This window comes from Canis lupus, chromosome 23 (genome assembly GCF_011100685.1).
Source record: "Canis lupus familiaris isolate Mischka breed German Shepherd chromosome 23, alternate assembly UU_Cfam_GSD_1.0, whole genome shotgun sequence".
Lineage (NCBI taxonomy): Eukaryota > Metazoa > Chordata > Mammalia > Carnivora > Canidae > Canis > Canis lupus.
Window position 1 is genome coordinate 10,755,923 of NC_049244.1, and position 1,115,439 is coordinate 11,871,361.

At 41.2% G+C, this 1,115,439-nt stretch overlaps 6 protein-coding genes, 7 long non-coding RNA genes, 1 other non-coding gene and 3 pseudogenes across 42 annotated transcripts; 8 read left to right on the forward strand and 9 right to left on the reverse strand.

The window, feature by feature from the left end:
• The first annotated feature begins 3,946 nt into the window (after nt 1–3,946).
• On the forward strand, nt 3,947–6,777 carry LOC106557639. The gene is made up of 3 exons (XR_005376694.1): nt 3,947–4,040; nt 4,727–4,806; nt 5,070–6,777. It is a non-coding gene; the product is annotated as an uncharacterized LOC106557639 (long non-coding RNA).
• A 27,673-nt stretch (nt 6,778–34,450) lies between these two features.
• CTNNB1 (catenin beta 1) lies at nt 34,451–47,650 on the forward strand. The gene is given in 14 exon segments (NM_001137652.1): nt 34,451–34,505; nt 34,937–35,164; nt 35,367–35,620; nt 35,745–35,983; nt 36,072–36,273; nt 37,416–37,560; nt 40,381–40,484; nt 40,563–40,901; nt 41,159–41,317; nt 42,850–42,969; nt 43,586–43,736; nt 43,824–43,945; nt 45,272–45,332; nt 46,367–47,650. Coding segments are annotated over 14 exon segments (2,346 nt in total). The 5' UTR covers nt 34,451–34,492; the 3' UTR covers nt 46,576–47,650.
• A 5,462-nt stretch (nt 47,651–53,112) lies between these two features.
• On the reverse strand, nt 53,113–656,432 carry ULK4 (unc-51 like kinase 4). Of its 4 annotated transcripts, none has more exons than XM_038570533.1 (38): nt 656,330–656,432; nt 651,540–651,733; nt 646,183–646,282; nt 643,608–643,747; nt 640,767–640,929; nt 638,267–638,368; nt 637,404–637,487; nt 635,697–635,772; nt 632,710–632,802; nt 629,968–630,083; nt 629,744–629,813; nt 627,938–628,034; nt 623,079–623,183; nt 619,533–619,593; nt 618,015–618,193; nt 617,636–617,682; nt 596,643–596,721; nt 568,472–568,540; nt 538,439–538,546; nt 532,216–532,299; nt 516,568–516,729; nt 497,171–497,353; nt 466,558–466,685; nt 422,646–422,779; nt 420,920–421,041; nt 420,488–420,544; nt 412,398–412,449; nt 412,201–412,295; nt 393,614–393,665; nt 393,370–393,514; nt 381,195–381,287; nt 347,252–347,300; nt 293,964–294,069; nt 233,018–233,184; nt 225,929–226,027; nt 174,396–174,581; nt 55,728–55,813; nt 53,113–53,292 (listed from the first exon to the last, which is right to left on the reverse strand). In XM_038570533.1, the coding sequence occupies exons 2-38, from the start codon at nt 651,675–651,677 to the stop codon at nt 53,229–53,231; spliced, it is 3,891 nt and encodes a 1,296-aa protein (XP_038426461.1). In that variant the 5' UTR covers nt 651,678–651,733; nt 656,330–656,432; the 3' UTR covers nt 53,113–53,228. The 4 variants fall into 4 exon arrangements, with proteins under 4 accessions (XP_038426461.1, XP_038426460.1, XP_038426462.1 ...); XM_038570532.1 differs by having other exon boundaries at nt 618,015–618,196; XM_038570534.1 differs by lacking the exon at nt 568,472–568,540 and having other exon boundaries at nt 618,015–618,196.
• Nucleotides 69,375–69,840, forward strand: LOC102155750 (28S ribosomal protein S16, mitochondrial-like). The gene has a single exon (XM_038570536.1). The coding sequence runs from the start codon at nt 69,375–69,377 to the stop codon at nt 69,780–69,782; it is 408 nt and encodes a 135-aa protein (XP_038426464.1). The 3' UTR covers nt 69,783–69,840.
• Nucleotides 115,266–141,969, forward strand: LOC111091882. 3 transcript variants are annotated; one of them, XR_005376878.1, is made up of 4 exons: nt 115,266–115,720; nt 116,678–116,772; nt 139,323–139,556; nt 141,531–141,969. It is a non-coding gene; the product is annotated as an uncharacterized LOC111091882 (long non-coding RNA). The 3 variants fall into 3 exon arrangements; XR_005376879.1 differs by lacking the exon at nt 139,323–139,556; XR_005376880.1 differs by lacking the exons at nt 139,323–139,556; nt 141,531–141,969 and adding an exon at nt 130,516–130,737.
• On the reverse strand, nt 432,335–433,004 carry LOC608078 (annotated as a pseudogene).
• Nucleotides 656,433–700,928: 44,496 nt separating the features above from the next.
• On the forward strand, nt 700,929–863,283 carry TRAK1 (trafficking kinesin protein 1). Of its 13 annotated transcripts, XM_038570543.1 has the most exons (17): nt 700,929–701,123; nt 742,482–742,778; nt 774,939–775,133; nt 818,156–818,232; nt 825,853–825,969; nt 828,164–828,264; nt 829,093–829,201; nt 831,353–831,431; nt 832,383–832,513; nt 833,236–833,310; nt 833,951–834,088; nt 837,723–837,799; nt 839,220–839,456; nt 840,648–840,964; nt 847,456–847,803; nt 857,414–857,516; nt 860,413–863,283. In XM_038570543.1, the coding sequence occupies exons 4-17, from the start codon at nt 818,182–818,184 to the stop codon at nt 861,209–861,211; spliced, it is 2,682 nt and encodes an 893-aa protein (XP_038426471.1). In that variant the 5' UTR covers nt 700,929–701,123; nt 742,482–742,778; nt 774,939–775,133; nt 818,156–818,181; the 3' UTR covers nt 861,212–863,283. The 13 variants fall into 13 exon arrangements, with proteins under 13 accessions (XP_038426471.1, XP_038426465.1, XP_038426466.1 ...); XM_038570537.1 differs by lacking the exons at nt 700,929–701,123; nt 742,482–742,778 and adding an exon at nt 746,069–746,285; XM_038570538.1 differs by lacking the exons at nt 700,929–701,123; nt 742,482–742,778 and adding an exon at nt 746,070–746,285 and having other exon boundaries at nt 847,456–847,674.
• A 141-nt stretch (nt 863,284–863,424) lies between these two features.
• LOC111091883 lies at nt 863,425–867,220 on the forward strand (annotated as a pseudogene).
• Nucleotides 867,221–894,570: 27,350 nt separating this feature from the next.
• On the reverse strand, nt 894,571–900,338 carry CCK (cholecystokinin). The gene is made up of 3 exons (XM_038570550.1): nt 900,206–900,338; nt 898,911–899,123; nt 894,571–894,981 (listed from the first exon to the last, which is right to left on the reverse strand). The coding sequence occupies exons 2-3, from the start codon at nt 899,119–899,121 to the stop codon at nt 894,848–894,850; spliced, it is 345 nt and encodes a 114-aa protein (XP_038426478.1). The 5' UTR covers nt 899,122–899,123; nt 900,206–900,338; the 3' UTR covers nt 894,571–894,847.
• A 32,116-nt stretch (nt 900,339–932,454) lies between these two features.
• On the forward strand, nt 932,455–946,224 carry LOC100688039. The gene is made up of 3 exons (XR_005376695.1): nt 932,455–932,847; nt 933,346–933,409; nt 945,272–946,224. It is a non-coding gene; the product is annotated as an uncharacterized LOC100688039 (long non-coding RNA).
• TRNAK-CUU lies at nt 941,728–941,800 on the reverse strand. The gene has a single exon. It is a non-coding gene; the product is annotated as a tRNA-Lys (tRNA).
• A 5,963-nt stretch (nt 946,225–952,187) lies between the features above and the next one.
• On the forward strand, nt 952,188–953,143 carry LOC111089989 (annotated as a pseudogene).
• A 24,180-nt stretch (nt 953,144–977,323) lies between these two features.
• Nucleotides 977,324–1,004,033, reverse strand: LOC102156522. 3 transcript variants are annotated; one of them, XR_005376881.1, is made up of 5 exons: nt 1,003,902–1,004,033; nt 994,978–995,125; nt 994,612–994,675; nt 984,886–985,000; nt 977,324–977,974 (listed from the first exon to the last, which is right to left on the reverse strand). It is a non-coding gene; the product is annotated as an uncharacterized LOC102156522 (long non-coding RNA). The 3 variants fall into 3 exon arrangements; XR_005376882.1 differs by lacking the exon at nt 1,003,902–1,004,033 and adding an exon at nt 1,000,421–1,000,740; XR_005376883.1 differs by lacking the exon at nt 994,612–994,675.
• Nucleotides 1,004,034–1,007,182: 3,149 nt separating this feature from the next.
• LYZL4 (lysozyme like 4) lies at nt 1,007,183–1,024,830 on the reverse strand. 6 transcript variants are annotated; one of them, XM_038570553.1, is made up of 6 exons: nt 1,022,686–1,023,684; nt 1,021,160–1,021,361; nt 1,020,897–1,021,046; nt 1,014,399–1,014,477; nt 1,012,366–1,012,430; nt 1,007,183–1,007,437 (listed from the first exon to the last, which is right to left on the reverse strand). In XM_038570553.1, the coding sequence occupies exons 1-5, from the start codon at nt 1,022,764–1,022,766 to the stop codon at nt 1,012,412–1,012,414; spliced, it is 531 nt and encodes a 176-aa protein (XP_038426481.1). In that variant the 5' UTR covers nt 1,022,767–1,023,684; the 3' UTR covers nt 1,007,183–1,007,437; nt 1,012,366–1,012,411. The 6 variants fall into 6 exon arrangements, with proteins under 6 accessions (XP_038426481.1, XP_038426482.1, XP_038426480.1 ...); XM_038570554.1 differs by lacking the exons at nt 1,012,366–1,012,430; nt 1,022,686–1,023,684 and adding an exon at nt 1,024,779–1,024,830; XM_038570552.1 differs by lacking the exons at nt 1,012,366–1,012,430; nt 1,022,686–1,023,684 and adding an exon at nt 1,024,779–1,024,802 and having other exon boundaries at nt 1,021,160–1,021,409.
• A 28,552-nt stretch (nt 1,024,831–1,053,382) lies between these two features.
• LOC119865352 lies at nt 1,053,383–1,068,549 on the reverse strand. Of its 4 annotated transcripts, XR_005376886.1 has the most exons (6): nt 1,068,180–1,068,549; nt 1,065,304–1,066,395; nt 1,064,901–1,065,130; nt 1,064,476–1,064,627; nt 1,064,048–1,064,128; nt 1,053,383–1,053,677 (listed from the first exon to the last, which is right to left on the reverse strand). It is a non-coding gene; the product is annotated as an uncharacterized LOC119865352 (long non-coding RNA). The 4 variants fall into 4 exon arrangements; XR_005376885.1 differs by having other exon boundaries at nt 1,064,048–1,064,627; XR_005376884.1 differs by lacking the exon at nt 1,053,383–1,053,677 and having other exon boundaries at nt 1,063,619–1,064,627; nt 1,065,304–1,065,416; nt 1,065,609–1,066,395.
• Nucleotides 1,068,550–1,074,402: 5,853 nt separating this feature from the next.
• On the reverse strand, nt 1,074,403–1,075,697 carry LOC119865353. The gene is made up of 3 exons (XR_005376888.1): nt 1,075,620–1,075,697; nt 1,074,573–1,074,684; nt 1,074,403–1,074,450 (listed from the first exon to the last, which is right to left on the reverse strand). It is a non-coding gene; the product is annotated as an uncharacterized LOC119865353 (long non-coding RNA).
• Nucleotides 1,075,698–1,102,586: 26,889 nt separating this feature from the next.
• Nucleotides 1,102,587–1,111,738, reverse strand: LOC119865299. 2 transcript variants are annotated; one of them, XR_005376697.1, is made up of 4 exons: nt 1,111,647–1,111,738; nt 1,109,508–1,109,685; nt 1,108,883–1,109,084; nt 1,102,587–1,104,366 (listed from the first exon to the last, which is right to left on the reverse strand). It is a non-coding gene; the product is annotated as an uncharacterized LOC119865299 (long non-coding RNA). The 2 variants fall into 2 exon arrangements; XR_005376696.1 differs by lacking the exon at nt 1,108,883–1,109,084.
• Between the last annotated feature and the right edge of the window lie 3,701 nt (nt 1,111,739–1,115,439).

Sequence of the window (1,115,439 nt, forward strand, 5' to 3'; positions counted from 1 at the left end):
TATAGGTGAAAAGGTGAAGTTCACTGGGTTGTCAAAGGCAAGGCTTCAAATTTGGCAGAAGCTCAACAAATGGAAGCCACCATTTGGACTCCTGGGACTGCCACCACAGAGCAGACGCCAAGACTCAGATTAGAGAGCCTCTCCAGGTCACATGGCTAGGGCACAGCAGAGTAGGAATCGCGTCTCCTCTTTTCCTTACCACGAAGGTTTTCTCACCACCAAGTTAAGCAAGAGCTTCAAAAATCCATTTGGGTACTAAGAATTGTCTGTGCACTGAAAAATGAGTCTTTCCCATATGTTTGTGATTAGTATTCAAATTCATGTCGATTCCACTGGGATTAATAAAACATAAATTCGTTTAAAAGCATTACTGACTTTATAGGAGGTTTTTATCACTATGTGGATTCTCAATCTACACTAAAAGTACAACTATTACCTGAGCTTTCTCAGAATCTTTTGACATTGAAAAGGCACCCTCATCCTCTTTATTGAAAAGGTTAACACCTTCCCTAAAGAAGGGAAAGACGTGGGAGACCCCACACACAAAAGAGTTAAATATTCAGAGAAAACGGTGATACAAGAGACTCCATCAACCAGTATATATTCTAGGTACATTTGCTAGAAACGTGAATGGCAGTTTTTACCAGAGGGTTTATTTAAAGTCAGTTAATAGAAAAGATCAATGTGTAATTTCCTAAAGGATTCTGCAATAATCAGCAGCTATAATAAATAAAGCTCTGAGTTTAGTTTTAAAAAATGAAGCACACCCATTCAAATTGGGTGAAATAATGCTTTAAATAAGCAGATTATGTGAAAGATTTCGGAATTTTAATAAGCGGTCCTGAGTGGAGTGAATAAAACCCAGAAAGTGCACATGAGGATTCATTGGGATGAAAAAATAAAATACTGCAATTCCTTTATTTACTTTTTATCTAAAAAAAAAAAAAAGCCAAGCATCACTAATATTTCATGTATGCACTGATAGCAGTACATGTGTATAATTTAAATAAATAGACATCTGAAGGTGCATATTCAGAATTGTTTTACAAAGAAGATTGCTCAATGCAAAATCTTTAGAAATTTTTGTTTTAGAAGACAACCAGCTCAGGATCAACATTAGTAAATGGATCCTAATGATCAGTTAGTGATTGGTAAAAACAAGCCAAAAATGGAATCATCTTAGATATATTAATTAGCTTGTGTAACAAACCACCCCAAAATGAGTTGGCTTTCAACAACATTTTTTTTTCTTTTCTTTCTTTCTTTCTTTCCTTTTTTTTTTTTTTTTTTTTCTGAGAACCTGCACAGTGTCACTAATCCTGACAATCTAATAATACAGGTTCCGAAAACTAAGTCATATGAGACAGGGCTGAGAGACCAGGGATGGTTTACGCTATGAAAAGAGAACACGAATGGGAAAGAGAAATACATGTTAGACATTTACTATCTTGATTTCTTACAGCTTATATTTGAATACAATTTATAGTGGGAGGAAAAATATTTTGAATGGACAATCAGTTGAAGCCACAAAAATAAAAGCAGTTTTTTTCTTTTCCCTAATTGATTTCAAAATCACAATTTTATAGAACGATATGATTTCAGAGAGTTACATTTGTGTGGAATGACACAGTCAGCTGACATAAAATTACTGGAAAACCCTGGAGGAGATGTATATATTGCATACTTGTCAACTTTTCTCATTTTTACCAAGGAATTTCTTTCTTCTCATTTTAAAAGAAAACCAGGAGTCTTTGTTTCTTTTTCTTTCCCTCCACCAACTCAAATTCTCTAATTGTAAATTCAAAATATGAGCAGATGTGAAGATGGCTTTGGTATAAACAAAAGAAAGATGGAGTAAAATGCATGCCCGTCACTGCATGAGAAATGGTAGGACAAATGTACGGCACCTCCGCATCAGAATGATAGTGACAAGTACCTCTTGTCCACCCAAAAGAAATATGAGAAATAAAATCCTATTTTAAAGAAAACTTGTGCACATGCAGTGTCCCTTCTAGGGATAGTTGGAATAGTGTTCTGTTTGAATAATCTTATATTGTCTCCCAGAACTAAAATTTCTGCAAAGTCAAATCAAAATACTATAGAACTCTGTCCATTATTTAAGAAATTAATTGAATTTATTCCAAGATTTAGAATTGAAATGTAAGATCATCCAATAAAATAGATTCCAATAACCAAGAGCCTTGAATACTTAGACCATGATAAAAATATATAGTTTCTTGCTTTTAACAGACAACAAACCAAGGCTGCAATGAAAACAAAATGTCATCTCTTTCAGTGGCATTCCTGGAAGAAAAGTCAGAAATGACTAGGTCCTTACTCCAAAAGAGCATTTTTTAGTCAGGAAGTTAAAAAAGTTTCAATCTGTATGTTCCTCCACCTTCCTAGGCCCAAAGGTATTTTTTTGCTGAGTGGTGCAAAACAGAAAACGGACATTTGCTTCTGGCATTGTGACCTTCCCCAGGTCCCTGTCCGAGCTGCTTTGACGCAGTGTATTTCTGGCACATACTTGTGATATAACCAGCAACCATTATCCATAAATGCTCAACTTGACAGCAAGTGAGAGTAAAAAAAAAAAAAAAAAAAAAGAATTCTCTTCTGCATCAATGAAGAGTGCCACACCACAAACACATTTCTTTTATAGGATAGATGATTTTTTTAAAAATTAATTCAGATGGACAACTGCTCAACACTGTTATTTTTCATTTAGCTGTACACATGAATCTACCTAATTTTTGTTATAAAACCAATCGAGCTCTTAAATTATACTTGTGATATAACCAGCAACCATTATCCATAAATGCTCAACTTGACAGCAAGTGAGAGTAAAAAAAAAAAAAAAAAGAATTCTCTTCTGCATCAATGAAGAGTGCCACACCACAAACACATTTCTTTTATAGGATAGATGATTTTTTTAAAAATTAATTCAGATGGACAACTGCTCAACACTGTTATTTTTCATTTAGCTGTACACATGAATCTACCTAATTTTTGTTATAAAACCAATCGAGCTCTTAAATTATACTTGTGATATAACCAGCAACCATTATCCATAAATGCTCAACTTGACAGCAAGTGAGAGTAAAAAAAAAAAAAAAAAAGAATTCTCTTCTGCATCAATGAAGAGTGCCACACCACAAACACATTTCTTTTATAGGATAGATGATTTTTTTAAAAATTAATTCAGATGGACAACTGCTCAACACTGTTATTTTTCATTTAGCTGTACACATGAATCTACCTAATTTTTGTTATAAAACCAATCGAGCTCTTAAATTTTATAAACTATCTCTAATTTTTTTTAAAAGAAATCTGTAGCTGGTCCATACGTTTTCCAACTAAGACTTAGGACAAAACCTCCACATGCTTAAAAATGCCATCCCCTCCACCTCTGTACATACGCATAACGCCCGATCCAACTCCACACTTATCCACTGATGACTAAACCATTTGAGATGGCTTGATGGGGGCCAAGGGGGAAAAGGGCTGGGGAGGATTTTATTTTTTTTACAATAGGCATGCATATATTTACCGAACAAGACATTTTGCTCCGTATTTTGCTTTAGTGTGTGGGGGGAATCATAATTGTATTTAGACTTTATATGGCATGGGTTACTCAGTTCACAGCAGAGGCACCTGCAGCAAATTAATTTGTTGTAGCACATTAATTATCTCATAGCTTCTATTTAGGCTGCAGCTGTTGCTATTATGTTAATAATATTTTTTATCACCACTGTATACAACAGGTTATGGAAATAATAGAAATATCTCTCTTTTGGGGGGCTTCCCCCCCTGTCGTTTCCATTTTTCTATGTCAGAAGGGAAGACTGAAAGAAATTTAGGCAAATTAAGCCCCAAAGCGCACTATAATTTTCTATTTCTGAACCGATTTGTAAGAGAATGGGTCACTGAAATTAGCAAAGAATCACCCCACACAAAGATGGCGCGTGCAGAATTTGTGAAAGCGAAAAAGAAGACGAAGGAGAAGCAAAAGAGGGACGGAACACTGCAATGCTGGGGTGGTGAGTGTTTGGATGGGGGCGGGGAAAATGCTGCAGTTTTCATGAAATAATAAGGTGGGGGAAAAGAGGCATACAAAGAGTAGGTTTTTCATTGTTTGTAAAATATAAACACAGATGAATTCTGTCTTTGGTTTGTTCATGCTTTTCACTCTGCACAGCAGGGATGTTCTTAAGAAGTTGCCCTCTGCGAAATTTCACTAAATGGGAACCGTGGACCCTGCATGATGGGATTATAATCACACCAGCCACTCCTTTTACATAATTTTTTGTTTAAGATCCAGTAAGACTCCCTGTTTTTAATATATATAAAGCAATAGACACGTATATGTCGATAAACTGAGAGTTTGCGTCCCCATAGCCCAGTGCAGGCTAAAACAAAAAACACCGGTGATATCACATCTACAAATCTCAATGGATTCAAAAACAATATGAAAATTTTTAGCTGACAAGAACATGTCTGCTGCCTGCAGTCCCTGCAATAGCTCACCATGTTGCCTACTAACCGAAAGATCAAAAATTATCGATTTCATGGCGCTGCGTGCTCTGGAAAGAAAGGCTACTTTAAAATTTGCATTGTTTAAGAAATGAGTTAAAAGAAAAGAATCATTTTTTTCCGAACGCTCTGGAATGTGAAAATGGCTTGTTTTAATCTTATCCATGATTTACTATAATTCTATTATTTTTAGCAGCTGGAGTCCAGAAATGATTTTTTTCGATGAATTTAGGATTTTGCCGCAGTATACATCTGCAGTCCCAGAATCCTCCGGTAAGTTAATCCTTCTTGCGATGGGAAACGCCTTTAACCTTCTTGTGAATGAGATATCTGCAACCATTTTGAAATTTTTAATAGAGGGGTGTGGGGGGTGGGTGGGTGGGTGGGGGGGTGTGTATGTCTCCAAAGCGTGATTTCCTTGCAATGCAGCGGTATTTATCTTATTTCTTAGAAACACTGAGAAACATATACCTTTGTGCTCTTTAAATATCATGGATGATGTCTCCATTGCTTTTCCTTCACACTTTCTATGGTAGCCATTAAATGTGCTTCCTTAGTATGGCAAGGACTGTTGTGTCAAACCAAGGAAGGCCTCGAGGACATGCAACTCCAAGCAGGAAGCGTGTTCCTGGCATAACTGAAGCCGCCATGATCACAGCTACCACTGCTGCTGCCACGGCCACCACCATGGCCATCGCCTCCCACCACCTTCACCGCCCCTCCCTCGCTCTGCAGTGCACACCCGATGCAAGCTTTCCACAGTGGCTCTCCGCCCGAATTTGCCCAGTGGGTTCCTAGATTACTTCTGTGTGCGAGAATAGCCAACCATGTAGTCTGACAAGAGGTATTTACAACTACTTAGCCTGTTCAGCTGGAAAGAAATCAAAAGATAACACTGAATCCTGAGATGATGTATTGCAAATCAAAAGTCCCAATCCATAAATAGCCACTTGATGAGCTGCTAAATGAAAAGCTGATCTGATTATTGTCCAGTGTTCTCACGTTGTCAGGAAGAAATATTTTTAACAGAACTTCTTAGGGAAATTGGGACTTACTATTCATAAATGCATGGAATATTATTTAGTCTTACCTTTCTGCTGGGAGAGGTTTCTTCCCAAGGAGATTCGGATATAGAGTCCAGAGGAGACCACACCCTCGTTTCACAGCTTATTTTCTACTGTCTCTGTTTACGTTTAAGTTGGATTGATTAACAGCCACAATTATACATTAATTTAAGGGACCTAATCAAAAGAAGCCAGTCACTCACTCCCCTCTCTCTAAAGGAAGCTCATTGTCTTAGTGCTCAATAAATGTTTAATTAGTGGATTTGATAGTTAACTATCCAAAAAGTGAATGGGCCTCCTTTCCAGTGCTGACTTGACTAATGTTTCTGTTGGAAGCGCACAATCTGAGCATTTTTTCTGTGCCTAAAGGTGATTCAAAAGTGTATGTTTTAGTGAAGGGGCGCTTTTACATTTCAGGTTCCATGTAGTCACTGCTTGATACGCCAATGGTCTAATATCATGACAAGTAATACTTCCTCTGTTAAACCAGCTGGAGACACTTTGGGTTTCTAGGCACAGAGCCTGAAATTTAGAACCATTTGTCTTCTGCATTTTTGTTGTTGTTGTTGTTGCTGTTGTTTAATGCAGTCTTTTGCATTAAAATGGATTAATTTATGTCAAACCCCAATGATCAGCTCTAGAAGAAAAAGGTGTAAAAAGATAACCAAGTGTTTTTATGAAACATATTGCCCAAGGTCAATTTTGAAAAAAGCAATTTGACAAAAACCACTTATTTCACCAGCTCATCAGGTATTTTGATGCTTCTGTTTCTCCTTGGCTTAATGTTAGCATTTGTCTTCATTTCACAGAAGTTATTCATGTCATATCTTCGGTGAGACAATTGGGACAATTTCTGTTGTTTGAGAGAAGCAAATAAAAATTCTGAGCAATCTGTTACATTCAACAAATTTTTCTAAATGCTAGTTACCCACTAATTCTTCAGTACACTTCAATTTGATGGGAAAGACAGCTTACTGTATTGTTGCAAATTTTACATTTCCTTTAATAACATTGTGTTTGCTTACAGCATTAGCAGGGATTTAAAAATCTTAATTCCAAATTTAGATCAAGATATCTAAGTGATAGAAAACGCTTCAATTATCTCGGCATCCGAATAAAGAAAAATACAAACATACAAGAGTTTATCCCTTAGATGCTCGAATGGTGCAAATGTGTCTTAACCAGTTTTAAGAGAGTGCAAAGAAACAAAAGCAAAAACACCACAGAAACTGAATATAGAAAAAGGAGACATCCATAAAAAAATTCTTCAACTATTGATTAATCAGTCATCTGATTTTAAATGTCTGACTCTAGTCAAATCAACTGCATATTCCTTAATACTATATGTGAGGATTAAAATTGGGGGGATCAGTGCCTGGAAATGCTATTTACAATTCGAGTTTATACGAGAAACACCGCTTTGACGAAATAACTTTTTCTGTATAATGTGTTTGGATTCCGACTAGCAGAGCTCATCGCCACTGGCTTATTTAATGCTACAGAATTACTAGCAAAGAGACAAATGAGGAAGTAATTCCAGACAATGGATCTCACCAAAAATCATCTCAGTGCGTGTACTTTTTGCACTAGTGTGGTCATAGCAGTTAAGCGTTACCAGTGTATGTAGTAAAATATCTTTAACACGGGGGAAGAAACTATTTATTTAAATTATTTAAAGAACATGTTGGCCCTGAAACGTTAGCTTGCCTAAAACTACATATGCTACTCCAGGGGTGAATAAGTAGGTTTTCTGCTCTTACCTATGTATAGAGACCTATTGTTTGCACGCATTAATTACAGGGATAAAAGCCTCCAGACAACTTTCACTGTTGCTTTTTGCACTCTCCATTGCTTTGGAGGAAAAATAAGCATCAACAATAGACAAAGTGGATCGATCATAATTGTTTCAGCTTTAATCAATGCCAATCTTGCTGGATGACAATCGGGACCTTTCCAAGGGAAATGAGGACTCAACTTCGGCCTATTAAGACGAATTAGGAAGTGTTTTTGAGGAGTCGAAAATTAGTCAAAAATAAAAAAAATCACAAGCTGCCTAATTGATGACTCCTTCCATAAACAACATCATCGATGTCTCAAAAGTATCACCTTCGAAATGCATTTCCTCCAAAGAAACATCCGCACGAATAAATCTATTGCTGGTAGCACCGTGGAGCCAGATAAAAATGGAATCTGTAAGAATTAAGCTAACTGACGGGGCTCTGGAGCGCATCCGTCCCCGCCAGTCGTGGGCTCCGGTGCGACTTGTTGAGCGGCGGACGGGGCGCCCGTTCCCCGGAGAGTCCACGGCCTCGGGGAGGGGGGCGCGGGCGGCCCGGCCCCGGGCTCACTTCCCGCCGGGGCGCGGGGTCCACGGCCCGGACCCTGGGGGGCCGCGCGGCGGCGCACGGCTCGGGGAGCGCGAGGCCCAGGCCGCCCGAGCCGCGCTCCCCCGCCCCCGAGCGCCAGCGCCGAGAGGCCGCCTCCCGCGGGCAGCGGGCAGCGGGCAGCGGGCAGCGGGCAGCGGGCAGCGCGAGGCAAGCGGGCGTCCGCCCCCACGGCCCCCGGCGCCCTCGCCCGCCGTCCCGCGGAGCCGCGCCGCCGGGCGACCTCGCGCGTGTCCCGCCCGTCCCGCGGGGAGCGCCGGGGGGGCGGCCGGGGAGCGGCGGGGAGCGGCCGGGGAGCGCGCGGGCGCCCCGCCTCGGCCCCGGGCGGCGGGACGGCGGCGAGCGCGGGGCGGCGCGGGGCGGGGCGGCGCGGGGCGGGGCGGGGCGGCGCGGGGCGGGGCGGCGCGGGGACTACTTTCGGCCGCTCTCGGCGCCCCGCCCCTTGTCCTCGCGCGGCGGAACGCTCCGCGCTGCGCCGGCGGCGGCAGGATACAGCGGCCCCTGCGCGACTTATAAGAGCTCCTTGTGCGGCGCCATTTTAAGCCTCTCGGTCTGTGGCAGCCGCGCCGGCCCGGCCCTGGGAGCGCAGCGCAGGGGGAGGCGGAGACGGAGGAAGGTCCGCGGCGCAGCTCCAGCCCCCGCCGAGCCGCCACCGCAGGCCGAGGACGGTCGGACGCCAGCGGCGGGAGGAGCCCGTCCCCCTGAGGTGCTTGGGCGCCCCTTCCTTTCCCTTCCCTTCCCTTCGCTTCGCTTCGCTTCGCTTCCGCGGCTGCTCCCGCTGCCTCTTCCGAGCCAAACTTCGTCGCGGGCGCGCGGTCCCGGCGGCGGCGGGGAGCCGGGCCCTGCGCGGCGCGGAGGCCCGGGGTGGGCGGCGGGGGCCGCGGGGGCCGCGGGCTGGGGGCGCCGGGGAGGCGGCGGGGGCGGGCCGCGCCCGGGGGGCGGGGGGCGGCGGGCGGCGGGCGGCGCGGCGGGCGGGCGGCGGCCGGGCCCGGGTTCCGGTCGCGCGGCTCTTCGGGGCCCCGGGGGCGCCGCCGCGGGGAGGGGGCGACGCGAGGGCGCGTCCGGGAGCTGGAGGGCCGGCGGGGGCGGGCGCGGGCGCGGGGCGGCTGTGGCTTCCGTCCGGGGGCTCGGGCCGCGGCCGAGTTTGGGGGAGGGACCCTGCGCCTCGGGATGCTCCGGGCCGGGGCGAGGGGCGGGGGCGGGGGCGGGGGCGGGGTGGGGGCGCGGGTCGGGGGCTCCGCCTTCCCGGCCGCCGCGGGGAGTTGGGGTCCGGGCGCCGGGCCTGGGACGCCGCCCGGGTCCCGTCTGCCGGCTCGGTAGGGCCAGTGGACTTGCTGCTCGGATTCCTTCGTCTCGATCTTAAAGGGGCGAAGGAAGGGAATTCTTGAGAGGATTGTTACTGTTTTCCTATCCCCTGCCTCCGTGAGTTTGGCGCTGGTGCCTGTTTAGATCCAGGCAACTTTAAACCTTAGAGGAACCAAACTACTAGCGCAGACGGCGCGATGCGTCAGTGAGGCTTGCACACACAGACCCGTGCCCTGCGCGTGTGTTTTCTCGTTCCGCGCCAGGTGAGTGAAAGCGGCGGGCCACGCACCCCGGGTCGCTGGGGTTCCTGGCGGTGGGCGTGAGACCCTGGTAAGAACGGGCGGGGGCCGGGGCGCCTGGCTTACTGGCTCTTGCCAAGGGAAGGGCGGGATTCGGCTTCGGAGTGCCTCGGGATCTCGTTGGTAGAAAACGATTGATTCAAATACTTTTATGGCAGCTAAACATGATTTTTAGGGCACTATTCTTTCCAGCAGGGTGAGTTCCACCCCCCACCCCCACCCCCGCTGCGAAATCGACCACATAGAATTCAAGTGTTGCAACTTCTTTGAGTGTTTTGTTTCGGGGGAGAGGATTTTGAACCGAGACTTAGGAACTTCTCAAAAAGCCTGCTCCTGGATCCGCGAAACTTAAAAAGCTTCGGCAGTTGGGTGTAGTTGTTTCCTTGGTTTTCTGTTCCCTTTTGGAGGGAGCATTGTCTCCATACTTTCTATCTTCCAGACATCTGTGGCCTCCCCCCCCCCCCCCCCCCCCGAGTTTGTGAGTCGTGAATGAAGAGAGACTGGCCTGCTGGTATGCAGAGGTCGGCAAAAGGAAATCGAGGAGTGGTTTTAATGAAATGAGAGCTTTGTGTCATGAATAGTGGTGGCTTAGACTAGACATCAACTTGAAGAGACGGCTATCCTTTGATAAAGTCTAGGCTAATGTTTTTCAGATCGCTGAAGTTATGAAGTATTTTGTGTGGAATTTAGGAAGCTCTTGCATTATTGTCAGTTGGTGAACATGGAGTACCCTTAGGTATCTTCGTGTTACCTCGTCTTCGCGCTACAAGAGTAGAGTAGCTTGAAATGTACAAAACGCTGCCGTTAGGTATCTGCTTAAATTAGTGACATAAATTTCTATTTTGGAGGCTTTGTTTTGGGTCCAAACCAGGGCTGCTGCAGTGTTTATTTTACTTTAACATTTAAACCCACACAATCTCTAGATTTAAGACAAAGAGTACCATTAAGGTTTACTTGAGAATATCGTTTCTCAAAATTTGCTTAATTTGCACCCAGTATTCATTACTTTGACCCAGTCTTTGTTCCGAAGGCCATGTACAAGGCCAAGGCCCTAAAGTGATTGCAACAGTAACTTGAAAAACTTGCAGAAGACTGTTCTATAGGATTAAAGGAATGCTGAAACTATTCAAGTCTGAAGTCCTTGAAGGGGAAATAAAATGCACTAGGAAGTTTAGTATAGCATGCAACTTAGAGCCCTCCCTTGTGTGGAGTACTAAGCTTGCAACTCTTTCAGAGGCTGGAAGTCATTTTAAATAGCTTTCAGAGAAAGCTAAGCTTTAAAAATAAGGTGTTAATAAAGTAAAACATTCACTGGTCGTCAAGTGTCAAGAAGTATTGTAGTTTTCCTTCTTTTGAACTAATTGTTAATCTTCGTCTTTTGCTAAGATGATTATGTAGAATGCATGTATACTCCAAATATTAAAACTTACCTAGCTGAATTGAGCTTCCTTCTGCTACTAGTTATGACTTGAATAAAAATTGTTCATATAAATAAAGTTTTGTGTGCCTGTTTTAATAGGTACTTGCCTCCCCAAATAGGAAGGGAAGACGTGAAGTAGGCAGATTTCTCAAAGGGTATTTGAAGATGTAGCACTTAAGGAAACTGTGTAGATATCCTTTTGTATTGTTGGGAGGGTAGGAAGAGGAGCATAACTATCGTTGATCTAGCTAGGGATGTGGATCACTCAAAAGTTTGAATATCTTTTTTATGGTTACAAGTAGCAGTGAAATTACAATCGCCAAAAATGGACTAAGTATATTTAGTCAAATGAAACTTTTGTGTTATTGAAATGAAAGAACATAATCTGTCCAGTTATAACATGAATTTGTTAACCTTTCATGGTTTACTAGTTGTTGATAATCAATAATTGCAGACAGGTAGGTGGTAGCTTTTGAGCTTGGTTGGAAGTATGCTTAACTGCTAACCCAGCTTGAATGATTTTTGTGTAGGACAAACTTCTAATAAAGCCTTAAAATTCTTGTGTAGTGCTACATACTGACTTGTGACATCGTTTATGAAAACATTAGTTGTATTAACTTTGTTTTGTTACAGTAGCTCTCTTGCTGGGAATTGTTGGGGATATATCTTGTGTTGAAATAGGCTCGACTAAAAACATTTTTATACCGTAAAAGTAAGTAGTAAACATAGCCTAGGAACTGCTTCTGATTATTCCAGAGCATGTAGCTGTTGCCTCCTGTACCCTTATATAGAGGATACTGATTTGCAGAATCCGTTCTCATTATTTAACAGACCATCGTTTATGTAATACTGTTCTAATTGTGTGATAGAGAACTAGGCTAAAATAAGTATATACTTAGGTTCCATGAAGGGAAAATACATGATTTGTGTTGCTTGAAATGAGCAGGAACTAACTCATATAGTTTTTCATCATTTAAACTCAGGAGAAAGTTCTTTATTTCCTCTGTTTACTTAAGAATGCTGCTTCTGTTTTTGGGTTTCATGCGAGACAGCTTGACTTGAGTTTGAAACCTAGATCCATCTGCGGAGGTCTGAACAAAAAGTATGCATAAAGTCTACTTTCTCTAAAGAAAAAGATGCTCTTAACAGAGAAAGTCACATTAGGAACCCCTTTTTAGAGTTCAACTGCCTTTGTGAATTTGTTAGTTGTGGGCACCTCTTCTTTTAAGAGTCATTACCCACCCCTAGAGTCTCCTTCAAATCTGAGGCAGCAGCTGAGTGAGAGTAGTGTTAGGGCATGTTTTCATTGCATGCTTTGGTCATGTTGAGTGCCCTCCAGTGGATATAATGTAATGCTTGTGATTCCCCCCCCCCCCATCAAGTTTGTGTGGAATATATTTTTGAATAGTTCTGATGAGAAAGCATCAATCAAAAAACCTCTTGAATTCTAGAGTGACTTATCTATATCAATACTGGTAATTAAAAGATTGGCTTGAGAAAATGTCATCTCAACCAATATTTGTAGGAGAAAGATCAAAGTTAAATTAGGGATTACATTTAGTGTAGGCCACTTTAAGTAGGTTGAATATATCATGGTGATAAAATTAAAAACTCACTATAATAATTTGGCGGTAAAAGATCATGTGTTTTGTCATCTTAAAGAATTACAGAAACTAAAATACTCAGAAAAAATTGTCAATTTGTCTAAAATCAGTTACACAGTAAAACATGAATAAGTGCTCAACTCAGTTATATTATCAAGGAATATTTCTGTTAAGAAATAGAAACCAAACTAGCTCAGTGTATGTCAACTCTAGACTATAATGCCCTAGTTATACTATAGGCTCTTATTGTCTAAGGTTGTGGGTCGGGATGTACTATGCCAGTATTTTGCCCTTTAAATTTTTCAGTGAAAACCTTTCTCCCTATTCCTGTATTAAAATTCTTATGTTTCTATTAATATTATTTTATAAATATCCTTGTTTCAAACTGGATTCTGATCCAGTTTGAAATTGAAAGTCAGATATTAATTTTATGGAAAATCAGTTTAGAAAAACTTTAAAATGTTGCCTGTTTGAAGTGAAATCGAAAACTTGACTGTGGAGAAGTAATATGACATCACGTGCTCCATTTGCCTTTGAAATTTAATTTTTTGAAAACATTGATGATTTTTTACTATTCAAGAAATACATTATTATGAGTTTTTTTTTAACACAGCAAGAATGCCTTGTTTTATGTAAATTATTGAAAATAGATTGTGTTTTTTCATAAAGGATCATTTTTGGAATTAATGTTCAAGTTGCTTCTTAGTATTTGCATCATTTATTGTTTCTTAAGGTCGAATAGCTGCTGTTCCAGTTTTCCAAGACTTTCATGAGATAATGGATGTAGAAGTTCTTTTAAAAAGTTTGTACATACAGCTTACTTAAAGATTCTATTAGGAACTAAATTTATCTCTTGAAATTGGCTGCTTGTCTTCATTACTATAATATACAACATTTTGACATTCAAATAGGTGACTAAAGTAAGATTGCTTTCATAAAGCCATAAAGGATTGGTTTTCTATTCTAGTGGGAATGGCTACTCATGTTTCTAGGATCAGACCATATAGGGTAACTGAGACGTTGTGGAATACAATAAATTGGAGAGTGTAAGTCCAGTCTAAGTAGCCAGTCTTCAGTTCCAGCTTGTGTGTGTGGACTATAGTTCATGTTGCCACATCATCTGTGTTGTTGTTGTTGTTGTTGCAGAATAATGTGCATCCTTTGATTTGCACATGTTGGTGAGTGAAATTCATGTTTTAAGACACTATTAAGCACAAATTAAATATACCTACTGCCAGTTTGTAACATCTTCAGTAGTCCCATTTAGAGTAAGTTCCTTATGGTAATGATTCTACTAAATGACTGAGGATAATACAAATCTGTGGATTCATATAACAGGAAATAAGACTATTAAACTATTAGGGCCATGTTTAGGTCCTTGGAAAATGCCTTCTATCATTAGGAACTTAAAAGCACTTTTGTATTAACTCGTTCGTGAAATCTGGGAAACTCACTTGAATTTAGGAATTATAGTTTTGGTCAAGGAAAAGGAGAACTAACAACTCGATCTTCTTAATTATAGTTTTTTAAAGTGCATTTTTAAAAGAGATACCAAAACTTTAATCTGTGACGATATTAAAAATGCTGGACATATTCTAGCTACGTGTACGTAGTCCTGTCAGCCTGAAGTTTTATTGATGTCTTTAAATCATGTCCTGGTTTTTATCTGAAGTCTACACTTTTAACATAAACTATTATCAGACCAAATCCAAAACTTCAGAGCAAAGTTTAGATAATGAAAGGTTAATTGAATGTAAGCTTTACTTAAATTAATGCATACTACTACTCAGAATACGTTTATGCAGGCAGTTCAATAGATTTTGGTTAAATCTTTTGTTGCTAAGATGAAGTTTTTCATTTCCAGAATTAGAAAAGTTGAGTGTTTAGTCTGCAAACTATGTCTTTAAATCAAACTGTGTCTGGGCTGAAAATGCAGTGCATAGGGAAAATGCAGTATCTGAAAATAATGCTACAGTTGTATATGTATATGATACGGTATAGAATACAAACAAAACTGATCAGTGGAGTTTTCACAGAGCAGCTATCTCAGGGATGCTTACTCCTTGGCCTCTCCCACTATTCCTATATAACTTTACTGTAAAATTTCTCTTGTAATATTCTAGAAATTTCCTACCTCTTTAACTTGTTGAAAAGGCTACCCCCTCTGCCTCCAAAGCAGTTTGAATAGTGTGAACAGCTGGATAATGCTGGGGTGAAAATGCTTCATAGCTCTTCCCATTTTCTCCCCTATTTCTTTCTGTCCATTTCTTCATTAATGTTCCCACAGTTTTGTTTTCATAATTCACACATTGCTGTACTGATAGTTTCCTTTTAACTGATTTGTAACAGGTTTAATAATTATTTTAAAAATGGGGGGGGGAGATATTTTTAAAAATGCCTGTAAAGCTGCTTTTATTAAAAGGATTTTAGGATAGCTGAAATAGCTGTGATGTATGTGTGCATACATACATACATTTTATTGTACGTTTTTCATGTAAAAGTGTGAGAAGTTAGATTTATTGCAGAATTTCATGGGAATGCAGTTTGAAGATGATCTTAAATGATTGTAGTAATTTGCTACACTGAGGGGTAGTTGTTACAAGCTTTTTTTTTTTTTTTTTTTTTTTTTTTTAAGAATAATTAAGTGGTTTGGGGGATAAGGATGTAGGGAGTGAGTCTGTCTTTGAGTTTTCCCAGATACCAGATGAATGCCATATGTGTAAAACAGGAACAAGGGCGTCTTGGAAACATTTTTCTATCTAACTGGAGATTCCCAAGTTGTATTCCATTCCGCTATGTAGAAAGTGTTGGCTTAGACAGTTAAATTCTCTTCTGAGCTGCTGAAAGATTGCAGCAGTGTCAGACATTACTTCAATCTACTTAATAGTTGAGTTAGATGCAAGAGAAGACATTAAATGTTACAGGAAACCTAGTATGTGTGAACATAGAACTCTTTGGATAGGTTAGTAAGTTTAGTCTCTATTCTGGCAACTCTAGTTATTTTTTTATATAGAAGATATTCTGTTGGAAAAGCCACATGAGACTGTGAAATTAAGTTTATATTGTTTTTCTAATTATGAATATTTCTGTGATCCATTCATGTAGTAAAACTGTTATTCTGTATCTGATAGTTGTCCTGTATGTCATTATTTCCTACCTTAATTCTGCTGTCATTTTTCCTGGGTCCTGAATCAGTGCCAATCTGATTCTATTTCCCATTGAATAAGAAGTGAGGGGTTAGAAAGTTTAAGAGATTAAAAGTCTTGGAATATCTGAAGATTGGGGGTCAGTTGTGAGGCAGAGTAATGATAGTTAAATTGGTATTCCAAAAGTGGAAGCTGGGAAATATGAAAATTTGATTTTTTTTTTTTTTTTAAGAATACTTACTAATTATGCTTGAAGACTACCCTGGCTTTATGCTGAAGGGCCTCGGGTTTCTCCCTCTGCCTTATACCCCAGATCATATTACATTTCTCTAGAAAGCTCTAAGACAGGAAGACTATTTAACCTTCTCCACTCTATGTGAGTCCCATCTCGCCCATCTGAAGCTAAGCAGGAACTCCTTCACCACTCTGTCAATCTGCATCAAGTGTCCATCTTTAAAAAGGAGGAAATAGTATATCTTGGTTAGAGGCCAGTCCTGACCCATGCCTTTTCAAGGATTTTGTTCTTTTAGTTATACCTGACTTTTCTGTGTTAGCCTTGTCCCTCCAGATTCTAATCCCATTGCTTTTTTGGTCTCCCATCTGCCACCTTTTATCATTCTCCTGAAATTCACTCAGTGTGCCTTCTATAACTCCTAGTCATCAGCAAACCCCTTTTATTTTCAGCATATTTTGGGAATGTTCCCTTCTCTTTTTTACTCCCACTGTAACCTGGCTTCTCCCCTGAGCTTACAGCTCTCCCAGTACCTTTTTTACACACCTTTTACTACTAAACCAAGAGGTAGAGAAAGTGTTTTTATTTCTCATTGTCACGTCTTAACCATTATTTTCCAGAACTCCAAACTTTGACTCTCATGCCATCAAATTATACTACTCACTACCACTCTTTATTTCAGTCATCTACCAACTTCCTAGGGAAGTGTTGGGATGTTTGAGAAGAAGAAAAAGTGAGGGTCCTCTCTCTCCTTCCTTGAACACTTTATTAGCTTGGCTCACTGTCGTCTTTATTTCTGTCATAATTCTTGGTGATATCAGTGTTCATGTAGAGCAGTGATACTCAAAATGTCATCTGGTCTGAACTGTTTGTTACTAGTATGGATTATGATAAGGGGTTTGTGCCAGAATATAAATCACCTGTCACCAAATTCACTAGTTGAGTGCAGTTGACTTTTTTCGTAGCAAGTCTTTTTTTTTTTTTTTTTTTTTCCCCACAAAGGAAACAGTGTGTTGATTTATAATCTGGCACAAGCTGCTTATGGTGTCCTGGTCTGGCTTGATAAAAAAGATGCTTCCAATATTCTGGCCTATTTATTAGTTCCTTGGTTTCTTCTCCAGTGATCTTATTTTTCACTCTAAATCGTGTCCACATGTTGCCGTTGTCAGGTCTTAGAATACCTTGCCTCCCCAATCTCATTTCAAGTGTCCTGCTGTCTTATTCCTCTGGTAAATACTTTGAATTCTAACAGTCCTTCGGCTCCACCAGAACCTATAATCTATCCAAGCTTTTCCGTATCCTTCACCCTCACTTATATCTAGCTGAAATTTCATGTTGAATCATAATCACTTACTTGTACATACTCTCAACAACTTCATCCCTTTCTGGCTTCATGCCCAATGGTCTCTGTTCTGTTAGTTCACCCTCTTTTATGACTGTATTTCTTTTTTTCTCAAACATCCCAGTACCTCCTCCCCTGTTCTCACTCATCTAATGCCCTTGTTTTCTATTTCACTAAGCATATTGAATAATTGAAAGGATTCCTGCATGTTCCCATATCTGTGACTGTTCCCTTTACTTTCTCTGTCACTGTGGATGAACTGTAGTGTTTATCTCATTTTAAAACATTTTTCTTCCTGTCTCCCTATTCACACACCACCTACACAAAATACCTTGAAAAAATTTGCTTATATACACTTTTCTTTTGAACTGCTACCAGCAACCATTATTAAAGAATTTTAGTCCTCATTTCATTTATTCTATGAGTAACATTTGGCATAGTTGCTTGAAACACTTTTTCTTTGGCTTCTAGGCCACCGTGTCTGCTAGCAGGTTTTTTTTGTACTTCATTGTCAGTTCCTTCTTAGTCTCCTTTACTTTTTCTGTTCTCTCTCCGACCTCTTTGTTTATGTGGCTAAGAGTTTGTTTTAGGACCACCTTAAAAAAAAAAAAAAAAAAACCTAGTTTCACAGCTTTAAACAGATAACATTATTTTGCTGATAACTTACAAATTTATATCCCTAGAATGGGTTTCTCCCCTGAACTCTAATGCTAATACCTAACTATTTTGAAAAAAATTAGGGGTGTCTAAGAGACATCACAAACTTAACGTATCTAAAACTGAGTTCCCAGTTTCCCCTAAGGCTGCTTCTCTTAGTTCCTAAATGCAACGGATTCTTTCTGGTTACTCAAGCTTCTAACCTGATTGTCCTTGACTCACACAGTATAACTAAACCCTGTCTGCAAATCTTGTGTGTTCTCCCTTTGAAAATATCCCAAACCTCATCATTTCTTACCATAGCCATGCCATTGTAATCATTTGCCTGGATTACTGCACATGCTTTCTCACAGGTCTCCCTGCTTACACCTTTGTTCCTCTAAAATGTAGAGGAACACAGTAGCCAGAGTAATCCTTTTAAAGCAATAGATCATGTAACTTTTCTGTCCAGAAACCTCCAGGTGCTTACCATCTCATTTAGGAAAGGCACAAGCCCCTCTTTTCAGCACTATCACCTACTACTTCCCCCCTCCTCTTCTGTGCTTAGTTTTTTCCTCCAACTGGTCAAGCTTGGTTCCCTTCGTCACCTCTTTCAGGCTTTTTCTTGCCGTCCTGTCTGAAATTATAGTCCTTCCCTAACTTCCTATCTCCTTTCTTGCTTTATGTTTCTTCTTATCTTTTATCACTCTGTAACATAATAGATAACACATTTTATTTTTGTTTTCTTTTTTCTTAGCCTACCAGAATGTAAGCTCCAGAAAGACGGATTTTTGTCTGTGCCCTTGACTGTTCCTTCCCAATGCCTAAAGTCATACTACATAGTAGTTACTTGGTAAATGAGTGCTGAGTGAATCATTACCTCATTTGGATATTCCAGACCTTTGCAGAGATGGTTCCTTCTTGTCATTTATGGCTCATGTTCAGATATCACTTCCACATTAGGTCTTTCTGTTCACTCGTTTTCATTTCATCATATTCTTTTATTTGGTTTGTGGCATTTAATTATACTCTGAAGTAACATTGTTTGTTCTTTCTTCCTCTCCTGGTCTTGTCTTAATTTTGTGTCCCTGGTACCCAGAAGAGTGTCTGGAAGTTACAGGTGTTCAATAAAGGTTTGTTGGCTGGGGGAATGTTCTAGAATTGGACACCCTTTATTTTCCTCCAGCTAATGCCCCATTTATTTCACTGCTCCATTTCACAGTGTGTCCCTATGGATTTGTCTCCACTTTTCATCTCCCATTCTAGTTCATGTTCTGCTATCGTTATTCCAGTAAATATGCTCCATAGAGCTCCCTATTGGACCTGCGTGTTGACCCAACTATGTGAATGCTTTTTAGCTTTAGTCTTGCTGGACTGCTTAGCATTTGGTATCTTTTTTTTAATTTATTTTTTCGTTTTTCCTTCTATGACAGCACTCACCAGTTGAATTTTCTGTGGTGGTTGTCCAGTATGTGGCTATTGAGCATTTGAAATATGGTAATCTGAAGAAACTACATTTTTTTTAATAAAATAAGATGTAAATGTAAATAACCACATGTGACAAGTAGGTAACGTATTGGACAGTGGAGTTCTAGAAATATTCCTCCTTCTCTTCCCCTTTAGCGATAAACTCAGTATCACAACCTAATTGTGCAACCCAAGATGATGATTCTTTTTTTTTTTTTTTAAGATTTTATTTATTTATTCTTGAGAGACACACAGAGAGACAGAGGCAGAGACATAGGCAGAGGGAGAAGCAGGCTCCATGCAGGGAGCCTGATGTGGGACTCGATCCTAGGACTCCAGGATCACACCCTGAGCTTAAGGCAGACACTCAACCACTGAGCCACCCAGGCATCCCCAAGATTCTTCTTTAATGCCTCTTATACTACTTTAATTTCTCTCATTTATTATAACCAGCCTATTGTAATCTATCTTTAGATAGAGTACTAGTACTCTATCTAGTACTAGTACTAGGGACATACTTTAGAGTATGTCTTCAGTGTAGGTATTTTTTGTGCTTTGTGTGACTACCCTAAGCCACCACCATCTATCACCTGGACTATTTGTTATAGTTTCTTTATAGGTTTCCTTTCTTTATTTCTTGTCCCCTTTCAGTTTTTTCCATTATAACCAAAATCAGTTTTTAAAAACTCAGTGGATCTTGGGGCATCTGGGTGGCTCAGTCAATTAAGCATTCACATACACACTTGGTTTCAGCTCAGGTGATGATCTCAGGGTCCTGGGATTGAGACCTACCTCAAGCTCTGAGATCAGCAGGAGTCTGCTTGAGATTCTTTCCCCATCCTCCCCTTTTTCTCCTTCCCGTGCACGTGCTCACTCTCTCAAGTAAAATAAAATCTTTAAAAACTCCATGGGATTTTCTTATTTACCAGCTTGCAACCTTTCATGGACTTTCAGTAGCACTTAGGGGAAAAAAATGAATTCCTTATGAAAGGCAAGAGAGCCCTACATGATTTGGCTATTTTCAGCCTCATCTCATTGTACCCACTTTTCCACTATAATTAAACACACTGGTTTCAAGGTTTTGTTCTTAAAAGTGATCAGGTCTTCATGATTCTGGGCTTCTTCACATGTTATTTCTTGTTTCTGGAATGTTCTGCTCTATTCCTTACATGCTGTGTTTTACATCCTTTTTCAGGTCTCTGCTTTTGAAGGTTACCGTCAAGAAGCCTTTGGCCACTCTTAAGTAGGAACCTTCCACTTTCCTCGTGTCATTCTACTCCCTTCTCCCACTTGTTGCTTAGTTATACACCTATAGCTCTTTGCAGTTGTTTATTCAGTTATTATCTGTCTCCCTATCAAGGATTCAAGGACCATGTGTGTTTTAATTGCCCCTGTCTACCCAGAATCTATTACACCTCCTTGCTTGTAGCATTTGCATAAACATTTGTTGAATAAATGAAATTTATACATATATTATATTTATGCCCTTGATATTATAATGTTCTTGAACTGTTGAGAAAATGAAGGAATTGTTGGGAAACTTGTGGAACAGAAAATTCGTGATTAACATCACGAGTTGGCAAATCAAGAAAACAAGATAATATACCAGTGAGGCATTCTGTATACCTCCAGGTTATGACTCATACTGGTGTATTTTTGGACTAAAAATAGAACAGAGATTTAGATCTATTCCTTGAAATTTTTTTTTTTTTTTTGTATTGAGATAATAAAAGTAGTCACATTTTGGAAGTAAAAGCTTTCTAGCTCACTCTACTTTCTGTAATTTGCTACTCTTTCTAAATATGAGAGCCTCATGATTATGAAACCTGTTACTATGGTAAGGCTGTCACAGGCAGCAAAACTGTTCTTTGTTTGAGAGAGTGACATAAACTTCATGTGCATGGTGGGGTATAGAAGATTGCTAAAGATGAAGTAAGAATCAGGGTTCCTGGGTGGCTGTCAGTTAAACATACAACTCTTGATTTTAGCTCAGGTCATGATCCTCAGGGTCCTGAGATTGATCGAGCCTTATGGGGGGCTCTGGTGCTTAGCCTAGAATATGCTTGAGATTCTCTCTCTCCCTTACCCTCTGCCTCTCCCCTGCTTGTGCACTCGCTTCCACTCTTTCTCAATAAATAAAATCTTTTTAAAAAAGCAGATTACAGTAAGAATCTGTGTTGTCTTAATGATGAGGTGTTTATTTTTATTTTTTTATTTTTTTGATGAGGTGTTTCTTAAGGAGCTCATCGAGTGGTTACTCTGTGAAGTCACATTCGTTTTATACTTAAGTTGAGTTGCTGACTAATATATACATAAGAGTTAGATCATATGCTTCTTCTGCAGTGGTAGCCCTTTGCAGTGTGAGCAACATGTATGGCATTTTTAACAGATTTAAAAATGCAATGCCAGAGTCCTGTCCCAGCTCTCCTGGGTTAGAGAACCATGGGGATGGCTCAGAGTCCTCTCTATTTTTTAAATTTCCAGGTTGAAACCTTTGGAAGGATCTGGTAGCCAGTTTAAAAGGTCCTTCAAACAAACTTGGAGGTCTTCATAGAAAAAAAAAAAAATTAAGAGCCATACATATATTGAAGCCAAATTCTGGTTTAGTCCGTGCTGGTTTTAATAGCCTGAGATGTTTTTCCCAAATAAATGGTCTTGATGTGGTGTTCATATGTCATTTGTACCAGTTTAGTTTTTCATATAACCTGTTTCTGAAGATACAGGCAGAGGCAGTATATGACCTCAGTAACCTATTCACTTACTTAAAACCACTTTCTGTTACTTGTCTTCACGTTAGGTTTAACATAGTTAATTAAAATATAAACTCATTTTTTATTCTCAGTGAAAATATGTAATAAATAGATGAGAATGGGCAGCTACTGTCTTCCACCTGTTTTTGTATGGCCTGAGAACTAAGAATAATTTTTATGTTTTTTAAGGGCTGATTAAAAAGTCAAAAGAAGGACAAGATCTTATGACATGTGAAACTACATGACATTGCAAATTTGCAGTTCCATGAGTAAAGTTTTATTGGAATACAGCCATGCTTGTTACTGTGCATATTGTCTGTGACTGTTTTCACACTGTAATAGTTGAGTAGTTGCAACAAAGATCTTTTTTAAAAAAACATTCTTATTGTTGAGGTATAGTTGACATATAGTGTTGTGTTTCATGTGTACAACATAGTGATTTGACAGTTCTGTACATTACTGCTCATGATGATAAGCCTAATCACTGTTTGACACCATACAACACTATGACAATATTATCAACTGTGTTTCCAATGCTATACTTTTCATCTCTGGGTTGTATTTATTTTATAACTGAGAAAAAAATACAAATATATAACTGGGAATTTGTTACTTAATCCCCTTCAACTATTTCACCCATCCCCCACTCCTTCCCTCTCTCTGGCAACCACTAGTTCCCCTTATTTATGAGTGTTTGTTTTTTTGTTCATTTGTTTTTTAGATTCCACATAAAAGTGAAATCATACGGTATTTTTCTTTGTCTGAATTAGTTCACTTGGCATACTTCCTGCAAGGTGCATCCATGTCGTTAGGAATGGCAAGATTCCTTTTTTTTTTTTTTTTTTAATGGCTGAGTTAATATTCGATTGTGTTTGTGTATATACCACATCTTTATCCATTCACCTGTGGATGGACATTTAGGTTGCTCCCACATCTTGACTATTGTAAATAATGCTGCAGTGAACATGGGGTGCATGTATCTTTTCCAAGTAGTGTTTTTGTTTTCCTTGAATACCTATCTGGTTGTAGAGTTACTGGATCATATGATATTTCTATTTGTAATTATTTGAGGAATCTTCTATACTGTTTTCCACAGTGGTTGCACCAATTTCCACTGCCACCAACAGTGAACAAGGGTTTCCTTTTCTCTATATTCTTGCCAGCACTTATTGTTTGTCTTTTTGATATTAGCCATTCTGGTTTGTGTGAGGTGATACATTGTGGTTTTGATTTGCATTTCCCTGATGATTAATGATGTTGAGCATCTTTTCATGTGTCTGTTGGCTATCTGTAGGTCTTCTTTGGAAAAATATTTGTTCAGGTCCTCTGTCTAGCTTTTAATTAGACGTTTGGGGGCTTTTTTAGTCTTGAGTTGTGTAAGTTCTTTGTATATTTTGGATACTAAGCCTTTATTGGATGTATCATTTGCAAAACATTTTCTACCATTTAGTAGGTTGCCTTTTCATTTTGTTGGTGGTTTCCTTTGCTGCCCAAAGCTTTTTATTTTGGTGTAGTCCAGTTTTATGGTCTACAAAGCCTATAATAATTACTATCTGGCCCTTTACAGAAAAAGTTTGCTGACCTGTTTCAGATAAGATACACTTTTCATAAATTCATGTTCCTAAAGGTATTTACGAAGTGTCATAGGTTATACATAATTGTTGGCTATAGCCTTATATTACATTTCATTTTTCCTAAGCTTAGTTTTTAAACATTTTCTTATGGGCACATTCAGTCCATCAAATATTTAAAAACTTACTATGTGCTAAGCACTTGTTAGATACAATGAGAAACTAAAGATACAGCCCTAGCCCTCACAGAGTTCACACATTGAACTTTTTTTTTAAGGCCTGTGTGCTGTATGGTGGGAAACTTATAACAAGTGAAAAAGAGGAAGGTTATTGCTAAGGAATATAAAGCAATGCATTAATTACGTCTAGAAGTCAGTGAGTCCCTGCCATTAATTCTGTCTATAACCTGAACCTAGAGATTAACATCTAGAAATAAATTCTTTCTTGAAAGAAACTCCTATCTCCTTGGCATAATATACTCATGTTTGAAAATTTTTCATTTTTTTATCAGCAGTAGTGCTATCTAGCTAGGCACAGAGTCAAAGTATGAAGCATATAATGATTCACATCTTAGATGTATTTCTTTTTCTTGTAATCTCTATTGGAAGAATGTATTTTTTCCTAACCTTTCTCTTGCATTGATCTGCAACATTGTGAAATACTGAGCTGTTTATTAGTTATACTCTGAAATTAACTGCTGCTAGTCAGGCTTTTAATCTGATAATTTGGCAAATGATGTAGACATTATAAGGTTTCTAGGAAGATTCAGTGAGGTAACATTAGATTCAGAACTAAAATTATTAAGCATTTAAATATGATACAATATTAAATATGTCAAGGGCAGAATTAGATGTTTACCAGATACTACAAGGCAATATCCTAAAATTATGTTGTAAAATATATTTAAAATAAGTCCGTCAAATCTGTCATTACATTGTGATGCTTAGAATAGTGCCATTTTGATAGAAAAAGAACTGAATGAAAATCTGTATTAAATTACTGAAAATAGGAAAATTATTGATAAAATTAAATTTCATTTGTCAAAATATTTTGAAATGCAGTAAGTTTGATTTAAGTTTTTTGGTTTTGTTGTTGTTTTGCCTTTACTAATGGTTGCCTGAGAAGGTTCTACATTTCTTTAGCAGAAAGTCTTTTTTATAGGCCACTTACCTTTTATGCTTAAAAACATTTCCTTAATGCTATCACTGGTTAACACATAATGGGGCTAAATGATAAGTTTTCTTGGGCAGGCATCATTTCTAATACTAATGTTTTCTTTATATAAATTTAATTCTGGGAGTATATTCAAAGATATCTTAAAATTTGCAAATGCTGTGCATATTAAATATGTGTTGATTTTTTTCCCTATGTATCTTTTTTTCATTCTTTCTAATGGCTACATAGTTATCCACTACCCCTTCTCACTTGGATGATGTACAATTTCTAGTGGCTTCCTGATTGGCTTCCCTGCTTTTCTTTTGGTCTCTCGTCATCTTTTTTTTTTCTTTTTAAAGGATTTTCATTTACTTATTTTAGAAAGAAAATGAGAGCAGGGGGAAGGGCAAAAGGTGAGGGAGAGAGAGAATCTCAAGCAGACTCTGCTAAGTGCAGAGCCTGATGCAGGGCTTGATCTCAATACCCTGATAACATGACCTGAGCTGACACCAAGAGTCAGGTACTTAACTGACTGAGCCACCCAGGTCCCCTACCATCTTTTTAACATACAGACACTAGAGTGAACTGTAAAAGGCCTAAATCACAGTACATTCACCTCCAGTGGCTTCCTAGTGCACTTTGGATTTCATTCAACATCCTTATTGATCTGGTCTTTTCCTCGTTTCATAGTTCCCTCACTTCTCATTATGCTGGTGATCTGTAGTACCTTTCCCAAAGTTCATACCTTTCTTTACACATTTTCTCTGCATGAAGTGTTCTTCCCCTTCTTTAGTTGGCTGGCTGCAACTCCTCTTCTGCTCAAATGTTCCTCCATCATACCTCACTCTTACCTAGAGTTGCCCTTCTCCTCAACCAGTCACTGTTCTCACCTTCTTTATTTCCTTCACAACGGTTCTCTTTAAGTTTTGTTTTTATTGCTTAAATTTCTAATAATGCAAGCTTTACTAGATGTATGAGCTTGATTCTGTGACTCTTCGTCACTGTTATTGCAATGCCAGTAACATGAAAGGTGTTAAATTTGTTCAGTTATTAAAATATATTTCATTTAATGGATAAATTATTTTTATTTATTCCCTTGTTGATGAGCATTTGGGTAATTTCCAGCAATTTCTATGAATGCTTCACTGTGTAGACCTCTTGGCATGCTTCTGTGAATATTCCTGCAGATTACATTTATATTTTAAAAATGCGGGCAGCCCAGGTGGCTCAGAGGTTTAGCGCCTGCCTTTGGCCCTGGGGCATGATCCTGGAGACCCAGGGTCAAGTCCCACGTCAAGCTCCCTGCATGGAGTCTGCTTCTGCCTCTGCCTGTGTCTCTGCCTCTCTCTTTCTCTCTCTCTCTCTCTCTATCTCTCATGAATAAATAAATAAAATCTTTTTTAAAAATTAAAAACTTAAAAAATATATAAAAATGGAATTTCAGAGTGAGAGGGTGTTTATATATAATGGGTAGTGCCAACTTCCAAAAAGTTTCTGCCAGTTTAACTACAGTTAACTCTTGAATAATGTGGGAATTAGGGACATCAGACCCCATGCAGTCCAAAGTCTCTGTATAACTTTGATTCCTCCAAAGCTTAGCTTGCTAATAGCCTACTGTTTATAGAAACAAACAAACAAACAAAAGCCTTACCAATAATATAAACAGATGATTAAAAGTTTGTTGTATGTATTATATATTGTATTCTTACCATAAAGTAAGCTACGGGAAAGAAAATGTGAAGAAAATCCTAAGAGGAAACACATTTATTACAGTACTGTACTATTAAAAAAATCCATGTATACAAGAAACAAATGTTGGCAAGGATGTGGAGAAAAAGGAACCCCCTTGCGCTGTTGGTGGAAATGCAAACTGGTATAGCCACTGTGGAAAGCAGTATGGAGTTTCCTCAAAAAATTAAAAATAGAACTACCATATGATCTAGTAATTCCAGTACTGGGTATTTACCCAAAGAATACAGAAATACAAATTTGAGAAGATATATGCACCCCTATGTTTATAGCAGCATTATTTACAATAGCCAAACAATGGAAGCAGACCAAGTGTCCATTGATAGATACTGGATAAAGATGTAGTTTATATATATAATGGAATATTATTGAGCCCTAAAAAGAATGAAATCTTGCCATCTGCAACAACATGGAGAGAGCTAAAGAGCATAATGCTAGGTGAAATAAGTCAGAGAACGATATACCATATGATCTCACTCATGTGGAATTTGAAAAAACAAATGAGCAAAGGGAAAAAAAAGACAAACCAAGGAACACTCTTAACCATAGAAAACAAACTGATCGTTATCAGAGTGGGGGGTGGGGATGGGTGAAATTGGAGGTGAGGGTTAAAGAGTACATGCATCAAGATTAAAAAAAAAAAAATCATATGTAAGTGGACCATGCAGTTCCAATCCTTGTTGTTCAAGGGTCAACTGTATATTCTTAGCAGTGGGTATTAATCTTTTCAATCTTTGCCAGTTGGATAAGCAAAAAAATTAGTTTCAATTATATGTGTATATTTATTGCTTATTTTCTATTTTTCCTTTGAAACGATGGTTCCTGCTCTTCCTCTGATTTTTATTTTCTTAATAATTTTCCTTAGTTTTTTGTATACTACTAATGTCTTTAATCATATTCACCTGTCTTGTGATCAGCATGTCATTTTTTAAATGACTTTGTATGCAGTGGGTTTTTTGCGTAGAATTTAAACATTTTATGTACACAAATGATCCTTCTGGTTTCAGAGTTTCAAGTCATGCTTATATTTGGCTTCTTACCATTGTTTATTTCTGTATATACTGCCCTTGCTTATATATCTTGTTTTATCTCATTGCTTTATTTCCTACATGTAAATATTTGATGAATGTAGGTTTAATTTTAATATAGTGAAATAAAAATAGATGAAAACAGGATAAAAGAAATTTTTTTAGAAGATAAGCCCACCTAATACATAATCCTGCCTCCCATTACTTGAAGTATTACCCCTTTCATTTATTAAATTACCATATTATATCTTGGTGTTTGATCACAGTACTCTCTTAGCCATTCATATCCCAAATACACAGATCTTTAATTGCTGTGGCTGTTGATTTATAATGTATTTTAGTATCTGATAGTTATTTCAGTCTTTTTTTTTTATTATTATCTTTATACTTCAATTCCAAATGAACTTAAGAATCATTCATTTTCACTGCTGAAGAAATCTGAGAATTTGGGGGGGGGATGCATTAAATTTGTAAACTAAGTAAGAGAAAACCAACAGTGTCTTTGTATAATACAAAAGTTTACCTCTTGTGTGTACTTTGTTTTTATAGTTGCTTTTATGAATGAGATCTTTTTGCGATTAATGTTTTTCTAATCTCTTTGTATATAGGAATTTGTGTATAATGGCCCCTTTTATTAAAAACTTAGCCTAACCATTTTCTGTGCAGCCTTATCACACTGTAACTTAAAATGAGTGTAAAAGGGGTCTCTAGAGTCTTAACAAAGAACGTCCTCAAGTTTAAAAGTATTTAGCTAATCATCGTTTTTGTGAACTGGAGAAAAATAGGATTTTCAGTAATGGGAACAGACCCTCCTGCAGAGCTTATAGTTTTTAGCCTTCTAAAATAGACTTGTAGCCTGTTTAAGCTTTTGTGACTGCTGCCTCTGTAAGGAAACAGGAATATTTATTTTATTCTCATCTTTGAGACTTGAGTTTGTAAGGTTTATTAGCTAGTTTAACAAAAGTATACATGAAATACTTGTGTCTTTTTTTGGACAGTTAATTGAAAAGATTAAAGTACAAAGATTTTCTTATTTTAAAATCATATTTGGAGTTTATCTCAAATGCCAGTAAGAGCTATTTCCCTATTTTATTTTCAATCAGTTATTTTTGCTATGCAGAATATGTTAAATGTTACATTTAACAAACAGCCATGTAATCATGGTGACTCAGATTAAGAGACCTATGTAATTTTGCTGTATTTATTTGATTAAAAAAAAAATGCTGAAAAGTTGAAGCCATCTTTAATACCCTTCCTTCCTGATTTCCTTTGCATCCAGGTATTAAAGAGCTAGGATGTCACCTTTGTACTTTTACTGCATAAACAGTATTAAACATTTTGTTTCTTTAACTTAGCTGACATAAAATTATATTTGGTTAACTATAAAAATGTGGGTGTAGGTAAAGGCTATTTCTTATGTACTTTGAAATAACTGTTTTAAAATATCTTTTTGGTTGCCTATATTAATATGGGCTGGAGAAAAACTATCTGCTTTTTGTAGTAGTGATTTGTTCTTAGAGTGGATAAAGTGAAAGTGTGTTTTAAATCATTTTCTTTTTTTCTAAAGGATCAAGACTATTTTAGGATTGTTACTCATCAAAGATGCTGTGTGAAGCTCCTCATTGGTGAGATTGAGGATATATGAGAAGTGCAAAAGAAATTACCATAGTTGAATTATTTTAAATAGTAAAGTCATATTATCAGACACAGGAGGCCTAAATATGCTATCAATGATTATTCAAGGAGTTTCTTACATACAAGGTATACATGTACTCTATAAAAATATAAAAGAATTGCATTAAGAATGTGGCAAGTTAGAAAGGCTACATGTTGGCAAATAAAAAAATTAAGCATTTAACTTCAGAATTTAGAACTTTCTAGGTGGGGTGGGGTGTACATTAGATGGTTGGATGTGGCTATTACAGACTATCCTGAGGTAATGGTTGATGCTGCTCACATCTTGGTAGGCTGGCCACTCATACAGGGCCTTCTGTGAAAATTGCCTGCTTATGCTCTATCAGTATTATGGAGCTATATATCAAATGCCTTGTAAGTTCTTTAACTTTTAACCCAGTAGTTGGAGCAATCCTAATGTGGAAGAGAAGTGCAAGAAACAAAGAGAACCATTTATATGGAAACATGTTTGTTCAGCATTGTTTGAATAGCAAACTAAATGGGGGAGGACAAACTTAAATATTCAAGAAAATGGGAGATAAGGTTAAATTACAGTACAGATACATTATACAGTGCAGATGAAAATATTTTAAGGGTCTAAAATACTAGGAGTTTCCTATGTTTATATTGAAAGTATACCTAATAGTAAGTTTAGTAAAATACTGAATTTACCAGAATGTCATTAACCGTGAGTATCATTATTATGGGAATGACAAAAACATTACTTTATGCTAAGTGTATATATTACTTTATAGGTAGGGTAGAGAATAGAGAAGACAATAAAATGAAGAAAAGAGATCATTTGAGAAATGTCTTAATTTTTCCTAGTCACAGGCAGTTCATATTTTTTCTCATAGCCATTTTTACACCTATGTATTTAAAGCTACTACAAAGGGCATTAATGTTAGGACTTTTGGAGGAGCAAAAGTGGCATTAGAACTTTGTTTTTTATTGGCCGGTGTAGGAGGACTCCTCTCTGAATACACAAAGACATAGCTGAGGAGTAAAAGTAGGAAGGAAATTAGAGTTGAGTTGTGATTTAGAATTGTTAGTGATGAATGAAAAGTGCCCAAACAAGAAGATTTGAGATTATACATTTTTTAACAGGCAAGGTTTTAGTAGTGACAGTTAATAAAAATGTGTATGTATGTGCTTTTAGATTTACAAAGCAAGTTTTACTTAGAACTGTTTTTAATCCCTGAGGATTTTTCATAAATTTATCATGCTCCTGAATAGAGTTGTGCTTTCTTACTTGAAAACAGTTAGTGATTGGCTTTGGTTCTTCTAGTGCAGGATATTGGAAAGTGAATTGTTGGTATGAACTGCCAGTATAAAACTGTGACTTTATAATAGATCTGCTTTATTATTTTTTTTAAAGATTTATTTATTTGTGAGAGACCTACAGAGAGAGAGAGAGAGGCAGAGAACATAAGTAGGCTCCCCTCAAGGAACCCGATATGGGACTCGATCCCGGATTCTGGATCCTGGGATCATGCCCTGTGCCAAAGGCAGACACTCAACCACTGAGCCACCCAGGCATCGCTGCTTTATTTTTACATAGCAAAGTCACTCCTAGTTAGTAATACTTGAATTTTGTGACATATAAGGTAATATAATTTGTCCTAATGGAAACTGGAGAAGTAAACTTTAGTGTAAAACATGTATCATGTCAAGAATTCTCACGTAGACTGACAGAAGGCTGTTTCAAGTACACTAGGTGAAGTAGAGGCTCCAGTTCACTCCTTGTGAAATTGAGTAGCAGCTAGTAAGGCTAGTCTTTTATAAAAGTGGTGTTTGCAAGAAACACCATCCTTTTTGTAGCCACGTAATGAATTAATTATGTAATTAATTATAATTATTCTGTAGGAGGGCACAAATATTACATATTATTAATGGTCATTAAGGTGATGTGAGTGTTCATTAGATAATTGTGTCTACTTTCCTGCATATTTGAAATTTTTCCTAATGAAAAAGAAAAACCTAGAATGCTTAAGTAGTCATGTTAGAAAAGCTGAAGGAAAAATTACTCATAAGTAATACTTTGAATAAAGGTATGGATCAGGTTGAACTTTTCACCTAAGTAGAAATTATTATTATATATAGAGGATATATATTTTTTCTATCCCATATCTTGTTAAACCTTTATAGATTTTTAAATAAAAAAAATAATTTTGAGGTAACTGGAAAGAATACATGTTTAAATAACAAAAAGAAAAAGGAAGGATGTATGTATCCATTACCTCACTAAATTGGATAAATGGGCAATCCTGATCACCCTCTTTCTTTGTAAAAGCACCACTTGGTGGGGATAAAGCTGGCAAGACCCAGAGGATTCTAATGTAGTTTGTACTTAGTGATCACTTGTATCTAGGAACATTTAGTACATCATGATTCGTTAGCATCTTCCCCCCCTTTATCTTAAGCTGGTATGTAATGGACTTCTCCCCATTTTTGTTTCCCCTAATTCTTTCTGAAATGCCTATTAGGTGGAGCTTAGATCCCCTAGATCAATCATCTTGTTTCTTTTTATATTGAGCATCTTTCTCCTTTATGCTCTAGGAGTTTTTTTTCCTCAACTTTGGTTATCTAGTGAACTTTTATTATCTCCAGTCTTTTTGAGGGTAATTGGAACGAATGTGTTTCCTTCCCCACCCTTACTCCTATTTTAAAGTTCTGTGTTACTCTGGAGTCAGTTTTTCTGTTGGTTTTTCTTGAACTTTTTCCTTTGATTTTGAAGGTTTTCCTGATGTATTTGGTAAGCCTTGGTTAATTGGGAGCTCTAGGAATGGGCCCCTGATGATTGGGAGGGTGTGGTGGAGAGGAGCCAGCCCTTGAGGTGAAAGTGCTGTCCATAGGAAGAATGAAGAAGGCTTTCTTTTTGGGCAAGATTCTGGCCTACTTCTCTTTGGACAGTATATTCAATTTCTAAAGAAATTTCTAAAGTGAATAGTTCTCATATTTTTGGTAAGTTGGATTTGTCTGCAGAATAATGTGGGAGTGAGTTGGTATATACTGTTAATTATGTAGATCCCCATTTTCCTTCCTGCTTATTTCTATTTCTCAACCCGTTGGAATGACACTTGGCTTCCCTCACTACATAGAATTGTAGTGAAGAGCAAGAATAATTTTTATGTATGCTCCATAAATTTTAAAGTACTATAAAAATAATAGTATTTACAAGACCCCAACATATAAATTGATATCGTAAGTTTGTAATAGGAACTTGCTTTTTTTTTTCCATTGAATCATTATAAATTATGGTCAAAATATATAGGTCAGTCCCCATAAACAGATTTTACCCAGTAACATGGTTAAATGTCTTGTATTTACATCAACAAGGAAACAATACTATAATTTTTTTTTTCCTTAAAACCATATTCACTTGAATCTTGAACAATGTAGCAGTTAGGGGCACAACCCCTGCACAGTCTGAAATCTGCGTGTAACTTTTTACTTGCCAAAAACTTAACTGATAGCTGACTGTTGACCAGAAGCCTTACCAATAACATAAACAGTTGAGTAATGCATATTTTGTATGTATATCATAGTGACTGGTTTCTGAGCCCGGTGGCATTAGCCAAAGGAGGAGCCCAAGATAGAACATATTTTTTTTAAGTCGCCTTTCCGGGAAATATACCTGGGAGCTGGAGTGGAGCTCTCAGTTTCCAGAGAGGTGGAAAAATAAAAGCTAAAATGCAGCTTCAGTGAGTAGAGAACATGGGTATTTCTTAAAGTGTGGTCTGTAGAAATCTTCATTAAAAATTTAGGTTTCTATGCCCCACTCTAGTCCTGTTGAATCAAAACGTTAAACACGTAATCCCACTTGGTATCTTAAAAGATTCTTATTGACAGGAATCACCTTTATTATTTTCTGACCTTCATTTTGTCATGTAAAAAAAGATCATCAGTTGTGTTTCTACTGTGGACACTAAACAATTGTATCCATAACTCTTGTTATCTTTACATATCAAGTGACCTTTGTGGCTATAAAAATCTAGTACTGCAAGAGCAATTTTAGGAATAATTAACACATGCTTCCTTTACATAGAGCACATAGGACTTCAGAGTGTAGTTTCCAACTTCTTTAAACATTTAAACTCCTTTTTACATGGATAGAGTACTCACTTCATGCTTAAATATTTTAGTCCATATCTTTACATATTGGTAAACCAATATGTTAAGTTGTAGTGTAAGATGAACTTGTTTACGGGAATACTTTGTGATAAAGGAAATGTTATTATTAGGAATATCTGGTGGTTGTGAGCCTTTACAAGACCCACAGTTCTAATTTGCAAGTAGTTTCCCATGTGATTCAGTGTTTTCCTATTACACAGTGAGGCCAAAATGTAAACATAGATGCTAGGATTTACATATATATAAATTATGTATTTATATATATAGTACTTTTGTAATATATATATATTTTTTGTAATGATCAAAACAGCATTCTGGTCGGTAATAGTTGTATTTATAATACATCCATACTATAAATTTGAACTAGACAGATTTTACTAAAAGGGTGATTATTGTGTTGCAGATTTACATTTGAAAAGTAATTTTAGTTAGTAACAGATCTCAAACCCAGTGTTCTGATCCAGTCAGCAAAACCTACTTTGTATTTTAGATGTCTTTGTATTCTATCAGGAAAGAAAAACCATTAGTGAAAATCTAGTTTTTTTTTAAAGTCCATGTCCAGTCTCACCAGAAAGATCTCTGAATTTTTCAGTGAAAGAAGTTAAAAAGAGAGGGGAGAGGTATTTTGGGAATTCGAGGAGTTATTTCCTACCTTGGCTTTCACTATAAATTTTCTTCCTCCTCAACAATAATTAAGCTTTCTGACATCCTGAATAACTGTAATTTGTATTTCTACCTAAAAAGAGGTGTTTACTAAAAGAGGTTCAGCAGTGGTGGAGCTGTGGGGAGTGTATTAAGGAGACCATGGAGTCTGGCTTTCACTCTCACATGGTAAAGGGGGATTTGGGGGCTTTTTGTGGATATAATCCATGATGTTTAGCAGGTCATCCTAGTGACTTAAAAGTACTAAAAACTAATTTTAAATCCTAATGACTTGATTAACTCTTTTAGGGTACCTGAAGCACACCATACAACGGTTTTGAAAATCCTGTGTGGGGAATGGCTACCCAAGGTTTGTATCAAAAGTCTTTAGTTACTGAATCGGGGCTCTGCTTCATTGCCATTAACCCAGTCTGGCTCAGATCCCCCTGCTTTACTCTCTCCCTGCTTACTTGTCAGGCTACCTTTTGCTCCATTTTCTGCTCACTCCTCCTAATGGCTTGGTGAAATAGCAAACAAGCCACCAGCAGGAATCTAGTCTGGATGACTGCTTCTGGAGCCTGGATGCAGTACCATTCTTCCACTAATTCAGTGAGTAACTGTTAGGTGGTCCCTTAAGAGTATAGATATTTCATCACTGAGCTAATCCTGGCTATCGTTGTTTATTCTTGGCTGACTTTCAGATTTGACTATTTCTAACAATATTTCAATGGGTCATCACAGATATTTTAATGAATATAACATCTCCATGGTGGTAATGCTAATATTGTTTGATTTTTATAGCTGATTTGATGGAGCTGGACATGGCCATGGAGCCAGACAGAAAAGCAGCTGTTAGTCACTGGCAGCAACAGTCTTACCTGGATTCTGGAATCCATTCTGGTGCCACTACCACAGCTCCTTCTCTCAGTGGTAAAGGCAATCCCGAGGAAGAAGATGTGGATACCACCCAAGTCCTGTATGAGTGGGAACAGGGCTTTTCTCAATCCTTCACTCAAGAACAAGTAGCTGGTAAGTATTTTATTGCCTTAATAAAAGTTAGAAGGCAATTTTAAGAATGATTCTTTAAAAAGTTAGTATGTAATAGCTTAAATAAAATGGTGTGGTAAAGAAAACATGGAGTGATTGTAATGTTACCTTTACCACTTAGGGTAGCACAAATTCAGGTGAATGCTGAATTATGGACAGTGAGTGTTGAATTTATTTTTTCCAGATATTGATGGTCAGTATGCAATGACTCGAGCTCAGAGGGTGCGGGCTGCTATGTTCCCTGAGACATTAGATGAAGGCATGCAGATCCCATCTACACAGTTCGATGCTGCTCATCCTACTAATGTCCAGCGTTTGGCTGAACCATCACAGATGCTGAAACATGCAGTTGTAAATTTGATTAACTATCAAGATGATGCAGAACTTGCCACACGTGCAATCCCTGAACTGACAAAACTGCTAAATGATGAGGACCAGGTAAGTAAGGACATGGCTAGCTTTTAATCTGCTTTAAAGGAAACTCTCAAGGAGCCTCAGAATGTTTATCCGGTATCAGTATTTGAAAATCATAATTCTGTCTCTTAATTCCTATACATTATAGGTGGTGGTTAATAAGGCTGCAGTTATGGTCCATCAGCTTTCTAAAAAGGAAGCTTCCAGACACGCCATCATGCGTTCTCCTCAGATGGTGTCTGCTATTGTACGCACCATGCAGAATACAAATGATGTGGAAACAGCTCGCTGTACTGCTGGGACCTTGCACAATCTTTCTCATCATCGTGAGGGCTTGCTGGCCATCTTTAAGTCTGGGGGCATTCCTGCCCTGGTGAAGATGCTTGGGTAAGAAAACATGGTTAGGATGCTTGAAGCTAAGGAGGAGAAGGGTGCCATCACAGCCTTTCTGATGAGGCTTTTTTTTTCTTCCCAGTTCACCAGTGGATTCTGTATTATTTTATGCCATTACAACTCTCCACAACCTTTTATTACATCAAGAAGGAGCTAAAATGGCAGTGCGTTTAGCTGGTGGACTGCAGAAAATGGTTGCCTTGCTCAACAAAACAAATGTTAAATTCTTGGCTATTACAACAGACTGCCTTCAGATTTTAGCTTACGGGAATCAAGAAAGCAAGGTAAAAGAATTTTTCTGAGTATGGCTCATGGAGCATTGGGGAATCCAGTGTCATGTCCTTCTGTGGACTCTTGCACATTCTTTGTATGCCTCACCCTTTGTGTGTATCCTAGAAAAAAAGCTGGACATCTCTTTTTCTTTAAATATTTGTTTATATAAGGCTAGGTGATAAGGATATAGTGGGCATACTTAGAGCTTTCATACTTAGGTGGAAGATAGGCACTAATTAGAGATAATAACCTAATTACTATTTAATTCATGTATCTGGAAGAAGTAGAGGGGCTGTGATAGCATATACGTGAACCACACCCTGCTTGGAAGGTTTAGAGAGACCAGTGGAAGGAAGTGATAGTGGAGTTCAGTTCACAAGGATGAGGAAAGACTGACTAGGTGAAGGTGAGAGAGAGGAATTGACACCTTTGAAAGTCCTACTGAGAGAGGAGAGGGATGAATTTACAGAGTAAAGAAGAGGAAAGGTTTGAGATGAGAGTATTGAGATTAGCAGGGAAGGTCCTTCAGGGCCTTGTAGAATATGTTTTTAAAAAGTAATGGAAAGCAGTTCAGTATCAGCAGAGGCATGAAGTGAGGAGATTTGTTTTTAGAAAATCAGGATAGTTTGGAAGTAGGGGTCTGCAGGAAAGTAAAGGGCAAGAATGAGTAATTATTTTATGATACTTCATTTTAAGTAGGTGAATAATGATTAGGAAAAGCCAAGAGCCAAATCATTAGGAGTTCTAAGCACCTGTTCTGGCTCAAATTTTCAAGAAATCTGCTTTGATATACCATTGATATATGGACAGTACTGTTGCATACCAACATGGTTTCTGTTTCTTTTGTTCTGATCAGTGTGAGAGGAAGAATATTGGGGAAAAGTTGAGATATTCTTGGGAGTACTGGGATGCCTGAATTTGAGTGGAATGGTGTAAGAGGGGCTAAACGTGGTCCCAGTATGGGAATCTGGGGTAATGGGGTTCAGGGATATATTTAGGTCAATGGCAAGCTGGCTGAAATTCTTGTATGATAAAAATGGGTTGGTAATGTGGCTTTTCTTGGGCATATGGTGAATGTTCCAAGTAGTGTGGCTTTTCTTGGGCATATGGTGAATATTCCAAGACTAACAATATTATATACACATCTTTTTAGCTGATCATTCTGGCTAGTGGTGGACCTCAAGCTTTAGTAAATATAATGAGGACCTACACTTACGAGAAACTCCTGTGGACCACAAGCAGAGTATTGAAGGTGCTGTCTGTCTGCTCTAGTAATAAACCAGCTATTGTAGAAGCAGGTAAGTATTCTGAGTGTCATGTGTATAGCATATTATAGTTCTAATTAGATTACTTGTCTTAGGAAAAGGGTAATACAACTTGACCTTAATGGGCTGAAACTGAATAGAACCAGTTTGCAGCCAAGATCACATTCAAAATATATGTGCTACTTGACACCTTGCATTGGTGCTGTTTAAGCCTCATTTAGATAGAGTTCTTGTTAGCCATCAAAAATGATGGCTGATTACTTGGCACTCTATGTTATGTGCGTGTTAGTAGCAGAGGAAAGGAATAGGTGGACCAACCAGGGCCTTTTGTTTTTTTATCATAAAGATAGTTACTCTTTAGCTACCTAGCATCAGTTCTTTCTTAACCCACTTAATAGTATTTACCTGGACTCTGAAACCAAGTTTCATATCAAAATTGGAAGAGGAGAAATATGAAAGCATTTATTAGAAGAAAATACTGGGAATAAAGTGTAGGGTTGGTAACACCTATTTTTCTCACTTGTCTAGAGTAATTTGAGAATTTGTGGGAGAGAGGGGCATTATGATTACCCAGGATAGCAGCTGGCACTGAGACAGACAGGTGTGGCTGCATTCATATTCAATAAGGGGATGAAATTCTGCCAGCTATTCCAGAAATACGAGGAGTGCTTGCAGAAAAATGCAGAGTTTTGGATTTAATTGGAATCCTTGGAGTGAAGTGATAACGTCAGTAGATAGCTGGAAATGTGTATGGGACTGGGGACCTAGGTGTCTCCATTTTAAGAAGTTAGCTAGGTTATTCTGCTGTTCATTTGTGTGTTCTGAAGATATTCAGCACCTGTGTTTCAAGCACTGGAATAAGCACGTGGTCTGCATTGGCTAACCAAGCAGATAGGGCCCCTGCATTTATTCTTCCATTCTGTGAGAGTGACAAAAATATGTAAAAGATGGGGGCATTACAACCAAGAATGAATTCTGTAGGGGAGAAAGGAACAGCAAATATGGATACAGAATTAACAGGGAGGGAGGAAGGAGGGAGCTTCCCTGAGAAAGGGATGTACAGTGGGATTGCTGGATGAGAAAACACTTGTTAGTTATATGAGAAGTGGGGATTAGATGCCTTCCAGGCAGAGAAAAACATGTGCTGTGTCCTAAAGGTAAGAAAGAGCCTGTTGATCTCTAAGTGCTAAAGAGGAAGAGTGTGTAACTAGAATTTAATGAGTAATGAGTGAGTAGCCCAGAATGAGGTTGATGGGCTAGGCAAGGACCATATTTGCAGGACTTTCTAGGCCTGTAAGATGTTCATTCCTGCCGTATTTCAGCTTTAGAACCACAGATGTAGAATATTTAGTTCAGTTTGTAGTGTCAGGTGGGATCCAAATTCTAAAGGGTTCCTTAATGTTACGCTAAAGAATGTGGCCTTTGTTTTATAGAAGATGAGAAGTTACTAAATGGAACTACCAGGATAGGTTGGTTAATATTTGGAACAAGGTAATTTAAGATGTGAAAATATTCAGAGTGACTATAAAATGCAGGGGAAGACTAGGCTAGAAATTTGGGAGTTGACCTGTCAGTGTAGGTGGAAAGGGGGTGTGTGCCCCAGAGGCATCTGCACAGGACTCTTATCTTAACCTTAGGCCTGCTGAATCACTGTGTGTTTTCAAAGTCTATGGGCTATTCTGATAAGCAGTTTGGGGTTGAGATCATCCACCCTGTTAGAGTGAATAGTAAAGGGAGGGAATGAAATCTGTGAGGGGAAAGAAGGTTGAGGGGAATCTAGTCATTTAACGAATGTTGAGCATTAGCCTTATGCAGGTCCCTGTGTTAGTAGCTGGAGGTGCTATGAGGAAGGAACCAGATAGGGATGATCCTTGTCTTGTAGAAGAGGTGACTTAATTTTAAAACAGACTGAAAAGGGGTACTTGACTGGCTCAGTTGGTAGAGCATGTGACTCTTCATCTCCAGGTTCATGAGTTCAAGCCCCACGTTGTCTGTGGAGCCTACTTAAGATTAAAATAATAATAAGATAAAAAATAAAACAGACCTGAAAAGATGAACAGGGAGACAAGGAAAGTATCTCACTACATTCAGAAGTGATTTCGTAGGAGAGAGATGGGTGAAGTTAACCCATTATGTGGGGAATTAAGCTTCCATTTAGACTTCTCAATCAATATAAAGGTCTTTTCTTAGGGTCCTAAACCTTCCTGACATGTGTTTTAGAGTCAGCATCTTTCATGTAATCCTTGGTAATAAGTGTTCCCATGCCTTGTTGAGTTGGTCTTACATAGTTTCCTCAGGTCTTTGCTGCTTTGCTCAGATGTCACTGAGGTGCCCTCATTACACTACTTGAAATTGTAGCCCCCACCCTCTTGTGTTGTTTTTTTTTCCATAGCACTTAACATCATCTGGCATACTATGGAGTTTCAGTTTATTAACTGTATTTGTTTATTGTCTGCCTCCAGCTAGACTGTGAGCTCCACGAGAGTAGGGACCTTAGAATATTTTGCCCATTGGTACAGCTCCAACTCAAAACAGGGCCTGGTATTGGTCAGTATTTTTGGGATGATTGAATGGATGAAAGGAAATAATACGAATATTACCTAAGGAGGACAGTGGAGATAACAGAGGCTTTTTCCACATAGGGAGGAACAGTACTCGATAAGTTGTCACTAGTTGAGGTGAATTAGAAAAGAAAGGGAAACTGAGCAACAGCCTAACAAATGAAATAAAGGACTTAGATGGAGGGGGTAAACTTTGGCAGTAACAAGGGACATTCTCTAAGACTAGAGAAGACAGTGCTGATAGGACTTGCCAGCTAACGGCCATCACCTTAGATCTTTTTTCATATCTTAGGTGGAATGCAGGCTTTAGGGCTTCACCTGACAGATCCAAGTCAACGTCTTGTTCAGAATTGTCTTTGGACTCTAAGGAATCTATCAGATGCTGCAACTAAACAGGTAAATTTTGAGTATGCCAGTGCCTTGGTGATAGAATTAAGATGAATATGTACTGAGCATTTGTTTTTATGTCCATAGGAAGGGATGGAAGGTCTTCTTGGGACTCTTGTTCAGCTTCTGGGCTCAGATGATATAAATGTGGTCACGTGTGCAGCTGGAATTCTTTCTAATCTCACTTGCAATAATTATAAGAACAAGATGATGGTCTGCCAAGTGGGTGGTATAGAGGCTCTTGTGCGTACTGTCCTTCGTGCTGGTGACAGGGAGGACATTACTGAGCCTGCCATCTGTGCTCTTCGTCATCTGACCAGCCGACACCAGGAAGCAGAGATGGCCCAGAATGCTGTTCGCCTTCACTATGGACTGCCAGTTGTGGTTAAACTCCTGCACCCACCATCCCATTGGCCTCTAATAAAGGTAAACTGTCAATCAAAAATAGGTTGCAGAATTGAAAATGATCCACCTCTAGCTATTGGATGGCTGTCTAGGCATAAGGGATTAGCAAGTACGAATCCTATTCCTTAGTAAATAGGAAGTATGGCTGGGGTGGGGTTCTGAAGTATTTTCAAAGTCTGTGCTACTTTTAGGTGATACCAGTAGTGTGGTGGGAATTTTAAGCTAAGAAGATGATTTTGTTGAGTTACATGCCCATCCTTTATTCTCCTTATCTACAGGCTACTGTTGGATTGATTCGAAATCTTGCCCTTTGTCCAGCAAATCATGCACCTCTGCGTGAGCAGGGTGCCATTCCACGACTAGTTCAGTTGCTGGTTCGTGCCCATCAGGATACCCAGCGCCGTACATCTATGGGTGGAACACAGCAGCAGTTTGTGGTAGGTAAATCTGAATAGTGACACCTGGCTATTTAAGAGGAATGCATAAATTCATAGGATCCTGAATTCTTTGGTCATTGGTTCCCTCCATCTTCCTGCCTGCAGGGCTGTTTGCTAATGATTTAAAAAAAAAAAAAACTGACTTGTTTCTGTAGCTGCAGAAAAGATAAAGGAATAATGTGGCTCTTAGTGATGTTGATTTTGACCTCTCCATTAAGTCATCAGTCTTACAAAGAAAGCATGGGTGTTACGTACTGCTGTGGGGTTAGGCACTTCATACAGTGTTTTCATCTAATCCATACAGAGGTTCACCTTCTTAGGAAGTAGCAGAACCATAATTTGAATCCAAGTCCATCTGATTTCAGAGCCCTTATTCCCCATTAGAACACGAATTTTGCCTGTAAGTATGTAACACACTTTTTTACTATGTCTTCCAGAAATGGTTTAAACCATTTTCACAGACCTAAGGATACTAATAAATTTCGAGAATAAGTAGCATTTCTGGAATCTTTACCCAGATTGATAATCTCAGCCTAAAGTTTTGATGTCAGCTTTGCAGTCTTTAAAAAGCGTCGTTACAAGTATCTAAAGAGAAATTTATTCCTTAGAATTTATTTTTGAAGATTCAGGTCTTCAAAGAGTTTTCTCTTATTTAATTAGGTTACTTTAGAAAACAGGAGCCTACCAGAACAGATTTTGGCCATCTCCTATTGCTAGTTATGTGTATGCCCTCATCATAGGGCTTTGCCTTTCTCTATTTGTTCCTTTTGGTATTGGCCTGTCTCCAGGAGGTGGCTTACAAGAATGCAAAAGATACCTTTTATTTTCAGTGTTTTGTCTAGGAAGAAAGGAGTATTTGTGTCTTTATAAAAATCAAGTTTTGTGTCTTTATGAAAATCAAAAAGCCACTAGAAGCAGAATCATAACCTTTTTTAAAACTCAGGAACAGGGAAAACGGATAGTACCTACATTTTGCAAAAACTAACTTCCTTCTCTCATGTAGACTACCCGTCAGATAGTTTTGGAGGTTGTGAGGAGTGGGTCTTCCACTTGACAGCTCAATAGAATTTTAGCGGTTGGTGATAAAACTTTCCTTGGCTTGCACCCAATACACATAGATACACAAAAATAGAGGGAACATATGGAAGAAAAGCATTTGTCAGTCTGTGCATTAATTTCCCATCCTTGTGTATCTTATATATATTCCTTTTACCTAAAGTGGTTGGTGTCTTGACTGTAAGAAAGTTATATTTGGGATTCTGAGTATTTCAAAGCTGTATTTCCTGTGTTCAGTATGGGTGTGGGGGAGGGGTGCAGCTTGAAATCAGTGCCATCATGAGGCCCCCCCCATGTCCATAATGTTCAGTCATGGAATCCTCTTTCATTCCTAACCCATTTGCAAATTCTGAGGGAATCTTGGGTGTATAATGTGAATAACTAGTCTAGGTAATGTTACTCCAAAAGAAAACCTTTTCATTTATTGACTTTAGAGAAGAGAATACCCTATTTGTTAACCATGTTTCTTTTGGTAGGAGGGGGTCCGTATGGAAGAAATTGTTGAAGGTTGTACTGGAGCCCTTCATATCCTAGCTCGGGATGTTCACAACCGAATCGTAATCAGAGGACTAAATACCATTCCATTGTTTGTGCAGGTATGTTGATTTCATGTGAAGTGTTCTAGATTTTATGAGTCTATAAATAAAATTTCAGGATTTTAATGAAAAGCAAAATTTCAGAAAATTGGGGACCAAGGTAAGGGCAGTTTTTCATCTATCTCCATTTATAATGACAACACTCTGCTCATATGCCCCCTGCCAATGAATGACAAATGGAATCTCTGTAGTGTTTGCTCTTTTTGTTGAGTACATTTAATTTTATGAAAAGTCCCTTTGTTTTTTGGGGCAGTAGGAGAAGCATTGGGACTAGAGCCTGAAGAAGGAGGATACGTCATAGTCTGTTTTTTGGGGTACTGAGTTTTGGAGCTCGGAGAGCTGATACGGGTTGCCAGAGACAGGCCTCCAGCCACTTCCTGTTTTGCCAAATCCAAGCTCAACTAAAACTGAAGAAAGGGTTTGTAGCCAAAAATAGTCTAGAAAAGCTGTGTTCAAGAGCATCAAATACCTGAGAACATAAAGTTCGAGAACATGATTTAATGCAAATACTATAAATGCCTTGTTTTCTCTGAATTGGGAATGTTTGCACCATAATGGGGTGCTTGCTGTTTCTTCCTTAGATTTAATTAGGTTTTGTTTGTGTTTTTCTCCTTAGCTGCTTTATTCTCCCATTGAAAATATCCAAAGAGTAGCTGCAGGGGTCCTCTGTGAACTTGCTCAGGACAAGGAGGCTGCAGAAGCCATTGAAGCGGAGGGAGCCACAGCTCCTCTGACAGAGTTACTTCACTCTAGGAACGAAGGTGTAGGTAAGTAGAAGAGCCAGAACCTTTAGCTCATATATACAGGAAAGCCTCAGCTTTTCCTCAGGGGCTTTTTTTCCTGTCCTCTCCCAGCAACATATGCAGCTGCTGTTTTGTTCCGAATGTCTGAGGACAAGCCACAGGATTACAAGAAACGGCTTTCGGTTGAGCTGACCAGTTCTCTCTTCAGAACGGAGCCAATGGCTTGGAATGAGGTAGGCCATATGGACATGTTTATTTGGTAGCGTGTGGTTTCCCCTCCAAATGCTCGCACACATTTATTTGCATTGTGTCCCTGGCTTGAATATCTGTCCTTTCTGCTACTTTAGCAGCCGCTGTGAGAAAGAACCACAGCTTTATTTAAAAAAAAAAAAAAAATTATTCATGAGAGACACAGAGAGCAAGAGAGAAAGAGAGAGAGGCAGAGACACAGGCAAAGGGAGAAGCAGGCTCCATGCAGGGATCCCAACGGAGGGCTCGATCCTGGGTCTCCAGGATCACGCCCTGGGCTGAAGGCAGGGCTAAACTGCTGGGCCACCGGGGCTGCCCAGAACCACAGCTTTAAACAGACTATTCAGAATAAATAATGCTGCTTAACATTAGAATTTGTGAGGGACATGGGTGGAAAAAATATCAGCTTAAAGCTTCTCTTTCTAAAGAGATGCTTTTCCAAAAGGGAAATATGTTTCCTTTTAAGGAAAGAGGCACTCTATTCTGTTAGCTGGAGGTCAATTTATTGATGTGGTCTCTTTAAATTTTCAGTTTTTCATCTACTTTTCTATTTGAAATTCTGTGAATTTGTCCTCAGTACAGAATTGTTCTTGATGGACACCTAGGTGGCTCAGTAGTTGAGCATCTGCCTTCAGCTCAGGGCATGATCCTAGGGTCCTGGTATCAAGTCCTGCATCAGGCTTCTCGCAGGGAGCCTACTTCTCCCTCTGCCTATGTCTCTGCCTCTCTCTCTGTGTCTCTCATGAATAAATATTAAAAAGAATTGTTCTTTAAACATTAGAACCACGCTGAAAGTTCATTCAGTTATGCTACATAGTCATACAGTGGATTATATGAATGGAAAGAGATCCTGTAGATTGTTAGGTGAAAAGAAAAGCAGATTGTCAAACAGTGAGTAATGTGTTAATTGGGTTTTTAATGGGCAGTGTTAACATGTTCCAGCTTGGGCTGTGTACTTCCCCAAACCTGTTCCTCTCCCAGTCTTCCCATCTAGTTGCTCAGGCTTAAAGTCTTCTTTCATAGAACATATCCTGTTTGTCAGCAACTCCTGTTGGAGAGAGACACCTTGCCTGTTTTGTTGACTATTACATTTGTTGAAAGAAATTAGTGAATATTTTTAATACTGTGTATAATGACAAAACATGTTGCTCTGGGTATCAGGAGTTAATCTTTGAGGGGTGGAGTTTGAAGTATTTCTGTGAGTTCTTTGTTCCCTCTATAATCTGAAAATAAGTTTTCAGAATGTTAGAGAGTATACTTGAGAATTTTCATTTTTGTTTTGTTTCCTTACCTTGTACCTGTTTATCTAGACTGCTGATCTTGGACTTGATATTGGTGCCCAGGGAGAACCCCTTGGATATCGCCAGGATGGTATGTGTCTCAGATTTCTTGATTAATTCCAGGTCAAGCCCAAGCTCCCAAAGCTTTATCAGAAGAGCTGGTTTGCTCATCTGGGAAACCAGTGTTGGCAGGAGAGTAGTGGCAGCAGTTAAAGGCACGTCTGAAATTCCAGAGTCAGCAGCAGTAGCTCTTGTGGAGCCTAGGGAATTCTGGGCCGCACACTGAGCTGGCAGCAGGATCACACCAACAAATACGAGTCATGACTACGGGGCTTCTGCAGCTTAGGATATTACAAGTTGCTTTTGTGTTCCCTTTTTTGGTCAGATATGCTGTAATATCTGTGCCTGCCGCCCACCCAGGAAGTGAGAGGATGGGAAACTCAGGCCCAGGCTCAGATCTGGGTTGGGTCTACACAGTTCTATTATCAGGGTGTTAGAAAAGCTCATTCAACTCTGGGTAATAGAGATGGAGCAGGGGGTAGACCGTGAACAAATGCAACTATTCCCCTTATGTTTATAATCTCATGTGGGTTTTCCTACTGCATCTCATAGAGCTGTCTTATGTGACAGATACATAAATGTCAACCCTTAATGTAAAGGTTTCATTGGAAACAGCAGCTTGAATTTTCTCAGTACTTTTCTGTCACTGGACTTTGTAACAGATAGATTACATCTGTCAGACCGCCTTGCTTTTTCTTTCATCTCTTGCCCATGACTTGTTGATCCCTGAGCATCATACACACAGTAGACTGCTTGCTGCCCTTCCTCAGGGATTTTGTTTCTCTACCTAAGCAAACACAGAATGTTCAGTGGTAAAATGGATGGTGTGGTTAGAACCTACAGATCTGCCTCTGATGGAAACAGACTTTGTATAGCCTCGTGGGTGGCCTGGCACTGAGTAATGACTTGGTTGAAGAAGGCTAGAAAGGCCTGCTTTCTGAGACAAGTTCACTGCCGTTGAGGTTACACTGCCGTTGAGGTTACACCTCAGTGGTAACTTTATATGTCTTTCTCTTCTTTCCCTCTGTCCTTTGACCCTTTTTGTTGCCACCCCGACTCTTCTAGATCCCAGCTATCGTTCTTTTCACTCTGGTGGATATGGCCAGGATGCCTTGGGTATGGACCCCATGATGGAGCATGAGATGGGTGGCCACCACCCTGGTGCTGACTATCCAGTTGATGGGCTGCCAGATCTGGGGCATGCCCAGGACCTCATGGATGGGCTGCCTCCAGGCGACAGCAATCAGCTGGCCTGGTTTGATACTGACCTGTAAATCATCCTTTAGGTAAGAAGTTAAAAAAAGCCAGTTTGGGTAAAATACTTTTACTCTGCCTACAGAACTTGAGAGAGACTTGGTTGGTAGGGTGGGAGTGGTTTAGGCCTATTTGTAAATCTGCCACCAAAACAGATACGTACTTTGAAAGGAGATGTCTTAGAACATTTGAATGTTCTCAGATTTCTGGTTGTTAAGTGGTCATGTGTGGAAGTTATTAACTTTAATGTTTTTTGCCACAGCTTTTGCAACTTAATACTCAAATGAGTAACATTTGCTGTTTTAAACATTAATAGCAGCCTTTCTCTCTTTATACAGCTGTATTGTCTGAACTTGCATTGTGATTGGCCTGTAGAGTTGCTGAGAGGGCTCGAGGGGTGGGCTGGTATCTCAGAAAGTGCCTGACACACTAACCAAGCTGAGTTTCCTATGGGAACAATTGAAGTAAACTTTTTGTTCTGGTCCTTTTTGGTCGAGGAGTAACAATACAAATGGATTTTGGGAGTGACTCAAGAAGTGAAGAATGCACAAGAATGGATCACAGGATATGGAATTTATCAAACTCTAGCCTTGCTTGTTAAATTTTTTTTTTAAATATCTGTAATGGTACTGACTTTGCTTGCTTTGAAGTAGCTCTTTAATTTTTTTGCAGTAACTGTTAGTTTTTTAAGTCTCTCGTAGTGTTAAGTTATAGTGAATACTGCTACAGCAATTTCTAATTTTTAAGAATTGAGTAATGGTGTAGAACACTAATTCATAATCACTCTAATTGTAATCTGAATAAAGTGTAACATTGTGTAGCCTTTTTGTATAAAATAGACAAATAGAAATGGTCCAATTAGTTTCCTTTTTAATATGCTTAAAATAAGCAGGTGGATCTATTTCATGTTTTTGATCAAAAACTTTATTTGGGATATGTATGGGTAGGGTAAATCAGTAAGAGGTGTTATTTGGAACCTTGTTTTGGACAGTTTACCATTTGCCTTTTATCCCAAAGTTGTTGTAACCTGCTGTGATACGATGCTTCAAGAGAAAATGCGGTTATAAAAATGGTTCAGAATTAAACTTTTAATTCATTCGATTGTGTCACCTTTTTCTCCTTTTCATTAAATGGTTTGTGAGGATACTTCAATCCTGAGGAAAACACACAGAGTGAAAAAGTTGAAGTTGTAATGAGAGAGAGCCCCTTACCTCTAGATGGGATTGTTTGCCAACTTTAACAGTGGGCCCTGGGTTAAATTGCACCAGAAACCTCAATTCAGAGGCATGTAATGTGGTCTTTGGGCTACGTAGAACCCAGCTGAAAGCCAGATAGGCTTCCCCCACTTCAGACACCATCAGAAGGTACCTTTCCATTAAGGTAATAATGAAGAATTATAACTACCTGGATTTGGATTTCAAGCACCTTCACATAAATGTGACTTATTTGGAGAGGGGAATTCCTTCAGCTCCACTTTGAACTGAAAACTAAGATGGTTTAAGTGATGTTTATCTTGAACGTAATCAGACCAGAATGAGCCTTCTTCTACCTGTCTGCCAGGTAATCCTGTCATCCTGGTGCTAGATCTGACAAGCTTAGTTCATCCCTAAGGACAGAGTCAGTAGACCTGTTGTGACTTGTGTTTTGGTCTTTAGAAAGTGACACTGTTTTGTGCTTAGGGGGAGCAGTTTGAGTTATCAGGCATTACTATTTGATTAAGATCATGACTATTAGATAAACATGTTCACTTTCTTTTGGTTGAAGTTCTATGAAAGCACCTGTGGTCTAAAGTGTAATTGGGATTGGAGACGAGAGCCTGTACCTGGTGAAGTGGTTGGTTTTAGGTTCCTTCCAGTGCATGACAGAACCATGCCAGCATAACCAGAAGCTTCACTTCATATAAGGTACCCCAGCATGGCGTTTCACTTAAAGAACTTCAAAAATCAGAAAACATTTTCAGAGCTTTGCCTAAATTCTTTATAGTTTTGAAGTTCCACTTAAGAATGTAAAGTTCATTAGAAACTACAAATACCCACCATTTGCTTCAACGTGGATGGAACTGGAGGGTATTATGCTGAGTGAAGTAAGTCAATCAGAGAAGGACAAACATTGTATGTTCTCATTCATTTGGGGAATATAAATAACAGTGAAAGGGAATATAAGGGAAGGGAGAAGAAATGTGTGGGAAATATCAGAAAAGGAGACAGAACATAAAGACTCCTAACTCTGGGAAATGAACTCTAGGGGTGGTGGAAGGGGAGGAGGGTGGGGGTGAATGGGTGACGGACACTGAGGGGGGCACTTGACGGGATGAACACTGTTATTCTGTATGTTGGTAAATTGAACACCAATAAAAAATTTATTTAAAAAAAAAAAAAGAATGTAAAGTTCAGGGTAGCCCCGGTGGCGCAGCAGTTTGGCACCGCTTGCAGCCTGGGGTGTGATCCTGGTGACCCAGGATCGAGTCCCACATCGGGCTCCCTGCATGGAGCCTGCTTCTCCCTCTGTCTGTGTCTCTGCGTCTATGAATAAATAAATAAAATCTTAAAAAAAAAAAAAAAGTAAAGTTCATCTGATTCAACAAGGTGATTCTGCAAGTATTCCATAATACAAAGGCCAAGACATTTGGGAAAAAGGAGAGGGCAAGGCTTGCTCTACCAGTGGTCACTGCCTAACTAGGAGTGTAGAGGTAGTTAACATTGGTTGGTACAGAGGCAAATATGGAATAAGGGGAGAATGGAAGATGTGAACATAGTACTTTAGAGGTCGTACTGGAGGTCAGTGCGAAAGGGGCTTTTTAGTAAAGGATGGAAAAATTGGTGACCGTTTGGAAAAAATGCAGGGAAAAAAAAACTCCATATAAAGACAAGTAGGATCAGTATTAATGATTTTTCTTTTGCCTCAAACTCCATTATTGTGGCTTGGGAGATTACTGCATGACTGCCCAGGTGTCCAATAATTGCTATGTTCATACAAGAGAATGGCTGTCCTGCAGTAGAGAACTACAGCTTCACACAGCAGTGTGTGGATCCTGCAAACATACTGACCAAAAGCAAGTCATAAATGCATGCTGTAGGACTTCGTTGATTAAATTAAAGGACAAACTAGAGGACATCACCCATGGATGGTAAAAACAAAAGCAAGCTACTACAGAAATCAGAGTAGTGGTTACCTGAGGACAGGGGGCACCTGACAATTGATCCCATTGCAGTGTCCACCACTTAGCTGAAGAAAGAAGCTCTTCTGTGTTGGAACAGATGTTCTAGACTTGAGGCTTCAATCTGGTTATTTGAATCCTTGATGGTGAAAGATCTTAAGATAAAAATGCTTTTTAATTTTTGTTTTGATTTCTGTAATAAAAACAGGTCTGAATCATGCTGTTTGGTTTATAAAGTGCTGAGAGTGCCCTGTTGATGGCCATTGTTCTGTCCTCTTAGAATTTAAGACGGCCTTACCTTGAGTGAATTCCCCCACCAGCTGCAATTGCAGAGTTGAGAGGCAAGGCCAAGAGGATCATGCTGCTTGTTCCTCCTCTGTGGGCAGGCTGAGGGGGGGGGGGTTCCTTTGCCCTCCCCACCCCAAAAAGTAAGCTAGGGGCAAGTGACAGGCCACCTCTCTCACCTGTACGGAAGGGACTGAGATGGTCACTTCAGGACTTCATACTTCCCTGGTCCTCCTTCGAGGCTGTGACATCTTCTGTATTCCTTCCTCAGCCCCATTGAAGTATGAGGTTTTCAGGGCCTCCTGAACTTTGGGTGGTCTTGTCCTTGCCCCACATCCCTCCCAGTTCCTTCCTGGAGCTCCTATCTCAGCTCCTGCATATAGCCATAGATTCTGCCACTATTTTTTTCTGTCACGGGAGTGGGGGGGGGAGTGGGGGGGGGCGGGGGGAGAAAAGCGGATCTTCAAGCCGAGATAGGAGAGACCCAGTTCCTCTCTCCTTGGCCAAGAGCTTTAGTAGCCCCCAGAGTTTCCCCTTCCTGAGCTGTGTCACAGGGATAAACCTGTCTGTGGTCACAGAACTGACCTGAGAATCTCGTGAGGTCATCTGAAAAGCCTTGGGGTACTGTGGGAACCAGGAAGAGCTAGATGAAAACAACGGTAAGAGCAAATTCTGTCGCTGCGACCTACAAAACCATAGCCTTAGTTGCCCTGATGATTGTTCCCTCCTCTCAGGACACCTGTGGCCGCAGTGTGGCTCTTCAGAGGGACAGACCCCTCCTCTGGGCACCTGCTCTCAGGCTGTAAGGATGGGAGGTCTTGAAGCTTTGGACCTGCTGTTAATGGGAAAGAGAGTTCTGTGCGGCCATTTGCCTGGTCTCCTCCCTAATTTACCCTCTGGCGTCCTACCTCTGCAACATGTGACATCATGTCTGGAGAGGCTTGACCCGTGGTTGTAGCCAGTTAAAGAGCAAATAGCTGAACCATGAAGGTAGGGGGAATGAGGGCCAGTGGGTGTCGTTCTGGGCCCCTTGCCACTGCCAGAATTCCAAGAGCTCTAATGGGCCGGGAGCCCAGGGCCAGCTTTCTCTTAGAACTGGAGCCAGCCTGGGAAGCCAAATGTGAGGGTCTGGGCCTCACATGGGGAGGCCGAGAGGAAGGGTTAGGCCACCTCCTGCTCACCCAGCCAAGCCTGTTCATGTGTCCTGTGCCTGAGCTCAGTGGGACCATGGGTGCTGCTTTCCACGTGGCACGTTTATGAGAATAATCAAAAGGATCTAACTCCAGGATGCCAACCTCCCATCAGTCTGAAGCTTGGCATGGGCTTGCCTCAGAGCCCCGGCACCGTGGGCTGTGCACTCCAGGCCTGCTTGCCCTTTGCCCACTCAGATACATCTTTCCTGAAAAAGGCAATGTAGCGGGACTTAAGGCCAAGAATGGTCCACTCAACAAAACCATTCTGGAATGTTAATACTTTCTCGTTTTCCCTCAAATAGCAAAGACTCTTTCCTGCTCAGCTAAAAAAAGGTAAAGAAGAATCTTCAGTGCTCTGAAATACCTTCTGGGAAGACCAGGCATGGAATTCCAGAGCAGTTCACCCAAGAACTGAAGGACGGGAGAGAACAGATTTATTTCCTACGAAAATAGGGAGACGTGTGCCTGTCCCTGGACCCAGCAGGCAAGGTAACTGGAACCAAGGGCCAGGCCTCTTGCTGCTCAGCCCCCCACCCCGCCAGGAGTTCAAGCAAAATCAGTGGGGCCAGGGGCCACATGGGTACACAGCCTGAGGTGGGGCACATCCCCCAACAGGACTTGGCCTGGAGCCTCCTCACCACTGGCAGTGAGTAGGCTGGGAGAGGTGGAAGGAGACTGCCTGCTTCCGGCTGGGCCACTCTTGCTACCTAACTGCTCACAGCTCAAGCTCTGGCTACCCCACTGAGGGGCACACACAGGTTATGGAGTTGGGGTCCTTCAGTTCAACCAGACTCTGTGGCCTTGGGCAAGCGGTCTGCCTCCTCTGAGCCTGTTTTCTCTCGGGAATCAAAGCTAAGGCGACCTGCTTTGTAGGTTGTGGTGACGAGTAAATAAGGTAACAGACATATGTTCTTGATGGAGTTGGGCATAGAGCTGCTGTTTTCATGACTAAGCCACATGGAAGCTGGCAAACTACCCAGATCACTGGGGCTGTTGGTGACAGTGTGACCAGCTTCTCGTGATGCAATTAGACAAGGCTACCTGTGTGCCCACTTGTGCTTCTCTGCGCTGGGGACAGTGTCTGGTAGTGGGGCAAATCCCCTCTTTCTAAAAGGCACAGAGCATGGGAGCTGGGAGGGGGTGGCAGCTATTGATCTAGTCTAGACTTGCCCTTTCACTTTACAGATGGGACATGGGCCCCAGAGAGGCTGAGGAAGGGCCTGGACTTGCTCATGTGGTCCAAGCTGCCCAGGATGCAGTCCAGATTCAAGAGTAAGCCTTCCTCAGTACCACATTCCCAGCAACTTTCTGCAACGTCCACCAAATATTTTCATGTAGGAGGTTTAAGGGCATGTGAGGGAACATAGGAAGAAACTGGAAAGGTTCTAAGGATTTAAGGGGGTAAACAGTAGGACTTGGCATCAAAGTAGAAGCCCCCCGCCCCCCGCCCTTTAGATGGGCAGACCTTCCCAGAGGCCAGGGTTCCTCAAGCATTTTGCATCCTTTAGGCAAACTGCACCATTTGCCTGTTGGTGGAGCCTTGCCCAGCCCTCCCCAGAATTCTTAGAATCGGTTTGTCCCTGAAATGAAGAAAAACCAGAGAGGTAGAAGTGAGAGGAAGATGAGGCTAAAACCAGTTTCCAAAAGCTTGCTCTGGAGCTGCGGCTAGTTGAACATTCATGCTTACTCCTGTCTATTAAATCTCTGGAGGGGAGAGCTGCTCACATGCCACAGGCTGAGGACTGTGGCTTCTCATCTACGTGATTAGCAGACAGGCTTTCTACCTAGCACACACAGGGAAAGAACATTCTCAGAACAGCCAGCAGACCCATGGTTCCCAGATGCATCCTGCAGAATGAAGCATCCACTCTATTCTGAGTGGGTTTCCTAGGGCCCAGAGTTAGAACACCTCGGCCAGAAGGTTCTGGGTTTAGCTGACTTTATTAGGTCCAGATAGAGCTACAGTGGTGACGTATGTGGTGACCCCGTGTAGCCGAGGGCTTACTGCAGAGCAGGCTTGTGCTAAGTGCCTTCTTGCCTAGTGTCCAACAGCTTGCAGGATTTCCAGGGCCAGGGAAGCCACCACACTGTCAGCAGACGAACTGTGAGAAAAACCAAAATAGAAACACCTTAGCCATCTCCAGGGCAAAATGCTCCCTGTTTCAAAGAGGCTGGACTTTTTGTACCTGAGTATCTGATGGACCGGCTACTTCGTAAAACTGCCCCTTCGTCATCTTGAGGTGCAGAAACAGGATACTCAGGCTCTGGGACCTCAGTCGGCCCACAGTCCCAGGGGGGCTCAGAGCTGGCCATGCTGGCACCCCTAAACTAGGCCTGAGCTCCTGGGCCCCAATCATCAGAGCCACTTTGGCCAGGTACGCTGATGCTGAGCTCTACGGGCGAGTCAGACGGCAGCCTGACGTGCTGAGCCCAGGTCCTGCAACAGGCCTGCCCAGAGCCGGCCTGCGGCTGACTTGGGTGTCCGGGCCATGATGCCAGGCCTGCGTCAGCTGGTGGCTCTCCCTGCTCCATACTGCCACTTCCTGGCCAGTGAGCCGGAAGGCTTTGGGTTTCTTACTCTTACAGGTGTGGATGCCCAAATAAGAGCTTAAAATGGAAAATTTGTTACTGGAACAAATTGAGACACATTTAAACCTGTGCCTTAACAACTGTTAGCAAGGAAAAGAGGGACATATAGCACTGCCCTGAAGTATAAAATTAGCTCATGGCACACTTGACTACACAGAAACAGGGCTGTTGCCAAATAACCCGGGGTGGGGGTGCTGCGTAAGAGGCGGGTCGCAGTGGACAGGGCTGTGGTTGAGAGACGGTGCCGTGCATTCCTGCTCTGCACATCAGAGGGCCCAAGGGCTGGCAAGAGTGTGTTTGAACTCAGCCGGATCCCAGATGCGTCAAAGCTAAGCTGGTGGAGTCCTGCTGCCCACCTGCAACAGGGCAGCCCAGAGGCCCCAGCGGCAGGAGGGTACGCCGACCCCTGGCAGAGCCACATTGGAGCAGAGGTCTTCAGACCTCTGAATAAAGCCCAAACAAGACCACTTCATAGCAGCACCCTCCCCAGCCCAGGTCTGCCCGGCGTAGGCCTTTCACCGCTGGGGTGCTGAGCGGGGCTGCAGGAGAGGCTACCAGCGTTGTGGAGCCCGAGCCATGTTTTGACACATTTGGTCCCAGTCTGGGTCCAGCTCCGTTAGGTGCCGGCTTCGGCCTAAGGCAGATGGAGGCCCCTGCTGGATGAGGGCTCCCGCAAAGCCAGGCACTGCAGAGGAAGGGGTTTGGGTGCTCTACGCTCAACTCCTGTCTGCTGGGGGCTCTCCCGTGCCCTCTCTGTCACACCTGCTCAGAGGGGCTTCACGCACAAGTCCAGTCCCTGGGGACAGATGGTGCATGCTCCTCACAGCAGTGCAGCCGGAGGCCCGCGGCCCAGCCTAGGGAGTCACTGTCCACGCCTTAAACCACGGGGACCAGCAGGGCGAGGAGGGCCCGTCCCCTGCGACAGCCGGCCTGTTCTTCCCCATGCACCTCACAGAAAACACAGAGAGCCTACCTCTCTGGCTTACGCTTGAGAGGCACTGGGTTAGTCTAATGGCACCCCTTCTCCACAGACTTCCAGCAACGCCCCAGCTACATATTTTTCTTCAGATGAACACTGAACCCAAAACACCAGGTTGCAGAACTTAGAGAACCCTGTGGTTCTGAAAACAAACCACCAGGAAACGCTAGCACCCATTCCATGTCTTGTGCACCCAGTGAAGGCCGGGAACCCCTTACGAGGTGGGTCCTTCTTCTCCCCAGGACCGGGAGAGCAGCTGAAGCTTGGGGGGGCTGTGGCCCCCACAGGCTCCCTCAGCTTGGGACAATGGCCCGACTGCAGGCCGGCTCTGGCACTGTCACACACAGCCCCTGTACAGCACAGCACCATCTGACCAAAAGGGTGGCAACCTTCTTACTCCCAGATGATTTTTCTTTGGTCATTTGGCATTAACAGTTCAGATAAGAGTATAACAATGTGTAAGCCCTACCCCCCATCTGTCACCACCTCTCAAGCTCAGAGCGTGTGTGTGGCGGGGGGGAGGGTGTTGTGGGATGACCCTTCCCTGTGGCCCTAATTTCACCGAGCATCAGCATCACTGTGGGGATGCCCACCTAGCAGTTCGTACCTTTACAGCGTGTGACACAAGCCTGGGTGACTGGGCAGCCCAGACTGTGGAGCTCACTTCCCTACATTGCACATATGGAGCACAGAGCAGAGAACTAGGAGGCTGACTAACCGCACAGTGTCAGCTTCTGGGGACACACAGTCTGTTTTGCAGCTTCCAAGTTTTCCCTGCAGACGTGGCCAGAGAAGACAGCCCGGTGCTGTAGAGCATGCTGAGCTGTCCATCCGGGGCGCAGCCCTGCCCAAACCCCCGCGATAGGGTGGTGATGAGGCTGTGCGTGTGCAGGGTGGCCTTCTTTATGAGAAATGCTTGAGTGTTTGCTGAGCCCAGTAGGCTGCACTGCCCCTCCTGAGCCTACTTACCCTCCAGCCGGGGCAAGCCACTCCAGAGCCCGCAGGAGGCTGCCTGCATCCTTGAGACTCTCCAGGTGCTTCTCATTGGATGTGACCTGCAAGGGAGGGAGAAGAAAGTGGTTGGATGGCCTATCCCTGACTCAGGTCCCATTGGAAGGGTACCCCGAGTCTCAGGCTACCGTGGCATTAGGGGGAATATCCCAAGACCCATCCCTCCAGGGCACTGCTGACCATTAGAGGCAGACAGTATGGCTCCTGGGGAGTGAGCATGAGTTCAGGGTGGGGTGCCTCTGGTGGGTCCCTGAGGAGGATTTGCGTCCTGAAAGCTTGAACTTCTGAGTTAGAACAAATGATGGTGAATGAACTTATTCAGTTGTTAGAGCCAGGACTCCTTTGGGCCCTGAGGCCAATGCAACCTCATATGGACAAAAGAATCACAGTTCTGGATGTGTGGAGACCTGGGGGGCCTGAGGAAAGAAACACTGATAACCAAACCCCTTCCAGAGTACCCTGGGAGTGGGCCCTTGCTCTTTGTCACAGTCCTGGGAGGAACAGGAACAACATGAGAATCTCTGACTCTGTAGCGCCTATGAGCTGAATCATATACTCTCAGGGCTGGAAAGGCCTGAATGGGAGAGGATCCAATCCCGGCTTCTGGAGACCTCCTCATAAACCCCTCCATAAAAGTCCATGTCTGTGAGGCAAGGAGAGAAGGCCTTAAGAATGAACTTTGATCCTAGTATTATACTTGTTCCTCTTTTTCTTTTTTTAAAATTTCATTTATTTATTCATGAGAGACACAGAACGAGGCAGAGACATAGGCAGAGGGAGAAGCAGGCTCCCTACAGGGAGCCCGAAGCAGAACTCGATCCCAGGACCCTGAGATCACGCCCTGAGCCAAAGGCGCACAACCATTGAGCCACCCAGGTGTCCCAGACTTGCTCCTCTTAATTCAATCTTTGTGTCCTATTTTTGTCTTCATTATTAAAAAAATACTTTATAATAAACATTTTCATGGCACTTTACCTTTCAGAAGGCACTGCAGCCTCCTGTCAATTGCCTCATCTATTCTTTTTATTTATTCACCTTGCAAGGTAAGCATGTAGCATGCTTTATAGATGATAAGGTAATGGCGGCTTGGCAAGATTAAGGAGCCACAAGAGAGGTACATGTGGAGCCTGATCCTAACCCCACATGAAGCTGGAACCAGACTGGCCTCAGCTGCCGCCCCACCATTCAAGTGTTCTCTGTCTTTCCATTTGATCATAGTGGCCAGGGTTGGATTATCATCTCCCAGGTTCTCAAGAATAGGGCGAACATTTCTTAATCACTTGTGGTGATAGGATGGTCATGGGGGGTAAAAAGACCTTAGTGCAGACTCTAAATTACATGTGAGTGAATTTGCACCTCCACTGAGATCCTATCCTACCTTCTGAGTGTGCCAGCGACCAGCTGCCAGCTCAACTGCATCAGGTGTGATTTCTGCAAAGATTTGCATCTTAAAAGAGCTGCATGTAAATTTGTTCTGAAATTACACCCAACTTGATGAGTTCAAAGGCTGCTATTTGAAAACGTCAGCTGTAGTTCAATTATGTCTGAAGTAAGCACAAATGTACACTACAGTGGTCTTCAGAGAGGATTCCTACCTGATTTTTCTCAAAACTGTTCCACATCCAGCTTGGTTGAGCTATGTCCAGAATCACTGCCCTTAGCAGCCCTATCATGGGATTGTGTGTAGAGGCTGTGCTCCGAGGCAATTACCCCACAACTTGCAAAGAAATAACAAGACTACATTTGCTCACAAGGCAAGTTAGAAGGTGCAAATAGAAAACTACAGTGAGAATGAGGTGATCAAAGGAAGAGATCAAAACAGCATCATGTGCAGCTGATGTCTGTAGCCATAAATGAAGCCAAAAGAAGTCATTGAAAACTATGTGCTTTGGCCACTTAACTCTATTTTATTTTTATTTTTTAAAATGACTTATTTAGAGAAAGAGCGAAAGTGTGTGTGAGTAGGAAGAAGGGCAAAAGGAGAGAATCTCCGGCAGACTCCCCACTGAGTGAGAACTCCTCATGGGGTTCCATCTCAATGACCCTGAGATCACCACCTGAACCAACACTAAGAGTCAGATCCCCAACCAAGCCACCGAGGCTCCCCTTAACAGAACTCAATTGAAACATCAGTTATTGTATATAAGTTGCTGTATATAAAGATGAGTTAATTAGAAAATAAATATTTTAATATCAATCAAAGATTTCAGTTCTGGGTAAGACAGAGAAAACACATGCTACCCTTTCCCTCTAAATGCAGTTATAAAACCTGAACAGAATGCACAGCACAGCTATTTAAGAATACTGAAAAGTGAACAGCAACAGGCAGACTGGGGAAAGGCACCAGATTCAAAGCACCAGTAAATTGGTGGTGAATGCAGAATAGCTTGGCTTGAAGTCAGCACTGTGGGGCAGAAGAGAGAGCTCCAGGAGAAACCAGGCTTGAGAAATGGGAAAGGAAACTCCCAAAAGCTCACAGAGAGGAGATAATATCTTCTAGGTAACCCCCCACCCCACCCTTTTTCTCAGTTTTCTTGTCCCAGGCCCCAGGCAATTCTGTGGTGGCAGCAGCGACAGCAGCCAGCACAGGAGCCCAGCCTAAAACTACCCCCCCCCCCACCTGCTCTGTTGTCACCAATGTTTGGCCCAGACATGGCAGTTGTGGAAGTGAGCAGTTTATGGCCAGACAGAAAATGGGAGATGCAAGAAACCAGGAAAACACTGGGGAGATAACAGATCAGAAGAGCTTGAGAAACTGCATAAAATTGTTTATAAATTCCTAGGCTCACCCTCAACCTGTGTATGCATGGAACTGATCCAAATGGCATACCAAAAACTTAGCGAACTGAGCTAATAAACCTCTGTCCACATCCCCGACTGACACCTAGAAGATGGACACACAAGATAGACCCAAATAGCATTGCAAATGCTTAGAAACTGACAGGACATTGAAATTACTATTCCAACCTGCATCCTGATCATAACCAACATAATTACTTGTTCAAATAAAAGTATCAATATTCTTGTGGGGTTTCAATTAGGCACAGTGTCTCATAATATAATATTTAAAGTAACCAAGATAAAATCCAACATTGCTCAGCATAGATCATAAATGACAATAAACAACAAGATGACACAGATGTTGGAATTATCTGACAAAGACTTTAAAGTCTTGTAAAAATAGTAAAACAAGCAATCACTAATGCTCTTGAAACAAGTATTAAAATGTAATGTAACACTCTTAAAACAAGTATTAGAGGAGAGGGGTATTAAAATAGAATCAAGAGACGCCTGGGTAGCTCAGCGGTTGAGTGTCTGCCTTTGGCTCAAAGTGTGATACTGGAGTCCTGGGATCGAGTCCCATATCAGGTTCCCTGCATGGAGCCTGCTTCTCCCACTGCCTATGCCTCTGCCTCTCTCTCTCTCTCTCTCTCTCTCTGTGTGTTTCTCATGAATAAATAAATAAATAAAATCTTTAAAAAATAAATAGAATAGAATAGAATCAAGTATTAGAATAGGATGTGAAAAATTAGAAGTTATAAAGGAGGACCAATGAAAATTTAGAACTAAAAATATAACCCCCAAATTTTAAAAACCATGGCAAATGGATTCATTAGTATAATGGAAAGAAGAAGTGAACTTGAAGATAGATCAATAGAAATGATCCAATCTGAGCAACCAAAGATAAAGTCTGAAAACACAAATAGAGCCTCAGGGACCTGTAGGACAATAACAAAAGGTCTGTATCACTGGAGTTCCAGAATGAGAGGGCAGAGCATGAATGGATAAAAAGTATTGAAAAATCATAATTAAAACTATTCCAAGTGTGATGAAAGATATAAATCTATAGATTCAAAAATGTGAGAGAGACTCAAACAAGATAAACCCAAAGAATCCATATCCAAATACATCATAATCAAATTTGCTCAGGACAAAAAAGAATTGTGGATGCAGGCAAAAAAAAAAAAAAAAAAAAAAAAAAAGACAATACAAGTTATGTATAGGGGAACACTGATTTGAATTATTGTGATTTTCTTATCACATTGAGGCCAGAAGAGAGTGACACACTTTTAAAGTGCTAAAAGAAGTATCAAACTAGCATTTTATTCTAGCAAAAATTTAATTCAGGTATTTAGGCGAAATAAAGACATTCTCAGATGAAGGAAAACCAATAGAAGCAGAATTTCCCTAAAAGAATTACTAAAGGAAACTCTTCAGGAGCACCTGGATGAGTCAGTTGGAAGAGCATGCAACTCTTGATCTCAGAATCATGAGTTTGAGCCCCACATTGGGGTAGAGATTACTTAAAAATACAAAATAAACTTAAAAAAAAAAAAAAACTCTTGATAAAGAAAGGAAATAACACCAGAAGGAAACCTGGACTATTAGGAATGAAGGAAGAGCAACAGAAATGGTAAATATCTGGGTAAACATAACATACTATTCCCTTTCTTTAAAATACATTTGATGGTAGAAAAGCAAACATATAATACTGTCTGATGGGGTTTTAAACACATGTAGATAAAAGAGAACTGGAACTGGGGGAAGGGCAGAGGAACTTATAAGGTGGTAAGGTTTCTATATTGTAACTGAAATTGTAAAATACCGATTATAAGTAGACTGTGAAAAGCAAAGTCTTTTATCTTTTTTAAGATCTTATTTGAGAGAAAGAGAGAGAGAAAGAGAGCAAGCACACAAGCACTGAAGAGGAGGGGCATAGGGAGAGGGAGAATCAGACTCCTTCTTGAGCAGGGAGCCTGACATGCAGCTCAATCCCAGGGCCCCGGGATCATGACCTGAGCAGAAGGCAGACAACCAACTGCCTGAGCCACCCAAGTGCTCCAAAAGTAAAGTCTTTTATAATCCCAATAGGAATCCCTAAAAAAAAAAAAAAAAAAAAAAAAAAAACTTAGATAGTAAAAATTACTATAGACAACCTGTACTCGTAAAAAATGTTAAATAAGTCAGGAGAGATACAAGCAAGAAAATGAAAACAAAGAGGATAAACCTAAATAAAAAGGTAGACTATATCCTAACACAAGAATTACATTAAATGTAAATGATCCAAATTCAGCAAATTAAACAGATTTTTCAACATGACAAAAAAATTGACCCAACTATATACTGTCTACAAGAATCTTAATTCAAATAGAGTAAGACAGGTTGGTTAAAAGTAAAAGGATGAAAACATGTATACCATACAAACATGAATCTAAAGAAAGCTCGAGTGGCTACATTAATATCAGGCAAAGAAGACTTCAGAACAAAAAATTTGCCAAGGACAAATAGGGACATACATTTTAATAAAAAGATTTTGTTATTGAGAAGATATAACAGTAAACGTACACTCTTAGCAATAGAAATTAAAAATACACAAAGCAAAAACTGATACAACTGAAAGGAAAAACAGATAAATCTACAACTGCAGCTGGAGGCTTCAAACTACTCTCACAGTAATAGGATGAGCGGAAAAAAATAATCAGCAAGGATACAGAAGAGTTGAATCACATCGTCAGCTAACTGGATCTCAATGGCTTTTGCAGAGCACTAAACCCATCAGTAATAGAATACACATTTTTTTCCCAAGAACCCAGGAACGTTCACCAACATATACAATATCCTGGATCATAAAACAACTCAACTAATATAAAAGGACTGAAGCCATATAAATTATATTTTTTAATCATAAACTAGAAATCAATAAAGATGATAGGAATATCCCAAATCCCGTGGAAATTCATCAACTTACTCCTAAATAATTGAAAGATCATTTTCCCAAGGAAATCAGAAAATATTTTATTAAGCTTTATTTATATTTTTATTTAATAAAATTTAATAAAGCATTTTAACTTAGTAAAAAATGATATATCAAAATCTGTGGGATGCTGCTAAAGCAGCACTATAATTATGTGGGATACTTTTCAATCTCTCAGCAATATGCAAACAATCAGAAGGGATGCAGAAGTTTTATACTACAAGATGAACAAACCTGACCTAATTAACACATAAAGAAAAATTCATCTAACAACTTCAGCATATATATTCTTTTCAAAGGTACATGGGAAGTTTTCAAAATATAGCACATGCTGGGTTATAAAGCAAGTTTTGACAAATTTCAAAGGTATTAATCCAGCAAAATGGGTCAGGATCTATATGCTAAAAATTATATAGAATGCTGATGAAAGAAAAAATCCCTAAATAAATGGATATACTATGTTCATGAATTGGAAGACTCAATATAGTACAGTTATTAATTCCCCAAAATACAGGTTTAATGCATTTCCTATCAGATTCCCAGAAAGTTTTTTTTCTTTTTTAAGAGAGAGAGCATGCAAGTGGGGTGAGGGGGGAAAGGGAAAGGGAGAAAGAGAATCCTAAGCAGACTCCATTCTAAGTGTGGAGCCTGATGTAGATCTTGATCCCAGAACCCTGAGGTCATGATCTGAGCTGAAATCAAGATGCTTAACCAACTGAGCCACCCAGGTACCCCTCCCAGGATTTTATGTAGATATAGAATAGCTGATTCTGAATTTGTATGGAAAGGCAAAGGAACAAGAATAACTAAAATAATTTTGAAAAAAGCAGAATAAAGTTGGAGGAACCACACTACAAAATTTTAAGATTTACTATATAGCTACAGTAACCATGATGGCATGGTATTGGCAGAGAGACAGACATACAGATCAGTCGCATAGAATTGGTAGCCCAGAAATAGGCCCACACAAATACTATCAACATTTTGACAAATGCACAAAGGTAACTGAATGGGGGAAAGACAGCCTTTTGAACAAATAGTGCTACAACAAAGGGTGCCTATATGCAAAAACATGAACTTACCCACATATCTTATACCTTAAACAAAATATTATTCAAAATGAATCATGGATCTGAATGCATAAAATCTAAATCTATAAAACTTCTAGAAGAAAATATAGAAGAGAATCTATGTGACCTTAGCTTTGTTGATGAGTTTTTAGATACATAACAAAAGCACAGTCCCTGAAAAAAAAATTGAAAAATTGGATTTTACCAATATTAAAAACTTTGCTCTTTGTAAAATATTGATAAGAGTAAGATAAGCACAGACTGAGAGAAAATATTGGCAAATCACATACCTGATAAAGGACTTTTACCCACAATGTAAAAAGAACTCTTAAAATTCAACAGGAGAACAAACCATCTGACTATTCAAATGGGCAGAAAATCTACATAGACACTTCACCAAAGAAAGTATGGGTGGCAAGTGAGCACATGAAAAGGTACTCAATGCCATTTGTCATTAGAGAAATACCAATTTAAACTGCAATGCAATTCCACTACATACCTATTTGAATGGCTAACATTCAGAAAACAAACAAAAGCCTGCCGGGAAGCAGAGTAGCAGAAACTCTCATTGCTTGCTAAGCTGGACTGCAAAATGGTACAGCACTTTGTAAGACATTTTGGCACTTTCTTATAAAATTAAACATGGTCTTATCATGTGGCCCAGCAATTGCACTCTTAGGTATTCACCCAAGTACACTGAAAACTTAGGTCTGCACAAAAGTCTGTATCTAGCAGCTTCAGTCACTAAAAAGTGAAAGGAACCAAGATGTCCTTCAACAGGTAAATGAAAAAAACAGTGGAGACACCTTTCATGCATTACTTGGGATATAGGTCTGATTGGGATTTTAGAATGACAAATCAGTAAAGTCTGGATGATTCTCAAGAAGATAAGAGTTTAGTTTACCTTGCTAAGTTATTTTGTCCTGTGATACCGATTTCTTATTTATTTATTTATTTATTTATTTATTTATTTATTTATTTATTTATTCATTCATTCATTCATTCATTCATTCATTCATTCATTCATGAGAGACCCAGAAAGAGAGAAAAAAAAAGAGAGAGAGAGAGGCAGAAACACAGGCAGAGGGAGAAGCAGACTCCATGCAGGGAGCCTGACGTGGGACTCGATCCTGGGTCTCCAGGATCAGGCCCTGGGCGGAAGGCAGCGCTAAACTGCTGAGCCACGTGGGCTGCCCATGATACCGATTTCTTATAATTAGTCAAACTAAAAATATTAGGATTTCCAGTGACTTTGAAATGACCCTGAGGAGAGAATTACTCTGTTCTCCCAGAGTTGGGGCTCCTCTCTAGCCACTGAAGGTTATAAATTAAGATGGGGGAGCACTTGGGTGGCTCAGTGGTTGAACATCTGCCTTTGGCTCAGGTCATGATCCCAGGGTCCTGGAATGGAGTCCCACATCAGGGACTCCCTGTGGGGAGTCTGCTTCTCCCTCTGCCTATGTCTCTGCCTCTCTCATGAATAAATAAATAAAATCTTTAAAAATAAATTAATTAATTAAGATGGGAACCAACCTAATTTTAGAAACATCCCACTGTATCTACCAACCACATAGTGTGGCCTAGAACCTTCTATTTTCTCGGTACTTAAACTTTTTTGAAAACCAAATTGTGGGTCTGCTCCAAGGCCATCCTACCTATCCCTTTTGTGCTATGGAAATAAGAGAATGTTTGGTGCACACTGGGACCCACAGAAGAAGGTCAATGAAGTAGAAGTGACACTTGTCCACTGTGATATTGAATTTCTGGTTCAGCAACTATTGGAGAACTTCTCATGACTGTGATTAGAGTAGTCAAGAAAGAGAATTGCAGGGACTCTTTAAGAAAATAAATAATGTAAGAGTGGACTGGCAAAAAGTATGAACATCATACTTCTTCCTGCAATTACTATTTTCATTACTAGCTCTCAGTTAATTCCCATAAGCCAAGAGAAACAAACTCAATTTGGTTTTCCAATAATGTTCTATAGCAGAGGGTCCTGGACCTCTAAGGGTCCATGAGTGGATTTCATTATTTCAAAACGTCCATTTCCTGTGAAAAGAGTCATGCCTGCCTCACATTCCTCCTCATTATAATAAAAATATATCAAATTTATCAGGTGTGGTTGTCATTATCTCGCCCTGAGACATCTGTCTCGTAGCTGTGTGGCTAAAATCAATCAAAATGGAAACATGAATTATACTAAATACATGCAGTTCCTTTGGTAGACAGGATCACTAAAAACATGGGGTGTTCAAGAAAAAGATCAGATAAAAAGTTGGGAATTGGAGCTTAGAACCAAGATCATCTTAGAAAGATTGTTCCTCCAGTGCTATTTAATTGAGGATATATTAAAAACAGATTGTATACTTTGGGCAAATATACAACTTATTCAACCTGCTACTGTGGCTTGAATATGGTGCATGTCAACCAGCATTCATGCATCACTGGGTAAAACCAAAACACTGGGATCCCTGGGTGGCGCAGCAGTTAGGCACGATCCTGGAGACCTGGGATCGAATCCCACATCGGGCTCCCGGTGCATGGAGCCTGCTTCTCCCTCTGTCTGTCTCTGCCTCTCTCTCTCTCTCTCTCTCTCTCTCTCTCTGTGGACTATCATAAATAAATAAAAAAATTTAAAAAAATGTTTAAAAAAAAAAAAAAAAACCAAAACACTGCAAGGAGAGGCAGGTGTCCTGCAGAATCAATCTTCAAATTCTCTGCCTGGCTCACAAATTGTAAGGTAGTGACTTTATATGCACACCCTACAGGACAGTTGGGGTTGGCTCCTTTCTGGATTTCACTTTCCCAAAGGCAAACTCACAAAAAAATCATCTTCTATCCCCTGCAATGGCAGGACATTGAAGTTGGTGAGCTCCTTCAGTTAGCAGGTGAGGCTGTGACAACAGGGAGGACAGTGGCTTATCCAGGTCATGGTGGCCACTGAGGGACAAAGCCAGGACTGGTGCCTACACTCCTTATCTAAGGACCATAAAAAAGGTGTGAATAAGAATGTATTTTAATTTTCTATCTGTGGTATAACATGAATTCATCCTCATAAATATGACTCACAGCATTGTCCTTATGAAGCTCATAAAACGTTCCAGTGTGAGTTTCTCTGTTTAGAAATGGTTTGGGGAATGGAGAGATACATGGCTCCAACCAAGTCAGGCCTGGGCAGCCTGTGGGGTTTGTTTATGAGTGTGTAATAACATCTGCCTGTGTTTTCAGTGATCCTGAATGTGTGTGGCAAAATTAAGCCTAGGTCGCTTCAGCTTTCTAACCAGAGAGGCCTCCAGACAGGTCCAGGCAACACTGAGACTACAAAAATCCAGGAGATGAAACAGGCAACAGGGAGCCAGCCCAGGTGTTCCCTGGTGCTTGTTATTACAGACACACGCTTCACACAGCGGAGGTTTGTTTTAATTCCATGGCCCTCAGATCTCACAAATACAAGTAAAAACAGGCAGGTAACTATGACAACTCTACTTCAGAGAGTTTAAATTAAAAAAAAATAAAACCCATCCACCGGGCCCCTTTATTTTGTTCTCTTAACATATACTCTGCCTTCTCTCAGCTGAGGTTTTTAGGTGACTTCAAAGCCATTTTACCAAACGCATATCGAAACATGTCATCTATCCCCTTGCCATGAGATGCCAGGATGGAATCTGGGGAAGAACCTCTGGAAGGTGAGATGGGATTCGGAAGTTCCTCCCCCACCCTCTGCCTGGTGTTGCAGTGCTCACTGTGGGCCTCTCCAGAAATTTCTTGAGCTGTTGCCAGGGTCCTACCTCCCACACTGACATCAAAGCAAGGCAATATTAACATACACTGCTCTGCATCCAGGCCAGTATGCTTGCTCATCATGCCTTCGAGGATGCTGAGCACATGTGGGGTAAAATGGAGCAATTCTCATACAGCTTTCAATGGCCTCAGGGCATCCATGCCTTCCCTGGAGTCCATTTAAAAACTATGTTCTTGGGCAGCCTGGGTGGCTCAGTGGTTTAGCACCTGCCTTCGGCCCAGAGCCTGATCCTGGAGACCTGGGATCGAGTCCCACGTTGGGCTCCCTGCATGGAGCCTGCTTCTTCCCTCTGCCTGTGTCTCTGCCTCTCTCTCTCTCTCTCTCTCTCTCTCTCTCTCATATGAATCAATAAATAAAATGTTAAGAAAAGAAACCTTTATGTTCTTCAACAAAAGTAAGTGAGGCCCCTTCCGACCAGGACTAGTAAGCAGGAGGATGACTGGAAAGAAATCTAGAGGTATCCCTGATTGCTGTCAGTGGATCTGCTGATTGGTCACTAAGCAGTGAGGGGTTCCAGCTAGAACCTACACTAGGTTCTAGGGAAGAGAAGGGAAGAGACAGGGAATAGACAGGGCTTGCAGAGGAGCTAGGCCCCATTGCAAAGCCTTGCTCACCTAGATTTGGCCCAGATTCCCACGAACTCAGGCTCTCTGGAGGGAGCCAGAGATCTTACACTAAGCCTGAATGGTACTAGGGCATGCATAGCACCATCTCTGTGTCCACACTGACCACTATGGAGGGATTCTTCTACGCTCTACAAACAGCACAGCTTAGCTTTCATTTGCAGTTGAACAGCATTGAGGTCCAGAGAAATGGTGGTAGCTGGAATATATTGATTCCTCAAGTTGAAGAAGGCTGGGGCAGAAGAGGAAGAAACTGGCTACCACCTCTTGTTCAAGAGCACCCATGAGTTTCTGTGTTGAGTTCTCAATAAGAATTGGGCGGCAGGGGAGTGTGCACAGAGCATTAGCAGGTGTGCAATGCTAAGGCTAACAGGCAAGGCTAACAAATCCTAGGTTTCAGGTAGGAACTGTTGGGATCCACCTTTGTAAGACTAATTGAGCTATAAGGCCTAGGAGTAATAAGGCCTTGGAATTTGGGTCAAGAAAGGAAATGAACACTTTGACAACCTTGAAAAATAAATACTAGAATGCTCACTTCCCAGAAGAAATGGAGGCTAACAAGGCTTCTGTGCTTTGCCAAAGTTTGCAGGCCGGCAAGCACTGGCACTGAGATAGGACCCAGTCTCCCCAACTTTAAGACCCCTCCCTGTTCTAAGAGATCATTACATTCTCACATCAGCTGCTGCACCCCCTGTACAGCTGGGGTTGGCTGGTGAGCTGATAAATACTCTCCTTGGTCAGATGCTGGCTCTGGCTCTGTATCCTCTGTGCCACTGTGCACCCTGCCCCTTGCAAATCATATGGTACCCTTTGCTCCCCACCATTGCTGTCGACTCCCATCATTTCCACTGGGAAGCAGGGACCACAGGACTTCTCTTCTAGACAGAACTTGGTTTTCCAGGTGCTGACCGAAGAACTCTGTGGGTCATCATATGTACTGTCTGCTGAACGGTTCCTGATATGGGGACCACAACTCATTTGGTGATATCCTTCAGCATCTGGCTACCAGAAGGCTTTGTGCATCCCTCTTTGCATCCATGGGTGGAGGATTGTCCTTGCTAATGATGGGAAGTGAGTTATAAGTTTTCTGGGCTGCCATTGTGGACTATTATTTGTTGTTCTCCTCACAATGACCCTATGAGGAAGGTCTTCTATGATCCCATGTTAAGATGGGCTGAGGTTACTGGTTAGTAGTGGAGCTGAGATGGAGATCAGATATGGCTGACTGCATTGCTCCTCTTGCCCTAAATCATCATGCTGCCCTCTGCCTCCCCTATTCAGGGTCTGGATGTAGGAACACTGGATACAGAGCCAGAGCCAGCATCTGACCAAGGAAGGTAGGACCAGGGCCTCTAGAGCTAGGGTCAATGTGGTGAACGCTCTCCTCTCAATGGATATTTCCAGATTTGGAAAAGCACCCAGCAAAGGAGGATGAGAGGTAGGCAAACAGGTGAATTATCAAATTGTATGGACTTTAGTGAGAACACACCAGTGTGGGAGGATTTTCTTCTTTCTCTTGACCTTTCTTTCCTCCTCTCGGGGTCCTTATGCTCTCCAGTCTAGCCTGACACCTTCATTCTCCTCTCCTGCCCAAACTCCTGCCTGCACCTGTGGGCACCTGCTAAATCCAGGGGACATGGAAATAATATGCTGAGGATTTGAATGTTTTTCCTTTTCATCCCATAAGACACGATTATTTTCTAGAAGACAATTATCTCTATCTACCTCCCTCATTTTAGGCCAGCCAATTCTCTCACCTCTCTATGGGGCAGTCAAAATGCCCTTATTGCTTAAAACTGTACATAATTATATCAGTTTCTGGCCATTAAGTCTAGTAGCTTAAAGTGTTGAATATAATATAGCTGGTTTGGGAAATCTTTTAGGCCTAATCCAACTCACTAGCTACAACATCCAGGTCCAAAATATGTGAGGAAAAAGCAGTTTTAATTGGCAAAGAATTATAATTGTGGACCTTGTGTGGATATAAGGATAGACTAGAGGATGGCCCAGAAAAAGCTCTAGTGAAATACAGGATCAGTACATGCTATTTTCCCCAGAGGACCTCATCCAAGTGCTTAGAAAGGCTAATATGAGAGAATGTATTTCCAAGGCAGTGGTGTTAGGATGTCAACCACAGGAGGCTGGAATCATTTCCTCACAAGAGAAAACACTCAAGGTAGCAATCATCAGGTGATTTGGAAAGTGTGAGAACTTGGGTCACAGGAAGTGAGGAACTATGTAAGTAGATAGAATTTGAACTTGACCCAAGAAAGTTCCAGCTCATCCTTAGGAAACTATATGATCATACTGAGGTATCTATATACTGAGGTATCTATATAATCCGCTGGCTGCACCATGGTCCAGCTCACTCCTGTCCTGCACAAGGCCTACCATGGGGGCCACTTAACCATCCGCCTTGCCCTGAGTGGCTGTACCAACCGGCCTTTCTACCGCTTTGTGGCTGCTCACAACAAGTGGCCCCGGGATGGCCATTTCGTGGAGCAGCTGGGCTCCTATAATCCACTGCCCAACAGTCACGGGGAGAAAATCATTGCTCTCAACCTAGAGTGGATCCGGCATTGGATTGGCTGTGGGGCCCATCTCTCTAAGCCTGTGGCAAGGCTTCTGGGTCTTTCTGGCTTTTTCCCTCTGCATCCCATGATGATCACAAATGCTGAGAGGCTGCGAAGGAAACGGGCACGTGAAGTCCTCTTAGCATCTCAGAAAACAGATACAGAGGCTACAGAAACAAAAACAAGCTGACTTCAGTGAGCAGAGAACATTGGGAGAAAGGTCAAAGCCCTCTTAAAACACCTGTGCAGAGCTCTTAGTTGTATTAGATCTGGAGGTCAAAAAAAAAAAAAAAAAAAAAAAAAGGATCCCTCATTTGTGGTATGGAGTGTGTGTGTAAGGGTGGGGCTTTGAGGTGGGAAAGAAGCAGATAGAAGTGGCTTAATTATTTTAAGATTTTATTTATTTATTCATGACACACACACACACACACACACACACACACACACAGAGAAGCAGAGACATAGGCAGAGGGAGAAGCAGGCTCCATGCAGGGATCCCGGGACTCCGAGATCATGCCCTGAGCCGAAGGCAGATGCTCAACTGCTGAGCCACCCAGGCATCCCAGAAGTGGCTTAATTAAAGCACCCGTTTCCAGCTCTTTCTCTGAACCTTCCAGTGGATAGGGAGACAAAGTAGAGCGATGTCGATGTCAGGGCAACAAGTCTAAATAAGCCCCCACAACTTCTTTCTTTCCTCAATTTCTCACTCCACCAAATAAGGACACTGTCAGCTATGTGTCCTATGTGCTGTGATGCTATGATTCAGCCATTATACATAAGGACAATTAGGAAAATGCTTTCAATGTAAAGTAAAAAACACAAAACAAATATATACGGCGAACACGACTGCAATTATATAAAATGGGTATAGCCTAAGTTTGAAGTCTGTGGTGTTATAAGAGAATTACACATCCTCATTCCCAAGGCCCTCAGTTTAGTTAGAAGCGGGCAGAAATAAACCACAAGCGTACCCGAGATGACACATGAAAAGCTCTTCTGGCAACTATAAAAGGTCCTACACGCATTAGTATGATTCTGTACTCAAGATGATTGAACACCTACTATGAGCCAGACCCTATTTGGAGTTCAATACTCAAGATGTATTGAACACCTACTATGTGCCAGACCCTATTTGGAGTCTGGGGATCTAGTGGTGTCAAGTCAGAGCTATGGCTGTGAGAAGCAATGAGAAAGTAAACAGAGTAATTTAAGATAGCAGTAGGTACCATGAAGAAACTAGAGCAGGAGGAAAGGAGGAAGTGTGTGTGGTTGGGGGGGACGGTCTCCCTGAGAACAGAATGGTGAGAGCGCGAGCCATGAGAACAGTGCAGGGACCTGTATTCTGCAAAGGCAAGAGCAGCAGCCACACAGGCCTTGAGGTGGGAATGATGCTCTGGATACTGGGGGCAGCAGAAGCAGGGAGACAGCTGGGAGAGACTGTGCAAATGGTCCAGGGGGCGGCCACAGGGACCACATCCAAGAGCTCACCTGCCAGTCCTGGATCCCCAACCATGCTGACTTGACCCCTCCTGTTTTTCCTCCCACTGAGCCTTCAATTAAGCAAAGACGAGACGCTGCCTGGACCTTTGTCCTCAGTGGCAGAGACAGAACCTTCCCTGGTAAAGGTGTGAGGCAGCAGGGAACTAGGGGGGGTGAGTGTGCCAAATGAGCCAACCCCTTATTGTAGGTCAAGTGTATACACAGTCCCTTTTGGGGAGGACAAAGTCTACATCCTAGACTTTGTGATGTGGAAACAGAACCCTTAAGGTTTCTATCAGGACTCTTCAAAGAGGAGGAAAAGCTGGACATAGAGACCTTACATTTGAAATGGGTGACATGATCCCATACTCATTCTCAGAGTGGAAGGGAGATAAACTCATCCACAATTACTAATAATCTTTTAAACAGACTTATTAGATGAGAGTTTTGGCTTTTGGTGACTACTTTATGATAAATGGTGAAACTATTAGCTAAATTAGTGAAGTCTTCAATCTCCTCCTGAAACACATGACTGAGGAAAAAGTTGGTTATGGCAGGCCATGAATTCTGCTTGTAGTAACATGCTCCATGAACAGAAACACCTTTGCTGCTGTGAAGTCACTGCATTTGCCAGTACAGGGAGGAGATGACATGGGACTGGGGCCTAGTCACTTGTCCCCACTGGCTCCAGGGAGGCCATGACAAAGGACTACAAGGCATCAAGTTGGGATTTGTTAGGTTTGGACAGAGGGCCCCAGGGACTGAGGGACATGAGAGGTTGAGGCAGCAGGATCTAGAGACTGAGCTAACACCCCAGGATCCTCAGTGTGGGCTGGGCTCTGGGTCTCCAGTCAGGAAGGCAAGTGAAGGAAGACTTTTGGCCTGGTGGGCAGACCCACAGCCAGCAGCAGTGTGGAAGCAGGTTTTCCCGGGACTCAGAGGCAGGTGGCTTCCATGAGGCTCACCATCACCTCAGCAGCTCCCTCAGCATGTGTCAGGACAAGGCCAGACACCAGCAAGCAGAGCTGGTGGGCATGCCTAAGGCAAGGGTTGACTCATTTCTTCTTCTGCCTTGCACTGTCCTCTAAACTTTACCTTGTACTTCTGGGATTCTCGAACAATTGGGGGCTGCTGAAATTTCCTTCAAATTGATAAAACTGGGAAGAAAAATTAAAGCACATTTGGTTTACATGATTAAAGCCATAAGGCACCAATTAGTCAAAATATAGGCCAGATATTGGCTGCCGGACAGCTGAAAATTCCCATGGTGGCTCAGTTAGTTTTGTTAAAAGACTTAATCAAATACCAAGAGATTCCATTTGGAAGCATTTTAATAATGACCATTTTGAGAAAATGAGCAGCCCTTGTGAGCATCTTGTCCTCCCCTCCCTTGGGCAGACCACAGCATGAGGACATTCTTTGTGAGGCCTTGAGAAAGCCTGGCTCCAGAGAAAGAGGGGAGTTGTGACATCCCTGGATTTCACCTCAGAGAGGCAGGTCAGCTATCAGCTGACCCTGGAGCATCCATTATGTAGTAGCTAGCTGGTGACAAGGCGCTAGCTGTGTGTGTGGTGAAGGTGGGTGGGCCTGGGAAACTCCCAGGAGAAGCCTGTTCTACTTTGGGGGTGAACCTGGTGACCAACGCAGTGCTGAGCAAAATTGGTATCCACAGAAAACAACTTCCCAGACAATGATCAAACTGGCTTTGGGATAAAATTAATTGTAGCAAAGTCTCAGAGACTAGGACAACATCAAGGAGCCTAGGTCTTCCTCTGTAAAAGGCTCTGGCAGGCTGAGTTGACCAACCTCTACAGGCCTCTATCCCTCATCATTGTGGGGAACTCATAGGGCTCGGGATGGGGAAGCATGGCTGTTGCTGGTGACTGGACAGGGTTCAGGGTCCTAGAATCAAGGGAGTTGTGGCTACTCTATGGCAATCACTCTTCCCCTTGGGCCACCCAGGGCACTTTAATAGAGATGCCGGAGCTTTGGTCAAGGGAATCTCTAATTGGTGGGTCAGAGCCTCTAGAAAAGCCTTGGGTTTGCTTCAGACTCTGCTCACACATCTTAGTAGGCCAGAGTGGGACACTAAGAGGCCTTGCAGAGTTGAGGGCCCAGAGCTCTGAAACTGACAGGGACTCCAGCTCAAGCTAGGCCAGGTACCATGGGGGAATGCTCAGGAATAGGTGGTTTGGCCATCAACAGGCTAGATCATTGTTTTCCCACATTGTCCTTAATGGCTCACAGGACAAGGTCAAGACTCTTGGAAGTCTAAGAGTATTATCCAAGATGAAAAGCTTTCCATTCTTTCAGATGAGGTGGGACATATACAACTTACATGTGCTTCATGAGGCCCAGGTCAAATGCAGAAGTATCCCTAGGAGGTATTCGCTGAACAAGGCAGGGAGAGAGATTGAGAAAAGGATTTCTGTCCCTAGAGGGGACAGGGCACTCTTCTACTCCTCCTTCTAACTGCAGTGCTGCAATACCCTTCCCCCAAAAGCTTCATCTTACCCCTAGTCCCTCAAAACCACTCTGCTCAGAACTGACTTAAAGCAAAGGCAATGCTAACAGGAGGGCAGGGATGCCTCACATCTTTTAAGTAGAGAATGTGGTCCTGTGTGTGTGTGTGTTTGTGTGTGTATGTATATAAATGTGCTGGGAGGGGATGTTTTAAGGCTCTAAAACACTTTCCTTAGATAGACTCATTTGCCTTGAAATGATGAACACAACGGACAGCAAAAAGGTAGAAATCCTACATACTTTAACGTGGTGACCTCTGCAGGACTTTTAGGTCCTTAATGTGGCAAGAGCCATAGTGAGAAGGCCTTCCCCTGCATTACCCCAACCAACCTCAAAGTGAGGGGGTCCTGCTGCTATTCTCATTTCCCAAATGAGGAAACTGCCATCTCAAGAGGCAAAGTGGCTAACCAAGGTCTTCTTGATTCAGGACCCCTGGTCTCAAGGGTGAGAATGGGGTGGCTACAAATGTCCAACCAAGAGAGGGTCTGGGAGCCAAGACAAATCAAGTGGCACTGAGAGAAAAAGGGGCCAAGTCAGGAGTGTGAGGCGTGATGTCTACAAGATCCAGATGGCCTGGGAAATAGTCATCCAGCTGTGATTACAGGTGGTCTGCTGGCTTCATAACACAGTCCATTGTTCCACAGCTGTGTTTCTCAGGTAGGGGTGGTTTGTCCCCCAGAGGACATTTGGCCATGTCTGGAGACATTTTTGGTTGTCACCACTAGGGGTAAGGGGACATGCTACTGGCGTCTGGTAGGTAGAGGCCAGGGATGCTGCTATACATCCAAGATGCCCAGGACAGCTCCAAAATAGAGAATTATCTGACTCCAATGTTAATAGTGCTGAGGTTGACAATCCCTGGGTTAGCCACCAGATCCTTGCTCAGGCAAGTTATGTTGTAGTCTTCTCATGGTATATTAGGACATCTGGGGAAATTCAGGAGGCTGGCTCCCCCTGCCCTATTTTTCTGTGTGAAGTTAAGTCATGACTAGCCTTTGATGCACAATACCCTTCCTTCTGGGGTCTGTGGGTCTGTGACGATCATGCGATGTATCCCACCTTAGGACAAACTTGTGCTGTAAGGGCCTTCTGAGCTTCCCAAGGCCAAGAAGTCCTGTGGAGCATCCTTAAAGGCCCCCACACTCAACTATCCCTGCATGTGGCTCCAGAAAATAAAGCTTTCACACACGGATGCTGCAGAGCCAGCAGAGGAGCAGCATTTGCAATGCAGCTCTCAGGCCAGCCCCTCCTCTGCTCTGTGGACCAAAGTGCTTACCAGTTACACAGACTCAATCAACCTAGGGGAGATATTTTATATCCAGACCAAACTGGCACTCAACTGTCACTGACTAGTTCCTTTTTTCCACATGACCCAATTGAGTGAAAATTTAAAGCAAGCTTTATTACAGTCTTCTGAAATTAGTTCCACAAGAGTTTTAGAACAGATCGGGATTCTGGGAAAATTAAAGTGTGATAAGCATGACACCCTTATTTTGTATTTAGAGTACAATTACTCAATCATCATTCCAAGATATCCCTTGGCAATGGATAATTTCATCTTCCTCCATTAGCTTCACTAATAATTTCAATGTACATCCATGAAAAGAATAAAGGCCACAGACTGGAAATATTACATATCAGCTGACATGTCCTTTTATAGAAAATCCTAGAAACAAATATTGGGCCTAGGATAGGTAAGTAAGTTCTAGGAATTGATGGTTCTGTGCAAATGCACAGTATTCCAGCATATGAATGAGGTGGTTTCAGGAGACAGTAGTGTATTCCAAAAGCTCCCTTAATTGGGGATATTATGAGGCTACCATCCATTTCACCCCACAACAAAATGCCACCATGATTCAGTTGCTACTTTGATGAGATGCTCTAGTTCATGACACTGAAACAAGAGTTAAGATTATAGGAATTCTGGGACTATTTTAAAGAAATGCAACTTTATGAAAAACAAATTCTTATGCAGATTATCACTTAATGGACCTTCATAGGATTCCTTTAAACAGTACAATCTCCATGAGTCTTTAAGTTACTCAAATGATAAAACATTTGGTTTTACAGTTTCCTATAAAATTAAATTACTTAATAAAAGAGAAGTGTACAATAAAGTACTTGAACATTACTATAGTTGAAAGGGTTCTGGGGAAAGTCCTTGACTCTTTGGTGGCTCATGTTTTTTCCACCCTCAATACTTTGTGTGACTCAACCTTCAGTGTGAAGGTACAATGAAAGTACTATTTATTAGTATGAACTGTTATGTGTGAAAATTACAGACTGTTTTCTGTATTAGTTGGAATATATATGTATATTCTAATGTATATATTAGAAAAAAGCACATGTACATGCATCACATAAGCAGCCCAGGATAATGACAGACAAGACTGTTATCTTAGGTTGGAGACCAAGAGATAGATCACTCAGAGAAAAGATGATCTGTAATATACAGTAAAAACTACCTGCTCAAATAGGGGGCCCAAAGTTCAGAGAAAAGAGGAGGATGGACACATTCAGATTGGGTGGCTACAAATGCCCAACCAAGAGAGGGTCTGGGAGTCAAGACTAGACATCCAGGTAAGGTACTCACTCCACCCAGCTGAGGGTCCATGACCTTGAAGCAAGCCCCTGACTGACCCCATGTCCATACTGCCTACTCCTCTACGCAGGAAACTCAAAGAATCACTCTGTACTGTCATAGGGTCTCAGTCTCAGAGTTAGGAAGTACAAAGATCTTAAAGCCTTTCCCTTCCTCTAGATCTCTTTTTCAGATTTTGTTGTTTTCCCTGAGTGTATGGAGATGGGAGGAATCAACACTCGTCCAAAGTTCAACCTCAGCCTTTCATGCTTGGATCCAAGGTGGCCATGAGACCTTGAACTAGTCCTACTAATAATGTGTACTAAATGCTTAACTGCAGGCCAGGTACTGTTCTAGGCACGCAGAGATGAATTAGCTCTTTTGAGCTCCTGAGCGTTATACCCTGTTAATGTTCCCATTTCATATATGAAGAGACTGTGGCACAGAAAGGTTACATTTTGAAGGAAGCTATTAAAAAGCAACACTGAAATTCAAATCCATAAAATGATGAAATCTGAGAATAAAGTGCATTTTTTTGTATTAAAACAAGTGGCAAAAACTATTACAACAACTTCTTCTATAAACATGATATCTTTCTAAATTATTTCTTTTTAACCATCTATATCACATGTAGTTTTTACCTAGTTGATGCAGGGCTTCTAAAATTGTGCTTTTCACATTTTTCTATGTTCTTGTTCTATTTCCTTCTCACATTCATTTTTTCTTCATGGATTAATAATTTTAATAGCCTTATTTAGGCTTAATTGACATGAAAAACTACAAAGAAATTATACAATCTGCTAAATTGTATGTATACATACAATTGTATACATACATGAAACCAACACCATACTCCAGAACGTGAATATATCCACCATCCTCAAAGTGTCCTCTATTTGTAATCTCTCCCTTCTCTCTGCTCCCATTTCCATGTCCAGGCAACCACTGATCTGCCTTCTGTCTTATATACTATTTTGCATTTCATAAAATTTTATGTAGATGGAATCAGTATATATTGCCTAGCTACCTTCACTCAATATATCTACGTTGAGACTCATCCATGTTGTAGAATGTATCAATAATTCATTCCTTTTTATAGCTGAGTGGTACTCCATTGTATGGATGGATATACAAGGTTGTTTATCTGATCACTTACTGATTGACTTTGGATTGTTTCCAGCTTTGGGCTATTACAAGTGGAGTTACTATGAACCCACATATTCTGCTGGTGAGAATGTCATTACCACTTCTAATGACCTTCATTCCTTTGTGTAGGTACAGATTTCAATCTGGTACTCTCTTCCTTCCAACTGAAGGGCTTCTTGTAGTGCAGGTCTGTCTGCTGGTAATGAATTCTTTCAGCTTTTCTATTTCTGAAAGTGTCTTTTTTTTTTCTTTTTCTTTTTGCCTTCGGTTTTGAAAGATATTTTTTGCTGGATATAGAATTCTAAGTTGGCAGTTTTTCCATTCACTATTTCAAAGGTGTACCCTCATTGTCTTCTCTCTTGCACTGTTTCCAAAGAGAAATGGGCTGTTATCTTCATCTCTGTTCCTCTGGGTGTTTCTTTTTCCTCTGACTACCTGATTTTTTCTTTATCACTGGGTTTGAGCAATTTGATTGTAATGTACCTTTACTTTTCTTCATGTTTCTTGTGTTTGGGGTTCACTGAACATATTGGATCTGTGGGATTATAGCTTTCATCAAATCTAGAAAAATTCCAACTACTATTTCTTTGAATAAGTTTTCCTGCCCTTCCCCTACCTCTTTTTTCAGGGACTCCAATGACACATATGTTAGGCTACTTGAATTTACCCAAAAGCTCACTGTGCTCTTTATCTTCTTATTATTTTTTCTGTGTCCCATTTTGGATAGTGTCCATAACTATGTGTTCAAACTTAGTACCTTTTTTCTACAACATCTAATCTGTCGATTTCTATCCATGTATGTTTCATCTCTAAGAGTTCTATTTTAGATCTTCTTAAAAAGAAGCACTTATTTATGTCTCTGCTTAAGTTTTTAAGTTGCAGAATACAGTTATAATAACTTTTAACATCCTTGTCTGCTAATTCTAACATCTGTGTCAGTTCCGGATTTTTGATGGATTGTATTTTTCTGCTTCATTGTATACCTTGTAATCTTTGATGCCAGATATTATGCAATTTACCCTGTTGCTTGATATTTTTGTATTTTCATAAATATTCTTTGTTTTTGTTTATGGATGCAGCTGAATTACTGGAAATATTTTGATGCTTTTGAGTCTTGCTTTTTTTGATTTGTTAGGAAGTCAGGAGCACTTCTCAATTTGGGGCTAATTATCCCCTGCTACTGGGGATTCTATTCTTTACTGTATATTCTATCCTATGCCTCATGAATCTTGAGGTTTTCCAGGTAGGCTGGTGGGAAAGCTATTCCTGGCTCTCTATGAGCACTGGGCTCTGTTCCTGTTAATCCCTTTGGATAGATCTTTCACTGGCCTCACACATAGGCACTGATTATTACTCTGTGGACTATTCAAGAGGGACCAGCTTTAGGTCTCTGAGGTTCCTCTGTATGCAGACCTCTCCTCTCTAGTGCAGTGTCCTGTGATCTCTAGCTGCTCTGGTCTCCCTGGACTCTCAGCTCTGTGTCCAGGAGATCAAGAGATCTTGCCTCTAGCTCAGTTTCCCCACCATATACTGTGGCCTGCAAACTCTTGAGCTGAAGCAGTAATAGACATCATCTCTCAGGGACCACTATCTTTATCTTTTATGGCCTGTCTTAAAAACCATTGTTTGTTTGTTTATTTATTTCAGTTTGGTGGTTGTTTTTGTTTCAGGCTGGAGGGTAAATCTGTGCCCTCTTACTCCATCCTGCCCTGAAGCAGAAGTCCTCATGTATTAATTTGTAATGCTTTCATGTTCAAAATTTTTCTAACCATTTCTCTATTGGTGGGTACCTGAAATGTTTCTAGCTTTTCCTTTTTTGGGCACATGCATTAGTTTGTAGTATATTTTAAGATCAGACAGCCACACGGACAGCCAATGATGCATTGATATTCAGTCACAGTGGTGATATTTTTCCTCAGAAGGCATAAATTGCATTAAGAAAAATAAAAGACCTTGTGCTGACTCATGGGTTTAAAGATGGGTGGTAACCACAGAATCTCAAATTCTTATTTGTAAGAATATTTGGGCACAGAAATAGCCAAATTAATTATAGGCCTTGGCCCAGAATACACAACTATAACCATATCAATCCAGAATACAAATTCTGCCAGGCTCCATTCACTGTAGTTCATTTAGGTTTCTGAAACCTCAATAGGCAGTGCGGTCTATTACATCCCAAAGAGATGTGCTACAATCTGTTGGGTCTCTTTGTGTCCTAAATCTCATGACCTCATGTGTCTAGGACTTCTATCTATGTGGTGGCAGGAAAGGTAAAGGGTGAAGGGAAAAGATGCCGCCATCTTAGCTACCCAATCTGGCAACCCAGATGCAGTAGCTGGTCCACTGACCAGTTGTATGTGAGAACACCTGAGATGTGTGTGTCCTGCACTATTCACCACACTGGCTCAGAGGCCGACAGTCCAGTGGGACCACAGTAGAGCGAGCCAGGTATTCCCACAGCCTTCATGGAAAAGATGTGGGTGATTGTGTACAGCCTGCAGTGCTTAGGGAATGCCCTAGAAGATGTCACTCATTTATTACTTCCTATAAAGAATCATATGACAGCAATGAGAACAAGCAGAGCTACATATATGTGATTTGCTATGTGGGCTTTGGGGATCATGAGGTTGGTAATCCCGTTACAGAAGAGACCTGGGAAGTTCTTCTCTTTACCTCCTGCCCAGTTAGAAACAATTTGCTAATTGCAAAGGACAGTTTAACAGCACTTTGTTAGGGGTTACAATAAAGCATTGGTATGGGTTTTGCTTTTGAAAGTATTTGTCTTATTTGACCTGATATTTAGGTGATTTTGAAGCAAACCATTAAGTACATAGAAACAAAACATTAGATCAAAAGATCAAACTTAAAAAGAATGCCTACAAGATCAAAGCCTCTTGTTCATCCTCTCTTGCTCCAGGAGTGTCTAGCAGAGGGAGAAAACATTTCTTTTGAGAAATATTCTTTTCAAAGAAAGATGAGAATCTGACTTTAAGAGAATGGCCGAAGGGTGGAGAGATGATAAAGGGTGGGGAAAAATCAGTAATGGCATTCAGAGCAAACCTCTCAGCTACTAGTCCCGACAAGCTGGTGCATCCATTAGAAGTTTGAACACTCAGGAGAGAACAACTCAGCTGCTGGTGAACTTGCTCAGAACCCTTCCTACCATCTGCAGGGTCCAGAGTGATGCCATGTGTCCATTAAAATGCGTCCATACACATTTTAATGTGCCCTAAGACTGAACATTTTGGACGGTCCCTTGCTGCTCTGCACCATCCCAGTCAAAGCCCCAGCCCTTGTACCCTTCTTTTGGCTGAGTGGGGAGGTCAGAGGATAACAACAGATGACAGAAAAAGAATCAAGGCTCAGAACAGACTCACTAAGAGGCAACCCTCAGAGTCAAGAGCTCTTTGTCTTTGTTCCTTCTTTTCACAGTTGAGGACACAAGTGTGATTACATAAAATCACGGTCTGTGTGGAAACCAACATGAACAGAACCAAGAGGTAACCCATAAACTGGGAAAACAGTGGGGACATGGATCACAGAAGGGCTCCTTTCCCTGGCAAAGAGCTACAAATCAATAGGTATAAGATCAACTAAAAACAAAACAAAACAAAAAAAAACAAAACCTAAAGGGCAAAACAAGAGCCCACAAGAAAAGAAACTCAGATGGTTTTGGACAGCAAATTGCACTAAATCCTGCTTGCAGTAAGGAAAAAACAAATTACAACCACAGCAAAATATCATTTCCACCTACTGCCTGGCAGAGATGAAGCAGCCAAGGAGGGAGTGGGAAAGATGTCCGTAGAGAAAGCTGCCACTTGTGTCAGCTGTGTGTCAGGAAGGAGAGGGGACATGCAGGCCTTTCTAATAGACGGATAAAGCACGTGTGGACTGGTAGACGGGAAAGCACTGGCTGCCTTCAGAGAGGAGAATTTGATGGCTGGAGAAAGGTGGGGAGGGGTGATCATTCCCTCTCCATTCTCTTTATTTTTTTTTAAGATTTTATTTATTTATTCATGAGAGACACTGAGAGGCAGAGACACAGGCAGAGGGAGAAGCAGGCTCCCTGTGGGGGGCCTGATGTGGGACTCAATCCTGGAATCACACCCTGAACTGAAGGCAGGCGCTCAACCACTGAGCCACCCAGGTGCCCAATAAAGAGGTCTTAAAAAAACACTCCATGATGAATGGCAAGGCCAGGGTGGGGCTGAATGTGGGGGCGATAAGGAGGGTGCACAGAGCAGAGACGAGGAAGGCCACCCAGCAGGCGTGGCTGGGGATTGAGGAATACTAAGCAAAGGGCCGGAGACTTGGTTTTCTAACAAGCACGAGGGTAGAAAGTTGTTCCTGTTTAACTTGGTGGAAGGAAGGAAAATCAGACCAAGCAGCAGAGTGGGATACAGTTTCCTGCTGGCTTAAGGACTAAAAGGATGTGAAGAGAAAAACAAGGCAGCTTCCTCTTTCTGCCCCTGGGATATGGGTTTCGGCTGTGAGTGGAATATGATGCTTATCTTTATATTGACTTTTCTTGGTCCAAAATTCAGAAACAAAAGCAGAGCAAATGGGGGCCCTGTGGGGTGAAATCTAGTTGTGTAATTTCGCTCCGCAAAGGACAGGACGTGGAGCCGTGGCCAAGGGAGGACACATTATAGCTTCTTTCTCCTTTCACCCCTGAGACACTGAAACTCTCTAAGGGTTTGAGCCTTCTTCAAATGCCTCTGGCTAGAGATTTGAGTCCGTGGAAGCAGTGTTCTTCTCTCAACCAAATCCCCACAGTTAAGAGCCTCAAACCCACCTAGGATGACAACATTCGCCAGAGTCCAAATATAGGAAATAGAGTCATTCTGCAAAGTACTGCACTGAGGTTGACATCATGTTTGTTCATAACACTTAGTCCAGTAAATCTTACTATTGGCCAGGGATGTACATTTGAAGACAGGGTCTACACAGCTGGTTTTCTTAAACTAGAGTTGAAACTTTTTTGGATTGTGATCCCATGTGCTTGGGTATAAATACAAGGTGATTGGGTTAAATGTCTTCAGAGTTACTTCCAGATCTTTTTGAGTCTAAGATGGGTGTGAGCAGACCCAAAGGGAACATAGTGACTTCTTTGATGAAGAGAATTATCCAAAAATTCAGTTTGCTTCTAACTTATCCTTTGTATATAGTTTTGTGGGGAAACTAAACTTCCAGTAATTTCACAAACAAACAAAAGATGAAATATAGTATGTAGTGGACATCTCTGTGGCCACAGAAATCCCATCTCCCACTTTTTGCTTCTTATCTGAATCCCAATTTTGTTCGGGTATGCGCTTCTCCTCATGGCTTGCCTCAGGGAAGTTGAGCCCACCGCAGCCCCAGAGGTTATTTCTAATGAATCTGAGCCAATCCTGGTAAACAGAATTCCAGCCAAGGCACTGATCCTAAGTTGGTCAAGGAGACTTTAGGGGAAATCTGCTGGGAGCTTCTTGAGAAGTCTTCCTCTCCAAGACCTAGGTAGGACCTGGAGCACCTTGTTGGGTCTATCTTGCTGTGATGTCTGGAACTGCCGCCAATGGCCTGCTCCAGTCCAAGAAAACAGCTCATGTAAGGAGGAAGGCAATTCAAAAATAAGAAGCAGGCAAAGTCCTGGGACCCCCTGTACCTCTGGATTCCTTCTATGAGATGTACCATGCTTACACCAGTTTGGCTCAGAGTTTTTATAATTTGCTGATGACAAAAGTGATAATACATGACCTAAGAATGCTTCAAGGGACCTTATTATACCCCAGTGGATAAGCAAACACCTGCCAAACCCAACATGGACCTGCCTGGTGGTGGTGTTTACTCAGAGAACAAACCCTCCTGGAGGTAATTCTTTGAATGGCCAGTTTCCAACCTAGTCTTGAAATGTGACGGTCAAAGATGGTGAACCTTTGGGTCCTTCTTTGTTCACATTCACAACAGAGCAGGTACTCCCGCCAGCTGTCAGGGATGTATAGCAGCAAGCACACTGTGGTGGGGAGGGAGCTCCACTGAGGGTAGTGCCTCCACTGTTGGGGGTGCCTCTGAAGCATCTGGGCAACTCCTGGGGCTTTCCAGCTTTTTCTATCATAGCTGCATCTCCCATACATTTAAAACTTTTTAGTTAACCTATTTAAGTTGTTCTATTCTGGCTGTTGTTATGGAAATCATATACCATGTACTTAAAATGTTCCTAATTTTGGAATATCACACCATCATCTGAGTGCACCAACCATTTTAAAATCATGGCTATGACTGAGCTTATGGTTCCAGGTATGGGAGGGAGAAGACTGCATGAAAATGACTGAAATATATGATTAAATCCCCATGGATGACTCTATCCTCTGAATTCTTAATTATATTTTACAGGCACCTGGACCCAACACCTCCTTAAAATAATTGTAAATACCGTCACAAAACTCCCTCAGATTTTTAAAAAAGTTTTAATTTCTTTATTCATGAGACACACACACACACACACACACACACACAGAGGCAGAGACATAGGCAGAGGGAGAGGGAGAGGGAGAAGCAGGCTCCCTGAGGGGAGTCTGATACGGTACTTGATCCCAGGACCCAGGGATCATGACCTGAGCCAAAGGGAGATGCTCAACCACTGAGCCACCCAGGTGCCCCCCCCTCAGAAATTTAGCATTACTGAGGACACCCACAAAATACAAGGTGAGTGGAATATGATTTTGCTGTCTGGACCCAAACATTTTATGCTGACAAAGGGCCAAAGCTGAGGGGAACTTTTGCAGGATGAAAGCCTGAGCAGGATCCTCTGACATCCCACAGAATCTCAGGCTGATGGTGGCTGCAGAGTCCAAGGTCGACATAGCAGGAGGAATCCCAGGGCATATTCACCCCGCCTCTCCTCATTGTACGGAGGAACCAAAGGCTCAGGGCTAGAGGGTGGAAGCTCAAAGGAGGGAGCGAGTCAGTCTAGCTGGAGACTGGACGTGCCCCTCATCTTCTCCATTAGAGCAACCTTACTTCAGTATAAGATCTGGTAAGGGCAGCCTGGGTGGCTCAGTGGTTTAGTGCTGCCTTCAACCCAGGGCATGATCCTGGAAGACCTGGGATCGAGTCCCACGTCGGGCTCCCTGCATGGAGCCTGCTTCTCCCTCTGCCTGTGTCTCTGCCTTTCTCTGTCTCTCATGAATAAATAAAATCTTAAAAAAAAAAAAAAGAAGATCTGGTAAGGTCTCTGCCCTATGACATCACAGGGAGGATGATGATGGCAACATCAATGATGATGAAGACAGCTAAGTTCACTGACGATTTACTGTTTGCCATCACTTTGCATGGATTCACTCATTTAATATACAACAGCTGGACAAGGAAGATACTGTTACTACCTCCATTTAACAGAGAAATTACGGCAGAAGTTAAGTGCCTTTCACTCAACTGGAGAGTGGAATAGCTGGGATTTGAACCCTCCCAGTCTGGCCTCAAAGGCTCTGCTATTACTCTTTAGGTTACACTGCTTCCCTTCTAGGCATTTGTCATCTTCGACTGGCTTCCACTCCTCAGTGAGCTCTTTTTAGCGCTGTGGTCTTCTCATTGACTCATGGGCTTGCACTGGGGAGGGGTTCAAGGAGACCCAAGTAATTGGACTGAGCTGTGTTCCTAAGGTGCTTACAAGGTATGTTCCAGGTGCTGCCCCAAATTGTCTGGACTCCTCTAAGTCATGAATTCCCTGTGGACAAGGGCTATGGCACATGTATCCTGACTACTATCTCTTGATACTCAGGACCACTGCTACCCTTCTAAGCTCTTGCCTCTACACAGGAGCCCTGGAAACTACAATTCCCAGACTCTTTTGCCAGCAGGTGCCACATTAGATTTTGCTGGTGAGATCAATCACCTGAACTTGGGAAGGTAGGCAAAGAGAAGTCAATATTCACTGGAGGCCCCGCAGACAGTCACTGAAGGATTTGCAGATGGCAGATATAAGGTAGGCTTCGTGGCAGAGGTAATGTTTCCTCTGTATCCTGAAGGATTAGACCTAATTTGCAGAGTGGAGAGGAAGGAGAATGACTCCCCGTAGAGAAGATGGTGTGAACCAAGGCAGGAAGGTGTGAAGAGCATAATGAGTCCAGGGTCCCAGTATGGGAGCGGTATCAGTGTCACTGGTGGTTTGCCATGGAGGATGCTGAAAGGCAGGTGGAGAGAATGTACAGGGCCAGTTGTAATGGGTTTTCTGGGTCATGCTAACGAGCTTATATTTTATTCTGTCAGTAGAGGAAATCGTGAGAGATTTTTTTTTTGGAAAGGAAGTGATCAGACTTGTTTTATAATGATAATGTGACTTTGAGAAAATATGGACAGTGACAGTGATGTGAGAAGTCCCCCACTTTCATCCAAACACACTGAAATGTCGAGAAGCACACAATCCAAATGCCAAGGAAACACATAGCTCAGTCAGAAAGAAAGGGATCCCTAGAGAGTAGTGGAAAGCAGGGCAGGAAGCCAAAGCCTCTGGGGAACTTGACCAGGGTAGCCATTACAGGGACAGGCTGTAGCATCAGCCTGCTGCATGCTGGAGGCCACAGGCTCCAGACTTGCCAAACCAGAGCTGAGCTTCCCAGCTGAGGCTGGGAGTCAAGAAGATCTGTCTGGCTTGTGCTGCAGGTATGGGGAACTGTCCACCAGCTGAGGACCATGTGAAGAGGCTGCTGGCTGTTAGTCACTTATGGAAAACGAATTATTCGTGAGACATCAGAGGCCTTTGGTGAGGGGTGACATTTGTGCTAAGCCCTAAAGTATAGAGGGAGTAGCCACACAAGGAGCCCGAGGAAGGGTGGAGCACAGTGAGCAGAGGCAACTCCAGGCCTAATGTCTAGATAGCAAGGGGCCTGGACACAGGGTGCTCTGTCCCTGTGGCTGGAAGTTGATGAGGGGAGCAGAGGCCTGTGACATTTCAGACCTCTGCAAACAGAGCCCCGGGTGCTGTGATGTGCCACCCCAGGGCCAGGAATGTGCTCCCTCCTTTTAAGAGTCCATCCATCCTTCAGGAACCTCATGTCTCCTGAAGTTTCTCTCCCTCTCATGCCTCTACGAGGGCCTGCTGTGCTGCCTGCTGGCCTGGTCATTGCTTATTCACTGTTTCGTTTCCCTGTATAGGAGCTTTGTGATCCTGGATTCCTTCTGGAACCCTAACTTCTGCCTCTCTGTAATCACTGATGCCTGGTGCCTGCAGGGGGCGGGGTAGAGAGGGGGAAGGTTCTTTCTACTATAAACACTTTGAAAACAGAGCAGAGGGAGTGCCTGGCTTTTTGATTTTGAGACTGTTGCCATACAGTCCGAAGGCCACGTGAACGCTTTCAGCATATCACAGTGGCAAAGAAGGAGACAAAAGGATGCTGACAATGAACCCTGTTTGAAGGATGGGCAGACCTTTCTTCCTTGAAACACAGACCTAATCTGAGGGGTCTTGACCCTTAATACACATCAGAATCATGTCTACAGCTTTGAAACACAGAGATTTCTAGGCCCCTCTAGACCCAGCAAGTCAGAATCCTCAGGGGCTCTGGGCAAGCTCTCTTTAAAGTTCCATAGGTTGGGGCGCCAGGGTGGCTCAGTTGATTGTCTGCCTTTAGCTCAGGTCATGATCTCAGGGTCCTAGGATCGAGCCCCACATCAGGCTCCCTGCTCAGCAGGGGGTCTGCTGCTCCCTCCGCTCTTTCTCACTCTCAAATAAATAAATAAATAAATAAATAAAATCTTCTAAAATGTTTCAAAAAAATAAAGTTCCATAGGTTAAGAGCCAATGAAATCAACTGAAACCAAAGAAAACCTCATACTATTAACGGATTTGATTTCTGTTCTTTCCAATGGGCCACAGTGATGCTTTCCAAAGCAAACTGCCTTAGCCAACGTAGCCGCCCTCGCGGTGAGAGGCTGAGGATGGCGAGGCTGTCAGTAGTCTTTTGATGGGCTGATGCACTCTCGTGTTGCAGACGGGCATGCGCATCAGCTCAGTGTCCCAGGCGGGAAAGGAAATGAAGGATGGCCTCCTGCGTGCCGATGTCATACCCACACTTTTCGGACCTATAGGTCAAAGGCCTAACACAAATCAACACGTCCACGGTCAACAGCTGACTAGGCCTCACTTTGCCTTAGGAGTTTACAGTAGATGAAAAGCTGCCTATCTCCACCGAAGAGACTGCATCTATCATTTGACTCTGCCAATGAACGGAAGAATCAGACGCCCAAGTAATACCATATACCACATATGGCAACTGACATTCAGTTTAAAATGCACTAGAAGGACAGTAATAATTGCTTACAAGGTTAAGACACAAACTTATACCAGAAAACTACCAAAACACTCCTACAAACTGGCGTTTGGGCTCTCTGATGGATAAGTTATTTGAGGTTTTCTGTCAATAAGGAGAGATAGCATTGGGACTCATGGGCAAAAGTACTGGCTTATCCTAAGAGTTTAAGGCTCACTATTCAATCCCATATTGGTCAGTCCCCAAAGTGATGTGTAACTTTAACACTATGCCATAATTATCCCTGTGTGCTCATGGTATTTTTCCGTCTTTAAAATAAACAAATAAGTTAACCAGAATTAGTGCTGTTTAAAAATATTTAGATCTTCCTAGTCTAATTTTTCTCCTTTAAATCAAAAAGGAAACAAGATTTTAATCTAAAAATAAAAATTAGAATCCCAGGGGTGCCTGAGTGGTACAGCCGGTTAAGCATCTGACTCAGTTTTGGCTTAGGTCATGATCTCAGGGTCATGGGATTGCACCCTACGCTGGGCTCCATGCTCAGCATGGAGTCAGCTTGAGATTCTCTCTCCCTCTTACCCTCCTACTCATGCACTCTCTCAAATAAATAAATAAGTCTTAAAAGAAAAAGAAACAAGGGTCCCAGCTACCATAATTACACCAGCTGTTATTGAAGATTAACTCACTTGAGAGTTATGTTCTCTTTCTCTAAACTGTGTATCAGAAGAGGGGTAACCCTGGACAGGCTGTAAACTTTCCTGCATATAGAGGATCCTGGAATCAGGGTCAAATAGAAGAAATATTCAAAATACTTAAGAATTGACATAGCATGGGACTGAACAACCAGAATGGACACCATGGCCAATCTCACGTGGTACACACTGGAATGTTCAGGATAGATCTCAGCCTGGGATAAAACAGCAGGTTTGGAATACCCAAACTCTGGAAAATCACTGACTCTAAAGAACCTCAACAATTCAGTAAAAATGGCTGCCAATTATTCTCCTCCAATATAGTCACAGCTTTGATGATATAGCCATGCAACTCCTCCCATCAAGAGGTGGGCTCTATTTCCCACAGCTGATCTTGTGACTTGCTTTGGCCAACAGGATGTGATGAAAGTAATGCATCAGTTCCAAGCCTAGGACTCAATGCACACTTCCATTTACCCTTTTGGACTTCTGTCTAGGAGAACAAGCCCTCGCCTAGCCTGCTGGAGAATGAGAAGCTATATGGGATGAACTGGCCCAGCCAAGACCCCATATATGTGAGACAGCCCAGCAGACTTGCACAGCTACCTACTTGACTGGTAGCTGACCAACAATGAATGCGATAGCCCAGTCAAGACCAGTAAAAGAATGGCCAGCATTCCAAACTAAATGGCCGACCTGCAAAATTGTGAGACATTAAAGTGGCTCTTGTTTTAAGTTCACAAGTTTCAGGGTGATTGGTTAATGTAGCAATATTTAGTGAGTATAACTGGAGGTCTCCTAGAAATTTGGATGGGGAGACACTTGTGTTCTGTGATCCTCTGCTCAAGAGGAGTAATTTGTAAACCCAGTGAACAGATTATTTTTGTGTTGCTTTACTTCCAACCATAATAGCCCATATATTTTCCACATTGCAAATTGTAATTTCTATTACAATAATTACTAATGACCATAAAATATTCCACTGAGAGAGTAAAATATAATTTCCCTGATCATGCTCATGTTGGTGGATTTTTAGATTCACTACAATTTCTGAACTATAAATAATTTCCCACATCTACCATTGCCCATGTTTCTGGTGATTTCTTTAGGATAAACTCTTAGGCACAGAATTACTGAGTCAAGATCATTAATTATATATGGCTCCAGAAACACGCCAGCCGATACTTTCCATAGGGGCTGCATGTTTCCTGACACCAGCAGGGAACGGCCACTGGTTTCATCACACATTGCCAGTGCTGGATTTATTTTGGGGAGGTACAAATTTAGTGGATGAAAAATTGAAAAAGAGCTTTGGTCACATTTCTTTGACTGGATGAAAGCCTGGGGCAACCATAGAGCTGTCTGATTTATATACCACTGGATAAATGAAGTTGGCATAAAATTTTGAAGATGTAGAAAACTCAGGAAGAGGTAAATGTGACTCAGATATTTATTTCTGGAACATTTACAGCAGCTCTAAATTGTGAAAACTGGAGGGTATTTATCTGCTTTTCTAAAAAGAGTTTTCAAAGGAGGAACCCTCATTTCTACAGAGACAGTATTTGTGTACAACTTTCCTCTAAATGTGTGTCTACAATGGGTATTATTTAACACAATTATATTGAGGAGATAATAATGATAAATTGACAATGAATAAACCCTATGGGATCTCAGTTTTCATTGATCTCTGTATTAAAATTATTCTTTGGTTGCAGAACACTTCCCAAATAATACGAATAGGCCTGGGAGAAGCTTTGTCTTAATCAAGGCCTAACAATATACAAATACTGCCCCATGCCAGTCTGATGAGGCTCCAGTACACTTCCACAGCCCACCCAGGTAGTCATGAGAAGCACCACGTAGGTTCCAGCTAGGGGTGGGGGGAACACCCTCCCAGGCATGATACAGGTGATGTGTGGCTAATAGCAGTTAAAGCACTGACATTTATAAAAGAGAGTTAATTTTCTCTTTGCAGGAGACAAGTTCTAGCTTGAAATGTTATGCCCCATTTCTCACATTCTGGTAGGTTTGCATAGCAAACAAACAGGTGGGGTTATAATGCTCTAGAAACTGGGCCTAATGTTCAGCATATCATATCCATGCAGAAACAAGGAGATTCCACAAGCTTCTGAGCCCTTGTGCAAGCCTAGCCAAGACCAGGTCAACCCCAAGACTGGAAGAAAAAGTCAGATTATGCCAGGGGCATAATCTCGTACGTCTAGTAGGCATCTCAAATTCAACATGTCCTAAAGTGAACGGAACTGAGCATCAATCTTGTCCTCAAAAATCAACTCTTCCTGCAGTCATTCTTTTTTTAATTAACATTTTTAAAAGTTTTTTATTTATTCATTTGAGAGAGAGAAAGAGAGCAAGTGAGAGCACAAGCAGGAGAAGTGCAGAGGGAGAGGGAGAAGAGGATTTGCTGAGCAGAGAGCCCCACTCAGGGCTCCATCCCAGGACCCTGGGATCATGACCTGAGCTGAAGACAGATGCCTAACTGACTGAGCCACCCAGGTGCCCCTCCTGTAGTCATTCTTGATTCCCTTTCCTATTTTGTGCCCATATCCAAACTGTCAGGAAATCTGTCAGGTCTCTCTCCACAGTGGATCTAAAATGTGACCCCTTCTCACCACCCAAACTGCTACCACCCTGGGCCAAGCCACAGTTATCTCTGTCCCTGGTATTGCAGTAAGTAACCTGTCCTTGATCTTCTGCTGGTCTCCTCCCCCCACCCCCGCCCCCCATTCTCTCCACACTGGTGGCCTTGCTGCTGCTCCTTGAATCTGCCATGCCTGGCTGTCATTAGGTTAGGCACATTCCTATCTCAGGGCCTTTGCACCTACTGTTTCCTCTGCCTGCAATGTTCTTGTCCTAAACTCTCCTACAGTACTCACTCCCCCACCTCTTTCAAGTCTTTACACAAATGTCACCTCTCAATTGCTACCACAACCCTTCATGCCTTGCCTGCCCATACCTTTGTGAATTTCCCCCTAGGACTTGTTACTTTCTGATATCCTCTATCATTCCCTCATTTACTGTCTACTTCCCTCCATAAGAATGTAAAGTCCACAAGAGGGATTTATGTCTGTTTTGCTTCACTGACACATCCCCAGATCTTGGAACAAAGTCTGGTCCATAGCAGGTAAGCATTTGTCGAATTGACTTTTTCCTTCCTCTTAATTTTAGACCCAGAATCAGAGATAAGAAAGAGCACAATTATGAAACCCCCCAACTCCAAAAAAGGTCACATTAATTTGGAGCCATAACAAATAAGACATTATTATTACTCACTAATAATATTGTTACTAAATTTCTGCAAACCAGTGCTTCCTTCACCAGGGCTGGCATTCCTGCCTCAGTTATGCTATAGATAAGCTAGAAGCACCAGGACACTTTAAACAAATAACCAAACATCAGTCCCAAGGAAGGTTCATGAGCTCAGATCCTGCAATACAGACTGAACAATTTCTGGACCCAATAAAATTAAATCTTTTATCACAGCCCCCCAAACTTGTGACCATTTCACAGGTTTTGGGGACTTTTTTCTGATCTAGAATAATCAGGACCCGAAGTCCTGGTGGGGAGGAAGCCGAATCCAGATTGAGAAGGATGATCATAATAGGGGGTCTAGTAGGATAGAATCCCTCAAGCTCAGGGACTTGTTCAAGATAGTGCAGCCACACGGATAGATCAGATCCAGAAAGGGTCAAAGGGCGCTGTTGTATTTCAGTCCAGAATGAAAAGGTGTGATTTCTGAGTCATTTTTTGCCCGGGGATCATCCACACTGCTTGCCGCTTTCATTAGTCAAGCCTGAGCACTGAGTGAGATGGGGAGAAATCAGTACCCTGCAGGGATGGTGCCATTCATGCAAAAAATATTATACTAACTACATTTTTTTCTCTCTTAACCAGCTGGCATTTTATTTCATGTTTAAATGAAATGCTATTCAATCTTTTAAGATGAGGGGAAATGTGCATTTCAACATAACAATGTTGAATACAATGGACTGAGGCTTCCCAGGCCTCAAGATAACTTCTAATTAGCTCTAAGTTACATGCCAGGAATGGATATAACATGTGAGCACTAACTTATTTAATGGTATACAGCCAGCTGAAAAAGATTTCAACTAATCTTCATTTATTTAACTTTTCATTAATTAACAACTTAAACACTGGGTAGAACGGCTGGTTGATCACAGTTTTCTACAGAAACAGGCTATGTTTACAGTATGGCAAAGGAATGCATCTGAGTAAAAACATTTAAGTATCTATTAATATAAATGAAGAGATATGACAGGACATAAACACGAAATAAAAATTTGGTTGGCACTGAATGCTCAGTATCAGATATGTCATCATTAACAAATTTCACAATCCAAATATCTGTAAAGTATCAAAATACTTGTTTGTGAAAAATTAGTTTGAATCCCTGATGGATGTAACACCATTTGGGAAGAGGAACTCTATTTCTAAGAGTTATTTGATGTTGATCATTATAGTAAAACTCAGTTTAAGGTTTTAAAACCATCTTCGCTTCATGATTAATACAATATTTTTATGATATTAATAAATTTAACAGCTTCTATTTACGAAGGTCACTGAATCCCAGGCCTAACTGGTGATGAATGGTCATGCTGAGGATGTCAGAGTCAGAGCAAGAGCATGGGAAAATGAGAATCATTTGAAGCACTTGGGTGAAGAAAGTGGGCATTTCATACCTCACAGGAAACTACTTTTATATATCTAAGCACTGTAAAGAATGTGTGGCTAGTGGAGACTTGCACAGACATAGTTAAAGAATCGCAACTATCAGTTTTAAATGTGTTTAACTTTCAGAGATAAATGGAGTTTTCTTCAATTTATTATTGAGTGGAAACAAAATAAGATCTGAATTAAGACTTATTAAAATTGTTTAAGCAAGTCAGTAAATCGAGCTTTTCATATGTCTGGGGTCCAGAAGGAGAGAGGACGTGGATGACAGTAGACGCTAACACCACCGTCTTGGCTCTCACACATCTGGTGGCCTTTTGAAGGAAGAATAAAAAGGTGGAAGGCTGATGAGAACAAAGCCATGAAAGATTATTTTTTGGATGCTCAAGTCAATGATCAAATGAAGTATTTTTGTGGAAACGCAGCATGTTGTAAGAAGCCATTTCTTTTAACTATTTTCAAAGTTCTTGAAATATTTAGAATATTGCCCAGTTGCAGCCCTGTTTATTTACTTCCAATTACTCTCCCAAAAGTTCAGATTTCAAGTTGCAAAATGGTCCTTATTTAAAGTGAACAGATCATTTTAAAATGAAGGGAAATGATAAAAAGCTCTGATTCTAAATAAGAAATTCACAATGAATGTCTGTTGAGGAAGTACAGGGAATCACAAACATTTCAAGTGATCTAATGTTAGCAGAGCAGTTATCTTTGATTCCATATCTATCAAATTTAGATAAATATGTTTGGTTAAATATTTAAAAAATCAAAATAATTTATTCCCTAATTTGATATAGAAAATTTCATAATATTCAAGAATAAGTGAATTTTTTCTTAATATGAAAATATTACAACAGCCTGCAGCCAAAGACTGGAAGACAGAATTGTGTATTTACGTCAGAACAAAATCAATATCATATTCAAAATTCATAAAACATCAAACATTCAAATACAAATGAACAAATATTATAATTATTATTTAGACATAATGATTTTAAAAAATTACAGCACTGCTTCTGATAATAATTACTTGGTATTGTCTTCTTCCCAGGGTTTGGGAGAAAAGACTTCATTCTTCTTGAGGAGCATTTAAAGAGCTTCCAGTTCAGGAGCCTACACCGATATTTGACTCTGCTTAAATCAAGATGATCATTGAAGGTGTCATAGCAAGAAGTAACTCTAGGGAGGCTATTAACAATTTAGCATTTGTAGTTCATGCTGAAATGTTAATTTCACTTTCCAAAGAAAACGAGAGAAGAGGTATATTCATTAAAATTAAGATCTTGTGACTGCAGGAGTGTGCTACCACATTTCTATTTGAGCACATTCAGAGTAACAACGCAAATGTCTCTGCAGAGCCAGAGAGGTTAGTGAGGTCTCAGCTTGATTGACTTCTCCCGAATTTACTTCTTCACACAGTAAAATGCAGACGACTGACTTCTGATTATTCAACAAATGGAAGGGAATCTGGATACATGTCTAGCAGTGTTCTCTGAGATAAGGGGTTCTCTGGGCCAGGTAATATGATCTTTTAGAGCCCAGCTGTAAGTCTGTCTTCTGCATTGTTGTTTTCTTCTGACCTGCTTGAGTCTGTAACTCAGGGTCATCTTGGGTAGCAAGCCCTGCAGATATACCTGTGCTCTGAGGTAAGCCACATTGGGAAGGGCAGCAGCCTGTAGAAGTGCCCAGGATTAAATCGGGGAGATACATGGTAGAGTGTGCAGTGAGAGGGGACAACCAAGTGGTGTTCAAAGATCTCCTGGAAAAGGAATAGAGAGCCTTTAGCCATGCCAAGTGACTGTTACCACTGGTATATGGATACTAAAGGAAGGGACACATTAGAAGGTTTGGAAAGTTGCAGGAGTGAAGGTACTCAGTATCACGTGTAAGATAGTGAGCCATCTCAGACATTTCCTTCTTCAAGAGAACATGAATTTGTTGGCGCAGTAGAATCAGAAACTTAACGTAGATAAATATAACACTTGGGATCATGGTTTTTAGTAGCAAGCTGCAGAGATCAGCCCTGGCTGCTCTAAGCAGAGAAAGCTACTGGGGGCTCACAATTTTGGGGGGAGCTGAAAAATTTGAGGCTAAGCTTCCAGGGACAAAGCTCACACCAATCACCACCTCTGATACAAGGTATTCCAGCTTGCAGCAGGGCCAGTTCTGATTGGAAAGGCCATCATAAGACAGTCATGACTGGCAGCAGTCCTGTTTTTGCTCTGAAGTGCCAGGAAGTCAATCTGGCAAAGTGAGATCCCATCACTTCTCCAGATAGCAAACTCACCATCCCTTGCTTATGTCACTAGCTCCTACGTCAAACTTTGCAATGAGGGGGTCTGACACAAATGGCTGAAATCACTTGTCTGTGGCTCAGTTGCAAGGGAGCCAGGAATAGCAAGTACATAGTATTATCATTAGAGATGGTCTTTGTTTCCTGCCAAGAATTATAAGGTCGGAAACATTCCCTTTTTATGGAGATGGGTACACACACTGAGCCACCAAAATGATGGTCAGGCCTGGAGGGGGAAGATTTATACCTGGAGAAAGGAAATTCCAGCCCTTTGTAAAGCTGAGTGTTTTCTCCCTTTTAAATAAATACATATCAATATTGATAAAGATGCATCGTGAGAAACTTCCATCCCTACAATAGAACATTAAGACCTGGATAGACTAGAAATTCTCACATTATAAAAGCCACATGTGCTGATAAAATATTCTCTTAAACATACAGCTGAGCTAGCAAGGAAATAAGGTAAATCCCCATCAGGAAAACATGAGGAAGAAATTAAAACATGTGGCTGTGTTTGCTGGTGTGGCTGCCTTGGAACATGCTTATTTTGGTACCCCACAACTTGAATTTCCAGTTCCTTTCTCAAATTTATCCAAGGTCTCAATTTCTGTCCTTATGTGCTGTGGAAACTCAATCTATATATTAATCTCATTGTGAACTAGTACCAGAATAAATTCTTGGACTGGCACCAATCTGTGGTTCACACTTTGAGAAGCACTGCTTCTAGATTTTGTTAAATCAATTATACCTGCTAACTTTTCAAAGATCATTGCTAAATAAAAGGGAAAGAACATATATCTTTCAAACCAGTAGAACAGGAAAAAAGGTATGTATTTATTTACATTACAATCAGTTTATTAGAAGCCAGGAAAAAACAGAAGGGGAATAAATCAGAAATACACAAAACAATAGAAAAAAAACTAACTCCATATAGGATCACAATAAGTGCAAATGGAATAAACAGACCAGTTAAAAGACAGAGATTGTCAGATCAGATAAAAACAACAAAATCTAACTTGATGCTATTTATATGACACTTACCTAAGGCATAAAAGAGGGAGTATGGCTTGGGGTAAAAAGATGGAAAATGAAATAACAAGTGTGACAGTTAATTTTATGTTTCAACTTGGCTAAGCCATGGTACCCAGATATTTTGCCAAACACTATTTTAGATGTTTCTGTGAAAGCATTTTTTTAAAGATTATTTATTTATTTATTCATAGAGACACACACGGGGGCGGAGGCAGAGACACAGGCAGAGGGAGAAGCAGGCACCATGCAGGGAGCCTACGTGGGACTCGATCCAGGGTCTCCAGGATCATACCCTAGGCTGCAGGCAGCGCTAAACCGCTGCGCCACCTGGGGCTGCCCAGCATTTTTTTTTTTTTTTTTGAGAAGATTAACTTTTAACTGGTAGGCTTTAAATAAAGTAGGTTACCTCCATATTGCGGTGGGCCTCGTCCAATCAGATGAAGGCTTCAATAGAAAAAGGCTGATACCACCCACACCTCTCACTACCCCTGACCCAAGAAGATGGGAATTCTGCCAGCAGAGTGCCTTTGGATTTGGATTTGAACTGCAATGCTACCCTGGGTCTCTGGCCTGCTGGCCTACTCTGTAGATTTGGGGCTCACCAAGCCTTCACAATTATGTGAGACAATTCCTTAAAGTAAATCTCTTTATCTATATACATATATATGGAAATCTAGTATAACTCTCCCCATCCACACACTGTTAGTTCTGTTTCTCTGGAGAACCCGGACTAATACAAGCAAAAGAAAGGTAAAACAGATCTAACAGATCTTAAGGCAAAAAGCATTATTTATAAATGAAGATGAAGGCCCAAACACAGTGTTAAGAGAAGAATTCTCTATGAAGCTGCCAGGAAACTAACAATTCCTATGTTGTATACATATAAATACCACAATCCTAAAATATATGAAGTAGAAATGAACAAATTATAAGGAAATACTGAAATTCAATAATCATAGTGAGAGATGTGTCACATCCCTCATTGATTGGTCTATCAAGTGGCCCAAAACATCAGGGAGATCTTAGAGATAGGAATGTAACACAACTAGTAAAATCAACATAATGGCTATACATGGAATCCTGTACTGTAAAACTAAAATATACATTTTTTTTCAAACCTGAAAAAGTGCAAAAAACCAAACACATTATTAGGCTACAAATAGTTTCAATAGCTAAGAACTGACATCATATAGATGGCATTTTCTGACCTATAATGCAATTAAAATAGAAAAAAAGTAAGTTTTTAAAAACCTCATGAATTTTGAATATTTATTTATTTATTTGTATTTTTTTATGGGAGTTCTATTTGCCAACATATAGTATAACACCCAGTGCTCATCCCGTCAAGTGCCCCCCTAATTTTGAATATTTAAAACATACTGCTAATGCCACAAGAGAGAACAAATGAAGCACAAAGGGACACAGAACCTATTTAGAACTAAGAAAAGAATAAAAGGGCTACATATTGAAATTTCTACTTTTTAATTAAAGGTCTACTGCAAGGACAAAGTCGTAAGTGCTTTTATTAGAAAATAAGAGAAATTTTAAAGTTATAATGGAAGAGAATGACCATAATACAGGTGAGAAGTGGTTACATTTAGGAGGGGTCTGAGCAGAATGTCGGAGGGGAGGGACTGGCAATTGTGCATCCTAAACTATATCACAGTCACTCATCTGGTCTGCATTATAATTATTCTTTAAATCATGCAAATATGTTTACCCTTCTGTATGAAAGATATTTTACAATAAAAGAGAACAATTGAGAAAACTGAGTTAAAAGTGTAACTGAGAAAGTTATGCAAAGAATAGCAAAATACCAGAATCCAGCTCCATGCTCTTTGTAAGAGCCACTTCTAAAAAAGCAAAAGGATATATAGGAAGGTTGAAAGTAAATATGTGGAAAAAGACCAACCAGGGGAGTAATGCTTAAAGAAACTGGGCATAACCATATTAATCTAAACAAAAAAAATAGACCTTAATATAAAAACCATAAACAGGGACAGAGAAAGTTACTACAAAATATTAAAAGTTTCAAATCATCAGTATGACACAACAATTCTAAACTCCAATATATCTAGTAAAATAGTGTCAAAATATAGGAAGCAAAAACTGATAGAACTCTAGGGAGAAATCACAAATTTACCACCTGGCTGATAATCAGGCATATAGAAAATTTAAGTAGATATGGAATATTTGAACAAGATAATTAACAACCTCAGTGTAATGGAAAAAGAGAGAGAGAGAGAGCTTTACACCTAACAACTGAAGGATGTATATTCTTCTAATGCACACATGGAACATTCATAAAAAAAGATAATATATCAGGCCATAAAGCAAGTCTCAAAAAATCTGAAGAACCAGAATCTACAGAGATCATGTTTCTTGACCATACACCATTCCATCAGAAGTTAATCACAAAAAAACAATTCACAGGTTTGGGAATCTAAAACCACACTTAGAAATAACTTATGACAAAAAAAAAAGAAATAACTTATGCTTCAAAGATGGGATGATGAAATGGTTTTTAAAAGTTAGGTCTGAGATGTAATAAAAAACACTATATGTCAAAACTTGTGGAACGCAGCACAAGTGGACCAAGGAGAGATATTTGTAGCCCTAAATGCTTATATCAGAAAGGAAGAAAGGCTAAAAACTCATGAGCTTATTATGCAAATTAATTAGAAAAAAAAAGAAAAGCAGAATAAATCTAAGGTAACTAGAACTTGCTACAGGAACAAAGATGAACGAAAGAGAAATGAGTGCGCACAATATAATCAACAAAGTCAAGAGATGGTTGTTAAAGACCAAGAGAGTAGATGAACCTCTAGCAAGGTTGCTCAGGAAGAGAGAGGACACAAAACACTATTAGGAATGAAAAGACGGGCATCAACACAGATGCAGCAAAGATGAAAAGTATTAGGGCACTTAGCGGCTATGTGTCCCATGGGCAAATTATTTAACCTCTACAATGCTTTGGTTTCATCATCTGTAAATTAGGGTTATCTAACGTGCCAGTTTCATCTAATTGTCGGGAAAATTAAACTGGTTAATGGATGTAATATGCCTAGATGAATCCTTGGCAATAAAAGTGAAAAGTAATACATCTAGTGCTCACTAAATGTTGGTTGTTGCTGCTATTGTTGGTGTGTAATTATTTGTTCGTTTCCCCTTAGCTAGTTGGATTATTTTATTAGCATTTTATAAGATCAGCTTTTGGTTTTGCATTACTTCCTATTTCATTAATTTCTACTCTTATATCTAGCATTTTCTTCCTTCTGATTTCTCCCGGTTTAATCTGTTACTCTTTTACAGGCTTCTTTGGTTGAATAATCAACACATTTCTTTTCAACGTTCTAGAGGCAGAGACACAGGCAGAGGGAGAAGCAGGCTCCATGCACCGGGAGCCCGACGTGGGATTCGATCCCGGGTCTCCAGGATCGCGCCCTGGGCCAAAGGCAGGCGCCAAACCGCTGCGCCACCCAGGGATCCCCGTTTCTTGTTTTTAACACTAAAAATGTCCCTCTAGCCAAAGTTCTGATGTGCTGCCTAAGTCAAGCTATTTAATTTTATTACTTCAATTCTATAGTGGTTTTAAAGCCCAGGGGTTCTCTGACAATCCTCCTATCAAAAGATGAAGTGTAATTTCCTGCTTCCCTCAGCCTACTGACTTGACCTGGAGCAGACATAAGTGATACGGAGTGACTTCTGAAGGTGGGTTATAAAAGGCAATGCAGTTTCCACAAGGTTCTCTAGAGATGGTCATCCTTAGAAGTAGCCACCATGTTCTGGGGAAGCCCAGGCTACGTGAAGAGGCCGTGTAAAGAGATAACAGACTTAAGAGTAAGCCTTCAGATGATTCTAGCCCCCAGCCTTTGGGATGTGCCAGCTGATGCCCCATCGTGCAGAGGAGCAGAGACAAGTTGGCTTTACTGAGTCCAAGCCAAACTACAGATCTGTCAGCAGATAAAATTTTTTTAGGCCAGTAAGTTTCAGTGTGGTTTGTTTTATGGAAATAGATGACCAGAATAGTTCTAAATATTTTCAGTTTGAACATCATCAAATTCTCTTAAAGCCATTATTATTCAAGAGTAGGTAATATGCCACAGTTCCCCATGCCCCAAAATGGTAGTGGTGGTAATGGTAATGGTGATGGGATAGCTTATTAATCATTTCTAATCTAATTTGACTGTGGTTAGAGATGTGGTCTGAGTATATAATTTATTTTAAATTGGTTAAGAAACTTTGAGATAACTTCTAAATTTCCATGTGTCTTTGTAAAGAATACATCTTTGTTCAGTGCAGGCTTTCATTATATATGTATATGTGTGCATATGTAGATACACACATGCATACATGAAAACACTTATCTAATAGACATTATATATGGGTCTCCCATAGGTAAGTGGTTTTCAAATGTTTTATTCTCAGAACCCTTTACCTTTAAAGGAAATGAAAACCCTGAAGATCATCTGTTCATGCGGGGACTATTTATCAATATTTATTGTATTAGAAATAAAAAATGAGACATTTAAAAATATTTATAAATTCATTTTAAAATAACAAAACTATTCATATCAGCAAATGTTTTTAATATTTAAAAAATATTTTTCCTAAGAAAGAAAATTTCAGAGCAAGAGTGTAATTATTTTACATTTTTGCAAATTCTTTAATGTCTGATATATTAAAAGACAACTGGATTCACAAATTTGTTTCTGCATTCAATCTGCTGGGACATATTGTTCTGAATGAAATATACAAAGAAAACTCAGCCGCACACAGATATGTAACTGGGAAGTGGAGAAGTATCATATTCTTTTCAGATGATTGTGAATATTCTTCTTCGATGCTACACCAGAAGTCGACAAGTGAAGTTTCTTAAGGATAATTGTGATGTGGACTGGAAACCAGATCAGTAAACTTCCCAAGCCCTTTTTACATGAAAATCCGTTGGTTTATCTTGCACTTGGAGTAGGTCATTAACCATACAAAATTCTGTAATCTCCTGTGTTTTGTCATCTCAAAAATACTCATCTACTGAATTGTAGGGATCTGCCGAAAATGTTGATATATTTTGTGATAGAATATAAAAAAAAAAAATCACATTAATTATTATCACCACTGATCTCACCAGAAAAGTCTTTACCTATTGGAACACTGTCAAACTCTCAGTGGTGACTATTATGTATCCCTAAAATTCTAATTTTTGCTTGAAAACTCTATTTTATGGCAAGAACTGCTGTTAGTTGTTTTCCCTGAAGTGACAGACTTCATTTTATGAGAAAAATACTTGCTAACTGCTTCAATCTAACCATTATTTGTTAGTAGTTGTTCTTTTGAGTAAAAATGGTGTTACGGGATTCTGGAATGGCAATGTGAGGAGCTCCACAGACCCACATCCCAGTAAAACAAGCAAAATTAGTAGAAAACTTTTTAAAATGGTGTCTAAAATTGTCTGAATGGCATACAGCAAATGAAGAAATACTTATTCAAGAAAAATCTACTAACACACACAATGATAACAGTGAAAGTCTATGGCAGGTCAACCACAATCCTCTCCATTCCCTTCCAGCTCAGCATGATGAAAACTCCATTGTAAACTGGTGTAGCAAAGAATACAGGGCTCCCATTCCTGCCAATTCCAAGTTAGGGCCTATGATACACCTCCAAGAGGGGCAAGACACCAACATTTTTCATCCTGCCCAACTATGTGTTGAAGAGGCTAAATTCTGGGTAAGTACAGCTGAGAAACTGGAAGCTCCCTTCCTTCACCCAGTTCCCATACAGACAGCAGATGTTCTCTGTCAGGTGTGGCACACTGAGAATGCTGGTGCCCTGGTTGCCCTCACCCCAGGAAGTTCATAGGGCAGAGGTTCCATGCTGAAAGAGATAAGCTGACATGGCCAGAGGTTGCCACCTCTATCCTATCCCTGCTCATAAAGCAGAGGTGTCACTCTGAGAGAAATTGGCCACTGTGCCCTCCCCCAGCTCCAGAGTTGTGGCTCAGAGATTTTGTACAAGGAAGAGGCAGGCCATAAGAACAAAGAACTCCAAAGCTGTCCCCAAAGGAATTGACTTTATTGGAACAGAGTGTGATGAAATTCGAGCCCAAGGATGTTCTAAAAACAAAGAAGCTTTTGGTGGTAAGCAAGTAAGGGAAGGCTAGTAGCTTCATCATAGTAGCAGGCTAAGTTGCAGGCCAGCTTCTTATCAGAGAGAACCATGAAAGGAGCCCAAAAGAGAACCCTCCTGGGGTCAGAACAAAAGTTGAGGACTGGTCTCAAAAAATTCCCCTGCAAAGGGGTCCACATTTATTTGGACCAGAATGCAGAGCAATTTTTACCCTACAGCATTCTCATAAACAATTACAGCAATCAGTAATTAATAGAAGTTTACAGCTAGATGTGATACCAAAGAGGCAGACAGCTTAACAGAGAGATCAGGGAAAGACATAGACAGCCTAGTAAAACCATGATCATCCCAGGGTGACTGTGCAAATGCCCAAGGCAGAACTCTTGAGAAGGCTTCACAAGAGGCTCTATACTGTGGGGAGGGTGGAAAAAAATAGACTCTACTACAGTAATATTGTTAGTCATGGAACAAATTAATGAACAAATAATAATAACAAACTCTGGGGGAAGGGGAACCAGTAACCAGAACTGCTACAATATATTATCTAAAATATCTGGTTTCCAACAAGAAATTAGGACTATACAAAGAAACAGAAAAATATGATCCATACAGTAAAAAAAAAAACAGGAAACAACTGCGATAGACCCAGATGTTGGATTTAACAGACATGAACTTCAAAGCAGTATCAGAAATATCCTCAAAGACCTCATGGAAATCATGTATAAAGAAGTAAAGTGTGATGACAATGTTCATCAAATACAGAATATTGATAAAGAGAAAAATTTTTAAATATGAATTCTGATTTTGAAAAGTACAATAAATGAAATAAGCTCACTAGAGACTCCCAACAGATTTGAATAGGCAGAAAAAAAGAATCAGCAAAGTTAAGATATATCAGTAGAGATTATGCAATCCAAAGCACAGAGAGAAAGCAATGATGAAGAAAAATGAAGGGAGTCTTAAGAAATGAGACACCATGAAATGTACAGTACATGTACAATGGGAGTATCAGGAGAGGAGAGACAGGGGCGGAAAAAATATTCAAAGAAATAATGGCTGAAAATTTTACAAATCTGATGAGAAGCAATCTGCACATCCAAGAAGCTCTCCAACTTGACAATAATAAAGTAGAAATCTCTGAAATTGAAGCTGAGCTTACTTCTCACTTCAATTGTGGGTCATCATCTCACCAACTATCCAGGCAAAATCTAGTGGTCCTCTGTATTATCTTGTTCCCTCACACACTACATCCAACACAAGAGCTAGTCCTGAAGGCACTACCTTGAAAGTACACTTCAAATCCCTTTATAGCAGTGCATCATCATCACCTGTATCTGTACTTAATTAATGCAGGAATCTCTTAACTAGTACTCTGCTTTAACTCCTGCCCACCCCAATCCTTTATTCCCACAGCAGCACCTGCACCAAACTAACACTTATTCTGGTACCCAGTCATCTCTCCTACACCATCCCCTCTCACCTACTGCATTCTGGCCTCACTGTCCTATCTTTTCCTTAAGCAAGTCAAATTCACTTACCATAGGTTTACCTGGTGTTCTATAGGCCTAGAATATTCTCTTCTACATGACCAGCTCCTATTCAGCACTCAGGTCTTGGCTACCAGGGAGGCCTCCCTGACGAACCCTTCCCTAGTCTTTCTCAACTAATAAATGGGCTAAATACTGAATAAACATCTCTCAAAGAAATGGCCAACAAGCACATGAAGAGATGTACAATATCGTCAACCATCAGGGAAATACAAATCAAAACCACAAGACACCACTTCCTACCCACTAGGATGACTTTTACTGAAAAGACAACATAGCAAGTGATGATAATGTTAAGGATGTGGACAAATCAGAGCTCTCATACACCACTGGTGAGAATATAAAATGATGCAGCCACTTTGGAAGAGACTCTAGGAATTCCTCAAATGATTAAACATAGATTTACCATATGGACCAGCAATTCCATACCCAAGTGAAACAAAGGTCTATACTAAAACTTGTACATGAGGGGCACCTGGGTGGCTGAGTAGTTGAGCATCTGCCTTTGGCTCAGGTCATGATCCTGGGGTCCTGGGATCAAGTCCCATATCGGGCTCCCTGTGGGGAACCTGCTTCTCCCTCCGCCCATGTCTCTGCCCCTCTGTGTCTCTCATGAATAAATAAAATCTTAAAAAAAATAAAACTTATACGTGAACTTTTATAGCAGTATTATTCATATTAGCAAAAGGTAGAGAAAACCCAAATGACCATCAACAGATGAATGGATACAATGGATATAATATAATGTAATTATTTGGCAGAAAAAAAGGAATGAAATACTGACACGTGCTATAATATAGATGAACTCTGAAAGCACAAAACTCAGTGAAAAAAGTCAGACACAAAAGGCCACACCACATAGTGTGTGATTCCATCTATATGAAAGGCCCAGAGAAGACAAAACTTTATAGAGAGAAAAGTTGGTGATTGCCAGAAGCTAGAGAAAGAGGGCAAATGGGAAGTGTTTGCTAATGGGTATTAGGTTGCTTCGGGGGTGATAAAACTGCAGAGATGGATGCACAATTGTGGATATACAATCCAACATTGATTTGCATACTTTAAATGAGCTATATGAATTATATCTCAACAAAGCTGTTATAAAAAAACAAAAACTAGTATGTGGTGCCCCCTTCCCTCATGTGTGAAGCTCCATGAAGGCAGGAACATTTCCATTTACCATGTATGTCAGCATCTACAATAGCATCTTGCATGTAATAGGCATTCAAATCTTAAGTGAGTTAACATCTTGGAATATGTTTTGCATTTTTTTAAAGATTTAATTTATTTATTCATGAGAGAGAATAAACAGAGAGAGAGGCAGAGACATACGCAGAGGGAGAAGCAGGCTCCCCAAGGGGAGCCCAATGCAGGACTCAATCCCAGGACTTGGGGATCACAAACTGAGCCAAAGGTGTAGACACTCAACCACTGAGCCACCCAGGCACCCCTATCTTTTGCAGTTAGCCCATACATTTCTCTATGCAATTTTCTGCTTCCTCCCTCTCTCCCTTCCCTCCTTTCCTTCCTTCCTTTTTTCCTTTGAGAGCGAGAGCACATGAGCAGAGAGGAAGGAGCAGAGGGAGAGGGAAAGAATCTTAAGCAGATTCCTGCTGAGCACAGAACCTGACTCAAGGCTCCATCCCACAACCCTGACATCATGACCTGAGTCAAAATCAAGAGTCTGAGGCTTACCTGACTGAGCCTCCCAGGCTCCCCAACTATTGTGCAATTTTCTAAGTTAATATTGTAACATTTTCTGAAAACGTTAGTACTCTCATTAAACATTTTAATGCTTGAATGATTGAATATTTTAATGTAATAGATAGTCACACGTCTATTTTCCTAGCAAATCAAATTCATTTCTTCTGATTTGGAAACATTACCACTTTACTTTTTAAGTTTTCACCCCGCACAGCTGACTATTTATAAAGGTAAATATCCAACATTAGGATTTGAGAAGTTTCTATGATGGAAGAAAAGATAACCCAGTTCAGCTCCAGCCTGCTGGTCCCTCCCCCACCCCCACACGCATTTACCAAATTACAAATATTTTTTTGTTGGTCAAATATATATTCCATCAATTTTATTATAGTGGGAACCTCACCATAAATGGCTGATGCTGAACAGAATTGGAATTCTGATGGAGAAATTTACCAGAATATTCTAGAATGTTCTGATTTATTCCACAGTGCTACCTAAACCACAAACCAGGGCCTCTGGCACCCTCTAGAATAATTTTCTGTGGTTATAGACAGGAAAGATTTACTCTCTGGTCCTCAGGTTGGGAAAGTTGCTGCCAAACTCCTTTCCTTTGATATCTGTTTACTGTTAACTCACAAATGCTGCAGGGAATCAAGCAACACCCCCCCCTCCTATTGATGCAGTTTTATTGACCCTTTAGCTAATGGGTGTATCCGATACCATTGTCCCAGGGATTAATGTACAATATTAATGAGTCTAAAGGAAAAAATTGTTCTCAACTCTTTATCGTACCTCTTGAGAAAATCCTAATGGAGGCAAATATAAAGAAAACATGACAGAAAAAAAAAATCCCTTTGTTTCCATTCTTCCATTTCATGACTGGTAAATGGCAATGAATAATAATAGGTGGAATTTTCTCTGGCACAGAGAATTGAGAAGATATTTTTAAAAATTTGGGTCTCAAAATTGCACTTTGTAGAAGTGTGATACTCTAAGAAGTCCACGTGGGTTTGAACTGTGTTGTTAGGCTAGTTTTAAAAAATGGCTATTTTATATTTGAATAAAAATTGATATTTGAGTTTGGTTTTAAATTCAGTAAGTTGGCATATTATTGTATTTAGTTTCTAGTTCAAAACTTTAATTTCTTAAATGCAAACATAATAGTACTGAAAGGCAGAGAGCTGGAAAGAAACACTACAAACAAATCTTTTGTTTTGGAGTGTAGCTACCACTATCCTAAAACATTTTATTCAGAGTCTTCTATATAATAAGGGTACTATGCAGCGTGCTGGTAGGAAGAAAAGTCCTGGGCTTGTAATGTGTCCTGAGGGAAATCCTGCTGCACAGGGTCAGCCAGCCACCTGAGTCACCTCAGAGTGACAGCAGCAGGCAATCAGCAGGGTATTCTGTGAGGTGAGAGAAATCTAGAACTACAGTTTGGATACCATGTATCCAGTGATTGTTTATAAAGAAAATGGGCAGCATTTGGGTGAAGTGCTCTTAATCAGTGATTAACCTTCTACCATAACTGGTAAAAGAAGACAGATCCATTTAAAAAATTTACTCCCAGAAAATGTTAATTTTGTTCTAAACAAAACTCTGGAGGAATCCGTACCACTGACTAGGATGGCGGAGTCTAAGGAGTAAAGGACTGGGTCTGAAAAGGTATCATTAGCTGTAGCAGGTCTATGAAAATGAGTTTAGATATGTCTTACATCCTTTAATGAAATGGGGTCCTTCTTTCACTTAAATGGAATAGTAAAGCTAGTACAAGATGGCCCTGGAGACAATCTGAAATGGCTGTGTGAACACTCAGGCAGCCCTGGAAATGGATGTGCAGGCTGTTTCTCCCACACATCTGTGGGCATCTCCTCTGGGGGGTGGAGGGGGTGCTGTGGGCAGGTGCATATGAGTGCTCATGACTGCAACTTTCCTCGCCAACCAGGTGGTTTCCACCATAAGAGCTGCAGGCCACCTTATTTCCACTGAGATCTCAATGGGTCAAAAGACTTAAAAGTACTTTTCATGTCGTAGGTGCATGGTTATTGTAACTCATCAGAATGAGCAAGGTGTTTAACGGTTGTCAGTTCTGGGAGAGGCCAGATCAAAATGGATTGAGAACCTGCAAGGCTGTGGCTCTCTCAAAAGCTAGGTTCTAGTAAAGAAGAAGAAATATTTGCACATATTGTTTTATTAGACTAAATCCTGGAACATGGTTAAAGCAAGCACATCTCCAATCTGCTACAGCAAATGCCATCATATCACCATATTTGTTTCTTAAACATCTAACACTATTGGGTGTTTACCATATGCCTGACACTTTCTAAACCCTTTGTATGATCATGCCATGCAAGCCTCCTAAGAACTACACGAAATAAGCTTTGCTATTTTGTCCAATTAATAGATCTGGAAACTGAAGTCAGAGAGGTTAAATAACTCCCTTAAAATCACTGAATTAGGAACTGGAAGAGCTGGAGTCCCTGAATAATAAACATAGAGCCCAAGCTTTTATGTATTCATTCCACAGTGATTTCTTTGTCTAGATAGATACAAAAGTTTCTCATAACTTAATATGACTCAGATGTGATAGACATATGCTATATTTTGAGTGTTTATGGTTTGAGACAAATATAAGCTTGCACTTTCTTTAAATTACTGTATACACAGCACATGACTGGAGAATCTGCTACCTCCAGCTCTGCTGCTTACTGCTTATGTGGCTTAAAGGAAATTTCAGTGGTTTTGAGTCTCTGTCCCCCCAACTATAAAAGCACAGATTTCTTGGGGGGATTAAAGATAATATATGTAAAGCATCCATCTCATTGTGAGCACTTGACAAAAAGCAGCGGTTATTATTAGGAGATAATCTAGGGGAAAGTCCTGTGTAAACCATGCCATATGAATCAGAAGGTATCGCTATTACCACCCTGGTAACGATGATGAACGTGTTAATACAAGTCAACTGTTGGAATCAAAGCACATTCTATAAGAACAAGAGAGTGACTAGGTCCCCCGGAACCTCATATACATAAATATAAATTCCTCCAGGGTTGCTGGGACTGAGGGAACCATGCATGAATTTTGCCCAGTCTCAACAACCCAGGCTGGGAGCTGAGCACAGTTGCTCAGTGCCTTTTCCTGTCCTGGAAAAGAATCCTTCTCAAGGGGGAATATGCTCCTGAATTGATCCTGAGAGGCCCAGCCTTGAAAGACGCCATGTCGGCTGCACTCTGGAGCAAGTTTTGCATTCAGCAATTTAATGCAATTATATCTTACTGCCATTTTTTTAAAGCCTGGAAACTGTTCATGGATCTTAATTGCCAGGTCTTTCTGGTTCTTACTTTTTTCCCTTTATAATGCAGCAAAGTGGGACTCTGGGAAGGTGCTTTCTCCCAAGATCTCACATTTCCATTACTACTTCAGGGGGCACCTTTAAAAGAAGAGGAGAGGTGTTAATTAGGGTGGTTATGGCCTCTAAAAAACCATTCCTGGTCTCCAGTGCCCTTTAGAAAGTCAGCATTAGTGTGAAACGGGCTAGGGGTATAAAATATTCAACAACTCTTGGGGATAGAAGCCTTACTTCCTCATACCCAGTGCCACCCCCACTCCAATGACTACAGCGCCCAGAGGCTGGACTGGGGTTGCAGGTAAAATTTCCATTCCATTCCCTTTGCTCAAAGTCTCTCTCTTTTTTTTTTTTTTTAAAGATTTTATTTATTCATTTATGAGAGACACACAGAGAGGTAGAGACACAGGCAGTGAGAGAAGCAGGCTCCCTGTGGGGAACCCAATGTGGGACTCAATCCCAGGACCCCAGGATCATGCCCTGAGCTGAAGGCAGACAGACATTCAACCACTGAGCCACCCAGGTGTCCTTAGTCTCTTATTTGGATTGTTGTGGACAGTGTTTTTTTTTCAAGTGATGCACCTACCCTAACTGGACTATAAGGTAGTTTCCCTCAAGCTAGAGACCATCTGCTTCAGAATCATCTCGAACTGGATAAAAAGCCTATTCCAGAGCCCCACTCCAGGCCTAATGAACTAGGACCTTTGGCAGGGATCAAGAATCTGCGTTTCTACAAAGCTCCTAGGTAATTCCCATAAACACTGAAGTTTGAGAACCACTGGTAAAAGAAATGATGGATGCTGACTTACTTCTGGCCAAATTATCCAATGCTCAGCATGTATTGCTTGCTAGGCTACATCGCAAATATATTAAATCTATATTCAAGATTTGTACTTGACTCAAAATTAAAACTAAAGAAACTGAAATAAATGTGTGCCAAAGATTTACAGGATGACATTTCGAAAATGAAGTGAAAGGGACACATTGTAGGTTATCTTTATGACTGGGAATTAGGGAAAGGCTTCTTAAGCAAAGCTCACAATGTACAAACCAAAGACAAGTTGATAATTTTCTGGTCAGTGAAGGACACGACAGTCAACAAACACGACAGCATGGAGGTTATATTTTCCATCTTTAGATCTGCATATAAATATCTAGAATATATCAGCAATATCCGCATATCAGCCAGGAATACCAACAGAAGCATGGGCAAAGGATATGAACAGGAATTTCACAAAAGCACCAATTTGCAGAGAAATGCAAAATGAATTTACAGTGAAATACTACCTTGCACACATTAGAATGGATAGAAGTGCCTGGCAAACAGTAAGGCAGGTAATAATGAATGTTGACAAGGATGTATAAGAGTCAAGAATGCTCATGGACCACTGTGGGGGCTTAGCCCGCTGCAGCTGCCCTGTCAAACAATCTGTCAGGACTTACTGAAAGAAAAGATGCCCCAGTATGGTCCAGCAAGTCCATCCCCAGCTCTCTATTCTGGATGCAAAGAAGAGCTGGAGTCCCTGAATAATAAATGTAGAACCCAAACTTTTATATATTCATTCCACAGTGATTTCTTTGTCTAGATAGATACAAAAGTTTCTCACAACTTAATATGACTCAGAAGTGATAGACGTATGCTATATTTTGTTCACTACATGAACATAAAGTAACATGAATGGGGTTTTTGAGTATAGTGTTAGGTAAAAACTGTAAAACAAAACAAAAGAAGGAACATGATCCCTTGAATAAGAACAGTATCACTTGTGTAAATTAAACATACATGCATACAAATATAAAAGAGCTCTCTGCAAGTGGATACTGAGGCAGAAGAAAACAAAATAGCTTATGGCTGAATTACAACAACATAACAGTGGGCATGGTACATCGAGGGAAAGAAACTTTAAATTCAGATATAAGGCAAAGAATGAACATTTTTCTTAACTAGGAGTTAACAGTATCTGCTAAATACAGTAGTGGTCTCATTGCTGTATTTACAGGAAGTTAATTTGTCAGCAAGCCAGGAGCCCACATCCAGGAATCCTGCACCCAAGCATGTGACCTGGCCTACTCCACAGGGGGCATGGCTGGTAGTAAGGATGCCTACAAGATCCCGAGTGTGCCCCTCCCCCAGTCCAATCCCACTTGCAGATGGTGAAAAAGGCAGATCCACCAGGATGTTCCTGGGGGGATAGGTATCAAGTCAAGAAAAACTAACAAGCAAAATTACTGCAGTTCAAGAGCCCCAGGAACAGAAAGACCTGAAGATTAAAAACAAAAATAGAAAAAAAAAAAAGTAGATTTGAAACATTTCCTCTTTCTTATGGGTGGTGGAGGTTAGCTACCTCCCAGCATTCCTATGTGTTAGGGTAGTGGAGCTTGCACCTGGTTATCTTGCACTGTTCCATGATTCAGCAACAATTTGGTTGTGTTGCTTTGAGGAATTCTGACTGTGGCTACAGGTCTGGCTCAGCAGGAAGCCAGGCCAGCCTTAGCTCACGTACTGAGATGGCAGCTACTTAAACTGAGGCTGAAGCATTAAGAAGGTAGCCCTTTCTCTGCTTTTCCATTCAGTAAGCTGGTTCTGAGAATCTCTGGTGTGCTAGGCCTGGGTTAGGGACAGAGCAGGGACACAGGAAGATACAGGCCTGGCCCCTGGGGAGGAGACATCAAGCTCTTGTCACTATACCACCTATTATTCCATAGTCATTAACCAATTCTCTGCTGAATAAGAAAGCTACACTGAGCGAGGGGACTGCTAAACATCTGTTTCATTTAGAAGATCCTTTATTAAATTCAGTGCATTTATTAAGTGTCTACAAAGGCATGTAGCAGAGATAACAACCCTGACTTAATGCAGCAGGGAGAGTAGATGGGAAAAGTTTAATAGGAACTCAAGAATATAGAAAACAGGCTCAGGTGCAGCTACTATGTACAGAGGATTAAGTGCCCATTTGGGGGGTGACAGCTCTGTGTGCAGGCAGCATGCAAAGGGTTAACTTAGACACAGGGAAACAGGGTTTGGACAAGTGGAAAGAACAATGAGGGAAGATGAAAGCAAAGGCAAAGGCTAGAGGTGGAGGGCATCCTCTCTCTCTGGGACTAACCTGCCATCATTTTTCTCTTCTATTTCATTAAAGGCCATATAAGGGCATTTCCCTCTTTCACCTTGTACACTGTGATCATAGGAGGGTTTCCTTTGCTTTTCTTGATTCTCAGCGTCTTGTGACTAACTATACACATTTCACTCTTGCATGGAGGAAGCACTGTACTAAAATATTAGACTGGAAAAAAAATTAGCAACACAAGAGAAAAATGATCAAACAAGGTAATTGCCTAGCCAAATGAGATGACTGCACTAGGAGGGAACCATCAGGCTTGTTACATACAGTGGGAGACTGCCCCTCATGCCCCTCATGTCTGTGCAGTGCAACCTACAGTTTTCTGATGGTTTAGGTGATAACACTTTTCATTTAAGTCCATCTTGACACTATTGACTCAGTCCTTAGTGACCGTTAGATGAGTATAATGGCAATATTCTCCTAAGAATCACCAAGGTAATGCCCTCTTTTCTAAAAGTGACAGTTTCACTTTAGTTGCTCAGAAAAATTAGGACATCCGAAAGAAGCCCAGGAGGTAGGAGTGTCCTGGGGACTTTGAAGAATTACAATGAAGTACAAGTTAACAGACTAGGGACTGACACAACTTTTCAAAAAAAAAAAATATATATATATTTTAAAAGATTTTATTTATTTATTTATTCATGAGAGACACAGGCAGAGGGAGAAGCAGGCTCCATGCAGGGAGCCTGACATGGGACTCGATCCCCAGACTCCAGGATAACGCCCTGGGCCAAAGGCAGGCACTAAACCACTGAGCCACGCAGGGATCCCCTCAAAAAATATTTATATTTAAGTATAAGCTATTCATTGGCTTTTTTTTTAAAAAAAGATTTATTTATTTTATTATTTTAAAAGATTTTATTTATCTATTCATGAGAAACACGGAGAAGCAGAGACATAGGCATAGGGAGAAGCAGACTCCCTCCAGAGAACCTGATATGGGACTTGATCCCAGGACTCCAGGATCACAACTTGAGCCAAAGGCAGATGCTCAACCACTGAGCCACCCAGGCGTCCCTATTTATTTATTTTAGAGAGAGAGTACATGCATGCATGGGAGGAGGAGAAGAAGGAGAAGATCCAAAGCAGACTCCCCTCTGAGCATGGAGCCCGACATGGAGCTCAATCCCACAACCCATGAGATCATGACCTGAGCTGAAACCAAGAGCCAGATGATTAAGTGACTGAGCCACCCAGGTACCCCTCCCTATTCACTGGTTTCTTAGACGAAAGATGAGTTAAACTCTAATCAAATACAAAAAAGAAATCAGATTTTATGTTATTACATAAAGCAAATACTTTCAATTCAAATACTTAGACATTCAGTAAATTCTAGAATTTATGTTGTCTTGGTTGAAAATGGTTTTGAGAGACATAGAAATTGCATGTAAGAAGCCTCTGGAACTGAAAAACTGTTTTTAATAAAAGAATGGATTTTATAACACATGTGTATGTATATGTGTGTATATATATATATGTATGGAAAATACATATTGTAAATGTATATACAAAATTCTGTAAATACTGACACATATGTATATATGAATATGTCTGCATAGATGTATGCATTTATATATATAAATGCATACATAAAATAAAGCCAGGCCTTTATCATACAGTATACACAATGACTGGATTCCTGTATCCGCCACTGGTCATTAGTGGGGGCAATTTGCTTCAGCACAGCTTGGGCTCCCCAAGGACAGACTGCTCTGATCTGTTCTCCCATTCTCTCTGCAGACAGCAAATCCATAGCATTCTGATCACGAGAAGAAGTATCATTACATTTCACAAATCGATATGGACAACTCTTCAAATTCGATTCTTGACTACAAGTCTGCAGCTAATTCCTGCAAGAATTTCATTATTAACTGAAGTGCAATTTAGAATCTGTGATTGAAACGCCTGCTTGCTACAATCCCCAATTCTCCTCTTCAATTAGATTACTCTACATTTGTTGGAAAATGTATTAACTGCAAGTTAAAGAAAGTGATATTTACATGCTTGTATACACATAGGGCGATTCATATGGTAGAATAGTATTACATACTACCTCCTCTGTTTAAAAAGGGTAAAAATAAATATATTAGGTCAATGGTAGACTTAAGGCAAATGAAGCTTAGAGTCAACAGGACACAGGTTGGAGAGTTTTGGAAATAAGAGAAAAAGCTCACACAAAATGCGTATTTTGGGGCTTGTATGTAAAGTCTGCTTTATAGATGCTCTGAGCTGTTTTTAATGAAGTTTCTTTTTTCTCTCCCTAAGTCACATGACCCTGATTGGTGGGAATGGACAGTTTAGCTATTTCAAGGTCCTTTAGAAATGGTTCTCTTTGATAATGTCTGGGGCTTTGGCGGTACACAGTGGATACACTGGCCAGACTAACAATCTGAGGGATCACCAACTCAGAAGGCAGATCCCCCTCTCACCCCATTGAGAGCAGGATCTGTAGAACATGGTGGCAAATGTTTTATGTAAGGACTCTGAATTGAATGCAGTGTCTTGATCAAGCAGTTTAGGAGTAACTACTGACCTGACTACCTGACCACAGTGAGGTCAGTGTTTGGTAACATTGCATTTATATGTTAGGATCTCCATCTTGGTGTTTCCAAGTTCTTGATAAGTACTTTGGGCTGAGTTATTTTGTTTATTTTTTGGTGAAATGAGATTTTTTTTAAAGGGTTTGGAAATAAACTGCTGGTTTTTGGGGGGGGCGGGCAGGGAGAAAACAGAACATCTAGCACTCTCTCCATTTACCTTCGCATCTTAAGCAATGTTCTGGAAGAAGGTATTTTGATAGACAAAGTCCATAGAACGCTTTGTTCTGAAGCAAACTGCACCAAATCTCTCATCTATTTAATTTAGCTCATTATATCATGTGTATTTTTTAGTCAGACCAAAAAATTGCCTCAATGGCCACTGATAACCTGCTTTTCCTTTAGACCTTTTTCTCACATTTCTTTATAGTGTCTCATTTGCTTTGACACTGGCATCAGGTCACTGGCTGCCTATTTTCTCTGTACCGTCTGGAACCCACACCAGTCCAGCACTCACTCAGAGAAGCTGCTTCAGAATTCCTGATTATTAACATAATTAACACCTTCTCATTCTAGAACAGGCCACTAGTCACCTTTCAAGTGAAGCAATTATGGAAATAAGACATCCAGATGCGTAGTAATTTCATAATAACTACACACCCATGTAGTGCCAGAGAAGGCCTCAAGGTTTCAAACCCGCTTAAGTATGCAGTGATGCCAATTAGGGCGATAACTTGTATTTATGTGGCGCCATCCTGCCCCACCAGCCTAAACTAGTGCATCAAGGCATACAATTAACAGTCACATATAAGGAGTGACAATATTGGGAACACCAAGGATCTTTTCAGAAGGGAATACGGGCAGAAGAAACCTTAAGGGCACATGGCTTTTCTCTTCCCATGGAACAAGCTCTCCCAGTGAGTCACAGCTGACCGGGAGGGCAGAATGAAGCTCTGGCGTCTTCCTTCCTCAAGTCTTCTAGAAAGAGGGGTGACACTGACAGAGATGAAGACTTGGCATATCTGAGCCTGGGGCTGGGAAGGATGGTGGGTATGCCAGATGTTAGCACCCACAGGAGTCTGGATAGTTCAGGGTGGTCATCCTAGGATAATATAACTGAACAGGATAAATGTGCAATTTAGCAGCAAAAGACGAAGAACCTACTTGTGAATACCGCAGGGAGATAAGGCTTTGCAGCAGCAGGTGTGAAAAGATGGTGTTTGCACACTGCGTCCACAGCGCCATATGGTTTCCATAGACAGTGATGTGATCATCAGTGCCACTGACCAAAGACCTGAGTTAGGATGGGCAAGAGAGCTGGCCAGCTCCGTCCTCTACTGCCAGCCCACAGACAGAGCACACTCACTTCTGGCCAATGTGGTTTCAGACAAAAGAGACCAGAAAGCTGGAGGGTCTCGAAACCCGGAGCATAGCAAGAGATGTGGGACACTGAGAGAGCAGAGATCTGACTGCGATAAACAGATGTATCTGGGTTGGCCTTATTTTATTGTCAGAGAGCAAAATTAGATTCATCTAATTTTGGAAACTGCAGGGAAGAAGTTCCATAGAAGGCATACACATTTGCTTAGACATAAACTGGACAATCTGTTATAGTTGTTGGGGTGGAGGAACTGGTGCCCTAAGCACAGAGGTGAGGGGAGGCTGCCTCTGAGACTCAGCCAAGGAAAGCAAGTCCCACAAAGTGGCAAATATGCGGGTGACAACAATGACAAAACCATGGCCACGTTCCTACATGGGGTCAGACATGTGATCCTCCTCAGTTGCCTGTTCCTTTATTTCATTGCCTAAGAAAATTTTTTTAATTAGCATGGAATAAAATGGACTTTTCCGTATATAGTTCTATGGTTTCTGGCATGAAAATTGCATTTACCACTGCCACAATCACGATCCAGAACGGTTCCATTGCCAGAAACAATCTCCCTCTGCTGCCTCCATTCCCAAACCCTGGTAACCACTGATCTCTTCTCTTTCTCTGTCCCTAGAGTGATGGTGTTTTGAGAGTGTCAGATAAATGGAATCCTATTCTTGACACTGGCTTCTTTGATTCAGCACAACGTCTCTGAAATCCAACCAAGTTGTATGTATCAACAGTCCCAATTCTTAAATAGAGGGTAATGAGGGACCTCAAATGGCTACTTTGGCTACTTTAAAATCTCTGTTTTTTTCAGATGTTCTAAAATTCTTGGCTCTACCTGGGGAGCAGTGAATCTAGTTTAAGGAAATTATAGTATCTGGTGGCTCTCATGGATCTTTTTCTTTCCACTGGTGCTTATTTTAAAGAAAATCTAAATTCTAAAAAAAGCCCCAAAGCCCACATCACTATAAAAAACTTAAATGCTATGGATGAATACACATAAGTATGAATAAGAAAATGAAATTTTGCCTCTACAACTTACACTTTTATCGGGACACACTATTAATGGTTTGATGCCTATTCCTATGGACTCATTTCTAACCTTATCTAGTCATAGATAGTCAATATTTATAAAAATGAAATCTTATTATAAATACACCTGTGCAACCAAATGCCATATGCATCTTTTTCTATCAATACATATAGTTGCACCATATTATTTTTAAGAACAGGATAGTTTTCTATCATATAGATGGGCCAACATTTACATAATAGGTCCCTATGGATGAACATTTAGATATTTCCAAGTTTTCATTAAGACAATATAGCAATAAACACCTTTATTTATATATCTGTTAGGATTTTAAACCATTTGAATAAAAAATAAATCTCTTCCCAAAAAAAGGGGTATTTGTTGGAAAAGCATATTAGATTTGACAAATGGTATTGCACTGGGGACTAAAAATATAGAAACATACAGGATTATTAAAATATAAGTGCCAGAATTCAAGTTCCCTAATTTGTGTGAGCATGAAGATGTTTCAGATTAATATCACATTAATTGGCCTTAACTCCACAAGACCAGTGTTTCCTCTCTGGACAGTTAAATGCCCTGAGGCTAAGAGCTGTTTCCTGCCACAGATTTTGCAATCCTGCTGTCACTGAGCTTTCTGGACTTGGTGCACTAGAGTCAATGTCAGAGATTAGAACTGGCCAGCACAAGGACTGTGTCTCTAATCCCTAGCATGCCTATTTCCCCCTTGTTCCATTCAATCAACTTCTGCCAGCTTATCTCTCTCCCCAAGTGTCTTGATTTTGCTTTTGCAAGGAAATGGACCCCATAGTGACTACTTTTTACAAGTCTTACAAATTATCTGGCAATCAGAGCACATTTGGTCATCTCCCAAGGCTGGCCACTGCTCACGTACTATCCCCACTCCTCAGGCAATGCTTACCTTGGCAGTTCTTATAGGCAAAACCAGTCAGGTTGGGTCTAACTATTCTCCTACTGTTCTACAAACTCATCCAGGAATGAGGCTGCAGGGACCCGAGTTGTAAGTGGAAAAGCAATGATGCTACAAGAAGCAGGTGCATCATCAAGGTGAAGAGTGCAGAGTGAGAGGCTCAGAGCCAAACCATGGACTAAGAGGTCTGTTGACCCCTAAGTCATCTAAATGTTCCAAAGAATCTTCTGCCTCCAGCACTTTGTGGCTTAAAGTACTTCGATGCCCACAATTTCACTGCGGAGTAGTTCCAGGCAACAGAGCTAACTAAGCCTGGAAGCAGTCCAGCCATGGCCATGGAAGGAGTCTGAGGTTCTGGGCTTTTGCTAAGCCCTGCTGCTAATGCTCACAGTGGCTACAGAGACTAGAAAGAAAAGAGGCAAGGGTGCAACAGGAAGCCAGGAGGAGAGGCCCAACTCTGCCCATCTCTGGGGGCAAGGGTGGTCCCCAAGATCTGGAGCTTAGCATTTGGCATGGTAGTTTCCCAAAGATGAAAGGGTTTGCTCATGTAACAAAAACACACGCGCGCGCACACACACACACACACACACACACGCATAAATCCCTCTCATAAAAATACAGAAGCAGCCTCAGGTCCCTGCTCTCTGGCTTTCATTTAACTTTCTAATGAACTCTTTCAGTCACAGCAGCCATTTGGGTAAAAGAAGGGAGTTGCCTTCAGACAAACTTAGGTATGGGTTAGCTCTATGGGTCAGGCCTGCAACCATTCATTAGGGTAAGAGATCTCGTTTATCCTGACTGAGTCAGGCAGGACTGTCTCCTTGGGGCCAACAGTTGAGGAAATGGCACAGCAGTGATACACGTAAGGGACTCGTCAAGAGAGCAGAACAATTGGGCAAATCAATTCAAACTGGGCATGTGCTCCTGGGTTCTTGACAGCTAATCTGCTCCAATTACCTAAAGAAAATGGAGTGTTCTTGGGCTAATAATGTGTGCAATTATAGAATAAAACCTGTTTAACATTCATTCCTTGCTCTTATCTTAAAAAAAAAAAAAAAAAAGGAAAAACACGAAGAAAAATGTGTACCTAAGATTATTCTTAATGCTTTTTGTTTCCTGTCCACACTCCCAATCCCAGGGTAACAAAAATGTCACAGTGTCCTTTAGGATTCCTCCTTTTCTATATTTACCTATACGTTTTCTTAACTATTTTATAAACTCAAAGGAAAAATAAACTTTTTCTCTGCAATCCACCTTCCTCTTCATTCCCAACCAGGCCAGATTTGTAGACTCTTGAAAGTTGTTGGAGATAGATTTCTTAGTACTTTGTTTTCTCCATTTGGAATTTAATGAGAGTTCCCCAGTAACTCCACTGATCTCTGACTGACTGTTAATAACCTCAGATTATTCCTTATAATCTGCCTTTAAAAAGCAAGTGATAAATATTCATTAATATGGAACAAGTAGACATATTACTAGAAGAAAATACACCAAAATTATAACAAATTTATCTGGGAGTATGGTATAATTTTTCTTTCCTCTTAAATGTCTTTCCAAATTTTCTATAAGCTAAAACAAATAGTCTTTAAAAATAAAATACAATGTGAAAATGTACCTGTCCTAGAAGTACAAGATCATAATTAAGTGAAATAAGATCTCGGGATTTGGGGTCTTAGAATCTCCTGGTTGTTTCCTTAGTAGCTGCTAGAAATCTGAGCATGACCACTGTATGGCCTGTGGGCCAGTTCCTCCAGAAAGCAGAAATTCTCCAGCCAATAGGAAACAAATAAAACATAAACCAACAGACTACATTTCCCTTTCAAAGATGATCTGTCCTAAAGGAATCCATTATAAAGCAAATCTGGGGGCCTTATCACCATTTGTGAATTCCAATCAAACATTCACATGATTTCAAGAAAATTCTGGAAAACAGTCAAGCCCGAGCAAGAATCAACTTGATTTCATCATGATCAATGACACTAGTGGTACAAAAGGACAATATTTAGAGCTTCCCATCTTCCCAGTGACAAGTCTTAGTTGGAAGCTAGAAATCTTGGCTGCTCAATAGACTACGACTAAGCTTGCACCTTTGCTGCTTGGATGGCCAGATGGTGTGGCAGGAAAAATCGTTTAAGATCCTTTCTTTAGCAAGGTTGGCATCAACCTTTAAACCAACTTTAATCAATCTTTAAATATACTTTCTAGTCATCTCATGTGGAATTTCTGAAACCATTTTCTTTTCAAGCAAAGCATTGTGTGTTGAGATCCACAGGGCAGGATGATAACACACTTCTGAATAACTTGTGCATGGCCATGCCTAATCCAGACAACGCAAGAAAGAATCTTTCCGGAAGGTTCCATCTTAGACTGTATCAATCAGAATAAACTGTGAGGACATCATCCAGAAAGATATGTTTCAGATCAATGCACTGAACAGAATCATGCAGACAAGTATAACCTGGATCATTTCAAACTGCAAACTGACTGCCAGTGGGATCTACAGAAGTTAATGTTATAAGAGCAAAACCCAACAATGTACATGGCCTCAACATACATGCATTCACAGACAGGAATCAGTTTACAGTTGCTGCTCATTTCTGTCTATGACTGTGAGACTTTCCACATCCTTTTCAATGGAGATGTGCCCCCCCCCCCCAAAAAAACAAAACAAAACAAAAAAAAAACAAAAATTAGTGCAGAGAACTTAGATACCCAATCAGAAATGGGGGCTCTATGCCGGGCCTGTGCTTGAGGAAAGAGGTGAAATCAGTAGATGTCTCCACCCGCCTTAGCCTACATTCCTTTTTCTTTGTCTTGGTGTCCAGCACTTTTTTTTAAATTCAGAAATCTTTCCTACCTTACCTAGGGTAATGAAGGAGATTGCCATCTTATGATAACCTTCATTTTTGTCTAAAACAAAATGGTTCCCTTTTGTCATCCATGCAGGAGCTATTTCACTTTCCATTGTTTGCTGCACAGGACAGAGAGGGCTGGGATGCTGGCTATTTAGGACAGGTATAGCGTAAAATACACCATGAATGCCAAGTTACTAAAGCTTCCAGGCCTGGCTTTCCTATTTTAGTGGACGGGGACTATTTATTGTAAGATCATAAGATCTTGAAAGGAGAATATAAGTTCACAGGACAGGACAACTAAGGAAAACCCCACATGCATTGGCAAAACTGAGAGTAGGGGAAGGTCACTGTTGCAAAATTGCTTCTTCCCCTCTCCTCCTTTATTAGAAATGTGTTGCTATGGTGATGGGAAGAGGGCGGAACATGGGAGGTCTGTGAAAGGTATTGCAAATTGGAGAAGGCTTAACTTACAGAAACCTTCGCTAAAATTATTTTTGTGAATAGGGTTGAGAGGCTGCCTCATCTACTCTCAGGTGGAGGCCTGTTGAGTATGTTGAGGTCCTATTGGCCACCTGGTTCTTTGTTTCCCCCTGTCATGTTGGGGGGATCCCAAGCTCTGGCTAACACAGAAGATATCTCACCTATTCTGGGTTCCTTCGAGCTCTACATTTCTGGACCTCTGCAATTACTTTGGGGGATTTTTTTACAGTTTATTTTTCTGAGTAGGGTATGAAAATATACACATATAAACAAATGTATAGAGACACCTGGTTTACCCATCTTTAGAGGTTCCGTGCTTGTCCATAAATGCATGGTATGGTGAGCTGTGGGCAGCGACACGGATTCAGCTCTGCAGATGCTTCTCTGGGCCCTCTTCTGTTGCCACCCCTCCACTTCCACACATGTTCCAAAGGGGTGGCAGGAAGTCCCTTTGTGTGGTCACATACCATTTAAACAAAGAACCAGTTCTGGGTCTTTGAAGTTTACTGCCTAAGGATAGATATCTGAGATGAATGTATTAAAAACGAGAATGGATTTGAAGACTTATGGAAAAGAATTAACTACAAATCATAAAAAAAAAAGAGTTTCACGTCTAATTAATTTTTGTTTTCATTCATCCTTTGAAGGAGTAGAAATAAAGAAGATTCAGACAGAGCAGGGAGGAAAAACTGAACAGGGCTCTGGAATGTCATAGCTAGAGGGGAAAGGGCCAATCAAAATGATGGCTCATTTCCTTGGGACCAAGAATTTAAGGCAGGATGAAAATTTCTAATACTGAAGGTGACAGAGAAAAAGGGCAATATAGGGAAATTGATACTGATAGGAAACTGCTGGTTATACAAACATGAGAAACAAAACTTGGACAGTTGTCACATGATTTTTAAAAGGTATTTTTAACAATGGCACCCAATTCCTTCTTCATAATAGTATTCCTTGCAAGACAAGTAGAGTGGATAATTAAATCATGAAACAGCACTATTACACATGCTCATTAAGCGTGCAGTTGTAAGTTAGCTTAATTTGAGTTAGGACCTAAGGCTCAGGCCTTTAATGCTGGCTAACTTCATGGTAAGATGATCTGAGGGTAAAGCAGCAGATTTCATGACCTAGGACTTAAAAACTGGTGACAAAAGTAATCAGCAACTTTGAATATTTATCTATCTCTATTGTCACTTATTTAATGAATCCCTAACAAGTTTGGTAAGAAAATCTTCATCTTTGTATCATCAAGTTTAATGAGATTGGAAATTATTAAAATATGGCTTGATGGTAGCTGATAGTTTCTTGGGAACACACTAAAAATTCAAGAGATGGTAAGACAAAATGAAAGACTTTTTCCCTCTTGCAAAAAAAGTTACAACCACTAATGCCACAAGATTTAAGAAAATTATGGCCTGTGATGAGTATAAGCAAAGAATGCTAGTGTAATGCTAGCCTACGCTACAGAAATTGGTCCTTGCAAAACAGGTGTGTCCTGGAAGCATAAGATTTAAGGGAGTTGGATGTCAGAAGAGTGAGGACCGAAAGAAAAGATGTAGTGGTCTTTGAACCTCACTGACCTTCTCATCTCACATTATTTCTTATCTTAGATATTTAAGAGTTGTCTAGCCCAAGGCTTTTGGGGAATATGTAATCAATCAATGGAAAGGAACATATCAACATGAGGTCACTCAAATAAAAAATGCTCCAAATTGCTTATAAAGAAATACTTAACTTGAGAACAGGAAAAACTGCAAACTTCTTTGAGGACAAGGCTTCTTTAAGAACAAGAGAGGGGGAGAGAGAGAAAGAGAGGGAGAAATGCAGAGGGAGGGCAGGCAGAAGGAAGCAGCTCTGTCAGCTGAATGCAGATACAGTCTCTGCCACCCAGCACAGGAGCACAGCTTCCACCCAGATTTTCTCAGCTCGTTGGAGGGTAAGTGGGGGAATCAGGGCTCCCTCAGTTCACCAGTCCCAGCCTCGGGCACTCCCAGCAGGATCCCAGTACTATTACCTGGAAAACCTCCACACTAATGAAGTTGCCTCTGGAGGAAAACACTTTCTGTACCAGAGAGAACAGCCAGCAAAGGCTCTCAGAAAATAGCATGCACTAAAGGTGCCCCCATATGAAGTTTCAAGCCTGTAAGGAAATGCAACAGGAAATTATGGTGGTAGAACTTCAAACCCCTCTGAAACTTCCTCCAGTGTTACTGGGATCAGTTTCTTCTCACCAGGTTTCAAGGATAGGGAGTCAACACTCTAGAGGTTTAAGGAGAGGACTTGATGGTACAGGCAGGCGTGGGGCTGGCTCAAAGGTGCGGGAGAAATTTCACCCCAATCCATGTCCACTCTTCTTTACAAACATCCACGGTCTGTCCCTCCTGTGACTACGTCACTAAAGCCCTCAGGTGGGTCTCTAGCACTGGCAGTTACAGAGCCTGGCATCGACTGGCACCCAGCAGGACTGGGCTCTGGGTGGCCAGCCACCCCTGCGTCACCTGCAGCATGTGGGATGCCCTGCACAGGAAGCCATGGGGTTGCAACCCCACCGTCACTTGCTCGGGGAGGGGGGGGGGCGGTGTGGAGGAGTCTGGTCCTCTGCTTCCTCATCCAGGAGACAGGGGAAGGGGCTGCACTGTGGCTACAAACCACCTTGCTGAGGCCGCGGACGATATTAACTCCATATGACAAGTGCTCTACAGCTCATGCTTATCAAATATCATCTTGTTGGACCATCAAACAATCTTTCTACCCAGGCCTTAGTCCTGTTTCTAGACGGGTAAACTGAGGCTCAGAGAGAATACGTGTACATAATGAGTCAACTGCCAATCCACTTCTTCTTACTCAAAATCCTGATAAGGCTCCAGCTTTACATGTCTGGCCTGTAAAGTGCTACCATATAGTATGTATTTTTATGCATATTTAAGAGTAGGCAATTTTGGGGGCACCTGGGTAGCTCAGATGGTTAAGCCTTTGGCTCAGGTCATGATCTCAGGGTCCTGGGATAGAGTCGTGGGTAGGGCTCCTGGCTCAGCAGGGAGACTGCTTCTCCTCCCACTTGCTCTCTCTCTCTCTCTCTCTCTCTCGCTCACTCTCTCACTCTCTCTCACACACACACTCTCTCAAATTAATGAATATAATCTTAAAAAAATTTGGTAAAATAAAATTGACATTATTCTCACAGACTCTTTGCATGGGCTGGGGGGCAGGTAGGGACAAGTTCAGGCATAGGAGCCACTGTCATCACCCCCGTCACTACTGTAGTCAAGGGCCTGTGTGGAGGAGGGAGTTCCCCAATTCCCCTGTTCTGCTGGGTGGGGTGAGGGAAGGGCAGGCACCCGAGGGGCATGTTGCCACCAAACACTCTCTGCTAGAAGAGGACAAAGCACATGCAAACATACACACATGCATGCATGTGTGCACAAGCGCAAACTCGTACACACATACACATAGTATCTTGAGGCCCTGTGGCCCAGAGTTCATCAGCATCACTACCAAATGAAACTGCTCACCGCTTTATAGTTTACAATGCTCTTTGCATGATGTGCTGAGGCGCTGCCAGCCTCATTTCCTAAGGTGGGATTTTCAAAGCCACTTTGCAGCCAAACCAGCCTCAAACACAGACAGTAAGTGCAAACACAGTTCCTCTTGCCCTGCATGAACCAGAGGCTCAGCCCTCTGGGTCTGCCATCTAAATAGGAATCCCAGTCTCAGGCAGCTCTGGATGTGGTGGCCCTTGAAGCTCTGAGATGAGGGGACATAGAGACCCACGGGGAGAATGTGTGAGTCTTTCTGTCTAGCCTCGTCCCTGGAAACCAGAGGGAAAGATGATGAGAGCTAATCAAGTTCTCAGAGCCCCACACCTTTTCTTCTCTCAAAGGCAGAGAGCTTTCTCAAATGGAACAAAGCAATTTCTTTGCCAAGAGAGCTTTTATGTTCACCTTCAAAATAGCATTTCTGCTTTGCACAAAGCCAAAAAGAGAACACCTTCCTTGAAAGAAGGTAAATAAGAAGAAAGTATCGAGGGCTCCAATTTTTCTCCAATAGGATCTGAGTGCTTCAGTATAAGGGTGCCTGGTACTTGGGATTTGCCCCCTGCTCCCCAACAGTGACACAGGTATGGGGAGGCTGCTGCAGATACAGCAGGAAGTTCCTGCTGGATGCTGTCTCTGCTGCTCAGAGGTCCAGCCCCAAAGGTCTCAGCATGACAAGGGGGCATTCCCTGCAGCATGCCCAGGAAATTCCCAGGTACCAAGAAAAAAACCAAAACTTAATTCCTGGCTTATGTGGGGTCCTTACTAGCTGGCCTTGCCCATGAATAGTTCTCAAGTGGAACACTTTTCTGCACTGGGCTTGCTACAGACTCCCTCCTCTGCTGACCTTCTGTATAAAACCCTGAAGACTGCTATAAAAATACCAATGTGATCGGATAGAACAAAAACCATTATGCAACAAATCCCAGTTGCCTGGACATAATGTACCAGGAAGCTCTCAAGTGACCAAGGGGAACTCCAGGGAAGAGACACCATGTGCTTTGGAGAAAGAGCCATGCATGAGGTAGGGGTGCCAGCTGTGGGCAGGAACCTGGGGTAAGCTTCTGGTGGATACAGCCAACACTCTGCCCATCCCCTCTGGTCTGTGTGTGTCCATCCACAGTCCTGGCCCCGAGGCTCCCGTCAGAAGTCTGCCCTTGACCTACATCTGCTCTACCCATACTCCCAGGGAGCAGCAAGTGCCTCAGGATGACTCTTGCACCTGAGTGACATGGAGTGCATATATGGAGCCCAGTCCCCTGGTCTCAGGGGCCATCCAGTGGCCCTTGTGGAATCAGGGTGAAACCACCCACCATGGGACTCTGCCTGAGATCCCAAGCTTGTTTGCCTTTCTTTCCTTCTATGTCTCATGCTTCCACCTTCCTCACAGGTTTCTCCCGAGAGCACTTCCTTAATAAACTAACTGAACCCAAATCCTCACCTGCGAGTCGATTTCTGAAGGACCCACCCTAAGACAGGTTCTGACTGGAAGGGACCTGGGAATGGGGCTCCTCTTAGGAGGCGGGAGCACAACAGTCTATATCTACTCTTCAATTTTCGTGTTGGGCCTCCAAAGAACAAAGGTGGGAACTATACTTTAGAATCTAGAATTCTCCTTGCAGCTAGAGGAAAACAGTCCTTTCTGACATACAACTTTGCTTACCAGTGTATTTAATCAAATTCATGGCTAAGGACTCATCTAGTGCCACTGCCTAACACATGTGGGCAGTAGGGCTTGTAATGGCTGCTGGTTTTCTCAACAGTGATTAGTGGTATTTGCATAAATTTGCAGAAGCACTTATCACAAAGAAATAAAGTATCCACCTAAGCAGTGCATGAAAATCAGCATAATATTAACCAAAAGAGGAAAGTAGAAAGGAAAATGTCACCAGAAATTTTAACTTATCCATCTTCATTCTTCCCCTTTAACACTGTTTTGCTGCTGCTTATATCACATTTGCATAATTAAATTGCTGGGAGTCTGTGTTTTAATTTGGATGGAAAGTATATATTACTTCTACTGTGTAAAAATTATTTGATGTTTTATTGAGTTTTTGATGCTCAGTCTTCAAATTACTAAAGAGAGAAAAATAGGTTGAGTGTTTCCATCCTCCACTCCACCCTACCTGACCACGAGGTGTGCAGATGTTGTGAGATGGTTACAGGTAGAGAAGTAAGGCCAAATAATTGCGAACAGATACAGGCTTCAGAGAGGCAGTGGAGTGTGGGGGACACATCCAGGCCAGTCTGTCCATGTCGCAGGGTCTTGCCACCAGTTTGCTGATGATGTCAGGTAGGAGTCATTTCTCTCCTTTTCGTTCATTCAAGAACCATCTATTGATGTCTACTCTGGGCCAATGAGGGAAACCGTCTAATATGGTAGTAATGAGCCATGTATGGCCATTTAAATGTAAATCTAAATTTAAATAAAGTTAAAATTCAGTTCCTCAGTTCCACCAGACACATCTGATGTGCTCAGCAGCCACCTACGACAATGGCTACTAGGCTGGATAGTACTAATCTACAACATTCCAATTGTAGAAAGTTCTACAGGACAGTGTTGAACTAGATGATCTCTAAGGGTATCTCCATCTCTAATGTGCTACAATTAAAGTGATGTAACAAGAAGCCTGAGTTCATACTTGAAACCACCTGCGGCACAAAGCTGAAGCCTCTGCCATTTTATAGGTGTTTGCTGGGAGGCTTTCATGGAACTGGGTGGGGATGAGTGGCAAACATGGGAGACAAAGGGGCAGGTTTCTCCTCTGGAAGGCAATCAGAGCCTCCCAGGAGGAGACAGGCATGAGTACAGACAGTTTACTGAGTGGGAGCTAAGGATGGTTCCTCAGCTGAGTATAGGACCAACCTCCTCCAATTTCCAAATGGAAGCCTGTCTGTTATACCAGCCCACTGCTGGGAATATCCCAGGCCAGCATTATAACTGCTGTTGCATCTAGATCATGTTCTCCAACATGTGAGCTCTTCATTCTCGTACCAATCCTGTGGTTATACCATCAAGGTGTTGACATAGGCAGGGTTATGTTTCAGTATAAGCAACAAGACAGAAATAGGATGACTGATATGGGATTTACCTTATGTGGCCAGGCCTGGTGATGATATGAGAGTTTATGTTATTGTTCAGCAAATATTCACTTGGGTTTGGCCATGTGACTTGATTTGGCTTCATGGGGTAGAGATGCTTCCCATCTCCTTGATTTTGGGCCTGAGCATGTGACCTGATTTAGCCAATGGGGGGTGTTAGTGGACATGACACAGGCAGAAGCCTATAATGTACTCACATGATTTAGATTTCTGTGCTTCTGCCGCTTGCCTGAAAGGACCCAGCTCTGACTAGTCCACGGCCTTGAGGAACACAGCAGAGCTGGATCCAACTTGTGGGCCGGGCCAAAGCCTGGATCAGCAGAACTCAAGTGACCCACAACATATGATCCAGAAAGAAATGCTTATTGGTGCGATGCTGTGGAGCTCTGGGTAGTTTGTTACATTACTGTGCATTATTGTGGCAATAGCTGATGGTGCGAGAGGGGAGGGATAGGCCGAGTTCAGGGAAAGGACATGGTGTGAAGCTGTGATTTTATTTAGTGACTAATCTCTTTTGAGGAGCTAGCCTGGCAACACCACATCAAGCATGATGAAGACAGACCAGGTGGGTTCTGACCACCACCGTTCCACCTGTGAGAGCTTCCCTTACTACAGAAACATGCCCAGACCAGAACAGCAACTCAAAAAGAGAAGCATGGATGTTGCAACCAGCTCTATCATTATATCATAACTGATTTCATGGAAGACATATGTGCCCAAGCAATCGTCACCAAGCACATAATTTGCCTCTACTGTCAATTTTTTTAGGCCCTATAATTCTGAGGGAAAGGGGAAATTCTGAAAATAACCTCATCCCTCAAGATCTTCATTTTCTCTCTTCTCTCCCACTTATGTTATCATCAGAGAGGTTTAGGCAGAAAACCACCAGCTTGTAGCAGGGTCTGGTACAGGAGGACAGACCCACAGAGATACATGAGCTACTCTCCTCACCCCACCTCACTCTTTGGCCTGCTTACAGTGTAGTGGACAAGACCTCTCATGTCTGTGCCTTGGCCTCTGGGCTACTCTTCCTGAGAATCGGTGGTAGGGCGTTGACTAGTCCCTGTGGTGAGGCTAGAAAAAAGAAGGACTAGACCAATGAAGGGCTGGGGGCCACAGTCAAGAAACCAGGACTACTGACTGATGGCAGTCCTGCAGGCTCCATGAGAGGAAGCACTGCTAAGCATCCCCACATTTTACTTCCCTGTAAAGGATGATGCTTGTCTCTCAGAAGATCAACACAAATAACTAGATGAATTGTAACAATGTACTTGAGAGTTGGCTCATTTTGTTTTGGAAATGAAATGGAACCTGAAGCATCTGTAGAACTATCTCTAATATCAGAACATTCCCTGAACTATTTATAAACAAATTTTGCTATAGTAAAAGCCAGGCAAGCATGGAATTTTTAGCTGAGGTGTTAAATTAGGTGATGTTAGGAGAAAAAAAATACTTTCAATGTGGTTTGTGCTGAGATGTGGGGGAAGGAGAATAAACTGCCATCATGGATTAGTGAGTTTCCTTCCTGCCGTTGAAGTGCTAGGTCAACGGTGAGTACAGAAGTATATGGGGAGCGTGCATTAATGAGCTGAGGGTTCAGAAGCAAACTTCCCTACCTGACTTCTTGTGCACGGGGCCAGGTTACAACACGCAGCCATATCAGAAGTGCACAGCCACAGCCACTTCACATCCAAGGGCAAGAGAGCAGATGGGACAGGAAGAGGCCTGCCCACAAAGCTGACCTACTGTGCTACAATCTAATGCTTTCATGTTGCATCCCTATAGAGCGTGACGTTTCTACTAGATCTCCCTCATCTATGTTGCAGTTAAAGCTGATTTAGGGGCTCCTAATAATTAGGATTGTTGCTACTGTCATTAGACCTAAAGTCATATAAGAAATATGCAAGCAACTCCTGCCTAGTAAAGAGCCAAATGGACAAAAAAGCAAACCTCCAACAGGCTGTAGTCTTGTTTTATTTTTTATTTTTTTATTTTTTATTTTTTTAAAGATTTTATTTATTTATTCATGATAGTCACAGAGAGAGAGAGGCAGAGACACAGGCAGAGGGAGAAGCAGGCTCCATGCACCGGGAGCCTGACGTGGGATTCGATCCCGGGTCTCCAGGATCATGCCCTGGGCCAAAGGCAGGCGCCAAACCGCTGCGCCACCCAGGGATCCCCTGTAGTCTTGTTTTAATTTGAACCCTCACCAGTTCCTATGGTCATATAAATTGTACAGAACAATGAATAACCCTCTGCCGCCATGGAAGCTTCTCCCACAGCCTCATGCTCAATAGCTTTTTTCTTTCCCACCCCGGCCGGGGAGGAGATTACCCAGGACAAGATAAGAGTGAGGACCCGCAGCAGAGCTGGTATGCTTATCTCTGTGCTTTTACACAGTTCACAGGAAGAACAGCTACTGCCTTGGACAGCACTTGGGGCACCTTATATTAGCCTTTTATTTTTAAACACTTTAAAGAAGATCACATCTGTTAATGCCTAGGTTTGATAAGCTTTTCTTTATTTGCCCAGAGCGTTCTCCTAGCAGCATCACACCAACAGTAGAAGCTGGGCCAGCTCTGGGTAGAAGGTACACCCTCTGGCCTCAAGCAGCTCATCAGAACCACGCTAAAGCTGGGAGCCCCTCCATGTGCAAGCAAGAGATAGTATCTGCAGGAATCAGGAGGTGGTGGCCCCTTGTGCTTTCCCATGAATTAGGGCAGGTAAGCCCAGAGAGCCTCAGTGTCCCTATATAAAGCTTGATCCAGCCCCCCAGGGCTTGCTTCCCCCCTGGAAGCAAGGAGGGTCCTGTGGACACCTGGGGCCATACCAAGGTTGGCAACCTTGGTGGCCAATCTTCCATCCAGGGCAATTTCATTGCCTGACCTCCAGGGCCCACTATCCTGAGATCCACAGCAAGGTCTCACTCATACTCAGAAGCCATCCTGCGGGGACAGGACACTTGGTGTGCACCAATGCTTTCTCATACTGCATCTTTAATAATTTAGTACAAGTCTCTCTTTCCCACTAGGCTTTGAGCTCCTGTGGCCGAGGGAATTTTTATATAAATTTTACTTCCTGTGCCTGGCTCAATCGCATGCAGGATTTCAATTCTTTCTCCTCCTTCTTCCTGCCTCTGTCTTTCCCCTTGTCCTGTCTTCCCTTCTTCTGGATGGTTGAATGTCCTCTATGTCTGTTTCATGCACTCTGTTAACAGCTAGTGGGGTGTGAACAAGACAGTTGCCCAAAAACCATGCGGTCTGCATGCAGGAGCCAAACATGACAATGACATGAAATGTTACAATGGGGTAAGGACAGGATGTTACCTCCCTATAGTCAGAACTGTAAGTGGAGACCTGCAGAGACAGCAGTGATGTGCTGGGGCAAGAAGGGAGGACAGGGGGTAGGGCTGGGAGGGAAAAATGTTCCAGGTGGAGGGGATAACTCAAAGACAAGCCAAAGTATGGCCAAGGAGGAGAGCTGATGGTGGCCAGAGTGGCTGCAGTGATAGTACAGGGAGGGAGGATGGAGAGGCAGTGGGAACTTGCCGATGGGCTTAAGCTGAGCAGTATGATGCTTCCCCCAGGTGCTCAATAAACATTTCCTGAGGACATGGCATATACTTTCACTGGGATGCACTTTCCTGCCACTTATATGGCCCACTGTTCTTGGGTGGACACATCATGACTGTCAGGACTTCATTTTATTTGTCTCTTGAGAGTTCCTAGCGTCTTCTTGCTCATGTCTCACAGGGAACACTAGGCTTCCTTTTCAAAGAGCATGTGCTCTATTTCTCACATACTGAGGTCCTTGGTACCCTTTCTCTGCACAAGGTGAGCGCAGTGAACATCGGCTCAGTGTTCCTATCGGAGGCCTGGATGTGGGGCCCAGCGGGGGCAAGAGGCAAGTCCACAGGAGGAGTGAGGGAAGACAGGAGGGAGGCTAGTGGGGCAATGAGAAGAGTCCTGCTATTTAATTTTTGTATGCTTAGTTTAATATTTTCAGGCTTTTGGCTGTTCATTTTCATTATTGATGACTTTCTTTAATAAATTACAAAATGAATAAGAAGTACTTTTGTGTGTGTTTGCTGTAGAAAAGAAATCTAAAGTAAAATAATTGAAAAAGATGACAGCAAGTAGGGCTACTACATCCTTGAGTTCTCTTGTTCTAAAATAATTCATTTAAAAAATCATTTTCCAAGTAGTTTTAAGTATACTACATTGAACATGACAAAAGAATGCAAGTCAGTCATCTGGATTTGAGGGCTCTGTCGCATATAGACTCACTGCTTTTTCTGATGAGCTTCCAACTTTTCTAATGGCTTAAAAATAACCTATAATACATGAGTCATTACTCAGGATTTATCTTCAAAGGACTCCAATTACAGAATTCAGTCACTAGAATCCCCCCTTTTAAACATAGGAACAAGTATTCAGGGAAAAAAAATCACAGAATCCACAAGTAAGGATTTATACTTTTTTTTTTTTTTTCCTGAACAGAACAGGCACTAAATACAAGTGCCATCATTGCAGTTCTGAGTTCAAAGGCACAGTACATCGGCTTTAAAGTTCATCCCAGGGACACCTGGATGGCTCAGTGGTTGAGCATCTGCCTTCAGCTCAGGGCGTGATCCCGGAGTTACAGGTTCGAGTCCCACATCGGGCTCCCTGCAGGGGAGCCTGCTTCTCCCTCTGCCTGTGTCTCTGCCTCTTTCTGTCTCTCATGAATAAATAAATAAAATCTTAAAAAAAAAAAAAGTTCATCCCAATAGGAAACTCATTCCAAAGTCTCACACGTGCTAACTAGTCTTGCCATGTATATAACTGCTTTCAAGCCTTTAGTATGTCTCTTCGTTTTTTGGGTGAATCATAAAATAAAAAATTCTCATTTTGAATATTTCCAGTATAGACTTCCAGTATAGACTTTTTAGACTTCATCTAAAAAATAGGTGAAGCCTGACAGCTCAAAACACTGCAGGGAATAAGATGGGTACTTTCCCTGGCTCTGAAAAATCAAGAGATGGCCATGCTCCTTCCAGACCAGTCTCTGATTGATCTTGCCAACTCCATTTCTTCCTCCTCCTTTCTTATATGCATTTAACACTCCGTCTGAGACTTCCTTTCCTTCTCTATATATGGCTCTCCCTTTCCTGCTTCCATATTCTTTCTCATGCCATTCCACATCTCTGGAATGTTCTTCCCTCCACCTCTGTATATCCGAATCCTACACATGTATTGAACTCATCTCACATGTAACCTAAGAAACCTGCCCTAGTATCTGCAGAAAAAAGGAGCCTCTCATCCCAATGGAATCATTGAATTGCATACTGCTGGCATGTGCCATCTAGTCTAGGCTCATCGAGGGCAAGGTAAATCCAAGGTGACCCCAGGGCATGGCTTGATTTACAACAGCCATCAGTACCTGCTCCCTACATGAGCAGTAAGGTATTGGCAAGCTATAAGCAGGAAGGTTTGTTGATTTAGTAAAATTTAAAGTAAATGGATGGAGGCACCAATCTTAACCACTAGACCACATACATGTACCCCTATGTTATTTCAGCATTATTTATAATAGCCAAATTATGGAAACATCCAAGTGTTCACTTCCATTAATAAATGAATAAAGAAGAGGTGGTTAAATATATGTACAATGCAATACTATTCAACCATAAAAAAGAATGAGATTTTGCCATTTGCAACAACATGGATGGATCCAGAAAGTATAATGCCAAGCAAAATAAGCAAAAGAGAAAGACAAATACTACATTGTTAGAGAAAGACAAACACTACAGGATTTCACTCATATGTGGAATTTAAGAAAGAAAACAAATGATCCAAGGAAAAAAAAAAGAGAGAAACAAACCAATAAACAGACTCTTATCTACATGGAACTGCTGGTTACCAGAGGGGAGATGGGTGGACAATGTATCATTGAATTATACTTCTGAAATTAATATTATTGTGAATATAAGCTAAACGAATTAAAATAAAAACTTAATTTTTAAAAAAGTAAATTCATGGAGAAAAGGCAGAAAAGAATAAAAGTCTCGGATATGAATGAAGTTTTGGTACAGCAGTAGTGTTCACAATCCAACATTTCTAGGGCCCAAAACAAGGTGCCCTAGAGACTAAGGCAAAAGCTACCACTTTGGTTTGTCAGCCAAATGCCAGGGGATTTGTACAAGTGCCTTATTTACTACACTGTTTTATTTCTCAAAATAATTCTAGAATGAATGTATTAGGATCCCTGTTTTACAGAGGAGGAATGGGGAGTCAGAGAGGCTAAGTGAGCTCAGATAGGCCCAAACTGCTAAAATTCCTTCTGCCTCTATGTCCCACTCCCTATGCTGCCCCAAGAACACTATACTCTAAGAGAAAGAAATATAGCAGCACATAAACTACAAGCCCCAGGAACACAAAGGCAAATGTAACTGTGAGACTCTTCTGAGCATGGGTACTTTTACAGCAGGAAAAAATCAAAAGAGGTCAATAGAGGTCCCTCACATCTGCATCATATTTCTTAGTGTCCACACTCATGAATTTACTCACCTATTAGATTCAACATGCAATATAATGCATCATATTTCTTAGTGTCCACACTCATGAATTTACTCACCTATTAGATTCAACATCATCTGAATCAGTAGGTATGAACAAATAGGGTTTGGCTGAGCCTTGCCAGAGTGCAGTAGAACCCTATGTCCTCAGCTTTTGGAAGACCCCAGAGATGCGAACACTTTCTGCAAGCCTACCTGGAACCGAAAGACCTGAGGAAGTGAAGCGCCTCATAAAGCTGTGACCAAAGTGGGTTCACACTTCCCCACATCAGTCTCTATGACACGGGTCTCTATGGCATAGAGATGGAGTGGTGGAAGTCTTCAGTCAAGGCTGCAGTCTAGCACACCTGGTAGACCAGAGGGTCTCCAAGGCTAAGGCCAGACTAATGGTCACAGGAGATGGAAGGCTGAACTCCTCCTGAGTCCATATACCCCTGCATCCAACATATCATTTATGGAGCTTATTTTTCCCACAACAACAAAAGTACCCATCCTTCCTCCCTCCATATCTAATGTAACTCTTAGAAGGCAATCACAGACCCTTGCCATCTGACTAGGAGCAAAAAAAGAAAAGCACCTGCTGAACGATATTTACTCAGAAACTGGAGATCTCTGGGATGATCCTAAGGAAGCCTGATTATCTTGGTTGGTTGCTGAGAGCTTGTCTCCAAGTCCATTCCACACAGGATGGACTTGAGCCAACCTCCTCTGCCTCCACCTCCTGCATCTGGCCCATTCACTAGCACCCAGCACATCACGGGCATGTGATTGAGAGGGACATGGAGGTGTAGTTGTCAGAGCAGCAGTAATATGATTGCTAGTAGTAGTAGTAAGCAGCAGCAGTAGCTTCTAAAGTCCTACCCTTCCTGTAGAACTGGACTCTGGGAGGAGCCAAGTCAGACTTCAGAGGGCAAAACTGGAATCTTTGCTACCCTACTCTGTTTATCAAATATGAGCATAAAACTAATGACCTCATGGAGCTCTGGGAACACATATAAGGCAGAGAAGTTTCTCCCTGGAGGTGTCTCACTATGGAATGTGGGGCCCAAGGTTCCTTTTTGTCATTTTCAATGCCATAGCATAATTTTTCTTCATGTGTTTTTTTTTTCCTCTGTAAAGTGAAGGAAATATCACCATGGCACCACTGTCAAGGCCACACATATCTTTGTGAAAAATAAGATGGAGATTATTTTGTCCATCTTGCCATTATTAATATGGGCATAAATTCCTTTGATATTTCATGGGTATATTTCCAGGCACATGGTAGACATTTTAAAATTTAACACTACATTATGATAAATGTGATTTGTGAAAGTCATTTCTTTACAAACACAGATCTTTTTCCATATTTTAGGCAAACCTACTATCCATCATCTTTAGCATTCCCATATTTAACCTGAGAAGATAATAAAAGTGTAGATTGAAAGAATCATTTTGTACTATTCTAACTCAGCTATCTCTGTCTCCCTTCCAGGGAAGCAACATGTTCTCCATCTTTTGTTTTTGATTCTATTTTTCTTGTTTTTTATTCCAAGGCCCGGGCCTTTTTAAGAATGAAAGTTATAGATCCCTTCTCCAGAAAAATGTGATGAGCAGAAACAAAGTTTTCATAGAACTAATTATATTTCACTGGAAGTTTATTTCCTTAATATAAACACAATGTAGAAATAATCTTTACAAAGAATTATGTAGCTTTCACTATCTTTTTTATGTGCTTATTGAACATATAAACCCCACAAGTGATCCTGCTTAAGAACAAACTTCAATTTGAAGGCTCGCTGTTATTTAGCTTGAGTAAGAAACTGAAATTATGGTATTGGTGCAGGATAGCCAGGTGGGCGTGTGGGGCGGGGAAGGGGAGTGTTTTAACAGTATAACTAAAGCTAAGCCTGCATCAAGTAACACCAGAATCATCCTGTATTCTTTGTGATGAATTCATCATTTACTCTTCACTATGTCTTTCAAGAAGTGTCTGAGTTTGGCAAGATTCCCCTCACTGGAACTGCCTCGGTCATCATTGAAAAGATCCAGAAATCCAAATTTCCATTTTAAAGTCTGAGCAGGAAAAGCCCCCAAAGGTGTTGGCTGCTGTTTCCAGATGTGTGCAGATTGCCTATTGCAGAGAAATGAATGAGGCTTGGTCCTTTTGGAGACCTTGCCACCAGGCCTTTTCCTCCAGCACTGGGCCATTCGTTTGCAGGACACCTGCCTGCAGGCTCCTCTTCCAGAATGGAAGTTCAGTCAAAAGAGCACACGACTTCTCAGGAGCACCAGGAATAGGAGCTGTAGGACCTGGTAATGAAAGATTCTCCTCATTCATATGGCCAAAATTAAGTGTTCCATGGTCAACTTCTACTTTTCAGCTGTTTTCAGGTGTATTCCTTTTCAGTTCACACCAGAGTGCTCTGGACTCATGACAAGTCAAGCCACCTGAGTTATTCTCTGGAAAGCCCATAAACTCTGGGCACTAGATGAGAACTTTACACTCTGTATCACAGCTTGACCAAACCCTTTAGAAGCTGGTGAGTCAAGGCCTTGGCTCCCCTAAAAGACAAGTTAGCACAACAGGAAATACTTCCGTGGGATTGTTGGTGGAAGGTCTGGTGCTAGGGTGTGTGGAGGCAGAGACTTATGCCCTTTCTTCTTCACAAAAAGAGTCAAACTAGGAGCTGAAACAATACACATCTGATGGACAAAAGCTGTGGCCTGGTTTCTGGAAATACACCAAGAATTGCATCCAGTTTCCGCTAATGAAAAGTGGCATAATTGCCAATTCCTCCAGGATGTATTTAGAAATAATTAGAAATTAGAAACTCCAGGCATTCTAGAGTAGTGTCTGATAGGCAGTGCTTCATTCTTTCTCTTCTCATGGATGCCCCCCATCCCCCCCAGGTCCTCCCTCTGCCCCCAACATTGCTATAAGAGCCTTACTGGCTACTTAGACATAAAGCTTTCCCTTGGAGACAAACCCAAGCTTCTGTCTTTTCAAATACAGCCATCTTCCCTACCACATGTGAATCTCCACAACAGAGGGATAGGTGTGTTGTGTGTTGTGTCCACTGTGACTACCAGGGTCACCCCCATTCACTGGGTAGAAGAACTGACCTTCCCTCCTTTCTGAGTCACCTTCTAGGGCATACATTCTCAACAGGGCGATATTGATCCAAAAGAGGTGAAAATTGGCTCTTGGTAGGGGCAGGACTAAATCTTAGATATTACAGTGATTTATGGCTCTCCCAGGGACCACCAGATAGACAGAAGGGCAGAATGTCTGCAGTATTAAAATTTAATAGCAAGAGGCAATTAGAAAAAAGTGTCTCAAAAGGTTCCCTTGGATGCATGATGATGATGATGATGATGATGATGATGATGATGATAATGATGAAAGACTGACAAATACCACTCCAGTGTATTTGAAGAATGGGGTTGGTGTGTCTCTGGACTGTCATGTTCTCTGGCTGTGGTCTTGTGCTCTTTACTAGGCTGTAGGCATCTCTGCAAGGCTCCGGTTACCACCTGGATTCAGGGACCCCTGACTCCCTCCCCCATCCATGCTCCAACTATCACTGTAGCCACCGAGGAATGGTGAGGGTCACAGCACACACTGTTCTTCCTTCCTTTCTCCCTCAAGGCATCACTGACTTGATTAGTATTTATAATAGTATTCACTGAGAGTTTCAGAAGGAATTTGCCATTTTAAAAAGAAGGCTAAAACTCTGTATATTAAGTTTTGGTGTTCCCCTGAGGTCTTCACTAGTCCTGCCACTGGGGTCCCCATTTTTAGCCACTGCTTTCCCTGGCCCCTTCATATTTTGGGGACCCCGCTCTTTTAGGTATAAGCACATTTTTCCCATGCTCTGGTCCCAGGTTTAGGACACTTTGACCACCAAGAAGCAGCCAAAAATAGTTAACAATCATAACAGAGCCCTTTTGATTTGGCCAGGAGAGCAGCTTAGCTGCTCTTAACCTACCCTACTCCTTTAGACTAGGTTCCCAGGCTCATCTCTGCAGAGCCCAAAGTCCAAGCAGGAGGTTGGTGGTCGTGGAGGAAGGCAAATGACTCAAGGGATCTAACCTAAGGTGCTGATTAAGAGGGAAATGTGTGTGCCTTTGAGGTCAGACAAGGGCAGCTCAAAAGAAAGTAGGGCATATCCATTTTCAAATCTCAAGCAAACTAGACCTGCAGCACCTTCTACCCACTGGGTGTCAAAATGGTGCCCATGGAACTTGGAATCTGCCTCTTGCCCTGCTTTCTCATACTTTTAACTCTGCTGGACTTGCTTTCAATGTCAGCAGTAGATGGTAACCTTCCTCTTTAGGCTTGGGAATCAAAGAAACAACTTGACTCTAGCCTCTTCCAGGGATACTGCCTCCTGCTTACTCTGTGAAATTTGAAGCTTGGTGTTCATTGCTCCTGGGTCTCCCCCTCTTAGAACCCTCTCTGGACATCAAGTTCCCATTGGTTAGAACAAGCAGGGTTTGGCTCCACTAAGCAATGACCTACCTCGCTGAGTATAAACCAGATAATGTTCACTCAAAGGGCTGGGGAAACAGGCACAAATTTGTACTGATGTATTTGATGAGCAATCTGTTATATACTGGACATGAAATCAATAATAACTAAAGCAAAACAAGGAAAGACTGTGTTACAATTTTCCAACTTATTTCCACGGGTTAACCTACTACATTAGCCAGAATGATGCTAGATGAAATAACAGTCCCCAACCACTCCCATCACCCAAATCTCAGGGGCCTAGAAGTTTACTTTTGTCTCCTCTAACAGATGGTTCAACACAAGCTTCAAAAGGCGCCTGCTACCTGGTACCTCAGAGACACATGCTCCTTCCACCTTCTGGCTCCAACTGTCCCATGGGTGGGTCTCAGAGCCCTCTGTATCCAGCTGGCAAATGGGCAAAGAGAGGAAAAGGCAGCTTTGCCTCCTAAGGAAACTCAACCCAGAATCTCACATATATGTGTTCCCACAAGCAGCTAGAATCTGAATGCAAGGGATGCTGGGGTATGTAATCCCGTTGTGGGCACCATGCTGGGTGCATCATTGGCCACTCTGTGGTCCCTTCTTCTCCCATCAGTCCACAGTGCCTGAGGAGAGGCTGTGCTAGAATCATGATCTCATAGGGAGGGCCTTATGAGACAACGAGGACCAATTTCCTTTTACCAAAAGGCGTGACTAGGCAGGGGCCTCTTATTTCCCAAGGATTACTGGCTGCCATTTTCATAAATTGCATCCATTACAAATCAAGCTTCTCTGGCTATCTCTGAAATCTGTTTTCAGAGATTTCAATGGAGAATAAGTTTTAATGGTTTCATTTTCTCCTATCTCATTTATGGAGCACATTTGCAGGTAATTCTCATTTTTGTTAAAGTTTTTGATTTTACCTCCTAAATTACAAACACTGGGTGGTAACATGCTTCTTGCTCATTAGGACAGGGAGCTCTCTGAGGTCAAGACCATATAGTAAGTACTCTTTATTGTACTTTCTGCTTCTAAGTTAGGAAGCAGGCAAAAGCTTGACAGAGGCCAGCTTATACAAGGCTCCTGGAATCTCAGGAAATGAGGACCCCACTCTGAGGCAGATCTGCCAGCCCAACAAAGAAACTGTTTACTAGAGTATAACTTAATTTCTAAATCTGTTTTCATGACAGGCACATATAATTGTAGATAAGAACTACTGTGCGGGCCTTTCCAGGTAAACACTTGCCCTCTGTTATACTGTGGAAATCCAGAATAGCTAGCTGACCTCACTTTTACCTTGTGGATCTCCTTTCCCCAGTGATCTGGGTCACTGACTTTCCCTTCCCCCAATACATGTATCAAAGCATTGATGTGTTCCTATTATGTTCATCATTTTTGAAGGAGTTGCTCTCAGCTCGCCACCACATTGGAAAGCAGCTAGAAAACTCTTACTTGCCAATGAACTGACTGTGCTGATGGCAAAAACAACTTTCCAAGAGTGCCTACCTATTAAGGAGAGCCTGTTCCCCCAAAAGAGATCTCTGGTGGTAGAATTTTAGGAACAGATGATGACTTTCAGGGAAGACAGAGATACTTTGAGGTGGAAAGCATTCCTAGTCCTCTTCAATCACCCTGAGAAATGGCAGCTTTTGGTTTACCCACATCTAAGACTTGCCCTGAGAAGAGGGATCCAATCCTGGGTTGAATCCCAACCTCCAAACTGCGTGCCCTTGGGCTCAGCAAAAGCTTCACAGAACCTAACTTCTGCTTACAGCTCATTACTGCACCCATCCTGGACTTAGTGATGTTTTTTAGTGTCATCGTCTCTATGGATACATTTTTAATGCAGATTTGGGGGTAGAAAGTCTTCAGGGCAGTATTCATAATCAATCAGCACTTCCTTATTGTAAGAGAGCTGATTGTCAAGATTGTTGTTTGGGAAAAATATTGTAGAAGATCTCAAATCAAACTGTATAATCAGCACTTGTGTTTTATGCAAATTAAAGACATATTCTTACACTGCATCACAGGAGCTAATCATCCCAGCACCATCACTCAGAGAAAGCATCTGCCACCCGAAATTTAGAACAATAATTCACAGTCCATGGAACAGTGCATCACCACAGATTAGACTTGTTATAAATTTATAATGATTTCACATAAAAACATTACATTTTAATAGTTTCAAGAAATGACAGGGTAGGGCTGGTATAAATGTTTAACTAGCACTGTCTCATATTCACACTTTGTTTATTTCATTACTGGGTATGCTAAAATGAAACAGCCAGCTTAAAAATGTCATCAAATTCAAAACAGAAAACTTCTGAACAGACACTCTATGCAAACCAGATTGCTAGCCCCAAGGATATCCCACAGCATCTTTTAGATAAACACCTGGGTATTTCATTTAACTATCAAGCCATTTTCCCTTACGCATAAATTGTTTATCACTCTAACCTTGGTGAGATGAAAAATAGGTCATGACCTTCATAATTGAATTTGTGTTCATATTTGCAGGCCACCACAGAGGGGCCCTGTCCCCTTATGTTCCCTGTGCCCAACTGCTCATTGGCTCTACTGTGACTTCCCATATTTTTCTATAAAGGAAAGAGGATCACTCAAAGAACATCAGGTCCTATGAATATGAGATTGAGATGTGACAGTCATCGGGATGTGTCAGACACACAGACAAGGCCCGGAGCTGCCTGGCAGGAATATATTTGATTTGTTATCGTCAGATGTATATTGTCTAGTGTCCTGTCTCTTGCTCATCTCTCTTTTCTCTGAATTGTCAGTGATTCTGACTATTCTTTTCTGATGTGATCATTCCTACAGCTCTAGGGATGTGGCAGCATTATAAATCATAACATCAGCAACTATATCCTTTATGTCTCCACTATTTATTAATTGTAGACCAAGCAGATTTAAAACTCCATGCCATACAAGCCGGTGCAAAAGGGTGGTCGTGAGACGGTAGGTTTCATAGGATTCCTTTCTCTGGGATTTTTAATTTTTTAAATAATTTCCGTAACACTTAAATTGTTATGACTAAAAGTCACATGTTACCTATACAATCAGAAACTAAAAATAAAGATTTAATTTTGTTAGCTAAGGAGGAAAAATGTTTCTCTGGTCTAGGTGGTCCATAAGGAAGACAGGATTGGTGTGGAAGGCGAGGTGAAACCAGGCAAAAGCCCATTAGAGCCGAGAGCCTGGTGAGCAGGTGCAAGTGGCAGGTTCAGGTCGCGGGTAGGAGCCAAGGCTGAGGGAGCAGGAGCTAAAGGAAGGGGTGAGGACAGCTGGGAAATGAGGTGCAAGGCAGAATGAGGCCTGGCAGTTCAGGTAGCAGGTGGAAAATGCTCCCTCCTCATTCCTGGAGAAGTGGAATGCTGATGGATGAAACAAGAAGGCTCAGGTGCAGGCTTTAAGCAGAGCCTGCAGGGTGAGAAGGGACAGGAACACCAAAAGGTGTGATCATGAGTAGCAAGCAGGGATTTGGGGTACAAGTGACCAACAGAATCTAAGCCTCTTCTATTTCTCAGGCATCTTCGGCAACCATGGGGAAGTGCTGGGACCCTATGGCATATCAATTGTTTTACGTGGTGATTAAAGGAAATGGTGACCCTAAAAGCCTGGTATATGTGAGAACATTTGGGTGAAGCTCTGATCCTTATAGTAACCTACAGGGCAGATGCTAAAATCGCTAGTTTATTGATAAGAAAAGAACGTTTCAGGAAGTACCTTGGCCAAGGTTTCCCAGTGTAGAGCAGAGACTTAGACCTACACCTGAAATTGAAACCTTCCTCCTTGTGAATGCTATCTTGGAAGGAAGAAGTAGCAGCTCCACTCAGTAGTTTGCATCCACCTCTGAGAATGTGTCAGTGCAATGTGGGGCACACCCCACTCCCCCAAGTGCCAGAGCACTGAGCTCGGAGGAAGGCCGAGCTCCAGGCTGTGTGAGAGCCAGTGAGATGAAACTACAGACTGTATTTGGTCTGCCTCCCTCAATGTCAGCTCCTCTGAGTGGAACACCAAGATCCCATAGCTACATAAGCAGGGTGGAGAGTTCCCCGGGGCTAGAGACTGGCCTGCCCAACGCCCAGCGTGCAGCGTAGCACAGGGTAGGGCTCAGCACATTTGGTGAATGCAGACATGAAATGGAAGTGGCTCTGGAATTGGTCTGCTGCCTGCCCATCCAACACTTCACCTACTCTCCCTGAGGTGGTCTCCCCCACAGGAGACGAGGAGTTGATGAATGCCACTTAGTTCAGGCTACTGCAGCAGGTGTCGTAACAGATCTAGATTTTGATCTGAGAAGGAGAGCCATGATCTCACTTTGGGCTTAAAGGGGTTATTATTCCGGCTGCTGTGTTGAGAACAGGCTGTGAGGGAGGGTGGGGGTTGGAAAGTCTAAGGTACAACAGCCAGCCAAGTGACGGTAAGGAGCAGGCCGGATGCCATCAGGCTCAAGTTCAGGGGCTTGAGGGAGTAAACACGGAGGTGACTGGAGAGGCAAGGGACTGGCTGAGCCACCTGAGGAGTGAATGTAGATGGAGCAGGACAACATGCTATCCCAGAAACCCAGAGAGGAGAGTTTCTCGAAGGGTAGAGCTACCATGTGGCACAGGCCACGTGAAAGGCAGGTGGCGGGCTGATGGGTCACCAGCTGCCACAGTGAGGGCTGCCTGAGGGAGGGGTGGGGGTGAAAGCCTCACAAGCTGGATCCTAAGGGGTTTTACAGGGGCAGGGGTGGGGGGTGGCAGGAAATGCAGAATTGAGGCAGGGATGTGGGGCAGGAGAAGTTGTTTTCTCCTTTCTAAAGGCAACTGGAGGGTATTATGCTGAGTGAAATAAGTCAATCGGAGAAGGACAAACATTATATGGTCTCATTCATTTGGGGAATATAAAAAATAGTGAAAGGGAATAAAGGGGAAAGGAGAAAAAATGAGTGGGAAATATCAGTGAGGGTCACAGAACATGAGAGACACCTAACTCTGGGACAAGGGGTGGTAGAAAGGGAGGTGGGCGGTGGGTGGGAGTGACTGGGTGACGGGCACTGAGGGGGGCACTTGGCGGGATGAGCACTGGGTGTTATGCTATATGTTGGCAAATTGAACTCCAGGGAGGGAAGAAAGAAAAAGGAAAAGGAAAAGGAAAAGGAAAAGGAAAAGGAAAAGGAAAAGGAAAAGGAAAAAAAAGAAAGAAAGGAAAGGAAAGGAAGGAAGGAAAGGAAAGAAAGGAAAGGAAGGAAAGGAGGAAAAAAGGAAGGAAGGAGGACGGAAGAAGGAAGAAGGAAGGAAGGAGAAGAAGAAGGAAGAAAGACAGACAAGAAAAAAAGAAAAAGAAGAGAAGAAAGAGAAAGAAGAAATAAGGAAAGAAGGAAAGGAAAGAAGGAAAGAAAGGAAAGAAAGGAAGAAAAGGAAGAAAGGAAAGGAAAAGAAATAAAGAGAAAAAAGAAAAAAAGAAAAAAAAAAAAAAGAAAAGAAAAGAAAAAGAAAAAGATAAAGAAAGAAAGAAAAAGAAAAGAAAAGAAAGAAGAAAGAATGAAAGAGATGCAGGTGATGTAACAGCTTACTGTGCTCGATGGGAAGGACCCAGCTAAGGGACTGTGACAATGCGGGAGGGATGTCAGAGAAACATCCTGGAGCAAGAGGGAAGAGAGGGCCGGGGGCAGAAGGGGAGGCCAGGAGGGGAGCGGCATGGATGCCGGGAGGTGGCCACGTTGGGGCAGGAGTTGGAGGCAGTTCTCTCCCGAATGCCTCTATTTCTCAGCGAAATATGAAGAAAAAGTCATCATCCAACAGAGAAGATGGGGGGGGGGGGGGGGGATAACGGGTTTGGAGAGTTTTCAAAAGATTTGAACTAGAAAACAGGAGACTTAGATTTGATCGAGAGAAAACTGATTGGATGACATAAAATTCGGGGAAAAAAATAAGCTGATTTATCAAAAGTGCTCATTTATTATCCTGCTGTTTGCCAAGGGCTCTTGACACAAACTCCTCTCTTCCAGGGGTCCAGGACTGACACGGATCATTCCCTGAGGGGGGCAGACGACCGAATCCACCAGAATGTGGTGCACATCCTCCGTATAACTGCTTATAAGCTCAAAGCTATACTGCTGAAAATACATCATTATTTGGGGATTATTTTACATCACAACATTACTAGAAGTTTTCATATCCTAGCGTGACTCACTAAGACTTTTTTCAAAGGAGCATCTTAGTGGGTGCTGGGGGCAAGAGTGTTTTAATTTGTTCCCCGTACATTTCTGTGAATGTGTAATATTAATCATGATGATAAAATGCAGCACCTTACTTGAATTTTGATATAATGGAGGTGTATTAAGTGCAAGTTTCTGCCATAAATCTTTGAAGATAGATGCTAATGCTTTGGTGTTGTTTCTAAGGAAGGTGGCTCTATTTTTAGTGGCTCTTTTTGATTTTATGTTATTATGAAGTTGGAACTTCAGCCATACTAATAAAATAGCAACAACAAACTAATCGAAAAAGGCTATGCTTGAAATTTTAGCTGTTCATATCACATGGGTCACTGTGTACTTAGAAAGGAGCTCAGGGGCGCCTGGGTGGCTCAGTCGGTTAAACATTTGACTCTTGATTTCGGCTCAGATCATGGTTTCACGGTCGTGGGATCGAGCCTCGTGTCAGGCTCTGAGCTGAGTGGAGTCTGTCTCAGATTCTTCCTCCCTTCCATCCAACCGATCCAATCCTGGGTTGAATCCCAACCTCCAAACTGCGTGCCCTTGGGCTCAGCAAAAGCTTCACAGAACCTAACTTCTGCTTACAGCTCATTACTGCACCCATCCTGGACTTAGTGATGTTTTTTAGTGTCATCGTCTCTATGGATACATTTTTAATGCAGATTTGGGGGTAGAAAGTCTTCAGGGCAGTATTCATAATCAATCAGCACTTCCTTATTGTAAGAGAGCTGATTGTCAAGATTGTTGTTTGGGAAAAATATTGTAGAAGATCTCAAATCAAACTGTATAATCAGCACTTGTGTTTTATGCAAATTAAAGACATATTCTTACACTGCATCACAGGAGCTAATCATCCCAGCACCATCACTCAGAGAAAGCATCTGCCACCCGAAATTTAGAACAATAATTCACAGTCCATGGACAGTGCATCACCACAGATTAGACTTGTTATAAATTTATAATGATTTCATATAAACAACATACATTTTAATAGTTTCAAGAAATGACAGGGTAGGGCTGGTATAATGTTTAACTAGCATTGTCTCCTATTCACACTTGTTTCTTCATTACTGGGTATGCTAAAATGAAACAGCTAGCTTAAAAATGTCATCAAATTCAAAACAGAAAAACTTTGAACAGACACTCTATGCAAACAGATTGCTAGCCCCAAGGATATCCCTACAGCATCTTTTAGATAAACACCTGGGTATTTCATTTAACTATCAAGCCATTTTCCCTTACGCGTAAATTGTTTATCACTCTAACCTTGTTGAGATGAAAATAGGTCATGACCTTCATAATTGAATTTGTGTTCATATTTGCAGGCCACCACAGAGGGGCCCTGTCCCTTATGTTCCCTGTGCCCAACTGCTCATTGGCTCTACTGTGACTTCCCATATTTTTCTATAAAGGAAAGAGGATCACTCAAAGAACATCAGGTCCTATGAATATGAGATTGAGATGTGACAGTCATCGGGATGTGTCAGACACACAGACAAGGCCCGGAGCTGCCTGGCAGGAATATATTTGATTTGTTATCGTCAGATGTATATTGTCTAGTGTCCTGTCTCTTGCTCATCTCTCTTTTCTCTGAATTGTCAGTGATTCTGACTATTCTTTTCTGATGTGATCATTCCTACAGGCTCTAGGGATGTGGCAGCATTATAAATCATAACATCAGCAACTATATCCTTTATGTCTCCACTATTTATTAATTGTAGACCAAGCAGATTTAAAACTCCATGCCATACAAGCCGGTGCAAAAGGGTGGTCGTGAGACGGTAGGTTTCATAGGATTCCTTTCTCTGGGATTTTTAATTTTTTAAATAATTTCCGTAACACTTAAATCGTTATGACTAAAAGTCACATGTTACCTATACAATCAGAAACTAAAAATAAAGATTTAATTTTGTTAGCTAAGGAGGAAAATGTTTCTCTGGTCTAGGTGGTCCATAAGGAAGACAGGGATTGGTGTGGAAGGCGAGGTGAAACCAGGCAAAGCCCATTAGAGCCGAGAGCCTGGTGAGCAGGTGCACAGTGGCAGGTTCAGATCGCAGGTAGGAGCCAAGGCTGAGGGAGCAGGAGCTAAAGGAAGGGTGAGGACAGCTGGGAAATTGAGGTGCAAGGCAGAATGAGGCCTGGCAGTTCAGGTAGCAGGTGGAAAATGCTCCCTCCTCATTCCTGGAGAAGTGGAATGCTGATGGATGAAACAAGAAGGCTCAGGTGAAGGCTTTAAGCAGAGCCTGCAGGGTGAGAAGGGACAGAACACCAAAGGTGTGATCATGAGTAGCAAGCAGGGATTTGGGGTACAAGTGACCAACAGAATCTAAGCCTCTTCTATTTCTCAGGCATCTTCGGCAACCATGGGAAGTGCTGGGACCCTATGGCATATCAATTGTTTTACGTGGTGATTAAAGGAAATGGTGACCCTAAAAGCCTAGTATATTGAGAACATTTGGGTGAGCTCTGATCCTTATAGTAACCTACAGGGCAGATCTAAAATCGCTAGTTTATTAGATAAGAAAAGAACGGTTCAGGAAGTACCTTGGCCAAGGTTTCCCAGTGTAGAGCAGAGACTTAGACCTACACCTGAAATTGAAACCTTCCTCCTTGTGAATGCTATCTTGGAAGGAAGAAGTAGCAGCTCCACTCAGTAGTTTGCATCCACCTCTGAGAATGTGTCAGTGCAATGTGGGGCACACCCCACTCCCCCAAGTGCCAGAGCACTGAGCTCGGAGGAAGGCCGAGCTCCAGGCTGTGTGAGAGCCAGTGAGATGAAACTACAGACTGTATTTGGTCTGCCTCCCTCAATGTCAGCTCCTCTGAGTGGAACACCAAGATCCCATAGCTACATAAGCAGGGTGGAGAGTTCCCCGGGGCTAGAGACTGGCCTGCCCAACGCCCAGTGTGCAGCGTGGCACAGGGTAGGGCTCAGCACATTTGGTGAATGCAGACATGAAATGGAAGTGGCTCTGGAATTGGTCTGCTGCCTGCCCATCCAACACTTCACCTACTCTCCCTGAGGTGGTCTCCCCCACAGGAGACGAGGAGTTGATGAATGCCACTTAGTTCAGGCTACTGCAGCAGGTGTCGTAACAGATCTAGATTTTGATCTGAGAAGGAGAGCCATGATCTCACTTTGGGCTTAAAGGGGTTATTATTCCGGCTGCTGTGTTGAGAACAGGCTGTGAGGGAGGGTGGGGGTTGGAAAGTCTAAGGTACAACAGCCAGCCAAGTGACGGTAAGAAGCAGGCCGGATGCCATCAGGCTCAAGTTCAGGGGCTTGAGGGAGTAAACACGGAGGTGACTGGAGAGGCAAGGGACTGGCTGAGCCACCTGAGGAGTGAATGTAGATGGAGCAGGACAACATGCTATCCCAGAAACCCAGAGAGGAGAGTTTCTCGAAGGGTAGAGCTACCATGTGGCACAGGCCACGTGAAAGGCAGGTGGCGGGCTGATGGGTCACCAGCTGCCACAGTGAGGGCTGCCTGAGGGAGGGGTGGGGGTGAAAGCCTCACAAGCTGGATCCTAAGGGGTTTTACAGGGGCAGGGTGGGGGGTGGCAGGAAATGCAGAATTGAGGCAGGGATGTGGGGCAGGAGAAGTTGTTTTCTCCTTTCTAAAGGCAACTGGAGGGTATTATGCTGAGTGAAATAAGTCAATCGGAGAAGGACAAACATTATATGGTCTCATTCATTTGGGGAATATAAAAAATAGTGAAAGGGAATAAAGGGGAAAGGAGAAAAAATGAGTGGGAAATATCAGTGAGGGTCACAGAACATGAGAGACACCTAACTCTGGGACAAGGGGTGGTAGAAAGGGAGGTGGGCGGTGGGTGGGAGTGACTGGGTGACGGGCACTGAGGGGGGGCACTTGGCGGGATGAGCACTGGGTGTTATGCTATATGTTGGCAAATTGAACTCCAGGGAGGGAAGAAAGAAAAAAAAGGAAAGGAAAAGGAAAAAGGAAAGGAAAAGGAAAAGAAAAGGAAAGGAAAGGAAGGAAAGGAAGGAAAAGAAAAGGAAGGAAGAACGAACAGGAAAGCATGACGGAAGGAAATGAGGAAGTCACTGAAAAGGAAGAAGGCCCTGGAAGTTCCATTCCGTAACTTACTTACCGAACTCCTTCCTCCTTCCTCCCTCCTCCTCTCATAACTAACGCACCTCACTTCCCTATCCTTCCATAATTACCTCCCTAATTCACAATTTATACTTCCCTTCAAAACTTCATTCCTAATCCACGCATCTAAAAATCCACCACCCACCCACCTCCTACCCCTCCCCTACCCCGATCCCCCTCCATCCCACACCCTCACTCACTCACAAAATCCCACCGAAATACAAAACAAAACCCAAATAAAAAAAAGCAAATCAAACAAAAAAAAAGAAAGAAAAGAGGCAGGTGATGTAACAGCTTACTGTGCTCGGATGGGAAGGACCCAGCTAAGGGGACTGTGACAATGCGGGAGGGATGTCAGAGAAACATCCTGGAGCAAGAGGGAAGAGAGGGCCGGGGGCAGAAGGGGAGGCCAGGAGGGGAGCGGCATGGATGCCGGGAGGTGGCCACGTTGGGGCAGGAGTTGGAGGCAGTTCTCTCCCGAAGGCCTCTATTTCTCAGCGAAATATGAAGAAAAAGTCATCAGCCAACAGAGAAGATGGGGGGGGGGGGGGGATAACGGGTTTGGAGAGTTTTCAAAAGATTTGAACTAGAAAACAGGAGACTTAGATTTGATCGAGAGAAAACTGATTGGATGACATAAAATTCGGGGAAAAAAATAAGCTGATTTATCAAAAGTGCTCATTTATTATCCTGCTGTTTGCCAAGGGCTCTTGAACACAAACTCCTCTCTTCCAGGGGTCAGGACTGACACGGATCATTCCCTGAGGGGGCAGACGACCGAATCCACCAGAACGTGGTGCACATCCTCCGTATAACTGCTTATAAGCTCAAAAGCTATACTGCTGAAAATACATCATTATTTGGGGATTATTTTACATCACAACATTACTAGAAGTTTTCATATCCTAGCGTGACTCACTAAGACTTTTTTCAAAGGAGCATCTTAGTGGGTGCTGGGGGCAAGAGTGTTTTAATTTGTTCCCCGTACATTTCTGTGAATGTGTAATATTAATCATGATGATAAAATGCAGCACCTTACTTGAATTTTGATATAATGGAGGTGTATTAAGTGCAAGTTTCTGCCATAAAATCTTTGAAGATAGATGCTAATGCTTTGGTGTTGTTTCTAAGGAAGGTGGCTCTATTTTTAGTGGCTCTTTTTTGATTTTATGTTATTATGAAGTTGGAACTTCAGCCATACTAATAAAATAGCAACAACAAACTAATCGAAAAAGGCTATGCTTGAAATTTTAGCTGTTCATATCACATGGGTCACTGTGTACTTAGAAAGGAGCTCAGGGGCGCCTGGGTGGCTCAGTCGGTTAAACATTTGACTCTTGATTTCGGCTCAGATCATGGTTTCACGGTCGTGGGATCGAGCCTCGTGTCAGGCTCTGAGCTGAGTGAAGTCTGTCTCAGATTCTTCCTCCCTCCGTCTCGGCCCCTCCCCACTCAAACACACACATTCTCTCTCTCAAAATCTTTTTTTTAAGAAAGGGGTTCAAAACAGTCCAGCAAAGACCAATTTTTATTTAGAAGAGTTTTGCTGATAAGCATGTTTTACTGTAGCCTAGTTCCTAAGGCACCATTGATTAGATACCTCAATTATCCAGAATAACCCACTTCTCAGCCCTAGCAGAGGGTTAACACTAAGAAAGATGGTTGGAACTAGTAAATTCATTTCAGGTATGACCTGAAAACTGGCATAGACGTGTGGAATTGAAGAACATGAAAAATGCCACCATTGAGAGTACTGTTGACATGTATACTGAAAGTTCCCAGGAAAGATGGCACCAAATTATTTGGGGATTTTTTTTTTTTTTGAGAAAATACAACTTTAAGGGAAAAGCTAGAATTTATAATTGAATTAGAGATTGATACATTCAGGTTACTGAAAGCAGAGATCAGTTAGGAACATTCAAATTAGAAACATATTTATAAAAGTAGGCCCTGGACGATTTTGCCAATTTTTTTTCCAATTTTTTAAAAAATTGTGATAAAATAAACCTAACATAAAATTTACCATCTTAACCATTTTAGGTGCATAATTTCCTCCTTATTTGGGGTAAATATGATATGACGTACACTATTCAAGATGATGATAATGGTTAAAGATGGTAAGGTAAATTATGTGGGTTCAAATCCCAGATCTACCACTTACTCATTTGGCCTCCTATGCCTCAGTGTCCTCAACTGGGGAAAATGGAGATATTAATATGTGCTCCCCTAGGGCTGTTCTTATATTGTCCAGGTCGATGACGCAGCTTGGTGGACAGCCCAGAGAGAGCACTTGACACATGTTGACTTTTACATCATTATTAAGAAGGGGGTCAAAACAGTAACTTTGAGGAAAACTATTTCCCAATCTTTAGTGTCATCTGATGAACAGCTGGCAAGAGTAACTGGAATTCCCTGCACTTAGCAGCAGAGAATATTCCACGTTCATGACAGCTCAGAAGATCCAGGCACCCTACCCTGGATGCGGTGTTCCTGGAAAGTTTTTGTGTAGTGACATAGTTTCCAGTGTCATTTGCTGCAGCCATGGCACTGACGTGCAGTCTGGCTACCCACCAGCTTTTGGGGTGGTAAAGGAGGCAGTAAGCCTGTGCACCTCTACACTGTGGACTCTGAAAACCATGCTGCCCATCCTCAGAATGCCTCAGGGCCACTGGTGAGACTCAAACCATAGACTCCAGCTCTCAGGGGCCAACCAATTAAGCCTAACAAGGCACAAGGAGCTCTTTTGCTGGGGGGGGGGGGGGCACAGAGAGATGCCCACAGTAATTGGCAACAGCCCTCTGGTTCCCCAGGGCCTATGGATTCTGTGTTGGCAGCAGGGAAGGGCCGAGGAAGGGTCAAGACCTTGAGGGAGGCCAGATGGGATCACCTGGCTTCATGCATAAGTCATGAGCAGCTCTGCTGATGGCTCTGAGCTCTCCTGAGCGAGGCCCAGCACGGCCGATCCCTGATTTGGGGAAAGCAGGCCACAGAGGCCTCCTCTGTGCCAGAGGATTGCTGCTTCGCCACGTCTGACTGGGACAGCAATAAAACTGACTTCCAAGCTCCAAGGCAAGCAATAAAACTATATGCATTACGCAGTGTGCATTCCAGTTGAGCCGTCACCGATGCCCTGGGCAGAAGGTGCCTATCACAGACAGGAAGAATATGTGTTCTCAAACAGCAGTGGTGTTGACTGAGAAAATCAGTGTGCTGGAAGTCTACAGCCTGGTAGGGACAGACACCTGGGTCCTGAGTATTTGTGAAGACACTTGCCATTTCCAAAGTCTACACCTGTACATGCGTATGTATGCCTTTATTGATGGCTTTGTGCTGTGATAAACTGTGTGCTGCACTATTCTCTCCTATAATCCTAACGTAAATGCTCCCTCTGGTAAATTGTACTCAGATTTGAGATGTCAAATGACTTGTCCAAGGACACACAGCAGGTAAGGGACAGAGAAGTCTGAACCATGTGTCCTCTCTCAATCCAGTCACTGGTGATGACTACAAGGGCTCACTCAGTAACTCCCCTCCCCATTCCCACTTCATGGCCTCTGCCCTCAAACTGATCGATCAGCAACAACACTGGCTCCCTGCCCTCTGCCAGACCGAGAGCTGTGCCTTTTGTCCACATTACTGCATTATTAATGCATTTGTAGGTGGATATTATCATTTTAGCAGATAGGAAAACTCTCGTACTTTCTGCTAGCCTGTTTCACGGGATTTTGTAATCAATATTCTCTCCCTGGTATTTCTCTTCTAGTGCTGTTGAAAGTCTTTCCCCTTGTGAATTCTTTACTAGTTAAACTAGCTTTAGAAACAGAAACCATAAACAGTTATGTCAGCTTTGAATGTTATGATCATGTTCAAATATAAGAAAAATTAAAATAAGAAATAAAGGGGTGCCTGGGTGGCTCAGTCGGTTAAGTGTCTGCCTTCAGGCCAGGTCATGATCTCAGGGTCCTGCGATTGAGCCCCACATTGGGCTCCCTGCTCAACAGAGGAGTCAACTTCTCCCTCTCCCTCTGCCCCTGCTCATGTGCACTCTCTCTCTCTCATTCATTCTCTCAATTTTTTTTAAATAAATAAAAACATTACCAAAAGTAGATGTTAGCAGGTCTTCTAAAAAAAAGTGGACACACACAGATTAGAGTCCCAATCCTCTTCCTTGAAAACATAGCTGAAAGTATAAGCAGCTGGCTTAAGAGAGACTGGATTCTGAAAAGAGAATCTCTTAGACCCAGATCTTTTTTTATCACCTCAGTAACCATCCACTCTGGATTTTCAGGAGCAGACCCTAGAGTAGTGTTTTTCTTTTCTTCTTTTTTTTAGAGTAGTATTTTTCAGAGTGTACACATGAATCTCCTGAGGGGACCATGCTGACATGCTAATTCTGATTCAGCAGACACGGGGTGGGACTTGAGACTCTGCATTCAAATGTGTTTCCAAGTAATAAAGCTGCTGTAGATCTAGGACCATGTTTTGAATGGCAAGGGGCTGGAGGTCCTGTGGACCCCATCACACCATCAAACTAGCCCTGAGACAGTATTATTTCAGCCTGTTCACTACACTCTGGATTCAGAATCCAGAAGTGCTTTTCATTGGTAATCTCAGTATCTGGTCTGCAAATAGTTGTTTTTACTGGGGCACGCCCTGGGTGAGAGCTGCTTTATGTCCCAGTAAACAGTAACACTGGCCTCATTTAAAGGAAAGAAAAAAGGAATAAATAAAATTTGACTGGATTTTTTTGGGTGTTGAGTTTGATTAAGTTCTTTACAGGTTTTTGATACTAGCCCTTTATGTACACTTGCAAATATCTTCTCCCACTCTGTAGCTTGCCTTTTAATTTTGTTGACTGTTTCCTTTGCTGTGTGTAAGCTCTGAAACTAATAATACACTATGTTAATGAAACTGAATTTCAATTAAAAAATTTTTTGACAATATACAGCACTAGCCCTCATGACCTTGAGCTCTGAACCTATGAAAGTTGAATGAAACCAATTCAAAATAGCCTCAAATAAACAGCAGACATTTTTCATGCCCTAATGTTTTTACAATTATTGAGTGAAAAATGTATTTGGGAAAGAAGACAACTAGGCATTCTGAAGCCTAGAAATTAATATAATATAGGAATAAAAATGATGATGGGGATGTTGATGATAACAAGAGGTACCATTTCTGAGCAGTTATGTTCCATGCATATGCTAAGCATGTTGCTTACATGCTCAATCCTCACAACAATGTTATGGTAGAAATATTATTATTTCTATTTTTCATATTAGAAAACAGAGATCAGTGAAAACAGATTACTTGGCCAATTATTTACCAAATAATAGTGAGACTTGAATCCAAGGCTTCCCAAACCCCCAAGCCTCTTCACCACTATGCTGAATGAGCTCTTTCATTGGGAATGCAGAACAAGCATCTTGTCAAAGTTCAGACTTCACCCACCTCAATGTAACACTACATCCTAAAGCTGTATCAAATAAACTAAAGACTTTTTAAAAATAAACAGGACAATTGATATTCTTGATTAAAGACATAGATCAAATTGGTTTAAATAAAATATTCCATATTGCAAAGAAACCATTTGGATAGATTCACTGTTTCCCTCAACAAAGGGTTATCAGTTAATCACACATCTGAAAGGTTGCCCAGTTTAGATCTGCTAATCCAGAAAAGACAGACAGTCACAGTGGCACCATTGCAAAGGCCAGAGATGCTCTCAGAGCAAATAGCAAGCAGCATTTGGGTATTTAAGGCACCCCATGTAGAGAGTCCTTGGGATCAGAAAAGAAATCCTGGTCAAATGGCTTTATGGCTTCCCTATGAGTTCAATTCCATTCTTGAAATCCTCTTAAGACTTGATGAATCACCAAACTCTACCTTGAACCTAATAATACACTACATGTCAACTAACTTTAATTTAAATTAAAAACAAAGAAAATACAGATTAAAATACATCTTATATCTTTTTAAATGGCTATCCTTAAAGACAAGAGACATGGTGATGGATGTTAACCAGACTTATTGTGATGATCATTTCACAATATATACATATATCCAATTAAATTGTACATCTGAAATTAATGTTACATATCAATTATATCTCAATTAAGAAAATTAAAAATGATATGAGATGAGAAAAAAATATGTACTTCAATGGAAACCCAAGGAACCTGGGATAATTACTTTGCTGGTGGTTCCCATTAGCTCAGCATCAAAGAGGGTGACTGTTTATTTAGATTAAATACAATGGAAAGGGGATGGAATGGTCTTTTATTTGTATTTATAGTTTTGGAAATATATAGTAATTCCCTAGAAAATATGTACTTCCAAGAGTAGTAACATCTTATATTTTACACAATCAGCATCCAGTTCAATAGATTCTATAAATGAAATGCCCTAAACACATATCTTTAAAAAACACACCTGACATACATAGAGACATATACAAACACACACATACCATTGTGTATATGTACAGCTCCACAGGAGAACAATTTGCAAAAAGATACACAGTAAGTATACAAATACACTTAAACATATAGCCTATCAGCAAATTGCTCTCCTGTGGAGGATGTGGGGTAAACGTCTACATACCACAGTCAAGTATTTGCTGTTCCCTTTGCCAAGAGGGTAATTAATTTAGGCAGATTACCAGACCTGTAGTGCTAATAGACTGCCCATGAAAGGCTGTTGGATTTTCTGGATCCATCTGCCATAGTTCCTAACATTTCTCTCATTCTGAGTTCAGAAAGAACTCTTCGAGTTGGTTTTATAAATAATTCAGTTGGCTTTTGTCAGAGTGTATTCTGTTACTCAATCTCTCCACTGGGTTTTAAAATTTGAAAGCCATGTTTTGTTTATGAATGCGATAATCTTTCAAGTCTTTATGAGGATACTAATTAGAATTTTTTTTTTTAAGTCTTGTTTCTTATTTTGTTGTTGTTGTTTATCATTTTTTAACCACTGGCTTTTCTGGTTCACCTGTGGCCATTCTTTAGCTACAGACTTTCCTCAAGTGTCCAGTAATTGATTCTTCTTTGTCTATTCATATTCATAAATGAGATCTATATGAGTACTGGTAGCCTGATGAGCCACCTTAGGAATTTATAAGATCTCACTTTGGATTCCTTAGGGAATCTCCCTTAAGCAGAGGCTGCTGAGAGCAGTGGGCAGCCTTGCCCTGGGAGAAATGAAGGAGAAATGAGTCAATTTAAATTTAGAGGAGGAATAGGATCTGAAGGTTGAGCATCCACTTTGGTGGAGGGCAGTGGCTTTGGGGGGCCGGGGCAGCCCAGCACAGGATTCAGTTACCCTTGTACCTACCCCAGGGCATCTTGGAGAAGTTCCTGTGCTAAACAGGTCCAAGGATGGGGCCAGGGCCCAGTCTCTGCTCTCCCTCTGAGCCCCTGCTGCCCCTGAGCCTGGGATTCATCCGAAGTTTCTTAATAAACCTGCTTATTTGCCTGTGGTGAACTGAGGTCCCCTAAATTCTGAATACCCTTTTTGTTAAACTAATTGGTGTCTTCTAGAAGTTTCCCAAATTAGACATCTAGTACTGATTGTTTTCCCTGTTTTCAGTGAGACTATACACTTTGCTTATTTTAATTTTTTTACATTTGTTTACTTTTAAACATATACTGATCATTTTGATGGAATTTGTGGAGGTAGTCAAAGTAAAAACATGAATTTGTTACCACCGTGATTTAAAATCTCAAATCATTTAGAAATGTGTCAATATGTGTGGTTTTAATTTTTAAATATTTTATTTAAATTCAATTTGCCAACATATAGTATGACACCCAGTGCTCATTTCATCATGTGCCCTCCTCAGTGCTCCTTCCGCAACCCTGTTTCCCAGAGTTCAGAGTCTCTCATGGTTTGTCTTCCTCTTTAATTTTTCCCCACTCAGTTTCCCTCCTTTCCCTTATGGTCCCTGTCTATAGGTAGTTTTTATGCATATGTATATATGCATACACATATATAGGCTGCGTGTGTCCAGAATAAAACTAAACATTAGCCACGGTAATTGTACAGATTACAAATTTAAGGATGATTTTCTTCTTTTTACTCATATATTTCTCAAGTTTTCTACCATGGCTATATATTTCCTCCCCCCTTTTTTTTAGATGCTGTAAGTTTTTCTTTATAACAAATTCACATAATATAAAATTCATCATTTTGAAAGTGTATAATTCAGTGGTTTTCATTAAATTCACCAAGGTGTGAAACCATCATCATAACTGGTTTGGATCATGTTCATCACCCCCCGAAACCCCATATGTGTTAGCAGTCACTCTCATCCCCTCCCTTTTGAGTCCTGGCAACCACTAATGCTTCTGTCTCTGTAGGTTTGTCTATTCTAGGGCTTCACATAAATGGAATTATACAGTATGTGGCATTTTGTGTCTGACTTCTTTCACTTTCACTTAGCACTAATGCTCTCAAGGTTCATCCTTGTTGTAGCACATATCAGTACTTTGCTCCCTTTCATGGCTGGATAATAGTCCACCGTATGGATATACCACATTTTATTTTGTCCATTCATCAGGTGACAGACATTTGAGTTGTTATCTTTCCAAAGATAGTCAAGAATTCAAACGTTCCCCCATAAAACATATGGTTTTCCTATACTCTTAAAACCTGCCTGGTACCTGCAAATACCTGGACAGAATAAGCAGACATTCTTGCATTAACTGGTAGTCAACGAATAAGCCAAATCTTCTTTTCAACATGGTGATGGTATCCACATATGTTGATTTCTATGGTATTTACAATCATTATTTCAGAACAGTAGATCTTCCTTCCAAGAATGTCATCTTAGAATCTATCTCATTCTGTCACATACAGCATTCAGAAAGCAGTACTTGTGCACTGATTTAAAACCTGCTCGGACTGTGAGGAGAGAAAAAAAATCTATTTTGCTGCCCACTCATAGAGTGCAACCTTTAGAAAGAGATTATTTCCCTTACATTCTCATCAGGGACTGGCAAAGAAAAGTATATCATGTTATTACAGAGCCTGGAAATGTAATGACTTCCAGGTTGCTAAGCAACACTGCAATGTTAAAGGCCCCAGTATCTGTGATCTCTAGAGACACTCTCAAATTTCATTAAAACCTACTCATAACCATTACACAAAAAGTCCATGTGGAGTTTATAAACAGGCTTCGTTTCTTGACATAATAATGAAGGAACAACAATAACAACAAAGCGAGTGGCATCAAAACTTTTGTGATACTTAAAGCTAAATATTTTGGAGTCCCAACTAATGAAATCTATCAAGTTCCTAGGAAGATTTCATAGAAAGCAAGCACTACCTGTTTATAGTAAATAAAAGTACTTAATATCTTGAAAAAATACACTGTGTAGAACTTTTGAGACTTTCTTTGAAGAAAGGATAAATACATCCTAAGTATAAATCCAGAGGGGAAGCAAGGATGATTTGAAATGAGAATTCCAACCATTATCTGCTTCAAGGAAGGTCGTGAGAGTGGCAATAGGAAAAAGCAAAAAATGTCACAGGTTAATTCTTAGGAACACCTTCAAAACATTCCCTCTAGCAATGGCATTGGAAAAGCTAATCTCTAAAACAGAAAGTTATGGCAGGTCTCAATAACGATCACATGGGTACCCCTGGAATGCTGGTGTAGGATGTTGACTAAACACCCTAAGATGCTAATGAGACTTAATCTTTCCATACTGCATGTGTAGGCCACCTAACCTCCTCAACTATCTCCTGAGGTTCTAAGGAAAAAGAGTGGAAGAAGACTGTGCAGTTTGCTCAGCGTTACTCATCAACCCTGAATCAAAATATTACAATATAAGTAAATGTCTACAGACATAGATCAGGAGGGTCACTTATTATCATGGTTGACTTTAAAGGCAAATTCTTAAATGCAAACTATGCCTGCATGTGGGATCATCAAATTTATTAAGTTAAAAGAGTCGTTACAGGATGGCAGAGGGTTCTTATTACCCAAATATTTATTTTCAAAACCCAAGTCTCCATGAACTCTGACTGAGCTGGGAAGCACATGTCTTTGGGGGCATATATAAGCTGATAAACTGATGGGTGGTTTGCTGTCAGGCGCTCACACACAAAAGTGCCCAGCTGGGCTTAAGCAAAATGTTTTTCACTAGTTAGCGTATTTGTGATACACAAATCAATTGCAACATGAAATTCAAATCTTGCAAAACATACAGGATTTCATTACCCAAAACCTTTGAAGAGTGAAGATCTAGGAGATATCTTGGATGATCACCAGCTGAAGAAGGGACAAATATCTTCAGGTGTGAAGATAGGACAGACACTTCAAAAGGGAATGTTAATTTGAATAGCAATGGAAAATTCATGAAGACTTTAAATAGTCTGGCAAATGAATGAGACCATATAATGTTTGTCCTTCTCCGATTGACTTATTTCACTCAGCATAATACCCTCCAGTTCCATCCACGTCGAAGCAAATGGAGGGTATTTGTCATTTCTAATGGCTGAGGAATATTCCAGTGTATACATAGACCACATCTTCTTGATCCATTCATCTTTCGATGGACACCGAGGCTCCTTCCACAGTTTGGCTATTGTGGACATTGCTGCTAGAAACATCGGGGTGCAGGTGTCCCGGCGTTTCACTGCATCTGTATCTTTGGGGTATTAAATCTCCAGCAGTGCAATTGCTGGGTCATAGGGCAGGTCTATTTTTAACTCTCTGAGGAACCTCCACACAGTTTTCCAGAGTGGCTGCACCAGTTCACATTCCCACCAACAGTGCAAGAGGGTTCCCCTTTCTCCACATCCTCTCCAACATTTGTGGTTTCCTGCCTTGTTAATTTTCCCCATTCTCACTGGTGTGAGGTGGTATCTCATATGATCTCATTCATTTAGGGAATATAAAAAGTAGTGAAAGGGAATAGGGAGGGAAGGAGAAAAAATGAGTGGGAATATCAGAAAGGGAGACAGAACATGAGAGACTCCTAACTCTGTGAAAGGAACAAGGGGTGGTGGAAAGGGAAGTGGGCAGGGGGGTAGGGATGACTGGGTGACGGGCACTGAGGGGGGGACTTGATGGGATGAGCACTGGGTGTTATTCTATATGTTGGCATATTGAACACCAATAAAAAATAAATTTATAAAAATAAATAAATAAATAAATAAATAAATAAATATATATAAAAAATAAATAAATAGTCTGGCAAAAAAAACATTCTAAGATGGTGCTAAGAAGGTTAAATGCACAGGCTATCATTCAATTGTGGTAATGTGAAAGACGACACACAAAAAAGTCTAGAATCACTGGTCGAGTTCCATGTGATGGAGTGGAAGGGCCAGGCTACAGGCTGCCTTGGCAGGCTCAGAGCAAGACCCGCCCTCTGCTGTCTCTCATGGGAACATGATCACTCTGGGTGGGGTCACCTCTGCCCTGGCTGAAGTCAGGAGTCCCTGAATTCTGCAGGCTCTCCCTCATGCCTCACCCATCCTGTCTGCCCAGAACAGTTGGGACCAATCTCCTCAGGCACTTCATCCTAGTTTACACTGGTCATTATGCAAAGCCAGGTCTCCCTCTTCCCATGGATTGTCATTCCCAAAAGGCTCTGTACAGACCTTTCTTGGGCTCCCTGTTTATCCCTCTTGAACTTTGTGCACTGTGCCCTTTGAATAGTCACCAGCAAAATCTCTTGTATCTTCAATCTCTTCCCAGAATTTTCCCTTCACTTTGTTGCTCTAATTGAAAGTGGGCTGTTCCCTCAGAATGCTGCCTCTCCTACAGGTACTCACACTTGTTGAACCACTGGACCTGGAGGTGGCTCCTTGGTGCTAACTGATGCTTGCTGACAATTCTCTGTCCCTCCTCCATTCCCCCTTCCTCAGCTTTAAATCTAATATCCCAGAGATTGCCATCTGCTACTCTTCCCTGTTGCAAATATAGGATCACTTGGTCTACAGCTCACTTCCCTTGTCTTCAACACTGTTCTTATCACAGTGCTTGGCAATATCAACATCCACAGAGAGGATTCTTCTACCATCGCTCAGTTCTTTGGCTTTTCATCCAATGATCCTGGATTCCTTCACAATTCAGACACTCACTCCTATGGTTTTACCCTAGACCTGGTCATTATCATTAACTGCAGCCCTCCAGAATCCATATGCAAGCATCTCATATTCTGATCACCACCTCCTATCATTCCTCCCTCCAGCCCAGACCTCTCCTACTTGGAATTCCAGACCTACGAATCCAAGAGCCAACCAGACACTCCCACTTGGTTGTCTGACTGGCAGCTCATATATAACATATCCCAAATTGAGCTCCTGACTCCCCCTGCTCCCCAGACCAGCTCCCCCTGAGTTCTGGCCATCTAGGATTTGGCTTAGACCAAAATTGGAATCATCTTTGACTATTCTTTTTGTCTTGACCTATATCCAATCTGTTGGCAAACACTATTGGTTCTCCTTTCAAGATCTGTCCAAAATGTAACCACTGCAAGCCATGATCAGGAATGTCCTGGACTGCAGTAACCTCCTGGCATCTCTTAGCACCGATCCTCTTCAATGAATTAGTAACCAGGTCAATCTTAGGCTCCTGCTCAAAACTCTCAGGATAAAGGCCAATCTTTACAAGGGCTTACAGGGCTGCAAGGACTTCCTCCCTCCACCTCACCCTTTCTACATTATCTCCCTTGCATCCTACATGTCTACTCTTCACTCAGATATCATCCTAGTAAGACCTTCCCTGGCCATGTTATCTCAAGTTGCAAATGTCCCACTCTACTTATTTCTTTCCTGCTGTATTTTTCCTCTTAGTGCTTTTACTGCCTAAAATATAACATAGTCATATTTATATCTACCCAGTTATCATTTCATTCTCGCAGAAAGCTTCAGTAGAACAGAGATTTTTGTCTGTGTTGTTCACTACTGCATCCTCAGCCTTTAGAACCTGTCTGCCACAGAGTAGGCACTACTTGCTGAGTGGCTACTCTTAGTGAAGACCTTTTCTGCATAGTGTCACAAAATACTAAGTAGTAACTCGTTATAAGAATGCCTTTAGGGGCACCTGGATGGCTCAGTAGGTTGGGTGTGTACCTTCAGCTTGAGTTGTAATCCCAGGGTCTTGGGATCAGGCTCCACATCGGGCTTTCTGCTCAGAGGGCAGCCTGCTTCTCCCTCTCCCTCTGCTGCTCCCCCTGCTTGTGCTCTTTCATCTCTCTCTCTCTCTAATATTTTTTAAAAGGAGAATGCCTTTATAATTTGTTAAAAGACAAAATCAACTCACTTTAATAAATTTCAGAATTTTTTTTTTTTAGATCAAGTCCCAAAATATATCCTAACATTATTTACCACAATTGTTAGGTGGCTAGTTTATGTGAATTCACACCAAGTGGTTATTTTTCAGTATCACTGTTCTGGAACAAAAAGGAACTCCTATGTTACAAAACCATATGCCTAAATTTGGTCAAGCACTTCTGTTGATCAATTACTTATCACCACCACTCACAAGAAGAGGTCATATTATACTTTTAAATTCAAGTTATCTAAAAACTACAATTTAAAATATTCACTCAGGAGCAACTAGGTGGCTCAGTTGACCTTGATTTCAGCTCAGGTCATGATCTCAGGGTTGTGATATTAAGCCCTGTCTTGGGCTCTGTGCTGTGCATGGAACCTCCTTAAGATTCTCTCTTTCTCCCTCTTTATCCCTTCCTCCTTCTCTCCAAAATAAATAAATAAAATCAAATAAAATATATTAAAATAAATACTCTCTCAGATATTTAAATATCAATTGAAAATCATTTATTTTATCTTTAGCTTTTTCCATGATTATTTAAAAACTGAAAATCTGAAACCAAATTTTCGTTCCTCATTACATACAGTGTATCTACTTGAAAACAATCTTTTTAAGGAAAGAAACATTCTTAGGAACATAATATAGATATTAACTATTGTTTCCTTCAACTGGTGGAATTCACTTAAAATTAATGTAGATTATATAAAAGGAAATTATATGTAAGATAATTTTTAAAATAAAAATATTAGAAATATTTAATGTAGGTGTTCACATGGGAAAGATGCTTAGAACAGTTTTCTTTGCTGTTCACATCCACAAGGAAGTATTTTTCAAACACGTTCATCCTAATACTTACATACTTTGAATGCTCATTATTTTGACATGGTTTTATTAAAAGCATGTCATTAAGGAAATCCCACATAACCAAGAGAGTCTGTGGTGTTCTGAATAACAACTGCTGCACAGTGGGGCTGATGATGGTCAGAATGATCACTAAAAATCAGGAAAACTTCAGAATTAGGCATAATTACTATAATTTGAACCAGATAATAAGTCCCTATAAATGGGAATATTCAAGGTTTGAATTAATAAAGGATCCTTCCGAGTAAGCTGCTTCTTTTTTGTTTCTTTTTCCTTATTTTTTTTTTCCTCCCTGGTTGTTAGGATGTTACAGAACATAAAACAATTCCAAGGACTCTTAGCTTCTTATTTACAATGTACACTGGGTGCATTCTCAGGGAATTAATATTGTGGAAGACAGTAGCATCTCTGGCAGGTCTTTCCTCTTTCTGAGAGATGTTCTACCTATTGCCAAGGAGGGCAGGTTGGTCCTTTCCACACTTCAAAAGTTCCCTCTCTCATGCTTACAAATAACCTATTTCTTTTGCTCCATGAACATCATCCCATTTATATAGTTTTTACCCTTTGGTTTAAAAAATTGTGAGAAATACAGATATTCACACAGTGCCAAAGTATCTCTCCAAGGATTGCTTTACAATTGCAACAGGAAACATATCCGCAAGATGGAGAGATATGGCACACAGGCCCTTGAATAAGCAATCAAACTGAGCTCACAGGTGGGGCAGCCGGCATCATATGCTTCCTATGGGATACAACATGAGGGATCATTGCCAGTGAGATATTCTAACCAAAAATGTCAAAAAGAAACAATCATACATTCTAAAATATTGAACATTCTACCAGTCAACTGACTCAGGCTCTTTAAAACGTCAATTTCCTAGGGGAAAAAAACAAAAAGTAAAAAACTCTTCTAGATTAAAAGAGACGAAGGGAAGGCTGACTGGCTCACTGGAAGAGAATGAGACTCTTGATCGTGGGGTTGTATTATTTGAGCCCCACATTAGGGGTAGGGGGTACTTAGAGAAAGAGAGAGAGAATGAAAGAGAAAAAGAAAGCAACAATTAAATTCAGTATGTGAGCCTTGACTAGAATATGGTTCTTTTTAAAGATTTATTTATTTGAGAGAGAGAGAGGGAGGGGCAGAGGAAGAGAAAGAATCCTCAAGCAGACTCCCTGTTGAAGTTGGAGCCCAACATGGGGCTTGATCTCATGACCCTGAGATCATGACCTGAGCTGAAATCAAGAGTCAGACATTCAACTTACTGAGCCACACCAGTGCTCCAACTATCAAATGGTTCTTTAAAAAAAAAAAAAAAAAAAAAAAAAAAAAAAAAAAAGAGCTACGAAAGACATTTCTTTACAACTAGGAAAATCAAATGTGAACTGGAGATTACCAATATTATGAAACTATTATTTTCTTAGGTGTGATAATGTTGTAGTTAGGGGCCAAATGTCATGATGCTTCAACATTCACATAATTCAGAAAACACAGACACATAGAAATAGAGAATACAGTAAAATGGTAACAATTCTTGATAACACTGGTGTCCTTTCTACTGTTCTTTCAACTTTTCTGTGGTTTTGAAACTTTTGTGATAACAAGGTGGGTAAAAGTATCACAAATGGCAATCTCTTTAGAGAAAGTAGAGAAAATTTTTTTTCCCCAGAAGAATTTGAGGAAGTGGGCAGGGAAGATGAACCTCTTGAGGAAAAGTCAAAACAGAAAGACAATTTTGCTGCCCGGGGGACACAAACAGATTGTGCGAGAGGCAGGAAGGTGACCAGCCTCGTCCCAAGGAGCCTCCACGTGGGAAGGAAAGGAGGGAGCAGGTGCATGTAGGGGGAAGATGAAGGAAATGTGAGGGAGGATGAGACATGTTCAAAGTGTATTTCAAGGAAGCTTTCTGTTACATGCACATCCTGAAGAAATCTCTGGCAAAGAGCTGCATGCTCCCTCAGGCTCTTGAGAGGGACAATTGTTTCTCAGCAAGATAGAAGTCTCCATCCCGAGAGGGATTGGCTATCAAGCACTCTATGCCACTGGCCGTTTGCTTTCTGAGTCTGTCTTGCTCCAAAGCTCAGGAATACTTCCTCGGGGAGTTAAGTACAAATTCTAGGCAAGATACTGCTTTTTCTCTGTTGGAAAGAGACAATTCAGTCATTCCGAGTTCCTAATTATCTTGCGACCCTATGGCAATCACTGGTGGAGGAGAATGCTTGTCCAGCCTAACTACAAATGGATGTGTATGCATTCAGGGAAAGATCCCCCTTGCAAACCTATAAAAGCATCCCTCAGATTTTCAGAAGAATTTTCTAAGTGGCCAGATTTCACAAAAATTTATTACATTTACTTTTTACTCATTTACACAGTGTTTCTCTTAGAAATTTCATTGGCTTCACAATCTTCCTTTTTTTTTCCCTTCAAGAAAATAAAACAAAAAATAATAATAAAAGAATAAAGCAAGAACAGAAGGTCTTACTGCAAAAAAAATAAGCTAGGAGGGAGATAGGAATCATTTTTCCTTTTTGTTATACCTCAAGAAACATTTCTTTACCTTTCTAATAGAAATGAGGTCCTTTCTGATCCTAAATCTATAGCTCATCCTAAAACAAAGGATGGCTGCAGAATTTCTAGTTTCCTCATGTGGTGTCCTCAAAGCTTTAAAGACTCGGTGTGAAGAAGTGCTGTCACACTGATTTTTAGCAACAGAGCAGCTCTCTTCCCATGCTGGAATGAAAGGACCAGGGGACATACATGAGAATTTGGAAGGAAAATGATTGTAAGCACAGGGAGATTTTCTGAAAGCCATAGGGTAAAGGGGCTCCAAAAGATAGATACCTGTAGTAATCTTTAATACTAACCCTCTTCAGAGAGCAATCCCGAATTGTACTCCTGCCACCTCTGCTGCACCAAGTAGACAGGTGGGCAGCTGACAGGTGTTAGACACATCAAGCATTTCACAATCACCCTCCCACAGAGCACTTCTCTGCTTTCATAAAGTAGTCAATAGTCTATGTCTAAGCCAGTTTTACAGAACAAGTCTGTGGCGGTTTATGTGTAGTCGATATTTTGAGTGTCGAAATAAGCTAGTTTTAATTAAGTGACGAGTAGCTAATCTATAATCATTACCCTGGGAAAACTGCCACTGATATCAAGTTTAAGGGATAGGTAAACATGGGAGCACCTTGCAAGGTTCTATCGCATTTTTAAAGCTAGAACACAAAGTATAATTATAAAACCTCCCAACTTTCTGGTAAATTACAATAGATAATTAAATTCTTAGGTTTATTCAACATTTTCTGGAGGTTCTAAATACAGACTAAATAAGGAAGGGCACCCTAGGGGCAGAACATATCCCAACTCCATTAGCACAAATTAAACATTCTGTATCTTGAATCAGTTATTGAAAATTGTGACTTTAGAAAGCAATTGTCACAAGCTTGGGACTATAACAGATATTTCAAGAATACAGGCCTTTTGTGTGACACACTGGGGGGAATCTGTTGTGTTATGCTCAAAGATAGCTATCTGATGACCGTGGTTTACCTGTTACTGATGTGCTATTATCTGGCCTTGTAAACTATGGGGCCACATGTATTTTGATGTTACCCTCTCTGGATGAAACCAGCAAGCTCAATTGGCTTAGGGAAAGAAAGTTACCCCCCTATCAGGATGTAAAAAGACTCTTCTTTTTGAGAAGTGCTCCTGGAGGGAGTGTACATTTGGGTGAGTATCCTTTGAGGAAGATCTTCAGGAGCCTGTCTTTTCCTTCTTAACTCCTTACAATCAGGAGGCTCCACCTATCAGGCTTCCTCCATCCAATTACTGACACCAGGTAATAAATCTGGAATGGTCCCTGCTTCTCTATCATATCTGGTTCCTTTAGTCCGGTGAGGTGAGGTGAGCCTGCGAAGCTGGCCTCCTGAAAGCCACAGGAAATCTTTACTTACTTTCTTTTATCTTTCAAGTTCCTGTCCTGTACACATCTGCCTATCCAGTCTCATCCACTCCTCAGAAGCTTGGCAGGGATATTGTGGAGGAGACTGTGGGCTAACTAAATGCCTTATGACATCCCTCTCAGTGTGACCTATGCATCTGTAAGACACTAAAATGAGCTTATAATACACACGGTGAACAGCAAAAATGAACAACTGCCAATGATGAAAGCAGAGATTTTATAGGCATTTCTTACTCAGCTCATTGGATACCTATTAAATACCCATTCCCTGCCAACTACTATGAGAAAGCTTTATTTCCTAGAACAGACAATTGGAATTCAATTAGATGCTGCCACTGCCCTTTTGGTTCAGAGGCCAGAATTTCCTAATTCTAGACAAATAGTGTCCAAACTCTAAGTGCTACTAAAATTGCTACTGGAACTGTCTGGTCTTTCCTGACCATTTTCTTTCTTTCTCTTTTTTTGTGATATATTTTGTTTAAATTCAATTTGCCAACATATTGTATAACAGCACTCATCTCATCATGTGCCCTCCTTAATGCCCATCACCCAGTGACCTTATCCCCGCCCCCCCCACTCTTCCCCTTCCGCAACCCTCTGTTTCCCAGAGTTAGGAATCTCTCATAGTTTGTCTTCCTCTCTAATTTCTCACCAACTTCCCTATTTTCCCTTTTAGTCCCTTTTACTACTTCTTGTATTCCACATGTGAGTGAAATCATATGATAATTGTCTTTCTCCAATTGACTTATTTCACTCAGCATATTACCCTCCAGCTCCATCGATATTGAGTAAATGGTAGGTATTCATCTTTTCTGATGGCTGAATAATATTCCACTGTATGTATGTGTGTGTATATATATACCACCTTCTTTATCCATTCATCTGTCAAAGGACATAGTGGCTCCTTCCACAGTTTGGCCATTATGGACACTGCTGCTATGAACATTGGGGTACAGGTATCCTGACATTTCATTACATCTGTATCTTTGGAGTAAACAACCAGCAATGCAATTGCTAGGTCATAAGGTAGCTCTATTTTTAACTTCTTGAGGAACCGCCATACTCTTTTCCAGAGTGGTGCACCAGCTTACATTCCCACCAACAGTGCGGAAGGGTTCCCCTTTCTCCACATTCTCACCAACATCTGTTGTTTCCTGCCTTGTTAATTTTCTCCATTCTCACTGGTGTGAGGTGGTATTCCCATTGTGGTTTTGATTTGTATTTCTCTGATGGCAAGTGATGCGGAGCATTTTCTCATGTACTTCTTGGCCATGTGTAGGTCTTTGGAGAAATGTTTGTTCATGTCTTCTACTCATTTCATGACTGGATTGTTTGTTTCTTGGGTGTGTTGAGTTTGATAAGTTCTTTATAGATTTTGGATACTATCCCTTTATCTGATATGTCATTTGCAAGTATCTTCTTCCATTCTGTAGGTGTCTTTTAGTTTTGTTGACTGTTTCCTTTGCTGTGCAGAAACTTTTTATCTTAAGTCCCAAAAGTTCATTTTTGCTTTTGTTTCCCTTGCCTTCATAGATGTGGCCTGCCAGAAGTTGCTGTGTCCTGGCCCTTTTCTTGTGTCTCCCATTCTAGCTCCCTAAATTTCAGACCGTTTGCTCAGGATGTGTTTCCTCCTTCCAACCTGTGGACGACCTTGCCAACTTCATCCCTAAAGGGATTGTTCCTGTGGAACTTCATTGGTCCCTCCACTGTAGCACTGATTGCACTGTTTTGTAATGACACTGGGCATTTTTCTACTTCTCTAGTAAAAGGCCCTGGAGAACAGGGAACAGGAAGATCATATTTTACTATCTTAGTATCCTTGGTGCCATGATTGCACATAGGAATAATTCTACTAAATGTTTTTACATGAATGAAAGAATATATCTCCCAAGTGCTTTCTAGATCAAAATTTGATCAAAGTCAGCTTGATGAATGAATGCCTACCCAGTCCATGTCAGTAATGGGCAGAGCAGCTGCAAGGCAGCCAGCTGCTTGGAAAGAGCACAAGAAAGGGGCAATCTAACTTGGACTGATACCAGCTCTACCATCTCCTACTTAGTGGCCTTGGGGACATTACTTGACTTCTTTGAATTTTAGTTTTGAACCTGTAAAATGGGAATGATCCCTGGGACTGACCTCTAGAGTTGCCATTAAACAAGACAATGTACCAAAAGTCCTTAACACAGGGACTAGCACAGAGTTATAAACATCTGCTAACTACTTTTTTGGGGCCAGACACTGTAACAAGATGAAGATACAGTGGTGAAGGAGACTACATCACTGCCCTGGTAATATGCAGATGAGAACCGGAAGTAAGCCAACAGTTAGAAAAATGGCTGCCACAGAGATAAGGACAGGAAGCAGTGGGATAGACAGGACGAAGGATTAAATTGGTCTCAGAGTAGGTGCTGGCCTTATACGATTCTGAATTATCTGCTGCCATTTATCTCTGAATGTACTGAACTCAGTTTAAAGTATGAATAGGGGCAGCCCTGGTGGCGCAGCGGTTTAGTGCCGCCTGCAGCCCGGGGTTTGATCCTGGGGACCCTGGATCAAGTCCCATATCAGGCTCCCTGCATGGAGCCTGCTTCTCCCTCTGCCTGTGCCTCTGCCTCTCTCTCTCTTTCTCTCTCTCTCTGTCTCTAAGAATAAATAAAGAATTTATATTTAAAAAAAAAAATAAAGTATGAATAGAACTGAGTTTCAGGATAGGCAAGTTCCAGGCCTCAGCTGAGTTGAATGGGCCCCAGAATCTCCAACCGTGTTTTACACAACTTGAACCCACTGCTGATTGACCCAGAGTAATTTAGAAAGCTTAAGATTTTAAAACAGATATCATAGATGGCTGGCCTGCAAAAATGATGGGCATTCCTGCATAGCTAAATCAGAGACATCAGGGTGATGGTGACTGGAAGGGCTTTTCTCTATGAGACAGTAAAACTGGGTATATAAGTCTTGGACTGTCCAGGCTGTTTTTCTTGTTAAGCAGTCATCATAATTTCAACATGGAACATTTTTTAATCTTGCTTTCTAAATGAAAAGCAAGAAAACTCCAGGAAGAGGCTTCATGGTTCCTTGGAGAAATGGCTAACTCCAGGGCTACTGCAGAAAACAGGTAGAAAACGAACCTGGAATATCATGTTAAGATGGAAAGTGCTCAATAGCCCAGAAATAAACCCACACCTACATGTTCAGTTAATCTACAACAAAGGAGGCAAGAATACATGATGAGGAAAAGTCAGTCTCTTCAATAAAGAGTGCTGGGAACACTGGACAGCTACATGCATAAGAATGAAACTGGACCACTTTCTTATACCACACACAGGAATAAATTCAAAATGGATTAAAGACCTAAATGTGAGACCTAAAGTCATAAAAATCCTAGAAGAGAACACAGGCAATAGTGTCTCTGGCATCATTTCTCTAGATATATCTCCTGAGGCAAGGGAAGCAAAAGCAAAGATAAACTATTAGGATTGCATCAAACTAAAAAGCTTTTGCACAGGAAGCCATCAACAAAACAAAAAGGCAATCTATTAAATGAAAGATATTTGCATATTATACATTCAATAAGAGGTTAATACCCCAGGGCACCTGGGTGGCTCAGTGGTTGACCATCTGCCTTTGGCTTACGTAGTGATCCCAGAGTCCTGCAATGGAGTCCCACATCAGGCTCTCTACAGAGAGCCTGCTTCTCCCTCTGCCTATGTCTCTGCCTCTCTGTGTCTCTCATTAATAAATAAATAAAATCTTTAACTCAACATAAAAAAATTTTTTTTAATGAGCAAAGGACTCAAACTTCCAAAGAAGTCATAAAGATGGCCAACAGGTACATGAAAAGATGCTTAACATCACTCATCATCAGGGAAATCCAAGTCAAAACCACAATGAGATGTTATCTCACGCCTGTCACAATGGCTAAAATCATAAAGACAAAACATAACAAGTTTTGGTGAGGAGGTAGAGAAAAGGGAACCCTTGTGCACTATTGGTGTGGACATCAATTGGTGCAGCCACTGTGGAAAACAATATAGAAGTCCCTTAAAAAAATCAGAAATACCATATGACCCAGTAATTCCACTGATGGGTATTTAACCAAAGAAAACAAAAACACTAATTTGAAAAGATGTGGCACCCCTATGTTTATTGTAGCATCGTTTATATCCAAGATATGGAACCAAGCTAAGTGTTCACTGATAGATGAATGGACAAAGATGTGGAGGTATATATGTATGTGTCTGTACATATGTGTTTTGTGTATATACACTATATATACACAATGAAATATATATATATGCAGTATTATACAAATTTATATACTCTACCATAGAAAGAACAAAATCTTCGCCTTTTGCAACAGCATGGATGGACCTAGAGAGTACTATGTTAAGCAAAATAAATCAGACAGAGAAAAAAAATACCACATGATTTTAGTTATATGTGGAAGCTACAACACACAACACACAAAAACAGAAACAGACTCAAATATAGAGAACAAACTGGTGGTTGCTAGGGGGAAGCAGGGCAGGGTATGGGTGAAATAGGTGAAGTGGATTAAGAGGTACAAACTTCCATTTATAAAATAAATACATCTTAGGGATGAAAAGCACAGCACAGGGGATATAGCTAATAATATTGTAATAGCTTTGTAAGGTGACAGATAACTACACTCTGTGATGAACGCTGTGTAATGTATAGAAAGAACTGTTGAATCATCACTATGTTGTACACTTGAAACTAATATTAACATTGTCCATCTATACATCAATTAAAAAAAGAGTACACATGTAATTACAAAAAAAAAAAAAAGACAGAAGTGCTTAAAAAAAATGATGGAGGCCTGTCAAAAGCACCACAGATATCCAGAACAGGTTCCCACTGGCCATATAATAGAGAGCAGTGGGTTACAAGACAATGAAGAAAGGAAAATTCATTGAATCTATCATGATAATAATAAAAAGACAAAAAAATTAAATAGAGAAGAAAACATAGAAACAACCCAAATGTCCATCAACAGATGGAAAGATGTTGATATGTGATATAACACATAATACATATCATATGTGTTCCACATACATACAGTGGAATATTACTCAGCCTTAAATAGGGGGAAAATTCTGGCACATGCTACAACATGGATGAATCTCAGATATTACATGAAGTGAAAAAAGCCAGACCTAAGAGGGCAAATATTGTATGTTTCTACTTATATGAGTGACTAAGGGTAGACAAATTTATAAAGACAGAAAAATTTTTAAGATTTTATTTATTTATTTGAGAAAGAAATAGAGAGCATGAGCAGGGTGAGCAGCAGAAGGAGTAGCAGACTCCCCTGCTGAGCAGGAAGCCTGATGTGGGGCTTGATCCCCAGACTCTAAAGTCATGACCTGAGCCTGAAGGCAGATGCTTAACCTACTGAGCCACATAGGCTCCCCTACAGACAGAAATTAGAATGCATACAATACCGTTGAACTGTATAATTAAAACTAGTTAAGATTGTAAATTTTAATGTGTATGTTTTATATATATATATATGCTATATGTATGTTATGTTATATGTTATGTATTGGTTGTATATTACATATTATATACTTAGTTATATACTTAATTAATATGATATTAATATATAGTATATATAACATCTATATAGCTCAATTAAATGAAAAGGGATAAGCAGCATCAGAAATGACTTCTGTGTTCACATATATAGGTCAAAGTTACTTGGATTCCACTTTTCTTTCACAAACAGAATCTAACTGGCCCTTTATGTGATGTGTCAGAACCTGTAAAGAAATCGTTTCAAGGTAAATCTCTATCTCCCTTCTAATCTGTCATCCATAATCTGCCCTGTAGATTTAGCTTTTCATGCCCTACAGCTGTCTATCAAATTGGCACAAAAGTAGTCTTGAATATAAGTCTCTGGAGCATCCCCAGCCTCCACTGCCAATGGGACCCCTCAAGGTATCTGAATCTAGAGATAAACACAGACTAACGAGCCAGAATACGATGCAGAGCAACCGAGCCTCCACTTCTTCATAAATTTCAACAACAGCTACTATGTATAATGGGCTCCCAAACCAGCAGAGTAATATTTACAGTAAAAAGAAAAGGAGTCAGTTTTCAAAAGTACTTTCAAATAAATGTCAGCTCTATATATTTATAAAATTTGAAACAAAACAAATGGGAGTTGGAAATGATGGAAGCTAGAAAACCTCCATCCTACAACCACTACAATATTAAATATAATGACTGCCATTGAATAATCCCAATGATAAAAATTCACATCACCAGCGAAGGCGCAAATTAGACACCATGAGTCTCTGGATGGGATGGAGTGAGAAAGACCGTTTCCCTTCTGGAGTTTTCCTAAATCTAGTCGTCAGAAGACAACACACAGACCCAAACTGAATGACAGCCTACAAAATGCCCAGCTATATTCTTCAAAAACATCATGCAAGATAAAGAAAGACAGTAGGACTATTCCAGATTAAAGACATGTCTAACAACATATGTGATCCTGGATTGGATACCAGAGGGGAAAATAAAAAGGCTATGAAAGACACCATTGGGCCACCTGTCAGAATGGGAATATGGATAGTACATCAGTAAAAGAACTGTATCAGTGTTAGATTTCTTGATTTTGATTACTGTGGTTAAAAGGACATCCATTTTGTTTGAAAATGTACCTTTGATGCCTTAGGGGGTGAGAAGGCGCAATGTCTCTAACTTATTCTCAGAAAAAGTCTCTAATTTTATTTCAGAAAAAAATTATGCTCATAAACAAACAGGCAGAACGTGATAAACGTTATCAAGAGGTGACCGCAGAGAAAGGTAACCAGGGATTCTTTTACTGAAATCAGGTGGAAGAAAATCAGTCCTCTCTTCCATCAGCTGCCACTGAAGCCACCCACCCTGACCCTAGCTCCTGTGTAGACTCACCATTCTTCTGAGAATCTTCAACAGAAGCTTCTGCTCTTTTGGGTCCTCCTTAGATGTTAGTAAATCAGCGAAGTTCTCTGCATTTTCAGGAGACAGACTGTCTGGGTTTTCCCCTCCATACAGCTGAACCAGTATGGACAAACACTTGGACGACACTTCAAAAATTTCAGGATCCTCACTTGGAAGCTGCAAATGAACAGAAAGGACTACTTAAATTCATTGAGGACTGTGTTGGTATTCCTCAAGAAACACAGAAAAATTTGGCTCAATGGAGAGAATGTCAGTCCAAGTGAGTGTAAAGATTGAGTAATTCAGAATTTTTTTCAATCTCTTTCAAAATGCATACAAGAACTCAAGGCAATGGGGCACCTGGGTGGCTCAATGGCTGAGCATCTGCCTTTGGCTCAGGTCATGATCCTGGGGTCCTGGGATTGAGCCTCATATCGGGTTCCCTGCTCAGTGGGGAGTCTGCTCCCCACCCCCCCCCACTGCCTATGTCTCTGCCTCTCTGTCTCTCATGAACAAATAAATAAAATCTAAAAAAAAAAAAAAAAAAAAACAGTCAAGGTTAATGGCACAAAATGAGGAGAAAGTTCCTCAGTCTTTTTTTTAAGATTTTATTTATTTATTCATGAGAGACACAGAGAGAGAGAGGCAGAGAGAGAAGCAGGCTTCATGGAGGGAGCCTGATGTGGGACTTGATCCGGGGACTCGAAGGTCACGCCCTGGGCCAAAGGCAGGCACTAAACCGCTGAGCCACCCAGGGATCCCCCTCAGTCCTTTCTTGAATCTAAGTAAAGAAAAGCCTGTAACAAGCAGAGGACCAGCATGTATTTTATATGCTTTCCTAATAGGTGAGTACATTCACAAGAATATGTGTGTGTGTGTGTGTGTGTGTGTGTGTGTGTGTGTGAGAGAGAGAGAGAGAGAGAGAGAGAGAGTTTGGAGGAATGGAGAGTTTGAGCTTCCAGGAGCACAGCCTATCCATTCTTGCTTACTCTCGACTTGTTTGGGAAAAATCTACTTCCTCGAAGATATAAAGGAACATTCTGAACTTGTCCATGTTCAAATTATTGCCTAAACAGGTGGGACAGAAAACACTGTTTCTGTTATGTATTACAAGGTATAATATGAATGATAATCATACTATAAAGCATTTTCACCTTTTCATTTTTAAAGTTTTATTTTATTTGGAAGAGCATGAGATGTAATTCCCGTGCCATACACTTCACTCGTTTAACAGGTACAATTCAGGGATTTTTCATATATTCAGAGTTGTACAGCCACCACCACAATCAATTTTAGAATTTTCATTACCCAAAACATGAAATCATACAAAATATGATCCCTTCTGACTGGGATCTTTTATTTAGCATGATGTTTTCAGGACTCATCCCTGCTATAGCACATAACAGTATTTCATTTCTATTTTTATTGTCTAAGAAGACCCTGTTGCATGGACAGGCCACATTTTGTTTATCCATTCATCAGTTGATGGACATTTGAGTTGTTTTCACTTCCTGGCTATTATGAACAATACTGTTATGAATATTTCTAAGTTTTTGTGCAGATGTAGGTTATCATTTCTCTTGGGTGTATAGAAATGATTGCTGGGTCATATGATAACATATGATACCTCTATGTTTAACCTTTTGAGGAACTATCAGACTGTTTTCCAAAGCTGCCAGTAGCATCAGCAATGTAGGAGGATTCCAGTTTCTCCACATTCTCACCAACACTTACTGTTATCTGTATGTTTAATTACAGCCATCCTGGTAGATACAGAGTGGTAACTCACTGTGGTTTTCATTTATACTTCCATGATGACTGATGATGTGGTGCATCTTTTTATGTGCTTACTGGACATTTGTACATCTTCTTTGGAGAAATGTCCATTCAGATCCTTTGCCCACTTTTAAAATGGGCCATCTGCCACTTGATGATTGAGACTAAGTGTCCTTATGTATTTTAAAAACAAGTTCCTCAGCAGATTTTCAAAAATGTTTTCTAATCTGTGGGTTGTCTTTTCACTCTCTTGATAGTATCCTTTGAAGTACAAAACATTTTATTTTGATGGATCCAAATGTATCTACTTTTTTATTGTTTGTGATTTTGGTATCATACCTAAGAAACCATTACCTCCTCCAATGTCCTGAGATTTAGGCATCTAAGAGTTTTTATACTTTCAGCTCTTATGTTTATTTTTTCTTCTAAGAATGTTTTGGCTTTTACACTTAGGTCTTTGATCCATTTTGAGTTAATTTTGAATGTGTTAGCAGGGGTCCAACTTCATTCTTTTGCATGTGACTTAATCTTTTATTTTGAGATATCTGTGGGTTCGGATGTAGTTTTAAGAAACAGTACAGAGAGATCTCATACATATTCCATCCATTTTCCCCAATGGAAACATCTATAACTAAAGTACAATAGCACAACCAGGAAATTAACTTTGATATAATCCTTTGACCTTATTCAGATTTTACTGCTTTATTTGTGTTTGTATCTATGTATGTATATATATATGTATATATATATATATGTATTTAGTTCTACGCAATTTTATCACACAAGTAGATTTGGTAATACCCACTATCTTAAGATAAGGAACAGTTCTAGCATAAAGATTCTTTTCATAGCAAAGGCCAACTCTCTCCCTTCTCCAATTCTAATCCCTGGCAACCACTAACCTGTTCGTCATTTTGTCATTTCAAGTAAGTTACATAAATGAAAGCACACACAGTTTCTTCACTCAACATAATTTCTTTGAGATTCATCCAAGTTTTTGTGAGTATCAACAGTTCATTTCTTTTTATTACAGAGTTGTATCCCATGGTATAGATGTACCACATTTTAACTACTTGCTCCTCAAAGGAAATTTGAATTATTTCCAATTTGGAGCTATCCCAAGTAAAACTACTAAGAGAACATTTGTGTAAGTTTTTACGTGAACATAAACTTTCATTTCTCATTGACATAAATGCCCAAGAGTACATTACTGGGTTGAATGGGAGGCTCGTGTTTAGTTTTTTAAGAAGCTAGCAGATTGCTTTCTAGAATGGCTATACTATTTTACTATTTTATATTCCTAGAAGCAATGTATAAGAGATGCAATTTCTTAGCATCCTTACCAGCATTTGGTGTTATTGGTATTTTTTATTTTAGCCTCTCTAGTAGGCAGGTGGTGATAACTCATTGTGGTTTTAATTTGCATTTCTCTAATGGTAACTGATAGTGAATATCTTTTCATCTGTTCATGTCTTTTGTCCTTTGCTAACTAGATTGTTTGTGGCTTTATTTTTAATATTTCAAAGTTCTTTTAATATTCTAGATATGACTTCTTTTTCAGATATGTGGCTTGCAAACTTTTTCTCACAGTTCGTAGCTTGTCTTTCCATCCACTGTATTCTCTTGCAGAAATAAAATTTTAATTTTGATTAGGTCCAATTTGTGGTTTTATTTCAGAGGGATTGTGCAAGTCTAAAAACTCTGTCTAGCCTTTGGTCCTGAAGATTTTCTATTTTTTTTCCTAAAAGTTTTAAAATTCACATTTAAATAAATTAATTTTGTATCACATATGAGGTTTAGGTAGAGGTTCTTCTATTTATTTATTTTTGCCACCAAATGTACAATTGCTCCAGCATCATTTTTAAAAATTTGTTTCTCCACTGAATTATTTTCACAACTTCATTAAAAAATCAGCTGGGCATGTTTGTGCGAGTCTGTTTCTGAGTTCTCTATTCCATTCCATTGATCTTGGTGTCTCTCTCTCCACCAATAATGCACTGTCTTGTTACTGTAGCTATGAAATAAGTGTTAATACCAAGTAGAGTGTGTCCTCCAACTTCATCTTTTTCAGATTATTTTAGCTATTCTAAGGTCTATTATTTTTCTACATAAATTTTAGAATAAGCTTGTCTATTTATTAAAATTTTTTATTGGAATTTTAGTAGGGATTGCCTTAAAACTGTCAATGGAACTGGGGAAAATTGACATTTTTAGTCTGTTGAGTCTTCTAATGCAGGAACATACACTGTCTCTCCATTTAGGTATGTCTTCTTTCATTTCTTTCCTCACAATTTTGCATTCTCAAGGATATATATAGGTCCTACATACATTGTGTTATATTTATATATTAGTACTTAATTTTCTTCGCAAATTACAAATGATGATTTTAGTATTTGTTTCCACATGTTCAATGTTGGTATAGTAATACAACTGATTTTCGTTTGGTGATCTTAAATCCCAGTCTTGCTGAACTCATGTATTGATGCTAAGAGTGTTTTTGTAGAACCCTTTGAGTTTTTTACATAGACAATTTTGTCACATGCAAACAGGGATAGTTTTAGCTCTTCCTTTCCAAACAGGATGCCTTTTATTTCTTTTCTTGCCTTAATGCACTGACTAGAACTTCCAGTAGTATAGTGAATAAAAATAGGGGGAGCTGACTGACACCCTTGCTTTGTTCTCAATCATATAGAAAAGAGGATTTAGTCTTTCACCATTAAGTATGATATTAGCTGTAGGTTTAGCATAGATGCCCTTTATTAGGTTGAGGAAGCTCCCCCTCTACTTCTAGTCTGATGAGAACTTTGATCATGGGTGCTGGATTTTGTCAAACACCTTTTCTGTAATAATATGGTCATGTGTATTTCTTTCACTTGTTTATATGGTAGAATACATTTATTTTTGAACGTTGAATAAGCTTTGCAAATGTAATAAATCTTGCTTGGTCATTGTGTTTTTATATATTGGTGCATCTAATTTGCTAATATTTTGTTGAAAATGTATCTAAGTTTGGGATCCCTGGGTGGCGCAGCGGTTTAGCGCCTGCCTTTGGCCCAGGGCGCGATCCTGGAGACCCGGGATTGAATCCCATGTCGGGCTCCCGGTGCATGGAGCCTGCTTCTCCCTCTGCCTCTCTCTCTCTCTCTCTCTCTCTCTGTGACTATCATAAATAAATTAAAAATTAAAAAAAAAAAAAAGAAAATGTATCTAAGTTTATAAGAGATATTGTAGGTTTAGGTTATGTGTTGTTTTTTTGTAGAGTTCTTTTTAAATATGCAAATATAAAAATTTATTTTAAGTGGCGAACGCTTATTACAAAAATTAGCAAATATCTGGGCCTTTTCCTTTTCAGTTTCTCAGTTTTATAGATGAAGTGATAGAAGGGAGTGACCTCGGTCCTTTCCCATGGCCTCACCTGGAGCGGTCGAGTCTATCAGCTCTCTACCCGTAGAGTTTTTTGTTTTTGTTTTGTTTTGTGTAGCTTAGCATGAGGGTAGTAGTATCTTCATAAAACTCTCCTTAAAACCGGCATTGAAAACTCTTCACATGTTTGGTAGATAGAATTCTCCACTGAAATCATCTCAGTCAGGAGAGTTCTTTTCAGAAACTTTTAGATTATAAATTCAATTTCTTTAATGATGATAGGACTATTAATGATGATAGGTGCTTATCTTAGCTGAGTTTTGGTACTTTTTTTTAAGATTTTACTTATTAATAAATAAATACACACAGAGAGAGAGAGAGAGTGAGAGTGAGAGAGAGAGAGAGAGAGAGAGAGAGAGGCAGAGACACAGGCAGAGGGTGAAGCAGGCTCCATGCAGGAAGCCGGACGTGGGACTTGATCCCAGGACCCTAGGACCACAACCTGAGCTGAAGGCAGCGCTAAACCGCTGAGCCACCCGGGCTGCCCAGTTTTGGTATTTTTTTAAAGAATTTGTCCATTTCTTCTAGTTACAGAATTTATGAGCATAAAATTATTCAGACTATTCTGCTATTATCCTTTTAATGATTGTAGATCTATATTGACATTTCCCGCTTCATTCCTTATATTAGTAATTTTGTATTTTTATCTTTGTCAATTTGCTAGAGATTTTTCAGTTTCGTTGCGTATCAGGCTTTTGTTTCATTGATTCTTCTGTATTGTTTTCCCGTTTTCAATTTCACTAATTTCTGGTCTTATCCTTATAATTTCCTTCATTTTGCTTGCATTGGGTTCATCATGCCTTTTTCTAGTTTCTGGAGGTGGAAACTTAGATTATTGATTTAAGATCTTTCTACTTTTCTAATGTAAGATTTTGTTACTATAAATTTTCCTCAGTAGTACTTCAGCTGCATTCTACATAGGTTTTTAAAGATTACTTATTTTGGAGAGAGCGAGCGAGCATGAACAGGGGAAGGGGGGGAACGGTAAGGGAGAGAACCTTCAAACAGACTCCCTGCAGAGCATGGAGCCCAACATGGGGCTCAATCCCAGGACCCTGAGATCATGACCTGAGCCAAAATCAAGAGTTAGTTGCTTAACTAACTGAGCTGCCCAGGCGCCCCTGCATTCTACATATTTTGATGTTTTCTTTTTCATTTAATTTTATGCGTTTAAAAAATTTCCCTCATGACATTCTTTTTGCCCCATGAATTATTTAAAGGGTATTTTCTTTTTAAATGTTAGAAATTTTTCTATGGTCTTTACTGACTTCTAGTATGGTTTCATTATGGTGAGAGAACCCTTTCCATAATACTTTATTTTACATTTGTTAAGGTTTATTTTATGGCCCAGGATGTGTGAATGTCCCATGGATACTTGAAAAAAATATCTATTCTGTTGTTATTGGATAGGGTATTCCATATATGTCAATACATCCTGTTAATTTTGTTGTTCAATTTTTCTATATTCTTTTAATAATAAATTTTTTATTGGTGTTCAATTTGCCAACATAGAGAATAACACCCAGTGCTCATCCCATCAAGTGCCCCCCTCAGTGCCCACAACCCAGTCACCCCCACCCCCCCGCCCTCCTCCCCTTCCACCACCCCGAATTCGTTTCCCAGAGTTAGGAGTCTTCATGTTCTGTCTCCCTTTCTGATATTTCCTACCTATTTCTTCTCCCTTCCCTTCTATTCCCTTTCACTATTATTTATTTCCCCAAATGAATGAGACCATATTATGTTTGTCTTTCTCCGATTGACTCATTTCCATCGAAAGATGAATGGATAAAGAAGATGTGGTTTATGTATACAATGGAATATTACTCAGCCATTAGAAATGGCAAATACCCACCATTTGCTTTGATGTGGATGGAACTGGAGGGTAATTTTTCTATATTCTTGATGATTTTCTGTCTAATTGCTCGAGAGTAGAGTTTTGAAATCCATTATAACTGTGTATCTGTCTATCCTTTTTGCACTACCATTTTTTCCTTCATATACTTTGAGGTCTTGTTTGGCATACCTACATTTGGAATGATTGTCACCTCAATGGCATTGCCCTTTTTTATCATTATCCAATACCCCCATCTCTAGTAATTTTTCTTGCTCAGAAGTCTACTTTATCTGATATTAACACAGACAGTTCTGCTTTTCTGAAGTTAATATTTGCATCGTACATACTTTTCAACCTTTTACTTTCAAGCTGCCCATATTATACTTGAAGTGAGTTTTTTACAGACAGCATATTGTTGGATCATGTTTTATTACCCATTGTAGCTAACTTTGTCTTTCAATTGGTGCTTTTAGACCATTTACATTTAAGGTAAATATTAAGATGCTAGGGTTTAAGTGCAATATGTAAGTTTATTCCTCATCTCCTGTATATTTCCTCTGTTTCTTGTTATTCTGTCCCCCTGCCTCTTTTCTTTTTAAACATTCCTGTGGGCTACTTGAACATTCATTTTATGGGAGTAAGAGAACTTTAATTCTCAGTAGTAGTTTCCTAGGATACCATAACAACGTACCACAAACAGGTGGCACAAACAACAGAAATTTGCTGTCTGACAGTTCTGGAAGCTAGAAGTCTGAAACCAAAGGGCAAGGCCACACTTCCTCTGACACCCATAGCAGATTCCACCCTTGCTTCTTGCTACCTTCTGGCAATCATTGGCATTCCTTCACTTGTAGCTGCATAATTCCAATCTTTGCCTCTGTCAACATGTGACATTCTTCCTGTGTGTCTGTCTTCACATGGTTGTCTTCTTATAAAGACACCCGTCATAATGGATTAGGGACGTACTGTCCTCGACAATGACCTCATCCTAATTACATCGGAAACAACACTATTTCCAAATCAGGTAAAATTCTGAGGTACCAGGAGTTAGGATTTCAACATATTGTTTTGGTGGTGACACAATTCAACCCATAACACTTCCTACCAACTTTATTCCTTTTGTGCTCAGCTGCTTATTTACCTTGGTTTTTCTGCTTCTTGCACTTATGCTCTCCCAAATGTCTAGCTGTCTTTGGCTTTTCTATTTTATGAATGAAAGATAGGGCAAATTTTTATAGGCAGCTGGTATGGATTTTGTTTTCATTTGTATAAATCTCTTTCTTCAGCTGGCTTCCTCTATGTTTTTCAGTTTCCTCAAATTCTACAATGCTTATTCCTAGGTCCTGACCCTATAGTAGAAATCACATCAGAGAGATAGGTCATCCTTTTTACAGTGCAGTTCTTGACTGATTATGCTGGAAAAAAGCAGAGCAAAATGGATAAGGGGTGGCATCTGATTGGTCTGCTTGTTCTAAATGTTAATCTTCAATTAGCCTGGGAAATGCCTCAGGGCCTTTATCAGTTTTTTCACCTCACTCTCAGTTTATAGATCTTCTGCATCTGTTCCTACCTTCTGGTTAGTTTTCTCCTATGTGCGTTTTGGGTAATAGGTTTCTTAACTATTTTGCTTCAGTCCCATCTGCTTTCTATCATCTAGTAATTGCACAAAATTTCTTTTCCATTAACAGCTTCCCTTTCCGTTCTCCCTAAAATTTAAGATATATTTAATCTTCTATTTTTATAGATTGTCAGTACTTGGAGAGGTAGGCAAAGGTATTCTGGCTTCTATTTCAATCTACTTTAATATTTCTTCATTTTTGAGTTAATTTTATTTCATTGTTCAAATAATTGGAAACTTTATCATAAGCAACATTTTCAAAGTGGCTTATTTCTTGGAGAATTGTAAATCCCATAGTGTTTGTGGGGTATTTTTGGTGCCCCTCACCCAAAAAAAGGACTGTGAAAGGTATAAAAATCCCCCCAATCTTCTCTGGAATAACAGGGGAAGTATATAGCCAATTGCCTACAATAACAAACCAGCAGACAAAAACACAGAAAAATGGTTTTTAAGACACTGGATATTAGGCAAAGCAGGACAATGATGCCTAAAGGATGGAAAGCAAGTGAGGTGAGTTCTACTCTTGTAGCACATTCCTTAAATTAAAGAGACATTATAAATTAAAAGTTTCAGAAATCCAAAGCAGCTAGAGCTCACGGGACAAAGTATCAGAGAAAAGACAGAAGGGCAAGGCTCACTCAAAAAGAAAGATAACCTGGATAGCAATTTATCCATCAGATAAAATCAATTTATAGTTAAGGACCTTCCTATAAAGAAAACTCCAGGCCCAAAGGGCTCTACTGGTCAATCCTACCAAACATTCAAGGAAGAAGTAATACCAGTTCTACACAAACTCTTTCAGAAAGTGAAAAGACAACACTTTCATATTCATTTTATATGGCCAGTATTACCATGATACCAAAACCAAAGACATTCCAAGAAAGAAAACCACAGACCCATAGCCCTCATGAATATGGACAAAAAAATTTTCAACAAAATGTTAGACTGTACCCAGCAACATATTAAAAAGGATTATAGGAATGCCTGTCTGGCTCAGTTGGTAGAACACGTGACTCTTGATCTTGGAATCCTAAGTTTGAGCCTTACATTGGGTGTAGAGTTTACTTAAAATAAATAAATAAAAGATTTGGGTATGTAATTACACCTCAATAAAACTGCATGTATATATATAATATATAAAAACTCTGACAATTCAATAACAAAAAGACAAAATCCAATTTCTAAAAGGGCAAAGAAAATAGACATTTTTCAAAAAAAGGGTAGAGAAATCATCAATAAATACAAGATCCTCCACACTACTAGTCATCAGGGAAATACAAATTAAAAAAATAATTAAAAACACAGAAAAACCAAGAAGGTGAAAGACCTATACACTACAAACTACAAGACATTGATGAAAGAAGCTGAAGATGACACAAAGGAATGGAAAGATATTTCATGCTCATGGATTAGAAGAATATTCTTAAAATCTCCATACCACACAAAACAGTCTACAGATTCAATGCAATCCCTATTAAAATACCAATTGTGTTTTTCACAGAACTAGAATGATTCTAAAATTTGTACCGCATCATAAAAGGCTCAGACAAAGGAGTCTTGAAAAAGAACAAAACTGGTGGCATCATGCTTCTTGATTTCAAAACTACAGTAATCAGAACAGTATGGTACTAGCACAGAAGCAGATACATAAATCAATGGAACAGGATAGAGAGCTCAGAAATAAATCTATGCTTATATAGTCAATTAATTCATGACAAAGGAGTCAGGAGTACTCAATGGGAAAAAAGGTCTAATAAACGGTGTGGGAAAACTGGACAGTTATATGCAAAAGAATGAAAGTGAACCACTTTGTTACACCATACACAAAACAAAATTAAAATGGATTAAAGCCCTAACTATGGACCTGAGACCATAAAACTCTAATTAAAAGAAAGCTCTTGGACATCAGCCTTAGCACTATTTTCTGGATGTGTATCCCCAGGCAAGGGAAACAAAAACAAAACCAAACAAAAACAAAACCAAAGGACTACATCAAACTAAAAAGCTCTGCAACAGCAAAGGAAACCATCAACAAAACAAAAAGGCAACCTACTGAATGTACAAATGGTATGTTTGGTAAAGGGTTAATACCTAAACTATATGAAGAACATATACAACTTAGCACTAAAAAACAAAACAAAACAAAACAAAACAAAAACCAACAATACAATTGGGAAGTAGGCAGAGAGACATTTTTTCAAAGAAGACCTATAGATGGCCAAAGAACACCTTAAAAGATGCTCAACATCATCACAGAATGCAAATCAAGACCAAAATGCGATATCACCTCACACCAGGCAGCTAGTATCAAACAGGTAAGAAATAAGTTTTGGTGAGGATATGGAGACAAGGAAACTCTTGTGCACGTGGTGGGAATATAAATTAGTACAGGCACTACGGAAAACATTATTGACGTTCCTCAAAAAATTAAAAATAGAAATACCATACAATCTAGTAATTTCACTCCAGGGTATTTATCTGGAAAAAAACAAAAACACTAATTTGAAAGGATATATGTTCACTGCAGCATTATTTACAATTGCCAAGACATGGAAGCAATCTAAATGTCAATCAATGGATGAATGGAAAAAGAAGATGTGGGATATTAGTCAGCCATAAAAATGAATTAAGTCTTGCTGTTTGGTATAACATGGACCTAGAGGGTATTATGTTAAGTGAAATAAGTCAAACAGAGAAAGACAAATGCCATATGATTTCCAAAACACAAATGAACAAATAAACAAAACAGAGCAACAAAAAAGAAACAGTCGTAAATTCAGAGAACAAACTGGTGGTTGCCAGAGGGAAAAGAGGTAGGAGGCTAGGTGAAACAGGTAAAGGGCATTAAGAAGTACAAACTTCCAGTTATAAAATAAGTCCTGACAGGGATGAAAAACGCAGCATAGAGAATATAGTCATTAACGCTGGTAATAACTTTGGTGACAAATGTTAACTACTGCTACTGTGGTATCTCATAATGTATATAATTGTTGAATCACTAGGTTGTATACCTGAAACTAATATAATACATCAGTATTGAGTATACTGTGCATCAAGTATACTTCAATTAAAAATAATAAAATATAAAAAAAAATAAAAATAATAAAATAAGAAAAAAGTAAACTACTAAATATCTCTTATGAACACGGATACAGTCAGTCTATAACATCATATTAATAAGTAAAAAAGAAAAGCCATATGATCATCTCAATAGAAAGAGTATTTATCAATATTCAACATCTACCTTTTTAATTTTTTTATTTTTTTACTTTTTTTAAAAGGTTTTATTTATTTATTCATGATAGACATAGAGAGAGAGAGAGAGAGAGAGAGGCAGAGACACAGGCAGAAGGAGAAGCAGGCTCCATGCCAGGAGCCCGACGCCAGACTTGATCCCGGGACTCCAGGATCATGCCCTGGGCCAAAGGCAGGCGCCAAACTGCTGAGCCACCCAGGGATCCCCTAACATCTACCTTTTTTTAAAAAAATATTTTTAGTTTATTTATTCATGAGAGACACACAGAGAGAGCAGAGACATAGACAGAGGGAGAAGCAGGCTCCTCATAGGGAACCTGATGAGGGACTCGATCCCTGGGCTGGAATCTCACCCTGAGTTGAAGGCAGATGCTCAACCACTGAGCCACCCAGGTGTCCCTCAACATCTATTTCTAACAAAAACTCAGCAAATGAAGATAGAAGGAAACTTCCTCAACCTGATAAAAGGCATGCTTCACCCTGAGATCAAAGACAGGATGTCTGTTCTCACCACTTCCATTCAACATCAAATGGGAGTCTCTGCCCAGAGAAGTCAGGCCCAAAAAAGGGGCATCCAGATTGGAAAGGAGGACACAACTGCTTATTTGCAGAAGACATGATCCTTTCTGTAGAAAATCCAATGGAATTTACAAATAAACTCTACTTTTATACCCATAAATGAGTATAACAAAGTTACAGTATTCAAGAGCAACATACAAAATCAACTGTATTTTTATATGTAAGGAACAATTGAAATTGGATCTAAACAATACTATGTATAATAACACCTAAAAAAATTGAAAAAAGCTTAGATGAGACAAAGGATGAAAGACCTGTATAATGAAATACACAAAATATTGGTAAGAGAAATTAGAAGGGACCAAAATAAAGGGAGGGATATACCTTTTTCTTAGGTCAGATGGTTCAATTTTCTTAAAATGACATTCTCTCCAAATTAGCCTACAGAGTCCATGCAATTGCATTCACAATCCTAGTAGTTTTTTGGTTTTTGTTTGTTTGTTTTGGTAGAAACTGATAAGTTGATTCTAAGTTTCATGTGGAAATGGAAAGAACATAGGATAGCCAAAACAAATTTGAAAAAGAACAAAAGTTGAAAGACTAACATTATTGGCTTTTAAGACTTATCATAAAGGTGCTCAAACAATATGACAAAACACAAACTTCAGTCTGTACCTTTTACCTTATACCTTATAAGGTATATCCGATACCTTGAAATTAACTCAAAATTGTTGATAACACAGGTGAATTCTAGTGCTAAGACAGCCCAGAATCACTGGGGAACATCCATACTCAATCAAAGAAACTAAGTCCTCAGGAATTGCTGAAACTCATTTCATTCTTAAAAAAAAAAAAAAAAAAAAAGTGGCGGATAGACCAAAATATAAGACTTAAAGCTATAAAACTTAGAACACTGGGAGAAATCTTGAATTTGGATATGACTGCAAAAGCATAATTTACGAAAGGAAAAAAGGTAAAATGAACTTCATCTAAATTTAAAAATTCTCTTTAAAATACACTGTCTAGTTCATAAAATGCTTAATAAGTTAGATATTACCACCACTTACCCCATCAAACAGTGTCCCCCTCTTTAAAGAGACCCATGAAGAAGCCTCAAAGAGTAGAAAATATTTCCTGATCCCAAGGAACTGTCTCCCCGCCAACCTGTCCCACTTTCTGGGCAAAGTACATCTCCTAAATGGTTGTATTTCCATTTCTGTGTGGGGACCAAGATTCTCAAAGCCAAAACCATGACTCAACTTTAGCAATTATGTTAGACTTCATACCTGTATAGAAACTTCACCCTATCTCATCTTCGTTATTTATGTTTTCTACTTTATTTAGAATTGCCAGACTTTAAAAAAAAAATGAACACCCAATTTAGTTACAATTTAAGATAAACAAGGAGTCTTTTCTTAGTGTAACTATGTCCATTTGGCATCTTGTATTTTACTGTCAACACTAAATTTACTGCAAACATTCTTATCGGCCAACTCAAACGCTAATGGAAGAGATAAATACGTATATACACACACATAACTTAGAAATATCTCAAAGTAAACTTATACTTGAATTCTTAAAACTATTTTAAAACAATTAAAAATCACAGTTGTGTGTCCCTTTATTCAACTTACACAATACAATAATGCATTTGAAAGTTGTTCTCATTTTAGATTTTATTTTAAAAGTACTTCCTGGTGGTAGCACTTTGTCAAAAATACGCAGGAATATTTATTTTCAGAGATGAGAACAAATTAACCAAGAAAGAAAGAAAAATCCCTTATAATGCAGTATTTTTTATTTTTATGCTGTTTAAAAGCACCTTGAGAACAGATTCGGTCTTATTGTTAGGATCTCTTTAACAAGATTTCACATTTGACCATCCATCCCTGTTCTTCTTCATTTTAATATATTACTCCTGCCCAAATTCAGCTAAAGAGGCAGCAGAAAATATCATTAAGCTGATAAATGGTGGTAATTCCAGATAACACAGCCCAAGGAAGCACTATTGTCCACAGACTTGACATTGCCCCTTGCCCTTGAGAAGGATATTTTTTAGTCTCATTGACCCCTGGGCAAATTATATTCCTAAAGGTGAACATTTAAAGGAAAGAAAACCTGCCACTACCATTATTGATTTAGTTGTAAGTCTATATATCATAGACCAGAGTGCTAGAGTAAAAAAAAGAAAAGAAAAAAAAATCCCCAAACAAGTTGAAAGTCATAGGTTGATCAAATTGGCCTTGACTCAGGGTTCCTCTAACTGTCCTGCCCAACTCTTGTAGCAAAACTTTACATTTTTCTTGTAACTACAGAATAGGGAAATAGAGCTCTTTTCAAAACTCAACGCATAATACCCTCCAGTTCCATCCACGTTGTAACATTTAAAATAAAACTGAAGGCATTCAGTTAGGAGGGATTTAAATGATTCTACTGAAGCAGCAAAGCTGCAGAAACAGCAGAGGGATTTAAGTGGATTTCACTGACATGGGATCAGAGAAAGATGCTCGAGAAAGCCACTTGAGAAGTAACCAAATGTTCCCTCATGTTTCCACTTGTGCTTCTTACAATCTGTTTTTCACCCAAAAGCCACAGTGGTTGTTTAATCAGATCGTATCACTCTTCTTAGAACCTCCAGTGACTTCTCCCTGCATTTAGAATACAGTCTAAACGCCTGGCGGTGATCCACAAGATCCTGAGCAATGAGACAGTATGACTGCAGTGAATGTGCCAGAAGCTAGGCAATGCAGAGAGGAGAGCGAGAGGACATGGAGCCTACAGAACATCAGTTAGGTCCTCATGCACTGCCAGAACCACCACTGGCTGGCAGAGAGATTCTTAGGGAGATATTATAGGCAGTAGATATTATATTGGGTGGTAGCCGATCCTCCCACCATGGGTGTGGATTTGGGGAAGCTCTGCCTTAGGGAGGCCTCATTGTCAGTTCTACCACCACCCTTCCTCAGAAAATTCAGGAATGCTTTATCCTGTGGTCCCGTTTGGTTACTTCTCAGCTTCGATTGCTCTAGGGGAAAGTCCGGGCACCAATTTGGAAGGCATATACTATACTACTTGGTCTTCTGCATGTGAAAGTTGGAGAAGAGCATATGAGAAATCATCTGGAGCTGTTCATAGAGCCTGTGGAAAATGCCCCGGTTCTACATCATCCCCTGAGGCCAGAGGTGCTGTGGAGTTTCAGTGAGAAGGCCAACACCTGCCACCATGCTGGCACCTTCGTGGGATTTTTTTAGGCCAGAGGCTTCCTCTGCCCTAGTTTAACCCTGCTACAGGTTTCCTTTTGTCCTTCAGAAATATGTTGATCTTACTACTGATTCCTGTTTCCCTTTCTCTGCATCATTATAAGTTACTTCTTTTCGAATTCTTGCACTTTTCTTTTAAAGGCATCCTGTGAGAGATAGGAGATGAGTGTGCCAGAGAGAACAGTGGAAAGAGGCTATCCTGTCGGAAGATTTTCATGGCAAATCTCACATTTATCCTATAGGATCATTTTGATGAACTAAAAAAGTGTGGATGGAATTAGGATAAAAATTAAATTTGAATATGAATTTGGGAAGAATCTATATTTTTTAAGTCTTACTGCCAGGTACCCAGCGTGTCTCTCCATTGATTTAGGTCATATATCATGTCTTTCAAAAGGTTCTACAGTTACCATGTAATTTTCTTTTCTTTTTTTTTTTAAAAGACTTTATGTATTTATTCATGAGAGACAAAGAGAAAAGAGACACAGGCAGAGGGAGAAGCAGTCTCCCTGCGGGGAGCCCGATGTGGGACTCGATCCCAGGACCCTGGGATCACGACCTGAACTAAAGGCAGATACTCAACCACTGAGCCAACCAGGTACCCCCTGAATTTTCTTGTTACATTTATTTTCAGCCTTTTCTATGGGATGGTTTTAGTCACTTCTGTAAAAGCCCCCCCACCCCATTTCTATTCCTATGAGACAAATGTCAGCAAAAAGAAAAGCTTTTGGTTTTTGGGTGTTACATTATAATCGACCAACTTACTAAACTTTGCTTTTTAGTTCCAACAAATTTTTTACCTCAATCTTTTTTTAGGTATAAAAATTGTATCAACTTCAGTAATGATCATTTCTAGATTTAATATTTCTCTTATCTCACAGGATTATCTATAAGTCCCCATCTCCTTGCCAATCACTGTTGATTATTAGTGGTAGAGAAAGGTATTCCTCTTTTAAAAATTGTAATGAAAATGCCTTCAGTTTTATTTAAAATGTTTACAACGTGGATGGAACTGGAGGGTATTATGCTGAGTGAAGTAAGTCAATCGGAGAAGGACAAACATTATATGTTCTCATTCATTTGGGGAATATAAATAATAGTGAAAGGGAATAGAAGGGAAGGGAGAAGAAATGTGTGGGAAATATCAGAAAGGGAGACAGAACATAAAGACTCCTAACTCTGGGAAACGAAATAGGGGTGGTGGAAGGGGAGGAGGGCGGGGGGGTGGGGTGAATGGGTGATGGGCACTGAGGGGGGCACTTGATGGGATGAGCACTGGGTGTTATTCTGTATGTTGGTAGATTGAACACCAATAAAAAATAAATTTATTAAAAATAAAAATAAATAAAATGTTTACTATTAATTTATAGGAAGTAACTTTCAATGTGTACAGAAGATTCACTGTCTTAAATAGTTTTAAAAAATGAAGAATGGCTAGTTGAACTTCCTAGCATTGATTATGACTATGTTTTTAATCTCCTTCAACTGCCTAAAATATTAAATTATGCTTTTCTAGTGCTTGAACTTTCTAGAATTCCTGTATCATATGCTAGTTGGTTATATTGGTTCATTAATATATTGTTAGATTTGACTAATTTTTAAAGATTTTCTTAGCTATATCCATAAGTAAAAGTGATCTGCAATTGTTCTTATTTTAAAGTAGATTATGGCATTAAACTCATTATAGCTTTAGGAAAATGAACCAGAAAGCTTTCCATATTTTTCTATACTCTGAGTTAAACAGCACAGGAATGATGTGTTCCTTGAAAATTTAGAACTCACATGTATAACTACCTAGACCTCTAATCTTTTAATGATAATCTTACAGATGCAAAATATCACATTACTACAATCCAGTTGTCTGGTGGGTTTTTTTTTTTCATATTTTAAGCTTTTCTTTTGATAAGTAGTGGAACTCTAGTATTTACCCTTCTAAAAGAGAAAAATGTTCTTTCCCTGCAGCTACAGAAGAGCAGATTATATTCTGTTCATAAAATAGTCCTTGAAAAGATAATTTCTAATAAAGAAGTCTTGTAAAACAGAAAGGGTGATTGTGCCCTATGAAATCAATGTTTAACTTTTAAAACATAAATAACTCTGATTGGTTATTCTACCTAGTAATGTTTGCTTTGATGATAATACTTATATTGACAACCTTTAATTTCTACATGGTAAATACATACTTGTAAGATTTCTTTTTGGATTGGCATATCCCGCTTTTCCACCTGCTTGTGGTATAAACAAATTAGACTTTGTGGATTCCTATTAAACAATGAGATTAAGAGATTTACATCACCAGTGATCAAATTTTTACCACTTTTGAAGCTTGATATTTTTATCTATTCTGATGCCAATTTTGATAATTTATAATTTGCTATATAATCTACTTCTTTGTATTTCCAAAGTTAATGCCTTGCTGTGATACATATTTCAAATGTGAGTGCCTGTGTGTCCTTTTTCTAAATGCTACAGTCACAGAATATGAAACATTACTTTTACCTGTAAATGGACAAAGCAATTTTAGAAAGACTCGGAAGATGTGGTGCTGGTAACAATGTAGGAAAACAAGTACATTTCTACATCTTTAATTAGCATATAGACTGCTAAAATCTTTTGGAAAGTTATATGGTAATGAATATTTATTGAAATTTGAAAGCACCTTTTAACCTAGCCATCTTACTTCTGGGTCTTATCTAATTAATGGAAATGTAGAAGTACCAAAAACCATATAAAGATGTGTATTGTATCATGTTTATAATAGAAAATAAATGGAAACAACTTGAATGGCCATCCATCAGGAGATGTTTGAATTGAATAAATATTAGTACATTTATACTATGAAATACCATGCAGCTGTTAAAAAGAATAAGATTGATGTGTAAATATTGACTTGAAAGATGCCCATAATATGGAGATAAGTAAAAAGTTACAAAATATCTGTATATATACTATGGCTCTATTTTGTTAGGAAGGAGACCTAAAACAAAACAACAAAAAAAATCAATGATACAAGTGCATGTGACTGCAAGCAAAGTGAAAAGAACTGCAAGAACACATGCCTAATGTACCCAGTGGTTACAGTAAGGGACAGTTTAGTTCTACTTTAGGGGGTGACTTTAGTTTTACTTTAACCATTTCTATACTGTTTGAACTGTTATAATGTGCTTAACGCCGCCTTGTTTAACTCAAAAATCTGAAACAGTGTTAACTATACACACAGATACATAAATACAAACATCTGGCATAAATCTGTCTTCCTTTCCCTAAAATTTAAAAGAGGGTAAATATCCTGGGTGCCCTCTGTCATGACCCTCAGGTACTGACACGAGGCAAATGAAAGATTTATTATAACCAACAATAATGCCTGGAGAAAATGTGAAAGGCTAAACCAATCTTTAACAGCTCCACTAACAGACTAGCACTTCATATGACCATCAATTAATGAACAAAGCAATTTGCAAATACTACTTTTTGGCTATAAGATTCAAAAACGTATTACAGATTATATAGTTTATAAATCTGTTAAAACTACTGTATACTGGGGACACTTAGTCTGTTAAATGTCTGACTCTTGATTTTGGCTCAGGTCATGATCTCATGGGTCATGGAATCGAGCCCCATGTCAGGCTCCCTGCTTGGCGGGGAGTCTGCGGGAGATTCTTTCCCTCTGCCCTTCCTCCCACTTGAGTACTCTCTCTTTCTCTTTCCCTCTTTCTAAAATAAATAAATCTTTTAATGGGCAAAAGACATGAACAGAAATCTCACAAAGGAAGACATAGACATGGCCAACACGCACATGAGAAAATGCTCTGCATCATTTGCCATCAGGGAAATACAAATCAAAACCACAATGAGATACCACCTCACCCCAGTGAGAATGGGGAAAATTAACAAGCCAGGAAACAAAATGTTGGAGAGGATGCGGAGAAAGGGGAACCCTCTTACACTGTTGGTGGGAATGTGAACTGGTGCAGCCACTCTGGAAAACTTCGTGGAGGTTCCTCAAAGAGTTAAAAATAGACCTGCCCTATGACCCAGCAATTGCACTGCTGGGGATTTACCCCAAAGATACAGATGCAGTGAAACGCCGGGACACCTGCACCCGGATGTTTCTAGCAGCAATGTCCACAATAGCCAAACTGTGGAAGGAGCCTCGGTGTCCATCGAAAGATGAATGGATCAAGAAGATGTGGTTTATGTATACAATGGAATATTCCTCAGCCATTAGAAACGACAAATACCCACCATTTGCTTCGATGTGGATGGAACTGGAGGGTATTATGCTGAGTGAAATAAGTCAATCAGAGAAGGACAAACATTATATGGTCTCATTCATTTGGGGAATATAAAAAATAATGAAAGGGAATAAAGGGGAAAGGAGAGAAAATGAGTGGGAAATATCAGAGAGGGAGACAGAACATGAGGGACTCCTAACTCTGGGAAACGAACAAGGGGTGGTGGAAGGGGAGGTGGGCGGGGGGTGGGGGTGACTGGGTGGCGGGCACTGAGGGGGGCACTTGATGGGATGAGCACTGGGTTTTATGCTATATGTTGGCAAATTGAACTCCAATAAAAAAATTAAATTTAATTTAATTTAAAAAATAAAAATAAAAATATTACTGTGTACTGAATGCAGGATATTAAAAAATACCTGAAGTCCTCTTCATATTAAAACCATTCCTTTCTAAAGAGCTCCTCTGGAAATATAGGTTTGAGCTAGAGAATGTACCCCCAAAGGAAAAAGAGAGTAAAAGATAATACATTTATCCATAAAAAGGGTTTTTATTCTATTAAAAGAATGGATATTTTAGAATAAAACTGTAAGGCTAATAACATTCCAAAAAAAAAAAAAAAAACACTTCTTAACAGTAAAATCTTATCTAACGAGGCAATTTTTACAACTGGAGGAAGAAAATTTTCTAAAATCAGTTACACATAGTTATGGTTTTATTATCTAGATAGACATTTATTATGAATTCCATAAGGTAAAGTCTCAGCTCTATAAACTAATGGTTCATTTATTCAAAGAGACTGATCCAGAATTAAAATTAAATTGAGACTGTCTAAAGTTTTACACTTTAGGACTCTGTTGCCCTCAAAACACCTTTACTGGGATCTCTGCCCCCATGTACCTTCGTGATCAGCTAGGCACTGCCGAAGACTTGATCACTGGAGCTGAAGTGGCAGTTTTCCCACCAATAGAGCTGTTAGGGCAGCTAATTTTAGAGCTACAATGAAATTGCTGGAAATACCCCCGGGTACATTATTTCAGCACATTAATGAGGCTGTTCACAAAGAGAGTTTATTACAATGAGATAGATGTTTATTAGATCAGTAATATGATTACAGAACATGCTGTATGGTAAAGGCCTCTGGGAGCCATAGGCAGGATAATTTTGCAGGCATTAAACAAAACAAAAAAGCCAAACATCATTATCAAAACTGCTAACTTCACTGTATCCCGGTTATGGATAAATACCCGCACTATTAAATATCCACATAATTTTCTTGCTTCAAGTATGATGCATAGACAGACTTTCTGAGTTTAAACAAAATCAAAGACTTTTGGTGGGGGGTAGAAAAAATAAAACAAATCCCACTCGGAGTGTTTGCTGCTCATTTTAAATATGGCCCACTTCTAAAGACACCCAGGAATTGTATTTCAAGGCTGTAGCCATAATGGGTTTTTCACTGCATGTTATTGTACTACTGAGTAATAAAGATAACACCAGCATCTATAATGATACAACAAAGATAAAAACAAACACGGGGGGTAGGGGGGAATTTACTATGTGCCAAGTACTTTGCTCGGAGTTCCTGAAGCATTGGTTGTCCTCCCAACAATCCTATGAGGTATTAATACTTTCTCTTTTTTTTTTTTTTTTTTTTTGTTTGATGTAGAAATGGATACTTACTAACTTCCCCATGGTCATTCTTCTGGTAACCGATAAAGCCAACTTAACCACAGGTAAGTAAGTGGATGTTCAGAGATGACCCAAATGAATCATGGAAATGCCACCATGTCTTGCCAAACAGGCTCACACGGAATGTCAAATCAATTAGTTAACATTCTTTGGTTTTCCCTTTGTAAAGATGCAGTCATTTCTCTTTTTGTTGCTATTTCCTGTAAATGCACAGCTCCAAAAATGCTATCAGGCTATTAACCCTACTGACAACAAAGCAACAGCAGTTTCTACAGTTCAAAAACCCAGCACACATTTTAGGAGGCCAAGATATTTAAGGACCAGGTTGACAAAGTAAAATGCAATTAGTATGACTTTGAAGTAGGTCAAGGTTTCTTTAGAGAGATAGATACATAGATACATAATATATAGATATTAGATAATATATCTATATTATTTATCTATATACACATAAAATGCATGGCAAATTACTCATTATCCATCAAGGAGTTTTTTTTTTTCAATTAATTTATTCTCTTAAGGGGGAATGTGAGTGGACAGAGGAAAGGGAGAGAGAATCTTTAGCAGACTCTATGCTGAGTGCAAAGCCCAATGCAAGATCAATCCCACAACTCTGAGACCACCACGTGAGCCGAAATCAAGAGTCAGACACTTAACTGACTACACCAACCAGGTGCCTCAATCAATGGAGTTTTCAACAGTTTTCTTCGACAATCCCAAAAGAAACAGCATAATTGAGTCTGACTGTTTCTCTCTGATGAACCAGTAAAGAAGTTTTTCCATGGGGGAAACCAATCCTGAAAATACTACTTTCCCTAGAGGATCACATTATAGTGCAAAGAATAAACATAACCACTTATATTAAAGAAATGGTATTTTTATAAAATAAAAATAGTAGTAGCAGGTGCTACTCCCACTTATCTAATAATTCTCTGACAGAAGATACATAGAATCAATGAAACAAAATCTTAATAGTATTCGATGTCTGAACTCTTTTACAAATATGACACCACATAGATGTCCACCTTACTCCTTATAACACAATAATCCTGAATAAATCAAATATCTAAATGTCAAACAAAGCATAGAAACACTAAAAGAAAATATGGCAAATATATTTATATAACCTTGGAATAGGAAGACCTTCAAAACATGACAGGAAACTCAAAGGCATGAAGGAAAACACTAAAAAAATTCACTACTAACAGGAAACCATCTTTATGGCTAAAATACCAATAAAAACTAAAAATACAAAGAGAAAATGAAAACATATTTGTTATAACAAAAGAAACTTAATATACAAAGAACTTTAAAAAACCAATAGGAAAAGGTAAACTAAGTAGAAATAAATGGACCAAGATTACACTAAAGGGATTTCTAGAAAAAAGACCCACAATGAAGTGAATACAAAACATCAAAGACCTACAATGTTTCATATGTCAGAAAGGCAAAATGTTACAAAAAAGTCAGTATCAGCAGGGCTGTGGGGGAAGGAGCAGTTTCTATTTTACTGAGAATGAAAATTGGTACTCTACCTTTTGAGGACAATTTGGCAATATATATCAAAATTAAAAATTTATAACTCTTTCACTTAGCATATTAAACAATTCTCCAGGGACACAGCCAATAGGGGTTATGTAGATATGCAGGAAGAGATTTATTATGAAGGACTGGCTCACATAATTATGGAGGCTGAGAAGTTCCACAACCTTCCACCTGTGAGCTGCAGGCCAAGAAAAGCTGGTGGTCTAGTTCTCATCTAAACCTAAAGGCCAGAAAGCAAAGGTGATGGGTGGAGCTTGGGGGCATGGTATAAACCTACTTTGAGTCCGAAGATCCAGAAACCAGGAGCTCTGCTGTATGAGGGCAGAAGAATTTGATGTCCCGTCTTAAGCACAGAGCAAATTCACCCTTCCTTTGCTTTTCTGTCCTATGTAGACCTCAAGGGATTAGATGAGGCCCGCTCAAGCTGGTGAGGACAATCTGCCTTACTGAGCCTACCATGAAATGCCAATTACTTCCAGAAACACCCTCAGAGACACACCTAAAGATAATGTACCATGCATATTCACTAAACACTCAGAAGGGAACTATTCTGCTCATACATCAGGATGACTGACTCACTTTCATTTGCCCTTTTCCGAATCATTTATGTGAGGCCCCGGCATGAAAATATCTCACTTTATTATTATTTTATATTCTTTTATATTTGCTCAGTATTAATGCTCAAAGTGTTTCCAACTAATTATTAAACAATAACTATTACACAAAAAAAGGAGTTTAGTTCTTCAATATTCAATTTATTTTACTCTCAGTGATAAATTAAGAGAAACTGATTACTGGGTTAAACATTGAATTTTCTGTATTTGCAGTGTTTCTGCATGATGGATTTTGTAATTATCTTGGTCTCCACATTCCAAACAGCTTTGAGGTCTCATTTACATGAAATGTGAGTTTCCTATTTTTTGCCTCAAGTCTATCTTTAATTATGTACTAAGCCATAATTACAAAATAAGTTATGAGTTGAAAATTTTACCCTTCAATTCACACTGACAAAAAGAAAGATAGGAACAGCTTAGCCACACAATGTATACTTAAATTTACTTCTCTGTAAAATGAGTGGTTGTCTGCTATATTTGAAAATGTGCAGACCAACAAGGCCTGTCAGTGATGGTGGCATGATTACAGCAAATGAACTCCATGTGCCACGTTTTCAAAGATGTCACACTAAAGTTCTTGAAGATGGCTTACTCCCAAGGACAGACTTGGGACAAGTTAGGACAGTAACCTAACTACTGAAGACCACAGGGAATCCAGTCAAAGTGAAAATAAAAATACCTATTAGAAGATACATACATATGTTTATAACGCTAAAGAATGGTAAACTGGTTTCTTTTTTTTTTAAGAATGATAAACTGATTATTAATGAGTATGCTAATGAGGTCAAATTGATTGAGGTTGATGTTTCCCAATTATTTCATCATATCATGAAGGCATGGCCCAAAATAAGTCAAAAATTGTTAAATAAAATTCTATATGAGAATAAATTATAACTTTGATCTAAATATGAGTACAATTACTTTCTGGCCCAAGGGATACTTCGTTTTTATTTTATTACTGAGTACAATTGATACAAATGTTATTATTAGTTTCAGGTGTACAACACTGAACTTCTCTATATATTATGCTATGCTCACCCCAAGTTTATCTTCCATCTATCACATCTCAATGCTATTATAATATCACATAAAATATATGTCTAAGATTTCCTATCCTGGGGCTTTTATTCCCATGATTATTCATTCCATAACTGGTAACCTGTATCTACCACTCCTTTTCACCCATTTTGCCCATCCTCCCACCCCCTTCACCCTAGCAACCATCAGTTTGTTCTCTGTATTTATAGGTCTCATTCTGCTTTTTATTTATTCATTTACTTAATTTCTTAGATTTCACATTTGAGTGAAATCATATATTTGTCTTTGTCAGCCTGATTTATTTCATCTAGCATAATACACTCTAGGTCCATCCATGTCCATGTTGTCATAAATGGTAACATCTCTCATTCTTTTTTATGGCTGAATAATATTCGTATGTGCGTGTCCCATTTATTGATGGGATATTTAGGGTGCTTCCATATTTTGGCTAATGTAAATAATGCTGCAATAAACACAGGGATGAATATATCTTTCTGAATTAGTGTTTTCATTTTCTTTGGGTAATTACTCAGCAGTGTAATTACTGGATCATATAGTATTTCTATTTTTAACTTTTTGAGGCATCTCCATACAGTTTTCCATAGTGGCTACGCCACTTTACATTCCCACCAGCAGTGCACGAGGGGTCTTTTCTCTCCACATTCTTGTCATTACTTGTTATTTCTTGCCTTTTTTACTTCAGCCATTCTGACAGGTATGGGGTGATATCTCATTGTGGTTTTGATTTGCATTTCCCTGATAATTAGTGATATTGAGTATCTTTTCATGTATCTGTTGGCCATTTGTATGTCTTTGGAAAAAATTTCTATTCAGGTCCTTTCCCCATTTTCTGTTCACATCTTTTTGTGGTGCTTAGTTGTATAAGCTCTTAATATATTTTGGAAATTAATCCTCATTAGATAAATCATTTCAAATACCTTCTCTCATTCAGTAGGTTGCCTTTTTGTATTGTTGACAGTTTCCTTTTATGCAAACGCTTTTTATTTTGATGTATTCCCAGTAGTTTATTTTTGCCTTTGTTCCCTTGTCTTAGGAGACATTTAGAGAAATGTTGCTATGGCCAATATCAGAGAAATTATTGTCTTTGTTCTCTTCTAGGATTTTATAGCTTCAGGTCTCATATTTAGATCTTTAATCTATTTTGAGTTTATTTTTATGTATGGTGTCAGAAAGTGGTAAGTTTCATTCTTTTACATATAGCTATCTAGTTTTCCCAACACCATTTATTGAAGGGACTATCTTTTCCTTGTATATTCTTGCCTACTTTGCCATAGGTTAATTAACCATATACTCATGGGTTTGTTTCTGGGCTCTCTATTCTGTTCGATAGATTTTTGTGCCAGTACCATACTGCTTTGATTATTATAGCTTGTAGTATATCGTGAAATCTGGAATTGTGATAATTTCAGCTTTGTTCTGCTTTCTCAAGATCGCTTTGGCTCTTCAGGGTTTTTTGTGGTTCCATACAAATTTCAGTATCATTTGTTCTAGTTCTATGAAAAATGCTACTGGTGATTTGATAGGGATTGCATTGAATCTGTAGATTGCTTTGGGTAGTATGGACATTTTAACATCAATTCTTCCAGTCCATGAGCATGAAGTTTCTTTCTTCTTGTTTGTGTCATCATCAATTTCTTTCATCAGTCTTTCATAGTTTTCAGAGTACAGGTCTTTCATGACCTTAGTTAAGTTTATTCCTAGGTATTTTATTCTTTTTGATATAATTATAAATGGAATTGTTTCCTTAATCTCTCTCTGCTACTTCATAATTAGTGTATAAAAATGCTACCTAGTTCTGGGTATTAATTTTGTATTGTGCAAATTTATTGAATTCAATGATTACTTCTAATAGATTTTTCTTTTTTTTTTTTTTTTGGTGGAGTCTTTAGGTTTTTTTCATGTCGTCTGCAAACAGTGACAGCTTAACTTCTTCCTTACCAAATGGATGCCTCTAATTTTTTTATTTTCTGATTACTGTTGCTAGGACTTCCAAAGGGATACTGTAAGAATAGGAAAATGTAATGTTGCAGGTAACCAATATTTTTTTAAGAATGTTTCTGGTTTTTTTTTTTAAAAACACTATACCATTTATTTATAAATTATCATTATCTCAAGTGAATTTTAAAATGATATGCCTTCAAGAGGCCCACAGAGTTCTTCTTATCTAACCATTATCTTGGTGGTAGGAAATGGTCATTATAATTCCCAATCTTTCAAAAGAACTGGATGAAAATGCTACCTTTACACATTGTGTCAATTGTTTTCACTAGGTCACTGGATAACGACATGGTAGGGGCTATCTGCCTCAAACAGTCTGCCTGAGAAGAGAGACCAAGCAGCTATGGTCTTTCGACAGTAATTAAAGAGCAGACCCAGGGGCTGCTATTGGTGATGTCCTCTGTAGCAAAGGGACACAATCCAGCTCCTTTAGGAAAGTCATCAAACATTAATTACAAATCACAATGACCACAAGTAATATAGATCCAAAATCTCATCTGCTTTTTTCTAAAAGAAATTACTAATCTGATCATTTCATGGATATAGCACAGATCCCAAGACAAGGAATTTACTGAGTCTGAAAGTAGAACATTTTTATGTTCTATAAAGTTCTACTTTAAGTAGAACTTAAAGTTTTATGCTAAGTCATATCTAGTACTTAGATAAAAATATACATAAAATATATATCATAGCACTACAGAGTGTATTTACTGCCACTTTTAGTTCTGTTCTTAGTTTTCACTCAACAGAGCTGTATGTTGACCTTTACTGGCAGAACTAGAGTGAATTCTGTTGATAGCAGCTACTGTGAGATTTGCAGAACTGGTAAATATTTATGAAGTTTTCTTACTGTGCTGGCCACTGGCAAGAGGCTGGAAAGGATGTGTGCTCCTGAATCATCCAAGAAGCTTCAAGTTGCCTATCAAATTTGAGTCTGGGATTTCCAATCCTATATTTAGGAACAAACTCACTGTTTACTAAAAATGGTAAGGTATATTAGGAAAAATGCTCAAGATTCTGAAGCTAAAATACACTCCAGATATTTCTCTCCATCTGATGGAGAGAATGTCAGGTATCTTTAGAAGGGAAAGAGTTGGCAGTAAGCTAGCAGTAAGCTGCCTTGCTTGATTTCCATGTCTTACATATTATACTCTGGGCAGAGCAAAAAGCACCCTTGGTCCTCACTAATGCAGTGAACAGATGCCTCTGTGGCTTCCTTCTGGCCACTCTTGGAGTGGAAAAAGGTTTCTGAGGCTGAGGTTGAATGTCAATTGTCCTGTGCCCTCTTAAAGCATCCCTGCCCTACCTCAATGAACTTTCAAGCCTTTCTGTTTTATCACCTACACCCCAAATGAAAATGGAAAAAATCTGGATGCCATCGCTGATTTGCCAGAAATGTGCACATACTGGTTTGTTAACTTTCCCAAGGAGGCAATCCAAACCTACCACTTTGATTTCTTACTCTAATTAAGGGAATTTCAAGCAGTATCAAGCAGATGGAATGACTTCTTGAAGGGATGTGAGAGAGAGATTCTGTTTATTTTTTCAAGCTCTTTTGGTCCTTTTAGAGTACCTGAGAGTTAGGTTCTGGAGGAAGAGAAGGCCACGGGGAAAAGTGACAGAAAATCATGTACAGACATGACATGAGGTTTGAGACTAGGGAATGGGAGGGTAGGGTGACAATGCCACAATGTCAGGGGACATCTTAAGAGTCAGGATCACTATTTTACTTTTTCCACGGTCAAAATACCTACTGTGTATACAGAGTTCATGTTTATTATAACAACAACAACAAGGAGGGGGAAGGAGACAACACAGAAAGGCATTTTTTAAAAAGCAAAAAACATTGACAAATATCCTGTTAAACCCTTAGTATAAATAATCCCACCATCATTTCCCTTTGTGCACTTCATATAAACATATATTGAGAATAACATAAGTCAGCTCATAATATAATTTTGTTTTGGCATTTAGTATATCTTATTCATGCAACCCACAATTATTTATTAAGAGCTTGCAGTGGCTTAGCACTTTGAAAAGTGCCAGGGATAAAGCTGAGAACTAAACAGATATGTGGCTGCCAGTCAAGACAGTGTGTGACTTCAAAATTTGCACCACTATCTCCACCATAATGAAAATAAGAAAAAAATTAAAGATATAGATTAATATCTCTATGGACCAGAAACAGAACAAACACAAAGAAGTCTGAGACTCAAAAGTACTGAGAAGCAGCAACCAGGAGATGGAATTTCCAATGTAAGTGAGATCACCATCCCATGTAGATCAAGGACAAAAGCCAGATCCAGAGTATGAAACAGGGGTTAGGGTTCCCTGTCCACAAAAGGAAGCTGAAGCTGCTGCTCTAGCTTTCAGGCTCTAGCTAATAAAGACGTTTCCTCTATTGTCGAAAACAGCAGCAACTGAACCTGAGCTAAGTACCCTGCAGGCTCAGTGCCTGCATCTATGATAAACTCCAGTTTCACCATGAGATGGAAATTTCGGCTTCATATCTCTTTCTGGATTGAGGGACCCAGGGAAGAGTTGAGATAACTGCAGTACCACTAGACAGAGAGGAGTTGGTGCAAAAAAGAAACAACAGCACCACAAAACACAAATAACTCTCACTCTTGAAAAGCCTGAGTAGGAAGGAAGCCTGAAATGGAAAAAGAGAACTGCCAAACACAACAACTACCAGGTGTATTAACTCAGAGTGAAATGAAAATAATTGAGGAAAATAATAAAGAAGTAGTAGAGGAATGACTTCCTATTTTTTAACAATTTTCTTGATGCATACTTGGCATACAATAAACCAAACATAATTAAAGTGTACAGCAATCAAGATACTGAACATATTTATCCACAACCTTCAAAATCATCTTTTCACCAATATCTGACCAAATTTTGATTACAGTAGCTTCACAGTAAAGACTTACTATGAAATCATTAGTGTTAACCCTCCAAATTTTTTCTTTTTCAATGTTGTTTTGGCTATACAAATGTCCTTTGTACTTCATGTAAACTTTAGAACCAGTCAATCCATTTCTACAAAAAAGGCAGGTGGGAATTTGATTGAAACTGCATTGAGTTTACACATCAATTTGGGGAAAACTGGTATCCTAACAATATTTAGTCTGCCACTTGTGAACAAGGTATATCTCCATTATTTATAAATTCTTTTATTTCTCTAAGCAATTTTTTTGGTTTTCAATCTTTTGTCAGATTTATTCCTATAAGTATTTCATATATTTCTGCTACTGTAAATAGCATTATTTATTTCAATTTCCAAACATTTATTGTCAGAAATAAAATAGATTTATGTATATTGATCTTGTTTCCTGCAACACTGCTAAATTCTATTATTTCTAGTAGCTATTTTTTAGATTTCATTGGATTTTTTTTGACAAAGATAATCAAGATATCTGGGAATAGAGACAGTTTTACTTTATCCTTTCCAATCAAAATAATTTTTTATTTCTTTTCTTGTCTGATTGCACTGGCCAGAACAACAGTACAATGGCAAGTGGAAACAGTAAAAGTAGGTATCTCTGTGTTCCTGACCTTAGAGAGAAAGCATTAAATCTTTCAACCATCAAGTATGATATTAAATGTTGGTTCTTTATAGATGTCTCTGCATCTATTAACATGATTATATGGTTTTTCTTCTTAGTTTGCAAATGAAGTATACTAGTATGTTTCTAGCCAATCTTTGCATTACTAGGATAAATCCCAGTTGATGATGATGCATTATCATTTAATGTATTTGCTGGATTCAAACTTAAAATTTTACTTAGAATTTTTACATGTTCATGAGGGATACTGATTGGTAATTTTTCTTTTCTTGTAATGTCTTTGTATGAATTTTGGTATTGGGGAAATGCTAGTTTCAGAATGGGAAATAGTATCCCATTTTCAGTTTTCAGGGAAAGTTCACTTAAATTTGGTATTTCTCAGAATGTTTATTTGAATTTACTACTGAAGCTATCCAAGTCTGGAGTCCTCTTTATGGAAATATTTTTCTAAAAGTTCAATTTTGTTAATAGCTATAGAACTATTCAGGTTTTCTTCTTTACTTCTTTCTCTTCTCTTCCTTCCTTTCTTCCTCCCTCCCTCCGTTTCTTCCTTGCTAGATTTCTGAGCTTTGAGAGTTTGGCTCTCTCAAGGAATTTGTCCATTTCATCTAAGTTGCTGAAGTTAGCATAAAGCAGTTTCTAATATTCCCTTATTTTCCTTTTATTATTTGTAAAATCTGTGGTGATATTTCTCCACATTTCTCTCATTCCTGATATGGGCAATTTGTGTCTTCTTTCATTTCTCCCTATCATTCTGGCAATGGGTTTAGTAATTTTGTTGATCTTCTCAAAGAAGTGGAATTTAGTTTCACTTATTTTTTTCTTTTTTTTATAATAAATTTATTTTTTATTGGTGTTCAATTTGCCAACATACAGAATAACACCCAGTGCTCATCCTGTCAAGTGCCCCCCTCAGTTTCCGTTACCCCTTCACCCCCACCACCCGCCCTCCTCCCCTTCCACCACCCCTAGTTCATTTCCCAGAGTTAGGAGTCTTTATGTTCTGTCTCCCTTTCTGATATTTCCCACACATTTCTTCTCCCTTCCCTTCTATTCCCTTTCACTATTATTTATATTCCCCACATGAATGAGAACATATGTTTGTCCTTCTCCGATTGACTCATTTGACTCAGCATAATACCCTCCAGTTCCATCCACGTCGAAGCAAATGGTGGGTATTTGTCATTTCTAATGGCTGAGTAATATTCCATTATATACATAAACCACATCTTCTTTATCCATTCATCTTTCGATGGACACCGAGGCTCCTTCCACAGTGGACGCTATTGTGGACATTGCTGCTATAAACATCGGGGTGCAGGTGTCCCAGTGTTTTATTGCATCTGTATCTTTGGGGTAAATCCCCAACAGTGCAATTGCTGGGTCGTAGGGCAGGTCTATTTTTAACTCTTTGAGGAACCTCCACACAGTTTTCCAGAGTGGCTGCACCAGTTCACATTCCCACCAACAAACAGTGTAAGAGGGTTCCCTTTTCTCCACATCCTCTCCAACATTTGTGGTTTCCTCTCTTGTTAATGTTCCCCATTCTCACTGGTGTGAGGTGGTATCTCATTGTGGTTTTGATTTGTATTTCCCTGATGGCAAGTGATGCAGAGCATTTTCTCATATGCATGTTGGCCATGTCTATGTCTTCCTCTGTGAGATTTCTCTTCATGTCTTTTGCCCATTTCGTGATTGTATTGTTTCTTTGGTGTTGAGTTTAATAAGTTCTTTATAGATCTTGGAAACTAGCCCTTTATCTGATAGGTCATTTGCAAATATCTTCTCCCATTCTGTAGGCTGTCTTGTAGTTTTGTTGACTGTATCCTTTGCTGTACAAAAGCTTCTTATCTTGATGAAGTCCCAATAGTTCATTTTTTTTCTACCATTTTCCTGTTTCCTATTTCATTGATTCCTACTTTGATCATAATTATTTCCTTTCTTCTGTTTATTTTGGGTTTCATTTGTTCTTTTTCTAGTATCTTAAGGTAGAAGCTGAGCTCACTGATTTGAAACCCTTCTTATTTTCTAACATAAATGTTATGGTTATAAACTTCCCTCCCCTTAAATGCCATTTTAACAGGATCCAAATTCTGACAGAGTGTTTTTATTTTCATTTAGCGAAATGAAAATACTTTCTAATTTAATTTTTTATTTTTAATTTGATCTATGATTATTTAGAACTATGTTGTTCCAAATATTTTTAAATATTTCAAGTATCTCTTATTGATTTCTAATTTAATTCCATTATGATGGGAGAAAATATTTTATATGAGTTGAACAATTTTTAATTTATTGAGCCTTCCTTTGTGGCTCAGAATATAATCTATCTTCCTAAAATGTTCAACCTGCACCTAAAAGAATTTGGTTTTTTCTTTGGCTGGGTGTTCTATGAATGTCAATCAGGTCACACTAAATGATAGTATTACTTAAGTATACCATTTTCTTGATTTTATTTCAGTTTCTTCTATCAATTATCAAGAGAGAATATTGAAATCTCTGGTGAAAACTGGATTTATCTTTCCATCCTTGCACTTCTAACACTTTTTTTGTTTTGTTTAGTTTATTTAGGACTATTATGTCTACTTGATTAAGTGATCACTTTATCATTAGAAAAATGACCTTCTTTATTCCAAAGTAATAATCTTTGATCTGAAATTCATCTCGTTTATTATTAAAATGGGCATTTCAGTCTACTCTTGACTAGTATTAGCTTGGCACATTTTCTTCCATTCATTTTCTTTGAACCTACTTATGTCTTTATATGTACAGTTAAGTTTCTTGTAGACAGTATATACTTGGGTCTTGTTTTTTTTACCCAGTATGACAATTTCTGCCTTTTAAATGAGGTGTTGAGACTGCTTACATTTTATGTGATTGTTGATACTATTAGGTTTAAGTCTATCTTCTTGTCATTTGTTTTCTATTTGTTCCAGAAGTTTTTGTCTCTTTTCTCTCTTTTTCTGTCTTCTTTTCAAGATTTTATATATTTGAGAGAGAGAGAGAGAGAGACAGAAAGAGAGAGGGATCATGAGCAGGGGGCAAGGGTAGAGGGAGAAGCAGACTTCCCATTGAGCAGGGAGTCTGATGCAGGACTCGATCCCAGAACCCTGGGATCAAGAGCTGAGCTGAAGGTAGACGCTTAACCAATAGCCACCCAGGCACCCTTCTTCTGTCTTTTTAATTAACTGTTGTTTATTATTGCATTCATCTCCTTGGTTATTAGTTATGCCTATTTGTTTTGTGCAGTTGATGCTTTAGGGTTTAACAGTATCATCTTTAATATAATACCATCTACCCTCAAGTGATCTTATTTCATGCTAGTATAGGAATCTTAGTATACTTTCACTTCCTCATTTCCAGATTTTGCATTTTACATAAACACATGCTTTTATAAACCTCACAATACACGTAGCTATTACTGTAGTTTAAATGGTCAATTATCATTTAGACAGATGCTAGAAACTGAATTTAATCTTGTTAAGTGTAGGACACCTGGGTTGGCTCAGTGGTTGAGTGGCTGCCTTCAGGTCAGGGAATGATCCCAGAGTCCTGAGATTAAGTCCCACATCGGGCTCCCTGCATGGAGCCTGCTTCTCCCTCTGCCTACCTATGTCTCTGTGCCACACCCCCTCTGTGTCTCTCATGAATAAATAAATAAAATCTTTAAAAAAAAATCTTGTTGAGTGCTTGATATACATATATTCCTAAAAATAGTCACAAGGTATTTTTTTCCTGGGAGGCAGTTAATTGGAAACAGTTTCATCCTTTCAGATCTTTTATGATGTGTTAGGTGGGTCTGGAGCAGTCCTTAGTCTAGCACTAATTATTCCCCACTACTGAGACAAGATCTTCCTTTCCAATGCTCTGTGAATTAAGAATTTTTTCCAGTCTGCCTGGTGGGAAAAAGAACTATTTTTGGCCTTATGTGAATAATTGACTCTATTCTCCAATCCTCATGGGCTGTTTGTTCCTGGCCGTGGGTTGTTTCCTCATATACATGTACTCTGCTGAATAACTGAGCGAAACCCTCTGCAGTTCTCTGAGATTCTCTCCCTATGCAACTTTCTGCCCTGGGCACTCTGGTCATCTTGTTCTGTTCCTCCTCTCAACTTCATCTCAACCTGGTCTTCAGTCTAAAACAAAAATCTCATAGCATACTCTTGTTTAAAACTGTTCCAAAATGCACTATTACTACCATAGAATGAAACTACAACTATGTTGGATGATTGACATTAGAAGAAATGATGCCTTAGTTTCCTGTAGATTCTTCAGTATAACCCAAGAGCTCACTCACTGTGACAAAAAAAAGCTATAAGAGTTGAGACAGGGAAGTGGCCAATCTACAGAAAAAGGTTTACAACTGGGAAACAATAAGCAGGCCATACAAGGCAGGTTTAGAAGTGACCATTGGGAGCTAGTGCCCAGGTGCTATAGACATTGAATTTCAAGTGCCACAATCTTGGGAAACAAGATAATCTTCAAGAATTCTATAGGGGAAAATCAATCCAGGGAGAAGGACTAAGACTTTTGTACTAAAGGAGTAGATGGCATATGGGGGCCAGATTTCTTCCTTTCTTAAAGTGCTTAATTTTTAATTTTGATATAATTTTGGACCTACATGAGTTACAAGTAGTAAAAATGAACTCACTTTACTGCCCTAAATAGTAACATCTTATTATGCCATAGTATAGTTACAACAAACAAGAATTTAATATTGAGACATTACTATTAACTAATTTATAGACCTTTGACAAGTTTTGTCAGTTATTCCACTAATGTCCTTTTCTAGTCCAGGATCCAATATGGGATTCAGATAGGATTTAGCTATCATGTCTCCTCAGGTTCTGACAATTTGTGATAATCCATCAAGTTTTTCTTGGATGTTAATGACCTAGACACTTTCGAAGAATACTGACCAGTTAGTATGTAGGATACCTTGATTTGACTGATGTTTCCAAATGATTAATTTTGGTAAATGCATTTTTGCCAGGAATATCAGGAAGTGATATTGTACACCTTTCAGTGCATTATACCAGTAGGTATAGGATGGATATCAATTAGCTTATTACTTGCAGTATTAACTTTGTACACTTGGTTAGGGTGGTAACTATCAGTTTTCTGAACTGTAAAAAAGAAAAAAAAATAAAATTTTTCTTTTACTTGGTATTTTGTGGAGAGGTAATTTGAGGTTTTATTTATTTCTCATTATACCTTTACTCATTAATTTTAGCATCCATTGATAGTGCCATATTTCATTTGACTTAGAAAAGCAAAGTGACACTGGTTATTTAATTAAGACTTACCCTTAGTGAAAAGGCTTACATATGTTTTTCACTATCTGTCTCTGACAATTTTTCAAAGTACACGTCTTGTCATTACATTGGAACACCCTGAGTTCCGATTCCACCATTACCATCAGAGCCCCAAACTTCCAACTTACGCCTATGAGTATGTCCTCTGTCTGGGGTGTACAACCCCATAGTCCTTCACCCACCCCCATACTATATCTGCTCGGTACATTGTCATCCATTCTTCAAACAAAATTCAAAAAGCCCTGGAGGATTTGGGGAAGAGGAAGAAGCATGGGGAACCTATCTTTCCACCTGGACAACAATTGCAGGGGCAGAATCTGCCTGGTGGAACTTCCTAGGAATTGTGGAACCTACTGAAGGCTTACAACTTCTAGGAGAAGATTTAACAGTAAACAGGTTAATTTTGGTCAATTTCTGCTCTTAGGACAGTAGTAGTTGCCCATTCCCTACCCCAAGCCCCATGACAGGCAGCTATTCCTGTGTTTGGGGGGCAGCTTACACAAAGCTTACAGGAACTAAGATAGACCAAAAAGACTCAGTCCTCCAAATATCAGGAATAAGTTCTTTAGGTACTGATTGCTGCTTCTGATTACAGGTGCAGACAAAAAGGCAGCCAGCCACTCTTCTTGCACCTCATTGTTGAAAGTCACACCCCCTCTGGATACAGTGACTTGCAGATTTAAAGAGACATCATCCTTTCCCCTCACCCTACTATTTTTCCTCTTTGGGGAACCAGATGTTGAAAAGCAGTAACATATACTAGGAAAATTAAAAAGTAACCACATGTAACCACCACATGCCCAGGGAAAGGCACACACTTAGAAAAGACCTGGAAAGACCTTACATTTGGCAGACTGGTCCTCAGCACAAAGACAATCTACAGCAATCAAAAACATAAATTAACCAAACAACAAGAAAAAAATTAGCAAACCCTAGGGATAGTGGGAAAATCTTATTTGCAGAGTTACCACTATTAGATTCAAATGTCCAGTTTTCAACCTTTTTTTTTTTTTTTTTTTTTTTTTTTTTTTTTTACTATCAAGGCATACAAAGAAACAGGTAATCAGGTAATTGTGGCCCATTCAAAAGAGATAAGTACATCAACAGAAACTGTTCCTGAAAAAAACCTAACAGTAAATGTAATAGACAAAAACTTTAAAGCAACTATCCTATGCTTTAGGATAGGATATGCTCTAACGTACTAAAAAAAGCTGTGTAGAAAGTCAAGAGAACACTGTACAAACACAATGGAAATGCAAATAAAAATAAAAACCTAAAAAGAAATTATGGAGATTAAAAAGTAAAATAAATGAACTGGAAAAGTACACTAGAGAGATTCAAAGGCATACTTGAGCATGAGGAAAGAATCAGTGAGCATTAAGACAGGAAAATTAAAATTATTGATTCCAGGGAACAGAAAGAAATAGATTGAAGAAAACTGAACAGAGCCTAAGAGATGTGTAGGACACCATCAAGTGGGCCAACATATACATTTTGAAGGTTTGAGAAAGAGGAGAGGGAGGGAGGGAGAGAGGGAGAGAGAGAGAGGCAGGCAGATATAATATTTGGAGAAAGATTGGTTAAAAACTTCCCAAATTTGATGAAAGACCTGAATATAAACATCCAAGAAGTTCAATCAGCTCCAAGTAAAATCAACTAAAAAAACCCAAAAAAAACAAAACAAAAAAAATCCTACCCATATGAAGACACACAAAACTCAAAATTTCAAAGGCCAAAGACAAAGAGAATCTTGAAAGCAACAAAAGAGAAGTGTCCTAAGTCTCAATAGGTTTTAAATGATAGATATCACACAAAATATCTTGCCCAACAAGATGAATTTAGAAATCAGTGAAAATACAAAAATTAAGTCATTCACAAATTTATAGAAATTAAACAACACATTCTTAAACAACCAACAGAGCAAAGAAATCATAAGGGAAGGTAGAAAATACTTACAGATGACGGAAAATGAAAACACAATACACCAAAATTTATGAGACATGGCAAAAGCAATGCTAAAAGGGAAATTTATAGCTATAAATGCTTATATCAAAAAATAAGAAAGGCCTCAAACCAATGGTCTAAATCTACAACTCAAGGAACTGGGGGGGAAAGAAAAAGAAAAAAAAAAAAACTAAATCCAAAGCTAAAAGAAGGAAATTAAAAAACAAAACATTAGAATAAAGATAAATAAAACAGAATAGAAAAACAGAGAAAAATCAATGAAACCAACCAAAACTTGGTTCTTTGAAAAGATCAACAAAATGGATAAACCTTGGGGATCCCTGGGTGGCTCAGCGGTTTAGCACCTGCCTTTGGCCCGGGGCGCAATCCTGGAGTCCCGGGATCGAGTCCCACATCAGGCTCCGGCATGGAGCCTGCTTCTCCCTCTGCCTGTGTCTCTGCCTCTCTCTCTCTCTCTCTCTATCATGAATAAATAAATAAAATATTTTAAAAAATGGATAAACCTTGAACTAGATAGAGAGAAAAGAAGAGATGATTCAAATTACTAAAACCAAAAATACAAATGAGAATATTATGGCCAATTCTATAGAATTAAAAAGGATTATAAGAGAGTACTTGAACAACTGTAAGCCAACAAATTGGATACTCTAAATGAAATGGGTAAATCCCTAGGAATATAAAACCTACCAAGACTAAATCACAAAGAAATAGAAAATATGAATATACCTATAATTAGTAGAGAGTTTAACTCAGTAATCAAAAATCTCCTGACAAAGAAAAGCCCTGGTCCTGTGGCTGCACTGGTGAATTCTATCAAACATTGAAAAACATCTAGTTCTAATCCTTTTTTCAAACTTTTCCCCAAAATGGTAGAAAATATTTCCCAACTTGTTCTGAGAGGCCAGGATTATCCTGATACTAAAGCCAGACAAAGACAGTATAAGAAAACTATAGATCAGTATCACTGAAAAACACTGATGCAAAAATCCTCTTAAAAATGCTAGCAAACCTAATTCAGCAGCATATTAAAAGTACAATACACCATGAGCAAGTGGGATTTGTTCCTGGGATGCAAGATACAAAAATTCCATTAATATAATACATACAAAATTTGACCAATATAATATACTACAATACTACTGAAAGCAATACACAGAGTCAGTGCAATCCCTATCAAAATCCCAATTATGTTTTTTCAAGAAATAGAAAACCCCATCTAAAAATTAATATGGAATTTCAAATGACTGTAAGTAGCCAAAACAATTTTGTAAAACAACAACAAAACTGGGGGACTCAGACTTCTTGATTTTAAAGCTTACTATAAAACTACAGTAATTAAGTCACTGTGGTCCTGGCATAAAAACTGACATACAAACAGAATAGAGAGCACAGAAGTAAACTCTCCCATATATATGGTCAAATTAATTTTCACAAGGGTGCCAAGGACATCCCATGGAAAAAAGGACAGTTTTCCAACAAATGGTGCTGAGAAAACTGATATCCACTTTCAAATGAATGAAGTTGGAACTAACATATACAAAAATTAGATCAAAATGGATTAAAGATCTAAATATAAGACCTAAAGCTATAAAATTCTTAGAAGAAATACTGGATTAAAGCTTCATAACACTGGATTTGGCACCAATTTCTTGAATATGACACCAAAGGCATAAGCAACAAATGAAAAATTTGCACAGGCACATTGGGCCATGAAAATTTTGTACATCAAAAGATATTATTGACACAATTTTAAAAAAAGCAACCCACAGAATGGGAGAAAATGTTTTCAAATAACATATTTAAAATGGGTCAATATCCAGAAAATATACAGAGTTTTTAAAATTCAACAACAAAAAAACCAGATTCTAAAAATGGGCAAAAAATATTTAAATCAATTAATAACCAAAGTGAAGAAATACTTAGATAATAATACACTTATACTTGGTGACTTCAATCTAGCTCTTTCTACCCTCGATAGGTCTTCTAAGCACAACATCTCCAAAGAAACGAGAGCTTTAAATGATACACTGGACCAGATGGATTTCACAGATATCTACAGAACTTTACATCCAAACTCAACCGAATACACATTCTTCTCAAGTGCACATGGAACTTTCTCCAGAATAGACCACATACTGAGTCACAAATCGGGTCTGAACCAATACCAAAAGATTGGGATCATCCCCTGCATATTCTCAGACCATAATGCCTTGAAATTAGAACTAAATCACAACAAGAAGTTTGGAAGGACCTCAAACACGTGGAGGTTAAGGACCATCCTGCTAAAAGATGAAAGGGTCAACCAGGAAATTAAGGAGGGGGCACTGAGGGGGGCACTTGACGGGATGAGCACTGGGTGTTATTCTGTATGTTGGTAAATTGAACACCAATAAAAAATGAATTCATTATAAAAAAATTAAAAAATTAAAAAAAATTAAAAAATAAAAATGGGCAAAAAACTTGGATACTTCTACAAAGAAGATATGCAAGTGACAATCTACACATGAAAAGATGTTCAATGTTACTAATAATTAGGGAAATGCAAATCACAACCATAATGAGATATCACCTCACATCCATTAGGATGCCTACTATCAACAAAATGGAAAACAACAAGTTATTGGTTTGGATATAAAGAAATTTGAACCCTTGCACACTGTTGATGGCAATGTAAAATAGAATGGCTACCGTGGGAAACAGAAGAGTGGTTCTTCAAAAAATTAAAAACAATTATCAGAGGATCTAGCAATTCCATTTCTGGGTATACATTCAAAAGAACTGAAAGCAGGGTCTCAAAAAGATACACCTATGTCCGTAGCAGCATTATCCACAACAACTAAAAGTTAGAAGGAACCCAACTGATCATTGACAGAGGAATGGATAAGCAAAACATGGTACATAGATACAGCAGAGTATTATTTAGCCTTAAAAAGCACAGAAATTCTGATACAAGCTACAACATGGATGAACCTTGAGGATGTCATGCTAAGTGAAATAAGCCAGCCACAAAACAACAAATACTGTGCTACTCCATTTATATGAAGAACTTATGGTAGTCAAAATCCTAGAGACACGAAGTAGAATGGTGGTTGCCAGGGGTTGGGGTGAAAGGGAATGGATATAGAGTTGCAGTTTCACAAGATGAAAAAATTTATGGAAATGAACAGGGGTGATGGTTGTACAACATTATGAATATATTTAATAACAGTGAACTGTATAAAAAGTGGTTCACATGGTAAATTTTACATATATTTTACCACAATAAAAAAAAATTGGAAAAAAATCCATCCAGCCCTTCCTCCTTGGCCCAACTCATGTAGTTAGTTGTTCCCGCCACAGGGCCTGATGGCACCTACAATCCTATCACAGGATCTGCTATATTTTATTGGGTGATGGATTTGCTAGTTTGCAGCTGTTCCTTGACCTTATGCATGATGCTTATGAAGATCTATTGGAGATCCTGTCTGTTTTCTGAGGAGTATACTCTGGATCTCTGTAATTCAAGAATTTGTTGTCAGGAGGCTGCAGGTTTACCGCTGAAATTGCTGCTAGACATTTCAGTGAAAGAAAAGTTGTCCAGAGGACATGATGGGAGATGAATAGTGGAGGGAGATGTGGCAGTGGGATTTTCAAAAAGTCTAACGTAGAATAGCTGTTGGCTGCCAGAAAAGGGATGTCACTCATTCACTAGAGGGTAGAAGGAAGCTGGGAAAGGACAGAGAAGGTAGAAATTTAGTATTATAAATTTTTTTTTGCTGAGGAAAATGGGATTATAAAAGGTAGAAATGAGGACTTAAAACCTTTTACGATTATGAAAGTAATAAATGTTCAATTTATAAAATCTGAAATACACAGATGGGTGTTCCAAAAACAGAAATCACATGTACTTCTACCACGGCAGGCACTGTGGAATACGCCTGTCCTATCTACCCCTCTGCAGTTGCAGGCAATCATAAAAATGACCGTGCAAACTTTAACCATGCAAAATGATCCTAATGAATGGGGAAATTACAACTATTCCATGACCTTTAAAACTTTTCATTTCTCAATATCAATTACAAATGTACACTGATATGCAGGAGAATAAACAATAAACCTAGTATTTATTGCTATAACCCAAAACACTAGAAACATTGAGAATTAAGATCATTTTTTATCTTGTTTTGTTGTTTTCTTAACAAGAGTAGTTTGGGGTACCTGGGTGGCTCAGTCAGTTGAGTGTCTGATGCTTGGTTTCGGGCTCTACAACAGACATGGAGCCTGCTTGGGATTCTCTCTCTCCCTCACACTCTGCCCCTCCTGCTAACTGCCCACCCGCCCCCGGCTATCTGAAAAAATTAAAAATTAAAAAAAAGAGAGAGTAGTTTGAATAGTACTTGCTGCTTTTTCCTCATGTAATTCACTACACAGAGAGTGTATCGTTCCTATGCCTTTGGGAAACTGTCTTATTCCTTTCTAACTCTGGCTCGACTCCCAACATTTTATCCTTTTGTGCTTTCACTGTTGGAATATATCTCCCAGAATTCATTTTTTAAAAGATTTTATTTATTTATTCATGAGACAGACACACACACACACACACACACACACACACACAGAGGCAGAGACACAGGCAGAGGGAGAAGCAGGCTCCATGCCAGGAGCCTGATGTGGGACTCGATCCCGGGACTCCAGGATCACACCCTGAGCCAAAGGCAGACGCTCAACTGCTGAGCCACCCAGGTGTCCCTCCCAGAATTCCTTTAATGTAAAGGGTTTTTTGTTTTTGTTTATGCTTTGTTTGTTTTGTTTTGATTTGGTTGTGAGTTTTTTGTTTTTTTTATTTTTGCCTGCATTGCTTCCTCTGAGACTTCATTCTTTTCTTCAAAACCACATTCCTTATTTATAAAGGTGATCTCACTTCCACTAAATTCCTCCAGCTGCATATCTAGAACCTCTTCAGTGGCATCATTGTCAACATTCCTAAACTCTGCTGCTTCTTCTGCAACTCCATTTACATTAGATTCAAATTTCCCTTCCAACATTAATGCTTTGAGCTTCTTTGTTGCCCTTCTGTCTTTGCTGCACAATTCGCTCTTTTGATTATCAGTTTTTGTAAAATGCTACGTGGATTTATTACTAGAAGACAAGGAAGAAACATAACCACATGCTTTGCTGTCTGTGGATGAACTAAATCATAAATACAAAGTGAATTATAAAAATAATGCTAATTTAAAGTATATATACATTTTGGATACATATAAATTTTTGATGATATATACTTTGAACTTTTTATTACATTTCAAATTAGCATCATTCTATAATCAATATATATTCTGATATTTTATTTAGCCTTATATTACAAATATTTTCCCATGCTGTTAAATATGTTTGGGAAATAGGATATTTAATGGCATAGAGACTTCTACCCTAAGAATGGAAATTAATTTCCCATTGAGCAATATATAAATTATTACCAAAGTGTTTGCTACTGTGAGAGTTTAATGGTGTGAGAATATGTTTACAGAAGTCATTCAGTACTTCTCTGATTATTTCCTATGCATAAATTTTCTAGAAGTAGAATGGCTACACTAAAGGATGTAAATAATTTGAAGGCCTTTGATACAGACCTATATATTTTTTTATTTACCTCTTTTTTTTTAAGATTTTATTTACTTATGAGAGACAGAGAAAGGCAGAGACATAGGCAGAGGGAGACCCAGGCTTCCTGTGGGGAGCCTGATGTGGGACTTGATCCCAGGACCCCAGGATCATGACCTGAGCCAAAGGCAGGCACTCAACCACAGTCACTCAGGTGTCCCTATTTACCTCTTTTTGTCCCCAAAGTCAGCTTCCAACTGTGAAGATTGTGTTACATTTTTAAAAATTAATTTTCTGTTATTCATAGCATGCTTCAATGTGTTCAGCAAAATTAACATTGGACATTTGCACTTTTGTTGTTGTAAATGGCCCACTCAAGTCCTTTACCCACTTTTCTCTTGGGTTCCTCTGTCCAATTCTAGGTGATTTATATGATCTCTTTCTATAAGTCATCTCTTTATAGACACTGCCTCAAAAATGAACAAGTATGGAACCCCAAAAATCACAGGCTATTATTTGCCTTCCTGCCTTTTGTTACATCAGTGAAATGCATAAATATAAATTCACACCACAATTCTGATGTGTTTTTAGCTGGTTCTAATAACTTTTAGAGCTGGTTATGAATCCATTTACTAACACTCACTTACCTCAGTGATGCACATAAATTCAACCATTAATTATAAATCTTTTTTAAATCAAAGCAAGTGTACTGGGAACAGAGAATAAAGTACACCTCAAAATTCTTTATTTAACTAGACTTTGATTTTGGCATGACCCATGTTTCATAGTTTCATATTCAGTTCTCTGTCCCTCAAACTCCTACTTCCTCATTTTCTTCTATTGATCTGTACTGTTACCCTGGTCTTGTTTTGTGAAACAAGTGACATGCTTTCATATTAAAGCATTACTATTTAAAAGAAGTCCCGTAAAGGGGGCAATAAGAATATGGGAGTTTGGGTAATCATGGGTGAGAAGGATTTTCTAGAGGAGCTGCTTTCTGGCACCAGTCATACTCCATCACGTAAGTGAACACTTGCCTATTCAACTTTGCACTAGCAGATCTGGAGAACAACCAAATGCTATTTAAAAACCTATCATGGGACACTTGGGTGGCTCAGTCAGTTAAATGACTGACTCTTGATTTCAGCTCAGGTCATGATCTCAGGGTCCTGGGATCAAGCCCCGAGTCAGGCTCCACACTTACTGGGGAGTCTGCTTGAGGATTCTCTCTCCCTCACTCTCTGACCCTCCCCTGCTCTCTCTCTCTAAAATGAATAAATTAATTTAAAAAAACCATATTGCTATATTGCAAACACTTCAAGATAAAGGTATAAAAAGTAATGGCAGAAAACACACCTGCAGTTTTGGGAGTCTTTCCCACAGCTACCCAAGTCTAAACACTGAACATCAGGATCCTGAGGGGTCTCCTGTTAGAGAAAGTAATGATGCTGTGGCTTATATTTTGATGGCTCAAAAGCTTTTATGCTCACCACTGCTGTGGGGAATTCTAGGGCTGGGTTTTTATATTTTGCAGTTAGTACAAGTATAGCAATTTCCAGAAACAGAAGTCCTTGAGCAATGCTACCTGCCCTTTTGTATCCTTTCCTGTCAATCTGAGGCACAATATGGGTTATTTCAGGAATATAGGCTGCCCAGTGAAGGTCAGGACAACTCCTGCCAAGAAGAGGTCAACCTCTAGAGAGAAATCCAGATGATGTAATTTTTAAGCAAACGAGCTGGTAAGCCATATCATTTCCACTCCCTAGGAGGTGCTGGCTTAGCCAGGGCAGGACAACAAGGGTACAGACAAACTCACTGGATAAATTTGTACATGAACCTATGCCCTACCAGATGCAGTCTATTCTTGGTTATACTAAAGAAAGGTAGAAAACATACTGCATTTGTTAGCAATTAGCTCCTTTTCTTATGCAAATATTAATCAAATCATGAAAGTAAAGCTGAAAAGAAGGGACATCTAAGCCAAGAGCTGAAAGCTGAGGAAGAGTCAGACAAGTAGAAGGAGAAGGAATATGTTCTAGACAGAGGCATGGGAAATCAAAGTACATTTAAAGAACTGAAAGAAGCTGGGATGCCTGGAGGCTCAGTGGGTGAGCATCTGCCTTTGGTTCAGGGCGTGATCCTGGGGTCCTGGGATCGAGCCTCACATCGAGCCTGCTTCTCCCTCTGTCTGTGTCTCTGCCCCTCTCTCTGTGTCTCTCATGAATAAATTAATAAAATCTTTAAAAAAAAAAAAAGGCGTGATCCTGGGGTCCTGGGATCGAGCCTCACATCGAGCCTGCTTCTCCCTCTGTCTGTGTCTCTGCCCCTCTCTCTGTGTCTCTCATGAATAAATTAATAAAATCTTTAAAAAAAAAAAAGAACTGAAGGAAGCGAGGATATAGAACACAGATTAGGGCAAAGAGAAACAAGAGATGAAGCTAGAAACTAAGTGTCAAATCATACATGTTTATAGAACCTATTAGAAGTTAAAATTTATCCATGAAGAGTGGGGGATCATTGAAAGGTTTTAAGCCAATGAGTGACAAGTCTTGCATTTTAGAGAAAGCATGCTGCTTCCACTGTGAAGACGACAGTGGGCAGGGCAAGAACGGGCATCCCAAGGAGAAGGCCCCCAAGGCCCTGCAAGCACAAGACAGTGGTGGCCTTTATGACACTGCCCATGGGAGTGAAGAGAAATGACAGTTGTGATGTGATGAGCTTCAGTGGCTTGACTGAATAGGGCAGGATGGCAAAGGAAGAGAGGCCAAGATGATGCCTGCAGTCTTGGCTGGGCAACTGAGGGGAAGTGCATTTCATTCACTGACACAGGACACAAGAGGAGAAACAGTTTTAAGGAGGTGATTATGGGTTTGTTTTTACCCTGTTACGTCTTGAGATGCTTATGGTGCATCCAGTGTAAACTCCCAGCAGGCAGGTGGGCAGTGGTTAATTGGAGAGAGGGATATCCCTATTAAACAGGGCACTAACTCCTTGGAGCAGTTGCTTAGTAAAGAACTATCGAGACGCCCAACTTCTTGGGTTTGACTTGCAAATGGACTACTCAGTACCTCTGGCCTCCATCACCATAAACCATAATCACTATAAACTATCACCTAGATTTCAGGCCACTGATGATGAGGGCAACATGCAAGAGAAGGAACAGACAAGTCCAAGCCCATTACTATTTAAAGAGAAAAATCTACTTGGTTATTTCTTGAGAGAAAGAAATTAGAAAATAAAAAAAAAAGAAACCTCCCCCCGCCCCCATACTTAGTAGGGTACAAGTTTTAAAATTGCACAGTGATGTCAGAAACACGAATTGGTAAGTATCATGTTGATACAGACTAAAATGTTGCTACTGGCAGAATCCTTAACTGCTTTGGAGATGGCTCAGGTCCCTACTCATCTAGCACAGGAAGGAGCTCACATCCTGATGCTCGGTGAGGGCTGCCATCCGGACCCGACTGCAGAGAGCCATGATCTCAATGGCCAAGAAGCCATGGTTAATGTGAAACATATAGACCAGGCTACATACTGCATCTCAGACATACAATAAAGAAAAGTTTTCAAAAATAGTGATCTCCTTTAACTTTGAAAATGCCTACCAAAAAAAAAAAAAAAAAAAGAAAAAGAAAAAAAAAAGAAAATGCCTACTTTTAACTGAGGGAAAAGGAGGCTGTAGCATAATTCCTTAGAGCAATCAGTTATCTAGTTATAAAACTTGTAGGATGTACAGCCTAGCTTCTCGTTTCCTCTTCTTAAATACAATATTTAATTCAAACAATTACTTTGCTTTATTTTTTTTTCAGGAGACATGGTCAATCGGTTATACCTTTTATTAGCCAGATCTTATACTATGTTCCAGTTGAGGGTTCCAAGATCCCCCTGAAAATGTGAATTGTGCACAGACCTTGGCATATAAGAAAGTGTCCACATTTTTCTGGGAAGAGGGTCTAGAATCCTCAGATTACTAAAGCAGGTGACATTCAAAACAGACTAAGAATCACTATGGCTATGTTCTAGTATGATTCTACTACAGCATATAGTAAAAATATAGAGCATAAATTAGGGGTTGACAGATTTTCTTTTCTCTTAAGGATATGTTTACTTTTGTAGGACCATTATCTGGAAAGAACCTCAAAAGGTAACAAGTTCATCCACCTGCCTTTAGGCGAAATACCTCCAAAATTATCCAAGTCAGATGAAAACTGAAAGTCTGTTTATTTCTCCCTATGGGAAAGTAATTCCAGCACCTCATTCTGTAACCTATTACATTTTTTAACAACCACTATAAAATTTATCTTTGGTCTATATGTGCTCTAGTTTAGGTCCTAAATTGCCTTATTACTATTTTTCTTCACTTTATACACAGCGATAAATGTGTGTTAATCTTTTCCAGAGAAGATAGATGGCAATGTTCTTGTCACAAGCCATTTTTAAAACCAATGATTCTGGTGATCAATGTGTATATACACAACACAGCTCACACAAGTTAGGCAGACGTCTGGCCATATACTAGAATGTAAGTGTGATCAAGTTACTGGTAACAAGAGTTCACTGTCTCAAAGAGCTAGGGGGAAATCTCACAGATGACACAGGGCAGGAAGAAGAGACTCTCCTGCTGTTTTGGTCAGTCAGAAGTGTGAATGTGAAGCATCTGGTGAAGATCCAACTTAACCACCGGCCCAGAAAGTGTGGTCCGTCAACAGCCCTCAGCCCTAGACTGACGTGTGATTATAGTTCCCTTGCCCTCCCCAAGGGAAACTGTGCACTCCAGCCTGCCATGTACGCTGGTAACCTGACTCCCTACTCCAAAGCCTAGCTTTGCTTCCTGTGGTCCTCTTTACATGAATACTGGGCCTCCCACCAACAGTGGCACCCTGTCCCAATATTGCCTAGGATTCATTTGCACCCTGAAGGGTTGTTTCCTGCTTTCCCCGGGCAGTGGACCCACTCTTGCCCCACGGCAACCCAGGAAACTTGTCCACTGTCCTGCGGGTTGCAGTCATGACTTCTCCAATAAGATCTGACCCAGAGCGTCAGTGTAGGGGTGCTCCAGATCAAGTCTGCCCTCCGTTGAGTACTCTTGTTCAGCTTTCGGGCACCTTACAGAGTTCTTCCTAAATCTTAGGGTTACTCTTCTTTTTCATCGTTAATAATGTTTTATATTAAAATTCTCCTATTAAAAAAAAATTCTCCTATTTAAATCACTGTGTGGTTTCTGCCTTCTGATTGGGCCCAGACTGAAATAATCACAATGAAAACTTATTCTTTGATTACACTCATGGGTAGTACTTGCTAACAGTGCATCTTCTATTGTTCTTAGTTTTCTTTCTAGTTTAACTGTATTGTGGTTAAAGAATGTGGTCTGTACAATCCCTACTTACCGGAATTTATTGATATCCTTTTAGCTACTGCATGGCCAACTTTTCATTTTTTTATTTTTTTATTTTTTATTATTATTTTTTTATGGCCAACTTTTTAAAGATGTTTCTGGAAAACTGAAAAGAAGGTACTGTTTCTGTTTTCAGGGTACAGAGATGGATCTGTTTCTCTTAGCTCAATCTTATTAAAATATTTATACCCTTTATACAGGGGTCAGCAAACTTTTTCTGTGAGGAGCCAAATAGTAAATAATATAGACTTGTGAACTATAAGGTCTGTGTTGTAACTCAACTCTTATCAAGGAGCAAAAGTAACCACAGACAATATGTAAACAAATGCTCTGTGTGGCTGTATTCAATAAAACTTTACTTACAAAAATAGGCAGTGCAGGGGCGGAGGGCACCTGAGTGTTCCTGGGAGCCAGCCCTGTATCCATCAGGCTCTCTGCTTAGCATGGAACCTGCTTGTCCCTCTCCCAACCTCCTCTGCTCCTCCCTGTGCATGCGCACGCATTCTCTCTCTCCCCCTCTCTCTGTTATTTTAAATAACAAAATCTTAAAAAAAAAAAAAAAACAAAACAGTCAGACAAATGCAGAATCCACTCTAGGTAAAACTTCAAGGACACTCTTTTTCACACATATATTATAGACCAGGTTTTGGTGTTTACTACATTCTCAGATTTGCTTTCTTTAAATAGGTCAGTTTATTCCAATTAGATTTATTATCAAACTTCTCTTTGATCTTAATTGTATTCTTATTCTATATTTTCTTTCTAAATATTTTTAATAGTAAGTGTAAGGTTTAATGTACAAAAAAAGCTTTTAACAGAACCAAGAGAAGGATTCTACAATGATAAGGAATAAAATTCACAGGAGGATAAAACTGTGAACCTTTTTGTGTCAAATATTAGAGCATGGAACTATATAAACAAAAGGACCAAAAACACACAGGATGAAATTCAAAAAACTCAGCAGTATTGAGAGGTTTAACTCCTCTTTCTCATTGCTTCACAGACCAAGTAGATAAAAATAATGATGCAGAGCAAGGGTTGATAAACTGTGGCCTGTGGGCTAACTCTGGCCCACTACCTATTTGTCAATTTTTAAAATTTTTATATTTTATTATTTTTTCAAAGGATTATTTATTTGAGAGAGAGACTGAGAGAGAGACAGAGAGAGAGAGAGAGAGAGCATATGCTTGGAGGGGCAGAGGGAGAGGTAGAGAGAATATCTCCAGCAGATTCCCTGCAGAGCGCAGAGCCTAATGCAGGGCTGATCCCACAACTTGGAGATCAGGACTTGAGCTGAAATCAAGAGTCAGAAGCTCAACAGACTGAGCCACACAGGTGCCTCTTCATCTGTCTTTCTCAAGATATATCTTCTTCATTTGTCTTTTTAAATATTTTTCTCTATAAAGATAATTACTATCCAATGTTTCATATATTGTATCAGTTTATATATATATATATGCATATATATTTTTTTAATTTCATGTCATTTTGAGTCTCTTATATAAGAGAGTCTAGTTTGTGTTAGTCTTTCTTCTGTTCATTGGAGCCTCATCTGTTTTCTGCCCTTAGCCTTTCTGGGTTCAGCCTCCACACTCTGAACTAGAGCGCCCATGTTCTATTTTCCATGTAGTTTCATTCAAAAGATATTTTACACCAAATATCCTTCCACTCTGGGGCTTGGGGATGTTCCCTCAGGTTGCAGGATGTTCCCTCACTTCATTGTGAACTCACTGCCACTTTTTTTGTGGGTGCTCTACTCTGCATATGCCATTATTTAAAATAACCCAGAATTGATGGATTTTTTTCCTCTCTTTTTCTCCTTACCCCATTGAACCAAACCTTTATTTGCTAAATACAATTAAGTCGAAGGAATTATTCATCCAAACTGCATTTGCCTTACTTTGAAAGCCACAGAGCAGAAAAAGACAAATCCTAGTAGCTTTGACAGAACTGAGGAACTGTCTCTGTCAAGACTGAAAGCTACCAGACCTGAGTTCCCAGGGGGTTATAGGGACTCTCAGCCCTTGGATCCCCGAATCTGGAGAGGTTTTCAGGAGTCTTCATGGAATTTCAACAACCTGCCCTCTGACTGGCTGCTCTGTAGGAGTCATGAGTCTAGGGACTGGGTCCTCTTCAAGTTTGGGTCAAATTGTTTAGTTGGTCCAAATTCCAAGTTTCTGCTAAGCTCTTTCCATATATTTGGTGGTCTTGTGTCATCCTATTTACTATCTCTGTAGAGATTTAGGGGAGTATGTCCTAGGTCGACGTGCATGCTTCTGCATTCCTCAGGAGTCCTATATGCCAAGTTCAACTCTAAAAATATCTTTGTGAGAGAGAACTGGTCTCCATAATGATTTCTTCTTCCTTCTTGGAATTCATTTCTTAAATTTTCTACCACCCATTAAGATGGATTTGAGAATCTGCCTTAAATGCCTGCCTATTGAAACGAGTGATAAGCCATCTAGTTTTAAAATAAAGTAGAAATTTAGGGATGCCTCTAGTGGCTTAGTGGTTGAGTGTCTGCCTTTGGCTAAAGTTGTGATTCCCAGGTCCTGGGATCAAATTTTGCATTCGGCTCCCCACAGGGAGCCTGCTTCTCCCTCCACCTAGGTCTCTGCCTTTCTCATGAATAAATAAATAAAATCTTTTTAAAAAATAAAATAAAATAAAATAAAATAAAATAAAATAAAATAAAATAAAATAAAATAACGTAGAAATTTAGTATTTCTGGGTCAAATAATCTTCTGAAATTTCTTTTGGTTCTAGCTTGGAAAGAACTAAAGTGGCAGAGAAATTCAAGGCATCATGAAATTCAAGTAAAATGACTTTCACCTCAGCAATGTTCTGAAGGATGCACAGACAGGTGAGCTCTTACCAGAGGAATGAGCAGGCTGATGAGGTCTGTCAGAGGTTTGCTCAGCAGCAGCAGGTCCTCCGCAGCCTGAGTGTCCCCTCCTGAACCAGACTTCTGGGCCTTGAGCAGGGAGAAGAAAAGGGAGGGGTGTTGGAGATTAGTCAGTTTGGCCATAGGAGACAGATCCACTCAGTGTAGGAGAGGAAGGGGGCTGAGGAAGCAATGCCCTGTGGCCCCCTGAGGAGAAGCCAGCCTTGTTGTAACAGGACACAAAGAGCACACCCAGTGCCACTGCCACCAGCACGGGCTACACAGGCAGACCTGGGCAGTCCACAGCAATACCAACACTGTCCCTGAAAGAACAATGTTGGTGTTCATGTACTATGGAGGGGACTCTATCTTTCCAACCATGCTGAGATGAGGTGCTGTCACCCCCATCTTTCAGGTGAGAAAACTGAAGTTCAGAGAAGTTAAATAATTTGTCAAAGGCCCTACAGACAATGAGACACAAAGCCAGACTCCAAATCCCAGATGTTCATTTCTCGGGGGCATTTTTATGCACACTATCTAATGCATACCATCATCGTATAGTTCTGCTAGGCTTGCCTTCTCTGTATGCATGTGCATGCTTGAATAGCATCTAGAATATTAGAACCAGTACACGGGGAGGCCCCAGACACAGGTTGACATTGCTTAGGAAGGATGGGCTTAAATTGCATTGGAAAGAGGAAATGAGGAGTGAGTGGCTCTACTCATAAGTGTGTCTTCTTCCAGGAGTTTTATGAGGTGGTCTAGTCTCTGCTTTGAGGGGTGAATAATTTTATATTGAAAAAAAGGCACAGACTATTGTGTTTGCTCCAGTATATACACATTTCATTCACACACTTTCTGTTTCTAATTTTACTCAGAAGAAACCGAACTACTTGTATGTAATGATCTCTGCCAGAGCCTTCAGAGCAGGCTGCAGACTGCCTGTCTTGGATTATTAGCCTGGACTCCAGGACCCTTCTCATGAAGGCCCAGCTCCTTCTGGACAAAATTTGAGCTGCTTGCTTTCTCTGGCTCAGAGGGACTCGATTAAAAAAGCATACACCTGCCTTTTAACAACCTGCACCTCTCTATAGCCAAGGGGAACCACAATAATCTTAGCACGGAGCTTCCCTCTCCGCTCCCCACCCCCACTTCTGGCCTTCCCAACTGACTTTACCAGAAAGTAGGATTTCCTTGCAGAAAACAAATGTGAAATCCCAACCCAGAGGTCTGAACCCTTCTGACCCTTGGCTGTTGATCCCGCCTTCTGGAGCACAGTGGGAGATAGAATCCTGGCCTTTTCACATTAACACATCATCCTTTAGAGCAAACGGATTCTCTCTTGGGAAAGATCAGACAGTCTTGCAAACAAGCACCTAGGCTGGGGGTGGGGGGGGCATGATGGCACTGCTTCCTTCCTAAACATGTGGAAGCAAGCAGATGGTGCCACAAGAACAAGTGGACCCTTTGGGACTCTTCCCATCAGGACATCCAGTGTCCTCCATATCCTCTAAATCTACATAGTCATTTCTTATTGTTCCCAAGAAACATCCAGACTCTCCCCACCAAGATTCAGGTAACACCTCCTTGCAAAGCTGCCAAGGGTTCTGGAAAGAGCATGCTGCCTCTCCACACAACAGAGAAGTTCACACCAGAAATGCAAGAGAAACTTCTCTCCTTACAAAAATATGGGACTGCAGTGGATGCTTTGTGCATGGAGGGATCCCGGCAGGGGCTCCCACAGTAAGAAAAATGGAAGCTGAGCAACAATTTCAGAGGCCTAGGCCCCCCTCCCCTCTCTATCTCAGGTCCCTAATGTCACACTCCCTAGAGGCAACCTCTTGGTACCCAGATCTATGGCCCACTGTGTGCATTTTGTAAAGGGCTCTCTCCACAGCAAGGAAGTTCTCTTTCTGCTATGATATAGCTATTGTCCTCTCCATTCAGGTCCTCTGCCCTTGCCTCTGGTCCACGACTCACTTGCCTCTGTCATGGCCATAGGGTAACTTGCCCCACTCCCAGCCATCCAGTGTTCTTGACCCATATAGTTATAGTCTAAGCAAGAGAAGATGGTAGACTGCACTGGAGCCTAAGCAACAGGGTTTGAGAGAAATGACTGGACTTACTAGATATTTAAGGTAAAATCTATATTAGTGGTAACAGATTAGATGTAGAATATGAAAAAGAAAAATTTTAATGATGACTCCCAGGTTTCTAGTATGCACAGCAGGAGGAAGGTGGCTGACCTTATGGGCAGCAGAATGTTTTGGGGAGGCAAATGCTGAATTTAGTTTTGGACATGTTGAATTTGAGATGACAACGGGGTGTTCTATTTAGCGATCCTTTTGAGAAAGCTGCTGGATCTCTAAGGAAGAATTTCATGGGAGGACTCTGGGTGGAAATATAAACTTAATATTCTTAAACAGATAAAATCTGGGAATGTCAACTTATGAGCCATTTTTATTATTAAATGGCAATATGTCATTACTCAAAATGAGATAAAGGAGTATAGCATTAAAAGATAAAAATAAACAAATGGCCAGGGGAAATATAATTCTATTCTATCTAACTGCTACATGAATCTAGTGACAGGTAGTAGGTACTCAAGAGAGTTGTTAAATGAAACACGGAGGTGGGCATCTGGGTGGCTCAGTTGGCGAAGCACCTGCCTTCGGCTCAGGTCATGATTTCAGGGTGCTGGGATCGAGACACCCACATCAGGTTTCCCACTTAGCGGGGAGTCTGATTTTTCCTCTCCCTCTGCCCCTCCCCCTTACTTTCTCTCTGTCAAGTAAAGAAGTAAAATCTCTTTAAAAAAAAAAAAAAAAAAAAAAAGGATCCCTGGGTGGCGCAGTGGTTTAGCGCCTGCCTTTGACCCAGGGCGCGATCCTGGAGACCCGGGATCGAATCCCACGTCGGGCTCCCGGTGCATGGAGCCTGCTTCTCCCTCTGCCTATGTGTCTGCCTCTCTCTCTCTCCCTGTGACTATCATAAATAAATAAATAAATAAATAAATAAATAATAATAATTAATTAATTAAAAAAAAAGAAACACAGAGATAAGGCAGTTGTAGAGAACAGGAAAGAGTCAGTTCCTCAGGTAGCTGCTCTCTGACATCCCTAGCAGTTTAAGTACAAAATGGACAAGCTGCAATGGTGGGGCCCAGGCCAGTTCAGCACTCACCGTGCTCCCCAATTATCATCACATGTGTACTCACAATGCACAGATGACATGATTTGGCCCCTACTCTGTAGGGTCTTGTGGTCTGCTCAAAAGGATAGCATGCTTACCAATGACTGGGCTGAAGGCAGAGTGTGAAAAGTGACATAGAGGTGGACCCAGTTGGAGTGGGTGAGGGGAAGTAAGAGAGGGTGACATGTGACTTTGTCATTTTGATGGTGGGAAGGAGGTCTACGGGGGAATAGTGTGGAGGGCGGTGTTTCAGGGGCTGGGGACAGTAGGAAGAAAGGCACAGGGAGTGAGATACGAAGAGCCAAATGTTTGGTGTGGGTGTGGACAGCGCAGAGGCCTGGCAGACCATGCTGGAAGGTACCCTAGGGCTGGATCATACAAGGCCTTGACAATCTCACCAACAAGTATGAAGAGCCCATCTCAGATAATGAGATGTCGTTGAGGTTTGCCAAGGAAGGGAGAGGCATGGTGAGGATTACAGGCAATGGCAGAAAAACCTCCCTTGCATTCAGCAACCAGGCAGAGGGTAGCTCATGGGCAAGAGCAACAAGGGGAACATGACAGAGGAGTCCAAATGGATAATTTCCAGAGCTATGGAAAACAGACTACAGCCCTCACTAATGATAGTCTTTAAGTGTGTGCAAGTCAAAGGAGGACTCATGGCCACATTCCAGGCTTTGAGCAACACCACCAGCACGTCTGCAGCACCAGCATAGAAATAGTCCATGTTCTAGGACTATCATTTCACAAATGATAGTCAAGGCTTCCCCAACCCCCAAAACTCGGCTAGGTTCTCTTCCCATGTTTACCCTGCAGCATTCTGTAACTCACAGTAGCTGCTGCTCAGAGATGTAATGGGATGATGATTTCCTTGCCATTTGTGTAGTGACGGTCTTCCCTCTGAAACTGCAAGCCCCCTGAGTGCTAACAGCCTTCCTTTCCAGATCCCTGCTGAATTCTCAGAACCTAGCCCTGTCCTGGGTGAATAAGTACAAAAACAAACCATAAATCACTAGTTCATAAGCCTGTCAAGAGTCAGTTTAGTCTCTGAACTATTTAGAACTATGGCCTGAGCAGCCTCCCACATGCCAGGACACAGACATGAGGAAGTAGTGGTCCACAGGAAGCCTTCTGGAAGCAGGAATGTGAAGTGTTCTTGCTGTTAATGATGCAGCAGTCATTTCCTGCTTCCCTTCCCTGAGCCCGGCATATACAAGACACCACCTATATACATATATTCACATATATTTTCTTCTCTCATTTAAGTCATACAATGACCCTATAGGGCATTTCTTATCATTTCTACTCTGTACATGAGGAAATCAACATTAGGCAGGTGAACTTGCCCAGGGTCATACAGGTGGAAGGTGGTGTGGATAGGATGTGCATCCAAGGCATTTTCACTTGCAAGGCCCATAGCATACCAGTGAGTCTGGAGCATGTACTGGTATATCCACTTCCATATCTCCCCCATACAACCCCCAGGAGGTTAAACCAGGGCTGACTTTGAATAACAAGGCATGTTGGCGCCAGGGACTAAATTTCCGATAGAGAGTCTAACAGTGCCTTCCCATGGTCCCCACCTTCCAAGAATACATTCTTACATCGTATCACTCTCCTTCCTGAAAAAGAAAATCTAAGCACTTATCATTTTAAACACTGGCAACCCTCAATTCTTCTACTTTACAGTAGTTCCTGTTAGAAGTAGATCACATTTTGAATGCAGAAGAATCCCCAGGGTGGAGCATGTTTATAAATGGAAGAGGTGACTTTGGGTTTGGAAAGTACTTCTAGCTCCGTGTTCTAGGAGGATGTGTTTTTGATACACATGCCATTTCTTTTTCCAGCTCTTTCCCCTGATTCAATTTCAAAGACTCTGTCAGGCTGACACCAGTATATGAAGATCAAAGTCATAGTCAAGGCCAAAAGCAATATGTGACAGGTATTACGGGTTAAGATTTAGAAAGATGTTAGCAGTAAAACATACAGTGGTGTGGAAGAAATGAAAAAGTAAGACATAGTGATCTACCAGTATACTAGAAAATTTTAAAAAAACAGAATAAGAAAATATTTTGTATTAAGGAGTTTTAAAGATCCTTGAATCTCTCTTTAATCACTTGTAATAAAAGGATTTCTATTGTTCTGGAATTTTTAAAACTTCTGAACCCTTTTATCTACAATCTACAAAACATAATCTTTTACAGATTGATATCATCAAAGCATCTTGCAAGAGTACCTATCGACTGCACCTTGAAGAATTACCTAAAACCACTGTCAAGGCTGAAATAAGAAACAACATTCTCTGAAAAAAACACTAGAAAAAAAGAGGAAAAGAGAAGAGAAATCCGTGACTCAGGATTACAGAAGTACTTAACAGTGCTCTGTTCATTTGCAATGACTATAGATGAGCAAATAAAAAGAACCGGGTTGTTTGAAGGCCACTTCCACCTACCAGCTTTACAAGTTTGGGTTAAACACTAACTATAATGTTTACTGAGGGGATCTTGGAATTATTTATTAAACCATACTAGACAAAGCTAAACACTTAACTGGCTCAACTTGGGATAAAAGATACCATTTATCAGAATGATGAATACTACAGACTAAACCAGAGTCTGGGGAATCATTCTTGGCTCTGCTACTATGACTCCTGGCAAAGTATCAAAACAGCTTGGTTTCAACTTGAGCTTCTGCATCTAGTCAAGCCAGGATACTACCATTTGATGTATATCTCTTGCAATTTTACCAGGATTTTAAATATAGCAATGAACTCAGTTTGGCTGTGTGCTTTCACATAATCTAAGTACCAGCAGACTCATTTAGTTAAATGAAATACATATGTGTGGGCACCTAATACTCAACAAAAAAAAAGTACTCAAACCAACATTCCCTTCCTTTCTTACAGCGTGACACAAAGTAAATCCAGGTTATAGTTTGGGGCAAATTGACTTTTTCAATGATCATACTGATTATACTTCTTAGTCCTCAAAAACCGTCTTGCAATTCCATGTTACTGGTCATAAAAGGAAGTGAGAGAATTTGTGTGTTGTACATGTATGTCTATGTGTGTACCTGTGCGTATAAAAACACGTGTATGTGTGTGTGCATGTTTGCCTAAAATCTTAATCCATTGTCCATAGCAAGTTAATGCATCCTATTGAGTGTAGGCTGGAGTGCCATCCCAACACTGGAAAGATGGCACACTGCTGGGCTGGTCCAAGGGTGCCTGTAGGCAAACGGTCTCCATCAGGAGACTTCCCCAACTGGGGCCTGGCTAGTCTTTCCTTTGTCCTTTCTTGCTTTCCTTTCAGATTGTGTGATCACTGGGAGGGCGCCTAGGTGGCTCAGTCAATTAAAAGTTTGGCTGTTGGGCAGCCTGGGTGGCTCAGTGGTTTAGTGCCACCTTCAGCCCAGGGCATGATCTTGGAGACCTGGGATCAAGTCCCATGTCAGGCTCCCTGCATGGAGCCTGCTTCTACCTCTGCCTGTGTCTCTGTCTCTGACTCTCTCTGTCTCTGTGTCTCTCATGAATAAATAAGTAAAATCTTTAAAAAAAAAAATTCTACTTCTTAAAAAAAAAAAAAGTTTGGCTGTTGATCTTAGCTCAGGTCCTGACCTCAGGGTTCTGAGTTCAAGTGCTGCATTGCGTGGAGCCTACTTTAAAAAAAAAAAAAAAAGTTTACAGATTGTGTGATCACATTATGTGTCCTTGACATTGGTCACCCCAATGACATTAGTTGGTCACGCCCAAGATGGCTTATCTGGTAGTCTCTACAGAATCATATGTTCTTCAAAAATAAAGACAGATTAGAGGAAGATCAGAGGAGAGAGAGAAGGGGAAGTGTGACATGGTGTAGGGGTATTCAAGGCACAGCAGAGACCCTGTACCTGTAGAGCCAGCCGGACAACACTGGATGTATAGGTCAGCATCCCGTGCAGAATATCAAGCAGGGAGAAGAGCAGCGCAGCCGCTGTCTCATTGTTGTTCTTATTGTCCACATCCAAGCACAGTGTGGCAGTTTCAGTGAACAGGTCACAGACGTGACGGACCAGTCCTAAGGGTAAAAAAGAAGGGTACAACATGCTTCATAAATTCACAAAATAATGTGTCTCAGAAACCTAATGGGGCAGGCATATGCGTTCTACGTTGTGTAAACTCAAAGCAGTCCTTCAACTGCACTCATAGCCCCAGGCATGGTTTTTAAAAAGGCAGGTTTCCAGGTCTCACTCCCAGAGTCTGCTCAGGAGCCTGAGATGTGTTAAATAAGCTCCCCAAGTGATTCGATGTGAGGGTTCCCCAAATTACACATTGAGAAACACAATCCTACGTGAACAGGCTTCACAAAAAGAGAGTGCTCCCGGGCACCAGAAGGAAACATGTTGCATAGGAACATCCTGTCCCCAGGTTCTCTGAAGGTACAGTTCTTCATGATGTGGATCAGGCTTTACAGGAGAACCCAGGGAACCCAAGGATCTACAAGTTATTGGGTCACTCCAAGAGGATAAAGCAATGAAGTGTATTTTTTTCCACATGCATTCCAAAAAAAAAAAAAAAACTGAAATGAAGATCAACTATGATTTTAAGAAATTTGACATTTGGAAATTTCTAGGTTCTATCATTTTGTCTCTGAAAACCTCATACTAAGTTAATAGTGCAGGTGGTCTTCAACTTTTAGTTTGATGTAGTGTATCCCAAAAAAATGCATTTTCACAAGTAGGGGCATTGTTGCTTCCACTGGAATTGACATTTTTATTGATATTATTATGTAGCATTACTCTTTGAATTCACAAAAATGATTTAGATGTAAATGTGGTGAAAATACAACACACAGTGTTATAAACCAAAAATGGTGAACAGGACCTTTGGCATCAGTAGATCATCTGAATGTTCTAGAAAATTAAATCTTCAAAAATAACTATTTTACACAGCAGATAGTGGGGGGAAGCATGGTGAGGAGCTATACTGTAAGGTGGACTTTACTGGTCCTGCAATCCATTTGTCCCTAGTTTTCAGATGATCAATTGGATGAAAACTCTGCCAAGTACATCCATCCAAGCTTTGGTATCTCTTCCAAACAAGGCCATTGTCATTTCCAGGAAAGCAATTTAGTTCTCCTAGACAAATGCAGAGTAATTCTTAGATTTAAAAAGTAATTAATTTTGTCACTGAAGGCAGAAAGAAACCAAAATTATAGAGGCCTCATTCAACATTGCACTCCTTGTGACAAGGGCTGGTACAAGTCACAAAGCTGAGGATAAATATATTTGAAGAGAAGGTAGAATTAACTATTGGCAAAATTTCTTTATTAATGACAAAGTTTTGAGGTTTTTTTTTTTTTTTAAGATTATTTATTTGACAGAGAGAGAGAGAGCATAAGCAGAGAGAGCAGCAGAGGGAGAGGGAGAAGCAGACTCCTGCTGAGCAGGGAGCCTGACATGAGGCTCGATCCCAGGACCCTGGGATCATGACCTGAGCCGAAGGCAGATGCTTAACACACTGAGCCAGCCAGGCTCCCCTCGATGACAAGGTTTGCTTGCACATATCATCAATGACACACAGTATAGAAAAGCAATTATTATGACATGCACATGACACCAGAAGGCATTCTCCTCTGAGGTAGGCAGCATCACTCACTCGCGTGCCATGAATCGGCACACTGGTATTCATGAGCTGCAGGTAGGGCAAAAGGGCTAAAAACACAGTGTTTGGTAAATACATGTTGCAGGAAGTTTTCCTTTGAGGGTTTATGATTACTTTGTGACACATCATGTAGATGGTCAAAGGTGCAGAGGGTGAGTACTGGGGAAGTGTAGCTATGTGAACAGCAGAGAAGGATGTGGCTTTTCCGAAGGAGAGGTGGACACCTGGACATCCAGCTACCTGCTGCTTGATTCAGACTAAACAGCTGGTGAGCAACAGTGAGCCATCTTCCTAATCTTCATGCAGGCTTCAAGGAAAGAGTGCAAACAATGACTGCAATCGAACCCCCACTGGGATGGAAAGTCTTTCCGGTCTGCTATGTGGAACAGCAGGCAACAATTGCCAAGCTCTGACTTTACACACTCAAGTCACCAGCTGTCAGGGAAGGTGCTCATAGGAGATTAGAAATGAAGCATGACATGAAGTATTTCTCCACAGCAGTGATAATGCCAGCAAGCTCATTAGTATGATGTCAAGTGGTCTATTCTCAGCCATATATTCAGTGCTCTTTATGGCCAGAACTTTCACTTCAGGGTCAAAATACATGTTTTTCTCATTTAAACTTTTTATTATGGAGACGAAGAAAGACACATGATGGTTTTGTAAAAGGAATCCCCATCACTTTCCTCAATAATTATCAATAGTTTTGCTCATCTTAGTTTAATCTATCTCCACTTTTTTCCTTATGATTTTAAAGCAAATACCAGACATAATCTTATTTTTTCCTGTAAATACTTCTGTATAGTCAACAGATAAAGATTCTTTTTTAAAAAAACATTATTACGACTTAATAAAATGAAATTTATTTACTATGGGTGATACCCAGCCTATGTTCAAAACTCAACTGTCTCAAAATTGTCTTTTTTAGGATTAGTTTGCTGAAATCAGGATACAAACCAGGTCCACACATTTCATTTGGTTGCAGACCTTAAGTCTCCTTTAATGTCTAACAGTCTTTCCACTGCCTGCAATTTTCATGCCATTTATTTTTGGAGAAGTTAGATCATTTTTTCCTGTAGATATTCTTGTGGTTCCTCCATCCCTGTATTTCCTGTAAAATGGTAATTGTAGTGACCAGAGACTCCATTTAATTCTGGCTCAATTATTTTGGCAATAAGACTTGGGGCTGGGTCTCTGCATGTCCTGTTGCATCATATCTGGAAGGATACACTGTCTAGTTGTTCCACACTTAACAATGTTAAAATTGATCAAGTTCAGGAGTTGTTAACCTAACCCATTCATTGTAAAGTTTCCCATCAAATGTTACCTACTAATGACCACTGTCTAGTCCCATCATTTCATTAGACAACGGTTATATAGTAAGTTTCTAATTCAATCATTCCTTCTGTATTTTCTCAGCTGGTTTTCTTCTATAAAGAATCTTCTTGGGGTGCCTCAGTGGCTCAGTCCATTAAGCATCTACCGTTGGCTCAGGTCATGATCCTGGGGTCCTAGCATGAGCCTACATCACATGGGGGGGGGGGGGAATCCCTGCTCAGCAGGGAATCTGCTTCTCCCTTTCCCTCTGCCCCACCCCCAGCTCCTGAGCTCTTAAATTCACTGGTGCACCCTCTCTCTTTCAGAGAAAGAAAGAATCTTCTTTTATCAATGGTTTGGGATCATAAAATATGGTTTGTAAAGGAAAGACAAGATATATGTTTGATAAACGTTTCTTTGTTATCATTTACCAGTTTTCAGAACCATGATTTTGGAGTATTAGCAATTACCAAATGTGACAAATGGGGGAGTGAATGGGGAAGCGAGAAAATACCAAAAAGTTACTAAATTAGTTCATTTTGTAACATCATTGTGAATACAGTGGATTTTTAAAGAATGCATTTTATGGATTTCAATGGATTCAATCTTTTTTTTAAATGTTCAACTTATTTCCATCTTTGGCTATTAACAGCCCCTTGAAAATGTCCTAGCCTTTGCTATAATATGTCCCAATTTCATCTCAAGAATTCCTGCCTCAAAGATATTAAATAAAATGAATTAAAAAGCTTTATGGAAAAAAAAAAAAAGCTTTATGAAGAGTTTAAAAAATAAAAAAATCCTGTCTCAGACTGGGCATTAGCTACTTCTCCAAAAATCCTGGTTTGTTTTAAGAAGAAACTGTATTTAGAAACCATAGTCTGAGGACCAGGGATGCTCATTGCTACAATGTCATTGATTCAGTAGATAGAGATAAGAAGTATACATCCAAAAAAAAAAAAAAAAAGAAGTATACATCCATAAAAGAAAAACAATGACTTCATACAAATACTTCCAGTTTCAGAGTCCAGAAATGGGCCCACACTTATATGGGTCACACAAATTTCAACAAGTGAATTCTTTACAAAAACATTCTTTTCAAAAAAAGGGGGTGGAAAAACTGAGTATCCATATGGGGAGAAGGATTCTTGACTACTACATCATATGATTTGCAAAATTAATTTCACATGAATCACAGATCTGCACACAAGAATTAAAACTGTAAAGGTTCTAGAATAAGATATAAGAAAAGATATTTGTAACTAGGAGGCAGGCAAAATTTCTAAGGTCTCAAAAAGTATGGATCATTTAAAAATGAATAAGTTAAACTTCATCACAAAATTATTTACAACATATATATCTAATAAAGAACTTATATCCAGAATACAGTTATATAATTCAATAATAAAAAGATAATCAATTTTAAAGATGGGTAAAAGACTTAAACAGTTTGCTAAAGATGTTGGTCATTAAGCACATACAAAATGTTTAATATCATTAGTCACAAACAAAATGCAAATTAAAATCACAAGATACCACTACACATAAACAGGAATAATTAATAATGAAAAAAGCTGACAACACCAAATGTTGGTAAGGATATGGAGTGACCTATACTCATCCATTGCTGATAAGAAATAGTTGCAGTTTTTCTTAATTTAAATAAACAGCATATTACCTAGCAATTCCACTCCTAGGTTTTTACCCAAGTGAAAACCTATATCCACTGAAAGACTCATTAGACCTTTGTTCAAAATAGCCCCAAACTAGAGTATAGCCTAAGTGTCAATAGGAGAATGGGTGAACACATTAAGATATATTCATACAATGGAATACTAGTCAACAGTAAAAAGAAATGAGCCACTGAATCCCACAAGGACATGGATGAATCTCAAAAAGGATGTTGAGAGATAGACACTACAAACAGGTATATAAACACAATGGTATGAATACATTTACATAAGGTTCTGAAAAAAAACCTTTTTTTTTTTTTTTCCCCAGAAAAAAACCCTGAGATCAGAACAGTAGTTGGCTCTAGGGAAGGGGCAAGATAGAACCTTCTAAGGTGATGGAAATCTTGCATACTCTGACACAGCAGTCTGTGTGGGATGACAGCATTTACTGAGCATTGCTCTATGTCTGGCAATGGGCCTCTACTTGGCTTTTTACATTTTTTAAAAAATTTTTTAAAGATTTATTTATTTATTTATTCATGAGAGAGACACAGAGAGAGAGAGAGAGAGAGGCAGAGACACAGGCAGAGGGAGAAGCAGGCTCCACGCAGGGAGCCCAACTTGGGACTTGATACTGGGACTCCAGGACCGCTCCCTGGGCCAAAGGCAGGCACTAAACCTCTGAGCCATTCAGGGATCCCCAAGCTTTTTACATTTAATACCTTACCTGAATTCTATAACAGATCTGTTAGGCAGATGCTAATATCTCCATTTTATATAAGTGAAAAAAACAAAAACAAAAACAAAAAAACTCCAGAACAGGTACTCAAATAACAAATTCAAGGTCAAGGTTATTCAAATAACAAATTCAAGTGAACTGTTCTTGTTAAGTACAAGTTACAGAAGTGATTTGAATCCATGTATAACTCCAGAGTCCATATACTTTTGTCCATATACTTAGACTCTTAGACCAACCAGTGGGGAACTGAGACCAAAAGACCAATGAGTAGGCTACTGTGATCATGCCTGTAACCAAGTGGTGGTGGGGAGCAAGGAGAAAGGCAGACACATCACTAAAGAAGTGTGATTTGTTATTTGGTGGCAACAGTGGAATGGAGCCAGAAAGGGTAAGGAATAGGAGAACTGTGTCAGCACTGGAAGACATGGGGAGTGAGTTTTCTAGGCACTGTAAATTAGCTTTTAAGACATGATGAGTCTGTGATAACATCTGAAAGCCAATGCCCAGAGGCAGCTGGAGATTAAAAACTAGAAACTGGATGGTAGTCGAGACTGGAAAAACAGAAACTGAAGACAACCAGAGAGAGTGGAAGAGTTCCCGGAGGACAGTCAAGGCAGACAAGCAAGATGAGCAGCACTGAGCAAATCCCAGACAGGGGCAGGGTTTATAGAGGAAAGGAAGGAAAAGGTGCTCATAGTGAAATCATCCTGATAGTATCATCATCATGTCATAGAGAAAAAGGAATGATGAGAATTTAAAAAGAAAAAAACTGTCAAGGCTGTTTAATTGCCACAGTTCATAACCCTGAAGAAAGTTCACTGACTGGGTCATTTCCAGGCAATTGATGCCAGTCTTTGGTAATCCTTTGGCCTGAAGTCAAACTTCAAGTTACTGGATCTTTCTTGGTGCACTTTCCTCATAAACCCTGTACGCTTTGACATGTTTGCTTCCACACTGCGCCCAGAATTTCCCCAAGAGGGAGTTAGGGAATACTGCTTCTTGGAAGGAAGGACTTGAATCTGCATTCACATAGGCTGACAACATAAAGCTACCCACATTCACTATGGAAAAAAGTGAGGGACCACTGCTTCTCCCCTCATCTTACCCCAGGGGACTCAAGGATGGGATTGTGAATATTGGCAAAGCTCTGTGAATAACCTGAAACACAACACATTCTACTAAAGTGAAGGAATAAATCTAAGGAGGCAAATGGAGGGAAAGGAAGTTAACATTCCCCTATTTGTTCTTTTATTCTCCACAGAGAAGTGTTAGTCAAGAGAAAGATACCCTCACCTCCGAGAGAGAGAGAGAGAGATAGATAGATAGAGAGAGAGAGAGAGAGAGAGTCAAGTTCAAGGACATTGCCAGGGCTGTATTCTTCACAGTGAAAATTCCCCCCAAGGATTCAACTGTCAGTGGGCATGAGTGTATGCCTCTTTCCACTCTACTCTTCCACTGAAAATACTGGTATACAGCATAGTCAGAGGCCTCCATCCCTGGAAAAGGCATGGGCATTCCTTTCATTGTTTGGGTTTTCTTTTTTTTTCCTCTCTCCCTTCTCTCATCCAGAGCCAGTCTGAGATTTAGTAGTTACCTGTGGCTTAAGTCAGCTCTGTTCCAGAGCCTGGGCAAATGTACAGCCCTTGCTGTGTCTCCTGCCTCTGTTGGCACAAGCTGGTACACGTCTGTGTGAAGCAAATAGGGAGGTTCTCCTGCTTGAGTGTTAAGATGCAAGACTGATATTTCAATACTAAGGCAAATACAAAGGGAAAGACACAGCCTACTTTGTTTCTAGTAGGGGGACCTAATATAGGAAGTAAGGCTAAACACAGCCTTTTATGGAGACCAGCACAATAAAGAAGATTTCTGTGCCTTGCTTGCCTATGAGCTCCCTCAGAGATGCTGTACAAAGGCATCTGAAATGGTGCCTTAGCATTTCCCAGTCCTCTGGTCAAATGCCACCATAAGAACTTAATACTCCATCCTAACACTTCCAAAAGAAATCAGAATTCATTAAGCCACAGAACCCAAGAATTACTTTGCATTAATTACACCCAACTCATCAAAAATAAAATCCAAGAATTATTTTGTATTAATTATAAGCAAATCTCTAAAGGAGTCATCCCCATGAGTTATTTTCAAGTGTTTAATGTTCTGGGAATATTAATGTGCATGAGCTATTCCCAGCTCCTCCGGTCATTGTGTCCTGATTATATTATTACTTCTTCAAAATCTGTTAGAGAGTTAACATGAGAGCACACTTTGAAACTCCAAGCTTTTGAAAGCAATTTCTATTTCTATCATTAATGATTCAAACACAACATTCTAAATCCAAACATAACCTCCCCAAACTGAGGCTTCCTTGTGGATAATTTTATATTTGCATCATAAAACATGTGGCCACTTCCCCTTTAGTGAACTGGTTCACTAAAGTCACCCTGAACAGACAATCTGGAAGAGGAGTATAAAAGATAAAAGTATCTGTGAAATTTGATGTGGGAAACTCATTCTTTCCCAAACTGATCACTGCCATACCCCAAATGCAGAATCACAGCAAATCAGTTGAGTTAAAAGTCTACTTTTAAACAGAAAAAACATGCAGGGTGAACGTGGTAATGCCCATCTTGGACACACTGGCAGGGTAAATGGAGTCGTCTGTGAATTGTAGGGTTGGGAGCATCCAAGCATACAAAACCTGTTCTGGCTGAAGCAGCCACCCACACCCATAAAGACATGACCCCAAATGACCCCGTTTCTCAGGCTCAACACTTATGAACCATCTGAGTGTGGGTTTTTGCCTCTGTTATTCCAGTCCCTTCCTAAGAGACCCTATGTGTCCACATTGTGCCCCGGTCTCCATTCCCCTGTGCATTTGTGGCCCCAATTCTGCATGCCCTCCACCTTGGGGCTTTGGCTTCACCCTATATTTCAAGCCTTCACCCTCACACCCTGCCCAGGCATCAGGGCCAGACTCCCAAACTGGCCAGCTTTCCTCAGTCAGAGAGGGATGCTGAACAAGTTTCACTTGATGCATAGGACATACCAATTCATGAAATGAAGTAACCCGCCAAACCCAAAAACTGACAGTATTTCATGGTCAGAGGCTGGCATTTCTCAAATATGCCAGAGGCTAATGTTTTATTTTTATTTTTTTAAAGATTTTATTTATTTATTCATGACAGACACAGAGAGAGAGAGGCAGAGACACAGGCAGAGGGAGGAGCAGGCTCCATGCAGGGAGCCCTGATGTGGGACTCGGGACTCGATCTGGGGACTCCAGGATCACACCCCGGGCTGAAGGCAGGTGCTAAACCGCTGGGCCACTGGGGCTGCCCGAGGCTAATGTTTTAATTAAAAATCTCTCCCTGATGGCAAGTGATGCAGAGCATTTTCTCATGTGCATGTTGGCCATGTCTATGTCTTCCTCTGTGAGATTTCTGTTCATGTCTTTTGCCCATTTCATGATTGGATTGTTTGTTTCTTTGGTGTTGAGTTTGATAAGTTCTTTATAGATCTTGGAAACTAGCCCTTTATCTGATATGTCATTTGCAAATATCTTCTCCCATTCTGTAGGTTGTCTTTGAGTTTTGTTGACTGTATCCTTTGCTGTGCAAAAGCTTCTTATCTTGACGAAGTCCCAATAGTTCATTTTTGCTTTTGTTTCTTTTGCCTTCGTGGATGTATCTTGCAAGAAGTTACTATGGCCGAGTTCAAAAAGGGTGTTGCCTGTGTTCTTCTCTAGGATTTTGATGGAATCTTCACTTGCCATCAGGGAAATACAAATCAAAACCACAATGAGATACCACCTCACCCCAGTGAGAATGGGGAAAATTAACAAGGCAGGAAACCACAAATGTTGGAGAGGATGCGGAGAAAAGGGAACCCTCATACACTGTTGGTGGGAATGTGAACTGGGGCAGCCACTCTGGAAAACTGTGTGGAGGTTCCTCAAACAGTTAAAAATAGACCTGCCCTACGACCCAGCAATTGCACTGTTGGGGATTTACCCCAAAGATACAAATGCAATGAAACGCCGGGACACCTGCACCCCGATGTTTCTAGCAGCAATGGCCACGATAGCCAAACTGTGGAAGGAGCCTCGGTGTCCAACGAAAGATGAATGGATAAAGAAGATGTGGTTTATGTATACAATGGAATATTACTCAGCTATTAGAAATGACAAATACCAACCATTTGCTTCAACGTGGATGGAACTGGAGGGTATTATGCTGAGTGAAGTAAGCCAGTCGGAGAAGGACAAACATTATATGGTCTCATTCATTTGGGGAATATAAAAAATAGTGAAAGGGAATATAAGGGAAGGGGGAAGAAATGTGTGGGAAATATCAGAAAGGGAGACAGAACATAAAGACTCCTAACTCTGGGAAACGAACTAGGGGTGGTGGAAGGGGAGGAGGGCGGGGGGTGGGGGTGAATGGGTGACAGGCACTGAGGGGGGCACTTGACGGGATGAGCACTGGGTGTTATTCTGTATGTTGGTAAATTGAACACCAATAAAAAATAAATTAAAAAAAAAAATCTCTCCCTGCCCCCATCAAGTCCCACGTCCAGCTCCCAGCCTGCTTCTCCCTCTGCCTGTGTCTCTGCCTCTCCCTGTGTCTCTCTGAATAAATAAATAAAATCTTAAAAAAAAAAATCTCCCTGCCCCCAAAACCTGAAAGGACACTCTATATGAGAGTATCTTTAAAACAATCTTGCCCTAGCTCCCCTGAACCCACAGTGTTCCCTGGACCCCCAAGATTCAAACAGAATGGGTCTAGCACTTAACTCCACAGAGGAGAACACCATATTGAATTATTCCAAGTATATGATTTATTCTGGTCACCTATCCCAGGAGACCATAATGCCCTTTTCTGTTTGAGGCAGAGAATCACTGCATTTTAGCAACGTGGAAACCTACTTCTATATCCCCTGCTCTATGCATACTTGGGAGGTAAAAGTTTTGGATAGAAAAGCTCAATTACAAAATCACTGAAAAGAGAAGTTTAACACTTGAAGGATTTATGCACTGAAGATAAAGTAGCTTAGAACTAATTTGCACAAACATAACCAGAGCCATTTTTGAAAGGGAGAACACAAAAAAGTAGAAGTGGATGCTAATTTCATATCCAATACTTAAGATCCAATGCTGTTTATGACTAGTTCAAAAGTAAATTTTATTAACTTTCCAATTTCTACCAGGAAATCGAAGGTATAACAAACGATTGATCATATATGTACAATGCTCAGGAAAGTGCTGGAAGAGAGTAGGGTGGAAGAGCAGGGAAGGAAACATTCTCAGGAAGAAGTATGACCCCTCTCAGCAGCAATACACTCCGGGATCTGCCCCAAAAGTGTGGAAAGCTTTGTCCAATGGAATTTTGACTTCAGTGTAGCACTTGCTGAAGTATGAAGAGGCTTTTATGAGCTGGGCCCTGAGCTAGAGCATATCCTCTGGAGTTTGACATACCACATCTTCCCTCCTTCCTTTTTTCCTTCTCTGTGGTCTATCTGAGATAATAGGTAAACATTCAAGAAAGAACACGCATCATTCCTTCAATCCCGAGTTCATTTGCAATATGCTGAGCATTTGCAATGTAAATTTTATAGTGCTCAATAAGGAAGGAATGAGAAAAAACCTCAAGAAATGGGCCCTTCCCTTCAGGGCCCATGGGAAGATAGCCATGTGTGAAACAGATAATGGAATAAAATGACAGCTTGGTGCTATCAGGCAGTGGGAGTGATGATCCAATTCACACTTGTCATTTTGTCTTATACTCTGTAAAAATGCAATTAATTATTTGTATGTAAAAAGTATGACACAGACAATACAAATATCCCTGACATCCTATTTCCTCAAAACCCATCATACATAAGGGTTTGCTATAGAGGGCATACGAAACACATGCAAATACAAACATACATATATGCGTGGAATGTAGTCTATAGCTTGCTATTTTTCACTGAAGAATGTATCAGAAACTTCTATATCTTACCACAGTATACATATATAGTGTTAACTTGTTCTTTTAAGGAACTGTTCTCTCAAGGGAACTGTCCCTTTTTAAGATGAAATTCCATGATACAGCTAACAATCCCAAGAAGGAGGGGTAAAGTTCAGGCACCCCTTGGTTATTGTGTAACATTCTCTCTACACAAAGTGACTGTCCCCAGCCACAACCAGCTGTTTCATTCCAGAAATGGGGGCAGCAAAGGCAAGTTCCTCTCTAAGGAAAACACTGAAACATTTGAAACAGGGAGTGGCAGTGGCAATGCCTCATTTCAAGGACCAATGAGCAAGAACACTAGGCTGTAGTGAGGGTGGAAAGGAAAATGATGAGAGAGGAAGAGAAACTTGGGGAGACCCAGAGGCTCTGAATGTCATATTTGGGCCCTTGGTTCCAGCTGTCTCTGGGGGCCAGGAATTAATCTTGGGCTGAGTTCCATCAGACATGCTCTCACTGGTAAGACTTTTTTTTTTTTTTTAACATAGCTAATCTGAATTTCTGATACACATAGGTAAAAGTCCTAACCAGCTCAAGGAACTGTGAGTTCTAATTGTGTTTTTAAATCTTCTTTTTGTGTGGCAGAGTATCAGTCTCCCAGGTGTCAAATTTCAAGTTCCTTATGTTCAAAAGCACCATGCTTTCTTGACTCCATGCATTATCCACTTCCCTCACCTTCCCTTTCTTTCCATCTTTTTTTTTTTTCCAGAGTCAAGGTCTTCCTGCAGTTCCAGGTCACCTTCTTATCCCCAGAGGCAACTAGTTTCACTCTTTTACCTACTTAATCATTTCCCTGCATTTCTCTAGATAATACACACTTGTATTTTTTGAGTTGTAGGCATTATCTGTTGACTTCCTCCTATGCAGGGAGGACAGTGTAGCTCTTTCCCCATGCCCTACCTCACATGTAAACAGCTCCCACTCCTTATCCCTCCACTATAGGCATCTCTACCAATCAGATTGACAGTAATTACATTGTTATGACTGTATAAACACTATTCCCAATTAAGTCCCATGGAAAACTATGATTATTTTTTCTTTCCTGGGCAACTTCATGTTTTCTCTAGAGTTAATAACTTTGAAGACTTGACTCATTTTAATGGTGCTTTGGGAGTGTGGTAGGATGAATAATGCCCCCTCCCCAAAGATCCATATCCCAATTCCTAGAAACTGTGACTGTCACTTTATATGGCAAAGGGAACTTCGCAAATGTGATGTGGTTAAGGATCTTGAGATAGATTACCCTGGATGATCCAAAGGGGTCCAATGTAATCACAAGAGTTCCTTTTGGAGTGAAGCAGGAGGTCAGAGTGAACAGGGGATGTAAACACAGAAGTATGAGGCTGGAGTGACACCGGGCCGAGAGGCAAAGGACTCGGGCAGCAGTTTTGGGTTTCCAAGGCAAGGAAACAGAGAAGCCTCCAGAAGGAAAGAGGCCTGCCAACATCTGGACTTTAGACTCCTGACCCCCAGAACTGTACCAGAATACACTTGGGTATTGTTATAAGCCGCTAAACTTGTGGCTTTGTTACGACATAAATAAGAAGCCAAATACAGGGCAGCCCGGGTGGCTCAGTAGTTTAGCGCCACCTTCAGCCCGGGGTGTGATCCTGGAGACCCGGGATGGAGTCCCCAGTCGGGCTACCTGTATGGAGCCTGCTCCTCCCTCTGCCTGTGTCTCTGCCCCTCTCTCTCTCTGTCTCTCATGAACAAATAAATAAAATCTTTAGGAAAAAAAAAAAAAAGAAGAAGAAGAAGAAGCCAAATACAAGCAGGAAGTAGAAGTAATTCCCTGCGTGGAGCCTCCATCCTGACCCAGAAGGCCTTAGCCACTTCCTGATGCTGAGATGCACTTTCGAGTCCACCTCAGCTGAGGGACCAAGAACTTAGAAAACCCCAGTCGGATGATATGGGAGACGCTCTGTATTCACTACCTTGTTCTATGGGAAAAATCTATGCAGTGGCTCATTTTGGGTTGGCCAAAAATAGGGAAGGAAACTATATCATTCAAATTATAGCACAGGAAACTCCTTGGACCAGGAGCCACATGTCTCAGCACTATCAGAACCTAACAGGATGACTGTGGTCAACTCACTTCATTCTCCTGAGCCTTAATTCCCTTGTTAGAAAATAAAAGAAGGAGCACTCTGTGGTATTGGAGGTTTCTCTTAGCTCTAATGTTTGACAAGTCAGAATGTGGCAAATGAATATAATATTCATTTACTCTAAACCTATTAAAACTCCACAGGGAAAACACTTTCCACATACTATCAATAAAGATACAAGATAACAATCTGGTACTATTTATAAATCAATACTCTAGAGCTAAAAATGAGATATTAGAATAAGCCATGCAGAGAAACTGTGATGATAGTAAACACCTATATTGCTCTTACCATGTGCCTAGTACTATTTTAACTGCTTTAACAGATATCTAACCAAAAGTTCCTTTGACTCCATTTTACAGAAGATGAAACTGAAGTTTGGAAAGGATGAGTAACTTTGCCACAGCCATCTGGCTCCAGTCTATGTTATTACTCACTCTGCAAGACTGCATTTTTGTAACTGAAATGACTGCAGATGGAAAAGGAGGAAAAGAAGGACTATCTGTGAAGTTTATTTTGTGAATACAAAACAAAATACAGGGGCACCTGGGTGACACAGTAGGTTGAACATCTGGTTCTTGGTTTTGGCTCAGGTTGTGATTCCCGAATCTTGAGATGGAGGCCCACATTGGCTCCTGCATCAGCGGAGAGTCTGCTTAAGACTCTCTCCCCCTCTTCCTCTACCCCTCCTCCATGCATGCAGGAGCACGTGCACACATACACACACTCCCTCTCTCAATAAGTAAATAAATAAATCTTGTTAAAAATACAAAAAAATGGGCAGCCCAGGTGGCTCAGCGGCTTGGCGCCGCCTTCAGCCCAGGGCCTGATCCTGGAGACCTGGGATCGAGTCCGACGTCGGGCTCCCAACATGGAGCCTGCTTCTCCCTCTGCCTGTGTCTCTGCCTTTCTCTCTCTTTCCCTGTGTCTCTCATGAATGAATAAATAAAATCTTTTAAAAAATACAAAAAAAAACCCCAACAGGTTTTAAAAAGATGTAATTAGGAACAAATAAGGCTAAGAAAGGAAGGGGGAGGGCAGCACATACCAAGTGGAATCTGTCACACCACTAGAGAAATATAAAGGGCTAAAAAATAAGTAAACAAGTAGAAGGGACAGAAAATTGCCACACTGTGCCTTGAAAATAGATCTGCTTTGTTAAAAGTCTTATTTTGCAAAAGTTATTTTAGCATTTGTACACAGCAGGTCTGTTATCCCATGACAATCTTCTACTTCAGTTACATCTTTCTGCATTAGTTAATTAACAGGTGCCACTCACACAGTGAGCCCATCAAGCTGCTGCTGCAGGAGACATGGAGCAATATTAGATATTCAACACCAGTGCTGTCAAGTAAATGACAACAATCAGCAGGGAATGCATTTCATTTTCAGTCTTCTGGTGGAAAAAATAAATATTAGTTAGGAAGAATTTGATATGTACTTTCTACATATCAAGTTTCTGAAAAAAATTTGAAGTCATATTGGAAATCAATTCAAGCTATAAAGGAACTTATAAATGCTCACTTAAATACGAATCTAAAAAATGAAGCCTGCAGAAATAACCATAGAGGAAAATAAATGAAGAAACATGGTTTAAAAAGCTGAAGAGCATTAAAAAAAAAAAAAAAAAACAAACAGAAGAGCATAACACTCATTCTTTACCTCCTTGCACTTGACTTTCTGATGGCTCTTATCACATCTAATCTTTCAGAAATGCTGCCATCTTTTTTTGGCTTATAGGATGCTCTACTCTTCTAGGTTTCCTCCCCGCCCATTCCTTCTCAGTTTCCTGGAGCACTTTTCTCCAAAACCCCACAATCAAGTGTACTTATCTGATAAATGTCTGTGTTCCCTACTAGACCATAAATCCTACAAGACCAGAAAACGTATCTGTTTGGGTTATTCCTATCTTATCTAAGCCTAGCACAGACTGTGGCTCATAGCAGGTTCTTGAGAAACGTGTGTTGAGTAGCTAACATTACATGACCAAAGAAGGGCTCATTCTAGAAATTCACAGCTGATTAATCATTAGAAAACCCACTATGGGAAATCATACTTAACAGTATATGGAAATAAACAAAGATCACCCAAAGGAGAACAAGTGGAGGCTATTCAAAGCTTGCTATAGCAAGGGAGTCAGCTACTACCACTTGCATTTGGCAGAGACTCAAAGGCAGGCAGAGGAGTCGGAAAGTTTTATAGTAAAAAGGCAGGAAGGCTTTGGGTATGCACTGATTCAAGGTTGTTGGTATGGGAAAGCTGGAAGCAGGTTGACTAGAAGTAGGGCATGTTATACTATTGGTTTAGGGAGCAGATTTGGCTTCCTGGGCTAGGTGCTACAGAGACTGGGTGTTAGTCATATATGAACTGGCCAATGGCCATTTCCATAAAGCCTCTCAGTAGTGGAGGCATACCCACTAAGGCCAGGAACTGGAAAAGGATGCTCACTCCCAATCTTCATTCAAAATTCTGTTGGCTAATTTAGCCAAGGCAATGATATTTAACTACTCTGATAGTTAATAGGCTTCTCTACAAGCCTACTGAGGGAGGGGATCAATGAGATTTGAAATCATTAAAAAAATGAAGCAGAACTATACATATTGACATATACATATGTTTATCACATCAAATATGGTAAACTAAGAAGAAATACACATAGAATAACAGCATTTAGAAAAGGCATTTTAAGAGTCATTTATTGAACATGTCCTATTTCTTAAGCACTGTGCTGTTTTACAGACATGATCTCATCCAATCTGCCATGGCCTCCTAAATTATCCTCACTACCCTGCAGATGAGAAAGTTGGGACCTTCCAGAGAAATGGAAGTGAGGCACAGCTCCAGACCCAGATTCTTCCTCATTACCTAGTACTGCTTGGTAAGCCTTGTACATGAGGAGAACCCAGCTCATCAACCCAGGTAAGGTCACTTTTAAACTTTATACCTTTCTGCATTAATGAAATGTTTACATTGAATACATGTTGTTTTTATATTCAGAAAAGTTACAGCTATTGCACATCTCTAAAAATTAAAAAGAATGAATGATAGAATACTTTTTAAAAAATATTTCATGTATTTATTCATGAGAGACACAGAGAGAGGCAGAGACATAGGCAGAGGGAGAAGCAGGCTCCTCATAGGGAGCCTGATGTGGGACTCGATCCCTGGATACTGGGATCATGCCCTGAGCCAAAGGTAGATGCTCAACTGCTGAGTCACCCAGGTGTCCCAAATGATAGAGTACTTTAGACACTTGTAGACCTGTGACTAAAAGCTACTGTTCAGAGTTCAGACTGAGCCTCTGAAACACCATGGACTCATTCTGATAATTTTGTGAGGACTTGTTCCACCTTGAAGGGAATCTAAAGAGTCTTAGCCATGAGAAGCTTGATACCAAGGAAAGAAATACTACCCAGTGTCTTGTAGGACATCCAAGTGCTGGCTTTGCCTGTTTAGATGGCTTCGGTGCACAGGGGCATAATGTGAAAATCAAGGATAGAGAAAATGGAGCTGAAAAAATGATACACTCTCATCATCCTTCCTGGAAGTCTCTGAGCAAAAGCAGTCTCATCCATAAGCTCCAACCTGGTCCCTCTGCCTTCTACAAAACTTCCACCCCCTGCCTCCCTGTCTGAGTCACTCACCTCATGTAAGTCTCCCTCATATCTCCCTTCATCTGTCTTTTTCAACTAAGCCAATTTCTCAGTTCCAAAGGAAAACTTCAACTGGCCTTGCTGCCCCTTGAAAATACCATCCTATCCATTTTTCTTTTACTGACAATGTAGACAAATCTGCTTCCTTTCTATTTTTTTCTGCTAGTAAAGCCACTATTAGATTTTTCAAAAAGTACTTTACCATAAGCACTTCATCTCTTCTCAACACTTATTTCTCACTGCTATCCTGGGTTCTCTATTGCTCATCACCAGCTGGTTTGTCACAGAATACTTCACTGGACAATGGGATGGTAACAGGATCTTTCTGAAGACCAGAGCATCTGGAGGGCCCCTGGTGTTATGCTTTCATTCTCTAGCTTGGCCCAGAGCTTCACAATCAGTGGGTGAATCTCCTCTGATAATACAACCAAATCCTACTAACAACTTGATGAGGCAAAGAGCAACACCATCTCCCTTCCCAGCACCATCCTTTCCTCTCATCTGACTTGGGTAGAAGGGGACAGACATTTTCCCTCCTAACCTTCATCTCCCCTGAGACTATCTGCAAAGTTCTTTCCAGCATAAGAAATGTACTTGTGGTGTTTTCAACCTAACAGCACTAACAATACCCTGAGAGCCAGTAAACACAAGTTCTATTGTGGCTTACTTACTTAACTGATGCTACTCCAGAAAGACAATCTCTCAGATGTCACCTTCCACCAATCTTGGCTAGCAAAATTCTAATTGCTGGATTCTAATTATAAGGCCTAAAACACAGGGTGTTAATACACAGGTTATGACCATGATTATCCTCACATATGAATTCTTTCACTTTTCCAACTTATTAATCCAATTTGGAGGACACGAATCCCGAATCCCAAATCGACATCTTCAGGAAGAGGTAAAAGGCATAATGAGTTTTTCCTGTCCATGAAATCTGAAACTTTTTTGGCAATGCCAACTCTTCCCTCTCAACACAAATGCCTGACACTGAGTCCAAGTTGCGCCCCTTTTCCCACACCTCTGTATGCTGCATCAGCTCCTTTTCCATTCCAGGTTTAACTTGTAGGTATCACCACATACCTACAATTACTGTTTTCACCTCCTGAAGATCTGCTCCCAATCTCCATCGCCATCCTGCCAGCAGCGTGGCCTAATCTTGCTCAACATCAATGCTGGAATGTCCCCATACCACTGAGAGAACCTGAGTATTGACCAAGCCATCCCTTATCTGGCCAAGCATTCAAGGCCCTCCACACTTTGGTTCCAGCCAAGCCTGCCAACACAGACTCACTTTTCCAGTCAAGATGTACATTCCCTGTCCTCTGTGATCTTGTCCTTCACTCCTGCCTCTGTGTTCTGCTCCCATTGCTCTTTCTGGCTAAGGTAGCCTCTCTTCCCCATCCTGCCTCCAGCCTCCACCTCACTTGGCACACTTTCACTCACCACTTTCTCCTTTGAAAGCTTGTTTACTCCATCCATTTTGCAATACTATCCTGTATTGTTACTTATCCTTTCACATAAAATGCTTCTCCCTAACTAGACCACAAGCTCCTCAAGAAAGGAAATATAACGGAAATGAAAAAATGTATTTTAGAAATATTGAGTACACAATATTTGAATTGCACAAGGTGCTTTTTGTGAGTTCTACAGTGTCAATCATTGTTTCAAATATAGATGATATTCAGCAAATATTTTTTAAATGAACAAATAAATGACTAATTCAGACCACTGCCGCTTGAGCGTATGAATATATCTTGTGCATCATTCTACCCAGAGCCCATCTCAGTGGACTCAAGTAAATCTGCGTAAATGACAGTGAGAAAAGCAGACAGAGGAAGGGGACAATGTTTAGGTGAAGGTTATGAATATCACAGGTTAGACTTTGTTGTAAAAGGAAAAATATTCAGTGTAAGAGTAATAGTTGCTTAGAAGGTAGAAGTGTCATTTATAACAACAAAAGATGAGATACTTAAGAATAAATGTACCAAGAACTCTCTAAGATCCACATGAAGAAAACAATATTACCAAAGGATAAAGAATCAGACAAACAGAGACACCTGGGTGGCTCAGTGGTTGAGCATCTGCCTTTGGCCCAGGGCATGATCCTGGAGTCCTGGGATCAAATCCTGCATTGGGTTCCTTGCATGGAGCCTGCTTCTCCCTCTGCCTATGTCTCTGCCCCTCTCTCTCTCTCTCTCTCTCTCTCTTTCTTTTTCTCATGAATAAATAAAATCTTTAAAAAAGGAAATCAAATGGAGAGTCATACCATATTTTTGACTAGAAAAACTCAAAATCATAGACATGTTGATTCTTCCTAAAGTAATCTATGAATTAAAAGTAATTGCAAAAACATTAGGAGTCAACATGTTTTTTTGAAACTAGACAAGCTAATTACAAAATTATTGTGGAAAAAATCAAAAGGTAAAATAGCAAGGAAACTCTTAAGATAGGTAAAGTAGTTAGAAACAGGAACTATCCCAACCGAATGTCTAACTACATAATAAAACCATGAAAATTAAGAGTTTGGCACTGACATGGGAATAAATAAAAATCAAAGAGAAAAATGAAAAGTCTAAAAATCTGCACAAAAACATACAGCTATTTAATACAATGGCATTGCAGATTGATGGTGAAAAGATGGAACATTCATTTAACGGTATTACTGAGGAGCCATCAAATAATAAATCTTACTTTCAAGACTTAAAACCAAATAAGATCCAGGTAGATCAATGATTTAATAATCAAAACTGAATTCATAAAAGTAACAGAAAAAAATTAAGGATAGTTTAGAGTTAAGAAAGCATTCCTAATAGAATACAAAACCCAGAAGCTATAGAAGATTAAATACTACTTACTAAAACTCTGATTTCTGTAGCAAAATACAACATTATTAAAATGAAATATCAAATAACTAAGTGGTAAATATATGCATAACATATCACAGGAGTCAACTTTCACTTACCTGTAAAGAACACCAAGAAACTGATAAGAAAACACTAGAAACACAGGAGAAAAGTGGTCAAAGAAAATGAACAGAGGAATATTTCCAAGGGAAGGAAATACAAATGGCTCTTACATAAAAGAAGAAATGCTCATAATAAGTAAACTTCAAAATAAAAAGAAACCGGGATGCCTGGGTGGCTCAACAGTTGAGTGTCTGCCTTCAGCTCAGGACATGATCCCTGTCCTGGGATCAAGTCCCGCATCAGAATCCCTGCAGGGAGCCTGCTTCTCTCTCTGCCTATGTCTCTGCCTCTCTCTGTGTGTCTCATGAATGAATAAATAAAATGTTTTTTAAAAATTAAAAAATAAAGAGAGACTAAGAGAGGACTGTGATATCTAGCCATGACAGTATACATGGTATCAAACTCATCCTTCTATATAAATAAGATTAAACCTAGACAAAACATATGACATAACCCTTTTTCAGATGTTAGATAACAAACAGTACAGGACTCTGTTTCCTGAGAGAGGAGATGCATGAAATAAGCCCTATAATCACCCTGGTATTTTTTCTGTCTTTCCTGGCATTTCTCATATTGAGGTACTTTCCAGATGAAGGCATGGGGTTGTAGGACTCAGAGCAAAGCAGCCTCGCTTTGCTGCACAGCAGGAGACTAGAGATAGGGTTTGCTGAAACAGCTGGAGTTTACCAGGTAAACTAATGCAGAGTGTGCAGCTGCTCAAAAAAGCAGTTTTTTAGAAATCTGCATAGTGGTACCCTAAAGTCCTGGGTCACATGCCAAGATGTCAGTTGGATGAGATTCCAGGTAGTGTGATAGACAACAGCTCCCTAGAAGATGTGGGTTAAAGGGAGAGCCTGAAATTGCACAGAGCTGGGAGACAAGGAGTTCTGGCAATCCAGAGAGAATAAATTATGCTAAATACTCTGAGTAATGAACTGAGACCTCAAAAAAGCCACATCTTATTAAAAAAACCCCATGGGAACAAAAATTAAAAACAAGGCTTGAAAGAGTCAAGCTGAACTACCAGTAAGTTAAATGACAGCTAGAAAAGAACTCAATATTCTCTAAAGACATCAAAATTCAGACTCCTTATTGTGCCGGAAGAACTGCTACCATGCAATAAAAAATTATTATACATCGCAAAAAATCAGAGAATGAGAAAATGTAACCCATAACCAAGAAAAAAAAAATACATTAAATGGAGACATCAAGATGACCCAGGTTTTTAAAGCAGCTTATTAAAACATATTGAAAGATATAGAAGAAAATATGGTCATAATGAATTAAAAGATCAGAACTCCTTAAGAAATGAAAACAATAAAGAAAATGGAAATTCAAAAACTAGAAAGCATACTATCTAAAATGAAGTTTTCACTGGTTGGCATCAAGAGAAAACGAGAGATGGCAAAAAAAAAAGTGTCTGTAACATAAAAGATATATGCAAATTATCCCATCTGAAGAAAAGAGGAAAAGTGTAAATTTTATAGAATAGAGACCCTAACAAATCCAAATAGACTATTATATATACACACATATGCAGTATATACATAATAACTGGAGTTCTAGAGGAAAAAGAGAAGTAATGGGGGAAAAGAAATATTTGGAAAAATAATAGCTCATGGTCAGCCAAATTTGATAAAACAAAACAAATCATAAACTTGCAAATTCAAGGAGCTCAACAAACTACAAGCAGGAAAATTATAAACAAAACCATACCAAGATAAGTTAATAGTCAAATTAAAGAAAATCAGGGATGCCTGTGGGACTCAGTGGTTGAGCATTTGCCTTTGGCTCAGGTCATGATCCCAGGGTTCTGGGATCGAGGTCCACACTGGGCTCCCTGAGAGTAGCCTGCTTCTCCCTCTGCCTGTGTCTCTGACTTCTTTCTGTGTTCTCATGAATAAATAAATAAAATCCTTTTTAAAATTTTCAAGAAAATCAAATATATATCAGAAGTAAAAAGGGACATTTCCTAATGATGTAAGGGTGACAATCATAAATGTAAGAACACTTAATAACAGAGTTTCAAAATACATAAGACAAAAACTAATACAACTAATAAAAAATAGATCTAGTCATCACTGGAATTTTAAATACTTCTCTCTCAATGATAGAACCACTGAAAAAGAAATCAGTATATAGAAAATTAGATAAAAAAATAAAATCTGAATAGCTCTCACAATTGCCTTGAGTTCAACAAATTTTACAGACTATACAGATATACAGACTATATCTATATCCAACAACTATTACAGAATACACATTTTTTTTGCCAGTACACATGAAACCTTCAAAGACAGACCAAATGCCAGGCCAAAATAGCAAGCCTCAAAAATTCCAAAAAACTGAAATCATACAAAGTGTGTTCTTTCAAAATAATTAGAAAGAAATTAGAAATAAGTAACAATAAAGTATCTAGAAAGCCCCCAAATGTATGAAAAGTAAATATACTTCTAAAACACAATCAAGTTAAAAAAGAAATCACAAGGAAAATTAGAAAATAAGTCAAAATGGGTGATAATGAAAATACAACAGGGCTCAGCTGAAGATCTATAGTTCTAGATGTTAGAAATGAAGAAAGCTTTAAAATCAATTCTCTAATTCCTCACCCTAGGAATCTAGGGGGGAAATCCTCTCCCTTCAGGTAGGCCCAAAGTAAATAGAAGGAACTAATAAAGATAAAAGGAGAAATCAATGAAACAAAATAGACAAATATTACAGCTTCTTTTAAAAATTAATAAATTGATAAAAGTGAAGAATAAGAAAAGCACAAATTAAAAATACAATAGAATACTATTTTGTAATAAAAGGAAATGAAATATCAATACATTCTACAACATGGGCATACCTCATAAATGCCATCAAAGTTTAAAAAGCCAGATACAAAAGATGATATATTGAATGATCCCATTTATATGAAAAGACCATAAAAGACAAATATAAGAAATCAAAAGCTGAAATGGGAAATCTGATCCAGCAAAAAATCTGCCCTAAATCTCATGTCTCTGTATTATTTTCTGTCTTATCAAGTTTGCTGACAAATTAAATATCATGCTCAATTAAAATGGACCCTAAGTGCTTCCCCTGGATCCACTTTATTCATTCAATCAGTCATTCTCTTGCCAATACTTTTATTGAGGTAGGAACTCAATTCTTACAGGTAAAGAGCAATTGAACATTGGTTTTCAAAGTTATTTTTATTGATGAAAACTCTTTTGCTCAAATGTATCATGAAGATCCCCAATATGCAAGATGATGAGAGTAGGGGTGCTCTGTTGAAATGAAGAAAAGGTATGTTGCTTGTGATCTACCTTTGAACAACTTCTCTCAACCATCCACTTTCCCCTTTTTTTGGAGGTCTAGACAATCAAGAGTTGACTACATTCAAAAGAAAAATCCAAATTAAATATTTGCAAAACTTCTGAAGCACCAAAATGGAATCCTAGCATTCCTTGGCAAAGTGGCAACTTTTTTTCTGAACTGTAGGGTGCTGAAGGCAGGACACCTTGGGCAAATTTTTATTGACTGGCATAAAATGCATGGGTAGGCTCCCAGCTGGGTATAATCTACCACAAAATGCAAAGGGTGGGAGTTAAGTTTTCACTTCTACACAAAGTAGTTAAACTGGAGGATTTTTCAGTTGTTCAATTTCACTTTTGGACTTTTGCTATGTGGCAAAAAAAAAGTTTTTAACATATTAAAATTTTAATTACCGTATTAATTCTGCAAAAGCTTGCCAGCTTTACAAAAATGATGATGATAAAATAATACCTGCTCAGCACAGTGAGGCAAATGACAAGGTTGTCTGTGGCCGGGGACTCCCTGCCTAGAAAGCCCACCATGCCCGTCCTGCCCACCTGTCCTCATGATGTATCTAGCCTATATAACCTACACACAATGTACCACATACCATGGCCCAGAGTCTCCTGCAAGCTTTTTTCCCTTGTCTCTGCCAAGAAGATTCCTCATAAGGATTTAGTACTTCATAAGAGCTCCTCGGCCAAAGGTTCACTGGACATTCTGTTCTTGCCTAAACCTGCTGCATAGTCCCTATTTGTCCCTGTAATAAGTGTTAAATTCGGAAATTTGTTCTAATTTTACACTTTAAGCTTTCAACTATTTTGCTAAAACATCTATTAATTCTTCTGTTCCATTCCTGCTTTCATTTGAACTCCGAGTTGAATATTTGATCCACTTATCTTCACTTTTCTTATTTAGAATAAAAAGAATTCAAACCTACTTAATCCAAGAGTTTAACTGAAAATACAGAAAGCATAACATATAGATTCTCTGAGCCTTTTTCTAAATAATCTGTAATTGTAGTTCTGATTTTTCATTAAATATTTTGATAGAATCAAAAGAACATATAAATAAATTATGAAGCATAATAAAATGAACACCCATAAATGTTATACTCAACATGAAAATTAAAATATCACCAATTCCATTTAATCTGTCTGGATAATCCTCCCTAGATACATCCACTGTTCTACATTTTATGTGTTTTATTCCCTTGCTTTTGCTTCCACAGTCTTATTATATGTATGTATCCCTAAATATATTGTTTGATCTTGGGTTTTATAAAATTGGTTATTATACTACATATGGAAACATGTGGAATTGTGCAGCTTGTATTGTTTTCTCAATGGTTTGTGCATTTGGCTTTGATACATTCATCTCATGGCTAGAAAATATCCTAGTGTAGAATTTCACCATATATATATATACTATATATATCTGTTCTTCTACTGATGTTTACTGGGGTTGTTTCCATGCTGAGTATTTTTGTATATTTCCCTTGATCAACATACACAAAAATTTCCCTAAGATTTGTAGAAAAGGAATTGCTCAAAGGATATACAGATGTTCAACTTCACAAGGTAGTGTGTCTACCATCCACAGTGGAGTTATAAATGCACACCTCCATAAACAGTGTTCACTTAAATCCATAACTTCACCAGAGATCCAGAGCCAATCTAATAGTATAAGATGGTATCTCATTGAGAACTTAATTTGTATCTCCCTATTATTAAAAAGGCTTTTTTCTATTGATTATTTCATATTTATTTATCACTTACATCTTCTATAAATGCCCATTTACTACTACTTCTTAATTTTCTATTGGGTTGTCTTTGTCAGTTCTTCCTGAATACAGGGAGCTCTTCATGACCCAGGAAGTTAATGCTAGGTCAGTTACATATGTCAAAAATAGCTTCTCTTGACTTATGCCTCATCTTTTTACTTTTAGATGGTATCTTATGATAAACAGATTTTTAAAAATTTAAAGTACTCAGGATCCCAGGGTAGCTCAGCAGTTTGGTGCCTGCCTTCGGCCCAAGGTGTGATCCTGGAGTCCCGGGATAGAGTCCCACATCGGGCTCCCTGCATGGAGCCTGCTTCTCCCTCTGCCTGTGTCTCTGCTTCTCTCTCTCTCTCTTCTCTCTCTCTCTGTCTCTCACGAATAAATAAATAATATCTTTAAAAAAATTTAAAGTACTCAAATAAGTCAGCCTTTTTTATGATTAGCGTTTAAAAAATCTTTAAATATCTTAAGATCATAAAGGCATTCTCCTACATTTTCTTCCAAAAATTTTACAGGATAGTCTTCCACATTTAAATATATAAAACTCCTGGACTTGGTTTTCATGAATGGTATCAAGCAGGGGTCTAATTTCTGTTTTGTCCTCATACTGAGAGATAATCATTCTTGGAGCATTTACTGAATACTCCATCACTTCTCCAGAGATCTGGATAGCCCCTTCCATCATGGAATAAAGGTAGGGCTCTATTTCTGAGTAATCTTTTAATCCCTTTGGTTTTTTTGACCATATTGTAACTCTCACAAGAAGTCACATTACTGCAACAAAACTATCTCAGGGAGATGGACATTTCTTAAGGTCTAATTAATGTCCCAAAGGGCCATCAGTGGATGTCTCCTGCTTCTGGTACAGGGAGCACAGAGGCAAATAACAAAGCCAACAAGAGATCAAAACTTGGTTGTTAAATCAAATATGCATAAAACATTCCAAGGATTATCTATAAAAATAATTGTGACATCAGCTCCTCTTTATAATATGAGCATGCTGTGATCCAAGGCTGACCTAGGAAACAGAGAAGAGGGCTTGGTTTTAGAGGTTTCAGGTCATGGTTGTCAGCTCAAGTCCTGTAGGGCATCCTCCCTTCCTCCAGACTTCTTCAGTGACAAGGAATCACATGAGAAGAGCTCTCAAGGTCCTGTCCATTCTTTTTTTTTTTTTTTTTTTTTGAGAGAGAACTAGAGACAAAGTATGAGCAGAGGGGGAGAGGCAGTGAGAGGGGGAGACATAGACAGACCCCCTGCTGAGCAGGGAGCCTGATGCAGGGCTTGATCACAGGATTCTGGGATCATTCCCTAAGCGGAAGGCAAACACTTAAGTGACTGAGCCACCCAGGCGACCCAAGGTCCCGTCCATTCTAACATTCTCAAAAATAGTTACTGCTAATGCCATAGGATACCTAAATTCTTTACTAATCAGTTATGTAGTTTAGAGTGTTGAAAAATATTAAAAACACTGAGTTCTGAGCTGGCTGCAAAATTATCCTAAATAATGATGTATATCTTTCAGTTTAACTTAAAATATAACATATATGTAATTTGTATGCATGCTTTATACATCATGTGGGGTTTTTTTTGGGGGGGGGATCGTTTAAAAAAAGAAGAAACCTGATGATTAAAAGCTAATATTTTACTGTTCTAAAACGTCAAAAAAGAAAATAAAAAAAACACACTCTGTCCTTCTGAAAAAAAAAAAAAATCTGAATCTTACTCAGGATGCCAATAGATTTTTATAGTCAGCAAGGACCAAAAACAACAACAAAAGCTTTTGCACAGGGAAAGAAACCATCAATAAAAAGGAAAGGCAATCTATTGAATGGGAGAAGATATTTGCAAATGACATATCTGATAAAGAGTTAATATCCAAAATATGTAAGAACTCCTGCACCAAAAACCCCAAACAATTCAATTAAAACAGAGACACAGGACCTGTACAGACATTTTTCCAAAGAAGACCTACAGATAGCCTACATGAAGAGATGCTCAACATCACTAACCATCAGGAAAATGCAAGTCAATACCACAAAGATATATCACTTCACACCAATCAGAATGGCTAGTATCAAAAAAACACAAGAAAAACAAGCATTAGTGAGGACATAGAGAAAAAGGAACCCCTACACCATTTGTGGAAATGTAAATCGATGCAGCCATCATGGAAAACAGTACAGAGGTTTTTCAAAAATTAAAAATAGAAAAATTTAAAAATTAAAAATAGAAAAAATTAAAAGTAGAAATATACTATAATCCAATAATTCCATTACTGAGAATAAAAGCACTAATTCAAAAAGACACATGTGCCCCTATGTTTACTGCAGCATTATTTACAATAGCCAAGATAGGGAAGCAACTTGAGTGTTCATTGATACCTGGATGCATAAAGAGGATGCACATATATACACACACAATGAAATATTATTTGGCCATTAAAAGGAAGGAAATCTTGCCATTTGGGACAAGATGGATAGACCTAGAGGGTATAATGCTAAGTAAAGTAGATCACAGAGAAAGACAAATACCATATGATTTCACTTATACATAAAATCTACAAAACAAACAAAAAAACAGAAGACTCGACTACAGAGATCTGGTGGTTGCCAAAGGGGATGGGGGTGGAAGGATGGGTGAAATAGGTAGAGGGGATTAAGAGGTACAAACTTCTAGTTATAAAATAAATAAGTCAGGGGGACGAAAAGTAAAACATAGGGAATACAATCAGTAACACTGTTAACTTCATATGGTGACAGATGGTGACATTTATCTTGTTGGGCACGTCATAATGGATATAATCATTGAATGTCTAAGTTGTACACCTGAAGCTAATATTGTATGCTACTGCTCTTCAATTGAAAATAAATTTTAAAAATGTTATCACTGATACCACTACCACCACCAAAAAAGCAAGGCCATGTAAAGAGAAGCTAGAACTAGAAACACTGACTTCTAGTACTTCAACATTCAAAACTAGTCATTGGAATCAGTGCTTTAATTTCAGCCATAGTAAAGGCCATTTTGGTTGCGTCCAAAGATATAAAACCAAAGCAAAGAGAAAACAACAAAAACACTCCATGAAAAATTTTACGATTGTTATTTGGGGTGCTTTTTTTTTAAACTGGAAGTATAAAAAAAATAAATAAATAAACTGGAAGTATAATTGGCAGTGTTATATTAGTTTCAGGTGTACAGTATAGGATTCAACAATTCTGTACATCACTCTGTGTTCATCATCGTAAGCGTACTCTTCATCCTCATCTATTTCACCTATCCTACCATTCACCTCCCCTTTGGAAACCACCAGCTTGTTCTCTGTATGTTTAGTCTGTGTTTTTGTCTCTTTTGTTTTGCTTCTTAAATTCCAACACTAAAAACAAAACAAACAAAAAACAAAAACAACCTGATTGGTGACTTGATTTTTTTTAATTTTTTAAAAATTTTTTATTTATTTATGATAGGCACACAGTGAGAGAGAGAGAGAGGCAGAGACACAGGCAGAGAGAGAAGCAGGCTCCATGCACCGGGAGCCCGACGTGGGATTCGATTCCGGGTCTCCAGGGTCGCGCCCTGGGCCAAAGGCAGGCGCTAAACCGCTGCACCACCCAGGGATCCCTGGTGACTTGATTTTTAATTAAGACTAGGGTATATTCAGTTGGTCAGGTAGAAAATGTGTCCCTCGCACCTGCCCCCCACCCCCACCCCCGCCACACACACACACACACTGGTATGACTCTTCCTTCACATCTCTGCTCAAATGCCATCTTAAAAGACAGGCTTTCTTCAGTCATCCTGTGCACAACCCCCATGTCCAATGTTCTACCCCCTTGTGGGTCACATCATGATCTAACATATATTTGACACACAGATTGCATTCTGGGGGAGAGAAACCATAAAGGATCACTATCAAGACCAAAAGCCTTTGTTTTATCCACTAACCAGTGCCTAGAATAGTGGCTGGAATCCGTTCTCATCAAATATTTTAAAAAATGAATATGTGAATGACTAAATGGATGGAAATAAAAGCCACTTCCGTTATTTGGGACTATAAAAGGGCTCAGGGCTTCAGACTGATGTATGCAAATATGGAAATATAGAGCATAACTTTGAATTTCATTTTCCATCAATGTCTGATTACCTACTGATTAAATCTGACAACCTCCAAAGGGAGAAAAATCATTATTAGATCCCAACCTATCGTCTATAACAACCTAAATGTAACTAATGATACATTTTATTATACATAATAGCTTTTAGAGGGAAAAATATATGGCCATACTGTCACCATAAAATTTTTCAAGGAACTTTGCTCTATATTTGAACACAGCCATATAAATGTATAAAAAAGTATAGTTATACTTGACTTATAAATGTAAACTGTAAACATATTTAAAGTTGTTTGTAAATACATCATTTTGAATCCAATCATGAATTGTAATTTAAAATTCACTGAGCTGTTGCTTTCTATCACACATATATTATGTGTATACACACACAGAAACAGACACAGTGTCCCTTCAAGGGAAGAAAACGAGCATTTTTCTCAATGACATCTAGGTGCCATATTAAATTTTCAATATAACTAACTAACAAAGACATTATCCCTATCTTCCAGATGAAAAAGTAGTCCACCCATGTACTGGCTGGGTGCAGGAAGGTCACACAGCTATCACATAGTAGTCAAATGACAATCCAATCTAACTGACCTGAATCTAAGGCACCCATTTACCCCATGTTAAGCCACTATCTGTATATATAAAGAGTACTTGACTCTTTTAAGGAACCTTTTCACTGATGTGTAGTGGATATATAAGAGAGTATAAATATCCTAAGCACACAGATAAATTTTCCTCAAACTCAACACATGTAAAACAGCCCACAGCTAAAGACAGAGAACATTACCAGTGCCTAGATTCCTCTTGTACCTCCTGCACACATTACCGCCCTCCCCCAAAATCATAACTACCCTGACTTCTAAAATTAAGAATTAGCTGCTGGTTTTGTATTTTGTACAATTAGAATCACATGTTATGTTCATGAGATCCACCTATATGACACTAACAGTGCAGTATTGCTATGTGGCACTATATTTGTGACTACAGCACATTGTATAGAAATATTCTCATGTTGATGGGTTTTTGAACAGTCTCTAGCATTTTGTTATTACAAACATTATGCTATCAACATCCTTGTACATATTTCCCAATGTTTTGTAGGTTTGAGTGCGTAAGTTTTGTCCCTTAGATTTATTCCTAAGTATTTGATTTTTAGGATACTAGTATATATGGAATCATCCTTCAATTTTTTTATTGTTAACAGAAACTTGGGTTTTTTTTAATATCAATCTCATATTAAGTGATATTTTATAGTGACCTTATAACTGGTGACCTTGATAAATTTGCATATTAATTCAGTAGTGCATTGATTCTTTTGAATTTTCAAGGTTCACATTCATGTCATCTGAAAATAATGGTACTTTTATTTCTTTCTAATTCTTATGCATCTTTTTTTTTTTTCTGGTACCTATTGCACTGGATAGGACCTCCAATACAGGTTTAAAAGTAGTAATGGTAGACATGTTTGATTTTTTTCAATCTCAGGGAAAAATTATCATTATTTTGATATTCTGATATTCAATATGACCTTTGCTTTGGGTTGTTTTTTTTTTTTTTTGAGATATTCTATATCAAATGAAGGTAATTCCCTTCTAATCTTAGTAAGCCAATAGTTTTAAAATCATAAATAGGTGTTATATTTGTTAAATGTATTTTCTGCAGTGTTATTCTTTTAATTAGCTATGTAGCAAGAAACCAAACTAGAAATACCTGTCTCACATAACCAGTACATACATTAATGCAATCATCTTAAAATTAGATTACAGAGCACATTAACATTTTTAATCAATACTATAGTTCCTTCATCCTACACTGCTGGCCCCAACATTCATTTACGTGGAGGGAGGAATCCAGAAGAGAATCTCAGGCCTCCAGAGCACAGAAGCAGAAGCCAAAGAGAAGTTACTTGGGCTGCTATATACATCTACCCACTCATTTTATGGCCCTGGAGATGATTATTCCAGCAATACAAACAAGCTGAGAGCATGGTTAGATGGGTTTCTTAATTGTGGATAGAGTACGTACTGTAGGGAAGAGAGTGGAAGCTGACAATGATTCATTCACAACTTTCTTTTCCATGTTTTAAGGCAAGAAGCAAGAGAATAGCAGAAATCCTGGGTTATAGTCACATTTTTCTCTTGCTACTGCTTTTTCTTCTTCTCTTTTGGAATTGTCTTTTACAATTTTTCTTTACCTTTCCACCAATTTTTCATCACCTCCTGTTAATTTTTTCTCTCAGATCTCTTTTCTTGCTTTCCAACAAGAAAAGCAAGTCCTTCATTAATGAACCCTTCTCCTGTTCTCTAGCACTGAAGCAAGTATTTTCTTATTTTTAATTAGAAGTCTCCAAAGTGATATATCCATTGGAGTGTGTTAAAAAAAAAAAAAAAACTTAGGACTTGTTATAATTATTTTTTTCACTGGATGTATTCTTCTTCTGCACAAAGCTAGGGGTACTTGAGTATCCAGACAAGAGGCTGGGGACAGGAAGTCCCAGGGAGGCAGAGTGGGCACTGAGTTTTGTAAAATTTCACCACACTGGGACATCATAACAGTTCACGTACCTCTGGTTCCATGGATGTATCAACTGTACTATGTCACTTTGAATTAATTTAAAAATTAACAAAATAAAAAGTAGACAAGTGCTTTATAATGATCCCTGCAACAACAAAAAAGTGAAATTGAAGGTAATACTAATACACAGGCACACAAAGATCCAGAGTGATTTTGCTCCCTACAGTTTTCCTCCACCACATCATGATGTTAAAAACAATGACAAGGTAATTGGATCTGAAAAGAAGCTTTAAAAACGACAACTACTACTGTTACAATGAACTTGCTACGTATTTTGTATTGATACTTTAGCTAGAAATATGAATCTGTCAAAATTAACAAGAAAATGTAAAACTAAGCACCCAAATAGAAAATAAATCTCAAAAAAAAAGAGAAAAGAAATCTCTGTATTTCATGTGATTCTAATACCATTCAACGTTTTATGAAACGTAATGATAAATATACAGAAGCCCTTATGAGGATTCACACTGTACAATAAGTCAGAGAAAGCACAAACCATAAGGACACTTTTCTTCTCATGGTAAAAACGGCTAAAATAACATCCAACTGAAAAAACAGAACCTAACATTTAATCTTTATCTATGAATATCGTTGGCAATATCTTTAAAATATTGATGAAAACTTGAAGCAGCAAGTATTAGAACAAATTCTGAATTATGAGAGGGTGGATCACAGTAAGTTATTTCAGATTTATTTCAGTCATAGTCTTAGGAGATTCTGCTCCTACCAAAAAATAGTCAAATAATTATTTTTGCTATGAGTCACTAAAGAAAAAAATGAGCTGGAAATGATATATTCTTGACAGTCAATAATTTATTTACTAGAGATGTTTTTATTAAAACCTGTGTAAGTAAAGTCACAGAATATGTGCTTTGATATCAATTTTTTATAAAATTATTCTTAGGATAAGGTTGGAAAGACAACTTTAAGTGAAATTTGTTTCTCGCCTCATTCACTGACAAACTGCTGCAGTAGGGTTACTGATTAGCACAAATATACAATGTGTTAGAGGAAAAATAACAAAAATAAATATCCATACATATGACTATATGCATATAAATAATTTATGGAATATGAACTTTGTCCAAGACAACATTCTGACTTCTTTACATTCATTCTCAGGTAACATCTGCAACAGTCCTCTATGCTGGATATTATAATTAAACCTACTGTCACAGGTGAGGCCACTGGACCCAAGGTCATAGTGGCTGTCAGTTGTATAGCCAGAGCTGGAACCCAGGCAACCCAGCTGAAGAGTGCCTGATCCAAACACTAGGCCACTGATGTGGTTAGTTTTAGAAAAACAAGATCTTTACAACATTTTGTAATAAGATGCAGAATGATCAGAAAAACACATGGATTCATTGATTATCTCATGGCTAAGATGCTACAAAAGTTGTTAAGCTTGAAGATGATTTATGCAGTTTTTTTTTTTTTTTCTTTACAAAAAAGTACTTGCTGAGATTCTTTGATAACAAAGAAGTTTTAGGTATGCTATCCAGGAGGTATTTACACACATATGCACACTTCATTCTTTAACACACTCTTCACCCATTCCTCGAAGGTGAAGAAGTTTAAACATTGAGTGAAAACGTTAACTACTAATAGAGAGCATTAAAAAAAAAAAGATATTTGATAAAGTGTCCAGCATCATCTGAATTGGGTGGCTAAAAGCACTGTAGGAAGATAGTTCCCTAAAAATCTCAAGTCTATTCCATAAGGAAAATCAGAGAGAGAAAAAAACCTTTAAACATATAGTGCAGGAGGTGTTTTTGTGTGTGTGTGTGTTTTTTAAGAGCCACGGCCATTATATCATACCATATACAAAAATTAATTTGAGATGTTTCATAGATCTACATATGAAAGGTAAATGATAAAGCTTTAAGAAAAAAGCACAGGAGAATATCTTTGTGACTTTGGCTAAATTTCTTACACAAGGTACAATAAAACATTAACTGTTAAAAGTTTAGATATCATTAAATTAGTGACATCTACTCATTAAATTTGCCATTGAGGAGTATAAAGCCCACTACAGAATTGAAGACAGTATTTGCAATATACAAAGGAATCTCATCTAAAATACATAAAGAATCCTATAAATTAGACACCAAAAAAGCCAATGTTAGAAATAAGTGAAAGATATGTATGTGTTCTCTAAAGCACACTTTAGAAAAGTGTTTGGCAAAATCTACTGAAGACTAATCTACATCCTTCCTTAAGACTCAGGAATTCCAAAAAAAAAAAAAAAAAAAAAAAAAGACTCAGGAATTCCTACTTGTAAGCGTATGTGTATATGTGTGTGTGCACGCGCATGTATGTAGCCAAAATAAATGAGGGGATATGGCCACAAAAACGTGTACAAGAATATTAACAGCAGCTTTATTCATAATAACCATAAAGTGAAAACAAGCCAAATGCTCATCAATAGGAAAAGAGAAGGATGCCTGGGTGGCTCAGTGGTTGAACGTCTACCTTTGGCTCAGGGTATGATCTGGTGTCTTGGGATCGAGTCCTGCATCAGACCTACCATGGGGAGCCTGCTTCTCCCTCTATGTCTTTGCCTCTATCTGTGTGTCTTTCATGAATAAATAAATAAAATCTTTTAAAAAAATAGGAAAAGAGAAACTGCAATATAGTCATACAATGGGTTACTATATAGCAATTTCTTAAATTAAAAACACTTATAAAAAGGAATAAAGTGAATGACTTTAACAAGAATTATGCTATGAAAGTAGCCAGACCCAAAAGTGGATATATTTTGTATTTCTTTGATATGAGGTTCAAGAGCAGACAAACTAATCAATAGTTCTAGAAATCAGAATACTAATTAGCTCTGGGTGAAAGGTGGACTGAAAATGAATTTGAAGGAACTTTCTGCTGTAGTAAAGATGTTCTTAACTCTGGATCTAGATGTTGGTTTCACATATGTTTTACATATGTTCATCCATATGTAAAAATTCATTAAACTGTATGCTTAAAATTAGCCTACTTTATTACTGCCCGTTAAAGCTCGATAAGAAGTAAATAAAATATGACCAAAAAAATTTGAAGCTATTTTCATACCCATTTAAATGTTTTCCAAGTAAATCACAGTAGGTCTTGAATCTATATAAGAATGCAAAATGTTTCAATTAGTTTGTTAGAATAGGCAATGTTCTGGAAAAATGATATTTTGCTAAATAAATAATTAACAAATCTTTGCATAAACGGTTTATGGTCTTGAAAAGAGGTCTCATTTAGGAAGCAGAGTCAATAGTGCACATTCTCCATGCAGCTCTATGCACTGTTATGAGGCTCATTTTTCAGCTATACCCACCATTAAAACCAAGTATCAAAATTACTAAATCAGAAGAAAATAGAGAGGTCACAGAGTAGGAATAAATATTTACAAAACACATATCTGAGAAAGGACCTGTAGCCAAAATATACAAAGAATCTTTAAAGCTCAACAATAAGAAAATAAACAATCCAATTAAAAACCGGGCAAAAGGGATCCCTGGGTGGCGCAGCGGTTTAGCGCCTGCCTTTGGCCCAGGGCGCGATCCTGGAGACCCGGGATCGAGTCCCATATCGGGCTCCCGGTGCATGGAGCCTGCTTCTCCCTCTCCCTCTGCCTGTGTCTCTGCCTCTCTCTCTGTGTGTGTGACTATCATAAATAAATAAAAATTAAAAAAAAAAACTAAAAAAAATAAAAACCGGGCAAAAGATCTGAACACATACTTCATCAAAGAAGATACACAAAAAAAATAAGATACACAGATGGGCAGCCCCGGTGGCTCAGTGGTTTAGCGCTGCCTTTGGCCCAGGGTGTGATCCTGGAGACCCGGGATCGCGTCCCACATCAGGTTCCCAGCATGGAGCCTGCTTCTCCCTCTGCCTGTGTCTCTGCCTCTCTCTCTCTCATGAATAAATAAGTAAAATCTTAAAAAAAGATACATAGATGGCAAATAAGCCTATGAAAAGATGGCCCACATCACATGGTGTTAGGGAATTGTGAATTAAATGAGATAACCACCATGAAATCTACTAGAATGGTGAGAATTCAAAATGCTGACACCAAATGCTTAGTGAGGATGTGGAGCAACAAGAACTGTTGTTCTCAACTGGTGAGAATGCAAAATGGCACAGTCACTTTGGAAGACAGTTTTGCACTTTCTTATAAAACTACACATAGGCTTACCATACAATCCATTGTGCCCTTTGGTATTTACTCACATGAGCTGAAAAAACTTTATTCATAATTGACAAAACTTAGAAATAACCAAGATGTCTTTCAAGTGGATACACAAACTGTGATAATCCAATGGAATATATATGGTAAATACAATGGAATATTATTCAGCAATAAAAAGAAATGAGCTATTAAGCCACAAAAAGACATGGAGAAATGTCTTAAATGTGTATTGTGGGTGAAAGCAGCCAGGACAAAAAAGCTACATACTGTAAGATTCCAAATATATGACATCTGGGAAGGTAAGACTACAGAGACATTAAAAAGATCAGGGGTTTGGAGTGCGATGAAGGATGAATACACGGAACACAAGAGGTTTTAGGGCACTGGAACCATTCTATATGATCTTGCAATGGTGGATACAAGACAATGTGCATCTGGCAAAACCCATAGAATTAATTATACAATACAAAAGGTGAACCCTAAAGTAAACTATGAATTCTATATAATAATAATAATAATGTATCAATACTGGTTCACCAATTATAACAAATATTAACATTAGTGTGTTACAAGAGAGCAATCTGTGGGGAGTGGGGCGGAGGAAGGGGGAGAGACAGGAGGCCTCTCTATATTTTCTGTTGAATTTCTCTGTAAGCCTAAAACTGTTTTTAAAAAAGGTTTATTTATTTGAGGAGAGAGAGCATGTGCAAGAGCATGAGTGGGAGGAGCAGAGGGAGAGGGAGAGAGAATCTCAAGCAGACTCTGCACTGAGCATGGAGCCCAATGTGGGGCTTGATCTCAGGACTCAGATCATGACCTGAGCTGAAATCAAGAGCCAGATGCTTAACCACTTGGGACACCTAGGCACACCGAAGATTTATTTATTTGAGGGGGGAGAGGGAGAGGAAGAAAAGGAGAGATGGTCTCAAGCTGACTCTGTGTTGAGTGCAGAGCCTGATGTGGGGCTGGATCTCGTAACCCTGAGATCACCACCTGAGCTGAAACCAAGAGTCCGACACTTAACCAACTGCACCACACAGGTGCCCCCTAAGACTGCTCTTCTAAAAAAAAATTTTTTTTAAGTCTACTAATTTAGAAAAAATAAACTAAACCAAATCTGCAAACTGCTCTCTAATAAAATGCTAAATCATATTTTCAAAAACGATGAAGCGTATCTGATTAAAAACTAAAGTATTTCACACATTAAAATAAATAAAATTAGTTTAAAAAAAAAAAAACCTTATTTCATTTGTGTATCATCATAAAGGGAGCCAAAGAGCCCCTGCCTTCCCCCATCTCCACAAGGACACACAAAACACTGCTATAGATCCAGACTCTGCTTTAGGGAGGAGAGAGAGATAGATTTTGAAGAGACTATAAATAGACTTGCAATCAGGCTATTTTCAACCAGAAAAGAATTAGACAAGAATTAGACTCATTTAACTGGAAAGTTCATGTTTGGGAGAAAAGTTTAAGATTGTTTTTTTGGTTTTTTTTTTTTTTTTTTTGGTTCTTCTTTTTTTTCATTTGGACTTTGCTATGCAGTTGAGATGCAGCTTGTGAGAGGTTTTCATCTGTACATACGTACATTTCTGCCCCTCAACAATATATGAGTCTACATCATAAGCAACATATATCAGACATATCACCTTTAAAGTAACATAACCCACAAGGTCAAAACCGGGTTTCTATTTCCATGCTGGTATTCTGATAGCACCTCGGTGGGCTCTCCAGATTTGGGTGGCTGGTTTTCCTTAAAGAGACAGCCACCTTGCCAGACTCAGAGGCAAACCCCATTGACAGTGTTCAATGCTAGATGGCTGCGTCTTTGAAAGATGAATGCCATTTGGGATTCTACTTCTTACGACTGCTGCTGTTGCTCTTATTATTATAGGAACTGTTCTCTCCTCATCTGATGGCCTCACAAGCACATACCAAATGCAATTATCTTTAATTAATATAATTTTTCAAGTTCATTTGTTCCTTCATTCAATCAAATATTTAGAACAAAAATGACAAGCTTGATGTTGTACCAGAAAAAAATCCGGATAAGCATCCTTTTATCCAATATCAAACACCTGATTAGGGTCTTAGTAAAACCCTCTGGATTGGCCATTCTGTCAAGACATGATTCGGAGGACTGAACACTGAATGGTCATGTCACCAATCTGTTTAGTGCTTCAATTTCATAAGATAGACTTGTGCCCAAACAATTATCCTTTCTTTTTTCTTTGTCAGAATGCCAGAGTGAATGCCATTTCTAGCTGTAGAGTGCAGCTGGTGGAAGCCCAAGATAAAGGAATGCATGTCTTTATTCCCTAGGCAGAGATGCCTTTTCTAAACACTGGCCATGTCTCAAACAGAAAGAAAATGCAAGCCACTGGCCACCAGGGACATCGAGAAGATGCTACACCGTGTCTACAAAGGAGGGACCTCAAGTCATCAGTAATTCTTGCCTCAAAGACAGAGGGCACTGTTCCAGTCCATTTCTCACAGCAAACAGAACTAAAGCAAAATCTTGGTTCCAAATGAGAGGCAGAAAGTGCTGAACAGTTGGTAGTAAGCACTTTGTATCAAATACTTGGTGTTCTGGAAACAGAGGTGAGCCAGCCATTGCTCAAGGCATAGGGGGTAAAGGGAGCTAAGGTTTAGAACCTCTGCATCTTGGGGTCATCCCAGCTGCTTTCCCACTGTGGGCGTCCCATCCTCAAGTTTCTGCACCTTGTTGGCCTTGCTTCCCTCATTTGCACAACAAGGGGTTCAAATAAGTGACTTTTAGGAATATCCCAACTCTAGACAATGGGATTCGAAAAAGGGTTACTGAATGAAATGGAAGGAAACAAAATCCAAATCAGACAACTGTGTCCAACCGGAAAGGAGATCTTTTGGGCATGGGGCAGTGAAAGATAGGTGTTAGGAAGGAGGTGAGGACAAACTATGATGCTTAGACAGATTCCTTTGTGGTACAAGTTGTTAAGAGAATGGGAGATAGCCATTTATAGCTAATATCCAAGAGATACCCCAGAAAAAGACTGGATTAAGTCCAAAGTTTGGTGCTTATATATACGGAAGATCACTTTATTGTTTGCCAATCACCCCTTTATATTATCTGTAGGTGGAAAAAGATGATACCTTACATTTTATCAAAAATGTTAATGTTACATCATTGCTCTCTGGGGACTCATTTTTTTAAGCGTGTAAAATTCTACCTGCTTTTACAATAAGATGCATATACTGATGTTTGAAATCTAAGTCATCTCTTGACATTTGACTAAAAGTCAAAGCAGTGGACCACAGGACAAATAGAACACTTCACCCATGAAGGTTGACTATTAGCTTCGTTTCATGGTCTGTAAATGAGTTATTAAACTCCTCTATAAAGTTTTATTACTGTTCTAATCCCATTAATAACTGTCCTCGGTTTAAATGGCCTACTGTTTGCTGAATATGCCAGCGAAGTGCTGCAGTAATTGCTGCCTGACATTAGATTTTTCTCCCTCTAAAACTAAAGATATAAGAGAGCAGGCGTTAGAGACACCACGCAACACTGATTATGTCCTTTAAAGGAAAAAAGGAAAGAGCCAGATGTTAGCGGTCTCTCTTTGTATGGGGATAACCTGCTTGATTCCACATTTCTGTCTTTAGTTTCTGAGCATTTGCAGCCTAGACAGAAGGAAATAAAAGTGAATGTGTGTTTCAGCACATTGTGAAACCACTTAGGGAGAAAACAATTTACATCTTAATAGCTTCCTTTCATTACATTAACTCCTCCTCTGCTTTTCATCTTGGAGACTGCAGGAATGTTTGCAAACATTGGCAAGGATAGGAAAGAATCACAGACTCTTCAGAGTGGTGAGGAAGCTCTAGAGGCCGTAAGCCAGCTTCCCACTAGTGTTGGAATCGCTTCTCTGGCTCATCTCCCTTCCAGACATGTGGCAATCACTTTGCCCAGAAGCTGACCTCTCCACACTGGTCTTCAAATCACTGGAAAGATCTTTCTTATGTTGAACAGGAAGTGGGTACCCTGGAACCTTCACTAGGGCTCGAGGTCCTGCCTTTTGGAGCGACTCACAGCATAAACCCCTCACGAAAAAAAATAAAATAAAATAAAATAAAGTAAAATAAATAAAATAAAATAAATAAAATAAATAAAATAAAATAATAATAAATAAATAAATAAATAAATAAATAAATAAATAAATAAACCCCCTCACGTTTCATGGCAGAGGTGGACACCTATCTGAACACAGCGCTGGGAGCTCATCAGGCCTACAAGCCAACATCCCAGCATCTTCTGTCACTCTTTAGGATGAACGGCTTCCAATCATTCCACTCCAGAAAAAACTGCCTCACCATCATGGGTGCCTTAAGCCAAGCAGCCTCCAGTTTCATCTGCAATGTTTCTTTAGTGTTTCATCCAGAAGTAAACTCAACATTCTTCCTCACACCAGGAGACATCAAGAAGCCCCAAGGCTGAGATATCAAGTGTGACCCTACTGAAACGCAGTGGGGTAGGGATTTGGAGTTCAAAGTACATATGACCATGTAGGGGAGATATGGATAGGAGTAAATTCATAACTGCCGTCATGAGAAACTAACACAAGAAACATTTTATTCATTTTGAACATTTCACACACTTATAATTAGTAAAATAATAACTTGAATTATTTCTTTTTACTTGGTTGATGTGTGGTAAGAAATTTTCAGGATCTTTTGATCCTACAGTTTCAAGAAGTTGCTTCTAAACTAGATTTACTGTCTTGCAAAATACATGTATATGAAAAATATATGTTGAAACTTGGTCTCTTGTGTCCAAAGTAGCTGGCTGGCCACAAAATATTCACGGCTGTCTTTCCAAACTGGGCAATCATCACTGGGAAGTGACTGTTCGGTCTTGTACCCCACTGCCTGAACTCTCTGAAATCTATCATGGCTGTGACACTGGCTCTCACCCATGGAATGTGAGCAAGGGTATGTGTGTTCCTTCCAGTTAGGATTCTTTCTCAGTTATGGTAAAATACGTATAACATAAAATCTACCTTTATCTCACAGTGTACAACTGAGTGACATTAAATACTTTTACAATGTCATGTGACCATTGTCACTGTATCCAGACCACTTATATCATCCCCAAAAGATTTTGTATCCATTAAACAGTAACCCCCCATCCCCTTCTTCCTAGGCCTTGGTAACTGCTATTCTTTCTGACTCCATGAATTTGTCTATTTTAGGTACCACATATAAAGTGGAGTCACACTGTTATTTGTCCTCTTGTGCTGGCTTCTTTCATTTAGGGTGTTGTTTACAAAGTTCATCCATGTTGTAGTATATATCAGAATTTTATTTCTTTTTATCACTGAATATTATATTGTATGTATATTTTGTTAGGTACTCCGTATTTTGTTATCTATTCATCTGTTGATGAGCACATGGGTAGTTTCTGCCCTTTGGCTATTGTGAGTAATACTGCAACTAACATTTGTGTTTAAGTATCTCTTTGAGTACTTGTTTTCAATTCTTCTGGGCATACACCTCAGAGGTGGATTGCTAGGTCATATGGTAATTCCATGTGTTTAACTTTGTGAGGAATCACCATACTGTTTTCCACAGCAGCTGCACCATTTTACATTGCCATCAATGTAAGTATTCCCATTTCTCCATATCCTTATCAACATTTCCCTCTTAAAAAAAAAAAAAAAACAAAACTAATTGTCATCCTAATAGGTGTGAAGTAGTATCTTATTATGGCTTTGATTTGCAGTTCCCTAATAACAAATAATATTGTGCATCTTTTCATGTGCTTAGTGGCTATTTCCATGGCTTCTTTTGAAAAATGTCTATTCACGTCCTTTGCCCATTTTTGAATTAGGTCGTTTGTGTTTTTGTTGTTGAGTTGTAGGCATTCTTTATGTATTCTGGAAATTAATCCCTTATCAGATAAATGATTTGCAAGTGTTTTCACTTCTAAGCTGGGATTCTTAAGAAGGTGTGCCTTCTTCACTGTTTTACTCTTCTGTCTGCTGGATAACGAAAGACGCTAAGTCTCAGGGGAATAATAGAGCTATGAAATGGAAGGAGATGGACACCACATGGAAGAAAGCCACCCACTACCAGAAAGGCCACATATTCTACTATTTATACAACTGAGGAACTTCCTTTGTATTAATCTACTAAAATTTTGGTTCCTTTTCCCCAACCCAACACAGTCCTTTTACCAAATGTTCACAGTCCTCCTGATTGTATGATCTAGGAGTTCATGATTTCCATCCCCTAGATCACATGGCCATTAATGCCTCTTAAATATGGTCTCAGGCATTCCTTGATCAACCCTCCTTTTTTTAAAATTAGCACAAACTAACAGCATCATCATTTTGTTGAGACAGACTTATCTGGAGTTCTGAAATCTATTACTCTTTTTGTAAATGACATACTTTCCATCCTATGAACTTAGCACCCCTATTTCTCTGTAACTTTTTAAGAACAATGACTGAATATAAACTTGCAGTTATAAGATGAGTAAGGTGTGGGGATCTAATGCACAGCATGGTGATTATGGTTAACAATCCTGTATTGTATACTTGAAAATTGCTAAAAGAATAGAACTTATATGTTCTCACCACGAAAAAAGGTAATCATTGATATAACTGCATTATATGTATACTAAATTCAAACATTTATACATCTTAGATATTACACACTGTTATATGTTAATTATCTCAGAAAGAAAAGAAAGAATTCACAAATAAATAATTACAAAAAATAAAAATGGCTTGGAGCTATTTTTCAGTATACTGCATTATAACCTATTTGAAATGATAAAGCTTAACTTATTTTAAATGGCTGACACTGTCTTGGAATCAAATAATTTATCTTGGGCTTCACGTCTCTCATTCCAATGATCTGCTTATATGGTCCCATGTGAGGAACACTTAGCTATTTTTAGTGCTTACTTTTAAATACTTAAGCTAATTTTATTAATTATACATGAAAGTTTTACATATATTATCATTTAATCCTCCAAACATACAAAATAGGTACCATTATCCTAAAGAGATTAAAACCCAAAGTATCTCACAGATTAAGTCACAGACTCATGATTCTAACTCAGCTATTTCAATTGCCATATCATGTGACCCTCTTTTACTTGCATGCTAACTTCTCAAATTCTTCCCTAAATAATAGGTTTGCCTTTTTTTTTTTTTTTTTTTTTTTAAGTGTTTCAAAAAATCTCTCAGGAGAGCTTTGAAATATTGAGAGGAGGCAACTCTGGGAAATGAACAAGGGGCGGTAGAAAAGGAGGTGGGCGGGGGGTGGGGGTGACTGGGTGACGGGCACTGAGGGGGGCACTTGATGGGATGAGCACTGGGTGTTATTCTATATGTTGGCAAATTGAACACCAATAAAAAATTTAAAAAAAAATATTGAGAGGAGGCCTATAGATTCACACCTTCTATTATACGCCCCTCCCTCCTCTTTAACATATTTTTAATTTCATTCAATCAAAAAACTTGTTAAATGTCTTTTTTCCTTTTACTGAAGAAAACTTTTTGGATAAATGATAATATGGCTTTGATATTTCTGGGTGTTTCTGGCATTACGAAGCCTAAGTGAGAGCTGGTAAAGATATTCCTGGGAAGGAGAGTAATGGTGCACAGGCCCTTCTAATTCAAAGAAACCTGAAAAGAGAGATAAGTGGACAGTTGCATCTAACACCTAGTCCATATTTTAAAATCAAATACAATAAAAGATGAAAAACGAGATCACTGCTCAAAATTGCTCTGCTAAATCCAAGATTATGGTCTCAGCTTCTGCCAGTGATTTTCAGTGTGCTCCAGAAAGGATCTGCCCTTAGGAGATCAGCAAGCAGGATCCCAAAAGTGAGGAATTAGATAAGAACTGAAGAAAAAAATCAGTCAGCAGCTCAAATTGTATTCAATTTGGCGGCCTTAAAAGAATCCAGCACACAATGCCTCATGTAAACATATGTGGAGGGGAGAAAGATACAAGGTACATCACTACAGATGAGGTCAACAGATGGAAAACACAGGGTCAGGGCATTCTGTGGCTGAACTCATGAGCAAAGTCTCAAAGCCCTTACTCCAGAAATGGAATATGAGCACTATACTAGGTGGTCCACTTTCATTCAGTCAGTGCATATTTACTTAGCAACTCCCATGCATCATGAACTGTGGAGGGGAAGTCAGTCGTGCATGGCAAAGGCAGGTTCTGGGCTTCATGGGGATTTCTTTCTAGCAGATGACAGGGACATTAAGCAATTAACTGCTACTTCCTATTTTAATTAAAGCTGTAGAAAGCACAACAGTCTCCCTGAGGGAATATCAGGGAAGGATTCTTTGAGAAAATGGTATTTGAACAGAGATCTGAAGGCAATAAGGAGGGAAGAAGGATGTGGAATGGCACATGGGAAGGTGGAAGGTGTGGGGTAGAAAGAAGCATGATACACAACAGAAATTGAGATGGGGTGAAGGAAGCCAAAACACAGGCAGCAGATGGAAAAGTGGCTGGAGATGAAGTAGATGGAAGAGGAGCTCTATGCTATGTTAATGATTCCATTCTTGTTCCTACAAACAGCATAAAGTTAATGTAGGGAGCAATATAAGATCTGCCCTTGAAATGATCATTCTGCCTGTTGCTATATGAAAAACAGACCTGATATCCTTAGGAGTCAGGAACACAATTAAAACATTTGAAATTTAAAAAAAAAATTTTTTTAAGATTTTATGTATTTGAGACAGAGAGAGAGCGAGAACAAGAAAACACACACATGAGCAGGGAGCAGAGGGACAGAGGAAGAGGGAAATGCATGCTCCCCACTGCAGTAAGCCAGATGTGGGACTCCATCCCGGGACCCAGGGACCACAACCTGAGCCAAAGGTGGACGGTTAACTGACTGAGCCCCCCAGGGGCACATGAAATTTTAAAATTCAGAGCAAAAGAATTCCTGAATTTCAAAATAGACAACCCGAATAGACATTGTACCAAAGAACAGTCACTAAGCCCAAGAAAGAATGCTCAACATCATTAGCCATGAGGGATATTCATGTCAAAAATTATGAGAGCTATCACTTCACACCATTAGGATGGTCATATAAAAAAGACACAAATAATCTCTTCTTTGTTCTTGATGGCTAATCCTACCAACCAGAATAGGTCACTCTGCATCATTTTTTCTAAGATATGACATGCCTTTTTAATCTGCACACTTACTTATTTATGAAGCATTTTCTATAGTTTTAAAGTATTTATCTGTTCAATTTGCCCAGGTCTCTCTCTCTCTCTCTCTCTCTCTTTTTAGAGCACCAATCATCCTTATTATGTTCTATCTCCTTTGCCCATGATATTGACCACTTCCTCTACTTGTATTTTTAAATCGCCGGTTTCTTTTGTGTCCTTATGAAGACTTCCTGCTACCTGATACTTTCCGTTGTGTTGACTCGGTTTTTTGCAGCTCCTGGTGTGGCTTTCATGTCTGTTGACAGGTCATTTCCAGTGTAACAGGCTAAAGTTCCCTTCTTCCATTTCTTCCCAAGCTCTCCCAGTTTGCTGTTCATCTCTTTCTCTGTTCCACGTCTCCCCCTGAGCTCCTGCATCTCTCCTTGAGGTCCTTCTTCTAGAGTGAGTCTATTACATCCCTCAGACTTAGAAAATGTGTGTCCTTTCTTTACCTTTCACATAAGTTCCCTTCCTCCAGGTTTTATGAATGGTTCCTTCCTGAAGGTTACTCAGCTTTGAAAAATAACAGGTACCTGCTGAAGAAATATGGACAGGGCCAGGGCCAGGGCCATGGCCAGTGTGGTGGGCAGCGTGAGTGGAGTCAGTCTGCAGCCTCCATATACATCTCTTCAACATTCAAGAGACCAGTGTGGCCATGGCTAAGTCAATCTGGACAAAGCTCTTGCCAACATCCCACCTTGCCACGTTTTTTGAGGTCACTGCCTTCAGCTGGAAGGCAAGTTCAGAGATGACAGAAATGGTACATGAGTGTGGTCTCCCCTGCAGCCCCCTCCACTTCCCCTGGGTGCCCTAATGCCCCTGTGGTTGGGAACAGTTATCTTTTTAGGGACATCACCACCTGGCTGACTTGTATCTTGTCACGCCAGTCACAGACTCATTAGATGTATCATTCAGGGCTGTGGCACATATTTGAGGAAAATATACACCTTGTTTAAAGTCTAAATGAGGTGTATACTGCTCATTTTTGTACAGAATTCATGTTATTTGGCAGGTATGCCTCAAAGGTTTTGGCTGGAAGTTTTGCAGGGTTTTTTTCTTTCCCACTGAAGATGCAGTTGGGCTTCTGTTTTATGTGGACTTGGGGATGTAGAAACAAAATTAAGTGTTTTTTTTCCCCTGTTACATTATCCAGAAACATTCAGAAGTTCCTTAAAAAAAAAAAAAAATCGAATCTGCAATTCATCTAGCAAGTAGTTTTTTACCAAGCATAGCACTAAAATGTAGTAATAATAATAGCTATTATTTGTTGGAACTCTATTATTTGTCAAGTGCTTTACATACATGATCTCATTTAAATCTTCCCAACCCTGCAAAGAAGATTTAAGCTCTACTTTATCAACGAGAAAACCAATTTCATGGCCCCACTGGGAGGACAGAATAGGATGATGGAATTTCAGATCTCTAGATTTTTCATTTCATGGAAGAAAAGCTCAAATAATGTACTCCCTCTGAGAGTTGGACATATAAATAACATGGTAAGACAGGGGACTGGCCACAGCTCATAGGCAGACATGCCCTCAAGAAGCAAAGACTTGACAGTCCAAGCTTGAGTTTGCCTAATAACTCCTATGTCCTGAAACCACTCTCCAAAATCCTGCCTTCCACAGGTCAGTGTTTTTTATTGTTTTCTGTTAGAACCTCAATCTAACTGCATACATGAATTTATCATTGGAAATTTACAGATACAGACATTTATATATAAGAATTTCATTTTATAGCTTTCTGGCCAGGGAGTATTTTGTTAACTAAGGCATCTCTCCTGAGGGGTTTCAAAAGTCTCTTATAATTCATTCACCTGCAGAATGCCTAGATAAATATGACTGCCACCTTACAAGTAGGCAACCAAGGAAATGGGGTAAAGGGGAGAATACTGGATTTTCCTCTGATTCATTAAGTACAGTAAGCTATTGGTTAGTATGAGTGGCAAAGCAAGAAAAGATAAACTTTGTCACAATATAAGCTGAAAGAGAACCTTGTGACTTACCTCAGAATTCCACTAAAGGAAAATACTGTCCGATACAGATCAAGCTCAGTTAAAGATTTCCCAGATACTTAGTTTTTTTTTTTTCCTTTTATAAGGTTTTATTTATTTTAGAGAGAGAATGAGCATGACAGCAAGTGGGAAGAGGAGCAGAGGGAGGACAAGCAGACTCCACACTGAACACAGAGCCTGACTCGGGGCTTGATCCCATGACTCTGAAAACCATGGCCTGTGCTGAAATCAAGAGTCAGAGACTAAGCCACCCATGCACCCCTCCAGATACTTACTTTTATCTCATCCCCACACACATCTTTGAAAACTGAGGCTGCAGTGTGTTCTAGTCCAAGGAAAAGATATATCCTAAGATTTAAGCTGGGATCTTTGTTGTCTCCAAGTTTTATTACAAGTCTACCTTTATCCAAATATTAGCTTAACAGAAAAGGGTTGTCAAAGCATCTTTGAAAAAGAAAAGCCCGTTTAGCATCCACCTTATAGCTCACGTAAGTTTGGTACCATTATCCTAATGAATAATTTCATGTCAATTTGAGCAGTGCCCATTCTATGTCCAGTTAAACTTCAACTTTTTTTGAAAGCACTCTTTACACTGCTACAATACCATTTTGCACATTTAAGATGAGGGTAATTTCTAACAGAGAAAAGCTACTGAATTAAATGTATTCTTCATATAGGCATTTACTTTAGATTTATGTAGAAATGTTTAAAAACTCTTTGAGGCAAATAAGGGCAATCTGTTAATGCAAAAGGTTTAGTGATATCAAGATAGTAAGAAGTTAGAAAAATTCAAATATGTAATGAAAGTGTTATTTATTTATTTATATTTATATATTTTTTACTGGAGTTCGATTTGCTAACATATAGCATAACACCCAGCGCTCATCCATCCTGTCAAGTGCCCCCCTCAGTGCCCATCACCCAGTCACCCCAACCCCCCACCCACCTCCCTTTCCACCACCCCTTGTTTGTTTCCCAGAGTTAGGAGTCTCTCACGTTCTGTCACTCTCACTGATAAAAGTGTTAAACATATACACGTTTTTGGATAACAATACTTTAAACTAGATTATTTGTGTTTTTTTAAACATTAACATTTACATATTAAGTGAAAGACGTCAAACACAAAGACCACATATATAGGATTCCATTTATAGAAATGTCCGGATAAGTAAATCCATAGAGATAGAAAATAGATCAGTGGTTTCTGGGGACTGGAGAAGAAGTAAATGGGAATAACTGGAAGGGGAACATGGAGTTTGTTTTGGGGTTTTTTTGAAGTCATGACAACATTCTAGAATTAGACAGTGGATATAGTTGTATAAACTTGTGACCATACTAAAACCACTGAAATAGGAATTTTAAAATGTTGAACTTTGTGGTATATGAATTTGATTTCAATTTTTAAAACTATAAACAACTAAAATTTCACTAAATACATTAAAGTATTTTTTAGAACCATCTTGAGAAACTTTAACACATCAATCCTTAAAATCTAAGTTTTTCCTCCCACATCATGGAATCCCTAAGCATAAGTGCACAGAAACTGCTGTTAGGTACAACAGGGCATTTAGAAAGCTGGGGGTTCAGAAAACTGAGGTGGAATGCTTGGGCCACTAAGGAAATTAGGCCTCAGCAGTCAGGGAGTCACACTGGGCCCTTTGTTTCCTGAAAGACTAGCATGGCCATTAATGCTTGACGGACCAGCTGGACTGCATCCAGAACTAACCAGAACTGTAGAAGACCCCAGTATCATCAGGTCCATTAGAGTTGATGCTACTTAGGCAATCTGTTCATGTTAAGGCACAGCTTAGCCTGGAGTGAGCTCCAGCCAACCTACGGACACAAGAGTCAAAATAACAGGATTTTTGTTTTAATTTGCTGATTTATGGGGTGGTTTGTAATCTGACAACAGCCAGTAGAACCTGAAAATAAACACCATCTAAAATAAATTGGTATAACTGAATAAATTCTCAATAACGGATGAAGTAAAATGAATGTCAAAATCAAGGAACACCATGCATTTTGAGAGATACGTTAAGAAGGGCTACTATAAATAGCTACACAGGGTAGTAAAGAAATAAATAGGGCTCAACAGCTGTGAAAAAAAATCATAATGTATTTCTGGCATCTTAAACAGTGAGATATTATAAAACAAATTGTGATATCACCATCATCTAAACTGTACCTGCACACTTAATTTGGCCAAGTATGGTATTCCCCCTGCAGGGAACTGAAATAATCAATGTTGTCTGAGTAGCTCTGAAAGGGGAAACTAGAATCAACTAGGGTAGAAATTACAGAGAAGCCAGTTTCAGCTCAATATAAAGAAAATCTTCCTAACAATTAGAATTTTTCAAAGGTGGAGTGTGCTGCTTTGTACAAAAAAAAAAAGGGCTCTCTAATGCCAGAGCCACTCACACAGTAATCTCTCAAGGTGACAGCCAATAAGAGATTCCAGCCCCAGATAGGAGCTAAGTCACTGCAGGATTTTTTCTAAACTGGATCATCATCAGCCTCACCTAAAACACTGGGCTGATCTTTACAAGTTAGCTGAGGGAGGCAGGTAGGTAGGTAGTCTACCAACCAATTACTTAATTCTCCATTAAAACTGAACTGCAGGGGTGCCTGGATGGTTCAGTGGGTGAAGCCTCTGACTTTGGCTCAGGTCATGATCCCGGAACCCCATCAGGTTCCCTGCTCAGTGGGAGTCTGCTTCTCCTTCTCCCTCTGCTCCTTCCCCACCCCCTATATTCCCATGCTTGCTTGCTCATGCACTCTCCCTCTTTCTCTGAAATAAATAATCTTAAAAAAAAAAAACCATACAACACTGAACATCAGTCTAGTCACAAGTTTCCAATTGATTTTATAGCTTTCAATGGCTTTAGACAAAAATAACGGCCCTATGCAACCCAAACAGACCAACCAGTTCTGCTGACTTTTCCTGCTGCTCTTTGCTAGTGTTCCCTGTACTACAGCCATGTCCACCTCCCTGCCATTCTTCTGACAGGCCAACCACATACCCGCTTTGGTTCTGCACTTGCTTGTTCAGTTGCCCACCAACACCCAGTCACCTGCAGGACTCACTTCTTCACTTCTTTCACGTTTTTACTTTATCATCTTCAAAGCAAGGCCATCTTTGGCTACCCAAAGTAGAGTTTCTATCCCACACTGATCCAGGCATTTCCCATCCCTTTCCTCCTTTTATTTTTCCCTCAGTACTCCTCACCATGTAACATCTAATGTTATCTAACATAAACCTCTTCATTTATTTGCTGTTTATCTTCTCGACTGGAACATGAGTTTCAGGAAGGCAGAGATATTTATCAGTTTTATTCATTGCTGTGTTCCTTGCACTAGAACAATCCCTGGCATGCATGTATCTGTTGAAAAACTGAAAGAACTAGATGGGGAGGGGGTATCAAATTATCTGCTTTTGTAAATAAATTTTTATTGAAACACCCTATTCATTTCTTTATGCACGGTCTATGGTTGTTTTGGAGCTCTAAGAGTGGAAGTGAGTAGCTGCCACAGAGGCTGTGGCCACAAAGCCAAAATAGATACCATCCAGCTCTTTTCTAGAATAGTCTGCCGACCCCTAGTGCACTGGTTGTGGTGCTGTATGAAGTTGTGGTTCTAAATGTCTAGGTAACTGAAATAGATTTGAGATGGCCCTATGTTCTTTGCAGCTCCTGGAACCTCCCTTCTAAACCAGCCTGACTTAGTGATTTCCCTCAACCTACAGCATGTGATGGAGGGGGCATGAGATCTCTGAGGGGCTTTGCAGCTTCCATGCAGGCTCTTCCTGAATGTGGCTGCCTTGTTAGGAAGCCTGAGGGAGCCCTCCTCGAGGATCCAGGCATACAATTGAGCCCAGCCCAGGCTGCCAACCCACGGGGTGGGGAGAAAATAAATGACTTATTATAAGTGACTTAGTTCTGGGGTGGTTTATTATCTAGCAAAGGCTAACTGACTATAAAATTTATTAATTATCATTTTTAGATTAAACCCTTAGGACAGATGTCTACTTTTCTTCATATACCTTCATACTATTATAAGGGCAGCAGGCTCTTCCTTAACATACTAATTTATATCCAATTTTCTGTTATTTCTTTTTTTTTTGTTATTTCTTTTTTGTTATTTCTTAATAACTAAATTTTATAGATGTTGACTTATAAAGATTTAAGAGTAGTTTTGAGAAACTTTGGGTTAGTTATTGTATAACAGAGGTTGGCAAACCATGGCCAGTGGGATGGCCACCTAATTTTGGAAATAAAATTTTATCGAAACTAGGTCGTGTCCACTCATTTATGGATTTCAAAGGCTGATTTCCTGCTATATTAACAGTACTGAGTAGTAATGACAAAGACTATGGGGCCTATAGGAAATGTTTGCCAACCTCTACTGTACATTATTTTGAATCTTAGTCATAAAAGTAGAAGAATATAAGACAGCTATCAAGTACACCTTCAAAGCCCAAACAACTCTCAGTGATTTTCTGGTTTCTTAAGTAAACACCAATCCAGGGAGTCTTATAATAAACCTAGTAAGAAATGAATATTTTGATTTCTGACACACCATAAACCAATGGAGACAAACATAATTTCTTTAAATGCTTCTTTCAAGGTGCTACAGTTTTTTGGCTGCTGCAGTCTGTCATGTAAATACATCTTTCTGACAGCTCTGCTGGTAAAACTGAGCTGGAATTAATATCCATTATTGAAAGGTCACTGCACAGGGATAAGCTAGCAGCCAGTTTTAAAATGTTAATAACTCTGATATTTTTCAAATGTAAACAAAAGGTCTTACTTTATTTTGTAATTCTCTCCCCTAAATGGTTCATTTACAAATGAAAATGTTTAAGCAAAAAAACCCTGAATTACACAATGCAGTTGCATGCTGGTGATATGTAGTGGCTCTACTTACCAGAGTTTGTGTGCTTTGTGGCATGGCTACCAAGTAGCAGACACTGTACCGCTACATACTTATTTGAATCTAAGATGCCACTGATCAGAAGAAACAACCTTTTATTATATACCACTAAGAAAAAAAAAATGCTGCCAACTGCATCATGGCACACACTTTATCACTTAGAACCCCATCCTACACTCAGTGTAAGTGCTCTGAGACTTCTGATGTGGAGTTTCTCACAGATTACCTTTATATGGATATAAAAAGGAATATATAAGTAAAACTGATTGGTTAAGTTCTTCTAAAAAGTTCTTCCCCTTTGGAGGAGGACTCTTGTCATTTTTCAACTCAGAACCATGGATGTCCATTTTGTTCCACACGCTCTGTACCATCAGAGCACGGATACAAGAGAGCATAGCCGGAGCATGCCCACACAGCACTCTTACCATTGTAAGTGCACAGTCTGAGGATGAAACTCAGCTGACACTGGCCTAATACAGTGCTAATATGAGGCACTTGAAAGCAAGAATAATTATTTCTTCTTCTACCTTATATGGAGATGATTTTTAAGGATCAATGTTGGAAACATCTCTGTTTGGAAGAGGGAATTTAATTCTGTGTGAATTGTAATAAATATGTAAACCAGTAACTGAGCCAGAACTGATCTGAAATAAAGATTACCAACACTAAATTCAAAGCAACCACGTACATTCAAAGCTGTATGGTGGCAGGTTGCCAATGACTCTTCATGTGGCCACACTCCAGTGAATCTTAATACACTCTGGGTTTGCAAACATGCATCGGGTCTTCACCCAGCCCTGGAAAAATCAACCCACACATTGAGTAGCCAAGCAGTTTGGAAAGCAGCAGAGCAATGATAGAAAATCAGACCTGGTGCTCCTCTCCAGAGACTGGAAGCAGACTCTTCTGCAGGCCACAGGAGCTCCTTCCTACCCCTCCTTTCTATCCTCTGCTAGCAGGGGCCGGCAAGGAGTTCCCAAAGTCTGTACTCTGGGAATTCCACTACCCTTCCTCATCCTGCCATCTTTGCTACCTGACACCTCTCCTCAGACTTACGACTGTGTGGACTCACCAGGCCCACTATCTATTTCTACTTCAGCTGCCACAAACAGCTTATGATCCCAAATCATTCATCCACGATCTCCTGCCATCAAGACAGAAAGACAATTTGGCACATCATCTTTCAAAGGCAACAGCCTACCCATTCTCAACCCCCAAACCCCTTCCACAGTGACCTTTGGAACACAGACTCATCAGCAAAATCTCTCAAATTGTCCACCCCTTTCTATCTGGGTGGTGTCACCTTATTACATACTGCTGCTTCTAGACCAAAGATTGGCAAACATTTTTCTTAAATGGCACTATGGTAAATATTTCAGGCTTTAGGGGCCACGCAGTCTGTATCTCAACTATAGACACTGTCATTATATAACAAAACCAGCCAAAGATGCATGTAAATGAATGGACATGTCTATGTTCCAACAAAACTTTATTTGTAAAAGCAAACTGCCAGCCAGCAGGCTATAGTCCACTAAATCTCAGATCAACAGTCTCTACCACCTGCTTCCTCTCTCCCAACACCCTCAGACCACTAAATCACTTCCACTTATTCCCTGAGCACAATATTAACACAAACATTACTAATATTATTACCATTAACTAACGCTACTCTTGCCATAATTATTTTTGTGATTTCAGTTCACTCCACAAATCCTGGAATGGGGCCAGATACCATGAGAACTGAAGCTTATATGGTTGGGGGTGAGGACAGACTACAAGAGGGAAAAATATATATATAAATGTAAAATTTCCCCTCTGTGAAAGAGGGCCTTGACACATAAGCTTCATTAGCTTCCTGGTAAATCTGTCTGTGCTTCTTCAGGTGCTCCGGCTCTAACAGCCCATTAAACACAAAATCTCTGTAGCCATCGGGGTCACCTCATAAACAATCCTTCTATGCCTGATCTCTCATTTCCCTAAGTTCCTGTCCTCTAGCATTTTGTCCTTCATCCCACCTCAGCCATGTATTTCCATGCATTCACGAACCCGTAGCTGCAACCTCTCTAATCTCAATTTCAGACGTCTTGACTCCTTACCCACTCTCTCGGCCAGCCAATAGGGCTACTAAGAATCCTACAAGCACTACTTCACAGTATCCTAATGCTCAGTCCAAGTTAGAATGCTTTGAAGGGGTTCATGGGTGGGTTTTAAAAAAAAAACATTTTATTTATTTATTCATGAGAGACATACAGAGAGAGGCAGAGACATTGTCAGAGGGAGAAGCAGGCTTCCTGCGGTGAGCCTGATGCAGGACTCGATTCCAGGTCAGGATCCTGACCTGAGCCAAAGGCAGATGTTCAACCATTGAGCCACCCAGGTGCCCCCTGGGTGGGCTTTTTGTTTAATGGAATAAATGCCAGTAAGATTTACAGGAAACCAAGTGATATCACCAAGGTGGTGATACAGATTGTTCCTGACTTTGCTCCTCTCAAAACAAGTCACAGCTACTCAGGAACCAGACACCATTGAGAGAATTCTAGAACACAGAGGTGATGCTGAAGCATACCCCTGTATGGAAGACACTGAGACAGACCACATTAGAAGGATAAGAGAAGCAGCTATGTGTTGGCCACATTGTCCCTCCCCCAGGTCACCAGTCAGCCATAAGGAAAGTCCCTCTGAGCCATCAATTCCTCCAGCAGGGAAAAGGGAACCCACAGGGATGGCCAGCAACCCCCCAACATTGTGGGTGGCTATGCAGGAGCCCCGAATCTCATCTTGCACCACAGGGATCACAAGGGGAATCTGTGGGGCTCAAAGGCTGGATGTCTAACAGTGAAGTGGGGAGGGGCTAATGACATCCAGCACAGGGATCTTGGCAGACTGGACTTATACCTGGGGAGCCCAAGTCATAATCTCAATGAATAGCTTTCTCATCTGTAGATTCACGTTGGGGGTACACTGTGACAAGAGGACTCAGTGCAGGGTGCAGATCTATCTGATTTGGATCTTTGAACCAGTTTTGCCTCCCTAGTGCCCAGTTTGCCACACCCAAGCAAGAAGCTGAATCACTGCCTGGGCTGCTATGCAGAGTGAATTCCAACATAATCTGACCAGAAGGGCTGGGGAAAACTGGAAGCAGTGTGGCCCAGTAGCACTTGAGCCAATAGGCAGGTGAGCAGGAAGAGCTGATCACCCCCAGAGGAATGCCAGAACTGGGTATGGAGCATCCCTGTACTACACACAACAGGGGGATTCAGGCATGGGAGTGGCGACACAGCTCCACCCACCGTGAGAGTTATCATCTGGCCCCATCTGACCAGAAGAGCTAGTGACAAATCCCAGAAGCTGTGCAACCTGACGGCACTTGAGCCAAGAGATGGGCAAGCAGAGCCAAAAGTTTGCAGAGCAAATCCAGTGGCTCTGTTCAGTCAGAGAAGTCAGACTGTAAGTTGGCTTCACTTAAGACAACAAAAAGCTTTACCAGCTTTAGAGCTGCTTCTCCTACTGTGCCCACCCAAGAAATCTAATTCAGAGCCCTGCTGATTGCTGAATATAGCCTTCAGCCAATCTGACCAGGGAACCTAACCAGAGCATGCAGGAAATTATATGGCCCATTCAATAACCCAATATACAACAAAGAGCACAGGTTATGGTTTCTCCCATCTGTAGAGCCAAACTGGAAGCCTCATCTGACCACGGAGTTCAGTATACACTGTGACCTAATTCACATTCTCAAATGAGTTAGACAGATGCTCTGTGCCATCCTGCTGCCCTCCCAGGACAGGGAAGCTAATTCATAGCTCCAATCTACTACTGAATAAAGTAACCCAGTCTTAACCATCTAGTAAACCTAATCAGAGAACCCAAGCAACCATGGAGCTCATCCCACTGCCTCAACTCAGGTAGGGAACGGAGCCAGCAGTCCTATCCAACTATTCAAGCACATCTCCATCACTGTCCTCAGGGGACAAATAGCTGCCTTACCACAAAATAGACCAAAATAGCCCATTCTACCTGCTCAAGGTAGACACACTCAGAAACCCAGCAGACACACTCAGAAACCCAAACTGAGCTAACTGGTGAAGAATCATCTCTGCCAAAGCAAAGCTGTAAACTTGAGGGTCTTGATTACTCAAATGTGTGGATATCAACCAAAAAAAATCAGAATCATGAAAAGTCAGGTAAATAGCACACAACCAAAGTAAACTAATAAAGTTCTAACCGCTGCCCCAACCCCCACCCCGCCAAAATGGAGATCTACATACTGGTAAAGAATTCAGAATAATCCTTTTAAGGAAGCTTAGTGAACTACAAGAAAACACAGGCATGTAAATGAATCAGGAAAACAAAGTATGAACAAAACAAGAAGTTGAACAAGGAAATAGCAGCCATCAAAAACCAATAAAACAGAAATCCTAGAGTTGAAATATACAATAACCAAACTGATGAATTCAATAGTTTCCAAAGTAGACCCAGCAATACAGAAGAACAAACCAGTGACATGGAGTGTAGGACAAGGTAATTACACAGTCACAGAAGCAAAAAGAAAAAGAGACAGAAGAGTGAAAAAGTCTACATGAAATATGGGGGACACTATGAAAAGAAACAATATTCACATTATGGAGGTTCCAGAATAAGAAGAGAAAGGAATAGGAAGTATATTTAAAGCAACAATGGCTGAAAATGTCCAGAAAAACGGGGAGAAAAATGGATATCTACACGCATGAGACCCATAGGACACCAAATCATTTGAACTTGAACAATTACAGAGACACAGTCTAATAGTCAAAAGTCAAACACAAAGAAATAAAGAACAGTAAAAGAAGGAAGTTACATACAAGGGCACCCCCACAAGACTACTGACGAATTTATAAGCAGAAACATTTAAGCAAGGAGAGAATGGGATAGCATATTTAAAATATTCAAAGAGAATAGCTGTCAATCAAGAATTCTACATCCAAAAAATCTGTCTTTCAGAAACAAAGGAAGAATAAACTTTTCTCAAAAAAAAAAAAAAAAAGGAGATCATTACCGTCAGAACCGCCTTACAAGAAATACTAAAGGAATTGCAAACGAAGAAATAAAACTATCTCTATCTGTAAATGACATTATTTTATATATGGAAACTCTAAAGACTTAACCGAAAAACTGTCAGATTTAATCAGTAAATTCAGTAAAATTGTAGGAAACAAAATTTAAAAATCAGTAGCATTTCTATATATTAACAATGAATTTTCTGAAAAAGAAAGAAGTCAATCCCAATTCCAATAGCATCAAAAGCAACAAAACGCTTAGGAATAAATTTAAGTAAGGAAGTGAAAGATCTCTACTCTGACAAGTGCAAGATATTAATAAAAGAAGTTGAAGAAGAAAGGAAGAAATGGAAAGGTATCCTATCTTCATGGATTGGCAGAATTAATAGTGTTAAAATGTCAAAACTATCAAAAGCCATCTATATATTCAATGCAATCCCTATCAAGATGCCAATGACATTTTTTTTTTACAGAAGTAGAAAAAACACTCCTAAAATCTACATGGACCCATAAAAGAACCTGAATACCCAAAGAAATCCTGAGAAAGAAGAATAAAGCAGGAGGCATCACAGTTCCTGATTTCAATCATGAATATAAATCTGTTGTCATCAAAACACTATGATACTAACAAAAATAACCCAGACAAATAGATCAATGGAAAAGAATGAGGGGCTCAGAAATAAATCCAAGCACATATAGTCAATTAATATTTGACAAGAAAGCTAAAAATACTTGAGAGATAGAATGAAACTGGACCAATATTTTATACCTCTCATGAAAATTAATTCAAAATGGATTAGATATTTAAATTTAAGACTTGAAGTCAAGAAAATCCTACAAGAAAATATAGGAGTAAAGCTTCTTGACATGAGTCTTGGTTATGACTTTTTTTATGTGATACCTAAAGCATAGGCAACAAAACCAAAAATAAACAAGTGGGATTACATCAAACTAAAAAACTATATAGCAAAAGAACCCATCAAGAAAGTGAAAAGGCATATGAAATGAGAGAAAATTTTTTCAAACCATACATCTGATAAGAGGCTAATATCCAAAATATAAAAAGAAACCATACAACTCAATAGCAAAAAAAGTAACCCAATAAAAAAATGAGTAAAGGACCTGAATACACATGTCTCCAAAGAAGGTACAGAAAAGGTCAAAAGGTTAGTGAAAAGATGCTCATTAGAAAAATGAAAATTAAAACCACAATGAGATACCATCTTAATGCTTATTAGAATGGCCACCTTCAATAAAGACAAGGAATAACAAATGCTGGCATGGATGAGAAAAAGGACCCTGGTACACTGTTGGTGAGAAAGTAAATTGGTGCAGTCACTATGGAAGATAGGATGAAGGATCCTCAAGACATTAAAAATGGACCTACCATATAATTCAGCAATTCTATTTCTGGGAATATTTCCAAAGGAAATGAAAATACTAAATGAAAAAGATAGCTGTACCCTCATGTTCATTGCAGCATTATTTACAATTACTTAAAGGTGGAGGTTGGGGGGAGGATAGTCAAAAGGTACAAGCCCCCCCCCCCCGTAAGTACTAGGGATGTAATATACAACCTGATGACTATAGCTAATGCTGCTGTACGATATATAGGAAAATTGTTAAGAGTAAATGCTAAGAGTTTGTGTTATAAGGAAAAAAATTTGCATTTCTTCTTTCTTTTCTTTTTATCCTATCCGTAGAAGATGGATGTTAGCTGAACTTATCATGGTAATCATTTCTCAATATATGCAAAAAAAGACCAGCATGCCATATGCCTTAAACTTATACAGTGATGTTATGCCAATTATTTCTCAATAAAACTGGAAAAAATGCTTATAAGAAACTAACAAAGATTTTGCTAGACTTATATTGTAAGAAGCACCACTGATGTATACTAAAAAGAACAGGGGTAATTGCTTTTAGAATGAAAAGAGGTTGTAGGACCCCAAACATCTACAGATAGGAATCAGGCTTAGAATCTTACTCAGCTACAAATATCTTTTTTTTTATTTTATTTATTTATATACGATAGAGCGAGAGAGAGAGAGAGGCAGAGACACAGGCAGAGGGAGAAGCAGGCTCCATGCCAGGAGCCCGATGTGGGACTCGATCCCAGGACCCCAGGATCACGCCCTGGGCCAAAGGCAGGCGCTTAAACCACTGAGCCACCCAGGCTGCCCAAATATGAGCCATTCTTATAGAAAAAGAACCAGAATCCAGAATTTAGAGGCAAGAACCATAGAGAAGCATTTGCAGGGAGAACTACTCTCAAAGCAAGGGATTTTTTTTTCCCGCTGTGGAACAAACATGACTCAGGAAATGTGTCTGCCCAAAATTTGAACTGTCATGCATCAGTGACAGCTATGTACTTTTGGTTTTTCCATTTAAATGAGAGTTCCTATGATGGTCCTTCTTTCCATGTCTCCTCATTGTAGTCTAGAAATGTGGCATAGAAGACAACTTGCATCCTCAGTTCACAGGTCTTTGAGTTTGAGAGGACCAAAATTAAAGGAGCTACACCAGACAAAAATTTCCCCAACAGGTCTCATGTATATCTAGACTTAATTTAGATGACAACATCCTTGCTATGAAGTCTAGAAGAAACCAAAATGTCCTTCGACTGGGGGATGGATTAAAAACAAAACAAAACGAAACAAAAACCTGTGGTATACCCAGACAAATAGAGTATTATTCAGTGCTGGAAAGAAATGTGCTAACAAGACATGAAAAGACATGCGGGAACCAGAAATGCATATAGCTAAGTGAAAGCCACCAGTCTTAAAAAGCTACATACTGTAGTATTCTGACTATGCCATTCTGGAAAAGACAAAACTATAGAGAATAAAAAGACAATTAAAAGGAGAGGCCATAAATGGGGGCAAGGGTTACATGGGAAATCTGTCTCTCCCTCTCAATGTGGTTTTAAAACTAAAACTGGTCTGGGACTCCTGGGTGGCTCAGTGGTTGAGCATCGTCTCCCTTTGGCTCAGGGTGTGATTCCAGGTCTGGGGATCGAGTCCTGCATTAGGCTCCCTGTGAGGAGCCTGCTTCTCCCTCTATCTATGTCTCTGCCTCTCTCTCTCTGTATCTCTCACGAATAAATAACTAAAATCTTTTTTTAAAAAATTAGAAAAAACTGGTCTAAAAAAATAAAGTCTTTAAAATTCTTAATTTTAATGTTATAGGTATGCATAAGATGCAACATAATGCCATCTTCAACTCCTCCAATCTCATTTTCCAAGATGCCTTGGACTAACTATATATGTTTTTATTCTGATTGATAGCAATAAGCCTAACTACCATGCTTATACTTCTTGGTTTCTCATCTATAACATTCCTACAGGAGGAAGGAAACTTTGAGCCCTAAAGGAAAATAAATGAACTTAGAGAAACTACCACAATCTCACCACATTTCCTATTTTTTCTGATAACATTAATATTATTTATAGATTCTCAAATATCTACTTTGTCAACTTTGAATAGCACTTCCCGAGTCCCTGCTATGTATGATGAGGAAAATAACAAATAGGCAAAAATCAAGACTCAAAATGAATTCTAAGAAGCATGTACCTTGTTCATAAAGCAGCTTCATATTTGAATCTTTGCAGGCAACCAGATTGTTGAGCAATGCAATCACACTTTGCATGGTGTTACCCAGGATGTTCTCCTGATGCTCCTGCAATAGATCACAATTTTCATCATAACTATACAGAATTGCAATTACATCATGATAGAGACAAATGATCAAGTGACCTCCATCCCTTCATTCTTTGCACAAGGTTAAATGATTATCATTCTGCGCTCTAATGAAGCAGATCCTCCTGCGGTAAGGCACTCCCCATCAGTGAGTTAAGTCAGCTGGGAGGCAGCACGAATCATTCAGAGCACCAGTACTACTGCATGCAGTCCCTACCTACAAGCTAAGTGACAACCACACAGCCCTCTGTGCTTTAGATGGGTGACAGAAGAGTCAGAGTGACTAGAATCAACTAGGTAGAGCTTAGGAGACCACACCTGAAAGTAACTGAGGTTACAAAATAAAGCTACCAGGTCACAGAGTGATGACATGCATCAGAGTGACCAGGGGACCCTTGATGGACACATGGTTTCCAAAGCTTACAGAGACACCAACTTTGCATCTAGCTCTGAAGCTGCTCTGCCACCAAATGTGTGCCTCCCAGTAATGACAGTCACTTGATGTTACTGGTCTCACCATCTAGGTCTGCTTGATATTAAAGGGGTTTGCTTTTCAAATACTGGTGCCTAAAAATTTCTACATTTCTTTAGAAACACACACTTAAGAGTAGATGTTAATGTCTGAATGGTCCACTGACACCAGTTTAAGAAGATGAATATGGAAGCAATGGTCTGCCATCAATTTCATCTAATTATTCATATAGTTGGCTGGAAGGAAAGGGTGATTAATAAGCACAAGATGACACAACATGTTACTCATGATAAAGTAACTAATGATACATAGGAAACCTATTCTAGTCAAGAAAAGAGAAGCTAATAAATCTTTGGGGTTTTTTTTCCTCACTTTTTTTTGGTCCCATTCGATAAAATAACACTTATGTTCCTTTTTCAAAGACTAGCCTGTCAGCAAATATAGGTCAGTTTCATTGGCGAGAAATCCATTGTTCCTCCGATATACACATTTCTTACAATTAAATGCACCTTTTCTATGATGTTCGTGGTAATATTTTTGCCTCCTTGTGAAGCCAATGCTTCAGTTTTCCCTTATACTCATAGGGTGGGTACCACTTGTTGGTATAGGCATTTTCTTTAGTATGAAAGATAACTATCCAAATCCTCACTACCCCTGAACACTATGAACCCAGGACTGTACCCTGGCCAACCAGGTTCCTGGACTCCAGAGTCCCTGCAAAATAAAGGCCTCTGCCAGCCCCACAATTCAGTTTGCAGAGGGGCATAAAGCCAAGGTGTGCTCTGATAATTAAAATGAACTATATTCATTGACGGTCTCTAGGATAAGATATTTGATGCAAGAAATAAAAAAGAGACCAATAATCCTATAGCCAGACTGGGAGAAATGGTTTCTTTTCTTTTCTAGCCATTATCAAAAACATTATTGTTTTTTGTTGTTGGTTTTTCAAACCATTCATACACTATGGCCTTTTTTAAAATATTTTTTTCTTTATTTATTTATGATAGTCACACACAGAGAGAGAGAGAGGCAGAGACACAGGCAGAGGGAGAAGCAGGCTCCATGCACCGGGAGCCCGACGTGGGATTCGATCCCGGGTCTCCAGGATCGCGCCCTGGGCCAAAGGCAGGCGCCAAACCACTGCGCCACCCAGGGATCCCCACTATGGCCTTTAATATAAAGTGAAGGCTTTGTAAAGAGTAGAGAATTCTATTTAGGTACTCTTCTCTCTTGTATATAAATATGCTTCCTCCATAGTGCTGGGGAGAAGGAGTCCCTGCTCCTGCTCCAGAGGATGCTGTAGTTCTCAGCGGTGGGGAGGTGGGGGGGGGGGGGGGAGCTAACATAGCTACTACTGTGGCCCATGTCATCATTTCTCCCAGGAAGAATGAAATACATGCAAAGAGTGGTTGAGAAGGTATAGAAATGAGTTAAACACACTTCCATTAACTTCTATCAAATTGAGTTATTTCATTTCTCTTAGCAACTTTAATAAGATTTGTTCTTGCTGTTCACAACCCTATTAGCCTATAGGGGTAAATGATGCATTGGAAAACACCACAGTAACTGAAAGTCAGAGTAAAGGATTATAGGAAGGGAGAAAACAGGGGGGTACATATGTGGGGCCATGGTTGTTCTCAGGCACTCTGCAAGCGGTGTAAAGACAAAAGGGAAACTCAAATTTGGTTCAAAGATGCTAGGTCAGAGTCAGAGGGGAGGGATGATCCTGATTAAACACTGGATTCCCCATTAGATGCTCCTCTAGGGCAGCCCTTCTGCCCAGAAAGCTAGGACTGAGTTCCAGAGTAAAAAGATGGTAATAGAAGGCTGGATAAAGTCCTGATGTCTTTTTTTTTTTTTTTAATCCTCATGGCTTATGAATAAAAGGAGTCCACACCACTGGCGTCTCAATGCATGCAAGTAAAGCAGTGCAAGCAGAGAAAGAAGTGGCTGAGGACTTGCAACAGGACCTTTGGCACAGAGTCAGGGGGCCTAGGCACCAGCAGCCTCTGTGCTGATCTTGGCCCTTGAGGGTAAAGCAGCCATGTGGGCCCAAGGCGAGTGACAAGGCAGTGCTGACAATTTGTAGATCGGCACTCTGTGCCATGGCCTGTATCCCAGGCACGTAACCTGCAATGCATCTCATTTAATCCTCAGGGAGACACTGAAGTGGCTACAGTTCTCCTTTATCTACAGATAAGGATATTGAGGTTAGCGAGGTGAAGTGTCACTTGCCAATAATCACCCGACACTTCGACAGTGAAGCTGAGACTGTCCGTGGGATGGCAGAAGCCATGCACCTAATCACCCTACAGCACTGCCTGGTGACCACAGTGATGGGCTACAAGGGAGGAGAGACAGTATCAGAGCCACCAGCGCATCCCAGGTAAACCCATACCACCTGAAGACCCACAGGGTGAGGTGGGGGGAATCTAAAGGGGCCCAGGTTAGGGGGTAGAAAGAAGCAGAGAAATACTGAGCTGGGGCTGCTATGGTAGCACCGCCCTCTCTGGGCCACCACCACTGGCATCTCCCAGCTTTGTGAGAGCCCTCCATATATACCACAATGTTGTAAGACCTACAACCCACAAAGGAAGATGGAAGTGGTAGGCAACTATAAGAAAGAAAAGAATATTACTCCAAAGGCTGGAAATATGTAACTTAAGCTCCCGACCACAGCCCCATTGCTCAGACACCAGCATTAGCCCTGGCAGATGGGTAAGAAAGGCAGCTGAGCTCATCAGAGAAGGCATCACTGATGGTGCACAAAGCCACAAAAGGCAATCCCACTGCATTTTAGGATTATGACGAAAGTATTTAACTCCTTTATACATAACCCATCAATAAGCACGGCTGACCTAATTTGTGTGCCTAATGCCATCATGTATGGACATTTAATAAACAGAGCACTTGAGAGTTCTAATAAAACGTAGCGTTTGCCAGTAGAGATAATTAGAATTGAAGCAGCAAAATTCTAGTGTTTGGCAACATAGATGAAACAACTTCATTAAAATGTACAGCTTCAGCAAATGAAAGGCAGGGGAGCACTGGACCCTGAAGAATCAGCCTTCTCGAAACTAATTGCTTCAGTTCTTAAAGAGGACAGCTCTGAACTGCCAAGGGCAAGGCAAGGAAACACTACTGAAGAATGATCAGCCTTCCCAAAGCGGTCTCATTGTAAACAAAGCATTATACTTTATTCTAATATCTGAGGACGGAAGTGGCACTAGAAGACTTCAGATGGCCAGACTCAACAGATTGGCAGGGGTCTCAAGAGTCAAGGCAGGAAACACCTTTAGCAATTGAAAGTAATGATGAACCACAGTCACACTCTCTTGCCCTTGGTGTGGGGTCAGAATTCCAAAGACAGCAAATTAAAAGACAATCACTGGTCCCCTGGGAGGTTAGAATCCAAGGGGAGGCTGAAAAGCAGAAGCACATTCCAGTGTTATGCACGTGAAATTTATAATCTCTTGGGAAGAAACACGGGCCTATCCTATTCAACACACAGTGAGATCACATTTCAGGGAAAAAAGTGTTTGCACGTTGTACTACAGGATGCTGGTGTACTGTGCACGTGCTCACAGGGTGCAAAGATGCTGCTCCAGGACAGAGTGGGGTGTCCACTCACTTTCCTTTTTATACCTTCTCCCATACAGCTAGATCCCAAGACATCTGGAGCCCATAAAAGACGCTTCGGAGCATTTAGATGAAATAAATGTATTGGAGAAGAGGACACTTTTTCATATTATTGATTTTTTTTCACAGGGCTGTACCACACACAGCTCAAACTCAACAGCATCTAAACTGAACTCATCCTGTCCTTCCCTGTCACACATCCCTCTTTGGTTTCCGATCTCAATGAGGGCTCTACCATCTGTCGACCAAGCAGCCATAAATCCTAGAATCACCTGGAGCTACCGCCTCTCTCCCGCCTCCCACACCCCATCAGCGATAAATGCCCCTTGATTCTCCCCCACCCCCCTCTTTAAGCTCTCCTCTGCCAAAGATAGGGTGCTTGGCATCTTTGGCTGGGACTGCCACAAGCTCCCAGTAGAGTCTCTGCTTCTCACTTCCTGTGCTCCACTGCTAACCAGGCTCTTATTTCTCAAGTGGTAGGACTCATCCCCATTCCTAGGGCCTAAACCTGGGGCCTGCAGGCCCGAGGAGCATACTAGAGTCCACTGTAGCCCAAGGGGGAGAGTCATGGCCTCCCACCATCCAGTTTGTCCAGAGCCTGGGGGATTCAAAGGCTGGAAGGGTGGGGAGGCCACCAGAACCAGGGGATGGCATTAGTGAGGGGCCTGTAACTCCAGTGCTCTCAATCCCAGAGAAGAATCGTGGATTCTGGATCATGGATTTTCGAAATATCCTCGTGACTTATTGAGCCAAATTCTGACTCCTGGAGGTAAGAAACAGGAAAGAGAACAAGCTGGAAGGAGCACAAATTTAAAATCAATTTCTCTCATTTCCCTCATAAATATATATATACACGGGATTTCCTGGGTCCTGGGGAGCAAGGCCAGGATTTGGGCATCCGAAGGGGGAATGCTTGGGGTATGAAGTTGGTACTGCAGTCACTACCACTGGGCATTTGCTCTAGCAGTTGTGAAAGAGCCAAATAGCCCCTCTGCCCTGCAGTCAGGGCTGCTGGGGCCTTAGCAGGCTCTCTGGAGGCTGAGGGAGAACCTCAAGCATGCTCTTCCCCATCCGTAGCCAAAGACGTGGGACTCTGGCCCTAAAAGCCTGGAGGTATTGAGTTAAGTCCCTTCTTTTATTTGGGTCATCATATTTCTGATTAAAGATAAGAGAGAAAAGAATTTAAATTTTTTAATTTGACTGACAGATTATTATAGAGGCCCTCTAGCAGCAGCAAATACAAGTTCCTATTAGCAATACATTCCAGCTGGCACAGAAGGGAGGCTGTGGGACCAAATGGTACCACTTGCCAATCAGTATACTGAGCTCAGCTTGAGAATTCCAGTCCTCACTCAACCCCAGTGGCAGAGTGCTGTGGATACCCTCCTGGCAGGTTAACTGTGATCACTTGGCTTGCTCAGCCCTCCTGCTCTTTCACATTATTTAAAAGCTTCTAGAGGAAACTTCTATCCTCTGGGCTCCTGTTAAGACTCTACGCCTCAAGGCAGGGACACTGGGTCAGAGCCAATGCTGCTCAAGCAGGAGAGCCCGGGCAATGGGGATGGAGGGAAGCAGCAGGGACCCGTGTCCCCAGGGGGAGACTGTGCCCGTCATTTGCCCGCCGGGGGTGTTGACAGGCCCAACTGCCCCACAATGCCCCAACTGAGCTAACCCAGGCCCGAAGTGGGGGGGGGGGGGGGATAAGAAAATACAAGCATGCCTCCAGACACACAACTCCTTCCGCCCCCTGTCACATCCCTAGCACTGACAAAATAATAGATAATTGTAAAATGTTACAAAAATAAAGCCTTGACAAACCAATTTTCACTCTTAAAAAAATTCAGGCTAGATGTTGTTTGCTGAAGCCAGGAGCTGTGGGGATGGCTGCCCTTCTTGTTGGAAAGTGCCATCGTCACCTTCCTGTGCCTGACTTCATCACAGCCTACTGCATGACTGGTGGCTCATCCAGTCCTTGCCTAACACCGAGCCCTTGGAGGGCAGGACTGAGATTTTTAATCATGTCCCCAGTGCTAGGTGCAGTGCCTGGTAGGTGGAGGCCTCTGGTAAATTAACGGGAAAACAAACTGGCTCAGAGTTGCTCAGGGGAATACAGCTGGGGAAGGGACAGGTAGCTCATGGGATTCTCCGTCAGGGAATTAACTTGTCACTGAATAGAAATTGCCTTCAATTAAATAATTGATAAATATTTCTTGAGCAACAAAAATCATCTTCCTCAAGAAGTTTAATAGGTACATACTTACTTTTGAATATTTGCAATAAATGATAAATTCAGACCTTCCTACTTTAAATAAAATACATAAAATCTCTCCCATGTGAAATAGTTGTCAAGAACTCATGAAGCACTTGCATCAGCATGGAAAATACATACTCCAAAAATTCTGAAAGGTGTTGACACAATTTTTATAAGATTTTTTTATTTATTGAGAGATAAAGAGCACGAGATGAGAGAGGAGCAGAGGGAGAAGCAGACTCCCTGCTGAGCAGGGAGCCCGATGCAGGGCTAAATCCCAGAACCCCGAGACCATGACCTGAGCAAAAGGCAAGATGCCTAATTGACTGAGCCACCGAGGTGCCCTGATGCTGACACAATTTTAATGGCACTCCTCCATTAAAAATGACTGCTCACGAATATAAAGAAGTGTCCCATCTTAAAGAAAGAAAATATTACATAGGGTGAATGATAATATCAATACATTCAATTATCACAAGACAGTTTTCAATTAACAGCTGTCTTCTGCAATGGCAGTTTGCAATGTGCCCACACTGGGAGTTTACCAAGTATTAGTAATCACGACTCCTGTCTCAAAGGAGTACCAGCAAAGTCTGCAGGAGAAAGACAGTGGTGATTGGCAAGTTTATTTGAACCCAGGTGTTCAGTGCACATAAACAGCGTAGTAAAGCAGAAAGGAAACCAGCCTGAGGAAAGTAAGAACCCTTGGCCTGCCTCAAACCAGTAGGCTAAGCTAAGTGAAGCAAGAATCATACTAACAGACTTTGGAAGAATCTTAGAGAACTTTCGAGTTCAATCTCTTGATTTTAAAGGTAAGGAAATTGAGGCCCCATTAGAGAATATGAGGAGTAGACCAGGACTTCAACTCAGAAGTGCCTCTTCCTTCCCCATCACCTAACTTTGTCCTCACAGTTCTAAAAATCACATCAGGGAATGCAGAGTCAAGTAGGCAACTTTAAAAACTGATTTTTATTTTTTACTTTTTTACTTATATATATATATATATGTGTGTGTGTGTATGTGTGTGTGTGTGTGTATACAGCATGACATATATATACGGTTGCAAACTGGTTGCAAACACTGGAGTAATAATATAGGCACTGTTCCCAGGAGCTATGGATTCAGTTGCCTTTAACATCTCTCTGCTAGTGGTAGGTGGGCTATTTCTGAGGACATAGGAATGCCTCAACATAATACCTACTGACCTCCCACACTCCAAAAGCACACAATGTCTGGATCACACTGGATATTTCAACTAGCTTTTGTTGCACAGGGCTGTCTCTAAGGTGGCAATGAAGGCCTAGCCATCTCACTACCTGAGTTGAAATTTTAAAGGAACACCGTTTTCCAATAAATTATTCTGAGCAGGTAACAAATCAGACGTCAGGGAACTGCAAATACATACATTGGATATTTACAAACCAGCAGCATAAGGCAGCCTAGACCTTTGTCACTCACCCTGGAATTTGGTACACTTGGTATTTTATGTATGATCACAGTTCTGTTCTCAATCTCTATAACCGAGGGCAATCAGCTTTCCTTTTCTTAGACTCTACTTAGATAACAACAATCATATTTGTATAATATTTGTATAATCATTTGGAATATTCAATACACTCATTTTTGGCCACACAATGATAGAAAGTATACCATCTTGGGGAATAAATTGGTCGTAATGGGATAAAAATCACCTGAGAAATTTTTCATCTCCTAGATAATAAAAAAATTTCAGCAAAGACCCAAAATATTAACTGGAATTGAAGATACTCTAATACAAGCATAAACTGAGTACAAGTATAAAAGTATTAATATGGGTCATGCTGGACAATTATGGGCAGGGTAAAGGGGTCTTGTATTGGAAAAAGGTTTGGAAGAAGGGATCAAAAAAACAGATACTGAGCAGACAGCAGGGCATGTGCTGGGAACACAAGAAAAATAAGGAGATTCCAAAGGAGTCAGAAGATTGGCCAGCATGACCAAGGAAGAACGTAGCCATTTACATTTTTGGAACCTAGAAGGGGGCTACTGAGAGCTTAAATTAATTTCTTAGACCAAGCCAGTCTGGGCATCTCATAAGGACCTTGAGATATCAGCCGAAACCAGATACCCTTCTTCGACATCTGTTCTGGGACAAACCTCTATGGGGGTCTTGGCTGTATGCTGGACAACCAAGATTCATCTATGGAGTGTCCATTTGTTCATACTCACTGCCTCTGGATCAAAGCAACAGTCCCACCAGTCCCTGGGAAGTCCCTTAAGTTCAGGAATGAGGGAGAAGGGAGGAAGAGACAGGGAAGGGTATGGGACTTTCATATTTTTAATTCTTGTATCTCAATAAATGAGCTTTAGCCTCAAGAAATTACATATCAAGATAGCTTCAATAAGTTTTCTTCAAGCAGGTCAAAGAGAAGATCAGAAATTAGAATGAGTGCTAAATAGGGAAGGACAAAGGATAGAAGGGAGAGAGACTGGGGAGGATGGGAAGGAAGAAAGGAGGGACTACTGGATTTCCTCAAGAAAGAAAAATGAGCCCAGAAAGGATAAGCTCAGGGTGCCAGCCCAAGTCTCCAGATGCTAAAACACAAAGTCTCTGCATCACAGGGCAGCTGGTCACCTCAAATAGGAACTAAAGGTCAGCCAAGTGACCCAGTATGTATCTGGCCACTGGGTGCCTCCAAATAAATGCTGACCAACATGTCAATGGGAGATGCACAAAGACAACAACTCAGGGCCCTGCCTATCAGCACTGCCTAGTATCAGCCCCCAGGTAATTCATGCCATTCTCAACAGACAGGGAGGAGAGGAACAAAGGATTCAGTTTCATGCCAAGCCCTTCAAGCTATTTCTCAATTCATGGATCACATGTGTTAGGATTGTTTTCTTGCTGCCACACTCTCACCTAGCCCCCCCCCGCCAACAGTCCCCATGAGTATATGGAATAATAGTGTCACAGCCCCTCCTGGGTGTGAATTTTGATTAGCTGCAAATGAAAAGATGTGCAGTCCCCTTGCACAGACCAGCTGACATGGGATTCTCCATTCTGTTGACTTGCGTGACAAAATGGATGGGCATGTCAAGTTTGTTTGTGTGGGGTGCACAGAGAGGGGGAGCTGATCTTTAGGGCAGCTTCCCTGAGCTGTCCCTGGGTTTCTGAGACATGCATATGCCACTCAAGAAGGACTGGAGTCTATTCATCACCAATCTTATTGGCTAATCTTAGAATTTCATCTCTCAGGGCACAAGTGGCACATTAAACAACCAAACCAAACACACACGTGCACATACACAAAAACATACCTTGAAAACTGTTAGGGAAAGTCATCATAAAGATGTGACTGCCAGTTGACTCCAGGCAACTGGAGGCTCCTCACCAACTCCCCGTCCTTGGAATGTGGGTTCTGCTGGCCTACCCAGCTCCCAGAGGTTGCTTCAGAGACATAGCCTCGAGATAGTGATGTGGTGTTGAGAACACCTGCACGGTATAGATGACTGAACCCAGTTAAGGCCTCTATTTATAAACTTTTAATGTTTGGCAGACAGGTGCAGAGATCCACTGCCTTGCTGCCATCCAAGATAAGCCACGTATGTAAGTTCCCTTTGCTTATTAAATTGCCACCTTCCACCCTGGAGTGACCTGCCTGTTTCTTTAATCTCTCTCTGCCCTTCTAGTACCAGCGTTGGTTTCATGGTTGTAGAGAGTTGTAGACAGTTGTGAACCAAAAGCAGAAGAAATAATCACTACAGCTTCAATTCTGAAATACTTCACGTCACTATGCTCTGAAGTTCAACACAATGTAGGCTCTGCTCCATCAGAACAACTCCAACTGCAATGACTTTGAGCCAAGTCATCGTCACCAGGTCCAAGGGCAGGGCAAGAGGCAAAACCTCAGACAGTTGGAAATGTCATTTAAAGCCACACAGAGGATAGGGAGCCCTTCCCTGCCAGCAACTGAGCAAGACAGAGCACCCAACTCATTATTTTGCACAAGCTGCCACATCCAGATGCAGGGTTGAGAGTTCTAGCAGGGTCACGCAGAAGGGCAAGCCCTTCCCCTGACACCTGCAGAAGTGGGCAACCAGTGAGAAGTCCCCTGCTGGAGTTTCAGGCTGACCTCCAAGGTCCTCCTCTCTTTTAACATCCTTCCATGCTAAACCCAATGCTGTGTCTTCCGGCAATGGAGAGAAGACAATGGAGTAAGCACTGCTGAGAGTTGTTTATAATGCAACCAGGAGGATATTGAGGAGGTGGGGCTCATGCACATCTTGTCTCAAATTCTCAGATTCTTTTTCTCTAAACTCAGCTAAAAGTCAAAGAATCTACTTAGTTTATAATGGACATAAATGGATTTTCTGTCTAACATTAGCCCTAGCAACCAATCACATGTAGATTAATGTAACTGTAGATAATCAGCATCAATCACCTTTTCTTCAATATAACTTATGTAAATCCTCTCTTTCCACTTTACTTTTTTTTAAAAAAAAGATTTTATATATTTATTTGAAAGAGAGAGAGAGATAGGGTGCAAGCAGGGAGAGGAGCAGAAGGACTAGCCCATGAGCAGGGAGCACATGAGCAGGGAGCCTGAGATGGGGCTCAATCCCAGGACCCTGAGATCATGACCTGAGCCAAAATCAGGAGTCAGCCACTTATCAGACTGAGCCACCCAAGCACCTCCTCTGTTTCCATTTTTTTTTAAGATTTTATTTATTTATTTATTTATGAGACGTAGAGAGAGAGGGGGAGAGAGAAAGAGAGAGAGAGAGAGAGAGGCAGAGACACAGGCAGAGGGAGAAGCAGGCTCCCGACATGGGACTCAATCCTGGGTCTCCAGGATCCCACCCTAGGCCAAAGGCCAGCGCCAAAATGCTGAGACACCCAGGGATCCCTGTTTCCACTTTAAAAACTCTAACCTCCTTTGTCTCTCCACAGCACATTTTTTATTTCAATCAAACCTCTGTCTCCTGGATTGTAATCCCAAAAACTCCCAATTAAAGCACATATTTTATTTTGCAGCTCGCAAGTTTTGTCTCTGACGCTTTTTAAATGAATATTTCAAAGTGAGGTTAAATAATATCAAATCTCTATGCTTTCTTATAGTCAAACAGAACAGTTCTGCAGTCTCAAATATTTGCTTGTGGATTGTAGCAAAGATCACTCAAATATGAGTTTTAGCACAAGACAGGTATCCCCTATCCCCATCTTTTCAACAAGCACCTAATCAACCTAAGAACAAAAGGTTGTTGGGTGAAACAATGTCCTCAGAATCCTGCCTTTCCTCAGCCCCTAGAAGAATCCTAAATACTACATGCCACCTGAGTTACCATGAAGTCCAACTTCATCACATAAGTATTGTGAGAGGGAAGCAGAAAAGAAGGCTTAGGAATTATTATCCTCTTAATCACAGGATTTTACAATACAGAAAACAGAACTGCCTCAGACGGAATGAATGTAAGCTCTCATTTTTTTAAAGTAGTTTGAATGTGAATTTGCATAAGTTTTAAAACACAAATACATACATGTATATATACATATATATGAATATATATATACACACACACACACACAAACAGACCTGAAAACCTTTATAAATATGTGAACAATCTGACTATTCATTATGTTGAGTAGTTTGCCCAGTTGATATCCTTTTGTGTTACAGAAAATAGTATATACTACTTTGAAGGTAAAAAAAATGAATGATCACTGCACACAATTGAATGTCATTCCTTCGATATTCCTAGTCATTCCTTGAATATCAATTCCTGGTCTACTAAAGACCAGCCCATGTCAGGCCCACCCTAGATCATGATGACATGCCCCAACCCACACCAGACACCTTCCTTTGGGAAGCTGATCATCCAGCGGGAAGGCAAGGAAATAGAATGGGCTGAGGGGAGCATGGTGTGCTGACTATGCTTACATACAGGGGGCGTGAGACCCTGGCAAGCTAAGAAGACCAGAAAAGGTTTTAGGGAGATGGGAATGGAGCTGGGCAGGAACAACCAGCAGGCTTGGAAAGGTCTAGGACTTGAGGAAGGGCACCAACCATGGGACTTGGGAACCTGAGGTTGACAGAAATGGTACATTCCAAAGGCACCCTGAAGCTGACTACTCTGAACAGCTGTCTAAGACTTTTGGAATCCATACTAAATCTCAGCTAATAATAAGTGCCTGGGAGAGTAATTTCTTTTGGATTCAGTGGAGTTAAAAACAACCTAGATATACTTCAATTAAGAAAAAAATCTAAAGGGGTGCCTGGGTGGCTCAGTGGGTTAAACATCTGCCTTTGGCTCAGGTCATGATCTCAGGGTTCTGGGATGAAGCCTCATGTCCTATTCCCTACTCAGCAGGGAGCCTGCTTCTTCCTCTCCCTCTGCCACTTTCTTATTCTCAAATAAATAAATAAATAAAATTTTTAAAAAATCCCTAAAAGCTGGAAGTACATTGTCACTATAACTCACAGGAATAAATCAGTTACATCACCTCTGCACAGAGTGGGCAGGAGTGGCTCTGTGTCATTTTTTAGGTCAGCTCCCCAGGGCCCACTCCCTGCTAGCTTCTCTCAGCTCCTCACCTTATCCATGGCCAGTCTTCATCACCTGACCTCAGTGTGTCATCTTCTGCTTGTACTCGCCCCTATTGGATGGAATTCAGACAGAACCTAAAGTAACCAAAGTCCACCTCTGGATGGAAAGACCAACACTCTGTCTTTTTAGTAATACCAAACAGAAGCTGCACTACTTTCTAGGGACTTTTCCGATATATGGATTCTTACCTATCCCTACCTATGAAGTTGTACAGTCTGTAAAAAGCTAATACTGTTTCTGATTGTGTTACTATCTACAAATAGGATTTAGCTGTGGATATGCTTGAGGGCCAATTATCTCACCCTTGTAGGGGCTGGTTCTGGGTGATGACTGAAAGCCAGATTGGGTATGTACAGAGGGATGAGTATATACTTGGAGCCAAAGGAATTATAACTTATAAATAAATAAATTATAAATTTATTAGGAATTCTTAAAAATCCTCAGAGCTTCTGCACTTCAGAGACCCTTATCGGTAAGTCTTAGTTTTGTTTTCAACTCTAGAATCAAACTTCTTTTGTATGAAAGCTCTTAGATAATGATACTTATAAGTTTAAAGAGATCAGGTTAGGAAGAGAATGTAAGATACTTTGGATGTAAGACAGTGATATCAAATAGCAAAAATGAAAGAACAGTATATTATTAGCTGTTTTTGTTTTTTAATGGAACTCACAGGCTTCTGTGTGCTCCCCACAAATGCCTCAAAGTTGCCATGTGGATGAAAACCTAAATGAAGTCTCAGAAAAGATAATGGAGCTTTAATGATGGAAATAGTAAGAAAATTAAATCTCATCATGTTCCATTAAGCATGCTCTTAGCTCCCATTTTTACTAAATTATTTTAGTATGATTTTGCCTCTGTCTATTGAAATAACCTTTTATGGCAATTTGATTTGCAAGCATAAATAAGTCTCATTTATTTTTCACTATGAAACCCTGTGGGATTAATAAGAAGAGATGGATCATCAAAAATCCTAGCCATTCTGCAATCAGGAAGTAGCCATTCAGAGAGATGGATACTTTGTCTAATATTTTATATTTATATCCATGAGGAAAGCATTACACTATAATTAGGGTCTCATTCAACGACAACGTTTCACCTGCTAGAGGGACCATCTTCAACAGCCTTGGCTTCCATACCAGCCTTGAAAGGGAGCCAGAGTCATCCCCACTTCCTGTGCTGGAGGGTCATCTCACCTCCTCAAAACTTAATCCTCAAGCTCATCTTCCTCCATCCACTCTTTAATGGACTTTTATCATGTTTGGAGTGCTTTGTTACTATTGGCCAGAACTGCTGGAGTGTTTGCTTCCAGAAGGATGCCCCAGGACAGCCACCTAGATATGAGTCCTAAAGCACAGAATGGTGAATTGTAAGTCATCAGGCACTTGGTCCAGGGACGGGCAAACATGGAACACAGCAAAGGATAACAGGAGTGGCTCTTTAATTCTAGGCTCGGCAAAGAACAGAACCACCTGTCAGAATATGCAGGTGGGGTTTTAAATTTTTCCAAAGCACACTTACTTCCAAAAAGTATAACGATGAATAAGGTATGAAGTATAACTGGGAATCACAATTTGTGAATTAGAGGGGTCTCTAGGCCAAATCTTGATGACTTCTATCAAGAATTAGAGGATTTAGGAGGGAAAATTCACATTCAGCAGGAATGATAACTATGTAAGGAAAGGCTGGGAGACCCATCACACCAACTCATGACCAGGCATAAGTCCACACCTACTTTCTATTCTAATTCTATTGTATTGACTGTCTGCTATTGTAATTCTATATTAAGGACTGAAGAACACAAAACGCAATAAAGAATGAACTTATGAAACAAATTCCAACTATAGACCATTAAACTAAGCAAGGATATAATTATTGACATGTCTACACCCAGTAATATGACAACCCTCCAATTTGGAGAAGCAAAGAGAAATACACAAAGACATACTAATAATGGGACACTATATTCACTTCCCTCAATTTAAGGAAAATTAATTAAGATTAAGGAAAAAAATCAGTAGGATATATCTTATACATACAGGATACAAATATATATATATATGCCAAATTCTGAACCCTATAGACAGTTTTCAAATGCACAGAAAATTCATGAAATGTACCATAGCATATACAGACATCAAATTTCCCCCAAAATAGAAATCTACTCATTGTACCAATACTATAAATTTTAAAACCAGACAAGTTTTTATTAACTGCACTTTTAAAATTCTTGAGGGAAATACAGATCAAGATTGAAAACCTTTAAGAAAATAAATATAATGAAAACATTAGAATTCAGGAGGTACTGCTAAAGCAGCTTATAAGATGAAAACATATAGCATTAGATATAACAATAAAAATACTAAAATAAAGGAAGTATTCAATTTTTAAGTTCTAGAAAAAAATGAAGTTAGTGAAAGCAAGCAACAGGATGAAATTTAGAAAGATAAAAGCAAAATTTAATCAATCTGGAGAATTCTGCTTCTATTAGGATATGTTAGGTTACAAAGTACTTAATTCAATTTGTTACTTGTTTCATGGTTGTTTTCATAATTCTTCTTTGTTCTTCTTCTTGCTCTCTTCCCTTGTGGCTTTATGACTTTCCTGAGTATCATGCTTAGATTCTTCTCTTTCTTTTGTGTGGTTACCAATAGGTTCGTATATAACATCTTATATACATAACACTATATTAAGTTAATGGATGCTTAAGTTTAAATCTATTCTAAAAGCACTGACTTTTTGCTCCCACTCTCCATTTTATATATACGGTGTGATACTTTACATCCTTTTATTCTTTGAATCCCTTGACTGATTTTTGTAGATATAATTGATTTTACTGTTTTTGTGCTTTAACCACCATAGTGGTTTTATAAGTAATCAATCTACAACTTTTATTATATGTTTGCATTTATCTGTGGAATTCCTCCCTCCCACAATTTTTTTTTTACCCCTAATTATGGCCTTTCTTTCCACTTAAAGAATTTCCATTAACATTTCTTATAAGGTTGGTTTAGTGGTGATGAACTTCTTTAACTTTTGTTTGTCTAGGAAACTCTCTCTCCTTCTATTCTGTACCTTGCCAGGTAGGGTATTCTTCTTCACAGGTTTCTTCTTTCAGTACTCTAAATATAGCATGCCACTCCCTTCTGGCCTGCAAAGGTTCCACTGAAGAATAAGCTGATACCTTTATGGGGTTTCTCTTGTATGGAACGGTTTTCTTTTCTCTTCCTACTTTTAAAATGTCTTTTAACACTATTTTTGGCACTTTAATTATTATGTGATTTGTTGTGGACTTCCTTGAGCTGACTTTGCAGGGGGATCTCTGTGCCTCCTGGATCTAGATGTCTCTTTCCTTCACCAGATAGAGAAGTTTTCAGCTATTATTTCCTCAAATGAATTTTCTGCCTCCATCTGTCTCTTTTCTGTTTCTGAGATCCTTATAGTGTAAAAGTTAATTCTTGATATCATGGGCTTCTCATTTTTAGTTTTCTTTTATCTTTGTCTGTTCACTTTGGTTACTTTCCATTGCTGTCTTCCAGCTCACAGATCTGTTCTTCTGTAACCTCTATTCTACTACCGATTTTATCTAGTGTTTTTTTGTATGTTTGTTTGTTTTTCGTTTGTTTTTTTGGTTACTGACTTCCTTGTCTCTGACTGGTTCTTTTTAATATTTTCTATCTCTTTGTTGAAAGTCTTACTGAGAATCCTCCACTCTTTTCTCCAATGCAGTGACTATCTTTACGACCAAAACTTTGAATTCTCTGTCAGTCATATTGCTTATTTCATTTCAGGCTTTTGCTGTGGTTTTGCCCTCTTCTTTCATTTGGAACATACTCCTCTGTCCCCTCCTTTTGTCTAGCTCTCTGTGTTTGTTACTACATTTTGGGAAGGTCAACTGGTCTCCTCATCCTGAAAGTAGTATCCTTATAAAAAAGCAGCCCTGTGGTGCTCCAGAGCAGAATGCCCTCTGGTGAAACAGGCATTCTTGGGGTTTCTTCTTATGTGGACTGTGTATACCCTGCTGTTGTGGCTGAGCCATGTTTGCCTTCAGTACAATTGGCTGTAATGACTCACTTTCCCTGCTATGGGTACATTAAGCAAAGTTTCATCCCTGTGCTATCAAGGGGACTGTCTGGGGCTGCCACAGACTTAAAGTTGGGTGATGTAAGCACTCAGATCAAATGCTGGCCCCTAGTCCATCTGCTGGGGCTACAGTCACACAACATTGCAGGCTGCTCTCCCTATACTAACCTAAGAGGCTTTCGTGGGTTAATTAATCTATGACAAAGGAGGCAAGAATGTACAATGGGGAAAAGACAGTCTCTTCAACAAATGGTGCTGGCAAAAGCGGACAGTTAAATGCAAAAGAATCAAACTGGGCCACTTTCTTAAACAATACACAAAAACAGACTAAAAATGAATTAAACTTAAATGTGAGACATGACCATAAAACTCTTAGAAGAAAACATAAGCAGTAATTGCTTTGACAATGTTGCCTTAGCAACATTTTTCTAGATATGTCTCCTGAGGCAAGAGAAATAAAAGTGGAAATAAACTATTCGGACTGCATCAAAATAAAAAGCCTTGCATAGCAAAGAAAACCATCAAGAAAACAGGAAGGCAACCTATTGAATAGGAGAAGACATTTGCAAATGATATATCCAATAAGGATAATGTCCAAAACATTAAAAACTTATACAACACCAAAAAATTCATTTAAAAAATAGGCAGAAGGGGCAGACTGGGTGGCTCAGTAGTTTAGCGCCACCTTCAGCCCAGGGCATGATCCTGGAGACCCGGGATCGAGTCCCACGTTGGGCTCCCCGCATGTAGCCTGCTTCTCCCCCTGCCTGTGTCTCTGCCTCTGTGTGTCTCTCATGAATGAATAAATAAAATCTTAAAAAAAAAAATGGGCAGAAGACCTCAACATCACTCATCAGGGAAATTCAAATCAAAACCACAATGAGGTATCACCTCACGCCTGTCAGAATGGCTAGAATCAAAAAGACAAGGAAGAGCAAGTGTTGAAAAAGATGCAGAGAAATAGGAACCGTTGTGCATTGGTGGTAAGAATGTAAATTGGTGCAGCCACTGTAGAAAACAGTATGAAGTTACCTCACAAAATTAAAAACAGAAATATCATATGATCGAGTAATTCCACTACTGGGTATTTACCCAAGGAAAAAAATTTCAAAAAGATATATGCAACCCCATGTTTACTGCAGCATTACTTACAATAGCCAAGACACAAAAGCAACCAAGTGTCCATCCATAGATGAATGGATAAAGAAAATGTGATGTATATATACAATAGAATGTTACTCAGCCATATAAAGACTGAAATCTTGCCAGGTACCAGGCACATGCCCCTAACCTGAACACTAAACATAGCCTAGTTCTAACCCCTAACCCTCACCCTCTGGGGAGGTCTCTGAACTGTAGGATGCCAGGCATAAGCTTTAACTCCAACCCTGAACCTAGGTCTGAGAAAGCAGGTTCCTGAACATAAAATAAGAAGATCTGAGAAACAGTTTAGTTATTCTGGAGGAGACCCAAACATTTAAGAGTTGGTAATATATCTGAAAATGGGTCTGAAGGTAGAGATTAAAAACAGAAGGAATAATTGAATATCTATTTAAAGAATATTTAGAGCCCCAAGTCCTTCCTTGCTTCAACTCAGTAGATGGCTACATCTATTTTCACCCCAGCAGAAGACTGGAGTTTTATTCTCTGGAGAGGTCTCTGAACTGCAGGATGCCAGGCACATATCTTAACATGGACTCTAACCCTAGCTCTAGGCCTAAGTCTAACTCTAACCCTAGATCTGAGAAAAAGGAAAAAGATGTAATATACACACAAACACACACATACAGAAATAACATTCACCCTTGGGGAAAAAATGAAATTTTGCCATTTGCAATGATATGGATGGAACTAGAGAGTACTATGCTAAGTGAAATAAGTCAGTCAGAGAAAGACAAATACCATATGATTTTACTTATGTGGAATTTAAGAAACAAAACAAAGGAACAAAGAGAGAGAAGAAAATAAAGAAACAGACTCTTAACTATAGAGAACTGCTGGGTATCAGTGGGGCGGCAGGGTGGGGAGGATGGGTGAAGTAGGTGATGGGGAAGGAGGAGTGCACTTGTGATGAGCACTGGGTGTTGTGTGGAAGTGTTGAATCACTATATTATACACCTGAGACTAATACTGCACTCTTAACTAACTGGGATTTGAATAAAAACTTTTTTTTAAAAAAGCACACTTATCTTGATAAGCACTGAGTAATGTATAAAATTGTTGAATCATTCTATTGTACACCTGAAACTAATATAACACTGTATGTTAATTGTACTTCAATTTAAAAAGTATATTTAAAAAAGAAAGAAGAGATGGCTAGTCAGGAAAAGGACTCCAATACAAGTACTCAAATAGTTCTCCCTTAAGGTATTTGTCAGATTCTGAAAGTACATGAGGCATTAAGTTCGAGAATGAGGCTGGGACATTCTGAAATATAGAGTTGAATCCCATGGTCTTGCAGGGCTGAGGGGACACAGAACTATCAGGTGTTAATAAAAAGTCCAGGAAAGCCAAATCAAAAGAAGAGGACTATACCAGAGTTAAAACCAAATCATGATAAAATAGCCCTGACCCAGCTTACTTTCTAATTGTATTAAGATGGTCAGTCTCTATCCCTAAATGATCAAGGAAAAAAAGGCAGGGGTGGTGGCACATGGGTGGCTCACTCAGTTAAATGTCCACCTCTTGATTTCAGCTCAGGTCATGATCTCAGAGTTGTTAGAGTGAGCCCTACATCAGGCTCCGCACACCGAGCCTGCTTAAGATTCTCTCTTCTCTCCCTCTGTGCCTCTCTCCCACCTCCGCTTTCTCTCTCCAAGAAAAAAAAAAGGTGGGGCTGCTCTCTGATAGAAGATATACAATCAGTAATCTCTACTGTTTTTGCATAATATACAATGAAAAATTGCTAGACATGAAAAGAGGCAAGAAAATTTGACCAATATTAAGAGGGAAAAAATGCTAGAGTTATCAAAAAAAGATTTTAAAATAATTATGAAAAATAAATAAATAAAAAAATAAAAAAATAAAATAAAATAATTATGAATAATGAAGAAAATAGTGAGAAAATAGATGAAATAATGGATAAATTCAACAGAACACTGTAATCTATTTTAAAAAATATCAAACAGGCATTCTAGGACTGAACAATTAAATATCTATATTAACAATACAATGGATAGGCTTGAAAAGTAATTTACATACAACACTTGCTTTTGTGTTCTGGAAGACAGGTTAAGAAAGTAAAAACTAAGCAGAAGGGGAAAGAAATGATGGAAAATAAGACTATAAGAAACATGTAGGACACAAAAGATTTAACAGGTGTAATTTGAGCCCAGAATGAAGAGGGAATGAGCAAGAATGAAGGAATGAAGCAGAAGAAATATTTAAAGAGGTAATAGCCATGTACTTTCTGCAACTAATTAAAAAATATTTCTAATTAACAAAAAATCTTAACCCACAGATTCAAGAAGCTCAGTTAATTCAAAATAGATTTAAAAAAACACAGAACAGAATAGTAAAACTGTAGAAAACAAAAAACCAAGTGAAAAATCTTAAAAACAAAATGTCAATTTCACAATAAAAAGTTACCCAATGATATTCTTTCTATCCCCCCGTTTATTTTGGTTTTCAATGACTAGAATTTAATATAATATAACGGATGCTTCCATCCCTCTCAGAAGTGAGACCATTATAGTCAAAGGATCATCCAAGCCAGTAAGTATGGCCTGTGATCAGTAAGAACTCTTATAAGAAACAATGGGTTTGCCTTTATATTCAAATACTTAATATTAAAAAAAAGTATATATTCTCTTAAATTTAAACATATTAAATTAGCTATAATTAGCAAAACCTAGGGATTAGAGAATAAAAATCTAAAGAATTAATTTCCTATTTCAGATTGTCAATGTGTCACCTGTAGAACAGGATTCGGGGGTGGGGGGCAGAGACAGACAACTGCATTGAATTTACTTTTATTTTCTCTAGATTATCATAACCAATGTCATCATTGCAAAATATTTTACAAGAAGGGAAGAGGAAGGGAAGGGGGAAAGCAAGAGGAAAGGAAAGAGCAGACAGTGGGTTTGTGTTGTTGGGCTTTTTCCAAGTAGTCCAAAATCACTTGGCTCTAAGGATGAAAAGTGAAAACAAATCCTCTGAAATTCCCTGGTGCCTCTCTTGATTCATCTCAGTAGTGCTTCAATGGCAATGAAGGAAGACACTAGAAATTCAGCATCTTCTTCTCCCTAACAGAAACTGGCACAGGTAAGGGGAGGGATTTCAAAGCCTCCTCTTATTTAAGTTAAAATTATTATTACTTGTTAAATATACAAGCCTGACAGAGAGGATACAAATGAAAACTAAAAACAGAATGTAGACATCAACACATTATCCTCCTTTCTAAGTTTATAAATATGCACTTACTGAGCATCTACTCTGTCCCAGCACTGTGCTCCTGTCCACCCCACATTCTCACACACCCAGTGACTGGATGTGCAGTGGCTTGCAGGGTTGCATCATCATGGTGGGAAACATTCTCATAACCATTGAGTCTGTACATCATCCCTTATAATAAATCAAATATTTATGGAACTGAAACACACCTTAATAGAAAAGATCCAGGTCTTTACTTTTCTAGAAGTAGGATTTGGGTAAAAATATATAGAAGTACTGAACCACTTGAAGAAGAGTAAGGAGGAAAAGATGAAATTAAAAACAATTTTTAAAGATGTGGGACTTTCTCTAGAACAGAGGTTAAATGGAGCAGACAATGAAGCTTGGAAAGAGATTTAAACATGTATAGGTCTTCACATCATGTTAAAAATGGGGACAGATAGGCTATTTACAAAACAGTGCAGAGAGGAGTACTTAACAAGAGCAGAGGCAGTAGACTGGAGTAGTTCAAGGTACCAACTCTGGATCAAGACAGTACCAACTCTTACCAGCCTGACCTCAGCAAGTTACTAACCTCCCTGTGCCTCTGCATCCTTCAGCTGTAAAATGGGGGAGGGGAGGAGGAGAAAAACTTCATAAGGTCACTATGGGGATTACAAGTTAGTGTGTATAAAGCAGCAACTGGTATATACTAAACGCCCTAAGCTTATTTTAAATAAAGTAAATATTAGAGAAAACCAAACTTAGATCTTTATGTCAAAGTACAATTTACAGCAAATTTTAAGTAGATTTGAAAGTTCAATGTCAAAAAATAAAACCACAATCATGAGAGAGAGAAAGAGAGATGCTTTTCAAATCAGGAGGAGGAAAAGCATGTTAAAGATTAATATCAAAGACCAAATCTACAAAGCATGTAGATAAGGAGTTCAAAATTAATAAAAATGTCTTTGTCTCAAATCACCATAAATGCAACTAAAAATCAAATGACAAACTAAGAAAATATGGGAGTCATATACAATAAGTTTAGTGTAATATGTAAAGAGTTCTATAAATCACTAAGAACGGGCCGCCCGGGTGGCTTAGGGGGTTAGCACTGCCTTCAGCCCAGGGTCTGATCCTGGAGATCCCGGATCGAGTCCCACATCGGGCTCCCTGCATAGAGCCTGCTTCTTCCTCTGCCTGTGTGTCTGCCTCTCTCTCTCTCTCTCTCTCTCTCTCTCTCTCTCTCTCTCTCCCTGTGTCTCTCATGAATAAATAAATAAAATCTTTAAAAATATATATATAAATCACTAAGAAAATGGCAAACATGTATACAGAAAAATGGCCATAAATAGGCAATTGACAGAAGAGTAAATAAAATTTCTAGTAAATGTCTTCACTGAAAACTTTATTGGTATTCAGAGAATTGCAAATGAAAATTATGAGATCTGCCTATAAAATATAGATTTATATAGCAAAGATTTATAAATGCATGTGTATGCATTTATTACTATTGGCATGAATCTAGAAAATAGATGATTTTATAAACTGTTCTAAGGGATATAAATTGATATACCTCTTTTGGAAATTCTACCTTTACAAATTTCTCCTGAAGATTAAGAATATGTATAAAGACAGAAATTTATGAATATTTTAATCAATAGTCACCTATAAAAATAAAATTCATTCAAAGCACTCATAAGTATTTATTAAATGCTATGTTGAGATAAGTTTTGTGAATCTAGCAGTTAAGTAGATATAGTTCATCCCTCACAAAGTTTTCAAATTAGGAGAAATGAGAAGAGAATGGAAAAGAGCTAAGTGCCCAATGATTGCTTAAAAGCAATGAAATAGAATTATGCTTATTAAAAAGTAAAAGAGATGTGTGATAAATGCAAATTAGAAAACTGTATTAATACTTAGAATAGGAGCATATGCAAGATTGGAAGGCAACACACCTGTTAATATGACTATCCCTTGCTAGTTGGGAAAAGTTGATTTTTATTTCCTTCTTTCATATTTCAGCATCTAAATTTTTTAATGAAAATTTTGAAACCAGAAACATGTATGTATTTGAGAAGGAAATGGCTCAAGAGATATTTATTCATTCATTCATTATTTAATCAACACTACAGATAGGCCACTTCCATATGCCACATTCCAGGTATCGCTCTACCTTCATGGAGCTAAAATCATAGTGAGCAGAGACATGAAGTAGACAAATAAGCAGGAAAAACATCAAAAAGTGTTAAGGGCCACATTAAAAAATAAACCTGGGTGTTCTGATAGCAAGTAAGTAAGTACTTTAGCTAGAATGGGAGCAGAGGGAGGCCTCCCGAAGGAATTAAGATTGAGATTTTAAATTAAATGACAAGGAAAACCAGTCATACCAAGGTGAGGAGTGGGCATTCTAGGCAAATGAAACTGTGAAGATCCAAAGTGGAATCCAGTTTGACAAGCTGGAGCAACAGGAACGGCTAGGGTGCCCAGAGTACATGGGTGAAGGGGCCTGTGGTAGGAGATGGGGAAAGAGAGGTCCAGGGGGCGGATGATGGGGACCACTGGAAGTCCATGTAAAGAGGTTTCGTTTTATTTTTCAACAGGATGTCAAGACAAGGAAGGTTTTTCAACTGGAGAGTGGGAATCAAACACATAAAGCATGCGTGGACTGCCATCAGGGATTCCCAGCTGAGACTGAATCTGTTAATTTAAAGAGAAACTAGTTGGTATAATGGCATGTTTTTCTCCAGGAGATTTTAATTGATCAGATGCTAGTGAAGAAGAGGAAGACAGCTGGGCTTAATGAAAGCTGGAGGTCTGACAGGTAAGGGACAGGTGACAGGGTGAGGGCATATGGGAGCTTTCAAGGGCTGGCGGTGGATAGATTATGGAGCCAAGGAAAGGCAGGGATGACATAAAGAGGCTGGCAGACTGACTGAGGGTGGCTGGATCAGTGATCTGGACAACTCCTTTGAAGAACTTCTGAGAGAACTACTATGGGTGTGGTGTGCTAGAAGAGGAGGGCAGTCAGAGAGGCGGCTGCTCAAAGATGGACTGCGAAGGCAATGTACTTATGAGAGTGACAATGTCAGAAATGTGTCCACAGGGAGGACAGGTTGTGCAGGTGATGGAAAAGAATAACAGAAAACGGGTGAAAACAGTCCTCAACATAAAGACTGCAGTCACCCAGAATGAGGACAGCAGTAGTCATAGAAAGGAGGAGAATGTGCCAGACTCCAGAGCGACACAGATGCTACCAATATTCTGGGCCAGGAAATTCCTTCATGTGGTGGCCATCCTATTTATTAGTACATCTCTAACCTCTGCCTTCCAGGCCAAAATAGCATCCTCCTCTGAGTCTGTTACAGTTCCCTTGGGTTGAGAACAGGCTGGCCCTGCAGACTCCTCATGCAGCAGTCAAGGTAAAGTCCACTCAGGACCGTGATCTCATGCAGCATGGAGATAACTGAGAAGGCAAATCCCACCCAGAATGGATACTCAGATATTCTGCTGTCTTCCCACTCCACGGTGGGGCATAATGTAATGGTCTCAGGGCAAGTCCCACGTGCCATTCACATGGCAACCCAAAAGCTACCTCTTACATGTTCTCTTGACACAGGGCCATCCCAAAGGATTCTTGGGGAAACGGAACTGGCTCCAAAGAACTTTTCCCTATGTAGACCAAGGAAGATACACAGAGGCTTTTCTTTTTTAGGCTCAAAACTTGTATGGATTTGCACTCATCAGGACATGGTGAATTGTGCATTTATCTTTTATATCTTAAAGAAAATGTGGCTTTCCCTTCCCCTTCCCTCATAGCACACTCCAGGCTGAATGTTCTAGGCAGATTGTCTAACATCTTGCACAATCAAGACCCTGGTAACACCAAACAATGAATTCAGTGTAGGACTACTTTGTATTATTGTCTGGGCTCACTCCCCACAGAGGAACAGAGTATTGAGGGTATTCATGGGAAAGGGACAGGTTTCTGGGCAGGTCCTAAAGAGGCAGTAACTCCCACATTCAGAGAGGTAATCTCTGATTACCATCCTGAGCCAACGGAGTTACCAATGGACAAATTTTTTTAAAGGCCAGAAAGAGATATACTCCTCAAAATACAAACTTAGAGATTTGGGTGGGAACCAGCTCTGCATAGCAGATGAGCTCCAAGGTAAATGTACAATTCATCACAAAGCACATGGAAAAAAAGTGAAAAACAAAACTCCTAAGTGCAGCAACTGCACTGCGTTCTCTTAACATGGGCTCCCTGCTCAGCGGGGAGTCTGCTTCTCTCTCTCCCTCTACTTGCCACTTCCCTACCCCCACTCATGTTTCCTCTCTCTATTTCTCTCTCTCCCTCTCTCTCTCATAAACAAATAAAATCTTAAAAAATTTCATTTCTAAGCATGCTTTTCACTACTGGCAGTCCCTGACTTCCCAAAGGGCTCAAGCTAATAAACCTCAAGAGTTTTAAGGCACCTTAGAGATGAGTGGACCCACTGAACATCACAAGAATTTCCTATATGCAAAACTGACCAATGCAGAGACATCCAAGTTGGAGCCAACCAGTCCCTCACTCCCCCAGAGCAGGCTCCATTGCAAGCAAGAGTGGAAGCACCTGACCTTGCTCCAGTCTGCCATTCCTGCCATCTATCTAAACAGCTTTACAACACACATATCTTCTAACCCCCTAAAATATTAATTGCTAAAATATGGCTCAACTGGAGCTATGGAAAACTATAAAACATTTTATAGTGAAATAAAAATAAAAATCCAGTGCTTCAACAGACACAGAGCATCTCAGGAGACCAGACAGAGAGAGAGAGACATATGTGAGCAATCTCCCAGAGCACATGAGTAATATATTTCAAAGGAAAACCTGTCATGGAGAGCAAAATGAATTATTTTTATAATGAGACATAGAAATTGCCATAGTTATTTGGCACAGCAGGAATTATTCACATGTGAATCATTGGGGGCAGCATCAGAATAAAAAAAGAACATTATTTCTGCTTTGACCAATACAGATCAAGAAATATTAACGTGAATTTTAATCTAAAAAAAAACAGCCATATATGTGGGTATGTTTATCACCCATCAAATACACAAGCACAAAAAGACCCAAGCAGAATTTCATAGTTAATTTCATTTGCTGCTTCTACAAAGACTGCTCTGTATTGTTCTCATGATTGCATCCCTGGTAGACTTATTATAAAATATAGTTAAGTGGTTTTCTGTTAAGATCCCATTATTGCTGTAACAAATTACCACAAACTTAGTGGCTTAAAACAACAGAAATTTATTACCTTATAGTCCTGGAGGTCAGAAGTCTGAGATGGATCTCATTGAACTAAAAACCAAGATGTTGGTAAGGCTGCATTCCTTTCTGGAGGCCAGCCTTTTCCAGCTTATAGAGCCTCATGGCATGCTTTGGCCTGTGGCCCCTTTGCAGTGCCAAAGCTAGCAATGGCCAGATTAGTCTCCTGCATTTCATTCCACCACTTTGAGAGCTCCTTGTGCCTCCTCCTTCCACATTTAGAGGTACTTGTGATTACACTAGGTCCCCTGAATAATCCAGGATAATCTCCCTAAGGTCAGTTGATTAACAACCTTAATTCCATCTGCAACCTTAATTTCCCGCTTGCAAAACAACTTAAAATTCACAGGTTTCAGGGATTAACACAGGGACATCTTAGTAGGTGGAGGCAATATTCTGCTTACCACAGGTGGAAACTCTAAAAAACATTCCTAACTATAGCAGAGAATCTACATAAATGCAGAAAAAAGATTACTCATTAAAGGTATTTTTTAAAATGGCAACATTGTGAATAATAACTACTGGTTAATATCTACAAAAATAAGAAATCTCTATTTGTTAGCACTGCTTTACTGACATATTCTAAAATGTACTTTTCACATAAATGGTTCCCTGCAGATCTTCCTCAATTAAATGTAATCAGTCATGTCAAATCCTTGCTTAATGTCCTTCCAAGACTCATCAGAGGACACAGGGTGGAGAACCCTTTGGCAGGGACAAAGGTCTTCACAGTATGGGCCCAATGCACCTGACACCAACCACTGCTCCCCCTTAGGCCTCACTCATTCAATGCAGGCCTTTACTGAGCACCTGCCATGTGCCATTGCCTGATGGAGGTGCAGGGATAGAATAGTAACCAAATCTAACCCAACTCCTGCTGTCTGAAGTCAGGCATTCAGTGATAGACTTTAATCAACTAATCACACAAAGCAAACATAAAACTGCAACAATGACAAGTGCTGTAGAGAAGTCTGGAGTGCTGTGAGCACCTGGGACAAGCATCTCACCTGGTCCAAAGAGCCCCCATGATCCTCAGGAGGCGGCTCAAGAGGCACTGTTGGAAGTTACCCTTGCCAGGAGAGCAGCAGTCATGTGGGTAAAGGAAGGTGGGGGTGGGGGGGAATGCACCCTTGGAGGAAGGGGATAGAGCAAGCACACACTTCTGCTGGTGCACAACACACTCCATCAGGCAAACTGCAGCACTTCCTGCTCACAAGTGTGCCCCACTTGTGGAAGGTGCTCTAGTCACCCCAAGCCAGAGAGCTGGCCTGCTGTTACCTGTTATAACTTACATGATAATGAACCTGCTGATTTCTGTTGGCCCCCATAGTAAACCATGAGCTCTCTGAGACCAAGCCCCCCAGCAGTGCCTGATGGGACTGATCGAATGAATAACAGTGACCATCACAAGTCACACACCAACTTCTACATCATAACACTTCCCATGTCTCTCCTTGATGCTCTCACGAAACAGACATAACTCTGGTTAGCACCCATTATTTCTCACAAGGACAATCGGTAAGTGCAGAGAGCACTGAAATCAAGAGATAAGGAAGTGAACAAAATATTCTAATGAAAGGAGAAAGGAATGATTAATGATGTTTTTAAAGGGAATTAATATAATGGATAAAATCAGTAGAGTTGGTAAAACAGCTAGTGACTTAAGGAGGAAAAAATCATGAAACACTAGCTATCAAAATATAGACAAAATGGAAAAAGTCACAAATACACCAAATTAGGAAGATGATCCAGTAAATAACCATATATGCTAAAGAAATAGTTATAAAACTCCTCTCAAAAAATGATGGATTTGGATGATACTTTAGAATTATTCACATTTCCAGAATAAAGGAAAAAAAAATGTTAAGAGGAACTAGGGAAGCAGTTGTTAAAGTCATCAAATACTAATAAAAAAAAATACATGAAGAGACAGATCTCCCATACAGCAAAATTACAAATAATTTATGTAGATACTGTGCCCTCGAAAAGATGGAACTGAATTCTGTGTCCTTTGAGTGTCAGATGAGCTTTATCTGACCTGCTTCCAAAGAGTAAAACATGGAAGTGGGGGGCGGGGGAGTAACATCACACAGGAGAAAGCTGATAAACCTCAGCCACACTCAGTGACAGAGCATGTTGACTGCCTGAACCCTTCATGTGATGTGATTCAAAAACACTTCACCTCTGTGGTATTCCTACCCCAAACCCATGACTGTCTTATCCTGAGGAAAACAAAAAACAAAACTGGGCACATTCAGATTATGAGACATTTTTCAAAATGCCAGGGCTACTCAAAACCACCAAGGCCATCAAAAAGAAAGGAAGTCTGAGGAGGAGATTAAGGAGACTCAGTGTATTGTACTGGGTGATGCTGAGAAAAGAAAAAGGAACCATGAACATCTAGGGAACTCTGAGTCATGTGTAGGATTGCTAACTGTGACAAATGTAGCATGGTAAGATAAGAACTTGCAAGGGGGTAAGTACAAGGAACTCTCTGTTCTACCTTCACAGCATTTCTGTAAATCTGAAACTACACTAAGACAAAAAGGTTTTATTTTTAAAGTGGTCAGTGAGCTAGAATCTCCTTAAAAAGAACCATACCAGGGAGGAGCTAAGATGGAGGAGGAATAGGAGGAGGGCCCTAGCTTGCCTTGTCCCTCTAATACAGGTAGGTAAGTATCAGATCATTCTGAATATCCAAGAAATCGATCTGACACCTGACAGAACAAGATGCACAACTAGACAGAGAGGAGGTCACATCATATAAGGTAGGAGGTAGGAGGTGCGGAGCTTAATTTGGGGGAGAAACGGATCACAGATGCTGCATGGGGGGGCGGGGGGGAGCCTTGATCAGAGAGAGAGGGAACAGAAAGAGGAATGCAAGGAAAACACTTTCGCAAAGCCACTGACTGGGAAAACAAGAGGGGCTGATTTTTTAGAGTTTTTACCACCACTGGGGCTCAAAGACCAGTTTTAGAGTTCTACAGCATGGCCAACATGGAGCCTGGTGGGCAGAGCAGTGCTCCTGTGGAGAAAGGACAGATACCTGGGAGCAGATCTGAGGATCCCCCTGGGAAGGAGGCACACTGGGAGAGATGGTCTCCCCTTCTCAGAAATATCTGGGAGAGGTGGCATTGCCTCTCCTGGGACAAGAAAGCCAGTAGGCACCATCTCCTTCCTTTGCCCTACAGAACAGGTGCAGAGACACCTGCTGAGGGCAGCTACCCTGGACACTAGCTCTTTGCTGCACTTTACTCCAAACTCCATGCCCTTGTACTTGGGCATGACCCACATTCTGGAACAAACCTGCATCAGTCCTGACACAGTGACACCCTCCTCCAGAGGACCAGTGTGGGTCCACTCCAGCCAGGGCCCTAAATTTTATGTAGGTTTAAGACTCAGCTGACTTGCCTGGGATAGAACACAGGTATACCATGCTCCAGGCATGCAGACTGCCCAGACACTGACAAGGCAAAAGCAGGGATCTGAGGGATGCCTAAGACAAATTAGGGGAGATTATCTGTTCTTCTGGGAGGGCTTCCTGGACAGCAGTGGGTGTGAACTCCCCTCTCTAAGGAGTAGGGTAAGGGGCTGCTGCCATTTCTCTCCCCTGCCCCTCAGCATAAACTCAATTCAGTAAGCAGCACAGCACCAACAGTGGCAGCCTAAACTGCTTGCAACAAGCCCTGCTACCCTGCACTCTGTAGGTGCTGCTTTTCTGGGAAAGTATGCCAGAGAACCAGAACAGCAGGCCCCTCCCCCAGAAGACCAGCACAAAACCATCCCCACCTCTCCACATGTACCATGCCTACTGACCATAGAGGTCTACAAAGCTTCAGCTATAGGAGAAATAGCATCAGATCTGTTTTAACAAGCAGTCCAAAGTACACCTAGTTCAAACTCCTCACACTGTGGTCAGGTTCCAAATACTCCCCACAGCAGGCAAGGAGAAACTCTGCAGAGGACTGACCTGAGGGAAAGAGCAGTCAAAAGATAGCAGCAGAGTATACACACAGCATATACCAGAAACACTTCCTGAAGAGCCAGGCCCTGAACAGTGTAGAGCTCTTCTTCATAAAGCCATTACTCTTAAGAAGAGGAAATGTAACAGGCTTTCCTAATACAGAGAAAAGGCAGAGACCTAGATAAAATGCCAAGATGGAAGAATCTATCCCAAAAGAAAGAAGAAGAAAAGGTCATGGTGAGGGATCTAATTGAAACAGATATGACTAATATGCCTAGTCCAGAATTGAAAGCAACAATCATAAGGACACTAGCTGGACTTGAGAAAAGCATAGAAGACACCAGGGAGATGTTTATTGCAGAGACAAAAATTCTAAACTAGTGGGGCTGAAAAAAATGCTACAAAATGCAATACCAACTTGATAATAGTGACCACACAATGGAAGAAGCAGAGAAACAAATAAGTGATATAGAAGATAAAATTACGGAAAATAATGAAGCTGAAAATAAGAAGGAAGAAAAATATTGGATCACAAATACAGACTTAGGGAACTCAGTGACTCCATAAAGCTCAATAACATTCATATCATAGGAGTCCCAGAGGAAGAAGAGAGTGGAAAAAGAGGCAGAACGTTTATTCGAGGAAATTACAGCTGAAAGTTGCCCTAATCTGGGGAAGAAAACAGACATCCAAATCCAGAGGGCACAGAGAACTCTCATCAAAATGAACACAAGCAGGCCAACACCAAGACATATCATAATTAAATTTGCAAAATATAGAGAAAAAGAAAAAATCCTAATAGCAGCAAGGCAAAAGAAGCTCCTAACTTATGAGGGAAGACAAATAAGGCTAGCAGCAGATCTCTCCATTGAAACTTGGCAGGCCAGAAGACAGTGGCAAGATATATTCAATGGGCTGAATGGGAAAAATATGCAGCCAAGAATACTCAATCCAGCAAGACTGTCATTCAGAATAAAAGGAGAGATAAAGAGTTTCCCAGTCGACCAAAAACTAAAGGAGTTCATGACCACTAAACAAGCCCTGCAAGAAATGTCATGGGGGGCAAGGGGGCACCTGGGTTGTTCAGTGGTTCAGCATCTGTCTGCCTTTGACTCAAGTCATGATCCTGGGATCCTGGGATCGAGTCCTGCATGATGCAGTCTTTCATGAATAAATAAATAAAATCTTTAAAAAATGTATTAAAGGGGATTCTTTGAGAAAGAAAGACCAAAAGTAACAAAGGCTAGAAAAGAAGAGAAAGTCTCCAGAAACAATGACAGTGCAAGTAATAAAATGGCACTAAATTCATACCTTATCAATAATCACTCTGAATGTAAATGGACTAAGTGCTCCAATCAAAAGTCATAGGGTGTGAGAATGGATAAAAAAGCAAGATCCATCTATATGTTGCATACAAGACACTCATTTTAGAAATAAAGACAACTGCAGATTGAAAATGAGGGGATAGAGAAATATTTATCATGCTAATAAACATCAAAAGAAAGCTGGAGTAGCAATACTTCTATCAGACAAACCAGATTTTAAACCAAAGACTGTAACAAGAGATAAAGTAGGGCACTATATCACAATATAAGGATTTATCCAACAAGAAGATATAATAATAATAATAATAAATATTTATGCCCTCAATTTGGGAGCACATGAATATATAAAACAATAACAAACATAAAGGAATTCATTGATAATAATACAGTAATAGAGAGGAATTGAACACCCTAGATACAATAACACACCAGAAAATGAACAACAAACAATGGCTTTGAGTGACATGCTGGAGTAGACGGACTTAACAGGTATATTCAGAACATTTCATCCTAGAGCAGCAGAATACATATTCTTTTTGAATGTACACGGGATTCTCCAGAAGAGATCACACACTAGGTCACAAATCAGGTCTCAATGAGTACAAAAAGATTGAGAACATACCAGGCATAGTTTCAGATCACAATGCCGTGAAACATGAAGTCAACCACAAGAAAAAATTTGGAAATATCATAAATACATAGAGGTTAAACAACCTCCTACTAAAGAATACATGGCTCAAGCAAAAAATTAAAGGAGAAATAAAAAATACATGGAAACCAAAGAAAATGAAAACACAATAGTACAAAATCTTTGGGATGCAGAAAAGCAGCGATAAGAGGTAAGTATATAGCAATACAGGCCTACCTCAAGAAACAAGAAAAATCTCAAATAAACAACCTAACCTTACACCTAAAGGAGCTAGAAAAAGAACAACAAATTAAGCCTAAAGTCAGTAGAAGAAAGAATATAATAAAGATTTGAGCAGAAATAAATGATCTAGAAAGAAACAAAAACAGTAGGACAGATCAATGAAAACAGAAGCAGGTTCTTTGAAAAAATTAATAAAACTGATAAACCCCTAGCCAGACACACCCAAAAGAGAAGAGAAAGGACCTGAATAAATAAAATCATGAATGACAGAAGAGAGATCACAACCAACACCACAAAAATACAATTACAGGAGAATATTATGAAAAATTATATGCCAGCAAATTGGGCAAGCTGAAAAAAATGGATAAATTCTTAGAAACATAAAAACTACCAAAATTGAAACAGGAAGAAATAAAAAACTTAGACAGACTGATAAACAGCAAAGAAGCTGAATCAGTAATCAAAAATCTCCCAACAAAAATCTACGGCCAGATGGCTTCCCAGGGGAATTCTACCAATCAATTCAAGAAGAGTTAATACCTATTCTTCTCAAACTGTTCCAAAAAACAGAAATGGAAGGAAAACCTCCAAACTCATTCTATGAGGTCAGCATTACTTTGATTCCAAAACCAAAGATCCCACTAATAAAAAGAAGCACAGGCCAATATCCCTGATGAACATGGATACAAAGGTTCTCAGCAAAATACTAGCAAATCAAATCAAATCAAACAGTACACTAAAAGAATCATACAAATGGGATTTATTCCTGGGCTGCAAGGATGGTTCAATATTCACAAATCAATCAATGTGATACACCAGACTTAATAATAAAAAAAAAAAAAAAAAAAAGGAGGGCACCTGGGCGGCTCAGGTCATGATCCCAGGGTCCTGGGATTAAGTCCCACATAAGGCTCCCCTCAGGGAGCCTGCTTCTCTCTCTGCCTATATCTCTGCCTCTCTCTGTGTCTCTCATGAATAAATAAAATATTTAAAAAAAATAAAAAGAAAGGATAAGAACTATATGATCCTCTCAATAAATACAGAGAAAGCATTTGACAAAGTATAGCATCCATTCGTGATAAAAACCCTCAATAAAGTAGGGACAGAGGGAACATACCTCACAAAGGCCATATACAAAAGACCCACAGCTAATATCATCTTCAATGGGGAGAAACTGAGAGCTTTTCCCTCTACTGTCATGAAAAAGACAGATATCCACTTTTACCATTGCTATTTAACACAGTACTGGAAGTCAAAGCCACAGCAATCAGACAAGAAGAAGAAATGAAAGGCATCCAAATCAGGAAGGAAGAAGTCAAACTCACTATTCGCAGAATGCATGATACTCTGTAGAAAACCCAGAGACGCCACCAAAAAGCAGGAAAGAATATCCTGTGGAAAAAGACAGTTTCTTCAACAAATGGTGTTGGGAGAATTGGACAGTGACATGCAGAAGAATGAATCTAGACCACTTTCTTACATCATACACAAAAAATAAATTCAAAAGGGATGAAAGACCTAAATGTGAGATAGGAACCCATCAAAGTCCTAGAGGAGAACACAGGCAGCAACCTCTTTGACATTAGCCATAGCAACTTCTTCCTAGATACATCTCCAGAGGCAAGGGAAACAAAAGCAAAAGTGAACTATTAGAACTTCATCAAGATAAAAAGCTTCTTCTGCACAGCAAAGGAAACAATCAACAAACTAAAATGCAGCCTTTGGAATGACAGAAGATTTCTGTAAATATCATACCTGATAAAGGGTTAGTTAGTATCCAAAACCTCTAAAGAATTTATCAAACTCAATACCCAAAAAACAAATAATCCAGTTGAGAAATGGGCAGAAGACATGAACAGACATTTCTCCAAAGAAGACATACAAATGGCTAACAGACACAGGCAAAGATGCTCAACATCACCCATTATCAGGGAAATACAAATCAAAACCATGATGAGATATTATTTCAGACCTATGAGAATGGCTAAAATTAACAACACAGGAAACAAGAGATGTTGGTGAGGATGTGGAGAAAGGGCAGCTCTCTTACACTGTTGATGGAAATGCAAACGCCATTCTGGAGAACAGTACTACTAGGTATTTACTCAAAAGATACAAAAATAGTGATTTGAAGGGACATAGGAACCCTGATATTTAATTTTTTTTATTTTTAATTTTTTTGTCTTTTATTTTTTTTTATTGGAGTTCAATTTGACAACATACAGCATAACACCCAGTGCTCATCCCATCAAGTGCCCCCCTCAGTGCCCGTCACACACTCACCCCCACCCACCGCCCACCTCCCTTTCCACTACCCCTTGTTCGTATCCCAGAGTTAGGAGTCTCTCATGTTCTGTCTCCCTCTCTGGTATTTCCTACTCATTTTCTCTCCTTTCCCCTTTATTCCTTTTCACTATTTTTTATATTCCCCAAATGAATGAGACCATATAATGTTTGTCCTTCTCCAATTGACTTATTTCACTCAGCATAATACCCTCCAGTTCCATCCACGTTGAAGCAAATGGAGGGTATTTGTCGTTTCTAATGGCTGAGGAATATTCCATTGTATACATAAACCACATCTTCTTTATCCACTCATCTTTCGATGGACACCGAGACTCCTTCCACAGTTTGGCTATTGTGGACATTGCTGCTAGAAACATCAGGGTGCAGGTGTCCCAGCATTTCACTGCATCTGTATCTTTGGGGTAAATCCCCAACAGTGCAATTACTGGGTCGTAGGGCAGGTCTATTTTTAACTCTTTGAGGAACCTCCACACAGTTTTCCAGAGTGGCTGCACCAGTTCACATTCCCACCAACAGTGCAAGAGGGAACCCTGATCTTTAGAGCAGCATTATCAACACAAGCCAAATTACAGAAACAGCCCAAGTGTCCATCAACAGATGAATGGATAAAAAAGATGTGGGGGGTGTGTGTGTGTGTAATGGAATGCTACTCAGCCATAAAAAAAGAATGAAATCTTGCCATTTGCAATGATGTGGATGGAACTAGAGTGTATATGCTAACTGAAATCAATCAGTCAGAGAAAGACACACACCATATGATTTCACTGGAATGTGAAATTTAAGAAACAAAACAGATGAACAGGGAGGAAGAGATGGTAAATCATAAAACAGACTCTTAAATATAGATAAACAACTGAGGGTTGCTGGAGGGGAGGGGAGATAGAGGAAGGCTAAATGGGTGATAAGTATTAAGGAGGGCACTTGTTGTGATGAGCACTGGGTGCTATATGTAAGTGATGAATCACTACACTATTCTATTCCTGAAACTAATATTCTATTCCTGAAACTAATATTTTACACTATATGTTAACTAAAAAGAATTTAAATAAACTTGGGGGGAAAAAAGAATCATGACCAGACAACTTCAGAGGTGAATTCTATAAACAAATTTTATGAATGAGAAAAAATTTCTATGCTTTATTCAAACTAGTAAAAGACAGTGACACTATTAGATCATTATAACTTATAGCTATGCATATAAATTATGTATGATACCAAGAGTAAAACCACTAACAAAAGTATTCAAAGAGATAATCTCAAAAGCACTATAGACAAAGCAAAATGGAATTCTTAAAAAAAAGTCCAATTAGTCCACAGGACAGCAGAAAAAAAGAAAACAGAGAAACAAAAAAAAAAAAGGAAAAAACAAAAGGCAAACTTATGAACACATGAATAGTTATATGAAATATTAAACATATAAACACATCACTGAAAAGACAGACTTGTAGAGTGGATGAGGGGGAGGACCCAACTATATGCAATCTACAAGTAACTTATTTAAGATATAAAGATAAAGGTTGGTTGAATCTTAAAAGGATGGAAAAAGATATGCATGCAAAAATCTATCAAAAGAAAGCAGGTGTGGCTGTACTGATACTAGGAAAAAAGACTTCAGGGGAAAGAAAATTAGAAGGAACATTGAGAGATATCACATAATAATAAACAATAAATAAATAATGATAAAATTACATGATGCAAACCACCAAGAAGTCGTGAACATCCCATATATGCATGAATGAAACAACACAGCTGTGAAACACCAAAGCACTACCAACTGTGAGATAAGAAAAGAGAAATGACAAAGCTACAACTACAGTTGAAGGCTTCCACACCTCTGCAGTTGACAGTATAACTGGAGAGAAAATCAGTAAGGTTATAGGAGAACTTAACACCATCAGCCAACAAGATTTCATCACGTTTATACAATACACTCCACGGAGTAAGAGCAGAATACACATTCCTTTCAGAGGTCCACAGAACCTAAGCCAAGAGAAACCCCATCCCGAGATGTAAAACAAACCTCACCAAATGCACATCAACTGAGTTATGCAAACACAGTGTGGCAATGAAGGTCTTCTGGTTTTGATACTGTACTATAGTTATATAAGACATAACCACTGCAGGAAACCAGGTGACATGCATGGGACCTCTTGGTATTTCCTTGCAAAACTATAAATATTTCAAAATATAAAGGTAAAAAAATCAGTAGTGGACTTGAAATAAAAACTAGAGATTAATTTTATTTATAAATACTTGTACAAAAATCCTAAAATGTTGTCTGCATATAAAACCCAGAAGTACATTGAGAATAATAATGCACTATACCCTTACCTAGTTAAATAGATTTTTTTGTGTGGCTACCTAACACCTAAGGCTATTTTGTGGCAGATGCTAGATGAGGCTAGAGACTTCTGATGAGGTATGGCTTCTTATTCTCACAGCACTATTTCAGATGAGGAAGAGAACAAAGGTCTCTCTGAAATCTGCAGGATGGAATGCACTCTGCCATGCAAAGAGATGGGAGAAGAATATTCTGGGGAGAGACTAGTAAAAGCAAAGGTCCTGTGGTAAGAGAAAGTAGCCCTATGCATAGCCTATTCAGTAAACTGAGGGGTCAATATGGTGAAAGCAAAGTCAGGAAGGGAAAGAGAAGAAATGAAGTGGATGCAGTAGCCATAGCACATCCCATAGGGTTCTGAAGGAGTTTGATTTTATGACACACATACTGGGAAGTCACTAAGAATAGAAGTACACTGCTGACTGTCCTTACATAAGACATCATCAAGCGACATAAAGTATATTTCTGGATCACTTGAGAGTAGTTAATTCTGATACAGAAAAAAAAAAGAAGAAGAAAATGGGATGTGTGTGACATGTACAGGTAGAGAATATATGTGCTGAACACGAATGGAAATGGATGAGAGCACCAAAGGATTCAGGATTCATTAAACATGCATGAGATATCAGACCCTAAATATTCATGATACACTAAATATAAAACTAAATACAAAACCATATTTGGAAGCACCAAATATTCACTATAACCTGCAGTTTTAGTTAAGCCACACACTGGTGACATCTATTCAAGTCCTGTGTGTTCTTTGCTGAAAAACACAAATAAGAGACATAAAATCCAGCTTTGACTGTAAGTTTGTCAAAACTACAGCCAGGGACAACTGCACACATCTCAGTGTCCCTCTTCTACAGCAAATACATACTGTTGGTCTGAGATATTTTCTGTTGATGGGCCGTCTTTCTCACATTTCAACTCTGAGGAGGCTGATGCAACAGACAGGTGTGAGATATGAATACACTCTTACCTGGGACTTGGGTATATATTTCATCTTGCTTGTACTCTACTTAAAGTATGTTAATTTACCTTAGCCCTTGCTCTCACTGTGTGCTTAACTGACGCAGCAAATTGTGTGATGTGAATTTTTCTATTTGCCCTGTGATCTTTTATGTCCAATAAACTCTTGGCTGCTTTGTTTACTAGTACATTCGGAGGTGACCATTATATAAATTACACAAAGTGGGTTACACAAAGATGTGTACTGAAAACCCTACAGCAATCACTAAAAGGAAAATATTCAATTGATCCAAAAGATGGCTACAAAAGACAGAAATAAGAAAGAAGGAACAATAGAAAACTAGTAATATTATAGATTTAAATATATTACCATTGCTAATTACACTTATGAAAATGTTCTAAACGTCTCAAACGGAAAACTAATATTATAAGATTGAATAAAAAGGCAAGCCCTAAGTACATCTTCCTTCAAGAAAACACCTCTTTAAATATAAAGGCATAGATACGTTAGAAGTTAAGGGATAGAAAAGCACACCTGCCTTACTAATAACACTGATCATGGAAAGCTACAGTGATGATGGTAACCTCAGAAAAAGTAGATCTCAGGATAAATAACCTTACCAAGAAGAAAGAGCGGCATCTCCTAATGATAGAGTTCTATTCCTCAGTATCACAAATAATTTAAATTTTATTTTTACATAGAATAACAGAGCTTCAAAACAGAAAACAAAACTGATATAACTAAAAGCAAAATAGCCAAAGCCACAAGACACTCTCTTACCTTTCTCTCAATAAGTAACAGACCAGTAGCCAGAAAAATGAGTAAAGATGTAAGACTGAACAACACTAACAACTAACTTGACCTGACATTCATAGAACACTCCAGTCAACAGCAGCAGAATATACAATCTTTACAAGTATGCAGGGACCATTTACCAAAATAGACCATATACTGGGCCATAAAACAAGTCTAAAGAAATTATATAGCATGCAAATCATACAATGTATATTTTCTAGCTACAATCAAATTAAATTGAAATCATTAAAAAATATATTTAGTAAGTCCCAAATACTGCAGTTATATAAGACACTTCTAAATAATCCATGAATCAAAAAAGACATCACAAAGGAAATTAGAAATTACAGAGAACTAAATGAAAATGGAAACAAAACATCAAAATTTGTGGAACGGAACTACAGCAGTGCTTAGAGGGAAATTTATAGTATCAAATGATTATATTACAAAAACAGACAAGACATAAACCAACAACTTCAGCTTCTACCTTAAAAAATGAGAGTAAGAGCAAGAAATGAAATCCAAAGGAGAGAGAAGGATATAAGAGCAGAAATTAATGAAATAGGGGGAAAAAAAGAAAAATCAATAAAACCAAAGCTAGTTCTCAAAGCAGAAAAAATTAAGTAAAACTCGAGTGGATCAAGAAAATAAAACCTCAATTTCTCATTGCTGTTCAAATAAGCAACATCGGAAATGACGGGGCACCACTACAGATTCTTAAGACACTAAAGGGTTATGGGAATATCATAAACAACTTCATGCCAATAAATCTGACAATGTAAATGAAATATACAAATTTCCTTAAAGATATCAAGAAGAAATAAACTGAATAACATAGTGAAAATCAACTTACACTTTGAACCCATGCTATAAAGATAATTCTAGACCTAAATTGTTTCACTGGTGATTAGTAAAAATTTAAGCAGAAAATAGCACCAATTCTATTAAAAAAAAAAAAAGAATCTATTCCAAAAAACTAAAGAGAACAGAAGACGTTTCAACACATTCCTTGAGTCCAACATTTCTCTGCTATAAAAATCAGAAAAAGATTAAGAGAAAATAAAATTTCAGAGCACTATCCTTCATAGACATAGTCACAAAACTTCATAACATTTTTGCTAAATAAAAAGCCAACATTATATAAAAGAAATTAATAGAGCATAGTCACATGTAGTTTAGATCTAGGTGGCAAGTTTGGTTTAATATAAACATCAATAAATTTACTATATTAAAATAATTTTTTAAAGAACTATATGATCATTTCAACAGATGCAGAAAAAAAAACCCATCACAGTAAAATCTCAGCATATTAGGAATGAAAGAGAACTTCTCAGCCTATGAAAGGACTCTATGAAAAACATACCACACACTTCAGACATAATCCTTTCTCCCTAGGATTTGGAAAGAGCCTAGGATATCTGCTTTTACCACTCTGTACAATACTGCACTGGAGGTCCTAGCCAGTGCAAAAAGGGAAAGAAAACAAAAGGCATACAGATTGTAAAAGGAAAAATAATAGTTCTATTTATAAATGTCATGATCATTTATGTAGAAAATTCAAAAGATTCTATCATAAAGCTATTAGAAATAAAAAGTAAGTTTGGTTAGGTGGCAGGATACAAGGTCATTATGCAAAAATCAATTGTATTTTTATTTTATATTTATTTATTTTTAAATATTTTATTTATTTATTCATGAGAGACAGAGAGAGAGGCAGAGACATAGGCAGAGGGAGAAGCAGGCTCCATGCAGGGAGCCCAATGTAGGACTCAATCTGGAACCTCAGGATCATGCCCTAGGCTGAAGGCAGACACTTTATCCGTGAGCCACCCAGGTGTCCCTCAATTGTATTTTTAAATGCTAGCAATAAATAACCAGAAACAGAAGTTAAAGAATGCCACTTACAAGAGCATCAAAAATATTAAATACCTAGAATTAAATTTGAGAAAGGTTGTGTATTACCTTTCTATACAATGAAAACTACAAAACATTGCTGACAGATACCACAGAATACCCAAATAATAGAAACATACCATGTTCATGGATCAAAAGACACAGAGTTATAAAGATGTCAGTTCTCCCTCAAATCATGTACGGAGTCGATAAATCAACAGGCATTTTGGGAGAGAAATTGAAAAGCTGATACTAAAATCTATGGAAATGCAGAAGACTACACATGTAAAATAATGGAGAAGGGAAAGTCCAGAGATAGAGTCACACATAAATGATCAATTAATTTTTGACCAAAGGTATCAAAGTAATTCAACAGAGAAAAGATAATTTTTTTTCAGCAAATGGTGCTGGAACAATTGGATACCCTCAAGAAAGAAAATAAACCCAAATCTCACTTCACACCATATACTCAACTATATTTCAGATCTCAGTGTAAGAGCTAAAACTATCAGAGAGGGAGGCAAACCATCAGAGACTCTCTTAACTCTAGGGAACAAACTGAGGGTTGCTGGAGAAGTGGTGGGTGGGAGGTTGAGGTAACTGTGTGATGGGCTTTAAGGAAGGCGCTTGATATGATGAGCACTGCGTGGTATATGCAACTGATAAATCACTAAATTCAACCCTGAAATTAATAATACACTATATGTTTACTAAATGAATTTAAAAACAAAAAAAAAAACAAAGTAAAAGAAAGCACATGATCAAATTTTATGAACTTGGTTTTGGCAAGTATTTGTTAAGTAGGATACAAAGAAGTATCTAGTATTAAAAATAAAACTACTTGAACTTCATCAAAATTGAAAACTTTCAGTCTTCAGAAACTTTAAGTATTCAGAACACTACCATGAAAATAAAAAAACAAAACACACTGCCATAAAAATACTCAGAATATACAGCTGACAAAGTACTTGTAGGTAGATATAAAAAAGAACTCTTACAACTCAGTAACAAGAAAACAAACAATAAAAACAAAGGGCAGAAGATTTGAATACATACATATACAGATGGAAAATAAGCCCAACAAAAGTAATAATCAGGGGAATACAAATTAAGCCACACTGATATGCTACTACAAATCCATTAGAACGTCTAAAACAAAAAAAGATTAATCATACCAAGTGTTAATGAAAATGTGGAATAACCACAACTCTCATCTCCTTAGCAATGGGAATTTAAAAGAGTAAGCCATGTTCCAAAATGGCTTTGCAGTTTCTTAAAAGGTTAAACATTACCTATTCTATATGCCACCCACTCCATTCCTAGGCATTTACAGTGTTTCCACACAAAAACTTATAGACCAATATTCATAGCATTATTCATAATAGTCCCAAAGTGGAAACAACCCAAATGTCCATCTACAGATGAATGGATCGCTAAACTGCAGTATATCCATGCAATGGATAAAGAGTTTCCACGCAATGTGAAGAGTTCAAATGGTACAGAAATGTCTAACATAGAATGTTATCTTCCATAATATCACACCACACAGCTTACTGCATATTCTTATTCTTTGCAATGGAACAATACTCAGCAACAAAAACAAATGAACTACTGATATGTACTACATCACTAATGAATTCAAAATAAGTTTGCCCAGTGAAAGAAGGAGTCCATTAAAAAAAAAAAAGTTCATATCTTATTACTCATCTATATAAAATTCTATATGCAAAACTATCATGTGAAAGCTAATTTAGAGGGGCTGAAAGCCAATTAATAGTTGCCTGGGACAAGAAAGGCATCTAGAGAGATGGATTACAAATAAGAATGGAAATTTTAGGGGGATGTTGGAAATGTTCATTATCCTAATCACACATACATATGTAAAAACCCATCAAATTATGCATTCTAAATACATACAGCATATTGTATGCCCATAGACAGTAAACAATAAGTGGAGATCCAGTGAGTGAATGAGAAATATATTTCAAGTCACCATAATGACAATTACAACAGCAAACAGTGTCGGAACAACTCAGTGATAGAGAAAAGGAGGTGTGGGGAAGAGAAAAGCTGGATTTGAACTCATTCCATACAACAAAGTTATCGTAGGGCAAAGATTTAAAATGTAATCATGACACTATAAATGGACAGAATACAAGATTAATATCATATAAACTTGTTGAGGAGAAGTCCTTGCCCAAGCATGCTGAAAAACATAGAAGCTTTAAATAAAAAATAAAATAAAATATAAAAGAGGGGTGCCTGGGTGGCTTAGCTGGTAAAGTGCCTGCCTTTAGCTCTGGTAGTAATTCCTGGGTCTATCCCCCTCCATGGAGCTCCCCGCTCAGTGAGGAGTCGGCTTCTCCCTCTGTCCCTCCCCCTGCTTGTGCTAGCCTGGGCTCTCTGCCTTTCTCTTTCTCTCTCTCAAATAAATAAATAAATAAAATCTTTTTTAAAAAGATGTATTTGACAGATATCAAAAAGCAAACTGGTCGAAAAAACAACTGACAAGTGAATGATACCCATTGTAAGTATGGCACAGTTGGTACTATTTTATACTACTGCTATGTGAGAAATTTTATATTAACACTTTTGAGAGTAATATAAAATACAAAAGATGCATATACTTTGGCACACTAATTCAACTGTTAAAAATTTAGAGAAACTCACAGAGATACAAAGATATGGCAAAGATATTCTTCTGTTGGTGTTGCTCATATTAGCAAAAAAGGTAAAGGGAAAAAAACTTTAAGTATTCATCAGTGAAGATTGGCTAAATAAATGGTGTTAATAATGAAATATTATATGGCCATGAGAGACTAAATAATACATATGTGCACATGCACACGCGCGCGCACACACACACACACACACACACAGGTGTTGTGGACACTATACAGTAAGGCAGATACAAAATAGAATATTTATTATGGTTCTGTTTTATACTTTAAAAAGATACAGATATAATACATGGGTGGAAGATAAGAATATGAATTAAGCTGTGCAGTGCAATGTGATACTATAGAAGATCTTTACATTCTATGTTAGACATTTTTTTTTAAGATTTTATTTTTATTATTTAACAAAGTAAGCAAGTACACAAGAAGGGGGAGTGACAGGCAGAGGGAGGAGAGAAAAGCGGATTCCTTGCAGAGCAAAAAGCCCAACTCAAGGCTCTATCCCAGGACCCAGAGATCATGACCTGAACAGAAGGCAGATGCTTAACTGACTGATTCATCCAGAGGCCCCCATGTTAGACATTTTTGTACCATTTGAACTCTTTACAAGTAGGCACTGATTTTGTTACCAGAGATAAATAAATCTAAAAATCCTATGTAATAATTTGCCCTTACTGGCTTCTTCTCACAGTCTTTCTCCAATTTGGTACCTTTAATAAATCCAAAATGCAATTTCACTTGCTAGTGCTATTTAAAAAGCTTTCCTTTCCCCATAAATCTGTAAACTGCTTCAGTCCATCAGCTTTCCTAGCTCAGTCTGAAAATCCTTTGCAGCTCTGGGTAAGCATATAAATTCTGCTTTTTCTTGCTCATCCAAGAAAACAAACACAAAAGAGCATCAAAAGCAAATGCTAATAGATATTTGTGGCTTTAATTGAAACTAGTAACTTTTTGCTGACATTTCTACTTTCTTAAAAAGTGAGTATTCTCAATAGTTTTGTTCATGAATAAACTTTATCGAATCCTACATTACCAAAGAAGTTTAAGAAAAAGTAACATTCAGTGGTTACATATGAAGAATGGGTAATCACTGATTTTACACTAGGTCCTTCCAGTGAGTCTTTGTATTTACCACGAGTCATTCTACTCTGTTCCCATCTATCAAAGGGGCCGAAACACAAAAGTTTTGGAGTCATGAGACTGGCAATGCCTGATGACCACAATGGGCATTTTATTTTTTAACACAGCCTGAAGCCAAAGGTGGTCAATGGCCAATGAATGGACATCCCCAGACACTCCAGAGTAAGGAAACCAGTAAAATCAAATGGTATCAACCAGCCATGAACAAAATTCAGGGGAGCTATGACCAAATTACCTTTCATGGGTACATCACTTGGCCCATCTTACTACTTCATCGTCCCCCCACCATCAAGGAGACAAAGATCGGCTGGTGACTGCAGTCTAGGGAAGAAGGATCTAAATATAACAGCCATGCCTTACCTCTCTCACTTGTTCATGAACAAATCAATACATACTGAGAGGCAAAAATCAGGAGGGAAATGTGCTCGGCACAAATAAGGTTATACACAGCAGGGTTTCTTCCCTAAGTGGAATTCACAATGTCACTGAGGATACAAGATGTAGCAAATCACCTAGTACAGCACCATCCAAAAGAAAAAGATTGCAAACCACATGTTTTAAATGTTCTGGAAGCTGCAATAAATGAAAAGATAAAATTAATTTAATGATACTTCACTTAGCCTGATGTAGCCAAAATTATTATTGTTTTTTAAATTTTTATTTATTTATGATAGTCACACAGAGAGAGAGAGAGAGAGGCAGAGACACAGGCAGAGGGAGAAGCAGGCTCCATGCGCCGGGAGCCCGACGTGGGATTCGATCCCGGATCTCCAGGATCGCGCCCCGGGCCAAAGGCAGGCGCCAAACCGCTGCGCCACCCAGGGATCCCGAAAATTATTATTTTAACATATAATCAATACAAGAAAATTAATCACCCACTTAACACTTTTTTTTTTTTTTGAAATCTGGTATTTGACACTTAGAACACAACTCAATTCAATGCTCTGCGTGGCTACTGGTTACCACACTGAGAAGTACAGTGTGCCCTAGTTTACCCTCTGTTTGCAAGTCTAATTCCATAACCAATTAGGAGTAAAAACCAAAAACTCTAAAAGCTACACCCTTGTGAAGTATATATCACTTGTCTGTTTCTATGCTTTTTAACTAGACCGTCTCCTCAGAGAGAAGGGAGAAGGAATACTGTTTCCTCAAAGTGAAGCCCAGGGCCTAGGGCAGAACTAACTAGAAAGAAGAATGATGATAAAACTCAGGATTCCACCGGCTCAGGAGAGGCCATATGTAACACATTCCCAATATGTACCCTTGTAACTGGCCAGAGATATCTTAAGCTCTACTTTAGCATTTTTTGCAGTGGACCTAATATGTGGTTTTTATCTTAATAAAGTCCATCTTCCTTGAAACCAGTTGGGCTAATTATGCAGAAACTAGTTATGCTTTATGCCACGTTTGCTGATACAAGTTTATTTTGTTTAGCTTCGACCCATTTATTCGGCTAACCAGGTAACAGGATACTGAGCAGATCAGTCATTTGTTCAGTAGCTATACGGGCAACTTCATTCAATCTGGCATCAATAGATTACGCTCCATCCCTAGAGAGCTGTTTTACAAATACAAATTGATGACATAAGCTACCAAGAACAGATCTATGCATATCTATTTCCTCCCCCTCACATACACACACACAAAACCCACCTCAAAGCACATATTCTAATGACAGTATGTGAGTAGTGTGTAAAGTCATCTTTATACAACAGCAGTTGGGTTATACAGCTCCATTCTGCGAACTACAGAAATCCTGAATAGGTATTCACATAGATTAAAGAAACAGATTTCTCTTATATCAAGTACTCTGTATAACTTTGAAAGGCTCTTCCTAAGTCAAGCATTTTGAAATTTTAATGGAATCTTGTTTTCTACTTTAGAAATTCACACCCATGTGCACAGCAGAATTATATTAATGGCATATTGGACACAAGTGTGCAGATTCTTAATCTTATAAAGAACTTGTCTTTTTCACATACCTAAAAGAACCAATTCACATCAGATGGGTTGCAACTAGAAAAGAGCAAAGTAATTTTAAAAGCCTGATGAATGCTCAGGACTGAAAACATTCCTTAAATGTAATGTGGCTGCCAGTCTGTACTATGTTGGTGTCTCCATGATTAAATCCTTCAGGCTCCGAGGGTCCATAAAGAGACTCTTTTCTAAAGATACCATTGACTTGAAAGATTTACTCAAGCCTGCTTCGGCTGCTATCCTCAAGATTGTTAAAACAATATAATTGTCAAACTAGTGTATTGCTAATCCCATTTTTATTGTTAACATTTGCCATCCAAATTGCTCTTTAATTGTTTGTTTTGGAACAGACACATAAAATATCATGACAGCAATATTTTGGCACATATTGGAAAATCTGCCATGAATAAAGATTATTTTCCAATAAAATACAGTTTGCCTATATTACTTGGTATCAAAATGATTTACTGAAGTAGGCCAAAGCATAAACCACTAAAATAAAATGAAGAGAGATTAGAGTTATAGCAAAATCCAAAGGCTGATTCATCCAAATTCATACTTAAGACACATTTAAAAGCAACTTCTACACTTTGGAAAGTGGCAAAGGGGGAAGAAGAATGCCTTCTATCCTGCTCCACAGGCAACTCTGCACTCCCAACCAAGCCACTGGGTCCTTCTGATGGTTCCCATTCTTGGGAACCTGCATTTGTAACACAGATTCAGACTGCCTCAGCATGCTAGACCTGAAGACTGTGCAGAGGAATCCATTCAGCTTAACCCAGCACACACTGCCTGAGCCTCCAGACTCCACCCAACACATTTGCCTTGCAAGGTGAAGGAAAAGGCAGTGCCCTCAACCAAGTGGGCCCTGCCAGGGAAGCTGCTGTGACAGTTCCTTTTTTATAAGCAATCAGCTAACCTGGCTTTCCTCATCACTTGGCCTGCCAAGAGCTGGGACACTTGCCACTCGGTCTCAGGATTAAAACCATTCTGCTTGCTTCTGGCCTGAATGTGGTGTTAGAACTCCTGGGCCCTTGGATCAAACCTCTGAGACCAGCCCTGTGTTTTATGTCCCTCGCCCTATGGCTGATTTCAAAAGCCTCACTGATGGAGATTTCCAGAGAACTCACAGAATCCAGCCCTCAACCAGTCTCAAGTTTTCAATATAATCCCAGGACCCTAAGCCTGATTCTCTATGAGTCCCAACGTCTGGCTGAGCAGCCTAACCTCCTCAGTACACACAGCCCCTGAGCTAGAGGCTCAAAAAGATTTTTAAGTGGAAGATACTATCTGATTTTGAAAAGCATCAATTATTCACAAAGCCAAACAAATATGAAACCACCACAATATAAAGCCTGTAGGATCCATGCCCAAACTATGCTCCAGCCTCACTCCCTGCAATTCTCCATGGTCTCTGGTCCAGGCACATCTAAGAACTCACCATCCCCCATGCTGGAATGCCCATTCTCCTCATGGCAATTCTCTCAAGGCCACATTCAAAGGTTACTTCTTTTGGGAGACTCCTTTCCTTGCAGTGAGCAGGGGCTCCCTCCCACTCCTGGAGTCCACAGCATTCTCAACCTCCTTCTCTGAAGCTCCCACACCACTCCTGTCCAATTATGTGCTTGTACATCGCTCTTCCTGCATGATGAATCCAGGGGGCCAGTTAGCTATCCAGACAGGAGGGAGCACTGTGCCTTCTGAAGAGGCGGTTATGACTAGAGATTTTTTTTTTATATATAATAAAAACTACTTTCAGTTGGTTATGTCTTTAACAAGTTGTTCTGTTTTTTAATTTTTAGTATAGTTGACACACAGTGTTAGTTTCAGGTGTACAACACAGTGATTTGACCAATCTATACATTATCCTCTGCTCTTCACCATACAATGACAATGCAATGCCACGGACTATATTCCTTATGCTGTCGGTGCCTTTTATTCTCATTACTTTTTCATTCCATAATTGGAAGCCCATACCACCCACATCCCTTTACCCATTTTGCCCATCCTCCTCAACCCTGGCAACTATCAGTTTGTCTTCTGTATTTATAGATCTGATTTGGCTTTTTGTCTATTTGTTTTCTAGATTCCACAAAGAAGTGAAATCATGTGATCTTTGTCTTTCTCTAACTTATCTCACTTAACATAATATTGTCTAGACCCCACCCATGTTGTTGCAAATGGCAAGATCTTATCCTTTCTATAGTTAATATTCCTGTGTGTGTGTGTTTATATATGTTCATCATCCATTCATCTATCACTAGGGTTGCTTCCATATCCTGGCTACTGTATAACGCTTGGATAAACGTAGGGATGCATGTATCTTTTCAAAGTGTTTTCTTTTTCTTTGGGTAAATTCCAATTAGTGGAATTACTGGATCATATGGTATTTCTATTGTTAATTTTTTGAGGAATCTCTATACTGTTTTCCACAGTGGCTGCATCAATTTACATTTCTACCGAGTGCATGAAGGTTCTGTTTTCTCCACATCCTTGCCAACACTTGTTATTTCTTTTCATTCTCGCTGTTCTGACAGGTGTGAGGTGGTATTTCATTGTGGTTTTCACTCGCATTTCCCTGATTATTAATGATGTTGAGCATCTTTTCACGTGTCTGTTGGCCATCTGTATGTCTTCTGTGGAGAAATGTCTGCTCAGGTCTTCTCCTCATTTTTTTAATTGGATTGTTTGGGTTTTTGGTGTTGAGTTGTATGGGTTCTTTACATATTTTGAGTATTAACCGCTTACCAGATATATGTTTTCAGATGTACTCTCCCTTTCAGTAGCTTTGTCTTTCTGTTTTGTTGGTGGTTTCTTTTGCTGTGCAAAGCTTTTTATTTTGGTACAGTCCCAGTAGTTTATTTTTGCTTTTGTTTCACTTGCCTGATAAGACATATCTAGAAAAATGTTGCTATGGCTGATGTCAAAGAAATTAGTGCCTGTGTTCTAAGACTTTTGTGGTTTCAAGTCTCACAGGTCTTGATTCCATTTTATTTTTGTGTATGGTGTGAGAAAGTAGTCCAGTTTCATTCTTTTGCATGTAGCTGTCCAGTTCTCCCAACGCCATTCACTGAAGAGATTGTTTCTTTCCCACTGTATGTTCTTGCCTCCTTTGTCATAGATTGACCATAAGAGTATCCTTATAGGAAGCTCTATAAGGGCTTCCTATTCTGTTCCATCAGTACTGTCTGTCTATTCTTAGGTCAGTACCATACTGTTCTAATCACTATAGCTCTGTACAGTATCTTGACCAGTTTGATCCATACTTAAAGTTCTTTGCTCTACATGCTTAAGGTTTGCACATGGTTATTTTTATATAAATAGGATATCAAATTCACAGTTCTGCTTCTTACAGCTTCACTTCCCTCCAGGCCTACAGAAAAGACAGAAGCTGCCTGCAATTCCTACCCATCAGATGAGAAACATTTACTTTCTTACTGCAAAACATGTAAGAAAGAATGCACTGCTGGTAAGAGAACATTCTTTGAGGAACTCTAGAAAAGGAGGAAGTTATAAAGCCCATATCAGGCTTTAAGTACATCAAAAGAAGCTGGAAAACAGTTATGGGCTAAGAGGAGAGAAAAAAAGTCATCAGGAGATCACAATGGACCACCAGCTTTTGCTTTTTTTAATGGGTGGCTAGAAAACAAGCAGTAGCCAATATGCAGGACCCCGAACAATCTTTTCATTATGTCTTTTCTGATCAAACTGCTGCCAAGAAGCTGCTACATGTATGTAGATACCACATAGGGCCTTGAGCATAGGAACCAAACCTAACTGAAGTATATACTGTATTTCCCTGAAACTAGGAATCCTTCAGTTCTAAGATGCATCATTATTTTATTAAGCCCTAAGAAAGAAAAATGCTGCCAATTAAACTATGACATGATTTCTTGTTACTCAGAAAGTTCATTTTATTTTTATTGAAAGAGCCCTTTTAGACATATTCAGACATATATTTTTATAATGCATCACTCTTGGGTATTTATAAAAAGAAAAAGAAAAGTGAAATGAATCAGTTAAGGCAATGACAAGCAGGTCACCTGGCTGAAAGCAATTGTAAAATGCCAGTGATTTGAAAAGTACATCCCAGTTTCAGAAATGGTAAAATCTGAAAAAAAAAAAAAAAAAGTGCATCACAGAATTACTAAAATGCTGTTTCATGCCTTGCTCAGTGACAAAAATTTAGAAAGGACAAGGTAATTGTTCACAGGATAACAGATTCAATTGATTAAAAAATGTATTTATACAGAGGGGAAAGTTGAGATTATTCAACTCAAGAAAGACAAAAGAAGAAAAGGGATTTAATAATGTTCTTCAAGGACACCAAAGATTTGTTCCCAAAAGCAGTGATTTCCAACTGTTTTATTAACTTTTTTTTTTTTTTTTGCAGCAGGACCTTTTTAAAAAAAATTTTATCCTACAAGAAACTTGAGTGTCGAGCTGTTCTGGTTAGAGGGCAAGTATCATCCCAGTCATGCCTGGGAGGTCATAGGGCTCAGGACTGGCTGAGATCCTCACCTGGAGAGTAGTTGTCACCTCTACCCACTCTCTCTGACAGCTCCAACACATGACAAAGGTCTATATCATGGCATTAACCAATTAAATTAAACATTTACCATGGTTTGTAAAATATGAAGGTAGTCATTATACAAAGATTAATGAAGCACAGAGGAATCTTGGTAACCCTCAAGAAGGAATTTCCTATATGCAGATTTGAGACTCCAAGGTGATTGCCAAAGGTAGGATGAGAATTTTTCATCAGTTATAAAAGGAGCTGTACTGACCTGAATAGGTTAAAAACACCCCGACACAGCAAGGGGCCCCCTCTTAAGGCCTGTTCTAGCTCAAGTGCTCTCCATGTCTTCAGCACTGGTCTCTACAAATGCAAGCCTGATGTGGCTGGGTTTGGCCAGCTTTCACTCTTGCCCCATGCCCAACCAATCCCAAACCAGGCAGTTTACTGTACCCACTGTCCTCTAAAACAAATGCAATGTCACAAGTCACATATACCCTATGAAAACGGGGAGACACACAGGCCACTTGGCAAAGCTGAAAATCCCTATCAGATAGCTCTCCAACTCCATGTGTCTTCCTCTCATTTTCTCTATTTCTTCTTCTGATACTGCTCATAAAATTCCCTTACTATTTGAAGCAATTCAATCCAGGCTCAAACCTTGCACATTTCACCAGCACAGCAGCTCTGTGTCATCTTGTTGTCACCAGAGCATGCCTTGGGAATACCACCCACCCCCACCCCTGCATCCATCCAAACCATATAGCTCTGCAAACCCAACCCACACTCCTGGAAGGAAAAGATTCACCTGCACCATTTAGCCATATCAACACACAAGCAACCTGTAGATTAATAATATTTCAGGATGATTAAGTAAAGCTAATTTTCCATGGGTACAATTATCAGACTAGGGTTACTGCTCCACTGAAGACCAACGTAGGTTAGGCCAATCTGGCTGGGGAAGTGTCCCCTCCTCTGTCCCTTGTGCTCTAAGTTAGCTATATACAGAAAGCTTTTAGTGAAGGGAAATAGCTGACCCAGGTACAAGAGAACAGTTCTTCAGCTAAGGGCACTCTGTTGCTTTAAATACCAACTTAATTTCTAGCCTACTTCTCAAACCTGCCTTTGCTATAAGCAGGGATTCATCAGAAGGGAGAAAAGTCAACTCTGCAATCCCATTTTACCCTCTATACATAGGAACCATAGAAGAAAGGTTTTCTTTAACAGACGGTTTTCAATTGCATAGCATTCTATACATAGGGGAAAAAATGATGTATGGAAGTTAAGCTCTTCTACATTCTAAAGAACATAACTTTCTGACCATAAGCACAAAACTGCTGATGTGACCCAGTGACTACCAAGTCAGAGGGCTTCATCAGAAAATTCATACTGAAGTGCAGCAGTCATCCTTCTGCCCTTCTGCACAAACCAACCTCAGATAAAGAGTTTGTGAAAAGAGGGCAGGCCATTAAACAGTGTTTCTATACAATTTCAGAGCTGGATGAGAGCTCAGATAGAGAAACAGGGACCTGATAAGGTGAAGTAAGATGATAAAGGGCACAGAATCCTTCTGGATAGAGTTAGGGTTAGAACCCAACCCCACAACATGGTCAAAACCTTAAAGTTTTTTAAGTGTCACTTGAATTCCAGATACACATTTCCCTTCTTACCAGAATTACTTCAAAAATGAGTGGGATCAGTTTGCTCTCTTCCACAAGTCTGTTAAAAAGAAATAAAAAGATAACCACACATTAGATAACTCTTTAAACTACCCTGATCAAGGAGCACCGCAGCCCCATGTTTTATTACTTAAATTCTGTGAACTAAAAACCAGATGATTAAATACTCATTTTTAATACACTGAACTACATCTATTAAATACAAGAAATATGGGGCTCTTTCAAGTGACTATTAGCTTAGCCTTACTGATCTGTAGCAAGTATAATCTTAAGTAGATTGACATTTATAAATGTAAAAATTAATTAAAATTCACAATTATTATAAAGACTATGAGACTAGACAATGCCAGCTGAAATCATGTGACCAGCCTTCACTGCACAGTTAAATTAGAAGCGTGCCACACTGTAATCTCTCATATATGCCTCATTAGCTATCTTCTCAGTATTAATGAATGAATGTAAAATGATTTCTAATCTTTTATATTTTTTAAAAAACAGTAGACCCCAATCACCCAATAGACTTTGGGAACTTTCTCTCATCCACATTAGTTATGAATTATTATTTATTGTGACAGAAGATTGTTTTCATCCAACTTAAGAGAAAATAGCCTCAACAATTCTTACTAAAAACAATACTTCAGTCCCTAGATATCCTTTCAGTCCAGGGCAGTAAACCTTTTTCTGTAAAGGGTCAGATGGCAAAGATTTTAGGCTTTCCTGGGCTACACAGTCTCTACAGCAACCACTTAACTCTGTCACTACCTTGTAAAAGCAGGCATAAATAATACATAATTGAAAAGCATGGCAGTGGTTCTAATAAAATTTTATTTACAAAATCAAGGATGTGCTATATCTGACCCATAAGTTATAATTTGCTGATTCCTGGTCTGTTTTAAAAATAAATCAGATTCCTTCATTTTATTAGCATTTACTTTGTATGATAAACAATAGCACTTAAGCATGCTGCCTTCATTGCGGGTATGTACAGTTTGTCTATTTCACAGAAAATGCCAGATGGATAGGAAGGGAATTTGTCATCGGGCCTCTCTAGAGCTTGTTTGTCTATGATAATACACTGATAAAAGAAAAGCCTATGAGACTTGCCAAAAATAGATCACAGTGTTAATAAATATGTGTTAAGAGAAAGTGAGGTATGGCAAGAAGTCTCAAAGACTGCAGGGAGTGCTTAGAAAGCCCCTCAGTATCTAGCAGAAATAAATATGATTATTTCTGTAGTTCCAATATATTAGGGGATAAGGTTTTGACTACAAATATTAAATTTATTTACAGTCTCTCACTTTCCTGGGCAACTTGAAGGTTCAAATGAGAGGCTGAAGCTCCTTACACCACAGGCCTAGGGCAGGACCAGAAAAGTACAGACTAAAAACATAGTACAAGCTCAGGCCAGCACATTCCCAGTCATCTTCCTCAGCTCCCAAGATGTTGACCATCTCTTTCCCTAAATTGGCTCTCTAAAATTTTACGATATATACTCTTACTAGGTCCGGACGGAAATGACATCTGAGAGTTGCCCTAGTTCTTGGCACCCCAGCCAAGAAAGTTCCCAGGACATGGGCTCCACTTCTTCTCCCATGGTACCTAGAAATGAGAGCTGCTTCTTCTACACTCTCCCTCAACATTCAGATCCAGAAGCACCCACTCACAACACCAGCACCCTCGTGACAGTATTTTTAAATAAACTCTACTGCTAGGACATGACTGTAGAAACTTCTATAATTCATTCTTATGAATTACAACTAATCCTTATCCAGGGCTTCTGCATGATGAGCAGGCTGGCTTGGACTACCTCTTCAGGCCCCTTCAACTCTCAGCTCTAGCATGCCAGGCTTCACAATTTTCTAAAACTGTGAATGTCCTTTGACAGGACATAATTCAGAACTACATCTGGTAAATGAAAAGGGAACTCGAGCTAAGTAAAAGCAATTTCAGTTAAAAAAAAAAACAGCATTTCTATGACATTTTCAATGATTCATAAACTAAGTGCAAATTCAAAAACCAAACAAACCAACCTCTAAAGCAAGTATGGTACAAGGACAACTGCAAATGTTTACAATGAGTTAAGGCAGTGTTTTTTCAGACTGGGAAATGACCAATAAGTGCACAATGACATGAATTCACTGGGTATTGACTAGCATTTTCTTAATTAAAATAATGAAATAGAGAATATCCAAAACTGTCCTGTCACACGCAGTATGGTTCCACGACATTTTTGTTTTGGTTTTAGGTTTATAGATTCATACTGGGTGCTGATATAAAATGCATTTTTCTTACATGGGTCAAAGATATCTGAAATCCCCAATTTTAGATTGCTTTGGAGACAATATTTGCCTTCAATATGCTCTTAAACTTTGATTTTTAAAAATCTCTCTCCTTCTTTTAACCACCTCCTCTCATACCACAGTTGGCCCAATTAGTGGCTCGGGTTTCCGATGATCAAACCCTTGATGTGCTCTGAGTAACAGAACAATCTTCTCAGAGCTCTCTTCCTTTGATTTGTACTCTGGAGAGCAGCCCCAGTGCTCAGGCCTCTGTAGAGCAGGGAGGACAAGGCTTACCTCCAAAGAAAGCTGATGTGGCTGAGTCTCAGGGAATTATTCAGGCAGTAAGTCTTAAATTATTGGAGTAGACTTTTGCAAAAGACTATCTTATTTTTGGGCTCTCTTCAGTGGCTGGCCACCATGATTTTAAATCACCAGCATCATTTTACTACATCAGCCTGTTATACCCTACACTCTAAAATAATATAAAATGTCTACGTGTTTATGGACAGCCTGAGGACAAGAAGTAAAAAGATTTATCTGGATTTTTCTGGATTTTTTTTTTTAAACCAAAACCAACAAGAGACCTTTCTGAAATTATCCCTCAACTTCAAAGGACTATGAAGATATTAACTACATCACAGTATACTATTCTTTGTTAGCCATCTAAGCACACTGTTTTTAAGTAATTCCAGATGGAAACTGAAATACCCTGCACTCCCCAACATAGGACCACTTGACATTTGGCAGGAGGGGGTCTTGATTTTTTCTTTCCTTTAATGATACAATTTAATAATCGATTGTATGCTGCTAAGGAGTCTTCCTTACAAAATTTTGATTCATAAGATTCACTGGGATTTTATATATCTGTGGTTTATATTATTAACAAAAAGGGTGTTGTTTGAATTAGAATTGAATACACTTAGAAATGTCTTTAGGAGACATTATTGGCATTCTAACTCCCTCCTGTGCCTAAAGTAATCGTTGCTCTCAGTGTTGGGAAACTTCTTTTTTAAGATTTTTTAAACAATTATTTATTTGAAAGAGAGAACAAGTACCAGTGAGTAGAACGGGGTCGGAGACAAGGAGCAGAGGGAGAGGGAGAAGCGGGCTCCCCACTGAGCAGGAAGCAGGACAAGGAGTTCTGGTCCCAGGATCCCCGGATAATAACCTGAGCTGAAGGCAGATGCTTAGCCGACTGAGCCACCCAAGTGCCCCAGTGTTGGGAAACTTTCTAAAAGTTTTATTTACTGATGCTTCATAATTCAGTCTAAATATAAAGTATATCTAGTGACAGATACAAATAACTAGATGCAATTTAGGTAGGAAAAGTAGGAACAGGGAGATTCCTCTGTTTCTGTTCAGAAGTGAGTTGGGCTTCATTTCAAACCACTGTTAACATTTTTTAAACTTTCCTTTGAAACATAAAGACTATCTTGAGTTGAACCAAGAATAAGAATTAAAAATAACTAAATAAAATGCTACCATACTGCTATTTATTCAGGGAAAAGAGGAGCCAGGAGGAGGTACAGGGAGGGAAAGGAAAGTCTCTGCCTGCCTTGGGCTCAGGTTTGGAAGACAAGGAAAGCAGCCCCAACAGTGATTAAATGGGTCTAAGGAGACACCAGGTTTGGTCATGGCACTGCAGTGTCAGGTTTGCTTGCCTGCTTCTGGTTTTTACCTGCCCATGTAGCAAGCAAGCACCAGAAACCAAGATCCTCCATCTCCACAGTCAGCCCTATCCATTGGGGACACTGTTCATCCCTCCAAAGGGCTTCTCCATCTACTGTCCCTGCATTTCAACAATTCATGTTGTCATATAAATCTTACTTAGCCCTGGAGATTTTTTTTCCTGAAATCTATCTCAGCACTCAAACTATTACTAACCCTATTAAGTATTTGCCATGGGCTAATCTTATAAACTCAAAATCCATACCTTCAAACTTGGGAGTCAAATAGCTTAAGAGACTCTGAAGACTGTACAAACAGAAGTAAGTTCTAGCAGAGATAACAGGTGATAAGGGAACCAATCCGGAGAAAAACCAACAAGCCTAGACCAGGAAGAAGAGGTGTTCACAAGCGTTGAAAGAATTGGCCCTATACTGAGAGGGTGAGCAGGGGGAATGGCACAGCCTGAGAAGTAAAAGGATGACGTGAAAGATGGAGCAGAATGATGTAACCTTGGACGCCATACCAAGAAGTCTAGGTTTTACCCACAGGTTACAGGGATCTGATGAAAGATTTTAAGCAGAGAATGACACAGTAGGATTTACTGTTCAAGCTCCAATCAGACAGTAATGTGTAAAATGAGCAGGGGAAGGAGTACAGTCCAGAACATTCCTACTCAAAGGATGGTCTGCAGACCAGAACCAGCCTGCACACTCTCACAGGTCTGTGACAAGACAACTACCCAAACTGGAAAGATTGTTTCTGTCTGTTGGGTCTGATGATAAGAAATTTGAACTTTGCAGCAGTTTAAAACATGACTCCACCAAAATATGATGAAACATGGGATATTTGCATATAGCTGCAAAATAGTTCCCCACAAAGAAATTTACAGTGGAGAAACATGGCAGACACCATCTTAACCAAGGGAGCATGTTTCACATCACCAGAAATAAGACAATGACATCACACACACCCTGATATCATGCACTGAGGAGGACACACCATTGCTTTGGAGGTACTTTTGCCAAAACTACAAACCTCAATCTAATCATGAAAAAAAAAAACCACCAAACTCAAATTGAGCGGCATCTTACAAAGTAACTACCCAGTGCACTTCAACAGTGTTAATGCTATAAAAGGCAAGGGAAGAATGAGGAGCTGTCCCTAACTCAGAGGGATTCCTATTAGGTAAGAAGACTAAATGCAGTGTAGAACCCTAGATCAGACCCCAGACTAGAGAAAAGACATTAGTGGGAAAACTGACAAAATCAGAATAAGATCTGCAGCTTAGTTAATATTATTGTATCAATGTTAATTTCTTGGTTTTGATAACAAGTTGTTAACATTCGTGGAAGCAGGGTGAAAGGCATATGGAAATTCTTTGTACTACCTTTATAACTTTTCTGTAGGGATAAAATTATTTCAATATTGAAAGTTTTGGTTTTTGTTTGTTTTGGGGCTTTTTGTTTGGTTTGGTTTGGTTTTGCTTTATGGCTCCCAAATTCTTTGACTCCCCTCTCTGAGTTGTGGGATCTGTGTCATCTCTCCGTGAGGCTGGGCAGGTTTGTAATGGTTTTGACCAACAGTGTAGTGCAAAAGTGACACTGTATGACTTCTGCTTATATTCTGAGTATCTTCTTCAGATTTGACTTTTATAATATTTTATAAAAATATGTTTCCTGGTTATCTTTTGTGGCATAACAAACTATTCTAAACTTAGTGTCATAAAGCAATGACTACTTTATGATGCTAGTGAATTATTTGGGTCATGGATTTGGACAGGGCATGCTGAGGATGACCTGTCCTCATTTGCTGATGGCAGCTGTGAAGATACAAAGGTTGGCGTTGGCTAGAACAGTAGGGGGGCTGGAGGCATCTGCAGACTTTTTTATTTATTTAAATTCAACTAGCCAACATATAATACATCATTAGTTTCAGATGTGGAGTTCAGTAATTCATCAGTTGATCTGTAGGTTTCTTTGCTCACATGTCATATGGGGTGACTCAGAAAAGGCTCAATTAATTCTGCCCAGAGACCACCTGCTGCCACCCTCTCCAAATGGCCTGGCCTCTCAAGCATAGCAGCTGGGTGCCAAGAGGGAGCATTCCTAGACAACCAGGTGGAAACTGCCTGGGCTTTTCACCCTCAGCCTTGGGACACACAGTATCACTTCCACTGCATTCTAAATGGCTAACAAGCCAGTCTTTAAGGTCAGCTCAGCCTGGAGTGGAGGAGAAACAGTCATCTCCTGATGGGGAAGTAGACAAAGAGCATGAAGGATGGGAGATTTTTTTGTAATCATTTTTTGTAAGACTCAATCTGCCACAGCACTGGTCCACAGCACAATGAAATTTTAAAAACTGTTTCTTCTCCACAGTTAGTGTAAGTTAGTTTAGAACCAGAGAGACTGGTTAACAGTTAATAGTAACAGTTAATAGGCTACTACAGCAATCCAAAGGAGTCATAACTCAGGCCTCATATTTGTTTTCTATTGCTGAATAACAAATTAGCACAAACTCAGTGTTGTGAAGTGATACCCATTCCTTCATTAATTCAAAGTCCTGTTGGTCAGAAATCTAGCTCTGCATGGCTGGGTTACCTGCTCAGAGGACCATAAATCTGGAACTAAGGTGTCAGTGATGCCAACTTCCTCTTTGGAGGCTGGGTGACAATGGGATATGTTTTTAATCACATTCTTTTGTTGACAGAATGCAGTTCCTTGCAGCTGTAGGACTGTGGGCTGTCTTTCCTTGTTGGCTACCAGCCATGGGTCCCTCTCAGACCCTACAGGCTGCTCACATTCCTTGGTAAATGGATTCTTCCATCTGTAAAGCCAGCAAGCGGACTCTCCTTCATGTAAAATCCTTGAGCTTCAAATCTCTTTGACACCCCAGTCTCTGACCTCTAGGCCACTCCTAATCACTCCTATGATTAGTAAGCTCATCTGGATGATCTTCATATTTTAAGGTCCATTAGTTTGGGACCTTAATTACATCTGAAATGTTCCTTCACAGCAGCACTAAATTACTGCTCCACTGAGTAACACCTTCTGGGAATCTGGAAGGCCACCTGGAAATTCCATCCATTCCACTCGCCTCATCTTTTTTTTTTTTTTAAAGATTTTATTCATTTATTCATGAGAGACACACAGAGGCAGAGACACAGGCAGAGAGTTGAGGGACTCGATCTCAGGATCCTGGGATCATGACCTGAACCAAAGACAGATGCTCAACCACAAAGCCACCCAGGCATCCTCTTACCTCCTTTTTAAAGGAATAATTCATATTGAGTTCTTTGAATAAGCTGTTTCTGGTCAACTTATCTAGAAACCCTAAATAGATGCTGGACTTTTTAAAACTTCAACAATGCTGGTTAGGAGTTTAAGAGTTACTATTTGTTTATAACTGAGGACTAGACTACAAACAAAGCTTTTTCATTTCTTATGACTTACATAATTTGCCAGCCTAGTGGACCAACAGCAATCATTTTAAATTAAAAAAAAAAAAAAGATGTTAGACCATCTTTAACATCAAGCTGAATTTCAAATTATTGGTCCAGTGAATCAGCTTCAAAAAGAAATGGTTTTATAATGTGTAGCTATGGCATGATATTATGTCTAGCCTGAAAGCAGGAATATTTGTAATGTTTCTCCTTGAAATGTTTGCCCTTGCCTGCAATGCTTGCTAATCCTCTTGCACAGAATTGCAGAAGTCTTACCAAGGGTACACATCTAAGGAGGTATTTTTCACAAGAAAGGGGCAGGGTTGAAATTTTAGCATCTCTGGCCAAAACATTTTTAGATCTGGTCATTTACAAAGACCCAAAGAGTCCTTCGTAGGGACAAGCATTATACCTCTTCCTTGAAGAAGTTTATACCCCAGTGGGCAAAAAACATCTACAACATAAAAATAACTTAATTCAACTTATAAAGCTGACTGCTTCTTTTGCTGAGAAAGTCTCAAAATTAAGTTAAAATACAAAGCTATTCCAGAATGTACCTCCCACATGCAGAACCTCCCATTGCCTCAAAGAGCATGAAAAAGATAGGAATTTCAGTAAGAAACTGTGGTTAAGCACAAAGCAAATATTTTCCAATAGAAAGGAGATTTATATACATTTAAAACTGTACATTATATCAACCACTGTGCCAAATGCTTTTCATCCATTACCTCAGTGGATACACAATATAAGCCTGTGATGCCCCACATCTGTTGAACAAGGCCCCAGCCTACCTCCACCACAGAAAGTACAGAAGGTGAGATGGAAGAGCTGTGCCCCAAAGGACCTCCACACGGTATGTGGACCCCATGTGCAAAAATCTCCCTGCCTCCCTCTAACTCCAGGTGCTACCAGTGCCCGAAGGTCACAGTTTGTCCAGGGCCTTACACTAACTGTCCCCACACAGGCAACAACATTCTTGTTCACCAGCCCAGGGCTTTGGTTCCTTTGTCCCCACATCCTTTCTGCTCTGCCTGGGTCCTGGGCCCTGACCCTTTGTCTTTCTGAAGACTGTGGCTCTGCAGCTGGTTCCTTTTCTCTAATAATCCTTTGAATCCTTGGTACTCTTCCCAAGACATGATTGTCTGGTCACATAGCTCTAGATCTGCACTCCAGATAAGAAGCATGTGGCTTCTTGCACCAGAGCAGGGAGGGGACTAATCGAAAAAACCACTATCAGTAAGATAAGTGAGATAAAGGACTGGCAAGGGCACAAACCAGAGACAAGTCCCTAAGGGGACCACCAGATTTCACATGTGGCCAGCATCTCTTTTCTGCTACAGATGTGAGCCTAGCACTATAAAAAAGAAAAAAAAAATTGTATAAAAGTCCTTAAATTCTTTTCAATTTAATGAACCTACCTATTTTCCATGGTCCTTTTTTGTCCTGTTACTTAATGAAATGTAAGAGGTTTTTTTTGGAATCTACTTAAAGTCAGGTTAAGATCTGTCTCTCTTTTCTTTCACACACTCATTAATGTACTGAGTATCCATTAGGTGCCATGCATTAAGCTAAGTTAGAGTTATATCAGGTATTATAAATGCTAGGAGAGATGTCTATAAAGGGTATAGAAGGGGTGCGCCTGGCTGGCTCAGTCAGTAAAGCAAGCGACTCTTGATCAGGAGTTGTAAGTTCCAGCCCCACGATGGGTGTAGAGATTACCTAAAATCTTTTAAAAAAAAAAGTACAGGAGTGACAACAGAAATACAACTGACCCTTGAGTAACACATGGGGTAGGGGCGCTGACTCCCTGCAGTTAAAAAAAAAAAATCCATGTGTAACTTCTGACTCCCCCAAAACTTAACTACTAATAGCCTACAGTTGATCTGAAGCCTTACCAATAACATAAACAGCCCATTAGCACATACTTTGTATATTATATGATTATACACTACATTCTTACAATAAAGTAAGCTAGAGAAAAAAATGTTAAGGAGATCATAAGGATGGAAAAATACATTTACAGTACTGTACTGTGTTTATAGGAAACAATCCACCTGAGTAGGCCTACACAGTTCAAACCCATGTTGTTCAGGGGTCAGCTATAGTCTTTTCTGCCTAAGAAGCCTAACAAAGGCTTCTAAGTGAATCAACAATGACAACAGTACACACAGTTACCATGTGGAACTTGGTTCCCACAGGTGTACATGTGGTAACTCACTGGATCCTAACAACAACAACAACAAAAAATCCTAAGAGTCAGGTAATATGATGATGATGATGAATTTTTTCACATGAGAAACTGAGATACGAGGAAGTAAATTGGTCAAGTGACAAGGAGGTAGGCAGAGATATTGACCGGGGCGGCTTAGATCACACCCCACAGTACAGGTACTTCTTGAGTTGAACCCTAAAGGAGGAGTAGGTTATTGACAGGCAGAGAATAGATGCAGGGAGAGGAGGAGGACAGGTAGGGATGAATTATGCCCTGAGCAAAGAGAACAGCATAACAAAGAGCTCATTATAGGAAGTGAAAAGCAAGTGAACAGGCACATTTGTTGCAGTAGTAGAAGGAGTGAAGAGAAGAGAATTAAAAATCAGGCTGGAGGAATAAACCAGAGCAGATCACAAAAGATCTTGTCAGCCATGCTGAGGAGCTTAAAACTTATCCCCTGGATGTGGGTTGGTCAACTCCAGCCTGCAAGCCAAATCTTGCTGGTCACCATCATTTCTATGGCCCAAAACATACACATGGTTGTTACATTTCTAAATGCTTGCAGAAAAAAATCAAAAGAATGTTTCATGACATTTGAAACTGCATGAATTTCAATTTTCAGTGTTCATAAAGTTTTCTTAAAACACAGCCATGCTCATTCATTTATATATTATCTCAGGCTGCTTTTACAATGCAACACTAGGGCTGAGTAGTTGCCACATGGCCCATGTGGCCGGCAATGCCTAAAATATTTACTATCTGGCCTTTTAGAGAAAGTTTGCCAAGCCCTACTCTGGGTGACTAGCTGCTACTATGAGCCTGATTAGGCAAAATTAGGTCATTTCCAGTTTTATATTTTTACAATGGTTATTCAGGTTACAGTGAGGAGGATGGACTGGAAACAAAAAGGACTGGGAACAGGAAGATCAGTTAGCTGATAATGACTACTCTCAAAATAAGAAGAGATAAGCACCAAAGCAGGTGTAAATTGGAAAAGAAAAATAAGAGAGATCAATGAGGTTGTATCAATAGGATTTCAAAATCTACTGGATGCAGGAGAGAAAGAGGATACAAGAAATACAGAATGACTCCAGGTGCTTGATCTGTCCTACCTGGGGCCACCACGATGACCACCACCGGAACAATTCCCATCACAACAAGCAATCTCATGGAAACTACTACACATCACACACTGGGTATAATCAGCACCTTACCTCTCACCCAATCCTTACCATGATGTAGGAATGAGTCACCTCGTTCTATAGAGACGGAAACTAAGATTGAACCTTATCCAAGTAACATAGCTAATTAATTTCTGAGTTCATAATGTTAACTGCTCTAAGGCACTATAATATATAGAGGGTAAACTTGCTTTGGATTAGAAAATGAATTAAGTTCTGAAAAATGAGCGACAAGTAGAAGTAGACTGAGGGTAGAAACCCAAAGCACACCAACATTTAGAGGGTTGACAGGAAAAAAAAAAAAAAAAAACACCCAGTGGTGTCAATGTTCACAGAATGCAGGAAGCAAAGATGTCAGTGAATGGAATGGAAGAAAATTAGAAAGAACACCTTAACACCCTACTCAACCTCCTGGATGTTTTGACCTTAGGTTCAGTTCCACTTTCTATAAGTTATACTTGTATTACACTGAGTAACTCTCCAAGCTTATTTCAGGAGTTATTTCTAAGATCAATATGTGATACTATGGTACTAACAAACAATATAGAATGATGATTAACTTGAAGCCACTGAACTGCAGGCTACCTCGCAGACTCTCAAAACCACCAAGATGAGTGATGGATTATCATTAATGCTAATGTTTGATAAGAACCACTAGCCCAAATGAGTAGGTGTGTTTTTAACAAATAAGAGTTTTTTCCTGATTATAGAAAATAATTATTAGAAATCACACTAAAAATAGGCAAGATCTGAATAGATATTTTTCCAAAAAAAAACATACAGATGGTCAACAGGTACATGAAAAGATGCTCAACATCATTAATCATTATGGAAACATAAATCAAAACCACAATGAGTTATCACTTCATACCTGTTCGAATGACTTATCGAAAAGACTAGAAATAACAAACGTTGGTGAATATGTAGAAGAAAAGAGCACCCTTGTGCCCTGTTGATCAGAATATAAATTAATGCAGCCATTGTGGAAAACAATATGGAGGTTCCTTGAAAATTAAAAACAGGACTATCATACGATCCAACAATTCCACTTATAGGTATTTATCCAAAGAAAACAAAAACATTAATTTGAAAAGGCATAGGCACCCTCATGTTCACTGCAGTATTCTTTATTATAGCCAAGATACAGAAAGAAGCCCAAGCATCCATCGATGAGTGGATGGAGAAAGAAGATGTGGTGTATGTACACATACACATACACATACACACACACAGAGTGATATATTATGCAGCCATTTAAAAAAAAAAACTAAAAACCTTGCCATTTCTGACAATACGGATGGACCCTGAGGGCATTATGGTAAGTGCAGTAAGTCAGATAAAGACAATTACTATATGATCTCCCTTATATGTAGAATCTAAACAAAACAAATAAACAACCCAAACAAAATCCAGCTCACATATACAAAGGAAAGACTTATAGTTACTAGAAGCTAGGTCTGAGTGGGTATGGAAGAAATGTGTGAACTGTTTTGATTTTTTTCTTATAGTTTAAATAAATTGAATATAAATAAACAAATGAAAAAAGAACAAGGCAGGCAGATATACTCTACCAGATACCAAAGTTTATTATAAAACTGCAATATAACAGAGTATGGTATTACTTTATAACCTCTGACAAATCAAATTAGATGGAGAGAAAAAATCTTATTTTGTAATACCTATTTATATAAAATATGGAAATACAGAAGCATGAAATATAGCATATTGCCTTTGGGAAAAGTAGAAAAACTGTACAAAGAAAATATCACAATCCCAGGGCTGTAACAAAATCATTAATAATTGATTTTGTTAATCAAAATCAGCTGGGTGGCTCAGCTGGTTAAGTATCTGCCCTCGGCTCAGGCCATGTTCCCAAGGTCCTGGGATTGAGCCCGATGTTGGGAGGGAGAGGAGTCTGCTTCTCCCTCTCCCCCTGTCTCTAACCTTGCTCGTTCTGTCTCTAATAAATAAAATCTTTAAAAAAAAATCAGGAAATTCTGAAGTATTATTTACTTGTCTTCTATTTATATAAGGCATAGGATCCACCTCATCTGGAAAATAACAGCTACCATTTCTTGTGCATGTTACTCTAACCCTTGCACAGCCACATCTCATTTAATGTCTAATGACACTTATAGAAGAAGACACTGAAGCACAGGCTAGTAAAGCAATTTTCTCACAACCACTCACAAGCCAGTAATGATTCTGGAATTAGAACTGGAATCTGCCTAATTTAAACTATATTACATCAGAATAGAGGGTGGGAGAAAACAGTCAACTCATACCATATATACTGGGGCTTATTAAAAATATTTTCCTGGGCAGCCCAGGTGGCTCAGCGGTTTAGCGCCACCTTCAGCCCAGGGCGTGATCCCAGAGACCCCGGATCTAGTTCCACGTCAGGCTCCCTGCATTGAGCCTGCTTCTCCCTCTGCCTGTGTCTCTGCCTCTCTCTGTCTCTCTCATGAACAAATAAATAAAATATTTAAAAAAATAAAAATAAAAATATTTTCCCATGCCATTAAATACTCATTTAAAATATGAGTTCTTGTACCTTCATAGTTTTCTAACCTATAAGGTAGCTAACCCTCTATTGAGGGATCCTTGTTTTCCACTTTTTACTATTACTCACTAGGAAAAAAAAACATAGTAGTTAAGGGATCACTTCAAAGGAGTTCTAATCCTCACTCAATTGTCCTAGCTCTGTGCTCCTGGGTGAGCACAAGCTTATTTTCTTTGTATGTAATACCACCGCCTACTTCATTTTGTGAGGTTGAAGAGTAAGTAAGATTGTGCGCATGAAGCATACAACACTGTCTGGAACATATTAAGCTCTCTTTGAAGACAGATACTACCTATCTTTACTTTCATTGTGATTGCTGTTTTTTATTAGAGAGAGAGAAAGAGAAAGTGTGAGAGGGAGTGAGGGGGTGGGGCAGAGGGAGAAGGAAAGAGAATCTGAAGCAGGTTCCATTCCCAGTGTGGAGCCTGACATGGGGCTTGACATGGGGTTCAACATAGGGCTCGATCCCAGGACCCTGAGACCATGACCTGAGCTGAAACCTGGAGTCAGATGCTTAACTGAGCGAGCCACCCCAGGGCCCCAGCTTTTATTGCTGTCTTAAATAATGTATTAATGGACATTCTCATATACAAATATTTGTGCATATCTTTTACTATTCTCTTAAGAAATATTCCTAGAAGTTGAATCAAAGGACATTTAAAGTTTAACACATATTGACACCTTGCATGTCGCAAAAGATGTGCTAATTTATAAAACTAAGTTTCACTAGCTTCTCAACAAGGTGCTGTTAAAAAAAAAAAACTGCCAATTTGACATTTTTATTATCTTAATGGAATTTTCTTGATTACTAATTTAGGGTTACTCTCTTTCATATTTATTGTTAGGAAGGCCCTTTTCATACCCTTTGTCCATTTTCCCTTTGGACTATCCTACTTTAGAATTTCAAAATAACTAATGAAGTCTGTCTCTAAAAGCTGACGGTTTTGTTTACTTTGTAACAGTTGAATTTATAACTGCAAGTAGACAGAAGACACACACACACACACAAAATAGTACATTTTGAGGGTATGAAGTGTCTCAGAGGCATTTACCTCAATGAAGACCCATGGTTAGTCTCCTTCACTGCCTGGGGTTTTTTTCCAATGTTATACTCTATGGCAAGGAATCCTAAGTGATAACACATGTTCAAGATGGTAATAAAACTGTGCCAGGAAAGTCACAGAACATTTGAAACTCAGACCACTGTTTAGTCTGGCAGCTCTCATGCTCTTTAATTATATCACAGAGGCCCCGTCTGTACAGCAGACAGCAGACACTGTAATATATTCTGACCAATAACTGTTATCACACAAAATCAGAAGACTTGATAAGGAGGAGGATATGGTGTTGAGACATGAGAAATAAATTGGGAGTCTGTATTTTATGCTTCATGTTACATTCCATTCCTTTGGGCTTCACTTTGTTCTATGGAGTTGACAGTGACAGGTCTACACAATATGCTCACAGACAATGCATGGCTTTATCAAAAGTAGATAAACAACAACAAAAATGAGTCTGTAGCAAAAGTACTGTACTATTTCTGAAATGGTAAATTTTCTTGGTAAATCACCAAAAGAGAGTACAAATATTAAAAAAGAACTCTGATGCTAAAATCGGCCAAATGGTACCAAAGGATCTATTCTTTCAGACTTTAGAAGGTACAATGATCATACCATTTTCTAGCTGTAAAAACCAAAGAAATAAAGGCTTATAAATTAACTGTATGAATCAAAAAGAGACCCAATAACCATATAAACACAAAATGTAAGGGCACCATAGAAATGCTTTATAGAAAGACAACGGTATCATCCCTCTTTGCCACTGTTCTCAATGCTGCACATTTTAACACCATTGGAAGCAAAATAAATTTGTTTTACAAGTACAAAATAACCAAAAGGCATTAACTGATGAGTCAAAAATCAAAGAAGCCAATAAGGAAAGCTGGAAACTCCCACCAAGTAAAGATAAATATATATATTTATCTTTATATCTATATATCTTTATATATAGATTGGTTCAACTGTCATCTCTACACATTCCTTAATGAGCCTATAAAATAAAGATGTTAGCCTGATATTGAAAAGACAAGTAATTTAAAGACTATTCCTTTTAAATCCTGAAGATAACGATGCCGATGGTGGCTGGAGAAAAGGAAACCTGTTGATAATGGGAGAAAATAAAGTCGATTGCTTTGATGCCACACCAAAGTGTACATGAAAACCAAGTATTGCACTGAAGGTAACAATGCTTAGATGGCTAATGGCCTTGAGAGCTTGTGAAGGTTGGCTTTTCCCAATGCCACCATAACAGCCATCTACTCATGGGCACTGCCACTCCCACCCTGCACCATCACTTCTACTGGCACACAGACCATCTTGAGCTTTCACCTCTTCACTAAATTAGCTGGGAAAGTTCACTGTTCACTAACAAACACAACAATGTCTGCACAAACCCCACAGAAAGGTTCCTCTATACAACTCAAGTCATTTCTCAGTAATTCCTACACAATTGAAGAGCCTGCCACTGAACACTTAACTTAAGCCCAACACTTAACTGCTCAGGTGTATGATCTAGCACTGGAATTTACATCACATCCTGACAACCCAGGTTAGACCTCCTGCAGTCAAGTAACCATGGTACTTGAGCACTATGATCTTTGCAATGCTTCCATGTTGCCTTGACAATGGCCAGAGTTTGCAGAACAGTCGCTGGCTCTGTCTGGAGGTCCAGCAAGCCTAGGGCCGTTGACAGCGAGGAAATGAGAAGATGATTAGGGATGTGTGGGCTGTAGTGCACTGCCCACTTGTCCAGGGCTCCACCAAGTTTCACTAGTAAACACCTGAAGAATCACAGCCCCAAAGTATGGCCCTAAAGGTGTTAAGTCTGTGCAAATAATGAGTGGGTGATAAGATATGACCAAGGGCATGGCACACCTGAGATTTAACCCACATTCTAGGTATATATGTAGCAAGGAACTTGGATGACACTCACTTTAAGCAGGAGTTCAAAGAGAATGTGTAGGAATGCTCGGAAAACCTATACAATCCTCAACTCATAAAAACCACTACCCCTAAAACCTAGAATGCCCAGGCTAAGCCCTACCTCTCTAAGAAGGGTTCTAGACGGAGACCCCCAAAAAGGTGAGTCCCTCTGTTTTATCTGAAAGGGTTAAAAATAACAGTAATTAGGAAGTAATTAGGTACACAGTAATAATAATAATAATAATAACAGTAATCCTGAACATACTTTAATGGTTTATTATGAAAAATGTAATACTTTTTTCCACAGGGAAAATAATTATTACTTATTTTTAAAGGCAAGTATAAAAAGAGGACCTCATAAAAATAATGATCACCACAATCACCACCACTTTTCAGTGACCAAAATACCATTTTTACTATGTGTCTTATAATAGGAAACAATGGATAATAACAAATGATAACAGTCCCAAACAGAAATGCATAAACAAGTCTTTCATACAGTGTTAGTATTGTTTTCATAAATATTCTACAAATGGGAATCTATGATCTAGTTTCCAATTATCTAAATAGAAATGCAATACCTTGACCTCACAATTCATTGACTTCATTGCTTCCAAACACTTTTCTTATCCCATCCTCACGCATCCAGTTTCTACAGTTTTAGGGCCCTAATGGCAACTTTCACTTCAAAAGTCTCACTTACAAGCTTCCCAAAGGCACAACACCACTTCCTAACATCCCAGCTCAATGATCTTTCCACGCATGCAGGGGTTCCAACACTTCTCCATTAGGGAACACTGCAGGGGACAGGATGTCAGTCTACCAGGGGACACCTCCTGGGAGACAGGATGTCAGTCTAGCAAGCCACTTCTTACCCTCTTGCTTCATTGGTTTTAGCCTTCCTCCAAGATTAAGTTGGGCAACTTTTCTAATAAAGGATCAGAAAGTAAATACTTTTGGCTTTGCAAGCCATATGATCTCTTTCAAAACTACTCAGCTGTGCCACTGTAATGCAAAAGCAACTACAGACAATAAGCAAATCCATGTGGTTGTGCTCTGATAATATTATCTTTACAAAAGCAGGTGGGCTGGATTCGGCCCATAAACTGTAGTTAATCAACCTCTGTACTAGATCATTCTTATCAACATAGAAATGTCTCTAAACTATTGCTCATTCTAAAAAGAAACAAGAAATGCCCTATCTCCTCCCAGCTCCCCATTTTCAGCTCTCCTTTAGAGCCAAACTTTCTCCAGAATTACTGAGGCACCACCTCATAATTCCCTCCTCAATGAACTATACCAAGCTTTTGCCCCACATGCCAGTGAAAATAACCCCTAAGGAAGTTACTCCTACTGCCACAATAATGTTTACTTCTCCATCCTCATCTTACAGACACTCACAGGAGCATCAAACATTGTGAGTATTCCCTTCCTCTGGGAGTCCCTGAAAATCAGAGGCTTGCTGCTTTATTTCTGACGCAAGCATTCAGGCAGCCAGTCAACTCTACTATTTTCCCAGGGAAGCCCTGAGCACCGGCTCAAAAATAGCTGGCCTCAACCTCACACTCCCCATTCTCAAATGCTGCTTTCTGTTCTTTGCACCACTAACTAAAATTAAGTTTTTTTTCAATCAATTTCCTTGTTTATTGTCTATGATCCCCATGAAATCATAATCTTCATGAAAACCAGGGAAATGTCTGTTCTATCTCAGTGAACACAACTATTTGTGGGGTGATGCAAGGAATGAATGAAGAATATTAATTTTTCTTGCAGGTAGAAAACTATCAAAACTGACTCTCTTCTGAAGGTCCATAATCCTATGACAGAAATAAACTGCAAAACTTCAAGAGCTTCTGTGGAGAACCAAAAAGAAGCAAATGAATTTTCCTGTGGGCAAGTAAGGAAATACTTCAGGGGAAAATGTTAGGTATCATTTTGTTAAAGGTGGTGATATCCCTGAACATCTATTTAGACACAGAAGGAAGGAACTGTGAATTATTGTTGATTGTAGCCCCCAAAATACCAAGGGCCACTCTGACTAAACAACTAAATGCTGGCTTCTGACATGACATGCAGTGAGTGGCTCAAACCTGGGCACCATGTGGCTAGAGACATTACCATGTCGGACTTTTAGCCAGCCACTGCCTGTTACACCATAAACTATCATTGAGCCCACAGGAGTCAAAAGAGAAAAACTGAAATGACCAAGCATATAGGCAATGAGAAAGTTCGAAGATTAATTTGGGTTTTTTGTTTTGTTTTGTAAGATTTTATTTATTTGATGGGGGGGGGGAGCAGAAGGAGAAGGAGAAGCAGACTCCCCACTGAGCAGGCAGCCAGATGCAGGGCTCAATCCTAGGACCCTGGCAGACACTTAGCCAATTGAGCCACCCAGGAGCCCCAAAGATTATTTCTTTTTTTTTTTTATTGGAGTTCAATTTGCCAACATATAGCATAACACTCAGTGCTCATCCCATCAAGTGCCCCCCTCAGTGCCCGTCACAGTCACCCCCACCCCCCATCCACCTCCCTTTCCACCACCCCTTGTTCGTTTCCGAGAGTTAAGAGTCTCTCATGTTCTGTCTCCCTATTTCCCACTCACTTTTTCTCCTTTCCCCTTGATTCCCTTTCACTATTTTTTATATTCCCCAAATGAATGAGACCATATAATGTTTGTCCTTCTCCGATTGACTTATTTGACTCAGCATAATACCCTCCAGTTCCATCCACGTCAAAGCAAATGGTGGGTATTTGTCGTTTCTAATGGCTGAGGAATATTCCATTGTATACATAGACCACATCTTCTTTAGCCATTAATCTTTCGATGGACACCGAGGCTCCTTCCACAGTTTGGCTATTGTGGACATTGCTGTTTAAACATCGGGGTGCAGGTGTCCTGGCGTTTCACTGCATCTGTATCTTTGGAGTAAATCCCCAGCAGTGCAATTGCTGGGTCGTAGGGCAGGTCTATTTTTAACTCTTTGAGGAAACTCCACGAAGTTTTCCAGAGTGGCTGCACCAGTTCACATCCCCACCAACAGTTCAAGAGGGTTCCCTTTTCTCCACATCCTCTCCAACATTTGTGGTTTCCTGCCTTGTTAATTTTCCCCATTCGCACTGTTGTGAGGTGGTATCTCATTGTGGTTTTGATTTGTATTTCCCTGATGGCAAGTGATGCGGAGCATTTTCTCATTGGCTTCTTGGCCATGTCTATGTCTTCCTCTCTGAAATTTCTGTTTATGCCTTTGCTCATTTCATGATTGGATTGTTTGTTTCTTTGCTGTTGACTTTAATAAGTTCTTTATAGATTTTGGATATTAGTCTTTTATCTGATACATCATTTGCAAATATCTTCTCCCATTCTGTAGGTTTTCTTTCAGTTTTATTGACTTTTTCTTTTGCTTTGTAAAAGCTTCTTATCTTGATGAAGTCCCAATAGTTCATTTTTGCTTTTGTTTCTCTTGCCTTCATGGATGTATCTTGCAAGAAGTTGCTGTGGCCAAGTTCAAAAAGGATGTTGCTGGAGTTCTCCTCTAGGATTTTGATGGAATCTTGTCTCACATTTAGATCTTTCATCCATTTTGAGTTTATCTTTGTGTATGGTGTAAGAGAATGGTCCAGTTTCATTCTTCTGCATGCTGTCCAATTTTCCCAGCACCATTTATTGAAGAGACTGTCTTTTCTCCAGTGGAGAGTCTTTCCTCCTTTGTCGAGTATTAGTTGACCATAAAGTTGAGGGTCCGGTCCACTTCTGGATTCTCTATTCTGTTCCATTTGATCTATGTGTCTGTTTTTGTGCCAGTACCACACTGTCTTGATGACCACAGCTTTGTAGTACAACCTGAAACCTGGCATTGTGATGCCCCCAGATATGGTTTTCTTTTTTAATATTCCCCTGGCTATTCAGGGTCTTTTCTGATTCCATACAAATCTTAAAATAATTTGTTCTAACTCTCTGAAGAAAGTCGATGGTATTTTGATAGGGATTGCATTAAACGTGTACATTGCCCTGGGTAACATTGACATTTTCACAATATTAATTCTGCCAATCCATGAGCATGGAATATTTTTCCATCTCTTTGTGTCTTCCTCAATTTCTTTCAGAAGTATTATGTAGTTTTTCGGGTATAGATCCTTTATCTCTTTGGTGAGGTTTATTCCTAGGTATCTTATGCTTTTGGGTGCAATTGTCAATGGGATTGACTCCTTAATTTCTCTTTCTTCAGTCACATTTTTAGTGTATAGAAATGCCACTGACTTTTGGGCAGTGATTTTGTATCCTGCCACACTGCCAAATTGCTGTATGAGTTCCAGCAATCTTGGGGTGGAGTCTTTTGGGTTTTCTATGTACAGTATCATGTCATCTGCGAAGAGGGAGAGTTTGACTTCCTCTTTGCCAATTTGAATACCTTTTATTTCTTTTTGTTGCCTGATTGCTGAGGCTAGGACTTCCAGTACTATGTTGAATAGCAGTGGTGAGAGTGGACATCCCTGTCTTGTTCCTGATCTTAGGGGAAAGGCTCCCAGTGCTTCCCCACGGAGAATGATATTTGCTGTGAGCTTTCCATAGATGGTTTTTAAGATGCTGAGGAATGTTCCCTCTATCCCTACACTCTGAAGAGTTTTGATCAGGAATGGATGCTGTATTTTGTCAAATGCTTTCTCTGCATCTATTGAGAGGATCATATGGTTCTTGTTTTTGCTTTTGCTGATATGATCAATCACATTGATTGCTTTACGAGTGTTGAAGCAACCCTGCATCCCAGGGATAAATCCCACTTGGTCATGATGAATAATCTTCTTAATGTGTTGTTGGATCCTATTGGCTAGTATCTTGTTGAGAATTTTTGCATCCATGTTCATCAGGGATATTGGTCTATAATTCTCCTTTTTGGTGGGGTCTTTGTCTGGTTTTGGAATTAAGGTGATGCTGGCCTCATAGAACGAGTTTGGAAGTACTCCATCTCTTTCTATCTTTTGGAACAGCTTTAGTAGAATAGGTATGGTTTCTTCTTAATCGTTTGATAGAATTCCCCTGGGAAGCCAGCTGGCCCTGGGATTTTGTGTCTTGAGAGGTTTTTGATGACTGTTTCAATTTCCTCCCTGGTTATTGGCCTGTTCAGGTTTTCTATTTCTTCCTGTTCCAGTTTTGGTAGTTTGTGGTTTTCCAGAAATGCGTCCATTTCTTCTAGGTTGCCTAATTTATTGGCGTATAGCTGCTCATAGTATGTTTTTAAAATTGTTTGTATTTCCTTGGTGTTGGTGGTGATCTCTCCTTTCTCTTTCATGATTTTATTGAGTCTTTTCTCTCTTCTTTTTAATAAGGCTGGCTAATGGTTTATCTATCTTATTAATTCTTTCAAAGAACAAACTCCTGGTTTTGTTATCTGTTCCACAGTTCTTCTGGTCTCGATTTCATTGAGTTCTGCTCGAATCTTTATTAACTCTCTTCTTCTGCTGGGTGTAGGATCTATTTGCTGTTTCTTCTCCAGCTCCTTGAGGTGCAAGGTTAACTTTTGTATTTGAGTTCTTTCCAGTTTTTGGATGGATGCTTGTATTGTGATGTATTTCCCCCTCCGGACTGCCTTTGCTGTATCCCAAAGATTTTTAATGGTTATATCTACATTCTCATTAGTTTCCATGAATCTTTTTAATTCTTCCTTAATTTCCTGGTTGACCCTTTCATCTTTTAGCAGGATGGTCCTTAACCTCCACGTGCTTGAAATCCTTCCAAATTTCTTCTTGTAATTTAGTTCTTATTTCAAAGCATTATGGTCTGAAAATATGCAGCCGAGGATCCCAATCTTTTGGTATCGGTTAAGACCTGATTTGTGACCCAGTATGTGGTCTATTATGGAGAAAGTTCCATGTGCACTTGAGAATAATGTGTATTCAGTTGCATTTGGATGTAAAGTACTGTAAATATCTGTGAAATCCATCTGGTCCAGGGTATCACTTAAAGCTCTTGTTTCTTTGGAGATGTTGTGCTTAGAATACCTGTCAATTGTAGAAAGTGCTGCATTCAAGTCACCAAGTATAAGTGTATTATTATCTAAGTATGTCTTAACTTTGGTTATTAATTGATTGGTAAACTTGACAGCTCCCACATTCGGGGCATAAATATTGAGGATTGTTAGGTCTTCTTGTTGGATAGATCCTTTAAGTATGATATAGTGTCCCTCTTCATCTCTCACTACAGTCTTCGGGATAAACTTTAGTTTATCTGATATAAGGATCGCTACTCCTGCTTTCTTTTGAGGACCATTTGAATGGTAAATGGTTCTCTGACCTTTTATTTTCAGGTTGTAGATGTCCTTATGTCTAAAATGAGTCTCTTTAGACAGCAAATAGATGGGTCTTGCTTTTTTATCTAGTCTGAAACCCTGCGCCTTTTGATGAGGTCATTAAGCCCATTCACGTTCAGAGTTACTATTGAAAGATATGAATTTAGTGTCATCATGACACCTATTCAGTCCCTGTTTTTGTGGATTGTTCCCTTGGACTTCGTCTTTCTATTACAGAATCCCCCTTAGTATTTCTTGCAGAGCTGGCTTGGTGGTCACATATTCTTTCCGTTTTTGCCTACCTTGGAAGCTCTTTATCTCTCCTTCTATTCTGAATGAGAGCCTTGCTGGATAATGTATTATTGGCTTCATGTTCTTCTCATTTAGGACCCTAAATATATCCTCCCAACCCTTTCTAGCCTGCCAGGTCTCTGTGGAGAGGTCTGCTGTTAATCTATTATTTCTCCCCATAAAAGTTAGAGATTTCTTGTTTCTTACTGCTTTAAGGATCTTCTCTTTATCTTTGGAATTTGCAAGTTTCACTATTAAATGTCGAAGTGTTGAACAGTTTTTATTGATTTTAGCGGGGAACCTCTCTATCTCCTGGATCTGAATGCCTGTTTCCCTTCCCATGTTAGGGAAGTTCTCAGCTATGATTTGTTCAAATACATATTCTGGACCTCTGTCCCTTTCGGCGCCCTCAGGAACCCCAATTAAATGTAGATTTTTCCTTCTGAGGCTGTCATTTATTTCCCTTAACCTCTCCTCATGATCTTTTGTTTTTCTCTTTTTTCCTCAGTTTCCTTCCTTGCCATCAACTTGTCTTCTGTGTCACCTGCTCTTTTTTCTACCTCATTAACCCTCATTGTTAGGACCTCTAGTTTGGATTGCATCTCATTTAATTGATTTTTTAATTTCTGCCTGATTAGATCTAAATTCTAGAGTCATGAAGTCTCTTGAATCCTTTATGCTTTTTTCTAGAGCCACCAGTAGCTTTATAATTGTGCTTCTGATTTGGCTTTCTGACATTGAATTGTACTCCAAATTTTGTAACTCTGTGGGAGAGAGGTCTGTTTCTGATTCTTTCTTTTGAGGTGAGTTTTTCCTTCTAGTCATTTTGCTCAGTGAAGAGTGGCCAAAAACAAGTTGTACTTGATAGCAGCGCAAACTCTTCTCACTGTTGCATTGCAGCTGTTCTCTCTTAAATCTCAGGCTGAATTCGTTGGTTTTCAGGATGATTTGAAAGTTATCTAGGTAATTTGATGAGGACAGGTGACTCTGGGACCCTACTCCTCCGCCATCTTGCCCCCTCCCCCCCAAAGATTATTTCTGATGAGAGAGCCAAACTATCTCAATGGACCCAGCTGAAGACCATATGGTAAGGATAGGCAATGAAATGTTTATCAGCTCACCATGAACTTAGGGAAAAGCTCTGTGATAGTAACAAGATAATAGAAGAAAATAAGCAGAAATATATACATCTACCAGTAGCAGGCAAAAAACCTGTTAAGAGTTTTTCCTTTCTGAAAACACAATGTCGAAACAGATTTCAATTGCTGTTGATTTTCCTCACACGTCATTAAGGAAAAGAGAATGCCCTGAATCAGTTCCTAAGGTTTTAGGCTCATACCCTTCTGTAACTCTATCAGTATCAGAATGCAGGGGTGGAATGAGAAAATTAATTTAATACTTACTCCATGAGTGCTTATGTAAACACCTACATTTGCGACATAGGAGATACAGCGATGAATTATAGCATGATTAACATAATAAAGAGTGATTTCAACTCCGTTGATGTGCTTAAAGTCATCAGCACAGGAGTGTCCCAAACCTAGGAGGATAAGAGAAGGAAGAGGTTCCACTGAACCAGGAACCAGGATCATATTATTAACCAGAATGGTGCCAGGAGCTGCCACATTGATAAAAATCAAAGAAAGATGGTGCCAGCACCTAGTGATGATTGCGAAGGGAAACAACAGAGAATTATGCATTTGCTGTTAATAGATCCACACGACAATAAAGATGACTGTGTTAAGGTACTGGACCACTCTTACAATAAATGTGATGCAATGAAACTTAAAAAAAAATAAGACTCCAAAGTCCACTGTGATATTCACTTGGGTTTGTTTTTAAAAGTGGCTCTGCTGCATAGTACAAAGAACAATGGACCAGGAAGTCTGATCCAAAATCTGATCTTCTTCAAATTGACTTGAACTTTGGAGTACACAAATTCCCTCTGGGGCCTCGTTTCCTCATGTATAAAACGAAGACCTGAGCCCAGGGTATTAATCATGTCCTTTTTATTCTGTATTTTTGTTTTTTTCACATCTTGAGGTCTTGCCAATTCTGGAAGGAATGCCCTTCCCAGGGCTGACTAATTCTCAAGAGACAGCAAACAACTCTTCTTGAAGCTCTCCTTTCTTATGCAGATCAACCAATCCAGAGCCATAACCCCAATGGCCTCCTTGGCCACTCCCGGTCAAGCTGATGTTCCCCAAGGCCAGGTACTGAACCAGAGCTGGCCCCTATTCACCCTGGGGCCAGGTACCAAGTGACCAGAGATAGCCCCTACACTCCCACAATCCAGTGAAATTACTCAAACTAGTCAAGCCTACACTTGCTCCCTGCCTCCTTCATTCGTAAACTACAATAAGGGCTCTTGTCTACACTTTGCTGTCACTTCCCCTGCCTCTTGACTAATCCTATTGCTTCTTCACAGGGCTGCCTTTGGTGCAGTACACACCTCCTCTTTGGATCTGTGAGTATAACAAGCTATCTTTCCCAGGGCAGTTTTCTCCTGTTTCTCCAGTTTTCTCCAACAGACCTAAGGACATCTTGCAAAATACCAAAAGCTTTACTGAATTCCCTCTCAGATTGAGTAGGCCTCTGCCATACACAATCAGGAAAGCACTATTTGCAAAGGTATACAATAAACTCTAAGTGCTTTCCTTAAATGTTAATGTCACACCAAAAAAGTAAACTGAAACCATCCACTCTGACCTAGAAATGGCCTTCGATTGATTGTGAGGCGCTATTCTATTAACAGTTTTCAAAGACAGTTACCAACCACTGGAGGTTCAAGAAAAAGAATTTTCCTGAAAAAAGTAAAATGCTGTGCTAAGAGCAAAACAATGCTTATAACTGTTAAAGGGACCATCTCAGTGGAAGTACACAAAATATCCCAGCAAGGTTGATCATTAGGGTAATTTTCATTTAATTTCCAAATTCTTCTCAACTAATATTTAAGGACCAACAATATGCGTGTTACGCAAGTGTGCAGCACTCTAATCCCAAATTGAGGTGGAGAGAAAGGAAAATAAAGTTTTTGGTTTAAGGAGCTGATGAAAGGAGGAAACTCAAAATTGCCCAGTATTTTCAATCTTTTATATTTGCTCTATCCCCTGAAATGACTATACTTCTGTAAGAAGTGCAGAGATGTACCCAATTTCAACAAGTGGCTAGGAGCACTGGGGAATGGGCTATGTCCACGAAGGAGGAAAGATAAGGTAAAAATAGACACTCAAAGGCTCGGTGCCTATTGCAAAACCCCTGGGTTTTATGCTGCGAGTGCTAGTAAAGAATAAATGGGAAAGCCACAGAGGAGTGACCCTAGAATGGAAATGGGAGCTGCCAAGACTCAGATTGACTTGCTTCTCATGATGATGCTTTTTGATATCCATAGGCAACTTGAGAAGCAGCCAATTATTTCTGGAGAAATCAACTCATTCTCATTTTAACAATAAAGTGTTACTGATTACATAGTTATCTTACTCACAGATTTCATCAGAGGAAATATTTAGCTGGGTAAATTCAGCTAACTGAGAAGAGCCAAAACACCTAACTGGCTTATTTTAACTACAGGGAAACCTCTCAAACCTCTCTGATATTTCTCATAATTGGGGTTTTTAGTTTTATCAAACTATAAAATTTAAGTTAAAATATATCAGATATGGCAAAAAAATATATTTATTTAATTTATTAATATAAATTAGGGGCATCTTGGTGGCTCAGTCAGTTAAATGTCTGCCTTCTGCTCAGGTCATGATCCTGGAGTCCTGGGATTGAGCCCCAGGCCCTGAATCCTGAATTGAGCTCCCTGCTCAGCGGGGAGCCTGCTTCTTCCTCTCCTCTGTCCCTCCCCTCTGCCCTACTAGTGCACTCTCTCTCTCTTCATATAAATGAAATCTAAAAAACAAAAAAAGAGGAATATAAATCAAAAGGCATGCAATTTGTTTCTGTTATTAAAATTTTTTCCCCCAATTCTTCGTAGGGCATTGGAGCTCTGGTTTTGATCAGCGTCATGAAACATTTCTTTCTACTCTCAAGGAGGATACCTTCTCTAGGAGTACTTCTTTTACTAGTTCTTCCATTAATCATATGAAAAGGAGAAAGGGGAAGGGGGAGGAGGAAGAAGGGGAATACTTGCATAGCATTTTCTGTGGACTGGATGCTAATATTAACCCTATTTTCCAGATGAGGGAACTTAGGTACAAACAGGTTAAGAAACTTGGCCAAAATCATACAACTATTTGAGTTAAATTCCCTTAGGGTCTCCTATAACCTTAGGGTCCCTTATTTCTGTATCATTCAGTAGTTGCTGATTGGATGGATGGATGGATGGATGAATAAGTGAACCAAAAACCAATGAGGGAAGTCAGCTGAAGCATGGTGACTATAAAGGCAGGAGTATTTTTCACTGAAAGCTATAGCATGGATTCACCATGAATTTCATTTAAGAGATCACTAAAATTTTATTCTTCTAAAGGCATTTCTGTGAATCTTGTCATAAAACAAACAGCTCTAACATTTTTTGAGCAAACTAAAATGGTAATTCTTAGATACACAATAGAAACCACCTTTTGCAATTCGAGATAAGAGGTAAATTTTGTTCCAAAAGAGCTCAAGAAGTTAAAATTCAATTTGTTTGTTAAGGAAGATTTGCTGAAAGCTAATTAGCTCTTAATGAAAACAAGCTTCTGGTTACTACTGTTCTCCCTAAGAGCAACGGTTTGGTGCAACCTACTGTAAAATTGAGAGAGAAAAGGGCAGAGCTCAGAGGAATTAACACATCCCTTCTGATAGTAAAATTGGAACAACATGGGAAACAATTTACCTTTCTGTTATAAACCCAAGAAACTAGATTTACCAGGGCAGTGGTGCTTTAAAAAAAAAAAAAAAAAAAAAAAAAAAATCCTGGTCAGATACAATGCAGATTTGATCATGCTCTTGTCCCTTATTTGAAGGAACAATAAATTCTCAATTGTACTCTAAGTTTTTGAAGACTTCTTTACCACTAAGAATCCTACAAAATAAGAAAAAACAATGAAACAATGTTGCACTTGGCATAGAATGATTTAATGTTCCAGTGGTTATCATTTGGTACTCTAAACTCTTAATGCAGATGACCCTAGAACAACACTGGTTTGAACTGCTTGGGTCTACTTATACAAGGATTTTTAAAAAAATAAATATAGTACAATACTATAAATGTCATCTCTTCTCCTTACAACCTTCTTAACATTTTCTTTTCTCTAGCTTACTTTATGTATGTATATAATACATATAACATACAAAATATGTGTTGATCGAAAATTTATGTTATCAATAAGACCTCCAGTCAATACTAGGCTTCTAGTACTTAAGTTTTAGGGGAGTCAAAAGTTATGCAGAGTTTTGACCATGCCTCTAACTCCTACATTGTTAAGGGTCAATTATATATGCAAGCTACACTGACTATATTTCAAAGAACATGATGCAGATGAAGCTAAGAAGTTAGATTTATAATAAATGATTTATTTTATATTACTAGAAATCTGTATATGAAAATTAAGGCATTCTACTCTTGATATACACTTAAGATCAGCATTTTGCCTAAAAGTCACTGCTACCAGGTGACGGGACAACCTCCTAGGTTAATGAGTTACCATTCTAAGACACAGGTCAAAGTAAAGTATAGGTAACACTCTTCTTAGGGCTAGAGCTAACTTTGTTTTAGTTACAGTAAGCAACTAAATATAATACATTCACAAAAACTGACATGTTAGACCATAGAATCAAATAAAAATTAGCAAAAACAAAAATATTATCTAATCACAAAGCAATAAAACTAGAAATTAGTAACAAAGAGGCAATATTCACCTACACAATGGCAAATTTCAAACACAGATACACATTAATGTGGTAAAGGTTTGGCACAAATAGATATTCTCATACACTGCTGGTGGAGAATAAGCTGGCACAACCTAGATTGGGGGCATTGAACAACATTTTTCAAAATACAAATGTTAGACTAGTAGTTCCCAAGCTTGTCTGCATACTGTAATTACTTGGAGAGGGTTAACATTACTATGCCTGTGTCTAGCCCTGGAGATTTTTATTAAGTTTGCCTGGGATGTGGCCAGTCTTTAGATTTTTTTAAAGGATTCCCCTGATGACACTAATGTACAGATAAATTTGGAAATCACTGGTTTATGTACCCTTTGATTAAGTAATTCTACTTTTCATTACTTATTCTACACATATATATTCACACATGCAATGAATGGCCTATGTCATTAATCATAGCTTTGTTTTATGATATCAGAAGTTTAGAAAAACATAAATGTTCACCAAAATGGAACTTGTTAAATAAATATGGAGTATTTATAAAATGCAATTCTTATGTATCTGTTAAAAAGAAGTACAGATGGTATGTGAATTATATCCCAATAAGCTGTTGTATGTATTTTTAAAAAGAAGTGCAGAATGGTGCATTCAGCATACTACCAACTCTATGAAAAACCACACACACACACACAGGTAAGAGTGGCTTTCACCTTGAGTGAAAATATGCCTTTCTCTGTATACTCTTTCAAATACTGAAATCTGTAATATGTTATTCATTAACTCCTAAAAAATATTTTTTTCTTTTTTTTTAAGATTTATTTGAGAGGGAGCATGCAAGTCAGCACACATGCATGTAGGGGAAGGGGAAGAATAGAGACAATCTTCTCACTCTCATAACCCTGAGATCATGACCTGAGCTGAAACCAAGAGTCACACTTAGCCAACTGAGCTACCCAGGCACCTCTTAAAAAATAAATTTTAAAAGTTAAAATGAAATATAAAATCAATCTGGTCATATCCTTCTCCAAGCAAACAGAATCTATATAAGCAAACAGAATCTGTATAAGCTAACATTCAAAGGGGCATGAGAGAACATTTTGGTGTGATGAAAATTCTCTATCTTGATAGAGGTGGTGGTTGCACAATTATACACACTTCTCAAAACTCAGAAAACTGTATACCTAAAATGAATAAGTTGTAGCCTATGTAAATTATTCCTCAATAAACCTGACTTTAAAAAAAAATTTTTAAAGCTTATATGACAACCAAACAATGCCAGTAGGAATGCAAATTGGTACAATGAATCTGGAAAATTCCTCAGCAATATCTACTCAATCTGGGCAAGCACAAGCTCTATGAGCTAGTACTTCTACTCCAGCATCGGTGCCCAAAAAAGACGTGTACAGATTCACCAAGGAACATTCAAAGGAAAACTTATTGCCAAACCATTCAAGACAGCAAAAAAATAGGAAAGTTGTTTAAAGTAAAATGGATTAGCAGACTATGGTTTATTTGCTCAATGGAAAGCCAAGTAGGAAGTGATTCAGTTTGAGGAGTGGCACTGCCAAGACCAAGGAACTGTTGGCAAAGAGCGTGAGCAGAAAAAAATACAAATGCCCCAACAATAAAATGAGTTAGTTAACCTCACTCATGATAAGAGAAATGTGAATTAAAATTACTCTGAAATAATCTATTTCATCATGCTGGAAAAATTCCAAAGTTTAATGACAAATTCTGATGGGAAAGCTGCAGGAAAACAGGCATCCTCAAACATGTCTCTTGGAGACGCAAGATGGTAAAATCCCTATGTTGGAAAATTTGGCCATATCTAAAAAAAAGTTTTCAAATGCATTCATCCTTTGTTTTTTTTTGTTTTGTTTTGTTTTGCTTTATTTATGATAGTCACACACACACAGAGAGAGAGAGAGAGGCAGAGACACAGGCAGAGGGAGAAGCAGGCTCCATGCACCGGGAGCCCGACGTAGGATTTGATCCTGGGTCTCCAGGATCGTGCCCTGGGCCAAAGGCAGGCGCCAAACCGCTGCGCCACCCAGGGATCCTCTGCATTTATCCTTTGAAACCTAAATCCATTTTTAGGAATTCATCCCATAAGATGTACAAGCATACATACAAGATGATACAGAAGATTATTCATTGTTTGCAATATCACAAGATTAGAACTCAAGTCTATCCACTGGACACTAATTAGATAAATTATAGTATATCCATACAATGGAAGATTCTGTAACTGTAAAACATAAGCTCTCTATATATTGCTACAGAAGCAAATGTTGGGGTTAAGTGAGAAAAACAAGGGTCAGGAAAACATACATAATATGCTACTTGGGCATAAAAGGGAGAACTGGAAAAAGTACATATTCACATTAGCTTATAGTAGGGCACTACATAAACAAAGGTAGTTAGCCATTTGTGATCATGGGGAAGTGAAGGAAAAATAGAATGGATAGAGGGAGGAATAAGACTTCTCAGTATCTATCTTTTGATATATCTGTATCTGTTTATCTATCTATCTATCTATATTTTTTCCTCCAAGGAAATCTATTGCCAATTCCAAAATGTTACACTGTTTTTTAAACTCCAGCTAGAGAAATAAATACAAACTCTGAGGTCTAATTACATATAACTTTTCCGTCTTCATCCCTCCTCCAAGGCGTGTGAGTAGACTTTGCAAGCTACTCATAGGTTGCTACAGCCTCTGGGCCTAGGACTTTCCCATTTAAAGTATGGGGTGGGGAGAGGTTGGGGAGACAGCAGTAGGCTTTTAATGCTTTGTTCTTGATCCCTGGAGCCTCTGTCAAGACTGTTTGCCTCTTTCATAGGAAAAGAAAACAAAGAGAACAGAAGAATGAATCCAGAAAGAGACCTTACATACAGCAGAGGTGCTTTTTAAATGGGTGCTGGAGAGTCAAAAGTAGTTTTAATTAACAAAATTATTTGGATATCTTTGCACTCAAATTTATCTTGCCCATTCAAACTGTTACACTGTATTATATAATTCAAAAATTATTTTTCTCATTTTAAAAACTATTCGCCTAAGTAGAAATCTTTGCATATATATATATATGGAGTTTTTCTCTACAAGAGATACTTTGAAGAAGAACTGAAGATTGAAGGTTGTGCACCTTTTAAAATTAAATATAGTAAATAAATATTAAAAGGTTCAACGTTATCAGTAGATAGTAAATGCAAAATGAAATCTCATTTTGGCAAAGATATTGCCAAAGGTATGAATAAATACTTATATAAAAAAATCTCCCAATAATTTTGACAAATAAAAAGACAAATTTCAGAAAAATATAGTGATACTATACGATTTTTTAAAAAATCAACAGCCAGAAAGCAAAGCCATTTATTTCTGTATATGCATATTGAATTTAAACAGCCAGAAAAGATTCAGAAGAGACACACACCAAAGCAACAGCAAGTATTACCCCTGGGACAGAGACCTGTGTATGGCAGTGTGGGAGGGAAATGAGGAAGCCTGGAGGACCACTTGATTTTACTGCTGGATTGTAATACACATACAATATATTCAGATGTGACTTGTCACACTAAAGCAAGGAAAAACATTTTTAAAAATTAGTTCATTGAAGGGCGCCTGGGTGGCTCAGTCAGTTAAGCGTCTGCCTTCAGTTCAGGTCATGATCCAGGGATCCTGCTTAACGGGGAACCTGCTTCTCCTCCTGCCCCTCCCCGTGCTCATGTTTTCCCTCTTTCTCTAATAAATAAAATATTTATAAAAAAATTAGTTTATTGAATTCTGCGTGTTAACATTAAAAAAGAATAAAGTGTCTCCCAAGTGTATTCATTTTTAAAATAAAAAGACTGTATATATAGGTCATCAATTTCACTAGGTTCTTCCCCTCAGTATGAGGCAATTCAGATGAATTTCATAGAGTTGGCAAGAAGAAGAAAGAGCCTAGAAAACATGAACATGACTGATCAAGAGTCAACATTAAAAAAGTAAATGCAATCTACCCAATCTAATGAGAGGATATCATCAGTATACAGTATTGGCATCTGGTATCAAAATTCCAGGAAAGAAGTAATTGTATGACTTTATATTTGACTTCTAATACAGATACATTCTTTAGAATGAAATATCTTCTGTAGGAAGAGAGAACAGTGCCATTGAGTGATGAGTGCAGAAAGCTCATTGGTCAAACTTTTAAAAGGCTAGAGAGACACAGGATTTAGAACTAGGAAGGGTAAATGGTCCCCAATTTCTTTTGCAACATGGCACAGAGAGTACAGGGTAGCATTTATATGTCACTCTCTAGAAATAAGTGAGGCCACTCACAGCAGAAGGCAATAGGCCTGGAATCTACAGCAGCCTCAGCACTACAGATGCCCCAAAGCCCAAGAGCACCTTGGCACCCCTGTACCTCAGTCATGGCATACCTCTGTGCCCTGGCCCAGCTAAATTCAGAGAGTATCTACAAACAGACTTTCCTGCTCCCTAGTAATACTGCTGGTGGCTCATCATTATGCAAGACCTTCTGTGGCAGAGCAGATGAAAAAACAAGGGGTTTGGGGCTGTGTGACTTAGTTCTTTCCTAAAGACCAACCACAGAAGTGCATTACACCTGCAGATGGTATCTGAACCCAAAGGTTCTCAGACATCACCTAACAACTAAAACTAGCTTTCTCCTAGGGCCTCCTCTTTGCCCCATCTGTAGACCTGGGGCTCTCTCTCTGACAAACTATCCTGCACCTGCCTGAAAGCAATTGCCAGCATCCTAGGAACTAGTTCTAAGATATTTGGGATCATCACACATAGTAACTTCAATAGAGGCCAAAGCTCTCCTCTGCTAAATGAAACTATGTCAACTTAACAAAATGGTAGAAAATAAGTCTATAGACATTACACAGATTTAATAAACTGCTCAGTACAATAGGAAGCACTAATTGACATTTCTTAAAGTACGTGTGTGAGGGTTTTTTTTTTCCTCTTTAAAGACTTTACCATTCTGAAGCAATCATGAGTCTCACAGTACAAAAAGTCCAGTAAGAGATACAAATAGAGACCCAAAATTGCATCAACATGAGATCGCACAAGTCACCAACCTTGACAAATGAACTGCTTCGGTAACTCAAACCTTGGTCTCCCAGGATCTCATCATCTTTAACATTTTTAGAATATATGAAACTCATTTTATAGATGAAAGACAAGAAAAAGAAACCTGGAGTTACACTACCTGGTAAAAGTTGGGTTGTGTTCAGTCATGGCAACTAGCAGCTTCAGAGCATATGCTGGTACTGGGTCAGGCTCCGTGAGGATGTGCTCATACCTGCAAGGATAAAGTGATTTTAAAAAATAACAGGTTTGTCACTGAACCTTTCCTCCAAACAGCAGAAGAAATATGCCATATGGTCAAACATAAAGACACTGAAATAAATGTATAAGGTACAGGACCCACACAGGATGCTTCATGTCCTGAAACTTCAAAGAGCTTCACCCGACAATGGCAGTGAGGACACTGACCTGCCTCACAGAGGTCTGTTTTGGGGAAGATTCAATAAGACAATCCAGGAAAAGATGGGTATTGGGCTGCACGCATAGTAAGAGACCAATTAAAATTAGGCATTTGTGGCAGGGTCCCCAAGAGCACCCTCAAGTTCAGAGAGGTGCTCATGGTGGAGACTCAGGAGAGCTACCCCACCAGATACAGATGAATCATGAAGGAGGAGGGGTGGACAGGCTTCCTTAGGCTCTCTTCCACCCGAGCAAGGTCAGACAGAGCACAATCTTCTCCAGCAATGAAAATGCAGTGCATGCATGGGGTGTTTCTGCCTATGAGAGACTCAAGTGATCATGGTTTTTACTGGGGCTGGACACACCAGCAACCTCTAACAGGAATCAAAACCCCTCCCAGGAAGAAAGCAGGCATTCAGCATCAACCCTGCTGTCTACACAACAGCCCAGGTAGCCTGACCTCCCTTTAGCAGTTAAACGGAGTCTGGAAACACTCTGGGCACCAAGTTCTAAGATGCCAGCCTGCCAAGGGCCAGCTGATAGCCCAGGAAGCAGTCCTTTCTAAGGAGAGCAGTCTCAGGCCTGCTCCATGAACTCTTCTCTGCACAGTATTATTCTAATTAAAACTTAAAAATCTGAAACGAAAATCACTGGGGCCCCTGGGGGCTCAATTGGTTAAGCATCTGCCTTTGGCTCAGGTCAGCCGGCACCCGGCTCCCTGTTCCACAGGGAACCTGCTTCTTCCTCGCCCTCTGCCTCTCCCCCTGCTTGTGTGCTCGTGCTCACTCTCTCGCTCTCTCTCTCTCTAATAAATAAATAAAATCCTTTTTTTAAAAAAGAAAATTCCCAGAAAGAATAAAAATAAATAAATAAAAGTTCTTTATTATTAAAACTTTCCACAACACAGTTCAGACTGCACCCCCCATGTGATCTGTGAGGCAGACTATGTTGTAACCTGTTCAGGTTCAGCTATCCAGTACACAGCACCATGGAGGTGCTCAGGAAACAACTGTCAGGCAAAGGAATGAACAAACAGAGAAATGGACACACAAGCAGATAAACGAATTTGAGTTTATGACTCAACTCTAGAACAATCACCAACTAAAAAGGGAGTAAAATATCCCCCCAAACCCAAAATGTATATTTAAAAATCCATGACATGAAGCGGATGCTTTTCATCTTGAGAATAGGGCCCCAGGCTCTTACTCAGAGCCTACTTACTCCCATTTTGGAAATCATTCTATAACAAGCTTAATTATGCAGCCTCTAATCCCACAGCCATTAAAAAGGAGCCAAGTAAAGGGAGGAGAGGGACTATGACAGAAAGAGTGGGACTTGAAGGCATAAGAAAAAAAAAAAGAAGCAAACCCAAGAACTCCAAACAGAGAGAAGCCTGGGGAGCATTTAACAGAGCAGCAGCAGCTGTTCATACCTCAATGGGACCACAGGGCCCATTACACACCATAATGCTCAAAATGGGGGTAGTGAGTCAAGAAAATGTTAAATTGGGTAGAGTGCTCTGTTTAAGAAGGCAGGAAGCACCATATTTTACAAAGGTTTCTCATAAAACATTTTTAAATTTTAGCAATTAAGAGTTTTGCCTACTTATGACAAAGATAAAAGTCAAAATACCCATCATTCATATACAAGATCATAAATGTTAATGAGTCAAAGAGAATGTCATGTTAAAAAATACAATACAACCTAAGCCTAATTTTAGGAATGAAAAAAAATCAAATTTAGGAAAACAATACATTTTACCTTATGAATAAAAAAAACAAGGAAACAACTTTAAAGGTAATAAAAATGTAGTCATAAAATTTTAACATCCAGTTTGAACTCTTTTTAAAAAATGAGCAACTCAGCATATCAGACAGATATCATTATTCCTTTCTATAAGAGTCTTGTAAAATAAAAAGCTCTCATATCCTAAGTTTGGGGCACCCAAGGCGATTTAGTGGTTTGCTAGAAAGACTCACAGAAAAGCTGTTACACTAACAATTAAGATTTGTTACAGTGAAAATCAGCATATATGAAAGGCACATAGGGCAGAGTCCAGGCAGGACTCGGAGCAAGCTGTCATTTGTCCTTTCCCAGCGGAGGTATGTGGACAGAGCTTACCCTCCAAGCAACACTGTGGACAACACAGGTAAATACTGCCAGCCAGGGAAGCTCCCTGGAGCACCGGTGTCCAGAGTTTCATTATGGGTAAGGCACATGGGCAGGAAGGGTCTATGTGGAGCCTCCAGCCCCTCCGGAAGTCAAGCTGATATGTCATGGCCCAAGGCCCCCACCAAAATTCACATTGTTAGCATAAAGTATCTAGCATGGCTCAAGGCCCCATGTATACAGACTCTCTTAACAGGCAGGATATTCCAAAGGCTCAGAAGTTATCTCCCAGAAAAAGGTTAAGGGCCAGTCTCTTTGTAACAATGTAGGGCTTAAACATCCCGCACTTGCTAAGTTAACTCTTCATGACACACATCCTGAAGAGGGAAACTGAGGCACTTCTGAGTTTAAAGGGAGGCATTGAGTTGGATAGGAGAAAGATGCACTCTTCTGCTGCCTACCAGTATTCAGAAACTATCAGCCAGAGACTTTCTATTCAAGTGAGGATGGGAGGCTTCCAACAAGTCACACATACACACACACTCTAGATGCTGGGCACCCCTTGTCTCCATTCCCAGACTTAGCTAAATCACAGAGGAAAGGACCCCAAACCTACATGAATTTTAAACAGCTTCAAAAAAAAAAAAAAAGAATTTTAAACAGCTTCCTATGTAATCTGTACTTTTCTTGTGTCAAGAACAAGAAAAAATATGGACAACTGGTTAGGAATGTAATAGACAATCTCAATAAGACTGAGAAAATACAAAATATTTTAACATAGAATTAACAGGAATGTGTATAACCTACATTTAAAAAGAACACATGGATGAAAGCTTAACTGCCTAAAATTCAAATGTTGTGGGATGAGATTCATCCGACCTTGAAATGAGATGTAAAGATGAAGCCCGTACCAGCCTGTGCATGAGGATTTTCCCAAAGAATATTATGTTTTTCTCCCCCTTGAAAAAAAGGGTAAGATTCATAATAGATATGTTTAGAATACTAATATTGAATATATTGAATATACTTCCATTTCATCAAAGATAGGTTTGTAATGGTCAGCGAGAACTAGCCAGAAGAATGCTGTGATTTATTAAGCTTGTCTTCTGAACAGAGATAAAGCAGCTGAGCTGATACTAATTGGATCTCACACTCTTTTGAATGTGACTTGGCAGGAAAAAAAACAGTGATAAGTCTAGACTCCTGAAAAGGTTTGGAAGGAGAGTGACCAGAGGAAGAACTGGTCCATTCTGATGGACAGAGGCTGGAGAGGAACATTCCAAGTGCCCTGAGCCAGGATACAGACTGAGATCGTGGACAACATAACCCGCCCCCCACCACTCTTGTCCTTCTAGAATCCTCCCACATAAGGAGTCTTTTCCAGGTCCCAAACAGCTAGAACCCAGGCAGGAAAAACCATTCGTAGTCAATCAATCCACATCTATCCCAAATGAGAGAAAACTTCTAAAAACCACACATTCAGGAATCGAAGGGATGGTCTCCTCCCTATCTTGCTAAGCGCCTAGTGAAACTGGTGCCCAGTTAGGTAAACTAGCAGGAAGTGGAAACAGGCTATCAAAATAACTCTGCGTTACTGGGAGAAGCTACTCTGGGGAAGTGAGCAAAGAACTGGCCAAGTGGAAAGAAGTATCTATTCTGCTGGGGGAAAGGAGAGGCCCATATCTTGAAGAGGTCCACTCTGTTTGGAGTTAGCCACAAATGCACATTTCTACATCGCAATGGAGTGTGCTCTGAGAATTTGGGTCGGGGGGAGGGAGAGAAGGATTCTAGAACTCCCAAGGAACTTGAGAGGGAAGTATAATGAGGAAGATCCCTAAATGAAAAGCTAAATGAAAAGCTGAATTACTTTACAAAATCACAATAAGTATTAAGTGTTGTGGGATCAGGAATATACATATAAATTAAAAAAACAGAAAAGTGATACACATTGGACAAGAAAGAGTGATCTGTACTTAAAGGTACTAATTTAGATAGACACTCAAATCATAAAATGATCAAATAAAAGGAACAAAGTAAAACATTATGATGCTTCTGCTATATAAAAACATTTGTGATTTAAATTTATATGCAAAATAAAATTATCTAAGGAAAAGATAAAGTCAAAATACTCTGTCTATCCTGATTTCCATCAGAGAATGCCAAGTTCATGTCTATTTTAACATAGGCTATTTGTGGTTAAGGGGTACAAAGATGCAATAAAGAATCATCTGGATGTCCTCTAAGCCACCAACATATAAGCCAGGTAGTCAAACTCATGACTTTTACTGGATATTATTTCAAAGCCAGATAAACATCTCTATGGTGTATTGCCACTAATGGAATTCACTTACAAATTCCAATTTCTAAGAGAAAATACAATTCTAATTTGTCAAAAACATAGCCATCTCTGAGATTCTAAAAAACAAAGCCTTAATAATTTATGAAGTCATTATGGCCCTGATGATTGCACAGGTCACAAGAGAATTATAAAGAAGAAAGGCAATGCTCATTTTCCCCAGGAGAGAAATGCCAAATGCCATATTGTCATAAAAACACTGTAAGCACATTTATATCAGCATGATCTCTTTTCAAAACACACAAGGCTAAAAGAAAATATGAAAACTAAAATACATGTTGGCAAAGTAATTCCAGCCTAGCAAAGGCAAATTCCTATAGAGATTTTCTCCATGGCTTACGACCTCCCGTAAAGCCTTTCTGGACTATCCTACCTGTATCAACCCCTTCCATGTCCCTCTTACTACCATTCTCTAACCCCTGACACTGTTTTACGTTTTATAATTAACTGAATCCACCTTACATATTTATCTGCTTACTGCTTTGTCTCACCCACTAGAATGTAATTGCACTGAGGGGCAGGGATCCAGTCTTGCTCACCATATAATCCTCAGTGCCTGGCACATGGAGATCACTCAATATATATTTGTTGAAAGAAAGAAGGAACAAATGAAGGAAAGAGGGAAGGCAGGAGGGCTTTAAACTTTGTAGGCATAGTCATACAATCTAGTATAAATGACATCATTTACTTTTGTATGAATATTAAAATTTCCTCTTTCCCAAGAAAGCAATGGTGTCTTTCCCAAGTGAAGGATCTAGTTCCCACTTATGGTTAAATACGGAAAGAGAAATGCCCTCACTTTATGAAACAAGTCTCCAAAAAAAAACATTCAGTCAGGAGAAGACTACTTTCGAGACTACGAGTTCATTGATAATGACTTTGATATTTAACTTTTGAGAGGTGCCAATTTTAATTGATGTAATCACTCTGGACTTAAGTTCCAGTAAACATTGCCTCGTCTGTATGAACCTTTCAAAGAAAATTTTGTCTCTCTGCTGAAGGAAATCATAGCAATTTCCTGAGTATATATGGTTATCTTCCAGAAAAAAACTTTTTCCCATGAATCATCCAGATAACTTGGTTATATTAGTGGTATTGCAACTACCTTAGGGAAGAGAAGCTGAAGGAGGCAAGGAGAGGAGAAGTGAGAACATGTGCACCAAGTGCCACAGAGCCAAGATTTCATTATAAGTATATACTAATCCCAAGAAGCAGACTGCGAAGTGCCAACACCACCAAATTGAGCATGCAGAGTTTTCTCAAGCTGGTATCAGAAGAGGAACTCAAAAAGGTTGCAAGCATGAGGGAGGTCTGATATAAAGATGGAGGGACCCGTGAAAAGATATGTAGGCACCTAATGGGATGTAGGGTGGCACAGAAACAGGAACTTTGGACCTACAATTATGTACTGGGGTGAATAATGGCCCCAAGTGATATATATGTCCAAGTCCTAACCCCCAAGACCTGTGAATGGGACCTTATTTTGAAGAGGCTTTATAGATGTGGATAATTTAGGGTAGGTCTTAAACATAACGACAGATGTCCTTACAGGCAAATTCGAGGCAGACACAGGAGAGAAGGCCATGTGAAGACAGAGATTGGGGTGGACACTGCTATAAACCCAAGAATGCAGGCAGTCATCAGAAGCCAGAAGAGAGGCATGGTTTTTCCCTCAGAGCCTCCCAAAGGAACCAACACTGCCAAGACTTTGAACTTCTGACCTCCTGAACTGTCAAAGAATAAATTTCTGTTGTTTTAAGCCAGTCGGTGTGTGGTAATTCAGCCTTACTGATGCAGACTACAAGAAACTAATGCAGACTACAAGAAACTGATTCTGCCAATAACATGACTGAGCCTAGAAGCAGCTTCCTCCCATAGTCTTCAAGCAAGGACTCAGACCAGCAGACACCTGACCTCAGTGGCATGAGATCCTGAATAGAGAACCCAGTCACACTGTGTCAGACTTCCAACCTACATAGCTAAGCACATGTTGATTTAAGCCACTAAGTGTGTGATAATTCATTATGCATCAATATGCATCTAATGGAACAGTTAAGAGTTTAATATTCTTATAATTATTATATTTGTTAATACTCATAATGCAAAGTTACATAAAAGTTTTGATGGTGAGCATCTTTTCTTGTTCCTGATCTTAACAGAAAAGCCCTTGAGTAGTATTTCAAAACTGTGATCAGAAGAGTTCTGGGAGATGTTACTAGGATAAGCCATAGGAAATAGTGTCTCAACATCATAAAATGTTGAGAAACACTGAGCTTCAGAAAGTTAAATGGGTGAATTGTGGAATTCAAAAGCCAAGGGATAGTAAACACACAGAACATTTCAGAAAGAACATGTGTTCTGTGGCAGGTTTATGAACATTACACAGGCACACTGTTGAAGGAAGTTGGCTTCAATATTTAATTTATACTTAACTAAACCTTTCTATTTACAGGACTTACAGACTTCTTCAGTTAAAAAATAGTAATTTCTGAAATATTTGGCTCTACCAGACAGCCTTATGTTCCATAAGGGCTGTGCCTATCTTGGTCATTATTATATCCCCAGAAACTAAAACTATGTGGATATAGTAAGATGTACTCAATTAGGATCAGTGAACAAATAAGCTGGTTAAGAGAAAAAAACAAAAAAATAAATAAAATTTAAATTTAAATTTAAAAAAAGGAGAAAAAACATTCTCTCCCCAGCTCACTTCACGTAACTATCACATGCAGGTATCCCCTGGAAATAACTTGGCCTGTTTACTGTTCACTAGTCTGCCCCTTCCACACCTTTGCTTACCCCATTCTTGCCTAGAAGATCTACTCCTTTTCTATGCAACCCTACCTACATTTCAAAGTCTAACTGAAATACCACCTATCAACGGTGTAATAATTCTCCACATAGAAAAGGCACTAAACAAATACTTACAACTAAAGTTCATCTCTTCAGAAAGCAAAGCATGTATACTGTGAAGAGGTGACAATTCTTTTACATTAATTTATTAATTTATATAGAAAGCAATCCATCCATGATATTTATGATAGATGAGGTTATGGTTAATTTTAAGTGCTAACTTAACAGGGCCACAGGGGCAGAGACAGCGACACTTGATCAAACATTATTCTAGGTCTGGATGAGGGTAACATTTGAGTCAGTAGACTAAGTAAACCAGATTGCCCTTCCGAAGGTGGGTGGGCTCATCCAAGCCGTTCAAGACCTGAGTAAAACAAAAAGGCCAAGTGAAAGTGAATTTCTCTGTCCTACTGCCTTGAGCTGGGGCACTGTTCGTTGGCTGGCTTCAGGCTGGAAATACCAGCTCTTCTTGAGTCTCCAGCCTGTCAGTTTTCAGACTGCTCTGTACTCTATCAGCTGTCCTGATTCTCAGGCCTCTAGTCTCAAACCAGAACTACCCCATCGGCACTCCTGGGTCTCCAGCTTGCTGACCATCCATCTCAGGACTTCTCAACCTCCATAGTCATGTGAGCAAATTTCCTTATTGTAAATCTCCTTCTCTCTATATATAACCCTATTGGTTCTTTTTTTTTTTTTTAAGATTTTATTTATTTATTCATGAGAGACACAGAGAGAGAGGCAGAAACATAGTGAGAAGCAGACTCCCTGCAGGGAGCCTGATGTGGGATTTGATCCCAGGACCCCAGGATCATGCCCTGAGCCAAAGGCAGACACTCAACCTCTGAGCCACCCAGGTGTCCCCATCTTATTGGTTCTATTTCTCTGAGACCCATAACTAATATTTAGTAAGATATTTACTCTTACAACTGAGTTTTCATTCATATCTCTAGCAGTTCTGATAAGCACCTGGAACACAGGTATTACATGGTATTTAACAAGATTAAATTACTATCCTCCCTGAAAATTTCATTAAAGCTTTTAGAAAAGACATCCACTCTTTCCCTAGGATCAACACCCAGGAGCTATTTAACCACCAAATAAAAAGAGCCTCTCTGAGAACAATGCCACATAGCTGCAGGCAAAGCAGAGATGGTGAGAAAGACACAACAAACACACAGGACTGTACGCATCACTCACACCCCTGAATCCAGCTATATTTAATGCCAGCAGAGCTCATAATGTGAGCACATAATTATTTTCCAGATTAGTTTTGAGTGTTACCACTTGGAAATAAAATAGTTTTAACTAATACAACACTTTTGAGTGAAAACTGAGAAGCCTACTATATATATGTGCATGAAAAGCCTAACCTCTCAGCTTTAGCCAAAGTCTTGCTTAAAGTCAAAGAAAGATTAAAACTTTAACAAAATTAAAAGTATGGATGTTAATATGCATATTTGCCAAACTAAAGCCAATGTCATGTCACTCTTATAAACTGCAGAAACTTCACAATTCTTTTATTAAAGTACAACTGACATACAATATTTTCTTAGTTTCAGGAATACATCATGGAGATTCGGTATTTTTATACATTACAAAATGATCCCTGTGATGTCTAATTATTACTACCTGTCACCACAGAGTTATTACAATATCACTGCTGGCATTCTGTAAACTGTACATGACATCCCTATAACTCATTTATTTTATAACTGCAAGTTTGTATTTCTTAACTCCCTTCACCTATTTTGTCTGCCCACCCCACCCCCCTTTGGGTAACCAACAGTTTATTTCCTGTATCTACCAGCCTGTTTTTGTTTCATTTGTTTAATTGTTTGGGTATTTTTTTAAGATTTCACATATAAGTGAAACCATATGGTATTTGTCTTTCTCTGTCTGCCATATTTCACTTAGCATAATATCCTCTAGGCCCATTCATATTGTCCAAACGGCAAGATTTCTCATAATTCTTAAACCATATATTTACCTACTCAGAGAAGAACATGAATTTTTTATGATTAACATTTCTAAACTTATAATCACCAAGAGTTATCACCAAAGACTAAACTCCTTGCCAAGATTTCTAGTTTTCTAGAGTCAAAGTTAAATGAATGCATTAGGTAGATTTCATTTTTAAGTTTTATGAACATTTACTGAGCCCTTACTATATATACCAGGTAGGCACAATCAGCAATATCTATTTTAACAGCCACTTCATACCTCCAATGTACTATTACTACTACTTTTGTACAATTACAATCTTCCTTTTAAAGGTTAATAGAAAATAATGTACCTAAAAATAATAGTAGCAGTGTTACTACTATGAAGAGTGTGCCATGCCCTATGCACTATACTATTTTACAAGTGGTATCCCATTTAATTGCCCACAAGTATCTTCTGAATTATATACTATTGTCCCCATTCTACAGATTGGAAAACATATACTTCTATTTTTCAACTGCATGTGGTTTCATTTGTATTTTCCTCTGTAATTCCTCATCACTGGAAAAGGTAAAGATATATATTACAGGGACTACATATTATTTATTCCATCTCAAATAAGTAAAACAAAAGCACTGGATTATAGATTTAACATTTTTCATTTTGCAAACTCCTCCAAAAGTGGGCAAACTTCAGATAATAAGAAATTTTATTTCAAATTTGCATAGGTGTTACCAGTGATTAGTAAACTGTAAAGTCCTGTTAAAGGAAATCCTGTCCCTACCATGGGGGCACCTCTCAGGTCCTGAGAAATGCTTCCCTACAAGCTGTTAGCAGATATCCAATGTACATCTCAAAAATTACATTTTCACAAAAAAAAGAAAATCTATTTTTAGGCATTTTCTTATCAGAAAGATGCATATAATTACATATAGTTTAGAAGTGTAAGATGGCTCTGAAAGCATGAATTAATCTCAGAGAGAAGGTTCTAATCTTATATTTACCCATATTAGTACAAACATACACACTCAGAGATAATAAATGGAACCAAAAATACATTTACTGATAGTTTCTCACTGAGAAAGCTCCACATAACAAAGTTTTAAATTTTGTTCCATAGAGATAACCACTTTCTTGCTTTGGGTATCAGAAGTATTCTTATAGTATATATTCGTTATCAGGAGTCTCCCTGAAACCAACTGCAGCAGTGTAGACATGAAAAGAAACAAGGGTCTGGCTCTATAAACTGAGCCATCACAGATCAAGTTCCAAGTGCTAATCAGTCAAGACAAGTCCCCTCTGCCAGGAGGAGGGCTGATACACACTGGCCACACACTTCATAAAATGAACCTTCTTAAACCGACGATGAGCGCTTTGGAACATAATAAGATCTGGTTGTTACATATTGTGGAAATTAATTTTTTTTTTTTAAAGAGAACCAGTGATCTGGAGAAGTTGAACAAACTGAGGGGAGCATTTGGCGAAACTGTCACTCCTAAAACCTGCAGCCCAGGCCCTGAAGGAAGCCATGATCAGGCAGGCACCAGTGCAATGCAATCCAGCATTTGTAAAATTTCCTTTAATAGTGATATCTGGCATACGTTTTTCAACTTTAATTCCATTAAAGTTTTTGAGTTCCATTCCAGACCACCAGGGTAAAGCAAATGTGGCAATAAGAACAGGTCAAATGAACTTTTTGGTTTTCCAGCTCATATATAAAAGTTAATTTGCACTATACTGTATACTCTATTAAGTGTACAACAGCATTAGGTCTAAAAAAATGCACATACGTTGATTTTAAAAAAATTTTATTACTAAAAAACTAAAGTTTGAAACGTTGTGGAGAATTACCAAAATGTAACCTAAAGACGTGAAGTGAGCAAATACTATTGGATAAATGGTACCAATAGACTTGCTCGATGGAGGGTTGCCACAGACCTTCTGAAGCACAATAAAGCAAAGCATAATAAAACAAGGTAGCCCTGTACTTTTGTTTGATAAGACTCATAGTGAGGTAGAAAAAAATTCAATGTGCTTCAATTATGTCATTTTAGAGTTTCATGCATTTAGACTGGGTCCTCTCAGTCATCACCCTACTAAATGTTTGGTATGTGCATAGTGGAGTCAAGGAAAAATATGATCCCATTGTATTAATTAATAGTCATTATTATGTGGTGTTCTAGCACCACCACCAACTCTCCCCGCCCCACCAAAATATCCTGTTTATAAATAAGCTTTTTTTCCATTCCAAGAGTTTGGGGTGAAGGAAGATTTCTTTCCATCTCTATTATTTCAGAGTAGAACTAGGAAACATCCCAATTCCATGTTCCAGTAGTCTTGTAATGTTGACCCTGAATAATAAACTTTACCTCTCTGGCCACAAACCCCTTTAAATCTGCATAGCCTCAGAGTCATGTGCCTTTGGGAAAACAGGTAAGGCTCTAAATGGATTCTCCTGGGTTCTATGCAGTGTAGGCACTGCTGCTTCTGTTTCTGGACCTCTTTTACAGTGAGTACATAAGCATATGTACAAAAAAATAAGGACATCGAGCCTCCAATTCCATCATTAGACCTAGTTTGAAGGAAGCATCCTGAACATCCTACACTTCTCTGCATGAATGCAGCACATGGGACTTACTGGGGAAGTAAGACATCTCTAATGAGAGCCAGCAGACTGCTGTCAAAGTTGACATTCGCTTCCTTCTTGCCATCCCCAACCTCCTGGTTCACGAGTAAAGATGTGGTCTCTGAGAGCAACCGCAAGCTGAAGAGCCTCCACTCCACTTGAAAGAAAAAAAAAAATGCTAAGAATGTGAGTACGTGGAGACAGAATGAAGACAGAAGTGTACCCAAGGCATTCTTGTTGACATGGTCACACTTACCATTTTGGCTCTGAACCAAGGAGACCAAGGGTGGCAGGATGTAGTCAACAACCTTAAAGAAAAGATGTAAAAGACCTGGTTCAAATCTTTCTGATCACAACACTGGTATTAACTACTATCTGTGCTTTTTGCACTGACAGAATCACTAATCAAAAGAGGGGGGAGAATCAATAGCTGAATTTATCCTGGATTTAAGTTCTGCATGACATTTAATAAACCACCAAGCTCATTTAACTCTGAAAAAGTCCTCAGGTCAAAATGACAGTATGATCATCAAAACAGTAATTCATCAAACCTTCATAATTTATAAAGGAACTTTAGTATATAACACAAAATCTGGTTGGCATGGGTTGACATTAAACCACCAAATTAATATATATAAGCTGGTGATCATTACTCTAGTTTAAACTACATAATCAAAATATTGGGGGAAAAGGAGACACTCAATCCTCACGCTTTATTAAATACATCAAAGAGCCATGACAAATTAATCTTGGGTGCTAAAGAGATTCAAAGATGTAAATCTACTACACAAACTACTTCTAGGATTTCCTCACTCAGAGCACAATCATATATGGTTTGAAATCTACTCTAAAATAACCAATTTATTCCCCTGGATGAAAATAAACAATAAAAAAAGGACAAATTGTTTCCACAGTCTGATTTGGAAACCTACTCCCCCATTTAACGTTTGGTGACAATAAACAAAATTCGTGTTGTTTACATTTGAATTTATTCCTGATCCTGAAATATGTACATGTACTTGTTCTCTCTACACTGATAAAAGGGCAGGAGAAACGGATCACAGCCCAACAATACCATCTTGCGGTCTAAACCAATGAAAGGAAGCCCTCCACAGGTAAAGATCTCCACAACATGGATAATAGCCCATCAATGTCAACCTATTCTAGCTCCACCTTATATAATAAGCTTATGTATAATATTGTATCTAGATATTTATGCAAGAACCCTAAGAACTAGAGATGTTTTGTTTACCCTCTTCCATTAAGTGATGTCACATCACTCAAAGCATAGACATCATGCTGCACTAAGGAATCTGGACAGTTCTAAACTTGCAGTTATATCAAAAGCAAAAACCATGCCAAGGAAAGAAATGTATCCTACTATTAACACCTATTAACATGATCAACACCTATCTTAAAGATTTTGGATAAGTAGGACTGATATGTGATCTAAGTTTCCAATTCAAGTTTGAAAAACTGTTAAGCATGGCCAAAAAGCAAGATCATCAGAGAGAAGATGAAGAGACAAAAATCATCAGTATTCCTATAAGCCTACATTGACCAATTAAATAACAGAAATAAGATACGATCTACAACTACAATAAAATTCTAAGGAATCTATGATATTATGACTTTTACAGGAAAAAATGCAGAAAACATTTACAGGTATGATCATCGATAGACTTCTGAAAAAAAGCTTCAGAGTTGTCACAATCATCTTTAAAGCAAGAAAAATGCCAAACAAACAAAATCAACAACTCTTCTCAGACACCTCAGAGAACTGAGGTCATGGAACAAACAATTGTCCTACAAACCAAAGAGCCAGGCAAATACAGAGAATCATAGCTTAGTAGGCACATAAATCGTCACGGGAGCCAGCAACTGGTACAAGAACTGCAAAAGTCACTGAGAAATTGTCAGAGCCTGAACCCAGTCTTAGTGGATCTTCCACACACCCAGGAGTTTACTTTCCAGAATCCTCACTAGATGCTCAGGGTAAAGATCAGAGGCGAACCTCTCACGATTCCAGCAGAAGGAAGAAAAAATTAACCATTGTGAAACATGCTCAGAGCATTCTTTTCTCCTTAACTAAGGCCTGGACACAGGGGTCATTATTTTACCAGAACCTAACTGACACGGGAAGGACAGACCCAACTCTGGCATCCTCTAAGCCTTCCTCTCTCCCCTGTGGAGGGAAACAATTGAGAAGGACTTGTCGAGGTCAAATGCACAGGCTCACAGAAAGAATTCTGTAGGACTGTGGGACACTTCCTCTCCCGCCACAGCTTACCATGACATTGACATGGCTCCTGTATGATAACACAGATGACAACTGAGAGTTGCAAGACACGGGCTTTATGTCAGAAGGAGTTATTAGAGAAACCCAAAACAATAGAAGAGATGAAAACAAGGACTCTGGAGGGAATTGCAGCCTCTGAAACCACAGGTTCAGCAAACCATGAACACGATGTGGCTTCAAGCTTCACACACGTAAAACCTCACACTAATGATTCATTTATCAGTTCATTTTACCTGATAGATCATATGGAAGTGAAATATTCAAAGTGTTGAGAGAGAAAAACACCAGCTTAGAATTCTGAGTGAAACTATCCCTCAAAAGTAAAGGAAGAAATAAAGATTTTCTCATGAACAAAAACAGAAGACAAAGTCTGCCAGGAGACCTGCCTTGCAAGAGATGTTTTAAAAAGGTCTTCAGAGAGGGGGACTTGGCCAGCTCAGTCAGAGGAACATGTGACTCTTGATCTTGGGATTGTCAGTTCAAGCCCCACATTGGATATAGAGATTACTTGAAAATAAAAAAAAATTTTATGGCAGTTCTTCAGAGAAGAAAAATGATATTAGGGCAGAAACTCATTTTTCCTTATCAGAGAAGGAATAAATGAAGGTAACACATAGTCATTGATGAGAAGACTCCGAGAGGTCACCTCTCCTCAAATTAACCCATAATTCTAATGTATATTCCAAGGAGGTTTTCATAAACTCTTCATATCGATTCCACAATGTATTTGGAAAGTAGTGATACTGTTATAGAAACAGAAAGATGGATGTAAATCAAAAGGGACACACTAGTGGGTGAACAAGGCTTAACTTTGAATAAATTTTTCTCTTCCTCATTTTTGAAGCTGCTCCCTCCCCTCACTTGTTTTTTTTGTAGAATCCTTGGTTCCAGGAACTCAGTATCAATATTGACATTGAGCTGACCCCTGACATCTCACTGATGTCACTTCAATATATACTTAACAAGATTCAGATGGCCATACCAGTGTTAGTCATGAGAACACCTTAAAGACATGATGGAGACAGCCAGCAGGACATGTACCAGATTCCTATCAAAACCATTCAGACCCTGTATCTTCCTATAAAACCCCTCAGTCTCATACTCTGGGTAGGCTTACAGTCTTGGAGCCATTAGCTTGCTACAGCCTCCCGTGCCTGGCAAAGTAATAAAGTGTCTCCCATCTTTATACCCTAATGCTGTCATTCTGTTACATTTTGGCTCTAGAGCACAGAGGTTAGTTTTCAACAATGGGAAAAAAAAAAAAAAAAACAAGAATAAAGAATTTTCAACAAATTGTGGGCAGGAATGATTTACTCTCCCAAGTTTCCAGGTTTATCGTAACAGATGGAAATAAAGTGGTACAAGCATAGGGTTAGATAAAGAGATTTAAGGAATGCAACAGAGAGCCTAGAAATAGACACATATGGGAACTCAGCAAGAGGCATATAAGAGCATTATCAACATAAACAAAAACATATAGTGCAAAAACATATAGACTATTCATTTAAAGTTATAGGTATAATTAGCTATCTGTTTGGTAAAAAAAAATACCACCAGAGAACACTTAAAAAAAAAAAAAAAAGATTAGGGATCCCTGGGTGGCGCAGCGGTTTGGCGCCTGCCTTTGGCCCAGGGCGCGATCCTGGAGACCCGGGATCGAATCCCACGTCGGGCTCCCGGTGCATGGAGCCTGCTTCTCCCTCTGCCTGTGTCTCTGCCTCTCTCTCTCTCTCTCTCTCTGTGACTATCATAAATAAATAAAAATAAAAAAAAAGATTACAGGAGGATTAAATATCTACCAGTTTAAAAAAAATGGCTTTTAAAGGAAAATATGATAGCATAGTTTTGTAATATAAAGTAGGAAAGGGCTTCTTAAATAACATTTAAAAAGTGCAATCGAAAATTTAAAAAACATTTGTATCAGATGAGTCCCCATAAACAAAATGAGAAGAAAAGCCACTGACTTCAAAGAAGTTCTACAATCTCCATATTTGACAATGGATTAATATGCTGAATAAAAGAAATCAATGGAAAAAGACAACTCTCAAAACTGGATAAAAGATAGGAACAAGTAGTTCCCCAAAGAGAATACACAAATAGCCAACAAACAAACATGTGAAAACTACTCAAACCCACTAATCGTCAGAGAAATGAAAATGCGTGTCAATGAGATACATATACCCAGTTAAGAAATCATATTAATATCAAGAACTTGCAAAACTAGGGGAAAATAGGTACTCGCATACCACAATAAATCAGTAAACCAATATAACTTGGATAAAGAATTTCACAACAACCAAAGCTGAAGATGAACACACCCTGCAACCCAGCAATTCCATGTCTATGTGACATGTTCAAAGATACTCATTGAAGATCTGACTTCAAGAGTTCAAAAGTGGAATGTGTAAATTTCTTATCATTGTATTTCATGAAAGCAATCAACTTGTAAAAAGATCTGACAGCATGACACTCTGTAGCCTGAAACAATATAGCCTTAAATACATATTAAATGTAAATTTCAGTATTAAAAATATATTTCATGGGGCACCTGGGTGACTCAGTGGTTGAGTGTCTGCCTTTGGCTCAGATTGTGATCCCGGGGTCGCATCAGACTCCCCAGAGGGAGCCTGCTTCTCCCTCTGCCTGTGTCTCTGCCTCTCTCTCTGTGTCTCTCATGAATAAATAATATCTTAAAAAAATAAAAATATATTTCATCAGTTTTAAAAGAAGAAATCTAGTTCATTATAAAATCATTTAATTTTTTAATTAACAGTTTTCCTTTGAATGACTGAAGGCCAATTATTGTTGTATCTCAGGATGATACAAATTCAATCCTTCCAACTGAGAATGATCCTTTAGAAGTAAACAGGTACAAGATAGTAATGGAGAAATAAAATGCTTGCTACAATATGTAAATGAAGACTACAAGACAATTCAGAAGATTATTCGACTATTCACCTTTAATTCATATTTTTGCTGAACAATGACTGTTGATTACATTATCAAATGAAAACTACCCATAAAAACACAGAGTGAAAAATAGAAATAAAATTACACTGAAAATGTCTGGATGCTTAGCAATTCAAGCAAGGCAAGGGAGATAAAAACTGAAAAACAATTTCATCCATTTTAATTATATTCTATTCAATAACTACATAAATCAAAATAATATATGGTTTTCAGGGAAAGATCGCTGGTTTTAAAATCCTAACAAGGAAAAAGACCACATATCTTTGGGAAAAATGTTCGCTTAGAATTAAACATACAATGATTTGAGCAAAAAAGAACAGATGAAAATTAAAGTTTTAAAATGTTAGTTATTTGGGAGTGTAGAGCAAAGAAACAGTTCTTGGAGTAGAATTTTAGCAGAAAATTCAAAGAAAATTTAACAAAAGAAATTTAAGAAAGTGAAACATTTCAATATATTCCCATACAAATCAGAAGGCTTAATAAATCTACTTTCAAAAAATGCAAGAAAAAAATTTGTATAACTGATACATCTCAACATTTACACAAATATTAAGTGTAAGTAGACCTACAGAAGACCTACATATATACATACACACACACACACACAAATGATTTTGATGAGCTCGCAGTAGGTAGGTATGGGGATTTTACCACCACCATCAAAATTTAATAGCAACTAAGGGATAGAAGGGAAATGGACACAAATGTGAAATAATTAACATTATATAAATTGGAATGTGTGGGTGAGCCAGAGTTTCCTGGCAGAGAGGGAGATGTATTTTATTGTTGTCACTGTCCTTGACGTAACTAGCTGCTAAGAGTTAAAGTCCTTGAGATTCATCTATAGAAGGACTTAGGCCTTTTTTTTTCCTATTTTTTGAGATATTTAGAGTAATTTACTCTGAATTTATTTTGAAAACATCCAGATGAACCTTAAAACAATTACCTGGATATATAAACTACAAGATACCAGTCAGAGAGGAGAAAGTAACTCTACACTGAGAGAGCAGATTGGCTCATGATGACAAACTCAGCAAAATTCTAGCCTCTGGCCCCAAATCCCTGGAAATCATACAGTCACTCACACACAGAGGCAGAGAGGGTGCTCAAGGTGAGGCAGCAGATCATGGGGCATGCGGGGCAGGGGGGAAAGAAGCACAGGATTGATGATTACCTAAGGCCCAGCATCAGGGCAAATTTGTTCTTTTTTTAAAAAAGTATCTTGATATCTGTATTTAAGGACAAATGATTTCTTCTATATCCCTATGCAGTTTATTTTGCCTTATGCATTTAAAAACATGTTTCCGAGAATGAGTTTATGGAATTCATCAGAATGCCAAAGGCTTCCAATGTACAAAACGTAGCAACAAATCATGGTCTGTTGCCAAGAGTACCATCTCATTGGGCTCACTGGATTCTTGTACCCTTCCAAGGGTGGGCTACTTGCCCGATATTTCCAGTCAATCCAGAGAGCTTTAAAAATGGACTCATTTCACCAAAGAAAATAATCCTTCTAACAAAAGCATCAAGATGAAGACACTTCACAGGTGTGAACTTCTGATTAGAGTCTTTCAAATGCTAACCAACCATCTCTTGAGGATGTATTCCTGATAGCATACAAACTAACCTTTCCGAGGGCAGACATTAAAACCGACTGGTGCATGTATTTTATACCTCTGTGATTAAGTATTTTCAAGTAAATTACACTAAGTATCTCAAATAATATGGAGAGAAACCTTAAAATGACTCATGAAATTATTTCACACTTCTCTCCCTTCGCATACCAGATTCTATCTGCCTCTAAACCCCACGGCTCACCCAGGAGCCCAATCAGGAGTTAATTCCCACCTGTCTTCAAGATTTAATTCAAGAATAAAATCATCCCTAAAAATCATCACCAGATCCTGTCAGACTGAGTAGGGCTCCTGGCTACACCCCATGCAAACCACCAATACAGCACTTTTCAAACCATGCATGGTCCAATCTTTATTACATTGGTTTCTTCCTCCCAACCAGTACTGAACCTATTCAGAGCAGGGGCTTATTCCAGCTCACTAGTGTATTTTCAGTGCTTTGTGAGGTTTTTTGAGTTTTTTTAAAAGATCTTATGTATCTGAGAGAAAGACTGCAGAGCAAGAGTATGCACGAGGAGAGGCTGGGGGAGGGTGGTTAGGAGCAGAGGGAGCAGGAGAACCAGGCTGTCTACTGAGCAGGTAGCCAGATCCCAGGACCCCAGGACCAATGACGTGAGCCAAAGGCAGATGTTTAACTGACTGAGCCACCCAGGCACCCCTCAGTGCTTTGTTCTAAAGAAGTGGTTTACAAAAGGTACTTATAAAATACGTGAGTAATAAATACATAAATCAAAGACCCAAAATTTTGGGGGGTCTACTCATTATATCACTGCTATAACTCTATTCATCTTATTAATATGAATAGGGTGTAAGAAAAGTTTTGAGGGATCCCTGAGTGGCTCAGTGGTTTGGCGCCTGCCTTCGGCCCAGGGCATGATCCTGGAGTCCAGGATCTAGTCCCACATCGGGCTCCTTGCATGGAGGCTGCTTCTCCCTCTGCTTTCTCTCTGTGTGTGTCTCTCATGAATAAACGAATAAAATATTAAAAAAAAAAAAGTTTTGAAACCTAAAAGGTATTTGTTCTACACAATGGCAATTTATCTTAAAAAAAAAAAAGAAAAGAAAGAAAGACTGACCTAATTTGCTTTTGTATCCTAGTTGTCAGCTGAGGTCACCCCAAACTTCCAGTTCTAAATAAAATTCTCTGGCCTGCACACTATAAGAAATCTCGAGTCCTCTCCCAGATTTCTGGGAAGGCGCAGTGGTTTATTTACTTTCCCCATGGTTCATTGGTGACTCTGCGTTTTTATATACTCTAGGATTTTATTATCTTCTCACCTTCTATTGCTGTTTGCTTCAGAACTGATTATACAAATGAACGGTGGTCCAACTGTCTATGACAGTTAGGACTCTGTCCCCTAGCCTCTACAGGAAGCAAGCAGGGAAGCCAAATCCCACCTGCTGCCAGCAGCTCAGGATGGTCAGGGTTTGGTGGCTGACTGCCAGCTTCATTCTTTTTTGTACCCTGCCCCTTCCAACTCAAGACCAGCCACCAAATGACAATTATGCTCCCCTAACCAATCCCATAGGAGGCCCTGTTTCTCATTAGTCTGTCTGCAGCTCCCCTATGGCAACAAAAATAGGCTTTAGGTCTTCCCCCTTTTTTATTTTAACACTGAAGATTTTACACCCTCTGCCTGCCTTTGAGTCTCTGCCAAATGCAAGGCAATGGTGCTGACTTCTTGCTACAGCAGGCTCCAAATCAACAGCTTCTGCCTGTTGTCGTCATTCAGGTGGTCTTCCCTGATCTCCAACTTTCTCAAGGTACCATATGAACACCGAGACAGAAAGTAGTCCCTTTTAAAGGACGGAATTTAAAATCTCACAAGTTGTCAATACGTACACCAGACTTCACTGAGGGTTTGCAGTGATGCAGATTGTTTAACAGCAACAGCAACAGCAACAATTTGCAATTAAACATTAAACATCTGGTTTTTAGTTGTGTTTGAATCACCTGCACCTTTTTTCCCCCCATCAACCTCCCCATACAAGCTCTGGGGCTCCTGCCCTATTGCCTGCCTCTTCTAGGCCCCCCCCCCCTTTGTTCCTGCCTTCTTTCCTCTTTGTTTTTCCTCTCACCTGCCCCCACCCAATGCCTGTTCATTATTTACACAAATTTTACTTATCCTTCCTACCCCTCTGCCCATGGCCGCTTTGTGCATCCAGGCTTCAAGGCCACACCTAGAACCCTACTTACAAAGGAAGCATAAGTCCAGTACAGATCCATCTATGGCCTAATGGTTATAAAAAGGCCAGGAAGATGTTTCGAGGAAACAGGTTTTCTCTGTCTCCCAGCAGACCATACTGCCTGACACACAAAGAGGATGTCCTCCTCCACATAATCTGAGACCCACACCCCTCCCAGAGATCTGTCCATTCTCTCTTCCAAATACACTTTTAAACAGCGTTCATTATTTTCTTCCTTAACACCCACGAATTTTTTACTAAGTTTTTAATTTTAATTCCAGTGTTGTTAACATACAGTGTCATATTAGTTTCAGGTGTACGAAATGATGATTCAACAATTCTATACATAACACCCCTTGATTTTTATCTAAACTTGGGGCTGGTTGCCATAGACCCAGAGAGATTCAAATCCTGTATCATACTGACACAAAGAATGATTGCTGATTAATCATGTTACAGAATGCTTCTTGATTTTAAAATCATAAATGGGGAGTGCACTCTGACTCAGGATAGAACTCAATCTGTGTTTCATGACAACCCAATCCAAATGGAAACAATGAAGTAGTAATAAAGAAAAAAAAAAGGCAAAAACCTAAAAACCCCCTTTATCAAATCACTTTTATTTTTTTTAAAGATTTTATTTATTTATTCATGAAAGAGAGAGAGAGAGAGAGAGAGACAAGCAGAGGAAGAAGCAGGCTCCATACAGGGAGCCCGATGTGGGACTCGATCCCGAGTCTCCAGGATCATGCCCTGGGCCGAAGGCAGGTGCTAAACCGCTGAGCCACCCAGGGATTCCCATCAAATTACTTTTAAGTCACAATGAGGAAACCATGACAATATCCAACATTGCATATGACAAAGACAGTGTTCTACACCTTTGATTTTTTTTTTAAAGATTTTATTTATTTACTCATGAGAGAGAGAGAAAGGCAGAGACACAGGCAGAGGGAGAAGCAGGCTCTGTGCAGGGAACCCGATGTGAGACTTGATCCCAGTACTCCACCCAAGCATCCCTATACACCTTTGACTAGCATGGCTTTGCTCACTGGTACTAGGTCTCCCTATTAAAAACAAGAAACTGGGATGCCTGGGTGGCTTAGTGGCTGAGTGTCTGCCTTTAGCTCAGGGCATGATCCTGAGGTCGAGTCCCACATCAGGCTCCCTAGAGTGAGCCTGCTTCTCCCTCTGCCTCTGTCTCTGCCTCTCTCTGTGCATCTCTTTTTTTTTTCTCTGTGCATCTCTCATGAATAAATAAAATTTTAAATAAGTAAATAAATAACAAGAAACTGAACCATCAGAGACAATACATAGTGAGTACCTTTTGCTGCTGTGAAGTTAGATGGTTTGTTCATCAGTGCTTTCCTCTTCTAGAATCTTCCACAAAATGTATAAACAACATAGACACCATTTAAGTAAATACCATTGCAACTCTAATCAATCTCCCCTGCACTAATGATTTCTATCATAAAATTGCATCATTCATTACTTATTTTAGTTGTGAGGATAATATACCTGTGTATAGAGCAATCCAAGGAATTTTAATATTTAATTGATGCTTGCAGCATTGTTTTCTTCAACAAAGAAATTAATCCGTGGTAAAAATCATTTAAGGACATGTCCAGAAAAAAAAAAAAAAAAAAAGAGTTGTAGTTCACCTTTTTAAAAAAATGCACATTCCAAAGTCTAGGGACTTTTTATTTCTTTGCTCAAAAACTGGACCCCCCCACTCAAAAACTAAGTGTGCATATGTATGTATATTGCTTGTTGCTAATGAACCTCAATGTCCCAAAAGAAATGAAAGTCTTTGACTTAGAAATGCTGATAGCTCTGGGACACATAAGCTAGACAAGCACAAAGGCATTCGAAATATGTAAATAACACTCACATGGCTAAACCTTACTTTTGTTTGTTCTTAAAGCCACTGATGCCTGAGATGATACTTCATCATTTAACAGACTGATTTTCCATTTTAAGAAATGAAGAACATTAAGTTCAATAGTTTTAAATAATCATGTAACCATATTCAGATTTTTTTCTCTTCACAAAGAAAGAAAGCAACAATCTAACCTGTGGAAAGTATATTTCTGAAATAATCATCTATGATGAAAGTATGCTTTATACTGTTATTTCTGTAGAGGGGTGGTTTTCCTATTTTTTATTTTATAGATGAAAGTATATCATTTGAAAAGTGAAGTCTACTATTCTAGGCACTCAATTAAAATTCTTATCCTACATTTGAAAATTAATCACCACTTCCTTCATTGCAGCAGGCCTTGGAAAATCTAGTACATCTGACAGCACAATAATTAACATGTTCACACCAACTGCCAGTCCCCTTTCCTCCACACAAAGTAATATTGGACATACAGGGAAAACATGCCAAAGACATGAATTCCACCTCTGCTAATGGCAGAGTGGGTCATGCACAGCACCCTTTTTGAGGAGAACGACTAAGAAAACTAGACACAACTTGCTTAAATCCTCTTTACAACATTAAATACCTAAAAAGATGGTAAAGAATTCCCAAGGCATAAGATATTGGCAAAATTTCAGAAGACTGGCACCTGCCATTGGCAGTTACTGGGACTGGGAGACACAGGCACTACTGTGTACTTCGTACACTACTGAGGGGAAGGCAAAATAGTGAGCCCTATGCATTTACCCTTTGATCCTACAACCACCACTCTGGAAATGGGCCCTGAAGATACGCCTCTAGTCATAGGAAACCATATATGCACGAGGTTATTTGTTTAGAACTGAAAAATATTAGCTACTACCTAAACATCCCAACACAGGAGATGGGTTGAATAACTTATGACCCACATACACACAGTGAAGCACTATGCTACTTCAATGAAGAAACAGGAAGAGCTCTATGAACTGAAATGGAGTAATTTCTAACATCCATTATGAAACGAAAAAGTGCAAAAAATATAGTATGTTACCTTTTGTACAGGAAAGAGCGGAAATAAGATATCTGTCCTCTTCACAAAACAGAAACACTGAATGAGAAACCAGAAAACAATGAAGCCAGCTACCTGTAAGCATAGGGAAGGTATGATGGAGCCATGAGGTGAGTGGAGGGAATATCCACCCAGGGGAAGAAAGTGACACTGCTCTGAACAGATCTTTTTCTAGAGCTTAGGCTTTTGGAAATGCTATTAACGCTATTATCTTACACATACTCAAAAAAATAAAGCCAAAAAAATGATAGGAAGGGGTAAAGAAAACCTATAATTAAAAGCAGATTGAAAACAAATCAACTGCATTGCAGGTGAGTATTAGAACTACTCTAAAAGGGGAGGAAGGGAACCAATCCAAGTACCTTATGCACATAGCACAGAGTACACAGCCCCAGTCATGCCTGGCTGACAACTGGGAGGCAGAGGAGAGGGAGGAATTCCCTCCCTGATTCCTTGACTTCATTAGGTTTGTTTTTGTATTGGCGAGGGTAAAGCCATTCTGTAACAATTTTAGATGCACTATACAATTAAGCAAATGAGGGAATATGATGCTGTTGGAGGCCAGAATTTTTACAGAGGAAGAAGGGACACACAAATATGAAATGGGGGAAGGCAAGAAAGAATCATGTGGACATGGACTGGATTTGAAAGTATTAATGTGAACTCATGATTTCAAAATATGGATATGTGTGTGTGTCCATACAAGCATATGCAAGCATGCATATGAGTGTGTCGTTCATATGTGTATATATATGTATCCATTTCCTAGCTCTGTTTTATGTAGACATTTCCCAAAAGCTAAGACATCCTAGGAAGGAGGATCACACATAGGGCCCTAACCAACTAATGTCATTTTCCATGAAAAGGAATCAGGGTTCCTCAGAGAATTGACGTGGAAATGACTAGCTCAGAGCAGGGAAGCTAAGAGCTGAGGCAAGAATATCTTGCTATGTCAGAAAGTTAAAAAAAAAAAAAAATTAACTCAAAAAAATGATGGGGAATGGCACAGGCACGTAGGAGCCAACTTGAAAGGCTTTACACTGACCAAGTCTGGTATAACATGAGCACCAAAATAATTTCTGTAATGAAGTCATTGATAAAAACAGGAATTTGTGGTACACAGAATGATGGTAGACAGAAAAATGCCCACCATCCTTATCCCTGAAACCTGATCATTTCTAATCTTACACAGCAAAGTGGTTTTGTAGATGTGATTAAGTCAAGGATCTTGAGATGTTTATCCTGGATTAGACAGATGGGCTGAATATAATAAAAAGATTTCCTTAAGAGGGAGAAAGGAGGGTAAGAATCAGAGAAGGAGATGTGTCGACAAAAGCAGAGGTCAGGGGGGCTGCTGGGTAGCTCAGTTGGCTAAGCATTCGACTCTTGATTTCAGCTCAGGTCATGATCTCAGGATTGTGAGATCAAGCCCCGTGTTGCAGTCCATGCTGGGCATAGAGCCTACTTAAGATTCTCTCTAGAAAAAAGAAAAAAAAAAAAAAAAAGCAGAAGTCAGAGAGAGAGAATACTTGAAGATGCTAGCTACACTGCCACCTTTGAAGATGTAAGAAGGGGCCATAAGCCAAGGAATACAGGCAGCCCCTAGAAGCTGGAAAAGGCAAAGAAAAAGAATATTTCCCTTACAGCTTCCAAAAGGAACACAGGTATGCTGATACCTTGATTTTACTCCCAAAGACCCATTTTGTACTTCTGACCTCCAAAACTCCAACATAATAAATTTGTGTTGTTTTAAGTCACTGAAGTTTTGATAATTTGTTACAGAAGCAATAAGAAACTAATACAGAATATAAGTCCATACCAGTGACTGATTAAGAGATATGCTAATTCATATCAGTTACTTTGCAAAAAAAAAAAAAAGGCTTATATTTACCAAGATCTAAACACTTTTTAACTTATTTTTGAAAAATACTTTTATATTATGCAACCTTTTTATTCAATATAACATACATATATAAAGGTATACTAATTCTAGGCATATGTCTCAGTTAACTTTCACAAGATGGACAGACTCATGTAACTAGCACCCAGATCAAAAAAAGACTTTGTAATAACATTGCAGAGCTCCCTTATAGCTCCCCCTTCCAGTTACTACCTGCCCCAGGAATAACCACTATCCTAACTTGTAATAGATGAAACAACCCTGTTTTTAAATTTAATGCAACTGTATTATGATATTTTGTATTTGCCATCTTTGTCTCAGAATTAACTTTGTGAGATTTATCCATTTTCTTAAGCATACTTATAAATCATATTCTTTGCTTCATAGCATTCCATCATATGACTAGTCCATAAATTGTTTACCCATTAGACTGTTGATGATGGACATTTGAATAGTTTCCTGTTTGGAGTTATAACCAGCCTTCTATGTGTATTTCAGAGAACATACATTCACATTTCCATTGAATGTATAATTTAGAGGTGAAATTGCTGACTCATGGTATATACTACATTCGGCTTCAATAGCCACCACCAGTTTTCCAAAGTATTTGTATTTGTATTTGAACTTACATTCCCACTAGAAGTTTTTGAGAGTTCCACACCTTACATCCTCACCAACTCTTAATTCAAAAATCTGGTTTAATTAAAGATAAATTATTCAATATTTATTAGCCTCCAGGCTTTAGCCTAAAAATTTACAAAAGGGCAGGACTCCATTTAAAAAAGTGATGCCCATTTAGTTTAGATTTTTAAAGAAACTGAAATATATTTTAGCAACTTATGTATATTATTGCCAGAACTTTCTAATAATCACTTTTATTTTTCCCTTTGCTATTAGTAAATTTTTTTGAAACCCCCATGAATGGGAACAAATTCTTTATACAATCAAATCATTGTATATTTTTTACTGCTCTGTAGGCCACACTGTTGATTTCCAACTCCAAAGAACCAAATGGTCTAAACTCCGGAAAGAATCGGAGTTTAGCAATTGTGCTCATCAAGAATTAAATGCATGTAATCACTTCCATATAATAAAGTATTGATCAGCAGCCTTGAACACAGTTTGTGCTAACATTTCAAACAATGTAATGCTCCTTGGAGTGCTGGATCTTCAATTTCATGTATTCCAGTCATGCTCAGGAAGTGGTAATTAGAAGATTTCCCATGGGTTATAGCATTAAAAAATATTTTTTATGAAGACCATGAATTGCAGTGGTGCCTTTCCTATCATAATATGGGCTGTAGCTATTATGATGACATTTCATGTTTAGTAAATAGACTAATTAAATGTCTGCATACATATAAGCACAGATACTTAAAAATATTGGATCTTAACAAATTATCCATGGGGTTATTGTTCAGTAGGATAAAATATCAATAAGCAACAATGGAGCAAGTAAGAGCTCAATGAAAAATTGAGAAATCACTGCTGAGAAAGTGACCATAACAACAGTTTCTGGTAATAGTGAGTATGGTTATTTGAATTAACCCTCTCACTGAAAACAGTGCAAAATGTCAGATAAAATATAAAAGAACAAAATCTTAAAAGTATTTAAGATCTGAAAAAGACAGTGGGGGAACTTTCAGACCAATTTCTTGAATGAAAGCCTTAACTACAGAGTGGAGTAGAACACATGAGTGCATACCTGATTGTGCCCTGGAGGCGCCTACCAATAAGACAAGCACAAGCTCCAGTGAGGCCACGAGGGCCAGAGAGAGAGATGTGAGTCCAGGACTCCCCAGCAGATGCAGTTTTGTATAGTCTCTTACCCTGGGCTGGGAACTGAGGATTACACTCTCAGAGTAAAGGAGCAATCAGATCTAGTCACCAACCCCTCCACATACATTAATACTCCTGGGAACTGCTGAGGAGGCTCCCCTGGAAAGTTATGATCTCAGACCTATCATCTGTATTTTATTTAAAGGTCTGTATTTTACTTAAAGAAAAGAGAACTTCTTTTAAGTTCAGCTTGTAAAGAGTTAATATGGATAATGTAATTTTAGGATAAGCAGTAAAAGAACAAGGAGTACCTAAATGCCAATCTTCTGCAGAGAAAAAATTAATGAAAAAAATGTAAGTCATTAGGAAGAAAGATAAATTAGATGTGGGAAAAGAGAAAATATATATGACAAAGTCTGAAAGAATACGGTAAAATGATAGCCAATATACTAACAATTACAGTAAATGTAAATGGAGTACATGCTCCAGTGAAAGTTAAGTATGGGTCAGATAAGATTTTTTTAAATACTATATGATATTTACATGACACAGATCTAAAACATAAGGATAGAGAGATGTTGGAAGGAAAAAAATGAAAGAGATACATCAGCAAATATTAAACAAAAGATAGTATGTGTGATTATACTAAATGAGACAAAAGAGGCCTTAAGGTAAAAAGCATTACTAGAAATAAAGGTCACTTCACAATGAAACAAAGATCAGTTTCATAAAATGATATAACTTTAAATTTTCATGCACCTAATAACATGGCATCAAAATACATAAAACAAAAACTGAATTATATAGGGCGATATAAATTCATAATTGCCTTAAAGGAGATTTATACATACTTAGTAAGTTATAGAAAAATGACACAGAAGTCAAAATCAAAATCACAGAAACAGCTGGACAAGCATTTCATTTAAAATATTCTCGGGATCCCTGGGTGCCGCAGCGGTTTAGCGCCTGCCTTTGGCCCAGGGCGCGATCCTGGAGACCCAGGATCGAGTCCCACGTCGGGCTCCCGGTGCATGGAGCCTGCTTCTCCCTCTGTCTGTGTCTCTGCCTCTCTCTCTCTCTCCCTGTGTGACTATCATAAATAAATTTAAAAATTTTTAAAAAAAATTCTCAAACAGCCAATAAATGTTTGAAAAATGACTTAGTCACATTAGTAGTCTTGATCCTACCATTTAAAACTATGGTGAAATATCATTATATATTCATTCATTATAAAGCTTGAAATAATAGGAGTTGAGAAGGATGTGGGAATCAGATACTGCACTGCTGGTATAAATATAAACTAGTACCACCTCTTTGGAAAACACTATGGCATTTTCTAGACAAAATGAGTTTATAAATATTCTATAACCACTAATTCCATTCCTATGTATGTATCCTAGAAATATTGCATGTTTATGTGGTGCAAAATATATTCACAAGAATCTCCAGAGCAATATTTTGTAAATGCCAAAAACCAGAAAGAGCCTAATGTCTATCCAGAAAATATAAGTAAATTGTGGTATCTGCATATACTCAACATTAGGATACAATACACTAATGAAAAATTAAACCATAGAGATACTTACAACACAAACCATAGAGATACTTACAACACGGATGTCCTACAGACACTGAGCAAAACAAGTCACAAATGAACACATAGAGTACAGATACAAAGTACAAAAGCAGGCAAAACCAATCTATATTGTTTAGGAATGCATAGACAGGCCTACCAAGGAATGCATAGGAATGATTACGATGAAAGTCAGGATAGTGGCCCCTCTCCCAGGAGGAAAGGAATCATGATTGAGGGGAATTCAAAGCTACACTCATGGTTTTTTAACTGAGTGGCAATTTCTTGAGCACTGGCTTTGCAACTATTTGTTAAACTATACAAGTTCTAAGGCACTTTTAAAGGGGGGGAGGAGGAGGAGGAGAAGAAAATATCCATAAAAAATTGGTAGAAAGTTTCTAACCCTAAAAAATAATTATTCTCTCTCTCTTGAAACATGTGTCCTCAGAATCCCCAGATGCCATGTAAGAAGTCAGGCCACCCTGAAGTCACTCTGCTGGAGAGACCACATAGAGGATGGAGAGAGGTGCCTGAAGAGTCCCAGCTGGAGGCAGATATGTGAGTGAATGAGTCTTCAGATGATTCCAGCCCCAGGCACCACTGACTAAAGTACTTGAAAGATCCCAAGTTCAAACTGCCTTGTTGAGTTCAGTCAACCCCTAGAACCATTAGAGAAAATAGAAAGTGATAACTAGGGGACTCATCTTACCTGGCTTCTTTTCTTGAGGCTTTCTGTGGCTGAGAATGAAATCACATAGCCTCTCCTCCCTCCTCTAAAGTCAGCACTCAGCTCGCCTAAGGATAGCTTTAAGGCAGAGGTCCTGAATGAAATGCATGCAGTTTCACTGCCCAGAAGACACGTGCCAATGTGTAAAGACCTTCCTGTTTGTCACGGGGCAAGGTAGGAGTGGGTGCTACCCATATCTAGTGGGTAGAGGCCAGGAATACAGCTAAACATCTTACAATGCCCAGGACAGCCAACACAAAAAGGAATGGTCTGTCCCCTAAACGCCCATAGTGCAAACACTGAGAAACACCGTTCTAAGAGTTTATGCAGTTGGTTGGGTACAACAAATAACCAGGAAAGAAGCAGCAAGCTGGGCTAAGTTTGGGCCAGAAGGGAAAAAGAATAACAAGCATAGGAAATCCCAAAAGGGTGCCTGGGTGGCTCAGTCAGTTAAGTGTCTGCCTTCAGCTCAGGTCATGATCCCAGGGTCCTAGAATCGAGTTCCACCATCAGGCTCCCTGCCCTGCAGGGAATCTGCTTCTCCCTCTCCCTCTGCCATTACCCCTACTTGTATTCGCTCTCTCACTGTCAAATAAATAAATAAAATCTTTTTTAAAAGGAAATCCCAAAGAACTCAACAGGGAGAGAAGACACTTATGTTCATTTTGGGGGGCGGGGGGCCAGCTTTTCTGAATGGTTATTTCATGTGAGGAACACATATGAACCAAATATATGCAAACTAGTCTCTTTACTTATAGAATTACTGAATAAACAAAAAAAATCTTTCTCACAAGCTGCCAGAACTGACCGTAGAGCAATAGTCTTTCAACAAAATAGGATACTGTATTATTGCTTCAAAAGCCGACAACGTGATCTTGATAAATTCTTCTGATGCCATCAGTCCTAGGAATACAGTTAATTATTATAGGTGTTTATTTTCATGTGCAAAATCACCATATCAAAGTACCTCAAACAAAGACGTAAAATGTCCCATGATTTACTCACCTATGGCTCCATCTATGTTAGTTTCTCCTGAGTCTACAGATTTAATATGACTCTGTAAAAAATAAAAAGTATTAAGTGAAGATTTCAAAATAAGTCTGAAAGAAAATATGTTTTCCCCAAAACTGTACCTATCATTCTTACTGAAATAATTCCCGAAAGGTATTAAATACTACGTACATATTATAAACACTATAATCATGGTCTTAAAATATGATATGAAATAATATATATCTTATAAACCATAGTCATTTTTTAAACATAGAGATCACTATCCATGAGATTTAATACTGGAATAAATTCAATAGCAATGAAAGCACAGAAAGGTCACTCTATAAAAGTGAAGATAATCCAATTAATACATAACCATGTCCAATGTGCTACACTTACTCACTCCTTGGAAGTTAGTACGGATGCACCTAATCAGGTGAAACAGTCCTCTCAAAGGAAGGTTGGGCCTTATCTGCCCTGAGTGTACACTGCATCCGAATGCAGCAAAGCAAGGCCTGCCTTCAAAGTTCACCACTGTTATTAGTCCCTCTTCTATATGTCCTACCATTAACCCCAACACCAACACCAACGCCATGCCTCCATGCAAGATGACTCCCAACACTGTTTTAGAAGCAGGCCTGAGCAGCACAGCTATGAGCTCCCTGGGTGAATTTCCCAGTCTGAAGCTGAATGCACCACACAGAAGAGGTATTCTGTGAACATGAGCTGAATGAAACAATAATAATAAGCAGCATGGCCATGTTAGTGATGTATGGAAGCACAATACTGAGTTCTGGCTCCTGGCTTACAAAATAATACGTATATAATATTTTATATATAACAAGCAGCAATTAAAATGTAAGATTACTCTGGTATATAAAAAAAAAGTGAGCAATTAATCTAGAGGGAAAATGAGTCTACTATGACCCAATGGTTCTTCTCAAAATACTTGATAAATATAAATGACTATATATCACATATATAGTGAACATCTGTTTAGGCTTTTGTGCTATAAAGAATAAAGAAAATCCTTAAATCCATATTTGACTTAAGAACTAAGACATTCCAGGGGCACCTGGGTGGCTTAGTCAGTTGAGCATCCAACTCTTGATCTCAGTTTAGGTCTTGATCCTGAGTTCAAGCCCCATGCTGGGCTCCATGCTGGGCATGGAGCCTACTTAAAAAAAAAAAAGAAAGAAAGAAAGAACTAAGACAGTCCCATTTTTTTTGCATGAGTTTCCTCCACCCCATGTCATTTATTTGGAGATAACTACTGTCATGAATTTATCATTTCCTTGACATTTTTTAATAGTTTTACTAGATATACATATGTCCCTAAATAGTATACTGTTTGTGTATTTTTGGTCTTCACTGAAATGGTATCAAACTGTATACAGTTTATACAAACAGGACAGTATATAGCCATTAAAATGTGGAAAAAAAGAAAATTGTAGAGTTATGGGAAAATACTTAGTCAAAGTTAAATAGAAAAATATTGGGGTGCCTGGGTGGCTCAGTCAGTTAAGCATTGACTCTTGGTTTTGGCTTACGTTGTGATCTCAGGGTCATCTAGCCTCATGTGAAGCTCCGTGCTCAGCAGTGCGTCTACTTCCCCTCTTCCTGAACCCCTCCCCCTGCTTGCTGTCTCTCTCTCCCTAATAAAATCTTTAAATGTTAAATAGAAAAAACACAGAATACATATATATACATATGTATATACACATACAGCTCAATCTCAACTACATGCATCAGCATAAGTTTTTTTTTTTTTTTTTTTTTTTTTTTTTTTAGGTTTTAGATAACTTTTTTTTTTTTTTTTCTTTTTTTTTTTTTTTTTTTTTATTTTATTTTATTTTATTTTTTTTTTTATTGGTGTTCAATTTTCTAACATACAGAATAACACCCAGTGCCCGTCACCCGTTCACTCCCACCCCCCGCCCTCCTCCCCTTCTACCACCCCTAGTTCGTTTCCCAGAGTTAGCAGTCTTTATGTTCTGTCTCCCTTTCTGATATTTCCCACACATTTCTTCTCCCTTCCCTTATTTTCCCTTTCACTATTATTTATATTCCCCAAATGAATGAGAACATATAATGTTTGTCCTTCTCCGACTGGCTTACTTCACTCAGCATAATACCCTCCAGTTCCATCCACGTTGAAGCAAATGGTGGGTATTTGTCATTTCTAATAGCTGAGTAATATTCCATTGTATACATAAACCACATCTTCTTTATCCATTCATCTTTCGTTGGACACCGAGGCTCCTTCCACAGTTTGGCTATCGTGGCCATTGCATCAGCATAAGTTTTATACGTATGTATATATATGTTACAAACACAGTTTTCTACACACACAATGCACATATGCAAATTGAAAACACTATGTAAACAACAATAGGTTAACACATGGTTGTTTCTGAGAGTAGAGGAGTTATGGATGATTTTTTCTTCATATCTAATTTTCTACATTTTCTTTAATAAGCATATTTTCATAACTTAAATAAGTACAAGTTTAAGAGAAAATCTCAAAGACATACATTCTTTGAAAGCTGAACATACAAGACTCTTTAAATCGTTTTTTTCAGTCTATGATTACTAAAAAAGAAAAAATGTAATAAATAATAATTTTTTAAAAAGGCAACATAAGCCTGTCATAATTTGGTTGATATAATTTCACAAAATTCCAAAATGGGCACATAACTTTTACTGAGTAAATATATGGATTTGATGTTGAGTAAAATATTCAGAGAAAGATGTCTTTTGACTTAAATAAGTCTACTTAAAGATCTATGGATTACTAAGCAAAGAAAGAAGGTACAGTTTTTATACTACCATCTTTCCTGTGTATATATTTTTAAATATAGATATTACACAAACATAGATGAGGACAAAAATTTTGGAGGAAGACATCACAGGAAACCACCAGCAGAGGTTTTCTTTAGGAAGACAGAATGCTGGCCTGGGAGGTGGGCTTTTGCACCATTTGCACTGTTGGAATTTTCTAGCCATATATGTGTATTAATTTTTTCCTTTTTTAATGTCAAGAAGGGTTCTCTATATAGTGAAATTATGGACTTCTTTTAACTTATTTTCCTCCTTATACTTTCTGTTTAATTAAAAAAAATCCCTACTGAATGTTTCATTGATTTACAAATTTTAATATCTTTTGATACATTTCTTCTTCTACTAAGCATGAAGGCATATAAATTAGGAAAAGAAGCCAGATGCACCAGTGTGCAGAGAGAGGTCTCGCTTGAGATGAGCAATCATGAATTTAAAGTGAGACCAGTTATAAAAAAAAAAACAAAGTGAGACCAGTTATTTCATTGAGTTTTTGTCTCTCCATATTCAGCCACTCAAAGCAAGAAGTAGGGAATTATATTGCACCAGAATTAGGGTTTGCCAGAGGAGGACACCAAAGGAGGGAAGCAAAGGGAGTTACAGGTTTGTGTCAAGCAAGAATGTCAGCTGAATAGGGACTCGAGGCTGAGTGAAGAGAAAAGTGAAGTCACTGGCCCTCAGGAGGGCAGGATGGTGATCAGAAAGTGCTAAGACCAGTTTCAGTCTCAGAGGAATCTATGGGGAGCAGAGGGGAAGTAAGGTGAAAATCGGGGATGGTGGCCAAACTGTGGCACTGGAAATGTCTTAGGTGCAGGCAGCTGAGAGAGGGTTACAAGCTCCTGAGGAAAGAGGTGGTGGAGAGGGTAAGAGGCTGAGATGCTGGAAGCATGGTCCGTAGTGAAATCTGGTTTTCCGAGAACGTGGACAGACGCAGCATGGAGACACTAACAATGAGATCAATGCTGGAAAATTCTGAGGAATGAGGGGCAATGATCCAGGAATCTGTGTGAGCACAGCAGAGGAGTAACACAGGCTATCTTCTGAGGGTGCAAGCTTCAACACTGGAAATTTTAGCAGAGAAGCTGAAAGGATGGCCACCTGCTCCACAGCCAGGCTTCCTGGGTAGAGGAGTGTGAGGCAGAAAATGGTCCTATCTAGAGGGAGAGGCTGTGCCATGAGTGCAGGCCAGGGCTCTGCAATATCATTCAATACTACAGAGAAGTCCGGAATGAGCTCCTACAGCAAACTATGTATATGAATTAATTTGCTGTTCCTAAAAGGAAGGGGGAGCTCATAGCAGGAATACCTGTATGGCAGTAAACAAGTACATAGCATCATATTTTTTAAAATGTAAGAGTGCACTCTCTTTGCTGTAACTACTGCAACTGAAGTCAATACCTATCCACAAACCAACATTCGCTGAAAACAAAAATCTGCATAAGGCAGGAAATACATCCCTTGTAAAATAATTATCTCAATGCCCAGGATAAGTAAACATTTATGAAGTAATGGAGATTATGATTACATTTTTGTATACAAACCTATCAGAATAATTTTATCATTTCTTGCCTTTGAAAATGAAAATCGTTGAGGTCTTTTTTTGTAGAAAACTATATAGCCATTGCACTGCCATTAATGCACTTTAATAAACTAAATGAGGCCAGGGCTTAAGGAAAAAAAAAAAAAAAACACAACAAAATCCTCTTCCTCAGCTCATTAATCAAGAGCATTTTCAAAAGGACATAAGAAACACAGTGAACATTAGGTTGTTCCACATCACGAGTTCCCGAGCGTATTTCCTTAATGTCACTGCTTCCTATTTCCCAGCCCAGTTCAACAGAGGCCCCAGAGAACTATGGTATTTACCGCAGGATTTCCCCATAGTGCTTCCCCAGAGGCTCACACTATCCCTAGATCCTTTTTTTTTTTTTAACTGGAGAGAAAGAGGCAAGTATGATGACACAGTGCTTCTGTTAATAAGAAGGAAAAATAGCTATTATCAGCTATGTAATCCTCTTTTGCCTAGACCCTTTGAAAGCTTCATAATGGTTTAAAGGTGCCCTGCTAAATCATTTCCAAATACTTGCTTCTTTAAAATATAAGACGACCAAAATTTTGTTTTAGGTAGTTAAAAAATATGTTTACAAAATGTTAATTCTGATACTCCTGTGTCCATATGTAAGAAGTATCCTGAAGTTTTCTACCAAAAATATAAAAGATGTCTATGGGTCAAAACTGGCAAACAATTGCCTAGTGCCAGCCTGAAAAGCAAAGCCAACAGGAAGTGCAATTCCACCGCTCCCTCCAGCCTGGCCTCTTTGGGACTCTTCTAATGAGCAGCCATCACACCAGCCCACCTATGGTCTCCGTACCTGTTCAAGGCAGGCCAGCAGTTCCCGGACAGCCACTGTAGAGGAAGCCCAAAAAGTTCTGGGCAACAACTTGCTGCCACTGTACACAACTATTAAAGATGAGCCACGGGCAGCCCTGAGTGACTCGGCGGTTTAGGGCCACCTTTGGCCCAGGGTGTGACCCTGGGGTCCCAGGATTGAGTCCCTTGTCGGGCTCCCTGCATGGAGCCTGCTCCTCCCTCTGCCTGTGTCTCTGCTTCTCTCTCTCTCTTTCTCTTTCTTTCTCTCTCTCTCTCTCTCTCTCTCTCAGGAATAAATAAATAAAATGTTTTTTAAAAATAAAATAAAAAAAAATAAAGATGAGCCACACTTGAATACCTCAAATTAAGGCAAATTAAGCTACTCTACCAGATACATTTTGAAAAATGTTGAAAATAATATTTATCTCCAGATAGAACAATAAGGCTTTCAAAACACAGTGCTGGGGCGCCTGGATGACTCAGCAGTTGAGTGTCTGCCTCTGACTCAGGTCATGATCCCAGAATCCTGGGATTGAGTCCTACATTGAGCTCCCCATAGGGAGCCTGCTTCTCCCTCTGCCTGTGTCTCTGCCCCTCTGTGTGTGTCTCTCATGAATAAATAAAAAGTAAATCTTAAAAAAAAAAAAAAAAAAAGCCCACAGTGGTAAATACATACACAAGAATGATCTGGCCTCTCAGGCCACCAGGATAGAAGGTGCCCTGTGCTCTGGACAGTTTCACGAAGCCATTGTTTAGACTGCTCTATAGAACACATAGACCTGTGCAGCCCCCTTCTCTCCTCACAAAAAGCCAAAACAAAACAAACCCTCTCAAATAAGGTCAGGAAACTTTTGCCTAAGCAAAATTTAAAAAGATTATTTCAAAGCACAAAACTCAAGAGGCTTTAATATGCCAATCTGCACTGTGAATTTCTAAGAAGCAGTAGACTGTTGGATGAGTTGACTTTGCCTGGTGGCATCAGTAGGGCACTGTGACTTCCATGATACCTTTGGCATCTTCTGGATAGATTACGAATCAATTCACAGAAGTACAACCAACTCAACAGTTGATAATAAATGCACAAGAAGTCTGGAGATAACTAAATCCAGGTTCCTCATTTTAGTCAATACCTCTTTCCTTTTACTAGTTTTTCATCAAAGCCTTCAACACTGAGTAAAAGAACAATGCACACATAGCTAAGGCCAAATAACAGATGTGATGAGAAAAATAATGAAAAAATTCTGGGACTGGCCATGATCCAAACTAGGAAAATAGCCTGAAAAAAGCCAAAAGATATTTTCCATTTTATTTGCCTAAATTCCATCTACCTGAGTGACATTATCAAGGAAAAAAACTGTTAGAGATTTTTTAATATACTAATTATCTTTCAATCAGGCAAGTTATTTTCCACTCCCTAAAAGGGCTTATTAAGGAGACCCTACAGACTACCTCTCCACTCACAAAGAGTTTGCCCAATGAGTGAAGATGAGGAGATTCCCCCTTAATGTGGCCTCCTCCCTCGTCCAGAGCATTGCATTAGATGGAGCAGATGTGTTCTCCCTAAAATACAAACATATAATTCCTGAAGGTCCATAAAGACTTCTGGTTGTAGACACTTGCTGGTTCCTTGAAAACCTAAAGTGTACTCAGTTAATGTAGGAAGAGGAAAGTACGCCACAGAAGAAAAAAATAAAAGAACAAGCAAGGACAATTATCCACATCCCAAAAAAACAAACACTGTGCCAAAAGATTCCAAGATGGCCACTAGGGCAAAATTACCATTTCCAGGCAACAATAATTTAGTGCAGTGGATTAATTACAGTCATGCCAAGATGATACCTATATTGGACTTAAAAACAGATTAAAAAGCAAATTAAATAAGGTAGTAAGTGAAATTCTACTAATTGCAAATCCATGAATGCACAATAATGAAATTATGTACTTTGCAGACCTTGGAATTCAAGGCACTTAGGATGATAAAGATTTGGTATGAGATACAAAAGGACCCTAACTGCATTGTCTGAACACATTTCTTAAAAAATCAGTGACCTCCACTCAACATTTGTACTTCAAAAATTCATATTTTACTCTATGATGAATCTTCTAGAACACTACATTCTCACTTGTGGAGGACAATCATTTTTTTTGTATTCCACATTTACAACAACATGGAGATGTTGACTTCATCTTAACTAGAAACCTCTATGGCGTTTTGAAAATCTCAGTTAAGTGTTATTAATATCAAGGTAAGACTGGAGATATCGTATGACAGATGTCTTAACTCCCTCTCTGTGTAGCACCCTATTTTATCAATGATATATAGTGCAACTATTCCAGACAAGGAAAAAAATAATACAATTCATGAGCCACAAAGAGATTATTTTTTGCAAGCAAAAATGAAGTGAAAGATAGGATAATGATTTGTTTTTCATTGCTACTCATCTCATCAAAATTAAAGAAAAAGTTAAATTAAGCTTAACTGAGAGAAATGCCATGAAAATGCCACGAAAAGAGACACTACGTATAACTGGACAACATAAGCCAAAGTAAATAATGATGATAATATATTCCCAGCATTCCATTCTCAACAGGTTTATGATTTTAAATTTTTTCATAACGTTTAGTACCAAAACCTATGAGAGTGTTTTCTATGGACTTATTTACCCTACTTGGGCAGTATCTGAACAAAATACATTATCAGGAGAGAATGTATTTTTTCTCCAAATGTCAAATTTTATTACAGTCAACAGATAAAAATATAAAAAGGTCACATCCCTAGAGACAAATAAATACCACAAGGATTTTAAAATTACTTCATTCTGACACCAAATTCCACAAACAGCAGAGACAGCCACATTTTTATTAAGAACGTGAAAAATTCAGTGTTACTCACAAGGAGAGTTCCATAACTGAAAAGGAATTCTTCTGTTACAACTTGAGGTCGAAATACCTGTGTGATGAGAGTTTCCATAGATTAAATCCTGAAAGCCAGGTATAAGAAAACAAAATGAAAATGTTTTATCTGAGAGGGATCCCTGGGTGGCTCAGCGGTTTAGTCCCTGCCTTCAGCCCAGGGCATGACCCTGGAGTCCCGGGATCAAGTCCCGCATCAGGCTCCCTACATGGAGCCTGCTTCTCCCTCTGCCTGTGTCTCTGCCTCTCTCTCTCTCTCTCTCTCTCTCTTTCTCATGAATAAATAAATAAATCTTTAAAAGAAAAAAAAATAAAGAGAAAGAAAATGTTTTGTCTGAGTTGATGTCTCTTAGATTCAGTGTACCAAAAAGGTAGTCACATTTATATGTTTTTCTTCCTAATAAGACAGTACCTGAGAAGTTACGAGATGAAGCACTATAGTCATCAGAGGTAGATACATCTTCAGCTGTTTTGCTTGGACCGTCGAAGGGTGTTTACGACCAGAAACATTGGCCAAGGCATTAAGAATGTCACCTGCAAAGCAGATCCCAGAGCATATGTGAAGATTACAGACCACAAATACTTAGGGACCACCAGTCACTGCCTGAACACTTATGGGACTGCTGTGGTAATTACTCTCCAAATGAAAGAAGTGGGTAGGGGCTGTGTTATTTTATTCACAGAAAGATTATAATAGAAAACTGTGGCCTCTGAGAACACAATGAATACAAGCTGGATCCTCCATCTAGCAATGGAGTATCTAGCAATTTTAAATCAATTTGATAGTAATGGTTTTAGATATTATTCTTCCTTTTCCTTTTTTGTCTTTTCCAAATTTTAACCACGAGCACTTCTCATTTCTATAAACAGAAAAAAGTTATTTAAAAAATTATAAGTGAGGGGTGTCTTGGTGGCTCAGTTGGTTAAGCATCCGACTCTGAAATCTCAGCACAGATCTTGATCTCAGGATCATGAGTTTAAGTCCCACATTGGACTATAGTTCCAGTCTACTTTAAAAAATAATTATAAGTGAACAGATTACAGATTGCAATTTTTAATAATAGAATAGGATGATAGCAAAACAAAGATCAATTCCCAAAACTTCCCACTGGATGATAAGTCCAATCATAAATAAAACTTGTGATGTAGACATCTGAATCTTAGCATCACATCCTAAAACAGGATGAGTCTGGCACAAAGAAACTCAACTACCATTTGACCAGACTGTAGCCTTCAATTCAAAGTTTTATAAAAGGTTACAATTAAAAGAAAAGAAAAAAAAAAGCTCTATTTTCAATCATTAACACACACACACACACACACACACACAAAAAACTCTCAAAATATTAGTAAGGAGGAAAAAGATACTGTCAATCAGCCATGAAGATATTTTCATTATCCAGATTTATACTCTAAATTTCTGAGTCTAAAGATATTTTACCACAAGAGCTTGGACCAAATTTAACATTTTTAACATTTCTGGTATATAGCTACATCTGCTGGAAAAGCATGGAATGGGATTTAAACAAAATGTATGCATTCCTTAGATTATTTTAATTTCTCCAAATAACAATGAAAACAAGAGATTATCTGGAATAAATGTCTTTTGTAAATCATTATTAGAAATTTTATTTAAATTTTTTCAAACCAAAGCAATGTGTAAACTTTGAATTGAATATAAAAATTCTTTAATATTTAAACTCTAATGCCTATGGCATTTTTAAACTCTTTTAACGGTAAATAAGTGTGTGGCTGTAACCCGAAGGAAAAATTTTTTTCTTCAGAATAGGCAGAGAGAAATCTTGAGAAAAGTTACCCAAAATAAGAAGCATCAGTCCAATTCCAAGCTCTTAGAGTGCCTTCCTTGTGTTTATTTTCCAAAATTGCCAGTTCACCACAGATAACACCTCAGGGTAACCTTTAGCCTGCTTGTTGCCTGAGTCATGCCACCGATGCAAAATAATTGCAAAAACAGATAAAGCAAATCTTGATATCTTAAAACTACACAATCAAGGAAAGGTGTCACTATGCTCACCTGTGATAAGCAAGAAGCAAGAAAAAAAAAAAGAGGCAAAACCTAAAAGCCCATGCACAGAAAGGCAAGCAGCAAGGGGCCTAAGGATGAGCCTCTGATTTACCCAGGATCCGTGGCAGTTCCTGCACGATGTGACGGATGAGAAGGTCCAGGCATCTGGACAGGTATTCATTGCTGCTTTGCTGCTCCTTGCCTGGAGTGGTCTTTCTGCTGTCTCTCTCGATGTACATCACCAGTCTACATACAGGAAAGTGCAAAAGATTACCTCTCATGATAAAACAGTTGATAGCATCTGTCTGAAAATGCCGCCAAGGCAAGTGTTTCCAGGGGGCACAGTCCCAATCATGCTGACATTTGGAATTGTTGCGATTTGTCAGGCACAATCTATTTCTGCCTTAGAAAAATCTAAACGTTTATGCAGTAAGAAAATAAGGCAACTTTGGATGTATCTGCCAGTGTATTACAAAATAATGCCCTGATTTCATTTAGCCTTGGCCCGTGAAAAGAAACCACATTCTTCAGATGACAGATGAAAGGCAGAAAAAGGCATCTGGGCAGAAGAGTGCTCTTCAAGTTTCAAAGATTCAAAGTAGAACCACAAGTTGTCTGCACTTCTGTTGGTCATCAGTACTAAACTTCCTTGGAACCTCAGGCAAGTCACATGAATTCCAGTTCCTTCGGTAAATTGTATACGTAAATCCAAAGAAAAAGTTTCATTTCAATACTGAGCGATACAGAGAGCACACACTATATCGAAACATCTGGATTTCACATGTCCCTTTGTCTCCTAGTTTTATGATCTCTGACATTTAACAAACATGACTTCTTCAACCCACTGGCATTCAGTAAATCAATCTCTGACCAACTGTGCCTAGCCCACACCCTGGGAACATATTGGACCATCACCCTAGACACTGAGGGTGTGCCCAAAAACTTTTAGGTTCACATTTCATCTGCTTTACTGGATCCACCAGGTACCTTCCCAAATGCCCACTGACTTCAATTCTCAAAAGGGCAGTGATTTCACTGATTTCATCACATAAAAGTCCCTTAATATCTCCCATGTCATCATCCTTCTTCCCATTCCCAGCTTCATTGGCCTCACTCATACCACACAACTCCTACTTCTCAGGATTTCCAACCAACTCCTACTCTCAACTGGAAAGAGGTGGTTTTGCACACAACACACACAAATATATATATATATATATATATATATATATATATACACACACACACACACACATACACACAAAGAATACTGAAATCATAATGCTTAGCATTCATGTGGCTCTCTTCGTAGATCTGGTCATGCATTTTGCTATTTTTACTCACTATTACTTGGAGCTCTACTAGTGAACACACATGGCCAATACCAAATCAAGTTTAGGTTTCCACCAGCCAGTTAATATCTTCTGTTCAAGTCCTTGATTTCCATCCTAGCCACACTTTAACAAATACAAGGCACTAATCAAAATGCAGGGAAAATACTCATGAATCAATGTAGCAGAAATGTATCAATGCTACTTAAAGAATTCACAGCACAAAACTTCTTGATGGTAAGTAAACCACAGAAATGAGACCCCGTGACTTCATGATAAGTAGAATCTAAGAGCTTCAGGAGATGTGCTACAATGTCTGGGAGCAGCCTGCTCAGCCAGTCAGCCTGGAGCTCCCAGGAACAGGCAACACACAATCACTGTGGCTGGGAGCTTCCAAGACAAGAGTAGCAACTCCAAGAACTTCTTAATTACTTGGCACTGTTCCCTCAGCCCAATCCAAGGAGTGAGACCTGAAAATACCAAGGATGGGGAAACTCATCTTCCTTTTCTGCCAGCAAGAGGGGTTGCCTGACATCTCTCTGCCCAGCCTTACCATCTGTCCAACAGCTTTTCCGAAGTGAAAGATTATGGCGTCTTCTCCAAGATGAGTATTTCAAACATACCCTCTAATCATAATCTCTCTTGATCCTACTTGCACATTCTTCCACTGTGACCATTCCTCAACTTCAGGGAAACTTCTAAATGAATCCATGACATTTTCTTCCAATCCATCAGCTTCCTCTTTTCTTCACTTACTTCCAACTTCGACTATATCCCATCATCTATCATTTCATTACTCTTTTGTCCTCTTTCCTTTGCAGCCACCTAGCCAAATGAACTCTGGATCAATCCAATGATCTGCTTTCTGGATGCCTGAGAGAAGGCTACTGAAGCTAAACTCTACGATAAATGTGTGGCACCACTACTGAATGGCACAGAGCAGTATCAGCAATCTGACTACATTTCATTGGTCAATATATTCTCAGTCTATTTTCAAATTTTTCTTTTCTTCAAATCCGCAAGTGTTCACTCTCTCATGAGACTCTAAGCGAGTGATTTTACCTCCTATTGTACAAAGAAAATAGAAAGCATCATGAAGGAACTCTCCTTCCTAATTCTCAATAAGTGCGCCTACTGTGCATTCCATCATAACCACATTTCCTCCCATTCCAACAATGGCCCTATCTCTTCTTCCCCCTAGGCTTTAGATTTCATTCTCTCTCACCCTCTCAGAACCTTAAAACTGCCAATTACTCATTTTCCCTTTTATATATTTACTCTCTCTCATTTAACAAAATACTTTTCATGTTCTTCTAGCAACTTCCTCATTGCCTCTCTAGACCCCTTCTTATCAAACCTCTAAAGAGAAATCTCTACCTAACACTTCCATAGCTCCTTCTACTTATTATTCAACCCACCCAAGTCTGACTCAAAAGGGCGCTACTCATCACTTGCTTAAAGGTCACTGACAACCTCCATGAGATCAAATCCAGGGAACACCTGTCAACAACATTCAACACTGTTGTCACTCTTCCTGTTCCTCCATATATCATGACACCATACTTTCCTAGTTTTCTTCTCTAACTTCTTTAGTTGGTCCTTCTCTATGTCTTTGGTTGACCCATGCTCCTAAATGCTCAAGTTTATCAAGACTCAGTTCTATGGGACCCTGGGTGGCTCAGTGGTCAAGCATCTGCCTTTGCTTCAGGTCATGATCCTGGGGTCCTGGGATTGAGTCCCACATCAGGCTCCCCGTAGGGAGCCTGCTTCTCCCTCTGCCTATGTCTATGCCTCTTTCTCTCTCTAATGAATAAATAAAATCTAAAAAACAAACAAACAAAAAAAAAGATTCAATTCTAGATCCACTGCTCTTTTCTTAGTACCATTTGACCCAGGTAATCTCATCCCCACCAATGATTTGATCTTCCAATTACATATCTGCAGCCTAAACCTGATCTCTAAGCTACAGACTTATATAGCCCACTGCTGATTTGACTTTTGCTCTTGTCTCAAAGGCATTTCAAAATCTACATATCCCAGATAAACATGATGATCATCCCAACAAACCTGGTTGTCTTTCAGAACATAATGTCCCATTATGTAAGGCATCACTCTCTACCTTATCAAACAAACCAGAAACCTAAGAGTCATCCTTATTACCTCCCTTCCTCTTACTTCCCACACCAAGTCAATCATTAAATGCTCCCTTACACTATTCCACTCCCAGTCATGTGCAAGCTTCCATACTGCCTTCTCCTGGGCATCTATAGTAGCCTCTGAGCTACCATATATCCTTCTAACCCTTATACACCCTACATCTATGTGGATCTTGCCCATCAAGTTGCTCCTGCATGTAAAGCCTTTCAATGGAATCCCACTGTCCTTAACACGGGTGTTCTTACAACTCTCTATCATGATCTTCAAGACCTGTAAGGTCTGGCCCCCGACTACATCTCCAGGTTTGGCTTACTTTCTTCCCCTCCAGTTACACTGGTCTTCTTCCAGCCCCTCTCCCCTTCCCCAGCAACAAGGTATTGCCTCTCTGCCTCCAGGGCCCTTCTATTCTCTCCTTGCCAGTGAACTCCTACACATACTTCATTATTCACTGCAATGATGTTTCCCTTAAATTAAATCTCTCAACAATATAGTCTCAGAACACAGAATACATGAAGGCTCTTACTCAAGTACAATTTTATAATGTATTTTTGATTATCTGATAATGTTTATCATCCCAGAAAATTCAAAAATACCTTAGGGCAAGAACTATATCTGATTTTGCTCACCACATCTTTCTACTTCTAGGCACAGTTCCTGATATGAAATCAGTGCCCCATAAGTATTAAGCTGACTAGACACATATTGCTGTTGAAAGTACTCTAAGACTTTACCTAGTTCTCTGAAGCAATTCTTTGGTCTTTATTTTTCTCAAGATCTTTTTCTTAATTCTACTGTTTGATGTGTTTGACATTTATATTGCTGGCTTACATAAGAAGTAGGAAATGAATATTTTTAAGAAGAGCTTTTTCTCAGGAAGAGATACCATAAGTAAAATCAAAAGACAAAGGAAGGAAAAATATTCTCCCATTTGATTCATCAAAGGATGAATGGATAAAGAAGATGTGGTATACAAATACAATAGAACATTATGAAGCATAAGAAGGAAATCCTGACATCTGAGACAACATGGATGGATTTTGAGGGTACTGTGCTAAGTGAAATAAGCCAGACAGAGAAAGAAAATACTGCATGGTAACACTTTTATGTGGAATCTAAAAAAACAAAAACAAAAAAAAAGTCACACTCATAGAAACTGAGAGTAAAAATGTAGTTGCCAGATGCTGGAGGTGGGGGGAAATAAGGAGAGGTAGGTAAGAGGGTACCTTTCCTCATACCTTTCTCATAGAGCTTTCCTCTATGAGAGCAATAAGGAGGGGGAAATAAGGAGGGGTAGGTAAGAGGGTACCTTTCCTCATACCTTTCTCATAGAGCTTTCCTCTATGAGAGCAATAAGGTCAGGGGATCTAATGTAAAACACGGTGACTATAGTTGAGAACACTATCTTGTATAACTGAAATTTACTAAGAGAGTAGAACTTAAATGCTCTCAAAAAAAAAAAAAACGGCAAATCTGTGAGGTGGTGAATGTGTTAATTAGCTAGATGAGGGAGTCCTTTCACAATGTATCAAATTACCACAATCTATACTTTAAATATCATATAATTTTATATGTCATTTATACCTCAATAAAGCTGAATTTCTTTTAAAAAGATAAATTAGGGGAAAATATTTCTAATTCATATCACAAAAGGCTATTTTACACATACATACACACAGATATATATATCTATATACAGATATATATCTATATCCCTATATGTATGTATGTATGTGTATGTGTGTGTGTGTGTGTGTGTGTGTATATATATATATATATATATATATATATATGCCTCCCAGGTATCAATTAGAATAAAAAGTAGCCAAGAGAAAAAAAATGAAGGATAGGAAAAGGTAGTACACAGAGAAAATAATATAAATATCCCAAGCAAAGAGATGTTACACTTTGCCTATAATAAGAGAAATGTACAGTTGGCCCTTGAACAAGGTAGGGGTGCCCCTGGCATAGTTGAAAATCCACATAAAATTTTTGATCCCCTCACCTGAAAAAACTAAATTACTAATATTGGAACCACAATAAATCACTCTTTACTGTGATATGCAATTTACCTCAGAGGTGAACTGCTGCTCAAACACGGAAGACTAGTGTCACATGACATTAAGCAGATACTCTCAACACCTCAACTCACTGCAACTGCAAAAGGAAGTAGCCACAAAATTCTTACAGTAATACAGTATGTGCTACAGTTAATTTTATGTCACTATGATTTAATACTGCATCATTACATTTGTTTCTCTCAACTACAAATGGCACCCTGTATAATCTGTATACTAAGTTTTGATAAATTTTAATATTTTTAAAAATATTTATCTACTTATTTTAGAGAGCGAGCGAGCGCACACATGAGTGGGAGGAAGGGCAGAGGGCAGGAGAAAAGGGGAAGCAGACTCCCTGCTGAGCACACAGCTCTAAGAGGAGCTCAATCCTAGGACCAAGATCACAACTTGAACCAAAACCTGGAGTTGGATACTTAACCAACGAAGCCACCAAGTGCCCCAAATTTTTCTACTTTTTATGATAGATTTATATGTATTTTATGGCAGTAAATAATAAAACAGACTAGTATCTACATATATTTTATACATTCATGACATACTCAATTTTTTTCAATATTCCTATGCTATGTGCTTCATCTGTTTTTTCAAGTTGTCACAAATCTCCAAAAAAATTTCCAGTCTTATTGAAAAAAATCTTCATATAAGTGGACTCATACAGTTCAAACTCATGTTGGTCAAGGGTCAACTGTATATTAAAATAACTCTTTTTTTGCCCTCAAATGGCCAAATGCAGAAAGTTTGATAGCAAAGACTACCATCAAGACTTGAGAACACTAACACCCTAGTACTACTACTGGTGGAAGTATAACGACACAAATCCCATAGAGAGCAGATTGGTAGTACCTTCAAAATTAAAAATCTAGCAAATCTACCTCTAGGAAGAAATTATTACATATATACTTGTATACATGTGACACACTTATATTTTCCTGCCTTTAATAGGAAGATACTGAGGAGGAAGATGCCAAACAAAAGAGGGCTGATTGAATAAAATATGGTCCATCATTATACTGTAACTATCAAAAAAGCCAAGGAAGCTCTCTATATACTACAGGGAAAGAACTACATATAAGATACATTCATTGTTGAGTAAAACAAGCAAAGTTCAAAACAGTGTTTTTTTGCGTGTGAAAAGAGAAAAATAAGATCTATCATCACATTTGCTTGGATAGAAACTACTCTGGAAGGAAACATAAGCCATAAGCAACTAATAATAATGCTTAATTTTGCATGATGGTGCTCTGGGGCTATGGAACATGAGGTGGAATGTATCTCTCACTTTTGATTTTTTTTTTTTTTTTTTTGGTTTTTGAACCATGGACACAAGTTATCTACTCAAAACATGAAGTAATATCATTATCCTACAGAGTCCATTTTTTTAAGTCACAGGAATAAAAAGCACAGCATGGGGAACATAGCCACTGATGCCATAAAAGTGTTGTATGGCAACGGATGGGAGCTACACTTGTGATGAGCACAGGATAATGTACAGAGCTACTGAATCACTATGTCGTTTACCTGAAACTAATGTAACATTGTTTGCCAACTATACTCAGAAAAAAAAAAAAAAAAAAAAAAGACAGACAGACAGAAAAGTTGTTTAGGTAATGTAATTCTCAATACACAAGATACTCTACCAAATGATAAATAATGCTAAGTACAGGCAAAGAGACTACTCCTCTTGGTAAGATCTATAGAGATATGCTTTCTCATAGTGCCAAGCATCAAGATAACTTTTAAAAAAGTAGTAGACCAACAATAGTACCACAGCAGTACCCCAAAAGTTTATTATAGTCCCTGGCCCATTATGATTTCTAGATTTTTTTTCTCCTTTCCTTCAGGAGGGTTATTTCATCTAACAATATTAAGATGGAGGTATCACCCAAACCTGTATATATTTCCCTGCAGCACTATCTAAAACTGTGATCCTCAACAAATTTATTAAACTCTTAAAAGCTTCAGTTCTTTAATTATAAATAAGATAATACTGCCTGTGTTGTAAGAGACTGCTGTGAGGATTCAATGAGCTAGTAGCCTGGAGTAGGACACACAGTCAATTCTCAAGAAATGGTAGCCAGTACTACTAATTATTGTTATTACTAATATTAATAATTATTACTACCCCTACCACCAAACTCAAAAAACTGCTTTCTTGAGTGCATGGGTCTTAAGAGAAGGAACCCAGAGGGCAAATTACTACTCATCCTACTCCCTTACTCACAAATCATCATGTTAGAAAATCTTGCCTCTAGCTTCCTCTGCATTTGGAACCCTGCCTCAAGTGATTACAATAAGAGAGAGTGTACTGTCTTTCTGTAGAAGATGTGGAAATACAGGTCATTAAAACTTTACTACTCCTTTTGATCTAAGAAAAAATGTAAACATTTTCTGTAAGGAATAAAATAGCTATCAGGTCCGTTTTGTTTTAAATGAACATACAGAACGTACTGCTATTTATTTACCCACTCTTTTACTAAAAGACATTATGGCTGCTGTCAGCTTTTTTTCTTACAGACCATTCTGCTGTGAACACTGCTGCATCTATCTCCTGGAGTACAGGGGCAAGAGTAGCTGAGGTATGTATATAGGAACAGAAGCATGAAAGTTCCACATCACTGCACTGCCCCACTGCTTCCCAAAGTGGCTGTCCTAATGTACTCCCAACAGCCAGGTAGGAGTTGCCTCTGAGTTACAAGCTCATCGATATCTACTGGTGACAGATTTCACCTTTACCGATCTATATCTTGTGGTTTTCATTTGAATTTTCATCCTAATTAACACAGTAAGCATATTTTTGTATTTCTTTATTCATACTTCCTCTTTTGTGAAATACCTGTTCAGGTGTTTTGCTCATTTTCCCACTGAGTTTTCAATCTTTTGTTACTGACTTAGAGGCATTATTTATATGGTTTAGATTTACCCTCTTCCCCTTCTTTTTTCTTCTTTTTCTTTCTTCTCCTTCTTTTGGTCTTTCCCACTGGAGTCTTCAATTCATTGGAAACTGATTTATCATATGGATTGGGAAGGAATCCAAATCCATTACTCTTTCAGGTAGATAACCACTTGCCTGGTACTAACTAAAAAGGCACTTCTAAAACTAAGTGTGAAAGAGGAAGAGTAAAATAACAAATATGTGGCAAAATATGATTCAAAAGCAACTGATCCCTAAATTACCTCCCCTACCCAATGAATCTAGGTGACTGTCACTGAACTTGTACCCAGGCACTTACTGAAATCTGGAGGTTTATTCTCCAGAGAAAGTAAAACAGGATATTTCTAGACTGGGAGAAAGTAGACCAAAGCAACAAGACCACTGCCTAAGTGCAAACGGAGAGACTAAATGAGTTCCCACTAGGGCTTCCAGCCCCCTTCCACAAACAGGCTCCTAGGATTCTGTCAGCCAGGTCCCTGCTTTCCAGCTGACGACTAGAATGTTCTTTATGCTCTTTAGCAAAACTAGCCCAAAACAAACATATCAGAAATATTAATGCTGAAGTTTCACATTTAAAAATGCCTACACAGATGATCTTAGTGTGACACTCAAAGTCAAGAAAATTTGTCCATGCACTGAGAACTTCTAAAACAGGCTGTCATTCCTTCAACTCTTAACTATGACCAAACACTGCCACTTATCTGCAGGTATGATTTTGCTTGACATTATATATTTGCTGATATTCATCTGTATGTACTCTTTTTCATTGTTGTATAGTATTCCAGTATATGGACCTACCACAATTTATTCATTGCCTGATGGATGTTGGAGCTGTTTTAATTTATGAATAGTGCTAAGAATATCTTATGCTGGCACATGTAAGCATTTCTATTGTATCTACACCTGTAAGCAAAATTGCTGGATCACAAAGCATTCCTAGATTCAGTTCAGTAGACACAGCTGATGATCAGTTTTCCCAAAGTGATTATTAGGAAAATTTACACTCCAAGAGGCAAATATAAGAATTATAGTTTCTCTACATTTTTGTCAAAATCTGCATGATCAGGCTCTATAATTAGAGCCATTCTGGTGGGTATCCACTGATATGTCATCACAATCCAACTGAATTTTCCTGATGACTAACAGGTTATGCATCTTTTTGTGTGTTAAACGGCCACTTGGAAATGACTTTTGTAAACTTCCTGTTTAAGTCTTGTGTTCATTTTAATTAAATTAATTTTTAATTTTATTATTTTAATTAATTAATTTTTAACGGTAGGACTAGGATCTATTAAACTGTGTCTTAGTAAAGGTGCTGGGGCTTGCCCATGGTGGTCTTGATGTATAAAGCCCAGACATTTTGCCAATTCTTCTTGAGCAATGATACTAGGAAATTGACAGCTAAGTGGATGTTGTACATGAGCTCATCATCTATCATCTTCACGTGGCCAACAGCCACTGCCAGACATAGCACCTTCTTCATCTGGAATTTGATGGTGGACTTCACTTCATCCACTTTGGCCACCATGTTCTCACTGTGGGTAAGCAAGGAAGAGAACTTGCCAGATTTATTCAGGCCTGGACCTAGGATTTGTGGGATCTGCTTGATCAGAGATTCTGAAGCCAAAAAGGCAACATACTTCCTTGGCCAACTTCTTGACTAGTTTTTTTTTTTTTTTTTTTTTATTCTTGTTGAGTTTCTTCAGCACCTCAATGTCCATGTGGGGAACATCCACTGCCTTGGCCTCATCACAGTGCTGCTGCTCCCCCAAAACACACATGGAGAACTTAGGGCAGGGGGTGGACTTAAGCCTCACGGTGCCTGAGAAGCGTTTGTCCTTCTGAGGGTCATAGTTCTTCAGGCTGATCTGCAGCTCCACCATCTCCAGAAACTTCCGGCACTTGCACTGGTTCCCGGGCAGGACCTCCCGCACTGCCTTGTACAGGGTGTCGTGGGAGACTTCGCTGCTCATGGTAGCTCACACCACAGTAACCGGAAAAGAGAGCCCTTTTTTTAAAAAGATTTTTTTATTATTATTTGAGACAGACAGAAAACAAGCAGGGAGGACGATCAGAGGGAGAGGGAGAAGCAGGCTCCCCGCTGAGCAGGGAGTGTGATGTGGGGCTCCATCCCAGGTGGAGATCACTACCCCAGCCAAAGGCAGACACTTAACTGAGCTACCCAGGTACCCTCTGTGTTCATTTTCCTATTGGGTAATCCTCTTTCAGTTCTTTAGATATTGTAATTAAGAGCCCATTGTTAATATCTTCTCCCATTCTGTAGGTTGTCTTTTAGTTTTGTTGACTGTATCCTTTGCTGTGCAAAAGCTTATCTTGATGAAGTCCCAATAGTTCATTTTTGCTTTTGTTTCTTTTGCATTCGTGGATGTATCTTGCAAGAAGTTACTGTGGCCGAGTTCAAAAAGGGTGTTGCCTGTGTTCTTCTCTAGGATTTTGATGGACTCTTGTCTCACATTTAGATCTTTCATCCATTTTGAGTTTATCTTCGTGTATGGTGAAAGAGAGTGGTCTAGTTTCATTCTTCTGCATGTGGATGTCCAATTTTCCCAGCACCATTTATTGAAGAGACTGTCTTTCTTCCAATGGATAGTCTTTCCTCCTTTATCGAATATTAGTTGACCATAAAGTTCAGGGTCCACTTCTGGGTTCTCTATTCTGTTCCATTGATCTATGTGTCTGTTTTTGTGCCAGTACCACACTGTCTTGATGAGCACAGCTTTGTAGTACAACCGGAAATCTGGCATTGTGATGCCCCCAGATATGGTTTTCTTTTTTAAAATTCCCCTGGCTATTCGGGGTCTTTTCTGATTCCACACAAATCTTAAAATAATTTGTTCTAACTCTCTGAAGAAAGTCCATGGTATTTTGATAGGGATTGCATTAAACGTGTATATTGCCCTGGTTAACATTGACATTTTCACAATATTAATTCTGCCAATCCATGAGCATGGAATATTTTTCCATCTCTTTGTGTCTTCCTCAATTTCTTTCAGAAGTATTCTATAGTTTTGAAGGTATAGATCCTTTACATCTTTGGTTAGGTTTATTCCTAGGTATCTTATGCTTTTGGGTGCAATTGTAAATGGGATTGACTCCTTAATTTCTCTTTCTTCAGTCTCATTGTTAGCAAATGACGTATCAGATAAAGGGCTAGTTTCCAAGATCTATAAAGAACTTATTAAACTCAACACCAAAGAAACAAATAATCCAATCATGAAATGGGCAAAAGACATGAAGAGAAATCTCACAGAGGAAGACAAACACATGGCCAACACGCACATGAGAAAATGCTCCGCATCACTGGCCATCAGGGAAATATAAATCAAAACCACAATGAGATACCACCTCACACCAGTGAGAAAGGGGAAAATTAACAAGGCAGGAAACCACAAATGTTGGAGAGGATGCGGAGAAAAGGGAACTCTCTTACACTGTTGGTGGGAATGTGAACTGGTGCAGCCACTCTGGAAAACTGTGTGGAGGTTCCTCAAACAGTTAAAAATAGACCTGCCCTACGACCCAGCAATTGCACTGCTGGGGATTTACCCCAAAGATTCAGATGCAATGAAACACCGGGACACCTGCACCCCGATGTTTATAGCAGCAATGGCCACGATAGCCAAACTGTGGAAGGAGCCTCAGTGTCCATCGAAAGATGAGTGGATAAAGAAGATGTGGTTTATGTATACAATGGAATATTACTCAGCTATTAGAAATGACAAATACCCACCATTTGCTTCAACATGGATGGAACTGGAGGGTATTATGCCGAGTGAAGTCAGTCGGAGAAGGACAAACATTATATGTTCTCATTCATGTGGGGAATATAAACAATAGTGAAAGGGAATATAAGGGAAGGGAGAAGAAATGTGTGGGAAATATCAGAAAGGGAGACAGAACGTAAAGACTGCTAACTCTGGGAAACGAACTAGGGGTGGTAGAAGGGGAGGAGGGTGGGGGGTGGGAGTGAATGGGTGACGGGCACTGGGGGTTATTCTGTATGTTGGTAAATTGAACACCAATAAAAAATAAATTTAAAAAAAGTAAAAAAAAAAAAAAAGAGCCCATTGTTGATTATATGTATGACAAATACCTCCTTGTACCCTATGTCTTATCTTGTTATTCTCTTAATGATGTCTTTTGATGAACAGAAGTTCCTAATTTTAAGGTAATTTAATCTACCAGTGTTTTCCTTCCTGATAGTGCTTTTGTGTCCTATTAAAAAAAAAAATCTTGGTCTACTCCAAGGTCATGAAGATATTTGCTATCTATTGGAAGCTTTATTGTTTAAGTAACATTTTTATATTATACATGCAATCTACCAGAATTGACATTTTTGTACAGTGTAACTTAATACACTCTCTATAAACTGATATCCAAAATAATCCAGCACCATCTATGTAAAAACCATCTCCCACTGCCTTCCCCCTATCTCTTCTGTTCTTCTCCATGTTTTCTATCCTATCTCTCTATCCTGATCCCCCTTCACTTCAGCAGATTAATTCTCTCTTCAGCTGTGCCTAATCCACTGAGCTCCTACTTTCAGTTATTTTATTTTTCAGTTCTGGAATCTCCATTTTTATTCACTGTTATCTTGTGGTTTTTGTTTTTTGTTTTTGTCATATTATCTTATCTCCTCATAGGCCTGATTACTTTCTATTGAGAGTTAGATTCTATACATGAAAACTGGAAGAATATTTTGAGGCCTAGGATTAGACTTCACCAGACAGGATTTAAGCTTGCATCTGGAAGGCAGCTGGTGTATCAATGAGCCTGGATCACCTGAAACCACTCAGAGATTGAGATGATTCAAAAGTGGGCTTCTTTCCTTGTTCCAGGAAATCCTTTATATAAATAACAAGCAGTCCAGAGACAGAAAACAGAGAAGGTATAAATGTTTATCTACTGGAAATCAGGAGAGCAAAAAGAAATCCTGCCAAAATTCACAGAGTATCAAAAAAGCAAATTAACTCTTGTCTGTAAGCAACTGATTTTTCCTCAGCATTTAAATTCTGTTACAAAATGTAATTATGTTTTACCTATCATAGCTTGAAAAATCTCTTTTTATAAGGCAAAAACTACTCAAATAGTTTCTCAACACTAGCACAGACTTTTAACACATAAGAAAATATCCATTCCCTCTGCTGGGAGAAATAAAAAACTGATGGGATCCATAACAATATCAAACTAACTCTAAAATGACACTCCATTTCTTTGTGCTCTCCCCAGCGCCTTCCCATTACAGGATGTGTTTACACAGGCTATAGTAGGATAGACTGACTTTACTGACAATGGAACATTAGCTCCTAAAAGAATTCACATTCTATGAAGAAAATAAAATGTGGGAACATTTGAGTGTAGTGTCCATAAACACTTTACAGTTGCTCTACAACAAAACTGTAAATGGTATTTCTTAGGCATTCTACAAAGAGATCAAGTTTAAAGGATCAACACTCTGAACTATAATCCAAGTAAACCACAAATAAGTAAGATCCACTTCTCTTCCCCTCCCCCACTACCTTTAATAGAATTATTTCTGCCCAGGACATGTCTGCTTCCCAATCTACTGCCTGCCCCCCATTTCCTTCTATTTACCACTATGATTCATTCCCAGTAATGTGACCACAATTTTACTTCCATCTCCCAAGGAATCTTTATGCTCATTCCACACACACTTCCACCTTTATGCTTCCCTCATCTGCCTCATGCTGTACCACTAGGCTTCTATAGCTAAACTTGACATGCCCTAAATTCATTCATATCTCCTGTACTTACATCAGTGCAGTACCTTCAGTAAAATGAGCTCAATGAGTACAAGGATAATGATATTCATTTATTCATTCAATTTATTCACATTCATTACAGTGTCCACTACGTGCTCAGCATTTTTCTAGATGGTGAGGATATGGATCGTGGAATATACATTTGAGTGGGAAGAAGACAATTAACAAATAAATAACTACAAGATACTTTACAAGGTGATAAGTCCTAAAAGAAAGTTAAAGAAGAGTAAAACAATTAGTTCCTTGCCAGAGAAGGCGTCTCTGACAGGATGACATTTAAGCAGAGAGCAGAAGGAGTGAAGAAATGAGCAACATGGAGGCCAGCACAAAATGTTCCAGGCCGTTGGGAAGGCACATGCAACATCCCAAAAGCAAGCATGTGCTTAGTGTGTTCTGATGTGGCTGGAGCACAGCGAAAGAAAAGATCAGAGAGGACAGACTCTAGATCTTGTGAGACATTAGAGGCCATGGTAAGAAACTTGAATTTCACTCTCAATGAGAAGGAATGGCATTATCTGATTGTGGGTTAAAGACAGCGCTCTGGATACTGTGGGAAGGACAGATTACTCAAATGTAAAGAAGAAATACCAGTTAAGAGGCAACTGTAATTGCTCAAATGAGAAATTGTGTTGGCTTTTATGGGGATGGTAGTGTATAAATGGTGTCAATTGATGAGATTCTAGGTATTTTAAGGTACAAATAATTAGACTTGCTATTGCTTAGATGCAAGATGTGAAAGAGAGAAGCCAGGAATAACTCCATGTAACTAAACAACTGGGAATAACTCTATGTAATTAAACAACTGAGAATAGCAGAGCTGCCACTTATTGAGAGGGGTAGAGACTAATGGAATTGCAAGTCTGGACAAGTGTAGATATCAACAAAAACATATGTTACTCAGAGATTTGGGATGGAATAACTAGATAATACTACTGAGCGTGTTGAGTGTTATTGAGATGGTAGAGTCTGGGAGTGGAGATGGAGTTGGAAAGCAGGTCTGGTTGGTACATATTAACTTGAAGATTCCTCTTAGGCATGCCACTGAACATTGAACACTTGGCGATCGTATAAGCCGGGAGTGGGAAGAGGTCATTTAAGGTGCCTACCTGCAGATAAAAGGTTTTGAAGCCACTGGATTGGATGATCACCTCAGGACAATAATGAGAGGGAAACAAGGAGGGCCAGGAATGAAGCAGAGTGGGGAGAATCAGCTAAGAGAGCCTGAGGTGGAAAGAAAACAAGGATTGTCTGTTAAGTTCATACTGTGAGCTCCATAACTACAAAGGTAAATTCTAAGTCCAGGTGGCAAGTTGAACCCAAGTATTTTACTTCCCATGTTTTCATCTTCCCACAGGAAGTCCACTGTAGCCCTAAAAACAGGAAACTGTATCACCATTCACAGCCAGAGCCTTGAAAGAATTTCCTAAAGATGATGGTGCAGGTACAAGTGCAGCAAGGGAAGGCCCAAGTGCCCAGAATAGAAAACCTGCCTGGGGAAGTGGGGAAAACCCCAGTAGTACACTAAACTCTAAATGGCAGGGGAAAAAGACATAGAGGCTGACAAGGGGAAGTAAGTTTCTCAACCCTATGAATGACTCTTAAAGGAACTGCATACCAGCCAACTTTGCACAAAGGCCATGCTAACTAAAAGGAGAAGGAACACAGAGTTTTGTAAAAAGGAAGGAAACATTTATCTTTGTCTTTCCATCAAGGTAAGTGTACTCTTTAACCTGCTCACCTGTTTCCCACATCTCCCCACCTCCCTCCCCTCTAGCAACCAGCAGTTTGTTCTCTATAGTTAGGAGTCTGGTTTCTTGGTTTGTCTTTTTTAATTTGCTCCTTTGTTGTTCTTAAATTCCATGAGTGAAATCATATGGTATTTGTCTTTCACTGGCTGACTTGACTCAGCATTATACTTTCTAGCATCATCTACACTGTAGCAAATGGTGATACTTCATTCTTTTTATGGCTGAATAATATTCCAGTGTGTGTGTACACCACATCATCTTTATCCATCATCAGTCGACGGACACTTGGGCTGCTTCCACAGTTTGGCTATTATAAATAATGGTACAATAAATACGGGGGTGCATGCATCCATATCAGTGTTTTTGCATTTTTTGGGTAAATAGCCAGTAGTGTGATTATTCGATTGTAGGGTAATTCTATTTTTAATTTTTTGAGGAACCTCCATACCATTTCCCACAGTGGCTATACTGTGGTTGCATCCCCACCAACAGTGCACAAAGTTTTCTTTTTCTGCACATTCTCAATAACACCTGTTGTTTATTGTGCTCTTGATTTTAGCCATTCTGACAGACAGGAGTGAAGTGACAGTTCATTGTAGTATTTGTTCACTGTAGTTTTGATTGCATTTCCCTAATGATGGGCAATGGTGAGCATCTTTTCACGTGACTATTGCTCATTTGGATATCTTCTTTGGAGAAATGTCTGTTCATGTCTTTCATCCACTTTTTAATTGGATTATTTGTTTTGGGGGTATTGTTTTGAGCTGTATTAGTTCTTTTTATATCTTGGATACTGTTTATCAGCTATGTCCTATGAACAATTCTTAAAGGAACCACATACCAGCAAACCTGGTACAAGGGCCATGCTAACTAAAAGGAGAAGGAGCACAAGATTGTGGGAAGGAAATTTTTTAAAGCAAAGGAATGACTCGATGAAAAGTGGCATATTAAAGACTATTAATCTGGTAGTGGCAGGAAGGATGAGAAAGGGAGTAAACCAGACAGGCAATTAGATGTGACATGTGTACGAGTGGAAGATAAACAGAAAGGAACTCAAGAAGAACAGACTGCCTGGAAATGGTGCAAATAGGAGACAAGATTCCCATAATCTATTCCTGAGAGAATGGCACCTACACACTGTGGGAAGGTGATTAGATAGGTTTTAAAAATGGAGAAGACACACACCTTGTTTTAATTTAATCCATGCCCTTCCTTGAAGATGCCTGCACTCCCTGACCATCTTTAGAACCTCCCAGCCCTGGGACATCTCCACTCCCTTCAAGTTCTGCTGAATTCACTGTGCCCATCAAAAGCATTGCTCCATTGTCTGTTTCTACTGTGGATCTTCCCACACTACTGCCATATGTTGCAAACTGGGGATATCCATCTCATTCAGATTCATCCTAGACAACTTCACAATTGGTTCCTTGCTGCAGCTGTATAGTATTTCCAGAGAACCAAAACACTTTACGTTGCTTCACTACACACTAAGCCCATTTTTTACCTATATACTGTACATTCTTGAACTCATAATTGGTATGTTCCCCCATACAGCAAAAATTTGTATTTTAAATAGGAGATGCATTTTTCTCCCATCTCCTTGTCTGAACACTCAGCAAAGCATCCAATTTAAAACTTCTGTTCATAATTAAAGCTACTGTCTCTCAGTTTAGGGTAGCCAGGTAATAAATGGTGTTTTGGCCCAAATTCAAATTGCATTCACCAAACATATCTACAAACCTAATCAGTGATTATTTCTTCAGTTCCTAAATTTATAACTGGGACAAACTCAGCAACTAGCAGAATCCATTCACTGGCTATCTGATCTGTGCTGTGAGTGCTATTATGATCAGAAGGGATACATGGCAGTGTCTGGCATGTCCTCTAACAAGATAGTAAGCCATACCAGCAGAAAACCAAACCACAGAAATTATACCAATAGCAAAAAACTGAAAGGTGCAGAGGTGATAAAATCTATTATGTCCCCATTTAAACTTCCTAGTGGGCCAGTGCAGAATCTTAGAAAATGACTATGATAGATCTTGAATGACTCAAGGTTATCCAAAATATGAACCGGCTGTGACTCCAGCTGCAGCTGGGATTTAAGATTTAGTATCCGTCCTGGAACAAATCAACACAGCCCTGGAATTGTAGTTGCTACTGCCCTGACAAAGGCTCTTTTCTGTTATCAGTGTGGAAGAACCACCAGCATGCATCTGCTTTTACTTATCAGAGTAAACAGTAAATGTTCACTGCCTTGCCTTTGAGTTATGCCATTAAACAGTTTGCAAAGACCTAGATCATCTTGATGTCTACCCAACACCACACTTGTATGCTACTTTGTGGACATGAAGCTGATTGGACCTGAGGAACAGTTAGCAGCAGGTACTTCTGTTGGCTTAGTAAGACATATGAGAGATGGCTAAATCCCATAAAAAATCCATGGGCCTAATAGTCCTCAGTAAAGTTTCTGGGGCTCACTGGTCTAGAGCATGTTGGGGAATCCCTCCAAGTCAAAAACAAGTTATTGCGTCTTCTACGGACTATGACCAAAAGAGTGGGCTTTTGTGAACTTAGAAAGCAAAATATACCATCTTTGAATGTGTTCTTCATAACTAATTTTCTGAGCAATCTATTTAAAAACTTGCTAGTTTTGAGCAGGGTTGGTGTGAATAAGGGCTGTGCTGCACTTCCAACCTGCAGTGTGAGCTACTCTGCCACTCAGGCCTCATGACCTAACACAGCAAGTGATACTCTGAGTGTCTGTGGTACACAGTGGTGATAGAGGGAGCCCCAGGGAAGCACCAACAATATGCATGGATTACAACACACATATTTAGGGATTCTATGGTCTGAAGGGTTGTATACAACCAAAATACACATGTTGGAATCCTAACACCCAATGTGATGGTGTTAGAAAGTGACTAGGTCATCTTTGGGAGGTGATTAGGTCATGAAGGTAGAGCCCTCATGAATGGAATTCCCTTATAAAAGATCCCAAAGAGGTCCTTAGTTCCTTCCTCCATGTGAGGATACAAAGTCTGTGACTGGAAGCCTCATCCAACCATGCTGGCACCCTGCTGTCACACTTCTAGCCTCCACAACCATGTTTCTGTTGTTAATAAGCTACCCAGACTTTGGTATCTTGTTATAGCAACCCAAACAGACTAAGGAGTTTTAGAGCAAAGCCACATGCTCACCTGCAGATTACTATTCTTTTGAGAAACAGCTCCTGATAGAGAATGAATGCATGACTACTGACACCAAATTATCACGTCATCTGAGTTACCTTTCACTACCTGTATCATTAACCTGAAACACCAAGCCACTAGGTTGGGCATGCAGAGCAGTAATCAAGTAGATTGATCAGTATAAGAGACTGAGCTGGAACGGGATCAGAATGTACTAGTAAGCTGCATAATTAGGTAGCTGAGATTCCTCTGACACACACTCTTCTGATTCCCGCCTTACCCCTGCTTCTTAATCTTGATTAAGAATTATCTATGACCAACTGACAGAAGAGAAAAAGCATTGAGCCACTCAATGGTTTGGTACAACATGCTGGCACCAAACTGAAGTACACTGCTGCAGTTTATAAACCGAATTGCAGGAGTTCCTAAAAAGGAAATCCTCCCCAGTTGGTAGAGCTTCAAATACATTTTGTTGTATTACATTTTTAAATTGAGATATAGCTACAAGTACAGATGCACACTGATTCATAGGCACTGGCTAACAGCTTAGGAGGATAGTCAGGGACTTAGAACAAGATATAAAGACTGATTAACAAGTGCTGAGAAAGGGGTATGTGGGGAGATGTCTCTGAATAGGCATAACACATGAAGACATCTCTGTACCATGTAGATGCCTTCAATGGGCATCCATGTCAGAAGAGGCTCTCAATAATCAGGTAGACAAGATAACTTGTTCTGCAAATGTCATTCATGACTCTCCAGCCACCCCAGGACTCGCTCATGCAAGGCCCACATGCAAAATGGCCAAGATGGCAACAGTGGAGGCTATGCATGGGCTCAGCAAAAGAAATGCTCCTCATCAACCATGACCTGGATATTGCCACTCCGGCCAACAAGAGAAGCCAATGCTGAGCCACCAGATTGGCCCCATTTCCTGGGGAGACCAACCAGTCATCTAGCAACAAGTAGGTTTATGGCAGAGGCAGTGAACTCTCCTTAATGGAATAGTTACATATCCTGGATACAGATTTGCTTTCTCTGCCCATAAGTGTCTGCCAGTGGCACCAAGCATGAATTTAAGAAATGCCTTATTTACCATACTGATAATCAATATAATACTACATCTGACCTGGGAACTTATTAAGAGCAAAAGAAGTGTGGTAATGTGTTCAAGTTTAATTCACTCATCTCAGCAAGCACCCCTCTAGCCAGGAGCCCCTGGCTTGGCTAAAAGGAGGAACGGCCTACTGGCAACTCATCATGGTGCAGCTGGGAAATAATGCAATAAAAAATTATGTTCTGGGGGTGCCTGGGTGGCTCAGTTGGTTAAGCGTCTGCCTTTAGCTCAGGTCGTGATCCCAGAGTCCCAGGATCAAGACCTGCATCAGGCTCCCTGCTCAGTGGCAAGTCTGCTTCTCCCTCTGCTCCTCACCCAGCTTGTGCTATCTCAAATAAATAAAATCTTTACCAAAAAAAAAAGAAAAAAAGAGTGAATGAATGAAGAAAAGAAAGAAAGAAAGAAAGAAAGAAAGAAAGAAAGAAAGAAAGAAAGAAAGAAAGAAAGAAAGAAAAAGAAAAACAAGCTAGCCTGTGTCCTGTCTTACAGCATTTCACAGGATTTCTTACTTCTCATCTCTATGACCCTGAGGCTCTGCTAGATTGGTTCCAAAGAAGGAAAGTTCCCACCAGAGGACACAACAATCCATTTTAGGTAATAAAGAGGGTTACTCTATTGGTTAAAAGTGAGTGGTCATGATTACATTGTAGACAGGGGCAACTAGAACCAGGGGATTCTGTAAAGAGCCTCTAGGCAATTCCATAATAACTAAAGTTAATGAAAATCTCAGCAAGCAAGAAAAGGTAGGCTCACTGAGGATTCATATCTTTCAGGTAGTTGACATGGTCAGAAAAGTACAAACCTGTGATGCAAGCTTATTTATAACAGTGTAACTACTGATTCAAAGGGATTCCTGACACACATTTTAAATGCCCTCAAAAAGGTAGCTTCAACAACTGGTTAAAAGTTGTCCTTTAATCTGTACTTTCAATATAAGACAGTGGTGTATTCTTTCCCTTAATATGACATTATGATAGGTAGAAATAGTGTTTGGTTATCATTTTAATTTGTATTTCTTTGATTCCTTGAGGCCAACTATCTGTATCTTTATGAATCTCTTTACAGTATATGGGTTAACTCTTTGTTATATATGATGCTGCATTTAAGATTTAAAAATTTATAAATAAAATTTTGTGCTAACAAAATCTGTAATTTGGGGAGTATATAAAAGTTTCTAATCTATATATAGTCAAACCATCAGTATTTCCTTTTATGGTTTCTTTCATTGCTTTTCTACTCAGAAGTTATTTTTGTCCATATTTAAACATATTTTCTTCCAGCTGTTTATAGTTCCTTTTTGGTATATAATTCTTTAATCCATCTGGAATTGGCTTTTGTATGGGGTGAGCAAAGAAAATTTTTCCCACACAGTTAACCAATTATACAGAATAAATGTTTCTTTAAAAAAAAAAAAAAAAAGCCTTCAAGATCAAAGTAGACTTTTTCTTCATTTTACTAATTACCATATTAATAGTAAGCTCTGAGGAAAGGGGAGGGGAAAAAAAGAAAACCTTGAAGAAAATATGATCCATCAGGAGCCACTGAAATTTCAGGCTCACAGAGCAAATCTATACAATGAGCTTACAAGACTCTTCATCCTCTGAAAGGGTTATCATTTCTAGAGACACATAAGACCCTATTTTATCACCTGTCATATTCAATATAAGTATGAAACCATTTGGAGAAATAGGTGAACAGTTTGGGGCCATCATATAATTTTCATCTGATCCTGACAGCTCATTTCACTGCCTGTCATGCTAGATAGATTTGAAAGCTGACATCATAGAAAATGTGCTGATATTTAATCCATAAAAGGCCAATGGTGATGACAGTAAGCAGGAAAAAATATCTACATAATGTAGCAAAGGTTATCATGGGCTATTTCTTTTTTGTATATTTTTTTATTGGAGTTCGATTTGCCAACATATAGTATGACACCCAGTGCTCATCCCATCAAGTGCCCCCCTTATCATGGGTTCTTGATGTGAGGTTTCCAGTTCTCAGATGGGCAGCATCTTGGTTAGTTCAGAATTCTAGCTGCTAGTGGAGTTCCAGGCGACAGGTAAGGAAGGAAGAACAATTTTGCATATAAACTCATCTCTAAGAATTTTAATACCTAACCTTTTGCATACGTTTATATTTAACCTTGCATTTTATAGACACCCTAATAGAATACCTAGGCTGCAAAGCACAAAGCAATAAATACCAACTATTTTCCATACTTTGGCTGTGTTTCTGGGAGTAACACATTCATAAACTTAATTTACAAAGTTGAAACAAAATTTGAGCTTTGACTACCTTAAAGATTCCCTTAATCCTTCAAAATCACCTGGAGCCTATTGCTAACATTTTTTTTTCTTCCTTAGATTTTAATTACAGGACTGAAACATTCTTACTATAATAAGGTTAAAATAAAAATGAATAAAAATAAGAAACAATTTCCTGAATAAAAATAACAATCTCCCTATCCCACACCCTTCCCCCTGATATAACCCACTTGGTATTATACTTCACTGGTTTTTCTTAAAACAAATTTTTATACAAATAGAAGACTTTTTGCCATTTTTATGTTTTATAAAAATAACTTCATTATATGTGGTTCTGCCCTTTCATTTTGCCACTTATCTATATATAATAAACATACCTCTGAGTTAATGAAATGAATCACTTACTTATATTATAGCTTTACCATCATTTCAATATCAATGGAGAGTAACTGTATTTCCAGACATTAACCACTAGAAACAATGCTACATTGGCACCCGCAGGCATACATCCTGAATAATTCATACTTCTATTTCTAACACCAAATGCAGGCCTGTTAGAACCAAAGTGATCTGTATTGTTAACAGTCATAGATGTTTTTAAATTACTTTCCAAAAAGTTGCACCAATTTGTATTTCCATGAGCAGTACTTAAAAGTGACTTCGGATTTCCAATTATGCCAAGATGGAGTTATGCCCCATCCCTCCCAGATCTTCCCTCTTATAACTAAAAATTCCTGGACATAATATAAAGAACAAGCATAAGATGACTTTAAAATATGCGAGTTGCCTAAAGAATAAAGAACTTGATGAACAATACAGCCGTGAGTCTCTTCAGTTTCCTTATTGCTGCTCACATATTCAGAAAAGGATGCTATAGAAGATTTCAAACCAGAACTATCCAGAAAAAGAAAAGGCCTGCTTCCTTTACCCAAAGCACCAGTAGAAAGATGGTGGCCTAAGGGCCAATTTGGTGGGGGTTTTGGGGGTTTGTTTTTTTTTGTTTGTTTGTTTGTTTGCTTATTTTTTAGAATACCTGCCCTACTTTGGCAAAACACCAACAGAAAACTGCATACAGCCCTCTCTCCCTCCTCTACAGTTTCAGTGGAGCCAGGTAGTGGACCACCCCAAGCAGCAGGTGGTCCACTCTGATTCCCCAACTGAGAGGTGTGAACAAGGCCAACAGGGAGCTAATCTTCCATCCTCTGCCTGGTAGGAGCAGACAGCAATGATCTGATCCTACCACCCAGTGCCCCACCCTGGGAATAGCATCCTTGAGATGAGCAGGCAACTGATCCTCCACCCCCTGCTCAACCAAAGCAAGCCACTCTCCAATTTCCCAGAGGATGGCATCAGCATATCTCAGCAGGAAGGTATTCTTCTCTTCCCCAACCAGCAGAAGCAGGATGCAATCTGATTCCCCCATTAGTTAGTGTCAGTGGGGTCCAATGATGAGCTGAGTGTCCATTTCTTAATAAGCAACAAGACTTAATAATAGAGTAAGGTGAAGACACAGAATCTAAGATAAATAGGCAAAATGTCCAAGACACAATCAAAAATCATTAATGGCAGTAAGAACCAGGAATAACACAACTGGAATCAAAAAGACAATCAATAGATCTAATACCAATATGAATCAGATGCCAGAATGACCTCATAAGAATTTTAAAAGTCATAATAAAAATGATTCAAATTCTCTTAAAACCAATGAAAGAACTGAAAATTTCAGGGAAAATAAAAGCTATAAAAGAAAATGTAAAATACAGAACTGAAAAATATAATAAGCAATATAAAAAACTCACTGGATGGGCTCAATAATAGAATGCACGAGAGAGAGAACATAATCAGGGAATTACAAACAGATTAATTATATTTACAAAATCTGAAAAACTGATTTTAAAAAATACTTAAAAAAAAAAAAAAGCAGCAGGGCTCCTAGATGGTTCAGCCAGTTAAGCACCCAACTCTTGACTTCAACTCACATCATGATCTCAGGGTTGTGAGATTGAGCCCCATGATGGATGTGGGTGGAGCCTGCCTAAGACTCTCCCTCTCCTCCTCATCTACCCCCACAAAAGAAAAAAAAAAAAAAAAAAGGCAGAGTCTCATGACTTGTAGAAGAATTACAAAATACTTTACACGAGGATACCTCATTTTATTGAGCTTGCAGATATTGCATTTTTCCAAATTGAAGTTTTGTGGCAAGTCTGCATAGGTCAAGTCTATCAGTACCATTTTTTCAACTGCATTTGCTCACTGATGTCTCTGTCACATTTGGGTAATTCTCATAATATTTAAACTTTTTCATATTCTTTATTATATTTGAATTCCCACAATCTCATGATAAAACTTTAGTGAATGAGGAGTTGCTTTTATGAAAGCAAACAAAGCAATTTCTTTTTTAAGATTTTATTTATTTATTAATGAGAGACACAAAGAGAGGCAGAGACATAGGCAGAGGGAGGGAGCCTGATGTAGGACTCAGTCCCAGGACCCCAGGATCACAACATGAGCCAAAGGCAGATGCTCAACCACTGAGCCACCCATGGGCCCAAACAAAGCAATTTCTTGAGATGGAAATCTATTTCTGGTAAAGATGCTATGAAGATTGTTGAAATGACAACAAAGCATTTAGAATATTACATAAACTTAGCTGATACAACAGGATTTGAGAAAACTGACTCCAATTTTGAAAGAAGTTCTACTTCGTTAAAATGCTATCAAACAAAATTACATACTACAGAGAAATCATTCATGAAAGGAAAAGTCAATCATTGAGGCAAACTTCATTGTTGGATTACTTTAGGAAATTGGTATAGCCACTGCACCCTTCAGCAACTACCACCCTGACCAGTCAGTGGCCATCAATATCAAGGTAAGACCCTCCATGAACAAAAAGGTTACAGCTTGCTGAAAGCTCAGATGATGGTTAGCATTTTTTTTTTTGCAATAAGGTATTTTAAAATTAAGATATGTACATTGGGTTTTTTTTTCTCACAGTAATGCTATTTCACATTTTATAGACTTTTAACTTAAGACTTAAAAGTTTAAACATAACTTTTATATGCACTGGGAAATAAAAAATTAATTTGACTCACTTGATTCTAATATTGTATATATTTGCTTTATTATGAGTGGTCTGGAACTGAATGTGCAATATCTCTAAGGTCACCTATATTTGTATTCTCAGAGGAAAGAAAGAATGGAACTGAACAAGTATTTGAAGGAATAAGGCTTAGAAAATTCCCACATTTAGTAGAAGAAATATACCTACAGATTTAAGGAGCTGAACAAACTCAAAACAGAAGACACTCAAAGAAATTCACAAAGATAAATTATAATTAAACTTCTAAATCCTAAAAGACAAAGAAATTATCTTTAAAACAACCAGAGAGAACTGGCCCATTACCTATAAAGAATACCAATTATAATAACAGATATTTTCATATGAAACTATGAAGATCTGAATGAAGTGTAATATTTTGGGGGTGACTTTAAAAAATTCATCCACCAAAGTTTTAACTGCAGAGAAATATGCTTTAGGAATGCAAGAGAAATAAAGATTGCTCAGAAAAAGATAAAGTAATAGTTCCTTTATAACAAACCTATCATTAAACAATGGGCTAAGAAAGTTCTCTAAACATAAAGGAAACTATAATATCAATCTAAGAATATCAAAAAAAGTAAAGAAGAACATCAGAATGAGTAAGTCCAGGAGTATACATAATAGTCTAGCCTATATTAAAGGCAGAGTGGCTTTACTGACACAATGAAGTAGATGTCACAGAAAATAAAACTATCAGAGACAAAGAGGAACTTAAATAACGATAAAAGCATCTATCTACCAGGAAGACATAATAACCCTAAGTATGTATGCACTAAACAATGGAGTCTCCAAATACATGTAGTAAAAATTGTTAGAGCTGAAAAGAGAAATAGACATATCCACAATTATAATGCAGACTTCATAATTCCATTTTCAGTATTGCTAGAAATAAAAACTTTAAGTACAAAATATCTAAAAAACACAACAAAATAAGAGAATCTAACAGACAGAAAGAACACTCCACCCAACGAGTAGCAGAATTCATAACCGTTTTAAGCACCCATGGAACATTCACTAAAATGCATAACTTACTAAATTATAAAATAAACCTCAAATTTTTAAGAACTGGAATCATTCAGACTATTTTCTCTGACCATAACAAAATCCAACTAGAAATCAATAACAAAATAACAACAGAAAATCTCTCAGCATGTGAAAATTAAACAACACATTTCTAAATAATCCATGGATCAAAGAGGAAGTTTTAAAGGAAGTAAAGATGCAGAGAACTGAATCAAAGAAATTTTTAAGAACAACATAAAGTATGTACAAAAGCAGCAAAAGTATTGCTGTAAAGGAGACTTATAAAACTCGATCTACATGAGAACTTTTATAGAGAAAGGTCTCAAATCAATAATCTTAGTCTCTACTTTAAGAAATGAAAAAAATAAAAGAGCAAAATAGGACCAAAACAATAAGCAGGAAAGAAAGAAATGATAAGAATCAGAGAAGTAATGACATTGAAAACAGAAAAATAATAAAGAAAACGAATGAAACAAAAAGCTAGTTACTTTTACAATAATTTCTACTACAACAGATCAAAAACAGGGCACAAATTACCAGTATCAGGAATGAAAAAGGGATATTATTACAGATCCTTCAGCAGTTAAAAAATAATGCCAGAAAAAAAACTTTATTTTCATTAATTCAACAACCTAGAAGAAATGGGCCAATTCTTTAAACACCATAAATTACCAAAACCCAACTAAGACAAAATTAATAATCTGAATGTTCCTGCAATAATTTAAAAAAAATGGATTTGGGTAAAATGCTCCAAAAATATTTAAAATGAATCTTCAGGCCTAGATGAATCCATTGGAGCAGTCTACTAAACATTTAAAGGAAACTTAACACCAATTTTATACAATCTCTTCCAGAAAATAGAGGAGGAAGGAACATATCCAACCCTCCCTTTATGAGGCCAGTATTAAATGAAAGAAAGAGAGAGGGGCAGCACCGGTGGCCCAGTGGTTTAGCGCCGTCTTCAGCCCAGGGTGTGATCCTAGAGACCTGAGATCGAGTTCCACGTCAGGCTCCCTCCATGGAGCCTGTTTCTCCCTCTGCCTGTGTCTCTGCCTCCTCCCTCTCCATCTCCCTCTCTTTCTCATGAATAAATAAATAAATTGTTTTAAAAGGGGGGGGGGACCAAGAGATGCCCCCTGGCCCACACACACACTGTCCACCCAGGAAGAGGGCAGATTTATTTTCTGATCAGGATAATGAAGATACTGTCTCCTTCTGAGGGTAAAAGTTGGGCAGGTCTGCAGCACCCCATAAAATAGGGGCTTCCTGGGCAGCCCCGGTAGAGCAGTGGTTGGCGTCGCCTGTGGCCCAGGGGTGATCCTGGAGACCCTGGATCGAGTCCCACGTCGGGCTCCCTGCATGGAGCCAGCTTCTCTCTCTGCCTCTCTCTCTCTCTCTCTGTATAAATAAATAAAATTAAAAAAAAAATGGGGGCTTCCAAATCCTGGAGCTCCTTGGCAAAGATACAAACCACCTCCTGGTTCACACAGCATCCACCTGGTCCTGCTTGCACATTGTTCCCTCCAGCATGGAACCTGGGAGTCAAGAGGGAACCAATTCAAATATAATCCTCACGCTGACCACTGTGCCTTGGTTAATCAAGTCCTGTCTCTGACCCAGGAGTCTATGTCTTCTGCCTGCATCTATGAAAACCAGCAGGTTTACATATTAGCTTACAAGTAGGATGAAACCTTTCAGTTCTTAAAAACTATTTATTGCTAAGTAGTTATTGTAAAATAAGGAGTCCCTTGTATAAATATGCCACAATTTATTTATCCATTTACATTTAGACATTTCTGCTCTTTGAAAGGCACTCTTAAAAGATTAAACAGGCAAGTCACTGATGGAGAAACAATACTTGCAAATCACAATCTGATAAATAAATTCTATCATAAATATATATTTTAAAAATAAGAAAATAACCCATTTTATAATAGAAGATATGCATAGATGGATCAACAAAGAAGATATAGAAATGGCAAACAGGTACATGAAAAGGTGCTCTAAATCATAAGTCACTAGGGAAATGCAAATAAAAACCCCAGTGAGATAGAACTACACACCCAGTTGAATGGGTAATGTTAAAAAAAAAAAAAAACTAACCAATTATAAGGAATTGTTGGCAAGGATGCAGAAAAACTGGAATTTTCAAACACTGTGGGGAAAATGTAAAACGGTGCAATTACTTTGGAAAATAGCTTGTCTATTTCTTAAAAACATAAGACCAACTGGGACACCTGGGTGACTCAGTGGTTGAGCATCTGCCTTTGGCTCAGATCATGATCCTGGGGTCCTGGGATTGAGTCCCTCAGAAGGCTCCCTGCAGGGAGGATGCCTCTCCCTCTGCCTATGTCTCTGCCTCTCTCTTTCTCTCCCTCCCTCCCCCTCTCTCTAATGAATAAAAATAAAATATATTTTAAAAATCATAAGACCCAGCAATTTCACTTTTAGAAAGTTACTCGAAATGTTAAAAAGTATATCCAAAGATTTATCCAAAAATGTTCATTTTTTAAGTTAATTCATTTACGAGTTAAAGGATTACAAAATAAAGATTTCCAAAATGATAGAATTAGGATAGAATTAAAAATTCTATCATTTCTCCTATATTGATTAGCTATGAAACTTTTATAAGGAAAAACTTTGCCAAATCAACTATTTGGTTATTCTGAATGACTGTCTGTTAAATGCTAGGTAAATACTGATTTTGGCCCCCTGACTGAACAATTTTCAGGATAATGGTCACCCATCCTAATAAAGGTTATTTATTATAATCATGACCTCAGGAGGAGGGGCAGGATGGCGGAAGAGTAGGGTCCCCAAGTCACCTATCCCCACCAAATTACCTAGATGACCTTCAAATCATCCTGAAAATCTACGAATGCCGGCCTGAGATTTAAAGAGAGACCAGCTGGAATGCTGCAGTGAGAAGAGTTCGAGCTTCTATCAAGGTGGGAAGACGGGGAAAAAAGAAATAAAGAAACAAAAGGCCTCCAAGGGGGAGGGGCCCCGCGAGGAGCCGGGCTGAGGCCGGGGCGAGTGTCCCCAGGACAGGAGAGCCCCGTCCCGGAGGAGCAGGAGCTGCACTGACCTTCCCGGGCGGAAAGGGGCTCGCAGGGAGGTGGAGCAGGACCCGGGAGGGCGGGGATGCCCTCGGGCTCCCAGGGACACTAACAGACACTTGAGCCCCGGGAGAGTGCGCCGAGCTCCCTAAGGGCTGCAGCGCGCACGGCGGGACCCGGAGCAGCTGGGGGGGGCTCGGGGGCGGCTCAGCGGAGGGGGCTGCGGGGCGGGAGCAGCTGGGGGGGCTCGGGGGCGGCTCCGCAGAGGGGGCTGCGGGGCGGGAGCAGCTTGGGGGGCTCGGGGGCGGCTCCGCAGAGGGGGCTGCGGGGCGGGAGCGAATCCAACAGCACAGGCCCCAGAGCACAGGGACGCCGGGGACACAGCCCAGGACCCGGCCTCCCCCGGGACAGGCAGAGGCCGGGAGGGCCCAGGGCAGCGAGGACGCTCCTGCCCCGAGCTGAGCAGATCAGCGGCCCCGCCCGGAGCCTCCAGGCCCTGCAGACGGAGAGCTCCGTGATTACTGCGGGAGCTGACTCCAGGGCTGCAGAGCTGGCCCCGCCACTGCTGTTGTTCCTCCTGGGGCCTCACGGGGTAAACAGCCCCCACTGAGCCCTGCACCAGGCAGCGGGCAGAGCAGCTCCCCCAAGTGCTAACACCTGAAAATCAGCACAACAGGCCCCTCCCCCAGAAGACCAGCTAGACGGACCAGTTCCAGGGAAGTCAAGGGACTTAACGTATACAGAATCAGAAGATACTCCTCCGTGGTTTTTTTTTTTTTTCTTTTTGATTTCTGATTGCTTCCCCCACCCTTTTTATTTTTCACCTTTCTTTTTCTTTCTTTTTCTTCTCTTTTTTCCTTTTTTTTTCTTCCTTTTTTTTTTTTTCTTTTTCTCTTTTCTTTCCTTCTCTCTCTCTTTCAACTTTTCCCAATACAACTTGTTTTTGGCCACTCTGCACTGAGCAAAATGACTAGAAGGAAAACCTCACCTCAAAAGAAAGAATCAGAAACGGTCCTCTCTCCCACAGACTTACAAAATCTGGATTACAATTCAATGTCAGAAAGCCAATTCAGAAGCACTATTATAAAGCTACTGGTGGCTCTAGAAAAAAGCATAAAGGACTCAAGAGACTTCATGACTGCAGAATTTAGATCTAATCAAGCAGAAATCAAAACTCAATTGAATGACATGCAATCCAAACTAGAAGTCCTAACAACGAGGGTTAACGAGGTGGAGGAACGAGTGAGTGACATAGAAGACAAGTTGATGGCAAAGAGGGAAACTGAGGAAAAAGACACAAACAATTAAAAGACCATGAAGATAGATTAAGGGAAATAAACGACAGCCTGAGGAAGAAAAACCTACTTTTTTTTTTTTTAATTTTTATTTATTTATGATAGTCACAGAGAGAGAGAGAGAGGCAGAGACACAGGCACAGGGAGAAGCAGGCTCCATGCACCGGGAGCCTGATGTGGGATTCGATCCCGGGTCTCCAGGATCGCACCCTGGGCCAAAGGCAGGCGCCAAACCGCTGCGCCACCCAGGGATCCCGAAAAACCTACGTTTAATTGGGGTTCCCGAGGGTGCCGAAAGGGACAGAGGGCCAGAATATGTATTTGAACAAATCATAGCTGAAAACTTTCCTAATCTGGGAAGGGAAACAGGCATTCAGATCCAGGAAATAGAGAGATCCCCCCCTAAAATCAATAAAAACTGTTCAACACCTCAACATTTAATAGTTAAGCTTGCAAATTCCAAAGATAAAGAGAAGATCCTTAAAGCAGCAAGACACAAGAAATCCCTGACTTTTATGGGGAGGAGTATTAGGGTAACAGCAGACCTCTCCACAGAGACCTGGCAGGCCAGAAAGGGCTGGCAGGATATATTCAGGGTCCTAAATGAGAAGAACATGCAACCAAGAATACTTTATCCAGCAAGGCTCTCATTCAAAATGGAAGGAGAGGTAAAGAGCTTCCAAGACAGGCAGGAACTGAAAGAATATGTGACCTCCAAACCAGCTCTGCAAGAAATTTTAACGGGGACTCTTAAAATTCCCCTTTAAGAAGAAGTCCAGTGGAACAATCCACAAAAACAAGGACTGAATAGATATCATGATGACACTAAACTCATATCTCTCAATAGTAACTCTGAACGTGAACGGGCTTAATGACCCCATCAAAAGGCTCAGGGTTTCACAGATTGGATAAAAAAGCAGGACCCATCTATCTGCTGTCTACAAGAGACTCATTTTACACAGAAGGACACCCACAGCCTGAAAATAAAAGGTTGGAGAACCATTTACCATTCGAATGGTCCCCAAAAGAAAGCAGGGGTAGCCATCCTTATATCAGATAAACTAAAATTTACCCCGAAGACTGTAGTGAGAGATGAAGAGGGACACTATCTCATACTTAAAGGATCTATCCAACAAGAGGACTTAACAATCCTCTATATATATGCCCCGAATGTGGGAGCTGCCAAATATATCAATTAACTAATAACCAAAGTGAAGAAATACTTAGATAATAATACACTTATACTTGGTGACTTCAATCTAGCGCTTTCTACACTCGATAGGTCTTCTAAGCACAACGTCTCCAAAGAAAAGAGAGCTTTAAACGATACACTGGACCAGATGGATTTCACAGATATCTACAGAACTTTACATCCAAACTCAACTGAATATACATTCTTCTCAAGTGCACATGGAACTTTCTCCAGAATAGACCACATACTGGGTCACAAATCAGGTCTGAACCGATACCAAAAGATCGGGATCATCCCCTGCATATTCTCAGACCATAATGCCTTGAAATTAGAACTAAATCACAAGAAGTTTGGAAGGACCTCAAACACATGGAGGTGAAGGACCATCCTGCTAAAAGATGAAAGGGTCAACCAGGAAATTAAGGAGGAATTAAAAAGATTCATGGAAACTAAGGAGAATTAAGATACAACCCTTCAAAATCTTTGGAATGCAGCAAAAGCAGTCCTAAGGGGGAAATAGATTGCAATACAAGCATCCATCCAAAAACTGGAAAGAACTCAAATACAAAAGCTAACCTTACACATAAAGGAGCAAGAGAAAAAACAGCAAATAGATCCTACATCCAGGAGAAGAAGAGAGTTAATATAGATTCGAGAAGAACTCAACGAAATTGAGACCAGAAGAACTGTGGAACAGATCAACAGAACCAGGAGTTGGTTCTTTGAAAGAATTAATAAGATAGATAAACCATTAGCCAGCCTTATTAAAAAGAAGAGAGAGAAGACTCAAATTAATAAAATCATGAATGAGAAAGGAGAGATCACTACCAACACCAAGGAAATACACACGATTTTAAAAACATATTATGAACAGCTATACGCCAATAAATTAGGCAATCTAGGAGAAATGGGACGCATTCCTAGAAAGCCACAAACTACCAAAACCGGAACAGGAAGAAATAGAAAACCTGAGGAAATTGAAGCAGTCATCAAAAACCTCCCAAGACACAAAGCCAGGGCCAGATGGCTTCCCAGGGGAATTCTATCAAACGTTTAAAGAAGAAATCATACCTATTCTCCTAAAGCTGTTTGGAAAGATAGAAGGAGATGGAGTACTTCCAAATTCGTTCTATGAGGCCAGCATCACCTTAATTCCAAAACCAGACAAAGACCCCCCCAAAAAGGAGAATTATAGACCAATATCCCTGATGAACATGGATGCAAAAATTCTCAACAAGATACTAGCCAATAGGATCCAACAATACATTAAGAAAATTATTCACCATGACCAAGTAGGATTTATCCCCGGGACACAAGGCTGGTTCAACACTCGTAAAACAATCAATGTGATTCATCATATCAGCAAGAACCAAGAACCATATGATCCTCTGATTAGATGCAGAGAAAGCATTTGACAAAATACAGCATCCATTTCTGATCAAAACTCTTCAGAGTGTAGGGATAGAGGGAACATTCCTCGACATCTTAAAAGCCATCTACAAAAAGCCCACAGCAAATATCATTCTCAATGGGGAAGCACTGGGAGCCTTTCCCCTAAGATCAGGAACAAGACAGGGATGTCCACTCTCACCACTGCTATTCAACATAGTACTGGAAGTCCTAGCCTCAGCAATCAGACAACAAAAAGACATTAAAGGCATTCAAATTGGCAAAGAAGAAGTCAAACTCTCCCTCTTCGCCTATGATATGATACTCTACATAGAAAACCCAAAAGCCTCCACCCCATGATTGCTAGAACTCATACAGCAAATTGGTAGCGTGGCAGGATACAAAATCAATGCCCAGAAGTCAGTGGCATTTCTATACACTAACAATATGACTGAAGAAAGAGAAATTAAGGAGTCAATCCCATTTACAATTGCACCCAAAAGCATAAGATACCTAGGAATAAACCTCACCAAAGAGGTAAAGGATCTATACCCTAAAAACTATAGAATACTTCTGAAAGAAATTGAGGAAGACACAAAGAGATGGAAAAATATTCCATGCTCATGGATTGGCAGAATTAATATTGTGAAAATGTCAATGTTACCCAGGGCAATTTACACGTTTAATGCAATCCCTATCAAAATACCATGGACTTTCTTCAGAGAGTTAGAACAAATTATTTTAAGATTTGTGTGGAATCAGAAAAGATCCCGAATAGCCAGGGGAATTTTAAAAAAGAAAACCATATCTGGGGGCATCACAATGCCAGATTTCAGGTTGTACTACAAAGCTGTGGTCATCAAGACAGTGTGATACTGGCACAAAACAGACACATAGATCAATGGAACAGAATAGAGAACCCAGAAGTGGACCCTGAACTTTATGGTCAACTAATATTCGACAAAGGAGGAAAGACTATCCACTGGAAGAAAGACAGTCTCTTCAATAAATGGTGCTGGGATAATTGGACATCCACATGCAGAAGAATGAAACTAGACCACTCTCTTGCACCATACACAAAAATAAACTCAAAATGGATGAAAGATCTAAATGTGAGACAAGATTCCATCAAAATCCTAGAGGAGAACACAGGCAACACCCTTTTTGAACTCGGCCACAGTAACTTCTTGCAAGATACATCCACGAATGCAAAAGAAACAAAAGCAAAAATGAACTATTGGGACTTCATCAAGATAAGAAGCTTTTGCACAGCAAAGGATACAGTCAACAAAACTCAAAGACAACCTACAGAATGGGAGAAGATATTTGCAAATGACGTATCAGACAAAGGGCTAGTTTCCAAGATCTATAAAGAACTTCTTAAACTCAACACCAAAGAAACAAACAATCCAATCATGAAATGGGCAAAAGACATGAACAGAAATCTCACAGAGGAAGACATAGACATGGCCAACATGCATATGAGAAAATGTTCTGCATCACTTGCCATCAGGGAAATACAAATCAAAACCACAATGAGATACCACCTCACACCAGTGAGAAAGGGGAAAATTAACAAGGCAGGAAACCACAAATGTTGGAGAGGATGCGGAGAAAAGGGAACCCTCTTACACTGTTGGTGGGAATGTGAACTGGTGCAGCCACTCTGGAAAACTGTGTGGAGGTTCCTCAAAGAGTTAAAAATAGGCCTGTCCTACAACCCAGCAATTACACTGTTGGGGATTTACCCCAAAGATACAGATGCAATGAAACGCCGGGACACCTGCACCCCGATGTTTCTAGCAGCAATGGCCACAATAGCCAAACTGTGGAAGGAGCCTGGGTTTCCATCGAAAGATGAATGGATAAAGAAGCTGTGGTCTATGTATACAATGGAATATTCCTCAGCCATTAGAAACGACAAATACCCACCATTTGCTTCAACGTGGATAGAACTGGAGGGTACTATGCTGAGTGAAGTAAGTCAATCGGAGAAGGACAAACATTATATGGTCTCATTCATTTGGGGAATATAAAAAATAATGAAAGGGAATCAAGGGGAAAGGAGAGAAAATGAGTGGGAAATATCAGAGAGGGAGACAGAACATAAAGACTCCTAACTCTGGGAAACGAACTAGGGGTGGTAGAAGGGGAGTAGGGTGGGGGTGAGGGTGAATGAGTGACGGGCACTGAGGGGGGCACTTGACGGGATGAGCACTGGTGTTATTCTGTATGTTGGTAAATTGAACACCAATAAAAAATAAATTTATAAAAAAAAAATCATGACCTCAAAAAATTTTTTACATTAGTATTTTAATATATTGCAATGATTATTCTTTTTAATGCTCAAAATGCCATATTGGCCCAAGAGAATGTCGTTCAAGTTGGATCTTATGTTCTTTTGACATGACCTCAAGCAGTTTTTAATAATTTTCTTGCTTTCAGGAATGACATGTCCTGGGCTCTATTTTGCTTATCTCCTGCATGAATGTAAAGCTGTGCCAAATACAGAGGCCATTTGCAAAAAAGGCTTGGTTCCTTCTAGTGGAAAACAGCATTTTAGGGATTAAAATTTGTGATGGATTTTTAGTAGATATAAAACTATAAAATAAGTAATTTCTTTCAAAAGAGACTAAATCAGTGACATCTGGGTGGCTCAGTGGTTGAGCATCCACCTTTGGCTCAGGTTGTGATCCTAGGCTTCCTGGGTCCCCTTAGGGAGCCCTTATCCCTCTCCCTCTGCCAATGTCTCCGCCTCTCTCTCTCTGTCTTTCATGAATAAAGTCTTAATAAGAGAGAGAAAGATAGAGAAAGAGAGAGAGAGAGAGAGAGACTAAATCAAATAAACAAAACAAAAATTTTAAAAAACTAAATCATGAGTTCATCCTGATAATTTTGATTTAAATTAAGGATGATAGGATTTTACTTTTTATTTCATAATTGTATGTTTTCTTTTATGATGAAAATCTTGGTTCCTGTTACAACTGGCATAATTATTAGCTTTCTCTTCCTGTACATGTATGTATATGCAGTAGTTTCAAGCCAGCAATATAATTATTAACACCAACAACAAGAACAAAATACAGCTGAAAGTTTCATAATGGGGTTTTGTGGTCCCTAAAATATATACCAATGGAAATACACTACCAAGTATTTTGATTTAAAAACACGTTTACATCTCTTCTCTGGGGAATTATACCGTAAAGTTATTTTTCCATTTTTACACACTAATTTCTTTTTATCATTTTTATTTTTATTCATGTACATTTACATGGTTTTTAAGTCTAATTCATAGGGATGCCTGGGTGGCTCAGTAGTTAAGCATCTACCTTTGGCCCAGGGCGTGATCCTGGAGTCCTAGAACCAAGTCCCACATGGGGCTCCCTGTATGGGGCCTGCTTCTCTCTCTGCCCATGTCTCTGCCTCTCATGAATAAATAAATACAATCTTTAAAATCAATCATCAAAGTCATAAACCAATTATATTCAGAGAAGAGCTTTCATCCCTACCCTTTCTCCCTATTCTCTTCCTCTATAAATTGTCATTTTTTCTTAATTTTTCATTTATCTTTCCATTCTCTTTTTGAAAATATTAGTAAATACATGTATCTTTTCTGTTCTCACCCCCTTTCTTATAAGTACTGTTCTGCACCTTGCTTATTTTCGGGATAATAATATATCTTGGGGACCACTCCATGGTTGTGCGTGTATCTAGTTCCTCCTGGTCCCTTTTCCATAGCTGCCAAGTCCTCCGTTATGGGAATTGTTGTTGGCAGAATCCTAAAGATGTGCCTCTCCCAAGATTCCCACCCCTCTGGCATCAGACACTAATGTAGATACTAGGGTGGAGAGAATTTGAAGAAGTAATTAAAATCCCAATTCAATTAAGCTAAAAATACAGATTATCTCTATGCATCTAACCCAATCAGGTGAAACCAGTAAAAGCAGAGTTTTTTATGGCTGGTGGCAGAAGAGGGAGGTCAGAGACATTGAGGAGGATGGAAGGGATTCAAGGAATAAGTAGCCTTCCTGCTGGCATCCAGGGGGGAAAGGAGACAGCTCTGCTGTGAACTGCTGATAGAGAGAAAGGTCGGTCTCTAGAAGCTTAGTGCGATCCCCAGCCAAAAGCCATGAAGGAGACAGGGACTTCAGTCCTACTGCTGCAAGGAAATAAATTCCACCAACAATTAGTGAGCTTGGAAGAGGACCCTGAGCCTCGGATGAAGATTGCAGCAGCAGCCAACACCTTCCCTTCAAGCTTGTGAGACATGAGCAGAGAGTCTCACTACCCAGAGCCCTGACTCTTGACCCAGGGAAACTACTGGATTAATTATGTGCATTGTCTCAAACCATGGAGTTTGCAGTAATTTGTTACAGCATAAATAGAAAACGGAAGGAAGGAAGGAAGGAAGGAAGGAAGGAAGGAAGGAAGGAAGGAAGGAAGGAAGGGAGGGAGGGAGGGAGGGAGGGAGGGGGGAGGATGGAGGAGTTCTTTGATGGCTTGGAAGGAAGGAAGGACCCTTCCCTGCCGTCAGCCCTTCCTTCTCCCTCCTTCCCTTCCTTCACCGAAAGAAAGAAAGAAAACTAACACAAGGTTGCCCACAGTTCTCTAGCCAATCTCCTGCTTCTGCATATTTGCATTGTTTATAATCTTCTGCCGTAACAAGCAATGCTTAGTGGATATGTCACTTCACTTCTTTGCTAATAACAGATCTTTGCACGTTCTATCCTAGAAGTGAGATGGCTGGGCAAAAGGTGAAAACATGTAATTTTTCTAAATATTGTCAAATTCCTCTTCAGAGTAGCTACTATACTTTATATTCCCACCAGCAACGTATGACAAGGCCAGTTTCCCCATGTCCTCACCAAGAGAATATGTTTTCAGACCCTGCCCATGCACTGAGCCAGAAATGCTATCTCTGCTGGTTTCCCTTATAATAAGTAGTGAAGTGCATTCCTCTTACAAGGAAGCTTTCACATCTACTCATAGGTTTAAAGGTCCTCCTCATTCCCCTCTCCATGAAGTGTCTGTTCATAATCTTATTCTGTTTCTGCCACATCCCTTTTATCTGTTGACGAGTTTTGGCTTCTACATCCCATGTTAGAGGCTTCCCTTAAATATCTGGTGATTCTTGAGGCCCATTTATATTTTTAAATGATGCACTGAAGGGAGGTGTGTGTACAGGAGTAGGCCACTCCAAGAATGTCCGGCAAGGTGTCACTAGCTGCAGAAGGGGACATCCAAATGGCAGCCCCTATGGTACTTTTATTGGGTTTTGGTCAGCTTCCCAGAGATGAATCTCCAAATTCTGGCCAACAGTACATAGCCAGGCTGCTAACAATCTGCAAGTGCAGTAGGATAGGGGGTGGAAGTCCTCACCCTTCAGAGTATGTAGACTTGCGTACAAACCTCAGATTTCTCACAAGGCACCTCATCTCCCTCTTATCTATATGTGGAAATACCCAAATTGGCAGCGTTTCCAGTTCACACGATCCAGAATGCATTTTCAAGTCTCCCACTATGGCAGAAGAGGTGGAGTCTCCTGACTATTTGTGTTGGAGGAGGAAGGTGGGAATCAACTCTTCATGCAGGTTCCCTATCAATCCTGTCTTGAGTCTCCCCTCCTCACTACCGCCATCAAAGGTAGCAGGCACCCCTAAATTCCCAACCTTTCCAGAATTCTGTCACACAGTCATCAGGTCTCCTCACAGCTTTCCCCTTGCAGACAAAAAGGGATGTCAGCAATCTCCATTCTGCTAAATGAGCAAGCATTTACCCACCAGCTTTCCAGCTTCCAAAATACAAAGATGAGGTGACAGCGCTCATCAGCTTTAGCCATCTTTCCCTTTGCCTTTATAGTTTTGTGACTTTCTCACTCCTTTACTCACAGGTCTGTACAGGATCACAAGAGGACATGTCCAAGCAGAAGACAATTGCTAACATTTCTTCATTTAGAAATCTTCCATCAGTTCCTTTCCTCCCCCTGGCATTCGGGGCATGTGAGGGGTCCTAGAACCATACTCCATCTTTCCTATTGTTTTCACATGGACTGTCCAGGTCTCTGCCATAAGTTCTGTGTGGTAGGTGTGAACTTTCATACTGCCTTTCAAAGCACTAACACCATCCTCAGCAGAGGCCATGCTCTTTTTCTTCCTCTGCTGAATTTCAAAATACTTCCTCTCCATAGTTTCCATTACTTCTTAAAATTCTGTCCATCCCATCTGTTCTGCCCCAGTAAGAGCTGCCTGTTCTTCTTTCTCCTCCTCCATCCAGTACCATGTCTCTTTCAATGGACTATGACAAATCTGCTTACTCATGACTTTACCTACTCAGTACTGGACCAGGACAGGTTGTGGCAAAGAAGCAGGTGGTGAGACAGAGCTGTTCTCTTCAAGTGCAAAGAAATGAGGTCATCTGCCTGCAGCTTCACTGACCAGGGGCAGACTGCCCCCCTTTCAGTCTTGCTCCTGACCTCCTGGAAACAGGCATGCTGGCCCCATCAACCACATCCAGAAAGCATCTGCATCTAAGATCCTGCAGAAGTCCCAAGGTCTGCTATTCACCAAGGTTTGGAGGATAGCAAGTCAACTCTGCCACACAGCATGGGGAGAGTGGAGCCTGTCCTTACTTCTCCAGCAAGGCTAGGCCTCATCTTCCAGGCTCCTACTCTACATGCATTCTACTCACTGTATTGCTCCAGAGAGATACCACAGTAGAAGTTAGAGCCAGGGTATGCTTTCAGGCCACCATTTTCCCACCACTGCTAAAGTTTCTAAATATTCGTTCAGACACACAGATATCACAGCAATTTCCTAGGAGGACCAAAGATTTTATATCCAAGCTTTGATGGTCTGAATGGTTTAGTTCTTTCCCGTTTCTGCAGTTGGAGTTAAGAGGGGTATTTGAGACAGGATGATCAGAGTGGCTCTCAGAAGAAGAGACCCTTAAACTGACCAGAAACCTGAATGACCTGAGGAAGCCAGCCATGAAAACACCTGGGAGGATGAGCATTACAGGTACAAGGAACAGTACTTGGGAAAGGCTCTGAAGTGAGTCTAGTAGGCTTACTGTGTTCAAAAAGCAATAAGAAAAACTATGTGGATGGAATGGAGTGAAAGTCAAGAGTCATAGAAGACAGGCTAAAAGTGGGCAGAAGCTAGGTGAAGTAAGGAAGAGGAGGCCATGGTAAAGAGGAAGCCTATCATTTCAACATGACAGGATGTTTTAGAAGAGTCTGAGTGGGGAAGAAACAAAAGCTGATCGACACTGTGTAAGAGATTCTCTAGTTGCTACATGGAGACCAAACTATGAGTCCAAGAAATGATGTAAAAACATCTGTTGAGAAAACTATATTATTTGTCCTGGTGAAAATAATGGTAGATACACAGAGTAGAGGCAGCAAAGCGAATGGAGAGAAGCCTTTACAAACAGACAAGAACAACTTCTGCTTCCATTTCTAATAGACTAATGGACAGGATACATGCTCCCATTTGAAACAACTGTAAAATATATCATCAAGACAGTATGGCACTGGCATAAAAACAGACACACAGATCAATGGAACAGCATAGAGAATCCAGAAACGGACCCTCAAAACTCTATGGTCAATTATTCTTCAACAAAGCAGGAGAGAATATCCAATAGGAAAAGACAGTCTCTTAAACACATGGTGTTAGGAAAATTGGACAGCCACATGTAAAAGAGCAGAACTGGACTGCTTTCTTACACCATATGCAAAAATAAACTCAAACTGAACAAAAGACCTAAATGGGAGACAGGAACCCTCAAAATCCTAAAGGAGAACACAGGCAACAACCTCTTTGAACTCAGCCACAGCAACTTCTTGCTAGACACATCTCCCAAGGCAAGGGAAACAAAAGTAAAAAATGAATTCTTGAGACTTCATCAGGGTAAAAAGCTTTTGCACACCAAAGGACACAGTGTAATATTGAAGTTTTTAAATTTCAATTTTAAAACTAAAAAACAACCTATGGAATGGGAAAAGATATTTGCAAATGTCTTATCAGATAATGGTCTAGTATCCAAAATCTATAAAGAACTTACCAAACTCAACACCCAGAAAGCAAACAATCCAATTAAGAAATGGGCAGAAGGCATGAACAGACGTTTCTCCAAAGAAGACCTACACATGGCCAACAGACACATGAAAAAATGCTCAACATCCCTCAGCATCAGGGAAATACAAATAAAAATGACATAGAGATACACCTCATACCTGTCAAATGGCTAAAATGAACAACTCAGAAAACAACAGATGTTGACAAGGATGTGGAGAAAGGGAACACTCTTATGCTGTTGGTGGAAATGTAAGCTGGTATAGCCAGTCTGGAAGACAATGTGGAGGTTCCTCAGAAAGTTAAAAATAGAGCTACCCTATGACCCAGCAATTTCTCTACTGGGCATTTACCCCAAAGTTATAGATGTAGTGATTCAAAGGTACACATGTACCCCAATGTTCATAGCAGCAACATCCACAAGAGCCAAACTATGGCAAGAGCCCAGATGTCCATCAACAGATGAATGGATAAAGAAAACATGGTGTCTATATACAATGGAATATTACTCAACCATCAAAAAAGAATGAAATCTTGCCATTTGCAACAATGTGGGTGGAACTAGAGGGCATTATGCTAAGTGAAATAAGTCAGAGACACAAATATCATATGATTTCACTTATATGTAGAATTTAAGAAACAAAACACATGAACATAGGGGAAGGGAAGGAAAAATGAAGTAAGAAGAAAACAGAGATGGAGACAAATCATCAGAGACTCTTAAATCTGGGAAACAAACTGAAGGTTGCTAGAGGGGAGGGTGGGAGAGGGGGGATGAATTAGCTGATGGGCACTACGGAGAGCACTTTAAGTAATGAGCACTGGGTGTTGTATGCAACTGATAAAACACTAAATTTTACCCCTGAAACTAATAACACACTATATGTTAACTAAATAGAATTTAAATAAAAAGCTAAAAAAACACAACTACAAAATACATGAAACATCAGTTTTCAAGACACTGGATATAAAACAAAGCTCGACAATGATCCCTAAGATGTGAAAAGAAAGAAGGCTCTGTAGGAGCTTCTATATACCCTTCACTTAGTTCTGATTAGCCTGTGACATAACGACATGCTAAAAGGCAAAAATCAAGGAAGAATCTAATAGAATCCCACAAATGCCTTCCAAGTAATGAATATGTTCAACTAAGATCACACGCTCATGAACTAATATTGGTATATGACAGTACCTATCTATAAGAAAAGACATTTTCAAAGATCAGATACACAAAATTAAGCTAGGAATCAGCACTGACATAGACATTTACAACTGATTTGATGAGGATGACACAAATTTTGACCCCTATTTAAGCAAAATGTTATCTCTCCCTCAGAAAAAAAAAATTCTGTTCTTCTCATTTTCAGACCTGTATTACCAAAAAAAAAAAAAAAAGTCCTCATTTATTAGTATATTTTTACTATGGTCATTTTAAAACTCTGTATGTTTGTTTTCTCTCTTTATAGAAGCACATTCATCAATAAAAAAATTGTGGAAATTTGTTTTTTTCTTGGTTACACATGTATAAACAGCCACATTTTGCCTCTTAACCCATAAATCCTAAAATATTCACTCTCTATTTACAGGAAAAAGTCTTCCAATCTGTAATCTAGATAATCTCAGCAATTCTAGGGTCTCCTCAGTATTCTTCAATAAGTAAAAAACTAGATCAAGAGACAGTCAACCATATACTCAAGGCTCCTCTGGGTTGTAATTTCACATGGACCAGACAGTCCAGATGTTAATCAAAAGCACCAGAGCATGAAGAGAATCTGTGGTGTGTCAGACAGCTTCTCCTTTTAGAGAAGGTAGGTGGAACCCACGGAGAGTGAAACCTTCCCAACCTACAACCAGTCCAGAAACTTCTCCCTGCTTCTTCCTCTACACTTCACTAGACTGTTCTGCTGGGCTTCTAGCTGCTCATTCCAGAATCTTACAAAAGTGAAAACTATGGCCAAACCACCAGTCAAGAATGCCTCCCAAATGCCTCCCAAAGAATGCAAACCAGAACTTTAATACCCTGCCTTGGACTGTCATCAGATCTAGGGACCTCTGGCTATTTCCCACTACCCTGCTTCAGCTCCAGAAGTCTTCTCCGGGTCCTCAGTACTTCTCAGCTGAGGTTTTATGTGGAAAATTAAACCCTTAGAAAAGTCTAGGGGAAAAAATTTCAATGTTAGGTACACAGAAGCCAAGAAATACTACTAATAAAACAGGTTCCAAACTGATGTTATTGATGAAATCATATCAGAGAAAATCATACCTTGCTTGGCAGCTGAGCAGCAACATCTCGTGGTTATGAATCAAAATATATAAAAGAACCAGGAAGGCTTTTGCTCTAATGGAAGTTGAGGGGCTGTCAAGTAAACGGATAATTGTAGAGACAAAATCCTGTAAGATATGAAAATATATTTTGAGAAAACATGAAATGAATAGAGCAGTCAACTATCAGGGTTAGTCGTGTATAATAACTACACAGGTAGCAAAAAAAATAATAATACCAGATACTGTCTTTGCATTCTTAATTTGTGCCAGACTCTATACTAAAATTTAGTATGTATTATCTCACTTAAACCTGAAAACTAGCTGTAACAAGTGGACAATATTATCTCACTTTTTTAAAAGATTTTATTCATCCATTTGAGAGAAAGAGCACATGAACGGGGGCAGGGGTGGGTATAGAGGGAGAAGGAGAAGCAGACTTCTTGCTGAGCAGGGAACCTGATGAAGAGCTTGATCCCAGAACCCCAGGATTACAACCTGAGCCGAAGGCAGATGTTTAATCAGCTGAGCCACACAGGAGCCCCAATATTATTACTATTTTGAAAAGTTAACCAATTCAAAAAGTTGGACTGAAATCAAGGTCAGTGGAACAACAAAGCCTGCTTCTTAACCACTCAACAACCTAACCCACTAACAACCTATTGTCACAATTAAAATGTGACAATAAATAACTGGAACTGGAAGTAACAACTGCATGTACACATGAACCTCTGCACAAACCTGTGTATTATACAGAAAACACGTCTCTAGTTTACACATCTAAGGTCTACTGATATAAGAATACTCAATATGACTTAAAAGAAAAACCTATATTTCTATAACGTTCTTTAACTAGAGGCATAATACAACACAGAGGAATGCATAATAAGATTAGCATTATGTTCCCTTCTAACAGACTGGACATTGTTTCAGGTGCCTATTGATATGCAAAAAGGAAATGCAACACATACACATACACACACAGAGTCAATGAATGTAAGCAGGCAGGAATAGACAACTGTATTGTTAGCAAGATAGCTACAGAGAGCAAGAGTAGAAGTTCTCAACAGTCCTTAAGAGAAGCAAGCACCGAAGAGTGACACAGTTATGTTCAAGGCAAATGTAAGCAGTTCAAATTTTTGGCCACGTCACAGTCCTTTTACACTGGGTGCTAAGTTGCCAAACAGGAAGAATTTACATCATCAGGCATATGCTTTTTATTAAGGATGGAGATATATCTATATACATCCATTTATGCAGGAGTCTCATCTAGTTCCTGGAACTAAATTATCAAGCTAATTCATCACCTGGATTTTAAAAAATGAATCAACACTACAGGATCTTTGAGTAATAGATCTGTTTCCACCTTTCCAGTACGTAGACAGTAGAAACCCATTTCTCCACAATCAATTCCCATTCTAATTTATACCCTGGACCCAAGGACCATGATGATTACAAATCTGTTTCCCACACTAACACCAACCACCACACATACAAAGATGTAATTACAAAACCACTCAAAGATCCGCTAGCCTTAGACTGAGAAACTTTTCTGATTACAGAAAACTAAAAAGTCATGATAACCGACTGCAATTCAAGATCTGGCAACTTTGTGTCACATAAAAGAACATTACCAGGACAATTGCAAAACCTGAATAAGGTCTGTAGAGTAATTACTAATGTTAAATAAATGTTAGCTTTTTAAACCCATGGCTTTTTTCGGGAATATTCAGTGAAGTAATTATAAGTAAAGGGGCATATAAAAAAAAAAAAAAGTAAAGGGGCATCAGGTCTGCAAACTCTTCTCAAATTGGACACACACACACCATAAAAGAAAGACACTATAAATCAACCATGGTAAAATGCAACATTTGCTAAATGTGAGTGAAGGGGTATATTGCAAGCCTTTCAACTGCATGTCCAACACTCAACTCAGAACCTACCCTATATATATATGATACTCACCCTCTGAGGATCATCAGTTTAAGACCAAACTTAAAAAACCTGAGCACCTTCCTCGACTCCTCCCTCCTCCCATGTCCAATTGATCCCCAATTACTGTGAAAGTAATATCCCACTAATGTTGCCTTATATTTAAAAGCACCATTATATTTTTCCCAGAATTACTATAACATGTTTTAGCTCACTTTGCTTTCTTCTATCTATCCCACAAGTCATAGCCACAGTGATCTTCTCCAACAGCAAAGAAGATTATGTTATTCACCTACCAAATATTCTCAGTAGTTGCTGCAACCCCTGAAATGAACCCTTATCATGACTTACAAGACCCTTCATGATCTGGCTATTTATTATCTTTCCAAAATCACTTATCATACCACCACTCCTCTATATAGCCCCCAACACTCACCCTGAAAAAATAAACCAAGAAAATAGAAAATACTGAACGCAGGAAAGAGATAAAGGGAATCATGTTCCAGATGATAGCTATAACCAAGTACAGAGAGAGCCTAACCATAATGGAGTTGGTCAGAAGACTCCAGCAGAGAACTCTTTTATGAGAAAAAAATGAACAGAATACCTGATGCATTGGAATACAATCTAAAAACAGACAGTAATGTAATTAAAGTCTGCTGAATTTTGAGCTAACCAAAATTGAGTCCAACAATACATAAAAAGTATTTTAAAAAGATCACCATCAAGTAGAGTTTATTGCAGAAATCCAAGACTGGTTCAATATTGACCAATGTAATTCAGCAGATTAAATAAAAAAAACACATGATCATATTAATAGATAATGAAAAAGCATTTGACAAAATCCAACATCCATTCATGATTAAAACCCACCAAAGGATAGAAGGGAACTTCCAACTATAAAAGACTATCTAGAGAAAAATTGCAGCTAACATCATACTATAGGGAAACATTTGATGCTTCCCCAGTAAGACTGGGAATTAAACAAGCATGTCCATTCCCAGGACTCATAATTCAGTATTTGACCGAAAGTCATTGCCATGGTTGAGGAAGAAAAATAAGAAAAAAATCATTCATACTGTAATAGAAGAAATATTCTCAGAGGTTATGATTATCTATGTAGAAAATCCTAAGGAAGCTACAAAAAGGCTTCTACATCTTACAAATAAGTTTAGCAAGATCTGGTGTATTTCTATACACCCACAAGGAACAATTTTAGAAAACAAATTTTTTTTTAAGTATCACTTTTCAATAACTCTAACAACAACAACAAAAGAAATACAGGTATAAACCTAATAAAATTTGTGGATAATCAGCAAACTGAAAACTATACAACAATTATAAAAGAAAAAACATTAAAGACATAAATAAATGGAGGCATTTCATGTTCATCTATTAAAAAACTCAAGATAGTTAATATGCCAATTTTCCCCTAAACTGACCTACAGATTTAATGCAATTCCAATCAAAAAAATCTCAGCAGGATTTTTTTGTAGATATAAACAAGCTGATCATAAAATTTATATGGAAAGACAAAGGAACTCATGAGCAAAACAGTTTGAGGGGGAGGAATGATAGAATCACGCAATTATTTTAACACATTTAAAAAACCTACAGTGATCAAAACAATGTGGTATTGACAAAATGACAGATACAAAGACCAAGGAAAGAGAATTCAGAAAGAGTCAATTAGTTTAGGACAAAGCTGTAAAGGCGGGGGGTGGGGAGGTAGAACCTGGTTGAGCATCTGCCTTTGGCTCATGTCATGATCCCAGGGTCCTGGGATCGAATCCCATATCAGGCTCCCTGCAGGGAGTCTGCTTCTCCCTCTGCCTGTATCTCTGCCTCTCTCTGTGTGTCTCTTATGAATAAGTAAATAAAATCTTTTAAAACAAAATAGTTGCAAAGGGAACTTAGGATAAAGTACAGTCTTTTCCATAAGTAGTGCTGTAATGACTGGATGTCCACAAATAAAAAAATTTTTTTTACTTCATTCCATACTATGCACCATATACAAAAATTACAATCATACAAATGAATCATACAACTGAATAGAAAATGTCAAACTATAAAGTTCTTAAAAGAAAACAGAACAGAAAATCTTCATGACCTTAGGTTAGAAAAAGTTTTAGATATAACACCAAAGCACAATTAATAAAAGAAATGACTGGTGAACTGAACTTCATGAATATTAAAATTATCCTCTATAGAAGACAATGTAAGAAAAGACAAGCCAGATAGTAGCATAAAATATTTGTAACTGGAATACACAAAGAATTCTTAAAACTCAATGTTAAGAAAAAATATTTTTAATAGACAAAATATTTAAACCAATATTTCACCAAAGAACACATACAGAGATTTACATAAACACGAGAGGATGCTCAATGTCACAATCATTACAATAATGCAAATTAAAATCACAAGGAGACACTGCGCAATTATTAGAATGACTAACTGAAAAATGACTAGCGTGTGGAACTAGAATTCTATATACATTGCTGGTAGAAAATGGTACAGTTACTCTTGAAAATAGCTTGGCAGTTTAATAAAAAATTGTTAAACACACACCTAATCATATATAATGCAGATATTGCACTTTAAAATTTTTTTATTTATTTATTCATGAAAAACAGAGAGAGAGAGAGAGAGAGGCAGAGACACAGGCAAAGGGAGAAGCAGGATCCATGCAGGAAGCCCGATGTAGGACTCAATCCCAGTACTCCAGGATCACACCCTGAGCCAGAAGGCAGACACTTAACTGCTGAGCCACCCAGGCATCCCTATTGCACTTGCACTTCTAAGTATTTATTCTAGCGAAACAAAAATATATGTTCACAGAAAAACTTACACATGAAAGTTGACAGCAACATTTTTCATAACAGTCAAGAAATGGAAATGACCCATATGTCCTTGAATGGGTACATGGGTATATACACCATGGTATATCTACATAATGGAATAGTACTCAGTATTAAAAAGGAAAAACGAGGGATCCCTGGGTGGCGCAGCGGTTTGGCGCCTGCCTTTGGCCCAGGGCGCGATCCTGGAGACCCGGGATCGAATCCCACATCGGGCATCCCGGTGCATGGAGCCTGCTTATCCCTCTGCCTGTGTCTCTGCCTCTCTCTCTCTCTCTATCATAAATAAGTGAAAATTGAAAAAAAAGACTAAAAAAAAATAAAATAAAATAAAAAGGAAAAACGAGACAAAATCAGAGAGGAAGACAAACCATAAAAGACTCTTAATCATAGGAAATAAACTGAGAATTGCTGAAGGGAACGGGGTTGAGAGATGGGATAACTGGATGATGGGCAATGAGGAGGATACATGATGTAATGAGCACTAGGTGTTATATAAGACTGATGAGGGGATCCCTGGGTGGCGCAGCGGTTTAGCGCCTGCCTTTGGCCCAGGGCACAATCCTGGAGACTCGGGATCGAATCCCACGTCAGGCTCCCAGGATGGAGCCTGCTTCTCCCTCTGCTTGTGTCTCTGCTTCTCTCTATCATAAATAAATAAATAAATCTTTAAAATAAAAAAAAAAGACTGATGAATCAGTGACCCCTACCTCTGAAGCTAATAATACATTATATTTTAATTGAATTTAAATTTTAAAAAAAGATCATGAAGGGACGCCTGGGTGGCTCAGTGGTTGAACATCTGCCTTCAGCTCAGGTCATGATCCTGGGGTCCTGGGATTGAGTTCCCCAGTCAGGCTCCCCACAGGGAGCCTGCTTCTCCCTCTGCCTAGGTCTCTGCCTCTCTCTGTGTGTCTCTCATGAATAAATAAAATCTTTAAGAAATAAAATTAAAAATAAAATTTCAAAAGATAATGATAATGCCCATCACATCAAAAGCTTAAACAAACAAACGACCTGATAATCACAACATGGATGAATTTCAACAGCATTAAGTAAAAAAAGACCTCTCAAAAACTACATACGATATAGTTCTATGTACATAACATTTTAGAAAAGGTAAAGCTTTGGGGCAGAGAAGACATCAGTAATTGCCAGGGAATGGGGTGGGAGGTGGTTTGCATAAAAATGGAGTATCACAAAGTTATTTTTTCAGATGCTACAGCTGTTCTGTATCCTTCTTGTGGTGGTAGTGAAAGGGTCTATGCATGTGTTAATTCACAGAAGTACTCCAAAATGTAAATTGCATTGTATATAAATGTTAGAAATGATAAAAAGTGAGAGACAGAGAGACAGAGACAGAGAGAGAGAGAGATATCAGGCAAATAAAAATAGCAGAAAATGTGTTTGTGTTCCTATTACACAAAGAATTGGATAATGACTCTTCCCAATACACAAGGCAGAATTTAGGCCAAAAAGAATAAGAGGAGGAATACTTTTTAATGCTAAAGGCCACCATTCGAAACAAACACTTGACAGTAATGAATAATGAATGCTATGCCTTAAATAACATAACCACTCTTACAAAGTGGTAACTATAGAAGATGTAAGAAGCAACAGAGTTTATCACACGACTCTCTGCCCAAGACTGTCAAGAGAGCAAAAATAAGTGAGAATATAAAAGACTTAATGACGTAAACAACAGATTAGATGTTATGGGTATATATCCAACTTTACACTTAGCTAACAGAAAATGTACCTTTTCCTTAAACATAAAATGCTTCTTTAAACTGACCATATAAAAAGTCAGATTATTTTAAACCATAAAATACACTGTTTCTAGATTTCACCTCTCCCCCACCAACCTCCCCTCTGACAACCACCAGTTTGTTTTCTATATTTAAGAATATTTGTATCTCTGGCCAACAAGCACATGAGAAAATGCTCTGCATCACTTGCCATCAGGGAAACACAAATCAAAACCACAATGAGATACCACCTCACACCAATGAGAATGGGGCAAATTAACAAGGCAGGAAACCACAAATGTTGGAGAGGATGTGGAGAAAGGGGAACCCTCTTGCACTTTTGGTGGGAATGTGAACTGGTGCAGCCACTCTGGAAAACTGTGTGGAAGTTCCTCAAAGAGTTAAAAATAGACCTGCCCTACGACCCAGCAATTGTACTGCTGGGGATTTACCCCAAAGATACAGATGCAATGAAACGCCGGGACACCTGCACCCCGATGTTTCTAGCAGCAATGTCCACAATAGCCAAACTGTGGAAGGAGCCTCGGTGTCCATCGAAAGATGAATGGATAAAGAAGATGTGGTCTATGTATACAATGGAATATTCCTCAGCCATTAGAAATGACAAATACCCACCATTTGCTTCGACGTGGATGGAACTGGAGGGTATTATGCTGAGTGAAACAAGTCAATCGGAGAAGGACAAATATTGTATGGTCTCATTCATTTGGGGAATGTAAATAATAGTGAAAGGGAATAAAGGGGAAAGGAAAAAAAAAATGAGTCGGGAAATATCAGAAAGGGAGACAGAACATGGAAGACTCCTAACTCTGGGAAACGAACTAGAGGTGGTGGAAGGGGAGGAGGGCAGGGGGGGTGGGGGTGACTGGTTGGTGGGCACTGAGGGGGGCTCTTGACAAGCACTGGGTGTTATTCTGTATGTTGGCAAATTGAACACCAAAAAAAAATTATTAAGAAAAAAGAATATTTGTGTCTGTTTCTTCATTTGTTTCTTTTCTTAAATTCCACATATGAGTGAAATCAGATGGTATTTGTCTTTCTCTGACTTATTTCACTCTAAAATCCATCCATGTTGTTACAAATGGCAAGATCTCATTCCTTTTTTATGGCTGAGTAATATTTCTGTGTGTGTGACATCATCTTTATCCATTCATCTATCAATGGATACTTGGGGTGCTCCCATATCTTAGCTGTAGTAAAAAATGCTTCAATAAACAAAGATGCATTATCATTTGAATTAGTATTTTCATTTTCTTTGGGTAAATATCCAGGTGTGAAATTATGAGATGTTAATTTTATATTTAACTTTTTGAGGAATCTCTTTACTGTTTTCCACAGTGGCTGCTCCAGTTTACATCCTCACCAACAGTGCACAAGGATTCCTTTTTCTTCACATCCCCACCAACATTTGTTATCTAGTCTTTTCTATTCTAGTCATTATGACAGGCAAATGGTGATATCTCATCGTGGTTTTGATTTCCATTTCCCTGATGATGAGTAATGAGCCATCTTTTCATGGGACTGTTAGCCATCTGTAGGTATTCCTTGAAAAAATGTCTTTTTTAGGTCCTCTGCCATTTTTAATTAGATTTGGAGGTTTGGGTGTTGAGTTACATAAGTTCTTTATATATTTTTTTATATTATCCCCTTACTGACTACAACATTTGCAAATATCTTCCATTATTCAGTAAGTTGCCTTTTTGTTTTGTTGATGGTATCTTTTGCCGTGAAAAAGCTTCTTATTTTGGTGTAATCCCAATAATTTACTTTGCTTTTGTTTCCCTTGTTTGAAGAGACAGATCTTAAAAGCATGTTTCTATGGCCAATATCATAAAAATTACTGTTTTCTTTTAGGACTCTTATGGTTTCAGATCTCACAGATTCTTAATCCATTTTGAGTTTATTTTTGTGTATGGTGTAAGAAAGTGCTCCAGTTTTCCCAGCACCATTTGTTAGAGACTCTCTTTCCCCATTGTATATTCTTGCCTCTGCTGTCATAGATTGACCATGAAAGCACAAGTTTATTTCTGGACTCTTTATTCTGTTCCATTGATCTGTGTGCTTATTTTTGTGTCAGTACCACACTGGTTGGATTACTACAGCTTTGTAGTATATCTTGAAATCTGGGATTGCGATACCACCATTTTTGTTCTTCTTTTTCAAGATTGCCTTGGGCTTTTGGGGGTCTTCTGTAATTCCATACAAATTTTAGGATTATTTGTTCTAGTTCTGTGAAAAGTGTGTTGGTATTTTTATATGGATTGCAATAAATCTGTGCATTACTTTGGGTAATATGGGCATTTTTATTATTTTTTAATAAATTTATTTTTTATTGGTGTTCAATTTGCTAACATACAAAATAACACCCAGTGCTCATCCCATCAAGTGCCCCCCTCAGTGCCCGTCACCCATTCACCCCCACCCCTCGCCCTCCTCCCCTTCTACCACCCCTAGTTCGTTTCCCAGAGTTAGGAGTCTTTATGTTCTGTCTCCCTTTCTGATATTTCCCACACATTTCTTCCCCCTTCCCTTCTATTCCCTTTCACTATTATTTATATTCCCCAAATGAATGAGAACATATAATGTTTGTCCTTCTCCGATTGACTTACTTCACTCAGCATAATACCCTCCATTTCCATCCACGTTGAAGCAAATGGTGGGTATTTGTCGTTTCTAATGGCTGAGGAATATTCCAGTGTATACATAGACCACATCTTCTTGATCCATTCATCTTTCGATGGACACCGAGGCTCCTTCATTTTTAAAATATTAATTCTTCTAATTCATGAGCATGGAATATCTTTCTTTCCATTTCTTTGTGTTTTAAGTGAAAGTCTTTTACCTCTTTAGGTAAGTTTCTTCTAGGTATTTTATGATTTTGAGTGCACCTGAAAATGGGATTTTTCTTAATTTCTCTGCTACTTTATTATTAGCATATTTTGTATCCAGTGACCTTACTGAGTTCATTTACTAGTTCTAGTAGTTTCTTAGTAGAACCCTGAGGTTTTCTATATATAGTACCATGTCATCTACAATAGTGAAAGTTTTACTTCTTACTTACTGATTTGTATGTCTTTTACTTCTTTTGCTTGTCTGATTGCTATGGCTAGGATTTCCAGTACTATGCTGAATATAAGTGGTGAGAGTGACATCCTGTCTTGTTCCTGATCTTAGAGGAAAAGGTCTTGGCTTCTCACCATTGAGTATGATGTTAGCCATGGGTTTTTCATATATACCTCAGGGCTTTTATATTGAGCTGTTTCTTCTAAATCTATTCTGTTGAAGGTTTTTAATCATGAATGAATGTCATGCTCTGTCAAGGGCTTTTTCTGTGTCTATTAGATGAGCATATGGTTTTATCCTTTTTCTTGTTAATGTGATGTATCATGTTGATTGATTTGTGAATAATAAACCATCCTTGCATCCCTGGAATAAATCCCATTTGTTTGTGGGGAATGATTTTTTTATTGTATTGTTAGATTCAGTTGCTAATATTTTGTTGAGATTTTTACATCTATGTTCATCAGGTATATTGGCCTGTAGTTCTTTTTTTGTAATGTTTTTATCCGGTTTTGTTTTAAGGGTAATGTTGAAACTCATAGAATGAATTTGGAAATTTCTTTTCTCTATTTTTTGGAATAGCTCAAGAAGAAAAGGTAATTTTTATTAGCATCACATGATAAAACTAGACATTAATAAAAGCACCAATAATCCAAAAGATCCTTGCACCTGGAAATTTTTAAAACACTATTTTAAAAAGCCCTGAGGTAATAGAAAAATATAAGCCAAAATTGAAAAACTTAAATATATGCTAAAAACACTATGTATCAGAACTTATGGGATGGATACATTTAGAATAGTTGTCAGAAGAAAATAACAATCAGTACATACATTTGTAAATGAAAATGAAAGAACAAAAAATATGTGAACAAAAAAAAAATAAAAATGAAGAAAATCAAAGAGAATAAAGATGCAAGCAGAGGGGTAGTGAGTTAGAAAATTGAGAAAAATGGTAAAATATAAATAAGTCAAAATGCTGGCTTTCTGAAAAACAAAATAAAGAAAAAAGGGATACAGCAAAGATACACAAAAAAAGTAAAAAAATTCCCATTGCCTGGCTTTGATGTGATGGTACAAAAGTTGTGTTATGTGCACATATTGAGTAGCAGTTCATATTTTACTGATGTATAATATTCTATGTGAACACAGAATAATATACAAATCCATTCTATTGTTAAACATTTACATTGTTTGGCGTTTGGGACTACTGGAGTAAAGCTGCTATGGGGGCAGCCCGGGTGACTCAGCGGTCATGCCCAGGAGTCCCAGGATCGAGTCCCACATCGGGCTCCCTGCGTGGAGCCTGCTCCTCCCTCTGCCTGTGTTCTCTGCCTCTCTCACTCTCTGTGTGTCTCTCATGAATAAATAAAATCTTTAAAAAAATTTTTTTAAATAATATATTTTTTTAAAAAGCTGCTATGGACATTCTCATGTGGCTTTTTGTGAACAAATAACATACGTATCTACTTCTCTTGGATATGAACCTGAGAGCAGAACAGCTAAGAACTAGGCACCTCTTTAGCTTTAAATAGAGGCTGTTAAATTATTTTCCACAGTGGTTGTACTAATTTATTCATCACTAATAAAGAAAGTTGCATTTCCATATCCTTCCCAACACTTGTTATTATTCATCTTTTCATTGTATCTAAATTTCTAACTCTGAGTTTAGAGCAAATAAAATGAACACAAATGACAATTTAGGAGAACCTTTCTAAACAGTCTAGTATTACTTTAAAGCTATCCAAAGTTTTATGAACAAGATACCACATCCCTTATTCTAACTTAAAGGAACAAGATACCACATCCCTTATTCTAACTTTAGGAACTAAAAAGGATTCATGGCAATGAACAAAGGAAATCTATATTTAGGTAGATTTAACTCCCTGACAAAGAATATAACATAAGACTTTATTATAAATAGTAAGAAATCAAGAAAATGAAAATGTGTATTAACTTAAAGAAAATACAACATTACAAGTGATGAAAACTCTTCCTAAAGACTTTTATGTATATTAAAATGCATCTCCTTATATTTTAAACATTTAATTTTTTTTTTAAAGATTTTATTTATTCATTCATGAGAGACAGAGAGAGAGAGAAACAGAGACAAAGGCAGAGGGAGAAGTAGGCTCCTTGCAGAGAGCCTGATGTGGGACTCGATCCTGGGACCCAGGGATCACACCTTGAGCTGAAGACAGACATTCAACTACTGAGCCACCCATGCATACTCATAGATTTAGCATTTATGCATTCAAATCCAAAAGCATTATGCCAAAAATCTAATTAGTGTTTTCCTTTTCTTTTCCAAGTACCTAGTAAAGGAGCTAGATAAAACTGAAAACGCCATAGTTTTCACTCTACTAGGTCATGAAAAAGCTTCAATAACTAGGTCATGACCCTTTGATAAAGAACAGTAAAAATACAAACCATTTAAGAAAAAACTTGAGAGAAATGTATGACCTACCAAAGAAAGCCAAAGCTTTTGATTGAGTAATAACAAAAATCTTGAAAAACTGGAATGGCAGCATAATATACTAACTGGGAAAGAACTTGAAATCTGGAGCCAAACAAAACTGACTACAAATGCCACATTCCTTGACATAATAACCTCTTTAGGATTCTGTTTCCTCAACTTCAAAATAAAATGGAGATGATTACACTCAATGATTGAAGGCTTTTGTCCACTTAAAAATACTAAAATAACTAAAAACACTAAATGTATTTTCCATACAATTACTAAAACATATCCTAAAGTGCTGCAAGAACTAAATTTTTGAAATGTGTATGGGAAATATAAATAAAACAATAGAAAGGGAAAAACAACCAGAGGTATATTTAAGACTTTAGCAAATAAAAGATAAAGAACAGACAATTCATTTATTGAAATTCTTACTTTTCTACTTAACATTAGAAAGACTCCAAAAGTGTCATTAAAAATTTAAATTTAAGTAAAGGGGGGAGAACAGCCTTACAATACTATACATCTGTCAAAATAAATGCATAATCTTTGGAAAAGTATGTCAAATATGTATAAATCACTTATCAATAAAAAATTCATGAACACTCCAGTTAAAAAACACATGAACTAGCAAACAACTGATAAAAGAACTCTAATCTGCCTAACAAAGAAATAAATCATCTACTCTCACTAGTAGGGAAAGAAATGCAAATTTCAGAAGAATAAGATTCCATTTTATTGCAAAGCAAACCAGCAAAGATGAAAATGGATGGCAGCTAGTGTTGGTCATGGATAAATGGATAAACCTTAAATATAGCCCATATGAAAATAAGTGTTCAACCTTTACTTCAACTGGGAGAAAAGTGAGTTATTTCTCAAAGCCCTTAAAAATGTTCTTTTTTCTGACACAACTCTTACAACTCAAAAAGTTTATCCTAACAAAGTGATGAACAAATGAGCTTTAAGTACAAGAATGTTCATTGGTGGTATTGTTTACCTGACACAATAACAAGAAACAATTGTAACATCCCCAAACAGGGGATTTCTTAAGTAAATCATAACTGTAGCAAAGACTATATCCAGTTTCATCGTCTTCTTTCATGGCAAATGCTAGCAATGCGCTCGGGCAGAGGAGGTGGTAAAAGTGGTACTACATGACTTCCAGAGCCAGGTCAGAAAAGGCAATGTGAGAGGGGGTATAGCTCTGAGGTAGAGCATTTGACTGCAGAAAAGGCCATGTGGCCTCCACATGGTTCTCTCAGGAGATGTTTGTTTGTTTTTATTTATTTTAGGGGTGGGTGGTGCAGGCAGAGTGAGAGAGGAGAAACTCAAGCAGATGCCATGTTGGGTGTAGGGTCCAACATGACACTCAACCCCATGACCCCAAGATTATAACCCAAGCTGAAATCAAGAGTTGGATGTTCAACCCATTGTGCCACCCAAGCACCTCTCTCAGAACACTCTTGGAACCCAGCCACCACACTGTGAGGAAGCCCAACCAACCTTCAGAGGCCCACATGGAAAGCAAACGAGGCTCTCAGCCCACAGCCCCAGTGGGTGCCCACTGAATGGCTAGCACCAACTTGCTGCTCATATGAATAAGCCATCTGGAAAATTTATTCTCCAACCCCACTCAATCTTTCCAGCTAACACAGCCTTGCCGGAATTACAGATTTGTGAGCAAAATGAATTACTGTCCTTGTGTAAGCCACTACGTTTTGAAGTAGTTTGTTACAGAGGAAAGATGAGTGAAATATGGCTTAAGTATATAATGAAAGATGAAACTTTCCAGGCACAAAAAAAAAATTCATACAGTAATAGCCATAATTTTAAAACAGAGAAACGTCCACAAGTAAGTGATGAGATCTATTGTATTTCTTCTTGATGTAGTAGATGCAGCCATTACTGACAATCTTGCAAAACTAAAATAATTTATGATTTTAATCGGGGGGAAAAAACTAGACAAACTATAACACCAAAAACAAAAGAAATTGTATACTAGATTTGTTTGTAACATAGTAACTCTGAGTCCCTTGAGAAGATGCAATATATTACAGACTACAGTTTTGGATCTAGGCCTAAAAACATCTTATGCCCTAAATAAATTCTCATTTAGTCATTTCTGAAAAAATGAGCAGTCTGAATGAACTGCCTACAACTAATTGCCCAGGACTTCATAATTAATCTTGAGCAACATGCAGCATACCTCTGGAACAGTATTAGTCTTACAACACTTGAGGAGGGAAGATTATAGGCTGCAGGCAAAGATTCAGTGCCAAGAATGAATAATCAAAACTACCTTTAGAGAACCAAAAATGACCTCAGGTCATTTCAGTTTGCAGTCCACTATGTATTCAGCTTTGATTTAAATTCATCTTGACATTCAGCTCAACATACCTAAATATTACATGTGGGGGGGGAAAAAAAGCAAAAGCTGTGTAGGTCTATAAACCAACCACAGCATGACGAGTTTATGTCCAACAATCAAATGGTATTCGGCAGTGATTTCGCAGTGGACAGATCTATCTAACGAAGATGAGATGACGAAATATTCAGAACATAGAAATTGGTCCAAATATATGAAGCTTCCAGAGCAAACAAAATGAAACCATCAAAATTCAGCAAAAAGATAAAACATCCCTCTAATACATCCCATAAAGACAAAAAACTATTAAATGAATAAAAATAATGATGAGGTCAAGAACTTCAAAATTATCTCCTGCAAAATCTCAAGAGAGAAAATTGATCTGCTTCAATCAACTGTCACAGGTTAAAAAAAAAAAAAAAAAAAAATCAATGAGGACAGCCTGGCCATCAATGGATAATAGCCTCAAGGAAAACAATGAGAAATCACTGACGCAATTTTCTCCTGTTTGATAGAGATGGAAATTAAAAATGTACTGATTAAATCTCAAAATTTTTTTGAATTACACTTTTCTTAAAGTTTAGCCAAGAATCTAACTAAAATGTCTCACAAAATACATTTATTAATGTAGATGGACTAAAAATATCACAATACAAACTCATGGTCTGACGGATGTGCATAAATTACCATATTTTAAATGCTTAATTAAAGGCCATTGAGTTAGTATGCCTAGTAACTCTGAGGAGAAAAAAAACCTGAGTAGGCTTAGTATTCAAATTTTTCTAAATTTACATGCACAAAATTTCTCAGTGATCTTTCTTGGTACTTCCAAATAACAGTGGTCTACAGCTTCTGGCTTATTATTAATTGCTATTGTACTACTTGGGCAAAACATGAAATCTGAAACAACAACTTCAAACTGGATTGCTAAAATAAAGATGGGCAGCGGCTATTGTCAAAATTAATAAGGCAAAAAACTTTCAGAAGGCAGTATTTCTAATCAATAACACTCAGAAGGAAGCTGTTCTTTACCAGTGAGTATGAACAAACTCACCTGTGAAATATGATATGCCTTTAAAAATTAATGTGTAAATCTTTAACCCCCAAAGTATATATAAAATCCAAAAGATGCATTACTGATTATCCAGCTAGGAAGTACATTCGAGGTCATGTACCTTAGGAAAAACATAACTGAGGCGGATGTTTGAACCTATATAGCTTAAACAAGTTGATGTGAGTTTTCGAAGCTTGATTAGCTGAAATACAGCAGAGTAGAGTTCTAGGAATTTTATATGCTTTCAATTTTCTGACAACGACACTGAATTTTTATGATAAGCTTCTTTTCTTTTTTTTTTTTAAGTCACAGCCGTGATTTATTTACAAAGCAGATGTCTAGTTTACTGTAACTTTCACATACTTACCCTTTATCCTTATATGCATTTATATACACACATAGACATGTAGTTACACATATGTGTGCATATGGATGGATGCAGACAGTCACTACAGGTTTAGAATGACATACTATTCTATCAGCCTGCATTTCATCACTTGGCCTTAGCTTATTCAAACATTGTTTGGTTGTCTGCAGTTCATTCTCTGACGGAAGCCTCAGGAAGAGCTCACAGGAACTAATCTCTTCCATGTTCATACATCTATCTGTGGTTTTTATAACAAAGACCCAATGTAACTGAATATAAAATCCTTGGTTAATATCTTTTCTTAAAAATCTTAAATACCTTTCTCCACTGAATTGTGGCACCACTATGGGAATGTCCGATGCCAGTATAATTGTCATTTCCTTATAAGTGACTTGCTGAGATATAAGGTCCTTTTGCCTAGATGCTCAAATGACTTTTCTTTCAAATGTCATCTGATTGCTATTGTAGAATGATTTTCCTAGATACACTGTGTGTCCTTTTGATTTGTCCATTTAAGTACTCTTTGTATTCAAGAAAACATGGTCTGGATTGTAGCTTTTAGTATTTTTTTCTGTTTCGATGACTTAATTTTCTTCTTTGTGTGTTAGAGTATCTTTGTATTCTATAGACCTAAGACCTTCAGTGAGATGCTTTTCATCTTTCCCTTAATTTGATTTTTTTTCACTTTTTTGTTTGTTGGATTATCTTTGTCTTCTCTAGATCTAAGACATTCAGCAAGATGCTTTTCATCTTTAATTTGTTTTTTCCACTTTTCTCTTTTCTATTCCTATTATCTTTATGACAAAAGTGTTAGTACCTATTTCCCTTTGTGTTCCTTTATAAATTGTCTTCAACTACCTTCATGACTACTTTTATTTTTGCAATCTTTGCTGAGATAATGTCACCTTTTTGTACTTTCCTATAGCCCATTTCTGTTTTCCACTCTATTTCTGATATGTGCAGTTCTTCTATAGCCTCCATTCCAAATTTCCTAGTATGTTTCAGTTTTTTAAAACGTCAAGTTTTGAAGTTTTCATATGCTTTGTGGTCATGTTTTTATTAATGATCCTCTAATGTGGTCATGTTTTTATTAATGATCCTCAGGGGAATATTATTATCATTTATTCTTATATTTTTACACTCTCTTAACACTATATTTTTCATGGATTTTTTTTACCACAAACTCTTTGCTTTGATGGTGTCTGAATTATATGGATTTTCTCATACTTTTGAGAAGGACAGTCTACTGTGGACAGTGAAGATAGGCCAGGATAACTGTTATTTTTGTGATGTGAGAGCTCTTTCCCCTGTTGTAACTGAAATGTTCACACATATGGCCTCTTGGAGCAAACTCCACAGCGCCTCCCCAGATCTGCTTTACCTGATCCTGATATCCTCCACATCTTTTCTCTGAGGGTTCTTGCCATATTTAATGTGCATTCTAGTCCTGGTCTGTCCAGCATGGAGTGCTGTCCTAGGACAGAGTTTTCCTGGGTATTTCTGAATATCTTAAAGGGCTTACATTACTCTTCCCATCCTGGTCTCCTTAGTCTTTCTATATTCAACTGCACAATAGAACCTAAGTCTCCCCAACTTTCAATGACTAATCTAAGAACTGCATGCCAGGTTTTCTATTTTGAGTGGGGAATTTTTCTATTAGAGGGTGAGTACTTGGATTCTCCAGTTTCTGGGGCTGTCAGAATTCACCTTCTCCTCTCCACAACCTCCCAAACAGCTGCTGACCCCACACCACCATTCACAATTTCACCGCACCCATTCATATTCTGGCATTTGTGGCATAATTTGAAACCTTTTTTAAGGAGATCTGAGTAGGTAGAAAATTCTGTACAACAGCAGCAGCATTCTTCCTCCCCAAATCTACCCCAATACTGTTTACCCTTGAGTTTTTCTGTTTCTACAAAATTCATAAGCAAGGGGCTATGATGTTGATTCTGTCATCTGAATATCCTGTCAGTAAGACATTATAATCTAAAATCAATCACAGAATGACAGTTTCAAATATGGAATATCTGGACAAGCCAAAAAACATATAAATATTTTTAGCTAAATACTTTAAGTCAAAAAAAACTACACACACACACACACACACACACTCTTATTAAAAATCTACTCCTTGCATCAGGTTGGCACCACTCTGAATAAGCACAAAATGACCAGCAATCTGATATATCTTTTATACCACAAAATAAAGCACTAAGGCCTTCCTAAACATCAGTACAAAACATGAACCTCAGCCAAAAGCCCAAAACATGGGCAGCCCTGGTGGGGTTTAGCACCGCCTGCAGCCCAGGTTATGATCCTGGAGACCTGGGATCGAGTCCCACATCGGGCTCCCTACATGGAGCCTGCTTCTCCCTCTGCCTGTGTCTCTCCCTGCCTCTGCCCCCCCTCCTCTCTGAATAAATAAATAATCTTTAAAAAAACAAACAAACAAGAAGGTGTACACAAAAGCTATGGCCAACTTCCCAATCTCATCAGTATACCAAAAGATCCAGTGTTAAATTCCACAAATAATCCATATAAGCAATACAACTCTTCTTTCAGAGCACTCTTTCCAATCAGAATAATTTTCCCAATGCTAGAGTACGTTGTCACTGAAAGTTGTGTAATTCATATGTGAATTTAATAGAATGATACTTCCTGAATCAAAGGCAGAGGGATATCTGGTAGGCTTTTAGATAGCAAACATTATTTTTGAAAGTTAAACTTCCTTAAAGAAATGTTTTTTTAATTAACTTCAAAATCACCTCTTAACTAAAACAGTATGCCTACAGTCATCCAAGAAGGCCTGTAAGTTGAAGAAGATGACTAATTTTGGGATGTTTAAGACAGAATAAAAAAGAATAAGAACACTTTTTCTTAAATCCAAAACAAGCAATAATTCAACTAATAACATAGCCTGTCACCAGAGAAGATACTCACTCCCCGGCTCCCATGAAGTCCTACATCACGTTCTATCTTGTCTATCATAAAGTACCACGTTACCAACCTGCCAGAATATTTCCATTAAACACAGGTGGTAATGTTCAAAGTTTGTTGACTTAATAATCCATATACTATTTTCAATAAGGTGATAGGGTTCCTAAAACCCTCTAAATTCTGAGACTGTAAACTTTAAGAACAAAAAGAAAAAAAAAAATCAAGAAATGGGCAGAAGACAGGAAACAGATGTCAGCAAGGATCCAGAGAAAGGGGAACTCCCTTACACTGTTGGTGGGAATGCAAACTGGTACAGCCACTCAGGAAAACAGTATGGAGGTTCCTCAAAAAGTTAAAAATAGTATGACCCTACAACCCAGCAATTGTACTACTAGGTATTTATCACAAGGATACAAACATAGTGATTCGAAGGGGCACATGTACCCCAACGTTTATAGCAGCAATGTCCACAAGAGCCAAACTATGGAAAGACCCCAGATGTCCATCAACAGATGAATGGATAAAGAAGAAGTTTTGTGTGTGTGTGTGTGTGCGCGCGCGCGCACACACACACACACACACACACACACACACACACAGGAATATTACTCAGCCATCAAAAAGAATGAAATCTTGCCATTTGCAATGATCTGGATGGAACTAGAGGGTATTATGCTAAGTGAAATAAATCAGTCAGAGAAAGACAAATGCCACACAATTACACTCATGTGTGGAATTTAAGAAACAAAACACATGAACATAGAGCTTCAAAGGGAAAGAAAAATAAGATAAAAACAGAGGAGGCAAACCAACCTTACTACAAAGTATGAAATTGTACTCCAAAGTGATTATATCACTTTACTTAGGAGGGTTCCACTGGTATACCTCCACCAACAATTCTTACCGTCGGACTTACATTTCTGTCAACCTGAAATGTATGAAACTGATTTTAACCTTCATTTGATTCATCAACATTCATTGTGAGCATCTTTTCCATTATTGACCATTCTAGTTTCTTCTTCTATGAAGTAACTCTTTATATCCTATGTTCATTTTGTCTTGTCTTTTCCTTTTTATACGCAGGCTATTATTTATATGCTGGATACTAAGCCTTAAGAAAACTTTCCCTACAGCAAGATCACAAAGATAGCCACTTATATTTTCTTTTAAAATTTGTTCAAGTTTCCCTTTACATATTTTAGTCTAATAATGTAAGAAAAGAGACCTAACACATGAACATCTTTCAAGAGAACAGCTGACTAAAATGTGGTGCATCCACTACAAAGTATGGTTTTTAAAAGGGAGAGGGGCATGTACAAAACCCATCTATGAACAATGAAATGATCTCTGAAATATATTACTAAAAAAAAAAAAAACTCACAAGGTGCAAAATGGCATATGCTGTCCTTTAGTCTAAAGAAGGGAGAGACTACTACAACACCCACCAGAGGTCACATTAGAGTCTATTAGATGTATCAATGCAAAAGAGGACCATAGATCACATTTTCAACCAGTTTGCTCAGGAACAGAGCTTGCTGGCAAGGCAGCCTCAGATGTTGCTCTGGCTGCAGCCTGATGACCACAGCTCAGGCATACTAAGAAAAGAGCCACACTGGGTGGGTATGGGAGTCACTCTGAATTAGAAACTTCGTACCCCACAAGCACCAATTTCTCCTGTAAAAACTTCACAGGTGACAGGTTGGTCTTAGGTTTCCAGAAACACAAAGCTGGAAAGCTAAATGAAAGTATAATTCTTAACCCTTTACCCACAGACAAATATATGGTTTATTATGTAAACCATTGGGGTGGTTGGGGAGAAGGCAGATAGATAAAATGAAGAGATAAATATAAACAGTATATCTATAAAATAAATAACACATTAATAAAAACCTTACAGAGATAAATAGAGAGGGATAAATACATAGATATAATACATGGATATAAAGATAAACAGATATAGGGAGAGAGACATAGTTGTTTACATTTGATTTTTTTTAAATAGAAGATTTAAACAGGTACTAATAAAAATGTTTGCATTCAGTGTGGAAGGAAGAAACAAGTAGAGAGGACAGATATGGAAAATAGTTTCCTCTGAATTGATTCTTTGTAAACTGCCATTAAAACCATACGAACAAAAATAAAAAATTAAAAATTAAAAAATAAATAAATAAATAAAATCATACGGACATTTTACATGATAATAAAAAAATTAAACTTTTCAAAAGCAATCCCTTCAAATCAAAAAGAAACTGATTGGGGATCCCTGGGTGGTGCAGCAGTTTGGCGCCTGCCTTTGGCCCAGGGCACGATCCTGGAGACCCGGGATTGAATCCCACGTCGGGCTCCCGGTGCATGGAGCCTGCTTCTCCCTCTGCCAGTGTCTCTGCCTCTCTCTCTCTCTCTGTGTAACTATCATAAATAAATTAAAAAAAAATTTTTTTTAAAAAGATTCAAAAAGAAACTGATACTTAAGGGTATATCATGTTGGTGACTTAAGAAGACAAAAAAAGAATTATTTGAAAAGAATTTACAACGTACTAATCTGACTATACATCTAGTTGGACATACCCTAAGCACTAAAACAATTGCGCAAAAGTCTTAGGTTGTATTCAGAAACCATAATATTAAAAAAAAAAAAAAAGAAACCATATTGTTAATCATATCACTGTTATTCTGAGACATATAAATATTATAAAACAAGTAAGAAATTAAGTTAATGTCAATAGAAAACAAGATTTTCAACTTGAGAAAAAATTACAATATAAAATAAGCTAGGCAAAATAGTGAAATTGGAAATACCAGTATGAACAGTAGATGTAATTTTTAAAATAGTTATTTCCTAGCTCAAGCTGCTGGGAATGTCTAGAAACAATAACCAACCCAGTAGCAGTAAGTACTCCTATCCTATATCACAGTCTCTAAATACCATTTCCTACTAGAGGAACTGGGGCTCTTTGGAGGGATGACTGGTTCCAGATGCAGAGCAGAGAACATGGAAGAGAAGCCTAAATAGAACGCAAGAAGGTAAAGACTGTTGGATTTCTGACAAAAAGCCCCAGGAGGCTACTTGTGGAGGCTTCCACTGGCTAAAGAAGTAACACTCTCAGTACTGAAGAAAACATCACCCACAATGGAAACATATCAGAATATTAAAATCTGTGAGTTCATAAGGGAACTAAAGTATCCTTTAAAGTCCCAATCCTAAAGAGTCTTTGGAAACTGCTAGGAAAACCAACTCATGATTCTAAAAACCAGTAAATAAGTGAATCAAGCACCTACCCTGCCTTTTATTATGTAAACCATTCCTCAGGGTAACCAGAATTGATAAGAGTTCTTTGAAAATGGAGCAATTTTGATTAAGACAGGAGGTCAGAACAATAATATTAAAATATCGGGATATTTTCACCCATAACAAAACAATGTATCTCAACAATTATCGTTAATGGCTGCTAAAACCACTACGAGGAGAGCAGATGAGGAAACTTATAACCAGTATGGTAGATTGGAACTGAAGCCACTGCTCACTCTTTGTATGGGAAAAGGCAGAGTCAAGTTATCGGTGTATGTATTCTGTTATGAAAAACACACACCACCTGGGCACCTAGGTGGCTCAGTCAATTAAGCATTTGCCTTCTGCTCAGGTCATGATCCCAGAGTCCTGGGATCGAGTCCCACATCAGGATCCCTTGCTCAGGAGGGAGTCTGCTTCTCCTCTGCCACTGCTGCTCCACCAGCTTGTGCTTTCTCATTCTGTCAAATAAATAAATAAAATCTTTAAAAGAAAAAAAAAAAAAAACACATACACCACCAATGAAACATCTTCAGGGGGGAAAAAAAACTAATTTGGATCTGATCAAACCTATAAACTTGTATGAGAAATATAGGACCAGCATTTTAAAGGACACCACACTAAGTTGTTTGCTAGATTCAATCAGCAAAACCCAAACATGGAAAGGCCCATGAACTATGACTGTTTTCCTTAACAGGTTCATTTCATTTTTTTTTAAGATATTTATTTATTTATTCATGAGAGACACAGAGAGAGAGAAAGGGCGGGGGGGGGGGGGGGGGGGGAGGGGTGGGCAGAGACCCAGGCAGAGGGAGAAGCAGGCTCCATGCAGGGAGCCTGACGTGGGACTTGCTCCTAGGTCTCCAGGATCACACACTGGGCTGAAGGCGGCGCTAAACCACTGAGCCACGGGGGCTGCCCAACAGGTTCATTTCAAAGACTAAATACATAAATATTTTTTAAAAGATAAGGGAATCTATAGATTTAAAGACAATGAAAAGACAAATCAACCTGAATTAGAAAGGGGACATACAGACCTTGATTTGATCCTGATTCAAATAATCTAGAAAATAATCATTAATAAGCCAAATGAACTCTGAATGGAACTTATTTAAAACAGAAAAACAAAACAGAGAGCTTATTAATTGGTTGGGGTTTAATAATATTATTAATATATCTATTTTAAAATATTGCTTATCTTCTATAGATATAGCTGAAATAATTACAAATGATACAATGTCTGTGTTTTACTTCAAAACAATTCAGAGGTAAGAGAAGCATGTAGACATGAAATACAAGTGAAGAGAGAGCAGAGATGAGGCAACATTAGCATGTACTGAAAATTGATGATGAGGATGATGGGTAAATGTGGCCCAATTACATTGTTCTCTCAACAATTTTTAGGTTTCAGTCTTCTTACTGAACACACCCATTCACATATACCCACACCCCCACCCACAACCTGCACACCCTGCCCACACACAAACCCCAGGAATGCACACATACCCCCACCCCACACACACCCCCACCCCCCACACACCCCCACCCTGTACACATACACAAACCCTACACATAAACACACAAACCACACACACAGCTAGCACACACACCCTGTACATATACATAAATCCTACTCCATACCCCATACATATACCTCCACAAACACAACACACACACCCCACCCATATGCACAAACCCTGAACAAACACACATATCCCCACCTCCACACACATATATGCTATACACACACACACACTCCAGTGCCCTGACTGATAACCAGGCTTTGGCCCCATCACTCTCACAGTAGCCCTTCCAATTTCCATTTCATCTTCACTGTTAGATTCTTCATCTTTGTTATTTTCCTGAAAGTCTTATCTCTTCCAGGACTATCCAGCATTTTCAAGTTTTTTTATAGCGAGAGTTTGTATCTACTCAGCCATATTGGCAAAAACAGATAGAAGAATCTGTTCTTGTTCTCACCAGATGTTCTATATTCCATAACCAATCACCTTCTACCAGTCACCCTGACATCACAAATCACATCATAAATTTCATAACTAGCATGATTTCTGACCAAAGTCAAAACTTCCAATAACCCGTAAATAACTCACTGTGGTTCAGTGAAATAAAAGACAAAGATTATGGAAAAAAAAAAAAAAGGAAGAAAAAGAATTTACCATGTGACATCTAAGTATCGTGGCTGAAATTTTCAATGATAGAGAAAAGTAAAGCGAAAGGGATGATGGATGATGGATGATAGGGCTGTAGCCATGCATTTAATACTGTCTGAAACCAAAATATTTTGGCAGATGTGAGACACATAATCTGGATGCAATGCTTCCACACTTTTTACTGGAACTGAGTCTATTTGCAAACATATATGCAATCATAGTGGTTTTTTATCTACAAACTAGGAAGGGAAAATAACTTTCTAAAAATGAACGTAACCTACCAATTTTACTTAAAACTTTTAGCTTAAAGGAATAATTCAGGATGGCCATGCAAAAGAATTTAGCAATAAGAATGCTCTCCCTGGGAAAACAATGGCAAAAATAATTCTTAGAGGGGCAATAAATAGTGAGCTGCTAGGATAAATGGTGATACTTCCATGGAAGCATTTCATAAACGGTGATGGAATGTCATTACCCTTTAAAAATAATATTGAAGAGTTATACTGGGATGCCTGGGTGGCTCAGTGGTTGAGCGTCTGCCTTTGGCTCAGGGCATGATCCTCAGTCCAGGGATCAAGTCACGCATCAGGCTCCCTGCGAGGAGCCAGCTTCTACCTCTGCCTCTCTCTGTTTCTCATGAATGAATAAATAAAATCTTAAAAAAAAAAAAAAAAAGAAGAAGAAGAAGAGTTATACTGACTTAGACACACATTCCTCACATGTCATGCAATAGAAAAATATGGATTACCAAACAATATATATATAAGTTGATCCAATTTCTACAAAAAGATTCTAACAAAATGTGTGTGGCAGCAAAGAGGTAAGAATATGGAAACACAAGTATACACATGTATATGTGTATATGTTGTGTCCATGTACAGCAAATATGAATTTGAAAGGGATATAATAACAATTTTTACAGAGATTACCTCAAGGAGGTAAACACTTTGGTCTTCTGTATTCAGTACATTCTGAATTTTCTGTACTAAACATGAAAACTCCAAAGTTCACAAAAGTTATAAATATAACCTGATAAAAATAAATTAGATGAGTATTACCTACTTTAAGTTTCTTGCTCTTATAATTAAGGGAAATTGCAATGACCTCATCCAACATCTCTCTCCTCAATAAAACAACAGGAAATACATTTACAAACTCCCAAACTAATCCAGCCCCAAGTATTAAAGATTGAATATTTGTAGGACACATTAACAGCTTGGAAGAACCACAAAAATAAAGCTAAAACAGCAACGAAAACCCAAAAAAAAAAGTATAGGACAAAGACTAGTAAATAAACTCACACCGCAGCTACATGGTTTTCTCTTACATCTGGTCACATGTTCCATAAGCCCTTTATTCACAACCACTCACGTATGTGAACTATGAAAGTTATCAATTCCCAAACTAGCAATGACACAAGGATTACATATAAAGTACCATTTCCCAGTGGTTCAAAAAGTATCCTGTTGAGTATTTGGAGAGAAGAAAATGGACAACTTGTCATTTGTTGTATGGCTCAATTCTCCAGTTACTAGAATATTGAGAACACATGATTTGTGACTCAGAGTCCCCTGACACCATGGCTGTTATCACTCACTTTTCCCATTCCAGGGTATAGAACTAACGTTTGTTTCTGGATAAAGGAATATTCCACCATTTAGCATATTTATGAGAAAGCAGATCCTTTTAAAGATGACAACACAAAATAAACAACACAGATGCACATCAGTGCTGGGTAACAGTCATCGAAGGGCACTGACATGCAAGTAGCTCCTGCAGGTGATAAGCAAACTGAGCAAATTCCTTCACTACAGCTTGAGAACATGAGCAGGATTCAGAAGGGAATAATAATGGGGATGATGTAGTTTAAGTGAAAACCTGGCTACTGTCACATAGTTCCAATGGAGACCCAGGTTAGCTGCTAACTGCAAGTGACTATGAAAACATGCAGTATGCTGCTAATAATCCCTTACTCCGTGTTTCATTATAAGAGACAGCACATGTTTAATGATTGCTGGTCAAATTTCAAGTCACTAGTACTCTCATCATCTATCTTTCTAGAGGATAGTCTAGCTGTATCCATGCAGACCTGCTATTAACAGCTGTGGTAATCTATTAGGAGTGAACACAAAGATGTATGCAACACAATGTTCACTGCATCAACCCATGGAAATCAAAAAATGAGAAGTGCTTCAGTAGTAGTGAAAGAATTAAATTATTGCAGTACCACACAATGAAAAATTGTATATTATTTTTAAATGTTCTTAGGGAATATTTAATGACAAAATATCATCAGGATGAACAATGTGTATAGCTCTACACATTGGGGCACCTGGGTGGCTCAGTTGCTTGAGCATCTGACTCTTGGTTTAGGCTTGGGTCATGGTCTGAGGTCTCAGGGTCATGGGACCTGCACTGGGTACAGAGTCTGCTTGTCCCTCTCCCTACCCCTCTGCCCTTCTTCCCCGCCTGCCCCACACACACACACATGCATATGCATGCTCTGTCTCCAAATCTTAAAAAAAGATAAACCTACACTTTTGATCTTAATTTTATAAATGTGTGCATAAAATACATAGACACACAGACAAAAGACTAAAAGGAGACAGACCCACGTGTTAATAGTCATTATTTCTGGGCAGTAAGATTATAGCTGATTCTGTATTATTCTTTAGCTTCTAATTTCTCAGAACTGAACAGTAATTTCTCTTATTTAAAAGGAATACCATGAACTTCTTTAGGGGACTGATTTTCCATTTTAAAAAGATCATGATATACAGGCCATGATTCCCCAAAAGTACACACGCAGTTCTTCTTCTGTCCAATAGGAAAGAGTAAACCTGGTATTTGTTCCTAGGTCCTCTCCTCTTCCATTCATTCTAACCTGTCAATAACCAAACACTCAGAAAAGTAACTCAACTTAGCAATAAGAAGGTTGCTAAACATGCCCCCGAAACATACATATATATTTTTTAAATGCACTTTTAAGTAAAATAAAACCTGTGAGGAAGACCACAACCCCACATGATCTAGGTCTCTCTCCCTCCACCCCATCCCAGCTTCTTCCCAATGGCTTCTTTCCTCTTGCTCACTAGGTTTAGTTCTGTGGGCCTTTTTTCTCTTTCTAGATCTTCCCAAGATCTCTCATGCCTCAGGGGAAGCTAAACTACAAAGTTCTTTCTCCAGAGATTTCACAGGGCAAACTCCTTCTTGTCATTCAGGGCTCAGATGGAATGACACCTCCTCAGAGAGGCCTTCCCTGACATTCACCCTGCCCTGCCCACCCAGATAATGATATATGGCTCTACTCCCTGCACAACTGCCTATTGCACTCTATCACATTACTGTTTTCTGTTCTTCAGAGCATCAACACTATCCAAAATTTTTCTGCATCCTCATTTGTCTGGCATGAGCATTAGCTCTAGCACTGACATCCTCACGAACTTGACAAAATTACTCAACACACTAAGTTTCATCCATGAAAACCCCAGGATGGCAAGTCACTAACTTCCCATAGTAAATGTTCAATAAATTGTAATTCTTTTTAATTAAAAAATAGAATCCTCCATTTTAAATGAGAATTCACTCTATATTATTGACCTGTCATAGAAACATTTTAAAAAATAAAGGATAAGAGAGAAGATGATGCACTGTTTCCTATTCTTCTCACTAAGCACAACTAAAAACCCTGGACATTGGATATAAACAAATATAAGACACCTCTGAAAAGTAGAGAGAAGAAGAACCAGTAGGAACCTCAGCACCTGAGCATCCACTTGGCAGTGAGCTCACTGCTTTGTTTTTTTGTTTGTTTGTTTGTTTTGCCTCAGATATCCTGGATTGAGTGTTGGATAAGATAGAAACCTAGGAACACCAATAGGAACAAAACACAAGAAAGGTCAGCTCTCTAGAGCCAAGGACCAAGAAAGGGGCAGCTCAGAGAGATTGAAAACTTTCAAACCATAGCTACTCTACTCCAACCAAACATCATGGAAAAATCATGATCCCAGCCCCATCAGCAAAGGGCAAGTAGAGAGCCTAGACTCCTAGCCTCAATAGTCAACTGTCGACACTCTCCCCATGAGAACAATACCAGAAAAAAGCAAGTGGAGAGCTGGCAATAACATCTCACCCTAGCAGTAACAGTAGCCATTCGCCCTAACTCTGGTATCAGTACAGACCACATGGAGAGCCTGGGCCACTGTCCATATATAGCAGTAATAAGACTCCTTTCCCTGTCAAGATGGCAGCAGAAAAGGCGAGCGGGAAGCCTGCACCTTGAGCACCTTCCACCAGATATGATGAGGCTCACACTCCCACTCCCACTCTTTGGTGCCAGGGGAGATAGTAAATGAGGAGCCCTCCCCACTCCCGGCGTGGGGGGGATGGGCATCAAAGGAGGCCTATGGAAAGTGTGGACTTCCACCCCAGTACAGCAGTAAACAGGGGCTCTCTGTACCCCTGGAGCGCCAACAGAAGCCCACTGGGGAACCTGAACTTCCACTCCAATATGGTAGGCACAGGTAGGCCCCCTTTCTCTGCCAGTTCCATGTCAGAGGAGGCCTACTAAAACAGATTCAAATAAAATCCAAAGCCTTAAAACACAGCATCCTAAATGTTTAATGGGCACAGGGTGTCGGTTTCGAAAGATGAAAGTGTTCTAGAGATCTGTCCCAAAACAATGTGAATAAACTTACCGCTACTAACTATAAACTTAAAAATGGTGAAGATAGTAAATTTTGTATATCTTTTCTACCATAATTTTTTTCAGCACCAATATTAATCAAAATCAAAAGATTACTTATTCAATACCTTTCAGCGTTCGATTATTATTTTAATATAGAATATACATTATAAAACAATTACAAAAATCATATTAATCAATGCATCTCATTTTACTCCCTTTGTAAAATACCATATTGGAACAAAATCTGTATCTGTTCTGAGGGTGAAAAAAAGACTCAGCCTCTCTTATCACAATTTATACCGTAAAACTATTCAAATGGTGCTTTTTCTAATACAATGTAACAATATTTAATGACTTAGAAAATTTAATAGCAAAAATTAGATACACAGACTTTTGAGGAAAAAATTTGTTTCTCTGAGGCTCAAACTTCTTGGCAGTCTAAATCAGACTAATCAGAGTAAAGGCAAGAAATGATTTACTCTCCATCTTGAGTTTGACAGATCAGGTTTACTAGGTAAATAAATTATTCATAATTACTGAAATGTTAACTTTTATTATAAAAACCAGAATTTAGTGTGTGGACCCTAACACAGAAGAACCAAGGCAAAAACTGTAAGAAAGTGGTTCCATTCTACACTTACTAGTAGCATTACCTTAACCAAGTTCTCAAAACTCCAATTTGACAGGCATCTCCCCTCTAAAATAAGGATAACTTGTCCAGTAAGTTTAAAGAACACCACACACTACATTCCCCTAGTGAAGATACATAATATGCAGGAGCATACAAAACACTGGGAAAAGCTGTACAATTAAAACTATCTCTTTCACTTTGACACATAGCTTTCCAAACATGTATATATAAACATGGTCCACTTTTTCTACCTGGCAACACCTCACCCAATACTAATACTCTAGGAAAGGGCTTCTCAAATTATAGACTTCAAACAAACCACCTAGAGATCTCATTAAAACGTAGATTGAGATTCAGCAGGCTCGAGGTGGGGCTTAAGAAGATGCATTTCCAACCCTCTCCCAGGTGATACCCATTGCTTCTCGTCTGCAGATCACTATCAGGCAACTGGAGAGGAATGTTGAGGAAGGCTACTACAGAGACTTCTTCATAGCTGTGCAAGTTTTGTAATCAGAACTGAATATTTTTAAATTCTACTATATATAAAATAAAGGAATATCCTAGGATTAGAAGGAAACTAAATTAAAAACAAGAGAAAAGGAGTTGTCAAGGTGCTTTGTGTTAGCCAAATATTAGACAAGGAAAGGGGTAAAAATGAGTCCAAGTAAGCAGAGAATATAAAGGGACCCTCCAAACAAAAGACAAAGCATATGGGGGTTGAGATGGGGGCTGAGGAGGAAGAGGCATAAGGAATATCATCATATAGAAAGGACTCATAAATCTTCCAACTTTTCATTAATGAAATGGAACATGCCAGCAAAGCCATTTACTGGATTTCTATTTTAATCACTAAAAGACTCCACAACATCTTCAGATGAATGGCCTGGGGTACAGACATTTGGCAAAGTTCAAAAAGGTCCCCTGATGAAAACTACATTCTGCAGAAATGGCATTACTTGTTTTCTCCTGCAATTGTAGTAGCTCAACAACAATTTTTAAAGTACAGTAATAGGTGAAATCTAAGTCAAACCTTTTCTTGGATTAGCCTCTGAAGATGAATCCCACAAGACAGCATTGCAGTAAACAAGGTCAACATGTACTGCTGAACTTTGCAGATGGCTGTGGCCAGGGAGTTTATTACTGAGTTCAGTCCCACCTTCTCAATAACATTCTGGAAGGCAGTAGGAGAATGACGGGTGATTCGACACAAGGCCTGCATAGACAGAAGAACAAGGTCAGACAACCCAAGGGCATTAACCATGCCTCAGAAAGATAACACATATTACTGTGTAAAGAAATAGAGGGTGCTTACCTGGCTCCTTAATTACTTATTTTGGCATAAGAAAGGTGGAAATTTTCAGCATATTTAAAAATGAAACAATCCAGCCACCAGTAAAAACTAAAGACAACAAAACTTCTGTGATAAGCATAAATATTTTAAAGCATTACCGAAAATGATAAACTAATTTATAAGTCTGTATAGAAAACTTCCCTTTAAGTAATAAAAACCATCAAGTGTCTTCTTTTTTTGGAGACACTAATAAGGACTGAATAAACAACCATAAAAATAAATATCTAACATTTACTGTTTAGCATGTGAAAAATGTTATCTCAGAGTATCTGAAGACGATCACATTTAATTCTCCCAATAACATATAAAAAAGGTATTGGTATTAACCTATTTTATAGACAATAGAGCTAAGTCATAGAATACTTAAGTTACTTGCCAAAAGGCATATACCTACTAAGTGGCAAAGCTAGAATTCAAACCAAGATAATCAGACATCTGAGCTTTTCCTAACTTGCTCACAAACTATCGGAGATAAAACATAATTAATAAAGTAATAGAATGGAACAAATGTTATAACAGAAATGAGTTCACTGAATTATGCTTGGAAAAGAAAGTAAAGCACGTCAACAACACAGGAAGATGACCTTGAGCTGGCTGACGGGAAGGTGGGAAGTGGACAGGCAGAAAAGTAAGTAAAGAAAATTCTAGCCTGGACCTAAATGTGAGACCTAGAACTATAAAAATCCTGGAAGATAACATAGGGAGTAATTTCTCTCGTATCAGACATGGCAACTGTTTTCTAGATATGTCTCCTGAAGCAAGGGGGGAAAAGCAAAAATAAACTATTGGGACCACACCAAAACAAAAAGCTTCTGCACAGAAAAGGAAACAATCAACAGAACAAAATGACCATGTACAGAATGGGAAAAGATATTTGCAAATGATAACTCTGTAAGAATTAGTATCTGAAATATATAAAAATGTTCACAACTCAACACCCCAAAAACTAAATAAACCAATTTAAAAAATGGGCTGAAGACATGAACGGACATTTCTCCAAAGAAGACATCCAGATGGCCAACAGACACATCAAAAGATGCTGAACATCACTCATCATCATGGAAATGAAAATCAAAACCACAATAAGATATCACCTCATTCCTGTAAGAATGGCTAAAGTCAAAAACAGAAGAAACAAGTGTTCATGAAGATGTAGAGAAAAATGGGCCTTCATGCACTGTTGGTAGGAATGCAAACTGGTACAGCCACTGTGGAAAAAAGTACAGAGGTTCCTCAAAAAGTTAAAAAGACAACTATCTTATAATCTAGTAATCATATTACTCAGTGTTTACTTATAATCTAGTAATCGTAACTCAGTGTTTACTCCAAAAATACAAAAACACTAATTCAAAGGAATACGTGCACCCTTATTTATTATTGTTTATTGCAGGATTATTTACCACGCCAAATTATGGAGGCAGCCCAAGTTTCCACTGACTGATGAATGGATAAAGAAGAGGTGGTGTGTGAGCGTGTATATGCGTGTTTATGTGTATATAGTGGAATATCACACACACACTGGAATATCATTCAGTCATAAAAAAAGAACAAAATCGGAGATGGGGCAAGATGGTAGAAGAGGAGGGGTCCTCAACTCACCTGGCCCCAATAACTTACCTAGATAATTTTCAAAACATCCTGAACACCTACATATTCGACCTAAGATTTAAAGAGAGAACAGCTGGAATGCTACAGGGAGAAAAGTTTTCACTTCTAACAAGGTAGGAAGGTGAAAAAAAATATATAAATAATAAAGTAGGGGAAGGGAACCTGGAGTAGCCAGGCTAAAGCGGAGCTGCGAAAGCCTCCAGGCCATGAAAGCCAAGCCCTGGAGAAGCGGGAACTTCATAAATCTGCGCAGGAGTTTTCCCTGACAGAAAAGTACTTAGCAGGGAAATCGGGCTGAACCACAGGAGGAGCAGTGAAGCCTCAAGATTCCTGGAGTCACTATACGAGGAGGGACGCCTGGGGGGAAAGCTCACCATAAAACAAGAGTCCAATATCGATAAAGGGCTGGAGCGCCGCAGCCCTCCACGGCATTTTGGAGAAGCCAGTCAGACGGGCTCCAGACAGAGTTGGCTGTGCTCGGTTCCCTTCAGGAGAGGCAGTCCCCAGGAGCACTGGTCCAGTGGAACAGGGCCCCAGATCCCAAGCGGACAAAGCCGGAGATCTTGCGTTCCCCCTGGACAGGCAGAAGCGCAGAGAGCACAGGACAGCGAAAACTCTCCTGCAACCAGGCGCCTTGCAAGCTGCGCAATCAGTGCACCTCCATCTGCCCTTGGGAACATCTAGGCCAGCGTGGACTGGGAGACTGCATTAGTTACTCACGGGAGCTCGACTCCAGAGCTGGAAATCTGGCCGCCATCATTTTTGTTTTCTTCCTTGTGTCACCTTGTGCCTGGGAGAGGCAGAGCCTCTAGGAAACGAAGGCCTCACAGCATAAACAGCTCACACACAGCCCAACACCTGGCAAGGAGCAGGACATCACCGCCAGGCACAGACACCTGACAATCAGCACAGCAGACCCCTCCCGCAGAAGAACTACTGGAAGAACATGGGAAGAACAAGTTTACTGACAAAGCAGCACTAGAAAGCTCCAAGACTGAGGAAAAATAGTATATAGAACTAGACGGTCCTTTTTTTCATTTTTCTTTCCTTTATCCATTACAACTCATTTTTATAACAGACTAAAACTTTCCAATATCTTCTCTTTTCCCACCTTAATATAAATATCCTACAATATTTTACCAGCTCTTCATTTTTAAGTTTTTCCTTTTTGACTTTCATATTCCTACAGTTACATGTTTTAGATATACTTTTCACTTCTGGATTCCCTTCAACATATTCAATTTAATTTTGGTACATATTCAAGATATGGGTATTTTTTTTTTTTCTGCCTTGTTTTGTATTACAATGCAAGAAATTAGTACTTTCTAAAACATAACAAACATAGACCCAGAATCAAGTGGAACACTGTGCTGGTTCATTCTGTGAGATTATATTCTCTCTTCCTTCCCATTCTGTCTCCCTCTTTTATCTTGTTTATGCTTTGGGGGTCAATGTTGGGGCTGTCTATAAGTGCTGCTGGTTTACATAAACTTGAGATTGAGCATCTTCTAACATACAGAAGCAAATACACTCAGAACCAAGATCACCTTTCTAGGATCCCTCAGATGATATTCTCTCTTCACTACCACTGCCTCACCCCCAAGGCATCCCCACCTTTTCTTTCTTTTTTCTTTATTTCTCTAATATTTTTTTCTTCTTCTTTGTTTTTGAGTTTTTGCTTTTTATTTTTACTACTTTGTTTTAAAATTTGATTTTGACCTTAGAGGTCAATGTTTTATTTTGTTCTGTTCATCTTTTTCTTTTATTTTCTAGTCTCTGACGTTTTCAGAGTCACCTAGGGTGTATTTTACTTAGGTCATGGTTGATATTTTTGACTCAGCCCACTCATACAACCACTCTGCACTGGACAAAAATGACCAGAAGGAAGAATTCACCACACAAGAAAGAACCAGAAACAGTACTCTCTGCCACAGAGTTACAGAATCTGGATTTCAATACAATGTCAGAAATTCAACTCAGAAGTACAATTATAAAGCTATTGGCGGCCCTGGAAAAAAGCACAAAGGACTCTAGAGGTTTCATTACTGCAGTACTGAAGTCTAATCAGGCCAAAATTAAAAATATACTAAATGAGATGCAATCCAAACTGGATGTTCTAACTGCTAGGGTTAATAAGGTAGAAAAGAGAGTGAATGACATAAAAGACAAGTTGATGGAAAGGAAGGAAGCTGAGGGAAAAAAAAGAGAAAAACAATTAACAGCCCATGAGGAAAGGCTTAGGGAAATAAATGATAGCTGGAGAAGGAAGAATATATGTCTAATTGGGATTCCAGAAAAGGCTGAGACAAAAAGAGGACCACAAAGTATGTTTGAACAAATCCTAGCTGAGAATTTCCCAAATCTGGGGAAGGAAACAGGCATTCAGATCCAAGAGAAAGAGAGGACCCCCCGAAAAATCAATAAAAACCATTCAACACCTCAACATTTAATAGTGAAACTTGCAAAATTCAAGGATAAAGAGAAAATTCTTAAAGCAGTGTGAGACAAGAGATTCTTAACTTATATGGGGAGAAATAGCAGATTAACAGCAGACCTCTTCACAGAGACCTAGCAGGCCAGAAAGGGCTGGCATAATATATACAGGGTACTAAATGAAAAGAACATGCAGCCAAGAATACTTTATCCAGCGTGGCTGTCATTCAGAATAGAAAGAGAGATAAAGAGCTTCCAGGATACGTAGAAACTGAAAGAATACGTGACCACGAAACCAGCTCTGTATTAAGGGGGCACCCTTAATAGGAAAGGGTAGGAGAGAAAGAAAGAGGGAGCCCAAAGAAACAATCCACAAAAACAGAAACTGAATAGGTAATATTATGACACTAAATTCATATCTTTCAATAGTTACTCTGAACGTGAAAGGGATAAATGATCCCATCAAAAGATGCCAGGTTATCAGACTGGATAAAAAAGCAAGACCCATCTATCCGCTGTCTACAAGGGACTCATTTTAGACCTAAGGACACCTCCAGCTGAAAATGATGGAGTGGAGAGCCATTTACCATTCAAATGGTCCTTAAAAGAGAGCTGGGATAGCAATCCTCATATCAGATAAATTACAGAGTTCATATCAAAGACTGTAGTAAGAGATGACGAGGGACACTACATCATACATAAAGGGTCTATCCAACAAGAACACCTAAGAATCATAAATATTTATCCCTCTAGGGATCCCTGAGTGGCGCAGCGGTTTAGCGCCTGCCTTTGGCCCAGGGCACGATCCTGGAGACCTGGGATCAAATCCCATGTCGGACTCCCGGTGCATGGAGCCTGCTTCTCCCTCTGCCTATTTCTCTGCCTCTCTCTCTGTGTGACTATCATAAATAAATAAAAATTAAAAATAAAAAAATTTAAAAAAAAAATTATCCCTCTAACGTAGGAACTGCCAAGTAGATCAATCAATTAATAACCAAAGTAAAGAGAAACTTAATAATACACTAATAGAAAACTTCAACATGGCACTTTCAGCAAATGACAGATCTTCTAAGCACAACATCTCCAAAGAAACAAGGGCCTTAAATGATACACTGGACCAAATAGATTTCACAGATATATACACAACTTTCCATCCAAACGTAACTGAATACACATTCTTCTCAAGTGCACATGGAACTTTCTCCAGAAGAGACCACATACTGGGTCACAAATCAGGTCTCAACCAATACCAAAAGATTGGGATTGTCCCTGCATATGTTCAGACCACAATGCTTTGAAACTAGAACTCAATCACAAGAAGAAACCTGGAAGAAACTCAAACACATGGAGGTTAAAGAGCATCCTACTAAAAGATGAATGGGTCAACCAGGAAATTAGAGAAGAATTAAAGAGATTCATGGAAACTAATGAGGATGAAGATACAACCGTTCAAAATCTTTGGGATAAAGCAAAAGCAGTCCTAAGAGGGAAACACTGCAATACAAACCACTCTCAAAAAAACTCAAATACACAAGCTAACCTCACACCTAAAGGAACTGGAGAAAGAACAGCAAGTAAAGCCTACACCAAGCAGAAGAAGAGAGATAAGATTTGAGCAGAACTCAATGAAATAGAGACTAGAAGAACTGTACAACAGATAAAACCAGGAGAGTTCACTCTTTCAAAAAATTAATAAGATAGATAAATCCCTAGCCAGCTTTATTAAAAAGAAAAAGGACTTAATAAAATCACAAATGAAAGAGGAGCAAACACAACCAATACCAAGGAAATACAAACGATTTTAAGAACATATTATGAGCAGCTATCTGCCAACAAATTAGGCAATCTAGAAGAAATGGATGCATTTCTGGAAAGCTACAAATTAACAAAAGTGGAACAGGAAGAAATGAAATACCTAAACAGGCCAATAACCAGTGACGAAATTGAGGCAGTCATCAAAAACTTCCCAAGACACAAAAGTCCAGGGCCAGATGGCTTCCCAGGGGAATTCTATCAAACGTTTAAAGAAGAAATAATACCTATTCTACTAAAACTGTTCTGAAGGATAGAAAGGGATGGAATACTTCCAAACTCGTTTTATGAGGCCAGCATCACCTTAATTCCAAAACCAGACTAAGACCCCACCAAAAGGAGACTTATACACCAATATCCCTGATGAACATGGATGCAGTAATTCTCACCAAGATACTAGTCAATAAAAAATAAATAAATAAATAAAAAAGATACTAGTCAATATCCAACAGAACATGAAGAAGTTTATTCACCATGACCAAGTGAGATTTATCCCCGGGATGCAAGTGTGGTTCAACACTCATAAAACAATCAGCATGATAGATCACATCAACAAAGAGGAAAAAAGAAGAACCATATGATCCTCTCAATAGATGCAGAGAAAGCACTTGATGAAATACAGCATCCATTCCTGATTAAAACTCTTCAAACTGTAGGGATAGAGGAACATTCCTCAATATCTTAAAAGCCATTTATGAAAAGTCCACAGCAAATATTATTCTCAATGGGGAAAAACAGAGCCTTTCCCCTAAGATCAGGAACACAATCAGGATGTCCACTCTCTCCACCGCTATTCAACATAGTACTAGAAAGTCCTAGCCTCAGCAATCAGACAACAAAAAGAAACAAAAAGCATTCAAATTGGCAAAGAAGTCAAACTCTACCTCTTTGCATATGACATGATACTGTATATAGAAAACCCAAAAGACTCCACCCCAAGTTTGCCAGAACTCATACAGCAATTCAGCAATGTGGCAGTATACAAAATCAATGTACAGAAATCAGTGGCATTTCTATGCACTAACAATGACACTGAAGAAAGAGAAGTTAGGGAATCAATCCCATTTACAATTGCTCCCAAAACCATAAGATACCTAGGAATAAACCTAACCAAACAGGTAAAGGACCTATACCCTAAAAACTACAGAAGACTTCTGAAAGAACTTGAGGAAGACACAAAGAGATGGAAAAGCATTCCATGTTCATGGATTGGAATAATAAATATTGTGAAAATATCTATGCTACCCAGAGCAATTTACACATTCAACTCAATCCCTATAAAAATACCATGGACTTTCTAACCAAGGTTGGAATAATCTTGAGATTTGTATTCAATCAGAGAAGAACTTGAATACCCAGAGGAATTTTGAAAAAGAAAACCAATGCTGGGGTCATCACAATGCCAGATTTCAAGCTGTACTACAAAGCTGTGATCATCAAGACAGTATGGTACTGGCACAAAACAGACAGATCAATAGAATAAAATAAAGAATCCAGACAACTTATGGTCAACTAATATTTGACAGAGCAGGAAAGAATATCCACTAGAAAAAGGACAGTTTCCTCAATAAATGGTGCTGGGGAAATTGGACAGCCATGTGCAGAAGAATGAATCTAGTCCATTCTCTTACACCATACACAAAGATAAACTCAAAATGGATGAAAGATCTAGTTGTGAGACAAGAATCCATCAAAATCCTAGAGGAGAACCAGGCAACACCCTTTTTGAACTTGGCCACAGTAACTTCTTGCAAGATACATCTATGAAGGCAAGGGAAACAAAAGGAAAAATGAACTACTGGGACTTAAGATAAAATGCTTCTGCACAGCAAAATAAACAGTCAAAAAAACTAAAATACAACCTACAGAATGGGAGGAGATATTTGCAAATGACATATCAGATAAAGAACTAGTATCCAAATTCTATAAAGAACTTATCAAACTCAACACCCAAGAAACAAACAATCCAATCATGAAATGGGCAAAAGACATGAACAAAAATTTCTCCAAAGACGACTTACACATGGCCAACAAGCACATGAGAAAATGCTCTGCACCACTTGCCATCAGGGAAATACAAATCAAAACCACAATGAGATACCACCTCACACCAGTGAGAATGGAGAAAATTAACAAGACAGGAAACAATAAATGTTGGAGAGAAACCCTCTTGCACTGTTGGTGGGAGTGCAAACTGGTACAGCCACTCCGGAAAACAGTGTGGAGGTTCTTCAAGAAGTTAAAAATAGAGCTACCCTATGACCCAGCATTTGCACTACTGGGTATTTACCCCAAAGATACAGATGTAATGAAACGCCAGGACACCTGCACCCCAATGTTTACAGCAGCAATGTCCACAATAGCCAAACTGCAGAAGGAGCCACAATGTCCTTCAACAGATGAATGGATAAAGGATGTGGTGTGTATATATGTATATATATACACACACACACAACGGAATATTACTCAGCCATCAGAAACGACAAGTACCCACCACTTGCCTCAACGTGGATGGAACTGGAGGGTATTATGCTGAATGAAATAAGTCTATCAGTGAAGGACAATCATTATATGGTATGGTTTCACTCATACGGGGAATATAAGAAATATTAAAGGGATTCTAAGGGAATGGAGGGTAACTGAGTGGGAAAAATTAGAGAGGGAGACAAACCATGAGAGACTCCCAACTCTGGGAAACAAAGGGTTGCAGAAGGGGAGGTGGGTGGGAGGTTGGGGTAATTGGGTGATGGGCACTGAGGAGGGCACTTGATGGATGAGCACTGGGTGTTATACTATATGTTGGCAAATTGAACTTCCAAAACAAAAAAGGAAAAAAAAACAGCCAAGATATGGGGGGTGGGGGGACGAAATCTTGCCATTTCCAACAACCTGGATCAAGTCTAAGAATATTATACTAAGTGAAATAAACCAGTCAAAGAAAAACAGTACACAATTTCACTCATATGTGAAATTTAAGTAACAAAATGAATTTTTAAAATAAAGATGAAAAAAATAGACTCAACAATAGAGAACTGATGGTTACCAGAGGGGCAGTAGGTGGGGGGGAATGAGGTGAAACAGGTGAAGGGGAGGAAGAATACACTTATAATGAGCACTGAGTAATGTATAGAATTGCTGAATCACTCTATTGTATACCTGAAACTAATAAAACATTGTATGTTAATTGAATGTATACTGGAATTTTTAAAAATTGAATTTAAAAAATCCAGCCAGAAAGCAGAGAACAAGTGTTCACACAAAGACATGAAGATGAAGAGCATGTTTTAAGAAGGGGAAGTTGATGCAATGAAAACACATTTCAGGTGTAGGAGGAAAAACAGAGAGTAGGAAATATGCTGGAGCCACAGTTGGTCTACCAAACCAGGACTTTTGAATTTTATGCCATAAGCAATGGAAAAACCTCAAAAGATTTAAAGCAAAAAAAAAAAGGGGGGGGGGGGTAGGCGGGTATGGGAGATGGTCAAATTCTGTGCATATATAAGAGACTACAAAGAAAGAAAGAGTTTTACAAAAACATTCATTATAGTTAATGTCCTATAACCTCATTCTTTCTGATTTATATTTTTAACAGATCTATAACCTTGATCAATAGTTAAACAATCAAACATAAGATGAATTGTAAGGGGCACCTCGGTGGCTCAGTTAAGCATCAGACTATTGATTTTGCATCAGGCCATGATATTGGGGTCATGAGATCGAGCCTGCTGCAGGGCTCCTGGTTCAGTACAATTCTGCTTAAAACTGTCTCTCCCTCTCCTTCTGCCCCTCCTCCCACCTCTCAGCATAAGCATGTACTCTAAAAAAAAAAAAGAAAAGAAAAGAAAAGAAAAAAGAATTGTAAGGAAAGAGGAAAGATAAAGATTTCAAAAAATATTTTCATCTTCTTAAAAATCTCAGGAAAAAAATTAAATATTTTTTTCTATCTCCAAAGATGAACTTCCTTTAAAAGTTATTCCTATCGATAAAATAAGGAAAACAAATGTTGATTGGTATAAACTCAATCTTCTACCAAAATGAACATTTAAAGTACATATATTTACTCAATGCTAAAACTTTAGTTCCAATCCTTATGAAAATGCTGATGTGACCTTATTATAACCCGAAAGGAAAAGATAATGCAACTAGTAACAATGAAAATCTAGAATGACCCTCTCAAATTGCTGTCTCCTGGGGTGGGACCAAAAGGTGAGGGGTAGAGAAAAGACAAGGAAGTCTTCACCCTTTTACATATGTCCTGTTCAAAGTTTTCAAAAAATGCACTTTTATAATAATTTTTAAATTACATTCTGATGCCATGACTATATTACACATTTTTAATTAGGTGGAAATAAATATTTAAAGAAAATTTACATTATTTTTTTTAAGATTTATTTGAGAGAGCAAGCAAGGGGAGGGAGAGGGAATATCAAGCAGACTCTGCTGAGTGTGGAGCCTAACATGGGGCCCAAACCTATAACCCTGAGATCATGATCTGAGCCAAAATCAAGAGTCAGACGCTTCACCAAATGAGCCCATCCAGGCATCCCAGGAAAATTTACATTATTAATAGTGTATATATTTGCTACCATATCCGAAATTACTGAACAAACACACTGAAAACTAAGCATTTGCAAAGCACTACATATACACCCTTCTGCCAAAACAAAGAGTCCCTTTCCTCATGGAACTGATTATCATATGGGATGTATAATCTTGTCTCAATAGTCACTGACAAATGAAAATAGGATCTCAAAGATATATCTGTACCCCCATGCTCACTGCAGCATTATTCACAATAGCCAAGATATGAAAATAACTTAAGAGTCAATCAATGGATGAATTGATAAAGAAGATGTGGTATATATGTTACACATATACATAATGGAATATTATTCAGCCACAAGAGAAAAGGAAACTCAGCTATTTGCAACAACATGGGGTAGTCGACCTTTAAGTCATTATGTTAAGTGGGATAAGACTAAGAAAGACGGATACTATATGATATCTAAGTACTTACATGTGGAATCTAAAAAAGCTAAGCTCATAGAAACAAACTAAAATGGTGGTTCCCAGAGGCTGGGGGGGATGAGGGAGGGAGATGGGTAAATGTTGGTCAAAGCATACAAACTTCCAATTTTATAGTGAATAAGTTCTAAGAATCTAATGTACAGCATGGTGATTATAGTTAATAATATTGCAGTAGATGTTTGAAAGTTGTTGAGAGAATAAATTGTAAATGTTCTCACTACAAAAAAGAAAGTTAAGTATGTGATATGATGCAGAGGTTACCTAACACTGTGGTAGTAATCATTTTGCAATATATACATGTATCAAATCAACATGTAGTACATCTTAAACTTACACAATGTTATATCAATGACATCTCAATAAAGCTAGAAAATATAACAATAATCACTGACTCTGTGTCAAACATACACCAGGGATCTCTATTCATTTAGATAGCCATAGCAGAATGAAATTACAGGAAAAAAAATATTGCTCTATTTTGAATAGAATCCTATTTCAGTCTCTCCTCTCCCTTCCATGGGAGTTACAGTTGGCTAAGTTAGACATGATGATGATGGCTTGGAAACCATGAAAGTAGGATTCTTCAAGTCTAATGCCCAAACTGTATATGTTTCAGTAGAAAAGTAGCAACTAATATCTGAAAATAAGAATATGAAAAATAAATTTACTAAAAACAAAGCTAGCTCTATTCTAGAATGTGAAAGTTTTTAAACCTCATTTATAGTGGATCTAAGAAAATTGCTGTGTATGAAGTCAAAACAGAATTATTATTTTAATCCAAAAAATTTTTTTAAAAACAGCATTTTAAACAGAGTCCCTAAAGGTCATGCTTCAATCAGAACTTTTTGAACAGGGATCCCTGGGTGGTGCAGCGGTTTAGCACCTGCCTTTGGCCTAGGGCACGATTCTGGAGACCCAGGATTGAATCCCACGTCAGGCTCCTGGTGCATGGAGCCTGCTTCTCCCTCTGCCTGTGTCTCTGCCTCTCTCTCTCTCTGTGTGTGACTATCATAAATAAATTTTAAAAATTAAAAAAAAAAAGAACTTTTTGAACAAATTAAGGGTTCTTCCAATAGTGACCTCAAGACGCGAAACACTGTCGTTGGCATTTTAACAATTGTTGGGGCAGCTCTCACAGCAAAACTGACTTTCTAACAATATAAAATCCCTACCTGATCATAATGATCGTAATAGGGATATTTCTTGATCAAAGATTTGTCCAGACTACTTCCAAATGTGTTCAAACCAATATGAGGGCAACTGGAGTGTCTCATCTTCAGAATACTGCTCAAAAGCCTAACAGACTTTCCATTTTAAAAAGCTCATGCAGAAAATAACCTTTAACCCACTTCTGGATATCAAACAGTTGAGAGCTTCATGGAGGCTCAAGAGCACATTAGTGGCTTGTATTTTCTGAACCAAAAAAAAAAAAAAAAAATCAAATCTCAAGTCAGATCTCCAGTGCACTGGTTTTGAAATATTTACTTAATAAAAAAGAGCTTGAAACTACATTTTAAAACTGGGGGGAAAAAAACCCACTTCTAGTCTAAAATTCACTTCAAAATTTGCTTCAAAAAGAACATTGTGTTACCTCCAGAAGTCCTGACGGTCTACATAACAAAAGCAATTTCTAAGAAACAGACTAAGTCAAAATGGAGGACGCATATCTATTAGAAACATGGACAGAATCACCATGGAATAATAACCTTAAAAACCATTTGTATTTTGTCCTTTGAATATTTTTTTTTCATCCTATCAAAATTACCTTGGGAGCTTTTTTAAATTATACACACTCTCATATGACTCCTGAGACATATTAAAATACATCAGAATAGGGGTTGGGGGGGGTGTGTAAAGTGGAAGTAGTAGTCAATGTTCCTTGAAAGGCTCCTCGCCAACCCCAGAGGGAACCACAATGTTGCAAAATTCTTCACTTTTTATCCCCTTCATCTCAGCCCATCAGCAATTATGTTTACTCCACTTATCTTCCTCATCGGCACCATCCTACTCAATTTAACTCTACAGGTTTCTCTGGTCCCCCACGATGGTTCATAGAGATTCCTTGTAATCCTAATAATTCTAGTAATCTTTTATTCATCCAGTATATTCCTAAATCAGGTCCACTCCTCCCAAAAACCAATCCATAAGCCATAAAGCCATCACCACATGGGAAGGAAAAATTCACTGTCTTTCACTTCATGCCATGCCAGTATTTCCAAAAGCTACAAGGACTAGGGCAATGGTTCTCCCACTTCAGCAGGTATTAGAATCAGCTGGAGGCTTATTAACATGCAGATTACTGAGCCCCTCCCCTAGAGACTCCAATTCAGCAGGTCTAAGTCAAGGGCCAACAACCGGTATGTCTAACAAATTCCCAGGTGCTGCTGATGCTGCTGGGCTGAGGACCACGCTGATACAGGGGAATCTATGGGACCAAGATATGACCAGGAAATCAATGGCAGAGACAGCACAGACCATTACAAACAAAACAAGAAGCAGCTCAGTGCCCCACTCTGAACACCACTCTTTTCCAGGAGAACTCATGCAGAACTTCATCTGGTTAACAGAGACCTGCCAAACACCTACCATGTGTGCTTAGGATGTGAACAAGACAAAGGGCTCCTACCCTCCTAGAACTGACACGAATAGGGAAAACCATGCTTATATACATTATATTAATAGAGCTGTGGTCGTTGCTATGCGCAAAAATACAAAGAGATTTGAGGAGCCAGGGGATGTCACCAGAGGAGGTAACATTTAAACTGATACCTGAAAGATGAAGACTCAGCCATGTGAAAAGAGTATCCAGGCATAGGGAACAATAAGGGGGTAAATCCTGAGGCAGGGAAGTGCTTGCAAATTCTATAAAATGTCAGAACAAAGTGTGGTTGAAATACAAAGAGTGAGACAATGAGCTTTAGGAGACATTATAAAAAAGGTAGGCAGGTGCCAAACCACCTGAGATCTTGAAGGCTGTGATAAGAATTCCCATCTTTATCACCAAATGGGCACATTAACCTCTGGTACACATTCCTGAGAGAAGAATTTGGAAAAAGAAAAAAAAGGAAGTTCAGCTCTGTAAGGCATGCTAGGGAGGAAGCAATTGTCATTCCCTGCTAGGAATTTCCATCAAGTGTCTTCAGAATGCCTATTTTCAGTTTCTGCCACCTCAATCTTTAATAAATCCTCATGTAAACCTGTTTACAAGACAGAAACAATTTTCTTAAGATTAGAATAACTTTATTTTAGGATCCCAACAATGATTTCATACTTTTACATAATAAAATATATGTAATATATTTATATTTTATATAATAAAAATGATCACCCTACCTTTTTATTATTTATTTTTATTTACTATTTTTTTCCTCATCTCCCCAATAATGAGGGATGTTAAATGTTATTAAACTACTCATGATCCCTCCCCCCCCATTCATAATGTGGGACAGAAAGATCCCTCTCTCTCAATCTTTGCAGGAAAAATTCTAACTTGTAATCAAAGACCTGGCTTCAAACAGAGAAAGAGAGAGATGAAAAAATATAGTCTTGGGGGGATCCCTGACTATCCCCCTTGCGGGCTCAGTGGTTTGGCACCTGCCTTTGGCCCAAGGCATGATCCTGGAGTCCCGGGATCAAGTGCCACGTCGGGCTCCCTGCGTGGAGCCTGCTTCTCCCTCTGCCTGTGTCTCTGACTGTCTCTCATGAATAAATAAAATCTTTATATGTATATATATAGTGTCTTGGTTTTAAAGGAGTTTGTAACCAATAAGGATTTATAGTATAATACGCTAATACAACTGATTTACTAAGCAAAAGGTGCTAAATGCATTAAATAATATTGCACTGAAAGTAAAAAGTGCTCACCAATTCCTAGACAGTGGAGGTAGAAACATAGCAGAGAGAGGTAAGACAGACCTGAAAGACACTCAGGAATGAGCCTCCCAAGACAGGTTAAGTACCTGAGTGTGAACAGTGAGGTGGGAGAAGTTAAGGGAAGAGAATGTATAAAAAAGAATACCTAACCCTTCATTTTTCTTAATCCATCTCCTCTCACCTTCCCTTCTCCCAAAGTCAATATGTCTGCATTTGAGGAAAGGGGGCATTGGGGAGAGGAGGAACCAAGCACAGGGGTGAAGGAGGAAGAGTGGCAATGGCAAGGAAGACAGAGGATGACATAGCAGAGGTGGCCAGAGTTGACAGAGTCTGTTACAAAGAAGTAAGTTTGACTGACTAAACAAATCAGTAGAAGTATGGAGAGTAATGGGAACCAGGTCTGTCTCTACCTGAGAAGGGATTTACAAACATGGGAAGTGGGAAGGCTTGAAAGAATCTTAAGGTATTGAATTAAAATTGGAAGTACTGGGATCCCTGGGTGGTGCAGCGGTTTGGCACCTGCCTTTGGCCCAGGGCACGATCCTGGAGACCCGGGATCGAATTCCACGTCGGGCTCCCAGTGCATGGAGCCTGCTTCTCCCTCTGCCTATGTCTCTGCCTCTCTCTATATATATATGACTATCATAAATAAATAAAAATTTAAAAAAAATAAAAATAAAAAAAATAAAATTGGAAGTATTGATATGAATGCATGAATTTTGTTCCAAATATGTATAATATATATAAAAGCAATTATAAATGTATGTGTATGAATGGATATATTTTTTTCTAACTCTGAATATTAAGAAGGCCTAGAAACAATGATGCCCCATAGCAATAAGCACAAAGAATGTCCAGATCTTGGCTTCTAAATACCAAAGGTTCCCCAGAGAAATGATTGGTTCCAGAGCTGGCAGAGAAAAAGCACAAAATAACCCAGAACACCCATGTGCTGTCAGAAAATAATGAAATGCTCAAACATGATAGAGATAGGTCCACAGAACACAGAAGCTAGCTTGAAGGGACCACATTGGATAAATCTAGGATGACTTTGGCATCCCAACAAAGAAGGATATTGGCAGTAATATCAAATTATGACCCATTGCACAAAGTAATTATTCATCAAAGTAATGATATAAATACACATATACACATGGGAGAAGGGAAAGAGCTTCCTTACAATAGAATACCAAGCAATACCAAAGGCCTATTTTTCCACAACTCATGAGGTATATAATAAGAATGGTTGTGGGGGCGCCTGGGTGGCTCAGTCAGTTAAGCATCTGCTTTTGGCTCAAGTCATGACCTCGTGGTCCTGAGACTGAACTCTGCATCTGGCTCCTCATTCAGTGAAGGAGTCTGCTTCTCCATCTGCCTTACACTGCCCCCCACCTCCACTTGTGCTCACTCTCTCAAATAAACAAAATCTTTTAAAAAAGAAAAAAGAGAGGTGCTTGAATGGCTCAGTCAGTTTAGTGTCTGCCTTCCACACAGGTCATGATCTCAGGATCCTGGGATGGAGTCCCACATCTGGCTCCCTACTCAACAGAGTCTGCTTTTCCTTCTCCTCCCACCCCCCACCACTCATGCATGCTCTCACTCTGTTTCTCTCTCTCTCAAATAAATGAATTATTTTTTTAATGTTTTTTACATTTTTAAAGGGGGCAGTAGAGAACGAAACAAAAAAGATGTGCAACAGAAACTACACATGGTCTACAAGGCCCCAGATGTTTATAACCTGGGCCTTTATAGCAAACATTTACCAACCTCTGATAGAGAAGGAATAATAAAAATAGATGATCCTCCTATGGCTACCATCACAGACTGGTTACAGGCAGGAGTCCTCAAAGGTGCTAAGAAAATCTCATGAGAAAGCACCAGACAGACTCCCTACAAAATAAAAGATCTACATTCTTTAAAATTGTAAAGGACATGAACTACACAGGAAGACTGAGGAACTATTTCATAATGGAAGGAAACTAAAGAAATAGAAAAACGATCTAGAACATATGATACTGAATGGGATTTTGGAGCAAAGAAAGGAGAGACTTTTTTGGGACAATGGGCAAAATTTCAGTAAAAAATGAATGATTCAGGTAAATGCTAAGAACAAAATATAAAAACCCCAAGATGAAAGGGTAAAGCTTAATGCTAGGTGAAGCAAGGGATAAAAGGTACACAACTTTGGTGGGAACTGGAAAAAAACTTTGCCAAGGAAAGAAATCATGTTTGAATATAAAGATAAAAATAACATAAACCCAATTAAAACAAGACAGATTTTTTTAAAGGCCCAGCATTAAAATGGATGTTCTTTAAATTTTTTAAATTCAATTTAATTAACATGCACTGTATTATTAGTTTCAGAGGTAGAATTTAGTAATTCATCAGTTGCAGAGAATACCCAGTGCTCATTACATTAAGTGCCTCCTAATGTCCATCACCCAGTTACCCCCACCCACCTCCCCTCTCCCATCCCCTCCAACAACCCTCAGTTTGTTTCCTATAGTTAAGAGTCTCTGATGGTTTGTCTTCCTGTTTTTATCTTATTTTATTTTTCATTTCCTTCCTCTATTTTCACCTGTTTTGTTTCTTAAATTCCACATGAGTGAAATCAGATGGTATTTGTCTTTCTCTGACTTACTTCACTTAGCATAATACCCTCTAGTTCCAACCACATCATTGCAAATGGCAAGATTTTATTCTTTTTGATGGCTGAGTAATATTCCATTATATATAGACAAGATGTGGTATAAAATGGATATTCTAAGATAGAATTCCAAGATTCCTTGAGAACAGTCACTGGTATACTTTGTAACTCTTCCAGACAGTCTTTCTGGAATTACTAACACCATAATTAGGGGGTTTTTTGGCCACTTTGAAATCATGTGGCTCCAGAAGCATTTGTGTGTGTGTGTGCGTGTATGTGACAGAGACAGAGACAGATGTTACATATCCTTTGCTTCATGATATTCAGCAAGCAGAATGGTTAGCACTTGATCTTCAAAATTACATAGCTAAATTTAAGATAAGAAGGGTGCCTGGGTCGCTCAGAGGTTAAGCATCTGCCTTTGGCTCAGGTTATGATCCCAGGGTCCTAGGATCGAGGCCTGCATCAGGCTCCCCGGCAGGAAGCCTGCTTTTCCCTCTGCCTGTGTCTCTGCCTCTCTCTCCCTGTGTCTCTCATGAATAAATAAATAAAATCTTAAAAAAAAAAGTGGAAAATATCAATAAATATCCCCAGGATTTAGCAATATGAAAGTCAGTGAAGATCTGAGCAAGATCATCTCCAGTATCATTTTAGGACAGATACTACACTAGGTTAAAGAGAAAATAGACCAGAAAGGAGTAACAGCTGGTGACAATAACTCTTTAAAGAAGTATGGCTGTGAAGAGGGATGTACAGCCCAGACACCCTTTGATACGGTTGCATGTGTGCTTTTCTTTTTTTTAATGAGGTAAAGAATACTTGAATGCTAATTAGCAGGATCTAGTAGAGAAAGGGTTAAAGATTCAGGAAAAAGCAAAAGTAACCATTTGAGTTAGATTCCCAAGAAGGGAACAGAAAGAAGATGTGAAGAAACATGGAGAGGTTTGTCTCTGCCAGAAGGGACAGTTCATCAACTGTAACAGGAAAATGAAGGTTGGAGGTTTAAGGAAAGAGAATGAAGGACAAGGGAGAAGCACAAGAATGATCAAGCAAAAGAAAGACAGCAAGGCTGCCATATAATGTTGAGTACAGAGGAGACTAGTGATCAAAAAGACCATTTTAATAAATCATATGAGTAAGGGTTGTATTTGTTCAACAGAGTATTAAATGGATACAAACCATGTTAACACATCTTCATACATAATTATCTTTTACACCAAGTCACTATAACCATGTGAGCAAAGTAGTAGACAGCCAATCAAAATACAAAAGCTGCAAAACCACAGATGCCTGAACATAACGTGAATTCACTTTATAATTAATTCATGATAAGTGTATTTAGCATAAAATCTGAAAGAAGGAGCTAAAAGAAAAAGTCAGGCAACACTAAACATAAACCAAACCAAATGCTGTACCCTACCCACGAGCACAGCTTTCCACTATCAATTCCCAATCATTTCTGAAATGATATGTATGGTCCCATAAGATCCTACCACAATTTCCCACAATCCCAAGGTTTACCAGTCCCAGTTTTGAAAATTTTGCCTTAAAATTATTGTTCTCACCATTTCTGTGTCCTACTTATCCAATGAAATTTACTCTATTTCCAGGACAGTTCTTCAAACTTGGTGTTTAAATATACTCAGATATGTTCCCAAAAGATGCTCCATCTTACCGAGATTGCTGTTATCCTGAGAGAATCAATAGTGGAATGTCTGAATAGGTACCATAAAACGGGTCCAATTTCTCCTGTAATAAAGCCCTGAGCCTGAGCAGAAAAGGTAGTGCAGACGTTTTCAATAATCTTTGCTGCCATGTGATTCACAACACGCTCTTCCTAGAGAAAGGGAGAAGAGTAAAAGGTAGTTATTTAATAGGAGAAATACATACATATAACCAGTGAAAATAAAGGCCTGATACCAAGAGTATACCATCTGCCCCTGTGTGCATTAGGTAATTAGGAGGTGTGATCATTCTTTCAGGCCATTATGAAATTATGACAATTTAATCACTAAATCAGTTTAATCTTTTAATCGCTAAAACTTAGCATAACATAATCTTAATATATTTTAATAAAAATAAAATGACAGACTCTAGAAAATAGTATGGAGGTTCCTCAGAAAGTTAAAAACAGAACTACACTACAGAGTGTCTGGGTGGCTCAGCTGGTTATGTGCCTGCCTTCAGCTCAGGGCATGATCTCAGGGTCCTGGGATCAAGTCCCACCTCAGGTTCCCTGCTAATTGAGGAATATGCTTCTCTCTCTCTCCCTCTGCCCTTCCCCTCTCTCATGCTTGCTCTCTCTCAAATTAATAAAATCTTAAAAAAAAAAAAAAAAAAAAAACCTATTCTATGATCTAGCAATTACACTACTAAGTATTTACCTAAAGGATACAAAATACTGATTTGAAGGGACAGCATTATCTATAACAGCCAAATTATGGAAAGAGCTCAAATGTTCATCGACTGATGAATGCATAAAGATGTAGTATACACACATACACAAGGAATATTAATCAGCCATCAAAAAGAATGAAATCTTGCCATTTGCAATGACAGGTATTATGCTTAAGATAATAAAAGAAATAAATAAAATAGTAAAATAAGTCAGAGAAAGACAATTATATGATTTCACTCATGGAATTTAAGGACTGAAACAGAAGAACATGGGGAGGAAAAAGAAGGCAAACCATAAAAAAAAAACTCTTAGAACAAATTGAGGTTAACTGGAGGAGAGCTGGGGGGATGGGTTATATGGATGATCGATATTAAGGAAAGCACTTGTGATAAGCACTAGATGTTACATGTAATGACTCACTAAATTCCATACTTGAAACACACTGTATATTAACCAACTGGAATTTGTATAAAAACTGGAAAAAGAAAAATAAACTTAAAAAATTAAAGGGATGAAATAATCTGAAAAATATGTAGTAAGAACATAAAAATGGAAGAGGATTTTAAAATCAAAAGGAGCAAGAAGAACAATCCTTAGGAATCACTCAGGGCTGGGAATAATTAGCATGCCAATCAGCCAAACACCACCTAAATTACAAGGCAATGTCCCAAGAAAGGTATTACCTGAGCAGCATCACCAAATTAACACTAAAGGTTGTTCTGGATTGTCCTAACCATGCTTAAAAGATAGCCTCAAAAAAGATCAAACTGTTTCCACATAACTTAAGTGAGTTCAAGAAAAAATACAAAAGTACTTAAAGGAATGTGAATTTTTGAGAAATTTATAAATTAAAAAAAAATTTTTAAGTAGGCTCCAATGTGGGCTTGAATTCATGACCCTGAGATCAAGAGTCACATGCTCCTCCAACTGAGCCAGCCAGGCACCCTCAAAATAAAAAAATTAAAAAAAAAAACAAACAAAAAAAAAACTCTAGCACAAAACAATATAAAAAGCACAATGTCTGGCATCCATTTAATGTTGCCACACATACAAAGCAGCAGAAAAATAATGACTCCTAAAAGGAAAATTCCGTCAGTAGAAATGACACATAGAAGGTGGACTTAGAAAAAAATATATTAAAATGGCTACTACAAATATTGTCTATACACTAAGAAGGAAGAAGGAAGCATAAGTACAATAAAAAGTGATATAGAAGATATAAAAATGGCTCAAATCAAAAGGCTAGAGATTACAGAGTGTTATATGAAAAATACATTGAGTTGACAGATTAGATTCTGGAGACTTCATAATTACTGAACTTTAAGACATAGCAATTAGCAATAAAATAAACACGGGAAGACTGGTGGGGGGACAGAATAGGGCATCAAAGCATCAGTGAACTATAGGGAAACTTCAAACAACTTAGTGTATACACAATGAAATCCCAAAGGTGGTGGGGCGGGGGGCAGTGGAAGGTTGAAATATTGACTGAAAATTTTTAAATTCATAAAAACTAGTAATTCTCAAGAAATTCAATGAACCTCAAATGGAAAGGAACCAAGCAAAAAAAGAAAGAAATCAATCAATCAATCACACTAAGGCACATCATAAACTGTTAAAAGCCAGTACTAATGAGAAACATTTAAAAGCAGCTAGAGTAAGAAGACATTATGTAGAGGGGAACAAAGATAAGGATGACAAGAAACTTCTCATCAGAAATGATGCAAGCCAGAAGACAACGGAGCAATACCTTTAAAGTATTAAAAGGAAAAAAAAAAAAAAAAGACTGGGAACTCTCAATCTACAAATGTATATCCAACAATAATACTTTTCAAAAACAAAGATTAAGGTGGGGAAAATAGGGAGACGTTTGTGATGGGTACAAACTTTCAGTTATAAAATAAATAAAATTGGAGGATCTAATGTAAAATATTGTAACTAGACTTGATAACACTGTACTGTACAATTGAAATTTGCTTAAAGAGTAGAATATGAATGTTCTCATCCAAAAAAGAGGAGAGAGGTAAATACGTGAGGTGATTGATGTTTTAGTTAACTTAGCAAGGAAATCCTTTCACACTGTATGTATGTGTGTACACAAACACATTAAAATATCACTTTGTATATTTAATTATCTTACAATTTTGTGAATCATACATCAATAAAAATGAAAAACAAAACAGAACAACAGGGGAGCCTGGGTGGCTCAGTTAAGTGTCTGCCTTTGGCTCAGGTCATGATCTCAGAATGCTAGGATCAAGACCAGAGTCAGACTCCCTGCTCAGTGGGGAGTCTGCTTCTCCCTCTCCCTTTGCCGCTCACCCCACCCCACCGCACCCCTGCTCATGCATGTACTCTCTCTCTCTCAAATAAAAAATAAAATCTTAAAAAAAAAAAAACACGTAGAAGTACATTGTGCAATAATAATAGAATGTCTAGAAAAGCAGTACTAGATGTATTGGGTGTATATGTTTGTATATCATTATACACGAAGTTCTGATATAAGGTTCTTATAAAAGTTCTCCTATATTATGTATAAATCTATATGCCATTACCTGAAGGTCAACTGTGATAAGTTAGAGGTATATATTGTAAAAAAAAAAAAAAAAAAAAAAAAGCATAATAACTCAATAAAAGATATACAATGGAATCATTTAAAAGTCAATTAATTTGAAAAAAAGAAAAAGGAAACAAAGCAATGGGTGAACACAAATTGCAAGATGGTAGTTTAAACCTATTCAACAATCACACTAAATATAAAAGCCTAAACATACTAATGAAAAGGTAGAGATTCTCAGATTTTTAGAAAACAGGACTCGCATACAGACTATCTACAGGAAATCCCTGTATAAATAAATTCACAGGTTAAAAGAATGGAAAATATGTATCACACTAATGTAATCAAAAGAAAGCCAGAGTGGCTATATGTCTTCAGGAAAGTAGATTCCAGAGCAAAAAGTATCTCCAAAGGTAAAGGTCACTTCACAGTCATTCAAACAGAAGATATAACAATCCTATTTATGCCTCTTAACAACAGAACTTCAAAATATCTAAAGCAAAAATTAATAAAACTGAGAGAATAAACAGACAAATTCACAATTTTAGCTAGGAAATTCAATATTTTTTCTCAGGAAGTGACAGGACAAGTAGCCAGAAAGTTAGTAAGAATATAAGAAAAGGTAAAACCATCAACCAACTTTGATACTGATAGAACATTCTTGTCAACAAAAGCAAAATAAATGTCTTTTTCAAGATCACACAAACCATTACTATGTTAGACTATATTCTGAATCCTAAAACAGCCCAGGAAACTCCATATTCACAAATTAATTTGAGATGAGTCACAGACTTAAACGCAAAAGCTAAAATAAAAAAGCTTCTAGACAAGATCATAAAGAACATCTTGGCTATTTTGAGGTAGGCAAAGCTTTCTTAGGAAAAAGAGCACTAAGCATAAAGGAAAAAATTGGTAAAGTAACCCCCATAAAAATTGTAAATTTCTGCTCATAATGACACAATTATGCCTCATAGTGTCTACATTGGGAAAAAATATTTGAAATACATACACACTAAATACCTGAGCAGTTTATATAAGTTATATGTCAGTTGAAATATTGAAAACTACATTAAAAATTATGTGAATATATCCCATGTCTGTTTAACAAGAAAATATAGAAATATAAATATATAAGTAAAGGAAGGTCATAAAGATACAACACTTGTTAATAGTCAGTATAGTAGGTGTTGAGTTATGAGGAGTGAGGTCCACTAATTCTACTTCAGACATTTTTACATTATTTGCATTGTTAAAATACACATTACTTTTTCAATCAAAAAGTTATGTATTTTTCATGAAAATGTAAAAAAAATAAGAAGCTGAGTTAGACCTAGGTTCAAGCCATTGTTTTACATTCTACTAGCTATATATCCTTGGCATTTTTCACCTCCGTGCTTCAGTTTTATCACCTATAAAAACAATAAAACACAAGGCAGTTTGGAAATTAAATAACATACGTGGACACTTAACCTAGGTCATAAAAAGTAGTATTTTTAAGTAGTAAATTTTTTATGTTAGCTTTTCTTCCTATTATTAATATCATAAAGTATGAATTGTAAGGCTGCTAGAAAAAAACAGTTTTAAAGATACCTGAACTTCTTCAATGCTTCCTCCCCATTCCTGATGTTTCCTACTATGTGGCAAGATTAATATAATCTTTTCATCCTCTCTCTGTTCCTTTATCCATTCTACCCAAGAGAAAATAAAATGCTCCATCTAGTTGGCAAATTTGAAAAGAATAAACTGAGCATGCCTAACTGCTCAGCTCACCTCCTGCCCCTTTCTCTTTGAGCCCAGGCACAACCAACCATATTTCCCCATCTTAAGTCTTACCTAGATGGGTACTCCACTTGAGAGCACAGTCATACCTGGGTGGTACAAAGATTCATTAATGTGGGAGTGCAAAATAAGGAAGTCTACTTGCCCACAAATATTAAGCTATGCCCTCCATCCTCCCTAGCTCTCAGTACATACACATATGACATTTTTGTCCCATATGCCTTGTTCTGTGTCTTCTCATTAGGTTCTGAACCTTTGGCCTGCATATAGGGCAGGGGGGAGTGCAATTTGAGAGGGGGAAGGACCTTTTCAAATACCTTAACATATGCTTTACATCACAACTGTCTGTCAATTCCTAGAGAACTCATTCCCAGTACTGGAAAACCACGACTACTTTAGCACACAGGTTGGAAGGGAGCCATGTGTCATCCCCGTGCTCTATAAACTCAGTGAGGCTGTCAGGCCAATTCAACTTGCTACTACCTGAAATGAGCTATCCTAGTCCCTCTGAAATCCCCTGTGGGACACGATACAAGCAATAAGATTGGTGCTATTTTCCACTTAATTAACTCTTTGGAAGGGATAACTGGACTGAACTAATACTGTCACTTAAATCAAAGACCTATTTCATCATATTATGAGGATAAAAGCTATGATGATTAGTAAATTATCCTGTGAAAATAAGCCTATGATGATTAGGCTATCAATGAAGAGTTATACGATTTTTTTTAACAGTGTTAAGTAATTCTAATGTGTTATGGATAGATTTAACAAAAAAGTTTTGCTGCCAATGTTAGCCTATGTGCCAACTTTTCAAAAAGAAAAGTACCAAAATTAACATCTAAAATATTGACATTATTTTCACATGTGTTGATTTAGTAAAACTATAATCTTTCTTCTAAAGATCTCAAGGTACCTGGAGTTTGTCTGGTTTACTGTTTCAGTAACTCATTCAACCAAGAAAATGGATTTCTCTTTCTTTAAATATAGTAGGCTAGATATCTAGACAACTCTCTCCCTCTAAAAGCAACTAAAAATGCTAGATACAAAATAAGAAAATAAACAAACCTTAAAAGTATCAATGAACTAGCACCAAATTCTTAGGCCAGTGACTGTCAGGCAAGAATCCTCAGAGGTACCCAGAGCTCTTAAGCTGATGTTCACCCTGAGAGCATTTGTCCAACAAAATGAACAAAAGGAATGTGAGGGAAGATGAGAGCCCACACATATTGGAAGTTAGATGAAGACCCAGCTCCAATTAAAGCCAGAGCTTCCGGTGCCTACAACCAAGTATAATAGAGATGAACAAAAAGTAATTCTCCCATCTCCCTGACTCCTCATTGATCTGAGTTGGGAGATGAAGGTGTGTGTTAGGAAGAGGAGATTACAGGAGGGGAAGCAAAAGGTATAAGTAGTCCCTCACTTGATTTACAGAGTATCTCCTTCAGAAGAGCCACAGTTGTTCTAACAAGCTAATTTCTTAACAGCACAAGTGCAATCAGAAGACACTAAAACGCTATCTTTAATTATTAAAAATACTTTCAACCTACAACTGTATTCATGGAAAAAATAGATTTCAACAATAAGAGCAGCAACAGAATAACCACCAAAAGATTAAAAGGAATTATTTCATAAAGCAATCAAACCAGAAAGACATGAAGAAAAAAAAAAAAAAACAAAGAACAAAAGCACAAAATAAGATAGCAGCTATGAATACAGCTACACCAACTACAAAAAACATAAATGGGCTAAATACTACAGAAAAACTGTAAAGCAGAATTTTTTAATACAATATTAAGAGAAACATCAAAAATAAAGTTATTTGGGGTGCCTGAGTGGCTCATTCATTTAAGCATCTGCCTTTGGAGAAAAAAAAAAAAAAAAAGCATCTGCCTTTGGCTCTGGTCATGAACCAGGGTCCTGGGACTGAGCCCCACACTGGGCTCCCTGCTCAGCAAGGAGGCTGCTTTTCCCTCTCCCTCTGCTGCCGCTGCCCCTGCTGCTGTCCCAGCTGTGCTCTGTCTCTGTGTGTGTCTCTCTCTCAAATACATAAAATCGTTTAAAAAAAATTTTTAAATAAAGTTATTTACCTAGAAAAGCTAAAAATAACAGAATGGAAAAAGATACACCAGTCATATCTAGCCCAACAAAGGATGGTATAACTAAATTATAAGACAGAATAGGCTTTGAAAAAAAAAAAAAAGGCATTACTGGTGATTTTTAAGTTTTATTTATTTAATCTCTACACCCCACATGGGACTCAAACTCACTACCCCAAGATCAAGAGTCATGTGCTCTACCAACTGAATCAGCCAGGCACCTACTGGTAAATTTTTAAAGTAACAACATAATGATCAAAATTTCAATAAGCAAGGAAAATACGATCTAATTTTTTTATATATCTAATAACTAACATTCAAAATACATAAAAGCAAAATATAAAATTGCAATCATATCAAAGAAAGCAAGCATTTCAAACATCTATCTCAGTAGCTGATAAAATAAACAGACAAAAAGCAATCAGTATAGATATAGAAGATTTATATCCCTATCTATCAGATTAACAAGCTTGACCCAATGTAAAGGAAAAAACACATTATTCCAACAATGGTAGAGTTTGCCTTTTTTTTTTTCCCCTGGGTATACAAATATTGAGTCATGAAAAAAGTCTCACAAATTCTAAAGAACTGAAATCATACACCATTTCCTCTAAGCATAATACCATAAGCTAAGAAAAAAAAAAAGATAAATAGAAAAACTATAAGCACAGGCATTAAACGAGTAAGATACAGAAGAGCTATAGGATTTAAAAGTACAAAACATGTAATGGGATAAAAATAAGTCAAATATGAATATTTGCACAGAAATCAAACCAACATAAATCCTTGAAAGGTATTATAAATGGTATTTCACCAGTTCTTCCATACTGAATTCAGCAAAGCCAAACTCTGAAGCCTCCCCTGTGAAGTTACCTGCCACAGGAGGAGAGGAGATGCAACTTCACCCTTGCATGGAAAATGCCATGCTTTGTGCTTCTTATCCTACACCACATCTCTGAAAGCCGTCTGTCCCACTTGATACTAACTCAGGATCACTTCCTCATGCCATTCTCAAAGGTTCACTTTAAGACATATTAGGTAACTCCATCCTTACTTACTATGCCCTTTTGCATCTTACTGAATAGCATTCAAAACATTATAGAGAGTGGCTCTCTACTCCTCCCTGTTGGACAGATGGTCACATCTTCTGGTACAGTGCTAGCCACACTCCCAAGACACTTCACCTTCTGGTGAAGGCCAGAGTAAATGGATTTGGCAGTATTGGATGCCTGGTCACCAGGGCTGCTTTTAACTGGCAAAACAGATATTGTTCCAATTAGTGAACCCTCCCATTGACCTCAACTACATGGTCTACATGTTCCAGTAAAATTCCACCCACAGCAAATTCAATGGGATAGTCAAGGCTGAAACAGGAAACTTATCGTCAATGGAAAGCCCATCTCCATCTTCTAGGAGGAAGACCCAGCCAATATCAAATGGAGTGATGCTGGTGCTGGTTATGTTGTGGAGTCCACAGGAGTCTTCACCATCACGGAGAAGGCTGAGGCTCACTTGAAAGGTGGTGCCAAAAGGGTCATCATCCCTCCCCCTTCTACTGATGCCCCCAAGCTTGTGATGGGCATGAACCATGAGAAGTATGGCAATTCCCTGAAGATTGCCAGCAATGCTTCCTGCACCACCAAATGCTTAGCCCCTCTAGCCAATGTCATCCATGACAACTTTGACATCATGGAGAGATTCATGACTCCATGCCATCACTACTACCCAGAAGACCTTGGGAAGCTGTGGCATGATGGCCAAGGGGCTGCCCAGAGCATCATTCCTGCTTCTACTGGCACTGAAATAGCTATAGGCAAGGTCATCCTTGAGCTAAATGAGAAGCTCACGGACATGGCCTTCCATGTCCCCACCTCCAACCTGGTCCTCTATTAGTAGTGAGTACCCAGAAAGAACCTGACGTTGAAGCACACACATTTCTTAATAAGGAGATTAAAATTAAACTGTTAAAATTACAAAATCAGAAAATATAACCGTACATTTTAAATTTTTTTATCAAAAGCCAAGAATTTTAACTCCTTTTTCTCCTTGTTTTAGGTACCCTATTGTCTGAAAGATTTCAAAGATAATATATATGGCTAACATCTCTAGTACTTCTAATTCAATCCCAGTCTTTTCTAATTAAACACATAAACAATTTTACTACTAGTTTTCTTTGTTTAAAAAAGAGAGAGCGCGCTCTAATTAAAAAAAAAAAGAAAATGTAATTTTCTCCTAGGGGCACCTAGGTGGCTCAGTTGGTTAAGCATCTGCCTTCAAATCAAGTCATGATCCCAAGGTCCGGAGATCGAGCCCCACATCGGGCTCCTTGCTCAGTGGGGAGCCTGCTTCTCCCCCTCCCTCTGCCTGCCACTCCCTCTGCTTGTGCTTTGTCAAATAAATAAGTAAAATCTTTAAAAGAAAAAAAAAAGAAAAAGAAATTTCTTCTTAAACTAATTTTGTTACTTCAAAATTACTGAATAAGCTATTATTTAGAAATAATATAATAGGACAGCCAACATGCAGAAGAATGAAACTAGACCATTTGGGGGATGCCTGGCTTCTTCTCCCTCTTCCTCTGACCCTCCCCTCACTTGTGCTCTCTCTCTGCACTCTTTCTAATAAAGACTCAGAGGAGCCCAATTGAGAAGCTCATGGAAGACCATCAAGAACAACTACCCGCCTATATAAGAAATATCACCAGGTGGGGATGCCCAGACCTTAGCCAACACCAAACCACGAAAGAATAACACATTTGGATTGAAATTCACATCCTCTGGTCCCAGTTCAAGGCCTCTGAAAAGCCAGCCCCAATTCTGACAGATGTCAGTATCCCCTTAAATACCTCTTCTTCCATACTATCACACTCCATTTTCAACAGTCACACCAGATCTTCCTACTGTTTGGGGGATCCACCATATGTCTCCTACTCTCTAAATACTTGCCCTCTCTCCACCTAAGCTTTGATATCTGTAACAAGGACAAAAACCTCTGATTTGCATCTCTATCAACATTGTTAAAGTTACAGAAACTGTGTTCAGAAAATAGGCTGACTGTTCAGAAAACATTGTCATCATACCTTATGTAACTTTAAAAAAAGAAAACCTACTAAAAGCTATCTTGAACTCCTGACAATCTCCATGTAAGTCCGTAACTTCTCCCAAAGTGCATCCCACAACATGGCATAAGATAAGGTTGGTATGTGGGCAAATTACTTTGAAAATGTTGCATACACAATCTGCCCCACCCCCAAGTAGAGTCACAGTTACAAGCTCTGAAAAGCGCGCGCACACACACACACACACACACACATAAACACCTGTTCAACCTTGTTTAATCCAGTGTCTCAATATATTTGACTAGAAAATATTTTATTTTTATAACATAAGTATCTCATGGCAAAGCCAATTTTCTACACATAATGAACAAAAGAGTTTATAATTTAAAACTAAAGTTGGCTTCTAAGAAGTCTACATATCAAATTAAAATGAAGTAAAATCTGTACTGCTTTCTTCCCAATGCAGAAATTAAGAGAAAGAAAGAAAAGAGGTAAAAACCGGTTTTTACCAGGCCCATAAATCAACAAGACACATTACTAAGTTTTGATGCAGGGGAAAAAAAAATTCAGTAGGCAAAGCAAAACAACATCTCACTATATTTAAAACAACAGAAATAGCACAGCAATGTGAATATACTCAATACCACAGAACTATATACTTAGTGGTTAAAGTGGTTAAGTTTTATGTTACATGTATTTTACAAAAAAAAAAAAAAAAAAATTTTTTTTTTTTTAACATCCAAAGAGAAATAGGACAAACCGAATTCTTGACGATAAGGTAATGCAACTTCGTTATTTTAACAAAGAAAAAAGGGCAATTAAATCCCACCCACCTGAAAAAGTTTTAACCATCTCATAACCCTGGATCCAGGACAAATTTAAAACGAGAACTAGGGATTATCAATGAAATAGCAACAATGAAACGCTACATGTCAAAACTAATGAGATACAGCTAACATTAGAGGGAGAGAAAAATTAATAGCCTGAAATGTCTTAATGACTACACAATGAAACCAAAGCAAATGAAGTTACAAAAACAACAATAAAAGTCTGGTTCAAAGAACAAAGGATTAAAAAAAAAAAATCTCTCCTAAAAACTGAAGGCAGTATCTTAATTCATCTTTACCTTTCCTGTATCCAGCTAGTACATAATATATGTTTCATAAATGTCTCATAAAGAATGAGACCTACAGCTGAAAGAGTTAACTTAATAAATACATTAGCTGAATGTCACCAAGAATTCAAAAGAACCTGTTACTTTAATTCAGTTTTTTTAATTAAATGTGTCATTCTATTAGTCTTCTCATTGAGTAGGCCTTCCATTTTCTATTACTATGAACTAATTCTCTTCAAATTTATTTACAGATGTATTCTTAACACCCAAATAGGTGAACCTGAAGAGGTGAATGTAAAATACACAAGTAAAAGGAACAAAGATATATAAGAAACTCTTGAAAAAGAGGTTAGTAAGGGAAAACTCCCCATGTACTTAAAAAATCATTAAATAATATAAAGTATTAATTTGGATAGTATGGCACAGACAGATAATACACCAACAGAATCAAACAGAGTCCAAAAGACACTGATGTGACAGGGGACACTGCAGAGCAGTGGGGAGAGGGTACCCTTCTCATTAAATAATGCTGGGAGAGGGGCATTGGTGCCCCTTGGTGGCTCAGGGGTTGAGAGTCTGCCTTCGGCTCAGGGTGTGATCCCAGGTCCTGGGATCGAGTCCCACATCAGGCTCCTCACAGAGAGCCTGCTTCTCCCTCTGCCTATGTCTCTGCCTCTCTCTCTCTCAGTCTCTCATGAATAAATAAAATCTTAAAAAATAAATAATGCTGGGAGAACTTATTACCCATATATTTTTTAAGAATATATTTTAAGAAAATGAAAAGCCCAACCACAAATCACAAAATATCTGTAACACATATAAACAACAGAAGATTAATATCCAGATACATAAAAATTCCAGTGCATGGACTGCCATGACCTCTGCAATTTGTTCAAACAGTTCAGAAAATAGAGGAATAAGTAAATAATAAATGTATGTAACATGAATATATACAGCCATATTACAACCAAGGAGAAAAAAATGTTAAAAACTACTGAAACTGATGGAAATAAAGGTCATCATTATAGTTTTCTTTCCTTTTCTAATATTTCAAATATTTTATAACAATAAGGGAGGCAGTGTACCAAATTCCTATAAAGCAATGGGAAACAAAGACCAAAAAAAAAAAAGATAAATAGAAAAGGATGGTGATCCTATTAGTAATAACAAAAATGAATATTAACATTATTGAGAAAATAATTAATGTCCATGAAATTGACAAAAATTTAAAGTCTGACCATATTAAATGTTCAAGATGTAGGTTAAGGGGTACTCCCATACCCTACTCCTGGGAGTGTACTGATATACACATGTATCTGTGTGTACTGACACATATTGAAACAACATACTACACAGTAGCATAAATGAATGACTGTTTTCACAATGAGCATGTATCAATTTCAATTTAACTTTGGAGCAGAAGAATTAAGTCTCCACAGGATTTGGTGCCATTTATTTATATGAAGTTTAGCCTTAAGAACCAGTCAATGAAATATCTTGCAATACAGGGGCACCTGGGTAGCTCAGTTGGTTAAGAATCCAACTCTTGATTTCAGCTTAGATCACAATCTTGGGTCGACCTCCACGTTGGGCTGGGCATGGAGCCTGCTTAGGATTCTCTCTCTCCATCTCCCTCTGCCCCGTCCTCTCAAAAAGGAAACGGGGAAGGAAGGGAAGAAATATCTAGAAATACAAAGATGGAAACACAATAAAGAAAAACTTGGGAATGTTTATTATGAAGTCAGAATAGTGGTACTCCTTGAAAGAGCAAGCTACAATCCAAGAGAGACAAAGACCCCAGCCCCTTTTTTATTTTTTATTTTCAAGAAAGTGGGTATATCAAAGTGTGTGCTTTTAACCATACATATAAGCATACACATAAATTTCACGAAAAAAAGAACCTACATTCAGAAATACCAGTAGGTGCTGGGAAAAGTTTTCCTACCTGGAAAAAAATTTTTAATTTTTGAAGAGGCTTAAAAATCATTTACTTTCAACTATGTCCTAAATACATTAGACATATATGTTAAAGAACTGCTACAACTGAGTTATTTTTGTAAAGACAGAAACCCTTTTTTAGGGGGAATATAATCACCCCTAATTTATCTGTCCTACAGAAACAATGTTAGAGTTCAGGTTTCCCCCACTATCCAAAAGTAACGTGTTCCTGTGAAACCTTTCCTAAGCCCCAACCGGGTAAAGCAAAGAGCAATTACCATTAAGTTAAACAGTCAAGATTTTGAGCATTCCTAGACTCCAAAAATAACCTCTCCAGCTTCTCTGATACTTAGCACACATCTTGTTAACAGATGTAGAAAATATATCATGACAAAGCACAGTCACTCAAAGATATGACTGAAACCCATGGTGACTTGATGTTAAGATGCTAAGTATAGTAGTTCCAGGGGAAGGAAGGACCTTGGTAGGGGCAGGGGGAGGCTTGCCTGGGTAACAACTCACTGCAAAACAAACCCTGAATGCTATTTTTGCTTTTTGCCCTTTTTTGTAGAAGCAGAGATACTCTTCCCATTTCTTTCAATTAGAGAAAGGAAGTACTATGGGTCTTTTGTAAAAGTCAAGTGATGTAACGTGAACTTTTAAGAAGTGAGGGACACCTGTTTGTGCTGTCCAAGCACATACTTAACTGCCTTTCAGATATACAACAAAATTTTCATAAATTAGAGAGTCCTGGACTTCCCTCCCTCTTTATGAAAAATACACAAGACCTGTCATACATACAAAGGCAATAAAAGGTACACATGCTACTAAAATACAAAATAGAATTATTAAAAATAATTATTTAATAACAATATACATGGGACACCTGGGCGGCTCAGCAGTTAAGCATCTGCCTTTGGCTCAGGTCATGATCCTGGAGTCCTGGGATCGACTCCCACATCAGGCTTCCTGCATGGGGTCTGCTTCTCTCTCTGTGTCTCTCATGAATAAATAAATTTTTTAAATCTTTAAAAAATAATAATATACATGGAAAAAAACAAACAATATACATGGATAAAAGACATTCTTCTTCCTATTACATGTACAATGATAAACACAGGAGGGGACAGGAAGAAGATATTCAATCAAGGATACAACCGATGGTCTAGAATCAATCATCTTTTATTACACATTAAGCTAACTTCTAAAAATTAAAGTACAAAGTTTTTAAAATTTCTTTACACTGTTGAGAAAGTTTCTAGAAGACTCTTTTCTCCCTTGAGCTCCTGTATTTTGTTCTTTCACACTTAAATGCTTGACATCTTCCACTTTGTATCTTTATCTTATCTCCTACAATAGGTGAGATGTATGTATATATGAATAGTCACCTTCTTCATCTCTGTGCCCCCAAGTGTGCCTGGCTTGAGGCCTTGAATGATAAACTGAAACATGTCTTTTGACTACAGATAAACAGGCCTTAATTCTTGGATTATTGGTAAAGTACAATTTACCAGCTTTATTCATAGCCCATAATAACAGCTGACAACGCATTCAACCCTACAGGCTAGGAAGTGTTCAAACTTCATTTCTGGATCACTAGGGGGAAACCCTTGCAGAGCTCTTTTATACCTGGAACATCATTCCATTTCCATACCACGCAGCAAGTAATGAACTCAAAAGGAAGATGTTTATTGTGACATATTTTTTCATTCCTTAAGGAATGTCTTTTGCCTATGGCTTTGCCTTGGGTGAAACAATGTCAAATGGTTTAAAGCAAACAGAAATTGCAAACCTTTTAGGTCAGCTACTACATCCTTTACATAGTAACACACAGGAGCTACTTACACCAGTTGGTTAGTTAGCCAGCTGGCTGGTTTTCAGCATGAGAAAGACTGTGAATAAACCGGGGGGGGGGGGGGGGGGGGGGTAGTCACATAATAAATACCATTTAATATTAAAATGAATGGATACTAGTGGAAGCTTCCTGTTTCTGAACCACAAAATGGCAACCTGACAAGATAATCATGGGGCTTTGAGGCTCACAGAAAATCCTCTGCACACACCTTGCTCACTAAGCTGGTATATCAGTAAGTTTAGAAACAGGGGAGGATGAAGAATATGCTATTAAAAAGCTACTTATGTTTGTGTTTGCTATCATCTTTTAAAAGGCAAGACATTTAAAAAGTGAAGGAGAAAGCTACTTCATTTTTACACTTGCTCCATTGTAGGTCACTTGCTCATGGTGGCTTGTCGGGATTATTTAAATTCAGGAGCAATACTTGGTTGACAAGCTCCTGCACTGCTGCAGGCTACAAACCGCACACAGTGCCTGAAGGGTTATTACAATTGAGGGTGTCTACAGAGGACAACAAAGGAGCCTTACCCCTTCCCGAAGGCACCTCATTAGCACTGTGTACGCAGCCAAGGGAACAGCCCAGCATTCTCTAGGGTTCTTTTTTTTTTCTTCCTAAAACGAAGTGGAAGAGAAAGCAGTGAAGCTAATAGCACAAGATATTATTAACCCGTTCAAGAAAAAGACAGTTTCAAATACACAAACTACCTAAAACTTCTAAATATTCTATTTAAAGTATTACTACCTGACAATTCTGACCCAGTTAGGGGTCTTTTTACTACATTGTACATACAAAGTATTTCTCCTCTTTCTCATCATATTCTATGATGTTCATGAGACCCCCTCATCAAAAGCCAGACAAAAAGAAGTGAAAACTGACAATATGATCCAGTTGGTAGAGAAACTACTCTATTGATAATTTTAGATGATAATACAGATATTCCTACCTAAAAGGTAGTACATTATCTGAAATGATTTGAAAGCACAGAATACACAGCTCTGGGGAATATCTCAGGATAACCCATAAGTACAAGTGAAAGAGAGCATATTACCTAGTAGGACAAAATGCTAAATAAAAATAAGCAAATGTAATTAGCAGGTACACTGATTTTAATGATATTGGCAATGATTCTCTCACAGAAGAACCAAATTACAGTAATAACCACTAAAACCCTCCTGCAATGTATCAAATAAAATCAAAATATAAATCAGGTACCACACAGAAAGGTGAGAAAAATTAATCTCTTTACAGCAAAAGAAATTAGGTTTTGGCCATTGTTAAAGAAATATTTAAGACTGTCTAAATTTTAGAACTGGTACCTTAACTGATCCAAATGTTTTTTTCCACCTATGATGAGAATTATGGCCCATTAAAACCATGTCCTTGATTAATCACAGAATTCTACACACAGTCAGGGCCCCTGAGTGGATCAGTTGGCCAAGCATCTGCCTTCAGCTTAGGTCACAATCTCCGGGCGCTGGGATGGAGCCCCAGGTCAGGCTCCCTGCTCGGTGGGGAATCAACCTCTTCCCTCTCCCTCTGCCCCTCCCCCACTCATTCGCTTGCTAATAAAATCTTTTTAAAAATCCACACAGTAATAGTCTAGAAATTATCCCAAACTGCTGCTCCAGCTTAAAAATCACTAATTCAGCATTCAATTTCCAAGCACAATTTACCTCCCTCCCAGCTCACTTATTCAAAACTTCTATCACATTCTTTCTGTAATTTATCACCTACCCTCCCCCTCCAGCCACTTAAGACTCCCTAGAGTCTATTATTTAGTCACTCCAGCCAAAAGCCTGAACACTTTCCTCTCTGACATGCCCTTTTCCATTCTCGGAGTAAACCAACCCTGGGGGGCGCCAGTGGCTTGTTTTCTCTAGGCATGTGCTCAGGCAGCTGGGCTCACAGAGAGACCATGAATGACTCAGGATCACCAAGTCCAGGGACCCTCAATACCACTCTGCAGCCTCCCATTCCTCTATGACCAATTCCCTGTTCGAAAGGACAACTTCGCACCTATAATCCTCTCAGCACTGAACCTACCTTCCTCCTCCTCTGAGATCATGGAAGTCCTAAGAACGGAGCTCCCAGCATTCCTACACCTGAACCCATCTGCTGATTACCCTCAGTGGTTATAACCAGAGAGGCTCCTCCACCCCTTCTATGTGGGCTCAGGATCCCATTCCCAACCTGCATCCTTCAGGGTCATTAGGTTAGGGACTATTCTGTACCACCCCTACGTATTCAAAGCCCACTGGGCCCTTTCATTTCCATTAGAATAGGCTAACTATCCCCATCTTCCAAACAGGGGCCTTACAGCCTCCACAATTTTACACCAACATTCTGGCTTCGTGTCACCTCTCCCAGCTTCCTCATCTCCTGCTAAACCCTCAGCACAGTCCAGCATGCCTTCTGACTCAATTCAAAGTTAAGTAAATAAGTACATAAAAGAACTCTTGTTGAGATGCCTGGGTGGCTTAGTGGTTGAGCATCTGCCTTTGACTTAGGTCATGATCCCAGGGTTCTGGGATCAAGTCCTACATGTCTCTGCCTTTCTGTGTGTGTCTCTCATGAAAAAATAATTAAAGTCTTTAAAAAAAAAAAAAGAAAGAAAAAGAAAAAAGAGCTCTTGTTGAGTTTCCAGTGACTTCCATGTCACTCAACCCAGCAGGCTCATTTCCATACTCTTTCAGGGACCATAAAATATATTCGGCCTCTTGCTTTCTCTTCCCTGAAACACCCTCTTCTCACTCCTAACTTTGCTCCTACTTTGCTTACTCCCATTCAGGTTCAGAATCTTTTCTTATCATTCTCCAGTGTATTTGCCACCTTTAAACCAGAGTCATCTTTTTTGGCATTTAAACCAGATGACATCATTACCCTTTTTTTCTCTTTTAATAAATTTATTTTTTATTGATATTCAATTTGTCAACGTACAGAATAACACCCAAAAAAAAAAAAAAAGAGTAACATCCAGTGCTCATCCCGTCAAGTGCCCACCTCAGTGCCCGCTACCCAGTCACCCCCCTCCACTCCCCTTCCACCACCCCTAGTTCTTTTCCCAGAGTTAGGAGTCTTTCATGCTCTGTCTCCCTTTCTGATATTTCCCACTTATTTTTTCTCCTTTCTCCTTTATTTCCTTTCACTATTTTTTATATTCCCCAAATGAATGAGACCATATAATGTTTGTCCTTCTTCAATTGACTTATTTCACTCAGCATAATACCCTCCAGTTCCATCCACGTTGAAGCAAAAGGTGGGTATTTGCCGTTTCTAATGGCTGAGTAATATTCCATTGTATACATAAACCATATCTTCTTTATCCATTCATCATTACCCTTCTTGAGAGCCGTTGTGACTTCCCCTTTCTCACAGCATCAAGACAAAGACATCTGACTGACTCAGTCAAGGAGTCTTTCCTGGGGTCATGATCTTGGGGTCCTGGGATTGAGCCCCGCCCCCTTGCTCACTTCCGTCTCATCCCCCTGGTCTTAGTGCTGGGTAACACATTATAAAAGCACCTGCGAAGTACCAGGAATTCTTCTAAACAATGGCCACAGAGCCTTGAGTAAGACAAATATTCTGCTTGAATCATGCTTAGTGGAGAAACAAGAGGAAGAGGAGTGGAAGGGAAGGGAGAAAGAGAAGTAGGTAGAGGAGGAGGAGGAGGAGGAGCAGCAGCAAACAAGACAAGTCAGTCCAGATGGTGAGGACTGCTATAAAGAAAGCCAGAGCAGAGGAAGGAGCTAGAGGAAGGCCACAGACAGGGTGGCTCCCTCTCATACTGCACTGTGCAGTATGAGAGGGAGGAGGAATGTCAGTGTGGTGCGAAGAGGCAGAAGGCAGAACAGCAGTGAGACCTGAGGTCACGTAGGCACTGGGACAACAGCCCACAAGGCCAACGATGCAAGTGATGGGATTTGGCTGTGACCAAAGCAAGACAAGAAGCAATGGAGGGCTCTGATGAAGGACACTGTACTCTCTGTAATGGACACAAGAATAAAGCAAGGAGACCATCACAACAGTCCAGGTGAAAGATCATTAACAGCTAGACAAAAAAAAAAAAAAAAAAAGCAGAATAGAAATAACTGGGCTCAAGGTAGGAGGTATCCTCGATTAAAAAAAAAAAGAAATACATAAACTGTAGTATGTTGCCTCCTAATGTCCTCTGTAGAATCTACTCTGGTCTTCCATCCTCAAACTTGTCACCTTTGCACTATTTGCACAAAGAGAACCAATAGGACAGGGCTTTGCACTATTTGCACAAAGAGAACCAATAGGACAGGGCTTAGGTCTCTGTATTATACATAGTATATATTATCCCTTCAGGTCAGCACTGATCTGAGATCTTAAGGTTCACATATATCCAAAGGGACAATTCCACAAAAGCCCTCATCTTATGAAAAGTTATTGATTTTTTGGATCCAGGGATATAACTTCCTTTTCTAGTTTGCTATCCTAAGTTGTAGTCAAATGCCACAAATCATCCCTTTATTAAAGTAGCCTTAGTTTATATCAATTAAAGCACATACCAAAGAAAACAATTCTCTAGATCTACTTTTTAAAACAAATAGAAATAGGATTCTGTATGATTCCATTTATAAGATTTTAGAAAATGCAAACTAATCCATATGACAGAAAGTGAATCAGTGTTTGCCTGGGAGCAGAAAGAGGGACGGGAGGGAAAGATTACCAAGTGTGTGGAGAAACATGTAGGGATGCAATTAGAACAATTATTTACCAGGGAATAAGGCACATAGGGAACAAAAATAGGAAAGCCACAGTCCCCCATATACCCTTCTTGACTTCCTAGTTTTCTAGCTTCCTGAATGTGTAGTCTCTTCAAAATATAAAACTACCTAAGAACAAATTCATACAAAACTAGATGTACAAAAGTTTTATGAACAGAATGAACTAACTCAAATGAAAGTATTTCTTAAAATAGAAATATATAGAAATACCATTTTTGTGCACTGGAGGACAAAACACCAACAATATACTGATACTTTCCTAATTGACACTTTGCTCTTCCTCCATGCACATGCTAATAATTATTTTGTTCAGTAGAATTCCAAATATGCAGAAGACTCAAAATTATCGAGGTAACAGTACCTCCCAATTTGATCTGCATAGATCAATGCAATTTTTTAAATGATTTGCGGAATTGGGCAAGCTGATTCCAACATGCAAAGGGCCAAGAATAGCCAAGACAATAATGGGGGGAAAAAAAAGAGGACAGTTTGCTGTATCAGCTACCATTATTAATTGTGGAGCTAAATGATTTTAAATACTGATGTTTTATAATAATTATGATAATTGCCTTAAAATGATGATTGCCTAGGAAGTCAGCTAAGCTTCGATACTAAGGATACTCAGATTACACAACATTTGAGCAAAATCTCAGGTTATACAATATTTGAACAAGATCTAGGACCCAAAACATCACAAATGTAGTGAGAGAACTTCCTGATCAACTACTACTTACCAGTACTTCCTTAAAACTCAGTATTACCGGGGATCCCTGGGTGGTGCAGCAGTTTAATGCCTGCCTTTGGCCCAGGGCACAATCCTGGAGACCCGGGATCGAATCCCACGTCAGGCTCCTGGGTCCATGGAGCCTGCTTCTCCCTCTGCCTGTGTCTCTGCCTCTCTCTCTCTCTCTCTCTCTCTCTCTCTCTCTCTCTGTGTGACTATCATAAATAAATAAAAATTAAAAAAAAAAAACTCAGTATTACCAATGTTTATAGCAGCAATGCACACAAGAGCCAAAACATGGAAAGAACCCAAGTATCCATTGACAGATGAATAGATAAAAAAGATGTAGTATACATATACAATGGAATATTACTCAGCCATGAAAAAGAATGAAGTCTTGCCATTTGCAATGACATGGATGAAACCAGAAGGTATTATGCTAAGTGAAATAAGTCAGAAAGATAAACACCATATAATTTCACTCATATGTGGGATTTAAGAAACAAAACACATGAACATAGAAGAAGAAAAGGAAAAAAAAAGATGAAAATTGAGAGAAACTATAAGAGAAGCTCAACTCTAGGAAACAAACTGAGGGTTGCTGGAGGGGAGGTGAGTGAAGGGAAAGGATAATTGGGTGCTGGGCAATAAGGAGGGCACTTGAAGTCATGAGCAGTGGTTGTTGTATCCAATTGATGAGTCACTAAATTCTACCTCTGAAATTAATTTTTAAAAAAACAAACCCTCAGTATCAAATATCTTATAATTTATCATTATCAACATTCATAAAAACACTAATGAAACATTAATTTTTCTTTGTTGAATTTGATAGCACCTCATATTGTAACTTAAGAAATAAGTTAAATTCTATAGTCACAAACTCTCATGGACAAGTTGAGCTCTATTTGCACAAAGCAGTATTTTTAACTGAAATGAAGCTTTTATACTCAGAAAACCAATGGCCTCATCTTCAAAGAGTCAAAGATGGCAGCAACCTAAAAAAAAGTAGTTTGAGGGACATTTGGTCGATTGGTTTTAAAATATGGTGTGAGAATTTCCTATACTTTGTGGAATGCACTGGGAGAGGGACCATGGCAGACAAGGAGACAGACAGACACTGAAAGCCTTTCTCTTTCAAAGGTAAAATTTCCCCAAGGTTCATTAGGTATGCTCTAAGGGACAAAGTCAAAACAACTTTTATAGGACATTAACACTTGTCAGCCAGAATATGTCAGAACACATCAAACAGCAGTAGAGTTCCTCAGATGGTCTCACCTGGGTGGCTACAAGGTAGATCAGCTCCCCAAGCGTTGGTAAGAGGCACTGTTTTAGTTTGCTATTCCTGAAGTTTTCCCTAATTAATTCAGTTAAGACAGTAATTGCCTGAAAAGGAAAAAAGGTGTATTAGTTCACATGTATTTCTCAGATCTTTAACCTGTATGTAAAAGACCTGACACTCTACAAAATTTGCCCTCCATTTTTAAGAACTAGTGTCCAAATTATTTTCAAAATATGAGACTTATTCCTGAAAAAAATTAGTAACTATCCCAGATGAAGGTAAAAATATTTTCAGTAAAAGAAGGCACATACATATAGCACTTTTCAGTTACCAAGCACTCTCACTGTATTGCTGATCCTACAAGGCAACTATTGCTCCATCTCTAAAGACAGGAAAGGGAGGCTGAAAGACAAACAGCAGGTCTCTATCCAGTTCACTTGGACAGCCAAGATCTGAGCACAGATTTTACTAGGCTAGAGCCTACCATCCTCCAGCACACCCCAGTTTGAAAAATTCTTACACTGCATGAAATTTTTAAATGATTCTTCTAAAAATCTGAGAGAAGGAAATGTTATACCAAAGTTTTGAGATAATCCACTTTGAAATTCAGCAGGATATTTTATCAGATCCAGTTAAGTTCATGGGAGTCATGCTAAGAAAATCACATACATATGCTCATTGCCAGAATTCATACACCAGAACACAAATTAGTCAAATCACAGTGTGACCATAAAGTAGAATAAGGTAGATTCAAAATGATACATGTAGAATGGCCCCATTCTGAGATGGAAAAAAATGTATATAAAATAGTGCACCCTAAACAGTGTGATTCAAAGTACAGTGCACAGATAAAACTGTTTCTCACTGTCAACAAAGATTTAAGTACAGAAACTGAAAGTAAGCATTTAAAAACTTCCAGAAGAATTTGACAATGCCACAACTTCCAAGCACGTGATCATGGGCCTCACTCTGTAAACAAGATTGTGGATGAGTTGGACCTGCATGTGGGATTACTGCACAATAGCCATGCACTGGAGGAACACTTGTTGATGTGGTATTTTTAAAACAGTTTTATTAAGTTATAACTGACACAGAATAAATCACATATATTTAAAATGTACAATTAGGTACATCTAACATATGTATACATCTATGAAATCACCACCGCAGACAAGATAATAGCTCCACATGTTACCTCAAGTTCCCTTGGTAATCCCTCCATTTTGCTCCCTTTCTTCCTTTCCCTGGACAGCTATTGATTTACTTTCTGTTATTAATTCACATTTTCTAGAGTTCATGTAAATGGGATCATATACGATGTATTCTTTTTGCTCTTGCTCTGTTCACTTAGCATAATGCTTTGGGGAGTTACCCATGTTGTAGCATATATCGATAGTTAGTTCTTTTTATTATTGAGCAGTAGTCCCCTGAACAGATATATTGCAATGAGTATCCCCCACCACTTACTGCCTCACACAGAATGAACCCCCTATGTGAAGTGAGTGAGAAGGAAAGGGAAACATGTAAAATCACATTAGTGCTTGCACCAGGTCACTTCTACAGTCTTCCTTTTCCTTGACCTTAACTAATCATACACTAGCATTACATCAAATTATCTGATATTAACAATATTCAGACTTTGGGGGGTTTTATTTTGTAACCTACAAAAAACAGCAATTCATTACCAGCATACCTACCCCAAAGGAATGCTAGAGGAAGCATTCCAAAGAGAAAAATGATAGAGGAAAGAACCTTGGAATTATCAAGAAGGAAACAAGAACATGAGAAGCAAAAATATAAGTAAATATAACAGGCTTTTCTTCTCTTTTTAGGTTTCCTAAACTATGTTTGTTGGTTGAAGCAAATATTATAATAATGTCTGCTTTGGCTCTAAATATTTAGAGGACATATTTACAATTATTTAAAAATGAGGGAAATTGGGGCAGCCTGGGTGGCTCAGTGGTTTAGCACCACCTTCTGCCCAGAGCGTGATCCTGGAGACCCGGGATCAAGTCCCCACCGGGCTCCCCGCATGGAGCCTGCTTCTCCCTCTGCCTGTGTGTCTCTGCCTCTCTCACTCTCTGTCTCTCTTATGAATAAATAAATATTTTTTTAAAATGAGGAAAATTAAAAGGTTGAAAAGGAGGTAAGTTTTCTATACTTCACTTAAACTGGTAAAACAACAGATACGCAAAAGTCTACACATATATATGTATGTTGTATATCTAATATCTAGAACCAGTAAAATCTATACAGATACACTCAAATACTATAAAAAAATCAAAATTATAAAAAATGTTCAGTAATTCCTATAAAAGTAAAAATGAAAAATAGCAAGAAGAAGAGCAAAATGGTAGACTTAGTATCAAATATATAATTATATTAAATGTAAATGGTCTAAATACAACAATTTAAAGAGTTCATTTAAAATATCACCCAACTTTATGCTATCTACAAGAAATATCAAAGATGGTGATATAGACAAATTGAAAGCAAATATATATGTTTGTGTGTGTGTATATATACACATATATATACAGCAGTAATCAAAGCAAAAGAGGAATGGCTATGTTAATATCACACAACAGATTTCAGAGCAAAGAAAATCACCGGAGACCAAGAGAAATATTACATAATAATAAAAGAGACAGGGATCCCTGGGTGGCGCAGCGGTTTGGTGCCTGCCTTTGGCCCAGGGCGCGATCCTGGAGACCCGGGATCGAATCCCACGTCAGGCTCCCGGTGCATGGAGCCTGCTTCTCCCTCTGCCTGTGTCTCTGCCTCTCTCTCTCTCTGTAACTATCATAAATAAATAAAAATTAAAAAAAAAATAAAAATATAAAAAAAAAATAAATAAAATAAAAGAGACAATCCACCAATGAAATATACCAATCCTAAATGTGCATGTACCAAACAGTTGTAAAATATGTGAACCAAAAACTGACAAAGTTATAAAAAGAAATGAACCTCGAATTATACTTGTAGACTCCAACATCTTCCTCTCAATAATTGATAAAACAAGTGGGCAAAAAACAAGACATATCAAAAGGACATTACACATACAAATTTGGCAACTTAGACAAAATGGGCCAACCCCTTGGAAAACACAGACTATCACAATTCACTCAATATGAAATAGAAAGCTATTTGCAAATGACATGATTGTCTTTACAGAAAATACCAAAAAATCTACAGAAACAAACTCCTTACAACTTATGAGGCTAGCAAGGTGACAGGATAAAATATTAGCATTCAAAAACTAACTGCATTTTTTCATATAAGTAATGAACACATGGAAACTTAAATTAAAAATGCCATTTACAATCACTGCAAATGTTAAATGGTATAAGTCTAATAAAACATGTATAGGAACTATATGCTAAAACCACACAATATTGTTTAAAAGAAATCAAAGAAGATCTAAATAAATGGAAAAATGAATTTGTGTGCATGTGTATGTGTGTGTTGTATTTTCTGTAATTATGATGTACTGACATCTTAAAAAAATCTTTCTGACTGGGGAGAAACTGGCCTTCCCAAGGGTAGCCAATTCTTAGAGACATCAAAGACCCAAATAATTATCTCTTTGATATGCAAACTAGCCAATCCCCTATCTGGCCCATACACTCCAAGAGGTAATATTCTTCTGCCTTCATCATCTCAAAGCCAGTTACCATCCAACTAGAGACTACCCCTATATCCCAAAGCCTGCTGAAGTCAATCAAACAACCCAATACTAAACTATTTACCCTTCCCTTGTCTTCCTTTGCCTTTCCTGTGGAAACCCCAATAAAGGCAACGGCTTAGGCATTCCCCTTGCTGCTATCTTCTGCCTCCTAATCACTGTGTTATTCTTCCATGTGGCCCTGTATGGCACACCCTGCCTGTCTCTAGGACCTGTGAGTATAATAAACTTTGTTTTCCTGAGCCTCCCCTCTGTCTCCTCTGGTGGCCAGTCCTGATTGACCATCTTCTAAACAAATACAAAACAAGAGATATACCATGTGCAGAGAGAGGAAGACAACATAGTAAAGATGTCAATTTTCCCCAATCTGATAGCCCAGTTTAATGCAATTCCTATCAAAATCCCAGCAAAATTTTTTGTAGCTATCAACAAGATTATTCTAAAATTTATGTGGAAAGGCAAAAGAATTAGAATAGCCAAAACAATTTTGAAAAAGAAAAGTGGTTGAAATTATTCTACCTGATTTCAACACTTATTATATAGATATGTAATCAAAACTGTGTGGCACTGTCAAAGAGACAGACATATTGATCAATGGAACAGAGAATCCAAAAAACAGCTCCACACAAGTAGAGCCTAGTATTTTTTAACAAGGGTACAAAGGCAATCCAATGGAGGAAAGTCAGCCTTTTCAACAAATGATGCTGGAGCAACTGGCTATACAAAAGACAAAGAAAAAGTAAGCCTCGACCTAAGTCTAACACTTTATACAAAACATTAACTTAAAATAGACCATGAATTCAAATGTAAAACATGAAACTATAAAACTGGGGGGTGGGAGGGAGAATGGGAATAGGATGTAGGTAAAACAGTAGACTTGACACCAAAAGCACAGAGACGCTGTATCAAACAAGATGTGCAGTTGACAAATAAGCACAGGAAAATATGTTCAATATGATAAGCAATTTGGGAAATGCAAATTAAAACCATAATGGGAGATCACTATACACTTTTCAGAAGGGCAAATGCACAAAATAGTGACAACACCAATTGCTGCTGAGGATGGAAAGTAACTAGAGCACTCATACAGTGCTGGTAGGCTACAAAATGGTATAGCCACTCTGGAAAATAGGGTAGCAGTTCCTGGGGGGGGAAAAAAAAAAACTCAACTAAACATATGATTACCCAGAAAACTGTACCCCTGGCCATATATCCCAGAAAAACTATGACTTGGTGATAAGTTTACTCTTTACCTAACTTCAGATCTTAGGAACTTATCCCACAGAAATGAAGACTTTAATCCACACAAAAACCTGCACATCAATGTGCAGCTTTACAAATAATTGTTAACACTTGGAATGACCCAGGTATCTTTCAATGGGTAAATGGGGTTAAATAAACTGTGATACAACTGATAACATGGAATACCAATAAGCAAAAAAAAAAAGGAACTGACACAAGCAACATCCTAGATAAATCTCCAAAGAATTATGTTAAATTTTAGAAGTCGGTCCCAAAAGGTTCCATACCATATGATTGCATTTATGCATTCTCAAAATTACACGAGTATAGAAATAGAGTAAATTACTGGTTGTCAGTGGTTGGGGTGGGAATGAGACATGTGATACAGCAAATATGTGTGGTTATAAAACAGCAAGATGAGGGATCCCTGGAGATGAAACTGTTTTGTTTCTTAACTGTTTCAATGCCAATATCCTGACTGTAATATTGTAACACTGTTCTCCAAGATGTTACCATTGTGAAAAACTGGATGAAGTATACATCCATAGCATTCTGTATTATTTTTTATAACTGCATACGATCTAAAATAATCTCAAAATAAATGGTTTAATTCTTTTAAAAAGTCAACCTTATACTAAATGTGAAACCTGGATCCCACTCTCTACTTCACAAAGTTAGTGGCAGGGATTTATAATATTTCTCCATTTTATAATCCACTGGCATTTTTTATCAGTAAGTATCACTTGAAATTAAAAACATTTCAACACTGCAAATCTTTAAAAGAGATAAAACTGTCTGAACTGCCTGCAGCATAACAGAAATTGCTTCAGCCCTTGGTGTCTTGTAAACAGGCACACATCATATAATCTACCCTAGTAATACCACAGCAACCTGACATGTCTCTTGCAAAAGCTAACTTTGGATAGCACTAAACAGTACACAACAGATAATGTTTTTTGAGATTTTTCCACTTGCTATTTTTAAATTTCGAAAGAAATTTTAATATTAAAAAGGAAAAGCATAAGATTAATAAACAAAGATGCCACATAAATGACAAACACCAAGAAGAAAAGTTTTTGTTGACCTAGGTACAAGGACATTGGAAAATGCTGATATGAAACAGAACAAAAAAGTTAAAAATACATTTGTTTAGTTCATCGAACTCAAAAATCCAAATAATGTGTAGATACTGTTCTTATGCATATTTTCCTGTATTCTGTAAACACTGAAACTAAGAGAGCTAAAAATACTGGGCATCAGAGTGGCTCACTGGGGTTAAGGGTCAACTCCTGATTTCAGTTCAGGTCATTACCTTATGAGATTGGGCCCTGGGTCAGGCTCCATGCTTAAGATTCTCTCTCTCTCTCCCTCTGCCCCTTTCCCCCACCCCCACCACAAACACATGCTATCTCTCTTTTAAAAAAAATTTTTTTAAGAAAAAGAAAAATAAGATATTCAAATATTATGCTACTATTACATTCATTTTTTAAAAAACCTAAGAAAAATGAGGAGATGAAAGGAGTCTTATTTCCAGTATCATTATGCTTTTAGCATATCTACACCATCATTAATGGAAACTATCTTTCTGCAACCACAGGCATGATTGGTTGACCACTACAAATAATAACTTAAGATTATACTAGTTCCTAAACTACTTTGAAATCCAAACCTATTTTATACCTACTTTGACAAGGTGGAATAAGGCCTCTTTTGGCTTTATTCTGAAGTCACCTGGTTGAATTAAATGGTCAAATGTGTGTCACTCTTACCTACCCTGGACTGAGTCTCTTAGGTCAAAGGCAAAAAGACAGGAAGATGAATTAAGAATACCAAAGCATGGAAGTTCTACAGTTATAAAATATTCTGACACTTGCACAGTAATAAATTTACTTGCTCCTGACTCTCAAAATAGTTCGTAAATGTTTCTATTCAAGGGTATACAATTAACAACTACAAAAAGAAACTGAAACTCCAGATCCAGAAAATATCTAGCATTTCCTATTTGGTCAGCATTTTTAAGCCAAAGAGACCTCTTTTTTAAGTCCTACGTAACTACTCCTAGTGGGAGATACAGCAACAGTCATCCTAACAACTATAACATAATCTTTTAAATTAGATATTGTTTAGCATTCTCCCCTGACCTTTGAAGTAAGAGGTATCCCCAACATTTCAGGAGAACAGAGAATTCTAATTGATACCAATCTGCCCAGGCTGTTTTTTTTTTTTTTCCTTAGAACCCTGCTTTCAATGTCCTGAACATAGCTAGGGTAGCATAAAGTAAGAACATGATAAGCCTCATAGTCCTTTCTTAAATATTATTCATATTAAATCTTAGATTCCTTTGGATCTTGCATTTCTGATTAAGTCTTGCCAAGTAAAATCACACTTGTAGACTTGAAACTCCAAACCCTCTTTTTCACAAGTACTGGTTTAAGTCCAGGAGCAAGATGGCGGAAGAGTAGGGTCTCCAAATCACCTGTCTCCACCAAACTACCTAGAAAACCTTCAAATTATCCTGAAAATCTATGAATTCGGCCTGAGATTTAAAGAGAGACCAGCTGGAATGCTACAGTGAGAAGAGTTCGCGCATTCTATCAAGGTAGGAAGACGGGGAAAAAGAAGTAAAGAAACAAAGGCCTCCAAGGGGGAGGGGCCCCGCGAGGAGCCGGGCTGAGGCCGGGGCGAGTGTCCCCAGGACAGGAGAGCCCCGTCCCGGAGGAGCAGGAGCTGCACCGACCTTCCCGGGGGAAAGGGGCTCGCAGGGGGTTGGAGCAGGACCCAGGAGGGCGGGGATGCCCTCGGGCTCCCGGGGACAGTAACAGCAACTGCGCGCCCAGGAGAGTGCGCCGAGCTCCCTAAGGGCTGCAGCGCGCACGGCGGGACCCGGCGGGACCCGGAGCAGCTGAAGGGGCTCGGGCGGCGGCTCCGCGGAGGGGGCTGCGCGGCCCCGGGAGCAGCTCGGAGGGGCTCGGGCAGAGGAAGAGGCTCCCTGCAGAGGGGACTGCGCGGTTCCAGGAGCAGCTCGGAGGGGCTCGGGGGCGGCTCCGCGGAGGGGGCTGCGTGGCCCGGGAGCGCGAATCCAACAGCGCAGGCTCCGGAGCACAGGGCGCCGGGACACAGCCCAGGATCCCGCCTCCCCCGGGACAGGCAGAGGCCGGGAGGGCCCAGGACAGCAAGGACGCTCCTGCCCCAGCTGAGCAGATCAGCGGCCCCGCCCCGGAGCCTCCAGGGCCTGCAGACGGAGAGCTCTGGAGTTACTGCGGGGACTGAATCCAGGTTTCCAGAGCTGCCCCGCCACTGGGGCTGTTCCTCCTGCGGCCTCACGGGGTAAACAACCCCCACTGAGCCCTGCACCAGGAGGGGCACAGCAGCTCCCCCAACTGCTAACACCTAAAAATCAGCACAACAGGCCCCTCCCCCAGAACACCAGCTAGACGGACAACTTCCAGGAGAAGCCAAGGGACTTAAAGAACACAGAATCAGAAGATACTCCCCGGTGGTTCTTTTTTTGTTTGTTTGTTTTTGTTTTTGTTTTTGTTTTGTTTTGCTTTTTGATTTGTTTCCTTCCCCCACCCCCTTTTTTTCTCCTTTCTTTTTCTTTCTCTTTTTCTTCTTTTTTTTTTCTTTTTTTTTTTCTTTTTCTTCCCTTTTTTTTTCTCTTTCTCTTTTCTTTCCTTCTTTCTCTCCTCTCTTTTTCTCTTTTTCCCAATACAACTTGCTTTTGGCCACTCTGCACTGAGCAAAATGACTAGAAGGAAAACCTCACCTCAAAAGAAAGAATCAGAAACAGTCCTCTCTCCCACAGAGTTACAAAATCTGGATTACAATTCAATGTCAGAAAGCCAATTCAGAAGCACTATTATACACCTACTGGTGGCTCTAGAAAAAAGTATAAAGGACTCAAGAGACTTCATGACTGCAGAATTTAGAGCTAATCAGGCAGAAATTAAAAATCAATTGAATGAGATGCAATCCAAACTAGAAGTCCTAACGACGAGGGTGAACGAGGTGGAAGAACGAGTGAGTGACCTAGAAGACAAGTTGATAGCAAAGAGGGAAACTGAGGAAAAAAGAGACAAACAAATAAAAGACCATGAAGATAGATTAAGGGAAATAAACGACAGCCTGAGGAAGAAAAACCTACGTTTAATTGGGGTTCCCGAGGGCGCCGAAAGGGACAGAGGGCCAGAATATGTATTTGAACAAATTCTAGCTGAAAACTTTCCTAATCTGGGAAGGGAAACAGGCATTCAGATCCAGGAAATAGACAGATCCCCCCCTAAAATCAATAAAAACCGTTCAACACCTCGACATTTAATTGTGAAGCTTGCAAATTCCAAAGATAAAGAGAAGATCCTTAAAGCAGCAAGAGACAAGAAATCCCTGACTTTTATGGGGAGGAGTATTAGGGTAACAGCAGACCTCTCCACAGAGACCTGGCAGGCCAGAAAGGGCTGGCAGGATATATTCAGGGTCCTAAATGAGAAGAACATGCAACCAAGAATACTTTATCCAGCAAGGCTCTCATTCAAAATGGAAGGAGAGATAAAGAGCTTCCAAGACAGGCAGCAACTAAAAGAATATGTGACCTCCAAACCAGCTCTGCAAGAAATTTTAAGGGGGCCTCTTAAAATTCCCCTTTAAGAAGAAGTTCAGAGGAACAGTCCACAAAAACAAAGACTGAATAGATATCATGATGACACTAAACTCATATCTCTCAATAGTAACTCTGAATGTGAACGGGCTTAATGACCCCATCAAAAGGCGCAGGGTTTCAGACTGGATAAAAAAGCAGGACCCATCTATTTGCTGTCTACAAGAGACTCATTTTAGACAGAAGGACAACTACAGCCTGAAAATAAAAGGTTGGAGAACCATTTACCATTCGAATGGTCCTCAAAAGAAAGCAGGGGTAGCCATCCTTATATCAGATAAACTAAAATTTACCCCAAAGACTGTAGTGAGAGATGAAGAGGGACACTATATCATACTTAAAGGATCTATTCAACAAGAGGACTTAACAATCCTCAATATATATGCTCCGAATGTGGGAGCTGCCAAATATATAAATCAATTATTAACCAAAGTGAAGAAATACTTAGATAATAATACACTTATACTTGGTGACTTCAATCTAGCTCTTTCTATACTCGATAGGTCTTCTAAGCAAAACATCTCCAAAGAAACGAGAGCTTTAAATGATACACTGGACCAGATGGATTTCACAGATATCTACAGAACTTTACATCCAAACTCAACTGAATACACATTCTTCTCAAGCGCACATGGAACTTTCTCCAGAATAGACCACATATTGGGTCACAAATCGGGTCTGAACCGATACCAAAAGATTGGGATTGTCCCCTGCATATTCTCAGACCATAATGCCTTGAAATTAGAACTAAATCACAACAAGAAGTTTGGAAGGACCTCAAACACATGGAGGTTAAGGACCATCCTCCTAAAAGATAAAAGGGTCAACCAGGAAATTAAGGAAGAATTAAAAAGATTCATGGAAACTAATGAGAATGAAGATACAACCGTTCAAAATCTTTGGGATGCAGCAAAAGCAGTCCTAAGGGGGAAATACATCGCAATACAAGCATCCATTCAAAAACTGGAAAGAACTCAAATACAAAAGCTAACCTTACACATAAAGGAGCTAGAGAAAAAACAGCAAATAGATCCTACACCCAAGAGAAGAAGGGAGCTAATAAAGATTCGAGCAGAACTCAATGAAATCGAGACCAGAAGAACTGTGGAACAGATCAACAGAACCAGGAGTTGGTTCTTTGAAAGAATTAATAAGATAGATAAACCATTAGCCAGCCTTATTAAAAAGAAGAGAGAGAAGACTCAAATTAATAAAATCATGAATGGGAAAGGAGAGATCACTACCAACACCAAGGAAATACAAACGATTTTAAAAACATATTATGAACAGCTATACGCCAATAAATTAGGCAATCTAGAAGAAATGGACGCATTCCTGGAAAGCCACAAACTACCAAAACTGGAACAGGAAGAAATAGAAAACCTGAACAGGCCAATAACCAGGGAGGAAATTGAAGCAGTCATCAAAAACCTCCCAAGACACAAGAGTCCAGGGCCAGATGGCTTCCCAGGAGAATTTTATCAAACGTTTAAAGAAGAAATCATACCTATTCTCCTAAAGCTGTTTGGAAAGATAGAAAGAGATGGAGTACTTCCAAATTCGTTCTATGAAGCCAGCATCACCTTAATTCCAAAACCAGACAAAGACCCCGCCAAAAAGGAGAATTACAGACCAATATCCCTGATGAACATGGATGCAAAAATTCTCAACAAGATACTGGCCAATAGGATCCAACAGTACATTAAGAAAATTATTCACCATGACCAAGTAGGATTTATCCCTGGGACACAAGGCTGGTTCAACACCCGTAAAACAATCAATGTGATTCATCATATCAGCAAGAGAAAAACCAAGAACCATATGATCCTCTCATTGGATGCAGAGAAAGCATTTGACAAAATACAGCATCCATTCCTGATTAAAACTCTTCAGAGTGTAGGGATAGAGGGAACATTCCTCGACATCTTAAAAGCCATCTATGAAAAGCCCACAGCAAATATCATTCTCAATGGGGAAGCACTGGGAGCCTTTCCCCTAAGATCAGGAACAAGACAGGGATGTCCACTCTCACCACTGCTATTCAACATAGTACTGGAAGTCCTAGCCTCAGCAATCAGACAACAAAAAGACATTAAAGGCATTCAAATTGGCAAAGAAGAAGTCAAACTCTCCCTCTTCGCCGATGACATGATACTCTACATAGAAAACCCAAAAGTCTCCACCCCAAGATTGCTAGAACTCATACAGCAATTCGGTAGCGTGGCAGGATACAAAATCAATGCCCAGAAGTCAGTGGCATTTCTATACACTAACAATGAGACTGAAGAAAGAGAAATTAAGGAGTCAATCCCATTTACAATTGCACCCAAAAGCATAAGATACCTAGGAATAAACCTAACCAAAGATGTAAAGGATCTATACCCTCAAAACTATAGAACACTTCTGAAAGAAATTGAGGAAGACACAAAGAGATGGAAAAATATTCCATGCTCATGGATTGGCAGAATTAATATTGTGAAAATGTCAATGTTACCCAGGGCAATATACACGTTTAATGCAATCCCTATCAAAATACCATGGACTTTCTTCAGAGAGTTAGAACAAATTATTTTAAGATTTGTGTGGAATCAGAAAAGACCCCGAATAGCCAGGGGAATTTTAAAAAAGAAAACCATATCTGGGGGCATCACAATGCCAGATTTCAGGTTGTACTACAAAGCTGTGGTCATCAAGACAGTGTGGTACTGGCACAAAAACAGACACATAGATCAGTGGAACAGAATAGAGAATCCAGAAGTGGACCCTGAACTTTATGGGCAACTAATATTCGATAAAGGAGGAAAGACTATCCATTGGAAGAAAGACAGTCTCTTCAATAAATGGTGCTGGGAACATTGGACATCCACATGCAGAAGAATGAAACTAGACCACTCTCTTTCACCATACACAAAGATAAACTCAAAATGGATGAAAGATCTAAATGTGAGACAAGATTCCATCAAAATCCTAGAGAAGAACACAGGCAACACCCTTTTTGAACTCGGCCATAGTAACTTCTTGCAAGATACATCCACGAAGGCAAAAGAAACAAAAGCAAAAATGAACTATTGGGACTTCATCAAGATAAGAAGCTTTTGCACAGCAAAGGATACAGTCAACAAAACTCAAAGACAACCTACAGAATGGGAGAAGATATTTGCAAATGACATATCAGATAAAGGGCTCGTTTCCAAGATCTATAAAGAACTTATTAAACTCAACACCAAAGAAACAAACAATCCAATCATGAAATGGGCAAAAGACATGAACAGAAATCTCACAGAGGAAGACATAGACATGGCCAACATGCATATGAGAAAATGCTCTGCATCACTTGCCATCAGGGAAATACAAATCAAAACTACAATGAGATACCACCTCACACCAGTGAGAATGGGGAAAATTAACAAGGCAGGAAACAACAAATGTTGGAGAGGATGCGGAGAAAAGGGAACCCTCATACACTGTTGGTGGGAATGTGAACTGGTGCAGCCACTCTGGAAAACTGTGTGGAGGTTCCTCAAACAGTTAAAAATATACCTGCCCTACGACCCAGCAATTGCACTGTTGGGGATTTACCCCAAAGATACAGATGCAATGAAACGCCGGGACACCTGCACCCCGATGTTTCTAGCAGCAATGGCCACGATAGCCAAACTGTGGAAGGAGCCTCGGTGTCCAACGAAAGATGAATGGATAAAGAAGATGTGGTTTATGTATACAATGGAATATTACTCAGCTATTAGAAATGACAAATACCCACCATTTGCTTCAACGTGGATGGAACTGGAGGGTATTATGCTGAGTGAAGTAAGTCAGTCGGAGAAGGACAAACATTATATGTTCTCATTCATTTGGGGAATATAAATAATAGTGAAAGGGAATATAAGGGAAGGGAGAAGAAATGTGTGGGAAATATCAGAAAGGGAGACAGAACGTAAAGACTGCTAACTCTGGGAAACGAACTAGGGGTGGTAGAAGGGGAGGAGGGAGGGGGGTGGGAGTGAATGGGTGACGGGCACTGGGTGTTATTCTGTATGTTAGTAAATTGAACACCAATAAAAAAAAAGAAAAAAAAAAAGAAAAAAAAAAAAAAAAAAACAAGTACTGGTTTAAAAAAGTGAGAGAGAGAATGAAGTCTTGACACAAAGACAGGCCAATGATGCAAGAGAAAGATAGAAAACCTGTTTGAATAAAATAAGATTCTGTTCTGTATTTAATAACTGAAAATGTTATTGTAATGAAGCAGCATTGTCTGCACGATGCTCTCCTGGCAACACCTTGACATTAAAGTTTTCACATTATCTTCTGTGGATGTAACCCTTAATCTCTAAATCTCAGTATATTGGTTGGGCAACTGCATTTAAATTGGCACCTAACTTCTAAAATCAGATAATGGGAAGATGCGGCAAGGACTGCTAACACGTCACTTCCCTGTTGAGGCCTAAATATAAATAAACAATCTATAACTGGATTCCTTCTCTTAAAGATAATAAACTATCAGGAAAAACAAATACAACATATAAGTAGATTTCTTACAGTCTTTTACAGTCCTATAGTAAGTTCAGAAGCACTAGGCACACAAGATTTATCAACTTCCCAGGGTTGTTTCGGGGTTTTGTTTTTAAATTAGGTGTCAACAACTCTAGACTGCAAAAGAAATTTGTCATTTTTTGGTCACCAGTCCCTCTTCCTAACATCCCTCAGCTTCCTTCTGGGGAAGTACCTCTCCTATACTGCGCTTAGTCTGTGGGATAACAAAACAGACGTTCTGCACTCCAAATATGGAACCTGAAAGGGTCCCTGACTCCCTTCAGAAACATCTTTCCTCCCATGGACTGGTACTGTCAAGGGAAGGCCACAATTCAAACTCAACCAGCAGGGTTCTTGCTCAGAAATCTGAATCTTGAGCGGCGTGACACAGAGTAAAGAAACTGAACTTCATTCACCATTCTGGCGGGGGCCACAAGCAAGACCCCAAGAGGGTCCTGCTCCAAAGGCCTTCTAGAGCTGCCAGATCCCGACTGCTTGAAACTTTTTTTTTTTTTTAAAGATTTTATTTATTTATTCATGATAGTCACACAGAGAGAGACAGAGAGGCAGAGACACAGGCAGAGGGAGAAGCAGGCTCCATGCAGGGAGCCCGACATGGGATTAGATCTCAGGTCTCCAGGATCGCGCCCCGGGCCAAAGGCAGGCGCCAAACCGCTGCGCCACCCAGGGATCCCATGCTTGAAACTTTTTCTTGGAGCCTCTGACCTTGCTCATTCCCTCTTAATAAATAACGCATATGCTTACATGAGGCAGACTCAATCTGGAAAAGCAGTAGATAGTACCAAGCTGACCAGTACCTCTTCTTTCCTGGACACATAAAAAGATTTCTCAGCCCCCTTTGGAGTTGGATGAGGCAATATGACTAGTTCTGGTGACTGGCTAAAAGTGGAAATGATGTGCATATGCCCATGTGCAATTTTCCAGTCTCTCTTCCTTGCCCCAGGAAACTTTAAAGCATTACACTGCATGGAGATGCCATATAGGACAGAAGCAGCTTGGAAGGCAGAGGTCAGCTGCCCTCAGAGCCACGTAGGCCCTGTAAGAACAAAGGTGAGCCCGAGATGTTGATAGTCTCCATTACCACAACATAAACTAGTCTATCATGAGACTGAACCCTTGTTCAATGTAAGGAGACCACTCGAGTTATACACAGAAATAAAGGAGTTTTCATACTTTAAAATAATCATTAATAAAACACTCAGTAAACTATCACACATATATCTAAGGGTGAAAGATCATTTGTGTGGCAGCTAAGATCTGCCATCAACATTTATATCATGAATCTGCACCCCAGCTGCGAAGCACCAACCACCAGAAAAAGCAGTGTATTACAAGTATATGAATAAATCTTGCTATGCAGATTAAGTTAAGAAATTAGATGTCACAATGCAATAAAATCTGTAATGAATCTGTAGTTTGAAATCTGAGTAACCATTAAAACTTTTTGTCCTTTCAGATGGATGGCATACAACATATCCTGAACATTCCTTACATTGAAAATAAAAAGAAACGTCAGGCAAAATATTTTTAAGTATCTTAATAAAAATGTACAGCTAAATTGGAAAGAAATTAAGGAAACCTGAAAGACCAAAAAATAGAAAAGAAGAAAACAGAAAAATAAGCAAGCACTCAAGATACTTTAACCCTGGACACCTGGGTGGCTCTGTCAGTTAAGCAACTGACTCTTGATTTTGCCTCAGATCCTGATTTCAGGGTCATGGGATTGAACCCCATATTGGACTTCATGCTCAACAGGGAGTCTGCTTGAGAGTCTCTCCCTTTCCCCCTGCGCACACGTGATCTTTCTCCCTTTCTCTCTCGCTCTCTCTCTCAAAATAAATAAACCTTTTTTTAAAAAAGGATACTTTAACCTCAGTGGCATGTGCTAAATCTTGGTGACCTTGAAATAACCTTTTGAAATGGAACAAAAGACAAACCTTAGGCCCTATCCATAGTGTGGCATCAAATATAGGAGATCATTTACATTCAGTTGTAATCCCAAGGATGTAGGAATAAAAAATGAACCAGCCTACAAGAGAGGACAGAAAGGAATCCTGAGATCTTGGTACTAAATGAAGCAGTGGGAAATCTTCCTGAGAGCTGAACCAAGTCTGAAAAGCATGTCTACAGGTCACATTCACATTGCCTCTCACCTGGGAGGCCAAAGACTCAAATACCTGGGAGTTTTTGAGGCTGACTAGTGATAACATGACCTTAATGATAGTCTATAGTTAATGAGGTCAAAATGCTAGGATTTCCCCCAGCAGACTGTAGAACAGTGATTCTCAATTTTACTAAAGAATTTGTAAAAACACAGTGCTAGACTCCACCCCCAGAGTTTCTCATTCAGTATGTCTGGGGTGGGGGCCTGAGAATTTGTATATCCGACAAGTTGCCCAGTGATGCTTAAGGTCTAGAACAACACTGAAATCAGTACTGTGGGACTCAACATTGCCCCCATATTGGAATCATTTGCAGAGCTTTAAAAACTATAGATACCTGAATCCAGCCCCAGAAAAGTCTAATTTAATTGGTCTGGGGCATAGCCTGAACATCAGAATTACAGAGAACAGAGTCTGAAAACTCAGAACTGAAAATGTTGGAATGGTTCTACAATGCAACCTGCCCACCCACCCTAAACTACCAATCCCAGGTGGGCCTGAAAAACATGAGTTAGCAAGTAGGGCACCAGCACCTTTGAGAAGCCCTTGGCTATCCTTGACAGGCCAGAGGGGAGAGTGGAAAATACAACAGAACTGGGTTCTCTGGTCACAATGGGAATAATGGAATCTAGCAATGATAGAGGCCGATGAGCACTTAACCATAGGCACAAGTGCCACAGTGAGTCACATGGCAATCTGGTGATCAAAGTACTCTGACCCACTAGAATCCAAGACAATGGTAAACTGCCATCAAATCAGCCTACTAATTTGATGTTTGACATATAATAAAATTTCTAGGTCTATTGGGCAGAACCCTAAAAAAAAAAAAAAAAAAACACAACCATACCAAGGATTCACAGCTTCTCATCCAGATCCAATGCCCAAGACAGTTCAAGATCCAGAGCTCATTCACTAAGCCAAAGGTCCCTTCCACAAGGACCTCTAAAAAATGGCCACAGTGAATGCTGTGGATCTTCCCCACCACTTTCCTTCCCCCAGAAAGTCCTCAGACTTTTACCATGGGACTTAGCACTGGGAAAATTCCCAGACCCTTTGAACTTCTTAGATACTGGCTCTGAACTTGGGCTGATCTCTGGAGATGTAAGAAGCCAATATACTCCAGTAGTCAGATCAAGAAAGAGCTCATCGAGGCCTGGTGCCACATAGGGTCTTACTAAATCCATTTCACATCGGTCCAATGGGCCCATGGACCTATCTTTGGTTATTTCCCTAGTCCTAGAACTTCAATGAGAAAAGATATAGTAACTAGTAGGATCCCCACAATGGATTCCCACCCAGCGGACTGAAGACTGAGTACAAAGAGACAAAGTGGAAGCTCCTAGAACTACAACACCTGCCTTGTCTGTCCACCCAATGACAATAAACCAAAAGCAAGCCATATCCACTAGATCAGTGATTAGGAACCAGTGTCACCAAAGACTTGAAAAGCACAGGGATGGTTACTTCTAACACATCCACATTTAACTTGCTCTTTAGGCCAGTACAGAAGCCACAGGGGTTCAGATACAGATGACTGCAGGTTTAATCAGCTGATGATGCCTATTGTAACTGTATCTCTGCTGAAGTAAATTAACATAGCCATAGCTCCTGGCACTTGTTCCGCTTTCTTTTCCATTCCAATCAGTGAATAAAATCAGAAGCAGTTTCTGCTTGCCAAATTGCCCCTATATCAAGTCTCCTGCTCTGTCATAATATAGTCCAGAGGGACCCCCTCATCTTGATAATCTTCAGGATATCATACTGTTTCTTTATACTGGTGACATGCTAAATAGACCTGGTAAGTAGCACCCTAATTTGTATGTCAGAGGGTAGGAGATAAGTCCTGCAAAAATTCATGGCCTATTACACTGGTGAAGTACCTAGGAATCCAGCGGTCTTCGGGCATGTGATAATATTCCCTCTAAAGTAAGAGAGAAGATTGCTGTACCTTGCATTACTCACCCAAATAAGGAGGCTCAATAATGGGTGAGTCTGCTTGGATTTTGGAGGCTCCAACCCATTTACTGATCATTGACAAGGCTGCTAGTTTTGAGAGGGGTCCAAGAAAGGGTTCTACAACCAGTCCAAGCTAAAGTAAAAGCTACTCTGTCAGCTGAGTCTTTTTTTTTTTTTAGATTTTATTTATTTATTATTTATTCATGAGAATACACAGAGAGGAGATAGAGAGAGAGGCAGAGACACAAGTAGAGGGAGAAGCAGGCTCCATGCATGGACCCCGACATGGGACTCGATCCCGGGTCTCCAAGATCACACCCTGGGCCATAGGCAGCGCTAAACCGCTGAGCCACCGGGGCTGCCCTCAGCTGAGTCTTAAGACTCAGCAGACTTAATGCCCTTGGAACTGACTGTGGCAGATAGGGATGCTATACAAAGCCTGTGGCAAGCCCTAGCAGCAGAATCATAACACAGACCCTCTAGGATTTTGGAATAAGGTCTTATCCTGCCGTCTGTCAACAATCACACTCCATTTGAAAAGCAGCTCCAGGCTTGTTGCTGGACCCTGGTGGAGACTGAATGCCTGACCCTGGAATAATAGGAGACCTGACCTACCCATCATGAGCTGCATGTTACTGTAACATTGGTTGCACACAATAGCATTTTATTTTTAAATTACAGTGGTAAGAATGGGCCCAAGCCAAGCAGTTTCATTCACTCCAAATGCAGGTGGATTCAGACTCCTATGGTTATCTGCTCCCACTGCTCAGCTGCCTCTCCCTTCCTTGACCCATTTTCATGACTTCCTAGGGAGTTCTGTATTTCCTCCCTCTCCAGTTCACATATGGATCTGCATCAACAGAAAGTGGATGGCCACTTCACTGTAACCTCACTCAACTCGGCCCACAAAGACAATGATGAAAGAAAATACTCTGAGTCTGCAAAACTTTGTGTGGTACACCTATTAACAAAGAGAGATGGACTAAGAGATGGATCTACACCAACTCAGAGGCAGTAGCTAAAGGGGATCAAAAACCTAGAAAGAACAAAATCATGCCCCCCCCCCAAAAAAAGAGACAGAAAAAAAAAAAAAAGAAAACTTTAAACTGTAGGGAGAGAGGTATAGATGGAAGCCTCTTGAATGGCAATAGACTGTAAATACATTCATAATTCACTTCCAGAAATGCCCCACCAGCAGGCATCAATAGTCAGCTGGAAAAGCAGAACCACCTGGGGATGCCAATCAACATCTTTCACCATTTTCCTTGGTACTTGCTCAATGAGCCCATGTACAAACAAAACAGCATGGAGGCCAAGGCTGGAGGCTATGCAAGAGCCCAACAACATGGACTTCCGCTCACTAGGGATAACTTGGCCATTGCCACTGCCAAGTTCCCAACCTGTCATGAACAAAAGCCAACACTGAGTCTTGATGTAACTCCATTCTCTAGAGGACCCAAGTGGTCACCCAGTGGCAGACTGATTACACTGGAACTCTGATCATGAAGGGAATGTTTTGTCCTCACAGGGACAGATGCCTATTCCATGTATTAATTAACCATATCTGCCCCTGCACTTCAGCCATCTCTACCATCAATAGTACTGCCCCTTTAAGTCAGCCTCCCAATGCAACTCCCAAATGTTGTGCCAGGAATGGCATGTACCTCCCTTCTTCTCTTTGGACTAAGAGGTAAGAGCAACCCTGCTATTACTAACCCCGGATAACTGCACCATCTCTTGTAGTTAATCATCCCTTTGTAAATGAACCATCAGTGAATTATCCCAATTTGAGGGCACCATGTGTGAGGAAGTATGAATGATATAATTCCCTCTGCAAGCTTCACTTTCCAGTTTTTCCCATATTGGTTTCTGAAACCAATTATCATTAAAATGATGACATTCCCTACCTTCCTCTGTCCCCATGAGCTAGATTCATATTTTCCTTCTTGGAAAATCATATCAATATTATTATACACTTAGACTGACCAATAATTAAGTTGTCAGGTTTCATTTTGAGTAATAGCTTTCGAAGCCTTCACAAACTATTGATTTTATAGTTTTGAGTTAGTTTTAGTCAAATTTTAAAAAAAAAAAGGAACTGTTAGAATTGCCAGGGACACTGAATTCATATGTCATCTTGGTATCAGAGAATCAGCCCCTGTATGTGGCTTCTTGACTACTCCTCAAGCAACAATGTTCACCATTGGCAAATGTGTGGCAGTGGCTAAGGGAGGGTAAAACAAAGTAGGACATTGGCAGTCTCCAGAGGCCTCAATCTAGTATCAACCTACCATGACAAAAAAAAGTCATGCTGTTCTAACAAGTGCTTTCTTACCAATGTCAAGGTACTGCAGCCAGGACTCTTTGGTAGCTATACTGGAAAGAGATACATACCCTTTATTTCCACCCTCCTCCACCTCCTCCTGGCAACCACAAACTAAATCTGACCAAGAGGGAAGGAGAAGTCATTCTAGACAGAAAAAGCAAAGCCAGGCACATATTCCAGGTAATGCCACACTGTCGTGGTAAACCCCTTCTTCTGTACCTAATGAAGGAGGGAGTAGGGTGTAGATGACATATATACACACACACACACACACACACACACACACACCTTTATCGAGGGTCAAATGACATTTTTATTTGGGATCAACAGAACACAATTATGCCTGCTACATAAATGTTTTCTTAAGAAACCAAGTTACCATTGTCCTTCACTAATATTGAGTCGTTTAGGGTCTGGAATAATTTAAAAGTTATGGCACAAAGAATATAACCTCAATAGTGTGGTTGGAGCTTACTATATATAACTACTATTATTTACTTGTTACTATGCTCTTAATAGTTGTCTGTCAACATTCCTCAAATACAAAGGAAGCTCATTTTAAATTGCAGTTTTCTGCCTCAGGGATCAGCTCTGATTAGTTTTGTTTTGTGCAATTCTCTCCATCACCAATTCTCTTTCCAGGTTTCTTTCATCTAATAGAAAATTAAATGTGATGCTCTGCTAGGCTCCCAAGGATTACTAAATTATATCACATTAAAATATATAAGCCTCACAATTGCTGCTCTTAAAATATTATAAAAAGGTATATGCATGGCCTATGTAAAATGAGCATAAAAATTACAGCAGAAAACACAGAAGCTAAAAATCGTTCTACAACATGTTAGGTAAGAAATTAAATGAATTCTACCACTATAAGAAATTAGGAAACATGCCTTTTAAGAATTCTTTGATGTGAGCTGTTTAATGTGTGTTTAATGCAAAAGTGATGCAAATATGGCAATTCCCCCAGATGATATGTACTTTAGGCATCATGGCTTAATACAACAAATCCAGAATGTTTCACTTTATCCTACACAAAGACCTGAATACTATTCAACTCTTTATCATTTTTTAACAAATTTGTTTCTGATGCTGTCTAAAAAGTAACAGTAAAACAGGTTTGTTTAGCAGGGAGGTACAGGGCAGAGTTGCTAAAACTAACAATGTGGAGCACAGTAATTGAAAACAGTCTCAGCTCGGGCTATACAGGAGCCAGATATGGTTTCACCGTATCTAATGTTAAAGATGGCATCTCCCAGGCCCTCAACACAAAACTCCTGAGAAGACTACAATGACACAACAATGGGGCACAACAAACCACTTTGTGGGGCTTTTCAATAACTACAAAAGGGGGGAAAATTTCTACCAACAAGGTAGAAGTCTTTTTTTTTTTTTTTTTTTCCTCAGGAAAGCATCTAAACACCATTTTTACAAATTGCTATCAACAAGAAGAACTGGCTTAACTGCAGGCTTTAGACAGAAAAGTATTACCAGAAACATGGCTAATTTTTTTTTTCTTAGAAGTTCTTCCCACCCACCACAATTGAATAATACTATGTCTTGAGCTGTGACACATATACTGGCAGACATACAACACTTTTGTTAACCAAGTCCCAGTGATGGGCCAAATTTAAATATCATATCCGAAGAAGAGAGAAATCATTTTCTCTGAGATCCTGGTCAAAAATTTATGTCTCTCTCTGTTTGCTGTTGCCCTGGCATGCAGCAAAGGTGATACTGAACCTAACTCAAAGTATATCTAGAGGTGAGATGAGGCTAGTGTCCTTCACACTCCTGCTAACATTCCCAAACTTTTTGTCATGCCAAAGGACACCCGATTAAAAAACTAAACGGCAACCCACAGAATGGGAGAAGATATTTGCAAATGACATATAAAAGGCTAGTATCAAGATCTATAAAGAACTTTTCAAACTCAACAGGTAAAAACCAATCAGTCAAGAAACAAGCAGAAGACATGAACAGACATTTCTCCACTGAAGACACACACATGGCCAACAGACAGATGAAAAAATGTTCCACATCACTTGCATTCAGGGAAATACAAGTCAAAACCACAATGAGATACCACTTTACACCAGTGAGAATGGCTAAAATGAACAAGACAGGAAACAACAGGTGTTGGCAAGGATGTGTTGAAAAGGGAACCCTCTTGTACTGTTGGGAATGGAAGCTGGTGCACCACTCTGGAAAGCAGTATGGAGGTTCCTCAAGAAATTATAAATAGAGCTACCCTATGACCCAGTAATCACACTGCTGGGTATTCACCCCAAATATACAGATGTAGTGAAATGGCAGGACACCTGCACCCTAATGTTCATGGCAGCAATGTTCACAGCAGCCAAACAGTGAAAGGAGCCAGGATGTCCTTCAATAAATGAATAGATAAGGAAGATGTGGTCTATATATACACAATGGAATATTACTCAGCCATCAGAAAGAATGAATACCTACCATTTACATCAACGTAGATGGAACTGGAAGGTATTATGCTGAGTGAAATAAGTCAATCAGAGAAAGATCATTATCAAATGGTTTCACTCACATGTGGAATATAAGAAATAGTAAAAGGAACCATAAGGGAAGGAGGGGAAACTAAATGCGGAAGAATTAGAGAGGAAAACAAACCATAAGAGATCCTTAACTCTGGGAAATAAATGCTGGGTTGCAAAGGGGAGGCGGGTGGGGGGATAGGGTAACTGGATGATGGGCATTAAGGAGGGCACATGATGGGATGAGCACTGGATGTTATACTATACGTTGGCAAATTGAATTTAAATTAGGAAAAAAAAAAAAAAAAAGGACCCCTGACTGAGTCTCACATAATAATAATGCACCAGCCTCCTGGGTGCCCTAGACTACTGACCCCCTGGCTCACTCCTCCTCTCTACTGATTCCTTGCTCCTCACCTTCCTTCCCATCTGCAGTCATGTCCATATCTTCAGCAAAGTGGACATCCATGTGGAAGACACACCCAGAACCCCAACCACATAGTTCTCATTGCTCAGTTCGTTAGCCTGTTTCCATCCCAATTCAGCCACTCACCCACAGTCATCTCCTGGACCCTGACAGTACCTCCAGTACTTCTTAAATTCAAATACTCTCTAATCTCCACTCTCATCTTTTTTAAGATCCTTTCTCGGGCAGCCCTGGTGGCTCAGAGGTTTAGCACTGCCTTTGGCCCAGAGCCTGATCCTGGAGACCTGGCATCGAGTCCCACGTTGGGCTCACTACATGGAGCCTGCTTCTCCCTCTGCCTGTGTCTCTGCCTCTCTCTCTCAGGAATAAATAAATTATATTTTTTTAAAAAAATCCTTTCTCAAAACCTTTCCATGATGATGTTTTAAATGCAATAATGCAATAATAATGCAATAATACCATCCAAACATTACCTTCTTTTCAGCCTTCTTTACTTGCTTCCCTACGTGGACTGAGTCCTGGGGTATAATAAGACTCAAAACCATAGGATCTTATGTAAAAGGGTTTGAAAGTGGCCACTCTCTCCCTCCAATGGACTCAACCACTCCTTTGACTGGAAACCCAACGGTCTTTTGGAGAACATCATACAAGAAGGCAGACTCGTTTCTTTCACCTTAAATTCTTTATCGCAAGCTTAGTTTCTGTGGAATGTTCTCTTTCCCTAGTGAGCCAGCTTTCTCATCCAGGGAGAGGACAGCTTCTGAACTTATCTACTTCAAATCCCCTGGGCACGCATTCCCCTCTTTCTGATGTTGACCTTGACATAGTCCATTGTCAGAAGCCAGCAGATGCAAGATCTTGCACATCCTCCCACCACCCAATCTTAACGCTCTCCCTGATCCACTTACCTTCATTAATCCTCTCTTCCTATTATAGAAGATAAAGTGTCTCTTCTCTGACCTAAGGCTAGTCACCCTCCTGCATCACATTCCCTTCTACCTATCTAAAGGATTATATACCTTCAGCTAGCCCCTCACTAGCCTCTTTCTTCAAGGTCTCCCTCTGGAGTAAATCTCCACACTGGTAGCTAAACTTCTTTATCTTGATACTATGTCCCACTTGCTCACTTCTGGGCAACTTCTTTATCTTGATACTATGTCCCACTTGCTCACAATCATTCCCATCTGACTTCTACCGCATATAAACTGTTCTTATGAGTTACTAATAAACTGTCAAGTCCTGTTTTCAAATTAACCTAATGTCTGTTTTCAAATTAACAGCAATAAAAATGAGAAGCAATAAAAATGATGACGATGACACATGGTCATCTCTTCCTATCTACTAAAGCAACTAGAGAGTTTCTACTTAACCACTCTCCCTTTTCAGGCTCCTTTATGACTTCCTCTTTCTCTATTTAATATCCTTTGTCCATTATAAAGCTTCATGAGGACAGGGACATCTTTTTTGTTCACTGTTGTACATTCAGTGCCTACTCCATTACTTGTCCAAAAATCCCTTTATCCATACCTTATCTTATATCATCATACTCATATCTTATATGAAATTAAATCATAGGCCCAAATATAAAATCCAAAACTGCAAAATTTTACAAAGAAACCTAAGAAAAATGTTTTGTGACCTTGGACTAGACAAGGACCCTTAAGATATCAAAAGCATGATCCATGAAAGAGAAAATCTGATAAATTTGACTTGATCAAAATTAACTTTTAGATAACACTATAAAGAGAATAAAATGACAAGCCACAGCATTGAGGGGGATTGCAAACCACATCTGATAAAGGATTTATATCCAGAATATATAAAGCACTCTCAGATATAGATATTTAGATACAGATACAGATCACTGAGTAGTGAGCATTGGTAAATGGATGGATAATAGGAATACAGATAGCAAAGCTCAGTAATAAGAAAACTTTAACTTTGAAGATTATGATTTCCCCAAAATGAATTGTTCTATGCCCATCCAGCTTGATCTCTTTCAGTCACATACTTCCCAATGGCAAAGTGATTTGGATCATCACTAGTTATACCTACTACATCATGAGACTTCTTCCATGCTGTTATCATTCATACTACCTTACTTGTACTTTCTCATAAAGCTACATAAACTTGATGTTGAATGAAAGTAAATGTAAATAAATATAAACATATTAATGTATATACTACATGGTAGAGTAGTATACTACTATCTACACTATCTTAGAGAAGGACTAAATTCATCAGAAATTATCTCCCTTTAGCATATCACAAAAATTTTGATGTATTAGATGTTCATTATCATTTAGTTTAAAATACTTTAATCCTCTTGCACATTCTTCACTGGCACATGAGTTGCTTAGAAGTATTTTTTTTAATTTCCAAATATTTGCAGGGATTTTCCAGATTTCCTCTTATCTATTTCTAATTTAATTCCATTGTAGTCAGAGAATTTATTCTAAATTTTAATTAATGTCATTAATTCCGTTTATTTTAATCCTTTGTTAAGATATGTTTTGTGGCTGAAAATGCCTTAGTGGATATTCAGTGTGCACTTAAAATGAATGTGTTTTACAGTTGTTGGAGTTAGTGTTCTGTGAACATCAACTAGTTCAGTTTCATTTGTATCATTCAAATCTCTGATTTTGATCTGATTTTGTCTCCTTGTTTAAAACATATTCAACAACAATAATGAATTGGTCTACTTCTACCTGTAGTTCCAGCAAATGTTTCTTCATCTATTTTAAAATGCTATTAGTTGATACATACAAATTAAGGATTGTTAATACTACTTAATGAGGTTTTTTTTTTTTTAAAGATTTTATTTCATGTATTTGAGAGAACAAGAATGAGAAAATGAGCAGGTAGAAGGAGCAGAGAGAGGGGGAAGAATCTCAAACAGACTCCACACTGAGTGTGGAGCCCAACACAGCAACCTGAGCCAAAATCAAGAGTCAGACACTTAACCAACTGAAGCCACCCAGACCCCTCGAACTGAAACTCTCACTCTAAAATACTCATCTCCATCTCTGGCAAAATTTCCTTACTGTCTACTTTGTTATTAATATATCTACACAAGCTTTCTTGTTATTAGATATCCATGGTATATCTTTTCCCACATTTTTTAGCTTATCTTTATACCTAAAAGAGGTCTCATATAAACTGTACACAGCTAGGTTTCTCTCCTTTATCTAATATGATAATCTCTCCCCTTTTGAATAGACAACTTAAGCCATTGACATTGAATGTAATTACCAATGTGGAGAAGTTTAAGTCTATCATCTTACTATTTGCTTTCTCTTTGACTCATTTGATCTTTCTTCCTTCTTCCCTGACTTCTTTTGAATGAACTATTCGTTTAGTATTCTATTTAATCTCTTCTATTAGCTATTTAGTGACAGCTGTTTCATTTTTTTTACTAGATACTCTGCAGATTATAAGAGCAATTGTAAGTTACCACAATTCACCTTAAATCAACATTACACTATTTTCATATACAGTGCAACATAAACTATGTATATAATACACACAAAACAGAGACAGAAGAAATATTTGTTAATTGTTGAGATTTTTTTCCAAAATTCATGATAGATATCAGCTCACACTACCAAGAATCTTGAACCTGGACCAAGATATATATACATTGAGGACACTAGGCATATCATACTCAAACTGCTTAAAATCAAAACTAAAGAGAAAATCTTGAGAGCAATTAGAGAAATACTATATATTTCATGTTAAGAAACAATCACATGAATGAATGCTGACTTATCAGAAACCATCCATGCTAGATGCTAGAATGATATTTTTAAAGTGTTGGGAAAAAAAAAAAAAAAAGCTATCTCAGAACTCTGTATCTACGAAAAGACTCTCCAAAATAAAGAAATAAAGAGGAAATGGGTAAATTCATTTCCAAACAGAGAATTTAACAGAAAATGTTAAAGTAAATCTTTCAGGCTAAAGGGAAATAGGCCTAGATACAAACCTGGGTTAAGAATAAAGAATGCCGGGGGGGCGGGGGGGGATAAAGAATGCCGGGATCCCTGGGTGGCTCAGCAGTTTAGCACCTGCCTTCAGCCCAGGGCACGATCCTGGAGTCCTGGAATCAAGTCCCACATCGGGCTCCTTGCATGGAGCCTGCTTCTCCCTCTGCCCGTGTCTCTGCTTCTCTGTCTCTCTCTGTCTCTGTGTGTGTGTGTGTGTGACTCTCATGAATAAATAAATATTTTTTTAAAAAAAGAACAAAAAATGCTATAGAGTAGAGCATCCAGGTGGCTTATCCAACTCTTGATTTCAGCTCAGGTCATGATCTCAGTCTCCGCACTGAGCATGGAGCCTGCTTAAGATTCTCTCTCCCCCTACAACTTTCTCTAAAAAAAAAAAACAAAAAAAAAAACAAAAAAAAAAACCTATAGAGGTAAATATGTAAGAAAATATAAAATTCTTTTTCTTAATCATAAATTCACAGGGAGCCACAAAAGTAGTACAGAGAGATCCCAGATCCCATACTCTCTTCTTCCAGGCTCCCAGAATGATTAATATCCTACACAATTATAGTACAGTATCAAAAAGCAAAAATTTGGCATTGGTACAATATGGACATATCACATGTGTAGATTCATGTAACCACCATCACAACCGTAATACAGAACTATTCGATATCACCAAGATCTTGCTATCCCTTTACCGTAAAACTCTCACTCTCAGTATCCCTAATCCCAACAACCCAGTGGTCTGTTGTCTAGCTCTATAATTTTGTCATTTCATTTTGTCATTTCAAGAATAACATATGACTTTCAGCACAACACCCTTGATATCCACCCAAATTATCATGTGTATAAGTAGTTCCTTCCTCTTTACTGTGAAGTACTATTCCATGATAAGGATGTACCAAGATTTGTGTAATAACTCACAAATTGAAGGATATTTTAGTATTTTCAGGTTTGGGCTATTGTAAATAAAGCTGGTATGACAGTCAAATATAGACTTTTGTATGAATATAGGATTTCTTTTATCTGAAAGGGAGCCCGAGAGCAAAACTGCTGAGCCATATGGTAAATGTAGGTTTCATTTTTCACAAAACTGCCAAAACGTCTTCTAGACATACCATTTTAGACTCCTACCAGCAATGTAAAAAGATCCAGTTATCAGCATCTTTGCAAGCACGTGATCTTGTCACTACTTATTATGCTGATTGTTTTAATATACGTGTAGATGCAGTCTTAGGTTGCTTTTCTCTAATGAATAAAAATGCTAACCATCTTTTCATGTACTTATTTACCATATATAACCTCTTTGGTGAAATGTCTCTCAAGTCTTTTGCCCATCTTCTAATTTTTTTATTTGTTTACTGCTGAGTTTTGAGAGTTCTTTACTACTGTAAATATGAGTCCTTTGTCAGATATGTAGTCTGCAAATATTTTCCTTCCATGTGCAGTTTGTTTTTTCATAATCTCTTAACAGGATCTTTGCCAGAGCAAAAGTTTCTCATTTTGATGAAGTCCAATTTATTGATTTCTTTTGTCTTTTATGGATTATGCTTTTGGCGTTAAGTCTAAGAAATCTCTGAGGGTCACAAAGAGCTTTTCCTCTGAATACTTTACAGGAAAATAAGATAATCCACAGAGTGTGGAGTTTTGTTGTCAAGCACTTAAAATATGGCCAATAACCTCCTTCCTATGAAGGCGTGATCCTCAGATCTAGTTTTGACCTCCTGAAACCTCAATGGAAAGTCCATGGTCTTCATCAAGCCCCTCTTAACCTAGTGGGACCTGATCCCAAAAATCTATCTTCCCAGCACTGGGCAATTGCTAAAACTTCTGCACAACTCTTCAATCTCCCAGCTGCTGCTTTCCACCCATTTCCATGCAATATCACTCAGCACATGCACAGCTTTCAAGTTAGCCAAGGACTGCAGAGTACCTGGTACACACATTCTGTGACTTTGCTCTTGAAAGATTCCTCCCTACTCCTTTTCTACCCTGTCTAGTAATGCCAAATTCCAACCACAGTCCTTTGGCCCAGCAAGACCATTATGTTCTACCTGAACTCTGTCCCCCTGCATGAATTCGGAGCTCCTACAAGGAGTAAGCCAATTAAAAGTACATCTCCCCTAGACTGCCTCCTTCTTTTGAATAGTGTGTCTTCATTAGCTTCTATGTATTTCTATTCTTATATTCTGTCTGATTCGTTATTGTTATTGGCCAAAGGGTTTGCCAATACAGCTTCTCAACCATTGTCAGAACCAGAACTCCAACCCAAGTCTGATTTTTATGTTAATGTTTCAGTTTGGAAGAAGTATATTCCAAACATGAACAAACAAAAAACTGGTTACAGGGGCACCTGGGCAGCTCAGTTAAGCATCAACTCTTGGTTTCAGTTCAAGTCATGATCTTGGATCGTAGATCCAGCCCTGCATCGGGCTCTGCACTGAGTGTGGAGCCTGCTTTAGCTTCTCTCTCTCTCCAAGTGAAAACAAAGTACTGAACAGTCTGATTAAAATAAATGGATACATACATCCAATGCTTGTATATCCAACGATCCTTCTGAAAGAATGATGATACTGGATTCTGTAGAGTGAAGGGACTCGGTGGGTTGGGAACAAAGAGGGAAGGCAGATTATTGTTGGCTGTTTGAGGTGTGTTCCATGTGCACCTGTAACTCATTCTAGCTGATGATTCCTTAAACCTTAATAAAAAAAGATTGGCTAGCATCACAAGGAAAAAAAAAAATTCTCCCTCTCCCTCTGCTCCTCCCTCTTACATGTAGCTATAAATTTATATGGAAGATACTTTTTTCCTTTCTATAGTTAAAAATAAAAATCAACAAACTTCCTTGTTACCTCCTGTGTAGACAGGTAGGTTGCTCTTTATTTCCCCTCTTCCAAATGTCCCTTTTACTAGTAGCAGTAGACTGTCAAGAGTCTTATTCCCAACTAATTGCTTCAGGGAAACCTCAAATTTCATCTTCTATTCTAAATTGTGCTAAATCTCAAAACCGTAATAGCAATAACCACCAGCCCACCTACCCTAAACAGCCTTATTATCTTACCATTTCAGGTTTCAGTTCTTCTCTTGGACTTTTCATAATTTCCCTTATCTTCTTGTACATTCAGCTAAGTATTTTAAAGTTCTGTTATATTTTAATCTGCATTTCTAAATTTTTTTTTACTATTGAACTATTTTCAGATTATCTAAGTAGCTACACTGCCATACTTAGAAGGTCATATATTATTTTTATAATGAGAAAAATGAGAATCAATGTTACATGGAAAAACTCTAGGGAAAACAATTTCACATCTGTGCATAAAACACACTCAAAAGTACAGCCAAAAAGTACAAGTATCATTTGTTCTTCAAAAAAAATTTAGGGGATCACTGGGTGGCTCAGTGGTATAGCCCCTGCCTGAGTCCCAGGATCAAGTCCCACATCAGGCTCCCTACATGGAGCCTGCTTCTCCCTTTGCCTGTGTCTCTGCCTTCTCTCTCTCTCTCTCTCTCTCTCTCTCTCTCTCTAATAAATACATAAAATTAAAAATAAAAAAATTTAAGTTGGGCGCCTGGGTGGCTCAGTCAGTTAAGCATCTGCTTTGGGCTCAGGCCATGATCCTGGGGTCCTGGGATGAAGTCCCACACTGGACTTCATGCTCGGTGGGGAGTCTGCTTCTGCTTCCCCCTTCCCTTGCCTATGCTTCCCCTTGCCTATGCTTGCACATACACACACACACTCTCTCTCTCTCATAAATAAATTTAAAAGGGGGAGGGCACCTGGGTGGCTCAGTTGGTCAAGTGTCTGCTTTCAGCTCAGGTCATGATCTCAGGGTCTTGGGGTTGAGTCCACATTGAGCTCTCCCACCCAGTGGGGTCTCTTCTCCCTCTCATTCTCTAATAAATAAATAAAATCTTTTTTTAAAAAATAAAATTAAAAAGAATTTTTAAAGGTGTAAGTTGAATACTAGGACTGTGGAAAATAAGACCTATGACAGAATAGACTATGTGCAGTTGTGCTAGCAATGAAATGCTACAGTACTGACACCACCAAGGACAGCAGAGGAAGTGGTGCAATTATGTAGCTTAATACTGAACCAAGCACTTGAAGTATACACTCTATACTACAATCTCTAAAATATACATGGGATCTGTCTCTAAATGAATGCAGTCCATCACATCCCCTACCTAGAGTTCCAAAAGCACACAATGTTCAGAGAAAACTATGTAAGTTAAATAATGCTTCCAATCTCCATCTACTGCTTAACATAAAGTTTAATTCTAAAACCCATTCAGTAGGAGGCTGAATAACACAGTGTTGATATTCCTAAGTCAAGAATTCTTAGGAGCTATCATTCTTTTGAGCAACTAAATCACAAAATGTGATTATCCTCCAAAAAAATTATGCCATAAAAAGTTTGAAAATTAAATTTCAAAACAATGACAATAATGTTGCAGAGCATAATGAACTTAGTGAATATGTTAAAAATGAAAAGAAAAAAATAACAGCAATCAATGACAATAGATCAACAGATCATAAACCAAAACTGCATTTTAATTTAGAAAAAGGTTAAAACAAAAGTTATAATCCATATAATTATTTCCTTATTGTATATTTAACATGGTGGTTAAAGTGACACTGCAAAGGAAAAACATGTACTTCCACAATGCAGATATTTGGTATCACCTCTTTAATCAAGTGATCAAAGCAAGTAAAACCAATAGGGGAACTCTGACACTATATGCTTCTCAGTATGATGAAATATGAAGTACCCACCATTACCTATGATAAATTCTTACCCAAAAACAAAATTTAATCTGAATCTAATCAAGGCTCTCAACCTAACTTACAATTTACAGGAAATTGAGAGACTAAAGGACCAAGAAAACAGAATAGACAAATCCAAAATGTAGAACATTCTACAAGTGGCTTGAATTCTTCAAGAAATAGATGTCATTGGAGGAGGATGGCAAAAAATCTACAAGAATTAGCACAAAACAAACCAACAGATTATCAAAGAGTAATAATACATCACAAAGCAAGTGGAGTTTCTTCTAAAAACACAAGGGTGACTTAATTTTAGTAATACCAACAATACTTGTTAATAGAGATAGATAGAAAAACTTTGCCATTAGCTCTGTACATGTCCTATAACCAAACTCAACACTCATTCATAATAAAAATAAAGTAGAACTTGGTAGATCCTTATTTAACAAGATTTTATACCAAAAGTGAGTATTTATGAGAATACAGAACATGGAAAATTCTCTTTCATTGGTGTAAGGATTTTCATTTTACACAACTTTAGAAAATCTTTTAGATAATCCTCTAAAATTGAACATATGCCAACACTGTGACTAGCAATTCTAAATCTATGTATCAAAATGCATGTCCAAGAATTACTTATAGCAGTCAAATATGGAAAACTACCCAAATGTCCATCATCAGTGGTATACTATATTCATTTACTGAAAATGAACTACAGGTACCTAAACAAACAAGGATTTCCCAAACATAACATGGAACAAAATAAGCCAAAAACACAGGTTATATGATACACTTTAAATACAATTCAAAAGCAGGCAAAACAATCCTGTATTAGATATCACAACAGTAGTCACCTGTAGAGCAAAGAGAGAGACAAGTAATAGGGAAAGGGGTCTCCTGTTGTGCTGATAATGTTCTATTTCTTGACCCAGTTGGAGTTTTGGGGTTTTCATTTTGTGACAAGTCATTGAGCATGACACATGTGTTTTGTACACATTTCTGTATATTTGTAACTCTTCAATTAAATAAAAAGCATTATAATTTTTAATTCAAAAAGCACAAAGTAATCCCTATATCCCTAAGTAGGTAACACAAATTGAAAAAATATGTAATTATATATAAAATGATATATTAAAAATACATTTTTTAATTATGTAATTTATATTTTTATATCATATCAGTGATGGAAGTAAGAAGTAAAGAAACTCAGTATTTTGGCTATACATATCATCCAGTGAATTATATCCCAAGAACCAAAATAAAACGCACAAAGATACCTTAAGCTGCACTTTGCAGTTTTGTTAGCAATAATATTTGTATTATTTTTAAACTATTATTCTAAACTGTAGTTCAAAGGCATAATTAGCAGCCAAGGTTTTCAGCTTAAAAGAAAAAAATTTATTTTTAAACGTTTTATTTATTTATTCATAAGAGACACAGAGAGAGAGAGAGGCAGAGACACAGGCAGAGGCAGAAGCGGGTTCCCTGCAAGGAGCCCAATGCGAGACTTGATCCTGCATCCCAGGATCATGCCCTTAGCCAAAGGCAGACACTCAAATGCTGAGCCACTCAGGCATCCCCAACAATAAAAATTTTAAATCAGCAAGGTAAAAACTCTGAATTTAAAGTTGAATTAGAGGTGTCCATATGAACAAACTTATTTTCACTTTAGGAAGTAAAACTTCCTAATTCTGACCCTTGAAAAGTTCTAGAAGAAATGACAATCTCCGTAGCAGTGAACACCCCTTCCCAGACTGTGTTCTTCTCTAAGTACCATTTCCAACTAAAATCAAAGTTTCCTGAAGAAACTAGGGCTGATTATTCCCAAGATAAGCCTGAGAAATCTTGTTGACAAAATGCAAGAACATTATTAGAGACAGTAGCAGGGTCATGTTCAAAAGCAAGAGGCAAACTCAAAAGGGCTCCCATTAGACTTATTACAGTTTAAGCATCAATAAAGACTACTATTTCAAAATAATGAAATATATAAACATATATATATAAATCCATAAGTTCTTAATACAAAAGAAATCATTGGATGCATCAAGATTTCAAAGGTACCAACTCATTGTTCTGGAAAATGGCCTATAAAGGAAACACTTATCCTGCCTTTGCTAAACAAACTATACTTAAGGATAATAATTTAGTTGATATAAGAAAGTTCTTCAATAAGAAAAACTCTGAACTCCAAGTGAGAAAGTAAGGCATTTAAGCAATGATCATCAACGGATGCTAATAGCTAAGTAAAAGAGCAATAGATAACTTGCAACAAGGCTAACAACACTTGGAGCCAGTGAGGCAACCAGACATTCCCCACCTCCCCGTGTGAGGCAATAGGAAATACACAGCAACAATTATGAAGAATTCCTATCCCCCTCCAAAAAAACTGAACTTGAATCTAATCAAGGGTCTGTATCAAAAACAACAGTTCACAGGAAATGTAGGAGATTAAGGACTATATTAAATGACATCAAAAGGGTAGAATAGAATTTCTGACATTCCAGCTTTGGCTAAGACAAATGACAATTTATCTTTAATAGATGGCACTAAAACACAATGGGGAAATGTTTGAAATTAAAAGACGTAAGAGTCTACCTTATCTAAATGGAACACAAGACCCTATTTCAATCCTGGCTCAATGAAAAGTCACAAAATGAGATGTATGGGACCATCAAGGAAATCTGGGGAGTGGCTATTACCCCATGACTCCCTGGGAAGAACTAGAATGGCAGAAGCACACAAAGGAGCGCCTGTCCTCTGGCCGCCATGAAGCTCAGGGCACCATCAGCCCAAACTACCCATGTTCAAAGGCCAGGACACCTCCACTCAGCCCAGGCTGAGCTTGGAGCAATTAATCTGAGTGAGAAGAAGCCTTACAGTCCAAGAGGTGGCCCATAACCACTATAAACCTCATTGCTGATAACCTGTCCCTGTGCATAAAGAATCTTAATGGTAGACACCTGCACCCCAATGTTTATAGCAGCAATGTCCACAATAGCCAAACTGTGGAAGGAGCCTCGGTGTCCATCGAAAGGTGAATGGATAAAGAAGATGTGGTCTATGTATACAATGGAATATTCCTCAGCCATTAGAAACGACAAATACCCACCATTTGTGGATGGACGTGGATGGAACTGGAGGGTATTACGCTGAGTGAAATAAGTCAATCAGAAGGACAAACATTATATGGTCTCATTCATTTGGGGAATATAAAAAATAGTGAAAGGGAATAAAGGAGAAAGGAGAGAAAATGAGTGGGAAATATCAGTGAGGGTGACAGAACATGAGAGACTCCTAACTCTGGGAAATGAACAAAGGGTAGTGGAAAGGGAGGTGGGCGGGGGTTGGGGGTGACTGGGTGACAGGCACTGAAGGGGGGGCACTTGACAGGATGAGCACTGAGTGATATGCTATATGTTGGCAAATTGAACTCCAATTAAAAAAAATAAATAGATAGAATCTTAATGGTATGAGACCTGATTTGGGACATGTTCCAGACTTACTCTATAATCAAACCCTCCAGTTTGACTTAGAGGAGACTGCACTTCTATATATGATAGATTTTGAATTACATAATGACAAGGATACCTTTAATTACATTGTCAAGGAAATTAGTGAAGCTGTTCTATGTTCTAGTTCAATGAAAACTCTGTAGGTAAATGGAATGTCTCCATAATCCCATTACATAAAATAAATAAGTTTCACTTACTGGATAGATGAATATTCAGGGGACCATTAGAAAGGAAACCAATCATTTATCAACAATAATATACAATACACAGACTGCTAAACCAAATTCACAGGAATGTTTTTTGTTCCACATTTAAACCACAGCCATTCAAGATGGGTACGGGACGATGCCTACATGACAAAAAATAACTATGATGTCCACACTGCCCCTGACTGGTGGGTTCTGGGGTGCACTCTAGCTCTGTCTCCTAGTAATACCAGATTATTCATTCTCTATGATAATAAGATATACAAAGGTTTCCCATCCAAATGGTCTGTATACTACCGGTTAGGATATCTTGCACCCAAAAATGATGAAATAAGACTCCTTGAATGCCAGCCAGATTGAAATGTATGATCATTTATACATAAAGTGACTAACTCCTGAGCTTCCTATAGGTGAGCTTCCTATAAACTTCTAATCCTATTATTCGAAAAAGATCTGATTTCTATAGATTTGTCAAAATACTTCTTCAACTGGGGAGTTAATGAATTCAAAAAACTCACTAATTTCTCTGTAATTATTGAAAAAGGTTTTTAATGATAGCCTAAATGCTCCTCAAGCAGTATGAACTGAGTACCAGTGGTACTCTAAAATGAGAGGGTCCGGACGCCCTGACTACTCAACAAGGAGGTGCACGTCCTGTCATGGGTGAAATGTTTGTCAACAAATCCTGAATTATTACTCAAAAATCTAAAAGATCCTAAAGACCAGATAAAATTTTTTCATCAAATAAGTGACATCTCAGTGGGTTGGGCAAGATAGCGGAAGAGTAGGAGTCCTCAATTCATCTGATCCCACAAACATACCTAGATAACTTTCAAAACAACCTGAACATCTGACCTGAGGTTTAAAGAGAGAACATAAATTAAATCTTTTTTTTTTTTTTTACATAAACAAAATCTTAAAAAAAAGGACAGCTCCAGTGGCCCAGCGGTTTAGCACCGCCTTCAGCCCAGGGCGTGATCCTGGAAACCCGGGATCAAGTCCCACGTCAGGCTCCCTGCATGGAGCCTGCTTCTCCCTCTGCCTGTGTCTCTGCCTCTCTGTGTCTCTCATGAATAAATAAATAAAATGTTTTAAAAAAATAAAAATAAAAAATAAAGAGAGAACAGCTGGAATGCTAGAGAGAGAAAACCTTCTGCTTCTAACAAGGTAGGAAGGCAAAAAACAAATCTGAAAGAATAAAGGGGGGGAGGAGGACCACAACTAGCAGGGCTAAAGTGGAGTGGCAAAGTCTCCAGGGCACAAAAGCCCAGCTCTGAAGAGGCAGGAACTTTACAAATCCGAGCTGGAGTTTTCCCTGATGGAAAGGTGCTTAGTAGGGAAATTGAGCAGAATCAAGGAGGGGCAGTGAAGCCTCAAGATTCCTGGAGTCACTAGAAGAGGAGGGGCACCTGGGGGGAAAGCTCACTGCCAATCTTAGTTCAATATTGACAGCTGCAGCTCTCCCGGGCATTTAGGAGAAACCAGTCAGTAAGGTGGGCCAGCTCCAGAGTGGCCTTTACGTTACAGCCCAACCACAGACAGAGGTGGCTGTCCTCTGTCCCCTTTGGGAGAGGCAGTCCCTGGGAGCATGGGTTCAGGGGCACAGGGCCCCAGATCCCAGGGCGCCTAAGCGGACAAAGCTGTCTATTTTCCAGTCCCCCTGGGATAGGCAGAAGTGGGGAGAGCACAAGACAGCGAGAACTCTCCTGCCACTGGGCCCCCAAAAACTGTGCATATCAATGCACATGTGCCTACCCCCAGGAGCATCTAGGCCACAGTTGACTGGAAGAATGCGGTTAGTTACTTGTGGGAAGCTCAACTCCAGAGCTGGAACATGGCTACCACCACTTTTTTTCCTCTTTATTTCACCTTTTGCCTAGGAGAGGCAGGGCCTCTAGGGAACAAAGGCCTCACAGGATAAACCTGGCAAGGGGCAGGGCATCTCCACCCAGGCACAGACACCTGAGAATCAGTACAACAGGCCCCTCTCCCAGAAGAACTCCTGGAAGAACAGGGGAAAAGCAAGTTTATTGAACAAGCAGCACTTGAAAGCCCCAGCACTGAGAGAAAATAGTACATAAAACTAGATGGTCCTTTTTTGTTTTTTGTTTTTTTTCCATTACAACTTGTTTTTATACAAACTAAAAATTTCCAATATTTTTTCTCTTTTCCACCTTAACTACAATATTATATCAACTCTAAGTTTTTTTCCTTTTTGACTTTCATATTCTACAATTACATGTCTTAGATATATTTTTCACTTCTGGATTCCCTTCAACATAATTTAATTTTGATAGATATACAAGATATGGGTATTTGTTTTTTCTGCCTCATTCTGTTTTACAATAGTGGAAATTAGTACCCTCTATAACAGGACCAAAATACATACAGAATCAAGGCGAACACCATACTGGTTCATTCTGTGAGATTATATTATCTCTTCCTTCCTATTGTGCCCCCCCCCCTTTTATCTTCTTTATGTTTTGGTGGTCAATGTTGGGGCTTTCTATAACTATTGCTGGTTTATATAAATTTGGATTAAGCATCTTCTAACATACAGAACAAAATATACTCAAAACCAAGATTACCCTCTAGGACCCCTCAGGTAGACTACATTCTATCTCCACCATCACTGTGCCTCACTACCACCATCTCCCCTTTTCCACTTTTTCTTTTTCTTTTTTCTTCTCTTTGTTTTGGTTTTTGGCTTTTTATTTTTACTACTTCATTTAAATTTTTTTTTCACTTTAGTGGTCCTTTTGTTTTATTTTATTCTGTTCTTTTTATTTTCTAGTCTATGACCTCTTTAGAATCATCTAGGATATTTTACTTAGGTCGTGGTTGGTATTTTTGACTCAACCCTCTCATTCAACCACTCTGCACTGGACAAGATGACTAGAAGGAAGAATTCACCACAAAAGAAAGAACCAGAAACAGTACTCTCTGCCACAGAGTTACAGAATCTGGATTTCAATACAATGTCAGAAATTCAACTCAGAAGTACAATTATAAAGCTATTGGCGGCCCTGGAAAAAAGCACAAAGGACTCTAGAGGTTTCATTAATTCAGAATTTAGATCTAATCAGGCTGAAAGTAAAAATACATTAAATGAGATGCAATCCAAACTGGATGTTCTAACTGCTAGGGTTAATAAGGTAGAAGAGAGAGTGAATGACATAAAAGACAAGTTGATGGAAAGGAAGGAAGCTGAGGGGAAAAAAAGAGAAAAACAATTAACAGCCCATGAGGAAAGGCTTAGGGAAATAAATGATAGCTGGAGAAGGAAGAATATACGTCTAATTGGGATTCAAGAATAGGCTGAGACAAAAAGAGGACCACAAAGTATGTTTGAACAAATCATAGCTGAGAATTTCCCAAATCTGGGGAAGAAAACAGGCATTCAGATCCAAGAGATAGAGAAGACTCCCCGAAAAATCAATAAAAAAAATTCAACACCTCAACATTTAATAGTGAAACTTGCAAAATTCAAGGATAAAGAGAAAATTCTTAAAGCAGTGTGAGACAAGAGATTCTTAACTTATATGGGGAGAAATAGCAGATTAACAGCAGACCTCTCCACAGAGACCTAGCAGGCCAAAAAGGGCTGGCATAATATATACAGGGTACTAAATGAAAAGAACATGCAGCCAAGAATACTTTATCCAGCGTGGCTGTCATTCAGAATAGAAAGAGAGATAAAGAGCTTCCAGGATACGTAGAAACTGAAAGAATACGTGACCACGAAACCAGCTCTGTATTAAGGGGGCACCCTTAATAGGAAAGGGTGGGAGAGAAAGAAAGAGGGAGCCCAAAGAAACAATCCACAAAAACAGAAACTGAATAGGTAATATTATGACACTAAATTCATATCTTTCAATAGTTACTCTGAACGTGAAAGGGATAAATGATCCCATCAAAAGATGCCAGGTTATCAGACTGGATAAAAAAGCAAGACCCATCTATACACTGTCTACAAGGGACTCATTTTAGACCTAAGGACACCTCCAGCCGAAAATGATGGAGTGGAGAGCCATTTACTATTCAAATGGTCCTCAAAAGAGAGCTGGGATAGCAATCCTCATATCAGATAAATTACAGAGTTCATATCAAAGACTGTAGTAAGAGATGACGAGGGACACTATATCATACTTAAAGGGTCTATCCAACAAGAACACCTAAGAATCATAAATATTTATCCCTCTAATGTAGGAACTGCCAAGTAGATCAATCAATTAATAACCAAAGTAAAGAGAAACTTAATAATACACTAATACGAAACTTCAACACGGCACTTTCAGCAAATGACAGATCTTCTAAGCACAACATCTCCAAAGAAACAAGGGCCTTAAATGATACACTGGACCAAATAGATTTCACAGATATATAAACAACTTTCCATCCAAACGTAACTGAATACACATTCTTCTCAAGTGCACATGGAACTTTCTCCAGAAGAGACCACATGCTGGGTCACAAATCAGGTCTCAACCGATACCAAAAGATTGGGATTGTCCCTGCATATGTTCAGACCACAATGCTTTGAAACTAGAACTCAATCACAAGAAGAAACCTGGAAGAAACTCAAACACACGGAGGTTAAAGAGCATCCTACTAAAAGATGAATGGGTCAACCAGGAAATTAGAGAAAAATTAACAAGATTCGTGGAAACTAATCAGAATGAAGATAAAACCATTCAAAATCTTTGGGATAAAGCAAAAGCAGTCCTAAGAGGGAAACACTGCAATACAAACCACTCTCAAAAAACTGGAAAAAAAACTCAAATACACAAGCTAACCTCACACCTAAAGGAACTGGAGAAAGAACAGTCAAGCCTACACCAAGCAGAAGAAGAGAGATAAGATTTGAGCAGAACTCAATGAAATAGAGACTAGAAGAACTGTACAACAGATCCACAAAACCAGGAGAGTTCGCTCTTTCAAAAAATTAATAAGATAGATAAATCCCTAGCCAGCTTTATTAAAAAGAAAAAGGACTTAATAAAATCACGAATGAAAGAGGAGCAAACATCGACATGGTGGAACTGGAGGGTACTGTGCTGAGTGAAATAAGTCCACTGGAGAAGGACAAACATTATATGGCCTCATTCATTTGGGGAATATAAAAAGTAGTGAAAGAGAATAAAGGGGAAAGGAGAAAAAATGAGTGAGAAATATCAGAAAGGGAGACAGAACATGAGAGGCTCCTAACTCTGGGAAACAAACTAGGGGGGGTGGAAGAGGAGGTGGGTGGGGGGTGGGGGTGACTGGGTGAAGGGCACAGAGGGGTCACTTGATGGGATGAGCACTGGGTATTATTCTATATGTTGGCAAATTGAACACCAATAAAAGTGAATTTATATAAAAAATACATACATACATTTACAAAAAGAAACAGGAGCAAACACAACAAATACCAAGGAAATACAAACAATTTTAAAAACATTATGAGCAGCTAGCTGCCAACAAATTAGGCAATCGAGAAGAAATGGATGCATTTCTGGAAAGCTACAAATTACCAAAACTGGAACAGGAAGAAATGGAAAACCTAAACAGGCCAATAACCAGCAAGGAAGTTGAAGCAGTCATCAAAAACTTCCCAAGACACAAAAGTCCAGGGTCAGATGGCTTCCCTGGGGAATTCTATCAAACGTTTAAAGAAGAAATAATACCTATTCTACTAAAGCTGTTCTGAAGGATGGAAAGGGACGGAATACTTCCAAACTTGTTTTATGAGGCCAGCATCACCTTAATTCCAAAACCAGAAAAAGACCCCACCAAAAAGGAGACTTATACGCCAATATCCCTGGATGAACACAGATGCAAAAATTCTCACCAAGATACTAGCCAATATCCAACAGTACATGAAGAGGTTTTTCACCAGGACCAAGTGGGATTTATCCCCGGGATGCAAGCGTGGTTCAACACTCATAAAACAATCAGCATGATAGATCACATCAACAAGAAAAAAAACAAGAACCATATGATCCTCTCAATAGATGCAGAGAAAGCATTTGACAAAACACAGCATCCATTCCTGATTAAAACTCTTCAAACTGTAGGGATAGAGGAACATTCCTCAATATCTTAAAAGCCATTTATGAAAACTCCACAGCAAATATCATTCTCAATGGGGAAAAAAGGAGCATTTCCCCTAAGATCAGGAACACAATAGGGATGTCCACTCTCACCACTGCTATTCAACATAGTACTAGAAAGTCCTAGCCTCAGCAATCAGACAACCAAAAGAAATAAAAGGTATTCAAATTGGCAAAGAAGTCAAACTCTGCCTCTTTGCAGATGACATGATACTGTATATAGAAAACCCAAAGACTCCACCCCAAGATTGCTAGAACTCCTACAGAATTCAGCATGTGGCAGGATACAAAATCAATGTACAGAAATCAGTGGCATTTCCATGCACTAACAATGAGACTGAAGAAAGAGAAATTGGGGAATCAGTCCCACTTACAATTGCACCCAAAACCATAAGATACCTAGGAATGAACCTAACCAAAAGGTAAAGGATCTATACCCTAAAAACTACAGAACACTTCTGAAAGAACTTGAGGAAGACACAAGGAGATGAAAAAACATCCCATGCTCATGGATTGGAAGAATAAATTTTGTGAAAATATCTGTGCTACCGAGGGCAATTTGCACATTCAACTCAATCCCTATCAAAATATCATAGACTTTCTTCACAAGGTTGAAACAAATAATATTGAGATTTGAATTCAGAGAATACCCCGAATAGCCAGAGGAATATTGAAAAAGAAAACCAAAGCTGGGGACATCACAATACCGGATTTCAAGCTCTACTACAAAGCTGTGGTCATCAAGACAGTGTGGTACTGGCACAAAAGCAGACACATAGATCAATGTAACAGAACAGAGAACCCAGAAATGGGCCCTCAATTCTATGGCCAACTAATATCCAATGAAGCACTTAAGAATATCCACTGGAAAAAGGACAGTCTCTTCAATAAATGGTGCTGGGAAAATTGGCACAGCCATGTGCAGAAGAATGAAACTAGTCCATTCTCTTACACCATACACAAAGATAAACTCAAAATGGATGAAAGATCTAGTTGTGAGACAAGATTCCATCAAAATCCTAGAGGAGAACCAGGCAACACCCTTTCTGAACTTGGCCACAGTAACTTCTTGCAAGATACATCTATGAAGGCAAGGGAAACAAAAGGAAAAATGAACTATTGGGACTTAAGATAAAATGCTTCTGCACAGCAAAATAAACAGTAAAAAACTAAAACACAAACTACAGAATGGGAGGAGATATTTGCAAATGACGTATCAGATAAAGGGCTAGTATCCAAATTCTATAAAGAACTTATCAAACTCAACACCCAAGAAACAAAAAATCCAATCATAAAATGGGCAGGAGACATGAACATAAATCTCACAGACAAAGACATAGACATGGCCAACATGCACATGAGAAAATGCTCTGCATCACTTGCCATCAGGGAAATACAAATTAAAACCACAATGTGATACCACCTCACACCAGTGAGAATGGCGAAAATTAACAAGACAGGAAACAACAAACGTTGGAGAGGATGTGGAGAAAGGGGAACCCTCTTGCACTGTTGGTGGGAATGTGAACTGGTGCAGCCACTCTGAAAACTGTGTGGAGGTTCCTCACAGAGTTAAAAATAGAGCTGCCTCCTGAGGGGAAAATACACTGCAATACAAGCATCTATCCAAAAACTGCAAAGAACTCAAATACAAAAGCTAACCAAATAGATCCTACACCCAGCAGAAGAAGAGAGCTAATAAAGATTCCAGCAGGGGGCTGCGCGGCCCCAGGAGCAGCTCGGAGAGGCTCAGGTGGTGGCTCCGCGGAGATGAGGCTTCCCAGCCGGGACTGCAAATCCAACAGTGCAGGCCCGGGAGCACAGGGCACCGGGGACACAGCCCAGGATCTGGCCTCCCCCCAGGACAGGCAGAGGCCAGGAGGGCCCAGGACATCAAGGACGCACCTGCCCAGAGCTGAGCAGATCAGCAGCCCCGCCCCCAGAGCACCCAGGCCCCTGCAGACCGAGAGCTCCATAGTTACTGCGGGAGCTGAATCCAGGGCTCCAGAGCTGTCCACTGCCACTGTGGTTGTTCCTCCTGGGGCCTCAAGGGGAAAACAACCCCCACTGAGCCTCACAGTCGCCTCATGGGATAAACAGGATAAACAACACTCACTGAGCCCTGCACCAGGCAGGGGGCGGAGCAGCTCCCCCAAGTGCTAACACCTGAAAATCAGCACAACAGGCCCCTCCCCCAGAAGACCAGCTAGACGGTCAGGGGAAAAACAAATTATTGACCAAGCAGCACTGGAAAGTTCCAGGGGAAATCAAGGGACTTACAGTATACAGAATCAGAGGATACTCTCCCTTGTTTTCTTTTGTTTTTTGTTTTTTTTTTTTGCTTTTTGATTTCTGTGTGCTTCCCCCACCCTTCTTTTTCCCTTCTTTCTTTTTCTTTCTCTTTTTTTCATCTCTTTTCTTATTTTGTCCTCTTTTCTTTCCTTCTCTCCTCTCTTTTTCTCCTTTTCCCAATACAACTAGTTTTTGGCCACTCTGCACTGAGCAAAATGACTAGAAGGAAAACCTCACCTCAAAAGAAAGAATCAGAAACACTCCTCTCTCCCACAGACTTACAAAATCTGGATTACAATTCAATGTCAGAAAGCCAATTCAGAAGCACTATTATAAAGCTACTGGTGGCTCTAGAAAAAAGCATAAAGGACTCAAGAGACTTCATGACTGCAGAATTTAGATCTAATCAAGCAGAAATTAAAACTCAACTGAATGAGACGCAATCCAAACTAGAAGTCCTAACGACGAGGGTTAACGAGGTGGAAGAACGACTGAGTGACATAGAAGACAAGTTGATGGCAAAGAGGGAAACTGAGGAAAAAGACACAAACAATTAAAAGACCATGAAGATAGATTAAGGGAAATGAACGAAGCCTGCGGAAGAAAAACCTACGTTTAATTGGGGTTCCCGAGGGTGCCGAAAGGGACAGAGGGCCAGAATATGTATTTGAACAAATCATAGCTGAAAACTTTCCTAATCTGGGAAGGGAAACAGGCATTCAGATCCAGGAAATAGAGAGATCCCCCCCTAAAATCAATAAAAACTGTTCAACACCTCAACATTTAATAGTTAAGCTTGCAAATTCCAAAGATAAAGAGAAGATCCTTAAAGCAGCAAGACACAAGAAATCCCTGACTTTTATGGGGAGGAGTATTAGGGTAACAGCAGACCTCTCCACAAAGACCAGGCAGGCCAGAAAGGGCTGGCAGGATATATTCAGGGTCCTAAATGAGAAGAACATGCAACCAAGAATACTTTATCCAGCAAGGCTCTCATTCAGAATGGAAAGAGAGATAAAGAGCTTCCAAGACAGGCAGGAACTGAAAGGATATGTGACCTCCAAACCACCTCTGCAAGAAATTTTAAGGGGGACTCTTAAAATTCCCCTTTAAGAAGAAGTTCAGTGGAACAATCCACAAAAACAAGGACTGAATAGATATCATGATGACACTAAACTCATATCTCTCAATAGTAACTCTGAACGTGAACGGGCTTAATGACCCCATCAAAAGGCTCAGGGTTTCAGACTGGATAAAAAAGCAGGACCCATCTATTTGCTGTCTACAAGAGACTCATTTTAGACAGAAGGACACCTACAGCCTGAAAATAAAAGGTTGGAGAACCATTTACCATTCGAATGGTCCTCAAAAGAAAGCAGGGGTAGCCATCCTTATATCAGATAAACTAAAATTTACCCCGAAGATTGTAGTGAGAGATGAAGAGGGACACTATCTCATACTTAAATAATCTATCCAACAAGAGGACTTAACAATCCTCAATATATATGCCCTAAATGTGGGAGCTGCCAAATATATCAATTAATAGCCAAAGTTAAGGCATACTTAGATAATTATACACTTATACTTAGGGACTTCAATCTAGCTCTTTCTATACTCGAAGGTCTTCTAAACACAACATCTCCAAAGAAACGAGAGCTTTAAATGATACACTGAACCAGATGGATTTCACAGATATCTACATAACTTTACATCCAAATTCAACTGAATACACATTCTTCTCAAGTGCACATGGAACTTTCTCCAGAATAGACCACATACTGGGTCACAAATCAGGTCTGAACCGATACCAAATATCGGGATCGTCCCCTGCATATTCTCAGACCATAATGCCTTGAAATTAGAACTAAATCACAACAAGAAGTTTGGAAGGACCTCAAACACGTGGAGGTTAAGGACCATCCTGCTAAAAGATGAAAGGGTCAACCAGGAAATTAAGGAAGAATTAAAAAGATCCATGGAAACTAATGAGAATGAAGATACAACCGTTCAAAATCTTTGGGATGAAGCAAAAGCAGTCCTAAGGGGGAAATACATCGCAATAAAAGCATCCATCCAAAAACTGGAAAGAACTCAAATACAAAAGCTAACCTTACACATAAAGGAGCTAGAGAAAAAACAGCAAATAGATCCTACATCCAGCAGAAGAAGAGAGTTAATAAAGATTTGAGCAGAACTCAACGAAATCGAGACCAGAAGAACTGTGGAACAGATCAACAGAACCAGGAGTTGGTTCTTTGAAAGAATTAATAAGATAGATAAACCATTAGCCAGCCTTATTAAAAAGAAGAGAGAGAAGACTCAAATTAATAAAATCATGAATGAGAAAGGAGAGATCACTACCAACACCAAGGAAATACAGATGATTTTAAAAACATTATGAACAGCTATACGCCAATAAATTAGGCAATCTAGAAGAAATGGACGCATTCCTGCAAAGCCACAAACTACCAAAACTGGAACAGGAAGAAATAGGAAACCTGAACAGGCCAATAACCAGGGAGGAAATTGAAGCAGTCATCAAAAACCTCCCAAGACACAAGAGTCCAGGGCCAGATGGCTTCCCAGGGGAATTCTATCAAACGTTTAAAGAAGAAACCATACCTATTCTCCTAAAGCTGTTTGGAAAGATAGAAAGAGATGGAGTACTTCCAAATTCGTTCTAGGAGGCCAGCATCACCTTAATTCCAAAACCAGACAAAGACCCCACCAAAAAGGAGAATTACAGACCAATATCCCTGATGAACATGGATGCAAAAATTCTCAACAAATTACTGGCCAATAGGATCCAACAGTACATTAAGAAAATTATTCACCATGACCAAGTAGGATTTATTCCCAGGACATAAGGCTGGTTCAACACTCGTAAAACAATCAATGTGATTCATCATATCAGCAAGAGAAAAACCAAGAACCATATGATCCTCTCATTAGATGCAGAGAAAGCATTTGACAAAATACAGCATCCATTCCTGATCAAAACTCTTCAGAGTGTAGGGATAGAGGGAACATTCCTTGACATCTTAAAAGCCATCTATGAAAAGCCCACAGCAAATATCATTCTCAATGGGGAAGCACTGGGAGCCTTTCCCCTAAGATCAGGAACAAGACAGGGATGTCCACTCTCACCACTGCTATTCAACATAGTACTGGAAGTCCTCGCCGCAGCAAATAGGGAACAAAAACACATTAAAGGCATTCAAATTGGCAAAGAAGAAGCCAAACTCTCCCTCTTCGCCGATGACATGATACTCTACATAGAAAACCCAAAAGCCTCCACCCCAAGATTGCTAGAACTCATACAGCAACTCGGTAGCGTGGCAGGATACAAAATCAATGCCCAGAAGTCAGTGGCATTTCTATACACTAACAATGAGACTGAAGAAAGAGAAATTAAGGAGTCAATCCCATTGACAATTGCACCCAAAAGCATAAGATACCTAGGAATAAACCTAACCAAAGAGGTAAAGGATCTATACCCTAAAAACTATAGAACACTTCTGAAAGAAATTGAGGAAGACACAAAGAGATGGAAAAATATTCCATGCTCATGGATTGGCAGAATTAATATTGTGAAAATGTCAATGTTACCCAGGGCAATTTACACGTTTAATGCAATCCCTATCAAAATACCATGGACTTTCTTCAGAAAGTTAGAACAAATTATTTTAAGATTTGTGTGGAATCAGAAAAGACCTCGAATAGCCAGGGGAATTTTAAAAAAGAAAACCATAGGGATCCCTGGGTGGCACAGCGGTTTAGCGCCTGCCTTTGGCCCAGGGCGCAATCCTGGAGACCCGGGATCGAGTCCCACGTCGGGCTCCCAGTGCATAGAGCCTGCTTCTCCCTCTGCCTGTGTCTCTGCCTCTCTCTCTCTCTCTCTCTCTCTCTCTCTCTCTCTCTCTCTCTGTGACTATCATAAATAAATAAAAATTTAAAAAAAAAAAAGAAGAAAACCATACCTGGGGGCATCACAATGCCAGTTTTCAGGTTGTACTACAAAGCTGTGGTCAAGACAGTGTGGTACTGGCACAAAAACAGACACATAGATCAATGGAACAGAATAGAGAACCCAGAATTGGACCCTGAACTTTATGGTCAACTAATATTCGATAAAGGAGGAAAGACTATCCACTGGAAGAAAGACAGCCTCTTCAATAAATGGTGCTGGGAAAATTGGACATCCACATGCAGAAGAATGAAACTAGACCACTCTCTTTCACCATACACAAAGATAAACTCAAAATGGATGAAAGATCTAAATGTGAGACAAGATTCGATCTATATCCTAGAAGGGAACACAGGCAACACCCTTTTTGAACTCGGCCACAGTAACTTCTTGCAAGATACATCCACGAAGGCAAAAGAAACAAAAGCAAAAATGAACTATTGGGACTTCATCAAGATAAGAAGCTTTTGCACAGCAAAGGATACAGTCAACAAAACTCAAAGACAACCTACAGAATGGGAGAAGATATTTGCAAATGACGTATCAGACAAAGGGCTAGTTTCCAAGATCTATAAAGAACTTCTTAAACTCAACACCAAAGAAACAAACAATCCAATCATGAAATGGGCAAAAGACATGAAGAGAAATCTCACAGAGGAAGACATAGACATGGCCAACACGCACATGAGAAAATGCTCTGCATCACTTGCCATCAGGGAAATACAAATCAAAACCACAATGAGATACCACCTCACACCAGTGAGAATGAGGAAAATTAACAAGGCAGGAAACAACAAATGTTGGAGAGGATGTGGAGAAAGGGGAACCCTCTTACACTGTTGGTGGGAATGTGAACTGGTGCAGCCACTCTGGAAAACTGTGTGGAGGTTCCTCAAAGAGTTAAAAATAGACCTGCCCTACGACCCAGCAATTGCACTGCTGGGGATTTACCCCAAAGATACAGATGCAGTGAAATGCCAGGACACCTGCACCCCGATGTTTCTAGCAGCAATGTCCACAATAGCCAAACTGTGGAAGGAGCCTCGGTGTCCATCGAAAGATGAATGGATAAAGAAGATGTGGTCTATGTATACAATGGAATATTACTCAGCCATTAGAAATGACAAATACCCACCATTTTTTCAACGTGGATGGAACTGGAGGGTATTATGCTGAGTGAAATAAGTCAATCGGAGAAGGACAAACATTGTATGTTCTCATTCATTTGGGGAATATAAATAATAGTGAAAGGGAATAGAAGGGAAGGGAGAAGAAATGGGTAGGAAATATCAGAAAGGGAGACAGAACATAAAGACTCCTAACTCTGGGAAACGAACTGCGGGTGGTGGAAGGGGAGGACGACGGGGGTGGGGGTGAGTGTGTGACGGGCACTGAGGGGGGCACTTGACGGGATGAGCACTGGGAGTTATTCTGTATGTTGGCAAAATCGAACACCATTAAAAAATAAATTTATTATTAAAAAAAAAACCATGAAGATACATGAAGATAACAGGCTCCTGAAATAACCTAGGGATATAGCACCAGGTTGTCTTCTGTAGGGCTGCATAAATCACTGACACTCCCGGAGAGAGAAAACTGTTGTTTTTGGGTATGGATACAGACAAGGCTGGCTAGACAAGCAAGGAAAAGCTGGCCATCCTCAGCACCATGGCTTTTCTCAGTGGGTCTTCTTGTTTCTTTCCTGAGTAGTGTTTCCCACACAGGAAGGGCTTATACATATTAGTTTCCTTCCTCGGTTTTATTGGGGGTACAAAATAAGTCCTGTGTAAGAGATGATCTCTGTCCATTTGGGACCCTGCAATTGAAAAGGGGAAATAAAACATGCCCAAGAAAGAAGTAGGAGGCTTTATGCATATAATGTGAAAGACTGCTATGGATAAATTACAACAGACCCAGAGAATTAAAGTTTTTAAATTTAAATGAGAAAAAAAATAGGGAAAGGGATTATAAGGAAAAGGAGAGGAACTGAATGGGAAAAATTAGAGATGGAAACAAACCATGAGGAATCCTAACTCTGGGAAACAAAGGGTTATGGAAGGGGAGGTGGGTAAGGGGATGGGCACTAAGGAGGGCACTTGATGGGATGAGCATTGGGTATTATACTATATATTGGCAAGTGAATTGAAATAAAAACAAATGGAAAAAATTTTTTTAAAAAAGCAGTGACACCTCTTCCATAGATCCATCTAATTGGTCAAATTTTGGCTCCTAGGAATCCCTGGTCTGTGGGATTTTTCAATCCTTGGCCACTGTTCTCCTTAGAGTCATCAGATGAACCTCCTTACAGGGTTGTACACTCTCCGGGATTTCAAATGTCTACTTGGCAACCACATGGACACCAAATGACATCCTGAAAAATCAGACAACTGGTTAAAATCAACAACAACCACATAAATGATGAAGACAGGGACTACGTGGCCTTCCAGCCTGACAACCCTTAATGGAAAACAGTGAACATGGGATTCTTGGGCCTGCTGAGAGCATGACCAAAACGAGGGAATTATTAAAATCAAACACAGAGACCAGACTTAAAAACTCCCTGAGCAGATAAAACCAGTTAGTCATACAAACAAAGCTTAATTTAACTTATTTTGAAGAACAAGCAAGGATAACTTGACCTAGGTCACTTCTTGCTTTTCTTCTGGATACTATAAGTAAAATGTAAACAGTTCTCCAAAATCAGTAGGAGGTAACCACTAACCAATTCCCTTTAAGAAAATTCCAGTATTATAACCAATCACCGTAAAGACTAAATACTCCCTGCCTTCACGTATATAAGCTGCTTTTTACCACAGACTACTTCTGATCCTCATTCCATGTTCTGAGTGCTCCTAGTTTACAAACTATCCCTTTGGTATGTGCACAATAAACTTTTACTAATTACTACTTCAAAAAAATTAAAAAAATAAAAAACCATCTGAATACTGACTGACAGGATATTCAGAAAACACTACTGATTTTGTTGGGCATGATAACAGTGTTGTGATTTTTTTTTAAATTCTTTTCTGTTAGACAAATACACTGAAATGTTTATGAATTAAATATGGCATCTGGTATTTTTTTAAGATTTATTTATTTATGACAGACACAGGGAGCGGCAAAGACATAGGCAGAGGGAGAAGCAGGCCCAATGCGGAACTCAATCTCAGGACTCTGGGGTCACAATCTGAGCCAAAGGCAGACATTCAACCACTGAGCCACCCAGGTACCCTGACATCTGGGATTTAAAGAAAAAAAACAAACAAAACAAACAAACAAACAAAAAAACATTCTACCATAGGAAGGGGGGGAAAGGAGAGGGAATGAGATGGGGAGGAGGAGGGTAGAAGGTAGAGAGAGATGACAACATTGGCAAAGTGCTGGTGATTACTAGAAGTGAACGGTATCCCCTGATTCTGGTCTATTTTTATGTATGTTGAAATTTTCCACAATAAAAATGTTTAATGAAAGGATCAAACTAGAATGTCTGCTAATTTTCCTTCCAGCTCTAAATAGATTCTATTAGATTCTATATTCAACTTCATAAAGTACAACCAAATCTATGAGCCAGAACATCAGGAATACTTCTTAAAAATTATTACATATAAGAATCATAATCATTACAGGGTGTTAAGTATGTTGTCTAGGAAGAAAGGCTTAAGAAGCTGACTATCTCTTTTGTAGAAAAAAAAATGAAGAATGTAATAAATGCTTCTAAATACATACAAGAGATCATGACAGCTCTTTCCTGTGGCACTGGTGAGAGAGTTAGATGAAAGAGACTTAAATTATACCAAGATAGCAAAATAGCTTTTTCTCCATCTCTTCTCTTTGTAACAAATTATACTGCCATACTTTCCTACCATTCTTTTAATCATTTATTAAATCCTTCAACACTGACTCAGTACCTAAAATACTCATTGCTCTGCTGGCCAGGCACTGTGGGATACAAAGATAAATTATTAAAAAAAAAAAAAGTTGTACACCTTAAATGCCTGTAAGATCTTCAACCACATTTTTTTTCATCTACCAGTAGTAAACCTACTATTGAAATCTGTCCTATCTCACACTTGAAATTTTATATGATTTCCTGAAGAACTATCTACGAACACTTACAATTATGAGTATTACAGAAACCTGGTCTCCAGAAATCTGAAGCTAAGATTCATCTATGGACTCCCGCCTCACAAATCCCCTGAAACGACTGCATTTTTCTGTACAGGCTGCCACGGTGTTTGTTGATCTCAAATGGTAATAATGGACAATGGAATAAAACTACATGCCATGCAGTAAAAACTCCAAAAACCTGGGAAAAGATGAAACACTGTACTGTATACCTGTTAAACCAGCTTCTTGAAGTTGAAAGATAAATTCTTAAACTTGTAAAACTTTGTTTCCAGTGTTTGAGTGCCCTCTACTGGCTGCCCTAATTATCACAACCAACTGTTCATAGGAATTCAGAGTGAGTGTGAGGAATAAAAGATGGAATCATCAGGAACACGTGGCACAATTTCAAGTTACTCTGTGAATTTCTCATTCTCCACAGGAACTTAGTTCACAATATGCATAATTCAGAAGTTCCCACAGATAACTCCTTACACACTATTGCATTTTTTAAGTAAGTATAATGTTTTCCAAGTTTTATTTCAAATAAAACATCAACAGTGCATGAATGAAGGACATAAGAACCTCAGGAATTAACACCCATTCCTCCCCCCTTGATGGAGGCAGCATCAAGAACACAGTGTTTCATAAGGAAGAGCAACAGGACCTAGGCAGTATTTTGAGAACAGGAGGTACACAGTCTCTGAACAGAGGGAAGCATTGGGTAGTAAACAAACTGGAGGGCACACAGAGACAAGTATGGTTCAAGAACTGTCCAACCACACACACTCGGTGGCAGCAGCAACAGCAACTGCCAGGGGGACAGACCATGGGCATGGAGTCAGGGGCTGAGCTAAGCATGTCATTCAGGGTGACTGACAGGTCCCCAGAGGGCTTCTGCCCAGACCCACAGGAATTCCTCCAGCAGTGGACAACAGAATATACTGTCTGCAGTCACAGCACACGGAGCCCCCAAACATAAGGACACCCCGTGGGTTCAGACAACCTCTTAGTTCCAGCCCTGGCCTCCAGCCCATCTTCCCAGATTCAGACACAGGGCACCTCTTATCTCCACACCTTCCATGGCTTCTGCCTACATCCACCTCTCCTTCATCATGTCCAGCATCAAGAGGGAACTGACCCTCCCCACAAGAGCCTTCACAGCCCTGACACTTCTGAAATATAGAGATCAATCTTTCCCAGGAAATGTCCTACTGATGTCTAGGACAACCAGGTGATTCATTCAGGCTTGCTGCCCTGTGCTGGGGTTCATCATTCACAATGCTATTTAGTATGCCATTGTGTGACTGTGACACACTTCATCCATTCTACTGTTGATACACAAACAGGTTATTTCAAATATAGGGCTGTTGCAGATAATGCTGGTGATACACCAGCATTACATGTCTTGTACATGTCACTTGGTACACTAGGTTGCAAGGTAGGGGATGCCGGCTTACAGAGTAGAGATGTGCTCAGTTTTCCAGTGTGGCTGTGCCCAGGGCCATTCCCAACAGCAGCATACAAGCCTGTCTTCTGCTCAGTACTTTCACTAACATTTGGGACTGTGAGACTTCATTTTTGCCAAACTGGTGACTGTTTTGCTATTTCATTTTGGTTTTGATTTGCATTTCCCTGATACCTTAGGATGTTCCATATTGAATATTAGAATTTATATTGGCGAGACCTGGTTATTAAAGCCTGCCTTCAAATATAACAGTAATAAGCCAATCTGTCAACACTTTGAAATCTATCCAGAAAGAAAGCCTATATCCAGAATAAAATAATTTTTTACTGCCTCTACCACTACAAACCTGGTCCAAGTCACCATCACCCCTCATCTGAACTACCACATACCATAGGCTCTTAAAGTGGTCTCTCTACTTTGCCCCTGTCCTCGTAACACAGTAATCCTCTTCAAATGTAAGCCACATCAAGGCTCTCCTCTGACCAAATTCCTCCAATGGCTTCCCATCTCATTCAGAATACAGTCCCAATTCTGACTAGGGCTTACGACAAGCTTGGCATCGATGACCTAGCCCTGGCTACCTCACTAACATCATCTCCTGTATTCTCCTCTTGAGTCTCTCTCTCATTTAGTTCCAGCTACATTACCTCCATGTTGCTCCTCAAAGCATGCTAACCACTCTTCTATCACCCGTCCTTGGCACCTGCTGCTCACCCTTCCAAGTGAGGAAACCTTCCCTTCAGGTTTCTGCTTAGAGGTTCTTCTCTAAGGCTTTCCATGACCAACCCATCTAAAATAGTGCTAAAATAGTACCACCTCATCCTTCCCAAACCCTACCAGCCTACTTTATCTTTTTCATTGCATCTATCGCCACCTCACACTAGATATCTGCTCTCTCCTCACACTAGAACATAGACCCTATCAGAATGGGGATTTTTATCTCTCTGCTCAGCACTGTACCCCAGTGTACAAGACAATACCTTGTATATACACAGCCACTGACACATATTTGTTAAGGAACAAAAGAGTATCAATACACAAAATAAAATGTTATCTATGAATTTCTTCTAGAACAAGATAAGAATTTGCCTGGAGTAATAATGGTCTTTCCGCATGTAACACACTACCATGCCCAGAACAGATAATAAATGCTTCAATTAGTAAAAGAACAAATTTGCCTTTTCCTTTGCTATTCCCTTCTCTCCTACCCTACCAGATCTTCTAAAACAATGCAGAATTTACTTCCATATTACCATTAATTTTTTCATAGTATATGTATTCTTTTTTACGAATCCATTCTTTCCAGGTTATACTTCATTTAACAGCTACTATTTGGACTTAAATGCTAATGGATTCATTGTTTGCTTTAAGATTTTATTTATTTATTTGAGAGATAGTGTGAGTGAAAGCAAGCATGAGTAGTCGGGGCAGAGGCAGAGGGAAACATAGAAATAGACTCCCCACTGAGGAGAGAGCCTGACACGGAGCTTGATTCCAGTACCCTCAGATCATGACCTAAGCTAAAGGCAGATGCTTAACCAACTGAGCCACCTGGTGCCCCGGATTCATTGTTTATATTTGCTTCTTTTTTTTTTTTTTTTTCATTTTTTATTTACTTATGATAGTCACAGAGAGAGAGAGAGAGGCAGAGACACAGGCAGAGGGAGAAGCAAGCTCCATGCACCGGGAGCCCGATGTGGGATTCGATCCCGGGTCTCCGGGATCGCGCCCTGGGCCAAAGGCAGGCACCAAACCGCTGCACCACTCAGGGATCCCTATATTTGCTTCTTTACGATACCTGAAAATTTGGTTAGAGGCAGCTACTCAAGTAGCTTGCTCAAGCGCAAATTTTTTAAAAAGTTGGTGAAATTAAGACTGATATTAAGAAATTTTTAAAAAGACTGATATTAAGACTGAGTCTCTGATTTTCTGAACAAGTCTTCTTCCTGTCCTGACAAGTAGGCAATAGGATGGCTGTACAGAGAAATTCAAGGTCACATGATCCCTTAAATGTTCTATTACTATTGTTTTCTGTATCCTCAGTTTGTAGTGTTACAAATAAATCATATGCAAGTCTAATTTGCCTTTGTTTATAATCTGAGTTTTGGTTTTTTCTCTTGTAATTACAAATTTCACCAGGATAGGTCTGAATGTGCATTTTTTTCAATGTCTTGCCTGACATTTGATGAAACCTTTCATCTAAAGATTGAGTCTTTCTTTAGCTCAGGGTGAAATTTTCTTCTATTATTTCTTTCATGAATGTTTGCTTTGATCTCTCCTTCTTGAAATCCCATTATGTTTATCTTAGATAAGTGCTGTCCAACAGAAATACAATTCAAGCCACAAAGGTAATTTAAAATTTTCCAGGAGCCACATAGAAAAAAATAAAAAGTGAAATTAATGAAAATATCCAAATATGTCCAAAATATTATCATCTGAAAATGTAGTCTGTAAAAAATTTCCAGGTGAGATGCTTTCCTCCTCTTCTCCCCCAATACGGAGTCTTCAAAATCTGATATGTGTTCTCTACTTGAAGCTCATCTCAATTCAGACTATCTGCTTTTCAAAGGTTTGATAGCCATTTTGGGCTAGTGTGTGCCATATTGCTCAGCAGAACAGATCTTCTGGAACTCTTTTCCAAGCTTTTTTATTTTTTACTTAATAATTTTTAACCTTTCCTTTTCTTCTGAATCCTAAGAGAAAGCATCCAGCTGATCTTTAAATCCACTAACTTAGCTTCCTAAAATATTTACCCTACTCATGATGGTGCCTATTGAACATTTTTTTTTAAGATTTTATTTATTTATTCATGAGAAACAGAGAGAGAGAGAGAGAGAGAGAGAGAGAGAGAGGGGGGCAGAGGGAGAAGCAGGCTCCACACAGGGAGCCCGATGCAGGACTCGATCCCTGGACTCCAGGATCATGCCTGGGTCAAAGGAAGTCTCCAAACCTGCTGAGCCACCCAGGGATCCCCCCCTATTGAACATTTTAATTCAACAGTCATGCTTTACACCTCCAGGGCCTCACTTCATGGCCCACTGCTCCTGATTATCTAGGAATGCCCTCTAGAACGTCAGGACTTGGTCTTAGAATTTTAACTTCTTCTATCTCCGACAGCCACACTTGTATTGAAAAATCTTGCTCTGAGTCATCGGAAAAAGTCCCCACTTTTGAGCTACTAAAGCCTCTCTGCTTAGTGACACTGCCCTACGTGCTGGGTCTTTTAAAAAAATCTAATCTATGTATCTCCAATAGCCAAATTGGGTACCACCAGGGGTCACAGAGGCCACAATTCACTCTTCTTGGTCCAAAAAACAATAAAAAGGTTAGACTTAGTGACATTTCCTGTAGTGGCTCAGAAATCTCAGTTTGTAGGAAATGGGGATAGAGTTAAAAAACAAAGGAAATCCTTAAATTAACTGTCCATTTCATGTCCACTTAGAGAGACCAGGGCTAACTGAGATGCCATCCCAGGAACCGGTTGAGATACTGAGAGTTACAGAATATTTTCCACCACTACATAAAGTTCTATTGGGCAATACTTGGCTAGATGATTCCTCTTAAAGCCCCAAATACCACATCACAGGTTCTGGCTCTCCAAAAATCCCTTCTTCCCACTTTCTCCTTCCTTCAGTTGTTCTTGCTCTTGCCCCTAAAAGCCTTGGTTCTTTTCGCCTATTTCAACTCCTGACACTCCTCTAGTCCAAGGGATAAAGGACACTCAAAAAGGCAGTACAATGATAGCATTCACTTGATGGAACTTAGATGTACTGATTAACTTGGAAATGCTTCCCAGTATCAGTACTTGAAAAAAAAAAAAATGCCTGATATTTCTAAGTATCTTTCAAGCATGCATGGCCATTTAATACTGGGATCATTGTCAGAAATAACCGACAATTGGTGAGGATGAAAACACTAAATTCTAGGTGAAAAGGATTTTAATCTGAAGTATGAACTGAGCTTCAACTAGGAAATAAATTAGGTATAATAAAATGTTGCTAGACTACAAGAAAACTCATAATAAAAGACCTACCCAAAAATTCTTGAAATAATACTGAACAGAGCCCACAAGCCTTTTAACTCTGCCATATCACCTTTAATAACAGAATACGTTGTAAATGTGCAGCTATGTTTACACCTAAGGGTCTACTGAGGTTATTTTCTAATTGCCACAATTCCACAAAGAAAACTTAAGTGAAAGTCAATGTACGCTGCACGTTCTAAATTACAAAATCAGGAACAACCATTTTTTTGTCATTTGTAACAGTTCAGTAATAAAAGAGAATTACCTCGGTAACAGGTGTATTTTCCTGGAGCTCAGTTGTATGCAAGGCCAGTAAACCAATCACCCGAGCAACCTTGGCCCGTCTGTAAATGAAGAAAAATAAGCTCTGAAGAGGAAAATTAGGGACCCAAGTAACCAACCCTGGTTAATTACATTACACAATGTGAGCATTAACAAAAGATAAAAATGAGATGTGCCAGGGTGAGCATTTACTCTCCCACCTATATGGTCCTTCCATACGCGAAGAGACATGAACAGCAATGCCCTCTGCAGGACCCTCTGTTAATGACTAAGGTTGAACAAGTTGTGCTTTAGTATTAAATGCAAAATAAAATTTTGGCAAGGCCTAACCAAAGAGGAGAAGGAAAATGTATTTAACCCTTTTACTTCTAAGTACAGCACTATTTGGCTAAAAGTTATGTCCTACTTATTAATAGACCAGTAATTTTATACATAAAAGGTAAAAAATATCAGAACAGTTAAACATATATTTACATATCTACTTTTATAGAAATTTTTACAATGGTAGATCTTACAAATATTGTTCTAAAAACTACTAGTTTTAGTGAGGAATTTGTTTCATTATCCAACAGAAAATAAGGTTGAAAAATTATTAAATATCATTTTCAGATGGTTTGCATAAGTTTGGTCCTAAGATTTTATTTAATTGGAAATGATTGAATATATGAGTTGATGAGAACCGTATTTTTTTTCCCTTGAGAACTGTATTCTCATTGATGCTTACATATTCTCTGAGCTAATCAGTGTGTACATCAGCCAGAGACCTCTACTTTTCCAGTTATTTACACAGGAGGGAAAATAATTAGAGAAGTATCATAGGGAAGTGTTCATGCTGTCAGAACTCTAACATACAGACATAATTCTTAGGGATTTCAACACTTCTTGAATTAACCATTCAAGTCTCTCAACAAGTTAAAGAAGTCCTAGGCATTTGTATGACTAGCATCTTGCCTCTAAATAAAGATTATACTGTTTATTCACTGTACAGTGTTATGTAAGTGTACAATATAGTGACTCAACACTTCCATACATCACCCAGTGCTTATACAAGTGCCCTCCTTAATCCCTATCACCTATTACACCTATCCTCTCACCCACCTTTCCTCTGGTAACCAGTTTGTTCTTTTAAGAGTCTGTTCCTTGGTTTGTCTCTCTCTCTTTTTTTTTTTTTTTTTTTCCATTGCTCCTTTTTGGTTTTTTTGCTTATTTGTTTTGTTTCTTAAATTCCACATAAAAGTGAAATCATATGGCTTTTGCCTTTCTCCGGCTGACTTATTGTACTTAATATTATACTCTCCAGCTCCATCCCGATTGTTGCAAATGGCAGGATTCCATTCTTTTTTATGGCTGAATGATCCACTGTTGTGTATATATATCTTCTTTATCCAATCATCTATCAATGAACACTTGGACTGCTTCCATAGTTTGGATATTGTAAATAATGCTACAAAATACATAAAGGTGTATGCATCCCTCTGAACTGTTTTTTGTATTAAATACTCAGTAGTGCAATTACTGAATCATAGGGTAGCTCTATTTTTAATTTTTTGAGGAAGCTCCACACTGTTTTCCACAGTGGCTACACCAGTTTGTATTTCTACCAACAGTGCACCACCACATCCTCACCAATACTTGTTATTTCTTCTGTTTTTATTTTAGCCATTCTGACAGGTGTGAGGGGATAGCTCATTGTAGTTCTGATTTGCATTTCCCCAATGATGATTGATGCTAAGCATCTTTTTAAGGATCATTGGCCATCTGGAGGTCTTCTTTGGAGAAATGTCTGTTCATGTCTTCTGCCCACTTTTTAACTGGATTTGTTTTCTGGATGTTGAATTATATAAAAGTTCTGTATATATTTTGGATACTAACCCTTTTATTGATAGTTCATTTGCAAATATCTTCTCCCATTCAGTAGGCTATCTTTTAGTTTTGTTGATTACTTCCTTCACTGTGCAGAAGCTTTTTATTTTGATGTAGTCTCCAAAGTTTTTTTGGCTTTGATTCCCTTTGCCTCAGGACACCTATCTAAAGAAAATGTTGCTATGGCCGATGTCAGAGACATTACTGCCTGTGCTCTCTTTTAGGATTTTCATGGTTTCAGGTCTCACATTTAAGCACTTGATCCATTTTGAGGTTATTTATGTGTATGGTGTAAGAAGTGGTCCAGTTTTCCCAACAGTGTGTGTTGAAATGACAGGCTTAAAAAGATTATACTTTAAAAGTAACCATTTGAAAAAGATTTGGTAGGACATTGGATCAAAAGTTACAAGAAAAAGCATCTAGTCACTGCTCTGCCACTACCTCATTTTCTGACCACAGCCAAGTTGATTAGGTTTCAATTTTCACACGTGTGCAATTTTGAGGGATAGATGGATTAACTTCTAATTTTTTTTTTTTACAATGAAGAAACAAATGCTTATTATCAAAAACTGACTAATGACAGAATGACTAAAATTAACAAGTCAGGAAACAATAGATGTTGGTAAGGATGCAGATTAAGGGGAACCATCTTACACTGCTGGTGGGTATGTAAACTGGTACAGCCACTATGGAAAACAGTAGGGAGGTTCCTCAAAAAGTTGAGAATAGAGCTACCCTACCACCCAGCAATTGCACTACTAGGTATTTATCCCAAGGATACAGACATAGTGATTCAAAGGGGCACCTGCACCCCAATGTTTATAGAAGCAATATCCACAAGCCAAACTATGGAAAGAGTCCAGATGTCCACTGACAAGAGGAATGAATAAAAAAAAGATGTGGTGTATATATATACAATGGAACATTACTTGGCCATCCAAAAAAAAAAAAAAAAATCTTACCATTTGCAAGGACATGAATGAAACTAGAGGGTATTATGCTAAGTAAAATAAGTCAATCAGAGAAAGACAAATACCATATGATTTCACTCGTATGTGGAATTTAAGAAAGAAAACAGATAAACACAGGGGAAGGGAAGGGAAAACAGAGGGAGGCAAACCATAAGACCATAAGAGACTATAGGAAACAAACTGAGAGTTGATGGGGGTAGAAGGAATGAGGTAACTGGGTGATGGGCATTAAGGAGGGCACTCATAATGAGCACTGGGTATTGTATGTAATTGATAAATCACTAAACTACCTCTAAAAATTTAAAAATTAAATTTAAAATCAATTAATTAAAAATCAATTGTTTAAAAACTGGACTAATGAATTAGAGAATGCAAAGCAAAAACTAACTTATCTTGGCTCAAGGACAAGCCCAAAGTACTTAAGAAACCTTATTTTTTTCAATCTACACAAATAATGCCTACAAATAATGCCTAGAAACATGTACTATAACATGATCATTAATATTTCCCGAATCTCATCAGAAACAATTCTTTTTAGGATAAGAGAAAACACACTATCTTAACATCCTTCTAGTTTTAAATTATAAACTATTTAAAGTAATAAAAACATTTCTCAGTTTATACCAAACACTTCATATAACTATATCTTATATGTGATGCTGTCAAAAATCAGGCTTATCAGTTTTCTTACTAAATTACTAAATTTCACCACTTTGGGTGCCCCTAATATCCCTTTATACTGTATCTCAGAAGTATATTCATATACTTGACATATGACATATTCAGGTATTCATGACAGCACAGAAAATTGCACTGGCCAATAACCTTTGTGCAATGACAGATATGTTCCAAATCTAAATTGTTCATGCTATATAGAATATATCCATCAGTCACATGTGACTATCAAGCACTTAAAATATAGCTGGTCCAAGTGAAGAACTAATTTTTTTGTGGAATTACTTCTAAATTTAAATTTTAATAACCACATGCAGCTAATGGCTACCACATGAGAGTAGATCTAAAATGTTGTAGTTCCTTCTTCATGTGTTTACCTGTTTATAATTTGTGTCCTCCAACTGGCCCAGAAGGTCATGAATATAAGACCTGGTAGTGCTCAACAATGCAAAAACCAAGACAGTACCTTGCATTTAGCAGGCCCTCAATAAATGTTTGTTGAATGAACAGTACATTGACATCAAAAAAAGATAACTAAATGATCAGTAGGAGTAGATAAACATATGATTGCATGAGGTAAACAAATGTGGAACAGGGTTTCCAACATAAACCTCAAACAAAAATTTAAGGCTAACACCGCTAAATGAGAAAAAGATTCCTCGTAAATTAAAAGCAGGATAACCTAATAAAGGGTATTGTTATACATCATATAACAAAGAATTATAAGTAAAACCAAGAGTAGTGGGAAACTTCAACCTACTTCTCTTCCAAGTACAGTAAGAAGGCCAAAATGAAACCCATAATAAAATTAGCAAGGTCAAAATAACAGATGTATATACCAAACTTACTACCATCTACCAACAGTGACCACACTCACTCAGTGAGAGGCAACATTTATTACTCTGAAATTAAATATCCTGGGCCCAGTTTTGTCCCCACCGTAAGAGAGACGGGGGGACAGCTCCTTGGCTAGTTACTCATACTTTGTGTGCCTGGTTACTTTTATGTTAAATAGAACTACAATATGTACCTCCACAAGTTGTTCAAAGAATCAAAAGAGAATTCATGTGAAGCAATTACCATATCATCTGGCATTTAATATGTGTTGTAGGAGTTAGCTATTATTACATCATTTACTACATTAATAACATTTTTTAAAATGATTTTATACTGGACCACAAAAATAAATGCACAGAATCCCTAAATGCAGAAATTATATAGAACACGTTACATTATAAAAGTGAAATAACAAAAATGAAGAAAACAAACATATATAAATTCAGAAGTACTTTTTCAATTTTCATTTGATGCATGAAATATACAAATGTCCATCAGTCACAACCACAATCAACACAAATAATACCAGTTGCAACCTAGGAGCATTCTGCTGCTTTATGGAGAAGACTGGACACTGACATCTACCTTTCTGTTCCCTTAAGGGTCTGCTCAAAGAAAACATAATTTATAATTAAATGATAACTAGAAACAGAAAGAAGCGCTGAAAGTAGACCAAAATGTTTAAGAAAATCCCAGATGATCAGCATAGATGAAATCATATTGACAGAAAATGAACAGAAGAGATCCCTAAGAACCAAAGATAAAGGCAGATTTTCCCAAGGAAGCCCCATAGAGACTCAGTAAACTAAAACAGAAGGTGAGGATGAGCCACTGGATGACCACCAGATTACAGAACTGTACAATGAACAAGTGAGCCAACCAGGTCTTGCTGCCTTCCTATCTCCCTCCCTGGTATGCAAAATAAACCCTGCAGTCCTGGCCTCCAGCATAAAAATGGAAAATTATTCCTACAGTAAGCAATCTTTCCTAAGGCAGGATTCAGATGTGGATGTGGGGACCAGAGACTGTGGTCCTCCACACCAGATACTAGAGTAGAAAAGGGGGGTTAATGGAGGAAACCCAACTCCATCCCAAAGAAAAACCCATCCTGGCAACACTTGAGTAGGCTTCCAGCCTGCCTACCAGGTCTTTAGCCAGCTGAGCTCCCAACATATAAGTCAACTAGCTAACAGACATCACCATTCACATGCCAGCCCTTTCCCTTAAAGAAGTTGGAGAAACAGACTTAGAGAAGCAGGAAATCTGTATTGCCAACTGATCAATTCAACCATTTATTCATAATATAAATTAAGTACCTAAGACCACCAAGAATTTGAGGAACCAACAGCCCTAAAAAGCAAGACCATGATGAAAAAGAAGTGACTCACAGGCTAAGGAGATAAGAATAGAACTCGTATAATCCTAATGTTTAATCCTAAATTTTAGTCATAACATTTATAACCCTAAATTCTGTTCCAAAATAGGATTTTTATAATCCTACATTTTATCCTCAAATTCAAAAGTACATTATAGACCAAATTCAGGCAGCTAAAGAATCAGAACATAAAAAGTTGATTAATATGATTGTTGAAATAAAACAGAGATACTCAAGAATAAAATAAGCAGGGATAGATATCAAACTTGAAAGCTCAAAGATAAAATTAAGGGAGATCACTGAAAGTCTGGAAGCTCTTCAAAAGACTGAACAAAGAATTACTACATGACCCAACAATTCCACTAGGTTTATATCCAAATGAAATGAAAATATATCTTCACATAAAACCTTACACACAAATGTTCACAGCAGCATCATTCATAATAGCCAAATTTGGAAACAACTCAAGTGTTCAACAAGAATGGATAAACAAAAATGTGGTACTATCTGTACAATGGAATACTATCCAGTCATAAAAAGAATGAAGTACTGATACATGCTACAACATAAACCCTGAAAACATTATGCTAAGTGGAAGAGACCAGATGCGCATGCATGCACACCCAAACACACACAAATCACATTTTGTATATTTCACTTATATGAGATATTCAAAATAGGTAAATCTATAGACAAAGTAGATTAGTGGTTTGCAGAGACAGAGGTGACGGGGCAATATATATGAGGTTTCATTGGGTGGTAAAAAATGTTCTGAAATTATATAGTAGTGATGGTCACATAACTTTGTGAATATGCTAAAACCATTAAATTTTTCAAAAGAATTCCATCACATCTACAGACTTAAATCACAGAATCTTATCAATAGATGAAGAAAAAGCATTTTACAAAATTTAGACCCATGTACAAAAAAGACTCTCAGTAAACCAGAAATATTCAACTTGATAAAGACTATCTAGAAAACACCTACAGCCAACATCCTACTTAATAATTAGAAACTCAGGAGCACCTGAGTGGCTCAGTTGATTAAAGTGTCTGCCTTTGATAAAGAAGATGTGGTATATGTATACAATGGAATGTTACTCAACCATTAGATATGACAAATACCCATCATTCGCTTCTATGTGGACGGACCTGGAGGTCCTGGAGCAAATTTCACATGCTGAGTGAAATAAGTCAATCAGAGAAGGACAAACATTATATGGTCTCATTCATTTGGGGAATATAAAAAATGGTGAAAAGGAATAAAGGGGAAAGGAGAGAAAATGAGTGGGAAATATCAGAGAGGGTGACAGAACATGAGAGACTCCTAACTCTGGGAAATGAAGAAGGGGTGGTGGAAAGGGAGGTGGGTGGGGCGTTGGGGGGACGGTGACGGCCACTGAGGGGAGCACTTGATGGGATGAGCACTGGGTGTTATGCTATGTGTTGGCAAATTGAACTCCAATAAAAAGAAATTTTAAAAAAAAAGTGTCTGCCTTTGGCTTTGGTCATGATCCCAGGGTCCTGGGATTAAGGCCCATGTCAGGCTTCCTGCTCAGTTGGGAGTCTGCCTCTCCCTCTCCCCCTCCCTCTGCCTATGCTCTCTTTCTCAAAATCTTTTTTAATTTTTTAATTGAGAAACTCAATTTCCCACTAAGATTAGGTACAAGGCTGTTGCCTCTCACCACCACTCTTCAGTATCATACTAAACCTCTAGTTATTGCAGTAAGACAAGAAAACAAGAGGTAGACAGATTAAAAAAAAAAAAAAAAAGAAAGAAAGCTGTCTTTGTTCACATAGTACATGACTATAGAAAATCCTAAAGAATTGACTCCCTGACGCCCCCCCCCCCCAAAAAAAAAAAAATCCTCCAGGAATCAGTGATTATGGCAAGGTGCAGCATACAAACATATAAAAGTCAACCACTTCCCTTTATACCAGCAATTAACAAATGGAATTTAAATACAACACTATTAACATTAACACTCAAAAATGAAATACTTAGGAATATATCTAACAAAATATGTAAAGGACCTATATGAGATACTATAAAACTATGATTAATGAAATTAAAAAACTAAGGAAATAGAGAGGTATTACATGTTCATGGATAAGGTGACTCTATTATCCAGATGTCAGTTCTTCCCAACATGATCTTGAGATTCAATGGAATTCCAAATAAAAATCCCAGCAACTTATTTCATGGATATTGACACCCTGATTCTAAGGTTTATATGGAGAGGCGAAAGATCCAGAATAGCCAACACAATACTGAAGGAGAAGAACAGAGTTGGAGGACTGATGCTACCTGACTTCAAGACTCACTCTAAAGTTATAGTAATCAAGACTGTGCTATTAACAAAAGAATAAATAGAAAGGTGAATGAAACCAAACAGAGAAAGATTTGCATAAAAATACTCAAAGGATCTTTGACAAAAAAAGCAAAGGCAATACAAAGATGGTCTTTTCAACAAATGGTGCTAGCATCAATACACAACCACATAAAAAAAAAAAACTCTAGAAACAGTTCTTACTCATTTGACAAAAATTCCAAACAGATCAAAGACTGAAGAGTAAGATGTCAAGGTTTAAAACTGGTAGAAGGTAACATAGGGAAAAAAAAAAAAAAAAAAAACCCACATAACCTTGGGTGTGGCACTGACTTTTTAGATACAACCACCAAAGGCACATCCATGAAAGAAATAATTAATAAGCTATTCTTTATTTGAAATAAAAGTTATTCTGTGAAAGATAATGTCAAGAGAATGAGAAGACAAGCCACAGACTGAAGAAAATATTTGCAAAAGGCATACCAGATATAACTGTTTTTCAAAACGCACAAAGACCTCTTAAAACTCAACAGTAAGAAAATAATCCAATGAAAAAAGAAGCCAAAGATCTTAACAGATACCTCAGCAAAAAAAGATAAACAGATGGCAAATAAACATATAAGAAAACACTCCACATCATATGTCATCAGGGAAATGCAAATTAAAACAATATACTACCATACTCAAATAAGAATGGCCAAAATCCAAAACACTGACAACACCAAATGTTAGGAAGGCTATGAAGCAACAGGAACTCTCATTCATCATTGATGTGAATACAAAATAGCACAGCCACTTTGGAAGACAATTTGGAAGTTTCTTATAAAACTAAACATATTCTTTCCACACGATCCAGCAATCACGCTCCTTGGTACTTACCCAAAGGAGGTGAAAACATATGTCCACATGGTATTTATTTCTTTTCTTTTTAATTAAAGATCTCTCGGAGGTTCTGCTTCTGTAGTTGTTGCCTCCTCCGGGCTTTTTTTTTTTTTTTTTTATTCATAAATGTTAAACTTGGAAGCAACCAGGGTGTCTTTCAGTATGTGAAAACTGTGATACGTGCAGACAATCAGATATGTGGCACTAAAAAGAAACGAGCTGTCAAGCTATGAAAAGAGAGAGAGAGGAACCTTAAACACATATTACTAAGTAAAAGAAGCCAATCTGAGGAGGCTACATATCACAGGATTCCAATATTGTAGGGTTCCAAGTAAGGCATTCTGGAAAAGGTGAAACTATGGAGAAAGTAAAAAGTTCAGTGATTGTCAGAGGGATGACAAGACAGAGCACAGATCTTTAGAGGACTGAAAATACTCTATATGATACCATAAAGGTTATATATGTCATTATAGATTTGTCTAAATCCATGGAATGTATAAAACCAGGAGTGAATTGTAGTGTGCACTATGAACTTTGGGTGATTATAATGTGCCAGTGCAGGTTTATCAGTCGTAATAAATATACTGCTCTGGCAGGGGACGGCAATAATGGGGGAGGCTAGCCTGTGTGGGAGCGGGAAGTAGAGGAGAAATCTCTGTACCTTCCTCTGAATTTTGCTGTGAACTTAAAACGGCTTCAAAAAATAAACTATTAATACAAACCAAAAGAAAAGGTGAATTTTATGATAGGTGAGTTATATCTCAATAAAAGAGAGAAAGCAAAAGAAAATGAAGTCAAGAGACAGGAAAGGCACCTCGATGGTGCATTCGGTTAAGCATCTGACTCTTGGTTTCTGCTCAGGTCATGATCTCAGGGTCACGAGATTGAGCCTCCGTCAGGCTCCATGCTCAGCGCATAGTCTACTTGAGATTCTCTCTGCTTCTCTCTCTGCCCCTACTGCTCACTTGCTCTCTAACTAATAAATGTTTAGAAAAGAGAGAAATAGGAAATCCCATGCCCATTCTATAGGACTTTCAGAAAAAGGATGAAACACTGAGGAAGAGATCCTCAGGAAATAAGGAAGCTAAAGAAAGCCTGTAGCACTTCACAGACTTAATTTTCCAAAGCAAATTAGTAAAAAAAAAAAAAAAAAAAAAAATACCTACGCACGTTACAGTAAAATTTCACAGGCTGAGGATAAAAAGAAAAATCCAGACACTGAAAAGCAAAACTCAAACCAGTCACATATAAAGAAGAAAAAAAGGGCAGCCTGGGTGGCTCAGCGGTTTAGCCCCAGCCTTCGGCCCAGGGCATGATCCTGGAGTCCCAGGATCGAGTCCCGTGTAGGGCTTCCTGCAGGGAGCCTGCTTCTCCCTCTGCCTGTGTCTCTGCCTCTCTCTCTCTCTCTCTGTGTCACATGAATAAATAAATAAAATCTTTAAAATGAAGAAGAAAAAGACAGTTGGCTCCAAGTCTTCCAGAGCTGTGCTGACACGACGAAAGTATGCAAACTCCGAAGCATGGCACAGGGTGAGCCAGCCTGAGGACCCTAGAAGGTCTCACTCAGCCTCCTAAGCCTGAGCCCTAAAGCCTGAGAGAAAGCCTGGAGGAGGCAACAACTACAGAAGCAGAGCCTCCAAGAGATCTTTAATTAAAAAAAGAAAAAGGAAAACTACTGAAAAAAAACGAAGTCAAATCAACCAAGAGGTGAAATAAAGAATTTACAAGTGGAGACACTGTATTTAAAAAATTGATGAACACTTTACCTTACTCAAGTGTCAAACTTATACCAAAAATTAGCAAAGTCCCTCCTAAAATTTATATGAATCCCAAGGGACCCCCAAATAGGCAAAATAATCTTGAGGAAGAGAAACAAGTTGGAGGTCTCATACTTTCTGATTGTAAAACTCAACTACTACAAAGCTGTGGTAATCAAGACATTGTGGTACTGGCATCAAAACTGATATTTAAACTAATGGAATAGAACAGATAGCCCCAAAATTAACCCTCACATATCTGATCATAAGATTATCAACAAGGTTGCCAATACCATTCAATGCGGAAAGAACAGCCTTTTCAACAAACAGTGCTAGGAAAACTGCATATATGCACAAGCAAAAGAATGGAGTTAGACCCTAACCTAACACTACATGCAAAAATTAACTCAAAATGGATCAAAAGCCTAAATATAAAACTGTAAAACTCTTAGAAGAGATGAAAAGCTTTAAGATATTGAATTTTGCAATGATTTCTTGCATAGAACATTAAAAGCACAGACCAAGGAAAAAAAAAAAGGAAAATCTGAGTTTCAAAGGATACTATCAAGAGTGAAAAGGCAACCCACAGAATGGGAGAAAATATTTGTAAATCATACAATCTGATAAGAGTTATTTTTATTTATATATATATATATATATATATATATATATATATCTCCTGGATATTAACCTTTTCCAAATCAACAACATAAAATAACCCAATTAGAAAATAGAAAATAGGCAAAGGACATGAATGGACATTTCTCCAAAGGTAAACAAATAGCCAATAAGTACATAAAAAGATGCTCAACATTACTAGTTATTGGTGAAATGACTAGTAAATCAAAATCACAATGATACACAGTTTCACACCCATGAGAAGAGCTACTATTTAAAAAAATGATAAAGAGGATGTGGAGACATTGGAACCTTTATGCTCTGCTAGAGGGAAAGTAAAATAGTCCAGCCTCTGTGGAAAACAATATGATGTCTCCTCAGTAAATGAAAAGGTAGAATTACTAAACATTCAACAATTCCACTCCTAGAATATACCCAAAATAACTGATAGCAGGGACTTGGAACAGATATTTGTACACCGGGGGGAGGGGCAAGACGGCGGAAGAGTAGGGTCCCCAAATCACCTGTCTCCACCAAATTACCTAGACAACCTTCAAATTATCCTGAAAATCTATGAATTCGGCCTGAGATTTAAAGAGAGACCAGCTGGAATGCTACAGTGAGAAGAGTTCGCGCATCTATCAAGGTAGGAAGACGGGGAAAAAGAAATAAAGAAACAAAAGGCCTCCAAGGGGGAGGGGCCCCGCGAGGAGCCGGGCTGAGGCCGGGGCGAGTGTCCCCAGGACAGGAGAGCCCCGTCCCGGAGGAGCAGGAGCTGCACCGACCTTCCCGGCGGAAAGGGGCTCGCGGGGAGGTGGAGCAGGACCCAGGAGGGCGGGGATGCCCTCGGGCTCCCGGGGACACTAACAGACACTTGAGCCCCGGGAGAGTGCGCCGAGCTCCCTAAGGGCTGCAGCGCGCACGGCGGGACCCGGAGCAGCTCGGGGGGCTCGGGGGAGGCTCCGCAGAGGGGGCTGCGGGGCGGGAGAAGCTCGGGGGGGCTCGGGGCAGGCTCCGCGGAGGGGGCTGCGGGGCGGGAGCAGCTCAGGGGGCTCGGGGGCGGCTCCGCGGAGGGGGCTGCGGGGCGGGAGCAGCTCGGGGGGGGCTCGGGGGAGGCTCCGCAGAGGGGGCTGCGGGGCGGGAGCAGCTCGGGGGGCTCGGGGGAGGCTCCGCGGAGGGGGCTGCGGGGCGGGAGAAGCTCGGGGGGGCTCGGGGGAGGCTCCGCGGAGGGGGCTGCGGGCGGGGGGGGCTCGGGGGCGGCTCCCCGGAGGGGGCTGCGGGGCGGGAGCAGCTCGGGGGGCTCGGGGCGGCTCCGCGGAGGGGGCTGCGGGGCGGGAGCAGCTCGGGGGGCTCGGGGGCGGCTCCGCGGAGGGGGCTGCGGGGCGGGAGAAGCTCGGGGGGGCTCGGGGGAGGCTCCGCAGAGGGGGCTGCGGGGCGGGAGCAGCTCGGGGGGGGCTCGGGGGAGGCTCCGCAGAGGGGGCTGCGGGGCGGGAGCAGCTGGGGGGGGCTCGGGGGAGGCTCCGCAGAGGGGGCTGCGGGGCGGGAGCAGCTCAGGGGGGCTCGGGGGCGGCTCCGCGGAGGGGGCTGCGGGGCGGGAGCGCCAATCCAACAGTGTAGGCACCGGGACACAGCCCAGGATCCGGCCTCCCCCGTGACAGGCAGAGGCCGGGAGGGCCCAGGACAGCAAAGACTCTTCTGCCCAAAGCTGAGCAGATCAGCGGCCCCGCCCCAGAGCCTCCAGGCCCTGCAGACCGAGAGCTCTCGAGCTACTGCGGGAGCTGACTCCAGGGCACCAGAGCTGGCCCCGCCACTGCGGTTGTTCCTCCTGGGGCCTCACGGGGTAAACAACCCCCCTGAGTCCTGCACCAGGCAGGGGCACAGCAGCTCCCCCAAGTGCTAACACCTGAAAATCAGCACAACAGGCCCCTCCCCCAGAAGACCAGCTAGACGGACGAGTTCCAGGGAAGTCAAGGGACTTCTAGTATACAGAATCAGAGGATACTCCCGTGGTTTTTGTTTTGTTTTGTTTTTTGTTTTGTTTTGTTTCGTTTTGCTTTACTTTTTGATTTGTTTCCTTCCCCACGTTTTTTTTTTCTTTCTTTTACTTTTTCTCTTTTTTCTTTCTTTCTTCCTTTTTTCTTTTTTCTCTTTCTCTTTTCTTTCCTTCTTTTTCTCCTTTTCCCAATACAACTCGCTTTTGGCCACTCTACACTAAGCAAAATGACTAGAAGGAAAACCTCACCTCAAAAGAAAGAATCAGAAACAGTCCTCTCTCCCACAGAGTTACAAAATCTGGATTACAATTCAATGTCGGAAAGCCAATTCAGAAGCACTATTATAAAGCTACTGGTGGCTCTAGAAAAAAGCATAAAGGACTCAAGAGACTTCATGACTGCAGAATTTAGAGCTAATCAGGCAGAAATTAAAAATCAATTGAATGAGATGCAATCCAAACTAGAAGTCCTAACGACGAGGGTTAACAAGGTGGAAGAACGACTGAGTGACATAGAAGACAAGTTGATGGCAAAGAGGCAAACTGAGGGAAAAAGACACAAACAATTAAAAGACCATGAAGATAGATTAAGGGAAATAAACGACAGCCCAAGGAAGAAAAACCTACGTTTAATTGGGGTTCCCGAGGGCACCGAAAGGGACAGAGGGCCAGAATATGTATTTGAACAAATCATAGCTGAAAACTTTCCTAATCTGGGAAGGGAAACAGGCATTCAGATCCAGGACATAGAGAGATCCCCCCCTAAAATCAATAAAAACCATTCAACACCTCAACATTTAATAGTGAAGCTTGCAAATTCCAAAGATAAAGAGAAGATCCTTAAATCAGCAAGAGACAAGAAATCCCTGACTTTTATGGGGAGGAGTATTAGGATAACAGCAGACCTCTCCACAGAGACCTAGCAGGCCAGAAAGTCTGGCAGGATATATTCAGGGTCCTAAATGAGAAGAACATGCAACCAAGAATACTTTATCCAGCAAGGCTCTCATTCAAAATGGAAGGAGAGATAAAGAGTTTCCAAGACAGGCAGGAACTGAAAGGATATGTGACCTCCAAACCACCTCTGCAAGAAATTTTAAGGGGGACTCTTAAAATTCCCCTTTAAGAAGTTCAGTGGAAGAATCCACAAAAACAAGGACTGAATAGATATCATGATGACACTAAACTCATATCTCTCAATAGTAACTCTGAACGTGAACGGGCTTAATGACCCCATCAAAAGGCTCAGGGTTTCAGACTGGATAAAAAAGCAGGACCCATCTATTTGCTGTCTACAAGAGACTCATTTTAGACAGAAGGACACCTACAGCCTGAAAATAAAAGGTTGGAGAACCATTTACCATTCGAATGGTCCTCAAAAGAAAGCAGGGGTAGCCATCCTTATATCAGATAAACTAAAATTTACCCCGAAGACTGTAGTGAGAGATGAAGAGGGACACTATATCATACTTAAAGGATCTATCCAACAAGAGGACTTAACAATCTTCAATATATATGCCCCGAATGTGGGAGCTTCCAAATATATAAATCAATTAATAACCAAAGTGAAGAAATACTTAGATAATAATACACTTATACTTGGTGACTTCAATCTAGCTCTTTCTATACTCGATAGGTCTTCTAAGCACAACATCTCCAAAGAAACGAGAGCTTTAAATGATACACTGGACCAGATGGATTTCACAAATATCTACAGAACTTTACATCCAAACTCAACTGAATACACATTCTTCTCAAGTGCACATGGAACTTTCTCCAGAATAGACCACATACTGGGTCACAAATCGGGTCTGAACCGATACCAAAAGATTGGGATCGTCCCCTGCATATTCTCAGACCATAATGCCTTGAAATTAGAACTAAATCACAACAAGAAGTTTGGAAGGACCTCAAACACGTGGAGGTGAAGGACCATCCTGCTAAAAGATGAAAGGGTCAACCAGGAAATTAAGGAAGAATTAAAAAGATTCATGGAAACTAATGAGAATAAAGATACAACCGTTCAAAATCTTTGGGATGCAGCAAAAGCAGTCCTGAGGGAGAAAATACATCGCAACAAGCATCAATTCAAAAACTGGAAAGAACTGAAATACAAAAGCTAACCTGACACCTAAAGGAGCTAGAGAAAAAACGGCAAATAGATCCTACACCCAGCAGAAGAAGAGAGTTAATAAAGATTCGAGCAGAACTCAACGAAATCGAGACCAGAAGAACTGTGGAACAGATTAATAAAACCAAGAGTTGGTTCTTTGAAAGAATTAATAAGATAGATAAACCATTAGCCAGCCTTATGAAAAAGAAGGGAGAGAAGACTCAAATTAATAAAATCATGAATGAGAAAGGAGAGATCACTACCAACACCAAGGAAATACAAACGATTTTAAAAACATATTATGAACAGCTATACGCCAATAAATTAGGCAATCTAGAAGAAATGGACGCATTCCTGGAAAGCCACAAACTACCAAAACTGGAACAGGAAGAAATAGGAAACCTGAACAGGCCAATAACCAGGGAGGAAATTGAAGCAGTCATCAAAAACCTCCCAAGACACAAGAGTCCAGGGCCAGATGGCTTCCCAGGGGAATTCTATCAAACGTTTAAAGAAGAAACCATACCTATTCTCCTAAAGCTGTTTGGAAAGATAGAAAGAGATGGAGTACTTCCAAATTCGTTCTAGGAGGCCAGCATCACCTTAATTCCAAAACCAGACAAAGACCCCACCAAAAAGGAGAATTACAGACCAATATCCCTGATAAACATGGATGCAAAAATTCTCAACAAGATACTGGCCAATAGGATCCAACAGTACATTAAGAAAATTATTCACCATGACCAAGTAGGATTTATCCCCAGGACACAAGGCTGGTTCAACACTCGTAAAACAATCAATGTGATTCATCATATCAGCAAGAGAAAAACCAAGAACCATATGATCCTCTCATTAGATGCAGAGAAAGCATTTGACAAAATACAGCATCCATTCCTGATCAAAACTCTTCAGAGTGTAGGGTTAGAGGGAACATTCCTCGACATCTTAAAAGCCATCTATGAAAAGCCCACAGCAAATATCATTCTCAATGGGGAAGCACTGGGAGCCTTTCCCCTAAGATCAGGAACAAGACAGGGATGTCCACTCTCACCACTGCTATTCAACATAGTACTGGAAGTCCTAGCCTCAGCAATCAGACAACAAAAAGACATTAAAGGCATTCAAATTGGCAAAGAAGAAGTCAAACTCTCCCTCTTCGCCGATGACATGATACTCTACATAGAAAACCCAAAAGCCTCCATCCCAAGATTGCTAGAACTCATACAGCAACTCGGTAGCGTGGCAGGATACAAAATCAATGCCCAGAAGTCAGTGGCATTTCTATACACTAACAATGAGACTGAAGAAAGAGAAATTAAGGAATCAATCCCATTTACAATTGCACCCAAAAGCATAAGATACCTAGGAATAAACCTAACCAAAGAGGTAAAGGATCTATACCCTAAAAACTATAGAACACTTCTGAAAGAAATTGAGGAAGACACAAAGAGATGGAAAAATATTCCATGCTCATGGATTGGCAGAATTAATATTGTGAAAATGTCAATGTTACCCAGGACAATTTACACGTTTAATGCAATCCCTATCAAAATACCATGGACTTTCTTCAGAAAGTTAGAACAAATTATTTTAAGATTTGTGTGGAATCAGAAAAGACCCCGAATAGCCAGTGGAATTTTAAAAAAGAAAACCATATCTGGGGGCATCACAATGCCAGATTTCAGGTTGTACTACAAGGCTGTGGTCATCAAGACAGTGTGGTACTGGCACAAAAACAGACACATAGATCAGTGGAACAGAATAGAGAACCCAGAAGTGGACCCTGAACTTTATGGGCAACTAATATTCGATAAAGGAGGAAAGACTATCCACTGGAAGAAAGTCTCTTCAATAAATGGTGCTGGGAAAATTGGACATCCACGTGCAGAAGAATGAAACTAGACCACTCTCTTTCACCATACACGAAGATAAACTCAAAATGGATGAAAGATCTAAATGTGAGACAAGATTCCATCAAAATCCTAGAGGAGAACACAGGCAACACCCTTTTTGAACTCGGCCACAGTAACTTCTTGCAAGATACATCCACGAAGGCAAAAGAAACAAAAGCAAAAATGAACTATTGGGACTTCATCAAGATAAGAAGCTTTTGCACAGCAAAGGATACAGTCAACAAAACTCAAAGACAACCTACAGAATGGGAGAAGATATTTGCAAATGACCTATCAGATAAAGGGCTAGTTTCCAAGATCTATAAAGAGCTTCTTAAACTCAACACCAAAGAAACAAACAATCCAATCATGAAATGGGCAAAAGACATGAAGAGAAATCTCACAGAGGAAGACATAGACATGGCCAACATGCACATGAGAAAATGCTCTGCATCACTTGCCATCAGGGAAATACAAATCAAAACCACAATGAGATACCACCTGACACCAGTGAGAATGGTGAAAGTTAACAAGGCAGGAAACCACAAATGTTGGAGAGGATGCAGAGAAATGGGAACCCTCTTACACTGTTGGTGGGAATGTGAACTGGTGCAGCCACTCTGGAAAACTGTGTGGAGGTTCCTCAAAGAGTTAAAAATAGACCTGCCCTACGACCCAAAGATACAGATGCAATGAAACGCCGGGACACCTGCACCCCAATGTTTATAGCAGCAATGGCCACAATAGCCAAACTGTGGAAGGAGCCTCGGTGTCCATCAAAAGATGAGTGGATAAAGAAGATGTGGTCTATGTATACAATGGAATATTCCTCAGCCATTAGAAATGACAAATACCCACCATTTGCTTTGACATGGATGGAACTGGAGTGTATTATGCTTTGTGAAGTAAGCCAGTCAGAGAAGGACAAACATTGTATGTTCTCATTCATGTGGGGAATATAAATAATAGTGAAAGGGAATATAAGGGAAGGGAGAAGAAATGTGTGGGAAATATCAGAAAGGGAGACAGAACGTAAAGACTGCTAACTCTGGGAAACGAACTAGGGGTGGTAGAAGGGGAGGAGGGCGGAGGGTGGGAGTGAATGGGTGACGGGCACTGGGGGTTATTCTGTATGTTGGTAAATTGAACACCGATAAAAAATAAATTTAAAAAAAAAGATATTTGTACACCAATGTTCACAGCAGCATTATTTGCCATAGCCAAAGTTAGAAGCAATCCAAGTATCCATCAACAGATAAAAAGATAAAATGTGGCATATACATCTATGGTATATTAAATCAATCTTAAAAAGGGATGTCATTCTCATACATGCTACAACATGGCTGAAGTGTGAAAACAGTAGGTGAATTAAGCCAGGTGCAAAAAGACATATATCATATGATACCAATTATATTAGGTATAGAATGGGCAAATTCATAGAAACAAAAAGTAGAATAGAGGTTACCAGGACTGTGAGGAAGGGGGAGGGGAGCTAAAGTTTAATGGGTAATGGCTTCTGTTTGGGATGATAAAAAAGTTCTGGAAACAGAGTGGTGATGGTTGCACAGCATTGTGAATATACTTGATAACACTGAATTGTGCACTTACTAAAATGGTCAATTTCATATTACATTTATGCCCACAGTTAATACAATTTCTTAATAAAATATTACACATTACATGTGGATTATACATCTCAATAAAGTTGATTGGCAAAAGATACAAAATTTCATAAATATCCACTATTTAAAGTTCTAACAAAAGGGCATTTTTATAAACACCAACAAGAATGTATGTTAAAATACAATGTTTCTAAAGAATGTTTTAGCAATTTAACAGAAGTCTCAAAACTATCTATTGCCTGTATTTATTCATTCTAATTCTATGAATCTGCCCTAAGGAGAGAAAGAAAAAAACAGGAACCAAGACTTAAATGCAAAAATGTTCATCAGCATATTTTTACAATGTTATAATATTATCCAAAAATAGGGAACAAGGTAAATTAAATAATCAGACATTCATAGTACAGAAGACAGACCTTGAAAAAATTTTGGACAGTTAATGATATTAAAAAATACATAACATATGAGGCACCTGGGTGACTCAGTAGGGTAAGTGTTCAATTCTTGATTTCAGCTCAGGGTTGAGATCCAGCTTCACAACGGGCTCAACACTGAACATAGTGCCTGCTTAAGATTCTCCCTCTCCCTTTCCCTCTGCCTCCCCCTCTGCCACTAAAAAAAAAAAAAAAAAAATTAAAGTACATGTTAAAAACATATAAGGGGAAAAGAAACAAAAATTTCAACAGTGACTATCCCCCAGCTAAATTGAGAACCATTACATGCTATTAAGATGATATGACCTGGGTCAGAGATGGCCTCACTGGAAGAAATAGTATTTGAATGGAGAAGACAATAAAAGAAGGTTCCAAGCAGAGGATTTGTCTACCTTATTACTTATCATTTTCCTCAAACACAAGCTATTTTACAGTTAAACTTTAATCTAAAAATATCTATTTTTACAAGTCAGCAGGGGGCACCCCATTCAAGGATATAAATTCCAGCTGAAGTGTTAGGTTTTGTTGCTTTCTTTTTATTGAGCACACCATAAAACTTCTCAAAGTTTTACATGCCCAAAAATTACTTAAAAACCCTATTTGCAATGCCAGGTTTTATCTTGGGGAAGTAAAGAAGATATATAACAAAATTATATATCTTAGGAGATCTATAACAAAAATTATTCAAAAGAGCATTTTGTGAATACCTCATTTCTCCCAAATGTTGCCAGTGAAGAATAATTGCCATTCCCACATTTCACAAAAACCCTTTCACCTTTATGTTGCCATATGCTTCCCTAACAATAATACAAGATAAGCAGGCTTGATAATACCAAGTACAACCACTATAATCTCCCTGGCCCAACATATACTACCTACCAGTAAGAATCAGGCACCAAGCAGGTATTTGATACACTTATCTTGCTCAAATTTTATTAACAAACATCTATGAGGTAGATACACCATTCCCATTTTACAGTTGAGGAAACTGAGGCTCAGCACTTAAGGCAATTTGCCCAGCAGGCAGATGTCTGAATCAGAAATCCATTGAATTTTATCATCCTACACAGACTCCCCAGGAAGCTGAGACTCAAAAAGAAGTAATCTTCTGGCCTGGTCTCACTGGCACCCAGAGCCTTCTAACACTTCATCTAATGTGCTTTTCACCATGGTACACTGCCTGTATAAGAAGCAAGTACACATCCTTCCATCAGGAATTTACACAGCATAATCCCATTAGATTTTAAATAACATCAGAAGGATGTTATTTTATTCAAGTATCACCTAAGGGAAAGAAGTAATCGCAAGAGAAAACATAGGAGGCAAAACTAGAAGACAGGGATTGTTTGGTCAAGAATACTCAAAAGAAGCACAGTAACAAAGTTTCCAGATATAGTTTATATAATCCTAGACTTATATTCATAATAATACTATAAGGCCTATTTTGAAATCTTTTTAAATTTACAGTTGGGATGCCTATGACTTGCCTGATTGCCTCAGACTCAGAGTAATTATTATTTAAGTATAGAAGTATTCAGAATAATGTGTTTTATAAATATGTATGTTGTAATTATTCAACAAATAATAATTTATTAAAATATAAATGTTACTTACATATCCCAGTTTGGAGCTATTCGCAAGTGCTGGATTAGCAATTGGAACTAAAATAAAACAATAAGATGTACATTTCATTCATGAAATGACATAGAAAGTGATTAACACATCTGACCTGTCTACAACTGAAATGTGACTCCTTTATGAGGAAACAACAAAATAAGTTCAAAATCACTGTGTACTCAACTGCTTTTGGACACAAGGATTAAACAGAATAATTTTGGTAAACCTATTATCTTGATACATTTTTTTTCCACGGTAATTACATCAAATTAGTATTTTTGCACTAATGTTCTAATCTCAGCAGAAGTACAAGAGTCACGTGCAAAAGGCATGCTGCAAGGACCACGAAATGAGACTTTACAACTGAACTTCCTACCAGTGGGGAATGAAGGAGCCGGGTGGCCACCTCCCGGTGTCCAGCCAAAACACACAGATAGCAAAGGAGATTCAGCTTGGCTCGAGAGGCCCCCGTGCTCTTCTCAGTGGAATCAATCTGTGAGCACACCTGCTGCAAAAACTCATTCCAATCTTGGTCTTTCAGAAATACTAATTTATCTACTGGAGAGGAAAGAAAATATTAAAAGTGGGTATCATGTTAAAAAAAAAAAAAAAAAGCCAAAAACATTACAAAAGAAATAAAACAGAACAGAGAATTTCAATAGCTGAGAGGAGGACAAAGAAAATCCTAACTTTACAACATCAAAACCAAAAAGTCCTCCAAAGATGACACTACTTTTACTTACTCTTCTGGATTCCTCTTTTTCTATTCATGGAAACTTTTTCTCTATGTGATGGAATACTATACACAAAAAAGACGCCTACAGGAGAATCAGCCTACAACCTAGAATCTAACAAAATATCAAGCTAAATAAAATCATATTACAAAAAAGCAAGAGAGCCACTGTATAAAGCTATCTAGCCTTAGGATATTGGAAAAGCCAAGAATCATGCAGTTGTTCAAAGGTTCCAATGAAATTATTGTTAAGTGTAACAGGTTAATGTGGCAGCTGAAGTCATGTGGGAGGTCCAAGTTCAACCCTCTACAAATAGAAAACAAAAACTGGGCAATGAGATGCCATCCAAAAATAACAGTTTCATCTAATTTCTATCTTTAAACAAAATAAGCTGTAATAATAATTTCCTAAAATAACTCAAAGTAAAGGGAAAATCGGAAAGTTTATTTTGAGATAAATAATCCTCTAAGGTTTTCATGAATAGTGGTTCTACTTGGCACAGTTTGTTTAAATTTGAGTATATTTTATTTTGAATTTACTTTGATTTGATTTTAAATCCTAGATTATAGTCTAGCTACGATGACAAAGTTTTTCTGGATCTAGCTTAACAGCACAAAATAGATTTTATCAAAGAAAATACATCAAAATTTAAGGCATAAAACAATTTCTGTTTGTCCCAAATACGACTTCCCATTAGGCGAAAGGAAACGTAACAATTATCCTTGAAGTGTCTCCATTCCCACACCATCCCCACAAAAGAACCATCTGACCCCCAATGTCAACTGCCCCACTCCTGGAGTAGAATCTCATTTCTTCATTATGGTCTCCAGCCCTCTTTACCTATAGGAGCACCATAAATGTTGGAAATTCAATGGACTCTACAAGGGGGAAGGGCAAGAGAAGAGCCCATCCAGCTTTACAGGAACTTTCACTCCCCTAAGGGTACAGGGCAGCCCAGGCGCAGCTAAGGTGAAAGGCTGGCATAAATGGATTACCGGTCATTTATATTGTGCACAGCACCTCCCCAAGGATATAGCCAATTTGCAAGAAAACAGGACCTCAGCTGTTCAATAAGTGAGATATTCCATTTGCTATTAAATTTCTTATTTGTATGTACCTTCCAAGAGTCTATGTGTTTGACAAGGCTTCTAGAATCCTACCTGAATGTGCCGGTAGATGCAGTATCTTTGGATCAAATTTAATTGGTGGTTGTTTCATTATCTGTGGTTGAAAAAAACAACAAAATCTTTTAAGACACCTTTTGAGACAGATACCGATCTCCTGATAAAATTTCCTATTTCCAGATTATAAATCCATTGGGACAGAAAAAAAAAAAAAATCACTGAAAATTTGTCACTAAAAAGAATTAAACACTGCCCTTCAGATTAAAATACACAAACAGGGATCCCTGGGTGGCGCAGTGGTTTAGTGCCTGCCTTTGGCCCGGGGCGCGATCCTGGAGACCCGAGATCGAATCCCACGTCGGGCTCCCGGTGCGTGGAGCCTGCTTCTCCCTCTGCCTATGTCTCTGCCTCTCTCTCTCTTTCTCTCTCTCTCTCTATCATAAATAAATTTTTTTTAAAAAGTTTTAAAAAGTTAAAATTAAAAAATAAAATAAAATACACACTCGGGGCACCTGGGTGGCTCAGGTGGTTGAGCATCTGCCTTCAGCTCAGGTCATGATCCCAGGGTCCTGGGATCAAGCCCCGCATCAGCTTCCTGCTCAGAGGGGAGTCTGCTTCTCCCTCTCCCTCTGCCCATCTCCCCACCACCTTGTTCATGCTTGCTCTGTCACTCTCTCAAATAAATAAATAAAATTTTTTCTAAATAAATAAATAAACAAACAAACAAACACAGAAAATAATTTATAAAAATCATTTCAGGGCACCTGGCTGGCTCAGGCAGTAAAGCAGACTCTTGATCTCTGGGTCATGAGTTCAAACCCCACACTGGGGGTAGAGTTTACTTTAAATAAATAAATTTTTAAAAAATAATTTCAAGTGATATCTGCAATAAAATAAAGTGTCATTGAAAAAGAAGCACTTTTTCACCCCTGAAAAAGGGGCACCTGGGTGGTTTAGTTGGTTAAGCATCTGCCTTCAGCTCAGGCCATGATCCCAGAGTCCTGGGATCAAGCCCCCCACCCCCCATGGGCTGTCTTCTCAGCAGGGAACCTACTTCTCCCTCTCCCTGCTGCTCCTCCTGCTTGTGCTCTCACGCTCTCTGTCAAATAAATAAAAATCTTAAAAAAAAAAAAAAAAAAAAGAAGCAGCAGCGCTTTACCTTGGTTTACTTTTTTTTTTTTTTAATTTATGATAGTCACAGAGAGAGAGAGAGAGGCAGAGACACAGGCAGAGGGAGAAGCAGGCTCCACGCACCGGGAGCCCGACGTGGGATTCGATCCCGGGTCTCCAGGATCGCGCCCTGAGCCAAAGGCAGGCGCCAAACCGCTGCGCCACCCAGGGATCCTGGTTTACTCTTAACCTTAACCAATCTCTAGGTTAGAAATTTAGTCATTTACCAAATACTTATTGGATACCTGAGAGGGTGAGGCAGTATGCTAAGTGCTAAGGGGGAATACCAAGATATAAGACACAATCCAATGGTCAGAGAGCTGATACTCTGGTTGGAAAGATAAAACAAAAGGTGTTAAACAGCAAAACAAAAACACCAATACTGAGCAATACAAAATGGGCAGGATATAATTATAGATGGAACATTTTACAAAGAGAAATTTTTCTAAAAAATTTGAATGTGGCAAGCACTTGAGGCTAACATGGTTTACAGAAGAGCTAGAAGGAGATTGAAGTTTTAAAGAATGGTAAGGGGGTTCTCTGGGTGGCACAGTGGTTTAGCGCCTGCCTTTGGCCCAGGGCCCAATCCTGGAGACCCGGGATCAAGTCCCATGTCGGGCTCCCGGTGCATGGAGCCTGCTTCTCCCTCTGCCTGTGTCTCTGCCTGTCTCTCTCTCTCTCTCTCTCTCTCTCTATCATAAATAAATAAAAATTTTTAAAAAATAAATAAAGAAAGAATGGTAAGAACTTCACTCAAGTTGAATTAGAAAACACACCACTTCAGGAAGCTGTAAAAAGGCATGAACAGGAAAGCACACAATTGTTTTGTTGTTTTTTTTTTTTTTTTTTTTTAAGAAAGTGGGGGAAAAAAACAGGTAGTTGGATCCCTAAGTTTGGAACAGCCAGGGTACCTTCATCCTGAGACTTTAGTTTAAAAGATCAACTATGATATTTATATCTAAATTCTCCAAAACCTCTCTACAGAGCATTTTTAAAAAGCTTAGTAGTATTCTTGCCAAAAATGCATAACCTCATACATACTAATCATAAGAAACACTTAGCAAACCCAGCTTGAGTGACATTCCCCAGAATACCTGACCAGTACTCTTCAAAATGTCAAGGTCATGAAAGCCAAGAAAAGACTGAAAAATTACAACAAGGCCATGAAAGAAAAGGATAGCTGGTAGGAGAAAAAGGAGGCCTACTAGCAAACTGTAACAAGAAACCCTAGAACAGATAAAGGACATCAGTGGTACAACTGGTAAAATTCCAATAAATTTGGTAATTTAGTTAATTGCACTGTACCAGTGTTAATGCCCTGACTCTGCTAACCATTCTATGGTCCTATAAGATGCTAACATTAAGAGAAGCTGGGTAAAAACCATACAGGAACTCTACTATTTTTTAACCTTCTCTGTAGGTCTAAAATTAGAAGTTAAAAAAAATTTCTAATAAGGCTTCCTTAAAACAATTAAGTATGGTCATAAAAGAAACAGAAAAGAATATGGTCAAAAGATCTTACCAACTGTTCTTAGAAGATCCACTGGGTAAATGACAGTTTACACATTAAATTGGCATGATATACAATTACTCTGCCAGATATCTGAACTCATAAAAAGAATTAGCTCCATTATGAAAAATAGCTGGGTAATCTATTGTAAAATTTTGTCTATCTAGTAAATATGCATCCAAAAACCCATTTGTTCTAAATTATAGTAATGTTCCCCAATGAGATGAGTAAAAATGGGCATAATTTAAAACAGAAAAAGACATTTAAAAAAAGAAAATTAAAATACAGAATAGGTAGTACAGAGGAACTGAGAAATTACTTCTTCTTAAAGAGACTACTCATCATCCCCTAGTAATACAGTAGTACATTCCAAATGACATGAAGCCACAAAAATCTCCCTGGATATGAAATGCACCTGTGAATCATGCCTCCCCAACCTCCCAGTGTCTCTCCACCATCTGGCCTGTGGTGCAAGCACTGTGAGAGGGTATGGTCTCTGTGTGCCTGCCTACCCACCCCAGCCAGGGGAGCAGTCCTCACTCACATGTGCTTTCATAACACATCCACAACAAGAGTGTTTGGAGAAATTCACTCAAGTATGTATGAAGAAACGAAGGGACTAAGGACTAAGGTCTGAGGTCTAGAAGCCCATGCATGGAGAGGAGGCAGAGCTGATGCAGGAGAGGAAGAAACTCACCACTCAGTGAAGCAGAAAACAATGCAGGAAGAGGAGAAGGGTGCAGACAGGATGGGCATGAGAAATGTAGACACTGTGGCACAAATGACATAAAAGCAGACATGAGGAACAGCAAAGAAGATTTGGAATGAAAAAAACCATCAGGATTTCGGCTCTCAGCGAAGTCTAAAGCTCAGCCCTCATCTGTCAGAGCATCTTTCCACACCTTTGGGTTATCGATAATTGGGGTGACAACAAGATCAGAGTCCATGTAGATAAGCTTTCTCATCTGGGATTCCAGGTCCTGCTGACTCAGGTGTTCACTTGTAATCTGAAACAAGAACAAAAATGAGGCTTTGTTTCTATGATTAGTGAAGAGCTTTTAAATTAAATTGAGATAATAAGATGTTGAGTAGAACAGTACTGGAAGGGTCACCTAGATCAGTGCACCTCATTTTGCTATTCGATACACTTTCACAGTCTTCTTTGATCTTCACAAAAATCCTCAGTCATATGTATCATCATTCCTGTTTTTACAGAAGGAAAACACAAAGCTCAAAGTAACTGACTTATTCGTGTTTACCACAGAGGGCAGGTAGAACCAGAAAACAGGTCTTCTATAGTCTGAGTTCTAAGCTATGATGAGGCAAACTGGTTTTTCAATTACCAGCATGGTTTTGGTCATTCCTTTATTCTCCTTTATAGAATATTCAATACAAAGTTAAAATTACACCATAGAAGAATTTCAGGGTTAAGTACTAACCTGTTACCTAAGTGTTCCACACTTCCATCTTTATAAAGCTAGAGTTAACACATAATGAAAATGAGTAACCAGATATTTGCCATCAGTTACTCCTTTGAGATGTTTCTTTGTGCTCTACTTGAACAGCAAACAGAACTCTCATTCCTAGTAGTATGCCTCAGGATTTCACATTAGACAAAAAAAAAACAAAAAAAAAAAAACGGATTTATGCATTAGGAATTTCCATTGAAACACTGACCAGCAGACTGAACAAAACAAAAAAACAAATCAGTGAAATAAAAAATGAGGAAATTATCCAAAACTGAGGCAGAAGCATGAATAAAGGATTAAAATAATTAGCTAATAAAGTTCCTGGAAACCAAGACCACCCCCTTCACAACTTAGAAAATGGACATAGGAAAAAATACATTAAAAGTACAGGGCAACATTGTAAAAGAAAAATTTTAATGCTTAAAGGCATAGATATTCAAGATAGAAAAACTTCAAAGAAAGGCCAACATGAATGACTTAAATTATATTCTTACATTAAACTAGTATAAGAATCAAGTAGACCCCAATTAAAAAAATACACAAAAAAAGAATCAAGTAGACCAATCAGAAATTTATAGGTGAAAATTAATTTCCTATATATAAACAAAATGCATGCATAGATAACAGATTATAAAAATGAAATACGGGGATTCCTGGGTGGCTCAGCGGTTTAGCATCTGCCTTTGGCCCAGGGTGCGATCCGGAAGTCCTGGGATGGAATCTCGCATCAGGCTCCCTGCATGGAGCCTGCTTCTCCCTCTGCCTTTGTCTCTGCCTGTCTCTCTGACTCTCATAAATAAATACATAAAATCTTAAAAAAAAAAAAAAAAAAAGTAACCAGTGGTTCCTTTGGGTAATTAAATTAGAAGTAGTTTTTATTTTTTGTTCTCTTGTACAGTTTCCAAGTTTCCTACAATTAATATAAAAGTTCTGTAGGGCATCTGTGTGGTTCAGTTAAGCATCTGCCTTCAGCTCAGGTCATAATCCTGAGATTGAACCCCACCTCCGGTTCCTTGCTCAATGGAGAGCGTGCTTCTCCCTTTCCCTCTCCTCCTGCCTGCCACCCAGCCCCTGCTTCTGCTGTCAAATCTTTAAAAAAAATTGTAATTGAATTAAAAGGTATCACTTAAATTATAAAAGATAAACTCTTATGTAGTACTTCTATCATTACTGCTTGAATATTCTCAATAAAATTATTAAGTGCACTCATCTACAATAACCACGTGCCAGAAGAGATTTAATATCTCTAACATTTCAAAATGCATTTTTTACTTTTATATTGATTTTCTATCTCACATAGAACTAATTAGAATGAGATTTTATTATAACACATTTATATTTCAATGCAGAAATAAGTTTCATGCAACCTAAATGCATTTCACATTACATAAAAGTTACAGAAACAAATGAAAGCAATTCTCTCTCTCAAGACTAAATATAGTAACTTGGAAAAACTTTAATTCAAAATATCTCTGCATTCAAAAACAAATGACTGAAAAAAATTAAAGACCTAAACAAATAGAAAGACATTCCACATTCATGGAGGAAAACTTTCCATTGTTAAAATAGCAATACTCCTCTCAAATTGACCCATAGATTCAACATCATTGCTATCACAATCCAATTGGCTTCTTTATTTTTTTTAATAGTTTTTTTTTTAATTTTTTTATTTATTTACTTATGATAGTCACAGAGAGAGAGAGAGAGAGAGGCAGAGACACAGGCAGAGGGAGAAGCAGGCTCCATGCATCGGGAGCCTGATATGGGATTCGATCCCGGGTCTCCAGGATCGCGCCCTGGGCCAAAGGCAGGCGCCAAACCGCTGCGCCACCCAGGGATCCCCAATTGGCTTCTTTACAGAAGCATGCAAACTGATCCTAAAATTCACATGGAAATGCAAGGGATCCAGGATGGCCAAAACCATCTTGAAAAAGAACAAAGTTGGGAGAATCATACCTCCTAACTTCAAAACTTACTTAAAACTGCAAGGATCAAGAATGGCTAGCTAGGGGTGCCTGAGTGGCACAGTTGGTTAAGCACCTGACTCCTGATCTCAGCTCAGGTCTTGACCTCTGGGTCATGAGTTCAAGCCCCACATTGGGCTCCATGTTGGGTGTGGAATCTACTTTTAAAAAAAATTATCAGGGCATCTGTGTGGCTCAGTTGGTTAAGTGTCCAACTCTTGATTTCAGCTCATGTCATGATCTCAGAGTTATAAAATCAAGCCCTGCGCTGAACTCTGTGCTGGGCATGAAGCCTGCTTGGGATTCTCTCTCTCCCTTCCACCCTCCCCCCATCTCCTGCCTTCCCCCTCCTCGTGACCTCTCTTTAAAACACACACACACACACACACACACACACACACACAAACTAACCAGTTACTATACTACCACCATGAGAAAAGATGCATAGATCAACAGACTAGAGAATCCAGAAATAAACCTCACCTTTAAATTGCTAGTCAACAAGAATGCCAAGACAACTACAATGCAACAACAAACACGCACACACAAATATGAACTACGTCACAATTAAAATTGTACTTCAAAGGACACCACCACCAAGTCACATACCCAGAATACATAAAGAATTCCTACAACTCAAAAACCAGGTAAAGATTTGAATTCTTTCAAAGGAAATATACAAATGGTCCGAAAGCATATGTAAAGATGCTCAACGTAATTAACCATCAGAAATACAAATCAAGGGGATCCCTGGGTGGCGCAGCGGTTTCGCGCCTGCCTTTGGCCCGGGGCGCGATCCTGGAGACCCGGGATCGAATCCCACGTCGGGCTCCCGGTGCATGGAGTCTGCTTCTCCCTCTGCCTATGTCTCTGCCTCTCTGTGTGTGTGTGTGACTGTCATAAATAAATAAAGATTTAAAAAAAAAAAAAAAAGAAATACAAATCAAAACTAGATATATTTTCACACACCCCAGTATGGCTATAATGCAGCATTACTCACAACAGCCCAAACATTAAAGCAAACAATGTCCAAAGATGGATGAATGGATAAACAAAATGTGGTATTACACACACAATGGAATATTATTCAGCCTTAAAAAGGAATGAAATTCTGACACATGCTACAACATGGATAGACCTTGAAGATATGCTGAGTATAATAAGCCAGACACAAAAGAGCAAATATTTTACGGTTCCACTTTTATGAGACTACTAGGCAAATAAACAGAGACAGAAAGGAGAATCATGGCTACTGGGGCTGGGAGGAAAGGGATATGGGGAATGATTGTTTAGTGGGTACACTAAACACAGTCTCAGTTTGGGATGATGAAAATGTTCTGGATGGTGGTAACAGCTGCACAAAAACGGGAATACACTTAATGCCACAGAACTGTACACTTAAAAATAGTTAAATGATAAATTTTACCTAAATTAGATTTTATCACAATTAGAAAAAAGACAATAACAAGTCTTGTTAGGGATGAATAAAAACTAGAGTCTTCACACACTGCTGGAGACAATATAAAATGGCCCAGCCATGTTGGAACACAGTTTGGCAGTTCTTCAAAGATTAAACAGAGTTACCACAGGATGCCCCAATTACACTCCTGCAGGGTTAAAGAGAAATTAAACACACATCCACTCAAAATAATGTACACCAACATTCCCAGCAGCACCATTCACAATAGCCGCAAGGTGGAAACAACCCAGATGTCCACCAACCAGTGAATGGAAACATAAAATGTAGTATATACAACAGATTATCTTTTGGCAATAAAAAAGAACATGGATTGATATATGCTATGATTTCGATGAATCTTGAAAACATTATGTTAGGTGAAAAAAGCCAGTCACAAAAGAACACATACTGTGTTATTTCATTTATATGCAATATCCAGAATAGACAAATTTATAAAGACAGAGAGATTAGTGGTTCCCAGGTGAGAGGCAAGAGAAATTAATTGAGGGAAAGCAGGAGTGACTGTTCATAGGTGTGGGGTTTCTTTGTGGGATGATGAGTGTTCTCAAACTGACCATGGTGATGGCTGCAGGACTCAGAATATGCTCAAAGGCCCTGAATTGTACACTTCAAATGGGTGAATTACATGGGTTGTCAATCATATCTCAGGAAAGCTGTTATCAAAGAAATAATTATGAAACAATTCTCTCTTAAGAGTACTTACCAGAAAAACCAGTGATCAAAGAGGACTTAATTGTAAAATTTGTTGTTTCAATAATAGTTTGGAGATCAACGTGGCAATTATTCTTCTGCCTCTCTATATCTTATGTGGGGGAAAAAAAAAAAGGGAAAATCCCCTCTCTGCTCACCTTGGTTGAAGGAGAAGTTTTCTGTGGTGAATGTTGAATCATATCCTCACCAGGACTTAATCCCACTGCAGTGCTCGTTCTTGGAGTTGGACGAGAACTGGAAAATACAGACCAGTCAATACTACTCAGATTTTAGAAACTGTTTACTATTACGGGGCGGGGGGGGGGAGGGGGGGGACGGACATCTATCTCACAGAAAAACTGGTCGAATATAAAGATTCTACATGATCTCATATATTTAAACTCTAAATTTGTGTTTATCCAACACTTTTTCAGTAAATGTCTTTAAAGCAATTTCCTGGCTAATTTATTATTTCTTGTATTTATAGAACCTATGTTATATACAGTACCTTCTATTTTAACTAGAAACCTTAAAACATTGATTTTATTATTTTTTTAAATGTCTGCTGGTATCAGGATTGACATAATAAAATAGATTGGACATTCTACAAAGGATGGAAAAGATTTACAATTTTATTTCAGAAAACTTTTTTTAAGATTTTATTTATTTAATCATGAGAATCAGAGAGGCAGAGACATACACAGAGGAAGAAGCTCCTCAAAGGGAGCCCGATGTGGGACTCTATCCCAGGACCCCGGGATCATGACCTGAGCCGAAGGCAGATGCTCAACCACTCAGCCACCCAGGTGTCCCCAGAAAACGTTTTAAATGGAATATTATCTTGGTACCTATTTAAGAAACAAGTAATAATCTGCGTCTATGTTTTTTTTTTTTTTTATGATAGTCACACACAGAGAGAGAGAGAGAGAGAGAGAGAGAGAGGCAGAGACACAGGCAGAGGGAGAAGCAGGCTCCATGCACCGGGAGCCCGACGTGGGATTCGATCCCGGGTCTCCAGGATCACGCCCCGGGCCAAAGGCAGGCGCGAAACCGCTGCGCCACCCAGGGTTCCCAATCTGCGTCTATTTTTAATGATTTCTCCTACCCTTTAAAATGGTCTCATACTCTGTGGGTCAATCCATTACTCTTGGGTCTCTGATTTTTTTTTAACATTAAAAAAAAAAAAATCTTTGACTCAGATCATTAGAGTCTTTTTCAATGAATTCCTTCAAATTCCTAAATATCAGGATTCTTCCCTCTCACTTATCTGTTTATTCATTCATTGAACAAGTACTTATTTAACATGCCAAAGATTATAAAAAGGTTTTTTTAAAACTGAACTTAAAACATCTAGAATCTATGTAGATAAATTTAACATACTTTAAGTAGGGTAAAACAAGTCAAGAAATTATAGTTCACTGTTATAACCCCTATGTCATTAAAACTATTTGTGTATACGACTAAAACTATAAACACAACACACATTACTAAAATTTTAAACACGTTGGCCTTAATCATATTAAAATACCATTCTGATCTTTTTAAAATTATTTCAATGACTACATTAAACAAATATTACTTAAGCCTACACATAAAACATGTAAAAAAAAAAAAAAAACATAATCTGCTCTTTCCTGTAAGTCTTTATCCAATAAAGAAGCTGAACTGCTAAAATTTCAAATTCAATTCTATTTGAAGGGAAAGTATAAAATGAAAAGGTTTTAAACCTTGTGAATAGGAAAGATTGTGGTTTGGTTAAAAACTTTTAAAAAATGCACAGCCAAATCAACATTTCATTGGCCAGCACTTAACAGTAACTTTGAAAGCAGAGATTGAACCCGAAATTTGACATTCACATCACTATCCTTCATCTCTAACATAGTTTGGCACCTGGATAACAGATGCTTTGGGATGACCTCGCTGTCATGTCCCATGGATTCCTTAGGCTCTGTCATCTTACCTACCTGAGTAGAAACATGGATTCATTCGGTTGACCCCCAACAGTACTTTTGGGCCGCAATTCAGATGGATTTTCTGTGGCAAGAAAGAAAAATATTATCCATAAAGGATAAAAAATATCATGAGCAGAGGAGGATGCAGACAGAATTTCAAGAGAATGGTAACAAAAACTAGAAGCACTCAGAAACAGCACCCTAAAGGGCACAAACATGCTCCAGCAAGAGCTCACCTAGTCTAAAAGAGTGACTTAGTCGCTGACCACTCTTCTCCCCCTTGGCTTGTCCACTCGGAGGCTTCAAAAACTCCTTGGAATCTCGCGTCCCAGAATGCTCCATCACTTTTTTGCTGTTCAACCAGAGAAAACCAACACAGTCAAATTTATTTTGAGTTTTCTATAATTTTCTATGTAGACCAAGAGGTGGGAAAAGATCATTAAATTACACATAACATTTTGCAAAGCCATGGAGTTGGAAAGTATTGTCATTAGGCAGCTAAAATGAGCACTTACTATATCTAAGGCATTCTACTGAATTTATAGACCTTATCCCTGAAAAATAAACAGCAGCACTTAGGTTGAAGAAGGAAACCAGAATTCAAAGTACCAATAAACCAACAATGAGTCTCCCTTTTCTCCCCCTCTTCGAGTATTGCCTGGCCTGAGTTCAAAAGCAGTAAGTACAGACCAAAGGAGCCACCAAGAGAAGCTTCCTACTTACTTCTGTTCTAAGAAATAGGAAAGGGAATCTCTAAGGGTCAAAGCAGGGGAAATCTCCTGGTTTGGGTGGGGCTTTTGTTTTTGTTTTTGTTTCTTTTTTCCATTTTACTCTGTCCCAGCCTCCAGGTAATCCTGCAGCAGCTAGCTAGGAGAGCAGCAGCTTCTAGCCAGTGCCTAAAACTGCGGGAGGGGTATCTTCTCTAATCAGACAGCTATGAGGGCAGCCATGGTGGCACAGTGGTTTCGCGCCGCCTGCAGCCAGGGGTGTGATCCTGGAGACCCAGGATCGAGTCCCATGTCAGGCTCCCTGCATGGAGCCTGCTTCTCCTCTGCCTGTGACTCTGCCTCTCTCACTATGAATAAATAAAAAATAAAATCTTAAAAAAAAAATCAAACAGCTATGATCTCAAGAACAGGAGGCAAATCCCTGTTGTTCTTTTTTCTCCTATCTCGCTGTCCTCCTGCCACTTGGCCCCAAACATTTGCAGCAAAACATAAAAATTATAACACAGCATGACTAGGTGGGGTTTATTGCAGGATTGCAGGGCTGGCTCAATATTTGAATACCACCAATTTATGTAGGAGTCCATAATCAGGCTAAAGAAAACCAATATGATCTTATCAACTGATACAAAAAGGCATTTGACAAAATTGAATGTTCATTCAAAGTGAAAAGGAGGGGATCCCTGGGTGGCGCAGCGGTTTGGCGCCTGCCTTTGGCCCAGGGCGCGATCCTGGAGACCCGGGATCGAGTCCCACATCGGGCTCCCGGTGCATGGAGCCTGCTTCTCCCTCTGCCTGTGTCTCTGCCTCTCTCTCTCTCTGTGACTATCATAAATAAATAAAAAAAAATTAAAAAAAAAAAAAAAACAACAAAGTGAAAAGGAACAGCTACACAAACCTCCAGCGCATTATACTTAATGGTGAAAGGCTGAATGCTTTCATCCTAGACACAGAAACCAGGGCAAGATGTTCACTTGCATCACTCCTCATTCAACATCTTACTGAAAAAGTCTTAGTAAGGGCAATAAGGCAAGAAAAGAAATCAAAGGCATATAGATTTAAAAAGGAAGATGACAAACTAAGGTCAGAGGTGTTCTATGACTTGCTGATGCTGGAGGAGTGAGACCAGAGCCCTGCTTTCTGTAGTCCCCACAGAGCCTAACACAATGGTGAGAACAGGGCTGAAACTTACTGCATCAGAGAAACCCAAGTTTGGGAGAGACCTTAAATAGAATTCAGACTTCTCTCTCCTATATACCGAATTTGCCAAGATCAAAATCAAGAATCAGACAACTATTCACCACTAAATAAGTGGAGGGGGAGCCAAGTCAATTAGCAGAACTTTATTCGACCACTTTTCACCTTGCTCTTTTTTTTTTTTTTTAACATTTATTTATTTATGATAGACATAGAGAGAGAGAGAGAGAGAGAGAGAGAGGCAGAGACAAAGGAGGAAGGAGAAGTAGGCTCCATGCCGGGAGCCCGATGTGGGACTCGATCCCGGGACTCCAGGATCGCGCCCTGGGCCAAAGGCAGGCGCTAAACCGCTGAGCCACCCAAGGATCCCCCTCACCTTGTTCTTAATATGGTCACTTGTGTAGGTGTCCTGGGCTAAGAAGATTTCATAATAAAAATGAGATGTATTAGTCAGAATCAGACAGGAACTAGGGTATGCTCTGGTAATATACAACCCACAAATCCCAGTGGCTTAGAATCTCTTAACTTTGTCGCAATCACATACACAGCCATTGAAGGCTTGGCAGGGAAGCTACGCTCATCACAGTCACTGAAGACCTAGCTTGACAGCAACCCCATTTGGACATTTTCGTCGCAGGTGCCTCATCAGGAGGAAGAAATGTGTCAAATCTCAGGGGCTCATAAATTTTTTATACAGAATGAACATCACTTCTGTTCACATTTCATTAGCCAAAGCAAATCGTGTAACCACACCTAACTCAAAAGGAGTAAATGAGATCCTACCGTGTGCTTGGCAAGGTGGAAAGTGTTACATTTTTAGAGCTAATGACCACCATACTAAAATCACTCACTGGATAATAAACAACTGATCAGAAAATGAACAAAATTGAGAACATCAAATTCATGGATAAACTCTTTAAGCAATGCTTAATCAAATGTTTGATTTTCTCCTAGTAAGCAGAGAAAGTCATATCATTGATGCTGCATTGACAGAACAGTAGTCAGTGCAATCATTTAATAACCATGCCCCCACACAAAGATAAGCTTATATACTACCTGACATTGGAATCCTCGGTGCTTGATTCCCGATCTTTCCTAGTGAAAGCACTCTTCCAAAATGAATGTTGCAGTAGGCCCGCCCAAGTTAATCTAAATAAAATACAAATGTTAAAGTTCTATTTTAACATGATTCACCATGCATAATTGCCAAGTCATGTCCCAAATACATCTACTAGGTTTTATGATTTATAAATTTCTCTATATGAATGTACCTCAGCAATTCTTTCATACTTTCTTTTTAATTTATTTATTAGAGAGAAAGAGACTGCGTGTATGGGTACAGAGAATGAGGAAGAGAATCTCAAGCAGACTATCCACTGGGCATGGAGACCCACTCAGAGCCTGATCCCACGACTTTGAGATCATGACCTAAGCGGAAACCAAATGTCAGATGCTTGACCAACTGAGTCATCCCAGTGTCCCTATTTTCATTTTAGTATACAATTAATCTCTTAGCAACAACAAAAAAATAATTCAGAAGCCTTAAATGGTACAGAACTAAAGAGTCTGACAACTAAATATTAGAAGTCTCAGGGTTCATATTCCACAGAGCCTGATGAAAACATTTTGGGTTCTCAAACGTAGCCTATAAAAGGAATCTATAATTAGCTTAAAATTTTAAAGCAAACACATCAGATATTATCAATCTATAATTCTGTCATCCTTTAGTCTACATACCTACCCTGCTTCATACATTTCATTTTTGGGACTTCATTTTTAGAACTTCATTCAGAAATAAGAAAATTAGCCTCATGATTTTACAGAGTCACACTTCTGTGCAGGAGCTAAAATGTTATCTAGCTAGATTGTCCACATTAAAATGACTTTAGGCTGTATCTAAAACCCACACTTTCAATGCATTAGTTTTTACTACTAATAGAGTATGCTTCTAGTTATAATCATCAGACTCAGAATGGTTAAGCCTGACTGAAATTTCAAAACAAAAGAGAAAATTTGATGATTCAAAAGATCTCTATTGAAATAAAAACAACTTTGGGGTGCCTGGGTGGCTCAATCAGTTAAGCATCTGACTCTCCATCTCAGCTCAGGTCTTGATTTCAGAGTTGTGGAGATCCATGCTGGGCATGGAGCCTACTTAAAAAAAAGAAAAGAGAAAAAGAATTAAAAACTACTTTGATAAAAATTAAAACATGATTAATAAAAAGAATCTGCAATCACCTATAATATCCGTTTTATATAAAGGGCTCTTAAAACTCACTAACAGAGAAATAAAAATTGGAATTTCTTTTTTGTCAGGCAGTTTGGCAAATATTTATAAGGTCAATAAAATCCATTGTAACACTGGGAGGAAAAGGGCTCTCTAGGGTTGCTAAACCAGCACACATTCCAAGAATGTAGCAAATGCATCAAACTGTTTTCATGTTCTTAGCCTCTGGCCACCAACCCCACTGTCAGAAATAACTCCAAAGGAGCTAACTGCTTAAGTGGACACTAACAAATACACAAAAGGATTTTTACTGTAACAGCCTATATAATATTCTGAATCAAGAAGCACTTAAATGTTTATTGGGCTTATGGTTATCATGTGTACATTCTGCAGCCATTTGAAAAGACTTGGACATAGAGAAAGAACTAGGTGATAGAGCGGTATCATTTATGCAATGAAGTATACAGTACAGGGATGTAAATATGTAGAAATGTGGATGCAAATTCTAAATGAAGTATATTTGAATCCCATCAAAAGGTTTCTGGAAGACATAGCAAAATAATACTGATCCTAAAGGCATCCATTTCAAGCACAAGGGGTTTGTCCTAAAACTTACATGAGAATTAGCATTTCCTTCTGCAATTTTTCTCTATGTTAATGAAGCTAGAGAAGTTTTTTTTTATATGCTATATGAAATTTACACCCTGAAGCAGAGATCCCAAACACTTGCCTAACTCCCCCACCTCCCAGTTACCTAGTGGCAGAATCCAAACCAGAGAGCAGTTGCTCTTGTCCGCCACTCCAGGGAAACACCCTCCAGACTCCCCACCTCCCTCCTGCCCTCTGCTATCCCATTCCAGTGATTTCTAACTTTCTGCTATTACTATAACCCAGAAAATTCATACTGCGCCTATTACCTTCTCACCTGATACCCTCATTACGACAGGATTATCAAAAAAGCATAGCACATTAAAATACCACTCAGTATAACTACATTAACTGTCTTGATAGCATCATCCCCAGTTCAATAGTGTAAGACAGTTTTAGCCTAAAATCCCCAATGGCGGGGGGGGGGGGGGGGGGGGTGTCGGGGAATGCCCCTCTTGGATTCGGGAGTTACAAGAAAATCTGTCAACCTACTAGGCAACTATTTAATATATAAAAGGAGAAATGGACTTTAACACTTCCTCATGATTAAAAACCCTGCAAACAGAGAGAGAGAAAGAGAAAGAGAGACAAACCAAGCAACAGATTCTTAACTAGAGAACTGATGGTTACCAGAGGGGGGTGCAGGGAGGGCGAGCGGTCAAATGGGTGATAGGGATGAAGGAGTGCACCTGTGATGAGCACCAGATGATGTACAGAATTGTTCAATCACTGTACTGCACATATGAAACTAATTATCACCATGTATGTTAGGGGCCCCTGGGTGGCTTAGTCGGTTAAGCAGCAGCCTCTTGATTTCAGCTCAAGTTCATGATTTCAGGGTACTGGGATCAAGCCCCACATTGGGCTCCCTGCTCAGCAAGGAGCCTGCTTGAGGATTGGTTCTCTCTCCCTTTCCCTCTGCTCCTCTTCTCATTTACCCTCTCTCACTCTAAAATAGATAAATCTTTAATATTACACAGTGTGTTAACTAATTAGAATTAAAAAAAAAAACCCACAGACAGAAAACACTCAACATAAACTCAGCTTTTTTTTTTTAAGAGTTATCTGACTAGCTCTCTGTATATTAAGAATAGTACCATTTTAGCATACATGAAATGAGAAAAAGATTCCTCTTCTTCATTCATATTAAAACGCTATTCATACATACCTTTTCTGAGGATCTTTTTGAAGTAAACCATCAAGCAAATTAATAAAATCTGAAGAAGCTTTAGGAAGAGAACCATCTATACAGATTCCCAAAAGAAAAACCAGTGGTAAGTATATGAATACATACTCTTCATAAACACTTAGAATAATAGTATTTTGAAAGCACATATAATTTTTAAGAGAACACTGAATCCATTATTAACAATTACAGCTTCCATTTAATGGGGGGTGAGGTGTGGGCATAAAAGTACACTATTTTTACTGTACCATAAAAAAACATGAATCTCAAAAACTAAGACTGGACTACCTCTAAACTTTCTCTTTACTGAATAAGCCCAGTAAAGATCACCAACCTGACAAACTCCTACCCCTGGTCTTCAACTTTTAATTATGCCTCATTTTCTGAGGCATTCTTAATTTGACCAACTTGACTTTATAATGTAAAATGATAAGAATACTTGCAATCCTTCTTTTCTTCCTTTTTTATTTTAAAGATTTTTAACAGGAAAATAATATACATGACAATATCATGATATTGGTCAATTCCAGTATTCTCCAAATGTTAGGCTTTTTTTAATTAGAATATACCATAGCCAAATGATCAGTCTTTGGTTAAAGTGGCCATGAGGGCAATGGACAAAAACATCACAGAAGGTTTTACAGCAACCACAGCCACAGTCGAAGGAAGATCCCCAGGTAAGCCTGGGCCACCAAAAGTATCCTGACCATACCTCTGACACCTGCATTTTCATATTTCTCTTCCCTGCATAAAAATCCTTAACTTACAGGACACAAGAATAATCAATACTATGAGTATTCAAAACCAAACAAAAATCAGAAGTCATCATGACAAGATAGTTTTTGTAGAAATCATTTTTAATATAAAAGTTAATGGAAGAAATGCAGTTTTATTTTAATAAGTATGGACTATTTTCAAAACCGTGTTTTGGGTTTTTTTTCCCCACTTAGGATGACTTTGAAATCCTAAAGGAATTCTATATTCCAGTTCTTCCATTAATTACTTCTAAAAGTTTTTTTTCTTTTAAAAATGTAAATTTTCTTGGTAAAGTCCTGTTTTAATTTGTGTGTCTTGAGATTCACTTTTTTGTGTGTGTGTGGTGTACAACAAAGTACTTTATTATGTTTGTACCTTTGGGTTTTTTTTCCCCTTGCCTTAAAGCTGTTAGTGGTAGATTGTTACATTCATTAAAATTCATATGATTAAAGTTCCAATACTTTTAAAACACTGGAACTATGCCTAGTTTAGTTTAAAAACTTGTCAGGGGCATTCTGATTCAAAATAAGCACTGACAAATGCCAGACTTGTCCCTATTTGAACACTAAACAGAAATAACTACAAGGAACATGAGTACAAAGTAGGAAGTGGTAGATACACAAGGGGAAAAAAAAACACAAAAGTTTGAGCTTTTAAAATCTTTAAACCAGACTTCTGTTGATATAGAAGCACAAAATAATTTGTGTTTTTAAATGAGGGAATCTATTAGTAGTACTTTGTTCTTCATTTCAGGGTCTGAAAAAAACAATTTAAAATAAGCAAAAGGAAAGCTAACATTTCTAAAAATATCAATCTGTGACTATATATAAAAATTAAATTTGGAAGTTAGGAATCAAAAACAAACTTTGGACAAAAGTGTCCCATTAGTATCAATTATAAATTAACTGCATTTATAATTTTTAAAAACCCTACCTTTTGGAATTGGTGGCAAAGGATCTTCATAAAAAATCTTTTCAATTAATTCTGAAAAAGTTTCTGAGAAGAATGGAGGTTTTCCTGAAATCATAAGAAAAACTGCAAAATTAGACAATAGCTTGCTATCACCAATAATTCTAAATAAATCTCACCTACAGATATAAAATTATGCAATATACAGGAAAAAATATATAGTAATAACTTCTTACTAAGTGCCCAGATCAGGCACACTGGATATTTTTGTATTTCTGTAATTTAAAACTTATCATCCTAACAAATTTGCTAATGCATATATGGACCATTACCATGATCCAAGGGTTGCATGAGTCGCTGGACACATCTGAATAATTCACAGGCACAAGGTACCTTTACAACAATTTCCACTAAAATCACAGTTTTTTAATAAGTACCCACATTTTTGCAAACGATCATTAAAAATATCTGTATGTCAAAAGTCCCTTGTCCTATATGTCAAAGGTTCTAGACATATGCCTAGACACCAAGCATACAGGAGGAATACAGAGGGAAGCAAGATGAAATGAGTTACATAAAAATATAGAAAAGCAGCTTTTTTCACATTTTCCAGGCAAAATTCTTTCAAACTACAAATTTAATGTTTGTGTGTGCCCAGCTCTGATTTTAAACTGTACCAGAGGGATCCCTGGGTGGCGCAGCGGTTTAGCGCCTGCCTTTGGCCCAGGGTGCGATCCTGGAGACCCAGGATCGAATCCCACGTCGGGCTCCTGGTACATGGAGCCTGCTTCTCCCTCTGCCTGTGTCTCTGCCTCTCTCTCTCTCTGTGACTATCATAAATTAAAAAAAAAAAAAAAAAAATTTAAACTGTACCAGAAAGTAATTACCTGAAAACATTTCATAAAGCAGACAGCCCAAAGACCAGAGATCACTGGTGATGGAGAAGTCTGTACCCCTCAAAACTTCTGGCGCTGTATATGTAAGAGATCCTAAAAGTATAAAGAACAACTCTGTTAGGCATTTGTATCAATCCCAAAAACAATCTACCTACGAGGGATCTGGTAAGGTGAAAAAAGAATGGACGAAAATACACCCATAAATACATGCCTTCATCTGTACCCCACATTTTTTAATGTTTTTTAATTTTCAGGTTTCATTTACAAGGATACGTATGAATACAAACAGGTTTTGAAAATCCAATTGAGTTAGTGGTGTGGCACAATTAGGTATATTCTTTTTAATTTAACAATTTAAATAATCAAAAGAACCTTTGATTATAATATTCTCATTAGAATAGATTAAGTTATATAGCAGTAATACCCCAAATTCCCACCAGCTTACCAACAAAGGTTTATTTATTACTCCAACTACACTTCTACTGCATGTTAGCCCAGCGGCCCGGATCCTTAGAGTCACTCAAAGAGCCAGGCTGATCGAGGGCCCATCTCAATTCATGGTTCCTCCATCACCAGGACAGGGGGGTAAAAACGTAGTAAACTGTAAACTGGCTCTGAAAATTCCAACCTCAAAGTAACTCACATCACTTCTGCTCATATTTCCTTAGCTTTGGCCGGGAGAAGATGCAATCCAGAAGAACAGGAAATATTTAGTGAATAGCACTAAGATGTGCTACATATACTTTCTACAAAGTTTAACATTATATAGAAGTAGCACATTCTCGGGACCTCTGGGTGGCTCAGTGGTTGAGCATCTGCCTTCAGCCCAGGGTCCTGGGATCGAGTTCCGCATCAGGTTCCCTGCAGAGAGCCTGCGTCCCCCTCTGCCTAGGTCTCTGCCTTTCTCTCTCTCTCATGAATAAAATCTTTAAAAAAAAGAAAGAAAAAGTAGCAACACATTCTTGAGCTAGCAAGTTCTCTTATTTACTGTTTAAACTAAACCTTAGAGGGTCACCTAATATCTAAGTCACACAGCTAAGCAGTTGCAGAGTACCCACCAAAATTCCACCTAAAAGCCTCCCATCTTCCAATGAGAATGTTCTTTTCATGGAGTAATCATCAATCATTTGGAAAATAAAATTCCACTGAGGTAAACTTTCCAGCAAATATCTTCAGGACCTATTACAGCCAGAGCGGCAGTCTCATGTGGTCTCAAGTTTTAAAGTTCTCCTATGTGACATTTTTGCTATACTATCATATTTCATACATGCTCATGCAGCAAACACTTATGGAGGACCTATTTGCCTTACTTTCCCAGATCCTCAGAAAGCAAACATAAATAAGACCTGCAAGATGCCCAGGCACCCTGCCCAGGCATATCACTGATAGGTGTTGAAAGTGAATGTCTTCCCCGATTATAACGCAAGTTCAGTTAGGCCAAGGATTTTTGCATTTTGTTCACATCGATATTTCCAGTATCTAGAACATGTCTAAATTTCTGTTGATTTCTGTACTTTATTTCTTTCTACATTAATTTAATAAATGTCCTAAGGAACAAATGAATATGATGTCCCTATGTTCACAAGTGCATCAGAAAAGACAACATAGAAAAATGATTACGTATGTTAGGTTTGACCATCCATTTACACATAGAATATCACAGAAGAGGGATGCCTGGGTGGCTCAGTCATTAAAGCATCCAACTTTTGATTTCAGCTCAGGTCACAACCTCAGCAACCTAAGATTGAGCCCCACACTGGGCATAGAGCCTGCTTAAGATTCTCTCTCCCTGAGCCCCTCCTGCCCACAGCCCCACTTGTATGCTCGCTCTCTCTAAAGAATATTACAGGGGTGTCTGCCTTTGGCTCAGGTCTTGATCCTGGGGTCCTGGGATCAAACCCCACATTGGGCTCCCTCAGCAAGGACTCTCCCTCTTCCTATGCCCCTCTCCCTTGCTTGTGCTTTTTCTCTCTCAAAATTAATAAATATTTTTTAAAAAATTACAAAAAAAGGTATCACTTCACAATCTCCCCTCAAGTACAGTGACTCTTAACACCCCAGGCCCCATCTCACTGGCAAAACCACCTTTCAAGAATGCACCCTAACAATCTCCCTTACTTTCAGAATATCAGCAACTCATCAATGTTGAAAAAATATCTACAGAGCCACTCATGAGTGCCAGGCACTGTTCTAAGTGCTGAGGATACAGAAGGAAGCAGGACAAAATGGCCATCCTTATGTTCTCATGAATAGTCAGAGACATAGAAAGCAAGGATAGAATACAGGCTTTATTAGAGATGCTCTGTACTTTACACAGTATTGGATCTATACAAAAACCTTTAGGCTATGGACAAAGCCATCTCCATATCCAGACTTCTACTCACTGTTATTTCCAATATATTATTTTGACTGACAAAAATATAAGGTCTATCATCTCCTAAACACATGACTTGAGCAGTGCAGGGTTCTGATCTATAAGCTCTCCACATACCTTTGACTCTACTTTTTACGGTTTTCTTCAGTACATTCTCCCCGCTATCACCTCCTCCTTCTTCTGCTGCCACCAAAGCAAAGAATTCCTCCAAATTTTCACCTTCTACTTTAGCCAAGCAAAAATTACTAAATTTCAATGTGCCGGGCCCTTCCAAGAGTATCTAAGAAGATTCAAAAATAAACATGTTCAGAAACCAGTTCCATTTGCACTTCCATCAGCACCTCTTCAAATCCCATTGAAGAACTCTAAGCACTGGTTTTCTTGCTTCATCCTACTCAAAAAATTAAATGCATACAAGTTTTTAAAAGCAGCTGAAAAAAAAAAATAAACTAAAATAAAAAATAAAAGCAGCTGAAGAAAAATAAACCCAACATTTTAATAATAGAATCAAATATAAAACTGTCTTTTCTCAGAGGTATAAAATGAACACATCATAACCACAGATAAAAACCACATGCCTCTGGGAAAGATGAAGAACAACGTATATAGAACAATCAATCTTTCCTTGCCAATCCTCCGTGACAGCTCAAGGAGAAGTTGAAAATCCACCTGTCCAACGCATAATTTACTCACAGGTTCAAAACTAGGGTTTTGAAGTTAGAGATCTAGCCCTAGGTCCACCACTTATTGGCAGTCTGACCTGGAGAATTTACTTAACTTTTCTAAATCTCAGTCTCTTCACCTATAAAGTGAGAAAAATAATACTGAACTGTGCAGACTGTTATACGATTACCTGAGGTTATACATGCAAAGGGCTTTTGACAATGACCAGCTCAAGTCAGTTAACAGAATTTGTGACTGGAAGTTATTATTCGGTGATTGTTGAACCCCCTGCCAGTGTTCTGTTACTTTTATCTTTTCACAGTTATTATCTTTTCTGTTACTTTTGTATCAAGTGAATCTTTGGTTTTAAAAGCAACTTAAAGTTTTTTTTTTTAAATAAAAAAATAAAAGCAATTTAAGGTTTACCCTTAATCTCTAGTCACAAATACTGAGCATGTCTACAACCTACAACAGTGACTTTTAAAAATTTTTTGAAAAAAAAAATAAAATAAAAATAAAAAAATTTTTGAGCACCAGAATCCCCTGGATTCTGTTAAGATAAACTTCTAGTCCCTACCCCGAGTTTCTGATTCAATGGGTCTAGGTGAGGCCCAAGACTCTGCATTTCTAATGAGTCCCAAGCAGTGCTGATACTCCTGGTCTAGGGAACACACTTTGAGAACCACTGGCAGGGGCCAGCAATTTTTTTTTAAGTTAGTAAATATTTTAGACTTTGCAAGCCATAAGGTCTCTGTCCTGATGACTCAACTCTGCAGCCAATCGACAATACATAAAAAAGGTGTGTCTCAATAAAACTTCAGTTACAGAAACGGTCATGCTGCCCAACCCTGCCAACCCCTTTTCAAGAGAAAAGGTTATAGTACAATCATCATGAATTTCCTAAATTGTAAACATATAATGTTAGACTTCTTTAAAACAACTCCCTCACAGGAGTTGGCAGACATACAGTCGCTTGGGCAAATCCCAGCCAGTACCTGTTTTTATTTAAGCATAAGCGAAGAGTGGTTTTTACATTTCTAAATGGTTTTTCAAAAAATAAAAATAAAAATGTATCTTGACATGTGTAAATTATATGAAACTGATATGTTAGGGTCTATAAAGCTTTATTGAAACAAACCCATACTCCTGCATTTACATATTATCTACAGCTGCTTTCAGGGCTATAATGACAGTGAAATGGTTGTAGACTTGGCACAAGTATAGAGATATTTCAAACAAGAACTTCTCTTCATTATATAGTTTTTATGGGATTTTTTAGAAATAATCATATTCTCCTATGGAGGGCCTACAATAATAATGTTTAACAATATTCAACTTTTTATTTCATCATGCACACTTTAACAAAGTAGCAACTCAAACCAGTAATAAGTACAATCTCTAAAAATATGTACTTATAAATAATAGAAACCATTGATTGAAAACACCAGAAAGTGTCCTAGAAGCTCAACCTAAATATAGTATAGAATCCATCTTCATATCATAGACAAGGAAGCAAAGGCACAGAGAGAAAAAGGATAACTTGTCCAGGGTCACACAACTTCTAAATGTCAGTATCACCTGCAACTCTGAAACTAAGCAGGTTTCATGCCTCTACTACACTGAAACACATCTATTTATGGACCATTGATTTTATCAAAGAATAAGTTCTTTGACTCATAATGATAGTAATCAAACAATAAAGCCAAAAATGGCATTATCAAACTAAAACAATGGCTCATAATCATATAATTTAAGAGCTTAGTCTTATTTTATAGATCTACTAAGCTCCTCATTCACAATATATCTCAGCAGCAATAACACTTACTCAAAAACTCTGAAAGAAGGGGAGATTTCTCATTCTAAAGCTACTTCGGCAGATAGCTAAAATACAGCTATATATATATATATATATATATATATATATATATATATATATATATAATTTTTTTTAATATTAACTCGAGGGGTATCTGTGTGACTCAGTCAGTTGGGTGTCAACTCTTGGTTTTGGCAGGTGATGATCTCCAGGGGATAGGCTCAATGCTCAGCACAGAATCTGCTGGAAATTCTCTCTCCCTGTCCTTCTAACTCCTTCCCCTGATCGTGCTGGCTCACTCTCTCATTCTCATCCTCTCTCTTTCTCTCTCTCTCTCATAAATTAATTCTGTAAAAGAATAAAATTTTCAAGATGTTCTATATTTTATCTAAATTTTATCTAAAAAATAGAAACACCTGTGAGAACGCATTGTAACTTAAAATAGAAGCAGTTAAGAAATCAAACTTGTCATGAATTACCTTGCCAGGAGAAATGTCACAAAAAAGAATGCCAAGGTGATGAAGATGATGTAATCCAGTAATGATATCAACCCCAAATTCTCTCACAACATCTTCTGGGAGGTTTTCATCTTGAGCAATAACCATTTCCAAGGAACCACCTGTAAGTTGATTAAAATCACCCATTTTAACACACCAGCATAACACAGTGCCTCTGGGACCTTCCATGCTGGGGGATGCTGAGCTTTAAAAAATTATCAAATCCAGGGATCCCTGGGTGGCGCAGCGGTTTGGCGCCTGCCTTTGGCCCAGGGCGCGATCCTGGAGACCCGGGATCAAATCCCACATCAGGCTCCCGGTGCATGGAGCCTGCTTCTCCCTCTGCCTATGTCTCTACCTCTCTCTCTTTCTCTCCCTGTGACTATCATAAATAAATAAAAATTTAAAAAAATAAAAAAATTTAAAAAATTTTAAAAAAATTATCAAATCCATACACACAGACAGCCTGGCAGGGAAAATACACATGTGAATGATTCAAGCACTCTAAGAGGAATCTGTGTGCACACTCCAGAGCCAGCTCCCAGAGAAATACTGCTCAGGCTCAGAGACTAGTCAGTAAGCAAGCAGGTGGGATGAAAGGAGAATCCCTATGGTGCTAGGATTTCTAACTCCAGATTCCTCAAAAATTGAACAGCTGCTAAAATTAGTGGTAAATAATCCAAACTGCATTGGAACACATCATGCGAAGTATAGCTACATTTACTCTGTGCAAAGTTAGATCACATTCTACAAAGTACTGGATGGCAGAAAAGAGGTCTTTTCTTAAGAGAAAATCATAACTTAGTATACATTACTGAAGAAATGAAACAGCAAAAGCAGATATACTGTGAATTCTATTTCTATACTCTTCTGAAGTCTAAATAAAGTCCCAGTCACATGTCTACCATCTTAAGTGCCAGGAACAGTTTTGTTTTGTTTTTAAAGCATCTTGGGGCAGCCTGGTGGCTCAGCGGGTTTAGCGCTGCCTCCAGCCCAGGGCGTGATCCAGGAAACCCGGGATCGAGTCCCACATCGGGCTCCCTGCATGGAGCCTGCTTCTCCCTCTGCCTGTGTCTCTGCCTCTGTGTGTGTGTGTGTGTGTCTATGAATAAATAAAATGTTTAAAAAAAATTCTTTAAAAAAATAAAAAATAAAATAAAGCATCCTGGCTTTATAAAAAGCCAATAGGAGCAAAGTTCAGAGAAACACATATAACCCCTAAACATAATGTTCCTTCCTCAGAGCACTCTTCTTTCTGAAGATTGTATGTCCCAGGCAGCTGTCCTAACTGGGGTTCAAATAAAACTCTTAAAAAAAAAAAAAAAAAAAAAAAACCTTGGGGCACCTGGATGGCTTAGTCGGTTAAGCACCCTACTCTTAATTTCAGCTCAGGTCACAATCTCAAGGTTGTGAGATAGAGCCCTGTGGCAGGCTCTGTGCTGGGAGTGGAGCCTACTTAAGATTCTCTCTCTGCCCCACCTCATCCCCCAGCATCCCCACCCTCACCCTCTCATTCCTAAAATAAATCAATAGATACTATTAGCTGTCATCTGAAAGTTCAATCAGAATACTATGGTAAAAGTAGGGGGTATTTTGAAGTTTATTTGGAGCAGTTTCCAATCCATTGAAACAAAACACAGGCATAAATTAGTAAGGCTATGACAATGGTCAGGGAGCAGAAATAACAGCTAAAGCAAAAAGTAACACAGGGAAAGTCCCCCGATCACCACAAAAGTGTGTATGACTGTGGAAGTAATTAAACCATAGTCCTTTCCTATTGATTCAGAAAAAAACAAAATGCAAATGAATTATTATTCCAAATAACTTCTTTCTTGATTCAGTTTTATAAATTATAAGTGCCAACATAATGGGTAAGACTTACAAAGTTAGAAATTACAATGAGTCTTAATATTTAACGACTCTTTATTATTACTCAATGTATAAATAGAAGCTAACAGTGGTACTTTTTCCCTGAAGACACAGAAATTAAAAGCCCAGAAAATACCAATATATTCAGTCATTCTCCTCCCTATATATAGTCCCAGAAAGTTGTAACAAGCAAGAGCTATAACAGGTTATCTCTAATTATTGTCAGATGGTCCTATTGTTGGTTCATCTTTGTACTTTTTCACATTGCTTACGTTTCTATAAACTGTTAAGTATTCTCTTTATAAAAACAAAAAGATGCTCACATTATAAACTAATTAGCTTACTAAGAGCTACTTGACCTAAAAATACTTGGTTTTTTTTTTTTTTTTTAACTAGGAAAACTTGTTGGAAAAGTTAATCACTAAAAAAATATTTCTAAATTTTTATGCAGGTGATTTAGTAATATTTTATACCAAAGTTAAGCCCAAATTTTACTTGTCTTCCTCTTACCAACTATCTTTGCTTTTTTATCCTAATAACCCTCAAACTACATTGCTACAAGTGAACATAGTCAATAGTATCAAATACTTATATTTGCAATACAAAAGGAAAATAACAACTTACAATATAGGCTTCTTCAAAACTACTTAAGGTGGATATATTTGTAGCACTTCTGGCACATACTCACCTGTGCAGAGTTCCACCACTAGCCAGAGATGATTGCTGGTTTCATACCATTCATGAAAAGTTACGATATTCTTGTGTTTAATTTCATGGGTGAGACGGACCTATAAAAACACAACATTCGCACACAAAAGAAATTTTTTTTTGAAAACTTATTTTTATTTATTTATGATAGACATAGAGAGAGAGAGAGGCAGAGACACAGGCAGAGGAGAGGGAGAAGCAGGCTCCATGCCAGGAGCCAGAAGTGGGACTTGATCCTGGGACTCCAGGATCGCGCCCTGGGCCAAAGGCAGGCGCGAAACCACTGAGCCACCCAGGGATCCCCAAAAGAAAGTTCTTAAAATGCCTACATCTATTAAGAAAAACCTAAATACACAATTGGGAAGTGGGTAAGAAAATAGTGGAATTTAGTGGAATTCTATACAGATATTAAAAGTGATGGTTATGAAGACTGGTGACATGGAAAATGCTAATTTAATGTACAATCCTTAAAAAAAAAAAAAACTTTGCACAATCCAGTTTTGTATATTTGTGTAAACATTGCAAAAGAAATGTTCATAGGAAAATGAACAAAAGGAATATATCAAAATAGCTGCTGTTATGATCAGAACTGCTAGTGATTTTTTTTCTACTTTTTCTATTTTCTACATTAAGTACACAGTACTTTTATAATCAGGAAGGAAATAATTTTCAAGGAAGAAAAAACCTGTACTAAGTAAAAATAACCTCAAGGTTCAATAATACAATAACTAAATTACATATCAACTGACAAAACATTAGCCCAACATTAAAACATTTCATTTTGTATCATAAAAAATGACAGTATAATGACGTTAAGTGAAAAAGGCAAGAAACAAAATTATGTAATACCGTGACTTAAATTTTTTTTTTTTTAAACTCAGCATGGGCAGCCCCTGGCGCAGCGGTGTAGCACCGCCTGCAACCTGGGTTGTGATCCTGGGGACCCAGGATTGAGTCCCACATCGGGCTCCCTGCATGGAGCCTGCTTCTCCCTCTGCCTGTGTCTCTGCCTCTATTTATTTATAAATAAATAAATATTTTTTTAAAAAAATAAATAAAATTCATAATAAAAAAGACTAGAACAAAGATAAACAGGGACTGCCTCAGGTCATCATGTCTCAGGTGATAAAACAATGCTTTTTTTTTTCCTTCTACCCATTTTTCTAGATGTTTAAGTTTTCTATGATGATGATGTATTACTTTTAAAATATTTAAAAGAATGCTCAAAGGATTCTATAATTTTCTTTTTTTTTTAATTTTTTTTTTTATTTATTTATGATAGTCACAGAGAGAGAGAGAGGCAGAGACACAGGCAGAGGGAGAAGCAGGCTCCATGCACCGGGAGCCCGACGTGGGACTCGATCCCGGGTCTCCAGGATCGCGCCCTGGGCCAAAGGCAGGCGCCAAACCGCTGCGCCACCCAGGGATCCCTATAATTTTCTTTTTAAAAATATCCTTAGTGAATCCTAATATCAATTCACTCGGGTTATTAAAAGAAGAATCGTTACAGTGAACACACTGATCTTAAAATGTACATTTCCATTAGATAAAAATACCTGTGCACAAAAAAAAAAAAAAAAAAAAGAAAGAAAAAGAAAAGAAAAACAAGAGTGAATTCAAAACCCAATAATAGGGCAGCCCCGGTGGCTCAGAGGTTTAGCGCCACCTTCAGCCAGGGGCGTGATCCTGGAGACCAGGGATCGAGTCCCACATCGGGCTCCCTGCCTGGAGCCTGCTTCTCCCTCTGCCTCTGTCTCTGTCTCTACCTCTTTCTTTCTCTCTGTCTCTCATCAATCAATAAATAAAATCTTAAAAAAAAAAATGTTTACTTTAAAAAAAAACCAATAATAAAGATGCAAGAGCCTGTTTTAAAAAAAAAAAAAAAACTAAGTTGTCTTAGGGATTTTTTTTTTTTTTTTTTGCTTTCTCCCTTCAAAATCCCATTAAATATGGAAACTAAAACCCCAAAAACATGTGCTTTACTAACAAACCTTCCAGACTCAATTGGTGACAATTACCCAATTGCTTTGGATCCTTGTTTCGGTTCTCTTACAGACACACACACACACACACACTCGACTATCCCTCACACTCAGCACAGGCTAATGGGCCCATTGCTCCATAATAATATAGAGTTCCCTATTTTAAAAATGGATATGTGGTACACGCTCAGAATGACTAGATGGGCTCATATTCTAATGCAAAGAAAGGGAAGTGAATCCACATAATTTAGAAGACAGGTTAGGAGAAAAACAAAAATCAGAGTGGCAAAGGGAATTTGAGGAGCATCTTGTAATAAACTCTTAATAAAGAGCCAGTAGAGAATGGAAGACACAGGGTGAGCATGTTTCAATGGATCCCCACTGATTCGGGGGGCGGGGGGGGAGGACCTAATGACAAAATAAAGGTATGGAAACTCCAACAGAAATCAGGCCACAGCCCAGCTTCCTGCACTCCCTATCACTCAAAGTGTATTTCCATGTGACCACTATGAACTTTAAAGTTAGATTTGTAAGCCCCCTTTACATTTCTGTGGACAGCATTGTTAGGTTTTGACTAAGAACTGCATCATCTCCAAACTCTTTCATACATCCTAGCTCTTGACCACCACTCCTGCACTTTCCAGCTCGTTCACTCTAGTACTTCAATTCTGGTTCAGTTCAAACATCCACACTCCACATATATACAAGCAACTGAAGCAGACAAGACATGCTGACTGATCCACCTTCAATTTAGGATCCCAAACTCAAATGGCCCCAGCCAGTCAGTCTGTCCTCCAAGTCACTATTCACACGTTTGCTTTCCTCTTGCCTAAAACACTGCCTTCCCCACACCCCCCACCACTTCCTAACTGAAGACTTAGCTTCTCATCCCAGAGAAAACTTCATTGGAAGAAAAATCCCTTGTGGTCCTAGCACCAAATCTGCATCTTGTCCCATATACCTCTCTTTCTGGAACTATCCACACTCTTTACAAAAGCCAACACTTCCCCATACCCATTAGAATAGCTACCTTCAAAACAAAAACAAAAACAGACTAACAAGTGTTGGCAAAGTTGTGGGGAAATAGAATCCCTCGTGGACTGCTGGTAGAGTGTTAAATGGTACAGCCTCGGGATCCCTGGGTGGCGCAGCGGTTTGGCGCCTGCCTTTGGCCCAGGGCGCGATCCTGGAGACCCAGGATCGAATCCCACATCAGGCTCCCGGTGCATGGAGCCTGCTTCTCCCTCTGCCTATGTCTCTGCCTCTCTCTCTCTGTGACTATCATAAATAAATAAAAATTAAAAAATAAATAAATAAATAAATAAATAAATGGTACAGCCTCTGTGGAAAACAGTACAGCAGTTCCTTAAAAAATTATAATAATAAACATAGAATTCCACTTTCTGGGTATATATCCGAAGGATTTAAAGCAAAAGACGTCCTGAAGATACATGTGTACACTCATATTCATAGCAGCATTTTATTCACATAGCCAAAAGGTAGAAGCAACCCAAGTGTCCTTAGGTAAATAGATAAGCAAAATGTGGCATATACATACAGTGGAATATTATACAGTCTTATGAAAGAAATTCTGACATGTGCTACAACATAGATGAATTCTGAGGACAGCATGCTAAGTGAAATAAGTCAGTCAAAAAAGACAAAAGAGGTACGATTCCAATTGCATAAGGTACTATTCACAGACAAAGCAGAATGGTGGCTGCCTAGGACTGGGGAAGGAGAAATGAGGAATTATTGTTTAATGTCTAAAGAGTTTCAGTTTTGTAAGATGACAAGAGTTCTGAACAATCTATCAGTCGCACTCCACGTATTTACCCAAGAGTTGAAAACTTAACATCCACACAAAAATCTGTACAGATGTTTATAGCAGCTTTATTCACAACTGAAAACAAGATGCCCTTCAATAGGCCAATGAATAAACAAACTGGTACATCTATGCAATGCTGCTCATCAATAAAAAGAAATGAGTTATCAGCCACCAACAGACACAGATAAATACATACTGCTAAATTAATGACGTCAATCTGAAAAGGCTACATTCTATACAATTCCAACTATATTACATTCTAGAAAAGACCAAACTATGGACATAATTAAAAAACAAAAAAAAGGGATCCCTGGGTGGCGCAGCGGTTTGGCGCCTGCCTTTGGCCCAGGGCGCGATCCTGGAGACCCGGGATCGAATCCCACGTCGGGCTCCCGGTGCATGGAGCCTGCTTCTCCTTCTGCCTATGTCTCTGCCTCTCTCTCTCTCTCTCTCTCTCTCTCTCTCTCTGTGTGACTATCATAAATAAATAAAAATTAAAAAAAAAAAAAAAAAGTCAGCTGATGCCCAGGGTTGAGAGGAAGGGGGAGGGATGAATAGGTGGAGCACAAAGGATTTTTAGAGCAGGGAAACTCTTCTGTGTGATACTGTATCTACTAGGATAGATACAGGTCATTACTCATTTGTCCACAACTATGGAAAGTCCAACACCAAGGATACATCCTAATATGAAGTATGGCTTTTGGATGATTAGGATAGATCAATGTGGGATCATCAATTATAATGTATGTGCCACTCTGATAGGGATGCTGACAATGGGGAATACTATGCATGCATGGGGCCAGAGAATAAATGGGAAATTGCTACACTTTGATTTTGTTGTGAATCTGAAACTGCTCTTAAAAAATTAACTTTTTAGGGGCACCTAGATGGCTCAGTTGATTAAGTGTCCAACTCTTGATCTCAGCTGAGATCTTCATCTCAGAGTCATGAGTTCAGATTGGGCTTCATGTTGGGCACAGAGCCTACTTTAAAAAAACACATTAACTTTAAAAAAATCAATTCTAGAGATGGTGATGGTCGTACAGCAATAATGAATGGGCTTAATATCACCAACTATACACTTAAAAATGGTTAAGATGGTAAACTTTTTGATACATGTATTTTACCACAATGTGGGGGGCGGGGGAGCTAAGTTTGGTCCAGGAGCCTAGGCTATAAATTTCAAACCCAAGTCAGCAGTCTCACTCAACATTCTTCCTTTGGCCAGCTAGCTTTATAAATGACATACTAAATTTATTTTTTTTGACATACTAAATTTAAAAGCAAATGACCTAATATAGACTATATTTTCCTTGACCATTCTCAAAAAAACACTAAGTTGCTACTTAGGTATGTTTATTAGGCATTATTCAGAATTGCAGGCACTAAACAAACAGAAGGCCACCCATTCCAGGTTGAAAATACGGCATTTGCTATAGTGAGTTCAGCGGCTTGTTTATATGCTGCTACCTCTCCCTGATCATAGCTCTGTGTTTTCCCAGAGAAAAGGAAATATAATTGACTTACCCAATTGGTTATTTCAGGCCTTTTGCACTTATCAGTACAAAGAATAGCTACAAAATTGATTGTTCCCTTCCGACGCCCTTTATAAACAACAGTGTTGCTTCCTCTGCCAATCTCCTCATACAGAATGAAGTTTTCCATCTCTGGGTCGAATTCTCACATTGGATTAAAGGGCAGCCTAATGGCATTTCTAGCTCCTAAAAGGTAAACAAAAATAACACTTATAAATATAAGCTAGTTACATAATTAGCCTAGGATATTTAATATGTAAACCTAGTAATTCTATAAACTCAGAAAATTCACCTACAAGTGAAAGATGAATTTTCACCCTTTTGCAGGGTGAAAAAAAAAAAAAAAAAAAAAAAAGCTAAGGGGAAAATAAAACAATTGACAAACCAATACTCAACTTCCTTCAACAAAATCTCAACAAAAATGATGAAAATGACAGCTATTTCCAACACATATAACAAAATGAGGGATGAATGAGATGTGCGCTAACATAGTTTGTACTTTTCTAACATTCTTCTTACAAAAGGCACATTGTGTCAACATTTGTATAGAATGTAGCAATATATGACCCACCTAAATCTCAAATTATGAGAAGCAAATGAGACAATGTAAATTAAAATAGGTTATAAACAAATTTGGAATAATAATATTCCCATCTAATCCACAAAGATTCTAAGAGTCAATCCAAATATTATTTGAAGTCAGCTGTCTAAGTAAATAAAAATTAAAAAAAAAAAAAAAAAAAAAAGGGATCCCTGGGTGGCGCAGCGGTTTAGTGCCTGCCTTTGGCCCAGGGCGCGATCCTGGAGATCTGGGATCGAATCCCACATCGGGCTCCCGGTGCATGGAGCCTACTTCTCCCTCTGTGTCTCTGCCTCTCTCTCTCTCTCACTGTGTGCCTGTCATAAGTAAATGAAGTCAGCTGTCACCAAACTACTGGGTTCTGGGCCAAATCCAGCCTGCTGCCTGCTTCTGTAAAGTTTAACTGGAACATAGCCACACCCATTTATTTACATATTGTCTAAGGCTCCTTTTAGGCTACAGCTGCAGAGTTATGACAGAGTAATGGCCTGCACACATTCTAAAATACCTGCACATATTCTAAAATACCTCCTACCTGTCCCTTTACAGAAAAAGTCTGCCAACTCCTGTTTTAAATTTTAAAAAATACTTTTAACCACTTTATCATCCAGGATATAAGCAGTTAAGAGAGTTCATTTTCTTAGCCAACAGAATGTCCTAATTGCAATGTCCTAATTAGGAATTGATGTTACTCTTTTATCAATTAGATTTTATTTAGATTTTTTTTTATTGAGAATTTAAGTACATTAGTGGATTCAGTATTTTAAACAATACATTTACAATATAATCAAAGTATTTATTTGATTGGCAAAATATATTTTAAATTGGTATCTCTTTGGAAGGATTTCACATGCTATAGAAAATTTTCTAAAAATTATCCAGTAAGTTGTAAAATATACTCTTTCAAAGCAGCTGTTTTGGGCAGCCCTGGTGGTGCAATGGTTTAGCGCCGCCTGCAGCCTGGGGTGTGATCCTGGAGACCCAGGATCGAGTCCCATATCGGGCTTCCTGCGTGGAGTCTGCTTCTCCCTCTGCCTGTGTCTCTGCCTCTCTGCCCCCACCCCCTCTCTCTCTCTCTCTCTTGCTCTCGCTCTCTCTCAATAAATATATCAATCTTTAAAAAAAATAAAAATAAAAGCAGCTGTTTCTACATGGTATTCAATAAGTTAGAACCTAAAGAAAAATCCTTTGAAATAGAATGTAAAAGAGAAGTTAATTAGTATGGCATTTCTTTGGGGGCAGATGAAAATGTTCAGGAATTATTACTGATGGTTGTTCAACTTTGTGAATACACTAAAAAAAAAAAGAAAATCACTGAACTGGGGCACCTAGGTGGCTCAGTTGGTTAAGCATCTGCCTTCAGCTCAGGTCATGATTTCAGGGTCCTGAGATGGACCCTTTGTGTGCTCTCTGCTCAGCCGAGAGTCTGCTTTTCCCTCTCCCTCTGACCCTTTCTCTTTCAAATAAATAAAATCTTTTTTTAAAAAATCACAGTTGTACATTTTAAAGGGGTGAACTGTATAGTTCAATTTTTGTTGATATAATTCACATGTACATTAAGTTTAAAGCATATGTTGTGATTTGATACATTTATATATAAGAATATGATTACTATCATAGCATTAGTTAATGCCTCTATGTCACATAATTATCATTTTTGTGATAAGAATATGTAAGATCTAATCGTGTAATAACTTTGAAGTACATAATACATTATTTTTTAGCATAATCACTATGATTACATCAGATCCCCAAAACGTATTTTATGTCATAGGCTATTACAAAAACAGCCTGAAAGCCAAGTTTGGCCAATAGGCAGCAGTTTGTCCTGTTCTAGTACAGGGAACCAGTGATGTAAGAATCTAGGAATAACTAATTCTATAATTCCATCTTCCAAAGAAATTAAAACTTACTACAAAATGGGAAAAATTCTACTATAAAAATGTATAGGCTAGTAATTACACTTAGTTATTTGGATTACAAACCTAGTCTATCGGGGATCCCTGGGTGGCGCAGCGGTTTGGCGCCTGCCTTTGGCCCAGGGCGCGATCCTGGAGACCCGGGATCGAGTCCCACGTTGGGCTCCCGGTGCATGGAGCCTGCTTCTCCCTCTGCCTGTGTCTGTGTCTCTGCCTCTCTCTCTCCCTCTCTCTCTCTCTGTGACTATCATAAATAAATAAAAATTAAAAAATTAAAAAAACAAACCTAGTCTATCAAATCAGAAGAACTTATATCATTGACAGTGAAATTCTTTGAATTCTAAGTAGAAAAGATGCAGGAGAAATCTGAATTTAAATCAGTGAAAACCTAGAAGTGTCACAGATAGTATCTATTTACTTTAATGAACACTTTTACTAAGTTCCCTCTATGTTCCTTTCCTCCTAAAACCCATTCATTAAAAAATAGTGACCCATGACCACCAAAATGCAGCCCAGACAGCAGTAATTTTGGGGCAACAGGTCAACATTACATTACATAGTATGTAATATAGCCAAAGTAAGATTAAATTGACAATATATTAAGATGGAAAAGCAATCTAGCTAGAAAAAAAAAATAACCAAAAACCTTTAATTAACAATTGCGAACAATTAATGTTCGCTAATTGACTACATTAGGTTATGCCATGATAAGGTGTTGAAGTTTTTATATAAGATAAATAATTGGTTCCTTGAAAATAAAGTTTTAAGCCATAAGGGAAAAAAGTTAAATCTTCAAATTTTGAATTTGATTCACGCCAAATTCTTTCCCTCAATCTTTTACTGAGTAGTGGCATCTGAGCAGACCCTACAGCCTGAAATTAACAAAAGGCATCAATTACAAAGTCTGCTTTAGATAAGGGTAGCTTACTCTGCAAGCACTTCCCCTCTACCCGGCTCAGTTTCCTTAGAGTAAAATAAGAACTGGATCAGATGATCTTCTAAGTTATCTTTCAAGTTTGAAACTCCAGGACTTTAAGATTCTTTTTGGCTCACTCCAAGGCCATTCTCACCTTACACTTATTAACATGCATTTTTTAATGCATAACCTCTTCAATTGAGAAATAAAACACAAATACAGGGAAAACCCACAAAATAAATGTATAGGTTAATGAATTATTTTAAGAGGGACACCCTTGTGATCACCACCCAGATGAAGAATATCACTTTGCCTCCCACTCCAGAAGTCCCTTCCTGAGCCTATGGTCATCACAACTCCTCCTCCTTTCCAAAAGCAATCACTCTCCGGACTTTCACAGTTATCACTTCCTAGCGTTCCTTTATCGTTTTCTCATTGGGTGTGCATTTCCAGGCACCACAGTTTAGTCTTTCACATCTTCTAAAGGCGTGGTGCGTCTTTTAAGACTCTTTCAATCTACAAGTTCACCGAGGTATTATCAAAGAAGCCAGAACGAATCATATATATGAGCAAATGAGGCATCTAATATTCAGGAGTCGGGCCTACATTCAACAAACTCTGAAACTGACCAGGTGTTAGAGATACGCGGATAAAGACCAGAACCCTCCCTCCACTTCACTCTGCCTTCAGATCATTAACTCAACTAGCAGCAGCTGCCCCAGCCCAGATCTATTTAATCAGAAACTCTGGAAGCAGAGCCCAGTAATCTATGGTTTAACTAACCCTCAAGTTAAGGGTAGTGCACGCCAACTTCGCTAACCACAGGCCAAAACAACCTTTTTCGAGGGCATAAAAGGTGGCAGGCACCATGCCAAGCATTCAACAGGTGCTCCTCCTTAACAACTGAATTAACTACAGGCTTTCAGCTTAGTCTGACCTCGAAAGTCCAGGCGCTGAAGTCGCGGCTCCCCTACTCCAAGAGGCTCAAGACCAGCGAAGCTGGCGGCTTTCACTGCCTCCCTACCTCCAGCGACATCTGTCTACACAGCCGGCTTAGAACTCGGGAAGCGTCGCCAAGGTTTTATGGGGGAAACTCCGAGTCTGGGGCGTCCATAGAACGCGCCTCCCGACCCCCCTACACCTAAGTCCTCGAAGAGCTGTCCCGTATGCCCCTAAACCAAAGCCTCGAGATAATAAAGTTTTTAGTAACACGGTAACAAAGCAGAGCCCGAAGAAACAAGACGCGAGAGGCACAGGGCTCACGGAGGGAGGGCAGGTGGATGGCGCCCCTTCAGGCCTATAGTGTCCCCCGCACGGAAAGACACGAACCCAAATTCGTGGACCCCAAAACTGCCAGTGCCACTCACCTGAACGCACAGCGGGAAGAAGCCGCCCACCCAGGGTACCGCTCCCGCCACGGCGCGCGCCTGGGCTCTAGTCCTTCGGGATAGGTCCACTGGCCAAAGCTAGGGGTGAAGCAACGGAGTAGAGTGGAATGCGCAGGCGCAGTTTCAGGTGGTGCGGTCCAGCACCCCTCTGCGTTTGGACTTGCCCATCCCGTCTCCATGGCAGCACGCAGAACGCCGGAAGCAGCGCGCGGCGCTGACTGGCTGAGCAGTTTGGGCTGCTATTGGCTGGGGCCCGGAAGTGTGGGGGCGGGCGGAGAGGGGACCAGCGGGGGCGGTAGGTGCGCAGCTGGAGGCACTGAAACCGTGGGCCCTTGTCCTTTCTCCCCGTCCCATACTGTCCCCAGTTTCCTTCCTTCCGTTTTCTGAAGCTAGCCGAGCTCAAGGACGTGGCGACGGAGTCTGGGTAACTAATGGCTCAGAAAGAAGCGGGTTTCTCGAGTTCCTCACCCTTTAGAAAAGAGGACTATAGATCACCGTGCTTCTTGCACGTAAGAAAACAGACCAGATCCTCCATCTCGAGGTGATTGCTTATGGCTTTTAAGACTCCCAAGTCCTCAATTTCCAACCATCAGACACATTAACAGCAGCTCCTCTCTTCCTTCCATCAAGTTAGCTCAGTGGTTCTCAAACTTGAAGCATCAGAATTGCGTGGAACGCTTGTGGAAACGCACTTCTGAGCCCCACCTAGAGAACTTCTGGTTCTGTGGCTCTGGATGAGGCCCAAAATTGCGCAAGTCTATCAAGCCATCAGGTGATGTAGATGTTATCAGGGACCGTGCTTTGCGAACCTGTATGCAGAGGACCTGTGCATCGCTTTGATCTCAAGTGAATCACAATTTTTTTTTTTTTTTTTTTTTTTTGGTTCTAACCTTTCTTACAATCTCAGGAACCTGTCTCAGTGGCTTCCGCTTTCAGGATAAAACCTGGAAGTACTTTCCAAATGACATAAGTAAAAGGCCAAAAGCAGTGGAGAATGAAGAATGCCTTCTAATCGGTGGCTTTTTCTGCCCAAAATGATGGCTGCAGCTGGTGTTCTGATCTTTGGTGGGATAATGGACAAGATTTCCTGTTGGGGAAAGAGATTTACCTAATACCTGGCAGACAGGAAGATCTCCTAATAAAAGAGCTATCCCAGTGCCTTATTTCTACTACATAAATTTCACTGATTAATAATCCCCAAAAATGTTCAATAAACACCGAATGAGCCTTTTAGTGCCTTACTCTTGCATGTGAATACATAGCCAGAAATAGCAAGATGTGTGAGGAAAGACCCTAACATGAAGGAAATTAAAATAGCAAATCAATGAAAGTAACTTGGAGGAAACAATTGATACAGAAACCAGACTAAAACTTAAAAATTATTAATGTCATTATAGTGTATAATGTATAGCATCTATAGTTTGCATTCTCTTTTCTTTAATCCAAGAGATATTTAAGAGTTGGGTCTTTGTTTAATTAACAACTGGATAGATTCTGCTGTTACTTTTGGCCTGCACGTTTTTGGTTTCAGGGGAGCTACTGAAATTTCCTTTGTGGCCTAATAAATGGTTAATATTTTTAAATGTTCCACAGGAGTTTGGAAAGAAGATCTGTTTGTTGTGTTCACAATTTCATATGCATATTTTCAAGCTTATTAACTGACATGTCTGAATCTTCCACACCTTTTTATGTTGCTTTATCCTGATTGCCACTTCATGGGAAAGGTGTTTTGGAGTTACTCATTATGATTGTGGATTTGGCAATTAATTGTTTCTAGGCTTTGTTCAGGGACAGTGAGCTTAGAAAAATAACAACAAAATGATCCCAGTGGAAATAAATATAGAAAAAAACATTATTAAAGATAAAAACAGAAATGAATGAAACAGAAGGAGGGAAAAATCTAACCAGGAGGTATAAATTCAGAGGGCGGGAGATGGTTTCCGTGGTTCTCTTCTGGGTTGTAATTTCCCCCAGAGAACTAGACGCAGAAACTGACCCTGGTGCCCTATGGTCTCCAGCTCTCCCTAAGATATGATATGTTCCATGCTCAGGTTACCAACTCAGGGAATCAACTATGCTGGAGACCCAAGCTGAAATCTGGGAGCCTTAAGAAGTTTACTCCATCACTCTGAAGGCCTGGGAGAGAGCATCATCATTCTTCTAGCACCAGGTTAAAAGTGTAAATACACTGAAAAACCCAGATGCCACCTCCCTTATGGATGGGAGGTTTTCAACCTTCCAATATTAACCTATATATAGTCTTTAAAATTTCTAGCCTCCTGGGATGTATTTTCCCTTTAATAACAAAAGTAATCACTCTAAAGTCTATTACACATACTGTGGCAACTCCAGAATGGGCTAGATTTCCAGGGAAATTACATTTTTTGGTCACTTCTTGCAACAAATTCCTTAATAATTGTTCCTTTCTCACCATCTTATCTCCAGCACATCCTATTCACCTCTGACCCTGCTCCCCTTCATGCACCTGATGATGCTTTCTTCTTCTTCCTTCCCCAAAGCCCATGTTACTGTGCAAAACATATTTTACTGATGGTGTGGCAATAACAGAGGTTACAACATTGAAAGGAAATAACTTAAAAGTATTAGATATAGTCATAGTAAGGGTGTTAGAAAGCAGGCACTTGCACACTGCTGGTGGTAGAGCAGTTTGGCCATATATATTGAAATAACAAATGTCCATCTGTACTGGCCCAGCAGTGCTTCTAAAAATTTGTCCAAATCATATATATTATGACATTTGAAAAATAACATATGCAGGGATCCCTGTGTGGCTCAGCAGTTTAGCACCTGCCTTCACGCCCAGGGCATGATCCTGGAGTCCCAAGATCGAGTCCCATTTCGGGCTCCCTGCATGGAGCCTGCTTCTCTCTCTGCCTGTGTCTCTGCCTCTCTCTGTCTCTCATGAATAAATAAATAAAAATTTTTACAAAAAAAAGAAAAATAACATATGCAAAAAACTATTCAGTACAGCCTCATCTATAATTTTTAAAAACTGATAACTCAAATGTCTATCAGCAAAATACTGATTAAGTTAGAAATGAATTTCTCTTTGTGTATTGATAACAAAAACTACTCCAAGACTAGTTAGTGAAGAAGAAAAGATGCCTAACATTGAGCATAATATATTAACATTTGTAAAGAGAAAAAAAAAGGAACAAGAATGCATGTAGATATTTGTCCATATATTCAAGGAATAGCTCCAACACCTCTTGAAGGAAAGACAAGAAGCCAGTAGCTACTGACTGACTGTTGGAGGGGCCCTGAGTGGGTGCAGGGCTGGGTAGAAGAGGCATACTTTGTACAGTTCAAATTGAAACCACAAGACTGTACTACCTATTCTACCCACACATCACATAATTTAAATGAATATATATTTTAAATTATATATAACATATACATATGTTTTATACATACACACATATATACATATCCCCATAAATGGACAAAACGTAGTGTGACTCATCTGCATTCTGCAAGCCTCCCAGCTATGTGCCACCCTCCTCTCTCAGACTTTCCCTGTAGCTCCATTTTACCCCTCCCTCCTCTTCTACTCAGTCCAGGACTGATGTTCTTCCTTCTTTGTCTTCAGGGGAGTATTGTCTCAGTCCCATCATCTTATCTGATGGACCCATTACTCACGTCCTCTGGAGGAACTGATCTAATCTTTCATCAGCAGGAAGGTTGTTAAGGAATTTCCTGAAACAAATACTGTCTGCTTCTGATTGTTACTTTTAGGAATGCAAAGAGTCTGTAGATTATTTGAATTTTGAGTTTTCTCTTAACAAATCTCAAGCCAAGTTATTAAGCCAACCTCCTTAACAGTCTCTGAAAGGGGAAGGGCTGGTTCCCTTTCCTCTTTCCTAGTACACAGTTAACACTGAATATTCTTATCCATCCAACTCAGCAAGCAGCTCTGATTATCTGCCTGAGGATATATTCACATGTGATAGGGTGATGTCAAATGTTTAACATTTCCTTTGCGATTTGTAAAAAATTATTTGTAAGCTTAGGAAGACATTTCCCATGTGGAAATTAGCCATTCACCTATTTTTCTACTGTTAGTTGTTCAGTTTTTGCATCAGATTATTTAGTCCATTTGGAATTGATTTTGGTGAACATTGGGGAATTAGGTTCTAAGTTTATTATGCTTCAGAATAATTAACCAGTTATCCCAGCACTAACATTCTCCTTTTCCTCGGGCACTTGTGATGCTTCTTTCATTGTAGACCAATGTTGTTTAGGTTTTTTTTTTTTCTTTTTAAGATTTTATTTCTTTATTTGAGAGTGAGAGGGTGAGCACAAGCAGGGTGAGAGACAGAGGGAGAAGCAGACTCTCCACTGAGCAGGGAGCCCAATGCGGGTCTCGACCCCAGGACTCTGGGATCATAACCTGAGCCAAAGGCACTTAACCAACTAAGCCACCCAGGTGCCTCCAGACCACTTTTTTAAAATATGCACATGAAGGTCTATTTCTAGCTTATGTATTTTAGATCTCTATTTGTGAAGTAATTGGAGATTATTCTGAATAATTTGGTTTTAAATTTTTATAACACGAAAGAAAGAAAAATTACCTGCAGAGAATGAAGGGGCAAGATGACAATGAGAACCTAGGGAGGGGGATGATTAAGACAAGGCAGTGCACCATGTGTGATGGGTAGTCATTTAGAGTTGAGGCTCTGAGCTATGCTAATAGCCAGCTTGTGGCTGCAGAATATCAAATCATGAGAGAAAAAGTCTGGCATGGTGACCCTCTGGAGTTCACAGCAGTCTGGGAGCAGGATCAGAGGAATCACATGTATTAACCATGCATTCATTCAACAAATATATACTCAGTCTACTATACGTCAAGAAAAACATTGGCTCCAGAGTCCAAAGCAGTGAACAAAAAGGTAGCATCCTGTCTCACAGAATCTACTGGAACTAGAGAGAAAAATAGTAGAATACATAGTCAATGGGGGTTATGCATCTTGATTTCCTTTTAAGATATGCATTGTGGGTGATTGTCAATTTTTGGCAGGCAGAACATGAATCTCCTTATATTTGAGTTATGTATTGCTTGCTGTCTTGGGTTAGGTTGCCTATAAGTAGAACCGGAGAATGGATTCTTGTGCATGTGATTTATTGGGAAGTGTTCCTAGAGGGTAGTGAGGAAACTAAAACAGGGCATAGGAACGGCTAAGCAGATGTAGTCTGCCTGGCAACAAGATCTGTCCTGAACCCACTGGCAGCTCTGAACCATAAATCACAACCCAGAGTTGGTTCCACCTTGAAGATGACTTACTTTCGAATGCTAGTAGCAGTCAAATATTGGTGGAAGGCTACTAGGGATGAGCAGCCTAATTTCCAAGGTTAAGGTGGTTACTGGTCACATAAGAGTCAATTTCAGCAGAAGGAAGTAAATGGAGGATGAGTACGCTGGCAAGGTAGCGAAAACCTTGGTGAAAAGTCAGGAGCATGAACTACATTCACCAAATGAGCCTGACCCTAGCCTTACCTGTAATTCTAACTAGTGCACTAGAAGTAATCCCAGCTCCAGTCCTATAGTTTTCTTTGTCCTAAAGTTAGCAAAAGCCATAAAATCCTAGCCCAAACCATAAAACCCTAAATCTACTGTTTCAACCCTAGACCTACATCAGCCCTAAATCTAATCCTAGTCCCAATTGTAACCCTGACTTTAGACTTATCCCAAACATAATTCTAGCACTAGATTAGCTTGAGCCCTATCCTTTGCCCCAATCTGAGCCCTGATCCTAACCCTAACCTTAACTGCAGTTATAGCTCTGACCCTAACCCTAGTCATAGTCCTTTAGTTCTCTTTATTCTTTCCTGAGGTTCTTTTTTTTTTTTTTTTTGAGCCCAAATCCCCAGTCTTTCCAATATTTCTGTGCACTGCCCTGTATCTTATCAATATAGTCCCATTTTATTTAATCAAAGTCCATTTCTGTTGCTTCTAGTTAAGAGCCCTGGCTAATGTGGAAACGGGTCCCCAAGAATAGATGCAAACTAAAGAAAGACCCTAAAATTTCAGAGCACATGTGGAGTGGATATCTGGTCTGCCTGGGGACTACGGCAATGAAATCTAGCTCACTTTAAGGGAGAAACAAAATGGGAATGGTTACCATAATAGCCAGCAGGGATGGAGAGATAAACAATGTGCTCACCCACAGGGATATTAAAGTGGAGCTAATTGATCATGTAATATCTACTACTAAAATAGATAACCGTGTACTAAGATGCTATTTGATTTGTATGACTCCCTTCCCTCCCACCCACCCCCAAAAAAGTTTAGGTCTGGAAAACAGAGGTATAATTTGAAACACGGTGATGGAAAATCATGACCCTCACCCAAGTGCCACACCTAAGACGCATTAGGAGTCTTTGAATGAATGGGAGGCCCAAGTGCCTGTGAGAAAAAATACTTCCACCACGCACAGAAACATACTTTGCATCTTCCTCCTAGTATTTTCCAAAGACTTGAAATCATTGATTATAGAAACAGTGCACCAGGGAAAGGGAAATTCCTGGACTGGCAGGGGAATGCTTGGCACCGGCTTTGAAATAGCAAACCCAAACTGATTTGACCAAGAGATCTTGCAAAATGACAACAGATTGCCATAGGCTTCATCAGTTGATGTCTTAAATATCACAGTTGCTCTTCCAGATGTGGTTTCCTTATTGGAGTAAATCAACCTCAACATTTGGTACAAACTTGTTATTTGGCTAATGCATTTTTCTTTAGCTCAGGATATAAAAGGGAAAAAAATCATTTTTTTTTCACCTCCTAAAGTAATTAGCGCACTTTTAAATTTTGCACCAGGATTATATCCACTCTGGCTCTGTGCCACTTTAGTTCATGGTGACATTGACCCTTTCATCATCCTATAGGATATCACACAGATTCATTATATTGAGGCCATAATGCTGATACAATCAGAAAAGACAGAAGTAACAAGCCCTCTAGATTCCCTAATAATATATACTTACCCCTGTGAGGATAGGATATAAGATTTAAGAAATCCTAAGAAAATTCAGATACCTTTTATTTGGTTGAATTATCTGACTAGCCAGTGGTCCCTACTTCAAAGCAAAGAGGAAATTACCATTTCTTGTATCTCTACCACTAAGAAAGATCCACAATGTTTGCTGGACCTCTTTGTATTTTCTAAGCAAAATATTCAGATGTGTTACTCTGAGTCTCCTAAATCATATGAAAAGGATGGCAAATTTGAGTGGCTAATGAGCAAAAAGCTTTGTGATTTGGTCCATATACTCCAATGGATGCAATGCTACTCTAAGTGTCTGTGTCAGATACTTGTGGATCCTGTGATCAGTCCTGACACCACTAGCTCAAGGGGTGGTACCCATAAACTTGAAACACGGCACCCTCTTTTTATCAAGTAACTACCTTTGAGAAACAGTTCTTAGAAGCTGCTGGTAAATACCATTAGATATTAAGTAGCCTTGGGATATGAGCTGCTTATCATGAACTGAGTTTTATAATCCACCAAACCATTAAGATGGGTGTGTCCAGTGTTATTACCACCTTGTTAATTGTGTGTCCTGAAGGCATTAGCAAGCTGCCTGAGCAGGTTGGTTACACTCCCAACACACCTACTCTTGATGCATAGAAACTCTCCTTTTAAAGAAAGAAAGAAACTGCTTTATTTTTTAAAGTAATCTCTATACCCAATATGGGGCTCAAACTCGTGACTCTGAGATCAAGAGTGCTCTGCCCACTGAGACAGCCAGGTGCCCGTAGAAACCCCCTTTTAACCCACAGCTTTTTCCTCTTGGGGAGCTCCTTTTGACCAGTTGACTATTGAAGAAAAAGTCAAACCTGGCTTACAACTTTTTCCAAGGTTTCTTGGAACCAACCAAAAGTGGACTGCTTTGGCATTATAGATATGAAAGACAAAGAAAGATGGCTTTGAAAACTAAATGAAAGGAAATCCTCCCAGTGGGGGAACTTTTAAATAGCAAATCCACTTTTCTAGATAGAGAAAGGCCCAGAAGTAAAGAGCAACAGGATTCACAGGCAGTACCTAAAGGCCACAAGAAGTGAAAGCCTCCTAGGACATCATTCCTTTCGTAATCTTATCCTGATACATTTAACGCAACGGTCTCCCACACACTCTTCTACTGTGCCCCCTCTTGGTCCTTCTGCTATGCCCTCTGGACTTACAGTCTGTCATCAACCAAATCCCCTGACTATTCCCTGAACACTTGGCTGCTCCTACAACCCTCTCCTGGTTACTTTTTTGTCCCACACCTCAAATGCTTTTGTCATTGTCTACCACTCTCATCATATTTTTACTTTCCCAATCACTAAAATACTCTCCTGTGTATACTCTACCCTCAACCTACCTGTCTTTCCTCATTAAACTCAACTGGAAAAACCAACTCTGGTTAAATCCAACTTTCCTCCTCCCTGTTATGCCAACATGGAGCAGAGGATTGTGGTTGGCCAAAAATACGCAATCATGCTGATCGAGCCCTGCTTTAATTTTAAAACCCACACTCCTAAAATGGTCTCTCAGGCGTCCAGGAAATCCTACATTTTCTTAGATAATTCACTGTTTCCCTCTTTGAGCTAACTATTTCAGTTTCTCTCTCCTGCAACATCTGATATTCTCACCACTACCCTCACTCACAATGAAAGCACTGAATCAACCCATTTACATCTATCTGAATCCATGAACCCTGTCTCCCCTCTTATACAGTGAATGGGCAGCACCCCCACCACACACACACACACACACACACACACACACACACACGTTTTCTGGATCCATCCTCTCCTGCATCATCAATTGGCCCTCCAGCATTAACTTGATATGTTCCAATTTTTTTCTCTTGCTAGATACAATTTCATGAAAAGAAATTAGGAAATTTGATGAAATTGATTTATTTTTAGCAAAATTCAGACTAATAGCAATAGCTTCAAATAGAAAAAATTTCAATAAAACAATAACCAAAGAAATTGAAAAATTTATGAAAGAGTCCCAGTCCCTCAGAAAGCTAAGTCAAGGTAATTTTTATGAACCCAACTTCATTAATAATATGTCTTTTTAATTTTTGTAAAGATTTTATTTTATGCATTTGAGAGAGAGAACATGATTGCAGCGGGGCAGTAGAGGGAGAGGGAGAACTAGACTTCCCACTGAGCAGGGAGCCCGATGCGGGGCTCAATCCCAGAACCCCAGGATCATGACCTGAGCTGAAGGCAGATGCTTAACCAACTGAGTCACTGAGGTGCCCCAATAATATGTACTTTTAAATTGAAGTATAGTTTGCACACCATGTTACATTAGTTTCAGGTATACAGCATAGTAAATCCACAACTCTATTCATTATGCTGTGCTCACAAGTGTAGCTCCCACCTGTCACCACACAGCACTATTACAGTACCATTGACTAGACTCCCTCTGCTGTGCCTTTTATTTCTGTGTCTTATTCATTCTATAACTGGAAGCCTGTGCCTCCCTTTTTGCCCATCCCTCCTCCCTCCTCGCCTCTGGCAGTCACCAATTTGTTCTCTGTATTTATAGGTCTGTTTCTGCTTTGATTCTTTCCTTTATTTTTTAGATTCTACATGTCAGTGAAATCATATGGCGTTGGCCTTTCTCTAATTTCACTTAGCATAATAGCAGAACCGTGTACATTTTAGGTAACTTGTCAGAAAAGGCCTTCTTGTCTTTTAGAGATACACACTGAAGTATTTATGAATGAAATTATATGTTGTCTGGGATTGGGATTTGCTTCAAGATAATTGAAGGGATGAGGGAACTGAGTGAGGATGGAGATAGATGTGCTCTGCTCTGGTCATTGTTGAAGTTGGGGATGAATAAACGGAGCCCATTATATGATTTTATTTTCATGTTTGAAATTTTTTATAGTTTCTTTTAAAAAACCTGCTGACTATGTTGGTCATGGCTGTTAATCTTGGAATATCAAAGGATGAGGCACAGCCTCTAGATACACATTATCCAGATCATCTCTTTAAAAAGAGGAAGAAGAGGGGGACCTGGCTGGCTTAGTCAGTGGAGCATGTGACTCCTGACCCCTGGGTCATGAGTTCGAGTTCCACTTTGGATGTAGAAATTACTTAAAAATAAAAACTTTCTCGGACACCTGGGTGGCTCAGTGACTGAGCATCTGCCTTTGGCTCAGGTCGTGATTCCGGAGTCCTGGGATGGAGTTCCACATCAGGCTCCCCGCAGGGAGCTCCCTTCTCCCTCCGCCTATGTCTCTGCCTCTCTCTCTATGTGACTCATGAATAAACAAAATCTTTAAAAAATAATTTAAAAAATAAGACCTTTTAAAAGCATAAAAATATATGAAAAGAGGAAGAGAAACTAAGAAGAAATTAGAGAAAATGGCATACTTAGAGAATCTTTTTAAGAAGTGTTTTCTCTGAATTGTTCCAGGTTTTACCTGAAACCCCTGTCACAGTGGACACAATGTGACTAATAAAACAGTTTATAGTTTTCTTCCAGTAGCACAGTTTTTGTTTAATTATTCAAGACCCCAGAGAATTTTTACTACTAAAATGAGGGGAAAACAGTGTCCTGCCAGCTAAAAAAACTCAATTCTCACAGGTGCATTATTCTGTTTTTCAACCCTCAGTTCTGTGCAATTCCTGTACTTACCTATTTCTAGGACAGAAAAACCCCTTTAATGACTGTCACTTCATATTTTGCTTTCTGGTCAGAATTTGTACCCCTTGATGGTTTTTTCGATTGTCTCACATATTCTTTTTATATTTTATTTTTTTTATTTTTTATTTAATTTATTTAATTTATTTATTTGTTTGTTTATTTATTTATTTATTTATTTTAAAGATATGATGTATCTATTTGAAAAAGAGAGAGAGAGAGCATGACCAGCAGGGAGAGGGAGAAGCAGACTCCTCACTGAGCAGGGAGCCAAACACAGGGCTGGACCTCAGGATAGTGAGATCATGACCTGAGCTGAAGGCAGATGCTTAACAGACTGAGCCACCCAGGCGTCCCGAAACATCTTATGTATTCTTATGTATTTATCCTTACATATGAACTACAGGACACTGTCATTTCCTTAAAATAAAATTTCTTTGGCATTTGATTGGTGTTATATACAATCGACTGATTAATTTGGGGGATAAATGACATATCACAACAACAGTTTTTCCTTCTGGTGAACTTGGCTAACATGTAATGACCATCCTTGGGTTTTAGTGAACTCTAATTAAACATGACAGCCCTGCATTAGCTGCACTCAGGCAGACGTGGGGGCCTCCAGGTGGCCTTGCCCAGAGAGTTCTGCAGAGGCCAGAGGCCTGAGTGAACCATTTGCAGGCTGAGCACAAGAGATGACAAGAACAACAAGGATAGATTTTTGGAAAATGTAAACACTCGGATTTACCAGGGAAAGGGTCAGAACTTCCTGTAGTCAGGTTTGATGTGGACTCAGGCTGGGTGTGAGTGAACCAAGAAAGGCACGTGCAAACAATTGAGGACACTGCTGCTCTATTAGTTGTGTCACCTATGCTTTCTGTCTACACTTTCTTTTCCTAATTTATTGTGCCTTCTATTTTTATATTTTTGTCCTTCCTATGACTTTCAGTGTTTTAAAAATCATGTTCTGGGCGCCTGGGTGGCTCAGTTGGTTGAATGTCTGCCTTCAGCTTAGGTCATGATCCTGGGGTCCTGGGTTCGAGTCTCATGTTGGTTGCCCTGCTCAGTGGAGAGCCTACTTCTACAGCTCCCTCTTTCATTCCCTCTGCTTGTGCCATTTCACACTCACTCTTTCAAATAATAAATAAAATCTTTTAAAAAATCATATTATTTTGGGTGTCTTTTGTAAACCCCAGTAAACTAGACTTTTCTTTTACCCAGTCTGAGAGTCTTCTCTTTCTGAAGCAGGATTTAACTTTTTGAAGCTTCCTATGATCACCAATTACACATTGGCCTTATTCTTGTCATGCTCTATGTTTGACTTTATTATGCTTTATCATTGTTCCCCTCTATTGAGCATATTGCCTATGCTCCAACTGTTTTAATTCCTTTAGCAATAAGCCCTAACATCTACAAATATGTCTATCTCTCCATCAAAATCACACATTACCCAAGACAATATCTTCAGACTTACCTTCTTTTGTAAAATTTAAAAAAAATTTTTATTGTAGTATAGTTGATATTCGATATTCATTAGTTGCAGGCATATATGACAGGATGATTCACCTTCTCTATATGTTATGCTGTGCTCACCACAAGTGTCTGTCACCACACACTATTGTGTGTGTATAAGTGTCTGATACACACACAGTATCACTGCCTTTATTCCCTGGGCTATACCGTTCATCCCCATGACTTTTTCATTCAGTAACTGGAAGCCTACACCTCCCCCTCCCCTTCACACATTTGCCCATTCCCTTACCCTCAACCCCCAGACTTAATTTCCTTCTCCAACTTCTTTCCTCTGCAGGGATTTTGTGGAAATTGCACTTTCACTTCAAGTTACTAGTTTTATTTATATTTAAATACTTTGTTCATGACCAGTGAATTAAACATTCTCATCATATTATTAAAAGTTATTTCAACTTAAGGGGGCACTTGGGTAGCTCAGTCAGTTAAGCACCTGCCTCAGGTTCAGATCGTGGTCCCAGGGTCCTGGGATGGAGCCCCACATTGGGTTCTCTCTCTTGCGCTCTATTGAGTGTGTACTCAATATAGCTCTCTCAAATAAATAAAATATTTTTTAAAAGTTATTTCGACTTTATGCCGGTTTCAATGTTTACCATTATTTTTTAAATAAACTTACTTTAGAATTGTTTTAGATTGTTAGAAAAATTACCAAGATAGCACAAAGACTTCTCATGCCCCATACCCATTTTTCTCTGTTAACATCTTATCTTAGTATGGCCCTCTTGTCACAAATATTGATACAGAACTAACGTGCATGTTTTATTCAGATATGGGTTGGGTATTTTTAGAATGTCACTCAATTGAGATTTGTCTGATGTATTTCTCATTATTAGACTGGGATTATGGGTTGGGGCAGGAGGACCACAGAGGTGAAGTGTCCTTCTCATCACGTCATATCAGGGGTACCTGATGTCAACACGACGTCACTGTTGACAAAAGCCTTGATCACCTGGCAGAGGTGGTGCTTACCAGGTTTCTACACTGTAAAGTGACTCTTTTTCCCCCTTTCTATACTGAACTTTCTGGAAGGAAGTTTCTATATTTAACCCAAACTTCTAGAGTGGGAAGTTCTGTGTCACCCCCTTGAGAATGGAGATCTATATACTTTATTTGGAATTCTTCTGCATGGGAGATTTTTCTCTTCCTCTTCATGTATTTATTTATTCAATCATTTATTTATGTTAGTGTGTATTCATGGATATTTAATTTGTACTTTGGGTTATAATCCAAATCACTCAATACCACTTCATTTTTCGCTCAAATTGTTTTGCTTTAGCCATTGGGAATTCTTTTAGTTGACCCCTGTGTCCCATTGACATAACCCATCACTTTTGGTTTTGTTTTTAGAGCATTTCTTTTCCTTTTGTTCTCTTTTCTTTTTTTAAGTTTTATTTATTTTAGACAGAGAGAGCAGGGATGCAGGGTATAGGGTTGCAGAGGGAGAGGGAGAAGGAGAGAGAATCTCCAGCAGACTCCCTGCTGAGCACAGAGCCCGACGCTCAGCTCAATCCTACAACCTTGAGATCATGACCTGAGCTGAAATCAAGAGTTCGTCACTTAACCCACTGCAGTACTCAGGTGCCCCAAACACACATTACACTTTATCATTATTGTTTTGCATGTTATCTTTTAGCTTCTTCATTTGCATTGATGTTTGTTTTCCTAGAGTACATCCTCAAGTAGGATTGATGTCTTTTTTTTATAATAAATAAATATCTATCTCTTAAAATTTTAAAGGTAAATCTGAAAGAAATAGAAACAGACTGTAAAACCTTTCAAACCAATTGAGACAGGGAGGAAAAGACTCAATAAAATGTGTTCTTCTTAGCAAACTTTTGAAATGGAGGGGAATAGAGGAAACAAGGACTTGATCAGGTTTCCTCAAGCTGTGTGCCATTTGGAGAAGCCTGGGTGGCCCAGTGGGTTGAGCATCTGCCTTTGGCACAGGTCATAATCCCATGGTCATGGGATTGAGTCCTGCGTCAGGCTCCCCAGAGGGAGCCTGCTTTTCCCTCTGCCTATGTCTCTGCTTCTCTCTGTGTCTCTCATGAATAAATAAAATCTTTAAAAAAAAAAGTGTGCCATTTCTTCCATCTGGCACTGGGATGTGCAACCCTGAAGCATTCTTCACAGGAGGCTTCCGAATGGAAGCCGACTCCAGTTTGTGTCCTTTTCAGGAAGAAGACCTACCCTCTCTGCAGCACATCCAAGATGATGAGCTATGGCTGCTCCTGCCTTCTGCCCTTGCCTTTTTGCTCTTGTCCGCAAGAACGTCATCCCATGTGGTATGGGGAGGCTTTGTGTCCTGTCCCTCTGGATGATTCAAGTTAAACGAAAGCCATGAGAGCTTCATTCCTGTTCCTGAAAGTCCTTCTTTGTCACCTCAACTAACAAACTGAGTACCATTTTTTTAAGAGCTGCTGTATGCCATCAGTATAATTGTTCCATGTTGGGTGGGCTTGGGAGGAATAGAGTAAACTGTTTCTGCCCTGCCATATTCCCTTAGCTAACTCGGCTTCATCTGTGCCAAGGTCTTATACCCTACCTGGAGGTTATTTCTTACCAGCTTCTTTATTATGAAGCTCCAGTCAGAGGAACGGGAGCCTGTTCTTACTGGGTCAACGACTTTATGTTGCTAACCGTGATAAATTTAGTAACAGCAGGGGGAAAATGTTCTACTTGCTGATGCTGAGCACTGTGAGATTGTTACTATTGTTTTCTTTTCACAGCCCTGGCAGTGCAGAACCCGCTGACCCTGCTTCTCCTTATTCCCAGTGTGACATAATCAGAGTGTCTAGAGAAGTTTCCAACGAGGCTCTTTGCTTTGCTTTGACAGTTTCCAACAGAATATATGCTAAGCACAAACACTGACCAATATGCATAACAGTCATGGCAGGGTAAGGGTTTTAGTTTTGGTCTCCACCTAAAGGAAGCCCCAGATATTTCAAGCTCTGTTTGGTGATCCCACAAGACATGGGGAGGAGAGCAGATAAGTGAGATAGGGAAAGAAAAGATAGCCAAGGAAGGGTGTTTTTATCAAGCAAAAAGAACTGGAACTTAATCACATGGAGGAAGTTGGGCAGCCAGCATAAAATTTACATTGTCCTAAGGGGAAAGGCAGCAGAAACTTCTGGGACCAGGTCTTCAATACTCCCCAGAACTTCCCGGCCACTGTACTGAGCAGGGCAGCCTTCAGTTGCCTGAAGAGGTGAAGGAGATGCAGGTGCTGGCAGCTGGCACTGGCTGTAAGGCCACGGGAGATAAAGGTAGAGTCCCAGCTGTGTCCCTCACAACAGGTTTTCCTCAAGTTAATTCATATGTCCTAACATGCTGCGATGGTGTGATGGTCCTTGTACCTTGCCTGACCATAAGTACTGGCATCTTTTCTTGGCAACAGACACCACCCCTAATTCCCTATAGTCAGATGACCTTGCCGGGCCAATCAGATAACCTCATGCTTTTTCTTGAAGCATAAAGTAAAGTAAAACAATAAGCTTATAATTTGAATGATAAAGCAATTTTTCTTTATCCTTTACAAAATAAATTGAATAAAAATATATCTTTTGTGTGTGTGCCTGTTTCTCAGATCCCCTGTGGCAGAAAATGCTAGCCGAGCACCAAAATCTGTTCTCCCCTTCTTCCTGGTTGCTTAGATAGACATTTCCCAGCTTCCCTCTAGTGACTATGGCCATGTAACTAAGACCTCTATCCAGTGAAACTTGAGTGGAAGTGGTTTGTGTGTTCCTGCCAGGCCCGGCTCATGGAACCTCCCCTACAGGCTCCTCCATGCTCTATCCCTCAGCTCCTCACTGAGTTGGTCATGCCCAGGGTGACCCAAGATGGCAGAGCCAGAATGGCATCTGAATGGCATTGCCCATTCAGTCCACAATCAGTCCATTAGTGAAATATGTGGAAAAGAGCTCCTCTACCCATCTGGAATTACTCTAGATTGTTACTTGAGCAAAAGACAAACCCCTATGTTGAACCATTACATTTTACATTTACTTATAACATCAGTTTAGCTCACTCTAACTAATACGCTCCCTGATATCCCCCCTTGTGCCTCCATGAACCTGGGATGAAGAATCCATGCTCAGGGGAAAATAAAACAAAACATGAATATGTACCACTAGGAAAACATTGGCCACATGTAAAATATCATGTACCAGAAAGTCTTCAAGGCATATGAATTTGAAAAGACTCAGATGGAAGTAAGTAAAGAATTAAAATAGCAGAGGTAGTTTCCTATCAGGATAAACTGAGAGTGAGACTCTTTAGTTTGGAAAGGGAATTAGATAAGCAACCATGCAAGCCTGAGGTTTAGCTGGTGTCAACAGAGTCATCCAATGAAATGTAGAATCCTAGGACTTAGAGATAAGTTTTATGACAACTTTATTTTATGATAATTTTCATATTAGCCAATATGAACACTCCTTATTGAGAATAATACTGTAGTTCTTGAGAACAAATAGGATCTCACAGGGTTTTTGTTTTTAAGATTTTATTTCTTTATTTGAGAGAGAGAGCAAGAGAGCGAGAGAGCCTGAGCATAATTGCACATGAGTAGGGGTGGGGAGGGAGGAGGAGGAGAAGCAGACTTCCCGCCCAGCAGGGAGCCTGATGTGGGACTCTATCCTGGGACTCCAGGATCATGACCTGAACTGAAGGCAGATGCTTAACCGACTGAACTAGCCAGGTGCCCTAGCAGGGTTTTTATAGATGGTCCCTTCATGATCGAGTCCCACATCAGGCTCCCTGCATGGAGCCTGCTTCTCCCTCTGCCTGTGTCTCTGCCTCTCTCTCTCTGTCTCTCATGAATAAATAAATAAAATATTTTAAAAAAAGATGGTCTCTTCATAATGGATTGTGGAAGAGAAGGATATATCGTCAGGACTTATTCACAAGATCTTTTAATACTGATATAAGAAAAACAAAAGTTACTACATTCTCCACCTCTGACAAGACAATAAAATGTCAATCAGTAAGTGTATTATACTGGGTCAGATGGCTTTTTGTTAAGATTCGGAAGGATTGACCTTTTGACAAATAATTATTGAGCAACTACTATGTTCTAGGCATTGTGTCAAGATTGCGCCTAGGAATAAAACTACCTTGTAAATCAAGAGAGAGAAGGCAGAAAATAAACAGTAATGAGTACATTTTATAATGGGCTAAATAAGAGAAAATAGAGGAGGGCAAAGGGAATTGGGGTGCCTAAGGGCCTTGCTGGGAAGGTGAGGGGAAGGGCCATGTGGAAGAAAGGAATTCTGAGTGAAGGGAACAGCGCACAGTGCTGAGGTAAGAGTATCTGTGGATGTTCAAGGAATAGCAAGGAGATTGTTATGCTTGTCCAGTGAAGTGAGTGAGTTGGAGAGAAGAGGAAAATGAGGTGAGGGAGCAGGGAGCAGACCATGTAGGTCTAATAGGCAATTGGAAGGATTTCTGCTTATTTTCTGGGGGAAATGGAGAGCCATTAGAGGGCTTTAAGGGAGAAGGACCATGAAATGAGTCACATTTTACAGGGACATTGGCTCCTGTGTTGATGATGGACTCTAGGGAAGATAGAGGAAGAGGCAAGCAAGCAAGGATTAAGGACATTCTTGCAGGGATCCTGGGGACATGATGGTGGTTTTGGAGTAGGTTGGAAGCAATGAAGGCAGTGAGAAGTAGATTCTGGATTTTATTTTAAAGGTAGAATCAACAGAGTCCTTGATAGGTTGGGAACAAAGAGAGAAGTTAAAATGATTATAAGGTTTTTGGCCCAGGCAACTGAAATCGAAAAGACTAGAAGAGTCAAACTACTTGGGGCGAGACAGCAGTTCAGGTTAGTGCATCATAAGTGCATCATCATTGAGATGCCTATGAGACATCCAGACAACAGTGTTAATTAGGCAGTTTGTTTACATGAGTCTGGAGTTCAGGAGGGAGAGTCAGGGCTGGAAGTATAAAGCTGGAAGTTATCCATGCATATAAAGCCTTGGGACTAATACCAGGTATTAAAGAAGGTATTGGTAGTAATCTATTTTTTTTCTTACTTCTAAGGAACCTGTGAGCAACTGGTCAATATTTTATTATTTTTAAAAATATTTTACTTATTTGAGAGAGAAAGAGAGAGAGCATGAGCATGGAGTTTATTTGGGCTTCTCTTCTTCCTCTCCCCCTGCCTCTCTCTCTCTCTATGAAATAAATAAATTAATTAAAACAAAACAACAAACTGAGACCCTGGAATAAGACATCGGTAACAACACAAGTGTGGATATAATGTGATTAGACTTCTGTTCTTGTTCTGCAATGGTGGCAGGTTCCAGCTCTTTTCTTAGAGGATGTGTGTGTGGGAGGTGTTTATAGGTGAGTAGCCCATGATCATTTGGGGGTGCTCTACGTTCAGTTAAGCTGATGTTTTATTTATAAAAATTTTTCCTTCTTCACATAGTAACTGTGCAATAGTTACTAGAAATATTGATTTTAATTAACCTTCAGTTTTGTAACCCCATGCTACACTCCGCCAGTCAATTTGGGGGCCCACTTATGTTACACTGGAGTTTTATCATATTCCTAAAGTATTACTGGTGGCAGTAGTGGTGGTTGTGGTGGAGGGGGAGGTTGTGAGTGAGCCCTCCAACTGACCCTGAAGTGGTCTCCGATTCTCCTCAAACTGACATGGGGCCATAGCCTAGATCTTCCCTGAAAAACCCCCAGGGATCCAGCTACTGAGTGTCTTTCTTGCTTCTAGGTCCTTTTCTGATGCTGCCCCCTGCCCTATGCATGATTGGTTCTGGTTCCACCTCTGGGTCACCTTCTTAGATCCTCCCTTACCAACTAGTCTATCATAAATCCTCCTCTTAATCTATTTCTAGTGTTTGTACGCTTTTCTTCCCAGAATGTGTCACAAACTAATTGGATATGCACGTGTAGCATATTATCTGACTCTTCTCTGGACTGAAAGGTTCAGAGGGCCAAGACTGTACCTTTTTCACTATCACTGTTCACTATCACTCCAGCCTATCCAATACCCAGTGCGCGCGCGCGCGCACACACACACACACACACACACATTGTTGATAAATTACTTATTTACATACTTTCGTTTATTTTTTTCAAGATTTTATTCATTTGTTTGTCAGAGAGAGAGAGCACAAGCAGAGGAAGTGGCAGGACAGAGGGAGAAGCAGGCTCCCCACTGAGCAAGGAAACTGATGTGAGACTCCATTCCAGGACTCTGGGATCATGATCGGAGCTGAAGGCAGACACTTAACTGATCCCTTATTTATATACTTTTAATAATTTCCTCTACATTCTGTATCTATTGTTTGAGCATCTACTATGAATCAAGCCCTGTTGTTGGTGTTGGAATGCAAGCAATGAATAAAGCAAGCAAAAACATCTGCCAATAGGCTGCTTTTTTTGCTGGTGAATCTGGTATTTTATATATGTATGTCCCCTGTGATACCCTTTCAGTTCACTTGTTTGCTCAGTACCCACTTTATTGATGGGAGCTAGGAGCTGGTGGTTAAATGCTCCCTCCTTCCATCTTGATTTTTTAAAATAAAGATTCAATTTTAAAAGATGTAAAGATTTATTTTAGAAAGAGCACAAAGGGGAGGGGCAGAGGAAGAGGGAGAGAGAACCCCAAGCAGACTCTGTGCTGAATGCAGAGGCTGATGCAGGACTTGATCTCACAAACCTGAGATCACAACCTGAGCTGAAACCAAGAGTCAGATGCTTAACTGACTGCACCCCTCAGGTGCACCCTATCTTGATTCTATGCAATTCCTCAGAGGGTCCCAGTAGGACTGAGCTCTACTTGTTCACAGAGGAGACTGCCTAGATCAAACACCTTTGAATGGGTTTTCTCTCCCTCCTTGTTTCATTCTTTCTGGTCCTGATTCATTTTCCCACCCCTGTTCCATGAGATCACTTCCCAAAAGAAAGTACTTGCCCTTCAATCCTTCTCTAACACTGCTTTTGAGGAGAACCCAAGCCAACAAAGCTAGCATTTTAATTCTTTTGTCAGGTCACTTTCTAAATTTTTTAAAAGATTTTATTTATTCATGAAAGACACACACACACACACACACACACACACAGAGGCAGAGACACAGGCAGAGGGAGAAGCAGGCTTCTCACAGAGAACCTGATATGGGACTTGATCCCAGGATCTCAGGATCATGACCTGAACCAAAGGCAGAAGCTCAACCACTGAGCTACCCAGGCATCCCTGTCAGGTCATTTTCTACATTTCCATCTTGGGTCCCTGGCTGTATTTTAGGTTTCTAAAGGGCGGGCATCAGATATTCCTTTTTTGTATTTTCTCATAGCTATTTATTCAGGGCTTGGCAGATATCAGTGAACATATGCTGATTCTGATTTGATTTGACAGAAGGAAAGAATAACAGTGGCTATCTGTGCCCCAAGGGAGGCCAGAGTCACTTCTGGTATAGAGACCTGTGCCTGATGTTAGGTAAGGCTGGGACCTGCCAAGAAATTAGTGCTTTCTTTTCTGCATACCCATCTGGCTTCCCTCCCAGGTCGCTGCACCCTTGACTTCCAGGAGCAGCAGGTCTCCAGCTGCTGAAGTAGTTCAGGGCCCACCACTAGGGGCTCACTCAAAGGGCCCTGCCTGCCACCTGCTCCATCCAGGCTGGGAATGCCAGAGGGAAACCAGCCCCTCCTCCTCAGGAGTGGGATGCACTTGTCTGTCATCTGGTGCTGGAAACAGGATGTCAGGACCCTGTGCCCATGGGACCACAGTGAGGGATTCAAAATGAATGAATGGATGACTTTAAAATTTGGCACCAAACTTGACTAGACCTCACGGACATAGAAAGTGACAGGTAGCCAGTAAAGGTGCAAAGAGCATTGGACATATTCGGCAGACAAGAATTGTAGTGATAGGTCTACCACTAATTTGATGCTCCTTTGGTCATGTACCACTTTTCTGCCCACGGCTTCCTGAAAATGAGAAGGTTGGACTAGATGATGTCAAAGATCCCACAGCTCTAGGATTCTTAAATTACAGAATTAGAAGAAATCTGATCTGTCAGTTATACTTCATTTTTCTTTCTTTCTTTCTTTCTTTCTTTCTTTCTTTCTTTCTTTCTTTCTTTCTTTCTTTCTTTCTTTCTTTCTTCCTTCCTTCCTTCCTTCCTTCCTTCCTTCCTTCCTTCCTTCCTTCCTTCCTTCCTTCTTACTTAGAGAAACATGTTGCTAACAGCTCCATGTCTACTCTAAACCCACAAGGAGATAGCACCAGCACATTTGCTCTTGCATATTCCCAGGTGGTTGTACTTCTCTACATTCCTACTTGGCATTTACTTGATTGTTTTTTGTAATTGAAATTTTTTAAAAGATTTAAGAAATGTGTTAAGTAATCGTTGCATCCAGTGTGGGGCTCAAACTCATAACCCTGAGATCAAGAGTCGCATTCTCTAGCAACTGAGCCAGCCAGATGCTGTGTAACTGAAATTTTTATTGAGATAATTGTAGATTTACTTTAGTCATAAGAAATAATATACTTCACTCAGTTTACCCAATGATCACACTTTGCAAAACCTTAATGTTTTTGTTTTTTTTTTATTTATGATAGTCACAGAGAGAGAGAGAGAGGCAGAGACACAGGCCGAGGGAGAAGCAGGCTCCATGCACCGGGAGCCCGACGTGGGATTCAATCCTGGGTCTCCAGGATCGCGCCCTGGGCCAAAGGCAGGCGCCAAACCGCTGCGCCACCCAGGGATCCCGCAAAACCTTAATGTTATTACAATTAGAATATCGACATTGATACGATCCACCTATCTTATTACTCAGATTTCCCCAGTTTTACTTGTACTTTTTAAAGTTTTTTTTAAAAAAGTATTTATTTATTTATTTATTTATTTATTTATTTATTTTTTATTTATTTATTGACACAAAGAGAAAGGCAGAGACATAGAGGGAGAGGCAGGCTCCCTACAGGAAGCCCTATGCAGACCTGGATCCCAGGACCCCAGGATCACGCCCTGAGCCGAAGGCAGATGCTCAACCACTGAGCCACCCAGGTGTCCCAAGTGTATTTAAGTTCTATATAAATTCAACCACCTGCTCGAAGACCACAAGTTCTAAAACCAGAAGGATCTCGTGTGTTGCCCTTTTACAAACATACCTTGCCTTCCTCCCATTGAACCTCATCTCCTACTTTGTTTCTCAAAGATCTTTTTATTTGGAAATAATTTCAAACACACTGAAATGTTTTAGTACACATTGTACCTAGATTCACTGACTTCATATTTTGCCCACTTCCTTTATCGTTTTTCTTATCAACATTTTTTTTTTTTTTTCTGAATCACTTGAAGTTACATACATCATGCCTGGACAATACTTCAATGTGTACTTCTAAGAATATGGGTATTCTTCTACATAACCATAGTACAAGTTATTAACAGCAGCAAATTTAACATTGATCCAATACTTTAATGTACTATCAGGATTCGAACTTTGGGGGCCCCTGGGTGACTCAGTTGGTTGAGCCTCTGCCTCCTTGCCCTGTCATATACTCAGGGCCCTGGGATTCAGCTGGGTTGGGTGCTCTTCTCAGCAGGGAGTCTACTTCCCTCTGCCCCTCCCCCTGCTCATTCTCTCTCTCTCTCTCCCCTTCTCTCAAATAAATAAAAAATCTTCAATAAAAAAGGATTCTAGCTTTGTCCACTGAGATATCCCTGCTAGCATTTCCCCACCTCCAGTATAGGATCCAGTCTAGGACAAGGTATCATATTAAGTTGTCATGCCTTTTTAGCAACGTTTAATCTGGAACATTGAGCCTCCTTTGTTCTTTGTGCAGCATGGAACCCAATGTGGGGCTGGGACTCACTACTCTGCGATCAAGACCTAAACCGAAATCAAGTCAGACGCTTAATGAACTAAGTCACTCCGATGCCCCTCTTTTGTCTTTTGTGACGTTGACATGTTTGAAGAATACAGCCCCTGCCCCTTTTTGCTAAATGTTCCTCATTTTGCCTTTGTCTGAGGTTTCATCATCATTAGATTCAGGTTATGCGTTCTCCCTGGAATACCGCCTAGGTGATGTGTACTGAGGACACGGTATCCATCTACTCTCGTTGATAATGTTAATTTTGATCACCTGGCCAAGGTGTGGTCCACCTGCTTCTCTGTAAATGTTTCTTCCTTGTTATTAATGAGCCTAAATGATCTACGGAGAGACAAATCAAGCCGAGCAAATATCTGCTCTCCAGTAAAATCCGCTCTAGTGTTGGCATCCAGGGATTCTTGCCTGAACTAATCTTGACTGTAGACTTCAAGTCCCCTTCCAGTATTTGACACCAGGTTTTCTATGGTTCAGCTTTCTTGCGTCTTTGGCTCGGGTCAGAGTCCTCTCCGTGTCTTCCCAATGTCCTCTGCGACCTTTGGGCAGAGACCGGGCCCAAGGAGTACACTCAGCAGCCCCAACTGGAAGTGAGCTAATCCGGGTTGTTTCGCGTTAAACCGTCCACTAGTGATTTGCATAATACAGTGGCTTGTGAGCACCGACTTCCTGGATCCTTTTCTGATTCCGCCCCGCCCCCCCCCGCCCGTCCGTCGGTGGCATTTTTTCAGACGGTCCATCCACAAGCCCCCCTCGCCCCCGCCCCCGCCCCCCGCTCTGTCCTCCCCCAGCTTAAGCCTCAGGGTTGCTTTCCTAGACTTCCGAGCTGCAGGAAAGCCTGGCCTTCGTTGCTTTAGTGGCCAACGGTGCACGCGAGAGTCCCGTGTGCCCCTCAGACTGACCCTAGGCGCGCGCCGAAAGGCGCCCGAGTTCAGTGAGCGCGCGGGGCGGGGCGCGGCGGGGGCGGCGGGGGCGGCGGGGGCGGCGGGGCGCGGCAGTTCCCCCACGGAGCACTGCGCCGGGTTCCTCTCCGAGCCCCGCGGCGCAGGTGCAAGCGCACGGCGGGCCTCCGGCAGCGGCTCGCTGCGTCCCGGGCGCGCTCCGTCGGGCGAGCATCCCGGAGGGCGGCTCGCAGGTGGCGGCGCGGGCCGGCGCGCGGGCGGGGCCGGGCAAGGGGAGGGCTCGGCGCGCGTCGGGCGGTGACGGCAGCGCGGAGGGGAGGCGCGAGCCGCCCGCCCGCGGGGGAGCCATGGCGAGAGGCCGCGCCGCGGCGCCCGCATCAGTGCCCCCGTCCGCAGCAGCGCCCCCGCCCGCCGCCCCGGGGCCCGCGCCGTCGCCGTCCCCCCGCGCCCCGAGCCCGTGACGCCCGCGCGCCGCGAGCGAGGCGCCCCCGCGAGAGGGGCCGCGCGGGAGGGAGCGCGGGGCAGCCGGAGCACCCCACGACCCCCGCGCCCCGGAGCCGCGGACCCCGAGCCCGCGAGCGCCAGGTCGGCGGCGGGCGGCGGGAGGAGGGGGCGCCGGAGCCGGGGCCGGAGCCGGGGCCGGAGCCCGAGCCCGCCGCGTGCGCCCCGGTGCTGCCCGGCCGCCTGCTGCGGAGGGAAGCGGAGCCGCCGGGCGGCCGGGGCCCGGCCGAGGACAGCGAAGCGGAGGCAGCCAGCGGAGCCGGGCGCCCGGGAGCCCCGCGCGGGAGGCCCCCGGGGCCGCGCCTGCTCGGGGTAAGACCGGGGTCCGCGCCTCCGGCCCGCGGACGGGGAGGGAGGGACACGCGTGTTCGCGGAGCGTGGGCGCGTGATGCGGCGGCGGCGGCGGGGGGGGGGGGCCGGCCTCCGGGCCCCCGAGCGGGGAGGAGCCCTCCGGCGTGCACCTGGGGGAGCCCCGCGCGGGGCGCGCCGCGTGGCCTGGATTGCGGGCTCCGACCTTCAGGGAGCCCCGGGCCCCACTCACCCGCGCAACTCATGTGAGTCACATCTTCGGAGCGTGTCTGGGACCCCGACCGGTGCCTTTTAGGAACCTTCCTTTCCATTTTGAGAGTTAACAAGTTTACTTCTGTCACTTTTTTTAAATCCCTTCCGAATCGCCAAGGTCAGCCTCCTGCAGGTAAAAACAAATGAAAGGAAACGTGGTCTCTTCTTTTGTAAAGTTGGGTTAAGGGAAGCACAGGTCAAGAGCCCAGCTGCTTCTGGGGCAGGCGCTGGGTGCACACCGGCGGGTCAGCCTCTGTGTTTGAAGCCCTTCCTTCCCCGCACTTGCTCAGAGACTGAAATCAGCGTTCACTTTGAGCGTCTCCCAAGTATGAGTGTCTAGGCCTCTGACTTCTTCTGTAAAAAGTTGTTTTCTGATATTTTTCACTAGGACTTAATTGCATCAAAGAAATGTGTAAACGTCGTCTGGCAGGATGGGTACCCTTTCCTACAGCATCTTTTGTTTGTGGCAGCGAGTGATAGGGAAGCAAGCTCAGAACTTGCTTGGGAACAGGGTCCTTTTCAGTTTCCAGCAGAGAGGGAGGTGGCCTGACTGAGCAATTGCCAGCCCTGAGCAGTCTGCACGGCGGAGGGTCTCCCCACGTCCAGGGGAGGATGACAGGCAGGGAGTTTGCCTGGCAGGTTCAGAGTTGGACCTGGAGTGACAGATGGCACCTTTCTCTCTCTGTTGGTCTGGAAAGATCACACTTGTGTGCCCTTTGATATCTGACCCCAGTTGTATCACAGGGGTGCCCAGACTGAGCCATCCGGGGAACTGAGCAGGGCTCGGGGTGCTGAACTGGGTTAGAAAGCCCATGTCCATGTACAGCAGCTTTGGCAAGACTTGGGTCTCAGCTTGGCCCCAGCATGAGCCGGTTCCTGTTTGACTCCCTTGAGGCCTGTGAGATTTGGTTTCCCATCCCCAGCTCTTCCTGGAGGGTGTCTCTACCCTGGCTGTGTTGCTGATGTTCCTTCTGAAAAGGACACAGGCCTTTTTTTTTTTTTTTTTAATATTTATTTATTTATTAGAGAGTGCACGCACACACGCATGTGTGAGAGCATGGGAGGGGGGTGCAGAGGGTGGGGGAAAGAGAATCTTCAAGCAGATTTCCCACTGAGCACTGAGCCCTATCCAAGCTGGATCCCAGGCAGGACTGGGAGACCATGACCTGAGCCTAAATCAAGAGTTGGCTGTTCAATCGACTGAGACACCCAGCGCTCCAGGTCACAGGCCTTTGAGTGGGAAACCTGGATTCAAATTCCAGTTCCTCTCTCTTTATTGGCTTTGTGACCTTGGGCCCTTCCTTAACCTCTCTGACCTGGGTTTCCCCTCTCTGGGATTGCCTGCCACTCTGGAGCAAACAGACCTCATTGGATTCTTACAAGGCTTAAAAAGTGTTTTAAATGAAAGTGTTTGTAAAAGTTTGGCTATAGGATAGGGGAGGGTTTTCAGGTCTCATTCCAGCAGGACTAGGTGTGTGAAAGGTAACCTTTTTACTAGGTAACCTTTTTCAGCCCTGACAGGGATAATAAAGCAGATATTATAATACTAATTATTAATCTTTCTTACAAGTTTGCTGTGAAGGTCAAATCAGATCAGGTGAAGGGGCTTAGAGGGGCACCTGGGTGGTTCAGTCAATTAAGTGACTGACTCTTGATTTTGGCTCAGGGTCATGAGTTTGAGCCCCACAGCAGCCTCTGCGATGGGCTAGAGCCTGCTTAAGATTCTCCTTCTCGGGATCCCTGGGTGGCTCAGTGGTTTAGCGCCTGCCTTCAGCCTAGGGTGTGATGATGGGGTCCCGGGATCAAGTCCCACGTTGGGCTCCCTGCATGGAGCCTGCTTCTCCCTCCGCCTTTGTCTCTGCCTCTCTCTCTCTGTGTCTCTCATGAATAATTAAATAAAATCTTAAAAAAAGATTCTCCCTCTGTTCCCCCTCCCCAAGAGGGCTTTGAAAATAAGAGAGCAATATTTGCATTGAAAGCAGTTACTAAACTTTCAGTTTCCAAACCAACAGCACCTGACTGGCATTTGATGTGGACTCTCTTCTAGTCATTGCTCTGAGCCCTAGCCTCTGATCTTACACACAGTAGGTCTCTGTAATCACTAGATGACTCTTGAGCTGACCATCTCACATAGGTTCTTAGATTTTATTTTTCAGTCTACGGTGTCTTTTGTCTAGAGATACACTGCTGAATGGGCCTTCTGGTTCCTTCCCCTCCCACCCCTGTTTTTTGGAACAAATGCTACCCATTCTGACTTGCCTCGTTATTAGGTGTATCCAAATGGAGGCCACGTCAGTGCTGAAGAATTCAACGTTTTAGTGAAGAGATAGTAACTACTAGCCTATGTGTAAATCTGGATGCCTCTAAGCTACATATAATGCCAGTGATGTGCAGCTGGCTTAAATGCTTTGACATGTTTTATGGAGGGACCTGTGGCTTTATCATTCACTGAGAAGCTCATTTAATTATGTGTTTGTTAGGAGTGCACGTGAGGTGGAAGAGGGTGACACACAGGTGGCACACATCCTTGTTTGAGCTTCTGGTTCTCCATTTGAGGAAGGGCTGCTCCCAGCTTCTCCTGGTTTGTGGGAGGAGGGCTGTAAATCTCTTTGAGGACTAGCACATAGCAGTGACTTCTCCTGGCAGCTCCTCGCAGCCATGTCTCAAGCTGTAAAGTGGATTATATTGATGCTTCTTAAACCTGCCCCCAAATCTTCAGGTCAGAGGAATCTGTTTCAGTGTGTGTTCAGCGATTCCTTTGATGGAGACTAGAAGGCAGGATCCATCTGTTTGTTTTAATATAAAAATGCTTTAAATTGTTGTCTGGATTAAAAAAGCACTCAAGGATGATGCACCTTATTTTCCCTGAGGCTCTCGTGGTTTCCTGCAGCAAAAGTATATGTACGCCGATTTGGAAATCTTGGAGCTGGATTATTTCTAGGGGCTCTGCTAGTTCCAGACTTCATGATATGTGAGGACTTTTGAAAGCAGAAAGTCCTCTCCGAGATGGATTTTTATTAACAGCTGAAGAGGGTGCTCCAATATCCAAGGGTATGTTAGGGATCAAAGAACCACCAGAGTATAAATTATCTGGATTTTGAACGTTAAGCAGGACCATGCTCTTGAGTATTCAGGGGACTTTGAGATCGTTTTTTACCCCCAAGAATTTGTTGAAGATAACTGTGAACTTGTGGATAAAGTGGTTTGACTTTTTCTGAAAAGTATCCCCTGTAGCATACCATTCAGAACACTTCATTCTTTATTGTACTTCTCCTCAGTGACTAGACTTAGTTCCTAGATAGTGAGATTATGTTGATTAAAGATGTGGTCTCCTGAATTATGTTCACACAGAATGTTTATTAGCAAATCCTACATTGGATTGCATAGATACAGGTTTGTATGTGTCATTTAAAATGGGTATTAATTAGAATAAGGGTAAGGATTTTGATTTTTCTTCTCCAGGTTTAGAGAGAAAAAGCATCTTTACACACGAAGAGCCCTGGGATTTTTGAGGTTCTCTATCAGTTCCTCTGGTGGTTTTGGTAAAATCAAGAAGTCCTTCCAGGCAGTTCTTCACATCAGTGGTGTATGCTGTGGGCCTAGATTTTTTTGATGGTAACATTCCATAAGCTCTCACTTTTCAAGTTTTGCAAAAAAGTAAAGAAGGCAGGATCTAGTATAGGCTTGTCTCCTTTTATTATGCTCCTTATCAAATAATTTCCAGTTGCAGATTTGGCCAAACATCAACCGTCTCCCTAAAATGTTAGAATAGGTTTGGCTTCACTTGTGTTAGCGGATCATGAATTTGAACCAGGGGGAGCAGGTGGGCAATGAGTGCAGAAGCCACCATTGAAGTTGTTGGAAGATCTTTAGAAAATTTTTCCTGGGGAAGTGGGGAGGAAAAACTTCATTTTTGCTATTTATGCCAAAGGGGACCGAGAGTCCAGGTTCATGGTGGGACCACTTGGCCTGAGTGGAGGTGAATGATGCTCATGAGACAAAGATCCCAGTGGTGCTCTTTGTGCCTGACTTTTGCTCCCTGCTGTCCTGGCTCCAGCTAGTTGCAGGAGTGTAAGGATTCACTACCCAACCTGTGGCAGGTGGGCCTGTAGCCTGTCAGCATTACCTGGGAGCTTGTTAGACTTGCAGAACCGCAGACCCTGACTTGCTAAATGTGAATCTGCATTTTATTATTTTATTTTATTTTTTATTTTTAAGTAGGCTCCACGACTGAGAGATCATGATCTGAGCTAAGATCAAAAGTCTGATCTTAACAACTAAGCCACCCAGGTGCCCCAGAATCTCCATTTTAAACATATCTCCAGGTGGTATTGATGCCCAGAGACCTCTTCACCTCCTCGTGGTTCCCCAGAATGTTCTTTCCCCACACACAAGGCCAGACTTTGCATATGGTGTGAAGAACAAAGTGGCCAGTACACACTTGTTCCCTGCCCCACTTGGGACAGTTGATGCTCAAAGCTGGATTCCACCGTTAGTCCTCTCCTGAAAGGAAAGAGACTGGGGTTTCTCAGAAGTTTGCTGAACCCAATCCTTCCCCATGGGGGGACAAGGCAAACTGCTATTCTCTATCAGTAGTGAAGAAAAGCAGTCCTAGATGTGTTCAGTTATTAACCCTCCCTACCACAACCCACACCTAGAACATTGGGTGACGTTTCAAATTCTTAAAAATACACCAAAACAGGGAATAGGTGGTTCTCCCTAAGCTCTAGCCATATAGTTGAACTAACTCTCCACACATTTATCTCCATTTTTGTTGAGCAGATTGGAAGTACCAAGTCATATGCATAGGACATGACTAGACAAGGTGGAAACTAGAGAGAAGGTAGGTGGATCTGACCCCCAGTGTATAGATAGCCTTTCTCACCCACCCTTCTTCCCTCCTGCCTTCCTAGCAGGTACAGAGCTCTTGGCCCAGGGTGGTCTTCTTGTAATTGCACATAGGGATGGGTGCAGGGAAGCTGCCTTTACAAAATTCTTCTTTTCTTGCCCATGAAGTGCCCAAGATCCCAGTCTGAGAGATGAAATTGCTAATATACTGATCAGCTTCTATTCTTTTTAAAAAGTTGTGGTATAATCTATACAGCAAAATTTGCCATGTTAGCCATTTTTCAGTGTACAGGTTTGTGACATTAAACACATTCACATTGTTGTGCCAATACCACCTTCATCTGTCCCCAGAACTTTTTCATCTTCCCTAGCTACCAGGCTATACCCATTAAACTCCAACTCCCTATGCCCCCATCCCTCTACCTTTGGGGCAACCATTCTAAATTCTGTCTCTATAAATTTACCGTTCCAGGTACCTCATATAAGAGGGATTGTACTGTTTTTTTTTTTTAATTATTTATTTATGATAGTCACACACAGAGAGAGAGAGAGAGAGAGAGAGAGAGGCAGAGACACAGGCAGAGGGAGAAGCAGGCTCCATGCACCTGGGAGCCGACGTGGGATTCGATCCTGGGTCTCCAGGATCGCGCCCTGGGCCAAAGGCAGGCGCCAAACCGCTGCGCCACCCAGGGATCCCTGTTTTGGTTTTTTTATCTGGCTTTTCTTACATATCTTCCGGGTTCATCCTTGTTGTATCATGTACCAAAATTTCCGTCCATTTAAGCCTGAATAGTATTCCATTTTGTGTATGTGCTACATTTTGTTTATCCATTTATCCATCTTTGGACACTTGTGTTGCTTCCACCTTTTTGGCTGTTGTGAATAATGCTGCTCTGAATGTGGGTGTACAGCTATCTGCTTGAGTCCTTGCTTTTACCTTCTTTTGGGTGCATACCCACAAATGGAATTGCTGGATCCTGTGGTAATTCTGTTTAATTTTTGAGGAAGAGCCATACCATTTTTCTGAATGGCTGAGCCACTTTATTTTCCTACCAGGAACATACAGGTGTTCCAATTTATCCACATTCTCACCAACACTTCTGAGTTTTTGTTCTTTCTTTCTTTGATAATAGCCATCCTAATAGGTATGATGTGGTTCTTTCTTTCTTGCTTTCTTTCCTTCTTTCAAGATTTTATTTATTTATTTGAGAGAGAGAGACAAGTCATGAGTGTTGGGAGGGGTAGAGGGAGAAGCAGACTCCCGCTGAGTAGGGAGCCTGATGCGGGAACTCGATCCCAAGACCCTGATATCATGACGTGAGCTGAAGACAGATGCTTAACCAACTGAGCCCGCCAGACAGCCCTGATGTGGTTATTTCTTTTGAGTTGCTTTTCTTTATTCTGATATTCTCCCAACACTAGCCACAGTCTTTGTCTGGCTTGGAGCTGTGGAGAATTCCTAAAAAGTGGGACTCTTACTTCAGTCCTTGCTCCTGATTTCTGTTTTACTCTGTAGGCATCATATTGAATTTACTTACTAAGTGTGGTGAGACTCAGATTAATAAGGTTTCTAGGAGCTGCTAGTGTTTTCGAGTCTGTGACTTGATGGTCTTTCCTTTCATGCTTCCCTCTCCTTTTTTATTTTGAATGGGAATTTGGGTGTGTGAGTTGGGGGAGTCAGGAGGACAATAGTGTAAAGGCAATTCTGTGTCCAGGATTCTTTTTTTTTTTTTTTTTTTTAAACATGTTTTATTTATTCATGAGAGAGGCAGAGACATAGGCAGGGCCTGACGCAGGACTCGATTCCAGGACCCTGGGCATCACGACCTGAGCCGAAGGCAGACACTTAACCTGATCCACCCAGGCGTCCCTGAGTCCAGGGTTCTAAGAATAAATTTGGTTTGCCCATTGGCCCTTGGCTCCGAGTGGAGGTGTTTGGCAGGCTTGCATTTGCAGAAATCTGGCAACACAGTTGTCACGCCTGAGGGCCTTGCCTACATTGCAGAATTTCAAACCTGGGAAGAATATCAGAGATTTATTTAAACTCAAGTGTCAGGCAGATTCTTGTCATGGTACATGGTTGGAATTGATGAACTTTGTGCCAAGGGATTAAAAATATGAACCAACCAACAAAAAACCAAACGTATGATTCAGGAATAGCAACCTAATGATTTTGAGGGAAGATGGGGAGAAGGAAAATGAGCAATTTGTTACACACATGAGTCACTGGTGTTGTGTCTGTGAGTGTTCCAGTTGGACGCAGAATTTTTGAGACAATTGGTTTACTGGCTTTGGTAGTAGGGAAGAAAACAGTGTCATCCAGACGGTGGGTATTCCATTTCAACCTTTGCATCTAGAAGATGTTTTTAAATGAAAGGATGGATCCTAAAAAAAAAAAAAAAAAAAAAAAAAAGAAAAAAAAAGAAAGGATGGATCCTTTGGAAATTGTACAGTTTTGCTTTACATGCTTAAGTGGGACATAGACTTATTCCATTCACTTGTTAAAAAATAAAATCCTTCAGATTTACCAATTTGTAGGGATAAACTGTAGCATGCTATTGATAGGTTTAAAGCCATGTTCTTTTTTTCCCCCTTTAAGATGGATGCTTTCCCAGGGTTAGAGGTGTTGAACCTGGTAAAAACTCCTGTTTATAGCAGTCAATTCTGAATCATTACCTTGTATGATAACCTCATATGGTTATTAAAGGGATTGCGTGAGTTAATGTGTATGTGTGGCTCACAGTAAACATTTTGTGTTAGCCATTATTATTGTTTTGAACTCCTTATGACGTGTTCATCCACAAATAATTTCAGAGCATGTCCCCTGTGCCATGCCCCAGGGGTATGTGTTGCCCTTTGTCCTTATGGTCCTCACAGGAAGAGCCCCCATGACTTGAGGGAGTGATGTGGCTGCAGATTTTGCTCACCTGGCAATGAACTTCCCTTCTTTAGCTTTGAGGAGAAATGGTTCACTCGCAAGGATCCCAAGGCATCAGAGAAATCCCTTGGGACTTGACATTTCCAAAGTCTCTGTTGGAAGGAGTATGGTGTGAAGTATTTGAGAAAATATCTTTCTGTGTGAGAAGACAAGCAGAACATTCTTACTATTATAACAGATAAAAGGTATGACAAGCAAATCACTGGGAAAATAGGCTATGAACTGTTGACTGACGCAGTAGGTGTGTTTATGCTGTACTTGGATGATAGGAAAATGGTTTGTATTAAAAGAGATTGTAAGAGGAGTACATAGCAACTGTTGAATGTTAGCTTGAAAAACTTTTAGTTAAGTCTCTTGATAGTAGAAAAGATACTCCTATAGAAGAGAACAAAGAATAAAGAAGAGAGTTTGGCTATTTTATCACCAGCCTTTTATCCTTTTTGGTAATTCTTTATGGTATCCTGATTGAAGAGGCCACATGGCAGAGGATTCAGCACAATCAAATGTGAGGATTTCCCTCACAGACTCAGAAGTTGCAGGCACATTTGTTCAGTAGGGCAGAGCAGGGATGCAGTATGGAGACTGAAGAGAAGACCATGGCAGGGCCCAGGTGTCATGAGGGGACGCGGCCATCTTCCCTCCTCAAGCATGCTCAGGCAGGTGTGTGGTCCCAAGCCCTACCAACCACCGGAATGACAGACCTTCATTGGAGCTCTGGCTTGGCTACACATGAGAGGGGGTGATGGCTGCGGCTGGGTGGCCAGTGATAGTCTGGATAAAGTGGATTCCTTTGGGCGACCTTGAGGAGATGTGGCTTGCTCTTTGAAGAGATGGTGGTAAAGTTAGGGAGGGCTGGCCTCAAGGATGAGGCTGAGATTTTTGAGTTGCTTCAATCAATTGTGATAACTCAGTTGTACAAGGGTTAGGATATGCAGGATCCTGTTTTGGATGTCCTGGGTTTGATGTGTTTGTGAGATTTCCTAGTGGAGGCGTTTAGGGCAATGGAACATCTGGGCCTGAGGCTTAGAAGGGAGATCTGTGTGTGAGGGGAGGGTGTCTGGGGACCATCCCCCGAATAGACAGCAGTAATGTCATGTGAAGGAGAACTCCCAGAGGTCGCCGGAGGAGATGAGAAGTGCTGGGGGAAGAGAGTGTTCCTGCAGGGAGGAATGAGGTTCATGGGGCCTCTCTGCTGTGATAGGTCAAATAAGATAACAGCTAAAATATTCTTTGGGTTTATTTATACTTAGTTGGCATGCAAATATTTGTAGAATTGTATCAGGAGATGCTGGCTTAGCCTGTAATCATAGTAACATGTTGACTGTGAGGATTCTTGCGGCCTTCAGAAACATTTGCAGGTTTCTGTGCCAAGTATCATGTGTGCTTATCTCAGGGGTGTCTGTATTTAATGAATTTCTGAAATTAGTGAGCTCAGAATTAAAGATTTTACTGCACTTTCTTGAGAATCTTATGTTTGTAACTTGAGGTTTTACATTTTGTACTATTGGAGCTGTGGAGTCATGGTAAAATTGGAGGGAGTTAGAAATTGCTTATTTTAGCCAAGGTGACTTCTGCAGCCCCATCACAATGGATCAAATAAGCAATTAGCAATACTTACCACTGGGGAAGATGTGGACCAGGTGGAAGCCTCATGCATCATACACAAACAACAACCACTTGGAAGATTGGCAATATTCCCTAAAGCTGACCATATACATTATGATCCCAAGATTCACTCCTGGACATATATTCAACAGAAACGTGTGCTGTCTTCTTAGTAGCAGCTTTACTCATGTCAGCCCCCAGGTGGAGAAACCCAGATATCTATTAACAAAATCGTGCTTTTTCCATACAATGGAATACTACTCAACAATTTAAAAAGGAATGAATTATTGACATGCAACAAACAGATGAATGTTACAGATAAAACATTAAGGTGAAGAGACCAGACAAGGAAGTATACTCCATAGGATTCTGTGTTCAAGAAGTTCACATACAGGTAAAACTATCATATTATAAGGGTGAGAAGAGCAGAGTTTACCTACAAGGAGGTATTGACGATGCAAGGTGGGTCTATAAGGAAAAACTAACGGCGCTGGATGCATAAGACAATGAAAAATTCTAGTTAATTTGGCAACTATTTTAATGCAACATGAAGTAAGATAATTGTTCTACAGAATGTAACAGTGCCCTAACCTGTGGTTTTCATCCCATTGCCTTCCCCCACTCCACATCCATGGATCCATTTGGAACATATGCACCCCTAGTACCTGGGCCTTAAGGCCGCTGTTGTCCAGTCTTTAGGGTAGTTAATGAAGCCTGGGTGTTTACTCATTTTCCTTGGTTCATGAAGGGTGTGGTGTTATTACTGTGGCCCAGGGCCAGGCCTCGGGTGATGTGATAGAGGTAATTACCTTTCTCAGGTCCATAATTTAAGTAATCAAGAGAAATAATATTTTAGTGCAGAATTTCTTAAAAAAAAAAAAGCGCAAAGAAATCTATGATGAACAAAGCATCAATATTTGTAATAAAGACAGAATCGTTATTACTGATTTTTCCTCTTGCCTCATGCTCCCATGTGGCCTGGCAGGGCACATCATGGGCCTGAAGATGGAGCAGGAGGAGTGTGAGGTTTGAGAACCATAGTCTTGGCCTGGATGTCTGATTCAAGAGAATAAAAAGTGAAAAGGCAGGTTGATAAAAACTGAATGGCAGTTGATTCTGTTCATGCTTTTCAGTGTTTTGTGAATGGAAACTTGTGACTTGGAAAGGATTCTTCTCAGTATATTAAACATTCTGACAAGAGGGTATAATGTATAAAAGCACTTAGGATGGTCCTTCAGAGACTGTCATTGTTCTTTTAAGTTTTTGTGAATTTTGTAGTGTTAACTTATGGCAAGAGTGGCTTGATGTTCTAAATCAAAACAGGAAATTGTCAAGGCTCAGATAATTTGTGGCATTAATGAGATATAAAACATTGTCTTTGGGATCCCTGGGTGGCGCAGCGGTTTGGCGCCTGCCTTTGGCCCAGGGCGCGATCCTGGAGACCCGGGATCGAATCCCACGTCGGGCTCCCGGTGCATGGAGCCTGCTTCTCCCTCTGCCTGTGTCTCTGCCTCTCTCTCTCTCTCTCTCTCTCTCTCTCTCTATGTGACTATCATAAATAAATAAAAAAAATTAAAAAAAAAAACATTGTCTTTTAGTGTGTAGCAGTCTTTAATAGTAGAAAAATTCATTATTACCCACCTTTTAGCTAATCATGTGATTGCTATTGATATAATTCCCTCATAGGCAGGGTGGAATCTAATAATTTGCTAGCCTCCATACTGCTTGCTTACAAACACATCCATGCTATTGTATGTTCCCGAGCATGGTTTCTGAAATGTGGCCTCCTTTTTGTCTTTTTCTGGTGAAAAAGGCCCATGCATCATGTCCATTTGGCTCTTCTTTGTGATCAGGATGTGTTGCCTGGACTGAGAAAGAGCTGGGGGGGGGGGGGGGCGGGGCGGGGGGTCCCAGATATTTCAGCACCTCTTCCAATTGCTATGGATACGGTATCAGTGTCAACTGTCCCCTCAGAAGCTGAAATGCTTGTCCTTCCTGATGCTAAGGTATAGGTTCTTCCAAGTATTAGAGGACTTTTCAAAGTGTCTTATATGGGAATTACTTTCAAAAAATTACACCGAAGACGGTTAAAAATTCCCCGCCTTGAAAAGCTCACTTCTTTGTTCACATTCTCCCCGCCCCCTTGCCAATTTTGCTGGGCATAGTTTTCTCCTAGCAACACGCAGTGGTCAGTGGGAAAGTCAAGCTGGCTGAGAGCCTCCCTGCCAGGGACCATCTTCCCCAGTCACTAGGGCACCTGCAGGGGCCTGTGCCCTGTACCCTGGCAGCATGGCACACCTGTGATGGCACACTGGACTTTCTTTGGGTCTGTAAAAGTTTATCATTAGGAATCTGTTGCTTTGGGGCACCTGGGTGGCTCAGTTGGTTGAGCATCTGCCTTTGGCTTGGGACATGATCCTGGAGTCCTGGGATCCAGCCTCACATCCAGGTGGGGCTCCTTGTTCAGCGGGGAGCCTGCTTCTCTCTCTCTCTCTCTCTTCCCCCCTCTCCCCACTTGTGCTCTCTCTCAGATAAATATAATCCTTTTTTTAAAAAAGAGTTCTATTGCTTTAATACATACTGGGTTGTTGAGGTCTCTTCTTTCCTCTTGTGTTAGTTTTAGTAGGCTGTGTACTTCACGGACTGGATCTGTGTCACCCGAGCTGTTGAATTTATTGGCATAATCATTATCCTTTCAATTATTGAGAAGATTTGTAGTGGTGGCCTATCTTTTGTTTCCGATCTGCGCCTTGGGCGTTAAGGTCTCCGTGCAAAGGAAGGGCTGGATCAGGGTAGCTGAGCTCAGGGCAGCGCGGGGGGTGGTTTCAGGGAGCGGCGGGGCAGGAAGGGGAAGGGGAAGGGGGGGAAGGCGGGGAGGGAGCCGGGGGAGAGCTGGGGCCCGGCCGGGCTGGCGGCCTCCTCTCCGGGGAGGAGCTGCCGGGGAAGGAGCGGTCACGTGGGCGGTGAGCTCATTAGGCTGGGGACACCAGCTGTGCTATTATTAGGGCTTTTAAAGTCCGTGGCAGATGTTCTTAGGCGGAGTTCCAGCCTCGTTCGCTTCCCACATATGGCCTAATACAGTACATGGAAAAGGAGCCACTCGCTAACCAATAGCTTTTCCATGAAACACATCACTCCTTCCCCCCCTGAACTTTTTTCCTTCTCTTTCTCTCTCCCTTTGTGCCTTTTTTTTTCTCTCCCTCTCGTTCCTTATCTTTTTCTTGCCCTTTGTGTGTGTTTTCTGTTTCTTGTCTCTGTCCTTTGTCCTCCTCTCGCTCCCTGCTGTTTGCCTCTGTCTGTCTGTCTGTCTGTCTCTTTCTGCCCTGTTCCCGCTCCCCCCAGCCCTCTCCCTGTCCCTCCCTCTGGTACTTCCTTCTTTTCTGCGTGGAGGCCCTGGTAGTTAAACCCAGTGTGGGACTAGGGCAGGACAGAGTGGCCCGAGAAGAAAGTTTGCCCATTTTAGATTAGAAGTGAGCCTCGGCGTTTCCTAGAAAGTGTAAGGAGCGCAGGTAAGTCCGAGGGTGAGGACGCTGGAGAGGGTCTGCTCCAGAGCCTGTCCCACAGCTGCACCTTCGCTTTGCTTCTCGGCTCCAGGGGCGCAGTAGTGGCCTTAGGGCCACTGTGGCCCGGACAGACTAAGGAGCCAGCCAGGGCACTGGTTACTAATGTCCATTTTTGCACACGGTTTGTGTGTGGGATCAGCTGACGACCTCCCACCACCATTGTCCTGGGTCCCCCTGACCAACTTTTATCAGGAAGCTTCGTGCAGCCCTTCCCTCGTCCCTCATTTTTATAGTAACCCGTCTCAGCTTGGAAACACAAGGTAGAATCAGTATCAAATCGACTTATGGTGCGGGGAGGGCACTGGGTGGGGGGGACTGAATCTCTACAGGGAATGTGCTGTTATGTACTAGGACTCTATGTTTATGCTTTAAAGCTCAAAGTGATGCAAGCTTCATTATAGAAGTTTCCTACTCTTTCTGAGCACTGATGTTTTGAGATATTACATTAATTTTGTAGCTACAACAAATTGATCCTATTTTAATTTCAAGAATAATGAAATAATACATAGATCAGTGTCCTATCTCACTCTAATCATGGCTACAACTGTCAGAAATAGATTTTAAGGAGAGCTTCTATAACCTTGGCATTTCTCTTCAAAGGAAAGTAAATGTAACTATTTTAGAAAGTACTTTTTTTTGGATTTTAAAAATTATTTTGTTCTGCAGAAAGTATTAAAAATAATAAGCCCAAAGCCAAACTGTAGAGTGAGATCAGCATGGGGAGAGAGTTACTGAGCTGGGCACCTCATTGTTCTTACTGGTTTCTCTGCTAATTTAGAGATTGGGAAATAAAACCAAGAATGGCCTTTTCTCACTTCCCTAACTTTATCTGAAGAAGGGGAATCATTAAGTAGGATTTTGCATGGTGCCCACTCCAGCTCTTGCAGACTGGTGGGGACAGGTGCCGTGGCTCTAGCTGTGGGGCAACAGGGACAGGTGTATATATGTGCTGCATCTCATCGTGTTTGCTGAGTGGTTTACGCTTATTCCAGAAATGTGGTTGGTTCTGATTTCCTAGGTCTTCGGCAGGTAAGAGTCAGCTTCGGCTGGAGTCAGTGACTTGTTGGTAGGATGGGGAGCTGGAGATCTGGTTAGAAGAGTGATTGTAAGTATGTGTTGAGTGGCCTCCCTGGGCCAGGTACTGAGGTGTGACAGTAAATTAAACCAGGTCTGGGGGCAGGTGAGAGAGATGCAAATGAGTAGCAGGTGTAAGCTGTAATGCCAGGTAGTGACTAGGGGTGATGGGGACGGAGGGGTGACAGAGGGTGGAGTGTCTCTGAAGGCCTCCTTAGGAAGGTTATGGATGAGTAGAGACCCAATAATAGGATGAGCCATGGAAAATATATGAACACAGCATCCTCTCAGGCAGAGCATGGTCAGGACAGGCCTGTGTCCTACTGGCCTGCCTGGCTGTGGTCAGCAGTTGAGATTTTATTTTGAGTATGGTGGGAAGGAAGCTGCTGGAGGATGCTGAGCAGGGATGTGACATGAATGGATCTACTTTTTTTGCATGGGTTCCCCAGCTGCTGTGTGGAGAGCCAGAGTGTGGGAGTAGGGAGAGGGGGAAAGAGTTCTGTGTTGGTGCAGGCCCAGGCAGAGTGGTGCAGCTCCAGGCCAGGGTAAAGGATGTGATGTGTTGGGGTAGAGGCTCAGGACACCTGGCTGTGGATGTGAGGAGCTGCGGCAAGGAAGAGTTTAATGTGATGTCTTAGATTTCATATATTCTGAATGGAACTCTTAACACTGGAAAACGTTCACATAATTTAAAATTCCTGATGTTAAAAGCCATTCTATGTAATTTTTTGGTCAGGGGTTAGTCGGGACTGCTGGAGTTAAAGTTTGCCCAACATCTATGAAGTGAGTGGAGGCATCTTCGTCTTAAGCCTGAGCTAAAGGCCGAGAGGAAGGAGAAGGCTGTGTTCTTTCATAGCTCACAAGTTACGCTCTCCTTGGCAGGGGGAATGAGGTGAATCTCCGACTTCATCCCAAATCAAGGAGCATGAAGTAACTGTTGAACAGATTATGGAGAAGAAAAGGAACAGTGTGCTTCAGGGTAGAGCATCAGTAACAACTGATTATAGTAAACCATAGCGAATTGAATTTTCAACATTGAAAAAATCCTGAAGATTCTTCAAGTGATTCTGTAATATTTTCTTTGTGTACTTTGCCAGTTGGCTTAGTCTGTGTCTGGATACGGTGCCCTACTTGAACTTCACCATTTTAAAAATGCTTCTCTTATAAATTAGAGTGGGGTGATCTCAGGCACGTTGCCTGTTCCCTCACAGTGTGGACGATAGCATTTTCCCCCGGTGAGGATCAGAATTTCAAGGTTACAGAAATATTAAATAGCTAATCCCAGGTTTATCATTATCACTCTTGCTTACCTCATAATCTGAGATGATTTTTCTCCCTGGAAGGCCTGACCTTGAACCTTGGCACGGGGAGAAGATCCGACTTTGCCACAGCTCCTGGGAAGTGAGAGGATTCCGCTCTTTCACCTGCAGGGACTGGGTTAGGAATGCTGAGCAGCCTCCTTTGAAAAGCATGTGCTGAAGCTTCAAGCCCATCAGCCACTGAGGTTATCAATAAAGAATCTGGAAGGTGCATTCTCTTGGAATCTGAAATATTTAAGGACAGAAGATCTTGCTGCTTTCTGGTAGGGTATGGCAAGAATAATTGACACTCGAGCTGGGTTTATTTGGGATTGCAGTAGGTGAGGATGAGTTGGGCTTGCCTGGTTATTCCAGAAGGTGCTGCCATCTTGCATCTTGCTTACCATCTTGGTGGCCTCTCCTCCCTACTTTATCCACTGCCCTAGTCTTAGCCTGTGTAGCACAGAGGAGCTGCCTGTCACCCCATACTCATCATGGCTTGGCCATCTTGCCAAGTATGGTGTGAAGCCCCAGGATATTGCTCAAATTCACCTCCATGTGTCAACACTCAAGGGCTTCTTTCACACCTCTGAGCACTTCTCTTCTAGGCCTTTCCACTATGTCTTGTTGGCATCTGAATAAATAGATACCAATTTATTAGGAACCAAATTAATGCCAACGGCCATTTCCCTTATTATAAGACTTGTCCTATTTTACTTCTTCAAGTCTTTTCTATCACCCCAAGACTGTGGCACCAATATTTTTAACATCTCAAAACAAGTGTAGTAGGCTGCTGTCCTCCTTAAAATGAAACTCCATTGTCATTGAATTAAAACACTGGCTGCTTTGTTCGGAAATGTGGGAAGGAAGGGATTTTTCCTGTAGAATATCATCAAGTCAGCTCTTTCAGAAGTATAAATTCTGGGCTAGGGTTTCCTTAAAATATATTTCAGTGTGTTTGTTCTGGAACTATTGGCACATCACATTCTGGGCTCTTTTTAATGGGCTCTGGGTAATTACCGTGGCCTCCCATCTCAGCGAGTACAGTAAGCCATTCAGGAGGATAGCCAGTTGCTTATTAGCTGGCAGCTGATGGCCCCTGACCCCTCCTCCTTGGAGATGGTGTGAGGCACAATTAGAGAGCCCTTGCATGGGGATAAGTGATTGGTGAGGCATAAATAATGCAATCTACCCTGTCTCTCTGTGCGTATGGCGGGCTGAGCAGACTTATCTTTGGATGCCTGAACCTCATAATCTGGGTCCCACATGTTTAGGCTTTGTGACCTTGGTAAAGTTCTTAGCCAATAAGCCTCCGTTTTTCCATCTATAGAATAAGACTGGGGAGCATGATTGTGGGGATTCACTAAGATGAGGTATAGGAAGGTCTGGCTCTTTTTTGCTTGTTGGCAGCATGCAGCAGGCACTCAGCGAGGGGAGCTCTGAGATTCACTCTTTTGGGGTTCCTGACACTTCCGTATATTGTCCTCTCCTTCCACTCCCAGGCTCTCTGCCTCCATCATGGAAGACTGAGACATTTGGCTTCTGGTCATCTTCCCCTGATGATGCATCATTCGAGACTCTGATGACTCACCCAACACCTTGACCATCTCCTCTCCACTGGTGGCCTCTCCTCCCTACTTTATCCACTGCCCTAGTCTCAGCCTGGACTGGGTCTGTGTCATCTCCTGAAATTACCTGTCCCACCTCTGAAACCCTCAACATCACTACCCTGTTCTTTGAACTCCAGACTTTCTTGGCCTTTGCACACTTGTGTTGCCTCATCCAGGTTCCTGGCATCTCCCCCTCCACCCTGGCCTATGGTCACTGAGCACCTGTTGTCCTTCCTTTGGGCCACCCAGCAGAACTCTGTGCCTGCCTTCCGAGGGCTGCTGGAGAAGTTACAGAATCACCTGTCGGCCCGAGTGTTGACCCTGTAAAGCATCTTCAGCTGGGTCACAGGCTCTGCCTGCTTATTTGTAAATGTTTTTTTTTAAAGGTTTTATTTATTTATTTGTGAGAAACATAGAGAGGCAGAGACACAAGGCAGAGGGAGAAGCAGGCTCCCTGCAGGGAGCCCGATGTGGGACTTGATCCCGGTTCTCCAGAATCTCACCCTGAGCTGAAGGCAGATGCTCAACCACTGAGCCACCCAGGCCTCCCATGTTTGTGTATGTTTCTTGAGGTTTCTCTCTCTGCCTTGAGCCACCATGACTGTTCTTGACTTTCCATGGCTTTCCTAAACATCTTACCCCCGCCCAGGGTGAGCAGGAGCAAGCAGACTTGCTGCCTCCCAGCCTTCACGTCCAGATGTTGGCTCCTGGGAGTGAAGGAGGGACCCTCTTCCTGACTGAGGCGGATTTGTTTCAGCCAGTGGCTCCCATTCCCTCCTACCTCCACAGGAGTGACGCTTGGAAAACTAGTCCTTCTTTCTGTGTCTTCAGCCTCATGCTATCCCACTTCCTGGGACATACTCACTTCTCTCCCCTCTTTCTAGACCCCTGGTCTCTGCGGCCATTGCTCTTTCTTCCCCTTCACAGCCTGTCTCACTGAAATTGGCCCCTCCTCCCTTGCCCTGTTGCCCTCAGGCACCTGAGCCCATTATTCCATCACCAAGAGTGCTGAATTTGGTGCTAAGTCCAGGGCACACCCAGTCCTGGCAGTCTTGACCTTTGACATCACAGTCTCTGTACTCCCATTCTTTCTTTCTTGAAATACTCTATTCCCTGGGCTTCTCAAAAGCTGCTCCCTTCTGGCTTTCTTCCCACGCCTTCCACCACCCTGCCTTGTAGGCTACAGGCTCCTCTGCCACCATGTAGCCTTTGAGTGGTGGTGTGTGTCCTCAGGGTGTGTCACCTCAGCTGAGCACCTTGCCACTGGTGGTCACCATGCCTGTGGCCTCATTTGCCATTATTACCCAGATCTTGTCTGCTGAGCTCTTGGACCCATTTAGCTACCTACCTACCTACCCTACCTGCCTGCCCACTGCACATCTCCATTTTGGGATGCACAAACATGACCCCTGCTCATTACCACGGTCACTACTTGCTTGCCCTATCCCCCACCTCCTCCCTACCAAGAAAGGGGTCTGCCTGTGAGCCCAGTCACATGGAGGTTAGCACCGTTCCCAGCTGCTCGGGCTGGAACCTGGACCTTTCCCTGCCTCTCCATTTCTCTCACCCCTGCCCCTTCCCCTGGGTATCTGCCTCCTAGATCTTTCTGAATGCCCTCTGGGCTTGGCTGCTCTAATGTTTTCTCTACTCTGTCCCTAAGGTGACCTTTCGAAAGCATATGTCAGATCCTTTCACTTGCTTATAACCTGTCAACCCATTTGGGAACTCCCCATGGGGCCAAAGAGGCTGCTGCTGCCCCTCCTTCCCTTGCTAAAGCCCTTCAGGGCTTTTCAGTCCCCTCCCTGGGCCCTGCTTTCTCTTCCTCCTCCTGGACTTTGCTTGTGCTGTTAGCTCTGCCTGTAGAGCCTATACCCTGAACCCGCTCCCTGTGCAGCCTGCTCTGGCAGTTTGGCTAATTCCAGCTCGCTTTTTAGGTCTGATGGGAGGCTGGCAGTAGAAGCCTTTTCTGACCCCAGGTAACCCTTCTGTATCAGCACTTTTTCCCGGTGGCCTATCGCTGCTGATATTTTTGTCTGTGGCCCCTTGGAGGTAAAGAATGTCTGCGAGAGGCTCCCATTGGACAGTGGAGGGCATGCAGACATCTGTTCTGACAGGTCGCACTTGACCCAGAGGGCTGTTCTTGTCTGTGTATCATAAGGGGTAGAGCATTCTTCCCAGTGGTTTGCAGGTTCCACCAGGGCAGAGACTTTTGTTCAATTCATTTCTCCCAATGTTCCCAGTACTATGAGAGGTAGGCAGCAGTTCCTGGCACAGGGTAGGTTCTCAATAAATACCCAGTGACTGAGGAGCAGACGTGAGCCTTTCGATCTCGTTCAGTTTTCATGATGCAGGTTTAAATTGCTCTGTTCATCTGCCAGTCTGATAGGTGGACATGGATTTGGAAATGGCAGCGGCCCCTTGGAGTGGACTTTCTCTGTGGCCTCTCTGTACTCTCTTGTAGTATGTTTGTGAACCTTTTAAAAATCACAAGTTGTAATCACCAGAGCCATGTAACAGAATTCCTGGGTCATGAGATAGCTGTGGCTGCTCTGACTCATGTGGCAACTGGGGAAAATTGATGTGCTTCTGATCTTGAGAAACAGACTCGACCTGACTATACACGTCGAAGTGACTTTTAACCTTCTGGGGAGTTTATGGTCCTTAGGAATTGACCTAGCAGGGCACTGCAGATAGCGCTGTGGTACCAGAAGGCAGGAACCTGCCGTTGTGCATGACGCAAACAGAAGATGCTTTCCTGGTTGTAGGACTCAAGTAACTAAATGGATACAGTTCTTTTGTCATTCATGTACTGGTGAGATATTTATAGTGTGCCCATTTTTCTAATGATCTTATTTGCTGGTTTATGGGCTTTATTCCTAGCCTTCCCCCAAGGAGAACGGAAGCTGCTGGAGGTTGGGAGTCTCATCTGTGATGTTCACTGGGGGGTGCTCAGGACCTGGCACAGTGCCTGGCAGAGAGTTTCTGTTGAAGGCATGGCAGGCAGGGAGCTGAGGATGGTGAGCAGACGTGTAGCCCCTGCCCCCTGGAGTTTATCATCTGGTGGTATAGACAGAAATTAATGAAATCTCACACAGGAATGTAGCGTTGTAGCAGTGACTGGGAGGCCGGTGTGCTCAGAGGACTGTTACAGGAGCTTTTTGGCCTCGGGAGTTTGAGAACAGGGTCCAGAGGTATCTAGCTGAAGGGAGGGGCAGGGCTGGTTCACGTGGAGGGAGCAGCAGGACCCATGTTGGGGAATCATGTTAGAGGACTCTCTTTCGGTCTCTAAAAGTGGACTCTAACACCTGCCTTTCCTTTCTCGGTGAGAACAACAGGCGACATTGAGTGAGTGTTTACGTGGATTATAGGATTTTATGCTCCCAGTGACTTTGCTGAGGTGGATCCTGGCGAACCATTGGAAGTTGAGTCGCTGGTCTGAATTGAGGGGTTTGAGTTCAGACATTTTCACTCGTGTCCATGCTTCTCCCCCTTCCAGAGGCAAGCCGTGTGTGGTAGAAGGTGCCAGAAGGGTGGCCAGTCCTGGATTCCCAAGAGGTGTCTTTAAGGGTTGCCACAGGGAGAGCCATTGGACCTTGTGTAAGCAAAAGACATGGTTATGGCATCCTTAGCACGTTGCCTGACAAGGGTGTGGTTCAGAGAGGTCAACCACTTTTTATAATGGGGACCGCAAGTGGAGGGGAGGCTGGGAGTGGGGTGTGGCAGAGAGAGGTTCACAGCCCACTGGGTAACTCGAGTTGAAATCTTTCAATTAGAGTCTGCTCCTAGAGGTGGTGCAGGGGTGTTGGGATAGGGTTAGGAATGCTGAAGTGGTCCACTTACTGGTCCATTTTGGTCCATTTACCTGGACCAAAATATCAAGGATACATTGTTTTGTCTTGTTTTGAACTGCCTTGCTGTGCAATTGAGTTATCTGTTCTGTGTTGTCTTTTTCACTTTCTTGGTGCTGTCATTTGCAGCCTAAAACTTTTAACCTTGATGAAGCCTAATTTATTTCTTTTTTGGTTACTTGTGTTTATCATGTTATGACTAAGAAACCATTGCCTAACTTAAGGTCATGAAGATCTATATTTTCTTTTAAGAGTTTTATAATTTTAGCTCATACATTTAGGGCTGTGATCCATTTCAAGTTAATTTTTGTATATGGTGTGAGTAGGAGTCCCAAGTTTGCTGGTTTGCATATATAGGTTATCATTCCCAGCACCATTTGTTGGAAAGACTTTATTTCCACCTTGGATTGTCTTGTTGAAAGTTAGTTGTCCATACGCCTAAGGGTTTGTTTCTGGGTTCTCAGTTCTGTTCCACTGATCTGTAGCATTATGGCAGTACTACTCTCTTTGGATTAACCACAGCTTTATGGTAAGTTTTGAAATCAGATAGTGTGGGTACTCCAACTTTATTTTCCTTTATCAAGATTATTTTGGCTATTCTGGATCTCTTATATTTCCATTTGAATTTTAAGATGAGCTTTTAATTTCTTTTTTTTTTTAATTTTATTTATTTATTCATGAGAGAGAGAGAAAGGCAGAGGGAGAAGCAGGCTCCATGCAGGCAGGGAGCCTGATGTGGGACTTGATCCCAGGACTTCAGGATCACACCCTGGGCCGAAGGCAGGTGCCAAACCACTGAGCCACCCGGGAATCCCGAGCTTTTAATTTCTGCAAAAAAAAGGCAACTGGGATTTTGATAGGGGTTGCATGGAAACTATAGATCAATTTTGGGACTATTTCTATCTTAAAATAGTAAGTCTTCCTTATCATGAGATGTCTTCTTATCTATTTAGATATTCTCCACTTCTTTCCTTATCCATTTAGATATTCTCCACTTCTTTCCACAATACAGTTTTTAGTATACAAGTGTTACACTTCTTAATACCTCAGTTTTTTATTCTTTTAGATGCTATTATAAATGTGATAATTTTCCTAATTTCATTTTTAGAATGTTCCTCACTGGTATATAGAAATATAACTGATTTTTGTATATTGTTTGATCCTGCAACCTTGCCAAACCTGTTTATTAGTTCTAATAGGTTTTTAGTGGGTTCCTTAGGATTTTTTATATGTAAGATCATCTCATATGCAAATAGAAAGAGCAGCTTTACTTCTGCCTTTCCAGTATGAGTGTTGTTTATTTCATTTTCTTGCCTATGTGCTCTGGCTAAAACCTCCAGTACAGTTTCTGTTTGTGTTGAACAGAAATGGCAAGAGCAGGCATCCTTGCCTTGTTCCAGATCACAGGGGAAACGTTCATTCTTTCATCAGTAAATGTGATGTTAGTTGTGGGTTATTCATAGATGCTCTTTATCACGTTGAGGAAGTTCTCCTTTATTTCTAGTTTGTTGAGTGTTTTATCATGAAAGGATGTTGAATTTTGTCAGTAGTTTTTCTGGCATCTTTTGAGATGGTCCTGTGGTTTTTGTCCTTTATTAGAATGGTATATTACAGTAAATGATTTTCAGATTATTACTTCATTACTTATTTTTTAGGACTTCCATTAAATGAAAATACTCTTGAAATAGAGACTTCTGAGTAAAAATTGCTTCTGTTTATACATTGTTTTTCACTGAAATAAAGTCCTTTGTTCCTTTTCTTTTGGAAAATGAACCCATGAAAGTGATTGCTTCCTAGTCTGTGTTCCAGAGAAGAAATACAGTTCTTCATGCTGAAGGCAAGAGGGCTGTCCCACTCTTCTAGGGCTGATCATCTCCTGTTGCCACTGCTATGGCTGCTGTCTCTAATATTTAAGTGGACCCTGACCTGCCAGGGTCTGGAAGTGTTCCTCATTATACTGATCTTCTTGTCTTTAAAAAGAATGATGATCCTGGGTTCTTATTACCAGAGAATGTTGGCCTCCTTTGTAAAGAATACATTAGGAAGGATGCTTATGTGGAATTTGATCCCTGGGAACTCTGCTTTAGTGTTCTTGCTGATCTTGCCTCCCCCTTTTGGGGGTAAGGATTAGTGTATCTGCAGCCATTATTGTGGGTTTATGGGCAGCAGCTTAGCAACCGTTTCATGGCACTCAGCTGTCTCAGTTTGTCTCTGCTTGTCACCCTCCTCCTCCTGCCTTCCCTCTTCTCCCACTCCCCTCCCCCACTCCCCTCTCCTCTTCCCTGTCCTTCGCCTCAGCTCTCCTCTGGTCTTCCCATTCCTCTTCCTTCTGTCCCATCCCCCCATCCCTCCCCCTTCCCACCCCCTTCCCTCCTTTCTCCTGGCCCCTTTTGTTCCCTTTCTAGTCCTCTCCCCCTGACCCTCGCCCTCCTGCTTCCCCCTTTGTCTTGGGAATCCTTTGTCCTTATTGTGACCCCTGGCTCCCCTCACCTCCCCTAATCCCCTTCTGCCCTTTGAACAAATCTCTCTAGTTTCTGATGGATGTTGTTTTTGGCTTTTCGCCTGTGGATTTTTCCACCTCGAGACCCTGTGGCCTATTTTCTCCATGAACGAATGTGGGGAGTCAAGGGGAACCCAGTTTTCATGGCCTCAGACAGACTCTGTCTGCAGGATCTAGCCATTTCTGAGCCAGTCCCTGCCTTTGCTTTTCTGCATCCTTAGTTCTCACTGTGACCTCTTGAGGGTGGCAGAGCTCCTCCCCCACCATCCCCAGGAGACTCGAGTTGGAAGATTTGAAAGAGGATAGTGCTGTGGCCTCTCATAGTTCTTGATGACTTGATGGGCAGCCTTCTTACCGGCCCTTTAAAATGCTTTTGATTGGTGGGAGACAGTATATTTTAAATAAAACAAAATGATTACTGTGGTCATAGTTTAATATTTTGAAAATGGGAGCTTGAAAATGGGAGTTTAATATTTTGAAAATGGGAGTTCGCCATCTGGTTGTGATTCTTTGCCCTGGTCTGCAGAAGTGGGTTGGCTTGGGATGGAAAGGGTAGTGCTGACTAGCTAGTTCTTTTGATTTGCTGGAACCCAGATGTCCTGGGCTAGAAGTTTACCTTTCAGGTGGCCCTAGGTACTGAGTCGACTTAGATTTTGGACCTTAAAACTGATGTGGGAATTTAAAAATAATGTTTATCAGTTCTGCGTGGGTATCTTGCCCCCTCACCTCCATACTTTTCAGGCTTTTTTTTTTTTTTTTTTTTAAGGTCACTTGACTATTGTTTGTGTTATGTGGACGTTTTTTCTGTAAAGAGGGCAAGTTTCCTAGAAAGTAGTCAATAAATTGGATTTGCCAGTACAAGTTTGGTCTTGCTGTGCCAAAAGGCTGGGCTCCAGAGCCAGACCGCCCAGGTTCAAGCCCCATCTGTGCCACCTGCCTGCTGTGTGGGCTGTTTCTCCTAGAGTTGCGGTCTCCTCCTGGGTGGGGCTGAGATGAGATGCCTTCTTCATGGGACAGTTAGGGTAAGGGGAGGGAGTGCTGCCAGTTAAGTGCCTATTAATAAACACCGTGTATTTGTTATTATGAATATTTAGTTACAGAGGTCAGCCATTAAAACAGCCTTGAGCTGGTTGCCAGTTTTCTTTATTTTCTTTCTTGTGCTCTGTTTTTTCACTTGAATTTCATGAATTCCTCTAGATTTTTAAGTTCGCCCAGCCTAAGAAATTAAAGCTGCAAAACCAATTTAGTTGAAGGAAATAAAATCTCTACCAGCTATGCCTGTGTGTTTCTTAAAAGCACCCCCCCTTTTTTTTTTTTTTTTTAAAGATGTGGCCATTCTGAAATGTGATGATTTAAATTTCTCAAAGCAGGAACCTGTTGCTACCATAAACTTCGACTCGGAAGGACCCATTTTATAGCACATTACATCTCCATAAATGTATATCTTTTCATTTTATAACCTTTAGAAGCTGGACTCCTACCTTTATTTAAAAGAACCTCACCGTGCAAACTGTTTTGGAGTAGAGTTTTCAAGGTAGACTCGTGTCATTGTTCGATTCGTTTAGACACAAGCTGAATGCTCTCTGTGAGGTGGGGTAACTGTGACTCAATCCTTTGCCTAAGACTTACACTTCAAGTGAGTCCACTGAAATCTTGGTTCTTTGCATGATTGGGCCCCAGACTGGGATCCAGTTTCTACTCTGGTCTTCAATTGTCCTGTGATCCTGAGGCCATGCCACCTGGTTTCCACCCTGAACCAAATTGCCTTCACCTGGGATGATTAGAAATCAGGCCATTGTATTTAGTAAACTGAAACCCTTCATAGTATCTCTTGGTGAGTAGGTACTTCTGAATCAAACCCATCCCCCTGGGCTGCTGTTATAATCACCCATTACATATAATGGTGACTTTAAAAATCTGTGTATTTGAGCTTTTGGGTTATGTGAATTTTAGAATTTAGACAATTCAGTGTATCATACGAGTGGAATCCTTGTGCCTACATGTCTCTGAGCCTGCGAAGAATTGCTGTCTTTCCCTGTTAACATCCCTCCTCTGCCAGTATGGTCTTAGTAATGTGTGTTCTGGGACAGTCAGTGGTCCCCAAACCGAATGACAAATAAAAACCAGGGACTTAATTAACTTGGGTTGCAGATACCAAATTTGGAACTGGAGGCTTTACCTTGATAATCATGGATTCGACTGAGCAACTTTTGCAATTTTCTTTCTTTTTGTTGATTCAAATTTGCCATAGAGCATACTTGGGGGAAAAAAATGTAATTTTCGTACCATTCAGGAACTCCCAGGAGACCCTCTGAAGGCCATAGCTTGGGAAGCCAGGTTAGAGTCCACCTGGTGAGAGCATATGAGGGTTCTGGTCTGGGCCCCTCTGCTGCCTTGTCTGGCTTATATAAGATCTTCCCCCTCTGGAGGAGATTATTGGCTCATCTGACCAGCTGGGAGGATAAACCAACTGGTGCCAGGAGTTCCTCTGGCTCTAGTATCCCACTCCTAGGAACATGGAATTCAGAGGATGTCTATTGAGTGCTTGGAGCCCTTCTGGGAGAGGGAAAATGAATCAACGTCTTTACAGTTAAGTTTGAATTTAGACTAGAAGGCACAGTGTCTGCTAGAATTTGTAGTACTTGTCTTGGGAGGAATAAATGTAAATGTTTTCTGATAAGACTAACTCCTGATCCATAAACCCATCAAACACTAATGGGTCATTTTTCTGGTGTTAATTGAGTAGTTTTCTCCTCTTCTTTCTCCCCCTCCTCCTCCCCTTCTCCCCTCCTCTTTTTTTAAGATTTATTTGAGAGAGAGAAAGAGGGAAGAGAGAACCTGTGCACGGGTGTGTGCTTGCACAAGCGGTGGGAGGGGTAGAGGGAAGAGGGAGAGAGAGAATCTCAAGCCCACTCTGTGCTGAGCGTGGAACCTGACTTGGGGCTTCATCCCATGACCCTGAGATCATGACCTGAGCCAAAAATCAAGAGTTGGCCGCTCAACTGACTGAGCCACCCAGGCACCCCCTCCTCTTTTTCTTAACAGAAGTGTATGCTTTTTGATTGTCCATTCTGAATATTGTGAGTTTTGGTATTTTTTTTTTTAAGATTTTATTTATTCATGAGACAGAGAGAGATGAGTTTTGGTATTTCTGAGGGCCCTGAAGTAACTATTTTTTGTTAAATTGGATGGCCTTGATTTCATTTAGTTTTTAAGAGACAGTACAAACTTTGAAATGGGAAGTATTTGTATATACATGTTACCTAATTCAGAATAACATTTTATTGCCTAATATTTAAATTCATTCTTTACATTAAATGTGGCCAAAATATTAGGTTGCTTTTTAAGAAAATAAAAGTAAAGCAGATTTAAAAATTCATGATTATTATATCCCTGAGTTATTCTCCTATATTCAGTGGCAACAAGGAGGAATGTAAATGGTCCCATACAAGCCAGTCTTTTGGCAGATCTGAAAGAAAAATGGGCTCATTTAAGATTTACTTTAACCCATTTCTATCCTTCAATTCTGAGTTTGCCATTAATCAGGTGGAGAGAAAAGAAGAAAGCTCTGGAACCCTCAAATTTGAAAGATTAGCCCATAGATATTTATGGTTGACTTTTTAGGTTAAAAATATTGACTCTCAGGGGCACCTGGGTGGCTCACTTGGTTAAACATCTGCCTTTGGCTCAGGTCATGATCTCAGAGTCCTAAGATTGAGCCCCACGTGGTACTCTCTCCTCAGCATGGAGTCTGTGTCTCCCTCTGCTCCTCACCTCGGTCATGTTCTATCTTCCTCTCTCTCAAATAATATTAAAAAAAATTTGATTCTCTTTTTTGTGAAATGGTCAGTTTTTAAGGTTCTGTGATTGAGAGTGGAACAGATGAAAGCAAGAGAACATTCCAGCTCATACTGCTCAGAAATACTCAGTGTTGATACACAGAGAACATCTTGCCAGAAAATCTCCTTTGTGTGTGAGGTCCACTGATTTTTTTTTTTTATAATTCATTTTTATCAAGACAAATATATGCACATAACTTTTTGAAAAAATCTTTTTTGTTATAAAATCAAACATAGATATAGAAAACCACACAAAACCATGACTAGCACAGTGAATTATGACTAGGTAAATATATTCTATAGTGACGGCCCAGTTCAGGAAGTATAACTTTGTCAGCTTCTGCAAAAGCCCCTCTTACCCCCCCTCTAAAGGTAACTGCTGTCCAGACTTTTTTCATAATCACTGGGCACCATAATTTTTTTGGCCTATTTTTTAAAACCTTTTTTTTAGAGAGTGTACAAGAGTAGGGGTTGGGGGAGGGGCAGAAAGAGGAGAGAGAGAATCTTAAATGGGCTCTATGATGCGGGGCTTGATCTCACGACCCTGAGATCATGACCTGAGCCAAAAATCAAGAGTCTGATGCTTAACAGACTGAGCCACCCAGGGGCCCCTAGAAACATGAGATGTATATGAAGTCTTTTAATATCCAGATTTTTTCTTCCTTCGCTTCCTCTTCCTCTTGGTTTATTGAATAACCCAGTTCATTGGGCTGGTGTATTGACCACAGCTCTGAAATGACTTTACTTGTGTGCACACTCAAAGTACAACTCAACATGGTCTTCAGTCCAGTATATTTCCTGCCAATTTTATGTACATGGTTTCTAAAAAGTCAAGTAACACTAAGAGGCCAATGAAAACAACTGTATTTTCCATGCCCACCTGTTCAGCTCTCTATCTTATTCCCTAGAAGTCACAAGCTCTCAATTTTTTCTTCTCAACTTTCTTTTATAGTTCTAAGTTATCCTTGTATGTTTACTTGATTCTCACACTTGATTGGTAGTTGGAATGGGTATAGAATTCTCGGTTGAGATAACTTTCCTCAGAATTCTGAGGGCCGTGCTCTCTGTCTTTTAACCTTTAGCATTATTGTTGGGAAGTCTTTGACCACTCTGATTCCTGATCCTTTGCATGTCACTCAATTTTTTAGAAGCTCCTGAAATTTCAAGATGATGTGTAGGATGTTTTCCATTCATTACACTGGTCATTCAGTGGACCCCTTCCAGTTGAAATGTATATTCTTTGGTTCTAGCAAACACAATTTTTATGTATAATATAAATATAAGGAAATATTTATTATATATGACAAAAGTATAGATATAATTATGTATAAATCCACAATATAATCATATATATAATTTTTGTATAATCTTTACATAGTTTTTTGATAACTTCTTGTTACTTTCCCATTTTTCCCGCTATTCTGGAGCTCCTTTTATTGGCTGTTTTACCCCTGGGATTGGTCACCTCTTTTTCTTATCTATTTTTCTCTCTTATTAATTCTTTTTTTTTTAAGACTTTATTTATTTATTCATAGAGACAGAGAGAGAGAGAGAGAGGCAGAGACACAGGCTGAGGGAGAAGCAGACTCCATGCAGGGAGCCTGATGTAGGACTCGATCCAGGGTCTCCAGGATCACGCCCTGGGCTGCAGGCGGCGCTAAACCGCTGCACCACGGGGGCTGCCCTCTCTCTTATTAATTCTTATTCTTTTTTTTGAGATTTCCTCAGCTTTATTCTTAGTTCTTTAATTTCTTATTTCTGCTATATGTTAATTTCCAGTATTAATTTATGAAAGCCCATTTTTATTCTCTGAATGTCTCCCTCCCATTTTTTTTGGAATAGTGTCCTATTTGTATATTTTGGAGACAATGTCTTCTCTCTCTGAGGGCATTAATGATGATATTTTGAAATTTGCTTCTGTTCCCTGCATTGTCTCTGTTACCTTTGAATTTCTTTTTTCTGTTTGTTTTGGTCTCTGTTTCCAAGTGAGAGGTTTTTTTTTCAAATGTCTGGTGGTCTTTGGTTTTCCATATTTGGGGGACTTCAATCCTGATTGGAGTTCTATATGGAGAGTGGGGTTGTTGGTTATTATAAGTATTATGAGTGATGGGACATAGCATTTGTACTGGGGATTCTGGGTATTTGTGGTTGTTTCCTTTGGTGCTGGTCTGTTTCCCCAGAGGAGAACCCTTGGTCTCCTGCCTGGTGGCTAGTATTCTGTGAATTGAGTTGGGGAAGTGAATGGGAGGAACTTACACATACTCCCCTATATTTGATCCCATCTCAGCCCTGCCTGGTGTTCTAGGGTCCAGTACTTCTGTGGGTCAACCCCTCTGACTCCAGTTTTCTGCTGGAATGAAGAGAGAACTATTGCCCGAATGTTCAGGCAGGTCAGCAGGATCCATGGGGGTTGGGAAGGTGTCAGATTGCTCATTTATGAACCTTCTGCTAATCCCAAACTTGTTCTCTCTCACCATCCCCCACAGTTCAGTTCCTAAGGTCCTGAGCCTTTTCAGAGTTCCTTGCTTCTCCTTGGGACACCCCCGCCCCCGGAGGCACTTTTTGCAGTTGCTTCTGCTCTGCTAAGGCAGGTAAAGCTAGGTCCTGCTGCTTTTCATCTTATGAAACTTCATTGAAATTTTTCATGTTTTCTCTCCCATTTTCTTTGTCTTTATAGTTTATTATAGCAAACATTTTCTTCCTTGTGGGACTTAGGGTACTAAAGTCAAAAGCCCTCTGGCTGACTTTATTTTGAAGGCAAAATTTTATTTTTACATACAGAAAAGCTAACATTCTACTATTAGTCCAGTTTAGAGGCAACTTTAGCTATCATCTTCCAAGTGGTGGCAGATCTCCTCATATATCCCAGTGTTCACCAGCCCAGCCAGAGGCTCCAGCCTTCTGAGTGAGTTAACAGTGAGCATGAGGGTGGTGCACATCTTTCTGTGGCCTGTGCTTTGATAATCACTAGGGAACCTTCCTTCCAAGGCAGGCAGGAAGACAGGTAGGTAGCTCAGTGGGATCCATGCCTTCTCATTTTCCCCTGCAGTGGGAATAAGATTAACCCTATTCATGTTTCAGGGGCTCCCTTATTGGGGACTTCCCCTTTATCTGCAGCTTGCTTTTCAGCCTGCTGTGGTATTTTCCTGTTTTGGCTCCGGTGTGTACTTAAGGACCAGCCTGAGTAGCTATTTGATGGCCCAAGAGCTAAGGGAACTGACCTTCTAAAGTCCTATAGAGGATGGCTAGCTCTCTGCCACTGCAGTTGGATGAGGGAAAATTAGGAGGGAAGGGCAGTGATGGGTGATACGTATGTGACCTCAAAGACTGTGAGACCCTTATCTTTTAAATCATGAAAGACAGTGGAGTTCTAGCTGCTTTATCCCCTGTTCTCAAGAACACAGGTCTGGTGGCTGTCTAAATGTGACAGATTTTTTTTTCTGTATTGAATTTATTCTCTCCCTTCTAATCCGATTCTCTACTGCCTGGTGACACCCTGGTGACTCATTTGGAAACCTTTTGTGACTTGCAGCTGCCCTATGACCTTGTGATACGATAGCTGAGCTGGTGCCCAGCTTTGGAGTTATGATACCCGCTGGCTTCCTCAGAAGCAAGGAGGAGGCATCAGTGAAGTAGATCCAAACTCACACAAAATTTTTCAAAGATAATTAAAAGTCAAAAGTACCCCTCCTGGGCAGGGTTCTAGGGCGCATTTGCCCCATGTTGAAGAATTCAGCATGTTGGTGTCTGAGGGATGCTTGGCTTGAAATGACTTGTGGGTTGAGAGCAGTGGCTCAGATTATGGTCCACAAGCAGCAGTGGCAGCCTTACCTGGGTACTTGTCTGAAATGTAAATTCTTGTATCTTATTCCGCGCTGGAGAAACTCAGGGATGGGGGTCCAGCAAGCTTTGTTCTAACAAGCCCTCCAGAAGGTTCTGACACATGCTTGCTGGTTTAGATGATCTTATAGGTTCACATCAAAGTCAGTCCTGTGGACGTGGGGGTTAGTGACACAAAGCCTACAAATCTCTCTCCCACAGGAGTGGTAATCTCACCTGAGGCTTCCTGTGGGAAGTATCCCTACAGCATCACTACCTAAGGCCCCTATGCCATTGTTGAGCAGTTTCAGCCTGTGATTTGGGAAAGTAGCAAACTGGACCAAAAGCATGGTTAAATCTTGAAGGAAAAAAATAACTTGTTTTAACCTGCATCATGTGAAGAACTAATGAGGGGTGCGTGCATGTACATGTGCGCGTGTAGATACAGGTTAGTGCGTGTGTGGATACAGGTTATACAAACAGTTGGCATTCTGGGGATTTCCTTCCAATCTTTCTTCTGTGTGCATATGGCTCTGGGATGTATATTTCACCTCGCTGAGCTTGCACTGCATGTACCCTGTGTGGAATGTTCTGTATTATGTCCCTCACCTGCTCCCCAAGCCATCAGGAAAGAGCCCTAGACACCACTGTCTAAGGGCTGAGGCAGCAAGTGGCCCCAGGCTTTGAGTTCTGGTTGTCAGCAGCACCTATCCACGCTCTGAGAAAAGTGTGTGCTAGGTGCACAGGCCCTCAAGAAGTCATTTTCCCCCATGGTATTTGGGGTTGCTGGTGCTCCTGGCTCCTCTTGAACCTTCTGTTAAGGGGGAGTAGCAGAGGGAGCCAACTGGCCGGGCCACTCCATTGCCATTCAGATTCCCTGACACTGCAAGCCGGCTGAATGTTGCTTTTTCATGTGCTGCTGGGAATAAGCCGCTTGATTCTTTCCTCCCAAACAATGGCTGTTTCTATGAGTTCCTGCTTCTCCCAGGCAATGTCCCATACAATGAAACTTTTCTTTTCCATTTGTTTAAGCTGGTGGACCTTATGGGCTCTGTCTAGTTGACTTTTATCTGATGTTTACAGTTAGTGTAGTGTGATAGCCGACTCATTCTTTGAACAAAGAAAAAGGTGGATCATGGCATTCCCTCATTTCCCAGAAAAAAAAAAAAAAAGACACTATGGAGAGAAAATACCACAGATCCTTCAGAGTAAAGAATCAAGTTGGTAGCAAGGGAAGACAGTAAAAGAGAACCCTTAGGGCAGGTGGATGCTGTGGGACCGGGGGAGTGTCTCCTCTTGGTGGGGAGCTAGGTGTGCTCTGCTAGGGTCCACATTCTGTGGGGTAGTCTTCTCTCTTCCTGGACCCAGGCAAAGATTGGAGAAATCCAGAGGAGCTGCTGCCTCTTTGCCCTTGGCCCTGAAATGCAGGCTCAGAGGAGCCAGCAAAAGCTGGGTAGGTGCCTGTGCTCTGGTCCTGCTCTGAGTGAAGTTCACACTGACCCTGCTTGACCTGGCTCAGCAGGTTGTGCAGGCTTAAACTGGCCTGAGCAAAGAGATATCCTGACACCTGAGATGTTGCCCTTCCTCCCTTCTTGGTTTGTCTTCCCTGAGCAAAGTGAGACCCCAGACCTCCATTTGCTTTTGCCAAGCTTGGTGTTGGATTTATTACTCACCCAGTAGGGAATCAAAATCTATATCCCTGCAGACAGCCTACCCTACCCTGACACTAACTTCAGCTATGACAAAAGATACTGGGATGCATAAACATCTGCTATAATTTTTAGTAGAAATTTCTCTAAATACTTTGGCTTTTTCTGAAGAATCTTCCCTTGGTTCTCTAAGACTAGTTTCAAGGAGTCAGTGTGTTAACTGAGTGTCTGGTGTCATTGCCATTGGGTATTGACACAGCATAGACGGGACCTGTCCTTAAGCTAACATTCGAGCGCGCGCGCGCGCGCGTGTGTGTGTATGTGTGTGTGTGTGTCTTTAACAGAAACAATAGCTACCATTTATTGAGGACACATTATGTGCCAAGCTAAGCGCTTAGTCACCATAATCAATAAGTACTTGTGGAGTGAGTGACCTCCTTTAGTTCTTCCTCTGGCTGGAGAGACAGGCCTGGCTGGTTTCATGGCCCACCCTGCTGTCCTCCCTTGTCCTGGCCTCTCGCCGGGATGGAGAGTCAGATACATGCTGCACAGAGAGAGCCTTGCAGGCCAGAATTGGGAGCTTGGGTCTTGTTTTAGCAAAGATGAGAAGCTGTGGGCGGGTTTAAGCAGAAGGCTTAGAAATAACTCAGCCCAGGTCACCTGCTCACAGCTAAGCAGTTGTACACCAAGACCAAGAATCAAGGACCTCCCACTGCTCACCTGGTGACTAGAAGATTCAGTGTTATATTGGGGGACTCACTTTCTTCCTAAAATGGCCTTCTGCTGTTTTACCACCATCATACTTGTTCCCAGCATGGTTGAAACATTTCTAAAGTATGTTAGGGTTTATTATGGTGGAACGTGTTGAGGACTTGGTTGTTTTATGCACTGTAGCAGATACAGCTGAGTCAGCAGAATCCTTCCCTCTTTCCAGACTAATCGTTGACATGATCACATCTGAACATTGCTTCCTAACAGGTCAGCTGTGGATGCCCAAAGCTATAGATTTGTGAAAAAATTCTTATTTTTCAAATTGCTGTATGGCAAAATGGACATTTTTCTTTTGGTGTCCAATTCTGTGAATTTTAACAAAAATGTAGAGTTGCTGGCCACCACTAAGATATAAAGTAGTTCTGTTACCCCAAAGATACTGCCCTGTTCCTTCCTAATCCCTTGCTTCCATAGACTAAACATTTTTTCTTTTTAAAAATAATGGCCTTATTCAGATAACAATGTACCTACCATACAATTCACACCTTTATAGAATTCACAGGTTTTTGGTCTATTCATGGAGTTGTTCAGCCATCATCACCATAATCAATTTTGGAATGTTTCCATTACCCCGGAAAGAAACCCTGTACCACTAGCAGTGGCTCCCCATCTGCCTCTAGTCCTCCAGCTGCAGGTGACCACTATCCGCTTTCTGTTCCTATGGATTTGCCTATTCTGGACATTTCATATAAATGAAATCATATGTGGTCCTTGGCATTTGGCTTTTGTCACTTAGCATCATGTTTTCCAGGCTCATCAGTGTGGTAGCATGTGTCAATACTTCATTCCTTTTTACTGCTGGATGTTACTCCATTGTCTGCATAGGCTATATTTTGTGTATTCTTTCATCAATTCAACTTTTGGATTGTTTCCACTTTTTGGTTATTATGAATAATGCAGCTATGAACATTCATAAACAAGTTTTTGCATAGACATATCTTTTTACTTCTCTTGAAGGGCTAGCTATGAGTGTAATTGCTAAATCATAGATATGGTAACCTTTTGAGAAATTGCCTGACGCTTCCCAAAGTGGCTGCTCCATTTTGCAATTTCCTAGAAGCAGCATTTGAGGCTTCCAACTTGTCCATCAGCTTACCAACATTTGCTATTATTTATCTTTCTGATTTTAACCATCCCAGTGGGTGGGATGTAGTAGCTCATTGTGGTTTTGATTTGCATTTTCCTGATGGCTGCTGATTTTGAGCATCTCTTCATGTGCTTATTGGCCATTTGTCACACAAACTTGTGAAATTATTTTGTTAATTAAAATATATCTTGGTTGAATATCCAGTAAATGACTAAAATATTTCAACATAAACAGAAGTCTACCCTTTTATATCATTGATCTTTAAATTATATGTAGCAGACATATAACTAATGTTAAATAGGTTATTTCACCAAATGAGTATTAGAAATTATAAAATTAAAAGCATTCTTTTTTGTCCTGTTCACTTAGAAATCTTATAGAAAAGATCCTGCTTTTTAATGTCTCAAATACATCATAAAAGTGTTTTTTTATATATATATATTTTTAAAGATTTTATTTATTCATGAAAGACACAGAGAAAGAAGCAGAGACACAGGCAGAGGGAGAAACAGGCTCCATGCAGGGAGCCGGATGCGGGACTCGATCCCGGGACTCCAGGATCATGCCCCAGGCCAAAGGCAGGTGCTAAACCGCTGAGCCACCCAGGGATCCCCTATTTTTTTTATATCTTAAGCTTAAATGTGTGTCTCACAAGTACATAATATTGAATACAATATTGAAAACTTGGAAGATATATATGTATATATATGTGTGTGTGTATATATGTGTTTATGTATATATACATATGTGTGTGTATATATACATATATATTCACAAGGTCTTAAACTTTTTTTCTGGCCCTGATTGTGATAATAGACTGCTCTCTACTCTTTTTATTTTATTTTATTTTATTTTTTTTTTTTAAATTTTTAATTATTTATGATAATTTTTATTATTTATGATAGTCACAGAGAGAGAGAGAGAGGCAGAGACACAGGCAGAGGGAGAAGCAGGCTCCATGCACCGGGAGCCCGACGTGGGATTCGATCCCGGGTCTCCAGGATCGCGCCCTGGGCCAAAGGCCCGCGCCAAACCACTGCGCCACCCAGGGATCCCTGCTCTCTACTCTTTTTAATACCTTCATTGACATTTCTATTTCCAATCTATGGTTTTATTTAATTTTTTAAAATTTTATTTATTTATTCATGAGAGACAAAGAGATGTAGGCAGAGGGAGAAGCAGGCTCCCCACAGGGATCACGACCTGAGCCAAAGGCCGATGCTTAATCCCTGAGCCACCCAGGGGCCCCTCCAATTTAGTGTAAAACAGAAAAATCTCATGTGAGAAACAAAAGTACCAAAAGTGCCTCATTCAGAGGAGCCAGTTGTGTATGGGTTTGAACGAACTGGTAACCTGAGTCATGCTGAACTGCTATTAATAGAACGGGCCCTGTGAAGGGCACCTTCTGCTGCCTTAGCCACCTCAGATTGAACCACTTCCTAGCTACCTGTGATCATGATGATGGGAAGTAGAGCAGTGGTGTGTCTTAAGGTATACTAACTAAAATCAGTGTATCACTGTTATATTACTCTTTGATTTTTTTTATTAGTTTCAGAAGTAGAATTTAGTGACATCAGTTGCATAGAACACCAGTGCTCATTACATCACATGCCCTCCTTAATGCTCATCACCCAGTTACCCCTGCCCCTCAGTCCTCTCCTCTCCAGCAACCCTCAGTTTGTTTCCAAGAGTTAAGAGTCTTTTGTGGGTTGCCTCCCTCTCTTTTTATTTTACTTCTATTTCCTTCCCTTCCCCTATGTTCTTGTGTTTTGTTTCTTAAATTCCACATGTGAGTGAAGTCATATGGTATTTGTCTTTCTCTGACTTATTTTGCTTGGCATAATACCCTCTAGTTCCATCCATGTCATAGCAAATGGCAAGATTTCATTCTTTTTATGGCTGAGTAATATTCCATTGTACATATGTACTCACATCTTCTTTATCCATTCATTTATTATGGACATCTGAGTTCTTTCCATAGTTTGGCTATTGTGGACATTGCTGCTATAAACATTGGGGTGCATTGCCCCTTCGAATCACTATATTTGTATCATTTGGATAAATTCCTAGTAGTATAGTTGCTGGGTCATAGCGTAGCTGTATTTTTAACTTTTTGAGGAACCTCCATTCTGTTTTCCAGAGTGGCTGTATCAGCTTGCATTTCCAGCAATAGTGTATGAGGATTCCCTTTTCTCTGCATCCTCGACAACATCTGTTGTTTCCTGAGTTGTTCATTTTAGCCATTCTGACTGGTGTGAGGTAGTATCTCTCTTGGTTTTGATTTGTATTTCCCTGATGCCTAATGATGTTGAGCATTTTCTCCTGTGTCTGTTGGCCATTTGAATGTTGTCTTTGAAGAAATGTTTGTTCATGTCTTCTGCCCCTTTCTTGATTGGCTTATTTGTTTGGATATTGAGTTTGATAGGTTCTTTATAGATTTTGGATACTAACCCTTCATCTGATAAGACATTTGCAATGTCTTTTTACATTCCATAGGTTGCCTTTTAGTTTTGTTGACTATTTGCTGTGCAAAAGCTTTTTATCTTGATGAAGTCCCAACAGTTCACTTTTGCTTCTGTTTCTCTTGCCTTTGGAGACTTGTTCAGCAAGAAGTTGCTGTGGCTGTATTACTTTTTGATATTTAGACTACCTGGGATGTCCAGTGCTACTTCAAATATCAAGGAGATGGAATATTCTTATGTAAATATGGCTGAACCATAAGCTCCTGGGAGCCTAGAATTCAGTTTTGGGTAGGTGTTTTTTTTTCTACATAGACTGACAAACTCAGAGTGGTGCTTGGATGAATGAACAGGCAAACAGATGAATAGGTGATGGAAGTAGCAGAAACTGCTTGCCAACCCATATACCCATTTTCCACCACATTTTCTTCTGGATTTTGTGCCACTCTCTTTAGCTTCCTTTGCAGTGTATGGGATGGGGATGGGAAGATAGATGGGGTGCTGATTAACATAGGCCTGTCACTGTGGTCCCATTCTCCCTGCCATGGTTTTGACATGGGCTGTAGCAATTAGGACAAATTTGCTTCAGCCTCCTAAGGAAAGTTCTTTTGGGAGAAGACAGACAAAGGGACACATGAAGACTGCTTCTCTCCTTCCCCTGGACATTGTCATGTCTGCAGCGACCCTGTACCTATTGCCCTCCCCTAGCTATCTGAGGAGAACCAGCCTGCCTGCAGACACTGACATTGTGCATGTGCCTCCATGGAACAGGAGGGACACACGGATAATGGGGTTGACTCTGATTCATTGCCTCTCATGCAGGCCATACGTCCCTTCTCCATAAAGCACCTTATAGCTTTGAGAATTCACCCTGTTTAATCTGCTCCTTGCCCCGCCCCTTGTTAATCAGAAGTATTTGAAGAAACTGGAAGGTAAAACCAACTGAAAGATCTTTTTTTGTTTTGTTTTGTTTTAATGCCAGTAAACCTGAGCATGTCATTTAAGGCTGAGCTCAGACTTCACTTCCTCCTTCATTCCCTCCTCTGCCCAATGTGTATTGGAATTGTCCTTGCACCTTTGGCTCTCTTGGTTTTACTTACGTTTTTCTTACTGCTCTGCATGATTGGGGAGGGGTAGTGGTATTTTGATGGGAAGTCAGACCTGTGTCCAGCTTTTGGACAAGTAACTCCTCTGACCCTCTCTCTTCATGTTTAAAATGTGGATCATTCTCATGTCATCTGGCAGTTATGATGATTACATAAAATAAGGATTGTTTAAACTCTCTTTTGTCTTGTTCATCTTCATGATGGTCACTGAGGACCAGAGGAACCCTTAAAGTCACCCAGTCCTGCCTGATGCAAGCATCTCCCCTGACATCCAGCCTGTCCTTGCTCATCATTTGTTTGGCCACCTGAGTTGTTGAGTTTATCTCTCATACCTCAGTGGCTCTTGGCAAAGCAATTTATATGTATTTAAGGTATTTCTTTAGATGCCACCATGCCATATCTAGCATAATACATTTGTTATAATTGATGAAACTACATGGACACATCAGGATCATCCCAAATCCAGTTTACCTTAGCATTCATTCTTGGATTTGTACAGTCTGTGGGTCTGGACAAATGGATAATAACATGTATGTATCCATCATTATAATATCACACAGGATATTTCATTGCTCTAAAATTTCCTTGTGTTTTGCTTATTCTTCCCTTCTCCCCACCTCTCACCCCTGGCAACCAGTGATCTTTTTACTGTCTCCATAGTTTTGCCTATTCCAGAATGTTATATAGTTGGAATCTTATAGTTTGTAGCTTTTCATATTGGCTTTTTTACTTAATAATATGCGTTTCTCCATCTCTTTTTGTGCTTGATAACTCATTCCTTCATAGGAGTTAATAATACTCGATTGTGTGGACGTACTACAGTTTATCCATTCACCTACTGAAGAGCGTCTTGGTTATTTCCAAGTTTTGGCAGTTATGTATAAAGCTTCTATAAACATCTGTGTGCAGGTTTTTTTTTTTTAATTTTTTTTTTAAATTATTTATGATAGTCACACAGAGAGAGAGAGAGAGGCAGAGACACAGGCAGAGGGAGAAGCAGGCTCCATGCACCGGGAGCCCGACATGGGACTCGATCCCGGGTCTCCAGGATCGCGCCCTGGGCCAAAGGCAGGCGCTAAACCACTGCGCCACCCAGGGATCCCTGTGTGCAGGTTTTTGTATGAGTGCAAGTTTTGGATTCCTTTGGAGCTTGATTGCTGGATCACATGGTAAGAGTATATTTAATTTTGTAAGAAGCTGCCTATCTTCCAAAGTGGCTGTGCCATTTTGTATTCCCAGCAATGAATGAGAGTTCCTATTGCTCCATATCCTTGACAGCATTTGGTGTTGCCATTCCAGTAGGTGTAGTGGTATTTCACAGTTTTCCTGATGACATAGGATTTTGAGCATTTTTTCATATGCTTAATTACCACCATGTATCTTCTTTGGTAAGGTGTCTGCTGAGATCACTGGCCCATTTTTTAATTGGAATTTGTTTTCTTATTGTTGAGTTTTAAGAGTTCTTTGTATTTGGATAACAGTCCTTTATCAGAAGTGTCGTTTCCAAATATTTCCTCTGAGTAGTTTCTCTTCTCATTCTCTTGATATTGCAGGGCACAAGTTTTTAATTTTAATGAAGGTCCGGCTGATCATGGATTCTTTCATGGATTGTGCTTTTCTGTTGTATCTGAAAAGTGATAGCCACACCTGATGCCATTTAAGTTTTCTTCCATGTTGTATTCTCAGAGTTTTTATAGTTTTGCGTTTTACAGTTATCAGTTTTGAGTTAATGTTTTATGAATGGTTTAAGGTCTGTGTTTAAATTCTTTTTTTTTTTTTTTTTTTTTTTTGCATGTGGATGTCCAGTTGTTCTAGAACCATTTGTTGAAGAGACCATCTTTGTTCCTTTGTCTATAATCAGTTGACTATATTTATGGAGGTCTATTTGTGTGCTCTCTATTCTGTTCTGTCGATCTGCCTATCCTTTCCCCACTATCACATTGTGTTGAGTACTGTAGATTGATAGAGGTCTTGAACTCATGTAACGCCAGTCCTCCAGGTTTGTTTTTTTCCTTCAGTACTGTGATGGCTATTCTGGGCCTTTTGCCTCTTCATATAAACCTTAGAATCAGTTTGTCAATTTCTACAAAATAATTTGCTGAGATTTTGATTGGGATTGCATTGAATCTATAGATCAAATTGGGAAGAAGTAACATCTGGACAATATTGAGTCTTCCTGTCCATGAACATGGAATATCTCTCCATAAAGGGTTCCTAAGAATTGCACTATCAGTGCACAGAACATACAGAAACTTTACTTGTGTGGAGCATGATTTCCATTTGAGAAATATAGGCCCTCAACAAATGAGTAAATTACAGTTTATTAGAAGGAATGACTTCTAAGAAGAAAAATAAAAAGGGAAGAAGATATTGAGCATTGGGAAAGGTGTGCAGTTTTAAACAGGGTAGTCAGGAAAGGGCTCTCTGAGGGGTTGAAGTCAGTAGGATCTGACAAAAGGTGAGACAAAAGGCCTTGAGGATACCTGGGGGAGGAGGTTCCAGGTAGAAGGAACATGTACAAAGTCCCAGAGTTTCGAGGAATAGAGGATGCTGATATTACATGACTTATTTTAAAGTGTATTCATTTAAATATGGAATAGACAACCATTTAGTTCCGTTTAGTGAAGACTAAATAAAAAATATTTTCAGTGCCCTTAAAATGTCGAAGAGCTACCAAAGAGTCCCCAAGTGTTGTCCCTTTGCATTTGGGAGGGTGGAAATGCAGTAGCATTGACATGTAGGGTGGTATAGTAGCATAGAGCAAATGCTGCCTGCCCTCCAGGCCTGGCTTCACTTAATGGTCTTGTTGGGTGGTAGTTGCAGCCTGTCATGGGAGAAAAGCCTGAATCTTAATGTTGAATGTTCATACATTTTTGTCAGGCATATTTTGCAATCCCTTGGAAGTCTCATGAGCTTCATTTTGGGGCTATACAAACTGGCCTTCTGAGGGATTTAATGGCTAATACAAAAGGATCCTCTGAAGACTAGAAGCACCACTCAGGCCTTCAAGCTGACCTAAAGTTTATTTTGTTTTTTAAAAAACTCTTTATAATGGTATAATTTTAGATTTGCTGAGAAGTTGCAAAGAGAGTACAGAGAGTTCTCATACAGCCTTGATCCAGCTTCCCCTGATGTTAGTATCTTATGTGACCAGTGACCTTCAGCAGTCTGCACTTGTGTGCACATATGCATGCACATGTGCGCATACACCCATATGCACACACCTGTATGAGAGAGGCAGGTCTGTTACCACTCGGTCCCCTGGTAGCTCATCACCATCACACCTCCTAGGTACATAATGGACTCTGGCTGTGGCAAAAGCAGGCAAGGAACTACTTTGAAGCTCAAGTTCCAAAGCATGAGATATGGGGGAACAATCAGCTGTCTGGAGAGCTCCGAGTATCATGTGAACTCAGTGCCTCTTGAACTTTATTTAGGAGAAGATTGGCCTCGGATACTTAATATAGACCTCCCAGCTATCATGTGAGAATTCCATTCTGCTCAAGTACAAATACAAGAGAATTTGGAAGCATTTGCTTTTGCTTCTCTTAATGCTAAGTCATCCCACTTCTGTCCCGTCTAATTTCTGAATCTGAAGACCAACAAGATATACCAGTTTACTAATTTCTGAACCAGGAGTGATGAGGCCATTCATCCATCCATTTGCCTGGATTTTAACTTTGTTTAGTAGAACTTTGTTCTGGAAGTGGTACAGGTTGTTTTAGAAATGGACATTCAATCCAAACGATGACAGCCGTTGGCACTCACTCTGGGGCTTAGGAGAGAACCCACACCCTTCTAGGATGTTCCTGACACCATCACACTGGAATGCAGCTGTCTCTCATGGAGGCTGTGGGACGGGTGCTACTGACCATGGCTGCCCAGCTGTGGGAGAAAGGAATGTGAAATTGCAAAACAAGTGGTGATCAAGATCCTGCTCAGGTGTGTGCAGCAGAGATATCCGTAGTGAACAAGATTTGGACAGTAACAAAATGGAATTTTCCAGACATAGGAGTAGAATGTTGCCAGTTATTTATGGGAAATCTGTTACTCTCGCAGAGGACTATGGGTATGATATTGCCCTATTAGTGGAGATGCAAAGAAAGTTGTTTTTTTTTAATGCTTTTAATTCCTTTTGGCTATGGATAAAGTTTTAAAAAAACACTTTGAATTCATTTTTTTTTTCCCCATCAGGGCCAATTTCAGGAAAATAAAGCTGTATTCACATGTTTGAAAAATGCCAGTTATACTTTTATCATTAAATATGTATGTATATTTTGGGTGGCTCAGTTGGTTAAGCGTTTGCCTTTGGCTCAGGTCATGATCTTGAGGTCCTGAGGTTGACCCCTGTAACCTCAACAGGTTCCCTGCTCAGTGGGGAGTCTGCTTCTCCCTCTGCCTCTGCCCCCTACTCATGCTGTCTCTCAAATTAAAAAAAAAAAAAAAAATATATATATATACATAAGTGTCTCAGAGACTGTTTTCTGCTTAACCTCTCAGAAGTTATAAAACCAGCTTAAGTACAGTATAAATATATTGCTGTGCTTCTGAACCAACTTTGTGTTTGAGTAAAATACTTCTTTTGCTCATTTTGTTTTTTTTCCCCCTTTCTTCTCATTGACCATGTATGCTACTTGTTTGTGTCTCAAGACTGTCTTCATGCCTTAAATTAAGGTATTTTGCTATTGAGAAAGAGCAAAACAGTGCCAGGTCTTTAACAAACAGTGTTCAGTCTGGTGTGAAATATAATTTTCACAGTAAAGGTTCCATTTCATTGAAAAACAGTGCAGGATAGTCCCTTCTCTCCTGCCCAGCTGGATTTCCCCATGACTCCCTCCAAGGAGTTGTTCTTCAGGCCCTGCAGGCTAGAACTAAGGCATGCTTGTTTTACTGGGGCAGGGGGTGCTGTGCAGTTTCACGTGGATCCTTGCCCACAGCCATCATGGGAGATGCATGATATCATCGCTGTGTTGTAGATGTAGAAAATAAACCAGAAAGTTAAACCAAGGTCATATGGGTAGTGAATAGTGAAGTCAGAATTTCTGATTTTCCATTCCCAAATCCAGTGCTCCTGGACCAAGGGTCTGCAAAATACTGCATCCTACCACCTGTCATTAAATTAAATTTTTATTGGCATACAGCCACCCCTATTCATTTACACACTGCCAAGGGTTGTTCTCCTGCTACAAAGGCAGAGTTGAGTCGTGACAGAGACCATACTTGCCTTCAAAGCCTGGAAAATTGCTATCTTGCCCTTCAACTGAAGAGAAAGTTTGGCAGCCCTTGTCACAGTCCATAGCTGAAAATGCATTCAAGTTCTTTGTGCCATTGGACTTTGTCTTCCAGGAAAGCCTTTGTGGCTGAGTTTTACTGTGAACAAAGTCAAAGCAGGTGGGGCAAGGCAGCTGTCCTTACTGTCTCAGGGGCCTGATAGGTTGCCCATGTGGTGGGCCACAGATTGTTGCCATGCTTCTGTGGAGAGGTAGAGTTTCTCTCCTTCCCCTGGAATGCAGGCTGGACTTGTGATTTATTTTTTTTTTCACCAGTGGATAGTGGCAGAAGTGATACTCTGTAACTTTCAAGACCCAGTCTAGAGAGATCTGGGATTTCTGCCTCAGACCTTGAACACCACTTTCTAGGAAGATCCAGCAGCCCTATGAGAAGCCCGAGGAGCCACATGGAAATAGCATGTTGCCACATAAGGGAGAGTTCCCAGCCTTTCTGTCATCCCTGCCACAATGCTAGACATGAGTGAACCTATTCTAAATGCTCTAATCCTTGTTACCATCTGAGCAACGTCATGAGAGACCCAGTTGAGAACAGCAGAAGGACCACCCAACCAAGCCTATCCTATTCCCACAGAATTAGGAGAGATAGTCCATCCTTGTTTTTAGCAAGTGTGTTCTGTGGTGGTTTGTTGTACAAGAGATATGTGAGACCAAGGTGAGATAACACCTGGGGGAGAGGCCACAGATGCCTTCTAGATTGGGTAGTAGTGACACATCACAAAAATGTGAATTTTCAGACAGTCCCACGTCAGTGCCTGAGTACTTTGAGGTATGAAACAGACTTTTGGATTTGCCATCTGGGGGAGTTACCCCAATGTAAATCTGAAGAATTCTAAAATATTATCAACTGGAATTTGGGAAGCTATCATGTGATTCTAGACTAATTAGAGAATGGATGTTGCTTTATTATGAGCTTCTCATGGAAAAAGCAAGTGAATGATAAGCATTTTAAGCAGCTTACAGAATGGTTCCTGAAATACTGAAGTTAAAATGTTTGTGTTAAGGCTTCTTGGAAATGAAAGCTTTTTTGAAAATGATTTGTGAGATGCTCTTACCTTGGAATATTAAGGGTTTATTTTCAGGGAGTTAAGTGCTTGCATGCTTGTGTGCGTGTGTGTGCTTGTGTGTGTATGAATGAGGTGTGTTTTTTTCCCCCAGCAGTCACATTGGGTATGGCTGTTCAGTTGGATACTGTTGATGCTAATCAGAGGAATTGTTGGAAGGGCTGGAATAGGTATGTATGTATGTATGTATGTATGTATTTATTTATTTTTAAAGATCTTATTCATTCATTCATGATAGACATAGGCAGAGGGAGAGGGAGAAGCAGGCTCCATGCTGGAGCCCGACGTGGGACTCGATCCCGGGACCACAGAATAGCGCCCTGGGCCAAAGGCAGGCGCTAAACCGCTGAGCCACCCAGGGATCCCATGGAATAGGTTTTTAAAACACGTGCCTTTCTGCAGATCTAAATCTATGGCACTTGTTTGCACTGAGCCTTCCTGAGCCCTCTGGCCATGAAGCTCTCTCTTAACTCACTAGGCATCTCAGGATGAACTTGCAGCCCAGAGCATGTCTTCCATGGTGAATTCTTTGCCTACTGGATAAAGACCAAGCACTTTATAGCATGGGGCAGGCAGGCCAGGGCTGTCTTAGTGTACAATTATATATATTATAGTGAGCGGTGCCCCCCTAGAGCTATGTGATGATATGGCCTACACCTGCCCCTGCGTCTCTAGCTTTATCCCTAGCATCTTTTTTTTTTTAAGATTTTATTTATTTATTCATGAGAAACACACACACACACACACACACACACACACACACACACACACACACAGAAGCAGAAACACAGGCAGAGGGAAAAGCAGGCTCTATGCAGGGAGCCTGACATGGGACTTGATCCCTAGCCTCCAGGATCATGCCCTGAGCTGAAGGTAGCACTAAAACGCTGAGCCACCCGGGCTGCCCTATGCCTAGCATCTTGAGTTCTACCCACATTGAACCTTTTTAGGGTTTTCTTACTTTTACTTTCCCTGCTCTTCCAATTAAATGAATAATCCCCACCCACCCACCTTGTTATTAACAATAGCTGGGATTATAACAACACCAACATATTCACACATTGCACCCCAAATAATTTTAAAATTGGCCACGCTCATACCATCAACATACCTATGAAATAAGATTGGTTTTGTGTAGTTCTTTTTGTCCTCAGATTGTATCTCGTTGAGTGTGTACAGAGTATTGTGAGCAGGAGTGACTTTGATGATTTCTTCTTCCAGTGCTAATGTTACTCATTTGCTCTGTGACTGTGTTCTTTTCCTTCTGTTTACATGCAGTATCCATCTCCCATCTTCATTGACTTAATTTTTTGATTATATAAAATGCTAACATGACCTGGAGTCCAAAGCCGTAGGAAAAAGTACATCCAGAGACAGCGCACATTACTTTCACCCTGTTCCTACCCGCCTAGAAAGATAACTAGTTTTCAGTTGTTTGTTCCTCCAGTGTTTGTGTATATAAAAATGAACGGCAATGGGGCGCCTGAGTGGCTCAGTCGGTTCAGCATCTGCCATCAGCTCAGGTCATGATATCGGGGTTCTGGGATCCACCCACATAGTGCTCAACCGGGAGCCTGCTTCTCTCCTTCTGACCCTCCCCCAGCTCTTGTTCTCCCCCCCACCCCAATAAATAAAATCTTAAAAAAAAAAACACAGCAACTTGTATGTGAATGTTTTATTTCCCCTTCTTTCTTGTACAAAAAGTAGTAACCTTGTATAACTTTCTTCTTGCAATTAGCAATATATTTCAGAGACTATTTTGTAATCTGTTTATGGAAATCTTCCTTGTAGATATATTTTTTTTCTTTACTGTTGTGTGGGATTCCATTGTTTGGTTGAACAAACTTTTATATAAATGTTTAGGCTGCTTCTGATGTTTCCCTCTTATAATTTGTGTCATGATGAATAACTTTGCATGATTTTTTAAAATGTTCTCTTATGTTGTACATATAACTTATTCAGTTTATTTCAGAGTGGTTTATTTTGCTGTCCTATATGAGATTTCATCTGCTTTTGTATCTTCCAACTGGTTATTGTTCGTGGATATGAAGGCTGTTGACTTTAGTGCTAATATATCTTGCTACTTTACCAACTTCCTTTATTTATTATTTCTCTTGTTCTAGATATTATAATCATATCATCTACAAAGAGGCCATTTTACTACTTCTTTTCCCATTCTGATGCTGCTAATTGTTCTTTTGTCTAATTGTGTTAGCTGACACCCCCAACATATTGTTACGTAGTAATGGAGGTACCAGAGCCCTGGGCTCATGACCCGAGCCAAAGGCAGATGTTCAAACAACTGAGCCACCCAGGTGCTCCTGTGGACTATTTTTTACTAGATAGATTGTTGAACTATATTGAAGTTTTTTAGCATTTATAATCATTTTTCTCCTTAGACTTAGTAATATGGTAGATTATATTAATGGATTTTTAAATGTTGATCAGCTCCTGGAATAGATAATAGATCCCATGATGTGTGTATGTTTTCTCATTTTGTTTGTTGTTTTTTGTTTTTTTAATGTGCCTGGGAATAATGTAAATGTACTTGGGATTATCTGGTCTTTGAATGTCTACTAGAATTCCCCTATGAAATTCTGATTGTAAATTAAATCGTAGAGTTTGATGAAGAAAATTTTCATTGTGGGAAGTTTAAGGATTTATTTAAAAACTTCTATGATGGGTTATACATTCTCTATTATAAGTATAAACAATAAGCTAACCAGGAATTTATTTAAAACTAGTCCCTTTTCCAGAGATTGGAATTTTGCAAAATGATAGAAAAAGGGAACCTCCCAAGATCGGACTCATCCTGTATTAAAGGCAAAGCTATTCCAGAGCGTTGCCTTTGTTACCGTATAACAGCTGGTAGAGGCCAGGCAGGTAACACAAAGAGGTAAACCAGCTGGGCATCAGATACCAGGGGAGTGGTGGCAACTGTGGCACATGGAGGGTACTGGCTCCCTATTCCGGACCAACTTCTGCTTCTTAGGACTGTGAACCTGATATTGCCAGATCTTCAAACTTTTATTGGGGAGCTGAGAAATCCAGATTTTTTAAATGTGAAGACTTTTGACTTTTAACACTTGGCAATTAGTTCAAACATTAACAACACAGTATAGGCCAGATAAAATAGAGTTGTGAAAATGTGACCCCATCAGTTCTCCCAGGGCCATGTGGGTGGTGTGGTTTTGAAGTTGTGAGCAAGCTGTCTTCCTTGTGTCTGCTGTTAAACTTGCAGTTATGAAGAAGAAGGTCCGGGGTGTGTTAGACTCACCAAGGTCGTGGACAGATGCCACTTGTACTGGAAAGATAAGGGAGAGGAGGAGCCCAACTTGGGAAAGTGGCATGTGGGGATTGATCCCCCAAAGTGGGGTCATGAACAGTGCAGAATTGGTGCCTCTGTGGGACCTCCACTGTTGGCACCCCTGAGGGCAGTGACTGGCGGGGACCAATGAGGAATTACTGGTTCCTTGCTTGGAGATGACTCAGTCCTCCCCGCCCCTGACCCATCTAGTTCCTAGCCAGTATGTTTCCTCCTGTTTCCTATCTTGCTATTACCTCTATGTGTTGTGGTTATCATGGCCCCTTCACCCTAAGGAGATATTATCATCCCTGAAACTACATGATGACTGCAAACTAGCTATTTTTATTCATTTAGTGTGTTCATTGCTGTTCAAAAAATTCCCTAGTGGCAGCTCTGTTAATTTCAGAAAGACTAATTGGGTGCTGTGTGTATGTGTGTGTGTGTTTTAAGTAGGCTCCATGTCCAGCCTGGAGCCCAGCATGGGGCTTGAACTCATGACCTTGAGATCAAGACCTGAGCCGAAATCGAGAGTCAGATACTTAACCAACTGAGTCACCCAGTCACCCCTGGGTGCTTTTTCCTGGGGGGAGGGAATGTGCTTCCTTTTAGCCCCTTGGTATCTATGGTCTCTGACCTCACTGCCTTCTGTGATATTCTTTTTTCTTCCTGTGATATTCTCATACAGAAACTTTTGGCTTCTACTCTCAATGCCATACATTCCTAATTATTTGTGCTACTTCTTGAGTAATCCCAAAGTCTGTTTTGGATTACTTACTAAAAGTGGATAAAAATTGAGTCATGGTTTCCCACTTCTGGGCAGATGCCTATGTTAATGTTTTGTAGAAAAATTCTTCTTTGCTGGCAGGATGGTTTAAGTCCAGAACTGATTTTTAATGTGGACCATTCACTTTCCTCTTGGGGATTATTTAGAATGAATAAACCTAGGAATAGGGTATTTTTGTGTGTATGTACCTAAGCATGAATCGTTAGCTAAAGGAACTTTTATGTGGTACAACTTGTCCAGAGAATTTAGAGTTTAAGGGCTTTATTAATTATGGTTAAGCACATTTTATTGAGAAGAACAATCTCTAGAGCTGATTAGCTGTGTCCAAGCTGAGAGCTGTTTCTTCTCAGTTGATCCTGCAAGTGAAGTCAGAATAGTGACAACTTGTGTTACTATAGCTACGGAATCTGTTTTCAAAAACACAAGGCTATGATTTCATTGTAGTTTGGTGCACATTGAGAAGCTGATATGGAAATGGGAAGGAAGCTTTATTCAAAAATACAGTTGAAAATAAAAATTTTCTGTCCTCCTTTGATGCTTAGATGAGAATTTTTTTTTCTTCTTTCAAGCTTTCAGGTTCTGTGGGTCAGTTTCGGAAACTGACCTTAATTCCTTCATTCAGGAAGTCCCTCAAACATTCTCTTCTCATTCTAATATGACGATGACTTAGTGCAAATCCATTGTCCTTTATATTCACCACAATTGTGATTAGCTTGTTATGTAGTTGTAATTAAGTCAGAAGTTTGGGTTGGTTATATTTAGTTGGGCGAGTCATCTAATTTTCCACATTGACAGAACCTTTATTATATTCCAGACACTGAAGACACAGCAGTGAACAGAAATGAGCCTTCATTTTGATCAGCTTCTGTCCATATGATATAAAGCATAGACTATAAGCCATGTGTACTTGAATTTTTATGTTTTTATATATTTTTTTCATATATATATATATATATGAAATGCTCTCTGAAATAGGGTCCCCACTTTCCCAACAAGTTAACTCCCATTAGCGGAGCTGTCACTGAGCATTTATTCTGCGTGCTTAGAGTTCATTTGATTTGACCATATTATCTCATTTAACTATTATCTCATTAAACCTTAGGACAACCCTGTACAGTTAGATACTGTTACAATGTTCCATTTAACAGAGGAAAGAACTGAGATTTATAGAGGCGAACATTAACTTGCCCAACTTCACACAGTGACTAATGGTGACTCTTTCAAAGAAATTGAGCTTATAGGAGAAGTGCTGTTGGAAATGCATTTGTTCCTGTGGTGTTCCTCTGGCTGTGGTAAGAAAATGTACTTATTATATTCAGGCTGTTCATGAGTGTGGGCATCTGGGATGGTGCAGTGGTGCTAAAGCTCCACCAGCCATCGAGAGGTGAGGACCACACTGTCATGCGGGAGGGCAGCCAGGGACCTAATAAGGGAGGGGTAGCAGAGGACTGTTGGGTGTAGTTCTGTGGGTGGGGCTGGGGCACAAGGTTGGGACGCCTATGAAGATGACTTATCCTTATTATATTTGCCTGTGCTGCATTTTTATTAAAACAGATACCCTGTATTCTGCACCTACTTTTGTAGTCTGCCATTTTCCCACCTAGTCTGTCCTGAGTATCTTGGCTTGGCCACCATATGTCTCTCTGCACTGATATTAGAAATGGTGTTATGGTCAGAAGTGTACGAATGTGTTATATGAGTGGGCCATGCTAATTTATTGACTTGAGATCCATATTATTAGACATTTTCTTTTTTTTTCTTAGACATTTTCATACTAGCTGTTCTCTGTTCAGTGCTAAGGGGAAAGTTCTCTGTCCGAACACAGTTGTGATTTTTCCCTAGTTAATACTTGTAGAAGTGGAATTGCTTTTGATGCATGCCCCCGGATGTGAGCTAGCTCATTATCTGCACCCTTGTTAGCAGTGTAGGCTATGGGTGTGGGGGGGAGGTGTGCCTATTTGATAGATAATAAGATAGTATTTCATGTTTTAATTGTCATTTCTTTGATTTTTTTTTAAATTTCTTTGATTTTTTTGTGAATTTTTTTTTTCTCCTGAAAACTTACTGAATTTCCTTTATTAAAGATTCATACAGGGCAGCCTGGGTGGCTCAGCGGTTTAGCGCCGCCTTCGGCCCAGGGTGTGATCCTGGAGACCTGGGATCGAGTCCCACATTGGGCTCCTTGCATGGAGCCTGCTTCTCCCTATGCCTGTGCTCTGCCTCTCTCTCTGTGTCTCTCATGAATAAATAAACAAAATCTTAAAAAAAAAAGATTCATACATACGCATTTTTGCTGGGGATGTTAACATTTTTTAGTATAAAATGATCTTCATTTTTTTGAATGCATTTGTCGCAAAATTGGCATTATCTTGTAATATTAATTTCTTTTTCCCGAAGGATGCTCTTCTTCTGTCCTAACCATTCTGAAAAACTTCAGCTCTATGTAAGTGGTAAGAGAGGAATACCATGAACAAAGCTGATGTTTATCTTATACATTTATTGGCATTTGCTGTGTGCAACACATTTGCTGCATGCTTTGTAAACAGGCTTGGGTTCAATACCAGTCCTACCTCCAGGTTCTGGACTGTGGGTGAGTTTTTGCTAGCCCCACTTTCACCAGCAGCAAGCTGACAGGGGCTCCTGTGCAGCCTCCTTAGGCCTCTGTGAGTTTTATGTCACCACTTCTGGGGATAAGGCACCCAGCCCTGGCCAGGCACATGGTCATTCTGCAGTAACTAGGAGCCATTAATACTCTTTTCCTTGTTGAGACCATTATGTTTTTTTTTTTTTTTTTTAAAGCCAGACTCCTCCCAGGGAGTGAGTGCAGTAAAAGCCAGGACCTTAGGAGAGGTCATGCACAGAGAACTTCCTTCTCCCCTCATTTCCCACCCTTGTCTCACATTCCTGGGCCTCCTTCCCACTCTGGTTACTGTATTAACTTTATCCCGGAGCATGACAGCTTGGCAGCTGCTATTCTGACCTGGGCAAGGTTTATTACTAATTCAGGCCTATACATTGAGAGGGCAGGTGAGGCCTTGTGGGCTTGCCTTCTCCAAGGATCTACACTCTCTTCCAACCCACATTTTTTGCTCCCCAGAGACCCCTTGCTCCTTCGAAGTGATGACACATGCATTTGGGCTGCAGGGCTTTCTGATGAGGACATCTGGCTCTTCTCAGGGAGCATTTCCTGTTAATAGCAGCAGCCCTCCAGCCTGGAATCTCAGAGATTGCCAGCAAGCCATCCCACAGTGATTTTTGGATGAGGTTACCACTCTTGCCACCCTCCCCAGCTTTGGCCAGCCTCCAGAACTCCTCCTGGTGTCCTGGTAATGTGAAGAGATCTCTGCTGCCTCCGTTTCAGATTTTCTGATTGGGATTTGAAGTGGGGGCAGGGCCTGCCACCTGTCGGGCTGGCCTCCTACTCCAGTGGCTGGCAGGAGAAAGTGTCCAAAGGCCACTCTCTGTCCTGAGTTGATCTGGGAATGCAAAGCGACTCTGTTGTGCTAGAGAAGCTTCTCTGCAGAGCAACATACTAGAGTTACTGTTCCTCCCCTGGCCTGGGAGCGCTGTCTCTGAGGGACCCACAGCTATGCTTTGAATGTCTTCTCCAGCATTTGGGGCTGGCAGGTCTCAGGTGACACATGTCTGTGCAAGGCCTTGGCTGTGGGCTCACTGAACTCGCTTTGTGCTGGAAGGCATAGAAAGGTTCCTCTGCAGACCAAAGGGGAGAGGCAGGCTGTAGGCGAGGCTCTGCTGCTCAGCCTCCCAGGCCGGTCCCCTTTTGCAGGAGAGGTAGCTATTTCTGGTGTGTTATAAATCTGCAGCCGCCAGCTAGGGAGAGCTGGGACTGTTACGTAAGGCTGTCAGCTCAGTCTTTTATTCCCTTGCCTGCCTCCTTCTGGGAGACAGGGCTGGGAGGCAGCATGGCTGGGCATTTCTGTTCTCTCCAGTGCAGCGGGGTTATTTTTGGAAACTGGGGGATCTGGTCACACGACAGCAGTTTTTCATTCATGAGACCCAATCTATGAAAGGGGCCTGTCCTTCATAGCATTGACTGGGGGGGCAGTGCTGTGTGTGGGTGGGTTTGCTTCTGTTCAAGGTTTAGAAAAGACAAGGCTGAGCGATAGGACCAGACACCAGATTTTTTTTTCTGGAGTTATAAACATTTTCTTTGATTCTTGATTTTCTTTTAGAAGCTGTTAGAGGGATTCACTTTCTTTGGAACCAGAGAATGGTACAGCCTTGAAAATGGCATTTATTTCATGTGTGTACGTGTGCATGCGTGTGTGTGAGCATGAGAGCATGGGAAAGTGGGTGCCAGGGAGAAAGACATGCATGGTAGGCGCTTGAGTGCGGCTCCTAGTCCACGCCTTCATGGCCTTGCTAGCGGAAACCATGACAGTGCCCGCCTGCAGTCCCCAGCTGTCCCCAGTCCTGGCCTCTCCCTTTCCAGGGCCCCTTTTCCAGACTTCTCATAAGAGGCCACAAGAGGCTGTGACAGTCATCCTTGAGACCATATGGCATCTCCTTTCCTGTGCCTTGGGGTGGCCCGGAGTGGCTGACTCCCTGGCTGTGGTGGCCGACACCGACTCCTCCAAATGTTCTTTCTCATTCTGCGGGTTGTCCCACCTGCTCTCTTCCAGGATGTCTCCTTCCCTTTATGGTGTGGTGTAACGATAGTTGAAGTTTTTGTGTAAATAAGAAGTGCTTCCCAGTCCCACTTCTGCTCTTATCCAAGATGAAACTTTGGGCAAGGCACTTAGCCGTGTCCCCCACCCCGTGCTTCACTAAATGAGAACGGCTCCAGCAGGCTCTAGCACCAGTTCGGTTTGATGGGACAAAGGGCTTCCAGCGTGGGAAAGCCTGCAGTGAGTTGTATCGTCCTGCGGGGTCAGTGGCTGCTTCTGGGCCCCTGTGGTCTTTCTCTCACGTGGCACCATCGCTGCAAAACTGCAACTCACCCCCTCCTCATCCTCCAACTGTTCCAATTGTGCATAATATTCCCCACTACTTAGCTGCTTGTTCAGTTATTTAAGGAGCTGGCTGGGGCTCCTGGGAGTGGCAGAAAGACCAGATGAGGTAGGGAGAGAGCAGTAAGATGGAGAAGTAAGGTAGGACCAGACTTCTGTGGTCACCCTTCAGCTGTCTGCCCGCCTGCTTGGCATGGCCCCAGAGATCAGACCCCACCTTGGGCTGGCTATGGGGGGGTGTACATATTTCTTATGTGCACTTGAGGCTTCAGTGGGGTCTTCACTTTGAGTTTGTTTGCCCCCTTATGGCAAGAGAGTTATTTTTTGTTTTGTTTTTTGGGGGGGGGCAGAGGGAGAGGAAGAGAGAGTTTTAAGCAGCCTCCATGCTGAGTGTGGAGCCCAACATGGCATTCGATCTCATGACCCCAGGATCACAACCCAAGCTGAAACCAAGAGGTGGATGCTTAACTGACTGTGCCTCCCAGGTACCCCAGGAGGGTGGTTTTGAGTGACAGTGGAAAGAGGAGAATGGTCAGTGGTGAGAGATCATGTGGGATATGATTCTTCACTTGACCGTGAATGACACAGTCACACAGGATTACTCACAACTGTAATAGAGCAGCGTCTTTAGTGCCATTCAGATCTAGGTTCAAATCCTGGACAAGTTATTTAATCTCTCTGAGGCTGTTCCTTTCCTGTAAAAGGCAGATACTGATATTATTTTTATAGGTTGGTGAGCAATAAACAAGATCATGCATGTAAACTACCAAGCCGAGTGCCAGGCCTGTGGGCTCCTTTCACAATGACAGGAGTGCTGAGGCTGTCTGCGTTCTGAAAGAGCATATGTAGGTCTCACCACCTTTGAGGAACCCAGCAGTTTGCTCATAGAAGCAGCTGTTTCATGGCTGGCCTGAGAGTGGGGTGCGCCTTGTGCCTGTCGCATCTTAGCCAGGGACCTTTGTGAGTGAGTCAGCCTCCAGTGAGGGTCTGGGCCCGGGAGTGGGTGCCCTGAGTCCATAGCCTGCAAGTTACCTGGCCCTGTGTGCGCATTCTTGAGAGGAAAACAGTGTGTTATAAATATGCCTCCACTGTATGTTCAAGTGCTAATGCTTAGACTCTTGTCCAGGCCTGGCAGGCCATCTGTTTTCATCGTGTCCGCTTCCTTCTAGCTGCTTGACAACCAGTAGGTGGCACCTGCATTTTACGGATGAGGGACATTTTGGAACTTGATCAGGGAGTTAGTGGATGGTGGCAGAGCCAGGACTGAATTCAGGCCTGTTTGGTCCCCAGTGTTGGGTCTAAATCACCTTCCTGTGGGGCTGAGAGGGTCTGGGCTGACTCTGGTTTACCTTCTCACCAGGCTTGGGGGCAACACAGGGGCTCCTGAAGTGTACTGTGCTTTCGGAACCAAAGGCCCTTGTGGGAGGCAAAAATTCTAAAGTCCTTCTTTCAAGATGGCTGTCCCTTGGCTTTAATCAGTCCAGTACTAACCTAGGTTCTGTCACAAAAAAGCTTGCAGTTGAATTTAAGGTTACTGATCACATGACTTTAAGACAGGGAGATTGTCTTGGATGAGGCATCTGGGTGCCAGAGAGGCAACACCACTGCCTCAGTGTCACACAGCTCTCTGGATTTTAGTTCAGGTTCCCCAAAATTACGTGCTGGAGGGGCATGGACTTGCACATGTGTACTTTGTCAGCAACAAACTGGAGTGGCCTGTCGCATCCTCTGATAACCTGGGGGGCTGGGTTGTTGACCACAGTTAAGAGGAAGAGGGAGGCAGGGGAACCTTGGGCAAGGGCCTGGGGCCCTGGGCCAGAGAATTCTCTCAGCTCAAATGGAGAGCCGCCTCTGTGTGTGTACTTTCTCCTACTTCTTTTCCTGGCACCTCTTTTGCTGGAAAATTGACCAGGTTGCAGATTTCTCACTCCTCTGCTGAGAAAAATCCCTCCTTCCCAAAGTCTCCACAAGCAGAATCCAGGCAGTGAAACAGAGGCGCTTTCTTTGCTCAGGACCATCCACTCTCACTTTGCTTAAGCCCTGTTTGTTTCTTCTGCCTGAAAGAGGCCTTTTGCTTGGTGTGCCAGGGTTTGCCAGAGCCAGAGAGCACCCAGGGCTGTGGCTGTTTTGTTCCTGAACCCCGTGGAGCCTCAGAAATGCCTGCGTCCGGTAGTCGGAGGGGAAGGCAAGAGACTAGGTGTCAGGAATTGTGTTCATGTTGGGTTTCCATCGCTTGTCTCAATTAAGACCTGGATTACTAGCTCTGTGACCTTTGGAAAGTTGTTGAACCTCTCTGAGCATTCTTTTCCTTAACTGTAAAATGGGGCTGGTAACGGTACCCCAGCAAGGAGACAGAGGTGGTGCTGGGTGGTTAGAGCTTCCAAAGTGCTCTAGACACAGGGCCAGGCACACACTACCAGCCCTTAATAAAGTTGATATTGTTGGAACACCTGGGTGGCTCAGTCATTTAAGCATCTGCCTTCAGCTCAAGTCATGATCTTGAGGTCCTGTGATCAAGCCCTGCATCAGGCTCCCTGTTCAGTGGGAGTCAGCTTCTCCCTCCTACCAGCCCCTCCATGCTCTCTTTTGAGTGCTCTCTCTCACAAATAAAATCTTTAAAAAAAAGTCGATATTGTTAAGATTTTATGCATTGCCTTACAGAATACTGGTGTTCAAATTGTGCACATGTAGGAACATTCTAAGGATCACTTCTACACAGTAAACAAATAATTTAGGGGGGCAGTTTGAGAGTTTGTAAAAACTGGAGGGTTTGCTCTGTGCTTAGCATGGTGCTGGGTACTTGCATCCATGTCTATAATCTGTTTAACAATCTGAGAGATGTGGATATTATTGCCTCAGAGAGGTGGAATCTGAGGTTCTGAGACCTACGGGAACTCATCTCTCCTTTTCCCCCACATGATGCTTTGGGGTTGTTGGGGTCCCATGCTGGGTGGTCTCCTCTGCAGTGGCTGCTTGCCTCCTGAGTCTGATTAGATGCCTGGCCCTAATTATTTCTGATCGTCGAGGTCTTAGAGATCCAGAATTACCAGCAGAATACTGCATTATGAGTAAAAATGCTGCGAAACAACTGTCCTGGGAAAACTGATTTTGAAATGTTAGGGTGTCTCTCCCAGCATGATTCACCTGGCTGCGCCTTGGGGAAGGAGAGAAGAGTCGTCACCCCTCCCCCACCATCCCCAAGTCTCCCTAGACGGCTGTGTTGTGACTTTCTTCAAGCTAGAAACTGGGTGAGGGACATGCAAGCCAGCTTTTGAGTGGTTTATAAATGAGGCTTCCTGATTCCTGAATTGTTGTCTGTGGGTCATCTTACACGAAATCGCATTTGGTGTGTATTGGTCAGTAATGGAAAGGACGCAGTGAGGTTAATTTGGAGCCATTTGGAGAGCCCACGGAGTGTGGTCCTTATCCCGGGAACACCTCAGGAGAGTGCTTCCGAAGGTTTTCTGTTGATTTGTTAGTCCTCAAGGTTAGCATCTGGAGTTGTAACTTGGGAGTTCAGGCCCTTTGGTTCCTATATGGATCACAGAACTATACCTTCAGAGCTTTAGCAGATCCTCAGCATCATTTGGGCCAAATCCCTTGTTGTTCACTCGTTATTGTTTATTCTGTGAATATTTACTTAGTATTCAGCAGGTGCCAGGACCAGCCCGTGCTTTCAAATGCTCACAATATGTGGGAGACATGTGTCTGGGACAAGTGATGACAAAGGCATGGAGGTTGTGTCAGATACAGGGAAGCTTTTCCCAAAGTGCACTCTATTCAGTAAATGGCGTGCAAGTAGGTATCATGAGGAGAAAGGTTTCATGGTGAAATAGGATTGGAAATGCTGGCATCTGAGTGTTACGGTAGAATCTGATTATTTTTTAGAATGTTAGATGTACCTGGCATGGAGGTGTGTGTCTTATACAGATTATCTCATCTTACAGCATTCAGTAGTTTGGGTTGGCTGTAATTATAACTGTTTCTGTACTGATAGAAGTTCTAGATTGTTTTTTATTTGATTTTATTGATTAATTTAAAGGTTTTATTGAGAGCAGAGAGCAGAGCTAGAGAGCATGTGTGTATGTGTGGGGGAAGGGCAGAGGGAGAGGGGAAGCAGACGTGCACCTGAGCAGGGGGCCTGACACAGGGCTCCATCAGGGGACCCTGGGATCATCACCTGAGCCAAAGGTAGACGCTTAGCTGACTGAGCCACCCAGGTGCCCAGTTCATGGGCTGGAGATTGGTCTCTTCATTTCAAGGAGGGCTTCTGAATACAGTGGAATATTATTCAGCCTTTAAAAAGAATGGAATTCTGACATATGCTACAACATGGATAAACTTTGAGGATATTCTGCTAAGTGACAGCAGCCAGTTTCAAAAAGACAAAGTATGGTTCCACTCACAGGAGGCACTTCGAGTAGTGCATTCATAGGATAATAGAAGGTAGATGGCTGTTGCCAGGTTTTGGCAGGAGGGAGAGAATGGGGGATCATTTAATGGATGCAGAGTTTCAGTTCTGCAAGAGGAAAAGTATTCTGGAGATTGGTTGCACAACAACACAAATGTACTTGGCACTACTGAACTTTACACTTAAAAAATGATTAAGAGGGTACATTTTATGTTTTGTGGGTTTTTTTGTTTTTGCTTTTGTTTTGCCGCGACAAAACAAAAATATGCCCAAAGGAAGTCATACAGTGAGAATTAAAAATCACAGATTATGGGATATGATGTACCTCAAGTGCAGTGTGCATAGGAATGCACCTGCTTGTATCTTTAATTATTTTCATTGGGGTTTGAGATGAGAAAATAAATTGGAGTAGTTCTGTTTTACCTAAGAAGAGAGGCCTCTCAAGCTTCTGAAGGCTTTGCCAGTTGCAGCAAATAATAAGTATACTTTGTACTTCAAAATAGTTGCTTGTGTTCCCTTTTGAGGCTTGAGTGAGCATTTGCTGATGTGTCCAAAATACGTTTTTTTTTTTTAGAAAGTGCTTATACTTGAGCTATTAGTTTGTGTGTTTTTTTTAAAGATTTTATTTATTTATTTGAGAGAGAGAGAAACAGCACGAGCAGGGGGAGGGGCAGAAGGAGACAGAGAAGCAGACTCCCCGTTGAGCAAGGAATCCAGATGTGGGGCTCAATTCAGGACCCTGAGATCATGACCTGAGCCAAAGGCAGAGACTTGCCTGAGCCACCCAGGCACCATTGAGCTATTCGTTTTATAACAGTATACTTCTGGGTTGAGTGTATGACTACTGTAAATTGAAGCAAAGGCGCCAGGAGGCAGGACAGTAGCAATTTAGGGCTTGCCGTCAGGATTTAGGCCAATCCCCTCACCTTATGGACTGTGAAAGCAAAAGTTGTAGAATCTGTGGTTGCAGTCCTCTTTAAGAACTCTGTATATTAAAAAAAAAAAAAAAGAAATCTGTATATCTTTAAGACTGCTTATTTAAAAAAATATATCGATTTGAACAAAATTTTTCTAGCTTTCAGTAGAATGGTGGCATTTTGCAAAGGGACAAAGTATTTCAAACTTCTCTGTTAGGATCCTAAAGAATGCATCTGAGTATAGATTACAGAAGATTTGAGTGAAGGTTCAGTCTGTTAACATGTTTAAAACTTTTTGAAGGCCATGTTCATTATTTCTCTGGGTAGAGCAGTTTCCAATGATGGTAAATTCATAGCAGCTCAGAAACTTCTCATGGCTTCATGGTTGCCTTCTCTGTGGTACAGCTCTAATCGACTCTCTGCTCTCTCTAGCACATTGGGTTGTTCTTGCATTTCATGACGATAAACATCCTTGGCCCACGTCCACCCAAGCCAGAGGGACACATATGTTTAGCCTGGCTGCCCTTCTGAATTTATTACCACCCCTCCCACCCCAAGTAATGCATACAACTGTGAGTTTCTTAAAACTTTGCTGAGTTGAACCTTGTTATAATTTTTAAATCTTTGTCAGTCTGATAGATTTTTTTTTTTTTTTTGGATCACTGTTAAGTTTCCTTAACATGTTTGGTGTGTGTGTGTTTGTGTATTTCTTTTTTGGGGACTGGAGAATCTTTATATCCTTTGACCATTTTTCCTTTTGAGCTATTTGCTTCAGGTTTTTTGTTTTTTGTTTTTTTAAGATTTTTTTTTAAAAATTGAGAGAGGCAATGAGCAGGGGGTGGGACAGAAGGGAAGAGAGAAGCAGACTCCCCATGAAGTGGGGAGCCCAACTGTGGGGCTCAATCCCAGACCCTGGGATCATGACCTGAGATGAAGGCAGACGCTTAACCGACTGAGCCTCCCAGGTGCCCCTTGCTTCAGGTTTGTGAATCATGTGCATTATTTAGACATTAATTCTACGTGTCCCTGGTTTAATTTCACTGCCATTCTTGCTATAGCAGCCCTTCCTCACCTTCAAGTTTTTTCCATTGATCTGTTCATTAGTGAGAGCTATAAGGTTGTGGTCAACATACTTGGCTGGAGCTTCCCCAGGATTATTCAGGGTCCAATCTTTAAGTTCTTAAATATCAGACAGTGTCTTTCTGTTGTCTTTGTATAGAACAGTAGCTTAATTGATTCACTGGTCATTTCTGGAGGTCTCTGGTCTGTCTCCTCAGGCCTCTGCTGCCCACAATATTTTTGGGGTTCTGCTTGGGAATTCCAGGCTTTTTCTTATCAGGTTGCTTATCTGTTTGTATTTGGGTTTTTTTTTTTTTTAAGAGATCTTATTTATTTATTTATTCATGATAGAGAGAGAGAGAGCCAGAGACACAGGCAGAGGGAGAAGCAGGGTCCATGCAGGGAGCCCGACGTGGGACTCGATCCCGGGACTCCAGGATCACGCCTTGGGCCGAAAGCAGGCGCTAAACCACTGAGCCACCCAGGGATCCCCATCCGTTTGTATTTGAATCACTGACTAGATGTTACAGTCTTACCTCTGGTTGCCTTTCACTTTTCACCAGGGATATATACAGGTTCTCCCCTCCTTCCCACTTTATATTTGTGTGTTCGTTTTAATGAGAGCTGAATTCATTTATATCTAATAGGAACTCTTGGTGTACTGTGGTACATATGGAGGGAAAAGGTCACAGGCCTAGGATTGTAGTTATATGTCAGAACTGACTGTACTTTGTTGGGTAAAGTGTTAACTTTCCCATATTTTTGTTTTCTTTCTTAAAACAAACTCTAGGTGTTTAATACTGGAGCAGTAATTCTCAAACTTTCTTGGTCTCAGGACCCATTAAAAATTATTGAGGATCCCAAAGAGGCTATGTTCATAGGTGTCACACTGATTCACATATATTGTGCTAGAAATCAAAACAAAAATTTAAGCTACAAGGATACAGAAATACAGATTTCACTATTAAGCCTTCAGGGCAAGGTGTCACCACACATTGTGTGGTCTCTAGAAAACTCCACTATGCTTAGAAAATCATTCTGACACTTCATACTGGTCTCAGGGAACCCCATGGTTCTCAGATCACACTTTGAGAACTGTTGTGCTAAAGTATGTCCGCAAATTATTGCGGTTTCCTTTATCAAAACTGAAGAATTTGATTGGAAATACCTTGACTTGAAGGAAATGCTTTTCAGAATTTGTGGTCTGAACCCTCATCATCTCAGGGCCCATTTTTATTGTCCTTTTTTGAGAGGTGCTACTAACTTACTCTTCTCTCTGGATTGTCCCGTAGATTCCCTGTAAGAAGCCCCTGCTGGTGTGCCAGACCGACCGGGGGCTGTCCACCCGACTGCCCCAGACTCCGGCAACGGGGCCCCCGATGGCAGTGGGCACCTCCCCGTGAAACCTGCCAAGCTGGACGCCACAGCTCCGAACGACGACACTTTGGCCAACTCTGTGCCCCCTTTGGAGGCGTGCAACCATGCAGTCCTAGCCTGCAGCCCGGGCATCCCTGAGGAGCACTATGTAAGCGAGGCTGTGGAAGATGCTCCCAGCTGCAAAGGGTACCGGGATGCCTGCACCATCACCGGTAAGGGGAGCCCTTTCCTGTGGGGCAGGGGGGAGGTCTCAGTGAATGAGGACTGGGGGAGGCCGTGGCCACAGCAGTGTGTCTGGGTGAGGTGTGAATGGCCAGGGGGGAAATGTCTGAGTACAAAGAGTCTGAGCTTTGGGATTTTGAGACCTGCCATCCAGAACCAACATAAGGTGAAGACAAGCCTTTAGTGATGCTCAATGTAGTTTGGTGCCTCCTCCTCTCGCTGAAGCTCAGTTGCTGATTCATGCATACAGACAGGTGTGGTGGAAATCACACATGGCTGCGTTGTGGGCTGCAAACTTGGGGAACTGTTTGCAGGGCCCTTCGTGTACTGCCAAGACTTGCACAGACATGGCTTCTTAGAGATGCCTGCACCAGTCACACCTTCCTCATGTCCCAGGAGCAGAGTTAATCATACTAGAGCTCTTGCTTGTTCTTTTCCCCCCAGCCCTGAGGGATCATCATTGAGACAAGTACTTGGAGCCAGTGCACTCAAGGGCTCTGAGCAGACATGATGTGGACTGGTGTGAGCAGAAGCAGCAAGGAGCGCTGTTAGAGTTACATCCAGAAACATTCCTCTCAAAGTTTGCCCCAGTTGTTGTCTTGTCTGCAGCATTTACTTTTCTCCTCCTGATTGAAATAATGCCCAGTGACAGCTTAAAATGTGCAGATTCCAGCAGCTTTGTATTGTTCTGTTTCACAGATAAGCATTGAGGACCTCCTGTGTGTCAAGAGTGTCCTAAGTACAGAGGGGCACCCAGGTGGCCCAGGATCCCAGTCTGGGTGCCCAGCCCTTGTGCTGAGCTCCAGCCCCACGAATGGCCCTCTATCTGCTCGTGCACGGAATCCCACACCTGCTTGCCTGCCCACTTCCAGAAGGAGACATTTCCTACATCTCCTCTCCCTCTACATTATCTGTTTCCTTTTGCTCATGGATCTCTTGTGTTAGCACAGAAACACACTGTGACCTCTCCCTTTATTAAAAGATTCATTGGTGGCCCCCACAGCCAGTCTCTGCTCCTCTGTGTACACACTGCATTTTCTTTTCTGTTCTCACCTGCATCCAGTGTGAGCAGGCTGCGACCCCATCGCTCCCCCTGCCCTGAGGGCCTTGTCCGGTGTAGGGGTCAGTCCTTAGCCTTCATCTTCTTGCCTTTTCAGCAGGAGTTGACACTGCTGACCACTCTCTTCTCCTGGAAGATCTCTCTTGGCTTCGAGTCCCCATTCTCCCATTCTCTGACTTTTCTGGCTGCTGCTCTCCCCAAGCCTGGGAATGTTGCAGGGTCTCAGGCTCAGTCCTTCCAGCCCCTCACTCTCTCATAAACACCCAGGCCTCGGGTGATCTTCCCCAGTCTCTAGGATTTAAAATCTGCCGTATGCTGACCACTGTCTAGCTTCTGTCCTTAGACTAAACCTCTCCCCTGGAGGCCAGACATGTTGGTCTGACTCCACGTACATCTTCCCTGGGATGCCTCTGGGCATCTCAGACTGAAACAGCCAACAAGGAACTGATGTGCACCTCTTCCTGCTTTTCCTGTGGTCTGTCCTGTCTTTAGAGACAGTACTTCTGTCCTTCAGTGGCTCAGGCCAAACCCCTTGGAGGCATTCATGACCCCTGTGTTTCTTTCACACCCTGGTTTCCTGGAAAGTCTGTTGGCTCTGTTTTCAGTGTGTCCAGAGTTTTATGGTTTCTTACCAGCCCCGTGGCATGTACCCTGTTCCACGCCACCAAAGAGGCTTTTTAAACAGGTGATTTAACTCTTCTGCTCCAAATCTCCAGTGGACTCTTACCTGACCATGGCCTGTGGCGGTTTAAGTGACAGGGCTTTCCCACCCCTCTGACTATCTCATCTGTGCCCACTCCACCCCAGACACTTTGGCCTCCTTGCTAATCCTTGGACTCACCAGGAATGTGCTGCCTCAGGGCCTTTGTTCTTGCTGCTGCCCAGCACCTGGATCGCCTACCCCCCAACCCCTACTCCGCCCCATGTCCTTGTGATTCCCTCTTCACTTTCTCCAGATGGCATTACATTAGAAGCCTTTTTGTGAATTCCCTGAATAGAGTGGTCCACCATTTCCTTTCTCTTTCTCCCTTTCCTGCCATATTTTCCTCCCCAGACTTAGTCATGAGCTACTATGTGTTTTGAGGACAAGGACTTTGTGCAGCCCTGTATTCCAATGACTGAAATAGCACCTCATGTGGCCAGTGCTTGGCAAGTGGGGTCTATTACTCCCTTTTTTACTGGTAAAGAGAGTAAATCATGAGAGGTTCGGCATCCTGCCTGAGCTTCCTGAGCTCTGAGGGGTGATATTTGTATGTAGGTCATGATCCCAGGACGGGAGTTCTTAGCACCCCCAGAATACAGTCCAGTGGGATGGACAGATGAGCGAAGGAAAATTGACAATGTGCCATGGTTGGCACAGTGTTAAGCATGGTCACATGAGAGCACACTAAGGGTACGAGTCTTGGAGGGAAAAGTTTGGGGGAGCACCGAGAGGGCTTCCTGGAGGAGGCAGAGTCCCAGCTGTGTTCTCATTTGCCCAAGCATGGGAACTAACCCTGGGGCTTCCAGTGGCATCTGTGCCAGCGAAATCCAGGAAACATGCAGCCTGTTGAAGTAGTTTCACTTTCTCCAAACGTGACAAACAAAGACAAAGAAATGGTAGAATGTGGTGCTGAAACTTCAAACCCCACAGGGCGTGGTGCCTGGAGGCTGTTTGCTGGACATCAGTGGGAGGACAGCTGAGAAGCAGAGCTCAGCGCCATCACGTTTGGCAGTGGCTTAGTAAACAGGAGTGTAAGCACAGGCCCCATTACGCATTGAGGGTGCTGGGTGGCCAGATGATGCAGGACAGTCTCAGGTTAAAGGTTTTCTAGATGGTCACTGAGAGGAGGACACAGAGTGAAAAATATTCTCAGAGAGCCCTGGAGTGTCCCCAAGAATGCACATTTGGCTCCAGGGGCCCTGCCAAGTGTAGTCCTGGGAGCCCACTTGGCCTCAGGCCTCTGATAAATATCCCCCGCCCCCGGTTCCCAGTGAGCAGCGAGATGAACAGCAGACTTTTTGTTCCTCTTTAATTTTCAGGCAAAGCCAAATGCCCAGCACAAAGCCCTGCTCCCCTGCTCCTCCCCCACCCCTTCGCTTAGGGATATCACATTTTGGGGTGCGTCATTTTCTCTTTGGGGTGGCTTAACAAGATGAGCCGATAGGGTGCCCAGGCTGCCCGGAGTTACGTAACCCATTGTGCTTCCAGGGCAGCTCGCAATCTTAGGATTTGCCCCAACAGGCAAACCGACAAAGCTGCTGAGGAAGGCGCAGGCGGGTGGCTGTGCCGAGGTCCTGCCCCATCTGGGTTCTCATGGAGAATCCCTTTTCTCTCTGACTTGCCTTTGGAGTCGATTTGTGTACATGGCCTTGGTACTTCAGTTCGGGCAGCCTGTCAGGGCCCAGCCTCTGCCAGGACTCTGCCAAGGCAGGCTCGTTCAGACAAACTCATGTGGTAAGTTTTCCGCTGTTTGTTTTGTTTGTGGTGTGGCCGGAAAGCAGAAGAGACCACAGGAGAAGTGGTGTCTCTCCTGCTCTGTTCTGCTTGGCAGGTCGCCCTTGGCCATGTGGTGGGGAAATTGCAATATTGAATCATTGAAGGGCAGAGCCGAGGGTCCTTAGGGCCTGCTCCCACCTCGTCCCCTCATCCCAGCTCAGTAGGGGCAGCACCGGGGGGCCGTGAGGAGCAGCTGGGACTGGGCCTCTCAGACTTCCACCACTTTCCCTTTTGGGGTGCTTTGCAGCAGCTAAATGGGGAGGGTCTCCAAGCCCCCCTCTGGCCACTCCAGCTCTTCAGTTTGTCCTAATCCTGTGTCTTCATCCTGGTTCTCAGCACCTCACCTGGCATTTGGGTCAGCGAGGACTTTTTTGAAAGGTGAAGAACAGAGTTAATGTCTCCCTTCTTCTTCCTCTCTTTCCTGCCTTTACTTTTTTTTTTTTTTTTCATTCCTTTTACTAAATGTGCTTGGCCCCGTACTTCTGATCCACACCTCAGTGCTGGAGAGCTTGCAAATCAGTTCTGCTCTGGCTTGTCTCCCCTGCTGCAGGGCTGATCAGAGTCCGACGGTGGATGAGCGTCTGGTGTCTGTCCTGTGTTGTACGTGTTGTTACCAAGAGCTGTCTGGGCCCAAACCCAGTAAACTCCTGAGAGGGAAGCCCCTCTTGGCCTGTTGAAGTGGTTCAGTGTTCGGGACATATGAGTTTGTTTTTTTTTTTTTTTTTGGGACATATGAGTTTGGACAAGAGTTTGGGCTGTGACTGTATGTTGGGGGGCTATGTAAAGCTTCTTCAGGAGTGTTCCATGATTCTGTTCAACCAGTAGCTACTGGAGGCTAGCCTTTTGTGGGGCTCCAGCATGAGAACTGGCTCTGGCCCAGGGCACTGGAGGCGGGCGAAGGTGTAGACGGCCAGCGGTGGCCCTACAAGAATTGCTCCCACTCTGCTTTGGGAGCAGCCCTGCAGGGGCATCCTCCCCATCACAGGGCCTCCGTTTAGGATTTGTTCCTTTTCTATCACTAGCCTAAGCTATCGGACTTGATGGCTTATCCTCTGAAAACATGCTCAAAGAAAATATTATGGATGTCTTTTATGAATTAAGTTTGATGTCTTGCTTATCAGTTCTTGTCTAGTATAAAATTCCTCATATGTTTTCTATTGAAAAGTTATAACTTCAATGGTGCTTGGCTGAATGAAACAGAAAAGAATGGAGAGTGAAATATCCTTTCTTTCATGGGGTGAGAAAATGTGAACTAGAATCTAGGGAATCACACATGTTTTCTAAACTCATAACTTGGAAAGATTCTTTGCTGCTTCTTTGTAAAATCTGCTCGGTTTAACAGTTGGTTTTCACACATGGAATGCAGGAGGAGGGCCTCATATGCTGATTTCTAGAGCTAACATTTAATCTTCAGCAAAACACGCAAACATTCACATCTGTCTTTTAAATGTGCCATGTGAATGATTGTGGAGGCCCCCAACTGATCCTCCTAACCCCCCCTCAGTCCCTCATCATTAGAGGGACACAGGGTCTTTGACATACATTATAAAATTTAGGTAAAATATATTCAAAAATAGTAAATTGTATTTAAAAAATTAAAAAGCAATCTTATCTTAAAGTATTAATCAGGCATGCTTTTTAGAGGCTTCAGAACATTGATCCCATCTGCAAGTAGCATTCCTCATGGCATTCCTTCAGATGCTATGTTTTCCTAGTGGACTTACATTAACTTGATTTGCAGGTGTCAGAGTGAGGGTTGCTTTCTACAGGCTTTGTCAAGGTGCTCTTTTTTCGATGGGACCAGACCAGGGCTCAGGGGTCCTTGCTAGCTAAGGGGCCAGGTGTGGGCCTCTGGCCTCAGGACCTTGGATTCCTCTTTGGCCAGGGTCTGCTGGAGGGGCTTGCCAGGGCCTCAGCAAGAGAGGGTGCAAGATGTGTTGCTGGGCTCAGATGTTCCCCTATCTATGCTTACAGTCATGACTCTGGGAATTGTGGCCCGGAGAAACTTGTCTGTGTTCTCTGAGCCCCAATCTGGTGTGAACATTGACAGATTTGAGCCCCTCACATTGAAACTATCATGAACTGGAACTTTAAAGCTGTAATTATACCTGGAATAAATCAAATTTCATAAATCATGTATTAGTCAGGGCTCTCCAGAGAAACAGTACTAACAGGATATGCATATAAAAAGTGGTTTATTATGAAGAATTGACTCACAGGATTATGGAGGCTGACAAGTCCCAAGGTCTGCAGTCAGCAAAATGAAGACCCAGGAGAGCCTGTGGTGCAGCTCCAGGCCAAAGACCGACAGCTTGCAATCTAGGGAGAGCCAGTGTTTCAGTTTGAGTCCAAAGGCAGGAAAAAGTTGATGTCAGCTCCAAGGCAGTCAGGTGGGAGGAATTTTCTTACTCTAGGGAGGATGGTTTCTCTGATCTTTTCCAGCCTTCACCAGATTGGATAAGGCCCACCCACTTAAGGAGGGCAGTCTGCTTTACTCTGTCTACTGATCTAAATGTTAATCGCTTCCAAAAATACTCTCACAGAAACACCCAGAATAATGTTTGGCCAAATACCTGGGCATCCTGGGTGGCTCAGTGGATTAAGCATCTGCCTTTGGCTCAGGTCATAATCCCAGGGTCATGGGATTGAGCCCCATATTAGGCTCTCTGCTCAGAGGGAGTCTGCCTCTCCCTCTGCTTGCTGTTTCCCCGTTTGTACTCTCTGTCTCTGTCAAATAAATAAATAAAACTTAAAAAAAACCACCTGGGCATCCCACGACTCGGTCAAGTTGACAGTTAGCCATCACAAATGCTAACACAGGCTGACGGTGAGTAGTTGCTCTGTGCCTGGCAGGCTTCCAAGCACTGCTGTGGAAACCCATTTTGTCCTCAGCACAACCCTGCTGGTGGGGGAGGGGGCACTTATCATCCACACCTTTAAGGAGGTGCAGAGTTGTCCTCTCATGATAGGGGTCCTTGGGGCTTGACCCAGTCATGTAGTTTGCTGAACCTATTTCAATGAACTTCCTCCATTGTGAAATTTTTAAAAAATAATTTGATTTAACTTGGGTTTCAAATTATAAAAATAATACATGCAAATGGTAACACTCAGATTGTACCAAAGCATAGCAATGTAGAATAACAGTTACTCTGCCGTCTATATAGTTTAATGTTTTTTAAAAAAAAACATTCTAAGTTTTTTTCCTAAATTTTGGGACCATACCCTCTACCCTGATACGCATTTTTAAAAAGTTGACAGTACTACTTGTGAATGTTTCATTAAGTACATATAATATTGCCTTATTCTTTACAATTGCCTCAGGGCTCCTGGGTGGCTCAGTTGGTTAAGCATCTGCCTTTGGCTTAGGTCATGATCTCAGGGTCCCAGAGTTGAGCCCTGCATTAGGCTTTCTGCTCAGTGTGGAGTCTACTTCTCCTTTCTCTCCACCCCTGCCCCCACTCATGCTATCTCTCAAATAAATAAAATCTTAAAAAACAAAAGCTACAAAATCTCCTATTGCTTATCATTATCATTGTCATTTTTTTAATCCAGCAGTTATCAGGTGTAATGTTCCTTTTATAACATACTTTTTAATTCCACCTTTATAAACTGCAAATGAATAGACCACTAAGCCTTCTAAAGATAATTTTAAAAGAACCAGTGTAATGCCTTACTGTAATGTAAACAAGAAGCTGAACAAACTGCTGTAACCTGGATTTCGGCTGGGACTGCGTGCACATGGCCGCCTCAGGGTGCATGACGAGCAGTCAGGTCTGGCCCCTGCAGGTAGAATCACCATGAAGGTGCACCTGCCAAGGTAGCTGACTGTGTGCTGGACAGTTAAGATCCAAGTGAGAGCCACTCTTTGGGGCAGACCCCTTCTGTTTGGAGCCTTAAAATTATTTCCAGGGTTTACACTTTAACAGTGCTCCAAGGAACATTCTTGCATGTGTATCTTTTGGGTCACTTATCTACGTGTGTGTAAGGTAACAGGGAGTGTGCATATAGGATTTAGTCTAATCACGACACTGCCCTCCAGAGAGCCTGTACACATTAAGGGCCTAGCGTGAGTGTGAGGGAGTGGCCGTTTTTTACCAGCTCTGGGCATTATCAACCCTTTTCATCTCCATTAATCGGATGGTAATTAAAAAGGGTACTTCATTTTATTTTGTATCTTTTTCATTATGAATAAATGCACCTCTTTCCTGTTGTATTTTATTTTCTGCAAACAGCCTGGGTTTTCTTTTGTCTTTGGTCATTTTTTCTAATTGGTTGTTGACCTTTAAGAGGTATAATTGTGTTTCTATTGTGTGTATAGAGGATAGGGCAGTGTGCCAAGTTGAGATTCTTTTACACTTGAGAAGAGGAAAAATATCTTAAAAATAGTAACAGGAATTACTATTTAACTGCTATTACTATTTATTTGATATTCATAGGAGAAGCAGAGGATGATAAAAGATTGTATAAAGGTGATTTCTGAAGTGGCATTTCCAAGAAGTTTTCTATGGGAAAGCAGTATTTAAGAAGATGTCTATAGGAGTTAGCAGGGTGGGGATGGGGGAAGAGCATTCTCAGCAGTGAAGACAGCATGAGCAAAGGTCCTGTGGTGGGAAGATTATGGATAGCTAGCAATGATAGAGCACTTACTATGTACTAGACATTATTTGAAGTAGAATATCCTTTTATATCCACCTGAATTTAAGTCTCATGTATTACTTATGCACCATACTTCCCCAAACCTCAGCCATTTAGAACAGCAAACATTTATAGTCTCACATATTTCTGTGGGTTGAGAATTTAGGAGTAGCTTAGCTTGGTGGTTCTAGCTCAGGATCTCTCAGGATGATGCCAAAGGCTGCAGGGGATATCACCGTTCCCAGATTTTTGTTTTTAAGATTTTATCTATTTATTCATGAGAGACACACAGAGAGAGGCAGAGACACAGGCAGAGGGAGAAGCAGGCTCCATGTAGGGAGCCCGATGTAGGACTTGATCCTAGGACCCCAAGATCATACCCTGAGCCAAGGGCAGACGCTCAACCACTGAGCCACCCATGTGTCCTGATGTTCCCAGATATTTGAACTACTATGCAATGAATACACTTGGCAGGAGAATTTCTGGAGTTGAAATTTTAGTCTTGATGGATGTTGCCAGAGAGGTCGTATTTTTGTATTGTTCAGATAAAGGGGGTGTTGGCCCCCTGGGCCCCCTCCTGCACTCCAGGTATTAGCAAACGCCTTGCACTTTGCCAATGGAGGTGTGAGAACAAGAGCACAGATGGTCTCAATTTATATTCCTCACTGTACGTAGAGGGAGTTTTTATTTTTATTTTATGTGATCTGAAATAAATGCCTTAACAGTTTCTGGTTTTAGCCCATGGAGTAGTTATTTCCATAATTCCATGTAAGAGAATAGTTATTTGTACTTTCCTTTCTTTATTTGCCAATGGTAGAGAAGGCCTAGCTGAGGCGGAAGGCTGCCTCACTGGATGGCCGTGAGGACCAACTGAGTCACTGCACGCGGAGTACTGAGCTGCTGGCACATAGTAAGTGTTCAGTTAGCCAGTTTCTTTGTTGCCTGCAGTCTGTCTATCGTCTATCCTTTGTTTGTTCATCTATGTGCAGTCAGCCGGGAGGAAACCCTGGGCTGCCCGCAGCTGGGTGGGTGAATGGTGGAGGGTAGAGGGGAAGGAAGAACAGCAGGTGGCACAGTTGTTTCACATGTTGCCTTTCCACTCCCGAGTGGTTGGCAGGCCCCTTGCCCATCTTCTGTCTGTCTTGCTGTCTCTGAGATAGGCCCACGGGCCCTCTACGTGTTCTGGGCCTCAGGCTTACTCTGTTCTTTCTTACATCAGCGTGCTCCCATCCCTCTCTCAGAAACGTGCTTATCTTTCACCCACTCATGGCTCTTCGCTCATTTCTTCCTTTCTTTGGCCATCTGGGTTTGTTCTTCTGTTTTGTTCCTTTAACTGCTCTCCTTGTTCAGGGGCCGGCTCTGTGCACAGTGCCAAGCTGGGAGGGATTTGGCTCCGGCTCTGCAGGGAGTGCCAAGCTGGGTGGGATTTGGCTCCAGTCACTGGGAGGCCTTGCCATGTGGCCTCTGGGAGGGACAGGCCTTGGAGGAGGTGGAATTTATTGGCGTGTCAGGGAGGCGGAATTTGTTTCTCTACCTGTCTAGTGGGAATGGTGGCTTTATTGGGGGGAGCAAGTGACAGATATTTGTGAAATACTTGGAAAAGCCTGAAGCTCTACAGGAAGTCCAGTAGAACCTTCTAGAGTGATGGAAATGTTTCTCAATTAAACTTTTTAGACTTTTAGCATATGATCTCTCTCTCTCTCTTTTTTTTAAATTTTTAGTTGATTGTAGAAGTGACTGGTATCTCTGCATCATTTGTAAAAAAATGATTTTGAAGATACTTCCCCATTGTTGAATATTTTTTTTTTCATCGTTGAATATTTATCTCAAAAATTTCTTGATGAACTCTGGGCGCCTGGGTGGCTCAGTCAGTTAAGCATCTGCTTTCAGCTCAGGTCATGATCTCGGGGTCCTGGGATCGATTAGGCTCCTTGCTCAGCAGGGAGTCTGCTTCTCCATCTCACTCTGCTCCTCTCTTCTCTCTCCTTCTCTTTCTCTTTCTCAAATAAAGAAAAAATATTAAAAAAAATATTTTACTTATTTAGAGAGGCAGGGAGAACGTGAACAGTGGGAGGGACAGAAGGAGAGAAAGAATCTCAAGCAGACTTTCTACTGAACGTGGAGCCTGATGCTCAGTCTCACGACCCTGAGATCAGGACCTGAGCTGAAATCAAGAGTCGGACACTTAACTGAGCCACCCAGGTGCCTCACAAATAAAAATTCTTTTTTTTTTTAAGATTTTATTTATTTATTCATGAGAGACAGAGAGAGAGAGAGAGAGAGAGAGGCGCAGAGACATAGGCAGAGAGAGAAGCAGGCTCCATGCAGGGAGCCTGATGTGGGACTCCATCCGGAGACTCCAGGACCATGCCCTGGGCCAAAGGCAGGCACTAAACCACTGAGCCATCCAGGGATCCCCCACAAATAAAAAAATCTTAAAAAAAATTTCTTGATGAACTCTTGGGGTCCTTGCTAGAAGTCTTTTCTTTCCTACTAATAGATGTTTCTTTTTATTAGATAATGAGGGAATTTTTTGGTGTGTGTGTAGGGAAAGGCCTCTTTTTACTTTGGCTTCTAGGAAGCTCAATTGCCTTAGGTTTTCACTGAGTAGCTATTCTGTTAAAACTGTCCTTGCCTACTCCTGTCTCCTTCTATTTAGTAAGATACATAGAGTGCTCTTCTTTTATACTTACTCTAACATAGTTCTCTTGAAACCTTAGTGGACTTACACGGGGTTGAAGAGGAAATAAATGGATGTTGGCCCCCTGTGCTTTCTCAGGGTGCCATGAGCTTGCTCCAGTGAGAAGTCCACCCACCTCCATGTTTTAGCCAGAATAGATGCCGACAGTAGCAGTGTGGCTTCCGGGGGTGTTCTGGGCCTAAAGCATGTTGGCTTTGGGGCAGAGACATCTGGGTGTGTTTTACAGCTACAGTATTTACAGTGTGACCTGGGGCAGGTCAGCTAATCTCTGACCTGTTTCTGCATCTCTAAAATGGGGTGACAGTAAGAACCTCAGGGTTGTTGTTGGTACTCAGTGTGGTGATTCCTATTAAGTACTTAGTACAGTGGTGCATGGAAGGTGTTTGGTAAGGTTTAGTGACTCTTTCTATTTAGAGCCTCTGCTTAATTCCCATTTCTATGAAGCTGCCTCAGCCAGCCCGGTTTGCCATGAAATCTGGTGCAATCCTTGCCCATTGTCCTCCTCTGGCAGTTCACTGATTGATTTTGAATTCCAGAGGCAAGGAGCCAGGCTTTGGATCATCCACTGGGGGTGCCCTGTGCCTTATACAAATAGATCACCTTGCATTTGGTGATTTGAGTCTTTACATTCCCTAGATGCCTGTCCTGGGAAACAGACTGAACACACACATGCTGGTAGCGGTCAGTCTGAGCAGCTCTGGGAAGGGCTCTGATGTTTTAAGCCATAGTCCTGCCATGAACTGCCTCAGAGCCAGGAACCAGTGGGCATCCTGTTTCCAGAGGACCAGTTCCGAGGACTTACATTTTCAGTTTTGCTTTCTATCTTTTAAATCTTCTCCCCTTCCTTCCTCTCCTCTCTTTGTCCGCCCTCCCTCTCTGCCCCTCCCCTGCCCTCCCTCTTCACTCCCCTTCTCCTCTCCTTCCCCTGCTCCCCCAACCATAAGAGAAACTGTTTCTTTTTTTCTTTTAAAAAATATTTATTTATTTTGAGAGAGAGCGTGCACGTGTACTAGTGCATGGGAGGAAGGGCAGAAGGAGAGGGAGAGAGAGGATCTCCAGCAAACTCCCCACTGAGCATAGAGCCCAACCTGGACCTCGATCTCACAACCCTAAGATCTTGACCTGAGCCAAAATCAAGAGTCGTTGCTTAACCAACTGAGCCATCCAGGTGCCCGTTTTTTTCTTTTTCTAAACATTTTAAAGCAGGGGTGGATCTCGGCAGGCAGACTCTGGAAGCTGTGCCACATTCAACCAGAACCACTTAGGTAAAGACAACAGGTTACAGACTCTGCTGGGTTAATGTTCTTTAGTGCTTTTCTGGCACACAGAGGAGATGAGGTGGCCTGTGGTAAACGAGTCCTTTCTCTTGTCTGGGTAACAGGCATCCTCTTCTGTTACCTGACCCATCCTGGGATAATACAGGAGGCTACCTAATGCTGATTTATGATACGCTGGGGTCTAGCTAGAAGAGGAAGATTAGCAAAGGTGTTTCCCAGACACGCCGCTGAGTGTGCAGGTGAGCGAACAGACAAGAGAAGGAACTGGACCTTAAGCACTGTGTATGCAGTCAGTAGGTCTAGAGAATTCTCAGATGCAGCTAACCAGGAAGGGATCGCTGAGCATTAGGATGTGAGCTCTGGAAGTCTTCAGAGCTGACCCCTGGGAAAGAGAAGGAAGGAGGAAGAGCATGCAAAGAACTGGCCACTCATCCTCTGGGAGACTGGAAGCTGCTGGAAGGTGGTTTTACCCTGAGTTATGGCCCTGCGGAGAGGCTGTTTCAGACCTTACCCGTCCTCCCTCATCCTCCCACCCCTGCCACCCCAGCACTGTGGCAGAATAGGAGATGGGGTGCTGGGCATGGTGGCCCCCCTGAGCATGGGAGTCCTCAGCCTTCTGGGCCTTTCCACCAGCCCCATGGTACTTTGTGATTTACCCTAGTGCCTCTGGGAGCCCAGGTATAGGGCAGGGTGAGGTGGACACTTGTTGTCCTGCAGAATTGGGTTGGGTCTGCTGTGCACCATGAACCATGGTGCACATGGTTGGATGGATGGAGGAGGGGTAGTTGAAGCAAAAGGCTATGGGATTCAAGCCGTAGGGAAGGGCACGATGAAGGCAAAGTGGAGGGGTCACGGGGTAGTGGTCTTGATGTGGTGTAGCAGGGATAAATGAGGGAGCGCTATGAGGGGAGGGGGCTGGAGGGGGTGGTCCTTGTCAGGGAGGGGGCCTCTGAATTTCAGGTTTCAGAGGTGGCCGAGGCGTGGCTGGCAGAGGTGGAGCGTGCAGTACAGGGGAGGAGCTGGGAGGTGCTGACAGCAGCCTGGGTGACCCCCTGAGCATGGTGGGGAAGATGGCTGCAAGCCCCATGTCAAGACTGGAGGGACTGGGAAGTGGAGAGATGAGCGTGAGCACAGGGTGGTGTGAGTCTCAAGTGAGCAAGGGTAAGAGCAAGTGGAAGAAAATGAACCAGTTGTGGCTAGAGGAGCCGGAGAATGCCCACACTAACTCCAGATCAGGTGAACCAGCTCAGGGCAAGACTTGAATGTTCATCTTCTAGAAGTTTTTCAGCCTTCCTGGATCTTGATCTGTCTGATGGAACATGTGTGTGGGCCAAACTGAACTTTCCTAGTGGGAAAGTTCTCTCCCTCTTCCTTCTTGCTTTGTAATGATTGGAAAGATGACGATAAGGCTATAAGCGTAGGGGCATGGCGACCCAGACATTCCTTCTCTTCTCTCGATGGGTTGAAAATGAGAACAGAATTCCTAACATGCTAACTTTCAGCTTATCTGATAAATATCAGTGCATTTCTTTTCCTATATCAAGAAAAACCGTTACACCTGTCAATTCAGATTATCCTAACTGCAGGTGTGAACTCCATTGCTCAGTGTTATTTCAGGTCCATTTCTCCCTATTGATGTGGGGGTCTGTGGTGAGTAGAAATGGGAAGCCACAGATCTGAGCTTGAGAAAGGGTGTGGAATTCTTCTGATGCCCAGGCTCCTCTTACCTGCCTGGGAGGCTGGGAGTGCCCCGCTTCCCCCCACAGGTGTGCATGCAGCACCCTCTAGTGGATCAGGGAACCACCAGCAACAGGAGTAGCAGCCTTAACCCAGAGACCAGAATACCCACAGTGTCCTGGGTTCACAGCTTCTGAAAGGGACTGAAGGGAAGAGGAAGTTAATTGTCCAGAGAATCCAACACGTAAGGCAGATAGCTTCAGTTGTGTAGAACAAAACAAGTCTCCGTCCATCCCTCCATGCCTCCTCAGTCTTGTTCCTTCCACCTTTGTTTTAGTGATCCTCATCTGCTGTTTGCTGGAGTTAATTCCAGAAATTGTTTTTGCAAGCGGGAGAGTATTCTGAGAGCCAAGTGTGATCATGCCTTTCCTGCTTGGACCATTAGGAGATTCTTTTTTTAATTTTTTTAAATTTTATTTATTTATGAGAGAGAGAGAGAGACAGAGACAGAGACAGAGAGGCAGAGACACAGGCAGAGGGAGAAGCAGGCTCCATGCAAGGAGCCTGACAGGGTCTCCAGGATCACGCCCTGGGCTGAAGGCAGTGCTAAACAGCTGAGCCACCCGGGCTGCCCAGATTCTTTTTTTAAAAAAGATTTTTTTTATCTATTCATGACAGAGAGAGAAAGAGAGGCAGAGACACAGGCAGAGGGAGAAGCAGGCTCCATGCAGGGAGCCCAATGTGGGACTTGATCCCTGGCACTCCAGCATCACGCCCTGGGCCAAAGACAGGCGCCAAACCACTGAGCCACCCAGGGATCCCTGTTAAGAGATTCTGATGGTGGTGTGATTTCAATGATTTATTCTTCTAGCTCTCAGTCATCGTACTTTAGTATTTTACTTTATGTACTTTATGTATATGTTTTAAACTGAGTCAGATTTTGCTGGGTAACAAACCACTCCCATATCCACAGTGGCTATTACAATGTTTATTCTGAGATCTTGGGTATAGGTCACCTGAGGATTGCCTGGGCTTTAATTCAGGTCAGCTCCCCTTATCTCTCATTTGAGGAATTGGGCTCAAGGGACAGGAGCTGTCTCAGGCCATACCTTCCACCTATCAGAGGACAGGGCATACATGGACAAACTCAGCCAACACATTCAGAGTCTCTGGTTGGATATGCAGTAAGTGACGGCCACTCACATTCCAAATTGGCCAGGGCAAGTTCTGTGGCCCAGCTCAAAGTCACAGAACTGCAAAGTGGTACTTTGTTCACAGTGAACCCAAACCAAAGCAAGGGTAGGTAGTGAAGGAGGAAGAATTGTGAATAAAACAAATAGCTGAATTTTAGAAGATCCTCAAGTGGCTGAAGCCCAGAGGTGGCCTTCGGGAAGCCTCAGGGGATCAGCCATCTCTCCTATGGCCTGGAATAGGCAGGAATTGGCAGACCTTTCCCTCAAAGGTGGCCTTCGGGAAGCCTCAGGGGATCAGCCATCTCTCCTATGCCTGGAATAGGCAGGAATTGGCAGACCTTTCCCTCAAAGCCAGAGAGTATGTATTTCAGGTTTTTGGGTCATAGGATCTGTGTTGCAACTCCTGGCTTCTGCGGTTATGGATACAAACAGCTGTAGACAATACCTAGAGGAATGGGTGTGCAGCTGGGTTTCAGTAAAATCGTTATTTATGAATATAAACAGGGGCTGGATTTGACCGTGGATCATAGTTGGTGGACTCCTCGTTTAGAGTCAAGCCCTGATTTCTATCAGGCTGTCAACAATAAGAGAGTAATACCGCCTTGTTAGTTGGGAAGCTGCTGTTGAGTCCAATAATACCCCACCCACCATTCAGCATTGTTAGCTGTAAACAGTGTTCCGTGGCATTGAATTTTCTAGACAGCCAAAGCTTATTGTCTCTAAATATGAAACCTCATTCTGCTTAACTTATTTTCCATGAAAATTTCTGTAAAGGGAGTAGAAGATCCTTGGTCTTTCCAAGGATGATGGGGAAGGCGATTTCCACCTTCCTGGTGGATTCAGTATTATCTTTCACAGTGTTTTTGGCAGAGGACTTTGAGGTGTGCCTAAGTAGGGGCAGTAGGTGTGCTCAGTGACCCTACTTTCTCTTGTGATTATATTTTTGTATGTGTAACCACTTCATTGAGATATAATTCACCCATATAGAATCTATAACTTGATGGCTTTTAGTTTGTTCACAGGGTTGTGCAATTATTACCACAAATCAATTTTAGAACATTTTCATCACCCCCAAAGGAAACTCCAGATCCTTTAGCTGTCACCTCCAATCCGCTCCCATCTACCCCTCCCAATGTGGCTGAATTTTTAATGAGCTTTTGAGGGTCACCTTTTGGAATCTGCTGCCCTTGTTTCTTGGCCCTAACAGGCTCAGCCCTGGCCTTGGAGAACAGAGTGAGGGAGCTTCTTGAATGCTCACTGTGCTCTGCAAGTATACACCCAATAGAGACTTACATTGCCTCTAACATGTGTGCATCAGAACTATATCACCTGGTAATATAGCTTTAACTTTTGTCTTTTATTATACCTGGTTATTTCTTCATTTGTATTCTGCTTTGGAGGAGTTGCCCTTTGCAATTTTCTGCTTTTTGAATATACATGTGTGTTGGTTTGAGACCTGGTCAAGTAACGTGTTTCACACTCAAGTGTTTTATTCGTTTTATCTATTTCGCCTTACTGCTTATTGTTGGGCTGTAGTCATGGTTTTAGGGATGAGTTTTTAGTCTTTTAATATCCAGATGATCTCACTTCATGTTTTGAAAAAGTAACCATTGTTCGCCTATAACCAGAATTTCCTGCCTAGGAAATAATTTAGATGAACAATAAAGCAGCAAACTGCATTTAATGGAAGAGGCACAGTAGGCATTATGATTTTACAAAATTGTGTTCTATTAATAATATAAAGTTTTCCTGATTCAACATCTGACTGTTTTTCTCAGAGTTTAACCTTCAACACTAATTGACTTTCATTCCATAGTAAAAGCTAATTTTAGGGAGGATGTGGACCTAGAACTCTGGCAGCTCCTCAGCTCAAGCTGCCTTGAAAGTTTTAGAGAGGGTAACTATAAGTACCGGGTTTTTGGAAAACAGAAAGCAATTGTAAGTGTAAAAAGTTAAAAATTTCATAACAGGAGAGATTGCACCTGAACCTACAAATTAGAGCGACAAGAGTTAAGAGGTAAAGAGGGAGATTGGTGAGATAAAGTATAATCTACTTTATTTTTGTTATGGAGAATCAGAAAATATAGCTTTACCTCCAAATGGCTTAAAGGTAACTACCCATATCAGTAAGGATTGGGTTTGGCTGCACAGAACAGCGGCTTCACCTGGTAGGATTTATTTAGTGATGGTAGCTCTCCAGGAATGTTTGTGTTATTATTACTGTTGTTTGTTATCATTGTAAAAAGTACAGCTGGATCCCTACATAACTTTCACACCCAGTAAAATCCAGATCACTCGAAGATAGAATGTCAAGAATGAAGCCATAAAAGTGGAAGAAGTAAATTATTACTGGACATTTTAATAATCTTGAGGCTGGCAGCGCCATGCTAAAGCCTGATACTATAAAAGAATGATGGATCACTTTGACTATTTAAAAATTAAGCCTTACACAGGGATTCTTGCTGTAAGACGATGTGCCTGTTCCTGAAAAGCTTGCATGTTCTGCAAAATTGTTGGCCAGAAATAACAGGAATTATTTGGCGACTTTGTAACCAGAACATTAAAAACATTAACCAGAACATTGTGCTACAAAGCACAAACTGTACGGTGGGAGATAAGTTGAGGTGGGAGATAAGTTGAGGCGGACCAAAGGCTAGGAGGCATGCAGGAGGGGGAGGGTCTGGGGCCTTCCGCTCCCATGAAGGGGGGCACAGGAGGAGATGCAGCCTCTGCAAGCAGAGAGCCATGCAAGGCTGCGACACACCTTCTTAGGAATAGAGCTCTACTTGTAGCACATATTTTAAATCTCTTTAAGGGATCCCTGGGTGGCGCAGCGGTTTGGCACCTGCCTTTGGCCCAGGGCGCAATCCTGGAGACCCTGGATCGAGTCCCACATCAGGCTCCCGGTGCATGGAGCCTGCTTCTCCCTCTGCCTATGTCTCTGCCTCTCTCTCTCTCTCTCTCTGTGACTATCATAAATAAATAATTTAAAAAAAAAAACCTCTTTAAAATAGAGCTGAAAGGGCTCCTGCCTGTGCAATATAAGAGCACTTCCCTACTTACCATCGGCATATAAGCTCCCAGTAGAAAGTCCTGTAGCAGCACATAAGGCTGTGTGGGGAAAGCCAGAAAACACGAGTAGGCTTGCAAGACCAGGGACAAGCTGGGAGGTGGGTGGGGCATGGGAACAATTGCATTATATTTGATTGACAAAGGGTTAATATAAAGTTCCTCTGTGTATATTGGCAGTAAAGAAGAGATAAGCAAGAAAAAATATTTATGAGCATCCTGTAAAAGAACTATTAATGGCCAATATGTCCATGAAAAGATGTTGAGTATTATTAAGAAATAAATGCTACTGGCCAGCATGTACATGAAAAGGTGTTCAGCATCACCAGTCTGGAGGGAAATGCAAACCCAAACCACAACGAGAGATCAACTCACAGCTGTTAGAACGGCCAGTATGGGAAAGAAGAAACAGCTGGTGTTGGTGAGGATGTGGCAAAAAGGGATCCCTTGTGCGCTGTTGATGGGAATGTAGATTGGTGCAGCCACTAAAGAAAGGATATTTATTTCAGTGTTCTTTAACTGCACAGATATGAAATGTTTATGGGTAAGGAATTACATAACTGTGAATTGTGTTATATGCTGAAAGTGGAATCCTACTCAGCCCTGAAAAAGGAGGTGGATCAGAATTTATTGCCTTGGAGAGATGCTAGTGATAAATTGATAACATCGCCAGTGAATTTTCTAAGGCATGTGGAGGGGGTAGAAATAAAATCACAGGAAATAGAAAAGAGATTTTTCAGAGTGTTTTGGAATTAATAACTGTGTCCGGTGCTTTTGGACGTTTTTCTTTCTTCTCCTTTTAAATCTCTGGCAAACTCACTTGTGAAATTCTCATCGATCATCAAGTACTGGTACCTCTGCCTTCAGAGTGTTTCCTGAATCTAGCCACTTCTACCTGCCTGTGTCATTCTCGCCTGGACTGTAGCATCCTGGCTTAGCCCCAACTGGGAGTCCCTTCAATCTGTCCACACAGCAGCCAGAGAGACCTGTTTAATACTTGAGTCAGATCATGGCACTCTTGTCACAGTAAGGTCAGACCTCCTGCCATGGACTAAAGGTTCTGGGAGCTATGGACTGTCTCCCCTCACCTGCATTGCTCTACCTCCCCTGGCTCCAGCCACACTGGATGCCGCTGGCCTTTTTATTTATTTATTTTTTTTATTTTATTCTTCCCTGTGTTAGAATACTGTACCCCTAGATCTTCATTCCAGTTTCTGCTCCAGTGACCTTTCCCTAGAAATGAACAAATAATTGATATTTGTGGCTTTATAATATTCCATCGGGGATCCCTGATGGAATAGGGAACAGCGGTTTAGCATCTGCCTTTGGCCCAGGATCCTGGAGTGCTGGGATTGAGTCCTGCATTGCTCTCCCTGCATGGAGCCTGGTTCTCCCTCTGCCTGTGTCTCTGCCTGTCTCTCTCTCTGTGTCTTTCATAAATAAATAAATAAACAAATAAAATCTTTTACAAAAAATTCCATTAAGTTGGTATGATTTACGTAAATACTGCCCTTTTGCTAGACATGAAGGTTGTATTTGGCAATGCAATGAATATCTTTTTTAATTTTTAAAATTAAGAATTTTAAAATTCAAATATAAATAACTTATAGCATTAGTTTCAGGTGTACAATATAATGAGCCAACAGTTCTTTACATTCCTCACTGCTCATTGAGATCAATGTACTTTTAATCTGCTTTATCTATTTCATCCCCCACCCACCTCTCCTGTGGCAACCCAGTTTATTCTCTGAATTTAAGAGTCTGTTTTTTGTTTATTTTTTTTGCAGTGAACATCTTTTAAAAAGTGTGTTGAAGATGGAACTGTTAATATATAGGAAATGTGCAGAAATAATTTACAGGTATTATGACCCCATTTGTATTTGATGAGCTTTTGTCGTTTTAACTTCGGATCTCCTAAGTAGTTGGCCCAAGTTAGGGTGATAATTGTTCAGGCAAGGACAATTTTTAACAGCTTTGTCGAGGTATAATTTACATAACCATATAATTCCCCCATTGTAAGTATGCAATTTGGAGATATTTTGAGTAGATTTAGAGTTGTACTACTGCCAGAGTAGCTGTACCATTTCCCATTCCCGCCTGCAGTGTATAAGGGTTCTAGTTGCTTCACATCCCCTCTAACTCAATCCACTGTGTGTCTTTTCTGTTATAGACATTTTAATGAGTGTGTAGTGGTATCGCGTTGAGGTTTATCATCAGGGACACTTTTGTTATTTGGGTTTTTTTTTAATTTGTTAAAATGTATGTAACATTTCCCACTTATCCATTTTTAAAGTGTGTTATTCAGTGGCATTTGGTGCATTCAAATGTGTGTAAGCACCATCTATTTCTGGAACATTTCATCTCCCCCAAAGGGAGCTTCCTACCTGTTAGTGCTCACTCCTGTTCTTCCCTCCTCTTACCCTCTGGCAACTACTGATCTGCTTTCTATCTCTATGGCTTTATGTGTTCTGGATATTTCATATAAATGGAACCATATCATATGTAGTCTTTTGTGAGTGGCTTCTTTCACTTAGCATGATGTTTTGTAGCAGGTATCCTTTTTATGGACAAATAACATTCCGTTGTATCGATGTACTACATTTTCTCTGTCAGTTCATTGGTTGGTCAACATTGGGTTGTTTCCACCTTTTGGCTACTGGGAAGAGGGTAGCTGTGGACAAGATTTTGTGTGAATACCCACTTTTAGTGCTTTTGGGTATAACCCCGGAGTGGAATTGCAGGGTCAGATCATGATTCTGTGTTTAACTTACTCAACAACTGCCACACTGTTTTCTAGAAGGGGCACCCTCAAGTATGATAGAGAGTGATACTAATACTAATACACAGGAACAGCAGGCATGAACTGGGGCTGTCTTGGGCAAGCCAAGACAAATGGGCACCCTTGCTCAACCTACCCCTCCACCTGCTCCCTTCCCTTCCCTTCTGGCGTCAGCTACCATCCAGATGGTATGCTTGGTTCTTTTGTATGTTCTTCAACATCTGGTCCACGTGTATCGTTTCTTGCCCCTGAGGTGCTGAGGTCCCCAGGTCCCCAGTCTGAGAGAGAAAAGGAAATCCCTAATGCTGTGACTGTCGTTTATTTCTTAAAAAAAAAAAAAAAAGTGATAAAACATACATAACATAAAACTTATCATTTTAGCTATTTTAAGGGTATAGTTACCTCTCCAGTGTTGAGCAAGTACTGCCTTCATCCTTTCCTAGAACTTTGTCATTTTCCCCAGCTGAAACTCTGTACCCTCTAAACACCAACCGCCCATCCCCCCCCATCCCTCAGCCTAGGTCACCACCATTCTGCTCTCTATCCCCATGAATTTGCTACTCTAGGTACCTCACATAAGAGGAAGCATTCAGTGCTCGCCCTCTTAGCTGTGACTTATTTCGTATAATGTCTTACAATGTCTTACTTTGTATAATGTCTTCAAGGTTCATCCATGTTGTAACATGTGCCAGAATATTCTTCCTATTTAAGGCTGAATGATATGCTGCTGTGTGTATAGACTGCATTTCGATGTTCATTCATTTATCCATGACCGCTTGGGTTGCTTCTGCCTTTTTAGCTGTTGTGAATAGTGCTGCTATGAACATGGATGTACAAGTATCTGTTCGAGTCGCTGCAGTCACTTCTGGATATATACCCAGATTTGAAATTGTTGTATCATAAGGTAGTTCTGTGTTTAACTCTTTTGAGGAAACTGGTTATGCATGTTTTTATCAGATGCACTGTAAACATGATTATATATTTTGCGCTTTAGATTTTTTTTGGATTCCTTTCTTAGTTTTAATCCTATATGTGAGAGTACTGGTTTGAGGGTCATGACACATTTTTTGGTTCTCTCAACATGCTGTCAAGCTGTTTACTGCCAGTGTTGTTCCAATTTATACCAGCTCCATCTGTTTAAACACTAATTCAGCTGTGAGCACTTTAATTGCAATCATCACATTGACCCTGGCTATTTTCTTTCTTTCTTTCTTTTTTTTTTTTTTTAAAGATTTTATTTATTCATAAGAATACACAGAGAGAGGAGAGAGAGACAGAGACACAGGCACAGGGAGAAGCAGGCTCCATGCAGGAAGCCCGATTTGGGACTCGATCCCGGGTCTCCAGGATCATGGTCTGGGCCAAAGGCGGCGCTAAACCGCTGAGCCACCTGGGCTGCCCTCCTGGCTATTTTCATGTAAAATTATCCTCCCCCCCTGGTAATTTAACAATTATAAAATATACACTTTTAAGAGAAATTATCAAGGAAATTAGAAGACCAAAGTAATTTTTAAAAATATTTTATTTATTTATTTATGAGAGACACAGAGGCAGAGACATAGGCAGAGGGAGAAGCAGAAGCAGGATCCTCGCAGGGAGCCCTATGTGGGACTCATTGCCGAGACCCTGGATCACACCCTGAGCCTAAGGCAGATGCTGAACCACTGAGCCACTCAGGCATCCCAAGACCAAAGTATTTTTTGGGTTTATCACATGATAAAACATCCCGATGGGTTGTAATGCTCCCTATTTTCTGTGCAGGTTTAGCTTTGGACTGAATTTATGCACATTAATTTTGCCTTTTAAAATAAATTTCCATAGAGTTCAAGCTGTATGTCTCAGTATTAGAATCAATTCGACCTGTAATGTAGTATCATCTGCTTTTGTAGATTTTTTTTTTTTTTTTAGATTTTATTTATTTATTTGAGAAAGAGAGAATGTTCGCACATGAGAGAGCAAGCAGGAGCACAGGAGCAGAGGGAGGGGTAGAGGGAGAGGGAAAGCAGGCTCCCCACTGAGCAGGGAGCCCTATGTGGATCCTGGGTTCATGAGCTGAGCTGGGCCAAAGGCTGATGCCCAACCGAGTCACCCAGGCATCCCTGTAGATTTCTATACAAAGCCCATCAGAGGTCCTATTTCTGAAAAACTGGATTTGGTTCTGCCATTTTAGGAGGCTCCCCAGCAGGATCCGCCTCCTTTGCTTTGCCCTGCCACCTCTTGCCCTCTCTTCTTGCACAAAAAAGAATCTTTGCACAACAAAGGTCAGTTGCACAAGATTGCCTTGGGTCCTGTCCTGTTGGAGCTCCTGCTTGTGAACTGGCCCTCTTTCAGATCGGCAGTCTCTGCTGCAGTGCTCCTGGCTGGTAGGTGTCCTCTAAGCTGGTGTTCACGTGTGATTACGTGGTAACTCAGAACCTGACACCCAGTGTATGTGGAATCTACCTCGTGTAATTGTTTATCCTTTTTTTTTTTTAGAAAGAGGTGCTTCTGCTGGCAGTTAGGGTCACAGCCATTGCTGAGAACTCCCCAGTGTAGGTTTTTCTTTCTGTAGTTGGCCTTTTCTTTACGTTCCCGTATGGGTTTCTCTGTGTGGCCTTGCCTCTCCTGTAGACCCATTTGCGCTGCTGCCAGCAAGGGAGCTGGCCCTCAGTGGGGGAGAAGCAGGAGAGGAGGGGAAGGAGGACTCGTGTTTGTGCCTTCCAGGGCTGGAGTGTGAGCCACTGTGCTTCAGGGAGACAGCAGGGCCTCATCTCTGGACCCCCTACAGCTTAGCCATGAGACCTCCTTGCTGCCCTGAACTTCGTAGGCCTTTCCCCTGTGTAAGGAGAATGAGAGGACAAGGATGTGCCCGCAGGGGGCCCACACTAGTTCTCATGGGGAGTCTGAGAATGGTCTTGTGTGCAAGTAGGGACAGGGTGGAGGTGTGGGCCGGATGGAGCCTGCAGAGAGACCTCCTTGCCCTTGCATACTGTTTGAATGTTGAGCCACATGCCTTACTTAACTGATTTTGTTTTTAAAGAAAGCAGGTTCAGTTAGTCAAGACCACGAGGGGCTAAGTGTCAACTCTCAAATGTTGGTGTGCAAAAACCCCTTGTAGGGCTTGACTTAGAAGTCAGTTCCTGGATTGTACCACATAGATCCTGGTACAGGAAGTCTAGAGTGGAGCCTTGGGGGTCATCTAAAGGTCCCTCATAGAGAAGCCTGCCTGTTGGCAACATCACCCCCATGTACAATTCATGGGAGATTCCTTCCCTGGAGAGTCCTTGCCAGGACCCACTAGACTGGGAGTGAGCCATGTGTGAATTAGGGTTAGGAGGAAGTAGACTAGGATGTGGGGGGCCAGCACAGCCACTTACTAGCAGACTCACTTGGGCTCCTCACATAATCTGAGACTTTGGTTTCCTTGTTTGTAAAATGTGTTCTTAATTCTCACCCTGCATGGGCTGCTGGTTTGTGAGAATACGAATAGATGAAATTCTGGAATAGGGACACATGCTTTGCATCATTCAGCGCATGTTTATTGAGCACTTACTGTTTACCAGGGAGGGTGCTGCCTAAACAGCGAGGGATAGATCAGCATTCAAGATGGCACTGTCACTTTCTGAGGCGTCTCATGTGTGGGCTATGCACCAGACTTGTGTCTGCGGCTAGTTGCTCAGTAACATTTAGGCACCACCTCAGCCTCTCTGAGGATAGTCTCCCCTTCCATTAGGTGAGGCAGTTGAGCCAGTAATTTTTAGCTCTAGTGGTCCCTTTGAGTTTGTGAAATCATAACTTTTGTCATGTAGAGCATAACTACTGATTTCCCTGAAGATGCTTAGGTAAGGCTCTTAACTGTGTGACCCTATAATAGGAATTTTCTAGAAAGACACCAATTAAAAAGTATCAGGCATGTCTCTGGCACCAGTATGGCCTGTAAATCTTTGCATCTGCACTCTTTTATCTTAATAATTTCAAGAAAAATGAATTATTTACAAGTCTGTACAAGTGGTTTACAAATGGCTGAGTAGGAGAAAGGTCTCATCTTGTGCAGTTTTTAAAACATTGTTGTGGGTTTACTGTCACTGCCGAGCATAATGATGGTAAGAGGCTTACTCCTCTCCAGAACTTCCCCAAGCACAGACCTGGGGTCACACTCCTCAGTTACCACTGATGTGGCCAAGTGGAAACATGGTGGGTAAAGAAATGGAATGGATTAGGGTAGGGGAGGCAAAAATAGAAAATAGATTAGCTTTTAGAATATGGCCAGGTATGTTGAGTTAAGGTTCCTTTACTTTTCCTTTGATCGTCACCTTTACTATAGTCTAGAACATTCTCCCAAGGCCTAGAGTGAGACACGAAGATGGGAAATCCCAGAGCACAAACAGGAGGCACACACACGTTTTAATGTGGCCCTTGGATGTTTACAAAATTCAAAGTGAGTATCTAACATTTAAAGTTCAAGAAATCTCATGTAAAAATGCAGATTCCTGTCCTCTCAGAAGAAATCAGCATGTCTGGCGCCATGAGCACCTCTTGGGTGGAGTAGGATGTGATGTACTCACAGCCCTTGACCTGGCTGCTCAGACATGTTTAGGGCAGGGATAGAACTCTTCTGCAACCTCATGCTTTTGTTCAGTAGATGCAGAAACTGAGTTACAGACGGATGAAGATAGGACCTGCTGGAGTGAAAGGGAGAAGTTGGGGACAGAACCAGGCCTGGGGTCCCCTCCTTCAAACTCTTGGAACAATGCTGCTGCCATAGTTGGGTCCCAGGCACCCTCCAGCAGGTGGCAGTCATGCTGCTGGCTTGCCTCACTCACCGTCTATCTCTTCCCTGACTTGACCCTGTGTTCCCCTGATTTTGCTACGTTCTTCTCATGAAACTCTCCTCTTGGGATCCCTGGGTGGCGCAGCGGTTTGGCGCCTGCCTTTGGCCCAGGGTGCGATCCTGGAGACCCGGGATCGAATCCCACGTCGGGCTCCCGGTGCATGGAGCCTGCTTCTCCCTCTGCCTGTGTCTCTGCGCCTCTCTCTCTCTCTCTCTGTGTGACTATCGTAAATAAATAAAAATTAAAAAAAAAAAAAAACCTCTCCTCTTTATCCAGCGCTATTCCCCCTCTCTTTTTGTTCTTTCTTCTTCCCTTGCTGTTGCCCCTGGATTTCCTGGAGACTGGGTGAGTGTGTAGGTTGCTTCTCCCCTGCATCTGTGCAATTCTCTCCTCTCCTGGGCCTAGCCTTCCAGCTTCAGTGCTCCAGGCAGGAGGCCCAGAAACTCCAGTGGAGCCACCCTCCCTCCCTGATCTGGGGGTGGCCACCACTCAGAGCATGTAAGTGCATGGTCCTTGGATACACTGATTTCTTCTGAGAGGTCAAGGATCTGTGTCTTTACATGAGACTCCCTAATTTTAAAATGTCAGGCCTTAATGTAGAGTTTCTCCCTCTGCTATGAAATGTTAAACATTATCTTGGGTGCCTGGCAAATTCCATGAAGCTGGCATGTCACCTGTGTATCAGAGGGGCCTCCTTCGAGCCCCTCTGTGGGAATGAGGATCTAGCCCAAGTCAGATGTGGGGTGGACATAGCTGCACCTATCACCCCAGACCTTCCAGATATCTAGCAGTCTCCAGCACCCTGCCCCACCTCCCAGGCAGCCCTAGATGTAGCCCTCATCCTCAGGTAGGAGGACCCACTCCAAAGCTTATGTCTTGGAGAAAGCCTAGGAGGGATTGGAGTTCTGAACAGGTGAAGAGACCCACTGTGGTTTGCTCCCAAAGTGGTGCCATAAGAATAGGGGGTATTGGATTGAATCTGTGTTTGCTGAGTGACTGAGAGGATAATCACTTCCCCGTGGGACTTGCCTCCATGCTGAATGAAAGCCTAGGGGCAAGCCAGGAGGGGCGCGAAAACACTTGGCACTAGATGGAGCCACCTCCCCTGTGCTGAAGGCTGGGCGTTGGTCCATCCTGGGGACACAGGGCTGACAGACTAGCCCTGCACCCACTGCTCATTTTTCCTTGCCTTTGTCCCCATTATTTATCCAGCACTCAGCTAGCACTTACTGTTTGTTGCCCAGCTGGATGTAAAGGTGGCTAACTCAGTTCTTTCTCCTGAGGGGCTCATAGTTAGTGCAGAAGGGATTGCAGAAAACACTCAACATTGTAGCAAAACACTCAATGTACCATGTACATAGCCACAGGACTGGAGTCCAGGAAAGCTTGAAATACAGGGTGACCTTTAAGTGGTATTTTGTGATGGAGTTTGCTGCGCAGTGAAGGGCTTTCTAGGCAGTGAGGACAGCTGGTATAAAAACCAAGATTTGTGAAAAAGTATCTTTAGCAAATGGTGAGAAGTTGATGTGGCTTAACCAAAGAGGTCTTGGATAAAACAGCAGAGCCTGCACTTGATAAGAGAGGATGTTTTAACAGAGACCGAGATAATAGTGGCTTCCACAAGGTAGACCTTTCTTTCCCTCCTCAAAGTCCCAGGGGAAGGGTAGACTCCATCAGGTAGATGGTCCCAGGCACCCAGGGTTGCTTGGGCGTTGCCTTTACTTGTATGATTTTTTTAAAAAATATTTTTAAAACATTTTTTATTTTTATTTTTTTAAGATTTTATTTACTTATTCATCAGAGACACAGAGAGAGAGAGAGGGGCAGAGTCACAGGCAGAGGGAGGAGCAGGCTCCATGCAGGGAGCCTGATGTGGGACTCGATCCCAGGTCTCCAGGATCATGCCCTGGGCTGAAGGCGGTGCTAAACCGCTGAGCCAGCCGGGCTGCCCTACTTGGGTGATTGAAGATGGTTTCAGCACCAGCTACCTCTCTGTATGTGACAGCTGGAGAAGCCATGGCCTAGAAGCTCTGTTCACATCCTGTTACCCGGACTTGGGGACATAACCTTACTGCAAGGGAAGATGGGAAATGTAGTTTTCGGCCAGGTGGCCCTGTGCCTAGCCACACCTTGGGAATTCCATTACCGAAAGGAAGAAGCAGAAATTGGATATTGGGAAACCTCTGTCCCATCGGCTTCTATCTTAGGAAAGCGTGGGCTGAAACATGAAGCACTTTATAGAGAGCCAGGAGGTTTGTAAAGCAGGGCAGTACCATGTTTTCAAAAAGCATCCTCTTTCCACAGATGGCACCAGTGGCCATGTGGCCAGCAACCACGGGGCTGTTGTAGTAACTCAAGAAGGAGGAGATCTACCCTGACTGCCTGGGTGAGCCTGGCCTTTTGATAGTTTGACAGGCTGGGCATTAGTGGGTTCCCAGCTATGGTTGCTGCACATCTGACTGAAGCCAAGGACCTGTTTGGATCTGAGTTCAATCAGCAGGCTGATGCCCTTTATTTGAGGTTTATCTGAGGACATGTTTTTATAGCTTGTTAATAATGTAAGTTGTGGGGGGTGCACCTGGGTGGCTTAGTTGGTTAAGCATCCAACTCTTGGTTCTGGCTCAGGTCATGAACTCAGGGTCCTGGGATCAAGCCCCTGTCATTAGGTTTTCAGTTCTGCTTCTCTTCTCCCTCCCCTTTGCCCCTCTCGCCATGCTCTCTCTCTCAAATAAAGAAACTTAAAAAAAAAATTGATGTGAGTTGGATCGGTGGAGAAATGACGACTGTCATTATATGTATAATGGGGTCCTTGCTTCCAGGTTGGGCCAAAAGTGCCCTTTTATACCATGAGCTTGAATAAGCTCCAGGAGAGGGGGCAGGGCCTTCTGGGGCCCCTGATCCTTCCTGGTTCTGCAGACAAGTTACTTCACTTCCTGTGCTCTAGAAGAGAAAATCATTCTCCTGCCTCCCTCATTTGTCAGTGTGTTTAACTGCACATCCCTATATGCTTGTGGAGCCATCTTCCTGCTGAGAACAGAACCTTCCTGATTAGAATATTCTGGGGATTCCCCAGTATTTCTTGTGTGCCTGCCTGGGAGACAGGTGGCAGAGGGGAAGGGTATAGATTTCAGACAGACAGTTGAGGCTTCTCAGGCTGCCAAATAATAGCTGCGTGGCCTTGACCAACAAGATATTCAACTGCTCCTGTGAATCTCTGCTTCCTCATCTGCAAAACAGAACAAATATAACCTGTCCCAGGTTGCTCAGAGGGTCAGAGAGTGCCCCGCAGGCTTGGGGCTTGCAACAGTGCAGGCATTCCTGGGGAATTCTTGAAGGTTCTCATGCTATGTTTATCCAACCTCAGGCCTGCGATATGTCTTCTCCGTGAGGCAAATGTGGTGCTCCCCTCCAAAGGAGGACCCCTGGGCCTTTGGTCCTGCAGCCCAGGTCAGGTTGAGGAATGCTCCCTGGGTCTCTGTAATCCTTCCCTATGTTCTGATTCTCTGGGCCTTTCAGGCGGCTGGTAACTTGCTGTGTTCATATGGCTGGTCCCATTATGGCAAAATCAAATACAGTGTTTTCTTTTTAAAAAGGCATTTTGGCTCAGTCTCACCTTTCAATATTTTATCTCACCTGTCATCACATGCTCTGAGCGAAACAATCTCTCTTGGACATAAAGACCCACACTGTAAATAGGTTGCCCTTCAGCCCCGGAAATGTGGAAGGACAGGTCAAGTCTCAGAGTTTGAGCAGCTGCCAACGTGCTCAGAAGTGACATGGTATTCTTAGAAGGGACTTTTGTTTGAGATTGTTGCCTTCCCCACCACCAAAAGCAGTGACACCAGAAGATTCTAGCCTGTTGCGAGGGTGAGTCATGCAGGAATGTGTTGGTCCTCTGCCTGTTCTCCTAGGCATAGGCTGGCAATGCCTTTTGTGGAACCAATCTGTGCTCAGTTAAGAGACGCCTCCAGTTGGGGGTGACCCCACGTCCCCTCAGTCACAAGGCTGCCATTTTATAACCACGAGGCAGCCTTTCAAAATGAGCTTTGTGGAAACTTGTCACTTGATTGTGAGGGGAGAAACCGATTGCTTAATTATGAGCCCATCTTGAGCCTCTTGGGTGGCGTTTTGTTGGTGGTGGGAGGTGAGAAGAAACACAAGACCTCTGTCTTGAGGTTGGGCTGTTGGCTCTGGCCTCCGGGAGGAGGCAACTTCTGTTCCCAGCAGACCTTTGCAAAGTGGCAGAGGGGCTCTGGTCTGCTTTTCAGCTGGCTGAAATGCCAGGAGCGCTCCCAGTGACATTTCCCACACAACGCAGAGAATCCAAGTGTTCAGATGTTATCCCCCCTCCAGTCCCTATCTAAGAAAAATTCTAAATGTCTTCACTTTGTACTTATTTTTCTTCTCTTTCCTTAGTGCTTGCGAAACCACACTGACTTCCTGAATTGAAATGTTCTGCAGTGAAGCTTTGCATATTAAGTTGAGCGAAAAGGGGTTGTGCGGGGGAAGAGGGGTGCAAGAGGGTGTGTGGGGAGCGAGAAGGAGATAAGAGGAGTCTGACAGGTGCATTCAGTGGGGTCTTGCTCAAAGGGAGACACTTGGTCACTGAATGCTCCCTTTACCTGTGATTTGGTATTTTTTTGCCTGCCATGTAGCATAAACCATGAAGGACAGAGGGATTTTGGTAAGTCTCTGGCATAGCTGTTCTGGGCATGGGAGGCTCCGTATTCTACTTGAGTGTGAGCGGCTCTGTAGGCACTGCCTTGCTGCTTGCCTTTGCTTTGGTTCAGGCCAGGAGCAGCAAAGGGACTGATCTTCCCTGCTGTGCTGGCTTTGTTTCTCCAGTGAACTCCTGAACACCTGCCTGGGGCTCTTCCTACCACCTCCCCTTCCTGCTGGCCACACCCTGGGATTCGCTCCCACTATTTGCACCACTCACTTCCTCCGTGGGTGTTCAGACGGGGCCTCCCTCCTTTGATGCCACCTTCCACGTCCTCAAATGACTCATGACTGTGATCTCTCATCAGCACCTCTTCCTTACTTTACCTTGCCCATGTGTGGTTTCCTGGTTCTTGAGAGGATTTTCTCCTCCTGCCTCTCCCTGCACTTTGGAGAGGGACAGGAGTCCGAATCTCATGCTCTGCTCTCCACCTTGATCCTGGCCCCCGCCTTTGTTTACTACTTCAAGGCAAGGACACTGTGCAATAACCTTCTTAATTGCTCTTACTGCATTCTTCTTTATCTTTCAAGTGATTTTTCTCATTGAAGCCTCATTCCTCGAATGAAAGACCCAGTTAACTCTCTTGCCCAGCCATGAGGACCACAGGTGCTTCGGTTTATTTATGGGTTCCCAAGACCTCCACTGCTCCCACCTGCCATTTACCATCATGAGTCATGAATACTCTCTGTGAACTGGCCCAGTATGGTGACTGATGTCAAAATTAGTGGAGAGATCATCAACATGCATCCATTAGCATTTATTTTACTTCACTGTTCTCAGGGGTAGAGAAATTGTGGAAGACTGGTCTTGTCCTGGGTACATTTGCTGTGGTGTTGTGTTTACAGTTTAATTAAAAGGCCTCTGTTGTAGTGTGCTTTATATGGGTTGATTTACCTTCATAAGCATTATGGGGCATCTTTTGAGCACAGTCTAGGCCAGGACCTATGAGGGGTACGGTGATAGATTGAGAACAACTGCTGATGGAAATTTGCCATCTCACAGGGGAATGTGTTGGATACTAAAATAGAATAGATAGATAGAAGATAGAATGTAACACTGCCAAAACACTGTATTAATATAGAAGGGAGGAGAGAGGTTAATTCTGCATGACTGCATGACGTGCTCAAAACACCAACATTTCTGGGATGATCCAGCTCTGCCTTCAATGGAGGAGCATTTGTTGCTTTAATGGGTGGAAGTCCCACAAGAATACAAGCACTGCAAGAGCAGGACCACGACTGTTGTGTTACTGTTGCATCTCCTGTGTCCCTGGGACTCAGGATGTATTTGGGTGGATGAATGGAAAGAAATACAGGCCGATCCACAATTCGGGGAATTAAATGAAGGCAAAATCCCAGATGAAGGGATGGCTTGACTGGTTAAGAGTAGCAGGAAGAAATTAGACATATTGGTGAAATTGTAACTGCTTTGGTTTATGCATCAAGTGATTGAAAGAGAATGGTCAGAGAAATAGTTGGGAAGAATGAGCCCAGAAAGCACACGAATTGTGGCTTTACTTCGAATGAAGTGGGCCGCTAAATGGTATAGGAACTATTTTGGGTAGGTCTTGTAAGTTTCAAGAATGGATTTTAAATTGGCAAAAAAGATCTCTGATGTGGCCGTAGCTGGCCTCTCCATGCTGTGGGTAAGTAGCTGAAGGTATCTGTTGAGGCCACAAGGCCAGTTAGCTGGCAGCAGCAAGGCCAAAACCATTTCTGGGCTCTCATTTCCCTATTTTCTTCTCTCCAGACGTGTGCAACAGCACCGATCTTCCGGAAGTCGAGATCATTAGCCTGCTGGAGGAGCAGCTGCCCCATTATAAGTTAAGAGCCGACACCATCTACGGTTATGACCACGACGACTGGCTCCATACACCCCTCATTTCTCCAGATGCCAACATTGACCTTACAACCGAGCAAATTGAAGAGACGCTGAAGTACTTCCGTGAGTAGTTCCTTTTGTTTGGTGAGGCACTGCAATGGCCCATGCTTCTTAGCTGTGGCCCTGCATGGGACCTTTGTACTGGTTAGCAGGTCTTACAGCCTACCATTCATGGAAGGGTGCTCCAGGAAATGTGGCTGTAGGGTTTAGTCTCACACATGGCCTTGATTTTGAGTGTTATGAATAGACATTTTAGTGTATCAGGGACCAAGTACGAAATTTCATTTGAACCAGTTTTCTCATAACTGTAGAGAAGAATTTGAAAATGCTCCCATTTCCCCCCTCTTACCAAAATACCATCTGAATCCTTAGAAACTCCCTGAGAAGGAGTTTGCATTTAAACCAAAGGTACTGGGAATTCTTGGCTGCTTAGTATTATTTATAGGACATAGCAAAACATGTATAACAAGGCTGACAATTTTTCTTCTTTTTTAAAAAATTGAAGTATAATTGATATATAACATTATATTAATTTTAGATGTACAACATAATGACTTGATATTTGTCCACGTTACAGAATGCACCACCACAATAAGTCTTGTTAACATCTGTCCCCATACAGAGTTAGAAAAAAATTTTTTTCTCATGGGGAGAACTTTTGAGATCTGCTCTCTTAGCAATTTTCAAATATGCAATACATAATATTAACTGTGGTCACCATGCTGTACATTTTATTCCCATGACATATTCATTTTATAACTGGAAGTTTGTACCTTTGACCCCCTTCACTTGTTTCTTCTACCTCCCCAACCTTCCTGCCTCTGGCAACCACCTGTCTGTTTTCTATATCTGTGAACTTAGTTTTCCAAGGCTAATGATTTCTGTATGAAAGCCCACTAAGCTGGTTATTCAGGAAAATCAAAAGGCTGCTCCAGTGACAAACTAGTTCTGCCTTGGGCTGACACCTGGTAGGGTGAGCAGTACACTAGGTGGGTTCTCTCCCCCCACCCCGCCCCCCACTTCCCAGTGTGTGAAACCTGATTTTGCAGATTTAGAAAACGTGATAATTTTAAAAATTCATGCTAATGATGTTTCTGATGTTCATTCAAGAGGTGCCTTTGTAGAAATAATTTTACTCTTTAGAAATTCACTGCAGCCCTATGAGATGGGTAGGACAGACCAGCTCTCCTTTGTCTTAAAACTTCTGACTTTAAAATTCCAGTCAACTTTAGCCTAGTCTAAATTAGTGATGTCACTTTGGAAGTGACATCATTTACATACCTGTGTATCATTATGTCACCTTTAAAAATAAAAAGTATAGCAATCTTGCTTCTACTTGATGGTAACATGGTTCAAAACGAGCTTATAACAGCAGTAAGTTTTCTGTAATTATTGCCTCAATACAGAATGATCTCCAGTGTTCTTAAATTTGGGAAATCACTTATAATGAGTTGGAACTACAAGTTTCTCTTTTAGAAAGTATCTGGGGCTATTTTCACATTTTCTCTATTAGATGTTAATGAGGAAGGAATTTTGTTTAGACTGACCTGTGTTTTATACCTAAGACAAATCCTACGGTCTTTGTGAACACAGCAGATAATCCATTTCAACAGGAATAAAAATAGAATAGTCCATACCAGGGCAGATATGAAGCATGTTAGACTTGTACCAGTGTTCACATTGGAGCTTTAGAATTTCTGATGTGTCTGGTAGCATATAGGAAGCTCTTTGGCAGTCACTTCTGTTGACGCACGGTATCTGTTACACCAAGAGATGTGGTGGTGGGTAGAAAACTGTCCGGAGTCACGTCCTTGGCAGGTTCTGTATTTGGTTCCTTCAGACTGCTTCACGGTATAATTCACAGCAGAACTATTTTTTCAAAACTCCTCGTGTGTTACTTAATCTTCCTTAAGAGATTGTGTGATTCTGTTGGACCCTGCTTGGCTGTTTCTGTCACCGGAGGCTCCTGGATCCCTTCTCATACACAGATTAACCACTTACATTCACAGCATAGTGGGAACCATCCACAGGGAGTACTTCACTGTTTTTGTAGAATTTTCCTATGAATTGCTCCTTTCATCCCTGTGAAATGTCTGCAGTTTGGGCAGGGCTGGTTTGATTCTCAAGGAAGTAGAAGCATAGAATTTATTCCATAGTACTGATCTCCCATCTTTTCAAATACTTGCAACAGCAGACTTGAACAGACACTGTGGCTTATTTCTGTTTGTTCGTTCTGTTTTTATTTATTTATTTTTAAGATCGTATCTATCTATCATCATCATCTATCTATATCTATCTATCTATCATCTATCTATTTATTTTAGACAAAGAGGATGTGTGCAGGAGAGCATGTGTGCAGGTCGGGGGTAGGGGCAAGGGAGAGAGAGAATCCCAAGCGGACTCCCTGCTGTGTGTAGAGCCTGAACTGGGGGCTTGATTGCAGTTGATCCTAGGACCCTGTGATCATGACCTGAGCTGAAATCAGGAATGGAACACTCTTAACCAACTGAACCACCTAGGTGCCCCAGTTACATATTTAAGGGAGGGAGAAAAAAAATATGATGGATTTGGCAGTGGATAAAACAAATTATACTAAGATTAGAAGAAACAAAGTAAATGCTGAGCAGAGGTTCTAAAGGTGCTTAGAGCATAGTTTGCCCCAAGTCTGACCTTAATTCTGTATTTTCTTCTGTGATACTTGCACTTAGAGCAAAGTAGGTATTTGCTAACTTGATTAAATGAATGATCAGGGTTAGCTCTTACATATAGCACACTCCTCAGCAGGGATTTCAAACTGAGGTCCTAGGACCCCCAAAAAGTCTGTAGAGGGAAATTGGGGATTCTGTGAAGTTCTAAAGGAATGAAACGATGTCTTTATTTTCACTAACTTCTAACTGAAATGCAGCATTTCCTGTCACTGTGAAGATAGAAAACAAAAAATGGTGGTATTAGCAGGACCTGTGACTTTTTCACCAATAGAAATCAAGATTTTCATGTCATGTTGCAGTGGAAACAGATACTTTGAAATACCACCTTTACTCATCACTGCTTTGAAATTACATTCATTATTAGGCATGCCGATAGCCCTTGCTATCTAATACATTGATAATGAAGCTCTTATAGCACAGACTTTTTGCAAGTTTTAATAACTGCATTGTAATACAATTGGTTTCCTTTTGTAGTCCTTTGTATTTTATGTTATGTTTTCAACTGTTTATTCTTTTTTTTTTTAATTTTATTTATTTATTCATGAGAGACACAGAGACACAGGCAGAGGGAGGAGGAGGCTCCTTGCAGGGAGCCCAATGTGGGACTCGATCCCAGGTCTCCAGGATCACGCCCCTGGCCGAAGGCGGCACTAAACCGCTGAGCCACCCGGGCTACCTTCATCTCTTTCTTCTAAGGAGGGGTGCGTGAGCCTTGCCAAGCTGGCTGAGAGGTCAGTGGAAAGCACAGATCAGGGGCCCTGCTCTGTGCATGGTGTCCTCTTTGGGTTTCATTGTTTGTTTACACGTGCGTAACTAGGAGATGCTCTGGCCACGACACAGTGACTCACCTGTGTGTGTTAAATCAGTTGTGAGGTGTGTGAGAAGATAACAGAGCTGTTTCCTCTTAGGTTTATTTTCTTATCAGTTAGGACAGTGGTTCTCTGTTATGGGTGGGAGTGGGGAGAAGAGACCCTAGAGATTTTGATAATGGGAGATGAGGTAAAACTCAGTCCCCTTCCTTACAGGCTGTCCCTCAGAGTAGAGAAATTACACTTTGCCTTTTAAATCTGGCCCTTATCTGGCCTGTTGTTTTTGTTTGTTTTGTTTTTTAGTATATGTACTGCCAAAGTGAGTACTTTTATTTTTTTATTTTCATTTTTTTTTTTTTTTTTTTTTTTTTTTTAAATTTTTATTTATTTATGATAGTCACAGAGAGAGAGAGAGAGAGAGAGAGAGGCAGAGGGAGAAGCAGGCTCCATGCACCGGGAGCCCGACGTGGGATTCGATCCCGGGTCTCCAGGATCGCGCCCTGGGCCAAAGGCAGGCGCTAAACCGCTGCGCCACCCAGGGATCCCCTATTTTTTTTATTTTCAGTAGCCTCTGTGCTTAATGTGGGGCTTGAGCTCCCAACCCCGAGATTAGGAGTCATATGCTTTGCCCATTGAGCCAGCCAGGTGTCCCTCACCTGGCTTGTTAAGAAGAGGTGTCTACCTTTTTGGGGGTCTACCTTTACCAGGTGGTAGAATGACCCTTTCAGGCAAATATTTAACAGGTTGATTTTTTGACTCCGGGGAGTGTGGGAAACACAGAACATGAAAATGATTCACACAGCAAACGTACCCATAGATAGGGGACATTTAGGACTAAGTGGTCTAGGAGGAAGAAAGAACAGTCAACGTGTAGCCCTTGCCGGTATCAGGCACTGCTCCTAATTCCTTACATGTATCTCATTCAGTTCTCACAGTGACCTCTGGGAGAGAGTCTTGCTGTCCCCATCCTGCAGGTGAGGACACTGAGGCACAGGGAAGTTAAGACGCTTGCCCAAGGTCACACAGCTAGCACAGTGGGGTGCTGAATTTCAAACCTACGTTGTCTGGTTTGACTGCATGCTTTACTTTCTCAGAAGAGCAAAATGAGAAAACCATTTAAGAATAAAGCTTACTTGGAAAACATGATACAAAGAGCAAACCCTCAGTTTGACTGTATCAGGAACTATTTATTTATAAAATGTGTGTCCCACATATTCAAAATTCAACTTTTGTTTTTTCCCCATAAAGGTCGGTGTCCCAAGCGACAATCAGCCAGATATAACTTAATTTCAACTTGAGGTTTCCTCCCTTCTTCCCTGTGGTTTTGTCTCTGTCCTGTGGTCTGGAGGTCATGCTTCCCCATCTCTGGTGGAAATGACTTGTGGGTGCTGTGGACCTTTCTTGCCACACAGCATTCTGCAGACACCAGACATGAAGGCAGCTGTGTTGGTGCCAGGTGGCTGTGGTCCTCATTTCCAGGGCCTGCTCTCTGTAACTTTTTTTTTTTTTTTTTAAGATTTTAAGATTTATTTATTCATGAGAGACATACAGAGAGGGGGAGGTGGGGAGAGAGAGAGAGAAAGAGAGAGAGAGAGAGAGAGGCAGGCTCTTCTCAGGGAGCCCGATGTGGGACTTGGTCCCGGATTCCGGGATCAGGCCCTGAGCCGAAGGCAGATGATCAACTGCTGAGCCACCCAGGCGTCCCTCTCTGTATCTCTTTGGTTAAGGAGACAACTCGGTCAAAAGAAAAGAAAAGAAATCTCTTTATGTCTCAAGTGCATAGGATTCTCTGGCCATTTCACCTCTGACTTTACCTGGAATAATCTTTTTTCCTGAGGAGAAGAGAAGGTCATAAGGCAAATAAGAGTTTCAAGACATTGTTCTATTGTTTACTTTTGCTGTAAAGTAATCTCAATCAGCCAACAAGTATTTACTGAGCGCCTGGTACGCACCTGTAATCCTTTGTGAACTTGACTTGTTTGAGTTCCAGCTGAGGTTTTCTGGCTAAGGAAGTGAAAACATCTCTTGGATTATTGATTTTCTTCCCTTACCTAAGCAGAGACTTTGCCACTGGCTCGGGCTAACCCAGGAAGCCCTCAAGGCCTCTGCTGGCATCCTGCACGGGGTGGCTTGCCTTGCTTATTCGGGAGAAGCCAATAGGGTCCGGGGACTTCCACATTCAACCAGGTCCCTGTGCCATTTTAAATTTTTTTAAAAAAGATTTGTCTATTTATTTATTCATGATGGGGGGGGTTGGGCAGAGACACAGGAGGAGGGAGAAGTAGGCTCCATGCCGGAGGCGACGTGGGACTCGATCCCGGGACTCCAGGATCGCGCCCTGGGCCAAAGGCAGGCGCTAAACCACTGAGCCACCCAGGGATCCCCCATTTTAATTTTTTAAAGTTTAACTTAAACAAAAAATTCACAACCGTTGCTGGAGCACCCAAGGCCTATGGCAAAGTGGCTGTCCCTAAGGTCATGCATGGTGTCTACCTTGCGTGGGCTAGGGGTCGTGTGTGGGTCCCCCTACTCCGCACCCCGGCGCTCTGGGGTTGTGTCCGTGGAGGAGTGAGTGCAACCCACAGTCAATAATCATACACATTTCCACGCATTTCCACTGTATCATTCACTTGTGTCCACATGGTCCCAGGCGTCATGAGTGTTTGTACAAGCCTATGTGTCACGCTTTACCATCTTAGGACTTGTTGCGGGTCAGCAGGGAGTCTGCTCGGGGACGAGCCATGAAGGCCCAGAGCATCTGCAGGGGTCTCACTGGCCAGAGCGTGGGCTGGCCCTGGATGTCTTGATGCTCCTGGAGCAGGGCTGACGTAGCAACCACTCCTTTCTGGACACTTGCCCTCCTGTCTTTCGGGCCGGTCCTTCCAACCTCTCTCACTGGGTTTTTCTCTTCTTCTGAGCTAAATCAGTGGTTGTTCGATCCTGATGAACTGAGAGAGCTTTTAAAAATAAGCCCTTCTTGAAATGGTATTTAAGCCCGTAATTCAAATGTCCAGGTAAGTGTGATGTGCTGCTGTAAATGTCAGGACGCCCAGCCTGCATCTCCCTGTGTGCTCCCCTCCCAAGGCTTAAGTACCAGCTACATGCTAGCTACTCCCAAATTTCTGTCCAGTTCTGATTCCCCTTTCCCACCTTCCCTTCCCAGCTCCAGGCTCCCATATGTAGTCATTAACTTAGCACATCCACTGTCAATATTTCCGCCCCTCCTTACACGTTTGTCTTGATAAATGTGACATGATTTCCCCCCATTTCTGCATCCTGCTGGCTGTTAGCCAGCTCTGTTAATTCTTCTTGCGTGTGTATCTCAGATCCCTCCTCTGACCCTGCTGCCACTGTCATGGGGGAAGCCAGTGCCGTCCCATTCCTGGGCTGCTGAAACTTTACTTTTCTACTACTCTCTTTTATATCAGCAGCCCGGCTGGCCTTGTCTCGAGATCCACTCAGGTTATGCTGCTACTTTGCTTCTCACTGCTCTTTCAATAAAAGGCAGAGTCTTCTAGGACCCTGTGACTTGGCTCTTGGCCTCTCTCCAGCCAGCCTCATTGCACCTTCTTAACCTTGTACCAGCCCCACTGTGGACACGCCACCCTTGCCTCACAGAGGCTCCCTCTGAACCCCTCCTCTTTCTTTCCTGTTCTCTAATTCTCAGCACCAATGTGCCCTCTTCAGAGTAGCCTTCCCCCCGAAGCCTTCCTTGAGCACCAATCTGTGATGTCCCTCCCCATTCCTTTCTGCTGCCTTCATGGCTCTCATCTCCCTGTTTGCTTACATTGTGATAATGCAAACAATAATAATACAGAGTCACCTTTATGGAGTGCTTCCTGTTTGCTGAGCTTGTGCTAAACGCTTTACCTTCATGAGTCCATTAGGACACACACACTGGATTGTGATCCCCTCTTTGTTAAATGATTTTTTTCAGATACAATGCACTGGTGTATCCAAACTGGATTGGCTATTTAATCCTTAATTTAGTTTTTAAGGTATTAAACTTAACTTTCATAGATACAGCTCTTTTTTGGTGTTATTCATGAAATGATAAACGTAATTGCGTGATTACATTAACAAGCAAAACAGAAATGAACAGGTTTGGGAACAAACACCCATGACAATTGGTAGGGAAAGAGCATGATTCCTAAGAGCCCATATGCCCAGGCTCGAGAGACAGTGGCTGGCTGGCGGGCAGTGGCAGCAGGCAGTGGACTTTCTGGGGGCCACAGGCTCTTATTTTGGCTACAGGTCAACTAGGAGTTGGGAATAGAGAAGCTTGTAGCACATCCCTTCTTTTTAGCCAAGACAAGAAGTCTCCTCATCACGAGATGTGGTCTTTGAAGTGTTCATGTTCGAGGGGTACCCAGGTGAAGATCAAATAGGAAACATCCTGATTTGAGTATTTCCCACTGGAACTTTTATTTATAATGTGTATCTGTGAGCAGCTGAATTGTGCCTGGCAATGTAGTTCTGCCTCCCTTCAGACCTGCCATCTCTGGTTTGGTTATTTTTCATTTTTGGTAAAAATCTCTTTTCTCCTTCCTCTGCTTAACAGTGGATGCTTGTCAGTCTTTTTTCTTAGGTTCTCCTGCCTCCCCCCACCATCCTTTGCTTTGGTCATTGTGTCTCTGGAGGCGGTGTCTACATCTCTCTCTCTACCCACAGGATGGAGTCTCACATAAGCTGAACACAAGTTTGTCATCTTCACGCCTGCCTTTCTTACCAGCTGCCTGACTTCCACGGAGACCCCAAGGCACTTGGCAGCTGCCCATGCCTCGTCCCATCTGTTGTGTCCTCAGAGGCACCCATTGCCTTGAGAGATAGTGTCCACTTCTGATTTTCGGGGTAGAGGAAGCAGGGATGCTTGTCACTGTTTGACAGAATCATGGAGCCCACTCCATGTCTCATCTTTTAGCATCTGGCTGTGTAGTGAACATAAATGGCCTCTAAAGGGAGTGAGATTTTAAAAATAATACATAAAAGTACATAAAAGTGTGCTAATTATAGATAATTTAGCAAAAATTAGGACAAAAAGATGACTAACAGCCTTAGCAACCACTTCTCAATTTTTGTTGAAATATTTTTAGTGGATTTTTTTTCCTCCCACAAATATATTACATATCTGGGAACATAATGCTTTTTTAGTTAATTGTGTATGTTGACCATTTCCCCATGGCGTTAAAATTCTTGAAAAACACAATTTTCATTGTTGCTTAATATACTGTCATTTATATCTAATCATTGATCTGTTATTGGGAATCTGGGCTGTTTCTAATTTTTTCTCAGATGACATGCTAGCGAACGCCCTTCTACATCAGTATGTGTACACCCCACTCATGATTTCCTTAAAGTGTGCTTTTAGAAATTTACTCAACTTGAGAATGTGGTGATTTTTATGTTTCTTTGAACTATGTTATTACTCACTCTTAGATTAAATGTTAACTTACCGCAACAGAAGCAGCCCATTCTTGGTGAGCAGACACTAAGTCAAGAAGTCATTGGGAACCCTGAGGAATACATGTTGAGTGAGTGAATGGGTAGGGCACCATTCCATAAGGTTCTAAGAGTTCATAAACTTCCTGATGTTTTTTTGCTCACCTGAGAATGGTCGGTAGAGATCCAGAGATTTGGTGGATGCCTCATTGTTTGGATTCAGAATTCTTTTTGTGTTTCATCTCTAATTTCTGTTGGATGGTTTCTACGTGGTGATGGTTAATGATAAATGAAAAGGACATCCATCAGGTGTTTATCACATTCTGGGCACTCTGAGTCCCCCTGTAGTGCTCAGAGGGGGAGACTGTCCATTTTGAAAGTGAGGAGGCTGAGATTCAGAGGAGACCCTCCAGTGTCAGCCCAGGGTCACACAGGATGGGCAAGAAGCAGGGTCTGAGCCCAGCTAGACCAAGCCCATTCTCTTCCACAGTATGATATCCACAGGGTAGCCCACACCTTACTATCTAGGGTTTGAAAAGGTCTTCCGTGCTTTTGCGGTGCTTAAGTGGGAGAGCATTTCACCTCTCCCCAGCTCTGACTTATGATCTTCTCATCTTCAACCCTATCTTTTTATTTCCAAGACATCAGGCTGGGCAGTACTCAGATGCACTTTGCCTGAAAACACTGCTTTTGGTCTTTAAGAAGACTGGAAAAAGTCCGTTGTATGTTTTCTTATAAGACACCTGAGGAAGAATGTCTTAGCCTTTTCTTGGCTTGTACAGGTGGCTACCCATTAATGAATGTTTAGAAAATGACAATAATAGGTAAAGGCCTGAAGAAAATGATGGAAGTAGACAATTGTGTGTGTGTGTGTGTGTGTATTTTTTTAATTCAAAGTGTTATCATGGGATCACCTTAGAATTTTCACCAAGGACAGCTTAATGAGGGAACAATAATGCACGTTATCTGTAGAAGTTTAGCTAGAATTGAGAGGTGCAGCTTATCTGTGTGGGGTAGTGATGTCTATTTAGGGTTTAGGTAGCCTTCCTATATGGTAAAGGTTTTCTTTTTCTGAGTGGTTCTTTTTTTTTTAATATTTTATTTAAATTCAGCTTGCCAACATATAGTACAACACCCAATGCTCATCACATCACATGCCCTCCTTAGTGCCTGTCACCCAGTTGTTACCCCATCCCCCACCCACCTCCCCTTCTGAAACCCTTTGTTTGTTCCCCAGAGTTAGAAGTCTGTCATGGTTTGTCTTCCTCTCTGTTTTTTTCCCCCAGTCCGTTACCCTCCTATCCCTTATGATTCCTTTCACTTTTTCTTGTATTTCACATATGTGTGAAACCATATGATGATTGTCTTTATTTGATTGACTTCTTTCAGTTAGCATAATACTCTCCAGTTCCATCTACGTCGAAGTAAATGATAGGTTCATCTTTTCTGATGGCTGAATAATATTCCATTCACATCTTCTTTATCCATTCATCTGTCGAAGGACATCATTCTGAGAGGTTCTTAGAGAAGAAAAGTCGTGAGAGACCCAGCAGTCATCCCCATGTTTGAGGGCCTCACTCCCCTCATCTACCAATTCCATGTGTGACCTTGAGCAAATCTCAGAGTCTCTTTGGGACTCAGATTTTTTATCTGGAAATTAGTCAGCATTAAACATTCTGTGACTCTCTGAATATGTCATTGAGAGCATTTTACTCTTTTGTCAAAGGTATCCCATGACAAAGTTCTCTTGTTATTTCTTGTTTTTGTTTTATTGCAATTTTTTTCTGTATTATTTAACAGGAATTATGAGACTTGGGGCTTTAATTTTCAGTTTTAAGAAATTGTTAAAAAGTAAAACCAGTTTAATAAATATATATATAAAAGTAGTATTTGCTTTTTTAAATAAAAGTGCTTTTGCTCTCAGGTGATAATTCTAGGGAAAATCATAAAGAATTCTCAGACAGAATACTATAGAAATATTGGCCTAATTCTCCAGGCATGTTTTAAATTGCCTACAACTTTCCTCATTAAGATTTAGATCTCTGCAAGGCTTATGTTCTAAGAGACTACAAGCTATTGGAAATAATTTCTGTATTCATTGAATAAATCCCAAGGGGGCAGAGCCCGTGTCTGCATCACGTTTGAATGGGCCAAAGCCTCAGCTCAGTGCCTTGCATTAAATAAATGTTTAAGGAGATCCCTGGGTGGCTCAGCGGTTTGGCGCCTGCCTTCGGCCCGGGGCATGATCCTGGGGTTCCGGGATCGAGTCTTGCATCGGGCTCCCTGCATGGAGCCTGTTTCTCCCTCTGCCTGTGTCTCTGTCTCTCTCTTTCTCTGTGTCTCTCTCATGAGTAAATAAATAAAATGTTTTAAAAAAATTAATAAATGTTTAATAAATGCTTCTTAAGTAACAGAAAATGAAAAGATACATGTTTTTAAGTTAAACTTTTCCTCCTCTTTTTTTTTTGATAAAAACAAACAAAAAAAAACTGCATATGGAATACAGAGATCATTTTGGTTTTTGCTACCTTCCAAAGATTGCCTTCATCTGATTAAAATCCTAAGTGCAGCAAAAATAGAGGCACTGCAATATGCTCTAATCCTCAACAAATGAAATGGATAAATGGCACCCAGTGCTGACTTTCTGAAGAAGGGGGTTGATAGTTAATATGAGGTGGTGGCATAGGAGAAAACATGGTGGGGAGTTGCCCTGCAGAACCCTGGGGATCTATTCTTACCCAGGTGTTGTGTGTGGTCGGTAGGGTCATGTGAGGGGAGTAAAGGTAAATTATAGGGTTGGGTGGAGGATGTGTTGGAATGGAAAAGAGATCTGCAACCAGGGAAAACTTCTCATTTTCATTTGCTAACAAAAAAGATACCAAAAGCATGCATTATATTTATGAATAGTTGCCATGAATTTCTCTCCTGTAAATGCCCACATTTTGGCCGTGTCCTTCTGCCATTCCCAAAACCTGAAGCCATGTTGCTTACAGGTGAGCATCCAAATGAACCCTGTGTTATGCCTTCTCCCCTCTCTTGCTCAACCCTCACTCAAGTGGACTCTTCCTTGGGTGCATTGTCACTGCTTTTAGCTACCCAGGTGTCTGCAAGGTCAGAGGCGAGAGCAGAGAAGCTGGCTGTATGGACACTCCCCACATGTGAGCCATACCTGGCCACAGCATCTCCACCCAGGTGTGGGCCCAGGCCTCAGGCGATAGAACTGGAGGACGAGTGCCTGAGAGGTGGTGTAGAGCAGCCATATGCTGGTGCACCTGATAGCACCTGCAGCTCTGGACACAGTGCCTGGTCAGCAGGATAGCCAGGTACTCATCCCGGGGACAGTCTACCCACTAAGCTAAGCTTAGTAGCTAAGCTTACTTTGGCATCTGCCACCTGCCAGTTTTTTTTTTTCCCTCAATAAACCAGATTCCAATGTTGAGTATCTTTTCTTTTAAGACCAAAAATGCTTGGCAAGCAGTTCTGTACAGATTGACTGTTTTCCTTTTCATGTCAATCCAGCACGTCTAAGACAAAGTTGGAACAGACTCAGGTGGGAAATTGATATGACAGCTCAGCTTGCACCCCATCGGCTCCTCCTGGGGGATGTGCTCAGGCCACAGAGACTCAGAGTTATGGCAGGAGCAGAATTGGGGATTGGTGGAGCTTCTGGTGTGCATTTTGAAGCCTGCAACGTCTGCCGTATGACCCGCTGGTCCTGGGAGTGAAATGTCCCATGCAGCTCCCCAACACTGCAGGAAGCAAACTGGGAACTGTGGAAACACATCCAAGCTGTTTCTTCTCTGTGTCCGTCTTAGATATACAGGTGATTTTAATAACTGCATCAAGGCCTGGCTGCACGTTGGCTCTGCAGTGCTCTGTTGAATGCTATCTCCCCGCCTTTGGATGTGTCTCTAAAAGCCAGACTTCGTTCTGCCCCAGAGAACTCTGGAAGTGGCATGGGTGCCTGCTTTTCCTGTGCCTGAAATGAGGTAGAGATGGTTTGGGAGGGCGTAGTTGACAGCAAGCTGTTTGCTAGCAGCCTGCCTTCTGCCACAGGAGCTCAGTGACTGGCAGTGGCGATGTTTTTTTTTTTTTTTTTTTTTAAAAAGAGAGGGGCACAGAAGCCTCGTCTCTGTCAATTTTCTGTAGCAGGTGGGAGGAAGGTCTGTTTGTAAGACTGTGTTTCATGGGAGTTCCACCAGCCCTCTCTAGCATGGAAGTCCATTTTGGGTCTTCCCTTCTCTGTCTTTAGGCTCCTAGCCACCACTGGGTGCAGACAGGCTAGCCACACTATTTCCTGAAGGGAAGGAAAGCTCTAGAGACTGGGAACATATTCCAGAGGGAATTGGGGCTGTTGAATGTTTCTGCTTCCAAGCAGGAGAGAAGCACACAGGGAGCCATCCTTTTACCCACATGCTTAATTGGTTGGCAGGACATGCCTTGTGCCAGTCACCGAGAGGCACAGAGGAAAGTGGCATGTGGCAGGTTCCATAATGTTCAGATACTTTGGGGCAAACTCCTGTGTTATTTGTGCTGTAATTGTTAATGTTTACTCATCTTTTAAATGTATTGAATAACTATTCAAAATTATGTATATATATGTATACGTTCAAGTATATACTTAAAATCGTTCATATGTGTATGAACATTTAATTCATATGCTCACACAACTAATAATCAGAAAATTAGAAATTTAATTCTTCTTTTAAAAAAAGATTTTATGGGAAGCCCTGGTGGCTCAGCGGTTTAGCGCTGCCTTCGGCCCAGGCCATGATCTTGGAGACACCAGATCGAGTCCCATATCCAGCTCCCTGCATGGAGCCTGCTTCTCCCTCTGCCTGTGTCTCTGCCTCTCTCTGTCTCTGTGTCTCTCATGAATAAATAAATAAAATCTTTAAAAAAAAATAAAGAAGATTTTATTTACTTATTCATGAGAGACACAGAAGCAGAGACATAGGCAGAGGGAGAAGCAGGGTCTCTGCAAGGAGCCTGATGTGGGACTCGATCCCAGGACCTTGGGATCACGCCCTGAGCTGAAGGCAGATGCTCACCACTGAGCCACTCAGGCATCCCAGAGATTAAATTCTTTTAAACATTAAAATTTGATTACAAATGTATGTAATAGATTACCCTTGGTGCAGCAGGCCAACTCTATTAGATTCTCTTAAGTGCTTGCAAAAGAGAACTTACAGCTCACCTTGCAGCATAGGACCCAATCCTCCTCCTGCCTGGATATAGTTTGTGACCACAGCGTTAGGCCTACCTAGTCTTTCACCTGCCTCCTCATTCCATATCCGGTTGGCTTATTCATAGCCTCCCTACTTAGAGAAATGTTCATGAAATGCTTTATAAAAGATATTAGTGGCAGAGACAGAAGAGTCATACACGCCTACTCTCCCCTACTTCTTAAGATGGTTTAAAAATATCTTCCTATTATCTTCTTTCCTTTATCTATCAGTTGCCTTGTTCACTTGTTTGTCCTTTAGTTTTGGTGTTCCCTGATTTCACGGCTTTCACAGACTCCACTTATTCCCTTTAAATGTTATTAACTGAGGGACACCTGGTGGCTCAGTGGTTGAGCATCTCCCTTTGGCTCAAGGCGTGATCCCAGGGTCCTGGGATCGAGTCCACATTGGGCTTCCCCTGGGGAGCCTGCTTCTCCCTCCGCCTATGTCTCTGTGTGTCTCTCATGAATAAGTAAATAACATCTTTTAAAACAATGTTATTAATTATATTCTGTTTTTGATGTTCAAATTGCCTGGCCCTGGACCATCCTTTTATGCCAGCTTCTGCACCTTATCACTTCTACTCCAAGACCTTGTTAAGCTATCTTTGCTTTCTTGCCAGCTGGTGTTATAGGTGCATCTTGATTTTTTCCTGCCCCAAGACATGGAATTAACAGCTCTCCAAGGAGCCCTGTTGACATTTCACCCAGAGCTGGACACCAAAGTATTGACCTGCATGTCGTTGGTGGAGTGGTATCCTTGCTGGGCCACTTTTCTTAACAGAGCTGGAAATAGTTTTTTTTTTTTTTTTTTTTTAAGATTTTATTTATTTGAGAGAGAGAGAGAGAGAGAGAGAAAGCAAGCAAGCACAAGTGGGAGGAGGGCAGAGGGAGAAGGAGAAGCAGACTCCTTGCTGAGTAGTGAGCCCAATATGGCGCTCCATACCAGGACCCCAGGATCATGACCTGAGCTGAAAGCAGATGCTTAATTAACCAACTGACCCACCCAAGCACCCCTGGAACTAGTATTTCTTTTTAATATCATGAAGTCCCATTGATATTTTCAATTTAACTCTTTCCTGATCAATTTTTATTCTTTTAAAAAAAAAAAAAAACACAGTATTTTTGCTGTGAGATGCCAGTTAGGGTTTTTATTTCCTGTAACTGAATCCCTTCTATTTTTTTCCTTTCATGTTTCATGTGTAAATAATTTTTAGATGTTTTCTTAGCTATTGATGGGAAGACTTCAGAGGTGGACCATGCCTGGTTTATATCCACATGCTCTTATTGCTGAGTGATCCGAGGCTAGCAGCTTAAACTTTTTGCCCCACCCCCTGCCCCGCCACATCCCCCATCTGCACATCGAGGGGGCTGGTAGTTAGGTAGCCAGGTCTGAGGAGTGAGTGAGCTAGAAAGTCCTGGCTGCCTGGTGTGCAGCCTGCATTTTCCTAAATGATATCCAGTGATGAGGGTGAGTGAGAGGTGGCTTCCGAGGCTGCTTCTGGGACTTGTCCCTGATCCTGGTTCTCCCAGGGTGGAGCAGTGATGGGGGCAGCCCAGGCATGGTAGTGATGGGGTGCGGGGAGCTTGCTTTTTCAGCTGCAAGAAGCCCTGAGGGAGGGAAGACTAGGACCCCTGGGGGCCATGGGACTCATAGAGGAAAATGTGAATCTGAAGGCAGATGCACCTAGATCTTAACCTCAGCACCATCTCTGCAGAGCTGTGGACAGATTGCTCTGTCCTTCTGAGCCTATAAAATAGGAGTTTTGGTGTGGATGTTCACTTTGAATCCTGCTTGAAGCCCATGGAAGTCACCCATAAGTGCTGCAGTTTCCTTTGTATTTGTTTTTTTTTTTTTTTGTATTTGTTGATACTCTGTCTTCTTTCCCATTTTCTTAAAACATGAATTGGACATGTACAGTTTTTGCACTTGATGTAAGTTGACTTACATCAAATATATGACTGCTTAGAAAGACATCCCCCCACCCTGTCCCCCGCTGACTGTCACTCTGGCTTATTACTGTGAACTCAGTGCCTTTTCATTAATTATGCAGGGACAAGCCAAGACATGATGTTTCTACCTCATTTCCCTAATTATAGCTTAGAAAATTGTACTCTCTTTTTAATTGCCCGTACTGGCTTACTTATGTTTTTAAAGAATTTTGAGTAATGAGGATGATCACAAACTAATGCTTATTGCAAACTCATTTTGTCCCAGGCACTGTTCTGAGTGCTCTGCCATCCGCTAATTAATTAAAACGTGGCCTTGTCTCAGAGGCAGGTACTATAATCACCCCATTTAGCAGATAAGACTCAGGTGTCTAAGAGGGTCACAGAGATGGATGAGGAGCCTGGACTAAACCTCAGGCCATCTTACTCCAAAAGCTCAAGCTCTTAACTATGACATTGAACTGCCTACAGGATGCTTGAGGGGCCCAGTGGTTGAGCCTCTACCTTCAGCTCAGGTTCTGATCTCAGGGTTCTGGGATCGAGTCCCGCGTCGGGCTCCCTGCATGGAGCCTGCTTCTCCCTCTGCCTGTGTCTCTGCCTCTCTCTGTGTCTCTCATGAATAAATAATTAAAACATTTTTAAAAAAAAATTAAACTGCCACTATTAATCTGTTGTCTGTGTGTCCATCTATCCATCCATCCATTATTTTTTGCTTTTATGATGATGTGTTATAATAAAGTATGTTTAAAAATTCATAGCACTGGAAGGTAAATGTGCCATGCCTTTGTTTAAAGGGTTTCTACCCACATCTGACTTTCTGTGACACTTTACAGAATTTGCATTTCCCGTTTGTTCATTACCCCTCATTTTGCAAATTCATATTGGACCTTGAACCTTTTCCCCAGCCATAGTGGGTTGAACCTGGTGAGCGTGCTGATATTTGAGGAACATGTTCATTGTTGACTGGCGGCCTAGGGCCATCTTTCTAATTGAAACACCTTAAGGAACGTTAAACAAAACCTCAGAAAACCTTGCGGCACCAGCCTCTGCTCATGTCTCATGAGGAATGACAGTGGGAGGGCCACGGTGGGGGGGGGGGGAGGAGGGGGGGAAGCCGGGATTGCCATGGGGCTGCAGAGAACTGCTGTCCTTATAGGAGAGAGACTTGGTAGAGGACCAAAGGGTGAGGGATGTTCAGATAATGAGGACAGGTAGAGCTGGAATGAAAATCATTGGCTGCTGACTTTAAATAGGCAAATGTCCTAGAAAATCTTAAATGTGTATCTAAGTTGGGGTCAGGAAGAGGGAAGGTCAGGGATTAAACTAAGGGAGGGAGATGATGGGGGTCTGCTCCCTACTTGGACCAGGAAGAATTTGGAATTGGGTGGTGAGGGGGGCAGGTCCTCCGGGGTATAGGTGACAGCTGGGGAACAGCCTGACCAGGGACAGTCCCATTTCCTGGCACCGTACATTTTCCAGACTTCCCAAAAGCTTGCTTATGGCTCAAGCCAAGATTCATCACCAGCTGCCTTTAACTTTCCTTTACTCTTCTGAGACTCAAGGAGGTTCCTCTATTTGATGTTGCTAAAGAGGCAGGAACCCCGCTTTCCACACGGGGTAGGACATGCCCTCACCATGTGCAGGCTGGGCCAAGCGAGCTCAGTTGGCCACCTGGCAAGTGGGAAGATCTGCTTGTAGCATCTCATGCTGGTGTACAAGCATGACCTGGTAAAAGCATAGGGCCCTGGGGAGGGCGTGTACCTGGAGCTGGGAAAAGCTTCTGGAACCTACACAGGGGACAGGAAGCCAGCTCTGGGGACCTCACAACACAACATTAAAAGGCTCATCTGCTTCTCATGATTTAGAAAGGCTGAGATAGATTTATACATGGTACAGATTCTGCCCAAGAGTCTATATATAGGGTTTGTAATTGTGTGTGTTTGTATATGTGTGTGTATGTATATATGTACACATAGTTTTCTTACATTTTTTTTTACTCAAATGCAGAGAGAGAGATACACACACACACTGTATATATTACCCACCCCAATTTATCCATCCTGTTGAAATACCTCACCATTCAAATGTGATCTGGGGACCAGAAGCATTGCCATCACGTGAGAGCTTGTTAGTAATGCAGAATCTTGGGCCTGCCACAGACCTGCCGCAGCAGAATCTGCATTTTAGCAAGAGCTCTGGGTGATTCACATGCACATTAACTCCCGGAAGCCCTGCCCTCGAGCGATGTGTCTCCACGTTTGTTAACTGAGGCATCATATGCAATTGGAAGAATAAAGGGAAATTATCCCTGTTCAGTCATTGTAGCAGTCATTCCTCTCATAGTGGAAAAGAGACCCTTTTACTATTATTCATTCATAAATTACATGGTCTTGAGTAGAAAATTAAGAGAAAAAAACGAACAAAGCCCACGCTGCTGCTGTTGACATCCGCAGATTAGTTATGGTATTCGGCCAACAGGCTGGTGAGGTTCTATAGGTAGTTTTGTTTAAGGGCATTGGTTTTGGAGGGAGATTTTTGCCCCCAGAGGACATTTGGCAGTGTATGGAGACATTTTTTGGTTTTTGTATTGATAAGGAGAGGATGGTGCTTCTGGCATCTAAGTGGGTAGATGCCAACAGTGCTGCTAAACACCCTGCTATGCCCAGGACAGCCCACCCACAGCAAAGAATGATCTGACCTTAAATGTCAGCAGTTGTGCTGAAGTTGAGAAATCCTGCTTTAGAGGATGGAGTTACCCTATAGTACCCTATAGTACATCCAAAATCTAATTATCCCGTACTCATTTGAATGAAATACTTAAAACATGTCAAACACTTAGAAATAGTAAATGTCGAGAAGCCTGGGTGGCTCAGCGGTTTAGCGTCTGCTTTCAGCCCAGGGCGTGATCCTGGAGTCCTGGGATTGAGTCCCACATTGGGCTCCCTGCTTGGAGCCTGCTTCTCCCTCTGTCTGTGTCTCTGCCTCTCTCTCCTTCTCTCTCTCTCTCTCTCTCTCTCTCTCTCTGTCTCTCTCTGTGTCTCTCATGAATAAATAAATAAAATCTTAAAAAAAAACAACTAGTAAATGTTAACTCCGTTTTTTTTTCCCTTAGGATATAACACATTACAGACGCATTTAGGACAGTTGCAAAGCTCCCTTCCTCTCCTTCCCTAGAGGCAGCTATTATCTTGCAGGTGGGCTGTTTTGTTCTGCTGTTTGTACTTTGATCACACGTGTAAGTGCCCAAGAAACAGTATATCGCATTGCTTGGGCCCCTTTGTCATGGCATCCTCCCCTGTTGGTATGTTGTAGGCTGTTTTTTCAGAAGTTTGAGCAAAGGCATGAACAGCGAGCAGAACTGCATCTCAGTGAAAAACATTTCCATTTTCTAAATAATTTGCGTTTCCTTGAGGTGGTGGTCAGATTTTCAGAAAAGATGTTTAATGTGTTAAATCAGATTGGTGAGTGAAAATTAAAAGTAATGGTTGCAGATTTTAGAAGGTGGGCATTTTTCAAAAGCAGACTGTGTAGTGAGTGGCCCAGAAGCGAGCAGATATTCTTGTCCTTATGTTTGTTGGAAGTGACCATGGTAGCGAGGCCCCCTGGCCCGCACCCTCCTTTCTCCCTGGGTGGCACCTCTCAGCCCCTGCTCCCAGCATTCTTGGAAGACATTGCCTCCATCTCTGCATCATTTTTCAGAGATGGCCAGTTTCTATGGCAACTGTTAGATTGAAAGATGAGCAGCAAGCAGGAGGCGAGGCTCGAGTGAGACCTCTGGGTGGTGGTGTGTGTCCCTGACGTCACCTTCCTCGCGTCTGGATAGGACAATTCCGGATACTCCCATTCAGGGCTGCTGGCCACTGCCGCTTTATTAGCAGGGCTGTTGGGGGCTCCGAGAGCTCTGCAAATTGCCTCCCTTTCTGCTCTTCCGGTCCTCGCCCCACCAGAATTCTTCTTTTCACTGCCTCTTTTCTGTTTGGCTGCAGACTGTCATTAAGAATGCACAGCTTAATTCCGGTGTGTTTCGGGATGCTCTTCTGCCCAGTGTTCTGGAAGGGCAGGGAGGCATGGCAGTGTTTTACTTGATGTTGATGGCGCTGTGAAGTCCGTTCTTTCCTCTGCAAGAATACTGACTATGCAGAAATTTATTGAAGCGGATTATTATGAACTAGACTGGTATTATGAAGAATGCTCGGACGGTAATTATGGCTCCCCGCAAAACAGAGCAGGAATGTGGAGGGACATTGTCTCCCTCCGGGGTGGGGTGGTGGTCCTGAAACCTGTCGTGGGGGCACTGGAACCCACACTGCCGCAGGCATGCATGGCTCTGACAGGTCTGAAGGCACGGTGGAGGAGATGGCAGGTGGGCAGGGTCATGGATACTCCTCTGCGGTTAGTCGGTCTTTGCTCAGAAGGGCTGATGGTATTGGTATGCAGGGCTTATGAGCATCATACTTCTCTTGGATCGAATTCTCTCTGGGGTGAGGCGTGAGCGTGGTGTTGATGCGTGTGTGTGTGTGCGCGCACGCGTGCGTGTGTGTGCAAGGGGGAGATGTGTTCAGTGACCTCTGTGCTATTGGCGGGGCTGGGGAATAGTATATTCAGAACTGTTGGCAGCAGGCCTGGAAAAATCCTCCCTTCCCTGAACCCAGACGTGGTGGGGTGGGGGTGGGGGTGGGGGTGGGGGGAGATGTGGGAAGGCTGGAGAACATGCAGAAGCAGCTTCCCACCCAGCAGGCAATTCAAATGAATTTTGCCTGTGGGATCCCACAGAGATGGGGGTGGGGAGATGTTGGGAGGGGCAAGGAGAGACTGTCTCCTTCGGTCACCCGCTCAGTTTGTGCAGGGAGGGTGTGGCACATTCCATAGGAGACTGGGCTGGACAGGTCTCGGGAGGTTTCAGGTACATGGCAATAGCACTGAGGTGCATTCTCAGAGGGGCCACGGGAGAGGGCTTCCTGTGGTGTTGGGCATCAGAATCGTGTATGACACAGTTAATCTGTCATCTTTAATTTCTTCTTCAAAATAACCCTCAAATCACATGTCTCTTACACACACACACACATACATGAAAAAAATACAATTAATATGTACAGTTTGAGGGTCTCTTCCCTGATGATAGTATGTTCCCAGCCCCACACGAACCACTAATAGGTAAGGTAACTGTTTTTTAATTGAATCGGGAGTTTCAGACTGCCCTAACCATGACCACATTTGATTAACCTGAATGATGTAGCAGGCTGGGAGCTGGCCTCCTTAGTAAGCTGAAGAACTACATAATTGTCTCTTATCTGCTGATTTCTGTCTTTTTTTTTTTTTTTTTTTTTTAATTTCTGTCTTGACCCAGGGCTACACAGGGGAGGGACCAAGAGACTTTCTTGGAGAGGGTGAATGGGTATGTAAACGTGCTGAGAAACTTCCCCTGGTGAGTCCCACTGCCCCCCAGCCTTAGGTGAAGATGGTGTCATGTGGAGTCCCTGTGCATTTTAAAATATCCTGAGTAATGGTGGTGGTGGGCAGCTCCAAGCGACTTCAGGGGAAAAGGTGACTGAATCCTTCTCTTTGGATACGTTGTTTTGAAGCCAGTTCCTGTCGCCCCACTCCAAGAGGCAATGATAGGGATGCTTCTTTTCAGAACTGTCACTGAACTCTTAAGAATTTCCGTGGTGATAGTGACTCACTGAGCCCTCCCTAACTTTTTGGAGTATGGACCTCCTTGGTGGATCACTGGAATGGGGAGGATTAGTTTCAGCACAGAGCCTGTCCCAGGCTGTGGATGAGTTGGGTGTGGCTGTGGCTCCCACGGATCCCTCCTAGAAGTGGGGGAGGAAGGTTTCTTACTATCTTGACCCTAATTGCTACACCATCCAGCCCTCTTTATACCCTCGTCCTTGGGGATAAAGCCAGTGGCTTGTGGTAGGCAGTCTGAGGGGTGAGAGGAGGCTGGCTGACTCTTATCTGGGTGTCTGTCAGATGGACTTTCTTACCCAGCCATTTCTCAGTTGAGTCTTTTGGCCTGGAGGCAGCCAGATCTCTCTTCTTCCAACGGAAAGGAAAATGGAAGGAGAAGCGACTTCTCTATCCAAGGGTAAATCAGTGTTGATTGCAGTTACTGTCTGAATGTTGAGCGAAATACTTGCCATGACCCTCCATTCCAATTTGGATGAAGGGGAAAGGCTATTGGGACAGACTTTACTGGGACAACTGGCATTTTCATAATCTGGGTTTTAAAAATAGTTAGCGAAACAGAATAAAAGGGACAGATACCCAGAAATCATCTAGTTTAGGAAACCCAGGGGATTGGGATTTCAAGTAAATGCTAATTTTGTAGTTAACTCGCTTACTCATTTCTGACCAGTTGAGTTCTTACCTGGCCTCTACAGTTAGTCTGGAAATGCAGTTTGCCTTTGTTTATACGTGCGTCTTTAAAATTGCAAATGAAATAGCCCTTTCATCTCCCAGACCCGACCAACCCGGTGAGGTGGCCAGGTAGTAGACACACAGCACTGCTTTGTCTCTCTTATCATTTGGCATTTGAATCTTTAATGAGGGAAACTTCTAGGGAACTTTCTATGCTAATAACAAAAGATGAGTCAAATGCTTTGAAAAAGATGCAAAATCATCATTTATGTCCGAGTTAGTGACTCACGCTTCAGTTGCAGGGTTAGCACTGAAAAGTAATACATGTATGGGTGGGAATATAGATGGCAGGACAATGAGGATCCCTCTTTTAAAACTGGAATAAAAAAAATAGCTGCTGTTTTCTTTTATCTCTGGAGGTGTGGGAGAGCTTCATTCCGTGTTGAATGACCGGATCCTTCCCTTTTATCAGTGGTAGTTATGGAATCTTACTATCTTTCCCACCCCCCAAACAACAACAGTAAGACCCCCAGAGGGTGTAACAAGGGGCATGGGGCAGGGACTTAGAATAATGAGAAACTGGAGGGGGGTTGGTTGCCCATTACCTTCAAGTAATTTTTAGAGATTTGAACCAGCCAGCTCTCGACACATGTAGCATGGCCTTCGCAGAATTTGTGCAGATAAACCAGTGCCTCCTGTTTAAACTATGGTGTCAGATGGAGTCATGGCTGCCTACATTGGATGTGTCCTGCCTCTAAAGCCTGGTGGATTGTGAAAATCACCCAGTTGTTTAAAAAGAAGATTCTCAGCTTTACTCCAGACCCAGAGAGGTCCTGAGAAATCTGAATTTTTAGCACATACTTTAGGTGATTCTTTACATCAGGTGTGTTTGAGAAACTGTGCCAGTGTCAGTGGAGACCAGCCCCAGGAACAGGGGTCTGGAAAATCATTCTTTAGGTCTGTTAAAGAATTTCATGTTCCTTCTTGGCTATGCTGATGACTATTTTTTTTTTTTTAAAGTATGCTTTTAAAAACTGAGGCCTTTTTAATATTTAAAGAGACTTGGGGTCAAGTATATGTCTTTAAGCTAAAGAAAGAGCATGTCCTTCTATAATGACTCTAGAAGTACATATATCGCCAGAAAGTGCGCTGGCCTGGAGTTTCTGAGGCCCACTTTTCACTCTGCATGGCTCTGTGGTTTGGGCACATCCTGGGATGTCTGTGAGCCTCTGTCAAATCAGATGCCCCATCTGGAAAATGGGGATAGCCACACTGACAAGAGGCATAGTGAAGAGTATAAGGAATATAAAGTACAGTTGACCCTTGAACAACATGGGAGTTTGGGGTACCAACCCCCCCCCACACACACACACGATGCAAATTTATGTGGAACCTTTGACTCCCTCACCACTTAACTACTAATAGCCTACTGTCAACCAAAGCCTTGACAAGAATCATAAACAGTTGATTAACACGTTTTGTATATTGTATGTATTTTTCTTCGTATAGTATTATAGTAAGTGTAGTATAATATGTAGTATTCTTATATAGTATTCTTAGAATAAAGTAAGCTAGAGGAAAGAAAATGTTATTAAGAAGATCCTAAGGAAGAGAAAAACGTGTTCACAGTAATTATCGAAGTTCAAACCCAGTTGTTCAAGGTCAGCTGTAAAAACTTTTCGTAAATGGTGATGTGCTAGGCCAGTGCTTAATTTTATTGTCTCAGAGATGGTCTAGTTGGTAAATTCTTTTTAAAAATCCTTTTTAGGGGCAGCCCCGGTGGCGCAGCGGTTTAGCGCTGCAGGCCAGGGCATGATTCTGGAGACCCTGGATCGAGTCCCACGTCAGGCTCTCTCTCTGTATGATGCCTGCTTCTCCCTCTGCCTGTGTCTCTGCCTCTCTCTCTCTCTGTCTCTATGAATAAATAAATAAAATATTAAAAAAATCCTTTTTAGAAGACAAGTGGCATTTTGAACAAGATATAGTAGTATCTTTACTACTACCTGTTTTTTGCTACAGTTTCTTTTGTAACCTGGCACCCTCATTGCCCGCAGTACAACATTGTAGATGTGAATGTCTGGTGGGGGGATGGTCTTGCTCATGCTAATATTGATCTTCCCCTGGGAATGCTCTAGTAGACGGCTGATGGACTTGTTCCTTGGGCTTCTTACTCCACAGTGAAAAGTCAGGTGCTGTTACTCGCTTGATTGCAGGGACCCCTAAAATGGCACCCCAAGGTGAGGCTTGGCTAATTTGGGAGTAAAATTTTGCTGGAGGTATTTGAAACACTAGTTGAAAAGCTGTTCCTAGGTTTTCGAGATGATTTTCTAATGTTCCTGCACTTCGTGTCAAACAACTCAAACAGGCTGTCATTTGTTCACTTGGTGTTTATTGGGGGATGCACCTTCAAAAGGGACAGATGGCTTTTCCCTTTCCAGATGCAGCGCCCTTCTGAATGGCTATAAAAGTGACTTTAAAAAAAAATAAGTGGGGTGCCTGGGCGGCTCAGTAGGTTAAGCATCTGTCTTCGGCTCAGGTCATGATCCCGGAGGCCTGGAATCGAGTCCCGAATAGGGATCCCTGTTTAGTGGCGAGTCTGCTTCTCCCTCTGCCCTACCTCTCCCCCTCCCCCTGCTCATTTATGAGTGCATGCGCTCTCTCAAATAAAATCTTAAAAAAAAAAAAAAAAGGAATTAATTATAAATGCATAATGTAATTGTCAGTTCTGTAAGTGGCTTTGGTAAAGTAGCAGTAATGCCCTCTCTCAGGTGGAGATGCAAGCCCAGAGCCCGGGTTTTGGAGCATGATGTCCCCCCCCCCTTTTTTTTTAATTGTAGAAGCAAGGTGTTTGGATCCTGACCTTCAGAAATGGGTGCTCTGTTCCAATGGAACTAAGAAGTGAAAGGAGGGGAGGTGCTTGAAGCACTGGGAGAAGTCTGCACAGTGGATGGCACTGGGAGAAGAGGGCAGAAGGACAATGGTGGCAGGAGGGTGCAGTGGGGTCAGGTGCAGGCAAGGGGCAGCAGACTAGGCACAGACCATGGAGGTCAGGAAGTGTACAGCTCACATCTTGAAACGGGGAGGTACCCTCTAGAGGGCTGTGGTCCAGTGGGACTTTTGACAGTGGCAACACTCTGAGCTGTGCTGTGCTGTCCAGTATGGTAGCCAATAGCCACATCTGGCTCTGGAGCACTGGAAATGTGGTGAACATGACTGAATTTTGGATTTTATTTAATTATAATTTATTATTTTTTAAGGATTTTATTTATTTGAGATACAGCAAGAGAGAGTGAGAGAGAGAGAGAGAGAGCACACAAGCAGAAGGGGAGGAGCAGAGGGATAAGCAGACTCCCTGCTGAGCAGGGAGCCCAACTTGGGGCTCCATCCCAGGACTCTGGGATCATGACCTGAGCTGAAAGCAGGCACTTAACCAACTGAGCCACCCAGGTACCCCGGATTTTATTTAATTTTAATTAATTTAAAATTGAATGTAAATAACCCCAATGGATTTTGGCCACTCTTGGGACAGTGCATGGTAGAGCTTTTTTTCCTTTTGCTAGAAATTGGGGCAGTGACTTCTCTGATGGTATATTGAGTAGATCTGGAGAGGGACACACAGGAAGGATGCCCTTCCATCCCTGCAAGAGGTGACACCTTCCACTTATGGTCTTCCTGTGCAGTGTTTCTAGGGACAGTCCAGAACTCAGTCTCTGCCTCCCTGCCCGAGCCCCAGTGTCTGGTCCTTGCCTCTAGGACAGCACACACCCTTGCTACTTGGCTCTTCCTGAGGCCAAGCTCCTTCTCAAAGGCTTCACATCCAGAGGTCCAGGATCTCCCACTTGGCACAGGGATTCCTGGGCTTTCTTGGCTCTGGCTTTTGAAGAAATTGCTCTGTCAGAGAAGCTGTTTTTTGGCCTGTCTCTGCCTTTAACCTTGAAATGAATGCACGTGTGGATAAGGTTTGAGAATTCCTTAACATCCCTGGGAGAGGGCACAGAGGAGAGATTTGGAGTGGGAGGCAGGGAATATCCTGAAGGACTAAACCCAGAAATATGGGGTGCCATGAAGAGTGTAAGATGGTTTGGTGTTCAAAATGCCATGTCCTAAATGTTTATTATATAATATATACAGACTTGGACATCATTTGTTAAGGATAACCTAGATTCGAGTTAAAAGCTAAGTATAAACAACTTGGTTATGAGTCATCACTTGAGAGTATTCTCAAATACATGAGATCAGCTTTTGTTTTCATTTGTACACGCCGTGGCCGAGTACAGTATCCTACACATCTTAGAGTCAGTCTGATATTTGCTGAATGAATAATGCACAAGGTGGAGATCCTCCCGCCCTCCCTCATTCCCTTGCCAGGGCTTCAGACTTATGGTCATTTGAATTGAATTAAGTCTAATTTGATCCCATTTATTGCGATTAAATGGCATTTTTCCCCAAGTGTGTGTCCTCATAAACATTGTATTTAAAACTTATGCAGATTTTCAAAATGTGATTTTAAACCCTCTGCCACTGAATTCTGCTAAGCCTCCTTTTTATAAAGAACCCATCTTTAACGTTGTAAAATGTAATAATCATTTTTCAGGTTCCAAAATATTAACCAGACAATGCATATGTCTCTAGGGTTTTATTTTTAAATAGCATTTTTATTCTGTTCTGGTTTTCTATTTGAGGCACTCATATGATCTTACATTCTTATGGAGGTAGCAATTCACGGTAGCAGACATTTTTAGCTCTCAAAACAGGATCCTCAGCCCTAAGGATCCAAAGATGAATAAGAACTATCACCTGAACCTGGGCAGAGACTTCTGTATGATGGTCTTGCCTCTGTGCAAAGCCTCCCTCTCGGTTACCTAGGGGAGGCAAATCAGCAGAGAGGTGGAATAGGTCTCCTGGTGTGGCTCTTAGGAACTGGGAGACCTGCCACAGTGTAGCTGGGAAGCAGCTGAAGCACAGACATTGCGGAATGTGCTGCAGTTCTTAGCTGCCAGCACTCGGGGCCACCTTCCAGTGGGTTTGATGGAAGAACCTGCCATTTTCACTTTTAAAGGCAAAAATCAAACACTACAGAGGAATTGGTATTGAGATACACAATTAAACCATGGATTCTTCTTCCAGGCAACAGTGTAAACTCTTAGGCTTTAGAATTTTTCCTCCTTATCCTAGCAATTAGAATTTGTAAGTCTGACTGTATACAACACAGATTTAGGAGGAGAGTGGGGGTTATAAAATGCAGATTTAAAAAGAGCAAATGCAATGTATTACCAAAGAAAGACTGAATTAAGCTTAAAACAGGTAGTGGTTGCTGCCTTTTTTTCCCCTTCTGCTAGTAATTAGAATGATCACTTTCTTCCCTGTTTAGCACTGTGGCAGGCTGTTACTCAGATTGGTCTCAGGGGCTCAGTCAGTTAAGTGTCTGCCTTCAGCTCAGTTCATGATCCCAAGGTCCTGGGATCGAGCCCCATGTCTGGCTCCCTGCTCAGCAGAGAGTCTGCTTCTCTCTCCCTCTGCCCCTATGGCCCTTGCTCATGCTCTCTCTCTCTCAAAATAAATAAATAAAATCTTAAAAAAAAAGTCAGATTGGTCTCAGAACACAGACCAAAATTCTCTCATCTGAGGCATTGGGCAATGATTCACCAGGGCAGCTCCTCTGCTGGAGTCCTACCTTTAGACAGGTGTACCTGCTTAAGGCTTGTTTGGTATTGCCCTGTGCAGTTGCTATGAAACTTCCAGGAAGCTACCATTCCTCATTGCTTCTGGGGGGAGGAAAAGTAGGGAGAAGACTCTGGAGGTGGAGAGCTTACCTGAAGTCCTACACCTGCCTGCCTGCCTCCTGTCTGAGTCCACAGCATCTGGCAAGGTCACGCTGGGGCAGGCAGGGCATTCCCATTCTGGCAGGTGCTTCTCCTGCCACGCCCCACCCTGGCCCTCCCCTGGCTTCTGGGAGCCACCCCCTTCCGGGTCTGTCGTGGGTGACGCTGGGCCAATGGCCCTGTGCACACCCTCCACTCCAGCTCAGCCAGGGAATGTCCTCTGCCCCGTCCAGGGCCCAGCGTGTACCCCAGGAGCTCTGGTTCCCATGGCTCCTCTGGGCAGACAGCTGGGAGCTACCCCAAGAACCGCCCCTTAGGGCAATGTTTGGGCTTTGGGGTGACTTCAGCAATGTCCCTGAGCGATGTGGGAAGGGAAGAAGGGTATTTTGAATATGACTACCAGGATGAAGAGAGGAAGCCCACCTGTGAGCGGCATGAAAGCCTGGACCTCTTGGAAGAGGGTAAATTCTGTACTTTGTTCAAATCTAACCCTTTACTTGTTAGTGTCTAAGTAGGCCTGGCTGTTTTAATTTTTATTTATTTATGGTAGTCACAGAGAGAGAGAGAGAGAGAGAGAGAGAGAGGCAGAGACACAGGCAGAGGGAGAAGCAGGCTCCATGCACCAGGAGCCCGACGTGGGATTCGATCCCGGGTCTCCAGGATCGCGCCCTGGGCCAAAGGCAGGCGCTAAACCGCTGCGCCACCCAGGGATCCCAGGCCTGGCTGTTTTACTCATCTCACAGCACTCTTTTATTTTCCTATTGAGGTATAACTTCAACTACACAGATCTTCCATGGTGAATGGCTTGAATAATGACCCCCACATAAAACCACATGCAGCATGTCCAGTGCCCTGAGAAGTCCCCTTGCACCCCAGGAGGGAGATCATTGTCCTGGCTTCTGTCACCTTAGATTTGTTTGCTCCTTTGTTCTTGTTCTATGTAGATGGAATCAAATAATGTGCATTATTTTGTCTGGCTCCTGTGGCTTAACCAATTCATACACATCATTGCAAATATCTGTAGTTGTCTGGGATTTTTGTTTGTTTTTTCCCCTTTCTGGCATTCCAGTACTCTGCTTTAAGAAGTTTAGTTGTTTTATTGTGACTGAATGGGTTTGGGTAAATTGGTGGGCAAGAGACTGAGTCATTAAATGAAGTGTGTTTTTGCACTGGCATTTATTTTTTTAAAAATCATATTTGAAATAGGGATTTTGTTTTAAACTTAGGATTTTTAAAGAATTTAAAAAAAAGATTTTAATTATTTATTCATGAGAGATACACAGAGGGAGGCAGAGACACAGGTAGAGGGAGAAGCAGGCTCCCCAAGAGGAGCCTGATATGAGACTCGATCCCAGGACTCCAGGATCACGCCCTGAGCCAAAGGCAGACACTCATTGAGCCACCCAGGCGTCCCTAAGGATTATTTATTTGAGAGAATGAGTGAGTGCGTGCAAGGCAGGGGGTTGGTGTGGGAAGGGGCAGAGAGAATCTGAAGCAGACTTCTTGCTGGGAATGGAGCCCAGTGTGGAACTTGATGCCAGGATCATGACCCAAGCCAAAATCAAGAGGTGGATGCTTAACTGCCTGAGCCACCCAGGTGCCCCAAAGTGGTTATTCTTTTTTTTTTTTTTTTTTTTAACTTTTTAAAAGAAGGCTCCATCCCCAGCATAGAGCTCAATGTGGGGCCTGAACTCAATCCTGTGATCAAGACCTAAGCTGAGATCAAGAGTTGGATGCTTAACCCACTGAGCCACCCAGTTGCCCCTAGGATTATTTCAAATATAAAAGTATAAGGGCTGATGTTGAAATCACCTGAGTACCCACCATTGGGTTCTATCAGAGAGATGCTGTTTTTGGACAAGTCTCAGGGTGTTAATGATAGGCCCAAAAGCTTGGTGTGAGTTTCCTAGTTGGGCTAATGTGGCTTTCACTCACAGCCCAGAGCAAGGGATTTTGGGGGTACAACTGGATGTTTAAGCAGTGACTGCATGTGTGTTCTTTAGGTCTTGGGTAAAAACAATCTGAATACCTTCTCAAAATTCTGCTCTGTGATGATTTATTTTCATGTCTCAACTTTTATTTTAAAAATTATTTATAATCAGCTGTATACCAAAAGTGTTTTTCTTTTGAGGTTTCTATTCTGGTAATTATTAACGTTTTACCTACAGGAAGTTAAAAACATTGCACTGGAGAAAGCAGGGAAAGGGAACAGCCAGAAGAGAGCCAGGGGGCTCCATGCTGAGGCCTGGTGCTTCACCTGGTCCTTTTGCAAAGGAGCTAGTGGGGGTAAAAGGAGGAGTGGCTGGCCGATGGAGACTATGCATTAGTCGGGTTCCTGGAAATGCTCAGGAGAAAGGTATCCATGTGCTCCTGTGGAGCCAGGACCAGCCCGGGTTTACCTGGATCAGCTAATGTTCCTTATGACTGTGCAACCCAGCATGTAGCCCATGTGCCCACATCACCTGGGAACTGGTTAGTGCTGCAAACTCTCAGGCCCCAGGCCCATGGAGTCACAACCCACCTTTTAACAAGATCTTCTGGAGATTCCCGTGCATATGAAAGTGTGACTGCCCATAGAGCTTATTAGTAAGATGATTTGAGAAACCAGTCATTGAACCATATGATTCTAAATTAAAGGCTACACAAGATTCTGGAGCAGTGTCTTATAGCCTAGTCAAGAGAAGAAAAAAAATTGTATTTCAAATATTTCCTATATCCATATTTTTAACTTTAAGAAAAAAAAAACAAACGGTGAGCCAGATGATGATGATGAGATCCAGTGTTTATTGTGTACTTACTGTGTGTGCCAGGCACCATTCTAGGTACTTTATGTGAATTTGTGCATTTAATCCTTAAAACAACTAAATGAGGTTAAGTGCTATTATAATTTTCCACTTTATAGGTTTATAAGAGAAAGCTTAAGTGACCTTGTCCAGAGTCACAGAGCTAGTAATGATTTCATCCTGAGTAGAATGGCTCAAGGGCCCTCTGCTCTTAACCATTATGCTAACAGTTCTCAAAGTGGGGTCCCGTCCCAGGAGCATCAGCATTGCCCAGGATTGTGTCAGAAATACACATTCTCAGGCCCTGTCCTCAGACCTGCTGAGCCAGACACCCTGGGGTGGAGCCTAGCCGACTGGGTCTTAACACGCCCTCCAGCTGATTCCAGTGTACATTGTCCTGTGCTGGTCCACATCTCATAGATAACCATGGGTGTTGGTTTGCAACTCCCTGTGGAGGTTCCCGGTGTAATCTGAAACCCGCCCCCATACTCCATGGGTAGGGATTGATGAAGAGGGCAGGCCACTCCAGATTGGTAGGTGACATGTTTAATAAGCAAAGAGAACTTTCATACAAGGCTTATCTTGGGTGGCAACAAGAGAGTGGATCTCGGCACCCACCTGCCAAACCTTAGAAGTTGATATAGAGGCTTTAACTGGGTTCAGTCACGCATACCATGCAGGTGTTCTCCACACCACATTATCTTCTCAAGGCCGAGTCCCTGGAGCTGCCTCTGGGAGCAGGAAAGGCAAGCTGAACTCACATTCCAAGGACAGGGAAGGGGAGCCTCCAAATGCCTGAGTCCAGTTCACAGGTCAACTGGAGGTGGCTTCTTTTTGTTGACATCCCCTAACACAATGTCCCTACTTTATGATCATATTCAAGTGGGCACTGCTCTGTATTTGCCATCTTAGGATTACATTCTCTTCTCTTTTGTTTTTTCCCACCCTACTACCTCCTTCCTTTCTCCAGTAAAATGTTTAGCTGTCGTGGGGTGCCTAGGAGGCTCAGTCAGTTAAGCAACTGACTCTTGTTTTCAGCTCAGGTCATGATCTCAGAGTCCTGAGATTGAGCCCTGCACCAGGCTCAGTATTTAGTGTGGAGTCCGCTTGGGACTCTCTCTCTCCCTTTCCCCCTTAATACATAATTCTTTAAAAAAAAAAAAAAAAAAAAAGTTTAGCTCTCTTATAGGGGTGAATTGTCAATAATTTCAAGACAGTAGGCTAAAAAAAAAAAAAAAGTTTATTGCCAACATGCTCAGTTTTCTTTGTAAAATCAAATTCATGAGACAGGCTTCTAGCCTGAAGGAAATCTGGGGCATAGATCACAAGATAGAGGTTGCTTTGGAAGGTTTGGTTCCTGTGGCCAGTCCTGTGTCCCAGAGCAAGCCACTTGCTGGGCAGGACCTTGCTTTTCTCCGACACCGTCACACCACCTGGGTCTTGAGTTAAGGGAAGCAAGTGTGTGTGTGGAAGAGAAGTGCTCTCGAATAATGAAATTATTTGCAGGATGTGGCCATAACTGTTCCCTGGATTCTGAGCTGGTTTAGGTGGTTTTCTTCCCTGCTAACTGATCTAAAAGAGGTGCTTCTGGGGACTTCTGGGTGGCTCAGTGATTGAGTGTCTGCCTTTGGCTCAGATCGTGATCCTGAAGTCCTGAGATTGAGTCTGCATCAGGCTCCCTGCAGGAGCCTGCTTCTCCCTCTGCCTGTGTCTCTGCCTCTCTCTCTGTATGTGTCGTGAATAAATAAAATCTTTAAAAAAAAATTTCAAGAAGAATTTAAAAAACAAACCAAAAAACAAAAAAGAAGTGCTTTTGGTTGACAGCTGAAGGACGGATTTAATATTTGGATTGTTCTAAGACCTGTGAATACAGGAGACGTTTATTTTCTTCCAGTCACCTTGTGAGGGTGATAGGCACTTTGTAATGTCACCCTTCAACCTTCAAAACAGCCTTTGAAATAAATGCTATTCCCGTTTGCAGTCCAAGCAACTGAGGCCCAGCTAGATTGTCCTGTCCAGAGTTCCACCCATGTCACCCTGCCTGGGGGTCTGCCTTCCACCACACCCAGGCATGAAGCTGATGGAGTTCAGGGCCCTTCCTGGCATCTCATTTAATCGTTTTAACGCACAGAGTGGGTGCTCATAGGGCGACCGGGCTTCCGGGAGAAGCAGCTTGCTCACACCAGGCAGCTGCGAGAGGCAGCTTGGCTCTCACTGTCCTCTGCAGAGAACATGTCTCAGCTCTGTGTCTTCTGGCCACGGAGGCCTTGAACAGTGCAGAAACAGAATTGACCTCAAGCACTTTTGGGCTGTGTGGCGTTCTCAGAGGAGGGCTCTGCTTGTTTGTCCTGGTACCCTCTGCCTCGGGGCGAGAGCAGGCAGGGGGTACATCTCCATGCCGCTGGGAGTGGGGTTGCAGATCATGCCCCCTCTGCGCCCAGCAGGGTGTTGGCACCAGCCACCAGGAAAACACTGGCGAAGATAGTCAAGTTTTGTGGTCACTTCCTTATCGTTTCCTGTGTGGCAGATTCGTACCACATTCTCAAAGGAGTGCCCAAGGAAGCCTGATCTCGTAATTTCTCCTCATCTGGACGCTCCTGAGGTTGTTACCCAACTGCAAGATTCCTTACCCGATTCCTGGCAGCTGGCGGCATTTGAAAAGAGTGTATGGAATCCTCTGGGGTTTTTGGTTTTCTGAGCCCATGGCTGCAGGAGAGCCTGTGTTCTGTCCTCAGAGGTAGCTGCTGATGGCCAGGATGTGAGTGGCTACATCAGTCTTTGGCACAAAGGGCAGTTTTCAGGTGTTGAGCCCTAACTGGAAATCAGTAAGGAAGTCGGCCCATCTGCTTTCTGGCTTAAGACCACTGCTACTTATGAGTTGATGCCTTTCTTTTTAACACGGCTTCTTTCTTAGAAGTTTCCTACTTCATTATCTCTTTGTGCCACACTAGACTTGATATGGCCCATTTCTAGATGGCTTCTCTCTCTCTCTGCCCCCCCCCCCCCCCAGGAAGCTGGGAGGAAAGGGGAGGTGATTCTCTAGGACATTTGCTTATCTTGGGGTGACAAAATATACACTGGGGCCTTGTTTTCACCCCTCTCTGGGGTGTTAGTTAGACATGAGCCTTTTTTTTCCAAAGACTGGTCTGGGAGAAAACAGAATCTTCCTTTTTATTATTATTATTGTTTTTTGAGTATCAGTTATGTGTTGGTTTCCAAATAAGACTGCATTGCCTTCACGGGACCTACATAGCCCAGGTGGGAGGGGACATGGGACATTTGTAAGACTTATGTCCGTTATGGTTGTGGCCATGGCCATTTTGGGTGGGTCTTCACCCTCTTCCTATACCCACTTCAAGGGCTGCATCAAAATAGTTATTTTGTGATATATATATATATATATATATTATATATATATATATAATAGTTATTTTGTGTTATAAAAGTTATAATGTGTGTCTTCTTTTTTTTTTAAAGATTTTTATTTATTCATGAGAGACACAGAGAGGCAGAGACATAGGCAGAGGGAGAAGCAGGCTTCATGCAGGAAGCCTGATGCGGGACTCAGTCCCAGGACTCTAGGATCATGCCCTGAGCCAAAGGCAGACACTCAACCACTGAGCCACCTAGGTGTCCCCCCAAATAACATGTGTCTTATGGGTCTTAGTAGTTAATCCACTTGCACTGTTGGGCCAAGTCTAAATTATTTTGAAGATAGATGTTGAAGGAGAACAGCGATGCCAGGGATGAGACTCTACCTTGGAAAGAGAATGGATGTGTCATGCCTGGGGAAGACAGTCCAGAGTCCCTCTTTTCAAAAACTGGAGAGAGGTGGCTCTTGGTTTCTTTACCAGTGTATCATGAGAGCTAATTTTACTGACAGTCATCTAAGCAGACGTGGTCTCTGTGGGGTGAACTAGTCCATTTATGTGCCTTTTATTAGTGCTGATTTTGAGGTGAGGGATTGCTGTGGCTACACAGTTGTGGTCTGAGGAGGGCTCGGTTGGGGATCAAGATAACAAACGAAGGCTTTTACATTGCTGTGTAGCGGGGAAGTGCTTGGAATACAGTCTGTCTAGTTCCAGTTTATGTAGCTACGTGTTGTTTGGGTAACTTAAAATATTGGGATATAACTTAAAATAGTGTAAAACTCAGCTACTTTGAACAGTGTAATGCTTTTGAGGAAATTCTTTGAGTTGTTTAGCTATCACCCTAGTCCAGTTCTAGAACGTCTGAACGCCCTACCCGTGTGAGCTCCTTCATGCCCGTTCATGGCTAGTCCCATTCCCGCTCCCAACCCAAGGACTCCACGAATCTGCTTTCTCTCTCACTTGCTTCTATGGGATACTGCACAGGAAGGAATCCTACAGCTTGTGGTCTTTTGTGTTGGGCTGCTTCTAAGCAGGCCTCTCCACGTTGCTGCGTGTACCAAACCTGCATTCCTTTCTATGGCTGTAGAACTCGACAGGCACAGACTACCACATTTTGTTTATCCATTCATCAGGAGAGGTTCCTTTGGGTTGTTTCCACATTCTGACTGTCAGGAGTAATGCTGCCGTAGGCATTTGCATACTTTGCAGCTTTGTGTGGACATGGGTTTTTTTTCTTCCTCTTCCATAGGGGCATAGGGGACTTCTAAAGTCTGTGACCTTAGGCCATTCATCTAACTTCTCAGAGCCTGAGGTCCCCTGCCATAAAGTATGGGGACACGTGTCTAACCTACTGGCATGGTGTCAGGCCTGGGTACGCAGGGGTTGGTTGCTGCTGTATGGCTGGGGAAGAATAGCCATTTACAGATGTCCCCCTGCCCTCAGGGCACCTGGGTGGCTCAGTTGGGTTAAGTGTCTGCCTTTGGTTCAGGTCATGATGTCAGGGTTCTGGGATCAAGGCCTGCATTGGGTTCCCTGCTCAGCGAGGAGCCTGCTTCTCCTCTGCTCCTCCCTGCACTCATGTTCTCTCTCACTTGCTCTGCATGTTCTCTCTCTCTCTCTCTCTCTCTCTCTCTCTCAAATAAATAAATAAATAATAAAGATGTTGCTTTCATCAAAATGCTTTGCCAAATCAGCCAGGTCTGGGTGTCTGCGAGCTAGCTGCCCTCCAAGGGAAGGCTGACTGGGAAAGGCACAGTTTTTGTTTTTTGTTTTTAAGATTTTATTTATTTATTCATGAGAGTCACAGAGAAACAGAGACACAGGCACAGGGAGAAGCAAGCTCTCTGCAAGGAGTGGATGTGGGGCTCAATCCTGTGACCCCGGGATCACACCCTGAGCTGAAGGCAGACACTCAACCGCTGAGCCACCCAGGTGTCCCGAAAGGCACAGTTTTTACAATGGTGGACTATTGTCCTGCTGGGCCACAGGGAGGAGCAGGAGAGAGATGGTCCCTGCAGAAGGAAATAGGCACATGTGGCTCCAAGCCAGATACCAAGAATGGCATCGTAGGGTGAGCATGAGCTATGATGGAGAATGGCCATGGGTGGCAGGCTAGGAGCCAGGTAAGGATGGTTCTGATATGTCATATATATATATATATATATATATATATATATATATATATGAATTGAGGTTGCTGTTTGTTGGTAGTGGCAGAGCTGGTGAGGATTTTTAAAGCAGAACATTGACTAAATTCAAAAATGTGTAGACAAAGCTTTAAATAAAGGACATTTGTTTTGCAATGCCTGGAAATTTAGCACCAGTTGTGACTCATTTAGGATTTCATGGGGATCTTTTTAGCCTTGGCTTTCAGGTTCTGAGCCTTCCAGCCCTTGCCAGGAGCAGGGCAGTACTTATTAGGTTTACTTCCTGGAGGATTGGGGGCCAAATGTAGGGATGCTTTTTCTTTCTTTTTCTTTTAGATTTTATTTATTTATTTATTCATGAGAGACACACAGAGAGAGGCAGAGACACAGGCAGAGGGAGAAGCAGGCTCCATGCAGGGAGCCCAATGTGGGACCAGATCCTGGACCCCAGGATCATGCCCTGAGCTGAAGGCACAACACTGAGCCACCCAGGCATCCCTGAGGATGCTTTTTCAACTGACAACTGCTATTCCTGCTCACAGAAGAGAGGGATAACCCACTGATTTGTGGACCATTCTCTTCTCTGACACCTAACTGCCAGCTCCTGTCTCAACTGGGCATTTTGGAAGTTATTCGATAGGTTTATGGTTTTTATAAATATTATAGAAAATAAAATTTACTTTTCAAAAAATTTTAAGGTAAGAGGAGAAATTATCAAGGAGAGGGACTGAAATCAGGTTCTAAAAAAAGTTGAAAAACAGTGTTCTAATTAATTAAAGAAATGACCTACAAATAGGCTGGAACACATAGCCAAACAATGCAAAATGCAAATATAATGGACAGTTATGAATATCTTCTCTCCATTCATGGATATTGGTGACTTGGTCTTCGTGTTATTATAAGGGAGCTGTGTCTCCTGAGGTCTTGGCATAGACACACACACACACGTATATATTTTTATAATTTAGTTTTATGTAAATGTGCATTTATGGTTGTATACATACATACTTGTATGTGTGCAAAATATTTATTTGCTCCAAAAATATGTAAAACTGACATAGGAGAAATATCATCAAAATTAGGTTAAGAAGTGGTGAGAGCTAATTGTTTATACAACTTTAGGAGAATCTTTCCACCACAACCCAGTATATAAATGAGTAGTGAGGGCTGTCAACCGTATTTTCTCAGAGAAGTCTGATAAAGCCAAAATGTCAAGGGGGCCTTGTCAAGCCTGTTAATGTGATGAGAAGGCACAAGTTCCTAGGGAGAGCGGGTTGTGTGCTGGAACCTTCTTGCCATCCATTTCCTTGGCCAGGCTTCCTGCGTTCCACCTCTGACCTCCTGCTTTGGCTGCTCCACCACCTGCACTGCCCCTGCCCACTTCTCCCACGCATGCCCTGGGGCTCCTTTGGATGCCCAGTCTGGCCTGACCCTGGAGGCCCCCCCACCCCATTGTTTTCTTCCCTGTGTGTGTTTCCTTGGGCCTCAGGTCATCACCCCTGAGCTCCCTTCCCTGGCATCATCATCTCTGCATTAGGCAGGGACTGGTTTCTATTCAGGGCCTGCTCTCTGTAGATATTGGGGATTTCTTGGCTGGCATCTTCTGTCTATGAACAGGAACTGTAAAATGGCTGCCAGCATTTATTCTCAAAATTGTTTTGGGGGTGGTTTACTTTGCATAAAGCTTGCGTTCCTGATTTTCAGCCAAAGTGGCCTGCCTGCACCTCTCACCCCAGAGCGGCACCCTCCTCCCTCCTCCAGTTAGCTGACAGCCCAGTACGGGCCTCCCTCCCCCTGCCCAGCCAGCCCAGGGCCACTCATCTGAATCTGCCTTCATGATTCCACCTGCCCACTCAAGTGTTTGATTCTTTTCTCATTGCAAGTTGGATCCTTTGGAACCATGACTTAGTACCTCCAGCTTCTGGGAGGGTGTTCCTCCTGTAGGGGGCCTCCTGCTGCAGGGCATTGTACACGACATGGCACATTATTCCATGGGGATCTCAACCCCTGTCCCCTTTGCCGGTGTTTGCACTAGGTCAACCCCATTGTGCTTCTGGCCTTCCAATGCATGTGCCTGTCTTGCTGGGGGCAGGGATGGGAGTGGATGGGGTGGGGTGGTGCAGTAGACCTAGGAAACAGAGTGCTCATGTACCCTCTGTCCCAGTGAGAAGCCCAGATCTTATCTGATTTACCGTCCTGTCTCAACTCTCTCAAGAGACCACTCCTCTCCATTTTCACAGCCACTTCTTTGAATTAATCAACAGCCTTGACCACAACCCTGCCCCCCCATCCCTACCCCATTTCTCTTTACTGTAGCCAGAACACTCCCTCTTTGAGAACCCTCCAGTGGCTTTTGCTGTCCCATCGTGAAAGTCCAGACTCCTTAAAGGGACTTGCCAGGCCTCACACATGCTGGGCCCCTGCCCAAGGTTGCCCTGATGGGGCACATGGGCTGTGTGTTTTCTGGGTGCCCTCAGAAGGCATAGGTCTTCTCTCCTGGTCAGCACAGAGCCTGCTGCACATGGGATGCACTTTAGTGTGATACTGCAAGAACTGTGCTGTGTGTACGGTATATCTGCTTTGCCTGTGTAGGTTATACTTCTCTTTCTAGAGTCTTAGACCCTAGTTTTCTCATGTTACTATAGAGGTTTACAGCTGTTCTTTTACTGTGGCTTTTTTTTTTTCTTTTAAAGATTTTATTTATTTATTCATGAGAGACACACACACACGGAGAGAGGCAGAGACACAGGCAGAGGGAGAAGCAGGCTCCATGCAGGGAGCCCGATGTGGGACTCAATCCCTGATCTCCAGGATCACGCCCTGGGCTGAAGGCAGTGCTAAACCACTGAGCCACCCAGAGATCTGCTACTGTGGCTTTTTTTTTTGTTTTGTTTTTTTGAACATCCTCTGAGTGGAAGTGGGTTGATTTGTTAGCACCCCCTTGGTCTGAATTGGAACCTCCATTTGGAATGTTGTTCCCATGGAGAGAGAAACAAGACCATGGTTTATTGTAGATTGAGTATCTAGAAAGTCAGTGCTTGGGAGGTGCAGCCTGTACTTATCTTACTGTTTAAGGGCATTGTTGGTTGCTTTCCCACCTCATTGTTCTCAACCCTGCCCTCTCATTTCTTGGAAGAGAAACCCAAGACACACATGGCAGGTCTTGTCTGGGGCCTCATGACCTTGGTAGAGTCCCCTATGGAAACCTAAGCCTCAGAGCCCCAGTGCCAGGGATCTCTCCCTTACACCACAGATGTTTCTTGTTCTGTTTATGCTTCTTGAATGTCGTCGATGTGTGCTGGCCTCAGCCTCACCCTTGTATCCTCTGTGGCTCCCTAGCTTAAGATGCAAGCCAGACTGACCTAAGTGCAGTCCTTGCCATGCAGACTCATTGGCTGTGATCTTGGTTGGGTCCTTTAACATCTGTTTTCTCATCTGTGGAATGGTCATCATGACAGCACCTACCCTGTAGGGTTGCTGTGAGGATTCAGGAAAAAACACATAAAATCCCCAGACATAGCAGGTACTCTATAAATGTTAACTGCAGCCCTGCTGGGATCCTCTTCTTATGTTGACATTTGCCATTTGCTAGCCGTATGACACCAGAGGAGTTACTTAACTTCTCTGGGCCTCAGGTTCCCGTTTATAAAATGGGGTTAGTTTAAGTTCCTATCCTGTCGTATTTATCAATAATCCGAAGAGAGGGCTATTGAACATGGCCACAGGAAATGTGCTCAGTAAAGGTCTGCTGCTTCTGTTACTGATTTCTCTAAAAAGTTGCATCAGGGAGGATTCCAGGACCTTATATTATAGTCAACTGTATATTTTCTGAAAAATATTTTAAGTAATTTTTCCCCATCACTATGCATGGTCACTACAAAAAAAGTTAAAATTTATAATGCCATCGAAATGTCAATATTTTTATGGCTATCCTGATTTTTTTCCACTGTGTATTTACTATAAATCAGTCCCTCTTGTCCCCATTGGGATTAAATGTATTTTTTTTTTTAAATATAACTGGAATAACAATGCACATACTCATGGTCAACCATGGTTTTTCATCTGTGACTCTGACTTCTGAAGCTGGGATCTCTCAAAGGCCTGGGGATTTTTGGAAGGTCTCTACCTCACAATCTGCAGCCCTAACTGAACATGAAAGGTTACACCTGCCCTCCTGTCACTGCACACACGGCAATAATATGTGTCTGACTGGTTAATGCTAGAAAGCAAACCACTGGTCCAAGGGTACATCTTATTGGATCAATGGTTAAAGCATGTTAAAGCTTCTTAAAAGGAAGCATGAGGGATCTTTGTGGCGGTGGATACACAAACCTACATGCATAGGTAATATGATTGTTAGAGCTTACTTACTAGTCACAGCAGGTGCACACATGCACACTCAGATGAGCAGGAGTTAATAAGAGAAGATCTGAATCAGATTCATGGACTGTATCAATGTTAGTGCCCTGGTTGTGATATAATTTTACAAAATGTTACCACCACGGGAACTGGGTGAAGGGTGTAAGGGATCTCTGTATTACTTCTTATATCTGCATGTGATTATCGACACATGATTAATTTTAAAAATTAGCTTAAAAAATGTGAGTATGATTTCTGATGACTACAATCCTGGAGGAAAAAGCAGCTCTGAATCCTGCTCTCTTTATTATGTTACAGTGATGTGGAGCCGGATTAATTAAAGTCGAGCTGGGTTTTCTTTTTCTCTACAACAGCAGAGGACTCTGTTCTCTAAGTTAGGGGGTAAGAGGTGGGCACTAAGCAGGCCCCCTAGTCACAACACCGGTTTCAGCACAGAGGCCTTTTGTTACTGCTGGGGTCTGTTTCTGGTTAATGAGCCAGGCCTGCTGATGGTTGCCTGCGGGGCCAGCAGGCGGGCTGGGGGCCCTTCTGCATCTTTTCCTACAATACTGCTGGAGCACAGTTGTCCAGCATGAAAACTAACTCCTGCAGGGGTGCAGGAATCCTCCCTTAAGGATTTCTCATGACCCCGAGCTGTTGAACAATTTACAGCAATTTGAGCTGGACTCCACCTCCATCCAATTAAATTCTGGTTTAAACCAACTCTTGCTTTTCCTGAAGTCAGCCCCACTGGAGGTTGAAGGAATGAAAGTGCAAAAGTGCTTGAGGCAGTGCATTTCCTCCCAGCTCCCAGAGAACTGTTGAGTTCAGGAGAAAGCTGGAAGGGGGTTTCAGATTTGGAACCAGATTTCAGGTCTCCTTAAGCTAGAAAATCATTCCAATGGATCGGATTTCTCTGAGCTCCTTCACTAGGATGATCTGTACTTGCATTTAATAAAATATTTAGAGACCTATCGGATTCCAGTTACAGCTTGCCATTAGCAAGGCTATGGAGGTTAGCTTAGTAATACACTTAATTCTCAACTGCCTTGCTTGGGCTGTTACTGAATGTGGGTCATTGTCAAAGCTGAAGCATGTCTTCACCTCTTAAGGAATTATTTTGTAGAGTCTTAATTATAAAGAGTTACTTAGATGTTACTTATTGCAAAAGTGGCAAGTCTAAAAATGTTTACTGCTTGAGTCCTAAACCCATTTACATTCATTCCTTCCTCTACAGAATAAAACCTATGCTACTTTCTTGGTGTTTGTGGAATTGCAAATCAATTCCTTGTCATTGATTTAAAATAAAACCACCCTGCTATTTTTTTAGCCTAGGACTAAAGTGTTCCTTCATCGCACAACCTTTTTCTTCAACAGGAGAACAAAGGCCCACATGTCCTAAAGTGGCCTGCATGTAGCCTCTTACGACCACAAGAAATTATATATGTGGTGAAATATCACTCCGTCACAAACACGTGTGTTTGTGTATGGCAGGAATGGTATCGGCCTTTTTGGTGTTGATTAAAAAGAATCTACGACCCTAGTTTTCATGGTAGAGAAACTGGTTGCATAGCCTTAGAATTTAGGCCATTTGCAGGGGGAGGGGAGGGGCTGCACCATGATGAAATGATCAGCTGGGATTGCTATTTGCTAACTATACCAATAGCCGCTTTCTGAAGGACCCCACTCTGTCCATGTGGTTGGGTCTCTATGGTTAGCAAGAGACCCTGTGATTCTGATAATTCACACAGTGGGGGCCCTGCGGCCGACCCATTTCAGTTTGCTGAATTTATATGAGGCCAGAACCCCTTCTCCAGTGCCTTGTCCTCAGCGCCACCTCTAAGTGTGCACACAAGTGCATGCGCATACACACACAGTCAGAACCTTGCAGGATCCAGAGTTACCCCATCCCTGGAGCCCCCCTGAGGCTCTTCCCTGAAACTCGGAAACAAAATCCAGTGCTGCTCAGCTCATGTGGGTTGAACCTGGCAGAACCAGCGACCCTTTGTGCTCAACATGCAGGCACGACATGAGGGCCGCTTTTTTAGGGGGGGTCATTTGCTTGGCTGGTTTGTGACATCAGGAGTTCATCACCACTTTTTTTTTCTTGCAGTTTTATGTGCTGAAAGAGTTGGCCAGATGACTAAGACATATAATGACATAGATGCTGTCACTCGGCTTCTTGAGGAGGTAAGTGTTTCCGGGGAGGCAGAGAGCCATTTATGATTGACTGGTTATAACTTCTGTTGATTAAAGCATACATTATTGTCTTCTCCGTGAAAAATCCCCAAAACGGGGCCCTCCCAGGGTATGGTACCATGGCTTTACTTTTTGAACTGGTAGCTCTACAGGTCTTTGTAGCTGTAACTTTGTCCAAGGTATGTTAGATTTTAAAAGGAATGTTTTAATGACACAAAATAGGAATATTTGCTAGAAAACCCAGTGTGAGATTTTTCCTTACATTTAACACTGTATTTTAAGGATATCTGCAAGTGTCAGAAAAATACATCATTAGTCTATCTTTGTAATTTTTTTTAACTTACATGAGGTTAAGGAGAGATTATGCAGCATAGAAATAATCAAAATCACCATGGGGAAAAGAAATGAGAAAACTTGCTTAGGATTGGATGAGCTGCTAGTATTTCAAAGACTTTGGTTTTCTCGGTTTCTTCTTAGCATTCTGTTGACAGTTGGGAATCCTGGTCCTGTGCACACCTCTACAGACAGATGAGCACCATGTGTGCACCCTCATGCCTAGAACTCGCCAGAACACAGCAGGTTCTTCTAGGTATATATTGAGTAAGTGCCCATCTCTAAACGTTGTCAGTCCTTGATGGCACCGGTACTTACCTAGACCCTTGTTTCTGCTCTGGAACCAAGATTGACTTTGGATCATGTCACCAGTCACTAGCTCATCTCCAGAACAAGAGTAGAATAATGTGCAAGACACAGAAATCATTGTTGTCATTTTCAGCCAGTGGCAGGACAAGGTTGAAACATAGGACGGAACAGGAGTGGTGGGACCTGGAGTTTCGGGAGACATCTATGTATCCCATTTTTTATGTCTCTCTTTCCCTCTGTTTTTCGCATCTGTACATCCAGTATTCTTATATTCTGAGGGCTAGACTCTCTGGATTCTCCCCTGAGTTCCCCAGGGCTCACCTGCCCCCAGCAGTCTGCTCCTCTCCTTCCCCTATAGCCAGCCCTCCATAGCCAGGTAGAATGTGGGCAAGAGCTGAGACTGCCTGGCCACCTGCATGTCATGGCAGTACCAACAACTCAACCCCAAATAAGTGATGTTAGGTTTTGGGCTGTGTGACAGGGCCAATGTGAGGCATTTTAGGACACAGGCCTTCTGGTGGTACTCTCGTTGCTGCCATATGGGCTGGCATTAGGTACTTGGGAGGCTAGCTTGGTTGGCACCACTGACTTTTTTTTTTTTTTTCCTTCAAAATTTTACTTATTTATTCATGAGAGACACAGAGAGAGGTAGAGACATAGGCAGAGAGAGAAGCAGGCTCCCAGTAGGGGGTCTGATGCGAGACTTGATCCCAGGACCCCAGAATTGGCCTGAGCCAAAGGCAGACACTCAACTGCTGAGCCACCCAGGTGCCCCTGACACCACTGACTTTTGAAAATGGTTCTTCACAGACCCCTTCCCACTGTGTCCTTTCCCCCAACAGTGCCAGGCTGTCCACATCCTCTAGTATTTCCCTAGTATTTCCAGCATCCATAACTCACCCCACACTGTTAGTCTGTTAGGTCTTCTGAGAGGGCTACATCAGGACCATTCTTTTCATTCCAAGGTGATTCCACTCCTCTGGTCCCCAGAGCCTCAGCTGTCAGGTTTCTGTTTCTCTCTACAGCTGCCCCCCAACCCAAGCCTGTGGTGACCACTTTGCCCCACGCCCCCATACACACACTTAAAGACACTTAGAAGTCCTCACTGTGGTGTCCAAAGGCACACACTGATCATGTTCTGAAATCTCCTCTAGCTTGTCGCCAGGGACCTGCCCCGTCTTTCCCTGGCCTTGAGCTCTATGCTGTTGGGCTCATGGGGACCTTCGAAGCTGACCATCACCACGGCCCCCAATGGTCTGTACCCCCCTGAGCCTCCAGCACAGGAGTCATCCTGCAGGTCCCTTTGTCTTGTTCACACAGCTGGATTACCTAGAAGCTTTTCCAAGGCGGGGACCATCTGGGTGGTTTCTTTTCTCTTCTTTTTTTTTTTTTTAATTATTTTTTTATTTTTTTTTTAATTTTTATTTATGATAGCCACACACAGAGAGAGAGAAGCAGAGACATAGGCAGAGGGAGAAGCAGGCTCCATACACTGGGAGCCCGACGTGGGATTCGATCCCGGGACTCCAGGATCGCGCCCTGGGCCAAAGGCAGGCGCCAAACCGCTGCGCCACCCAGGGATCCCTCTTTTCTCTTCTTACCTTGGAAACGACAGGCCTTTCATAAATGTCTGCAGCTGTTGTCATGCCTGTTATTGAGGGTAGATTTTTACTGAAAGCCATTTGTTGTCCCTGCATCATCTCATCAGTTCTGTGGTAGCTCTTAGCCAGAAGTGCAACTGCTTGTCCCATTCTCAAAGGGACCTGAACCAGAGGACAGAAGATGCCTTCATGGCTGCACAGCTGCTTTCCACCCAGGCTGGTAACTGTGATGCGTATGACACTTGCATTTGGCAATGCATTCACTCCCCTATTTAGGGTTTTTGTTTTTTTTTTTTTAAAGAAAAAAAAACCCTTTTTAAAATCTATTTATTCATGAGAGAGAGAGAGAGAGAGAGGCAGAGACACAGGCAGAGGGAGAAGCAGGCTCCATGCAGGGAGCCTGACATGGGTCTCAATCCTGGGATTCCAGGATCATGTCCTGGGCTGAAGGTGGCACTAAACCGGTGAGCCACCTGGGCTGCTCTTTTTATTTAGTTTTGGAGAGTATGGCCTGTTGGTTGTTGGAGGGACATTTTTACTTTAAAAGCACAAACCAGATAATATTTTTTTTTTATGAGATGCTGCCTCCACTGCCCCCAGTTCTTGGCTTCTGCTGGGGTGGAACTGGCAGGGCCTGGTGATCCCTCCACAGGCCAAGACCTGTCTCTGCTTGGAAGTCCGAGGGTTGCTCCCGAAGGATCTTGGGATTATAGCCCTTCGTGCAGATACTAGGTGTCCGTAGTCCTTCCCACCCCCCCCCCCCCCCCCCCCCCCCCCCCCCCCCCCGGCAATCTCCCAAGCAAGTGTCATGCTGCAGAAAGCATGCAATCATCTTTTTTTAAAAACTGAGCTGTTGGAAAGAATATTTGTGGGACACTTTCTTCAGGTGGTTTTGTTGTGCCTTCTTTGTTCTCTTTATTTTTAGCAGCTCACCTTGGCTGTAGTCTGTGTGTATCTGTGTTTTATCTATAATGCCATTCTTCTTGTCGTGATAAGGACCACCTCTGAGTCACTGCCTTTCTTAGGAACTAGGCGGATTCCCGGTTAAAGTTTAACTGCTTCGGTCACGTGACTTCGTACGTGCTGTGTTTTGCTTGGCTTGGCTTGGCTTTGGTTCCTAGGCCTGCCACACACAGGCTGGGCGCTGGGGAGATGTACACAGGATGCCAAAGCCTGGGGCCAGCGGGGAACTTTTTGCTTCTGCCTTTCAGGGGAAGCCGATGCTGCAGCTTGCCTTGGCTTCCTGCCTTTGGATTTACCTTTGGGCAGAGCTTGCCTCACCCAGCCCACGCCCCAGTTTGGAGAGGGTTGTTCCGAGGGCCCCTTAGTCATGCTTTTTATCCTGAGATTGGTGAATGAGATGAGTCAGCCATGAAGTGGGAGGCTTGCTGCTCTGCATCTCCGAGGGCTGTGTCAGACAGCACAAGTGCCACTGGCAAAAGAGAACACAGACAGGAAGAGGGAGCGAGCAACTGGAACGAGCTCCATCCACCTGGCCACATTTTCCTGACGAATGAGGGAACCAGCTCTTTTAATAGTTCATTTTCAAGGGCCTAAATTATTTGTGATCTCTCATTCCCACTGTAGTTCAACCCTGGGGTCATTTCCTAGCTGTTTTCCTGTTTTTAGTAGTAAACACTTTTCATATGTTGGCTGGTTGTAGCAATTGGGAATGTTTTCGTTCCTGTAATCCTCCAGGAGAAAACCAACCTGTCCTCTTAGTAAAGAAAAACCAGAGCCACTACAATAAGTTTTTAGTTATTGTAACTTGTAGCTGAACTATTTTTAGATGACTTTTAAGTAATCTCCACACCCACAAGCCATTCGAACCCACAACCCTGAGATCAAGAGTCACATGCTCTACTGACTGAGCCAGCCAAATGCCCCCTCTTCGATAACTTTTAGACACCATGTAACTTGTTTAATTTTTTTCATTTCATCCATAAATATTTTTACTAGAAGTTCTTGCTCCCCCCCACCCCAGTAGAGAGTTTTTGTTTATATTACTATAAAGATGAGATTTTTGGTGTAGATGAGGTGAGAGCTGCTCCACCATGGGGCAGGGAGGTTGAGGAGCCCCCAGGTGTGAGGTTTGGGGTGTCATGGGGAAGGTGTGGGGCTTCACTGAGTGCACAGCCCATTGGTTTTTCTCCCCCTGCCCGTTGCTCTTGGGTTTTGGCCTCTATGTGCTTTGGGAAGTCTTCACCATTCTTCGGGTGCTCCAGCTGGCCTCACCCAGCAGGCTTTCATAATTATAATTTTTGCTTGGTTTGTTTGCCGTGAAGTCTGCACACAGAATGTAGCTAAGGCATACAGAATGTCTGTGCTCGTTGGAACTTAATATGATGCATGTCATGATGGATGCATGATGGCAGTGGAGAACAGTGAAGCCTGTGACATTAAACACTTGGCTGGGTATTCAACCTGAGAATTTGTTGTGGTAGAGAGATTTCATTGACTTGAGTTAGGTTTGTGGAGACCACTTCCAAAGAGAAATGGACACTGGTATTGCAGTTTTAATTGAGTGTTAGCCAGCCGAAACTATTTGAACAAGATGCTAATTTTAAGTCGGCCTGGAGAGAGGTTCCCTCCCACAATTCCTTTGAGTCCTTTCCTCCGCGTACCAAATAAGCACACATGTTGAGTCTCAGAAGTGATAAAGGGCCACTGAGCTGAATGAAAACCCTCCTTGGAAGACACTAACCAGGAGGGATGAGTACACAGAGATGAGCATCTCAGTTCACTGGGCAGTCACTGCTCCCCTTTGTTCCTTGGCAGGCGTACGAGGAGGCACACATTATGGAATAAGTTGGAAGTATTTGTGGCTCCCATGCTGTGACACCTGGCTGGCTTCTGGGGCAGCAGTGGGAGAAGTGACAGGTTTCGGAATTGTGGGAAACTGAGGAAAGTCACCATTATCCCACGCGTGGGACAGAGGGCCAGATTCCTGAAATCCAGAGTCTTCTCAGGCTGTACTTAGACCTCCACTGCTCAGCTCATATGTCAGTGAAACTCTTGGATAAGCAAGGGAAGATGTGCTGCTAGTGCGCGGAATCATTTGGTGGATATATAAGAAGTTAGAAATAAAAACTGCCATTTAAAAAAAATCTCATACAATTCTGAATCATAATGCTAGAAGATTTTTTCAAGGATAGCCCAGCCAGTCTGCCCCACCACCCCTCTCCATCTAACAGATGAGACAACTGGGTCCCAGGGATATTCAGTCAGACCTTGATCTCACAGGTCTGGAGTTGAAGGGTTTGCCCGGAGCAGGTAAACCTTTGAGTGATACCCACTGTAAGAAACGCATCTCAGGTTGCGTTTGACTCAGTACTCAAATAAATATATGACAAGCCAGAGCATAAACGTGAACTGATGCCCTTATTATGTAGAATGCACGTCGGTATTTCAATTTAGTGCTGTTGAATTTCATTTGAAACAAAATATCAGTTGCCTTTACAAAAATGATTCTCAACCTACTGATGGTTTATACCCTATGTTTGGAAAAAGCTAACCTGGAGTGTGTGTACCTAATCCTTGTTAAGTGGAAGCCATTGGCCCAAGGCCCTGTTGTTAGTAGCTGGTCTGAAGCTAAGACTCCTCCCCAGCCTTTTTCCTGCTCTAAACTACATGTTCCCATTTGCCTGCTTTTTACACCAGCTGGACAGAATAATTAGTAGAAGCTTCTCAAATGATTTAGTTTTCCAGAGTTCTCCCCTTGCTAAATCCCTACAAGGGAGCAAGTTGAATCTAACCACAGTGGCAAACAGTCTCTCAGGCATGGGTGAGTCTGCATTTGGTGATGGCATCTGTCCTGCTGTCTGCACTGCCAAGGAACATCTTTCCTCTCATAGAGGCAATTGTACCTTTATTTATTTATATTTATTTTTAAAAATATTGTACTTATTTATTCACAAGAGACATAGAGAGAGGCAGACATAGCCAGAGGGAGAAGCAGGCTCCCTGTGGGGAGTCTGATGTGGGACTTGATCCCAGGACCCTGGGATCATGCCCTGAGCCGAAGGCAGTTGCTCAACTGCTGAGCCACCCAGGCATCCCTATTTATTTATTTTTTAAAAAGATTTGTGTATTTATTTTAGATACACACAAGCAGAGGGGGAGTGGCAGAGGGAGAGGGAGAGAATCTCAAGCAGTCTCCCTGCTGAGCATGGAGCCCAGCACTGGGCTCAACCTCATGACCCTGAGATCATGACCTCGGCCAAAATCAGGATTTGGTTGCCCAACTGACTGAACCACCCAGGCGCCCCAGCAGCTGTACCTTTTATATGCCACTAACGATCTTCCTTTGTGTACCACTCTGCTACGTATAAGTGATGTCATCAGCTGAACTAACAGAAACTTCTGTTTTTAACACAGTCTTTGTCTCTGAAGTAGGGCAATTTTATGCATTATCTCCATTTTGAAAGTATTTAAAAAAATTTTTTTAAGTTTGTTATTATTTTTAGTAATCTCTACCCACATATAGGGCTCAACCCCACGACCCTGTGATCAAAAGTTGCACGTTCCTCCCACTGAGCCAGCCAGGCACCACTTGAAAGTATTTTTTTAAAGTAAATCTCAGTAGGGGCACCTGCGTGGCTCAGCTGGTTGAGCATCCAACTCTTGGTTTCGGCTCAGGTCATTAGAATCGAGCCCCCTGTTGGGCTCCATGCTCAGTGGGTGTCTGCTTCAGATTCTCTCTCCCTCTCTCTCTCTTGGATCCTCCCACTGATGCTCTTTTTCTACCAAATAAATCTTAAAATAATAATAAAAATAAACCCAAATAGCCTCCATTGAGTAAAAGAAACATGCTCTTGTATTTCAGAGTAACTTTACGTTTTTGTTTCATATGAAGTAAATATAGGGAGCTCAGTAAATTCCTGCTTCATATGTTCTAAGAAGCCTGCCTCCCTGCGTCAGCTCTTGGCTCTATTGCAAAAGCATTGTGAAATTTCTGTGCTCGCTCATTCAACCAACAAGCAGTTAACTGAATATTTCCACGTGCCAGGCCCTGGCAATACAATAGCCCAGTGCTCAGGTGGACAGATTATCAAGTGATTTCACAGATGCCAAAAGCAACTGCAGAGAAATGCTTTGGAAAGCATGTTTCTCCCATAGGAACAGAGACTTGTTTTCATTGGATTTAAAGCTTGCCTCCCATTGCCTGAGGTCTGCGTAGCTCTACATTACGTGGGCAGAGCGTTTCCCTTCTCTGAACAGGTATCAAAGGTGGGTGCATGGATGGTGAATTGTTAATACCTTTGTTATTTCTAAATGCCCTGTTTTCCTCAGTTGACACTGAGCACTCCTGGCTCCTTCAGGAAACACAGGTGTTTTGAATGTCTATTCTCCCTTTTGCCTTTCATAGAAAGAGCGGGATTTAGAACTGGCTGCTCGGATTGGCCAGTCGTTGTTGAAGAAGAACAAGACCCTAACTGAGAGGAACGAGCTGCTGGAGGAGCAAGTGGAACACATCAGAGAGGAGGTGAGGAGCTGGTGGCAGTGGCCACAGCCGGGTGGGCTTGGGCTCAGCCCCCAGAGCCGCTCTTCCGGGACGGCTGCTGCTTCTATCCATGACCCTCTTTCCAGCAGTGTAGACAGCACCAGCTGGGGTAGGAACAGCCTTCACCTGCTCATGAGGCCGTGAGTGTCCAGTCCTACCAGGCCTGGACCAGCCCCAGTCCCCATCCCCCCAGAGTCCAGAGCCTCACAGAGACTGGGAGAGACTGAGCATGTGGAAGGAGCATACGCAGGCTAAGATGGCAGTGAGCAGGTGTTCCTGGGGCAGGTGGGCACGGGCAGGCCAGAGGGGAGCCCTGTCAGGAGGAGGCCAGCCTGTGCTGCAGAGTAGGGCAGCGGCTGCACATTCTTCATTCCAATATAATTTTATGTTTGTAAAACAAAAGAAAAAAATAGGCTACTGTTGTCCTGACAGGAGACCTGTTATTTTCATGATACAGATCTTGGCTGAAGGGCACCGGTGATCAGGGGGTGGGGTCTGAATGCTTAGGTCTTATCTTAAGTGGCTAAGGTTTCATAGGAGCAACACTGACTTTCTGGAAGGTTGTGGTTATGGGCAGGACGAGGAAGGCTCTGCAGAGATGGAGGGGTCGCTGAAACAAGGCTTAGCAGTTAGAGCCAGGCCCTCCTTTGTAGTTTTTTTCCCATCATCCTGTTCTTGTAACTGCACATTTTAGCTGTGAGGATCTTCACTTGACTTTCTTCTTCTCCTGGTTTCTTCTCCCTTATTTTCTACCAGAAACTTTCTAAGTGGGAGGGGATACCCTTACTCTTGTCTCTTAGATATATTCAGACTTTTCCCCCTTAAAGCTGTTCCCAGCCATCGTGTCTGGGTTTAATAATGGTTTTAATATTGATGAAACAGGGTTGCCAGTGTATAAGAAAAGTTTTCATCCTGGGCTTCCTTTGAAAGATGATACAGTAGAATATGGTTGAGTTTTGGAGAAGTCAACCCCTGTTTCCCTTGTCCCCAGCATCATGACCTGAATTTCCCTTCTCTCAGGCATTAGAGTGTGCCAGGTCAACCTAGTTTTCTGAGCAGAGAAACATGCCACCTGGGAACCAGTAAACGGTCACCCATTGTCTGTCACATGCTTTTCCTCTACATTATTGCCCTTGTGTGGGGCTTCCTCACCTCCTACAAACAGCACCCAAATCTTTGGACGTGGAAATGCCTCTTTTTTCTTGGAAAAGCTTTGAAATTAGAAACTGTAATATGTTCCCCTTGAGCACATAATGACACACATCATTAAACTGTCAGTCTAGATGTTGAAACTAAAGCTTTTGTGCAGATAAAATTTTCTTCTCTGTGGAAGTCATAAATACTGTGTTGTGTAGGAAAGCTGGAATAAACCATAGACCCCAAATCAAATTAGAGGCAAAGAATTAAATTGTAATTCTTGCTCACAGCACTAGTTCTTTGTTCATCAGTTGTGAGTGGTGAAAGGGAAGTGAAAAATTTTATGGCATAGGTTTGTTTGCTTAAGATGTTAAGCATAAATAAGGCAGTTTGCAAAAACTGACCTAGCAGTATCAGTCTGGCCACTTCCTGATGACTGCGTCCTTTCTCCCTATGTCTGAAATTGCTATCTTATGATCACTGAGTACAGAGCAGAGTCTGGCCAGGCTTGGCTCAGAGCCCTGTGAGGGTGTAGCAGTCACAGGGTGAGGCTGTGAGTGTGCCGAGTGTGCCAGCAAGGGTGGATGAGCTGCTTGTAGCTGCCCACCCAGAGCTGGCATTGCCAGGGGCCCAGTCCAGGGTGGCATTTGGTTTCAGCAGAAGTGAATGGCCTCTTCTTTCATTTGATAACAGGATCTTTTTCTCCGGCCATTTGCCCAGCTGGTCATCTGGCTACTTGCAAAGCCCATATGCTATATTGTCTTTCCCTCCTCCCCACCCAACATCATTCCAGAGCCTTCTAGTCTCCTCTCACCTCCTCTCTGAACCCAAGTAAAAACCATAAATTTAGGCAGAGGATTTTCTATCAAAACATAGTTGACTGTGTTTTTCTTAAATGTGATCAAATGTAGCCTCTTATCCTTGAAAAGCACAAAAATCAATTACATGGCTTTACTTTTGGTGAGGAATTCAACAAACATTGCCACCCAGCAGCACATGTTTGAGCATGATGGAGGGGCCTCCTGTTGTGTCTGTACAGGTATCTCAGCTCCGGCATGAGCTGTCCATGAAGGATGAGCTGCTCCAGTTCTACACCAGCGCCGCAGAGGAGAGCGAGCCTGAGTCCGTGTGCTCCACCCCGTAAGTCTCCAGAGGGCCATGTCACTGGGGCCAGGACACAGGCGGCTGGCTGTCATCCATGTCCTTGGAGTTACCTAGGCAGGGCTACATCACCAGCAGTAGGTCCACTGCTCCCAGCCTTCCCCAGACCCAGCAAGTCCACAGGCCTCAAATTAATTGTACTGTTGTAGCAGGACATGGGAGGACAGGGTTGTTCGTCAATTTCGGTTGCTCCGGCCTGGTCACTGGGCACAGGGTGAGCCCTGCAGTGAGAGGGTCATATTGGGTTCTGGAGCCAGAGGTGCCATGGTGGACCCTTGGAGCAGAAGGTGTGGGGGACTTCCCTGAGAGTCAGTGGAGCCTCACTTTAGGAGCATGAACTCGAGAGCCCAGTGGCCTGAGTTCAGACTGTTGCTCTGTGGTTTCCTAGCTGTGTTCTCTTGACTACATTACTTAACCACTCTGTGCTTGTTTGCTTGTTTGTAAAATGGGACTACTGCTAGTGCTTTATTCATAGGATTATGAGCATTAATTGCCTTAATCCCTGTAGAGTACTGAAAACTGTTCTGGGCACATAGGATGGCAGTGCAAATATTAAATAAATTTCTAGGCCTCTGGAAGTGTGTGTTTTCAAGTAGTTGCTTCTGCTGAATTGTGAGGCCATGTGGCGACTGCAGATCCTGAGCGGTGGTGAGGCTGTGTGCTGCTGCCCCTGCTCTCCAGGGGGCCCCTTTTGCACCTGTGGGTTTCATGGTTCCTCCCTGCAAAGGCCCTTTGTGCTTCCCTGGGTTTGCTGGAGGCAGGGAGCCAATGTCTCTCCCTAGAACGAGATTGTACTTTCTCTCCCAGACTGAAGAGGAATGAGTCATCGTCCTCAGTGCAGAATTACTTTCATCTGGATTCTCTTCAGAAGAAGCTCAAGGACCTCGAAGAGGAGAACGTGGTACTCCGGTCGGAGGTGAAGTGTGCTCCCTGCCTTTGTACCCTCTGGAGGGTGGTGGACCCCTTTGCCTTATCTGACAGGAGGGGCTGTGCCTGCAGCGTTATTCCCGAGGGTGACTGTAGGGGAGCCACCTGTGTGGTGCTCATAGCCTCACTCATGTGCTGGGGAGCACAGATGCTCCCTGTCGGTGAGGGATGGGTGGGGCTGAGGACTCATGGATCCTCTGTGTGAGTAGGCAACTGTGGCCAGGCCCTCCCCGTCCTCCTGCTCACAGCAGGGCTCTGTGGGTGGGGTCTCTCCATGGAAATGACATGGAAGCAGGTTGCTGCCAGTCAGATCTGTTCTAAGGGATAGTACGTGACAACTTGGAGACATAATTCTTAGACAATTAACTTAAAAAGATAGTTGAGACAACTTGGCAACTCATGCTTTTGAGTATTTCTGACTGGCAAGTCACTGTGCCAGATGCTTACCTGTTTTTTTTATTTTTTTAATATTTATTCATTTGAAAGACAGAGAACATGAGTGAGGGGAGGGGCAGAGGGAGAAGCAGACTCCCCACTGAGCAGGGAGCCTGACTTGGGTCTTGATCCCAGGACTCCGTGACCACAACCTGAGCCAAAGGCAGATGCTTAACTGACTGAGCCACCCAGGCACCCCTGCCTGTGTTCGGTTTGTTTGTTTGTTTTTTCAAATTTTGCAGCAAGGCTGGAAGTCTGTTACTTTGCTTGTCATTTACAGTGAGGAAGCCAGGACCCAGGCTGCTAGGTGTTTGATTTTCCAGCATGGCACAAGTTAGGGAATGACAAAGCTGGGATTTGCAAGGCTCTGGGACTCTGACCCCCACATTACTTCCCTTCACCCGCTGCCCCTACCTAGAAACACCGACGCATGCAAGTTTAGTACTTTTTGTCTTGTCAGTGAGTTGATGCTCTCCAGCCAGAGGTATGCTTTAAGTTTGGACTGCACACCCACCCGAGCTGGCCCAGGGCTTCCTCAAGCCCCTGTAGTAAGGCAGACCACCTTGAATTTGCCCCCAAGGTGGAAAGAGCCTCATGTCTGGGCTTATCAGGGCTGTGCACGAGGGAAGGGTCATGTTCTTAGACCTTACCTCTTCTAGTCCTCATTGACTAGTGGGCAGCACAAACCCAGAGCCACCAAGAGGGTTGTCCAGGCTTTCTCTGCCAGGCAGTGGCCAAGTCAAGAGTCCTGGCCAGAGCTTTCCTTTCCACTGTCTACCTCAGGTAAATGCACTAGTCCTAGGTATGCAGTAATTTGTCCCCCTGTCAGAGGGTTCACCTAAAGCACGTGGAAGGAACCTAATTCCAGCTACAGATTCCACATCAGTTTTCAGGAGTGTAGTGTCTCCCAGGGGCCAGGGCCTGAGGGCTCAGAGATACCCCTTCTCTGCCTTGGATACTTTCTTTTCTTTCCTTTTTTTTAAAAAAAGATTTTATTCATTCATGAGACAGAAAGAGGCAGAGAGAGACTGATTTTGGACTCAATCCCAGAATCCTGGGATCATGACCTGAGCCAATGGCAGACACTCAACCACTGAGCCACCCAGGTGTCCCTCGGATATTTTCTTCTTTGGATCTCTGTTTTCCAACCTTGTCAGCTGGCTATCCAGAGTCCTGAGATAGCTCTTGGGATTCTGGATTTTAATGCTTTGGTCTTGTACCTTGTCTTTACTAAGTGAATACAGTAGATCTAACTCTGACTCAGACCTCCTAGGACGGTAGTGCCTTGCATAAAGCAGGTACATGACAAGTGTTAGCTATTCCTGTGGTCATCCTTAGAATGCCTGTGGTTGGAAGAGCTGAGTCTTAGACCCGCTGGAGTCACAAAGGTCCATGTCTATGAGCTGGGACAGACACCAGTAGACATGAGGGTGGCACTTGCAGAGCGCGTATCCCCTTGTGTGGCGCCCTCTGGTGGTACACATTTTTCAGCTGTTTGGCTTTGAGGATTGGTGATTCCTTACCTGAGCAGGGCATTTTGATGAGCTTCCTGTATTTGAGGGTGTAATGGATGGCGGGGAGGGGAGGGGGGGGACGGAAGGCAGCTTCCTGGACTCCAGTTTATCCTTGCCCCGGGCCCCAAGCCTTGCCCACCCTACCCGTTCAGCTGTGAATGTGGGGCCTCTGACCTGAGCCTTGTCCACAGGCCTGCCAACTGAAGACGGAGACCATTACCTACGAAGAGAAGGAACAGCAGCTGGTCAACGACTGCGTGAAGGAGCTGAGTATGTCCTGGTCCTCTTGCTCCACCCTCACCGCCTCTTTTTACTTTCTGCCATCTTGTGAGCAGATTTGTATGCAGTGCAGTCTCCCTGGTGGCTTGGGCTCCGTAGCACTTTTTCTGAAAACTAGAGTTTTCTCCTGACCTTGCGTGGCAGCCCTCACTCTGACTCGTGAGAAATTGGGTGCTAGGTTGTCAGCCATGTGTTGTCCTAATTTCTCACCGAGATGGACAGTTAATTTTGATTTCGGCTTTCTACTGGAATACCGGAGTTATGTGATACCCAAGTTAAGCCCAGTTATAGAGTTCTCATGTCCCTGTGCAAAAACTAATCAATTATGGTTTCTCGTAACTGACATGTGAAGGTTGAGGCCAGAGTTCTCCACTTTGCAGGACAAGTACCTTTCCCACCTTCTCTATCATCAGTTTACAAGTTAAGACAAAAGGGCAGACAGCATTTTGAGTTTCAGCAAGACACTTAATAAATGAAACACACCCTGTGGTCCAATCTAGTAAAATGAGTTATGACCCTGAATATGGGTGGAAAACACCCAAGGGAATTATACTGTGCAGGCAGCAGTTCCTTCTAGAACAGGGCGCAGCAGGGATTCCTGTTAATGATGTGGATCTGTTCATGCATGACTGTGGGGATTGGGGCACCTTTGTGTGGTGTGGTATCTCCCGACTGACGCCCAAAACTTACCTGACTTCCTCTAAGGGAAGTAGCCTTGGTCCGTGGGGTTGGGCTCCCCACACTGGGCCTGGGAGCCACACCTGGGGGCCTGCTCCTTCTCTTGACAGAGCCCATGCAGGAAAACAGAGGCTGTTCCTTCTTCACTCTCCGCTCTCCACTCCTCCCCCTGCCTGGTAAAAAAGATACTTTTTCTTGTGCAAACCACAAAGAAACCATTCTCTTTGGCTCTAACTTCCTCTTGTTGTCATTTCTTGGTTAAAGGGGATGCCAATGTGCAGATTGCCAGTATCTCAGAGGAGCTGGCTAAGAAGACCGAAGATGCTGCCCGCCAGCAAGAGGAGATCACACACCTGCTGTCGCAGATAGTTGACTTGCAGAAGAAGGCAAAAGCTGTAAGGCTTCTGTTTCTCGGGTTGATGCAGTTGGCATTTGCCCCTGAAGACTGTGCCCTTTGGTTTCATAGTTTAGGAGTTTGTCCTGCCCCTTTGGAGAAAAGGCTTATTAGCAAAATCAATAGAATAGAGCTCATTGCCCTGAACTGGGGAGGGATCATATAACCACTGATCTCCTAAAAATAATCTGCACATTAATAGAATTCGTTAAGAAAGGTGCTGAGCTGCAGAGTTCTGAAATTTAACTCATGAATTTTCTGGTCTAGGATTTGTTTTTACACAGTGTACCTAGTGTGTTCTGCTGCAGAATAATTTCCCCTTTAGATTTAAGATGGAGCAGCAGGAAAACAACAAAACAGAATTTAGGTTCCCATGTCAGGCCTTTGCTAGAAGCATGAGGTGAAGTGTGCCTGGGTCGGGGCCGTGTCTATGGAGGCGGGCATAAGGCGGGGATACAGAATGGACTAATTTCTCACCGAGATGGACAGTTAATTTTGATTTCGGCTTTCTACTGGAATACCGGAGTTATGTGATACCCAAGTTAAGCCCAGATGTAGGAAAGGCTGCCTTCAAAATTACGTAAAAGGCAAAATTTTACTCTGGCCTAAAAGTTTCATCATGGAGGTGTGGTAGGATCGGAACAGATTAGTAGTGAGAGGAAAGCAGTGAGATGTCTCTAAGTATCTTAAAAGAGAAGCTGAGTGGCCTTTGCCATGTTGCAGTGCGCGGTGGAAAATGAAGAGCTGGTCCAGCACCTGGGGGCTGCTAAGGATGCCCAGCGGCAGCTCACGGCCGAGGTGAGTGGCTCCTCTCATCCCACTTTCACCAGGCCCTTCCCAGTTCGTGCCATCAGCCTCCCTCTGCTGGGCCCCGCTCTCAGGGTCATGTCCACCTCACTAGCTGTTTTTAATTCTGAATCAAAAGTCATTCTTACTCGTAAATTCCTGGGAGGCCGGGCCCTGCACAGCCCGCCTCCTGCTAAATGTCCAGTAAGTGAAATGGCACAGGGTTCACCGTAGGAAGGAGCCCACGCAGAGATGTGGCTGGAGACGAGGGTGTGACACTTTGCTCTCCCATTCGCGTCAAGTTGCTTTTTTTTTTTTTTTAATTATTTTTTTCTTTGAGTATCATTGGCACGCAGTGTTATATTAGGTCTAGGTGTATAAGTAGTGATTTGACATCTCTGTACGCTATGCTGTGCTCACCACAGTGCAGCCACATCTGTCAGCGTACTACTGTCACCGTACCATTGGTCTTTCATCCCCATGATTTACACATTCCGTAACTGGAAGCCTATTTCCTCAGTTGCCCATTGTTAGAATTTGGGAGGTTTCTGAGGCTATAAGCACTGAGCCTCAAGTATTCTTCGGTGTCAACCTGGAGGCACAGGGCTCCTGACCGGCCCCTGACCCTGTGTGCCTTTCTGGTGTTCCGCAGCTGCGTGAGCTGGAGGACAAGTATGCGGAGTGCATGGAGATGCTTCACGAGGCACAGGAGGAGCTCAAGAACCTCCGCAACAAGACCATGCCCAACACCACATCCCGGCGCTACCACTCGCTGGGCCTGTTCCCCATGGTGAGTGCCCGCTTGCTTCGTGCCCTGTGCCCCCGCTTCCAGCCCACGGGGCCTGATAGGGAGGTGGGGTCTGGAGGGGAGTCTTTGTGGGTGGCTTCTCATTCTGCAGCTTAGATCTAGATCTGAGTCAGGGGCTTGTATGCCCAGCTGGTGGCTCTGTGACTACATGAGGCAGATCGATGCCTCCTCTGCCTTCCCTCTGACTCAGTCCATTTTTTTCTCCTCGTATCCTTAATTGGTAAACTTAGTAGGAACCTCAGATACTTGGAGGATGTTATTCATACATTATTATTTTTCTGACCTTATGAGACTACGAGCTATTTTGGCTTCACAGTGCATTCTAGAATTCTTAAATTGCCCATACAGTTCTGCTGGTTCTTTCTAGGCTTAGTAATCGTCTTCTTGGGGGCTTTCAATATCTGTGATCTGAAAAAATCTCTCTCTCCACAAAGAGTGGTGTTTCTATTTCTACAAAATGATTTCCCTGCACTCTTATTTCTTAGCTCTGGCCTGATCTATTGCATGCTTGGGCCTTAAGGAAACATGGTTGAGAAGGGGATCTTCCAGGTGAGCTCTCCCTGCTGGAGGTTCGCAGCACAGGGCAGGCCTGCTCTGCTGGTCTTTTTCCCCTGGCATTTGCTGAGCTTCCTCCTTGCATCTTCTCCTAGCCAACAGAAGCTCCCTGAAGGCGGCGGGGACCATGTCTTATTTGCTACTTTCCTCCTTCCCTCTCTGTAATACTCTATCTACTCGGTGCTTGTTGTGTCACAGAATTACACCTACTCAGTAGGTACGAGATTTGGATGGGTGGACAGACAGACGGAAGAACATAAGACCAAGAACTTTTATATTGAGGCTCTGTTTCTGTGGTTTCTTGAAACACCAAATCCTCCTTGAGGAGACAAGAACTTTTGAGAGAAGCATTCCCAAATGAGATATGAGTGGATGGTGCCTCCAATTTCTAAAACTTTGTTCCTTTGGACTGGTCTTGCTGTAGGGCTCTTTCCTCTCATCCTCCTCCCCACCCCTGTTGCTGACACTGCCCTGGCCCTTCCACCCTGACCCTTGTTTTCTGGTTCACTTTTTCTAAATCATGATCTCCTTTCCTTTTATATATCAAAATCAGGCAGAACAATCTCTCTCTCTCAACTTGATTGAAACCTAGTGAAACCAAAACGAAAGATATTAACATAGCCTTCCAAGGAGCAGATTGGTGATCCAGTATGTTCAGAAATCCCAGCAAAGGCAGCAAAGAACATTCTGTGCCCCTGATTCCTCGATCTGGAGCCCATGACACGCAGCTCACAGACTGGCCTATGTAGCGATGTATGCTCTCTGCCTCAGTTTACCTACTTCCTGGCTTCCCATCTTGGTGTGGTGGCCTCCTTGGGGCATCTTATTTCCCGTGCACTTAGGATTCACTCCACTGCATTCCCCACTCTCAGGGACAGACCCTGTTTTAAGACAAAACCATGACACAGAAAAGCCAAACTGAAAATCTACATTTGGGTTTCTTCTGCAGATTCTCAGCTTTCGTATTTGCTGAGATGGAGCTTTTGCTTGCCTTTTTCTGTAACTGTTGGCATGGTTCAGATTTTGAAGATGGCTATTTTTAAAGTACACTATGTATTAAAGGTATTTAAGGCACCCTGAGTGGTGCTGTGCCCATGTTTGTGGAGCAGAACGCCCAAATCTGCTGCTCCTGCTCCCAGCCTTTGTAATTGCTGAATCAAACCGTGAGTAACAGTTTCTGCCCGAGGAGTACATTCCCAGCTCTCTTGCCTATGGCAAGAGTTCCTAATCTGGGATCCTCAGACAGGGTTCAGGGGACCCATGAATTTAAGGGAAGTCACACCTTTTATTTTATTCCCTCGTACACAGTGTTACAGTGTTTCCTTCTCATATGAAGGTGGGCCACAAGCCACAGCATTATTAGCATCCCTGTGACTTTGTCACCAGCTAAAATCACAGCTGCTTTCATGGCGTGTTTTCAGTTGTAAGATATCTCAAAATCCCATTTGTGCTAATCTTCTCTTCAAGGTGGCAGTAATTACCAGGCCTGAAGCCAGACCCTGTGTGTTACTCCATCATGATTGTTGTTATTAGTCTAGTGACTAGTTCAGTCTATCTGGCTTCCTTTCGGTCCTAATTATTTTATTCAGTTAAAAATATTATTCTGAGAAGAGGCCCATGGCTTTCCCAGATTCCTAGGATATTCAGGGCCAAAAAAAAGTCATGGAGCCAGCCTGCAGCTTTCTCCCAGCATAGCCTTGAAGTTAGTAGTTTGGTATGTCATCTCTCCTACGTTTCCTCATGCAGAATTCCGAATGTAAACTATATGGTGAATTAGGGTATGAAGAAAAGTTAAACCAGCTTCAGAAGAGCTCACCCAAGGAACCCTCTTACAACATGGGTGATGTTGAATTGCAGTCTGTGGGTAAAATTCATAAAATAAAACTGCATATTTAGAAATAGGAGTTGAAAAGAAGCCCACAAAACCTTCCTGGACTCAGCTTCTTGCCAGCTCCTGTCATGTGTACCCACCTGGTTCCAGCTTTCAGACTGGAGCATTGTTCTTTGACCGTTGGGCCATGGAGGGGGATGCTCTGGAGTTCCCTTGGTCTGGCTGCTGGGAAGCTGTTGGCCATGGGTGGCTATGTAAATTTAAGTCCGTTAAAATTAGTTCAGTTAATTCAGGTTCTCAGTCACGCTGGCCATGTTTCAAGTGCTCGCTTGGGGCCTGTGGCTCCCGCAGCAGGACAGTGCAGAAAGAGCATTCCTATCATCACAGGAGGTCTCTTTAATTAGCACAGAGTTAGCCCTTCCCTCAGGCTGTCCTGAGTAGTGTCCTCCTCTGAGGCCCCAACAGGTGCTTTTCTGCACACATCTGGTCTTCCTGCTGGCATTGACCTGTGTCTGTGTGTGGGATTGCTTGTTAGGCTCTGCCTCAAAGAGAGGTGAGGAGTGGTGGGTCATTCAGGGAGCGGGGCACCCATCAGGCAGCCAAAATTGGTGAGTCTCAGCTTGGGCCTTCCCCTAACCCACAAAATCCACGACCTAGCTGGAGAAAGATTTAAGTGAGCTAACTGTGTGGGGACTTCATGTGTTTGGTGTCTTTCTTGGAGGAGGAATGGAGGATTAATAGTGGGAACTACTGATAGTAGTAATAGTAGTGGATTTGTAGAGGTGTGGGCTGGCTACTAAAGGTGGGTAGGCAATGGGTCAGTGGGAAGAGGAGCTTTTCTTGCTGGGGGCTGGGGGGCAGGAGGACAGAGGCTTGGATGATAGTGCTCACAACAGAGGTCGTCTCCTCCATAAAGTCCCCGCCTCTCCTTATGGGTAGAGTCACAGCTCTATGGTAAGGCCAAGAGACATGACGTTGCTCTCAGACCCTTAGCTGCCTGGGGGTATAGGGGCTTTACTCTCAGTGCCCACTAGGATGGCTCCATTCAGAATCCGCCATGGGGATTGCGTGGCAGGGGTTCCAACAGTGACGAATGTTGTCAGCCTGGTGTCATGGGTAGTTTGCAGGCTTCTGAGAACCTCAGTTGACATTCCTATGGCTAGCCAGCCGTGAGCCTCTGTTAGAGACTTGAATTGCTGTTCACCCAGTGTGTTTTCTGGCTTTTCTCAGGACTCCTTGGCAGCAGAGATTGAGGGAACCATGCGCAAAGAACTGCAGCTGGAAGAGCCTGAGTCTCCAGATATCGCGTATGGCCTGGTTCTAAACTTCCCAGAGACTGCTTCATACCCGTGGTCATCAAAACTAGCAACGTGTGGGCTTCAGACACCAGCAGGGATCACTGTGGTGCTTCCACATACTTGGGTCCAGATTAAGAGAGATAGAACACAGCCAGTAATATCCTCCAGTTCCCCTTACTGGATTTTAAAGATGTATTATTAACATCTTTTATTATTAACACCATTTTTATCTTTTCTTTTGGTGAAAAACAGTACTTTAAAAATGTTTAATGTCTGTTTGAAAAACAAAAATAGGATGCAGTAGGAGATACAGAGGCGGCTCTTTGAGGGGTGTGCACAAGGCCTCTGCTTCTCGTCTGGATACATTTACGAATATTGGCCTCTATCAACTCTCTTCCTAATGTGGGACTTTGCACTAGGCCTCCCCCGAGGTGTTTCTAAGGAACCTGTGGATCCAATTTCATTGTGTATTTTCTGTACCCAAAGCCCACAGCCAGAACTGAAATGGGATCCTGGGGGTGACCAGAGGTGAAGCTCTATGTATCCCAGAAGGAAGGGGCCATTATAGCAATGTGCCTACCTTTGTCTCCTTAAAAAGGAGCAAATGAGGAGGGGGCATCTGCGTGGCTTAGTTGGTTAAGCATCTGACTCATGATTTCATCTCAGATCGTGATCTCAGGATTGTGAGATCGAGCCCCATGTTGGGCTCTGCATTGGGCATGGAGTCTGCTTGGGATTCTCTCTCTCTCTCTCTCTCTCCCCCCCTCTGTTCCTCTCCCACTTGTGTTTGTTTTCTCTCTCTCTTTCTCTCTCCCTCTGCTCTCTCCCCCTCCCCGCAAAAAAGGGGAAAAAATGAGCATCAAAGGGAGGTTCCACTCTTAGAACTAGCAATTTCTAAAAAAAGATTCATGTGGTATTTATCATCTCATTATAGAAGTTTAAGACTTTGTCTTGCTTCATATATATATATATATATATATGTGAATAGTCAGCAAATACTCATTCTACAGATATTTATGGTTCTCTGTTATGTGCTGAACAGTGAACACTGCCCTCTTGGACTTTGTATTCTAAGTGATCATCATAAAAGAGGAAAAATAGCTGGGAGACAAAAAGCCCTGCTTAAGTATTTTTATTTGTGGGTCAAGCCTAAGGGAGCGAAAAGCATTGATCATCTTGCTAGCATCACCTTTAGGACACAACCACAAATTAGAGCTCTGAATTCAGTGGGCATTGAGTCTCTTGCCTTCCAGCCAACAGTCTTAAAAAACATGTGGAAGGCACAGGGTGGCAGGTTGCTTGGGGGCTCAGCGTGGGTCAGCTGCCTTTTGGCTCCTCTGATGGTAGTTTTTGGAGGATTGAACTCCACAGTCATTCCTGCATTTGTTTATTCATGGATATTGTGCATACCCCCTTTTCCCCCCACCAGTCACCAAAAGCGAGTCTTTGAGACTGTGAGAAACATCAACCAAGTCGTCAAGCAGAGGTCTCTGACCCCGTCCCCCATGAACATCCCTGGCTCCAACCAGTCCTCAGCCGTGAACTCCCTCCTGTCCAGCTGCGTCAGCACCCCCCGGTCCAGCTTCTATGGCAGTGACGTTGGCAACATCGTCCTGGACAACAAGACCAACAGCATCATCCTGGAAGCAGAGGCAGCCGACCTGGGGTGAGCCAACTGGGAGTTTTTACTCTTTGTGTTTTGGAGACAGGTGGTGTGGATCAGATATGGGTTCAGCTATCAGAAGAGGGAGGCTGATACAGAATTGCCTGAAAAGCATAGACCTTTCAGTTCTCTTAATCTGTTTTGCCAGCCCTCTGAGTTGCCAGCCCTTGATCAGAATCAAGGGCATATTTTCACCAGTGGAAGGATGTACAACAGGAAGTCTGCTTTTCCATCAAATGTTGAAGGGGAGGATACATGAGTATTTTTTCTGTTAATCCTCACTGTTGGGCTACAGAATGGATGTTTGTTTCAGGGACCGCTTTGTAGCTTGGGTGTTTGAAAGGCTGAGGAGGACTCAGGCTCTGTCCTGTGACCAGAATCTAGCTTGCTTAAAGGTAGGCTCCCTGCAGGTGCCAGACACACCTCCTGCCCCTGGAGTGGGCAGTGGGCAGTCCCTCTTTGTCCTGAAGCCCTGCAGACACATCCCCCCACAAACGCACACACACATAGGCAGCTGTGTTGTACACCCTTCTTCTGTGACAGTGAAATCGGTGCTCTGACCAGTTGGGTCAGAGGGGAAGCTGCTTGATCAGAATAGCTCTTTTAATTCCAGAGGAAAGAGAAATGCCTGTCGAACCAGTATCCTCTCTGGTGACTAGGACTGTAGCCTGAAGAAGCCGACAAGCCGCCGTCTTTTTTTTTTTTTTTTTTTTAATTTATTTATTCATGAGAGACACACAGAGAGGCAGAGACATAGGCAGAGAGAGAAGCAGGTTCCATGCAGAGAGCCCTATGCTAGACTCGATCCCAGTACCCGGGGATTGTGACCTAAGCCAAAGGGAGATGCTCAACCACTGTGCCAACCAGGTATCCATCCTCAGGGCTCACAAGGAACATGCTCCTGAGAACGGAATTTTTTTGCATTGTGGGTGCAAATTTTCATTACACCTTAGTGCTCTCCTAGTTCCCAGCAAAACACCCAACAGCGAGAACTAGTTCTTCCAGGCAGGCATGGCCTTGCCCATTTTTGCCTAAATTTCAGCGGCTTGCCCTGTTGGCTTCCCTGGCAACAGTCCTGCGGCCCCCAGACGTGTCCACCCCTGGCCACCTAGCAGCGAGGCCTTCCTCGGACTGTGTACCTTGCATGTGCCTGCTGCTGGGGCGCCGCGCTCAGCCCCATCTCCCTCCTTGCAGGAGCGACGAGCGGAGCAAGAAGCCGGGCACGCCGGGCACCCCGGGCTCCCATGACCTGGAGACGGCCCTGCGGCGGCTGTCCCTCCGCCGGGAGAACTACCTCTCGGAGCGCAGGTTCTTCGAGGAGGAGCAGGAGCGGAAGCTCAGGGAGCTGGCGGAGAAGGGCGAGCTGCTCAGCGGCTCGCTTACGCCCACGGAGAGCATCATGTCCCTCGGCACCCACTCGCGCTTCTCCGAGTTCACCGGCTTCTCGGGCATGTCCTTCAGCAGCCGCTCCTACCTGCCCGAGAAACTCCAGATCGTGAAGCCGCTGGAAGGTGATCACCGGGGGCCTCAGCCCCTCTCCACCCTCCTCGGCGACCGCCTGTGGGCCCTGATCCACCACCAGCAAGGGGGCAGCCTCTGTAATGCCTACTCCTTTTTCTTCAGAGATAGCCTCCCGCGATGCTGGTTTGAGTTCCTCTGACGGTGCCCAGCTTGGGCCTCCATCCCCTGTGGGGGCGGGGAAAGGGGGGGAGCGTGGGAGCGTGCAGGCGGGCAGGGAGTGACCTCAGCCCACCAGGCCAAAGAAAAGGAATGAGCATGTTCCCAAGAGTTTCCTAGTCCTCTTTCTTTTGCATTTAGGACCTTAGAAGGAAAGCATTTTGAGAGGAAGAGGCACTGATAACATATTAAAAAGTTAATTAGGTCGTGCCTGGGGTCTGAGAAGTGCAGAAAATCATTGCTGTCACCTCTCAGAAACGTTGGTGTCAGGGAGGAGTGCAGAGCAAAGGCTGGAAGTTGTTTATTCAGGGACCGCGGGAGAGTGATCTGCAGTCTGTGGGCTGATGGGTTTTGCTTCCATCTTCAAGTCAAGAGGGCGTGCCTTTCTTCCAGTGCCATGCGTTCTGAGTGAGGCTTCCACAGTCTGGAGCAGGGATGGCCATGGAGGCCAGTGAGTTCTGTACCTCCTTAAACTTGCCTTTCCCAGGGGTAGTCTACTTTTTGGTAGTACCAGGGACACCCCAGATGATTAAACTCCTGGAAGAATTCACTTTTTTTCTTTTCTTTTTCTTCCAGGCATTATAAAATGTCTTCCCTTTACTTACCCACTTACCCTGTTAAGAGCCACCAAGTGTTTGTATTTCTCATTTTTGACTCCTTTAGTTTGGAAACCCATGTGAGTTTTAGAAGGTATTTTAAGGATTTTTTTTTTTAAATTTATTTATGAAAGACACAGAGAGGTAGAGACATAGGCAGAGGGAGAAGCAGGCTCCCTCTGGGGAGCCCGATATGGGACTCAATCCCAGGACCCCAGGATTACAACCTGAGCCAAAGGCAGATGCTCAACCACTGAGCCACCCAGGTGCTCCTGTATTAGGATTCTGTTACATTTCTGATGCAAAGCCAAATTGGAATTTCTGTAAGGCTGCATTTCCCGTGTTAGGCTTACACATATATTCTTAGCTACTCCCCCTGCAATTTAATACCACAAATATAGTATTGATGTGCTGTATCTTTGCTCTCTGCCTAAAAAGAGTGGGATTTTTTTTTATTTTTTTCACCCCATAAGAACCTGTTTTCGACCCTCATAGGGGGCAGTATTATCCTTGTTGTGAATGTGCGATGTAAAATGAGGGTATGCTTGTTAAAGACCCAAGATTTGCTGGGTTCCGTAGTCTCCAGAAGAAGGAAGAGGGTGGACTGATGTTCTTTCTTCATGATTATTTTTTGATTGTATAATTTAGGCCCTTATTAGATTTCAGAAAAGGAATGGCTCTTTCTTTTTTTTAATTGTTTATTCAGTTGTGAGCTTGGTGATTGTTTCCTGATCCATAATTATGTCTGTTTTTCGTTCAATAAAATCTTCCATTTCTGCAATTTTACTTTCTGCCTTTCTTTTCTTTTTTCTCCTTTGTCTCTTAAAGCTCATTGGAATTTATCATCTCTATTTCGTCTGATTTCTGTATTTGACTTTGTGTTTTGTTAGATCATCCAATAATATGTCTTTGGATTTATTTTCCAAGCATATTGCAGGAAGAGATTTTTAAAAATTTATTTCAACCAATTCATCTTTTTTTTTTCTCTTAATCTTGTGACTTAGCAGTATTTTTTGTGTTAATGGAATAAGAGGAAATCCCATTAGATATGCTAGGTCAGTTTCATCTGTAGTACCCTGCTCATCAGGAAGCTAAATCACCACCATTATTAAGAAGTCATGTCATATCACTATGGACTGTAATACATCTCATGATAGAGATCCCTCTCCTTCATTCTGTAGTTCTCTGACTTCTCAGCTATTTAAAATACAATGCGTATTTTTTCTTCCTTACCTCCACAATTATATTTTGATTACTTTGTTTAATTTGACAAGATGGACTGCTGACACAGAAGTCTGCCTGACATGGGGTTCAATGTAGCTCTAACTATGGCAGTAGATAAGGGAAAGAAGGCTCAAAAGGGTAACTTATTTGTGAAATAGGGCTTATATCTGCCACACAAAATTGTGGTGAGGAGTAAATGTGATTATGCCTAGCGCCTAATGAGTACTAATTAAAGCTTAGGTTCCCCACACTTGCCCCTGTTTCAGCAGCTCAGGTCTGAAGGATGGCCTTACCAGTGTTGAGAACCCAAACCAGCATTGTGCTGGGGCCATGTTCTTACATCATCCTTTTCCACTGGCCCATTCAGAAACTGATAGGATTCCCTTGGTCTTCAATGGCTCAGGTAAATGTACCTGAGGTGAGGTCCCTGGAGAATGTTGGCTGGGATCACAGTAGATAGCCAATCTGGGTCTTCCATCTGTGTCTCCCTTACCTATTTAATTCATCTTGCTATCTGCTTATTGGTGTCAGCCAAAATAGCTGGGCTAGGTGTTTAAGAAGGTTAGCACTCTTGTCTCTTCATCTTACCTTAGGGTTTTTAAGCAAGCGAAGAAAACAAACCTTTTCAGACTAGAGGAGAGAGAGCAGCATGAAAAAGATGAGTCAGACAGTATTTTCCCCCTATATTTTGCTCTTTCTTTGTGATTAATTAAAATCAAGATGGTTATTTTCCAATAAACAAGTTAATATGTAATTAGAGGAAAACATACACTTCTCAGTTAAGCTAGACATTTGTCCAGCAGGGTAGTTCTAAACTTTAACCCCGGTACTCCTCTGACATACATGAATTTGGTTTTCTCCTTTTGATGATACAACAACTTTTAGAACAGTGGCCTATGGAAGGAAAGCAAACAGGGAAAGGCATGGTGACCATAATTGTTTTCTCTGCTGTCCATGCCCTTGTTTCACAGAGCTTTATCTTGGTGCCAACTAGGAACATGGAGGCTCCTCTCTTTCCCTGACCCCAGCTGCCTCCTCGCCAGGGTGGGAGGGAGGGAGCGAGGGGGTGGTAATGGGAGGTGGCTAATAGTACAGTGATTCTTCTGCTTTGTGCTTGACAAATAAAGGAAGCCAGGCCAGGGAGAGGAGGATAGGAAAGAGGCAGCTAAAGCTCTGAAGAGGATGGTGTTCATATTTAAATTTTAATCTGTGCTCCATCTTGTATTAAAGGCGGAACCTCAGGCAGCCAGGAGATCAGTAGGATTCCTATGACGTTCCAGGCAGTGGCAGGGGAAGGGAGTGAGGTGTGAGCCCTTTTGCCTGGGTCCTGGACTCAGGAAACCCTCCTGGGGCCTTAGAACCAGTTGGGAATGGAAATGGTCTGTGAGCCCCACAGCCTGATGTAACTCAAATAATGGGGTTGTAGCGGCTTTCGCCGATGCTCACTTTTGCAGGATGGAAGACACCTGTATGAGGATTGAAAAAGCCAGTCAGATGTGTTATTGACCTGGTGTCTGAGACACACACAGGGAAGACCTCCTCACTGCAGGCGCAGAGACAGTGTATATGATTAGGAAGATGAACACTGGAGCCAGCAGGGATCTGAATCCCAGTTAGCCACCTGCCAGCTGTGCAACCTCTGGCAAGTTACATGACCTCCCTGTGTTCACTCACCTCATCTGTAAAATGAGGACAACAGGGTTATCATGATGATTGAGTTAATAAATGTAGGCCTCTTAAGAGGGGTGCCCAGCACCTAGCAAGTGCTCAGTAAAGGTTGGCTGTTTTCTACCCGAGTAAGGGATGCCTGAGGTGGGATGGGGCTGGCCAGGGGGGTGGTAAAAATACAATTCCAATGTATCTCTCAGCATAATCTTTCCATTGTAATCTCATGAAATTCCTTTGGGCTCTGCATATTCAGGGAAGGCAAATAACCCCACGAACTTCTGCAGCATCTTGAATTCCAAACAGCAAACCCTCTGTATCCTTGTTTCTCTCTCGAGGCCATGCCTGGGGTGGGGGGAGAGATACGGGCAGTTTGCTAAACAGATGGAGGACCAAGGCCCACGGGCCTGCTTTCCAGCCTTGGACCTCCAGCCTCCCTGAGTTCTATCCCAGTGTACTGTAAACACCTCAGCCCCCTTCAGAAGGGTGAACGCCTTCAGCACTTGACTTTCCAGCATCTGTCAACTTTCCCTCTCCTCCCCTTTCAAAAGTAGAGGTGACGTGGCCACACCGTACCTGGAGATTTGTCATCCTCCTCATAAGAGCATGTGAGTCCTGAGCTGGATGTCACAGTGCCTTGTTAAGACTGTAGTCTTAGTATTTTAGCCAGGAATGTGGCTGTGTGTCCAGCGGACACACAAACAGGGGGCTCATTATGTATCACGAATGGGGGTCTCCAGAGGTGGGTTGAGAAACTCCAGCAGCAGCAGTGTCATGTGTGTTCTGGTAGGCCTTGGACAGCCACCTACAACTTTCGCTGCCCACCATTGATGCTTCTCACTTAGTGTGGGTTCCCAGCTGGAGCACTGATGTCCTTGCTTGTTGACAGACCTGTAGACTTTGGGCAGCAGGCCATGTGAGCTTACGAAAAGAACCTGGCCTTGGGCACGGAACCCTGGCTCTGCCACCATGACTCAGGGACTTTGGAAAATTAAGTTCAGTGAACCTCAGTCCCCTCATTGGGTGCTGGGAGTTGTTGATCCCTGGCCCCACCCATTCAATGCCATTAGCACTCCCTGTTTCCCCACAGTTGTGACAACCCAAAAAGTCTCCATCTGTTTATCACATGTCCTGTTTGGGGCAAAACCATCCCTAGATGAGAATTATTGCTCCAGATGTATCTTAGCATCTAGTGAGAGAACAGGCTTGTGATGCTCTTTTGTCATAGTTACCCTCTTATTATCTCGTTTCTTTTGTATTTAGAATATTTTTCTACTTATATGCAATAGATTCAGGCTAAGTAGGTTGCCGTTGTACTTGTGCACACTTAAATCTGGGACAGACCTCCAAGTGGGTATGTTGAGACTTCCCTAAACATGTGTTGGCGGTGTGTACAACATTTCTCTATAAAGTGAATGTGAGATTGCCCACTTCCAAAATCCTTTCAAGACTCGTTGGCTGAGGTTGCTTCCCAGAAAGTTCCTTCCTGACAGTATTTTGAGGATAGCACGCTCACTGGGCACACCAGAGCATCCACAGCGCCCATTGAGGGGGTTCTCTGCATCTAGTTCATGTCCCTGATCCCAACGCCTGCCACCATTCCCTTCCCTTTTCTGTTGACACCTGAGCTGCCAGCTCCTGGCATCCCTGGCTCCCCTGGCCCCCCCTTTCTGACATGCCCTGGAGAGGTTCTTGTCTGCCCTACAGAGGACAGACTTCATAAACCAGTGGTAACTGGGAGGCATTTGTGCGGAAGGCTCCTTCTTTCCCACACCTGAGAACCGCTCTCAGAGTCTCACTCATGAACGTAGAGTGTTCATCTGTGTGGCTAAGTAATTCACCTGTAGAACGGGGATAGACACCTAGGCTCATGGGCTATGTGAGGTATAAGAAATGTCCCAAAGGGAAGAAGAGTTGCTCTGGCAAATGGATTGTACAGAATCCCAGGACATGCAACATACTGAAGGCTCTGGACGCTCCTTAGTACCTCTGCTTCTCAACCCAGGTTTGCTAAGCGTACTCATTCCTGGAACGCCTCTCTTTGTGAGTGTCCATGATAGCCGTGAGGTCCTCAGGGACACCTCTCCGGTGTTATTACAGACCTTGCGTGAATGTCATCTGAGTCTCGGGGTCTGGTGTCACTGAGGAGATCTGTGTGGACTTCATGTGCTCGCCAATCACACCCGGGTAGCATCATGCCCTCTCCCAAACCTGCAGGGTTTGGGATGCTGGCAGAAGGCCGAAACCCTAATAAGTAAAGGAGGCGAAGGTCATGCCTATGGCTTACCCCTGTGTGCTACTCCAGTTTCCTTTTACTTTTCTCTTGTGTGTCCCAGGGTCCGTGCAATATTGTCTTGCTCCACCTCTGCTGGCGTCTCGCCTGGCCCCAGCAGCAGGCACTTGGCACAGAATCAGGACGTAGGCACCCTGTTTTGAACTTGTCTTGCTCATTTTTCCTCTCTGTTCCTATGATTGATGGGGTGTTGGATCTGGGGATTGACATCACTAGGCTAAAAAAGTTTGTCACCAAATTTGCCACACCATATGGCATGAGTTTTACTTTGTGAAAAGATGAGTTTTTGATTCCTTGACTTAGTGCCCCTCCCAGGCGTGGTGAGTCATCAGCCCCTGTGATGACTCAGGGGCACAGTAGCCAGGGCCGGGGCCACTCCACCAGTGTCCCCACCAGAGTTCACCCATCGGGCTCAGGGCCTGCCAGGGGTCAGCTTCCACACTCCAAGGGTGGTGACAGCCATCGGCTTAGACTTCCATCCTAACCCTCTCTTCTCCCTGTCCCCCGTATCCCCCACCTGCCCCCCACCTGCCCTTTCTCCTGCAAGGCTCCGCCACCCTTCACCACTGGCAGCAGCTGGCTCAGCCCCACCTCGGGGGCATCCTGGACCCCCGGCCTGGTGTGGTCACCAAAGGCTTCCGGACACTGGACGTTGACCTGGACGAAGTGTACTGCCTTAACGACTTTGAAGAAGACGACACAGGTGACCACATTTCCCTCCCGGGCCTAGCTACCTCCACGCCAGTTCAGCACCCAGAGACCTCAGGTGAGGGGTCCCGAGCACGCGTGACTGTCTCAGGCAGCAGAAGTTACCCACGCCGGCCTCAGGCTTTCCCCGAGGAGATGCAAGAGCCGCCAGCGGCCGAGAAGGAGGAGGAGGAGGAGGAGGGGTCTGGTGAGGGCACCGCAATAGGTCCTGTAAACCTGGCACCTTTACCAGAGGCCAAGTTCTGGGCCATTCTCACCTCTGTTCCGAGTACCATCCGTAGTGGCTCTCTGTCTGTAGCTTCCGCTCGTCTGTGTGGGTGATGATGAAAGTTTTCCCATCATGCAGTTTTGTTTTTTTTAATGAAGAATCCAGTGCCTCCTTTTTGTAGCGAATGGGTGTAGCTCTCTGCCTGTCTTGGAGGTGATGGCCCAGTGGGTCTCCTGATGGGGGAGCAGGAAAGGCTGCTAAACAGAAGTGGATTGTTGCCTCCCAGCCTGCCTCGTACATCAGCTCCTCTGTTCCTGCTGCGGGTGTCTCCCCGAGTCTGGGGTGGGGGGCAGATTCCTGAGTCCCGCAGTGATTTCCAAACTGAGCTGAGTAGGGTTGGGCATTTTAAGGGGAAATCAGGAGCACTGGATCACTCAGATGGTGAGTGAGAGAATCTGTTACCTATGAGGAGCATCGAAATAGGAGGAAGGCTGGAAAGTGTTCAGGATTTCCAGACAACACGGGGATAGATCAGCCTTTTCACGTTTCTAACTTCAATGAAGGAACTTCTTTCCAGCTTATACATGTGTTCAAAGTGGATTTTTCAAAAGTGTTTTAGCAAAGCTCTTTGACCCAACAAACCCGAGGGGAATGTCAGTAAGGTTTTCCAGAGACAGGACCCCAGATAAATCTGGAGAAGAGCTCCAGCTGGTTACCCACCCCTGCTGCCCCATTAAAGATATGACCACGAGTTTGCAGAATTATACTCTAGGCATCATTGGGGTGAAATGCTTTGGGCTCAGGGACCTGGGGACCACAGGGGTCATGTCATTACTATTTGCCCCAGACTTCCTGCCTGCCCCCCCCGCCCCACACACTACAGTGCTAAGAAGATGAGGAGGCTCTCTTGTGAGATCAGGGCAGAGACTCTGAAAAAGATGAATTCACCCAATGGTCGTCATCCTGAGGGCATCCCAGAGTTACTAGATTTGAGAGGACCTGTATCTTTGTGATTCAGAACTTTCATCCATGGAGGTCACAGTGCTCCCATGAAGTACAGGGCAAGAGAGCCGAGGTGCATGATGGCACTTCCCAGGCTAGGTCCAGGTGCCTGTGCCAAGGGACTTAATTTGAATCCAATGTTTCTGTTTCCTTTGACATAAACTTTAGAGATATCACCAAGTAAAAAGAATTGATTTAGCCCATAAGTTTATGGTTTATTTATTTAGTCTTTAGCAATTAAGTTGCCAGAGTAAGCTTGCAATGGAATGAAAATGTTTCTTATTTAATATATTTGCACTGAAAAGAGGGAGACCAGCCATGGTATTGTTACTTCCCCTTGTTCTCAGCACCATTGTCCTTCAGGAAGGCAGACAGTGGTCCAGGAAACCCAGTGTCTGCTGAGTTTGGTGGCCGAAAGGGTAGGAATCATGTCAGGTGTGATGACCCCTCCCTGCAGTCCTGCAGGTGGACCAGAAGATAAAGGCTAGAACTTTAAAGAAGCACTATGAGGTGTGTCTTCAAGAAGTTGTACAGAAGGAATAAAATTTACCATGAAGTTAGCTAAGAACTTCTCTCAGAGGTCAGAGGGAGAGAAGGGACCAGAATGACAGAAGTCCTGACCACTTTCCTTACCATAAACAAAGATGTGTTTATTGCTTCTTTCCTCCTTCCTCAAACCTGCAGCAAACTCATCCCGGCAACTTTGAGGAGAGGCATACAAATCTAGAGAGTTGAAACTTAGAGGGATCCCACGTGGGAAGTATGCAATCAAAAAGAGTTCTATAGATTGCTGAAAGTAACTCAGGCAAGGCCTGATCATTTAGACCAGAGTTCTTTTGGGCTTGTCTTCTAGGTCAGACTTGTTAAAAGCTCAGTGCTGAGGGGATCAGTGCCAACAGTGATTTGGCTCTTTTTGCCCTATTGGGAGTAATAGGACCCTTTTGATGACTAGAAGGTAAGAAACATGTCACTCAAAGTAAATCACCCCAGAGGCTCCACGTGGCATTATATACACAGTCGTGAAGCCACAGGTAAATAGATGAGCTTCAGCAAGAAGGACTGGGGCATTGTCTGTCTTGAGATTTATACTCAGGCTAGTCTGGTCCCTGCCTTGGTTCACCCTTGATGCTTAGGCTTTTCTGTTGCCAGACAGCACAGTTCTGGGAGCTACCACCTGGAAATACTGAGTAGGGACAAACTCTGAAGGCAGAGGTGTAGCCTTTTTTTCTTACAACTGATACTTTGGAAGGAAACTGGGGAGACCTGTTATCTAGCACCTGTTAGCTCATGGTGAAAGAGTTCTGGGTACTGAAAAAAATTTATTAATATATTTTAATGTATTGTATCACTCTTTGCTGATTTTTATAATCCCCTGTCTTAAAAAGCATGATTCCTTGTTTTTATATTTGTAAATAATTTAGATGATTAAAATGGATTGTTTAAAACAATTTTTAGATTATAGTTTTACTTTTTCAGTGATGTTTTATGTATTAACTCATATAGAAAGTGCATGCAGTGTATCAGAATGAGTTATTGTACTGTCCATGTTCTGCATTTTAAGTATTTATGTGTAGGAAAGAATCAGCATGCAGGATAGGATTAAGATATCAGAGTTTTAAAGTCATGCAGTTAAGTTGGGAGATGGTTGGTTGGACAGTTTAGCTGAATTTTTTGGGATGCCATGTGATCGATCCTTAAAGGGGAGTAAGAAATAGGATTAGAGCAACATAGAAGAAAGTGAAGGTCAGTTTATTTTCATACTCATACACATGAAGGCCACTCGGGTGGGGGGACCTGAAGCAGGTTCATACCAGTCACGGTGCCCGTCTGGCAGTGGCCCTGCAATGTCATCATTGGGGCTGAGGTGCAAAGGTGAGTGCTGAAAGCAAAAATCACATTTGGTCAAACAGTCCTTGAAAAATCCCCTGAAGCTACAGCATGTGGACCCATTCCCCTCCCCCTACTCCCCCAGCACCCCAGGCAAAGGCCAGGAATTAGCTCCTTTGAAGCTTCCTTACTTGATGCTTAGGTCCAGGTTCTCTTCAGTGGTGGCTGCTGAGCAAGGCCAGAGAAGGAAGAGCATATAGGGGAAAGGAGCCAGAGGGGCAGTTGGGCCAGCTGCATATTACCTCAGTGCCTATGCAGGCCAGGAGCAGGTTTGAGCAGAGCCCCATAGCCCAGTGCTATCCTTTCTGTCCCAGGTCCCAGGTGGGTCCTGAGGGAGATTGGACATGGGGGCCTGACAGGTCTGGAAGGAAAGGAAAATTCCCTTCGATTCACAGATCCTCAGGTGTAGGAAGGTTCCTTTTTTTTTTTTTTAAGATGTTATTTATTCATGAGAGACACAGAGAGAGGCAGAGACAGGCAGAGAGAGAAGAAGCAGGCTCCCTGTGAGGAGCCTAATGCAGGACTTGATCCCAGGACCCTGGGATCATGATCTGAGCTGAAGGCAGATGCTCAACTGCTGAGCCACCCAGGCACCCTGGAAGGTTCCCTTTTGTCTCCGCAGAGAGAGCTGACAATACATTCCCACTCTGGTGGGAAGACTTTCCAACCCAGCCTTTGTTCTGGAGCGGTTATAAGAGTTTGGTCCTTGTGGACAGGGCAGAAGGTCTGCTCATACCCACCTGTGTTCGGCAGTGCTAAGGGAAGCCCCTGTGCCCTTGCATCAGGATACCTATAAAACCAGAGCAAAACAGGAGAGCTGCAACCTGGAAGTAGAAAAATGAATGAAGAGAGGTCATTCACTCCTCCCAAACCAACAATTGGAGTCCACCCTGCTTACACTTTCCTGAATGAGCCTGCTCTCCTGGAATGCTTTTTTGATGGCATCCTCACCTCTGAAAACCCATAGGAGGACCCTAAGCTCCTCTAGGAGCACCTGCATGGACTGCTGAGGAGTGTGCACAGGTGGCTGACTCTTGTCTGTGTAGGAGGGAGCCCTGGAGTGGGTGTTGACCAGTGAGTGAGCTCTCCAGTGGTACTGCCTAGAGGCGGGTGGGGAAGCACACTCCTGAACTGGTGTGGAAGGCACTTAGCACGAATGGGTCTTAGCTTAGCCAGGCCAGCTCTCCCACCGGTGGGCATCTGCCACAGAAGGAGGGACAAGAGATCAGGGTATAGGTAGGAGTTCGGCTTTGTTGGCATCCAAAGGATCTTTTGCATTTTGCCCCTTTTACATTTCAACCACATTCTTAAAGAATCCCTTTTTCTCCAGAAGATATTTTAGTGGCCACTTGTGGGAATTTCTGTCCTTCTCTGCACGATGCTGTTAGATTGTTCATCTGTTAAATTACATACTACTTAGATGAAACAGGGAGTAGACAGCTTGGCACAGTGGGAAAAATTGACTTAATTATTTTAATTTGCAAGAACCAAAAATAAGTTGTACAGAAACCAGAAAAAGATGTTATGTGTTTCAAAAATCTCTATGATAGAAACCTCCCAGTGCCTGCAGGTCTGTGTCTGCATCAGGGGCTCGGAGGTCCCTGTCAAGCTGTAGGACCAGATGAGGGCTATGTTGAAGAAATGTTCAAAAGGCAGAGAAAGAGAGTTAGCAAGTCCATGTTAAGCCTGGAACTAAAGGTTAAAAAAATACCACACTGTAACACTGTTTGGCTTAAAAACACTTTTATCTTTTTTTTTTTTTTTTTTTAAGATTTTATTTATTTGGCGGGGAGATTGAGCGCAAGCAAGAGAGAGGGTTAGAGCATGAGCTGGGGCAGAAGGGGCCAAAGGAGAGGGAGAAGCAGACTCCCACTGGGCAGGGAGCCAGACAGGCTCTCGATCCTAGGACCCCGAGATCATGACCTGAGCCAAAGGCAGGTGTTTAACTGACTGAGTCACCCAGGCACCCTTATTTTTTTTTAAAGGGAGAAAATTATGCTACTTTATCAGAAACTGTTCTTGATTCCTCATCCCCCAGAGGAAAACACTTGTTAGAGCAGCGTGAAGCCCAGACACAGTATTGATATTAATGGTGAAGCCGTAGGCACACAAAGGCTCTGTGGAGCTTTGCCCATATGCACTCGTCACGGAACTTTTTTTTTCCCCAGAAAAATTCATGGGCAGAGTAATATAAAGAAGTGACAGAGGGACACCTGGGTGGCCCAGTGGTTGAGCATTTGCCTTTGGCTAAGGCCATGATCCTGGGATCCTGGGATTCTCACATTGAGCTCCATGTGGGGAGCCTGCTTCTCTCTCAGCCTGTCTCTGCCTCTCTCTGAGTGTCTCTCATGAATAAATAAATCATTTTTTTTAAAGTGACAGAAAAAGTCTTTTAAAGGATTTTTCTGTGTTCTGACATTTTAGTCTTTAAGGAAGAATTCAAAAGCATTGCTTTTGCCTTTTTATAATGGACAAGTATCTGACAGGCAAAGACCCCCCTTGTCCTCCCCATCCCCCACAAACACACAACGTGATTACTCTTTGAACAAAAAAGTAACAAAGGCATTAGAAACTAGTAAAAAGGTCAAAACAAAAAGCACCAAAAAAGGTATAGATGCTCTTAGTTCAAGCCACACCCATAAACTAGATGGCCAGTGGGTTCTGTTTTGCTTGCAGAGAAAAAGGTGGGCCTGTGGGCACCCCTGTTGATGTGGTGGCAGCCACTGGACTGTAGGGGGCAGAGGGGGGAGAGAGTGAGTGTGTGTGTGTGTGGGGGGGGGGTTGCTAAATTGCAAAGCATATCCAAATCATGTGACAGCAGCTTCACACTAGGTGTTGAAGTTAAGAAAAGGAAATTTGTCAGGGGCATTTGGTTCATTTTACACAGATTTGGCCACTTGGCATGAGGAGGGTGAAGAGAACATGGGAAGCATTCAGTGCATCCCAAAGACAGTACTCTTTTTTCAAGATTTGGAGATGCATTTGTAATTTTTATTTTTAAGAAATTATTTGTGTTAGCAAAAAAAAAAAAAAAAAAAAAAAGAAATAAGTTGGGTGTGTGGCATGCTAGGTTTCTCCATCCTCAGAAATCCCCTTGAAAGCATCGTCGTACAGGTGTGTATTTTGCAACTTCCCTTAGAAACCTCTAGATGCAGGTATACATTTTGGCATCTATGTGGGCTCATGTGAGGGCTCTTTTAAGGGCTGGGTGCCGTGATGGCCTTCAGAGGGGTAAGTTACTCCTCCCAGCACAGTACCAGTCTGCCTTCCCTGTGGGTAGGAAAAGGAAAGGTGGTTTGAATGGACTAAAATGCATGAGTTGGTATCTACAAATCCCATCATGTGGATGGGAGACTGGCAGAGTCTAGGTGATGCTTTGGGTCCCCACCAGAGCATCCCAGCCTTGTCTGTGCTCCTTTTCCCTCCTCATAATTAGAGCAAGGGGCCCTGGGGAGAGCAGTGGGCTTTCCTGGCCATGTTCCCTGGAGGCCCGAACATTCCACTGAGCAGCCATGACCTAGACCCGCATAGCATGCTTGCAGATACCCCATAGTGTAGACCCAGGACCCACCCAGGGAGGAAGCCCCAGCTCACTGGATACTGTGTGCCCTGTCAGGGCACCCACCGTCACTGGTTGCAGCTTTAGGATCTCAAGTACCCAGTTTGCAGTCAGTCTTGGGCACCCTGTGCCCCCACCCTCCCCCCCTGCACCCAGAGGAGCACAGCCAACCAGAACAATTTACCAAGTGCACCTATTCCAGGCAGAAGGCCCACAGGATCAGATCGGAGAGCAAGGGAGCAGGGTGACCCTCACCCTTAGAAAGCACTCGTATGCCGCCACCAGCAGCTAGCCAAAGGGTGTGCCTGCACACACAGCCTGTTTCCAGGAAAAAAAATTTTGCAGGCTAGCCACCTGTATGTGGTTCACCAACACAGACGATCTTGAATGATTGAGGATTAACTAAGTTTATAGGTTCTCTTTGATAGATTAGGATCTTGTATAGGTGTCAGAACCTGGTGGAAGAGGTTATAAAATAAAAATAATGAAGGATTAGAGGATGCTTGATGGAGCCCTTTTCAGTGTGAATACTCTAACCCGTGTAATGCTCTCTCCTCGCAACACTGAGAGCCCCCCTGCCCTCCCCCCCCACATTCCAGACTAAGGAAAAGGTCTGAAGTAGGAAGCTGGAGCAGTGGATCCAAGAAACTGTCCCTCCCAGGGGGCAGCAGGAGGTGGACGCACAGCGCCTGAGGCAGGGCATCCTTGCGCTGTCGCTGTCGCTGTCGGGACAGGGAACTAATCCACCCCAGCCTCCTGTCCCTGCGGAGGAGAATGCACCCTTTGAGAAACTGCTCACTCCTGCAGGCAGGGCTTTAGGAACCAGCCTGCTAGCTGCTCCGAGGCAAGTACAAGGGGCCTCAGGCGACTCACTGTCTCTGTGTTGTGTCCCAAGGAAGGGAAGTGCTGCAGCAGCCCGGCGGGCAGTGGTGACGCGCGGAGAGCTGGAGGGCCAGGCATCCCAGTGGTATTGGGGAGGGGCCGAACCTCTGGCTTGGCACTTTTGATTCCTGTTGATCTTCTTCTCCATTGCTTCTGGGGAATGATGACTTCTGAATTTTAGCAGCCTTTTCCTGTCCCCTAAACCCATTCTCGTCAGATGGGTTTCGCTTCTGCTGATGCCACCGTGTCTCTAAAGTGTCCATCTCGCTCTACCTGTTGCAATTGAAGATCCAATATGTGATGGGGTGGAGGAGGAGTGGACCTTTGTGTGACCTTTTGATTTGATATTCTGGCCATGTGTTTAAATGGGGACACACTTCTAATTTTAAATCCAGCCTTGCTTTTGATTTATTTATTTTTTTAAGGTTCTCTCTTCCACTGTTTTGTCTTAGTTACCTCTCTTTACTGCATTTTTCTTCCCTTTATCTCCCCCAAATAATCCCTCCTGCTTGTTATTTGGGATGCTTCTCTCAGGCTTTTTGTTGCTTTTGTTTCTAGACCTGATTGCAGTCAGAGAATCGTGATTGTTCGGTTGCCTTTTCTTCATAGCTTATTCCATTTTCATTTTGTTTGCAGCAGTTTTCCAGTTACTCAGTTTCCTAAGCCATCACATTTATTGGTTGAGATGCAAAGATTCATAAAGGCTGTTTTCATGTGTGGTTTTTTCCCCCCCATTCCTGCTCTGCCTGGCGCTCCCTGTGCTTGAGAGTTTGCTCTGGTGGCTTGGGTGCTGGCTGCCACGCCAGGGGCCACAGGCACCTGCCTGGGCCCAGAGACACGGGTTGGACCATCATAATTGGGGCAAAGCAGTCTTACATTGGTCTTCTAGTCACTGCCACCATTTTTGTGCTCTGGCTTTGTCCTGCCTGCCTTCAACCTACCTGTCTCCAGCATATTTTGTTGCATTTGGTTTCTGGGGCTTTTTGTTTTTGTTTTTTTAAAGACACAGTCAGCTGTGTGTGGATCTGTAGGTTTGGGGCACCAATCACTTCTGTTTTGTTTTCCTTTTTGTCAAATCCGAAAGAAAACTTGCCTTAACGAGCCAGAAGATTCTAGTTCCCAGCCTTCTGAATCTTCAGAGTGCTCATGGCATCTGAGAACCAAATGTGTTTCCCCCAAGAGGTCTCTGGGGGCTGAGCTGCTGCAGGGGTGGTGGGACGGGCAGGGTGGGGGGTTGTCCCAGTACCTCACTGTGCATGTTATTCAGAGCAGCATCTTCCCCCCGTTCCCCCCCCCCTTTTTTTCTTCTTCTTCTTTTTTTTTTTTTTTTTTTGCATTTGAGTTATGAATGAGGGTGACCTCTACAATCATGATGTCTCCCATAGACTCTATCACTCATTACTCTGCCATTCGCCAGCTTTCTGATGCATGGTCCTAACGCTTCTGTGATTCACTCTGCACCAAATCATAGTCTTCAGCTGCCTTAACAACAGCTCTTTAGAGCTTTAAAAGGAAATAAACTGAGTACAGCTTGTTGCTGTCTTATTTTTGTGAGAAGTCAGACATCTTGGAGATGGCAAGAAAGTGGCCTGGGAGACAGGGACTGCACAGGTTCGAGTGCATCAGACCACACCTGATCCTGGAGCTGAAGACAGTCCCAGGCTCTGAGAGTCTTACCCCTCTGTTGCTGAGGCAGCTGAAGCCCCATCTTCCCGCCCCCCTGCCCTCCACAGATAGACAGTAGTGGAACCAGCTTCCCCAAGCCCCTTTTCGTGTAATCTGGAAAGGGAGCCATGTGGGCCTTGCCCTGTTTCCAGGCAGCAAGGCCCCTCCCCACCCGGTGCCTCTCCTGTCTCCTTGGCAGAACTCGGCACCTGTTTGCCAATGCAAAGAAGTGTGAAGCACCACAAGAAAGAAGCCGATTCTGACCCCTAGGAGGGAAATCCAATTATCCCCAAGGGCTCATTAGCTCCTCAAACTGGATCCACTACTGGCCAAAGCACGCTGATGGGGAACCCTGTCTGGATTGGGTCGGAAGCTGGAATTCAATGCACTGCACAGCAGTGCTCAAAAGTGTGGTTATTTTTGAAAGGCCACCTTCGATCCAGAACGTTTGCCTTACACCTTCCTGGCCCAGATCCATTAACAAGGTAGCTCATCACTTCTTACATCTGTCAAGAGCCATGCTGGAATTTGACTCTTCTCATGGGTTTACTTGGATGCAAGGAATATGTTCTGTTCCTCCCCCTCCCCATTTAGCACACCACCCTGGGAAGTGCATGTCACAGACCAACTCCACCTTCACCTTCACCACATGCCGCATCCTGCATCCTTCAGACGAGCTCACGCGGGTCACGCCAAGGTAAGGGACTCCAGCCCTGGGGTGGGTAAGGATGGAATGAGGTTGGGGTACTTCCTGCAGGACTTACGATCAAGAAAAGTCAAGGAAAGAGGCTCATTCTAAACCAACTCTGGCCAGCTCAGGCGTCTCGTAGCACTTGCTGTCACCTGGCTGGGGGTCCCATCTTTACTCTCGAATTGAGGCCTCTGTTGATTGAGATCCACCACAGAGAGAGAGAGCTGGATGTATTTAGAGTTGCCCTTTCCATTGGCCACAGAAGATTCTCAGGTGCCTTCTTCTCCAGGTGAAGCTGACGCTACCCCAGGTCGTAAGGCCAAGTTTGTTGGCATTTTGCCCTCAAGTTTGTCAGTAGAGCATGATGTTCCTTCCCAGAATAGAGTTACTGAGCCCTGTGGAATCCCTTGTGCCTCTGGAATAGACCCCAGGAACCATGCCCCACGGCCACATGAGAATGGCTGACATGATAACACTTGAAGACTGAGCCCTGTGCCCTGCACAGTCCACTTCCCTTTGGTGCCTTCCAGAAGTGCTGGAGGTTGACACCACCTGGCAGGAGGACTTGTGTGGCATGAGGGTGGTCGGTCTGGCTTGAGCGCAGGCCTTCCATGGCTCCCAGTGAAAGGGAAAACTGTCTCCCTCCCCATGGCAAAGCAGCCCCCTCAGCCATTGGCTGTGCAGTTGAGCAACATGCTTGGGTGAATGGAAGGTAAAGCAGAAAGGGAGGGAGGCAAGGAGGCCAGCTCCAAGGGAGCAGATGCCCCAGGGAACACCTTAAACTATGAATAATTCTCCGCAGGTCATGTGAGGAGGACGACGAAGCGGCCCTATACCCTGTTGAGCTGAGAGGAGATGTAGGGCAGAGAGTGAGCCCTCGGGCAAGGCAGGGGGTGAGCACACCGCCAGTGGTGCCTGCCCTGGCAGGGCCCCCTGGAAGGGAGCTATGTGTGCACGTGTGGCCGCCACTAACCCAGGACTTAGGCGTGGATGTGTCTCTGTGGTTGTGCCTGGCTAATGTGGGCCTTGACAGTGGATACCCCTAACCCCTCTAAATGCTCAGTGGAGCCGAGTGCCAGCACTAATAAGGCCTAACGGAAGTCCTCAGCAGAAGGGGATTCTAAGTTTGGGCTGGTCTTCTCTGTCTCCCTTCCTGCCACCGGAGAACCCGCCCCCGCCCCCACCCCGTGGCTCTATGTTGGAAGAGTTCAATGTTCTTACCGTGCAGTAGGGTGTCTCTTGGGAGAGGCTGGTCCTGGGTGCTCTTCCACTGGAAGCCAGAGGACTCTGAATGCACATCTGTCCCCATCTCTTGTCAGGGACCGAAAAGGCCTGGCAGTCAGTAGCAAGAGAAGGCTTTTTGCCTGACTGTGAAAGAATGACACTTGAAACAAAATCAGAGATCTCCCCAAGAAGGGCCCTGCAAACAAGACTTGAAGTCCAGTGTGTTTTTGCCCTCTATTGCTTGTAGACTGGTTTTGTAGAATCCCACCTGTGCCTGTTGAAGAATCCACTTTTTAACCTTAGGAATTTGCTGTGTCTGCTAATCTTGTGTCTCTCTGAGTGCTCCTGACCCTCCAGCATCCCCACCCCTGAGCTTGTGTGAGATGGGCCTGTTCTGGGTTTCTCCCCCTGGGCTGACCAGCCAGCCACAAGGTCACCTGGGTGTGGAGCCAAATGATGCCTTAGCTCACTTGCTTGGGAACATCCCTCCCACAGCAGGAGGCCCCCTCCTGCCTATTCCCCTAGTTAGTGTTTTGTCCTCCCCTGGCCAGGCTGGGGACAGAGGGTCCTCCAGCTCCTGGGAACCACCCAGCTGGCCTGCTCCACGGGGTACCTGCAGCCCCTCCATGTCCTTGGGTGGGTCCCACGGCAGGTCTCATAAGACTGCAAGGAGAGGGCGTGCTGCTCTGCCCCTGGTGGCTCATCCAGCCACCGTGAAGGGCCTCTGTGCCTATGCAGCCTCGCCCCAGCCCTGTACCAGTTGTTAAGAGAGGGCCTTTCCTGGTTTTCAAGCAGATAGCACTGCCTTTCTCCCTACACCCCCTGTTATATTATCCTGCTGTAACTCCCGTTACTGCTGGACCCCAGCTTCTGGAACATCACAGGTCCTCACCCAACATGACAGGAGTGGATGAAGGAATCTCACAGTTTTCCTTTGGTGACACAGGTTCTGTATAGCCCATGAGCCTTTTCTAGATCACTCCACAGATGTAGGCCTGAGAATACATGACATGGCTGCCTCTGACCCCACATCTCCCCTCCTTGGGGTGGAATTGGCAGGCACAGGAGAGGGGCTAAGGGATAGCATGGCACACAGGAAAGAGCATGATGGTGGGAGTCAGGAGGCTGGGCTCCTCCACTGACGTGATACACACCCTCAGCCTCCCATCACCTAAGGGCCCTGTCTGTACCTGACGTTCCACGGAGGCCATTCCTGCGCTGAGCTCAGATCCCGTAGTCCCTGGTTAACCCCTTGCCTCAGAAAAGCAGTTATTAGGAAGGAATGCCTGAAATCTGAGTAAATTTGGTAGGGAAAGCAAGCCCCTCAGCATTTTTGGGGTCATTCAGACTTGGGCTCGAATCCTGGGTCTTCTACTTAACCGCCCAGCGTGATATTGACTGGCCATCCAACCCGAGTCTGACCTCCCTCACCTGTGGGGAGGAAGGTTATCCCCGCCCCCTGGGGATCACGTGCAGCTTGTTAACTTTAAACTGTGTCCCTGGCACAGGGAACCCCAGGCCGCCTTGGGTATGAGGGAGGAGCAGGCAGGGAAGGAGGCATCTGGGGAGCCTGAGCTAGGGGAGTCCTCCCTGCGCCCCTGCAGGAGACTGGCCACTGACCTTTTCCTGGGGCTCGTGGGCGTTTCCGGATGAATGACCTCTTGTCTTTTCTCGTCAGCCTTAACTCGGCTCCAACTCCAGCTTGTGGCAGCGCCAGCCACTTGAAGTCCACGCCGGTGGCCACCCCGTGCACTCCGCGCAGACTGAGCCTGGCCGAGTCCTTCACCAACGTCCGGGAGTCCACGACCACCATGAGCACGTCTCTGGGGCTGGTGTGGCTGCTGAAGGAGCGGGGCATCTCTGCGGCCGTGTACGATCCTCAGAGCTGGGACAGGGCCGCCCGGGGCTCCCTCCTGCACTCCTACACTCCGAGGATGGCCGTGATCCCCTCCACCCCCCCCAACTCACCTATGCAGACACCCACGTCCTCCCCGCCCTCCTTTGAGTTCAAGTGCACGAGCCCTCCCTATGACAACTTCCTGGCCTCCAAGCCGGCCAGCTCCATCCTGAGGGAGGTGAGGGAGAAGAAGAATGTCCGGAGCAGTGAGAGCCAGACAGACGTGTCTGTCTCCAACCTCAACCTCGTGGACAAAGTCAGGAGGTTTGGCGTGGCCAAAGTGGTGAACTCAGGGCGAGCCCACGTCCCCACCTTGACTGAGGATCAGGGACCACTCCTCTGCGGGCCCCCGGGCCCGGCCCAGGCCCTCGTCCCCGGAGGCCTGGTCCCTGAGAGCCTGCCTCTCGGATGCCCCACTGTCACCAGCGCCATCGGCGGGCTGCAGCTCAACAGTGGCATCCGGAGGAACCGCAGCTTCCCCACCATGGTGGGGTCCAGCATGCAGATGAAGGCCCCTGTGACTCTCACCTCGGGCATCTTGATGGGTGCTAAGCTCCCCAAACAAACTAGCTTACGGTGAGGATGGGAGGGGGGCCGTTCCCCTGGAGGAGACCCGTCTTACTCCTGCCTCCCTCTCTTCCCCCCTGCACTGCGCGCTCTCCCTCTTTCCTCCTCTGTCCCTCCCCTCTTGAGCTAGACAAATCAACCTCGTGCCTAATGGGGGAAGAGCGGAGACTTTGTAAGTGTGTACATAGGACTCGGAGACCTCGTGTCCACCTGCCCTCTCCCGATCCCACGGGAGGCGCCCCAGCACGGTCACCACTGTCACCAGGACTTCGCCTGTGCTAGCCTGGGGCAGGGGCAGCCGGGGAGGTCCTTTTCTCCTTCTTTCCCTTGAGAAGCACTGAAACTCCCAAGTGCGTTCTTATCCCATGGATAGGAAACCAGTGAATTTGTGGCTGGCTCCCAGTGCTGTGCATCGTGAGCTGGCACGCGGCCCGGGGCACAGCGCCTCTGCCAGCCGGCGTCGCTGGGCACTTCACCTCGCCCGCCGGTCAGAGCACCGGGGGCCCCCCCGCGGCCACACGCAGCTGATGTAGCTTTCAGGAGGCCAGGGCCGCTCTTCCTTCTGGGTGGCCCAGCTTCCTCAAGACCTTCCACCACTCTTGCTTCAATGGAGAGTCGCTGCTTTTTTGAGGTGTGACTTTTTTCTTTCCATGCCTTCGACCCGAATCATCCTTCGATGTTCTGTCGTCAGGCCAAACGTCTGACCTGAAAGAATGTATTCACGCTCCCGCTGCGCCGTGCAGCCATCCCCGTCTGTTGCGTGTGAGGTCCTCTTTTTTCCTTTTTTTCCTTTTTTTTTTTTTTTTTATACGCAGGGAAGTAATGGTACTAGACGGAAAGTCACAGTCTGTGTTCTCTCTGTGATTCCAGGACACTGAAATGAGTTTCAAACATGCCCAGTCACTAATGAGATTGCAGCAGAGTTTTGGGGCCTGGGGTCACAACCGAATTAAGACCAGACCCCAGACAGTTTTAGCAATAGGATTAAAAGGAAAGGGGCTGGGGGCGAAGGGTGTGGGTGGGATTTGTCAACGGTAGAAGGAAAAAGAACCACCACCAAATGTAATAGCCACCTGGTTCACGGGAGCAACAAGGCTTTGGCATTCTGCTCGTTCCAGTTCTTACTGTGATGTCCGAGGCTGGCCCCTGTGCTCGCACCCATGTGGTCTTCATGCAGACAGTCACTGTCCCCACATCCAGCCCTCCTGTTTCAGGACAGAGTGGTCTCAACAAGATCTTTTCTCCAGCCACCCCACCCCCAAGCCTTGGTCTCTGTGTCTACTGTTTATCCCTAGGAAAAGATAGAGGTGCTTGTGGGAAGAACCGTAAATGAACAAGGGAGCCCAGTCCTGTTGCTGTCACTGACCAAGTTTTGGACTTTTATTTATTGTGTGTGTGTGTGTGTGTGTGTGTGTGTGCAAGTGTGTGCACGCCATCTTTTCCACAAACATCCGCTGTCCTTTCCAGTTCTGGTCACAGTGTGTCTGTGGCATGCCACTCCAAGCAGGTAACTTATTTATTCTAACCTGAGGGCTGCACTGCCCATCACAGTGTTCCATGGTCCTTTGTACAGGCATCTGTGGAAGGGTGACATCATATGCAGATGAAATTGTCACGTTGCCATCCCCTGTTCCCCTCCCCTTCCCCAACCCCTGTGTCCAGTTGAGTGTAAACACCCCCACTGAAGGGTCTTTGAGAAAGTCTCAAAGGAGCAAGCTTCAGTCCCACAATTTTATTTATTCTCAACACGAGGGTGTTTCAGCTCTCCTCGTGGTGGTATGTGTGCACTCACTGCAAGGAAATTCTTTTTATTTGAATGTATTTTAAAGTAGTAGGTAGAGTAACAAAGGAATATGAAAACCACAAAGTGAACGGACCACTTTATGTATTCAGAGAGGAGCCACCCATCACCACAAAGGAAATACCAGTGTAAAAATCAGCAATTCGGAGGTTGCAGTATTTAGTATAGTTAATGATCAACCTTGTGCAACCACTACCAACAAAGTGTGTTGTAATGCATCAAAAAACAATAAAATTTTATTCTCTAATGGTTATCAATAAAAGAAGTTCAAACGATGGAAACCACACTGGCATTCTGGCTTGTATTTCATTTTTATCATTTTCATTTATCATTTTTGTCTTTTTCATTTATGTGAGATGTAAAGCTCTTCAGCTCTTCGAAAAGATTAAATGAAAGCCATCTACTTTACGTCCTGTTCCAGCCACCCCTTCTCACGCAATGCTATTCCTTAGACAACTGTGCAGTTGCAACCTGAAGAGCTTTCCTACTTTTCAGGCCCGTGTGCTGTTCCGCCATGTGCCGACGTGCCCGGGGGAGTACATTCGTGCGCCCATGGACGAGCCCCCTATGGCTGCACACAGAGTTACTTCTGGCCTCTTCTGTCACAGCACTAGAATGAAAAAACATTGCATGCGTGTAATTTTCCATGTGTGTGATGAATTCCTAGATATTACCAAATTGCCCTCCATAGACTTGTGTTAAATCTTTGAGGGCACGTGGGTGGCACAGCTAAGCATCTGGCTCTTGGTTTCAGCTCAGGTTGTCATCTCAGGGCTGTGGGATCGAGCCCTGAGTCGGGCTCTGTGCTCAGTGCAAAACCTGCTTGGGATTCTCTCTCCCCTCACCCCGTGCCCCTCCTCCCCACTCCTCTGAAATAAAATCCTTAAAAAAAAAAATTTTTTTTTAAAACAAGGACAGCAGAGGGTCATCAGAATTGAGAGAAAAGGGATAAAATTAATTATGCCACCTCTGTATGTGTAAGCAGTGAAATCATGCAGGCAAATATAGTAGTGGGTGGATTTAAAATCAGTTGCTACCATTGGTCATGGTGTGGCTTTGGGCAAGCCTCTTACTGTGTTTGGGGCCTCTTAACCTACAGAATGTGAACAGTGATATACCTCAGGGTTAATTCATTAAATTTGTCTTGGATATCCATTGTGTGCCAGGCATTGTTCTAGGTGTAGATTCTAGGTAGTAGGGAACTGAGTAGCTTCTGTTCTTGTAGGGTGTACATACAGCCTGTTACTGGGAGAGAGATGGCACCAAACATGGCCTGACCATGCAGAGAACTATACTCAGGGGTTGTGACGAGTGGATAGCAGTCAGGGAAGGCCTCTCCGGGGAGGTGGCATTTGAGACAACTGTGTGGGATCTGGCACAAGACCATGTGGGCAGAGAGCAGCCAGTGCAAAGGTACGAAGGCTGGAAAAGTGTTTGGTGTGTTTGAGGAGCAGAAAGATGACCCATCTGGCTGGCTGACAAAGGGGAGTGGGTTGTGACAGGGAAGCCAGTGTTCTCACCAAATGGTCCTGCCAATCCCCACGCTTCCCAGCCACCCCGCCTTGGACAAGGCATGCGATTGGCTCTGGCCTGTGGGCTGTGAGCAGAGAGAAATCCATGCAAGACTCTCTATGCCTGTCCTTTCCCCTGAAGCCCATATCGAAATGGTGGTTTGTGTTGGTGCAGCCTCCATCACCTTGGGTTGCCCAAGAACCATGGTGGCCTGACTCCCTGCCAACCTGCATTTTGCATGTGATCTGAAGGGGAAACAAACTTGTTAAGCCAGTGAGATTCTAGGGCAGTGCATCAGAATCCAGTGTAGAGCCCAGGCATCTGTTTTATCAAGTCCTCCTGGTGATTCGGGGGCTAAAGTTTGAGAAGCACTGTGCTGGGTCAGGTGGTGTTGGAGTGGGAGTCTTGCTAAGGGAGGGGAGGGTTTTCCCTCCATAGTTTCCCTGTCCTGGGGTCTTGAGAAGGCCAGACAGCTGTGGCCCACCCTGCTTGAAGGGGAGAGGCAGAATAAGGGCTTTATCTCCCCAACTGGGGCGGGAAAGGCTTTGAGACAAGGTGACTCTGGATCTGGGCTTCAAGAATGGGCAGGATTTGCCCCAAAGGGGGAAGGCATTTCAAGCAGAGGTTAAAGACGTAAAGGAGAAATGGGAAAACATCAGAGCATAATTCATTTTTCTAGGCCCTCCCTTACCATACCATAGTAACCGATAAAATACAGAGGAGGCAATAGAGTTAGAAAACCCACCATAAAGCTAAAATTCATCTTGACAACAGACACCAAAACCAATGGGTGAGAGTTTGTTAGGTAGCGGGATAGTTACACACCTATTTTCCCATAGAAGGTTAATTTGCAAAGGGGGAAAAGTACCTTTGCAGTGGAGAAACCTGCTATGTACCACTGTCAACAAGTCATTAAATTTAACATTATCCAAATGAGACAAACATAGCAGGTACCTTCCTTATGTGATGTACTGGGAAGGACACACCACTTCTGTGCTGTTCTACCAGAATTGCAACACCTGAATTATGAGGTTGACAAAGGGACTAACCCAAATTAAGAACATGTTCTTTTTTTCAAAAATTTTATTTGTTTGAGAGACAGCATGAGCAGGGGAAGGGGCAGAGGGAGATTCAGACTCTCCACTGAGCAGGGACCCCCCCTCCTTCAATGTGGGGCTCCATCCCAGGACTTTGGGATGTGACCTGAGCTGAAGGTAGATGCTTAACCGACTGAGCCACCCAGGCGTCCCAAGGACATTTTCTAAAACAATGTAACTCTTCCCTTGAAAAATGTCAATGTCATAAAAGAAAGACCAAGGAACTGTATCAGAATAAAGGAGAATAAAAAGACAACTAATGCAATTCATGATTCTGAACTGAAAAACATCCTATTAAAGATGTGGGGATAATCAGAGATATTTGAATATTGAATATATTTTAAAGCATATCAATATTAAATTTCATTGAATTTAGTTATGCTGTCACTGTGTAAAAGCTTGTCCTATTTCTTAGGAGGTACTAACTAAAGGATTAAGATAAAGGGGCCTGAAGTCTGTCTGCAAGTATTTTCAGATGTTTCTGGAAAAAGCAAATACTTTTTTCTAAAAAGAAGATGTGAGGCAGGTGCCTGGCTGGCTCAGTTGGTAGAGCATTTGACTCTTGATCTTGGGGTCATGAGCCCCAAGTTGGTCATAGAGCTTAATTAAGAAAAAGATTTGGGACGGGACAAATGCAGGCCTCAGGCAGTTTGAACAGTTTAACTGCAAACATGGATATCAGACCCAATCATACAATTTACATTAACAATATGAATGACAAAATTAAAAAAGAAGAATTGAAGAGATCCCTATATGCCCTGTTTTCTCAGTTTGGCCATGTGGTAGATATTATAGCTTTAGAGACCATAAAGATGAGGGGGCAAGGCTTTGTTATTTTTAAGGAATTGGCTCATCCACAAATGCCTTGAGACAGTTACAAGGATTTCCATTTTATGGTAAACCAATGCGAATCCAGTATGCAAAAACAGGCTCGGATATAATATCTAAAATGCGTGGCACTTTTGCTGACAAAGAAAAGAAGAAAGAAAAGAAAAAGGCAAAAACTGTGGAACAGACTGCAACCATTGCAAACAAAAAGCCTGGTCGGGGAATACCAAATGCAGCAAATACCCAAGAAAATTCAACACCAAATCCTAAGGTCTCTGATTACCCTCCAAACTATATTTTATTTCTCAACAATTTACCAGGAGAGACTAATGAGATGATGTCTATGCTGTTTAATCAGTTTCCGGGCTTCAAAGAAGTACGTTTGGTACCCGGAAGGCATGACATTGCTTTGTTGAATTTGAAAATGATGGACAGGCTGGAGCTGCCAGGGATGCTTTACAGGGATTTAAAATCACACCGTCCCATGCCATGAAGATCACATATGCCAAAAAATAACGTATGGCATAGTTGTCTTTAAAGGACTTGGTGTTATTTAAAGTGTTTGTTTTGATAACATTTGGTCAGGCCATTTTAATAGTTGGGATGCGGGGGAGTGAAAGAGAAATTTTTGTGAATTTTAAAAAATAACCTAGTTTTTGTTTAGCCTTATTGAACTATGAAATATGAAGGCCTCAATTTTGTACAATAGACTTTTATTTGTATTCTATAAAAAAAAATATTTGGTGAGCCTGGGTGGCTCAGTCAGTTAAGTGTCTGACCCTTGGTTTTGGCTCAGGTCATGATCTACTGGTTGTGAGATCAAGCCCTGAGTCAGATTCCATGCTCAGTGTGGAGTCTGCTTTAGATCCTCTCTCTCTCTCTCCCTCCTCTTCCTCCCACCCCCACCCCACTCATATACATGCACTCTCTCTCTCTCAAAATAAATAAAGTCTTTTTAAAAATGCAAGAAAAGGAACCCTTAAAAGGTGGGAAGTACCCTAATACCTTATAAGCTATAAGAATAAATGCATTCTTCTTTTTTGTGGCTGTGGCATGCGGCAGGAAGACACTTGGTGGGGTGGCTTATTTTCTCCTCCCTGTTCTGTGTTAAATTTCTTCATGTATATCCTGAACCCTACCTCCAGCCCAGGTAGCTCAACCAGAAGGCACTGTGGCCCAAGAGGAAGTTGTCAAAGAGGCAGTTGATGGGACCAGGAAACACAGATGTCAAATTCTTGGTATTTTAGATTATGAGTACAGAAAAAGCTGACTAAATGTTTTAAGATCAAAAGATTCAGGGGGCACCTGGGTGGCTCAGTCAGTTAAACATCTGCCTTTGGTTCACATCATGATCTCAGGGTCCTGGGATCCAGCGCTATGTTGGGCTCCCTGCTCAGCAGAGAGTCTGCTTCTCTCTCTCCCTCTATCCCTCCTCACCATCTGTGCTCTCTCTCTCTCTCTCTCAAATAAATAAAAACCTTTGAAAAAAAAAGATTTGTTATGAAACCTACTGGGCCAGTTTCTCTTTTTACTGCGTATTGACTCTCCACTACCCCGATGGCCCAACAGTTTCTCCAAGCTGGTACATGAAGGAGAGCATTGGAAAGGGCTCTAACCCACAACTAACATGGGGGCGCTTCACCTTCCCTGACCCTGGGCCAACTCTAGAGTCTTAGGAGAAGCCCCAGAGGAGTCTGAGGATCCAAGTACAGATGAGCTAGTTTCACATTGGGGGCCAAGAAAGTGAAGATATTCCAGAATACCGTACCAGCTCCTCACCCCTACTCAGGCAATGACCACACAAAAGTAGAAAGGGCAAGTGGGGCTCCCTAGAGAGATCCCCGGGGGATCTCCAAGTATCCGGCACCAGACAGATAAAGGATTCACTTCTAAACATTGCCTGGGAACAGAGAGGCAGGTATACCCTAGGGGGCCTTTCCAACAGGGGGAAGAAAGTAGACACCTGCCTCCCCCAAAGCTCCTATGAGTGCTGTCACTCAGAACTTTGATTCATGTAAGGAGAAGTCTGTGGAGGTGGAAAGTTCTTCTGATTACCTAAATGGATTGGGAATTTAGAAAATTAATTTTGTGCTCATGTGGGCTCCTGGCTGGAAAACATATCCTGGGAGGATTTATTTTCTGTAGCCAGTAGAGGGCACTTTAAGACAGCAGAAGACCTGAAAGAATCTACCCTGAGGATCCAATTCTGAATTTATGTGGGTTTGCTTTTCCCTGGAAAGCAATTCAGGGAAGGCAACCGGGATGAACAGAGACATTGAGGGAAGTCAGGAGGCATGGTCTCAGTCAACCAGGTATACTGGAAGGAGGCATTCCGGGCCAAGGGGTCAGCACACGCACAGGCTTGGGGTATTGGTAAAGAAAGGTAGCCACTTCCTATATCATGCCATACTCAGGAGACAGGAGAAAGCAAAACATATATATTAGGGTGTTTATATAAATCTAAATATATATACATATATATTCACACATATATATGTGTACATGTACATATATATACACATATATATTCACAAAACATTATATATTAGGGTCTTTCCACTTTTGGAAATTAATCCACCCCCTCTTAATGTACCTTCCTTTTAAAAATAATTTTTGTTCCTTGCTTTTCCCCAAGACATTTGAGAGTGGGCTGTAGATACTATGCCTCTTTACTCTTCATTAGCCCATGTCTCCTAAGCTTGACAGAGCTGCCGCACAGTGACTGAATCCAGGGTTGGAGGAAGTGTCTGGTGGCACTTGGGCATTCACCATGTGTAATACTCAAAGTTCAGGCTGATACTGCTCTCAGGTCCCAAAGACCAGAGAGGGAAAGTAGGCTCTTTAGCTTAAACCAGCACCATGGAGGCTCAGCAATACCTGTGAGTAGACCTGAGAGACCCAGGGAAAGGAAGCAAGACAGGAACCTGGTGCCAACCATGAACAGGGCCGAATCCAGCCGAGTTTCCCATGGCCAGGCAGCTGCATCCCTGAAGGACCACCAGGAGAGGTGACTTGCAAGCAGCAGGCCAAAGAAGTTTAGGGACATCTTTACAGAAGAGAAAAAACAGGGGCACTTAAGTGGCTCAGTCGGTTAAGAGTTGGACTCTTGATCTCAGCTCAGGTCTTATCTCAGGGTCGTGATTTCAAGTCCTGTGTTGGGCTCCATACTGGGCATGGAGCTTACAGAAAAGAAAGAAAAGAAAAGAAAAGAAAAGAAAAGAAAAGAAAAGAAAAGAAAAGAAAAGAAAAGAAAAGAAAAGAAAAAAAAGAAAAGAGAAAAGAAAACAAAGAAAAGAAAAAAGAAAAGGAAAGAAAAGAAAAGGAAAGAAAATAAAAGGAAGGAAGGAAGGAAGGAAGGAAGGAAGGAAGGAAGGAAGGAAGGAAGGAAGGAAGGAAGGGAAAAATAAGAGAAAAGAAAAAAACAGATGTGTTGTTCTCCCAAGGTCCCAAGTAGATAAGCCCTTAGTCCTCCCTGGGGTCTCTATTTTTCACTGTGATGCTAAGACCCAGTGTAGCAATGGCTCCATGTGACCCCTGACTCTCCTGGTTGCCTGACTTCCAGCCAGCAGCGGCTTCACTAGCCTTGGGTCATAGCTTGTGAGAGGAGAAGTAATTGCATTGTGTGCTCAGCCTTTCTGAGAGGGTTCCCCCAGTCCTGCAGAAGCTATAGAACTGACTCACCGAAGAGACAAGGTACCTGGCTAGCTCAGGAACTAGGTAAGTAGGTACCTCCACCCTCATCAGCTAATATCCAATTTCTGGTCCCTCCTAGGCTGCCTTGTCAAAGCTGGAGTCCTGATCCCACATGAATACACAGGGATGAACAGGGGGTCACTGAGCCAGGTGTCAAGAGCCAGCCAAGCATCTGGGACTTTATAAACATGTAAAATGGTGCTTCTCATGCTTCTCACTTCTTAGTGGTGAAGGATTGGTTGGTTTGCTTTAAATCAATCCCTATGGGCCAGTATTTGTCAAATACAACAAAAATACTAAACCAACTTCTAAATTACTAGATTCAAGACATTAAGTTACATTTCAAGAATATAAGAATATAGGGAAAATCCAATTATGAAAATAATGCATGTTATTCATTGAAAGTACACATACAACACTTAATATAGGGACTCATTATTATACTCAACTTTGTCATTCTGTAATCATAACTAAACAGTTATAAGTAGTGATTTTCCATATTAAGCACGTATATGCTCACTAGGAATGAACACTATATCAAGTTCTTTAAGGTGGCAAGTGAGTTGGAGTCTTTTATTTTATCTCAGCTGATTCAGATTGACAAGCATGCTCCTTGCAGGGAATAGGGTATATCTACAATACTTCCATTTATTCTTTTACTAACACCCACCATAGAGATCCCAGACTCAGAGAAGGAATATTGACAGGAAAGGAATGCAAGATTTTTCAAGTAACTTCTTGACAAATAATTTTAGTGGGGCTTATTTTACAATCTGCAAATTCTGGCAAAAAAAAAAAAAAAAGCACTACAGAGACTTCAGGGAAGATGATGGAGTAAGAGGACCCTAACCTCACCTCATCCTATGGACACAAGGAGTAACACCGACATCACTGCAAATAATCCAGAAAACACTGGCAGAAAAGGATAAATGTAAAGAAGAGGCCACATCAAAGAGGGCAGGAAGGGAGAAAACCAGTAGAGAGCTGTGTGAAGCCATAGGACTATCCATGGGAGGGAGAGGTGCCAGGGTAACAGAGAGGGGGAGAAACAAACTCCCCCACCAGGAACCCCAGGCACCAGGGACCTACAGGGGGAAAATGAATCTTCATAATATTGGGCTTTGAAAACCAGAGGGGCATAATTTCATGAGTTATTACAACTAACGGAGCTTAACCCCTGGAACTTAGAGTAGGGAGGGTGAGAGGAAATGGAGTTACCATTCTTAAAGAGATAGCACAAAAGACAACCCTGCTGAGATACAGCATGGGGGCAGGAGTTTGATAAACTGCCTGGGGTATAGGGGAGGGACATTTATTTACTAATCTCAGAACATGTGCTGGGGGGTCAAGGAGACTGACATGGGAGACTTCTTCAACTACAAAGGAGCTAGTGGGGGTCATTTCCCTTTACCACTCCCCAGCCTAGACACAGGGACATCCGTTGGGATGTGCCAACACCTGCTACCTAACTGCTAAGAGCATCCCACCCCTCCATTCTCCTACAGACATGCCCCCCCCCCCCCAGTACACTCTTGATCAGAGCCCATCCAAAGTAGTGCTATAAGCCTAGCAGTATGCAAGCAGCCCCAGTAGGGGCCAACACTACTCCCAAGTGACTCCTGCACCAAGGATAGGGCAAGATAACCCATACACCCTAATCCGACTACAATGGGTTGGGGCAGATACCTGATCTGACTGTAGACCCTGCCCACCAACAAAAGCTTCTCAGGGAACACCCCAGGGAAAGCATCCTGTAGTTTGGTGCCTACTGTATTTCTGGTAAATGCCTGGTCTGACTAACTCAAGCCCAAGCTGGCCCCAGACTGGTCTCCTAACAATACAGAGACAAAACCCTGTCCATGACAGGCAAAAAGAGCCACTGTAGATGACTGGACTGAAGGAAAAAGCAGCCAAGACACAAGAGTAGGGCACACACAGCACACATAGGAGATAGTTCTGAAGTGCTAGGTGAGCATGGGGCATCTTACTGCAGGGAACTACAGGACCCCTTCTTCTTTAAAGACCACTGCTTTAAAGAACAGGAGAAATAACTGACTTTCCTAACACATAGAAAGAGATACACAGAGAGAAATATGTCCCAAATGAAAGAACAGGACAAAATCATATCAAGAAAGCTTAATGAAACAAAGATAAGTAATATGTCTGATAGAGTATTAAAAGTAATGGTCAAAGATACTCACTGGATTTGAGAAAAGAGTGGAAGACCTCGGTGAGTTCCACAACAAAGAGATAAAAAACACATAAAAGAACCAGAGATAAAGAACTCAATAACTGAAATTAAAAACACACCAAATGGAATAAATAGTAGATTAGAGGAAACAGAAGAATGGATCAGCAATCGGGGTGGCAGAGTAATGGAAATTAATCAAGCTAAATGGAAGAGAGAAAAAAAAAAGAAAATAGACTCTGAGAACTCAGTAACACCACCAAGCAAATAACATTTGCATTATAAAGATCACAGAAGGAGGAGAAGGAGAAAAGGGGGCAGAAAAATTATTTTAAGAAATAATACCTGAAAACTTCCCAAATCTGGGGAAGGAAACAGAAATCCAGATCAAGAAGGCAGAGAGAGCCCCCAATAAAACCCCAGGGTGGTCTACATTAAGACCCATAGTAATTAAAATGGCAAAAAGTAGTGATGAAGAGAGAATTTTTAAAGCAGCAAGAGGAAAGAAAATAGTTATATACAAGGGAAACCCCATAAAGCTATCAGCAGATTTTTGGCAGAAACTTTGCAGGCCAGAAGAAAGTGGCATAATATATTCAAAGATACATTTGAGAGGAAAAAAACTCCTGCAACCAAGAATACTCTATCCAGCAAGTCTATATTCAGAGTAAAAGGAGAGATAAAGAGTTTTCCCAGACAAAAGTTAAAGGAGTTCATGACCATTGAACCAGCCCTATAAGCAATGTTAAAGGGAACTGTTTGGAAAGAAAAGATCCTAAGTAGGAATAAGAAATGTAGGAAGCACAAAAGCAGTAAAATTAAGTGTAACTATAAATATCAGTCAAAGGATTCACAAAATAAAAGGATGCAAAGTACAACAGTATGCCTAACATGTGGAGGAGGGGGAGGAGTAAAGAATGGGTTCAAATTTAAGCGACCATCAACTTAATATACTATACATCAAAGATGTGATACATAAATCTGATGATAACCATAAATCAAAACCCAGTAATAGATATGTAAAAATAAAAAGAAAGGAACCCAATTTTTATTTATTTTTATTTTTATTTTTTTAATCTAGTTCTTTTTTTTAAACATTTTATTTATTTATTCATAGAGATGCAGAGAGAGAGAGAGAGAGGCAGAGACACAGGCAGAGGGAGAAGCAGGCTCCATGCAGAGAGCCCGAGGTGGGACTCGATCCACGGTCTCCAGGATCACGCCCTGGGCTGCAGGCGGCGCTAAACCTCTGCGCCACCGGGGCTGCCCAGAACCCAATTTTTTTTTTTTTTAGGTTTTTTAAAAATTTATTTTTTAAAAGTTAATATGTGTATGAAAGGAAACTGAAAAACACAAGAAGCAAAGAACAAAGTCATCCATAATCACAAGCAGTTTACAGTTTGACTTCTAGGTCCCGTGTGTGTATCTATCTACACAAGTTAAGCCTTTTAGGTAAGATCGTACAGTTATGTATCATGCTTTTACACACCATGAATATTTATCATGTCAAAGTCCCCAAACTATGAGTATTTTGATAACCAAGAATACACTACACCAACTCCATCTGGAAAAAAAAAATGTAATCCTGCGTTTCTTGGCGACAAAAATATAAAAGACAAAAATGGCAACAGGCCTCTAGATAAAGATATTGGCAGAGTTACAATTAAAATACTGCATTCCCTTAATGTTCAATTAAAACTGAGACATAAAGTAACGGAGTACACAACATATAATGCCTGTAAAAGAATTCATCATCTGGAACCCAATTTTTAAAAGTAGTCATCACACCCAGTGTGGGGCGCATCGTAGGGCTTGAACCCATGGCCCTGAGATCAAGACCTGAGCTGAGATCAAGAGTTAGACGCTCAACCAACTGGGCCACCTAGGTACACCAGAACCAATATATTTCTTTATATTATATATATATTATATATATATATATAAATATATTTCTTTATATTACAAAGAAAGGCAACAAATCATGAGAGAAAAGAGAAAGAAAAGGAACAGAGAAGAACTACAAAAAACAACCATAAAATAACAAAATAGCAGTAAGTATATACCTATCAATAATTACTTTGAAAATAAATGGACTAAGTGCCCCAATCAAAAGACATAGGCTGACAGAGTAGATTAATAAATAAGACCCAGGGCAGCCCTGGTGGCTCAGCGGTTTAGCACTGCCTTCAGCTCTGGATGTGATCCTGGAGACCCAGGATTGAGTCCCACATCAGGCTTCCTGCGTGGAGCCTGCTTCTCCCTCTGCCTGTGTCTCTGCATCTGTATGTGTGTGTGTGTGTGTGTGTGTTTCTCATGAATAAATAAATAAAATCTTAAAAAAAAAATAAGACCCAGCTACATGCTGCCTATAAGAGACTCATTATAGACCTAAAAAGACACATGCAGATTAAAAGTGAAGGGAGGGAAAAGCATTTATCGTGCAAATGGAAGTGAAAAGGAAGCCAGGGTAGCAATGTTTATATTATACAACATAGACTTTAAAACAACAAAGGACACAATATAATAAGGGAATAATCCAACAAGAAGATATACCAATTGTAAATATTTATGCACCCAACATGAGAGCACCCAAGTACATAAAGCAACTATTAACAAACATTATGGAAGTGATCAATAGTAATACAATAATAGTAGGGAACTTACTTACATTAATGGGTAGATTATCCAAACAGAAAAATCAACAAGGAAACAGTGGCTTTGAATGATATTTTGAACCAGGTGGATCTAACATATATTAAAGACATAATAATAAAGATTAAAGCAGAAATAAATGATATAGAAACTAAAAAACAATAGAGCAGATCAATGAAACCAGGAGTTGGTTCTTTGAAAAGATCAACAAAATTGATTAACCTCTGGCCAGGCTCATAAAAGAAAGAGAGAGAGAACCTAAGTAAACAAAATCACTAATGGAAGAGGAAAGATAACAACCACCACCACAGAAATACAAACAATTGTAACAGAATATTATGAAAACCTATATGACAACAAACTGGACATCTTAGAAGAAATGGATAAATTCCTAGAAACATATAGCATCCCAAAACTAAAGCAGGAAAAAATAGAAAATTTGAACAGACCAATTACTAGCAATTAAATTGAATCAGTAATTTAAAAAAAACCTCCCAAACAAAAGTCCAAGACCAGATGGCTTCACAGTCAAATTCTTCCAAACATTTAAAGATGAGTTAATACTTATTCTTCTCAGACTATTCCAAAAAATACAAGAGGAAGGAATCTCCCAGTTTCATTCTCTGAGGCCAGTGTCACTCTGATACCAAAACTAGATAAAGACACCACACAACACAAAAAAGAGAACTATAGAACTACAGAAATTATCCACAAAACATTAGCAAACCATTAACATTAGCAACAGTACCTTAAAAAATCATACACCACGATCAAGTGGATTTCTCTCTGGGATGCAAAGGTGGTTCAATATTCACAAAACAATCAAATTGATACATCACATCAGTAAGAGAAAGGATAAGAACCATATGATTGTTTCAATAGATGCAGAAAAAGCATTTGACAAAGTACAACATCCATTCATGATAAAAACCCTCAACAAAACAGGGTTAAAGAGAACATACCTCAACATAATACAGGTCTTATACGAAGAAACCCACAGCCAAAATCATACTCAATGGTAAAAAAAATTGAGCTTTTCTCCTAAGGTCAGGAACAAGACAAAGATATCCACTCTCACCAATTTTATTCAACATAGTACTGGAAGTCCTAGCCTCAACAATCAGACAACAGAAAGAAAGAAAAATCATCCAAATTGATAAGGAAGAAGTAAAACTCTCACATTTGACATGATGCAAATAACATGATGCTATATAGATAAAACCCTAAAAACTCCACCAAATATTCCTAGGACTGATAAATGAATTTGGTGAAGTTATTGGATACAAAATCAATGTACAGGAATCTGTTGCATTCCTATACACTAATAATGAAATATCAAAAAATGGTATTAAGAAAACAATCCCATTTATAATTGCACTGAAAACAATTTGTAGGAATAAACCTAAACTTCAGCTTGGGTCATGATCTCAGGGTCCTGGGATCAAGTCCCGCATCGGGCTTCCTGCTCCACAGGGAGCCTGCCTCTCCCTCTGCCTTTCTCTCTCTCTGTCTCTCATGAATAAATACATAAATTTTTTTTAAAGAAGGAATAAGCCTAACCAAAGAGGTGAAAGATCTGTACTCTGAAAACTATAAAACACTTATGAAAGAAATTCAAGATGATTCAAAGAGATGGGTAGACACTCTGTGCTCATGGATTGGAAGAACAAATATTGTTGAGATGTCTATACTACACAAAGCAATCTACACATTAAATGCAATCCCTATCAAAATAGCACAGCATTTTGCACGGAACTAGATCAAACAATCTTAAAATTTGTATGGAACCACAAAAGACCTCAGCAGCTTTGAAAAACAAAACAAAACAAAACCAACAGTATCACAACTCCAGTTTTCAAGGTATGTTACAAAACAGTAGTAATTAAAACAGTATGATGCCAGCATAAAAATAGACACATTGATCAATGGAATAGAACAGAAAACCCAAAAATAAACTCACGATTATATGGTCAGTTAATTTCCTACAAAGGTGGCATAAATATACAATGGGAAAAGACAGTCTTTTCAAAAAATTGTGTTGGGAAAACTGGACAGCCACGTGTAAAAGATTGAGCCTTTCTTATACCATACACAAAAATAATCTCAAAATGGATTAAAAACCTAAATATGAGACCTCAAACTATATAAATCCTGGAAGAGAGTATAAGCAGTAATCTCTCTGATATTGGCTGTAGCAAAATTTTTCTAGCTATGTCTCCTTAGGCAAGGGAAATAAAACCAAAAATAAACTAATGGGACTACATCAAAATAAAGTCTCTGCACAGTGAAAGAAACAATCAACAAAATTAAAGGGAAATCTACTGAATGGGAGAAGATATTTGCAAATGACATATCTGGTAAAGGGTTAGTATCCAAAATATATAAAGAACTGATACAGCTCAATACCCAAAGTCCAGATAATCCAATTAGAAAACGGGCAGAAGACATGAATAGACATTTCTCCAAAGAAGTCATACAGATGGTCAACAAACACATGAAAAGATTCTGAACATCACTCATTATCAGGGAAATGCAAATCAAAACTATAATGAGATATTACCTGACACCAATCAGAATGGCTAAAATCAAACACACAAGAAACAATAAGTGTTGATGAGAATGTGAATAAGGAACCTTCATGCACTATTAGTGGGACTGCAAACTGGTGTAGCCACTGTGGAAAATAGTGTGGAGTTCCCTCAAAAAATAAAAAATAGAACTACCATATGATCTAGTAATTACATTCCTGGGCATTTACCCCCCAAATTTAAAAAATCCACTAATTCAAAGGAATACAGGCACTTCTATGTTTATTTTAGCATTATTTATAATAGTTGAACTATGGAAGCAGCTCAAGTGTCCTTCAATAGGTAAATGGATAAAGAAGATGTGACATATCACAATGGAATATTACTGAAATCTTGCCATTTGCAATGACATGGATGGAGCTAGAGAGTATAATGCTAAGTGACATAAGTCAGAGAAAGACAAACACCATATAATTTCACTCCTATGTGGAGTTTAAGAAATAAAACAAATGAAAAAAGAAAAAAAGAGATAAACCAAAAAACAGAGTCTTTACTATAGAGAGCAAACTGATGGTTACCAGAGGGGAGGTGAGTGGGAGGATGGGTGAAATAGAAAAGGGGACTAGAGAACACTTATCATGATGAGAACTGGGTAATGTACAGAATTATTGCATCTCTATATTGTACACTTGAAACTAATATAAACTATATTAACTATAATCACACAGGAATGGTCTCAATTTTCTGTGACCAAACTGTAGACTTGCTAAAGCACACTCATTGTTTTCTCTGTACCTTCTGTTATATAGGAGAATAGTATGGAGTCCATACTGCTGATGCCGTGTACATAAACCTCATGTCTCCACCAATCTTATAGAACTCAGCCTCTCCCTCCTTCTCCTGGGCCCTTACTTCATCCATTATGCCCTCACTCACCTGTACTTTAAAAACCACCTTTATGAAGAGTTTCAAAATTAGAGCAAAGAGTTACATAACACACAGTATGTTCTTACCATCTGCATCAGTCAGGGCTCTTAGTTACAAACGAGAAAATTGCTGTAGATGGTTTAGGGGAGAAAACAGGCTCAGTAAGGAATAATAGGATTACAGAATCTCTTAAGGACAGAGAACCAGGACTAGAAGCCATGGAGGTAGGAACACTTCCAAACCATGTCACCAGCCCACTGCAGGAGAGCCACTGGAGTCTGTACTGCTGATGCTGTGTACAATTGGTGGGGCCAGCTTCACAAGCCCATGCCCCAGCTGCAAAAGAGGCCAGGGGGAAAAAAGCCTCTGGCTCCTACTTGGGGGTTGTAGAGAATTCCCAAACAGGAGGGATGTTCAAAGGTGCTGAATAGACTGAGGGAATGTTGAATGTCCCCCACAGTCCACCCCCTGGCTGTCCAACACTTAATTACATCTTTTTCCTTACTTCAAAACATAAACCTCATTAGCAACAGGACTTCCATTAACACAATACAGCTGTCCCTTCTACAAATAATAAATGCATGGCCTTCTTTAAAGGGAATTAAAAAAAAATAAAGGAAATTTCAGGATCTACAGGATATGCGCCGATCTTATCTTGTTCCATCCTGGCCTGGTCTTGATGTACTGAATCTGTGGATGCATTGCAACGTTAGCCATTTAACACATCTTATGTGAAAGAGTAGGGAAAGTCAACTGTGCCAGTTTTTAAGCTATTGTTTCTCAGCTCTGAACTCACCATTTTATCCATGCCTGGGGCTGGGACCCTGTAAACTATGGAGGAGGGAGACAAGGCCCTTCACTTCCTGTCTGTGCACCTTTCCTGTCAGTGTCAACCAGCAACACTTCTTCACCCTGGAAGCAGAAGCTGATTCCAGTTAAGTCTTTTTCTTTTTCCTCATTCTCTGAACCAACTTCATCATTCACTCTCCCTTTCTCTCTCTCTCTCTCTTTCTCTCTCTCTCTCTCTCTCTCTCTCTCTCACACACACACACACACACACACACACACACACACACACACACACACCCTGCTCCATGATAATAGCAGGTAACACTCTCCTCTGAAGCCTGAGTTCCATTTCCTAAGCACCACTTCCCCAAGCTTCTAAATTTAATGAATCCAAATCTCCTCCCTTGTTCCCCCAGCCCTGCAGAGGTGGGGCTCTACTTCCTGCTGTTAATATCACTAGGTTATCCCATGTTCCCTTTTGCTTTTTCAAATTTCCAACACCTGTTCAATTCTCTATATTCTGCTTTTCTGTTGAAAAGGCCAGCATGGTAGCTGTTGTTTCTGGTAATCAGAACTTCATTCCTCCACCACCTCCTTCATGTTCCTTTTGTCCTCAGCTGGTCAAAATTCTTTACTCAGTGGGAATAATGCAAAATTTCATTTGGGAACCATCTGAAATATCACTAGTGGCCATGCCTAGTTGATTTGCAGAGAATGTGGGATACTCAGTGAAGGAAGGACATTATGATTACCAACTACAGCCTTATGATCTGTTCAGAAACAAGGCCTCTAGTATTGTAACTGAACCCAAGTCTGTCTGATGCGCAAAGACAATCACTGAGACATCAAGTATGTAGCAGGGAAAGGGTTTACTTGAGAGGCAGCCAAATGAAAAGATAGAAGGGCAACCCTTGAATCCACCTGATCTCTGGGAAAGGAGGAGAGTCAGGGATATTTAGGGGCAAACAAGAAAGGTAAACAGTTGCTCCTGTGCTTATTTGTCTGCAGCTGTGAGCAGTCCCTGTTATCCTTTTCATTGCTGGTTTCACTCCCCACTGTCTTTTGGTCATTCCTTCTTCTTGAGGGAATTAGGACAAGGACCATTCTAGTTATGACCTGCTGCAATGAAAATCGAGGTTATAGGAATGGAATCATTCTGCACTCAGAAATACTCTTAAGTTCTAGGTTGGAATCCAACATATTGCATTATCAAGATTTTTGTACTTTGGTTCTCTCTTGGGCAAACAGTCTGATTTCTGGTGTCCATGGCCAGGGACAAGAGCTGATGAGTCACCACTGCATCCAGCTCTTTGTTGTCCTTAATCTGTAAAACTGCTTGTATCCATGACATCTCAAGCTCTAGATTTTCCAATGGCAGATCCAGCAAATCTGGATAGCTAGGATAAACTTGTTCAATTATCTGTATGCCTCTGGTGATCTTTGAGCGGCCTATGCAGCAACAGGCATGAAGTTTGTCTAAACATGGGTCATTGGGTAGCTCCATTGGCATAGCAGTTTAGCGCCACCTGCAGCCCAGGGCATGATCCTGGAGACCCTGGATCGAGTCCCACATCAGGCTCTCTGCATGGAGCCTGCTTCTCCCTCTGCCTGTGTCTCTGCCTCTCTCTCTCTGTCTCTATGAGTAAATAAATAAAATCTTTAAAAAAAATAAAATAAACATGGGTCATTATGGCAATATTTCTCTAAAACTAATCTCAGGTTGTCCAGGTTCAGTTTGGAAGGCTTCAGAAAAAAGTTTTTTTTAGTTCTCATTGATTCCAAATTAAGAGAATGGGAGAAAATTGGAAACCTTAGTTTGAAGAGTCATAGACAGACATTTGAGGAAATAAGGACCCAGTCCAAAGACAGTTAATCAGAACTAGAACCTAACATCATATCAAAGAGGGAGACAGAACATGGAAGACTCTTAACTCTGGGAAACGAACTAGGGGTGGTGGAAGGGGAGGAGGGCGGGAGGTGGGGGTGACTGGGTGGCGGGCACTGAGGGGGGCACTTGACGGGATGAGCACTGGGTGTTATTCTGTATGTTGACAAATTGAACACCAATAAAAAATAAATTTATTATTTAAAAAAACACAAAGGTGTTGCGAAAATAATTTCTATAAAATCACCTTCATTTCCAAAGACAGCCAAATTAAACTAATTCATTTGTAAAATAAATCCAATTTTAACCATCTTGACCTAATCATTTATATAAGGACAGCAAGAATAGTGATTGGCCACACAGGTTAGTGTTTTTTTTTTAAGATTTTATTTATTTATTCATGAGAGACACACACACACACACACAGAGGCAGAGACACAGACTTTTGTTTACAAGTTAGACCAATTATCTAAGAAAAGTGTCATTTTAACAGAGAAAACCGAAATTCCAATCCTATAACAATGTACATCTGATTTTAAAACTCATTCATTCCAACAGGCTGAATTTTTTTTTTAATGTGTGCAGTCCCACCTCTTCCCTGCTTATCTTCCATGTTGGTATTGAGACAAGGACACCCAGCGTGCTGCACAGACCTGTGTTCTTGGGGTGAGTACTGGGATGTGTGGACCAGAATCTCCATCAGGAACGAAGGACCCTCAGCTATGGGGATGCTGTCAACTGTCATCAATTCTCAGAAGCCATTAAGGATTGCCTTGACTAAAGACAGCTGCCTTGCAAAAGACATGCTCTCTTCCTTTTTAGCCATGTCCTAAAAATCCAACCTTTGTCCCAATTTAGGTTCTTTTGGAACTTGTCAGAAAATCAGTTAGGCTTCTTTTGATATTGCATCACTGGTCAATGTCTGCCTAATCTTCTCTCTTACTCTCCCTTCTCTTCCCTGGGTGCTGATCACTCCCTAATAAACTTTTTTTTTTTTTTTTAACATACTGGCCTCCATCATCTTCATCCTGACCATGCAATATTCCTTTCCAAAGATGCCCTTCTCACAGATCTACAACTTTCATTTTTAAATTCAGATTTTGGCCTAAGTTCACCCTCTTAAATAACCAGTCTCACTTTCCTGGCATACAGAATTGTCCTCCTTATTTTCAGTAGTCTTAACATTAGAATTATTTATACCTGTTTCTTTGTTCTTAGATTACCCATAGAACTTCACAAGGCACTAGACAAAGTTCTGAGAGTTTGTTTTTTTCCCTTTTCTGACAACTTTTGCAATAGAGACAACGTGAACTTATTTGACTTTCAATAAGCATGGGCAGAATAAGTTTCATATTTAATGCTGATAATTCTAAAGACATGTCCATTTTAATTAAACCAACCTTAAGTTAGCTTTCATAGCAAATATTTTCCCAGATCATGTGAACTTTTAAAACATCTGTTTCTATATTTGAATTACAATGCCTAATTCTTTTTTTTTTTAGGATTTTATTTATTTATGAAAGAGAGAGAGGCAGAGACATAGGCAGAGGGAGAAGCAGGCTCCCTGTGGGAAGCCTGATGCAGGACTCGATCCCAGGACTCCAGGATCACAATCTGAGCCAAAGGCAGATGCTCAACCCCTGAGCCACCCAGGCATCCCACAATGCCTAATTGTTTTAAGTACTTACTTTCAACCAACTAATAGAGCTTTTACAAATTTTAGCAATACCATCCAGAGGTAGAGGAAAGATCTCACATTTACAACATATAAGGGCAAATAAACAAGATGCAAACCAAATCTTCCCAAATATCTCCCTTTTATAAAACAAATCCAATTGTAGGATGGTATTGTTTATGGATCCGTTAATTGGTCATTTTTCTCCGGAGTCTAATGAATATTGTGGCCAAGGAGTGTTGCAAAAAAGAGAAAGGATTGCCCAGTTTGGGAGGATACAGCCTAAAGGGTAGCATGTGGGGATAAATTGTCATTTCCCATTTTCCAATTAGAACATAGCTAGTTTTACTCAAAGACACTAAAAAATGGAGCAACAAACCAACCAAATGAAACCCAGAATACCTCCGTGAGTGTTGGCTCCTCTTCAAAAGTTGGGGTCATCCACTGAAGCTCTGGCTTCCCACTTTCTAGTTCTTCCCTAAAAGTCAGAGCTTCACCAACTGAATCAAAGAGCTTCCTGTTCAATCTGTTCTTAACCAAGCAAGAAAAAGAGGCTAAGAGAACCCAAACTCCCTATCTGGAGGCAGCTGAATGGGAGGAAGAAATGAGCTCACCTACTGTCACACACAAAATGCTCATCAAGAGATGTCTAGTCAAACTGAATCCAAAAACCATTTTCTTGCCACAATACTTAAATTAAGCACCAAAGATTAGGGGTATCCAGCCATGGTGGGGCCCCAGGGATGGTCCCCAGGACGGGATCCTAGGCTATCAGCTGGAGTGGTTATCAGACTCCCTTTATTGGCTAGGGGTCAACAAAGAGCTCTGGCTGGTGGACCACATTTGTCATTGAATCCAAGTTCCTCTGCCTGAAAGAAGCACAGCGAAAACAATCCCTGAGATGGAGTGTGCAGCAAGGAAAGGGTTTATTTGAGAGGCAGCCTCAAATCTGCCTCCCTGAAGGAGGGGAGTCAGGGATATTTCAAGGCAAATGAAAAAGGTCTGAGTGAAAGCTGCATCCTGCCTATTGGTTTGCAGCTGCAAGTAGTCTTGTTAACCTTTTGCTTAATGGTTTCAGTATCTGCCCATAGTGCTGTGATTATGTATATAAACTGTAGGGTAGAAGAACATTTATAACATGCACGGACAAAGTTAGCGAGCTGTTCCAGTAATCCAGGGGAGGGATAACGTGGCTCAGAGTAAAGTGGTGACAGTGGAGGTTGTAAAAAGTGGGTGGCTTCTAAATACTTTTTGAAATAAAGACAGCAAGATTTGCCAATGCTTTCAAAGAGAGGCATGAAGGCAAGAGGAGTCAAAGATTGCTGCAAGGATTTTCACCTGAACAACTGGGTGGATGGGGTTGCCATCAGCCAAGTGAGAATTCAGGCATTGGGTGGAGAAGATTGGAAGGGGAAGGTCATCAGTCCAAGTTTGGACTTACTGAGATTGAGGTATCCACTAGGTATCCAAGAGAAAGTGATTCCTAAATCTTTGCCTTTGGACCCAATTTTTCACCTCTGACTAGGACATGAATGCCCAATGTCTCTGTGCCCGGGTGTCTCATTCTGGAATGTCTGATGCTCAGCGCTGTGCTTGGACCACAGTCATCTCTTTTGAATGAAAGGATGAAAAAATAAATCAATAACTTCAGTGGATTCCTACATAGGCCAAAGTTCATTTTACCCAGACTCTAACCCCACAATTCTTTTCCAGACAGTGCAAGAGAATAATAATTTTATTCTGCATGCTGTGCCTAGTGTTCATTGGAAACCTATCTTATGACTTCATTAATTGTAGATGAAATCTTTCTTCCTTGATGTAGAGGAACCCCTCAAAGACAGGAGCTTTCCCTCTCCTGTGATAAGTTTGCTCCAGGCGGAATTCAGCTGGAAACTGGGTCAGATAGGCAGCTGTGGTGAGGCTGAGAGGACTGAGGTGTGCAGAGTGGGTGCCCACCTCTCTTCTCCCTTTCAATATGGGTATTTTTTTCTTACAAAGATTTTATTTATTTTATTCATGAGAGACACAGAGACACAGGCAAAGGGAGAAGCAGGCTCCCTGCGGGGAGCCCAATGGGGTACTCGATTCCAGGACCCTGGGATCACGCCCTGGGTCGAAGTGCTCAACTGCTGAGCCACCCAGGCGTCCCCAGTATGGGTATTTTTTTCATGTTGTCCTTCTTCCTGTCAGAACACCTGAGATGGACTCCAGAATACCTTCTCTTGGGGCTTCCCTCTCTGTTCAAGTCCAAATAATAATGATTCCCCTATTGGTCACTCCTGATTGGGACCACGGCCAGATTCAACCTGTCCTGGAGGTCCAACAGGGAACAAGAGGAGCTAGTTTGGATCCTGTGTACGTTTACCCTAATTCAGCCCCAGTTAGAACTCCTGCATAGGTCTGACTCTGCAGTGAGCTGCCTGTCCTTCTGCACCCTGGCTTCTGGTGCCACCCCTTGCAAGGACACTTCCTTAACCCCCAGTTCAGCCTAATGAATCCTCATTATGCCAGGAGAGACACAGAAGGTCAAGGTGCAGAGAATAAACTTCCATATCTCATCCTTTATGTTAAGAATACAAGAATACAAGCACATGGTGGAAATTAAATGTTTATATATCTGAAATTGTTTTGCCTTTCAATTTTTCTCCACTCGAATCTGGGAAGCATAAGGTGTTCACTAATTAGAGGTAACCATAGTTACCAAGTTGCCTTCACAACGTATCTGAGAGTTTGTTTTTTCTTGGTTTTAATTCTAAAAAAAAAAAAAAAAAAAAAAAAAAAAAGCAATTCACTTGCCAATGGTTCTTATTCTGTCTTCAGTTTCATCGGGTGGCTTTCCAAATCCGAGAGACTTTTAGCAGCCATGTTAAAGGTATCATTAAAATAATATAAGAAACCACCCATGCTTAGAAAACAGTACCATACCCTGAGTTCTCTGGCTTTAAAATCGCAGCCGACTAGGTGGGATAACCAGTAGGGTGGCCAGGAGAAATGGGCCTGATTCTGCAGATTTCGAAATGGGCACAATTGTCTTTGCAGAGGTTGGCTCCCAGAGGAGTGTGTGTTTTTAAAACTGTCCACTTGAGGGCGCTGTTGTCTACTGTGGGGGTGGAACCAATCTCCTTTCTCCAGTCAGGTAACCTGTTAAGCATGAAGAACTTCACCGACCTTGGGATTCCCAACTTGCCTCAGTAGTGGTTTGATGTCACTTGAAGACGGGCACCCTTGGGCAGCTGCCTGGCTGGCTGGCCCCTTAATTCGGCTGCTCTGCTTTCTCCCAGCCTCTGCATATTACCTGTCACAGTTCCTGGTGCATTGCACTATGATTTTCTGAATCTCCCACCTGGCTGGGTCTCTGTACCTACCGCATCAACACAGTGCCTGGCACATGGGCACATTTCCATGCATAATAAGCCAGTGAAGAGTTTGTAACAGTCCACCCAAGTTGATACAAGAGAGCAGTTGAATCCTTTCCAAAATGGAACTTAGAGAAAGATCAAACACATGGAAGTCACTTTGGCTGCAGTCCAGAGGTGTCTGGCAGGTAAGGCTTGAGCTACTGCCAAGTATGGCTGCTCCTATTTGCCCAGACCAGCACGTGAGCCGTGGAAAGGAGAAGGTAAAAAAGGTCTAGGAGCTTGATTAGATGTAACATTCCAAGTGTCAGTAACTCCTGTCCTCATTTGAGATTTTCCAAACCAGAAGCCCCTTGGGAGTCATATTAAACAATTTAAAATTAAGATAATAAAACAAGCCACCCCTTCTTACAGAATAGCCTGATGCTAGTAATGACTGGATTTAAAATTTTCAACACATTTTGAGATGATATCACATCCAAGATCCTACAGTTCCGGTAGGAAGTGCCAGAACCTGGCAGGCTGAAAGAAGTCAGGGGAAGAGCCTTGAAGGCTATGGTGGTGCTTTTCTTAAACTTTACACATTGGAAACAGGAAGTGGGGTCTCAGGCACAGACAGCTCCAGAAGATGCCTTTTAGTTCTGGCTTGAGGAGTGAAAAAGGGAGCTCCTAATGGCCCAGAGAGCATGAGCATTCCTGGTTTTCTCTTTCTTCTCTTTCTCTTTTCTCACATGCCACAGCCCCAGGCAAACCCACAGTGCAGTGGTGGCTGTCAGTGATGTAGTAGGAGCCTAAACCCTAAGGAAGGTGAAACTTGCTCTTTGATGAGAGGAACTGTGATCCCAGGAGGGTGAGGCCAGCCGACCCTGGCTTTTTTCTGTTTTCCTGCCACCTGAATATGGGCTCAAATGTGGAAGTGTGTGATAGAACAGGGTATCAGAGCCATGAATTTCTGGGTGGAGGACCCTAAGGGGAGCCCCAGGAAACTGAAAAGTGCAGAGGAGATTGCAGACAGGGAGAAGCTTAGGAGAATGACTCTGCATCATTATTTATGAACTCCTGAGCCATGTATGTCTGGACTGGGTCCTAATGAGCACACCAAAGATTTTGAGAACTAAAGTAATGCATAGAGCACCACCCAGTCACCGCAGTGATCACTGGGATGCACACCTGAAATGGAACCAGAGAGTAGTATAACTTCATTGAAAACTGAATTATCATTGGAGCCACAGCCCACAAAAGGTGGCTGGAACTTCCAGACTGAATCTAACCAGGTTGCACCTGTTAAAACAAAAATATCAACATTTTTTTTTTTGGTAAGACTTAGGATCCAGAGTCTCATATGTAATATTCAAATTGTCCAGGACACAATCCAAAATTACTGAGCATACAAAGAAACATAAAATTTTCAATTTTTCTCAGAAAAGAGAATCAACAGACACCAATGATGAGATTTCACAGATGCTGGAATTATCGAAGACTTTAAAGCAGCTGTTATAAAAATGCTCAAATGAGTAATTACAAACATCTTTGAGACTATTGTTAAAATGGAAAATCTTCACAAGGAAGTAGAAGATATACATGGAAACTTTAGAACTGAGAAATACAAAAACTATACTAAGAAATTCAGTAGATGGGACTCATTAGCAGAATGGAAATGACAGAGAAAGAGTGAGTGAACCAGAATTGATAAATAGAAATTATCCATTGTAAGCCACAGAGAAAAAGCAATGAATAGAGCCTCTGGGACATGTGGAACAACAACAACAAAAGATTGAACATTTGTTGCATCAAAATCCCAGAAGTCGAGTATGATGCTGGAAAAATATTTGAAGAAATAATGATTGAAAAGTCCCCAAGTTTGGTGAAAGAGATAAACTTACAGATTCAAGAAGCTAAACAAATCCCAAACAGGATAAATGGAAAGAAATACACACCCAAATACATCATAAACAAAGTACTGAAGTCCTAAGGCAAAGAGGATACCTTGACATTAGCTGGAGAAAAAGGACTCATCTATAGGGGAATCATGATTTAATACGGCAGGTTTCTCAGCAGAAACCATGGAGGCCATAGGAAGCGATAAAGTATTTTGAAAGTATGAAAGAAAAGAACTGTCAACCTGGAATTCTAAATCCAGTGAAAATATCCCTCAGGAAGGAAGGTGAAATAAAGATGCTCTCCAATGAAGGAAAACTAAGGGAGTTCATAGCAGCAAATCTGCTATAGAAGAACTGATAAAGTTCTTTAGAAAGAAGGGTAATGCTCTGGTTCCACCCCAACAGCTGAACTCATGGCCTCACTGCATCATTGCTACCCTGCTGAGCCTAACTTACCCAGCAGGTGTATGTTGCTCATTTTTCAATTTACAAAATAAATGCAGAGACTTCAATATACAAAGTGACCTTCAGAGGCAAATGATGTTTCTGAAAACTGTGAGTAGAATAATGGACTTGCACACTCAGGGGAGGCAATACACCCACCTGCCTGGAGCAACTGGTGACTTTGATGATAACTGGTATCCAGGTCCCACAGAGAACTGTTGAGACCCAATGAGAACAAAATGGTACCAGTGCGGCCCGGGCTCACACACTGAGGACAGAAGGTATCAGAACATTCTAGACACTGGGCCTGAACCTGGGGATGAGCACAGCAGCTGGAATACTCTTATCTCCAGTAGTAGAGGTGGCATCTTCAGGGAGTTTCAGGGCTGGAGGGCAAAATGGTAGATACTGTGGGTGGCTACACAAGTGATTGTTAAAGTCATCTGAGGAGAGCTGGGGGTATTTTCTTGGTAAAGGTGATGGAAGAACTAATTTCATGGCTTTCTTCTGACTCTGTGTCTCTTTGTAGACTGGCACAACCTGAAAAATATGAGCTAAGTTATTGTAAAGATGATCTACAAAGAGTACAGAAGTTTGGAGAATAGGAAGAAAAATATCTGTGATTCTATGACCCTCACACGATCATTTTCATTTTCACATAATCTTATTAAAAGGAAAATAAACTTAATGGGATCAGAGGACCTTTTCATTTTGCACAGATCATAGTCATTTTCCATGTTCCTACACCATCCTGATACTCATTAAATAGCTACTTAGTGGTCCACTAGCTGGATATACATTCATTTCTTTAGCGACTCCCTCACTGTGGAGCATTTAGATCGTTTCCACTTCTTTGATATTCTGAGTAAATGCAACAAAAACCATAAACATTCTTCTTTTTCCTTCTTTGAAATTGCTCTATTCTTTCTGGATTTTAACTTACAGCAAAAGAAATAGGGCTGGATGTGTGTGTGTGTGTGTGTGTGTGTGTGTGTGTTTGGGAGTCAGATTTAGTTTATTATTTTATTTTTAGAGAGGAGGAAGGAGAAAGAGAGAGAGTCTTAAGCAAGCTCCATGCCCAAGACAGAGCCAGATGCGAGGCTTGATCTCATAATCCTGAGACCATGACCTCCCAAAACCGAGAGTCCAGCACTTAACTAACTGAGCCACCCAGTACCCCTGGGGTGGGGTATATTTTAAAAGTATACTCTCCATGTCAATCTCCATGGATGTTATGCATGTTGTCAGCCATGTTTGTGTACATCATCTGTTTTTCAGTTTCTCTTATTTATTTATTTATTTATTTATTTATTTATTTATTTATTCATGATAGGCACACAATGAGAGAGAGAGAGGCAGAGACACAGGCAGAGGGAGAAGCAGGCTCCATGCAGGGAGCCCGACGTGGGATTCGATCCCGGATCTCCAGGATCGTGCCCTGGGCCAAAGGCAGGGGCCAAACCGCTGCGCCACCCAGGGATCCCATGTTTTTCAGTTTCTCATCTTTATGCCCATCTTGGAAAGACATGGTAGTGTCAACTGAGCCTGCTTTACTTCTCTGATTTTTAAAATAAGTGTTTGGATGAAGTTGCTTCTAAAACCAATATATAACCTGACTAGAAGAAAACCAGAGATATTTTCCCCTTATTGATTAATTAATTAGACAAATATTTATTGAGTATCTACCATGTACCTGACATTGTGGTAGATACTGGGAATTAAGAAATAAACAGACAAAAATCTCTACCCTAGCAGATCTGATGTCTTCGTAGGTAAAACAGAACCAATAAACAAATTAAGTAATGCAATTCCAAGTGATGATAAGCACAAGAATTTCTCTTGTAAGAAGCAAGGAAAAGGATAGAGACCAATGGAGGAGCTTTTTAGGAGAATGGTCAGGGCCAGTCTCTGAACAGATGATGTTGGAGTTGAACGAGCTGAGAGATCTAGTCCATGCTTTTTGGAAAAAGAATGAGCCAAGCATAGGAAGCAGTAGGTGCAAAGGCCCTAGGGTAGGAGTGAGTCTAGTGTTTCCAAGGAATAGCAAGGAAGGCAACGAGACTGGAGTATAATGAGTGAGTGAGGGGTTCCTGTTAAGAGATGAGGTCAGAGAGGTGGGACTGATAATGAGGATGTCTAGGGGAAGGTCTGTCCAGCAAGGGCATTGTGTTTGGTGGAGAATCTGGGGCAGGCACTCCCTCATCTAGGGCCCCTGATCCTGGTGCTCTGGGAGGACACATCTTAGAGCAAGAGAAAGACACAAACAGATCATTTTAATATATCCTTTCAGACTCCAGAGCCAAGGGGAAATTAGTGAGGCAATTTTTTTCTCTTTTTTGCTTGACCTCTGCTTTATTTATTTTCAGGACTCACAATAATTTGAAGATGCTGAAAAAGAAAATACTCAGGGTACTTGGATCTAACCAAGAAGTCAAGATTCTTTCCTTTGGCTCTTCAACCTGAGACAAGAAAGGATGATGTTTTTGTGTTGTTGTTAAAAGAATGAATGTATAATATCATTCTCCCATCTTCCCTTTCCTTTTATCTGTGATTGGCTGAACAAGAGAACAAAGATGCCATTTGGTCTCTGTAGGTTGAGGTACACCGTGTAAAGATTTCCTCACTTTATAGGAGAGATATGTTACAGGCAGATTTTGGCAAAGCAAATCTTGGGAAAGTGAATTCTGTTCACTGTGGCTGCTGGTCTTGTTGAGGCTTGAGTGGTCACGGGTCAGAGCAGGCCGGTTGGATCTCTTAAACCAGAGGGCCAGAGGTGTGAGCAAATGCAAGAACCAGCAGGGAAGCAAGGAACTAATTCCAGAGAGGGCTATAGGTTCTGCCACTAATTCAGTGTGTGATCTTCAGTAAGTTTATTACCTATAAAATCGGAGTTGGGGTAGAGGAGAGTGTGTGTTGGGCTAGAATGATAGTCATTGGCCTTTTCCACTTGTAAATTCCAATGGATTGACAAAAAGGAACCCTTAGAGCAGCCTTAATTAGCAGAACTGAGAGTGTGAGCAGCAGGAGGCCATGGTCTGGGTTGGAGGTTTGAAAGCAGAAGGGATTCAAGAGGAGCAGCTGGCAATGGAGGGGGATGGTGAGGGGCTCCTGAGGGTGGAGAGGTGTGAGTGGGGAGGAGGCAGTGGGAGAGGACGAGGAGGGAAGGAAGGGAGCACCATGGCTTTCCAATGTGTGTGCATTCCCCAGGCTTCTGTGAAGCAGGGCTTGAGGAACTGTGGGCTCTTCTGGGGGGACACTTACTCATCTTAGTTACAGAAGCCCGATGTGATCCCCAAGGAAGGGCTGAGGGAGAGCTAGGTTATACAATCCTGGCTCCTAGGTCCCTGTGTCAGCAAGTGGCATAGAGACAAGAGCAGTACATGGCAGTAGAAGGAGACTGGCCTGAATCCAGTGGCGACTCTGAGAGGGATTGGGGCACAGATGTTTAGGCTCCCCACTCCGACCCAGTATACCCCACTGGGTGCCATCAAAGCCACCACAAACCCTAATTCAGTCTAATTCAGACTCACGGAGACACATTTCCAGATGAGTCTCCAAGCCCCTTCTCTGCCAGACTCAAAGTGTCTGCTCTAGATGACCTCATAAAAAGTTCAGAATTGACTGCTTCAACCCTGGCACAGCCATGTGTGAGCAGAGTGCAAGATAAGTCACTGAGCCTCTCTGAGCTCCAGCTTCCTCTTTGAAAAATGGGGTCACCTTGCTTGCAGGATTGGGACAGCATCCTGAACTGGTGCTCACGAGTTGCCTTGTACAGAGTCCTGCACCCCTGAGGAGGCCAGAAAATGTTCTTTTCCTTCCCCTTTCCTGCATTAGGAAAAACTGTGAGACTTTGAAATGAGTGAAGGGGACTAGTGGGTGTCCTCTCAGTGGGACTCCAGGTAGTGATCAGATGCTGTTGAAGGTCTGTGTTTCCGACTGGGCTACTTTGTAAGCCACAGAAAACTGACAGTCCTGCAAATACTTCTTGTCTATAGAAATGTAAGCGAATATTGTCCCCCCAAAATACAACTTATTTCTGCCCTGGATAGCAGATTATTCTGCACATGCCATTTTATTGGCCTAACTATACAACCCAGTTTTGTGTCCATCAGGATATTCATTTCAGTACTATTTTTTTAAAGATTTTATGTATTTATCCATGAGAGACACAGATAGAGGCAGAAACATTGGCAGACGGAGAAGTAGGCTCCCTGGGGGAGCTTGATTTGGGACTTGATTCCAGGACCCTGGGATTACGACCTGAGCCGAAGGTAGACACTCAACCAGTGAGCCAACCAGGTGCCCCATCATTTCAGCATTCTTGACTGCCTCTATGTGTCTGTCCTTTAGATTCTCCTTTGAAATGATAGGACATCTTACTGGTCCTTTATTAATGAGTAAAATAACATCTTTGATATATGTTCATTTATATTTGTATGATTCCCATCTTTATTTCTGAAAATGATACTTTACCATCTACTTCTCTGATGACTTATAAATTATTAATTCAGATCAGACCTCTCTCACCCAGTCCCCACTGCTAACTTAATATTAAATTCTAAGTCTTTCACCAGCCTTCACCCCAACACACACACACACACACACACACACACACACACACACACAACACACACAGGTCATCATCTATACCCAATTACCCTTACCTACCTGGAAAAAAAGGGTTTTTTTTTTGTTTGTTTGTTTGTTTGTTTTGTTTTTTTGTGAGATGTGTGTGTTCTGCACTAAAAACATATGCATCTGAGTATTTGGCCAGGGCTTGGACCCCTGAGATACAAAGCAGAGGCCATATTGTAGGGACTGAATGAGGAAATGACCTCACAAAGGAACAATATAATGTGTTGTCTATTCAGAGTCTAAGTTTTGCACTGAATGCTAACTTCAAGTTAAAGAATTGTAAAGTCCTCAGAGAAAGAGGACTGGTGTCATTTTTCTACCACCAAGGGAGATGGCACTATGTGCCTGCAGGGTAGCCCTGGACTGAGAACGAACCATCTGGGACCAGTTATAGATTCGCCAGCATTCTTTCCAATGTCTTTTCCTTTGGGGCTGCATGCCCTGCTGCATCAGGCCACATGGGGCCTTTGCTGTATAGGAACCTGAGGTTCCTGAAAGCCTTGGCTAAGAGGCATAGAAGGACTGTACCTTGGGTAGCTGGTGTCAGATTATCTCTGGGTGTCCCCTTGAAATAATTTCTTTTCTGGACCCCTACAGAGACCCAATGGAGGGATTGGCCCAAGAAAGGAGAGTTTCTGCTTCAGGTAGCTACTAGAATCACCCAACATGCTATGAAATATGTCTCTGAAATATGGTTAGACCCAGGGGATTGTAATCACAGGCTCCTCCCTAGACCACTGCCACCCCAAGTGTGGTCCAGGACCCACCACACTGGTTTCACCTGGGAGCTTGCTCAGGCCCAAGGCCAGACTTGTTGAGTCAGAATGTGTGAGTTATAAGATTCCCTGGTGATTCACATGTACTCCAGAGTCTGGAAGGGCTCGGGTGATGGAGGTCATGCTACTGGGAGCAATCAAGTCTGTGAATCTCATTAGCTGGGGAACTGTGGGCCAGTCACTTTTACCTCTTGGGACCTGTTTCCTCATCTGTAAAAGGACAATAACCTCGGTGCCACAGGGCCATGGAGAGATCCAAGGGATGTGAAAGCACTGACTAGCATTTGCCCCATAATTTGTTTAAAGGCCAAGAGAATCCCAAAGAAGTCCTGGTGAGGGATGGGGTTACTACATCCTACAGGGATGGGCAGGTGGGAGGCTCCAACCCAAGCTGCATCTCTGGTCTTTACCCAGACAAATGAGTGCTCAGTGCAAGCAGGGCATGTTTTCTTTTTGCAGTGAAGCCCAGCAGGGGCCCCACACCCAGGGTGGCCAGAGCTGGGCCATGGAACTGACCCAGAAGGTCCTTTTACTGGCCATTTTGCCTGGCAGTAGAGAAGTTAACCTCATGTCCAACCCTCATCTCTCGAGCCCTTTCTGGGACCATCTATGCCAGGGGTTTGTCCTTGGGTATTATCTCAGGCTTTCCTCCTTGAAGGTCCTGTGGATTATATGGAACCCTTTGCGCTCGATAGACACAGCGGACTAGGGAGCAGAATGAAATTATTTTAATAGCATAGCAACACTTTAGGACCACGCATCACAGACGAGGAAAATGTTTTGCTTTCCATTTGTACAATTCTGGTGAGGTGTGAGGTTGCACTGGACAATCTTACAGACATTTTTCACATTGAAAACTTAATAAATAGATAATGAAAATGTCAAACTTCAGAGACAATGACTTATGAGTGTGATTGTTTTCTTTTTCTGCCTCTTCTGAGCCAGGCGGTTGCTTCCTGGTGTGCCGACAAAGGCAGGGTCCCTTAGGAGGGGTATTCATACTCCTCAGCACTACGCCGGCCAAAATCCATCCAGCCCATGTAGTCCCGGTCGCTTATCCTGTGACTGGGGTCCAGGTTCTGCAGGTTCTTAATGACGGACATTCGGCCAGAAGGAGCTACAAGGGGCAGGGGCAAAGGAAGCAGGGCCATTACATCTAAGAGCATCACTATTTCAATCTGTAAAGGAGAACAATGGGAAAAGCCAGACAATACAAAAGCTCCTCCTTAAAGGTATCAAAGAGCTGTTCCAACAGTGGGATGGATTACTAGACCAAAATCTAAGAGAAGGACCCAAGTCTGTGTCACTAGAGAGAGTAGTATTTACTAGCCATGGGTATGGCTTCCAATCTATAAGGATTTAAGTGAATCCACAGATTTGTGGCCTTCCACAGCTTAGATATGCCTTAGTTTTCCTACTCCTTGGGGTGTTTCCACCGTGGTAGCTGGCCCTCAGTAGATGCCAAGCAAGGGTTTCCTTGGTACTTACCCATTTCTGGAATTTGCCCCTTGATATCCCGAGCATACCTGACTATTGTTAAGGTGACGCAGTTACAATATTTTGGTTTTTTTTTTAGTTACAATATTTTGATGTTAGAATGGTTTAAAAAATAGAGTCAAGTTCCACTGCTAGACAAATACTGTGTACAAATTAATTTGAAACTACCTTCTTTTTCAAAATGATAATGAGAGTAAGACACACTGTCAGATTAAAATCTTACGTCAGTGGCATTCAAAGAAGAGTGGGCAGAGAGGTAATAAGGAGGTTAATTCATCCCTTTTGACCAAAATGCAATAACTGAATGAAAAATGGACCTTCAGGAGTTAAGTCGTCAGGAACAGGATGATTCTCACGTGTAATTCACATTGAGCGAACAGGGACATGAAGAAGCAGTTTCTTTGGAGACATATGACACAGTCCTAGCCCACAGATCACAGACAGTGACCTTCTGGATGTGAAATCAGTATAATGCCTTCTTTTGTGCAAGCTAAGAGGCAAGAAATGTCCCTCAGGGACCTCAAAGGGGGAAAGCCCAGGGGACTTTAAGAGCAGAGTGATGGAGGACTGCTCCATGGTTCCTATCGTATGAGGGCCCCTGTGACCCCACTGCTCTGGATGCTGGCATCGAACCCTCCTGTATGAGACTGCCCTTGCCAGCTCCTGCCCACAGGCTGCAAGGAGTCAGACTATGACTTATTTATTGATAAATGACCTTGCAGGAGCAGTTTCTCTGTCTTATTGGATAACCAAGTGAAGCTAGCTAAATTAAAAACCAGAAACAATTATACAGAGTAATGTCCCCACCCATTCTTCTCCTGACATCCCCACCTCAATCCCTTCCCAGCCTTGGGATCAAAAGTCAATCCAGACATTCCTGCCTCTTTGCAGGTATCTCCAGCTATGCAAAAGGAAAACAGACCTGGCTGTTTCATTGTTCAACATTTTTCAGGTGAAATACTAGTCTTTGCATTCAAAAAAACCTTGCATATCCAGTTATTTGTACCCAGTTATAGAAATGTAGCCCATTCTTCTGCCTGGTGATGATGAATGCCACCATGAAGGGCTGGGCATAGCCCCAAGTTCCAGTTAATGAAGGCAAAGCGGCAGCTTCGAGGTGCATAAGCAGCCTAGGTTTGTTGGGCTTGGGTGGGGGAGGGGGGTGGTGCAGGAATCACATTCAGCCCTGGTAGCTGTGCTGGTTTCACACCTCAATCCCTCCATTCCACACACAGTTCTGTGCTCACAGTGTGTGCATTTACCTGGGTCCTCACTCGCTTCTCCAGTGTGACACAAAGTAGGAACTACACCTGGTTTACAGAATTGAATTGAAGGTCCTGCCTCCTTTAAACTTTAAAACCCCCCGAATGGGCAGTACAGCTGGGAAGATGACTGGCTTCCAGTCCCGCTGGGGAGGGCAGGGCTTGAACAGAGTGTCAGGTGTGCAAAGTCATGTAGGTTATATATTCTCCCAGAGCCTAATGGAACTTACTAACCAGGGCTTCAGCGAGGAGTAACAGACAGTACAGATGTTACAGATGTAGCATTAGAGCTTTGTTGGGCATGGGGCAGGTGTATGCTAGATGTCCCCTGCCCCCAATAGAATCGCTTCTCAATCACTGAAAGCTCTGCAGACAATTAATTTCTAACAATAAACTCTTGAGCACTCCTCGAAGAGTACATTATCGTGTTTAGAATCTGTAAGCATAAGTACTGTAGTTGAGTACATATCCAGTATGATCTCAAAATGTGTAAAATATTCAAGGATAGGTATAAATATTTCTTCCTGGTTCATATTTGTTAAATAGGCGAGTAGGATTATTTTCTGCCTCGTGCCGGTTGTGGGTGTTGGCAGCTGAAGTCCCGAGGGGCTGCCATTCCCGCATGGGCTTGTGTGGTACAGCATTCTAAAGGCAAAGGGAGAAAGTGGCTGAGCAGAGATGCTAGGGACAAACTTCCAGCTAAGATTTGTAGTATAAAGCCACTGCCAAGTGTCAGTTCTGGGGAAGTAGTTTGGCAACTGGCTTGTTTCTCAGACCTGTTTCTCGTGGCTCTTTCCTGATGATGGGGAGGGGGTTCCAGATGACAGCTCAGTGAAAAACCTATGATATTTCGGACTGGTCTGGCTGAAGTTCAACTGACATCCAAGGACAGATATTAAATTACTTTGAGACAGATAATCAATAGGAATTCAAGAAGTTTTCAGACTTTCTCTGTCATCTGACTAATATTTCCAACATCTCTTAATTTAATTTTAGTTAGAAAGCAAAACAGAAGATGGTAGCTGGGACAATTTCCCAAAGAGCGGACAAAATATAACAAATCATCTTAAATCATCTTTTTTTTTTTTTTCTCCTTCTGAATTCCCCTGGTCGAAAAACTTTTGATCTTACCTTCATATGAAACCATCAGAGACTCTGGAAAGCCAAGCCCATCATTTTTTCCTTGTTTAGTCAAGGAAAGCCTCCCTGGCACATGGGACGGTCAGAAAGCCTCATGGGAAAGGGGTCCACCCTCTACCCTTCCCAATAGCATTTTCTGTGGTTTATTGGCTGGCTGCATTGGTCTAGTTTAGCACACCACCCCACAGCCATCCATGTCACAGCGGATCAAGTTGGTTGAAAAAAAAAAAAAAAAACTGTTTCAGTCCCAATCATGATTCCTAAGGAGCCTACAGACAAATGAGCCTCCCTCGGAATCACACAGAATGCTAGAAGGGACCTAGGGAACTCTAGCTTTCTCTGTGCTTTACAGACGAGACAGGCCCAGGAAAGGGACAGGGCTGTCAGTATGTCACCCTGCTAGTGAGCCACCAAATCACCATAATCCTGCAGACAGACATCAATGCTGAGAAACCTGGCTTGCACAGTCCTGCTGCAATTGGGACCACCTCTCTAACAGCAAAATAAAAACAAACAGGTCTCTTGAGTAATCATTTTAAATCACTGCCAAGGAGAACTCAAAACTGCTACTGATTCTTTCCTCCTGTTACATTCTTTGGTGAAAACTGACACATCGTCACTGTTTTTTCCACTGTTGTCAGGACGCAAGAGCTTTCTCAGCATCAATGCCTTCCTGCTAGGGGGTTTCCAAGTGTCACACCTGGGTGGCTCCCGGTTCCTCTGCATTTCCAGTATTGGGTATTTGGTAGATCTGCAAAGTCTTTTAGAGTCAGTAATTTGCTTCATAATTACCTTTTAATATCTTCATAATACAGCGTTGAACTTAAGCAGCAACACGGGCCAACACTAGTTCAAGAAAGCTCTTTTAAAAAGGTTTTCCTTAATTAATTGAATCCACCGCATTCGCTCTCAGTTTTCTACAAAGGAGGCCAGAAAACCGTACTGTCCAGCGCAGTGCAATGGGGGGGGGGGGCGGGCGGGGGGGAGAGGGCGAAAGTGAAGAAACCTTTCGGCTTAAGGCACCGCCTGTTTCCTTCCCAGGGGCTACCCACCTCCATCAGCAGGACGCTGGGGAACAGGGTCAGGATGGGGAGCCGCAGGCGGGGTCAGAGGAATAAGGACCCCGTAGGCGAATGAGCATCCGTACCTTTCCGGGCCTGCTGGATGTACCTGGCCAGCAGGGCGCCCAGGTGCGCGCGGGGCTCGCCGTCCACCTTCTGCACTGCCCTCAGCTGCCTCCGGGGCGCCTCGTCCTCCCGCTGCGCCCCCGGGCCCGCCGGGTCGGCCGGGACGGGCTGCGCCAGGGCGCCCGCCGCCAGTACCGCCAGCAGCACGCACAGGCACACGCCGCCGTTCATGGCTGCGGGACAGCAATGGGACAGGGGACGTGAACGACAAGGCGGGGGCCTCGCGGGCTCTGGCGGAGGCACCGGGGGCTCAGTGCAGGCGCGCGGGGCTCCGGCCGCGCCCGCCGGTGCAAGGCAGGGGCTCGCCAGGCGCCGCGGGGGCACGCGGCGGCCACACCCCGTGGAGTCCCGGGGACCCAGCCTTCCGCCTGGGCTGGCAGAAGAAACGTCTTCTGTTTTCCTTGAGTTTCAGAAAGTGTTGTTAGAGCGCCCGTCTTGTAACTGGAAAAGCAAGAGTTAAAGCTGGGAGAAACCAGACCCCCGGGAGCCAAGAAGCTCTCAGTGGGGGAAAATAAAGGGTGAAGAAGGGAGGAGCGCAGCTTAAAATGCAGGAGCAAGAAATTAAAGCCGTGTTTCTGAAGTTTCTTTAAGGTGCACACGGGAACCGGCAACAAACTACGATGCAAAACCCAAAGGGCTTTTTAGAATCAGAAATAAGCGCTTGGTCTTCCGTCGTTGGCAAAGCGCCGTCGCCTTCGAGATCCACGAGCAGATACGACACCCGCACTTTTCTATCCCCAAAGCCTTGAAATTTCCTGCAATATTTAGAAAGTGAATTTAAATCTTAAAGCCCCTTGGGAGTCTATTTGAGGAGACGGCCGGGTGCACCGCACCTCCGTGTAACATCCAGCAAAGCCCTGGGCGCGGGCTAATTCCTAGCAAATAGCTATCCCGGCGCGGCACGGGCAGGGCACGGGGACGGAGACGGGGCAGGGCACGGGGACGGGCACGGGGACGGGGACGGGGCAGGGCACGGGCAGGGCACGGGGACGGGCACGGGGACGGGGACGGGGACGGGGACGGGCACAGGGACGGGGCAGGGGACGGGCACGGGGACGGGCACGGGGACGGGGACGAAGCCGGCTCGGAAGTCCCCCCGCCGCTCTGCCCGCCCAGCCCCCTCTGCTGTTCTGACTCCGAGACAGGTCTTCCGAGCTGTCTGTCGGGAAGAAGATGCAGAAAACAGGGAAATGCGGTGAAGGGGCACAAGACCGCGGACCGCATTCTCACACCACCTCGAGGGCCGGGGACCTACCTCGTGGGCTAGGAGCGTAGACGCGGCGGTCGGCGGTGGCGCAGCCCGGGAGCGGCGGGGGAGCCGAGCCAGGTGCAGGTGGGCCGGCGGCCGCCCCTTAAATAGGCCCTCCCGGCGCCGCCGGCCACGTGACGCAGCCCCGCGGCAGCAGGCGCTCAGGGGGCGGCCGCTGGGGCGCCGAGCGGCGGCGGGGCTCGGGGAGCGGAGGGGCGGTGGCCCGCGGAGACCCGCCCCGCCCCGGGGTCCAGCCCGCCTCTCCGGCCGGGGGGCTGCCCGTCCCGGTTCCGTCCCGCCCCCTCGCCCTTTCCTGCTCCAGGACGGGACGCCTAGGTGTCGGGATGGAGGAGCTGCCCAGTTAGGTCGGCCCTGGGGACCGGAGGCGCCCCGAGGAGGCCAGGGGCGGGCTGGGGAACTGGACCGGGCTGGGTGTCTGCAAAGTGTAATTCGGAGCTGGGGGTGGGGGTGGGGGTGGGGGTGGGGGGGGGCGAGGGGGGTTGCGCCCCGCCTGGAGCAGCTCAGGCTGCTCTGGGCATGTTGTGGGTTTTTTTTTGTTGTTTGTTTTTTGTTTTTTTGTCTTTTTTGGTGTTTTGTTTTTTTGGATCACTGAGTGGGCTTCTTGGGGGGGGGGGGAGGTCCTCACTTTCTTCTCGGCCCGGTGAGAAGCCCTGGAGGTTCCCCAGGATTCCGAGGGCAGGTGTTCCCGGGTCAGTGAAAGGGCCTTGGCCTCGGCGGGCCCTTGGGGTCCCGGGGCTCTGTTCATGCAGCTGTGGAGCGACGGTGACACCTCGGGACTTCGCTCGGAGCTTGGGAAAGGGCCGTTTGCCTCCGGGTCGCGGTCGAATTAGCCCCCGGTCGCCGACCAGTGGCGCCAGAGTGCCCCGAAGAGCCCTGCGCCGCACCCCATCCCCTCTCCCCGGCCGCCGAGCACTCACACCCCGCGGGCCCCCCGCGTCCTTCCCGGTGCCGTCGCGCCCCGGGCTGCCGAGCGAGGCCACCCGAGCCGGGGCGCCCTGGCGGCCAAACCATCTCGGCCAACCCGTCTGGGCGAAAGGCACTGCCAACCCCATTTCACAGATGGCAAACCGAGGCTCGAAGAGCTGCGCCAGCCGGGACTGCCCTGGCCGTGCGGCAGAGTCCTCCCGGGGGGCGCCTGGTTGGGTGGCTCAGTGGTGAGCGGCTGCTTCGGCCCAGGGTGCGATCCGCGGGCGGGGGATGGAGTCCCGCATCGGGTCCCCGCAGGGAGCCTGCTTCTCCCTTGGCTGTGTCTCTGCCTCTCTCTGTGTCTCTCATGAATAAACAAATAAGATCTTTTAAAAAAAAAAAAAGAATCTTCCCAGCCCGAGACCTCGGGGTCACATCTGTCCCTTGTCCAGCCCCGGAGCCCTTCATTCCTCTCCTCCTTTCCCTCAAGAAGGACTTGGAAGTGCCTTTTTCAAAACTGGCACCTGTACTCAGCTGTAGGGTTCCCTACATGGGCAGGACTGTGAGGACTCTAGCATGGGGGCATGGAGGTGGCTGGGAGAGCTTGGTGGGGAGACACTTCTGGTTGCATCCCCTTTTCTAAACTCTAGAGGCTGCTGTATTTCTGCAACCTACAGGCAACATTTTTGAAACAGCAGCAAGTAAGATGTTTTCCAGTGGTTTTTCCACAAGGCTGCTAAGGGGTGTGTAGTTCAGTTGCAGGAACTAGTTTTATTTGTGACTGTGGCCAAGGTATTTCTGGGAACATAAACTTGCTACAAAACAGAATCACCTAAAAGGCTTGTTCAGATATCCTGAGTCTCTGATTCTGAGGTGGGGCCCAAGAATCTCCCGCTCTAACAAGTTCCCCAATGATGCGCCTGCTGGTGAGCCCCTGAATGCACTTTAAGAACCACTGCTATAGAATTTCCTTGTGGTAAGCCAGTGACTTAACACCCTTCCTTCCATCCACTTAATTAATAATTAATATTTATTGAACAGTTGCTTTGTGCCAGGCATTGGGGATGCAGCATGAACAATGATGACAATATGATGGGGGAGCAGCAAAAAAAGTAAACAGACAACCCTCTAGTGATTCTGATGTATTTGAGGGACTATCGTGGTGCAGGAGTTGGGAGATGATCCCAGAGAAGTATTTTTTGGGTTTTTTAAAAATATTTATTTATTTATTTATTTGAGGGGGGGCCACAAGTGAGTGCTTTAGGGTGGGGAGGGAGGGGCAGAGGAAGAAGGAGAGAGAGAGAGAAATCCTCAAGCAGGCTCCATGCTCAGCAGGGGGCTCCATCCCAGGACCCTAAGATCAAGACCTGAGCCAAAATCAAGATACAGTCGCTCAACTGACAGAGCCACCCAGGTGTCCCCTAGAGAAATGTTTTGTTGAGGGGGAGCAGAGGAAGGAGACCCTGATTTTAGAAAGATGAGTCTGGTTGTAATGTGAGAAGCATTCCAAGTGGGGAGAAGCTGTAAGTCTGGATCTATTAGGAGGGCCAGATGGGATAAAGATAGATTTATATTTTGGTTTACAATGGATTATGAAGCCTATTAGTTATTATGAAACATATTAAACATTATCAAAGCAATGTGTTCATTAGAGGTAATTCAGAAAGTCAGTAAAAGTAGAAAAAAGAGGAAAAATTCCATTTTCCCGGGACAGCCACTGTTAACCTCTTGATGTCAGAGAAGCTTGTAGAGGCAATGAAACTAGGTGACTGAGGCTGACACTGGGGCTCTGTGTTGTGAGACAAGTGGGTAGGTGGAGTGTTACCCAAGACCAGGAGGTCAGGTGTGAGGGCCGGGTATGGGGTTGAGGTAGGTAATCTAATATAAGATTGAACTCATTGCTTGTGTGTGGATGTCCCAGGAACAGGTTGAGAATGAGCCCTAAGCTCAGGACATAGAGGCACTGGAAGTGTGGACCAGAGTCTTTGGGTGGAGGGTGACAGCCAGCCTAGCGGGTGCCTAGGAGGGCAGGTGAATAAGTGGACACCTCTAGGCACATCGAGAGCAAGACGGTGAGTGGAGAAGAGGGAGCTGAGACACCAGAATAAGGTGTCTGAAGGAGTGGTCAAGACACCAGAGTAAAAATGCCTTAAGAAGAAGCCAAAAGTGACAAGGATTATCAGAAGCTGGAAGAAGGGCTTATGCAGTGGACCTTTATAACTTGCTATAAAGTTGTAGTCACTTCACCTCTAGGAATTGAATTCTGAGCAGGGATATATTATAGAAGATTCTCTGGGAAAATAAAAAGTTAAAAGGGGTCTGAACTCCATGGCCATACTAATAAGTCTTCCTTCTTAATGGATCAGAGGGTACTAATAACTCTGACCACTTCTAAAGCAAGATGTGCCTGGGCCCCCACTTTTCCAGTTAATGCATGTGTTTATCTGCATTAAGGAGAATCCATTTATTCACTAAAGGTACTTGCTTAATGCCCCTTAAGGTAGATGCTTTTGGTGCCTTCACTACAGCTAATGTCCCACCTCTGGCTCTGGCTGTTGGGGGAGCCAGATGCAGGGTTCAATCCCAGGACCCTGAGATCATGACGTGAGCCAAAGGCAGATGCTTAACTGACTGAGCCACCCAGGTACCCCTAGCTGGATTTGGACTGGGTAATTTTGAGCATTCAGACAGTGTTCCCATCTCAAGCTTTTAAAGCACCCCTTTGCAGTTCTCTGCCTCAAAACTCAAACCCAGAAGAGGTTTAGTCTGGAAGTACATGGGTCTTAACATCCCAGAGGACAACCCTCAATCAGTGGGGGATAGGAGCCCATTTCCGGTCCTCTGTGTGGACCATTCCCAGAAGCTTCTGGAATCTTCTTAAAGTTCCTTTGCCTCTAGCAATAGCCTCCCTTTAGCTGAATTTTCTTTTTTAAAGATTTTATTTACTTATTATTTAAGAGATACACAGAGAGAGAGCACGAGGTGGGGGGCAGGAGGAGCAGAGGAAGAGGGAGAGGGAGAAGCAGACACCCCACTGAGCAGGGAGCCTGATACGTGGCTCAACCAGGACCCTGGGATCATGACCTGAGCCGAAGACAGATGCTTAACCTACTGACCCACCAAGGTGCCCCCAGTTGACTTTTCCTCCTCCCCTGCCTTACTCCTCTCATTTCCTCACTTCTTGTATCTGGGGTCATCTCTCAAATAAACCACTTGTCCCCAAAGTTTTCTCTAATTTCAAGATAATCCTACTTAAAAAATCAACTGTCCATTAGGCATTGTTGAGATACAACGGGGAACAATACAGACAAATCCCTCTGTTTGTGGTGCTTCCATTCTAGTGGAGGAGACAGATAATAAACAAGAAAAATACTTGTATATGCAATAGGTCATCGATGGGCACAAATGATTCTGAGAGAAGTAGATCAAGTAGAGGGTATGGGCAGAAGACTTGCAGGAACATATACAAACCCCTGCTTGACGTCCCTCTGTTCAGGCTCTTTGATACATAGACCTCACTAGGTATGTGAAGGAGAAATGGTTTTGCTTTTCAGTACAAATGAACACAAAGGGGGTTGTAATGAGAGTTTTCCTTGTTTGGAGGTTGTGGTTGTATTTTACCAAGTGTGAGATGGTAATTAAGTTTCACCCTAAGCCCATCCTCTTGTCTCAGGAAAAGGAAAAAAACAGATAGTGCCCTCTCTGTCTCCCACCTGCCAACGCCTCACCTCCTTACCGCTGAGCGAGGCTCACCAGCTGAGGCCCCGAACTGCCCATGTGGAAGGTCCTTCATGCCATGCAGGGGGCTGAAAGCATCATGACCATATCCAGATGTGGCATTTGAAAGGGAGTAGTGGTGAGAGGGAATTGTTGCAATTAGGATTTTTAGTCCTGGGAGGTATCTCAAAGACATATGTCCATTCTTCACTTGCAGAAGACTGAGTGGAATTTCCAGGGATGTACTAGAGCCTCCTAATTTATTATTCACAGAATTTAAACTTGTTACTAGTAATTCCTCTTTAAAGGAGGTCAGGAGATTGTTGGCTCTGATTCAAAATACATTGGTTTGAAGGCTTCTTTTTGGGTCCTAAGTGTTTTCCCCTGGTACATATGGTAGAAATGCCATTAATTGTTCTGGAAACTTTCAAAGGCCCCCAGAGCCAGTGTTTCTGCTATCACCCAGAATGATTTGATTGAAAAGCAAGAAGTAGCTGTGGTCATTGGGGACAGTGCTTCCTTTCCTTAATGATGAGCTCCATTAGAATGTCTTGTCTTAGTTTTAGTGCTCACAAAAGTAGGGCTCAGACAGGCACCTGGGAGCAGGAAATTTATTTGGCAGTGATCTTAAGGAAGCAGGGTGAGGGGACAGGGGAGAGAGAGGACAATCAAGTGCATGTTGATGAGTGGGTTCCTGCTGTGGGGGCAGTCCCACTGGGGTCTCTGTGAGATACCTCATGGAACATGCCTCAAAACCAGCCCACCTGAGGCTGGGAGGAGAGCCTGGGGGATTTACCCACCGGCTCTGGTGCCCCATTGGTTGAGGGCTGCTCCAGGGATGACGGCTTCCTCTTCACTTCTAAATCGGCTTCCCTGCTCCTACAGGGCCAGAGAAAGTTCTCAGGTAGAGAAGAGAGAGGATGATGGCTGAGGTTGGAATAGCTACCAGGGAGCCAAGGGGACTAGCTGGGCTGCTATAACAAAATACCATAGACTGGGTGGCTTAAACAAAACACATTAATTTCTCATAGCCTGGAGGCTGAGAGGACCCAGGTCAGGGAGCCATCGTGGTCAGGGGCCTGGTGAGAGGTTTTTTTCTGGGTTCTCTTCCTGTCGTATCCTCGCATGATAGAGAGACAGAGCAAGCTCTATGATTTTGTTCTTTGTTAGGGCACCAATTCCAGCATGAGGACCTCGCCCTCACGATTACATCTAAACCTAATTTCCTTCAAAGGTCCAATCTCCTAATATCATCACAGTGGGGATTAGGGCATCCATATGAATTTTGGGAGGACATAAACATTTAGCCCATAGCAGACTGCAACATGCCTGCGTGGAAAAGAGGAAAAATCCTTTCACTGGCATTTCTGTAAGGTTACTGAAATCCTTTAAATCTGGGGAATCCCCTAAACCTGGGACCTCTCATTCAAGGGTCACAAACCCAAACACCAACAGGTGAGCAAAACAGGCTACGGGTCAGAAGAGCAACAGCGACATCACAATGATAAATGTCAAAAGACTCTTGTGAGTGGTAGTTAATCCTCCTGGGGAACTCTCCAGGCAAGTGTAGAACTCACACTTCAGAGTTATCTTATCCAGTGGGAGCTGGGGTATTTATACAACAGCTCCAGCCAGTCACTGGTTGAGGGTGGTTCCCAGAAGGGGCGCATTAATTTCCTAGTGCTCGTGGCCCACTGGGTATATGGGCCAGAGAGGTTTCCAGCTCCCATGGGAAGGCCTTACGGGGACAGCTACTGATGCTGGTTTTGGAAGCTGAGCCTGCACACACTATGTAGGTCGGGCCAGAGGGGTGATAGGTGGGGCAGTGACACTGCAGATTTACTCTTCTAATGCTTTGCTGACACTCAGTATTAGAGCTTACCATACTTTACCTTAATTTCCTACAACAGTCCTTGGTCCATAGCGGTTGCTCAATAAATCTATTGACTGACCTCTTCATCTATATGAATATCTCATTTGCCAGAAGACAGGACTGTGACTTCTGTGCTGGATGCATGAGAAGTGATCAATAAACATTTACTGAGTAAACAACTCTTAGTTCAATGGACTGGATATACAAGCTGTCTATTGGTGAATGACAAGCCATTGGCTGACCCTGGGCTTGGTCACTGACTCCCAAATTGTCACAGGAATTGTTTTCAGTACCATTTCTTTTTGCCAGGGATATAAGAGCTGCCAGAAACAGGAGATCACCTCATGAATGGATAATAGGAATGGGGAGAGGTGAGCTCCCAGCCATTAGTCTCCATGCAGAACAAGCCTTTGCTTTTCAAACTAATACTGAAAAGCCAAAATGAATGGTAGTTGCTGGGGAAACTGGCTGCCTATGTCCTCAGACCTGTCCCTTGGCTCACTTTCCTTTGTAGAGGTTTAGAAGAAGCTTCTATGGCCATACTCAGGAAAAGGTAATGAACAGACTCAAGTTCTTTGACCAGTAGTCTGGAGTCTTTGTAATCCTGCCAATCCAGCTTTCCTCTAAAGCTGGGGCTCCGTGTGACAGAGGACAAGGATGTATCCCTCTAGTGGTCTCAACACCCATCAGAGACACGGCCCACCTTAATAGCCCACCTGAGTTAATTTCCCCTCCTCTGAGTTAATTCTTAGGGCCACAGCCTTTCCAGGATGACCTTATTGGGAAAGCTCTTAGTTTTTAAAAATAAACTAAAATAGTTTGAATATGTATTAAAGGCACATAATTCACAAATGAAAAGGTAGAAAAAAGTATATAATAAAAATGAAGTCTTCCCCTCACCTCATATTTCCGTTCAGTTTCTCTTCCTTAGGGACAGAGTTCCTCTAGTTTTTAGTAAATTCTTCCAGAATCTATGCACATACAAGTACATCAAATAAGTGTCTCTCTCCCTCTGTCTCTCCACCTCTCTCCCTCTCTCTCTCTCTCTCACACACACACAATGTCCCGATAGAAGCACATATTACATAATGTTCTATACTTCACCTTTTTTTACTTAAAATATATATTGAAGTCACTGTATTGTTGGAATAATTCTACCTCAAAATCTATAGAATATCCCTTTTATATGGCTGTGCCATAATTTGTCTAGCTAGTTCCCTATTGATAAAAATGTAAATAGTTTCCAGTATTTTCTAATTATAACAGAAGCTTCTTGAATATACATCAATCTGCACATGTACAAAATTACTGATGACATGAATTTATAGAATTACAGAATTAAAGGATATGTACATTTAACATTTTGATAAGTATTACCAAGTTCCCCCCACCCATAGCAATTGTTTCCAACTGTCAAGGACAGCATATTTATCTCTTCTTGCTGATGAATTCTTCAGCTCCAGCTACTTGGCCAGCTCCTCAGCCATGCCCACGGCATAAGAGCATTAGCTCTGAATGTAGAGAGCTGACCTCACTGAATGACTGGGATTTAAACTTTGAGCGATGGTCCTATTTGAATTCCAATGTGTGTAGGAGGCAAAAGTAAGAGACACAACCAGTGGCTGGTTCTGCCCTCTAGGTGACTTTTGGAAATGTATGGGGATTTTTTTTGGGGGTCAGTACAATAGTAGGGAGCACAATGCCTGATGGCATTGGGGAGGGGGAACCAGGATGCTGGGTGCCTGGCAACCCCCTGGAGAGACAAGCACATGTTGAATGATACACTGGACATTCAAGTAGGTGAATAAAGCCTGTCTATAATGATGCAAGCCTAGGAGGCGCCTGGGTGGCTCAAGTTCGTTGAGCATCTGTCTTTGGCTCAGGTCATGATTCGGAGGTCCTGGAATCCATCCCCTCATCGGGCTCCCTGCTCAAGGGAGAATCTGCTTCTCCCTCTCCCTCCCCCTGCTTGTCCTCTCTCTCACTCACTCACTCATTCTCTAATAAAAAATAAATAAATAAATAAATAAATAAATAAATAAATAAATAAATAAATAATTTTTAAAAATTATGCAAGCCTAGGAGATTACTTCATGCAACATAAAAAAAATATTTTTTTTCACTGAACTTTCCAAGAATGTGAGGACTGTTAAATCAGGGGAAGATTGCCTTTTGTTATGTTTGGGATTTTTAACAGGAGATGGCCACATTTTGAAAAATCATGTCACCAGTCCCAAGGGTACTTGTGGTGTTTGAGCTCCCTATACATACCTACACTGGCCCACAAATCTGTTTTCCATAGACAAATCCCTATATTATTTAACCTTTATTTCAAATCAGAAATGCAAAGAAAAATGTTTGTAATATTCAGTTGCAAATTGTGTTAGTTGTATTAAGGCCAAACTGACTCACTCTAAATAGGTGTGAACATCTGACAATTTCCAGTCTTCTAATTAACTGTGTCTGATCATTTACATATTAAGATACATATCATTTTATTCTAAATTACTTTGATATTATGGAAGGCACTTTCTATCTACAATATGTTATATTTGTGACAGAATTTTGATTTTAAAAATATTATGTGTATAGGTGTGTTGTAAGAGTTATAAATGACATTTCAGGCTCTTTCTCTCTCTCTCTATCAAATAAATAAATAAGTACATCTTTTAAAAAGGGGGCCCCTGGGTGGCTCAGTCAGTTATGCATCTGCTTTCAGCTCAGGTCATGATCCCAGGGTCCTGGGATGGAGCCCTGTGTCCTGCTCCTCAGGGAGCCTACTTCTCCCTCTCCTGCTGCTGCTTCTCCTGCTTGTGCTCTCTCCTTCTCTGTCAAATAAATAAATAAATATATCTTTTTTTTTTAAATGGTATTTCAGGACAGCAAAGAGAGCATGTGAAGTATTTGTTGTCCAAAGTGGGTGTTGAGTCAGATGAGGTTGGGATTTAGGCCTTAGGAGCATGGATGTTTAAAGCCTGCTCTACCTGTTTTTTGTTATCTTAATTCAATTAGGAGAAAGAGGGCAAAATTTGGGAGAGGGATTAAGGCAGAGGTCCCAGAAAGATGGGGTGCAGTGTGTAAGTGTGTGGAGGCCAAGAGGTCAGGCTGTGGTGCAGAGAGAGGGTAAGCACACATTTCCTCTCCTCACCATGCTACTGAGCAATGGGTTTGACTGCAATATCCAGCCTGCACTCACTTCTTGTGGACAATCCTGAGATCTGAGGGTGGACAAGGAGGTTGAGGATTCCAGATCTCTGAAATGGGCAGAGATCTGGGGTTTTAGGAAAGCAAGTTAGGCTATTTTGCATAAGAATAATTTTGAGCAATGTCCAAAGGACATATTGGTGGACAGGTAGCCCAAAGGAAAAAGAGGATACCATTTCATGTTAAAAAGCAGTGGTATTTGAACTTTGGGGATTTGTACCATAAATGTAAAAGTTCTATTTAGATTTTCATTCCTTAAGGAATAGCACAAACCTGCAGCATAGGCAACAAAATGTTAAAAATTGGCAGCCCAGAAATGAGGGATCTGCGCATGTATTTTCCTAGCACCCATGATGATGAGTGAAAGAGAGTTTGTTTACCAGCTTCTGTGACTTCCCTGGAGATGGCTGGCAACAGACGGGCCTCCAGCTGAGCGGGGAGCTTTGGGGTGCTGGGCCCAGGGGCTGCCGAGGACTTGCAAAGGAGTGAGAATATGATCTTATCTGCCAGATTGTGTTTCTTATGTAAGTTTCTGGAGCTGGGAGTTGAAAGGAAAAAGAGATTTAGTCTTTGAGCAAGAATGTTGGTTTGCAGAGTGCCTGTGTGGCTCAGTCGGTTGAGTGGCCAGCTCTTGATCCTGGCTCAGGTCATGATCTTGGGGTCCTGGGATCGAACCCCATGTCAAGCCCCACACTCAACATGGAGTCTGCTTCATATTCTCTCTCCCTCTCCCACTGCCCCTCCTGCTTGTGCTCTCTCTTTCTCTCAAATAAATGAGTACATCTTAAAAAAAAAACGAATATTGGTTTATATTTTGGGTCCCTGTCTTAATTTGGGACCCACCCCAAAAAAACAGACCCTAAGGCAAAGAATGATGCAGGTGGTGTGTTTGGGAGGACATCCCAGATTGCTGAACTGAGAAGGTTAGAAAATGAGTCTGAGAAGAGAGAAAAGTCAAGTAAGTGTGGGTTAATGAAGGTTACTGGTGAGAGAGACTGGGGCTCAGTCTGGCTGGGTCCCTTCTGAGTGGCTGTATAGGAAACACCTCATAATTGCCCCACTGGAGCATTAATCTAGGACTCATGTGTCCTATTGTTTGAGGGCTCAGCGATGGGTTGGAGGCAGGGAGGACCTAACACAGGCTGAGAATAGAGATGCAGGTTGGATGTAGGCAGCCACCAGCCTATATGAAAACCTGTCCCATGCAGCTGCTTATGGGTTCAAGTGGGCGGAGGGGATGTGTATGAAGCATCAACAGTGTCTCCTGCAGCCCCTAAGTGCAAACCTGAGGAAAGACCTCATTACATTCATGCACTGTTAAAACACACAAGTCTTCCTATTTTGTTCCTATTCTTTGGGAATGTATGCATCATTGGGTATAAATATTTTGCTGGGAGAAATGTTCATGAAACATGTCCTCCTTCTCATGCTGAGTACCATTCTTTTTCTTCTCCGACCCTGGAAATTTCATAACTCTTGGGTCTTCCATCCATGGTTTGTGTAACTCAGAGCAAACCACTTTGGGTTTGTAACCCTGTGTTTGCACAACTGTCAAACGAGTCGCGTAGGAATCATGTCCTAGAGCATTGCAAGCTTTTAATGGGATAAACCTTAGCGGAGTGAAGTGAGGGTTTGGGGACAAGAAAACTTGCATTTTCAGCTTTTTTGCACATTCAGCTCTTTTTGGAGGAGGAGGTCTCAGGTCAAGATACTGAGGAGGAGATACTCATGGGAGGATGGAGTAGAGATGAGAGGTGTTTTGGGATTGTGTTGCTTACACAGATTTGTAAGTAGAGATGAGAGGTGTTTTGGGATTGTGTTACTTACACAGATCTGTGCCAAGCCTCCTAAATTTATCACTCCCCTTTCTGAGAACAGTGGCTCCATTGAAGTCAAAGTGGAGGGAGAACCATGCTAAAAGTTTAAGTCCACTAAAATTGTCAAGTTTTGGGGGGGGCAGTTTCTGGGCTCCCCATGGATGACCCTTGTATAACAAGATGCTAATTTTAAAGAGAAATCTCGGATGCAGAGAGCGGGAGTGATAGTGCAGCTCTTTCTTGGCAACCCTAATTGCGGCAAGAGTTGCCAGGCTGCTAAAGGCATTCGCTTGTGCTATACACACAGCTGGGAAAATCAGAAGTGAGGAGCTGGTTTGTCACCAGCCAAAGCCCTGGAACTCACAAAGCAATCTGCTTTCTTTGGGAAGATACATATGGAGTCTAAAGGATTCGTCTAGAGAAATGCTGCTGGTTTTATAATATGGCTGTATTTCTTTTTCTTCCACCCATAGCTGTTTGCTCTCTTTCTTCGTTTATTTTATTTTATGATTTTATTTTTTTAAAAGAGACCATGCAATAGACACTGTAATTATAAAGAACTTACCTTCATAGGGCAGGCCCTCACATATTGACATCGATGCTTCATCAGATGCCATGGATGCCTTGTGGGTGGGTCTGACTTCCAGCTCCCAACCTTTGTGACCCTTTGCTCCACCGTTCTCTCTGGTGGTGAGAGAAGCCTGTTCTGCCTGCAGAAGTGCGCTTCAAGTGCTGGGGATTAATGGCCCCCAGGAACAGCCCTCAACTAGCAACTCATGGGAAGCAGTGAACACGTCCCCACCTCTCTCACCTAAGTCATGTTCTATGCTGGCTGCCATAGATCCCCAAGAGGGTTCAGCCACAAAGGCCCTTGGTGGTACCATGCTCAACAATGCTCCTTTCACTGGCTGCCTTCCTTGCTCTGTCTCATTTCCTTATTTCCATTCCCATGTTGTCTGGGATTGCCTCCCAAATAAACCACTTGTCCTCAAAGCCTTTGTTCAGGTCTTCTGGGAAAACCCAAATTATGATAGTTGAATTTTCAGCTTCCATCAACCTGAGTCATATTCTAGAGTTACGAATATTCCTTATGTTTACCCCATAATGGGCAATAAACTCTCTGTGGACCATGTGGCTAAGAGACCAGCACAGGCCTGGTAGCTAAGGGAGTACACTGGGCCTCGAAGAGTTTACTTTTTCCTGGGGCTAGAGGCTGACATATGGATGTGGACACTAGGGTTTATCTGAATGGGTTGCAGAAGCTTCTTTTTGCACAATTTGGCAAAGCATTTGCTGGATATACAGCGGCCTCCCCAGGATCAGGACTCTTATCCATTTTTAAGACCACATGAGAAACACCAAGTGTGCATTTCCTTAAGTCACAATCACTTATTTTGGACTAGTCATTCTCAGTGTAGGGTCCATTAATTGATTCCATACTTCAGAATCATGAAGGGTGCTTATTAAAGAGGCAGAGTTTGAGCCTCATCTTACACCTACTGTATCAGGACCTCTGAAGATAAGGCCAAAAGAAGGTGTTTTTTGACAAGCTCCTGAAATGTCTTGGCTGGACTCCCCAGAAGCCGACTTGAGTGATGCATCTGGTAGGAGAGTGGGAGAAGCAGGACAGGAATAGGGGAAGCTAAGACAAGGTGTATCCCAGACAGAGCCCCATAGAACATAGCCTCCACTGGATCTGGTAGGGGAGCTCTGGTATTTAAGTTACATCTTAGTGATGTTGCTACTTGAGGCAAGGGGCTGAGCTTTTGTTCTGCACCTGTCACTCATTGGCTAAGGGCAGCCAAGCTCACTGGCACTTCTGGTTCTCTGGAGGTACAGATAAAGAGACTCCAGTAGCCTGAGCACAGCTGTCTAGATAGAGTTATGAGTGGAAGCTATTAGAAGCTGGGGCAGGGGAGCACAGCAACCACAAATGAGATCCAAGGGCATCTGGGTAGAACAAAGACAGTGTCCATTCCAGCAGGTGATTCTTACACAAAATCAAGATACAGGACTAGAGTGAATTCCATGGAGTGGAGACAGTAGGAGTGGAACTGGGGAGAAGGTAGGTGCAGGAGTGTGGCTCCGTTGGACAGTTCCAGGTGTCCTTTTGAGATCTCCCCACTACTGAGCTATGCAAATATGCCTTTTCATTCTTCCTGGCTGTCAACTGGGTAATTTTTAGGGTATGCACGTGGGCATACACATGCCATTAGATAGCATGATTAAGTGAGTCCTTCAAAGCCTCTCTCCGCTGGAAGCAAAGGAGGAGCCCCCGTGCTTACTGCCAAGTTCTTCCCCTGCCCAGAGATACTCCAAAGGACATTCCAATCCCAGGAAAGGCCCAATGTAATTATTTGAATGATAGGAGAAAGTTACTTTAGAGGCTATTATTTGTAAGCAGCTGCCTTGGTGTCAAGTACAAGGACAGTCCTGGGAAAACCAAGATTATTATTATTTCTTATAGGTGGAGGAGGAATTGTGTCCACATAAAATAAGTGAATTTTTGAAACCTTATAAAAGGGAAATAAGATCGGATGGAAATTTAGGAAAGGGTGGGAGGGGATGCCAGGTGCTACTAGGCTTTGCTGTACATCTCCGGCCTTCTGCGTTTGTTTCCCCTAGCAGTCACTTCTCAGGAACACTCCTGTGAAGGACTTGTCATTGAGATCAATGAAGCCTCTGTGTAGCCAGGATCTGACCACCACTGGGAATAAAAACATGCTCTTCCTTTCAGGGAGAGGTTACAGATGCTAGACCTTTGTCTAGGGCAGTGACCAAAATGTCTACTGGTTTGTTGTCCAACCCAGGCTTCAGCAATGGAGACTATGATGTTGGACTATTTGCATGTCTGTCCAGGCTTAGAGGATCTGAGTTTTTTGGGCCAAATCAAAGGTGACTTTCCCCCCATCTCAATTCCTATAGTTTAGGTCTTCATTGATTCTTCCCTAGGCTGTTATCCTAGCCTCTAGATCCAAACCTTCTTTCCTCCCTTCCTTTATTTCCTCCCTCATTCCCTCCCTTCCTCCCTCCCTCCCTCCCTCCCTTCCTCCCTTCCTCCCTCCCTCCCTTCCTTCCTCCCTCCCTCCCTTCCTTCCTTCATTCCCTTCTTCCCTTCTTCCCTCTGCCCTTCCAATATCTATTGCTGTGCAACAAACCACTGCAAAACTGGGCTATTCAGAAGCTCTTTCTGGTGGTGACTTCCACATTTCCCTTACTTCACAGTTTCCTTGCCTCGCCAACATCTATCTTCTCTGGACCTGAGATCTAGGGTCAAGCCAGAGTAAGGGCAACTAGGGAAGACTGTTTCTCTCTCTCTCTCTCTCTCTTTTTTAAGATTTTCTTTTATTTATTCATTCATGAGAGACACAGAGAGAGAGAGAGAGAGAGAGGCAGAGACACAGGCAGACGGAGAAACAGGCTCCATGCAGGGAGCCTGACGCGGGACTCGATCCCGGGTCCCCAGGATCACGACCTGGGCTGAAGGCAGTGCCAAACTGCCAAGCCATCCAGGCTTCCCAGAAGACTGTTTCTCTAACCAGGTGCCCTCCATTTTAACCCTGAGGCCTGTCCCATCACAACTGCTCACAGTTGACTGAATTTTCCAATTGTGCCTTTTACACTCAGGGCAAGCACATCCAGGGCATAATCTCATATCGCCTTTTATTTTATTTAGTTTTTTAAAGATTTATTTATTTATTTACTCATGACAGAGAGAGAGAGAGAGAGAGAGAGGCAGAGACACAGGCAAAGGGAGAAGCAGGCTCCATGCACCGGGAGCCCGACGTGGGATTCGATTCCGGGTCTCCAGGATCGCGCCCGGGGCCAAAGGCAGGCGCCAAACCGCTGCGCCACCCAGGGATCCCCTCATATCACCTTTTAAACCTAACATTAGCTTAAGGAAGTCAATGGAAATGGGAAGCTGGTAACCCACAGACTCTGTGGGATGTTGGTGAGTCAGGTGTGGACCAAGCTTGTTGTGTTTGGAAAATGAAGTGCCTGCCACCTGAACATCTCCCCTTCATCCAGGAGAGGACACTTCCTGCCAATTGTGGGCTTGTTCTGCACTCTGAGATGTGAGCTTAGCATTTATTCTTCACCTTGTCTGAAAGTCACTCGGGTGAAGCACTATTTTTAATTGAGGTGACATGTTATACTTGAAAGAGGTTTGAATGCAGAGATGGGGGAGAAAGGGGAAGAGATCCTTTAAATCATAAGAGCATGGGCTTCAGTGTCAGACAATCTCAATTTTAAATCCCTGCTTTGCTCCTGTTGGCTGTGTGACCTTGCCTGCGTTACTCTGTCTCTCTGATTATCAGTTTTTCAACTTTAAAATGAATAGCATAATGACACCTACTTCTCTTGGTAGCTGTCAGGACTAGCTCAGGCACACAGAGTCCGAACACATAACCCCCAGCCAGTACGTGACATATGCCAACTACTGCCACCACTACTGAAGATGTGCTCTTTGGGATTTCCCAAATCTTTTAAACAAAATTTCTGGAGAATTAGGGAAAAAAAGATACTGCACTTTCACAGTTAGCTCTGGGATATAAACTCTCACCTTGCCTAAATAGTTTCTAACTTTAGAAAAGTTCAATGTACTGAAAGCCAGTTTTTTTTTGTATATTTTTTAATTGGAGTTCAATTTGCCAACATATAGCATAACACCCAGTGCTCATCCCATCAAGTGCCCCCCTCAGTGCCCATCATCCAGTCACCCCATCCCCCCCACCTCCCTTTCCACTACCCCTTGTTCATTTCCCAGAGTTAGGAGTCTCTCATGTTCTGTCTCCCTCACTGATATTTCCCACTCATTTTCTTTCCTTTCTCCTATAATCCCTTTCACTGTTTTTCATATTCCCCGAATGAGTGAGACCATATAATGTTTGTCCTTCTCCGATTGACTAACTTCACTCAGCATAATACACTCCAGTTCCATCCATGTTGAAGTAAATGGTGGGTGAAAGCCAGTTTTAAAGAGCCTATATAACTCATGTCTGTTTTCAGGGTTGAGGGTGGGGGAGAAGGTGTAGCATTGTGCTTATCTGTGGGATTCTTCTCGTGGGACTCAGCCTAGCCTGGAAACTACCTTGGTCCTGCTTCTGAGAGAGGCTACAAGTCCAAGAGCATCGTCTTTCCCCCTCATCCTTGGGACAGGACTTCTGCAGTAATGGTTGGGCCTGAGAAGGTAACCTTCAGCTAACATTAGTCCCTGAAGCAAAGAGCATGCATTTAGGATGATTTACAATCTCGCAATTGGGTATGTGTCTGGTGAGAGCAAGGGATGGCCTTCAGAATGCCCACACCATAATTAACTTTCATTTTACGAGAAGTGTGCTTAAATTGTAGTCCAATTTGCAAAACTAGGCCAACTAATGGGTCAATAGTGATGCAACTTTGAAGTGTGCTTGAAGTTGTCAAAATGGGAACAACAATTAAAAGACCTTTTATGAGCAAATTACTTCTTTTTGGACATGGTTTCCTTTCATACAAGTGTGCATATACATGCATAGTTTCTGTGTACTACATTTTATCAATTATATAAGGTAGATATTTTTTCACATTTTAACATTTCCAAAATCAGTACCTGTGTTACCATTGGTGGAACTTTATTGTAGAGACTAGGTGGACTGTGACTGTCATTGCACACAGATGCAATGCAAACTTGGCCTTGATTGTCCATATTGGTGCCATGTCAACTGAGTAATGCTGGGTTATGCAGACAGATTTCTCTGTCTCTATCATGAATAAATAAATAAATAAAATATCTTTAAAAAATGATACTTTTTAAAAAAATTTTTTTATTTTATTTTACTTATTAATGATAGGCACACAGTGAGAGAGAGAGAGAGAGAGGCAGAGACACAGGCAGAGGGAGAAGCAGGCTCCATGCACCGGGAGCCCGATGTGGGATTCGATCCCGGGTCTCCAGGATCGCGCCCTGGGCCAAAGGCAGGCGCTAAACTGCTGCGCCACCCAGGGATCCCTAAAAAATGATACGTAACAAAGATTGCCAAATTTCTTAGAATAGATGAAAGAAATTTCAAAGCAACAAGGGGTGGGTGTGACTGATATATACATCATATAAAATGATTATCAAGAATTATGTTTAACCAACAGCCTTTTTTGCTTCAGTATTCCTAAAATAATGGTGGTTTTGCAATCAATAGAGTCTAGGGTCTATGAAATACAATGTATTGGAAATGACACAGAACCAAGTCACTAGCAGCAGATGCTTGCATTGCCTGAAAAATACGTTTGCATATTATAATGCTAAGCAAATAACAGGCAGAAACTACCCCCAAAATAAACACTTCTTTTGTTCATTGGCCCCTCTTGTAAGCAATTCTAAAACTAGATAAAATAAATAAGGCAACTATTTTCAGTATAAAACAGCAGGCCATGAAAGACTGATATTTTAGAGAAGAAATTCATATTTTCCCTGGCCCCATGCCTGGGGGCATTTTCCAGACTTGAGCAGAAAAGTTGAGTCCAAGTGGAACCTAATAGTCTTGCTGGGTAGAAGAGTCAGAGAATGAATTTGGAGTGGCTGGGTGGCTGGAAACAGTAGAGCAGGATGCCAAAGAGGAGAGATTACACAAGGGGAAGCAGTCTAAGCTATGTATGAGCAAGGCAAGACTGCTGGAATACAGACAGCTAAATAGATGTTTAACTCTCACAACAAGAAGTTGTGAAGAGCTGGGAAACATAGCCAGAGTTCAGACATCTTACTGAGTATCTTGAGCATTCAGTCAAGATCTCAGACCTACTTTAGGTATAAGGACACATCCTAGATTGAGGACCACATCTCTAGGACATGACAAAACTGGGTGGCTTTAACAAAGCCTAAATAATAGCCTGATAAGATCATTAAGGTCCACCAATAATTTAGCCGCTTGTCAGAGCAAAATTTAACACCATTTAAGGGAAAACAACATAATCTAGACTTCCTACAATGTATCATCTACAATATTCAACATATAATAAAAAAATTAACAGATATGGAAAGCAGGGAAATAAGATCCATAACATAGAAATGGCATCAAACAGAAGTACGCCTCGTAACAATCCAGATGTTGAAATTAACAGAAAAAGACTTAAAACAATGGTCACAAATAAGTTGAAGATTTGAAAGAAAAGATTGCTGGGAATTAGTGAATGGAAGGGTAAGAAGACAAGGACTTTAAGAGTTGTTAAAATATGTGTAAAGATTAAAAAGAAAAAATTGACAGAGTGAGTGAATACATTTGTAAGATGGAAACAAACAGAAACCATAAGAAGTGGCTCTGGGTTACTCAGTTACCAGGGAAGTAGTGTGTAGTGCTGCAGAGCACAAGCTCTAAACCCAGAATGCTCAGTTTCAAATACTGGTTCTTTCCCTTAGCTATGAGACTTTGAACAAGGTATTCATCCCCTCAGACCCTTAGTTTTCTTATCAGTAAAATGAGGGTAATGATAGTAATAGTGTCTATCCTTTGGGGTTATTGTGCGAATTAAATGAGATAACTGTGAAATGCCTTTCCAGTGTCTTACATATATGAAGAACTATTTTTTAATTGTTTCAAATTTTGTAGAACTCCAGTACTCTATGCTTTTTCTAGAGCTGAAGAAAGGACTTATAATTTGTGGACACTCCTGTCTCATTCATGGACTTAGGTCATACTTTGACAAACAGTTGATTTAGGTGCCTTATTGCTTTATGGATTGAACCAGGGAAAGTAAAAGCAATGGCAAAACATCCATGGGAAATTTGTCCAGAGATTTTTAATTTGTTAAACTTCCCATTTCCCTCAATGGGGAGACAGTACATAAAAGATTAGGTGAGTGGAAAGTGATGATGATGAGGGAATCAGTAAGATACACAAAAAAGAAAAAAAAATCCACCAATAAAATCAGATCCTACCCCTTTTGTTGGTTTTAATTTGAAAACACTTCAAGTCATCTTCAGTTTGAGGGGCGACTTCTTATTTAAAATGTAGATCCAAATTCTTCCCTTTATTCCCCAGCTATCAGGACTGTGGATTATTATTTTTTTCCAGGTGAATATTTCAGTTTCAGTGTCTTCCTTATTTCATGACCTTGGGTGACTGGGAAATTCCTTGAAATTAAAGTTGGCCACATGGTTTATCTTTTCATAATTTGAAGATGGTATCTGAGACTGTGTTCTGGCTTTAGGGGTTAATAAAATAATATTAGGCCACCTTATCATACCCTAATAAAATTACTGACTGTTGAGCCAGGCAGAAATATTAGTTTGCTGGAGGGACAATTGTTTTCAGTATTCCTCAGTTGAAGCAGACATTTTCCAACAGGAATAAATGAAATAAACCATGCAGGTAGGTGGGAACATGCCACTTTCTTAAACTTTCTTTTTAACTTCCATCAACTCAGTTCAACTTTCCTAATAACCCTAGACCATCATACATCTACTCTAGCTTTCCTTTCAGTTACCTTTTAATGTATTATATGCATTTTTAGCTTAAGGTATTGTCTATCCAGCTCCTGAGAGCAAGGACCAAGTTTTATATCCTTTTATATCTCAATGTCCAAGTGCCTCACATGCAAATACTGGTGCTATTGGTATAACTCACAATATCATTATTAATTGCCATTAGTGTCATTTATTCAAGTCATCAATGTAGTAGATAACCGAAAAATACCTATTATGCCAATTTAGGTTCCAAAATGATTGATACTCTGTTAAATTCATTTAAGGTTTATAAAGTTATCTAAATGAATAATTTGTAACTCATAAGGAAGTTAAGAACATCTTTGTTTAGGTGGCTGGAAGAACAACTATATTTTTCAATGAAAAAATGAGTGATTGTGATGGTGTGGATCAAACACTCACTTTGGATTCACAGAGATGGGAGGTCAATATTTGGCTTTGTTTCTTAGCTCTATGACCTTGAGGGAATTTGTTTCTCTTTTGTTAGTTTTTGTTTGAGGGTTTCTTTCCTCTCTAAAGAATGATAGATAAAATGCAAAAAGGGGAAATTAAATGATATACTTTCAATTAAAAACAAAACCAGGAACATAACATAAATGTACAGTAATAAGCTCAGGCTAAAGATACAGGTCCTCAAGCACAGAGGCAAACAACAACAGAAGTTCACATCATTCATGGAAATGGAAGCTAAAAGTGCACCGTGCAGGGCAAGACACCGGATCCAGGCTCACTGTGGAAGGTACAAGCTGGGCTGGGATTCCTTTGTTTTAGAAAAGAGGTGAGGAAAAAAATCACATTCTGTCACTTCCTGGAGGTATGGCTTACTTAATCTACCTTCCCAGGACAGAAGTAGGAAGACAGAACTTCAGAGCCAGGACCTAGTCCAAGCCTATGTAAATGGATATGGGAAATCTCTAACATCATCACAGATCCTGAAAGACCAAATGGAAACAACAGTGGACCAGTTAGTAGGAAGACATGAGACTGAAGGGTGGAGAGAGAGGGAGAAAAAAGAAAGGAGAAACCAATCAATTCAAGATAAGCTAAAAATAAATTCAAAAACACATGAGGAAAAACTAATTCCAAGAAAGGCAGTCAATAAAATCAGTAATCAAGAGATGAATTCATATCACATAAAATAAAAATAATGGAGTAATCTGAAAATGACTTATGCTAAGAAATCTCAGGGGATGAAGAAACAGTTATAAAATAAGAAATTATTGAGCAAAAACAAACAGAAATGAAATAAGACCAGTAGATATGCTAAGGGATCAATTAGAAATCTTAGACATAAAAAATATGGTCAATGAAATAAAAGCTCAACAGACCAAACTCTAATATTAATCAATTAGAAGTGAGTCATTAAGGATGAAACTAGAAGAATAAAACACACACAGAAAGAATTTAGACTGAGAGTCTTTAACAAACATCTAAAAGGAGTTCCAGAAGAAATGAATTAGAAAGGAGAAGAAAGGGTAATATTCTAAGAAAATTCTGGGAACTTTCTAGAACTAAAGAAAGGCATAAATCCTTGGATTCATAGTGAGCACTAAAACCCACGTAGGATAGACAAAGATAAATCCACATATAGACACTTTTGAGAAAAAATGAAGAACATTAAGGGTAAGAAGAGCATCTTAGAAGAACAAAAAGCACCCACTACAATCTTACTTCTTCAGAAATTTTTTGGATTCTTTGCATTTCTGTATGAATTTTAGAATCAGCTTATCAATTTCTACAAGAAAAGCCTTCAGGGATTTTGATCAGACATGTGTTGAATCTATAAATCAGTTTGAAGAGGATTGTCCAATGTATGATTATACCCTTGAGAGAAGAAGTTTGGAGAGATTAAAATACTTGCCCAAGGTCACGTAGCCAATATATAGCACAGCCAGAACCAAGGAGGTGAGGGGCTCAATAGTAAAAGCAGAAGATTTAGTGCAAGCTAGACTTACTTTTGAATCACAGCCATATCAGCTAAAATTTCCTTTCTTTTAGGTGGAATAGCACCGAATAAGAGGGGAGGGGAAGAATCTCAAATTGTGGGCTTTCTGAGAACATAAACCTCAGGCACATAACAGAAGATGATTACAGGTGCCCCTTTTCTCCATGAATGTTTATTACTATATATCAAAGTCTTACAGGTCAAGGCCAAGAATTATGACATTTCATTCATCAATACATCTCCGCTCCAAGCTATTTTCTTCTCTGTGAAGGTCAGGTTTATCTCTTCTCTGAATAAATTACAAGTTGGCATCATTATTTTCCTGGGAATGGGGAGGGCAGTCCAATGGCCTTTCCTCCTGCTGCAGAAGCAAGATAGCAGAGGCAAAGGCAAGGCATTAGCCTTTCCACCAGAGTTGAAGAACCTCCTCCCCACTCACCCTGGATGAATGAAAATCGCAAAGTTTCACAAAAGAGAAAGGTTCTGTGACCTTCCAGGTGACAGTAAGTGGGAGAAGGGTTTTTTTTTTCCTTCTTATTCTGATAATAAGCCTTTCTGGTTGGGATGCCAGCAATTTCCTTCTCTCTTCCTAGTGGACTGTGACAGCTTCCAGAATGCCATCTCCTCCCCCAGTTCTGCTCCTCTTTATTTTTTTTATTTATTTATTTATTTATTTATTTATTTATTTATTTATTTATTTATTTTTAATTTATTTTTTTACTGCTCCTCTTTATTGTGGGGAAACCACTCCATGTGGTTTGGATGCCCACCTCACTCCCTCCCTCATGAGTGTGCCATGGCAGTAGGGCTGGCCAATTGCAGCACCCCATTCACCTGGTCACAGTGACTTGTTCACAAATTGGCACTTAACCCAAGTAGAGCCAATCAGAGTTCCCGTGTAAGTCTTGATATATTACCATAAAGAGTGCTTGTCTCTGTCTTTTTTTGATAAAGTAGAGTCAATAGGGACCTTTGTAAACAAGAGCTGTGAGAGGCCATGTTTCCATGAAAAGGCAAGAATCTGCCTGAGAATGCAGCGATCACAGAGGACTGAGATTGAGACAGGAGAGAGAAGGAGACAGAGGTCAGAGAGCAGCCTACAACATCTTGATCCATTTGTACCTAAGGAGACTCACCACTGGATCTCCAAGTGATGATAGACAATAAATTCCAATTCTGTGTAGGCTCTTTTGAACCAGGCTTTTGTCACATTCAATTAAATCTGAACCTGTCTTTTAAAAACCCCATCTTGCTTTGTTTACCCAGGTGAATGGAAGAAGACATCTTTTTTCTTGGGTTAGGAAGGGTCTTTGTGATTAGGACCAAAGACCCACATTGCTTGTGGAAGAGTCAGCTCAGATGTGGATACAGGCATTATTCATCTTCTCTATTCTGGCTTGCCTTAGAGCTCAACATGACTGGAGCCTTTGTTCTGGAAGGCTCTGGAGTTGTTCTGAGATGCTCAGTATTCCCACAATCTCTCTTCATTGCTCTCTTATGAAGGGGATAGAGGAAAAGAGCTGATGGGGACTGATGTGGAAGGAGAGTCTTAGGTCACCTTCCTTTTAAAACATGGCTGGAATGCTGCTGGAAAGGAGAAACAGGGTGAACCCCAAAGCACCCTCACAGCAACAAACACATTCCAACTGGACAAGTCTTAGTCATGGTCCCGAGGAGATCTTGGTGGGGGCGGTGGTCCATATACATAAAGTCAAATGTCCTCTTCAGAATATTCATCTGTGGAATGTCCATTGTATTAACTAAGGTCTGCCCCTCCAATGTCATAGAGCAGCCTACGCACAGCTGAGTGGCAAGCATAGAGAACAGACTGTAATCAACTTAATTTCTCTGAGCCTCACTGACAATGAAGTGATCACATGCTCATAGGGAACTAACACTGATTTACACAGAAGGGCCTGCATGAAGATATTACTGCAGTGGTTTCCAGCCCTGGGGATTGGAGGGACATGGTATTGACCATGGCTTTGTAAATTAGTTAGCTGAAGCTTCTGAAATTAGGCTAGATGTGAAAGAAGTAGAACTAAGAGCTAATAAGAATTCATTAAACAACTTTCCTGACATATAATTAATGTAAAATAAATGTAAAATAAACAGCATATATTTAGCATGTATAATTTGGTCACATTTGACATATGCATACAACCTTAAAGCTTTCACCACAGTCAAGATAAGGAACATTTCCATCTCTCCCAAAAGTTTTCCTGGTGTCCCTTTCCTCCTTCCCTCCCCATCCCCAGGCAACCAGTGATCTGTTTTTGTCACTATGGTGTTGTTTACATTTTCTGGAATTGCTAATAAGAATTTTAAAATAGGTTGAGAAAAGTGTCTAGATAAGACAGTGCTGCCTCCTCAAAACAGGTGGGGTCAGCTCCCCTGAGCTACTCAAGCTGGGAGAGGATACTGTGCACAGCATACATTTCTAGATATTTTCCTCTCACTATCCCTTGAAAAACAAGCCATATACTAGTCTGTGGTGGCATGCGATTTGGAGATTTTGCGATAGAATTTAGCCAAGTAGATCCCAGGGTATTAGGTGGATGAATTGGAGGATGAGGGTGGACAAGGGAATGGTCCTGGGCACCTCATCTTAGTCAGAATTAGAGCTAAAGGAACGAAGTTTAAACTGAAGTACAAGGAATGTAGGAGGGTTCCCTTAAATGCCAATATCTGTAAGTAACAGGGCCAATTAGTAACAGAAATGGTGAAATTGCCCCTTGGAACATTTATCATTATTACTAACTTTTTAAAAATAAGATAAGTTCTTATCTTTATGAGCTGAGGTAGTCATGGTCCCATTGAAAGGTAGAGGGATGGACTAAAAACATCTTAAATTCTCATTCAGGTCTAATTCAATCATAAAATCTTAAAGTAAACATACTTTGAGGACTAACTTATCAGGTGAACATCTTTAAATGTCTGAACCTGACTTGATAAGCTTCACTTTGAGACTGTGGCAGTAAGCCTTTGTGTTGAGAAGGGTCAGCAGCACTCAGGTCCTCTGACATGGGACATGGGTCTGTTCACACATCTGCACCCGTGTGCTTACCTAGCTGTTAACCTGGAGCTGGAGGTGCAGTACACATGACCGACCACTGTCATAGAGTAAGCTACCTTTAGGACATAAGTTTAGGTTCAGAGACAGAAAAAAAAAATCTTTACAAACGGATACGATTCATATCTACAAATAAATCATGCTCATTTCCCCCTGATACATTCTCTCCCAGGCTATTAAAACTTGATGGGTATAATTCTGTTATTGAACAAATATCATCTCCCCTATCTTGGAACTCTTCAATGTTTCAGGGCTATAGGTGATCAATATGTGCTGCCTGCAAATCATTTTGCTTATCTTTTTAAAAACCACACTGAAGTTCTATTAGACATTAATGTCAAATGAATTGGAAATCAATTTTTGAGTGCCTTCTCAACTGGGGAGGTGGAAGGGCACTGAAGGAAGTACCCTGAGGTCATCAAAGATGGGAAATTATCCCTATTGTGGTTTTCTTCTCAGTGTGAAGTAAACGTCTGTTTTCTATATATTTATATCTATAAAGTCTATATATTATGTATGTTCTCCCAGCAGATCCTGAGGTAAGGACCATACTATATATGTCTTTAAGTTCCTAGGCCCTAACCCAGTACCTAGCCCATAGTAAACTAGAGTTCCTACGTTTAACATTCATATTGTTTCCAGCTTTTTCTTAAAGGGGGTAAGGGCCTAAAATCTTCATAAAACATTGGGTTCATTATTCCGTTAAAGGTTTATTCCATGAATTGGATTGTTGGATTAAAGTATGTTAATGTCTTTTTATCTTTCTTATGTATTTTATCTTGTTTTATAAAGTGATTTTTAAATCAATTTACGATTTTAGCATCTCTAATAATGGGATAACCATACTTTTTGTGCCCTCTGATGTGACACGATATGAAGTACACAGTGTTAATCTATGACATGCTCTTGCTCCAAATTTTAACCTAAATTTAGAACTGACTTTTAGCCTTAAAAGATGGGTCATCCTATAGGGCATCTGACCATGTCTCTTCAATTGGCCATCGTCATGAAAGAATAAAAAAGGGGAGAGTGAGGTTGTTCTAGATTAAAGGAGATTTAAAAGACAGCAACAAATACAATGGACCTTGATAGCATCTTTATTCAACCAAATTAGTTTAAAAGTTATTAAGGGGGCAATTGGAGAAATAGAAATATAGAATAAGTTTGAGATAATAAGGGATTGGCACTAATTTAATTAATTGTGATACTTTGATCATGTAGAAAAATTATCTTCTATTTTAGAGATGCATACTAAAGAATTTAGGGATGAAATGTTGTATGTTGTTGTAATTTTACTTAAAATATATTGACAAAAAATGAAGGTAATATGGCAATAAGTTAATTGCTAAATATAAGTAATGGATTTATATGTGGGTTTACTATAGAATCTCTGTTTTTTGATATGGCTAAAACTCCTCATTGTCTTCAACATGTGGTTTCCATCTTATAATATAAGATGGCTGTGTAAGCCTGACCCTTATATCTACCTCCCAGAGAATTTAAAGGCTCAATGGTTCTGCTACCCATTCTTTTTACAAGTATGACCTGAGGTGACTTATATTTCTTCTGCCATTATCTTATTAGCTAAAACTAGATTGTATAATTTCAGAAAGCTGAAAGGAAGGCTGGAAATTGTCAACTAACACTCAAGATTCTCTTATTAAAGAAAGAAAGTGAGGCTGGATATTAACAGTCATAGCATTCTTTGCTACAACCTTCAGGCCACCCAAATATTTCTATAGATCCTTCTCCCCATACATGGAACACACTCATTCCATGCCAAAGGTAATGACCATCCATCCCTAAGTCCAAGGTTACAACATGTCCACTTAGAGGTCTAGTAAGCACCTCAAACCAAAAAAAACAGTTCTTCTTTTTAAAAGATTTATTTATTTGTGGGAGAGAGAGAGAGAGAGAGAGAGAGAGAGAGAATGCACGTGGCAGGAGGGAGGGTAGAGGGAGAGGGAGAGAGACAATCTCAAGGACTCCCCACTGAGCACTAGGCTCCATATGGGGCTCGATGCAGGGCCCAGTCCCACAACCTTGAGATCATGATCTGTGCTGAAACCAACAGTCAGAAGCATAACCATCTGAACCACTCAGGCACCCTGCAAAACACAGTTCTTAACTCCAGTATCCCAAATTTGGATCTTCCTCCAGTCTCCCCACCTTCATTAATGGCAATCCTGTTCCTCAGTCTAGGCTGCTTGTGCCCAAAAATCTTGGAGCCATCCTTGACCAGTCTTTTTTTCTTCATTGGATGTCTTCAACATCCAATCTATAAGCAAGCCCTTTTGCTTTTTCTTTAAATATATGACCACTTCCCAGTACTCCCTGGTCTAGGACATATGCAGGTTTCACCTGTATTAGGAATAGCAGCCAATGTCCAATGTGATTCTTTAAAAATTTAAGTTAGATCACATCATTCTTTCATTCTAACCCTATTATGTCAATCTAGCTAAGAATTCCCTTCTCTGCCTACCTGCAAGTTACCATGGATCAGAGACATTTTCCTCAAGATTTGGAAGGCTGATGGGAGGGGACAACCATGTTCCTTTACACTGGGGAGGCTGATGCAGGACATGAGGCACTCTGGTGGCTCTCACATGTTGTCACCAATCTGCTGAGTAACCAGGTTGGCACAGGGCCGCAGCTGGGTTCCCATTGCATCTGGTTCTTCAGCCTCTCTGCCTCCTGGGTCAGATGTGTGGCATTTCAAAGCAATGACAGGGAATGAATCATTCAATAAATCATTTTTTGTATATTCTTTTATTGGAGCTTGATTTGCCAACGTATAGTATAACACCCAGTGCTCATCCTGTCAAGCGCCCCACTCAGTGTCTGTCACTCAGTCACCCCATACCTGCCTGCCTCCCCTTCCACTACCCCTTGTTTGTTTCCCAGAGTTAGGAGTCTCTCATGTTTTGTCACCCTCTCTGATTTTTCCCACTCATTTTCTTTCCTTTCCCCTATGATCCCTTTCACTATTTTTTTATATTCCCCGTATGAGTGAAACCATGTGATGATTGTCCTTCTCCAACTGACTTACTTCACTTGGCATAATACCTCCAGTTCCATCCATGTAGAAGCAAATGGTGGGCATTCATCATAGAGAATGAAATGGCTGAGTAATATTGTATTGTATACATAGACCACATCTTTATCCATTCATCTTTCGATGGACACCGAGGCTCCTTCCACAGTTTGGCTATTGTGGACATTGCTGCTAGAAACATTGGGATGCAGGTGTCTTGGCTTTTCACTGCATCTGTATCTTTGGAGTAAATCCCCAGTAGTGCAATTGCTGGGTCATAGGGTAGCTCTATTTTTAACTCTTTGAGGAACCTCCACACAGTTTTCCAGAGTGGCTATACCAGTTCGCATTTCCACCAGCAGTGCAAGAGGGTTCTCCTTTCTCCACATCCTCTCCAACATGTGTTGTTTCCTGTCTTGTTAATTTTCACCATTCTCACTGGTGTGAGGTGGTATCTCATTGTGGTTTGATTTGTACTTCCCTGATGGCATGATGTGGAGTATTTTCTCATGTGCTTCTTGGCCATGTGTATGTCTTCTTTGGTGAAATTTCTGTTCATGCCTTTTGCCCATTTTATGATTGGATTTTTTGTTTCTTTGCTGTTGAGTTTAATAAGTTCTTTATAGATCTTGGATACTAGCCCTTTATCTGATATCATTTGTAAATATCTTCTCCCATTCTGTAGATTGTCTTCTTGTTTTGTGACTGTTTCTTTTGCCTTGCAGAAGCTTTTATCTTGGTTAAGTCCCAATAACTCATTTTTGCTATTGTTTCCCTTGCCTTATAGATGTATCTTGCAAGAAGTTGCTGTGGCCAAGTTCAAAAAGGACTTTGCTGTGTTCTCCTCTAGGATTTTGATAGATTCTTGTCTCACATTTAGATCGTTCATCTGTGCTCATTTCAGCAGCACTTATACTAAAATTAGATCTTTCATCCATTTTGAGTTTATCTTTGTGTATGGTGTAAGAGAATGGTCCAGTTTCATTCTTCTGCATGCGGCTGTCCAATTTTCCCAGCACCATTTATTGAAGAGACTGTCCTTTTTCCAGTGGAAAAAGCAGTCTTTCCTGCTTTGTTGAATATTAGTTGACCATAGAGTTGAGGGCCCATTTCTGGGTTCTCTATTCTGTTCCATTGATCTATGTGTCTGTTTTTGTGCCAGTACCACACTGTCTTGATGACCACAGCTTTGTGTACAATTTGAAATCTGGCATTGTGATGCCCCCAGCTATGGTTTTCTTTTTCAATATTCCCCTGGCTATTCAGAGTCTTTTCTGATTCCACACAAATCTTAAGATTATTTGTTCCAACTCTCTGAAGAAAGTCCATGATATTTTGATAGGGATTGCATTGAACGTGTAAATTGCCCTGGGTAGCATAGACATTTTCACAATATTAATTCTTCCAAACCATGAGTATGGAATATTTTTCCATTTCTTTGTGTCTTCCTCAATTTCTTTCAGAAGTGATCTATAGTTTTTAGGGTATAGATCCTTTATCTCTTTGGCTAGTTTTAATCCCTCGTATCTTATGCTTTTGGGTGCAATTGTAAATGGGATTGACTCCTTAATTTCTCTTTCTTCAGTATCATTGTTAGTGTATAGAAATGCCACTGATTTCTGGGCATTGATTTTGTATCCTGCCACACTGCCGAATTGCTGTATGAGTTCTAGCAAGCTTGGGGTGGAGTCTTTGGGGTTTTCTATGTATGGTATCATGTCATCTGCGAAGAGGGAAAGTTTGACTTCTTCTTTGCCAATTTGAATGCCTTTTATTTCTTTTTGTTGTCTGATTGCTGAGGCTAGGACTTCTGGTACTAAATGATACACTGGACCAGATGGATTTCACAGATATATACAGAACTTTCCATCCGAATGCAACTGAATACACATTCTTCTCAAGTGCACATGGAACTTTCTCCAGAATAGACCACATACTGGGTCACAAATCAGGTCTCACCCGATACCAGAAGATTGAGGTTGTCCTCTGCATATTTTCAGACCACAATGCTTTGAAACTAGAACTCAATCACAAGAAGAAATTTGGAAGAAATTCAAACACGTGGAGGTTAAAGAGCATCCTGCTAAAAGATGAATAGGTCAACCAGGAAATTAGAGAAGAATTAAAAAGATTCATGGAAACTAATGAGAATGAAGATACAACCATTCAAAATCTTTGGGATACAGCAAAAGGAGTCCTAAGAGGGAAATACGTCGCAATACAAGCATCCCTCAAAAAACTGGAAAAAACTCAAATACACAAGCTAACCTCACACCGAGAGGAACTAGAGAAAGAACAGCAAGTAAAGCCTACACCAAGCAGAAGAAAATAGTAAAGATTCGAGCAGAACTCAATGAAATAGAGACCAGAAGAACTGTATAACAGATCAACAAAATCAGGAGCTTGTTCTTTGAAAGAATTAATAAGATAGATAAACCATTAGCCATCCGTATTAAAAAGAAAAGAGAAAAAACTCAAATTATTAAAATCATGAATGAAAGAGGACAGATCACAACCAATACCAAGTAAATACAAAGGATTTTAAAAATGTATTATGAGCAGCTGTACACCAAAAAAATTAGGCAATCTAGAAGAAATGGATGCATTTCTGGAAAACCACAAATTACCAAAACTGGGACAGGAAGAAATAGAAAACCTGGACAGGCCAATAACCAGGGAGGAAATTGAAGCAGTCATTAAAAACCTCCCAAGACACAAAAGTCCAGGGCCAGATGGTTTCCCGGGGAAATTTATCAAACATTTAAAGAAGAAATAATACCTATTCTACTCAAGCAGTTCCAAAGGATAAAAAGGGACGGAATACTTCCAAACTCATTTTATGAGGCCAGCATCACCTTAATTCCAAAACCAGACAAAGACCCCACCAAAAAGGAGAATTATAGACCAATATCCCTGATGAACACAGCTGCAAAAATTCTCAACAAGATACTAGCCAATAGGATCCAACAGTACATTAAGATTATTTACCATGACTAAGTGGGATTTATCCACGGGATGCAAGGTTGGTTCAACACTTGTAAAACAACTAACATGATAAATCACATCAACAAGAGAAAAAACAAGAACCGTATGATCCTCTCAATAGATGCAGAGAAAATATTTGACAAAATACAGCATCCATTCCTGATCAAAACTCTTGAGAATGTAGGGATAGAGGGAGCATTCCTCAGCATCTTAAAAGCCATCTATGTAAAGCCCACAGTAAATATCATTCTCAATGGGGAAAAACTGAGAGCCTTTTCCCTAAAATCAGAAACACAACAGGGATTTCCACTCTCACCACTGCTATTCAATGTAAAAAATCATTTTAGAACAATGAAAATATAAAATGGAGTATCTATCTCATTCCTTACACTCAAACAATTTCAGATGTCTCAGAAATTTAAATGTAAGAAGTTACAATATAAAAATATATTTATTCATAAAGAGGTGAAGAAGATCTTTCTTAGGGAGAAGTTAATACATAGACACCATAAGATAAAAGATTGATATATTTAACTGTTCTAGATTGAATTATGCACCTCAAGGAGGTACATAGAAGTCCTAATCTCAGGTATCTATGAATATGACCTCATCTGGAAATAAGGTCTTTGCAGAGGTAATCAAGGTAAGATGAGATCATTAAGGGGGGCCCTGATCCAATATAGGTGGTGTCTTATAAGAAGAGACACAGAGACAGACATACACAGAGGGAAGATGATATGAAGACACAAAAAAAGAACCCGATGTGACCAGAGAGGCAGAGACTGGAGTGATCAATCTATAAGAAAGAAAAATAATGCCAGCAATACCAGAAGCTAAAAGAAAGGCATGGAGGTGCACATGGGTGGCTCAGTTGGTTAAACATCTAACTCTTGGTTTCAATTCAAGTCATGATCTCAGATTCATGAAATCAAGCCCTGCATGACATTGGGCTCCCTGTTCAGCAGGGAGTCTGTTTCTCTCCCTCACCCTCTGCACTCCCCCCTACTTGTGTTCTCTCTCTCCCCCTTTCAAATAAATATAAAAATCTAAAGAATAAAAGAAAGAAGGAAGGAAGGAAGGAAGGAAAGAAAGAAAAGAAAGAAAGAAAGAAAGAAAGAAAGAAAGAAAGAAGAAAGAAAGAAAGAAAGAAAGAAAAAAGAAAAGAAAGAAAGAAAGAAAGAAAGAAAGAAAGAAAGAAAGAAAGAAAGAAAGAAAGAAAGAAAGAGAGAGACATGGAACAGACTCTCCCTTAGAGAATTCAGAGAGAGCATGGCCTTGCCAAAACCTTGAGTTCTGACTTCTGGCCTCTTTGTGAAAAAATAAATTTGTTTTAACTCACCCAGTTTTTGGTAACTTGTTATGGTAGCCCCCAGGAAACTATATAGACTCTACAAAAATTGAAAACATTAGCTCAGAAAAACAAAATCACAAACTCAGATACAAATGAAAAGAGTTCTAGCAATGGCTGGTAAAATGTTGGTACACCTTCTCTTCCAGAAACAACTATAAAACTGAACAAAATAATTATTGAAAAACAATCATAATTTCAGGGCTTCAGGATGGACCAAAAGCAAACAACGAATTGAGGAGCATATATGTACTAAAAACTGCTGAATTTCAGGTAAGAACAGTAGGAGTCCAGTTTTGTTTAAAACGGAATTCTACGTGATATTTACGAGAAGAGGAATGGAGATGCTGTCTCATGTGGTCATTACCATGCTAGCAGTTCTCATTCTAGCAAAAAAATTAAACGCCCAAATGATACATGAGTATATTCTCATTGCAAAATAACAAAACTAATAAAATGAAATTCCACATTGATTCTATTATCCTCCAATCTCATTCCTCTCCTTCAACATTACTGTAGTTATATAGACACAAATAATTTGGTTTTGTGTTCATTTTGATATTTAAATAAATAAGGTCATACTGTATTATAGTACTGTTTTCAACTTGCATTTTTGTTTTTGTTTTTGTTTTTGTTTTTTGTTTTCTTTCAGTTAACAATGTTTTTGGAGAACTTCCTAACATACATGTTCTTCATCTTAATGGCTGAATGGAATTCCGTTTTATTGATATATTGTGTCCCCACTGACAAGCATTTACCCTCTTTGTGCAGGTGTGTGAGTACTTCTCGCATGGACCTGGAAATTCCAAGTGCACGTCTGTGTTCGATTATAAAGGTACAACCCAATTGTCCTCCAAAAAGCTGCTGTCCCTGCACCCTTGACAATATTAGATATTATTATGGTTTAAATTTTTTGGAAATTAAAATAAATAAATAAATAAATTTTTTGGAAATTGGCAGGAAAAAAATGTATCATCTACAAAATATGTCATTTACAAATTATGTCATTTAAAATGTATGTCAAGGGGCGCCGGGGTGGTTCAGTTGGTTAAGCGCCTGCCTTCAGCTCAGGTCATGATCTGAGATCCTGGGATTGAGCCCCACGTCAGGCTCTCTGCTCAGCAGGAAGCCTGCTTCTCTCTCCCTCTGCTGCTCCCCCTGCTTGGGCTCTTTCACTCTCTCTCTCTGTCAAATAAATAAACTAAATCTTAAAATAAAATAAAATACATATCGAAAATAGAAAAATAATCTTTCTTTTTTTTAAAGATTTATTTATTTATTAGAGAGAGAGAGAGAGAGAGAGAGGCAGAGACACAGGAGGAGGGAGAAGCAGGCTCCATGCCGGGAGCCCGACGTGGGACTCAATCTCGGGACTCCAGGATTGCACCCTGGGCCAAAGGCAGGCGCTAAACCACTGAGCCACCCAGGGATCCCCCAAAATAATCTTTCATTTAAAAAAGAATTTATTTCACCTCCTATGAATCTATAATTATTTCAACATAAGTAGTAAAAAAGTATAAACAAAGGAAAAAATACTTTTATTACATTATTTTGCCACTCTCACAGCAGTGCTGGTATTTCTTGTTCATTATATAAGCTTGTTTTCATCCTTAGAGAGAAATATTTTAGGCCTGGGGCCTGTGACTAATAGACCTCCTGCACCCCTCCTCCCACTTCTCCAGGCCCAACACATTTTAGTGAGCAACACATCCTAATTTCTGGGCAAGGAAGTCAGAAGGCTACCTATTAACTAAGAGATTCAAAATTAAGAAGCCCAAGACAAAATAAAGATGTGTCTACGATTCTGTAATTTGTTGAGTCTTGAGATGGATGACTTACCAATGGCCTCCTCCCGCCACCTGCCACCTGCCACCTGTACTTCCTCCGGGGACCACCACCACAAGATATTCCTCCTATTTGTGTCTGCCAGCCCTTCCTCTCCTCTGGCTCCTTTCGGACTGCACACAAATCCAGTCCCTCCCATCTGAAATTTCCTTCCCAGAGCTTTGCTTCACTCTCCAGCAGATGATGGAGAGGCAATCTCACAGAGGCAGGCAATCCTGAGTGCAAATTCCAGGCTTGACTAGGGGTACAGTCAGTGAGGACATAATTCAGAAGACCCTTGCTTCATGCTCAGCATTATACTAGGGCTCTCCCCCATTTCTGCCCCTTCTCCTTCCTGCCAACATCCTCAATCTCCTCTAAGAGCATCCACGGAGGCTCATACTACTTCACCTCCCCTCCCCACAACCCCAGCCACTGCAGTCTGACCTACATGCCCACATTTCTGCTGGTGCAGATTTTTCACGGGGCTCACAGATGACTTCCTAATTGCCAGACAGGACAGATTTTTCCTCAGTCTGCATTCTGCATGACCTCCTCACAGCATTTCACCTACTCTTCCCCTCTTGCCCTTGGCTTCTATAACAGAACACCCTCCCAACTCTCCTCCTAACTCAGATTGTCCTCCCTTGGCTTCTCTTCTTCTGCACATTTGTCCCCCATTGGGTCGCCAGGTTTGACCTTGGCTTTTCTCTGTGACTTTCAGAGTGGCCTCATTTTCAGTCAGGCCCCTATGTCCTGGTTGTTCCCAAATCCACATTTATAGCTCTGGTCTCTTTCCTAAGCTCCAGATCTAAGCTTCAATAGATTCTGGATGAATTCTCTATATAAATATTCTGTAGACTCTCAAACTCTGTCCACTTTCAATTCTCTTGCTTCTCAAATACTGTTTCCTCCCTTGTACACGATGCTCAACTTGTGTACCTATTGCACTGCCTCTATCCATTCCTCTTCTCTCTCTGTATCAATCAGCACCCACCCCATGAAGTCACCCTTCCATCCCACACCATGAAACATCAGATCAGATTTCCTGAGTGATGGGTGAGAAGCTAGGTGATATAATATGAAAAGGCTGGGAGTTATCTTTTGTGAGCTAAGTTTGGAAAAGTGAAAAAAATGGGAGGTAAAGGGAATCCAAGCAGATTAATTCTCCTTTCTCTCCTGTGGCTCACATCAGAGTGTGGTACCTGCTTGCGACCCATCATGCATGCTGGGCAAACGTCCCAATGAGTGATTTTGTCTTGTTAGTTCCCCCCAAAACAGACCCAGAGGTAAGCCAGGCATATAGATAATTTACTAGGGAAGTGATCCCAAGGAACAGAAACAAGAGATAGGGGGAGCAAAATAGGAGGGAGAGCCAATGCAAAGAAGTTTTAAGTTGGCACCACCTATGTATGGTTAGTGACTGGTGCTCAGTGATATGGGATGGTCTAAGAAACTTTGTGAAATGCATCTCAGAACGGCCCTTCTGGGGAAGGGGAGCATCTATCCAACAGCTGCCATTACCCTGTAGACTGTTAACTCTTCCCAGGTCGTGCATACATGATATTAAATGAGCTCCCCCCAAAAGTTCCCAGCCTGGCATGAGAGTAGCCCTGGGGCAGGAGGAGAGATACTCTCAGGAGACATAACTCTGTGAAACTGGTTGGGACTTGTGTAGAACTTGCTGCAGAGGTGGATGGAGTAGGAAATAGGACCAAGAAGATTCGAAGTGGTGTTAAAAATTGTCAGATCCAGACTGGCCTCATGGTTTCTTTGTGGCTCCTGGTGGAGCAGTGGTCCATGCACCAATGCACCCCCTTGCCTTATAGCACCTCACACAGTTCCCTTATTATGCTTCCCCTTTCTCCTCTCACTCTCCTGGGCTTGCCCTTCCCAGATAAAGTGTTAGTACTTTAATCTTTGCCTCAGACCCTGATTTCCAAAGGACCCATAGCGAGGCAGTCCTAGGAGACCAAATAATAACTTCGCTAATTGCTGTGGAAATTATATTAATTAAAACGAATGTGGAACAGTCTGGCTATTTATGACAATTCTAGGGACTTATGAAAAGAGGATGACCAGCTCAGGGCAATCAACTTCCAACTACGAATATACTTACAAAGTCAGAGAGCCTCTAGAGCAGCTTTTATTTTTATTATTTTTTAAAACTTTTTTAAGACATTTTTTTACAAATAAAAATTTGTAAATTTCAATTTATAAAATATTGAAGTGTTACATATTATAACACATATTATAAATATGTGCACATATTATAAATACAGGATTTGAGAAATTTCCGTCAAGTGAGCACAATCACCTAGCCAGGCCCCAGACTTAATAAATATAAAACTATCAACACCCAGAAGCTCTCTTTATGATCTCTTAAAACTATCAACACCCAGAAGCTCTCTTTATGATCTCTTTCAATCATTGCCTGTCTCCAGGGAGGGAATTATTATCCTGACTTCTTTTATTTTTTTTAAAGAATTTATTTATTTATTCATGAGAGACACAGAGAGAGAGGCAGGCAGAGACATAGGCAGAGGGATCAGCAGGTTCCATGCAGGGAGCCTGATGTGGGACTCGATCCCGGGACCGTGGATCACGCCCTGAGCCGAAGGCAGATGCTCAACTGCTGAGCCACCCAGGTGTCCCTTATCCTGACTTCTAACATAAGTATGGTAGCTTTTAAGGAGAGCCTTATCTGCTGCAGTCACAGATCAGATTGTGCTGAATATCAGACCCGGAATTTGATTATGATGACAGAGCTACAGAAAATACCCGGATTGGAAACTTTTTGGTGTTGAAACCCAATAATCTCGAATCCCAAAACTCCCTTGGCAAAAGCAATCTCCTCCCTCTGCCAGAGGAGAAGCACTTCTGCTTGCCTGGAGACCATGCTGACCTCAGTTGAATTGGAGCTTCCCAAAGAGATACTAATTCTCTTCATGACTTGCTCCCACCAGTCCTCATTTCCTGGAGTCAGATCCCAGCACAGCCTGGATGGGGAATATAAAAGCTTACATCTCAAGGAAATTTCTAAAGCGTATTGCCTATGTGTCAGCAAGAGTAGGGGCATGTGTGGGAGCAGATTGTATTAGCTTTTTTGTGGCTGCTGAAACAAATTACCACAAACTGAGTGGCTTAAAAGAACATAAATTTATTCTTTCACAGTTCTGGAGGCTTGAATCAAGGTTGGTTCCTTCTGGAGCCTCCGAGGGAGAATCTGTTCCATGTCTCTCTCCTAGCTTCTGGTGGCTAGCAGCACTTCTTGGCATTCTTTGCTTTATAAGCATAGCTCTCCTATCTCTGCCGCATTGTCACATCATCTTCTGCTCTGTATGTCTCTGCGGCTTCTCCTTTGCTGTCTCTTTACAAGGACACCCAGTCATTGGATTTAGGGCTCACTCTAAATCTAGGATGATCTCACTTTAAGATCCTTAATTACGTCTGCAAATGTCATGGTTCTTGGACCAGCAAGAGCTTAGCAAAGGCACCGTGGAGCAGAGTTCTTCTAGCTAACCCACAAACTGATGATGATGAGCAGAATCATCTCAACAACCACAGTCCCCCCACCCACCCCCGTTGCAGTTAGCAGCACAGCCACCATAGCAACCCTGGCTGCACAGCCTGGAGCAGAGGCACTCAGCCAAGCCATCATAGGTCCTCTGAACCCCCTTTACTATGGGCAGGTGAGTGATAATAAATGATGGCTGTTTTAAGCCATTGAGTTTCAAGGGGTTTGTTTTGCAGTAATAGCCAGTTGATACAGAGCCTATTACATATCTCCCAGCAATTAATAAGCAAATAATAAGTGAGGCTTTAAACGATTTGAACAACATAGTAATGCAGCTTGATGTAACAGCTACATAAAGAACTCTGTACACAACTTCAAAGAAGATACATTCTTTCTAAACAAATGTGGAACATTTTCTTAAAAAATAAGCTTTGTTAGGCCTAAAAGCAAATCTCAACTCATTGTAAAAAGAAAACCTATACAGACAAATTTCGCAATTAACAAATGATACGAAAAAGTATCAAATTCAACCCCTATCCCCAAAACTATTCATTTGGTTGGAATAGAAATAACCCTTCCAAAATACCTGAAATATAGGGAAAAAAAACCCAAGTGGAACTTATGGATAAGTCAGAAACGAACGACAAGAGGCACTACATATAAAAATCTGCAGGGTGCAGCCAAAGTCATACTAAAAAAAATATAGCTTTAATACACTTGTTTGGAAATAAAATATTTTTTAAAAACAAGTGAACTGGTCTCCCAGTTTAAGAAGCTAAGAAAAGAACATCAGAGCAATCCCCCCAAATAAGTACATAATAAATATAAAAGTAGAAACCAAGAAATGAAAGAATAGAACCCAATAAGTAGTTTGTTTGTTTTTTCTTCTGGAGGAGGGAGGACACAAATAAAATGGACAAAGTATGACAAGTTTAATCAAGACAAAATCAGAGAAACACTAATCAACAACATTAAGACTAATAAAAATGCTGTACCTGCAAACACAGTAGAATTTTTAAAAATTGAAGTGAATATTATATAAAACTTTATAATAACAAATTTGAAAGAGAAAAAACATGATTTTCTAGGTATCAAATGCTCAGGATTGACAAAAGAAGTAGGAAATATAGACCAATAAGGGATCCCTGGGTGGCTCAGCAGTTTGGCGCCTGCCTTCGGCCCAGGGCGTGATCCTGGAGTCCAGGGATCGACTCCTGCGTTGGGCTCCCTGTGTGGAGCCTGCTTCTCCCTCTGCCTGTGTCTCTGTCTCTCAATCTGTGTCTCTCATGAATAAATAAATAAAATCTTTAAAAATAAATAGAGACCAATAAAAAACAGAAGGAATTGGAAAGGTAATCCAATATCTACATTAAAATGTTCCCAAGCCCAGGGGAGTCTACTTGTCCCTCTCCCTCTGCCCCTCCCTGTGCTTGTGGGCACACACACACTCTCCCTCTTAAATAAGTAAATAAAATCCTTTTTTTAAAAAAAAAGGAAGGAGGGAGGGAAGGAGGGAAGGAAAGCTATAAGCTTAGCTCACTTTATAAAGCTGAAATTAAAAAAAAAAAGAGGCAAATTCAATGCAGCAGCATAAAGATAAGATTTATACTAGGTAGGCAAACACGATTCAACTTGAGGAAAATCTTAATGCCAGTCACTTTATTAGCCTATGAAAGAAGAAAACCATATGCACATTGCACCAGGTAACAAAACCTGTTTTGATAAAAATCAACTCATTCCAGAAAAGAAAACTAAAAAACACTCAAACTAGGAATATAAGGAACTCTCTTAAAATGATGAGGATCTTGCCAGAAACTGTTTGCATCTGAAGCACCTCGCAGCTGGCAGGTGCTCCTCCCTGCTCCCAGCTTCAGCCTAGGGATATCACTGGGGTTCAGTCTGGCAGCAGGTCCCCTAGATTTCTCTGCAGATACGCTTTCTCTCACTTGTGATGGGTTGTGCTTCACTCAGCTCACCTCTTGGTTTGGTCTACTATCACTACAGCTCAGATATTCCCACATATTTCTGGCACGGGGCAGTATCCTTTCTTAGGCTTCAAGCAGTGCTGTATTTTTTTTTATTATATTTCTTTGATCATTATAACTGAAATTTGGAAAAAGAAAAGCACTTTAAAGAATAGGTTTAGAGGAGTCATTCTCAAAATCTAGTATAAATGAGAGTCATCTAGGAGTTTTATTTTTTTTTTAAAGATTTTATTTATTTATTCATGATAGTTACACAGAGAGAGACAGAGAGGCAGAGACACAGGCAGAGGGAGAAGCAGGCTCCATATGCAGGGAGCCCGACGTGGGATTCGATCCCGGGTCTCCAGGATCGCGCCCCGGGCCAAAGGCAGGCGCCAAACCGCTGTGCCACCCAGGGATCCCTATCTAGGAGTTTTAAAAATGGAGAGTTCTGGGCCCATCCCAAGTAATCTTTTACGTCTTTTCCCATTGATTATATTAGTAATCTGTTTTCATTGTAGAATTTTAAAAAATACTGCAAAAATAAGATCACATACTTGATATTTTTTGAAACATGACTTTTGGGTTGTTTTTTTTTTTTTTTTTTTTTTTTTTTACCAGTCACAAGAGGACGACTATTTTACTTCATTTCTTTCTGTACACATGGGTGTTGCACAAGATTCCCTCCCACTCTCATAAATTATTCTGGGATCTACAGGAGAAGAAGGTCCTAGCCCTGCTAATTCAACACTTGAATTGGAATAGATACGTTACCCCAAGATTTCCAGATAAGCTGTGTGGGAGGGATTCCCTGACTTTCACCTGTGCAGTGGGGGATACCCCCACCCACCCAAATTTGGGTGCTCTGGATCTACACCCTGTTGGTTATAGGTCCAAGCTTTTAAGAGAATATCTCTGTTTTCCTCACTTGTGAAAGACAAAATGGGTGAGTACAACATTCTTAGCTTATAAAGTTCACCTCTCATACAGCTATTGATGTTACCTTACTTAGTTTTCTGGAATGGAATGTTCTAAAAGGAAAGTTAGGACCTTTTATCTCTTATGATTTGCTTTTATTGCTTGAGAATTTAGCCTTATTTGGATAAAATGCCTATTGGTTTGACAGCCGTATGATATCAGAACTTACCCCTCAAAGGTGGCCCCCATTTATTTTGAAGGATCTCCAGAGTGCTGATATTTCTTATGTTCACAAACTGACATGTGGTACCCCTTTGGCTTCCTTTTTCTTCCTATTTGTCTTCATCCACTGCTTCCCATGCTTCCTGGAGAAGCTCCCTGGCTGTCAGGGGCCATTGTTCCTGATCCTTGAATCTGCTTTCTATACTCTACACCATCTTCTGGGATATGCTAAGCTCATACATACACATACACATACACATACACATACACATACACACAGAATTCGATTTTTGTGATGTTTGCCTATCTATCTCAAACTTGCCTGGTTTTGTTTCAAAGTTGACTACTCCCTCAATCTACTGGGAGCAGTAGAATGAACCAGAAGTCACTGTGCCTTGGGACAGGTGATGACAATCACAGTGAGTGAACTGAAACCATCAGCACAGGAGCCCAATTGTTAAATGAAGTGAGGGAGGACTGAGCAAGTCTGGGGAAGCTTGGTTATTGAGGTTTGTCCCATTTCAGTCTGGGCAACTGAGAGCCTGTGAATTGCTAGGTGAGACCTCCCTTGCCTGCCACAGGGAGAAGTTGCCTTTTTCTATAAGCAGGGAATCCAGCAAATTTCCCCCGAGTTACAAGGATAAGAAGCATACCTTCACACTTAACAAAACTCGTCTTTTTCTTTTAGTTTTTTTAAAGTAATCTCTATACCCAACATGGGGTTTGAACCCACGACCCCAAGATCAAGAGTCATATGCTCTACCAACTGAGCCAGCTAGGCACCCCACTTTCTTTTCTTTTGAAAAACATAGGTTAGATACCTGGGTGGCTTAGTCAGTTAAGTGTCTGCCTTCAGCTCAGGTCATGATCCCAGCGTCCTGGGATCGAGCCCCTGCATCGGGCTCCCTGCTCAGTGGAGAGCCTGCTTCTCCTTCTCCCTCTGCCCCTACTCTACTCCCCACTCATGCTCTCTCTCTCAAATAAGAGGCCACAAGAGGATGACTTGTGGATAAATAAAATATTTTTTTTAAAAAGCATTGATCTGTATGTAATGAAAATAATAAACCAATATTGTAGACATTTTGGAAAATGCAAAAAGGCATCCAAGAAAACAACAGTCATGGCCCACCATCTAAAGACAACTGCTCTTAATTTGTTGTATATTCTTTTATTTTTAAAAAATGAGTATATATGATAGATGTCTTAGAAAAGTGTGATTGTGGGGTGCCTCAGTTGGCTAAGTATCTGCCTTTGGCCCCAGGTCATGATCCCAGGATCCTGAGATGAAGCCCTGAGTCAGGTTCACTGCTCAAGGGGGAGTCTGCTTATTGCTTTCCTTCTGTCCTTCCACCACCTCATGTGCTCGCTCTCTCTCTCTCACTCTCTCAAATACATAAATAAATAAAATCTTAAAAAGAAGAAGAAAGAAAAGTGTGATTGTATGTGATGTGAAGTTTTCTCTCTCGCTTTTGTCATTTTCACATACCTTTTAGAACACTTATCTTCTAGAAGCTGATTTCATTTTTCTGAACTGGAAAATCCCGTCTTTCCAATCCCTTTTTCAGAAGTAGCCACTATAGTAGTTTGGTACATATTCTTCAAGATAGTTTCTGTGTTTATATAGATATGAAAAATATAAAAAAAACAAATACCTTTGAACACACATAGCCCCTTTAAAACAATAAATGGATTTTTGTTGTATGTATTGTTTACTTTTGTAAATGTTTTACTTAACAATGTCTCCACTTACATAATAATTATTTTCTTGGTGCTGCCAGCTATGCAGGCACTGAGAACCATGCACATCTTCCCAGGGCATGCCAGGAACCCCTCATTTTGAAAACCGGTACAGAGAATTCAAAAAAAATTATTTAACTATTCACCTACAGTTTAGGTTGATTCTAATATTTCTGCTTTCATCAGCAATGTTTCCCCCATTTGTCTAACACTCTTCTCACAACCCAGATGATGAGGAAAGTGGCAATTAATTCAGCAAGTGGGTTAACTACCCTCATATCAGCACCACCTGTCTTCTGGATACACCATTTAAAAAATACTAATTGCTATTCCATCTAAATGGGGTTTGGCACTGTTATCATTTTTTAAAAAGTCAAGTACTTTCATGTTAGCGATGAAAATTTTAATGGATTGGGTGGAACGGGGACTTGATTCACAAGCTCCTGGGTGCATCGCTGGCCCTTTCTCTGATGGCTGGCTGACCAGTGGTTTCATCCCCACCTCATCTCTTCCAGTCTTCAGCACGGGAGCTGACATACTGATTCTGTTTACAACTTCAAAAGGCATTTTTTAAATGAATTATGTGGGCAGGTCATATTAATTCACAGGAATACCACTTTTAATACCTTGAAATGTCTTCAGTAATAGCTTGCCGTTACTGAGAAGTACAGAAGAAACTTGCCAAGCCTGCCCTAACTGTGCTTCGTGTCACCTTTTCTTCAACCAGTTCCTCTCTCCTCCTGGCCCTCTCCCACCCTCATTTCCAAGTACTTACCCTGGAGAGACATTTGGCTCACACCGAGTCCCCTCCTGACCTGCCTTAGCTATGGCTCCAGCCTCAGGTAGCAGCTCCACACGGTCTCCTGCCCTCAGTAGGATGGAAACCTCAGGTCCTAGAAGAATCCAGAGCACCAGGAGTTCTTTCCTTTCAAATCAACTGTTTCTTTCACTCGGGATAACTCCCTTTTTTCTCCTGGGCTGATTCCTCTTAATATTCTAATTCACTGTGAGCCTGGGTGGCTCAGTCCTTGAGCTTCTGATTCTTGATTTCTGCTGGGGTCATGATCTGGGGTTGCAAGATCTAGCCCCTGGTGGGGCTCAATGTTCAGTGGGGAGTATGCTGGAGATTTTCTCTCCCTCTCCCTCTCCTCTGCCCCTTCCCCTGTTGTCCCTCTCTCTCAAATAATAAATAAATTAATCTTAAAAAGAAAAAGAATATGCAAATTCACTACTGCACCCAAGTAACCCAGATGGTGGATAGCAGGGAGCACAACTCAGCCCACTTGAGATAAACACAGGGGTATCCAATCTCCCAGAGTGCCAGGTTCTAAAGCCAGCTCATAATGGGGCAAAAACCCCCATTTAGGTAAAATATCAAACACTAAGTAAATACTTGTACTAAATACTACCTAGTAGGTCAAACAAAATTACATCCCCATGAAGAATTATATGATCATTAGGAGGCTTGTTGCACTATGCTCTTTGTCTGACACTGATAGGTTAGATCATGAATTTATTTATTTATTTTTTGGCCTTATACCCAGAGTTTGGGTAATTATTCCCATATCTCTTGGTGTCTCAGTCTCCTCCTGTGTAAAATGAGAGTAATATGACTTCCTATCCCATAGGTTGTTTTGAAGATAGAACGAATGTGTGTAAAGTGCATAATCAGTAATATTTCAACTAATTCACCAATTAAGAATACGTTTTTAAAGAAAGATTTTATTTATTTATTTTGAGAGAGAGAGGGAGCATGAGTGGGGTGGGGGAGGGGCAGAGAGAGAAGAAGTAGACTCCCCACTGAGCAGGGAGCTCACTTTGGGGTTCTGTCCCAGGCTCCTGGGATCATGCATGATATGAGCTGAAGGCAGATGCTTAACTGTCCAGGGGATGTGGGGATGAGGAGGTTGTGTAACAATGAAGAGGTATGAGGTTTCCTTTTGGGGTAAGGCAAAGGTTCTAAAATGGATTGTGGTATTAATGCATGACTCTATGAATATACTGAAAGATGTTGATTGTACACTTTAAAAGGTAAATTTCATATTACATGAACTTTATCTCAATAAAGCTGTTTTTTTAAATTGAAAAAAATAAATTAGTTGTCACCTTATTATCCAGTAGAATATCAATATTGCATGATTTCTATCCAACAGAGTTACCCCAAAAGTTATGATTTTAGTGCCTATTGGACATTGAATATTTTTGCATCTAACTGCAGTCGCATCCATGGTCAGTTACTAAACAAATACCAGCCCTTGTTATTAATTAGAGGTGGTGACAACAATCACATTATGGTTCTTTTTTTTTAAGATTTTGTTTATTTATTCATGAGAGACACACACAGAGAGAGGTAGAGACACAGGCAGAGGGAGAAGCAGGCCCCATGCAGGGAGCCCAATGTGGGACTCAATCCCAGGTCTCCAGGATCATGCCCTGGGCTGAAGGAGGCACCAAACCACTGAGCCACCCAGGCTGCCCTCACATTATGGTTCTAACTCTTGAAATTGCTCCTCAGATACAGAAGATCAGGAGGATGTGGTGTGGTGCTCTGGAATGGAGAGCTGCAGGTGCGAATCCTCAGCTGAAGGTGACGAGGATGCCACTTGGAGCTGTATTGTGTGGGGAAGTTCACACAGCCCTGCCACAGTGTGTGTCAGACTCTAACATTTAGTTTGGCCAACTCTCCTCCACTTACAGCCCTCCCCAATCACAAAATTGGCAGGGAAAACCCTGGACTGGTGGCTACAAATGGAAACCTTCTGACAAAACCTAGAAAACAAATTGCAGTTGATTCCTTCCGGAGCAGGATCCCAATGGGCATCATTTCCTGAATTTCTCTGCCCGCATTTGGCAACCATCCAGCAGGATCTTCTCCTATGCAAGAAGTGACCCCTTCTCTAGAACCCTCACCTCTTCTCCCTGGGCACTTGAACACTGAATGCAGCCCTCAGGCCTTCCAGGCATCGCTTTACTATTCTCTTGGCTCTACAATCCTACAATTTTCAATACTAGTGCCAGCCACATCTGATGTTGTTTTATGTTCCCCGAAGAGAAGAGCTCTCCTCCAATTTCATAGAGATATAATTGAAATACAGGAAATTGCACATATTTAAAGTATACTGTTTGTTCAGTTTGACATATGTATACATCACCCCAATCAAGATGGCAAACATTTTAATCAGCACCAACAATACTGACACGTTAGATGAACTTGTGTTTCTGCAATGTATATAAATATATATATAATTGCATATAAATGGGATCAGACAGCATGTATTTTACATGCTGTCTGATCTAGCTTCTTTAGTCTGATCTAGCTTCTTTAGTTCAGCATAGTGATCTTGAGATTTACCCATGTTGTTGTGTGTATACACCGTATGTTCCTTTTTATTGCTGAGTAATATTCCACAGTATGAATATATCATAATATTTTATATATTCATCTGATGATGGACATTTGTGTTGCTTCCACAGTTTTTTTTGCTTTTTTTTGATATTGCAAATAAAGACTTGTTATCGAATGTATAAGTCTTTGTGTAGGTGTATGTTTTCATTTTTCTTGGGAAAATACATAGTTGTAGAATGGCTGGCTTATATGGCAAGTGTACGTTTAATGTTTTAAGAAACTGTCATGTTGTTTTCCAAAGCAGTATATCATTTCATATCCCCACCAGCCATGTGTGAGAATTCCAGTTGCTCCATGTCTTTGCCAACACTCAGTATGGTCAGTGTCTTTAATTTTAGCCATTTTGGTAAATATGTGGTATTTCTATTTTTATTTTCCTAATGAGCAATGATGGTGAACATCTTTTCCTGGCTCATTGGCCATTCATGTATCTTTTTTTGTGAAGTGTCGTATTTGAATCTTTTGCACATCTTCTTGTTGTATTATTTTGTCTTCTTCTTATTGAGTTGAGTTCTTTACATATTTGGATGCAACTTCTTTGTCTTACATATGCACTGTACATATTTTCTCCCAGTCTGTGGCTTGCATTTTGGTTTTCTTATGGGTGAATTTCAAAGAAAAAAAGGTTTTATTTTGATGAAGTCCATTCATCTTTTTCTCCTTCATAGTTTTTTTTATGTTCTAAAAAATTCTTTTAAAAAAAGATTTTATTTGTTTGTTTGTTTATTTATTTATGAGAGAAAGAGAGAGAGCATGCATGAGCAGTGGGAGGGGCAGGGCAAGGGAGGAAGAGGGAGAAGCAGATACCTCACTGAACAGGAAGCCCAAAATGGGCTTGATCCCAGGACCCTAGGATCATGACCTGAGCCCAAGGCAGACACTTAACCAACTGAACCACTTGAGCACCCAGGAAATACCTGAAATATTGGGTACCCCAATATTGCAAAAAGTTTTCTCTTAATGTTTTCTTCTTGAAGTTTATAGTTTTCAGTTTTGTGTTAGGTGTATGATCCATTTTTGAGTTAAATTTTGTGTATTTGTGTGTTCATTTTATGTATGTTCATTTTTTCCCACATGTTTATCCAGTAAATCCAGCACCATTTAAAGAAAAGACAAGATAAAATTTTGAAATGTAACTACCTTCCTGGTACTTTTGTTTGGGGGAATTCTGTTTGGTCACCTGTCTCAGGAGACATAGTACATGAGGCTGGACATTATATCCCCAGAAAGATCTGACTTGGATGCAGGGAGGAGTAGAAGAGGGCTGTCACCTTTGTTTTAGATGGCATACTTCTCTTAATGCAGCCTTTTATCAGACTACTTGTTTTTGTTGTGATTGTTGCTCTTTGTCAACTACATAGCACTACTAACTCATACTGAGCTTGAACACAACTAGAACCCCTACATCTTGCTTATGGACTGGTCACTTCTATCTCAGCTGAAGTTTGCAATTCAAGTCCATGGTTTTACGTTTTTAAGCATTAGATTTTATCTGGCTTGCTTTGGCCCATGCTTTCAACCTATTGATTCTAATTCTGTTGAGCAGCACTGTTTGCTGTCATCTACAATTTTCATACCCATGGCATGCCAGACCCCTGCAGCAGGCACAGAGATTCCACAGCATTTCCAAGAGTTACTCACTCAGTCTTTACCTATGAGGGGCTTAGGTGCACAGATGAACAAATACAGGTCCTCAGCTCGTCTGAAGAGGGAGGCAGGAATGAAGCTAGCATTGCAGTAGACTGTGGTCTGTGGCAATAGAGGAAAGAGTTCTAGGGACACAGAGGAGCAACAACTAATCATTATGGAACAGGGAGAGGTCACAGAAGACTGCCAAGTATTTTCAGCTGCTTTAATTCCCTCCATTATGATAATACTCTGGAGAACCTCCCTCCTCATCCCTATCCAAGCTGTAGAGTAAGGACTGGACTCACCTCCAGCTCCAGGGAGAGTTTGCACAACTAGCAAACTCCAAACCCAGGCTGCCAGCCTCAGCGTTAGAGCAGATGACATGGAAGGTAAGGAGAAGCCAGAAGATTTCTCACAGATACATAATTGTATATACTCTTTTCCCATCTGTTTCTTCCTTTTCCTTCTCCTCATTTAAGTCAGCTCAGTGCACGTTGCTTCAGGGGAGGCATGTGGCAAGGCAAAAAATAGGTCCACTCTGAAAGTCCTGCTGATGTTGGCTTTACACTTAGGAGTGAATTCCTGAGAATAATCACAGTCAAAGAAACATAAAAGGAGACGGATTCTCCCCAGGCTGAAAATAGATTGCTCTAGACTGCGCAGAAGAGAAGGAAGAGTGAGGTTGTGGTCCCAGGAATGGATGGGGCACTGCCCTCTTTCCTGGCAGCCCCAATGGGGAGGCAGCAAGGCTCCAGAGAGAGAGAGAGAGAGAGAGAGAGAGAGAGAGAGAGAGACTCCCGGCACAGGTGTCACCAAGAACTACCTGGGGATCCCTGGGTGGCGCAGCAGTTTAGCGCCTGCCTTTGGCCCAGGGCGCGATCCTGGAGACCCAGGATCGAATCCCACGTTGGGCTCCCGGTGCATGGAGCCTGCTTCTCCCTCTGCCTGTGTCTCTGCCTCTCTCTCTCTCTCTCTGTGTGACTATCATAAATAAATAAAAATTAAAAAAAAAAAGAACTACCTGGCCTGAAGCAATCAGATTGACAACTGTGGGCCTGATGAATAAGGACCAAATAGCCTCCCCTACCACAATGCCTTGGCACTATGCAAGGTCCAGGATAATGAGACCACTTAAAGGGTAAGATTTCCCAGAAACGACAGATGTTGTTTTTCCTGCAGCCCAGCAGAAGAAAGGGACTTGAGTGAGAAGTGGTGTGGAATAGGGGCAGGAGGAGAGTTTAATCTCCTTCAGTGTGTGCTGAGTATATATTCCATCTCATGAACTAAAGAATTCAAGAATTAGAACTTGTTTTATATTCCATGACTCTACTTAACTTCTCACTCAAGTCCCTTTCTTCTGCTGGGCTGCAGGAAAAACAACAGGGTGAGGAGTCATACCCACAGTGCTCCATTGTTCACCCATGCACACCCTCAGACTCCCCCTGTGCTCTAGAGCCCTGTGCTCAGGAAAGCAGCATTGTATGACAAAGTCCAGTGCCATGGTGGAGAGAGGCTAATCTCCCCCTCCCTGAACACCACTGGACACTTGCTAAAAGACGGCCTTGGAACAGATGACCCAAATAATGTTCTAGGACTATATTTCTGAGTATCAGGTGTCAAAAGAGAGTTCTTTAGGTGACTTAAATAAAGATTAAAGAGTTTATTCAACTGATGCACATCAGAGAGTACCTGAAGGACAGGTGAGCCCAGATTAAAGCAGGGTCAGGGTTTCTGTAGGATAGGGAAAAGCTGAATATACTGATGTGCAGTTTGGGTGTAGATAACAGTTTTCACATTCAATGGAAACTCACAGTTCGGAGGTTGTTCCTGTTTCTGGGCTCCTTGCCCAGGGTCATCAGTGCAAGCCGAATGCCATCAGAATAGTATATTCCAAGAAGTATTTCTGCAAGCCTGTGGCTTATGGTCTAGTCGAAGTTTGCAAGGTGTAAAGTCCTGCAAAAAAGAAAGAAAAGAGGGGTAAGGTTAGAAGGCAAGAAGGACATTAGAGGCCCCCTATCATGCAGGTTTTCATTCTCATACTCAAGAATCACAGACTGCATCACAAACGAGAGCATGTAGGCAAGAACACGGTGGAAAGTTGCAGGCGCCCCCCCACCTGCAGAATTCTCCTGCCCCCCATTCTTGAAGGCCATCCCTGCAGACCCTCCTATAGGTTCTAACTTCTCCCTCTTCTCAGGAAACATCCCTGTCCCTCTGCTCAGATATAGGGACATCCTTTGTGGCCATCTTTATTGGGACCGCACACATTGCTCATCCCTGTCAATGCAGGGACAGGCAGAAAGATCCCAGGACTTTGCAGCCCTTGTCTAGCCTTCCCTTGCCAGCCTTCCTCCACCTTCCCAGCCTTTCTTCCTGACATGTTAGGCCATAGCTTAGTCTGCCCCCTCCCTCTGGGTTACTTTGCAGCTTCTCTGTTATCCAAGCCAGCTTCTCATTTCTCCTCTGTGCCCCCCAAAGCTGGCACCCTGGACCATTCACTCAAGCTAGTTGGTGGCTCTCTCTACTGACCTTTCTATCCTTTGTCTCCCCTCTTCTACTAGCCCTTTCCCTACCCCTCTCTTCCTGGGTATTCTCCATCAAGGGTGTGGTGATATCACATGGAAAATCACAGTTGCCCTCTGGCAGATGTCTACATTTGCCTGATCCTTGTTTCTAAGGATGTTGGAAAGGTAGCTGTGGAGATGTGCTTGTAGGGAGCACAGGCATAGAACTTGGAAATGCTTCCTCCCCCTCAGGCCACAGAGGCCTCCCATCTGCTGGAATAGGAGACACCACCTCCTTTTCCAAAACAGATCTGACAACACTGTCCCCTGTCTCCACTTTAATTTGAGTAGCATGTCTCCTGAGAGTAGAGGACAATTTTTGGATTCTCTCAAGCTCAAACAGTGTTTATTCATGGCTGTTTATGGATAAAGAAACCTAACCCCAAACTCTCCGGATGAGAAGCATAGAGGAAGTGATGACTGTGACATTGCCCTGCAGCCTCATCCCTTTCCTCCTTGGACAGAGGTATGGGCAGGGCCCCAATATCACACAAGGCACACGAGGCAACTCATAGGTTCCATGAGGGTGATGACAGGTCAGACTGGTTCATGTAGTGACAGGAGAACTCATAGGATTTACCAACTGACTCAGTGTGGTGTGAGGAAAAGAAAAGTCAAGAGGCCTCTAAAGCTTTTGAGCTGAGAAAAGGTTGAAGGTGCCATTTCCTACAGTGATATGGAGGGATATGATGGGCTTCAGTGGAAGTGTGCTTCAGATGTCATTGTGTGGACAAAACATCTGGTTGAAAGCTGGAGGCAAGGGTCTGGAACTCAGAGGAGAGGGCTGGGGAGGAGACAGAAATTCTGGGGTCATCAGCACATGGACAGGGTCTAAAGCCCTGACAAAACCCAGTGGCATTGCCAAGGGAGCAAGGGTGGATACAGAAGCAGCCCAGGGCTGACTCTGCTAAAAACCAAGGCCAAATTCTACTGGCCACAAGTCACAGCCTGAGCATCTGAAAGGGTGAAACAATAGAGGACATCACTGAGTTTATGATATTCACAAAGTCACAGACTCATTGCCACAGTCCTCTCTGCCTTCTCTCACTGGGAGTTTCTTGTCTTTCAACCAAGATGGAGGCCACAATGCTTCCCATGACTCAGTCTCAGAAGTTCCACAGTCTCCTTCATTCTCTTCAATAGCTGTGAGTCACTAGGTTCAGTGAGGTTAAGAGAAAAAAAAAAAAAAAAAAAAAAAAAAAACCATAAAAACAAAACAAAACAAAAAAACCCAAAAGACATAAAACCAAAACCCAAAAACTAACGCTGAGGTATTGTTGCAAGTTTCTTGCCAAGTTGCCCTGGGGACTTTTGGCTCTATGGGCCTGCAGATAAAAATAGGGCATGAGAGGTTTAGAAGGACAGGAGGATATAGTCAGGCAGTTTAAGGCTTTAGAGTTAAAGCAATTGCAGGTTATGCCCAGTTCTAGGGTGTGGACATGATATTGTCCCTAAAGCATCAGGTTGAATCATATGAAATACGATTTTGTAGGTCAAAACTAGTAGACTATCAAGAGTTTCATATGGTTCAACCTGCATAAACATTGGTGAAAGTTTCTAAAGTTGACTTTCTGATTTTGGTCTCAGACCAAAGAAACTTGTTTATATACTCTTTGTCCTAACAAATGGACTAGCTAGCTTTCTCTTTTCACATTTTTTTTGTGTTCACCTGACCTGACTGTTCACTTGTTTCCAGAATGCTGTCATGTTGGTCGCACCATGACTTTCTGTATGTCAGTCAGTCCATGTAATTGAAATTGAGGAGCTATCACTCTTAAACTGAGAGTCCAAAATAAAATTTAAAAACCATTTCCTTAACAAACATATTAAAAATGATTACTTTTAGCCAGGGCGGGTGCCCCCGAGACCTTGGGACCCCGGTCACCACCCCCTCAGGAGCCACCGTGTTGGTGATCCCCCCCCACCCCATGAGCCAGGAGGAGGAAGCTCTGCAGAAGAAATTCAACAAACTCAAGAAAAAGAAAAAGGCATTGCTGGCTCTGAAGAAGCAAAGTAGTAGCAGCACAGCCAGCCAAGGCGGTGGGAAACGCTCACGGGGGAACAGCCTGTGGTGGACCTGGCCACCCTGCAGAGCAGGCAAAGCAGCTGAAGTCAGCAGCCTTCAGTGCCACCAAGGCTGAGACCAAGAACTGGGGCGTCAAGCGTTCTCAACCCTAGGGGGGAAGTTAAAGGGCCCTGAGAAGGGGCCAGTCCCCACTTTCCAGCCCTCCCGATCTGCAGGAGTCGCCCAGACGCCCCCAAAGGAAATCTGTGTATGAGGGTTTTGTGCCTTCCAGTGATCGGCTTCGGGACCTGGGGCCAGCGGGGCCCACAGTCGTGAGCGGACCGGGACAGGGACCGCGACGGGGACAACGAGAGGGCCCTTTCCGCAGGTCGGATTCGTTCCCTGAACGCAGGGCCCCTCGGAAGGGGAATACTCTAGGCGTGTGGCGAGGACTGACGCCCACCCTCCTTCGTGGGGCCCTCTCTCCCTTTGGAAACATCATTGACCTCTCCATGGAGCCACCCAGAAACTGTGCCTTCGTCCCCTGTGAAAAGATGGACACAGCAGATCAGGCCGTTGCTGAGCTCAAGGGGACCCAGGTGGAGTCTCCAGCTCAAAGTCAGCCTCGCCCGCAAGCAGCCCATGCTGGCCGCTGCCCCTGGCAAGTCAGTCTGGGGCTCCCTCGCTGTCCAGAATAGCCCTAAGGGTTGCCATCGGGACAAGAGGACCCAGACTGTCTACAGCCACGATGTCTACAAGGGAAACCTTGTGGATGGCTTCTAGGGAACAGAGCTGGATTCCGTGTGCCTCACCTGTGCCAACACTGGTCTCAGTAAAACACTGAGGTGGAAGCTCACACATCTCCCCCGCCTCTGGTTTTCCAGCACTTGGGATTGGGGTTGAGCCTTTAAAAACAGCTGTTAGATTTTATCTCAGTTGTAACACATGGCCAGTGCACGTTCCCCTCTCCCTTCTCCCAAAAGGATCTTGAACACAGAAAAATATATAAATAAATAAAAATAAAAATAGTCACTGTTAAATGGCAACAAAATGTATCCCCGGTGTCTGAGCCGATGTTAGTGCATAAACTTTTGAGAGTTCCTGCTAAGCTGACTATTGCATTCGCTGAAATATTGCACTAACAAGAGGAAAGGCATTCTCACAGACCAGATACTAAATGAAAATCATCCCAAAGAATTACTGTAATATCCTTTATATCTTATAATTTTGTGGACTGACGCAAGTCGCTTTTTTCTGTCCATCAAAGTCTTTATAAATGGTGTAGAAAATAAGTACCCCATGGCTGGCATCTATTAACAAGATGAACTCCCTGAGCACACTATTTCATAACTCCCACTGGCTCCCAGAGGTATAATTAGGGTTGAATTTTTCATGAACACAAACATCATATTCTTTGTCCACCATGCTGTGCTTTGTGCTTGACTATTTCCAGCACTCCACTCAGGAAAACAGAAAAAGTCATGTCCTCAGTGAATGGAAATGATTCTGGGGCTTGCTGTAGGGTCACTCAGGTCCCACCATGTTGCTGGGTGTCTCTTTAAGATCCAGTACTTCCTGGCCAGACCTGCCTATCCTGATTCATACTTAGGTCAGATGAAGAGTGCATAGTCACCTGTAGCTGAATCTCCCAAGCAGGACTTTCAGATTTGGAAAATAGAAAAACAGAAAAAGTCTTTCATGTTTATTCCTGAGTAGATCTACCAACTCCATTATATTTAAGTCATTAAAAAAATAATGACATGGCTACAGCTTGTTTTTCTGGACCCAACTTTTCCTCCTGGCTTATTCACTGGGTTGTGTATGGTCTGATTTGCAGTTGTGTTTGAAATGCTTTGTTAATGGAAATCATCAACCATTGCCCCTAGAAGAATCTCATTAAAGTATGATTATTCTGTTCTCCTGCTTAAAACTTCTCAGTAGTTTTTTTTTACACCTATGAAAGAAAGTCCAAGCACCTTAGCACAGCCTGTGAGGTCTTGAATGGTCCCCATCCACATTTCCTGCCTCACCTATAACAGACAAGTTACACTCCTGCCGCTTACAATCCTTTAAAATTACTTAAAATTCTCCAAACATGCCTTTCGTTTACAAAATTCTGGAACAAAATTCTTCATCTGTCTAAAAGACTACTTCAAAAGTTAAGGCACTTTCTGAAGTAGACTTGTTTCAACCCAAAGTTCAGTTTCTTATAATGGGGAAATACTAAAGACATCCTGCTAAAGATAGGAACAAGGCAAAGAAGTAATTATTGCCATCACTCTTTAGCATCAGAAAGATAAAATATCCAGGAATAAATTAAATAAGAAATGTGCACTCCTTTATGTGCCAAACTTAAAATACCCCTGAAAGTCGAAGAGGTAGGCCTAACCAGTGAAAGATGGAATGTATTCCTGAGGAGGAAAACAACATCATAAAGATGTCAATCCTGCTCAGGCTATTTAAAGAATTTAATGTGATCTCTACAAAAACACCAAGTTTTTTTTCCACTTCTGGAACTTGAAAAGATGAATATGAAGTTCCCATGGAGAAATAAAGAGAAAAATTTGTCAAGAAAACCCTGAGAAAAAGAAAAGTACTGGGGGATGGAGTCTAGTCTTACCATATATTTAAACATACTGGAAGTCTACAGTATTTTTTTATTGAAGTATGGTTGACATATAATGTTATACTAATTTCAAGTGTACGACGTAGTGATTTAACAATCCCATATATTACTCAGTGCTCACCACGGTAAGTGTAATTACCATCTGTTACCATACAAAATTATTACAGTATTATTGACTATATCCCCTGTGCTTTGCTTTTCATCCCATGGACATATTTATTTTATAAATGGAAGTTTGTACCTCTTAATCCCTTTCACCCATTTCGCCCCCCCCCCCCCCACTCTCATCTCCTCTGGCAACCACAAGTTTGTTCTCTGTAGTTGAGTCTGTTTCTGTTTTTTTTTTTTATTTGTTTGTTGGCCTGTTCATTCATTTGTTTTGTTTTCTATATTCCACATATGAGTGAAATCATATGATATTTGTTTTTCTCTGACTTATTTCACTTAGCGTAATACCCTCTAGGTCCAGCAATGTTGTCCCCAAAGGAAACGAAAACTCTAATTCGAAAAGATATATGCACCCCTACGTTTATTGCAACAATATTTACAATAACCAAGTTATAGAAGTAACCTAAATGTCCATTGCTAGATGAACAAAGAAAATGTGATATATAAATACACAATGGATTATCACTCAGCCATAGAAATCCTCAATATTTAAACTGATACTGTATTGGTGCCTGATAGACCAATGGAGCAAAATAAAAAGACCTGGAGTAGACCCAAGTATATATACATGTCAACCCAGTACATGATAAAGGTGGTGTTTCATATCACTGGAGAAGGTGAAATGCTTAGTAATTGGTTTTGAGATAACTGGCTAACCATTTGGGAAAAGACTGTACTGGACCTATACTTCATACATATGCAAGTATAAGCTTCAAATAGATCATACTTAAGTATAAAAAATGAAATCCCAAATGCTATAAAGAAATATGGATTAATTAAAAAACCAGACTATAACTTAAAATTAAGATGTAATTTTTTAAAAGATTGATAAGTTTAACTAAATAAAAAAGTTTTATGAAGTTTTTGCAGGACAAAATAAAACAAACACCAAAGGCAAAGTCAAAAGACAAATGACAGCTTGAGAAAAAATATTTCTAATTTATATTATGTACAAAGGGCCAATCTCCCTAATATAAACATTCTTAAAATCAAGAAGACAGTCCAAAAAATTAATAGAAAACTGGACAAAAGACACTGCTGACAATTCACAGAAAAGAAAATGCAAATGGCATTTAAACATATGAAACCATATTTAACTTCATTTATTATAAGAAAAATTCAAATTAAAACTACACTGAGATGATCTGAATTAACTTTTTCAGAACTCTGGAAATTTACCAAACGCTTACAGCAATCCAGAGAGTGTCTACTCAAGAAAAATGACTGAATCTTGGTAGGATAGGGAGCTTTGTGGCATTATAATTTAGGTATTTCCATTGCCCCTTCTCAGATTTATAGTTACCTTAAAAACAAATACTCCACAACCATGGTAAATACCTGCAGCCTGGCAGCCGTAGGAGGGAGCAGAATGAGATTGGAGCTTCTTTAAAGCCCTATTCTCAGAAAATTATAATTATTTGACCTGCTTAATGGTTAAGAGGAATACCCCTCTGGGACCCTGGGGTGGCCTAGCTGGTTAAGCATCCAACTCTTGATTTTGGCTCAGGTCATGATCTTAGAATGATGAGTTGGAGCCCTGTGTTGGGACCCATGCTAGGCATGGAGCTTGCTTAAAATTCTCTTTCTCCCTCTCCCTCCACTCCACTGCCCTAAAAAAAAAAGAGAAAACCCCACTCATAAAAGTGGCTTTATTTGACCTGACTCTGAATTTACCCAGTGTAAATGGTCTTTTCCTCAGGGACATTTGTCAAAAATAATTAAAGTCAACTGTTTGTATCACAGCTGCCTGAGATGGTAGGTAACAATAGGGCCAAATAATAATAATAATAATAATAATAATAAAATAAAAGGAGGGGTGGGGGCTAATCAAAACACTTAAAAGGAAAAAGATTGGAGAATAAGATGTCCATATAGGACTCTTTGAAAAGAGTCTAAAATATACATACACTTGGACTGAATTACACCACCATCTTTCTTGGATCTCCCACTTGTAGATGGCAGATCAAGGGACTTCTCAGCCTCCATAATAATGTGAGCCAATTCCTATAATAAATCTCTCTCTCTCTCTGGCAGCTTGGGTGGCTCAGCGGTTTAGCGCCTCCTTCAACCCAGGGTGTGATCCTGGAGACCTGGGATTGAGTCCCATGTCAGGCTCCCTGCATGGGCCCTGCTTCTTCCTCTGCCTGTGTGTGTGTGTGTGTGTGTGTGTGTGTGTGTGTCTCATGAATAGATAAATAAAACCTCTAAAAAAATCTCTCCCTCTTTATATATCTATTTAACTATATATCTCTATCTCTATCTATTATCTATCTATCTATCTATCTATCTATCTATCTATCTATCTATCATCTATCTATCTCCTATTGATTTTGTTTCTTGGAATACCCTAATACAGGCACCATCAAGCATAGCAACAGAAAAAAATATTTAATGAAATAATAGCTCCAAACTTCTCAAACTTAATGAGAAATACTAATCCATATATCCAAGAAGGTTAATGAATTCTAAGTCAGATGCACTCAAGAAATCCACACCTAGACACATCATAATCAAACTATTGAAAGATAAGGAGAAAATCTTGAAAGCAGCAAGAGACTCGTGATACACAGGGTATTCTCAGTAAGATTAACAGCTAACTCTTATCAGAAACCACAGAGGCCAGAAGGCAGCAGGATGGCATATTTAAAGTGTTGAAAGAAAAATACTGTCAACTAAAAATTCTATACCCTGTAAAACTATTTTTGAAAAAAAATGAAGGAGAAATTAAGATATTCCTAAGTAAAGAAAAACTGAAAGAATTTGTTGCTAGCTGTCTTTCCTTATAAGAAATATTAGAGGGAGTCCTTAGGCTGAAATGAATGGAGACTATACAGTTACAAGAATAAATAAAGAACACCAATAAAGGTAACCATATAAATGAATATAAAAGACAGTATAAACATCTTTGCCTTTTATCTATAAGACAACTGCTAAAAGCAGTAATAAATCTGTGTTAATGGGCATATAGAGTATAAAGATATAATTTGTTTCACAATTATGGCATAAGAAGGGGGAGGAAGATAGAATTATATAGGAGCATAAAGTTTTTGTAAACTATTGAAATTAAGTGATGTTAGTCGAACTAGGTTGTTCTAAATGAAGAGATTAATTATCTTCCCATAGCAGCCAATAAGAAAATAACACAAAATATATAGTAAATTAAATTAAAAGAGAATTAAAATAGTACACTGGAAAATCTCCAACACAAAAAAAAGTACAGTGGAGGCATTTTGGAACAACAATAGCACAACAAAAGACATAATGCATAGAAAATAAATAACAAAATAGCAAACCTAAAGCCTACTTTATTAGCAATCATATTAAATTTAAAACACTGAAAAATTAAGCCCCCCAGTTAAAAGGCAGAAATTGACAGGATGAATTTTAAAAATGTATAACTATATGCTGCCTATACAGACTAAATTTAGGTTAGAGGTTCTTGGGAGCTGGGGAAAGAGGAAAGAGGAAAATGACTACTAATAAGTATTAGAGTTGTTGGGTTTTTTTTTTTTTTGCAGTAATCAAAATGTTCTGGAATTTGATAGTGTTAATGGTTGTGAAACCTTATGAATATATGAAAAACCAGTGAATCATGCATTTTAAATGGATAAATGTTATGGTATGTGGATTATACTTAAAAAAGAAAAAACTTCTTTGAGATACTATTTCTCCCCTCTCACATTGTCAACCCCCTCAAAAAAATTCAGCAATGCACCCTGTTAGCAAGACCATAGAGGGGCATTGCTAGAAGAAATACAAAAAGGCATGACCTTTCTGGGGAAGACTGTGACGGTATGTGGCATTTTGTACTTTCCCTTTTTACCAACCATCCCACCTCAAGATACACTCTCACAAATGTGAAATATCCCATGTGTAAGTTATTTCTTATAACATTATTTGTAGTAGAAAAATATCGGAAGCAACCCTAATGTCCATCAATCTGAAGCCAGTTGGATGAACCATGATACCTCTATAGGATGGAATAGTACCCAGCTGTAAAAAACAATGAAGTCACTCCGTGTATTCATGTGGAGTAATTGCTAGAAAAAGCTGGTAAGTGAAAAAGTAGGTTCAAATAGGAACAATGTTTTGCTACCTTTTTCTGTAAGGAGTAGAAGGAAATGAGAGGACAATTAATTATTTGCTTATTTTTCTAAAAGACATACTGCAAAGGAAAAGTCAGAGGGGAGAAAGAGATTGAGGTGCCTGGGGTAGAAGGGAGACTTTTCTGAACAGTTTTGCACATTGTCTTGAATTTTGAACAATGTAAATGTCTTACATATTTTTAAAAAATAAATGAGAAAGAAAGGCAAACCCTAAAGTAGAACTAGCATGGGTGATAAAAGTTGACAGGAACAGACAATCAAGTGACTTTTGAACACAGTGTGCTGGCTGCATCTCTTAGCAGATATATTATAATAACAAAAGGACAGCAAACAAATCTTGCACTTCTTGTAGTCCTTTTGGTGTTAAGCATGCAGTTAGTATTACTATCTTGGAGCTGTTTGTGTGTGTTTGGTGGGGCCTAGTGGCCGTGATTCCTTGCCCTGTAGCTAGCTGTTGCATTTCTAATGATCACTTCTGGCTACAAGATGGAAATGGAGCTGTCCATTGTCCCTTACTGGCACTCGCATCAACATGTCTACATCATCTTCCATCTCTCTATTGTTCTTTCGTGATTCATCTTTTGGTCCTTTTGTCCCCTAATATGACAGAAGGCCTGTTTTATTGCCTCACTCACTGAGCCATTTTTTAAAAAGATTTTATTTATTTATTTACGATAGACAGAGAGAGACAGAGAGAGAGAGAGAGAGAGAGAGAGGCAGAGACACAGGCAGAGGGAGAAGCAGGCTCCATGCAGGGAGCCCGATGCTGGACTTGATCCCCGGTCTCCAGGACCACACCGTGGGCCGAAGGTGGCGCCAAACCGCTGAGCCACCCAGGGATCCCCTCACTGAGCCATTTTTAAAGCCATGTTCCTATTCTAATTCAGTACTTGTGTGTGTTCTTTTTTCTCTCTCTCTCTCTCTTTTAGATTTTTTCTAATTGGGTCTTTTTTTTTTAATAACTTGTTCTTGATTGATATGAAATTGTCTCTTATCCATCTCAAGTGTTGTTCGCTTGACTAATTAATTGTGCTTCCTCTGCTGTCTATTCCTCTGTTTTATTAGGGCCTCTCTTGGGTACGCTTGATTTTCTTTGGGTGTTTGTTAAATTTTGGTTGTGTATTCATTTTTGCATTTGAGCTGTCCTGAAAAGTGCATGTGGCATTACTTACCACAGCTTATCATCATGGACATAGGCAAGGGTGACATGCAGCTCCCGAGGAGGATCCAGGTTTCTGGATGTGGGGGCTGCTGGCTTCTTGAGTCATCAACTGTGAAGGATACTGCTTACCTTGAGGTAAGCATCTGTACTCACTGCTCCCACCCAATCAGTGGTGCTCCCCCTGTTACCTACTGCTGGGACAAGTGTGGAAATTGACAAAAGGGCCTGAACCACCTGGCTGCCTCTTCTACTACATCCCATCTAGAACCCTTCACATCTCTGTATCTGCCTCTCTCCAACTTGGAGATCCTCCTAGAACTTCCTGCTTTTTAAGAATCCTCCCTTTGCGTGTTTTGGGATTTGGTTTCCTTCCTCCGTCTGACCCCATCTGCCTTCTGACTTTCAGGCATCCTTATAATGTCCACTAATGGTGCCCTCTCTTGCTTTCCAAAATAGTTATGAATTTTTTAAAGATATATTTTCTTAAATTTCTACAGATTTGTATGGAGAGACTATAGTGGATGCATATGGTTCTCTTGACCTGACGGATGTACTGTTTAAAAAGCATGACCAGGCAATTAGGCAGCATTGACAAGGATGTCCCAGGGTTCCCAGAGCAGAGAATAGAAACTGCAAAATCATGATCTGGACTATTTTCCATTAACGATCTTAAACTTGAAAGGAAGGACTCTAGGGAATCATTGTGTTCTTGAATCCCATTTCTGTCACAGTCTTATTTATTAATCACTGTACTAACAATGACTTTGCCACCATTTGGTGATGCTTCTATTGGCTGGAAAGCACCCAGATGTACATTCTCAGAAGCTAAATCAATTCCATTGATTGTAAGATGATAAATGATCCTGAGGCACAATCCATAAAGCTGATAATTGCCACGTTATCAAAGGAAGACATCTTTAAACAAGCTCTAATAAGAAGGTTAAATGTTATGCAGGTAAGGGCTTGAGAATTCCAAAAGAAAGTAGTCACATTATGAAAAGATGTCGAATTTATTCGCAAAAGGGTAGGGAGCTGTGTGATTTTCAAATTGCATGTGAAAAAAACTAGAGCTAACAAGAGTACCCATACTATTCTGCCTCCCCCAGCTCCTCTGGGAAGGAACAACAAAAAGCATCCCCTACCTACCATGGGTCCTCCTGCCTGGTTCCTGACCCTACAGAAGGTAAGAGTGGAAACCTAGCAGTGAGGAACACTTGGCTCCATGTGCTGGTGGTATTGGGGCCTGGGTGAGCCCCAGAGGCCTGCATGTGTCTGATGCTTGCCTCATTGGACTTCATCCCAAGTTTTACACACTGGAGCAGAGAACCCCCCCACCCCCTGCATGGAACACCACAGCATCTCAGGAGTAGGAGCAGGTATCACATAAAAGTGCTGCTTTTATTTGGAGCATCAATCTTGTCAAAAACTTCAGAGGGAAAAAAATGCAATTTTATGTAAACAGACATATTATGGAGTAGAAGGCAATCTCAACATTAATTTTTAAGACAAAACATGAGATGTCAAAGAAATGCTGGAGTAGTGGAGCATGGCTTTAACTTTGTCTTCATATCCTTCATAGTATTTATTTCTCCTTGGACCACTTTCCTGAAAGTTTCACTGGAAGAGCTTGGGAAGTCATTCTTGTAAGGGCAGATACTATAGGCAGACTCACTCAGTACCCACCACATGCTTCCCTCTTCAGCTGGTCTTCCTATTTTGCAGCCTCTGGAAAACTAAAAACTGCATTTCCCAGATTTCTTTATGGCAAAGCTTCCTAAGTTTTGTGGAACTAATGTACCCGTTTGATACTACCTGGACTAAAGGACTAATAAAGGTATCTACTTGATACCCCTTTGATCTATGAAGTCTAGGACGGTGCCCTGTGCCCTTCTGCTTGGCAAAGGACCTTATACCCACATGGCAAAGACAGTGGAAAGAGAATGGGTAGAGACCCAGCCCCCATCATGGTACCAAAAGACCCCTGCCTCCATTCCTGAGATCATCTATCCTCTTGTCATTCAAAAAAGTAGCTTGAATCCATTCCCTTGGAAGTATCAAGACTGTAAGTCAGTCGTCAGTATTCAGGAGAGGAATGATGAGGGCTTTAACCATCAATGATCATCAGATTGAAGAAAGTGAATAGGATAGATCACAGAGGTGTTCAAAAAACAGAATCAATGGAGCATGGGGCCAGAGTGGTGACACTAGTGTTTCTGGCCTGGCCAAGTCCCAAGTCAGGTAATGTAGGAACATGTTTGGAAGTAAATTATAAATTGAACACTGGAAATTCTGAGCTGAGTTTTGTGAAGAAAACCCCAGAGTGGAGATGCCCAGTGGACCGATGAAATATAGACCTAGAACTTGGGGAAGATATTTGGTCTTAGGAAGTGGACTGATAATCATGAGCACATACAGGTTCAAATTACAGGTCTCCCCATGGATAAGCAAATGACCCAGTGGGCCTCTTAGTGTGTATTCCCCATATTCTTTATGAGTGAATAATGCTCACTTTGCATCATCAGGACCCTGAGTTCAGTTAACTGCTCATCTGTGTGTGTGCATGTGTGTGTGTATTTTTCCCTAATATATATATTTCCCCATATATGTATATAGATAGATAGATATAGATATAGATATAGGTATAGATATAGATATAGATTTAAAGGAAGGAATACATGGTAGAGTTTAAGTAGCATCTTAGTACATTTTCCCCAAAACCACTTTTTAAAAATTTAACTGCCAAAGAAATACTGCCAAAGAAATGCCAAAGTCCAGAACATGAAAAGACCAAAGAAGGGAAATGAAAATGAGAAAGGTTCTGTCTCCAGGCATTGCTCTAATCAGCTTTTTAAAAGAAGATTTTATTTATTCATGAGAGATACACAGAGAGAGGCAGAGACATAGCAAAGGGAGAAGCAGGCTCCTGCAGGGACCCTGATGCCAGACTTGACCCCAGGACCCCAGGATCACAACCTGAACCAAAGGCAGATGCTCAACCACTGAGCCACCCAGGTGCCCCTCTCTATTCAGCTTTGATATCTACATGGGATCTATAACATATGAGGTCAGAATGAGGGGATGGCCATTTATTGGATGTACCTAGACTTAGGCTAAGTAAGTGTGCTCCAACTAATCCTTCCAGTACCATGACTCTACAGCAATCACCAACTGATCAGTCTATCAATCAATTTGTCAACCAACAAACTCTGTGAACTCTGAGTCCAGTGCTTGATCCTACAGAGCAGGAACAGCCTTGACCATGGGAGTAGAACAAGTCCCACTAGAACTAGAAGCAGCAGCTGTGGTCTGACTGTTCCTCTTCCTCCTCCAAGCCCTGAAATCTGCAGGTGCATTTCAAATGCTCCCAAGAAAAAAAACTCACCTGGATGTTCCCAGGACTAGACTGTTGTCGGGGGACTTTACCGTTCTTCCTGTAACAACCCCAACCTGTCACCAGGCCATTCCTAAATTAACCATCTAAGTAAAAAGTGCCCTTGTTATGCAAACACACTTCACACATGTTTCTCAGCTGGCCCTCACCCTGTGCCAACCAAATTGCTGCCCCTGCCCCACCACCTCTGTCAACTCATGGAGAAATTCTGAAGCCACAACAGTAACCAATAGGAAGCAGCAAGTTAAGATTGTTTATGATTATTTTATTCTTCATTTTCACTTTTGTTTATGGAGATATTTGAACACATGCAGAAGCAAAGGAAATAGTATAACAAATTCTCATTTACCCCTTACTTACCTGCATCCACCCTTTGTTTTTAGGCAAATTCCATGATTATCACTTCATTGTAAATATACACTCAGTGTATATTTCTAAAATATAAGGATTCTTTTCTCAGAAGCATAACTGTAATACCATTATCTCACCTAAAAATACTCGATAATGATCTAATATCATCAAACGTTATTTATGTTTATTTTACTAACTGGCACTTTTCTACAAAAAGAAGCATTGCATTTCCATCTTCTTTCTCTGGCCCCTCGTTTCTCTGGCCCAGAAGCAGCTCCATGTCACTAAGGTAAACCCTCTCCACCTGGGCTAGGGGTGGTGTCCTCAGTTACATCCCTCCCCATGTGACTCTGGTCCAGAGATAGTCCTCTGTTCCCTCAGTTGAGGTTGTTTATTACATTTAAGAGACATTCTGAGTTGCTTTCATAGCTCTCAAGCTGGACAAAAAATAATTCTAACAAATTTGAAATTCCAGCTCTGACTTGGAGATCCCTCCAGGGTATTCATTATTTCATTTTCACTGTGGACTGTAAACACTGGGTCCTTTACGTAAAAGGCACCCTTGGGTTTTGTTTTTACCAACAGCCCAATAGGCAACTCCAAATACTGAAATGCAGGACTAACATTATTTAGAATAGCTTGTTAAAAGAGCCTCCTGCAATCAGGCTGGGAAGCCAGTTGAAAAGAAAGCTTTACCCAGTGGCTTCATTCACTCAATGGGGTATCATGGACATGTGGATCTGGCATTGCATAAGGGCTGTGAGAAATGTGCTTTCAGGGACTTTCTACTCTAGTGGAGAGGTAAGACATTTGTACAAATCAAATGACTAACAATTGTGGGCAGTCTAGGGGTGAAAGGAACAGCTCAGAGCATGGACTGAATGTGTCCCCTCGAGCTGCAATGTGCTGGGCAGGTTCCTGGTTAGAACTCGTGGTTTGGGCTCAGAGCAAGCTACAATGGAGAGCAAAGCTCTATCAGGCAAGGTGGCTGTTCTGGAGATAGATGCCAACTTCTGAATGCAGGCGCCAGTGCCAAAGTCACAACATGTATTGGAGGGTAGGGGGTCCAGGCTGAAGTGGGAGGAGAGCACTTAGGAGAACCACATTGGGGTGCAGGCTGTACTGGCCCCTCACTCCCCAGCCAGCCAGGACCACCTGCCTGCGACAGGTGGCTCTCAGCCGAAGGGAGAGTCCTTCCTTCTTTCCTTGAGCTCTACCTGGTTCCAAGGCCCCCATCCTCTTCCTGGCCTCTGCTGACCCAGACCTTTGTCCAGATCCCTAGCTTTTTGTTTCCTATCCAAGATCCTTTGTTCCTACTTTTACTGAAGCCCTGGATACAAAACTTGATTGATTTTGTTTCTCTCTTCTCCCACCCTCAACTGACCCTGGACTCCTTTTCTTGCCTCTTGAACTTCAGACATCTTTCCTTTTCTCTCTGTTTCTGCCCACGTATGGAGCCTGACAACTGCCTGCCTGTCTGCAGCCCAATGTCTACCTCAAATTCTCACTTTTTGACAAAGCCAAACTGTATAATTCAATTTTAAAATGAGGCTTTAAATCTGCTCTAAAGTGAGTTTTAATAAGATGATGGTGTCTGGCTTGAATAAGAAAATGAGATCATTCAATAGTCATTGTATAGCCAATCTATGGCATCTTTGACAGCCAATCATGGAGATCTGGCTTCTTGTGCCACCCTAGGCTTATTTCTAGTGAAATAAGAACTTAATACTATTATTTCAAGTGAACAAGAAGGGAAGTATTTTTCATTTCCTTTTTTATTAACTCAGTTTGTAAAAATAGGAACCTCTGAGCCAGATAATGTCTTAAACATTTATATGTATGGTCTTACTTTTGGTAAATTGGATAGTTTGAATAAATTTCACATCACTTTTTCAGAAACAAACTGGGTTTTGTATAACTTTTTATTCCCAGACCAAATGTTTTGTGGTTTTAATGAGGTCACTTACTCTACACATTGTGTTTAAGGCTCTAATATATATTCAAACAAGAAGTGATAGAAATTGAAATAGCTGTTCCTGCTGCCAAGTCAGCCTCATGTTACAGAGCAACCTGTGACTCCAAGTCCCTGAGACACTAAGCTCCCAGCCCTGCTCAGCCCTGGGTGAGGAAGGGGCTCCATAGAGATGGAGATCTTGGTTCTCAGGACCCAGCACACCGATGTGCAGAGTTGGGCACTTCTTTCCCACACTGGAGTTTATGTAACTGAGAAAATTCTGAAAGTTCTGTTCCAAAGTAGAGTTGGATTCAAATCCAAGGTAGACCCTACAAAACCAGGTTGCACATCTTGCCATACAAGTCAGATATTTGTAGATGGAAGAAATTCACAATTTATTAGACAAAACAAAGGAATTAATTGGTTCATGTAACCAAAAAGTACCAGGCGTATACAGCTTCAGGCATGGCTGAATCAGGGGCTCAAAGAACATCTAAAGGAAACTGTATTTACCTTTCTTGTCTCTGTTTTATTTTATGTTGGCCTCATTAAGAGAGAGGTTAATTTGGCCACTAGCAGTTTCAAATATTTACTCTACCAGCTTAACATCAGAGGAAAAAGAGCAACTCCTTTTATGGGGGGGGGGGCGGGGGTGGACAGGTTGTAAGAGCTTTCTTGGGATATAATTCAGATATTAAACAGTTCCCCCAGGTATAACGGTGGCTCAGCGGTTTTGTGCCTGCCTTTGGCTCAGGGCATGATCCTGGACACCCAGAATTGGGTCCCCCATCGGGCTCCCTGCATGGAGCCTGCTTCTCCCTCTGCCTGTGTCTCTGCCTCTCTCTCTGTGTGTCTCTCATAAATAAATAAATAAATAAATAAATAAATAAATAAATAAATAAATAATCTTTTAAAAAAATAAATAAACAGTTCCCCCACTTAAAGTTCACCCATTTATATAAGCCAGTGGTTCTTAGTATATTCACAAAGTTTTACCAACATCATCACAATCAGCCAGAAACATTTCATCATCCCAAAACAAAACCCTATGTCCCTTCCCTCACCTCCCACCCAAACCCTAAACAACCACCAATCTATTTCTTGTTTCTACAGATTTCTAGGCATTTCACATAGATGAATTCATACAATACATGGTCCCTTGCAACCATCTTTTACTTAGTGTAAGGCTTTTGAGGTTCATCCATATTGTAGTATGTGTCAATATTTTCTCCTTTCTTCTTAACTAACAAGATTTCATTGTGTGGATAGACATTATTTACCCATTCTTAGTTGATGAACATTTGAATTGTTTCTACTTTGGGGCTATTATGAATAATGCTTCTATAAACATTTGCATACAAGTTTTTGTGTGGACATATGTTTTCATTTCTCTTGGGGGTATACCTAGGAGTGGAGCTTCTGGGTCATATGATAATTCTATGTGTAACTTTCTGAGAAACTGCTAAACTGCTTCCCAAAGTGGCTGCACTGTTCTACATTCTCATCAGCAATATAGGAAGGTTCTAGTTTCTCCATATCCTCACCCACACTTGTAATTATCTGTGATTTTGATTATAGTCACCGTAGTGGGTATTAAGTGGCATCTCACTGTAGTTTTGATTTGCATTTCCCTTGGAAAGAAAAAGAGGTAAAGAAACTCTTTGGGGGGTAGACATCATAATTCCAGACAGGAAGCTTGAACTTAGAATTAATTGAATATTTACACAAAAGAGACATTCAAATGAAAAGAGGTAGAATTACCTTTAATTGGCAAGTACAAATGTTCTTCTGCTCCCAGAGAGAAATGACTCTAAAGCAAATTGTGGTTATATATATCACACACATGCATGCATACATACACACAAAGAAAATTACATTTTATGCTTATCTGAGTCTTGGTGGGTAAACTTTGGTACAGCTACATTTGATACAAATGCTATACCAGACACTTGATTATTATAATATCATTCAATATCTTATTTTATAGATTTTTTTTTAAAAAAGCCCTCCAAACAAGCTGAGATCCAAAGCTTTAAGGGTAGAAAACTGTAGACAGTCCTGGATCTTCCAATCTCCTGGCCAGTGCTCTCCCCACCACACCGCATGCCCATCCTCTGAGTCCTTGCGTGTATGCTGTTTCCAGTTGATATAAGTTGAATTTGTTTTTTTTTTGTAAGATTTTATTTATTTATTAGAGAGAGAGAGAGAGAGGCAGAGACGCGGGCAGAGGGAGAAGCAGGCTCCATGCAGGGAGCCCAACGTGGGACTAGATACCGGGTCTTCCAGGATCACGTCCAGGGCTGAAGGCGGTGCTAAACCGCCGAGCCACCGGGGCTGCCCCATATGAGTTGAATTTGATTCATTTCTAAGGTACCAAGTTGCACAGGAATAAAAGCCTGGGGTGATGGCTGAAACAGAGTAGTGATAAATGCTGAATCGGGCAGGGAGAAATGTGGTTCATTTTTCCTGTGTGGGTAATCAGCTCACACAGACCATCACATGAATGCGCTCCGCTTTGGATCTCCAGGCCCATGACTGAAAGATGGATGAAGACCATGGATATGCAGACTGCAGGGACTCTGGCTCCTCCAAAGCAAAATCAATGCTCAGCTCAAGCATCATCCACAAGCGGCTGTCGTCTGGGGCTTGAAAGACAGTAAAAATGAATCTGTGACAAGAGGCAGGTTTATCTTCAAGGCCGAGGGTGAGACTGAAGGTAAGGATGCCACCCTGCGTTATCGCCTCACATTCTGCAATCCCTTGGATTTCTTAGCAAAAGATAAAGCTACTGCTAAAGCAGCCATCAGCGAGGAGGCCAGGACACCTGCCCCAACCCTGTATGGAATTTACCTGATACAAGTGTGCATTCAACTTGTGCCTCAGAACTGCCCCTCCCTTCCTTGCACGCTCTCCTACCACATCTGGAGAAGAATGGCTTGCAAGATCCCAAGGACTCTTCAGGGATAGGCCACCCATCTCTGGAGTCTTTCCAAATTAAGAGTAACTGGGATTTCCCAAATCAGAGAATACAAGTCACTCTGATGCTTCAGATCTGCCTCAAATTATCCCTCAAGGTGCCATATGGGGTTTCTGGAAGGTAGCCATGGTATTCTGAGGGAAACATAGCATACTGTAGTTTCTCCTTGGAGCTTCATGACCCACATTGGAGGATTAAACGTTCTTAAGTCCTGACTTAAAGACAAAAACGTCCTCACTTTTATGTAAACCAGCTCTTCCAGCCTTATCTGAGCACAGAGCACTTGTTTTCCCCTAGAACTCAGGTTAATCGCCCACTGAGGATGGTTAGTGTTGTTAGTGTCTGACTGTCAGTGTTCTATGCCTGGGTGCTTCCTGTGAGGTTAGGTTTGTTCCTTCTGTCAGTTCTAGGAGGTGGGCAGAAATGGAGAAGGTTTGCAGCCCCGAGTCTCCCAGCTGGGTCCTCTAACAGCCCAAGCCAAGGAGTCAGAATGCCCATTGCTAGGGTGACCAAATGGCCTGGTTTTCCCAGAACAGCCAGGTTTATATCATTTTCCCAAGCACAATTATTAATAACTCCTTTCACTCCCCAAAGTGTCTCAGTTTGGGTTATAAGTTACGCAGTGCTCATTGCCATTGTGAGTGTCAGCCCTTCCTAATGCTGCGCCTGGTCAAGACTCTTAGACTGGGAGTGAGTGGGCTAATGGAGTCTTGAAAGTGTGAGCCCAGAAACAGAGGAAGTCTTCAGAGGGTCTCAGGTAGCTCCAAGAAGGGTGAGATACCATCTGGAAGCCATGGACAGAGGTAGACAGGGAGGAGGAGGGCAGGAAGCCAGAACAGCGCCTGAGAATGGCTCCCAGCAGAAAACCCCAGGATCCTAATGCAGCTTTTTGCTGTTTCTACTGGATTTTTAAACTAAAAATCTGTACTTGAGTACGTCACTAATCTTTCTCATGTTTGTGTTTTCAGAGTTCATCCTCCCATCTTTTTAGTAAAACTCTTCAAAATGTCAGTCTGTGCCAGTTGTGCTAAACGGAAAAACTGTTTCTACTGACTGCAATGTTTGAAAACTAGAACACTCTGGGGCCTGGGGCTGTGGGAGTTGGAGATTGTGTTGAGAAATTCCCATGAAGTGGTTGACTGCTAAGGGCAGAGATAAGAACAAGTGAAGTTCCACGGCACCCAGGAAGTAGGGAGCTTGGTGGAGGTGGGTGGGATGGGGTGAAAGATGGGAGGGTGTTTGGATCAGAGGGAAGAGCATAAAGATACAATTTGTTAGTTTCTTATTGCTTCTGTATAAAGTTACCACAAACTTAGTTTAAAACAGCTTACCATCTCAACAGTTCTGGAGGTCCGAGGTCTGAAATGGATCTCATTGGGCTTAAATCCAGATGTCAGAAGGGCTGCATTCCTTCATGAAAGCTCTAGAATCCACTTCCTCACCTTTTCTATTTTCTAGAGACTACGTGCATTCCTTGGCTCATGGCCCCTCCACATGCAAAACCAGAAATGGCATCATTCTGAGCTCTGCTTCTGCCAGCACATGTCTGACTCCCTGCCCCCTCTCTCTCTTCTCTGGTCTTGCATTTACAAGGGCTCTTGTGATGACAGGGGCCCATGTGGATAATCCTCCCCAGCTCAAGATCATTAATTTAATCACACCCACAAAGTCTCTTTGGCCATATAAGGGTCACATAGTCACAGGTTCCCAGAACTCAAGAGTGGGCATCTTTGGGGACCATCATTTTGCTTAACACAGGCATCAGTAGGGAAGTGTCCCTGAAAATCAGGAAGAGTGAATGGTCCATTTCACTGGATTGGAAGGAGTTTGTGTGAGAGAAGACATGAAAGTGTGGGCAAAAGATACAGGAAAGGAGACAGATGCTTTATAGATTCTCTTCAGAGGGCATAAATGGCAATGGATCGTATTCTTCACTCAGGCAGCAAGAAGTGAGGGCAGCTATGTGATGCCAGGGTGGCAGCCATGGGGCAAGGGCGGCAGACCTCTCCCATGATGACACCCCACACCCAATGGGCCAGCCAAGGTGCAGGTTTGTAAACTTGAAATCTTGGGCACCTTAGCTCATGTTGGGGTGAGCACTGGGCTTGCTTGGTGATTATCACCTTTTTTCCATTAGTGGAAGTAGCATAAGCCTTTTTGCAGATTAAATCCTTAGGTATAACAGATTAAAGCAGAACTGTTCAGGACCCTAGAACTACCTACTCCCCTGCTCACTGAGGTCCCTAAGGCATCTCCAAGGATGCAGAGCACGGTGGGAAACCAGCAGCCAAGTTCAGAAGGCTGAGTGGTCAGCAAGGACTCAGAGGAGCTGGGCTGAATCAAATGGTCAAATGTGATGGTTTATGAATGGAACTTCCCACAGCAAGGTTTGCACAGTGGGTCTTGGTTTGAGCTCTCCCAGAAAAAGATCTTTTTTTTTTTAATTTTTATTTATTTGTGATAGTCACAGAGAGAGAGAGAATGAGGCAGAGACACAGGCAGAGGGAGAAGCAGGCTCCATGCACCGGGAGCCCGACGTGGGATTCGATCCCGGGTCTCCAGGATCGCGCCCTGGGCCAAAGGCAGGCGCCAAACCGCTGCGCCACCCAGGGATCCCAGAAAAAGATCTTGAATTAAGGATTTAAGTGCAGGTGGAGAGAGCATGGGAAGGTGAAGGAGAAAGGTATTTGGGCAAGGGAGGATAGCCCGTAAGGGTGTGCTTTCAGCCAGCTACTGCAGTGGGTACCTGGAGCCAATCCTAAGAGCTCTGACATATGTGGGCCCATGGGTGATGGAGCTGGGGCATTCACATCTGCCAGTCATTGCTTAAGAGAGATATTAATTCCCTGGTTCTTCCCATTCCTTCCCAGATACAGACCAGATGGGCTCTGGATGGGTAGCCCTTCAACGAAGATGGCTAATCAAGTCAGGCTTATGGTGTGCCCAGAAATGGCAAGGATTTCCAAGGGTGAGCACTGACAGCACTGCCTGGTTCATTCCGCCTATCTTTCTACCATGACCTACAAGCCGGCGTCTTACCAAGGGTTCCAGACCATTCCAGGTTCACAGTGACAGAACCCTGTATTCTGTTCTGCAGTCTTTTGAGGAACACCGACTGCCTAGTATCCATGGCGCCTACCATGTTTTTCTATCACAATACGACTTCTCCATTGTGTAGAAAGAGGAATTTCTGTCTCTGTCTCTTGGTGTTCTGAAATGTCCATCTCTGTGTGATCAAAAGGTATCCAAGAAAATCTGCATGCAAAGAGAAGCATTCCTAATTTCAGAAGCTCCTACAAGATTGGGCCAGTTTTCTGGCAGAACATGGATGTGAACTCAATGTCCTCTGGAAAACCAGCTTCACTTCTGTACCAAGAGCCTGTAATTATAGCAACCAGGCGGGGAAGAACCAGTTGAAGTGATGATTAAGACATGAAAAAAAATTAAAGACCCTTTGTTTTTCTGCTCATTATGCCTTTTTATGATGACTATACAAAAAAGTGCTGTTCAGACAATTAGCTTAATTAACAGATTATATAAATTAATGGTTTTCTAGTTTCCTTCCAGGCCCCAAGCCGAGTGCCCAGCAGTTGATCAGAGCTCGGTAGGGATGCACTTGTGCGCCCGCCTTCCTTCTCCCACCCACCTCTTTTCCAGGTACGTGGCACCCAGGGCTGCCCATTGCAGACAGAGAATGACAGAGAAGCCTCTGCCGCGGCCCATCTCCCAGGGACTTCTGGGCAGAGCTCATCTCCGGTATATGGGGCCTGCCCTACCTGGGCAACCATAGCCCCTCTGGGCGGTAATCTGATTGCTTGGGGGAGGGCAGGTGGCAGAGATGGAAGCCACACTCCTCAATCTGAAAAGTCAAAGTCCAGCCTGTATACCGGGTCCTTCCCAGGAGAGTTCCAAACTCCCTTCCTGAGGCCACTACCACCTCCTTCCTGGATGCCCCTATCCTGCTGTCTTTCTCCTCCCCTACTTCTGTCTTCCAGATCCTACTATTCCTCGGGGCCCTTCCATCTCCTCCCCGGGGCATTTCTTATTTCCTCTCGGACTCTTTGCACCTCTCCTATGATCCTCACTGCTTAAAATTATTTTAATTTAAAAAGCAATAGCTTAATTCATCTGACTGTAAAACGTGAAACCCAACTAAGCACAATTATCCAGGATAAAATGCGGAAGTCCTCCACCACTCCCTCTGTCCCTCCCAACCCCTTGCCAGAGGTAATCACCGGGGATAATCGACAACCCTCAATGTGGGTCAGTGCTTGCTTCTCTCACCTTGGAGATTTTCCATGTCAGGGCTTAGGGGGCGACTTCACCCTTCTCAGTGATTGGTGAACACTTGATGTGTTACCAGCCTGCTACTGACTGTCAGGGTTGCAGGGAATTTGTGATTAATAGAGTAAAAAGTCAAGTGTTTCTGAACGAATTCACTCCTTACCACTCCCCCTCTTTCTCCCCTTCTTCCTTTATATAAATTAGAGAGGTTTTAAGTCTATTCCCAACATTCATGCTCACTCTTTTGCATTCTGACTTTTTCTTCATCCTAAAATATATATGTACACAAATATTTCAATTCCAGAATATTTAAACTGTATGAAAAAATAGAGAGAGAACAATATAACAAGCATCCAGATACATACTTGCTAATATCTGAACACATTTTTTTCTACATCCTTAAAAATAGAAAAGAGAAAGAAAAAGTAAGTTAGAGGCAAAGCCAAATCCTCTTCCCAGTGAATCCTTTCTCTCCCTGCCTACCATGTGTAATACCCACTGCCCTAACATTGTATACTTCTCCCTTGCTTTCACACTTTGCCATTATTGGAGGGGAACACAGTATCAAGATATTTAACCCCTTGCATGGGTCATGGCACCAATCACAGTGGTAGCCAGCCAGAAACCATCGGGCTCTCCCAGCAGTGCCCTCTGCACCCGGCTCCAGCGCATAGGTCTCCATGAATGATGTAGTGTTTTGTGGGTCTTCAATGGATACTATCATATTCCATTTCCTTTTGCAAATTGTCCCTTCACTCAATTTTATGCTTTGAGATTGATTCCTGTAAACACTTATAAGTCTAGCTCATTCATATTAACACCATGCCCTCTTGGGAGGAGAGGGGGGACATTGTTACATCCAGAGCTCCTAGGGTCATGCAGACACCGCCTATCTCAGCAGGGCTGTAGCCAGGCCTAGAACTTCATGGAGCTGAAAGAGATGTTTCCATGAGGATTGGGACAAAATAACTGTAATGCCGATTGCTTTACTTCCTTGCAGAATTTGTTTGAGGGTGAGCACTGGGTGTTATTCTATATGTTGGCAAATTGAACACCAATAAAAAATAAATTTATAAAAAAAAATAAAATAAAATAAAACAAAAAAAAGAATTTGAGGTTTCATAAAATGTGGCTATGCTTATGCAAATGTAAATGTTATATTTGCTGGGAGGAAAACAAACACAATTGAAAACAACTGTGCTGGGGAGGCTTCTGTTGAATCCTACATGAACTGAACAGTCCTGTCCTACTGACAGTGCCAAGGGGAAAAGCATGGTGCCCCAGTTAGAGACAAGAGGACTAGGATGGAGAATTGAGATCCTTGTGTCCTGACCAACTCAACAGCCCAAATAAGCTGAGGGCCGCAAGGAGCAGACTGGGCTGAGAATGCCCTGTGTTAGTCAGTGATGAGGACCTGAGTATTGAAAGAGAATGGGCTTGGAATTGTAGGGTTGGACTGTGCTATCTTTCCTGAGTTGGGTATCAGGATGTGAAAAACCCAAGCAGAACTGGGGTGCAGAGGAAATCTGGACTTAGGGCCTCTCCCAAAGATGCTAAAACATCTTTTCCTCCCTGCCCCTTGTCCTGCTTTCAAAACCATTATCTAGGAAAAAGCTAATGGCAGTCATTTAGACTCTCTGGAAATAAATTGCAGTCACTTGTCTTTCTCAGAGGTATTTGCACACCTCCTCCTAACTATGGCATGAGATGTTCCGTCCCTGCTGGGTCAGGTCCAAGTACCAGGGCACAGAACGAGAGGCCAAACAGCACAATTTCTATTTCCATGGAGGAGAATTTGCCAATATCTAACAAAAGCACGGATGCTTACTTTATAACCCAAGAATTCCACTGCCAGGAATCTACCTTCTTGATGTACATCCACAAATGCAAAACAAATATGAAAAAGGTTTGTTTTTGTGACATTATTTATAATAGCAAAAAATTGGAAGTAATCCAAATGTCTATCTATAGATGACTTGACTGAGTGACCAACTTGTCCTAATTTTCAAACTGAAAAGTCTCATGTCCCAGAAAACATTGTCCCCTGCTGTCTTTAAACATTTGCTCGTTCTCTGGACCAACAAGATGTTTCAGACTCTGTTCATTGTTCCTTGCCCCAGCCCTAACCCGAGGAACCTTGGTTCTTTTGAGTGGGAATAGTGGTCAGAATCGAAGATCTAGAGGCTTGGGGACTATTGCTTCTAGGCCCTTTCAATGAGGAGAACTATCATATATAGTAGATATAGTTTATATATGTATTTTACATATCATATATTATATATGAAATATGTTTATATTTTCATTTATTTTATTTAGATATAGACATATTTTATATATAACTGATGGAGTTCACAGGACACATGTCTTTTGGTTTTAAAACTGAGACAAGTCACTCTGTCAGGCCCCTTAGGGACTTTATACATATTTATGTACACATATATAAATCATGGGTTCATATTTATTCCAATTCAAATTTAACAATGCAGATTTTCTATTAAATCTATTTTATTTTGTATTTGGATCTCTTTTCTCTTACCCTCAAAATGTTAGGTCTCTAGTAATATTAGAATATGGTTAATTAATTGTTTTATTCTCTATAAAACATAATACATACTTTCCAGTATTTACTTCTTTGCTTTATCTTACAACATACCTAAAATAGTCACCAAATTAAAACAGCTCTGTTCCTAATAAAACTGTGAAGTGAAATCGACTATTTTCTTGCAGCTCTTTCTTCTCTTGGAATACATCTCACAAAGGACATACTGCCAAAGAACCATGTCAAAGATGTCTGAAAAACATTTTTCTTGGCATCGCTGTTACTAATTTGTTATGCAGTTAAGTTCCTCTAGCCTAATTTGTTTTCAATTTTAAGGTTTGCTTTTTTTCTTCCTTATTTAATTTTATTTTGTGAATATAAAATTTTTATGTAGTTAAATCCAAATGACATAAAAAGCTATATTCAGGGAAGGCACATTTCCATTCTCATCCCTCCATTACTTTCCCCATTCCAGCTCCGATGAGCAACTATTTTTATTAGTTTCCAGATTACCTTCCCAGTATTACTTTCTATAAAGCTAAGAGAGTAGATATGAGTGTGTTATTAATGTACATTCTTTCCCTCCATCTTTCTTTTACAAAAGCTGACATCTTATATGCTGTTCTGCACTTTGGTTTTTTTTTTTTCTCACTAACAATATGTCTTGCAATCACTCCATGTTGGTACATGAAGGGCTTTCGTATTCTTTTTTACATTCACATAACACACCATGGATGCATGTCCCATAGAATCCTCTGTTCCCAGTGATTACCTCCAGGAAGAGGCTAGGAGAGGGACAGAGGAAGGAAGGAAGGAAAGACAGAGGCAGGAGTATAATATTTCTCTATTTGCTTCTTTATTCTCTATAATTATTAATTGCTTACTGGTTTGTAATAAAAAATTAATGTATCTCTTTAAAAAATACTTTTTTAAGAGCAGTTTTAGACTCATAGCAAAATTGAGCAGAAGCTACAGAAAGAGTTCTCCTGTACTTTCTGCCCCTACACATTCACAGCCTCCTCCACTATCAACATCCCACACCAGAGTGGCACATTTATTACAACTGATGAACTTATAATGATGTGTCATAATCGCCTAAGGTCCATAGTTTAGATTGGGATTCACTCACGGTACGTTGCTCTATTAATTACAAGCACTGAAGTGATGAGAATCGTGAAGAGATATGTGCCAGGACAGGTCATGGGAGTCAATTTGAAGACTTCTCAGTGGCCCAACTTGAGACCACTGGAGCACAAAAAAAAAGAAAGAAAGAATAATGACTGCAATTTATTTTAAAACATTGAATACACAAAGACACATGAGTCTGTAGTAATAATTTTTAAAAGGGGGGTAGAAAAAATTCAACCACCTTTATTGGAGATAACTATTATATTAAGTCCTTATTCTAAAAATTGACAAAAGACAAAGAAAACATTTACCCTGCTTCTCTCTCTCTCTCTCTGTGTGTGTGTGTGTGTGTGTGTGTGTAGGAACTTTATTTAGCTCATCTCTATTTGATGAGAGAAAGCTCTTCCTTACAGAAAAATAAATGTGAGCTAATAAACAGAGAAGAAAAGCAAAGCATCATTTTGCAATCCCCTATATAATTACTGATTCATTTTTAGCCTTTATTGGTTTACGTACTTCCCATGAAAACAATGTCCCCTTGTGACACATGGATAGTATCCTTCCAACCCCATCTCTGAAAGAAGTGTGACAAGTATAGGCTCCATTTCATAGACCAGGAGACAGAGACCCAGGGATGCACTGCTGGTAAGAAGGTTAAAATCCAGATCTTCGACTCCCCATGTGGCATCCTTTCTTCTAGATGACACTGTTTCCCTGAGCTCTGGAGGCCAGAAATTTGAAATGAAGGCATTGGCAGGGCTATGCTCCCTCTGAAACCTGTAGAGAGAATCCTTTTTTGCCTCTTCCAGCTGCTGGTGGGGACTGGTAGTCCTTGGTGTTTCTTGGCTTGTAGATGCTTCACTGCAGCATCTGCTTCCCTTGTTCTATGGCCTGTTATTCTTGGCTGCTCAGCCCAATCAGTGAAAGGCTGTTGAGGAACACACATTCACACTGTGTCAACGTATCATCCCAGAGATTATTTACTAATCACTAAGGGGAAATGTGCTTTTACAATGGAGAAATCTGGTTATCCCTAACCTAAATAGGCATCATTAGCCTAAACGCAGCACCCCTTACAGTGTGACAGCCTGACATTATGTGTCTCCTAAAAAGATGCAATATGATGGATGCAGCATTACCTGGGGATGTCAGAAATATTTAAGTTGGAGCCAATCAAGCATTTGGATGTAATTTGAATCTGAAAGAAATCCATGGAAGTAGAAGTCAAGTGGCCCATAAAGAAACCAGTTACGTTAATCCAGAATTTGAGACATTCTACAAGACAATTGGCCTAGTTTCTTAAAAATATCAATGCCACTGAAGAAAAAGAAGAGGATTAATTAGATTAAAATAGAGTAACCAGGGCAGCCTGGGTGGCTCAATGGTTTAGCTCTGCCTTCAGCCTAGGGCGTGATCCTGGAGACCCGGGATTGAGTCCCACGTCTGGCTCCCTGCATGGAGCCTGCTTCTCCCTCTTCCTGTGTCTCTGCCTCTCTCTTTCTCTCTCTCTGTTTCTCACGAATAAGTAAATAAAACCTTAAAAAAGAAAATAAAATAGAGTAACCAGACATAGTCAATGTAATGCATGAAATTTGATTCTGGTTTTATTTTGTTTTGTTTTTAAAAAAAGATATAAAAGACATTTGGGGGACAATGGGAGATTTAAATTGGAATTTAATGTTGAACTATATATATTTATATTTTGAATACAATATTGGAGATTAATGTTAATCATCTTAGGAGTTTTAAGGGCATTGTGTTTATGTAACAAAATATCCTTATTCTGAGGAAATGCTTGCTGAAATAAGGAGTGAAGTATAATGATGTCTGCAATTTATTTTCTTTTTTTTAAAGATTTTATTGACTCATGAGAGACAGAGAGAGAGAGAGAGAGAGGCGGAGACACAGGCAGAGGGAGAAGTAGGCTCCATGCAGAAGCTTGACGCAGGACTCGATCTCGGGACTCCAGGACTACAGTCTGGGCCGAAGGCAGGTGCTAAACCACTGAGCCACCCAGGGATCCCCTGCAATTTACTTTCAACAAAAATATAACATATACACACAGAGATAAAGCAACTACAGTAAATGTAGACAGTTTTCCAATCTGAGTGGTGAGTATAGGTGTATTCACAGTTCTATTCTTTAAACTTTTGTATATCTTTGAGTTTTTTAATAATAAAAATTGGAATATGCAGTTGTAAAAATCAAGCATCAATCCCGCATTTTTAGTAGGAACTTAATTTCAGAGGCACCAGAGAGCCCCAGAGGCAGAAGGAAAGCTTAATTCCTCAAAGAATGCTAGCTAACAGATGCAGAAGAAAGAGAGCATTGTTTCACCAACACTATTAAAATGGTTGATTAAAACAAGCTTTATTCATTGTTGCTACCATCCTCAGATGAACAATTGATAGGGAACTGAACATCTGTAAAGTGCCAAAGTATCATCATCACATAATGATATATTCCGACCATGAGCACCTTCACTCGACAGGCAACCTTAGGATCATTCAGGAAGGTATAGGAAGACAGCTCTGTCCAGTCATGAGACCTTGAATGTATCTACACAGGCAAAGGCTTGAGCAGCAGCTAATCTGGTCTTGGCAGAACGTCCTGTGATCTCAGAACACAGGATGAGAGGCTGGTAGGGAGCCGCCATGAGGCCACCTTCCACTAGCCTCCCTCTCTCCCCTGGGAGGCCTTTTTGGAAACCATTTCTCCTGGCCTCCCAGGTTCTGCTGAGGAATGGGGCCTTCTGTTCCATCCTTGCTGCCACCTGCCTCCAAACACTGATACAGAATGTATCCCTGCTCAGCTTGGAGTTTGCGTTTAACTGGTCCACCAGCAGGTCCTGTGATTCCACACAGTCACTGCCCCTGTGGCTTCAGAGTCGTCCCCATTGGTATGTGGCCAAGGATCATGGCAAGCTGGTACCTTCAGCATATTTCCTTTCACTGCCTAAGTGAAGTAAGTAATTCTGTCTAAATTTCAATGGGCTTGTACCTTTACTGATCAAATCAGTCAGGCCTTAGCCTAGGCTTAGACTTACCTAGTTTGTGAGAGCTTGGCAGAAGCGTCACCCAGACATTAAGGTCTCCCAAAGCAATCTGAAGCACGTGGCATCACCTATGGCATACTCTAGGCACAATGTTCAACTTCAACATGCCACTGTCATCCCAAAGGGGACTGTGCTAGGTTAAAGAAGCTTAGGTACCTAACTAGATGCTGTGTCAGAGCCTTGATTTGAAGCTGGTTTGGATAAACCAGCTGTAAAGGGTATTTTCTTTGTCAACTGGAGAAATTTGGATATGATTTGAGTATTAGATAAAATAAAAATTATTTAAGTATATGAATAGAAACAAGTGACCTACAAAACTATGCTCTCATTTTGGTTAAAAATTGTGTCTAGGAAAAGGTCTCAAAGAGAGTATGGGCCATTTGTTGCCACAATAATGCACAAAATAGGGACACCTGGGTGGTTCGATTGATTAAGCATCTGCCTTTGGCTCAGGTCGTGATCCTGGGTTCCTGAGATCAAGCCTCACATCGAGCTCCCCACCGAGCAAGAAGCCTCCTTCTCCCTCCCCTCTACCCTTCCCCCCCTACTGATCCTACTGATGTTCACTGTCTCTCTCATGCTGTCTCTCTCAAGTAAATAAATAAAATCTTTTTTTAAAATGTGCAAAATAACCTGAAAATTTCAGTGGTGTGCAATAATAGGTATTTATTCCTCACTCTCTCATTTGCAAGTAATCTGGAATTATCTGGGTTGGCTTTGGTGGGACTTCAGGCTGAGGCCAGGTCTATGCCATGTGTTTCTCCTCCTCCTTAGACCAACACCTACCTGAGGCATGTCCTTCTCTTAGTGAATGGCAAGAGTGTAAATTAGAAAACCCTACCACATGAACACACTTCAAGCCATTGATTGCATCATTTCTGCTAACATCCCATTGGCCAAAGCAAGGCCTGAAATCAAGGGCCAGGGTAGTTTAGCCAGCTGTTTATAAGGCCATGACGAAGTGTAGACATTTAATACTACTACAGGGCAGTGGAGAATTGGAACCAAGAATTTAATCCCCCACAAAGGGTATGCTCTGGACTGAAGTTACATCAGTAATCTATAAATGGTAGAAATGCAATGTTTTAATTTTTCACATTTATGTGTTGGCATTTTTCTAATTTTCCATAATAAATGTATATTATATATTGAAATGATGAAAAAACTAATTTAAAAGTTAATAAGTACACAAAACAGTTACTCTGATTCCTTATCCTTATCCCTCTAATCCCATTCCATATAAACTGGGATGATGTCATTCTCTTAAATGTGCTCATTTTCTTGGAGGCTGCTCTGCTGGAGGCTTATGAGAAGTAAAATAAGGAGCAGTAGGGGAAAGATTCTTTTCTTTCCCCAAGACACTTGACAAAAGGCTCTGTCCATACTAGGAGGGGTAATGGGAAGTAGAGATGCCATGTCCCTGGTATCCTATACCTGGAGGCTTGTCTCAGGACCTCCAGAAAGTAGGCTTCTGGATTGGGGGCCTTCATATGTGTCTCCCATATGTCAACACTTTGACCTGACTTTTTTTGAATCTACCTCACAGGATTCCACCCTTGGAAACCACTCCCCATTGCCTAGGACTCAGCAGAGCAGTGAGCACGGAGTTGGCCTGGGGCCATCCTTCTAACCTGGACACACCTCTTGAGTAGGGGGTGGCATGGGGGATGCTGTGCTCTTGCTGCATTGGGACCCTCCATCCTCAACATACCTTACACTCCTGACTGTTCCTGCTGTTCTCCTGCCTGTGACCCTTCTTTTCTCTCTCTACTACCTATCTTGCCGCAATAGTCTCCTCCTTCCCCTAGACTCTCCCCTATCACTTGTGTTGGTCCCCAGAGGGCTTCATTCATGCCTCTGTCCCAGCAGCCATGGCCTGACATCTTAGAGTTGCTGGTGTATGTGTCTCCCCCTCAAGATTCAAACCATACCTGCCGATCTTCTAGTCATGTAGGGCCATGTCTACAGTAGATGTGTAATCATTTGCTGAGTGGGCAGATAGCAACATGTTGCACATGGCTTGTGAGTGAACATGATGTCTCATGTCCCAGTGATCAGCCCCTTCTAGCTAGCTAGTCATTCTCAGAAATAGTCAGTGCCTCTCCAGGCCCAAGATGAAGGCTTGGTTGCCCCAATGACCCTAAAAGGTGTCCCCCATAGGAGACAGTCATCTCCACACCCAACCCCCTAGTAGGACCCATAACCTTCTTATAGAAGTTGAGTCTGCTAAGAGTAACTTGTTCCCAAGAAATGCAATAATAACAAACATAAATCTCCATTGATACATCCCTCCCTCTTCCATGAAGATGTTCAGATCAACAAGCATTTATGAAGCACCCACTGAATGCCAGACAGATGAAATCATGCAGCTCTTGCCTCAAAGAAGCATGCAGTGGTGGGGCAGAGGGAGGTGGGGAGAGAGCAAGTGGATACAGACAAGGAAAATGTCAATAAAGTTGAGGCCATCTGAGGATGGCTTCCTAGCTCATCCAAGATTGAGCAGGAGGAATGGGTCTGGGTCAGGGTGTGGGAACTAATCAGGCAAAGGAGACACGAAGGTGCTTCCAGCAAGGAGATAGTTGGAGCACAGGCAAATGCCGAGACACCTGAGGGTGGAGGGGAGCAGCCGTGCTACCTTTTTTAAAAATTTTTTTTTAAGATTTTATTTATTCATGAGAGAGAGAGAGAGAAAGAGAGAGAGGCAGAGACACAGGCAGAGGAAGAAGCAGGCTACATGCGGGGAGTCCGACATGGGACTCGATCCCAGGTCTCCAGGATCAGACCCTGGGCCAAAGGCGGTGCTAAACCACTGAGTCACCTGGGCTGCCCACTGTCTACCACTAATAATAAATAAGATGCCCAAGACAGCAGAGAGGGGCATTCCTGATGCATTATTACCAAGGCACCACTCGTCTGCAGAAGGGGAATGTCCTGAATGCCGTCAGGGTGTGTGACCTGTTCCGCCCTTTCTCCTGCCCCTGCCCAGTGCTCAGGACAGGGGAAGTAGACGACACTACTTTCTCAGATTTAAAAATAAAGAAAGAATTTATTATGAAAGAAATACATGCTTACTGTATGACATTTTGGAAATGCAAAAGAAGTATAAAGAAAAAAGTCCAAGGCACCTACTGTCCCCTGTGAGGGCTAAATGGGGCTAATATTTACTAAGTTCTCACTGAAAGCCAGGCACACAGCATTTCACAGAGCTTGCAAGAACCCTGAGAGGAAGGTACTAGTGTTATCTCCGCTTAACAGATGAGGAAACTGAGGCTCAAAAGCTACTGTATATGGGCCACTCATGAGTAAGTGAGGGAGCCCATGTTCGAACACAGGCAGCCCAGGTTCTAGGACTGAGCCACAGGTAACCTTCAGCTGTATGGCTGCTGCACCCCAAAGGATGTGCTGAGGAGCCCCCAAGGCACAGCAGGAAACTCACAAAGGTGCTACTGGGTGTTTTAAATATCAGATGGAAACATAGCAACCTCCATCCAACAGCATACAAACTACTACTGTTCAATTGTTTGGACCCAACTACTTAATAAACCAAACTGTCAGGTTTTAATTCAGGGCAGGGAGCAGTATCCAGAGGCTCCATAAAAGAATCCCTGGGGCATAAATGTTCCATGAATCAAGAAAGTTTGAGAATCCCCAGCTAAGTGCATTCTATAGAAGCATAAACAATTTTCTTTTTCATCTTACAAAAATGGACTCATAAAGTGCATCTGACTTTATAACCTGCTTTTTCCTTTCACCATCTTGAGAATATGTTTTTGTATAATTAAATGATTTCCCTTTGCTTTGTTAGATATGTAATTTTTTTTCAAATCTCTCCCTTTTTTATAAATAATGCTCTGTGAACATCTTTGTGAATAAGGACACCACATTGCTTGGCTGAAAGTTGTGTCTATGTTTAAGACTTTCAATATGTGGCCAAATTGCTTTCCAAAAGGTCTCCTTTAACTGCATTTCAACCAATAGTATGTCAAAATAGCAGATTTACTGTATATTATCGCTTAAAGACCACTTGTCAGTCTTTAGAAAGATTTAGAAATCTTTCTCATTATTGTTTTAATGTATTTTTGCAGGTGGCTATTGAGTTTGGAAAATGTTTCATTTGTTTATCAGCCACTTGTGGTTCTTTTGTGAATTGTCTATTCACGTTCTTTGCTCATTTTTCACTTGGAACGCTCAGCTATTTCTTATTGATTTGCAAGAGGCTCCATCCAATTTTAATGAAAAGTTTAAATCCCCGACGCAGCTGTCAGAAATGCTGATGGCTGCAGTTCTCTGCAGATCTAATTGTTTTAATAAGTTCCACTAATGACTCAGAGGCTAATGAAGGTGTAGATCTGATTGATGGAGCTTAGAAAAGAGATGTAATTAGAAGTTTCCTCTCCCAGTCAAAAGAGCCAACTATATTTATCAGTTCGACTTCCTACTTTTCTCCTATTTTGAAAAATGCATTTAAATATATCCCACTGGTCTTGGCAGGGTGGCAGGGAGGACATGAGAACCTCGCCTGGTTGTTATATAACCCTCCAATTAAGTTAGGGTCTTATCTCCTCTTTTAGGTTTCATATTCTGTCTTCAAAGTGGAAGCTTCAAATCTCTTTGGTTCATTTCTGCCTCTGCAGCCTCCAGAACTGGGAGCCAGGTTGTCACCTAGCAACCAGGGCTCTGCTTATAGAAACATGAGCCTCAGCCTGGCCCAGAGAGGAAAATCACCAGTTGGAATAAAAAGTTTTAGCTTTTAACTAGAGACCAGCCAGAGGCGCAGCACCTACTGAGATATCATAGCCAAAAGTCCTCCCAGGGGAACCCCAGGTTTTCAGGACTCTGATGCAGAGTCGGGGCGAGGAATGTTTTCAGGTACAACCTCTGGACGCTTTGCTTCCCAACCTGTTGGATGACAAGAAGGTGAGTGCTTTCCATGTGAACTCAGAAAGGAAGTTCTAACTCGCTTACTTCTCACCCCCTGAGCTTCTGAGATAGGTAACTCCATCTCTTGGGGTCCCTGATGCTTACCAGTGGTCAATATTGGGAAGCCACAGGGTTCAATTCTGCACTCAAGAATTTGGGCATGAGGGATACTCCAGGAGAGGGGGTCAGTTTTATCACTTGGGTCTGAGAATGTGTAAAAACCTCTCAAGGGGCTCCACTATGAAGTTAAGGGTTAAATTAACACCTCCAGAGTGTTCTGCATCCATTGTCCATCACTAGAAGGAGATGTGTGGGAGCACCTAGGTGGCTCAGGAGGTTATGCATCTGACTTCAGCTCGGATCATGGTTCCGGGGTCCTGGGATCAAGCCCCATATTGGGCTCCCTGATCGGTGGAGAGTCTGCTTCTCCCTCTCCTCTTACCCCTAACCCCACTAGTGCTCTTGCTCTCTCTCTCTCTCTCTTTCTCTCAAATGAATAAATAATTTTTTTTAAAAAAAAGGAGATATGTGGCCAGAAATGGGGAAAAGCTAGATTCACTGAGTTTCTGAGGGAAACAGAAACTTCTGACCTCCAGTGTTATAATCCTACTGGCTGACTGCCCCTATTTAATAGCTATAGTACCTTGAAATGATCCACCCCCCCAAACACACACACACACACACACACACACACACACACACACACGTACCCACCCATCATGTGGATTCCCATTCCTTCTTATTTTCCCTTCTCTTTTTCCATGGGACTTGCTCTGGCCAAAGGAATATTACTCAGCAATACTGGACAGGAGTAGGGACTTTAAATGTTCTTTGATAGTTTGGCTTGCTATTCTACCCTCTGTTATGAAAAGACAAGCCCCAGGCAGTCACTGGTCCAAGAAAAATGCAGAGACATGTATTGCACACCTGAACTTACCTGTAGCCTGAAATAGACCCAACACAGCCAACTCTCAGAACAATGAACAAGAAAAATAAAAGGTTTATGGTCATAAGTCACTGGGCTTTGAGGGCTATTTGTTAAGTAGCTGTACTGCAGCAATACCCAACTATCACACCATTCATTGCTCCTTATCACTATTTCCTTCTAGATTTCCTGTTCCCTGTATTTTCCAAAGTTGAGTTGGTCAGCTTTTCTTTCAATTCTGTGAGCTTTATCGTATCCTTCTAATAAAGTCTTCTCTTTGCTAAAATTAGTTGGGATTGATTTCTGTGGCTTATAACTCAGAACCCTGACTGGTAGAGCTCATCTACCAATATCTTACCAAACCACCAACTCCTTCGTCTGAATTCAGAAGCTTTCTCATATGATCTGAGAAGTCTATTCCAGTCTTCCTTCCCCCCCCCCCTTTTTTTTTCAGCCTCTGTGGCATCCAACTGAAACAGTATGTGCCCTGGACAATGTCTGGGGAGACTTTGCATACATTTGCTTTGCCTGGAACATCCACTTCCGATCTCCAGATGCTGAAGTCCTGTGCCACTTTCAAGGCTCCATTCAAACACAGTCTGCTCTATAAAGACTTCCCTCATTCTCCTGGGAGGCTCTCTCCCCTCTGCCAGTACTAGAAGCAATTGTCCCTGGTCCAGATGGAGCTTACCTTCCTTGGCAGGGCTGCTATAGTTTATTCCCCACTAGAGGGAGACTCACTGAGGCCATCTCTCAGGAGAAGCAGAGAGAGTCCAGGTTCTCTTCTTTCACACTCATTTCTGCTAGTCACTTTCCAGTCCTGACACTTAGGGTCACAGCCTTGTATCAGCTATTTTTGAACGCTTGGTGCCAAGCTCAGGGCTGAGCAAAGGTGTACTTTAAAGTATCATTGGTTATTTGAATGCAGGCATGAGCAAATATCCGTCTTTTCTAGAATCTCAAGCCAGAACATAGTAGAAATCTATTTTTGGCCAATGACGTGCTTCCTTTGATCCCAAATGGGACATGATTATCATCTTATTTACCTTATCCAAAGATGACGTTGGATCTGGGATCAGGCATGCCAAACACTATGGGAAAAATCCAAATGAAGCATCCAAAACTTAAAATTCACTTGGCCTGCTGCACTTGATGGGACCATCATAGATTCAGTACACATAACCCATGAAATAAGGTCCAGTGTGGGGAAGCAAGAAGCCAAAATTTACACAGACGGTTGAGATTTGGAAGCCAGATCTCCAGATTGTTAGTCCTCTATTTCTTACAAGGAGTAGCAGACCGGAAAAGGTCCAAGCTGGGTTTTTCCATTTTCCATGGGTCTTCCTACACAGCCTATTGATGGGGAGGGCATCACCATCCCTGTACCAACCCCCACAGACACAAAGGCTGCTCTTCTGTGCCCAGGAGGATTCTTAAAATAATAATGCTGCTGCCTCTGTGGGCTGGAGCCAGCTGTCTTGGTACACTCAGTTCCTGAATTATAATTTCCTGCTCTTTTACTTATGGCGATAATTAGTGTCACAGTAACTGGTCAGTCATGCCTACTTCTGTCCTTGTAGTCAAGGCTTGATTAGGCAGAAGAGAGATCCAGGATGGAAGAAATCAGATGAATATCATATGATGGGGCAGGCAGAACTTTGGAACCAAAAAGATCTGAGTTCAAATCCTGACTCTGCCACTTGATGCCCCTGTGGCCTCCATTTTCTCATTTATAAGTAGGAGTAATAATGACACCCATCTCAGGGGAGCTGATGTGAGGTAAATATTGTGTCTGACACAATCAGGTGGTTAGTGAGTATCCTAGTCTATAGGGGAAGGAAGAAGGCTGTCTTAGACTGGGCTACTCCAGAAGCAGACCCGAGTCATGCTTTTTTGGGAGGTGATCCTAGAAAACATCAGTATGAGAGCAGGGCATGTGTCAAAAAAAGGGATGGTAGTGATACTGAGTGCTTTAACATGTAGGTTACTTTATGAACATTTGAAGTTCAGCCCCACCCAGGATCTCTGGGACACAGGATAGAACAAACTTCTGAGTTTTCTGTCCTGCACAAGGTGAGGAGGTTGGAGTATTTATTCACCCCAACTCCCATCCATCATTGATTGAGAGCTATTGGAAGGGGGGGCAAGACTTAACCCTACAGCACAGCTTGTTCCTGGTGCTTGCTCAGTGGGCTTAAGTAACCAAAGAGGCATCAAGTTACAGCTGCTGGAAATTGGAAATCATGGGGTCCACATGCAAGAGAATGGTCAAGTTGAGCCCCCCATAGGGTCTGCTACAAGGACCCAAAACTCATCAAGAGGAAGCCACATTTGTCATATCGGGTCTGAGCTTGGACTAGAATTAGGATGTCTAACCTAAAAGTCAGGAGCTGGTATAGGTAGCCTGTGGAGGTGGGAAGTGAGTCAGAAATGATGTTAGGAGTCCTGGACATTTGCCATCAACTGTTCCTGGAAGCCCAAGCCCCACATTCCTGGATGTTGGTTATACTGTGAAGCAGGTCAGATTTCTCTCTGTGTGACCTGGAGCAACTTGGAATTGCATTGAGAACCTTTCTCACTCTTTTCAAATCATAAGGGTCCCTGTTTCCCATACATACCCTCCTCCACTCCCACCCTAGAGCTAAAGCTAAAGATCTGGTCCTGAGTGCTGGATAAGGGTGTGTGTGTGTGTGTGTGTGTGTGTGTGTGTGTGTGTGTGTAAGAAAGGCTGAATTCTGTGTGAATCCTCCCAAGGCACAGCCTCCCTTAATGGTCAGTGGAGAGAAGTATTTGGAGATGCCTTATGCTTTGTAAGCCAAATGTCAGAAATTCCCACTGGGTTTGGGTTTGAATGGATTATTTGAGTTCCCTGAATCCTTTTCTAATACAATTATAAAAAGGTACAAGGCTTTGTGATTTCCAATGTAAGCATAATGAAATGAGAAAGAAATATCAAAATGCCTCGCCAACTTCACAGAAAAATCACATACAAAAAGAACTTTTAGTAGCCAATTTCCATTAGAGCTTCCTTTGGAGTTCATAAATATATATACTGATAACAATTATCATGATTATCAATTATAATCATCACTATTAATATTTTAGCAAGTACCATTTCTTGAGAGCCTCCTATCTGCTGCTCATCTAGATTTACATATCTTATTGCATTGAAGCATCACAAGAATTATATATGAGGAAATAAAGGCTAATTGATTTGCTCAAGGTTGCACAGCAGGTAGGTGGTAGGGCTGGGATTCAGCACCAGATTGTTGTTTTCAAAGCTGCTCTTTAAATTCAGCACACCACATACCAGGTGACGTATTTGAAACTGATTTCTTTTTGGTGGTAAAATGTTATTCTTGTGTGCATTGAGATTATTCTTGACTTCTTCATCATAATCAGAATTTACAGACCCCCACAGCTACATGGAATCCATGGTGTTGACTCAGCTTCCAGTTTGGTGATAGCTCCATGCTAACCATCGTGGCTGCAAATTTATAGACCAGATCTAGCCTCCAGATTTTCTTAGACTGGCCCCCATGGTGCTGCAAAGTAATTTGAAGTTACACTTAAAACTTGGGAGATTTGATGTTAAAATCAGGATTTCCAGGGCTTTGGAAAAATCAAAAGATCTATAATACTGGATGGCAGCTCCCTCTTGAGTTCACCACAGTCCTTACCTGTCCCTATCATTAGTGCCAGGTGATGGAGCCACATATTATCACATTTTGCAATGTTTGGGGGGTTTTTTAGAGTAAATCAGATTTTTCTAATTCCTTTACCCTGCCAATCTTTTCCTCACTTTTCCTGGCCTCTTTAGGTATTTGCATTTTTGATACTTGAAAATCAACTCCCCACCCCAATACAGTTCTTTAGAGACACAGGAAAAACATCCTGGGTTTTATCCTGTCCTGTCTTCTATGCTCTTGTCCTGCTGAATGGCACAAAGACACCAACCTTCAAGCAAGCCTTTTTATTTTATTTTTTTAAGATTTATTTGTTTATTGTTGGGGGTGGTGGTGTGGGGAAGGGGCAGAGGGAGAGAAAATCTAAGCAGACTCCACACTGAGTGTGGAGCCCTAAGGTTATCTCATGACCTGAGCCAAAACCAAGAGTTGAACGTTTAACAGACTGAACCACCCAGGTGCCCCCAAACAAGGCTATTTAAATTGTGGATCTAACACTTGTTATTGCCTCCGCTTCTTCATTTGGAAAATGACTCCAGGTGACTTCATCTGGATAGTTACCCAAAAGCCAAGTCAGATGAACAGGTCTCCCAAAACACTGAGACCTAGTCCACCAAACAAGCAATTCAGTATATAATTTGATCCTTTGAAGTATTCTGTTTTCATTGATCAGTTCATCTTGACTCCATACAGGATTTTATGAAATATTGAACTATTATCTCCCCCAGCTCTCTGCTGCTGTAGCTGGAGACTGAGGTGCCAAGACAGAGTGGTGGGGGAGGTTGACAGGAAGAGAGGGGACAAAAGAGAGGCAAGCTGGTGGTGGAGGGGGGGTGGGCATAAGGAGAATACATTGATGAGATCGTGTCCTTTTTTTTTTAAGATTTTATTTGTTTATTCATGAGAGACAGAGAGAGAGAGGCAGAAACATAGGAAGAGGGAGAAGCAGGCTCCCTATGGGGAGCCTGATGTGGGTCTTGATCCCAGGACCCCAAGGTCATCACCTGAGCCAAAGGCAGAAGTTCAACCACTGAACCACCCAAGCATCCCAAGACTGTGTTTTTTATTATAAAGATTCATAAATACATTATCCTTATGAATAAGAAAACATGAGTGAAGGATGCGCTCATAAAACTCTCCTTATTAAAGAATATATTACACTTCATCTCTCCCTCCACTTCCCCTCTCTCCACCCTTAGGACCCAGCAGCAGCAGAGGAAATGAGAGCAAGGACACAGTGAATGCTCTGTGTAAATGTTGTTATAAGTACAAAATGAAAACTGGTCAATTAAAACTAAATAATTAGACTAAACAAGTAAATCAGCAAAGTTACTGTTCAGTCAATTGGGAAATATACTCATACTTTCCTTGTAGGTATTTTGGGAAGATTAAATGAGCTAATGATTCTGTTGCCTGTAGCATAACACTCTTTAAAACAGAGGCTATTGCATTGATTCAGACGGTGCCACCAGCCAGTCTGTTACCCAGATCTATCACCTGAGTCAACTTTGACCCCTGCCTCCTGCCTACTCTCAAGTCCAGTCAAAACCAAGATTCCAACTGCATGGTGACTAACAGAGCCCCAAGTGTGGAAAGGAAGAAATTAAGACTGTCTTGAGATTAAGCCAGGAATTAGCTCATGATGGAGTGAACAGAAGTGTAGAGGCCCCAGAAAAATCTCAGGCCCACAAAAGAATCAGCCCTTTGAGGAAGAACAGATCCCTCCATGAAGGTTGATGAACCACAAAAGCCCAAACAAGGAGGGGCAGAGGCTGCACATTGGCAGGGCCTGCACACCCTCTGCCCAGGCCAGCCTGGGGCCATGAGAAGCTCATATTCTCGTCTCATGTTCACCAAGCCACCATGGGATAACTTGGCTTCCTGAGGAGTGATTCCCCCAGGGACAGAACGTGCTGGCCCTGCTGATGTGAACCTTCAGTCTGCTTAAAATTAGCAAATTTTCTTTCTGGTTTGTTCTCATCTTGGGTCCCTCACTGGCAATGTTTATTCAAGCATCAATAACTTCTGGACTTCAAAGATTGAATTTCAGCGCTTACGCCGCTGAGGACCAGACGCCGGGGCGGGTAGTGATTCATTCTCCAAGGTCAGTGTCCCCTGGGGGGGGTCACTCTGCATGGCCAGTGCCCAGTCCCCACTGTGGGAGTGGGCTCTTCCCATGGGCAAAGCCTCAACCACCCCAACCAGACACCAGTCTTGGAGCAGAAGGGAGGATACAGCACCGCTGCCAGAGTCAGGTTTGAAGTTCCTCGCAAGGCAGCAGCAAATTTTGTTCTTGAGCAGGACTTATGGCCTTCCCTAATACTGCTAGAGAGGAAGGGGGAAAATTCCTCCCCATATTAGCCTGAAAATCTAATTGAGGCAAATTCTGTTGCCTAGACAATAGCATATTAAATTGTTCAGTAAAAGCAAGAATTTATAAAAAATTGTCTCTGATCTATAGAACTAGGAAACGTAATAAATCTCCCAGGATTTTTAGCCACGCTTAGGATATATCATGCTCAGAAATTGCATTAGCATGTAGATGAGATGGGCAGAGGGCTGCAGGCTCCTGAAGCAAGAGAACAGTGATCCAGAGCAGTCTGGCCTCTTGTGGTAATGAGTGTGTCTCCAGAGCGCATCCAAGAGAAGGAAGGGGCTGAAGGGAGAGTGTACTGATGACCTACTTTGTGCAGGTACAGCCCTGGTAAACTTAACTATGTATTATCTTTTTGAGCCATCACCATGTGCCTGTACCATAGAGTAGATCGTTTGCTGTCTTGCTGTTTTTAAAATCTCCTTTACATTAAGTTTCTTAGGTGGCAAACAAGAGAGAAGCTTAAATAAAAAGCAGTCATCAGTGGATAAATCCTGCTGGATCCCACAGAGAAAAAAGGAAAAGCTAACCTGGTTGGAAAAAGGGCAGAAGCTGTGGACACCGTAGCAGATTTGCTCACTGCCTCTACATTGTACCAACATTACCATGACTCAGCAACCTAAGATCTAGGCCCTTCAGTTCAAGGACAGAGAATAAGGTGGATGGAGCAAGATTGAGTTCTCTCCTGTAACTCTCAGGATTGGCCAAGGGGGTGGGGACATGCAGTGTAGACAAAAGTAGTGAGGACTCATCCATAATTCTGGAGGTAGTGGTGGCAAGTCTCCAGGGACCCAGCAGAATGTGTTGAAATATGTGCAAAATCAGCATCCCTGCCTTCCTAGGCTTCTTCCTGGCCTATGTCTTCCAGGGGCCTGCATTTTCATCAGGGCACTCTTTTAGGGGCATCAGAATAAGCAGCCTCTGAAATTTAGCAAGGCATGATTATTTGACCCCCAATGGCCTCAGAGCATCAGCAGCAAGTGTCTCTGTCCTGTTGTCACTCAGCTTTCAGGTGGTGGTCCAGCTTGTCTGGAGCTTATCCCTTTCTGGAGGCATTTACTAAAGTCTGTAGATGATCTCCAACTTCTGAAATACTCTGATATTTTGCTAGTCAGCCCCCAAGTGCTTAACCACTGGCCACATGGTCCGGCCCCAAGTTGACAAAGAGAGGTAGGACTGTGTTGGACCCTATATGTAAAAGACCTGCCTATCTCCTGCTGGGATCAGGGAGTCCTCACTTCTTCCCACCCCATTTCAATTCAGCTGCTTCCACATGGGAAACTCTGTTACTTTGCAGCCCATTCCCAAAAACTGTATCAAAAAGAATGAGAGAGGTTAATTTGTACGGATTCAGAACAACGCTAAATACTTTGCATGCATTATCTCACTTAATTCTCACAACAACCTGGTAAGAATTAACACATGAGAAAATCCAAGTACAGAGAGATGTCACAACCAGCCCAAAAGTCATGACTAGCAAATGGCAAAGCAGAATTTGGACCCAGACACCTGAGCCCAGATCTAAGTGCTTAATCTCTATGCTACTGCTTCTGGTTGTAAGCAACAGAAAAGAAAGAAAAACAAGCAAAGCTATAGTTATTGGCTATGATTATTCCATTCATCTATTGTTGCATAAGTAGCCATTCTAAATAGAGTAGCTTACACTAACAGTAATGATTTACCTTTCTTACAAATCTGCAAAGTTGGGTTCAGCAGGGATTGTTTATCTCTCCTCTTCATGGAATCAACTGGGACAGCTGGACTGAGGCACAAAGATGTACTTCCCAAGTGGTTCAGTTATATTGCAGATAAGATGGTGCCAGTTGTTGGTTTCTCTCCACATGAGCTTTTCTGTGGGCAGCTTGGGCTTCCCCTTCAACATGGGGGCTTGGGAAATGTCAAAGAATTTGGGGGGCCATATTTTAAATCTACCACATTTGCTTAAGCAGAGGGGGATATTTATTGGAAGTAGTCATGGTAGCCCATGGATTCCAGAAGAAGAGCAGGAACCAACAAAAAAAATCCAGATACTTCAGCACTGAGAGTGATTTCCTTAGATATCTCTAGAACTGTGCCATCAAAGTGACTCAGCCCAGCTGTCTTCCAGACTCTGTGCTTCTCATTGCAAAATCCCAAACTCCTCAAAAAAGTCATCAGAGTATCACACTGGGGACAGGTGCCGACCCTGGATTCATCAACTATGGCCAAAGGCCTAAGCCTACACTTCAGACATTCTTTCCAAAGGAGGGAAACATTTAATGCCCTATTTTACAGGTGAGTAAACTGAAACTCAGTGAGTGTAAGTCATTTGCCTGAAGTCACATAACTGGTAAGTTGTGAAGCAGAGTTTATGCTCAGGGTCTTTCTGCCTCCTATAAAGAAGCTTGGAGTGAATAAAATTCAAAGCTGGGCAACCCTTGAATTTGCCAAGTTCCTTAGTGAAAGTGGTTGTGGTCAGCCAAGCCATGTTAAATAATACTTCCCTCTATAATGTAAACCCATTCCACCTTTATTAAAGAATCAGAGTATTCTCTCTGTGTATGATAAGTACCTCACCCTCAGAGCTTCTGATCCAGCAGGTCTAGGGTGGGGCCCAAGAATTTACCTTTTAACCAGTTCCCAGGTGCTACTGTTGCTGGTCCAAGGACTACACTTTGAGAACCACTAGACTGAAAGAACAGACCACTAGATTAGAGGATTTATCTTTCTCAGAGCTTCTGAGATACATGGGTGGGTCAAGGATGACTGTTTAGCAAATATTTACACTCCCCACCACACTTCCATGGGAGGAATAAACTGCCCTGATCCACTGATGTTGGCCTAGGTTATGTGACTTTTTTTTGGCTTAATGGTTGATGTGTACTTCCCTGCCCTTAAACTTTGTATTTGACCATGTTATGGGCTTTGGTCAATGGGATGTTGGCAGATATGACATGAATGGAGTGAAATGTGCTTGTATGGTTGGGCTTACCTGTGCTGCTTTCATGGGAAGAGCCCCCAAAGGTAATTCAGTAGTTCCAGAAAAATGAAAAATTAATGGAGCACATTTGTACCCAGCAGTGAGCTGTAGTGAAGTACTGCTGAGCCCTGCTGAGCTTAAATTGGATGGCCCCAGATGACTGGCAGACATAAGAGAAAAAAATAAATACCTATTGTTAGAGCTCACTCACATATGGATAGTTTGTTATAAAGCATTATGGTGGCAAGAGGTAACTGATACAGTGACCGATGTTGGACCTTCCCAGTTCTTTAAACTTGACCCTCTGTATAAATGCCTATTTCATGACCTGGATGAAATCTTGAATTTGTCTTTGTTAGATTTCAGTATTTCAATCTACATGAATTCATTTTCAAAAAAAATTTTAATGAGTTTAATTAACTCATTAAAAATTATTTAAGAATTACATTTAAAAATAATGAGAAAGGTTTGAGCTGAGCCATTTTCTTTGCTGGCCATACAGAGCAATCAAAGCCAACTGGCTTAAAGTTTGCACTTGATTCTGAACTTTGAAAGAAGCTGGGAACAATGAAAGCCAACATTGAAATGACAGTGCATCTGGGAAAAGCCAGAATTTATTGCTGGGATAATAAATTAGAAATTTCTGGAAGGAAAATCTATCTAGAATGACAAAAAGGGACCCCAAGTCCCAAGTACTTTAAAGACCAGAGCTTGTGGGAAAGCTTGGGTGATTTACTGGCTTCTCTGCCAGTTCCCATTTCATTTTACAGAGATCACTGTAGTAGATAAAATTCTATAGAAATAAATCTGCCTTTGCCAAAAGAAATAGGAATACAAACTGTTATTTACATTTGCCCTTTAAAACACCTCCCGAAGGCTGAATTCTAGTCACTGGCTTTCATTAGAATCCAAATGGGAAAAAAAAAAAAAAAAAAAAAGAATCCAAATGGGTTCCACTCAGACTTGTGCTTCTTGTTATAAAGCACATAAAGCTAAAATGTAGGGCTTTCTTCCAGGGAAAATAAACATCCTCTGGATCACATTGTATTCTAACAAGCAGTTATAAAGTTTTTTAAATGTCAGTTGTAGCAATACAGAGCTAGCCAATTACATTCCAGCAAACAGAAGAAATAGAAAAACAGATCACAGTCAGAGAACACTTATGGATTACCTGCTCTGTGCCAGGAATGGTGCTCAATGTTGCATTTACAAAGTATTTTACTAATAGCAATAACCAATAATAGTTTCTATGGATCAGGCTCTGCAATGTCCCTATGACTGATCCACTTCTCTATTTTCTTGCTCAACAAGTTTTAGAAAGGTATTCCTTCATCTTTGAATGTACTAAATTAGTCCACACCCAACAATACAGAAATTGTGTGTGTGTGTGTGTGTGTGTGTGTATAAACTTTATAGACAATTTTAGTGCCAGGGAAGAGATAGTCTTGGACAAATCATCCCTTACCAGGCTTTTACTCTACTCAAAATTATATGTCATAGAGATATTTAATTATCAAAAAAATTAATATTTCTTTAATTGAGACAATACTAGTTAGAATTTATTGACTGTTTAATGTGTACCATGCACTATGTACATCTCATGTTATCCTCATATAACCCTAATTATTATGTTAATTCCCAACTCCCCTACAAATTTCCCAATTTCTTCAGATCAGGAAATTAAGGCTTGGAAAAGTGATCACCTTTCAGGACTTTCTACGGTAAGTCAGAGGGCTGGAACTAGAACTCAGATCTACTGCATTCCAAGGTCCCTGCTCTCCATAAACTGCCCCAGTTTTAGCTTAATGGATTTTTTAAAATACACAAACTGTCCAGGACAAGCAGAAGAGATCATTTGACAGCATGTTAGAAGTGAGAAAGCAAATGGTTTTGTGGCAACTGACTGAGAGTGCTCTCAAAAAGCCGGCCTTCCGCCAGCAGCAGAGCAAATGCAGGCTGGGCCGATCCTCAGCGTCAAGGCCAGGAATGCCTGCCACTGATTACTCTGAGAGTGTGGAGAAAGGGAGGGCTACATGTGTCAGGTTTAATCCAATCCATAGTGAAATGAAATAGAGAGGGAGGCCAGGCAAAAGTTGGTTGAAACAGGCATTTAATCGGACACACTCTCCAGCAAGGTTGGGCGGCCTGCAGGGGAGGGAGAGAGCGGGGCAGTCGCAGGCTGGGGGAGCCGTGTGCAGGGGAGGGCAAGAGGACTTTTTAAGGGTTGTGTGTCTGTACGGGGTGATAGGTATTAGGCATATTACTGGTGAAATTAGTATGGGGCATTAACTGCCTTAATAACCCCTTATATGGGGTCTGGGTAAAGTACGGTTCAGGTTTCCTGCATAGGTCCAGTCTCCCCCTGATGACCGTCTGCTGGTGATGGAAGAGTTCTGAGGTGGGGGCAACAAGGTGGAGGAGGTGGTGGGGGCCAATCCCCCTTGATCCCGCCAGCCCAACAACATGGCCCAAAGTCTGCTTAAGAATCAGTTAAAGGCCACCTCTCCTTTCCCCCTCCACGCATGCAGCCAATGCCTACCTTGCCTCTCTCATGGAAAACCATCATTCTGTTACCTGAGGAAGGCAAGGCTGAGTTTCTGGACTGGGGATATCAGGCATGGTTCAGAATGTGAGTGCCATATCACAATCAGGGGATTTCAATAAACACATATACTTGACATCTGAGCCATTGCCCACTCCTTAACTTTCTTCCCAAACTAGCTCCAAGAATGGGCAGCCAGGTCTATCCACTCCAGATAGAAGACTCTGTCAGCCTTCTCTGGGAACTATGACCAGCCTAAGTAGGCAGACTTGAAGACCTGATACCAGTAATGCCCACAAGGATACAACCCAGCCAGACCATCCTGGGGTGAAGCTCACCCTCTCCAAGAACAGTCCACCCACAGCCTTCGAGCTCCCAGTCAGCTCCTTGCTTTCCCACTCTTTTTTTTTTTTTAATATATGATAGACATAGAATGAGAGAGAGAGAGAGAGGCAGAGACACAGGCAGAGGGAGAAGCAGGCTCCAGGCAGGGAGCCCGATGTGGGACTCCATCCCGGGACTCCAGGATCGCACCCTGGGCCAAAGGCAGGCGCCAAACCGCTGAGCCACCCAGGGATCCTGCTTTCCCACTCTTAAACATGAACCAGCAAGCAGGGATCAAGAGACATTTGAAAAAAAAAACTTTAAATAAATAATTTTAAAATTTTATGCTGCAAAAAAGTAACAACAAAATCCATCATTAAAAAAAAAACATATTACATCTTCAAAACAAGAACAGGGTACTAAAAGGAAAGAAAAAAAGTTCAGAGAACAAAGCCCTTAGAAGTTAAAAGCATGACAATAAAAATGAAAAATCAATAGAAGTTCTGAAAAAAAAAAAAAAGATAAGGAAACTTTCCAGAAAGAAGATGAAAAAATCAAAGAGAAAAAAATGGAAAGAAAATATTAAATGAATGAATGAAAAATACAAGATGCACAGCATCCCTATACCAGGAAGGCCAGAAAGAGAGAACAGAGAAATCAGAAAAGAAGAAACAATCTACAAAATAATCCAAGACAATTGCCCAGAACTGAAGAACATAGATCTCCAGATTGAAAGGTTGCATTATATTGAAACTTTAAGTACTGGAGGCATGTCATCATGAAATTTTGAAATACTGAGGACTATCCTACAACCTTCCAAAAGAAAATACAGGTCATATACAAAGAACCATAATCAGAATAGCTTCAGACTAATCAAGAGCAATTTAATAAATATTCTAAAGGAAAATTATTTTTGATCTAGATTTCTATGCCCAGCCAAAATATCAGCCAAGTGTCAGGGTGGAACAAAGACATTTTCAGACATACAAAGTCTCAAAAGACTTCAAAAAAGTTCCATTCAGTCTAAGGAAGCATATGGAGGATGTGCTCCAATAAAATGAGGGAATAAACCAAGAAAGAAAGGCTCTAACCCAGAGAGAGATAAAAGTGATGGTGGTTAAAAGAAAATTTCAGAACAATAGGTGTGCTGGAGACAAAATACTAGTAAAGACTGAAACAGAATGTGCCAAGAGAGAGAGTTCTTCAAGAAGACAAACAGAAAGAAAATCTAGTGAATCTACCCATTTTGAGAGAAGAATTGGACAACTGGGGAAAAGTTGGGGGCTGAACGAGTGAGAAGTAGTTAGGCAACTAAGCAAACAATGAAGCAAACAGTTTAAAGAGGAGAGAATGTTGTCCAGGAAAAAGAAGTAATCATAGACTAGATGCCACGGCTCAGCTGTGAAAACCATTTGCATAGCCATGATGGAGACCAAATGTTGAAAGAACCCAAATTATAATTGGACCATATTGGTAGGATGGGAGCCATACGGGCTCCGTATGTGTGGTGGCAACAAAGGAGCAAAAGAGAATTAAACCTCTATCTCCTCGTATAAGGAGACCCCCAATTTCACACAAACCAAGGAGCAAGATAAAAGCCCATTCTTCAGAGAATTGGATGTAAATACCAAAGTATTGGCTGAAAGAGTTGAAAGTGTTTTGTTTTGTTTTTTTTTTCTTTCCTGAGGAAGGTGAGAAAAATGAGAGAAGGCTGATTTTCACAGCCAAACCTATTTTGCTCTTTAAATCATGAGCTTATATAACTCGAAGTAAAAATGAATAATTAAAAGAAACAATTAAACTTCATTCACTTAAATGTTTTTCACTGCAGTAAGTACTTAACAAATTAACCTCATTAAGTCAGATCTTAGGATTTGTACAGTCTTTTTTGTCTCTTTCCAAGGAAATCAATGCCCTACCAAGGAAGAGAGAGTGTAACAAGCAGTACACCCATTTCTATGTTCTCCCCTGGGTTGTAGGAGCCAGAGGCCTGAGAGGTACCCATGCCAATGGGAAGCAGTTGCAGTATAAGCTTCACCCCTGAGCAATAGACTCTCAGTGAGTCTGAAGGGAGATTTAGAAGGGAGGGAACAGACTGTCCTTCATCTGGAATGGTGCATATCGAGACTCAGCAGGCCAAGTTCCTGAGTCAGGCTACATCTTCTGCTCCCGGCCACCTCACTCAAACCTGCAAGTTTTTGCAGAAGTTGACAGCAAGCAGTTTCCTGCAAATTCTAGGCATGCTAGTGGAAGCCTAGACTTTCTGCCTCCTTGTACCCCAACTGCAGGGGTGAACCTGGAGGTGGCTAACTTTGCTCCATTAACTCTTCCAGCAACTAATTCTGGAAAGCCCTAGTAGAGTCACAGCTTAGTGCCTAAGGGCTTCAAAGCAAAGCTGTGCTCTATTCCAGAAATAACTGCTTTCCTTTTGAGAAGCAGCTCCTCCGTTGCCAGTAGGACTGACGATAGGAGACCAGTGACCATGTGAGCTGAACTGCTCATTGTGACCTACGTGCTCTCTGATTGTCCAAGCCACAAGGGTGGCTCTAGTGTGCAGCAGCACACCATTACTGAGTAAAAGTGACAGACCTACTATTGGGCTTGGTCAGGTCCTGAAGGCACGAGAAAGCTGCTTCAGCAGGTGCTCAGGCTCAGATTCCCATAGTCCCTCTTCTCCCTCCAGCCTCACCTATGGCTTCACAGGGTGTCCTTTATGATCAGGTGATTGTAGAAGACAAATCTGGGGCCTACCTGATGGATGGATCTACACAGAGTGCTGCCCCAAGGAGGTGTAGACTGCTATAGCATCACACAGACAGAAATCTCCCTGTGGGCAGAATTTTAAGCAATACAGCGAGTCTCATCTACAGGAAAGAAAGAAGGATGGTTAGAGGTAGATCTCTATGGTGATTCACAGGAAGTACTAAGAGTTTGGCTCGATGATCAGAAATCCAAGAGGAACAAAAATGGAAGACTGGTAACAAAGAAGTCTGAGAAAGATTTGCAGATAGACCTCTTGGAATGGGTACAGAGTGTAAAGACATCTGTGTCCTATGTGAATGCTCATCACAGGGCACCCCTGGCAGAAGCAGCTTTCAATAATCTGGTTAACAAAAAGGGTTGTGGATGATGGCAGTCTCTTTTCTAGCCACACCCAATGAGCAAATCAAGTGGCTATGATATGAGGAATGGGGTTCATGCATGTCCTCAACAATATGGATTTCTCCTTACCGAGACTGAACTGCCCAAGCTTCCCATAGCAGAGACTACTGCCTATGTCCTGGATATAACACCATTCCCCAGAGGAACCAGCTGTGCACTTGCTGGGAGGTTGATTATACTGGATCTCTTCCATCATGGTGGAGGCAGCTATTTATATAGTCATGGGAATATTTGCCTGTCCTACCTGCAGCGTTTCAGTCAGCTCCACTATAGGCTTAAAAAGATTTCTTGTTGTCGTGTTATGCAAACATTTCGGGTTAATCCCATATGGTCTAGATCGCATGCCTGTCTATGGACAAATGACCCTTGCCCAGTGATGTAGAATATATTACCTAAAGACAAGTGATTCACTTTGGAACAAGATGAATCAGCCTGTCAGCATTATTTAGTAAAATAATTAGATTGATGGTTTGTACCTACTTCTGATAGCAGGGCAGATTTGAATGGTTAGTGCTGATCACATAGCTGAAGTGTGCTTACATGACCAGCCACTGTAAGATACCCCACTGTGAGTAGGCTTCCTGATACTGAAATGCTTCATATACCTGGAGACACGTGCATCCTATGTGACCCAGAAATTTGAGGACAAGAAGTCTGCCTGAGATCTCTGGCTTCCTTCCCCCCTGCCTTTGGCTTCCTTTTTATTCATATTTATTTTCTACTGCAGTTGTGATGTACAGATGTCTGTCTATTAGATGATCAAGTGGAGATGTAGAACAGGTATTTTTTTGTATGTGAATTTGAAGTTTTGAGGGGAATACCAGGGAGGAAATATACATATTTGGAAGTCATAAGCATACTGATGAATACTGATGTTATGTAACATGGGAGTAGGTGAAAATAGAGAAGAGGCCCAAAGACTGAGACTGGGTCCCTCCAACATCCACCAGGAAGAGGAGAGATACCAACAAAAGAGGTGAAGAAGGAGTGGCCTATGAGATGGGAGAAGCTCCAGCAGTGTATGGTGGCCCAATGACAGTGAACTTAGTGTTCTAAGAAGGAGTGATCAACAATGTCAAATGATACTGAGAGCAAGATGTGATCTGAGAATTGATCATAGGATTTGGCAATGTGGAGATCATCGATAACCACAATAGGTGTGTTTCCAAAGAGTTGGATTAAGAAGAGAATGAGCAGTAAGGCAGAGAGGGGAGGGAACCTGGACAATTCTTTTGAGGAGTGTTTGAGGAAATGAGAGGTCATGAGAGGGATTTTTTTTTTAAATGGGAGAGATTACAATATGTTCTTATGAGGATGAAAGCAATCTTGTAAGGAAGATAATAGTCCAGTATCACTTGTCTCTTGTATACTCTAAGAGTAAGCGAGAAGGGGTGGTATCCAAGACCCAAGTTGAGAGGCTGGCCTTAACCGAGAGCATCAGCAGTTCATCCATGAGCACAGAAGGGAGGGAGGAGCATGTGGGGGCAGGTGTGGTGGGAGCCTGCAGATGGTCTTATCTGAAGGCTTCTATTTCCTCCGTGAAATAGGAAGCAACATCATCCGTTAAGAGGGTGGATTAGGGAGGAGATGTTGGAGATTTAACGAGACAGGAGAAAGTGTGAAATAGATTGGAAATGTAAAGGCCCACTTGATAATGGTTGGCAAGAGTTTAAAGTGACACCAGTCAACATGGTGTTGTGGGATTCTTTTTCTTCTCCTCTAAGTATGTAGAGCTACGTGGGCACAAACATGGAGCAGGTGAAGAGTCAGGTTTACCTGAGGTTGAGTAGCCAGGTGGGTATGTCAGAGAGATGAAAGATGAGTAAGGGAGAAGTGGATTCATGCTGGCATCACAAAGGCGGCCTTGAAATCTAAGCCAGGGCAGGAGACAAGTGAGGACACAAGAAAGGTGAGGAACAGAGCAAGGGGAAGAAAATCAATCCTTTGAGATTCCAATGGAATCAAAGAATTGTCAGAGTTGGAGACCTGTGGGAGGGAATGCCATGGAAAGATATGAGGTGGTGTTCAAAGCGTGTAGGGTTAAGATGGAGGCTCTGGAGGTGACAGAGCTACTAGTAATGACAAGGCTGAGGAATGCATGGCCATAGGGGTTGTGGCTGAAGTGTGGTTGAGAACAAGATCTTTACAGACAATGATGTTAAGGAAATGAAATGTCAGGGTGCTGGTGGCTTGTCTACAAAAATGCTAAGGCTACTGAGAATGCCTTCAGCAGTGGTGGACAACAGCGTGCCAGGCCAAGAGACAGGAGAATAGAGGGGCAGACTTGCTTCAAAGGAGCTAGAAGTCTAGGGAGGAAGGAGGAAGCAGTGATGAGGAGCCAGGGACGCCTGGCCGCTAACCCTAGATGTAGGTAGAATTTGAGTTTCAAAACGAAAACCAGCCACCGCTTAATGGGAATTCTAGAAAGCAGTGTCCTGAGAATGAGCAATGTCAATTGCTCAATATTCTCAATTCCAGTAACTGTTGTGGCCAAGTCATCTGAAGGATACCCATGGCACCAGATGGTGAAGACACACACATGCACACACCACCCTAAACCCTCCTGATGGTAGATCTTCAGCAGCACCTTTGCTCATTCATATCAATGTAGCACTGGAAGACAGGCAAAGGGCCCAGGAATCAGAAGACCCCATCACTTCATTGCCACCCCTCAACATGGCCACTGTGTGGCTGGCCAAGCCAGGGTCATTCACTTCACCCTATAGATTGGAAAAATAAGGCTCAGAGAGTAGAGTGACCTAACAGTCAGTGCTGACCCAGTAACAACCCTATGTCTTTTGCATCTTCCCAACCCATACTCTTGCTACTCACCTAGCTTCTCCCGTGTCCCAAAGATCAGATAAAGCTGGAGATATTTTTTAAAAAGACACGTTCTGGGGCCCCATACCTAGAGACAAGGCTTGGTAGAAATGAGGTATGACCCAGGAATCAGCATTTTAACAGCCACTCTAGGTGATGTTCATCATGATAGAAGTTGGGAAACATGGCAAGTCACCACACTGCCTTCTCTATTGATTTATTTTATGTAGCTGAGAAAGTTACTTCATTTCTTAGGACCTCAATTTCCCAGCCTGTGAATTGTACACTGTGACAATGGCCCATTGTTCCATGCTGGTTACCTAAAACCTCTTCACGGCAAAGTCTTTTTTAAAAAATATATTTTATTAATTTATTTGAGAGAGAGAACACAAGCGGAGGTAGGGAAAGAGGGAGAAGGAGAAGCAGACTCCCCACTGAGCAGAAAGCCCAATATGGGGCTCCATCCCAAGGCCCCAGGATAATGACCTGAGCTGAAGGCAGATGCTTAACCCATTGAGCCACCCAGGTGCCCCCAGTGCAAAGTCTTCATTGAAGAGCTGGAGATCAATTTTCTAGCTAATGGTAGAGTGAAAAATTAACACCATCACACCAAAATTAACAGAACTAGGGTGTGGAGTGGGTCTTGTGGGGGAGCCATAGGTTTTGAGGAGATACCCATTCCATCTCCATCTATTACCAAGCTGGAATAAAGCCAAGTTGTTTAGTCCCTCCAAGCCTCAGTTTTTCCACCCATGATATGGTTCTAATTCATACCTACCTTGGAAGGTTTTGCAAAGTTTGAAAATCTTGTATGTAAAGGCCTATGTGTAATATATGTAAGGTTGGGGTTCATATGGTAGCCACTGGTACTAGAAGTAATAGTAATGGGAGTCATCATTGAGACTTTTTTTAAATTTCAATTCAATTAGCCAACATATGGTACATCATTAGTTTCAGATGTGGTTTTCAATAATTCATCGGTTGCATATAACACCAGTAAGATTTTTAAATAAAGCATTCATCATTCCCTACACCGGGCAGGGAGATCTGGCCCCAGAGTGAGTGCTCTTCGCAATGCCCACTACCAGTGGGTTTGAGAGTGCTAAGCCAGAAGTTGATGTTGGGAAACCCCAGAGAGACTATTCCAATCGATATACTAACATTTGCTTTGTCCTCGAGTCTCACGCCCATGTTGACAGAGTGGCCATTAGAGGCCAGTGATAAACCATGGCCAAGTAATGGGCTGGAAGGAGATCGCAGCACGCTGGATTGGGCACTTGAGGAGATAGTGTTTTAATCAATTGCAGGTTGTCATTAATGTCTGGGGAAAGGCTGGGTTGAGGTCAGGTGCATTATCACTCCCGGGCCCACCCTCAGTAACAGCATGGGATTCCCAACTCAATAAGGAAGTGGCTCTCAGGGTCTCAGAGTGTAGACCTTGCAAGTGTAGACCCAGCAGCAGGGATTTTACTGTACGATTCATGCCCTGTGGTTGGGAACTCTGGAATACCTTTTTCCCTAGACAGGGGAGAATACCACACAAAAACCAATTCAATAAGCTGATCAATCATTACTGAACTTAGTCAAAGCTCTGCCCCGAAATTCTGATTTATAGCTGTTTCTTCTCCCCCCTCAGAAAGCACCAAGAAACAAAAAGAAGGACTGATTTGCTTTCAGCTCTGCCTGCCTTTTGGTGGCCATGATTCCCTGAGGTCCGTTACTTGGTGTCTGGGTAGAGCAGAGTTAACAAAGGAAGGTGATATCCATTAGTTTGTCCACATACAGGAATGCTGTGAGGTTGTTCAAGACAGTGCTGGGTTTCCTATCATAAACCTGGAAATACCAGGCCACAAAATACTGCATGAAAAAAGGCAAGATACAAACTGTTTGTTCAGTGGTAGTTCATGTTTGTAAGGAAAAATGTGTATGTGCGCACACCAAAGTCAGGAAAGCAGACACATAAAAAGACCGACACCATCCCTACCCCAGGGCTCTCGACTGTGGCTGCATCACAATGATGCAGACTTCCATTTCCAGTGGGGAATGATGGGTATTTTTAATTTCCTTCTTTATGACCATCTGTACTCTCCAAGTTTTCTTCATTAAATATGTGACTCATGTGATTTTGAAAGTGTAAACAAATGAAAGGCAGCCACAAACTGGCACTACAGCATACTTTGTAATGGTTAAAAAATGGCAATATTTAAAAATCTAATGTAGGGAGAAGTTAAATCAAATATGGTGGGTTCATACAAGTGGAATATTAACTGGCACTAAGTTTTTCATTTTAAAGAATCCCTAACATCCATGGTGAAGCCTATGCTGCCGACAGCTCTCTCAATGCCACTTCAGTTCTTTCCCTCCTGTGCAGTGCTGAAAGGTTAGGAACTGTGCTCTCCACACTTGGGTACCCGGCCTCTGAAGAGCAGATAGCATAGCTCTGCTGCTGCTTCTGCTCCCCTGGCTCTGGCAGGGGTGCTCTGGAAGCCCAGACTGGCCCCCGGTGCAAGGATTTTATAAGCCTCCAAGCTTCAGAAATAAATCCCTTTCTATTTAAAATCACAATACACGGAGGGGAAAGATTTATTAGCATGCCTTTTTCTTTCTAAAATTTATTAGCATGGCTTTTTCTTTCTAAAACATGAGGTATCAAACTCTGTAACATTATCAGAGCACTGTTGGTAAGGAATAAAGGCTCCTCTACAGGAAGAATAAACCCAAAGAGAATAACAACCAAAGCATGATAGCTATTTCCTTTGGGAGCTAAGATCATGGGACGACTTTTTAAACATTTCTATGTTTTTCTTTTTCTTTTTTTTTTCATTTCTATACTTTTCAATTTCTCTAATGCAAGTATGTGTTACTGATAAATTTTTAAAACTTAACTTCTTACAGACAGCCCCAGTGGCCCAGCGGTTAGCGCCACCTTCAGCCCGGGGCATGATCCTGGAGATCTGGGATCGAGTCCCGTGTCAGGCTCCCTGCATGGAGCTTGTTTCTCCCTCTGCCTGTGTCTCTGCCTCCTTCTCTCTCTCTCTCTGTGTCTGTCATGAATAAATAAATAAAAATCTTAATAAAAAAAAAACTTAACTTCTTACAAAAGAGAGCAACTGTCACTTGATTATCTCCATAGAAGTACAAGGAGGATTTTGTAGTGTCACTTCCTCCTGCATGTCCTAGCATGGGCACAGCTTGGGACTGGTGGCCCTGCTTGCCTTTGACCCCTCTTTCACTGTTATCTTTTCTTCCCTTCCCTACCTAATATTGACATTCATGGATACATCTTGTCCAGATAGTTTCCTTCCTTCAAATCCTCCATGGTTATGCTAGTAACAATCACAGTATAATTAGACAAGTGGACACCTTTGGTCCTTTTGAGTAAGTAGCTGGTTTATTCTGCATTCTGCATCCCCCGATAAAGCAGAATTTGTCCTGTTCCATCTGGAGCTGCCAAGCGGGGAGATAATCAACAGGATTGAGGGAAGATAGCTTACAGAAAAGCATCTTCATTTGGAAGGTGCCACTGGAGAGTGTTGTCGGGGCCACCCTTGCCGATAAAGTCTGCAACCATCCAACCACCGCGCCAGATTGTCAGCGAACCTGCAGTTCAGGGACCAGGAGGGCCTGCAGAGAGGAAAGCAGGGAAAGTGAACAGGAGGGGCTCCCCAGTGTCTGAGCTCAGGATCTGCAGGGTTCCAGTCTCCTCCCCACCCAGCCCATTTACACCCTGGCCTGACCCTTGAAGCATTGGTTGGAGCTTGCCACCCAGCTGCTGCAGATGCACATTTCTTTTGTGCATCTCGAGTATGATTCTCTTGCTGACTCCAGCACATCCTAGCATGAATGCTAGTGTCCCCTAAATCCTCAGGCTCACACCACCGGCCCCCCTTCAATCCATAAATCCATAAATCTCACACTGTGAATTTGGAGACCCTCCCCTAGCCCTTGATAAGAGAAGTACTCATAAATTCTCTGAAGTGAGCACCAGAGAAGTTCCATGACTTGCCCAGGTTCAGGTGGTGAGTCCTTGGCAGGCCCTTGATCTGAAATGGGAATCCTTGACCTTAAGCCAGGGTTTCTTTCACCTTTCCATGCACGTGCTTCTTCCCTAGCTCCTCAACCCTGCCTAGGCCAGTTAGACTGTTTCTCTCAAACTTTTTCTCCTCGTGCCCCTAAAAGTGATTCCTCTATTCTCAGCCCCCATGCCAGCACCCAAACCCCAGGTCCTCTTATCCCAACCTAGAAGCTGTGGGGTTCACCAGGCCAGCTGCAAGCCATTAGAAATCCTGGTTAGTAAGCTGTCTGTTAGCCAGGCAGGCCCCCATGAGTCTTCCAGGGTAGGGGGTCCCACAGTTAAAGAAGGGGTTCTAGGACCCCTGAGTGGCTCAGCGGTTGAGCATCTGCCTTCATCTCAGGGCATGATCCTGAGGTCCTAGGATTGAGTCCCACATCGGGCTCCCTGTGAGGAACTTGCTTCTCCCTGTGCCTATGTCTCTACCTCTCTCTGTGTGTCTCTCATGAATAAATAAAATTTTTTAAAAAAAGTTAAAAAAGGGGTGGGGGTATCTGATTCCCTAGCCCCTCACAACTATAAAGCAGTGGGGAAAACACACACATACATATTTTCAGAAACTGCAGGGCTCTCCACAGCCCAGGGCAGGCACTGAAGAAGGGAATCCTGTAGGTGTGCAGGCCCTTGGTCTTCTCCTTTTCTGTCTGCCTCAACTCTGCTGAGCTGCTTTATCTGAGCTTTGAAAAGCACGTGGGTGCTTATTAGTTTAATAAAAGCTCACTTTGCTGGGAGTCCTGAACAAGTGAGAAGGCTTTAATCAGCCTGGCCCAGCATATCTCTACTTAGTGTTGTACAATAAAGATGATTTTAGCTCATTAGTGCTCACCCTAGAGAGCCAGCCATGCTTCCAATTAATTGCAGAGTAGAGACTGTATGAAAGATATTTTAAACACTGGGAAGACACACTAGTAAGGGGACTCCCACTTTAAAGTATAATCCATTAAATTAGTAAGGAAAATGGATTAATGTATAAGTGGTATTCAGAACACTGATTAACCATTTGAAAAATAGAAACCTGGATCCCTACACCTCATTTTTTATATGACAACAAATTCCAAGAAGGTCAGCAATTTAAGTATAAAAACATAAAACCATGAGAATTCTCTTTTCTAATTTATTAACAAAAATTCAATTATAGGGCTCATTTTGGGCAGGTACTGTTCTACGTTTTTTTTTTAAAGATTTTATTTATTTATTCATGAGAGACACACAGAGAGAGAGGCAGAGACACAGGCAGAGAGAGAAGCAAGCTCCATGCAGGGAGCTCAATGTGGGTCTCGATCTCGTGACTCCAGGATCATGCCCTGGGCTGAAGGCAGACACTCAACTGCTGAGCCACCCAGGCATCCTATGGGCAGGCACTGTTCTAATATGGAAGAAAACATAGCTTCATTTCTTTACAAACTTGGAGTGCAGTTTCATATAAATTCAGGAGCCATGCATGAAACAAAATATTGAAGGATCTGATTCTGTGAAAATGTAAAACTCCTATATGAAAATACCATAGACAATGTAAAAATACAAACAGCAAACCTGAGAAAAGTAGTTCACATAGATATCATGGATAAAGGTCTAATAACCCTGATTTATAAAGGACACATCTAAAATCAATAAAAACAAAAGAAAACATTAACATCCCAGTAGAAAAATGGGCTACTACGACCCAGCAATTGCACTGCTGGGGATTTACCCCAAGGATACAGATGCAATGAAACGCCGGGACACCTGCACCCCGATGTTTCTAGCAGCAATGTCCACAATAGCCAAACTGTGGAAGGAGCCTCGGTGTCCATCGAAAGATGAATGAATAAAGAAGATGTGGTCTATGTATACAATGGAATATTCCTCAGCCATTAGAAACAACAAATACCCACCATTTGCTTCAACGTGGATGGAAGCGGAGGGTATTATGCTGAGTGAAATGAGTCAATCGGAGAAGGACAAACATTATATGGTCTCATTCATTTGGGGAATATAAATAATAGTGAAAGGGAATAGAGGGGAAGGGAGAAGAAATGGGTAGGAAATATCAGAAAGGGAGACAGAACATAAAGACTCCTAACTCTGGGAAACGAACTAGGGGTGGTGGAAGGGGAGGAGGGCAGGGGGTGGGGGTGACTGGGTGGCGGGCACTGAGGGGAGCACTTGACGGGATGAGCACTGGGAGTTATTCTGTATGTTGGCAAATTGAACACCAATAAAAAATAAATTTATTATTTAAAAAATAAAATAAAAAAAAAATGGGCTAAGCATGTGAATAATCAGTTTAGAGAAAAATGGCCAACAAACACACGAGAAGATGCTCAAATTCTTTGTAGTTTAAAAATATTTTGCAAAGCAAAATAGAATGGCATCATTTAAGTCTCAATTTCCAAAAACCACACAAATTTTATTGCTCTAGGTTGGCAAGCTGGGGGAACACAGGCCCCATCATGCAGTATATTGGAGGTGCCCCTCTCTGAATGCCAGTTTAGCAATCTCTCTACCCACATTTAAATGCACCTGGCAAATGGGAAAAAATCTAAATGTTCATTGATAGGGGACTGGCAGATAATTACCTGCAGCATTTAGAGGGCAGAGACCTTTAGTTGATGATATACCAAGATTTGATTTTATTAATAAGTGAAAAAAAAAGTTAGGTGCAAATCAGTGTATATGTTGGGATTTCATGTGTATTTTAAAATATTTTTCTCATTCTCAATGTTTATACATTTTTCTCTGATTTATAAGACATATTAATAGTTGTGACCTTCAGGAGGCTGCTGACAAGAGAAAGAAGTTTACTTTTTGATTATCATCTTTAAACACATGTATTATTTTTATTTTCAGAAATAATAAATGATAAATTCTTTTAAAAAATGTAATGGCTTCTAGGTAATAGCCCAAATGCAGCCTCGATCTTTCAACAAATATTTAGGGCATACCTATTATATGCCAGACACAGAGCAAGATGCTGGAGACAGAGGCAAGAAAAACAGACAAAAATCTCCAACTGAATTTAGCACCAAAAGGCACAGAAAAAGACAAAAAAGCAACAACAAAAAGCTGACCTCTGAGATTGACACACTTCCTGTTGCCACATTCTGAACGAGGTTTCCACTGCCTACAGGGCCCAGAGGTCACTGTAAGAAACACCACTCAAGATTTCCACTGGTAAAATTAATCTACCTGCAGGTCTGCCCCTCCAGCACTCACTGACTTGTTTGGAAGCCATGAGTTGCCCCCACAGAAGAACTGTATAGAGTCCTTCAGTTGCCTTCCACATGATGGAGCACAGATTTCCCAGGCCAACCACCCCCCATCTCTGAGTAGACTTGTGAAAGCTGAGGTCTAGAATAGCAAAGATCTAGAATTAATTCCAACGCTATGGCCACGTGTAGCTTGTTGTACCTCTATGCCTCCGTGTCCTCATTTTATGGGGAATAAGAATAGTCACTGCACAAGGATTCGAGAGGATTAAATGATGATGTTTATGTAAATATATAAAGCCTACAGATGAAAGAAGTAAAGAAATTATAGCTATCATGAAAGGATTTCCTCTATTGTAAGATTCCTTCTATGGTAAAATACATTAGTGATTTACTAACAACTTTTGTGGGAGGAAGCTATTGCAGGATAAACCCTAATAGCAAAAATATTAAGATGTACAATCTTGAACTGAGGAAATATGACATTGTTTCTAAATCTAACTGGTAACTACAGTGCCCTGAAACAACCAAGCATTCAATTCTGAAATGTGGGGTAGAAAAGGCAAAAGATGGTGGAAATTGGTGGTTAGACAGTGGATAGTGTAGGCCCACCATGATCAATGGAGATGATAGAAGTGCATGCTGGAAATGGAGTTTTCATGTACTCCACTGGCTTAGCCTATGAGAGAGGACTAGGCACACATATCAGGAAAATCTGCAACACAGAAACTGGGCCAGAAGTCTTGCACAGCAGTCTATGCCCAGATGGACATTTGTGAAGTGGGTCTGAACCACTACTAAAATAACAGTGAGCTGAAACAAGAAAAAGTCACATAACCTGTCTATTAGGCAAATACTAAATATAGGTAAACCTGTCCTTATTTAAGGAAAAATAAAACTAACATGGTACTTATGGGAAATATTAGTATAAGATAAAGGGCATCATCATGAAATTCAGAGAAACATTTTTATGAGAATAACATACTACAGAATCCAAAAGTAAGTTTTATAAAACTGAGAGCCTCAATCAGATGTAACCAGGCATAACCTCTGGAGAAAGCCATGGAAGAGAAGAGAAATTAAAAAGGCAAAGACTTGAATTAAAAAAAAAATATGGATAGGCTAACATAGAATTGAAAAGATACTAAATATGTAATAACCAAAATTCAACACCCATTCATGATTTTAAAAACTTTAACAAACTAGAAATGGAAAGAACACTCAATCTGAATAAGAGTATCTCAGAACGTTTAAAGAAAATATAACACTTAATGATAAAATATCAAACTTACCTGTGAGATTGGGAATGAGCAAGGATGCCACTATCATCACTTCTATTCAACATTTACTGGTGATCCTAGCCAATGCAATAAAGCAAGAAAAAGGTATTGTAGAGCCAAATATGAAAGATTAAATAAAGCTTTTAGAAAAAAAAAGTTAAGAATACCCTCATGACCTAAGAATAGACAAATATTTCTCTAAAATAACCATAAAATGAAAGTAATAATAATTTAGACTATATTAAGAATTTCATTTTATCAAGACTCCATTAAGAAAAGCAGAAGGTAACTCACAGAATGAAAGAAGATGTATGCAATACTTGTATCCAATAAAAACTTTTATCCAGAATATATAAATAATTCCTGATAAGTTAATAAGACAAATACAATAGAAAAACCGACAAAAGATTTGAATAGGCACTTCACATAAAAGGATATCTAAATGGCCAATAAACATTAGAAAAAGTGCTCAATCCCATTAGCTGCCAAGGAAATACAAACTAAAACCCAGTGCAATACCACTACAGTCACAAGAATAAACAAAAAATACCAAGCATTCTCAATAATTTGGAGCCACTGAAAACTGCGACTGCTGATGGGAGTGTAAACAGAATCTCTTTAGAAAGTGGTTTGGTAAAATATACCAGATCTGAAAATATACATATCCTAATATCAGTGATTTCATTCCTTGGTAAAATCAATGGAAATCCATTTATATATTCACCAAAAGAAAAGTACAGAATGTCCATGGCAGCACTAAAAAAGTGAAAACTACCCAAATACTCACCAACAGAATAATGGATATATAAACTGATATATCCACATAATGGAATATTATACTGCAATGAGAACAAACAAATTAGAACTATGCACAACAGTATGAACAAGTATTGAGTGAAAGAAGTCAAATACAGGCCCAACCACTTGTAAATTTTAGATGGCTTTCTGAAGCAAATATCTGCTTAAAGAAGAAATCAGAGCTGCAGTTATTTCTGGTAGCAAATATATAATTATCTGCTAATACACCTAATATAATACTTAATATGTAAGGTGTTCTTACAAGTAAATATGAGGACCTGAAATTTAAAAATAAGCAAAGGACAAGGGCCGCAGGAAAAAAAATCACAAAATAATATAAATATATAGCAAACATAACAGGAAAACACCCTAATGAAATATCACAAAATGCAAAAGAAGATAAAATTGTTATATGCCTTTCAAATGGCAAAGATTTATAATTGATGAGAGTGCAGTAAATAGAATTTTACTAAACTCTTAATATGAATATAAATTGGTGCAAACTTGCTGGAGAGTTATTTCACAACATGCATTAAGTACCTTATAGGAGGGCAGCCTGGGTGGCTCAGCGGTTTAGTGCCGCCTTCTGCCCAGGGTGTGATCCTGGAGACCCAGGATCAAGTCCCACATCGGGCTCCCTGCATGGAGGCTGCTTCTCCCTCTGCCTGTGTCTCTGCCTCTCTGACTCTGTGTCTCTCATGAATAAATAAATAAAATCTTAAAAATACATATATTTGTGTATATCTCTGATTATTTCTTTCATCTAAATTCCTATAAGATTCTCTTTTTTAAAGATTTTATTTATTTATTCATGAGAGACAGGGCGGGGGGCGGGCAGAGACACAGGCAGAGGGAGAAGCAGGCTCCCTGCAAGAAGTCTGATGTGGGACTCAATCCCAGATCCCAGGATCACACCCTGAGCCAAAGGCAGATGCTCAACCGCTGAGCCACCCAGGCATCCCACAGAGGTTTATTTCAAGGATACTCATCCTAGCCCTCTGTATAACCCTAAGCAAGATCTAAGAAGGAAAAAAATACATTCCACTTAAGGCAATTTGATAATTATGTCCTTCCTTCTGAGACTTTGGGGTTGCAGAACTCAGTGGTGGTCTACTGCTTAGCATGATGATTAAGATCCCACTCATTTGAGACTACAGATGTTCAGAAACCAAGATTAGGCCAAGATTAGGATTAAAGATAATGGGTGGAGGACATCAACATACACTATTAAAAAATGTACCACTTACCATGCTCCCATCCCGTCTTTTCCTTTTACAATTTTCTTGGCACATTCAATTGTCTTCTTCAAATTTGGATTCAGTAAAGCTGTGGAGAAAATAAAGTGGAACAATACAAGTCTATAACTGGCACCACTTAGAGTGATGTCAGGGAAGGTCTAGTGTGCTAACATTAGAGAGGCTTCCATGTGAGTCCAAGGATAAATCTATGCCTAGATTTTTCTAAGGCAAGCCCTGAAAGATGGTAGCATGTGGTCATCTCTTACAAAATCTATAGATTTTTCTCTTGTAATTCTTATAATACTTTCATTAAAAATATGTATAGTGAATACTCTGTGCTAAGCAATGTAAAGAAGCAGTGGAAGTAGAATGGAAAATGCAGTCAATATATCCCTGTCCTGAATTTTAAAAAAGAAAACCATATCTGGGGGCATCACAATGCCAGATTTCAGGTTGTACTACAAAGCTGTGGTCATCAAGACAGTGTGGTACTGGCACAAAAACAGACACATAGATCAATGGAACAGAATAGAGAACCCAGAAGTGGACCCTGAACTTTATGGTCAACTAATATTCGATAAAGGAGGAAAGACTATCCATTGGAAGAAAGACAGTCTCTTCAATAAATGGTGCTGGGAAAATTGGACATCCACATGCAGAAGAATGAAACTAGACCACTCTCTTTCACCATACACAAAGATAAACTCAAAATGGATGAAAGATCTAAATGTGAGACAAGATTCCATCAAAACCCTAGAGAAGAACACAGGCAACACCCTTTTTGAACTCGGCCATAGTAACTTCTTGCAAGATACATCCACGAAGGCAAAAGAAACAAAAGCAAAAATGAACTATTGGGATTTCATCAAGATAAGAAGCTTTTGCACAGCAAAGGATACAGTCAACAAAACTAAAAGACAACCTACAGAATGGGAGAAGATATTTGCAAATGACGTATCAGATAAAGGGCTAGTTTCCAAGATCTATAAAGAACTTCTTAAACTCAACACCCAAGAAACAAATAATCCAATCATGAAATGGGCAAAAGACATGAAGAGAAATCTCACAGAGGAAGACATAGACATGGCCAACACGCACATGAGAAAATGCTCTGCATCACTTGCCATCAGGGAAATACAAATCAAAACCACAATGAGATACCACGTCACACCAGTGAGAAAGGGGAAAATTAACAAGGCAGGAAACCACAAATGTTGGAGAGGATGCGGAGAAAAGGGAACCCTCTTACACTGTTGGTGGGAATGTGAACTGGTGCAGCCACTCTGGAAAACTGTGTGGAGGTTCCTCAAAGAGTTAAAAATAGACCTGCCCTATGACCCAGCAATTGCACTGTTGGGGATTTACCCCAAAGATACAGATGTAATGAAACGCCGGGACACCTGCACCCCGATGTTTCTAGCAGCAATGTCCACAATAGCCAATAGCCTGTCCACAATAGCCTGTCCTCCTAGAACCTGCAGTCTGAAAGGGGGAGATAAAGATCGTAGACAGTTATCATACAAAGGATACCTGGAATGATGGGGGAATGCAGCTTGATGTGGGAGTGGTAAGTGGGGGCACCCAATCAGACTCAAAGGGTTGGGAAGGGTTTTGGGCCACGGAACATCTAGAAGAGTCCTATCAGGGTAAGGAAAAGGGATGGAGGGATCACAGAAGGAAAAGTGTTCCAGGTAGAAGAAACACCATTTGAGATGGCCCAGAGGTGCCTCTGAGGGGCCAACATGACTAGGCATTCATCATCCCATTCTCTTCTTTGAATATGGAAGCTGAGACCTCCTACCTGAATTACTGCAATTCCTTCTTGACTGCGTATCAATCTTCCCCTTTCCCTAATCCAGTCTGATTGCTTTTCCTGAAAACATTGGTTAGGCGCCCCCTAGTTGCCGGTAAAACAAAACCCCAAACCCTTGGCTTACTCACTCTTTGCCCCAACATGCCTTTCCGCTTCTACAACCTTACCTTCCTTTTTTTTTTTTTAATAAATTTATTTTTTATTGGTGTTCAATTTACCAACATACAGAATAACACCCAGTGCTCATCCCGTCAAGTGCCCCCCTCAGTGCCCGTCACCCATTCACCCCCACCCCCTGCCCTCTTCCCCTTCCACCACCCCTAGTTCGTTTCCCGGAGTTAGGAGTCTTTTTCTTCTTCCATCCTTTATATTCCTTTTCACTGTTATTTATATTCCCAAAATGAATGAAAACATACACTGTTTGTCCATCTCCGATTGACTTACTTCACTCAGCATAATACCCTCCAGTTCCATCCACGTTGAAGCAAATGGTGGGTATTTGTCACTTCTAATGGCTGAGTAATATTCCATTGTATACATAGACCACATCTTCTTTATCCATTCATCTTTCGTTGGACACCGAGGCTCCTTCCACAGTTTGGCTATCGTGGCCATTGCTGCTATAAACATCGGGGTGCAGGTGTCCCGGCATTTCATTGCATCTGTATCTTTGGGGTAAATCCCCAACAGTGCAATTGCTGGGTCGTAGGGCAGGTCTATTTTTAACTCTTTGAGATGCAGAGAAAGCATTTGACAAAATACAGCATTCATTGCTGATCAAAACTCTTCAGAGTGTAGGGATAGAGGGAACATTCCTCGACATCTTAAAAGCCATCTACGAAAAGCCCACAGCAAATATCATTCTCAATGGGGAAGCACTGGGAGCCTTTCCCCTAAGATCAGGAACAAGACAGGGATGTCCACTCTCACCACTGCTATTCAACATAGTACTGGAAGTCCTAGCCTCAGCAATCAGACAACAAAAAGACATTAAAGGCATTCAAAATGGCAAAGAAGTCAAACTCTCCCTCTTCGCCGATGACATGATACTCTACATAGAAAACCCAAAAGCCTCCACCCCAAGATTGCTAGAACTCATACAGCAATTTGGTAGCGTGGCAGGATACAAAATCAATGCCCAGAAATCAATGGCATTTCTATACACTAACAATGAGACTGAAGAAAGAGAAATTAAGGAGTCAATCCCATTGACAATTGCACCCAAAAGCATAAGATACCTAGGAATAAACCTAACCAAAGAGGTAAAGGATCTATACCCTAAAACCTATAGAACACTTCTGAAAGAAATTGAGGAAGACACAAAGAGATGGAAAAATATTCCATGCTCATGGATTGGCAGAATTAATATTGTGAAAATGTCAATGTTACCCAGGGCAATATACACGTTTAATGCAATCCCTATCAAAATACCATGGACTTTCTTCAGAGAGTTAGAACAAATTATTTTAAGATTTGTGTGGAATCAGAAAAGACCCCGAATAGCCAGGGGAATTTTAAAAAAGAAAACCATAGCTGGGGGCATCACAATGCCAGATTTCAGGTTGTACTACAAAGCTGTGGTCATCAAGACAGTGTGGTACTGGCACAAAAACAGACACAGAGATCAATGGAACAGAATAGAGAACCCAGAAGTGGACCCTGAACTTTATGGTCAACTAATATTCGATAAAGGAGGAAAGACTATCCATTGGAAGAAAGACAGTCTCTTCAATAAATGGTGCTGGGAAAACTGGACATCCACATGCAGAAGAATGAAACTAGGCCACTCTCTTTCACCATACACAAAGATAAACTCAAAATGGATGAAAGATCTAAATGTGAGACAAGATTCCATCAAAACCCTAGAGGAGAACACAGGCAACACCCTTTTTGAACTCAGCCACAGTAACTTCTTGCAAGATACATCCACGAAGGCAAAAGAAACAAAAACAACCTTACCTTTCATTGCCTTCCTCCATGACCCCACCGTTAGAGACCTACCAAGGGGCAGGACACAAAGCTAGCGCCTGCCCTTAAAGTGGGTGCTCTGCCCCTGATACCCACAGCTTGGGAACCATATGCATCATATGCAGTTCCTCTTCCTAGACTTTGTTCATGTTCATCTGCTCATAAGGACAGTCCTTAAAACTCTGTCATTGCCCACATAGCTCACGGTGCCTTCTCCCCTCTTCTGAATAAAATGTCACTTCAATTCAGCACTAATATGTTAAATACATATATACAAATATACATATGTGCATACATAGATACACGTGTGCATACATGCTTACATGCACACACACACACGCATGCACACACACCCTAATCCCCAGCTACCTTATAAATTCTTTGAATGAAGTTGTATTAATCACACACCAGGAAGTACACCCGACACTACACTCAGCACTTTATATACATTGTAGTATGTTAAAAACTCAGAAAAGCCTTGTGAGGTAAGTACTATTATTACCTCTACTTTACAGATAAGAAAACAAACGTTCAGAACTAGTAAGAGGTGGAGCCAAGATTCTATCTGGCCTCAAAGCCTGTGCTCTCTCTGTCCCTCACTTTGCTGGACAAGGACAGTAGACAATTCCTCTGAACTGCCCCCCAGGACTTAGCACAGGGCCTCGTACCTCTCCATGACACCTTACTTCATTGTGAGTCCTACTGGCTTGTGGTGACAAATTCCCAAGGAGACTGTTCCCCCCACCCTTCCCCATTTGGAATGTCTTTGCTTTCAGGACTTTCTAGCTCACCTTTCAGCTGATTTTCTGGGGTCTTGGCTTTTGGTGGAGTCTCCAATGCATCTCCTGATTTTGCTCAGGCCCTATCTACACAATGACGTCAAACCTGTGCCTTAGGCCACAGGGAATCAGCTGATGTCCCCCCAGGTCACCATCGACTTCAATCCTCACTTACCTGTCTGGATTCTCACTTCTCATTTTAACCTTTAAGGATTTTATGTTCTTGCCAGCTCAGCCAGATACTACAGTAGATTAATTAATTTTTTTTTAAGTAGGCTACATGCCCTAATGGGAGTTAAACTCACAATCTCGAGAGTCACATGCTTTACCAACTGAGCCAGCCAGGCACCCAGAATTTTTTTCCCATTTTGTCTAGTAGGAGGGTTTTTTAGGATATCTAATCCACCATATTTTTATCACAGCACTCAGTAGTACCACTTCCTTTACAGGTAATTATTTGTTTCTCCTGTCAGAGTCTGGCAACCTATCTATCTATCATCTATCTATCTTCTTATGAGATATAAATTACGGGCCCAGTGGGGTTCTCTTTTTTCTTTGGCTACCAGGAAGCTCAGGGCAATACTGAATGTTCTATCACAGTAATTAAATTATGTTCTTAATGTGTAGGTGTCCCCTAGCTTTGATCACATGATTCCTACGGGCCTTGCACAGTGTTTCACATACAATATCACATTTAATGCTCACAGCAACCTTAAGAAGTAGTTAGTATCATCCCCACTTCACAGATGAGGAAGCTCTGAGAAGGGACCTACACAGGCTCATGTAGCTCACTCATATTGGGGGCCGTTAGGATTCTCACTGGGTTCCTATGTGTTTTCTGCACCTTTCCCTCCTACTTTGCAATTCTGCTTCTTCTTGAATCTGGAAACTATCTTACTCCTCTCTGGAATCCCAAGGCCAAGCATAGGGCCCAATATCAAGCAGCTTCCTTCTGGACCACATAAGAAAGTTAAAAGCTTTTACCATGACCTCTCCACTCTGTCTCCTAAAGACCCAGCTCAGAAGGCACAGGTTCTGGAACATTTCTCACTCATCATGGGGAAGGGAGCTTTGCTCATTAGGGAGACCCTGAGAGTGCCAGGCTCTCAGACCCTCCTGCTGCAGAATGACAGCCTCAGGTGTCAGAGAGAGTTCTGGCATGGTTGTGCAGCCCATTAGTCTGGCTCTGACTCTGGGGCCATGCTGTGTGAGTTTGCCCCTCAACAATAACACCTACCAGCTGTGTGGCTTTGAGCATGTACTTACCTTCTCTGGGCCTCAGTTTCCCCATTTAAAGAGTGAGATAATAACAGTGCCCATGTCATGGGGATCTTTGTGAAGATTAGATGAACTCAGACCCATGAAGAGCATAAAGGAGTACCTGGCAGTTAGCAAGCACTAGAATGTCAGCTCCAGGAGGCCTGGCACTTCATAGGTATTCAGTGAATGCTAGGAGGAGGGGATCTTGGGCCAGGCATCCTCTTGACTACAGATACCTGGGACCCCTAAGAGCAGCAGGGAAAGCTTCTCTTGGAATGGCCTACTTCTGCCTCCTCCCAGTGACCCCTTGTGCCTGTCCAAGTGGCAGCATCTATTCCATTTGAAGAAGAGTGTGTGGCTGAGCATGGGTGAAATGAGGCCCATGCAGAGCAGAGCCCTCTGCTCGAACCCTTCAGGCTCAGGTGGGCTCTGATGCCTGCAGCCTCCTCCCCACCACCTCTCCACATCCTGATGCCTTTTCTGCCCATCTGGATGGGGGAATCCATGACTCTGTCCCTGGCCACCACCCGACTCTCCTCTCTGTGTACTCTGCTGTGCAGCACTAAGCCTGCCAGGCCCTCTGCCTCCCTGCTCCAAACCTATAAACTCTGGCCCCCCTGGAAGGCTGGCCTCTGAGCTCTGTGCTGCAGCCCCCAGTGCCCAAGTGTGTCAGTAGGGGGGACCTACCAGAGCAGGACATGTGGCAGAGGTTCCTGCCCCTGTCGCACCAGTCCCAGTCGCGAATCTGAAAGAGGCCGTAGCCAGTGTAGCCACCAGGCAAGTTCTCGTAGATGGCCATGGGGTTGAACTTGCTCTCAAAATAAGCCAGGCACACCCCTAAGATAGAACAGGAGGTGGGTGGCTTGGAGGAGGGAGGAGTTGGGGATGCCTGGGCAGGGGCCAGAGGGAAAGGAGGGGAGGAAGAACGGGGTTGAGAGGAGCCTACTCACAGTTTTCAAGGCTGTAGCCCTCAAAATAATTCAGGCCTCCATCATAGAGCTTCTTAGCTACCACGCAGCGCCCCAAGATAGCAGCACCACTTGGAACCACTAGGTAGCCAATGAGGGAGAGAACCACAGATGCCTTCATCTTCTCAGGCTCCTGGCAGCTTAAGGCAATAGTGGCCGGGTAAGCCGGTGGAGTCACAGAGTCCTGCCAGGATCCCAAGGACATTAGTGTCTCTGAGGGTAAAGAAGGGCACTGGGGGTGGGGGCGGGTGATTTAATGTGTTCAGAAAAAGGGGAGTCCCACCTGGCTTACCATGATCCTTCTTCCCACTCTAATCCTTGGCTTCACATTACCCCAAAACCAAGACACCTGAAACCCTGCCTCCCCTTCTCTTCTGGACACCTTATTTTCTAAGGAAACAGCTCTTGAAAAGGTCACCTCCCCGCCCCACCCCACCCACACACACATTCTTTCCCTCCAGCAAAACCCAGTGGCTTCTGCTTGATTTTCTTCTCACTCATTTCTCTCTCATGTTAGATACACATGCTCAAATCTTCTCTTCCCCTTTATTATGAAAGTACAACTTGTCCATTAGATACATGTTGAAAAACAGAAAAAGAAGGGAAAACTTTGTTGTGGTCCCACTACTCAAGAATAATCACTACTGTTACGCTGAATTATTTCCACCATTGCATTTTATCCTAGAATACATTCAGAGCTGTGGTCTTACCCTTGCCATAGTCTTATCTCCAGATTATCTATAGATCAAACTCCTCTGAGCTTTTCTATGGTTGTCCACACAAGGAGACAAACCCCAGTCCAGCCCAGACCTACCATGTCATAGGGGGATTCATCACTGGCAGTAATAGACAAGGCCCTTAGCCTCATAGGGCCTCTCTTTTCTCATCTGTGAAAAGGGGGGTCATGTGTGGGATGCTCAAAGAATTGATTCCTGAGCTTCTCCTCCATTTCTGTTGTCACCACCTAAACCCCCCTCATCATTGTCTCCTAAACCCCTCTCATCTCCATCCCCTGATCTCATTTTCATCACCTTAAAGCTCCCTCATTTCCATCCCCTGAACCTTCCTCATCATCATCCTCTAAATCCCCCTCATCTCTATTCCCTAAACCCCCTTCATCACCTTCATGTAACCCCTTCCCTGCACCCTAATCACTGCAAGTTGAGTCATAGTCCAGCCTCTTGGTCTCCACTCCTCCTGGCCACCTCTTCCAGGTGGTGCTTTCTAACATGAGTGAGGAATGTCCCCAAAGCATGTGCACAATGCCACGTTGGGAATGCTGCTAGTTCCCTATTCCTCATCATAGCAAACCCACACTTGGCTTTCTGAGCCCTCCATAACCTGGCCTTACCCTGCCCTCCCTCCATCAGGAGGAATCAATTCAGTGAACTCTGAATTCCCATGTTGCTCCTTCTCTGTTCCTCTCTGCCTACCCAAACCTCACTGCCCATGCTTCTGCTAATTCTTAGCTCTCCACACATGGCTCTTCCCAATCCACAAGGCCCTACCATGCTTTTCTCCACCAAATGCTCCATCTTCAGGTGTCTGCTCCAGGTGCCACCTCCTTGAAGCCTGATGCAATCCTGCATGGATATTCCCTCTCTGAGACCCTACTGCTCTCAAAATCACTTCCAGAACAGCTAGCAGATGATTGTCCTGTTCTGTACCATGTCTTATCCCTCAGACTAGGATGTGCATTTGGAAATTATAACATATATTCTTCCTGGCATGCCCTACAGCCTGCAACACTGCATAAATATATATCAACTGGACAACTAACTGGACCCTCCTCTTTGTCATCATTGACAGGTGTATGCATGTCCTCCAGCTTATCTTCACCTGCACAAGGGGTTCTTGACCTTGGCACTTAGGCTGGAAAATTCTTTGCTCTGGAGGCTCTTCTGTGCACTAGAGTTTATTTAGGAGCACACCTGGCCTCTAGATATACAGTACATCCTCCCCCGCAGTTGCGACAAATAAAAATGTCTCCATACATTGCCAAACACCTCCTAGAGGACAAAATCATCCCCTATTGTGAACCAATGACTTAAATGTCTAACTTGGGGAAAAGTTAGAAATAAATAAGTGTATTCCTGAATTAAAAGAATTTTGCTTTTAAATATTTGTTTAAACTCTCAAGTCACATAATTAGTTACAGACATCACCATTAAACCAAAAACATTGTTGAGGAGGGCCTAACATTTAAGTGTTCAGACTTGGGAGTCAGGTTGCCTGGATCCAGATTCTGATTTTAGGAATCCCTAGAGTGATCTAAAACAGTTACTCGGCCTCTCTGTACCTCAGTTCCCTCATCTAAATAATAAAATAATACTTACCTAATTGTGTTCACTTTAAAAGTAAATGAATGAAATATACAAAGTATTGAATCCCCAGCAAACACTTATCTTTTGAACTATGGTCACACATCCGTGCTCTTAGCTTAATAATTGAAATTTAATGCATATTGGAAGAGAAGTCCATGTTTACATTTCCCAGTAGAGCAAATGATATTTTCAGGTGATACCTGTCTCCCAGACATACTCATAAAAGGCATGCTGAGTCTTCCCTCCTTCCCTCTTCCCCTGCAGTGAATTCACTGGGAGCCCTTTCCCCTGTTCTTTCAAAACCAATCCACCTCTCACCATCCCTTCTGCCATCATCCCAGTCCAGATCACCATCATCTCTGACTTCTGTAGAGTCTCCTAGATATACTCTGATAGTCCACAATCCTCTCCTGTTCCCCCATGCCCTATTATCCACATAGCAACTAGAAAGTCCTCTTTAAAAACATATATCCAGCCACATCATCCATCTCCAATAGATTCCCCTGGCACTTTAAATAAGATCCCAACTCCTCAACCTGGCCGACAAGATCCTTCCTGCTCTAGCCCCTGAGCACCTCTCTAGTCTGTTTTCACAGCTCTCTTGCCCTTGTTCACTTTCACACCACCACACTCCCCTATCACATTTCTTTTTCTTGTACATTCCAATCTCATTCCTACCATAGGTTCTTTGCACCTGTTGTTTCTTCTGCCTGGAACATCACAGAGCTTGCTCTTTCTGGTCATGGTCTCAGCTCAAAAGTGAGCTCAGCATATCTAATAGGGCTCTCTTATCACCGCTTTATCACAGAAAATCATTTCTATTTTCTTCAAAATATAAGTAAATTTCAGATATTACCTTGTTTAATTTGTTTATGTCTTAGACCAGAGTGTAAACACAAGGAATGCAGAAACCTGGTCTGTTTTGTTCTCTGCTTTATCCCCAGAACTTAGAGCCTAGTGTATAGGAGATGCTTTGTGAATCTCTGTTGAATGAATGAATGAATGAATGGGGAAAAAGCCAACTCTTCCTAACAGAATTGTCATCATATAAGCAATAAATGGATTTTCTGAGTGTCTCCTGCACCTGGGTATCATCATATCTGTCCCTATTCCTACCTACCCTATACCAGCTTACCAGTTCACCAGTCCCTCTGCAGAGGTAGAGCCTCCTCAGGGAAGGGCAACTGCAGCAGTTTTGACCTTTCGCAGGGAAGTTGCTCTACCTGCACTCGGTTCCCTGGCCTTTTCAGATTCTACTTCCTTGATAACCCACTTACCTTCACCTAAGAGCTTCTAAACTACAAGTGCTTCTCTATAACCTGCTCTTCTAGAATCTTTTCTATGACATCAGTTGCTACGTGCCAGAACATTCTGAAGCAGAGAAGGGTCTGTCCCCAATGCAATGTATTAGTTTTCTGTTGCTACTGTACCAAGATACATCAAACTTAGAAGCTTAAGCTACATAAATATATTATCTTAAAGTTCTATAGATCAGAATTCTTTTTTTTAAATAAATAAATTTATTTTTGTCCTTCTCCGACTGACTTACTTCACTCAGCATAATACCCTCCAGTTCCATCCACGTTGAAGCAAATGGTGGGTATTTGTCATTTCTAATAGCTGAGTAATATTCCATTGTATACATAAACCACATCTTCTTTATCCATTCATCTTTCGTTGGACACCGAGGCTCCTTCCACAGTTTGGCTATCGTGGCCATTGCTGCTAGAAACATCGGGGTGCAGGTGTCCCGGCGTTTCACTGCATCTGTATCTTTGGGGTAAATCCCCAATAGTGCAATTGCTGGGTCGTAGGGCAGGTCTATTTTTTATTGGTATTCAATTTACCAACATACAGAATAACACCCAGTGCTCATCCCATCCCAGTGCCCCCCTCAGTGCCCGTCACCCATTCACCCCCACCCCCCGCCCTCCTCCCCTTCCACCAACCCTAGTTCATTTCCCAGAGTTAGGAGTCTTTATGTTCTGTCTCCTTTTCTGATATTTCCCATACATTTCTTCTCCCCTTAAATTCCCTTTCACTATTATTTATATTCCCCAAATGAATGAGAACATACAATGTTTGTCCTTCTCCGATTGACTTACTTCACTCAGCATAATACCCTCCAGTTCCATCCATGTCGAAGCAAATGGTGGGTATTTGTCGTTTCTAATGGCTGAGGAATATTCCATTGTATACATAGACCACATCTTCTTTATCCATTCACCTTTCGATGGACACCGAGGATCCTTCCACAGTTTGGACATTGCTGCTATAAACATCGGGGTGCAGGTGTCCCAGCGTTTCATTGCATCTGAATCTTTGGGGTAAATACCCAACAGTGCAATTGCTGGGTCGTAGGGCAGGTCTATTTTTAACTCTTTGAGGAACCTCCACACAGTTTTCCAGAGTGGCTGCACCAGTTCACATTCCCACCAACAGTGTAAGAGGGTTCCCTTTTCTCTGCATCCTCTCCAACATTTGTGGTTTCCTGCCTTGTTAATTTTCCCCTTTCTCACTGGTGTGACGTGGTATCTCATTGTGGTTTTGATTTGTATTTCCCTGATGGCAAGTGATGCAGAGCATTTTCTCATATGCATGTTGGCCATGTCTATGTCTTCCTCTGTGAGATTTCTCTTCATGTCTTTTGCCCATTTCATGATTGGATTGTTTGTTTCTTGGGTGTTGAGTTTAAGAAGTTCTTTATAGATCTTGGAAACTAGCCCTTTATCTGATACGTCATTTGCAAATATCTTCTCCCATTCTGTAGGTTGTCTTTTAGTTTTGTTGACTGTATCCTTTGCTGTGCAAAAGCTTCTTATCTTGATGAAATCCCAATAGTTCATTTTTGCTTTTGTTTCTTTTGCCTTCGTGGATGTATCTTGCAAGAAGTTACTGTGGCCAAGTTCAAAAGGGGTGTTGCCTGTGTTCTCCTCTAGGATTTTGATGGAATCTTGTCTCACATTTAGATCTTTCATCCATTTTGAGTTTATCTTTGTGTATGGTGAAGGAGAGTGGTCTAGTTTCATTCTTCTGCATGTGGATGTCCAATTTTCCCAGCACCATCTATTGAAGAGACTGTCTTTCTTCCAATGGATAGTCTTTCCTCCTTTATCGAATATTAGTTGACCATAAAGTTCAGGGTCCACTTCTGGGTTCTCTATTCTGTTCCATTGATCTCTGTGTCTGTTTTTGTGCCAGTACCACACTGTCTTGATGACCACAGCTTTGTAGTACAACCTGAAATCTGGCATTGTGATGCCCCCAGCTATGGTTTTCTTTTTTAAAATTCCCCTGACTATTTGGGGTCTTTTCTGATTCCACACAAATCTTAAAATAATTTGTTCTAACTCTCTGAAGAAAGTCCATGGTATTTTGATAGGGATTGCATTAAACGTGTATATTTCCCTGGGTAACATTGACATTTTCACAATATTAATTCTGCCAATCCATGAGCATGGAATATTTTTCCATCTCTTTGTGTCTTCCTCAATTTCTTTCAGAAGTGTTCTATACTTTTTAGGGTATAGATCTTTTACCTCTTTGGTTAGGTTTATTCCTAGGTATCTTATGCTTTTGGGTGCAATTGTCAATGGGATTGACTCCTTAATATCTCTTTCTTCAGTCTCATTGTTAGTGTATAGAAATGCCACTGATTTCTGCGCATTGATTTTGTATCCTGCCACGCTACCAAATTGCTGTATGAGTTCTAGCAATCTTGGGGTGGAGGCTTTTGGGTTTTCTACGTAGAGTATCATGTCATCAGCGAAGAAGGAGAGTTTGACTTCTTCTTTGCCAATTTGAATGCCTTTAATGTCTTTTTGTTGTCTGATTGCTGAGGCTAGGACTTCCAGTACTATGTTGAATAGCAGTGGTGAGAGTGGACATCCCTGTCTTGTTCCTGATCTTAGGGGAAAGGCTCCCAGTGCTTCCCCATTGAGAATGATATTTGCTGTGGGCTTTTCATAGATGGCTTTTAAGATGTTGAGGAATGTTCCCTCTATCCCTACAGTCTGAAGAGTTTTGATCAGGAATGGATGCTGTATTTTGTCAAATGCTTTCTCTGCATCTAAGGAGAGGATCATATGGTTCTTGGTTTTTCTCTTGCTGATATGATGAATCACATTGATTGTTTTACGAGTGTTGAACCAGCCTTGTGTCCTGGGGATAAATCCTACTTCGTCATGGTGAATAATTTTCTTAATGTATTGTTGGATCCTATTGGCTAGTATCTTGTTGAGAATTTTTGCATCCATGTTCATCAGGGATATTGGTCTGTAATTCTCCTTGTTGGTGGGGTCTTTGTCTGGTTTTGGAATTAAGGTGATGCTGGCCTCATAGAACGAATTTGGAAGTACTCCATCTCTTTCTATCTTTCCAAACAGCTTTAGTAGAATAGGTATGATTTCCTCTTTAAACGTTTGATAGAATTCCCCTGGGAAGCCATCTGGCCCTGGACTCTTGTGTTTTGGGAGGTTTTTGATGACTGCTTCAATTTCCTCCCTGGTTATTGGCCTGTTCATGTTTTCTATTTCTTCCTGTTCCAGTTTTGGTAGTTTGTGGCTTTCCAGGAATGCGTCCATTTCTTCTAGATTGCCTAATTTATTGGCGTATAGCTGTTCATAATATGTTTTTAAAATTGTTTGTATTTCCTTGGTGTTTAGATCAGAATTCTGACATGAGTCTCACCAGTCTAAAATCATCGTATTGGTAGGACTGAGCTCCTTTCTGAGGGTCCTAAAAGAGATCCCTAGCTCATTCCCTAGCTCATTCATGTTGTTGGCAGAATAAAATTCCTGGTAGCTATAGGACTGAGATCCCATTTCCTTGCTAGCTGTAAACTGGGGACCATTCCCAGCTTCTAGGAGCTGTCTGCACATCTTGGCTCTACCTCCCTTCCTTATCTTCAAAACAGCAATGATGGATCAATACCCTCTCATGCTTTGACTCCCTCCTGCCTCTTCTTACATTGTTGTATCTCTGACTCACCTTTCTCTCACTTATAAGGACTCAAGTGATTAAATTGGCTTCCCACGCTATCAAGATAATCTCCCCATTTCAAAGTCCTTAATCTGTAAAGTCCTTCTTGCCATGTAAATAACATGTTCAGAGGTGTCAGATGTAAGAGTGTGAACATCTTTGGGAGATGATTATTCTGCCTATCAGAGTGTTCATCTGGACCCCCACAGAACTGCCTTATAGTAGGGAGCAGTGGGAGAAGCCATTATTTTGCTCCTTTATTCATAATGAGGTCATGGTCAAGGACATCATCTCTGGAGCCTAGGCAACCTCCTAGGTTTTTAAAAAAATATTTTTAAATTTTTTAAAAAAATATTTTATTTATTTATTCATGAGAAACACAGAGAGAGAGGGAAGCAGAGACACAGGCAGAGGAAGAGCAGGATCCATGCAGGGAGCCCAGCCCAACATCCTGGGCTGAAGGCGGCACTAAACCGCTGAGCCACCCAGGCTGCCCATGTGGATTATCTTTAAAATCCCTTCTAGCTCAAAGAGTTAAAAGATGTTGAAATGACTAAGGATAATGCTAGCCTTTTGAAACATTGAAGCCCTTCTGGCTGACTCAATTATTATTGGTTATTAGTTTATTAATTAAAAGTGATAAAATATAGAATCATAAAAGAAACAGGCCATAAACACTAAAACTTAAATTGATGAACCCATAAATGCACATTGGTTCAACAATCTTCAGCGATGGCCTTTTCTAAGATATGTGTCATGGACTGTAGCACTGCTTGAGGTTTTTGTGTAAATCTTATGATGCCATATTCCATTTATAGTTTCCATAACTTTAAGGCAAAGCAAGAACTTAAAGACATAAAGCAAAGCAACATCTCCTAGATTTCCTTTCTAGATTTTCAAGATTTTTCTAAACTTTCTTAAATTACTCACAATTATCCCTTTAGTAAAATGGTTTTTAATAATTTGCTTTTCTCAAGTCTTTCAAAGCATTCATCTTAAGTTTGATTATTAACTTAGCTGGAATGACCAACTTTCCTGGTTCAGCTGGGCAAAGCCTTATATTTGCATAGTTGACAGATCAGTAGTAATGGCACATATCTACTTCCTCTTAACTCTTCAACTGAATTTGCAAAAGTCACCACTACTACTCATCACTGTAGAATATTTTCAACTTTATGTACTTTTAAGTAGTTTTTCAAAGATAATCCTGAGTTCCTATGCTTTTCAGAAAACCTCTGATCAAGAGGGACTATGTCTCTTCTCCTGGAGTCAGAAGAAGGGAACAGAGTTCTTTTAGGGGAGGTCTAGTTATTAGCCCTCCTCTGTCTCCCCCACACTTCCACTATTATTTGTCCATATTTCCATTCCTGTGCAAGACTTAAGTGCATTCACTAGAGTACCCTGGAAAGCACAAAGCATGCTATCATTATTATTGTTGTTGTTGTTATTGTTATTATTATATATTATTATAATGGACAATGAGGTTTTATTGGAACACAGCCACCCCTATTCATTCATGAATTAGGTTAAAATAGGAAACTATTAAAAATAACTTATATTTCCATCAACAGATGTTGATTACAAAAGTTATGAAGTGATTTCATTGGATGGAATTCTTTTCAGCCTTGGAATCAAGGAATCAGCTCTCCACATACTATTATGGAAATATTTATGAAATATTGTTAAGTTAGAAGGAGCCTCAAATCAGTATCTCAGTATGCTATCATTTTGCAAAACAGAGTAATATCCATGCATATTTGCTTATTATGTATATGGAAAAATAGGCAAGAAATTTATTACAGTTGGCCATGATTTCAAAACAAATAAATAAATTGCCTATTCAAAAAAATTAAAATATTTTTAAAAGTTTTAATGACAGAGCAGAAAGTAGACTTTGAATAATTGTTCTTATGCTTAGAGTTATACACACTTATATACACATACAAAGCATGCCCTACCAAACAAGTTTTGACCAACTTCGCTGCATGAAAGAAATGAGAACTTTCTAGAACTAATTCATTTTAAAAAATTGGAAAGAGTGCTTAGATTTCCACAACTAACTAGCTGACCTGTCAAGTTAGACAATGATCATAACAATTGCTCTCCCACCAGTCAGACTGGAACATCCTACTTCTCTGCCTTTCCTTATTCTTTCAATCACTAAAAGAGCAGTTATTAAGCATAGACTATGTACTGTATCTAAGGTGGGCTCAGTGAGGAACCAGACACATCCTCTGCCCTTAAATTTGAAGGAACTGCCAGGCTAATGGGAAGACATACATCAAAAACAAAATGTAGTAAGCCGAGCAAAAAGGAAGGGAAAAGTTTATGTGCACAGATTAACAGAACCAGCCTCAAGGCAGCAAGCCCAAACAGTAATGTTAAGAGATAAGATTCTCCCACTTGTTTTGTGCTAAATGTACATCTCTTGGGGACAAGTCTGTCTCTGTCATTACTGAGAGTGCTCCCAACTTCTGTAAGGTGGATTCATACTTTGCCTCCACAGTATGAACACTCTAAATTTTCTACCTCAATGCACCCACCCCTCACTTGCCCACCATCTACAGAGGGCTCCATGCATATTTCTGAGGTGGGGGAGAGAGAGGAGGGAGTGCACATGACCAGGCCTAAATCAATCAGCACATCACATTCTTCTGGGGACAATGATTTGTTCAGGAATGATTAAGTGACCTAAGCTGCACTAATCAGAAGGAAGATTAAGATTTTGATAAAAACTTCTAGAAAAGAAGCATATTCCAGTGTCCATGAATCTTTGAGAAGAGGCAAGATTCTAAAATGGTTGTGTCACTGTGAAGGTTGATCCTGCCACTGCCAAAGGCCACCATGAGAAGACAGAAAATGAAGCCAACTCGACAGTCAGCAGGGCCAAGAAACGAAGATAAACTAAGTCCTGGTGACATAATTTGAATTCTGGATCTGGCTGTACCTGAAGCCAGCCCACCTTAGGGCTTTCCCATTCCTCTTGGATTCATCCAATTTAAGTTATGTCTTGAGTAGCCCTGACCCACTCACGTTGTGAGAAAAGCTCATGGCTCTCCATCTTGGTCAGTAGCAGAGACCATCAGAACTATCCCTTTCATTTTGAATTCTTTCATGGGTAACAAAGATCTTCTCTGTGTTTATCTTTATTTAAAATTCAGTATTCTGTGTGTCAGTAATTGGATTTCATTCCTCTTTCAGTTGACATACCCTTTGTTGCCCTTTTTAAAAAAGATTTATTTATTTATTCATAAGAGACACAGAGAGAAAGAGGTAGAGACATAGGCAGAGGCTATGTCTCCCCACAGGGAGCCTGGTGTGGGACTCGATCCCTGATCCCAGGATCATGCACACCCTGAGCTAAAGGCAGACACTCAACCTCCAGGCCACCCAGGCGTCCCATCCTTTTTGAAAAAACAACAACAACTTCAAGAAAGGATACTGTGTTTTTGTCAAATACTTTTTCTGCATCTATTGAGAAGATCATATATGGCTCTTGTCCTTTCTCTTATTAATGTGGTGTATCACATTGATTGATTTGCAGATACTGAACCACCTCTGCATCCCAGGAATAAAGCCCGCTCGGTCATGGTGAATAATCCTTTTAATGTACTTTTGGATTTTGCAAAGCATTTGACAAAATACAGCATTCTTTCTTGATAAAAACTCTTCTCCATGTAGGGATAAAGGGAGCATACCTCAACAACATAAATGCCATATACAAAAGACCCACAGTGTATATCATCATCAACAGGGAAAAACTGAGAGCTTTTTCCCAAGGTTAAGAACACAACAGGGATGTCCACCCTCACCACTATTGTTCAACATAGTACTGGAAGTCCTAGCCTCAGAAATCAGACAACAAAAAGGAATAAAAGGCAATCAAATAGGCAAAGAATAAGTCAAACCCTCACTCTTCACTGATAACATGATGCTGTATGTAGAAAACTCAAAAGACTCCACCAAGAAATTGCTAGGACTGATACAGGAATTCAGCAAAGTCAGAGGATATAAAATCAGTGCACAGAAGTCAGTTGCATTTCTATACATTAACAATTAAGCAGAAGAAAGAGAAATCCATGAATCAATCTCACTTACAATTGCACTAAAACCATAAGAAACTTAGGAATAAACCTAACCAAAAAGGTAAGGGATTTTACTCTGAAAACTATAAAACCCTTATGAAAGAAATTGAGGGGGGATCCCTGGGTGGCTCAGTGGTTTAGTGCCTGCCTTCCACCCAGGGCGTGATCCTGGAGTCCCTGGATTGAGTCCCACATTGGTCTCCCGACATGGAGCCTGCTTTTCTCTGCCTGTGTCTCTGCCTCTGTGTGTGTGTGTGTGTGTGTGTGTGATGAATAAATAGATAAAATCTTTTAAAAAAAAAAAGAAATTGAGGAAGACACAGAGAAATGGAAAAACATTCCATGTTCATGGATTGAAAGAACAAATATTGTTAAAATGTCTGTGCTACCCAAAGCAATCTACACATTCAATGGAATTTCTATCAAAATACCATCAATATGTTTCACCAAGCTGGAATAACCAATCCTAAAATGTGTATGGAACCACAAAAGACCCCAGATAGCCAAAGGAATGTTGAAAAAGAAAATCAAAGCTGGAGACATCACAATTCCAGACTTCAAGCTATATTATAAAGCCATAATCAACAAGATAGTATGGTACTGGCACAAAAACAGAGACATACGAATCGATAGAACAGAAGAGAGAATCCAGAAATGAACCAACAATTATGGTCACTAATCTTCGACAAAGCAGTGAAGAATATCCAATGGAAAAAAAGACAGTCTCTTCAACAAATGGTTTTGGGAAAATTGGACAGCCACATGCAGAAGAATGAAACTGAACCACTTTCTTACACCATACTCAAAAATAAACTCAAAATTGGGGTGTAGGTCAGTTAAGTGTCTGCCTTCAGCTCAGGTCATGATCCTGAGGTCCCGAGATTGAGTCCCACATCGGGCTCCCTACTCAGTGGGGAGCCTGCCCCTCCCTCTCCCCGCCCCCCGTTTGTGCTTTCTCTTAATATCTCTTTCTCACTGTCAAATAAGTAAATAAAATCTTTTTTAAAAACTCAAAATGGATGAAAGACCTAAATGTAAGACAGGAATCCATCAAAATCCTAGAGGAGAACACAGGCAGCAACCTCTTTGACCTCAGCCACAGCAACTTCTTGATAGACACATCTCCCAAGGCAAGGGAAACAAAAGTAAAAATGAACATTGGGACTTCATCAGGATAAAAAGCTTCTGCACAGCAAAAGAAATAGTGGACAAAACTAAAGGGCAACCTATGGAATGGGAGAAGATATTTGCAAATGACATATCAGATAAAGGGCTGGTATCCAAAATCTATAAGAACTTAACAAACTCAACACCCCCAAAATAAAAAAAATCCAGTCAAGAATGGGCAGAAGACATGAACAGACATTTTTCCAAAGAAAACATACAAATGGCCAACAGACACATGAAAAAATGTTCAATATCACTTGGCATCAGGGAGATACAAATCAAAACTACAATGAGATACCACCTCACATCTGTCAGAGTGGCCAAAATTAGCAAGTCAGGAAACCACAGATGTTGGAAAGGATGTGGAGAAAAGGGTACTGTTACACTGTTAGTAGGAAAGCAAACTGGTGCTTTGGAAACTCTGGAAAACAATATGGAGGTTTCTCAAAAAGTTGAAAATAGATTTACCCTATGACCCAGCAATTGCACTAGTAGGTATTTACCCCAAAGATACAAATGTAGTGATCTGAAGGGATACCTGCACCCCAATGTCTATAGCAGCAATCTCCACAATAGCCAAACTATGGAAAGTGCCCAGCTGTCCACCGACAGATGAATAAACAAAGAACATTTGGATAAAATATATATACACAGGAATACTACAGGAATACTACTCAGCCATAAAAAAATGAAATGTTGCCATTTGCAATGACATGGATGGAACTAGAGAATATTATGCTAATCAAAATAAGTCATTCAGAGAAAGACAAATACCATCTGATTTCACTCATAAGTGGAATTTAAGGAAACAAAACAGATGAACATAGGAGAAACGAAGGAAAAATAAAATTAGACGAAAACAGAGAAAGAGGCAAACCATAAGAGACTCTTAACTCTAAGAAATAAACTGAGGGTTGCTGGATGGAAGGTAGGTGGGGGTATGGGGTATCTGGATGATGAACATTAAGGAGGTCACTTGATGTAATGAGTGCTGAGTGTTGTATGCAACTGATGAATCACTAAATTCTACCCCTGAAACTAATAATACACTGTGTTAACTAAATTGAATTTAAATTTAAAAATGTAAAAATAAATAAATAAAAATAAGAAAACAAAAAAATAAAGCAACTTCGTTGAAATATATTTCATTCTATACAATTAACCCATTTAGAATACACAATTGGATGGTTTTGGGAATATTACATTTTTTAAGCTATGGTAAAATACGTGTAACATAAATTTTGTGATTTTAACTGTTTCTCAGTGTATAATTCAGTAGCATTCATTACATCTACAATGTTGTGCAACCATCACCGCTATTTCCGAAATGTTTTCATCACCCAGACAGAAGCTCTGTACCCATTAAATAATAGCTCTCCATTCCTGCCTCCTCCCTGCCCCTGGTAACCTTTCATTTTTCTGTCTTTGCGAGTTTGCTTGTTGTAGGTTATTTCATGTAAGTGGAAGCATACAATATTTACTCTTTGTGTTTGGCTTATTTCACCTTGTTTGGCTTTTTAGCTTATTCTAAAAATAGAAAGTAATTGAATCACTATTGATTTACCTGATGTTCCTCACACACCAAATTCATCCCAAGGCCAGACTGACATTTATGTCCTTCAAAATTACCCCCAAACAAGCTTCTGCCAGTGTACCTAGACTCGTGAAATAGGTATATTCATTTCCCTTATGGGACACCCACATTCCTGCTGTTAGGAGCCCTCTGGTTTTCCTGGGGAGTGGCTCTGGTAGGTTTCCGTGATCCCGGGAGCTCTGGTGTCATATGCCCCTCCCAGAAATGATGCATCAGCATGCTTTCCTCATTGGTCATGACCTAAACCGAATTTTCATGAAGAGAGAAAGTGGTGACCTTGGGAATTGGCATTATATGTACTTCTTGTTATCTGGACCTTCTGTGTGCTCTGGGGTTAGAAAGGAATGTGTTGGTTCTGAAGAACGTGCACTACTGAGATACATCCTCTCCTGTAGACCTAGAATCTCTGCCATGTCCAATTCCCAGGCTCTCCAGCCTCCCAGGCTCCTCTCCCTCAAGCTGGTCCTTGAGAAACCATACTACACACCATTTTTTGTCTTTTCAGCTTTCTGCGCAGCCAGAGAAGGTGCTACCATGGGTCCAGCCTACCCCTACCATCTAAGCAACCATTAGTCAATAGCTGACCAGGTGATAGACATCTCCTTGGCTTATTATGAAAGAGTCCTTTTTTTCCTTTTTCAGGAGCCAGTGAGTCCATGGGCTAGGCCTCATTTCTGACAATATCCAGCACACTTGGCCTTGGAGACCTTTCAGAAAACTCAGATGTAGGTGAAATACAAGAGAAGGGGTAGTTCAAGGATAGCTTCAAGGCCTGGAGACTGGATAACCAAGAACCAAAGTGCCTTTCACAACTACAGGCTAATCAATAAATAACCCCTCTGCAAAAACTACAATCTCTAAAAGGCATATTATCAGAAAAGAAATTGTTACACAGCAATAGATAACTGACACATCCCCTCAACTCTGTACTCTTGCCCTGCCTCAAGTCTCTAGGCAACCATCTGTCTGGGACCTTAGCACATTGGCCATCTGCTCTGGCTCCCTATTGACAACCCACCCTATTGACTGCGCAGAATTGGCTGGTCAAGCTGATACTGCAGTCACACAACCTCCAGCAAAGGTATAATTTCCACAGGGAAGAGGATTTCCTTTTCTTCCTTATATGACATTTACCTTTGCCAGAAAAATTGACCAAGAAGCGCTCCTGAAAAGGAGCCACCTTGGGCAAAGACACCAGAGTTTGCCACCCCATCATTTGCCCTTACTGAATCATGGGCATAACTGGATAGAATGGGTCTTGTATTACCAACGGAATTTAATATACTGGGTAAACTGGGGCTGGGGTGGGGGTCTTCTCTTTCTCAGATCAATTGCTTATGGTTCTGTGCAATGTTTTTTCACCCAGAATATTTATTATGCCCTAGTATGTGACAGAAAACCGTGCCAAGCACCAGAGATGTCAAGAAGAGCTCATAGCATAGTGGGATACCTAAGCAGGTTTTAAAAATTACAGCAACATTTTTTTTTGGTTTTATTTTTTTTTAATTTATTTTTTATTGGTGTTCAATTTACTAACATACAGAATAACCCCCAGTGCCCGTCACCCATTCACTCCCACCCCCCTGCCCTCCTCCCCTTCTACCACCCCTAGTTCGTTTCCCAGAGTTAGCAGTCTTTACGTTCTGTCTCCCTTTCTGATATTTCCCACACATTTCTTCCCCCTTCCCTTATATTCCCTTTCACTATTATTTATATTCCCCAAATGAATGAGAACATATAATGTTTGTCCTTCTCCGACTGGCTTACTTCACTCAGCATAATACCCTCCAGTTCCATCCACGTTGAAGCAAATGGTGGGTATTTGTCATTTCTAATAGCTGAGTAATATTCCATTGTATACATAAACCACATCTTCTTTATCCATTCATCTTTCGTTGGACACCGAGGCTCCTTCCACAGTTTGGCTATCGTGGCCATTGCTGCTATAAACATCGGGGTGCAGGTGTCCCGGCGTTTCATTGCATTTGTATCTTTGGGGTAAATCCCCAACAGTGCAATTGCTGGGTCGTAGGGCAGGTATATTTTTAACTGTTTGAGGAACCTCCACACAGTTTTCCAGAGTGGCTGCACCAGTTCACATTCCCACCAACAGTGTCGTGAGGGTTCCCTTTTCTCCACATCCTCTCCAACATTTGTGGTTTCCTGCCTTGTTAATATACACATTTAATGCAATCCCTATCAAAATACCATGGACTTTCTTCAGAGAGTTAGAACAAATTATTTTAAGATTTGTGTGGAATCAGAAAAGACCCCAAATAGCCAGGGGAATTTTAAAAAAGAAAACCATAGCTGGGGGCATCACAATGCCAGATTTCAGGTTGTACTACAAAGCTGTGGTCATCAAGACAGTGTGGTACTGGCACAAAAACAGACACATAGATCAGTGGAACAGAATAGAGAACCCAGAAGTGGACCCTGAACTTTATGGTCAACTAATATTCGATAAAGGAGGAAAGACTATCCATTGGAAGAAAGACAGTCTCTTCAATAGATGGTGCTGGGAAAATTGGACATCCACATGCAGAAGAATGAACCTAGACCACTCTCTCTCACCATACACAAAGATAAACTCAAAATGGATGAAAGATCTAAATGTGAGACAAGATTCCATCAAAATCCTAGAGAAGAACACAGGCAACACCCTTTTTGAACTCGGCCACTAGTAACTTCTTGCAAGATACATCCACGAAGGCAAAAGAAACAAAAGCAAAAATGAACTATTGGGACTTCATCAAGATAAGAAGCTTTTGCACAGCAAAGGATACAGTCAACAAAACTCAAAGACAACCTACAGAATGGGAGAAGATATTTGCAAATGACAGTATCAGATAAAGGGCTAGTTTCCAAGATCTATAAAGAACTTATTAAACTCAACACCAAAGAAACAAACAATCCAATCATGAAATGGGCATAAGACATGAACAGAAATCTCACAGAGGAAGACATAGACATGGCCAACATGCACATGAGAAAATGCTCTGCATCACTTGCCATCAGGGAAATACAAATCCAAACCACAATGAGATACCACCTCACACCAGTGAGAATGGGGAAAATTACAGCAACATTTTAATAAGTGCCATAATAGAAGTCCTTTCATGGTTCTGTGGGGGCAAAGAGAAGGGAACCCTCACATGCCTGAGGTGGAGCAGGATGGGGACTAGGAAGGCTTAACTGAGGAAAAGATGTGGAAACTGAGTCTCAAACAATGGGCAAGAAGCTCACCAGCAAGGTGAAGGTGAACTATACCTGAGCTCTGCCTCTGCCCCTTCTTTTGTTGTTTACATTCCCTACCCACCAGCACCATCTTGCTCAAGTGCCTTTGGAAAGATTGAAAACTTCACCTCCTCCAAAACAGTAGCTTGTCTTTCTTGAGTTCTGCCAATGTGGTTGGGTCCTAGGCTAAGACAATAGTATGAATTCAGTCATTTAATCATTACAACCTCTCCAACAGTTAAATATTATTGTGATTATTATGCCCATTTTATGAGGAAAGAGCCAAAGCTTAGAAATGACTTGTCCAAGGTCACCAGCAGGTAAGTGAGTGGGTAAGGGCTCTGTTCCAGCCATGTGTTCAGCATGCTGCTCTCCTGCTGCTCAGAGCAGTACTCTGAGCATGCTGCTTCCCTCTGTCCTTCAGGCTCTTCAGTTTCACTCCACTGGGTCCAAATGTAGATTTCTTTTAACTTATTTATCCTACTTAAAATCTGTTGAGCTCCTAGAATCTGTTGACAATGAATCGCTCATTATTTCTAAAAAAGGTTTTCAGGCACTATCACTTCATCCCATCCTTATGTTCCTCATCTCTCCTTTTTTCCATGTCTGTATGTCTAGACTGCATTTTGGATAATTTCTTCAGGCATATCTTCCAGCTCACTAATGCTCTCTTCAGGTATGTTTAATCTGCTTTTATTTTTTATTATTATTTATTTATTTTTTAAGATTTTATCTATTTGTTCATGAGAGACACACAGAGAGAGGCAGAGACACAGGCAGAGGTAGAAGCAGGCTCCATGCAGGGAGCCCGATGTGGGACTCAATCCCGAGTCACCAGGATCACACCCCGGGCTGAAGGCAGGTGCTAAACTGCTGAGCCACCCGGGCTGCCCTCAATCTACTTTTAAATCCAAGATTTTAGTTTTTCATTTCACTAATTTGATTTTCTGTGTTTAGAAGTTCTATTTTATTTTTTCAAGTCTGCTTTTTCTCTTTTTTTTTTCAAGTCTGTTTTTTTTCTTTACTCATGTTTTTAACCTCACCTTCATTTTGAAACCATATTAAGCATACTTGTTTCACATCCTGTAAAATCTGGGGACTTATTCCAAAAAGATCTGGGCAGGTATATTCCTATTATTTTTGCTTTCCAGTCAGCTAGTGGTGAAGAGTTGTTAAAGAAAATAAAAGCTCTTCCCCTCTTCCCCCTGCCCCTACCACTTCACTCCATGCCCAACTTTAAAACAAGCAATTTCCCTTGTAGTCTGCAGGACAGGATGACTAGGTTACCGCACTGGGTGCAAAGCTCTTTGGAGTCCCAGCCCTACAGGGGCTCTTCTGTGAAACTCCACCTCTCCTCACCAAAGCCCCCCAAAGCTATGCCCTGAGGGCAAAAGCTGGATTCCACACTCATTGAGTTTTAGAGAGAAGTATTTTTGTTTCTGTGTTTTGTTTTGGTTTAGTTTCTCATAGATGTACTTAATTAGTTTTTTAGTCAGTATTTTTAGTTCTGTTTTGCAATTTTGATCTGCTTACCCAGCTCACCATATTACCCAAGAGGTAGTTTCTTACTACTCAATACAAAATAAATACCATACAAAAAATGATAGCCACCATCTATTGAACATTTACTGTGTTAGATTTAGGCTGAGCCTTTTATATGCTACATCTTATTTAGTAGTCACAGTAGCCTTCTCAGGAGAGAGCTGAGATGCACAGGTTATTAGATGCCCAGTATTCAGGTAAGGAAACTGAGGTTCAAGGAGATGGCATGGCTTGCCTGAGATCACATAGCTACAAGAAAACTAATTGTCCTAACATCTTCAGAGGATCCCGGCTTATGAAGAACAGAAGGAAGCAGGCTATTGCGCTTCACTGGGGGGCACTAAAGTTTCATTATCACCCAAGGCAATTTATAAACCTTGACTGCATTCTGGATTGAAAAATAGTAGCTGTAAAGGTCATTTGTGGGACCATGGAGGCCATCTGAGCATGGACTGTGCATTGGATGGCGTAACTGGAATAAAGTTGATTTCCTTAGAGGTGATAATGCTATTGAGCTTAGGAAGGCAAATATCCTCATTCTTGGGAGACTCAAACTGAAATATTTAGGGGTAAAATGTCATTATGTCTGCAGTCAACTTTCAGATGATTTGGCACAAAGAGAGAGAGTATGTGTGTATATTTTGAGAGAGGCATGAAGTGGGAGTAGCAGGGTGTTCATAGCCAGAAAACCTGGCAAGGGGCACACTGGTGTTCATTACATTTCCCATCTAACTAGAAAAATAAGCTAGTTTTTAAGAGGCTAAAAAAAGAACCGGGGCTCTAAAGTTAGACAGTCCTGGCTCTGTGGCTTCCTAGCTATGTGACCTTGAGCATCTAACATATTTTCTTTTGTTTCTATTTTTCACCTGTAAAATGGGGATAGTATAAAATCTACCTCATAGGCTTGTTGGAGAATTAAGTAAGATAAATGTATGTAAAATACTTAACACAGCACCTGGCACATAGTTGGTGACCAATAAGTAGTCATTTTAATATTAAAATAAGAAAAAGGAGGAGAAGCAGACAGTAAAGGAGGTAAAGAAAAAGAGGAGGAGGAGGAGAAAGAGGAAGAGGAGGAAATGAAGGGAGAGAAGGAGAAGAAGAAAAAAAGAGAGGGGAACAAATTGCTTCCCTTACCCTTCTCCAAGGAAAGGTATTCCAACACAATACATGGGACACAATTTGACCAGGAAAGAACAGCAGTTGAGGAGCATGCTCACCACCCAGAGAGGTAGACAGAGTTTCTCCTAGGCAGGACAACTTAGATTTGGGGAAAGGTTTTGCTTCAAAGTTCTCAAGGTAAAATGGTTGATATCCTAAGTTGTAAAGGAAAAGCATTCAACAAAGTCATAAATGAATGCTGCTTAATTACCACCACACTGACTTCCCAACTCCAAGGTTTCCTCTCTTTTATTGTTTTTAAGATTTATTTATTTATTTATTTATTTATTTATTTTTTTTTTTATTTTTTGAGAGAGAGAGAGAGAGAGCACATGTGCATGCCAGTGGGGCAATAGGGAGAGCAGAGGGAGAGAGAGAATCTCAAGCAGACTCCATGCAGAGCATGGAGCCCGATGCTGGGCCAGATCCCATGACCCTAAGATCATGATCTGAGCTAAAATCAAGAGTCAGACACTCAACCAACTGAGCCACCCAGGCACCCCCAACTCCAAACTTTTCTGAAAAATATCAGAGACAGGCTAATATCAGCTGCACAACCACTGGCTATTCATCTTCCCCCAGGCCTGGTGAGCAAGGGAAAGACATCAGTCATTAATCTCTTTGTTCCTTGATCTCAAGTCTTTCCAGCAAAGCTGCTGAGATGCCTCCTTCTACAAGTGGGGAACACCTGCATGAATAGGCAGACCGCCTTTCACTCCACTCTACTGGGGAGACCCTGCCAGGTGTTCCACTACAGCTTTGCTTTTTTAAAGAATCATGTGTCAGTTATAATCCAGCAGTGAAATCAGTTTGGTTGGTTCAAGTCCCAAGTCTCTGACAGGAGCCAGGAGGCCTGAATTGGAGCCTGACTCAAGCCACTTCTCACTGGGAGATGGGGAGCCAGTCCTGAATCTCTGAATCTCACTTCCTCTCGTGGGGCTGAGGGCCCTCAGTTTGCCCCAACCATTGCCCCTGGCTGGACTTCTGAGCCTTCCCTGACAGATGGGTCCCCATCCACTCTACAGACACCATCAGATAACACAATCTATAATTATATTTGTATCTGTCAATATCTACATCTATATCTGTAGCGTCTGCAAAAAAAAATGCCTAGAGACAAGAAAAGATATTGGCCAGCCAATCTTGTAGATGCTCAGAAACGAATGAGGAAGGAGTTCCTTTTGAAATTATCTGGTTCACCTGTTTTCAATATTGTTTCCTGCCATGAAATCACTGGTGTAAAGCAATTTCATGCAGAAACCCCCACTGTTAGCTTGCTTTCCCTGCCTCCTTTGCAAGTGGTGCAGAGTGGCCATATTGGGAATTGGAGAAGGTGCATCTAGTTCACCATGTTATTCACATCCGAGCAGGACAGAAACAGAGCAAGGGCCAGAACCCAAGGCTTTAGAGTTCCCAAGAAAGAGGGCTAGGGATATATTTTTGGTCATTCAGCCAAAGCCACCCCCTCCCAAAAAGAACTGTAAATCTGTTTCATGCATTGGGCAGAGACCCCTGAACCACAAAGAAGATGGGACCTGCCCCTGTGGACGGTTGGATGCGAGGGGAAGTTTACAGGGGAGGGGAGTGGGAAGAGGGGCTTCTGGGAATAATTTCCCCGCAGGGGAGAGAGGCAAGAAAGGAGGGAGTCCCTGTTCTAGGCTACCCTGCTCCCTCTTTGAACTCAGCTGCCAAAGCATGATGTTTGGAGTTACTGCTAACATTTTTTGACATGAAGGGACCAAGACAATGGCATTGATACCAAGTCAGAACCTGACATCACTGATCCCTAAATCAATATCAGCCATTGCCTGTCTCCAGACTTTTTCTTCCATAGGAAAAAAAAAAAAAAAAAAAAAAAAAAGCTCTTGCGTGAACTCCCTTTAATCACGTGGTACACTTGCTGCTGAAAACGTCTCTGATTCAAGGGATTGGTGTAAATCTGCCACACGTTTATTTTCAAATCCAAGCATTTTTAGCTGTGGTGTTGCTTGCCTAGTTTAAAAATATTCAGCTTCATCTGAAATGGCATCAGAAAGAAAACAGCCCCAATTTTGTGTACTCATTGAGCATTTGTCTGAGCAAAGTGTGCTTGCAGCCTTGAGAAAGGGAGAGGGAAGTGGAGGTGTTTTCTTTTATAAACACTCTTCTCGTGACCGTGTCAGGACAAAGATTCTCTGGTAACCCACAATGCACAGAAATGTAAGGAGAAAGACGTCAGGCTGAGCAGAGAGACATGCTGAGCGGGGATCAGGCTGGGGGCCCATCACGACTACAAGTCCAGGCATGGTGGGAGGCAGCAATCCTGGTGCAGACTCTGGGGCGTGTGGACACACATTACAAAAGGGATGAGAAAAGCCAGCAGGAATCACCTCATACCAAAGGGCCCTCCCTGAAGAAGAAAGGCTAAGAACCTGTCAGGTTTGTGAAAGGCAAGAATAGGACCCCAGATCTGTGTGGTTGTGGTGGGATGACCAGCCATGCCTGTTTGTCTGGGACTGCAGGATTTCCAGAAATGTGGGACTTTCAGTGTTAAAACTGGGAAAGTCTTGGGTGTGGATCCTCTAAAAAGTAGTTTCTTGAATGCAGGAGATACACATGAGATAAAACCCTCACCTCCTCAGCCTTCCCACCTGCACCACAGATGGGGGACATAGCAGCAGAGCCAGCTCAGTTTGGGGGGCCAAATCTGAGCTGTCTTCAGTCACTCCATTGGGTCTGAGTGAACAGAAGACAATGAATGGATGGATGGATGGATGGATGGATGGATGGATGGATGAATGACCCCAACAGAATATGATTATTTATGTGTATACAACAGTTCTGTTTCCAATATGATTATTTTCCATTGACTAACAAACAAATTCCATCAATTGACAAACACTGGTAAATCCACTGCCTCCTACCACTAGGCCCCTCGGGGCAAAGGAAACCCATTTGAGGCCACGGATCAAAAAAATAATCACATTCACACACATTTCACACTTGTACTTTTTCTGCCTCGAAGGAATTTACTTTCTATTTGAAGAGTTACTGTGAACACAGAAGAGTTATAATCTGGAAGCCTGTGGCCCAGGCCAAAGAAGAGGGGCTCACAGCAAGTGCTGTGGAGACAACACACAGCATTGAAATGGCAGTGACCTTACCTGTGGCCCGGGCTCTAGGGGCATGATTTACAACATGTTGCCCATAGCTCTAAGAAGTGGGTATTCTTATCACCCCTATTTTACAGAGGGGGTATCTAATGTCTGTAGGATCTGGGCAACCTGCCCAAGGTCACACTGACAATAAGTGGTGGGTCCCATGTCTGTCTGGCTCCAGAGGCCATTCTCTTAACCCACACTCTGCTACTTTTGTGCTCCAGAGACACAAGAAGACCTGGGTAGGTCCTGATGCTGCTACTTAATGACTATGTGACCTGGGACAAGGTATTTTAGTCTCTGAACTTCCATTTCTCTGCCTGCAAAATGGGGATATAAGCAGTGTTGACCTCATCGGGTTGTGTGGAAAGTTCTATTCCACAGTAAGCTCTTAGTGAATGTCAAGGACAAGGGAGAGGAGTATCTAGGAGCACAGTGCAGAGATGGTATGAGTAGGCCAGACTGGTGGTGAGGAGGAGCTAGCAGGCTCACTTGAGAAAGGCGGAGGGAAGTGGAGGTGTTTTCAGGGGCTGAAGGCTGAGGGATCAGCCAGTGGTTCTCAACCCTGGCCGCACATCAGAATCACCTGGATTATCACAACCAAACCAAGTAAATCTGCACATCTGAGAGTAGGACCAGGCATTAGAATTTCTACAACTCCCCAAGTGACCCCAATGTGCAGCCAAGGCTGCAGGCCTAGCCTAGCCTAGCCTTTTGCTCTTAGATGTGGAGTTTGTTAGGAGAGCAGAATCTCAGGTCCCACCTCAGATTTACTAGGGGGACTCTGCATTTGAACGAGATCCCTGGGTGATTCATAGGCACATTACAGTCGAAGCATCCCTCAACTCACCTGTGGGTCATACAGATGAGGAAAACAAGCCAAATGCCAGGCAGGCTTTGAACCTGATTAAAATCCAAAGTGCAAGTTGGAGGGGGAAATGAGGAGTGGCTGTTTACAACAATCACCCACGGATAACCTCATCTCCTGGCAAACGCAAAGGGCGGGGGTGATAGGTCTCCGTGTGTTTAAACTTCAATGAATCTGTGATTGTGGACACTCAGGAAGTCGGGGTTCTGCCCGCCACCCGATGTTTGCTCATCTGTCACAGTATCAGCCAGAGGACTAACATTATCTGGTGTCAACAACATGCGTGCTGGTCCCCGGGCCAGGATTAGCAGAAAAATATCATCCTGTGTGAGGCCTTGGAATCATTATCAGGAAATAATTCCCGAAGAACTTTTCCTCGCCCAGAATGCGCAGCTCCCCATCCTCTCCATCTCTCAAACCCACTCTGAGCTGCTCAGGTAGTTGCTGGGTCTCCAGCATGGCCGTGACCTGACCCTCTGTGACACAATTTGGGGCAACTTCTGCTGTGGCCCCAGACATACGGCTTTCTTTGGGAGGGAAAAGAAGTCATAACATCTAGAACTTGAAGAAATGATGTGAAGTAAATTCTGATCAGTATTTACTATCTCTGATAACCCCAATAGTTCTACCATCATTCGATAAAGGACAGCTAAAAAGCAGACTCTCCACCTTATATTGAAAGCATTCAAGAAGACAGTACAAATATGAAGCCCTGGTTTTAAAAAAGCAATCCATTGTGGTTCAATAGCTAACATTATCTCAGAATACCCAACTCTTTGGATTGGCCTATTAATCTAATCAAAGCTGTGGACCATCTCCCTGAAAAATGGGCATAGATGTGAACTTGTACCCACAACTTAATCTACAACGTATTCCATTCCCTAGCTATAGTAATTGACTCAGGAATAGGCACATGGACCTGCTTAGAACCAATAAGACTCGATGAAAATTAAAGGAAGGCCCTTTCCTCTTTCTTATTGATATACAACAAGAAGGCTGTAGCCACAGGAGCAGAAAGCCGGCAGTTACCATCTTGGGGCCAAAGAGGAGAGTCTCTGCAAGAATGGACTCAGCACAAAGAAAGCAGAGCCCAGAAATAAAGAGAAACACAGTCCTGAACACTGCATGTGAGCCCTGAAGTCCTGTCAGATCTATCCCTGGGCTGCTTAGCAAATAAATCCTGTAAGCCCATGCTTAAACCAGTTTGAGCCCCATGCAACAGAACGCACTCTGATGAATAATCTTCATGAATTCATTGGTTATTTTCGGTTTTTTGTTTGTTTTTAAAGATTTTTATTTATTTATTTATTCATTCGAGACACAGAGAGGGAGAGAGAGGCAGAGACACAGGCAGAGGGAGAAGCGGCTCCATGCAGGAGCCCAATGTGGGACTTGATCCTGGGTCTCCAGGATCAGGCCCTGGGCTGAAGACGGCGCTAAACCGCTGAGCCACCGGGGCTGCCCTCATTGGTTATTTTGATGGTTCTTCACATAACTACCAATTAAACAAATAATGTCACCATACAAATGCTTTTTATGACCTAATGTTGGCCTTCAGTTTCAGTAAATCTTTTTATTCCTACAGTTAATCCTCAGCTTTCCCAGACTCCTTTATAAATAAACCCCTTCCGATACAAGGTTCCTTTACTCCTATGTACAGTGATGTTTTCGTGTACCACAGAATTAGCAAATCATGATATATTATATCATATCACAACAAATATATAAATCTGATTATTGCAGGCTAGTCTAGGGTCCAACTTTTGGGAAACTATTTAACATCAAAGTACTCTGAAATCGAACAATTCATTGTCATGACTGTGATTAAATGCAATCTAAAAGAAGATTGAAAAAAAAAAGGAAGATTGTTCTTAGGTTTCAAGGATATACATGTCATTTTTCAGACTACAGAATGTTGATTTCTAGCAAGCCAGAATAGGAAGAGTCTGCTGTCAGCCCAAACCCAGGTTTAAGTGAATTCCCAATAGTCCTACAAAAAGGACTATGCCATGCAGTAAGGAGTTTGGTCTCTGCAACCAGGCAGACCTGAGATAAAACCCCAGATCCTATGCTTTCTAACTTGGACCACCCCTGAGTCTCCATTTCACCTCTGTAAAAATGGGCATATTAACATCTCTCTTTCAAAGCTACTAAGAGAATTTAAAGGCTCCACCCTCCCTCTGCACAGGTCACATTCAATTATTTGTTATCCACAAAGACAAATTCCCAAGTACTAGGGCACCTACTTACGGTTATGAAAACTAACAAAGAAAAAGAATCAAGCATGTGTCATGCTTCTCCTGCACACACTGTAACTCAAAAAAACTGAAAAGTGGATGAGGAATTTCCCCTTATAGAAGAATTTTAGTTAATAAATGAAGAACAGATGACGCAATTAGAACATCATCAGTTTGCAACCCCCTAACAAACTAATGGATGTGGGTGTTGGGCACCAATGATTTCTCACATCTCAAAAATAGAGTGCCACATACTATGTGTTTCTTGAAAGAAAAAAGCACCATCTGTGAAGTGATCTTGCAAAAAAAATATGACATCAGAATCCAGTCAAGCCTCTATCAAACTGCCAAATTTCAAGAAATACAGGGGACAGAGGAACCTGTGATATGTCACCATAGAGAAACAGCCAACAAAATCTAGAACATGAAAAAGTCAACAAGTGAACAACCTAGTCTCTTGAACAAAACAGTTGCAAGAAAGAATAGAGAGGTTGAAGAGGAACCTACCAATTAAAAGACATGTCAACTAACTGGAACAGATGGGCCCCATTTGGAACTTGATTGAAATAAGCTAACTCAAATAAATTGCAAGCAATCAAGAAATCTGAATGCTGAGCATAGGTAACAAGGAATTGTTAACTTCAAGATGCAACAATGGAACTGGGGTTATGTTTTTAAAAAGAAGGATGCCTGGGTGGCTCAGTGGTTGAGTATCCGCCTTTGACTCAGGGCATGATCCCGGGGGTCTGGATCAAGTCCCACATTGGGCTCCTGCAGAGAGCCTGCTTCTCCCTCTGCCGATGTCTTTGCTCCTCTCTCTCTCTCTCTGTCTCTCATGAATAAATAAATAAAATCTTTTTTAAAAAGAGAAATCTTTACCACCTTTAGATCAATTGTGAAATGTTTATAGGTAAAAATCTTAACCTTCTGGGATTTGCTCCCCAAAAATATCTGGGGTAGGGGTGAGAAGTATTGATATTGACCATGGTTGAATATAGTCAACATGTAGTGATGTGGGTTCATAATATGTATTCTCTCAATTCTGTATATATTTAAATATCCTATAATTAAAAGTTGAAAAATCTCCCAAGCATTGTTGAGTTACGCAGATTTTATTGAAGATTTAGGAGCAGGATGGAAAGTTGGGTTGTGAGAGCAAAACTTATTTAGATGTTCCCACTAGACTACCCCTGCCTCACTCAAGTCTTCTCCTCCCTGTTGTTTTGGCCACATCTGTCCTTCCTCTACCCCCTCCTGAAACCCACCTCCTCACTTCCCTCTTGGCCCAGGATACTCCATTCTTCATCACAGCTTCTCCACCCCACTCAGCAAAACCAGAGCCTTTCATGCAGTCCAGCAGTGACTCCCAGTGTTTCTCCTACTACCCTGGGGGCCTCCTGCCACCATATCAAAGGGCTGGCCCACAGCTATTGGTGGCTGTTCTTCCCCGGGTTTAGTCCTACAGCTGCAGAATCATCTGGGAACCTTTTTTTTTTTTTTTTTTTTTAGGGGAGGTGGTGCAGAGGGAGAGAGAGAATCTTAAACAGGCTCCATGCCCAGCATAGAGCCTGATTCGGGGCCTTATCCCTTATCTCACAACTCTGAGATCATGACCTGAGTCAAAATCTAGAGTTGGACACTTAACTGACTGAGCCAACTAGACACCCCCATCTGGGAGCTTTTTAAAATAAAGCCCCACTGCACATTCTCTCTCTCTCTCTCTCTCCCCCACCTCCCCCCAACTCCCATTCTTCCTCCATCTGGAACGTACACACCTACACCAATGGCTGAACCCAGAGTGGTGAGTGGTGAAACCCACTGGAGAGCAAAAACGCAGGACATTGCATGTGTCATATTGTCAATGATCAGCTTCTGGGATCCAGACTGTGGTTCAACTCTCTTTGCAACCTCCAGTAGGAGCTCGGGACTGCATGTTTAATAAATGAATGGACACCTACTGAACAGGCAGGATGGTATTTAATGTCTTATCCAAAGCCCACATTGAGTGGCTCTGCCCTGTACACTTTGAGGTGCTCAGCTGGTGCCATCAGCAATTTTCCTTGTTCCCAGCTTCCAGCGTGGGTCACAAAAAGCCTTGCCATTTTGCTAATAGAGAAATCCTAGAGAAATGAGACATGGTCATGAGCTTCCCTTCAAAGAAATGTGGCAGTCTTGAGAACACAAGAGGGCAGTGCTGCTGAGCATCATGGGCAAGTGTTATTACTTCAGATTCAATAGCTCTTATAGATAAATAGCAGGAACATAGTGTAGGTAAAAACAGAGAGGGAAACAACCACAAAGCCCCAAGGGAAAGAACAAAATCAAGAGGAACTTGTTGAAAAAGACAGACATCAAACCTATGGAGGGGAGTGGGGGAAGAAGAACAAATCACAGTAATTTTTGGTTTCCTCAAGAAAAGTTTGAGGCAGCAATTAAAACAAGTAGGAATGAGCTGGAATAACAATCTTGACAGCTAGAACTAAAGTAGAAATTGGGGATGGGGTGGGAAACAGAAAAGAAGCCATCTGAGACCCAAAAGATAAAATAAAATGTGTTTGATCCAAAAGAAGGACACAAAATATTTTTCAATGACTTGGGAAGATTCTAAATTTGGTAAGATGGGTGGTGGTGAGGATTTTCAGGCTGTCCCCCACTATCTAGAATGCCTAAGAGTGTAAGGAGATCATCCTGGAGGATTCTGATCACAGCCCCACTGTCCTTGGAGAGCACAAAAGGTGGGTCTACTGCTAGATTCAGGCCACCCTCCTAGATGCTGTCAGCAAAATCTCCACAGGTGCTAGTCTCATGCTGGCCCCTTCACAGAATGCTCCTGCCCACCCTGGGGGGAAACTTGGTCCGTGTTTCACCAAGCTCTTCATTCTGAAGTCCAGTATCTTTCCATATTCTCCAATGCTCTAGTCACTTTCCCTCATATTGAATCATAGGATGATCGAATGGGAGGCTGGGGGAAGAGGGGCATCCTTTTAAAGACATTCTTAGTGGACACACAAACTCCCTGGAGAATCCTGCCAAAATGAAGATTCTGGGTCACATGTCTGGAGTGGGACTTGAGAATCTGCATTTTTGTCTCAATCTCCAAGGTGATGCCAGTGCTACTCCTCCCCAGACTATACTTTGAAAGCAAGACTTTGGGCCTCATTGTCCTTATACAGTAGCCACAGGCCAAATCATATACAATTCAAAATTCACTTTCTCAGTCACACCAGCCATATTTCAATAGCCACCATAGTGCACACAGCAGAACAAAACATTCTCATCATCACAGAAAGCTCTATGGAGCAGCAGGATAGACCAATGACCTCCTCAGAAAGAAATCCTTTTTCTTCTCCAGTGTTTCTGCCTGTGAGATAGGAAAGTTCTCATTCCCACAGTATGTTGCTGGGTGGATTCAGCTGATCTGATCCTTGCACCCACCTTATTTTCTGCCTTGACTTTTCACAGTCAGTCTCCCTATTTTGGAGATATAAATGAGTGAGACACAGCATATTATTTAGTTCTAAACACTCATTGGCATCAGATAAACATCTCATATCTTTGGAAAAGGTGGCAAAGGGCTTATTTACTGGCAAAGGAGTTGTCAAAGGCTCTACCCTTGCCCTGTTGATTCATAGCTCTTGGAAAACCAGTAAATAGGGAGTTCTTATTTTAAGGGCCTCTCTAGCCGTTCAATGGGGAGCACAAAATAAGAACAACCTCTGATTTGTACATGGCATGTAGCAGTGTAGAGGCAAACAGCTACTTGAGTCCTAGTTTTATGTTCTGTTTGTGGGGAAAGATGAGGGACCTTCCCTCTTTCTAAAAGACGTATAGAAGACCATCTGTCGGGATCCCTGGGTGGCTCAGTGGTTTGGCACCTGCCTTTGGCCCAGGGCGCTGTCCTGGAGTCCATGGATCGAGTCCCGCGTCAGGCTCCTGTCATGGAGCCTGTTTTTCCTTCCTCCTGTGTCTCTGCCTCTCTCTCTCTCTCTCTCTCATAAATAAATAAATAAATCTTTAAAAAAGAAGAAGAAGAAGAAGAAGAAGAAGAAGAAGAAGAAGAAGAAGAAGAAGAAGACTATCTGTCTTATATCAGAGTAACATATCATATGGCTCTTGTTCTTAAAACCATGGAATTCGTATGTTGGAGGCATAAGTCACACAACTTCAGGTGATAAGCAATGTAATTTTCTTGATCACTTTATAAATCATGATAATTCATGTGATAAGTCCTGTGATGGAGGCTGATATGTGCTTTCCAGATCTCCCTTCGGGAGTGAAGAAAGCACTTTTCCAGCTGTTGGCTGTGAAGCTGGCAGACGACCTCAGCTGTCAGCCCCTCTGGGGATTAGCCCAGCTGAAGGGAGCTGCCTCACCCAAGGTTATGCTCCCTTCTCCTGTGGATGCATCCAATGCCTTATCAGTGCAGAGGTGTACAGGTCCAGCCCCCTTATCCCAACTCAGAATAACTCTGAAGGTCTACCCCAACTCCAGAGCTGCCAATGGAGTTGGCTGAGATCTCCAATGGGACTGCATCCAAACCCCACTTCTCCCTTTGCCCAGCCCTGCTTCCAGCCTCTCCTCTCCAGAAGAGTTGATCTTGAGGGCACACCATCCTGCAGGCTAAGCTCTATCCTAGGATCTTCTGCCCAGGGAACCCATTCTGCGAAAGGTCCCGTTTTGCTATCTTCTGGCTATACCTGATTTCCAGGGGTCATCATAAACCCAAGACATCAGGTGAGGGTAGGGGAAACGATGACAACAGTTTTTCATTATCATCTACCTACACTGCATCACACATGCCCAATAGCCCATCTGGTCCTCAGATGTCTTTTCACACAGCCTATGCCAGCCTTTTTGGGGCCAACTCTTTGTATGTGTGTCCCTCCATGCTCCTGGACATAAAGGAATCCACTCCTCTGTTCCCACATCATGCTGGGAACTGACCAGGGAACTCTATCTAAAGCTCCATCTTTATGTGCACACCACACAGCCATCTCTTTTCTAGGTCTTTCTATTTCTTCAGGCTCAACCTCAGAAGTGGTGCCAATCTGCTCTCAGATCCCACATATCTCTTTAGAAATTTCTGTGTCCTTCCTCTTCCCTGATCTAGGCCTGGGAAAAGTAGCAGGATTCAGAGCCCTTCTATGGTAGATTTCAGATGGCTACCAATTCTTTGATATTCCTCCCCTTAAAGTAAGATTCATGTCCCCTGTTCTTGAATGTGGGTGGGCTTTGTGATTGCTTTCAACAATATATCAGAGCAAAAGTAACACTGTGATTTTACTCATCACTGGGCCCAGGCCTTAAGAGTCCAATAATTTCCTGATGCTTGAAATATGCTTTCTAGAAGCCTTAGGCCACCATGTAAGAAGCACAACCACCCTAAGTCCCCCATTCTGGAGAAGCCATATGGAAGTGTACCAGTCATCAGTCCCAGCTGAGCCCAGTCTGAATTCCTAGCCTATGAAATTGAGATGAAATAAAATGGTCGTTGTTTTAAGCTGCTGCTACTCCTTCTCAACAACGTTGTCGTTGCTTTCTTTATGCATCTCCATCTGTATTCATAGATTCCCTTCAGTGAATCTTTGCTGGTTGAGGGGCATGACTGTACCGACCAGGGAGCTAGAATCTCTACATCATGCATCATGCATCATGTAGTCTCTCAAATTACTCCGGCCTGAGCACATCCCTCTCCCTGCCAATGGTTTGGCTTTTGAATCTCAAAAGCCAGGAGTCTTACCTACTTTCTTATCTACTTTCTGCTGTGCCTTCTCTTCCCTGTAGACAAGGGACAGAAGAGCCTTGTTGACCAAATTGGCATGGTAGTGGGAGATCAGCAGAGGAAGAAATACAGAGAGAAACATGAGAAAACATTTAAGTATGACACTGAATTCTAGTGACTTTTGAGATCAAGGTCTAAACCACTTCTGTTACAAAGAAAGGAAGACACAGGAAAATCAGGAGACCATGCAGGGCTGGGTGGCAGAGTGAGAACTTTAGATCCATGGACTCTGACTTCCAGCCTTATAGTCATTTAGCAAGTCTTCCAAAATATGTCTGGGATACTTATTTGAAGCTGAATTATCCATCTTGAAAATACAGTTCACTCTCATTCAATGCTGATGGAAACGTAAACTGGTATAATGACTTCAGACTGCCACTCCACACCTAAAAGAAATGAGAACATGTCCAAAAAGTGGGTACAGAAATGTTCATAGCACGTTTATTCACAACAACCCAAACTGGAAACAACCCAAGTGTCTGTCAACAGGAAAGTGAATAAACAGACTGTGGTATACTCAATACCATCGAATACTACAGCAATAAAAAAAAACAAAACCAGACCACCAGGTATGCAACAAGATCATGGAAACTCACAACACATTGTGTTGAGCAAAAGAAACAAGACACAGAAGAGCACATACTGTATAATTCTATTTATATGAACCTCAAAGACAGGTAAAAGTAATCTATGGGGAAGGGCTCTCTGGAATGAGAAGATTGGCTAAAAAAGAGGCACAGGGGAATATTCTCACATGGTGGAAATGTTCTGTGTCTTGGCATATACATATGTAATAGTTTAACAAAATCAAGATTTAAAATTTTATTGTATGTAACTTATACCTCAATTAAAAAAAACATAAATATATATGTATATGGCATATATATACACATACAATACACTCACTATAAATACATGTATATTCCATATATGTATGTATTTTATATATATTACATATATGCACATCTGTATGTACTTCATGTATTATATAGCACATATATATTATCACTTCCAAATCTAATTCAAGAAGTTATTCTTCTGGGGGTGCTGAGGTGGCTCACTGGTTAAGCATCTGCCTTTGGCTCAGGACGTGATCCCAGGGTCTGGGATTGAACCCCAAGTTGGGCTCCCTGCTCAGCAGGGTGTCTGCTTCTCTCTTTCCCTTTGTACCTCACCCAGCTTATGTTTTCTCACTCTCTCTCTCTCAAATAAATCAATAAATAAAATCTTTTAAAAAAGAAAAAATTGTTCTTCTGGTTACTGTTCTTTTACCTCCTGGCATGATTTTGATTTTCATTTTCCCCGAGATCAGTCTTCCTTTCTTTTGCTTTAAATTTTTATTTTATTGCTATGATTATATTATTGGCAGAAATTCATTTTAAGTTTTTAATATTTTTCTAAATGGCTGACCTATCAGGGGTCCTATAGTTCTACTCTCCAAAACACCAGGAAACAAACCCTTTCCATCTGAATGCACTACACAACCTTCTCCTTCAGAAATCTCACTGCCTCCCCAGAATCTACCAGAAGTGGGAAAGGTCTTCTCAACTCTCAGACCTCCATGCAGGTTCAAACTTAAAAACCTTGACTCATACTGTTCCCTATGCCTGGAAAACCTTTCCTTCTGTATCTGTCCAACTTCTCTACATGCTTCCAAACCCAACCATCCTTGGTATCCTCCCCTTAATCTTCATCTGCTTTTCATGGCCTCTGTGTCAGCTTTCTTCCCACTGGACTCTAATTCTCTATTTCACTCCTGTGAATTTTCCCAGCTCATGTCCAGGGACATGTCTGCATGGAATTCGCACCCCCTTTCTAGCACAGTGTCTAGTAAACATTGGGGATGCAATTTGTTTGGAGGTGTCTCCAAATGAATGGATAAATCCTCAGGTTCCATTATAATACAGCGGTTTCACTTTCCGTAAATAAAAAATCTCCAACATTGCAAAAATTCATCTGGAGATTGGGGAAATAAAATGTTCACAAAAATAAAAGTGCTGTGAATGCAACTGTAAATGGGAAACCTCTCCTTTCTATGGAGACTAATTGCCCCCAACGGGCTAACAGCAAATAATGAGTAATGAAGGATGCCAAAATTATTTATAAAGCTTTGGCTCCTGTGGCTTTGATAAATTTATCATGAAATGCCCTACAGAACCTCAACCCCAGGGGGGGAGTCCATTGCTTCTGTGATCATGACTTGAGATATGTTTAAGGCTGGGTTTCAGAAACATCAAATGCTTGAGTGTGTGTGTGTGTGTGTGTGTGTGTGTGTGTGTGTGTAAGAAGTCACAAAAGCTTTGGAAAACTAGAAAACTTACTATCTGGGCATACATCTTATTAGTGATGGCAAACCTTTGACACATCTGTTCCAAACCCCCACTCATTTTTCTCCCTACAGATCCTGGGTAGGAAGATACAGGAAAGCCTGCTTTTGTGAATTTAAATACAGGTTTCCAACCTAAAAGTCAGGTGGACATGAGTGATTCCTGGAGGTAAGTAGATAGAATATCTGAGTAAAAACCTCAGTTCTACCCAAGATTTGTGACCCCAGAGATATCTGCCCTCCACTATCTTGCCACCACCCCTAGCACTCTGGGCTTTCCCTTGATGTAGGAAATATTTTCAGTAAAAAAGTTGAAGGAAGAGGATGAAGGAGCTTAGGTGGAGGTAATCATCATCAGAGCAGCTATGACCCTCTCCAGAAAGCTCTGAGCAGACAAAAGTGTTCACAGGACCTGAAAGTAACATCTCTCCATACTTTCATGGAAAATGGCATCTTGCTAATTGTGATTATATTCTGCTCTAAAAAAAGTGGAAATTGGTTCTATGAGTCTTAAAGCTCCAATATCCTGGCAGGAGGCACAAAGGGAAGGAAGCCTGAGCAGTTGTATGATCTTGATGCCTCTTCAGTAGGAAGTGAAAGCAGGACTCCTCTGGCCTTGGTTTCAGAAGATGCTCCCCTACGCCAGTGAGATAGACAGGGAAATCCGAACCACAGTCTCCCCATATGGAGATGTGCCAAGGACATGAGAACCCCCAGCTGGATCAGGGTTGTGAAAACAAGATCAGAGTGTGGGAAGGGATAGGATTGGAGGAGAAATTCTTTGCAGAAAACTGTGCTGATGCCTTGAGGGGCTGGATGGAGTGCTATGTCCATTGCTTCTGGTCTGTAGGGAGTGGGCTTCAATAGAAACATCCAGAGGGCTTCTTCTGGGTTCTCCGCAGTTGGGGCCAATGTGGCCTAGAGTTGTACTCCTGCCCAGGTAACCAAGGATGTGTGTACCAGATGTGGGCCATGTTAAGTCTTGTTCAAGCATTCAGCTGGGAGGACCAAGGCCTCACAGGATGAGAGCTGTGAAAAGTGGACACCCTGACCATGGCACTTGGAATCAATATTGCTATCCTACTTCCATGCACTGTACTTTGATGGGGTCTCAAACAGCAGCTTGCATGTGGGAGAGAGGTAGGTAAGAGAAAAGCAGAAGTCACTTCTCCTTCCCAGTGGGAGATAGCTGCCAACCACAGGTGTTAGCATGGAGTGAAGTCTTACCTTTGAGTGCTGTATGAGCCATGTCTTTCTATTCCATATTTTTTGGATGCTTTGACATCTTGCTGATCCTGGAGGACTGCAAGGGCTAACCAATTCTTAGAGATATTTTAAAAAGTAAAATAAAAATAAGACTTGCCTTCAAAAGAGGACCTTCCTATGCAAACCAACCAATCCAGAGCCTCTGCCCCCAACAACCACCGTGCTGGTCAGACTCTCACGCTAGGCCACTATCCAACCCAGGGCCAGATACCAGGCAACTAGGGACAGCTCCTATGCACCAACGCCTGCTAAAATTATTCAAACCAGCCAATCCTTAATCTGCTTACCCAGCCTCACAGAAACTACAGTAAAGGCTCTTGCTCACATTTTTCCTCACTCCCTCTGCCTGACCCCTGTGCTTCCATGTGTGGCTCCTTGTGACAAGGTACATCCCCTTCTCTTGGGATCTTCTCTTGGGATAGTGTCATGAACTATCTTTTCAATGGCAGCCTCCTGATCTGTTGGCCTCACTGTATCTGAATAATAACAAAACCTACATTTTAGAACAAGTGAAGATGGAAGCCTTCATTAATATCCTTAATTGGATGCATCCTCATTATTAGCTAAAAGTGACTGAAAGACCATCTATGACCTAGGTCAGAGTAGGAAACAAGTTATATTAATGTTCAGAGGCTAGGGAAAGTTATTCTCCTGAAAAATTATAAAAGGACCATCTGAGACAAAAAATAAAGTTGCATTTTGGTTTTGACACAAGTTGTATTTATGGAGCAGACCATTTTCAGCTATATTTAAATCATTATTACTGTTCACAGCCTGAAATGTTACTGCACCAAGAAGAAGAAAATGTATTCTACAGTTTAGAGCTCTCCATGGGCTTTGGAAAAGTGACCCTGCAACCAACATCATACATGTCACACTCTCGCTGTTCTATGCTCACTTGAATGTGCAGGTATTGGTAGAAAAGGAATATGAGGGTTGGGAACTGTGAAGTCACAACTGCCAAATCAAAGCAGTCAAATCTAAGGGCAGACGTTAATTCATGCCTGATTTTGTCAGTAGGGGTGAGAGGAAGGACCCCAGAGAAATGAAAACCCTGAAGAGTGGTAGAAGCATCCTGATGAGGGTTGTGACCATCTCCTGTCTATCTCCTGAAATCACTTGTGAAACTAGTGAAACTAGGGAAAATTGGCCAGGTGCCAACCAAAGGTTAGAAACGTGCAGTGTCTGTAATAAACATGCAGAGGAAACCAAATGGAATAAGGCCACCAGGTGGACCTGTAGCCAAACTGCTCAGAAGGTACTGGGCTCATGAGAAGAATGTCCGGAAGACCAAGGGCTGCATGAGCTCCTCATCCTCCACCACTGGAAACAAAGAAGCTAGAAGCAGAACAGACTATGTATGAGCTGATGGAGGCTACTGGGGGTCCTTCTGATGGTTCTCAGACATTGGAAGCACAAGAATCGTACCTGGGTAGCTCTTTAAAATACTGCTTCTCAGGGGCACCGGGGAAGCGCAGTCAGTTAAGCATCCAACTCTTGATCTCAGCTCTGATCATGATCTCAGGGTCCTGAGTTCAAGCCCCATGTTAGCTCCACACTGGGTGCAGAGCCTACTTAAATAAATAAATAAATAAATAAATAAATACATAAATAAATAAATAAATAAATAAGCTGCTTCCCAAGTTCCATGCCAAATGATGCTGACTCAGGAGGTCTGGAAGGAGGCCCAGGATCGAGCATTTATCAAGCACATAGACTGTCCCTATGAAACTCCTGATTTCACTCCACACCAACCCTCATGCTTGATTCAGCACTGCCTCATATCCTACTGTCCATCACTACACACATACATACACATACACCCCAGAAAGAAAACTCCACAAGACCATTCTGAGCTTACTTAGGATGTTGTAGGAAGTTTCAGAGGAGGTCACACTGTAAGACACACAGCATTTCATGACAGACTTCCCCTTTGAACATCACCTGCCTGGTCTCTCCTCTTGGGCACCAGCCATGCTGCATCTCTCCCTCCTGACCTTTCCCCAACTGCTCTATATTCCCATCTCTCCCTCACAGGCTCCAACTCTTTGCCAAATTTAACTCCGCCTACTCTGTTAACTTTGAGTACTCATATTTTGCAAACAAAATGTCCTCCAGCTACTAGGATCCTCACACACCGCCTCCCTTTCGAAGGAAGGTTATAAGTAACAACAGCTTTTTCCCAGTAGCCACGGTGAGGATGAGGTTCACCTCCAGTGAGATACCAATGGGGAAGCAGCTGAGCAGAAGTGACAGCCAACGACAGGAGAAATGGTGCGTGCATGGGTGGGAGAAGTCAATGGGCCATGGGGAAAATGCATGTCAAAACCACAATGAGGGGGACCTAGGTGGCTCAGTCAGTTAAGTGTCTGCCTTCAGCTCATGTTATGATCCCAGGGTCCTGGGATCAAGCCGCACATCGGGCTCCCTGCTCCTCCAAGGAGCCTACTTCTCCCTCTTCCTTAGCACCTCCCCTTCTTGTGCTCTCTCATTCTCTCTGTCTCTTAAATAGATAAAATCTTTTTTATATAAATTTATTTTTATTGGTGTTCAATTTGCCAACATATAGAATAACACCCAGTGCTCATCCCATCAAGTGCCCCCCTCAGTGCCCATCACCCAGTCACCTCCACCCCCCGCCCACCTCCCATTCCACCACCCCCAGTTCGTTTCCCAGAGTCAGGAGTCTCCCATGTTCTGTCTCCCTTTCTGATATTTCCCACTCATTTTTTCTCCTTTCCCCTTTATTCCCTTTCACTATTTTTTATATTCCCCAAATGAATGAGACCATATAATGTTTGTCCTTCTCCGATTGACTTATGTATACAATGGAATATTACTCAGCCATTAGAAACGACAAATACCCACCATTTGCTTCAACGTAGATAAAAATCTTTTTTAAAAAATCACAATGAGATACCATGCCATACCCACCAGGATGATTAGATTCAAAGTCAGATAAGAACTAGTGTTGACAAAGATGTGGAGAAATTGGAACCCTCATACATTGTTATTGGTAAGAGTATAAAATGGTACAACTACTTGAATAACAGTCTAGCAGTTCCTCAAAAAGCTAAGCATAGAGCCAAAGCCATATGAGCCACAGCAATTCCACCTCTAAGTATGTACCTAAGAGAAAGAAAACACAGATCCATGCAAAATCTTGTACATGAGGGTTCATAGTAGCATCATTACATTAGCCAAGAGGTAAAAACAACCCAAATACCCAACAACATGTGGCCTAACTGTACACACTGGGTGGAATACAATGGAACACCAGCAATAAAAAGGAATGAGGGTGATTCATGCAACAACATGTGTGATCCTTGAAAACATGCTAAGTGAAAAGCCAGACACAAAAGGCCTCATGTCATATGATTCTACTTATATGGAATGTCCAGGATAGGCAAATCTATAGAGAGAGAAAGCGGATTAGTGGTGGCCTAAGGCTGGGAGAACTTGGGGGAAACATGGAATGGTTACTGATGGGTACAGGGTTTCTTTTTGGAGTGAAGGAAATACCCTCAAACGAATCGTGGTGATGGCTGCACAACTCTGTGACTATACAAAGGCAGTTGAAGTGTGTATTTTAAATAAGTGAATTGTATAGCACATGAATTATAGCTCAATAAAGCTGTGTTGTTGTTGTTGTTGTTTTTTAATAGAAAAAGAGAAAGAAGACCAGTGGAGAACTTAGGCTTCAAACGAAGCAGGCCTGTGTTGAATACCTACCACTTCCCAGCCATGTGGCTTTAGGTAAGTTATTTAGCGTCTTAAAGCCTTTGTTTTCCTTATCTATAGAACAGGGACATAAATACATTTTCCCAGGCTTATTGTGAGGATTGAATGAGATCATGCATACAAACTGCTCAATATGCTATTGGAACACAGGATAGCACACACTCAGTGAGTAGATGCTAATAGTACTCCTAGTAATAGTAATAAATGCTGTGTCTTGCAAAGCCTCAGAGGTCTTTGTGCTCATTTGTTTATTCAGTGAATACAGACCCAGGCCTACCCTGGGTCTGACAATGTTCAAGACACTGGGGATATAGCCGTGAGTAGATTAGAAAAAAATTCCAGCATATGTGAAGCTCACATTCCAACTGGGGAGAAATAAGACAGAAAGACATGACAAATACCAGAAATGGACAGATGGGCCTCCAGGCCTCCTCCTCAGAGCAGCTCACTATTAGGTTTGTTGTTGTTGTTGTTGTTGTTGTTGTTGTTGCTGTTGTTATTTTGAGAGAGAAAGAGACACAGAGAGACAGAGAGAGAGAGAGAGAGAGAGAGAGAGCATGGGAGCAGGAGCGGAGAATCCCAAGCAAGCTCCACGCCCACTGTAGGCTCGATCCCAAAATCCTGAGCACATGACCTGAGCCCAAATCAAGAGGTCCAACCCTCAATCTACTGAGCCACCCAGGCACCCCATCACAATTAGATTTTGATTATTGACCTTTAAATGAGGTTTTATTTGAATCTACAATTCTCAAAGCTAAAGAACCTATAGTCCTCAAGAGAGGAAAAAACTCCTGCCCACTTTTATTCCCAAAACCCTTGGAGCATCTTGAGATCAACATGGCATCTCACACATAAATGTTCATTCCAAATTTTACCCCAATGACATGGCTTGAAATAGGCCCCCTTCTCAAGCCATGCAAAATGGAATTTCTCATTTGTCGTGAAAGCTAGACTTCTGAGCAAATGCAATTCCAAGCAGTCATCAAGATTCATGCTGCTAATAGGGCCTCCTGTCTTTCTGATTCAGTTTGGATCTTTCAAAAACGCCTTGATTAAATTTGGCTCTCTGAAAATGTCAGGGACTTTGATTCAGGAAGTGTGAATTCTCAGCACGTTTGCCAAATGTAGGACGCTTCTCTTCATCACACATTCACTTTCCTCAGTGACTAAGGGCTGTGTCTTACACAAATGGGTACATTTTTAGCCTAGTGGCTGAAGAAGAACACCAGCCAGAATTAAATGCCCACTTCCCTTGCAGGTTCACTGTGCCATGAAGGTAAATGACATCGTGAGTGGTGCCTTCAGTCTTCTGAATGAATCTGCGGGGACTAGGCTGGGTGCATTCCAAGCTTGTTCATCAGCAATGCCCAGGTAGGAGGACTCGGAGACACTTGCATGGTATCTGCCAGAAGGTGTGCTTGACTACACTAAAGCACTTCTCAGTTTTCAAAAGTCTCAGCGGCCTCCTCTGTCTTCCCTCCTCGGCCCCAAGCACACGGCAGAGGGATGAGCTCTCATCTCTCATGCGGTGCATCTGGCATCGGCTGACAGGGCGCTCAATTACAGTCTCCTCTGGGAAGCAGCACCAGGAGCCACTTGTTGTATTTTCTGACAGATGCCAGGGGGAGGAGGATGTGAGCAAACAAGGTATACCTGTCCTTTAATATCCCGACATCTGTAACAAGGACCACCCCTGCGGCCACCCAAACAAAGAACAGGGTGGCGATGGGGAATCATGACAAGACTGCGGGGATGTTTAAACGAGACCCCCTTTGTGTTGCTGGAGAATACCTGGAAATGTTGGCTGCATATCCTCCTATGTCTGGCTTCTTTCTCAGCCCCGACAATGACAACCTCCCCTTGTGACAGAATGGGAGAAAAGTCAGAACCATGGCTTGGCTTTTGAATGTCAAAGTCAGCTTTGGGTTGTAAGAAACTGAAGGATTCAGAGCCTAATTCATAGATTATCTAGAAGCTTGGAAGACCTATGACAGGTCAGAGTTAGTTTTCCAAGCTCGGGAGAGAAGTTCCCAGGAGGGCAGAAGAGAGAACATCTGGGAAGTGGTGCAGGCAGCAAGGGAGGTGGACACTGGGGCTTTCCTCTGAAAATGGCCCTGCTCCTCCACCCACCGTCAGAACCTGCAGGGGAGCGCAGAATATGACAGTGACCTCAGGCAGGGGTGGGGGTCCTACGGCAGAGGGTCCCACACTTAGGTTGCTAGACAAAATGAAATATTGGGACATATTTACACTAAAAAACCAATCATTGTTTACCTGAAATTCAAATTTATTCAGGTGACCTGTATTTTTATTTACTAAATCTGGCAGCCCTACTTGTTCCTCACCTTCTCGGGGAAAACATAAAAAGCCCATAAAAAGCCCCTTCATCGTAAGTATGATGAGAAAGATCAAGGGAAGGGACAGCCTTGGGAACGTCGCCGCCCCATGGCCAGTAGCAGAAGGAAAAATGTTTGCTCTGCATAAGGGGGAGTCCCAGAGCCAGGCTCTTGGGTAAGTTTCCAGAAGCCAAATGAGGACACAGCCGCCACCTGTAGGAGGCATTCTCCTCAGACAAGGTCAGTATGGCTTGATAGTGCCACCCAGACCAGAGTTCACACACACAAACACAGACACACACATACACTGTTCCTCCGTGCCAAAACAGTAAAATCCCACACTTTATAGAGCACTTGCTATGTACCAGGGACTATCTGCATAACTTATGTTAATACTTTCTAAATGCACTAGACTTTGTCCACTCCTCTAATCCTTACAACAACCCTACAAGGTAGGTAGTTTTATCTCCATTTTCCTGATGAGGAAGCAGAGACAAAGAAGTTAGGTGAGCATCTCAAAGTCATCTGGCTGGCAAGTGACAAACCAGGTGTGAGGAGGATAGCTGTTTGAGTCCAGAGCCTGCACTCTTCTTTTCTTAAAGATTTATTTATTTATTTATTCATGAGAGACACAGAGAGAGACAAAGACATAGGCAGAGGGAGAAGCAGGTTCCATGCAGGAAGCCCGATGTGGGACTCGATCCCGGGAGTCTGGGATCATGTCCTGAGCCAAAGGCAGATGCTCAGCCGCTGAGCCACCCAGGTGTCCCCAGAGCCCACACTCTCAATCTCCTCTCAATGGCCTCTACAACGTGTATCATTTGGGCTTGGGTGTAACAACAAGTTATGGAGAAACGCAATTAGCAGTGACTGAGACATAAGTCCCGAAGTAGACAGGCCAAGACTGGTCTGGCCAGTTCCTCCCAGCCTCCCCTCTGCCCCACTAGGTGGTTTCAAACTTGTAGTCCAAGATAGCTGCAGGGGCCCCAGTCATCACATCTGTGTTCCAATCAGGAAGAAAGAGGGAAAAGAGTGGGCTCCCCAACCTCCTGCTGCCAACTAAACTCTTGCAGGAAGTCACACATACCACCTCTTAGATACATGGCCTCATCTTGCTGCAGGAGGGGTTGGAGCAACCAATTTTTTGGCTAGTTGACAACATGCCCAGCTGCAATTAGGAATGAAAGAAGAAAATGACTATTGAGCAGTCCCTGTTACATTAGCTCTGAAATGTCAAATTTCCCAGAACTATCAACTTCTACTAGATTTTCCTTTCCTCAAGTCCCTCCCCTCAGCCCTGCTGTGGATGGAGCCAACAAAGTAGCGTGAGTGCCTTCTCAAGGAGTCTGCGAAGAGCTCATGAGGCTGGAGGCTGAGGAACAGAAGTGTTCTCAGGAATTGTCCTCATCCCTTGCACCCCCACTTTGAAGCAACCACCATTCTGATTCCTACCACCGCAGGTTAGTTTCACATTTTTCTCAAACTTCATGTAAACCAGAATCACAGAGCATGAACCTTTTGTGTCTGGGCTATTTCACTCAGCCTTGCATTTGAGATTCCTTCCTGTGATGTGTAACAGGGCTGTATGGTGCTCCCCATGATGAAGTCACAATGTGCTCATCTATTCACCTGCTGAGAGACATCTGGTCTTCTCCAGATTTGAGATACTGTAAATAAAGCTTGTGAGAGTATTCTTGCACAAGGCTTTTTGTGGACTTCGCTCTACATTATTCTCTGTTAAATACCTAGAATTAAAACTATAGGGCAGACAGGCCTGAGTTATAGGACAGATAGGCATTTAACTTTTTATGTAATTGCCAAGCAATTTTCTAAAGTAGTCACAAAATTTTACAACCCCCCTACCCAGAGACAATAAGTGCTCCAATTCTCCACATGGCGGGTTCCGGGGAGGAGCCCCAGGGGTGACACATTGTCCTCACCTGGACCTCAAGGGCCTGGCAAGATCACCAGCTGAAGCTCCAGCCTGGGAAGCCATGGTAGGAGTTCTTCTGCATGATGGCCACAGGGAGGCTTGGGCTGAGGAAGTCCAGAGTAGGACTGCCACAGGCCCTGTGATGTGAGGGAGACCTGGGCGAAGACATTTTTGGGAACTTGAAGGTCACAAGCCCCTCACAGAGGGGCTCCTGCCATCCTTCATGTCAGCACTGGCCTGTCCGGAATGCAGGAATACAGTAATATATGAAGGGAGTGCGGTTAGGAGATGAGCTTTTGACACTCAGGATAGGCCCCAAAGGGAGTAATGGCCCCAGAAAAGAGCCAGCAATGCCTCCATCACAAACCCCCACATACTCTAAGAAGCCAGGATGCAGGGACCCCTCTGACCTGGAGTACGAGGAATGTGTAGGTGGTAGGAGCTGTTTCACCCAGATGTAAAAGATGCTGCTGTCTTATGGAAGACTCTCCCAGTGGAGTCTTAGGTCCACGGTTCAGGAACTCTGGAAAATCAACAAGCCTTTCAAGTGGCTTGATCAAGAAATATCTATCTATCTTCATATTTCTCCTGATTTTATTATCTTCTCAACACAGAACATTTGTTCTGACTCTGAGTAAGGAAACTGAGGCACAAACCCAGGCCCTTCCCCAAGACCTGGAGTCTCTCAGTAGCAAAACAGTAGTTCCCATCTTACCTTGGTGGTTCCAAAGCAGGAGCTCCATGCTTTACGCCCCTATTCCTTTTATTTACATCCTGTAAACCCACTGGGCTGAGTGGTGGCCTGAGGACTTAGGAATGTGGTGCCACTGCCACCTGGTGGTAATGTGATCACATGGCCTGTGGCTGGGGCTCCCAGAGAAGACCAGGGGACAGAGATAAAGGACACATCTTCAGAATGAAGGACCAATGGACAGCCTAACCAATGGAATATTAGAGGTTCCCAAAGCCCCTCTAGAAGCTTTGTCCCCAGAGGGCTCACAATTCTCAACGATTAGAATCTATCCTTCTAGAAAAGGCATTTTGAGATAAATGCATGCCAAAGTTTGTATGTGTAATTAACACACCAATGTCTTAGGTGTTTACCCAGTCAGCTAGGGCTTGCCAAGGAAACAGAAAGGTCAAGGGGATGGAACACAGAACTCAGGTAAGTTTTGATGGGGAAGATGCAATCCAGAAGTAGGGCTTAAAGCAAGGGCTTCACGCAAAAAGGTTGGATTTGGGTGGGGGCACTGAACTTAGAGCCCTTTCTATAATTCTGCCCTATTTGGCTTTTCTTATGTCAACTCCCCCACTTGAGTGGAAGAAGGTGGGTAAAAATTCTTAATGAGGAATACAAAGCCCTCTGAGTTCTGGATTCTGTGACGTGTCCAGCCTCCTGCCCTCTGCCCAACTTCACACCCTTGGGCAGTTCCATGCTTGGTGGGTAGTTATTTCTTGGGCTGCTCCCTGTAAATGCACTTTCTGGGACATGCCCTTCAACCCTGTAGAAGAGATAAAATCGTCTTTATTTTTACCCTTCTAGGTTCTTGGCTGGGGCTCTGTAACAAAAGAGAGATTAACCAGAGAAAAAAAGAGCTTAAGTTTATTAACATGTCCATCGTGCATGTAACACACCCAGAGATGAGTAACTCAAAAGGATATAAGAGTTTATGTGCCGTCCTAGGTAAAGAAAATGGGGCTTGGTGTTTCTGGGTGGGGGAGGCAAGTTACAGGAAGGTGATCAGAAGTATGGTAAATAAGGGTTATTTAGTGAAGTTTGTTATGCAGATTTAAGTTGTGCCTACTCCACTGATAAGAGTTGTTAAGGGGTCGTCCACTTCCTGGTACAGGAGAGAGACACTTCTCTACAAATAGAAATTTCCTTTATAATAAATGTAAATTTACTTTACCAAAGGAAAATGTGTTTTCCTGTTTCTAGGGCTTTTCCTGCACCTGTTGGCTCTCAATGGCCACAAAATAATCCATATGCCAAAAAGGCAAATTTGGGGATAGCATGTTCTGGAATCCCTCAACTCCGTAACACTAAAGGCCTGATGCTACATACTCCAAGAGCAGCTTCCACACTGTATGCTATGTGGGTGGCATCCCTGGAGCACAACTCCATAGACAAGATGAGGAGTGCCTCTGGGGGCTCATGGACCTTGCAGAATGCCTGCCACTGCCATCCATGCAATTGTGGTGGGCAGTCATCTTCACAACCATGACCTGATCTCCAGGCCATAGTTGATCGATCTGATGTGGCTCCAAAAATAAATGGCATTAGTCAGAAAGCTCCCAGCCCCCAAGTTTGAAATTGATATGAGATTCCAAAATCAGATTGACAGCGGTACCATATAAAGAAAGTGTGGGCAGCAGCCCTAAATTCTATGTTATGGTACCCTGACCAGATCTCCTGTGCCAGGTTGAGCGCACCCATCTTGCCTCCTGCTGTGTGAGTTGCCAATGTTTTAAAGGTACTTTTTCTCTGGAAAATCACCTGCTGCCACAAAGAGCTCACCTCTCCCCCCACCCCCTCATAGCCACAGAGATACAAAAGGCCAGCCTCAAGGCTTAAGAACTCTGCAGTGGATTTGCATCCCAGAGGCCCCTTCACCAATCCTGCTTGACCACCTCCTTCACGTTCCTGCTTCCTCCCTGCATTATAGGCTTCACTTGAGAACACGACCCCCAACAGATCACCCAAATCCATCTCAGGTTCTACTTCTCGGGGACCCACCTAAGGCAACCATATTCTACCACATGGACTAGAAGCAAAGGGAGCCAGTCTGTGGGGAGAGAGTGGCAAAGATTCTCTTCTTGACCAAACTTTAGATGGCTTTGACTAGACCTCAACTTTGGCGTATAAAAACTGCAGACTCTCAGCACAACTGGTTTTGTCCGTCCCTGCACTAAGAGACCTGAACAAACACTAAGGTAGTTTCCAGTAGCTCAAGGCTGCATCCCTAGGATGCTCCCCTGAAAGTGCCTGCCTGACAGCTCAAGGCTGCCAGGGGAATCACTGCTCATTTCAGGCAAAACCTGGTAATAGACAAACAAGTTCGGAAACCTAGCCCCCCCCCCCCCCCCCCCCCTCCGCACTTAGCGAAGTTACTTTAGAAAGCTTGCTATTGTGAATCCTTTCTGTCCCCCTTGAGATATAGATCTTCTACCACCAGAACCATCTTCTCAAGGACCTGAGTGCTATCTCTCTGAAATGCAAACACTTAGGGGATAACTCTTGCCTCCCTCTTAGACAATTCTCCCTCTCAGTTCTTGGGCTCCTTACTTTAACTTGCACCACCTTCTGTCATAAAGATGTGAGAAGTCTGCTTCTCTATCTGATAATAACCAATGAGCAAACTCAGTCTCTTCTCTAGCTCCCCCATTCTTTCAAAACCCCCAGTCATCTCTCTACAAACCAAAGTTGAGTTCAGCTCACACTGAAACCTCCTCCTCATTGCAATGGTTATGACCAAATAAAGTCTTTCCTCACCACGTTAACCAGTATCCAGCTTTATCTTTGGCAAGAGAAATGAAGCAACTATCCAATGGAGAGCTGGGGTGGGAAATGGGGACCAGCATCGCAAACTCATGTCAGTTTCTATTACTTGTAAGAAATTCAGCCCTTCCTGGTATATTTCCTCCTTGGGGTGGGCCCTTCTCTTCCCTGCTGTCTGCCTGGCTTCTATCTACTTGTCTTTCTACACAGCTTCAGTATTAACTCCTCCTTGAAGCCTGCCCTGATAAGACACTCTGCTGCTCCTGGCACGTGCTTCCATCATATCCAGAACCCCTTGAACATTGCTTGCACTTTTGCTTGACAATTACAGATGTCCTTTGAGTTTATATGGGAAACCAACTTAGTCAATAGAACTGAAAATGTGTGCTTTGGTGGAAAACTATGCATTGTTTTGTTATACTATACTTGTTCTTGTTATCTAATTCTGATTTCATGTAAGTGAATTTGCAACTCTGTAAATCATAGACAACTGATGCCAATGCAAAATAATTCTTGCCTAGGGACATGTAAATAAATTTTATGCAAGGGAAGGGTGACCTTCCTCTGTGGAAAATCCAGTCTTGAATCCACTTGTACATTCATTTCAATATTCCCAATCCATCTATAAATGGATCTGTTCTTTGGATTCTCCTTTGATATGCTTGTGAAATTTTTACCAGTTTTCTCATTAGTAAGCTAAATAAAGCCTCTAACATGTTCATGTTTATATCTTATGGGAGTGATGATTCTACCAGTTTTGGAAAATTATCCTTTAATATAACATTGGGGTCTCTTGTTTTTAAGTCTCATAGTAATGGCTACCATGGACTACACACTATGTAATGGGTTATACTTTCAATGTTTCATTTAGAATGGAGATATCATAAGTTTTGTTCACTGAATAAAATATACTTCAGCTCCTAGAATAGTCCCTGGAATACAGCAAGTGCTCAAAACTTATTTGTAACTAAATGAATAAATCTCATCAATGCCAGGCAAAGCTGCTGTTTTTATCTCCATTTTAAAGATGAGGAGGTTGAGGTCCTCAGATGAAATTGAGACAGGAAAAAAGTCTCATTATGGGGTTCCTGGATGGTTCTGTCAGTTAAGCATCTGCCTTTGGCTCAGGGTCCTGGGATCAAGCCCTGCATTGGGCTCCCTGCTCAGCGGGGAGCCTGCTTCTCCCTCCTCTCCCTGTCCTCAGCTCATGTTTTCTCTTGCTATCTCTTCTCTCTCTCTCTCTCTCATGAATAAACAAATATCTCTCTTTCTCAAATTAATAAATAAAGCCTTTTTAAAAAAGTCCCATTACATTTCCTTTTACAGAAGTATGGAAATTGTCCCAAGAGGAACTCCCAACAGACTTTTCCTTATTTTCCTTTGGCTCAAATTACATAACATGTCCTTTTTTGAACCAATCTCCAAAGGAATGAACTCACACTTAGATCATCTGGGCCATGGCTAGAGTTGGTCATGAAGTCAAATGCAGTGGGGTGGGTCTGAACCAAACAGGTGGGTTCACTATCAGTAGTGTCAACTCCAACAAGTTTTGCAGTTGCCTCTTCCCCACTGAGTTCACCAGCTTAGAATCCACCTTATTTCTGTCTTCTTAAATCAATTTTTTATGTTGTCATGACTTTTTAGAAATATATCATTTATATCAATGAGATATGTCCATTGTCCCATGTGTACATCCATGTAACCACTACCCCCAATGAAGATAATGGAAGATTTACATCACCCCAAATAATGCTTTTGTGCAACTTTCCAGTCAATCCCATACCCCTGCCAAGAGGCAGGCAGTCACTGTTTTGATTTGTATCACTATAGACTAGCTTTGCCTATTCTAGAAATTCCCATAAATGGAATCACGTAGTATGTACTTTTTAATGTTTAGAACATTTCATTTAACATATTTTGGGGAAAAAAGATTTTTAGGATTCATCCATGTTTTTGTATGTATCTGTAATTTGTCCTTTTTTATTACTGGGTAGGACCCCATTCATACAATAGTGATATACACCACAAACTCTGTGTCCATTTTCCTCTTATGAATATTTGGTATTGTTTCCAGTTTGAGGCTTGTGAACAAAGACGCTAAGAACATTCACAAGGCTTCTCAGATACGTTTTTAAATTTTCTTCCTGGCTCAAGGATCCCAGACCACAGGTGAAATTAGCCCAATACACACAAGCAGCAATGGCTCAGTGACCAATGGAAAACTTGGTTTCCACCCAGGGACCATTTCCAGCCCAGGATCCTGGGCTGCCAGACTGAGATTCCATTCTTGTTTAGAGAACTCAGGCAAAATAACACCATTCCAGTTCTGTATTTGACCCCCTGGCACACCCAGAGAAGGCCTCAGCAACTTTCCCTGAGAAGGGATTATACACTCCAATGCCTGAGGTATGCATTTTGTCCACATCCACCCATCCCTTGGGTCATCACACAGTTCCAACTCCAACTCCTAGGAGGACCTAGAGATTTCTTCCTTCCTTCCTTCCTTCCTTCCTTCCTTCCTCCCTCCCTTCCTTCCTTCCTTCCTTTCCTTCATTTCTTCTTTCTTTCTCTTTAAGCTTAACTGAAAAAACTGAGTCTATTCAGTCACCCATTCATTAAATATTTATTAAGCACTTAGTATGCACCAGGAATTAAGGATATAGCATTAAATATATAAAAGACAAAATAAAAGCACAGTAAACAAGAAACCAAAACCTGTTTTCAAGTAGCCTGAAGGACTACTCTCAATGCAATGAGGTAGATAATGTCTACAAACACTTCAATTCTCAGCCTCCTTGTCATTATTTGGGGATCATATGACTACTTCTGATTAATGAAGTGTGAACAGTAGTGACAAGTAACATTCTGGGTTTGAGACGAAGAATACCCCATATAGAGTTCTGTCTCCCACTTCCCTTGGGCCACTGGTGCCAGATGTGGGAACTACAAAATGATGGTACCTCAGTTAACCTGAGACCCTGAGTGACAGTGCAGCAGTCTCTCCCCCTGCCTCCTGCCAATATGTGGCAGGCTTTTATTGTGTTAAATCACTGAGATTTGGGGGATTTTTGTTACCACAGCATAAGTCAGCTAATCCTGACTAATGAAGAAATCAGTACCAGAAAGATACTGCTCTAACAAACCTAAGAAATAGCTGAACAGCCAGCCTATAGGTAGCAAGGAAATCGATATAGAAGGTTGGGAAAGACGACACTCTCAAGTTATGTAGGGGCAAAACTCTTGAGAGAACTATTTACTGCAATAACTTGGGAGGTAGCCCACATGACTAATAAACTTATAACTATAGGGAAAGGTTGGAAATCAAAATAACAGTAGTATCCAGTAATATTGGCCTCATTGGCAAGACAATACAAGAAAAAAAAAAACACTTAAGAAGTCATTTGCTATCAGGAACAAAAATGAATCAAAATAATTAAAAAATCAGGGGGTTTATATAACCAAAAAAGCCAAATGTTTGGAGACCTTAATTCCGAGAAGATAAATTGATAAAGCCTACAAAAACTCAGACTTTCAGGAAAGATCAGACCAACAGTAGAGCTTTCCCATGGAAGCCTGATGGCCTCAAAGTATCCCTCTTCACAGTAAGCACAAGGCAGGGTGGCATGGGGGGTGTGGGGGGAGGAGGCAGGCAAAGAAATATGGTGATCTGAGAACTAGATTTTGGAAAGAACTGTATTTATGGTTTCAATGACATGGAACTGGCTGGGATCAAATAGACAATAAATCTGCTTAGTTTTTGAACTGCAAAAGAAATAGTTCTGGACTATAATAGTTCTGGAATTTCATGAGTCCTCAAGATTTATACTGACCTCTCAGTATAAATCATGTGTTTAGCAGGAAGTGAGCTAAGAAATCTATGCAGCCCCCAAAGAGAATAATATATTCTCAACCCTCACTTCAGATTAACCAAGGATAATAAAGAAGATAATCAAAGAGAATTCCTCAACCCCACAATAGGGGCACTCACAAGATCTCCCCAGTGAAATTTCAGAATTGCTCTTGAGATATACTTAGAGATCATGGAAGAGCCTGGGCTTGAGAGTCATTATTATATAGAGAAGTATTTGAGGCTGTAGGTCTGAAGGAGATTAACAAGACTGATGGAGAAGGAAAACGGTCCAAAAAGAGATCAGGGGCACTGGGAGGTTTAGAAGTCAGCAAGATGAGAGGGAACTAAGAAAGGAGCCTGAGAAAGAAGATCCAAAGAGGTAGTTGGGAATTAAGGAGCATAGAAGCTCACTAGCCAAATCAATAAAAGGCACCAAAGAATAACTCAAAGGCATTTAGCTTGTACGTAGCTGAAAGTGTATTCATATACCAGAAAGCACAATTATGTATAAATTGTCACTCTAAACAAAGGCAAAGGCAGGATTTACAGTGCAAAACTCATAGAGAGAGACTCTATGAACAGAGACTTGAATTTTGTGTTTGGAAAGGATGGTTGGTCACAAATCCTCAGGAAATGTGGCATGCACTTAAGAAGCTGGCAGGGTTAGGGAAGGCAGTTTAGTTCTTTGTGCAGTATCTGAGAAGCCCTGATGGCTCTACTGCAGGTATAGATAGCATACCTGCCTCTCATGGTGGCCAGTGTCTTTCTGCTGGTGTCTCCACCTTAGGTAAGCAGGTAGTCTCTCCATGTCTCTCATTATGACTTCTCAGTCTTCCATTTGGTCAGCCAAATGGAGCTCACTTAGGTAGCTGAAAAGACCAGTAGGACCACTGTTTCTTTTTGACCCTGTACCATCAGCTAGATGCCAGCTTGAGGTAACAGCTGTATAATAACATTTAAATGCTGGGAGACAGACAGCAGAATAAGATGAGAAGAAAGGTACTTGCAAATACCACAAGAAAAAAAGTAACACCCACTTCATATTTCATATCAAGTTTCCTTTTAAGCCTACCTCTCACCAAGAGAGAAAGATCAATTGGCCAACAATCAAGTGTCCTTTTCTCTCACTCGACTGATTATTTTGCTCCACCTTTAGTGCTGACCCAGAAGTTAAAAGATGTAACTTTTAGCTATTGTAAAAGATGTATTAGCTCTAGCCCTTTGGCTAGCTGGAAAATAGTCAAGGGAAGTCCTCCTATCTACGATAGCTTGACCCAATGAATATAGTCTGTTATACAGTCTGTCAAGCTTCCTCAGCTTGAATGTTTGTAACCTGGGCTAACGTCACAAATAAATGGTGGATTTCTGTTAGATTTAGGTAATTGCTTATTAGTTTCTAGAAATTTTTTTAATCTGAGAGACTTTATAATCTATCTTATTGACTCTCTCTGAAGGGAGGAAAAGATATACTAATTCGTTTGCTCTCAGAAGTTTTCACTTTCAAGAGAAAAGAGAGAGGAGAAATTATGTGTTTAGAAGCTTCAGATTGAAGGTGGGGAGGGATGGCAGCCGTGAAGTTCTAGACAAGCCAAATGCAATGACCAACTTCTATTTCTATTCCATCTGAGGTTTGAACTCTTAAACATGTATTTAGGCTCATTTAAACAGTTCTTATACAAACCAGGTAATCTTGCTTAGAAGCTATAGCTCCCTGTTCTCTCCATCATGTGAAACCAATTTCAGCTGTTTAACTCTTTGTATACATTTCCTCTCTTTTGATGGCAGGTTGGCTATAAAATTTCACATACCTAAGGTGTACACAAATGACAAGCTCCTATGACCATTTAATCTCTAAAATTCTCCCCCTAAAAAAGAGAGATGACCACAAATGCAAACAAAGGGAGAAGATAGTTAATTATAGGCAAAGAGAACTAGAAGTCTCCTTTTTGAAACACCCATCAAAATCAATTACTGACATTGTAGGCCAATTATTCTACTTGCCTTATTGGGGCTTCCATAGATCTTCACACACAAACAGTGGCACTACAGCAGGGACATATTCCAGGCCTCCAGGCTCTAAACTGAAAGATGGATATCCACCCAAGTCTGCCAGGCTGCCACTCAGAGGACCAGAATGTTTTAGACTCCTACTGTCCAAGTGCATGTCTGCCAGCCTTCCTCTGGGAGGCAAGGACCAAGATGTTCATACTTCTAAAATGTGAAAGACAGACAACGGCCTATATCTAACAACAAGTAACATCTATCAGCTCAGAAAATGGTCGTCTACTCTGACAATGAGAACAATTTGTTGGGTCTCAGCCTAAACTCACCAGTAAGTTAAGCAGTTCCACAAAGAAAGGCCAGGAAGACACCAAAGATCTCAAAGGTGCATTTGCTGTGATATTTCTTGATCCAGGTCTGTTCTCCATTTCCAAATGTTTGCTTTGCACAAAATTCTATTTGTTAGTGATTTAAGCTCATACTGCTACAAAGACAAGCAAATAACACAAAGGATGCTATCAATTGTTGGGAAACAAGAATTAACCTGGCCCGAAGAAGGATTTGGCCCTTTGCCTCTGGCTCCTGAAAGGTAAGCTTTGAGGTCTTTGAAATGTCCTGCCTGATAAGAGAGTGTCTTGTTTACCCAGAGATAGATTGTCTGTGTTAGCAATGTGGCTTATGATGGGAGTTAGACCTCTAAGGGGTGGGGACAGGAGACTAAGGTCAGCAACCCATGCACTCCTCCATGTCTATGTGACCCACCCCTGATGGAAACTTTGGACATTACTGCTCTGGTGAGCCTTGTGTGTTGGCAGTACTCTACACATATTTTCACACATTGTTGCTGGGAGAAATAAGAACTTCCACGTGATTCCAACTTGGAAGGATGACTACGAGCTTCATGTCTTGTCTCTCCTGAACCTTGCCTTATGTGCCTGTTCCCATGGCTGGTGTTAGTCTGTGTCTTTTCACTGTAACAAACCATAACAATGAATATAACAGCATTGCTGAGTTCTGTGGGCCCCTGTACTGAATTATTAACCCAAGCATTGTCTCAGAACCCCAAACTACGACAGAGAGAGACACAGATAGTTTATGATGTATCAGTGCACAAGTGACATCTCAACACTGTGGCTGAGACCTGCTAACTATCTAAATCAAAGCTTTGGGACCCAATGATAGACAAATGCCCCCAATGCAGAATATAGCATAATCCTCAAGACAAAATGTCAAAAAATATAACAACAAATCACTTTTCTGCCACTTCCAGAGAAAAATGGAATGGCCATGTGCAAAACAGAATCAGAATAGAATCAGATGTGACGCAGGGCCATATTCAATATTTGAGAGACAAAGAGTTTGATTATCAGACTTACCAGAGAAGTTAAAGGAAAGTGAAGCATGAGTCAAAGGGTCAATGAGGTGTACATTCAGGTTCATCATTTGCTCAGCTCTGAGAGAGGGCAATATCTTAGTATTATCTCCCAAACTGTCAAAGAATAACTTAGAGATGTTTAGTTGAAGTACAGCTGAAAATTTACATGCCATCAAGGGAAATCAATCATGTATACAAGGACAAAAGAAGGGGTTATAAAAGTAAAAATTACAGTCTGTGGAACATAGAGTCATATTTTTTGTTCTCAAATTGGCTAATTGACTAAAAGTGACCCAGAAAGGCAATTTGCTCTTAAGAAGAAAAATACAGTTGTCAGAGAAAGCAGTTTTAGTTTTTTGTGGATTTTCTCTTTGGGATATTAACTGTTGAATGTACTTGGACTTGACCTCAGACCTCATCTATAGTCGTGGACTTGATCTTTGGAAATGAATTTGCCAGGACCTTAGATGTGGATCTTGATATGGGGCCTGGAGATGGACAGTAGAAATGGACCTTAGATCTAGAATTCTCAAAAGTTCTTATTGCTAGTTAGAGAGAGTTAAAGTATTTCTAAGTAGTATTTGTGTAAAAGAGCCATTATCACACATTGTTTAAAAAAATTATTTTCTTATTGCAAGTTAGAACCGATTAAGATGATTCAGAGCAGTGTATGGGAGAACAAATAATTTTCCCATTTTCCCAAATGTGTAAATAAACTAGTCTCATACACTGTTCTCAAAAGTATGGTCTTACTGCAAGTTAAATGAAAGAAAGTGTACAAAGAGAAAGAAAACAAGCTCAGAATCAAAGTCAAAACCTTAGTACCAAGTCCAAGTCTAAGTTCAAGTCAGAGGTCTAGGTCTATGTCCAATTTCTAAGTCTAGGATCTAGCCTAATGTCTAAGCTAAAGCAAGATCCAAGATCAGGGGCCAAGGTCTAAATACAAGTTCCAAAGACCACATCTAAGGTTGAAGCCCAGGTCTAAGATTAGAGTCCTTAATCCAATGTCCAGAATTGAGGTCCAGGTCCAGTGCAGAAGTCCATGCTGCAGGTCCCAGGCTCAAAGCCAGATACAGAGCCAAAGTCCAAGGCCAATGTCTAGCTCCAAGTCCAATTCCCAGGTCTAAGGTAAGATCCAAGGAACTAGAAAAAGACTATTCCAAAGACTAGGTCCAAGGTACACATCCATATCCCACATCCAGATCCATATTAAAGGGATAAATATAACATGTTCATATCCCATATCCACATCCAAAGTCAAGTAAGTCTAGGTCCATGACAGAGGTAAAAGCCTCAGGTCAACATCTGAGGTTAGTGGTCCAAATCCAGGATACAGGGCCACATTCAAATTCTAGCTCTAAGGTTATATCCACTAGGAAAACCAAGTTTCAGTGTCCAAGTCCAACAGCTATGTCTAGATCAGAAGTCCAGGTCCAAGGTCAAGGTCAAAGGTGCAAGGTATACTTCCAAGACCCAGAAAAACTGCATGTCCAAGTTACAGGTTCAAAGCTGAGTAACAGTGTGAGGTCAAGGATGTAGGCTCAAGGTAAAAATTTAATTCCAGGCTAAAAGTGCAAGAGAAAGTCCAAGATGCAAAGTTTATATTTCAAAGTCTGAGGTCCAGGTCCAGGTCAAGTTCCAAGATACAGGAAAAATGAAAGTCTGAGGTCAAGTTCTGATTCCCATAGAGTCCAAGTCCCGACATCCAGATCAAGTTCCAAGATTCAAAGCTCAGTTTGAATTCTAAGTCAAGGTCCAATATCCAAATCCATGGACAAAAATCAAAGTCCAAGATCCTAGTTCAGGGTGCACATCCAAATACAAGTTCTAAGTGTGAGGTCCAGGTCCAAGTCCAAATTCTAATAACCACATTCAGAACTATATCCAGGTTCTGGTCCAGGTCCTATTCTAAGGTCCAGATCTGGGTTTAAGTCCAAGGTCTAAGATTGACTTTAGAGGCCTAAGTCCAATTCCGGGTTGAAGATACAGATCCAAATGCAAGTCCGGGACAGACATCCAAAATCTAGGTCTCAGTCTAAGGTTCAGATTCATGTCAAGGTCCAAGATCCAGGTCAAGTCCAATCTCCAGGTGTAAAAGCAAATAAAAAATTAAAAATGAAATAAAAGTAAAACAGATAAAATTTAAAGTCTGTAGTTGCAATCAAAGTTTAGATCCAAAGTCTAGGTTTGAAGTCTGAGTTAAAAGTCCAGATCTAAAATTCAGGTCCAGGATCCAAGGTTGACTTTAGTTCAAGTCCAGTTCCAGGTCCAAGATCCCAGTCCCAAATGTAGGTTCACAAAAGAGAGTCAAGGACAAGGTCAAAGTCCTTGTCTAGGTTTAGATTAATATCTAAGTGTAAGATCCAAATCTAAGTTCAAGCTCCAGGTCTAAGAGTGGGTCCAGGAACTGGGAAAAATCCATGACCAAATTCCAGGCCCAAAATCAGTGTCCAGGTTAGTTCCAGGTCCAAGTCTGCATTCCAGGTCTGAAATCCATCCAAAGTTTAGAGGTCCAGGTGTAAGGTCCAAGCTATAGTTCCAAGGTCTAGGTCTTAATCTAGTTCTCAGGTCTAATTCATAACCACATCAGAATGCAGGTTCAACATCCAGGACCAGGCCAATGTTCAGGTCTAAGGTCCAGGTCCAAGGTTTAGGCCCACAACCTTGGTTCAGGATTGAGTACCAGGTCCAAGTTCCAAGGTCAAGAATCATGTACAAGTCTAGGTCTGAGCTCCAAAATCAAAGTGAATGTCATGGTCCAAGATTCACGTCCGAAATCCAGGTCCATGACCAAGAACAAAATCTAAGGTTCAAGATGTTAGAAAAATCCAAAGCCAAAATTGAGATCCTATGTCTGTTCTAAGGTCCAAATCCACATCTAAGGGCTATACCAAGGACTAAGATTCAGGATCCAGTTCAAAGGATGAAGTCTGGTCCAAGGACCAGGTCCTTGTCCAGGATCCATTTTCCAGATCCTGGCCCAAGACCAAGGTCTAAGTCTGAGGGTTAGATCTATGTTTCAAGTACAAAGCTCAGGTCCAGGTCTTAGTTACTGATCCAAGATTAGAATACATTATAGAGATCTAAAGTCTTGGTCCAACAGCCACACCCATCACACAGTCCATGTCAAAGTCCAGAAGTTCAGGCCAAAGTTCCATTGTCCATGTCCTGGTTCATATGTAAGGCACAGGCTCTAGGTCCAACTCCAAGATACAAAGTTCACTTTTGATGTTCAGGCCCAGGTTTGAGGCCTAGATCTGAAGAATATATCCAAGACTGAGGTTCAGGAACAAAGTCAAAATTCCATTACCAAAGTTCAGGAGCAAGGTCCAAACTCTAGATCCAAGGTTGACATTCATGTCAGAAATCCTGGTCCAACATTCATATCCATAGTCATGTGTCATTTCAGATCTGATGTCCAAGTCTGAAATCAACTACAAGTTAGAGACTAAAGTCCAAGTTCCAGTCCAAAGTCCATGCCCAGGTTCGAGGTACAGAACCAAACTCCACATCCAAGTTCAGATCAAGGTCCAAATCGGAGGTCTGGGTCTACTGTTCAGTTCCAAGATAGAGATGCTGATTGAACGCCCAAGCTCATGACCAAAAAAAATGTCTAAATCCAGGTCCAAGGTCCATAAGAACCAGGATGATGCCCAAGATACAGGTCCAGTTAAGAGGTCCGGGCTTAATATTCAGATACCAAAGCCTGCTTAGATCAATTTTAATTTGGACTTGTTTGCACAAATACTGGTTGGATTTGTTTTAACCTGTTTTAACTTTCAAAAAAAAACTTTTGAGAACACTGTGTGACTTGGAGCTAGTTTTCACAAATACTGCATGGATTTATCTTGTTTGTTCTAACTCAAAATAAGAGTTTCCTTTTTAGAGTAATGTGTGACTCTGAGCTTGTTTTCACATTTACTGCTGAGATTTATCAGTGTAGTTGACAGGAATGTGTATTTTCAGATTTTGCTCATGTAATGCTGATGCCCCTTACAGGTCATTTTGCCAAGCAATAAGAAATTACTCTGAAGGAGGATTTCTGAGACTGAACTTGTTTGCACTAATGCTGTCTTGTTTCAAAACAACAATGCAGTTTTCCAGCTCCACGAAGATGGAGTTGTCCCACTCTCCCTGCTCCTTCTTACAATTAAAAATCCCTGGACATAATACAACAGACAAGCATAAGAAGATTCTGAAGGGTAGAAAGAACACAGATTACCTAGAGACCCATAGATTTGATCAATCCTATGGTAAGTCTCCTGGGTTTCCTCCTTACTTCCCACATGTTCTAGACAGAGTATTGTGCAAGCTCCCATCCCAGAACTATGAACAGGTACAGCCATAAAAATTTCAAGAAAATCCTGTTCTCTCTAGGCAAATGGCCCCCGCCCCACCAAAAAATGATCTAACAACAGAAAACTTTGGCAGTACCTACCCTACTCCAATCAAACACCAATTTAAAAACCACACCCTGCCCTGGCAATTTGAGCAGAAACATAAGGGGGTAAAAGGATTGATCTTCCACCCACGCCCTCAATCCACGGAAGTAAGAGGCACAATCTGATTTTTCTGCCAGCAGCATTGGTGAGTCTGAGGAAGGAGCTAATATTCCATTCCCTGTGTGGCAGAAGCAGGCAGCATTCTGATTCTCCTAAAAGGTGGTGTCAGCCAGGTACAGCAGTGAGCTCAGCCTCCATCCACCTACACCTGGCATCGATGCAACTCAACAAGGCCCTGCAAGTTGGAGCTAGTCATCCCTCCACTTTCCTTCCATTCCAGGTATCAGGAAGGCCCAGGTGCGAAGTGCACCTCCACATGCACCCAGCAGCAGTAAGACTGAATGGCAGTGCAAAGCAGGGCTAGTCAGCACTCCAGCACCACCTTCCCACGTGCTATCAGGGCCCAGTGTGGGGCTGAACTTCCACACCTATCCTGTGGCAATAAAGTGGTATGGGTCAGTCCATTTCCCTCCAACTCCATGGTAGCTGTGCAGCCCAGTGGGGAGCTGAGCTTAAACTTCTACTCAGAAGCAACAAGGCAGTGTGAGCTGGGGCCACACTTTTTCTGTGTCAGTGAGGCTCAGGGGCAACTGAACTTCCGCCCCATCTCTGCCAACAAGCCAGTGTCCCACTTTTGTCAGGGTGGCTGTTGTCCAGACCACAGTAGGAAGCAGAACATAACACTCTCCCAGCCCCTGTGCTAAACAGAGGGACTCCCTGATTTAAAAAAAAGACTAGGGGCTCAGTCAGTTAAGCATCCAACTTTTGATTTCTGTTCAGGTCATGATCTTGGGGTCATGAGATTGATCCCAATATTGGGCTCTGCACTCAGCGTGGAGTCAGCTTGGGCTTCTCTCTCTTAATCCCTCCCCCTTATCTCTCTCTCTCTCTCTCTCTTTCTCTCTCCCTCTCTCTCTCTCCCCCCTCCCTCCTTCCAATAAATAAATAAATAAATAAATAAATAAACAAACAAATAAATAGATATTTAAGAAAAAATATTAAACAGGACCCAGCATCTTCTAAGATATCCAAAATATCCAAGAGATAATTGAAAATCAACCATCAGAGGGGCCTGGGTGGTTCAATCAATTTAGCATCTGATCATGTCATGATCCTAGGGTCCTACGATCCAGCCCACATGGAATTCCTGCTCAGTGGAGAGCCTGCTTCTCCCTCTGCCTGCTGATTCCTCTGCTTGTGCTCTCTTTCACTCAAGTAAGTAAATAAATCTTAAAAAGAAAGAAAGAAAATTAATCATCATACCAAGAACCAAGAAAATCACAACACTGAGAAAACATAACATACAGATCCCAACACTGAGACAAATCAGGTATCAGAATTACCTGACAGGGATTTTTAAAGTAGCTATCACTAAAAAAAAAAAAAAAAAAAAATGTTTCCGCACATAATAATGAATTATCTTGAAACAAAAGAAAAGGCAAATATCTCAGCAAATGAAATCAAAGGTTTTTTTTTTTTTTTAAAGGACCAAATGAAAATTACAGAACTGAAAAAGACAATAACTGGCTTGCTTCAGGGGCTCAATAGTAGAGTGGGGATGAAGGAAAATAGAATTAGATCAATAGAATTTACCCAATATTAACAACAGAGAGAATAGATTGGGGGTGGGGAGGAAGGGTACCTAGAGGACAATAACAAAAGACATAACATCATACTGTTAGAGTCCCAGGAATAGAGGAGGGGGAGAGAGGAAGTGCAAAAATATTTGAATAAATAATGGCTGAAAACTTCCCAAATACACTGAAAGACATAAACCTACAGATCCAACATTTTCCAACTAGAGTAAACCCAAATAAACCTATGCCAAGACATAATTAAACTTCTGAAAACTAATTCTGTTCAAAAATTTTTAAATAGACAGGGGTGCCTGGGTGGCTCAATCAGTCAGGCATCTGACTCTTGATCTCAGTTCAGTTATTAATCTCAGGGTCAAGAGTTCAAGGCCCATGTTGGGCCCCATGCTCAGGATGGAGCCTACTTAAAAAAAAATTAAAATGTTCACATCATCCATGAGAAACCAAGAAAAGACAAATAAAGGAATAAGAAATACAGAGCGCAGGTGATAAAAAAGCAAATCACCAACTAATGTAAATATACCAATAAACAGAGACTGACAGAGTAAATTAAAAAGATGATACAACCATAGGCTGTCTACAAGAAATTCACTTCATATACAATGACCCTAGTAGACTGAAAATATAAAGGTGGGCCACTCCACTTAACAATAGCAAAATACACATTATTTATAAGCACATACAGTATGTTTACCAAGGTAAACCATATCCTGGACCATAGGATAAACCTCAGCAAATTTAAAAGAACTGAGGTCAGGACAAATATGTTCTCTGAACATAATGGAATCACATCAGAGATCAATAGTAAAGAGATAACAGGAAACCTGCAAAATACTTGGAGAGTAAATAGCACACTCTAAATAATCCATGCATCAAATAAGAAGTCTCAAAGGAAAATTTTAAATATGTGTATATATAAAGAGAAAGCGGAATTAAACTGAAAATATCACATATCAAGATATGGAGGATTCAGCTAAAACAGAAATGAGAAGGAAATTTATAATACTAGAGGCTTACATTAGAAAAAAAGAGTTTCAGACCAATAATTTAAGCATCCATTTGAAGAAACTAAGAAAAGAAGAGCAAAATATACCCAAAACGAGCCAAAGAAAGGAAATAATAAATATAAAAGCAGAAATCAATTTTAAAAATAGAGTAAAATCAATGAAACAAAAGGCTACTTGTTTGAAAAAAATTTTAAGATAAACCTCTAACAAGACAGACAAAGATAAAGAGAAGACCAATCACCAGTCAGATATGAAATCCTAAAAGCAACTTTATGCTCATAAATTCAACTACTTAGAAGAAATGGACTAATTCTTTTAAAAACACAAACTGCCAAAGCTTAACCAAGGTGAAATAGATCATTCAAATAGTCCTATAACCACTAAAGAAATAGAATTTAGAAGCTCCTGAGAAAGAAATATCCAGATGCATAGGGTTTCACGAGAGAATCCTACCAATTTTTCTAATTGGCACCAATTTTACCAATCTTTTCTAAAAAAAAAATCAAAGAGGAAGGAATATTTACCAATTTATTTTATGAAGTTGGTATTACCCTAAGATAAAAACCAGACAAAGACATTACAAGAAAAGAATACTACAAACCAATATTTCTCATAAGCACACAAATTCTTAACAAAATATTAGCAAATTGAATCCAACAATGTAAAAAAATAATTATGCATCAAGGCCAAATGTGATTTATCCTAAGTATGCAAAGTTGGTTCAACATTCAAAAATCACTCAATTTCAATTCCACCATTTCAATCTGCTTGAAAAAACAACACATGACTATAACAATACATATAGAAAAAGCATTTGACAAAATACAGCACCCATTCATGATAAAACTCTCAAAAACTATAAATAAAGAACTTCCTCAACTCAATAAAGAACATCCGTAAAAAGCCTACAGCTAACATCTTACTTAATGGTGGAACATTAACACTTTCTCTTTAAGATCAGAAACAAGAGGGATCCCTGGGTGGCGCAGCGGTTTAGCGCCTGCCTTTGGCCCAGGGCGTGATCCTGGAGACCCGGGATCGAATCCCACATCAGGCTCCCGGTGCATGGATCCTGCTTCTCCCTCTGCCTGTGTCTCTGCCTCTCTCTCTGTGTGTGTGACTATCATAAATAATTAAAAATTAAAAAAAAAAAAAGATCAGGAACAAGATAAAGATGCCTGCTCTTACCAATGCCGATTACTGCAGTACTGGAATTTCTAGCCACTGCAGGAAGGGAAGGAAAAGAAATAAAAGCATATAAACTGAAAAGAAAAAAATCAAGATGTTCCTATTTGCAATGATATGATTGTCTATGTAAAAACCCCAAATAATCTAAAAACAAAAAATAAACAACAAACTTCTTGAACTAATAAGTGAGTTAAGAGAGGTCACAGGACATAAGATCAATAAACAAAAAACAATTACATTTTGATATCCCAATAATGATCACATATAGAAATGGAAATTAAAAATACAGTACCACTTACAATCATTCCAAAGAAAACAAGATATTTAGATGTAGCTCTAGCAAAACATGCACAGGATATATCCTTAAAATTTTAAAGTACCGACGAAAGAAATTAAAGAAGACCTAAATAAACGGAGAAATGTACTATGTTCAGAAATGGAAAATTCAACATATTAAAATAGGTTTAATGCAATTCCTGTCAAAATTCCCAGCAAGTTTTATAAAACTTGTTTTATAGACAAGTTTATTCTAAAATGTATATGGAAAGACACAGTACCTAGAATAGCTCAAATAATTTTGAAAAAAAGAAGAATAAAGTGGGAAGAATCACTATACTCAATGTTAAGGCTTGCTACAGTAATCAAGACAGTGTGGTATTAGAGACGGATGGACACATAGATCAAAGGAACAGAATAGAGAATCCAGAAATAGACCCATACACATATGCCCAACTGATTTGTTACAAAGGCACAAAAGCAATTCGCTGGAGAAAGGGACAAACAAATTATTTCAACAAATGATGCTGGAGCAATTGGACATCCACAAAATAAAATGACTAAAATGATTTTTTTTAAAAACTGTGATAACACCAATTGCAGAGAAACTGGATCACTCATACATTGTTGGTGGGAACATAAAATGGTAGAGCCACAGTGGAAAACAGGTTGCCAGTTTCTTAGGACATTAAGCATGCAACCACTGAAAAACCCTGTGACTGCAGTATTGGGTATTTATCAGAGAAAAGTGAAATTTGATGTTAACAGAAAAACCTATATGCACATGTTCAGACAGTTTTATTTATAATTGCCCCAAACTGGAAACAACCCTCATGTCCTTCAATGAGTGGATAAATAAACAAACTCTAGTACATACATACCTTCAAATATGGCTCAGCAATAAAAAAAGAATGACCTTTTGATATGCTCCACAATTTAGATGAATCTCCAGGGAATTATTCTGAGTGGGGGAAAAAAACCCAAAAGGTTACATACTGTATGATTCCATTTATATAACATTCTTGAAATGACAAAATTATAGAAATGGAGAACATATCTGTGGTTGCCAGGAATGGGGATCAGGAATGGGATAGGGAGAGAGAGGAAAGTGGGTGTAGTTATAAAAGGTCCACTGGAGAGATTCTTGGGGTGGACAAACTAGATCAAGGTCAACATTGTTCTCTAGTATTATAAGTTGTTACCATTGAGGGAGGCTGGGTAAAGAAAGGGTACACGGGATCTCTCTATATTATTTCCTACAACTGCATGTGAATCTATAATTATCCTAAAATAAAACATTCAATTAAAACATTTTCAGATACCAAAATAAAAATTGCTATCTAGATTCATCTTAACTGGCTCTAACTCACAATTTTTTAAAAAAAGTTAGTTAACAATGCATTTCTTGGGTTGTCCCCCCCCCCCCCCCCCCCCCAGATAAAGCTTACATTTGTGTCTGTTTTCTGACAAACATTAAGTAGTTACTTTTGAGAAGAATTTCTGAGACTGGGCTTGTTTCCACTTATAACTGTTTGTTTTCTCAAACGCAGTTTGAGTCATCTTCCTTTGCCTATGTCACAAGTAGGTAGAGTTGAGAAGAAAATGTGTTTCTGAGTGTCTTTGTTCACATTTGTCTCTAGTTATTCTAAAAAGCAGTAATAAGTTACTTCAGAGTAGAACATCTGAGACTGAGCTTCTTTGTTCTAATATTGCTTCTTTTCCAAATGCTGCTTAGATTTATCTTTGTCTACAAAACTGGCAAATAATGGCTTTTAGAGCAATTTCTTCCCCAACTCTAAGATCCAATTCAGGATCATTTATTTGGCTGCCATGTCTATTTAGTCAAATTTGTAAACAATCTTCACTCTTTGTTTTTTGAGACTTGGGCATTTTTGAAGAACACAGGTCCACTGTTTGTGCAGAATGTCCCTCAATTTTGGTTTGTTTGATTGCTTCCTCATGATTCAGGTAATGCATTTATTGGCAAGAATATTACATGAACCATATGTCTCCAAGGTCACAACAGGAGGCAAATGATGTCAGTTTGTCCCCACTACTGGTGATGTTAACTTTGATCACTTAGCTAAGGTGGTATCTGCAGGTTTTGCCATTCTATATGTGCCTTTTTTCTCTTTGTAATTTGTGTGGGGTTTTATTTTATTTTTTAAAGATTTTAATATTTATTTGAGAGAGAGAGAGAGAGATAGTAAGAGAGAGCAAGAGCAGGGGGGCAGTGAGAGGGAGAAACAGGCTTCCCTGCTGAGCAGGAGCCCAATGAGAGGCTCAATCCCAGAGCCCCAGGATCATGACCTGAGCCAAAGGCAGATGCTTAACAGAATGAGCCACCTAACTGCCCCTGGGTTTTTTTTTTTAAGATTTTATTTATTTATTCATAATAGACATAGAGAGAGAGAGAGAGGCAGAGACATAGGCAGAGAGAGAGGCAGGCTCCATCCCAGGAGCCTGACGTGGGACCCCATCCGGGACTCCAGGATCACGCCCTGGGCCAAAGGCAGGTGCTAAACCTCTGAGCCACCCAGGGATCCCCTTTATTTTTTTTAAGCATGTTTGATAATCATGTCTCTTGATATTTGGAATATCCATGTTGAGAGTAGAAGGGCAAATATCTTTATACTTCTTCCAGTTAACATGTCAGTCCCAACAAAGTGAACCTTGGTGGAACCACTTTCCAGTGTGGGGAGTTAACATCTCCAGTATTTTGCATGGTTGTCCTTTGAACACCAAGAAGCTATACAGTGCTAAACACTGCATTAAGTAAGTGCTGGAAGCACTACCATCTCCCCAGCAGTGAAATCCATTTCATTCACCATGATGGAATGAGGAGATGATTGCTTTTCTGAAGGAATATCCAGCCAGAAGAGTGCACCTTTCACCTGGGCACTCACTCTGGCCCCAGAAACTACAGTGGATATGGTGACAGCTCCAAGTGTTCCTGCATATGCTATATTTTTAAATACGCTCTACCCCCAACATGGGGCTCAAACTCACGGCCCTGAAATCAAGAGTTGCATATTCTATTGACTGAGCCAGCCAGGAACCCCTATACTATTTTTAGTGTTCACATAATCAGTATGAAGTTTTGTCCTAATGAACATGGACACGGGTTACTTTTATTTTTTAGAAAGAATTTTATGTTTGAAATTAATCCATGAATGACAACGACACAGGTCTGCCATAAAATATAATCAGTTTGTTGGTCAATATATAAATAATTTTTAAGTACATCATTATTTAAAGCCTTCCCATTCAACAAAGAAGATACACAATGGAATATTACTTAGCCATAAAGAAAAATGAAATATTGTCATTTGCAACAACATGGATGGACCTAGAGAGTATAATGCCCCATGAAATAAGCCAGTGAGAGAAGGACAAATACCATATGATTTCACTCATATGTGGAATTTAAGAAGCAAAATAAATGAACAAAGGAAAAAAGAGACAGACAAAGAGACTCTTAACTATGGAGAACAAACTGGTGATTATCAGAGGGGAGGTGGGTGGAGGATGGGTGCAATAGGTGAAGAGGAGTAAGAGTACACTTTTGATGAGCACTGAGTAATGTATAGAATTGTTGAGTCAAAAAAAAATAAGAATTGTTGAATCACTATATAGTACATTTGAAACTAATACAACCCTATTGTTAATTATATTGGATTTATTATTTTTTTTAAAGCAACCCCTTTCAGTCTCAAAATTGTCCCAGTTTGGAGTACTTGGATAGCACAGTTGGTTAAGCATTCAACCCTTGGTTTTGGCTCAGGGGTCATGAGGTTATAGTCCTGTGTCAGGCTCTGAGCTCAGCACAGTCTGCTTGGGACTCTCTCTCCCTCTCCCTCTGTCCCTCACACACACACACACACACACACACACACCCCTCAGTCTCTCTCTTTTTGTCTCTCAAATAAATCTTTTTCAAAAAAAAGTATCCCAGTTTACAAATGCGATACTTAAAACTACAAAACTCTTCAAAGAAAACATGATAAAAGCTTCACAACACTGGATTGGCAATGATTTCTTGGATATGAATGACACCAAAAGGCACCAGCAATAAAAGAAAAAATAGAAATATTGAACCTTATGAAAAATTTAAAATTTAGTACACCAAAGACACTGTCCACAGAATAACAAGGCAATCCACAAAATGGAATAAAATATTTACAAATCATATATGATAAGATATTATCTAGAATATATAGAGAACTCCTAAAATTCTGTTTTCCCCAAAAAATTCAAAAATGGGCAAAAGACTTGAATAGAAATTTCTCCAAAATAGTTACTTAAATGGCCATTTAATGAAATGATGCTCATGAAACAATGCTCCAACATTACTCATCATTAGGGAAATGCAAATCAAAACCATAATGAGATACCACCCCACACCAGTCAGAATGGCTACTATAAAATAATAATAATAATAATAATAATAATAATAATAATAATAATAAATGTTGGCAAGAATGTGGAGAAATTAGAACCCTTGGGCACTGTTGGTGGGAATGTAAAATGAGTCAACTGCTATGGAAAACAGTATGGCAGTTCCTCAAAAAATTAAAAATAGAACTACCATAGGATCCAGCAATTCAACTTCTGATATATACCCAAAAGAATTGATAGCAGGGCCTAGAAGAGAGATTTGTATGTCTATGTCCATAATGGAGTTATTCGAAATAGCTAAAACATGAAAGAAACCCAGCGTCCATCAGTACATGGCTTGGATAAGCAAAATGTGGCAAAATGTGGCATATCCATATAATGGAATATCATTCAATCCAAAAAGGGAAGAAAATTCTGACCTATACTACAACATAAATGAACCTTGAGGACTATGTGCTAAGTGAAATAAGTCAATCACACAAAAGACAAATACTGTGTGATTCCACTTACATGAGATACTTAGAGTAGTCAAAGCAGAAAGAAGAATAGTGGTTGCCAGGCTAGGGGTAATAAGGGTATTACTGTTTAATGGGTCCAGAATTTTAGTTTTATAAGATCTAAAGAGTTCTGTAGATGGATGGTGGTAATGGTTATACAATATTATGAATATATTTAATACCACTGAACTGTACACTTAAAAATAGTTAAGATGATAAAACTTATATGTATTTTATCACAATAAAAAGTGTTTTTAAGTGTCCCAGTTTGGACACTTAAGCCTACATGCCTGAGAATTCAAAGAAAGATTGTCCTTGAGAAGTTGAATTCAAACATTCTGGCAGAGATGGTAAAGGTGGTTCCAAAGTAGTCTTCAGCGCCACCTTCAGTCACCCTCTATACATCCTCCCTTCCTCCATATACTCAACATCAGAGCCCTGAGCCCCAAACCAGATATGCCCCATTGATGAGCAAGGGCATGCCCTCCACCCCACGCTGCCAATGGGTTAAAGTTCCAAGCCAACAAATAGCTCAAGGGACTTTGAGCAGATTGGTAACTGTAACTCTTCTCTCTTCCCTCCCCTATCTCTCCTTCCCTCAAATGCCCTCATTTCACAGGGGAGGACAATGAGGTCCAGAAGAGGTAGAAGATGAACCAACAATATTGCCAAGATAACCACAGAGCCAGGAGCCAACCTATCCCTTTAACTTCAAGAGAGTCCCTTCATTGGGGTGGGAAACAGGAATCTTGGATCAGGATTCAACCGCTCTGTCTCTCGACAGCCAGTTCACTCCAGCTTAGAGAAGAGCCACTGTGGCCATCAGGAAAGCAGTCTACACAGCACCAGACAAGGCCTCCAAGGAGGGCTGTGGGATGTGGCCTATGGATCCCTGGCCCCTCCAGGCTGCAGTGTACCACTGAGTGCCGAGGGATGAAGTGCTCTCAAATCCTGGAAACTCTCCTTTTAAGGATCTCAACTCTCTTACCCCAAGAAAACGCACTATCTCCATGATCAACCAGACTACTCCAGGGCTACAAGTCCCTTCTACAGTCTGATATAGCCATAAATTGCTCCATGACCTACTGGATCACCGTGGTCATTTCATCTTTTTTTTTTTTTTTTTAATTCACACTCACTTGTTTTCTGACTCAAATGCATTCACTAAGATGGGTAAGAAGTTTTATATTGGTCATTGTCAGGTCAGAGTCCCCAGGAGCATAGCCTGAGACAGGGTTTACTGAGGGAAGGACTCATGAGAAGGGAACAGATGAAGCAGAATGAGGCAGGAGAGGAGCTGAGCAAGAATGGTTTCAACAGGTCAAGCTCAGCCTGACCCTAAAGGGGTATTGGTGCAGGAAATGTACCAGAGTTGGTCCCATCAGTGGCAAGGAGGCAGACTTTTTTTTTTTTTTTTTTTTTCATCCTCTGAATTGGTCTTTGGCTCTGAACAGTCCCTGGGGGTGAGAGGTATAATGCTCTATGTGATGTAGTTCCCACGGGTGTAAGAGAATTCTCCAGAGAAGGCTGTGAGCCATCAGAACCATATTTACAGAGGCTGAGGTGGAGAGTCTAATGAAGGGGATCTGGGAGGTCACCACGTCATCCAGTGCAGCAAACTACCAAAGCCCCTACCCCTGGATTCACCAAATCCCTGGGACCTTCAAGTCCCACAGATGGAGCAAATTTAAGTCTGAGGGTGTTCACTTCCGCTTTTCACATATACCCACTAGACTCACCCCACCCTGAGGCCAACCCACTGCTTCAAATCCCAGGAATTCCACACTTCCCTAAATCTGGTTGCCAACCCACAGCCTGACTCTCAAAGCTAAGTCTCCACCCTCCCTGTTCTCAGGCAATCCAGTTTCATCTAGTTTCCTCTGAGAGCCTGTCTGAAAGGCAGCACACTGCTCCCAGGCAGCCTCCCACTCTGGAACACAAAGAGGCTGTTGACTTCTCCTTGGTGCTAAGGAGGACCCAGACCTTGAACTAGGCTCCTAGGAGGGTGGGTTTGCCTCTTATCCCTTTCCACTGGGTCTTTGGCAGCAAAAAACAATAACTTGTCCTGTGACAAACCTTCACTCCTGCTCCTTCCAGCCAGTTCTCTCTGGTTCCAAGGAAAAGCTGTTATACAACTTTAGGCTTCCTGTGGGTGTGGTGGGTGGGGCTGGTCGGCACACCCGCCCCCTGAGGCAGAATGTGTGCCCTTTGTTCAAGGCAGATACTCCAGGCCTCAGCCCACAGCCCTGAGAGGACCGGAGCTGGTAACCCTCCAGCACGTCACCACATTGCCACACCGCACCAGGGCAGTAGGTGGTGGTGTCGCAGGTGCCATGGGACCTGACCACCTCCACAGAAAGGGCTTAGCCATCCTCCAGTAAGGCTTTGTGGGGCTTACTGAGTTCATCTATAGCTTAAGTGATAGCTCTTTCCATTAACCAAAACATCCATTTACCCAGAACTTAATCAGCCAGCAGGGAGAACCTTCCCGTGTAGGTCAGGGCCTTGTGGGTATATCCTGGGTCCCTGGGCCTCCAGAGAAAGGCCATGAGATGAGGAAAAAGAACCCCAAGTTCTAGCCCAGCCCCACTCCCAACTTGAAGATCTTCTGAATCCTCTCTGGGTTTTGACTTCTTCGGAGGTAGGCACCTCTTGGGCTATTCATCTGGAGATTGCCTCCTGGCTCTACCAGGTCTGCCAGCTGTTGGCTCCCCAAGTATCCCCTGCTCTGTGCTCTGCCTCCGTGGAGTGGGGTCTGGAGGTTTCAACCCTCCTCCAAACCACTAATGAAAAAGCAGAAGGCCCTGAGCGGGGCACTTGATGGGATGAGCACCGAGTGTTATAGTATATGTTGGCAAATGGAACTCCAATTAAAAAAAATATACAAATAAATAAATTGATTAATTAATTAATTAATTAATTAAAGGAAAGAAAGAAAAAACAGAAGACCAGCTGAGGACAAAGCACAAGTTGACACCCTGTAAACCCTGCCCCCTCCCCAACTCCTAGATGGGATATGCGTGACAGTCCTCCAGGAAGCTCTCAACTGTCTTAATGTTAATACCTTGCTAGAGGGGAAAACAGCCTGAACTTGACAGAGGCAAGGTCTCCAATATCCTTTAGGTCCTCTTTAGAATATGAAAGTTCTTTTGAAAACCTCCCCTTTTCTTACCTCCCCCAACTCCCAAATATATAATCAGCCACCCCTTACAACCTCTAGGTAGCAGCTTTTTCTGCCCACAGGTCCCATGCTTTTATAAAACCACCATTTTTGTACCAAAGATGTCTCAAGAGTTTTTTCTTGGCCATCACTTCCAGACCTCACCCCACCAAACCTCACCTATATTCCAAACTATATCACCATCAGGTGTCTTCCTGGGGCCTGAAGCCCCCAGCCCTCTCCAAAGTGTGGACACCTTGCAGCTCCTCAAAGGCAACTGTGCTCCTTCATCCTGGGGTGACCTGGATCTCTCAACAACGTCTCATTTCCCCAGAATGGTAGGAAAGCACAAAGTACACAGGAGGGTCTGAGGGCAGGAGTAAGGGCAGGGACTGGAAATGTTCAGCCTAATTCCTTATGGCACTCTCCCCCAGGGCCTTTCCCCACCCCCAGCCTCAGTTCCCTCACCAGTATAATTGGCACAAGCATACACATTGCCCAGAGGCCAGCCCAGAATCCCCTTAACACTTGTTCAGTTCAGTTCCCTGTGCCAGCAGTCCCCTGATCTGTCACACTCTAAGTCTCATGCCACAGGGAAAACTGGGCCAGCTGATGCCTTCTCACAGGGAATTCCTGGAATTCCATCTTAAGGGGGATGATCAAGCCCAGACACAGCCCTCACCTACAAAGGCCTGCTCCAAGAGGAATTGTGCACTCCTTTTTCCAAGCCAAAAGGGTCAAAGAGACTGAACAGCCCCTGAATAACCTGTAATTCCCCCTAGATAAGTAGAGAGGCTTTGCTGAGTATGAAAAATAAACCCCTCCTGTCAGCTGTTACCTCCAGCTCGCACTGCAGTTAGTAGCCACTGTATTTCATGGACAGAACAGAGTTTTTAATAGCTTTGGATGCACTGCTTCTGAAAAGATTGGTGCTAGTTTCTGAAAAACAAATTGATTAATTCTCATTGGTAGACCTAAGAAAAACAAAACAAAAACAAAAAACCCAGCCCCTTTCTAACATGTCCTCAGAGCTCTATTCTCAAGCCTGACCTGAGACCAAGCCCCAACCCTGACTCAGACTCAGCCTGACCTTGTCGAGGCCAGGTTCCCATAAGAAAACTGAGCCCATCAAGCCAGAAGTGTTTACACAAATCATGTACAATTATGGCATTGCCCATGGCAATGGAACAAGTGTTGTATTAAACATATGAGCTGAGAATTCTGGGCAGGGAAAACTTGATGGGCTGGACTGTACCCTCAGAATCCAGCCCAGATGCTGGCATGGAGTAGCTCAGGAAACATTGGGAGAAAAGGAGCAAGTTGAACCCTAAAATGCAGAGGGCCTTCCAGAAAGAAGGAGCAGCAAGAGCAAAGATAGAGAGTTGGAGTCTGTGGCAGACAGGTGGCCCCTGAGATCCCTGCCTTCTGGTGTTGCCATCTTGTATGATCCCCTGCCTGTGAGTTTGGGTGGAAACTGTGACTTGCATCTAACCAGGAAAGGTGATGGAAAGTGTGTGTGTGTGTGTGTGTGTGTGTGTGTGTGTGTAATATAAGATTACAGTGCCCATCTTGTGGGCATTTGGGCGGCTCAGTCAGTTAAGCATCTACCTTCAGCTCAGGTCATGATCTCAGGGTCCTGGGCTCACTGCTCAGCAGGGATTTTGCTTCTCCTTCTCTCTCTGCCCCTTGCCCCCATGTGTTCTCTCTCTCTCTCTCTCAAATGAATACATAAAATCTTAAGAAAAGAAAAATATTGTAGTGCTCATCTTGCTATTATCTCTCTCCCTTCCTGGGTTTGAGGGAGCAAGCAGCCATGTTGGGAAATATCACATGGCAAGGAACCCAGACAGCCTTTAGGAGCAGAGGACAGCCTCCAGCTAGCAGCCTCCAAGGTCCTCCAGCAGCAAGCACAAAAATGATGTCCTTGGTCCTAAGCTACAAGAAACTTGACTCTGTCAACAACTATGTGCTCTTGGTAATAAATCCTTCCCCAGTTAAGCCTCAGATAAGACCATAGCCGTGGCTTACAACTTGATGGCAGCTTCATGAGACCCTGAGTTAGTGAACCCAGTGAACCATGCTTAGACTCGAACCCCACAAAAACTGTGAGATAATAAATGTTCATTGTCTTAAGCTGCTAGGTTTGTGGTCATTTTCACACAACAATAGATAATGAATAGAGGGCTGCACTGGGACGTCCTTTTTTTTTTTTTCCAAAATGTAGACTCTGATTCAGGAGGTCAAGGTAGCTGAGAGTCTGCATTTCTTTTTCTTTTTTTAAAAGATTTTATTTATTTATTCATAAGAGACACAGAAAGAAAGAGAGGCAGAAAAAAAAAAAAAAAGAAAGAGAGGCAGAGACACAAGCAGAGGGAGAAGCAGGCTCCATGCAGGGATCCTGATGTGGGACTCAATCCCGGGACTCCAGGGTCACGCCCTGGGCTGAAGGCAGCGCTAAACCGCTGAGCCACCCGGCCTGCCCTGCACTGGGAAGTCTTAATGGAACCTCTGGTCATTGGGATAGTTGAGGGTGGCTAGCAGATGACAAAATATTGGGTAGCAGTGGGGGTGGGGGGAGGAGAGCATGAAGCAGGTGATAACAGCCACCTCTAACTGAGCCCTTACTATGTGCCAAGCACTATGCTACATGCTTTACATGAGCTAACTCATTTAATCCTCACACCCTCCAGGATAGGGTGACTATTACTTTCCCCCTTTTACAGATGAGGAAATTGAGGTGCAAAGAAGCTAAGTGCATTCCCCAAAGTCATAAAGCCAGTAAGTGGCAGAGCTGGAACTCAAGCCAAGAAGCATTGCTCCCCCACTTACCCCACCCCACTCCTTCTGTTTTAAACTGTTTTGCCACACTTGTGACTTACAATAGTAAGAGAGCTGGGACGTCAGTCTGAGAAACTGCTCTTTGGGCAGTGGGAGACCTTGACTGGAGGCACAGAGGTAGGCGCAATCCATTGTATGTTTTGGAAAACCCTCACTAACAGGACAGCAGGGAGGGTGGGGAGGCAGGCTGTGGGAAGACTTGGAGGCTGGGGCGGTTTGTGGAGGATGGAGGTGTCAGAGGGGACACCCAGAACCAGGCACCTGTAGATGGGCTGGGAGTGGACAAAAGACAGAGTCAAGACATTGATAAAGAGCCACCTAGGCCAGCAAGCAACTCTAGCATCAGAGTTGGATTAAAATGATCCAGTCTGGTCCCTGAGGCTTATCACCTCTCAGGGGGTGCTGAGGCTGAAGGAGTCTGGGCCTCCTGTCCACAGCCCCCAGCCAGTCCCTGGGCATGCTCTTTCCTCCTCCTCCAAAGGCTCCTGGGAAGTACATTCAAGGGTGCAGTTGAGAGGCAGGCAGAGGGAGTGCCGCCAGGGCACAGACCCCACCCCCATCCCTTGGGACTGAGGCTTGGTCTGGGTCCCCTTGAGCTCCTTGCAGCCTCCGCAGCCCCCATCAGAAATGCAACAACACTGGACATGGACAGGAATGAGCCAGGCTTAGGGCAAATGCTGCAATTAGTTTTTTAATCTGGCGATTTTCAAACCTCTAAGACATCTGGACTGCTGAGCGGCAGAGCAGCTGATCCCACACTAGCTAATAAGGGCAGTGGCTTCCAGCCGGAGGGCCTGGCAGCTGTCACTACTGAGTCTAGCTGTCCTGAAGCCAAGATGTGTGCTGGTGGCTGGACTGGCTCTCCCGGTAGTATCCACAGAAGGAAATGCCTGGGGGGCTCAGCATTGTGGAGCTGGGGCCCAGCCTGTCTGCCTGCTTATCTCTGTGACTGTGCCTCTTTATGTCCTGCCCTCCCTGACTCTCCAGCAGCAACCTCAGAAACTGGCTATGTCTCTTGTTGGGGATATCCTCTGCCACCCTGCAAATCACACTTGATTTTCACAGGCCAGTGTCCCAGTGACACCTTCCCAAAGCCCATCTAAAATGCTCTCTATCCTTTTCCTAAGGCTCCTCAGCATGCTGGTCGGTGGCCCTGACCACATTCATCTTATAGGGTGACACTATCTCCATGTTCCTTTCCTTCTTGACTGAGCTCCTGTGCGTGGCTGGGGTTGACTCACTCAGCTTTGCCCTGGCCTAGAAGCCTTGAGAGTCACGACGTCCTGAGGCTAGAGTTTCCTTCCTGTCCCCAGGGTCTGGATGCACACAGGCTAGCATTTGCCCTGACCTCAGTGGCTCAACAGCAACCAGCCCAAGCAACAAGGGGATCTCCAACGGAGTGCATGAGGCCTAAGAAAGTGGCCCATCTCAGGTGAGGCTCCCCAGAGAAGAGGGAATCTTATCCCTGGGTCCACTGACCCCCAAGAAATACATAAATAGAAATCAGAGGATCCACATATTTGGGTGGGAGAAAACGACAACTTTATTCCCACTAACTTTTAACTGAAATTTAGCGTTTTCTTCCACTATGAAGGTAGGCAACAAAACACAGTGATATCTGCAGGAGCTGTGACTTAGTCACCAATAGAAATCCCAGATATTTCCCTTTCACTTCCTCACTGGTAGAGAGGCCTCAAAATGTCACCTACTCTCATTGTTGTGCCCAAGATTGCGAATCCAAGAAACCACCGAGGAGCCAACACCGATGCAACCGCACGAGAGTTTATTTGCAAGTTCGAGCTTGGGTCCAAGTGTGCCCGACACAGCGGAGCAGGGACTTGGACCCCGAAGTGGGTTACACCTGGGTTTTTATGGGCTGGTCTAGGGGATTTTCAGAAGGGGTGGAGGAATTTCTCAAGTTCTGTTTACATTCTGATATGGGGCTTTCAAGGGCATTGAGCTCTGTTCTCATTCTAATATGGGACTTTCTACCACTGGCGTGGGCTCTGTTGTCTTTCTGATATGGGATTCTCTGCCTAGGGCAGTTCTGAGCTCTGTTGTCTTTCTGATACGGGATTCCCTGCCCAGGACATTCTGCAGTTTTTCCTATGAAGTTCAGCTCTTACTCACAGGGGCCTAAGATGGCTGTACTTGTGCTAATTCTAAACTTGAGGTGGAATGGCCTTGATTTTTCTCGGCCTCCACATTTCCCCCTCTCAGAGGAACCAAAGAAAGGACCCAATCATGGGTCCTGGTTGCTCTCAGAGTGAGCAAGGGAGAATGATTAAACCAGGATTCGAACCAACCTTGTTGCTGTTCTCTCTCCCATTTACATCTAGCCAAACCTTTTCTGACTTTTGCCATAGATTCCCAGACTATTCCTGAGTGGTCAGTAAAGAAGCAACATTCCTCATTTGGGGCAGCACATACCTCCCCTTACCCTTGCTTGCAAAAGCCTCTCTACAGTTAAGATGCTCCCATCTTTTTAAACCTTAAAAGACTTTAAAAGCAAGGCTGAATTGGGTGCACATTTTTAAATGGCTAATGGGGATTGGTTCTGGCATGAAGGGGACAGAGCATAAGCAACATTAGTGGGGTAAGTGAGAACGGCACAGTCTTAACAAAGTCCATGAGAACGGCGTGTGGGTCAGCTGGCCGGGCGTGGGTGTAGTGGACCCAGGGAGTAATCCCGTTGACCTTGAGAGCGGTGGGAGTGGTCAGGATCAGGTTGAAGTGTCTGGTGTTGGTATCTCTGCACGTACACCCAGTCACCTGGCCGATATCAATGGGGGTCCAGGGGTGGCCCAGTCTTGTAGAGGGCCCTCAGCTTAGGCCACACCTGCTCATGGGTTCGTTGTAACATTTAGAGGGAGAAAAGGAGTTGGTGATCAAACTCAGCAAGCACCTCAGGTTTTAAATTGGGGATGATAGGTGGAGGAATACCGACCATGATCTCGTAGGGAGTCAGTCCCATCTTATATGGGGAGTTCCTCACCCTATATAGGGCGAAGGGGAGGAGAGTCGCCCAGTCCCCACCAGTCTCCAGGGCTAATTTAATGTTCTGTTCATCCCCTCTACCTGTCCTGAGCTCTGGGGCCTATATGCACAATGTAATTTTCAATCTGCCCCAAGTACTAGTGCCATTCCCCATGTTGCCTTAGAGACGAATCCTGGGCTGTTGTCTGATCCAATCTTAACAGAAAAACCATACCTCGGTAAGATGTCTTCCAGCAGTTTCTTGGTCACGGTCTGTGCTGTTTCGTGTTTGGTGGGAAATGCCTCTGTCCATCCTGCCGGGCAGTTTGCGGCTGTGGGATCCTTAGGACGGTTTCCTTCCGTGCATCCATCAACCATCTTCGTCCATCCTTTAATTTGTACCCAAGGTAGCTCACCTCTGCTCCGCAGATCTGGGCTTTTTTAGCTGAGGCCCAGTATCCTAGAGCCGCTATGGTTTGGAGCAAATCCCTGGTGCTTCACAGGCATGTGTCTTGGTCCTCCACCGCCAACAGGTTATCAAATGAGGGTGCTCAGAATGGAACTCACCCAATTCGTGTAAGGCCTCATCGAAGATGGTCGGTGAATTTTTGAATCCTTGTGGTAGTCGAGTCCAGGTGAGCTGGCCATTGATGCCTTTCTCAGGGTCCGTCCATTCAAAGGCGAAGAGGTCTTGGCTCTTGGGTGCTAAAGGCAGGCTGAAAAAGGCATCTTTTAAATAGAGGAGGGTGTATGGGTTTGGGACCATAGGGTGCATATCCTCTACTTACCAGTTGACTTCCCTTAAGTCCTGGATTGGCCTGTAATCGTTAGTGCAGTTTCCGAACCAGCAGCAAGGGAGTGTTCCATGCTGACTGGCAAGGCCTCAATATGCCCGAGTCCAGTAAGTCACCGTATGTGGGGTGTGATTCCTGAACGTGCTATGAGAGGCATGGAGTATTGGCGGACCCTGACAGGGTCTGCCCCCGGCTTTAGTTCTATGTAGATGGGCGGTCGGTGCCGGGCCAGCCCAATTCCCCCAGTTTCTGCCCATGCTTGGGGAAATTCCCGCAGCCAATGGTCAATGTCAGTCACTGGGGCTGAGGGCATTTGGTGGAGACAATATTCGTCTTCTAAACTCAGGACAAGCACCTGAATAGGGTGCCCCTCCTTGTTTAGGATTTTTGCCCCTTCTGGGTGGAAGCAAATTTGTGTCCCCATCTTGGTGAGCAAATCCCATCCTAACAACGGGTAGGGACACTCAAGGGTGACCATGAAGGAATGGGATACCTGGCCCATGCCAAGATCCACAGTTTTTCGGGTAGTCCATGAGTACTGTTTGGTGCCCGTGGCCCCTTGCACCCATGAAGTCTTGTTTGCCAATTTCCCTTGGGGTTGTAATAAAACCGAATGTTGTGCCCCAGTGTCCACTAGGAGTTCAACAGGTTGCCGCTCCACTCTGAGAGTTACCCTAGGCTCAGGGAGGGGTGCCGAACCCCGACTCCCCTAGTCGTCCAGGTCCTCCATCTCCAAGATCTTGGCAGGGGCCTTAGGTCTTTTGTGAAGACAGTCTTTCACCCAGTGGCCTTCTTCTTTGCAATAAGCAAGTTGGTTTTTGTACATCTTAGGGTGCTCCCGACGGGGACCAGGGCCATCCTCCTTATCTATCCCTGAAGCCAGCTTCTTGAGGTGCCTCCGTCTTTCCTGTGGGTCATCCATGGTTGTGGCCAGAAAGATCTTGGCCAGGTTTCAGGTCTCCTGTCACTTAGTTTGGTATGTTGCTCTTCCGCTTCTTGCACGCAGCAGCCCAGAGACCTGCCTTTAGAGTCTGGCAGTGGACCCGGAGTCTCTCCTTACCTTCAGCGAGTTGTGTGCTTTGGGGAGTAAAAATGGTTTTAGCCAAGGAGGGGAATTCTCGGTCATGACCTGCCAGACCAGGATGTAGGGCACCTGGTCAGGGTGGCTGTCCGGTTTGTCCCTGAAGATCACGGCCTTAACCTGTAAGATAGTAGGTAGGTGGAAAGTTCCTTCTCGGGGCCATCCCATGCCAAAGATTGGTCATTCTGACATGCAGCAAGTTTGAAATTTCCCTCTCCTTATGTAAACAGTTATGACAGTTAACAAAGACACAGTAACACAGACAAAGGCACAAACAGTTAACAAGGACATAGTAACACAGACAAACGTTCCAGTGCCACCGCAGAGACAAAACAGAAAGTAATCCGAAGGGCTGGCAGCCGGCCCTCCTTACAGATGAAGACTCCCGTCCTCCTTACAGATGAGGACCCCATCCTCCTTACAGATGAGGACCCTGTCCTCCCAGTGGGGGCAAGGGACGTCTCCTCAAGACCCCTGGTCGTCGGCTCACCAGCGCGTCCGCCTAAACCAATGTCGACCCAATATAGATTGGAATTCCTACAGGTAAAAGTACAGTTTAGAGCTCTCAGAAAATATGTGCGCAAAAAGGTGGAAAAAGTTGAGTGCACTCACCACACGTTGGACCCTCCGGATAGGGTCTTGGAGGTCTCTCGGATCCCAGACGAGCCCCCAAATGTTGTGCTCAAGATTGCAAATCCGAGAAACCACCAAGGAGCCAACACCGATGCAAGAACACGAGGGTTTATTTGCAAGCTCGAGCTTGGGTCCAAGTGTGCCCGAAACAGCGGAGCAGGGACTTGGACCCCGAAGTGGGTTACAGCTGGGTTTTTATGGGCTGGTCTAGGGGATTTCCAGAAGGGGTGGAGGAATTTCTCAAGTTCTGTTTACATTCCGATATGGGACTTTCAAGGGCATTGAGCTCTGTTCTCATTCTAATATGGGACTTTCTACCACTGGCGTGGGCTCTGTTGTCTTTCTGATATGGGATTCCCTGCCGAGGACATTCTGCAGTTTTTCCTGTAAAGTTCAGCTCTTATTCACAGGGGCCTAAGATGGCTGTACTTGTGCTAATGCTAAACTTGAGGTGGAATGGCCTTGATTTTTCTCAGCCTCCACACTCATCCCTGCTTTAAAGTCACTAGACTCTCTCTCTCTCTCAAATTAATTAATTAATTAAAAATTTTAAAGGGGCTCCTGGGTGGATCAGTCAGTTGAGCATCCGACTCTTGATTTTAGCTCAGGTCATGATCTCAGGGTCCTGAAATCAAATCCTGATCTGGCTCCTCACTCAGCGGGGAGTCTGCTTCAGATTCTCTCTTCCTCTGCCTTCACCCCTCCTCCCCTCTCTAAAATAAATAAACAAACCTTAGAAAAAAATTTAAAATCACTAGAGCTATTCAGCCTGCTGCTAGGTCTTATTATTTGATACACGAATTAAGAAATATATGTATTACTATGGCACAAATTTGTTTGCAATTTCTATTGATTTCCCTTGTAGTCCTTTATGTTTTATTTTTAATGCTTTAAAAACATCATCCTAACCAGAGTCTACAGGCTTCACCAGAAGGTCCCTGACAGTGACAAGGTCCAAGCCCCTTCCATGGAGTAACCCCCACAGGAGAGGGAAGGGGTAACTTCCAGTCAGGAGGGGTCCTCTTTCAACCCTTGTGGAAGGGGTATCAGGGAGTACTAGAAATGAGTGTTCTGGGACAGAAGCTGGGCAGCCAGTCTAACGGAAGGCTTTCATTCCATCTCTTCCTTCTACTTATCTTTAACTTGTATTATGGCTTCAATTTCTGAATATTTCCATTATGCCCAGTATGGAACTTGGCAGAAGAGGATTCCTAGCTGGTGGAGTGGAAGGTGAGAGCCTGAGGGGCATGTTTGTGGTCCTCTGGATTGGGGTTTTACATAATGGCTGGCAGCCCACAGGGAAGCCCCCAGTTTCCCAGCTGGGGGTCTGGGAATGATCAAGTCCCCATGTTTCCTGGAGATGGTCCAGGTTGGCTTCACTCAGGGCTGGTGAGACAAGGCCAAGAAGTAAGCTCCAGGACAGGGCCCTAGAATGAGCCCATAGCACTGGCCCTAAGGAGTCAGGGGCTGATAGCAGGCCTTCCAACTTCACAGTCCAGATAGATCCCTGTGCTCAGGCACTTTGGGTAGGGCACAGGCAAAATCATCAGGCTATCTAGGTCAGAGATGCCAGAGTGGCTCTGCTTCTTCTAGAGTGGAACAGATGTTTTGGGGGGTCCCTCTTCTGATCATAGCCCAGCTACAGTGGAAAATCCTATGCAGGCTCTCAGTATCCCACTTCAAAAGCACAGAGACCTCTCCCTCTGTCTGGTGCTGTCTCTGAAGCCATGGAGCCAGGGGATGAAGGGTGGATAGAGCCAGGAAGTATAGGACAGTTTATTTCTCAGGTTGGGAACCACATAAAGATGCCCCAGCTTTCACCCCCAGCATGACCACTCTGGGAGGTCCATGCTGAGCTGAACCCCCATCTCCTAAAGCAGAGACTTCAACAGCACCCTCCCTGTCTTCCTCCAGCCCCATAGGATCACCTCCCAAATAACCTGCATCTACCTTCCTGCCTGCAATGTTGTGATTTATTTATTTTTTTTAATGTTGTGATTTATAATAAAAAATGTGTATTTGGTCTTCATCCCTGGTTCCTGGCACAGAGTTCCTAAAACCCTTGTAATTTCTAAGTGACAAGAGCACTAGGAGCATCTTTAGTTCTAATATTTGGTCTTTGACCCCAGTTCCTGACATAGTATTAAATGCTTTGGAGTTTTCTGGGTGATAGGAGTGACTTCTGTTTTATTTTTATTTTTATTTTTTTTGACTTCTGTTTTAGTGAGACAAATCTGGTATGCTCCTGGATTGTACCTGGATGGGGACTGGTCACCAGAAAGACTAAGAGGAATTAGAAACTTGAAATTTTCAGCCCTGCTTACCATTTTCTTAAGAAGGAAAAGCATTTAAGGGCACCTGACTCTTGATTTCTGTTCAAGTCATGACCTCAGGGTCATGAGATCGAGCCCGTGTTGGGCCCCACACTCTGTGTGGAGTCTGCTTGAGATTCTCTCTCCCTCTCCATCTGCCCTTCCCACTTGTGCACTCTCTCTCTCTCTCTCTCTCTCTCTCTGAAAAACAAATACATCTTTTTAAAAAAAAATTAGAAGCACTAAAAATGGAGTTATTGATCCATCGATCATGCCCATGTAATGAAGACTCCAAAAGAATCCCAAAAGTACAGCATCCTGACAGCTTCCAGGTTTGCAAATACATCTATGTACCAGCAGCATAACACATCCCCAACTCCACGGGGACAGAAGCTCTTGCACTCAGCATCCTCCCAGACCTCACCCTATGTGAGTGAGGCTCACTGGCTATTCATCTGAATCCTTTGTCATATCCTTCAACAAATTGGTGAATGTGAGTGTTTCCCTGCATTCTGTGAGCCACTTCATCAACTTAATCCAACACAAGGAGGGGTCATGGGAACTCTGACTTACAGCTAACTAGTAGAAGCAAGGTGACAACCTGGACTGGGTGAATGGCATCGAAAGCGTGGTGGGGTGGTTTTGTGGGACTGAGCCCTTAACCAGTGGGAACCGATGCTATCTTCAGGTGGAAGTGTCAGAATTGAGTTAAATTGCAGGACACGCAGCTGGTGTCAGAATTGCTTGGTAGGGAACCACCCTCACACATCGGGTGAGCAAAAACAGCAGAAGGGAAGTGTTCCATGTGAGTAGCAAGGGAGACCCACAAGAAGGGGGGTGTGGGGTTTTCCCTACTGGCAAGGGAAAAACTGGCTTTCTTCCACTGTCCAAGTTCTGCTTTCAGAGAGACTCAAACTAAGCCATGCAGTAACAGAAGTTGGAAGCAGGGCACATGCCTGCCCCTGATAAAAGCCACACTTCCCAGCTGTGTATTGTAGCTACGTGTGGCTAGGACTACATTTTGGCAAGTAACATCCCACAGAAAGCCAGCATACACATCCCTAGAGGGCACAGTGCTACCTCCAGGTCACTCCATCACCAGGAAGGGGCACCCTCTCCTTCCCACTGACTGGAAAGCAGAAGTGGTTGATGAGCCACCATGGGCCATGTAGACAAGGATCTTCACCTCCTGCCTGTACGCCACTGTGTAGCATCCTCCCACACTGAATCAGGAGTGGCCTGTGTGATCCATAGAATGTGGCAAAGTGACTGGGTGTGACTTCCAAGGCTAGTTAGAAGAGGCACTGCCGCTTCCTCCGTCTTGGTCTCTTGGACCCCCTCACCCTGGGGGAAGTGAGACACTGCTGTGAGGATCATCAAGCAGCCCTGTGGACAGGTCGGGGGGTGAGGGTGGGGAAGAGAAGATGACTGCGGCCCCATGGGTGTTCTCAAGACAGATCTGTCCAGCAGAGTTGCTCCTAAATTCCTGACCTGCAGAAGCGATGAGAGACAATAAATGATTTACTTAAGCCACTAAGTTTAAGGATAATTTATTACACAACATTGGATAACTGTTATGGCTTGAATTGTATCCCCCTCAAATTCATATGTTAAGGCACCTGGGTGGCTCAGTGGTTGAGCATCTGCCCTTGGCTCAGGTCATGATCCCAGGGTCCTAGGATTAAGTCCCACATCCCGGCTCCCCGCAGGGACCCTGCTTCTCCCTCTGCCTATATCTCTGCCTCTTTTCTGTGTCTTTCATGAATAAATAAATAAAATCTTTTTTTAAAATCCATATGTTAAAGTCCTACCCCCCCAACACCTCAGAATCTAATGTTATTTGGAGACAGGGGCTTTATAGAGTAATCAAGTTAAAATGAGGTCATTGACTGATGTGCTTATAAAAAGGGCAATTTGGAGACAGACATGCCCACAGAGAGAGCACCAGGTGATGTCAAAAGCCAAGATTGGGGTGATGCTTCTACAAGCCAAATAATCCCAGAGATTGTCAGCTGCCACCAGCAGCTAGGCCAGAGGCATGGGACAGATTCCCTTTTGCAGCCTCAGAAGAAACTGACCCCAGTGATACTTTGACCTCAAACATCTAGCTTCTGAATCTGAGTGACAAAAAATTTGTGTTGTTAAAGCTACCCAATTTGTGGTCCTGTGTTACAGCAGCTCTCAAAAACTAATGCCGGGGATCCCTGGGTGCCTCAGCAGTTTGGCACCTGCCTTTGGCCCAGGGCGCGGTCCTGGAGTCCTGGGATCGAGTCCCACGTCAGGCTCCCAGCATGGAGCCTGCTTCTCCCTCTTCCTGTGTCTCTGCCTCTCTCTCTCTCTCTCTCTCTCTGTCTATCATAAATGAATAAATAAAATCTTTTAAAAAAGAAAGAAAGAAAGAAAGAAAGAAAGAAAGAAAGAAAGAAAGAAAGAAAGAAAGAAAGAAAGAAAGAAAGAAAGAAAGAAAGAAAGAAAGAAAAACTAATGCCATGGCTGATCCAGGGAATAGCCAAGGGATAGCAAGGCAGCCAAATGGAAGGATCCTGGGCCCTTAACATTTCAGTGAGGACCCTCCACACCAGCTCTGGCTTCCATGTGCTAAAGACAAACTTCTGTTTATTGAAACCACTGTTGTTTTGGTCTCTACCACAAGCAGCTGAAGCTATATCCTAATTGATACAGCATCTCAAACTTCCCCACATGAAAAAATACTAATATAAAATTTTTAAAAATAAATAAAACTTTCTTCCCACATGTCTTCCCCTCCCTCCAGTATTCATATGGAAATGATTCCTGCCAAATTAAATAAGTAAATGGAGGCCTACACTATCATCCATGAGAAGACAGCCTTCCTTCCACACACAGACTCTTAGCATTTCGTCCACATGAAAAGCAGGCTGACACTGGGCTGGAGAAGATGCAGAGAGCCAGCTCCCACTCTCCTCATTGTGAAAGAGCAGGTCTCAGGGAGAGGCATGGGGAACCACTGACCCTACTCGCCATATGGAGATGCAGGAGAGCATCTCACTATCGAAAAAGAAAAAGCACCAGATGCAGGAGAGACTGCATAGATGAGGAGCAGAGGCCAATATGAAGATTCAAAGGCAAAATGTCTACCTGTCAGAGCTAAAACAAGCCACAGGCACATTTTCATTCCTCCCCAAGGTGGGCTTTTGCCCTGAACTCTCCCTGAACAACTCAGGTACTGGGGGAAGGTGGGATTGCAGTACTAGAATTTTTTCCAATTCATGCGACAGAAAGCCAGCATATGCTGGCTTAAGCAAAGAGGATTTTATGGCTCAGAAAACAAAAACTCCATGGAGATACAGGCTTTTGGTGAAGCTGGATCCAGGAACTCAAACCATATCATCAGAAATCTATCTTTCATCATCCCTTGGATCTGATTTTGTGTGTACTGGCTCAAATCTCAAGCAGGTAAATATGGCCACAACAGCAGCAGGCTTATATTTTTTTGGCATCATAGCAAAAATCCCTCCCTTCTTTCCCAAAGTTCTGGCAAAAGTTCCAAGGCTGATGCTCATTGGCTCAGCTGGAGGCGTGTGACCGATCAGCTTGACTCTTGTTGGCCAGGTCTGGGACAAGTACCTATGGCTGGAGCTAAAGTGAAGGATGAAGCCCACCCAACCACTCAACTGCATAGGGCAAGAGTAGAGGAGCTGTGGTTTCCACCTCAACAACCAAGGGGCTGTCATAAGCAAGCCACTGGATGCTGATGGGTGTGTACCACATGGATATTTTTTCACACAGACAGAGGACTGAGTAAATGATTCCAGTAGCTGAGAAGCCACCTCTTACCTGAAGTGCCAGGTAAGAGCAGTCTGGCCATGGTAATACATAGCCAGGCCATCCATGTGGAGGGGAACCCAAGACCCCAAACCAATTCTGGCCCCAAATTAAGCAAGTTGGCACTTTCCCTGGGCCAAGGGTGGGACATTTCTCTAATGCACACAGTTCTATACTTCCCTGGGGCAGAACCCCCTCTCATGGTCCTCTGGTGGTGCCCAGCTACCCTCAAATGGAGTCTCAGCTCCAGCCTACAAGGCCTCTTCTCTCTAGCTCATTCCTGTCCCCCTACTGTAGGTTACATACTTGCACACATGTGTGTGTGCACACATGTACACACTCCTCCTACTTCACCAGTCCAAGACCACCAATCCGTGGTCCTCCATTCCCTTCAGTTCATGGTTCCCACTGAACCCCTCCCTCTGGTCTGCAGCACTCCAGGAGGCCAAGCCCAGCCTACAGCCCCCACTTATACTCCAACTCATCCCTATAGAGGATTCTGGTGTCTCCAACTACTCTGGGAGCTCCCAGGGTAGAGGCTTGGCTTCCTCTTTGCTTCCTCTCCCCAACCAGACCCTCCCTCTTCAAGGCAGAGGATAGATATGTCACATACATCCCAAAGGGAGAGAAATAATCTCATATCTTGGAAGCAAGAGAGCTAACAGTCAATCCAAGGTGGCTTCCCAGAGGCAGCAGCAGATGTCAGGGTTTACTTGAGCTGTAGCAAAGTTACTGAAGCTGTCTGGACCCCTGTCCCATCCCAGGCAAGAAGAGGCCTAGGGGCAGATACAACTGGCAAGTGACTTGGGCCTGGGCAGGATCCAGGATCAGGAGGAAGGGAGAGAGGCTTGCGTAGTAGCTGAGGCTATTTTTACCCAGACCTGTGCAAACAGAGGCGTGGGCTGGTCTGGCCAGTTTTCCCCTCCCCTGGTGCCTGGCCTCAAAGTCTCTTGCCAGGTCAGCAGTACCAGCTGGATGGGGAGCCAGAGGGAAAGGATGGGTAGAGGATAGCCCCCTGGTGACAAGAAGCTCCCAACTTTGAGGCTCTGGCCCTCAACCAGGGCCTGTGGACTCAGAAGCTCACACACTGCCAGCCAGTAGCCAGCCACACCCTCTCACTCCCTAAGACAGGCAATGTGGATTGTGGTGGGAATCAAAGCCAGGGGTCAGCCTGGGGTCAGAAGTCAGGCCTCATGAGATAAGGCCTGCAATCAGAGTTAGATATCACTCCGGGGTCATGGGCCACTCTGGGTTGGGATCCCTGATCGGTGTCAAAGGTTAGTCCGGATCAAGACCCATGATAAGAGTAAGGGGTCAGCCTGGGGTTGTGGATCAGTCTGGGGTCATGGGTGACCCTGGGTGGAGGCCCAGGATTGTAATTAGGGATCAGCTGTGGTCAAGGGTGAGCTCTGGCCTAGAGTCCGGAATAGGTGTAAGCAGGAAAGGCGTGGAGGAGCTCCATTTCTCTCGCTTCCCAGCTTTCACTGACACTCGCTCTGGGCCTATTATCCCCAGCACAGGCCCCCAGAAATCTTCCCAGAAGGGATGACTGATATGAACTCAGGCCCGAAAGCATGACAAAGTCACCCCCAAGCAAAGTGTGGAGGAAAACATTTCTGGCAGAAGGAACAACCCAAGCAAAGGCACAGAGGCTCAAAAAGCATGGCATTCTGGAAGGCTTGGGTAGGGCAGGAGCAGCCTCCAAGGCCAGGCTAAGGAAGGGGAAGGGAGGTTTCCCATAGAGCCATGAGAGGGCTGCATTAGAAACCTGGTACACAGAGGGCAGCATCAGATATGGGTCTTAGGAGGAATCATTCATTCATTCTGTAGATCTGAATAGATTTCCTGTGTGCCAGGCACCATTCTAGGACCTCGAGATAATTTGGGAACAAAAGCCCCTAAAAATCCCTGCCCTTATGGATCTTCCTTTCCTTCAGGGAGAGAGAGAGAGAGGCAGAAACAGAAACAGACAGAGAGAGAGAGAGAGAGAGAAGGCAGAGACACAGGCAGAGGGAGAAGCAGGCTCCTTGCAGGGAGCCCAATGTGGGACTTGATCCCGGGACTCCAGGATCACACCCTGGGTGAGATATTGAGATATTTCCAGATAAAATGTTAGATCTGTGATTTGTTTCCAAATGATCAAGGCTGGGATAGGGACACAGGGAATTAACTAAGAGATGGGGGACACGAGGGAGCTGATTACATTATTTTATCCACTTTGTAGATATTGTAGCTCTTAATAAATTAAAAAACGGTAATCATCATCATCGTCGTCGTCGTCGTCGTCGTCATCGTCATCATCATCAAGCTGGCTGCTGAGGTTGGAGAGTTGGGGGGCCAGGGAGAAGCCGGAGGTTATGAGGAAGCTACTGCCCTGAGCAGGGGAGGGATAAGATTCCGAAGAACTGAATAAAACAGGAAGGGGGTGGTGGAGCAGGGATGTGCTTGCCAGAGAGGACTTCCCCCATGTAAGACTTCCTTCCGCCTGGCTCCAGCATTTGGCTTCCCCCTCCTGCCTTGCTCATTCCTTTCTTCTCTCCAAAATTTCTTTCCACCGCCCCCCTCCTAGCCCCTCCCCCCTTCCTCATCCCTCCTCCCCCATCTCTCTTTCCTCTATTCTCTTCCTCCCACCTCCCTTCTCCAGCTAGCATCTTCCTGGCCTGGTTCCCAGCCCTGAGCAACTGGTCCCCCCCAGCTGGTTCTTCTCTGAGGTGGGGATGCCAGTCACCACCCCCCTCCAACCTCCCAGGCCTGTTCTCCCCAGTTGAGGGCTGCCCCCTCCAAGTGTCCCCCAGAGAAGAAAGGTTGTTGTTGCAGGAGCTACTTACTCTCCTCAAAGCAGTCACCTCAGCAGTTCTGGCCCAGCTTGGGAAGGGTGGAGTAGAGCCCAACCTGGCAAGGAGACCACGACATAGCTTTTAGTGCTCTTCTCCCTGGGAGTAAGTCCTCTCTTGGGCAGACCAAGTCTCCCAGCAGAGCAAGGCCAAAGCTAGGAGGGAGCTGACCCTGCAGAAGAAGAAGGGGAAGAGTTCCTTGGGATTCTGAGGCTGTCTTCCTGGAATAGCAATAAACTCCCTGCCCACATCCATTGTGCCCCACTTGGAGAAGGGGACTTCAGTCTTTCCTGGGAGGCTGAACCCATAGACACAAGTACCCTCCAGGACTCTCAGGTCCCGAGACTTAAGCACCACAAAGGCAGCCAATGAGAGGGTCTTGGAATCAACCAATAAGGCCCAATAACAGAGGGGAATAGAGAAGGAAGAGGCTCCCTAATACTTTCCCAGCACAAGGCACTCAGGAAAGCAAAGAAAGGGCCAAGTTGGGTTTTCTGCCAATCTGGTGTGAGGAAAGTCAATGCTAATTTTAATCCTAAGAAAATTAAGACGAGCTGTATGTCATGAACCCGGGACTTTATGGACTGAGAGCCCCACTCACGTGAAGGGGACGGCAGGGAAGGGAACTAAGGGCTTCTGGCTCAGTGAAGTCCCAGCCTGGCCGCAGACAGCCTGCGGACCGTGGTCCCTGCCCAGCAGTGGCTCTCCAGCCTACTTCACGGCGTGTGGGCTGTGCCATCAGGGTCTCTGACCCTCTCATGAGGGCCTAGGAACCCTGAAACAGCCTGTTTTCACAGGAAGGGTGTCCACACCCTCTCCAGAGAAACCAGAGGGCAGAGCCTGGGGTTGGGGTTCTGATAATAAGCGCAGTAATAAAGATGATAGTGAGATACATTTAAGGAGGATGGCTACACACCTGCGGGCAGAGTCAGGCTATAAAGACCCAGAAGCCTCTTTGCTAGACATCTTTGGCTAGGGTGGGGGACAGAAGAGGGACCAGGACAGGCTGTCCCCACCTAGCCTACGTCCCTTGCTCTGTCTGCCCAGTCTTCAACCACAGCCCAGTCCCAGTCCCGGAGCGCACCTTTCGGTCTGCAAATCACATGGTAGCTGCAGCAAAGACCCCACGACAGACTATAGGTCCCACTGATGGGAAAAGGAAGCCAGCTGGATGCTCTCACCCCAGCCCTGTGAGGACCAGGATAATGGCCGTGCCTGACATTCTCCAGACCCAGGTGATGCTCCATCTTCTCTGCCCATCCCAGCCTGACTTTGAGCCCATCCCCTTCTGAGAACACCTGACGTATCAACAGCAGCCTCTGTGTGACCAGCCTGTCTCAGCACCCACCTAGCAGGGAAGGCTGGCCTCTGCAGAAACACCTCCCAGGCCCCAGGGCCCCCACCTGGCTGGACAATAGCTGGCAGCGTCCTGTCTGAGGGGCGTCAGCCGATGACAGAACTGCCCCCACTGTTCCCCGCCTCAGCGACCATGGTTTGCCTCCCTTGTCTCCATTTTTGCTTCTATGTGGGTGTAGGAATGTGAATTCAACATTCAACATGAAATCGAATGATGCATTAACGTAATTCATAAAAGTACTTATTTATTAATATCCAGAAAATTATAAAACAGAATTAGCATCTTCTTCTCTGGTGCTCTCCATGCCTTGTTTTAATATCAGCAGTATGATACCTCATAGAATATCTTGGAATACAGGCTGTCTTTTTTGTCTGCTTCAAGCAGTTTGATTACATAAAAATCATCTGTTCCTTAAGGGGTTAGAATTCTCCTGTAATAATCCCAAACATCTTCTTGATAGACTGAACATTCTAATAATATGAACTATTTCTTTTAAGTTTTCCATCACAAAGTCTCCTTTATTCACATCGACTATGGTGATCAATGTTTGCAATTATCTCTGATCTTTGATTCTGTGTTTTTATTTGCCATGTATTCTTGTCTCTAATCTATCCCCCTGTACCTATGGTCTTTTATTGAATTGGTAGAATTTTCCTTTTTTTTTTCCTTCTTCTAGCTGTTGAGGAGTTACAGAGACCTCTATATTTTTTTCAGTTGATACCCTTACATTTTTAACACACGCACTATTCTCTCATGACATCGATTGTGTTACTTACCCCCATGTCTGTCTTGTCCCACCCACATTATCTTCCTTTTCCAGAATCTCTGCCCAAGATCAGCTACACATGGATTCACAGGAACACATGGCTGGGAAGTGGGGAGGTGAGTGGAAATTTAGGTCTCCTATAGGGTTAGTCTGAGCTGTCCCTGGGGTGGAAGGGCTCCAACCCCTATGGGAGTCCACTGCCCCAGGAAGAAGCTCTGTAAGGCAGAGCTCCTGGGCACCCTCTATGACACTCATCCCCTCTCTGCCCCTACTTACCCAGCACCTTGCTCTGTAGTCCATCTCCCAGCACACACTGGCCAAGCCCTGCTCTCAGACATGCCAGCTGGAAGCACATGTGCCCACACAAGGACACGTACTCACACGCCCTTATCGATGGACACGTTCACATGCGCACACACAATGATGTTGCAGTAAGCATTTGACCAAGAGACTGTGGCTACTGTTAGAGAGCAAATGGGTGCTGGTGGAGGGCCAGGGTGGGGAGAGGTTCTTCACTTCTAGAGTCTCCCAGAATCACTGCACCATGACCAGCATGCTGAGTTGCATGATAATAGACTGCTGATAACCTGGACTCAGCTGAGCCTTGGGAGTCTGAAGGAAGGAGCTCCTTCTCAAGCCATCCCTCTGTGTGCCCAGACTAGGCTCCTCCCAAGGGTAGGACCTAAGTCTCTTCCTGTCTCCTGGAGCAGGGGCTCTCTCACTCCCTTCATCTTCCATTGCCTTGGTTTCCGCCCTGTGCTAGGCTTGGACATGCACCACTTGGACCTCCCCTCAAGAAAGAACTTGCCATTCAGCTGTGAGGAACACAGTGAGCCGAGAGCTTCTTGAGGTGGCACTTTCAGGATGCGTCACAGCCTCTGAGCTGAGGCCCTGCCCTTCCCAGACAGCTCACAGCCATTGACTGAGCACAGTGAAGTCACTAAGGCCTCTGTGCCATCCTTGCCCTAAAGCTCACTGGCAGGTTGCCAGAGTCTCTCCTTGATCCTGCTCTCTCCTCTGATATCTTTCGTGGGGCTCCCCTGCCATGCCACAAACTTCCACAAACTTAGTTCCATCTTCAGGTCTGCTGGCGGGAAGATCTGAACTGACACACCTGAAGTTGGCACCGTCACCTCCCTTCCCTCTAAATCCTGGCGTCCAGGACCAAGGTGATGTGCAAAACAAAGGCTCAAGAAAAGTTATTAAATGTCCTTACTCCCTACAGCCCATTGACAAGTCCTTGCAACAGGAAAGAGTGACCTTCCTCGAGGGACTCACCTGCCTCAATGTTAATACTTTACAACATCGCAATAGGCAACAGGCAATCCTAGCCCGCCTCCAGGATCCTGTAAGTCTACTTTAACATAGAGAAATTACTTTAGGAATTTCTTTTATCTCAGGACACCTGGGTGGCTCAGCGGTTGAGTGTCTGCTTTTGGCTCAGGTCATGATCCTGGGGCCCTGGGATGGAGTCCCGCATCAGGCTCTCCGCGGGGAGCCTGCTTCTCCATCTGCCTGTGTCTCTGCCTCTCTCTGTGGGTCTCTCATGAATAAATAAATAAAATCTTAAAAAAAGAATTTCCTTTATCTCTACCCCCCAAGATACATGTTGGCAATCATCTGCCAAGCATTTGGCCCACCCCTACACATCTGAAGGGCCTCATGACTAAGGTTTTATTAAACAGTAATAAATGACCTTTTCCCAACAATAGCCAGCCCCTCAGAGTCCTGATAACCTTGCTTCTAAAATCCTCAGAGAATTACACTATCCCTGACCCTCTCCCAACTTGGAAGTATATAATGAACCACTCCTCACAATGCTGGGACAGCTCTTTCTGCCCATGGGTCTTGTCCCCTGCTTTAATAAAATCACCTTTTTGCACCAAAGATCTCTCAAGAATTCTTTCTTGGCTGTCAGCTCCAAACACTAATGTCTTTCCTACATCACAAGGGATGGTACAGGCCTTTTCAGAAATGGTTCCTGAGCTTCATTCCCCCACCTGTCAAGTAAGGGAAATTCTCCCTCCATCACCTGTTCTCCCACGAACTTTGCTTTCTTCCTAGGTGCCACTCTAGCACCACCAGAAGTTCCCCCCAGCATCCCACCCAAGCAATGCTAAGCTCCCCTGGAGGGGCAGCCCATGGCCAAGCCACTGAGACACCTGTAGAACCCATCACTGGCCAGCACCAGTGTAAGTAGGTGACACATAGAGGATAAAGGAATGCTATTTGCTGCCTGCTATCATGGAAAGGATGGAGGAAATGTTGCTTCTTTAAATACCTGTCTGGATATTGCCTGGGTCCCACTTGCCCTCCATCAAACACAGCCTGGAGAGAAAAATCCATCTTCTCCCAGGAAGAGCTAGCCCCAAAGAAGGGCAACTCAGAAGCCTAGAGAGGCTGTATTCACACAGCAATGTGGATGGCTCTGGAAGGGGAATCCTGGAACAGTGACTCCCCAGGCCAAATCCCTACCCCCACCTCCCATGCTGGCCAAAACTACACAGTGGTCCCCAGGGGCCCTTCCACTCTACTGTGGAACCTCACCACCAGTGAGTCCCAGAGCTGGGAGCCTTGAAGCAGTGAGTACACGGCTCAGGGACGTGGGGAAGAACTGGGGGAGGCAAGGGTGGCACCCAGTGCAGGCATGAGGCAGGCAGCCAGGAAGCCAGGCAGGCTCCAAATGAGTAACTGCAGATTCTTCCTGCCTTGCCTGTCGTCACGGGGGAATGGCAAGTGACTGCTTCTCTCTCTCTTTCCCCCCATCTTCTGCACCCCTGTGATTTCCGGCAGCAGCCGGGAAGGCTCTGGGGTTTGGGCCACAGACAGGGGACAGATTCCAGGCATCCAGGAAGGAACATCTCAGAACAGGAATCAATGTCAAAGGACATGGGGGAGCAGGGAGCAGAGAGGGGCTGTGGCCCCCTCCCCAAGCCTGGACTGGTGAGGCAAAGGCCAACTCCCAATGGGGAACAGAGACCCAACCAAGTCCCTGCTTTTCACACCCTCAGGTAGACTGCCCCCTTCCCCCCCCCCAACTTTAGGCTTCCGATATGCGTCGCTGCCACCCCCCCACCCCCCCACCCCCGCCAAAGCCCTCCCAGATCTGCAGACAGGTGAAAGGATGGCTTTGCCATAAGATCCCTCAAGGACTCTCAGGTGATGTCCTCTACCTCCTCACCCCCCCAACCCCACCCTGCTACCCTGTGTTTCAGAACACAGAACAAATGCAAAACGTTAATAAAGCCATGGTCAAAACTAACCTCCGCTGAATTCTTTAAGTTTTTGTTTGTGTTTGCTATTTTCCTTTTTCTGCTCCTTCTTTCACTTCTGAATTTGTTTTGTGCCTTTTGATCTGTAAGGAAGGGTGGGTCCCCCAGGGGAACAATTCTGAAAGAACAAAGGAGTAATTTTCATTGCAAAGAATCTGCAGGAAAAGTGTTCTTCCTTAGTCACCTGCTTCATTCCTGGGAGCCCAGGGACTGCCACAGCATGGAGAGGCCCTGCCGTCACCCACACTGCCTCTAGCTTGCCCGTGCAGCAAAAGAGGTTTCTTGTGGACCACCTTCCAGAGCAAGGGAAAAGGCAGCCCATTCTGGCCTGGGAGCCTTAAGATTCCGTGTCTCCTCTCCCACCAGCCACCTTCTAGGCCAGAGTGTCAGGTGGCAAAGTGGGGTCTGGCTCCCTTCTAATTCCCAATCTTCACCACTCCCCTCTCTATGTACTCTCAAGTACCCAAGATTCCTGTCCTCAGAGAGATCAGAACTTCAGTAGACCAAGAAGCTTTAGTAGACCAAGCTTTA

Coding starts and splice junctions, on each gene's coding strand:
- LOC102155750 (XM_038570536.1), top strand. CDS start 69,375: ATGGTCCAGCTCACTCCTGTCCTGCACAAGGCCTACCATGGGGGCCAC.
- ULK4 (XM_038570532.1), bottom strand. CDS start 651,677: ATGGAAAACTTCATTCTGTATGAGGAGATTGGCAGAGGAAGCAACACT. Junction 617,683..618,014: donor GGCTCCTTCATTCCCCACTG/GTAGGAAGTTCA, acceptor GTTTTATTTTAG/TTCCAATTGCTAATCCAGCA. Junction 174,582..225,928: donor TCAGCCTGCTCATTCCTCTG/GTAAGAGCTCAC, acceptor GTTCATTTGCAG/CTTCCAAGTGAGGATCCTGA.
- TRAK1 (XM_038570537.1), top strand. CDS start 746,195: ATGGCCTTGGTACTTCAGTTCGGGCAGCCTGTCAGGGCCCAGCCTCTG. Junction 775,134..818,155: donor AGAGACGCTGAAGTACTTCC/GTGAGTAGTTCC, acceptor TTTTTCTTGCAG/TTTTATGTGCTGAAAGAGTT. Junction 834,089..837,722: donor CGCTGGGCCTGTTCCCCATG/GTGAGTGCCCGC, acceptor GGCTTTTCTCAG/GACTCCTTGGCAGCAGAGAT.
- CCK (XM_038570550.1), bottom strand. CDS start 899,121: ATGAACGGCGGCGTGTGCCTGTGCGTGCTGCTGGCGGTACTGGCGGCG. Junction 894,982..898,910: donor CATCCAGCAGGCCCGGAAAG/GTACGGATGCTC, acceptor TGCCCCTTGTAG/CTCCTTCTGGCCGAATGTCC.
- LYZL4 (XM_038570552.1), bottom strand. CDS start 1,021,382: ATGTCCTTGGGATCCTGGCAGGACTCTGTGACTCCACCGGCTTACCCG. Junction 1,014,478..1,020,896: donor CTGCCACATGTCCTGCTCTG/GTAGGTCCCCCC, acceptor TTTTCTCCACAG/CTTTACTGAATCCAAATTTG. Junction 1,007,438..1,014,398: donor AAAGACGGGATGGGAGCATG/GTAAGTGGTACA, acceptor TCCTCTCTGCAG/GCCCTCCTGGTCCCTGAACT.